This window comes from Taudactylus pleione, unplaced genomic scaffold (assembly GCF_031769625.1).
Source record: "Taudactylus pleione unplaced genomic scaffold, aTauple2 ptg000018l, whole genome shotgun sequence".
Classification (NCBI taxonomy): Eukaryota; Metazoa; Chordata; class Amphibia; order Anura; family Myobatrachidae; genus Taudactylus; species Taudactylus pleione.
The window spans coordinates 14,065,563-15,218,995 of NW_028284420.1; the positions used below are offsets into that span (position 1 = coordinate 14,065,563).

A 1,153,433-nucleotide genomic window follows, 5' to 3' on the forward strand; every position below is an offset into this window, starting at 1 on the left:
TAATGGTATAGGGCTGATTTTCAGGGTTTGGGCTAGGCCCCTTTTCTTCAGTGAAGGGCAATCTTAATGCTGCAGCATAACAAAGCAATTTTAGACAAGCTATGCTTCCAACTTTGTGGCAGCAGTTTGGGGAAGGCCCTTTTTAATTCCAACATGTCTATGCCCCACTGCACAAAGCAAGGGCTATAAAGACGTGGTTTGATGAGTTCGGTGTGGAAGAACTTAACTGGCCCTGACCTCAACCCCATCGAGCACCTTAGGGGTATACTAGAACGGAGATTGCGAGCCAGGACTTCTCGTCCAACATCAGTGCCTGACCTCATAAATGCTGTATATAATGAATGGGCACAAATTCCCACAGAAACACTCCAAAATCTTGTGGAAAGCCTTCCAAGAGGAGTGGAAGCTGTTATAGCTGCAAAAGGAGGACCAACTCCATATAAAGTATGTGTCATTACAGTCCCTGTTGGTGTAATAGTCAGGCGTCCGAATACTTTTGTCCATATAGTGTTCACAGACATATCCGTTCTGCTGTGCAGCACAGCAGATGGCCAATCGTCCATACACATGCTGCAGGGACCTGGCGGTGATCGACATCTCAACTGGATGGGTTTTTAAATTCAAATGGTTATGTTTGGAAGGATTATGATGAGAAATTTCATCACAAGCTTTTACAGTTGCGGTGGGCGCTACAGGTTTTGGGGCTTATTTTGGTGTGTGGCATCACTGCTGATTGCGTGGCATCAAGCAGGTCTCACAGCCAACCTTCTATTGTTGGAACTATTTCCAATAGTAGTGGCAGTGGAATTGTGGGTTGATAAATTGTGTAATTAGAATATTATACTCTGGTGCAACAATTTGGGTGTCATACACGCAATTAACAATCAGCGTTCATCTTCGCCTCAAACTCTGTGGCCTTTGAGGCATTTAGATCTTAAATGTTTGCAGGCAAATATAGGTTTTAGAGTTAACATGTGCTAAATGCTGACAATGCAATAGCGGATGCTTTGTCACATTTCAACTTCGCTAAATTTTGTACCCTAGCTCCCGAAGCTAATCCAGAAAGATTAATTTGCCCTTCTCATGTCTGGCAGATTATCGAACAGGCATAGAAGAACTTGGATGAAAATCATTGGCCCCGGCGACGCTGGGAGTGTATACTGCGACTTGGTGTGATTGGGAATCATATTTGGCCAGTTATAATTAAGATGGTAAGTCACTGGATAAATGTTTGTTAGCTTTCGTTTGGGGACATTGGAGCTGATTCAGAGATATACGCTAAACCGATGGTTAGCGCACATCTCTGATTGCAGCTGCTCTGCATTGGCGCAGGACCCATACTACATGTGCCGTACAGGTCTGCAATCCTACACGCAGAGCGGAAGCAGACTGTCAGTGATTGACAGTTTGCTGCCATTTCTGGGTGGGGAGGGGGCAGCGATGGCCATCGTTTCCAAAAACGGAGGTATGTCGCCACCGTTGGGGTGGAGGGACGGTGCCAGGATCTCTGTCGGCTGATGGAGATTTCCAGGCCTCTTTTGAGAAACTGCGACTGCCAGCTTGAGTGATCCCATGGTCAGAGGGTCACGCAGACGCTTCCTGCTGCATTACCATATTAGTGCTATTGCAACTGCTACTATGTTAGCAGCTGTGATAGCAAATTTGTCCGAGCCTGAATCACCCTCATTATGAACGTGGTAGGTCCAAGGCTGCTACTGTTCGTTGGCAGCTTTGGAGGGTATATTTTATCTTTCTTTTCCAAATTGAATAGTTGTTATGACCCCACAAAAATTTTTGTCCCCGCCAAGGCTCTTCAGGGATGGATTAAGCACTCATATGCGAGCCCAGATTCCAGGAAACCGGTAGCTTTGAAGTTGCTGGAAGATCTGTCTTCTGCAATATACAACGTTGTCTCCTCCAGTTATGAAGCCCTGATTTTTAAAGTAGGTTTTTCATTTGCATTTTCCAGAGCTTTTCGGGTAAGCGAGCTTGTGGCTGCCAGTAAAGTGTCAGCCTCATCGGGTTTACTTGTGCAAAATGTCCTGCTTAGAGAGAGTCAGCTTTTATGTAAAATTCACTTCTCTAAGATGGACCTATTGGAAAAGGGGCTGTGGTGTAAGTTGAGGGTCCACTCTAATAGCACAATCTGACCAGTTAAGCTTTGATCTGTTTATTCTACTTTGAGTCCCCAAGGTACAGATGTGTCTACATACATCTTACCTCCATGTGCTACAAGTCTGGTTAAGCAGAACACGTGAGCACTGTGTGACTCGGGGGTGCAGGGCATCTTTTTGTGCAACTTTTTACCTTGAAAATAAGACAGCAATGCAATGCAAACAGCAATACAAATAGGACACACAAGCAGCTTTTGCTGATTAAAATAATATGCGGCATGCCTATATTCTATGTGTGACTGTGGGTGTAACTGCACGCAAAATGCTATGTTACAGTGTCACAGCCGCTGATACTGTAACGCCACTGATACTGTAACTAAAGTACACACTAGACGATATGTCGTCTGGTAAGGCAGTTTGGATGACATATCGTCCACATTGGGGAGTGTGTACCCGCTATGTTGCTGACGATGCGTGCTCCTATGCGTCGTCAGCGACATCATCTGTCGGACCTACATGAAGGTCTGACGGGCGATATCGTCGGCGGAGGCCATGCTGCCAAATGCAGCATGGCCCCGGCTTTTGTTCCTTTGCTACCGGCATCAGCAAGTTTGTATGCACTTTCGAAACTGGATGGTTGGCTGAGACCTAAATTGTAAAATTAATATCTGCACAACGCCATTTTACGTTGTCCGCACGACGCCATCTTGTGGCGCCTATACGATACCTTCGTGTACTGCGCTATGTTATGATTATTAGCGTCATGCGTCTGCCACTGCCCTGCATTAAAAGTCCTCACAATACAATACATACATTTATTAAAAGATATAATATGAACAACCCCGCAAAGCACGTACCATGGTGTACTCCACAAACACCTAGACGCACAACGCATACTAGCATCTTTACTTAAATATCCCTACACTTACACGTTACACACTTACACTGAAAGGTTCCCTAGCATTAAGGATAATATCCAAGGTTTTATCCGTTATCAATTATGTCGTGAAATGAATGTATTTGAGATCTAAGGTTTAGTACATAATAAGCAGACCATGTTTGGTGCCATTCTAAATAACTGTTTATTTGCAGATCTCCGGTTCCATCGACAAGGAGATCGCAACATGCGTCTGCAAGTTATGAATCATAGAGAGTTAGGTGTTGAAATGTACTCTGTAATGTAATGTTTATTAGCAAGTTTAGACTTGTTCTTCGGTGGGAAAACCACACACAAAGAGCCGTTGGAGGGCTGAACCCCTACTGTACAAACTGACCTATGAACTGCATCGTTACAGAAGAACCAAGAGGAAGAACCAATGGGATTATGCCAACTCATTTCTATTACATTGCCCACTCTCTGTACGGTATATATTCAAGCGCTCTATGTCCAGTAGTCAGTCATTATATTCTTTCTTTTGACAGAGGCTTCATCTTTGATGCCAGGAAATCTGGATCCAGAGTGCTTGCGTATGTATCGACTGTACCTTGTGAATGTATAATCTTTTCCGCTAATTGTATTATAGATCAAGGCGTGTAACTAAACTCTTTGTGAATAATAACTCTTGTGCTTTGGAACCACACTCAAAGTCTGGAAAGCAATTATTTCTTGTGCAGCTTACAACGCTAAACAGTGACATTTGGGTATAAAGACTATTAGGTATTGATAGCAATTGCCGATGCCTGCACCCCCGCCGGGACCCACCGCAGACGACATCGTGCTGGGGTACATATCGTTAAGTGTGTAACAGGGGCGCAACTAGGGTATTTGGAGCCCAGGGCAATTGAAAAATGAAGCCCCCCCCCCTCTATGGCCCTGATTCAGAGCCGGATGCTCTGACAGAGCGCTCGCTCTGAATCAGGGCCGGTCTTTTTTTTTTTCAGAACAGCCTCCTGGCCGCTCGCATAGCTGTGGGTGACCACCTACAGCTATAGCGAGTGGCCAGGAAGATGGTCGCGATTGTCAAGACCATCACGACCATCGGGCTTGCAACGAGACCCTTGTGGTAGGGTCTCGTTGTCGCAAGCCTCAGAGAGATTTCGGTTCTAACAGAGCCGAAATCTCTCCCATTGACATCACTCGTGATGTCAGTGGGGCCGCCCCAAACGGAGGCGTTCACATGGGAACGCCTCCGTTTGGCCAGCCACTCCACCGGCCCGCCCACCAAAGGGGGCATTCTGTCACTCAACATCGACAGCACGCCCCCTTTGGTACGAGACCCGGAGCGACAGATTGCCCATCGCTATCCGGGTCTCGCGCATGCACACGTCAGAGCCGGCTCCGTCGTGTGCATGCGCTCTGGGCCACCATCGACCCAGTTGCGAGCGCTCAGCACTTGCAACCGTGTCTGAATCAGGTCCTATGTGCGCACGCCTGCCAAAAAAAGGGGCATGGTCAACATGAAACACACCCCTTTCTTGTCACTGGGAACATTTCTTTCCATATGCACCTTAATGCAGTAGTTATCCCCCCTATGCAGTGCCCCCTGTAGTGGTTCTCCCTTTACAGTGCCCCTCCTGTGCAGTGCCCCAAGTAGTAAGCCCCTTATATAGTGCCCCCATTAGTAGACCCCCTTTACAGTGCCCTTTATATAGTGCCCCCACTGCAGTGGCGGAGACAGTGGAGTAATTTGCCACCAGGCTCCATCCGTGAAGGGGGCACCTGGCTCCATTGTCACCCGGTCGTTCCGGGCACAGCTTAGGAGGAGCTGCATGGAGAAGGAGCGCCGCTGTTCAGTGCTCCACCTCCAGTGGCGTAGCTATGGAGGGTGCAGGGGGTGCGGTCACATCCCTTGCACCCTCCATTTGCTGGGCGCCCGCTGAGTGTGTTACCAGCGGGCGACCGGCTCCTTTTCTCCTCTTTCCCCCTCGGTGCCAGCAGCAGCCGGAGGACGGAGATCACTCCTGAGCTCTGGCTTCCGGGTCCCACAGTGCACTATGGGAGTTATGTCATGATGTCACTCCCATAGTTCCGAGGAGCGGGCATCGGGGACGGACGGCAGCAGGCACTGGAGCGGGGTTTAAGGTAAGTATTGTTATTTTTATTGTATGTGTGTGTGTGTACGTGCGGGGAGGCACTACAGGGTGCTTACTACAGGGGGCTTATTACTGGGGGCTTACTACTGGGGGCTTATTACAGGGGGCATTACAATGGGCATTACAATGGGCATTACAGGGGGCTTATGACTGGGGGCATTACAGGGGGCTTATTACTGGAGGCACTACAGAGGTCTTATTATAGGGGGATTACTACTGGGGGCAATACAGGGGGCATCACAGGGGCCTTGCTACTGGGGGCATCTTATGGGGGCACTACAGGAGGCATTACAGGGGCCTTACTACTGGGGGCATGATATGGGGGCACTGCAGCGACATTACTTTTGGGGTATCATAGGGGGGCACTACAGGGGCCTTACTATTGGGGGCACTACAGGGGCCTTACTACTGGGGGCACTGCATAGGGGACCACTACTGTAGGTACTGCATAGGGGGATCACTACTTTAGGCATTGCATAGGGGGACCATTACTGGGGGGCACTACATAGGCGGGCACTGCATAAGGGGACCTTTACTGGGGGCACTGCATAGGGGGACCTCTACTGGGAGCACTGTACAAAAAGGAACTGCACAGGGAGGCGGCGGCAGCTGGAGCCGGCATAGGTACTGGGGGGTGGTACATTTAATTTGGGGGCTGCACCAACATTTATCTTGCCTCTGGGCACCTGGGATGAAGTTACACCACTGGCCCCCAGTAGTAGTCCCCCTCGCAGTGCCCCCAGTAGTAGTCCCCACCAATGTAGTGCCCCAAGTAGTAGTCCCCCCCTAGTAGTAGTCCCCCCCTGAAGCAGTGCCCCCAGTAGTAGTCCCCTCCTTAGTAGTAGTCCCCAGTAGTGCCCCCCCCCGATGCAGAGCCCCCAGTAGCCAGTAGTGGTGCCTCCCCCCAGCAGACACACACATAAAAAAAAAACACTTACCTGAATCCCGCTCCTGCTCCCGCCACAGCCATCAGCTCCTCTGTCCTCCTGGGCCGGCCCACTCTGCATTATGGGAGAGACATCGTGACATCTCTCCCATTACCTGCTGCAGGAGCCGAAAGATGGAGCTCATGAGTGAGCTCCAGCCCGGCTCCGGCAGTGGGCACAGCAGTAAATGAGAGTCTGTCTGACTCTCATTGACTGATAATCAGTGGCGGGCATCGGCTCTAAGCACGGACTAGGAGGTCTATTGCCCGGAGCGCAGCCCTGCTCCCTGCCTGAGCCCGCCCTCTACCCTACCGCTATTGGGTAAGCGCTCAGGGGGAGGAAAGGGGCGCGGCCCTGCAGCACAGGACGGCGCCGGGCACATGGAAGCCTAGCACCGGCCCTGTTGCTAATTGAAACAAACACTCAGCCACCGGCCGGCGGCGATGTGTTTGTTACTGTGTTTGGTGCTGGCCGAATGGAGTTCGGTCAGCACTACACTGACCTCAGTGTCCTGGACCGTGGCGAGGGGCGCCGCCAGTCCAATGGCGCCCAGGGCACATGCCCTGCTCAACCCCCCCTTAGTTACGCCACTGGTGTGTACACAGCATTAGTTTTAGTTTGCAGCAGTTTGTAAGCGTTGTTTGGTTGAGGTAGGTGTAAAGGCTTAAGAACAAAAAAAGCAAAGGAGTGGCGCTTATCAAGAAAGCAGCTGTAAGGAGGAGGGTGTGTCCCCTCAATATGAAATCAGAATAGAAAAGTAGAAAAAACAGCGATAGTGTGGAGCATTTAGGTCTATTGGGTGGGGTTTAAGAAATCAACCCTATGTAGTACTAAATGTTATTAAACATAATGGCATCTGGCTCAGATAAAAACATTTAATCAGATATTTAAAACACAATTTAACAATGAATCATTTCCTAAACAGGAACAGTGGCATAAATACACATCTCTTAATTGTATGTTGGATCCTATTGTGGAGGAAAGTTGTTAGTGGTTAAGTCCCGGAATACTGTCCAGCAATGTAAAATAGACGTTACCAATCCTATACTGGTTAGCAAGGTGTCCACATATGCAGGGATGTCCAGTGGTGTCTCTGTGGGAACAGATAAGCTGGTCCAGAACTGATGGCAAATGACCACAAAGTTTTTAGAATCCTCCTTTAATTCAGCATACAAATGAATGAAGTCAAATTCTCATGCAGATAAATGGTACCAGATCCAAGTGAATGGTACCAAGCTCAACGCGTTTCCGTGTGGAAGTGCCCACACCTTCATCAGGAGCAAGTGTGTAAATGACACTAAGTGTGTCTGATATTTATACCATTTAAGTAAGTGAATTGTAAACAGATGTGTTAAAAAAATTTAATTAATTAGCCAGGCCATTATGCAAAACAAACATCACAACTAAAATTGTCACTGAAGGCAATCATAATATGAAACACAACTTGTTTCTAATTAAAACGAGTGGTTTTTATTCTTACAAAGTGCTTAAATACCTATTTTTACTGTTCCCCGGTCATGGTCACGTAACTTTGATCCGATCACGTGATTAGTGACGTTGGGGAAATCCCATTGGCCTGCGGTCAATCATGTGCTCATAGCTTAGAAAGACTTCCAGGCGGAGATGTATGGCACATTGTATCAGGGCTCCAGACGGCCACAGTGCATATGCGGTCACGTGATGTAAACATTCATCACATGACTCAGCAGTATAAACAATGTAACTATCTAGCCTCTTACTGGTTGCATTAGGTATATGTGCGTTCAGGTTTGACAACCTGATATCAACATAATAGCATAATCATATCTTTAATAGTCTTAAAAAAACATAGGAAAACTGAAATCAAAGCTTTATCAATTAAAGAGTGGAGATTTTACAAAGTTAACCATAGTAACCTAAGCCTGTGTTTAACGAGTATTGATCACTACTCCTTTGTCAGCGGTAAATCAGTTGTTCATTTGTAAAATCTCCAATACATCAATTGAGGTGGATCAGTGAAGATGAAAACATAGGCCCTGATTCAGACCCGGACGCAAGTGGCCGTTCGCACATTCGGCGTACGTGCCGAAAAATGTAAATTCAAGCGCTCGCTCGTAATTTCGTACGCAGCTAATCCTCCGCCCCATAGTCTCCCAACCCCTCCTCTAGCTAACGAGCGAGCCAAATTGCGAGCGTACATCTCCAATTTTGCATGCAGGGAACGCTCGCACAAGTCCAAACCGGAAGTGGGCATTTCAGATTTCAATTACCTGCTCGTTCATTCTGCATACCTACTTCAATCGTATCATGCCAATCAAGATATCAATTAGCTTAATTGCTCTTCACATGTTTGCAATTCATATTTTTTTCATTTTCAATAAACTTTACTCTTGTCCGTGTTTGTTTTTTCACGCAGAATCCGTACGGTTTAAACAATGGTTTCCTTTATCCAAAATACATGTGTTTGTCATTTTTCCTATTGTTTTCCGTGTTTTGTCTGACGCATATTTTACTTGTTTCATTTTTTCATTTAAATTAGCTAACGCATGTCACTGCATTAAGCCAATCATAACTCACATTAGATTTTTTAGCCTGTCGAACACATGACTCATACACTAACCAATAGAATGGTTCCTGTTAATTTTCCAAATACATTAGCCAATCAAAATTTTGATGTGGTCTTTATAAAAACGTTTTTTTCCAAAATCCACCATTGCCATCATGAGAGCCTCTGCGTTCACCAGGCGGGAGCTTCTTGTACTGACGGAGGTAATGGACCGGCGGATAACCAGCCAGCCTCCCCCCATCAGCAACAGAGAGAAGCGGTCCACCTATGCGGAGGTTCGCCGCCGCCTGCGCTCCTTTGGCTCACGCCGACAGATCAGCCAGCTGGAGCACAGGTGGTCGGATCTGCAACGCCGCACGCCACGCTTGCTGGCATGTTTTAGACAGCGTATAGCTGAAAGTAAGTCTATTTTTTTTTGCTTTTTTTTTTTTTGCGGCCCTATCTGCGTGTGCATGTTTTCATTCTTGCCCTGTTTGTTTATTTACTACATACCTGCGTGTGCATGTTTTCATTCTTGACCTGTTTGTTTATTTACTACATATCTGCGTGTACATGTTTTCATTCTTGCCCTGTTTGTTTATTTACTACATATCTGCGTGTGCATGTTTTCATCCTTGCCCTGTTTGTTTTTTTAGTCCATATCTGTGTGTGCATGTTTTCCGTTTTTTTTTTTTATTTGTAAATAATTTTTTAGGATGTTTTCAAGGTAAAAAATTAAACAAAACTTAAATTGTTATCCATCATTTAGGGGCAGAGCGCAGACTACGCCGTCATTGGCAGCGCCGACGTTGGCCTCGTTCCCTATCCCCACCTCCCAGCCAATCCTCCTCTCCCCAACCTACCCCTAATTCACCCTCCAACCCAGCCTGGCCAGACCCGGACGCCCCTCCCTCTAGGATACTTCCCATCCCTCAAAATTCCCCCTCCCCTCAACCCCCCCTCTCTCTTTTCATCATCCTCCCCTCCAACCACCCCTCTCTTTTACACCCCCTCCCCACCTTCAGAAATCACCCCTCCTACAACAGACCTGCATTGGCCTACCTCCGAGGAGGATGATGGTGGGGCTACAGGTCCAGGCGTCATTGTCAATGGTATGTTTCCCTGTTACCTTTTTTTTTTTTTTTTCTTGGTGGATGTTAGCCTTTGCCTGTGCATTTTTCAAATTTTAGTTATTTATAATGTTTGTTATATATATCTTGGTTTAAAAATGTCTATGATGTTTTCCCCTTACACATATCACACATGTCCAAACACTCATACTTGTATCTCTTGTTTATGGTACCCACAAATGTAGTTTTTGGGCGTACTTCTCCATTTTTACTTTTTTTAGTTTTCTGAGTAATTTTTGGGAATTTACTTGGGCCAAGAATGTTGGCTTTGAATTGTAATGTTTGTCCAAATTGTCACTTTTTGTAAAGTTGAATTTACTATTGAAGTTGTTTGTCAACCAAAATTACGGGTTTTTTTTAGTAAGCACCTCAATTTTTTAACCAACAGAGGACCAGAGGCGGCTGACGGAGGCAGCAGCGTGTGTGCAGAAGCTGAGGGGCCATGTTATAGTCATGCTGGTGGTCCTCGATCACATGGCGCAGGATCCTGCGTCATTAATTTTTTGTTTTGTCCAAAATTTGGACATGTTTGATAAAAATAAAAAAACAAGTTTGGTTTAAAGTCTCATTCCTTCTCTGTAAATATTATATTGTTTAACCTTACATAAGTCGACTATTGCAGCAAGTTTTTAAAAGTAATGTAACTTAGATTGTAGAAAGCTGAATTATGTAAACTGGCACATTCAACACCTAACAATACCAATAGGTTTGTAGAATTATCTGCCTTTTTTTTTTTTTTGGGGGGGGGGTAAGGTAAATATTAAATGAAACCTGCTTAGGCCGAGATTAGAAAACATACTGATTCACCATAATACCTTTGGGTGTTTGTTTTGAGCCACTAAGCTTGGTAAAATCCTGCAAAATTTTAATCATTACAGGATTAGCCCTTAAGCAAGTTTTCATTTTTTGAACCAGGTTACACTTGCATGTAATTTAGAAAGGAAATGTTTTTTTAAACGTAACAAAAAAATTTTTAATCGAAAATAGAAAAAACAAAGTGATTTTTGATTTTTACATTATTACATGTCTACATTGTGTCATCTAACTTCATTTGGGACAATAATTACCCAAACAATCGGGCCACCACATCATCGCATATGGCCCCCCCACATACTGACCTCTGACCAACCTCGGGGGGGCCATCCTCAGGCAAGGCATCCTCTGGCTGCATTGGGACACCACTCCTTATGGTGATGTTGTGAAATATCCCACACAGGACCACAATTTTCGATACCATATTCGGCAAATACATGAGCTCGCCACCAGAGCGGTGGAGGCATCTGAATCGGCCTTTTAAAAGGCCGATACAGTGCTCCACCACTTGCCTGGTGGCTGTAAGTGTGGAATTATACTCACTTTGTGGCCCTGGTGTGGGAGCCAAATAAGGAGTGAGCAGCCAGGGCGTGCAAGGGTAGCCACTGTGTCCTGTGAAAAAGAAGTTACAAAATCAGGATCACTGTGTATCAAGCTTTGCATTGGTATCTAAAAAAGGTCTCCAATTACCCAGAAGCCACGCATCACCAGCTTGTAGGTTGTTTAATTTATGCCAAATCCCTGATTGCTGGATGACGAATGAGTCATGTGCACTCCCGGGTAATTTTGCATTCAGGGACAGGATCTGGAGGGAGGCATCACATACCACCATTACATTCAGTGAATGATAGTGTTTTCGGTTCCGAAAAATGGCCTCCAGCTGTGCTGGAGGCTGAAGTGGTATGTGAGTACCATCCACAACCCCTATGATGTGTGGGAAGCCAGCTATTTGGTAAAAATTGGCCTTCACCACACTAAGAGAACCCATATCCAAAGGCATTTGAATAAAATGATGGAGGTGCTTGAAAACGGCCTCCATCACTGCCCTCTCAGGATCCTTGAAAAGGAGGATTGGGACATTCCCGCAACTATTCCCACCGTGGTTTGAAAGGATCCTGAGGCACAGAAATGTAACACCGCCATTAATTGCATAAGTGGTGGTATTGCTGTAGGACTGTCAATTTGCCACTCAAGATCACTCTCTATTAATGAGAGAGTGTCTATGATGATTTGGGGCGGAAGACGGTAGCACCTTAACACCTCATCATCAGGCATTCCAAAAAGGGTGACACATGTTCTATATATCTGGGGCCTTGCACGCCTACGATGCCTACACCTGGGACGAGATTGAGGTTGGTCGGCTTCCGGCAGCATGGCCACAATAATACGTCCAACATCAATCTGAAATGGTAAGTAATGTAGTTAAGGTATGTTGCCCAAAAAATTGCAAAAAAAATACTTATCTTTTCATTAAAATCCAAAGATGCTTACATGCCGGGGTATTGTCATGATTTCAAAAACCTACATTTTAAAATTCCAAAAAAAGTTTAGAATTTTGGGTGGCCATTTTGTAATCTTGTGATTTTAAAAAATGGGCCAAAATAAAGGGTGGGAGCACATATTTCGAACACTAGAAAAACTACATTGAGAGGACTTCCACAATTTGCCCAAAAAAAAGCACCCAAAAATTTGAACGCTAAATGGTTCGCATTTTTACAAGGGGAATGAAGCCTACAAAAGTGCGCTAAATGGTTCGCATTTTTACAAGGGGAATGAAGCCTACAAAAGTGCGCTAAATGGTTCGCATTTTTACAAGGGGAATGAAGCCTACAAAAGTGCGCTAAATGGTTCGCATTTTTACAAGGGGAATGAAGCCTACAAAAGTGCGCTAAATGGTTCGCATTTTTACAAGGGGAATGAAGCCTACAAAAGTGCGCTAAATGGTTCGCATTTTTAACTTCCCCAAAAACCCTAAAAAAAAACTTAATGAGTCCAAAATATGCGAAGAACAATACATGAACAGTTAACAATCAAGTTTAAAAAAAAACTTACCAATACACGATAAATAAGTCACAGAACAAAAACGTCGTTGGGGCACAGCCAAAAAAAACCTACAACCAAAAAAAAAATATATGATTTTTTGACCCCCCAAAAAAATTTGGAAGATCCATAATTTACACAAGGATGACGGGAAAAAACTTACACCAAAAATACACCACAAATAAAATAACCACACCAAAAAATGCGAACGGAAAGTTGTTTTAAAAAAAAACGCCTCGAACACACTCCAAAAAACCTCCTCCAAACACTACTCCCTCCAACAATACACTCCGAACCACGCAACCTCCAACAAACAACACCCGCCACCTCGACTCGAGTCGCCAAAAGCCATAAATAGTGTTTAGTTTCCCGCTCAAATTAAGGACGGATCATAGGAACGCACAATCAATGATGCGGTTGAATAATAAGGACGCATGTATAAATACGTCACGGAAAAAAACAAACGGTCTGGTGTAGTTCAAGTTTTTTCATGAAAAATGGCTACAGACCAGCCAAACAATGGCCAAGAGGCGGCCGGTAAGTATTTCTCTCATTTCTATTCAAGGATTATTTTGAACTAGAATATAGTGAAAGACTGACATCTAAATTTTAATTAATTTAATGTAAATAGGTGTTGAGGATGACATGGAAGAGGCTGCTGGGCCCAGTATTCCGGCCAAAGCTGGCAAAAAGAAAAGGCAGCCACAATTCACAAGAAAGGAGATGGAGGTTTTGGTTCAGAAGTGTGTGGACATCCTGCCACAGGCAGACAGGAATATGGGTGTAAGCCAGAAGTGGAGAATGTGGGAGGAGATAGCCAGTGCTGTCAATAGGGTGGGTGATTATGTCCGTCTAGCCCGGGATGTCAAACGCCGGTAAGTTAAAACTAAAAAAAAAAAAATGTATACAGGGCCAAATAATGCAGGAATAATGCCAACTTTTTCACCCACAGATGGCAAGACTTCAAATATCGCCTGAAGCAAAAACTGGCTGACAGGGCTAGGCATGCAAGGGGGACAGGTGGGGGTCTCACCCCTGTGTCATTGGAGCTGACTGATTTGGAAGAGCTGGCACAGGGGTGTGTGCAGGATGTGGAGGTGTTTGGCGTGTCCAACATGAATACGGACATGCCAGACTTTGCGGCTCCTCATGTTGTCCCAGGTAAATGTTGTGATGTAACCAACTCTGAAATGTTATTGTGATAATATGTAGATTCTAATGTGACTCTTTTCTCTTTTTTCTCACAGAGACACAGGCGGATGAGTCTGCTCCAAAGGGAAGCCTTGGCCGCAGAATTTCTGCTGGCTCTGCAGGGGAGGAACCAGTACATCCGGCTGAGGACCCTGCAGAAGCCAGTCCAGGGCAATCCCCCTCGCAGGCAGTGGCACTCCTCACAGAACTCAATTTTAAATCGGATTACCATACGGAGATTCTGCAGAGGATGGACGCCAGTCTGCTACGGGTGGCTGAGACCCTGGAGCAAAATGCTGCGGCCAAGGTGACCATTGGTCAGGCCCTGGCTGAAAATACCAGGGCCAACATCAGAATAGCCAATGCCCTGGAGCAGCTCGTTCGCCAGCACATGGTGGAGCCGACCTCCCTTCCTGCTGGAACATCAGGATCCTCCACCTCTGGCCCAACAACAGCCATTCCTCCAAATGTGCCTAGCCCTGTGCCTAGTCCAGAGGCCACAACATCTGCCTCTGGACAGGCCAGACAGAGGACATCCCGGACCCGGTCTGGCGCCCACCCTCCCCCTGCCAAACGGGGAAAAAAACGATGACAGCACTGGCTACTTTTCCCACACTCCTTCTGTGCTTGCCCCATATTCCTTTAGGGCCAAAACTTCCCTCTCCTTTCTTGTGAATTGTTTTTAATGTGTTTGTTTAAGTTTGCCAACACTGGTAATATGTTTGTCATAATTTTTTCAGTTATTATTGCCTAACACTGCCCAAAAAATGTATTTGCAAAATGCACATGAAATCTTTAAAAATGTATGTATGAAATTAAAAATTTGACAAATGTTCTCCATTGTATTGTGACATTATTTTAAAAATGGTTTAGAGTTAATCCTGGCCCACAAGCCAAAAACGAAATCCACTAAAAAAAAAAAATGGGTTTAAAAAAAAAGGGTTCTTTAAGGAACACTTTGAAATTAAAAAAAGGATGCAAATTCTCCAGGCCAAAGCAAAAAGGTAAAATACACACAAATATGATGACATTATTGTTACAATATCACAAAAATAAAAAACATTGTAAAGAACATTCCTACAAATGTACGCTAATTGATTGTGTAATCCTGAAATTAGCAGCTGAGATTTTCACCTGCGTACGGTTTTGTGCTAACCAAAAAAACTCTTTTCAAAACACATTACAAGCTGGTTTGCAATTCAAAGTTGATTGTTTTTCTGACAAGCCGTGATAAATCGATGAAACATCGAGGAGGCCCGGACCGGAGGACAAGCCCATCGCCATTGTGGTCGAGTAATCCACACCCCAAGCTGTGCGAGCAATTTGAACGGAAAGAGGATCAGCCAGTGACGTATGACTTGGTACGAACACATTTGACGTTCGCATCAGATAATTTATGTACGCCCCAAAAACGCCTCGCCACGCCTGCGTTTTTCCATCTTCCATCTCCACGCCCAAAAACGGCCTGTTCTGTCAATCACATTTGACATGTCACTTCCTGTTCGCAATTTGACGAACGAGACAAAAAGAGCTTGCAATCTGCCATACGCACATGCGCAGTGTAACACCGGCGCATGCGTGGTTTCACAACATCGGAACGCAACGAGCGTACTGAAGCTAACGAACGGCTCTGAATGAGGGCCATAGATTGTTACACATTAACATAGTAGTCTCTATAGGGGGATCGACTGATAAGTTACATATAATCAAATAATTAAAATATAAACAGACAACAAACAACAGAGATGGGATCTTTAGCATGTATACCTAGACAAATACACGTTATTCCAATTTCTGTATATATTGACTCTAGGTCTCAATGAGGATAATATTCTTTGAAAAAGACAGAGTAAAGTAAATGGAGAGGGCAGTGGCATGAGGAAGGGGAGGGGAGAGCAGATATATATCTCAATAGCTCCAGATTTAATAGGGAGTAATGTTAACTAGCAGATCAGTAATAGATAGAAAATAGTAACAATGGATGATATCCTCACTATAATGAGTATAAAAAGTGATGGGGACCCTATCTACCTACACACTCGATTACAGTTCAGATAATATTGTTGAGTTCTACTGCTTCATTGAGGCCTTCTGGATATAAGGTGATGAGTCTATACATCCAGTAGACTTCTTGCCGACATAGGGTTCTATATCTATCACCCCCTCGCGCTGTATTCTGGATTTGTTCTAATCCCACAACAGATAAACTGCTTGTGTTGCTCTCATGGGCTTGATAGACTATGGTTGTGAAGTTTGTTATTGATAGTACGGCGGTGTTCCATAAATCTGGTCTTAATAGTTCTGGTAGTGTGCCCCACATATCTCAGGCCGCACCCACAGGTCAACAAATAAACAACATAAATAGAGTCGCAATTCATAAAGCTGCTAATCGTGAAGGCTTAAGAATATGGCACGCATTCTTTTAGGATAGGTGCTCCAACGAGTGCTGCGGCTGCTGGTCTCTGAACTGTAGACATTCAGAGGGTTGGTAGATAGAAGTCGGTAGTATACAAGGCATACATTCGCTGCGATAAGCTTTAATTTTGCTGTTTCTGCGTTAACCTAGAAATGTTGTTTACCCACCAGTTTCTGAATGATTAGTACTCAAAAACTAAGGGTGTGAACGTGAAGGAATGTTTAGTTTTTCCTCTGGCTTATGTTAGAATGTAACTTATATTACATTATGTAAGCTCTAACGAGCAGAGCCCTCTTCCATCATGTCCTTTTACTTACTAATACTTTTATCTTCTCCTTACTCCCACAAGGGCGCTTAACACTTGGTTGCTAACGCCCTGCTGCTTATTTTGAGTGTTATGATTGCTAATGCAGCAATGTGTAAAAAAACCATGTCCTGTATTGTATTGTACTGTAAGTAACTGGTTTCTTGTTCACTTATTTGTTTATGTACTTTGTGAAACGCTGCGGAACACTTGTGACACCATATAACTAAAGGATAATAATAATAATAATAATTATTATTATTATTATTATTATGGTCCATGGGAGATATTTTAAGTTTTCTCTTTCACTTGGCTTGTTTTTCTTACTTTCCCTTATAGTGGCTAGATTTTCTTTCCCCTGTTCCTGTTACGGTTTTGGGTGTGGTTTCTGACTGTATGGTTTTGTCAAAACTGGATTATTGGCTGAGACAAGATCAGTTTAAAATTGAATCGCAGCGACACCATCTTGCGACTGGCCGCAAGACGCCATTTTGTGAAATGGCCGCCTAAGCGCCATTTTAGATAAACTCACACTTTAGTACATGTGGCGATAATACTATTAGCATCATGCGAATGCATCTGTGACCATTGCCATAGGTTAAGGCGATTCACCAAAAGCCCATTTCATTACTTTACGTATTATAAAGGATATATATTTCAGAAATGGCTTTACAGTATGCCAAAATTGCATTAGAGCAAGTGGCCAGGTGGCAACTGGCTTGTGTAGATAAGCTTCCTGGATAGTGTTTGCCCTTACAACAGGTGGTCTGGCTCGAATACACACCTACATTAGCAAGCTTCCTGCAATTACATGATTTCAAAGACTAGAGTGTCATCTTATGTCTGTCTCTTGTAGCTGGGTTATTTTCATTTCACACAAGAGACTGGAAGAATAAAAGAGTTTTTCTTTTGAAGTCTGGGACAGGTGGGGGGGGGGACTGCTCACAGAGTGGGCATGTGGAACTACCTGGCTCAGCATGTCACACTGCTAAAATGTTCACTCAGTGAGAGTTAACTGCACCCCTTCCTCATACACACATTAATACATCTTTATACCAAACCCCGAATACCCACACATTACATATTCACACATAAGGTTTATTAAGCTTTAAAGTATATCATTTAAGTTGGTTCAGTTAGTTTAAATGCTGTGAAATAAATATATTTGATAACTAAGGTTCTATACATGTTAAGACAGCAGTGTTTGGGTTCGTACTGATGCATACTCTTTCAACAGAATTCCGGTACTATCGGTGTGGAGATCGCATCATGCATTCTCAACTTATGGTTTGCAGAGCCTACAAGCAACAAAATGTATATTTTAGGAACAACTGTTAGGATGCAGCATGGGGAGGCGGGAGGGTAAAGACCCTCAGTTGTTAGAGGCTGGGCGAGTCTATTTGAACCAGCCTGTTAAATGCACTGTAACATATGCTTCTTCCCTGGGAACCAATGGCATAAGCAAGAAACTTCTCTATTGTCCTGTCTATTCTGGGGGGGTATAAACATGTGTGCTCAAGCACTGAGTCTTTAGTCTTCTTGCTGAATGACGATGGGGTCTCTTGCTGATGCCTATCACCGGGTCCGGAAGCGCGGCGTATGTATACTGTACTTGGGGGTCTGTATAATTCCTTTGCGTCTAACTGTGTCTGGATCAATAGCGTGTAACTGACTGTACTTTTTACTTGAATAATACTTTGTGCTTTGGAACCACATGTACTAAGTCTGGAGTCTCTATTTACTGTATGACTGCGTACGCAAATTAAGCGTCATCCTTAGAGGTTTATAGGTAGGATTTTAAAAGGTACAGGCAGGGGTATATAGAGGTTCAATTTTAATATCTACAGTTTATTTTTGTTACAGCTCAAGATTTTTTTACCAGAACAATTTGGTTTGTGAGACACTCATACTGTATGTTTATTTGGCTGAAAAACACCCCCTAGCTAGGAAGGCCACTTTGTTATGGGTGGCAAGATTTAGGTGAATAGGTGTTAGGGGTTTTTGATTGTCATCTTTGCTCAAAGTCCTTTTCTGTTCAGTACAGAAATGGGGGCGACTCAGACTGGCTAATGATTAATCTTGGTGGATATGATGTTGGTCAGGTGAAAGGTATTGACTTGATCCTGAAAATCAAGGCAGATATCGCAGTTCTGAGAAACAGGTGGCCTGCTGTCCAGCTGGTATGATCAGAAATAGTGCCACATTTGGTTTGGCAAGGGACTACGGACCATGCTGTTGTGGATAAAGCCAGAAAGAAAATCTTTATAGCTGTGTACCATTTTTCAAGAGTTTTGGGGCAAAAGTGGTTAGGCACCTCATGATCAGGTTGGATGTGCTGCAATTGTAGAAGCCTGATGGGGTTCAATTGTCTAATTTGGTTTTGGGATTTTTCTTAAGGAGCTTTTTTCATTTTTAGAGTAGCCTGGATAGTGGTGCCACGATCTTCTTTTGTGGTGGCAGACTCGGTTCGGTTAACCTAGCTGTGGTAGTAAGGCACTGCAGATCAGCAGCCACATGTCATGCAAGAGGTTGCTGTGGGGAATTTGCCGCTTCGAAGTAAGGCCAGGTGTTCTACTCATGTGGGGGGACCTGGGCACTCTCTTTGCGGGGGCGCTCAGTCTGTGCCTGAGCAAGGGGAGGTGAGTTCTTCACAGCGCAGTTGTGTCTGCAGGAGGGACATTTTAGTTGTTCCTCACCTTGTGTATATTTAATTTGGCTGGAGCTGATTCTGTAGTGTCTTCTGTGCCATCTCTCAGCAATATAATTTGCTCATAATTAATAAAAGCTGTGAACTTTTTTAATTCAAGCAGTTGTCTGTGTGGTTATTTCATTTAGATTTATAAGGGTTTTTATCTCTACTGGTTAATTGCAATAATTAATTGACGCCTTATATATTAAACCTGTAGTAACTATACTGTATACAGCATGAGAGCTTGGAACACCTCATAATCACAACTAATTATATCACTGGTTATGAGTTCTTTGTACAGGAAAAGTCATCTGCTTAGGTGGGATATGTCACATGGGGAATAAGCATGACAGCTTTGTTAATGGTCATTGATTGTTGCAGATTAAAGCCCAATTAGCAGAGTCATTTCATAAGGACTGTAGAGGTGGATAGCATGAGGAGAGTGTAGTGAGAGCATAGCAGGGTTTTACAGCCCTTCTTGTGTTACCATGCAGATACCACTATAGGTACTGATAAAATAGGTCATGATACAGTTATAGGAGAGCAGGGTAACTGAGAAAATACAACATTTCCACTATCAGGGCAGGCAGGTGGTCAATGATAATAGACTCATACCCCTTTTACACCAGAGCTAAAACCAGGGTTAATGCAGAGTTAACCCAGAGAGCTCCTTGGTGTAAAAGGGGACAGGGTTGGATTCCCTGGTGACCCGGCAATCCAACCCAGGTAACTTGCAGGGTTTAACATGGGAATGACCCGTGAAACCTGCAGTGTAAACGTCGCGATCTGGGTCATGATCACCTGGAGCGCGCCGCATCAGTGGCGCTTGGAGATGATGTCATCTCCAAGCATCCACTTCCACGCTGGAGGAGCCAGGTCACTGCAGACCCAGCTCTGTTGTGATCTGCGCCGATTCGGGATTATCCTGGGTCGGCGCTGGCTAAATTCCAGGTCTGATCCGTTTGGAACCCTGTTCCAACCTCCGGGTCAGACCTGGAATTTAGGTATAAAAGCGGTATCAGAGAGCAAGTACTGACCCAAAGAGGGGAGCTAGATCAGTATGAGAAAAGCAGAAATCATAATTATCTTCTATAAAGTTCCCAACCTATTACACATTACTGTACAAGCAGAGTATATACTCATTCATATCAATACCTTCCCCAGACACACGAGAGCCAATTTAGTCAGAGGCCAAGAAACCAACCTGTTTTTGGACTGCAGGATGAACCCTTTGACTCAGGTGTAAATAACGGGAACACAAGAAGAATGTCATGATCCTCGTTTATTTTCCTCATAGTTTACTAGTTTGCCTCTGTCACCTGCTCTGCAGGTTAGGATATCCAGATTTACCTGGGAGATCTGTTCAGCGTTCAGGCTGCAGCATGTGTCTGTGTTGCCAATTGCTAGATTCCCCTTCTGGACTGATTGTTCACCTGAGAGCCCTCTGTCTGTGAGAACTGTAGACTCTTGATTACAAGAAGATTTTTACAATCCAGTTAATATGCTGGACCTGGACTGCAAAGATCATGTGGATGTATTGTTTCCAGTCCTTCAGTACTTACCATTCTCTCTGCATGTCCACAGTGTGCTCCAAAATCTGAGATGGGCGCAGCCATCTTGCATGCAATCAGGTGACTAACCTACAGCCAATGGAATACCAATCTGTCATCACCTGACTCCGTGATCCAATCCCTATCCAGCCCAGGGTATTTAAGGAAGTCCCTTGCAGGTGCAATGTTGTCTTCAGCCTAGCTGTTGATTCCATTTGAGTTCCTGTAGTATTCTTTATTTCCCAGTGCAGATTTCCACCTCACTGCACTGCTGGCTCCTCCGGTTCCATTCTGGTGAATCTAGTCCGGTTCCATTATTATTATTCCTTCAAGTGTACTCTCATTATCATCTTCATACAGAGTATTCTCATTATCATCCACCAGTACAGGGAAATTTAAGGAGGGGACCGCGGCCTGCTCGATGGGTGCAGCCACTAACGCATATGCACAATATTACATGCATACATACATACATAAACAAACACACTAAAACTGTAGACATACATACTTACACTTGATACAGCAGCAGCTGCTGCTGGTACAGGTTGCATAAGGATCGGGCACCTCCTCAATTCATTAAGCTCCACCCCTGCTATGTAATTACGCGATTCGTGGGGATGTGGGGCAGGGCTTGTTGTATTGGCTCCACCCCCAGTGCAGCCAGTGGAGGGGAGGCATCGATGTGGGGGGATTTTACGCGCTAGTGTAAAGCTCTCCCCTTTAGAAAGCTGATGCAGCAGCACTGATTGTGCTGCTGCATGCAGTCTGTCAACAGCCATGGCTCCAGAGCCTCTACCCGGGAAGAGGTGTCGCTGGACACCTGTTCTCGGCAGGGTCACATCGACCTTGTGTGGGGGCCCCTCTGTGTGTGGGAGTCCCGGGATGATCGCCCCTGACACCCCCCCTTAATCCGGCCCTGCATATAGCGGTTTATTACGGCAGTATGTACCAAGAATTTCACAAAGGACAGCTCTCCCGATAAGACCTGTCCTTTGCGATGCTTCCGGGCAAAGGGACTCCTAGGTTTAACACCCAGAAGACCCTCTGGCATCCTTCTGTACATGCGCAGAAGGACGCCGGGCACGGGGGCTCATGGGAGGGATTTGTTTGGATCCCTCCCATCTCGATAAGAAGCCCATGGGCTTCTATTGGGTAATGCCACACGAAGGTGGCATTACTCGTCGAGACATGCTTAGTACATTTGGGGACTGCAGTAAACCACCGAAAACTGCATTTTAGGGGGTTTTACAACATTTTTACCTTTAGTACATCCCACCCAGGGTCCGCTATTGCATGCAGAATTGCAGGCATTAGCACTGGCAGAGCAAGACCATGGGTGTTCTTCGGAAGTAACTGGGAGGTGGCCTGAAGTTAATGCAATAAAAGGCTGTGTAATGGGTGTGTTATGGGAGTGTTACAGGCATGGCCTTTGTTGCAGAGCTGCTGCAACAAAGGCCATGTTTACAGCAATTTCAGGAGGAGACACTGCACCAGCCATAGACTGATGCTGGTGTCAATAGGTGGTCGCGATGGTGGAGTATTTGAGACCACCAGCAGATTTGCACTGTCCATGGGTACTCAGGGCTTGCACAGTCAGGCACACACTAGTACACAAGGGGAAGGCTGAATGTAGCATTTGCATATTACCGCCGATGCAACTCCGCAAATTACAGCAACCACGCATACATTAGCCACCACCTCTGAATCAGGCATTGTGTCCAAGTGTCTCCCTATCACACTGCAAATAACCACCCATCATAAGGGAATCGGTATGAATTATCCCGAAAGCGGCTGGCCGACATGGCTGAAAATCGCGATCGTCCCAAGGTAAGTATTAACTAACCGAACCCCCCCCTAACCCTCCTTAGGGGTGCCTAACCCTAACCTTCCCCCCAGTGCCTAACCCTAACCTCCCCTCTAAGTGGCTAAACTTAACCCCACCTTCCCCGCCACCTAAACCTAAGTTCCCCGGGGGGGGGGGGTGCCAAACCCTCCCTAACCCTAGCCTAACCCTAACCTCTGGGGGGGGTGCCTAACCCTAAGCCCCCCCCCAGCGCCCGGCATCACTTTGATCGGGATGCAGGGCGCCGGTTTCCCAGCGTCGGTAAAATGACAGGTGTCTAATTTTAGACGCCTGTCATTTAACCCTCGCTGGGATAAAGCAGTCGAGAAGCCGGCTGTCGGGATTACGTCCGCCGGCTTCCTGACTGCATACCATCATAAGAAGTACCGCTTAGAAACTGTTTCCAAAATATATATATTTAACAGTGAAGTTTTGCACATTTTGTTTATCATATTCATTCCAACTCTATTTTCATACTATATATTCTGCAATATACTGTAAGATTTTATAATTACAAAGCCTTTATCTGTGGAATGATAAATCAAAAGCAGAACTCAAAGACTGAATTCCAGAACTTTGTATCGCTATAATAAGAAACTGAGATAGATCTAAACTGTGAATGTGACAGACAGGTGAGCAGACAAACAGACAAACAATTACATATATTTATAGAACCAATAGAGGGGTAGAGAGATAGATGGATGGAAAGCTCTAATATCCCTGCAGAATCTCAGCCCATGCCCCGAAGCCGCTGCGTGTTGCATTTCTTGTACACTTCATTAGACAGGTATCTGCCAAATGTCTTCTGATGTCATGTGACAAATGAATATTGCCGAGCTCCTCATCCAGGAATGACGGGGAACAACTTCTGATTTTTGTCATGGGTAATAATGCTCCTCATTGTTCCTGCTAAAGGAGGGGTAGGTTACGAATGAGCTCCAACAATCTTTTATTTCCCTGTTCACAGACATTCTATACAAATAGAATTTCATGAGAGAAAAGAGCCTTATAGCTGCACCTACAGTAGTTTACTGTTATGTTATTGTGTATGTTTTATATTTTTGTTTTTTTAGCTCTTTTTAGGGGGGGGCGGTTGATCATGTGGTTGTTTTTAGGTGGGTGGGGGGTGGTTAGAGGTTTTATTTATTGTCATTTTTCCTTACTGCTTAACAGTAACAGTATGTAAATCATTTGTGAGCCAGCCAGATTGTACAGAAGTACTGTATATTATGTAATTAGCACCAATTACTGTATGCCATACAGTACTTGTGGCACCTACAAAAGACAGCACCACATAATTGCGTGGAAAAAAATCATAGTTATACATGTATAATAAGATTATTTGCACTTATTATTTTGCATTGCCTTTTGGTTGAAATAAAGTAAGTCATATCGTTGTGGCTAATTAATGTATCTAGCTCCTGACATATATCAATATCATATAAATGGGTCTATTTGCTAAGCAGTGTTAGGAGATAGAGTGGAAAGTGATAAGGTGCCAGCCAATCAGCTCCCAACTGCCATCTCACAGGCTGGGTTTGAAAAATGACAGTTGGGAGCTGATTGGCTGGTACCTTATCACTTTTCACTCTGTCTCCTAACACTGCTTAGTAAATAGACCCCTTAGTACAAAAAAGCTTGGCAGGAAGCCATAACTGCTTTTAGCATTTTGTTTTGTGACAGCATTCAGACAAATAGTTAACCCATTTGCTGCTTTTTGAAAACCTTTTATGCTTATAAAAACAATATTAAAGAAAATCTCTGTATATGCTTTCTGTGGCTCAATTAGAGATAATAATACGCCAACTTATTTGTATATAATATGCCCCTGTATCATACATGCCTACTCTCCCGATTTGGCCGGGAGCCTCACGAAAATTGTGTGCCACTCCCGGCCCCCCGGAAAAGTAGGCAAGCCTCCCGGCCCCTCAAGTCCCCCCCACAATGCAGCCACAAATTCCCGCAGCAGGAGGGCTGCCCCCTTCTTCACAATGCTGGAAATTACACTATTGCGTGGCCACGCCCCAGCCACGCCCTTAAATGCCTTGTCATGTGTCAGGCCGTGACCCTCTTTGCTGGCCCCACCCCCCTGCTGAGTCGACTTGGCTGCTCCCTCCCGCAGGGTGCTTAAAGGACAAGTGCATCCATATGCAATAATAATGACTATCCACAGCACTATCCAGCTACTGTACTTCTGATTGGCTGATTGAAATCACTAGTCTTGCCGCTGTTTATTATTAAGTCCCAGTCACCTGTCTACTCTATGTTACTATACTGACGCTTCCTTTTGGTCTACTGCAGGAAAAAATGTTTGATTTTTAGAGCACATGCACAGCCTGAAGTAACAGTTACAGAGAGGAGAGTTAGTGACGGTTACAGGTGAGGCAGAGCTAGACAAGGAGCTGCTGGGTGATCTGCACATCAAAGCAGGGGTGTAACTAGGTATTTGAAGGCCCCATAGCACAAGTTTGTAAGGGCCCCTATGTACCACCAAATGGTAAAATATGTATATAACACATGTAACTTTAACTAGGAAGATTGGCTCCCTCAGCTCTGGGCCCCATAGCAGCTGCACCTATGGTAGTTACGTCCATGCATCAAGGTGAGAGGGAGAAAGACAGCTCCAGAACTTGTCAGTGGGATTACACACAGCCGCTGAAAGTAAGAAATAAAGGAGAGATCTGTGAACAGAGAAAGGAGGAGTTTGAGGAAACAGCACAATGCAAAAACAGATTGGGCTGCCAGCAATCCTGCATCCAGAGTCACTTACATTTACCCTAGGGAGCTGGCAGCTGTTATCATACCTGAATTTGCCCAAGTTCAGAGGGAGAGCTGATTCACTAGTGACACTCAACCCTAAGGGCTCTATTTACTACAATCCGCATATCGAATGCAGATTGTAGTGTGATATTAACGACTGAATTCGTATTATGAATTCAGGCAATATCACAGGGATTTACTACAAATCCCTTGCAGGGACGGAGCTTGCGATAAAGCTCTGTCCCTGCGAATCCCTTCCGCACACTAGTCACGGTATTTTCGCAAACAATACCGTGACAAAATGCCCGTGCTAAGCCCGGCCTCTCGCGATCACGGGCCCCCCCCCTCCCTTAATAACACTTACTTGAATGATCCGGGGCCTCCGGTGATGTCCCTTACTGCACTGGGACCCGATCACCTGATGACCAGGGCGCAGTGCAGTATGGGAGACGAGCTGGCCGGAGGGGAGACATCTCTGGAGGCCCGATCGCCGGTCCCTGGAGTCTGGTAAGTAAAAAAAAATTTTGACAATTTTGTTTTCTTTTTTTTACAGTAATCAGCTTGCGGTCTGTTTAGACCACACAGCTGATCACTGGGACCAACTCCCGGCTCTGCTCTCCCCGTTAGAGCGGAGCATGGGTCCGGTAACCGGGGGAGACCCTGGATAACGCCACCTCCAGGTGGCGTTATTATCACAGGGCCTCCCTAGGTATTTTTTTCACAATTTATTTTTAGTAACTTTGGCCAGATCACATTTCCCATTACAATTATGGGAAATGCGATCTGATTACTAAAAATAAGTGATAATTAGGGGTTGGAGTAGAATTTTACGAATTCTACTCCAATTGCCCTGTAATAACTATAGGTGATACTAAAATAATGTGAAAAGGGTGTGAAAACACTCTTTTTCACTTTATTTTAGTAAAAATAATGTTAATAAATAGAGCCCTAGGTGAGAACGTTCCAATTATTGCTCCAGATTGTGGAATAAATATTGTTGCTAGATTGCATCTGAACTGTGTCGCATCTTTCTGCGTCTGGGGAATCCTTGCCCCTCTGCTGGGGTGTGGCTTTAGTGAAGAGATGTTACAGAAAGAAGACTTCCCCACCAAGATATCTCTGATCTGTACACGCACCACACTAGTATCACCCTTACTACTTCGGGGTATCACATATGCTACATACTTTCCCACTCTCCCAGAATTTACGGGAGACTCCTGAATTTGGGATAAAGTCTCCCGGCCCCCAGGAAGGTAGAGAAGTCTCCTGCAGTCTGGTACTTTTGGGATAAAATGGGTGCAAATAATTGCATTAATGTTTTGCCGAAAATTACAGCAAAATGTCAAGCAGGGCCATGATGATGCAATTAGTCTCACCATGCCCCCGACTCGCTCACCTGTCTCCCGGAGACGGATTTGCTGATGTTGGCAAGTATACTATGCTATCATGATGTATAGGTATCCACGATTGTATTCCTGATGTACCAGACCAACAAAAATAACCACTCTGTCTAGATTAGAGATGTGCGGGTTCAATTTTATTTGGTTCTTATCGCCAAATTATCGCAAGTTCGGATTAGTTCGGATTTATCTTATTGGCTATCCAAAATACGTGACAGCCAGATAGCCAATATGATGCCGAACATATCCGAGTAAATCTGAGTAAAACCGAACCGCACATCTCTAGTCTAGATCATAAATTCATAAAAAGAGGTAATTTTTTGCTATCCACTGGGAGATGCCAGGACAGAAATACAGCAGTAGTATTTTAGTCCCCTTGTATATGTCCTGCCATGCATTGCAATGGGTCTCACTTCAAGTGGAAGTTATGACAGTGAGGTCTGACAGTCTGACAACATCTACTCTTTGAACCAATACAGATTGTGACTGTGTTGCAGAGCTTCATTTTATGAGTGAGATTTTGGAAGGCAATTGTGAAATATAATTTTGCAGGGAATTACCTTACCACAGGATGCTAAGTAGATTGATGATAATAATGCAGCACAAAAAACATAGGACCCAACATCAGTGTTCTCCAAAGGACTGTAGTGTTTTTATAAAGACACCATTTTTTTGGTGTTTTTATGGAACACCTTCAAACCTAGTGCAAATAAGGACAAATGTCCTGATCGCAGGACAATGGGACACAACTGTGTTGGGGGTGGTAAATTTATCAGTTAAAGATAAAAGTTTTAGGAAACTGTACCTTTTCATTTATTTATTGACTTTTCTTTATATTATTCCTATTTAGAAAATGAGACCGAGTTAGAAGGAATATAAACTAGCCCCAATAAAGCCCATGACAAGGTAAATAACCAAATATGGATAACACATCAGCAGCAAGATAACAATAAATTACTTGTTCCCACTCCCTCCAAAACAGCTACTTCATATTTCATATGTCAATAATTATAAACTCTATTTTCTTTATTGCCCCAAATCTGGTGCCAGATGCCTAGTTAGCTGACTTTGGGGTCTATGTACTAATAATCGCGGACCAGTCACATTTATTATCTATCCATATCGACATTAAAATTAAAATATTCCTGCTATGTAAAAAAGTAAACTCGCAGGAACAGTGGTTGCGGTAGCTGCTGTACCTACAAGTTATATCCCCAGCAAATTGTAGAAATCTTTAGCAGAAGTGAAAGATTCTCCGGGGGAAGCTTCCAGAGCCGGAGGAGGCTGCGAGAGAGAGATCGAAAGAGGCTTACAGTAGTATACACCATCTGAAGATGGCGTAAACTACCAGAGCTAAACTCTGAAAAGCTTTGCCTTTTGGAGTTTAGGGCATGATTCAGACCTGTTCGCTAAGCTGCGTTTGCACGTAGCCTGCCGATGTTTGCAATGTGCGCATGCGTACACATCGCAGTGCACGTGCGCTAACCAATCCATGCGATTGCAAAGCACAGACGCCTCGCTAGAGTGTTTGGTGACAGGGCTTGGTTGATTGAAACGGGGGAGTGGTGGTACAAACACGGGCGTGTCTGAGCGTCTTAACGCCATTTCAGAGGCACGCATAATTGAGACGCAGCATCATAGTACACGTCACATGGTTGATTTACAGACTGAAGCACTCGCAGTGCTTGCGGTAGGGTATGGTCAGCCATAAGATATACATTGGTTTATTGCTTCTAACCCTTAACAACCTTGTCAAGCTTACTTAACTTAACTAATAAATAAGGACCCAGACAACAATAGCTTGGCTAAAAGCTTTTATTTATTTATAATTAATTAATTAACCTAAGCAGGGTGGCAAGAGACGCTGCAGACTCAGACTCAAGTACTCGGGGAATGACTGAAACATCCCCCCTCAAGACGCACTAACGATGTGAGAGTCCCACTTCCCTCCTGGGCCAATCCGAGACGCTTCCGTACAAAAGCGCCGGGAGAAGGACAAATTCGCCAGGTTCTTAGAAGGAAAGTGCCCCCACAAAGTTATCTTGCGCCACATAAAGCCACTGAGCTGCGGCGTACTCCCGCCATGCTGCGCCTCCCCTAATTTGGGAAAAGAAAGGTTAGTGTGACACAACAAAATTCATTACCGGGTGGGATGGTGGGTTTCAAAGATCCATAACCATAAGAGGCTGTCTTCATGCAAACGAGCCAATATATACTGATAAACCAACCACACCCTCAAGCAATATTATTGGCTCAAACAAACATCTGACCAGCCAGCACTAGAGACTGGCCAGCAACAAGACTGTCATAAACAGCCATACAGCAAAAACACCAGTATTCTTACATATTCTCAAGCTTAAAAAACAAAGGAGAGACTCTGCACAGAACCATAAACTCATTAGTATGACCAACCATATGACATTCAGTGGCAAATGCAGGATTTCTAGAGGGGGGTTTCCAAATGCTTGAATTAGAGTGAGTGTGGCCAGTTCATGAAGAGGGCATAATTATCACTTATCCAGCTTTAATATGCGTCATGCAAAGTGTATTGTGTGTCATAATTCCAGCATATACAGGACCAAAGATCACAGTAAGCCATTAAATGCGGCAGTAGGGCCATCCTGCCTGAGCTGAATGTTTTTATTTTAGATGCGGGCACCATTCCAGGGCATGGGAGCAAGTCCGAGAGTCTGGGGGAGCAGCAGAAGAACCTAGCACTGCCCTGGACATATATGTAAATATTGGGCTTTATAGCAGTGCACATGTTATTTATTACTGGCTGATACATGTTAAAAGATCCACAGGTGGTGCTATTTATTTCATTTATGATACTGAGAAGAACATGCAGCGTTAGTAAAATTCCATTATATTACTATTTCTATTTTGGTCATGGTTTGGGCTGGGGAGGGGGTTTCCAGGCAGACAGAACCCCCCCCTGCATTTTCCTATGACATTACTAGGCTAATTATATCATTTGTTATTGTTGGTGGTGCTCCCAAAGCCCAATAGTACATATGTTAAACAACAAAAAGAAAAAAGGTTGGGCTAGTTGGGGCACTCTTATTGAATAGTTGTATATGTAATAAGAATTAACTTTTATTGGTATATCAAATAATATAATGCGGTACCATATAAATTAAGAATAATTAACAGATGATACAGACTAATCACCTGTTAAGACCAGATTTCATATATGATGAAATCTGTTGGCGAAATATTCATGAATTCTACATTTTACTAGATAAAACTTGATTATAAAATATTGCCACTATGTATATGTATTTTTTTTAGTATTTCAAAAAATACATATACATAGTGTCAATATTTTCTATTGTATCAATTGTGTCAATATTTCATCATTTATCATCCGTTAATTATTCTTAATTTATATGGTACCGCATTATTTTCTTTGATATCTATAATGTATCTATAATGGGTGCAGGGAGTGCGGGGAACGTGGGCCCCTGGGTCCAGGAGGGCCCCGCACACCCTGCACCCATAATATTACTTACCTCTCCAGAGTCCCACGTCGGCGTGAGATCTGGCACTATAAAATGACAGGAAAATGGCCGCGGCGGCCATTTTCCCGTCGTTTGCGCATGCGCAGTATAGGAAAAATGGCCGCCGCAGCCATTTTCCCGGTGACCTGTACAGACATTATAGACTCTGGGCACACTACAGTGCCCAGAGTCTATAACTCCGGTGCTGGCCCCGCACAGCTCAGTGCGCTGCCGGCCGCCGGGCGGATAAGAGGGGGTCCATGTCGGAGACTGTACACGGGCCCCCTCCTCTCTAGAAACGCCACTGGATATACCAATAAAAGTTAATTCTTATTACAACTATTCACTAAGAGTGCCCCAGCAACTACCCCAACCTTTTTTCTTTTTTGTTGTTTAACATATTCTCAAGCTTATCCATCTTTCGCCTACTACAAGTGCTGTTGGGCTATTTTTTCACATTATGCTACATAGTAGTCCCCACATTTCATATTATGCCACAGTAATGTCCATAGTTCACACTATGCCATAGTAGTGCCCCTTATGCACATTATACCTTATACAGAGATCAGTGAGTCCTTGCTGGGGTCGTGGTGTGGACAGAGCCACAAGCGCCACTCCGTCCAAACCATGCCCCTTTTCTGGAAGCACTGATCTCTTTATGTGTTTCACGCTAAGCTCAGCAGGTGCTTTGCCTTTCATTGGATGGCTGATCTACAGCGCTCTGGCCAGAGCAGGTGCCTGGAGAAGGTGCTCCACTGGAGCCACTCTCGCTACTCCTCTAGGTGTAGTGTATGGTCTTTTAATTTATAGACCAGAGGCCGTTCAGCCTATTACTATAAAGCACCGGCCATAACCGTCCGTGGCCGCCAGGCCTTTCAAAAGTTTGGGGGAGTGTGAGCCGCCCCCTTGCCCCCCCACCCCCATTCCGATGCCCATGGTGTAGATGTGAGTGTAGCAATACTGGCTGTGTCGTGTCCTATTGGCTCTGCAGCCTAACACAGCCTCACTCTCTTCACTTTCCTCCTTTAGCTTTACATTCCTCTGCACTGTAATGGAGCTTGCACACACTTCTATAACAATCTCATTGTCAGATGGAGGGCAAGCAGGGAATTATTGAAGTAGAGAAACAAAAATGTAAACTTTACACAAGAGAGAGAGACTGTGGCATCGTCATTCATTACTGCTTCTCCACATGAGTTAAACAAGGCGCCTTGCAGAGATTATGGCTGTTTTAATTGTTGTTTGAAAAATCATTGCCATTTTCTTCTCTTTTATAATCACGGTGACACGGCAAACTCCAGAGAGAAATGTGGGCTATAGATTTTGCTGATCTACAAAATGGATATAGCTATCGCTGTGCATAGAATTACACTGTATGGGGGGTATGCTAGAAAGAAAAGCAATATATAGCTTCTCACTGTGTTTTTTAAACATTGTTCCCGCTTAAATAGAATAATACTGTGTTAAAGTGGAAGTATCACTTTGTTCTCAAAACACATATGTGTAACGGACATCAGGGTGACACCTATTAAATGCTGTGATATTCACATAAGCTGTGCACGTTCACATATGAAGGTTTGAGAAAACCTGCTTCATAGCCACCTGCACTTTCTGCCTATATACGAGTTGTTAGGCACGCTACATTAAGATATTAACACCAATTATATACATTTTCGGTTTGCTGGTGTCCATTTGTCCCAATTTAGCATGGGTACATGTCTTTTTTTTTTTATTGACCAACACTTTTAAGAGTTACATTTATCAGGATTTCTTTGGGATGAGGTGCTCTATTGATTTTCTTTTACAATGAACAGAAAATAATTTGTTGCAACTTATTTGTTACACATAATTCAATAAACAGTTTATTACAAACAATATAACTAAGTCACTCCTAAGTGGGAAAAAAAGGGGGGAGGAGGAAGGGGAAGGTTCTTGGCACCCGTTGCCTTAGATGAGACAGCAGCCATATGTCCAATAGAACAGGATTAAGCACCTGTGGCACTCCAGCTGCTGTGGAATCCCAGCATGCATACCCTAACAGCAAACCTGTGGTGGGGTATGCTGAGATATGTAGTTCCACACCAGATGGAGTGCCAAAGGTTGCCTACCCCTTAACCCAGTGGCGGAACTAGCGGCGGTGCAGCCGGTGGCTTGCACCAGGGCCCACTGTGGTGCAGTGGCCCATAGCCACCGCTGCACCTACCGCTAGTGTCCCTTGAGCCCCACCAGTGTAGTGCAGACCGCAGTGAGAACAGTCAGCACTACACAGTAACAAACACAGCCGCCAGCGGTGGCTGTGTGTTTGTTATAGCAGCCAATGAGAGTCAGACAGGGTACTGTATAGGGGAAGTGGCCGCTAGTGGAGGCACTGTATAGGGGGCACTACTACTGGTGGCACTGCATAGTGGGGACTACTACTGGGGGCACTGCATAGGGGGGACTACTACTGGGGCAATGCATAGGGGGGATTACTACTGGGGCAATGCATAGGGGGGACTACTACTGGGGGCATTGCATAGGGGGGACTACTACTGGGGCAATGCATAGGGGGGACTATTACTGGGGCACTGCATAGGGGGGACTACTACTGGGGCCACTGCGTAGGGGGTCTACCACTGGGGGCAATGCATAGGGGGACTACTACTGGGGGGCACTGTGTAGGGGGGACCACTTCTGGGGGCACTGTATAAGGGGCACTACTGGGGGCACTGCATAGGGGGACCACTACTGGGGTCACTGCATAGGGGGTCCCAAAGTATATTCTTGCTCCTGGGCCCACCACTCACTAGTTCCGCCATTGCTTTAACCATATATTCTTTAATGACAATACCAAAAATGCCACACAAGGTGGAGACAGAGACTCCAAGACACCAGTCTCACCAATACAATGAACCAAAATGTATATCCATTTCCAAATTTTTAATTTTTACACGTGTCCAATGCATTCTATGCACATTGTATAAAATAATGGCAAATACATTTATTCTAAATGTACATTTCTGTGCCACCCCTTACATATAAACGCATTCTCTTTCTGTAATAATCAGTAAAATTTGCATATTGCACAAAGTAATTTCCTGTACTGGGTTACAGAGACCAGTTAGTCTTCTAGGGAATGGAAAGGATTCATCAATAACAATCTTGCTTATGTCCCTCTGTTCCCGCTGCTGTTGGAATCTCTCTTCTTGAGTTTCCATTCCTTGCAAATCAGCTTTCTGGACAGTTGTAAACTTTTCCTAATACCTCCATAGCAGAGAACAAAAAGTAAACTGATACTTTCATATTATATATATATATATATATATATATATATATATATATATATATATATATTAGGGGTGAGCGGGTTCGGATTTCTGAAATCCGAACCCCCCCGAGCCCCCCCGATCCGAGTCCGATCCGAGTCAGGCTCGACTTTTCCCGCCTGACTCGGATCTGAAATCGAGGCAAAACGTCATCATCCCGCCTTCCGAGTCTCGCGGGTTTTGGATCCTATATAAGGTACCCGCGTCGGCGCCATTTTCTCACTCGGCTGTGGACAGTGAAGAGGGAGGGTGGGAGTTAGGGCTGTGTAGTGTAGTGTAGTGTAGTGCTGCTGTTGTCCACTACTTCAAAGTCCATAGGGGCTGGCTGTGTTGTACTGAGCTGCTGTAGTTAATAGAGGCAGTGTCCACTACTTCAAAGTCCATAGGGGCTGGCTGGACTGTGTTGTGCAGTCAGTTCTGCTTAGGGGCTGTGTCCACTCCAAAGTCCTGTGCAGTGTCCCAGTCCTAAAGGAGTGCTGTAGTGTTGTCCAGGGGGTGCTCTGTCCATCAGGGGTGCTCCCCCCAAGTGCTAAAAAAATAATATATTTTCTGTGTTTGTGAATTGTGTGCGCAGTAGCCGCACGTGCATCAACAAAGTAGTGCCAAGCGTGCGCCTGTGTCATAAGTAAAGGGCCGGCTGGCTTGACCGTTAAAGGGTGCTGTAACCCCCGAAAGTACACTAAAGTCCAAACCAAAAAAAAATTATTTTCTGTGTTTGTGAATTGTGTGCACAGTAGCCGCACGTGCATCAACAAAGTAGTGCCAAGCGTGCGCCCGTGTCATAAGTAAAGGGCCGGCTGGCTTGACCGTTAAGGGTGCTGTAACCCCCGAAAGTACACTCCAGTCCAAACCAAAAAAAAAATTATTTTCTGTGTTTGTGAATTGTGTGCGCAGTAGCCGCACGTGCATCAACAAAGTAGTGCCAAGCGTGCGCCTGTGTCATAAGTAAAGTGCCGGCTGGCTTGACCGTTAAGGGTGCTGTAACCCCCGAAAGTACACTCCAGTCCAAACCAAAAAAAAAATTATTTTCTGTGTTTGTGAATTGTGTGCGCAGTAGCCGCACGTGCATCAACAAAGTAGTGCCAAGCGTGCACCTGTGTCATAAGTAAAGGGCCGGCTGGCTTGACCGTTAAGGGTGCTGTAACCCCCGAAAGTACACTCCAGTCCAAACCAAAAAAAAAATTATTTTCTGTGTTTGTGAATTGTGTGCGCAGTAGCCGCACGTGCATCAACAAAGTAGTGCCAAGCGTGCGCCTGTGTCATAAGTAAAGGGCCGGCTGGCTTGACCGTTAAAGGGTGCTGTAACCCCCAAAGTACACTCCAGTCCAAACCAAAAAAAAAATTATTTTCTGTGTTTGTGAATTGTGTGCGCAGTAGCCGCACGTGCATCAACAAAGTAGTGCCAAGCGTGCGCCTGTGTCATAAGTAAAGGGCCGGCTGGCTTGACCGTTAAAGGGTGCTGTAACCCCCGAAAGTACACTCCAGTCCAAACCAAAAAAAAAATATTTTCTGTGTTTGTGAATTGTGTGCGCAGTAGCCGCACGTGCATCAACAAAGTAGTGCCAAGCGTGCACCTGTGTCATAAGTAAAGGGCCGGCTGGCTTGACCGTTAAGGGTGCTGTAACCCCCGAAAGTACACTCCAGTCCAAACCAAAAAAAAAATTATTTTCTGTGTTTGTGAATTGTGTGCGCAGTAGCCGCACGTGCATCAACAAAGTAGTGCCAAGCGTGCGCCTGTGTCATAAGTAAAGGGCCGGCTGGCTTGACCGTTAAAGGGTGCTGTAACCCCCGAAAGTACACTCCAGTCCAAACCAAAAAAAAATAATTTTCTGTGTTTGTGAATTGTGTGCGCAGTAGCCGCACGTGCATCAACAAAGTAGTGCCAAGCGTGCGCCTGTGTCATAAGTAAAGGGCCGGCTGGCTTGACCGTTAAAGGGTGCTGTAACCCCCGAAAGTACACTCCAGCCCAAACCAAAAAAAAATTATTTTCTGTGTTTGTGAATTGTGTGCGCAGTAGCCGCACGTGCATCAACAAAGTAGTGCCAAGCGTGCGCCTGTGTCATAAGTAAAGGGCCGGCTGGCTTGACCGTTAAAGGGTGCTGTAACTCCCGAAAGTACACTCCAGTCCAAACCAAAAAAAAATTATTTTCTGTGTTTGTGAATTGTGTGCGCAGTAGCCGCACGTGCATCAACAAAGTAGTGCCAAGCGTGCGCCTGTGTCATAAGTAAAGGGCCGGCTGGCTTGACCGTTAAGGGTGCTGTAACCCCCGAAAGTACACTCCAGTCCAAACCAAAAAAAAATTATTTTCTGTGTTTGTGAATTGTGTGCGCAGTAGCCGCACGTGCATCAACAAAGTAGTGCCAAGCGTGCGCCTGTGTCATAAGTAAAGGGCCGGCTGGCTTGACCGTTAAAGGGTGCTGTAACCCACAAAGTACACTCCAGTCCAAACCAAAAAAAAAAATATTTTCTGTGTTTAGCCGCACGTATATATCAAATCGATATAACATAAATGGAGGACCAAACTTTCTCCGATAAAAATAAAATAGAGAAAGATCAAGAACCACTTCCTCCTAGTGCTGAAGCTGCTGCCACTAGTCATGACATAGACGATAACATGCCATCAACGTCGTCTGCCAAGGCCGATGCCCAATGTCATAGTAGAGGGCACATACAATCCCAAATGGCAAAGTTCAGGAAAATGACCTTGAAAAAGACATTTAAATCAGCTGAAGAGAAACGTAAACTTGCCAATATGCCATTTACGACACGGAGTGGCAAGGAACGGCTAAGGTCGATCCCTAGTATGTTCATGACTAGTGGTTCAGCTTCACATGACGATGGAAGCCCTCCTCCCACTAAAAAAATCAAAAGAGTTAAGCTGGCAAAAGCACAGCGAAGAACTGTGCTTTCTAAGAAGATATCACAAATCCCCAAGGAGAGTCCAAGTGTGGTGGTGGTTGCGATGACTGACCTTCCCAGCACTGGACGGGAAGAGGTGGCTCTTTCCACCATTTGCACGCCCCCTGCAAGTGCTGAAAGGAGCACCCACAGTCCACTTGCTGATATGCAAATTGAAGATGTCACTGTTGAAGTACAACAGGATGAGGATACTGGTGTAGCTGGCGCTGAGGAGGAAGTTGGCGAGGAGGATTCTGATGGTGATGTGGTTTGTTTAAATCAGGCTCCGGGGGAGACAGTTGTTGTCCGTGGGATGAAAAAGCCCATCACGGTCATGCCTGGGCAGAAGATCAAACATTCCACCTCTTTGGTCTGGCAATATTTCTATCCAAATCCGGACAACAACTGTCTTGCCATATGTACCATATGTAAAGGTGAAATAAGTAGGGGTAGGGACGTCAACCACCTAGGAACATCCTCCCTTATACGGCACCTGCAGCGCGTTCATAAAAAGTTACTGTCAAGTTCAGAAACTTTGGCTAAGACCGTAAGCAGTCCAGGGACACCTAAATCCCGTTGTCCTGTTGTATCCAAGCGCCTGCAAACCACACCGTCAACTCCCTCCTCGTCAATTTCCTCCTTAGTCAGGATCGGAAGTAGTCCTGCAGGCCATGTCACTGGCATGACTGACTCTCCTATCCGGGATTCCTCTGGAGGATCCTGCATTGCTACGCCTACTGCTGCCACTGCTGCTGTTGCTGCTGCTGGGAGTCGTTCATCATCCCAGAGAGGAAGTAGGAACACCACTACTTTTACTAAACAATTGACCCTCCAACAGTCCTTAGCGAGGAGGATGAAGTACGACAGCAGTCATCCTGAAGCAAAACGTATAACTGAGGCCTTGACTGCTATGTTGGTGATAGACGTGCGTCCGGTATCCGCCATTAGTGCAGTGGGATTTAGACAATTGATGGAGGTAGTGTGTCCCCGGTTCCAAATCCCGTCTAGATTCCACTTCACTAGGCAGGCGATACCGAGACTGTACAGAAACGTCAGAAAAAGTGTCCTCAGTGTCCTGAAAAATGCCGTTGTACACAATGTCCACTTAACCACGGACATGTGGACAAGTGGAACAGGGCAGACTAAGGACTATATGACTGTGACAGCCCACTGGGTAGATGTATCACCTTACGCAGCAACAGCAGCAGCGTCACCAGTAGCAGCATCTCAGAAATGCCAGCTCGTTACAAGGCAGGCTACGCTGTGTATCACCGGTTTCAGTAAGAGGCACACCGCCGACAACCTCTTAGAGAAACTGAGGGAAATCATCGCCCAGTGGCTTACCCCACTTAGACTCTCCTGGGGATTTGTGATATCTGACAACGCCACCAATATTGTGCGGGCATTACATCTGGGCAAATTCCAGCACGTCCCATGTTTTGCTCACACAATAAACTTGGTGGTGCAGAATTTTCTGAAAAGCGACAGGGGCGTGCAGGAGACGCTTTGGGTGGCCCGAAAAATTTCTGGCCACTTTCGCCATTCAGCGACTGCGTGCCGAAGACTGGAGCGCCAGCAAACACTCTTGAACCTGCCCCGCCATCACCTGAAGCAAGAGGTTGTGACGCGGTGGAACTCAACCCTCTATATGCTTCAGAGGATGGAGGAGCAGCAAAAGGCCATACAAGCCTATACATCCACCTATGACATAGGCAAAGGAGGGGGTATGCACCTGACTCAAGCGCAGTGGAGAATGATTTCCGTGTTGTGCAAGGTTCTCCAGCCCTTCGAACTTGCCACACGTGAAGTCAGTTCAGACACTGCCAGCTTGAGTCAGGTCATTCCCCTCATCAGGCTTTTGCAGAAGCAGCTGGAGAAAGTGAAGGAGGAGCTAAGACGGAGCGATTCCGCTCGGCATGTGGGACTTGTGGATGAAGCCCTTCATTCGCTTTGCCAGGATTCCAGGGTGGTCAATCTGTTGAAATCAGACCACTACGTTTTGGCCACCGTGCTCGATCCTAGGTTTAAAGCCTATGTGGTGTCTCTCTTTCCGGCCGACACAAGCCTGCAGAGGTGCAAAGACCTGCTGGTGAACACACTGTCAGCTGAAGCGGAACGTGACACGTCAACGGCTCCTTCTTCATTTTCTCCTGCAACTGGGGCTGCCAGGAAAAAACTTAGGTATCCTAAGCAACCCGCTGGCGGTGATGCAGGGCAGGCAGGACCAAGTTTGGACATCTGGTCCGGACTGAAGGACCTGGCAACAATTTCTGACATGTCTACTGTCACTGCATATGATACTGTCACCATTGACAGAATGGTGGAGGATTACATCGGTGACAGCATCCAAGTAGGCATGGCAGACAGTCCATACCTGTACTGGCAGGAAAAAGAGGCAATTTGGAGGCCCCTGTACAAACTGGCTCTATTTTACCTGAGTTGCCCCCCCTCCAGTGTGTACTCCGAAAGAGTGTTTAGTGCAGCCGGGAACCTTGTCAGCGAAAGGCATAGGAGGTTGCTTCCACAGAATGTGGAGAAGATGATGTTCATCAAAATGAATTATCAGTTCTTCCAGGGAGACCAGCCTCCAGAAGGTACAGAGGGACCTGTGGTGGTGGATTCAAGTGGGGACGAGTTAATACTTTGTGAGGATGAGGATGTACACACTGAAGAGGGTGAGGAATCGGTGGATGAGGAGGATGAGGATGACATCTTGCCTCCATAGAGCCAGTTTGTGCAGGGACACATTAATTGCCAGCTTGTTTTGTGGGGGCCCAAACGAACCAATCATTTCAGCCACAGTTGTGTGGCAGACCCTGGCGCTGAAATGATTGGTTTGTTAAAGTGTGCATGTCCTGTTTATACAACATAAGGGTGGGTGGGAGGGCCCAAGGACAATTCCATCTTGCACCTCTTTTTTTTCTTTGCATTATGTACAGTTTGGGGCCTAGTTTTTCAAACTGCCATCCTGTCTGCCACTGCAGTTTCACGCCTAGATGGGTCACGTGTTTGTGCCGCCCACTCGTGTCGCTTAGCATAGTCATCCAGCTACCTCGGTGCAACGTTTTGGACATAAAAACACTATTGTGAGGTGTGAGGTGTTCAGAATAGACTGGAAATGAGTGGAAATTAAGGTTATTGAGGTTAATAATAGCATAGGAGCAGAAAAACCTACAAATTCTGTGATTTTAGCTGTTTTTATGCTTTTTTAAAAAAAAATACAGATCCAAAACACAAAACCCAGAACCCAAAACACGGAAGGGTGGTTTTGGCAAAACCAATCCAGATCCAAAACACGAAGAAAGATCCAGATCCAAAACCAAAACACAAAACACGAAAAGTGGCCGGTGCACACCCCTAATATATATATATATATATATATATATATATATATACAGAATGTGTACAATCATGGCCTTTTTTAGAGTGGGATGTCAGCTATTATCTTCATATTTAGAGTTTGTCCGGCAACTGTGCTTAGTTTGCCACTGGATGCCTGAACTTTCAAGGTAATGCCGTAATGGACCGTTGCATTGGCGGGACCAGGGGTGGGGCTGCAGCACAGTCCAAAATTCAAATAGGGGAGCCACACCAACTGCCAGTCCCAACCATCTATGTTTGGCAGCATTTGAAATGGCTGTTGGTGTGGTTCCCTTATTTGAATTTTGGACTGTATTGCTGCCCCACCTCTGGAGCCGCCAATGGAATGTTGTGATATTTGTCCAGGCACTGTAATACAGAAATACACAAATTATTACCAGATATGAGAGGATGTCAGTTACCACTGTGAATATTGGCAAAGGCACTAATCCATTTCAAAACAGCTCTACACATTACATTATATACAACATAAAAAAAATGTCATCCTTCCTTTTTAATGTTCTGATATGAAAGGTATTGTCCCCGTCCTCTTTGCAGAGTATCAGGTCCCATATCATGCTACAACATTCCAGTTAGTTACTAGTGATTTAAGTTCTACCAGACCTTTTTAATTTCTTGTGATCCTGTGCTTTTACCCATGACCTTTTGTCGGTATACAGATATTGAACCATTGCATGTGCCCCTGACCTTGCTTTAGTACCATTTCGTAACACCCAGTTAGTCAGGTGCAGTTACAGGGTCACAACAGTGGGCTCCTGGCGGCAGGGCCGCCATCAGGAGGGGACTGCAGGTACTGGAGTACTGGGTCCGGACACTCAGGGGGCCCGCTCGGTGCCTGCTACATACTGCCCGCCCGCTACTAACCCCCTGGCTGTAAGTGGCAGGCCTGGCTGCATCCTCTACTATACCCCCGGCCCCTCCGCTGCCGCACATTAGACACAGTTAAGTGACTTGTGAGTTACCTCACCCAGCCGGTGATTGGCCAAACAGCAATGTGCCTACTGCGGTCAGTAAAGTTTCTCTAATATCCCTGAAACTGGCGCGCGCAACATCACGCCGCGCCGCTGAATGACAGAGGAGCTGCAGAGAGCGAGTGGTGTGAGGACGGAATGAGATAGATCCCCTTCCGTTTGTGTATGATTACATCATCAGCCAGTGTCCAACGTAATTCCCTACCATCCAAGTGGGCATAGAGGGGGAATAGAACCATGCGGCGAGCGAAGCGAACCCACAAGCTGACGAATTTCTTATTTTCCTGGAAAGTATGAGCAAAAACATCCAGTTCCGCCCTCACCCACATCACTTCCAGGTACAGCAACTGAAGGGGTTTTACACTCTTCCTTGTGAGGACTGAGGAGACGCCCGGAGCATGAAGACTGACAGAAGAAGTATGGAGCGAGCGAGGTAAGGTAAGTTAAAGTGTGTGTGTGTGTACCCTGACTTAACTAAAACATGCACAGTATATATATATATATATATATTAGGGGTGTGCTCCGGCCATTTTTCGTGTTTTGTGTTTCGGTTTTGGATCTGGATCTTTCTTCGTGTTTTGGATCTGGATTGGTTTTGCCAAAACCACCCTTCCGTGTTTTGGGTTCTGGGTTTTGTGTTTTGGATCTGTATTTTTTTTTTTAAAAAGCATGAAAACAGCTAAAATCACAAAATTTGTAGGTTTTTCTGCTCCTATGCTATTATTAACCTCAATAACCTTAATTTCCACTCATTTCCAGTCTATTCTGAACACCTCACACCTCACAATAGTGTTTTTATGTCCAAAAGGTTGCACCGAGGTAGCTGGATGACTATGCTAAGCGACACGAGTGGGCGGCACAAACACGTGATCCCTCTAGGCGTGAAACTGCAGTGGCAGACAGGATGGCAGTTTGAAAAACTAGGCCCCTAACTGTACATAATGCAAAGAAAAAAAAGAGGTGCAAGATGGAATTGTCCTTGGGCCCTCCCACCCACCCTTATGTTGTATAAACAGGACATGCACACTTTAACAAACCAATCATTTCAGCGCCAGGGTCTGCCACACAACTGTGGCTGAAATGATTGGTTCGTTTGGGCCCCCACAAAACAAGCTGGCAATTAATCTGTCCCTGCACAAACTGGCTCTACGGAGGCAAGATGTCATCCTCATCCTCCTCATCCACCGATTCCTCACCCTCTTCAGTGTGTACATCCTCATCCTCACAGAGTATTAATTCGTCCCCGCTGGAACCACAGGTCCCTCTGTACGTTCTGGAGGCTGGTCTCCCTGGAAGAGTTGATAATTCATTTTATGAACATCATCTTCTCCACATTTTGTGGAAGCAACCTCCTACGCCTTTCGCTGACAAGGTTCCCGGCTGCACTAAACACTCTTTCGGAGTACACACTGGAGGGGGGGCAACTCAGGTAAAATAGAGCCAGTTTGTACAGGGACCTCCAAATTGCTTCTTTTTCCTGCCAGTACAGGTACGGACTGTCTGACATGCCTACTTGGATGCTGTCACCGATGTAATCCTTTAACAGACAGACGCACGCTTGTCGCTGCTGCTTTGAGGATGCAAGTGCGGCTACAGCCCACACAATTCACAAAGACAGAAAAAAAAAAAGAATATTTTTATTGTTTGTGGAGCGCACTTTCAGGGTTACACCACCCTTTAACAGACAGACGCACGCTTGTCGCTGCTGCTTTGAGGATGCAAGTGCGGCTACAGCCCACACAATTCACAAAGACAGAAAAAAGAAGAAGAATATTTTAATTGTTTGTGTAGCACACTTTGAGGGTGTCACCACCCTTTAACAGACAGATGCACGCTTGTCGCTGCTGCTTTAAGGATGCAGGTGCGGCTACAGCCCACACATTTCACAAAGACAGAAAAAAAAGAACAATATTTTAATTGTTTGTGTAGCACACTTTGAGGGTGTCACCACCCTTTAACAGACAGACGCATGCTTGTCGCTGCTGCTTTGAGGATGCAGGTGGAATCTAGACGGGATTTGGAAGCGAGGACACACTACCTCCATCAATTGTCTAAATCCCACTGCACTAATGGCGGATACCGGACGCACGTCTAACACCAACATAGCAGTCAAGGCCTCAGTTATACGTTTTGCTTCAGGATGACTGCTGTCGTACTTCATCCTCATCGCTAGGGACTGTTGGAGGGTCAATTGTTTAGTAAAAGTAGTGATGTTCCTACTTCCTCTCTGGGATGATGAACAACTCTCAGCAGCAGCAACAGCACTAGGAGGAAGTGGTTCTTGATCTTTCCCTATTTTATTATTATCGGAGAAAGTTTGGTCCTCCATTTATGTTATATTGATATATACGTGCGGCTAAAGCGCACACAAACACAGAAAATATTTTTTTATTTTTGCTGGGGAGTAGTGCACTTTGTGGGTTACACCACCCTTTAAGAAATGAGCCAGCCGGCTCTTTACTTATGGGACACAGGCGCACGCTTGGCACTGCTCCTTTGTTGATGCACGTGCAGCCACAGTGCACACAAGTCACAAACACAGAAAATATATATTTTTTTGTTTTGGAGTGTACTTTGGGGGTTACAGAACCCTTTAACGGTCAAGCCAGCTGGCCCTTTACTTATGACACAGGCGCACGCTTGGCACTACTTTGTTGATGCACGTGCGGCTACTGCGCACACAATTCACAAACACAGAAAATAATTTTTTTTTTGGTTTGGACTGGAGTGTACTTTCGGGGGTTACAGCACCCTTAACGGTCAAGCCAGCCGGCCCTTTACTTATGACACAGGCGCACGCTTGGCACTACTTTGTTGATGCACGTGCGGCTACTGCGCACACAATTCACAAACACAGAAAATCATTTTTTGTTGGTTTGGACTGGAGTGTACTTTCGGGGGTTACAGCATCCTTTAACGGTCAAGCCAGCTGGCCCTTTACTTATGACACAGGCGCACGCTTGGCACTACTTTGTTGATGCACGTGCGGCTACTGCGCACACAATTCACAAACACAGAAAATCATTTTTTTTTTGGTTTGGACTGGAGTGTACTTTGGGGGTTACAGCACCCTTTAACGGTCAAGCCAGCCGGCCCTTTACTTATTACACAGGCGCACGCTTGGCACTACTTTGTTGATGCACGTGCGGCTTCTGCGCACACAATTCACAAACACAGAAAATAATTTTTTTTTTGGTTTGGACTGGAGTGTACTTTCGGAGGTTACAGCACCCTTAACGGTCAAGCCAGCCGGCCCTTTACTTATGACACAGGCGCACGCTTGGCACTACTTTGTTGATGCACGTGCGGCTACTGCGCACACAATTCACAAACACAGAAAATATTTTTTTTTTTGGTTTGGACTGGAGTGTACTTTCGGGGGTTACAGCACCCTTAATGGTCAAGCCAGCCGGCCCTTTACTTATGACACAGGCGCATGCTTGGCACTACTTTGTTGATGCACGTGCGGCTACTGCGCACACAATTCACAAACACAGAAAATAATTTTTTTTTTGGTTTGGACTGGAGTGTACTTTCGGGGGTTACAGCACCCTTTAACGGTCAAGCCAGCCGGCCCTTTACTTATGACACAGGCGCACGCTTGGCACTACTTTGTTGATGCACGTGCGGCTACTGCGCACACAATTCACAAACACAGAAAATAATTTTTTTTTTGGTTTGGACTGGAGTGTACTTTCGGGGGTTACAGCACCCTTTAACGGTCAAGCCAGCCGGCCCTTTACTTATGACACAGGCGCACGCTTGGCACTACTTTGTTGATGCACGTGCGGCTACTGCGCACACAATTCACAAACACAGAAAATTATTTTTTTTTTGGTTTGGACTGGAGTGTACTTTGGGGGTTACAGCACCCTTTAACGGTCAAGCCAGCCGGCCCTTTACTTATGACACAGGAGCACGCTTGGCACTACTTTGTTGATGCACGTGCGGCTACTGCGCACACAATTCACAAACACAGAAAATATATTATTTTTTTAGCACTTGGGGGGAGCACCCCTGATGGACAGAGCACCCCCTGGACAACACTACAGCACCCCTTTAGGACTGGGACACTGCACAGGACTTTGGAGTGGACACAGCCCCTATGGAGAACTGACTGCACAACACAGTCCAGCCAGCCCCTATGGACTTTGAAGTAGTGGACACAGCCCCTATTAACAACAGCAGCACAGCACAACACAGCCAGCCCCTATGGACTTTGAAGTAGTGGACAACAGCAGCACTACACTACACTACACTACACATCCCTAACTCCCACCCTCACTCTTCACTGTCCACAGCCGAGTGAGAAAATGGCGCCAACGCGGGTACCTTATATAGGATCCAAAACCCGCGAGACTCGGAAGGCGGGATGATGACGTTTTGCCTCGATTTCAGATCCGAGTCAGGTGGGAAAAGTCGAGCCTGACTCGGATCGGACTCGGATCGGGGGGGCTCGGGGGGGTTCGGATTTCAGAAATCCGAACCCGCTCACCCCTAATATATATATATATATACATACACAATTCTGTTGGACCAGCACTCTGATTAGAAATGTCAATATCCTGTGTGTCTTTGCAAGTATAATGCACAATGATATAGTGAGTCGCCCCTCCAGGGGTTAACCACAGCACGGCACTGCAGACTTTCATATGAAAATTCTGCAGTGCCGTGCTGTGGTTAACCCCTGGAGGGGCAACTCACTATATCATTGTGTATATATATATATATATATATATATATATATATATATATATTGTGTATAGGTAAGGTAGCCGGGGAAGGGGGGTTGTGGGAAGTGGCGGGGGTTTGTGAAGGTTGAAGGGGGCCCTGCCTATTATGACAGTCTCGGTCCCCCAATTTCTGATGGCAGCCCTGCCTGGCGGTGAAGCCCATACAACAGTGGTTTCTGTTGAAGACCAGGGTTGGTGCCTCAACATTGCTGGCGCCAACCCCTAACTAACAAACAGAATCCAACACGACATGCCCCTACAGTATTTCCATACTAATTTATTAACTGACAGACTATGTCTCCAGCTTATTTGCAAAATGATACTGAAATTGTACTTGCTATTTTCGGAAGACAACAATATACCACATTGCAGCCTTCATAGCAAAAGATTAGGCGACTGACAATTAAATCCATAATAAATAGACTCCATAGATTGCAGATCTAGGTCCTTTATCCTACCACTGTGACAGAAACACAAATGATTCAGAGGATTCTTCTTTGAGAGCTAAAACAATATCCCCAAACCAGCTGCATACTGAGATCACTGATTATCATACTAGAATTATTGCTAGCTCTGGACTAGATTTTCATCTTGTGTTCTATGCAGTGATTTTGTTTTATCTTGTAAATGATAGTCTGCTCAAGATGAATTGAAAAACTTACAATTGTTAAGGTGAGCCATTTATAGTCGTGAGGTAAGTTTCTGTATTATTATCTATGGAATTTAGAATATTAACTTTCTTAATACGATACTTTGGATTGGATTCTGTGCTTCTAGTGTTTTGTGCCCAGGAATGAAATAAACTGTGCATCGTTCAGCTGTAAGCCAGCTCCTGGCTCTGGGAGACACCAGACATGAACAAGCCACAAGGTGCCTTCCGTCGCTGCAAGCTGCCTCAAAGCATAAGACTAAGTAAACATGGAAGACTATGTCTGGATGCTGTGTCCCGTTCTTACTGTAACTGAACCACACACTATTTTAGAAGTCATACAGAGTTCAGATATAGGCATGAGAATATATGTTATCTCACACTGGTAAAAGAATGAATCAGTAAGGATACCCAATCACGCTGATAATGGAAAAACGTACAAACGCGTTGGAACCGAGAGGTGTCTTGTCAGCTCCTGGAAATTCGGCTAGAACAAGTTGCCCGAAACAAATTTATAGTCTTAATAGTTTTATTCCAGCTATGTATCAGCACTAGAGATGGGTAAGCTGATTTATCAAATTTGCAAGATTGGTGAATAATTATGCAAATTATTCTCAGTTTGCCAAAAGTTCACAAATAAAAATAACAGTCACTGACTCTCACTGAATCAGACCAATTACAGCATATGGAATATTTAAAAAAAAAAAGCCAATCAGCAAGCATCAGCAAATGTCACATGTCTGAAGGTTTGTAAAAGGACAATCATTCTTCCTGTATCGTTCTAGTAGGAAATGTCTGTGATAGCTATCTGTGACTATTCTGTACTTTTCTGTGTGTGTACTGTATTTTCTATACAGATGCATAAACAGTGCTATAGCAATGTCTGCCTTATTTATGTGAGCAAATGCAACACTGAACACTTGTTTTTCATCTGCTTACCTGAATAACTCTCCTGCAATATGTCAATGTGCATTCTCCACTCTCAGGGGACTGCAGAGAAAATCTAGAACCACACTTTAGAACCACACATTTCATGAAATGACTTTTCTTGTATTCTCCTTAATAAGTACCATTTCATGTGACCATATTTATGGCTAAATGAATCAGGATAGAGGTGGACACCAGGACTGCCTGTATTATACGTGCTACTTTTCTGTTTTATAGCTTTTATTACACTGCAGAAAGTACAATGTACAGAGAAAAGTACACTGTAGTGGTATCTGTAGCTATAGAAATTCACATGCAATACATTGGGTTATCAACCAGCATATTTCTTAAAAGATGTATATTTGAAAAGGACTCAATGCTAAAGCCATTGCAGGGTCCGGAGTAGAAGGGTGGTCCAGAAATGTTAGTTCACCCTTCCGAGGCATGAGCTAGCTCCCGGGTACCTCTGGCTGATGTTGCGCATTGATGGGTCCTCTCCCAAATTGTAATATGGGGTCTAGTGATGCCATGTTCCACTGCTGATTCAAGGCTGTTGCCAAGAAATGCTTATACAAACTTAAACTTCAATCATTTCATATAAAAATAAAACCAAAACAGTGTCTTATGAAAACAGTATACACCTGTGCGTTCACAACATCTCAGTGGTGATTAATGCAATAATGAGATTCAACAAAATAGCACCAATACTCTTTCCCAGGGAAAAAAGATCAGGGCCGGATTAGGGGCAACATGGGCCTGGGGCTGAAAATGTTCCAGGGCCTATACTGAGAATAGGAGGAGCTGTGACCAGTGCTGTGTGGGTGTGGCCAGAGCCATGTGGGTGTGTACACCCCATACACTATCAGCCTCACTGCTTTCTAAAAGTAAAACATGGCATAAAGGTGTAAGAAAACTAGAAATACAATTTTCAAACTTTTGATTTATGGTCAGCTGATGACTGGTCATTATCATGCTGCCATGATGATGGATCTATTTTTATTTGGGGCCTGGAGCTGGAGCTCCATCTGTCCCATTGTTAATCTGGCCTGCAACAAGCATACATTTACTAACGTTCGATTAGAGATTCATTTTTATGAATCTCTGAAATCTCCTGAGATCGAATTGGAAACATACAGCAAAATCCCTTAGCAAATCTGAAAATTACTAAGAATGGATTTTGCTTTCGATTTTCAACTCTAATTCGATCTTGTTTCAGTTTAAAAAAGGATCTCCTGTTCAATTTTGCAGGTTCATGTCCAAATCAAACAGCAAACCCCACTCCAAAATGAACTTCTAAGCCCCAAATGAATAGAACTGCTTCATGCTTTCATTTTCAGCATAAGTAGTTTTTACACAGAGACATGCATATATCAGTGAGATGCATGCATGTATCTCACTGTAAAATGCTTGTTAAGTGTTAATTTTAGAAAACAAAATGACATGGGGTCCCTCCCTAAAAGCACAACCAGCCCCGAACTTTTTATAGCCAATACTGGTTTTGTAAGTACAGGGGAAAAATTTGCGTAGGGTTCCCCTGTACTTAGCACAACCAGCACCAGGCACTGAGCCGGCCCTGGTTCTCGAATTACATGGAAAAAAAGCGTAGGGTTCCCCTGTAATTTCCACAACCAGCATGGGACCCTTTCTATCAGGGCACAGCCAGGGAAACCCTATCACCGGGTTCCCCAAACGAAACATTACCCCTGACCGCTAGTCAGCCCAGGCTGCCTGGGGAGTTGGGGACCCCCACCAAATAAAGGGGTCCCCCTTTCCGGGGTACACCAGGCCTAGGCTGATAGCCCAGGGCTATCCCAGGCACCCGTGGGCAGTGGGTGCCGTGACGATAGTGTCAAAGTGTAGTATAAAAAGAGAAGTGTAAACATTGTCTGTACGATTAGAACTACAGGTCCCACCAAGCCTCCCCCACATGCTGGTACTTGGAGAACCACAAGTACCAGCATGCGGGGCATTAAGAGCCCGCTGGTACCTGTAGTTCACCTGTAAAGAAATGTTTAAATAAAGACAATACACACATACACCATGACCATAACGGTTTAATACATACATACACACACACTCACACATACTCACCTACATTACATGGACTGGTCCTCTTTAAACCTATACTGTCACGGTGTGTGTGTATTGTCTTCATTTAAGCATTTCTTTACAGGTGAACTACAGATACCAGCAGGCCCTTAATGCCCCGCATGCTGGTACTTGTGGTTCTCCAAGTACCAGCATGCGGGGGAGGCTTGCTGGGACCTGCAGTTCTGATCATAAAGACAATGTTTACACTTCTCTTTTTACACTACACATTGACACTATTAACCCGGCACCCACCACCCACAGGTACCGGGGATAGCCCTGGGCTTTCAGCCTAGACCTGGAGTGCCTTGGAGAGGGGGGGGCCTTTATTTGGGAGGGTCCCCAACTCCCAAGAGATCCCCAGCCTGAGCTGACAAGCGGGTAATGTTTTGGCTGGGGAACCCGGTGATAGGGTTTCCCTGGCTGTGACATTACCCCCTGCTAGAAAGGGTCCGGTGCTGGTTGTGGAAATTACAGGGGAACCCTATGCTTTTTTCCCCCTGTAATTCCAGAACCAGGGCCAGCTCAGAGCCTGGTGCTGGTTGCGCTAAGTACAGGGGAACCCTACGCAAATTTTTCCCCTGTACTTACACAACCAGTACTAGCTATAAAAAGTTCGGGGCTGGTTGTGCTTTTAGGGAGGGACCCCATGTCATTTTGTTTTCTAAAATTAACACTTAACAAGCATTTTACAGTGAGAAACATGCATGCATCTCACTGATAGCTATAAAAAGTCCAGGGCTGGTTGTGCTTTTAGGGGGGGACCCCACGTATTTTTTTTTTCTAGAATTAACACTTAAGCATTTTACAGTGAGATACATGCATGCATCTCACTGATGTATACATGTATCTGTGTCAAATCGAACTGATCATGCTGAAAGTGAAGCATGAAGCTCTTCTATTCATTTGGGGATTTGTAGTTCGATCTGCTGTTCGTTTTTCATTCGATTTGCAAATTGAATGTTAGTAAATGAAGGGATCCTATAGTCCTCCATGGGAAAACTTTGATGTTTTTCAGAAATTTAATTTAATTTGAAATTAAATTTTCTGTTCGATTTGACATTCGATTTGGCCTTTAGTAAATCCCTTCATAAAAATTCGAATGCAAAATCGAACCAAAATCAAATGCAAAATCGAACAGAAAACAAAATCAAACCTTTGCAAATATATATCTCCAGGACACATTTCTATTCACTTGTGAGATATACATAAACAGCTTGGCATTTGGATAGGAATTTTCTACAAACTTTCTTTTCAGGTTTCTTTACTATGAAAGGACCTGATAGCAGAAGGAAAACATGTTGAATGCGTTCAGGCTGGGAACATAGGGCTACCAGTAAAAGCCGTGCACTGTCAGTACTCAGCCCAAGCTGTCTTTTGACATCATTCTAGAAAACAGACAAATTGCAAACTTGTTACATTGGCTTTCTTTCTTGTTTCATAAATGCAAATTAAAAAATGCTTATCTGCTCCATAAAGACTTGGCATGTTTAAATAACTATTATCCCTTAAATATATTCCAGTGATGTAGGGAATCATTATTCTAAGAGATAGAATAGGCATTAAATCCACAGGGGAGTCATTAAAAGATGGCTATTTCTCTCTGTTTGACCGAAGCCGCCAAAGTAATGTATTTATTCAGGATTTAGCAAATGGAATTCAATTAGACCTGAAATGGTGTTAAATTGTGTAATTCCTGTTGTATCTGTCTGATAGACAGGAGTGGCATGTCATCCCACAATGCTCAGCACACTTCATATTGAGATACTAAAGCTTTGTAAATCCTAGACCATTCCTTAGCTCTTTCAGAACCAGAACTGGCTTACACGTCTATGTCCAGGCCCACTTTCATGTTTTTGCAATGCATTTGTTTCTGAATTATTTTTACTTTCTAATTCTATCCAAGCAAACTTTATATTTTTTTCCCATCAGTTACCATTACATATTATACAGTACATACATATTCCTCTGCTTCTCTTGAGTACAATGAATAGACATGGCGTTACACCCTGATGGATGTGTTTTATCTTGTTTTGGGTTTACTTCTTCACATTTTTCACAATTTTTGGGGTGGTATTAGGACTTTATAGGAGACCCTTTTCTATAATTATTAGGTTCCCATCAGCAAACCGAAGATAGGTTTCCTTCATCATTGGTACCACTCTGTGCCCCTGGTTGCATGAGGTAGGCTTGCTATTGTATATGTGTACACCATATGGAGGAACAAATTTCCTTTGTATTTGTGTATATAAGAGGAGGAAAGCTCTCCATGATTATATAGGTAGACACAATGTATGTGTGGGTTGGTGGTGGCCCTCTATTGTATAAGTGGACATAGAGTACTATGCATTAGGTCACTTAAGAGACATTAGGGCTAGCTCTCCAGTGTGATCACCAGGTGGTGGCTGAAAGGTTTTTGCATGCCCACATGTCCTAAGAAGACACAGCCTAATGTTGACAAGGTGGGGCTGGAGCACTGGAGGGAAATCATGTACAAATATATATATACATATATATATATATGTATATATATACAGTGAGGTCCATAAATATTGGGACATTGACAGAATTTTCATATTTTGGCCTCTATTCACCACCACAATGGCTTTGAAATGAAACTAACAAGATGTGCTTTAACTGCAGACTTTCAGATTTAATTTGAGGGTAATTACATCCAAATCGGGTGAACGGTGTAGGAATTACAACGGTTTCAATATGTGCCTCCCACTTTTTAAGGGGCCAAAAGTAATGGGACTATCAACTCAAAAGCTATTTCATGGACAGGTGTGGGCTATTCCCTCATTATTTCATTATCAATTAAGAAGGTAAAAGGTCTGGAGTTGATTCTAGGTGTGACATTTGCATTTGGAATCAGTTGATGTCGACTCTCAATATGAGATCCAAAGAGCTGTCACTATCAGTGAAGCAAGCCATCATTAGGCTGAAAAATCAAAACAAACTCATCAGAGAGATAGCAAAAACATTAGGGACCTCATTCAGAGTCGGTCGAAGCGACCGCATGGTCGTACGGGAAAAGGGGCCGGATATGCAAATGATTCCCTCGCAAGTTGCGTCCCTAAGTTCGGATCGGTAGCTGGCCGACAAAGGGGAGGAAGTGGTCGGAAGACAAAAAAATACGCCCCCTTCTCGTTCGCATTGCACGTCATCTCCGGGCATATAAGGATTAATCGAGACCATCGGCAACCATCGAAACTGGTCGTAGAACTTAAGGTTGACCATACCCTCTCTTAAGCTCTACGATCATGTCAGTGTAAAAACCTCCCATATCACATGTGCCATGACGCTACTTTGTTAATTATGCACTCCCATAAACCGTATGCACTCCCACAAAACGCCGTTCGCATAATTAGGCACGCCTGCGTTCGGATCTCCACTCCCCCGTTTTCAAGCACCTTCCCCTGTTACCACCCACAAACGCCTCATTCTGTCACTCAAACTACCGACCTGGCTGTGTTCAAGGAGAGAGAAATTTCTGATTGTAGCGGCTAGTTTGCGCACGCGCATTTGCGAACTTTACACATGCGCAGTATAGCGAACATCGGTGGCGTACGACCGTGCGGCCGCTTTGACCGACTCTGAATGAGGTCCAAGGTGTGGCCAAATCAACTGTTTGGAACATTCTTAAAAAGAAAGAACGCACCGGAGAGCTCAGCAACACCAAAAGACCCGGAAGACCACGGAAAACAACTGTGGTGGATGACAGAAGAATTTTTTCCCTGGTGAAGAAAAACCCCTTCACAACAGTTGGCCAAATCAAGAACACTCTCCAGGAGGTAGATGTATATGTGTCAAAGTCAACAATCAAGAGAAGACTTCACAAGAGTGAATATAGTGGGTTCATCACAAGATGCAAACCATTGGTGAGCCACAAAAACAGGAAGACCAGATTAGAGTTTGCCAAATAAAATCTAAAAAAGCCATTACAGTTCTGGAACAACATCCTATGGACAGATGAGACAAAGATCATCCTATACCAGAGTGATGGGAAGAGAAGAGTACGGAGAAGGAAAGGAATTGCTCACGATCCAAAACATACCACCTCATCAGTGAAGCGTGGGCATGTATTGTCTGCCAATGGAACTGGTTCCCTTGTATTTATTGATGATGTGACTGCTGACAAAAGCAGCAGAATGAATTCTGAAGTGTTCCGGGCAATATTATATGCTCATATTCAGTCAAATGCTTCAGAACTCATTGGACGGCGCTTCACAGTGCAGATGGACAATGACCCGAAGCATACTGCAAAAGCAACCAAAGAGTTTTTTAAGGCTAAAAAGTGGAATGTTATGCAATGGCCAAGTCAATCCCCTTACCTGAATCCGACTGAGCATGCATTTCACTTGATGAAGACAAAACTGAAGGGAAAATGCCCCAAGAACAAGCAGGAACTGAAGACATTTGCAGTAGAGGCCTGGCAGAGCATCACCAGGGATGAAACCCAGCGTCTGTTGATGTCTATGCGTTCCAGACTTCAGGCTGTAATTGCCTGCAAAAGATTTGCAACAAAGTATTAAAAAGTGAAAGTTAGATTTAGGATTGTTTAGTTTGTCCCATTACTTTTGGCCCCTTAAAAAGTGGGAGGCACATATAGAAACCATTGTAATTCCTACACGGTTCACCCGATTTGGATGTAATTACCCTCAAATTAAATCTGAAAGTCTGCAGTTAAATCACATCTTGTTTGTTTCATTTCAAAGCCATTGTGATGGTGAATAGAGGCCAGAATATGAAAATTCTGTCAATGTCTCAATATTTATGGACCTGACTGTATATATATATATATATAAAATAATGCAGAACATCCGGCACTCAAAATAAAAATAGATACTTCCCCCATTGCCCTCTGTGGAGATGTGCACAGCAGCACCTGGAATGCAGCAAAAAAAAAACAGTAACAGCGGCACTCCAGGAGTAAATAAGAGACGACAACTACAGAACTTCAGCCAAGTCAATGTTTCAATGCGTCCTGACGAAAATGCTGTCGCATTGAAACGTCGACTTGGCTGAAGTTCTATAGTTGTCGTCTCTTATTTACTCCTCGAGTGCCGCTGTTACTGTTTTTTTTATTGCAATATACATATATATATATATATATATATATATATATATATAGGGAAATAAGGGGACAAGGATCAGCGCCTGTTAGTGCAGTAATTGATTACACTATGAAGATATGTATGTAAATGTTGATATGCGCGCACCGTATATATATACTTGTATATTAAGCATATCACAAACAATCCTTAGATCACATTCATGGGATCCCACATCGGACGTAGCCTTCAGCTTTTGCCTCTCCTCCCCACAATAACCAGGAAGTCACCGACCGGTTTATTGCAACCTTATTGGAGCACAGTAATTTGCTGCTATAGTGTGGTATGTTTAGTAAATACTGAATTTGAATTCACAAAGTACACATATTACACATAGCATAAAGTGATAAAAAGGTAGCTTATCTTGTAAGTCGTAAAAGGTCTGTTCCTGTTGGGGCAAGTCCAAGTATGATCAGTCCACTTAAAGTTCATATGAGGAGAGTATATAAGGTGAGTAAAGATGATGTATCAAGCCCAACGCGTGTCGCCTCTCAATAGGCTTCCTCAGGGGTCATATATAGTAAGGTACAGGGAGGCTTTAAATACCTCTCTTTTCCCTCCAAAATTTGACAGATTTTGGCGCCCTCAGACGTCACTTCCGGTTAGTGTCTGCCCGGGCCGGAACCAGAAGTGCGCACCCGCTATGATGTCCGCGACCTGAAATGCGTGTATCGTGGTGCCTATTGCCGGAAATGAACGTCACTTCCAGTTCGCAACTGTCACCGGAAGTGGTCATAATAACCAGACTACGGGCAAAATTTACTAAGCGGCGGTTTGACGGTGGTTTCTATTCTATTCTAAACCCTGGCAGTTTGGTGGTGGGTTCTATTCTGTTCTAAACCCCGGGGGTTTGGTGCCGGTTTTGCAGTGGTTTCTAAATGACGGCCCTGTTCTATTCTATTCTAAAATTTATTTTGACTGTGGTTTGGCGGTGGTTTTGCTATCTGTAGATTTACTAAGGCCAAAACCGCTGCAAAACTGCCATCAAAACACATTTTAGAATAGAATAGAACAGGGCTGTCATTTAGAAACTGCTGAAAAACTGCCACCAAACCCCCGGGGTTTAGAACAGAATAGAACCCGCCACCAAACCGCCGGGTTTAGAATAGAATAGAACCCGCCGTCAAACCGAAGTTCAGTAAATTTTGCACTACATCTCTTTAAAGGATGGTCCGAACTCAGATGGTATCAGGCTATTACTGACTTTTACTAATATCGTATAACCATAAAGAGCAGCAGTCCTACTTATTAACATCCTATTTGGCTATATGTACTGTGGTCTTCATTTTCTTGGAGTCCATATAGATTACACGGGTGCCATTTTGTTGGAGATCAATCTCCAAAGTCAAAAGGTACTTATGGATACTGCGGTGTCCATCTTTCCGGAGACAATATAAATAATTTGGTCTTCTTTATTGAGGATAATCTCTGGGGATCAGGGGGACCAAATATCGGGAAATTTTGGGGACCAAGGTACAAGGCCATATTATAAACAACAAGATCTATTCCATGTTTCAAAATTTTCTACAAATATACATAACACTTAGTAAATTAGAAACCATGATGAAAAATCTAAACATTCTATTTCCAAATGCATATTAAAAAGAGTGTAAATAATTTTAAAACTGTAGATAAAAATATATAAATTACTTCTATTTTAAGAATCCAGTATAAAAATCCAATTGTATATAAGAATTGGTCCAGCATATACAGTATATTAAAATCCAGCACATAGACTATCAGCATTAAAAACAGTAATAAAAAATATATGAATATATATCATAAAAAATATCAAATTTAAAAAAAAACCTGAGAACAAACATTAGCTAATTTCTTTCAAATGATACAGTAACTAAATTCATATATTAAAGAAATGGGGCTATTTCGTATCCTTCATTATGGCCATTGGGTACAAGTGTGTTAACTTCATAGATCCAAAACATCTCTCTCTGTGCCAACAGTTTAATTAGATCATCTCCTCTTGGGCCCAGAATAACATGCTCAATCACTTTAAATGAATAGCTATCTATAGATGAGTTGTGAGCATCAGAGGTGTCTAGAAAGAGGATGACTTTCTACTTTATTCTTAATATTATGCAAATGTTCTTGAATCCTCAACTTTAGAAGCCTCTTTGCTTTCCCAATATATTTGAATTTACAACCACATTCGATCATATATACGACTGACATGGTCATACAGTAGGTAAAATGTTTCAATTTATATACCTTTGTCTGATCAAAGTTAGAGAAGGTTGTACGATTAGGGTTCACATACCTGCATACATTGCAGTGTCCACATTTATAAGAGCTGACACACTTGGGCATAATTTGTTTATTCAGTTAATTTTTTTGTTTTAATCTACTAGGGGCCAGAATCTCCTTCAAATTCCTTGCTCTTCTGAATACAACAGCTGGTTTACTTGGTAATATCTCTCCCAAAATTGGATCCATCTTTAGAATATTCCAATATTTAGTTATAGTTTTCTTAATTTTCGCCTCATCGCTATTAAATTGTGTGATGAAAAGAATAAACTCTCTCCTGGCTCCTCAGTACTGGGAGCTATCAATTCTTGTCTATTCTTTTGTTCACTTTTGGACAAGGCTTGTTTTAAGATGCTCTTAGGGTATCCCCTCTCTCTAAAATGATCTGTATATGTTGTTACCTGCTCTTGATAGGTGGCATCTTTAGAGCAGTTCCTCTTAATTCGGTAAAATTGAGAGTATGGTGTATTATTTTTCCACAATTTGGCATGTCCACTTTTATAATGAAGGTAGCTATTAGTATCCACATTTTTTATATAGTTCTTCAGGACCACTTTGTCTCCTTCACTTGAGAGTACTACATCAAGGAAATCCACATGGCTACTACTAATATTGAAAGTGAATTTAAGATTAAAATCATTCACATGTATACAATCAATAGATTGTTTAAAATAACTTTCTTCACCATCCCACACTATGATGATATCGTCAATATATCTTTTGTAAAATTTTATTTTATCAAAGTATGGATTATTTGTGTATACATGTTGCTCTTCCCACAGACCCATTAAAATATTCACATAACTTGGTGCAAAGACCGTGCCCATAGGTGTCTCGCAGATCTGTAAGTAAAACTGATCTAAAAATGTTAAATAGTTATGAGTTAGGATAAAACGTATTAAAATACAGATTAAATTTTTATGGGGATCGCTTAGAGTGGAGTCATTTTCCAAAATCTTCTTGCATGCTCCAATACCTTTTTTCGTGTACTATAGACGTGTATAATGACTGTACGACGACAGTTGCCCATTTATACTCAGAGTTCCATTCAAAATTTTCCATATGTTGTAAAACAGTAGTTGTATCCTTCAGATACAAAATCAGATTTTTCACGTGAGGATTTAAAAAGACATCCACGTACTCGGATAGATGGGCTGTTAATGACTCAATGCCTGCTATGATTGGTCTGCCTGGAGGACTATCCAGGCTTTTTTTAATCTTGGGCAAATGGTAAAAGATTAGTATTGTGGGTGTACTATTAAGGAGATATTGATATTCGTATTTCGATAAAATATTATGTAAGCCATATACTAAAATACTTTGGGGTTTCGTTAAAAAGTCCTCAGTGGGGTCTTTAAGTTGTGGTTTATAGGACTCCACATCATTTAAAAATGATTTTGCTTCCTTCTCATAATCTTCTCTAATCTTCTTTATTCTGGATTACCAGACACCCTCCCTTATCTGATGGTTTGAGTACCAGGTCCTCGTTATTCTTCAAAATTTGGCATGTTTCTCCTCATTAGTAAGATTATATTTAATGGGTTCCATAGTTGCCTCGTCCAAGAGGTCCTTTTTAACCAAATCATAAAAAATATTTATATGATGTCCTTTGGATTCTAGGGGATAACATTTGGAAGGGAGTTTTAATGCGATTTAGAGGAGTTATAGTTCATAAGAACTGCTGTTTCTTTTTTCACAAAATGTCTTTTTAATGTTAATCTCCTGACAAATTTATTAAGGTCTATGAATATTTGAAATTTATTTGGTTTTTGTGCTGGGGCAAATGTAAGGCCCCTGCTTAACAGAGAGATTTCTGGTGGAGTTATTTATGTGTGGACAGATTGAATATACCTTTCCTAGTTGGATCTATCTCTATCGAAGATACCTTTTTTTGTTGTATGAACTTTGAGTGGAGGAACAGACCTTTTGCAACTTACAAGATAAGCTACCTTTTTATCACTTTATGTTGTGTGTAATATGTGTACTTTGTGAATTAAAATTCAGTATTTACTAAACATACCAAACTATGGAAGCAAATTATTCTGCTCCAATAAGGTTGCAATAGTCCGGTCGGTGACTTCCTGGTTATTGTGGGGAGTAGAGGCAAAAGCTGAAGGCTACATCCGATGTGATCTAAGAATTGTTTGTGATATGCTTAATATACAAGTACATATACAGTACGCGCATATCAACATTTACATACATATCTTCATAGTGTAATCAATTACTGCACTATCAGGCGCTGGTCCTTGTCCCCTTATTTCCCCAGATTTATCCGACCTACCAATCGGCTTTTTCAAGGATCAAGCAGCCACCTGTCTGTGAAAGGAGCAGTGTGACTCAACATCAGGAGGAAATAGACCTGAATAGTACTACTTTCCCGTGTGATTGAACAATTTAAGGGGCAGCGCCATAGTTCTATTCTATTTTCCCTGATGACGAGTATTACACTATAAACGTTGGATTGAGGATTAAAAGAATACTTCACTTAACGAGACGCTGAGTGCCACCTGTGATTGACTCTGCTACATAGGGGATTACACCCCATGGAGGGCACCAGTGCAAGCTAATTCTTTTCCATTTGGGAAGAGTGCCGGAGACTTGGACTTATTATAAATATAATATATATGTCCTGAGGAAGGGGAACCAGACCTAGAAATAATAAAACATCAGTTTTCTGCACTGAAATTACATAATCTGAGTGCCACCTGCTTTTATATATATATATATATATATATATATATAATTTGTCCTTTTTTTTCAGCAGCAACAGTTCCTGAACCAACTGTGACGTAATGTCCTGAGCCAAAATGTATTCTCCATAAGATAAGCTTTATTTTAAAGTCCCATTTGAGTGCCTTCTTTTCTATATACTATATGTATATATATATTTATATATATATATATATATATATATAAATAATATATATATAATAGTTATTCTTTAACTCCACCCCCAATAATCCACCCACAGTTCCTGAACCTATTTTTCCAGACAAAGAGCCCTGTATATATACGGTACTGTGAAAAGGTTTTAGGCAGGTGTGGAAAAAATACTGCAAAGTACTGTAAGAATACTTTAAAAAATAGAAGTGTTAATAGTTTATTTTTATCAATTAACAAAATGCAAAGTGAATTAACAGAAGAGAAATCTAAATCAAATCAATATTTGGTGTGGCCCCCTTTGCCTTCAAAACAGCATCAACTGTTCTAGGTAAACTTGCACAAAGTCACAGATTTTGTAGGATTATAGTCAGGTGTATGATTAACCAATCATACCAAACAGGTGATAATTATCATTTTTATATGTAGGTTGAAACACAGTCAGTCAGCGCAGAACTGATAGAAACCAGTGGGACCCAGGTATACCCATCTACTGTTTGGATAAGTCTGGCCAGTGGTTTTCGTGGAAGAATTGCGGCCAAAAAGCCATACCTTCAATGTGGAAATAAGGCCAAGCCACTCAATTATGCATGAAAACAGGAACTGGGGTGCAGAAAAATGGCCACAGGTGCTCTGGACTGATGAGTCAAAATTTTTAATATTTGGCTGTAACAGAAGGCAGTTTGCTTGTCAAAGGGCTGGAGAGCGGTACAATAATGCGTATCTGCAGGCAACAGTGAAGCATGGTGGAGGTTTCTTGCAAGTTTGCAGCTGCATTTCAGCAAATGGAGTTGGGGATTTGGTCAGGATTAATGGTGTCCTCAATGCTGAGAAATACAGGCAGGTACTTATCCATCATGCAATAACATCAGGGAGGTATCTGATTGGCTCCAAATTTATTCTGCAACAGGACAACGACCCCAAACATACAGCCAAAGTCATTAAGAACTATCTTCAGCGTAAAGAAGAACAAGGAGTCCTGGAAGTGATGATATGGCCCCCACAGAGTCCTGATCTCAACATCAGCGATGTAACTAGCACTCCCGGCGCCTGGTGCAGGCCACAACCATCCTCGTGATATCACACAGAGGGGGCGGGCCATAAGCACCGGTGATTACAGTAATGCCCGGAGCATTCTCAAGATGCTTTGGTGGGCTGTAAGGGCAGCGTTGGCGGCACTGCTCCAGAAATTCTGGCTACAAGATACCATTCTAGACACCCTGCTAGCTAGATGCAGGGGCCGTAGGTGAGCAGCATTGCCGCCAACAGATGTCTGCGCTCTATGAGGCCGCACCTCTCACACACCTCTAGTTACGGCTCAACATCATCGAGCCTGTCTGGGATTACATGAAGAGACAGAAGGATTTGAGCAAGCCTACATCCACAGAAGATCTGCGGTTAGTTCTCAAGATGTTTGGTCACAACCTCCCTGCTGAGTTTCTTAAAAAACTGTGTGCAAGTGTACCTAGAAGAAATTATGCTGTTTTGAATGCAAAGAGTGGTCACACCAAATATTGATTGATATAGATTTCTCTTCTGTTCATTCACTTTGCATTTTGCTAATTGATAAATATAAACTATTAACACTTCTTTTTTTGAAAGCACTGTTACCGTGCAGCATTTTTTCCACACCTACCTAAAACTTTTGCACAGTACTATATATATAATATATATATATATATATATATATATATATATATATATATATACAGTATATAAAACTCCCTTCTACAGATCCTGTGTTTGCCCCTGCAGAGGCACCCCATTCATTGGATTTCATTGTTAAGCTGTGATCATTCTAGTTTGGCGTAGTCTGTTGCTGTATCTGGAGGGCCCCACAGTCTTTGTACCCCCTCATTAGAGGTACTGTAGGTGCGCCAGGATATAAGCACTGGTGCATGTTAATGCTTTTAAGAGTCAGATTATACAGTTCTGTGAGATTCCTGAAATTTGGGGGAGTCTTCAGGCTCCCAAAAGTGAGAGAGCAACCCTCCCATATCCAGTCATTTCTCCAGTCTCCAGCAAATTAGAGAAGTAGGTAAGTATGGTTATGACATCTGTAACTCAGAATACACAAAATAGACCACAATTTTGCAGCCAAAATTTGACAATTGCATTTGGGCTACAAAATTGCAAATTACCATAAATTAAGTCTTTATTGAATAACTTATCATTTCAAATTTGAAACAACAGCTATATGGTTGCTATAACTTACTGTACAGTACAATTACACCTAAAAGCAAGTTAGTACACAACCCTCCTTACAATGTAAATTTCTTCTATTTTTATCTCAAACTGGGAAAGAACAACAATTGTCGAAGCTGAGACTTTGCTAAAAATTAATTGATGAATATTTTTGAGTACCTGCAATCTAGTCATAAAAATGGTCTCTTGTGTTATCTTTGTGTTTCTTAAAAATGTAGATGTTAATGAGATGAGGGATACTAAATAAGAGTGTAAACTGTATGTTTGTAATATGAAGAGAAGCTGCTTTTATATGCCACTCATTTATTTCCATCACCCAAATATCAGTAAATTCTCTGGTGCTCACTTGATACTGTATGTGCCACTTAGCACTGTACTCAAAGGCCCTGATTCAGAGATGTCTGTTCATCTGAGGATGAATTCACATCTCCGATGTTTAAGTGTCTTAGCCTGTGTAGAACGGGTACTGCGATCTCTTTTGATTGACATGTTGCTGCGTTTGGGCAGTCTAACAGAGGCGTGTCACCTCCATTTTCTGTGAGGGACGAGGCAAGGGGTCTGCGTCGGTAGACGCAGATTCCTGGCCTCTTGCGTGACTAGGCACCGGCCTGGCTGCGGGAAGCTTCAGCTCCCGCAGCCTGACCAAAAGAGCAACCATCACGATCATCGATGGCGATCCCAGCCTGCAACGCCGGTCGCAGTGCTGGGATCACAAATGCCGCAAGGAGATGTCTGACACCTCCTTCTGCATTTGCATCTGAGATGGACGTTAAATGAAGCTGACCCTGAGATGTGACATGGCATGTAACTGGAAATGGAGCAGTGGAAAGGCAAATGGGATATGTACAATGAATGACCGGCATTAGTGTATATCTGATATATGTGGTTGGTAATGGGGGCATTATCAATGTGCAATATATGGCTGTCAATGGAGGGTTATCATTGATCAAAATATAGCTGGAAATTAAAATAAATCATTGTGTAGTATATGTGAATGTACCCTAACATTACTCTCAGAATCCCCCATAGCATGTGGATGAACTGTGCTGTTAATGTTTAGTTCTAAGGCATAAAGTGTAATTGGAACATAGGTCACCCCCCTCAGTACACAGAGTATTAGCCTTACTAGGCAGGTTCGGTCTGTACCAAGGAACAAGTGAAACTTTGTCATTTTGCGCTCTATTTGTAAATTCCACATTCTGCAATTTGTTTTACTCTGCTGTGTGGTTGGAGTAGGAGTAGGCAATGGCAACTCCATGTGCCCAAATTCCACCATACAATCTTGCAACATTTTACCCCCAAATGCAGAAATTCTGTGGGACTGTTTTGAAAATGTCACACTTCTCTGCCCATAATTACTGTAATCCCAGCAGATAAGCTCTATTCACAAAACACATGTAGTACTGTAATTAGGTCCTCTGTCTACTTTTCAGCAATGAACCTCCATCAGAGGTGTCATATTGTCATATGCTAGCTAAAACCACGGTGTGACAGCATCATGCTTCTAATGGATATGGGCAAGGCCACATGGACATGAGGTCCTGGTGCTGGGGACCGGTGTGGCCACACCATGCTGGGTACGACGGAAAATCCCCATGGGGATGTGGCTGTGCCATACTAAGGGTGTAGATACGCACTTCGGCAAGCCTGGGACCTCAGAGAGGCAGGCTCAGGTACTTTGTAAACCCCTGGTTGCTATTATATATGTATACACTATATGGAGGGGTGAAATGTTACTGTATTTCTGTAAAGAAGAGGAGGAAAGCTCTCCATTATATAGGTAGATGCTATGCATTGTATATGTGGGCTGGCCTGGTGGTGGCATTGTATTGTATAGGTGAACATTTGGTTACTTGAGAGAGACACATTAGTTCAATTTATATATGCATAGATATCATTCATAATATAAATCCCATTTATGTCTTCCCACATATACATTCAAGAGCCAGCAACAATATCTATCTAGTACTACAACAAACATTCTATGCTGGTCATTGAAAGAGAACTTTACAAATTTCTCTGGGTACCGTATGTCAGACTACAATTGCCAACCACAGCCACAACTTTCGTATATGTTTTTTGGCAGATATTTTTTATTCTGTGAGGTTGGAATTTTTCCAGAATGGAGCTCAATTTTATAACTCTGCCTTTGGCCCATTCTGACTAAAAACGGCACTGCAAGGGTTATGTATAACAGTGTTTGGCTCTTTTAAGCAGTCATGGCCCACTTATTAGAAACAAAATGGGAGCATACTTGTCTGATTTGTCCAGCAGTAACTACTGAATCAGGCCTCTCTCCAGCATAGGAGAAGAACACTTAACTTTATTCAGCAAAAATAATAATAAATCAACTGTAAAGTATGTAGTGTTTCACTATGAAGTTCCTTTTAAATGAGGCAGATAGTATCCCTTTTAAAATAAACACATAACTTGAATATTTATTATGCTGTGCGTACAAGTATTTACCTATAAAACTGAATGAAGTTAACATCATATATCTGCTTTAACCTCCTTAGTACTGGAGATGCAATATGGTATAATAATATATTGGATAATGAGTAACTTTAATGGGTGCTGGGTGGTTGAGAATGAGAAAGAGGGGGATAGGAACACAAGACATTGAACAAATCTTGCTGAAAACAGCTGTGCTGGGGAGCTGGATTAGCATTCGCAATGTGCCCCGTGGCTCCGAGTGTACAGTCTGCCCTGGAAGAGAGCGGCATCAAAACCATTAAAGGAGTTTTTCAGACACACAGCATATGTCAATGTATATTCCTGACTTCACAATAATGTATCTCTCTTGTCAGGCAGCATCTCCCAGAACATTGAACTTTAATGGTTCTTTTACACTCCTATAACCAAACTACTACCCCCCACCCTGCAGAACATAGATTCATCATAAACCTGCTCTCTTCTCTCCTGTAGGGGGAACAGATTGTGGAGAAAAAAAAACTATTCTAGTCACAACATAGGAGACCTGTTCATTTATAGCTGGATGATCTACTGTACTCACCATACATGTAAAGAAATCCTTTACCATACCGTCCCATCAAAATTACTAACAATGGATCTACTGGCCGTACAGTAATTCAACATCTATAGAAATTCCAAATATATACATATACGTACAGTATATGTTTGCATTAAATAGCTGAGGCCACCACAGTTAAAAAGGTTCACAATGTGACGCAGACATGAGCCTTGTACTTTTAAATGCGGATACTCCAGCAGATGCTGATACTTATAGTGCAGTGTAATAATCTACTGTTTCGTCTGGAATCAGGAGGATTGCTAGTTACAGAGCACAACAATAATCCATTGTTGGCCAGGTACTTGGAGAAGTCATAGTAAACATTACTGTACAATAGATCACTGCAGGCTCTGACACATATACATAGTTGTTATAGAGAGCCAAACACTGGGATGTGGAACAGTGATTGTTCTTCAACCTGTACTCATTAAAAACTAACTATTGGCATAAACTGAATGATGGAAGATACACTTGAATACTGGCTGAAGGCACTATGCACATAATATTTTTAAAATAAGGACTGTAATACAGTAAAAAAAGAGTACTCTCACAATGACTATTAAATTAATGTAGAGCAAGATTTATTTCCACTTTATTGCTCTTGAAGGTTTGATACATCTCCCCTATAGTTTTTATAAACATACACCGATGGTTCCTAATTTTGGCCCAGTACTTTTATCAATTCTCAATAAATTGATACCTGGGGGTATAGTTACTAAAGTTAGTTTTTAGAAGTGGAGATGTTGGCCATAGCAACCAATCTGATTCTAGTTATTATCTTCAGGAAGATGCTATTTAACTGTTAAGAAGAATCTGATTGGTTGCTATGGGTAACATCTCCATTTCTAAAAATTCTCATTTTAGTAAATATACCCCTTAATCTTTTATAAATGGTACAATTTGCCTACAAAATATGTTTTATGAGTATAAAAAGAAAAATGTGATTTTGGTACCTACCGGTAAATCCTTTTCTCTGATTCCACAGGGGACACTGGAGGTGCTTACGCTGGGGTATTGAGGCGTGGATAACTGGAGCTGGCACTTTAAATAATTTAGAAGTGTGAAGCTCCTCCCCCTCTATGCCCCCATTAGCCCTCAGTTTATAAAATGAAGACCGAGAGGAGATGGAGAACAAGCAGAGTAAAAGGAAGAGAACACACAATAACCAAAACATACAACATACAGAACAACCGAACAGGCAGGCAGAGAGCGCTGAGGTGGGCGTCCAGTGTCCCCTGTGGAATCAGAGAAAAGGATTTACTGGTAGGTACTAAAATCCCATTTTCTCTTTCATCCACTAGGGGACACTGGAGGTGCTTATGCTGGGGACGTTCCAAAGTTTTCCCCATGGGCGGGAGCGCTCTGCGGCACCTGCAGAACAAGATGGCCAACACGATGCTGAATCCGCAAACGTGTCAAATCTGTAAAAATTTACAAACGTGTGAACTGAAGACCAAGTTGCCGCACGACACAATTGTGATGTGGAGGCTCCCCTACCGGCCGACCATGACACACCCACAGAACGTGTGGAATGAACTGAAATGGACGAAGGAGGCCGGTGGTCGGCACTAACATAAGCCTGATGAATAGTCTGCCGGATCCAACATGCCAAAGTCTGCTTAGACGCTGGCCAAACCTTCTGAACCTCATCACAGAGGACAAAAAGCGACTCAGACTTATGTAGGGAAGCAGTCCTGACAACATAGATGCGGAGAGCTCTAACCACATCCAAGGTAGAACAACCAGAGTCCTCCACCAAAGACGGTACCACAATAGGCTGATTAATATGAAAAGCCGACACTACCTTGGGAAGGAAGACGCCCACCGTCCGGAGTTCCGCCCTATCTGCATTAAACACCAGGTAAGGTGGCCTATAGAACAGAGCACTCAATTCCCGAAGCTAGAGCCAGGAGGACGACCGTCTTTCAAGACAAGTACTTAATACCAACCTCTTCCAAAGGTTCAAACATAAACGACTGAAGAAACAGAAGCACTAAGTTCAAGTCCCAAGGAACTACCGGAGGTACAAAAGGAGGCTGCACGCGCAAGACCCCTTGAAGAAACGTCTGCACCTCAGGAATGAGGGCCAAGTTCCGTTGCAAGAAAATGGAAAAGGCAGAAACCTGCACCTTTAAAGTTCCAAGACGAAGTCCAGAATCCAAACCCGTCTGAAGAAAAAAACAGAAAACTGGGACAACTGAAAAATCCTAGATGGAAGATCCCGACTGGAACACCACGAGATATAAGAACGCCAGAAGCAATGATAATGCGCAGCCGAAACTGGTTTCCTGGTGCATAGCATGGTGGGAATAACTGTCTGGGATTCCTCTGCGTTCAGGATATCGGTTTCAAGAGCCACCCCATTAAGCGCAGTTGCACTAAGCTGGGGTCTACGAAAGGACCCTGCTATAGAAGATCTGGGTGCAGAGGAAAGGCCGATGGATCGTCTGACAATTGGGACCGAAGGTTCGAGAACCAACTTATCCCTGGCCAGTTCGGAGCCACGAGAATGACAGAGTTTTTATCTTCGTGGTTTATCCTCTTTAGTAGTCGAGGAAGAAATGGAATTGGAGGAAAAAGGTAAACGAAGTCGTAGGTCTACGGAACTGTCAGAACGTCTACTGCCTCTGCCTGCAGATGTCGAGTTCTTGACATGTAAACCGGGAGCGGACGATTCAATTGTGACACCATGAGGACCACCTGAGGACATCCCCATCGACGTATCAGTGCGATGAACACGCCTCGATGAAGCTTCCATTCCCCAGGATGGATATCCTGGCGGCTTAGGTAATCTGTACCCAGTTGACTTCTCGCATGACCATGCAACTCAGAGGCCTTCCTTGGCGGTTGATGTACGCGACGGCCGTCGCGATTGAATTCTTATTTCTTCTATCAGAGCATTGTAAATCGCTCTGAGTTCCCACACATTTATTCTAGATGGGACCATAGACCCTGAAAGTGATGATCAAGGACTACTGCTCCTCATCCTTGAAGGCTGGCATCCGTTGTTACGATGATCCAGTTCAACACTCCGAATCTTCGGCCCGCTAAAAGATTGGTGGATTGTGTCCACCAGAGAAGGGCCACTCTGGTAGCTGGGCTCAGACGGATCTGTCGATGTAGAAGCAGATAAGATCCTGATCCCTGTGTTAGTAGGTCCAGCTGAAACAACCTGGAGTGGAACCGCCCGAACTGTAGTGCCTCGAAAGCAGCTACTATCTTCCCCAGGAGACACCTACAAAGAAATAGGGAAACCTTCTTTGGTCTGAGGACCAGCTGAACAAACAACCGGATATCCCGGGCTTTGTCTATTGGAAGAAAGATCCTCTGTGATGCCGTATCTAAGATCATACTCTGATATGTCAGTAAGGCTGATTTCGCCTTGAGTAACAGGACGTCCAAATAAGGGTTATGTTCACTCCCTTTGACCGAAGGAGAGCAATCATGACTGACATGATTTTGGTGAAGATGCAGGGAGCCGAGGAAAACCCGAACGGCAATACCCGAAACTGATAATGATCTTTCAATATGGCGAAACGCAGAAAGGCTTGGTGTGGTTCCCAGATGGGAACGTGGAGATAGGCATCCTTAATATCCAGGGATAATAGGAACTGTCCTGGTTTCAAGCTCGCAATAACAGACTGCAGAGACTCCATTTTGAACCGATACATCTTCAGATACAGGTTCAATGATTTGAGGTTCAAGATGGACCTGACCGATCCATCCGGCATGGGTACTACAAACAGGTCTGAGTAAAAAACTCCATACCTTGTTCTGGAACTGGAACTCCCACAGATGATACTACTAGAGACTGGATAGCCTCCTGTAGAATCCTGGCCTTGTCTGCAGGTATTAGCAGTGTAGGTGGTCCCAGGTGGGACATTAGACAGTCATGCCATGTTTTCCAGCTGGTTTAGACTCCTGTCTACATGCAACCGTGTGTGGGCGACCTCTACCTCCTCTTGCTTGTAAGGGAGCACCTCTGGCTCTACCACGAAAGGAATGTGGCGTACAAAAGGAATGAAACGAAGGTCCAGTGTAAGGTCTTCTGGGAGCCGTTGCAGTAGACGGGAGGAAGGAAGACTTACCCCCCTGTGGCTTGAGATATCCATTTGTCTAATTCCGGGCTAAACAGCATGTCGCCATTGAAAGGTAAACCCTCTACCGCACGCTTGGATTCTGCGTCCGCTTGCCAGGTGCGCAACTAGAGGGCTCTGCGGCCCGAAATAGCAGAAGCAGATATGCAAGCACTAATATGACTGATATCTTTTGACGCTTCTCCCAGGTAAACTGCAGACTCACGGATATGTTCTGCTAGTAGGCGTACCTGTAATCAACTGGTCAGCCCAGCAAACCACCACTTTGTTAACCCAAGTAGTAACAAGGGTGGGCCTAAGTTGAGCACCTGCTGCAGTATAAATAGATCTTAGCGTTGTCTCCAATTTACGATCCGAAGGATTTTTTTAGTACTGTAGCTCCCGGCTACTGGGAGTGCTTCTTAGAGAGATGGGAGACGGACGCATCTACTGGAGGGGGGAGTTTCCCACTTCTCCATCATGGATGATGGAAAAGGGTAGCTAGACGGAAACCGGCGCGGAATTTGGAACAGGTTATCCGGTTGTTTCCAGGCCACTGAGAGCTGCTGTTGAAGCTGCAGTGAGAACGGAAAAAACGCTGAGCGCTTTCACACTCCTGGGATGCAGGAATTACATCCACAGGTAAGTTAAGGATTTTCTGGCCGCCAAAATTAGAGATTCCACCCCGGGAGAGGTGGACTCTAACTCCTGAGGGGTATCGTTTTGTAATGATTCCTCCAGTTCTCCTTCCTCAGTATCTTCCGTAGCGAGGAATTCTTCATCAGACTCTTCTAACTGAAGAATAGTCGATAAAGGACGCTTTTGTGTTGGTCCCTGTAAGGAACTGGAGGGTGCGGACACAGCTGTACCCTTACCTGTACCAGGATGTCAAGAGACTTTGTTAGCCCAGCAACCCAGGGAGGCTGAGACTTGCGTGTCTCAGCTAACTCAGACGTTAAATCCGTCATTACTCCTACCATGTCAGCAGCCCATGTAGGTGCAAGCGAGGCAGTATTAGCCATAGGTGGATCTATTGCTATACAAGCATCACATAACGTGGATCCAGCGGCATGCGGCTTAGATAGTTTGTTGTTACCCTTAGAACCCACAAACATCCTTTGTGACACCTTTTCTGTTTGACATGGATACACACAGTCACCACACACAGAGGGACAGAGTACAAACAGAAGTAATGAAAACAGAAGGCTGGCTTGGGACACAGAGGAGGAGATACACCCCACTCCCTTCCCACAAAACAGATTCCCTGCACTTACAACCCCAGTGTATTATGCACATGTAGCCAGAAATGGGGAGCAAGAGAATCTAGCCTTCTGAATACTGCACTCTTCCTGTATAAGGGAGAGATGCGGGCATTTAACAGTTAAAGATCGGCAGCCACGCTGTTTTCTACAGCCGCTTGCCGCGTATAGAGAGAGCACCTGCAGATTTAGGCTCCGCCCCCTTCTTCATGCCCCAAAGGGCCCCCATTATGGCTTTTATGAGCCATTACCTCCCCCTCCGCGCTACACCGCGTGTATCTGCGGGGAGAGGGGAGAAGCAGGGAGCCGCTTGTATCGCTGTTTCAACTGTAAGTAAACACAGCGCCGACCTGTGCCAGCGCTGGACAGCGGGGAGAGGGGAGAAGCAGCAGGGAGCCACGTGTAGCGCTGATTCACTGCACTATGTATAAACAAACACAGCGCTGACATGTGCTAGCGCTGGACAGAGGGGAGAGGGGAGAAGCAGGAAGCCACTTGTAGCGCTGTTACCACCGCACTATGCATAATTAAACACAGCGCTCACATGTGCTAGCGCTGGACAGTAGGAGAGGGGAGAAGCAGGGAGCCGCTTGTAGCGCTGTTACAACTGCGCTATGCATAATTAAAAACAGCGCTGACATGTGCTAGCGCTGGACAGCGGGGATAGGGGAGTAGAAGGGAGCTGCGTAAAGTGAATACACACAGCCTCCCTAACACAGCAGGAGCAGGAGCCGGGGGATGTGCAGTGTCTTACTCACTGTGTGTCCCCTGTAGTCTCTCTCTGGCAGGTCAGCACAGTCTTCTCTGCTGTGACGGTAAGGAGCTGTCAGGAGCTCTTTGGAAATGAGCCCTGTGCACTCCTTCCTGATGTTTGTTAAAACATCAGGGCACCAGGTACCCGGACCCCACCTTTCAGATAGGTGGCGAAGGGTACCTATAGGAATGTAAAAGATGCTTTAAAATAAAATAAAATAAATGTATTGCTGGAGCACAGCATAATGTGACCAGCTCCTAGAGGCACATTTTCTAAACTGAGGGCTGATGGGGGCATAGAGGGGGAGGAGCTTCACACTTCTAAATTATTTAAAGTGCCAGCTCCAGCTATCCATGCCTCTATACCCCAGCGTAAGCACCTCCAGTGTCCCCTAGTGGATGAAAGAGAAACATACATTGGTTCAATCTGTTTTTATGCTTTTTATATAAAAACAGATTGAACCAATGTTTTAAAAAATATTTAACCAATTAGTTTTTAAAAATGACATTAAATTAATTTTGATCTTAAAAATTAAAATTACAATTTGGGCTTTTTAAAGGATAGTTTTATTATGAAATCCCAAAACATTTCAGCAAGACTGTCACAAACCAATTCCTTACTCGCCAATAAAAGTCACAATTGGCAGTCAAAAGGTATATGGTCAACTGGAGAGAAGGTGTGACTTTGTGAAAAGGGGGTGCGATCCGTATAGGACCATTTTAAGAGTAGGGTCAAGACAAAGATCCAATATGTGGTTGCATATATGTGATCCACATTATTGCATTATCATTATAAACCACTGCCATTAATTTAGCTACAAATTAGGGCATCTCTCTGCAAAAGTAAGATAAGTGCATCTTATGTCAGTATTCTCCCCTTATGATTTACATCCATGTCAATTTAATATTCATTGTGTTATTATTTGATGTGAGATAGGCAATTCTTCTGGGCTGACCTAAAATGAGTGACCCATACAGTACATCATCTGTTGTGAGATCCAAGGCTACCTTGTTGGAGCATAGGCACAGAATACCTCAAAGTAGGAGAACCTGCAGCCAATCTATTACACCCTTGGGTACCACTTAACCATAGGTTACTAATATAATAAGAAGAAATTTTACGGCAAACACCCTTTTTCCTCCATTATTAAAGTGCTCCTAGAAATGTCCTGCTTTGTTCTGATATTTCATTCAAGGATATTGGGAGTTATTACTCAGATTTGCGCAAGAGGAGTTATCGTACTGTAATGCCGGCCATACACGGTGCGATTTTCTAACGTTAAGATGTGTTGTATGATTTCCCTTGAAATTCTCTGTACGATTTGGTCAAATAGTGTACGATTGTACATACGATCATACGATACCGATGAGTTGTTTCCAATTGCAAATCGTTAACGATGCATCGTTTACTGCCAAAAACTTCACGATGAATCTGCTGGAATCTGAATAGGGGAGGGCTTATCTAGGGGGTATAAAAGGCAACATCCATTTTATATCTGTGCACACTCTGCTCAGTGACTAGTGAGGCTTAGTTTTATACCCTGCTGAACGTTGTACTTTGTGTGTTCTGCGTTGTTTTAAGACTTGCCTTTACAAAGTGTGTGTATTTTGCTTCCTATCGTCTGATGATGGATTTCTATCGCCATAAGCTTCTGCTAGCCTATGGCTATCTGAGACTGAAAGGTGTAGGACCTGAGGAGAGGAGGAGGATGAGGTTGTGCTGGACGAAGGAACGGCTGACAAGGAGAGAGAGTCGATCCCATATGCCCCTCCCGATGGAGATTAGGGAGAACAACCCAGACGATTATCGCAACTACCTGCGTATGGATGACGCCACCTTCCAGGAATTGTTGCGTCTGGTGACCCTCTATATCCAGAGGCAGGACACCAGCATGAAGAGGGCCATTCCGGCTGAGGAGAGGTTCATCGCGAGGTACTTGGCTACAGGGAGGTCGTTTGAAGACCTGAAGTTTGGGACCCTCATTTCCCCCCAGGCGTTGGGGCGCATCATCCTGAACACCTGTGATGCCATTGTGAAAGTCCTGAAGTTCCAGTACTTCAAGGTAAGTAAAAACACAACATTTTTTTTTTGCTGTAAAAAATCTTTTTCTTTTTTTTTTTTTACACATTTTTTAAATGTAACAACCAACATGGCTGTATTTAAGGTTGTAAATATTGAAACTTATAAGCGTAATCAACCTGAATGTTTTTTAGTGGTTTACAAAACCAACAAATTTTGTATATTATAAAAACTGGTCTATCAACCAGTTTTTTGTCGCCTAATAGATAGCCGGCTGCATGTTATACGGTGTGTCAGATGACGGATTGAACAGGTCAAGAAGCACATGGCGCAAGTGCAGATTGAGGCCCCGGCAAACATCAATCTATCCTTGAACCATGCGTTTAGTCACCGTGTCCAATCCGCATCATCCGCACCGCATACCATGTAGCAGGTATTGGGAGAATAAAAACTTTCTGATACTGATACCAGGGTTCTCCAAAGACTCCTCCTCATGGATCGTGTCCACTAATAGACTACTAGAGGTTCGCTGGGGCTCTACTTCATGGAGGAACTCCAAAAGATGATAGAACCATAGGGTGCTATTGTAGAGGTAATCTGCCCCGCTCCAGATGCCCATGACTCGCTTTTCTTCCTCCTCTCTTTCACATAAACGGTCCTCAGGTTCTGGATCCGCTGTTGCCTCAGCATGGTACCTGAGGCTGAAGGTCACCATGTCGTCTATTGGAGCTGCCTTATTTTGTTTGTTACTGAAGTCCCTTGTTTTCACACGCCATAGGCACTCATGGGACCTATGTAGCTCCAGGAACCCTGTAATAAACTGGCGCTCCCTTACGCTTGTCATTTCTGCGGGAAATTTTTTTTTTTTTAAAACTGCTTTAATATATATGTTTACTATTGAAATATTTAAAAAAATTATGGTTTAACACAGTTTGTTTTTAAATGTTTATCACGTTTTGTTTTTTTAATGTTGGTACAGTTGAGTTAATTTTAAATTTAAGATGTTTTTAATAAAAATACAAAAACAAATTTAGAAAGTTATCTGAGTACATTAATCTGCACCAATGAGGGACCATTATATCTAAACATTGTGGTGCCAGGGGAATAAGCATTGGTGGCATAGTGGTCTAAACAATGATGTGCCAGGGGAGTAAGCATTGGTGGTACAGTGGTCTAAACAATGATGTGCCAGGGGAATAAACATTGGTGGCTCAGTGGTTTAAACAATGTTGTGCCAGGGGAATAAGCATTGGTGGCACAGTGGTATAAACAATGATGTGCCAGGGGAATAAGCATTGGTGGCACAGTGTTATAAACAATGATGTGCCAGGGGAATAAGCATTGTTGGCACAGTGGTATAAACAATGGTGTGCCAGGGGAAAAAAGCATTGGTGGCACAGTGGTAACAGGGTCTGGAATGAGGTTGTATAGTACATATACTCACTTGCCACTGCTCACATACGATGTACACGATGCTGCTATCGCTTCTCCATTCCGTCGTCTCTCACAAAATGGAGGAGAGGAGTGGCCAGGCATTTTGCAATACCTCGTACATCGTAAATCAAGCAAAACAGCATACGATGTGTGTAACATCGTACACGTTAGGTCATAGTCTTACCGTTTTTCCATTAGATATACGATGCAGGTTTACGCCGGCGGGGAGGCGCATCGTCATCGTAATCGTACAAATAACACACACAATGTACACGATTGGTTGTTATGATTGACTTAAATCGGCCATATCGTGCACAAAATTGCACCGTGTATGGGCCGCTTAAGAGCTGCAGACAAATATTTACTCAACAGACGAGAAATCCTGTCAACACAAATAACTATACAGCCCTTAATCTAAAACCGAGTAAATTAGAAAAGAAAACCATAAACAAACTATATTTCAATGAAATGTATTTGTCTGTGACATGTTTTCTAAACCGATATTTTCTTTCTCTTAACACTGTGACATTTAGATTTTTTGTTAGCTGTTTTTATGCCAGAGGCAGCTACCTTCCCGAGAAACAAGAACGCAGCACTGCTCCGTACCCGCAATTTGCAGTAAACCTTAAATAGACATAATTAGTGTATTATCCCGAGAACAGGGGAATTATTTATGAATATTTGATGATCACCTGCATACCGTGTTGGAGAATGAGGAGAGACGTCAGAGGAAAACTTCAGTGCTCAGTAAATGTTGACATTTAGGAAATAACATTAAAAAATACAGCAAACCAAATGGAGAAAAACAGCCGGGGAAAGTGACAGCACTGGCTTCTGAATTTTAGCTTTAAAGTGACAGTCGGTATAAACTCTCTGAACACGAATGTTTGCAGCTAGAAAATGAGCTGATTAGGAAATTCTGGTTCATTCTCTAAAAAAAACACAAATCAACTTAATATGTATCTGTAGTAGATCTCTGTCTAGCAGAAAAGGAGAAGGAGACACTAGCTTAGCTATAGGTAAAGGCAGCAGCAAGGGACTCAATTTTCACATACAGCACATGTAGCTCAGGGTCAGGGCTGTACAAGTATGCACTGATGATGATTATGGGTATCAAACCAAGCACACTGATTGGGATGGTCTGGCCGCATATAGCTCTACATATGGCTGAAAACATGCATTTGCCCTTTTTTGTTACTGTAGAAGCACCAGCCATGCCTATTTAGCAGTGGTAGGGTAAGACATGTGCAAAGGCAGCGGAATGGGAAGGGGGGCAAGTGGGTAGTTTCCCCTCCAACATTTGAGAGATGTGCCAGTCAATGTACTGGGTCACCTAGGGCCCAGTGGTCTTAGGGGGCTCGGCACCCACCTGCCACTGCCATTAAGTGCTGAACTTGATAGGGCTGCGATGCCTCAAGGGTTAATGGGGCCTGGCAGCCACATGTAGAGACTGAGCATCGGGGGCTCACTGAATACATTGAACAAGTGCAGTGCATTGCTGGGAGCTGCGTAAGTCCAATGAGACTTAGCACAAAAGGTCAGAGTCAAGAGACATTTGCTGAGCTCTATTGGTGGAGCTCATCACATGTTTTTCTGACCCATGAAGGAGATCAGCAACAGCCTCATGGGAGGGATTCATCAGAGTAAGCAGCGAGGCAGTGCTTGCTGGGCCTGTGTAACATTTGCTTAATGCTGAGTGATGTGATTTTTGGGAAGAATTGAGCCCCCAGTAATAAATGGAAGCAGTGAGGTAGTTACTATGTTGGATACACATATACAGCTGTATGTAACATTCCTGACTTACAGGATAAAATTTAGAGAAACTGAGTTTGCATATGTGTTTATTTTGTACCATATTTGGCAACTCAATGGGCGGGATGTAATAAGCATTGCATTAGCGATGCGGTACATCCCGCCTGTCTTCGGGTACATACCGCGGTTCATTACCGTGGTATGTACCAAAAATGTTGCAAAGTACAGCTTTCCCGATAAGACCTGTCCTTTGCGATGCAGCCGGGCAGCGAGACTCCGGGTTTAACACCCAGAAGTCCCCCTGGTGTCCTTCTGTGCATGCGCATGAAGGCCGCAGGCCGCGAGGGCTCATGGGAGGGATCCGATCGGATCCCTCCCAAAGGGGAAGCGTCCCCGAAAAGAAGTCCATAGGCTTCTATTGGGTAACGCCATCTGAAGGTGGCATTACCCATCGGGACGAGGTGCTTTGTACATATATAGGGAATGCAGTAAAACCCCTGAAAACTGCATTTTCTAGGGTTTTACTGCATTTTCCTATTTAGCCAATACATACTATTGACACCTCCTATAATATTAGGACTAAACAAAACCAACTTGTTGGTTTTTGGTGATAATAAGGTAAAGTCTGAGTCTGTCTAACTCTTCTGGGTGTAACTAGCCAAGCATAGTGTGTGTATGAATGCAATGTGTACTGCACCTATTGTGCTAAACTTAATGCATTATTAGTTGTTGAATGAATTGCTGGATTGTAGAGATCTAAAAGGTCAACAGATTCAAATGATTTTTTATGGGGGTTTTTTTCAACATTTGTAAGGTAAGGGTTAGGGTTAGGCACAGATTAGGTTATGGTTAGGGTTAGGCAATAGGGGGAGGGTTAGGGTCATATTGGTCTAAGGTCTGATTCAATAGCAGACGTAATGGCGATTACAGATGCAGATCGAGCGATAGTTTGCCATCGTGAATGCATATAAACCATACTGCACATGCACAGCGATTGCATTGTGATCACAGATGCACAGAGGAATCCATTGCAAAATGAGTGACATGCTGTTAGTGTTTGGGGTTGGTGATGGGGGGATGGTTGTAAAAAGCGCAGGTATTTCTGTCCGTTTGAACGCCGTTTCATGGGCGTGCATAAATTAGCCACTGTTATTGCATATGCAGCATGAGAGCGCTTTGCATGCGAGGAGACTTGCAGTGTTTTCAGCTGGTCAGATTTGTTGTAAATACTGTGTGACTGCCCGATGTTCATCAATGGTACTGATGTTTATGCAGAAGAGCGACATTGGACAGATACGAGAAGGCAACAGTGGGGGGTCTTTATGTAGACAGTGCTTTGGCAAGCTTTAGCATATTTTAGCAACTGCAATTCGTAATTGATTGCATTTGTGTCCGCTACTGAATCAGGTCCTAAGGCTCCTCTGGTACTGAAGGGGTTAACACACATTAACAACTGTCATAAATATTTCTTAATTTAATTGATCAGACAAATGAGGCCAAAGCTTTAATATTGTTGCTAATTATAATAGTAAGTTGGAGGAGAACTGCCAATGACTTAGGAGTGGGCACACAAAAATGTAGAAATTTTTCAGCTACGGACCTCTTTGATACGATCTGCAAGGTACCACCATGTAAGACCCCTAGAGTCCAGCTGGTGAGGTCTTCTGCCAATAACAGCCACCTGCTGTTCCCTTAGAGCTGGATACGCTCACCGGTACTTAGGTGGCTGCTTGGTCTTAAACTCAGAACAGTAGGGGCTTACACGGCAATCCTGTAGATCACAAAATGTTATGCGGCTAATGGTGGATGAAACAGGCAACAGTAAAAGTCACTGTGCTGGAATAGTTGCTATGTCTAGATGACTAGATGTGACTTTGAGAGCTTAGATGCGACTAGGAGGACAGGATGCAGCTTTGAGAGCCAAGGTGCAGCCTTGAGGGCCGAGGGGAGACTTAGATGGCACAATGCGACCTTAAGGCCATGGTGTGGCCTTGAGGGCTGAGATGAGGTCCTAATGCAATGATGTGGCCTTGAGGGCAGGGATGTGACATTGAGGGTCGAGGTGTGACCATGACAGCAGCGGTGCGACCTTGATGGCCGAGGTGTAACTTAGATGGCACAGTGCGACCTTGAGGGTCGTGGTGTGGCCTTGATGGCCGAGGTGCCACTCAGATGGCACGGTGCGACCTTGAGGGCAGAGGTGCGGCCTAGAGGGCCGGGATGCTACCTTGGTGGTAAAGGTAAGTAGGCCGCAGGCAAGCGCTGCATGTGACGGTAGCATGAGCGGCAATGGTAGATGGCTGTTAGCCAGGGATGGAAGTCGCCACACAGAAGTGAAAGCCACAGGTGCAATGAAGCCGCAGGCAGATGATGACAGCAGGATGGTATAGATGGCCAGGGATACAAACAAGGAAGTCTTAGGACATGAACTGGGAAGATACCGGTAGACAGAGACTCTGACAGACTGAGAGGAACCAGGATTCACAAAGGAAGTGTAAACTATCAACGGCAGAAAGGCGCCAATCCAGACACACTAAAAAAAGGATACGACGTGAAAGTAACAAGCCGCGACGGCGGCTTGTGATGCTTCTTCTATTTAAAGGAGTGCTTTCTGTCATTTAAATTTGAAATATTTGGCTATAACAGAAGGCAGTTTGTTTGCCGAAGGGCTGGAGAGTGGTACAATAATGAGTGTCTGCAGGCAACAATGAAGCACAGTGGAGGTTTCTTACACATTTGGGGCTGCATTTCAGCAAATGGAGTTGGGGATTTGGTCAGGATTAATGGTGTCCTCAATGCTGAGAAATACAGACAGGTACTTATCCATCATGTAAAAACATCAGGGAGGCGTCTGATTGGCTCCAAATTTATTCTGCAGCAGAACAACGACCCCAAACATACTGCCAATGTCATTAAGAACTATTTTCAGCGTAAAGAAGAACAAGGAGACCTAGAAGTGATATGACCCCCAAAGAGCCCTGATCTCAACATCATTGAGTCTGTCTGGGATCACATGAAGAGACAGAAGGATTTGAGCAAGCCTACATCCACAGAAGATCTGTGGTTAGTTCTCCAATATGTTTGGAACAACCTCCCTACCGAATTCCTTCAAAAACTGTGTGCAAGTGTACCTAGAAGAAATTAGGCTGTTGTGAAAGCAAAGAGTGGTCACATCAAATATTGATTTGATTTAGATTTCTCTTCTGTTCATTCACTTTGCATTTTGTTAATTGATAAAAATAAGCTATTAACACTTCTATTTTTGAAAGCATTCTTACATTGCAGCATTTTTTCCACACCCGCCTAGAACTTTTGCCCAGTACTGTATAAATATATACTGTATATATTTGCACAGTGATGTATATATATATATATATATATTATATATATATATATATATATATATAGTTCCACGTAGTGCAGGCACTCCCAAAACAACGTCCTCTGGCCGTGGTGCTCACTGAAGAAAGTAAGTAGTAATGCAAGGCAGTGTCACTCTCCGGACTTGAAAAAAAGAGGTCTCACTCCAGTCACTAGCAGTCAACGTTTCGAGTTTTAATAACAACTCATCATCAGGACATAAAGAAACATACAATGTGTTCATACCTTTATACCCCTTCCCTCATCGTGTGTGCCGCCAAACTGGCCCACTTCCGGCTCACCTCCGCCGCTCGGCAACTGCCGATGACGTCAGAGCGAGACGGAGCGTCGTCAGGGCAACCAACACAATGTCAAAAAACCACGTGTGTATGCGTATATAACAACCGCATATAATCCAAGTTACAAAAGTTAAAAGACACAAATAAATAACAAACATCTCAGGCCCCATACTAACGACATACTAGTAATCAGACATGAAAATAATCAGTCAAATAAAATAAATAAGTGATTTATCACTAATACATATAAAGTAAATAAACATTTGATATATTCCCTATCTATGTGCTAGAGTGTCTGTATAGGCTAAGGAGGGTACTCACAGAGAAAAGAAGGAGTCACTAAATATAGTAATCACATATAAACACTGGATAACAATATATATATACATTACTGTGCAAATATATATATGAAAACAAGACAATCATTGCGCTTCAATAAAATGAATATCAAATGTCCTTGAGACAAGAGAAATGTTCTGTTTCAAACAAATGATTGCATAATAGTCACTTAGAATTCCTCCTATATAGTGGAATAAAGCAAAGATCCCAAAGATGATATGGATCAGCGTCTTCCCCAAAAAACTCGAATCCAGCCGGGGGTAAACACTAAAAGTAAAACAGAGACAGGGTGCGCCACATAGTGCTTTAAAAGTATAACAGTTTTTATTGCAATCTTCCCAATAACCAATTAAACGTACCAGAAAGGGCGGTCTTACACCATCGCAAGTGTATACAGCATATAATGAAGGAACAAGGCAATCACCGGCCGCTGGCCTGGACGTCTCCAAGCCCCTACCGGTTTTGTCACTCGGACTTCGTCAGGAGGCCTCCTGACGAAGTCCGAGTGATTAAACCGGTAGGGGCGTGGTTTGCCATTTGAGATTGTGGTCGGAAGCAAGCTCCCGGAGAGCCGCTTGGAGTCGTCCAGGTCAGTGGCCGGTGATTGCCTTGTTCCTTCGTTATATGCTGTATACACTTGCAGTGGTGTAAGACCGCCCTTTATGGTACGCTTAATTGGTTATTGGGAAGATTGCAATAAAAACTGTTATACTTTTAAAGCACTATGTGGCACCCCCTGTCTCTGTTTTACTTTTTATATATACTGTATATATATTAGGGGTGTGCACCGGACACTTTTCGTGTTTTGTGTTTTGGTTTTGGATCTGGATCTTTCTTCGTGTTTTGGATCTGGATTGGTTTTGCCAAAACCACCCTTCCGTGTTTTGGGTTCTGGGTTTTGTGTTTTGGATCTGGATTTTTTCTTAAAAAATAAAAAAAAAACGCTAAAATCACATAAATGGGCCTTTTTTTGTTCCTACGCTATTAATAACCCCAATAACATTAATTTCCACTCATTTCCACTCTATTCTGAACACCTCACACCTCACAATATTGTTTTTAGGCCAAAAGGTTGTACCGAGGAAGCTGGATGACTATGCTAAGCGACACAAGGGGGCGGCACAAACACGTGGCCCATCTAGGAGTGGCACTGCAGTGGCAGACAGGAAGCCAATCAGCGTTATGGTGCCCATTTGCATGTAGCACGAACCCGGGAGATCCGTGCTACATGCATCTGTGTGATTGGCACAGAGCAATGACAGGTCCGTGAGGCCCGTCTGTGCTGCTGTGGTAAAAAAAAAAAAAAAAAACCTGTGTAAAAAAAGAAAAAAATGGCGTGCACCCCCCCAAAAAAGAGCAACCAGCCCCGGGCATTAGTAACCCAGTGCTGGGTGTGCTTAAATACAGGGGACAAATGACGTAGGGGTCCCCTGTACTTAAGCACAACCAGCACCGGGCTAGTCAGAACCAGCGCTGGTTGCCAAAATACGGGGGACAAACGACGTAGGGGTCCCCTGTATTCTGCGCAACCAGCTCTGGGCTCTGATCCGGTCCTGGTTCTGGAAATATAGGGGACAAAAAATGAGTAGGGTTCCCCTGTATGTTCCAGAACCAGCACTGGACTTTTTCTAGCGGGGGGCTGATGCCACAGCCAGGGGAGCCCTTTCACCGGGCCCCCCAGCCGCAGCATCAACCCTGACCGCTAGTCAGCCCAGGCCGGGGATCCCTGGAGAGCTGGGGACCCCCCCAATAAAGGGGTCACCCTCTCCAGGGCACCCCAGGCCCAGGCTGATAGCCCGGGGCTATCCCCGCCACCCCTGGTGGCGGTGGGTGGCGGGTTGATTGTGTGGTGTGGTGTAAATAAAGAATATCAAACATTGTCTTTACAAGTAGAACTGCAAGTCCCAGCTAGCCTGCCCCGCATGCTGGTACTTGGAGAACCACAAGTACCAGCATGCAGGGCATTAAGGGCCCACTAGTACCTGTAGTTCACCTGTAAAAAAAATGTTTAAAAAAACACAGGACACACACACCGTGACAGTATAAGTTTATTAAACATACATACACACACACACACATGTACACATACTCACCTATGTAACCTGTAGCATCGGTCCACTTGTCCGGTAAAGTATCCCTAGGGGACCTGTGAAAAAAAACATACTCACCATCTCCTATGCGAGGTTCTGTCCTCTTCGTTCCAAAGTAGGCATCCCCGGACTTGGCAAAAAAAACAAACGAAAACGCGATCCACGAACTTAGTACCGTTCTATAGAACGGTACTTCCCGAATGAGAGCTTAGCGGCGGGGTATCACCATGGAAACCCCGCTGCTAAGCGTTCATTGGCTGAGAGAGGTCATCTCCCGTCTCTCAGCCAATGAACGGCTCCCTCCATTGTAGTCAATGGTGGGAACCGCAGGGTAAACTTTAATAACCTTGCGGCTCCCAGCATTGACTACAATGGAGGGAGCCGTTCATTGGCTGAGAGAGACGGGAGATGGCCTCTCTCAGCCAATGAACGCTTAGCAGCGGGGTTTCCATGGTGATACCCCGCCGCTAAGCTCTCATTCGGGAAGTACCGTTCTATAGAACGGTACTAAGTTCGTGGATCGCGTTTTCGTTTGTTTTTTTTTGCCAAGTCCGGGGATGCCTACTTTGGAACGAAGAGGACAGAACCTCGCATAGGAGATGGTGAGTATGTTTTTTTTCACAGGTCCCCTATGGATACTTTACCGGACAAGTGGACCGATGCTACAGGGTTACATAGGTGAGTATGTGTACATGTGTGTGTGTGTGTGTGTGTGTGTGTGTATGTATGTTTAATAAACTTATACTGTCACGGTGTGTGTGTCCTGTGTTTTTTTTAAACATTTTTTTACAGGTGAACTACAGGTACTAGTGGGCCCTTAATGCCCTGCATGCTGGTACTTGTGGTTCTCCAAGTACCAGCATGCGGGGCAGGCTTGCTGGGACTTGCAGTTCTACTTGTAAAGACAATGTTTGATATTCTTTATTTACACCACACCACACAATCAACCCGCCACCCACCGCCACCAGGGGTGGCGGGGATAGCCCCGGGCTATCAGCCTGGGCCTGGGGTGCCCTGGAGAGGGTGACCCCTTTATTGGGGGGGTCCCCAGCTCTCCAGGGATCCCCGGCCTGGGCTGACTAGCGGTCAGGGCTGATGCTGCGGCTGGGGGGCCCGGTGAAAGGGCTCCCCTGGCTGTGGCATCAGCCCCCCGCTAGAAAAAGTCCAGTGCTGGTTCTGGAACATACAGGGGAACCCTACTCATTTTTTTCCCCTGTATTTCCAGAACCAGGACCGGATCAGAGCCCAGAGCTGGTTGCGCAGAATACGGGGGACCCCTACGTCGTTTGTCCCCCGTATTTTGGCAACCAGCTCTGGTTCTGACTAGCCCGGTGCTGGTTGTGTTTAAGTACAGGGGACCCCTATGTCGTTTGTCCCCTGTATTTAAGCACACCCAGCACTGGGTCACTAATGCCCGGGGCTGGTTGCTCTTTTTTTGGGGGGGGGGCACGCCATTTTTTTCTCTTTTTACACAGGTTTTTTTTTTTTTATTTACCACAGCAGCACAGACGGGTCTCACGGACCCGTTAGTGCTCTGTGTCAATGACACAGATGCAAGTAGCACGGATCTCCTGGTCCGTGCGTGCATCTGTGTCATTGAAATACACAGCAGCACAGACGGGTCTCACTGACCCATCTGTGCTCTGTGTCACTGTCAATCACACAGATGCATGTAGCACGGATCTCACGAGTCCGTGCTACATGCAAATGAGCACCATAATGCTGATTGGCTGAGAGCCGTGACAGACGGCTCTGTCAGCCAATCAGCACTTTGCCCATTAAAGGCAAAGGCATTTTTTTTTAAATGGCCGCTCGAGGCAAAACCTCGAGATCCGACAGCAGATCTCGAGGTTTTGCCTCGGGAGAGGGATCCGGGGCAGACAGGGAGATCCGAGCTTGGGCTCGGATCGCCCCGGATCCCCGAAGTTCGGGTGGGTTCGGTTCTCAGGGAACCGAACCCGCTCATCCCTAATATATATAGTACAGTGAAGATGCATGACATTTTAATACTTCAGAGAACAGCAAAGCTTTTTTTAGTTGTACAGCATATTAGCCAAACAAAGCAGAAACGTTTGGCCTTACACCATCAAGCAAAGTATGCCCAAAATATAAAAAATCAACCCAACTACCCCAAATAATGTCACTGACTCTTCAGCTTTGTAACAGTTAGCAATCTCCATCCTTAGTTTCAATTCACAATATCTCTAAGGGGTCCATTCATCATCATTTCATTTCTACAATAGCAGGTGCAATTAACATTTTGACCTACTTTTGTAGAAATTAAGGATTGGGGCTATTCATTATAAAGGTAATGCAGGAGATATCACTGATATCTCCTGCTTACCTTTCAGCCTCGATCTGTCCTGTTGTCCCCATACATTAGTATGGAGACCTAAATTCACCAACTCCGAAAATATAATATTTTCGGAGCTCAGCTGCGGGAGCATTCGCCATCTTCAGAAGGCATTTACTCCCACAGCCCCGCTCCTTCCCTATGGGAAGAATTCCCAGGTTGTGAATAGGGATCCGCCCTGTTCGGCTCCTTCTGCTGGGCGCCGGGGCTTTGTGCGCCTGCGTGAAGCCCTGTTCACGCAGGTGCACTAGCACTGCTGGAAGCAGCAATGAAAGAGATCACAGACACAGCTTATTTTCGAATCATGTTGGACAATGAATTGTCCTGGTAAATATGTATCCACCGCTGCTGCTCGCAGCGAGTTGGATAAAACAATTCTGTGAAATTTAAGGTATTGAAAGCTTTTTTTAATAATACTTTTATATTCTTAATTATACTCCTGTGTACATCAAGAAATAGTATATTAAAAAAAATGACCACATCACATTTACCTATAAGGGGGTTACATACATATTTCAGATAAAACAAGAAGTTTAATTGTTTTTGACATATTTATTGTGAAATACGAAGAAGTGTAGATGATATCACTGTGTTTTTGTCTTAATTACATAATAAAATAACAACAAAATCAAACAATATTAGAAACAAAACAAAACCATAATTATTGAAAAAATCGTTAATCTTGTTTTTTTCGTCTTCAAACTTTGTTTTGTCACTTTTCGCTTACAAGCTTTTTCTGTGTCGTCTCTGTGTATCAGCCAGCAGTAGTCAGCCATCACGCTGACATCCCAACAACCCTGGTATCTTCTTTCTACATCTTTAACTTCTTGATAGAACCGTTCACCCTGTTCTTCACTGTAGTCTCCGAGATTATTCGGGAAATGTTCAATATGGGAATTCAAAAAATATACCTTTAAACTCATATTGCAGCCAAGGTTTCTGTAACTATTAAGCATTTCCCTGACAATTTCTTTGTAGTTTGGATACTTGGCATTGCCTAAAAAATTTTAAATCACTTTTACTGTAAGTGTGGTGTGTACTGTAAATGTACCGTGTGTGTGTAGTGTGTACTGTGTGTGTGTGTATGTGGTGGTAGGCAGGGGTAAAAATGAGCCAGCACAGGGCAAAACTGTGTTGCATCTGTTGTATTTGGTTCCACCTTCGCCAGCTCACCTTGTAGTTGTGTGTGTGCAATGTTCCTTTAGACAGTATGGGGTTTAGGCCCTTTGTAAATTTCAGCTACAGGACCATATGGACCTTAAACTGGCACTGGGCGGGGGGGAAGTTTTATGATGAGAACTGAATTGCAGCGGTCTATACTACCGACTGAATTCATTTAAGACAATGGTTTATAATAAATGTAGGCAGAATACATTTATTACTTTAAAGAATATGGAATAAATTACATTCATAAATACACGTTTTGCAGAAAAACGTGATGTGATATGCAAAATCGGGAGTCATTTTCGTGTTCAGAAGCCAAAAATCTATAAGTATCACATAAATTCGTTAAAATGGCTTTTTCATCACAGACCTGTGTAATTAACATGATGAATGGACCCCTAAACCTTTAAATTACTTATGAACCTGCACAATGATACCCCTTATCCCCTTATCTAACCCATAAACAAATCCTAGCCTCCTACTAAAACCCTAGTTCCAGTCACCCTACTACCTACCTTCCCTTTCTCATTCACCCAACCACTCACATTGTAATAAAAATTACTAAATAGGACTTGAAATATACTTTAAGTAATTATAAATGAACTGATATTGTAGTACTGACGTTCGCGGGCCCTGGACACTAAACAAGGACTTAAGCTGGGTTTCAGTACTTACCACAGCGGCGGAACTTGTGGTTGCAAAAATTTGCTTTGGGCTCCCCTCCTCCGCCCTACTCCAAGTTCAAAGTGTAGTGAGTGACAGGGAGAGATAGTGGGTGACAGGGAGAGGCAAGAGGTAGACAAAGAGAATCAAGGTGACAAGGAGAGGGTGACAGGGCGAAGCAGTGGGTGACTGGGATAGATAACAGGCAGTGGGTGACAGGGGGAGGGAAGAGGCAGTGGGTGACAGGGAGAGGATGATAGGGAGAGGTGAAATATAGTGGGTGACAGGTAGAGGTGACAAGGAGAGGGAAGAGGCAGAGGGTGACAGGGAGAGGATGATAAGGAGAGGTGACAGGCAGTGGGTGACAGGGAGAGTGAAGAGGCAGTGGGTCACAGGGGAGAGGGTGAGTGGTAACAGGGAGAAGCAGTGGGTCATAGAGAGGGGGAGAGGGTGACAGGGATAATTGACAAGCAGTGGGTGAAAGGGAGAGGGGATAGACAATGGGTGACAGGGAGAGGTGCCAGGCAGTAGTGAAAGGGAAAAGCAGTGAGTGAGAGGGAGAGGTGACAGGGAGAGGGAGGGGCAGTGGGTGACAGGGAGAGGGAGGGGCAGTGAGTGACAGGGAGAGGGTGATAGGGAGAGGTGACAGGGAGAGGGGAGAGGCAGTAGGTGACAGGGAGAGGGTGATAGGAAGAGGTGACAGGCAGTGGGTGACATGGAGATGCAGTGGGTGCCTGACACATCATACCACACTGTAGTGCCCCCCACATTATGTCACACTGTAGTGCCCACACATCATGCTACACTGTAGTGCCCCCACATTATGTCACATTGTAGTGCCCACACATTATGCCACTGTAGTCCCCTCACATTATGCCACCTCTAGTGCCCGCACAATATGCAACACTGTAGTCCCCACACATTATGCCAACTGTAGTGCCCACACATTATGATACACTATAGTGTCCACACATTATGCCACCTGTAGTGCCCACATATTATGCTACACAGTAGTGCCCACACATTATGCTACACTGTAGTGCCCTCATCCTCAGTCAGCTGGCAGAGCAGCAGTCACAGCCTCAGAATGAGTCACACACATGAGGCTGCGCTGCTGCTAAACTCCAGGTAAGAGGTGCATGTGTTGGGCTCCTCCAATCAGAGCTCAGCACATGCTCCTCTGCTCCCACTGCAGAGACTACTGGGATTTATTACCCAGTAGTGCACTGCAGTGTTGAGCCTGACTGCACTGTGCCGTGGTCCTCTCTGCGTGTAGCTGCCGGCCGGCTCAGTCACAGCCTTGATGACTGCCCGGCAAGCAGCTGCACTGCAGCCTGCCATTTACAAACGGCGCCGGGTGGTGTGGACGCCTATACTGCGGCGGGCCCCGGTGCAGTGCATTGGCTGCACCGCCGGTAATTCCGCCCCTGACTTACCCCCTTTCACACCTGGGTAATGGACCCGGTTTATTGCCAGATCATCACCTTCACACTGGACCCAGGTCTCCCAGTGACCTGGGTCTTCTGTCTAACAGTGGACGCTTGGAGATTATGTAATTTCCAAGTGCTACTGTGCCACCCAATCAACACCTTTTTGGCATGACCCGTATCTTCGTGACCTGGGTTACACCGTTCACACTACAGGTGACCTGGGTCGGTCCCGGGAATAACCCTGGTACCGAGCAGAGTTGCAGACCATCTGACTCGGGTCGGTTCTGTTCACTCTTGGGCGAGACCCGAGTCGAGCCATAAGCCCCTGCAAAAAAAAAAAAAAAGTGTATGTGTGAAACAGGTATAACTGGAAAAGTTGAATCCGGGTCTTTAAATATAATTATAACACAGTACCTTCCTGAAATTGTTTCACTGAGTCTGCGCATTCCTGGCAGAGCTTTTAAACTGATAAAGTCTCTCCATTGCAACTATTATGCAGCACTTCACGTCTAACATATACCCTGCTGTGTCTGCGTATTTTTTTGCTTAGTGGTTGATCCCAGTACTGTCTCTCAGCTGTGGCTACTATGTGGCTTCACTGGTAACATACCCTTCTGTGTCGGCGTGTGTCTATAGTGTGGCAAAAACTACTTGCATTACATTGTAGGGTTTTGGTGTCTTTCCAGAAGGGTAGATGTTGAGTCTCCCATATCCAGATATACCAAAATACGGAATATTCCGAAATACGGATTTTTTTTAGCATGACTGAGATAGTGAAATCTTTGCTTTTTGATGGTTCAATGTACACAAACTTTGTTTATGCACAAAATTATTAAAAATAAAGTATAAAATTACCTTCAAGCTGTGTGTATAAGGTGTATATAAACATAAATGAATTTCATGTACGTACACATTGTTTGAGCCACAAAATTATTGAAAATATTGTATACAATTACCTTCAGGTTATGTGTATAAGGTGAATATAAAACATAAATGCATTCTGTGTTTAGATTTGGGTCCCATTCCAAAGATATTACATTATATAGTATGCAAATATTGCAAAATATGGAATATTCTGATATCCAAAATACCCCTGGGCCCAAGCATGTTGGATATGGGAGACTCAACCTGTATTAAGTCATACTTGCCTACTTTTGAAAGAGTATTTCATGGAGATTGTGAAAACAACACCTATGAGCGTGGCGGTACAGTGGGCATGTACTGATACATCTGAGAGTCATGTCGTAAAACTGATTAACATCCAAATGTAAATGAGCTCAAAAGCAGTTAGTAAGATCTACTTGTTGATGAAAATGAGGGAGAGTTGGCAAGTATGTGTTAAGCAGAGCACTACTACCTCAGTCCTGTCGAGTCTTCAGGATCAATGTTCAAGACCCATAGCATGTGGCTTCTCTAAAGCTAACTGATAGCATGGATAGTCCCTCAAACGTCCCCTGCATTTCTGGTGCACTTGTGCAATACCACCTCCACTCAATAGAAACTTGCGAAACTCCTACTACAATACTATGATGCTCACTGGGGTCCCCATTTATTAATGATCGCTACTGCAATGCGATCTGGACATGACATTACTGCCAGTGATGTGCGGTGAGGTGAGGCAGAGCCTTTCCTGTTATACTTAGGTATACTCCAGAGTTTTGACTATAAAAATTATAAGAAAAATGTAAAGAAAATATTATATATATCTTCTTTGTATTATTCTAATCATTTTTATAGTCAAAACTCTGGAGTAAATAGTTTATGGCAGGTAAAGCACTGCCTCCCCTGTCTACCTTCCACACATCCCTGATTAAAACTCACCAAATTTCCAGCACAATATACTGCTGCACTTTTGTATAATGCCCACATGGACCCTTGGGTTCATATATGCAGGGGCACCGAGACTGGGGGGAGCGGGTACTATTTACCCAGGCTTTGTAGAGGGGCCCGGGTCCGGCGCTGCTCTCCCCTTTCCTCCCTCACTCCTCCCACCCACACAGCAGCCAAGCACACAGCGTGTGCTGGGCTGCAGTGGGAGACTGCTCGCGACTGCTGAGCAGCATCCGCGGCAGTCTCCTATGCCTGTGGGGGGGAGCGATCACACTGATCGCGCCCCCCTCTGGCTTTGCGCCGGGCTGAGGGGCTCACAGCGCACCCCTCCCCAGCGCACCACGTGGCACTGCAAGTGTCATTTTTGTTGTTGTTTTTTTAAGCTCAAGGGGGCGTGGCCATGCCTCCCGCGATTAGGTCACGTCCCCCTTCACCTGGGCCCGACCGGGCTCTCTACACACCTGCATATATGTATCTGTAAATCTGGCTCTGACACTAGCCAGTGCCTTCCCTGGCATTTACCTCATCGCATGTCACTGATTACCGCCCATGATCACATTGCAATATGCGATCATAGCGCCCAGATGTATCACGCACACGCAGGGACTGGGGCTCAGAAAGGAGCTTGTCCCTGCGATGTGCTCGGAGAGCTGCCGGGGCTGACTGCACATGCACGGCCGCCATTGCCGTGGAGGGTTCCGGAGGAACCTTCCACCAGCTAATTATGCACAGTGTAGCCCGTAGGCTACAGCGCCTAACGCCATCTTCAGATGGCGTTAGCTTCGGGGGCCAATATCCGGAATGCATGGGGCATGCAGCTGCCTGTGCGAATGGAGGGATCACAGCAGTAATCAGATATACCTGCTGCGGTCCCTCCTTAATACATCCGGGGGAAACTTAATACTTAATATTTGAGGTTAACCTTTGAAAACGGGTGTTTTCGGGGATTATCTTAAATATAAATATACAATGATAAATGGGCACCTGGGACACTGACTGAAGCAATTACTGTCCCAGTACTGTTTTTTTTTAACACTGTGGCGACCTTTTCTTTATCAACGAGCCACTCTCAGAACATGACAGCTCTTCACAATGCTTCTGCTCAGCTCGCATCGTCAACAATGTCTCTCAGTAGCACATGCAGTACGTCACGTGGGATGGTCCCCTCCACTCACTTATCCCCAATGCTGGTATCAACCACTTCACTGCATCTTGTGGGAGATAACAAGCCGTGTGGGCTACATTAACTTCGATTTTATATGTTTTTTGTTACCCAAAGGCAGTATTTGCAGATCACCCATACTATAAGAAAGCTCCTATGACACTGAATGTTATACCCGCTCTTTTCTATCTCTTACCACTTTTGTTTCCACCCATTTTTTTTTCTTACGATTTGACGTCTTAAGCTGGCCACACATCTAAAGATTTTCTGTCCAACCAGCCAACTAGTTGATTGGTTGGAATGAAAATCTGGTAAGGTATGAAAGCACATGACAATCAGCAATTTGCTCCCAAACGCCGGAAAATGGACCAAAACTGTTGTTTGAACAAATTGTTTAGATCAAACATTTAACAAACTTGTCTGATGACCATTTTCATCTGTTTTCTGGCATTTAGGAGCAAATTGCTGATCATCAGTTACGCCCATACGCTACCAGATTTTCATTCCAACCAGTCAACAAGTTGTCTGGTTGGATGTAAGTTGGTCTAGTGTGTGGCCAGCTTTACTATGTTGTGTGCCTCTATATTGTTTTCCATCTATGTTCTATAAATAAAGATTGCTTTCGTATGGTCACAGAATTCCTAGCTTTGAATATCATTAGAATTTACAGTAGAATGTGCATTATCTCATAGATTATTTGTAGAACCTATAACTTGGTGCTGTATTGTATAGAAATTAAACCACTATTACACAGATTATTCAAGCAGGATTTGTTTTAGTGCTGCTCGTTCACATGCCAGCCCAGTATTGTATCACTTTCTAATGCCTGTAGGTCTCCGTTCCATTTGGAACAGAGTGTACTGCATCTCCTATCTTCTGGATTGTAGCCTATGTGCACTTTACAGCAGTGGTCTAATGTTAGCCCCCAGGATACAGCACTGGTAATGGTAATATGCCTGTGATATTTCTGCAATACATTCCTCTCCTACACTCTAGCTTTGTGTCCGCTCACTGTTCACATCTGCTTCCTCCTCATAGCTGCTCTGGACGGGGGGATGCTGTTATGTGCGCCTGGAAGAAACAGGAGGCCCTTTTAAATGCACCTGATATGATATTTAAAAACCATTTGGCTCATTGCGACACAGCATCATTATTGTGGTAATAAAATTCGCCCTGTAGACGCAGGAAAGACATAATGGACTGTGATTACATTATTTTTTTCTATGTAAGAACTAAATGACATGGCAGGAGATGAGATTGCAGCAGCATAGCAATGGTTACAACCAGGTTCGCCTTTACCTCACTGTACCTCTTTTTGCTGACATTTACTGAATGGCATTCCCTGCCGTATGTTTTCCAAAATGTTTTGTGAGGATTTCATGTTAAAACTGTCACTTACATGGTGTTTCCTCATTCTATCTCATTGGTCTTACACTTAACACAGGAGCACAGTGGTTAGCATCACTGCCTTGTTGTACTGGGGCTAAGTAAGTGTCGATGCCCTTCCTCATGAACTTTCCATTTGCATTAACAAAAGGTTCACAGCCCTGTGTAAAGGGCCCTAACACCCAAAACAGGATGAAGCAAAAGAGGAAAAAGCATCGTAGGGATGACCATCGGTGGGACAACAATCTGTGTGCACTGGCGCAGAGGGGGAAAATAATCAATCTCCACCTCTCAGTTATCGATGGCAGAAAACCATCAGAAATATGCCATATGACAAAATCATTCAAACATCAGTGGCAAAGCATTGATGGTTGTTAACCATCAAGTCATCCCTAGAACAGCATGCCATGGGCTTCTACCGTCATGAGTCAGCCGATCAGGTGAATAATACATCCAAGCATGAACTAACCTTTTTACATTTTGTGTGGCGATATTCTTCAATTGGATTCTGCCTACCTTCAATATTGTGCCGATGATCAGGAAATTCGATTGTAAATAGCTTTGTAACAGTGTCAAATGCTGGCACTGGGTAAGTAAATGATAACAATAACTAAATATAATTCCCTATTATCTGTTCCCTGATCTCCACCCTTCAACTCTATGCCATCTTCCCCACTAATGCTGTTATTCGCATTACCAGTAGCACCACTCACTGATGTGTAGCCTGACCCTGTAATGGTCTCCAAGGATTCCCTAAACAAGCAAAATCTATATTAACATTACCAGATTGCTGTACAGTGATCACTTAAGAAGTCATTTTATTTAAAGTTCACGCAATTATGTTTTAATTCTCCAATGGATGGGAGAGGTACTAAAATTACAGTCATCCACAGCAGGACAGAGGCACGCATCAGTGGAGAAGCTGCTAATTTATGAGGCAGGCAGTGCTCCACATTAACATTCTATGTGGTAATGAGGAACCACAGCAGACAAGCAAGAGAGAAATTTTATGATTAAATAATTTCAAATGCCATAAAAAGTTTGTGCTGCTCTTCAGATTTTTCAATGCGAAGTTATTCCATTTTGTGGGCCACTATTAATCAAACTGGAAGCATTATGGTCGTTATCATTTTCTTCTGTAGATTTTTACAACAGGATGTGGCTAGACGGTTTATGTGGAGCATTAATGTCCCATCGCGAGCCAGCGATTGTTGGAAGCAAAAGTTTCTGACTGCAAACCCCCATTCCAAATATAGAGCTGTTTGCTGAACACTCGCATCGTCACAAAGGCAAGAGACTGATGGTGTTTACATGTTCTCTTCAAAGAAATAACAAGGTAAACTAATGTACCATATTCATGAGAAACACAGCTAGCGGGCCACTAGAGTACCACAAGTACACAACTCACTACTACAAATATTAGCTTGACTGATTCTACGTCCTTATGTAAATTGATGAAAGAAAGCAAGTTGAAGCTGTGATGAATATTTTAGTCTAACATTTTCAGTCAAATACCCATTAGGTAGTCCAGTCTACTCCCATTCTGAGTGAGCTTGGAAGTTTTTGGTATAGTATGTGAAAAGGGGGGAATCCTCGAGCATACCCCAATAATCCCAGAGCATAGTTATTGTATGGAGAAAATATGAATCAATGTCAGATTATCTGAAATCCGCTCCACGTGGGAAATATACTTTAGTTATTAATATATTCTGTTCTGATATGTTTTATTCTATTTCCAGATATAATCTAATGAGTAAGCTTTCTCGTGGTCTCCCATTAATTATATAATAGCGTTGTTATGGTAACACAGGTGTAAAGATGTTTTTAGTTCACAATTGTGCTCTTTTTTTTTTTTAAGGATTTTAGATTTATTCAAAATGACATCTTCTGAAACACAATATGCAAACTATATGTAACCCTACTAAAACTGTATGTTTAAAAAACCTTTATTCATTTACCAACTGCAAAATATACACTGCGGAATACAATTGTACATTGACAAATCTGCCTAATTGTCTGCCTCACTTGGAAGAACATCCCATGTTTCTTGATTGGGAACATGCCTCTGAAAAACTGTAGATCCACCTGTCTGGCTGGAAAATGTGCAGGGTGACAGGAGTAAAAACATCACTTTAAATCCACCCTACTAACTTTATAAATACCCCTTGCTCATTTCAACATTTATATTTTCTCCTAAAATACTCTGGGTCATTTTTAATCGGGATGCGGTCAATTTCCCGACCACAGGGATTCCGGCGCTGAGAATGCCAGCGACGAAATCCCGACACTTGTCAGAATCCCTGCGTCGGCATCCCGACAGCCGGAATCCTGAAGGTAAGTAGCAGGGTTAGGGGGAGGGATAGGGTTAGGCACTAGGGGGAGGGTTAGGCACTAAGGGGGGAGGGTTAGGTTTAGGGTGCGGGGAGGGGAAGGTTAGGTTTAGGCACTAGGGGGGAGGTTAGGGTCAGGCACCAGAGAGAGAGGGTAAGGGTAGGGAGAGGGGGAGGGTTAGAATACTGACCGTTAAGTGTCAGTATTCTAACCGTGTCAGGATGCCGGTGTCGGGATTCTGACCACCGGGATCCCGAGTGCCGACATCCCATACTCAACCCATTCTTATCTATATGCCTTCAATTAATAATGAGAGTAAGGAAAGATCAGGACTTTACTTGTTCCATGTGTCGCATTTTAGTGTGTTTGAATGTTTTTATTAACGCACTTAAAAAATGCTGAATACAAAATAAGTTTGTAAAGAATAAGTCCTTTTTGTTAGGAGAAAAATGATGATAAATAAACATCTACTAAATGTGGCATCTCCAACTTTTCAATATCTATGAAATAGCAATGAAACAGTATCTGACACTTGGACCTGGTTGTATTCAATACCATTGTACTCCATACATACAAAGTGGGCGATTAAATTCAGCATGATGTGCATTGATTGCGCTATTAACCCTGACTAGAGCCTGAGGATTTCTTCTTGCAACCTCCTTAGGTACGAGAAGAAATCCGATTAAACTAGTGTCGCGATGCTGTTTTCCAGCTTAGAGCGTGCTGAAACAGCACCACGGCCAGCACTTAAATTGGGGAATGCAGGTTACTGGAACTAAGCACCCAGCTCAAGACACAGTAACTTGCATCTCCTGACTTAAGTGCAGGGCACAATGGGGACAACTAAATAGCTCTGGGAACTCCGCCCTAATCAACATCGCATTAAACTGAATCACCTCTATAGAACATTACACCTTCCCAACACTACATGATTCTAATACAGCTCTATTACACTGTATACATGCTTCTCATGACATGACCATTGGACATGCACATAATATTATTATCTTTATTTACAGTATATGTGGCACCAAAGGGTTCCACAGCACCATACATAGAAGAAAGAACAAACATTACATTACAATGCACATAGACGTAGAGAAAGGTTCACCATTTACATATATGCATAATTTAATAATTACAGTCCTCAATGCACGCAATTATGTGGAGAGAACCAAATGGGAAAGGTCTTACTGTGAGAGCTTTCATTTTAAAAGAGATAAGGGGAGAACCAGTGGTGTAAGTTCATCCCAAACGCCCGGAGGCAAGTTATAATTTGTTGCACCCGGTCACAGCCGCTGACACTGTAATGTAGCAATTCGTCTGCAGACAGGCTATAGACAGACGAAGGCAGCAGCTGATGGTCTGACATGGAGCTCTCCACTAGTGTATGGTGGCTTCTCAGGTGCCGGGAAGGGGTGCCATGCATTGGGCGGCCGTGACGGTACACTCCGGGTATATAATAATTACAGCCCTAAGTGGGGAGAATATGTTGTGGACAATAGAGGAGGTGCCCCTTCAGAGCTGGAGCCCGGCAGCAGGCACCTCCATTGTCTCCCATAGTTCTGCCACTGGGGAGAACGCAAAGAGGGACAGAGGGCAGAACTATGGGATGCAGAGCCTGGACAGTAAGGAGGAGGGGTGGTAGACTTGAATGAAAAGGTGGGCTTTAAGGGTACGTTTTAAAGCTGGGAGACTGGATGCCAGTTGATTGAGTGTGGGAGAGTACTAAAGAGTTTGGTAACAGCATGGGAGGAATTCTGAAGGTGGGTGTGGAAAGAGGTTATGAAGGAGGAAACGAAACGGCAGTCATTGGCAGAGAGAAATGGGTGTGAGTGGCAATGAGGCTTGAGATGAAGGGAGGAGAACAGAGATTGAGGGCTTTGTAGGTGAGAGACAGGAGTTTGAATTTATAGAGGACATGAATTAAATGTAGGGACTGGCAGAGGGGTGCAGCAGAGTTAGAATGACAAGAGAAGAAAATAAGGCGTGCAACAGACTTAAGGATAGACAAGAGTTTGGTAGGCTCTTTCAGCTGGTCATACAATTTAAATAAAATTGATCTGCTTATCCTAAACATCTGGATCAACTCATCATTTGGTAAAGCTTTCAGATTTACCGTGCCACAAAAAAATGTAGGCCTGTGGGCCTATGTAGCATCTCTTGGACCTGTTACACCTCTTCCTGCCACTTCTAAAAAAATGTAAGCTGTACATCTGCAAATATAGGGACATTATACAGCAAAAGAGAAGATGTGAACAAAGTCATTATCATATAGTCACAACAGAGCACATATTTGTGTCCCTTTTTATAGGCATCCTAATAACGCTTTGACCAATTGGTAAAAGAATTGTACTGTGATACACAAGTGAAATAAAATCTGTATAGATGGAACTCACATCGCAGCATGTCCTGCCACAGTCTTAGCATGTTCTAACAGCAAAACTGTCAGGGTATGTTGGGATGTGTGGTTCTAAAGAAGCTGGAGTGCCATATATTGCCTACCCATAGGTGCATTTATAATCTGTGCAGGGCGTGCGGTACAAACCCCACACCCATAGAATACTTACCCTATTCCGGCAAGCGTGTCCCTCCTACTCCGTGGCATCATCTTTCCAGTGACATCTTCAAGAAGATAGTGCTGTGCAGCAAGAGCAAAGACTGGCACTGTGCCAGAGCTTCTGCTCTCTTACGAGCATGCTCCTATCTTTCAATATCAATGGGAAGATGGAGCCACGGAGAAGGAGAACCCCGCTTGCCTGCACAAGGGAGATACGGGGCTTGGGGTGGAAGCACTGCACATTGAGCGCACTTGTGCTTTATTACGCCTCTGTGTCTATCTTTGTTATATACTGTCACGTTCACCGGTCAGGTCATATAAGTGGCTGTAGTTCTTATGGCTATATAGAGTGTAATAGGATTTTACTATGATTACAGTTAGTGATCACACTTAGTGATCAGGTCATTCCTGAAATAATGAACATTGTTATTTTACAATTAATATTAAGTGATTAATGCCTCGTACTTTGATGCCTGGATATTCTATCTGGACGTAACTCACATGATTTACATGACATCACCACTACCCTCCTTACAAAGCGTGTATGTAAAAATGTAAGCTTGTAAAGCAATACTATAGCTTCTGTTTTTCATCTTTCTCTTGTTTGCAGCAGTACTTAACATACTCTGTCGTGGCATAGCACAGCCATATGGAAAGATGTACCACCCGATTTTAAACTAGACCCTCTGTGATCAGTGTCGGACTAGGGCATGAAGGGCCCACCCGAAAAATGCAATGGTAGGGGCCCATGCATAAGGGGTGTGGTCATCCACCAGAGATGGTGTGGCCAGCCACCACAGACACTTGGCTAACCATCAGGCAAATCTTGGTGTACAGTAGTTTCTATACAAGGGAACCAAGTCCCCATGTTGATCAGTGGTTCTGCTTCTCCAGGAAATTGACCATCTAATAGAATAACAATCTATAATTTTAGGTTTGGAACCTGACACCTAAAAGAGGAGGTGGGCCCATAGGCAGTGGGCCCCACACAGGATTTCCCCTGTACCCCTGTTGGCCAGTCCAACCCTGCATAACTTCCAAGGAGCTGTGTGGTTACCAAGCAAAATCAATTGTGTTTGTGCTCTTTCCAATTATTAGTGCATGCTATTTGATATTGTGGTCTTTACCAGTAATTGACCATCTAATAGAGTAACAATCTATAATTTGAGGTCTGGAACCTGACACCTAAAAGAGGAGGGTGGGCCCACAGGCAGTGGGGCCCACCTGGGATTTCCCCTGTACCCCTGTTGGCCAGTCCAACCCTGTCTGTGATCCACTCCAAAAACATGACCACCTGCAAAATTGTAATTGATTGTTATGCTACTGTACTGGCAAAAGGCTACTCAGCTTATTTTAATTTATTTCCATTGTGCATATGTGTCAGAGCACAAATGTCTCACTGGGACTGGAGGCAACTATATTATCAGTGGGATTGGGGACGTGTTAATTCAGTGGGTTAATTAAACATTTCTTTACAACACTGTCAGTGTTTGCTCAGTTCCCTGACAGAGACTCATGCAGTGCAGGGTTATTAAGGTCCCAACTATGCTGGTGAGTTATGGGGAGAGGGTCTACCAGGGAAGAATATGAATTGAGCAGAAGGGGAGAAATGGTAACTGGAGACTCTGGAGCTCACACCAGGGATTGGCAGTAGTATATATCTGTCAGCCATAACATTAAAACCACGTGCCTAGTATTGTGTAGACCCCCTCATGCCACCAAAACAGCTCTGATCGGTCGAGGCATGGACTCTACAGAACCTTTAAGGTGTCCTGTTGTAGATGGCTTCAAGAGGTTAGCAGCAGTCCTGTAAGTTGCAAGGTGGAGCTTCCATGGCTTGGTCTTGTTTTCCAGCACATCCCACAGATGTTTAATCAGATTGAGAACTGAGGCATTTGGAAGCCAAGTCACCACCTTAAACTCTTTGTCATGTTCTTCTAACCATTTTTGAACAATATTTGTACTGTCTCAGAGCATCTTATCCTGCTGAAAGAGGCCACTGCCATCAGTGAATACCGTCGCCACGAGAGGGTGTACTCTGTCAAAATAACATCTACATGAATGCCAGAAACCAAGGTTTCCTAGCAGAACATTGCCCAGATCATCATACTGCCTCATCCAGCTTGCCTTCTTCCCATAGTACATCCGGGTGCCATCTCTTCCCTAGGGAAACAATGCACAGGAAGCCAGCCAATGTAAGAGAAACCAGGCCACCTTCTTCCATTGCTCCATGGTCCAGTTCTAATGCTCACGTGCCCATTGTAGGCATTTAGGTGGTGGACAGGGGTCATTGTGAGCACTGTGACCGGTTTGCAGCTTTGCAGCCCCATACACAGCAAGCTGCAATGTACTGGGTGTTCTGACACCTTTATGTCATATACAAAAACAGAGTTGCAGATGCACTATGCGATCATTACTGTATACATTTAAATTTATAATATAGAATTTCAGAGGTAGTTTGCATATCAATGGCCACTGATACGGGCCTGCCCACCAGCGTCAAGGTCACCTCATTGAGCAGGTCCCTAACACTCTGGGGTTCACATCTGGGACGCAGGGCACCCCAAAAGTCAGCTCAGCCAAAGACCTCCCCAGGGCATCACAGGAAAAAAAGGGTGACAGTGAACTGTTAAAGTATCAGGTGTGTAAAGTAATTAACAAGTGTTATAATAATGATAAGGGTAGAATGTGTGTGAAAAAATACATAAATATTAAACAAACATGAAAGTGATATACAAAGTGACTATATGTATTAAATGGTGATGCCCTGGAGAGGTCCAGTCAGAACAGCTCAGGGGGCCCCACACCCAAACGCTCACCCCAAATAAACTGATACTAACAATATAAATAGGACTTACTTGTAATTATGCCTGTTGCCTTGTGCTGTCAAATGCTAGGTCCCTGCTTAAAAACATATGAGGGGGTGGGGGAGGGGTGCAAATCTAGACTGGAGCAATCTCAGGCTTCAGATGTGTGTATAAATACACAATATGGGGTATATGGAGGGGCTCTAGACTGCACACCCAGTTAGGGACCTGCTCAATGAGGTGACCTTGACGCTGGTGGGCAGGCCCGTATCAGTGGCCATTGATATGCAAACTACCTCTGAAATTCTATATTATAAATTTAAATGTATACAGTAATGATCGCATAGTGCATCTGCAACTCTGTTTTTTGTATATGTCACTTTGAAATCTCAGCTTGATGGCGCCTTTCATTACTATTAGGGTGTGCAGTCTAGAGCCCCTCCATATACCTTTATATCATAGCCATAACTTTTTAACTACTTTGTAATACACTATGTAGACAAAATTGATTAACGCAGGTCCGAAACTAGGATATCTGTCACCTTGTTCAAGGCAGTAATTTTGTGCCCCCTCCCTTCCCGTACTTGGATTTTGTATTTGCTCCTCCAAAAGGCAGTGCACTACTCAGATGTCCCTGGTATAGTGACTTACATTATTCCACACACCATAATGCCCATTACACATTATGCCACACACTGTAATGCCTATTACCAAAGTGCCACTTACATATTTCCCCGACACCATTTTATGCCCCACAGTAAGGCTTCTAATTACTTTAAAATTACCTGCTCATTGTCAGGGGTTTTATGGTCATTACCAGGGGTTACATGCTCATTGCCAGGGGGTTTCATGCTTGTTGCCATGGGATTTATGCTCATTGCCAAGGGTTACATGCTCATTGCCATGGGGTTTATGCTCATTGCCAAGGGTTACATGCTCATTGCCATGGGGTTTATGCTCATTGCCAGGAGTTACATGCTCGTTGCCAGGGGGTTTCATGTTCGTTGCCTGGGGTTTCATGCTCCTTGCCAGGGAGTTTCATACTCATTGCCAGGGGGTTTCATGCTCGTTGCCAGGGGGTTTCATGCTTGCTGCCAGGGGGTTTCATGTTCATTGCCAGGGGGTTTCATGCTCATTGCCACTGGGTTTTATGCTCGTTGCCACGGGGTTTCACAGGAAAAGATGCACGCTTTCAGCATCTTCTCCCGGCAGCGCCAGCGTTCCCAGCACTTCCGGGAATGCTGTGTGCATTGCGCTGGCCTAACAGATACTAGAGGTCCAGTAGGACCTCTAGCATCTGTCTCCTCCTTGGCGACGGCCATTTTTGGATGGCCGTTTTCAGCACAGTTCATGCAGATGGCTAGTCCGCAAGGATTCTGCTGAAAACGGCCATCCAAAAATGTCCGCCACCAAGGAGAAGACAGACACTAGAGGTCCAGTAAGGAACTCTAGCATCTGTCTCCTCCTTGGTAGCGGCCATTTTTGGATGGCTATTTTCTGAATCTGCAGCCCCAAGCCACCGCGATCAGCCCTTTTTCACCCCCTGCATTCCGGCACCCGGTGCATGTGTACCGCTAGCCGCACCTAGTTGCGGCCCTGATTAACGCCAGTAAAGTTACACAGGACTTGGCAGTTCACTCACGTCAGGCATATCGCGCAGTGTGGCGCATTGAGGCTAGAAGAGCATGGACACAAATCAATAAGTGTTAATGAAAAGAGAAAGAATTAAAATGACATAAATAATAAATAATAATAATTTTTTTTTGCAGTTTGGAGAGGCATGAAGGGAGTCAGCATTAGGAGGATGTGCTGATCCTTATAGTGCCATGTGGAGGTTTTTTTGGGGTACCTCCAAGGTAAGTTAGCTCTCAGTTTATATATGTACTGTTATCATGCAGTACACCAATTGTAATTATATGACCCAGAGTGGGTGCTACCATTATGTAGCAATAATTATTTTGGGGTGAGCGTTTGGGAGTGGGGCCCCCGGGGTTGTTCTGGCTGGACCTTTCTCATGGCATCACCACTTAATTCACATAGAATACTTTTATCACTTCTCTATTTGTTTGTATATTATTTATGTCATTTTAATTCTTTCTCATTTCATTAACACTTATTGATTTATCCTTACACATCTTTTCTTTACACTTCACTATCACCTCTTTCCCTTTTTCGTGTGATGCCCTGGGGATGGCCCTTGGCTTGAATTTTTTTGGGGTGCCTTGCTTCTCGGATGTGAATCCCTTAATGTTAGGGACGCCAGTATAGAGGAGCCTTGACGATTTGCCTGGCGCTTATTCATATATTTGCAAATGTATGTAACTAATACCTCTGAACCTTTATGATCGTATAGGATTTAAGTATTGTTTTTGCTGCAGTGTGCTGGGGGGCAAATCTCTTTTTTCTGTGTTCAGTGTAAACCCCACCCTTTACAAGCACCTGTGTTATGCAATTAAGCTGATTTGAGCACTGCATACAAGACCTGTCGTTTTGGGGATGCGCTGATTCAGTCGTCTAGTCAACACAATTTGGCCATTGTCAAAGTTGCTCAGATGCTTACACTTACCTATTTTTCCTGCTTCCCACACATCAACTTGAAGAACTGACTGTTCACTTGCTTCCTAATATATCCCACCCTTGACAGGTGCTATTGTAACGAGATAATCAATGTTATTCACTTCACCTGTCAGTGGTTTTAATGTTAAGGCTGATTGGTGTATATGCTTGGAAACCTCTGGCTGTTGTCAGTTTATTCTCCAATCAATAATGTTACTCCTGTCTGGTATCATGTTACTGTTTATAATACCATCCAGAGAAGGGGTTATGATTTTAACAAAAATGTGACAAATTGGAGGTAGATTGCTTTCCGCATACCTGAGTGCGGAGAAGCAATATTACATGAAAATAAGGGACCACAAGAGAAATCACAGATTTCTCTACTAAAACAATAAAATATAAAATGAGAGAAAAAGAGGTTAAATAAATGCCCGATATCTCTAGCTTTCCTATCATATGACATTTTCAACAAAAGACTTTCAAAGGCTACGACAGACAAATAGAGTAAGACAGAAAAAACAGCAAAACAATGGAACATAAGGATCTGCTTTGCTAAATAGACAAATACATAAATAAATGAATGACAAAACCTACAGGGAGGACAGCTGTTTTGTTTGTGTGCTGAACTGTACTCGGAGCCTCTGTGTATTATTGTATCCTTTGGTGAAAAATGTAGGGGCTTTAACTCTTATCTTTTCAAGACAGTAGTAGCAATACACCAATCCTAGTACTGATTTACTAAATAGTCATAACCCCTAGTTAGGGATGAAGTCATCATGTCAACAATCACAATGTTGGCAGTCAAAAGGTCGACACCATAATGTTGAGTGTCAAAATGTCAACACATGAAATGCAAAACAGTTAAAATGTCGACATATAAAATGTTGACACAATCTAAATGTCAACAATAGAAATTTTGGGGTTAAGGTTTAGCATTAAGGTTAGACTTAAAATTGGATGTCAACATTATGTATCTGTTGACATTTTGAACTTGTCAACATTTTTTCTGTCGACTGCAGCTAATAGAAAAAATTGAGGGGATGAAAGTGGCGCTTCAATTAAAGGATGCAGAACGTAACTGGTGAATATAGGTATGGTGTGAATCAGTGGCGCTACCTCCTGAGTCATATATGTGGAGATAGAAGGAATGTTAAAAATACTTATCCTTAAGATGGTCGGTCTGTTAATTTCCGATTTTTCTCTCGCAATCGTCACGAGGGGATTTTTCACACATACATGCAAATAGAAATATATACAAAAGATGTTTAGTTTCTTTTAAAATTACGTAATTTGTAGTTTTAAAATGACCATTAGGTACAAATAAGTTCAGCGTCCCCAAACTCACAATTTAGGGTATGGGTTAACGCCTATAAAGGTATCTTTCTTTTAATACCGAAAAGGGTATACTCTAAATGCCTTTATAACAAGTGTATAATAACAGGATTTGAACAATTTGAGGTAGTATACCTCACTTACACTAAAACGTGCAAAATCAAACATCTAGCGAATTCTTTAGTGCAAGAAATGCATTGGTGCATACCAGTACTCACGGAATATTTAGTATGATCCGACGTATAAAGGTATCTTTATGTTCTGGTCAAAAAAAGTGCTATGTCTGATTTCTATTAGCAAATATTTATTGTAATAACAACATTAAAAAGATAAAAAATAAATAAATAATCTATATTGTAAAGGGGTTCAGTCTGCACTGTATTGAGAACAGATGTGTCCAAGGGACAACAGGTCCGGTTCCTATGTCGCCTTACCAATCTGAATAGTAATGCTGGCCATACACTCTGCAATTATCGGGACGATCTGCCCGATATCGGCGAATCGCCGCGATAATTGCAGCGTGTATGCGGGCGACCGAGGGTTAAATATTGCTCGGTCGGGCATGCTGGATTGTCCAGCATGCCCGTCCGATGCGATATTTACCCGGGAAACTGTCGGCCGCATCGGGCAGTGTATGCCTAGCGCGGCCGACAGACAGACATTTCCTGTGTTCCTTCCTACGGAAGGAACAGGGAAATGTCTCCTCCCCCAGGGGCGGAGCGCGGATGTCGGGCTATACACTGTGAGATTTCTCTCACAGTGTATGCCACGGACATCTGCGGCTGGCAGGCAGCCAGATAAAATGTCTGTCGGTCTGACAGACATTTTATCTGGCAGTGTATGCCCAGCATTAGGGTCTAATCCGTAAAATAAAAAAAGACACATACCTCCTTTCAAAAGGTTAGTGCTAAATTGGTCAATTTACCTTGTCCTAATCTATATCTATTGATTTGGTTCAGATAACAGCAAGGTTGGATACATACAGGATTCATACGGACTGTCCGGAATTCAAAACATCTGTATGGAATCAGTACTGTCAGCAATCCTGGAAAGAGGGCACTGCCTGCTGCCTGCCTCCTGGAATCCCCTGACTCATCCTTCCGCCAACACCTGGACCGCAGCAGTCACAGAGAGTGACTCTGTAGTAGATCCACAGAATATTTGGAATGAGGGCCTGATTCAGACCCGCTCGCGAGTGCTGAGCGCTCGCAAGCGGGTCGATGGTGCCCAAGTGCGCATGCGCATGACGGAGGCGCCTCCATCGTGCGCATGCGCGAGACCCGAATAACGCCGTCGTTAAGGGTCTCGCACCAAAGGGGGCATGCTGTCGATGGTGATTGACAGCACGCCCCCTTTGGTGGGCGTGGCTGCCATCATTTTGGCCGCTCGCTATAGCTTGGGTGGTCACCCACAGCTATGCGAGCGGCCAGGAGGCCGCTCCAAAAAGGAGCAGGGAGGGCCCTGATTCAGAGCGAGCGCTCTGTCAGAGTGTCCGGCTCTGAATCAGGGCCTGATTCCTTTGAGTTCACACAAATCCTTTGATGTTTGTATGAAGTGTTTATGAGCTTCTGGCAAAGTCTCCAAAGTAAAGATCACTAATCTTTTGTTTTGATGATTTACATAGCGAGAATGTTAGCTTGATGGCGGCTTTCATTTATATATTCTATTTTTTTTTTCATTATTTCATGTCACAGAACATTTTCACTTGAAATAATTTAACATGTCTTTAGTGTATATACAGACTTTGCTGCACATTCCAACTCAGTTATTGATCTGATACTACAATACAATACAGTATGTGAAACAAAGCAAATCAGTGCAGTGATCCAGTTTATTTTAGTAATGTTTTTCAAAACCCTCAATTAAATATTGCTTTAAAAACTGTACATGATGGCAGATAAAGGGCAATCATGAGCAGGCTAATACTGTTCTATAATTATAAAGATCCTATATTAAAGGGGCCTGATGGGCATGACTGAGTGGGCTCTGCCTCTGTGTGACATATTAGGGCATGAGGGCACTGAGCTCTGATGACATATGAAGGGACATGAGGAGGCTCTGTCTGGCATATAAAGGGATTTGTGGAGCTGATGGCATATTAAGGGGCATGTGAAACAGTTGTCATATAAAAGGGCATGTGTTGGGATCTGATGACATCTAACACAGCATGAAGGGTCTGTGATGGCAAATAAAGGGGCATGTGGAGCAGATGGCATATAAAGGGACATGTAAATTGGTCTGATGATATATAAAGGTGCATAAGGGCTCTCTGATGACATATAAAGTGGTATGTGTAGCAGATGGCATATAAAAGGGCATGTGGAGGGGTCTGATGTTTTTATTAGAGTGGTATAAAAATAGCCTGAAATTTGACAAATAAAATGAATGTATAGATAAATAATTGAAAAGTGACACCTTTAAGAAATGTATTCCCCAAATGCAGTAAATTTTAGAGGCTTCTCCCCCAGGGCACCATGTTACCTAGGTTTTGCCAAGATGACTGCGCCCATAACTGCAGTATGGTTACAACTATTTTATTTTCTGATTAAACAGGTAAGGGACTACCAAAACACGTTGAGGATCTGATAGATGATAAAGGACCATAATAAAGAAGCCATTTATTTATGGTCAAGCCATAGCCCGAGGTCTATGTTCCACTACAAAGTTAAAAGGTTGTAATGCCAGGAACCAATGTGTGACCCTGGCATTTGCCTCCTTATTTGTGTCAAACCATTGTAACGGAGCGTGGTCAGTGACCAAGGTAAATTCCCTACCAAGTATATAGTATCTGAGACTCTCTACTGCCCACTTAATGGCCAAACACTCCGGCTCCACTGTAGTGTGTTTATTTTCTCTTGGGTGGAGTTTACAGCTAAGGAAAAGAACCGGTCTCTCCTCAGCCTCCACTCTCTGGAACAACACTGCCCCCAGACCTGTCCCGGAGGGCATCTGTTTGCAGAAAAGACTCTCCTCAAAATTAGGTGTTGTAGAACCAGTGCCATACACAAGGCTTCCTTCAAATCCTTCTATGTATCCTCTGAGGATTCGGATGAATTTAACCTGTCCAGTTTGCTCTTTTTAAGGAGTTCTGTCACTGGAATGGCTCAGGTAGCGAAGTTTTGATCAAACTGCCAATAGTTACTGACCAGACCCAGGAAAGACCATAGTTGAGACTTCCTTTCCGGTTAGGATAGTCACTCAAAGCCTCTACCTTATCCACTTGGGGTTTTACGTTCCCCTGAACGACCACATTGCCAAGGTACTTGGCCTCTGACATGGCTAGCACACATTTGGCAGGATTTGGCTTAAAGTTGTAAAATCTCAATGATTTTGGAACAGCTTCCACCATGGGAACATGGGATTCCCAGTCCTGACTATGGATGACTATGTCATCAAGGAAAGCAGTGGCATATCCTTGGTGAGGTTTCAGCAGTTTATTTATTACACGCTGGAACATGGCTGGAGCCCTATGCAGGCCAAACTGCAGCATCTTGTACTGGAACAGCACTTCCAGTGTCAAAAAGGCTGTTTTAGGTTTGGCTGAAGTATTGAGTGAAAAAACAAAAAAGAAATAGATATATATATATATAAAGAAAAAACTCTATATATAAAACCTCTGCGCTAATAAAAATCAACTAAAAAATCTGAATTGGCAGATAAATCACAGCAACCATTGCTTGTGCAGAAATTATTCAGGACTCGATCAATGAAACATAATATATTTAATCATACACATAATAAATTAAAATGAAACTAAAAATTTACATATATCACATAGTACCTCTAAAAAAATGCATACTGAGATAGCTTAAAAGTTGATAGCAATTGCTTAAAGTCACTCTCGTGCAAAGTTCCTTATATAATAATGGTATTATCTCGATTTGTTAAATACCACTATCCCTTAATTAAAATGTCCTGCTGCCAACCGTGTTTAGGCATATAAGGAAATATAAATGAGGATTTTGTCCTGCTATTGAAAAAGATGATAAATTACCCTCATATGTGCATAGGGGTAGAAAATTGCAAATGTCCTGTATGGATGTTCAGTTCGTGAACTGGCCAGACTATCAACTTTTAAGCTATCTCAGTATGCATTTTTTTAGAGGTACTATGTGATATATGTACATTTTTAGTTTCATTTTCATTTATTATGTGTATGATTAAATATATTATTTTTCATTGATCGAGTCCTGAATAATTTCTGCACAAGCAATGGTTGCTGTGATTTCTCTGCCAATTCACATTTTTTAGTTGATTTTTATTAGCGCATAGGTTTTATATATAGAGGTTTTTCTTTATATATATATATCTGTTTCTTTTTTGTTCTTTCTTTTAGGGTGAGTTTTTTCACAGACTCATCCAAACTCTCTGCAGCTGAGATTTATTTAAATTTAAGTTTATATATTTATTTTCTATTAAGCGCCGGAGTTATTTTATTTGTTGAAGTATTGAGTGGTATCTGACAGTACCCCTTTATTAATTCTAGCATAGTCAGATACTGACTACTGGCCAGCTTCTCCACTAACTAATCTTCATGTGGCATGAGATATGTGTCAATCCTAGACCCTTGTTTAACTTCCTAAAATCATTACTGAAGTGGATGGCTCCCAAGGGTTTTGGTACATGGACTATGGGGTTATTCCACTACCCAGAGTTGCAACATGCCTTCCACTTCTCACTTCACTGCGGTCCTGCTTGCCTCAAGTATTCTAAATGGTTGTTGCTTAACTATAACCCCTGGTGGGGTGACAATATTATGTTCAATTATCTTGGTATGCCCTGGAATAACAAAGAAAACATTTTTATTTTGAGCTACAATTTCTAATGCTTGTTGTCTCTGAGTCGGTGTCAGGGAAGACTCCATGGGAACTATGCCATCCTCAGTTTTCACTGCTCCCAGTGCTCCACTCACGGCTTTAACAAGTTGACTGTCACGTTTAGCTTGCTGGAGTCCCCTACTGAGGGGCTGGAAGTTGTGGTCCCTGGTCAATGAAGGAGTCAGGAGTGAGGGGCCTGGATGTTCAGTCTCCTCATCCACAAGCATCGGATGTTGGCGAGACCTGACCTAGGGAGCGGAGTCTAACTTGCCGGGAGGTGTTCACCAGTGACCCCTCCAAGCGGGATATGGGTTTCAGCTGCACCCAGAAAGCAGTTCGCGGTCCACAGGTCACGGATTTGATGCGAGTGGGAATAGAGAAAGACACACCACTTTGGCCCACTGGAAATATAATCTCTGTACCACTAGTACAGAGAAGCACAATAGATATGTTTCCTGAAGAGGTGCTGTGGCAGACCAGAGAAGGGAATCCACTGAATAGTATGTTCTGCAGCTAACACTGGAGAATGAGGATATGCTGCTGACTCGAGGAGAAGGAGGATCTGTACTTGTACACCACTGTGCGTACCGAGTACACAGGCAAAAGGTATTCTGGTGCACTGCTGCACCAAAAGGTGGCACTTGGAGTTGTATACACACAGACAAGGATATGGCTCTTGTAAATATTACTCAGGCAAAGATGTTCTATCACACTGCTGCACAAGGATATGGCACTTTGTAAATAGCAAACAGGCAAAGATGTTCTATCCCACTGCTGCACAAGGATATGGCACTTTGTAAATAGCAAACAGGCAAAAGATATTCTACTGCTGCACAAGGATATGGCACTTTGTAAATAGCAAACAGGCAAAAGATGTTCTACTGCTGCACAAGGATATGGCACTTTGTAAATAGCAAGCAGGCAAAGATGTTCTATCACACTGCTGCACAAGGATATGGCACTTTGTAAAAAGCAAACAGGCAAAGATGTTCTATCACACTGCTGCACAAGGATATGGCACTTTGTAAATAGCAAACAGGCAAAAGATGTTCTACTGCTGCACAAGGATATGGCACTTTGTAAATAGCAAACAGGCAAAGATGTTCTATCACACTGCTGCACAAAGATATGGCACTTTGTAAAAAGCAAACAGGCAAAGATGCTCTATCACACTGCTGCACAAGGATATGGCACTTTGTAAATAGTTAACAGGCAAATATATTCTATCCCACTGCTGCACAAGGATATGGCACTTTGTAAATAATCACTAGGCTCAGTACATATGTAACCCCCCTTCAGTGTGCGGTGTGGTACATAGGTGCATTTGGAGTGATACACCTCCTATTGCCTCAGGCTAGCTCTCCAGGGTGTGGGCAATACCTGAGAAGGGGGTCCCTGACCATGCAGGCTTTATAACAGTCACACATATAAATACAGGTATAGATAGACACATGCAGCAACAGTTCTTTTGAATAACTTGGGCGCCAGACCTTCTCTTATAAAAATAAACCAATTTATTTCTCTCCTCCTGCACATGACTTTACAGGACAAGAATATGGTTACAGCAGCTTCTCCTCTCCCTCCAGCTCATATACTTGGCATGTCAGATGGTATATGACAATCTTATGGATATGGTTACATTACATCACACTCTTTAAGCACAGTCACAATGAAAGCTTTGCATTTTACCCACACAGGTCCACCTGGCCCTTTGCTGGCTGGTGCCTGTAGTTCTCCACTTCATATGTGCAGGTCCACCTAGCCCTATGCTGGCTGGTGCCTGTAGTTCTCCACTTCATACATACAGGTCCACCTGGCCCTATGCTGGCTGGTGCCTGTAGTTCTCTACATTATACGTGCAGGTCCACCTAGCCCTATGCTGGCTGGTGCCTGTAGTTCTCCACTTCATACATACAGGTCCACCTGGCCCTATGCTGGCTGGTGCCTGTAGTTCCACAGCTTCACACACATCTCACATAACTTCTTTTGCACTCTGCCTCTCCTTTGTCTCTTCTAAGACAATATACAGAGTGTCTCATACCCAGTCTGCCTCTCTCTGCTCCCCTTCTCTTTCACATGGGACAGCAATATACAGACTTTTCTATTGCAGCTATCACACTCTCAGCTGCCGCCCATCCCTATCCTACAGGAATGGCTCCTATAGCCACACTGCTACCACAGTGACCCCCCCCCCTTTAATGGCTGCTGGGGGGCTTTTATACATAAGGGACTCCTCTGGTACCTTAACAGTAAAAGCTCCTGGGAAATTCATCTTCCCCATCTCTTCAACACATATACTTGTGTCTCTTACCACTCTCATGGGTGCTGAATACTTCACTGAGCGGCTCACACTGCAACCTTCCAGCTCTTTCTCTGTGGACTCTCACAGACTTTATCTCAGTGGTCTCACTCCAGACCTATTCCTCCTTTGGCGTTAGATGGGCATCGTGGCAGTCACCACGGCCCCGCCAATCTCCCCCTGCCAGGGGAGCACGAGGGCTACATTTCTGCTTCCAGCTCTGAAGCTTCCCAAAGATGTCTGCGCTCTCCCAAATTCTTCTTCCCAACCCCCTTTGTTCTCTCCCCCTCCTCCCTCTGCTCTGCCAGCTACACACCCAGTCTTCCCACCCATGCGTGTCTATCTCTCCAGCCCCTCCTTTACCTGAAAACTGATCCCAGGGTCTCAGGCATGTAATATCTACAACAGGAAGCAAGCTCTAACACTGAGAGGGGTGTATTTACAAATACCATCCCTTACAGGGTGTTACATAGGAGATGTACAGAGCATATACTGGAAATACCACTGGGAAGAGTCTCTGGAAGATTGCCTGTGAAGCCTGAACGAAGCAAACAGCAACCATCTGGGAATAACGAAGTTGATCAGGCAATTTCCTGTTCACCTGGAGTCCTGTTTAAACCCCCAGACAGCTGTCCATTGGATGAGCAAGTCAGCTGAGAACTGACACAGCTACCACTGGATAAGGATCCATCAGGTGATTCAGCCAAGATGGCTGCGCCCATGACCATTGCCGCAGCAAGTCCAATATGGAGGATTATGTGACAGTCACCTGGGCCCTGGGGAGAATACTCAGCAAGTCACCTACCACTGCACCTGACGTCTCACTGCTCTCGCTAATGAGGGGAAGCCGGTGCTGCGGTAAGTAACAGCCAATCCCAGGCAGAATCCTGACATCGACGTGATAGACTTGCTCTATCCACTCTCTACCCAGCTGCCGTACCCAATAATTTACAAGACCTATAGCTTCTATCACTTCAAATTAAGGGCCTTGCCAATGCACATACAATAATGCGCATACAATTTGTTCTCTTGTGTGAGCATCACGACAAGCACCTTGTCACCTGGACTGAAGATGCGAATGGTGGCTCGGGTGTCATAACTCCTCTTTTGCCACCCTTGTACTTCCTCTATGTGTTGCTTAACCAGTGGATCAATCTGCTGTAATCGTTACTACAACTGAGCCACAAACTTTATAATATTTGGTACCCTGGGTCACTTTTGTTCCCACCCCTCTTAGATAATATCCAAAATTCCATTGGGTTGTATCCCAAACAAAAGCTCAAAGGGGCTAAACCCTGATGAATCCTGAGGTACCTCCCATACCGTAAACATGAGGTAAGGCAACAAGGTATCCCAGTCTCTTTTCTTGAGCCACAGCTCGCCTAATCATTTGCTTAAGGGTCCTATTAAACCGCTCAACCAACTCGTCAGTTTGCGGGTGATAGACCAAGGTCTGTAGCCTCTGTACCCACTTCTCTGTTGACCATTTAAGCTGAGTTGCCATCCTTTCAAATGACAACAGAAATGCCTCAATGTCATCCGAGGGTGTCATCTTTTGAATGACAGCAGACCCGTGGTCATTTTGTCAAAGCTGAGCTCTGCCCACAACAGTCTGTTGCTCTCCACCTGGGCTTTGGTGGTGGCTAGCATTTGGCCCTGCTGGGCCTACTGCATGGTGGCCACATTGGTTAAGGTCTGGATAATTTTCTCCATTTGCTATCCGAGCCGATGGAATACCGAAATTGGGCCTCCCTTAACATACACCAACAAACCAATTTTCTGACACTTATAAAGACTTAGCTGCCAGCGGCTGCATATTACCTACTAGGGAGAAACAACAACAGCAAACCAAAAGAAAAAAAAACACTTTCCCTTTAACTGGATTTACACAGCTTACACATAGGAATCAGTTCCACTTAGCTGTCTTGTGCACAGGTAACTGCACCACACCTAAGTTTAACGAGGTAGGGGAAAGAAATTTGCAAATTAAACCAATTTTATGGGCCAGTTAACCCCACTCACCCACCTAGCAGGGCAGCGTTTGTTTTTTGCCATGCGGAATATGGCTGGCAGAAGAATCCCACTTCTAACACCACTTTATTAGAATCCTGCTTACAAATGACGCCTCACTCCGGGCTGCTTAGTCAAATGGCTTCTTTATTTTGTCACAGATACACTGTAACAAAACAATTGACACACTTCATGGCTTCCTGACACTAGCTGAACCGACCAGCCCTAGCTAATGTCTGGCTGCTATTCAGTGTTGGAAGCCACCAGATCCCACAGTTCTTTTATCATCCCCACTCATCCCAAAACAATCACACCCATGTAGTGCACCTGTGTGTAGAGCCCTTCCTGTAGGTAACAACAGGATATTCAACCCTGTCTGCCCCTTTTCCTGGAGAATGAGTTCTGTTCTGTAAATCAGAACATGGCAAACTACTCTCTTTGCCACGATAAATATATATATAACTATGGAACTATTTGTGATGCATGAATCTTGATTGTAGATGCATATCTAACAATGCTTTATCTTAGGCATTTGCATAGACACTATAGTCCAATATTATAAGGGTTAATGCTTCAACGCAGTATTATGTGTATATGACACTTGTGGTATATGTTTAATATTCATCCATTTATGTCGTTTATTGAATTATGTTGTGTATATATTACAATATTCAAATGCATCTTCATGTCAGCTTTGTTCATACAAGTATCGATGATGCAGCTGTACCAGTATAACAGATTGCCTTCTGATTTTATGTCTTTAGTGTTTTGATCACCATGGCAACGGGCCGTGCATGATGACATCATCTGTGGGCGTCTTCACTGACCGGAACCCGGAGGCCGTGGGGAAGCACGTGGTGTATGGTGGAGGGGTATAAGTAAGAGTAACTTTGCTATGTTTTGTATCCTGATGAGGATGTGAGCAATACATCGAAACGTTGATGATACCTGCGTTTGTGTCTTTTTATACTGGAGTGCCGCTGATTGTGTATGTATATATATATACAGAGAGAGAGAGAGAGAGAGAGAGAGAGAGAAGAGCTTTGCCCTCCCCTATTAATCTATTTATTTTATCAGTACATTGCAGTACAATGTATTATAACACAATGCTGCAATTTAGTTGGTTTATGTCTGCAGTGTCAAAACAGGTTGGGAAAACTGCCAAAACAGTCTGACAAAACTAGAAATATTACACTGGATCGGTTAGCTGGAAATTAGAAAGCCACTCTTCACCTCAAGTGACTCCATTATAAAAATTATGTATTTATACTAGCGGCATAATATGCAAATTAAGGAATGTAGGACCAAAATGTGAAATTCAGCTGCCCAGCTTGGTTCTTTAGAGCTGAATAAGATACGAAGTACTGGAATATATACTTGTCCATGCCAGTGTAAGAAGAAATGTCTGCTCTAACGAGGAAGATAGAGGAAAATTAATATTTCATATTTTTTCTTTTACTTTCACAATATATTGTAAAATGAGCAAAGCTCCAAGTTTTCAAATAAAAGAACATTCTAACTTTACCCCATAACCAAATCTGGAAACTCTGCCAAACTTTCAAATCAATTCCTCCATACAGTAATTGGCTATTTTTAGATTATTGTGTTTATTTCTGGAGTCATTGTAATAAAAGTACAGATGTGCCCTCACTCATCTTTGCTGCCGATGCGGCACACATGCACGTGCATCGCGACATGTGATTTGCCACATACGTGGTTGCCACAGCATACCAGGTTGCAGAAAAATTTGCAACATGCAATCCTGTTAGTCGCAGGAGTGAACAAGACGCATGCGTGACTTGATACATACAGTACATGCTGCGGCAAGTCGAAACGGTGGCAAAGATGAACGAGAACACATCTGTATTTGGTGTAAGTATTATCCAGTTCTTTCACCCCTTTCTGCAGGTCTTGTTTTCCAAATCTTCTCAGGAGAGCACAAGTGGATGATTCCCTGTTACAAGTGGATCAGTAATGTTGGGTACGCAATGTGTGTTACCCAGCGACAACAGATGCACACACTGCACAATCTGGTGAACGACCGTCCGATATATCGTTTCACCACCAAATCCAGAAGCATGGTGTCAGCCACTGGATCGTCTGAAGATACGATAAACGAATCATGGGAGCGCGCAATAGTGCAAACACACTGGACGATGTGGACGATTTGTCATTCTGATTTGCCTCAAAATGACAAATCGTTCAGTATATCTAGTGTGTACCCAGCTTTAGAATGACTCAGACATCATACAAATAGATACTTGTTTTGAAAGATATGTCCAGTTTAATAAGTAGTCACTGCCGACTGGGCAAATAAAGATCATTGGGCCTCGCTCTGAGTAAGATAGATCTCTCAAAATAAGAATTTTTTTCCATGCAGCACAGAAGCAAGTTTGCACACTTTTGCATACCTACAACCGCTGGTTTTGAGACGAATGGATCTCTATCGGATCTCACCATGGGCTCTATTTATTAACATTATTTTTACTAAAATAAAGTGAAAAAGGGTGTTTTCACACCCTTTTCACATTATTTTAGTTTCACCTGTATTTATTACAGGGCAATTGGAGTAGAATTAGTAAAATTCTACTCCAACCCCCAGTATCACTTATTTTTAGTAAAGCAGATCGCATTTCACATAATTGTAATGGGAAATGTGATCTGTGTGCAAGTTACTAAAAATAAATTGTAAAAAAATACCGGGGGAAGCCCTGTGATAATAACGCCACCTGGAGGTGGCGTTATCCAGGGTCTCCCCCGGTTACCGGGCTCCCACTCTGCTCTAACGGGGAGAGCAGAGGCGGGAGCCGGTACCAGTAATCAGCTATGTGGTCTAAAGAGACCGCAAGCTGATTGCTGTAAAAAAAAGAAAAAAAAAATTAAACATTTTTTTTTTCACTTACCTGAATCCAGGGACCGGTGATCGGGCCTCCGGTGATGGCTCCTCTCCGGTCAGCTGGTCTCCCACAGTGCACTGGGGCCCGGTCATCAGGTGATCGGGCCCCAGTGCAGTATGGGAGATCACCTGATCGGGAAGCCCGGAGAAGACCACCGGAGGCCAGGAGGATGCAGGTAAGTGTAATGAAGGGAGGGGGGGTCGCGGGGGGGGAGGGGGGGTCGCGGGGGTCCGTGATCGCGGGGGCGGGGCTTAGCACCAGGGGGCGGGGCTTAGCATCGGTGGGGGGGGTAGTAGCGGTGGTCGGTCGGCGCATGCGCGTGCTCTTAGTCGAGGTATTTTTTCCGAAAATACCGCGACTAGAGTGTGGATGGGATCCGCAGGGACAGAGCTTTATCGCAAACTCTGTCCCTGCAAGGGATTTATAGTAAATCCCTGTGATATTACCTGAATTCGCAATGCGAATTCACTCGGTAATATCACACTACAATCCGCATTCAATATGCGGATTGTAGTAAATAGAGCCCTTTGTGTGAAAAGGGCATCAACATGCAAGAGATCTAAAGCCTTGTGCGATTTGTGTCATCTGCACGGAGAATGGAAGAGTGTTTTTGACAGATCTCCAGTTCCAATACTAATGAAGATGTTTTCTTGAATTAACGGTATGGAATCTTGCACAACAGGCTTCCGCGTGGTCGAAATTCCCAGAATAAAAGAAAAACTAAAGAGGACTCTCTGTTCAAAAGGGGGCGTGGTTTCATGACACCACCTGTTCGTTACCCTACGGCGACGTAGAGGGTGACAGGGAGAAAGTGACAGGGAGAGGCAGTGGGTGACAGGGGAAGTCAGAGGTAGACAGGAATAGGCAAAGGGTGACAGGGGAAGGCAGAGGGTAGCAGGGGGCGATTATCACGTTACACTATTTCAGCTTTAGACTACCTGTATTCCACCAGTTGAGGTGAGAATGGCAGAGTTCCTACATATCTTACAGTTCTTACCTTCTGCTGTGTAGCTGCTGCCGCCGCTCAGTACGCTCAGTCCAGACTCCAGCCTCTCCAGCACTTCCTCTCTCCTGTGCAGGCTTCAGCTGACAGGAATGGGAAGTTCAGGCTGAGGTGCACAGGGCCTGTTGGAGAGTGGGAGTTACTTCCTGAGTCCTACTGTGCTGCTGCAGCTCAGTTTGTAAGTATGGTGGTCACAGAAGGTGGTAGCGGGTGAGTGCCATCAGATTAGATGGTGGGGTGACTGTGACCATGCCCCCTGGCTGCAGTGCCCTAGGTGACCACCCTGCTTGCAAGCTCCTAGAACTGCCACTGGGTGCACTGCCACAATGTGATGCACAACAAGCAATGGCGGAACTCCCGGAGACAATGGAGTCATTTGCCGCTGGGTGCCAGCCCTGAAGGGGGCACCTGGCTCCATTGTCACTGGCCATTCCGGGCACTGCTGAGGAGCTGCATGGAGGAGGAGCACCACTGATTGGCGCTCCACCTCCATGACCTGCTGCTGCTAGAGTGCTCTATGGTCACAGACGTCACATAGCGCGTGACCGCCGCGACCCACCCTGAGCATCCAACGCGCACACAGGGGGAGTTTCTGAGTAAACATAAACCCCCCCTGCCCGACGATCAGTAACAAACACATCACCGGTGGCGCCATCGGCGATGTGTTTGTTTTAGCAGTGAATCAGAGTTAGACTAGCTGCTTTATTCACAAAGGGAGCCCGGCTCCCACAGTGGTGTTGGGAGAAGCGTCATGATGTTTCTCCCATAGTGCCGAGCGGGAGGACAGAGGAGCGGATGGTGGCGGGCGCAGGAGCGGGGATTCAGGTAAGTAATCTGTGTTTGTTATGTGTTATATCTGTAAAGGGCACTGCATAGAGGGGACCCACTACTGGGGGCACTACATAATGAGGCACTGCATAGGGGGGACACACTACTGGGGGCATTACATAATGGGGCACTGCATAGGGGGACCATTACTGGGGGGCACTACATAGGCGGGCACTGCATAGGGGGACCACTACTGAGGGCACTGCATACGGGGGACCAACTACTGGGGGCATTACATAAGGGGGCACTGTATAAGGGGCACTACTGGGGCACTGCATAGGAAGGGCCACTACTGAGGGCACTGTATACAGGGCACTACTGGGGGCACTGCATAGGGGGACCATTACTGGGGGGCTCTACATAGGTGGGCACTGTATAAGGGGCACTGCATAGGAGGACCACTACTGGGGGCACTGCATAGGGGGAGCACTACTGGGGGCACTACTGGAGGCACTGCATAGGGGGACCATTATTGGGGGGCACTATATAAGGGGCACTGTATAAGAGGCACTGCATAAGGGGACCTCTATTGGGGGGCACTGCATAGGGGGAACACTACTAGGAGCACTGTATATGGGGCACTACTGGGGGCACTGTACAAGAGAAACTGCAGGGGGCGGCGGCAGCTGGGGTTTGCATAGGTGCTGGGGGGGTGAAAAATGTTAATGTGGGGGGGCACCAACATTTATCTTGCCTTCGTGCACCTGGGATGAGGTTACGCCACTGACAACAAGGGGTGTGGTCAAATTACAATGGATATAAAGGGGGAATGCTAAGCACTTATGAAGCACCCATTTTCCCCTTACCCTCCTCTAAAAGCCTCACATGCACTGCAGTGCACATCAAAGCAATAGTTTACTAGCTATGCTCCGCAACATTCCAGCAGTTGAGAGAAAGGTGGCAATTGTGGGTTGATATGACAGATTCCTCAAATGGAGACTGACCCACCTAAATCAGGACAGTTTGCAGCAGCCGCGGCTCCTGCCTTTGCTGGCCAGAGGGTCTGTAATTGTGCACATGCACAGAATCATGATCCTGTGCATGTGCACAAATGAACAATACGGCTTGGATCTAGGGACAGCATCGGATGCAATTCTTTGAAGCCAGAAAGGGCTGCAGTGGCAACAGGGGAGTGGCTTCCCATGGGAAGCGCTCTCTGCTATCACAGTCGAGACTGGCAGTCCTAGGGGGAGAAAACAGCTCCCCCAGAGAGTGCTTATCCATCATGTGATTAGCAGGAAGCGCTTCCAAGGGAGAAAGCCACTGCCACTGCTAAGCAGTCACTGCAGGTGGCAGATTTTACTGGTTGGGAGGTATGAAATTGACGCTGAAAGTATTTCATAAATGTATTTTTCTTGTTTAAACACTGCGGAGACAGCTATTTTGCTTTATGACCTCAATTTTGTCAAGAGCTCACAAGATTTCTTCATAGACATGATCAAAAGACACATCACTGTCAAACAACAATGTTACACCAGCCATACAGTATCAGATCATTTTTAATCCAGCTAAAAAATACTCCTGTGCGTCACTACCACTGATATCAGTACTATTCTAGATAAGCCTATCCTCACTGACTTTTATTACTATGAAAATGTGATGTAATACAAATGCACTGGTCAGATGAGGTATTTCCCTTATAGGTTTACATGCCCAGACATTGAGCTGATTCTGAGCCAGAAGGATCTCTGTGCACGGACGCAAACGGCGACTTTTAGCATACAGTGCATGTGCAGATGCCAATCTATCCTTTTATAACCTGTTCTCTTCATTAAATTGGGTGTTTCAATGCGGCAAAAATGCGAGTACATGGAACTGCTCCCTGTGCCATGGGAGTGTCGTGGGCATGTATCAAAAGCTATGTGTGATTCGTGCTTATGGGGAAGGGATACCCATTTCTGATGGATCTCTTGCACCCAGCATGGGGCTTCTGCAAGTGCCGATACTATTGATGACGTTGTGGCAACTGGTGTAAAATCGATGGGCTTGCAGTAGCACTTGCAGTAGCACTTGCAGTAGCGCTTGCAGTAGCACAAACCCAGCAACATTATATTGGTAATGGACCCACAAACTGAGTTCTTACTCAGCCTGGCTGTAAGTAGCCTTCTGAGAACAACACGTTTAAGAAAATTATTATTGTGCTTTTCATTATTATTGCACACCTGGAACATGTAAAAAAAATGATAGTTTAAAGGCAGACATATAATTACATTAATAAATTTTACAGGGAATATAGCCCGTTTACTTTCAGAGTTAATTTCATAAAACCGGACAGAAATAACACACCATGGGGCGCAATATCAGTCTGTTCAGTAGCATTTCTAAATATACATAGAAGCTTGAATTTAAAAATAAATCAAGAATACTTAATTGGTACAGACAAGCAGAAAGAAATGGAATTGCTCTTGGTTTACCTTTTTGCCAGCCCAACAATGCACAAGTGCACCTACTTCTCTACACAGCGCATTTCAGCTGGATGAGAGTGAGTGGCCATAGTGAGTGCCTTTATTACATGTGCTATTTTGTGGTTTGGAACATTTGAATTACGCTTGAAATGTACCTAGGTATGGACTTTATCACAGAACTGAAACTGGAAGATACAAATTACATATCAAAAGTATAGGATGAGATGTCAATCTCCAGGACCTCAGTTCTACTGCAAGATAAAATTACTGTTCGCCCTCCCTCACATACCCTCACAGAAGAGGGTATGTGATATCTCACAGAAGAGGGTATGTGATATCTCACAGAAGAGGGTATGTGATATCTCACAAAAGGGGGCATGTGATATCTTATAGAAGAGGGTATGTCATATTTCACAGAAGAGGGAATGTGAGATCTCACAGAAGGGTCTATTCAGCATTGATTTCTTTTACATAGAAAATACGGAAACTATGGTTTCCGTATTTTTTATGTAAATCCCCTATTCAGCAATGGGTTAATGGAGAAGATAACGCAATTATCTTCTCCACTAATTCCCATCCCGCTGAGTACCGCACCGTAGGGATCACCCATTGATCTCTACAGTGCTTTAACGCTTTTTGCTATTCAGCATAGCAAAAAGTGTTAAATCATTCGATAAATCATTACTTTATATATCGCCATTTCAGAATGGCGTTATATGAAGAAAATGCCTTAAATTTCCTGAAAACTGCAGGGACAGAGGGAATATTTCCCATAAGTCCCTACAGCATCTTGTAAGCCCGCCCAGTCTTCGTGCCTGCTTCCCAGTGATCGGCGGCAGGTTAAGCCAATTAGAGCCTATTAAACCTGCCGAAAGTGATTGACATGTGTACACAGGCTTTATACTAGCCTGTATACATGTATATTTATGTGCTTTTATATTTAAAATGTATACAGGCTTTATACTAGCCTGTATACATATACTGTATATGTGCTATTATACTGTATTTAAAATGTGTATATATACATTTTAAATATAAAAGCACATAAATATACATGTATACAGGCTAGAATAATGCCTGTATATACATGTCAATCTATTATAACAGATTGGAGCTGTACTTACCCCTCTGCTGTCACCGGGAAGCCAGGACAGAGACTGTTCCCGAGCGCATGAATGAGCATGCGCAGAGGTACAAACAGAAGGGATTGTTTTCGGAAACCAAAAACAATCCCTTCTGTAACATTGCAGGGATATTGTGTTACCGCAACCGCTGTCCCTGCTGAAAATTTAGCTGAATAGCTTACTAAAAAATTGACAATTGATAATTATTTGTGACGATGTTACCCTATAATATTGTGGGCAACATCGTCACTGTTGCTGAATAGACCCCAGAAGAAGGTATGTGATATCTCACAGAAGAGGGTATGTAATATCTCACAGAAGAGGGCATGTGATATCTCACAGAAGAGGGTATGTGATATCTCACAAAAGTGGGTATGTGATATCTCACAAAAGTGGGTATGTGATATCTCACAAAAGTGGATATGTGATATCTTATAGAAGAGGGTATGTGATGTTTCACAGAAGGGGGAATGTGATATCACACAAAAGAGGGTATGTGATATCTCACAGAAGAGGATATGTGATATCTCACAAAAGTGGGTATGTGATATCTCACAGAAGAGGGTATGTGATATCTCAGTGAAGAGGGTTTGTGATATCTCATAGAAGAGGGTATGTGATATCTCACAGAAGTGGGTATGTGATATTTCACAAGAAAGGGTATGTGAGATCTCACAGAAGAGGGTATGTGATATCTCACAGAGAAGGGTATGTGTTATTTCAACAAAGAATTTGTGCTGCAATTTTGCACTTTTTTGGATCATAAATGTTCATAATGTTTTCAATGTAAATATTTTTTGGACCATAACATTTCTCAGTAAGCTTGCTGGTACAGAGGGTGCTCTGTAAAGCTGCACAACATGTACACATAAAACACCTTCTATATGCTGAACTTACACTTTTATTTTGCATTTATAAACTTGTCTATATTTTATCCTAGTATTCCTACAGTATTCATTAAAGTTGCAAAGGGAAAAGAATCATAAAAAGGTGCATTATTTTTTATGTTTATTCAATCCTGAAAAGAATATATATATACAGTATATATAGGTTTCTATGGGAGCTGAGAAGCTGTCAGATTTATCAAACTCCGGAATGCTTCTTGGATCCGATAGGATAACGCCATTTATATGAGCTACTAATTAGCTCCCTCTTTGTCGGCCCCTCCGGCTCTCTCCCCGTCGTCCCCAGGAAACAATGTGATTGTGTTACGCTATCGCACTGCTTCTAGCTCTTCGCCAAGATGGGCTCTTATCAAAAAACAACAAAGGCCCAGTGCTGTCAGAGAGCTGCTGGAAATAGAGGGTGTCAGCCCCTTAAAACATGCAAGAACAAAGAATGTGAACACCAGTGCTATACCAATTGACTAAATAGCTAATGGACATGTGGGTGGTAAATACAGATTTAATAATATCTTAAAAACACAATAAATAAATATACACAATAATAAAATATCAAAATTAATAAATAAATCATAGATTCACCAGATTTTGTCGGAGGGATATATTCTGGATGCTAAAATATAATTCCCTTTTTCCTGATGGCCTCAATGAGGCCATTGAATTGAATGTGGTCACATGATGGGTCGCATATTTAAACTGTGACATTAATTGTCTGAAGGGTTTGAATTGTTATTAGGTCATTTATTATGATCATAAAATATATAGATTACCTCTACTAAGGGTTTACCATCATTGACGTGACCTTGGATTTAGGGTCACGTCATGTCATCCCTCGTTTTATTTTTGGGCTTCGGTATTGTGCATATTATTAAATCTTTACATAGTTAATTTAAGATCTTGGAGTTTCCGATCATGTGATGTCTATTCATGCATTCTGGGTGATGTAGTCGTCATGACACAATACACCTCTCTTTTTTATTATTATTAATATGTCTTCTACATCTATGACCATGTTATTAGATCCTTGACATATAATCCTAATATGAAGATATGTAATTCCTGACATTTACTTTGACAATAGCGTTGTTGTTCATTTGCTGTGTCATCAAATTACTATGACAACTGGCTAACTCCGACACGCATATTCACGTGATCGGAGGCCGTAATATGGAATCACCCGAGGACCCATGGGATATGTAGTTCTATGGGTCTGCACAGAGATTATGTGTGTGATACTACCTGAACCGTTATCTTCTGGGCTATTGAGAGATAAAATGTTTCTGGTATAGATCGTCAATCGGGTGCTCCCTCACATGATTAAAATGTTGCTGGAAGTGTCTAAATAGGGCTTGTTCCCATTAACTTTGTTATTTACCTCACTCCTTTGTGTGGTCCCACTTCCGCGTCATGTGACTTTGGTCACATGGCGCAGATGTCCGGCTACGAGTGAGTAAAGAAGTATTATATTTGCAACTCTCTGACTCTTTCTTATATGTGACATGTAGGATGTTTATGTATACATTATATACTTATTTATAGATTGTATTTTAATTGACAGTGGGTTATTTTTCATGTGTTTATATCCAATGGTGTAATTTATTAATTAAGCCACACAGTTGCCACATATATTCTTGATTGCAAAGCATACATATAAGTCTGTTTGGATCACCCTGGGATCATTCTTGGATATGCTCCTGAGGAAGCTGGTCGGATTTTAACCAGCGAAACGCATTGAGCTTTATTTGAAACTTGGATTTACTCCTTCCTGCTATTAGAGACTTATCACTTTGGACTTTGGAACCCCTGTCTAAATTTGGTGATATACCAACGATCCGGAGGAGGTTGACAGCCCCATTTGCTTCTATACAGGACACTGCATGTGGCTAAACCCTCATCATTTCCCGGTAATCTCTTTCCTCGCCTAAGGGATACATTAGTCCTATTGATTATTACCTGTCAGGACTGCGACTATTTCAGTACATAAAGATAGATTACTTTTTCCAAAGTTCCTTTGTGGTCATTGGAGGAGCTATCCTGCTTGCTGGCGTTCTTCACATACAGGGAATAGAGAGTTAAAGTGATCATCTGTTTCTAAGGTGTTGTCAGGTTGTGGGATTCCTAGATTGCTCATTATTTCAAAACTGATTCCATTTGGGTCACATGTTCTGAACTTCCTATGGATCACAGACCTCTAGTATAAAGCCTGTTACTAACTGTGTCTCAGTGTCTGTGCAATGTTACTTTCAGGTCTTTCTTGGACTCCTGCCAGGTCCCTGCTGTGCCTGTGAGTTGCTGTGGACTTTGCTATATCTCCGCTCATGTTTCAGCTTAACTTCTGATGCCAGTTACCAGCTGCACTACAGAGCTCAGAATATCCATTGTCTAAGTATTGCTTTCTGCTCCACTGCTGTGGTTTCACCTTTTGCTGCACTATTTACTTTGCCTGTTGCCTTTCACTCCTGTGGACATTGAACCCATCTTCGTTACAGTTGTCAACTGCACCATTACAGTTATCATCACTGCATTGCGGGGCTCAACCCCGTTCTGGAATCTAGTCACACCGCAGGGCTCAACCCTGTTCCGGAACTAAACCACTTCACAGGGCTCAACCCTGCTTCAACCTTCATTGCATCGCGGGGCTCAACCCCGCCCCGGATTCTAGTTACACCGCAGGGCTCAACCTTGTTCCGGAACTACACCGCTTCACAGGGCTCAACCCTGCTTTAACCTCATCGCATCACAGGGCTCAACCCTGCTCCGACCTCACCGCATCACAGGGCTCAACCCTGCTTCAACCTCACAGCATCACAGGGCTCAACCCTGTTCTGACCTCATTGCATCACAGGGCTCAACCCTGCTCTGACCTCACCGCATCACAGGGCTCAACCCTGTTTCAACCTCACAGCATCACAGGGCTCAACCCTGTTCCGTCTTTCATCGCATCACAGGGCTCACTCTGCTCCGGATCTCCATCACTACAGGGTTCCACCCAGGTGAAGCTCCTCTTTACCATCCTGAGGTGTTAGCCTCATACTGGACTCGGGGTTCCCTACCATATTAACTTTTCTGTGTTAAAGACTATATGGGGGGTTTTCTCTTATACTCGTTATCGCCTATGTGAACCTCAGTGTTGTTGAGACTTTATGTGAGATGTTGCTATTATATTTGTCCTGTGAATAAATTCTATTAACTTTTATTCCGTGCTATCAAGCTTTCATGAAAAGGTCATTCCTAAAGCCACCCCAGTTTGTTGTGCCTAGTAGGCCTGCCTCCTCCCAAGAGTCTCAAGTGTCGGCAGCCGTGACAGTTTGCACAGACCTAAAAATGAATCCGGATCTGGAACAGGCTATGGGGGTACAGGTGCTTCAGGGTTTGACCACTCATTTGGAAGTACAGGAAAACACTGAAGTTCAAGTTTTGCACTGTCTACAGGATCTTTCTACATCTCTTGATAATCTTAATATTCCTGTTGCAAGTACGTCAGGGGTTTCTGCTTCTCATTTACGTTTACCGACTCCTACCTCTTATGATGGTAATTGAAAAACATGTAGAGGATTTCTCAACCAATGTGAGATTCATTTGAATTGTTACCTCAAAGTTTTACCACCTCTCGTATTAAAGTGGTTTATATTATGTCATTAATGCCTGGTGCTGCTCTTGAGTGGGCCTCTCCTTTATGGGAGAGAAATTATGCCTTAATGTCTAATTACCAAGCTTTTGTTTCTACTTTCAAAGGGATATTTGATGAACCTGGAAGATCAGTGGCCGCGTCTGTGAATATTTTGCAAGTTAAGCAAGGAACAGCTCCAGTTGGTTAGTATGTGGTTCGTTTTCAAACTATAGCTGCAGAACTTAAATGGAATAATGAGGCATTAAGAGCAGCATACTGTAATGGTCTCCCTGAGAGACTTAAAGATGAGTTGGTGACTCGGGATATTCCTGACAATTTGGATGAGTTAATTTCATTGACTATTAAAAATGATCTGCGTATGAGAGAACGAGGGGTTCAGAGGAGTTGCTCTGAGTGTTCTAAAAGTTCTCTTCCCCAGTCTTGCTCTTTTCATAGTATATCTGATGAGCCTATGCAAATTAATAAAGCTAAATTGTCTGAAGTTGAGAAACAACGTAGGAGGCGTTCTAATTTGTGCCTGTATTGTGCATCCTCAGAACATTTCTTGACTAAATGTCCTATAAGGCCGGGAAACAATCGTCCCTAGTTGATGGAGGGGAAGTCAAACTAGGGGTACTTTCTAAAGTTTCTCCCAAAAAGGATTGTTTAATTTCTGTGAGCATTCCTGATTTTGGTTCTTCGTGTCAAGAGTTTTCTGCTTTGCTAGATTCTGGAGCAGCTGGCAATTTTATTTCATTGTCTTTGGTTCAGAAATTAAAAATTCCTGTTGTCAAATTAACCCGTTCTTTTTCCCTTTCTGCAGTTAATGGGACTAGAATTTCAAATGGCTATATTATGCATCAAACAAAGTCTATGAAGTTGAGGGTAGGAGCTTTGCATGAAGAAAGTTTAGAGTTTTTGGTATTACCCATTTCTATGTATGATATAGTTCTTGGTTTACCATGGTTAACTCTTCATAACCCTCATATTGATTGAACTTGTTCTCAAATTCTTTCTTGGAGTCCTAAATGCAAATTACATTGTTTGACTTCTGTGGTACGATAGGCTGAAGTGAAAGAAGATGTTCCACCTTCTCTCCCACAACCTTATCATGAATTTGCTGATGTCTTTTCTGAGCAGGCGGCAGATGAACTTCCACCGCATCGTCCCTGGGATTGTCCTATTGAACTTATTCCTGGTAAAATGCCACCCAAAGGTCGAGTATGCCCTCTCTCTGTTCCTGAGACTCAAGCCATGTCGGAATATGTGCAAGATGACCTACGAAAGGGGTTTATCAGGCCTTCTTCATCTCCCACTGGAGCAGGCTTCTTTTTTGTAAAGAAAAAAGATGATGGTCTTCGTCCATGTATCGACTTTAGAGGTCTAAATGAGATCACGGTAAAAAATAAATATCCTTTGCCTCTCATTACAGAATTGTTTGACAGAGTTAAGGGGTCTCAACTGTTTACTAAACTTGATCTAAAGGGAGCTTACAACTTGATCAGAGTTAAAGAGGGTGATGAGTGGAAAACTGCGTTTAATACGCGAGATGGCATTATGAGAACCTTGTCATGCCTTTTGGTTTATGTAATGCTCCTGCGGTGTTCCAGGAGTTTGTGAATGAAATTTTCAGAGATATACTTTATGAGTTTGTTATTGTTTATCTTGATGAGATTTTGATTTTTTTCCAGAAATCTTTCTATTCATCGTACCCATGTTAAAGAGGTATTAAGTCGTCTTCGAGCTAATAAGCTTTATGGTAAGATCTCCAAGTGTGTTTTTGAAGTCCCAGTGATACCCTTTTTGGGGTATATAATTTCCGGTTCCGAACTTCAGATGGACCCTGAGAAGTTAAAGGCTATTCAAGATTGGGTTTTGCCCACTTCATTAAAGTCTATTCAGAGATTTTTAGGCTTTGCCAATTATTACAGAAAGTTTATCAAAGAGTTTTCAACGATTGTAGCTCCAATTACTGCTATGACAAAAAAAGGGGCTAATCCCAAAGTGTGGCCCCCAGAGGCATTGGATGCCTTTCAGACTCTCAAAGATGCATTTTCTGTGGTCCCCATTCTAGTCCAACCTGATGTTGAGAAACCATTTATGCTAGAAGTGGATGCCTCCACTTATGGAGTTGGGGCTATTTTGTCTCAAGTGGCTGCAGATGGGAGAACAGTGTCTTGTGGATTCTTTTCACGAAAGTTTTCTAGTGCTGAGAGTAATTACTCCATCGGGGACCAAGAGTTGTTAGCTATTAAGTTAGCTTTGGAAGAATGGAGATATTTATTAGAAGGCGCAAAGCACCGTTACTATTTTTACAGACCATAAATATTTGTTGTGTTTGAAAACTGCCCATTGTCTGAACCCACGACAAGCTCGTTGGGCACTTTTTTTCTCATTTTGATTTTGTCCTCAGGTATCGTCCAGGTTCATTGAATAAAAAGGCAGATGCACTTTCACGCTCAATGTTGGATGAGAAAGAACAAAATGAGGATCAAAGGTACCCTATAATAAACCCTCTGGCTTTTTTTTCAATTTCCATCTCTCCTGATCCTCCTCCTGGGAAGATATGTTGCACCAGAGTTACGAGGTAAACTTCTTTCCTAGGCTCATAATTCTCGTTTCTCTGGACATCCAGGGGTTCATAAAATGTACTAATTTTTGCAACGTTCCTATTGGTGGTCTTCCATGAAAAAAGATGTCCAAGAGTTTATACGTTCTTGTTCTAACTGTGTACAACATGAGTCCTCCCGGCACTCTCCAGTTGGTCCTCTCCATCCACTACCCATTCCCACCCAACCACGGACCCATCTTTCCATGGATTTTATTACAGATCTCCCTGAGTCTAGGGGGTGTACTGTTATTTGGGTAGTGGTGGATCGTTTTACCAAGATGGCTCATTTTTGTCTTTTGGCTTGAATTCCATCAGCCCCCAAATTAGCACAAATATTAATCAAAGAGATATTTTGTCTTCATTGACTTCCTTCTGAGATAGTGTCTGATCGGGGTGTCCAGTTGTTGCTCGGTTTTGGAGAGCTTTATGTTCATCATTGCAAATTAAATTACAGTTTTCTTCTGCATATCACCCTCAGTCAAATGGACAAACTGAAAGAGTGAACCAAGAGTTGGAGACCTTCTTGAGAATGTATATTTCTTCTTCTCAAGATGATTGGATGGATTTCTTGCCTTGGGCTGAGTTTGCTCATAACTTTCATTATTCGTCTGCTACAGGTGTAAGTCCTTTTTTCACCAATTCTGGTCAGCATCCTCGAGTTCCTGAGCTTCAATCAATTCCTTCAGTGGATGTTCCAGCAGCCAAAGCTACCCTCCATTTTTCTGGAATTTGGAGTCCTTGCTGATAGAAAATGTTTGGCTGTTCCTTAATACTCTGTTGGGGATCGTGTTTGGTTGTCTACTAGAAATCTTCGACTTAAAGTACCTACTATGAAGTTTGCTCCCTGGTATATTGTTCCTTTTCGTATTATAAAAATTATCAACCCAGTGGCATGTAAGTTACAGTTACCTCCAACTATGTGTGCACCTAACTCCTTTCATGTCTCCTTGCTTAGACCATTGATTCTTAATCGATTTCATGACAGCTTGCCTAAAGTACCTCCCATAACAACTTCTCGAGGTGTGGAGTTTGAGATTGATAAGATTCTGGATTCACGTAAGCATCAAAATTTATTAAAATACCTTGTAGACTGGAAAGGTTATGGCCCGGAGGAGAGATCTTGGATTAAAGACTCTGATGTCCATGCTCCTAAGTTGATACGTAATTTTCATGCTAAATTCCCTTTAAAACCTGGTGGGAGTTCGGAGACCACCCAAAAAGGGGGGAGGTACTGTCAGGACTGCGACTATTTCAGTACATAAAGAGAGATTACTTTTTCCAAAGTTCCTTTGTGGTTGTTGGAGGAGCTATCCTGCTTGCTGGCATTCTTCACATACAGGGAATAGAAAGTTAAAGTGTTCATCTGTTTCCAATGTGTTGTCAGGTTGTGGGATTCCTAGATTGCTCATTATTTCAAAACTGATTCCATTTGGGTCACATGTTCTGAACTTCCTATGGATCACAGACCTCTAGTATAAAGCCTGTTACTAACTGTTTCAGTGTCTGTGCAATGTCACTTTCGGGTCTTTCTTGAACTCCTGCCAGATCCCTGCTGTGCCTGTGGGTTGCTGTGAACTTTGCTATATCTCCGCTCATGTTTCAGCTTAACTTCTGATGCCAGTTACCAGCTGCACTACAGAGCTCAGAATATCCATTGTCTAAGTATTGCTTTCTGCTCCACTGCTGTGGTTTCACCTTTTGCTGCACTATTTACTTTGCCTGTTGCCTTTCACTCCTGTGGACATCGAACCCATCTTCGTTACAGTTGTCAACTGCACCGTTACAGTTATCATCACCGCATCGCGGGGCTCAACCCCGTTCCGGATTCTAGTCACACCGCAGGGCTCAACCCTGTTCCGGAACTAAACCACTTCACAGGGCTCAACCCTGCTTCAACCTTCATTGCATCACGGGGCTCAACCCCGCTCCGCATTCTAGTTACACCGCAGGGATCAACCCTGTTCCGGAACTACACCGATTCACAGGGCTCAACCCTGCTTTAACCTCATCGCATCACACGGCTCAACCCTGCTCCGACCTCATCGCATCACAAGGCTCAACCCTGCTCCGACCTTACCGCATCACACGGCTCAACCCTGTTTCAACCTCACAGCATCACAGGGCTCAACCCTGCTCTGACCTCATCGCATCACAGGGCTCAACCCTGCTCTGACCTCACCACATCACAGGGCTCAACCCTGCTTCAACCTCACAGCATCAGAGGGCTCAACCCTGCTCTGCTCCAGATTTCCATCACTACAGGGTTCCACCCAGGTGAAGCTCCTCTATCCCATCCTGAGGTGTTAGCCTCATACTGGAACCGGGGTTCCCTACCATATTAACTTTTCTGTGTTAAAGACTATATGGGGGGTTTTCTCCTATACTCGTTATTGCTTATATGAACCTCAGTGTTGTTGAAACTTTATGTGAGAAGTTGCTATTATATCTCTCCTGTGAATAAATTCTATTTACTTTTATTCCGTGCTATCGAGATTTCATGAAAAGGTCATTCCTAAAGCCACCCCAGTTTATTGTGCTTAGTAGGCCTGCCTCCTCCCAGGAGTCTCAAGTGTCGGCAGCCATGACATTACCATTCTTATGACTGTACACCCATTTTGAAGGAAGTTCTTCCAATGATCCATTTGATATGAGTCTTGTGCTATCTATGTGGCTTTTTCATTTATTTATTAATTGTGATATTTTATTATTGTGTATATTTATATATTGTGTTTTTAAGATATTATTAAATCTATATTTACCACCCACATGTCCATTAGCTATTTAGTCAATTGGTATAGCGCTGGTGTTCACATTCTTTGGGCTCTTATCAAAGCCTATCTTATGGCAAGAGATTTTTAGTAAACACAGATTTTCACTTTGCAAACTTAAGCTAAAAATATTTAACACATCCGCATTAAATATGCGGACTGTGACAAATATTCCCTTTAGGTCAGGATGTATCAAGCATCACATTTTGAAAGTGATACATCCGGCCACTTACTGCATGCATAACAGCGTTTATTAATGCAGAATGCAATTAGTTTTGCAATTAAAACCGCAAAGAACGGCTCTTCCGATAAGACCTGTCCTTTGCAGTGTGAGGACTTCCCGTCAGTGCATGCGCAAGCCACGAGGAACACTGGGAGTGATCCTATTGGATCCCTTTCTTGGAATTATGGATAAAGAAGCCCATAGGCTTCTATTATGCAATACCATCTATAGATGACTTTGTCGTTGCCTATCAGGTGCAAGCTCCGGAAAGTTTCACTTTCCAGAGCTTGATACATATGGAAAATGCGGTCAAACCTCCGAAAACTGAAGTTTTCGGACATTTGACTGCATTTTAGTGTTTGTACTGTACATCCACCCTTAGTGAGATACTCAATGCATTCCTCATCCTTATTTTCAGTCTGACAATGTTGGGAGGTATGAATTCACAATTCACAAGCACAGCTTGTGAGAAACATCATTTTCCCTAAATTGTTACGTGCCAGTATGGAAGCATATCACAGCTTCAGAATGCTGTGTTCCAAAATGAACTTGTGAAACCACCATGACATTAAAGTTATTTTTTCCCTAAATCTGAGAAGTAAGATTATACTTGCCTACCCTATTAATTTCCGTTCCTGGAGAAGAAGGGATTTTTTTACTCTGCTGCATCAAACTTTTTACATTTTTCTTTTTTAGACTAAACACAGCCATCAGCCATATGATGTCATGCCGAAGTCTGGAAGAACAGCAGAGGGCTGTATAGGCTGCGGTGTCCATGTCTGGTGCATCCTGAGGATGCTCTGGATGGCACCGCAGCAGTGATTCTGGCTCCAGGAAGCCATTCCAGGCACCCAGCTAGCCAGTAGCAGGGACCATTGGTCTGTGACAGTGGCCCCTGCCCTAGTTACAACCCTGCGTGCAAGTAGTACATGCACTGTAACCGATAGCAAACAGATTTTACTTTTCAACTAACTACTTACACAAGGCTGGAGAGGCGGAGACCATAACAAAATCCTCAACAAGGAGGAACTTAGATGGATATTCACGCTGAAAACATTAACCCCCAGGGGACTCAACATTGACAACGAAGTCAAATCCGTTATAACGAAGTAATCTCCAACCAGCCCACCCACGCTCTACTCCAGCCCCAACCCCTATCACCTCACCTTTTATCATTCCTGTTAGTCCCTGCACACACCTGCACTGCATCACCATTCAGCAATTCTTTGCACACACCTACACCGCATTACCTTTCAAACACACCATTGGCCCAATATGATTACACGTATCACTCCAGCTAGTCCCTGCACACAACTGCACCGCATCACCATTCAGCAAGTCCCTGCACACACCTGCACCGCATTACCCTTCAAATAAAATAAAAAAATAAACACCATTGGCCTAACCTGATTACACTTATCACTCCAGCTACTTCCTGCACACAACTGCACCGCCTCACCATTCAGCAAGTCCCTGCACACACCTGCACCGCATTACCTTTCAAAAAAAAAAAAAAAAAAAAAGCAAACCCTTACACACACCTGCACCGCATTACCTCCCAAACACACCATTGGCCTAATATGATTACACTTACCACTCCAGCTAGTTCCTGCACACACCTGCACCGCATCACCAATCAGCAAGTCCCTGCACACACCTGTACCACATTACCTTTCAAACACATCATTGGCCCATTATGATTACACTTATCACTCCAGCAAGTCCCTGCACACACCTGCACCGCATTACCTCTCAAACACACCATTGGCCTAATATGATTACACTTACCACTCCAGCTAGTTCCTGCACACACCTGCACCGCATCACCAATCAGCAAGTCCCTGCACACACCTGCACCATATTACCTATCAAACACACCAGTGGCCTAATCTGATTAAATTCATCACTCCAGCTAGTTCCTGCACACACCTGCACCGCATCACCATTCAGCAAGTCCCTGCACACACCTGCACCACATTACCTTTCAAACACACCATTGGCCCCATGAGTCACCCGATCACACCCCCACCCCCGGAAGTGCCCTACATAAGAACCTCAGAAGCATTGATCCTCACACCTCCTTGAAGAAGGCACCTGTGCCGAAACGCGTTAGCACCTTACCCCCCCTACCCCCATACATTTTCAGTGCGGGAAATGTACTCCCACACAAAGGTGCAGCACCCCGAAACCACAACACACCACCCCCTGGTCAACGAGAGCGCAGTTCTACCGCCCATCTTCATACTTACACAAGGATGCTAAGTTGCCATGATTAAGCCAGTGATGGGTATGTGGCACTGCACTGTTTCCAAATCTGTTTGTTATAGGTTTTAAAGCTTATTTAAAAGGCTTGCTTATATGTTGTTACTGATAGGTGTCTGCTACATTGATTAAATGCATTAATTTAACTTGCAACTGAGATTAAGAGTAATGTGCAGCTCTTTTGGAAGGAAGAGGGCCCCACAATGCAGCTCCTAAAGTGTATCATGCTGCCTATATATGTTCTAGGCATACTTACCTACCCTCCCGTAATGGCCGGAAGGCTCTCGAAAATCGTGTGGTGCTCCCGGGCACCCGGAAAGGTGGACAAGTCTCCTGGGGTTTGGGACCACCCGGACGCGGCTGCTCACTTCCCTGTGAGTCGCATCATCGTGGCTCCGCCCCCGGCTCAGCATTCCCCGTAATATCGGTATTGCATAGAGGGGGGCGGGGTTACAATGACATAATTGCAATGTCACGCCCCCAGACCTGTCCACATCAGCTAAGCCCCACTCCCGGAGAAGGCAGCCAAAAGGTCGGCAAATATGGCTCTAGGCCAGGCCTGGCCAACCTATGGCTCTCCAGCTGCTGTGAAACTACACATCCCAGCATGCCCTGCCAGTTTTAGCATTACTTAATAGCAAAACTGTGGCAGGGCATGATGGGACTTGTAGTTTCACAACAGCTGGAGAGACAAAGGTTAGCACAGCCTGCTCTAGGCACTGTGGGCTCTATTTATTAACATTATTTTTACTAAAATAAAGTGAAAAAGGGTGTTTTCACACCCTTTTCACATTATTTTAGTATCACCTGTAGTTATTACAGGGCAATTGGAGTAGAATTAGTAAAATTCTACTCCAACCCCTAAGTATCACTTATTTTTAGTAAAGCAGATCGCATTTCCCATAATTGTAATGGGAAATGTGATCTGACCAAAGTTACTAAAAATAAATTGTAAAAAAATATCGGGGAAAGCCCTGTGATAATAACGCCACCTGGAGGTGGTGGTATCCAGGGTCTCCCCCGGTTACCGGGCTCCCACTCTGCTCTAACGGGGAGAGCAGAGGCGGGAGCCGGTACCAGTAATCAGCTATGTGGTCTAAACAGACCGCAAGCTGATTGCTGTAAAAAAAAGAAAAAAAAAAATTGAAACATTTTTTTTTTACTTACCTGACTCCAGAGACCGGTGATCGGGCCTCTTGTGATGGCTCTTCTCCGGTCAGCTGGCCTCCCACAGTGCACTGCTGCCCGGTCATCAGGTGATCGGGCCCCAGTGCAGTATGGGAGATCACCTGATCGGGAACCCGGAGAAGATCACCGGAGGCCAGGAGGATGCAGGTAAGTGTAATGAAGGGAGGGTCGCGGGGGTCCGCGATCGCGGGGGGCAGGGCTTAGCGTCGGTGGGGGGTAGCAGCGATGGTGGGTCGGCGCATGCGCGGGCTTAGTCGCGGTATTTTTTCCGAAAATACCGCGACTAGAGTGCGGATGGGATCCGCAGGGACAGAGCTTTATCGCAAGCTCTGTCCCTGCAAGGGATTTATAGTAAATCCCTGTGATATTGCCTGAATTCGCAATGCGAATTCACTCGGTAATATCACACTACAATCCGCATTCAATATGCGGATTGTAGTAAATAGAGCCCTGTGTAATCTCAAACAAATATATATTTAGTAAAAAATATGTGGCTTTTGCTTCAACTGAATAACAATTTTTGAGGACATTGCTGGGACCAGAGGCTGCCATCTTTTTATGGACATTTATCAACCTACTGTCAGTTTACAGCACAGCCAAAGGGGTATTAAAGTAACATAATTGTGAAAACCGCTCAGCTTACTTGGAGTTCCAAAATCCAAAAGATTTATTTGAACAAAGAAATAAAAAGAGTACCGCCCCTTACAATGTGTGCATGTGCGGTTGGCACCAACACAAGGCTTTAATTCTGAATGCACTGACTTCCAACAGTCACTGCACTACAATTTATAAGGTCACATTCAAATAGTCCTTACGGAATAAAATCATTGGGTACAGGCAGGGATCTGTGCATACTCGATGTTGGATAGGTCAGGACCATCTCCTTTGCCTGTGCAGCCGGATCTTCATAAAGCCAGAGGGCTCCACCGATGACGATCTCATGCTGGATTTCCTTTGTTTTACAGTATCATGGGTGAGGGGAAATATAGAGTTTCAGGGACAGCACATTACATTGCTTAACTGCAAATAAAGGGATCTAAAACATTTATATTTACAAAAGAGATGCAGTATTTATCTATAAAACAATACATATTAAATGTTGATTAAAATAAGACTAAACATCGTTAAACAGTTATGTAAACTTATATATATACTTAAAGTATATTTAAAAAATGTTGTATTAATCATATTCCATAACCACACGGTGTGATTATCTCTGCAGGGTCACCAAAGTTATCCTATTAAAAAACAGAATAGAATAAGCCCAAGGAATGGTGAAATATTATAAATCACAATAGCATACAATCATATCTCATACAATCAGATTGGCTGATTATTATTTGTAACCTATAAAATTAAATGCCTTCATCCAAGATATCTAGCTTTGACAGGGGAGACAGATTTTGGATGCTAAATGATTTTATTGTACAGTTTAGTAGCACACGCAGACCCTCATTCAGAGGCGGTCGCAAGAAGCGACCGCTTGCTCTGAATGAGGGCGGCCACTTGTAATTTTAAGTGCGGCCTCCTGGTCGCTAGCTAAGCTGCTCTAGCGACCGACCAGGTTGATGGTCGCGATGGTCAAGACCATCGCGACCATCGGGGTTTGCGACGAGACCCTAAGGTTGGATCTCGGCAATCGCAAGCCCCAGGGAGCTTCCTGCTCTGATCGAGCAGGAAGCTCCCCACTGAAATCACTGCTGATGTCAGTGCAGTACCCACAAAACAGCAGGCCTTCCTTAAAGAACGCCTCCGTTTGTGAAACCACCCCCCCGCCACGCCTACAAAACGGGGCGAGCTGTAGATCAACATCGACAGCCGCCCCTTTTGTAGTGAGCTCCGGAGCGAGAGAAATTCTTTCTCCGGGGCTTGCACACTCGCAGTGCGGCCACTGCGCGCGCGCAGGGCATAAACATCGACCCGGTTGCAAGGGCTCAGCGCTTGCGACCGGGTCTGAATGAGGACCCCGCAGCCTTACCTAGGATTGAACAATGGTTTATTTCTGCCTTATAATAAAGGGGACTGGATAAAATTTATCTCAATGCGTATGTGCACAATTTACAAAAAGTCTCAAGCTTTTCCATCTAAGTTCAATAAGTAAACCATATCAGTTAGAAATCACATTTTTACTTACATATATCTTGATCAGTGGCAATTAGGTAAAACCCACCACCTCAGTGAAGTGACTGCACTAACAGTGGCTTCCCATTGGAAGCGCTTTCTGTTAATCACAGCTGGACAGTCAGCCCCAGGGGAGGTGTTTTCTCCCCCTGGGACTACGTCTGACCTACGATAGCAGAGTTCGCTTGCAATGGGAAGCCACTCCTCTTGTATCATGCCAGCTCTACCCGGGTTCTAGGGGCTGCAGCCAATGCAGTCCGAAGTAGCCGTCCGACTTCTTAATTTGTGTGCATGCACGAGATGGCACACTTACAGACCCCCTGGCTACACAGGTAAGAAGCCACTGCTGATCTTGAGATAAGCCTTAGAAGTATCATTACATGTTCCACAGGCTTTGTGCAGGATTCCAAGTTGATGATGATAATAATGGCCACATTTTAGGCTATATATAGCTATTTTCAATATTTACAATGCATTTTTAAGGGAATGAAAGACCTGTAATTCAGGCTTGCTTACCCTCCCGATTTGGCCGGGAGCCTCCCGAATATTGGGTGCTGCTCTCGGCCCCCGGGAAGGCAGGAAACCCTCCTGACATTCCCCAACCCTCCCAACCTCCCCCCAGAATACACTAGAAAAGGCCCCGCAGTGGGGGGAGGGGGCGGTGATGCGATTCATGCTGAATCGTGGCCCCGCCCCCTGCTTCACAGTGCCGAAAATAATGGCATTGTGACATTGTAAAGAGAAGGCAGGGCCACAATGACGCGATTGCACGACCCCATCCCCGGCTCCACCCCCAACGTGTCACAGCTGTCTGGACATGCCCCCCGCTGTTAGCCGACAATCAGCTCCCTCCCGGAAGGCGGGAGCTGATCGTCGGCAAGTATGCTGTAATGTTATGTTAATGCTAAACCAAGCTCATAGTTTGTGAACATCATATGTCTTTTGTGGGAGTGTCTTGATTTGCAGATGCAGAAAGGGTGTGGTCTCCAGCAGGGTGGCCTGAGGCCAAATATTTCTTGGTAAGCAGATATAGAGTTTGGTGCCCGTTAGTGGACCTCCATCGAGGCTCACATTCCCCTGCCCATGGAGCCCCTCACAGCCCAGCATCCTTCATCATAGCCCCTCACAGCACTCCCATCACATCCTCTCACAGCCCCCCCATCACAGGCCCTCTCTTTCCCTTCATCCAAGCCCCTCTCATCCCCCCATCACAGCTCCTCTCATCCCATTACAGCCCCTCTCATCCACCTGATCACAGCCCCTTTCATCCCACTCATCACAGCCCCTCTCACCCCACTCATCACAACCCCTTTCATCCCACTCATCATCGCCCCTTCCATCCCACTCATCACCGCCCCTTCCATCACAGCCCCTCACACTTACCTGCCAGCTCCTGTCCTGAACAGCGGCAGCACAGGACTGGTGGCTCAGTACTGGTCTGGAGGTGACAGCGCCCTCCTGAGCTATGTGGTGCGTCTGCACAGGCAGCTGTATCATGGTGACACAGTCTGCCCGAAGCTGCTGAGTATTTTCTAATTTGTACGTCGCTGGCCCGGCCGAGCCAGGGCGTCCTCTATGTGGCACCCTACTCGGCAGCATAACCAGCGTATAGGTAAAAACGGCCCTGGTCTCAGGATGATGTGACTGAAGCTTGAGTGGGCCTGGGCTTGGATTGAGACGGATCTGGACATGGCATGTCTGGATCAAGGATATCATGCATTTGTATCCCCATTTTGCTATTTATAATGTTGGGAGGTAGACAACATTATAAATTAGTCATTGGTGCAATACCAATTTTGTATTCCTCTGCTTTTGCTTGACATATTTTGATATATATATATATATATATATCGCAAAGAAATTCACATAAAAAAAAAATAAGTAAAAATAAGGTGAAGGTAAGATGCCTGTGTTTCCAAAATGAAACTGAGTGAAAAAGAATAAACCATACTGTGGTTAAAAGCATGCAGACCAGTCAGTATGAAAGTGATAATGACTAGGAAACAATTAGTTTTATTTTACATGCATATTTCATTCAGTTTTCATGCTAACAAAATGCAGAGTTGTTAATAGACCCTGAAGCTATACAAGCATCATAACTTAATTGGTTAGAGCCACTTTCACTGTCCCTCCACCCAGTCCCCTGACAACTGCCACTCCAAGACTGCAGATAGAAATTAGATATTGAAAAACTGCTGTCGGGCACAGCTAAGCATCTTAATAATAGATGTAATAAAGACTTAATATGGCTTTATTATCTGTCATTTAGACAAGAAAACGGTGTCCTGTCAGTGGTTCTAAAGGTCTATGGGTGTGATTCAGCACTGGATGGAATTGCAAAGCTGCACGCAAGCAAGTAGCTTTGCAATTCCATCCTTGCTAATATGCAAATGCAGCAGGAGGTGTCTGACACCCCCTGTTGCTTTTGCAATCCCAGCATTGTGACCGAGGTCGCAGGCTGGAATAACCTTCGCGACCATCATTCGTGATGGTGGACGGCGCTGGCCAGCTGAGTAAGCCTGAGCGACAGACACGCGCATACGCGGACTGCAACCATCGGAAGCAGTGCTATGGAGGAAGCAGAGACCGCGATGACCAGGTATTTAAACCTCTTAGGCAACACTGAACAGACTTTTGACCCTTGAAAAAGTCCCCAACAGGAACGAAACGCGTTAGGACTCATTCACCACATCCATTTGAACAATTTAATTTATAAGAATTAGCTCATTTACTATTAGCTCATTGGACTTTTATTCTAGAAGTGTATGAATTTACATCCATAATGTCTTTAGTGATTTGAATGGCCATATACAAGCAGTACTTAGCTGAAGTGTGGTGTATGGCTAATGTATTAGCAATTAAGTAGTTATTTTTATCCCATCTACTGCCACGCACAACTTATTTGCAGTATACCCCACCCACCTCTCAGCAGGCAGCAGCAGAACGCATATGGGAAGACCACGGACCAGCAGCAGAACGACTGAATCTGGGTAAGCCTGATAATACTCACCTTACCGACAGTTGCATACTAGTGTCCTCGAGTTCCTGCTACTGTGTATTCTATTGAGGTGGAGTGACGGTACACACATGTGCAACAATACTGGTGGAGATGATGGAGACAGTAACATGCTGATACATTTGGGAATTATACCAAGGAACCACATCAATATAAGAACAAACAGCCCTAAGTTATTGCCCACGGGACCTATATTTATTTAAAAATACTTTTTTTATAAAGAACTTCTGCATATAAGAACACCCTACCTACAGTTTTTTTGGACTTATATATACACAGAGACTAGCCACTCCTTGGATTTTAGGAGACATAAGACGTACCCAGAAATAGAGCACACCACTGTATTAATATATAGATCATATCTAGGCATCTGTAGAACCACCAAGAGGCTACACATTAACATAAATCTATAAGCCTCAGCTTACGAAAGCTGGCCAGCTTGCAAGTCCGTGGACACAAATCCTGGCCTTGCCACTCCTGGAAAACAGGGGTGACACACCAGCCGACCCCGCCCACGCACCACCCCGTAAATGCCTCTTCCGGTCAATCAGGCAGAGGCATATCAGGGGCTGCGTGAGATCACACAGGACCCGTTCTGCACATGCGCATTGCACGTACGCCAGTGAGGTAAATGGCTGTGGGCATTATACAAAGGAGCAGCACTATATATTGTGCTGGAAATTTGGTGTGGTTTGATCAGGGATGTGCGGAAAAGGTAGAGAGGGGAGGCAGTGCCTCACTGCCATACACTTCTTACTCCAGAGTTTTGACTATAAAAATGATTAGAATAATACAAACAAGATATTTATAATATTTTCTCTAATTTTTTCTTATTATTTTTATAGTCAAAACTCTGGAGTATACAGGAAAGGCTTTGCCTCACCTGACCGCACATCACTGACGTACGCTGAATCAGCCCCTATGATCTGCTGCTATTGTGAAGCACCCACAACCGAGAAAATCTTAAGGTCATCTTGCCTATTCAGGCACAGAACATTTTTCTAGTATTCACAGATATCTATGTGGACTATTTACTAAAACATACTTTTTGCCTGCTTTTAAACTAGGGGTGTGCACCGGCCCCACTTTTCGTGTTTTCTGTTTTGGATCTGGATCTTTCTTCGTGTTTTGGATTGGTTTTGCCAAAACCACCCTTCCGTGTTTTGGGTTCTGGGTTTTGTGTTTTGGATCTGTATTTTTTTTTAAAAAAGCATAAAAACAGCTAAAATCACAGAACTTGTGGGTTTTTCTGCTCCTATGCTATTATTAACCTCAATAACCTTAATTTCCACTCATTTCCAGTCTATTCTGAACACCTCACAATAGTGTTTTTATGTCCAAAAGGTTGCACCGAGGTAGCTGGATGACTATGCTAAGCGACACGAGTGGGCGGCAAAAACACGTGGCCCATCTAGGAGTGACACTGCAGTGGCAGACAGGATGGCAGTTTGAAAAACTAGGCAGCAAACAGTACATAATGCAAAGAAAAAAAAGAGGTGCAAGATGTAATTGTCCTTGGGCCCTCCCACCCACCCTTATGTTGTATAAACAGGACATGCACACTTTAACAAACCAATCATTTCAGCGCCAGGGTCTGCCACACGACTGTGGCTGAAATGATTGGTTCGTTTGGGTCCCCACAAAACAAGCTGGCAATTAATCTGTCCCTGCACAAACTGGCTCTACGGAGGCAAGATGTCTTCCTCATCCTCCTCATTCACCGATTCCTCACCCTCTTCAGTGTTGTGTACATCCTCATCCTCACAGAGTATTAATTCGTCCACGCTGGAATCCACCACAGGTCCCTCTGTACGTTATGGAGGCTGGTCTCCCTGGAAGAGTTGATAATTCATTTTTATGAACATCATCTTCTCCACATTTTGTGGAAGCAACCTCCTACGCCTTTCGCTGACAAGGTTCCCAGCTGCACTAAACACTCTTTCGGAGTACACACTGGAGGAGGGGCAACTCAGGTAAAATAGAGCCAGTTTGTACAGGGGCCTCCAAATTGCCTCTTTTTCCTGCCAGTACATGTACGGTCTGTCTGACATGCCTAATTGGATGCTGTCACCGATATAATCCTTTAACAGACAGATGCACGCTTGTCGCTGCTGCTTTGAGGATGCAGGTGCGGCTACAGCCCACACAATTCACAAAGACAGAAAAAAAAAGATTTTTTTATTTTTTGTGGAGCGCACTTTGAGGGTTACACCACCCTTTAACAGACAGACGCACGCTTGTCGCTGCTGCTTTGAGGATGCAGGTGCGGCTACTGCGCATACATTTCACACGCAAACACAGAAAAAAAGATTATTTTATTTTGGTTGGACCGCACTTTGGGGGTTACACCACCCTTTAACAGACAGACGCACGCTTGTCGCTGCTGCTTTGAGGATGCAGGTGCGGCTACAGCCCACACAATTCGCAAAGACAGAAAAAAAAAGAATTTTTTTTTTATTGTTTGTGGAGCGCACTTTGAAGGTTACACCACCCTTTAACAGACAGACGCATGCTTGTCGCTGCTGCTTTGAGGATGCAGGTGCGGCTACAGCCCACACAATTCACAAAGACAGAAAAAAGAAGAATTTTTTTTTTATTGTTTGTGGAGCGCACTTTGAGGGTTACACCACCCTTTAACAGACAGACCCACGCTTGTCGCTACTGCTTTGAGGATGCAGGTGGATTCTAGATGGGATTTGGAATGGGGACACACTACCTCCATCAGTTGTCTAAATCCCACTGCACTAATGGCGGACACAGGACGCACGTCTAACACCAACATATCAGTCAAGGCTTCAGTTATACGTTTTGCTTCAGGATGACTGCTGTCATACTTCATCCTCCTCGCTAAGGACTGTTGGAGGGTCAATTGTTTAGTAAAAGTAGTGGTGTTCCTACTTTCTCTCTGGGATGATGAACAACTCCCAGCAGCAGCAACAGCACTAGGAGGAAGTGGTTCTTGATCTTTCCCTATTTTATTTTTATCGGAGAAAGTTTGGTCCTCCATTTAAGTTATATTGATATATAGTGCACTTTGTGGGTAACACCACCCTTTAAGAAATGAGCCAGCCGGCCCTTTACTTATGGGACACAGGCGCATGCTTGGCGCTGCTCCTTTGTTGATGCACGTGCAGCCACAGTGCACACAATTCACAAACAGAAAATATTTTTTTATTTTGTTTGGAGTGCCCTTTGGGGGTTACAGCACCTTTTAACGGACAAGCCAGCCGGCCCTTTACTTATGGGACACAGGCGCACGCTTGGCGCTGCTCCTTTGTTGATGCATGTGCAGCCACAGTGCACACAATTCACAAACAGAAAATATTTTTTTATTTTGTTTGGAGTGCCCTTTGGGGGTTACAGCCTCCTTTAATGGACAAGCCAGCCGGCCCTTTACTTATGGGACACAGGCGCACGCTTGGCGCTGCTCCTTTGTTGATGCACGTGCAGCCACAGTGCACACAATTCACAAACACAGAAAATATTTTTTTATTTTGTTTGAAGTGCCCTTTGGGGGTTACAGCACCCTTTAACGGACAAGCCAGCCCGCCTTTTACTTATGACACAGGCACACGCTTGGCACTACTTTGTTGATGCACGTACGGCTACTGCGCACACAATTCACAAACACAGAAAATATTTTTTTATTTTGTTTGGAGTGTACTTTGGGGGTTACAGTACCCTTTAACGGTCAAGCCAGCCTGCCCTTTACTTATGACACAGGTGCACGCTTGGCACTACTTTGTTGATGCACGTGCGGCTAAACACACACAATTCACAAACAGAAAATATTTTTTTATTTTGTTTGGAGTGCCCTTTGGGCGTTACAGCACCCTTTAATAGACAAGCCAGCCGGCCCTTTACTTATGGGACACAGGCGCACGCTTGGCGCTGCTCCTTTGTTGATGCACGTGCAGCCACAGTGCACACAATTCACAAACACAGAAAATATTTTTTTATTTTGTTTGGAGTGCCCTTTGGGGGTAACAGCACCTTTTAACAGACAAGCCAGCCGGCCCTTTACTTATGGGACACAGGCGCACGCTTGGCGCTGCTCCTTTGTTGATGCACGTGCAGCCACAGTGCACACAATTCACAAACACAGAAAATATTTTTTTATTTTGTTTGAAGTGCCCTTTGGGGGTTACAGCACCCTTTAACGGACAAGCCAGCCCGCCTTTTACTTATGACACAGGCGCACGCTTGGCACTACTTTGTTGATGCACGTGCGGCTACTGCGCACACAATTCACAAACACAGAAAATATTTTTTTATTTTGTTTGGAGTGTACTTTGGGGGTTACAGCACCCTTTAACGGTCAAGCCAGCCCGCCCTTTACTTATGATACAGGCGCACGCTTGGCACTACTTTGTTGATGCACGTGCGGCTACTGCGCACACAATTCACAAACACAGAAAATATTTTTTTATTTTGTTTGGAGTGTACTTTGGGGGTTACAGCACCCTTTAACGGTCAAGCCAGCCGGCCTTTTACTTATGACACAGGCACACGCTAGGCACTACTTTGTTGATGCACGTGCGGCTACTGCGCACACAATTCACAAACATAGAAAATATTTTTTTATTTTGTTTGGAGTGTACTTTGGGGGTTACAGCACCCTTTAACGGTCAAGCCAGCCGGCCCTTTACTTATGACACAGGCGCACGCATGGCACTACTTTGTTGATGAACGTACGGCTACTGCGCACACAATTCACAAACACAGAAAATAATTTTTATTTTGTTTGGAGTGTACTTTGGGGGTTACAGCACCCTTTAACGGTCAAGCCAGCCGGCCCTTTACTTATGACACAGGCGCACGCTTGGCACTACTTTGTTGATGCACGTGCGACTACTGCGCACACAATTCACAAACACAGAAAATATTTTATTTTTTTTTGCACTTGGGGGGAGCACCCTTGATAGACAGAGCACCCCCTGGACAACACTACAGCACCCCTTTAGGACTGGGACTCTGCACAGGACTTTGGAGTGGACACAGCCCCTATGGACTACTGACTGCACAACACAGTCCAGCCAGCCTCTATGGACTTTGAAGGAGTGGACACAGCCCCTAAGGACAACAACAGCACAGCACAACACAGCCAGCCCCTATGGACTTTGGTGGAGTGGACACAGCCCCTATGGACAACAGCAGCACAGCACAACACAGCCAGCCCCTATGGACTTTGGAGGAGTGGACACAGCCCCTGTGGACAACAGCAGCACAGCGCAGCACAGCACAACACTACACTGCACTACACCACACAGCCCAGCCAGCCCTAACTCCCACCCTCCCTCTTCACTGTCCACAGCCGAGTGAGAAAATGGCGCCGACGCGGGTACCTTATATAGGATCCAAAACCCGCGAGACCCGGCGGGATGATGACGTTTTGCCTCGATTTCAGATCCGGGAAAAGTCGAGCCTGACTCGGATCGGCCTCGGATCGGGGGGGGCTCGGGGGGGTTCTGATTTCAGAAATCCGAACCCGCTCACCCCTAATTTAAACACATTCAGTATTATTGCTTTTCAAAACGAAACATAATATGTTCGCACTGGTATTTAACAAATTTGCACAGCTGGAGAGGTCCTGCGTAAATCTACATCCCCGGTAATGCAGTTTTGCTAATGCAACGCACCAGGTTACTCATTTTACACTTGCTGTTACCAAATGGGCCACATGGCCAAGACACAATCAGCACACAGTTCAACTGAAGGCAAGATCAGACATTGGCAGCAATAAAGGTTAAGCATGACGCCATCCTGAGATGACGGTGTGCCTTTAACAAAAGCTTTTCGCTGCTTCATACACTGATTGACTTTGCTGTCCCCATAATAAGCTATTGGGACAGGATTAAACAGTGAAAAAGTGTTTACTTGTTAGTAAATCAGGAAAAGCGATGATAATCCCTTTCTCTAGCGAAAAAGGCAGAATTTATAACCACTTGTTAAATAGACCTCCATGTCTCCAAAGAAACTTGGACTGTGATGTATGTAAAACACTTTCTATTGAATTCCAACAAATGAATAATTAACTGTACAGATAAAGGCCCTTTATATACAGGAGGTGGTTTGTTTGTTTCAGAAACATTTTCACATACATCGGTTTATTCAGAATATACTGTATATTTCTGTAGCCTTGGGGCTTTCATTTGGTAGCTGTATTGTGCCAACAATTATATGCTAAACTATTATTAGGTGCAAACAATATGATAAGCTATATCTGACATCAACAATAAGCTTATAGCATTCAGCTTCTTTCTGCCCTGAACACCGGATAGATTACAGTAGGAAGAAAAATGGCTCCATTCGAAAGTAATGGAAAGAACATAAACCCCCAAAATGTCAAACAGAAAAATAGTAATACAAATAAATTCTCCTCATGTTCCATTCAAATTACACCTAAATCCGTCCTAAGCAACCCCAGATCCATCCAAACCATATAAATACATCATAACATAGTGACATACCTTTCCTGGTCCCCAAATTAGGAAGTCCCACCAAAATGATGACGATTGGTAGGTATATGATAGGTCGGTGAGTCCTGGGAGGAAGCACAAACTGCTCATTACTCATACAGAGCCTTATTCAGAGTGACTTGCAAGTGTAAGTTGAGCATATTTACCTACTTTCCCGGAAGTTGCAGGATGCTCCTGAAATTTCGGGAAGCCCCCCGCACCCTATGAAGAGTATACGGATCTCCCGCATCCCGCCCACTTCCTAGGGAAGTGGGCAGGATGAGGAAATAATTGCCGGCAATCGCATCATAAATGCTGTGAATCGGGGCTGAGGGGGCTAGGCTAACGCGAATACGTGTCATTTAGCCCCGCCTCCTCCTCGCGCTCCCGTGATTTGCAGCAGTCTACTGTGATGGGGATGGGGCCTAATGACATAAGATCACGGCCCCACCGTCCAAAGTGGCCAGCTGTGTCTGCTCTCCGGGCATCTCCCGGGGAGCAGATAATTAAAGTCGGCAAGTATGAAGTTGAGACACTTTAACTTGCTATCTCCTGTACTACGCATGGGGGTCTTTCGCTTTACGCATCTTTTTCTGTCTCGAGTATGACTTGCAACTCTCTATGACCAGGCTTCTGAGATGGGGACTGCAATGGGTGGGTAATTACGGGAAGTAGGTGTGAGTGCAGCTGCAGTGGTGGTGTATTAGCAACAAAAGTACAGTGTAGGCGTTCCTGGGTGTGTAGGGGCTGCAGCCATTACCAAAACAGGGGGGGTAAATTCAATCTGCTCCAAATGCTGCTGCCAGGGAAAAAGCGTTAAACATTTGAAAAGTCTTAAATGCTGCCTTCTAAAGGGGTCTGAACTGCTAAGCTGGTAATGATGACAGCATGTGATTAGTCGCAAATGTTATAAACACCCCCTTTAATTCAAATACATGAAAACAGCAGCAGAATTACAGAATGGCCAAGGGGAAGCCTGAATATATTTAGAAGTGTTGAAATTAAAATAATTCAGATGTTCCAAGTCACTTGAGTACTTAATAGCTGCACATTCCGGTCATTAACTTCAATATATTTCAATTGTGCACTGCAATTTTTAGCATTTGCATTACTGTCAGTGAAGCCATGACTTCCGTCACAATCCAGTCTCATCTCAGCCAGGTACAACAAGGGAAGGGAGTTACAGCACAAGATTTTCAGATGCGACTGACTGTGAATAGGTCGCAAAGATGCATCCTTTTAAAAAATAATAAGGCCCACATTGCTGAATACCCTACCCTCTCTGGTTGGCAGCACTGAAGAGAATAGTAACAGTAAGCAGTCCGTACTCCTGTAAGCACTCATCTAAGCGCAATCTCTCTTCATAAGGATAGAAACTAAGGTATTTTGTTTCTTTTTAACCAAGGGGAACCATAAGACATCACCAGACTCAAATAGGTCACTCTTATTTTCATTATTGATATTTTTAAAGAGAAATAACTTAATTTAGATTATTACTGGGAACTTACCCTGTAGTCCACAATCAAATTAACGTCACACCAGCTACAGACCCAGAGCCTGAGATCAGCTCAAGAAAAGTTTTGGGACAGTCGTTTGGTTTAATATGCAATATGGCTACACCACCAATGAGCGACACATAGCAGTTTATGGGCGGGATGTACTAAGCATCACTTACATCGGTACATCCCCTTCTTCGGGTACATAGTGCAGTTCATTACCGTGGTATGTGCCAAGAATATCGCAAAGGACAGTTCTCCCGATAAGAGCTGTCCTTTGCGATGGCTCTGGATAGGACGTCCAGGTTAAACACCCAGAAGTCCCTCTGGCGTCCTTCTGTACATGCGCAGAAGGCCGTCGGCCGCAGGGAGTGATGGGTGGGATCAGATCCCTCCCAAGGTGGATAGCGTCCTAATAAGAAGCCCATAGGCTTCTATTGGGTAACGCCACCTTCAGGTAGCGTTACCCACCGGGATGGAGCACATTCCGATCCTTGATACATATGGGGAATGTGGTAAAACCATTTTTCGGGGTTTTACCGCATTTTCCCTGTTAATACATCCTGTCCTAAGTGTTAAATTGAAGAGCTTATTATAATTGTTCTGATTTTCATTATTCTTAGTGCGTAGAGTGTGCTCCTGCATTTTCCTTCTTTCTGTATACCACAACATGTGTTTGTACATCATACTAGGCAAAACAACACAAAACCTCAGTGCTCAAACACTACACCTGTAGCTTCAATTAGCCTGCAGTGGTATTTGTATAAAAGAGGTAGATTGCAACCCCACAAAGAAACATACAAAGAAAAAAATTGCGCAGACATACGGTAAGATAGTATAATTAATCTCTATTTAATAAGTTGATAAATGAGCTTAAGAATTTAGACAGCAAATGTCATATAACATTAAAATGGTACAGCCAAACAAATGATATATTATAACTAAAATAAATTAGGTCATGAAATTCAAAAGCTTGTAAACATATTATCTTCTGTAGCTTTAAGAAGTATTGTGTCCCAAGATGCTATTAAAGCCAGTTTAATGTAATAACTAATTTATCTACTTATTAGGTAGAGTTTAATTCTTTTGAGTTTGATATGGTGAAGGGGGAAAAAAGTATGGAATCTGCCAATGTGAGAGGTCCTTGTGGTGTTCCTGTCCAAGGTAGAAAATATGCAGCTGTGTTGAACCTAGACTCCTTAGAAGCTATCATCCTCAGTAGTTCTGCAAGACATGTTGCTGTGCCCCATGCCCAGGAGGAAACCGTACAGGATACAAGCTAAAACGCCCCAGTTTTCCAATGCAACTTGAAGCAATGGAAGAGGTGGTTAGCCAAGAGGTGGTGCAACCGGGCAAATTTGTGCAGCTAAATCTGCAAAGTATGGTTCAGCCACTATCTTCTCCAGAGCCATCCTCAAAGAGTCCAAACAGAATAGATGACAGCCACTCCAGTATGTTTTCCACCTGTGTCTGGTGCAAATGAGCTTGGGAAAAAAGCTGAGATAGTTGCTGATTCATGGATAGTAGATAGGTTGAGGTCCTCTAAGCAGAATGCCTTAGATTCAGCTCTGCAGGTAGTAGCATTTATTGACACAGTGAAGACATTGGTTTTAATTCAAGAACCCTCACTGCCTGTTATAATAAAGAATAGGGTGCCAGTAGATGAAGAATATACTGTGATAGATTCTAGAGAGATATCATTAATTGTGCAGAAAGCTTTGAGACAGTCATAGGAATGTACCAGAGGTAGATACAGGCAGTAGTACAAAGCAAATGTTCATATATTTGTGTTGCTATACTTGTCTAAGGTTCCACATTTACTTTAAGTCAAATACATTTAATGGACTATTTGTACAAGATACATTGTGGGAGATGTAGTACATGAGCACACGCATCTATTGGAGGGTCAGTATGTGATATCCTGCAGTTGCACTGTATAAGTGGTGGACCCTACCAAGTCACAGATGGTACCCCGTCTTTGCAGACTACTGCTTTACGGATGACAGCCATCTCATAAGAGATAAGTTCCCACTGGAATGGGGCAATTTTGGAAAAGGGAGAAAATAATAAAGTTGATTTTAATAAAGACAGTTGGAGACAGGAAGGACAGTGATTGCCAGCAGGCTGAGGAGCAGCTCCCTGGTACTAAGAACAGCAGTTATCAGAGGATTGTAAAGTGCTGGGGAGATGCTGATCCCTGTGAAGAGAATATAGGGCCTTAGTCAGATGTGGACGCAAGGCCGATATTTAATCAGATTGATCGACTGTTTGCCATAGGCGGAAAGTTGATGCAATGTAATAGGCGGAAAAGTTTCGCCCATGAATAGGAGGTGGAAAAAAGTGCAGAATTGGGGTTTTGGGGTGCAACGTTGCGGGAACCCCCGTGCAGCCTTCAGACAGTCCCCCAAAGGTAAATTGTGCCAAAAAATAAAAAAAACACTTAAGGACACCCCAAAAAATCACTTTGAATTTGGGGGCAAAAAAAAAATGTTGGGGGACAAAGTTAAAAACTAATGAACTTGACTCTGGGGGGTCCCCAAGTATGCCCCAAGTGTTTTTTCCATTGCAGGTGCTTGCGGCAGGTGGATTTTTTACAAATTTTTCAACTTAACTTTAGCAACTTTAAAATATGCTGACCCCCATTTTCAAGTACCCCAAATTTGCTGGGATAAGTTATTTTCTGCAAAAAATACTCCTGAATACTATTCTGCACCACTTATACAAAAACGCTGTTTAGAAGCTATTGAGCCCATTTAAAGACACCAAATACCTTCAGCAAGCCAAACCGGGGGGGTACCATAGCTAACCCCCATGTCAGAGCATCTTTTCGGGGGTGTCAGGCTGATCTCCCCAAATCTGACAGTACTTTCCGCCTGTTCAAGTTTCGTCGGGTCCCGTTTTCGCCTACTTTCAAAATGAATACGGCGATACGCGGGCATGCGCGCGATACTTTTCCGCCTGCAAAACAGGAGAAGTACAGTAGGTGAAAAGTCCAGGAGGTGAAAAAGTACCGCGGGTCCGCTCATATTGAATACGGCTCAATGCTGATGGCCCCCTGATCTGCGTTCATGGTTTTTGATGTTTTGTGTGTGGGTGGTAAATAAGAGATGCTTTCAGTGAGCGTTTCCATGCACTGGACGGCAAGTGGCTCATTACCATATTTTCACAATTGCAAATCCGTGAGAGATCACAGCTGCAAAGGCATTTGTGTCCACATATGAATTCAGCCCATACTTCAAATAAATAAATTGTTTTGAATAAACCTACATTTAATGAGCAGAAAGGGAAAAAGGGTATCCCTAACTTTTTGTCCAAGTTGACAACTGACGTGATATCGAAGCAAAGCCCCTGTGTCACAGTGAGCATAACCTTCAGGTAATATTCAAGGGGAATCATTGTGGCATTACATATGCATCACATATTGCTTCATTCAGATTGCCACGTGAAAAATTGCTTTGTAGGGCTATATAATCCATTTCCACAGAAGATACATTATCATTGTCACTCCCAGTCAGCAAAGGTTGCGATTTTCGTTATGAAAAAAGTTAGCATGTATTTCACACACATTTGTAAATTGTATCTTAAGTAAGAATATATATCTCTCACAAGGTGCTATAAAATAATTGGTGTCATTATGTGTCTTTAGTTACACTCGCAGGCCTTGATATAATAATTTATCCACAGTGTGGATCCATGCAGATCAGAGATGGGGAACCTCAGGCCCAGGGGCCGTATAAGGCTTCAGACGGTCACACCGCTGCCCTTACAGCTCCAGGCATTGCTATAATCACTGGCAATTGTGGTCCCAGTGTCATGTCACACGGAGGGGGCGTGGCCTGCACCGGGCCAGCAAAATTATATACATCAAAATGGCCCTCGGCAGTAAAAAGGTTCCCCACCCCTGATGTAGATGAATGCAACAAAATTGCTTAATATATTCAGACTCTTTGATCCCTACCACCACTGTCTGTTCCTACTTACACTCTGGTTGCATTTTGGTCTGTTTCTCTTAAAACCGGGGTGCTTTACTTAAGGTAGTCATAGAGATCCACGATCCTTTCGAAAACGTAAATATTCCAGACAGTTGTCATTTAATCACTAACTTGAAATGTTACCCCAGAAAAGCCACATAGGGGGAGATGTATCTGGCACCGGCCGCCCAGAGCTAATTACGTCCCTGGCCAAACGCAAATCCAACTATTACCCATATTAGCCCTTGGTCATTAAACTTGCTGCGTAGCTAAAGGAAAGAACTCAGGGACAGGGGCTGCACGATGTGCTCGGAGTGGAGTGACCGCATCAGCTGTCTCGTCACTCCTCTATTGGGACTCCTGCACAGTCTAATGGCCACACATGTTCGGCGGCCATTGTCACGGAGGGTTCTGGAGGAACCCGTTCTCGGTAAATTATGTAAAGTGTAGCCTATAGGCTACAGCTACTAACGCCATCTTCAGATGGTGGTAGCTGCAGGGACCAAACTGCTTTGCAGCTCTCATAGAAACCTATGGGTGTTGCGAAAATAGAGGGACTGCAGCAGATATTGGAGATATTTGCTGTGGTCCCTCCTTCAAATATTGGGGTGATACTTACTATTTGCGAGTACCCCTAGAAAATGCATGTTTTTAGGGGAATATGCCACAAATATTTCATTAGGAATAGGCCAGTAAGTGACACCATATACTGCTTTTACAGCCATTATTCTCTATTACTAATTAAATTAGATGACAACTTAGCAGGTGTTTCCATTTGCCCGCAACCACCCACACCCAGGGCAAGATGCACTAACATCTCGTCATACTTACCGCCGGACACCGCCTCCCTGCTGATCACATATGCACTAACATATGCGATCAGCAGCACAAAGGACAGCTCTTCCGATAAGAGCTGTCCTTTGCATTCTGCCCTGCGCCGTGGACTTCCGGGTTTATGACCCAGGAGTCCATCTGCGCATGCGCAGAGTGACGCGAAGGCCACAGGGCATGCTGGGATCCCTCATAGCAGCGCGATGCAGTAGAAGGCCATAGGCTTCTATAGGGTAATGCCAGCAAAAGGTGGCATTACCCTCCGCATCGGACACCCAGGGGCCAGGTGATTGATGCATACGAAAAATGCGGTAAACAGCTTGTAACCGCTTTTTCCATTTAGTGCATCACGCCCGGAGTCACATCAATGGTCGTTTGAAAAGGACATGGGATCTCCTTGCCACAGAGGAACATGAAAGATAAAAATATACAAAATATAGTAGACACTGCTTTAAATATTTTTATAATCATGGTTAGAACCACTCACCTATTTTGGGGAGGCTAAGATATATAGGTAAACTGATGGCTCATTTTGCTTCTAATCATGTTGATGTGGACTCTACGGACGCTGCACTTGTATCGCAGATGCATGCAATTGGTGTCTATTTCCTACAGGCACCTCCTGCTGCATTAGCATATTAGTTGGACAATATAGGGATCGGATGAAATTGGACGACGCTGCATTACCGGCAGTGAAGATCCCGACAGGTAAGTATTTTCACTATTAACTAACCTAACCCCTCCCCCCTAACCCTCCCTTAGGAATGCCAGTCCCTAACCTCCCCTCAATTGCCTAACCCTAACCCCCCCTGTAAGTGCCTAAACCTAACCCGCCCTTTCCCGCAGCCTAAACCTAACCCCCTCTGTAAGTGCCTAAACCTAACCCTAACCTTCCCCCTGGGGGTGCCTAACCCTAACCCCCCTTCCCCTAGCCTAACCCTACCCCTACCAGGGGGCTGCCTAACCCTAAGTCCCCCCCGGAACCCCTAACCTAACCCTCCCCCCAGCGGCTGTCCACGCCAGCTGCCCGGCTTACCTTTGATCGGTAAGCTGGGCGTCGGGCTCCCGGCGGAGGTAAAATGACAGTCGTCGGGATTTCGACGCCTATCATTAGACCCTTGCATTTCGACTGTCGGCTTCCTAACTGCATCCGCAGTATTGCACAGTCACTTCCCTGCAGCTGTGCAACACTACCCACATCTAAATCATGCCCATTGTCCGGTAGCACTGCACATGTATTATTTTCAAGTGGATAGGAATGGGTTGGAGAGTGACCCAGCACTGGCTAAAATGATAGCCATGCCCTTTCCATGACAGTCATTCCCACTCTGGCAGTATGGGGCCTGATACGGAGTACAACATACGCCTGTTGGTTTAGCTTATCTCGCACATTTTCACACTGTACATGCTTGTGAACGGAACACAAGCAATTATGAGCAATACAATGCATACGCATTTCACTTGCATTTCTACTTATGACTGATGAGACAGGACTGGGCTGTAATAGGGAGGTCCTATATAGGCATAATTCAATGAGTGCGTATCAATGCAACTGAGGGCTACGCACATTTGAATGTGAATGCGTATGTTTCCAGTCGTGTTTTTTTGCACATAATATATTCTGGTGCAAGTGCACACTCATGATGGTAACTAGTAGCAAACCAAGCATAATAGGGACTGGTACACATAGATACAGGTTAATATACATATTTGTTTCCATGCATGCAAAGTGGAAACACGCACTCCCGATTTCTGTCCAACTCAACATGAGGCACATTATTTGGAAACCTCCCCTCTAGAAATGCTGCGTTTGGCCTTAGTTGTAAATTTCTTGTTCCTGTTTTTCTCTCTCGATGACCCTATAAATTGCATTTTCTATATAACTTTCTTTCATTGACCACAATATTCTCTTTCATTATTATTAGTAACAGTTTCTTATATAGTGTAGCATATTCTGTTGCGCTTTACAAATGGAAATAACATTAATAGAACCAAACTGGGTATTAAGAGACAGACATAAAGGCATTTTCTCCATTCGTTTCTGTAACTAATCCCATACATTGCATCATACCTAGGGGTAAATTTACTAAGAATCGAGATTGGTCGAGATGACAATCTCGGGTGATTTTAGGGTTTATTTTCATCTCGCAAATTTACTAAAGGTAAAGTCGAGTGATAGAGATTTCTCTCTTCTCACTCATAAAACTCGGGGGAGATAGCTAACTCGAATCAACTTACCATCGACCAACTCGGAAGTACTTTTCACCTAAAATATACATCTCTCAAATTTACCAAGAATCGGGATGACAAGCTCGGGTGAGATGACAGCAAACTCTCTGCCAAACTCACTTTTTTAACTCTCCACCCACTGAGCTGCGAGTTTGGCAGAAACATACACAAATCATTGTGATTTGTGTATGTTTCTGCCTTTAATTAGTTAAAAAACGGTTCAAATTAAAAAAAAAAATGACATGAGGTCCCCCCCAAAAGCATAACCAGCCCCGGACTTGTCAGCCGGTTCTGGTACCTAAAATTACGGGAAACAAAATGAGTAGGGTTCCACCATAATTTAGGAACAAGCACCAGCGTGCAGGGCCAGTCCTGGTTTTAAATATATGGGGAAAAAAATGCGTAGTGGATCCCCTTATATTTAAAACCAGCACCCGACCCAAACCGACCGGGGTGTAATGCCACAGCCAGGGCCAATGCATTCTCACCCCCGGCCGGTCAGGCCAAGCCGGGGATCTCAGGGGAGCTGGGGCCCCCCCAAAAAAGGGATCTCCGGGCTCTCCCCAGCAATACAAAGTAAACTATTGTATTTTACAATGGAATTACAGGTGCCATCATGCCTGCCCTTTGGTACTTGTGGAACTACAAGTGCCAGCAGGCGGCCGACACCCGTACCTCCACTATAAAATAGTTAAATAAAGACATAACACACACGCCTTAGATAGTACAAGTTTATTAAACACATACATCAATCACACATACTTACCTCCCCTAATATCCCCGGCTTGACCTGACTGGCTTGGGGTGAGAATGCTTTGGCCCTGGAGACCCGGTAATAGGGTCTCCTGGCTGTGGCATTACACCTTGGTCGGTTTGGGTCTAGTGCTGGTTTTCAATATAGGGGGACCCCTACGCAATTTGTCCCCCCTATATTTAAAACCAGCACTGGCTCTGCAGCCTGGTGCTGGTTCCTAAATTACGGTGGAACCCTACTCGTTTTGCTCCCCGTAATTTTTGAAAGCAGGACTGGCTGACAAGTTTGGGGCTGGTTAAGCTTTTGGGGGTGGGAACACTACATCATTTTAAAAAAAAAAATGTAACCCTTCTTTTACAGGTTTTACACACAAGCAGCCTTCACATATCTCACTGATATGTGCAGGCTGCTAGCTCGGGAGAGATTTGCAAAGAGAAAACACTGCAATCTCGAGTGAGTAATCTCACATACACTTGCAATTTGGGGGAGACATTTCGATCTTCTTCACCATCAGCCATCTCATTTTCAGCTAAACTCACTTCTTAGTAAATTTGAGAGATTAAAAAAGGGAAAATCACCCGAGATTCAGCAATGCAAATCGAGTTTTAGAAAAAAACCTTGACCAATCTCGATTCTTATACCTCTTTTCCACCAAAAACCCAGGTCCGACCTGGGTTTTTGGACATGGTTCCAACCCTGGTCAGACCCAGGTCAGATCCATTTACACTGCACCTTTGATCTGGGTTACTCCCAGGTCAGCCCTGTTCACACTGAACTCAGGTCTGCCCTGCTAAACCTGTGAGGTCATAAAAAGTGGGAGGTGAATGCTCCACAACCACCGATCCGCTCATTTTAGGCATGATCCAGATCAGATAACCTGGGTTGCACCGTTTACACTGCACCATTACCTGGGTCCATCCTGGGTCCAACCCTGGTAGCTACCTGGGTTGGATTGCAGGGTCACTTGACCCAGGTTATTTTTCAGGGACCCTTTTACACTGAGCTGCGACCCGGGTAGACCCAGCAAAAACCCAGGTTTTTGCTCTGGTGTAAAAGGGGTATTAGTAAATTTACCCCCTATTATTCCATCTCTATGACCACATCGCTCAAATATTTTCATACTGGCCTAACATTGCACCTCTACCATTATTTTCTTCTCTCACATGGCCCCCTTACATTACATCTTCATCTTTCAATGGCCCATTATATTGCATCTTCCAATAATTTTCTCTCACTGCATCTCCCCCATTATTCTCTTTCACTCATCACATATGTTGTATCTCCTCCATTATTCTTTGTAACTGCCCCTTTACATTGAATATCCCCCATTTATTACTCTCAATAGAACCAAAACTATCCCAAAAATGGATTATGTGGAGCGTACACACTACACAATAATCTTTCATTTCCAAACAATCCTGCACATAACAAATTGTCTCGCCAATATAGTGCCTCTGTACACAGTGAGATAATTGGGTTTTCTGGGCGGACAATGCAACGCTTTACTTTCTTACATTATGTAACCCCCATTATTCCCTTACAGGACCTGTACATTTCATCTCCCCCACTTTTCTGATCCCATATAGTGCATCATCCCAATTATTCTCATTCTCCATGCTTAACATTGCCCTCATTATTCTCCTACTGTTCCATTATTCACTAATTTTCCCCACAGATTCCATCTCCCCCATTATTCTCTTTCACTGTCCCCATAAATTATGTCCAGGGTCGGACTGGCCCACAGGGGTACAGGGGAATCCCCCGGGGGCCCCACTGCCTTGGGGCCCACTCCCTTCTCTAGGTGCGCAGGTTCAAGACTGCGCACTTAGGGGCCTATATATCAAAGCTTGATGAGAGATAAAATTGTGAGACAAAAAGTATTAACCAATCAGCTCCTGTCATTTTTTAAACACAGCTTGTAAAAGTTAGTAGCTGATTGGTTAGTGCTTTATCTCTCACAATTTTATCTCTCTCCAGTCTTTGATGCATAGACCCTAAAACTGTACATTATACATATGTTACTTTAGACGGGAAGCAGTTGGGAAGCCGATGGACGGAATCCCGACCGTCGGCTTCCCGACTAGGGTTAAATGGCAGGCGTCGATTTCTCAATGCCTGTCATTTTCCCTACTACACCCGGCTTACCGATCGAAGGCCATGCAGCCGGCGGTAAATCATACTGAATCCCTTTATACTGCACAGGACAATGGTGTATTTTCTACAATGCATTGCTGTTATTAATCTGGCATATTATTATGCATGCACTAGCAGTATTTACGGGATGTAGTAAGGAAGCCGGCAGTTGAAATGCCGACCGCTGGCTTCCCGACAGTGAAAGCCCGGCATGGGACTAATGATAGGCATCTAAATACCGACGTCTATCATTAGCCACATGCCGAAATCCCAATGCCCAGCATACCGAACGTAGGTAAGCCGGGCGTCGGGAGCTGTTAGCCGCGAGGGGAGGGTAAGGCTTAGGGACTCCCGACGGGACTTAGAGTTAGGCACCCCCCAGGGAGGGTTAGTGTTAGGTTAGGGGAGAGTTAGCGTCAGACACCCCCAGGTGGATGTTAGTGTTAGGCACCCCCCGGGAGGGTTAGGTTTAGGGTGCGGGGAGGGGGGTTAGGTTTAGGCACCCCTGGGGGGAGGTTAGGCTTAGGCACTAGGGGGGTAGGTTAGGGTTAGGCACCACTAAGGGAGGGTTAGGGGAGAGGGGTAGGGATAGGGTTAATACTTACCCTGTCAGGATATCCATCTGCCGGCCTTCCGGCATCTGTATTTCATCCGCCGGGCTTAGGTCCGGTGGTATAACATATTCCGTATTTACTATACATACTGTACATTTTTAAGAGGCCCGGTTCATGCACTCTCTAATGGTTATCCAAGCCTCTATGGAGGCTGGCCTCACCCTCTCTGGAGGCTGCCCACACCCCTTAATATGGGCCCCTATCACTGCATTTCCCGGTGGGCCCTTCATGCCCCAGTCCGACATTTGATTACATTCTCTCTCACTGTCCCCATATATTACATGCCCCCCTTATTTTCTCACTGTTCCTATAGATTACATCTCCCCCATTATTTCCTCATTTCCCCATAGATTACATCTCCCCTATAATTCTCTCACTTCCCCATATATTAAATATCCCCCATTATTCTCTCTCACTGTCCCCATATAATGCATCACCCCCTTATTGTTTCCCATAGATTACATCTCCCCCATTATTCTCTCACTTCTCCATATATTACATCACACCCTATTGTCTCAATCTCCCCCATTATGCTCTCTCACAGTCCCCATATAATGCATCACCGCCTTATTGTCGCAATTTCCCCATAGATTACATTTCTCCTTTTATTATCTCACTTCTCCATTATTCTCTCTCTGTCCACATATATTATATCCCTCCCCCCTACATAACCACACTTCCCACCATTTCTTTATCAATTGATGGCACAACTATCTCCTCTTGCCACAAAGTGCGCTGTCTTGGAGATATCCTGGACTCCTCCCTCTCCTTCAAACCACATATCCAGAATCTCTCACAGTCCTGACATTTTCATCTTAAAAATATTTCCAAGATTAGACCCTTTCTCACCCAGGATGCCACTAAAACCCTCATACACTCATTGGTCATCTCCAGATTGGACTACTGTAAACTTCTCCTAGCTGGCTTCCCCAAATCCCTTCTCTCCCCTCTCCAGTCTGTCCTCAATGCTGCTGCTCAGCTCATCTTCCTCTCAAAACGCTCTGCATCTGCCTCCCCTCTCCTACAAGCTCTCCACTTACAAAGCCCTCAGCCATTCTTCTCCCATTTACATCTCTGATCTCATCTCCCTTCACTCTCCTGTCCGCCCTCTTCATTCAACAAATGCACGCCGCCTCTCATGCCAATTGATTACTTCCTCCCACTCCCGCCTCCAAGATTTTGCCCTTGCTGCTCCCCACCTTTGGAACTCTCTCCCGCTTCCCATCAGACTCTCCACCTCTCTTCAATCCTTCAAACGGGCTCTCAAGACCCACTATTTCATCAAAGCCTTCCAGCTCTCATCTTAACTTGCTGCTACTCCCTGCCTACCCCATCTTTGTCACTCCTGTTTGCCTGTCCCTCCCCCTTAGAATGTAAGCTCCTATAAGCAGGGCCCTCTACCCTCTTGTGCTTCTCCTTACTCTACCTTCATCTACTTCTTACTCTCTACTAGGGCACCTAACACTTGATTGCTTTGCATTGTTGCTTATCTGGGTGCTATGGTCGCGAATGTAGCAATGTATATTATCCATATCCTGTATTGTATTGTACTGTACTGTACGTCACTGTAAATCATAATTGTTTATGTACTTTGTAAGGCGCTGTGGAATACTTGTGGCGCCATATAAATAAACGATAATAATAATAATATATCACCCCAATTATTCTCTTATTTTCCCCATAGATCACATCACCCCCTTATTGTCTCACTTTCCCAAAAGAGTACATCTCTCCCTTTATTCTCTTTCACTCCATTATTCTCACTGTCCCCATATATTACATCACCCCCATTATTCTTACACTGTCCCCATATATTACATCACCCCCATTATTCTTACACTGTCCCCATACATTACATCATCATTATTCTTACACTGTCCCCATATATTACATCTTGACGTTACTCTCATTTTCTCCATAGATAACATCTTCTTCATTATTCTCTCACTTCCCCATAGATAAGATCTCCCCTATTACTCTCTCACTGTCCCCATATATTACATTACACCTTTATTGTCTAACTGTCCCCATAGATCACATCACCCCTTTATTGTCTCACTTTTCCCATAGATTACATCTCCCCCATTAAACTCTCACTTCCCCATAGATCAGATCTCCCCCATTAGCCTCTCATTGGGGTCAATACTATAAGGTGTGAATTGCGTGATTTTCACTTAGAATTCGCATAGCGAATTCATTTTGCAATCCAATTAGCAACTCGCACTGATCAGTCAGACTGAATTCACAACTTTCCATTCGCACCTCCCTGAGGGTGAGAGATGGAAAGGAAAATCTTTATTTTAAGGTTAAAATGTGGGGACACAAAAATTTAATTTTTCAAGGTGCCCTCACAGTACCCCAAAATCACCCTTTTTCCTATTTATTTTTTTTTGCATTTTTCGTTTAGTTTGAGATTAAACAAAAAAATTTAGTTTTTTATCATTATCTTGCATTTAAAAAAAAAACACAAATCAGCCATTTGACACCATTTCAAAACCTACAGTAACTTCCTAATGCTACAAACAGCCTTCTATACAGTCCTGCTAACGAACTCATCCATTTTGGGGGGTCCAGGATGGTCTCCCCACATTTTTATGCATTTCTCGCAAATCTCATTTGGCTGTCAATTCGCACCCCTTGGCTGCGAGTAGTGCAAATAGGCATTTTTAATTGGATTGGAGAAATAGAAAAAAATACTTACCTGTCGGGATCTCACTGCCGGGATTTGACATGCGGCCGGCGATAAATCATACTGATCCCATCACATCTCCCCTTTATTGTCTCACTATCCCCATAGATTACATCTCCCCCATTATTCTCTCACTTCCCCATACAGTATATTACATCACCCTCATATTATTTCATTCCCCCATAATTACATCTCCCCCATTATTCTCTCACTTCCCCATATATTACATCTCTGTTATTCTCTCTCACTCTCCCCATACACTGCATCTTCCTAATTCTCTTATTGTCCCTCTAGACTGCATCTCCTCCATTACTCTCTGTAACTGCTGGCATAGATTGCCTCCACCATTATTCTATCTCGATCAAGCTGGGTACACATTAGACGATGTGTACCCAGCGCAACATCACCAGCGACGGGACCTGCCATGCGGCAAGTGCATACACACTTGCCGATGCCGGGTCCGACGGGGGCTGGGACGCGTCATGTTGCAATCTGCAGCATGACATCGCTAGCGACATCCCCCATCAGCCCTGCAGTAGGGCCGATGGGGAAAGTCGATAACGACCCGCGAGAGCGCGCATATCATGGGTACACACTAGACTATGGCCCTCATTCAGAGCCGTACGCTCTGAGCAGAGCGCACGCTCTGAATGAGGGCTGGGCTCCATTTTCATGGAGCGTCCTCCTGGACGCTCGTATAGCTGTGGGTCACCACCCACAGGCTATACGAGCGTGCATTGTGATGGTCGCGATGGTCGAGACCATCGCGACCATCGAATTTGCGAGCCGGAGCCTGCGGTTGAGGTTTTCAACCGCAAGCTCCGGAGTGATTTTGGCTCTATCAGAGCCAAAATCACTCCCACTGACATCACTAGTGATGTCAGTGGGCCAGCTTCTGACGGGAGGCGTTCCCGTGGGAACGCCCCCGTCAGGGAGGCACGCCCCCGGCACGCCCACCAAAGGGGGCGTGCTGTCAATCAACATTGACAGCACGCCCCCTTTGATCGGACACAACGAGCGAAGGACTTTCCTTCGCTCGTCGCGTCTGGCGCATGCGCACGACGGAGCTCCCTCCGTCGTGCGCATGCTCAGTCCATAACATCGACCCACTTGCGAGCGGACAGCCGCTCGCGAGTGGGTCTGAATCAGGCCCTATGTACCCAATATGTTGCTCCGATCTGCGGGATCAGACGACATATCGTCTAGTGTGTACCCAGCATTAGTGGTCTATGTACTAAATTTTAGGGGCATAGTCAATTAGGAGCAAGTTTTTCTCTTCAAAAAGTCACATGGACCTCGTGCCCAATTTTTTAATTAACGATGGTATGCCACTCCCAATACCCTCGGTATTCAATAAAATATTCAGTGCTGAAAACCTTGTGGCGTGTGAGAAAAAAAAAACTACTTACCTGTCCGTTAGTCTCCACAGTTCCCAGTCATCTCCCCTCCATCTTTGAACTGGAGAGGGGGCTGCTGGAAGTTGAGAGGGTTCCTGGGAGGCAAGGGGGATACTGGGATGGGTGGTGGGTGCTGGAAGATGTAGTTCTACCTACTGCTGCCTCTTGGGGGCTTACATCACACACGGGCACACAGACACTCACACATACCTACACATACTTAGAACACATGCTGCTACAGAAGACCAGGGCCCTGATTCAGACCCACTCGCGAGCGGCTGTCCGCTCGCAAGTGGGTCGATGTTCTGCACTGAGCATGCACACGACGGAGGGAGCTCCGTCGTGCGCATGCGCCAGACGCGACGAGCGAAGGAAAGTCATTCGCTCGTTGTGTCTGATCAAAGGGGGCGTGCTGTCGATGTTGATTGACAGCACGCCCCCTTTGGTGGGCGTGCCGGGGGCGTGTCTCCCTGATGGGGGCGTTCCCACGGGAACGCCTCCCGTCAGAAGCCGGCCCACTGACATCACTAGTGATGTCAGTGGGAGTGATTTTGGCTCTGATAGAGCCAAAATTACTCCGGGGCTTGCGGTTGAAAACCTCAACCACAGGCTCCGGCTCGCAGTTTCGATGGTCGCGATGGTCACGACCATCGCGGCCATCAAACTGCACGCTCGTATAGGCTGTGGGTGGTGACCCACAGCTATACGAGCGTCCATGAGGACGCTCCATTTTTATGGAGGGCGGCCCTCATTCAGAGCGTGCGCTCTGCTCAGAGCGTACGGCTCTGAATGAGGGCCCAGGTTCCGAAAGCCTGGATGAAGAAGACAGCGCTTCTGAATGAAAGTAAATCCTGACTAATTAAGCTAATTGGAAACTTCCTATTGCTTAATTAGTCATTAGGGGGGCCCAAAGCAATTCCCGACCATTTTTCCTAAACATATGGATTTTAGGAAAAATTGGTCATGCTCTGGAGGTTTACAAAAAAAAAACTCCTTACAGCTCAAAAAATGAAAAACCCCGCACCAAATGGAATAGCAAAAATTCTGCACCTGCAGGTAAAACCCCGCAGGTGCAGGATGTTTGTTATTCTCGCACCTAATTGAATACCCCCTTAGAGAGATAGAGTGGACAGAGAAAAAGTACCAACTAATCAGCTCCGAACTGTCATATTTCAAACACAGCCTGTAAAGTGAGCTAGGAGCTGTCGGTTGGTACTTTGGGGGTCATTCAGACCCGGTCGTTAGCGCCGATGCGCTCGGACCAGGTCGATGGCCCCCCACAGAGCATGCGCACAACGGCGCCGTTGTGCGCATGCGTGAGACCCGCTAAGACCGACAGCGCCGGTCGTAGCGGGTCTCGATCCAAAGGGGGCGAGCTGTCGATGTTGATTGACAGCTCGCCCCGTTTGGAAGGCGGGCCGGGGGGGTGGCAGCCCAAACGGAGGCGTTCCCATGGGAATGCCTACCGTTTGGTGGCGGCCCCATGGAGAGCTTCCGGCTCTGACAGAGCCAGAAGCTCTCCGGGGCTTACGACAAGGGTGAGCCTACCCTAGGGTCTCGTCGTAAGCCCCGATGGTCGCGATGGTCTCTGACCATCGCGACCATCACCGGAGCGGTCGTTAGAGCTGTGGATGTTAACCCACAGCCTAACGACAGCAACAGAGGCGGGCGGTCAGGATGCAAGTGGCCGCCCAGTTTCTGAGCGACCGCTTGCATCCTCCGACTGCCTCTGAATGAGGCCCTTTATCTCCATCCACTTTATCTCTCTCCAAAGCTTAGTACATAGACCCCTTAATTCTTAACAATGTATGGACTTTCAGGGAGATTCAGAGGTGGACACTAAAGCATGCACGACTGCGATCCCGAAAGCAGCTGCTGTGTGAAGATATGCTAATGTCGCAGGCGCTGGGATTTGTATAGAGACACATAGTACCAGCGTCTCAAGTCCAGCCCCTAGCATACACAGATGCACCATCGGTCGCAGCATCAATGTTCTGAACATCCTATGGTTGCTCAGATTGTCAGTCGGAAGCCATTGGATTCTTGGACACGCTAGTGCACTGCTGAACGCAGATTCCCGATGATCAGGAATCTGCGCAGGCACCTGAACCGTTCTGCGCATGTTTAGAACGGGTCTGTCATTGATTGACAGTCTGCTGCAGTTTGTGGGCAGGGAGGGGGCAGCGATGGCCTCCATTTCTTGAATCGGAGGCATGTCGCCACCGTTGGTGGGGGGGGGGGGAGAGGCCAGGATCTCCGTTGGCTGACGGAGATTTCCTGGCTTCTTCCTCTCATCTGCGGCTGCCGGGTGCGTGACCCCATGGGTCACCTTAGCCAGACAATGTTCCGCGGATTATCCGATGCTGCGTTGGACAACGCAGCTCAGATAAGTAATGCAGCAGGAGGTGTGATGCCTCCTGTGCATTACCATATCTGCACAGACGGAATAGCTAAGCTGCTTTGTAAGTAGCTTTGCAATTCCGTCCGAAGCTGAATAAGGCCCCTTACCCACTGCATATGATTTGCAGTCGCAAGCACAGACACGCCCCCGAAATGGTCGCGACATGCCTGTGTTTGAGCCACCCCTGGTCGCGACATGCCTGTGTTTGTGCCACCCCTTACCTCCCACAAATGCTCTGACAATCATATTGCAGCCTAGCCCATACTGCAACTGCTGTAGGTAATGAAACTTGGCAAATGAACAGTATTAAATAAAATGCTCAACTTCGCAAATAACGGCATTGTGACCATCTCTGAATGAGGCTTTGATGTTTGGCTGCGCACATCACTGTAGAATATGGTACCCAATATCGCAAATTGCCCTGCTCACCAGTATTAGATTGGCTAAAATTACAGCAAAATCGCACATTTCTGTGCGCACCTCTATGGGAGTGAACGAAAATCCACCATATACCGTACAGTAGGTACCACGTACAATCACGTTTAGCTTTGCGATTCGCACTGAGCTGACTCGACCCCTATGTTGTGTAAGGGAAAATTTGCGGTGTTGGTGGTCATGAAGTTCCATTGGCTGCAATTGATTCGCCCTGAGGACTATTCCCATATATTGCATATTACCATTGCTGTCTCTCACTGCCCCTATACTGTACATTGCTGCTTCTCCTCTGTATTGCTTCTTTCGCATCATGATCCCAGTTAGAGTCAGTATATGCCAAACACAATTATTTCTATCAGTTGCTAACATACTGGTAGGGATCACCCTCTCTTCCACATCTGTACAGCTTATACTGCATGTCCCACACGGCTCCGGTGTGCTGCTATGCTGCCGCTCACCCACAGTGCATGTCACCGGGTCCGTGCTGCTGTCAGACTGTCGCCGAGTCCCCGGCAGCAGCACCACGCACAGCAGCTACAATACATACATAGCTGAGCTCACAGTGCCCGGGTGGGCGGGGCGCTGCTGTCAGTCCGAGCACTAGGCGGGACGCGCTCACTGGCATCGAGCACGTTGATGGGCTCGTCTCAAATGTCACTCAGCCAGTCTGTGGGGGCGTGGCTCCAGTGACAGGACCGCTGTGGGGGTGTGGCTCGGGTGTCAGTCAGTGGCAGGGGGCGGGGCGGGGCGGCGCTGCGCTCAGCTGGTGCAGCCCGTTCACCTGCAGCTCAGAGCGGGGGAGAGACGGGGCGGCAAGCGGCAGCGCCCGGGGGCAGCGGAGCCTCATACAGGGACGTACAGGACGGAAGGAGACTGACATTCCAGCCAACACCGGGGGGTGAGCCGGACACTTGGCCTCTAGGATCCAGAGTCCTGTCTGCTAGCAAGATGCCAGGGGGATCCGGGAGCGCTCTGCTGCTGCTGTTGGCCCTGCCAGGGGCACTTGGGGTAAGTGGGAAGAATTCATTCTTCTATTGACCCTTTGAGCATTTTATAGTGTTATCCAGTATTCCCAGCTGTGTGCCCCCTGCCTTGGCACCACTGGCACATGCCCCTCTATGGAGGTGGAGAGTATTAATTGGACGTGAATGAGTTCACCTGTATGAATGAAAAGGGTTACTGTGCGCGATGTACAACCTAGAGTGAAAGGGTGGAATTCTCCTTGGAATAGGCTCCTGAATGGATACAAATGGTTAATCAGGCATGTAACTGCGCCCAGGTATGGGCATGGGGTGAGAGGTTTAGATAGGTATGTTTATTAATGAAGAGTATTAATTGGCACTGCTAATATAATGGGTCTGACCAGTGGGCATGGGGGTATATATGAGTGAAACGGGTTAGTTTGGCATCGGCTCAAAGACTGGTATCAGTGTGGCCGGCATTGGCATAACCCTCTGTGGGAGGAAGGGTGCAATGGGCATGTGCCACAGTGGTGTACACCCTGTAGAGAGGCAGCCTGGCTCCTTGCTCTCCATACCACTATGTGTCTCCTCAGGTGGAAGTTCAGCGTGGGGTACATCTGTATGTGGCCACTGCCCTGCACTGTTACCGTCTGGAATATGTGACCATCTCACATTTGCAAAACTGAGCAGTGAAAGGATGTGACAGTAACTTGGAGATGGAGGATCTGACCACTCAGACATAGTGCAATCACCCTCCCCCGACTGGTACCAGGGCACATGCTGTTTAAAACGAACTGCCGACATCTTGGCACTGATGTATCAATACTGAGCCCTGATTTGTGTGGGTAGTAGTAGTGACAGACTCAACAAAGCACAGTCTCCCATCCCTGTTCTCAGCTATGGAGAGACTCTGGGGAGCTGAGTACCAAGTCATCTGCATTATCCTGCTTTCAATCCAATGGTCAATATACAGTATATAGTAATGCGGATAGGACAACTTTTAGGACAATACATGCCCTGTTTAACCCCTTCAACGTGTAGCTGCTTTTGTAAGTAGGTGGAAAGTCTGTGCATTGCAGAGGGAGACACGGGGGTATAGAAGACTGCATGATCTCTCGTTGCAGGTTGTTATAAGATATTTTATAAACCACTAACCAGCCGTTTGCATAAGTGAATAGATTGACCAGTTGCACAGAAGCCTCTATCCAGGACAATAATGAGAGGGAATGACAGCAGAGGAATGCCTTACAGATCTGCTTTCCCAAGGACTGAATGCAGAAAAAAACCTCTGGCTTGGAATCCTCTGCAGATTTCTCAGCCACTGAATGGGGTGACAGTAATAAAGATGCAGTGTTACCACTGACACAAACATTTTTGTGCTTTGCAAAGTGTCACTGAGCCTGCTTGGTCTCTTTATAACACACATGTCCTGTGACCTGCAGTGATGCTTGCCAAGAACAAAACACTTCATTTCCCTGCTATGAGAACTGGTCACACAAAATGTTTTGTCACCCAAGCACAAAGCTGTTTGCTATATGAAGGAAAAAATAAAAAATAAAAGCAAAATACTTCATTGACTGATAGCTGTTCATCCTGCAAATGTTCTGTATCAGATTCCCCTCTCGCTAGGCTGCACAGATCTCTCCTCATTGGAATTTTAAATTACAGTTTTCCTCTCTGCTGAAATCCTTGCTTTCTGTTCTTCTCTGGTTCAGTGACCTGAGCTGGATGAGCCACTGGTACTACAGGATAACAGCCTCCAGCCTGTCCTTTCTTTCATAAAAAAGCTTGTTAAAATCCAAAGTAAAAAAATGCTCTATGCAAAAATAGATACAGTATAGAGTATATATTAGGTATATCCAAGCAAAGAGCATCAAATCATTCCCTTTCTAAATTGATTCATTAACTGTTTGTCAACCTGTGGCTAATATTTGTTGTGCTACAGCTCCTAATAGCAGACTGCATACTGGGGCTTTTTGTTTAGATGAGGATAGGAAATTATTGGTCTACATGCATGGCACTAAAGGGGTTAAAAGTTCTAGAGACTACTGTCTGGAGGAGAAAGTGCTAGAGATGGAAATCAAAATCTGAATGATCCTTCTTTCTGTCATATATTTGTAGTTTAGTATAGTTAAAATGGTAAATACAACTTTTACTTCCACAATATATAAATGAACTGAAAGAACTGAATAACACATGATCATGTCTCTTAATCTGTCTGCATTACTTTCATCAATATACAGTACGCCCTGGACATGACTGGACCATCAAAGTAGTTTTAATGGAAAATAAAATGAAAACTTTATATATAGTGATATCTGTAATGTATTCATTGGAAGTTGAGATAAATCTGCACCAAGTTCTGTTTTTGGATATCTTTGCGGTCTCTGTGCTGCAGGAATATATTCTCATTCCTAACCCTCTGAATGTTCTACTTCAAAACTTGTCTATCAGAACCATAAATGAAAGTTTTGTGTTCACCTGGGTAGACTTCTGAAGTATGTATGCTCACCAAACCTGTGTTGTATTTGTATTACACTAAACAATCTGCAGTCTCTTCCCTCCTATCTGTAGCGTTCAGTCTAAGATATTGAAATCTTTAATAGAACCAGCTTTTCTAATCCCTTTTTACCTCTTCGGTGTTACATGGTCACCCATTCCTTTAGTCTGTATCTATAGATGGTCACTTCTCACCACTGTCCACTGTTTTGCAAGCTATTGGTCATTTGCAAAACACTGTTAATGACTTGCTATATACCTCCAGAATGAATGATACTGTAGTTCTAATGTACAATTTGCATTTTGGTGCAGTTAATAAAATAAATGTGAGTTTGTTTTTCTGATGTCTTTTGCAAAACCTGCTGTATTACCATGTAGTGTCTCAGTCTGGCTTTATTATCTGCTGACAAAGTGCATGATGTTAGCAATAGAATGAAAGGCTGCAAACAGAATTTTTCTGAATAGTTTGTATCATTCTGTTTTTCTGCACTTAGATGTTCTTGTCATGGCAGGATGGAGATAGATTAATAAATTAAGTACATTTATTTCTGCTTGCCATTCATTATAGGTTTGTGCTGCATGACATCCCTTTCATGTCAAAACAGTTGGGTCCTCATTTGTAACCCTCTTTCCAGATACATAGTAGCAGTCTCCATCATTCAGCGTTAGACAGCTAGTCATTGGTGATCTACATGTGATAAACTTCCAGATATGTAGGTATACAGTATGTGACAACACCGAATCCACCTGCAACATTTTGGCTTTTTACAGTAGGTCTAGCTGAATACGCTAAAGAAACCAAATTCTAATTTGCATATTTGAATTAAGCAGGAGGGGCCTAAGTAATAAATCTTATCTGTAAGTTTAGCTTCTTGAAGCAGTAGTTTATGTCCTGAGCTCAGAAATAAGAAAATGGATATTGCTGGCTGAATCCTCAGAATCATACAAAATCTATTCATGGATTTGATGTCTAGCTTACAAATTAAATGCACCATCATCCTGTTACTTTAAACGCTTCCTAACATTAAACATATCACCGAGCCTAGTTTTATTTTACTTTCTTTTTTTTTGTGCAATGTTCCAACTTTGATATGAGTTTCCAAGTTATCTGTATTCTCTCATAGTGGTTATCTCTAGAGCCACCATTGTGACTTTACCTTCCCTACCCTTGTGCACCCAGACAGCTACAATGTAGAAATTGTGTGCTATAAAGTGCATGGTAACATGAATTCCGCATTACTGTCCTCTGATAGCTTTTGAATTTCATTATTTCTGTCCCTAAATAATAGAGCAAAGGAAGGAGTTTTCGAATTGCAGTATATTTTTTCCCCTAAATAAGAGAGCGGAGGCTGTTAGAGCTAATCAGGGTCATTATACTCTTCGCTGTCTGCGGCTACATATTCCATCCTGAAAGACAGATTGAGAACTGCTACCAAGGAGATATAATCTGAACAAATACGAATTTCATGTGAAACTTTGTGAAATTAAATGTCTGTTATTTCGCTGGAAAAGAACCATAAATTTAACTCTCCTGTTTCTGAGAGTGGCAGCATAGATGCACTGTCTGTTCCTCAGACAGTGCATATATGCTCAATGGCACTCACATTTCCTGTAATTGGAATATTTCCTCTGACTATTGCCATATGCAAGTGAATTAGACAGTGGCATCAGTTTGATTACATGTAATATAAACAGATTGTTCGCATTGTGTATTCTTGTTTTGGATTGCAGGATTGTGCACCAGTGAGTGATACATTTGTATGCTCATGTGCGCTATAGAATATATACTTTGGATCAGGGCTATTTTTCTGGAAAAATAGCTTTAGAAACTATAGAAAAACAATGATATATACATTATATATACTTATATACTATTATATATACATATATAGTATTTAGAAAAGAGGGCACTCAAAATAGCCTTTAAAATAAAAACTTATCTTATGAAAAACGCATTTTGGCCCAGGATATTACGTCATAGTTAATGAGAGGTTCAGGAACTGAGTTCCTGCCTGTTCCTGCTGAAAAATAGCACTGCTTTGGTCATAAGAACTGTCCCCACAGACCGTTTGAGGTTGTCAGTTTATCATTGTCCAGCTGCACAATAGCATTAATTAAGTTCTTTATTCTACGAGTAAATCTCAGTATTTTTTTTATTGTGTACCTATGGGCATCTGTACAGTATCACTTCAGTTAAACAGTACCACTTTCCCTGATCTGTAGGCTGGATTTAATTCTCCGCTTTTGTTCATATTCTGTTAGAGTAGACAACTGCATTGAGTGACTTTTCTTATTTTTGCAATTCTGTATGCAGGATGTAATTCTCAGTATCTGTTTTTTTATTCTGTGTGAGCAGACAACAGCATACAATAGAACTACTATTTTATTTATCATTCTGTATATAATTTTTATTGTATTTTTTTTTTATTCCTTATGCCTGTACTTCTCTTGTTCTTTATGGTGTAAATAAATCTCAGTATTCATTCATATTTACTATGCAGAATTAGTTAACTTTTATGCACTGTGTGTATTTAAAAAGCAATAGGCTATTGTGATGATGTAAGGCTTGATTACTACCTGAAATATAGTACATGGATGACCTGCTGTAATGTTATCAGTTACACAGGCATGCCACTTGTGTTTTACACACTAACAAAATGTTGTGGTGCTTTGCCTATAGGCACACACTGGAAATGTTACCACACTGCACAGCTGTACACCAGGCTTTTCTGAGGAAGGTTACACTGCTCTCGTATCACCAAATATCAAGGAGGGACAGAGACTACTAAAAGGTAAGTGTGAGACATCCAAACCTTTTAAGTGTCGAACACCTTGTTACCTGTGAGTCTGATGATTTCACCTGTATCCTCTACTGTGTTCATGAACAATTTATGGAATACATTTCTATTAGGGATGATTCACACTGTGTCTTATTTTCTCTGGTAGAATGTATTTCTTAAGGGAGCAGTTTGAACATTGCACTATACAAATCTTCCACATTGCTTCTCGTGTCTGTAGCATCTCGTATCTCCGCTAGCATTTAATATCCTCTTCCAGCGTGTTTAATTCTGGAGGGGAGGGGAATGGTTGCAGAGATCTGCTTGCTGATAATGTACAGTTATGGGGGTTAACGTAGGTTCATTGGAATGGTTAATTTGTGGGTTAAACTGCTGCTGAAAAATTAATGTATTTCTATTGAACATGTCTGAGCTTGAACATTTTGGACATAATTTAACATGGTGTAAATATTGACAATTACGTATTTGCTTTCATTCTTCTGATAAAAGCAGATATTTGAATGTTTAGTATGGCTCAGAGCATATGTGTGCTATGTCATGCTGCATTGGATGGTGGGCACAGTTATCTCTCAGATTTTTTTGTACATCAGATGTTCTGTTTCCTTTCTGTGGTATATGTAATTCACACATTTGCATTATTCATTTCATGTACCAATAAACTACACTCTTCACGCTGTGATGTCACTGCATACGGTGCAAGAATCAGCTCTGAGGATTAATGGGCTGGGTGTTTTGTATTGTTTGTCTATGGAGAGAGAGTGAACATATGTTTTAGCAAATGGACAAATTCTCAGAGGACCTGCATGCTGAGTTCAGTATTTTTTAATACACTAATCTGCAAGCATTTTCTTCCTCATTTATTATTCCAGTACTAGAGGTGCTGAAGTGGACCAGCTTCCAAAACACAGTGGAGGCCACATTTTTTTGAGTTGAACCTATATTCAGTGTATCAACTCATTAGAAGCAAGTAACATCAGTAAGGCATCAGAGAGGCATGAGGCACATTGGACCTCATTCAGAGTCGGTCGAAGCGCCCGCACGGTCATACGCCACCGATGCTTGCTATACTCCGCATGCGTAAAGTTCGCAATGCGCGTGCGCAAACTAGCCGCTACGATCAGAAATTTCTCTCTCCTTGAACACAGCCAGGTCGGTAGTTTGAGTGACAGATTGAGGCGTTTGTGAGTGGTAACAGGGGAAGGTGCTTGAAAACAGGGGAGTGGAGATCCGAACGCAGGCGTGCCTAATTATGCGAACGGCGTTTTATGGGAGTGCATACGGATTATGGGAGTGCATAATTAACAAAGTAGCGTCATGGCACATGTGACATGGGAGGTTTTTACACTGACATGATCGTAGAGCTTAAGAGAGGGTATGGTCAACCTTAAGCTCTACGACCAGTTCCGATGGTTCCCGATGGTCCCGATTAATCCTTATATGCCCGGAGATGATGTGCAATGCGTACGAGAAGGGGGCGTATTTTTTTTAAATCCGGCCGCTTCCTCCCCTTGGTCGGCCAGCTACCGATCCGAACTTAGGGACGCAACTTGCGAGGGAATCATTTGCATATCCGGACCCTTTTCCCGTACGACCGTGCGGCCGCTTCGACCGACTCTGAATGAGGTCCATAGTTCCTACAGACGCCCTATGCTGCATTCTCCTGAATATCAGTTCAACCTAAAAATGGCTGTGTTATGGGCCTACTTTAATGTGGGATTTTATGAAGAAGTAGCCATGCTGTAGTGTACATTGCTCATCTTCTATTCAATGCAACCCTGCAAATGGATTTCTCAATTAGTTTATGACTCTGGAGACTGCATGACTTTGAACAGGGTTGCGAAACTATCAGGACTCTAACTGATGCAGAACTACATTTCCCATGTTGCTCAGCCTGTGGCTGCAGTGATGAAAGGTGGCTCATCAATGATTTAGAGGGACCCTTGGATTACTGCAGACTTGCAGATTCTCGCGGTTCTTTACAGCTGTTGTTCCAGTTCAGTGCTGTGCTTATACCTCAGAGGATTTAATACAAAATTAAAGTGTCATATGTATAACACAAAATTCTTTGAGAGATGACATTGTAATTATTGCCAGTGAGTTGTTCTTGTTCAGTTGAGATAGAGACTGGAGCAACAGGAAAGTCTTAATAGTATCGCAACAAAGTTGTTTGTTCACATTTGCTTTGAGATTAGGCAACAATTCTGACACAAGTTAGTTATGCATGTATCCTATTGTTCTTACAGTTATAATCTAGTTCACCCTAGATTTAATCATTCGTACAGAATCATCAGCTTGTCTCGGGTATGGTTGTGAAAGTGTTTATGTTCACATTAAAGAATTTACAGGGAGATTTATCAAGCCTCCGAAACAGAGGAGAAGTGTACATGTGCAGAAATTGCCCATAGCAACCAATCAGCTGCAAGCTATCATTTGTCAAGTACTTTATAGAAAATCATAGGGAGAGGCTGATTGGTTGCTATGGATAACTTGTCCACTCTGTTATCTTCATCTTGTACACATTTCCATGGTCAGCGTTTGTAGTGCATTTTTTATGCATTTCAAGTGAGATTTTGACACATTTTCAAATGATGCTGCCCCATATTGACAATGACCCACATTTTACCCACAATTCCATTTCCTGTTCCTTAGTTTCTGATGGACTCCTTCCAGGTTAACGGACTCCTGTTTCATTAGGCTGTGCAGAATAATTTTTAGTTCTAAAACATCAAAAATAATTTGAAACCTCACCTTTGCACTCCCATATGTTTGCATTTGCAGCCAGTAATAGCAGAAAACTTATCTGTTGATGCAATTTTTTAGAAACTTGTCTTTTTCAGTTCTACAGGCACCACACCTTCCAATGAAGCTCGAAAGACCAACTTGCAATATGCTTTATTTCTGCAATAAAAGATGGGAAATGTCATACTGCTAAATGGCCTTAAAATGCACGGGCGGATTTAGGGGTCAGTACGCCCTTAGGTATAACAGTAATGGCCATCACCGCCATATCATTTTATTATTTTCATTGTTTGATTATAAGCCCTCATTATGGCGATTAGTAGTTTTGTATAATATAACCTAATAATAATAAAACAAGCCATGAGCTATGACATTTCATTTATTTGTAACTATGTATACACCTTTACTAAATAGGCTAGTTTATAGGGCAGTGCCCATTTACACTCCATTCTATATGGTGTATAGTATGTTAAAGAAGACATTTTTTGCAATTACTGGTAAATTCGGACTGACAGAAATGAAACATACCTCCAAGTGCCGCCACCATGGCCATCGAGAGCTCTGATTGGCCCAGGTACTGGCTAGAGGCTTGCCAAATTCAGGAGACTTGTCCACGCTCCCTTCCAAAAAAAAGCCTGCACTCTCAGCACAGGGGGGTGTCTTCAGGGGAGGGCTGGGGGTGATCAGTGCAATCACCCCTACCTGTATCACTACTGCTGCAGCAACAGTTTCTGCTCTCTCACTGCCTGATGTGCTGGTCAGGGAACTGGGCAGAGTAGTGACCCAGGCCCAGTAGTGACCCAGGCCCCTCTAACCAGTTTGAGTAAGTAGTACCCCCTTCCCTTTTCTCTTGGCACCCCTGGCCTGCCCCCCCCAGCAAGTGCTGTTCCTAGGCACATGCCTCACATGCCTAATGGGAAATTCACCACAGCAAAAGCATGCAGCGTAAATTTCAATGCTAAGTGCTACTGATTCTGCATAAAGATGTGAAATGATTCATTTAAAATAATTTGTTGTAACTGTTTACCACATGCCTAACAGCATAAGAATGCTTACATGTTAATGTACCCTAGAAAACAATCAGAAAGGCTATCTAAGCAACAGCTAGCTATAACATTTTTCACTTTCAAAACACAATTTTTCCCTCAGACTTGGGCTAATGCTGAGTTGAACATGAATGGATCCCCCAAAAAGTTCTAAAAAGATACACGTACAAGTTATTTACACCCATATGCTGAAAAGGATGCATCACAATATGCAGCCAGCTCCTCACCAGTAGCATATATGCCAGGTTTATGTCAAAGCATAAATCAGATACACATACTTAACCATGTCATTTGATTTCAATTTTAAAAACAAATCTATAATACAGCAGGTACAATGGCGTATCTGTAATGGGTACAGGGTGTGCGATGAACACGGGCCTCTGGGACCAGGGGGGCCCACACCACATAGTCTGCACCCATATATAGTTATACTTACCTCTCCGCAGTCTAGAGAGCTGCTCTGCAGTGCTGGGCCAGTGCTGAAGAACAGCAAAAAATCACAAGGTAAATGGCTACGACCATTTTCCTGGTGACTTGCTCATGTGTAGTACAGATGTTCCCAGGAAAAAGGCGCCATTTTCCCAGAGACCTGTGCATGCGTGGTAAATTCTGGCACCAAGCCAGAATCTCCTGCGCTGCCAGAGAGGAGGGGGCCCACACTGAGTCTGCACATGGGCCCTCTCCTCTTTTAAAATGTCCCATAGCAGATATAGGGATCTATTTATCAAGCAGTGAAAAGTGTGGAGAAGTGAACCAGTGGAGAAGTTGCCCATAGCAACCAATCAGCTTCCAAGTAGCAGTTATCAAGTAGGTAGGAGCTGATTGGTTGCTATGGGCAACTTCTCCACAGGTCCACTTCTCCACACTTTTCACTGCTTGATAAATAGACCCCATAATCTTTTTTTTTCATGTACAAATGAAACTAGCGAAAAGTATTTCTAAAATATACTTACAAAATCATGTATCATAGACACAAGCAATGAAGAAAGCACTATAAGCTTCAGAGGTGAATATGCAATCAGACAATCAGAAGCCGCTAGCTAGTGTTTATTTGCCCCAGACCCCAGGCACTCTCAAGTGACACTGCTACTGACTGACATCTCTAAATCTCTATGTAGGTCTACGTTAGTCACAATTACACAAACAAACTCTTAAGGGTAAATTTACTAAGATGAGAGTTTTTAGAAGTGGAGATATTGCCCATGGCAACCAATCAGATTCTACTTAACAATTAACTAGCACCGTCTAGAAGATAATAGCTAGAATGTGGTTGGTTGCTATGGGCAACATCTCAACTTCTAAAAACTCTCACTTTAGTAAATTTACCCCTTACTGTACTCACACTGCTTGTGCATGCTCCTTAACTGTCGCACCTCCCCAGGTGTAAGGAGTCACAATTAGCATATCTACATACAGTCTTTTTTTTGTGGTACTACACAGTACAAATGTCCAGTAGTGTTCTGAGTGTCCACCTTTAGCAATATAACAACAAGGAACAATCTGCTGATTCATGTTACTGATGTACTCAAGAAACAGTTTACACACTTGCAGCGTGACTTTACTCATTTTGATATTGGGACCTATCTATCATCAAATATTTGCAGCATATTCTCTGAAAACACCCGTTTTCGGTTGGGATATTACTGTCCCTCAATTTCCGACTTGTGAAGCTGTCAGATTTACCAAGCTCCCCTGCAGGTAATGCTATCTCTATAGGCTAGACTTCACAAAATATACCGGCCGCTGCATATGCGTGGTCAGTAGACAGAAGTCACGAGTCCCTATAGAGGAGTGAATAGAGCACTAATGTGGTCAATTCACTCCGAGCACATCGCAGAGACGGGGTTTTCTGAGCACCTGTCCCTGCAAGTGTTACTTAATACATTTGGGCGGTATTATGACATACTTCTTGCTATTTTGGGCTCTGGTATTGCATTGGGCATGTGATTATTGCTAAATGGACCCCATAGTGTTTAATGTATAGTGATCACAGTTAAAACAAAATACACCTACATACATAAAGGGGCCTATTTGTCGAATAATATTTGCAAAATATCCCCTGAAAACACCCACTTTCGGGGGAAACCTGCAAATATTAAGAACTAGCTGCAGTACCCGGCGTTGCCCGGGATTTTAAGAATGTTTGTTTACACATCATCCTCCAACCAACTAGCATAGTCATCCAGCTACCTCGGTGCAACCTTTTGGACATAAAAACACTATTGTGAGGTGTGAGGTGTTCGAAGGAAGTAGGACCTGTAACGGTGTAAAGCAGACTTTGGAGATAGAGGCATTCAAAGTTTGTAGGATGTACAGTGTAAACACGGCCAAGAGCTTCTGTTGCTCTGATACCAGGATGACCATCTACTGGACTCCCTGTTTTCTGCGCATAAAAACTTTGGGAGAAGCATTCCACAGTACAGCAGGGTCCTTGCAAAGTCATCATTTTGACACAGTTGGAAGAAATAAGTAAATGTTGCGTAATTTGGTATAGTCAGAGAGCTGAGAATGCTGTCAAAACCTGCTAAAGCTGTCTTCGATAATAAACATTAAGATCCTGACAAAACGCTTGCTCCAAGGCCCTACCCATATGCCGTGAGGCCCTACAATGAGCGTTCAGCATAATTTGTGGTTTTAAATTAATTAAAAGTGAACAGTAATTAATTTCGATTTAAAATTTTTTTAGTTGCCTCCGCCGTGTTTTAATATGTTTGTATGTAAAATGTCACGATCTTCGCTTGTAAACTGTGGATTTGTATAGAAAGACAGAATTACAGAAGGACAAATTTTCGCTTTGATATAGTAAAGAAGATAGAAAAGAAAAAATAGTAGACAAGCTAAATCCTTTTGTAATTATGTACCTGACCTGTATGGGGCGAATGCTATGCAAAAATTCTGTTTTTTAATTAATTAAAAAGTAACAGTAATTAGTTTTGATTAAGTAGAGAAGATAGAAAAGAAAAAATAGTAGATAAGCTAAATCCTTTTGTAATTCCATACCTGACCTGTAGAGGGCGAATGCTATGCAAAAATTGTGGTTTTTCATTAATTAAAAATTAGCAGTAATTAATTTAAATTTTACATTTTTTTTAGTTGTCTCCGCCGTGTTTTAATAAGCTCGTATGTAAAATTTCACAATCGTGGCTTGTAAACTGTGGAATTGTATAGAAAGACAGAAGGATAAATTTTCGCTTTTATATAGTAGATAACCTTGATGTACCGTGGATGGGCTACAGAAGATATCATAGGACAGCAGACACAGCTCCCATAGGCTTCTATGGGGCTGCTTAATTGGTAAATTTACCAAGCACCTGAATGTGAAGCATTCTGGAGCTCGGCCCTTGCAGCTAATGCCATCTTTCTCCCATGGTATCCTAAAGGATAAGGGCTATACTCCCCAGTTTTTTGGGATAGGAATCTGTAGGATTCCTATCCTCTGCTGCCCACTCGCACTTGTACCCACTAACGTTGGCACATGCACAGCTGGCCGAAATAGTAAGTAAATTGATCAGGGATTGAATCACTTTACTTTTACTGATCACCGGGACGGGTTCCTACCAGAACCCTTGTCCTGGGGACTCGGTAATAATACATTTGGGCGAATAAGGATTCCTTTTTGCTGCAAATTACTGCGATAAGTAATCCTTATTATCAGTTGCTAGCTGCATAGATTAATAAATATGCCCCTAAAAGAGTGTACTCTTATTGCTGAAAGAAGCTTTTTTCCATGATTGGTGATTAATTTAACAGGCATCATTTTAATTTAGCCACCAGGGGAGCTGTTGCATTGGAGTATGTGGCAGTTGATTCATTCCACTTGTCATGTTATTTAACACAAATATGTAGATAAATAAGGATCGTAAGACTTCTGCGCATACATTTTGCTGAACACCTAAGAACAATATACTAAAACATGTTCATCTACAAAGTGTATTTTCCTATTAAGATAATATAAATATGTCTAGATATTTTTTTAAAGAAAATATGTTGATTTTCACCATGTATTCAATCTTACTATAAGAAGGGTACAGAGTGGATGTAGCCCATGCTCCTTTGCTTCAGTATATGTAAAAATGTCCAAAAGCTGACGTGAAGACACAAAAGTAGGAAAACATTTTATAAACGTGTATTAAAAAATCGGCACTGAAACATAATATAATGTACAGTTTAATTAACCCCTCTTGCTCATGCAATAGCATGTCTAGATTGCATGGAATAGGAAATTGCCCCCTGTGTGCTGTTCTAAACCCCTGCAGTGATAGGGAGCATTACTCGCCTCTAATACCCAAGGGAGGTATCTGGCAGGCAATTACTGTCACACTGCAGGATAAACAGCTCCATTTTTCAGTATGTGTTTTTACTGGGCAGACTGCATTTAGCCTCTTGTGGACTATAGCATACCCTTGGACGTAATAACTATTAATTGGCATAACTAATTTAAGAAGAAAATTATAATACAAGAAAATAAGAGTGCCCTTGAAACAACAGTGTAAAATAAATATTTTAAAGGGAATAGTTTTATACACAGATTCTCAAACTTGGTCCTCAGGACCCCAAACATTGCATGTTTTCCTGATCTCCTCACAGAATCAAGAGTGACATAATTAGCTCTACCTGTGGATCTCATAAACCGTGTCAGTGAGCAATGAATACACCTAGTGCACCTGCTGGGTGACCTAGAAAACATGGCCTGTGTGGGGTCCCGAGGATCGAGTTTGAGAACCACTGGTTTAATACATTTGTTTTATATAATTCATAATTTTGCCATAACTGTTACAATCACAGTGGACTTAGTAAAACTCATACTAGACAGAAATATATACCTCATATGTACATTTAATGGGAAATATATTTTATTTTGAAGACCATCTGCTTTAGGAATGTATTTTTTTCCTGTAATGCTGTATAATAACCCCTAAACATATGCATAGCTCTCAACATAGAGGTACTTACGCAGTGTTAAGAACAAATCCAGAACAGGAGGAATTTGCTATTGGACAGGAATCGGTATGAAATGCGCCGGCGGTTCGATTCCTGGCAACGCCTGGCCGACAGATGAGCAGAGCCCGGCAGCGGAAGCCCGACAGCGCTGGAAATCCCGATCGTCCCTAAGGTAAGTATAAACTAACCTAACCTAACCCCCTAACCCTCCTTAGGGGTGCCTAACCCTAAACTCCCCCCCAAGTGCCTAACCCTAATCCCCCCTCTAAGTGCCTATGACAGTATTAAGGCAGCCGGTTTCCCGATTATATACCATTGGACAAACCATGCTGCAGTGCAAGGGGTTCAAATGCATGTATTGTTTTTGCATGCAAGGAAAATACTGCCTTCTTTGCATGTAGCAGACAAATACTGCGCAGTTTTATTTTTAGAAGAGGATGTGACATTTAGAACTAAGCTGGAACACGCCATTACAAACTCTAAATCTCTCTACACTTTTAAAATCTGCACAAGCTACAAAACCACATGGCTTTTCCGAGGTTCATATTGCTCTTTTTTGTCCCTTTTTCATTTGGTCATTACTTTGCATGATGCCTAAAATGTTTTGGAATTGGGATATGGCTACTACCCCTCAGAAAAGGGAGTATGAGAGAGTCACATTGGGGGCAGAACCAGAACAAGGTTTTGGGGGCCCCGAGACACTTATGACTGGACGCTTCTAAGGGGCATTATTCGGGACACGGGGATAGGGTTCTTGTGCGCAAGCCTTTGGTCCGCACATGAAAAGGAGGCATGGCCACACATCCCTCCCTACCTCCCCTCCTCCTCGAAATGCAGGACTGTCGCCAGGGGGAAAAAGCATACATACATAGTCACATATACATGCATACATACTATTAAACACATATACATATATACAGTCACACATATATACGCATACATAGTTACACACATGCACACTAGGGGTGTGCACCGGCCACTTTTCGTGTTTTGTGTTTTGGTTTTGGATCTGGATCTTTCTTCGTGTTTTGGATCTGGATTGGTTTTGCCAAAACCACCCTTGCGTGTTTTGGGTTCTGGGTTTTGTGTTTTGGATCTGTATTTTTTTGAAAAAAAGCATAAAAACAGCTAAAATCACAGAATTTGTAGGTTTTTCTGCTCCTATGCTATTATTAACCTCAATAACCTTAATTTCCACTCATTTCCAGTCTATTCTGAATACCTCACACCTGACAATAGTGTTTTTATGTCCAAAAGGTTGCACCGAGGTAGCTGGATGACTATGCTAAGCGACACAAGTGGGCGGCACAAACACGTGACCCATCTAGGCGTGAAACTGCAGTGGCAGACAGGATGGCATTGAAAAACTAGGCCCCAAACTGTACATAATGCAAAGAAAAAAAAGAGGTGCAAGATGGAATTGTCCTTGGGCCCTCCCACCCACCCTTATGTTGTATAAACAGGACATGCACACTTTAACAAACCAATCATTTCAGCGCCAGGGTCTGCCACACAACTGTGGCTGAAATGATTGGTTCGTTTGGGCCCCCACAAAACAAGCTGGCAATTTATCTGTCCCTGCACAAACTGGCTCTACGGAGGCAAGATGTCATCCTCATCCTCCTCATCCACCGATTCCTCACCCTCTTCAGTGTGTACATCCTCATCCTCACAGAGTATTAATTCGTCCCTGCTGGAACCACAGGTCCCTCTGTACGTTCTGGAGGCTGGTCTCCCTGGAAGAGTTGATAATTCATTTTATGAACATCATCTTCTCCACATTTTGTGGAAGCAACCTCCTACGCCTTTCGCTGACAAGGTTCCCGGCTGCACTAAACACTCTTTCGGAGTACACACTGGAGGGGGGGCAACTCAGGTAAAATAGAGCCAGTTTGTACAGGGACCTCCAAATTGCTTCTTTTTCCTGCCAGTACAGGTACGGACTGTCTGACATGCCTACTTGGATGCTGTCACCGATGTAATCCTTTAACAGACAGACGCACGCTTGTCGCTGCTGCTTTGAGGATTCAAGTGCGGCTACAGCCCACACAATTCACAAAGACAGAAAAAAAAAAGAATATTTTTATTGTTTGTGGAGCACACTTTGAGGGTTACACCACCCTTTAACAGACAGAAGCACGCTTGTCGCTGCTGCTTTGAGGATGCAAGTGCGGCTACAGCCCATACAATTCACAAAGACAGAAAAAAGAAGAAGAATATTTTAATTGTTTGTGTAGAACACTTTGAGGTGTCACCACCCTTTAACAGACAGACGCACGCTTGTCGCTGCTGCTTTAAGGATGCAGGTGCGGCTACAGCCCACACATTTCACAAAGACCAAAAAAAAAAGAACAATATTTTAATTGTTTGTGTAGAACACTTTGAGGTGTCACCACCCTTTAACAGACAGACGCACGCTTGTCGCTGCTGCTTTAAGGATGCAGGTGCGGCTACAGCCCACACAATTCACATAGACAGAAAAAAAAAGAACAATATTTTAATTGTTTGTGTAGCACACTTTGAGGGTGTCACCACCCTTTAACAGACAGACGCACGCTTGTCGCTGCTGCTTTGAGGATGCAAGTGTGGCTACATCGCACACAAGTCACAAACACATTAAAAAAATAGTTTTTTATTTTTTGGAACACTTTGAGAGTTACACCACCCTTTAACAGACAGACGCACGCTTGTCGCTGCTGCTTTAAGGATGCAGGTGCGGCTACAGCCCACACATTTCACAAAGACCGAAAAAAAAAGAACAATATTTTAATTGTTTGTGTAGAACACTTTGAGGGTGTCACCACCCTTTAACAGACAGACGCACGCTTGTCGCTGCTGCTTTAAGGATGCAGGTGCGGCTACAGCCCACACAATTCACATAGACAGAAAAAAGAAGAATATTTTTATTGTTTGTGTAGCACACTTTGAGGGTGTCACCACCCTTTAACAGACAGACGCACGCTTGTCGCTGCTGCTTTAAGGATGCAGGTGCGGCTACAGCCCACACATTTCACAAAGACCAAAAAAAAAAGAACAATATTTTAATTGTTTGTGTAGCACACTTTGAGGGTGTCACCACCCTTTAACAGACAGACGCACGCTTGTCGCTGCTGCTTTAAGGATGCAGGTGCGGCTACAGCCCACACATTTCACAAAGACCAAAAAAAAAAGAACAATATTTTAATTGTTTGTGTAGCACACTTTGAGGGTGTCACCACCCTTTAACAGACAGACGCACGCTTGTCGCTGCTGCTTTAAGGATGCAGGTGCGGCTACAGCCCACACAATTCACAAAGACAGAAAAAAAAAGAACAATATTTTAATTGTTTGTGTAGCACACTTTGAGGGTGTCACCACCCTTTAACAGACAGACGCACGCTTGTCGCTGCTGCTTTAAGGATGCAGGTGCGGCTACAGCCCACACATTTCACAAAGACCAAAAAAAAAAGAACAATATTTTAATTGTTTGTGTAGCACACTTTGAGGGTGTCACCACCCTTTAACAGACAGACGCACGCTTGTCGCTGCTGCTTTAAGGATGCAGGTGCGGCTACAGCCCACACAATTCACAAAGACAGAAAAAAAAAGAACAATATTTTAATTGTTTGTGTAGCACACTTTGAGGGTGTCACCACCCTTTAACAGACAGACGCACGCTTGTCACTGCTGCTTTAAGGATGCAGGTGCGGCTACAGCCCACACAATTCATAAAGACAGAAAAAAAAAGAACAATATTTTAATTGTTTGTGTAGCACACTTTGAGGGTGTCACCACCCTTTAACAGACAGACGCACGCTTGTCGCTGCTGCTTTGAGGATGCAGGTGGAATCTAGACGGGATTTGGAACCGAGGACACACTACCTCCATCAATTGTCTAAATCCCACTGCACTAATGTCGGATACCGGACGCACGTCTAACACCAACATAGCAGTCAAGGCCTCAGTTATACGTTTTGCTTCAGGATGACTGCTGTCGTACTTCATCCTCATCGCTAGGGACTGTTGGAGGGTCAATTGTTTAGTAAAAGTAGTGATGTTCCTACTTCCTCTCTGGGATGATGAACAACTCCCAGCAGCAGCAACAGCACTAGGAGGAAGTGGTTCTTGATCTTTCCCTATTTTATTTTTATCGGAGAAAGTTTGGTCCTCCATTTATGTTATATTGATATATATACGTGCGGCTAAAGCGCACACAAACACAGAAAATATTATTTTATTTTTGCTGGAGAGTAGTGCACTTTGTGGGTTACACCACCCTTTAAGAAATGAGCCAGCCGGCTCTTTACTTATGGGACACAGGCGCACGCTTGGCGCTGCTCCTTTGTTGATGCACGTGCAGCCACAGTGCACACAATTCACAAACACAGAAAATAATTTTTTTTTTGGTTTGGACTGGAGTGTACTTTCGGGGGTTACAGCACCCTTAACGGTCAAGCCAGCCGGCCCTTTACTTATGACACAGGCGCACGCTTGGCACTACTTTGTTGATGCACGTGCGGCTACTGCGCACACAATTCACAAACACAGAAAATAATTTTTTTTTTGGTTTGGACTGGAGTGTACTTTCGGGGGTTACAGCACCCTTAACGGTCAAGCCAGCCGGCCCTTTACTTATGACACAGGCGCACGCTTGGCACTACTTTGTTGATGCACGTGCGGCTACTGCGCACACAATTCACAAACACAGAAAATAATTTTTTTTTTGGTTTGGACTGGAGTGTACTTTCGGGGGTTACAGCACCCTTAACGGTCAAGCCAGCCGGCCCTTTACTTATGACACAGGCGCACGCTTGGCACTACTTTGTTGATGCACGTGCGGCTACTGCGCACACAATTCACAAACACAGAAAATAATTTTTTTTTTGGTTTGGACTGGAGTGTACTTTCGGGGGTTACAGCACCCTTAACGGTCAAGCCAGCCGGCCCTTTACTTATGACACAGGCGCACGCTTGGCACTACTTTGTTGATGCACGTGCGGCTACTGCGCACACAATTCACAAACACAGAAAATAATTTTTTTTTTGGTTTGGACTGGAGTGTACTTTCGGGGGTTACAGCACCCTTAACGGTCAAGCCAGCCGGCCCTTTACTTATGACACAGGCGCACGCTTGGCACTACTTTGTTGATGCACGTGCGGCTACTGCGCACACAATTCACAAACACAGAAAATAATTTTTTTTTTGGTTTGGACTGGAGTGTACTTTCGGGGGTTACAGCACCCTTAACGGTCAAGCCAGCCGGCCCTTTACTTATGACACAGGCGCACGCTTGGCACTACTTTGTTGATGCACGTGCGGCTACTGCGCACACAATTCACAAACACAGAAAATAATTTTTTTTTTGGTTTGGACTGGAGTGTACTTTCGGGGGTTACAGCACCCTTAACGGTCAAGCCAGCTGGCCCTTTACTTATGACACAGGCGCACGCTTGGCACTACTTTGTTGATGCACGTGCGGCTACTGCGCACACAATTCACAAACACAGAAAATAATTTTTTTTTTGGTTTGGACTGGAGTGTACTTTCGGGGGTTACAGCACCCTTAACGGTCAAGCCAGCCGGCCCTTTACTTATGACACAGGCGCACGCTTGGCACTACTTTGTTGATGCACGTGCGGCTACTGCGCACACAATTCACAAACACAGAAAATAATTTTTTTTTTGGTTTGGACTGGAGTGTACTTTCGGGGGTTACAGCACCCTTAACGGTCAAGCCAGCCGGCCCTTTACTTATGACACAGGCGCACGCTTGGCACTACTTTGTTGATGCATGTGCGGCTACTGCGCACACAATTCACAAACACAGAAAATAATTTTTTTTTTGGTTTGGACTGGAGTGTACTTTCGGGGGTTACAGCACCCTTAACGGTCAAGCCAGCCGGCCCTTTACTTATGACACAGGCGCACGCTTGGCACTACTTTGTTGATGCACGTGCGGCTACTGCGCACACAATTCACAAACACAGAAAATATATTATTTTTTTAGCACTTGGGGGGAGCACCCCTGATGGACAGAGCACCCCCTGGACAACACTGCAGCGCTCCTTTAGGACTGGGACACTGCACAGGACTTTGGAGTGGACACAGCCCCTATGGAGAACTGACTGCACAACACAGTCCAGCCAGCCCCTATGGACTTTGAAGTAGTGGACACAGCCCCTATTAACAACAGCAGCACAGCACAACACAGCCAGCCCCTATGGACTTTGAAGTAGTGGACAACAGCAGCACTACACTACACTACACTACACAGCCCTAACTCCCACCCTCCCTCTTCACTGTCCACAGCCGAGTGAGAAAATGGCGCCGACGTGGGTACCTTATATAGGATCCAAAACCCGCGAGACTCGGAAGGCGGGATGATGACGTTTTGCCTCGATTTCAGATCCGAGTCAGGCGGGAAAAGTCGAGCCTGATTCGGATCGGACTCGGATCGGGGGGGCTCGGGGGGGTTCGGATTTCAGAAATCCGAACCCGCTCACCCCTAATGCACACATATATATAGTCACACTAATACACATACATAGTCACAGACTTATACACACACGTATATACACATATGATAGTCACACAATAATACACATACATACAGTCACACACTAATACACACACACAGGGTGGTATTCAATTGTTTTAGCGCGCCAGATCTCCCGTCTAAAGTGACATGAGATCGTGGGGCGCTATTCAATTGATGCCCATTTTTGCGTTGATCACATTAGAGGTTGGGTTTAGCCGCGTAAAATGGCTACCCCCGACCAAAGTGCTTGGCGCGATCGTGAAAAGTGCTGTTTGGGTGCCCAAACAGGTCACTTTTTGCCCATTTTTGAAATAGTATGCCGGCAGCTGATTGCGTCCGACAAGAGTAACAATTGAATAGCTCCTGACGGGCGCGTAGAGGGGCAAAACAATTGAGTCACACACTTATACACACATACATACATGCGTGTAAGTGTGTGACATACAGTCACACACTTATACACACATACAGTCACACAATAATACACATACATACATACATACATGCATACATACTGTAAGTGTGTGCACTCGCGCTGCAAACGTGCACACACATCACGCCATGCAATTAGCCACAGCTGTGTGCACCACGGTATGCCATGCCATGCACTGTGGAGCTGATTCAGACCCTCTCGCTAGGATGCGAACGCTCGTAGCTGACCGATAGTTGCGATCTGTGCATGCGTATGCATGGCAATGCACGTGCGCAAATCACTGCGAAAGATCAGAATGCGTTCACTCATTGCGCATAGACAGCCCAGCAGAGTGAGTGACAGGAGAGGCCGTTTGTGTGTGGTGACAGGGAAAGACCACTAGAAACGGGTGAGTGTTGCAACGCCGTTTTAGAGGTGTGCATAATTACAAGGCAGCATCACAGTACACGTCAGTTGGTTGGATTTCACACTGACGTGATCGCAGTGCTTATGGCAGGTTATAGTCAACCTCAAGCGCTGCGATCGCATCCAATGATGCTCAATGTACTAATGTTTTCATGCACTTCCAGGAGATGACGTGCGCAGGTGGGTGTCTTGTGAATGGCTGGTGGGCGTCTGCATACACTAAGTGATCACATGCCAAGACATAGTGGGCATGTTAATGCCTTGCCGTGCGATCGTCTTCCCTGCTGGGCGTGCGCTGAATCTGCATATGCAGGCTGCGAGCGAACGCATCTAGCGAGGGGGTCTGAATGAGCTCTTGTGTTCGCACCATGCAATCCTATGGAGTTGTGGATTCGAACGCAGCATGCGTATCCATTCGCAGGTGCGCAACTCATGCCATGCGCGCCGTGATTTGCCGCACAAGCGGCAAAGATGCAAGAGGACATATATGTATCCACACATACAGTCCCCCATTTATTAATAATTGCATTTGCAATGCGATCAGGGCATGTCAGTATCGCCCATTTCGGCTGGATGTATCATATGGGATATGCAGAATCCCGTCCCTGCGCTGTCTCCGGAGAGCTGCCGGTCAGTGCCGGGGGAGGGTTCCAGGAGAACCTTACGCCAGCTGATTATGCAGTGGTAGTACATAGGCTACAGCTTGGGCCAATATCTGGAATGCATCACATACCGTTTATTTTTTTAATTTGGCAGCATCGCATCCCCCATAGAAACCTATGGGGGAGGTGGCTGCCAGCGGTAATGGAGGGATCACAGCAGGTAGCAGAGACAGGGCCTTAACTAGGGTAGTGCAACCTGTGCCATGGCACAGGGCACCGCAGGGCAGGGGGCACTGGCCCTGATTCAGAGCCGGACGCTCTGACAGAGCGCTCGCTCTGAATCAGGGCCGGGCTATTTTTTTTTAGAACGGCCTCCTGGCCACTCGCATAACTGTGGATGACCACCCACAGCTATAGCGAGCGGCCAGGAAGATGGTCGCGATGGTCAAGACCATCGGGCTTGCGGCGAGACCCTTGTGGTAGGGTCTCGTTGCTGCAAGCCCCAGAGAGATTTTGGCTCAAACAGAGCTGAAATCTCTACCACTGAGGGCCGCCCCCAAATGGAGGCGTTCACATGGGAAGCCACTCCACCCGGCCCACCCACCAAAGGGGGCATGCTGTCACTCAACATCGACAGCACAACCCCTTTGGTACGAGACCCGGAGCGACGGCTTGCCCATCACTATCCGGGTCTTGCGCATGTGCACGACGGAGCTGGCTCCGTCGTGCGCATGTGCTCTGGGCCACCATTGACCTGGTTGCGAGCGCTCAGTGCTTGCGACCGGGTCTGAATCAGGCCCACTGTTCGGGCCTGTCAATTTTCCTGTTTATTATCATTCTCACTTGTAGTTTCCTCTTCTTTTATCCCCAGCAGCTCCTGGCATCCCCTATCTCTTCCCTGGCCCTTCCCCATGAGACCATGGCTCTTCTTCGGGTTCGTTTCTTATGTCCCGATCTGAAAAATAATGGGTGGGGGGGCGCCAATGCTCTCTCTGGCACAGGGCACCTGCTGCAGTCCCTCCTTAATACATCAGGGGGATAATTAAAATTTGAGGTAAACCCCCGAACGGGTGTTTTCGGGTATTTTACCTCAAATATTCAATGATAAATGGGCCCCACAGTCACACAATAATACACACACACACATAAATATATACATACAGTACATATTCTTAAACTTATACACACACATACAGTCACACACTTATACACTCATACAGCCACACATACAGTTACAGTGCCGTGTAGTGCCGTTTAGCCCCGCCCCCTGCTTTCACTCCACCTCTTTATTTCAGTCTAGGGATGGACATCGGAAGCCCGGAATTTAATTGTTGGTGCATGAATAGAAGTAGTCAAAGCTTCACGCATGCGCACTTTAGTTGAGCTGCGGACACCACTTCTGGGTATCTGCAGCTGCAAAATAACAGCTAGCCATCGGATGGGCATCAGAAAGCTGCATCTGATGGCTGGCAACCATTGAATTCCTACAATTCGATGGAAAAAGTACATCCATCGAATTAGAATATCGATGGTTGCTAACTATCGGCTTCCGATGTCCATCCCTACAGTATTTCACTCTCCTCTTCTACAGCTTGAAACTGCACAGTGCAGTCCTCCTCTGCACGGCATTGGCAATCAATTCCCGAGGGGCCCCCTGAGAGAGGGGGGCTCAGGCACTTGATGCCTGTAATGCCACAACTTCATTATAGTGGAATTTTTAAAAAAAGGGTATTAAAGGGATGGATACCCAGAAAATGTAATCATGCAATGCAATTCATCAGGAGACTTTACATATCTGGCAAAATAAGTCCAACCCCCAACACATTCAAATCGTACCCCTAGTTAATCTAAAAACATGTCCTAATCACCCAATTGGAAACTGTCCTGCAGCATTTGGGATAGTTGGAAGGTATGCTTTAAAGGATGTGCGCTGATCATATGACACTCTCGCCCAACTGATGCTTTTTTGCCGTGCCATATAGTGCTTGTTTTCTGTACAGTGCCATGTAACCTGCCCCCTGCTTTCACTCCACCTCTCCCTGTAAGTCTAGGGATGGGCATCGAGAGCCCGGCATCAAATGGCTGCCGGGCTTCTGATATTAAATGGCTGCTAGTCATCACATTCGATAGTATAACCATCAATGGTTATATTTTGCGCATGCATAGAAGTAATGAAAGCTTCACTCACTTTAACTGAGCTGCGGACATCACTTCCAGGTATCTGCATTCGAAAAATAATCGGATGGACATCAGAAAGTTGCATCGGATGACTGGCAACCATCGAATACCTGCAATTTGAAGGAAAAAGTATTTTCATCGAATCGGGAATATAGATTGTTGTTAAGCATCGGCTTCCGATGTCCATCCCTATTTCAGTCTCACTCTCCTATTCTGCAGCTTGAAACTGCATAGTGCAGTCCTCCTCTGCTTGGCAGTGGCAATCAATGCCCAGGGGGCCCCTGAAACAGGGGGCCTGGGGCACTTGACCTCTGTGCACTCCCCCCTTTAATCCCGTTATCTTTGCTTGTGTGGTCATTTCACAATGTGGGTCTGACTTCATATACCCGGGGTTGTACATAAAGATTTTTGCACAGCTGAAGATTTATTTTTTAAGCATGAAAAACTGTTTCAAATAACTCATTCTGAATAAAAATACTTTTTTTCAGGCAAATTTTATCGAAGGCAAGAACTACTTATTGCGCTCACATGTTGTTAATTAGTATTCCAGGAACAGACCTTATTGCTTTTTTACGTGTCATAATGTATTATTCAGTATATTATCATTACAAGTGTCATCGTTGCCTATAATAAGTTATTGTTACTTAATTGTTTATTTGCTTTTTTAGTTGATGTGCCTCAATCCACAATTGGTTTGTTTTTGTATTTTTTTCTTCTATGCCATTTTTGACTGTTGGACCAAACTGTGTTTCTGTTTTTGGGGCCTTTTCATCATACCTTAAAAAATCGATGGAGGTAATTAGGGTTTGAACTCGCAATGGAGTTCTACCTAATTACCGGAGGAATTCATCATTCCTCCTCCCCATAACTATCTATTTCGAAAAGCTGTTATTTTTGCGATGACAGCTTTTCGGGAAATAGTTTTCCCTCTCTACACCAACTTACCGCAGCTGGAATCTGTGCTGCGCATCCGCTGTTACATCTGTAAAACCAGCGCATGTGCAGCACTGCCTATACCTGCGGTCATTTTGTGTCACCCTCACCCCCCCTCCGCATACGTCCCCCCGTCCCCAACTTACCTGCACGCTGCAGCGCCTCCGGCTCCGGTGGCTGTTCTGACACGTGTTCTCCCAGCGCGCGCGAATCAGTCTTTGCGATGGGAAAGTGCTCGCCAGTAGCCCGCGGTCGAGCCGCTATTTTGAGTGACAGTGCCATTTATCGGTGGCAACAGGGGAAGGTGCTTGAAAATGGGGGTGTGGATGTGCGAACGCAGGCATGCCCGACCGTCAGAACGGCATTTATTGGGTGTGCATAATTAGCAAAGTAGCGTCATTACACACGTGACTTGATTGTATTTTAGCCAGAACTGTTCGCAATGTTGTGGTGGGAAAAGGCTACCACAAGCACTGCGAGCAGTTCCGATGGCTCTCGATGTTCCCGATTAATCCTACAATTGCCGGAGATGACGTGTGTTGCGAGTGGCAAAGGGGCGTCTTTATACAGGTGCGAGCGCATAGTGCGGCAGCTCGCTATTACTTAGTGGGCGGCTTTACACGACGCACTGCGAGCAAATGTTTTAAATAGACGGCCCCTTTTAGCCAGCAAACGGACGCAAATAGTGTCCGGGTCTGAATCAGGCCCACAGTACAGTTTATAAAAAAAAAAATTTTTTTTTTCTAAACTTTACTGTGTTCTGCTGGGAGAACACGTGTCAGAGCAGACACCGGAGCCAGAGTACGGAACAGAGCGCCGGAGGAAGACGCCAGGGGACTTGCACATGCTGACACAGGTAAGTTTTACCTGCTATTCGACACCTCACAGTGGCGGATAGTAACTCCATCAAATTCCGAAAATACATCATTTTCGGCATTTGATGAATACCATAATTTCCATATCCCCATACTAATGTATGGGGAGTTTGGAAATGAACACAGGGGGGCTTAACCAGGACATATTAGTGATATCTCCTGTGGTCTCTTCATGAATACTAAAATAACGATAATTAAGGAAAATGTCCTTAAAAACGTTATTTTAGTGTTGATGAATAGGCCCCTTTGTTGTTTACTTTTAGAGAGATTCAGTTTTTACTTGGTACTTTTTGGATTTATCTTATTGGCTCTCCAAAACACATGATAGCCGAATAGCCGAGATGTAGTCAGGAAGCCGACCGCCGAAATCCTGTCAGTTAAAGCCTGGCATGGGACTAAATATAGGCGTCTAAATACTGATGCCTATCATTAGCCCCACGCCGAAATCGAGGCGCGGCATTCCGAACGTAGGTAAGCCGGGCGTCGGGAGCTCTTAGCCGCAGGAGGGAAAGGGTTAGGTTTAGGGACTCCTGGGGGGACTTAGGGTTAGGCACCCCCCCCCCCCCCCCGGGAGGGTTAGGCTAGGGGAAGGGGCGGTTAGGGTTAGGCACCACCAGGGGAGGTTAGGGGGGGAGGCTAGGGTTAGGAACCACTAAGGGAGGGTTAAGGGGGGAGAGGGGAGGGTTAGGGTACTTACTTACCCTAGTCGGGATCTTCATCTGCCGGCCTTCCGGCGTCAGGATTTCATCTGCCTAGCTTAGATCCGGCGGTGTTAAATACCGATTCCGAAAAGCCAATACGATGCCACTCATCTCTTATTATTATTATTATTATTATTTTGTTTTTTTCCACAGATTAAACGTCACTGAAACAAAATAGAGCAGTACTGTGCAAAATAAAAGGCCTACAATTAATAATAAAGGGAAATAAACAAATGTATACACCATCATTATACTGCAATACCTTATTGTAAATAAAATAAAAAAATTCTGTTCTAGAATACAGCAAATAATAATAGTAATAATAATTTGGAAACAAATTTATGGAAAAAGCACCCTTGCTTCTCAGCCCTCAGATAAGGTTGGACAGTGACAGTTTAGAAGCAAAGAGTAATAATATAATTAAAAGAAAACACCAAGTTAATCTTTGGAGCATTTATGTGACGTTAATCCTCATGTCAAATTGTGTTTTGTGCTGAGTCTCAGGACATGTAGTGTAGGAGAGGGAGAAGATACTAAACAGCAGTTACTTCTGCATTGAAGCAGATCTTATAAATCCACATCCTGTCTACTCAATGCTCCGTCTCCGAATGAGCATATTTCATGGTATGGTGCAGAAAGTATATCACAGAAAATTATGTGAATCTAGCTGTGTCAGATCGTCCTTTTTTAGTGTAGTTGGCATAATATATTACATGCACTGTGTGATCTGATGGATTTTTGTGTGCTGATAAGCTCTTTATCCCATGACACAGTCTAGTGGAGCCTGTCTTCATCTGTGTTTGAATTACAGAGATTGGGGCTAATGAGGGGTGATGTTGATTTAAGATGGAGTACAGGAGTCAAATACATCCATGTGTACTGAAGTGTCGGAGTGGGCACAGCCAGGTCCGAATGACAGTTTCTCAGCCCATAGTCTGTATTTGCAGATGTGGATGCAGGTGGAATAATTACTTGTGCATTCAAACATATCAATTCACCTGTGCTTCACTGAAGATATCGTCAATATGTAACTTGTGGGGGACATTTGCAGACCCTCCAGCAGTACTGCTTTGCCCTAGAATGAAATGCTCTGCTCCTGAACTCCCCAATAAATTTACTATTGCAGGTTGATTAATTATATTGAAAAGTGTGTTTATAAACATCAGTTTATTAATTTAGCACAGATAACTGCAATTAGCCAATTTCCAAACTCCCACTGTCTTTCTTCGTCTCCATGCCAACCTGTTACTCTCAAAAGACATACAAGATGGCAGGTGGTGAGCATGTGCCTGCCATTAATGTATCCTGCTGGTCAGTGACAGCCCATTGGTTCAGAGATTCTGTAGAAACCGATTCATTATATGTAAGCTGCTTTGACAGACAACACAAGATAAAATACCAAGATGATCGTGTGGTAGTAAAAAAGATTTAAAAAAAATGCTGCCTCTAGTGGAATAAAACTGTGAGAACAGTGAGTATTGTGCAACAACACAAGTGAGTTGGGGCTCTATTTATTAACATTATTTTTACTAAAATAAAGTGAAAATGGGTATTTTCACACCCTTTTCACATTATTTTAGTATCACCTATAGTTATTACAGGGCAATTGGAGTAGAATTCGTAAAATTCTACTCCAACCCCTAAGTATCACTTATTTTTAGTAATCAGATCGCATTTCCCATAATTGTAATGGGAAATGTGATCCGACCAAAGTTACTAAAAATAAATTGTAAAAAATACCGGGGAAAGCCCTGTTATAATAACGCCACCTGGAGGTGGCGTTATCCAGGGTCTCCCTCGGTTACCGGACTCCTACTTTGCTCTTAAAGGCAGAGCAGAGCCCGGAGCCAGTCCCAGTGATCAGCTGATACACTGCAAAAAAAAATAGTAAAAATAAAAATTCACTTGCCTGTCTCCAAGGACCGGTGGCGAAGTTTTGGTGATGACTCCCCTCTGGTCAGCTGGTCTCCCATGCTGCACTGCGGCCTGGTCATCAGGTGATCGGGTCCCAGAGCAGTATGGGATATCAGCTGACCGGAGGCATGGAAGACATCATCGGAGCACCGATTACTGCAGGTAAGTGCTATTAAGGGAGGGGGGGTCGCGAGGGCGGTCACGGGGGGGTCCGCGATTGCATGGGCGGGTCTTTGTGATGGGACGGGGCTTAGCGCCGGGGGGTAGCAGCGGTGGCTGGTCGGCGCATGCGCAAGGCACTAGTTACGGTACTTTTTTGCGAAAATATCGTGACTAGAGTGTGGATGGGATTCGCAGGGACAGAGCTTTCTCACAAGCTCTGTCCCTGCAAGGGATTTGTATTAAATCCCTGTGATATTGCCTGAATTCGCAATGCGTATTCAGTCGATAATATCACACTACAATCTGCATTACAAATGCGGATTGTAGTAAATAGAGCCCTTAGCCTTTTACCAAAACAAATGTAAAACAGGCATATCTGACACAATTCATGGAATCATCACGAAATAATTCCCCCAGAGGAACACACCACTTCCAAATGAATCTCTTCAGTTAATGTTTAAGCATGCACAAAAAGAGCATAGGATAAGTTTAGTATATTCAACACACTTTAATAGAGAAATCAAGTAATACATATACATATATAAAAGAGAGCTTTTCTGATGATACTGCTGTTCACAGAGACCATATTACTCCGTACATGATCTTAGAAGAAATATTTTTCAATGCAGATCCTCTAGCAGTGGAGCTTCAGAGATAAGATGTTTATGTCAACATACAATGTTGATGTGACTTCATCAGGGGGTATCAAATAATCTTATCTTACTTATAGTATATACAGTCTTATAATAAGAAATATAATGATGATAAGAGGAGGTCTCACAGACAATAGGGGAAATGTATCAATCCTTGTAGAGAGATATAGTACTAACTGCCAAACACTGTAAAATGGCAGTTCAAAGCTGATTGGTTGGTACTTTATAACTCTCCAAGGTTTGATCCATCTCCTCCAATCATTCCTAAGCCTTGTCACTATATCCACTGACCCCTTTCATGTTGTCAACAATTCAGTACTTGCTCCAGATACATTTTCCCTTCTCCCCGCGGTTTCTCCGAGAAGTACTGCTCTCTCAGCAGAAAGATTTCACACACTAGAAAATCTCAGTTCAAATACAAGACAGCGAGAGACTTGAAACAGAATTGATGAACTGTGTATGGTGTGTGTGTAAGCAAAACCTTGAGGTTTGGCAGCAGGTCTCTCAGTTAGAGCTTCACATTCACACCCTGTGGTGCTCCAGGCTCGGCCTTGCTTTGTGTACAGTATATCAAACTAATCACACATTCATATTTAACTTAACACTATCAAAGCGCCAGGCTATTCCACATACTTGTGCCTCATAGAGAACTGGAAAGCACAGGCTGGTAACGCATAACAGCTAGTGATTGGATTCCTCTTCTAAGATATATATGAAACCACAGTGTGGCGGTACTCAAGGACTGAATAGTCAACAAAAAAACAACAGGCAGGTAATCCTATGTTTCAATGTATTAAATCACATTTTTGTCAGGGATATACCTGATGAAAATGTGATTTAATACATTTAAATACTAATGTCAATAATTAAAATATTTATAGGTAATGTTTACCATGAATGGAAATTTGTTCTTTTAATATATTGTTTTATGCCTGTGAAGCCACAACTTCATAATAGTGACATTTTGAAAAAAGGGTTTAAAAGAGGATGGATACCCAGAAAATGTAATCATGCAATTCATCAGGAGGCTGCACATAACTGGCAATATAAGCCCCACCCTCAACACATTCAGTCCGTGCCCCTAGTTAATCTAAACATGTCCTAATCACCCTATTGGGAAGTGTCCTGCGGCATTTGAGATAGTTGGAAGGTTTGCATTAAAGGATCTGAGCTGACCACATGACGCTCTCGTCCACTTGATGGCTTTTTTTTCAGTCAGATTTTTTAGTTAAGTAAAATAATTTTTTGTTCAGTGGAGTGGCACCCTGCAGCCAGTAGTTCTGCTGCAGGGCCCCCGGAGCATCCAATGGCAATTCTGAGCAGTGCTCTACTACCTAGGACCGGCATCCCCATCCCCTAGGTGTGACATCATGTTGTCACGGATTTGGGGGCGGGGTGGCACAGGGTGGAATAGAGTTCTTTTCCGGCCCTGATACTATCATGCCAACATGGAGATATCTCTGAGGAATGTTTCCAGCACCTTGTTGAATCCATGGTATGAAGGGCTGTCATGGTGCTAGTACCTAGTACTAGAAAGGTGTGCTTAATCAAGGGCCACTGAATGTATATAATTGGAAAAGTGCTGCCAGGATATTTTAGATCAATGTAATAGGAGTTTTTCTGGCCAATATAGCTAAGCTCACCTGCTAAGCTCAAGGAATCTCAAGTAGGAGTCCCTAGCATCTATAACAGAAAGCCTCCATATATAAAGTGTGCAGCAGCCCTGAAGGGAGGGGACTGACTCCCTAAACAAACAAGAAATCAGTGCTATTCAGGTGCTCTAAAATCATGTCAAAAGGAATTCAACAGAGTTAAATCTGGGGATCTTGGTGGCTACTGGATTGGATCTCTATGGCCAATCCACCATTGGGGAAACTACATATCAAGATATTCCTGACAATGAGTCCATAATGAGGTGGGGCACCATCTTGCTGGAAGAAATTTAGGATATGACCCATCCTCTGATAACAATGAGGGAAAAATCTCTTCATCTAACAACCTCTTGTAATGTGCTGCTGTTAATGTTCCATCAATGTAGAATGGTCCCACAATACGGGTTCCGCACAAACCACGCCATACCAACTATTTTGCCAAGGCTACAACCCTACAGGCATCCATCCAATGAGGGTTTGTTTCTGACCAGTACCTGCGGTTCTGTTTGTTTACCTCACCGTTGACAAAGAAATTTGCCTCATCACTAAAAATACCTGGTGTGGAAAATAAGGGTTCAGTTGAAGTTGCTGTGTTACCCTGGGTCATCCTCAGTCAGGTGTTACAACATCTGAATCTTGTAGGGGTGCTATTTATGTGTAGACAAAATTCTCAAAATGGCTGTACAACTAACCCCACATTCACGTGACAGACAACGAGTGGTACATTGTGGGCTCTTTGAAAATGATTCCAGTGCAGCAGTTGTTGTTGCTTCATCTGTAACAGTTTTGGTAGGCCACTTTTTGGTTTATCTGCAACTTATCCGGTTTCTTTAAATTTGGAAAGGAGTTTGGCAACTGCACTGTGAGTAATGGGTGGTATATTTGGGTGACATTGGTTAAAATCATTTGCAGTAGCATGTGTGCTTCATTCTCCAGATATCAAGACAATCTCAACATGTTCTGTTTGTGTTAGTGCCTTTGTCAATAATATCACTACATGCAAAAGAAAACTCAGTTAAAACTTTAGAATGACTAAAGATATGTTAAAAAGAGTACAATTCTGCTTATGTTTGATATGTTACATGACTACCTTCCCAATTAAAAAAAATAGAGTTGCATCCAAGATGGCTGACTTCAAGATGGCCACAATACTGGTGACATACACTAAAAAGTTTTCCCCCACTCCCATATCATATGTGTAGATAGACACGGAATTAATTTTTCCTCACTCATTTCTGAGGTAGCGTTGTAGTACAGTCAATGTTTCAAAGCTTTAATATAGCTTTTTTCAGGACTACGGGAAAAACAACACAAACTTACTGTATATCTACACCATCACCCAGTGGCAGCACGCTGAGTGCAGAGTGGGACCACTCCCCCGCACTTTTTTGTATTCTGCTGTTAAAAAACTCTATTGAATATCTTTATAAACATTTACTTTTTGCATTCATTTGGATGTGCCGGCTATTTTTTTTTGGCTTCTACAAACATATACTGTATATGTGCCGTACACTCCTTGGTACATGGACATTAGTGTGTACAACAGGCTCCCTTGCTATATATAATATATATATATATATATATAGATATAGTCTAGGCTATGGCAGAAAAGCCAAAATGAGGGCACTCACCACTTATGAAATACAAACAAATTTATTACTTCAACATCACCAAAGTCGACATTTCGGCCCCGGAGCGTCTCGGAGAACTCCCATAATTCAGGAGTCTCCTGGCAAAATTAATTGTAATTAAAAGAAAGAAAAAAAATTTACAGACAATGTAAATTATATTTTGTGTGAAGTGATACAATACATATGCAGTGTGACAGTTGATCCTCCTACTCCTCTACTGCTCTTCCGTTGGACCTCTGCTTGCCCCCCACTGGTACATATCAGCCTGTGCCTTCAGATAAGTGCACTTTTAGGCAGCGGAAGACATCCTCAGCTAACTTGCTTAAACCAAAATTTTAATTTAGAGACTACACAGCCTACTTGGTGGGCACCATGTAGACCTCCATGGCCCTGACGATCTTCAAACATAGCCAAAAACCTAATCCTGGTCAAACTACACCACTATACCAAACTTAGTGGAGCTAGGTACAAAACTCTGGCCATGATATAAAGGACAGGCAGACTGATACACACTTTCTCGCTTATTATATACATTTTGGATGAAGCTATATTTTAAATACATTTTATATTTTGGTAAGAAGAAGTGGCTACCAATCTTGGCCTTTTTAAGGTTATTTAGCCATATATCTGATCGTAGAAATTAAGCTAAATATCACGTGACACTTCTTTATAGCGTAGCTATATTAAAGTAAATAAATTGGATTTAATATGACAACAGGACCTGTGGTGATTTGACTAAGGTATTAGATGCCAGCACTATTATGCTATACCTTGTGGTTTATCATATTTTCCTGAGTCAGCTCTCTAACATCCTAAAAACATAGAGCACTCCAGGAGGAGCCATTTATTACACAGTAATTAACTTCTGTATGATGAATGAGGAGATGGAATGTTGTGGCATTCAGCTCAGGGAAAGAAGCTTCTTCTAAAAGGGAACTTGCTAATAAGAATATATAGAACACTGCTAGATGGAGTTTGTGACTTGAGTTTGCTGCTGATAAGAATTACTAATTTGCATAGTAATATGAAGCACAATAATCTAAATGATCCAAATGTTTTTGTAATTGTATTTCATAGAAGGTGTAACTCTAGTGTCTTGGTGCATGGTCTACCAATTTGTCAGTATGATGGCCAGTTGTATGGGAAGGGTTTTGTTTTAAGCATTCTGATTTTCACATTGGGATTGTTTGGTATATGTACTAACGGCATTTCAACACAGTTATGTCTCTGGTTTAATTGAACTAATGTTTCTTCATCAGCTGCAAGTGAGGTGAAGCAAAAGGGGCAAACATATAATATAAAGGAATTTTCAGTCGGGGAAAACATGCAATCCTTACTGGGATTCCCATCATAAAGAGTTAATTCACTGTTCTTAACTCTGGCATGTGCCACTTTCTGCTGACTGATTAGGATTCCCAATGTGAATCTGCGTAGGCCGAGAGGCAAGTGATTCTTATTGGTAATGAGCCAAACTATACAAGCAACCTTTAGAGGCCTGGCTCAGTAATATTTTAATAGGAAAGACCTCAGACATGCCAATCTGTGGCACAGACATAGCAAAATATGCTTTTTGGCTTGGAACTGCATAAGAACTACATTTGTATGGTCCCTTATATCAATTGCTCAGTAGAGACATATGTCAAATAGACGATGTATAGTCCACAGCTTTCCTAAGGTGACTTTGAGAGGCAATATATTACTGCATTTATTGGGGATATATAGTGACCATCTTCTTTGTTATGTTTCTGCTATATTCAAAATATTAGTATTTTACCAGTTAGGTGGTAGGCGCAGATACACCAGCAGCATCAATGTTAGTTGAATAGGCTTAACTGGCAGATTGAGGTGAGTATGGACCACAGGTAATCTACCAAGAGACAGGTCGTGACCTAAGCTGTTTTCTCTGTATGTTTGTGAATGTTACTATATGCCACTGTACTTGCATGATGGTGATGTTGATGATCATCATCATTTCTACGATTGTTGTTATCATTTTATTCATGCAACACTGAGATATCCACAGCTCTGTATCATGAGGGTACGTGATTTACGTACATCAACTCCTGTCCCAGAGGAATTTACAATCCAATTTTCATACCACAGAGGCAAAAACACACATACCAGTTTTCGCTAAATGCTGATTAATCTACTGTTATATTCCTGGACCATCCGAGGAGGCGGAACACCTGGAGGGAACCCACATGAACATGGGCAGAGTATGTCAACACCTAAATACTGTTTCTTTACTGCACAAATAATAAGGAAATCTTCATATGATAATTAAAGTGAAACTCTGATAGAAGATGCTTCAGGCTTTAACACCAGTGCATGTGTTTTGCATCTCCTCAAAGCAGAACTGGTGGAATAATCATTGATACAGGTAATTCAGAATTAGGTTGACATCAATAAAACATGCATATGCCTCTTATATTCCTGGATCAGGACAAACAGGCTATGCCTCAGCCATCCAACCACACCTCCAATCCAGTGTGACTATACCCATGCTATAGTCAGTGCTGTCCCGAGACTGTTGGGAGCGTCTACACATTTGTAAAGACTCACATAAAGCAGTCTTATAAAACTAGAACAATGCGCACGTCTCCATTTTGCAATGTTGCAAACAGGATGAAATAAAATCTGGCACAAAAACATTTTGATTCCAAAGAAGATGGCGATAAAGGAGCATTAACCTCCTAACCGCCAGCTTATAAGTGCTCCTGACTCCACCACTACAGCAGAATATAGAGTGCGTAGGAGAATAAGCGTTATTTTGATGATCCACAAGATGGAACCGGGTGTCACATTACAAAGGACTCTTCCTTCCTGCTGGGTCCCCAGGCCATAAACCGTGTGCTTAGCCGGGCCCTGATTAATTACATTTTATAACTTGCAATTGTGCCAATCAGTCCATCACAGGAGAGCGGAGATAAAAGCCTTTTGAGAGCTGTGAAAGGTAACACGTTATTTTTGGATCTGAGGATCATCCGTCAAGGTTAGTTTTAAAGGCACAGCTGTCAGCCAAGTTCAAATCACCTGCTGATTGCAGGGATTAGTGGTGAAGCCATTACCTCTCCTCAACATTTTTCAAGAGCATAATGGAAGTCTGGGTACCTGATCTCAGTATTTTCTTCTGCAGTTTCATGTCTTTCAAAAATATTGCTACAAAGCCAAATATTTATATATTTGATTTTTATATAGTGCATACAATTTTACACAGTGCCGTACACACAGAATGTGCCAGGCACAGGTTTGCTGTTTGCTCATGGTTGCAATTTAGTTTTTGTGGTGTCTGTGCCACTAAGACACATATTTGTCTAAGCTCACAAGGATATGACACTGCAGTTTGTACCGCAGGCAACATGTATCCAATGTCCAATTTGTGGAACCACAAAGTGGCATACAGAGAAGTGGACAGCTCGGCATAGCTGGACACATTAGGGCATGCTTTGTGTGAATTGCGAGAAGCATTTGAAAGGATAAAGATTGGTCTTATTTTGTCCCGAATTTGCCTAATAAATGTTGTGAGGTATTGTCACATAATCAGTCCTTCACTCCTCCATATTCTTCTAACAATGTGTTCATGTAATTTGTGAAACTTGTTCTAAACCAAAATGAGTTGCATGTATTCATTTGGTTTCATATAGAGATGTGTTTGACAACAAATCCTTCCTGCAGCAGTTTAATAAAAATCTCACATATCTAATTTAGGGTGACCCTGCTCCTTCCACTATCTAATTATCAGCCTGTGGCATCCTTACGTGATGACTCTGCTTCAGTTACTTGCAGCCCTGCCTCTTTTACATATAGCATGCTTGCCTACTTTTGAAAAAGCATTTCAGGGATATTGTGAAAACAACACCTATGAGCGCGGCATTAAAGTGGGCGTGTACTGCTACATCTGAGAGGCGTGTCATATAATTGGCTTACATCCAAATTTAAGTAAGCCCCAAAGCAGTAAGTAAGATCTTCTTGTTGATGAAAATTCACACTGATACTTTTCAGAAAATGCATGTAGCCATAGGGATCATTGTGCCTTATAGCCAATGCAGGGAAATTATACTAATGATCCCTTTTGAATGTATATATCTCTGCTTTTTTCATTATATAAAACAACATCATAATGGGGGTAAGGTGCAATCAGGGAGATTGCTACATTTATTATTAGATATCGTGTTACTATGTTGAGCCGGATGCCCAAATCATGGTTTCCAATTCCAATCTACATGCATAAGCATGTTACACATGCGTCGATACACCAAGGGGCCCATTCATCACTGGGGGCCAAAAAACAGCTGACCCCGCTATCAGTAACACTGCTGCAGAAGTAGCAGTGTTACTTACCCCATCGGAGAAAGCCTTCTGCGCATTCGTGACCTGAGGTCATGTATGCGCACAGCCACCTGCCAATCAGCTGACTGGAGTCACAGAGGGGGGGGGAGTGAGGAGGTGGGTAGCAGATGGCGCTGCATGCGTGGTAAAACTTTCAGGGTATTTTTTGCAAAATTTTTCTGATAAGTATGGAGACTGGATTAGCGGGCACAGAGCTTTCTCTGTTCCTGCAAGTGATATTTGATAACATCCTTGCAATGGGATGTAGTCAAGAAGCCGACGGTCTAAATGCCGACCGCCGGCTTCCCGGCTGTCTATTCCCGGCAAGGTACTAATGACAGGCGTCGAAATCCCTACGCCTGTCATTAGCCATACCCCGGGAGCCAGACGCCCGGCATACCGAACGAAGGTAAGCCGGGCGTGGACAGCCGCTGGGGGGGAGGGTTAGGGTTTAGGGCTCCTGGGAGGACTTAGGTTAGGCACCACTCTTGGAGATTTAGGTTTAGGCTAGGGGAAGGGGGGGGTTAGGGTTAGGCACCCCCGGGGGGAGGTTAGGTTTAGGTACCCCCCCCGGGAGACTTAGGTTTAGGCTGTGGGGAAGGGGAGGTTAGGTTTAGGCACTTAGAGGGGGGTTAGGATTAGGTACTTGGTGGGGAGGTTAGGGTTAGGCACCCCTAAAGGAGGGTTAGGGAGGGAATTAGGTTAGTGATATTTACCTAATTAGCAGTCAGGATCTTCACCTCTGCCGGTGCATACCTACTACACCCCTTGCAATGTATTCAAATATCTCATTGCGAAATTGCCTGAATTGATCAGATCCCATCCGCATCTGAGATGTCTCTTGTGATAAATATTACCCTACGATCTAATTAGAAAGATGAGGGGATAGAATACATTTTCTCTCACTACTTATTACAGAGATAGAAAGTCCTTTTTTGTTGCAGTTTAACAAAAAATCTTTGGAACAACTGAGTGATGTTCTGCTTTCCGACGATACTGGCCGACTGCAGTAAGAACAGACTTAACGCTTTGTCTGCCAGTTGATCATCATCTCACACCTGCACTGCCCTATAAGCCCGGGCATGAGCTTTCAGTAGCAGTTTCTTTAAACAATATACATACATGTGTATATACAGTATATATATAAATATATATAAAAGATGATAAAAGTCATTGGGACTGAAACGTTGGACAGGATGTGACACAGTTGTCAGTGTGTATAGACCTGTGAGCGCCGCCTTCTTTCTGTACTTTATGAATTGGTGGTTTCCCTAAACACCTAGGAGGGCACCAGGGCACATATTGATTTATGTAAGTGGAGTGTTTGATTATATAATAAAATGTAAACTTTATATAGATAAAAATATCATAAAAACAGCAAGGGATAGAGCCATCACGCTGACGACCATATCTAAGAAGTCTTCCGTCGGCTTTCTGGGTAAAAGTGTGGCTCAGTGGTGCAGAGTACATAGCGGCGGTAACCGGAGTGACGGACATCTCAAGTGTCCCCAGGCTTGTAATAATCTGATTTATCTTAACCTCAATGTACGTTTTTATGGTATTTTTATCTATATAAAGTTTACATTTTATTACATTGTGCGCTCCTGTTCTTTTCCTAGAAATATCTATTGTTGGGCTTTGGTGATAAAACCCCTGATGGGAAGCTGCATTCTGGTAAAATGAACTATGTTTGGATTTCCTTAAGCACTACAGGGACAATCTTATTCATCAGTTGGATGAAATAGCGCAACACATCTTTATCCTGTATATATATATATATATATATATATATTTATACATATATACACATATATATATATATAATTACATAAATTAATACTTAATAAATACTTTATTTTAACAATAAAGCATTTTTTCTGTGCATTTCCTCCCAATTGCGTTAGGCGCACAGCCGGTGGTACACGTACTGCTGCTGCCCTTCTTAAAAGTGCAATAACTAGCTAACATTGCCAGCTGTGGGGCATGCTAAATAGTGAGAAGCCCTATCTTTAGTTTTCGCTGGATTTGGGGCTCTACTCCCATTGATAAATAGTAAACCCTTTAGATATCCAGTTAGATAGAAGTCACTCAATATCCTGGGTGTTTCAGCAGCTGCATGTGAAAATCATTTTTTGTAATAAGAAACAGCACTATGTAAAGATAAATGCTAATATTAAATAAAAAGAGCAGGCTTTGAATTCCCCTATACTTATGTGACTAGATGGGAAAGGAATTAAGCAGTCTGCATTGGATTAAGTAATGTATGGTATTAAGCCCATGAATAAATGAATGTATAAATATGCATTTAGTTAGACATATGCATAGATTTGAGCGAAGCAGTTAAAATTATATCACAGTAAAGTAATTGAGTTTTGCTTCACAGAGGTACGAAGTTCTGAAGATAAAATCTTTGAGTTTGTCTTTATAATCAACATTATGTAGTGTGGCCCAATAAATACTGTAATTGTAAAATCACTGGGACAAAGACTGTATATTTACTCTGCTGCGTGGTGTGTCCGAGAATTCCAGGCAGAACAAATTATATGGGAATGAAAGAATTAAACACATAAGTCACTAGCGAGATGTGCCAAACTCTGCACCTAAACACGGAATGAGGCAAATATGCCACAGAACAGTTTTGAAAGATATTCTGAGTTGACCTGAAGTCATATATTAGAGTAGCAAGTACAATCTGCATTATATGAAAGAATATTAGAAGCAATTAAGGAGTTTTATGATTATATAGCTTATATGTCAAGTATTTGTTCCTATATAATTATTATTATTATTTATATAAAATGTCTGCATCTGATTGTGACATCACCAAACCAGGGGTGGTTTGATAGTTTTATGTTGTGGAACTACAAGTCCCATCTTGCTCTGCTGAACACGCTGGGTAGCACTGTTTCAAGACACCAGGAATGATGGAGCAACTACTCCCTCTCTGCTCTCACCAATGAAAATACGTTTGTTTGATCTACAGTACAAGCCGTACGGCAACAGATCATTGTGGAAGGTAAAGCAAACAGTCAGGCTGCTTTATGTGATTGTATTCATAGCTTTGTGCACAAGGTTCATAAATCAAAATAAGTTTGTATTAGATTAATTATTTTATGCTTGTTGCTGTTGAATGGATTAGCGAATCTGCACTGGATAATAGTTATTCCTGGCAGTTTGTATTTAGTGAATGAATGAATACAAATCAGTTTATCATGGGCGGATTAATAGCAGTATACATTGGGTAATATTGGTGAGATTGAATACAAACATTATAGAAGGAATTACTGTATTTTGTAAATAAGCTAAGTAAATTAATGGAAACTCATATTTTGTTGATGAAAAATATACCTTGAACTTGGGTAATTAAGGGATCAATATTCATTACTTGGGGGTCCATAGATTATTTCGGTTTTAGTCCATAAATGACTGAATGAACAAGTGAGTAAGCTAATAAATCAATTGTACTATGTATTTGCTTAGTAGACGTGTGTGCTGGTTCAATGAAATAACTAGAGATACCAGTTAGAGGGCAGTTAAAACAAATGATGTTAAAAAAGCTATACAATTTTTCGTGTTCCAGCTTGAATACGCACATACTCTATTTAGTCCAATTGACAGCAATATTATTTTGTAGAGATCCTTCATGGTATTAATAACCCCTTTAAAATAAGAAAGCATGGTTATATACCATACTAGCTGTAGTACCCGGCTCTGCTTGGGTGGAAGTCTCTGATCTGTCTCCCCATGGAGCTGGCTCCCTCCCTCAGTTGGCTGCACTCTGGTGATCTCTGCCACTCGGACACCAGCTCCCTTGTACTGAGCCACTCCTGCACAGGAACCACTTCTAGGCCGTAGAGGTGGTTCCTGTGCAGGAGGAGCGGCTCAGTCTAGGGACTTGTACTGGGTCGTCTTCTCGTCACTGAGGATAGTGCTGCAGCGTCCCCAGATGACAGGTAGCTACACCGATCACCGCACACAATGAGTCTCCTCAGGTGGCAGCTGCCCTCTTTACTGCGGCACTGGACTCCTCTCACTGCTCACAGAAAAAGCTTCTCTTGGGAGCATAGGGCTGAAAATAATTTAGGCTTGCTGAGAGCAGTGCAGGGGACCCCTCACCGCGGAGACCCCTATCAACTGATCGTGATGATCCTTAGCCTAAAACTTTCCTGGAAAAATTACCTACACAATGGGGAAAACCGCATCACAATCAATTCGTTGGTTACGGGGTTTATCACAATCACATAAAGAAATAGATAATCTCATTTATACTGTAAGTATTATATATACTACACCACCTACAACAGCCCCTAGAGAACATTAATGCACATACTACATAGGGATGTAGTTGCGGCTGCTGTCGGGATTCCGTTCTGCCGGGCTAGCCTTGTCGGGGTTATAATCCCATTCCACTACATATAACATCAAAACACACATACAGATACTATTTATACAAACACACTTAAGTAACAATAACCCCCCCCGATATCATAAAGGGTTCTGTGAAAGGGCGAATAGCTCTCTCTCTGATAAAAAATTATATTTTAGCCGGAGATAGGACTTTCCCCTATCTGTCAAGGAATCACTCCTGGCAATGGCAGTGCTACCATTAAAGGTTGCTGAGGTTTGTCATGATAGCTTCCCCATACGCATGGGGAAACCTATTCAACAAGGATCCTTCTTCTGCTATCACCATCTCAGGAAGGACTTGTCCCAGCTTCATAAATAGACCCTTAAATACAGTAAATAGGAAAATTATTATGTTAGAGTTAGAGTTTACATTGATCTGTTTTCATGGTGGTATGTTTTATGAGAGTGGCTTGCATGGATTGGGAACTGAGGGCCTGATTCAGACCCGCTCGCGAGCGGTAAGTGCTCGCAAGCGGGTCGATGTTGGCCCAGTGCGCATGCGCACGAGGGAGCCGGCTCCGTCGTGCACATGCGTGAGACCCGGATAGCGACGGCCAAGCCGTCGCTCCAGGTCTTGCTACAAAGGGGGCGTGCTGTCGATGGTGAGTGACAGCACGCCCCCTTTGGTGGGCGTGCCGGGAGCGTGGCTGCCCAGATGGAGGCATTCCCATGGGAACGCCTACCGTCTGGGGCTGGCCCCACTGACATCACAAGTGATGTCAGTGGGAGTGCTCTCGGCTCTGATAGAGCCGAAAGCACTCCAGGGCTTGCGGCAATGAGACCCTACCACAAGGGTCTCGTTGCAAGCCTGATGATCGCGATGGTCTTGACCATCGCGACCATCTTTTTGGCCGCTCACTATAGCTGTGAGTGGTCACACACAGCTATGCGAGTGGCCAGGAGGCAGCTCTAAAAAAAGAGAAGGACGGCCCTGATTCAGAGTGAGCGCTCTGTCAGAGCGTCCAGCTCTGAATCAGGGCCTGAGGGCCTGATTCAGAGCCAGACGCTATTTGCACTCGCTCGTTCAGAAAAAGGGGCCGGATATTTAAATAGAGCACTCGCTCTTTGCGGTCTGTTGACGCCTCTATGTCTGATTGAGCGAACGAAACATGCGCTCGCTATTTTTTTAAAAACGCCCCCTGGCCGCTCGCATCCGATGTCATCTCTGCTATTTATTAGATTAATCGAGTACATCGAAAGGCGTATGAACTGCTCGCAGTGCTTGTGGTAGGATTTTCCTACTGCAATCATGCGAGCAGTTCAGGCTAATAGACAACCAAGTGACGTGGTCGATGACGCTGCTTTGTTAATTATGCACACCCTTAAAATGCCCGTTTTGACCGTTTCAAGCACCTTCCCCTGTTACCACCCACAAATACCTCATTCTGTCACTCAAATTAGCAGGCATTCGCTATTTTGCGAGCACACAATTTCCAACCGCAATGACTGTTTCGCGCATGCGTATTACAACCCATACGCATGCGCAGTTGTGCGAACATCGCTCGGAGCGAACGAGCGGCTCTGAATCAGGCCCTGAGTTCATAATATCCTGATTTAGCTTGGATAAATGTTGGGAGGTATTCATGAATAGAATTAAAGAAAATACTACATTTACTACAAAATCGTGAAGCGATCACAGCCTAACCCTCCTCCTAGTGCCTACCCTAACCCTCCCTCAGTGCCTAACTCTAACCCCAATACTAAATGCCGGCGGTCGGGATGCTGGTGTCGGGAATCTGACTGGTGTCAGGATTTCTGCACAGGCTATCTGAGCGCTGGCATTTCGACCGCCGGGATATAAACTACATCCCGGTCAAAACATATATTGTATGTTCGAAGGGAAAAAATGTTGAATTCATCAGTTAATTATTATTCATTATGTCAACATACACTATATAAATTAAGAATTTCCACTAAATGGAATTTATTAGTGGGTGTATGCACTGGCTTCATTAATAGATGGACTAATTAGATTATGTACTGCCTGTTTGAGGGATTAAGTAATAGGATTATGCACTGGATGTATTTATGGATTAATTATTAAGATTACCAACTGAATTAATTAGTTGATTTAACTGTATTTTATACTAGATGGAGTGGTGGATGGGTTCTTCACCGGCTCAATTATCAGTCACATGGGCTGGACAAAGTAATGGATTAATTAGGAAGTGTTTGCACTGGTGGAATTAGTGGATTAATTAGTGGTAGTATACACAATGCATTAATTTTAGGAAATAATGAGATGATACACTTAGCAAATCATGCATTATTAATTAGTGTGAACTGGACAGATAGATAACCAGAGTATAGACTGGGTGAATTAATTAAAATATTAATGGTTGTCTGCACATGGTGAGTGAATACATGTCCATTTTCATTTGATGTATAGGCCTATTAATGCACTACATGAATAAGTGGTATTACCAGTAAAAGTTTGCTTATGACGAATTAATGGATTTTAGTAATGGAAGTATATATTTGATGCTTTAATGGAAGCATTCATTTGCTTGGTTGAATTTAACCTTTTCACGTCATCATCTCATTTTTAATAAATCAGCATGTCACAATTTAATTATTTTTAGTACTTTATTTATTATTACTATTATTTTCCATTTACATAACGTCAGCATTAAGATGACCATACACTGATTTTTCCAACCAATCTGCCCAAAGGTGACAGCTCTGAATGGTTATCATTCAGTGTATACAGTATATATGAACGATAATCGCCCAGTGCTGTAAAACGCCAAAAAAGATTGCGGTTGTTGGTTTTCATTTTCAAACATGTTCAATCTGTCAGACTCTTATTTTGCCAATTTCATACAGTGGGGTCTATAGGCGGGATGTACTAACGGCAAAAATGCGGTAAAACCCCCGAAAGTGCAGTTTTGGGGGGTTTTACAGCATTCCCTAAATGTACCTTCAGGTGGTGTTACCCAATAGCAGCCCGCATGCGCAGAAGGACGTCATAGGGACTTCTGGGTGTTAAACCCGGAAATTCCTCTGTCCGAAGCTATCGCAAAGGACAGCTCTTATCGGGAGAGCTGTCCTTTGCAATATTCTTGGTACATTCCACGGTAATGAACTGCGGTATGTACCAGAAGACAGGGGGATGTACCGCATTGTGGAAGCAATGCTTAGTACATCCCGCCCTAAGTACTAAGCCTTGGAGAGAGATAAAGGGGATGGAGATAAAGTACCAACCAATCATCTCCTAACTGCAATTTTTTTAAATACAGCCTGTAATGTGACAGGAGCTGATTGGTTGGTACTTTATCTCCATCTACTTTATCTCTCCCCAAGACTTAGGAGCTGATTCAGAGCTGCTCGCTAGATGTGATCGCTCGCACGATGTGTATGCAAATTGCGTAGGCAGTGCTACCGCACAACAATGCATTAGCATGCCCAGTATTTCTTAGAGAGCGATCACATAGTGTATGTACGCCCAGTATTTCTTAGAGAGCGATCACATAGTGTATGCACGCCCAGTATTTCTTAGAGAGCGATCACATAGTGTATGCATGCCCAGTATTTCTCAGAGAGCGATCACATAGTGTATGCACGCCCAGTATTTCTTAGAGAGCGATCACATAGTGTATGCACGCCCAGTATTTCTTAGAGAGCGATCACATAGTGTATGCATGCCCAGTATTTCTTAGAGAGCGATCATGTAGTGTATGCATGCCCAGTATTTCTCAGAGAGCGATCACATAGTGTATGCACGCCCAGTATTTCTTAGAGAGCGATCACATAGTGTATGCACGCCCAGTATTTCTTAGAGAGCGATCACATAGTGTATGCATGCCCAGTATTTCTTAGAGAGCGATCATGTAGTGTATGCAGACACCCACCAGTCTGTCTTAAGACGCCCACTTGTGCACGTCATGTCCAGGAAGTGTATGCAACCATCGGTACATCGTGTAACATCGGATGCTATCGCAGCGCTTGAGGTTGACCATACCCTGCCGCAAGCACTGCGAGCACTTCAGTGTAATAACAAGCCAGGTGATGTGTACTATGATGCTGTTTTATAATTATGCACGCCTCTAAAACGCCATTGAGATGCTCAGGCACGCCTGCATTTGCACCTCCACTCCCCCGTTTTTAATGGGCAGCCCCTGTTACCACCTACAAATGGCTTCCCCTGTCACTCACTCTGCTGGGCTGTCTATGCGCAGCGAGCGAACGCATTGAGAACTTTCGCTAAGGTATGCGCACTGCAATGCATACGCATGCGCACAATGTATACACACTGCATACCATCTTCAGCAGTGATACAGTAGTTTGCATCTTAGTGAGCTGGTCTGAATGAGCTCCTTAGACCCTAGTGTACTATACATCGTGCTTGAAAATTGTTTTAGCCAAAGCCATAGTGACCGTCTGAAAAAATCTACAGTGTAAGTATACAAGTTCTTTCCCAAGTGGATCTTACAGCAAGACAAAAGCCAGTTAAACTAGTAGTATCTTTGGACTATTTATAGTAATAAAAAAAAAACTGAACCACTTGGCAGAAGTAATCAAACTCTAGTACCCTAGTTTGGAATTGAACCCACTGCCCCATCATTGCTAGCAAACTTCCTTCACTAGCAGTTTCAAATATATTTTATTAACATTACCATGAGTATTTTAATTTCTAATGTTGTAAATCTGCATTCACTCGCGTGGCTGGGAGATCAAATTAGATTATTAACTGCATTATGATATGGGTAAATGAATTTGCTTCAGTAGCAGTGTGATATGGGTGAATGAATTAATAATTAGGACAGTATGCATGGTATTGATAGCATTATGAACTGGTTGAATGCTTTGATTTATGATTTACCATTTGTACTGGGTGGTCAAATTATTATATATTCATGAGAATATACACCAGTAGTAAATAAATGTTTTCATTTGAATATGAATAGGCATATACGCTTGGTAAATTCATTCACTCACTAATAGCATAATGCACTAGGCAAATTGAATTGGTTTACTGATGAGAACCTGCATTGGGCAAATTAATTTATTTATTAATGGGATCATGGACAGGTTAACGTAATAGATTTATTAATGGGACAGTGTTCTGGTTGAATTAATTAATTTAAACATGAATGCACTGAATGAATGGACTAATTGATTTTACATTTAGCTAATCATGTGAGTGAATGAATATATTATTTGTTTCCTATAAATACATGTTGAGGAATTATTAGTCTGGCAGCAGAAGGGTGAATACAGCAATCTTGATAACTAGATTTTCTGTGGCTACTGGATTTTCAGGCTTTAAAATATTTGCAAATGGATGTTGCAGGGGGTAAATATTTTTCTTTCCCAGGGGTAAAAAAAAGGCAGGCAGGGGTTCGGAACGATCGTCACAGAAGTCTGGTCAGCAATCGTAACACCACAGAGAGTCAGATAACTGTGTAAAAATGATTCAGGCCTGGGGGAATAGAGATATAGACGAGGACGCATGTTTAACTGTGCTGGGATCAAACTGCTTTACTGATAACCTTTTATTGATCCACAATGTGTCTCTGCATTATACAGCGCCCGGAGCCCCATCAAATGAGTTGGCGATGTTTTCTTAAAACGGATACTATATCACTTGAGGTTATCAAAGTTTAATATATGAGCTGAGAGCGAACAGAATTATTGTGATTTATGTAGATGGAAATTAGAAATGTGGTTCCTTGGGGTTATATTTATTTGGGGGGGAGGGAGGGTATTGGCAGTGAAGAGTTCTCTTTTATTATTTCCCACTCGTATATCTATCTATATTTTCTGGAATTTAAATAGGCAACGGGCCGCTGGTGGAACTGTGTGGGAATTGTTTAATTTATAGAGCGTCCTATGAAAGAGACGAGGGAATTCAGCATTTTAATACAGTACATTTCGTTTGCAGAAGTCTTTTACAATTGTAGAAGCTATTTCAGGATTCTAATTTGGAAAAGCTTGGGAAGGACGTAGGTAGGGAGATTTAGAATTCAGAGTTAGGTGAAGTAGTTACTGTTCTGTTTCAGTGGAGTAAGAAACCGTGTATTCAACTCAATACCGTACTTGAATAATTTGTTTCATTTTAATGTAAAGTATTCATCATAAAAAAGGAATTGCCCTCCTCCATGCCTGAGTCAGTTACATGTCCAGTAATTGCTATTGCTCCGGGGAAAGACATATAAATCCATTAAATCATTTGTTATATATTCAGAGTCATCAAGAGTAAACTTGGGCCCTGATGAAGCTGCTTCTTGGGGCCCCTCTCAGGCTGCAGTCTGTGGAGGAGTGATTGAGCCTTCCCCGCATAGGTTGTCACAGGCTATGATCTGGTGCAGATGAGCCCAGAGCTTTATCTGCCCCACCATGATCACCACTAACTGGCCCACCACACTCACCTTTTTCCTATCTCTTGTCTTGTAAAGCGAGAAAGGTGACAATCCTGCACCGGACTAGAATATTCATGAAGATATCAAAGGTATAACAACAATATGTATGGGATATGGGTGTTAGGGGTCTATTGAACATTTTGATTAATGAATTAACATTTTCACCTGCAATTGTAGAAAATAAGTTTTCGGGCCACTCATCAAAAAGGTAGGGGCAGCACAGACGGTGTAATGGTAGGTTAATTGGCTCCCAACAAAAATTAACCCTAGTGTGAGCATGTGATAGGGAACATAGATTGTAAGCTCCACTGGGACAGGGACTGATGTGAATGGCCAACTATTCACTGTAAAGTGCTGCAGCATATGTGTGCACTATATAAATAACTGGTAATAAATAATAATAATAATAATAATAATAATAATAATAATGATAAAAAGGTAATACAGGAAATAGCACAGATATCTCCTGCTTACATTTCTCTCCGGGAATGGCCCGCAGTCCCTACTCTAGGAGAGAAAGGTACTGTAAGCAGGAGATATCTGCTAACGGAGACAGGAATTCACCAAGCTCCAAAATTACAATATTTTCGGAGCTTGACTGCACGAGCATTTGCCATCTTCCGGATCGCGAAGAGGTATCCTTTCGGATCCCTCCATCCCTGTCTGGCTCCTTCTGCCGGTTGCCAGGGCTCTTGTGTGCATGCGTAACCTGTAGGACCTTGAAGTACATCTGCAGCCTTCATTTTTGACATTGTCCTCACCTATAATTGATACCACTATTTGCTAACATGGTGTGGTATATTAAAGGGGGAAAGCTTTGACAAGGAACACAAGGCCTGATTTAGTATGGATCGCAACTGAGATCGCAATAGCGATTACGCATGCAGTCTCACTGCGAATATATGCTAATTCTTGCGATTGCTATGCCATATGCAACCTAACACTCAATTTACCTTACACACATCCATAATACATAGCAAGACTGCGAACCCATCAATAACATCGAGTACAATCGCAGCCTCACGCATACTTGCACAAGGCCTGACCCAAGCTGCATATGGCATCGCAGTGGCTAATTTATGCACGGCCCTGCAACGGCATTGAAACGCACTGGCACACCTGCATTACACCGACCATCCCCCCATCCCAAATGGTATCCACTCTGCAATGGGTCTGTTGCAGTCCCCATAGCAGTGAAGTTTTCTCACACGCGCACTGCGATGTATGCGCAGAATGCAACAATCGGCCAATTACGTGCGTAATTGCAGTTGCGATCGCTGCTGAATCAGGCCCACAGGAATCAGTGCAGAACAGAAATCAGTGGAAAACAGAAATCAGTTCAGAACAGAAATCATTGCCGAGCAGAAATCTCTGCAGACCAACATTAGAGGCCATGGCATATGAAAATGTGCTTGGAGGAAATAAGTAAAGCTGGGTACACATTTAACAATGTGTACCCATGCCGATCTATCGCGTGGCTGGTCCCTGCGGTGGTTCCTGCATCGGAAAGTGCATACACAACCGGACGATATTGCAAGCAGCTCCGTTGCAGGTAATGAAGGACGGAATGAGGTATCATTCCGTCGTTCAATACCTCGTTCTGATGTGTGCCCAGGATCCGATATGTCGGCCCTAGGGGCACATCGCTCAGTGTGTCAGTGTTTCTCAGCTTAAGTCTGGTTACATGGCTCACCATTCTGAATAGTTATTCTTTATCAATAGAAAAGATAGCTACTGGAGACTGCAGAATATCTCTGTTCAGCAAGCAGCTGGTATTACAAAGACAGACATGTCACACAGAATAGTTTTAAGTGGCACATCGAAGGTAACATTTACCTGCTAGAACCAACCTGTAAGTTCCTGACTTAAATTTAGGCCTCAGTATTTTATAACTAAAACAGCAGATTGTTTATTTATTCAGTTACAGATCGCAAACAATACAATAAGCCAATAAGCCTAAACCGACGATTTACCTATAACCAGTGTATTGGTCTTCCTGCTCTGCCATCATCTCTTTGATCCTAACACTTTTGCACTCCCCCCCCCCTTATTATAGGTGTGTGGCTTGAAATGTGTTTGCATACTTTCTATAATTATGTTATCTTTATTTGATAAGGACTGCCATCATCTTGCACTAGATTGAATTATAATTCATGCCTTTGTGTAAAAATCGGCTCATATAGATTTGTGACTTCATAGCGTCACATCGGGGGCCTCTTGCCGATTTGTACATTATAATCACTGTCTGTGTAATGAAGTCAGACAACTGAGGCTTCTTTGGACATAAGCTATGACTGTTTTTTCTGTGAGAAATGCTGCTAATGTTTAAGAAACTCATTTACATTCAGACTAATGAGCTGTAAAGTAATTTTTTTCCTATAATATACATACAATGTGCTTAGGGGGAAGAAGCTATCTTCAGCAGCATGAGAAGAAATATTCAACTTAATAATAATATTCCACTTGCCCCACCTAATTGAAGAATTCTTCAATCCTCCTCAGAGTGTTAAAATATATCATAGATGTCATAAGTACTAAGATGTCCTAAGATTAACAACTTTATTTACCATATAAGTGAACTGTCTACACACATCATGTGGGGTCTTTCATCCCTTTGTGCTGTCTGTGGCTATTGTCCCTGCCAGTGCCAGATTAAGGTCCACATGGGCTTGGATGTGAAATTTAGGCCGCTGCAGGGGGTGTATGCCGCTGCAGGGGGTGTGACAAGGGCTGTGGTGAACCCCATGCAAACGAACATGGGGGGGCATACATACTACACACAGATCGTCCATAACTCATAATTCATGGGTTCTGTGCTGTGAGGGGCATGTTTTCGGAATGCCAGGTGATCAGGATGTCAGTGGTCAGATTACTGGCAGTCGGATTCCCTACCGCTGACATCCTAACATTGAGTATTAGGGTTAGGTTTAGGGTTAGGCACTAGGGGGAGGGTTAGGGTCTGGCTGTGTGGGTGGAGAGTTAGGATTAGGCTGTGGGAGGGAAGGGTTAGGGTAAGGCTGTGGGAAAGGTGGGTTAGGGGGATGGTTAGGGTTGACTGTCAGGATGCCACTATCGGTATTCTGACTGCCGGCATCCCGTACCCAACCGCTGTGAGGAAGTAATGGTAACAACTACGCCAACTGAGGGGGATACATTACTATGTATTTTAGTCTTATATATAATCATGGTAATCCATTGTATATATCTTGTTACCCGTTATCAAGACAGTTCTGAAAAGCATAAAGTAATAAAAGTAAATGTATAGCGAAAATTTATATTCTGAGTATAGGGCCTGATTCAGAGATTTACAGAACTCCGATGTTCACGTCTGTCTCTGACTACTGAAGATCTGTACATGTGCAAGAGCCGCACTGAGCATGTGCAGATCAGATCCTGCGATGTCTCTGTCAGTGCCCCAAAAGTCGCAGCATTATTGACATATAATATAGAGGGCAATACAGTGATTGTGAAAGGATTTATATAGGAACTGCGCTTAACCAATTAGTGAATATTTAAATCATCGAATACACAGACAATTTAAATAACAATTGACATAATTAAAATATACACATATAATATTGCATGGATTCCAGCAAAACAAATAAAGAATAATACACAATTAAAAGAGAGTAAATATTTTGCAATGACAGCAAAAATAAAATGTAGCCTTTAAATATCCAAATCTCTGCTGAAAAAACACTACTCTTATTCCAATTTAAAATGATGTAAAAGTCTGCTAATGAATTGTAGCAATGTCCGTGTTAAAAGTATGAAAAAGAGATACAGTTTCTCACTCTGATGTCTGCACAGTAATTCCGGTGTATTCCTTTGGTAGCCCAATAGAATTGGGACATGCAGACAAGGCAGTTTATCCGGATGGTAGTGTCCGTTATATGTCACGGGACCCTTGACTTCCAATAGCTCACGCTGTGTCCGCACAGTTTCCTGGTGCGTCCTAGTCACATCGCATTGCGACTTAGATGCATTTTTTGCAAAAAAAGATGCTTGGCACTACCAGAGTCTCACAAGACCAGGGGAGTCAAAAGAGGCTGTTTGCCGCAACTGCAGCAAAGACGAGTGAGGACACATCTGGTAAAACACCAAGGGGCCTATTCATCAACACTAAAATAATGATTTTAAGGACATTTTCCTTAATTACCATTTTTTTTGTATTCATTAACACACTTAACACTGATATCTCCTGGTAAAGTCCGTCTGCGTTAATTTCCACACTCCCCATACATTAGTATGGGAATGTAGAAATTAGGCTATTCATCAAATTCTGAAAATTATGTATTTTTGGAATTTGATGGTGTTACTATACACCACTCTCAGGTGGAGTATAGCGGGATATACTTACCTACTTTCAGCGTAAGCAGGTCCTCCTCGGCTCCATCCGTCGCTCCCTGGTCCCTCCTCTGGCTCTGGCTGCTGCTCTGACACAGACAGTAAAGTTTAAAAAAAGCAAAAAAACAATAAAGTTTAAAAAAAAAAATACACAATAAAGTTAAAAAAAATAAATAAATCTTCAGACGGGAGGTCTGGGGTCTACGGCTGCAGCCTGTGTACCAGGCGGCCAGGTAGGTGGGCGAGGGGATTGGAGGGGGGGTTGGCGTGGTGGACGTACACAGAATTACCGCAGCTATAATCAGTGCTGCGCATGCGCCTCTATTGTGAACATAACTGCACATGCGCAGCACCGATTAAAGCTGCGGTAAGTTAGAGAAGGTAGGGAAAAGTATCTATTTTCTGAAAGGCTGTCATCGCAAAAATGACAGCTTTTCGGAATAGATAATTATGGAGAGGAGGAATGATGAATTCCTCTGGTAATTAGGTAGAACTCCATGCGAGTTCTAAACCTAATTACCTCCATCATTGTTTTTAGTTATGATGAATAGGCCCCCAAGCATCCAAGTTACCACCATACACTACAAAGAACATTGCAATGAGTTCCATATAATACAGAGAGCTTTGAGTGACCACCATATAGTACAGAAAACATTACAATGACTACCATAAAATACAGAGTGCTATATAATACAAAGCATCTGTGCCCGCCATATAATACACTAAGCATCCAAACAACCGCCATATACTACCAAGAACATTGCAATGAGTGCCATATAATATAGAGAACTCCATGGACCACCACAAAATACAGAGGACATCACAGCCACACACTATGGCCCCTGAAATGTGATAAATCAGATAGCAAGCTGCTGGCAGATCTATATATTACAGCACAGGTCTGTGCCCGCCTAACTCTTTTATCCTTCACTCCTGTCTCCCCCAATACTGTGTGCACCGCAGCCAGTGTGTCAACACAAACACACTAAGCCTGCGGCTGTGCTGTAGTAAAGCAGAGCTGAGGCAGGAGGTCGACACAGCTGCGGTCTGCGGCCTGCGACACCTCTGAAGGGTGATGTTTATTGATCATTATCACCCTTCATTGATCCAGCCATATACATATATTCATACACACACATATATATTTATACATACATATATATATACATACATACATATACACACACAAATACATCTATACATACACATAGATAAATACACACATACATAGCTGCCAGACATTACACTTACCTGTGTGAAGGTACTTTGGTTATGCATGTTGCCTTTTCCTCATGGCCGGTGACGGTCGCCTTCCCTCCTGTGCGAGGCAGCTTAGTCTCTGCGTTCCACCCGCAGGGCTGGCTTTTCTCATAATTTCTGTGCCCCGCTGTCAACTCAGTTGCTGAGGGAGGCCGGCGGGGAATAAATGGGCAAGCTTCACATGACCCTGATTCCGGAGTTTCTGGTGACCCAGGGAACACAACTACGGATGGTCAAGGGTTGCTTTAACATTTCATAGGGGCGGAGTTCGGGCTGCATGGGGGCGGTGCATCGGGCAGCTTAGGGGCAGGGTTTCAGACTCCAGGGACGGAGCTTCAGGCAGTCCAGGGGCAGAGCGAAGGTCGACGAAGGGAGGGGGGCGGGTGAATGGTCGGGGCTTCAGATCCTTCAAGTGCAGTGCAGACAGTCTTGACAGGTATTTTTTTTTTCCTGTGAACATTGTCTGCAGTGCAGGGCATCTCCACTTCTAAAAACCTGCACTTTAGGAAATATACCCCCAGGTGTTAAAGGTCTGACCTAGCGAGTAAAAACTTGTCATCTTTTTGCCATCTTTTGCAAATGCAAAAGACGGCATCGTCTGGTTGTGGCACTCCTTGTAGAACAGATGCACAGGAAGCCGGAAGCATGATGTGCTGTGAGAGAAAGCAGGAAGAGAACAGCCTTTTCATGCTATTCTCCACTGCAGGCAGACATACAAATGTGTCCTCATACACCAAGCCTCAATACACCATACGGCACGAGAAGCCCAGCGCGAGTGAGTGAGCCACTCCAAGCAGTGTAATATAGCAACTTTTTCTTTAAGTTTGTGTCTTATTCATACCACAGACGCAGCAAAACACTACTCAATCTAAACCAGAGATGCCGGGAGGCGACTGTAACCGCACAGGAATTTGTTTTAATTATGTACAATGTCACAGATGAAGCAGAACAGAACTTGGTGTGAATAAAAACTGCGGCCCCTGCATTGTAGCATTTCGTATACAGATTCAGATTTATTCGCACACAGATCTACAAGTGTCACATATCAGATTATTCAGTGCAGTCTCGTTAAGCGCTTTTGTCGCATCAGATTGCAACTAAGAGGCACATTCTAGCGACAAATATACAAAAGAGACGCTCAGCGCAAGCAGAGTCGCATGGAACCTGGCCCCCCAAGAAGGCTGTTTGGCACAACTGCGGCAATAGAATATGGGACACATCTGTAACTCCATCTTCAGGTGGTGTTATGTTTTTTACAATAGTTATGTGTAAGTGCTCTGACCCCATTGTAAGTTATGGGCTGGCACTTCCATTTTGCGTGAAGCAAAACAGCGGAAATCTTCACTGTTTCTGTTTTCTATAAATGTAAGAACCTTTTTCTCATGCTCAGTACACACCATTGGCCGATCTATGTACGCTGTTGCACTTGCAATCTTTGATGAATCAGGTCCTTAGTACCTTTCTGATCTGGTTTACCCTTCCTATTTCTCTGTTGTGTGTGAATTTACTGTATTGGTTCAGCTCATTCAAATGAAGACCACAAGCAACAAGAATGTGGAATAATACCAGGAGGATTCCCTTATAATAGGCTTTTCTTTAGGAAGTCACGGCGCCATGTCTGTAGTCACAGCATAATAAAAAAATAAGAGTGGTTTAAAAAAAACAAAAAACATTTGGTTTAAACCAAGGTGGTTTAAGTCAGCCAACTCTGAGCATTTGATACATATAATACGTAATGTTATACTATATATGTTTACTTAACTCTGAAAATAATATGAAATTTATGAGGAGCAGGACAAAAACCGTATTCATTTTAAAAATATCAGTAGTAAAAAACAAACAGTTATGTAGTAGTAGTAGTAGTAGTAGTAGTAGTAGTAGTAGTAGTAGTAGTAGTAGTAGTAGTAGTAATAATTTTATTTATATAGCACTTTTTGCCAATAGCAAAATGTTGTTCCATATGATTGGTTGAAATTGAATTCAAAGTGCATTAAGCATACATGTAACTTGTCCAATGGGAATAAAGTGCCACATTCAGTTTGTACAATATAGCCCAATATAAGAGAATGTAAACTTAATATAAACAAAATTATAAATAATAAGACTTAGGGGCATATTTATTGCCAGGTTTTAGACCTGTTAATTATAATTTCTTATCGCTGCTTATTACGGCAATTAAAAATTAAGTCACACCCAAATGTATTGAAAAACATGCAAGGATAGGGGCTCCGATAGGAGCCTGTCCCTGCAATGTGTTAGAAGTACAGTGATGGCTTATGCAATCTATTCACTTCTCCTTTGGGACCCCGCCACACTACTGCACATGCGCGGTGTGCAGACCACACATGTGCGAGAACGCATTGCTGGGAAGGGATAGGATCCCTTTCCTGGTAACTGCTGTGAAGTGTATCCTGTAGACTTAAATGGCTAACAACATCTGAAGATGGCATTAGCTACTGGGGCCAAGCTCTAGAAAGATTTACATTTGCCAGTTAAGCAGTCCCCATAGAAATTTTTGGGGGCTACCTTTGCGGAAATCTCTAATATCTACTGTGGTACCCCTTACATACATCAGGGTGGTACCTAATATTTGCAGGTACCCATCAAAAATGGGGAAATATTTGTCAATAAATAAGCCCTTTAGTGCCCGCAGTTGCAAAAAAAATCATTACCGGGTATATCATTTCCTACACCATTCACAACTAATTTTAGTATAAGTGGATATAAATTTCTAAGCAATTTACTACATATTCAAATATATTCATATATTTAAATTATATCTATCAATATTGTTTTTTAATGCTACTGCCGTTGATAACTTTATTAATATGTAGAGTAGGGGTCTTCAACCCGTGGTCTGCGAGCCACGTGTGGCCGGTGGAGCTGCTCCCCGTGGCCCTCAGACCAGGAAGTAGCTGATAGTTCCATGTTGTCAGCTGTTACCACGCACCTCCAGCTGTTGGCATCACACTGCAGCGTAGCTCTGTCCTTTCAGCCGCTGGGACCACACAGCACAGCGCGGCTTTACTTTCCCTGGCTGCTATGCTATGCCACTGCACCATTGAGTGTCACTGGACACGGGGTGGACTGGTCACTATTGCTTGCTGCTGACCGGGACGCCGACAGACAGCACCCCTTAACCAGATAACACGTGGTATATGTGCAGATGGCGGTGGATGCTGGCACTGAAGGGGTTGGGGGGCAGAGATTGGTGGCGGGGACGCTGGCACTGAAGGGGTTGGGGGGCAGAGATTGGTGGCGGGGTTGCTGGCGCTGAAGGGGTTAACGAACCTAAAGTCTTTGCTGCCAGAAAGTGACAGGATGTAAAAGAGGTAAACAGACCATGTTTCGTTCATTTATATAATTACATTATCTTTTGAAGTCTTCAATATGGCCTTATCGGCAAGCATGTTGAACGTGACGTTATTGTCAGGTTGTACAACATATTTGTTTGATGATAGATGTCTAAACGACCAGCGAGAGCGCGCATCGCTGGTCGTTTAAGACATTTGTTTAAACAATCTGCAAACGATTGAACGATAACGATATCGTTATCGTTCAATCGCTCAATTTAATCGTCTAGTGGATGTGTGCTTTTAGAATCCTCTAAATTTAAAAGTCTATGGGGTTTATTTACTAAGCTTTCTAAAGTGAACAGAGGTACGGTACCAGCCAATCAGCTCCTAACTGTCATTTTTCAAGCTTCAAGCCTGTGACATAGCAGTTAGGAGCTAATTGGCTGCTACCTTACCTTAGTTCCCTTTATCTCCTAACAAAGCTTAATAAATAGACCCCTAAATACCGCAGTATAGCTTAGTGGCCCTCGGGCTTTGTTGAATTTTTTTATGTGGTCCACACTGTCTTAAAGGTTGAAGACCCCTGATGTAGAGCAACATAAAAATAAGTCCTTTACTCAGTAATACCTATTCTCTTAGCAGAAGGCTTTTTATCATGCCCTGAGTTCAAACATTAAACTATCTTTATTAGTTTGGCCGCTACTCATTGGCCAATGCTGTGTACTTGCCTCCAAGCTAAACTTTGCCAGCCAGCCCCTGTAGCTAGCAAGTAGTAACATAAAGGAAACACCAGAGTTTCTTTAATAACATAGCATTTAGGTGTAAAATGTGCACAGCAACCAATACAACACTTGGTTTTATCACCTATAATGCACAAAACAATGTAAGGGATAATTGGTTCCTGCTGGAAGTTGACATTTAGCTGCATATACAGTAGTGCACCTACTGTACAGTATAAGCAGTGCTCAAAGAGAAAATGTAGAAATGGTATGAAAAATGTAAGTGAATGGAATTTGATAGTTTTACAGTCAAAACCGTAGGAGAAGTGGTGTTAGTGAAGGGGAGTTGTATCAAACTTTCGACAGAGAGGTGGCAACCAATCACCTTTTAGCTATCATTAATTAGCACAGTATACGCAATGACAGTTAGAAGCTGATTGGTTGCTAATCTATGGACAACTTCTCCACTTTATCTCTCGATACATCTTCCCTTAATGAGCAATGCTGACATAAAGATGGTGCTTATGAAAATGTTCAATGGAAATCAATAGCAACCAGAAAACCTTTTATCTGGTGCAGTTTAAATAATGAAAGCAACCAGCTGATTGGTTGTTATTTTTTTTTGTAGGCTACTGTCTTTATAAATGTCTCACAATGTGCCACCTCAGTATCTCTACCTGTGAAGTTCTTGTATCACTGGACATGATGATATATTGCTAACACCTTAAGCTGCATACACACGGTACAATCTCCCTCATATTAATTATATTTTTAATTTTCCACTTCCATACCAACAGTATGTTATCTATCAGTAAGTTGAACACCATCTACCATTATAGCTCCTGACAAATGTGTGCCAATAATGACTTTTAGTTGTAGCATATAAAGGTACTGGGCAACTCAGTTTGTCAAGTATTTTCTTACGTTTTATGGGAAATTAATTTCTTAACTGGACCTGTCACCTGCCCACAGTGAAAGCAGCAATTTGTGGGCTACACTAATATTCATTAGAATGTAGTCAGTTTACTCTGAGCCAGTACCTTTTGAAAGTTAGTCAGGCCTCATGAATATTAGGCAGTGCTTCAGTGATGCCACTTTTTTCTAGCAAATTAGGCTGTATACCAGCTTAGCCTGCCAAATCCATGCATCCGCTGTGTTTAGATCACAGATCGTCTTTAAGGGATATTTCTATTTCAAGGTATTAAAAATTAAGCAAAACTGTGCCCATGAAATGGGGATTTCAGCCTTTCTTTGATAATCGCCGAAATTCTGCCTGCCCGCTCTGGATCGCCAATTTGGTGGATGTGGCACAGCTAAGTTGGTGTCATGCTACGATTACCAGCATTGTGAAGCAGTGAAGCAACAATGACTGAGGCCATCAGGACTGCCTTTCACTTGGAAAGTGTGCAGTTACGGGTGGGTGGCAGACAGCCTTCGGGAGACTTGCCCACTCTTCTGGGCATCTAGGAAAGCCACCTCAGGGACACCTGAAGAAACCATGCCACCATAATGAAGGAAAGTGAAAGCAAGGGTGTTAAGTCCTAAGAGGAAATTTACTTATTTATTGATTGGGGTGGGCGGCAATTAATAATTATCTTATAGGGCACAATTATTTTAATAATATGGGAACAAATTTATATTATAATTATTATATTAAGACATCAATATGATCTAACATTAATACAGGAGTAAAATATTATTTAATAGATAAATTATGGACAATAATAATATCATTATGACAGACCCAAAATTTAATAATTATGTTGCCTCTTAAATAAATGTTAATGTTTCCCTCTTAATGTAAATGGTGCCCACATCATTATTAAGAAGTGTTGCCTCTGTCATGAATAAATTATTATTGCCCCCCTGATTTAATTATTAAATAATATTGCCCGTTTTAAATAAGGCTAAAATCGCATATTAGTTTGTTCCCTCTCTAATATATTCATAAAAACATTTTGCCCTCATAAGATAAATATTATTTGTTTTGGGTCACTTAGGGCATGATTCAAAAAAAAATCCCATCGCCACTGCGCCCTATTGTTGCTTAAAATGTCGTTTGGAAATAAGACGCCAGAACCAATACCACTGCACACAAGAATGCAGTCGCTCACTGTGACATACCCCTGAAATGGTTGCGACACGCCTGCATTTTACTCCCCTCTCCCGTCACCTCCTACAAACACTCAATACCTGTCAATCATTCTACGTCCTAATCCACACTACGACCGCTGTCTTAAATCCTTCATGGCACATGTGTAGTGCAACTCAGGTGCATGCACTATAGAAGAAACATCAGCCAACCCAACTGCATGGCCGGCGGTTCGATTCCCGGCAGTGCCTGGCCGACAGATGCAGAGTTCCCGGCAGCGGAAGCACGACAGTGTTGGAAATCCCAATCGTCCTAAGGTAAGTATCTACTAACCTAACCTAACCCCCTAACCCTAACCCACCTTAGGGGTGCCTAACCCTAACCTCCCCCCCAAGTGCCTAACCCTAATCCCCCCTCTAAGTGCCTAACCCTAACCCCCCCTTCCCTGCTGCCTAAACCTAAGTCCCCCGGGGGGGGTGCCTAACCCTAAGTACCCCTTGGGGGTGCCTAACCCTAACCCTCCCTCCCCCTAGCCTAACCCTCCCGGGGGGTGCCTAACCCTAAGTCCCCCCTGGGTGCCCTAAACCTAACCCTCCCCTCCCCCCCGCAGCTGTCCGCTCGCGGCGCCCAGCATCTCTTCAATCGGGATGCCGGGCGCCTGTCTCCCGGCGTCGGGGAAATGTCAGGCGTCTACATCTAGACGCCCGGGATTTCATCCCTCGCCGGGATATGACATTAGGGAAGCCGGCTGCCGGTATTAAGGCAGCCGGCTTCCCGATTGTATACCCTAAATAGATATGTGATAGAGCTTAGTCTTTTTAAAAGAGGCATTTCTGAAAGTGGAAATGTCCTTAATTTGGGAAATCAATCCGTGGAACCACTTTATTTTTTATATACTGATGTGCCCAGCTATAACATGGCATCACAGCGCTATCTCTCACGCCACGCATGGCGCGCCACACACCACGCCATGAGTCGCGCCACAAAGAAAGTTTATTAGTGAAAAAAGTCATTACGTGTAATACAACATTTTGCCCACCAGATGTCACTTTTCCTAAACTACATGGCGCATGCGTCTGATTTCATTAAGTGTAATACAACATTTTGCCCACCAGGTGTCACTTTTCCTAAACTACATAGCGCATGCGTGTGATTTCATTACGTGTAATACAACATTTTGCCCACCAAGTGTCACTTTCCAATGTACCGTACGGTATGTTCTGTATCACCGGCCTGCAGAGGCCTGTCTCACATTCTAGACAGTAGATTCACTAACAGATTCTGCAGTTATGAAATCACTATTCTGTGGTGCTAAATTGTACGGCACCGTCAGTTTGCAGATGCAGAGCCCTGTCAGCCACCATAGCCACAGTATGAAATCACTATTCAGTGAAATACAGTACAGTACAGAGCCCTCTCTGGGCACTACAGATCCCATTGTAAACCCTCCACTGGGCATGCACATGAAATCCGATTGACGAAAGCGCAGACATTGACGAAAGTTTTGCACTATTGAAACACACAATCTGTTTGTAATGTCTTACTTTTAAGCAGCCTTTTAAACAACAACTCTATAGCCTTTTAAACAAGTTTCACTATAGTGTCCAGAGCAGACAGTGACAAAAAAAATATATACAGTACGGTATATTCTTTTCCAGGGATCGAACCCCGGACCATAATTCTACCAAAGTGATCACCTAACCACTAGCCCACACGACAGCTACAGTGAACCACAGAGAGTGGCCTCATCCTTGTGCACTCCTCCCGCTGCTGTTTTTTAATTTAAAAAAAAAAAAAATTGTCATACTGTAATACATCCCATATCAGTGAAAGCTGTGGGTGCATCTCATTATTCTACAGTATCGGTTATACCGTGACAACAACTCCGGCAACTTCTCTACTATTCAGTTACTGCACCGTACCGTATGTACAATACAATATGTGCAGTGATTTGCATCCTGTTATAAGATGTTACGTACAGTACGGTACAGTACTACAGTATATACTGTATATTTATATTATGCGACATTAAAAATACAGTATGGTTTGTGCGTTCATGCAAATGCTGTGAATATGATAGACATTCAGTACAGTGGAGCACTCGCCACCCAGCGGTTAAGCACTATATTACATGCAATTACAAAAGTGGAGCACTCGCCACCCAGCGGTTAAGCACTGTATTACATGGCGTAGCATATCCTTCATTGAAGAATACCACGGTATTCCACAAGTCCATGGCACGACTCAGAGGCCTGCACGCCACGCCACAAGTCCATGGCGCGACTCACGCCACGCCATGAGCAACAAAATAGCTGGGCAGATCTGTACTTTGGGCCATATCCAATTAGCCTTGGTAAATTACCGCAGCTAATTAGCTTGCCCTGGGCTATCCAATTAGCCCCGTAGTCGGCATGATGACGACACTTATCCACGATAAGTGCCGTTTTTTCGCCCCCAAAAAAGCGAGAACACATAGGGCTACCAGCTTATCGCGGCTCCTATGTGTTAACGGGCGAACTATCCTATTATTTCGCCCGAATTAATAGAATACGGATTACAAAAATATCTGCGAAAATCAGGGATTATCAGCTAAAAATCCCCTTTTTTCGATGATCGCGGGGATCAATTAGCGCCCGAACAGTGTTCGGGGCATATTGGATATGGCCCTTTATATCTTTCATTTCATAAAATGTCTCCATTATTTTGGTATAGTTCTGTAAATCCCTGGTATACATGATCCAGTTCATTGACTTTATAGAGTCTTATTCCACATTGTTTATTCACAGTGGTTACATGCTGGCTGTTTAATGTGTTCCACCTTAGGCAAGAAGGCATGCGCTGCATGGGCTTACAATGTCTGTCATGTAGATCAATAATTCCACAGCTATCTTGGTTCACCATATAGATTATATGCTTTCCAGGTAAGCACTTGAAGTCTGTCCGGAGTTTACAAAACATAGTAAAATATATAAAAGAAAAAGAAAAAGAAATTGCAGGTGGAAAGGAGAACTATCAATATGCATTCATGGGGGTTTTCTGCTCACAGTGCTGTCCCTATGCATGTCATTAGGTCGCAATGGGTTTTCTACTTTTTATGGTACATATAGCTGACTGAATGAGCCCATCTTGGAGCCTGGAGGAAAACTACACAGTGAGCTCGCTCACATTTCATCACAGCAGAAAGTGCATTTCCGTCCATTCTCGGAGAATTAATGGTTTTGCAATTGCAGCCTCTGCAGTAAGGACGATGCTGTTTTCTCACTGTTCTTTCCAGATACGGAAATGAAAGGATTACTTCACGGGATTGTAATCCAAATGTCAATGCCACAGCTCATTAGAGGATCCAGAGACGGCTCAACATAGAAAACACAGCATTAGGGAACACCCTTCCGCTATTTTCTTCTTGTGACACCCTATACGTTGCTGAAAAAATTATTAAACTAAAAAATGTTGGATTCCTTATATGTAGAACAGTAGCTACTAGAAAATATTTAAATAAACATGGAATGGTTATATTTATCAAGATGACAAAAGCCTTTTCTAAAAAAAATTTCACCAGAGAAAGAACTTTTCTCAACTTTTCACAATTTATTATCATGTTAACAATAAAGACATCAGAAATGTAACAAGCACTGAAAAGCTTTTTGTCGCTGGGGAACACTATCTTGAGATGGCGTTAGTCTATGCCTCGGGGACATGCAAAACTGCATAGGCTTTACTTCACCCCATCGAGTTAAGTCATTTTCCTGTGACCCTTTGGAGTCCAGATTGGTAAATTATGGAATTGAAATCTGTATTGGGAATCGGTATGAAATACCGCCGGCAGTTCGATTCCCTGCATCGGCAGGCCGACAGATGCAGAGTTCCCGGCAGCGGAAGCCCGACAGAGCTGGAAATCCTGATCGTCCCTAAGGTAAGTATAAACTAGCCTAACCCCCTAACCCTAACCCTCCATAGCGGTGCCTAACCCTAACCTCCCCCCCCAAGTGCCTAACCCTAATCCCCCCTCTAAGTGCCTAACCATAACCCCCCCTTCCCCACTGCCTAAACCTAAGTTCCCCCGGGGGTGCCTAACCCTAACCTTGCCTCCCCCTAGCCTAACCCTAACCCTCCCTGGGGGGGTGTCTAACCCTAAGTCCCCCCTGGGTGCTCTAAACCTAACCCTCCCCCCCCGCGGCTGTCCACTCGCGGCGCCTGGCATCCCTTTGATCGGGATGCCGGGCGCCTGTCTCCCGGCGTCGGAGAAATGTCAGGCGTCTACATCTAGACGCCCGGCATTTCACTCTCGCCGGGATATGACAGTCGGGAAGCTGGCTGTCGGTATTAAGGCAGCCAGTTTCCCGATTGCATCCCCTGTATTGCAGTGCAAAGCTTGATTTCAAATTGAAAATATATGAGCTAAGACTGTGGTTATGGGGTAAGTATTTTTTTCTAAGAACATTACACTTCCAGGTCGTATGTGTATTGAGGGCACTGCCTAACTTTATAATAAATACTGGTATTTTGACCCAACTTATGCCGCGATGGTAGCCAGTGTTGCAGGAGCCACCCCTCACACACACACGGACACACACACACACGGACACGCGCACACACGGACGAACACACACACATTCTCTCTTTCTTCCCCCATTCTCTTTTTTTCCAAACCCTTGAGTTCTCCTTGTCTCTTCCACTTTCTTTTTGTCTCTTACCCCACCTTTGTCTCTTTCCCTCTCCCCATTCTGTCTCTCTGCCTCTCCCCCACCCATCCTGTTCTCTCTCTTCCACCACCCCCTCTCTAACTGCCTCTCTTACCCCACCCCATTCCCTCTTCCTATTCCCCCTCTTGTTTTTTTGATTTGTCTTTTCCCCCCTTTGCATATCTGGTCCACTTTTCTCTCATCTTTCTGTGGGCCTGATTCAGACCTGCTCGCAAGCATGTCGATGGTGTACCAGTGCGCATGCGCGAGACCCGGATAGCGACGGGCAAACCATCGCTCCGAGTCTCGTACCAAAGGGGGCATGCTGTCGATGTTGAGTGACAGCATGCCCCCTTTGACCAGTGGGGCCGGTCCTTTGGTGGGACCGGCCCCACTGACATCACATGTGATGTCAGTGGGAGTGCTTTCGGCTCTGTTAGAGCCAAAAGCACTCTTGGGCTTGCGGCAACGAGACCCTACCACAAGGGTCTCGTCGCAAGCCCAATGGTCGCAATGGTCTTGACCATCGCGACCATCATCATGGCCGCTCGCTATAGCTGTGGATGGTCACCCACAGCGATGCGAGCGGCCAGGAGGCCGTTCAGAAAAATAGTTTTTACATATTTTAGGTTATATTTATGTAACAACACAATGGTATTCTTATTATATGAGGTGCTCCAACGCTCTGGACAAGATCTCCAGCCACCAGGAGTGATTGTACTGAGGAGCTTTTCTGTTGATTGCATTACCCAAGCTCATCCATTTCTAATTTTTGTGTTACCATCAACCACATTTCCTGACATTTCTGTTATATTTAAGGATTAAAAACTACATTTTCAAATAACAGTAAGATAATTAAAAGGGAAACATTAACAAATTAAAAACGTACTTTAAGCTGCAAATCTGATGCACAGACTTCAACTGTGTTCAGATCGAAAAAGGTTAAGAATCCTGATCATAGATATTCTAAAAATAAACTTAGGAACATTTTTTTCTAATGCAGATTCAATGCATATGAAGTCAAGGGTCTATCCATGGATCATTTAAGTTGTACGTCTTGGATTTTTTATTTAAAAGGTTAGAGTTGAGGTTTGAGGAGTATCAAACGAGAACAAAGCTTCAGAGACAGGGAATGATGAGAGGAAAAGGTTTGATGTGTCGAAGTTGAGATAAAAGGTGCAGATACCTAGAATCCTTGAGCAGAGCCTCAGAGATGAGCTACAGTTGTATATAGTAGGCAGGGAACTGGCTTTGTGCATGTGGGTGTGTGCCTGTCTTTGCATGCACAGTATGAGAACCAAATGTGTGTGTGTGTGTATATATATATAAAGAATTTGAGAAATACAGCACTCACATCCCTTAGTAAAGTCATTCAGCAGGGTGCTCCACTAGGGAGAAAGACCAAACAGGTACTCCAATAAATATCCAAAGAGGCTAAAAAAATAGCCAAATGAGGGCACTCACCGCACTAAAGAATAATGATTCAATCGGATTTATTCAAATAATGATATTCCACCATCAATATAGTCGACGTATCAACCCCTAAGGGTCATTATCAAGACACATCAGCACTGACAAATATCCAGCATGTTGACAAAAGGCATACTGGTTATACCCCATGAGCTCACTTATAAAGCCTGGAGGATTAGTTCAATTACACTAATTATAATGAAATTCACCTGAAGTACTGCATCACACTCTACAACAATGTAGGCACACACCCATTAGCTGAGAGGGCAGGAACAAAGAACACCTCCCCATTGGCATTAGGAGCGCTGTCGCAATAGCAGCTAATGACACACCACGTGTGATACCACAAGGCTGCATCATTAGGAAAGACACCGAACCCGGAAGTGTCCGTGCACGTCAGACACTCATATGGCTGTGTAACTAGGCAACCAATCAAGCTTGCGGGTCAAGCGGCTTGCATGCGTGTCACATATCCGGAAGAGTCTGCACGTGCTGTAGCTACGCTCATATAATAGTACCACTTGGCAATACATCTTGGTAGCCAATCGAATAGCAGCACATCCATGACAACCATCATCATGGATCTGTAGCTGAATAAACTATAAAGGGGGGTATCCACTAGATGACAAAATTGAACGATAACGATAAAATTGTTAGATAATCGTTTGAACATCATTTGAACATCGTTTAAAAATTTGGTCTTTTAGACATCTATCATCGTTCAAACATGCTGGTCAACCCGACGACATCGTCAGGCTCAGCATGTCTGCAGATGACCGACCGTGCCCGCACTGAACGACACATTGCCCAGCGTGGGCACCCCGCAGTGCAGTAAACGACTGAACGATAACAACATCGCCATCGCTCAGTCTCTTCACCGTCGGGTAGTGGACACCCTCCTTAAGGCTAACAAATCAGGCAACTTACATAAGTATCGCATCACCAAAACTATCAGCGCACACTGAGGCTCAATTAGTGTTATACTGTTGCTAACCAACATATCAAACTGGCCAACCAGGCGACTGCCAAACCTAAAAATACCAATGGGTGTCCTGACATCTAGTTATTCAGGGAACATGTGCAATAAACCATAATATATCATAAATATTTTTCTACACAGCAGCTGCATAATTAAACTATTGATCCATGAAACCAGACTTAAGGGGCTCATATGGTGTGTACCATAGTTTTCACAAACCCGCGTTTCAACACAATATTATAAAAAATACAACATAAAATTAAACACCAATATAGTGAAAAAAGAAAATATACACTAAAGTGAAAATAATAAAAATAAATAATAAAAAAATTAAAGAATTCCACAGTCTATAAAACATACACAAAAGAGAAAATATAAAAAAAAAATATATATATATATAGCTTAATAGCATAACCAAAATTAAAATGAAAATCAGCATAGCAACAAACCATGAATACATTGTGTTCCATATTAGTATTCTATATAAATATACTGGCAAGAAGGAAATAAAAGCTTCAGGGAAAAAAAACATAATTTTAGGAATATTTTCAATGGATTATTCTCATTTAAACCGCGTTTCAACACAATATTATAAAAAATACAACATAAAATTAAACACCAATATAGTGAAAAATGAAAATATACACTAAAGTGAAAATAATATAAAATAAATAATAAAAAAATTAAAGAATTCCACAGTCTATAAAACATACACAAAAGAGAAAATATCAAAAATCAAAAAAATATAGCTTAATAGCATAACCAAAATTAAAATGAAAATCAGCATAGCAACAAACCATGAATACATTGTGTTCCATATTAGTATTCTATATAAATATACTGGCAAGAAGGAAATGAAAGCTTCAGGGAAAAAATACATAATTTTAGGAATATTTTCAACGGATTATTCTCATTTAAACCGCAGGGAACTGTCGTGTTCAGATTATAAATCCATTGTGCTTCCCGTTACCGAAGTATTAATTCCCGATTACCACCTCTAATCAATTTTGGGACATAATCAATTAGCATACATCGCAAGGACGAGACCTGATGTCCAAGGATCAAAAAAGTTTAGTGACTGGTTTATCACTTGTTCTAGACTCTAGGGCAACTCGAATGGAAGTCCGATGATTGGCCATCCTTTCTCGAAAGGCCCTGGTGGTCATTCCAATATAATATAGACCACACGGACATGTGAGGAAATACACTACATGATCCATTGTACAAAGGAGTTTATGTCTAATTTTTATCTTTTTCCCACTGTGTGGATTCGGAAACGTATCACCACTTACCATTGCCCGACAAGTGATGCAAGAACCACATTTAAAACATCCAGCCTTCATGGTATTAAGCCAGGACCTGGTCATCGTTTGTGGTTGCATCATGGGGCACATCAAAATTTGCCTTAGATTAGGCCCCCTTCTGTAGGATTCCATTGGCGGTGGACATTTCAACATCTTTAGTGCTGGATCAGTAGTGACCAAAGGCCAGTATTTCCTATAAATCTGTCCAGAGGTTGACGATAGATGATCGAAAGTGGTTACATGTACCAACTGGTCTGGATTCTTCGTCACACGATTAGAGACCGATGGCATTGAAAATCGTCGGTAGGCCTTTTTAATACACCGATTGATAGTGTTTGGTGAGTACTCTTGTTCGAGAAAACGCAGCCTCATTTCATCAACTTGTTGTTTTGCCTTAACATCTGAAGAGTTGATCTGCAATACTCGCAAAAACTGCGACACAGGAAGACTCTCTTTAAGGGACACGGGATGTTGACTATTAGCCCTTAGAATCGTGTTTCGATCAGTCATTTTTCTAAACAGTGTAAAACCAAGTTGGTCATTGTCCTTGAATATCGATACGTCCAAAAAATCAAAAGAATACATGTCAATATTGGAGGTAAACTTGACTGGTTCTGCCAGAGAATTGAGATGTTCAATCATTAATCAAATTCAGACCTAGTGCCAGACCAATTGATAAAGATATCATCGATAAATCGTAAATATTTAACCAATTTATCACTAAAGCAATTGATGATATATTTCTCTTCAAAAGCCGCCATGTATAGATTAACGTAAGAAGACGCCAAATTAGGACCCATGGCTGTGCCGGTTACTTGGGCGTAATAATCGGACCCATACATAAAGTAATTTTGTCCAAGAATCAGCTCAATCAATGAGATCAAAAATTCAATAGGTGGTTTAGTTTGTTTCGCTAATACCAAACAGTCACGGATTATATTAATACCATGTCTGTGTGGAATTATAGTATACAGCGACTGTACATCTAAGGTTGCAAGCCACATATGGGGCGCAATTGATTTCACTGTTTTCACCTTTTCAAGAAAATCCTAGGTGTCTCGGATATAGCTGCCGACATTTTTCACAAGAGGCTGGAGGAACTGGTCAACAAATAATGCCAAGGGTTGTAATAATGAGCCCCTCGCTGAAATGATGGGGCGACTGGGGGGTCCTCCAGCCTCTTGTGAATCTTTGGCAATGTATACAGAAAGGGTGTGATGGGGTGATCCACCCTCAGTAAATCAGCAGTCTTGTTATCAATCCACTCACCCATGACACCCATCTCAATCAGAGCATCAATCTTGGATTTAATGGACATGGTAGGATTAGAATCCAATTTGATGTAGGTCTTATTATCAGGGAGTTGACGCTGTATTTCATGATTGTATTGACACCAATCCTGTATAACCACTGCCCCACCTTTTTCGGCAGGGCGTATTGTAATCAACTCATTGTTACGTAAAGACGTCAATGCCTTCTTTTTTGCAGTAGTCAGATTATAATACTTAGGCTTTGAAGTATGTAATTTTTTCATATCACACTCTGTCATTCTACCGAATGATTTAATACTATGATTATAAGAAACTGGGTCAAAAGTACTTGATTTTGTACATTTATTCATAGCACCATCAAAACCCTGTGAATCACCAAAATGTTCACGTAAGCGCAGTTTTCGATTAAATCGGTAATTATCGACGACCCAATCAAAATAATTGTGAGTGGTAGTGGGAATAAATGATAAACCAAGGGCCAGGACAGATTTTTCGTCTTCAGTGATTTTGTGTGTAGACAGATTAAATACTAACTCAGAATTTTGGGCTTTCTGCCCCTTCGTTTTGTCCCGCCCCCCACCCCTCCTCTGGTGATTCCTGATCCTCCTCCTCTTTGAAAAGGTGGGTATGTGGGGGGTCTGTGTTCTAAAAAAACACCTCTCATATCATCGGATGTTTCAACCTCAGATGATGATGGTGCAGATGATAAATCGGTGCGAAATGATCGATTATATCTTCGTGATCTGAGTGGACGACGACCTCGGTAATCACCGCTGTCACCAACTAGCCAGCGGTAGACAGTATGTTTTGTATAGTCAGAGTTAACAGTCTCTATTGAATTGCAATAATTCCTGATGGTAACACTCAATTTGATTTTTGATCTTCTCAATCCATGGTTCAGTCTTATCACTTATTAGTTTTTTTTATAATATTGGCCTTTGAAGGTCTCTTGTGAAAAATGTCGGCAGCTATATCCGAGACACCTCAGATTTTCTTGAAAAGGTGAAAACAGTGACATCAATTGCGCCCATATGTGGCTTGCAACCTTAGATGTACAGTCGCTGTATACTATAATTCCACACAGACATGGTATTAATATAATCCGTGACTGTTTGGCATTAGCGAAACAAACTAAACCACCTATTGAATTTTTGATCTCATTGATTGAGCTGATTCTTGGACAAAATTACTTTATGTATGGGTCCAATTATTACGCCCAAGTAACTGGCACAGCCATGGGCTCTAATTTAGAGCCTTCTTACGCTAATCTATACATGGCGGCTTTTGAAGAGAAATATATCATCAATTGCTTTAGTGATAAATTGGTTAAATATTTACGATTTATCGATGATATCTTTATCATTTGGTCTAGCACTAGGTCTGAATTTGATTTAATGATTGAACATCTCAATTCTCTGGCAGAACCAGTCAAGTTTACCTCCAATATTGACATGTATTCTATTGATTTTTTGGACGTATCGATATTCAAGGACAATGACCAACTTGGTATTACACTGTTTAGAAATATGACTGATTGAAACACGATTCTAAGGGCTAATAGTCAACATCCAATGTCCCTTAAAGAGAGTCTTCCTGTGTCGCAGTTTTTGCGAGTATTGCGGATTAACTCTTCAGATGTTAAGGCAAAACAACAAGTTTATGAAATGAGGCTGCGTTTTCTCGAATGAGGGTACTCACCAAACACTATCAATCGGTGTATTAAAAAGGCCTATTGACGATTTTCAATGCCATCGGTCTCTAATCGTGTGACGAAGAATCCAGACAGGTTGGTACATGTAACCACTTTCGATCATCTATCGTCAGCCTCTGGACATAGTTATAGAAAATACTGGCCTTTGGTCACTACTGATCCAGCACTAAAGATGTTGAAATGTCCACCGCCAATGGAAGCCTACAGAAGGGGGCCTAATCTAAGGCAAATTTTGATGCGCCCTATGATGCAACCACAAACGATGACCAGGTCCTGGCTTAATACCATGAAGGCTGGATGTTTTGCATCACTTGTCGGGCAATGATAAATGGTGATACGTTTCCCCATCCACACAGTGGGAAAAAGGTTAAAATTAAACATAAACTCCTTTGTGCAATGGATCATGTAGTGTATTTCCTCACATGTCCGTGTGGTCTATATTACATTGGAATGACCACCAGGCCCTTTCGAGAAAGGATGGCCAATCATCGGACTTCCATTTGAGTTGCCCTAGAGTCTAGAACAAGTGATAAACCAGTCGCTAAACTTTTTTTGAACCTTGGACATCAGGTCTCGTCCTTGCGATGTATGCTAATTGATCATGTCCCAAAATTGATTAGAGGTGGTGATAGGGAATTAATACTTCGGAAAAGGGAAGCACAATGGATTTATAATCTGAACACAACAGTTCCCTGCAGTTTAAATAAGAATAATCCGTTGAAAATATTCCTAAAATGATGTTTTTTTTCCCTGAAGCTTTCATTTCCTTCTTGCCAGTATATTTATATTGAATACTAATATGGAACACAATGTATTCATGGTTTGTTGCTATGCTGATTTTCATTTTAATTTTGGTTACGCTATTAAGCTATATTTTTTATTTTATTTTTTATTTTTGATATTTTCTCTTTTGTGTATGTTTTATAGTTTAATTATGCAGCTGTTGTGTAGAAAAATATTTATGATATATTATGGTTTATTGCACATGTTCCTTGAATAACTAGATGGCAGGACGCCCATTGGTATTTTTAGGTTTGGCAGTCGCCTGGTTGGCCAGTTTGATATGTTGCTTAGCAACAGTATAACACTAATTGAGCCTCAGTGTGCGCTGATAGTTTTGGTGATGCGATACTTATGTAAGTTGCCTGATTCGTTAGCCTTAAGGAGGGTGTCCACTACCCGATGGTGAAGAGACTGAGCGATGGCGATGTCGTTATCGTTCAGTCGTTTACTGCACTGCAGGGTGCCCACGCTGGGCAATGTGTCATTCAGTGCGGGTACGGTCGGTCATCTGCAGACATGCTGAGCCTGACGATGTCGTCAGGTTGACCAGCATGTTTGAACGATGATAGATGTCTAAAAGTCCAAATTTTAAAACGATGTTCAAACAATGTTTAAACGATGTTCAAATGATTATCGAACGGTTTTATCGTTATCGTTCAGTCGTTCAATTTTGTCGTCTAGTGGATACCCCCCTTTATAGTTTATTCAGCTACAGATCCATGATGATGGTTGTCATGGATGTGCTGTTATTCGATTGGCTACCAAGATGTATTGCCAGGTGGTACTATTATATGAGCGTGGCTACAGTGCGTGCAGACTCTTCCGGATATGTGACACGCATGCAAGCCGCTTGACCCGCAAGCTTGATTGGTTGCCTAGTTACACAGCCATATGAGTGTCTGACGTGCGCGGACACTTCTGGGTTCGTTGTTTTTCCTAACGATGCAGCCTTGTGGTATCACACGTGGTGTGTCATTAGCTGCTATTGAGACAGCGCTCCTAATGCCAATAGGGAGGTGTTCTTTGTTCCTGCCCTCTCAGCTAATGGGTGTGTGCCTACATTGTTGTAGAGTGTGATGCAGTACTTCAGGTGAATTTCATTATAATTAGTGTAATTGAACTAATGCTGATCCTCCAGGCTTTATAAGTGAGCTCATGGGGTATAACCAGTATGCCTTTTGTCAACATGCTGGATATTTGTCAGTGCTGATGTGTCTTGATAATGACCCTTCGGGGTCGAAACGTCGACTATATTGATGGTGGAATATCATTATTTGAATAAATCCGATTGAATCATAATTCTTTAGTGTGGTGAGTGCCCTCATTTGGCAATTTTTTTAGCCTCCTTGTATATATGTAGATATAGATGTATAGATCCATACATATACTGTGTATATATATATATATGTATATATATATATATATATATATATATATTAGCGTTTGCCCACAGCTTCGCTTGCGTTGATGTCTGTTGTTGCTCAGTGGAACTAATTTAACAAAGACAGTAGTAGCATCTAATATTGTGTATTGTATATTTTATATCGTAGACCAGTGGTTCCCCCCCTGGTGTGCCTCAGGCAGGGCCAGATTAGGGCTTGTGGGGTCCCCAGGGCAACTAAGTTGTGGGGGCCCCCTTTAAGCCACAAAGAGCCTACATAGCCATCTCCCTTCCCCTTGCCACAAGGAGCCTACATAGCCATCCCCCCTTCCCCCTAGCCACATGGAGCCTACCACCCCCCCTCTCTTGCCCCTAGCCACCTGGAGCCTATTGCCCACCCCTACCCCAGCCACACGGAGCCTACTGCTACACCTCTGATTACTCACCTAAGGGACGTGATCTCCCAGCAGATCTGCTCCCTAGTCCCCTCATCAGCGTTACAGACATAATGTGTAACATGACGCCACTGAGGGAACTCGGGAGTTGCTCTGCGCTGTATGCAGCTGCACTGACTGTGCTGCTGCATGAAGCAAACACAGAGCCATGGCAGCTGAGCCCCTGTCCGAGAACAGGTGCCACTGGACACCTGCTCTTGCTAGGGTAACACCGACCCTGTGTGGGGGCCCCTTCATGTGTAGTGGCCCAGGGGCAAATGCCCCTGTTGCCCCCCCTTTAATCCACCCCTGACTTCAGGGCACTTAAAAGGGTGCCTCGGGTTGGTGGTCCAGTACCAAATAAAATGATTTTTAGTCAGTGTGACAGGCAAAACCAGTGCTAATGACTGCCAATTAAAAATATGTGGACAAAAAGAAGCACAGCCCTGTCAACCTCCACATAAACTGAACCTAAGGATGACATTTAAGCACAATTTGCTTAATTAAATTTTTGCTGAATTTCTCAATAAGAAACTTTTGGCCCAGGGGTGCCATGGAAAAAATGCTGATACTCTAGGGTGCCGTGATTTGAAAAAGTTTTGGAACCACTGTTGTAGACATTGATCACAAAATGTCTTTGTAAACAATATTTGCAGTTTTTCCTACAGGGATTAACACAAAAAGATGATTGGGGCTACTAACTCATGAGCATGCCACGTAAAGCTACCCATGGGAAAAACAGCTGGTCCTGAACTCTACGCCTGCAGCCCTGAGCATTTGTCCCTGTGACTTGTTGATCATCATAGCAAAGCAGACGCTTACAGGAAACTGCAGACACTTTAATTGAAAAGGAAAATTGTTGGGGATCAAGGGTATACGAGGTATAAACAATTAGGTCCCACTGCAGGGCAGTGACTTTAAGTCGGGTTCCATTGCATAACTTGGCCGGAGTGAAGACCCACAGAAGCATGATCGGAACACCAACTTTCAGTGCAATGCTGTGTACTGGAAGTCCAGCTGCACTAACAAAAAGATCTCAAATCCGTTGCTACTTAACCTACAGTAACACTGAAAGGTTGCAATTAACATGAGCAGCGACTCTATGATTTGTAGTATTTGTCTTGGTGCGCCATCTACTAGATTGATATGTATATTGCAACTTCATGAGTCAAGATAAGCTGCCTGATCAGTGCTTCATATATAGTTGGATTTTCCTGCTAAATAGATCTTGAGATTTATATATCTATGTTTTTATATATGCATACATAAATAACTGCATTTGGGGTGCGCAATATATATATATATTTATTTATATAGCCAGATCAATAATGGCTGCACTCAGCGTCTTGATGATCACAACAAGGTGACCTTTATTCCAACGTTTCGGGCATGGAGCCCGTCATCAGGGATAAAGTAATACATACAATACATCCTCTTAAATACCCCACCACAATAAACAATCAGCCCCTACAGTGCACTCACCTGGAACACCGCCGCTGCCCATCCATCCACTGTGACACTGACACACCAGGCGCCGCGGCTCCAGTGACGTCAAAGAGCCGCGGCATCCAGGGGAGGGCTCACTGACCCACCCTGGTTCCCATAACAACCTGTAATACAAACAACATACAAACATCTTTAAAACTCTCAAAATACATGCAAGAAGTTTTCCACATATATTATATATGATATATGATAAGTGAGCGCTAAACACTGCTAATAGAAACATTAAGGAATACCAATAATAATCATATCCATACTAAAATAATCTAACCAGTAATCACCACTATGCACCTGGTTGACAACCAGGAGTCATGGTGAAATTTAAAAACTCAATAATGACAATAACAATAAATTTGGTTAGGCTAGATCTAAATATGCTGCAAAGGATATTACCCTCATGAAAAACACTGGAGGCCCAATGATTCATTGAGTCCCTTAGGGGTCAATGTGTCGAGTATCAACCCATCGACACTCTAATTGTAAAAGTTGTCTTATTGCCTCCTCTGATATTGGGTGGAAGATGATCTATGGATCTATTAATAGGAACAAGCAATAACACATTTAGCGGTCCACGCATTATGCATATTGGATATCATGATCCTTTATGATGCAGCCGATGTAATGAATTGTTTTAAGACAGTATTCTGTGTAATTGTATTTATATTTGTACAGATTCTTTTATTTTTTTATTAAATATATTGAATTAATTTTATATTAGCAATTGTCATTATGAATATCATATATTTATTTAGCGCTGTTATTTTTCTGGTGTAGTGATTTTAGCTGTATTGGAGTAGACTACTCCTGTGTTTTTAGCAGCAGCTTTAGAAGAACATCCCTCACGTGCGCCTAATTCTTTACCTTTGGTAATCTTCTTTTTGAGTTAATACAAACCTAAGTTTCTTTCTAGGTGGCTAAGCTATACAATATTGAAAAAGCAATCCAAATTCATCCCATAGTTTTTGCGTGATATCTCCATAGTTCATACACAGTCCCAAAAAGTAAATTTCTCCCAAAAAAATTCTACACACAACCATTACAACTTTATTATAAATCTATCTATCTATCTATCTATCTATCTATCTATCTATCTATCTATCTATCTATCTATCTATCTATATATATATATATATAAGATCTATGCACGTGTTACTTCACTGTGCATATGTCCATTTTATATTTGCCCAAGAAACCTTTTCTGTGGCCATTTTCACTTATAACTATATAAGTTTCATAGGAGCCATTTTAAATGACTTTCTAGAATGTAATCAGTTACCTTACATTGTTTCTAAATTTTACCATTCCTCAATATCTATTCTTTTATTAAAACATAACTACCTTAATATTCACATGTTGTTATTATGTCTTAGTAAAGTATATCTTTTTAGCTATAACATCAGTTATTGTTAGGGGTGGATTGGGAACTTAAAGTGGCCCTGGAAAAAATTCTGAGAGTGGTCTCATTCAAATTTAAACTGTAGACGCTCCAATGCAAATATAAGTGGTGCTGGCAAACAGCCAACTTGACAGCCATACAATACAGAGAGCATCTTTGTGCCTGCCATACAGCACAAACAGCATCCCAGTCAAGGGTGTAGCTATATTAGGTGCAATGAGTGCGGCTGCTACGGGGCCCAGGCCGCCTCTGGGGCCCGACCCTCTCCCTGCACTGAGTTACATTGCCATCTACTGAGCCCTCCTTTTCTATTCTCACCAGAGTGCTGCTGCAAGGCATCTGGGCCCAGAGCTGATCCAAGCTATAGCCATCTCTAGCTGCTGCCTGCATGCATTGTGATGTCACAATGCAGGTCACAGCCCTATATAAAGGATGCCCAGCTACTGGCAGCCATTTTGTGGTGACATTGTGTCCTACATTGATACTCTCTGAGTAATTCCTGCTTTATTTAGGCGACTTTAGCTAACGACTACTGATAAGGACTTTGAATTATATCTTCCAATAAGGTCCTGAACACAACATCTTCAGAAAAAGAATATGAATAACATCTTCAGGTAAGGGCTTTATAACAAATTTTGGCCTGTCACCCATACCTCTTCAGACACCTCCCTACATTTTACCTGCAGTTTTTAATTTAGAAACAATGGATAAAGCAAATTATTCATCTGATATGACCAATACAACAAAATATGTAATAGTGGGATAACTCCACTGCGAGCACTAATCAGCACAATCGCTGGTTCTACTACCCCCAACCCATCTATTCTTTGTAACTTGAGGGGTCTATTCACTAAGCCTTGGATAGAGATAAAGTGGACGAAGATAAAGTGCCAACCAATCAGCTGCTAACTGTCACTTTACAGGGCCTTATTTATCAACAAGTTTTATCTTTCACAACGAGTGATAAAACGCGCTGCGTGTGATAAATGGTGCTCCAGCCAATCAGCTCCCAAATGTCATTTTTCATACAGATGACAGCTGGGAGCTGATTGGATGGAGCACCATTATCACACACATCGAGTTTTATCACTCGTTGTGAATGATAAAACTCATTGATAAATAAGGCCCACGTGTTTGACAAATGACAGTTAGGAGCTGATTGGTTGGTGCTTTATTTGCGCCCACTTTATCTCTCTTCAAGGTTTAGTAAATAGACTTCTCAGTGAGATATTCTTTTAGTCATTTATCTCATTGTCAGAGATATATGATGAAGTATCAACTACCCGTATACTTTCTTTCCCCTATTCCTATAATAAATTAAGTAAAATAATATTTGAGACATTCATTTGAGATATCAGTGATGGTAATGGTTGAGGTGACCTATAACTATGATAGCTAAATAAATGTATTCCTTTGTATGCCTTCCAAGATGTTATGTTAATTTGTATCAAACTTGGCAACCTCAGCCTAATTGATGCACTTGCTTTTACTTGGCTGGTATTTTTCCTTTCCTTTATACTTATTTTCAAAGTTCAATTATTAGTAAAAACTATTATTATGATGTATATGTAATTATTTTAGTTTGTTTTATGCTACTAGTGGAGGCTCCAGAGGTGGGGCTGCAGCACAGTCCAAAATTCAAAAAGGGGAGCCACATCAACTGCCATCCCAAATGCTGCCAAACATCACTGGCTGGGATCCAATGACAGTTGGTGTGGCTATTTGAATATTGGACTGTACTGCAGCCTCACCTCTGCAGCCGCCACTGGTTACTATTAAACTTACAATACAAGTATAACCATATGCTACAGATCAATTAATCAGAGCACTTTGGGCGGAGATCCTGCAGGGTATAAATTCAGTATGTGGCCAACTTGTTACTTGCCTTGAAAAAGTTCCCATTGTGTATGGAACGAAACGCTTGTGTGTACAAGCTCTGCTAAACATCAATCTGGCATTGTGAGGCGGGTCGCTGGCAACACTGTGTGAGTTATACACACATCACAATCCAGCCGGTGCCAAATTAATCGCAGCAAGGATATCAGAAATCCAGTACATCTTATGGTCTCTGGTCTGTTTCACCTGCGGCTGACGTGCTGTGAGCAGGGGAGTAGCGTGTAGCCAGGGTGCCCGGAGCACGTGCATGCTATGGCGCAACCCCCCCCCCCCTCCTCAAGTGTTCCAGGGAGGAGATGGGTCCATATGAGATTACAGAGAAGTAAAAATAAAGAATTGGGACAGCCCCCTGTAGTGGTGTCCATATGCAGTGTCCCCTGTAGTGGTGCCCATATGCAATGCCCCCTGTTGTGGTGCCCATAGGCAATGCCCCCTGTTGTGGTGCCCATAGGCAATGCCCCCTGTTGTGCTGCCCATATGCATTGCCCCCTGTAGTTGTGCCCCTTAAAGTAGTGCCCCTTAAAGTAGTGCCCCTGTAGTTCTGCCCCTTAAAGTAGTGCCTCTCCCATGCTGTGCCCCCAGTAGTAGTGCCCATAAGCAATGCCCCCTGTGGTGGTGCCCATATGCAGTGGCCCCTGTGGTGGTGCCCATGTGCATTGCCCCCTGTAGTGGTGCCCATATGCAGTGCCCCCAGTAGTTGTACCCCTTAAAGTAGTGCCCCTGTAGTTCTGTCCACCCCCCTGTACTGTTCCCCCTCCTGTATTTCTGCTTCCCCCCAATGTAGTTCTGTCCCTGTAGCTCTGTCTCCCCTCCCGCCTCCCCCCCCTCTCCCAATACTTAACTCATCCATCGGAGGCATCGTCCGGGGTGTCTTGCCACTGCCGCAGTGACTGAATCTAGCTAGATCCAGCAGGCACGGCGACGCAGGCTCCTCAACGCGCGGGTGATGTCATGACGTCACCCGCGCACTGCATCACTGGGAACGCTGGTCTCTGAAGTGACCGGAGGCTTCCTTAGCTTAGCTTCCTTAGCCTCCGATCACTTCAGAGGCCAGCGTTCACAGGGCAATTCTGGCACCCGGTAGGCTGTCAGCTTAGACAGCTTCCGGGTACACAGCGAGGTGCCTGCGGACAAATTTGGCACCTGGAGCTTGCACTCCACTGGAGTTACAGATCCAGTACACAGTGCTGAGCCATCTGCCCCCCTGTGAGACTCTGGCAAATAATGCAGATCTCCAGTGATTTTAACAGTTAGAATTTCTCCAAGTGAAGCGGCTTCCTGTGTGGACGGGACCGCTACATCTCCAGCTGGTGTATTATAACCATACCAAGAGCTCCAATCGGACACTACTAAAAATCTGTACCTTGCAAGTAAGCTACCTGCCTGCTCACTACTACTTTAATTTTAGTATTGACAGACATTTGATTTTTAATACAGGCACTAACGCGTTTGCTGGGACGCCAGTACAAGCCTAACTATCCTTTTTACTGTGTCTATTTATATGCAATAGTGTACATTGATCAACAGTCAGTGCACATGTAACATTCTGTCTTTGGTCTTATTTACATTTTATTTGAATTGTGTATTATTATTTATTTTATTATTATCCTGTTACATGCTGGACAAAACAAATTACATACTGTACATCTACCAGTGAAGCCTACGACCAATGCACGCTGCTGTTTAGGTGCACATAGTTATTCTAGACTAGTCTACATCAGTATTTTAAGTAATTGTTTCCTATAGTTTAGTAAATTAGCCAGTATTTTGGTTAAAGTTATTATATAGAGGTATGTTTACTCATAACTTGCCACTAGTTAAAGTTAGTATTCTGCAGACTAGAGTATGAGAATGCCAAATTAAGTATCCCTGAGTTGGTTTAATCTCAATTGTATTTTGATTGCTGGCAATGTAAATAGTGTGTGTATCTGTTAGTGTGATAAAGGGATCTTCATATGTGCACTGTATGTTTGGATGATTATGTAATATTTCCCTCACCACATTTATGAGAGAGGAGGAGTCAATTAATTGATGAGGAGGGGAGGTCTTGTTGGCTGGGACCCACTCTGTTAATAACCAGATGTGAATCCTTTAGCTGGTTGGTAACCGAGTAGACAGGACAATTTTTTTTTCGCCAATTGTGTTTTCACATGTTATTTGTCAAAAATATCGCAGTTTTTTGGTGAAAAATGGCTGTTTTCGCCTATGCGGAAAAAAACGTCAATTTTCGCCGCTAATTGAATACGACCCCAAGTCTTCAAAGTGTAATTGGTGGAACTGCAGCGGGGGTGCCCGGAGGGTGCAGAGACATTTACACCAAACACAGTAAGTGCAGACTGTGTTTTGCAGCCTATATGAATGTTTGAACACAGGGGAGCTGGCAGCGAAAAAATATTATTTATAGGGATGTGCGCCGACCCCCATGTTATGGTTTTGTATCTGTATCTCCTTCAAGATCAGAACCACGACCCAGATTTACCTGGATCTCCTTAGGAGATTAGACCCAGAACTCGGATTTACCCGGATTCACGAAATTGCCCTAGGGGCTGCCCCCAGTGTAGCTGCCCCCTCAGCAGTGAGTGCCCAAAGTGCTAACTACAGTGTAGGTACCCCCTCAGCAGTATGTGCCCAGGGGGCTGAACATAGTGTAGGTACCTCCTCTGCAGTGAGTACCCAAGGGGTGACCCCAGTATACGTACCCACTCAGCAATGAGTTCCCATGGGACTTTTTCCAGCTGCCCTCACAAGAGTCGCAACTTGTGCATATGTGTTTGCAGACACTACCGGAAAGAACTGGGCATCCAGCTCCAAAAGTGCCTCAAAGTTTGACCAAGTCCTGTAAGGGAAATGAGAGGAACACATACATCACCAGCCTATACATTACCATACTTCCAGTCTGCCTGCCTATATACTATGGTGTACTTCCAGGGGCCTGTAATACAATGCAATGAAAGATGTTGCAGCCCCTACAGACAACCAGGTGGGTAAACCACCACAGCACCCCAGACAGCAGCCACCCTGGAATTCTATAAAGGTGCTCACCCAGCGGCAGGAAACACTCAGGGCCGGATCAAGGTCTGTGTGGGCCCCTGGGCAACAAACTTGTGGGGGCCCCAATCAATAAAACAATAAAATCAAAGTGAATATATGGGCGATGTTATAAAAAAAATATATAATGTATCAACCAGCATTGTGATATATATATATATATATATATATATATATATGTATATATTCTGTGTGTGTATTGTATATATGTAATATATATATATATATATACAGATTAAATGTACGTGTGTATATATATGTATACGTGCATATAATGGTGGTGGGACAGCAGGCTACCTTTCCTTCAGCTCTCAGGCTGACTGCTCTTCTGCTTGCCGGCCTGCCGCCCAGGGAAACGCTGAGGCAGGTATATGACTCCTTGACTGTCCAACTCGCAGTGCAGGGCAGGTAGCCTGGGCTCTTCTCTCTGAGACCGACCAGCCACAGTCTCGCGAGATTTAACGTCATAATCTCACGAGACTGTGACTGTCACTGTAGTGAGTCTGCTGAGTCCTTGGCAGCCGCTGTGGGGGCCCTATGTGTGGGGGCCTTATGTGTGGGGGCCCCGGGACGACCGCACCTGTCGCCCTGCCCTTAGTGTGGCCCTGGAAACACTGCTGGCTAACTCATGCCCAGTGACGAATGAGAAGATGGTCTCTGGGGATCTGCAGGCAGGGGAGGGGGAGTGACTGGTGACCTCTGGCACTGCGACCAGGAGGGGCAGCAGCAGCTGCCAATCCCAGCATCCACAGAATAGATCCACAGGCAGACAGTGTGTGTGGGTGATCCAGCTTTGAGACGCTGCTTGTGCCGCTCACCTCACATCTCTACTTTCCAGCACCTGATGCCACCAGCCGGGAGCCAAGAGAGGGTGAGTAGTGGATCAGGAAGGGGTGGGCTGATCTGCAAAGCACAGCCATAGGTGGCTGGTGCCTGGAGAGGGGTCAATCACCATGAATGAATCATGTCGACTTTTGCCATTAATATGCCAGGGCCATCTCTCGTTGGGTGGGTTGGCTCACATATTTAAAAAAAAATCATAAAACAACATAAAAATAAATTGTTTTCAGTGGCCCCAAAACAATCCGGTCCACCGGGAAAACTCCCAGTGATGTCTATGGCCAACCTGCCCCTGGTTATTGTCTTTATTGGTACATTCATACAGTATATATTTATGTTTCTAAATATATATAATGACTAAGACTGATCAAAGTAATCAAAGCAAGTTTTATATTTCTTCTCCAAAATTGAAAATAATTTTCTTCATTCTGCTTAGTAGCAAGGTGTCTCCGTAGCAATCTTGCTTAAACAGACAAAAAAATAAATTCTTTATTTCTCAAGGTTATCTTATTCTCGTAGAACACACTACATTATGGTTCTTCATAAATCTTAGTTATCCATATACATATTACAGTTCTATCTGTCTATTAAAATACAATATAATACATACTTTTAAAAACTACTTATTAAATACATCAGAAATTAATCTAATAGAAGGACTAAAGAGATGTTGTTAGCTTGCATCAATATTTTAGTAAAAGACATGCAGATGTGTCCACATACTGTACATCTAGCCTCCTTGCATGTTAAACAGCGCTTTTATTCACAGCGCTGACACTGTAACGTAGCGTTTCACATGCCGATACAGCCGCAGTCGCACACAGAATATCATTGCCGCATATCATTTCAATCAAAAGAAGCTGCTTGTGTGTCCTATTCGCATCGCGTTGCGACTTGTAGGATAGACGTATGTGATAGATGTATCTGTAGTACTAATGATAATTGTAGTCGTTTAATCTTTGAATTCCATTTAATATTTGTTTTATGTGTATAAATAAGTAGACACATATTTCTGCTTTATCAAAATAAATGGAGTCATTTGAGAGGAGGGGGTAAAGGGGCTGTCTAACACTTTAGTAGCAGTAAGCAAACCCCCATGATCATGACTTAATTATTTCCTTGTCATAATGAGACCACACTACTTTCAATAGGTACCATGATTTGGTTCACTGCAAAGTTTGGAGGTATGATGTTATCCCTTTAGCAGAATTTTTTTAAAGGGTTCAATAGAACCCTGAGTCCTAATTTTTTGATGTGGTACATAAGTACTAAATATTAAACACCTCTTGTACAAGGTATTTGGGATTGGGACATCCTTCAGGCATGGACTGAATAAGACCCCTTGGTTAGATGTCACATCACTAGATGTTTGTTGACCCAGGTCAGGATCCCTTGGAGCCCAGACTGACACAGTGACAGACAGTCACAGTGACATTGCTGGGCATTGCACACAGATGACAGGGTTTGTCTGAGTATGGGCAATGTCTGCTGAGTATAGTGCACCGCCTGGAACTAGTGACAAAGTCTTGCAGAGTACAGCGCACAATCTGAAAAAGATGACAGAGTCTGCTGAGTATAACGCACAGCCTGGAACTGATGATAGAGTCTGCTGAGTATAACGCACAGCCTGGAACTGATGATAGAGTCTGCTGAGTATAACGCACAGCCTGGAACTGATGATAGAGTCTGCTGAGTATAACGCACAGCCTGGAACTGAATACAGTCTGCTGAGTATAATGTACAGTCTGGAACTGATGACAGAGTCTGCTGAGTATAACACACAGCCTGAAAGTGACGATAGCATCTGCCGAGTATAGCGCACAGGCGGGAACTGAACTGGAACAGATGCATGGGTACACTGAGCCAGGAAGCAGGTCTCATGGAGAGAAGTTATTCTGGTAGTGAGTCAATTTCCAGTCCGGACTTAAACAGGTGAGTAAGTAGTGGAACCCAGTTGGTGGGATTCAGTCATGTGATAGCTGCCAAGGCGGTGGTGCTCATGCTCCTCCAGTGCCGGAGAAGACTCCAGAATGGACGCCAACCATCCTGCTGGATGGCAAACACAGAACTCAGGGATGCTACCCGCAGCCAAGGAGGACATGGATGACTGAGAACACACTGCCGGAGCTATAACTCTGTGTCTTGTGCTATTTGAATAACTACTTCCTTACTGTCCACAGAAATGCATAGGTTAATTTTCCAGCCCCTCGATTTCAAGTCCTCACCTGACATTGGAGAGAAATGTCAGTAATGTAAGGCAGTTTTCCTTGAACTTGGTAGCAGTAGATTTACTACTGTAATTGCTGTATTCATTCAATAGTATTGAAATACCTGTGAGCTGTAAATAGCTACAGGGGACCTGCAGTCTAAAGTACATCCTAATTAATGAACCTGTGTGCGCTCAGGAGCGCATTACTTCTTATATGTAGCTTCCTTCCATACAGATCAGATCTCTCACTCTGTCTTTCCTTTCTACTTACTGCCCTTGTCTCTGCCTATTGTGTCTTCTACAGAGAAGGTATCAGAAGGACACATGCTGGGCATTTCCTAATACATCATATCACTTCACAGAGTATTATAGACTGCAATCTACTGGGGGTCACTAAAAAAGTCAATATTTACGTAGTTTTATAAGTCACTGAATCAAGTGTAGAAAGTGCAAGTCAGGTTTTGAAAATAAAAAAATCATATTTAATATGGGATGTATTATACTTTTGTTCCCTTATTTTTATTTAAATGTTGTTTATAAACTCCACCAACTGCTGCCCACCGGGCATCTGTGACCTACGTTTTCAAACTATGGCACATGTGCCACCAGGGGCATCTCAGATTATTAGTATTATTATATATTATTATTATTATCCTTTATTTATATGGTTCCACAAGGACTTTGCAGAGCCATACTTAGTACATAATCAGTGCAAACAAACCAGAAAAATAAAATACAAAGGACTTACAGTCTAATACATTGCAGAACATAGGAAACAAGCTATATAACTATTGCAGCATATGCAATCATAATACCCACAGAAGTAGCACCAGTTGTTGAACCCAATACTTTGGTGCCATCTTGGACAGTGGGAGGCAGGGATGGCCATCGACAATCGATGATTCATAATCATTGATGGTTTATGGCCAATGTCGAATTCTGTTACCATCGATGGTGGAGAACCAGATGGTTTCCCTCCATTGATGGCTCAGTATATATATTTTTTTTACAAGGTTCTGGGACATGGAGCATAGTCCCCAGGTTCTGATTGGTCCACAGGCTAGTCAGTTAAAGAACAGGGATGACCATCGGTTTGTGAAACCAGTGATGGTCATCCATTGCATGGTTGGTAACCATCGATGGCCTCTTGCCATGTCACAATTGATGGTAACCATTGATGCTAACCACACCGATGACCATCCCTAGTGGGAGAGTCTAAGTGAGGGAGGGCAAAGCACATGCCAGTAGAGAGCCCTACTCTTGAGAGTTTACAATCCAAAGAGGAGGAGCAAGCAGACACAGAGAGGAGAGACAGTAAGCGAAGAGGATAGAGCAGTGCATTAGGATGAAAGCTATGATGCTCTAATAAAGAAATGGGTTTTGGGAGTCTGTTCAAAGTTTCAAAGCATATTTCAATCAGAGTTAAATATAAATAAATATAACAACAATGTATTCGTTAACAACAAATAGACAAAACTAATCAAGAGGTATTCTTAAAACATTAAGAATCATATATAATATCATAGGACAAAAAGCCCTATTGCTGGCAATAATAAATGTCTACATTGGTGACAGTGCGTTGCTCTATACAATGAGGGACCACCGATAGCTTCCCCACTCTGCAACATTTTAATTATTATGATAACAGGTTTTATCATGGCAATAAAAAATTATTAGGATCCCTCTGTTCTTAAGTTGTCCACTTAATGCATAAATGTAATATGCATTAATGGTAGGTTCCTTCAGCATCATTATTAACACTGCTGGCCAATCAAACTATGTGTTCTCTTGCAAGCCTACTATAATGCTCAACATGACATCCTCAAGGGCAAGTCTGGAAGTGCTGGGTGGGCAGGAATATATTACAGGTTGAGTCTCCCATATCCAAATATTCCGAAATACGGAATTTTTTTGGCATGACTGAGATAATGAAAACTTTGATTTTTGATGGTTCAATGTACACAAACATTGTCTAAGGCACAAAATATTAAAAATATTGTATAAAATTACCTCTAGGTTGTGTGTATAAGGTGTATATAAAACATAAATGAATTTCATGTATGTACACAAACTTTTTTTGGTACACAAAATATTTAAAATATAGTATAAAATTACCTTCAGGCTGTGTGTATATGGTGTATATGAAACATAAATGAATTCCATTTCTGTATACAAACTTTGCTTGAGCAACAATTGAAAATATTGTATAAAATGACCTGCAGGCTGTGTGTATAAGGTGTATATAACACATAAATGCATTCTGTGTGTATATTTGGGTCCCATTCCCAAGATATTTCATTATAGTATGCAAACATTCCAAAATAATATTCCGGAATATTCTGTTATCCAAAATACTCCTTGTCCCAAGCATTTTGGATATGGAAGACTCAACCTGTATATATTTGTATGCTCTTTCGGACTGTCTGGGAGACTCATGAATTTTGTTAAGCCTCCCTAAAGAGCAGGTTACCCTTCCAGATCTCGCTACACTGTCTTCTGAAGTGGACAGGGTCTTGTTGACATTACGTGATGCAAGTCGCATGCCTTCTCTTCCATTGTGCGATGATGCCATGCACATTGTCACGTCCCCCGACCCCACATTTGTCCCTTGAACTTTCCCACCTGAAGTTCCCAAAGGCATGGTCCAAAAAGGAAGCAAGTATGAATATATGAATGTTTGCTGCCTGATCAGCTTCTTCAGTTCAAAGTGACTGTGCCTTCCTGGAATACTCATGGGCCTAAAAAGTAAAAAAAATCTGAATCTAAGCACTCAATTTATGTAATTTTAATGTTAGCAGACATATGTTCTTAAAGCAGCAGATATAGAACTACAACTGCCAGTAAACTATTAGCCACATTGGGCTCTGAGATTATTATTAAGCTACCCTTATTGTACACAATTTAGGAACTTATTTACTATTATCACCCAAGCACAGCAACAAGTATGATATTTTAATTGTTGTGGAAGAAAAAAATCATTGACTGGATGTATAAAAAAAAAAAACATTGCCAAGGCAGCTGAGCTCTCAAGGCAGCTCCCCAATATACTGCCCTGAAGTGATAAGTGCTATATAAGTGACATAGGGGCCCATTTATCAATGATCGCTTTTGCAATGCGATCAGTGTTTGCCAGTAATGCCCATGATCGCATTGCAAAATGCGATCATACCGGCCGGATGTATCATCCGGGACATGCAGGGACACATCCCAGCGATGTCTCCGGAGAGCTGCCGGCCAGTGCAGGGGGATCTGCGCATGCGCAATCCCGTGGACTGCATATGCACATCCGCCATAGCCGGGGAGGGTACTGGCGGATCCCTCTACAAGCTAATAGTGCGCAGTGTAGCGCATAGGCTACAGCGGCTAATGCCATCTTCAGATGGCGTTAGCTCCGAGGGCCAATATCTGGAATGCATCGCATTCCGTATATTAGTAAATTTGGCAGCATCGCATCTCCCATAGAAACGGGAAGCGGCTGCCAGCAGGAATGGAGAGATCACAGCAGGTATCGGAGATACCTGCTGCGGCCCCTCCTTAATACATACGGGGAATACGTAGTATTTGAGGTAAAACCCCCGAAAATGGGTGTTTTCAGGGATTATACCTCAAATACACTTTGATAAATGGGCCCCATACTGCTCTGGAGTGATAAGTGTTAACTTGCCACTGTACCAGACAGTACAGTTGTGTGTACATGTGAAGTGGCTTCATTTAGGTTTCATTTCCAATAGTTTAAAATAAAGGATTAGAAAAGAAGTAAAAAAAATAAAATAAATAAATAGAAACCTTACTTCCAGTTGTGGTTAATAACAAACAGTGTCATATTGTGGAGGGGTATGCTGGGAATTGTAGTTAAGGAACACTCAGTACTATGGTTGACAATATATTCAGATGAATCACATTTCATAATCTGTTTGTCACCATGCATGTCAGCGGAACACTGATGTTTGGCTAATGTCCATGTAAATCACTGACTGTGGGGATCAGAATCATGTACTGTGGCTGTGTGGCAGATGTCACAGGTGAATCAACCAGTAGAATCTGCCGAATCTGTCCACAGAATGGGTAAAGCTGGGTACACATTAGACAATATGTAGACAATATGTCGTCCGATCCGGCATATCAGACTAACACATCACCAATATCAGCCAGTGTGTACGCACTTCTAACGACCAAGTGTGCTCCTTTTGGATTGTCAGTCGCATTGCCAGGTCTGCCCTACATGCAGCTCAACCTGACAATCCGACCCCAAGCAGTGGGATGCGACTGGTGCTGACATACCGGGCAGTCGGGCACCGGATCGTGTAATGTGTACCGGCCACCCTATACAGGCCCGCCAAGAGCCGTGGCGGGCCCCGGTGATAGGTATGCTGGGGAGAGGGGGCGCTCTGAGCCCCCTCAGCCCGGTGCAAAGCCAGGTGGGGAGCGATCAGTGTGATCGCTCCCCCGCACAGGCATAGGAGACTGCTGTGGCTGCTGCTCAGCAGCCACGAGCAGTCTCCAACTGCAGCTTAGCACACGCTGTGTGCTGGGCTGCTGTGAGGGGGGGGGGGAGTGGCGCCGAACCCGGGCCCACACCGGGCCCCTCATAAAGCCCGGGCCCGGGTAATCTGTACCCGCCCCCCCCTCTCGCCGCCACCGACCCTGTATGTCGGCCCGTCAGCGGTGCGGTGTTCCGTCACATCGCTGGGTCCACACATCGTTAAGTTTGTACCCAGCTTTAAAATGCATCTTATGTTGTACAGCCTGCAATGAGAGTGAACAAAATAGTTTGTTCCCAGACAGAAGACTGCAGTGTGGAAATATAATATTTCCAGCTTACGCCAGGTAGCCACATTGACACAATGCAAAATACATATAAACAACTCTAATTCCATTTTACTTTACAGCCCTTTAATCATTGTTTTATCCTCGGGGTATTAGCCAGATATCGGTCAATGCTGAGACAAATTCCCTACCTACAAACTGTTTCACCTTTATTGGGGTCCATAATAGCAGCATGGACTCCAATAAAGGTTTTTTTTTATTTAATTCTCTGAAACACTAAACTGACACAGATTTATTGAAAAAAGAAAACTAAGGAGAATCCTACGCAAAGATAGATTTCGTTATTGAAACAAAGCACAACAGGGTTGTCGGCTTAGTATTGTGTGTGCAGTATATGATAATGAAATTTGACATCATATCATCAAGTTGTATTGTTTTGTTTAGTTTAGTTTTTTGCTATTTCCTGGAGTGATACTGAATCTGGATGCATGTTCTCTAAACCTCGCTGACTCAGATGTTTGAAGGATCTGCTAAAATGCTATCATTACAGGCTTTACGTCTCCCCAGCACGGTAGACCTGTCTATCCTGTTAAAGGAATCACGCCAGTTAATTATTTTATGGGATTACGGAAGCTGTAAGTGGATTTGAAAATATTGATCATACAATTCATTAGCAGTTTGTTTAATTGGAAGTTTGGAGATATTACTGTTTTAAAGTAATTACCGGTGCTGCTTTTTCTGAAATAATAAGTATTTTATATCCTCCAGGCTTGTTTGTGTATTAAATCTATCTTTCCATTCATTTTAAGTTAAAAGCTAAACTCATTTGTGAAGCAAAGACTCAAATATGCTGTTTACATTTTATTTATATTAAATCCTTCTTCAAACATTGGCTAAATGATTTTAAAGTGCTGTACTTTGCATTCTGTGGTTGGAAATTATTTTACAATGTTCTCATGTTTCGTGTTGCCTCCAGCACTAGAAACAGCATTTTATTTCTCAGTGATCATGATTAGTGCTATTGTTAGTTTCTCCAGTGCAGATTACTGTGTAACTTGATGTTATTGTTTCCTCCTTCTGCAGGTGGAGCTATTGTTATTGTTTCCTCCACTGCAGGTGGAGCTATTGTTATTGTTTCCTCCACTGCAGGTGGAGCTATTGTTATTGTTTCCTCCACTGCAGGTGGAGCTATTGTTAAAACATTCTTTGTTTGGTTGCAGTGGATAGTGCAAATGTTACAATGCTCTAGTTCTCAGTTTAGGGCAGTTTATGTGGAGAATAGAATATGTTACTTGTGTGAATTTCTCAGCTACAAAGGGAGGGGGGAGGTTAAAGCATTCTCTTGCCTGGTCTCCATTGCTGGAGCCTATATTAAAAATTGTGCCACAGTCTATTGGTCAGTTTATTTATTTAATGGTCACAACTACTGTATGAGTGCATTGTGCTTCACTCAGAAATTGTATCAATTGAAGTATATTCTATCAGTGTACTTCACTGCGGCTAAACCCAGGTTTAGATCCTGTCATTCTGCACCTGAGCTCCTTCCAGAAGCATCATTGCTTCACCTACAGATGTGTCCTCTTACATCCTTGCCGATTGCGCTACAAACATGTGCACGCATCGCACTGTGCGATTACCCACAGTAGCATATGCTACGGTACGCTATGGCGCACACTGCGATCGCACCATGCAATCCTATGGAGTCACGGGTGCGAACGCAGTGTGCGTATCCATTCGCGGGTGCGTGCTTCGCGCCATGCGTGGAGCGATTTGTTGCGTACACAGATAGGATGCAAGAGGACATATCTGTATGTGTATTTTTTTTTCTTTTTATTGTCAAGTGGATTACAAATCTGGAAGAAAAAAGGTGCCCCCCAGATCAAGGTGAGCGATAAAGTGGAGAAGGAGGGATTGTGGCCCTGATTCAGAGGCGGTCGGAGGATGCAAGCGGTCGCTCAGAAACTGGGAGGCCACTTGCATCCTGACCGGCCGCCTCTGTTGCGGTCGTTAGGCTGTGGGTTAACACCATCGCGACCATCGGGGCTTACGACGAGACCCTATGGTAGGGTCTCACTTGTCGTAAGCCCCGGAGAGCTTCTGGCTCTGTCAGAGCCGGAAGCTCTCCACTGACATCACTAGTGATGTCAGTGGGGCCTCCCCCAAACGGCAGGCGTTCCCATGGGAACGCCTTCGTTTGGGCTGCCACCCCCCCAGCCCGCCTTCCAAGCTGTCGATGTTGATTGACAGCTCGCCCCCTTTGGAAAGAGACCCGCTACGACCGGCGCTGTCGGTCGTAGCGGGTCTCACGCATGCGCACGAGGGAGCCGGCTCCCTTGTGCGCATGCGCACTGGCAAAACATCGAGGCGGCCGTGCAGTCGTAGACCGTACGGCCGCCTCTGAATAAGGTCCTATGTCTGGGAGTATTTATGTAATGTAAATTATTGTTTTTATTATTATTAATAATAATAATAGCAATAATAATAATAGTGTGTCTGTTTTTTACAGGTGAACTACATGTCCCAGTCGGCCCTGTTTCACAAGGGTTATCATGGTCTGGTAGCCAAGGGTATGATATTGTTTGTAGTTCTACAAGCACCAGCAAACCTAAACACTTTAGGCAATACAGGGCTTGCTGTGACCTGTAGTTCACAAAAAAAAATTGTCAACTGTGTTTGCACCAAATCTGTGAAATGGGAGTTTCTAGACAGTAACTGTGAGGCGACCATATGATCACACAGAACTGATCCTTATCATGAAGTGTCATGGATTCAGTGCTCAGTCGCAGCGTGCGGATGGATCTTTTGCTCCCATACTAATGATGAAGACTGCAGCTAAAGACATAAGAACAGTAGGCGGGATAGGCTTCCACATGCAGCCATGTGGATATTTAGTATACATTTGCAGATTCTTACATTACCATAATGTAAGAAGGCAGTCACAGCCAGTCAAAAAAATGGCCACAGAATGTAAATGACTTAGAGTCATCCTCATAGTGTCCTCAGCCAAGTTTCTGAAAGCCTAGTACAGGTAGTGGCTTTTTGAGTGGTGCCCACTTTATGTCCCACCAATCTTGCCGCAACAAGCTGAAGCTGTGAGTGCTGGGTACTGGTTATACTACAGGGGGCATATTTTTGCCATACAAAGAATGTTTGCAGAAATCCGTCTTGATGATCATTATCAGCAGCTGCACGGATTTATGCCAGCTTCAGGCACCCACAAATGATGCGCTTACTGACAGGCATATCAGCGGATTTCTACACTGCTGCATTGGACACATCCTTAATATACATCCTATGTAAGAACGCCCCTTGCCAACCTGGTTTCACCACTATGATCGTAAGTGTAGATACAGTCAGAACGCGTCTCATTCTGCATTCCTGCATTTGAACAGTGCAGACACACAAACTATGCCCTACAAATAGGCATACTGTATGTTTACAATTACATTCTTCTAGTTTAATTTAGAGGTAGTTGTCCTGGAGTTGTTAAAGCACAGGTCTAACATCATCGAGCTATAGAGACTGATAGAGGAGATCACAGAACCTGTCATTGATGAAGTTCTGAATGGCTGCAGGTTGTTGCTAAGGTCAAGGAGCATGATTAGAGGCTAATATTCAGTGAGTAAGGTGCCTGTTCTTACAGCCTCCATCGCAAACCACAAAAAAGATGCATCCTACCAAATCAAGTCAATGATGGAGAGATGGAGAAAGTTTAAAGTTAAAATGGCGTACATGTTTTCTTTCATCCACCCTTTTTCTAAATTTTTTTGTGTCTTAAAGGATTTGTGGTGCCAGGAAAGTTGGGGATTCACCTACAGCTAAGCGTTTGGACAAACACCTCATAGTCCAGCTTCTGTGTGGTCCTAATACTATGTGTGTGCTGTGTACGTGTGATGTGAATAGCAATTGCAGGTTATTAGCCTGTGACTGTAACTATTGTACCAATTTAACACTTCATTGACTCGCATTAGCTTAGCTTGCAGGTCAATGGAATGACTGGGGTTTGCGGTACTGGCTAAAGCTTATATGGTTCTAGGATTTTTGTTGGTACTCGCAGAGCCTCCCTTGTCTGCGGCCTAGGAGACACGTGCCTTGTAATGTAACTTTAGCATCTGTGCTTGTGAAGCTGGAGATAATTGGATCCTTCAGCAGGTTTTTCCTTCTGTCAGAAAGCTGGAGAGTATTCAGGCCGAGTGATGTCTGTGACCATTATTACTGAGAGAGATATCAATTAGGAGCTGTGTGTATCTTTCCAGCATCAGATTGAAGAACACAAACTTTATTGACTATTTGTCTCAAATCATCAGCATCCCCCCTAGAGATATGGCATCCGCGTAACAACAGAGATGAATTCTGTGTTTCATTCCTCTTCAGACAGCTTATGTATATGTAGGAATTAGGATATTGTTTCATGGCACGATCTATACACAAGAGACATGAAGCCCAGCAGAAGGAATTCATTACATAGAGCCAATTTCACCCCTGGAATTCTAAGCAGCCTCCCTTGGCTAACGGGACCCGCGGCTTCAGCAAATTTTTGGCTTTGTATTTGTGTTCTGGGTTTTTTGGGGGAGGGAGTAGAGGGTACATGCCTCATTGTAAGAGCAGAGTGAGGTATATCGTGGCCCCTTTAGCCTGAGGACTGCTGTATTGTATGAACATATTCTTTTCTTTTCCCAATATACTAAGATAGTGAATGAGTTTTCCAGTGTCAGATTACTTTATATGTATTGGCTCCTGCAAGCTATACTAAATTAATTGTTTATGTTTCTAGATTGCTTTTAAATCAACACAAATCTTTTATTCTCATTACCCTAGAATTGGGTAGAATAGCATCCACACTGTGGATTTTGCCATATCCCAGAGCAATGAAATAGAAGAAAGCTAGATAAATATTTTAGAATCTAGGAACCATGGAAATTTAAAAACATTCTTTATATAATATCCGCTAATAGTTCACCCCCTGTTCACACACAGCTTTCCCCTCTTATACATATTAGACCCCTTTCAATCCACACCATAACCCTTCTCTACTCTTTCTGTTTGTCTTATCTCACTCAACTATCAAACTAATCCATCCCCCACCTAACATCCTTGCCTACTAAAATCTCTTCACCCTCATAAATCAGCAGAATCAATTAGCCCTAGGATTTACCTCGCAGCTGCACTCTCAGCTTTTACGCCCAGAGCTATTCAGCTATTTGGCAATTTCCATGCGCGGTAAGCCCGCGGCTAAAGTATATTAACTCCCGGGTTCAGTGCCCAGAGCAATGGAAAATCCCCTCACGGTAAGCCACATAGGGTGTGAGGAATAATCTACATTAAGTGCACTAGTTGTCTGGTTGGAGCAATAATCTGGTACTATATGGCTGCAAATGACAATCGACCATTTGATCCCACGTGATGGACAACAGACAAAAACAGTCGTTCAGACAAATTGGTTAAATCAAATCGATTAACCAACTTGAACAACCTTTTTCATCTGTTTTCAGGTGTTTGAGAGCACGTGGTTATGTAGTTTGCTCCCATACATTACCAGATTTTTATTCCAACATTTCACAATGTCGGCAGTTATAATGCTGACATTGTTTAAATGATGACATTGCACATGTCGGCATGTTAATATCGACATTATGACCATGTCGATTATATATCATATCTGCTGCCAATTATAATTTGCTGAACCATCTCTGTTGCCAAATATAATACGAGTCAACTTTACTGCTAGTCTAACATATTTGTTGCCAAGAGTAATATGCAGAACCACAAGTGCTGATAATGTAATACGAAGAACCAGGACTATTTCAAAGTCTATGCAGAATAAGAAAATGCAGGTGCACACTCTATACTGATAGTATCACATACCTCCCCTTTGTCTGACGGTTTTTGTTTGACGGTTTTCGTGTCATGTGTCCCCGTTTTTCATCATGCTGGGGACAGGCCTAGCAATCTGGTAACTGCTGGACGACCTGTAGCCACCTCCCGCCACTATATGGACGCACTAATGAGGAAGGAGATCTAGTGCCATGTCCAAAATGTGGATCCATATTCTGTCTTAAATCTAATAAGGATAATATCTGGTACCAAAATTCTTAACAACCTTTATCTTAATAAGAAAAAAAAATGTTTTCCATAATTGTGTTCCCTAATGAGTAATCTGATACTGTGACAGAATATTCTGTTTAATAAAGGTGAGTAGTGGACGGAGGGCAGTTTAAGGTGCCAATAGGTCATGATGTGCTTACACACTTCAAGGATGTCAATTTGGCTCTAACGAAAAGATTTGTCTACTAACTTGCAGTACTAAACTCTAGAGCCATGACCTCATTACCTGATATGCTATAACTGGAAACGATTGTGAATTCTCCAGAATACAAGCAGGCATAGGGTGAAGTTTCATATGTAGTTACTGGACTCCACAGCCTTACAATCTTAACAAAAACACATCATCTTCTGGCTACTAAGGCCCGTATTCAATTTGTCACGAAAAGTTGGAAACCGCGAAAAAGTATCGCCGATTGCGACTTTTCACCAGGCGTAAACTTATCTCCATATTCAATTGCAAACACTTTTCGCATACGGGAAAATGCAATGCAATGTAAGAGTCGAAAAAGAATAGGTGGAGAAAAAAAATGCAAAATCGCTATTTTGGGGAAACCATTCACCACCCTTGGGACAGCACCCCAAAGGATAACCGTCAAAAAAACGATAAAAAAGTGATGGACACCCCAAAAAAGCACTTTGAAAATGGGGGCGAAAAAGTGCAAAGTTGGGGTACAAACTTAAAAAGTTGCGAAGTAGACTTTTGGGGGGTCTGCAAGTATGGGTGAGGGTTTTTTTGATTGCAGGTGCTTGCTGAAGGTGCGTTTTTTAAACTTTATTTTAGCAACTTTAAACCATGCTTGCACCCATTTTCAAGTACCCCAAATTGGGGTACTTGACAGGACTACTTATTTTCTCCCCAAAAAAACGCTTAATGCTATTCTTCACCACTTGTGCAAAGACACTAATTAGAAGAAATTGACACACCTTAAGTACCCCAAACAGCTTTATTAGGGTTAATCGTGGGTTATTAGGGACGCACCTTAAGTACCCCAAACAGCTTTATTAGGGCTGATCCCCAATGTTAGTGCATCTTTTAGGGGGTGTCAGGCTGATTTCCCCAATTCTGACAGCACTTTTCGTCTGTTTTGCATTCGCCGGGATGCGTTTTCGCGTCTTTTGGAATTGAATACGGGGACGCCAGCGATAAGTTTCCGCGACTAAAATACGCTATGTAGGCGAAAAGTCCGGCATGCGAAAAAGTATCGCCGGTGCGAAACTAATTGAATACGGCCCTAAATGATAGAGAGGATCCATCTGTGACCACTTCAAGCTGGAGATGCACAGCTATCAGACGATGGCTCTGAGTGGCTGCGTGCCATGGCTGTGTAGTTGTGCGTGCTGCTGTGGGAACAGCTGGCAAAGTTTGTGCGGTAACATTTATTGTAGTAGAAGTCACAGCAAATAAACACATGCAAATGGTATAGGGTGTGTGGGCAGTGAAGCCGATAGTACAAAAGGTTCCAGATTCCAATTAACTTCTTCAGGTCTGTTGGTTTGTTCATTTGAGGAAGAAGCTGCAGTGGTGTCTGCACAGAGTTATACTCAAACAGGAGATGTGGCATTTGTACTGTATTTTGTATTGCTTATTGCTTTTTGTATTGTATTCTATTCCATCTACGTTGCTTCTCCTGGTCAGAAGCTTTTTATTTTATTAAGTAAAGTGCACTGAAAGGTACAAAATGCCCATTAAAATAATAGGGATGGTACCTGATCTCTGCCACCTCAGAGGCAGTTGAAAGGCCGCCAACCACAACCACAAGGCATAATCTTGTTTTGGCAATAGTATGAGGATTTATGCAGAATACTCTCAATACTCTCAACATGGAATGACCTCAACTCAGCTGCCTTCTCCTGTCAGGCCATGAAAACATTTAACTCCTGCCGATATTGCCATCCTGGGGCCTGATTCAGCAGCGTATGCAATCGTGATTATAGATGCAGGTCAAATGATTGTTTGCCACAGCGAATGCTTATAAGCTGCTCTGCACATGCGCAGTGATTGCAATGCGATTACAGATGCACAGAGGAATCTATTGCAAAGTTAATGACAGACTGTCAGCGTTTGGGGGTGGTGATGGGGAGGTGATCACAAAAACATAGCCGTGTCTCCGTTTGAACGCCGTTTCATGGGCGAGCATAAATTAGCCACAGCGAGAGCTCTCTGCATGTGGGGAGACTTACAGTGTTTGCAACTGGTCAGACTTGTAAATGCTCTGTGAATGTCTGATGGTGGTCAATGGTACCGATGTTTACGCAGAAGAGCGATATCGGACGGATATGAGAAGGCAGCAGTGGGCATCTTTATGTCGGCTGTGCTTTGCCAAGCAGTAGCATATTTTAGCAACTGCTATCCGTAAGCTATTGCATTTGCGTCCACTGCTGAATCAGGCCCTTGGTCTACAAATATATGTGCTTACCTCCTAAAACTAAGTACATTTGAACTAAGTAAAAAAGTACCGCTGTCAAAAAAGAGCATTTGCGTTGCACTTTTGCATGGTCATATCGGCATGCCAGCAAGATGGTGCAATTTAGCTTCTTGACAAAACCATGTTGCACAGCAAGGAGCGGGAGTCTTAAATGTACAGACAGATGTGGAATTTGGAGTGGGGCACATTCTAGCTAACTGTGAGAGTACACACATAGGAGGAGAATGAGAATTGCAGGCTATCTGCATTAGCAAAATAAAGGACACTTTAGAAAGATTACACAACTAATGATTTAAACCAGTAGAGAAGCCTGTGCAGAGGCAGCTGTAGCTAAAGCTCCTTAATCTATATCTCGCTCAATTAAAATCTCAGTGTCTGGGATTTCATTGTCAATCAGGGACTTAGAAATTACATTAACTTTTACGCTGTATTCTGAATCCTAAATGCAGCATTTGGCTTTCCTAAGTGGCATAACTGAATGTACTGTGTTACACAATCACTGTCATTCCATGGAGACACTGTATTTAGGGGAGTCTGGGTTACTTACTGTTCAGTCCTGTTATTAACAGCTTATTATTACCCAATTGTTATCTATCACATACTTTCACCCAATGTCACCTATTTCTCTTCTATTTTCTGATTATCATCTGTTTACTGATTACCTCCCAGTACTATTACAGTAGCTGCAACAGAGAACGTATTAACGCCCAAGAGGGCCCGTCTGCAGCCCCTCCCCCACCCCTCCTCCCAGTAGCGCCTCCCCCCAAACCCTGCATCTTACATTGTGCCGGTAAACAGGTCCCTCCTTCTCCACGGCGCCATCTTCCCCGTGACATTTGAGTAGATGGTACATGCACTCAAGAGAGCAAAGGCTCTTGCATAGTGCCAGAGTCTTTGCTTTCACTGCGCAGTGCCATATTCCCATAGATGTCTCTGGGAAGATGGCGCCGCAGAGGAGGAGGGACCCGCTTGCCAGAGCAAGGTAAGCATACTTTGGGTGCAGGGTGTGCGGTGCTGTTCTTACCTGGAATTAGGGGCCCGTGCGCCACACACCCTGTACCCATTATAAACACGTCTATGAGCTGCAACCTGATTATTTTCTAGTCATACTACTGTGCATGTTCAGGGGCAAATGTGGACTTCTAGAAGAGAGTTTCAAAATGCCTCATTTCAGAATAAAGCAAACGAAAAAACTATAGAAATATAAAAGTACAGTAATATGCAAATGTAGTAATGTATCTTACATAAAATGAAAAACAGAATTAGACAATTCAGTACATTGTTAATGTTAAAAAAAAGAAACCATTATTTTCAACTTCCTTAATTTAAATCTATTCGGACCATCTTACCAAATAAATATAATACTTTACAAAGTTAATACTAATCTTCCCACACGTAAAATAAAAATAAATTACAATTAGTGTTACAGTTACTCACCGAGGGGCCTTTTTATGAAATGCATGGCAACTCCAAAAATGTACTTTCCTTATCATCGCATACTGCATCAAGAAGAAATGTTTTTTCGGGTCTATTTACAATGGTTACACCACTGGGAGATGATCTCCAGTAGGAGTTCGTCTTGGGGTGTTGAGGAGTAAAGTGATATCTGACAATTTACTTCCAGCTTCCAGAATGGCACACCACTGCCATCACATCTAATTGTATTGCCTCCTTTGTGTCATAAGTAGAGATGCTTGAACCAGCTTGGTATAGTTTCACAAACTTGTTTGTCGAATTTGTACAAAAGTTAGAAAATGCCTTTAATTTTTGAGCAATTAAAAAATTAATTAGGGTTTGAGCATACCTGATCTTAAATTGATCCAATTGAACTGGTTTTAATGGCAAATGGTGAACATCACATACAAACTCTAAATACAGAAGAGTATGAGATTTTTAATGGGAAATAATAGATCGTTCAAACATATTATAAAAACAGTGTCTGAAAAAAAAATATGAAATACTAATTTTAATGCGAATTACAAACGGTGTATGCAAGTCATCTTGTCAATTTTACAGCAAAACCTGTTAGGGTCCATTAAACCGGTAAAATTCAATCAAATTTCAAACTGGATTGTCTAATCAGAAGACAAAATGGTTCAAATTCATAACCAAGTAGCCTCCATAAGCATTTTTTTGTTGGGAGGGGGAGGTAAAATACTAATCCGACATTATTTCTGGCCTTAGGGCCTGATTCAGACTCGCGAGCGAGCGCTGAGCGCTCGCAAGCGGGTCGATGGTGCCCTAGTGCGCATGCGCACGACGGAGGGAGCTCCGTCGTGCGCATGTGCGAGACCCGCATAGCGACGGCCAGCCGTTGCTATGGGTCTCGCACCAAAGGGGGCGTGCTGTAGATGGTGAGTGACAGCACGCCCCCTTTGGTGGGCGTGCCGGGGGCGTTACTGCCCAGATGGAGGCGTTCCCATGGGAACGCCTACCGTCTGGGTCCGGCCCCACTGACATCACTAGTGATGTCAGTGGGAGTGCTTTTGATGGTGAGTGACAGCACGCCCCCTTCGGTGGGCGTGCCGGGGGCGTTGCTGCCCAGATGGAGGCGTTCCCATGGGAACGCCTACCGTCTGGGTCCGGCCCCACTGACATCACTAGTGATAGAGCCAAAAGCACTCCTGGGCTTGCGGCAGCGAGACCCTACCGCAGGATCTCGTCGCAAGCCCGATGGTCGCGATGGTCTTGACCATCGCGACCATCTTTTTGGCCGCTCTCATAAGCTGTGGGTGGTCACCCACAGCTATGCGAGCAGCCAGGAGGCCGCTCCAATTTTAGGTAGGAGGGCCCTGATTCAGAGCGAGCGCTCTTGTCAGAGCGTCCGGCTCTGAATCAGGCCCTTAGGAAGAACTAGATAAAATGCATACATCACTGTTTAATCAGTCAGCTGGCTAATGTTGACTGTAATCATGCACTTAGGTTGCGTAAGAATAAAATTGATATCGGATTGGACCACAAACCTGTTCCTGCCTGTTTCAGTGTTACACCCCTTGAGCTCATCAACACACTCACTAAAATATAAACGTGTAGAACAGACTCTATCTGCCCTCGTTTCTAACATAATTGGTAATTTTCTATAATTAATGCAGCTTCTATGCTTTTGAATTATTCTTCAGACGTAATTATGTAATAAAAGTCATTGTTCTCTGCTGTGAGCTTGTTACCTGCCAGAATCCATTGTATCAAGTGGGAGACTGGTGAGTATTGTTGTAGACTTGCGTTCAGATATTGTGCTGAATTTTTTTATACTTCTTTTGTTCCTATATTCTAATCAATTATACATGTAGAAATACACACATCAGCTGACCCACTGCACCAGGTTTCAGGAATTAACATCTTTATTTCCAGTGATATCTGCTAGATAGTTACCAAGGGGATTACGGCACGTCACAGGTTCAAGCAATATGCTGCTGTTTTATGTCTTGCATTACTCTATATTGCAATGCAGAAAGAACCTTTCCATGCAGTTTGAAAGCAAAAAAGATAAATAGTTGGTGTTGATCACTCTTCATGAGAAACACATGTATTCAATTAAAGATATCATGCATTTAAAAAAGTTTTTACAATATTCTTGATCCAGTTCAGGTCCTTCAGTGAGAGAGTACTAGTGGGACCAACTCAACTATAGGCAAAAATACATACTGCATCCTAGCAGTGGCGTAACTAAGGGGGATCGGGCGGGGTGCGTGCCCTGAGCGCCGTTGAACCGGCGGCGCAGGGTGGCGGCGCTGGCCGGCATCCAGGTCAGTGGTTAGTGTGTAGTGCAGTGACTGCGGTCTGCACCACACAGTAAAACAAACACATCATCCCCAGCGTTGGGTAGTATCGTACTACTACCCGTCGGCGGTGTGTTTGTTTTAGCAGCCAATGAGAGTCAGACAGACTCTTTTTGGCTGCTGCACCCAGGGCCGGAGCAGGGCTGGAGCTCACTTCTGAGATCCACCTTCCGCCTCCCGCACTGAATGAAGGGAGAGACATCAAGTGCAGAGCGGACAGTGGCGGGCGAAGGAGCAGGGATTCATGTAAGTATAATTTTGTCTGCTTGTGTGTGTCTACGTGTCTTATGTGTAAAAGGCACTACTACTGGGGGCACTGTATATTGGGCACTGCATAAGGGGCACTGTATAAGGGGCACTACTGGGGGCACTGTATAAGAGGCACTACTGGTGGCACTGTATATTGGGCAATGCATAGAGGGCACTACTGGGGCACTGCATAAGGGGCACTATATGACGGGCACTACTGGGGGCACTGTATATTGGGCACTGCATAAGGGGCATTATGTAAGGGGAACTATATATATATTGGGCACTACTTTGGCACTTCATAAGGGGCACTACTGGGGGGCACTATATATATTGGGCACTACTGGGGGCATTGCATAGGGGCACTATATAATGGGCACTACAGGGGGCACTATATATTGGGCACTGCATAGGGTGCACTATATATTGGGCAATACTGGGGACATTGCATAAGGGGCACTACTACAGTGGGCACTGCATGAGGGGCACTACTACTAGGGGCATTGCACAATGGGCACTGTATAAGGGGCATTACTTCTCTGGGCATTAAGGTGCATATGGAATGGAAAGGACTGCTCCAAGAGTGATGAGAAACGGTGATGTGTCATGCCGCTGTCGGCATTTTGACAGTAGGCATCCCGACTGCTGGTATCTCATACCAACCCATACAAACTACAACTGCGCCCATCTCTGAATCAGGCAGTGTCCTGGCAATTTTTACCATCAAATATAGTTTTTCCCTACTTTTTCTCCTGCTAAGGGGAGTGCGCACACAAAGACGGGAATTTCCTCTGAAAAATTAATGCAAGTTTGGGATTGTATTGCAAATGTAATTCGCAGTGCGAGTTTGCCGTGAGAACTCGCACCTAATTGAATTGACCCCAGAGATAGTTCCTGCATCTCCATTTCATAAAAAACTGTTGGTTACCAGTACTCACACAATAACAGACACAACACCAAGCAGTAGAGAGAACATATTCCAAAATGTTTTAAATATTTAATTTTAGGGACAAACCAGTGCAACACATTACCTGTTAGACATTTATATTATGTTGGATTGCTCACAATACTAAAGTAACTTTAACAGTGCTCAGCAATAGGCTACCTGATGCTCACCATCTGATGCTATGTATGTGTACGCAGACAGCGGCGATGACTCAGGCTGGGGTCTCAGTACAAGTCTTGGCCGCTGTTGCATTAGCATATTATCTCACATCCACTGCTGCAAAAACCGCAGCTGTGGCAGCATTAGCGTGCAACTCTGACTCAGGTCCGTAGTCTCCTGCATACTACTTTTCAGTCACACGGCTGCACCAGCCGTAGGTTCCTTGCTGCAGTTATGGCCCTTTCAGTGGTCTCTGTGCTTTTTGTAAATGAATTTATAGTCTAGAGCAGGGGTAGGTTTAGCATGCCCTAAGAGCATGTGGCCAGGCATGCTGGGAGGTGTAAGGAGTTGGAGTGCCACAGGTTGTATATACTTGGTCTTCTAGAGATTTGAAATTTAAAAGGTAAAAATAAAATATTTCCTGCTTCATTAGTGTTATGAGTTGTAGTGTAACAGCTTCATTATTTGCCCAATTCTCCTTAAAGAAAATCTTTACATTTTCAGTAAAATTGTGTTTTACATACTGTCTTTTACTGTACAGTATGTGGGGGAGAGAACACAAAGGAACAGAATGCACTGTACAGTATGTAAATGCAATGACTCTGGTTGAGTGTTGAGCCACATACTGTATGCGCACTCCCCTATGAGTATAAGCACTCCTCAGGCAGAGGAGTGGGAACAGAACACTGAGGTCCCCATTCAGAGATGTACGCTAACCCAATGGTTAGTGGACCTCTCATGCGCATGATGTGTATTGTGCATGTGCAGCCCTCCATCTGCAAGTCTGCTCACATTGCCTCCCAGCCACAGCCTGATTGACAAGCTGTGGAGTTTTGAAGGCGGAGTGGGGGTGTTCCTGGGCTGCGTTCCCTGAAATGGGGAGTGTCACCCCCTGTTTTCCGGGAGGGACGAGGCTAGGGTCTATGTCGGTGGACGCATGCTGGCAGGACGTGGTCTGGATGCTGTAAGCTTCAGCTACCGCAGCCTGGCCAAAGGGGCAGCCATTGGTCGCAGCTCTGGGTTTGCAGATGCAGTAAGGAGGTGTCTGTTTCCTAACGGTACCTCCTGCTGCACTAGCCTTTGGATGGATGGAGTTGCACAGCTGCTTGGCTTTGTGTGCGGAATTGCAATACCGACTGTCTCTGAATCAGGCCCTAAGTCTGATTCTGAGTTGGGAGCAAAGCAAATAGGCAAGTAACTTTGCACCTGGGTAAAACCATGTTGCACTGCAGGTGAGGGGAATTTAAAGTGTGCAGAGAGATTTAGATTTGAAAGGGGTGTGTCCAAACTCCAAACTACAGTGCCAGAGTGTTTGCTCTCAATGGCGAAGATGTTACTGTGAAGATGGCGCCGCGGAGGAGGAGTGACCCGCTTGCCGGCACAAGGCAAGTGTACTATGGGTGCAGGGTGTGCAAGTGGGGCCCCCTGGTCCAAAGGGCCCATGTGTACTGTACACCCTACACCCATTATAAATATTCCTATAACTGTATGCTTCATATAACAAGTTCAGCTGCTTAGTTTGCAACTCTTCATTTCTCATGGGAGAAATTGGATAAAAGCCTTTAAATATTTAGTATATTTGTTTATTGTTTTAGATAATTGTCTAAGTGTCCTTTAAATTTGTTCACATTATGCTAATTACTGGAAGGAAGGAGCTGTGTCCTTTCAATATTTCCTCTCCCCTGACACATTTTACCAAGGCACCGTGGACCGTCTCTGCTTCTCTGTTCCTTTGTATGTTGATTCGTTCTGCATCTTTGCACACATTTTGATCTTTCTGTGATATAGAACAGGGAACATCTGCTTTGTAATAAGTGTGGCTGGGGAGTGAGAGAGGAGGCTGCAGATGGAACCTCTTGCGAGACCTCGTGAATGTCACTGAAGAGATGAAGATAACATCTGTCTCCCATAACACCTGACACAACTAACTTCTGAAGACAACATAAAACACCACAGGCAAAGTTCCACCATCTGACTAAGTAGAGACATAGACACTGTGAGTTACACCCTAACTTATGGCTCTCTTAGACATGTATTATCATAAATCTAGTGCTGCTCACATAGGGATCATCAATCCCTACCTTAACACACATTTACATGTGCGAATAAAAAAAACAGGACGTAACGGGTCATCACAAAAACGTGTCAAAATATTTCTATTTACCTTATTTACATACTTTAAACGCACTATCTATAGTATTTATGGCAAACGTATATGCTGCTGTGGACAAGCTTACCCATCATACTACTGCAGAAGTGTGCTTGTGTATCGCTGCACCGTTATCTAGTAACACTAAACAGTAGGTTTAACCAGTAAATTTAGTCCAGATGATGGACTACTAACTTGCCTATGAACTCATTCTTATGCTAGCTCTAAACTGGGTTGATTGGTCAATGGTAAGAAGATGATGTTTCTTTGTAATAATGGGTGGTTGTGCATTTTCCCAAGTAGTTGTGCATTATCCAGAGTAGCCTCACTGTTTATGGCACTGACATGAAATGCCAGCTGGACCTTCGACTTGGGATTACTAATTTTTTTTGTTTGGACAAAAATACATTAAGTTATGTCTAAACGGCTTTTCATGTCTTTCCCAAGAGTTTCACTCAGTCTTCGTTATGTTTTATTGGTCCCCCTTCTGTGGTCTGGGTCTGTTCATACTGAGTTCATTCACCACATATCCTAATACAATTAAGGTATAGTGCAAAGGTACAGTACAAACCAACAGCAAGACTGTGAGCCACTTACTATGCTTTATATTCCCTTTCATGTTTTAATAACATTGTTGATTGCTAAAACGATATTTATAGGCTTTGTCAAATACGAACACTATGAACACTAGGCAATATTTCTGAAACTGATCACCTATATATTGAAACAAATGACCTATATTGTCCCACCACATTTCTACTTTCTAAAAATGTATCTAGGTACCCTCCTACACATTACTAATGTTTGGACAGAAATTATTGTTGTAGACTGTGCCCCAGTTCTGTGTATTAAAAATTATTCTCATGCATTGTATTGAAAACTAAAGCTGCGTATCCACTAGCAGATAGTTTAACTACAGTACGATTACAACATTGTAATCGTACAGTCATTACACTTCCCCTGTAGTGCCTACAATGAGCAATTACAAACACAATACAGAAATATTTCTGTAATGGGCAGTCATCTTCAAGGTGCTAGATTTATACATATTTCCTATTGTAGATTATGTACTTGAATGATACTACACTACTTGTGTCTAGTGTAGACCTAAGGATCTATTTATTGAAATGTGCCGCTTTTCGTGGCTGCAATCTCATTAAAATCTCACCAGACTTGGGCTTTTAAAATAATGATAATAATAATAATAATAATAATAATAATAATAATCATCATCATCATAATAATAATAATAATAAATTGTTAAAAAAAAGTAAATATCACGTAAACATTTTATTTATATATCTTCAAAATTGTGACTGATAAGAAGATGCTTTATTAAAAATGAAGATGATGCTAATAACTGTACAAGTATGGCGGCACTGCTTGTTAAAAAGGCTTGTTAAATAAACATTCACATGGGAAAGCTATCGCCGGCAATACTAGCCTTACTGCTGGCGGCATTGTTCCATTGATGTATTGAGCGAAGCACTATTGTTGGCAAAAATGTGATAGGGCTCTCCGCCCTAGAAAACAAGACTGTGGTAGGTTTGTGGTGAAATAACCGCTACAGTTAAAATTTGCATAGTTATTTTAGTTTTATTATTTTTAATTAAACATCCACATTGTTGATAGCAAGTGTATGACTGACATCAACTCAAACAAGTGATACCCACTGGCGTGCTGACTGCTGTAAGATTGGGAATATTAGTAAAGTAATTAATGCAGCAGAGTTACTAATTATCTTTTCACACGACACCTCTAGGTTTTGTCCATTTGATCATGCCAGGATTAACACTGAATTCATTCACTGGTTCCCTGATCACAGTAGGGTTTCGGCTTCTGTCACAGATAAACTTGCAATTATCACGGTGCCTTCTCCTCCCTGCACACTCTGCTTCAGAGGCCAGTTAGGTACGCAATTCTACAGATGGCCTGCTGGCATCGGAGGTTTGTGCCACTTATAGCAAATTAAGATATTTAACTAGAACTACACTCACAGGATCCTGCTTAGACAGACCTGTTGACTGAGGCACAGTGATATTTATTTTATTGACTCACGAGCAGGGCCTTCTACCTACTGGTTGTCTTGTACTTTCCAGCATTATCCAGTCATATGTTATGCTTCATATTTTGCACTATAACATTAAGTCTTATGTAGTATGATATATTTTTTTTAATTTTCAGCTTTTGTTGTTTTCTGCTTGTTTTGTATTTTGTGTTTTGCTTGTTGGGTCTCTGTTTTATGTACTATGTGGCACCTTAAATATAAATTATAATGCTACAGTACATGGGCAAGAATGTTTCTATAACTTAACTGAGCAAGTAATCACATATTAAACAAACACAGACTGATTTATTTTCTAATCTTTACAACACCTCACATTAAAAATATGGAATTGGAACTAGGGTCGGACTGCACATCTGGCACTTCTGGCAAATGGTAGGAGTGCCGATCGCCAGACGGGCCGGTCCGGCGTGAAAACCCCACTGAGCAGCTCTGCCTCCCGGCATTCAGCTCGGCCAGGGATACTGAAAGACGGGAGCATTTCACGAGGCCAGGCCCATGTGACTCGTAGCACGCCCCCGTGAGGCGAGCCAATGCCCCTTTTGAGATGAGGTCACGCCTCAGCAGCCCCAGTCCGTCCCTGAGTGTAACCTAAAAACATCCTTTGCCATAAGACTTCTCAATAAACAATCTTGATCTCTATGGGGTCAGTCCAATTACCCGCAAAGGGTATGAGTTGCAGTTGTCACGGCATTAAAACGCTGCACCCCTCGCTGCCACTCTAAGCCCGAATTCGCTCATTTCAAGCAGTTTTGAGCGAGTAAAGTGCGGCTGTTTCCGTGCTAACTGGCACCCGCAATGTATACACAGGCAAGTCTGTAGCATTTCAGCTTAGACTTGTATTTTTCTCTCAAACTGCAGACGCCATTAGCTGTAATACCATTCTGTGCAGAATAGAAACTCTGACTGCCACATACTCCTGCTGCACTACTCCCCTGCCTGTGGGGTTTTTCAACAAGTCTAGAGAGCCTATCTGTTAATATTGAGAACCAGGCCCTGTTAAATATCAGTTCTTATCATCATCACATAACGCAGCAATAAGGAATGATGTTTCATACCTATTCATCTTCTGTTGCCATCCAGAGCTTTGCAGTTCACTGACTCCTCTGAAACTGTGCTTGTGTGACAATAAGCCTGTGCATGCGCACTATAATTTAGCAAAACAGGCCGACGAGAAAGATGGAGACTGCTGTGCTTGGTAGTACATAGGGGATAGAAAAATAGCGACTGCAGTCTGCAGAGCTAATTAGCCATTTGCACGAGATATCGCTGATATTGTTAAATGGTCATGATATTTAAAATCATGCAGAAACTTCAGTTTCCATATGATTTGAGTGAAAAATATCTTGATAAGTAGGCCCCTGAATTGACTAAAAGAATGTGGATAATTCATCTAAATCAAGCAAGAAAACCACACCTAAAATGAAGGGAAGCAATTAAAATTTCTGCACGTCAAAAAATGTGTCACTAGTGTTTCCTTCTGAATTCTACTTAAGTGGAATGGTTGCTTTTCAGCTGGATACTTTGGAACTCACCCTCAGCATGAGGGGTAACACACAACTGGCAAGTGTTAGTCTGTGCTCACACCAAGTTATAAGGAGCAAACAGATGTCGGTGACAGTGTCATTGTATAATTACCTCAAACTCTATGCTCTTCAATGCTAATGCATTTTTTTCCTTGTATGGCTTTCAAACAGTTATTTCTATGTGACAAATTCAAAGTCACAAATGCAAACCAAGTCTAAAAGCTCGTCCAGCTCCCGCTCTGAAAATGTGGCATTTCAGCCTAGACTTGTATTTTTCCCTCAAACTGCGGAGGCCATTAGCTGTAATAGCATTTCATGCTACACTTAAGCATTACAAAGAGGAATTGAAAGGTAGTCCATATGATTATTTGCTTTTAATATACTTTAAATGCAGTGAATCAAGCAAAAGGGAACAAAATATCCCAACGTTCTCCATTTTGATTTAGAACAGAACGCAGTGCTCTCAGTGAAGCACCCTTTAGACGAGGGGGCAGGGGAGTGGGCTGGTATAGGGGGTTCAGACAAATGGATTATTACTGTTTATTTCAGCTAGAGGTATGGGTGCGCCATATCGTCTTCAGGGAATCATAGGTGACAAGCCCATTTTAAAATGAATAACTAATGCTTTAGGTAAACATGCACTGTTAGTGACACCATGGGATAGCATTTGCACCACTGATATTAGAACCATTAGAAATAATGATGTAGGCACTCTTAAAATTAATGTAAATGGTTTTATGACCAATTGTTGTGAATCAGGAATATATTTAAAAGTGATATTATACCTAATTCTATATCACATCTCTTACTCCTTAAGGCTATTGGAGCTAGTTATAGGTGCCCACCATTCAGGTTTGTTCTATTTTCTCAGCTGACCATGGGGTATATTCAGTAAAGTGTGGGTTTTTAGAAGTGGAGATGTTGCTCAAAGCAACCAATCAGTTTCTACTTAATATTTATCTTGCACCTTCTAGAAGATAATAGCTAGAATCTGATTGGTTTCTATGGGCAACATCTCCACTTCTAAAAACCTGCACTTTAGTAAATATACCCCCATGAATACTTGTTATTTTGCAATCAGTGAGTCATTACGGATGAACCATCGACAACGAACGCCCACATTGCTTATTTATTTGTGCAATTCTGATTGTCCACCAAGGTTCACGATTAGTTCCTCATCTTAATCTGGGTACACAATATATGATGTGTGTACCCAGGGATGGAACAACACGAAGTAAAGATACATGGTGCATTTAACACAATCCTGTGTACAACAGTACAATTTGTAGTTACATGGTGCAATTAGCAGCAACGCGTCATACATTGCATAGTCATGCACACGCAATCGGGCGTACACACTGCACGATATGTACGATATATCATTCTGATCCACGTGGAAACGATATATCGTACGATTTATCGTTTAGTGTGTACCCAGCTTTACCAGCATCACTGTTAATCGAGACACATCCGTATTGTTTAGGTTTGTGATACTCAGAAAAATATGTACAAAGGAAATAGTGAAAATGTCGCATTGAAGTTCAATCTACTAGCAATCTAGAAATATCACCTTCATTTATTTACATTTGTCTTAAGGACAAATCATATTAATTCACGGGAGAACAGAGCTGTGTAGCAACATGTAAATCATACTTGCTGAGTTTTGAAAAGCGTTGAGGTGTGGTTGACGCAGCATAGCAATCTCATCTTTGTGCCTCTGCCCCCCGCCGATCAATGCTGCAAATCACAGGCCACAATGACACAATTCAATGCAAATCATATAATCATATCATCACTCAGGAGACTGGGAGAGCCCCATGAATTTCACAATTCTCCTGGACATGCTAGTAGAGTTGAGAAGCATGATGTAAAACAGGGAAATCTTCCCTTAAGGCATCCGATCTTCCCCCACCAGTTAATTTTAATAAACCCATCAGGCAGAACAAAATCTTATTGTGTCACTTCAATGCAACATTTGTACATCCAGGGCTTTATTTTCAGTTGGACGCAGTCTGCGACTTTATCCAAATGCTGCAACAAAGCCCTTTCCTGGTGTACATCCATGCGTCCGAATGTGCAAGGCCTGAGACGCCCACTTTCAGAGTTCATAGATGCTGAAATAAAGCATTAGCCGCACCATACGTTGCACCATCAAAACTTGTACCATCCCTTTGCTAGGTGCTGAGTATGGCCTCTAATGCAAACTAATAGGCATCTGTGTACGCAAACACTTTAGTGACACACCCATGACACACCGATAAGACGGAGCATCTCTTCGTCTGAATAGTCACCTCCCAGTCCCCGCCTAGGAATGCCCAATTTATTTTCAATACACTTGTCCCTGCATGCGTCTGAAGTCGCAACTGTGACTCTGTAGGAACACAAGTGGGACACATGCACAGTAAAATAAAATCATACAACTACATGCGACATTGACATGGTGTGCGACTCAGAATCAGGACCCAAATCTGGACTTTGCATGAAGAGCCTAGATTCACTCAATTGCTGTCATCGAAAAAGTGCAACAGCATGCACCCCCCTAGAGGCTGACATCTTACCCATTATATCGATCATTTGTAACAGCGAGTTTACGTGCCTATTAGCAAGCGTGTCGTGTGATGTCACAGCAGCCAAAGTGCCCTTTAGCACTTTCATAAATGACCCTTATTATGTAATTTCTGTGTGTAAACGGTAGGGTTCAATGATTCCTATATTTAGAAGCAGTCATCCTGCATTCAGAGTGCTGTGAATGCAACACAAAGCACTACAGGGAAGACGGCTGGCTAAAGGCCAGTATATACATATTTTTACCTTGACATCAGTTGTGTTTCCTACAGACATTGTAAAAATGACACAGTTTGAGCATTTTTGACCTTCACATCTTTTTCATTTATTGGCTTATACGTACATCCTGTTACTTTTACTGGTTACACTGCTTGATCATTCTGGTTACGTTCCATGCTTTCAGTCATGCATGCATATCATTAGGCAAAGTAACTTGGAATACAACAGAAGCCATTGCTTTTGTATACCACCTAAACATCCCTTTAGTATACCCATACCCTCCAACTATACCAATATAGCCGGTACAGTACCGTTTTTTAAAGGTCTGTACCGGCAACAGAGGCTGTACCGTTTTGTACCGGTGGGGTACAATCTCCTGAATTCTTTAGCAGCGCTGCTGGGATACAGGACTCCCGCAGCGCTGCTGAGTGACAGGCGGCTGCGCTGCGTCCTCCCTGGTGGTCTGTAGTGCAGTCAGCACTGACGCTGACGTAATTATGCCAGCGCCGGTGATCAGAAGCCAGAGCCCAGCCAGTGCCTGCTACCTCCAGCCCCCATGTACAGCCCTGTAGACACGCCCTTTAAATGTATCCACGCCCCCTTTTCATCGTGGTAACGCCCCTGTACCGGGTTTTCTCAATGAAATGTTGGAGGGTATGGTATACCACCTAAACTAAACTCAGAGAACACAGCTGAGCTATGTTATATTACAGGGGTACAAAAATACACAACTCTGCCTGATGATTCTCACCTGAACTGTTTGAGATCAGCTGTAATATAAGTGCACTAGAGTACTGTGCTGGGTGTATGGGGAACTGATGTCTGGCAATCCCTATATGCAGGAAGCTACAATGCCTCTGTGGCACCCTGTGCTGTACATATTGTTACAATATAATGACAATGTTTTCAGGTTACTATTTTGAATCAAACCTTATTTCCCCCTGTGGTGTGTGTGAAAGTGATCTGTGAAACCCTGCATTCTGTGTTCATCAAAGCTTGTATAGGCAATAAATGTTTCCATATACTGTACCAAGAGAGACAGCCTGAGATTTCCCACTACAGAGACTTCTGCTGGTTAATGCTTCTGCATTTATTTTTACTTTACAGTCTGCCCATGTCATATCAGTTTGACTAGATGGAGCGTCAGATCACTATTTTGTGTTATTGTGGACCTTGCTCCTTCCATTATCTAACGCTAAGCATACACTGAGGTTTATTCATAATCAGTTATGGGTCTATTACACTTGCGGAAACGCTAGTTTCTGAATGTTTTTAGTAATGAGCCCATTCATTATTAATTTATCAGATGGCTGTGGTTCCCGGATTCCCACTCCTTCATATTTCCGGGGTTGCGTGGAGGGATCTCTCTCGCCACCGTACTGTGGCCCCGATTGGTGCGAGACATGGAGCGACGGATTGCCCGTCGCTATCCGGGTCTCGCGCATGCGCATGACGGAGCCGGCCACCATCGACCCGGTTGCGAGCGCTCAGTGCTTGTGACCGGGTCTGAATCAGGCCCCGTGTACCCTGAGATGTGCATATGTGCGAACTCAGGTCTCGCATGTACAGTCGTCCGGATCGGGATTGCGGGATCTTCTGCTTTTTGGACCAGCTTTCCCTGCGCCGAAGCAATGCTGAATATCTTGGGTAGTTACGTATCCACCAAAGCAACTTGCCGTGAGTTGGATACTTAATTTTTGGGTCCACTTGGTCCCCGGTGATGAATAAACCCCACTGTGAAAACTCACCAGCAGACAGACAGACCAATTATTTGAAGTTACCATACACTGTCAAATAATTGGTCTGATGATGACTATGGTGAGATGCAGCAAAGGGAGAGATGGGGTCAAGATGGCTTTACCCTATAGAAGCCTATGGGCTTTTATCGTGAGAGTGCTGTGAGGACCCCAGAGGGGCTTCTGAGTCATAGACCCGGAAGTCCCTCATTCGCAAAGGGTAGCTCTTCCCGAATGTGATGTATCCCGCCCTATATCTACTGTCAGATCTGAACAGCAATTATTGCATCTGTCGGGCGTGCTGAAAGATTTCTCATACCCAGCAGACGAATACTTGGTGCTCAATTGTGGCCATGCACTATGAAGTTATTGGCATGAACAGCCCATAATTGGCTGATGAAGCCGATAAACGCACATTGTATGACTGCCTTAAGTGTGATGTTGAATCTTCCTACACATAAAACCCTGTCATCAGAGACTGATTATGACCACATGAGGAGTTAGCCAAAATACTGACTTGGGTGCACTTTTCTCATTTCCAAATAACAACAGGTGAGGGTAATCATGGCACCTACCTGCCCACTAGGCCCTAGGCGAGAGAGTAGGTTGCATCTAGCTCTGCTTATCGTCTATCACCATCCCCAACAAGGTTAGCATAAGTGCTGCTAGATGTGCACGTTGGCCTGATTCAGATGTGGACGAAGAACACACAACAGCTGCATCTTTGGACGCAGCTGCTGTGTGTAAATATATTAGTGCTGCAGGAGGCGTCTGAAGGAAATAGACGTCTACTGACAGCATTGCAGATCTGAGTGCTGCATCCGAATTGGATTACCATTGCGATCGTCGATAGCAGTTACAGGCCATTTGAGAAAGCCAAAGGCTACTCAAAATAGTCATCTTACCTGCTTTGTTGAGCCCAGTACATCTGTGTCTTCCGGCGCAGAGCCTGGCCTCGGCACTCCCAGAAAACGCCCCCGATTATGGGAACGCAGGTCGGCGCCAGTCCTTCCCTGCCCCCAATCGAATCCTGCAATCATGCTGGCAATACTCGTAAGATGCAGCCAGCATGATCTCAGGACTTTTAGGCACATGCGCAGAACGGACCCTGCACATGTGCAGTTCACCCATCAGGTTAGAACGTAAACCATCGGGTTCATGTACTAACCTGAATCAGGCCTTTGGGGTCAATTATTTAGTGTTTTAGGCATCCTTAAACACTGAGGACCACATAGGTTCTCCTAGTGACAGCATCAGCCCTGATCAGCATACTTCACTTCCTGAAATACTTTGTGCTGCTGGCATATTGTGATGATCTGTATGTTCTATTGTGCTCTTCAAAACTAGGTTACACCGAAACATGCAGGAGATTATGAATGACTACAATAGGTGCTAATACCCTTTTCAAAAGGATTAAAAGAGACATGAATCTTTAGTGTTCGTTCATTTAATTGTATTTGTCAGAAGTTGATTAAGTTCCAAACAGAGCACAACATGAGCAAACCCATCTGGAAATTGGTCACATTTTGGTTGCCAATTTTCCAGACCTCCACTTCAAAACATTCTGAGGATTGCTCTATGCGGACTGATACGAATATAATGACAAAAATCATGTGATCTAACAGCAGTGCCCACATTTTCTTTGTCAGGCCCTGCTTCAGAGAGATCGAATCTCCTTAGAGCAGTAGTTCTCAAACTCGGTCCTCAGGACCCCACACAGGTCATGTTTTGCAGGTCACCCAGCAGGTGCACAGGTGTAGTCATTACTCACTGACACATTTTAAAAGGTCCACAGGTGGAGCTAATTATTTCACTTGATTCAGTGTGGAAACATGGAAAAAATGCACCATCTGGGGTCCTGAGGACCGAGTTTGAGAACCTGTGCCTTAGAGTCTACAATTATTCTGGAAGATGGGCATGTATATAGCTAACAAGGACCCACTAATAACAATAATATTAAGAGTGGTGGTACCATTTCTTCTATATTTGTAATTGCAACCAGATAGTATTGCATTTTTTGTGTACTGTTGTGGAAATAAAGACTCCCATCCCCCAACACCCCACCCCCCTTCCCTTCCAAAAGCTGGCAATGGTTTAATTTTATTACAAATAAAGATTTGGGCTGAGCTATATATGCAACGCCCAAAGTATAGGAAGTCCTAATTCGCTTTAATAGATTGTCTGCCAGGAGGCACTAACACATGTTCAGTGTGTGCTTTACCTCAGCCTCTCCAAGGGTCTGTGAAACTTTTGGACAGATGTGACACCATGTTTTTTTATGAGCAATTGCATTAGTTGATGATCTCTTAATGAAGGTGGAAAATGTTATCTAGGTCTCTGTTCCAGGATTTGTTTCACCCACATTTTCTTTTTCTCCTTATTAATGATGTCTTTATCTCAGACTTCCACCTGTTTCTTGTGAAACTCAATTATGTTTAGCCATCTACTGTACACCAATGTACCTGCTGCCATTTGTACCCCAACTGTCAGAGCTTTCTTAGGGGTCTATGTACTAAGCCTTGGAGAGTGATAAAGTGAAGAGGTATAAAGTACCAACCAATCAGCTCCTAACTGTCATTTTACAGGCTGTGTTTGAAAAATGACAGGAGCTGATTGGTTAGTACTTTATACCTCTCCACTATATCACTCTCCAAAATGTGAGTGTTTATTCTGCTGCCTTTTTTTCCTTCAGCGTTTTGTCTTACAATGCTGTCCTATAGTGAGTGGCTTTTGCCAATTGTGCTAAAAACAAAAACTTTGTGCAGATTTTCTGCTTTAACAGCTATTGAAAAACTTCAAGCAATACTTAAGGCCAGCAGGAAAATAACTCACAACAATTGTACATAGAAGTCTAAATTATATTTCCTGCAGCTATCACGCAATCACAGCTCCTGAAAAACAGCTTGGCTACTTTGTAGAACTTTTCAAGCAGAAGAAAAACAGTCTTTAGCAAATCAATTCAGTAAAAACTAGTGGGATCAATGACATTAGGCAAGAAGGTTCATAGGCTAAATTCTCATGAATATTGGTTCTGACCACAAAATGTCTGCTTTCACTGTCTTCAAAGTGATGGATACTCATTAATTCATACTCGCCTACTTCATGGATCTCAATAGAGGGGAGTTTTAAAAGGAAAGTATGGGGGCAATTCACATCATGGCCCCACCAATTTTACTAGGGAATAAGTGGTGAGGATGCAGGAAGTCGCTCTGCTCTTCTAGGAGTCTACAAGGACTCCCTGAAGTTTGGGGAACTCCCAGATGTTCTGTAAGAGTAGGCAAGTATGATTAGGAACCATACAAGTGTGGAAGGATCTGCTCTCAGTATATTTCGTATCCCTCTTGTGTAAGTGTTTTTTTTTATTTTGGTAGTTATCTGTCTGGCCTATGTGAAAGTGCCCAGTAGAAGAGCAAGACATTGGTACCAAGCCTATATGATTGCACAGAGGGCCTGATTCAGAGGTGCTTGCAAAAAGCTAGCGCTCACTCTGAATCAGGATGGGAGCTGTTTTTTTTAGGAGTGGCCTCCTGGCTACTCGCATAGCTGTGGGTGACCACCCACAGCTATAGCGAGCAGCCATGATGATGGTCGCAATGGTCAAGACCATCACGACCATCGGGCTTGCGACAAGACCCTTGTGGTAGGGTCTCGTTCGTCACAAGCCCCTGAGAGCTTTCGGCTCTAACAGTGGGGCCGCCCCCAAACGGCAGGCGTTCTCATGGGAACACCTCCGTTTGGGCAGCCACCCCTCCGGCCCACCCACCAAATGTGGCGAGCTGTCACTCAACATCGACAGCTCGCCCCCTTTGGTGCGAGACCCGGAGTGACGGATTGCCCAGACTAGCCGGGTCTCACACATGCGCACGACGGAGCCGGCTCCGTCGTGCGCATGCGCTGTGGGCCACCATCGACCCAGTTGCGAGCGCTCAGCGCTTGTGACTGGGTCTGAATCAGGCCCAGTGTTCATTGTAATATACTCCCTGAAGTCTATTCTATGAACCCACTGCCCTTTTTATGTAAATATTTCATATTACAAATATGATTAATTATACTGACTCAATAGCCTACTTATAAAAATAGACTGTTTAATTGAGTCCATGTTTTCAGGATCTGCAATAATTTGCTGTGCATCCTCAGGCCATGCTACACTTATTTTATCCTGAAGTCACAGCACACTAGACTAAACGTACAGAGCATTAGTGATAAATCTATGATTAATAACTTGAATGTATTAATATTCTTGCCGGCTGGAACTCTGACAGTGCCCGCTGGGCAGTGCTGCACTGACTTGCACTCGGTGCTTAGACAATGAAATCAGCCTTTTTGGGCTCTGTTTTTACTACACACAAAGGACTGACATTGGCTGAGAATATTTGTGTTTATACAAGAGAAAGAGTTTTGAGAGACTTGTGAAGGTTAATATCACAATAATCATAGGGCTCTTCAAAATGCTGTAAAAACATGATTAAGTTAACCTATGGAGTAAATTTACTATGCGTCACTTTTCAAAGCCATAGCGTCTTTGGCGGTTATGGGCACTGGATTTAAATAATATTAACTACAAAAATGCTGGCTTTGTAAAGCACTGCATAGTACATTTACCCCTACGTTGCTATTACACATGTATAAAAAAAGACATGTTGACATTAAGCACGTCAACATTCATTATGAATCATGTAATGTTGGCATGATTAGAATGTCGATAGAACATTCCTGGTGGTCTACCAGTGACTTATCTGGTATGATGGGTCCTATGGCTACAGCGGTGTCTTCCAAGTCCAGCGGTGACATCATGATGATATCCAGCTCATTCTGCAGTTGCTGCGGTAGTGAGTATCCCTAAACCCTACACCTACCCTCCCCCTTAGTGCCTAACCCTAACTTCCCCTCCCACAGCCTAACCCTAATACTTCCCCTAGTGCCTAACCCCAACTCTCCGCTGCTGCAGCCTAACCCTAACACTTCCCCTAGTGCCTAACCCCAACTCTCCACTGCTGCAGTCTAACCTTAACACTTCCCCTAGTGCCTAACCCCAACTCTCCACTGCTGCAGCCTAACACTTCCCCTAGTGCCTAACCTCAACTCTCCACTGCTGCAGCCTAACCCTAACACTTCCCTTAGTGCCTAACCCCAACTCTCCACTGCTGCAGCCTAACCCTAGCACTTTCCCTAGTGCCTATCCCCAACTCTCCACTGCTGCAGTCTAACCTTAACACTTCCCTTAGTGCCTAACCTCAACTCTCCACTGCTGCAGCCTAACCCTAACACTTCCCTTAGTGCCTAACCCCAACTCTCCACTGCTGCAGCCCAACCCTAACACTTCCCTTAGTGCCTAACCCCCAACTCTCTGCTGCTGCAGCCTAACCCTAACACTTCCCTTAGTCCCTAACCCCAACTCTCCACTGCTGCAGCCTAACCCTAACACTTCCCCTAGTGCCTAACCCCAACTCTCCGCTGTTGCAGCCTAACCCTAACACTTCCCTTAGTGCCTAACCCCCAACTCTCTGCTGCTGCAGCCTAACCCTAACACTTCCCCTAGTGCCTAACCCCAACTCTCCGCTGCTGCAGCCTAACCCCAACACTTCCCCTAGTGCCTAACCTCAACTCTCCACTGCTGCAGCCTAACCCTAACACTTCCCTTAGTGCCTAACCCCAACTCTCCACTGCTGCAGCCTAACCCTAACACTTCCCCTAGTGCCTAACCCCAACTCTTCGCTGCTGCAGCCTAACCCCAACACTTCCCCTAGTGCCTAACCCCAACTCTCCGCTGCTGCAGCCTAACCCTAACACTTCCCTTAGTGCCTAACCTCCAGCTCTCTGCTCCTGCAGCCTAACACTTCCCCTAGTGACTAACCCCAACTCTCCGCTGTTGCAGCCTAAGCCTAACACTTCCCCTGGTGCCTAACCCCAACTATCCGCTGCTGCAGCCTAATCCCAACACTTCCCCTAGTGCAGTGTTGGCTAACCTTGACACTCCAGCTGTTATGGAACTACATAACCCAGCATGCACTGCTACAGTTTTGCTATTAGGGCATGCTAAAACTGTGGCAGGGCATGCTGGGATATATAGTTCCACAACAGCTGGAGTGTCAAGGTTAGCCAACACTGCCCTAGTGCCTAACCCCAACTCTCCGCTGCTGCAGCCTAACCCTAACACTTCCCTTAGTGCCTAACCTCCAGCTCTCTGCTCCTGCAGCCTAACACTTCCCCTAGTGCCTAACCCCAACTCTCCGCTGCTGCAGCCTAACCCTAACACTTCCCTTAGACAGCTTTTGGGAACCTCTGCATTAGGCCTTTTCTGATTTACATTACAAATCCATTCATATGCATGTTACAGTGTGTACCTCTCTGAAGCATACAGTATATGAATAAAGCTACAGTAGTAGTATTTGGCACTCCTGCTTTTAGAACATTCACCTGCTTCCTACCTACAGTAGAGTCACTCATCTATTAATTCTCTAGTAACTAGTGACATCACTGAGGTATTTTGTGAACTGATAGGTTGAATAAAAGATACATGTTTATTATTCGTACTATAACTGAGACTATTCTGTCTCTGTACAAATAAGATGCCCAATGATTAGTAAGCGATTAATGGGTTAATCTCTACATGTACAGTAGCTAAGAGGCCATAATTGTCAGTGCCCGGCTGGCTCTAGGTCTCAAAGTAGCTTTTAATTACTGTTGAAGATATGCTAGAGAGGAAATGGCTTATGCTTATTTCATTTGGTGCGGCATGGTAGTGGCTGTTGGTGAAATACATTTGTTTCACTAGAAGCAGAGCAAATAAAGATGTTATATAACCAGCAGCAGCACTATATAAGATGTTATATAATCAGGTGCAGCTTGTTGGGAATGCTTCTTCAATTAGAACCCATTATTTGCCCCTTTTCTATGCTCCTTGTCAATAAGTAAACTTGAGAGAAAGACATTTGAAAAAAAAAGTGTAAATGTTATTTGTTATAGCAAGAGCGCAATTATTAACACCAACAAGTCAGTATGTGCTAATGAGTCCCACTCTGCATTGTTCTGTGAGCATTCTCCATCAATCTCCTATATTGCTCAGTATTGTATAGCTACTGTATATCTGTGGGACTGCGGGACAGCCTTCTCCTGGGTGGATCAATGGAACATTACATGCCAGCAGAATGTATAGGAAATCACAATTCATTCTAGCCCCTGGCTCCACATTCTAAGTCTATTTGGCCTGTCACCCTTGCTACTTAGTGAGCTTGGACATGTTATTGATACAATGAAGTAAACAATTTATAGACATATATCATTTGCCATTTGATAAGGATCACATAGTGGGCTTGATTGACTTTATTAATAATGTTATGGCTTTTGCTGCCTGAGTTGTGGGTTAGTCTCTTGCTGCAAATTAATATTCCCTTGTCTTAGTTGATTGACATTCTTCAGTTGCAACATTTTCCAGATACTGTATGTTTTGGTAGCTGGCAAGATTTTTTAACTCTGAGGCAAAGACAGACACACAAGTTTTATAGGTGCTCAGAATCACCCTGTGGAAATATGAAGATACCCTGTTGTTCATTTCTAGCTCTGCAAAAGCTCAAACTAAATTTCGGAAGACTTTATGGGTCTATTCAGCAATAGTGATGATGTTGCCCAGAATATTATTGGGCAACATCGTCATGATTTTTTATCAATTATAAATATTTATGGCTGCTATTCAGCATTATTTTGAGCAGGGACAGCGGTTGCGGTAACATGCTGTCCCTGCGATGTTACATAAGGCATTGTTATCGGTTTCCAAAAACAACACCTTCTGTTACTGCTCCTGCGCATTCAAAGTCATGCGCTTCCGAACAGTCTATTGGCGATAAATAAAGTAAGGATTTTTTCGAGTAATTTAACACTTTTTGCTTTGCTGAATAGCAAAAAGCGTCAAAGCACTGTAGAGATCAATGACTGATCCCTACAGTGCGGTACTCTATGAGATGCAAATTAATGGAGAAGATAATTGCGTTATCTTCTCCATTATCCCATTGCTGAATAGGGGATTTACATAAAAATGCGGAAATTATGTTTTCCGAATTTTTTATGTAAAAAAAATCATTGCTGAATAGACCCCTAATGGTGCATACACACGGTCAGATTTAATGAACGATTGAACGATTTTTACAACGATTTGAACGATTTCATCAATGATGAACGATTGAACGATTTCTGACAGTATTAAAATGAATGAAATCATCAAAGTCTGACTGCAAATTCAGTCGATGTCTGAGATCATTATCTGTCATGCGGGAAAGCACATCGTTCGTCGATGCATGCCCAACATGTCAAAGATGTGAACAATTGAACGATTTTTACATTGTTATCGTTCATATCTGATAAGAAATCTGACCGTTTGTATGCAGCATTAGAGTTGTAGACTTTCCAGAGCATGAATTATAGAATACACATATAGGGCCTGATGCTGACCTGACCCTTGCGTGTTATTACCTCCCAAATCAAGCTTACGCAAGTATGCATTTCAAGCGCATCTCCGCTTCCAACTAAAGATAGTTGTAACAGGCAATTCTTACATAGGAAAAGTTCAGTGTGTCCAGGGTTTCTGAGAGCTTGGGTGGTCCCCAATGCTTTGGGGAGTGTGTAGCCACATTCTACCGGTACCATAAGACTTAAAAGCCAAGTGGAACATGTCCATGACATCCTGCGATGTGTGTGGTTACACATCTGTGGCAAGCAGGCGCGGGTGTTGGCACTTTGAACCAACACACCAAATCCCTGTTTGGTGCCCCTGGGCATGTTAACCATACAACATGCTATACATATTTGGATGTAAACGTAAATACGCCCATTTGCACCAAGCATACAATAGACTGGTAAAAGTGTGCACTGATAAAGTTGACAGGCAGCAATAGGAGCAGATGTGTATGGGCTGGCAAAGATGCGTACAACTCTGCATTCAGAAAAATACACACTCATTTATTTGTGGGAGCATGTACACTGCATCAGGCCCATATGCTATATTTGTATACAGTGGGTTTTAGGGCTCAAGGTGTTTAAGGACTTGACATCACCCCAGTAATAAAGAGCTAATGGCTGCATGGGATTTGGTTGGCATCCTGGCGGTCAGGATTCCAGCGTTCAGAATGCCGGCGCCAAAATCCCGACACCAGTCAGAAACCTGGCACCAACATCCTGACTGCTGACATCCCTACAGTAAGTATTATGGTTAGGTACTAGGTGGAGGGTTAGGCTTAGGCTGTGGAAGGGGTTAAGGTTAGGCTATGGGGGGATTAGGATTAGCCTGAGGGAGGGAAGGTTTAGACTGCGGCGGGGAGGGTTAGGTTTAGGGGTAGGGTTACTATTAGGATACTTACCTTCAGCTGTCGGCATTCTCACATAGTTGCTATTCCAGTGCCAGGATTTTGAGTACCGGGATCCTGGGTGCTGATAACTCATACCCAAACCCAGTTGCATGATGTCCTGTGGCTTCAATGCTGTTTCACATTAATAACTCCACAACTTCATTTTTTTTAAGTGTTTTTCAATATTTTTTTTTTTAATAGATGCTCAACCCTTTTTAATTCACACCATGTATCAGCTTGATATTACATATTCACTTCAGTGGAGTTGTGCACTCTGCAGGTCCTTGAGGAAAAAGGTGGCAGAGAAAATGCGTAAAAAAATAACTATGTTGCCCTGTTTATTCTAAATATCTACTTGGTTTGTGAATTTGATGGAAATTGAGATGTCCTACTGTTCCTTCATTCATAGCTCCAAAATATTCATCTTCCTGCTGTGAGGCATCCTCTGGTCACCGCAGGAAACATAATGTTGTTTTGCTTGGACTTGTAAAAGCATCTGGGTTGTGTAGGCAAAGGGAATATATATTTAGACACTATGGGCCTGATTCAGACCCACTCGCGAGCGGCTGTCCGCTCGCAAGTGGGTCGATGGTCTGCACTGAGCATGCGCACGACGGAGGGAGCTCCGTCGTGCGCATGCGCCAGACACGACGAGCGAAGGACTTTCCTTCGCTCGTTGTGTCCGATCAAAGGGGGCGTGCTGTCAATGTTGATTGACAGCACGCCCCCTTTGGTGGGCGTGCCGGGGGCGTGCCTCCCTGACGGGGGCGTTCCCACGGGAACGCCTCCCGTCAGAAGCCGGCCCACTGACATCACTAGTGATGTCAGTGGGAGTGATTTTGGCTCTGATAGAGCCAAAATCACTCCGGAGCTTGCGGTTGAAAACCTCAACCGCAGGCTCCGGCTCGCAATTTCGATGGTCGCGATGGTCACAACCATCGCGGCCATCAAAATGCACGCTCGTATAGCCTGTGGGTGGTGACCCACAGCTATACGAGCGTCCAGGAGGACGCTCCATGAAAATGGAGCCCGGCCCTCATGCAGAGCGTGCGCTCTGCTCAGAGCGTACGGCTCTGAATGAGGGCCTATATCCCATCTTGTGACATATATATGGTCTCATGTGTGGCTTTCTATTTTCACAAATGGGAATCACATTGCCTATATCTGGAATAGTTTAACTTCAGCAGATTCAATGACATATCCCCCTCGTATCAGAGGCAGTGGCACACTGTGACTCCATAAGTTTCCCGCAACCCATAACCTGCCTGCATCCCCATACTTGCCAACTCTCCCTGATTGTCAGGGAGACTCCCTGAAATAGTAGCAATCTCCCTGACTCCCTGAAGAGTAGTAATCTCCCTGATTGCACATTACCAATTATGAAACTGTTATACATAAAAAACACAGAGATATATACATTCTAATGGGATCATTAGTATAATTTCCCTACGTTGGCTATAAGGCACAATGATTCCTATGGCTTCAGGCAATTTCTGAGAAGTATCAGTGTGTTTTCATCAACACATACTGTAGATCTTACTAACTGCTTTGGGGCTCATTTACATTTGGATGTAAGGAAATTTTATGGCACGCCACCCATATGTAGCAGTACAAGCCCACTTCAATACCGCACTCATAGGTGGTACTTTCACAATCTCCATGAAATGCTTTTTCAAAATTAGGTAAGTATGATGCACCCCTCCATTACCTCATGTATATTGTACAGTAGCTGCAACCTAAGGCAGAATTGCACAGAGAACTCCCCACAGCACAGATACTCCCTCATTGCCCAGTGACAATTCTCCTCTTTCTCAGAGATACCATCATTCCCCTCTCTTTTCTTCCAGTGCAGTGACTACATTTCTCTCTGGTATCTCAATGTAACTGTATATTCATAGGCCTTGCAGAACTACGGTATGAACATTTGTGTCATAAAAGGGATACTCTGAAATATGGTACTGAATGAGCCTGAACCTTATTATTATTATTATTATTATTATTATTACCAGTTATTTATATAGCGCACACATATTCCACAGCGCTTTACGGAGAATAGTTGGCCATTCACATCAGTCCCTGCCCCAGTGGAGCTTACAATCTATGGGCCTGATTCAGAGCCATTCGCTATTTGCGGTCGTTCGTTCAAAAACAAGGGGTGGCTATTCAAATGATCCGTTCGCAAATTGCAGTCTGTTCACACCTCTAAGTCTGAACGAGCGAGCAAAACATACGCTCGTTTATTTGATAAAAACGCCCCCTGGCCGCTCGCACCATACGTCATGTCCGCTATTTATTAGATTAATCGAGTACATCGTACAGCGTATGAACTGCTCGCTATTCTTGTGGTTGGTTTTTTCAACCGCTATTTTGCGAGCAGTTCTGAGTTAAAAAAAACCAAGTGACGTGGTCAATGACGCTGCTGTATTAATTATGCACTCCCTTAAAACGCCCGTTTTGACCTTTAAGCACGCCTGCGTTCGAATTCCACTCCCCCGTTTTCAAACACCTTCCCCTGTTACCACCCACATACGCCTCATTCTGTCACTCAAAATAGCAGGCACTCGCTATATAGTGTACAAACGATTTTCGGCCGCACTGACTGGTTCGCGCATGCGTACTAAAAACCGTACGCATGCGCAGATGTGCGAACATCGCTCGGAACGAGCGTACGGCCGCTAGCGAGTGGCTCTGAATGAGGGCCTATGTTCCCTATCACGTGCACACACACATAGACACTAGGGTTAATTTATGTTTGGAGCCAATTAACCTACCAGTATATTTTTGGAGTGTGGGAGGAAACCGGAGTACCCGGAGGAAACCCATGCAAGCATACAAACTCCACACAGTTAGGGCCATGGTGGGAATCGAACCCACGACCTCAGTGCTTATCCAAAAAATGGTGAGCCTCCCGCAACTTCCGGGAGAGTAGCCATGTATGGACCCCATCTTCCTTGTCAAAGTTACAGGTGTTATATACATTTTTCACCATTGAGTGATGCCTAGCTGGCTATGGTGTCTTCAAATACTTAGTTACACCCCCCAGCAAGTAACCCCGAAATCTACGCTGTCTCATGTCAGTAGAAAGCTGCATATGATATTGTATGCTAGGATTTTTTTTAATACAGTCACAGTGGAAATGTCTTGTTAACATTGAGTAATGGTCTTTTAAGGTCATGAACAATAGACTGATGCATGTATCATATACTACTTACACACTAGAAAATAACTCATTGACCTTGGCAGTCCATATATACTAAGTGTCCCCGTCCCACTCCCATCTCCCCTACTCATTCCCCTTATGCTGTTTCCTGCAGCCTGGCATAAATAAAGATCTGTACTGGAGAACACAAAATGTTTTGTCAGCTGTATCATTTATTTGTTGACAAACTACAGCTAACCTAGCCATTTGTTATATTAAGCCACGTATATAGTTATACAGCTAGAGCACATTTGTCTGATTGTATACTAATCTGTCACTGAGACAGATGGGAGGATGGGGTTTACTTAGAAAGAGAGAATTGACCTTCTAGGAAGAACACAGCCATTGAGGAGGAGAGATGTACCTTTTTTTAAAGTGGGACACTAGCTGTTAACCTTAGCAATCTGTTTGGGATAACTATATTAGTACTTATGATATGATTTAGGCAGGCAAATCCTGCTTAGAGGGCTCTATCCAGCTGTGCTATATAGCCAAAATGTTGGTAGGTACTATGGACCTCATTCAGAGTCTTTTGCAAGCGCTTGCAAGTGGCCTGATGGTTTGCAAACGCGCATGCACACGCTTTGTTCTGCGCGTGCGCGAACTACTCTGTGCGATCGCATCCCACTCGCTCACCCAGCAAAGACAGCCCAGTGAAATGAGTGACAGGAGAGGCCACTTGTGGGTGGTAACAGGGGCAGGACACTAATAACGGGGGAGTGGAGGTGCGAACGCAGGCGTGCCTGATTGTTTCAAGGCCTTTTTTAAGGTGTGCATAATTAACAGGCAGCATCATAGTACACGTCGCATGCTTGTTTTTTACACTGAAGTCCTCGCAGTGCTTGTGGCAGGGCAAGGCAACCACAAGCACTGCGATCGCTACCGATGGTGCTCGATGTACCAATGTTTTAATACACTTCCTGGAGATGACGTGCACTAGTGGGCATCTGCATAGACTAATGGGTGTCAGCATACACAGAACAATCGCTCGCACAGCCAAAGTGGGTGTGCTTATGCCTTGGCGAGCGATCGCTTCCCAGGGCGTCACTTTGAAAAATTTGCATACGATGAATGAGGTCCTATATGTCCTGTCCACTGCTGTTCTGCAATGCAAAATAAAAATTATGGGGTGTTCTTAGGGAAGGGGACTGAGGAAAGGCCAACAGTTTGGGATTATATGTGACATGCACCCTTCTTGTTTGCAGTGCTAATGTACAGAAGCACAGTGGCATAGTGGTTAGCACTGATACCTCACAGTTTATAAGTTTAGATTCTAACCAGGGCCCTATCGATGTGGAAGTGAGTTTGATTTTTGTCAGGTTAACATGATTCCAAATCAGTAATCACAGGGTCAGTCAGGCATGACACAACTCACTGCAGCAAAGAGAAGCCAGAATGTGCGGGAGGCGGGAGCGAGGAAGCTAAGCGCTTTCTTTTTTTCTACACCACCGTCCCCCCACGTTAAATGATACATTATGTATTTTGGGTGAAAATCCTTTTAAAAAAAGAAAGAAAAATGTGAGTTGCTGGTTGCCAAAGTTTAGTATGTGAGTGGGTAGAATATGCTCTATTATAGCACTTAATCTAACAGTATTACAGATTACATTGTTTGCCATTTCATCTGCACTGCTCCAATTTTCCCCAGATGGATTCATATTGTGCGAGAGCCGACCCGTTTTCAAGGCATTTAAAAGCGATCTGTTTTCAGCACTCAGGACTCTTGTTCAGTGCTCTGTCCCTGTACCGTTGATTTTCTAATGTGCCAATCCAGGTACTGTTCACACGGTGTTTTTCTTCCGTGATGAGGGTATATTGCCTTTGCATAGGCCATTACTTATTTCTTCCATATTCAAGAAATGCAGTTACTTAGCTATAATTGTGCTGTTTCAGATGTGCTTGGGCATACTTATGGAAGCATGGCAAATGGCTTGATTTTAGTGCAAATTGACTTTTTGCGCAAAGAAATGATTGGATGTCACATGTCTGAAAGTACCTGGAGAGGAGATGAATTTGCCCAAAAGGATGTAATGATTAAACAAACAATCGGCTCCTTGAAAGTGGCTATTAAATCCATCTTTTCATTGCTTCTCTCGCTTTTCATTCCACATTCAGATTACAGGCGTGCTGTTAGCATTTTAAGGAAAAATATTTTAGAAATATGTATCCACACTTCCTTCTCACTTATTTTGTGCAGCAAAAACTGAAATCATCAGAGACTGACTCTCAGTTTTGAGAACAGAGTGTCTACACCCCATGGAGGTTTTTTTTTCTCTCCTGTTTTAATCTTTTGGGGCTTAATTGCTTTGGCAAGTTCACTAAGTAATTAACACAGAGCCTCTTGACTGGGCAGGCACCCAGGGACTGCGTCTTTCGGACGAGGGGGTTCTGCATGGCAAATCTGCCGCTTCCTGCAGAGAATAGAAAGCGCTTTATCATAAGACGAGGAATAATAATACAAGACAAGCAATCTGGCTGTTTTTAGTCCACTTAGAGTTTGCAGGATAAGGAATATTATCGTGAGCAAGCTAATGAAGATGCAGGAGCCTCTTCTACAGTGTATTCCAGCCACTTGAAATAAGAGCTATCTTCCAAAATCTTTCTTTGGCATGCTGAATAGGATTTATTTTCCTGCAAAGTATGAACAAATACATGAGGTGTTTCCTCTTCAGCTACTGCTTGTTTTAAATTGTACTGACAACGTGATTAGATATATGCAACTTACAAAGCAGTACTTTTACAGGTTAATAGACTATGATGTCACTTCCTGTCCAGTGGGTCTCTAGCGAAGAGCTGCAGTTTATCGCTTCATATCACAGGATTGTTATTATGTAACGTGTGAGTGTGGAATTATGGTGTCTGTGGTGTAGGCAATGATATACAGTATGTTGCCTAACTCAAATGTGCAGAAGCACTGTGTCTGGTTAAAGTACAGTACATAAATAGAGCTTGGTCTAATCCTAGATAGCTTAAAAATATACTTATATTGCTTAACGTTTGTGCATGCTTTGGGTATTCACTATTCAGTGGTTGTACATCTCTCCTGGTTTCTTAAAATTACACGCTGGTTTCTTGATTTGCCTAACTTGTTCCTATTATCAACTTTTGTCCGCCGATGAATATAAAGCAAGTGCTATACCTCACAAACATCTTATTATTATCAGCAGCGGCTCCTACCCTCTTAGGTGAGGGTGGCTGCCGCCACTGAAAACGAGACGGTCACTCGCCTCTTCTTGGCTGGGTCCCGGCGCCTGCACAATTGTTCTGTCAGGCACCAGGACCGGCACATGTGCACTAGCAACGGAGAGCCCTGCATGCGAATGTTACCGGCTTCCAAAGCGCTGCATCGTCTGCAGCCCCTAGGAGCCGGTTAGGGCTGGTGTAAAGGCAGAGTAGCAGCTTCCTAGTGGAAGCTGCTCTCTGCTAATAGCAGCCCAGACTGGCAGTCCCAGGGGGAGGAGATACCTCCCCCTGAGGCGGCCTGTTGTATATGTGACTGGCAGGTGGTGCTTCCAATAGGAAGCCACTGCCAGTCACAGTGCAGCCAGTGCAGTCACGGACTGCACTGACCACACTGAGGTGGCGGATATTACTAGGGGGACTGCAGCCTCGCAGCCCCTAGGCAAAATCCACCACTGATTATTATTACTACTTTTTATTTATATGGCACCACAAGAGTTCCCCAGCACCTTACATAAACAAATGAGGACAAAACAATGCAGGACAAGGACATGGTTTATAAACATTACTGCATTAGCAATCAAAACACTTAAATAAACAGTAGGGGGTTAGCAACAAAGTGTTAGCTGCTGTTGTGAGGGTTAGGAGTAGAAGGATAGTATGAGTAAGGGAAGGAGAAGCACAGGAGGGAAGTGGGCCCTGCTCGAGAGAGCTTACATTCTAAAGGGGAGAGGCAGACAGACGGGTGAGGAAGGAGCGTGGAGCAGTGGGTTAGGATGAGAGCTGGAAAGCTTTGATGAAGTGGGTCTTGAGAGCCTGTTTGAAGATTAGAAGAGGTGGAGTGTCTGATAGAGAGGGCGAGAGAATTCCAAAGGTGGGGAGCAACACGGGCAAAATCTTGGAGATGGGAGTGGGAGGAAGTAATCAGTTGGCAGAAGATGTGACATGCATTTGTGGAGCAAAGTGGGCAGGCATGTGTGTGGATGGAGATGAGGTCAGAGATGTAATTGGGAGAGGGATGTGTGAGGACTATTTCGTTTTTTATTTATTACCAGTTATTTATATAGCGCACACATATTCCGCAGTGCTTTACAGAGAATATTTGTCCATTCACATCAGTCCCTGCCCCAGTGGAGCTTACAATCTATGTTCCCTATTACATGCACACACACACACTAGGGTAAATTTCTGTTGGGAGCTAATTAACCTACCAGTATATTTTTGGCATGTGGGAGGAAACCAGAGTACCCGAAGGAAACCCACACAAGCACAGGGAGAATATACAAACTCTGCACAAGTAGAGCCATGGTGGGAATCGAACCCATGACCTCAGTGCTGTGAGGCAGTAATGCTAACCATTACACCATCTTTGACTATGCAAGTGAGTGTGAGAAGCTTGAATTGGGTTCTGAAGGGGAAGGGGAGTCAGTGTAGGGTTTGTAGGAGATGGGAGGACGATGTAGAACGTTAGGTTAGGAAGCTGATATGTTCTGAAATTAATAAATACACTTACTTTTTATAGAATTCATTATTTTCAGTCAAACTATAGAGCTGTACAGTATATGTATAGAGCCAAAGGTAGAGATAGGTTTTTTAAGTTTCCCTCATTAAAGAGTATATTTACTATGCAGGCAAACTAGGCACATATTTAATGAGGGCAGGAGAAAAGTTTTTTTTTTTGTTGCAGATTTTACTTTGCTTGCAATGGTAGATTAGACATGGGTAATATGAGCATATTTGCTGCACAAATATTATTTTAAGACCAACTAACTGACATTATACAGCCCTGCTGCTGCATGTGCTGTCACTCTAGTGCTGTTTCCTACAGGGATCTGTGCTTTGATAGTACAGGGTCCAATGGCTCAGTTTATCTTATCATAATGTTATCATCTAATATTTGGTGAAAGGCAACTGTGGAGCTAATTTAGAGTTTAACGTACATCAGTATTTGTTTGCTTGATAAATGTATTTCTGTTCTCCAAAAATCAGTACGCTTATATCCATAAATTGTTTGTTGCAGATGGTTGACTTGCATCATCTTATACCTAATGAGGCAGAATGGGGGTGGGCAAGAGCATGCATGTGTAGGCTGAGAGCAGTATGGATGCATTAGCAGCATGTCTTTCAGGAGGTGCTGGAGAGCTGGTGCAGTGATTCGCAACAATGATTCATTTGACTAGGTATCACTATCTAAAGGCCCTCATGCATCTGCAAAGTATTGGGGCAATTCCCCGATCTCCAGACTCTGGGGTTGGGGCATTGGTAAAAACACCAATTCTGACCGGCAGGACCTGTTCAATTGAGGAATCTGGGAAACGGCCGTCAGATGCTTCGGCCCTTAATCCCTTCTGGTTGACTGCACATTGACCCCTCCAGCTGATAGTACTTAAATCATTAGAGTTGCAGCTAAATTATATCAAGGTACGGCAGTCTATTCACCTTGCTTAATTGACATATCAGTGTGGACGACAACAGGAAAGTAAATTCCCATTTTTTTAAAAGGGGAAATCAACAAATGTGTGTACTGTATTTAATATAATTTGTATTTTGTATTTATGTTTTTGCAGTTTGTTATCATGTTACAGCCAAATACATTTTTATTTATGTTGAAATATATTTCATTTTACACACGATAAAAACAAAATGTGTTGCATAAAACATATTTTAGGGAAGATTTTCCTATAAACAAACACCATCATTTTACGTATTAGAGAAGCTATGGCTCCCCTGCTCAACAATTCCATTCCACATACACATACCATGTGCCACTATCTGTATTTTCACATATGGAAATGCCTCTCTGAAAATGTTCAGGGGGTAGTTCAACCACTGCAAGGATATGTGCAGACCGCCATCAGAATGGAATGCATCTGGAACGGATCATTAAAATACTCTTCTTGAACTGATGAGGAGAGTGAAAGCTGGGTTCACAGAACTGCAGCCGTAGACTCCCATGTGTGTGATACCATAGTACTATGCTGTTCTGTAATTAAATGTGTTCTTCTAATCTCCTAGATCTTCATGAAACAAACACCATTTTGCAGGGGCAAGTGTGGAATTTGAATAGCGGTAGAAGCACACAAACAATATCTATGCATGTTTGATGCAAAAGTGTTCTGCCCTAGTATATCCCAATGGAGCCAACTTTTCAAAATCATTAGGGATTGCCACCATTGGCTGAAATGTGCCATACATAAGCAATGGATAGTGGCAACACGAATTTTGTGGGTGCTCAAGCGCCCACAGCAGTCATAGAGCTGGCCACTATTGTATAGCCTACAAACAATGAAGTCCAATTAATATACAGATTGAATAGTAGGGATCAAATAGTCATATGTATATACAGAGCATATATATATATAAATATATATATATATATATATATAAATATATATATATATATATATATATATATATACAGTAGGGGGCCACCAAGTGCATTCAGATACTGGCTGGAACCTAGTCTTGCTATTATTGTTAATCCTTGTGTACTCGGAGGCAGATATCTGGGAAAATAAGCCTTCCAAATTGATTTCCACATCCGGCCAGAAAACTGGGACACGTAGCACTATTCGCACAGCACCCCATTACCTGTATTTCCTGCCACTCATTACATTATTCAGTTTATAGCCGCCTCATGAACAATATAGATCACAGGGTCATGTTCCTGTGTCTGAGGGTTTTGATCTGCGCTTAGGACTTTGCCGTTGATGTCTGAAAATGTGCTCAGATAATGAGCAAAAAATGGCAGATTCCTGGCTCCTTTCTGAGAAGTGATTTTCCCATGGATGCCGTTTTCCTGGCTTTGAGCTCGTACAGTGGCCTCATTATGCTGCCAGGAGGAGAAGGCGACAGCACAGCGTTTACGCAATAAGCCAGAAATGCTCTTTTATTTTGTCTGACTTCTTATGACAGGCTTTAGCTCAGAACGTCTCTGCAGCTGTGATGAGAGGACGGACGAGTCGTATCGGTGTTTCAGACAGAAAGCTCTGAGGTTTTAACACTTCGGGTCCTTGAGCTGAAGGATTTCCAGATAAATCCACATTACGAGATGCTCCAGCACCGTGCGTTTGTATTTTCTCCCTCTCGCTGCCAGTTCTGTGTTTCATTCTTGTAGGGGGCATGTAGAGTTAGAGATGTTTAATCCTTTACTCCCAGCTTGATAAAACAGCTAGAAAATGCAAAGTCAGCAGTCAGATGAGACACATTGACAGCTGGGATTTACTTTGTGTAAGGATTATGGATTACTGCCACTCATTGCTTTCTTGTGAGTTTTGAATTTGTTACAGTATATGAGATGCCAAAAGATTAAGACAGTGACTTGCAATCACATGACCACCAGAGTGAAGCTGACTGGCGACATCACGCTGCAGAGTTCAACAGCTCTTTGGTCAAGTTGCTGATTAATAGCTTCAACTTTTTGAGAATATAAATTTGTTTGGAGAAAGGCTACAGAGGTACTGAGCTGTCTGCCAACAGAGAGGTAATGTATGTGCTGGCCAACAGGAAGTACAGTGGGAAAAGATTCTCTGTAATCTGAAAACCAGCACAATTGTTATCAAGTTAGGGAATACATGCGCCTATTCATATTACTTCAAGTGTTACATGGAGCTCAGGAATCCACTAAATACACGATAATAATCTAGTAGAAACCATTATAATAAGGTCTAGAAACAAAATATATATTTTTGGGGGATCGGTACCAGCAGGGGTGAAGATCCCGACTGCTGCTAAAGGTAAGTAGCCCTAATCTTTTCCCCCCACTAACCCTAACCCTCCCTTAGGGGTGCCTAACCCTAAGCTCCCCCCAGTGCCTAAACCTAACCCCCCCTTCCCCGCTGCCTAAACCTAAGTCTCCCAGGGGGGGGGGCTAACCCTAACTTCCCCCCGGGGGTGCTTAACCCTAAGCTCTCCCCAGTGCCTAAACCTAGCCCCCCCTTCCCCGCTGCCTAAACCTTCGTCTCCCGGGGGGGGGCTAACCCTAACTCCCTAACCCTAAGTCCCCCCTGGGAGCCCGAAACTTAACCCTCCCCCCACCCACGCAGCTGTCCGCGCCCGGCTTACCTTCGTTCAGGCTCCCAGCATAGGTAAAATGACAGGCGTCTGGATTCGTCGCCTGTCCTTTGTACCTTGCCGGGATTAGACAGTCGGGAAGCCGACGGTCGGGATTGCGTCCATCGGCTTTCCGACTGCTTCCCATTTTTGGCCTTCTTGCACATTTATTACATTTGAAAATTTAAATACATCTTTAAAACTGTTCACTTGATAAATGGGACAGTCTTGATATGATTGAATCTTTCTTACATAATAGAGGTTTACTAAGGTTTAAAAAGGTAGTAAACTTTAGGGTTCTATTTATCATTAGTGGCTTTGTAACTAACGTGGGGAGATGTAAGAAAGGGCAACAGGGGGCAAAAAGGTAACTGCGTACGTTGAGTGCTGCACTAACCGCTTCCCTGCATGTAGTAATGCAGGGAAGCGAGCCCGTCATTATCGGCGCTTCTATCAAGATAAGGAGCCGATGTGCAGGCAGTGGGACTGACTGTTCCGACAGCTGCAGCTATCAATTTTGACAGCTGCAGCTGTCGTTGCACGATGCATAGCACTGTCCCTAGCTGTCGGTTCAAAAAGCCGGCGGCGAAGTGGGTCCACACAAATAACGGTCAGATCCGGCCACATCATACATCTCCCCCATTATGTATTGCTTCATATTGTATTGATAAAGAATGTAGTCACACTGCATTTACCATTCCGGCTCACCTCTGAGAACTCCGATTTAAACTCTGCGTCTAAGCAGAGGTTTTATTCCTCTCATCGGCAGCCTAACGCTGTCAGCAAAGAATTACAGTGATAGGTGCATTTGTGGCTAATCTCCACGCATGCACAAAGCTATTTGATCCGAGAGGATACATTGAAGCCTCTCTGTTTATTCGCCGCACGTTAAATCGACTAATTCCACTGTCTCCATAGAGATCTATGGGTATGGCAGTAAGGTGTGTAAAAAAGGTTGCCACCAAAAAAAATCTCTGCTTTCTCCAGGGCAAACCTTCTTTTAAATTGAGAGAAGTGGAGATATGCCCAAAAAGTACACTCCAGAAGTATACCCCTTAGTGTAGCCATAACCTTTGTAAGGACTACCATTCACCTAACATTGCAAACAAGCCACGAGGAACACTTGATGTCAGCGATGCGTACTCTTTAGGAAGGATTTTGATGGTGTTTATTCAGAAGCCAGGGAATCAATATATTAGAACAAAATAAAGTATGGTAGCCCAGCAAACACTGGTGAAATCTGTACTGCTGGAAGCCAGCAGGTTCAGTAGGGTACAGTGTACAAACTCTTCACATGCAAGGCCTTGTCAAGGTAGAGGTGCCTATTTGTCATATGTGTTAATTAGGCTGTGTGGCTAACAGCGCACGTGTGGCTATTTGTGGCTTCAGAACACATTCATCTCCTTCTCTGCACCTATTAATAACCAGCACCCCTGGGTTTAGCCTCCAGTGCTTGTATTTTGCTGCATCTGCAGATTTCTGGGCTCTTTTGTCTGTGCTATTTTTCTCTCTCTTTATTTTGATAGCTACATGCACATAAATCTGCTTGAAATATATGTGCATTCGGCAAGATGCCCTTGTTACAGATACTGCTCACAGGGAATTTGTGTGACTTTGAAGCAGTTTCAAAACTTAGAAGTAGAGAAGACAATTATGACTATTTTTGCAGCCATTAATGTAAGAGATCCTATGAGAGCAGTTATATATGTAAGGCACCCACACATGCAGGGATTTTGTTTTTATTTAATTGAAATATCTTTTCATTAGCCTTGTTCTTATTGAACCACTTCTATACACACAATAATCTAAATATGTGTGATATGGTGAAAAGCGATTGCTTAATTATGGTCGTTCAACATTACCCACCCACACACATAGATCAACAGTATTATCGAAATAGATAAAGGATAGCGCCAAAATGTCTGTCCTGGACCAAAAAGACACACAATCCAAGTAAATATAATATTATTTTATTTTACTGAATCTCCAAAAATATATCACATAATGATCATATACATGGAAATTATAACAATGAGTCGTGCAGAAGCAACTCAGTATCAAATGATCTGCACATGTAAAAGGATTATCACCCTCAACACACAGCTATGTATCATATGAAACTTGATAAATAAAGAGCACCAGCTGTGTGCTCTGTTTTTAAACAGTGATAAAATATTTATGTGTCCATTTGTTTAAAAAAATTTAATAAGAAACAAAGTTGCATATGCATATGAAAAAAGTATCCTTTATGTAACTGTGCAATGTTCATATAGTACCAATATATAGCCAATGCTTTGTGCAGTCCAGATACCTGGATAATTAAATGTCATTACAGCTACTGATTCACATTTGATCTCAGCATTTTATAAAAAATAAATAAAGTAAATCAGCGTAGCATCTCCCCATGTGGGCTGTATATTTATGGGTGATGAAGACAGAGTATCATGACCTCTTGTAGTCCACTTGTTGGCTCAATGTACAGTAGCGCACTCCTCTTTCTACATTTTCAAGTTAATTTATCAAACCTTGATTATCAGAACTCCAAAAGATCTTTAAATTAGCTCACGATTGTTTTAGAACTAATACTACCTAATTGACGTTAGCAGTCCTTATATTTTGTAGATGGATGCTCAATGAGGTGTCAGTCTAAATAGTATTACAATGTATATTATCAAAGAATCAAAGAACCCTTACAGGATGTTTCACTGAAATCTATTTTTTTCACTATTTTATTTAGATCTCAGTCATTGTAAATTCCAGTGTGTTTATTTAACGGATACAGCACATATGTTCATGCAATGCCTTTAACCGCCTGCTGTTGGCAGTAATCTGCTTTTTCTAAAGTTTATTTACATCGGCTGTGTACTGTCTGCAGACAATCTTATTATAAATACTCTGATTGCTACTTATAGACATATAATGGAATGATGAGCAGTATAAGAGCCATACACATACCTGTACAACTGTGCTGTGTTTCCGCTCATATTGTACATGCACTGTAGCAACTTCACACATGTATAATAATAGCATATTTTGCAAGTAATATTTATCTTAGATAGTTTTTTTAGTATTATTTTGCCATGTAAATTTTGATGGTTGAAAAGTAAAAATGTGAAAATAAAAATGACCTTTCTGTTTAATGCTGTGGGACCAATTTTAAGAATAAAGTTGACATCAGGCGGTACTGTTATGCTATTACAAACTGTTGTATTGTGCTGTATGTATCATCATATTTCATAGTGCTGCAAATTTGGGACTGTTCCCAGTTCTCTTCTGTCCTATTGCTGTGGCAAGCGCATGCAAGTCAAACCTGATGTACACATTGTGAACAGCGAGAGCATCGGGCACGCCGTGCGCATTAGGTGTACCTTGCATGAGCACTACACAGCTGCACAAATGTGATGACCTAAGTTTGTTCAGGGACCAATTTTATAATAATAGATTGGCATATATGGTTATATGGCATATGTGGTTTTGGGTATATAAAACCTTTAGTCTTCGGGCTGTAGATTCATGCTGTATGGTTCTGTACAGTATATTTATATTGTGTCGTGTTCCTATTACCTGTCTGAGTACATGTACATGATATAGCAAAGGAATCCGTCTTGTATTACTGTACATCTCTAACATACTTGCTTTTGCAAGTCAGTAAAATTCACTACCGAATGACAAGCTGAACTGTTCTGTATTTTCCCTGCATACAGTATGCCAGAGTAAGAGTTTTTATGAACATTTTTTGTAGTAGGAAACATATAGGAATAATGTAATGCTCTCCTAAATTGGCTTCTGTGCCAGGCATAGTCAGAGATTCACAGCTGGGTGCCAAACCTGATTACACTTGTACTTTTAGTGAAGAAAAGACAATTTCTTCCCATTATGCTCCCTACGACCCCAGAGCACAAGGTACAGAATGTATCTTGTATCTTAAAGAGCAACTAACTCAACTGGATGTTATATATTGAAAGCCTGAGTATTATTGAGTTTGATCATATAAATTATATGAAGCTGTTATTGCTCATCTTCTGAGTAGCTATCAATTGTAAACAGTCCCTGCACTGCAAGGAGCATGCTCACTGTACTCTTGAGATACAGCTGGAGACATCATCAAGCTACCAGCACTAAGCACATTGGTTCTCAATGATCACATGAGATCACTATTACTGGAGCTTCTATGCACACCAACAACTAGTGTAAATGATGTCTAAGGCATGTATGACACATAGAGGGAGGGGCACAAGTGCCTATTTCTTATTAACACTTGATGGCCCCACATAACATATGCAAGTTGCAGCAGCAGACACAAATGCACCAAAGCAATTCAGTATTGCTCTGGTGCTGTGACAGCTGCTCTGAGAAGTTGTCATATATTATGAACAACACAGAACAATAAACCTGAAAAACTAGGTAGAGAGCAAACCAGAGGTGAGGGTTGGGGAACTCACTTGACAGACAGGTGAAGGTGAGTCACTGGGAGGAAAAGCAGATCAGCAGTCAGCCAGCACAGAAAGGAGCCGGCCCCTGTGATCTGCTGGGAGTGAAGTGACCGCGCCAGTGGTCTCTTTACTCTTGTGTCAGGACTCCTGTGAATGCGTGGTCTACAGGCAACACATGCACAGCGGCCATTGCCAGGGGTGGGGGTGGGGTTCCTATGGAACCCTCTCCCGGCTTATTATGCGATATGTAGCCCATTGGCTACAGTGGCTTACGCTATCTTCCGAAAGTGTAAGCTGCGGGGACCAAGTTCCAGAATGACTTGGAAAATCTGACAGCATTGCATCCGGTGCTGGTTACGGTGCTGGTGGAAATGGAGGGACAGCAGAAGCTATTGGAGATATCTGCTGCAATCCCTCCATAATACATCTGGGGATATAATATTTGCGGGTATACCCCAAAAACAGGTGTTTTCACGGAATACACCGCAAATATTAAATGATAAATGGTCCCCTGGGAGACAAGAGACATGGAGCACTGGAAACAAGAATACTTCTTGGGGGGTGGGTCATGAGGACAAGGCTTACTTAAAGGAGGGGGGGACAGTTGGATGGTGAACTGGGGAGAATCATAGTACAGAGGAGGAGAGAAGACTGGATATATAGGAGGAGGGATAGTAAGCTGTGAAGAAAAGGCGAGTTTAGAGAGAATGTTTAAATCATAGCAGCCATTTTATATCACTGGCTTTCCATTTGTCATTATCCCACCATTGAAGAGTTTATGGAGATAGGTAAATGGTGTTGTGAGCCCTTTATTTCTAATGCCCTGGACTCCCTTGGCTCCTTCTCTTCTTTTGTGTATCATAGAAAATATTGGTTCTTAATTAGATTATTGTTGAAGCTTTGGCACCATGGTACTGAACCTAAGATTAATAATTGCAGAGTGATACTTTGAAGGGAAAGTATAACATTTGGAAAGGTTTATGTTTATATCTGATTGTAATGATACTTTGTTTAAAGAATGTAATGGTTTCTTTTTCATTTTCTACATTTTAGTTAATTAAGAGAAATGACAAATGATTACCTTCTATTCTGCTAACCCCAAATGAGTACATTGTTGGGGGCTCTTCCTCTGACACCTTCACTGTTAGTGACACTCTATGATATGAGGGACCACTGTTGGAGTGTTTAGCATGCACAGATGGGGAGTAGGAGTCTGACTGACACCCAAATTTAGACTTAGGGGTCTAGTCATAAACGGAAAAACGAATTGTTACTTGTCACTATACTGTATATCGCATCGGTTCGATGCGATATAAAGCTTTGTTTAGTAGCAATTCATGTATACTTACCTCTCCGATGTCTTCATATGCTGTCCAGGGGTCTGGCGGTCCTATCTTCAGCTGCAGTCCAGGGTGAGCAGCCGGGGGGCGAAGTCAGGTCACCCCTGCACAGGCGCCCGCGGCTGAGGTCAGGTGGAGGCTGCAGTGGCTGCTGGGACATCAAGGGGGCAGAGCCAGCACCGGGTGCTGGGCACTGCAGGCAGAAGATAGGGAGGTAAACAACTGCCCTGCCCGCTTTGTGACGGTGTTCAGATTACGCTATCCTGAGATTGCGAATCTGAACACAAAGGAGAAGCGGAAAGCATTGATTTCCATCCTTTAATGAATTGCACAATTCATCCACAGAGCGGGGGTACAGCTGGAGAAGTAATGAACTTCTCCATGGTAACCTGCTTTGTGAATTGCATCAAGCAGAGAAAAGCCCTGTTTTCCACAAAACAGGACTTTTCTCTGGTCAATGAATAGAACCCCTAGTTTAGGGCCATATTCAATTAGAAGCAAAAAGTCTGTTGCCGGACTTTTCGCTTTCATCGCTGGTTTCAGGTGCGAAAAAGTATCGCGTACGTCCCCGCGTATCCCCGTATTCAATTGCAAATGTGCGAAAACGGGACCCGGCGAAACTGAAATCGGTGAAAACTTCTGTTAGTTTTGGGGAAATCAGGCTGACACCCCCCTAAAGATGCTCTGACATGGGGGTTCACAATGGGTACACCCGAATAGGTCTGCTATAGGTATTTGGGGTTTTTAAATTGTCTCAACAGGCGCTATTTAGCGTCTTTGAGAAAGTGGTGAAGAATAGCATTTTCCAACTTTTTTGAGGGAAAATAAGTATTCCCATCAAATTTGGGGTACAAGAAAGTCAAGCATAAAAAGCACCAAAAACGCACCTTCAGCAAACACCTGCAAGCAAAAATACACCTCCCCCATACTTACAGACCCCCCCAAAGGCTATTTCGCTAGTTTTTTCATTTGTATCCCCACTTTGATGTTTTGCGCCTACTTTTTCAAAGTGATTTTTTGGGGTGTCCTTTGTGGGGTTTTTTTTTAGCTTTTTTGACGCATTTAGCGTCAGGGGGGGTGTCCAAAGGGTGCAGGGTGGTTCCCGCAACATTACACCCCAAAACCCCAATTCTGCACTTTTTTCCGCTGGGTTTTCATAGGCGTAACTTTTTCGCCTATTACTGTACATTGCATTGCATTATCGTGCTGGCGAAAAGACGCTAAAATTGAATATGGGGATAAGTTGAAACCGGTGAAAATGACGTCATCGGCGAAAAAGCATCGCCGAAACTGACTCTTCACTTCTAATTGAATACGATCTATAACCAGAAACCTGTCCAGAGTTTCAAAGACAGGCTTTGCAGGCCTTTCAAATATAAATACAAAAGTAATGCCTATTGCAGGACAAATTCATAGAGGGGAAAGTGCTTGCAGAGAATAAATGAAATTGAAAGCCCTAATGATTTGTATTGTTATAGGTCCTTTATCCATTGTGAATTTGTCGCTAACCTTTATGTACAGAGGGCCTGATTCAGAGCCGAACGCTCTGACCAGAGCGCTCACTCTGAATCAGTGCCCTCCTACCTGAAAATGGAGCGGCCTCCTGGCCGCTCGCATAGCTGTGGGTGACCACCCACAGCATATGCGAGCGGCCAAAAAGATGGTCGCGATGGTCAAGACCATCGCGACCATCGGGCTTGCGACGAGACCCTGCGGTAGGGTCTCGCTGCCGCAAGCCCAGGAGTGATTTTGGCTCTATCAGAGCCAAAATCACTCCCACTGACATCATTACTGATGTCAGTGGGGCCTGCTTCAGACGGTAGGCGTTCCCATGGAAACGCCTCCGTCTGGCAGCCACGCCCCTGGCACGCCCACCAAAGGGGGCGTGCTGTCACTCACCATTGACAGCACGCCCCCTTTGGTGCGAGACCCCGAGCGAAGTATTCCTCGTCGCTCGCAGGGTCTCGCGCATGCGCACGACGGAGCTCCCTCTGTCGTGCGCATGCGCATTCGCACAGCATTGACCCGCTTGCGAGCGTCCTTTGCTCGCGAGCGGGTCTGAATGACCCCCAGAGGGCCTGACTCAGTAAGGGTCGCTATTGTGATCGCAGCAGTGATTACGCACGCAGTCTCACTGTGAAAACATGCTAATGATTGCGATCGCAGTGCCGTCACAGCCTAACATAAGGACGCCCACCTTTCCTTACCCACATCCGTAATACTTAGCAAGACTGCAAAACAATCGGTAACATCGAGAACAATCGGAGCCTCACGCACACTTGCACAAGGCCTGGCCTTCTCAGGAATTGCTGACCTCATAGAATGCAGTGCAAGCCCAAGCTGTGTATGGCATCGCAGTGGCTAATTTATGCACGCCCCTGTAACAGCGTTCCAACACACGGGCACGTCTGCGTTTCGCCAACCACCCCCGTCACCACCCCCAAACGTTCATTACCTGTCAATCACGCTGCGGTTGGTCTGCGTAGTCACTGTGATCGCAGTCCTGATCGCAGTGGAGTCTTCGCTCATGTGCACTGTGATGCATACGCATGTGCAGAACTCAACAATCGGTTGATTGCGTGCGTAATCGCAGTTGCGATCGGTAATGTATCAGGCCTAGTATGTGTATATCTTGGGGGATCTGTGTGGTCTGGAGACTTTCACTAGAATGTCACTGGCACTGTGTAGGTTGGATATTCTTGTCTAAGAGGTTAGATTAGATTGTATTTTATAAAGAGTTTAAAATATGTGTGGAAGATATCAATTGATACAGTCTCAAGCCACTTCTTGCAGCTGACTCGCTCTGTGCTAAACTGTTAATAAACCACTGAGACAATGCATTGAGAGAGGGGCTTAACAAAATTCAAGCCTTATTTCATACTCATACCATAGTATTTAAAATGACACGAAGTCGATCAGCATTTACCAATCGGTACAAAGAATCATTGTACTTTACACCTTTAACCTCTTTAAATGGAAACAGTTGAGGAAAAATATATTTCTATATATGTATTAATAATACAAGTTAATCTGAACTGTAAAAAATTGTATCAGAAGATGGAATATTAGCACTTTATAATATGTCAGTTTATACTTATATCATGACTGCAATATGGTAGCTACTTCACTTTATATCAGATCCCAACATAGTTTGTTTTATGTTTTAACATATTATGCACCACAGTACCCTGTACAGAGTTAATATTATGCCCCCCAGTGCTACCAGTATTAAATATTGTGCCCTACTATAAGATGCAATTCCACCAGTATTAGAACTATTCACACAGTGCCCCAAGTTACTATTATGCCCCGCAGTGCCCCCTCTAGTATTAATCACACACACAAAAAGGATAATATATGCACAAACAACGAAGAAAGCACCTATCAGTGCCGGCGCTGCATTCGTAAATAGCTGATCATAAATGGTTTGCTAGTGTGGTGACTGTCATCAGCAATCATCATCATGTCTTTGCACACACAAATTATGCATTTCATACAGGCGTATTTGTGTCTCTGTGGTGGTCTGCACCTGTTTGCAATTACGCACACATGCCCTTACTGCAGTGGGCCCAGTGGCACATGCAGGGGGGTTTCTGAGTACTCAGAGTTTGTTCTACTGAGATGGAGAGATCTATGTCTCCATCTTTAAAGTGGGTGGCCTGTGATCAGAGCCCCAAGTATGATACGTTCTATAAGAATTGATCATTTTGACCGGCAGATTGCAACATTAGGCGGCAGGGCTGCCATCAGAAATTGTGGGGCCCGGTACTGCCAAAATAGGCAGGGCCCCCCTGGGGGGATGGGTAGGGAGGAGGGTGGAGCTGTGAATAATGTGGGAGTGGGGCATAAATTGGTGTGTAAACCAGTTTAAAAATACTCAAAGTTTGGTCTGTGGGGTTAGGTGTTATTATACGAGTGTCAGTCTATCATATAATATATGAAACTATACAAATACAGAAATATAGGAGAGAAAACTGCTGAAAATTTACACAGAAAACCAGAATCTATACTAAATATATAGGGAAAGCCATGTCTATAACCGCTCGAGCTAGTAGCTGCCTGCCTCCTGTACCAGGATGCCCTGTCCCCCACTTCCTGCTGTCAAGCCCCACCCCCCAGCATCCTGTCATGGATCAAGACATTCATTCATGCCGGATTACCAGTGGGTGACAAGGGCAGTCCACCATGGCCCCCACAGATGGGGGGCACCCTTACACACCAGGACTTTGGCGCCAACCCTCTAGTCTACTGTGCCCTGTCCCTACACCCAGCTCCCTCCAGTCCCTGCACTGTTTTTAGGGTTATGTCACGGATATCTACTATTGTTGCAGAAATACTGGCACTGTCCACCCCACAGATGAGCTGAGTTGCCTTTGCTGCTCCAACCCAGCACCATTTGTGTCAGCTAAGGTTTAGAAAATTAAATGAATATAGCAGCAATGAGAGCACCTCACAGGTTGGTGTGTGAGGTGGGCTCATCTGCACCCACAAGGAAGATAAGGTCACTCACCACTTGTAGCACCCTTCTGTCACCTCCAATGTGAAGTTGATTTGGATCCCCAGGGTGAGAGGCAAGGTATGTTCAGTTTCGGGGAGGATGAGATGTGCAGCTCACTCAGCACCCACACAGCCAGGTGACCCATTTCTGCCAGCAGGACTTTCCTGGTGTCTCCTCCAATTGCCAGAAGCCCTGCAAGTACCCCCTGAATTATGGTATGTGATCCAACACTCAGTCTCCTCTACACACTGACTGATACTGTCCATGGCCGCCTGCCCAGACAGACTCTGGACAGCACCCTACACTGCTACTGATGCCTGGAGTCCGGGTGCTCCGCCCTCCCTACGCCCCTTTCCTGACATTACCCCCTCCCTGGTTGCTTACCAGGGCAGGGCACACGAGTGCAGGAAGAATGGGGGCTCAGGTAGGAACTCCATGTACCTGATTGGCATCAGACATGATACAAACAACACTGGTGGTATTTTTAATATGGTGCCTGCCGCGAGCCAATCAGAGTTCGCGGCCGCCTCAGATTTGCTGCCAATCAGAGCTCACGGCCAGGCCCTATATTCGAAATGCAGCCAGCGCTGTTTCTGTCACTTTCTCCATGTCTGATTCTGGATTGCCGGTTCACCAGATACAATCAGTTGGCGGCCCAGTGGAGATCTGCACTACTGCCACCTGTGCCCGGGACTCCAGTGCCGGCGGTCCCCCCTGATGGCGCCCTGTTAGACAATGCTACAAAGTGCCTGCCCCATCAGCGACCTGCTGCTGCATCAGTAATTGTGTTCTTTATGTCTGTTTATGTGGGTTGGATGGGTGCATGGGTGAGTGTGTGTGTGTGTGTTATACAGTATATGTGGCCTATATTACAATGCCCTTTCCGCCATCCACCTTAAAGTTGCATGTCCCACAGTTACCAGACCAATAGAGAACCGGTCTGGGCCCAGGTAATTTTTGGAGGCGTGGTCTAATCACGGGAGGCGTGGCCACGCCCCTTCAGGAAAAAATAATAATTGAAGCTCCGCTAAGCGGCACTGCGTGCTGGATAGGGGGGCGCTCTGAGCCTCTCAGCCAGGAGCAAATCCAGGGGGAAGGCGCAATCAGTGTGATCGCTCTCCCACACCCCTGCACAGGCAGAGGAGTCTGCTGCTTTCAGCAGCAGCCTTCTTAGCCCCAATGCAGTCCAGCAAACAGCAGCCGGGGAGAGGGTCTGATAACTGTTAAGAGGGAGGAGGGGGGGCGGCGGATCCGAGTCTTGGTAATTAGTACCCGCTATGCAAACTGATATAGTTCTCACTCTGTATCACCCCCCAAGTGCTTTTAATTATGAACATAATTTTTTTTTGTGTGTGTTTCTTTTTAAATGTAAATGAATCACCTAAAGAATATTCATGAATTGTTGTTTACAAATATATATCCTACCCTGGAGGAAAAGCATTGAACGCTGTGAAACAATGATCTTTTCTGTACACACCAGTTGTGTGTTTAATTGTGCTTTAAATAAATGTTAATCTTCTAACCAAAGGGAGTATATCCATCTTCTCTTGATTAAGACAAGATAACTGCGCTACACACCCTGAGCATCAGTCAGTGTGACATTGGTGAGGCCGGCTAAGTATAAGGTCTGAGATGCCCTTCATATATATGTATCAGACTCATAACACTTTGTAAGTATACTTATTTTACTTGATCTTTTACCCATCGTACTATGCTACAGGTTCAAATATTTCTCTTTTCTATTAACATTTAGTTAGTATCCAGACAATATTTATTTATTACTTATTGCCAGTTATTTATATAGAGCACATTTCAATTATTTGTCCATTGAACCCAAGACCTCAGTGCTATGAGTAATGCTATCCATTAAACCATCCATGCTGATGCATGTGTGGTGTATGTGTAATAATGTATGTATATATAGATATAGCCACACCCATTGTTAGCTCGTGCATAAAACGAAGCAACCTCCATTGTCAAACATTAGCAATAAAGCAATAAAGTATATCATACTGAAGAGCATAGTGACTTTCATCATGTCATGCCATGTCATGGGATGCCACCATTGCAACAAGTCATGTTGTTTGTGCCCTGCACACTGCCATTGCTCTCTGGAGCTATGGAAATGTGTTTTCTATAGTGAGGAATCATGCTTTACCATCTGGCAATCTACAGAACCATCTGTGTTTGGACGATATCAGGAGAACACTTACTTCTTGAATGCATATTGTGAACTGTAAAGTTTGGTGGTGGAGGTTTTTCATGTTTTGTCTGGGGCACCCTAGTTTCTGAGAAGAAAAATGTTAGTTCTAACTTCTAACACAGAGCTGTTTTTCTGAAAAAATAGGTTCAGGAACTGTGGGTGAAGCTACTGGGGGTGGTGCTATAGAAAAACTATATATATATATATATCAGTGTTCTCCCCAGAAATTTTTTCCGGCCGGGTGGTATCAAGAAGTAGCCGGGTGGGGCCTTCGCAATAATAAACTTTTAAACCCTGACCTTATAATGATTTAAACTTGAAATAACATTTTTATATATTAATTCTCCTCTTATTAGAGTCCCAGTTGTCTGATTATGAAAAGCTGCAAAGTCTGTAGGATCTGGTCCTTTTTATACAGTTCCCAGATACTGTCCCCACTTGCAGGCTCCCAAAGTGCCGGATGGTGCACCCGCAAAAAACAGCCTGGGAAGAACACTGCCCTCCCTTACCATTCCAGCCCAACAGGTCTCAGGCTGCTCCCCCACTGGCTCTCAGTCAAAAGTGCCCATTATGCAGTGCCCCCTGTAGTTATCCCCATATGCTGTGCCCCCTGTATTTGTGCCCTTTATACACTGCCCCCTATAGTTTTCCACTTTATGCATTGCCCCGTGTAGTTTTCCCCTTTATACATTGCCCACCTGTAGTTTTCCCCTTTATGCATTGCCTCCTGTAGTTTTCCCATTTATGCATTGCCTCCTGTAGTTTTGTTTTGCCCCTATGCAGGGTCCCCAGACTGGCCCCTTATGCAGTGTCCCCAGACTGGCCCCTTATGCAGTGTCCCCAGTCTAGCCCCTTATGCAGTGCCCCCAGACGGGTCCCAGCCCAGCCACAGCCCAGAACTTACCTTAATATGCTGCTCAGCGCTCCCACACCCGCTGCCTCGCTCTGACTGGATCTAACTAGATCCAGCAGGCGCGCAGGCTAGGCTCCTCACGTCACGGGTGACGTCATGACATCACCCACGCAGTGAATCACTGGGAACGTTTACCTCTGAAGCGATCGGAGGCTTGTTTAGCCTCCGGTTGCTTCAGAGGCCAGCGTTCCATAGCAGGAGGCGGAGCGTGGAGGCGGAGGGTGGCCGGGAATGCGGCGGGGGGAAGTGCCGGGCGGTAGGCTGTTTCTGCTGGGCGATGCACCTGCAGAAAACAGCCTGGGGATAACACTGTATATATATAATATATATTGTGTGTATATATATATATATATATATATATATATTTATACATATATGACATATAAAACTTATCTTATGTAAAAAACATTTTGACCCAGGACTTTACATTGTAGTTAATGAAAGGTTCAGGAATTGAGTTCCTGCTTGTTCCTGCTGAAAAATAACATTAGTGCTACAGCATACAATGGCATTCTAGAGAACTGTATGCTACCAAAGTTGGGGCATTGGTTTGAGTAAGGCCATTTGCGTGCACAAAACAAAAATGGTTTGCTTTGTTTGGTGTGGAAGAAAATGACTGGCCTTCACAGAGCCCTGATCTCAAACCCATGGAACACATTTGTCAGTGAGATCTTATCACCCAACATCAGTGCCTGTCCTCACACTAGTCTAGTGGCTGAATGGATGCAAATCTCAGCAGCAATTTTCTAAATTCTAATGGAAAGCCTTACCAGAAGGGAGGAAACGTCAGCAAAGGGGGAAACCAACTGCTTATTAATGCCATGGTTTTGGAATTAGATATTGAACAAGCACGTATGGGTGTGAAGTTCGGGTGTCCACATACCTTTGGCCATGTAGTGTATTTTGCATATATGTCTGTCAAGGGGGGTAATTCAGTAGGCATGCAGGCAGCTTTGCAAATTTGCAATTATGTTAATGCAGCAGGAGGCGTCATGCCTCCTGCTGCCATAATGATCTGACCTGCATCCATGGAAGCAGCATCGGATCACCTGCGTGATCCCTGGCCGACTGAGTGACCATGGGGTCAGGAAATCTCCACCTACTGACGAGGATCCTGGCCTCTTCTCTACCCCCCAACGGCGGCGTTACGCCTACTTTTTGTTTTATGAAATGGAGGCTGTCGCCACCCCCCCTCCCACCCCCAAATGGCAGCAGACTGTCAATTACTGACAGTCTGCTGCCACTCTGCGTGCGAACATGCAGGACCCATTCTAATTGGCTCCCATTCTGCGAGCGCCTGCGCAGATTCCTGACCAACTAGCGTGCACTGCTGAATAAGGCTCAATGTCCTTTATAGACATTTGCGTGCACAATTTCAATTTATTATACACAAATTATTGTTTGCAAATATTTGTATTTATTTATACAAGAAACATAATATAAATGTTACTTAGTTTTACGGGTGCCACGGCAACTATAAAATAAACATTTTCTTTTTTTCTTCCCTTGTTATGTTCACTCTCTTTTTCTGACAAAATTATGAGAGAGCTTAGTAAATATATTTTTCAATCTACAGTATACGTCTTTACAATCATATTTTATTTAATGCATTGGTCAAACCCTTGCCATTAGGAAGCAAATCATTTTATATGGATCAGAGAGCAAGCCCATAAAATACTGTGATATGTGAGCATTGAATTGGTGCCCACACTTATACATTGTGTGTACATTTATTATACCATCTAATGGGACTTAATTATAAGTATGCAAATCTCTTCTCTGGCAGTCCATTTTTTAGAATGAAATTCAAGATGCTCATCCTAGCCTATAATGCCCCTCCAATGATAGTATTACCCTGCCACGGGATGTTGTGAGCATCTCGGCGTGCGGGAAGCCGACGATCGAAATCCCGACAGCATCGGGATCCCAGCACCAGAATCCCGGCTGCCGGCATCCCGAAGGTAAGTTTCGGGTGTTAGGGAGAGGGTTAGGGTGCGGGGTTAGGGTTAGGCACTAGGGGGGGGGTTAGGTTTAGGGTGCGGGGAGTGGGAGGTTAGGTTTAGGCACTAGCGAGGGAGGTTAGGGTTAGGCACCGGGGAGGGAGGGGTAGGGGTAAGGGTTAGACTTACCTTCTTTCCTTATGGGTGTCGGCATTCTGACTGTCGGGATGCCGCTGTCGGTATTCTGACCAGCGGCATACCAACCACCAGAATCTCATACCCAACCCCCCTGGGGCCACTCGCAGCAGGTGCAGGTGCCCCCAGTGCGTGCAGACATAAAATGTTTTTGTTGGAGTAGAGGGTGGCTAAGCACTGCCCCTGAATGTAGTCACACTATGATTCAGCCACGCACCCAAAATTCCCACAGCCACACCCCCATGTCCCAGTTCTGATATCACTAATGATGGGAGGTATGCTTAGGGATGGACATCGGAAGCCCAGCATCGAATGGTTTCTGGGCTTTCGACATCAAATAAAGTGATGTGATGGTGACTAGCCATCGCATCCCAACCATGCGATAGTATAACCATGGTTATACTTGCGCTTGGAAAGGGGGTCGAGCATGTGGAAAAGCAGGCGGAGCCTTGTAGCTACCACCTTTCACGTCACTGTGGGGCATGCCCAGTACTCTCCGAGATGCTGGGCTGCCCCCGGGCTCCCCCTACACTAAGAATAGTTGCTGTGCACATGTGCACAGCTTCTATTTTCCTGCCTCTCACCCCTGTGCTCACCCCTCACAGCCAGCGATCGGATGGGTATCCAAAAGCTGCATCCGATGGCTGGCAACCATCAAATTTCCGGTATTTGATGGAAAAAGTACTTACATCGAATTGGAAACATCGATGGTTGCTAACCATTGATGTCCGATGTCCATCCCTAGGTATGCTTCACTTCAGACCTGTTCCTCAGCACTTAATGTAGTTATCTACAGAAAGCCCATGATGCTTGGCAAATATTTACAGACTAAAGCAATGGCTATCACAGGAAAAGTGTGGGCCCCATGGCAACATTTTGAAACGGTCCACAAAAGTTTACATAGAGACACGCCATGTGGTCGATATCATTGTTTATCATCAATCGCTCGATATCACCTTCCTCATACCTGCCCAGGGTTGATAAGAAGGGGGTCGGTACTGATTACCCAGGCTGCTGAGGGGGACAAATGTACCTCTTTGCAGCACATAGTATTTATTTAAAAAAAATTGGTGGGAGCATCTCTACGCTTCCCGAATTTGGCTACACCCTCCCAGTAGCCAGGCTCTATTGATCTCTCAGCGGCCCTGTACCTGCCCCACATTACATTGCAATGTCCAATATCAGAGATCTTCAACTCTAATAATCACCGCTCTCTCACACCTCCAAGACTTATGTGCTTCTGTGTGGGCTTATTTATTATTTACTTTTTTAACTTGTCTCTGAGTGTATAGAGAATACAGAAGCTGAAGATGAGTCTGTGTGATGCTGACAAAAGAAGCTGATGCTGAACTGCCCGGCTGCACGGTACGCTCCTCACATCATGCCTCATAGTGTCAGCCGGCTCCTTCCCTGCAGTCTGCACGGCCAATGTTGGAGTACGCTTAGCATGCACAGACTGTCACTGTGTATCCCTTTGAACGGCCGCCAACTGCCCAGCACAAGGAAGTATTAAGGTTTGTGAGGCCCCAGGGCAACTAATTTGTGGGGTCCCCTACCAATAAAATTGTCACTATGATATGCTGGCAGTGTTATTAGAAAGGCTAATGTATACTCCCAGCACCAGAAATGTGTTAAACACACTCAAATGCCTCAAGTTTACATTATGCCACACAGAAACCCCAGTTCAGATATGCCAAAGTTCCCTCCATGCTTGTGATGCAGCTATGTGTGGGGTCCCCCTGCGTGTTGGGCCCCGGGGGCGACCACCCAGCTGCCCTGTTGTTAATCCAGCACTGGCCCTGCACTGGTCAGAGAGCAGTCAGTGGCAGTGCTACACTGTCAGTGTGATGGAAGTCAGCGGCTGCTGGTGCTACTGATTGATGACAATGATCCCATCTGTGGTGGGCGACGGGGGCCCCTCAGACCAGGGTAGTTGCTCATTGTGCCACACCCTTAAACCATCCCTGCTCTAGATTGTAAACTCTCACAAGCAGGACCCTCTTTACCCTGTATGCCTCATGTCTGCACCTTCTTTATCAACCTCATCTATACATTTTATGATTTTACTTTAATTTTCTATTTATGTTAATGTTACAATTTTAATTTCAGTTTAATTTTTACAATCAGAGCAGCAGGCGCGTCCGGCGGGGGAAGGGTGGCCGCCTCTCCAAGCCCACCCGCGGCCACCCTTCCCCCGCTGGCCGCCCCTGCTGCTCTAACCACTTGGTACTTTCCCCCTTCCACAGCCAGTGCTCAACACCCCTTCACCCCGCGACTGCCAATGCCGCTGTATGTAAATCCTCCTCTGGCGTCTGTCCCCCCATGGCCACCCTTCCCCCGCCGGACGTTACTGCCGCTCACCACTCTACCCCTTCGCCGGAGGTCACTCCGTCGTACTGCCGCTCTATGTAACACCCCTTCTTCCCCGCAGCCACAGTCCACCGGCACCCTTGCAGTAGAAGCTGCTTGGGGAGGTAAGGAGAGAGATACAGCTAGAGGGATCTGGAGAGATTCCTCTGCTGCAGTGGCTGCCCTGTAAATCTTCACAGTGTAAACCACAGCCTGTGAAGATTATCGGGGGCTGAATGCCATCTCAGGATGGCATTCAGTTACACCATCAAATTCCAAAGAAAATGCTTTTTTCGGAACTTGATGAATGGCCCTGACAAAAGTATGTGAAAATGTTAATTTTCACCTGCTTTTGTAAAAATAAGTGTTGATGAATAGACCCCTATGTGAGAGATGTAGACTTCAAGAGAGATAAAGTGGAGAGAGATAAAAGTACCAACCAACCAGCTCTTATCTGTCATTTTACAGGCTTTGTTTGAAAAATTACAGTTAGGTGCTGATTGGTTGGTGCTTTGTACAGTATCTCTCCACTTCATCTCTCTCCAAGGGGTTTATGATCATCACGTTCTACAAAAGCAGGTGAAAAATAAAATTGTATAAATTAAGTTTTCGGGCCATTCATTAAAACTCCTGCTTACCGGAATGGCCTGCTGTCCCCATACACTAGTACACCGAAATGAACAGTGAAGCTGCTCGCGGAGACAGCTCATTTTCGGATCAGCTGTCTCCGCCGGAGCAATGATGAATTGCTAAGGCGCTCACTGCGAGTTAGTATGTTAATTATCGGACCCCGATAATTAACTTAATGAATAGACTCCCAAGCCTTTATACATCTACCTCTATGTCTGTTTGGTATTATATTTATTAGTGCCCATGTGTTTTGCTTGCTGTGGAAATTATGGCGCCATACAGATAAACAGTGATGATGATGATGAACATCAGGGCCGGATTAAGGGGGTGGCGAAAAGGGGCAGTTGCCACTCAGGCACCCACACACAGAGGAGTTCCCACACAGTGCCTGTGTGACCCTGCCGAGAACAGGTGTCCTGTGGCACCTGTTCCCAGATGGAGGTTCAGCTGCTGCAGATCACTGTGTTCTGAATGCAGCAGCACAGTCAGCGCTGCTGCATACAGCGCAAAGCAACTCCTGAGTCCTCTCATCGGCATCACGTGACACATCACGTACTTTACACTGATGAGGGGACTAGGAAGCAGCTCTCCCAGGAGGTCAGGTGGTCACGGTGAGTAATCAGCACCACAGCAGGGATGAAGCAGTAGGCTCCATGTGGCTTGGGGGGGGGGGGGGAGCTCTGTGTGGCTTGAAGAGTGCCCCCACACTTAGTTGACCTGGAGCCCACGCAAGCCTTAATCTGGCCCTGATGAAGATGTGCAGTTATCTATAAGAACAAAAAAACAACTTGTTTGCTATCACTAGGAATCCTCTAAGGTCCAACATTTCTGTGACACTGGTGAGCAAATAACATTCTGTTATGTCGTACACCTATTTTTGAGTGATGGTCCCAGTTTTACAGGTCTGCACATGGCTTAGTGAGGCAATATTGCAGAGACTGCAGCTTATTTTATTGCAAAGGTTAGGTATATATTTTTTGCACAAGCAACTCTCAAAGTGAAAAGTAGGTGTTTTAGGGGCCTATTCATCATGACATAATTATTATCACTAGTGATAATTATGATTTAAACTCACTGCGAGTTGAAAATAATGTTGGGAGGCATTCATCAAGCCTCACTAACAAAATTATCACTTTCGAAAAGATGCTTCTTTTGCAGTCAGCTTTTTGGAAAAGTTATACTTTTCCCAATATAGCTGAGGTATCCATAAGGATTTCCTACAGGTCATGCATGCACTCAAGAGCCCCAACGTTCGGCGGAAGGAGCCTGACAGGGACGGAGGGATCCGAGAGGATCCCTCTTCGCAACCTGGACCTCCTTCCCATAGGGAAGGAACTGGTTGCTTGCAGCGAGCGTGAGCAAACAACACCTAAAGATTGCGAATGCTTCCGCAGTCAAGCTCCGAAAATATTATATTTTCGGAGCTTGATGAATTCTGTCCCCATACTAGTGCAAGAAGAAGGTAAGTAGGAATTATCTATGATATCTCCTGCATTACCTTTTTGATGAATGGCCCAATAACTTAATTTCTACAATTGCAGGTGAAAATGTTAATTAATGATGAATAGGCCCCCAAAGCTTAATTCAATTAGTACCGTTAATTTTTCGCACATGAAAAATGTCAGTTTTTTTGCATTTTTTTTCTGCACAATTCAATTTCATCCCCTTTTTTCACGTGGAAAAAAACGGGATTCGCCTGAAAACACATAGAATTAGTGATAAGTTTACGGACCTACTGTATGTGCTTTTTGCGGCCGCGAACACGGGGTCATTACCAGGGATTTTTTGTCACCTGCATCAGGCAGGTCAAAATGAATCATTGATAGCTGCCGGCTTTGGGGCTAATTGAATAGCCCCTGGGGGATCATTTAGCTGGGGTAAATTACCACGGTCAATTGAATTCCCCCCTAGTCTTATTTACATAATCTGATAATTAAATACATCAATAATTTTGGGGACATGTTTTGCATCATTTTTGCATAATTTTGCAGCACACAAAGTACTTCATCTTTTATCACCATTAGCATTTTTATCTAATTATGGATATTTTTAAAATGTTTTATGGTTTTGTTTTTTTTTCAATTTTACTTTTATTCTTTTTTTCAAGTTTATTTTATTATTTTTTCTTAGGGTGAGAGTTTAGAAAATGTTTTCTCACACTTTTTAAACTCGCCCAATGTATTAGAGTCCGAGAACATGCAAACTCGCATCTTTGTCAGACTCAAAAAAACTCGACCAATGTAATAGTGTGAGAGTTTCCTGCTAAACTCTCACATTTTCTAACTCTCACCCTATTACATTTGGCCCTTGAAGTCTGTGCTTTAATTACCACTGCACATTCATGTACAAGCTAACAAGGTCATGCATGCTTATATTCTATCAGACTGACCCAGCAAAGTCTTACCACGGTGGATCAGTAACACTGAATATCGATAATAATCACTAAAAGGTTTGTTCTTATTTTAACACTGCAATAAGCTACCGGTGCTATCTACGTGGATAGCGCTAATGTAAGCAGAATACAAATCATAAGGGTGAGTAAGAGATGAAGACTAGGCTCACAATTTATATCCACTTACACCACTGTATTTTTCTGTGTGACACTAAAAATTCAATAATTATCTGCTCACAAACCATTAGATAATAAAGCCCTGTTTCAGAGTTTGGAGCAAATAAAAAAAGGAGCAAAAATAGAGCAATTTGTTCCTGGAATAGACCATGTTGCAATTCGAGGGGCACAAAAGCATTTTTGCTTAAATCCCACTAATATTATAAATTCCCCTGAGATCAATAATCTGCAAAGCATTAAGACTACATCACATATCTGTCAATTTTCCTGACGGCTGTGGAGACGAGATATCCCTGCGGAATAGTTTTTGTGGCTGGGGGAAAAAAAGCAAATACTGTACAAAATGCACAATTCATTGAAAATTAAACTCTATAGAAATGTCCTTTACTGTGCCTGTCACTAGCCCCATTATGATCTCTCATAGCAGATGTTGCAGTCTGTTGATCAGAGATCCGTAATGTACTCCTTTCCACAAAAATGAACCTTCCGGGATTTATGTAAAGAAATGAATGATTTATCGGCCAGAAACCAGCAGAAAATTTAATTAACTCCATTTGCAATTTCAGCAAATTAGAAGTTCATTGGACATACGAGCTGCCTTCATCAAACATATGTTTTAATATCTCTGTGAAGTGTCTATGCATTCAATCTGCACACTTCCCATAATGTTATCGTGACACCCGTCACCAAAAATAATCCGCCTTGCAGAAAGCAGGCTGTTTCCAGCAGAAGCCCGAGACGTTGCCTCACAAGATGGATTTGACAAATCTTGGTGGATTCATAGACTGCCTCCTCTTGCTTGAATTAGTGCATGTAATATTAGTTTGTAGCTGAGCTTATGTCTTTTATGTCCACATAGCTTGTCATCCTGTAGACTGTTATATTGAGCGATTGCTGCTAGGAGATGCTTTTCTTAAACACAAGAAATTTATTCCCTGCCGTTTGGGCTGCAAAAATGTCCCATTCCGCCTCATTCGTCTCTCCCCTATAGGACAGAATTACGCTGCGTCACGCTTCTTCCAGGTCTACGCCGATGTAAGTCTCGTTTCTCAAAGAACAAAATGCAAGTTGTTTAACGGTAAGAATAATTGCAAAGTCAATACGTGACAAGACAAGTGTCCTGCTGGGACTGTGATTTCAACACCATCAAAAGAGCAATATCAGCTCACTGTTAATCACTTATGCAAAATCTTATCCTATCAAATGTATTATATTTGCAGGCCCTTTATGTCTCACAGCGGTATTTCATTAACATTGCGAATTTCAGGTACTTATTAACTTACACTTAATCTTCGAGTGAGGATCAGTTCCTGTCTGTGTAGGTGGTGAGATGCTAGAGCTATTGTTTTCATTTTAAGTTTTATAGTTGTATATTGTGCATTATTAAAAGGTGGAAACCAGGACAGTGATCATGAGAAAGTGAAGATTAGTAACCAATGGAAGGTGTCACAATCAGATTATTGACAGTCAGGAGTCCAGTGCAGACATAGCAAAAGGTTCAAAGCCGATATACTGTAGGTAGTCAGACAGGGTTCAATACCAGAAGTTGTAAGAAACTAAACAGGACACAGACATAACAAAGCAGGACCGGATGAAGGATTGTGGGGGCCCAGGGCAAATAATTTCTGGGGGAGGGGGCGACCTATAAAATTGTCAATATGATATTCTGGAGATGTTATTATAAAGAATGTGTAAATACTCCTATCAGCACAAATGTGTTAAAAACACTATAAAGTCTTCAGTTCACATTATGCCACACAGAAACTTCAGTTCACATTATGCCACACAGCCCCCATGCTGGTGATTTAGCTATGTGTGAGGGCTCCCGTGTTTGGAGCTCCTTGAGCAACCACCCTGGCCACCCTGTTGTTAATCTGGCACTGTATCAAAGAACATCAGAGAACACTGGCCTAGATATCTTTCGTACAGCCGACGTGTAATATATCGTCCCCGTCATGGAGTACTGTGTGCACCCGATATATCTGTGAACAACGTCATTTACATATATTTCGTGTCAGGCATAAAGAATGGCAGATGTGATATATCTTTCAGAAATATCATGCACATCTGCCTGTGTGCACGGGCGACCGACCAATATATACTGTATGCCAGCCGCAAGAACCGCTGATAGTGACGTCACTGACTGGGCTGTCAGTCGTTATGTGTGTATGCACACTTGCATACACACCAAATTGGTCAAGTGTGTACCCGGCATAATGTATGAATAACACAAGGATCAGAGTGGAGAGGGCCCCTATGCGGCATCTGTGTTGTTCCCCTTCTCTCTGACAGCGCAGTATACTGTGGCTTGGTGCCAGAGTCTACTGCGCATGTGCTGGTCTGCATGACCTTCTTTTTTCCGGTGACATCTCTAGTGCACATGCGCAAATCACTGGGAAAATGGCCACCACACAAATTTCCCTGTGATTTTTGCTGCTGCGCAGCTCCGGGCCACCGGCAAACGCAGGACTCCTGAGACTGCACCCATTACAGATACACCATTGACAAGGATGGGAAATAAACTGGAACTCCAAGAATTACTGTAAAAATTAGTTCCTGGCTTAGTGTGCTCTTGAATCTATGGGGCTTATTCGTCAACGGAGGCCATATGGCGTCTGATGATTAAGTAATGTTCACACCGGAGCAATTCATCATTGCTCCGGTGCAGGGACAGCTGCTCCGAAAAGCAGCTGTCCCCTCAGTTAGTATCCCAGCTACAAAAGTAGCTGTGTTACTTACCTCCTCCCCATCAGCCTGGCTATGCATGCATCACCCGAGGTCACAAATGCACACAGCCGCCGGGGAGGTAGTGAGTAGGCAGCGGAGGAATCCGCTCTGATCCTTCTTTGCATTACTGGAACTCCTTCCCATAGGAAGGAGCAGGGATCCGGGAACAAGCACCGTCTGAAGATGGCACTTGTTCTCGGAAGCAAACTCCAAAAACTTTCAGTTTCAGATTAATAGCATTTCCGCATGGTTACCGGGCCATTTGTCGGTGATGAATAGGCCCCTATATCAGCTGCCTTCCCCATCAGGACTGCGTTCAGATACTCAAATGTTTCTAGGACTCAATTAGCAGGAGATATCAGAAGTGAACTAGAGTGGGCAAACTAAGGGTGACAGTACCATGATACAGTGACAAGGGAAAAAAGGTGTACACTGGATTGACAATGGGATATGAGAGCGCATCAGGCTAAAACAGACACATGGAAGAAGACAACAGGCAGAAACAACGACAATGAATGTACCCATGCAAATACTGTACCACAAAATGCTACCACTAATATTTTAGCAGCTCTGCTATACTCCTGGAGGTTGCTGGAACCCATTACAACTGAGCTCATAACTGTAAAGGAGATAAAAATAAATATGGAGGAAGAATTATCTAAGGATATGTTCAAATAGCTTAGAGGCTAAGAGCATGTATGAAAGTGCAGTAGTCCCTGACTAAACGATGTGAGAGGCTTGCATCTCTAGCCAAACAGGTTAGCAGAATGAGTAAAGCAATTCCAGGTGTTTCAGCAGATGAGTACACTTCTTACAGGAGAAATTCACCTGTTGGATTACCTTTAGCATCTAGTTGGTTTGGCTACTGGCTAGTAATCACACATACTTGGTGAAGTTTTCCGTTGTTCATTTTACTCAGTTAGGCCAAGTGTCATAATCTAACACTTTAGTTTTTGATATTAGAAAAATAAACTTGTGTTCCTTGTTTATGAATTACTGTACTTTGACAGGGAAAGAACATTTATATGAATAAGCAAAATAGGGTTTATTTATATTTTATTTGGTAGCCTGAGTAGACCTTTTTAAGTTCAGTATATTGTTTTTGAGTAGGTGACTATTTAGACCTAGCTTTTGTTTTTTAGGTCACTCCACCTCATTGACTCTATTCTGGATCACTTTGCACCTTTCGCATGCTTGGTTGCGAGGGGATGCAGTCTCTATGTCAAAATTCAAAATGTCGTCAATCACAATGTTGACAGTTATGTTGCCATTGTTGATATGTCGTTTGACAACATGTCACCATCTGCAGAATGTTGATATGTTCACAGCGTCGACATGTGAAATGTTGACATTCTGCATAAAGCAGAGGGTTAGGTTACAGAACAGGAGAGTTAGGGTTAGGCACTAGGGCAAGTGTTAGACTGCGGGAGGGTAGGGTTAGCATCAGGGGTTAGAGTTACTTCCCGCTGGAATCGCTACATGACAACTAGAAGTCACAATCATCTGACTCAGGAGACACTACTGGAGATCCACTAAGAGATAAGTGGAGCCCTGCACTGGCACAAGCTGTTTTGTTGACATTCTAATGTTGACATTTCAACAGTGTAGACATGATGAGCATTTCGACATTCTCATGCTGATATATGAATGTCACCAAAATATAATGAACCCAATTGAGCTCCCAAATTTATGGAGTACTTGGTTATTGGTGTCCTAAGAGTTGTGTATAAAAGTGCAAATTATTAGCAGAGTACGTGGTGATAGCGTAATGAGGAGGGGGGAGGGGGTGTATCAAACTGGGGAAGAGTTTAAGTACCAACAAATCAGCTTCTTCCTGTCATTTTTCAAACAAAGCCTGTAAAATGGCAGATAGAAGCTGATTGGTTGGTACTTTATTTCTCTTCACTTTATATCTCTCCCAGGTTTGATACATCTCCCCCTGGGTGACACAACCTGTTCTGGTTATTGGGGTTGGGTACAATATGAGAGCGGATGTGCTAAGAGCAGTAGTCCTCTAGACAGAAAATTGAAGCAGGGTATAATGCACTTTTACTGAGGTACATGTGGTGTTAAATATGTAACACAGTTGTTGGTGCTGGTGGCGGTTAGTCCACATGTGGTACAGCTTAACAAGGTGTTAGATTTAATGAATCATGTAGAAAACCAAGTAGCATAATGTATGGCACAGTGATATCACGGGTGTAACAGCTACATGCAGAATATATAGGTAACAGCAGCCTGGAATTTAGGGTGTTGCTTTGCATTATAGTGCACCGGTGTGATTTCGGTTAATATACAGGTAATTGGTAGTACTAGTGCCTTATACACTAGTGGTGGCGTTACAGTGTACTTGCTGTTTGGTATTGTGTCTCTGTATTTTTTGAGTATACTGGGTCAGAATATCCCCATGAAACTCCAAGGAGTAAAGACACGCGGAGACACCGTACATGTGCAAGTAGCTCATGTCAGAGGTCAGGCCTGTCTAAGTGACTCCGGCAGGTCCTAGTGACCACCGAGTCAGCCTACCTTGTCAGGATATTGCATATAGGGTCCACCACTGGGATGTTCTATTGCATTATCACTATTCTGAGTCTGGTATTAACAAAAAAAAAAAAAATAACATGAGATATTGTCTGCTCCTCTTGTGTCTCTATACTTCAAACACATAATAATCTGCTCTTGCATTGGCCTCCATTGATTGACACTACAACATTGCACAGTATGTGATCAACTATTATTTCCTAATCCGACTCTACGGTAATGTAATCCCATTTAGTGTGTAATTTGCATGGATAATCAACTTCTTTTTATCTACGTTGAGCCTCATTTGCATTCATATAAACTGTACCTGATCTGCCCACTTAATAGCACAAATCCAACCTGTATAATTTAGCGTCATTGACAGTCACTACATCATCACTTTCATTGGCTCTTTCTGCATTATTAGTAAACCAATTAGGATACTGAATTATTTAACTGATGTACTAATTTTCCGTTAACAACTTTACACTCATACTTTGAAACATTTAAAATTGCACAATTGGGACAAGTTCTGGCTTGATGTGCCCCAACCCTTGCCCAGTCTGTTCAGGACCATGCCCATTATTCAAAGTAAACATCTGCTTTAAATGTAAGTTCTTATCTCTGTGCAGTAAAAAGTAAAGCATCCCAGTAGCCTTTCCAAAGTCCAAATGTACAATAACAGTAGTAACATTACTGGTTTATGCTTCATAAAACAATGGCCCTCATTCAGAGCCGTACGCTCTGAGCAGAGCGCACGCTCTGCATGAGGGCTGGGCTCCTTTTTCATGGAGCGTCCTCCTGGACGCTCGTATAGCTGTGGGTCACCACCCACAGGCTATACGAGCGTGCATTTTGATGGCCGCGATGGTCGTGACCATCGCGACCATCGAAATTGCGAGCCGGAGCCTGCGGTTGAGGTTTTCAACCGCAAGCTCCGGAGTGATTTTGGCTCTATCAGAGCCAAAATCACTCCCACTGACATCACTAGTGATGTCAGTGGGCCGGCTTCTGACGGGAGGCGTTCCCGTGGGAACGCCCCCGTCAGGGAGGCACGCCCCCGGCACGCCCACCAAAGGGGGCGTGCTGTCAATCAACATTGACAGCACGCCCCCTTTGATCGGACACAACGAGCGAAGGAAAGTCCTTCGCTCGTCGTGTCTGGCGCATGCGCACGACGGAGCTCCCTCCGTCGTGCGCATGCTCAGTGCAGACCATCGACCCACTTGCGAGCGTACAGCCGCTCGCGAGTGGGTCTGAATCAGGCCCAATGTTGGTTAATGCTATGAGTTTTTTTCCAAAAATGAATACTATTCTTTACTCCATTAATACATCATTTATCTTTGTCAGAATTACTGGTCAGTGCTTTACAGAAATTAGAGTAATTCTCTTTATTTCTGGTGTTACAGTCCATAGAAGTATACAGTACATTCATGTTTACAAACAGTCCATAGAAGTATACAGTACATTCATGTTTACAAACAGTCCATAGAAGTATACAGTACATTCATGTTTACAAACAGTCCATAGAAGTATACAGTACATTCATGTTTACAAACAGTCCATAGAAGTATATAGTACATTCATGTTTACAAACTTGCCAACAATGTACAGTAATCAGACACATTGGGCCTGATTCAGAAATGGATGGAGGTGCAGTAACAACTCTGACTTTTGTCGCAGCCACTACTGAAAATTTCTGCAAATGCTGCAGACGATGGGCTTCCTACATCGGCTGCTGCTCTAATCCGTTGAACATCGCAACATCGAGCTGACATCGGATGCACCATTGGACATTAGAGCAACCCTATGGGCCTGATTCAGACCCACTCGCGAGCGGCTGTACGCTCGCAAGTGGGTCGATGGTCTGCACTGAGCATGCGCACGACGGAGGGAGCTCCGTCGTGCGCATGCGCCAGACACGACGAGCGAAGGACTTTCCTTCGCTCGTTGTGTCCGATCAAAGGGGGCGTGCTGTCAATGTTGATTGACAGCACGCCCCCTTTGGTGGGCGTGCCGGGGGCGTGCCTCCCTGACGGGGGCGTTCCCACGGGAACGCCTCCCGTCAGAAGCCGGCCCACTGACATCACTAGTGATGTCAGTGGGAGTGATTTTGGCTCTGATAGAGCCAAAATCACTCCGGAGCTTGCGGTTGAAAACCTCAACCGCAGGCTCCGGCTCGCAATTTCGATGGTCGCGATGGTCACGACCATCGCGGCCATCAAAATGCACGCTCGTATAGCCTGTGGGTGGTGACCCACAGCTATACGAGCGTCCAGGAGGACGCTCCATGAAAAAGGAGCCCGTCCCTCATGCAGAGCGTGCGCTCTGCTCAGAGCGTACGGCTCTGAATGAGGGCCTATGGACGCAGGTGCCAGTGGAACTGCGCCTTTCGACGCAGTCCCTGACACTGACATGCCCCTGACAACCTCCCCAGTCACCACCCAGAAACACCTATTGAAATTGAATGGATCTTGTGGTTGTGGTATATGCCCACCAACGTTAACCATCAGGAAGCATTCACAGATTTAAAACATTCGACGCCCAATGTTCTAAATCCGTCAACCTCTGAATCAGGCCATTGTCACATTTGTATCAAGCAAGCTAAAGAATGAACTGTACCGTGGCTGTTGGTGAAAGACATGAGTCTCAGAGCCCCCTCGCCCATGCACGTATACACACGCACACATGCACACAGACACAGACACCCCCCCCCCAATACCCTCTATCCAGCCCCTCAGGTGAAAGGGTGGAGGTAGCATCTTACAAGTTCCCCAGCAACCACCTGCATTAAGTACAACAAGGATGCCTCACTCAAAGTCATAGTTACTTTTGTGATAGGCAGACTCAGGGGCGCCCTCAGATCCCAGTGCCCTAGATAGCTGTCTAATGGTAGAGCCAGCCCTTCCTCAGAGTGTATCCCCTATGAATCATGAAACTATTTCAAGAATTTTTAGTTATAACAAGTTCCAGAAACCTTTGTGTATGAAATGGTAAAACTTGGCATTCAAGAGCATGGTTTTTGCATAAAACAATATATGCCAGTTGTCTTATAAACATTGTTGGAAAAGAACATAGTAATCATAGATTCACACTCTAATGGAAAAATATAATTGTGTCTAGTAAGGTAATTTATCCAGTGCAGCATCTTGTACTCACTTACTGTATATTTGCATGTGCACCACTGCTGCAAAATAGCAGACGAAAGCAATATAGGTGTGAGAATAAATAAGAATATTGTTTTTTTTCTGATTTGGCTGACAGCCTTGTTACTAGGTAGATTAGCTGAATTATTGGTCAGGTGGTTGGTTATCTGACCAATGGAGTGAATTGTGGGAGTGTGAGGATTATGTATATAAAAGGTGGTTGTGCATATGATCAGCCTCTTTGTCATTTTTGGAGCCCACCCTCCCACCCAAAGCTTTGCTGCTGGTGTTTTGTTGTGCTAAATTTTTCTTCCTGATTCAGGGAAGGCGCAGCATGGCGGGAGAACGCTGCATCTCAGTGGCTTTATTGTGGTGCAAGAGAGCATTGTGAGGGCGCCGCAACTCAATGTATTATGGCGAGTTTGTCCTTCTCGTACCAGGGGACCCGAGCGCTTTTGTATGGAAGCGCTCGGACTGTGCCCAGGAGGGAGACGAGACCTTCGCAACGTAAGTGCATCTTTAGGGGGAGCATTTCAGTCATTCCCTGTGTATGTCTCCAGCTTTAAAGCTAGAACTGAGTATGCAGCATCTCCTGGCCACCTCGGTTAGGTGAATTATTTAATTGATAAATAAAAGCTGTGACCTCTTAGCCAAGCTGTATTTGTGTCCGTCTCTTTATTTATTAGGTAAGCTAAGTGTTAGGTTTAGTAAAGATGTCTAAGGTATTAATCGGCAATAAACCAATGGAGGTCTTATGAAGAGTGTATGCACAACATATGCAGGTACCATCAGCCAATTGGTGCATAACTGAAGCCCGAAAAGTGATGTCGACATGAGAATGTAGACATGATCATAATGTCGACATGATCGCAATGTCCACATTGACCACATCAACATTTATAATGTCTACACTGATGGTCTAGTAGTGAGTTACCTGGTACAATGGGTCCAACGACTCCAGCAAAGTCTTCCAGGTCCAGCAGTTGCATCATGATGATTTCCAGCCCACCCTGTAGCGGTTCCAGCGGTGAGTATCCCTATCTCCTAAGCATACCCTCCCCCTAGTGCCTAGCCCTACTCTCCCCTCCCACAGCCTAACCCTAATCCTCCCCCTAGTACCTAACCCTCCACAGCCTAGCCCTATCCCTCCAGTTCATGCAGAATGTCAACATTGTGAATATGTCGACATTATGCAGGTGCCGACATGTATGTGTTTCAGCAATGTTGATAGCATAACAGTCAACATTGAGGTGTCAACATTCTGAACATTGGAACTACATCCCCATCAGCGCCACACCCAAATCTTTGTTCTTTGTTTTGCTTGTTATTTGCATAGTAAATAATTTTCACCATAAGTAAAGTTAACTTAGACAAAATGTACTTTGTATCTCAAATGTTATTTCTCATAACTGAATGAAGACAATGATGACATATAATAGTGGCAAAGAACCAAATACATTTCTTTGTTAATAGAAATTGTGAAATGTCCTCCTACTTTCTAAGAAATACTGTATAGCCATTGACTGGTTTAGAAAGTATGGTACATTGTACAGTATCTCTGAAGTCTTACACTTGAGATATGTGAATTGAAATAAATGAAGGGGCACTTTGCAATATATATTGAGATCAAAAACTCCTCAGCGGAGGAGGAAATTGAGACCTTTTCACATGAAAGTCTAACAATGTTGGATGAAATATAATCTAGAAAGTGACTTTGAGGCACAGTCACCTTTAGCTGCAGGACCCTCTAAGTCACTGCTGGGTTCCAGCAAACAGATACACACCTCTCAATTTTCTTTTCTTCTCATCATGATCATCTCATTCTTCATTAAAGTATACCTGTTGCCCATAAACAGCGACGCCGCCAACTATAACTTTGTGCCATGATAATGACACTGGTTTACAGTGAATTGACAGGTTGCACCAGTGGCGGAGCTCCCGGAGACAGTGGAGTCATTTGCCACCGAGTGCCAGCCCTGAAGGAGGCACCTGGCTCCATTGTCCCCCGGCCGTTCCGGGCACTGCATGGAGAAAGAGCGCCGCCTCCATTGGCGTAACTATGGGCGGTGCATGGGCCCTCCATATGCTGGGCGCCCGCTGAGTGTGTTACCAGTGGGCGCCCGGCTCCTTCTCTTCCCCCCTCAGCACCAGCGGCAGCCAGAGCTCACTCCTGAGCTCTGGCTTCCGGGTCCCGCAATGCACTATGGGAGTGACGTCACTCCCATAGTTCCGAGGAGCGGGCGCCAGGGATGGATGGCATCAGCACTGGAGCGGGGTTCAAGGTAAGTATTGTTTTTTTTTTTGTGTGTGTGTGCGCGCGGGGGGTGCTCACTACAGGGGGCATTACTGGGGCTTACTACAGGGGGCATTACTGGGGCTTACTATAGGGGGTATTACTGGGGGCATTACTGGGGCTTACCACACGGGGCACTACTGGGGCTTACTACAGGGGGCACTACTGGGGCTTACTACAGGGGGCATTACTGGGGCTTACTACAGGGGGCATTACTGGGGGCACTACTGGGGCTTACTACAGGGGGCATTACTGGGGCTTACTACAGGGAGCACTACTGGGGGGCATTATTGGCCCTACAGGGGGCATTACTGGCATTACTGGGGGTATTACTACAGGGGACACTACTGGGGCTTACTACAGGGGGCATTACTGGGGGCACTACTGGGGCTTACTACTGTGGTCAATACAGGTGCTTACTACTTGGGGCACTACAGAGGGCTTACTACTGGGGGCATTACAGGGGCCTTACTACTGGGTGCACTATTGGGAGCACTGCAACTGGGGGCACTACAGGGGCCCTTACTACTGGGGCACTTCAAGGGGCATTACTACTGGGGCACTGCAGGGAACATTACTACTGGGGGCACTACAAGGGTATTACAACTGGGGGCACTACAGGGGGCCTTACTATAAGGGGCACTGCATAGGGGCACAACTACTGGAGGCACTGCATAGGGGGACCATTACTGGGGGGCACTACATAGGCAGGCACTGCATAGGGGGACCTCTACAGAGGGCACTGCACAGGGGGACCACTACTGGGGGAACTGCATAGGGGGGCGACGACAGCTGGGGCTGGCATAGGTGCTGGGGGGGATGGTTAATTTGAAAAAAAAAAATTTGGGGGGGGAGCAACATTTACACGTGGGATGAAGTTACGCCACTGGGTTGCACTCTGGTGAATATTGGTTATCCACTGTGTGGAGTTTTATTGTAACATCATTGGGCCTACATGCAACTGACGCAAGCCTGCTGTGGGGATGGATCTTAAGATCTATAGCAAATATCCATGCGTCGGAGCCTACATACGCAACTTTGAACGACTTCAGACAATTTAGTGTCTTACGATCTCAGCCGCATCTTCCCTTGTGGGTGAGTGGGAGTAGCTGCATGGCAACAGGGTGTTTGCATGTAGGACAAGTTGTCTGAATAGCTCATATTTGTTTTTGTTTTTTACATTTAAATTAAATATAAATTAAATATATACTCTGCTTACATGTTGTTCTTATTTTAGCTATTTTTTTTCTTAGTAACTTAATATTAAGACTGTTTTTCTCTTATATGCATTAAGTGTGAGTTGTAATATGGTTATTATTATGCCACTGAATAATACAGAATCCTGGCTTCTAAGGAACTTGCCACATTTCAATTACTTGACCCTTCCTGTCAATTACAGCACAATGCTAGAAGACAGTCCTGTGAGGAGAAATGCCCAGACATACAGTGTGAATGGGATACTTGAATCAGCAAACTCCTGCTATACAACACTAAAGTATCCATTCCATGTCCTGCCGTAGCGTAACTAGGGGGGGTCGAGCAGGGCTTGCGCCCTGGGCGCCACCGGACCGGCGGCGCCACTGTGGTCAGTGGTATAGTGCTGACCAGACGGAGTTCGGTCAGCACTGCACAGTAACAAACACACAGCCAGCGGCTGTGTGTTTGTTTTAATTAGCTACCAATGAGAATCAGACAGACTCTCATTGACTGCTGCGCCCGCTGCTAGATTCGGGTTGGAGCTCACTCATGAGCTCCATGGTTGCTGCTAGATCCTAGTTGGAGAAGGGACCTCTCTGACGTTGCAACCACGTGACCACTGCAGAAGGCACGGACTGCTCCAGTGTTACCATCCACGTGGGCATAGAGGGGGAATATATTTTTGTGGCGAGCCACCATGCCTCAAGCGCGGCGAGGGGCCACTTTTGGCCCCTCATTCTGAACTTTGCCCCTCCCCCTTTGGTCGCGGGTCACGTGGGTGTGACATCAGAGGTCCCTTGCAGCACCCAAGTCTAGACCTAACCTGAGCTCCATCTTCCGGCTCCCGCAGTGGGTGATGGATGGGAGAGACACCATGACCTCTCTCCCATAATGCAAAGCGGGCCGGCCCAGGATGTGTTTTTTTTTCTTTTTTGTTACGTGTGTGTCTTTTTCTGCAGTACTGGGGGCACTGCATAGGGGGGGACTACTATTGGGGGCATTGCAGTGGGGGGGACTACTACTGGGAGGACTACTGTTGGGGGCACTACTGGGGGGTCTACTACTGGGGGCACTGCATTGGGGGACCACTACTGGGGGCATTGCATACTGAGGGTACTGTATAAGGGGCACTACTGGAAGCTTGCATAAGGAGGACCACTACTGGGGCACTGCATAGGGGGGACTGTATAAGGAGCACACTGCATTAAGGTGCATATGGAATGGAAAGGAATGTTTCCCGAGTGACGAGAAAGGTGTGTGTGTCATGTTAACACGCCCCTCAATTTGCCATGGGCTCCAAAGTTACGCCACTGATGTAGTGTAAACTGCATCTTAGATACTATTAGTTCCACTTTATGCCAAATCCATTATGGCTGGTAATAGAGAAAACCTTAGTTATCCCACTGGCCATATTGCACGACTTACAGCATAAATGCATCAATGAACAGCAATAGGACCATGATAAAACTATTTCATGGTTTTACCAATTACTATTTTTTCAGACATCTGAGCCATATTAAGAGCTGTATGAAACAAATTGTACATTTGAACTAAGCTATTTTACAAATAATTCACAAATAATGTTTTTCTTAAGACCCGTTATTATTATCATTAACATTTATTTATATAGTGATGGCATACTCCGAAGGACTTAAAGGTATCACTATCTCGCCAAATAATGGCTACATGAGCTTTAAAGCTTGTGTGATCACTACATAAGAATTAATCATGTTCCGTTGAATATTAGATTTTCCAAGCTCCTGTTAGATATATCCGGGAATTCTGTCTTCTCTTTAGTGCTTACAAAAAAACCAACAACTTTGTAACTCAATATTTGAGTCTTCATAAACAATTTTCTTAAACGAGAACAGGGAGGGGAAGGAAAAGGAGCTGTTAGGATGTGTTTTGTTTTGGTGTCAAAGCTTTTCTGTGGCTCCTTAAATCTTTCTCTCTCTTCTGTGTGTTCTTTGTGGTTCCGGACGTATTTCCATCTTCTATCACTTTCTTTCAAGCATCTTTGTTTGATCTCCTCTCTGATTATCTTGATAATTACTCAACAGGTGCCTTTTCTAGAATTGCCCCATCCTCTTTAATCCCGGTTTTTTGATCTAACTTCAACATTTGTATTCAACTTTTCAAATCATAATAAGTTTGTTATATAAAATGATTAATAAACCACAGCAGCTTACAGGATATATTAGATACAAATTGGGTGTAAGGGTGAATACAATACAGATAAAGTCTCTGCTCCAAAGTCATTTAATTCTGAATTCTGTGGAATGACAATCCTTGATTTTCTTACTGAACCAGGCAGTGACTGGGAAATAAAATGATCATGTACTAAATCTCTCTCTTCTGAGGCAGACGACAAGGGCCTGACCGCGATTTGGAGGTGTAAGCAGTACGCCTTGCTCTTCTGACAAAGGACTGGTGTAAGCCCTGGTCTGTGCCCTCGTATTGTTGTTGTGATAGAGGAAGAGCAATCATTCTAGTACCAGGCAGCACTCGGAGGGGGAATTACCATGGTTCTAATAAAGAAATATTTTTTCACTGAAATGTTCTGATAATATCTGTTTCTATATAGGTATGGAACGAGCAATAGGAATGGGTGGTACCTAATTGTACTTATATAAACCTGTTTTGTTATTGGAGGGGGGGGGTGACTAGAGGGTAAAAGTGCTTTGTTATCTATCAGAATATTATGTCTTATAAAATACTTGTTATACTGCTGAAATAAACTGTTGCAGCAGACTAACAAACAGAGCCGGCACTAGGATTCTCAGCGCCCAGCACCGTCCTGTGCTGGATTGTCGCCCCTTCCCTCCTCCACTCCCTCTCCCTGAGTGTATACTAATAACGCCAGCAGGGTAGTGGAGGGAGGGTTCTTCTGGAGCCGGGCGGTGGTGAGCGGCAGGGCTGCGCCCTTCAGGCTATGGTGCACTGGGCGATGGCCCAGCTAGCCCGTTCCACTGCAAACAAAACAGGATTTTACCACCATCGACAATTCTTTTGTCAAAATCCTGAAAGAACTGCAGGATATGTGAATCATCTGATGACCCAAGAAAACTGGCCATAATGTTGGTATCTGTTTGGCATCATGCACAACACTATTTGTACATTCTGCAGTTGTATGAATGCCACGTGAATGCAATTGATAGCTCCCACGAAATGTATTGTTCCTGCTAGGAAATAAAATGCCCCTTTTAATTTAGAGCATACTTGCCGACTCTCCCGCAATGTCCAGGAGGCTCCTGAAAATCCAGTGGCCCTCCCAGCCCCCGCAAGAGAGGGAAAGTTTTCTAGTTTGCTCACCATTAAATAATGCATTGTTTTCTAAGTTAAAGATATTAAAAATATTTTTCTTATTCTTTCTATATAGTTTAAAGTGTTTTTTTCAATAATTTTTTTCTAGTATTAGAAGTAAAACATTGCGCATGTGTGAACTGGCAAAGCTGGATGACACTGTAACATAGCATTTTGCTTGCAGATACAGCCTTAGTCGCACACAGAATATAGGCATGCTGCATATCATTTTAATCAGCAGAAGCTGCTTGTGTGTCCGGAAAAGGAAGCACAAAAATATGCTCTGCGCTACTGAGACACACAGCGCTGAACGCATTATCTTTAACGCGACTTGTAGCGCACGGAGGATAGATGTATGTGGACATCTGGCTGTGTATCTTTATATCGTCACATCTGGCTATGTGTATGGGCAACCCGCCGACCGCCCGTATAATTGCTGGTGACTGAAAACTCAACTGGGCAGGCAAATTGATATGCCCACCCAGTTGTGATGTCAGCACAGACACATCGAGCAGCAGATTGGTAAGTGTGTATTGGTTTACTAATTGTCCGCTTGGTCATCGGATCCCTGGGTCTGTGGACAGGTCGCGCAGGGGAGTACCCAGCCTAAAGCTGCTGTCTGATAATATAAGGTCTACAGCCATGGCCAAAAGTTTTGAGAATGACACGTATTGACAAGTATTGGTTTTCACAAACTTTGCTGCTTCAGTGTTTTTAGACCTATATGTCAGATGTTACTATGGTATACTAAAGTAAAATTACAAGCATTTCATAAGTGTCAAAGGCTTTTATTGACAATTACATTATTTATGTAAAAAGTCAATATTTGCAGTGTTGACCCTTCTTTAAGAGAGATGTAAGGAGCAAATAGGGTTGAAGTTGCTTAAAGGATACATGAAAAGGGGCAGACTAGATGGGCCAAGTGGTTCTTATCTGCTGTTAAATTCTGTTTCTATGTTTCTTTTTCAAGACCTCTGCAATTCGCCCTGGCATGCTGTCAGTCAACTTCTGGGCCACATACTGACTGATGGCTGCCCATTCTATGCCTAATCAATGCTTGGAGTATGGCAGAATTTGTGGGTTTTTGTATGTCCACTCGCCTCTTGAGGATTGACCATAAATTCTCAATGGGATTAAGGTCTGGGGAGTTTCCTGGCCGTGGACCCAAAATTTGATGTTTTGTTCCCTATACTACTTAGTTATTACTTTTGCTTTATGGCAAGGTGCTCCATCATGCTGGAAAAGGCATTGTTCATCACCAAACTGTTCTTGGATGGTTGGGAGAAGTTGCTCTTGGAGGATATTTTGGTACCATTCTTTAATCATGGCTTTGTTCTTAGGCAAAATTGTGAGTGATCCCACTCCCTTGGCTAAGAAGCAACCCCACACATGAATGGTCTCAGGATGCTTTACTGTTGGGGAACAATGACTCAGTGCTCACCTTTAGTCTATTGTCTCATGTGCTATGATCAATGGAAGTTTGTGGCATAAGATGCATTGTGAGGTGTTGTGATGAAAGTGTAGTATATGTTAAATAAAAATGAACTCAAACATTTGTATAATTGACAAATTTATCGATATGGTAAATAGAAGCTATTGCAAAAAGTGTCCGGACTGAATTCATAAACGGAAAGAAATTTTGTTATACCAGTGGCTATAGTCAGTGGTATCTCAGACTATAATTCTGTGAATTTTAGAATAGATTTCTTAAGCAGTTTCCTATTATACCAATATAATTATACCTTCATAATAGTGCTGTTAAACTGTATCAAACTATATTAAGTCCATATTGCTACAGATGTCAGTAACATCCAATCTTATTGTAACAATGTTCCAAAAATCATAATTTGCCATCACACAAGAGTATACATCCCAACATTCCTTATTACCCAATCCAAAAAGGTTACATTCTATTTGTGACAAACCCCCACATTCCCAATCCATGCATAAAGTGTCCATCCCCTCCATATACATACGATGCAGATTTTGACCTCAGAAAATCTGTTTTTAGGTATACAAGCAGCAACACATTACATTGTTCCTCTGAATTATACAACGAAGAGGCAGCCATTTTGTGGGTTGCACCAATGTTGAGCCTATCAATTCACTAGGAATCTGTGACATCATGCCTCTTTTCTCAGTGACGTCATTCATTTTTAGTAAACTTATAGGCTGCATTCTTATTAATATAGGTTGAACATATATAGAAATACTAGTTACAGAAGCGTTACTAGGATTGGTGTCACCCGATGTGGTAACTCACGGTGTCACACACCCCCTCTCCCCCATGGACATCCTCCTGTATCACACCACACGGAATTCTTAGTAAACTTTTTTTTCTATTTTTACTTGTTGTATTATGTATTTTACATCACAATAACCATACTGTACAATATCACTAATACAAACATACTCAGACTTACAGTACAGAAACCAGAGAGTATGCGGCACTCAATTCCAATAGGGTCAGGAGTAGGGTGAGGCTGTTTCCTCCTGACTGCTATGAAACCTCTCACTTTATTCTCTGAAAATATTTTCATAATAAATGAGTAACTCTAATATATAAATAATTTATAATGCGCTAATATGGGTTAGGTATGGGATGCCGGCAGTCGGGATCCCAACAGTCAGAATCCCGACATCGGGATCCTGATAGGGTTAACATACCGACACTACCTATCCCTACCCTAATCCTCCCTCTTTGGTGCCTGACCCTAACCTTCCAACCTAGTGCCTGAACCTAACCTACCCCTCCCCACACCCTAAACCTAACATTCCCCCATTAGTGCCTAACCCTCCCTCTAGTGCTTAACCACTAACCTTAGCCCTCACCGCAGCTACTTACCTTCGGCATCCCGCCCGACGGGATGCCAGCGCAGGGATTCTGAACGCATCACTGCTGGGATGCCGAAAGCATCACCACTAATATATATGTTAAATCAATGGGCAGCAAGAGTTTCCATTTGCAGATGGGCAAACACTCGCATTACCTTTACGGAATCTGGCTTTAGGATAAGGTAGTAATCTGGTTTCCGCGGCTGCCCACAACTACAGCACTTTGTGTGATACTTGGAATCAGGCTCAAGTATATTGAAATATCTACAGTGCCTTGCAAAAGTATTCACCCCCCCTTTGTATTTTTCATGTTTTGTTGCCTCATAACCTGGAATTAAAATGGACTGTTTGAAGGTGTGCATCATTTCATTCACAGAACATGCTTACAACTGTGACGTTGTGTTTTTTTTATATTGTGAATCAAACAACATTTAGGACAACATAACAGAAAACTTCAGCGTGCATAACTATTCACCCCCCTAAACTCAGTACTTTGTTGAGCCACCTTTTGTGGCAATTACAGCTGCAAGTCGCTTTTGATAAGTCTCTATGAGCTTGCCACATCTTGCCCCTGGGATTTTTGCCCATTCCTCAAGGCAAAACTGCTCCAGCTCCTTCATGTTGGATGGTTTCCGCTTGTGAACAGCAATCTTCAAGTCTGACCACAGATTCTCAATTGGATTCAGATCTGGGCTTGACTAGACCATTCCAACACATTTAAATGTTTCCCCTTAAACCACTCAAGTGTTACTTTAGCAGTATGCTTCAGGTCATTGTCCTGCTGGAAGGGTGAACCTCCGTCCCAGTCTCAAATCACAGGCAGACTGAAACAGGTTTTGCTCAAGAATATCCCTGTATTTAGCACCATCCATCTTTCCCTCGACTCAAATCAGTTTCCCAGTCCCTGCTGCTGAAAAACATCCCCACAGCATGATGCTGCCACCACCATATTTCACTGTGGGGAAGGTGTTCTGGGGGTGATGGGATGTGTTGGGTTTGCGTCAGACATAGCGTTTTCCTTGGTGGCCGAAAAGTAAAATTTTAGTCTCATCTGACCAGAGAACCTTCCTCCATACATTTTGGGAGTCGCCCACATGCCTTTTGGCAAACTCAAATCGTGTATACTTATTTTTATCACTAAGTAATGGCTTTTTTCTGGCCACTCTTCCATAAAGCCCAACTCTATGGAGTGTACAGCTTATTGTGGTCACATGCACAGATACACCAGTCTCTGCTGTGGAACTCTGCAGCTCCTTCAGGGTTACCTTTGGTCTCTGTGCTGCCTCTCTGATTAATGCCCTCCTTGGCCGGTCAGTGAGTTTTGGTGGGCGGCCCTCTCCTGGCAGGTTTGTTGTGGTACCATGTTCTTTCCATTTGATGATGATGGATTTGATGGTGCTCCGGAGGATCATCAAAGATTTGGATATTTTTTTATAACCCAACCCATAATTGTACTTCTCAACAACTTTGTCCCTGCCTTGTTTGGAGAGCTCCTTGGTCTTCATGGTGTGATGCCTCTTGCTTAGTGGTGTTGCAGCCTCTGGGGCCTTTCAGTAAAGGTGTGTTTATACTGACAGATCATGTGACACTTAGATTTCACACAGGTAGACTTCATTTCACTAATTTTGTGACTTCTGAAGGTAATTGGTTGCACCAGAACTTTTGAGGGGCTTCACAGCAAAAGGGGTGATTACATATGCACATGCCAATTTTCTGAATTTTAATTAAAAAGATTCTTTTTATATATATTTTTCTCATTTCACTTCACCAAATTAGATTATTTTGTGCAGATCCATCACATAAAATTCAGATTAAAAAAATAAAATAAATTACAGGTTGTAATGTAACAAAAAGGTAAAAAGTCAAGGGGTTTGAATACTTTTACAAGGCACTGTACATATATAATAAAGTTGTACATTTTGCTTGTTCCAGCATAACACAAAAACAACTGGATGAATTTGGATTGCGTTTTTGAACTATTGTATAGCTTAGTGACCTAGAAAGAGACTGAGGTATGCATTATCTCTATGTAACATCAGGGAGACGAGCAATAAAGGAAAAACCAGATGCTTGACACTTGGCTCGAGCAGTGTGCATGCTCCTCAAATTCAAAATGACTAAATCTTGTAAAGTGCCCCATACTATACATTTTATATATAAGCAATGTATAGTGCAAGGTACTTTACAAGATTTAAACTATTCTATCTATAATAATAAAATGTGAAATAGCCATATATAGTACTTTATTCCCACATGTTTTAAGTCAAATTTACTCTATGGAAAGTAGCTCCTAACATAGGGCCTGATTCAGAGGTAGACACAATGTCGATGTCAGATGCAGTGGAGCGATTTTCTGCCACAGCACATGCGTGAAATCCACACGCAGCAATTGAATACCGATTGCCGAAGCACAGAGGTTTTATTCGCAAATTGAATGACTGTGTGACCACCCACAGCTTTTGCGAGCGGCCAGGTGATGGTTGCGATGGTCGCGACCATCGGGCTTGAAGCGAGACCCTTGTGGCAGGGTCTCATCTGCCGCAAACCCCAGTGAGCTTCCTGCTCTAATAGAACAGGAAGCTCACTACTGACATCACGAGTGATGTCAGTAGGGCCGCCCACAAACAGCAGGCGTTCCTTCAGGAACACCTCTGTTTATCCAGCCACCCCCCCTCCCCGCCTACAAAACGGGACGGTCTGTCGATCAACATCGACACCTGCCCCGTTTGTAGCAAGCCTCAGAGCGAGTGAATTTCTCACTCGCTTCGGGGCTCGCGCACGTGCATTGCGCTCACCGCAAGTGCGCAGTGCCCCACCACTGACCTGCTTGCGAGCGCATAGCGCTTGCGAGCGGGTCTGAATGAAGGCCTGAGTGTGTACTCGAATGCAGGTTAGATCTGTCCACCCTTAGCAGCGCTCAGTCTCCTCCTCCCACTTCTCCCTCCCAGAATGACAAGCGGAGCCATCGTACGTGATGACGCTACCGCGGCTGGCGGCCGCAGGCTAACAAAATATGTACGGTCCCCCGGGGCGGCCTGCGGGGCCAGTGTGGGCTTGATTCTCAATTAGTCTGTCCAGACTCCAGCTCATTGAGTCGACTGGGGCTGCAGCCGCATGCTTGGTGCCGGGGAAGGAGGGGTGTCACTCCCTTGAAGGGTGTCACCCAGATGCGAACCGCACCCCCCGCACTCCCCTAGTGATGCCATTGACTATTTCCAATGTGTGTATGTGTTGTTGCACTTTAAAAATGAATGGAATTTAGATATCACATAAAACAATGGAGATGATTCAGACCCGCTCACTAATATGCGTTCGCTCGCAGCTGGCCGATTTTCGCAAACTGCGTATGCATCGCAGTGCACGTGCGCGAACCAGTGCGAGAGATCGGGAGGCGTTCGCTTGCTGCGTATAGACTGCTCAGCTGAATAAGTGACAGGAGTGGCCTGTTGTGGGTGGTAACAGGGGCAGGCCGCTAGAAACGGGGGAGTGGAGGTGCGAATGCAGGCGTGCCTGAGCGTCTCAACGCTGTTTCAGAGGCGTGCATAATTAATTGTCAGCGTCATAGTACACATCACCTGGTTGTATTTCACACTGAAGTGATCGCAGTGCTTGCGGCAGGGTACAGTCAACCTCAAGCACTGCGATCGCATCCGATGGTGCTCGATGTACCAATGTTTTCATGCACTTCCAGGAGATGACGTGCGCAAGTGGGCATCTTATGAATGGCTGGTAGGCGTCTACATACACAAAGTGATTGCACGCCAAGACATAGTGGGCGTGCTAATCCCTTGCCGTGTGATCGCCTGCCTTGCTGGGCGTGCGCTGGATTTGCATATGCTGGGTGCGAGCGAACGCATCTAGCGAGCGGATCTTAATGAGCTCCTATGTTCTATAGTCTCTTCTAAAGCTGAGCCAGAGGAAAAAAAAATAATGCTCATGAAAATTGCCAAAAAAGAAAAAAGTTTAGTGCAGGTTATGGAAAATAAACTGCAATATCACAATGTAGTATTGGGTACAATTTATTTGAAATACTTTAAACATACCATCAAACAATTATAGCTATTTTCTGCTAATTTTCCTCTCCCTCTGTCACCTGGTTTTTATTAGTTGTTTGGTTTTTGTTGTCTCTTTTTTATTAACTGTACTGACTTTTCAGTAAAAATAAATTGGCATACATCTCATTAATCATTTGCTTGGTGCATAATAAACACTTGTGTCATTTAGTGAAATTATGAGCAGCAGGTTGTTCATTCAGAGCTCAGGAATAAATATTAAACACACTTTTATATTAATTGTACTTAAAAACTGTTGAATGGTAGACATTTCTACACAATGTAAAACAATTTAGTCCTACCTATGGGAGAGTTTGAAAATAGAATACAAAGACTGACTCACTGGGAACTGCAGCTACTGTACAAGGAACTTATTCCACAGAATTGGACGAACGCCCCAGGGTTACATGTTCAGGAGACTCAGCCCATGTTTGTCAAACTGTGACTCCAGGGTGAATGTGAAGACGCAATTTGACATAATTTGTGCTCTATTTTCAGTGTTAGATGAATTAAAAGCTGCTACTGGCTGTGTAAATCCCAGGGAAGGTCACTGATGGCTATGTTACCTTTTAATGAACCAATCTCAGCTTTGTTACAAGTGACAAAACACTATGGGGAACATACTATGTTTCGGTTTATACAGTCTCTTTGGTGCTTCAGGGCTCCTCTAAACTGAACTGATGAGAAGTTGCAGAGTCCCCAAAACTGAAACGTTATAGGGTTGCTGGTCTATTTATGAAGATTTTCTATCAGTGCCCGTCCTTAAATTTCGACAGTTTATAAAAAAAAAAAAAAGTTACCTGGCATCATATACAAAATTAGCAATGGGAAGGCAGCTGTCTATGAGAATAATACCACTTTTCCACCAAAATCCCGGGAATGACCCAGGATTTGAAACACGGTTCCTAACCATGTCAGATCCGGGACAGACCCCATTTCCACCACAGCGCCGATCCGTGTTATTCCCAGGGGTGTAGTAGGTATTACTGGCGTCCGCATACAAAGCCAAAAGGAAGGGTAAGTGTAGGACACAGGGCAGGGAAAGGCTGGCTGGGAAAGGGAGAGGGGGGGGACAGGGTAGGCTGGCTGGACTGGGGGGACGATGACTGGGCAGGGAAGGCTGGATGGACTGGGGAGGGGGGCAGGGAAGGCTGGCTGAACTATGGGGGGAGGCACAGGGCAGAGAAGGCTGTAACGGGGCGGGGGGCAGTGCATAGAAGGCTGACTGGCCAAGGGGGGAGGCATAGGCCATTGAAAGCTGGCTGGAACAGGGGGGTGGACAGGGAAGGCTGGCTGAACTAGGGGGGTAGCACATGTCAAGGTCAGGGAGTACCTGGTTAGTGGTGTGTTCAGCTGGCTGCGCTGGTGCAGCCAGCCAGGTAGAATCCGCGCTGGCTGATTTTGAAGTATGGAGAGAGATGGGGCCCCGGGTGACAGCAGTGCTGCAGAGGCAACCAGGACGGCAGAGGTAGAATAGGATGCTGACGTTTGCTGAGCCTGGCGGCATTTAAAATTTTGCAGCTTATTGCGCCGGGCCGGGAGCCAATCACAGCTTGTGAACCGCCAGCCAATCAGGAGCGGCCACTACAGCTGTTCCTGATAGGTTGCCCTTCCGCACTCTCAGGCTGGCTTGCGGCCACCTCCTTGTATCCTCCTCCCTGCCATCACTTGCTGCTGCTGCAGTAGTGCTGCTGCCCGGGCCCCCCTCTCTCTTCCCTCCCTCCCTCCGGGTCCGGGACTCGAGGCCCGGTGATCCCCCGCTGATGGTGGCCCTGCATCTGTCATTTGCCTGTGCGTCGTTTGTTTTTGTTTTGTTTTTTGCTGTTCTTTTTAACACAAAAGTACAAAAATGACATAAAAAAGTAGAAAGGAAGCAAAAACAAAATATCCTAGCACAGATAAAATGCTTGGCCAGAATAGGAGAGTTGTTGAGCATTGACTTGGTAGCTGGTGTATAGCCTGTGAGTTGCAGGCATCTGCGAGATGTCAGCATTTTAGCCATTATATTTAAAGCGGCAATATTTTAAAAGACAGATCATGCTGCTTTTGCCTTTTAAAAACTTGCCACTTTAAATCTAGCAGCTAAAACACGGACATCTTGTGGCTGCCTGCAACTCGCAGGCTATCATACTGTATATACACGACATACTTGTCTACTTTTTATTCTTCCTCCCCTGGAGAAGTGCGGGGAGGAGAAGGACGTGGGCGGTGATGGGGACGGGGTCAGACAGTTTGCATTATTAAGCCACACCCTCTCTGTAAATTGTAGTGTATAGAGCATATTTAAATAGGGGGCGGGCCCAAATGACGAGATTCTTGTAGAATTGCATCATTAAACTCCGCCGCCCACTTGGGGACCGCTGGCCTGCGTGAAAATTCTCCCCATTATGCCCAATTCACAAAGAAGTGGGCAGGATGCGGGAGAAGTGCCTACTCTTCCGGGGGTGCAAGGGGTTACACGAAAAATCGGGAGCCTTCCGCAGGTTCCAGGAGAGTAGGCAAGTATGATACACTTTTGGTTTTCATCAAGCAAATCTGGGTATTAATAGAATTTCGTGAGCTATATTTAAAGTTATTTGCTTATTTTAACTTAATAATACTGATTTACAGCTAGACGGTTTCAGGTACTCTTTTTACTCTTACATGCTTGGTTTTCAGGAGTCCTAGGAAAAAGGCCTTTTACCTTGTTAAAGGATACGATCTACACTGTTCTTTTATGAGGGGGCAATTTAATGATTAATTATGACTCCTCCCCTTTCCTGAACTGGCACCTCCCCTTTCTGGTCCCATCGCCTCCCCGTTACAGTTTTTTTTTGTAGCCACATTGATTACAATGTATATGTACAGGGCCGGCTCCAGGGGACAGAGCACACTGTGCCGGCCCATCATACGGCCGCGACCAAATTTGGGGGTGTGGCCTAATTATCATAGGCCACACACCCCTATGTGACGTTATTTGGAGGCGTGCCCGCTTGGCACGCCTCCAAATAACATCAGGCTGGGGGTAAAGCCCAGCAATCCATCACTGGCTGGGCTTCCCCCAGCCCTCTTCCGTCAGTGAATGGATGCCGCGCGCATGTGCGCGGCATCCATTCACACTCCGGGGGTCCGGCACCGCCGCACAGCTGCGGCGGTGGTGGTCCCCAACCTCCCAATTAGACCACCTGCGGGCCACCTCGGCCCGCGGATGGAGCAGCGGGTCAGTACTGTCCCGCTGAAATCGGGATGCTGGGGAAGGGTGCCGCCCTCTAGGGGTGGCGCCCTTGTGCGACCGCACTGGTCGAACACCTCTAGAGCCGGCCCTGTATATGTATTCACTATGTGTGAATACACAGTTTTAGCACCAGCCCCTGCCCCCCCCTCCCCGAGCCATCTTCCTACTGCCCCTTCCCCCAGCCATCTCCCCGCTCCCCCCCTCCCTCTGTCCAAGATCGGCAGGAGCCATGCCCCCTCGCCTGTGCAGTGGTAGAAGCAGCAGGGGCTGGCTGGCAACTTTTAGCCTGGCAGACACAAGTAAGTGGCCTGGTTTCTCCGCCAGTGCATTGCAATGGGGAAAAGACACATTATAATAGCCTCTGTAGGTAAGGTTTGTTTAATGTGGGTGTGCTTTAAATAGTCAATGAAATGTATAAAAAATTGTTGTGTCAAAGAGCTATAAACAAGTACTACGACCAGCCCCATCCAAACCAGAAACCAGAGGCTACCAGATAATGCAAAGGGGTTCACAGTGACAGCCAGATCAGAGAGCATTGCATGGCACAGAGAGCATCGCATAGACTGCCATATAATACAGAGAGGCTCGCAGAGACTGCCAGATAATACAGAGAGGTTCTCAGTGACCGCCAGATCAGGGAGCATCGCAAAGATGTGCCATATAAAATGCAGAGAGGTTTTAAGTGACGGTCAGATCAGAGAGCATCTCAGAGACTGCCATATAATACAGAGAGGTTCTCAGTGATCGCCAGATCAGAGAGCATCGCAGAGACTGCCATATAATACAGAGAGCATTGCAGAGACTGCCATATAATACAGAGAGGCTCGCAGAGACTGCCAGATAATACAGAGAGGCTCACAGTGACCGTCAGATCAGGAAGCGTAGCAGAGACTGCCTTATAATGCAGAGAGGTTTGAAGTGACAGCCAGATCAGGGAGCATCACAATGACTGCTACAGTATACAATGTAGAGAGGTTTGAAGTGACTGCCAGATCAGGGAGCGTCGCAGAGATGTGCCATATAATACAGAGATATTCGCAGTGACAGCCAGATCAAGGAGCATCACAGTTACTGCTATATAATGTAGAGAGGTTTGAAGTGACCGTCAGATCAGAGAGCGTCGTAGAGATGTGCCATATAATACAGAGAGGTTTGCAGTGACTGCCAGATCAGGGAGCGTCGCAATGGGTGCCAGATAACTCAGTAATCGCCAAATAATGCAGAGACCATCAGTGACCCACATCTAACACAGATATTATGAAATACCACTCACACACAATAATAATACCCCCACATACACACACATTATAACACCACCCCCAGCACCTACAGTATTAAAACATCCCCCTACCCCCAAAAATAAAAACAACTACACCCCCCCATTGCATAAGTATTTCAACCCGCCTACTCCCCCTCAAATATCATTTAAACATTTTCACGTCTCTCCTGGCACTTACCTGTCTGTAAGGTTGTTCTGTCTCTGGTCCCTGTGGAGCTCCAGGGTACAGGAAGAGATGACACACACAGGATAGACTAGTGAAGGGCGGAGACTCGGGGTAAGGGGGCGGGGTCTTTGGCAGGGACAGGAGAAGATAGATTAATATAAGACATGGTAGGAGAGGGGGCGGCACCTCCCAGTGAGGGGGCGGGATCTTAGCCAGGGACAGGAAGGAGCCCAAGGGAAGGGACAGACACAGAGAGGAAGGTGTTGCAGCATTATCTTCTATAGTTGTCTCCATTGGCTGGTCAGTTTGCCACTCTTTAAAATAGAGAAAATTCTGCAAATCAGAGTTGAAAAGGGAAATGATTACCCCAGCCAGAGCATGCTGCTTTTTTTCTGTAGTGACAATAATATAATTATGTGCATTTATTATATTGGGGCTTATTCACCATCACTTGAATGGCCCGTTATACATGCTTAAACTCTCAATTCTGCATCATTTATCTAACGGGCCATTCATTATTAGGGGTCTGATTGGGCTGATAAATATTCAGGAAACTCAGATAACTTGAGTTTTTGGAGTTTGCTTGTGAGAACAAACGCCATGCTCAGATGGCGCTGGTTCTCGGAGACCTGGTCCTTTGTGTGGGAAGGAGTTCCGGGGCTGCGAAGAGGGATCTGCTCCACTGCCTCCTCATTGCCTCCCCAGAGGCTTTGCGCATGTGTGACCTCTGGTCACACAAGCGCAGAAGCCGGCAACGGGGGAGGTAAGTAACGCTGCTACTGAAGTAGCAGTTCTACTAATCGTGGGGGCTCCACTGATAAGTATCCCTTGTGGCAAGTTGTAAGCCCTAGATGATGCGGTAAGCCCTAGATGATAAATAGGCCCCATTGTTTCCAGATTCTTTGCTTATATTTTACTATCAACAGTAGAACATGAGTTCTATATTGTATTGTGGACACAAGAAAATGGGGTCAACAATTTTCTGTGTTCACTAGAATATGGGCTTTGTATTCGGGAAAACAGCAACTTGAGTGTGTTCTCAGAACACTGGCCATTGCACTCTCTACTATAGCCAGTCTATTTTCTGCTCAGCTGTGAGTCAGCTGAACAGTTAGTGCAGTATCATGTGACCAGATGCAGAGTGGGGCTCTTGCTCCTCTATAAGCCACTTCTACTATGTTAGGTAAGAAAAGTAATGAGTGGTAATGGGGTTTGGGTATTTTGAATAATAGATGTGAGCTGATGATGATAAGAGATAGTGAAGAGGGATGATTAATAAAATGGGTAAGTCAGCATATACTTTCCAGTAGTTGGCAATTAAATGGTGTTTCTTTGTATTTGGGCAGATTGCCTATTGGGTATTAGTTTAAGGGTGAAAGTTCGGTTGGGGTTTCATTGTTATCTAGTTGGTTTTATAAGGTCCTGGTCTCTTTTTCCTTAAAAAATGATCTACCTCACACTCTTGGTTGGTTGTCGGCTTTATGTTGTGGGTGCAGGAAATAATGGCAGCAGTGACTGTCATCCGATAGTTTTTGAGGTGCTCTCTCCACCAATACACATGTTAGGTTGATTCTAGTGTACTGGAGTCAGCAGCACCACCTGACCAGGTGGCATTTTTGTGTCATTGGAGGAAAGTTTGGATACCTTGAGTTGTTGGTGATGGGCTGGCAGTTGGCCTCCATCTAGGCCTGTTTAGTTTGAGGGTGCAGACGGTTGTTACTGAGGTCCAGTGACATAATGAGGGGGGTGCGTGTGGGGCACCTTGCACTGGGCACCATCTACCATCAAGTGTTGATCCCAGTGCCGGAATTCCTGCAATCCGGTGAGATGTGTCCCCAGCAGGACACATCTTACCGGACTGTACCCAGCGGTGGGTGACATTTGGTGCCGGCGGCCATTTAATTTGAGGTCGGTCGAAGACAAATTACAGTACGTGGACCTCAGCCAATAGAGAGTGGCCATGATGAGCCATGATTGGATCTCCGTGGCTACTTTCTATTGGCTGCTGGTTCGCGTCATGACTGGCTCCACCCGTGGCATCTGGTGTCAGATGCCACTTGGTGGAAAAGTCTGTTCGGCGGGAATGGGCGAAGGATGAAGATGCCATGTGAAGAGCTCTGATGGTCACGAAAGAGGCTAGAAGATGCTGGGCTCAAGAGAGAAGAGTTCCGGCGGCATCACAGCTGACCAGGACGGGCCAGCGGCTGAAGAATGCAGGTGAGGACCGGAGACTGCTGCAGTGGTGGGAAAGTAAAAGAGCTAATGAAGCTCCCCACTGCAGCCTCTGCCACCAGACAGGTAGGCCCTCTATGAGGCCTTCCTATTATTAAACCCTTCCTCGACCACCAGGTTGTCGGGCACTAGGCCCGTGGGGGTAAACAGGCCTTAGGCCTGTGCCACTGATAGGTGGGCATTAGGCCCATGCCCCTGAGGCTATAAGTGACCCTGGGCAATAAGCTCAGTTCACATAAATGGGGGGGCGCTGTTTTTTCAGCTTGCCCTAGGTGGCAAACCCCCTGTTATGCCCCTGCTGAGGTCTGCCCATTCTTTCTTTGCCACAATACTGTACCTCTCTAATTTTATAATTTAATATAAAGCTGACGCTTTTCTCCGTCATTCATGTCTCATGTCGTTATTTTAGATAAGTGGAGTTTTTTTTAATATCTGGAACCTGCTACATACACCACCATCTGCATTTGTACTGTGGTCAATAGAATATGGGCTTTGTACATTGTGACGATGTGATAAAATGAAGGTCTCAGCACACAAATTCCTAAATGTTAGCCGGAGGACCTACCAGTTTATTGGGGAAGGATGCAGGTGGCACTTCCCTACTGTTTCTTATACGCAGCCATGTGTTTCAATGGGATTCATTGAAGATCAGCAGTTGAGAGATTCAATTAGTTGTTTGTTAGTGATCAACATGGACCACTAGTGCTGTGCCAGTAGAGAAGGAAAGAAGAATTTGCTTAAAAAGAGATTAATACACAGGAACCACGTACCACAGACTAATGAGACATTCCTCTGATGCTTGTGACCTAATATGGCGTGGAATATGGTACCTATTATTTAAGTTATTCACCAATGTTAGTGAGTAATATGTTATAAAACTCTGGGATGGAGCGGGAGAAGGGATGGCCATCGACCATCAATAGTTTGCAAACATTGATGGTTTACTACTCATGGTTGATGGTTTTGCCATCAATAGCAGAGAGCCAATAGTTTTCTGCCAACGATGACAAAGTGGAACCCAATATTTTTTTTTCAACTCCTGACAGAGCTTAGCTCCGCCCCCTGGTGCCCGCTAATCCCACCCTCCCATATTTGATTTTCCATGCACCCGGCAGCGGTGGCCATCGAGTGGTGCAAACCATTGATGGTTCACCATAGATGGTGATTGCACCATCAATGGTTATTGCCGATTGCCATCCCCAAACAGGAGGCAGGGATGGCCAGAGAGGGGTTGGGGTCGAGGGGACGGAGACTAAGGGGACCAGGCATATGCCGGGTCCATTATTCTAGTATACTTATATTTACATTGCTACTTTCTGGTTTCCTCAATTTTCAGACATTAAATTGTCAGGTAGAGTTGTTGTTAGTTGGCAGAGATACAACACAACACCATTCTCTGGGCACAATTGTATCCTATACAGAACATGGCAGATCTGTGTTGTGGCCCAGGGAAACAACAAAAAATAATGCCTGATTGTCTCATTATATAATTGTATGACTGAAAGACAGGATTCAAAGTATGTGGTTAAGAGTTGTTGTGGAAAGGCAGGTGTAAGCCAGTAAATTAAATTAATCTCCTTTTAGATACCCCTTTAAGAATCCAGCGGACTCGCAATCATCGTTTTGTTACTAGTACAATCATTTGACTGAAATAAGTTATTGCTTCACTAAAATTAATGAAAATAAAAACATTGAAGCAAAAGTAAAACAATATATGTGCAATGATGGACACATAAATCTTCTGTGGTGCGGATGTGATGGGTTCTCCAGTCCCCCGTCTGGATGATCCCTGATTGCTTTGGATTTGAGAGAGACACACTTGTGGCTTTATTGCCTTAAAGCCATATTGCAATATTGAAAATGTGTCATCATGACAAGAGCCCCTCATCTTTTCCCCACAGTGCTCATACCTCCTAATTGCCCTGTGTTCAGTATGTGTGGATCAGTGCTGAATGAAACCCTGACAATAGTTGCTTAGGGTTATAATCAGGGTTTTGTGCTGTGGGCTTATAACTCAATTTTCCGCTGTGCAATCCAGCCATGATTGGCTCTGGTTCCTGTGTTTTCGCTCTGCCTTGCCGTGATATCGGCAATAAAATATATTAGTGCAAGACAGTAAAGGCTTTGGAGTAAAAAAAAAGAGCTGCTAATCTCGTTTATTACATCAACTTGATACCTGCCCTGCAGGGTTTTTTTGCTCTGGTTTTCAAATTACAACCGATCAATGGAGGAGGGGGAGGGGCATGTACGATGGAAAATGCACCCCTTTTTTTTATCCCACTAATATTACAGACACACAGGCACTTAACCCTCTCTCTGATCTAGCAGCACTTTGCGGAGCATGGGTGAAAGGAGCATTTCTAGAGCCTAGAGTAGTATAGTCAATATTTTTTACTGCAATACACGAGATAAGAAAATATCTATGCATCATGAATAATCGTTCTGATTTTTTTTAATTATTATTCAGTTTCATTAAATCTTAAATTACACAAAATACTTGAATAAAAATAAATAATGCAGTACAGCACAGTTGTCAATACATAAAGAATAAGCAGAATACTGTGAATTTAATCCAGCATATATAGCAGTAGAAGTAGTACTGTGAAGTTGTCTGTCTATACACCCAAAATAAGAACAGGTACTGAGAATTACAGAGTACTAAGCAATCAGCTTCTAACCATCATTTTACAGGGTGTTTGAAAAATAATAACTAGGAGCTTATTGGTTAGTACTTTATCTCTTTCCACTATATTCCTCGTCAAGATTTGCAAAATTTCCCCAAAATATATATATATTAAAAGAGATGGTACTGTGAATTGCCCATGCATACACAATATTAACAAACATTAATCAGTACAATTAGAGTGCAGAGAATTAGAAATTACACTCTGCAGTTATATGTAATGCATACTTACCGACTTCTCTGGAATCCTTTTCAAGAGCAGACGGAGATGAGCTGCTGCTCTCAGCTTCTGGGGGCGGGGCCAGACTACAGCCGCCATTAGGCTCTGCCCCCTTGACAGAAAAAGCCTGTGATTCGCGGGTCTGTGAGGAGGGGGCGGGACTATATGGTGCGATTCTCGGAAAATCTCCCCATCTTGCCCACTTCACTAGGAAGTGGGTGGGATGCGGGAGATCTGCCTAACTTTTCGGGGGGTGCGGGGGGGTTAACCGAAAAATCGGGAGCCTCCCTTGACTCCCGGGAGAGTAGGCAAGTATGATGTAATGTAGTTAATACACAGAGATGAGCCTAAATCATTTTTGTAGACAGATCTTGCGTGGTATTGCAGTGTGCATGCTCCAGTGCAGAGAATGTGCAAGTATGGGCCATATTGATTCATTCACAACTCAGTCGCATCTCCACTTGTGACTGAAGTGGCATAACTGGGTTTTTATGTGGCGTTCCTACATAGGCTAAGTTCAGCCAGGGCGAGTTGTGTGTACGTGTAATTACACATTTTTCATGTGGATCTTTTGTACTAGGGATAGGGTTTGTGCAAGTGGGCATTGGCAGAATTGTGTGACTTTGCATCAGCCCCTATAAGAACAGATTTCAAGGATTACATACAACATACAAAGCAAGACATCTAGTAATGTGCCGACCCATACACTCAGGATAGGATGAAAACCTGAGAACATGCAGCGTAGGAGAAATGGAACTGTGCAGTTGCATATTTAATAATTTTTAGAAAATTATTTGCTGTTGGTTACAGTAGGTGAATGTAATCAGCATGTGCAGTACAGTGAACATATAAACATCAATGCAATATAGTCCCTGGTTATGATTTATTGCCATCTTAAATGATTAAAATAATATATATATTATCTTGTAAAGTGTAAAAAATATGAAAAGATATTGAGAATTGTGGCAAATCTTGAAAACCTTGGCATGTCCCTGGAAATCATGTATAGTTGGCAGCTATGTATTTACAGTGACGAAAGAGCCTATTTTGTAACAAATGGCGAAAACAGTGTATTTATATTGCCTCAATAAAACTTCTGCTATGTCCATCATTTTTCAATAAGATCTCTCCGAAGCAGGTGGGTGATGCTGGTTTGAAGCATTAAGAGTTAATCCTTCAATGGCGATAAATCGCAAGTGTATAGCAATTTTATGTGTCCAAATTGCAAATTGATGTACAGTATGTATTAGGGCTCCAAAAATTCACCTAAAAACTGGCTAAATTTTGCTATTTAAACCCCTCCAAGTGCATTATTATTCATTTACGTGGGGTTTACCAGAGAATGTGCACCGTGTCCCAACATTTTTACCTTAAATAACGTTTTTCCCTACCTTTTCACCTGCTCAGAGGAGTACGCTCAAAAAAAATATGTGAGTTTCAATCAGTACCAGTTTGGAATTGAATTGTGAATGTAATTTGCAGTGTGCATTCGTTGTGAGAATGTCTCGCAGTGCCCAACTCGCACCTAATAGCATTGAATCCTTAGAGTAAATCTCCCCGGAAAAAAAATATTTTAAAGTGTTTTCAATACAATCATTGGATATGATATGCTATGAGTTCACAAATTGGCCAAAACATGACTACATTTATTTATGGGGACACAATTTTTTAGTTATTTAATGAATTTATTATTGGAGACAATTTAATGCTAAATAACAATATAATAATACATATTAAGGGGTCAATATTATGACTAAATTCATTAAAGGGTAAATATTAGTGAATTAGGGGTATATGTACTAAGCCTTGGACAGAGATAAAGTGGATGGAGATAAAGGGCCTGATTCAGAGCCGGACGCTATTTGCGCTCGCTCGTTCTGAAAAAGGGGCCGGCTATTTAAATTGAGCGCTCGTTCTTTGCGATCTGTTGACGCCTCTATGTCTGAGCGAGCGAACGAAACATGCGCTCGCTATTTTGTAAAGATGCCCCCTGGCCGCTCGCATCCTACGTCATCTCCACTATTTATCAGATTAATCGAGTACATCGAAAGGCGTCTGAACTGTTCGCAGTGCTTGTGGTTGGATTTTCCTACCGCAATCGTGCGAACAGTTCAGGCTAAGAAACAACCAAGTGACGCTGCTTTGTTAATTATGCACACCCTTAAAACGCCCGTTTTGACCGTTTGGCACGCCTGTGTTCGGATCACCACTCCCCGTTTTCAAGCACCTTCCCCTGTTACCACCCACAAACGCCTCATCCTGTCACTCAAATTAGCAGGCACTCGCTGTTTTGCGAGCGCTCAATTTCCGACCGCAATGACTGGTTGGCGCATGCGCATTACGACCCATACGCATGCGCAGTTGTGCGAACATCGCTCGGAGCGAACGAGCGGCTGCTTACGAGCGGCTCTGAATCAGGCCCAAAGTACCAACCAATCAGCTCCTAACTGTCATTTTTTTCAAACACAGCCTGTACAATGACATTTAAAAGCTAATTGTTTGGTACTTTATCTATATCCACTTTATCTCTCTCCAAGCCATAATACATAGACCCCTGAGTGTCATATTAATGATGGAGACACTTTATTAATATATTTATTTTGCACACTTGTGCCACTGAAAGTGCCATTTTTTTTCCAGCGATTTCAGGCAAATCAACAGGAAGTTTGGCTTTTCCAAACCATCACAAATCATCGCACTGGTGGTGATTTGCACTAGACCCCTACTAATTGGTCGGTATTAAATCTGGCAGTTTGGAGAGCAAAATAGATTTGCCAGTTTTCACAACTTGGTGAATTTAAACTGAAGGCTAAAATTGCACTCAATTACATTTCTTCCAGGATCAGTTGGTCAACATAACATGTGATGGGCATTGTGCTTGACAAAGTGTCTCTTATGGAAGAGGCACAGTACAGTGGTTAGCTCCAGACTTGTAGCTGATCTCTGAAAATTTAATTTGCACATTGTGCAGAACTAAAAATAATATCATTTTTATTGATGTTACTTGTCAGCAATCTGTTATTTGGCATTTAAAAATAATGAGCCCTGATACAAGAGTTGGCCTGCAGGGAGACATGTTACCTGACCTTTGCTCATTGGCAAAGCACAGTATTACACCAGGTTATAAAAGCTCCAATTCTGCTCATTGTTGTCTTATAAAACTTTTCTGCATATTTAATCAGAAATGTTCTACCTTCTATGTAAGATATATGTATTACTGTAGGTAATGTATGGGTTGTAAGCTGTGTAGATCTGTGTTCCATTGCCAGATGCACATTTGCATGTGCTGGCACTGTTAATTGCACTTTGCACCTTATAAATTATCATCTGTTAATACCACTGTTAAAAGCGAACATGTCTTATGTAACTATTAACACTGTTACATCTGCTACTATGTTGGTGTTCACTTGTTAGTATTATATCTAATATACACAATGTCTGTATATAATGGCAATATTACATGCAGAGGTGTGGCATGTAGCCATGGCACCCGGATCATGCTTGTGCTACGACACCCGCAACCCACTCCCCCCAAGGGTGCCAGAGAGGGAGGGTGTCCAGCATGTGGGGGCAAATTAAAGGAAAATAAAAATAAACATTAGGGACAGTATAAAACTTTGGTATGGAGGGCTAGATATATTCCAACCCACTTAAGTAATTCCATTAATAAAATCAACAGGTCCACTTGTGAGGATGATGATACAAATAGTACTCCATGATATTGTTTTATATAAGTGAAAGTATTTTTCAGGACTGTCTATGTTGAGGGTAATAATAGTAACTCTTCTTCATTATTGGTATTAATCAGGCCTAAGCCTGAAAGCACAAGAAGAGTTGTTGGCTCACCGCAAAGCTGAGGTCCATCAGATGACTGATCTCTTGTATGCAGCTTGCGTCATGTACGCAGTCTCGGCTGCATACAGGAAATCAGCCATCCGATGGGTCTCAGCTTTGAGGAGTGATGGAGCCTGGGAGAGGTGGGTCAGAGCTGAATCAAGGAGGGATGGGGCTAAGGGAAGGCAGGTCTGAACCAGGTGAAGGCAGGACGGAGTAGAGGAGGCTGGTTTCTGGGCAGAGCCGTAACTAGACTTTTTGGTGCCCTGTGCCAGAAAGAGCATTGGTGCCCCCCTCATTTTTCTAAGGGACATAATGCACCCAATAAAGGGGAATGGCCTCATGGGGAAGGGCCAGGGAAGAGATAGGAGAGGCCAGGAGATGCTGGGGATAAATAAGAGGAAGCTACAAGCAATTATAATAAATAGAAATTTGACAGGCCCAAACAGCGCCCCGTGACCTGTGGTGCCCTGTGCGATGGCACCGGCTGCACTACCCCAGCTACGGCCCTGTGTCTGGGATTGCTAACCCTCCAGAACAATCCCGGATAGGTGGTAACCGAATGGGGGCTACTATGAGACCCAGACTGCGTCCTGGCCGGCCCCGGCGCTTGGAGCACAAGCTCCACCCACTCTGCCCTTGCTACACGCCTAATTACATGTTACTGTCTACCAATTAAAGCAGTTTTTATTTCTTTAAGCATCAATGTCAGTCATTCAACGCTCACAACTCTCAGTATATTATGTGTGATGGTGGATAATGAGGGGGAGGATTTGACAGTGCACAGAGCAAATAGAGCTCTGATAGGCATTGCAAAGCCTCTCTGCTTTCTGCATCATGTGCCATGTGACTATGGTTACCATTGTAGTCCATAACACTGTGCAGAATTATAAATAATTTATAGTAGTCTTAAAAATGAGAAAAGAGAAAGGGAATTCTGTTGTATCAGCAGAAAAATTATTTCCCATAGTCAGGCTCTGTGCTCTGCACTGCTGATCTAAACTGGACGCAAAGAGTTAAAAGAAAATCGCGCTCATTTCTCTTTTAATTATTACCTTGTTAGCCTTGGCAGACCCACTTTGTTTAATTTTTCTAGTCAAATCTCTTGACAGCAGCAATATTAGATATAAAACAGGGCCGGGAACTTTAGTGGAAGAAATTAAATTTGTATAAATATGTAACGAGTTTAGCACTGTACAGGTGAATGTTACCCCCGCAGCGGACGTTATCTGGAAATAGTTCAAGCTTCATCATTACTGACTGTTTCTATACCAGCTTGTTTTTCTGTGTCTCTCATCTAGCTGGCTGATTTTCTATCTATATATGTTGTTATATTGCATGTCTGACACTGTGAGCCTCATTTATGGGTCTACGTACAAAATGGAGAAAATCACTTTTCTCCATATTTTTTAAGAACGATCGTAGCAGAACACATAGTGACACAGTACTCTAATCGTTTTTGTTGAATCAGGTTACAAGGGATACATAAACATGACATCTTCCTGTGTACCTACCTGTATTGTCCAGCACCTGCCTCCCGGGACTGCTGCCTTATTGCTTTATTATTTTAATAAAGCATTTCTTTCCAATTGGCTATTATTTTAAAAGCTTTATTTATTTTTATTATTATTAATCCAATCAGGGCTTTCAGCTCCAATGCGAAACAGGACTTGTCTTTTCATCTTTTAACAGGAGGGCTTGTGATGCATGGTAACATTGGCATATTCCTTTGGTACCCTCAAAGTTAATTCATTTTTATGCCCCATTCAGAGAGATTTAATTAATTTAAAGAACTGTTGGAAGGTACTTCAAATGTTGTTTGTTTGTTTTTTTCCCCTTTCTTCCTGTGCTCTTGGAGTGAGCACAAATTACCACTTTACGTGTCACCTGCAGTTAATACGCGGCTGGCTCCCTCTGTTTTCCCAATTACAAATGGTGAAATCCGTAGGGTGATGTTTGATTAATTGACAGTTACCTATAGCTTGAATAACACGGTGTGTTTAAATGTAAATAACTAGTGTTTGGAAGCACTTAGAGTGGAAAACCACTTTTATTCAGAGCCATCTCGCAGTGGTACAATGGCCTGGTAATAAACACAATATGTTTTACTGTGAGTCTTTATTCTTGTGACCTTCTCTCCTGTCCGGGGGATCAGTTAACAGAAATGAATTGCTTTCTCTCTTTATAGATGAGAATATAGGAATATTGAGAAAAGTAGGTTGTGTGTGGATCCACCCAACACATAAATAAAAAGGGGGTCAATAAGATACACAAAAATGAACAACATAAAATTCAGCCTCTACACTCACCTGTAAATTTTATTAAATGGGTTCTGTAGTTAGATGCAGTACATCCTGTCTGTCTTCAGGTACATACTGCAGTTGATTACTGCGATATGTACCTAGAATATCGCAAAGGACAGCTCTCTCGATAAGAGCTGTCCTTTGCGATGGGTTAGTTCTGAAGTGAAGTGGTTTACAGGACCTCTGATGTCACAACCATTTGACTCGCTACAACAGGGGAGGAGCAAGGTTAAGAGAACAGGGGGCCAAAAGTGTACCCTCATGGGTTCGCTTTGCTCGCCATTCTTCGGGCACGGTGCCTCGCTTTGCTCGCCACAGGTTTATATTCCCCCTCTATGCTTACGTGGGTAGTAAAAGTAGTAGCTGAACGGCCCTGCCATAGTGGTCACATGGTTGTGACGTCAGAGGTCCTTCTGCCAACTTGGATCTACCATCAACCCTTTGCGATGGCTCTGCATAAGGACGGGGGCCGCTGGGGATGATGGGAGGGATCCGGTGCTTAGTACATATGGGGTATGCAGTACAACCCCCGAAAACTGCATTTCCGGGGGTTTTACCGCATTTTCCCCTTTATTGCATTCCGCCTTTAGTGACTTATTTATTCAAGTATTTCCACAAAATGTAAATATGGTGGTTATTTACCTGTTTAACTGATTTTATTATTATGGACAGGCGATCCCTTCCTCATGATGTTGGTGGTCTGAACAAGTTTGGTCTTTGATTTGATTGGAAGTGTCACCAAGTGCCATAGTTTAAATTTTAAACACACTTTTGAAAAGAGGCTTATGATAACCGTTCATCTGTATACTCTTCAGTTGAAATCACTCCTGCAAACTGGCTATACCTTCGTCTTGTTTTGTTAGTGACATATGTGAAGATGGAAGTGTGTGCTAGTAAGGGAGAAGCTTATGCAGGCAATAAGTTTGTATGTTACAACCATCTTTAATTATCTCAGTTTTCTCAATAAAGTAGGTGGTAATTAATTTCTCACATGTGAAGCAGTAGGTGGTGGAGGACAGAGAATGGAGCTGAAAGTGCTGAAGAGTTGTTTGGATTTGAAGAACTGGGGATACTAGAGAAGAGAAATTGGTGTGTTTAGCAAACTATCTCTAAATTGTTCATGTAATCTTTAGGACTCTCTTTGTTTTTCTGTATGCAATCTGTATATACTATATGCTACAACAGTGGCTGACTTTGGTAATAGCGAAAATGCAGGTTATTCAGCTATTATTTTGAATGGGCAACTCTGAAAAGTAAGGGATGTTTGGTGGGCTGGGCATTTCAGTATATATATATATTGTAAAACATACTGTATGACTGGCGCTCAATATATCAATCAGTGAACAGAATATGTAAGTGAACAAGCAGCTCACCAAACCAAGCAAATATAAACAGCACTAGAGTCCAGTTGTATGCATAGGTACCGCTGCTTCCCTTCTGTAATGAATAGTCCAGGACCCCTCAGGACAAGCAATCTAGAAGAAAAAGAATAGGAGAAGGCGCTCCATAGAGCATAAAAGCGTTTATTGCAATACACAGAATCAACCACTGGGTGATCACAAAGAGTGTGCCCGTATCAAAGACATAAACACTGTGGGCTGGTTACCACATGGCTTAATAGATACTGTACATATCCAGGCAATAAACCAACCCTCCTCTGACGTAGTTTAACGATGAAACGCGTAAAGGCGTGGCCTAGTGACGCAGCTCTGACGCATCTGTGTTCTGAAGTGGTCTTGACACGCTGTTGCCTCGTGTGGAGTTTAATGGCATGGGTTAAAGTGACCCGGCGGTATCCTAAGGACGGTTGGTGTATTGCCTGGATGTGTATCTATTAAGTGATGGGTTGTTAGGAACAGCGAGCATACTGTAAAATTTCTAATGTCACCAGGTCTAGCGGTATGGATGGAATTAAGGCCTTGATATGAGAATTCCAGAGGAGAGGTTGTGTTAGTGCAAGTGAGACACATTTCTGGCAGTTCCAGGGAATTGAAAATGTTACAGATAGATCATGGGTAGTTGCAGGCTTGGACCCCACTGATTTGGAGCCCCGCCCTCTATCACAGGAGGGCATGGCCTGTGGCGCCGTTCCTAAGGCAGGCTGCAATGCAGCTGCTTGCCGGGCATTCATCAAGGCTGTGACTGAGCCGGCCGGCAGCTACACCCAGGGGACCAGTGCACAGTGCTGTAAGACTCAACACTGCAGTGCACTACTGGGTAATACATCCTAGTAGACTCTGCAGTGGGGTCAGAGGAGTATGTGCTGAGTTCTCACATGCTTCTCTGACTCGGCAGCAGCGCAGCCTCATGGATGTGACAGTGTGGCACTTTGTGAGGCTGTGACTGCTGCTCTGCTGGCTGCCTGAGGATGCTGCTGGTTAGTACACTGTGTGGGCACTACAGGTGGCATAATGTGTGGGGACTACAGTGTAGCAAAATGTGTGGGGACTACAGTGTAGCATAATGTGTGGGGACTACAGGTGGCATAATGTGTGGGCACTACAGTGTTGCATAATGTTTGGGTACTACAATTGTACATGAAGTGTGGGCACTACTAGTGGCATAATCTGTGGGTACTACAGGTGGCATAACCTGTGGCTACTACAGTGTGGCATAATCTGGGGGCACTACAGTGTAGATTTTAATATTTACAACCATCTCTACAATTTGTTTGTTACAAATCCATCAGTTTTATGTTCTATAAATTTACAGTAGTTTATCAGTTTGGGACCATTTCTACAAAAACAAATTGTAAAGCTGGCTGTAAACAGTAAAATCCAATTTTAACATCCAATCATCAAATTGTAAGATAAATTAAATGTGTGGTATAATGTGGGATGCACTACAGTGTGGCATAATGTGAGGGCACTACAGTGTGGTATAATGTGTGGGCACTAAAGATGGTATAAGGTGTGGGCACTACAATGGTATAATGTGTGATTACTACAGTATGGCATAATGTGTGGGCACTGCAGTGTGGTATAATGTGGATGCACTGCAGTGTGGCATGTGTGGGCACTACAGAGTAGTATAATGTGTCAGGCACTACAGTGTGTCATACTGTGGGGGGCACTATAGTGTGGTATAATATAGATGCACTACACTGTGGCATAATATGGGTGGCACTACAGTGTGGAATAATGTTAGTACATGTGCACTGGTCTCATTTACCCACAACTGACCAGCATTGCAAGGGTTACTGTATGGCTCACCACTACCTATCTGCACTACGCCCTGACCCCTCCATACTCACTACTACCTATCTGCACCAACTTATCTCTGAGTTTTCATTCTAAGATGCCATGAGTGCCGCAACTTTGCACTGTACATTCTTTTTGTGAGGGCATCGGCAGAAGTTAAACATCGTTATTGGGAGTTCCAGACCAAGGACGGATTTATATATACAGATAGATATACCCCCTCCAGCGATTGGCCACACCCCTATGTGGGCCTCTATTATTGCGTTCCCCTGTGGGCCCTTCAGTCTGCCACTGGGTAGTTATCAACTTGTTACACACTGAAAAAACAATCCATAGAACACATGTTATAGGGGCAGCATCTGGTGTGGGGGAAAGTGATATTGCTGGGCTTTTTTAGATGATAGTTACAGTAGATGTGGTTAACCAAATGCTAGGATTGGCTAACACTCAGGAGTAGATAAAGGTTAGCATAAAGCTTAGGAACTTGGGTCAAATGAGATTTTGGGCCATATGTAATAGGGTGAGAGTTTAGAAAATGGGAGAGTTTAGTAGTAAACTCACACACACTTTTTAAACTCGGCCAATGTAAAACTTGCATGTTTGTAGACTAATAAAACTCTCACGATTTAAACTCTCATTCAGATGTTTTCCCATTTTGAAGCTAAATCTCGACCAGGAGTTTTACTGCTAAACTCTCACGTTTTCTAAACTGTCCCCCTATTACATTTGGCCCCTCATCTGCAAATAGGAGAAGATAGGAGAGATGAAAGTGTAGGTTGTGTGCTTGGTAGTGCGGGATGGGGGAAATGTAATGCTTGTTTATAGGAGCAGTTCGTGGGTGAGTGAGAGCACATGAATGAGGGTGTAATTTGTTTATAATCAAAACTGGTTTAGGGTGAGACAAAAGATGACTATAAAGAGAAACAAACCAAATATGTTGGTTGAACTTTGGCGGAAACAATGAAACATACGCTGCATAGCATAAGCATTGTCCTTGTATCTGCAGGAAGAGTGTTCTGGCTGTAGCGTTCTGGCTTAATTGAGTATAATTCTAATGCTGTACATTGTAACATACTTGCCGACAATCTGCTCCAGCCTTCCGGGAGGGAGCTGATTGTCGGCTAATAGCAGGGAGCGGGGCCGGCCATTGGGGGCGGAGCTGGGGGTGGGGGCGGCCATTTGGTGGCACACTGGGGGCGGGGAAGCACGATCGCGTCATCGTGACTCCGCCCCCTCTTCACAATGCTGTTATTTTCAGCATTGTGAAGCAGGGGGCGGGGCCACGATGACGCGATTCTGCGCGAATCGCGTCATCGTGCCCTCCACTGAGGGGGTTTCCATTTTTTTCAGGGGGGAGGGGGGGAGGGTCGCAAGCTTCCGGGAGGCTTGCTTGCCTTTCCGGGGGGCCGGGAGCGGCACCCGAAAATCGGGAGGCTCCCGGCCAAATCGGGAGGGTAGGCAAGCCTGCATTGTAATATGCACTTAAAATGTATTTAGTCATATGTACAGTACTGTACCTTTAGAGGAACGTGTCAGTTTGAGTATGTTTCTAAGTGCACATTTCAAAATGTAGCACAAAAATTAGATTTGGATTTTAATATTTACAACCATCCTTACAATTTGTTTATGTTACAAATCCATCAGTTGTATGTTCTATAAACTTACAGTACTTTATCAGTTTGGGACCATTTCTACAAAAACAAGTTGTAAAGCTGGTTGTAAACATTACAATCCAATCTTAACATCCAATCATCAAAATGTAAGATAAATGAAATGTGTGTGGGTAACAATAGCTAAAATATAATCAATCATATGATCAGGAATAGTGTAAAATTTAGAATCTGAAGTCACCACCGTTCTTCTAAAGCAGATTGTTTTTCATTGAATAATCTAGCAATGTGTTTGCTGGAATTTAAAGATTTCTCTAATTGCATATATAGTCAGTTGGTCAGTGTAAAACATGATAAATTGTTGCGTCTATGGCCATCTTAAGAGACAGCATGTGTGAATAGATAGTTTATCACAGCAGAACATTATTGTAAAGATCAATTGAATGAGACGAGTAAAACCAAAATGAATATTTCCAAAGATAATATGACCCTAAATAAAATACAGAATGTAGATAAAAGCAGTAACAGATAGTTCTGCAGCAGACATGTCATACCTGTTATGGGATCACATGAACGATTAGGATAATGATGATATTTAGGGGTTATAGTCATTTGTTCACACTGAATTATATATACATAAATATATACACCCAAGCTAATCTACCTCACATAGGGGGCTATTTATGATGGTGAGAACAGCCCTTTCCCTGGAGTTTTCACTGAAGAATACCTTTTAGTTTTATTGAAACGTACTCACCTATTTAGCTCTGCTTACTGCCCTCCTCATAGACCTGTATGAGGATGATGGCATAGCTCTGTTTAATGCCGCGTATCCACTACACGATGTTACAGAGCGAACGTGCAATTATTACACAGTAATCGTGCACAAATCGGAAGTCGGAAAAGTTGCACGCTTCTGCTTGTCGTTTCTGACATAAGTTATCTACTGAACATGCTGGTCAATCTGCCGATAACGACAGATTGCCCATGTTCAGAGATGATTGATGTGCCTACACTGAACGGTCATCGTTCAGTGTAGGCATGCAGGGGGAAGGGGAACAACGGTACGATTATGATGTCGTAATCGTACTGTCGTGCCGGTATCTGCTAGTGAATACACAGCTTAACTCTTGTGATGCGGTTACCCTATAGCCAGCAATGGAGGACCTGCAAAGCTGGAAAGGCTTGATCCCAGCTGCATCAAACTACTGTGCATATTTTACTGTGACCTGATGAATTAGAGAGAACCCTTGCATGCTTTTTACCAGGGCTTCAAAACGAATGGTAAATGTTGCCTGGAAACCCCCCTTCCTAGCCCACACCATGACCACAATAGAAATAGTAATATAGAATTTTAATAGTACTGCATGTTCTTCTCAGTATCACAAATTAAATAATTAGCACCACCTGTGGATCTTTTGTGTCAGCCGTAATAAATATTCCTGTGCTCCAACCATGAGATCTAGAAAACATGCACTGTTAGGGGTGCACTGCTATAGACCATCATTAGGGTCATTTATTAATACATGAGGAGACCAATATGCACATATATGTCCTGGACAGAGCTAGGTTCTTCTGCTGTTCCCCCAGACTCCCAGATTTGCTCCAATGCTCTGGAATGGTGCCCACATCTGAAATAAAAACATCTAATGACTTACTGTGATCGCTGATCCTGTATATGCTGGAATTATGACACACAACACACTTTATATGATGCATATTAAAGCTGGATAAGTGATAATTAGGCCCTCTTCATACACTGGCCACACTCGCTCTAAAATCAAGCATTTGGAAACCCTCCTCTAGAAATCCTGCGTTTGCCACTGATTGTGGTGCTACTATTGTAGCGCTGCTTTAAGTGATGATACAGAGTGTTAGTTAGTATCTGGTCTACATAAATAGACCCCACTGTATTCTAAATATATAGCACATAATATTATAATAATAAACACTGATTGCTAATATACCTATACAATACTGTAACTATGGGGTCAATCCTATTAGCCACGATGATCTCGCTGGTGCGAGTCATCGTGGCAATTGCCGCACTTTACAGCAGCCCGGATTCGGTTAAAATTGCTCGCAGCCCCATAGGGCTTCAAGCAAAATTCAGTGAATTCGGGCTCAGAGCAGGCCGCGAAGGGTGCGAGGTGTCGGTCCATTGCCGGCATTTTAACGCCGTTGCAACGGCAACTCGCTCCCTTCGCCTGGAATAGAATTGACCCTACCAGAGTGTGTATGTAAACAGACTTGTTCCATGAATTAAAGTATATTTTATGCAGGCCAAATTAATTTAATCAGAAAGTCATAATAATTCATAACTTTATTCTTTATAATGCTGAATTTTTCACTCATTAACAGATATTGCTAGATATACTAGATAATAACTCCCAAAGCATAAGCATTGCCTACTGTACGCAAAAGAAATTACCTGGCAGGGGGCGAAACATAACCAGAGTCGTTTGCAATTCTTATGTTATGTCATTATTTGCTTGTTGTTGCCGTTATGTCCTTTGGGTTTCAGTTGTGCTTTGGAAGTTTTTGTCACGTTGCTCATAAATATGTTTTGTCAGTAGTCACACAGGAACGTTCAAGCTTAGATTTTCACATAGTGAATTTCTCACACGTCAAATTTACTGTGTCACTGGGCTTAAAGGAAATAAATAGAAATGAATCGATCCATCAATTTGTTTTATTGTTATTTTTTTCATTTGTTGTTTTAGGGGACATTTTCATGTTGTTATATATTATCTCTGCATTTGATGGATAATATTTACTTTCTATGGCACCATTAGGAATGCATCTATGTCACGTGAGATAAATGTAGTCTTTTTACTGTGTAAGTTTCCGATCTCATGGATTTTTTTAAATATTCAGCGGAGAAACAGCTGGCCTTATGGTTCAATCAAATCTAAACTTAGGCTTAGCTTGATGAATGATCCCTTAATAAGCTGCTTTTGTGTACAGAGCATCTAAGTGCTATATTATAAACTAATGTAGTGTTGTCAGCAGTTTTATAAGTTGAACCAGCATGTCACATTGGACCCTAAAGGTGCCCATCCACTAGACGATTTAATTGAGCGATTGAATGATAACGATATCATTATCGTTCATAAATCGTTTGCAAATTGTTTTGTTCACTAAAATGTCTAAAACGATCAGCGATGGGCGCTCCCGCTGGTTGTTTAGACATCTATCATTGGGCAAACATGCTGGACAACAGGTTAAGCTTTTTTGCAGATGATTGATGTGCCTACACTGAACGACTGCTTGTTCAGTGTAGGCACATCACAGACTGACAAACGACTGCACGATTACAATGTCGTAATCGTGCAGTCGTTCTCATGTCTGCAAGTGGATGGGCACCTTAAGAGTTTTAGGGGAGATTTAATAAAGCTTGGAGAGAGATAAAATTGGAGATAAATAACACCAACCAATCAGCTCATAACTGTCACTTTACAGGATGTGTTTGAAAAATGACAGTTAGGAGCTGATTGGTTGATGCTATTTATCTCCAATTTTATCTCTCTCCAAGCTTTATTAAATCTCCCCCTGTGTGCACTATTGTTCTGGAGCCCATTCGATTCTGGGACCCTTCTGGGGTTCCTGGCTCATGGGTTGCTGATCACTTCAGTAGGAACTAATGACTTCACCGAGGAACCACGTTCACACAGTGGAGACAGCCATTTGGTGGGTTTACAAATATAAATGAAAACACAGCCTCTCTATTTGCTATGCAACAAGTGGCATCACAGAAAGCACAGTGTTTTGTGCCTCACTGATGACCATAGACAAGGGCAGAACGATATTCCACATATCATCACCCAGCAGTTTTGGGCTGGATAGTCCAAACATATGCTATACAAAGGGGCCTAGCTTCATTATTTAGACATAATGGGACCTATTCATCATAACTAAAAACTCTCTGGAGGTAATTAGGTTTAGAACTCGCATGGAGTTCTACCTAATTACCGGAGGAATTCATCATTCCTCCTCCCCATAACTATCTATTCTGAAAAGCTATCATTTTTGCGATGACAGCTTTTCAGGAAATAGATACTTTTCCCTATCTACACTAACTTACCGCAGCTGTAATCAGTGCTGCGCATGTGCCGTTACGTTAAAAAAATAGGCGCATGCGCAGCACTGCCTACAGCTGGGGTAATTCTGTCTCACATGCTGCTAAAAGCTGACGTCTTAGAGGCTTCTGAGAGCCAGAGGTTTAGACCCCCCAAAATCAATAACCAGCACCTGGCCTCTGAGCCTGAGGGGAAACACGGCGTGGTGCTCCCACTATTTTCCGATAGCCAGCATCGGGCTGAACCAGTTGGGGGAATAACGCTATAGCGGGAAGACACACAGTGTGGAGTCCCCCTACAATACCATTAACTGGTCGGCTTTATACTGGAATCCCTCAAAAATTTGGGACCACAAAAATAAAAACTAAATGGAGTCCTCCCTCCCGAGAGACAACCAGCCCTGGTCTTTCAGCACATGACTCTTTTACTGCACCTCTGGAGGGTGACGGTAAATGTAACAATATTACTACATGTTTATAATATTGTTCTTTACACGTGGCCTAAAAGTCCCAGCAAGCCTGCCCTGGCAGGCTTGTTAAAACAAAAAAGCTGTCGAGATACGCCCTTGAAGTCCCCAACGCGAATGTGACCAGGTCACTTGCGATCATTCCATACAAATGAATGGGGAAGCGCTGATTGGCTAAGAGCGTGGGAGCAACGCACTCAGCCAATCAGCGCTTCCCCATTCATTTCTAGTGATTGGGAGTGACCCGTCACATTAACAATGGGATTTTGCATGTTGACATTTTGACCTTATCAAAATATAGAAAATAACAAATATTGACATGTATAACATAAGCACATCTACTGTATACTTTGTCTACACTTTGCTAGTTGACATTTTGATAGGGTCAAGTTAGGTGGATTCATCTATCATCTGCTTATACAAAAACAAGATTATCATACATTTTTTAGTTCTTATTTTTCTAAAAATAAATGCCTTGATGTGCCCTACCCTTAACCTCTTTCTTAGGATTCTTATCATTTGGGAGGTGAGGTTATTTCCCAGTGCTGCAAGGCAGGTGGCTAGGACACATTTGACTGCTTGGATGGTCACTGCGTAATTCGGCCAGCAGTCAGCTGTAATTTCAGCTACATGCAATGGCGTATCTATAATAGGTGCATGGTCCTGGGGGACCCACATTGCACACCCTGCACCCATATATAGTTATACTTACCTCCTCGCAGTCTCCAGAGTGCAAAAATCACAGGAAAAATGGCGCCGCCCATTTTCCTGGTGATTTGCGCGTGCGCAGTAGAGATGTCCCCGGGTATAAGGCGCCATTTTCCCGGAGACCCGTGCATGTGCAGTGGATTATTCTGGCACCAAACCAGAATCTGCTGCGCTACGAGAGAGAAGGGGGCCCAACACAAAGTCTGCACACAGGCCCTGTCGTCTCATAAAATGCCCCTGGCTGCGTGCATTCCACTGCACTAATACTGCATTACGCCATGTCTCCAGCAAAAGTCCTCAGTGCAGTTGAGTACAATTTTGTGACCAGGGCCGTAATTCAGTTATGTGCAAGCGGTGCTGCAGCACAGAACACAGAGTACTGTGGATGGCACGCCGCTCACCCACAGCAACATGCAGCCAAAACTGCTGCTGCTGTGTCGTCCGAAGCGTCTTTTGGACACTCCAGACGTGCATACTGGAGCTCTTACAACCTCCCTGAGCATCCTGGGGAAGCTCCGGGAAGTGCTATAATTCCTGAAACACTGGCCCCGTCCACACTAAATGACATCAAATGCTCAGGGAGCGTGGCCGGCGCAGGGTGCAGAAAAGACCTGCTATGGTCCTCTGTGCAGCTTTCAAATGGTGGTATGGACTCTAGTTTATGTAGTAGTCAGGGAGGGGCGTTTCTAGAGAGGAGGGAGCCCGTGTGCAGTCTCCGACATGGGCCCCGTCCTCTCTGCTCGGCAGCCGGCAGCGCACTGAGCTGTGCGCGGCCAGCGCCGGAGTTATAGACTCTGGGCACTAGAGTGTGCCCAGAGTCTATAGTGTATGCACAGGTCACCGGGGAAATGGCCGCCGCGGCCATTTTCAAGTCGTTTTACAGAGCCAGACTCCCGCGCCGGCATGGGACTTCGGAGAGGTAAGTAATATTATGGGTGCAGGGTGTGCGGTGCGGGGCCCCCCTGGACCCAGGGACCCGTGTTCCCCGCACACCCTGCACCCATTATAGATATGCCCCTGAGTCAGGGATAAAGGTCTGAGGGGATTATGCGAAAGCCCACAAGATGGAATACACATTCTAATCTATAGCACAGTTTTTATGTTTAGTAGTAATATAAGATCTAATTTTACGAGTGGTTGTGAATTTCGGTAGGTTTGCTGTGAGGCAGGGCAAATAAATAATTTGCATAAGGGCCTCCCATAACGGAGTGCACACCAAAACAAGATTTCCTGTGATTCTTTACAATATATTGTGACTATTACAGTGTTACATGATGTTAATTAATCTGCCCTGTTAATAAACCAAAATGTTTTTTACCTTAAATTCAGTTTTGAGGCTCCATATCGACCTTGGATTGAAAGGTATTTTAATATTCAAATATCAATATAAAGAAAATGAAAACATAACATAAACACAATTTTCTGCGTGTAGCGTATAATTCTCTTTTTTCTATTTGTCACAAAGCTGCTACTTAAAAAACACATTAAAGTGCCAAATTGTCAACATATTCATCCATTTTAAAATTCATTAGGTAGCTTTGGGCACAATAAATATTTATATACAGATATGTACCATAAACAGCCCTATTTAGAGAGTTGAGGCATTGCAAATCATTTTCCTTCTTTTCTTTGTGAGTTTAGCACCAGCCAGCAGATTATTCAAACTGCAGATATAATGCTTAATAAATTAACCCCTGCTGCCAAACTACACTGCACTTTCTGGCAATTAAATGGTTAAAACTTGGGCCCTGACTGCCGCAGACAGCTCGCAGGGTCTGTGGGCTTTTTTTTTTTCTTTTTCTCCAGGCCACTCGCAAAGCTGTGGATATCGTTATCGTTCAGTCATTGACTACACTGCAGGGTGCCCACACTGAACAATATGTTGTTCAATCTAGGCACAATCAATCATCTGTAAACATGCTGAACCTGACGATATCGTCAGGTTGACCAGCATATTTGCACAATGATAGATGTCTAAAAGATGTCTAAAAAACAAATATTCAAACGATGTTCAAACGATTATCAAATGATTATTGAACGACGAACAGTATCGATATCGTTAAATCGCTCATTTTAATTGTCTAGTGGATATTAGGTTTAGGGTGCGGGGAGGGAGAGGTTAGGATTAGGCAATAGTGGGAGGATTAGGGTTAGGCACTAAGGTGGGAGGGTTAGGTTTAGGGTGCGGGGAGGGAGAGGTTAGGTTTAGGCACTAGCGGGAGGGTTAGGGTTAGGCACTAAGGTGGGAGGGTTAGGTTTAGGGTGTGGGGAGGGAGAGGTTAGGTTTAGGCACTAGGAGAGCGGTTAGGTTTGGGCACCAGGAGGTAAGGGTTTGGGGTAGGGAGAGGGGGGGGTTAGGATACTGACCGACAGGTGTCGATATCCTAACCCTGCCGAGATGCCAGCATGAGGATTCTTACCGCTGGGATCACAAGCGCCGGCATCTCGTACCCTATCCTTATCACTAGCTTCATGGTTTAGTTTACAAAATGGCTGTTTCCAATGTGTGTAGGCGACAGGTCTCTTTTAAAACATTATACGAACCACAAAAATGCAAGAGATTATTATAAATGCTGAGTGACAAAACAAGAGCATGTAACATCAGGATTAAGGTATACTGACAATCAGGGAGACTCCCTGAAATAGTAGCAATCTCCCTGTCTCCCTGAAGAGTCCAGCAATCTCCCTGATTGCACCTTACCCCCATTATGTAGCTGTTATATTAAAAAAAAACACAACAGACATTTACATCCAAATGGGATCATTAGAATAATTTCCCTGCATTGGTTATAACTAAGGCACAATGATCCCTATGGCTACAGGCAATTTCTGAAAAGTATCAGTGTGTTTTCACCAACCAATAGATCTTACTAACTGCTTTGGGGCTCATTTACATTTGGATGTAGGTCAGTATTATGACACACCTCTCAGATGTAGCAGTACACGCCCACTTTACTGCCGCGCTCATAGGTGCTGCTTTCACAATCTCACTGAAATGCTATTTCAAAAGTAGGCAAGTATTAATGGTCATAATAAAGAGGCAGTGCATTTCTGGAATATCTCTCCCATATTTGTCTACTCTCCTACAATGTTTGGGGAGCTCTTCTGGACACTAGAGAGAGTAGACCAGCCTCAGGCCCAGCCTCAGGCATACTTGAAGTTTCTTGAATGCAGGGTCACTGGTTATCAAGGGCCAATGTTTTTTAACAATTGTCTGCACTGGCGGCGATGAGGTATTGCTGGCGGCGATGAGGTATAGTAGCCATGGTGTAACTATGACATAATTTCCAGTTGCGTTACACGTGACTGGTGTTTTCTTATTGATGTTGGTATATATGAGCATACAGGTGCTTGTGAAGGGTTTCCTTTCCACTATGTCTGGTTGTATGGCAGGTTGTGGGTCTTGATAAAGGTCCCTACATGGACCGTAACGTCGACCAGTGACGAATGTCTTCATTAGGCTGATGCAAGAATAAAGTGCTGAGTATATCTTCTTCCTTTGAAAAAGCATGGTGAGTGCGCTTTTTTCTAAAATATTATCAGATGGCCCCATCGTTGGATCGGCCTGAGTGTGACACCCCGGCAAATGTGTACTAATAAGTGAGTGCCCGACTACTCTTGGTATATATGGTATATATATATATATTATATAGTGCTCCTCCGTGTTCAGTATATTTGGTTGTACTGTGTATTTGGATTAGTTATAAGCTTACATTAATTGCTTTAGAACAAACTCCAGAAATCAGACATGGAGCCCGCGATACTTTTCCGCCTACTGGACTTTTCGCCTACTTTGTCTGTTTTGCAGGCGGAAAAGTATCGCACGTGTGCCCGCGTATCCCCGTTTTCAATTTGAAAGTACACGAGAACGGTACCCGACGAAACTTAAACAAGCGGAAAGTCATGTCAGATTTGGGGAAATCAGCCTGACACCCCCCAAAAGATGCTCTGACATGGGGGTTAGCTATGGTTACCCCCGATTTGGCTTGCTGAAGGTATTTGGTGTTTTTAAACGGGCTCAATAGCTGCCAAATAGCGTTTTTGTATAAGTGGTGAAGAATAGTATTCAGGAATTTTTTTTGCAGAAAATAACTTATCCCAGCAAATTTGGGGTACTTGAAAATGGGGGCCAGCATATTTAAAAGTTGGTAAAGTTAAGTTTAAAAAAATCGTGAAAAATCCACCTGCCGCAAGCAACTGCAATGAAAAAAACACCTGGGGCATACTTGGGGACCCCCTTGGAGTCTAGTTCGCTAGTTTTTAACTTTGTCCCCCAACATTTTTTTTTTTCACCCCCAGATTGAAAGTGATTTTTTGGGGTGTTTCTTTAAAAAAATGTTGACGCAGTTTACCTTTGGGGGACTGTCTGAAGGCTGCACAGGGGTTCCCGTAACGTTGCACCCCAACACCCCAATTCTGCACTTGTTTCCGCCTGCTATTCATAGGCGAAACTTTTCCACCTATTACATTGCATTGAATTTCCGCCTCTTTCAAACTGAATACGGCGATACTTTTACGCCTGGCGAAATGACGTCATCGGCGAAAAAGTTTCCGCTCCAAATTGTATATGGGCCTTAGTGTTGCTTTTCTTTGCAGATAAACAATTGCTTATATGTTTGCATAAGAAGCCACCGTTTGAGGGCGAAATTGTTAAAAGTCTGACTGTCTCCTAATTTATATTCATTGGTGGTGATCACATACGGGTCAATTCATCAGCCACTTACTGGGCGCCTTCTAGATGTTTCCAATCTCATTACGCTATTTATTCATTGTAATAAATGAGTTTAATGCCCCGCATTAGGGTTATTCCACACTGCACTGTTCTCAAATCCATCTTACTGTACATATTTTAATGTTTGCAGCCAAATTAATACCTTTATTACTGCCTCAATGCTTCAGTGGACACTGCTTAAACATTAATCATACTTGCCCATGCTTCATCCCACCCTGCTTTACGTGCCCGCCAGTGACACGTGTTCTGATAGAGATATACAGGTTTAGCTTGTGCTGCGCAGCACACTTTTGTATTAGCAGGCTGAAACAATAGGGTTTTTTTGCAAATGAGACCTTAGCATGTTGTCTGTACAGGAGAAACTGGCAGGCTGAGGGTTAACACATGTAAGAGCATCCCAGCAGACCTGGAATAGACTAATTACTGTAAAGGATTTCAGAATTCTTAATAGATTGGAAGATTGAGGTTCTGAGTGTTTACAGGAAAACAGCTGGGTGGGGATTCTGTCTCTCTGTCACATTCTATGTTGATGTGTACTGCATGGCGAATGAGGGACTGGCTTTAAAAAATAAAAAGAGTCTGGCAACCAGAAAGATACAGCAGATAACAATAGCGTGTTTAACAACCTTTTTTTTTGCCTAATACTATTGTATTGTATTGATATATTATTATCAATCTCTTTATTTTCTTATGCCAGTGCCATTTTCTAAAAAGAACATACTAGTAGTATTTTCAGAATAAAAATGGAGGGCATCAGGAACATCACTGATTCATAGTGCACTGATAGGCTCATATTTGTTCATTCAACAAAATGGCCGCCTATGATGTGTACACTTACAAGCAATAAGCACCTATTGTTTTCACCTTGTCTGGTCTGCATTTTGCATATCTGTGAGGAATTAAATTGGCCAAGTGCTTGATTGATCTCCTCAAACTGCGCCTTTTATTGATAATGGCAAACACCAAAGCAAATAAGCCTATTATTTCAGACCCGAAAGATTCTGTAGTAATGGCAGGCATGTGTTTATATGCACATAATGAACAACCTAAAAGTTTTACATATCGCTTATTTAAATTATTCTATGATTATGAAAAGTATACAAACAGCCTGTTTTCCTTTTACCTCCGAAATTCTATATGAACGTTCCCAGCACATTCTGTAAACGGTACTGAATAATGCTTGATCGATTTTACTGTGTTTATAAACATAGAAATACAGGATTATATTACCACTCAGCACCCAGCCTGCTTGTAAAACCTGAGACCCTGCCTGATGTTCATCTCCTGACACCAAACAACAATTTATATTAGCCCATTCTGTGGCCTCAGCAGTCCAAAAAAGCTCCTGTAATGCTGACTGCTGACAAGATCTTCCTGATGGTTGACATGCTACAGTTATTAAATGCCTCTGTCCATAATTTCCTTCCTGTTCCCCATCTCTCGCCTCTCTTAAAGCGGCAAATACTGATGATTTATTTGTAAATAATTTACAGAGCTGTTAGATGGAACATCAGCATCAATATAACTCCCATTGTATCTCATTTCATCTTTATGTCCTCGTGAAATAAGTCACTTGTAAAACAAATGTATTCGAAGGATAACGGAATACACAGCTGCTGCATTGAGCCTGCTGAAAGGTACAGAGTCACTTGAAATACACTGAAAAGATGGGAAAGGGCACTAGTAAATTCACATTCCTCATTTGAAGATAACTTCATTTGCAAATTATTGTATAGTAACTTTTTACTGCCTTCCGGCAGAAGAGCAAGCTTTGTTTTTTTTGTTTTTCTTTATAGAAGTTCTTATCTACTTGTGAGCTGAAGCTTTAAGCAGGCACATGCATCAATTTAGAAGAAGATAACTATTCAATTCAATGTTGCTAAAATTTTATAGCTCTGTAAAACAATTTTTGAGCTGCAGAGTGATTGAAAATTGTGTTTTTAGCTATTAGCGTACAGAAGAATAAATAAAAATGTTGGATCCACTAGAGGATGTGATTGAAACAAAAATAAATGTGTTGATGTAATATCATTTAAGTTTATATTTAAAGTGGACCCGTCACCTACACAAAATGGAGCAGGCTGATTTATCCAATGGAAAAAAGACAGATGATAGGGCTATTTTTGTTTTGCCCAATATATCAAAAAGTTATAACCAGCTTTACTTGTACTGCTGCAACACCGGTACTATTATACCCTTTTTACACCGAGCTAAAAATCCCGGGTCGATGCGCATCAACCCAGGATTTTGTCAGTGTAAATGGATCCACGCGTGTCCTGGGACTCGAGGATCTAACTCGTGTATTTTGCAGGGTTGGCCACGGGTTGTTTCCGTGCCACCCTGCAGTGTAAACGGCGCAATCTGGGTCATGATGACCTGGATCGCGCCGCATGCCGGTCAATTGGCCGGCTTCAGTGGTGCTTGGAGATGACGTCATTGCAGACCCGGCTCCGGTGTGAACAGCTCTGACTCGGGAATATCTTGGGTCGTGCCGGGGAAGTTCCGTGTCTGATCCGGATTGGAACTCTATTCCAACCTCTGGGTCAGAGCCAGAACTTTGGTATAAAAGCGGTATTAATGTCATCTCAAGATCCAAGGCATTCGAGCAGCACTCGCCATCCACAGGTTGATGGGTCTGTCCCCTCAAATCAAGACTATTGTGTGTAAATCTGTACAGTGCAGAATATCTCAGACTATATTGGGACTGGGACATGTCCAAGCTCAACTCTCAATTTCATTTAGCTGCATGTTGAATCACATGGTCTGTTCTCCCAGGTAAAGTGCCGGAGCTATATGATTACAGACCCACGATCAACCTGTGAGCATCTCCAAGGCAACAGCTAACACCAGGAGAACAGGCCATGTGATTCAATTCGTGGCTCAACCAGGGACGTGTGGTGAGGTCAATGGATGGGGAGGTACTGGCTAGTATCAGAGCCAGATTTACACACACATATGTGAACCTGCACCACTTGCACAGATCTCCCCCCTCACACAGATTCCCCCACACACAGATTCCCTGTAGCACAGATCCACCTCACACATATCTCCCACTAGCACAGAAGATTCCCCCAAGCACAAAATATTTCCCCCACACACACACAGATCTCCCCCTTGCAGCTGACCCTCCTCACCTTTTTCTCCTATGTGTATTTCCCTCCCTCCTCAATGCTGCTCCGATGCCTGAGTACTTCCTGGACTGGTTACCTGATTGTCAGAGGTGTCCATTAGAGCTCAAGACATACCTCCATTAGCTCTTCTTCTCTGTGTTTTATTGGCTGCTTCGTGGCCCAGCCCCCTGCTCCAGACAGTGTCAGAGCTATCAGAGGTGAGGCTGAGGTCTTACTACCTCATACAGCACACCCTGCACCCATTATAGATACGCCATATATACATGCACACCTAGTACATGTAGAGATGAGCAGTTTGGATTCCGAGGAATCCGAACCGGTGGAATCCAAGTCCACCCGAACGCAAGTTCGGAGTGTTCCCGCCTGACTCGGATTCCACCTCGAGGCCGAACGTCACCCAGCCGACATCTGATTCCCGCGAGACTCGGATTCTTGCGAGACCCGGGTGACGTTCGGCCTCTATAAAAGGTGCGGTGCCCGGGACTCATCGCCATTTTGCTGAGAGGAGAAGACGAGTTAGTAGTACTAGTGTACTAGTAGTAGTTCAAACTTCTTGCCATTGGCATTAGCCCTCTGTGATACATATATTATAAACCACCGTGACTTCTTCACTGTGTGTGCTCCGTGACTGGGCTATATACAAGCTCCATGACTGGGCATATAACTCAGACTGTGACTTTACTGGGAATAAGCCAACTGTGTATACTGTATACAAGCTCCGTGGCTGGGCATAAGCCCACTTAACTGAGCATAAGCCCACTGTGTGTATACAAGCTCCGTGACTTTACTGGGCATAAGCCCACTGTGTGACATGTATACAAGCTCCATCACTGGGCATAAGCCCACTGTGTGTATACAAGCTCTGTGACTTTACTGGGTATGAGCCCACTGTGTGTATACAAGCTCCGTGACTTTACTGGGCATAAGCCCACTGCGTGTATACAAGCTCCGTGACTGTGCATAAGCCCACTGTGTGTATACAAGCTCTGTGACTTTACTGGGCATAAGCCCACTGTGTGTATACAAGCTCCGTGACTTTACTGTGCATAAGCCCACTGTGTGTATACAAGCTCCGTGACTGTGCATAACCCACTGTGTGTATACAAGCTCTGTGACTTTACTGGGCATAAGCCCACTTTGTGTGTATACAAGCTTCGTGACTTTACTGGGCTTAAGCCCTACTGTATACAAGCTCCGTGACTTTTCTGGGCATAAGCCCACTGTGTGTATACAAGCTCCGTGACTTTACTGGGCATAAGCCCACTGTGTGTATACAAGCTCCGTGACTGTGCATAAGCCCACTGTGTGTATACAAGCTCTGTGACTTTACTGGGCATAAGCCCACTGTGTGTATACAAGCTCCGTGACTTTACTGGGCATAAGCCCACTGTGTGTATACAAGCTCCGTGACTGTGCATAAGCCCACTGTGTGTATACAAGCTCTGTGACTTTACTGGGCATAAGCCCACTGTGTGTGTATACAAGCTCCGTGACTGGGCATAAGCCCACTGTGTGTATACAAGCTCTGTGACTTTACTGGGCATAAGCCCACTGCGTGTATACAAGTTCCATGACTGGGCATAAGCCCACTGTGTGTATACAAGCTCCGTGACGGGGCATAAGCCCACTGTGTGTATACAAGCACCGTGACTCCTTGGGCCGTAAGCCTCTGTGTATACAAGCACTGTGACTCCTTGGGACGTAGCCCTCTGTGTATACAAGCACTGTGACTCCTTGGTACGTAGCCCTCTGTGTATACAAGTACTGTGACTCTGCTGGTCGTACCCCACTGGGCGGGTGGGAGGGCCACTGCCACTTAATGCCACTGCTGTGTGGCAATGTTTCATAGATGTGCTTTAAACTGTGGTGTCTGTGCCGCTGCTCTGATGCTTGGTAACCAGTCAGCTCACTGCAACCTTTGGCCAAAAATGGTGAAAACTATAATTTAAGCTGTGAGGTGGTCTAAATTGACTGTAAATGACTGGAAATTAATGTTATTGAGGCGAATAACAATCTGGGAAGAAAAAAAAGCCCAAATCACGTGATTTTAGCTTTTTTCGTCAATTTTTGTAAAAAATCCAAATTCAAATCCAAAGCCAGTCACCGCAGTTTGGCAAATCCAAATCTAAAACCGGACGACGAATTAGAACCAAATCCAAATCTGGCAAAAATGGTCCGGCGCACATCCCTAAGTACACGTAGAGTAAGATAAACTTTGTAGCTGTATATTAATTTATATTAATGACATGCTGTAAACGTGTGCCTTGTGAGATGTCACAACAGTTTTTTTCCATTGCTTAGTAGGCATGGTCCCTGTAGTTGTTGTGGCCCTGTGAAATGCTGCACAAATTGCCTGGACTCACAGTCACGCTGAAAACCCTTAAACTTGGCTGCATCCCCAGATAAAAACAGATACAGCTCTCTGGTAATTAACCTAGAGAAAGCTATCGCTGGAAGCACACGTCGGTGGGGAGAATGGCCGGGGTATGTGGATTGCTGCCGACTCTCAGATGGCTAGTGCAGAAATAATTGGCCTACTACAGGCGACATCTTTTCAATAATTGGAAAAAAAAAACACAACTATTTTATCGTCTCGTATTGGATGCATTAAGGCGTTATGGTTCTGCTCTCAGCTGACGTCAAGTCTGGTCTGTATGTTAGACACATAACAGCAATTTCTTGCAATGATATCAATCTGCCTGTTTGAATAGATGTATTTGTTTAGGTAACCGTTTTCTGTGGATCATAAAACCCCCTGATTGCCTTTCTCATACCTATTTTATTTTTTTCTTCCACAGGAGAAATAATCTCATCCCCTGGGGCTGCATATGTAATTTTTTCCTCTGCACTATTTTAAATAAGTGATTAAATCCTATTTAAAAAGCGTAATAGAATCTTTGCCATCCAACAGAATAGGTATTGAAAGATTCACCTTTAATCAGCTTCATTCTGTTTTTTAATGTGTTGCCAGAGGCACCGACGGTGTACAACCGTATAGCAGCGTCTGATTAACCAACAGGTTTTAACGTTAGATTTCATATCTCCTTGTAAAATTGTCTTTAATACACTACATGGAGATGAATTGAGGCTGCAGTCCTATCACATCAGAGAGATGCTGCCATTTCTGTCTGCATCCGCATAACAAGATCTCGTTTACAACAATTCCGTTTTTCCCAAATTCAAACATTTGCTTGCTAAAACAAAAACACGCCAGCCAATTAAGTCAGGAAAATAACCAAAATAGCATTTTGATTGCAAGTCTCTCCCCTGCTTCTTTTTCTAATCACGTTATTTAGTAAAATCCCGTGTTGCAGAGAGCCGGCAAAATGCATTAAAACGCACAGTTGGGATGAAAATATAAGATTGTAAATTGCAGTGGTTGGAGAGAATATAGCAGTTACAATAGCTCGATAACTCAGCAAGCTTGTTCACTGGGATATTAAATGGAGCACATGTACAAATACATTCATCTTTCTTTTATTTAAGTGAGAGGTTCTTACCAGGCAATTAAGAACTTTAAGACAGATTTTCTGACCAGTCCAGTTTGTTTGTACATTGTTATTCTTACTTCTATGCTAATTATTATTATTTAGTTTGTGTTAATTTTTACAGTTATTGATATTTAATATTACTGAGCTCTTTTATTCGTGCCTTTCCTCTGAAAATCATGTGTAAACGGTAGTTTCAATATGATTTAAATATCCCTGCTATTAGGGCCCTATAACATCTGGGGGTAGTGAGCAGTGCAGCCCCCCCACCATGCAGCAAAAATCATTCCTCGAGCCCCACCCTGCAGTCGTAGCCATCTTTGCAAGGTGCATATGTAGCAGATAATAAAGTCTCTGGCACAGATGTTTGACATTTATTTATTTAGCTCTGTAGAGGGCTTCCAGAGGAGAATAGCATTACATAAATTATATGTTTATCGGTACATTGCAATAGTCATTTGTTTGTCCCACATTTGTTTTTGTTATAGGAACACTTGTGTCATATAAGTAACAACGCTGTGCGTACTGTATATGAGTGTTAGGCAACCTTTTCACTCCCATGGGTCCCAACATACCCTGACAGCCCAGTCCCCATAGCCATTGATTCAATACTTGCAGCAGTGGTAACAGTGAGCAGTTTAGGATAACTTTCTGTAGTCTACACAAATTGTATTCTTTTTGTCTATTCTACTTCTCACAATGCATCAGGTTATGAAGTGTAGATTGTTTCTGCAATAAAATGCTCAGTGACTTTGCTTATGTGACCCGCTGCATGTGTGACTCTGCATCTGTGATTCACTGCATGTGTGACTCTGCATGTGTGACCCACTGCATGTGTGACTCTGCATCTGTGACCCACTGCATGTGTGACTCTGCATGTGTAACCCACTGCATGTGTAACTCTGTCTCTGCATCTGTGATTCACTGCATGTATGACTCTGCAACTGTGACCCACTGCATGTGTGACTCTGCATCTGTGACCCGCTGCATGTGTGACTCTGCAGCTGTGACTCTGCATGTGTGACCTGCTGCATGTGTGACTCTGCTTGTGTGACCCGCTGCATGTGTGACTCTGCATTTGTGACTCTGCATCTGTGACCTGCTGCATGTGTGACTCTGCCTCTGTGACCCTCTGCATGTGTGACTCTGCATGTGTGACCCGCTGCATGTGTGACTCTGCATGTGTGACTCTGCATGTGTGACCTACTGCATGTGTGACTCTGCCTCTGTGACCCTCTGCATGTGTGACTCTGCATCTGTGACCCGCTGCTTGTGTGACTCTGCATGTGTGACTGCATGTGTGACCCGCTGCATGTGTGACTTTGCCTCTGTGACCCTCTGCATGTGTGAATCTGCCTCTGTGACCCTCTGCATGTGCGACTCTGCATCTGTGATTTGCTGCATGTGTGACTCTGAATCTGTGATTCGCTGCATGTGTGACTCTGCATCTGTGACTTACTGTATGTGTGACTCTGCATCTGTGACTTACTGTATGTGTGACTCTGCATCTTTGATTCACTGTATGTGTGACTCTGCATCTGTGACTCACTGCATATGAGACTCTGCATCTTTGACTCACTGGATGTGTGACTCTGCATCAGTGATTCACTGCATGTGTGACTCTGCATCTGTGACTCATTGCATATGAGACTCTGCATCTGTGACCCTCGCAATGTGCGACTCTGCATCTGTGATTCGCTGCATGTGTGACTCTGCATCTGCGATTCGCTGCATGTGTGAATCTGCATCTGTGATTCACTGCATGTGTGACTCTGCATCTGTGATTTGCTGCATGTGTGAATCTGCATCTGTGATTCACTGCATGTGTGACTCTGCATCTGTGATTCGCTACATGTGACTCTGCATCTATGATTTGCTGCATGTGACTCTGCATCTGTGACTCGCTGCATGTGTGACTCTGCATATGTGACCCTGCATCTGTGACCGCTGCATGTGACTTTGAATCTGTGACACACTACATATGTGACTCTACATATGTGACCCACTGCAAAGTTGACTATATGTACAATATAACTCTGCATATGTGTCCCCCTACATACAGTGGGGTAGATGTACGAAGCCTAGAAGCGGTATCAGCGCACGTTATGTGCGCTGATACCGCTTCTCCCCGATGTATGATCGGGGGTCTGGGCGGTAAATGACAGGGGCGCTATGCGCCTCTGTCATTATCGGCGCTGCTATCTACAAGACAATTATCGACAGCTACAGCCTGGCGCTAGCCTATCCCCACAGCAGAGTCAGCGCTGTCCCTGCTGGCTCTGTAGAGGGCTTCCAAAGTTCCTCGCATGCCAGCTCCAGGGCTGCACGCGAGGAACTTGCGATACTCGCAAGATCCCGCACATGCTCAGTGGAGCCGGCCGGGACAGAGACACAGCGCATCAGCACTAGGCTGATGCGCTGCTGTCTCTAGCGGGTAGCGCCGGAGGTGGGAGTTAACGCTCCTCCTCTACGGCCGATGAGATGTTCTTACATCTCATCGGTAGTGCTTCCTGCTTCGCCTCGGTAAAGAGGCGAAGCGGGAAGCGTTATAGCAGCACGTTAAGTGCCGCTATCATACATTTACTCCAGTATGTGATATTTAAATGTTTGTTAAGTGTTTATTTGGTGATGGAATTGGTCTGATTTATCACCTGCAAGTAACGCTCACTCTCTCTATCTCATAAATCATGACTTTGTTCTTAATTTTAGATAATATGCCCTCCTCCTGTAAGTGCCCTGGGACCCCAAACTCTTATTCCAGACTTGATGTTGACAACAGTCATTTGTTTTTGTGAATAGAAATGCCAGACACAAGTGAGGAGAGAGTGTTGCTGCATCACAAGATGGGTGATTGGTCATGCGCTAGACAACCTTTAATCCCCTCACCTAAATGCTAGCATGTATTGCCAATGAGTGGGACACACCTGTGATACCCCTGGCTTCATTGGAAGCCTATGGACGCAATTGTCCTGGAGTCTACCATCAGGTGGAGCTGTAGAACACAGAGACAGACAAGCTGGTAAGTGAAATAAGACTTAGGGTCGTATTCAATTAGAGGCAAAAAGTGGCGGACTTTTCGTCTGTCCGACTTTCTGCCTCCTTCGCCTCTTTTGGAGGTGAAAACTCTTTGTGCGCTTCCCAGCTTTTCGACCTATTCAATTCCAAACCACGCTAAAACAGAAAGCAGTTAATGCGGAACAGGCGGAACGTACTGTCAGAAGTGGGGAAATCAGTCTGTACCCCAAAAAAAGATGCACTAACATAGGGAATCAATGTACATGTGTACTAATACCCGTAATAAAGGTGTTATGGGTAGTTAAGTAGTTTAAATTGCTGCTTATTAGCGTCTATGCAAAAGTGGTGAAGAATGACATAAAGCAGTATTTTTTTGGTGAAAATAAGTAGTCTAGTCAAATTTGGGGTACTTGAAAATGGGTGCTAGCATATTTAAATGTTTCTAAAGGGAACTTTTAAAAAATGTGAAATACGCACCTGCTACATGCACCTGCAATCCCAAAAATACCTGACCCATCCTTGCAGACCTCCAAGAAGTCTATTTCGCTAGTTTTTATGCTTGTCCTCCCATTTTTTACTTTTTTGCCCCAAAAATTAAAGTACTTTTTTTGGGGTGTTCTTAGGTTTTTTTTTTCTTTTTCACGATTTGGCCTTTGGGGGAGTGTGCCAAGGGTGGTTAATAATGATTTTGTACTTCTTTTCACCTGCTATTCATAGATGAATCTTTTTCGTCTATTACATTGCATTGAGTTTCCGCGTAGGCGAATTCCGGATAGAATTGAATCATGGAGATAAGTTCCAACCAGGCGACAAGCGGCAATAGGTGGAACTTTTTCGCCGATTACGGCTTTCCAACCTCTGATTGAATACTGCCACTGGTTGTGGAACATGAACAGTTGAGCCAGAGAAACGATGAGGAGTGGAGATGGAGAGCAGGCTGAGGTGCCACAGGTCTGAGAGCAAAGACTGGGCAAGCGATGACACTGTGGTGGTGCCTAATGTCAGGGCCTCTGAATACCATGATGGGGACCGCAGCAGCAACACCAGCAGTGTGTGTGAGAGATCCAGAGAGGCAGCGTAGCAGCGCTGAGAGCCATAGCAGGATCCGTGGAGGATGTGTTAGTTAAGCAGATTAAGGGAGACGTCCCTATTGTGAGCAAACTGCAGTTCATAAGTAGTTTATGCACATAAGTTATATGTATGTATGTGCTGACAATGTGCTATATGCTAATTGAGCTATCATTAAGCCAAGGGACTGATTCTGAGATTTACGCTAATGCAGTCGCAACTGTGATCTCTTATAGATCGCATTAGCGAAAAAGTTAAAGTCTTCAAAAGCTTACCCGGCTCGCGCACATGCGCAGAACGCAACAATCGGCCTATTGCGTGCGTATTACCAACTGCGATCCAAGCTGAATCAAGCCCATTGACCACTGGGGCTATGTACAGTACTTGTACTTCTGTGTGCAGTCACAGATCTGTGTAAAGGTTCAATCTGAGAGGCTGCGGCCATTCCTCCCGTCATGTTTCATTATGTTTCATATGCAACTCTATACACATTTTGTATCAATTACTTTGTGACAAAAGTAGCAACCTAGCGTCTCTGGTGAAGTGGTTTTGTATGTGGCTACAACAAAATATTTAGGAAAATGTATGCTTTGCTACCCGGGGTGGAGCATGTAAGTCCTGGCACGCATCTCTATTTACACACCTATTAACTTTCCAGTTGCAAAACTGATTTGCAGATCACAAAATGGTCGAGGCTTTATGGGGAAGTAGGTAGTGCTTTACTGGAAGGTGGGCATGGTTGGGCAGATTAGGGCATGTTTTGTGTGTAATGGGGGCCAGCCTGGGTAAATATTGGAAGGTATGCAATGTACATAGATCGCACGTAATTCCCCTTGCTCTTCATATTGCAAGAAACCCTGTGTCCCACTATTGCTGTGACTTTACTAGAGGGTGGTTTTTCTGGATTTTTTTTATCAACTATGGTGTTGCATTTTATACTTTTTACATTGTTTTGTTTTGCTTTTATTTGTATGACACAGATCGATTTCATAGTGAAAAACATATTTTATTTTACCAGTTAGGTCATTCAAACTTCTAACCTTTTTTAATAAGATATTTTATGCATATATAGTTACTATCATGGTGGTGCCTGCTTCAGGATCTGTTCCTCAAGTACAGTATCATTGATTTAATTAAAAATTAAATTAAAATTAATTACACTGGTCCCCTCTGGCTGGAGGAGTGGCTCTGCAGTCATCAGCTGTTGGGAGAGGGGAGTACACACTGAATCATAACGCTGCACACCTGGAACCTAGGGAATGCTCATTGTAATGTACAGTAGCAGCTCTGTATTCATCAGAATCTCTTCTCCAACAACACCTCAGCTGCAGTCTATGCATACATAGTATATGCACAACAAAATTACTAACATTTCCTCCCATCTACTCAGGTGCACCTTTGTAAAGTGATATGTTTTGGCTGACCTGAGGGTGCTAAACAGCTAATGTTAAATTACTGTTGGATGTGATGCCCACTGTAGTAGTGCCCATTAAGCAATGCTCCTTTTGTAGTGCACATTATGCAGTGACCCTAGTAGTAGTGTCCCTCATGCAATGGCCACTGTAGTAGTGCCCCTTATGCAATGTTCCCAGTAGCAGTGCCCCAGTAGTAGTGCCCCTTATACCGTGGCCCCAGTAGTAGTGCTCCTTATGCAGTACCCCCAGTAGTAGTGCAACTTATGCAATGCCCCCTGTTGTAGTGCCCCTTATATAGTGCCCCCAGTAATGTCTCTTATGCAGTTCCCAATATACAGTGCCCCCAGTAGTGCCCCTTATATAGTGCTCACAGTAGTGCCCCTTTATGCAGTGCCTCCTGTTGTAGTGACCATTATGCAGTGCTCCCAGTAGTGCCCCTATGCAGTGCCCAATATATAGTGCCCCTTATACAGTGCCCCCAGTAGCGCCCCTTATAAAGTGCTCCCAGTAGTGCCCACTATACAGTACTCCCAGTATTGCCCCTTATATAGTGCCCCCAGTAGTTGTGCCTTCTACATATAAAACAGGCAGAAACACACAGACATATAAATTTACACTTACCTGAATCCCCGCTGCTCCCGTTCCGCTTAGCACTATGGGAGAGATGTCATAACGTCTCTCCTTTCACCCACTGTGGGAGCCGGAAGGCGGCCCTCGTGAGTGAGCTCTAGTCCGGCTCCGGCCCTGGATGCAGCAGCAGTGCTAAAACGAACACCCCGCTGCCGGTGGAGTGTTTGCTTTAATGTATAGTGCAGCAGACCTCACGTGCCCTGGACTTCGGCCAGCAGCGCCACACCACTGGGTCCGTCGGCGCCCAGGGCACATGCCCCGCTCAACACCACCCCCACAGAAACACACGTTACGCCACTGCATGCACGCAAAACTTAGGTGCAGTGCTTCTGAAAGGAGAGTGTCCATCTCTGCCAAAGGGGCATGTTTAGCTCAACCTGTGGTTGTATCTAGTGCTGCCCAGGTGCCTGTTCAGCACCACCAGGTGAATCCTATAGTACTGTATGTAGCATGCTGCCAGAGAACATTTGTGCATTAGTATAGTAGCACTCCAACAGTGGCTGTATAATGTAGCAGGGTTGAAAAAGATTCATATGGAAATAACCATTTCTTTGTCTGTCATCTAGAAGCATCGGTGCCTAATTCATTGTAATGATAAATAATAGAGAGCAATGTATAAAAAATCCCTACCACTGTGACCAACATTTTATTTGATCAGGCTTGCTAAATAGGCCCTAATTTCTGTAAAAACATCTCTTTCAAATTTGAATAGATATATTTTTTTCTAGTAAATGATTACAAAATTAACAAATATCTAAAATAACAATGATAAATTACTTGTTGTAATACAAACCTTATGCTTGATCATTCTTCCTGCACTTACCTGATAAATGCATATATTGTGGAAGATTCAATTAGTAGCGGGCCTCAGGAGCTGGTAGGAAAAATCTGTGTTAAGTGCATCTTCTAGGGCTTACCGTCCGGGGTAGCTCTATAGGTCCGGTTAGGTTACTTATCTCGGAATCTGTGGGTTAATGCGCATTAGCCGTAGGCTTACCACGCGTGGAAATGGGCTTGTAATTGAATAGCTCTGGGCGTTAAAGCCAGGAATTCTAAGCCCATGGTAAGCCCTGTGGCTAATTGAATCTGCCTCATTGGCTATTGCACCTTTGCTAGCATGGCTCATGCGCAATATCACATCATCACCTGTGCAAGTGAGCAATGGGAGGTCCAGTGGGAATCTGGGAGGTTAGCCGACATTCCACAGGAGGTCTCCCAATAATCTGTGAGTCTCCCGGACATTCCAGGACAGTAGGCAACTAAGCATCACTACTCTGTACTATTGTAATCATATACTGTAGCTCTGAGTTAGCGGCCTATTTTTCAATCTTATCAACCCAAAAAACCTGTGGAAATGTCAATCCCAAAAATCATGTGGGACCCTCCCTTGCGATAGTTCATACGTGGTCAGCAGATCGTGCATGCGCAGTAGAGTTTCAAAGCCATGAAAGAGAAGATAAGTGATCGCTAATGTGAACCCTTCACTTCTAACACATCGCAGGGATAGGCCCATTTCGTTGCCCCTGTCCCTGGATGCGATTTTTAATACATTGGGCAAAACCTAATTTCTTATTGCTGCGAATAGCAGCGATAAAAATTATAACCATAAGGTTTAAAGCCCATTTATTAATAAATATGCTCCTATGAGTCACAACCACATGCCAAGAGAATTGGTACTGTTATATACCCAACTTACAAAACAAGCAAAGTGTTGATGAGTACAGAGCTGCTGAGAGGAAATTGAGGACCTGCCACAACAGTCTTTTGTTTATTCTCTACCATATCCATCCTCTTCCTCCTGTTCGAATTGTACTGCTGTGGGATTATCATCAGTTCCTTCTGTATTTTTATATAAGGATATACCTCTGCATGTTTTCCATAGGAGGAGAAAAAACCCACAGTCCATCAGATAGTTAATGTGTTCTGGACTTGTCATAGCGCTGAATATTTATTGACTCCCTTTAAAAGTTCATTAAACCAGAGAGATTAAATATTGCCGTGAGCTATGCTCTATAAAAGGGGAAATATGGTTCTATTACTTGGTGAAATGTTGTGCTGTGCTGTTAATTTAGCTCCCTCGAGTTCTCATCTTTTCAGTTAAAAGACATTTTTACCCGCTGTTAAATTTGACATTTTCAAAGACTCTTGGACTGTTTTTACCGAGCGTTCATTTCAGATGTAGGAGAGAAATTCACTTGCACCCCACTGTTTAAGTAAAATGTCATCAGCTATATCATGTATCTGTATTAAATAATAATCAGGAGACCGCAAACACCAGCATCAATCTACCCTGAATTTGCAAGGCTAATGCTACACAACAAAAGTATCATTGTGAACCATGTGTCCACTCCCATCTTTCCTAATAAAATGGAGTGTGCAGAACCACATACAGTAGCTTATGCTACTAAAATGCTAGGTAACTCTTCTGTACTCCAATGATTGCTGAACCATAAGGCCCCTGATACATACATAGCCACAAGTGCTGGCAATTCTTCTACAATTCATTGGTTGCTCAATCATACATTTCATGAATTTACGCCATGAAATTTCTAATTCATCTGTTTTAGTATCCCATGTCACGCGTCCATCAGGGACGAGCACCCTCCTGTACATCAACTTCAGTTTATATCAATAAGTTGGACAATAAGTAGTTGCCTATGTGATACCAGGTCATCAGGGATTATCGTCATTATTGTTAACATTTATATAGTGCCAAGTGCCAACATACTACATAGCGTTTTATTGAGGACCTACACAGTGATAAAACAAGACGGGGTAGTTAACAAAGAGACAGAGAGGGTTCTGATTACAATATATAAGACAATAAGAGTTTGATACATGAGATTAAGTGCCATATATTGTATATAGATCCAGGCAGAAATCAATGGGAAATAAAGCTTTGTGGGGTGATGTGATACGTTTGGTGTCAGGGGGTTTTGAGTAATGTAAATTTAAGTGAACTGTGTAAAATGGTGGTAATCAGGTAGAATAGCCTGGGGGTTATAACATGGGTCTGGAATATCATTATCCCAGTTTTGAAAGATTGAGTTTGAGGGAGCGAGAGGACCTTAACTTCTCCTCAACATGTCTTTCTAAAATATATATCCCATGATACTAAGCCATCAGGGATGGCAACCTTCTCCTCTAGATAATGCGCTATTACAGCTCATGATATTTCATCATCAATAATGAGCAATCCTTTGTACTCTTGTGCTGTTGAACTACAATCTCATGTGTATGAACTTGGAATGGACAAGTCTACTCTCCAGTTGTTGTGAATGTACCCAATCCATTGTACTTGGATATCAGGAAATGGCAGTCAGTTCATGTGCACTTGAATAAAAATGAACATCTTGGGCAGTGCATGTATAACAATGGATGCATAACCCTTAGTTATTGTTTTTGCTTTAAACCGCTTGTAAAGTGAGTAAATTGCCTGTAAAGTCAGTTTTTGCTTGAGCCTAAGGTCATCCTCCATTGACCATATTCTGCACTGCAGTGATTGCTGAAATACATATCTTCTGATCTTCATGAATCATAGACAAGTAACTTTATCGATTCTATTAGTTACTGAACTGCATACTATATCATCTTTGTAGTTACACATGTCAGTTTAGCGTGCTCAAGACTGAAAAGCTAAATTTGATAAGTTATAAAAGACATAGAACGCCACACGCACAAGAAAAAAATGGTGTTCAGATCAGTTTATTTCATTTTATGCTCTGTCAGTTTTTGTGACTTATTCCATGTATATTTGTGAGTGTTACAAAGTGCTTTATTTTATCTATGATGCATTTGAAGCCTAGGCACACCTTCCCTATAAGTCTCATTTTCTTTATAGATGTAATCAGCTTTCCTGTCACTGTCCGAGATCTTGTTTTCATGGCTTTGTGCACTGGCAGGGAATCTCTGGCTGTACAATTTACCACATTAACACATGAGCGTGCCCAGTGACTACACCGTGAAGCATGGAATTCAAGTCTTCATTCGCCATGATACAACTAAGGAAATTAAAGATTATATGGGAAGGCGATGCATGGTGTTTTTGCAACAAGTGGACTCTGCTGAAATCTAGTACAAATTAGATTTATAATGTTGGATTATCCTATTAGTTATGACAGTCCTGGAGCCCTGTGACTAAATCACGTCTGCATTACTGTGTTCCATGTGAGCTGATGAAACGATTTACAGCGACTGGAGTATCTGTAAATACATTCAATTACATGGGGGTTTTTTTAGGGCTCCTTACGTAAATGGCTCTATCTCTGGATGGTAAAATAAGTGTCTCCATTCAGGTCTGAGAGAATTATCACAAAGCAGGAAGCCATTGAAGTGTTGCTCTATTACCCTAAAGGACCTTTATTCAATTTCAGACTTCTCTCTTTTTTTTGGTTTCTAACTTGAGGTTGTTGGTTATCGTCTTTTACATTGTTTGTCATACAGTAGCTTCCAACAGGAACCTATGCTGTTATTAGTCCCAGCCTAGCATATGTTTATTGAACATGGTTATATAATTAGAGATGAGCGTCTCACTTTTGACAGTTCTTTTTGACAAATTATCGCAAGTTCAGTTTGATGATTGATCCTACTGCATACTTACCGACTTCTAGATTTCCTTTTCTGGGAGCAGCCTGGGCAGCTGCTCCTGCAGGCTGGTTCAAGGGTGGGGCCGGGCTGGTGATGTAATTAGGCCCTGCCCCCTTCCCTGGAAAATCCCTGCAAAGAGGGGCGGGGTTAAATGACGCAAATCGCATTAACACATTGATAAACTATGAAATGAATTTGCTCCTGCATTGGCTATAGCAAATGTTTACTGTATGTGTCCTCTTTCCCTCTCATGATTGTACCTGTGTATTACACAACAAAAAATCAAATCATCTAATTAGAGGGAAAAAAAGATAAGTCAGTTCTATCTCTTTGTGGATGACAGGAAAAGCTTGGTTTGGGGAGTGATTAGGTCAATTAGGAGGCATGGCAAGCTGTTTTGCAAATTGGAGGCAAAATTTTACAGGGTCACAAACGCCTGCATTACACCTGAGTCTCTTAAGAACAAATAAAACCAAACCAAGAGTAATGCTCCTGTTCTTATGTGACCATCTGGGCAAATGTTCCTTTATAGTATCCTGACAGCTCCCCATGAGTTGCACAGTACCTAGCTGAAATGCTGCAGTGATTTTCAGTTGTACAGTATGCCCAGAGGTGAGATAATTGTTGGTGCCTCCCCTCTCCGCTTGCATTCACTACCAACATCCCAGTCCCAGGAGCATTCACACACGCTCCCCCTAAACTACATTCACTACCAACACTCCAGCAGCACCCAGTCACACACTCTCCTCCCCACCTTTCACTCTAACATCCCAGCAGCACCCATACACACAATCTCACCCTCTCCACCTTCACTTTCAACAACCCAGCATTACCCAGATCAGGGCTGTAACTAGGGTGGTGCGACATGTGCCATGGCACAGAGCACCGCATGGCAAGGGGCGCTGTTCTGTGTCACAAGTCAATTTTCTGTTTTTACCATTCTCAGTTGTGGACTCTTGTCACTGGTGAGTCCGGAATTCACGTCAGCCAGCCCGGCCCATCTCATCTCTATCCGACCTCCTCTACTTTGTCCTTCCTCCTCTTCCCCCTGTTGTTAAGTTCTGACTTACCAGCTCACCTCCTCCTTCTACTTCCCTGCGGTACGATCACATAGGTACTGCTATATCTCCCAGAGACATTGACCAGCCAACTGCCAGCATAAGGTGAATAGCGCCTGATTGCACTACAACTGCAAAGTGCTTCTGTGTACCGGCTCCTCCTGTGAGTGCTGTGTATCAGACCAGTGAGGTTGCCAATCCAGGCACTGTGGGCCTGATTCATACCCACTTGTAAGCGTCCGCACACTCACTCTGAGCGATGGTCGCACAACTGTGCATGCGTATGGTTCGCAATGTGCGTGCGCAAACCAGTCATTGCGGTCGGAAATCGGGCGCTCGTAAAACATAGAGGGGCTGCTATTTTGAGTGACAGAATGTGCCGTTTGTTGGTGGTAACAGGGGAAGGTGCTTGAAAATGGGGGAGTGGTTGTGCGAATGCAGGCGTGCCCAACGGTCAAAAGGGCGTTTAATGGGAGTGCATAATTAGCAAAGGAGCGTCATCGATCACGTCACTTGGTTGTCTTTTAGCCTGAACTGCTCGCAGTGATTACGGGAAGTAATTCCTACCTCAAACGCTGCGAGCAGTTCAGATGCCATTCGATGTTCCCGATTAATCTAATAAAAACAGGAGATGACGTGATTTGCGAACGGCAAAGAGGCGTTTTGAAAAAATAGCGAGCACATTTATCGGACGCTCGCACAGAAATAGAGGCGTCCTCACACCGCAAAGAGCGAGCGCTCAATTTAAATATCCGGCCCCTTTTTGAGAGCGAGCGGCCGCAGATAGCGTCCGGGTCTGAATCAGGCCCTGTGTGCGGAATCTTCCCAAATGCCCGCCCAAGACTGTGGCTGCCGCTACTGCACCAGCCGCAGGTGCAGTCTAGTGGTCATAGTCACGGTTAGACCAGCGCTAGCCCCAGAGGGTCAGACCTTAATCCTCATTCCCATTGTGCAGAAGAGTCCCCTTGTGAGACGAGGATGAAGTCAGCTTCTTATTCTGCACAGGTGACTACTCGTTAACAACAGAGAACAAATTCCTTCAGAAGAGATTCCCCAATGTATGTACCTGAAGTTGGAACTTAGGGCCTGATTCAGAGCCGGACGCTCTGACAAGAGCGCTCGCTCTGAATCAGGGCCCTCCTACCTAAAATTGGAGCGGCCTCCTGGCCGCTCGCATAGCTGTGGGTGACCACCCACAGCTAATGCGAGCGACCAAAATGATGGTCGCAATGGTCAAGACCATCGCGACCATCGGGCTTGCGACGCGACCATCGTGCTTGCGACGCGACGAGCGGGTCTGAACCAGGCCCTTAATTTGAATTCACTGCAATCAGATTGACTTTTAATGTTTTTAATAAATTTTTAATATTCTGATCAGCTCCCCTCCTCCCACCTCCATTTCCCTACCCCTCACACGAGTTATCATCTTTGGGAGAATTCAGTTAGGCTCCAGGTTTGCAGCGTGGGGAAAAGCTCCGGGGTTCATATCCAGAACTATTCAATTTCATCTGCATTTTCTCCACATGGTAAACCATGGGTTAACACACGTTAACCCTTAGATTAAACACAAAGTGCTGGAGGTTCCCACAGCTTATTGAATCAGACAGCGCATCAATTGGCTGTGAGGTAAACCTTGCAGCTAATTGAATTCCCCTGTGTCTGTTTTTCGTGCCATTTTACATGCCATGCTAAGTGCTATTTCACATACCAGTTTTGACCAGCCAGCAAAAAAACGGGCGTTTTTTTTCCCCGTGGATATGTCCCTTCCCCACACAACAATTTTGTGCAGTGTGTGATGGTTTTGCCGTGTGTATGAATTTTTTTCCAATATTTAACACTGAAACCATGGACGGCAGCCATCCTAGTCAGTGGATATTCCCAGCTGTAACATGGCAACCGTGCCGTGTCCGTGCTGCCTGAAAGGACCCATCTATTTATAGCCAGTACTGGTATGCGTTATGGGGCGTGCCGTGAGGCCACGTCCCATTTCTTAGGCAACACGTGTTTAATATCCCTATTTAAAAATGGGGGGGGCACTTTTGCTCTTTCTGACACAGGGCATCCTCCCCCTGCATTCACTTTGAACACCCTAGAAGCACCTAGTCACACACTCTCCTCCTACTGCATTCACTTCCATCAACCCAGCACACCCAGCCAAAAACTCTCCTGCCCCTGCATAAACTGCCAACACCACACCAGCACCCACACACTGTCACTCCCCTCCCCATTCACTTCCAACACCAGTAGCACCCAGACACACACTCTCCTCCCTCTGTATTCACTGCCAACCCCACCCCAGCAGCACCCAGACTCAAACTGTGACTAGCTACTGGTCGCCCCCTGGCTCTTCCTCCATTAGATTCATCACCTCCCTTATTTACAAGATCACTCTGCCAGGTGGATCCAGGGGGATGGAGGTGCAATCACCTCCACCTGTAACACTTATCCCATGCCCACTATTGCAGGCCACACAGCAGCACAGTGGCAGTAGCATATTGGGCAGGGAGAAAGGAGACTGCTGCAGCAGCCTCCCTCCCCAGTGTGTGCTCTACTGCGCAGGGTACAGGGAGGCTACTGCCGATGAGCAGCAGTAGTCTCCTCTCCCTACCTGTCTCCCTGCCAGATGGATCCGCCCCTGCCCTGCCTGCAGGGTGTGTAAATCTCTGAACGGCAGCCGATGGTTGGAAAATACTGGCAGTATTATAATGGTCTGTTTACCACAGCACTAGTCCAGTAGCTGCAGCAGTAAGCGACAGGCTAACCATATCATTTTGAGTCCAAGAAGGTGGTACTACTGGAGACTCTGGACCTGATTCATTACCGATCGCAACTGCGATTGCATACGCAATTGGCCCTGTTTTGCATTCTGCGCATGTGTATGCATTGCAGTTTGAGTGCGCGAACACTACCCTGCGATCGGGACTGCGATCGCAGTGACTGCGCAGACCCATTGCAGAGTGAGTGACCGTTTGGGGGTGGTGACGGTGGGCGGTCGGCAAAAACGCAGGTGTGCCAGTGCGTTTGAACGCCGTTTCTGGGGCGTGCATAAATTAGCCACTGCGATGCCATACGCAGCTTGGGCTTTCACTGCGTACGATGAGGTTAGCAATTCCTGAGTAAGGTCCGGCCTTGTGCAAGTGTGCGTGAGGCTCCGATGGTACTCTACGTTACCAATGGTTTCCCTGTTTTGCTAAGTATTACGGATGTGTATAAGGTAAAGTGAGCGCCCTAATGTTTGGCTGCGACGGCATTGCGATTTCAAACAGGATATTTTCACAGTGAGACTGGGTGCGTAATTGTAGTTGCGATCGCAATAGCGAACCTTACTGAATCCGGCCCTCTGTCCACTTACATCCGAGTATCACCTCGACATTACAACTGTATGCCATCTATCCAGGCTTGTTGCAGTGCAGCTCCACATACATACAAGTGAAGGTCCAGCTGTTCCCAAGGAAGACCTTAACTACACTAGAACAGTTCACTGGACTTCTGATTACACCCAAAAGTAGCTACTGCCTATATATACAGGACAATGCTTGCTAGGAGCTATGAGGGCGGGGGGAACCATGTCCTGCACTTTGCCAGGGGTGCCTGGATTCCTAGATACGGCACTGCTCTGACTCCTCTGTTTTTGGTTGCCAGGAATTGTCCCCATAGAAGCCACTGCAATATTGTCACATTCATTAAGCTGTATCTAGGCCTCTGGGCCTGATTCAGAGCCGCTCGTAAGCGGCCGCTCGTTCGTTCCGACCGATGTTCGCACAACTGCGCATGTGTACGGATTTTAATACGCATGCGCAAACCAGTCAGTGCGGACGAAAATCGTGTGCTCGCTAAATAGCGAATGCCTGCTATTTTGAGTGACAGAATGAGGCGTTTGTGGGTGGTAACAGGGGAAGGTGCTTGAAAACGGGGAGTGGAGATCCGAACGCAGGCGTGCCAAACGGTCAAAACGGGCGTTTTAAGGGTGCGCATAATTACTAAAGCAGCGTCATCGACCACGTCACTTGGTTGTTTTATAGTCAGAACTGCTCGATGATTGTGGTAGGAAAAACCAACCACAAGAATAGCGAGCAGTTCATACGCCGTCCGATGTACTTGATTAATCTAATAAATAGCGGACATGACGTATGATGCGAGCGGCCAGGGGTCGTTTTTTTCAAAATTACGTTCGCATGTTTTTTTTGCTCGTTCAGACATAGAGGCGTGAACAGACCGCAAAGAGCGAACGGTTAATTTACATAGCCAGCCCCTTTTTCTGGACGAGCGAGCGCAAATAGCGTCCGGCTCTGAATCAGGCCCACTGCCCCTGCATGTTTACATTGTCCCAGTAATTACTTTCTCATTACCGTGACACGCAGCGATATGAAATTAATAATATCTGGGCTAAAATGTGAAGATACATAAATATGCAACAATTCTCAAGGTGCCCATCCACTTACAGACTGTGAAACGACTGCACGATTATGACATTGTAATTGTGCAGTCGTTTCACAGTCTGTGCTGTGCCTACATTGAACGTTCAGTCGTTCAATGTAGGTACATCAATCATCCCCGAACATGGTCTATCTGCCGTTATCGGCAGATTGACCAGCATGTTTGGGCGATGATTGATGTCGGAAACGACCAGCGGGAGTTCGCATCGCTGGTCGTTTCCGACATTTATGTGCACAATTTGTGCCCGATTACTGAGCGATTGCACAATTACGATGTCGTAATCGTGCAATCGCTCAGTAATGACACGTAGTGGATATGCGGCATTAGTATACCACATTGATCAGTTGTATCAGGTGCAATCTTTTATTAAATCCAACACCGACTGTGTGGAGGCAAGATATTTTTTTTTTTCCTGCAGTTCTTTAGAGAAATTATTTAGTCATTCACATCAGTCCCTGCCCCAGTGGAGGTTTCAATCTATGGCCCTGATTCTGAGCCGGACGCTCTGACCAGAGCGCTCTCTCTGAATCAGGGCCCACCTCCATAAATATGGAGCGTGTTCCTCTACGCTCGTATAGCTGTGGGTCAATACCAGGGCCGCAACTAGGGGGGGCTGAGGGGTCATGTGCACCGGGCGCCATCCTCCAGCAGCACCGGCCACACACCACTGGAAAAATCGACGGAAGATCCCGACCTCCCTCCTCCCGTCGGAAGTTAGGGTAAGAGCTCAGGGGGTGGGAGGAGGGGGCGGAGAGGGAGTGAGAGGGGCGGCAGTGCTGCACAGGGCGCACTGCCGTCTAGCTGCGACGCTGGTCACCACCCACAGCATATACGAGCGTGCAGGATGATGGCCGCGATGGTCTTGACCATCGCGACCATCGCCACTGCGAGCAGAAGCCTGCGGTTGAGTTTCTCAACCGCAAGGCCAGGAGTGATTTTGGCTCTATCAGAGCCAAAATCACTCCCACTGACATCACTAGTGATGTCAGTGGGGCCAGCTTCTGACGGTAGGCGTTCCCTTGGGAACGCCTCCGTCTGGCAGGCACGCCCCCGGCACGCCCATCAAAGGGGGCGTGCTGTCAATCAACATCGACAGCACGCCCCCTTTGATCAGACACAACGAGCGAAAGAAAGTCCTTCGCTCGTCGCGTCTCGCGCATGCGCACGACGGAGCTCCCTCCGTCGTGCGCATGCGCAGTGCAGACCATCGACCCACTTGCGAGCGGACAGCCGCTCGCGAGTGGGTCTGAATCAGGCCCTATATTCCCTACCACATGGACACAAACTCCACACACATACTGTAGAGACCTGTTCAGAATAGGACTCATTACCCCAGTGAAATTCAGGCAGTAATGCTGAACATTTGGCCTGATTCACTACCGTACACAACTGCGTATGCAATTGCGATTACGCACGCAGTTCAACCGCAATAGTATGCTAATTCATTGCGATCGCAGTCCAGTCGCAGCACTGCTCAAGGACACCCACTTTATTCAGCACACATACGTACTGTTTAGCAAGACTGCAAAACCATTGGTACAATCGAGTACCATCGCAGCCTCACACACACTTGCACAAGCCCTGACCTTACTCAGAAATTGCTAACTTCCACGCACTCTATGAGACCTCAGACTGCGTATGGCATCGCAGTGGATAATTTATGCACGCCCCTGAAACGGCGTCCGAACACACTGGCACGCCTGTGTTCGATCGACCACCCCCCCCATCCACAAATGGCACTTCATGTCATTCACTCTGTGATGGGTCTGCATAGTCACTGCGATCACAGTCCCGATCGCAGTGGCCGGTTCACACACTGCGATGCGTACTCATGCACACTGCGAAACAATCAGCAGATTGCGTGCGTAATCGTAGGTGCATACGGTAGTAAATCAGGCCCATTGTGCCACTGTTCTCTTCAAGTTTAGCTACATACACGGCACATGCTATTAACTGATCTCTCAAAACCGAAGATCAGTATACTGTTTCTGTAGTGCTTTTGTCATCAGCAATGCATTTCATGGTCCTGAAACTTACAAATCAGGATAAATTGTCTTAGCCTTGGGAAGAAAGCTTGTTGAGAGCGTATTGTGTGCACCTGTATGGCCTCTAAAAAGGTTTCTCAGATAGACTGCAAGAAACCTGATAAAACATGATTTCCTGCTTATAATGAATAGCTTCGCAGCTCAGTGACTGCAAAATGTGAATCTCGAGTGCTTCATCTTTCTATCGTTAATGCCCTGTGTATCATATCTCACTGTGAGGTTCAGATGGTAGCACAAGCCCAAGTGTTTAGTATAATGCCGTTCTGTATATATAAGATGTTTTAGATTGATGGTGGGATTACACTAATGCTTTGCACATTAACAGTAAGGGGTTCCCAGATATGTTCAACGGCTATGCATGGCCACCTCTGTCTCTGCACAGTAGCCTTAAAAGCTTGTCGAAGTGTTGACAGCCTTTCTGGCAATGGAAAGGGTTACCACGAAAAAACGTTTAAACAGTTACTAACCAAACACTAACAAAACAGCAACTGCGCATCGGTATTACCTGCAATTATCTCTCCCATGGCTCCCATAACCATGCTGAATGCCATCTGTTTGGAGGGAGTAAGATCTGACCTTTTCTGGGGTGAAACGGGAGCAGTTTTTAAAATAATGAGCTCTCTGAAAACCTGCTCTGTTCCCAAATTGAAATGTGGCACAGGAATGAAAAGAGTATTCCTATTGTGTCTAGAAGAACCAAGGCATCTGTGAGGAGTAGTTGCAGTACTGTGCTTGATGTACGAGAATTGTGCGGTGCTATGCCATGTTCAACACTAGAGGCACCACAGAATGTAGGACCTAAACTACATAACAGCTAGAGATGATGGGGTTTTTTACTTCATTTTATTTGTGTCCTTAATAAAACAATAAAAACAAATTGTGTTTTCTTCCCCACTAGATACTTTTTTTAATTTCACTTTTAATTTCAGTAGTATGTACAGTATCTACATACAATCATAGCATTAATGGCCCTTTCAGTTCTATAAAATGAAAATACACCCCAAATGCTTAGCTCTTATTTCAGTTAATACGTACATTTATTTTGTATCTTGTGATAAAATGTAAATGTAAAATACTTTGGGATTTACTTACAAAGTGTTGGGTTGTAAAACCCAGCACTTCTTATCGTGTTTATACCTGATATTTAAAAGGTCAATGCTTTTAGTGGGATGTGGTCAGTATCCCGACCTCGGGGAATTCGGTGGTCAGAGTGTCGGCGCCGAAATCCCGACACCTGCCAGGATCCCGGCGCCAGCATACCGATCGCCGGAATCCGAAAGGTAAGTAGCGGGTTTGAGGGGAGGGATAGCGTTAGGATTAGGGGTTGTGGAAACCATGACTTGGACTTTTAGTTCAACTTGTTAAAAAAATAAATAGTTAAACAATATATTTAATAAAATATATTTTTTTGCAGTTTTTCCAAGTTGAAAAAATATTTTACTTAAATAAGTAAAGCTTTTTTTCAATGATTACTGTAAGGATATTTGTAAAATAGGCATGACAAGACTTTTGCTGGAGCCGTTAATAGTTAGGCAGAAGCCCTATTTCCTGCAAAAAAAACTATTTAACCAGATTTCTTTTCATGTGACTTTTTACCTTCAAATGTGTCTTATTCACACAGTAGTGTGAATAAATAGCACAAGCATCTTCTGCTGATTAAAATGATATGCAGCATTCCTATGTTCTGTGTGCAACTGTGGGTGTATCTGCATGCGATATGCTACGTTACAGGAGACTAGATGTATGTGGACACATGTGTAAGTGTGCTCACTCTGTCAAGTTCTCTAAATAAGTGAGCTCACTCTGGACGGGATGCATCAATGAAGATATTGCGTTCAAACCTCAGAAAATGCAATTTTCGGAGGTTTGGCTGCTAACTGCATATGCACCGAGATGTGTTGGAAACCATATGCACCAAGATGTGTTGGCAATTCCCCCTGAGAGGGATCCAGTCGGATCCCTCCCAGCACCCCCCCTGGCGTGTGCGTCACTCAACGCATACGCAGAAGGACTTCTGAGTCATAAACACGGAAATCCTTCTATCACAAAGGAGAGCTCTTATTGGGAGAGCTGTCTTTTGTAATATATTTCAAGCATACGCCTTTAATAAACGCAGTTGGGCTTGTGATGAGTGACGGGTTGCATCTCATACAAAATGCGATATGTCATGCATCCAGCCCTCTATAAGGTTCTCTAGATCAGTGAGTCCACTCTGTCAGGTTTTCTATATACAGATGTATCCTCATAGACCTAGCGTCAATAGGCCACTGGCGACTGGCGCTTAAATGCACTCTGCGCCGCCCCCTTAGTTTCCACACAGTAGTGCCTGTGCGGAGCATCTAAAGGACGCTGCGGCAGCGCTGCAGTCATGATTCTGGCTGCACTAGCCAAAAGCATGGGCTGTGCAGCGACGGCAGTGCCACCAACAGAGCAATGCGCTCTGTGCAGGGCACCGGTTACACAACTCTGGTTACGGCCCTGGTGTGCTCACTCTGTCAGGTTCTCTAGATCAATGTGCTCACTTTGTCAGGTTCCACAACTGCAGCCGCTTTACGTGCCCAAAGTCTGCAGATTTGCAATAGACAAGCCATGTTGTGGCACAAATGCTATTTTTTGTTTTTGCATGCAGGAAAAACACTGGCCACTTTATTTTCATACCGTCATTTAGACTTGAGCTATAATTTGTCCACCCCCTCCCAATTCTAAATCTATCAACACAGTTTATATTCCCCTCCCCCCCCCCCCCCCTCCAACAGCTTAGCATAGTGTCTACATAGTCCAAAATTGCACCTTCCAACTGGATTTATTCCTAACTCTAGGTGAGGCTCACTGCTAGGGTCTCTATAGCTGTCATCCTTCCAATCTCAAAAGCTGGACCGGTATCATTATCTGAGTTTGAAGAACCCTGTGCTGTCTATCTCCTTCCTCACCCAGTATAATGCTATGCATGGTGCCTAGCATTGTGATTAGTATATCATGTTCTTTCTATCAGCCTGGATCTGGGTACATTTATACTCTGTATCCTGTGCTCAACGTATGCTGCTGCAGCTGCCAATTCTCTTCCTTCCACTTGGAGGTTAAAACATTTCATCAGTTGTCAGATCCTCTGTTTCTCTGCGCGATTCATTCTGAGTTAGACAATATTTTGATTAATTTCGCTATGTGCAGCTGCAATAATGAAGTGATATCTTGTACAAAGGGCAGTGAGCTGTAGGATTGAAGTAAATATTTCATTACTGGCTGCTCTGCCTATTTGAGGCTTTCTTGTATAATTTTTTCTTGTCATTTAATGTGCATATTTTAAGGTCAAGCTGTGGTTTGACCTGTTTGCTGATCTGTTTGTACTCTTATTAGGCTACGAACAATATTAGATTCCATTAATGCAGCACAGTAGTCCCTGGATAATCGCTCCCTTATTGTTACATTTGTAGAAGAAATCAATACATCATTTACTGCTTATGAATCTAGTGAAAACGTACATTTGCTTTATAGAGAGGAAGCGTTAGAGGTTTTTGTCACTGACATTAACTCCCTATATATCCTATTGACTTTCTAAGTTGTCTATAGCTTGTTACCAGTGCATGTAATTGCTAGTTACTTATCAGTCTTATGTACTCTTAATTACTGCCTGTAGAAAATATATTAACAGGAAATATATGTTCATTCTACAACTAATTCTGCATTTACTTCTCTGTAAATTATTTCTAAATTAAGATCTGTCATTTCTCAGTGCTCACAGAACGATAGTTAATGCTGTATGTGAGCCTAGTATGGTTCTGGCATAATGTCCTCAGAAAAGTAGCAGCCATTTTGTAGGCTGGACCAATGTTAGTTTAGGACAGGTCTTGGAGAATTGGTAGGCTGCATTCTCATTCAAAAAAAAAAAGACCACTGTGTGTGGACAATGGGTACGCTTCAACCTCAATGATAGCCATCACTCAATAACAAAAGTCTTCTGAAATACAAGATAATACTTGCGTATATATATTAAACGGTAACTTCTGAGCAAATTTTCCCAATAATGATGGAATAATCATTTTTTGCTAAAAACAACTAATAATTCAGAATAAGAGGTACAATTATAATAGTGAGAAAATCCCTAAATAAGATGTGGATAGAACTTCCCCATATTTGAGAGGAGATGCCTCGCAGACAGCAAATGCAAGCTCACGGTATCACTGGGGATAGTCTCCACCGGCTACCTGTGGTAATAAGTATTGTCTCTTATCGCAGCAATGGCAGGACAGTGAACAATGCATTATTTAATTACATTTAAAAAAAATTATAAAACTAATTGGAAAATGAGTAACCTTATTTGATAGTATTTTGTAAATGTTTTAGTAGTTATTTATTTCTGTTTTTATTTATTCTGTTTTTTTTAAATCAAAAGGGGCTCAGGTAGCCCAGTCCAGTGCGCATGCGTGAGCTAGCAAGCCAGGTCATACATGCACATTTGCCTTCACACTGGCCTAGCAAATGAGTAAGTTCAGCCTTACTGCTGCCAGCCAGCATTGCCGGGGAGTTAGAGGTTGCTCAGGTGCCCTGGCAAAGTTTTACTGGTAAATTGCAGCTATAGAAAATCTTTACTATTGATGATGCTTGTTAAAAAGACCCTTAAATGTCTAATAAAATAAACATCTCCTTTATGTTATCTTAGCAGCGTGAGAAATGCCCAATGGCCCTCTAGTGTTCACATTGGGCAATCCAATATTTTTATTAGGCGTTGTATAAGCTTTGTAAGAATGGATGGGATTGTACAGAACTCAGAGCTGTGCATCATGAGAAATTGAAATCAGCTAAGGTTGAAAAGATTACCCTAGTAATAATCCATTAATGAAAAATCCCATTTTAGCATTGTTGCGTGATTTTTTTTTTTTTACAAGTACATTTGATGAATTGTCGGTTTATAGTTTCTTTCATAGTGATCGTAAGAAATGATTAGGTGATAAATAGTCTCACTAGAGTGTTATTTTTATGGGAGGAATAGAATCTGAAATGGCTATTGCTATTATAATAAAACTGTAGCTATTTTGTGGCTATGCGGATTGCACATTGCTCAATTTTTGGTCTCAGCGGTGAACATTTGGAATTACAGTAAAAGTGTCAGAACTCAGATTCACTGACCGTCACAAATGTATTTATATAATCTTGCATGCCTACTCTCCCAGATTGTATGGGACACCGAGGCACCCTAATAATATTGGGGCATGCTCATCACTCCTGAGAGAATAGACCAGCCTCCCTGTGAAGCGGGTGGTCCGCAGGCTTGATGTGCTTGGCCTGGCCTTCCGATGCACAAAGCCACAGATTGCAGTATTGCACAGTAGGGCACAGAAATATGCTGATGTGAGTTTTACAGCATTAAGCCCCTGCTCCACCCACTTGCACCTCCTCCTCTGGGACTGAAGCCATGTAATTCACTCACAACAGTTATAGTTCCTATTCCCCATTTCCTTTTTTATTTATTTATGTTTGTGAGTTTTAGGGGTCTATTTACTAAGCTGTGTTAGGAGATAAAGTGAACGGTGATAAGGTACCAGCCAATCAGCTCCTTACTGCCATTTTTCAAACACAGCCGGTGACATGGCAATTAGGAGATGATTGCAGTGGTGTCACAAGGGGGGTGCAGCCCGCACCCGGGTGTCACGCGCTGAATGGTGACACTGAGGTGCAGACTCCCCCTCAGTGACAGAAGCCAGGTGCTGCACTGTAGTATTCAGTGCAGCGCTCGGCTCCTAACATTATGAGGGAGCCTGCACTGCAACCACAACGCAGTCCGCACCTCCCCTCCGGCACCCCCCTACCAGTAGAACTTAGAGAACGGGAACATGGGGGTTCGTGCCGCGATGCCACGCCCCTTTCCCTCGAGGCCATGCCCCCATTCTGCAAAGCCACGCCCCCCTATTGCACAAACAGCATCCCTCCCTGCCCCAGGTGACACCATGGGGAGGGATGCCACTGGATGATTGGCTGGTATCTTATCACCGTTCACTTTATCTCTTAACACAGCTTAGTAAATAGACCCGTAACTTAGTATCTAATGAGAGTGCTGGTTATAGCTAACATTTCAGCATCCTGAGTCAACTTTACACATCACACAGAATATTGAAGATAATATATAACTAGTAGTAGAGTGGACAGTAATTATCGTTTATTTTATTTTTAAAAGTGTTAATATAAGATAAAAAATTGCTGTTAAATATGATTAAAATACAACTGTTACATTTGACAGTACTGTAGGGAACATGTATCCATGTATCACAAAATCTGTTCCTTTCCTTAAATCCAGGATTATATAATCTGTCTCAGATAATTACCTAATTACTTTTCATAATAATTAAATGTACATTTATCATTAGGATTATAATAATTGCATGTTACTGAACTAATATTGTCCCAGCATAAATTCAGGTCACATATTAATAATAGTTGATCACAAGAGATAACTTCACCCCTTGGGTGTATCTCTGCTCTCTTTCTCAGTCACCGCTTCCAGTTGTTATAAAGGTGGTCTTTGGAGTAGAACAGATAACAATTAATAGCCATGTGTGTTTTCTGAATGATGAAGAAAGACGAGCTCTTAACAGTGTAATTAATATAGACAGCATACAATGAATGTGAAGGTTGATGCATACACATAATAATGATTGTAAAAGCTTATCTGTTTAGCTGGTATCCACCTTTAAGGTTATGGATCAAGATAGAAGCTTCTCCACTTGGCTCCAGGTAGATGTTCTCTCAGATGTTTTTTCCCAGTCGATTAAAATCCCATATATATATGTGGATAGGAATGGTGTAAAATGGTACACAAAGAGTGATTGTGCTTAATAACAGTGATTATTGCATAGCAGAATAAATTATTTAATTTAAACAAACACTGTACAAATATGTTCATCATACAGGAAATAAGATTAGAGGGCTTACCTTAGTAATCACGGATGGTGCAGATCCTACACTTAGCTAATCTCCTTGATATATGTCCCTTTGATGGGAATGAACCAGGAAAGAAATCCAAAGAGTTGCGGCAATAGCAACAAGTCAAAGGCGGAGAAGCAAAAGGTCCCGACACGTTTCGCCCTTTTAAGGAATGCCTTTGAGGAAGACTACAGGGACCAGTAGGGTAGTGTGCCAAAAATTGCTGACAGGGCATGCTGGCAGTTGGACAATCTCAAGTACCAGCATGCCCTGGCATCAAGGCCTTATGGCACCTGTAGTGAACCATGGAAAAATGTAAATAAACTCACACACTTTCTGTGGGCCCAGGTGTTACATAGGGGCATTGCCAGGTCAGGGAGAAAAAAATCAATGGCAAATACTATGGACATTTCTCCACCTCCACAGCTGCCCGGCCTCCGCTGAGCACCTCAGACAGTGCCAAGCCCAGGTAATTAGTATCCGCCCCTCTCGGTGCCCCTGCACACATGATAGTTTACTTTTAAAATAGACTTTAATAAATTAAAAAATTCTTACCCACCATGCAATTAGCCATCCATTATTGAACACTTACCTTCAGGGTCCTCTTCTGCAGTAAATCCAAGGGTTTATTGAAATAAAGAAAAAAGAAAAAAATTACTGGACTCCTGCGCAATAATATGATTAGATGGGCGGATCTGCTAATTCCTACTTTTTGCATTGGGCCTTCTCATGGTTACTTTGTCTCCCCTAAAAGCATCCTTCAGTTGCACACCGAATTTGCTGCTTATACAGTTGTTATAAAATATTTACTGAAACAGAAACCCCCACAATGGCCCTCATTCAGAGGAGCTCGCAAAATGTGAGCGGTCGCTCTGAATGTGGGCCGCCGCTTGGGTTTTGAAATGCGGCCTCCTGGTTGCTAGCTAAGCTGTGGGATACCACCCACAGCTTTAGCGACCGACCAGGTTGATGGTCGCGATGGTCAAGACCATCACGACAATCGGGGCTTGCGACGAGACCCTAAGGTTGGGTCTCGGCAACTGCAAGCCCCAGAGAGCTTCTTGCTCTGATCGGGAAAGGAAGCTTCCCACTGACATCACTGCTGACCGCCCACAAAATGGCAGGCGTTCCTTATGGAATGCCTCCGTTTGTGAAACCACCCCCCGCCACGCCTACAAAACGGGGCAAGCTGTCGATCAACATCAACAGTCGCCCCTTTTGTAGTGAGCTCTGGAGCGAGAGAATTTCTCTCTCGCTCCGGGGCTTGCGCACGCGCAGTGCGGTTGCTGCACGTGCGCAGGGCCTAAACTTCGACCCGCTTGCGAGCGTTCAGCGCTTGCGAGCAGGTCTGAATGAGGTCCAATGTCTTTCCAATGGAGTTTCAAAATTTTGCAATGCCTTGGATAAAAACACACATACTCCTTCGGGATGTAGTCGGCATCCCGACATTCAGGAAGCCGAGGTTCACAATACCAATAGCGGCATCCTGACTGTCAGAATCCCGACAGATTGCGTAGGTATTAGGGTCAGGGGGAGACTTAGGGTTAGGGTTAGTAGGAGGGTTAGGGTTATGTACTATGAGGAGGGTTAGGGTTAGGCTGCAGGAGTCAGGGGCGCCGAGAGAAGGGGGAGAAGGTATTAATTACCCTGGCCCGGCGTGGGCCTGGCTCTGATGCTGGCCCCTCTCCCTCTTACCTCATGGGCAGCCAAGCACACAGAAGCATGTGTGCTGGGCTGCATTGCAGTGGGCAGCGAACAGTCTTCTCTGCCTGTGGGGGGAGCGATCAAACTGATCGTGGCCCCCCCTCCGGCTTTGTGCTGGGATGAGGGTCTCAGGGTTGTCTTAGCGGTGTGGGCCCCGGGCAAAGCAATGTACTGGAGCAGGGCCGGATTAAGGTCTGTAGGGGCCCCTGGGCAACAAACTTGTGGGGGCCTCTATGTAACCAATATATATATATATATATATATATATGTATATATATACACAGTACATCTGTAGATATAACTATACACACACACTCATATATAGGTTAGTGTGTATATACACACATATATACATATACTGTGTGTGTGTGTGTGTGTGTGTGTGTGTGTGTGTGTGTGTGTGTGTGTGTGTGTGTGTGTGTGTGTGTGTGTAAGCATACCATATACAATATATATATACACACACACACACATTACACAGTATATATGGCTATATACATATACATGTGTGTGGGTGTATATATACACACTAAGGGCTACAGTACCTGCCTGTCAGCGCTCTGCACCAAGAGGAACCCATGACTCAACTCTTCTTTATGTTGGAGCGGCGCCTCGGCTCCCTCTGACTGTCACTGACTGCGGCCACCGAGGAGCTTCCTACAGTCAGAGTCTCGCGAGACGATGACGTCAAGTCTCGCGAGACGATGACGTCAAGTCTCGCGAGACTCTGACTGTAAGAAGCTCCTCGGCGGCTGCTGTTAGGGAACAGCCGCCGACAAGGACGATAGCAGCAGCGGCACCGGAGACCGCTAAATGCTGTTAATAGCAGCGGCAACTCTGGGAGTGTGTTGGGGCCCCTTATGTGTGGGGACCCCGGGACGATCGCCCCCTTCGCCCTCCCTATAATCCGGCCCTGCACTGGAGCCCTTACCCACCCATTCATGGGAAAATTTTTTAAATGTCAATAAAATTAAACCCTCCTGCATGCCCATCAGACCTCCCACACGTGCAGAGAGACTCTGTCCGACTGGTCTGAAGCCGGTGGATGAAGTGAAACTGAGTTGAGAAATGGTCCTCTGGGGGAAGGGGGTTGGAGGGGGAGGGGTTAGATCAGAATACAGTGCACCGGCGGCCAGCATATAAAAATATTACAAATATACCAACTGACCGCGGCTGCAGGGGGGCGGGTTGGCGGGCCCCTACAAGCTTCGGGCCCTTGGGCAACTGCACAACAAACCCAATGGAAGAGATGGCCCTGGAGGGTCTCACAGCGTCCCCTTCCCCAGGGGCTGGCTTGCAACTTTTAGCCTGGGGGGCAAATGCATGCAGGCGGCCCTGGCAGAGGAGTAGCGTGTAGCCAGGGTGCCCGAAAGAACGTGCGTGCTACGTTGCCCCCCCCCTCAGGAGAGGACACCCTTATGCAGTCCTCGAGTAGTGCCCCCAGTAGTGATCCCCCCTATGCAGTGCCGCTTGTGCCCCCAGTAGTAAGCCCCTTATATAGTGCCCCCAGTAGTGGTAACCCTTATGCAGTGCCCCTTAAATAGTGGCCCCAGTTGTAGTCTTCCCCCTATGCAGTACCCCCACTATTGCCCTTTATATAGAGCCCCCAGCAGTGGTCCCTCAGTGCAGTACCCCCAGTGGTAGTCCCCTCCCCCCTATGTAGTGCCCCTAGTAGTAGTCCCCTCCCCCCTATGCAATGCCCCTAGTAGTAGTTCCCTTGTAGTGCCCCTAGTAGTATTCCCCCCCAGTAGTAGTACCCCCCTTGTAGTGCCCCCAGTAGTAGTCCCCCCCTTGTAGTGCCCCCAGTAGTAGTCCCCCCTTGTAGTGCCCCCAGTAGTAGTAGTCTCCCCCCTTGTAGTGCCCCCAGTAGTAGTAGTCCCCCCCTTGTAGTGCCCCCAGTAGTAGTAGTCCCCCCTTTGTAGTGCCCCCAGTAGTAGTAGTCCCCCCCTTGTAGCACCCCCAGTAGTAGTAGTCCCCCCCTTTGTAGGGCCCCCAGTAGTGGTCTCCTCCTTATAGTGCCAGACCCCCCTCAGTAGACACACATAATGTAAAAAAAAAACCACTTACCTGACACCCGCTCCTGCTCCTGGTCCCGCCGCCGAGATCAGCTCCTCCGTCCGCCGCTTTGCATTATGGGAGGGACGCGTCATGGGAGTGACGCGTCACTCTCATTACCCACTGCAGGAGCCGGAAGATGTCCGGCTCTGGCAGTGGGAGCAGCAGCCGATGAGAGTCTGTCTGACTCTCATCAGCTGCTAAAGCAAACACACAGCTGCCGGCTCCGGCGGCTGTGTGTTTGTGCTGTGTAGCGCTGACCGAACTCCGTCCGGTCAGCGCTACACACGCGGTGCAGTCTGTGTCACAGTGACACAGACTGCCCGCGGCCCGCATGACGCACATGGCACCCTGCCCCCGGCCCAGCCCGCCACTGCCCCTCCCCAGCGCTCAGCACCGCTTTGCGGCATTGCAAAGGCGGCTTTCTATGCCCCTGGCAGGAGGGGAGTGTTAGGATTAGGCTCCAGGAAGGGAGGGTTAGGGCTAGGCTGCGGGAGGGGTGGATTAGGGTTAGGGGAGGTTTAGGGTAAGGGTTACAATACTTACGCAAATCTGTTGGCATCCTGACTGTCGGGATCCCGAATACAATCCAACGTTAATTCTCTACCTGAGCTGGTGTAAGTTGTGGGCTGTAGAAAGATGGAATTCTGCTTTACTGCCAAAATTCTTATAGTGGTGCCAGTTGCCTAGTGATACCATGGCATATAGAGTAAGATGGTGAGGGTCTTCTCATCCTAGAAGTGAACCAAGGCTCACATTTAATGCATCAGCATTTCAAGAGAGCAACACAGGGGTGGCACATTCACAGCTTAACATACACCTAATCCACATATCATAGGGTGGAGTTATCTATTTAAGTAATTGCAAACAAAAAATATTATTTGCATCTGGTACACATTCCTGTATACTGGATATAATTATATTATAACAGTTCCTATTTCTATGGTACTATATCTGTGTGTGCATAACAGTACAATTCATGTGTTCTGTGAGCTGTAGGTCATTCTCTTATTTTATCCATATGATAAACAATCACTTTTCTTGTTATTTACAGTACATTGTAATTCTTGGTAAATGTTCTAATTTTCTTCATTCTCATCTCTCCATTTGTTGTGGAACTACAAGATCCAGCATTTCCTGCTAACCAGAACCTGTCCACTAAGCTGCCTTGCCAGGCTGCTTGTTTGCTTGTAGTTCCACAGAAGCCAGAGAGACACAGATGTCATAGCACCAATGTATAGTGTCTTATGTATTGTACATGTATCCACCTAGTCAGCCACAAAATGTATCTGGTAGTTGTATACATTAGATATGAATGTGATTGGAAACCCTGGATCACAAACTACCTGTAAATTGCATCAATTTGGTAGGATGGGTCCCTTCTACTACACTCCCTTATTCAGTTGCTTTATCAGGCATCATTATTAATTTCCTCTTGGCTGTAAATGAATATCCAGGGAAACTGCATAGTCAGGTAGGTGAGTGTGAGGACCTTATCTGAGAGATACTGTTGATAGCTAATCCCATAGCCACCCCGCCAATGGGACACCAGTGAAGTCATAGAAAATCTCTAAGCTCAGGATTGGTAAACACAGGCACAACTGTGTTATGTATTGCTATGATATGCAGCGATATATAATGCAACCACTGAACCACTAATAATAAATAGAGACTTTTTCCACAAAACTGCATTAAGGACACTATTAAGAATTAAAAATAGTAATATATTCTCAGACATGTATATACCAAATATAGCTACTGGAAAATAAAAAAAGTTACAGATTGAGACAGGGGGAAACAATGAGTGAGACTGGGTGATAAGCTGCAGGAAGCTGGAATGTTCACTTACTGCAGTGTAGCTAAATGCAGTAAGAGTCGTTCCCATAGCTTCTGCACTGTCCTCACAATGTATCATGGGGGAATGGGAGCTTTGAATTTGCTATTGATGTTTCATTCTCTGTCCGCAGGGTGACTCCTCAAATGAGATTTACTATGTTTACAAAAATATGTGTGTTTAAATTAAACAGAGACAATAATGCACTGTCAGTGAGGATTAAATAAAAGAACAGAATCCATGAGCAGACGGTTCCTCTTCTCTTCTTAGAGCTTGGGAATTACTGGTAGGTGATAGATAGATAGATAGATAGATAGATAGATAGATAGATAGATAGATAGATAGATAGATATTGATCTTGTGTAAGCGTATACACTTTTTTTTTGAAGATCATCTTAATTAATAAAAAATTATACATATATATATATATATATATATATATACAGCAAATGAATTAGAGCGCCTTAAAGTGCCAATAGTAAATAAAGTGCTTTAGTGCGTATAGTGCATGTATTAAATAAATTCAGCAAGCATCCAGTGAAAGGTTTCTAAATCTTTCATTGTTAACCACAAGTCTATCAGCAAAAAGTATAAATACTGGGGTGGCAGTTGCAGGTGTGAGTGTGAAGTAGTGAAAATTTGTGGGCGTTCTGGACATTCAGAGAGGGAAACATGTTTGGGATGTAGGTGCTTACATTCCTACTTTTGGTTTCTTCTCTCTGGCAGAAGCTTGGAGAGGAGATGCAGCTGACCACTTTGGGGGCGGAGCCTGACTCTTCTCTGCATTTTAGTCCCGCCTCTTCCGGTCCCCGGTATTATCTTCCTATCCTGCCCACTTCATTAGGAATCCACCAAAAGAGTGGATTCTTAATAAAGTGGCTGAAAGAGTGGGTGGATCTTTCATCACCAATAGAGTGGGTGGATCTCCCACATCCTGTCCACTTTTTAATGAAGTGGGCAGGATGTGGGAGATCCACCCATTCCTTTGGCGATATCGGCTGACAACAGTTATGCTGGGTACACACTAGGACAACGGATTGTCAGCAGACCGATCTGCTGTCCTAGCGGCCGATTGGCAAGCTGTACATACTTACCAATTGGATGATTGATGTATCTGGGACTGACAGTATATAGGAATAAACCATAAGCTTTGATATATAAAGCCCTTAAACTATGAAAATGGACGTGAGATGGGAGGGATGGACCACCAGCTGCTGATCACAGCACTTAAAAAATTATATTTAGATTTTTTTTATATATATTGGACATAAAGATCATTTATGGCTTCTTTTAAGCTTCAAATATTATTTATAAAATGATTCATCAGTGGTGACCAGCGATTAAATCATGCACAGCCTCAGCGCTATATTTATTAAAGGGTGAACATAGCTGTCATCATTGGTAATAGGGCTTTGCCCTATACATTAAGCTTCACCAGGTACGTAGCAGAGCTGCGGTAAATGGGTGCTGTGTGCACCTGCCATGGTGTGCGTGGCATTCAAAGGGTGCATTTAGAGGATTGGAGAATGGGATCAGTCCAGTTCATCCCCTGAAACTGGCCCAGACTACAGTAGCTTTCCTGAGGCAGGTGGTAAATGAGCACCTTAGAAAGCAGAGCTTCATAAAGGACAAGTGGTGTGTTCAAAGAAACAAGAAATGTACTTAAACTGTGTGCTTTCTAAGTGCATTATTTATCAACTGCTTAATCTGTGCCTGCTAAAGGTGGCTTTAGTTGCTTCCTTCTGTTATACTGGGCTGGAGCTGTGTTCTCTCCTTACCTTACTCTTTGTGTGTTTTTCATAATAAATCAGTGTGTTTGCTGAGTCTCAGGCATGGCTTAGAAATATCGATCCCATGCAGATTGAAGTGGACATCCAATGTTGCGTTTTATGGAATTTCAATTAGAATTTATGGAAATCTGCTTCCTCCTAGAAATACTTTGAAAATAAGCCAGTCAGCTTTTTTTTCCCCAGCTAAACTTTATTTTTATAGCTTTTGAATTGTTTTCCTTGAAGGTAGACAATAAATCAATGGGCCCCACTCTGCAGTAGAAAGAATATTTCTGGTGTCTTGTGCTGGCTCATGGAATTGGTTGGTAGTTTATGGCAATGTGCTTGAGAGATTCATAATAGAATCATCTTTTCTACATTTAATCTAATGCAGACTGCAGGGAACTAGATGCCTTTATTCCTCTGCAAATTATACAACAATATAAGAGTGTAGTCTGACTTTACCACGAGAAAAGGAAAAATGTAGCTGAAAATTAATTTGTATCATATGTAAAAGACAACAAAAGATTCATAGAGATACATCTGACACATTCAAAACAGAGGTGGCCTCTGGCTGGTATTTTACCTTATGGTTGGTCTGTAGTTCTATAGCTGTGAAACTCTTAATTCCAAGAGGTAGGCGGGGCTTGCACCTTATTCTATTATTTAAACTTTACTTGTCTAAATACATTATGTGCTCCCGTGAAGTGACAATCATACTTGCCTGCTCTCCTGGAATGTGCTGGAGATTCCCAAATCTGTTGTTGTCCTCTTAGACTTTCAGTAGAACAGGCCAGCTTTCCAGATCCAGCTTCTCTTTTTTGTAAAGTGTGTGAGGTCTTGGTGATCTTATTTGTGTCATTAGGCTATGCCTCTTCTGCATGAGGGCATGATTTGTGTGATCACAAAGCGGTGGGTGGGGCCAAGATTATGCAAATTGTATCATCACCCCTTCTGCATTAGCCCTTTGGACCTTCCCTCAAGGATCTCTGAGAGTTCACGCCCGCAATGACGTGGGGAGTGGGGTGCTGTGATGATGCCAATCGCTGCAAACCGCATCATCATGACTACAACTCTGAAAATTGTGGCATTGAGCATTGGAGGGTAGGGCTGCAAAGATCCTGAGGCCTTTCCCTGCACATGTTTCTTGAACTCCACTCCAGGACCTCTACAGGGAATAATGGAAAGTAGCCAAGTATGCTTACCTCTCAATATACAATGTAAAATGTAAACAATTCTCCTCACCTCCGATCTGTTCAATCACATTCACATTTTACTGAGACCCCCAACACCAAATTGCTAAACTCAACATTTTGTGAAAAATTTACCCTAACAATTAAGACTAATGTGATCTATGCATTTTCATTTCATCTCAGATTGCATACATTGTATACAGATGCTCTACTTTTCCGAACTGGTTTGAAAACCTGCTTGAGGTACAATAAAGCATTTTGGATCCTTTCAATTTAAATTTGTAAGCCATGGTTGAAAGTTTGCCATTTGAATTTTCACAGTCAAAATAAAAGACTATAAACCTTAACTTCTTGCCTGTTTGACCTTAAATACCTTCAGTGAATACAATATCACATAATATTTTACATTTGAAAACTGAACCTGCGCCATAGAAGAGCCCCCACCACCGTCAGCACTTGTGACGTTATGACAACACAGAAGAGGAGGTCGGAAGCAGAAGTGCTGTTTCAGGCATTCCACAAGCTGGAGACAGCTGCTACCGGGGCAGCAAAGGGCCATCCAGTGGTGGGTTTTACCCCCAGTAAAATCCACCTTAGCCCCATGTCTTTTAGGGGTTTATTTACTAAGCACTGTTAGGTGACAGAGTGAAAAGTGATAAGAAAGTGATAAGGTGCCAGCCAATCAGCTACCAACTGTCATTTTTCAAACACAGCCTGTGAAATGACAGTTGGGAGCTGATTGGCTGGCACCTTATCACTTTTTCATCACTTTTCACTCTGTCACCTAACACTGCTTAGCAAATAGACCCTTTAGTCCGTGTTTTCTCCCCCTGAAACTGCCAGTAAGGACTGCCATTAGCAGAAAGCTTTTCCAATGGAAAGCCACTTCTGCGTTGAGTACGCCAGCACTACCTGGGTTCTAGGGGCTGCATCCGAAGAACTGGGAAGGTGTCTCATCAGATGCATAACTAGGGTTTTCGGAGCCCAGGTCAAGATGAAGAAAGATGAAAAAAGCCTCCCCACTACACACACACACACACACTAAACTTCATGTACACGTCAAAGTCGAGCGGCAAAAATGGGCATGTCCCCATATAACGGAAGGGGTGTGGCCACTGAAAATTGGGGGCATGCCAACATGACACACCACCGTTTGTCGTCACTCTGGGAAGATTCCTTTCCATATGCACCTTACCTATATGTGGTATCTCACAATGTGGAACCTCTGAAGAAATGTACCCTCTCTGGAAAGACGGCATCTCTTTAGTCGGTTTTTACGATTCATGTAGGTCACAGGCAAGATGCCTGTTTGTGTAGGAATGTTAACAAGGTCATCATCATACGACAGCAGTTCAGCCAGACTCATACCCCCTGTGCAACTTCCTGCCCCTGGGTCTCTCAGCTACACCCATCATCTCTCCCATGCGTCTCTCAGCCACACCATCATCTCCCCCTGCGTCATCTCTCAGAACACCATTACCTCCCCACCACGTTGTCTCTCTGCACACCATAATTTTCCCCCTGCGTCATCTCTCAGCACACCATCATCTCCTCCCCAGCGTCGTCTCTCAGCACATCATCACCCCCCCCCTCATCGCCCCCCTCTTTATTCTATGGGGTATATTTACTAAAGTGAGAATTTTTACCAATGGAGATGTTGCCCATAGCAACCAATTAGATTCTACTTAACATTTAACTGGCACCTTCTAGAAGATAATGGCTAGAATTTGATTGGTTGCTATGGGCAACATCTCCACTTCTAAAAACACTCACTTTAGTAAATTCACCCCTATGTCTATGTGTACTGTATCACCCCCTTCATTCTATGTTTCTGTGTGTCTCCCCTTCATTATATGTCTTTATGTATTTCCCCCTTCATTCTATACCTCTGTATGTCTCCCTCCCCTCTTTAATCCATGTCTCTGTGTGTCTAGCCCCCTCCTTCATTTTATGTATCTGTGTGTCTTGTCCGACCCTTCATTCTATGTCTCTATGTGTCTCCCCCCTTAATTCTATGTCTGTGTGTCTGTCCCGGGTCTCCCCCCTCTCCCCACCTTCAGCTGGGAGTCAGGAGCTGGCGGGGACGGTGAGGCCAGGCAGCAGGGTGAAGCTCAGGGTCCAGGGAGCGTGACGCTGGCATGTCCCCGGAAGCAGTCCTAATAAAGTGGTCGCTGCTGCCTGCTTTAGTAATGCCGCTGAGCACCACGATCCTTGCTGGGTGGCGCAATCGGGATGGGTGGGAGGAAGGGCGACTGCGGCGGAATAGTGGTGGGCGGTTGGTGCGGGTACGATGCCCTGGTCAGCGGCGCCCACTCTGCTCGGCCTGCCACGGTGACCAGGGCACGTTCCGCGCTCGACCCCCCTGGTTACGCCACTGGGTCTCATTTATTAACATCTTGTAATTACCTATTGCCATAATTTATCACTAAAATCTTGCAGAGACTTCTGAGTATTGGCGATACTGTCCTCGAGCAGTATACTGTATGTTAACTCAGCACTACGCTGAACTAGTGTGAAGGGAACCAGTCAGCCAGTTTTTGCAATGGAAGGTAGCCTTCCAGCCCAAACCTGGGCTGAAGAAAATGGGATGCTCCCTATCTACAGATGTGTCCACACATACATCTTATCTCCGTGTGCTACAAGTCGCATTAACATAACGTGTGTGTTCCGTGCAACTCAGTAGTGCAGAGCATCTTTTCGTGCAAATTTTTACCTACAAATGCATCTTATTCGTAAAGCGTTGCAAATAGGTAGCACAAGCAGCTTCTGCTGAATAAGATGAAATGCAGCATGCCTATATTCTGTGTGCGACTGTTTATGTTTCTGTATGTGAAATGCTACGTTACAGTGTAAGTGACTATGACACTGTAATGTAGCATTTTGCATGCAGATACACCCGCAGTTGCACACAGAATATAGGCATGCTGCATATCATTTTAATCAGCAGAAGCTGTCTGTGCATCCTAACCAGGTACATACCACCTGACTTCAGTGGGGCAGTCAGAGTATTTCTACTTCCTCACCCAGTGGAGGCAGGTGCCTTGAATGTATGTGTGTGGTAATACAATTGTGTTCTTTTAGGATGGGTGGGCAGAATAGCACTTCAGAAATGGTAGAGTAAGTTCTCCTACTGGGGGTGGCCAAGCCCACTATGACTATGTGGGCACACATTAGATCGTAAAAAATTATATGTCCAGGCGCAAATCAGCTTTTAACAGGGAATTGCCTCTAACCCTAAGTAATGCTCATGTTCTTTTTTGTATTATTTTTGTATTTGGTAGCATTATATAAAAAAATTACTATTAAAGCTTTATGCAACAAGGCTGTACCCACAGGCTCTTATGGGAAATAGCTGTAGCTCATGTCAGAAGCATCAAGCTCCAATGCTATGCATGTAATGTTGAGAGGAAGGATAGATCTGTCTGCAGTATGCCATGTAAGACTGACAGCTCACCACTATAAAAATCACTCTGCTTATTTTACTAGCACAAGAGGTTTCAGTGCTGCTAATTGGCATGGTGACGCCCGGTTGCCCATAAATATTTTGTGGTTGATAGAGTTTTGTATACTTTTTCAAGCAAAATAAATAAATTGGTTTATACCTCTCCTAACCAGACCCATTGGGACCACCCGTCTCATGACAGGAGAGCAGAAGAAAGATACAGTAAATTGAGCAACTTAAATGCTGTATACATAAAAATAACCTTGGTATAGCAATTCATGTTGACTAATTTTTACGGAGCATGTATTAACATAATCCATTAGCATTTTTGGTCAAAAAGTGAAAGCTGGTCAATTTAACATTTTAATTACAGCTAAACCTCAGTTTTGGTGGTGACAGTATGTTTGTTACTGAGGCTGTGATCACTAGGCGGCTGTTTCAAAGTTGAGATTAAAACAAAACAAAAACCAAGGAGCCGTTTACCACCTGGACCATGTAAGAATGCAAAGGGTGCAAAAACATTTATTTAATATGTATTGGTTTTGCATGCAGGATAAACGCTGGCTGCTTTTCCATGTATCCCACAAATACTGGATAACTTTATTTTTAAACTGCAATTTTGAATTCAGCTAGGACACAACCCTTTCAACTCTAAATCTGGCTGCACATTTTAAATCTTCCCCATCTGCAGTGCAACGGTATTACCAAGGTGTAAATTTCTACTGTGCTCCCGAATGCCAATCAGCCGCTATGTGTAGAAAAATAGATGCTTGCTCTCCTGGAATGTCCAAAAGGCATTCAAAATGAGGGAGACATCCTGGACAAGCAACAGACTTGACTACTTCCTGGGAGTGTCTATCTGTCTCAGGTAAGCATATCTCTTCTTTATTCCTGGGTATTGCCTTGGTTTTAGTTAGGTAGGTTAAAAAATAAATAAAAGATCACTTACTTTAGTAATTTGCATCTCTGCATCTGCTGCAAAATGCAGAGAGTTGGGGCTTTGTGCAAGAGAGAGGGAAAGATTACGCGTTTCACAGTGTTCTAAAAGTAAAGTCTGCACATGCTCAGTGCTTCTTTGTGCGCACTTGTCAATATATTGTCTTTCAATGTGTATGCCATTAAACAGTATTTGCAAACACACTCCATAAAGGCAATCTGTGCCTAGTTTGGCATGTTTTCAGGTGCTCTGGAAGGCGTGCAAGGTGGAAACAATAAAAACCACTTTAGGTTCACCCCATTCTCAAACAGTGCTCTGTCTAGTTTTCATTGCTGCTTTAAATGAATAATGAAAGTGAGTGTTTTTGCAGTCTTTGATTACTTTGGTTGAAGCATATTACCTGCCCTGGAGACTTATGAACTTATGGGAATTCTGCTGGCTCCCACAAGAGTAGAAAACCCTCACGCATTTTGCCCACTTTTCCAGTGGATGGTGGCATGATGTGAATCACATTGCCATGTCCGTGTGATGCAATGCCACGATTCCTGCCATTACGTTGTGGTGGCAGGGCCATGATAACGCTCGTCATGGTGCCATATCCACGCCCTTCCCATCATTTGTGCAGCTAATTCACATTTAACAAGGATCACCATGAATCAGCCAACTCCTACTACCGGCAGGTCCAAACTTTTGCCCATTACAGATGGCACAATCTTGGACCACAAATCGGTGCCCTCTCCCATGGCTAGCCGCACTTTTAGACTATGATGTCACCTGCACATTGGTATTGCATTTTTAGTGATTGCGGTTTATAAATTACTGTTTATGTTTTTGTCTTCACAAAAAGAATTGAATGAAGAGTGGGTTCCTTTCCCATGAAAGAATTTGAAGTTTACTACTACTTTTTCTGGTTACAAACTAACATCTAATGAACTGCTGCGGCTGCCCTCGGTCTCCCCTTTGGCATTCTGAGAGAAACATTAATTACGTATCACTGAGCTTTCTTTGTGTGGGGGTCTCTAGAAAGGAGGCAAGGGGAAATTCAGCCTTTTTGATAAGTAAGGTATTAATCAGCCCCTTTTGTGAAAGACAGGAAAAGAGTGGAGCTTTTCCAGCTGTTCAGTTATTTAAGTGACAATCCTAACTCACCCAGACAAAAGTAGACACTGACGATACTTGCCCACCTACCGTCTTCAGCTTTACTAGCCAGATGACACAGCTGCCCCCAGTATGCAGCCAATTTTCCAGAGCTAACAGCAATCAGGCTGCACAGTGAATCTTCCCAGCAGTAGATGTGCAGGGTTTTTGTGTAGTACTTTTAGTGATAAAAAAAACAAGTGATTGACCATAGCAAGATGAGATCAGAGGGCGGATAGAGAACAGGCTAGAGGGAGCGTGATTTTTGCTGTGGCTGTGCTAAAAGTACTACATATATCACAGTGGCGTATCTATAATGGGTGCAGTGTGTGCGGGGCACACGGGCCCTCGGGTCCAGGGGGGCCCCGCACCGCACACACTGCACCCATATTATTTTTAATGGTACCTGTCCGTGGTCCCACGTCTGTGCTGCTCAGAACACCGGAAAATGGCCGCCGCGGCCATTTTTTCCGGCGTTCTGCGCATGCGCAGTAGACTCCGGGCACACTCTAGTGCCCGGAGTCTACTAAGGCTCCGGTGGCTGGCTAGCCGTGTCAGTCAGCTGCCGGCCACCGGGGAGAGAGGAGGGGGCCCCGCACAGGGAGTGCACACGGGCCACCTCCTCTCTTAAAACGCCCCTGATATATAATTTTCCCAATCCAAGGCAGACACAAGTACCACATAAATTATAAGCATTAGTGTTATATCTAAATGATCTTTTTTGCTGTAATCAACAGAAATCTATTTTTAAATCAACATTACTGACTATTAACTAAAATATATGGCCCTTTTATTCAACTTTTTTCCAAACTCTATCTTCCAATCCCACTGCCTCTCAGCAGCACTGCATTCTACACAGTCACGGCATAACTCCCAGCTGTCCCGATTTCAGAGGGACAGTTCTGCTTTTTGGGCACTGTCCTGTTGTCCTACCCACAGCTAAAGTGTCCTGCGGCCAGACGGTAGGGGACATTGTCACGACTGCTATAGCAGAGGTGGTGAATAATTGCCTCGAGTCCAGCATGAAGAAAAATAGGGGTGTGACACGCGGCCATACCCTTAAGACATAGCACAATAGGTGGTGTGGCCTAGTAAGCTTGAGACCACGCCCTCTTCAGGAGTTCTAAAAGTTGGCAGGTATTGTCATGGTGATACTGACTTTGACAGCATTGTGGTGTCATCATTATTAAATAATGCCTGCGACCCTAAAGTGGAGATATTATTGTGCCCCAATAGGGTAGAGGCGTTATGGCTGAGGGGCTCTGGGATAATCTGGCACTGGCTGAGAATATCTATCAGTGCTGGGCCCATGTTAGCTGTTACCCTTGCTGCTCTAGGCACTGTTCCCCTCTGCCATTTTTATAAGCGCTTCCATCAGTGTGAATAAACAGATGTCTGTAGTCAGCGGAGCTTAATGGCTGTAATTAAACTGCTCACAGGGAAAGGAACTCATAGTGGTGTGGCCATGCATTAACGGGGCGTGCTTACATACCACACCCCTGCTCTACTCCCATTACCTCTCCATCTTCCGGCTCAGTGAGAACAAAACAGGACAGTGGGACATATCCACCAAATCGGCACTGTTCCTTTAATGGACATATGTGTGATTTTGCGTTACCAGATAATCAGACACATATTAAATACATCTGGCAGCACTGAGATTAGTTCAGATATCAACAAGTATGATAGCATCAAGTCCAATGCAGTCATGCAGCATGTGTATTTCATATGTGGTTGGCCTAGCAACCACCGGCCTTCCAACTCTTCATATGGTCAAAGAGAGATACTTATTAAGAAGTTATCCACATAAAGCTAACAATTACCTTTGTACTAACTACATGCAATAAATGGAAGGACTCGCTCCTGTTATATCCAGTCTGATCACTCACTTCCTGTGTATGTTTTGTCACTGAACCCTGATTCAGTGTCCCCCTCATTACGACCACCTCCCCCAATTTTTATAGAAAACTTGGAGAATAATTAAAGCTGTGTAGAGGACAATGGTGTAAAATATTTAGTACAAACTGTGTGACACAACTTTGGTCACTAGGTTTGAGGAACGGTGCTATATACTCTTGCGATTTGTGGTACGCTTTGCCTTATTTATTACTATCAATCTCTTCCGACTTATCATTAGTGCTATATTCACTATGGGCCTGATTCAGAGCTGCTCGTAAGCGGCCGCTCGTTCGTTCCGAGCGATGTTTGCACAACTGCGCATGCGTACGGATCGTAATATGCATGCGCGAACCTGTCAGTGCGGCCGAAAATCGTTTGTTCGCTAAATAGCGAATGCCTGCTATTTTGAGTGACAGGAGGAGGCGTATGTGGGTGGTAACAGGGGAAGGTGCTTGAAAACTGGGAGTGGAGATCAGAACGCAGGCGTGCTTAAAGGTCAAAACGGGCGTTTTATGGGTGTGCATAATTAATACAGCAGTGTCATTGACCACGTCGCTGGGTTATTTTATAGTCAGAACTGCTCGCAAGATTGCGGTAGGAAAAACCAACCACAAGAATAGCAAGCAGGTCATACGCTGGTCGATGTACTCGATTAATCTAATAAATAGCGGACATGACGTAGGATGCGAGCGACCAGGGGGCGTAGTTTTCAAAAAAACGACCGCAAGTTTTGTTCGCTCGTTCAGACATAGAGGCATGAACAGACTGCAAAGAGCGAACGGTTCATTTGAATAGCCACCTCTTTTTTCTGAATGAGCGAGCGCAAATAGCGTCCGGCTCTGAATGAGGTCCTATATCTCTAATCCTTTTTTACTACTAAGGGGCCTATTTATCAAATAATATTTGTAAGATATCTACCGGAAAAAACTGTTTTTGGGGTACTTGCAAATATTAAGTATCCCCCAAATGTAACATGGAGGGGTCGCAGCAAATATCTACAATATCTGCCGTGGTCCCTCCATTCTTGATAGCACAAGTAGCACCATAGATTTCTATGGGGCTACTAGGTTGTCAGAGGGGCATAGCCAAAACTTTGAGGCTCCCATAGCAACATTTTGAAGGGGCCCCTACCCAATGCTTCAAGAGAGACACATCTCTCAACATTGATTGTTAAATTAATGCCCCATAGTAGTGTCCTAGTTAATTTTATGAACCATAGTAGTGCCCTAGTTCAATTTATATCCCATAGTAGTGTCTAAGTTCACATTACACCCACAGTGCACCAATTCATATTATGCCACATTGTAGTTCCACCATTTCACAATATGCCACATCATAGTGCTGACAGTATACATTATGCCAAACAGTGCCCCAGTTCACATTATGCCACATTGCACTGCACCCAGTTCATATTATGCCAAATTGCGCACTACATCCTCAGCTCACTTTACAAAAGCTTTTATCAAGGAGAAGCCTATTGTCTGACAGTGTCAAGCTCACTGATTACCTCAGATATGCCTGTGAGGGTGAAACAAGAGCATGAGAGATTGAACATATCAGTGCGGGAGAGATAGACACTGCCACCTATATGAACGCTGACGAGTTCCCCTTTTGAGTCTAGGCAATGTGCCAGTTGCTTAGCGAACAATTCTGGGAACTTGGTAGACATCTATATGACCAGGGACCGGGGCATCTAAGCCTCTGGGCCCCTTAGCAATGGTACCCACTATAGCTTCACACACGGATGTTGGATATACCAAGCTCCACTTGGCCCTGAGTGCTAACCATCTTCAAATTGTGTAAGCCACTGTAGCTTACAGGCTATATTTCACAGAAATTATTGGGAGAGGGTTACTTAGGAACCCTCCCCAGCAATGGCCGCCTGCACATGCTTAGCTTCAGTCATCACTTCACTTCTAACACATCACTGGGACTGACTCCTTTTAGAGCCCCTGTCCCTGTGTGTGTTTTTTAATACATTTGGTGGTACATTATTACTTACAGTATTGCCGCAAATAGCGGTAATAAGAAGCCCCCAAGTAACATGAACCCTCACAGTTAACCTACAGTATATTATGGGCTCATTCCATTTAGATGATCATTACTCAGTGTGCGAGTAAGTGCCGCTGTATGCCGGACTTGCAGATTTTTTTTTGCACCATAGGGCTGCCAGCAAAGATGTGCGAGTCCTGTGTGAGAATGAGCCACCAGGGGGGCAAATTGCAGTGCGTTGCCATCGTTTCTATGCAGGGGCATTAATATGGGAGACAATGGAGGCACCTGCCGCCGGGCTCCGCAACATATTCACCCCACTTAGTGCTGTAACTATGTACCCGGAGTGTACCGTCACAGCCGCCCAATACATGGAACAAGCCACCATACACTAGTGAAGAGCTCCAGGTCAGACCATCAGCTGCTGCCTTTGTCTATCTATAGCCTGTCTGCATGTGAATTGCTACATTACAGTGTCAGCGGCTGTGACGGGGGAAGGGGGGGGGGCACCAAATTTTAACCTGCCTCCGGGCGTCTGGGATGAACTTACACCACTGTTTCTATGCCGTTGCAACGGCAACTCGCCCCCTTTGTACCTAATAGGACCAAGCCCTTTGGATGCAGACATCAGTGTAATAGGTGCAATTAGCAGCAATAGAAATAGTTTTACTGTTACTGTATTTGTTAAATAGACCCCTAAATCTCACTATAAGAAAGTAAATGGGAGGCATTTAAATTTAAGATGCAGACAAGGACTTTTGGGAGCAAACTGAGTTTTTTTTATTTTTTTTTATAGCGGTCCATACATCAAAAGCAGAAGATGGCGAGGAGTAGTTGCTTTATAAGAGACACATTTGGGAGTTCTGCATCTACACTTTGAAGTCTGCGCAGTATAAATATACCTCTGTGCAGCGTCGGTCCACCTCTTTCCACTTGTTAAAATCTGAATCCAGTTTTAGTAAGAGAGACTCTTTCCAGCAGTATATAGCTTTCAATTGCCATTTCCAGCCCCCCATACAAAGGCTGTTTTAAACCTTTGTGGCCACCCATTGCCTTTATAACATTTTATAATGTAGAGCTGAGAGTAATCAAGCCCCCTTTGATTAGCTCCTAGCTTTTTATAGTGCACCTAATCAAGGAAAGTAAATATAACTTACATTACAAATAAAATTAACATATTTTTTTGCTCGTTTCATCCATTGTAATTTTGACTTGGGACGGCTCTAGGACGGAGGTTTTCTGAGTGGTTCCATCATAAAATAGGGTTCTAGCTGCGTACAGCACAGCTTACCAAAATTGCAATAAAATCACAGTAATCGCCCACACAACCTCTCTGGTGTTTCATAACAGTTACAACTCACAATTGTAAACAGCTCTCTTTTAAATAAGAAATACACCCCCTAAACTAATAATTAACTTGACACATAAAGGGTTTTTCAGCAAGGTCCAGGAGAGGAGAACAAGAGGAATCTCTCTGGATTCATATTAGAAAATGTTTTACCACAGTGTAGTAAAATGGTTTAAGCACATTTCCGGCTACAGTAATATTTTTGAGTAAACAGAAGCCTTCACAGAAAATAGACTACATTATAAATAAGTGAAATTGAGACTGTACACAGGCCAATAGTTTTTATCAACTCTTTATCACATCTATATACTGTATATAAAATCAAATGTTCTGACTGACTAACTCGTCAACACCCAGCCCAAACACCTCTGCCTAGAAACATGAAAATTGGGGAGTATATGCCTTCCATGACGTAGGTTCCCACTAAGAGGGGATTTTATTAAATTCGAATCCTAACGGGGTGCCGACTGCCAGCTTCCCGACAGTGAAATCCCGGCATGGGACTAATGATAGGTGTACCGATCGTAGGTAAACCGGGTGTCGGGACCGGATAGACACACGGGGGGAGAGGGGGGTTAGGTTTAGCGTCTCCCGGGGGGACTTAGGGCCAGGCACCCCCCCCCAGGAGGGTTAGGCTAGGGGAAGGGGGGTTTGGGTCAGGCACCCCCGGAGGTAGATTATCGTTAGGCACCACCCTGGAAGGGTTAGGTTTAGGGTGCAGGGAGGTGGGGTTAGGTTTAGGCATCCCTGGGAGGTTAGAGTTAGGCACTGGCGGGGGGGTTAGGGTTAGGCACCCCTAAGGTAGGGTTAGAGTTAGGGGGGGAGATGGTTAGGGATAGCCTTTATACTTACCCTATCGGGATCTCCATATGCCGGCCTTCCGGTGTCGGTATTCATCCGCTGGGCTGACGTCCGGCGGTATAACATACTGATTCCGTGGAAAGGGCTAAAAGTTTCCTCCCCTGTGCAATTTCCTGCCTGACTGACTCATAGTGGCTGTAGCACAGTTTCATATTCAAACACCAACTGTCATCCCAAGTGCTGCCACTGGCAGTTGGTGTGGCTCCCCTATTTGAATAGTGAGGGAAGGAAGTTTGGGGGGAATGTGTTTTTTTTTCTCGAAATGACAGAGCGCGTTCTGGACCTTCCCACAGACGGCTCCTCTGTTCAGCAAATTAACTTTGTTCTGCGCATGCACCGCCTGTTTGTCTCCCAGCAGCCCCATCGCTTGTGTGCTTGCGTATGCGCAGTAAAGTGGACAGACGCATGGACAGGAAAGAGGGTAGTTGTGTGGCTGCTTCTCTCCTCCTGCCCAGCTCCACATGGCATGCGCGAAATCCTGCGTGCAGCCCGGAGCCACACAGTGCTGTCCATGGTGTGGTGATAGGGGAACGACAGCCATCGATATCGGACCATTCACACATTGGGTGGCACATTGGCATGCTGTCTTGTAGATAGCAGTGCCGATAATAATGGGTGGATTTACCACCCAACCCCACCTTAATACATGGGGAAGACGTGCGATGATACCACTCCTCCCCCATATAGCCGGTTAATACATCGCCCCCAGTGTTACTACAGAGGTGTGAGAGGAAAATGTGTTACTAAGGGGTGAAGGATGTGTTACAACATGGAATGAGGGAGAGGAATGTGTTACTACAGGGGTGAGCGTGTAATTGGAGTGGTGAGGAAATGGAAACAGTAAATATCTATCCGGGTTAAAATGGGTACATCAGCTAGTATGGATTATGTTGCGGGTGGGGGGGTTCCATTGTTTTTGACATATTTTTGTACTGTAAGTTTATACCAAAGAGATTCTAATGTATTGAGCCGCCATTTTGTCTGATAGCGGACCTCACATGAGGAGGCATTTAACCAAGATAATGATACACTGTATAAAATACCCACAATAACTGAGTATGCACTGAGGTGTGTTTCTTTCACAGCTTTCAGTGTCAAGCTGGCAAATTGTGGAAGAAGGTTAAATAGCTTTGTCCACCACAATTTGCACCTGACCGGTAAAAATTGTATCTTAAAGCGCCCATGTACAGATAAATCTGGCAAACTGGCTCAAGCTCCAAGTGATTGGATATTCCCTTAAAAGACCCATGCAGGTAGTTGCCATGGGAACTTGACTTTCACATGCCCAGTGTGTCTGGACTCAGGGAGCAGTGTAAATGCCTAGGTTGTATCAGGTAAGCATTTAGATGCCCTATGAATACCACCTACAAATGATAGTGGGATTGGAAGAAATTAGAGCAAGGTATATGTAATAGAGTGTGATTTCTGTGAACCCACGTGATTTTGGTATTGGCAGAACCTATAGATTTTGGTATAGGTTCAGCCGTGTGCGATCGAGGTCAATCCACACGGGTTGGGTACGGGATCCCAACGGTCAGGATGCAAATAGTCAACATACTGACAGATTTCTGTAAGTATTATAACATTTACCCTAACCCTCCCATCCTGCAGCCTCATCCTAACCCTCTAATCCCGCAGCCTAACACTAACCCTCCCACTAGTGCCTATCCTGCCCTTATCTCTAGGCCTCCTCCTAACCCTAATACTTAACTCCACAATCTGTTGGTATTCTGACAGTTGGGATGCCGCTGTCGTTATTGTGACCGTCAGCATCCTGACTGTCCCAATGCTTACTACATCCCATCCACACAGTAGATAACTTAACTAGATTGAGTGGTTTACTTATTAAAACACTTGTGGTTTAATGTCCCTCATGCTTAATTGGCAGCCTTTGGCCTTACTAATGAGCATTGAGGATGTTGTAATCAAATTACCCTCGTATACTAGAAAAGAAAAACAACTTAAACTGGTTTACATTTTCTAGAGAGATGATACTGAACCATTTCTGCAAGGGAAGCTGGTCCTTTAAGTCCTTCCTGCGTTCCCAGCAGTAAAAACATGAATGTATATTATAAGATGATTAGGACATGCTTCTCTACATTTCTTTTATTATTTATGATGCAGTGCACAGGAACAATTCTCCATAAATACATCTCAAACAATTACAGTGCATATTTAATGCACCATTAAGTGACAAGAAGATGATGCTTTTGAAAGACATTGAAATAATTAGATTTGGCATCGCTCCGGCCATAATGGTAATGAAAGGGTCACAGCGGCTTCTGTAATGTAATGATACAGGATCCTGCAAGTAGCAGGGCGAGGGGGAGGCACTCAGATTAGATTTTGTTCCCTGCGCAGGCTGCAGCAAAAGATTGAGCATTCGATGCATTGTGTTATTTCTGTGTTTGTGAGGTTGTTCACTTAACCTACTCAATGATCCGTTAATACTCGAAGCCCGTGAGACAGGGATGGGAAACTGAAGCTTGTGATTCTGATTGAACAAGGACCACAGCAAAATCTATTTACACGTTACTAGCAAGGGGACAGCCACACTTTGTCCCTGGTGAGCTGCGTGAGAAACAGGTGTCAGACTAGGAAATAAGTAATTTTCTACAATATAGTAGACTAAGGTACAGGCACATCAATACAGCGGTCTTGGAGGAAAATATGTACTGTACACAACTAGCATTCTTTTTCCTCCTTTCTGGAATTATCGCCTGTAAATGTAAATATAAAAGTAGGATATATTTTACCGTCTATGGGGTATATTTACTAAAGTGCGGGTTTTTAGAAGTTGAGATGTTACTCATAGCAACCAATTAGATTCTAGCTATTATCTTCTAAAAGGTGTTAGATAAATGGTAAGTGCATACTTACCTCCCGCACCCCCGGAACGATAGGCACTTCTCCCGCACTCTGCCTACTTTCTAGTGAAGTGGGCAGATTGGGGAGAATATTACCGGGGATCGGCGGGTCCGTGCATTGGTGGTGGTGTCTAATGACGCAATTCTATGAGAATCGCATCATTTAGCCCTGCCTCCTATTTTAAATACCTGACGGTCACGCAAGGGGGCGGGACTTCATGATGCAAACCGGCCCTGCCCCCAACTCAACACACCTGCTTCTCCTCCCCAGACTTCTCCCGGGGAGGAGAATTTATAAGTAGGCAAGCATGGGTAAGTGGCACCTGCTTGGTTGCTATGGGCAACATCTCCAATTATATAAACCTGCACTTTAGTATATATACACCTATATGCAGTAAAACAACATGCACAATACATGTCTTCTATTGTTACCACTAGTATAATGGACCCGGCATATGCTGGGTCACCTCAGTCCCCTTCCCCTGCTCTGCACCGCTTCCTGAATCTCTTTGCCAATTAAAGCAGAGCAGAATAATACATTGACATAATTGAAATTGAATTCTAAATCAAAGTGCAATACAATTAGTTTTTGTAGTCTAGATGGCACAAAAAGCATACCTCCCAACTGTCCCGCTTTTAGTGGGACAGACCCGCTATTCAGGTACTGTCCCACCGTCTTACCTGTGGGCTGCAGTGTCCTGCGTTGGGGGGAAGTTGGGAGCAATTAATCTTACAGCTGCTCTGGGTGAATATATGCTGTGTGCATGCGTACGGCATCTCTTCACTATTCGGGGAGAACCCTGGGGGCAGCCCAGCATCTCTGTGGACGGTGGTCTCGACCCTGGAGTGGTGAAAAGGGGGGATGGGTGTCACGAGGCCACGCCCCTTCACTGCAAGGTCACTCCCCCTTTTCGGGCCATCAGCGCACGGCACTCCAAAATCTGATTTTACAAAAGTTGGGAGATATGCGAAAAAGGTATAATAGAGAATAGAAGCTAAAATTATATTGCGTTTTCACGACAGAAGCATTTTGACATGTGAACTGAATTGGCTCACTAGTTTCTAAATTGGAGTCTATATTGAATAATTGAAGTAGTACACACAGTAGTGAAGGCATCTTATCACGCCTTTTTTTACATGGATTCAGACTCACAGGTATTCAAATTATATTGCGTTTTCACGACAGAAGCATTTTGACATGTGAACTGAATTGGCTCACTAGTTTCTAAATTGGAGTCTATATTGAATAATTGAAGTAGTACACACAGTAGTGAAGGCATCTTATCACGCCTTTTTTTACATGGATTCAGACTCACAGGTATTCAAATGACACACATCAAATTGATAAGTGCAATCTATTAATGTAGTTTTGTCGCTCCTAATTGTTTTATTTATGAGAATTAGACACACAGAAGTGAGAAAGACACCAGGCGCGCCAAGTAGCAACAGTAAGATAGGACACATCTTATTTTGTGCCTCATGCTTTAGTGCTGTTATTCTGTAACTACCTTCTAAATTGATAGGCTGTATTTTTTATTCTGATTTTACAAAATGGCTGTCTGTGTGTAGTTAATTGATGCAGTATATTTACAATTGCATGGTAATTAAACATACATAGAAGTATACTCATATTATTATTGTTGTTAATAATAATAATAATAATAATAATAATAATAATAATAATAATAAATTTTCTTCTTAATATTACCAGCCAGAGACTGAATCCTTGGTGCGTCTGTAATTCTTCACAGATTCAATTGTTAGCAATGACAAATTGTTACAGCATGCAGCGCACCTGGAATAGGTCACATTGACTGACCTTTCACCCGGGGCCCAATTATCAGCCCGGAGGGCATCGGGCGCGTGTGAGTGAGTGGCAACTGGGCTGTTGATTGCCTGTGAGAGCAGTCATTAGTGGCAAGGAAATAACTCCTAGCTTTGAATCTCTGATCTTTTCCTTGTTATAATGAGTACATGGCGATCTTGCGCCTGCAATGCCTTTCCTTTCTCATGGTGTCTCCTGGCCTCTCATTGCTAATGATTGCTTGGCTTCCATTATATATTTCCAACAGATAACAAATAGCAGACTGTATGCTAGTGCTCCTACACTTAAAAATACACCTTTTAAAGTTTGTTCGTAACCTCTCTCTCCCATCTCCGTCCTTGAGAGATAATAATTGCTTGAAATACACATCCCAGGAAATACTGTCTATCTAGTTGCCACAAGATTGTTTTACGTAAGGGGAATAAGACGCATAAAAATAGTTTATAGCTCTTTGGATATAGGGGGGCATTTATGAATACTGGTGCCCAAAAAATATGCTCTCATCCTAAACAACCAATCAGACATTTGCTTACATTTTCTAAACTGTACTAGAAAACTGACAGAATGTAATTAGTTGCTGAAGTACTTTGGGTTGAGTAGAAAATGGTTTCAAATGATGTTATCTGCAAGAGGAAGAGAATGGTTGATTTATAATGTAAACTTAACATTAGTTTTTGTAATGATTAGCTCTTAAAACAATTTAGAACATTTTCATATATAAGCCCAACCAGATGCAGACTAAAAATGCTGTATGGTAGAAAGTATCAGCAAAGAGGGGCAGTGATTTTTTAAGAAAACAACAATATTGTGATTGTCACACTTGTTCTATAATGCATGGCCTGGTTATCACGTGTATATTTGGAATTTAATAGAAAAAAGTGAAATGTCACAACAAATTTGCAAGTTCTCTATTCACTTTGGAACGGGTGTTAATCGTTACAAAAATAGAGTCTGACATTGATATCCCTACGGTTACACAATAACGAGTCTGACATTGATATCCCTACGGTTACACCATAACGAGTCTGACATTGATATCCCTACGGTTACACCATAACGAGTCTGACATTGATATCCCTACGGTTACACCATAACGAGCCTGATTCTGAGATTCAAGTGTCCACATATAAGGACAGCTGCTGCAGCCAGATTTAGCACCATATGTTAATAAAGCTATCGCCATGGCTTCATGCCTATAGCCGCACCGCACCAGCCACTATTTTACTCTTCGTAACTACAACCGCCATCAATATTATTGGCACTTCCACCAACCCAATGCTGGGTGCAAAATAATCTGTGATAAACAGGTGTCCCTTAACCACCAGCACACATCATAGTTACACAAAACACTGGCTACATGCCCATGACACTCCCATCTCTCTCCCACAAATATGTTTTTTTTGCGTGCAGTCGCTAAGTATCTGCCTGTTTTGACACTCAGAAAATCCCATTTCAAGGAAACAGAAAACCATCCGTGGCAGTAGCCTCCCTCAAGGAGTGAATGCATGGTGGGGCATGTGCACCATGCATCCTAATATTAATATGTCTTAGTTATAATTTTGTAGTCTAAACCCGATCTTAGTTTATGTTATGAGGTCTTACTGTGCTGGGTTTGTCACTAATCAAAGATTGCAAATAAATAAGATGTTGACTGGCATAGAAAAAAAACATGGGGGTGAGGATAGCAGCTATTGTTAATGCTCATTAAGAGAACAGTTTTATGTGTATCACTGGGAGTTTTGGATTTCGAAAAGAAAAGGTTAAATGGCACAAGAACTTTTCATGATATTTATCCCCATAGAAAAGGTGATAACTGTTAGATAATAATAGCATTAATATCAAAATAGATCAGGACGTAATCCATCAAATTTCAACATATAATGTGATAATAATGCTGATTGTAGTGTAATTTAATGAAATGCATGATCAGTAAAGGACAGATGACTTTATAATTGCTCATTAGTGATCATTTACATAATCATTGCCGGGACTAATAATAACCTTGTTACTGATTTTGTCTCTAATTGTTTTTTTTATTGAAAAGCACCAGTTGTTGCGTACAAATATAATTCGGAAAGGAAAAAGGCATTGCAGACTTAGACCCTGTGTCAGGCTGTGTGCTCCGAATGGCGATGCCCCAGCACACTTTACCTGTTCTGGTGACTCTCTAGTAAATACTGGCTAACCAAGTGGTTCTGTACTCCAGCCCTCAAGTACCACCAGCAGGTCATGTTTTAGGGATTTCTTTAATCATGTGCAGGTGAGTTAATCTATTTTGCTGGGTCAGTAATTATCCCACCTGCTTCCACAGACAAAAATCCTCAAAACATGACCTGTTTGGAAGACCTGAGGGTTGAGGCTAAACCATTCAGCTCATATACCTTTTGATAAGTTTATCCACAGACGCAACTATCCAACGTTACAGAGTCCAGACAGTGATAGCACATATTATGGTCAGTTCCTTCTACCTCTGGTCTTCACGTTCTAGCACAGTATTGTGGGGTCAGACCTAGTAATCAGAGTGAGTCAGTGCTATGTGATTGTCAGTGATACTTTTTTTCAGTACTGCACACCACGGCCCTGTTAAGATTCTCTAGATACCGGCTTTGGCTGTGACTATTGACATATACCTGCTCCCTTGCTTACTTATTACTCAGTACAAAACCTGCTACTGATTATAACTGACCTTGCCCTTGCCTGCTCTTTTCTGTCTGATTAAACAATGTATCAGACCCTGGACCACAATTTAACTAAGCTCTTGTTTACTCCTTCTGGTACAGAATGTCCCTGCACCAGACTCTGCAATTGGACTCGACTACGAATTATCCTTCCCCTTGTCTGTCATTATCTTGCCCGCACGTTTGCCAGGTCCATGACTCTTTGGGCAAAATTTACTAAGCGGCAGGTGTTAAACCCCGGCGGTTTGGAAGTGGTTTACTATCCACAGAATTACTAAGGCCAAAACCGCTTCAATGTGTCTGTTTTGAAGCTGTTATTACTTGTTATAAAGTGCGGGTTTACAAAAGTGGAGATGTTGCCCATAGACATCAATCATATTCTAGCTATCATTTTGTAGACGGTACTAGATAAATGATAAGTAGGATTTGATTGATTACTATGGGCAACATCTCCACTTTTGTAAACCCGCACTTTAGTAAATATACCCCTTACAGTTGTTTTAGTGGGGACCTGGTTCTCCAGTAAGATCTTATTTGACTTGGCCTATAGTCCTATGTGCAGGGCTGCCATCAGAAATTTTGGGACTTGGGACTGAAAAAATAGGCAGGGCCCCCCCTGGAGGTGGAGATGTGGGTGGAACTACAATGGGAGTGGGGCATCACATGGTGAGTAAACCAGTTTTAGAAAAAATAAATTGTCAAAGTTTGGGCTATGGGGGTGGGTGTTATTATAATAACATGTAAATCTATCATATAAATTATATGAGACCCAAGCCCTGCCTCAGCTACTTCAGTATGATCCTCAGTATAATACATAAACCTCAGCCACCAAGATCCCCTTCAGTATTTGTACCTGGAAGTAACGTGGAAGAGTGGTTTCATGCCCATACAGTCCACCAAAAGAAGAAATTCGCCAGTTGCCACGCTTCGCTCGCCACACTTCGGGCATAGTGGCTCGCTTTGCTCACCTCAAGATTATGTTCCCCCTCTATGTCCACGTGGATAGTAGAGAATGACGTTCAACTGTAACTTATGATGTCAGGGTACAAATACTGAAGGGGATCTATCCATTACCATATATGATACTTGGTTACTTTCCCGATTCGGCCGGGAGCCTCCCGAAAATTGGGTGGCGCTCTCGGCCCCCCCGTAAAAGTAGGCAAGCCTCCCCGCTGGCCGCGGCTCCCCCCCCACACACTCCTCGTGATTCCCAGACAAACCTCCGCAGCGGGGGGACGATGACGTGATTCGAACTGAATCGCATCATGATGACTATGCCCCCTGCTTCACAGTGCCGATAATCTCGCCATCGTGCAGTGGGTCGGGCCAAAATGACGCAATTCCGTGGCCACGCCCTCGCTCTGCCCCCTTACTGGGTAATATGGCTGGCCACAACCCCCTATGCAGCGCGACGCCCCCCTGCTTTGCCGACCTGGCTGCCCCCTCCCAGAGGGGGCTGCCAGAATATCGGCAAGCATGCCATATATATACCCTAGCCCTTCTTCAACCACCTCAGTATGAAACATAAATACCTTCACTCAAACATACACATACACCCCACCTATCTCCCTCTCACACACACACACACACACCCAGCTCTGCCCCAGCAAACTCTATCTCACACACACATATATACAGCCACATCCCTCTCACAAATATAAATACCTTAGCCCTGTCTCACTTAGGGATGGCCATCGACCATCAATGATTCACAATCATTGATGGTTTATGGTCGATGTCGAATGTTATTCCCATCGATGGGGGAGAAGCAGATGCTCTCCCTCCATCGATGGAAGAACATAACCAAATAGTGTTTTTTTTTTAATTCAAGGTGCCGGGACACGGAGCATAGCTACGACACCCACGAATCCACGCCCCTGGTTCTGATTGGCCCACAAGCCAGTCAGTATTAGAACAGGGATGACCATCGGTTGGTGAGGCCATCGATGGTCATCCATTGCATAGTTGGTTACCATCGATGGCCACTTTCTATTTTGCTGTCTATGGTAACCACCGATGGTAACCATATCGATGGCCATCCCTAGTCTCACTGCTGTCAGCCAGAGTTTCCCAGTGTGCTAGTTGGTCTGGCGATCCTGCAGACATCATGTTGCCTTATTTTTGACTTGTGTTAAATGTGATGCTTCCTTGTGTTCCTATGTATTTGTTCATCCATATTGTAAGTTGTTTTGTCTCCTCAATAGCGGTGGCCATTTTGTTGAGGACATTTCTATATAGATATCCTCCTTTGCAGCTGCAGAGACGGGCCCCCTCTCTGTCCGGGCTCGGAACTACAGTCCTGACAGTCCCCCCCTGATGGTGGCCCTGCCTAACTGAGTGGCTAAATGATAGAAATAACCAATGTTGCCAAAGTATTACCACAGCTTCATTCTAAAACAAAATCCTTAATTTTGAAGACATCATTCTGATTGTAGGAATGAATGAAGTATACAGTATAATAATATAAGGAAACTACTGTATGCCTGTTTTGGTTTCTTATTCTATATATCTGTGGTTATTAAATGTTAGTGTTCCTTTTTAATAATTATGTTTGCATAATGTGCATTTTGCCACTTATACATCTCATTTGAAAACTGCAGTTTTGTATAATTTTTACTTGTATTCAGAGCTATTCTCAAATAACTGTCAAGATACTGCCCTGTATGTAAATTTAGTTGACATTGCTGACGAGCCTCTGCACAACTCATGACGTCTTTCTTTTCATTGTTAAGCTCTCAGGAAGGTAATTTTTCTTTTTGTACAATATATCCTTTTAACATATAATGATGCTGTTTTGTGATGGTTCAGTGCAGTTGCTAAGGTATTTATGTATAAATATAGGTACTTTTCCTACTTTGATAAATCTAATAACCTTTCCAGTTATTTATTCTTTATCTTTTCTCGTCAAGCTGTAGACCAAATAAGAATGAGGCAATGTCTAATTTTCTTTTGTTATAAATTATTATTATTATTATCGTTTATTTATATGGCGCCACAAGTGTTCTGCAGCACCTTACAAAGTACATAAACAAATAGGTTGACCAGTGACTTACAGTACAATAAAATACAGGATGAGGACATGGATAATATACAGCTGTGGCCAAAAGTTTTGCGAATGACACAAGTATTGTCTTTCACAAAGTTTGCTGCTTCACATGAATGGTCTCAAGATGCTTTACTATTGGCATGACACAGGACTGTTGGTAGCGCTCACCTTTCCTTCTCCGGACAAGCGTTTTTCCAGATGCCCTAAACAATCTGAAAGGGGATTCTTAAGAGAAAATAACTTTACCCCAGTCCTCAGCAGTACAATCCCTGTACCTTTTGCAGAATATCAGTCTGTCCCTGATGTTTTTCCTGGAGAGAAGTGGCTTCTTTGCTACCCTTTTTGACACCAGGCCATCCTTCAAAAGTCTTCATCCTGTGTCATGCCAACAGTAAAGCATCCTGAGACCATTCATTTGTGGGGTTGCTTCTCAGCCAAGGGTGTAGGATCACTTTTGCCTAAGAACACAGCCATGAATAAAGAGTGGTACCAAAACATCCTCCAAAAGCAACTTCTCCCAACCATCCAAGAACAGTTTGGTGATGAACAATGCCTTTTCCAGCATGATGGAGCACCTTGCCATAAGGCAAAGTAATAACTAAGTGGCTTGGGGAACAAAACATCAAAATTTTGAGTCCATGGCCAGGGAACTCCCCAGACCTTAATGAGAACTTGTGGTCAATCCTAAAGAGGCGGGTGGACAAACAAAAACCCACAAATTCTGACAAACTCCAAGCATTGATTAGGCAAGAATGGGTGGCCATCAGTCAGTATGTGGCCCAGAAGTTGATTGACAGCATGCCAGGGTGAATTGCAGAGGTCTTGAAAAAGAAGGGTCAACACTTCAAATATTGACTCTTTGTATAAACTTAATGTAATTGTCAATAAAAGCCTTTGACACTTATGAAATGCTTGTAATTTTACTTCAGTATACCATAGTAACATCTGACAGAAAGGTCTAAAAACACTGAAGCAGCAAATTTTGTGAAAACTAATACTTGTGTCATTCTCAAAACTTTTGGCCACGGCTGTACATTGCTACATTCCATTTTACGACCATAACACCCAGATATGCAGCAGAGCGCAACCAAGTCTTGGGTGCCTTAGTGGGGAGTAAGAAGTAGATGAAAGTAAAGTAAGGGGAAGCACAATGAGGGTAGAGGCCCTGCTAGTTAGAGATTACATTCTAAAGGGGAAGAGCAGACAAACAGATGTGACACAGATGGGGTAGATAAGGAGGAAGGAGCATGTAGCAGCAAGTTAGGATGAGAGCTGGCAGGCTTTGATGAAGTAGTGAGTCTTGAGAGCCTGTTTGAATGATTGTAGAGAGATGGAGAGTCTGATGGGGAGAGGAAGGGAGTTCCAAAGGTGGGGAGCAGCACGGGCAAAATCTTGGAGGCAGGAGTGGGAGGAAGTAATCAGTTGGTATGGCGATAAATGGAGATTGATGGTAGAAACCAAATAATTGATCTTTCAAAACTAAGATTTCTCAACATTATTATTATTGTTATTATTATGTACCTTAATATCTGTAAACGTGTGCAGGGTTTCCCCAAATTTGTATAAATGTGTACCAGGTGCACCCTTGTCTGTAAATATCAAATTATCAAATACCCCATATATCTCTAAATGTGTGCCAAGTTCTCCCTTATATGTTTATCATTTGCACACAAAGTGGCTGTAGCCGCAGAAACCTGATTCACTACCTTATGCTATTGCAAGATTCCAGAATGCTAGTGTGGGAGTTCATGCGCCTACAAGTGGAACCCATGCCGCCATTTAATGTTATGCCAGCTGCCGAAACCAGATATGGAGGCATGTCTGAGTTTGAGATTGCCAGTGTGAATACCCAATCTCAGAACAGGAGTTCTGTAAGAACAAAGAAAGGAAAGCCCGGAAGAAATTTCATGAAGAGTATGCAAATGTCACTTTCTGATGACCCCAAAAATAAAAGGCAAAATCATGAGCGACTGGGAAAAATGGAAGGCAGCAAAAAAAAAAAGAAATGGCATCATTGCATGACAATATAATGTGGACTCTTGTAAACAGGCCAAGTCACCGCAAGCCAATTAAGGGGGTAAGAAGTTAAATGTAGATAGAACTGTTGCCAGTTACAAAGCACGTCTTGTTGCTAAAGGATATACGCAGAAAACTGGGATTGATTACATTGAAGTCTTCTCGCCTATAGCAAGCCATTTCTGATATGTATAATGGTTCGCTGTACTAGCTAGATTTTGATTCAGCTTTCCGGAATGAAGATTTAAATGAAGAGATTTGTATGGAACCTTTTGAACATTATAATGATGACATGTTCCAAGAAAAAATAGTCTGCTTCTTAAAGAAGGCATTGTACGGTCTGTAGCAGAGTGACCGCTGCTGGTACGGTAAGTTAGGTGCAATACTGTTGCACCTTTTGTATGTTCAGAGACTGAGCACTGTCTATACCACAAAACAATAGAGCAGAGACTGTTTATCATTGTTGTGCATGTGGATGAATTTTTACTAGCAAGTCAAGAAATGCACATAGCCAATGTCAATCATCTGTTTGAGCAGAAAGACTAGGTACACACTTGTAGATATAGCAATTGTTCGATAGACGAAGAACATATTGAGAGTGCATCGACGGGTGTGTACACCTGATATGTCTGTGAATGATGATGCTCACAGACATTAGGTCGGGCCTGCAGCACAACCTCTGATTTATCTAAAAGATATATCGGTGCATCTGCATGTGTGTACAGGTGACCCGCCGACCACCCGTAAATTTGCTGCAGGGACCGCCGACACTGGGTGGGCAAGTTTAAATGCCAACCCTGGTGTGATGTCAGGCCAGACATATTTAGCAGCTGTTTGGTAAGTATGTATAGCTTACCAGTCTGATGCTTAGGTGGTAGTCTGCTGACCGATCCATCATTGTAGTGTGTACCCAGCTTTAGGGCCTGCATATCACCTGCTAGGCTTAAGAAAACTTGACTAAGGAAACTGTCATAGTTGATCAACAAGGATATACTGATGCAGTACTTAACAAGTTTGCAATGTCAGATGCAAAGCCAGTAAATACTCCCATTGACAAAGGCACACAATGAACAGAAGTCATGTCACTAACAAGCAGGGAAGAAATAGAGGATACAAAAAGTATTCTTTATCAGAGCGCTGTTGGGAGCCTAATATATGCAAGTATTGGAACTCGACCTGACATTACACATACTGTAAGTCAAGTGAGTCAGTTTGCTATTAATCCTGGTAAACAACACTGGATTATAGTTAAAAAATCCTGAAGTATCTAAAGGGCTCAAATTCCTTGAAATTAGATTTTTCAAAGCATGGAAATTCTAAGCTTAAATCTTCAGTGATGCAGACTGGGGAGCAGATGAGGATGACCATCATTTTTACATGGGATATCTGTTTGTAATGGCAGGAGATGCTGTAAGATGGGTAAGCTGGAAACAACCCATTGTTGCCCTATCCACCACTGAGGCAGAGTATATGGCAATTACAGAGTCAACCAAGGAATTCTTATACCTAAAGGAGACTTTATGGGAATTGGGTCTTCTGGAATAGAATGAAACCATCATCATAGAGTGTGACAATAGAGGTGCAGTAGATTTGTCCTACAGCACAAAGCACCATGGATGGTCTAAGCACATAGCTATCAGAAAGAAAGTCTGTCAGCATAACACGGTTTGAGTGTGTTCCTAAAAGCATGTGGAAAGGAATACATTTAATATGTGTTGACTTGATATACATACATAAGGGAAAATGTTTGTATGCAATTTGCATAAACTCGCAGACAGGCAACAGCCAATACATGCTGCTGCGTTTACTTTTTCGTGTAACACATTATCAGCCCCATAAACCACATTGCACTTATACATGCATTTCATGTGCATTTATATATGCATATAGATGAATGTAACTGCATTATTAGACATACAGATATGAATGGTCTCATTTGTTGAAATGATTTATACGGTCACATCTGTTTGCACTCATCTTGCATTAAATTGCATATTGCATGTTAAATGCATAGTTTTAATGCCAGTGGGTATGTAGCACTATCCTTGTGTTATAATGTAACCCCAGCATGGCATTTCTTCTCACAGTAACATAACCTGGCATCTCATGAAAAGACATTTACCCTATGCCTGGTAGAATGAATGGGTGAATGGAAAAAAGCACCTGCCAAACAGGTATATGAATATAATAAATTATAAACTTTCTCTGATGCCTCCTGTACCCTTCTACCATAAGCTCATGCCTCCTTGACACAGTTTGGTAAACACAGCACTGCAGTTACACTAATAAGCCGTTTGAGTTTTGTTGAAGGAGAGCATAAATTATAAGAATCGTATAATTTCTTAGACGTAACACAGCAGTTATCCCTGAGCTTGTAATGTGACACAGCCATTTACATATTTATATTGCCGAAAACTGTGGGTGGACGTGTTCAGAAATCACTGCTACTTCTGTTAGGAAAAGAAATTAAATTAGCTGCCACTATTATAACAAACATGATTAAATGTGAATGAGAAAATATAAATTCTTGTCCTTCGATGTAAATGAGGCGGTTGGCAACTGTAACATTCTGGGGGTTGGACTTTTAAGCAGAGTAGACTTAGGTAGATCAGAGCACCAGTATTTCTTTTATTGGCAGAACCTATGGCTGTTAATATAGGTGGCAGTGGTGTGCGATGGAGATCAGTCCACACGTTGAGTAGCTTAACCAGGTCTTTGGTTTATTAACCAGGTAGAACAACAGGATGTGAGACAACACAGGATTAATGCAGCATATCTCAAGTACATGCGGTATGATACAGATCCTGTCAGGAGAGGGTTAACAGAGGAGGCGTGTGATGTCTGGGCTTTGCACAGGGTAATATACATGCAGTGGTGGCAGTGGGACTTGTTCCACATGCGGTGGAAAACACAGTGGAAAACGGTGGTGACAGTGGTAAGTGGTGCACCACCATATCTGTAAAGCTCAGTGACAGACAAGAGACTTGCGGCAGGACAGAGGAAGAAGAACACATGGTAAGCTGTGTATGCGCAAAAGGCGATTTGGGTCGGAGGTCACGTATGCATTTGCACAGTAAGCGCACCTCCGTAACTATGGAAACTGTACAAAGAAACAGCGAGAGCGCTCTCTTCCAACATCTTTAACTCCATCTATGAAGTTTACCAATGCCATATACTTTTTGGGGCAAATACTGCTAGTGCAAAGCAGCTAATTCCACTACATATATGATGCCGCCCAAAGTAAGATATTCGCTTTGACTTGTACTCAATGGTGATGTTTGTGGTTGCAATACAGGATTCAGCACCTGGTCAAGTCACTTCCTCACTAATTTTTTAAAGTATACTGTGATCAATTCAAAATCAATGAAGATTGTTTTAATTTTCAAAATTGTACCAAAAATGACTGATATAATCTGGTTGCTATGGGTTTCAGCACACAATATACTCACCTACTCTCTCTTAAAGTTGTTAAAACTCCAGAAAATGGGGCGATGGCTACCAAACCACCGGCGGAATAGATCACCCTCAGGAACGCGTTTCACTTTCTTTGATGCAAATAGCTAGGTCACACCTCCCTTGTCCTTAAAGATCTTCTGAGTCATCCCTTTACATTCCACTGTTCTAGCTACTATATGAGGCTTCATAACCTGAAAATGCATATACTGTACAATACATAGGAAACCTATTTACCAATTAGTGAATATCCTAAACTCTTGAAGAAACGTCTGTCTTCACTGTAGAAAGCCAAGTGGTCACCCCATTTATGAAAGAGATAACAGCAAAGAAAACACTGATTTCTCCTACATAAATCTAGTTTTTGACAAAAACCTCTGTCACCATAGACTTCTACTCCATATTTCTCAGGCATTATATTATTATTATTATTATTATTATTATTATTATTATTATTATTATTATTATCATATTCTGTTGTGCTTTACAATTGGGAACACAGTAATAAAATAAAGCATGGTATTAACAGACATTCAGATAAGGAAGAGGGCCCTGCTTGCAAGCTTACAATTTAGAACAATACTCCTTTACAAGCTTTTTAAGACTAGCCTTGTGATTTGGGAGAAATGACTGTTGAGTCCTAGAGTTGAATTATGATTGGCGTTTCTCACAATCTTGTCTCAGAATTGTCTTTAGCCTTGCCATTACCTCAGGTGAACAATGAAAAGGTCAAAAACATCCACACCATTGGGAGAATTTTATTAAGCAGCAGTTTTGTATGTTCTTTACAAACCATTACACATCGATTGTGGTTTTCAGATCCAACCACAGGATTTACTGTTCTGCAGTTTGGAGGCTGAAAACTATAACTGTATCTGATGTGCTGCAAACCCCTGAACTACATGCAGTTGATGCCAACCCCTTACAGTCCAGTGTACTGTACTGTGCATTGGCCACAAATGAAGTGCCTGAAAACATACCACTAGTCTAGTACCTCTCCTGGTACCAGCAGACGGTGTGGACCAGTATAATACTCTTAAAATATAGTGAATGCGCTAGTGCACACCTAGATTTGTAGTGCTACAAGACTGTAAAAGTGTTACCCTCATCATAAATAAAATAATAATCACTAGTAATCCCCCAATAGTAAGTAAAATCACCAGTAGTCCCACCAATAGTAAGTAAAAGCACTAGTAATCCCATAGTAATAAGTTAAACCACTAGTAGTCCTCCTAGTAGTAACTAGTAGTTCTCACAGTAATAAATCAGTAGTTGCCCTCCAATTGTAAGTAAAATCACTAGCAACCACCAAAGGGGACCGGTATGAGTTACCGCCGGCCACATGGCCATTGGTTCAAATCCCGACAGCAGAAGCCCGGCAGAGGTGAAGATCCTGACTGCGCTAAAGGTAAGTATAAACTAACCTAACCCCCTCCTAACCCTCCCTTAGGGGTGCCTAACCCTAATCTCCCCCCAAGTGCCTAAACCTGACCCCCCCTCCGCTGCCTAAACCTAAGTCTCCAGGGGGGGTGCCTAACCATAACCTCCCCCTGGGGGTGCCTAACCCTAACCCCCCTTCCCCTAGCCTAACCCTCCCGGGAGGGCTGCCTAACCCTAAGTCCCCCTAGTCGCCTAGTAGTAAGAAAAATCTTCCTTCAGTAGTAAATCAGTATTAGTCCTCCCAGTAGTAAGTAAAATCACTAGTAATCTTCCTATTAGTGAGTAAAATCAGTAGCTATAAGTTTATAAGCTGTTGGAATATGTGTGTACAGATGGCGGTGGTATGGCAGAGTGTATGTACACACCAGCAGATGCCCTGAGACAACGAACAGCCTAGTACTTAACCAATGGGGTGGTTTATTTAGTAGCAATACCGTACTCACAGTTATGTATCTGGGTAGTGGTGCAGGATGCAAGTGGTGCCTGCAGGGCCGGATTATAAGGGGCCCCCACACACTGTCCCCAGACTCGCCACTTCTACCAACCTAAAACCGTAGCATTTAGCTGACTCTGGCGGCGCTATGGTACTTGTCGGTGGCTCAGCTGTTCCCTAAAAGCAGCCGCCGAGGAGCTTCCTACAGTCAGTGTCGCGAGATTTTACGTCATCATCTCGCGAGACTCTGACTGTAGGAAGCTCCTCGGTGGCCGCAGTGACAGTTAGAGTCGGGGCTGCAACATTGAGAATACTCAGGTCCTCAAGGTTCTCTCATTGGTGCAGCTCAGTGGTGTAGTGAGCAGTGCAGAGAGCTGACAGGCAGGTACTGTAGCCCTTAGTATATATATATATATATATATATATAATGTGTACGTATATATACACACAGTATATATAATTTTATTTACATATATATCGGTTACATAGAGGCCGCCATGAGTTTGTTGCCCAGGGGCCCCCGTCCGTCTTCCACTGTGGCGCTCTAACACAGTGACAAGAGGGCGCCGCACATGCACAGTAATAGCGTCGACAGCCATCTTGGTTAGAGATTTGAAGCCACCATGTAGGTACCTAAGTATGGAGTATTCGCAGTAGCTACAGTTGATTGAGTTGGTGTGACAACACTGACCCTTCCTCTGTATATGAATCACGGTGAGTAACGCCATCTTTAGATAGGGTTACCCAATAGAAGCTTTTGGGCTTCTTATCGGGATGCCCTCTGAGAGGGATCCAATCAGATCCCTCCCAGCTCCCCCACGTCACGTGCATCCTTCTGCAAATGTGCAGAAGGACGCCAGAGGGGCTTCTGGGTGTTAAACCCAAAAGTCCCTCAATCCGAGGCGATCGCAAAGGACAGCTTTTATAGGGAGAGCTGTCCTTTGCAATTTAAATCTAATTTCTAAGTACATAGGGGCCTATTCATTAAACATTAAAATTCTCTGGAGATAATTAGCTTTAGAACTCTCATGGAGTTCTAGCTAATTACCAGAGGAATTCAGCATTCCACCTCTCCATAAGTATCTATTCTGAAAAGCTGTCATTTTTGCGATGACAGCTTTTCGGGAAATAGATACTTTTCCCTGCCTACACTACCTTATCGCATCTGGAAACAGTGCTGCGCATGCGCTGTTACATCTGTAAAACCAACGCATGCGCAGCACTGCCTACAGATGCGTTAAGTTTCGTACCCCCCCCGAACCCCCCCACCCCCCTCCGCTCACCTTCCCCCCCCCCGACTTACCTGTCCGCGCAGCAGCCTCCGGCTCCGTCCTGCTGGTCTGTCATGTGGTTTCCCAGCAGACCACATGACAGATTAGAAAAAAAATAATAATTTTATTTTTCTAAACTTTCTTGTGCTCTGCTGGGGAGCACACATGACAGACCAGCCTTCGGAGCCTGAGGACGGAGCAGAGCACCGGAGGGACTCGTCGGGGGACCTGCACACGCTGATACAGGTAAGTGGATTCTGCTATTCGCCACCTCACAGTGGCGAATAGTAACTGCATCAAATTCCGAAAATTGATAATTTTCGGAATTTGATGAATACCACAATTTCCACATCCCCATACTAATGTATGGGGAGTGTGGAAATTAACGCAGGGGAACTTAGCAAGGAGATATCTGTGATATCTCCTGTGCTAAGTCTGTTCATGAATACCAAAATAACGTTATTTAAGGAAAATGTCCTTAAAAACGTTATTTTAGTGTTGATAAATAGGCCCCATACTGCGGTATTTAACTCCGGTATGTACTTGATAAGAGGCGGGATGTACCACATCACGGATGCGATGCTTAGTTCATAGTGCCCTATGTCTTGGGAGATCTCTCCTTATAAAAGTTGTACTGGTTGATTCAATTAGCCATACTTACAGTAGCCCACAACTCGTGGATTCTTGTTTGCAGTCCCATAGGGTGAGATGGGGGCTAGAAGGGAGTGAGATGAGATGTCATTAACTGCGTTGACCCCACAGTGTCTTGCACACATGGCAAGTGTTCTGCACCTCTGAGAACATTTTGTATCACTGATTAATCAACACTCATGTTAGCACATGCTGAGACTAGGCCCTGTGCAAGGAGTTGTCAATAAACCTGTAATTTACACAAAGCAACTTAATGTTTTCTGTATTTTGTCTTCTTAGAGCACTGCTTCATGGTAACAAATGATGTTATGCACCCATGGGTCACACTGAACATTGATTTGTGTAGGATGTGGGAGGACAATGTAATACTTCACAAAGTACACAGAGGAAAGTTCTCAATAATATGGAGTGAGGGACATACAGACCAAATTACTTGGTTTAAAGCAGGAATGAAACAGCATTAAATTTCAGACTTTTTAATATTGCCCAAAGTCTGCCCTTTAATTTCTGGACATTGCTAGGTCATTAGATTACACAGTATGTGATAGAGATTAGCAAATCAGAGGAAAAGATTAATCCGTCGTCTGAAGGCAATATTTTACTTTCATATTCACTGTTGAAATGAATCATATGTTACCTGCCGTCAGCCATTCACCAGAGTCCCATGACGTTACTGATAGAATTATAGCACATGCCAGTCATGGAGGATTTGGGCTGGTGAAACTATTCATTTTCTTTATCCCATCTTTGACTTTATGAAAGGTAGGTGTAAGCTCTTTAGCATGAATAAAACACCATGTTCTCTGATTACAATGACTTCATACTTGCTTCTGCAGGTGACATGGCTGAAGATTTTTAATTAAGCTTCTCACATTTGACACCCCATTAAAAAAGGCCTTTTCCGGCTCCATGGGTTGTGCTGCGACTGTTTTCCCCACTAAGGGGAGCATTTTATTAGGCAGAATCATAATCACTTCTCCAGAATTAACCCCACATGGTTGTGTTCTCCTTATACTTTGCATCACTGCTCCCTAAGGCAAATTATACAGTAAAATAATTAGTGGATGTGATTACATAGAATCTGCATGATTAGAGATTTGTATCCTCAGAAAAACTTAGGTAGTCAGTGGTTAAAGAATGTTGTTATATTCTATTGGCCAACAGTACTGTATGCTGTGTTGATCCCAATAATTAATTTTATCCCCATGAGCAACTGTCATATACAGTATGCCCACCGTAGCAGTGCCCCCTATAAAATGCCCACAGTAGTAGTTCCCCTTATAAAGTACCCATAGTAGTAGTGCCCCTTACACATAAAGACACACACACAACACTGTATTTACCTGAATCTGCTCTTCTGCGCCCGCCGCCATCCGACAGCTCCTCACGTTCATCACTGTGGCAGAGACATCATGACCTACACCGACTGCAGGAGCCGAAAGGCAGAGCTCAGGAGTGAGCTCCAGCCTCTGGCTGCAGGGAAGGAGCTGCCGTGCACCTGCTAGTAACAAAATGTCAGCGGATGCTGGCTCTTTTTGCATGCACACTTCAACTGCTGGAAGAATCTACAACGAGGTCCCAAATTAGCTGCTTATGCTGGCTTTACTGGGTGAGAAATACAACATCCCTGATCTAGTCTACTTCAGTGGTTATATTTATTGCAGCTATACAAAAGATCACCCATCCCCATTACACTTAAATTAGGTACACACCTGAAAGATTTTACTCACAATCCACAATTTTCTGAGCTTCAGATGTGGGCGCTGCTGCATCGGCTTTTGCGTCTGTTGCAGAGTCGTGGCTGCGATAATATGCAAATGCTGGTCCCCTGGTGTAGTAGCCTGCATCTGACTGTGCAAGGACTGAAATGCCCACTTTCAGTGTCTCTGTACGCTGTAATACCAACAGTAATTCTTTAGATGCCACATAGATGCACCATTGACACTTGCACCAGCCCTATGGCTGGTGCAGTTTCTCCATTTGATTGGACTGCAGAGGGTCCAAGGAGGCTTCTGCTGCTCAGTGACACTGTCTCCTCTCTGCTATAGTGGGGTGATCAAACTGATCGCCCCCCCTTCCCCTTCTGGAACTGCCCTCTGGCCGACAAGACAGATCACCCCCCACCCCCTTCCCATTGTGCAGCGCACACGCATAGTACCCAGGCCCATCTCTACTCTCGATGGTCCTGTAATTGCATTAAGAATTAGGGTTTAGCCCACTGAACAACCCCTTCTCACCATAATGTTATGTGGGGACTAATCTGGGGGACATGTGCAAAAAACACTGATGTGCAGAGAAGCAAGATTGAAAAACGTTGTTGGGCATGGGGGGCATATTAAAGAATAATTGCTAATACATCTACCCTTTAGAGTAGCTATATAGAGTAGCTATATAATACTTTGCTCTCAGGTGACCATTCCATTCTCACAAGTGAAAGACTCTTCCCTATATAGGGCGGGATGCATCAAGCGCGTTGCATCTTGCCAATCATCACATGATTTTAGCAAAGGACAGCTCTCCCCATAAGAGTTATCCTTTGCGGTGTGGTGTTTATGACCCGTGAGTCTCTCTAAACATGTGCGGTCTATCTGGGAAGTTTCCTGAAAAGATCCCCATAGGCTTCTATTAGGCAACGCCATCTATAGATGGCATTGCCTATCGGATCTAAGCTCCAAGGATCTAAGATATCTATTGGATCTAAGATCTAAGGATCTAGGGAGTTTGGTGAATATGGAAAGTGTGGTCAAACCCCCAAAAACTGTATTTTCTGAGGTTTGACCGCATTTTTAGCGTTGATGCATCCCACATACAGATGTATACAGATGTGTACTCATACACTATTGCTGCAATTTCTCAGTGCACCAGGTCCTGTCTGACTCGGCTTGCGTGAATTGTTTTTTTTTTTTTTGCAGAATTTTCATCGAAAAATGCACCTCAGTAAAAAACAGATGCGATAAAACCGCTTCATAGTGCAATGATTTATTTGATATGTGACACTGGTATATCAGTGTCACACTTACCTACTTATAAAGTCTCCTCTCTGGGATAAGACCGGAGAGGAGATGCAGCATACCACTTAGGGGACGAGGCCGGACTCTCACACCATAAGGCCCCGCGTCATTTTAGCTCTGTCATCTCCTTACAGGCTGACAATTCCCAGTATTATTTCCCCATCCTGCCAACTTTACTAGGAAGTGGGTGGGATGCTGGCAGTCCGAAAAAGGTGCCCGTGCATGCCAAGTTGCATGGGACCTGGCGGATCAGTTTAGCACAGCATGGAGTATTGAAGCTAGGTGTATGAGTACGCATCTGTATCAATGTGGTGAATTGGGAATTTCTGTGGTTACTCCTCATTCTGTATTTGGGTGTAGTTACAAAAGGACAATTTCTTTTACTAGGATTCTGTTAGTGTCTGGGCTGAGGGCAGCAGCTGCACCGACCGTACCATAGATTGCCATCTTCTCAGTACTAAGCATAGTAGCCAATATGAACAAAACAAGGCATTGCTGGAACCAATCAGTACTACAGGAGCAGACAAAAACGTTTACAAAAATTAATACTAAAAAGAAAACAGCACAATTCTATACACAAAATATTGCTACATATCATACATACATTTCCGATATCTTTCCACTTTTACAGTAATATGTGAAACATACATTATACTAAGCAGAGTGGTATTTTAGGTGAAAACAGAAAAGTTTTATTTAGGTATAGGTGGTTCTGGACTATGGCGATGGCACATATGTTGTGACGGTTAGAACTCCATATTTATTCTTGTATCTGGTCTGTCAGCTGTATTCATTATTTCATTGCATCCCAATCAGTGCAGTGTCGTATCTTCAAGTTATTAAGTTTTATAATATGATGTCAACCAAATCCATCCAGTGGAAGACCCAGAACAGGCTCCCTGGGTCAAAGTTCTGCTGTGAGATCCGACCGGGTCCCCAACCACTCCATTAGGCTTCACAGACCAATTGCCACTCCTCTATGAAGTTCTCATCCAAATCCATCCAGTGGAAGGCCCAGAACAGGCTCCCAGCATACATATATACACAAGGCTGTCCCCGTCTCTATAAAACAAATTTGGTCTGTCAAGGGGGGTTCTCGGTACTCAGAAACCCCCCTGCGTGTGCGTATGGATAGATAGATAGATAGATAGATAGATAGATAGATAGATAGATAGATCTGTGTCAAACCTGTTTGTCTTCCCCTCACTTTTAGAATGTTAGCTCTTACAAGCAGGGCCCTCTACCCTCTTGTGCTTTTCCCTAGTTTTAGTTTCATCTACTTCTTAATCACCACTAGGGCACCTAACACTTGCTTACTTATGCTCTATTGTTTATCTGGGTGTTATGGTCGCTAATGTAGCAATATATATTATCCATGTCCTGGTCCTGTATTGTATTGTTCTGTAAGTCGCTTGTCTACAATTTGTTTATGTACTTTGTAAGGCGCTGCGGAACACTTGTGGCACCATATAAATGAATGATAATAAATGATAATAATAATAGATAGATAATGTTTAAAAATGTACTTTATTTGTTATAAATCCTTTTATACACTTAACCTAAAACCATTACTATTCCTCTACTATTTAAATTCTAAAAATGTATTTATATATATAAATACACACTCAACATTCAGTACCACATACAATATTTGTAGAAAAATATTACATGAATGATATGCATTGTGCTGAATTTTGTGTAATACCCCATTCAGATATGAGAGCCAGGAAATTGTCGAGTCTATCAAATTGCCTGGTCTATCACTAGGCAATTTCCCGGGTCTCAGACCGACCCTGGTAAAGAGCATTCACACTTTCCTAAATCCCGGGTCGATGCACGTAAGTGTGAAAGGGGACTAAGTGGGAAGCAACTCAGACTTTATTCTCAACATAGAGCTGCTAAATTTACTAAAACCGATCCAGCCACCAGTCAGTGACTTCCATTCATATTCCGATTCTCCTGTCCCAAGTGTTCTCTAGGAATATCATGAAAAATCATTTTCTAAGTGACTATTCTCACATGCCTTTGATGTCCCAGTTAATAGCTAGTTATTAGCTTCTGATTCCTTACACAATGTGTGTGTTCCACCAGGGAATAATTATCAAGCATCTGAGTTAAAACAAATGACAGAAGGGGTGTGCCATGCATGCTAAGTGTGCAGTTTAATGTCGCCATTAAACTTGTGAAAAAATATTTCTTTTCTTAATGCTGAAATTATCATAGCTTAACTGTTTCACCTCTAAATGAAGGCTAGACTTTATCATGACACACTACTGAATACTAACCTGCACAAAGCCACAGAGTCCAGGGAAATGCCAAGACCCGGGGTCCTGTCTCTATGAATGCATAGATCATTTTTGCTCCCAGTAAAGTGATTATTTTGCGGGCTGGACCAATATTCAGCTTGTGATATCACTAGGTTCTAAAGACATCGTTAATGTTGGGCCAAGCTGCACACTGATTGGGCAGCAGCCCAGAGTGCCCAATTGTACGGGGGTGCCAAAGTTCCAGATTGTTGCATCCAGTTATCCTTCCCTACTGTCTGTCCTCCAAAGCAATGGCTCTGTAATGTCTGTGTGACATACTGTTATTTAGACATATAGGAGAGTTGTATAACTCTCCTTAGCAGTGTGTTTTACCGGGAGGCGATCAATATCCCGACTGTGGGGATTCCAGTGCTCAGAATGCCATTCCGGAGTCCCAACACGTGTCAGAATCCCGGCGCCGGCACCCCGACTGCCGGAATCCCGAAGGCACTAGAGGGAGGGTTAGGCACTAAGGGGGGAGGGTTAGGTGTAGGGTGCGGGAAGGGGGAGGTTAGGTTTAGGCATTGGGGGGAGGTAGGGTCAGGTACCGGGGAGAGAGGGTTAGGGTAGGGAGAGAGGGAGGGTTAGAATACTGACCGACAAGTGACAGTATTCTAACCCTGTCGGGATGCCGGCGTCGGGATTCTGACCGCCAGAATTACGAGAGCTGGCATCTTGTACCATGCACATGTGACAACGTAATATTTTAAATTAGATTCTTCCACTTTGAGATGTCTGTTATTAGCCGCAAGGATGGCTTAGGCTGGCCCTTAATATCACTAAAGAATCTGTAGGTTGCATTCCCAGAATTGTTGGCTCAGATCACAAGACACAGGGGGCAGATGTACTGTATGAAGCTCTGGAAAGTGATAAACTGGAGAATGATAAACGACCAGCCACTCAGCTCCCAACTGTCATGTTACAGGCTGTGTTTGAAAAATGTCAGTTGGGAGCTGATTGGTTGGTCGTTTATCACTCTCCACTTTATCACTTCCCAGAGCTTCATACATCTGCCCCAGGGTTCGATCCAATTAGGTAAGAGGGCGAGTTGCCGTTGCAATGGCATAGAATCACTGGCAATGGTACCGCAATTCACCCTCCTTGCTGCCCGATCTCAGCTCTGCTGCAAACAAAAATATGTGCCAGTCCAGAAGTACCGTAAGTGTGGCCTTATAACCACACTTATTAGCGGGTGCGAGTAGCTCGCACCTGATTGGATCGGGCCCTAAGTGTTGTTAGGGCATGTAAGTGGAATTGCAGCTTGTACTGAGTTCCACATATGGATAGATCCTGCTGATTTTGGAAAGTCCTCTTGCATTAGGTATGAGACTAGTGCAAATTCATACTGAGAGTGGTTGTGTGCTTTGTTGATACAGTGTGCTGGGCACTAACTGAATGGAGAAGGAGGTGAGAACCTAAAGGAGTGTGGTAATGGGAGGGGAGGTGTGGGAGAGACAAATGAGGGGAAAGGACTGAGAAAGAGAGTGTTGAGGTTGGAAAGAAAAATGATATGAGATAGAGATAATGGGTAGGGAAAGGACAAGAGGAGGTGGAAGTGGGAAGGGAGGCAGAGGAGAGAAAAGGTATAAGAAAGAGAAGTGTGACAGAAAAACAGGACAGCGGAATAGGGGGTGGTAAAGGGGTCACGGGTGAGGAATAGAGAGAAGATTGGGGAAAAGTAGAGAAAAATAGAAGAGATATGAGAAAGGCATGCATTATTCAACGCATTTATTTATTAACATACAGTATAATGGACACATTATGCAGCACGTTACAGAGAGTATTCAGACATGTACATCAGTCCCTATCCCAGAGGAACTTACAATGGGCCTCATTTATCAACTAGTTTTATCCTTCACAACGAGTGATAAAACTCGCTGTGTATGATAATGGTGCTCCAGCCAATCAGCTCCCAACTGTCGTCTATTTGAAAAATGACAGTTGGGAGCTGATTGGCTAGATCAACATTATCATATCTAACAAGTTTTATCACTCGCTGTGAATGATAAAACCCGTTGATAAATGAGGCCCTATATTCCCTATCATATCTACACACACATATATAATCTAGGGATATTTTTTTTTGTCAGAAACCACCACACAGAAATGACCTTGATGGGTATTAAACCCAAGACCTTAGTGCTGTGAGGTGGTAATGGTAATCGCTATGCCAACCTGGCTCTGCTGTCCACATGCATAGGTATGTTTGGCTCATGCTGGACACATAACAGAGTGGCGTCCACATTTTTCCTGGGCAGAGCTAATGGATAAAGCTGGATATGCCCATATGCGGAGCTAGATATGGCAGTGGTCAGAGATAGATAAAGCAAAGGGCAGAGCAACATATACTAATGGTCAAATATGTAAACACACAACCATTGGATAGAGTAGGATGCTCCCCTTTGACACCGAGGGACGCCCCCTTTGGCACCACGTCACACCTCCAATTCCGTGCTGTTCCAATGTGTTCCTTGCACAATATTCCCAAAATTATTTTGCAAAAGTAGGTAGGTGTGGGTTACATAAATAATAGGGTGTATAGGGTGGCAGAATTGTTTCTGTGCATACCTCTCTACAGTTTCTATTTTTACAGGACTATCCTGATTTTTTATTCACATTGATTGTGGCCTTGTCAACAGGTGAGTGTACATGACTGAATATGAGCGCGGTTTGGTTGGATAATTGGAGAGTCTTATTGTGTCTTGAGTTTGTTCTTTCAAATGTTGAAATGTATGGGGGTGGTAGTCTACCTCTTCTTTCATCATTATACCATGGCCCCAACTGTGTGGAGTTTGTATATTCTCCCAGTGCTTGCTTGGGTTTCCTCCCACATTCCAAAAATATATTGGTAGGCTAATTGGCCCCGACAAAATAAATTAACACTAATGTGTAAGTTTGTACATGTGGTAGGGAATTTAGACAGGGCCGGCGCTAGTCTTCCCTGCCCCCAGCGCTGTCCGTGCCCCTTCCCTCCCCCTGAGCATTTACCCAATAATGCCAGCGGGAGGATGGTGAATTCAGGCAGTGATGCGCTCGGGGCAACGACCCTGCTAGCCTGTGCCTAAAACTGCCACTGATTATAGATTGTGTTACGGGGGTTATTTTCCTTCTGTTTATCTGTTTGCACTACAGTTATCTTTGTTTGTGCTTCAGAAGCCTGAAGCAAATATTCTATTTTTAGTCTTTACTAACAGATCATAATTAATATCTTAACTCGCAAAGTTTTACCCAGGAATCTTTAAATCATTAGGATAATTTAATTTCAATAAGATTTGCACACCAGATGTACTAAAGTAACAGTGTATTTATATATAAACAAATTAATGCTCATAAAGTCCACATACAGTACAGTATATCATAAAGCCGTGTTTAGTCAAATACAATGTAAGAAAGTGTGAGAGACAGTTGTGAAAAGAAAACAAAGAGAATTAAAGATGGTTGCTAGAAATCATGGTGGGAGGTATGTGTATATGTTGTGCTATGATGATGTATGTTATAGGGAATAAGAGTTATTTTCTCAAATATCGCAATTACTATGTTTATTAATGTCTGTTGGGCACAGTCATCTAAAATAACACTTAAAGGGTGTGTGTGTGTGTGTGTGTGTGTGTGTGTGTGTGTGTGTGTGTGTGTGTGTGTGTGTGTGTGTGTGTGTGTGTGTGTGTGTGTGTGTGTGTGTGTGTGTGTGTGTGTGTGTGCTGATTCCAATATCTATTCACAGACCTATGCTTTCCAGGCTATACTATTGTTGTTCCAAGCACATGGTACAATGGGGGGGGGGGATAGCATGGAATCCTTTGTTTAAACCACATGGTGACAGCCATATTAACAAACTACCGACTGTCACAAGCCGCCGCTGCGACTTGTTGGACAGCAGTGAACCTGGCGGCTTTCTTAGGCCTGTTGATGGGAGACGTGGGTGCCACGCTGCCAATCTATGAAGTCCTCGCATCTGGCTTCTCCATCATCTCTGCCTGGACTGGATTGGTTCCTCCTTTTTCTTTCCCGCTGGTGCGTTGCTCAGATGCTGGTGATAGCGTCTTACACATGTTTCCGGGTTCCATAGTGTTGGTGTCTCTCCTTGTGTACTCCAGCGTCTCCTGTCTTGGCTGTGTTGTTGTTCCAGGGCACTCTGCAGTGTCTGAGTGGACTCATCCTAAACACTGCAGCTATCTCCGCTGCACTGTGTCTTCAGTCATCTCAGCTGCCGTACTGCATCCTGGTGGCATCAGCTGCACTGCAGCATCCGAGTATCCTCAACCATAAGACCCCGCTATCTCCACTGCTCTGCATCTCCAGTCATCTCAACTGCCGTACTACATCCAGGTGGCATCAGCCGCACTGCAGCGACTGAGTGTTCTTTGCCATCCACCTCGGCTACCTATGCTGTTCTGTGTCCCCAGACATCCCTGCCAAGTATCTCCAGCTCTCAAGGCTGCAACTTGTCTGCAAGGCCACATCCCTGACAAGCATCTCCAGCCCTCAAGGCTGCAACTCTGCCGCAAAGCCACATCCCTGCCAAGCATCTCCAGCCCTCAAGTCTGCAACTTGGCCACAGGGCCACATCCATGCTAAACATCAATCAGTCCTCCATGCTGCAAATGGACAATCTTTTCTTTGACTCCATCGCTTCATATAATCCTCAGCACTATTGCCTTCATCAAAGGTGAATCCTATCCGGGATTCATAACACCAACGCCATTCCAAATTCATCTCTCACGATAACAAACCTATTTGAACTATACAATCACATCCATCCCTAGTATCAGATTATACACACAACCCTTATTGAATCAAGCACATGGTTCAAGGCCTAAGGTATAACTACCAACATGTATAGTACTTATGAGCCTATTATTATATCTATCAAATGTCCACAGCTTCAAGCAAATACTTAATCTCATAACTAACCGAAGTATTACAACCTTATGGTATGTGAACAGACAAAGGCTCCAATACGAATCACCCTCCTGCATGCTGCCTATGGGACACAACTTTAAAGCCAGCCAGAACTACACAAAGCAGTATCTACTAAACAGACTTCCTAAATCACACCACAGAACTATTATAGCATCTACTGCATGTTAATACAAATCACTACAGAAGCACATATATACAGTTAACTACTGTTCAGACTACTACATTAATTCTCAAACCATTAACCATGCCATTATCGAGGTCCATGTAAGCCAAGTGTGGGTTGAGAGAGAGAAATACTTATCCATTGGGGAGGTAAAGAGCCAGTTTCCCCATTGAGGAGTGTTGAAATCCCATCCTTCTGCTATGGCTGAGGGTCAGTGTCTGTGTGTCTTTGAGCTCTGTGTGGGATCCAACCCCCCGCCTCCCTCACCTGAGGGGTGTGATTTGCAGAGAAAGTAAGTCTGGCTCTGGGTGTGTGTGAACAGAATAAAAACCACGGCCAGGTCTGTTGATATGGGCTTTGATATAGTCCTCATATATGTGACTGTGATTGAATAAGAGAATTTGATATGTATATATAATGATTGATTGGTTACCCTCTAAGAGATTGTAAGCTCCACTGGGGCAGGAGCTCCAACCTCCAGCTGAAGAGGAGATTATATATATAAATATATATATATATATATATATATATATATATATATTTTTTTTTTTTTTTTTTTTTTTTTTTTTTTCTTAGTTATTATTTTTTTAAAACTTTACTGGTTTTTTTTTAAAACTTTACTGTGTTCTGCCGGGAGAACACACAGAGCAGCAGCCGGAGCCGGAGGAGGAACCAGGGAGCAACGGAAGGAGCCGAGGAGGACCTGCTCACGCTAAAAGCAGGTAGGTATAAGCTGCTATACTCCACCTGAGAGTGGCATATAGTAACACCATCAAATTCCGAAAATACATAATTTTCGGAATTTGATAAACAGCCTAATTTCTACAACCCCATACTAAAGTATGGGGAGTGTGGAAATTAATGCAGGCGGACTTACCCAGGAGATATCAATGATATCTCCTGTGTTAAGTGTGTTAATGGATACTAAAAAAAGGTAATTAAGGAAAATGTCCTTAAAACCATTATTTTAGTTTTGATGAATAGGCCCCTCTGACTGTCAGCTTTAAATATGGTAGTTTTAATTACTAACATGAAACACATTCAGTATGTGTATTCGCAAGGAGACCACCATCAATCCAAACACTAAATATAAGAAAATATATGCAAGTTTTGTATTTATTTAATTAATTGTTATCTTTAATTAAATTTAAATTATGAATCACGTAAATTCTTCGTCAGCATTTCACTTTGCTTAGACATCATTAAGGCCCAATTTACAGTCTCACACCTTAATCCTTACAGTAAAGTCTGCTGACAGCATTCACATGCTGCCCTTTGGGAGAAGCTCGGAAAGTCTTAAAACAACGACGGACTAAGCATGATGGGAGAAGCCAACTTCTGCATCATGTGACTTTATTTACTCAATGGAGTGATGTCACACAACACATCTAAATCAGAGTAGGAGGAAGAAGTACAGTATAGTCTCCACCATTTGGTCTCCCACCTTCCTCAATGGGAAAGAGCTACAACCAGGCATGCCATTTTCTCAGCGTGCGTTTGTGAGCCTCTGCAAATTCATTTGCAGATGGAGAGGTCCCGACCAGTGGCGTCTCCAGAGGTGGGGCTGTAACACAATCCAAAATTAAATTTGGGAGCCACACCAATTGTCCTTTCAAAAGCTGCCAAACATCTCCGGCCAGGACTTACTGGCAGTTGGTGTGGCTCCCCTATTTGAATTTTGGACTATGCTGCAGCCCCACCTCTGGAGCCGCCACTGGTCCCGACGTTTTAAGCTGGGTACACACCTGAAAGATATATCTGCAGATCGACTGTCGTTCACAGACATATTGTCTGTACACAATGGGCGACGCACACACGATATATCGGCCATTCAATTGAATGGTCGATATGTCGCCCAGTGTGTTCCCTACTCTGTCTGAGACAGCATAGGTTTACTCAGAAGCTGGACATCTGCTAAGTCATTAGCATATTTATTTTCACAAGTTCACTGTGTATGAATTATCTTTGAATCAGCCCCTAAATCCCAAGTAACATGAGAGGTTTTGAACTTTAAATGCCACATGGGTCAGCTACTGAACATCATTTAATTCCACCTTTTTTTAATAGAGCCAAACTAGAATCACATTGTCCCTAAATAGCAAATTGTTTTTGTTAACCTATAACATATTTTGTTGAGTATAGCTCTTATGTTATATAAATAACTATTATATAAATAAAACATGTGTAAGGACCAGAATTACTCCAACTCAGGAAATGAGACTAGCACTGAAGTGGGCTCACAAGAGAGGAAGAAGCCTTTGCCTGTATTGATCCCTATTTACTTGTACAATCCGCTTGCTTTTATTCTCTTAACACAAAGGCTTTGTAGAAGCTTTAAGTATGGAGCAGTTACAATGAAGTCTGCCTAGCACTTGGAAACTGTGGTAAACTAAAGAATCAGAATAATGACACATATATACTGTAACAACCTGATCAATAGCAGGTGTGCCAACCTTGTAATGCCAAGCGGTTCACAAGCTAGTGTGTCTGAAAGGTAAAATTAGATGTCTCTTTCAAATGACTTTTACAATAGCATATTAAAGAAGGAATTGTGCTAGTCACAGGCTCACTCTGCTATCAGTCAGTACAATTTTACTTCTGCAGAATAACAACCGTTTTACCTTAAAATACTTAAATGCTCCATATTTAGTAAAGCTCTTAGGTTTTTTATTTGCTTTTTAGCCACTCTTATACCTCTGTTTTGTATGTTGTTTACAGTTTTTATGAGTTGAAGCCTATGTGTTTACTGTTTATTAGTGACATCACTGGGGCGTGGCTCATGAGACACAAAGGTTGTGTGCATCAGATGCTTAGGTGCACCCTGGGCATCAGACATTTGCTCATATAGCCTATTGTAATGCCATACAGAAATATGGCTACAATTTTATTAGCAACTTCTCAGTAACGGTGTTACCAGTATCTGGAAATGCATGTGATTCCCGTAAATAAACTTCCATAGTGTGCGCTTCCCAGTTAACATATTCGCATACCTCCCAACCTGACCCATTCCAGGAGGAACAAAATGCTCTGTTCCTGGACTTCCCTCTAAATTTATGATTGCAGCCACCTGTGTTGAACTGGTTAATTAATAAAAAAAAGATGTTTCACAACAGGTGACGGCATACATAAATTAAGAGGGAAGTCCAGGAGCAGAGCATTTTCTCCCACCTGGAATGGGTCATGTTGGGAGGTATGTATTCGGGAGGGGAGAAGTCAGTTCCAGGTGATGTACGTGAAAGTGCCTTTGGAAAATTAGGAATCCCGGCACCACACAGCCACCAACATGGCCAGATTTCCCTAGGATATCATAGAGCTTTGGAAATTTAGCAGTGTTGGATTACTGTATTTCGTTACTGATTTGCACAGCCGAACATCGTGGTGCCAAGAATTGAATTCCCACCAATGAATTACAGAAAAGCACCTCAACATTTTAATGTAGCACAATGTTGAAACAAAACTGATATATTAATCTCATGTGTTCCAACACAACATAGCTGTTTTTTAATATATATTGTGTAGTCCCTGCTGCCATGGGTAAGATGGAATTGTAATCACCAGTCTTCAGCAGCAGGCACTACAGTAAGATGTTGGATTCCTATTCTAAATGTTGTTCTTCCTACTGAAGTTAATTAGATTTAGTAGGAATTATTTCCATGGCTACATATGTCCCTTATTACATAGATATAAATGAGTTACCTTAATATATTTTGCATTGAAAATGTCCAACTCCCATATGATTTTCTTTTTTTTTATAATTTAAAAAAAATGCAGTTCCCTAATTGGGACAATTTGAGTAGATACATCTTAAAAGTAGAAAAATGAAATCCCACAGCATAGAACACATAATAGTCAGAAGTATTGACTGGTTCTAGAAAGTGCCTACTGCAAACACTGCTGTCATTATGATGTATGGTGGTTACTATACAACTCTGTGTTCTGTGCTACAATGGGTTCCTTCTTTCTCTTAAAGGGCAACTTCATCTTTGATGGAGATTTCATTAATTAAATTTGCCCCTAATGCACAGCAAACAGAAGTTACCCCCTATACGGTAACCTTCCTTTACATGAACAATTGAATGGTCTAAATATTAACTACTGTACTTTACCAGCAAGAAAATAAGCATACTGCAAATGTGACCACAGCCATCAGACATGCGAAATCGGGGCAAAATAAGTCCTGCCCTGATCCGCCTAATTGGTGCATTGATCCAACCAAATCTCATTCCAAACCTACCAGAAACACCCACTTTTGGGCAAAACTCTGTCCAACTGTTGTAGAACTACACATACCAGCATGCCCTGCCACAGTTTTATTTCCTAACTAGCAAAACTGTGGCAGGGCATTCTGGGATGTGTAGTTTCACAACAGCTGGAGGGCCACATGTTGAAACCCCTGTACTAGATAGTGGTCATCATGATCATCATGTATCTCTAAGCCAGGCCTCCAGGTCCCACAAAAGATGCGTCTCTTAGAATTGTATCTGACGATGTGTTTAAGACTCATTGGGTCACATCCCCAGGAGATGTCACACATCACTACTGTACTCAACTTGTGATAGCCCACGCCCACCCCTGTTCTGTCTCTCTTGGTATAAGGTGCCACATGGCATTTAATACACACACAAATCTAGATATGGACACATTTCAGTTGTATGCGCAGTATGAAAATACAAGTACTGTATGTATATTAAGGCCACAACAATTGACAAACATCTAACTGTAATTGAGGCATTTTCTGTTAGTTATGTTGAGTGCGGTGAAACATTTTATAGACAGTTAAAGTGTAAATATTTACATATAGTAAATTATGATACTCTGTTTTTATTTCACCAGTGAATGCATAATAAAATACTTACTTAGACTTTTCCTTTTTTTTATGAATGAGCTAAGAAGTTTGCTGAACTTAGCAATTAATAGAATGTTATTCTTTTTGTCTCTGTCTCATAATCTTTATATCTCCTGGCAGTCTAAAGCTGGGTACACTATATGATGTATGGTACGATATATTGTCCTGACTTGGATTGGAACATTATATTGTGCACATCATATAGTGTGTATGCCCAGGCCGTTGTTCAGTGCATTGTCCCGTCTGCTGTCATGCACGGGAAGGATGCAATGAACGACGCAATATAATTACATGCAGCATGTAACATACATCACGCAGTCATGCAGCGGATGACCTAGCTTTAATCTTGTGTATCCATTGTATCAGGATGCAATAGCTTGGTGCCATTGCCTTGTTTTAAGACAGGGATGGGGAACCTCAGGCCCAGGGGCTGTATAAGGCCCCCGGAATCATTTGGTCTGGCCCACAGAGCTTTTTTCTGCTAGCCTCATCTGTCTAGCAGGGTGCCTAGAATGGCACACTGCAGCCTGAATCCTACCCTTAGGACGCTTCAGACAGTCACACCGCTGCTTACAGCTCCAGTATGCTCCGGGCATTGCTGTAATCACCAGTGATTGTGGCCTCGCCCTTGTGTGACATCACATGGAGGGGGCATGGCCTGCATCGGGCCTGCAAATAGTGTTATATACTGTGCGGTCTATTTACTAAGCAGTGTTAGGAGACAGAGTGAAAAGTGATAAGGTGCCAGCCAATCAGCTCCCAATTGTCATTTTTCAAACACAGCCTTTGAGATGGCAGTTTGGAGCTGATTGGCTGGCACCTTATCACTTTCTTATCACTTTTCACTCTGTCTCCTAGCACTGCTTAGTAAATAGATCCCTGTATATCAAAATGGCCCTCGACAGAAAAAAGGTTCCCCACCCCTGTTTTAAGAGATAACTGGGGTCGTGGCCAAACTCAGGAGGGCTGAAAATATGAGTGCAGGCAAAGGGGTAGCCAACACAACTCCCTATATTTTCTCATTATCTGTCCAGATAAAACTTTGTCTAGTATGTCACTGTATATGTTGTTTTCTCTGCTAGTTACAACTGAGCAAGTAAAGTTTTGGAGTTTAGTGTTAGTAACTTCCTTAGGAAATGTGACAGCACCAACTGTCAGAAGAGAGAGATTCTGTGGAATCGGTGTTCACCTAAAACCAAACACTGAGACAGGAATAAACGTGGTACTTGAAGCGGAAAATTAAATGGGCAGAATTAATGGGACAATTGGTGTTTATCTGCAGGTACAAAAAAAACTTAAAATCCTCTCATCCAAAATTAGGAATAAAACAAGCTCATTGTTCCATAAAGGCAATAAGTTAAAGCTAAGAAAGTTCCCTTATCCTTTGTTATCCTCCATTACTACTGTATTTAGTCACTGTGTTATTCCACTTTCCCTATACCTCTAAAGCAGTATGCAGAAGATTTCTCTTTTCCTGAACACCCGTGCAGAATAGAGGGCCCCTCCACAAGCGGTTGTTGTATACCATGTCAGATATGGTGCAGAGGAAGTGCCGGGTACCATTTGGGGTTGTTTTGTGAAAAGCTGTACATTTCTTGTGTATACAGGGAATACTTGCCAGGTCCTGCTGTTCTAATTTTGCACTCAAAAAAATGTGCAAATCTTTTTATAAATGTCCAACATTATTACTTATTACTTTATTTTATCTATGTGGAACAATATGGGTTAAAATGCTAGATTCTGGGCAAAGTACAGTAGTAACTGATATTTTCATTTTCCCCTAAATATAAAAGGTGGTTAAGATCAGCCCTGTGGACATATGACAATATATAGAAGCATAAGGCACACGTTCCGTTCACACGCTGACAGGCCCTGATGTTAATTAGATACTTGTTACAATGAGTACAAGATGAGATCTCCGAGGATTTCATTACAGCCTCCAGGTAAAGATGCCCCTCATAGAATTTCTCTGTCTATTTGCTGAGGGTGCAGTGTGAACACCAATGGTATTTAAACATCTGCTGAGCGATAACATTGTCTCTGCTGTGTCCTGCTGCACTGAATATCATTTAATATGACAAATCACCTGCTGACTTACTATTGTCACGTTTTAGACACGTGCAAAGATAATGTTTTTTCTTCTTCGTCAGTGTTATGCACTCAGGGTGTATGGTCAATCCATGTAGTTTAGGACATATGTTGAACCCGTGGTTATCAAGAAGATGGTTCATTTTCATATCCATACCCACTAATCAGCATGAATGCTTGCAGTAATGTATAGTACTCTTTGAAATCGGGTGAGTTGATGCCGCACATTCGGCTGTTTTTATCACTAGAAATTAATTCATCATCGGCTCAAATCAGAAGTACTTTTCATTCACTTCAGCCTAAATCGTGAATTTACCATTATTTGTTTTGCTATATTCAGCCGTTTTTACAGCCAAATCGGGGAGCCAATAAAAGTTTTAAATGCACCACCTCCTGGGTTGCGAGATTCCATGAAACATACACAAATCAGTGTGATTTGTGTATGTTTAATAATGAAAAGTGTGCTTTTAGGGTTGTTTTTTGGGAAAAAATGTATATGGGTCCCCCCCAAAACATATAAAAAAAACAGACAAGCAACCTGCACATATTTCACTGCTTTGTGCAGGCTGCTTGTTCAGGAGAGAAAGTCGGGCAGGGAAGTCGGGGCTTCAATATGGACAGGATCGATCAAATACACCATCAAAGAAAACAATCCTGTCAAAAATGGGAGCTTGGTAAATTCCCGATTTTTAAAGTGAAAAAAACGTTCGTTTTTGATCGATCCTATCCAAGTTGAAAAACGGGACAAATCAGGACCAACACGATTCTTGGTGTGAAAATCCATATGGTCACAAAACTACTAAGTATCTCAGTCATTAAGGTGTTAAAATCTTAACAAAAGTGTGAGGTGGGGATTAGAGGGTTATCCCTATAAATGTCATATATGTGTTGCATTGCATATTGCAGAGAGGTGTCCCCATACACCTAGAGTCTATACGCCATGGCGTTAGATGCCCGGCGCGGCGGAGATGCTCTAAGAGGTGTAGGGTACCATCATTTATTGAAATTTAGCATCTTATTCGCATTGCAGAAACACCATGAATCTAGCAGAGTAATTTTATCACTTCCAGTTGTTTTATTTATTTTTTTATTAAAACACACATTTTGAGTGAGAAAGACATACGGCCTGGACACCCGGTACCTGGAGCGCGAGGGGCTATTTGCCGCGACTTCAGTAACAGTGTATGAGCACACATCTATATGTCCATGTCATCAAAGTTATAGCAGTAATATTTGTAACAGTAGTTGATAATTTGGTTTACCTGTGAGTTTAACTGTGTACTGTAATTATTTACTTCACATTTATTTTGATGCGTGATATATTTGATGTACAGCATATAATCATGCATCCAGTGTCATATTCGTTACCTCTGGGTCATATCATTTTGTCCACATATTATATCATATGAAATGTTTTCGCCAAACTACCAGTCATTGTAATGAGCACCGTAGAGATCAGGCGAGCTGCTGTGGTGTGTTCCTGTTATTATAACATATAACCTTATCCCCCAGTCAGTGGAAATAGCTTCTCACATCATACATCACTGTATATATTTAATTGACCCAAAGAGAGACATTTGTGCAAAACATCACTTGTCAACAGTATAGGAAGGAATTTTCACACTCTTTGAAGTTGGTGAGTGGTTTAGTGAGTTATTGTGTGCAATGACTGTAGAGAAAAGTTGTTTTATTCATGTACGTTATGTCAGGTTTCATGTCCCACACATCTGCCTGTCAGTATATTTTCTCTGTCAGATTGCGCTATTTTCAACAGATATGTATTGAGACAAGTGTGTAATAAGTGCTTGTTAAACGCCTACGTTGTCAGTACAGTAAATAACTTGATCTTGTTATGAGATTTGACTCTAATTTAACAGTGTTTCTATTCTGTACCCTCCTAACCCCCTTAATATTCTTCTGGTCTTTTGCCAAATATCATAGATAAAGCTGAATTTGAATTGTTCATTTATAACTGGGAAGCATAATTATAACAGCGGCACTGTGCTTCGCATTGCTGCCGTTATCGCACTGGGGTCATGCATTCCATTCCGACCATGGCCCCTATCTGTATGGAGCCTGTAAGTTCTCCTTGTGTTTATGTGGCTTTCCTCTGGGTGCTCTGTTTTCCTCCCAAGACCAAAGAAGACATACTGGAAGATTAATCCTCCTGTCATGCAATGAACCCTACTGTGTGTCCACAGAGTAGGGAATATAGACTTTAAAGTCTACTGGGGCAGGGAATGATGTGATTGATTAAATATGTTGTGTTTCTCATGATGTATTGTTTTTTTAAGCACATCTCAACACTACTATACACAATCCCCAAGTCATTGGCACATTCCATACAAAAGTTCTTATGTTCTGTAGCAAAGGGTATAGTTTACAGGGAGTGACTTCTTAAATCTGGGCATTTCCTGGACAGATCAGGAGATAGTGGACCTCATTCAGAGTCGGTCGTTGCGACCGCACGGTCGTACGCCACCGATGTTCGCAAACTAGCTGCTACGATCAGAAATTTCTCTCTCCTTGAACACAGCCAGGTCGGTAGTTTGAGTGACAGAATGAGGCATTTGTGGGTGGTAACAGGGGAAGGTGCTTGAAAACGGGGGACTGGAGATCCGAACGCAGGCGTGCCTAATTATGCAAACGGCGTTTTGTGGGAGTGCATAATTAACAAAGTAGTGTCATGGCACACGTGACATGGGTGGTTTGTACACTGACCTGATCGTAGTGCTTAAGAGAGGGTATGGTCAACCTTAAGCTCTACGACCAGTTCCGATGGTTACCGATGGTCTCGACTAATCCTTATATGGCCGGAGATGACGTGTAATGTGTACGAGAAGGGGGCGTATTTTTTGTCTTATGGCCGCATCCTCCCCTTGGTCGGCCAGCTAACGATCCGATCTTAAGGACGCAACTTGCGAGTGCATCATTTGCATATCCGGCCCCTTTTCCCTTACGACCGTGCGGCCGCAACGACCGGCACTGAATGAGGTCCTGTGTCCCTATTTTAAGATCAACAATGGTGGCAAGTGGATAGGGTTAATGTCAGCATTGTTATATCTCCTATATGACATAGTGTAAGTAATCATATAGCTCTGTCAGATTGGCCTCTCTGTCAGTTGGATGGATTACTTCATGCCTATGGTTTAACTTGTAAATCTAGTATGATATTGTTTTTCACCCATTGCTTGAAAGAAAGTCATTCTTTTTGTTTTGTTTAGAATCTGCTTTACAGTGACCTAGATTTATAATGCAGCTTGAAAAATACATAGTTTAAATAACACCTTTCATTCCAGAGATCTAAATAACTATACTACCTTAAAAAAAGAGAACAATTGTTTTTCACAACAGAACCAGAACAGGTAACCAACCATATGCTGTTATAGCTGGTAGGGGGCCGGGGGCTTGGGGGCAGCCAATGGGAGTCACAGGACGTCTATGTGTGCAGGTGATCATGACCTGTGACACCTGACCACTACCACAGTTATGTCCTCCCACTGCAGGTAGGCAATAATCTAGTCTGAGCAGAAGGTGAGGCTCTGTCTTTAGCAGAAGGCTGTCTGTCTTTAAAACCTTACAGTGAAGATAAAACGATAGCTCTACAGAGGAAGGCTACAGCCCTTCACATACAGACTATAATGATTGAGTAAATGCCTTTAGGGAGTCTTCCATTTTTTTGAGTTCATAGGTTATAAAAACCCTGGGCCAAAGCCGCAAGCGTCTTCTATAGAAGGTTTTCCAAGTTCCTCTTGAATGGTGAATAGAGTTATGTTTTAGATGCCTGTGCTTGGTTTTGTTCTGGGCTGCAGTTGCATTGAGAAGTTCAGGTAGTTGAAAGTCAACTACATCAATAAATACCTGAGTATTTGTTTGTATTTATATAAACAACAACATCATTTACTAACAATGGCAATATACAGGTGAGGTTGATTAGGGTAAGAACACTACACAAAGATGAGATGGCAAGGAAATGTGTGTGGGGACAAAGGGCAACTTTTCACCTGTCAAAGCAGCCTCACGTTACCAGCAAGGGGCAAGTGGAGAAGTCGCCCTTAGCAACCAATCAGCGTCTAGCTATCATTTACATTATATTAAGTGATAGCTAAAAGCTGATTGGTTGCTTACTCTTTAGAAGGTTTGAAACATCTCCCTGTAGTATTTTGGATTGGACAACTCCTGGATGTCTGTGTGTAGGCATGTTGCTTGAAGTGGGAAGAGCTAGGCTAACATATAGCCAATCCGAGCATCTGACAGCAGCAAACAATAAGGATGTGAGGTTCCTGTCATATTTCTGCATGAATATTGTAGGGTTACAGGTGCTTCTGTATGACACAGCATAGTTACTATTAAGCAGACTGCAAAAATGACTTTTTACTGAAAGCTAAACTGCTTGGTGGAATTTCAGTGCAGTACTTATCTTGAATTCTATTAAACTGTAAATCATCAGTTATGTTTAGCCCTATTTTATATGACATGTAGCAATTTGCTACAGAGTAATATTTAGCAAGATTTTATTCTTCCTGTCCACATTGCAATTCTCATCTCCTGAGCTGTTTGGTACATTTGTTGCTGCATTGCCTTTAGTTAAATCAGCTCATTGACCCTTGGGAGCATTCATTTCTCCTCCTGTTTCGTACCTCTTCTATCCTTTTATGTTAAATGTTTCATTCTTGCATATAATACATATTTTGTGTCCAGATTAGTAGTACAGTATATGTTATCTTTTACTTGGTATTCCTATGCAATATTAATCTTCAGAAATCACAGCTCCACCTTCTACCAATCAGTCCAGAGAGGTACATGCTGGAGGACCAGTCAAGAGGCACAATCTCAATAACAGCACTCCCACTCTTCCACATCGCACAGCCCTCATTTTTTGGCAGGAACTGTGGCAATAAGCCACAGAGACCTGGGAAGACAGCGGCAAGGACTAGCCCCAAGATTTGAAGCAAATGGAGACCTGGGTAAAATACAAGTAAAGCCATTATTTGACATCAAACGGATACCTCTCTGTAAAACATATGTGATATTGTACTGTAGCCTATAGGCTACAATGACTAACTCCATCTATAGATGGCATTAGCTATAAGAAGGCCTATTCCTAGTGGAATTGGTATGTAATGCCGGCTGTCGGGATGCCTACTCTCAAAATACCAACAGCGACATCCCGATGGTTGGTATCCCGACAGGGGTCAGCATACTTACCCTCCCCCCTTCTCCTAACCCTCTCTTCTTGTAGTCTAACCCTAATCTTCCCCACCCCGCACCCTAACCCTTTCCGTTAGTGCCTAAAATTAATTCTTCCTCCTTAGTGCCTAACCCTAACCCCACCAATGTTGCCTAACGCTATCCCTCCCCCCTAGGGGTGGCTAACCCTAACCTAACCTACCCCCGCTAAGCTACCTAAACCTAGCCCTCCCCCCGCAGCTAACAGCTAAGGGCACCCAGGACTTACCTCTTTCGGACTGGTGTCCTTCTGGATTCCGGCTTCAGGATTAAGATAGGCGTCGGTATTTCAACATCTATCTTAAGTCCCTTGTCGGGGTTCCCCTATCGGGATTTAGACCGGCGGCATCACGGCTGGCAGTCTCATAACTACATCCCCTCCTAGTAAGTTATGAGGAATGATATGAGGATATCTGTTCTGTGATACTTTCTTAATCAGCAGCGGTGCCTGCCCTCTTCCCTGAGGGGGGCTGCCGCTGCTTCTGGTCCCTGCGCCTGTACAATGAATGTCAGGCACAGAGACTTGCGCATGCGCATGACCGGCGGTAGCGCCGTGCATGCGCATAACAGTAAACTAGCTTCTTGGGGCTGCATTGGTAGTAGCCCCAAGAAGGCCCTGTAGGGCTGCCCGAAAGGCAGAGCAGTGGCTTCCACTGGAAGCCACTCTCTGCTTATGGCAGCCCGGACTGACAGTCCCAGGGGGAGGAGACACCTCCCCCTGGGGCTGCCTGTACTGTGCGTGAATGTCAGGTGGCGCTTCCAATAGGAAGACATCTCCAGTCACAGTGTAGCGAACAAGTGGAGGATTTAACTGGGGGGGCTGCATCCTCGCAGTCCTTAGGTAAAATCCACCACTTAATATATGTTTAAATCCTGGCATTTATTAAATGTTTGATAACTAAGGTCTTATATGGTCTTATAACATAAAGGGCCTAATTCTGAGTCGATGCTGCCGCCTCCTTGTGTGCATCTTTTGCCGGTGTGGTGTGTGCGACTTTATCCTGATACCGGTACCGGTGTACATCCATGCGTCTGCATGTGCAAAGACTGAGATGTCCATTTTCAGCATCTTTAGGCGCAACCTCAATCGCACCATTGAACTTGGACCAGCCCCATGCTTGATGTAGATTATCCATCTGAGTATGGCCTCCAATGTGAGCGATAAAGCATCTGAGGGCCTGATTCAGAGATGGACGGAATTTCAGACCTGCACACAAGGCGCTGTGCAATTCTGTCCATATAAAATGCAGCAGCATGTCAGTCATGCCTTGGCTTGGGAGGGACTGCGTGTGAGATTGCAGGACCCGATCTGCACATGCGCAAAAAGGGTCCTGCGCATGTGCAGGCCACTCACCATCTGAGATGTACGCTAACCATCCGGTTAGCGTACATCCCTGAAACAGGCCCTGAGTTCGCAGCCAGTTCAGTGACACACACATCTCCGTGTGTCTGAATAGCTACATCCCAATCACCGCTCATGACTGCCCACATTGTCACTGCTTTTCTGAGATTGTGCATCTCAATCACAACTGTGCCCCTGTGCATACACCCCGTGGGACTGTGCTGTGCAATTTTTTAGCAACTCAAAAACGTGCAGATGAAATATATTGACCATTTACATGAATATCGTCATAGCGTGCAACTCAGAATCAGGCCCAAAGTTTATTTTGTCTAGAAAATTATATATTTTTCCAGGTATTCAACGTTAGATATATTATCTGCCTACGCCAGGGGTTTTCAACTCCAATCCTCAAGTACACCCAACAGGTCATGTTGGTCACTCTGGAAATGTTCTTATTCATCACTAAAGCATCAGAAGGTATAAACTATAAGCCTGAGATCCCGATGTTCACAGAGTTGATTGATTTTTTGCTACTGCGTGTGTGCGAAAATCCCTAACAAATCCTAGGACTGGAAGGTCACTATTCAGATGCAAGAAATAGCCCATCTTATGGTGTGTTATAGTAGTGTTGGTCATACTTACCGACATTGTAATTATCCTTTCCGGGAGCAGCCTGGAAAAGTCAGCGATTCGCAGGTCCAGGGCTAAAGGATGCAAATTGCGCCGTTTAGCACCGCCCCCTCCTTGCAGACCTGCAAATTACCCATTAAATATCCCCATTCTGCCCGCTTCACTAGGAAGTGGGCAGGATCCAGGAGATCTGCCTACACTTCCGGAGGTGCGGGGGGCTACCCGAAAAATAGGGAGCCTCCCATGACTTCCAGGAGTGTAGGCAAGTATGGTATTGGTGTGTGTCACTGAACTAATTGCGTACACAGATACTTGGAGGCTGTACTCAGGGCCTGATTCAGAGATAGACAGTATAACACAATCGCTGCATCTTTCTATGCAGCGGTTGTGCTACAATATGCAAAAGCAGCAGGAGGCGTCTGTAGGGGAAAGATGCCCACTGCATGCTATTATGATCCATTGGTGCATCCGAAGACGCAGCGTCGGTTTATCTGTGTGAACCAGTGGTCGAAGTGGAAATTTTGAAGTGGGGGTATGGAAATATCAGGGGGGCTTTACTTAGGCAGGCCCAATCCTGAGCCCCCCTTATATTTCCATACCCCCACTTCCTCCCCTCCCAGCTCACCTGCCCTCACACCTCACTGCACAGCTCACCTGCCCTCCCAGCTCACAGCACAGCTCCCAGCTCACCCGCCCTCACATTTCCCAGCACAGCTCCCAGCTCGCCTGCCCTCACACCTCCCAGCTCACCTGCCATCACATCTCCCAGCACAGCTCCCAGCTCACCTGCCCTCCCAGCTCACAGTATAGCTCCCAGCTCACCTACCCTCACAGCACACCTCCCAGCTCACAGCACACCTCCCAGTACAGCTCACCTGCCCTCATTCCTCAGCTCACAGCTCACCTGCCCTCACACCTCACTGCACAGCTCCCAGCTTACCTGCCCTCCCAGCTCACAGCACAGCTCCCAGCTCACCCGCCCTCACACCTCCCAGCACAGCTCCCAGCTCACCCGCCCTCCCAGCTCACATCACAGCTCACCTGCCCTCCCACCTCCCAACACAGCTCCCAGCTCACCTGCCCTCACACCTCACTGCACAGCTCTCAGCTCACCTGCCCTCCCACCTCCCAACACAGCTCCCAGCTCACCTGCCCTCCCACCTCCCAACACAGCTCCCAGCTCACCTGCCCTCCCACCTCCCAACACAGCTCCCAGCTCACCTGCCCTCCCACCTCCCAACACAGCTCCCAGCTCACCTGCCCTCCCACCTCCCAACACAGCTCCCAGCTCACCTGCCCTCCCACCTCACAACACAGCTCCCAGCTTACCTGCCCTCCCACCTCCCAACACAGCTCCCAGCTTACCTGCCCTCCCAGCTCACAGCACAGCTCCCAGCTCACCTGCCCTCCCACCTCCCAACACAGCTCCCAGCTTACCTGCCCTCCCAGCTCACAGCACAGCTCCCAGCTCACCTGCCCTCCCACCTCCCAACACAGCTCCCAGCTTACCTGCCCTCCCAGCTCACAGCACAGCTCCCAGCTCACCCTCCCTCACACCTCCCAGCTCACCTGCCCTCCCACTTCACAGCACAGCTCTCCTGCACCCTCAACACAGCTCCCAGCTCACCAGCCCTCCCACCTCACAGCACAGCTCCAGCTCACCTGCCTTCACATCTCACCTACCCTCATACCTCCCATTACAGCTACCCGCTCTCCTGCCCTCACACCACAGCTACCAGCTCACCTCCAAGTCCCTCCCAGGTCAACTTCCAGCACACACTACTCCATGCTGCACTCTGCTTACCGGCGCTGCACCCTGCTGACCAGTGCCACGCTGCACTCTGCTTACCGGCGCTGCACACGGCTGACCAGTACCGCTCTGCACTCTGCTTACCGGCGCTGCACCCTGCTGAGCAGTGCCGCCCTGCACTCTTCAAGTTCTGACCAGCGCTACTCCCGCCTCTTCTCCTCACTCCTCGTCGGCGCAGCATATTGAATTTAGCTCTAGCCGCGGACCGGCAGCCAATTATGGGCGGCCACGTAGCCGCCCCCGATTGGCTTGCGGCCGGGGCCAAATTCAATATGCTGTAGGTCCCTGCTGATTGGCCACCGGTCCGCGAGCCATGATTGGCTCATGGCTGGAGCCAAGTGTAAACAGGCAGCACAGCCGCTTGTTAACTGGCGCTGGGACAGTGACAGTCTCAGTGCCGGGTGCCGAAGTGAAGTGCCGGTATGACATACCGTTTCATACCGGCACACTTCGAGCACAGGTGTGAACATCAGTCATCTGAGCAACCCACAGGTTATGCAGGATAGCCGGTGTTTTCACACCATTGAGGCCAGTGAAGACGCAGTTCAACAAACATCGAGATGTACACATTCAGGCCCATAACTCATTATGCCATATATTTTTCCGGTGTTTAATGTTACATTATACAATTTTGATGGCAGGGAGATAAAAATGTGAATTGTACATAGTCACTGGAAGGAGGCACAAGGATAGGGTTATAATTTAATAGTTAGCAGAGCACACACACATGCTGAAATATCCCTTCTCTATTAGCTCCAGGGCAATACATAATAATTCTTCATGCGCCCTACATATCATTTCATTGTTTTCTTCAGATAGCACGTCTTTCCACAGTGAGGGTCTCGCCATTTAATTCAGATTTCATCTCAGAAAAAGGTTACTTTAAAGTTGAGGCAGACTTTGTTTCAAACACCTTAATTTGGCAACTTTTAAAAATGTGAACTTAATGTCACACAAATTTGTTATCTGCACTCGCTTCTCACTGTCATTTTGTACTTCATTTTCCAAGTGTGTGCGCAGCGAGGTCTTCTAACTCTTTATCTTAATGAAATGTTACCGCTTTACACATCGATAAACAGAAGGAAACGAGATACAAGTTTGAACTTTTCTTCTGGGGATTGTTTGATGATCTGTGAAGAGCAACGATTTTTAGCTCTGAACTTGCTGAGACTGACACAATATAAAAACAGCCCATTGCAAGAGAACGGCTTGTTCTTTGTGTGTTTTTCAGCGTTTAGATGGAGTTCCTTTGTGTGTTTTAAGCTCCCTCCAGCTTCAAACAACTTTCCAGTGACAAACACGTTTATCAAGCTTCATAGCTGTCCGTTGTACAGTAGGAGTAGTTTCAGAAGTGATCAAATATTCCATAATTAAAGGCTGTCAGCTGAAACGTTGGCATAACAGATGTAGAGTAACAGCACCAGGATTAGTCTGCCGATGTTTCCAATGGCTTGTTCTATAGAAGAAAATCTACATCCACTGAACCAGTGGCATAACTAGTTTCTTCGGAGCCCAGGGCAAGTTTAAAATTAGCGCCCCCCCACATATAGAAAAGTATAGTTTGAAAATGGGATGTGCCAACATGACACGCCACCCATTCATTGTCACTCTGGGTACATTCCTTTCCATTCCATATGCACCTTACCTATATGGTGGTTTCTTACAATGTGGAACCTCTGAAGAAATACATCCTCCCTGGGACGACGGCGTCTTCAGTCGGTATTCAATATTCATGTAGGTCACATCATCCGGAAGATGCCTGTTTGTGTAGGAATATTGATAAGGTCATCATCATACAACAGCGGTTCTACCAGACTCATGCCCCCTGTATAACTTCCTTCCCCTTCCATCTTTCAGCCACACCATCATCTCACTGCATCATCTCTTAGCCACAATGTCATCTCCCTCTCTGCGTCGTCTCTCAGCCACACCATCAACTCCCCCCTGCGTCATCTCTCAGCCACAACATCGCCTCCCCCCCGCGTCGCCTCTCAGTCACATCATCACCTCCCCCCTGCATCAATTCTCAGCACACCATCATCTCCCCCTGCGTCATCCCTCAACACACCATCTCCCCTCTGCATCGTCTCTCAGCACACCGTCACATCATCTCTCAGCCACACCATCACCACTCCCCTTGTGTCAACTCTCAGCACACCATCATCTCTCTCTTATGTTGTCTCTCGGGACACCATCACCTCCCCCTTGTGTCACCTCTCAGCCATACCATCACCACCCCCCTGCGTCAACTCATACCATCATTTTCCTACTGCATCATCTCTCAGCCACACCATCACCACCCGCATCATCTCTCAACACACCATCACCTCTACCTCCTGCGTTGTCTCTCAGTCATGCAATTAGCTCTCCCCCGCGTTGTCTCTCAGCACACAGACACACACTGACACAGATACACATACACACACACACATACACACACTGACACATATACACACACTCTGACACATATATATACACACACACACTGCCACATATATACACACTGCCACATACACTGACACACATATACACATGCTGACACATACACACACTGACACATACTATACAGACACATGCACTTTTTTCACCCAAATGCACTCAGCAGCCCCCCCATACCCCCTCCCCAGCACCACAATTAACCCCCCCCCCACAGCAATTCAGCCATCCACCCAGGCCAAGCAGCTTAGCCATCCACCCACCGACACACACACCCCCTCCTCCCCCCGTGGCAGCTTAGCCATCCAGCCGCCAACACCCCCCACAGCAGCTTAGCCATCCACCCGAACCGCCCGCCTGCTCACCCAAATAACTTACCTGTGGGAGAGGGAGAGCACCGGGGAAAGCACATTCACTCCAAGTCCTCACCCGGCGCAGATGGCAGGCAGGCAGCTCTAGTCCAGGAAGAAGACTGCCTAGGAGGGGCTACGCACTTCCTCTGCAGCTCCCCCTACAGGCAGCACCAGGCTAGCACTAGCAGGCACACTTGCCTGCTTGTTAAAGGAGAGACAGGATACAATGGTGGCGGGGAAGGGGGTGAGAGAGCGGGCGTTCAGGTACGATGCCATGTCGGTGGCACCCGTCTTTGCAAGGCTTGCCACGGCGCCCAGGGCATGCGCCCCTCTTGACCCCCCTTAGTTACACCACTGCACTGAACTGTGATCTGAGGTGTACAGAAGGTGATTCTCAGCTTATAGAACAAATTGTGTATAGATATCTCAGATTGTTCTCTGCTGTTTTCGGTCAGCATGTAATGGAACCATGGTGTCATGGAGCAGCGGGATAAATTATAGGAAAAAACAGTTAATACAGGGTAGTACAATCTATGTCTCCACCTGAACAGAAAAACCCATTGTTAGAGGCACTATCAGAGCGTCTGCACTCTCTCGCTGTAATTCTAGTGGATGATTGATTTCCAAATGTCTGCACTGTCCTGACTCTTGGAGAGCTCAGATGTACCAAATACATAATTCTTAAATTTGGCTGATTATCAAATTACACCCTGTAGGATTATTTAAGTACCAAATGGAAATGTATAAATGTATTTATCTTGCTTATGTGCACGATTGTTGTGAGTGATAGAACATGATTTATTGCGACAAGGTAAGAGTGGTGCAAATGTTTGCTTCTTTTGTTAGGAGGAGCATTGTGGATTGGAAAACTCCTTGCTGAATTTGGCCTAGCAGTAACCATTTCTGTACTGCGTCCACACACAAAACATAAATGTTCTTTTGTTTAACAAAATATTTTTTGGAAAAAAATTTAAAATTTGTGCCAATCCTTTGCATCCAGCAGGATACTAAGATCCCATTTACCAATATTTGTTAAATCTGGGTAGTGTATGAAGGATATCCTCAATCAGCATTTTGTAATATGTTGAATGTAGATGTAGATGTGTCCCAAAACTGGCAAATAGAAAATGTTTAATTTACAAGTATCTTGCAAATTTCTGAGCCAATTAAAGCCACTTTTCTTGAACATCACTAAAAGAAGACATACCCAAGGAGCTAAACAACTGGCTTTTATTGTCACACCTGCTTGCATCCATCACGTAAATACAATACTAGAAGTCCCTGGGGGAAAGCCAGGATTATAAAACAAATGGCATCAGAGGTGAGAATATGGAGGAAATGTAAGACTACCTCCAAATCCTTCTATACCAAGTAAATAGGGTCTTGATGGTTGGGTAAGAGGTAGTTGGTGTCTTTGGCAACCATTGCCAGTTGGGCTGAAGTCTGGAGAAAATGTTCCTGAAGTCCAACCCATTGTTTGTTCTCCATTTTGGGTGTGTATATGGGGAGAGTTTGAAGGAGATAAAGAATTCTTGGTGGAACATAAGACATTTATGCTGGGCCATTTACTCAGGTGTGTGTGTAATTTATGTAAGAGAGGCTGACAATTATCAGTAAACAGCTTAGTTGTGTCTCTATCTAGGATGATACCTGAGTTCTTAAGGCTAGAGGGATGCCTGGAGAATGCAAATGCACACTTCAGGCATCCACTGACTGGACAGTTGCCGTAAGATTAATTACACAGTCTGGATAGTTAATCTTAAAATTGAAGATCAGAGCAATTTTTTTAAACTCAGCAACCAGTTTTGGGAAAGACACAACTGGGTTTGGTAAAATAGCTAATAAATCATCCACAAATAACACTAGTTTGTATTCTTACCTTCAGACCTTAATACTGGAGATGTTTGTATTCAAGGGGGTAGGGGGGGTAAGGTGCGCTCTTCCTGCTAGTACTGGTGATGACTTGTGTGTGTTTGTGAGTGGTGTTAATTAGAATGTTTCTTCTGGTGGTGGTAATGTTTTGGGAGTGAGGAGGGTGTGATTGGGTATGGAGTGTAGTTTGGAGTAATGTGAAAAGGGGAATGGAATAGGATCAAAATGAGGCTAGCGAGACACAGTAATTTTGGGCAAAATCTTTTATTGAGTAGTCACAATGCTGCTCTGTTAAGATCCCGGGCAGGTGGGTGGGGTTCAGTGATGAGTGGTGATGAGACTGGGGAGGTAGGTGGACCCTTTTAGGGGGCTCCTTCCTGTGCGGTTCAGTGACTTTGCACGTCACCCCTGCTGGACCTATGGTCGACAGTCTAGGAAGTCTCGGGGGGTGGGGGGATTTGCAGAGTGGGTTGGAACACCTGTGCGGCGTCCCGCGTGTTGGTGTGAGTCTTGGCAGTACTTACCTACCGGTAGGTTTTTTGTTGTGGTGATGTAGGTCGACGTTGCAGCCGTTGCAGATTGGTTGGAAGCTGCAGGTTTGTTGGTGAGCTGGTGAGCTCCACCCCGGACCAGCCCCTCTCCCCCCCTGCTCCCAGGCGTGCTCAGCAACTCACTCCTGGCCAGGGGTGTCTCCACCGTCGATCCTCATTTCCACGAGGGACCGTCAGTGATAAGAGCATCCCGCACATCCGGCCGCTCCATCCCGGTCACACTTTCCACATCCCCCCTCCTCACTGGCTTTTTTTGAATCAGTATCCCGGGCAGACCACCCCCCAGGGGTGGTCCCAGCACACACGCTGCAACCCAGCCTCCCAGCAGCTCACCCATCCACACCTCTGGCTCCGCACCACCAGCGGCACGACCAAGAGCCAATTTCAGCTGCATACTATGGTCGCTGACCTCCGCAGACCAATCAGAACAGCCGTGCACTTGCAGCACACCAGCAACACGCTGATCCAGCTCACCAACAAACCTGCAGCTTCCAACCAATCTGCAACGGCCGCAACGTCGACCTACATCACCACAACAAAAACCTACCGGTAGGTAAGTACTGCCAAGACTCACACCAACACGCGGGACGCCGCACAGGTGTTCCAACCCACTCTGCAAATCCCCCCACCCCCCGAGACTTCCTAGACTGTCGACCATAGGTCCAGCAGGGGTGACGTGCAAGGTCACTGAACCGCACGGGAAGGAGCCCCCTAAAAGGGTCCACCTACCTCCCCAGTCTCATCACCACTCATCACTGAACCCCACCCACCTGCCCGGGATCTTAACAGAGCAGCATTGTGACTACTCAATAAAAGATTTTGCCCAAAATTACTGTGTCTCGCTAGCCTCATTTTGATCCTATTGCATTCCCCTTTTCACATTACTCCAAACTACACTCCATACCCAATCACACCCTCCTCACTCCCAAAACATCACCACCACCAGAAGAAACATTCTAATTAACACCACTCACAAACACACACAAGTCATCACCAGTACTAGCAGGAAGAGCGCACCTTACCCCCCCTACCCCCATACGTTTTCAGTGCAGGAAAGGTACTCCCACACAAAGGTGCAGCACCCCGAAACCACAACACACCACCCCCTGGTCAACTAGAGCGCAGTTCTACCGCCCATCTTCATATGTTTTTATTCAATATGATAGTCTTGGCTAGAGCCTCCATACAGAGCACAGAAATGAGGGAGGAAGGGATGGGGAGAGGATTACCTTCCTTTGTACCATTAGTGATAAGGACTGGTTCCGAGAGAACCCTTTTAACTTTAATTTTGATGGATGCACTTTTATAAAGTGCAAGAATTATATGTAAGTAAGTCAGACCCAAACCCATGTATACCAGCAGGTCTTGCATGAAATGCCAATTTATTCTATCAAAGGCCTCTTTGGCTTAGTTGATAGTAAAACTATTAGAATGTTATAATGCAAAGCGAGATGAATTAGGTTGATAACCTTGGTAGTGTTGTCCTGGGTCTCACAACCTGGAACAAACTAGACTTGGCCAGAATTTATTTATAAGCTCAGCGAATAGCTTCACATCTGAGATAAGTAATGAGAAAGGACAATCGTTGGGACACAGAGGCTGGTTTTTTTTGCTTCTTTGTGCAAAACAGTAATGTGGGCCTCCTATGATTGAGCAGAAATTCATCTCTTGTCAGAAATACCATTAAAAGCTTGAAGCATCTCGGATAGGAGACTATCCCTAAATTGTAATAATACAAAATCGTGAAAATATATGGACCTGGACTTTTTCCTGACGGTGTTAGCTTAAGAGCCTGAATCAATTCAGCAATGGATAATGGATGGTCCTACCAAAGCCTGTTGTCATGCAGGAAGTGTGGGGAAGTCCGGGGGGAGATGTATCAATCCTTCTCAAGAGGACAGGTGTAGAAGTTCCACATAGCAACCAATCAGCTTCTACCTATCATTATATAAAGTACATGATAAATGATATCTAGCAGCTGATTGGTTACTATGAGCAACTTTCCACTTGTCCTCTTTAAAATGTTTGGTACATCTCCCCCAAGTCTTCTATATATTGAGCTGGAAAGAGACTATGGGCCTGATTCAGTTAGGATCGGAACTGCAATTTTAATAGCGATTACGCAAGCAGTCCCACTGCGATAGTATGCTAATCCATTGCGATCGCTATGCCGTCGCAGCACAGCACAAGGATGCCCACTTTACATCTGTAATGTTTAGCAAGACTGCCAAACCATTGGTACCATCGAATACCATCTCAGCCTCACGCACACTTGCACAAGCTCTGACCTTACTCAGAAATTGCTAACTTCATCGCACGCTATGAATACGTACAGCATCGCAGTGGATAATTTATGCACGCCCCTGCAATGGCGTTCAAATGCACTGGCACGCCTGCGTTTCCCCGACCCCCCCCCCGTCACCACCCACAAACAGCACTTCCTGTCAATCACTCTGCGATGGGTCTGCGTAGTCACTGTGATCGCAGTCCCGATTGCAGTATCCGGTTCGCGCACCGCAATGCATACACCTGCGCAGAACGCAACAATTACAGTTGCGATTGTTAGTGAATCAGGCTTTATATCAGTAGATTGTCAACCACATACAGTTGTATATAACGAGAGTTGAAAGCCACTGCAATAAGAGAAGTGAATCTGTGTTCCCTGCAATCAGCATCCCTAATGGCCTGTGCATAACTAGTTGTTCTTTGTTTGCGCAGACCTTTTGCCAACAATTTACCAAGCTGGTTGACCCACTGGAAATCACATGTCATTCTATAGCAAAGAAGCTTGTTTAGTGCTGTTCTAGTGTCTGCCAGTTCATCAAGATAGGGAGGTCTTATGCACCGGATGTAGAATTTCTAAGTATTTGTGAAAACATTTGTTTTGGGGCTTCATTTTGCTTTTTATAATCTAAGACTAACTAAATAATATGTACATATTTGTGAGCCTGCCAAGTATTTCATAGTCTTATTAAGGTCAAAATAATTGTCTATTGCCATGTCTTACTGAGACTTGCAAATGTGAGTGATAGAGGAGGTGCTCATTCAGCCTCCACAACCACTGTATAGAATGATGTGTTGTTCTTAAATCGTTAGGATAATAGGGGCATGGCCAAACCATGTTGTGGAGCCAATGGAGTCTTGTTTAATCGGGTAATAAATAACAGGAAATAATCAGATCTGTTGTAGACCCCATGGGTGTGGGAATAGATAGTGCATCTATATCTGTATCTATAGGCATCTACTTCTGGCTGTAGCAAGCAGATGAAATGCCATCTATTATATATACCCTTCTTTATTAGTTTCTACTTGGTCCAGAACCTTGTCGAAGGAAAGCTGTCTGATCCTGCTTAGGAACATAAATATTTACAAATATGTACATTTGGTTATGCAATATACATTTAACTAAAAGGGTCCTACGTTCTACCAAATTAACTCCTTAATGTTCTTGGCAAGGCAGGTGATGAGAGAACAAAATGGCAAGTCCTAATGTTTACCTTTACTATTATTACTAAATAATGTGTGGGAAAAGTTCAGTCTTTAAGGAAAGTAGACACACCTTGTTTAAAGTGTGTCTCCTGGAGAGAGCTAACATCTGCCCTCTCAGCATGAAATTCCCTTAAAGCTCTAGACCGGTTATATGGGATGGAAAAGCCTTTATGATTAATTCGTAGATATGACTTTAATAGTCATAGTCGCTATAATAACCATATCACAGTAGATAAGTAAACCCAGATGAGGGGGGAGAAGGAAACAGGAAATAAACATAGCAATTAAAACATATCTAGGACGCATAATCTTAAAAATTTTGTAAAATCACCCCTTGCATGTCATGAGAAGCACAAGGTAGAAAATGTACGTTTCGGTGGCCAACGTGAGTCAGTGATAGTGACAATCATGAAGTTGAACAAGAACTTAGAAAAATAAAACATGAAATGTAAATAACAATGTGAACTTAGAATTTAGCTGTATACTTAAAATAGTGAAATATCTTAATTTCTTCTTTGTAATCTAGAGAATTTTGCTGGAAATCAATAAACGTTTAGGCCACAACCTCAGTGAAACTCAATGTAAATAACATTCTCACATAATAAGCAAAAAAAAATAAGTAAATGGAGAGACTTGGAATTACATTAAGGGACCAGGAAAGTACTGTTGGACGTGACTTGTAGGATTCTGTCAGGTTGTCTATTCACTAGACCAGCTTTGTCTTCTTTTAGAGCTCTTGGAGGTCTTTCCATCTGCTGCCAAGTTCCTTCAATTAAATTGAGAACAGGTGGATTGGTGCAAGTGAGATGATTGTGCCTATCTAGAAAATCCATCAATTGGTTTCCCACGTCAGAGCAAAAGGACTGAAGTTCAAATGGATTCTGTAAGCTTTTCCATTGTGCATGGCTTGCAAGCTACACAGGAACCCCATCTATATTTACAGTCCAACTTACGTAATTCTGCTGGGGTTTTAGGGTACTATGATTTTAAAAAGTGCCTGGTCTAGCACAAGGTGCACAGGACTGCAGTACATGATACTGCTACCACTGAAGAGTCAGATACGATGGGGCAGATGGGGTAACTACCAGGTAGTGGGTCAAGGTGACAAGTTAAATCCAGTTTGGGAATAACCAATGAACACCAAAGGTCAGTGTGTGGGAATGGCAAGTTGTAGTAGGCTGTTGGAGATCCTTTGTGAATAACCCAGTAGGTTAAGGGAATGATCATCTAATAACTGTGCTGGTCTTTCTTATTAAAGGGTGCTGAACTGCAGGACTTATAAGGGGAGCTGATGTTATTTTGAGTGCTTCCCATATGGGCACAGTGAGAGAGATGCGCAGGGAGTGAAAGCATTTTTTGTCCTCTATCTGCCATCCAGGGCTGCACGCAGCAACCTGCAAGCAAATGCTCCATGTGAGTGTCGAGCCAGATATAGGAGGTAAGAGTACATGCATGGGAATGGTGAATGAGCAATTCAGGCACCTCTGTAAAGTGCCAGTTACAAATCTGAAATGCAGGAACCTGCTCCTGGGGTTAGGAACAGCCCCAGAGCAGGGATGAGTTGCCAAACGGGTAGCCCATGGCATAAGGAGTTAGTCGGTGTGTAAAACCAGAATATGAATTATAGCAGTGATAGCTCGTGAGTAGGTGCAGGTAGGCAGGGAGCACAATCTTTTGCACAGTCCACCAATGGCCCATAAGTATGCACTAAGCATTTGGAGGTGCTTCTGACCACATATCGGTCTCTTTTTCATAAAAACAGTGATTTCCTTTCAACTTTTTTAGTAGTAGTTTGTTAAAGATCATGTATGTGTTTATGTATTTTACTGTCTACAGGAGATCATTATTTTAACCTAGTGGTTTATAATCATAATTTATACAGTGTTTAATTCCTTGTATTCTGGCCAAATTATGTACCAAAACCGGTGTATCTTTATTTAAAGCTTATATGACAGAATCCCCAAATGAGGATGAGATACAATCCTCTTTAGGTATACTCCAATCTCGTGGTTGTTTTTAGAGACTATGGAACCCAGGGCACAAATCAAGGTGGGACAAATCTGGCACTATTCATTTTTATTTGGTCAGCCTGACGGCATTCGAGATTACCCACCCCATTGCACTATGCTATATGCTTGGTTTAAAAGGGTTCCAAAATAAAATGCTCAGTATTATAGGACACATAATGCCTCCCATCACACCCTGTTTTGGCAGGACTGCACCGACTCACAGTGCCTGATTAGGAGTAACCTAGCTATAGTATGGGTTTGATCTGAGCAAATCTATATGTGTTATGGGAAGATACCGGGGGAAGCTTATTTGTGTCCCAATTTTGCATGTTGATGATGTGGAACTGGCTTGCACAATATAGAGAACCTGGTAGAGGTTTATATGGCTCTTGTCTCCTCTTAACCTCTCAAATGCTGAAGGTATTTACTGTTTCTTTCATAAACTATAATCAGATACAGGCTGTCGTTAGGGCTCCTTCTGGATCCTCATTTTCTTTTCATGCAAATTATTCCACACCTGGCAGCAGCTACAAAGAAGAAATTGCAGAAAAATAAGGAACAAAAGAAACCCAACAAACACCCAGCCGGAAATTGCTACTGTCTGGAGAAATGTGAATAATCCCACAAGATTGTTTATTATGTTAGAGACTGGAGAGAAAAAAAAAAGAAGAAGACTGTTTTGCTGGACAAGATTATTTGGGGAATATATCACTTCATAGTATTATGTTGTATTTAGTATGTTTAAAAATAAGCATTGCCTTGTAATCCAGTGACAGGCAATATGGGGTCTGGCAAGTCTTCGTCTGCAACCATCAACTCTATGCCTCCGCTCCGATTTATGAAATAAAGCTGACAATAACATCATTTTGCAGTTATAACGCACATTTTGTATCACTGCTTACTTACCGTAGCAATGCAATGTAAAATCTGTAACCAAATACACATAGTACACATAAATCCTACCCAAGGAGCAATAGATCACATTCTGCCATCCATTCATGATGTTCCTTGGCAAAACCATTACGGAATCCACTCAGTATAATGGCAATATAGTATTGGTCATGTGCTTGCTCCTTAGGAGGCACATTCGCATTAAAAACACTTTAAGACATCCAATCGGAAGAAGTATACACATCATCATGCCTAGGAAGGGGCCATTAATCTCCTCTCATTGGCTTATTTATGTCGACAGATACTGTCAGCAGCGTTTCCTACCCTCTTGGATGAGGGTGAATGCTACTGCGGAGAAGGAGAGGGGACTGGGGATACACTCACCTCCCAACCAGGTCCCGATGCCTGCACAATAGAGCTGACAGGCACTGGTACCGGTGCATGCGCATATTACCGGCTACTAGGGACTGTGTCGACTGCAGCACCTAGAAGCCGGGTAGGGCTGGCCGAAAGGTAGAGAAGCAGCTAGCAGCCCGGACTGGCAGTCCCAGGAAGTGGAGACACCTCCCCCTGGGGCTGCCTGTTGTCTTTGTGACTGGCAGGTAGCGCTTCCAATGGGCTACTGTCAGTCACAGTGTAGCCAGTGCAGGCACGGACTGCAACTGGCTCACTGAGGTGTCGTCTTTTACTGGGGGAGGGGGGGCTGCAGCCCCTATGTAAATTCCGCCACTGGATACTGTAATAGGGTAATCTTATCGCAGGTTTATAAATTATGGTCAGATTTTTGTCCCAATAGCAGATTATGGGATTATGAGGACATAATAGAGACCAATTTTAAAGCTCTGAATGAGAAATGATTGATTTGTCTGTGGTGGCCCTTTTCATGGATTGCATATATCTGCGATAATCCATTTTTCTATTGGAAAAAGAGGTTATTACTGCTTTAGAAATATTTGCCTGAGTGTGATGGGGACAGAAGGCTTCTGCATCACGTTATCTCCTCTTCTGCACAATACATCACTTGTAAATGGAGGAGTATGAGAGAGCACTATGTAGTCTCATGCTTTCCTCTGCGGGCTCTGGACTGAGGGTCTGATTTACTGCACATGCATCACGGTTGCCCTGTGCAGACACCAACATACCTTAGCGATGACACTCTCACAGTGAGCATTTCTTTGCAATGTGATTGACAGTCAAGGACCATTTGGGGGCAGTTATGGGGAGTGGCTGCACAAACGCAGACGTGTCACAACATTTCAGGGCATGTCTCAGCAAACTACTGCGATACTGTGCGTAGATAAAGTTGTTCCAACGTTCAGGCCAGCCATTTTGTGCGACCTTAGGGCTACTCAGATGGTCGATTATCGAATGATCTGCGATGATGACTGCATATGTGCACGCAGTTGCTAGGATTTGCGATGACCCCGGTGGGCGTCTCAGTACTGTACATATCTCAGCATCTGCGACATTTGCATATTTTCACAAAGCAGCGTACAAATCTGAATCAGGCCATGAGTTATAAATGAAGCAATGATTTTAAGATGGCATTGATAAAGTGTATTTAAATGAATACTTTAATTAGTGACAATAACCAAGGCCAGTGCAAGGTTTCAGGGCGCCCTAGGCAAAGGTTCACAATGCCGCCCCTGTTTTCTCCCAAACCCTCCACCCAGCTCACAGACACATACACAGTGCCCTAATACTATTCACATGACCCGAATTAAAGGGATGATTCCCACTGCAGTGCCCCCATTAGTAAGGGCCCCTGTAGTGCCCCCAGTTGTAATGCCCTCGTAGTGCCCCCAGTAATGCTTCCTGCAGTGCCCCAGTAGTAATTCCCTTGTAGTGCCTCCAATAGTAATGCTCCCTGCAGTGCCCCCAGTAGTAGTGCTCCCTGCAGTGCCCCCAGTAGTAATGCCCCCAGTAGTAATGCCCTTGTAGTGCCCCCAATAGTAATGCTCCCTGCAGTGCCCCAGTAGTAATGCCCCTTGAAGTGCCCCCAGTAGTAAGGGCCCCTGTGGTGCCCCCAGTTGTATTGCTCCCAATAGTGCCCCTATATGATGCCCCTAGTAGTAAGACCCCTGTAGTGCCCCCTGTAGTAAGCCCCCCCCACGCACACACATACACCCACAAAAAGAAAAACAATACTTACCTTAAACCCTGCTCCAGTGCCTGCTGCCGTCTGTCCCCGGCGCCCGGTCCTCGGAACTATGGGAGTGACATCATGATGTCACTCCCATAGTGCACTGCAGGACCCGGAAGCGGAGCTCAGGAGTGAGCTCCGTCCTCTGGCTGCCGCTGGCGCCGGGGGGGGAGAGAAGGAGCTGGGCGCCTGCTGGTAACACAATCTCAGTGGGTGCCCGGCAAATGGAGGGTGCAGGGAGTGTGATCGCTGGGCCGGCGGGCCCCTTAAGCCGCCGGGCCCCATAGCAACCGCACCCCCCGCACCCTCCATAGTTAGGCGGACTCAGAAGCGCCCTCTAGTGGCCGGCGCCCCTAGGTAGCTGCCTAAGCTTACCTAGTGGTAGCGCCGGCCCTGACAATAACATTAGTGGTGGTGATTTGTTGTGGCAAGTAAAGCTTATGGGGCATTTTATGGCAAATGAGGATCTGAGGGCATGTGGAGGAATTGTGGAGCAAGTGAGGGTCTGAATGGCATTTAGATGCATTGTATTTTGAATGTTGTGGGGGTAGGAAGGTTATTTTTAGGCTATTTATTTTGTATTACTAGAATTAGGGGTAATGTGTGGTCATTTTGAAGATTAAACTGTTGTAAACACTGTAGCACAGAAACCCCTGTATGGAAACCATTAGTATCACCAACCACTTCTAACATATGTACAACACTTGTACTTTACCTCAACAAAAAATCTACAGTAACAAGTTTACACACCATTTGTACTATAAGCTGAATAAACTACTAGCATCACATCTGTTAACCACTTGTACCACAGAAACAAAACACTAATACATTTAGAAACTACTACACAACAAACCTATTGTACCATAAAAAGAATCCCCTATTCACTAATACAAACTGCTCCCTCTCACATTATATCAGCAAGCACCCCACACCTTGCTGCTGCTGCTGCAAAAAAAAATAATACAAAATGTTGCCTAATATTGTACTAAGCAGACAATTGGATATAGTATGTTAAATAGCAGCTATGTACAGAGGTAGCAGCACAGATTACACAGTGGCACCTAAGAACGTTTTAAGGCTGGTGTCTACCAGAACTATACAGTACTTGCCAAAATATTTCAATAGCCCCCTGAGAGTTCCATACGGCAGGAGCAGTTGGATAGTGGCACAGTGGAATCATGGTCCCATGCCACCTACCCTCATACACACCACCCGTTTCTTAAAACTGCGAATCACAGAATTGGGCAACCAGGAGATGGACCATGATGGTGTACTACACTGCAAATTGTGTCATCAAGCCATTTGACTGGGAAAAGAGGGGATCCGAGAGGCTAACCTACACACTCGGGAGGCCGAGACAGTTCTCCAAAATGTAGGGGTCTTCCTGACATTCTGGTAGAGCAAGCAAATCTGATCAGTAGGTTATTGCTTGTCTTTATTTTCTGAACTTGAGGCATTTTTCTGGGCTTAACAATTGCACGACCATGTGCAGAAAATCTCAATATTTTTCAATGATCAATGCTGTTATATCATTAGCAAGATATATAATTCCTCATATTCTTTCAGTAATTCTCTCAGATGTTATCATCATAGGAATCCAGAGATTTTGGCAGTGTATTACACTAGCAGATTGACTGCATGAATCTATATCAAAGTAATTAACAGCACCACAGGGGGGCATGGATTGTCATGCAGGATATTAAATGATTCCGTATGTATCACAATAAACCCCGCCCCACACCAGGCTTTTTCTAAATACGTTCTTAACACCCGCCCCCAATGTAATCTACTGCTGAAATCTCCTGGTTGAAAGTTAACTTTCCACTCATGAACATTTTGGTATATTTCTGAAACTGTTTATGGTATGGATGTGTTCTTTGGCCCATGTCAGTTGGTTCTTGGTTATTGCTACATGATCTGAGGATTTCATACTACAGTTTACAGAGCTTCGACTGAAGGCTCCATTGTGAGGGTCCCACACACCAATGGCTCCCCTGTGGGTGACATGTATCAATTGGACAGTGATAAAGTGGAGAATTTGCCCAAAGCAACCAATCAGCTTCTCAAGCTGGGTACACACCTATACAATCTCCAGCCCCAGCGATTTCATAGGTGTGTATTCAGTGCCATTGCAGGAGCGTTAGCCGATTAACTGGATCGGGAGCATTTAACACGATCAGCCGAGGATCACAAAGGCTGTGTACCAAGCTTATCTGTCATTTATCTAGCACACTCTTTGAACTGCAAGAAACTGATTAGTTGCTTTGGGCAACTACTCTACTTTATCTCTTTCCCAAGCTTGATACATCTCTCCCTACAGTATATGTGGCAGCAGGAAATACTGCCCATTAGGACACACCGTATATGTAAAGAAAACCCTAGATATCCTGATTAATCTCAGGTCCGTCAGTAAGTGTAGCAGTCATTTTGAAAGTTACATTTTGGATTAATTATTGATTATCAATCAGGCCCTAAAGTCCTAGGCTTGTGTAAGGCTCTGCAGAAGAAATTCAGCCTTACGGACTTTTAAACCTAGTGTCTTTTTAATATGTGTTTACCTAACACACACAAATAATTGAATTTAATAGTAATGTAATGGAAGGTTATAGCATGTCAGCATAGCAGCTAACCTCATTGTTCTTTTATTGTGACCTTCTGTATTAGCCGCCCATTGCCATTGTCCCTGATGTGTGGTTGCTGGAATGATTCAAATAACCAGTTCACTGTTCCTGTAATAAATGTTTCAATGAGGTCAGATGTGAGCAGAAGGGGACAATAATTACTAGCCATCACAGAAAGATGTGCTTTGGGAGGTTGTCTTTCCTCTTGTATAACAAATTTGTAGTCTTGTTTTGGATTTAACTGTATAATTAATAATCAAGGCTGTGTGATCCCACGGATGTGAAATCATCCTTTCACCCAGCCAAATACATTATTACACCTACATTATATAGTTATATAATATTATATTTCAATCTTACTACTCTAAGGGAATTGATGAAGTAAACTCTCACTAATTAGGTACAAATTAAATAGGGCTATGTTTGGCGTTAATGCTGAACCAGGCACTGTAAGTGGATACGATATAGGGGCATACACTCTAGACGATAAAAGTGAACGATATGAATGATAACAATATCGTTCAACGATATATTGTTCATATCGTCCAGTGTGTATGCACCAAACGACCAACAAAGTACGCTCCCGCGGGTCGTTAATGATGTTTGCTGTCGTGCAAACATGCATGCCAATCTGACAATATCGTCAGAAAGTGCCCGTTCAGGGATGTGGCAGGATGATGTAACGATAACATTTAGTATGTACACCCAATATTGTTTGTCCTGCACTCCGGCAAGTTCAAGGAAATCTTTCATCAATATAACTCACAACATGCATGGTCTAGTGTGTAACAGGCTTATGCTACTCTAAACCACATTAATTTCTCCATTATTTTTCCTGGAAAAGCAGATGATTGTGTAAGACTGAGGGGCCTATTCATCAACACTAAAATAATGTTTTTAAGGACATTTTCCTTAATTAACGTTATTTTAGTATTCATGAAGAGACTTAACCAGGAGATATCAGTGATATCTCCTGGTTAAGTTCCCCTGCATTAATTTCCACACTCCCTGTACATTAGTTTGGGGATATGGAAATTATGGTATTCATCAAGTTCCGAAAATTCTGTATTTTCGGAATTTGATGGAGGTACTATCCGCCACTGTGAGGTGACGAATAGCAGGTAAAACTTCCCTGTGTCAGCGTGGGAAGGTCCCCCGGCGTCTCCCTCTGGCGCTCTGGTCTGTCCTCTGGCTCCGGTGGTTAGTCTGACACGTGTCCCAGCAGAACACAATAAAGTTTAGGAAAAAAATAAAAAAATTTTTTTTTAAACTGTATTGTGTTCTGCTTGGAGAACACGTGTCAGAACAGTCACCGGAGCCGGAGGCACTGCAGCGGGCAGGTAAGTCAGGGACAGAGGGAGGTATGTGGAGGGGGGGAGGGGCGGTGAGGGGGACACAAAATTACCGCAGGTGTAGGCAGTACTGCGCATGTGCTGGTTTTACAGATGTAACAGCACATGTGCAGCACTGATTCCAGCTGCGGTAAGTTAGTCTAGAGAGGGAAAACTATCTATTTCCCGAAAAGCTGTCAACGCAAAAATGACAGCTTTTGGAAATAGATAGTTCTGGGGAGGAGGGATGATGAATTCCTCCGGTAATTAGGTAGAACTCCATGCGAGTTCTAAACCTAATTACCTCCATCGATTTTTTAGGTGTGATGAATAGGCCCCTGAATTACAGTAGTGACCTTTTGAAATGTGCTGCTCTAGGAATAAGCCTTCTAGTCCTCTTTTTCAAATACAACCCTGAATTTATTCCAGGTTTCATTTTCTGATTCTTCAGTCTCACCCTCCAAGACAATAACAGTGTTAGTTGGGTAAGCCACATTGTGCACCACATGTCACCTAAACTAGCAGTACAGAATGGCATGAGCTATCTGATGGCACAAGTCTAAACTACAAGCATGGGGAAATCTTGTGGTCATTTGCATATCTAAATCAGGCGAGAACAAGTTATATCTCTCCAGCTGTTGCAAAACTAGTCCCTGTATGGCTTCTAGCTCGCAGGGCATGCTGGTACTTTTGGTACCACAAGAACTGGTGAGACACTGATTGCTTACCTATGTCTCTGGATATTTCTAGGTATCCATCCTGCTCCCTGGTACTGTAAGTACAGTAGGTAATATGCAACTGAGAGGCATTGCAGCTGCTACTTTGGGCCTGATTCTGAGACTGAGTAGCATGCAAAAGCTAATGCAGCCGCGGGTACAGGCAGTCCCCTCTATGCAAATAGCCTACACACTCCTTCCCTTGATTACATTAGTGCACCAAATGTGCAAGGACTGAACAGCCACTTTTATACACTCTGTAACACTGATTGGCAGAGCCGTAACTAGACTTTTTGGTGCCCCGTGCCAGAGAGAGCATTGGTGCCCCCCATAAAAAAAAAATAATTTTTATTTTAAAAAGGGACATAAGCTTATAAGATTCTGCACCTGAAAAGGGCCATGGTCTCATGGAGGATGGCCAGGGAAGATATAGGGGAGGCCAGGAGATGCTGGGGATAAAAGAAGAGGAAGCTACAAGTGAGAATGATAATAAACCAGAAAATGGACAGGCCCAAACAGCGCTCCCAGGCCTGCGGTGCCCTGTGCCAGGGCACTGGTCGCACTACCCTAGTTACGGCCCTGCCGATTGGTGTGTTCTTATATGCCACTATCAGTCGCACTATCGAATAATGCTCCAGCCCTATGCCAGGTGCAGTTTATCCACCTAATCTCTTCCTCCTATGCTTGTGGCTCTGTTTCTGTGACTGCAGTTGATAGCATTGGCACATGCTTGCCTACTTTTGAAATAGCATTTCAGGGAGATTGTGAGAGCAACACCTATGAAAGCGCGTTATAGTGTGTGTGTATTGCTACATCTCAGAGGCGTGTCATAAAAGTGACTTAAATTCAAATGTACATGAGCCCCAAAGCAGTCAGTAAGATCTACTTGTTGATTGAAAACACACTGATACTTTTTAGAAAATGCATGTAGGCATAGGGATCATTGTGCCTTATAACCAATGCAGGGAAATTATACTAATGATCCCGTTTGAATGTATATATTTCTGATTTTATTTACATATAACAGCTTCATGATTGGGGTAAAGTGTAATCAGGGAGATTGCTGGACTCTTCAGGGAGTCAGGGTGATTGCTACTATTTCTGGGAGTCTCCCTGACAATCAGGTAGAGTTGGCAACACTACCATTATACGCACAATGAACATGATTCACTATGAAACGCAACTGTGAATGTAATCGCAATTATGCACATAGTTCAACTGTGATAGTATGCTAATCCATTGCGATCGCTATGCCGCCACTGCACTACATATGGACCCCACTTTACCTTACACACATCCATAATGTTTAGCAAGACTGCAAAACCATGGGTAACATCGAGTACAATCGGAGCCTCACCCACACTTGCACAAGCTCTGACCTTACACAGAAATTGCTAACTCCAACACACGCTATGTGTCCTCAGGCTGCGTAAGGCATCACAGTGGATAATTTATAAACGCCCATGCAACATTGTTGAAATGCACTGGCACGCCTGCGTTTCCCTGACTACCCCGTCACCACCCACAAACAGCACTTCCTGTCAATCACTCTGCAATAGGTCTGCATAGCCGCTGCGATCACAGTCCCGATCACAGTGGCCGGTTCGCGCTCGAGCACTGCGATTCATACGCATGCACAGTACCTGAAAATCGTGCCATTGCGTGTGGATTAGCATTTGCGTTCCTTGCGGCCCATGTTTGCGTGCATGAGTAGCCACCTCCCAGTCAATGCCGAGGAATGCCCATAACTTTTCCGCCACCTACCGCCTGACCCGATCTCAACAGCACCTTAGTGCATACCCTCTGTGTAACGCATACACTGTGGGGGTTTTCAGAAATTTTCATGTATGCACAGTTGCAAATAATTGCTCAACCACGTGAACATCGGAATTGCGTGCTGATTGCGTGCGGCTCTGAATCAGGCCCTTTGTGTTTCATCTTTTCTTTCCTTGAAAAAGTAAAAACATGTTTAAAATTAATTATATATTTTGGAGTATGTCATTTATCGTCACTGTTCTGCCAAACATCTGATAACATGAACGGAATGGGTATGTAATGTCGGCTGTTGGGATGCTTTCTGTCAGAATACCGACATCGGCATCCCGATGGTTGGTATTTCAACAGGGGTCGACTAACTATACTTACCCTCCCCCTTTCCCTCCCTAACCCTTCCTTCTTGTAGCATAACCCTAACATGTAAACTAGAAGAAACTAAGAAAGGGCATCATGGGACTATGTTTAATTACAGCTGGAAAGACAGCATACTGTACATTATTATTATTACCAGTTATTTATATAGCGCACACATATTCCGTAGCGCTTTACAGAGAATAGTTGGCCATTCACATCAGTCCCTGCCCCAGTGGAGCTTACACTCTATGTTCCCAATCACACACACACACACACACACACACACACACACACACACACACACACACACACACACACACTAGGGTTAATTTTTGTTGGGAGCCAATTAACCTAACAGTATATTTTTGGAATGTGGGAGGAAACCGGAGTACCTGGAGGAAACCCACGCAAGCACAGGGAGAATAGACAAACTCCACACAGTTAGGGCCGTGGTGGGAATTGAACCCATGACCTCAGTGCTGTGAGGCAGTAATGCTACCATTACACCGTCTGTGCTGCATAGCCTTATAATCACATCAGCAGTAGGGTCTGTACTATTTGCACGTATATATCTTCATTTAACTACAGAGAGGGATACTAAAGAAAAGCGAAGGAGACGTACTGTAGCTGATAAAAAGTATTAATTATGATAATAAGATAAATTGTAAAGTTTACTACTTGATGATAATTTATTACCTCTGTTACCTTTTTGTATTGTATATTTTATACTGTTGTTGTTAAAGTGTACTATGTCTTACCTTTCTTTTGTTCATTTCTTACAGGTAAGTTACTTTTGGATGTTTGAAAATTTGGATGTTTGCTCCTCAAAGATCACTTTGGTTCCGACTTCACAAGATAAGTGCTAATAATTTCAGAGCTCAACATTTGTATAATAATAGCCTTATTTACTGTATTGCTATAATGCGGAGTGATGTTAAATTGACCCATCTGTGCAGTATTAATACTAAACACTTTTGAAGTTTAAGACATAGCTTTACTACTAAGCTGTATCTAATAATTATATATATATAATGCAATGTATCTCATGCATTTAATGCACAGCTCTACATAAATGGTTGTGATCTGTGGGCCTGATTCAGAGATGGATGCTAATGCAATCGTAGATTTGTTTCCGTATGCAACACAGTTGCGAATATATGCTAAGATTTGTAAAGATCACCCGAGTATAAAGACGCCCCACTGCTGCCTTCTTATTTGCATGCGACAATGCATAACTGTGTAAATATCGGTAACATCGACGCACATCATTGGCCATCTTTCCCTTGTGACAGGTCTGACCAGCCACAGACTTGGCAGCTCTCCTGGCATGCAGTGGGCTCTCATGCTCCTGTGGTTAATTTATGCACGCCCATGAAACGGCATTCAACGTACAGACATGCCTGTGTTTTTCTGACCACCCCTGTTTCCACCCCCAAACGCTGGAAACCTGTCAATCGCTTTGCGATGTAGTCCTATGTGTGTCCGTAATCGAAATGCAAATGCAGCGCACATGTAGTGCGACTTATACACATGCGCAATGGCAAAGAATCGCTCCATCTGCATAAATATCGGCATTGCGCCGATCTCTGAATCAGGCCCTCTATAAACTGCAGAATGTCTGCACAGAATACATAAAGGAGTCCGGCAGTAGAGATGCCGGCAGTCAGAAGACCGACAGCGGCATCATGATGCTCAGAATCCCAACAGGGGTTCTGTAAGTATCCTAACCCTCCCCCCTTCATCCCCTAACCCTCCCTTCCTGCATCCTAACCCTAACCCTCTCCCTCCTACAGCCTAACCCTAGCCCTCCCAGTTAGTGCCTAAACCTAACCCTCCACCCTTAGTGCCTAACCTAACCCCCGCCTCCTGTAGCCTGATCCTAACCAATCGGTGGTGCCTAAACCTAATCCCCTACCCCCCACAGCCTAAACCTAACCCACCCTGCTATACTTACGTTCGGGATGACGGCTGTCGGTATTCTGGCGTCGGCATCTCAAGTGATGTTGGGATTCCGGCGCCGGTATTCTGCCTGATGGTTGAAATTCCTGCACCTGGATTTCGACCGCCGGCATCCCGACTTCATCCTGTCTGCACAGACAACCACTTTAAAGGCAGACTTAAAGTTACACCTTTAGGCAAAAATAATAATCCATATAGTAGAGACTTGCAGTGCTTACAGATGCTCTTGGATGTGACTTCTGATGACCATAGCTGTTAACAGAATAATAAATTCATAATCACAGAGATAAGTTAAGCACATTTAATTACAAAATTGCTCCCAAATGGGAGCAACTTACCCTAACTTAGGTAGAACATGGCAGACACTATAGACATTTAGGGGTATACTTACTAAGTGAGAGTTTTTAGTAGTGGAGATGTTGCCCATAGCAACCAATCAGATTTTACTTAACATTAACTAGCACCTTCTAGAACATAATAGCTTGAATCTGATTGGTTGCTATGGGCAACATCTCCACTTCAAAAAACTCTCACTTTAGTAAATTTACCCCTTAGTGTATATTTTGCAGGTTTGTGACATCATAATACATTAACTACATTATGTATACATATATGTAATTTTGCAGTGCAATGGCAATTTAACAGTTAAAGAATTCACACTTCCATTGTAACCTTAAGGCCCTAAATGGAGGGGCTTCCACTCCTTTCCGCTCAGGCTTTGCTGGAACAGTCAAATGGATTGAGTGGCGTTCTCTTAGCTGCTGGCACTCTGTATGAGACATAAGTCGTGCCCTGAGTGCGGCAAGACAATTCCGTCAATGCTGCCAATCGCTGAGCGGAGGCCCTGGCTACAAGTGACTGTCACCCCACATTACTCTAAAGTGTGAGCTTGATTTAGAGCTGTCACAGTGTATCAGCTTTCACATACACTAAATGCAGAGAGAGGGCCTCAGCACCGAGTGCACTTTAGTAGCAAGACCTCGTCTACATGAATAGATTTCAACAAGCCCCCCGCTGCCTTTACTCCCCACGGTTTCCCCAGCAGAAAAGCTGCTTTTTTTAAGATTTGAAATCTGAAGTATCTAAAGTTAAATCTGCTGACACTGTACCCGCAAGTCAGAGCTGTCTGCAAATCTTCAGGCTTTATTATTAAATATATGTCTAAATTCTTCTTGTCACATGTACAGTCTACCCATCTTTCTTTGAAAGAACAGTGCTCATAAATATCGTAATAAAAAGAACCAGAAACCATTACAAAATCTTCCGTGTGTGATTTTAGAACACTGAGGGTTTATGGTAAGTGACAGGGGGGCTATTTACAAACAAATCTTGTGTCCTATGAATCCCGCAAGTGCACAAAACCGTATCTGCAAACTGTGCACACATTATAATGAGAAAATACATAGAACTGTGCTGCAAAGTGCTGGCGTGAGCAGATATTTTGCAACGAGGAGAGGTGGAATTCTCTACACACCTATACAAGCTATGGGATGGATCTACAAAAAGCAGTATTTTGCTTCACAGGACAAGATATTTAGCCGCTTCTGCAAAACTGATGTTTCTAAGTACTTTCCAATCGGACATTTTCTAAAGGTAAAAAAACGCCATTGGCGGACTCCATCAGTCAATGGCTTCCTAGATATCTAATAAATGAACAAGGAACTGTTTCATTCAGTTCCAGGCTCTGAGATCACTGTAACCAGTGTCTAAGCCACAGGTTCTCAAACTCGGTCCTCAGGACCCCAAACAGTGCATGTTTTCCATGTCTCCACACTGAATCAAGTGAAATAATTAGCTCCAGCTGTGGACCATTTAAAATGTGTCAGTGAGTAATGATAACACCTATGCACCTGCTGGGTGACCTGCAAAACATGAACTGTTTGGGGTCCTGAGGACCGAGTTTGAGAACCACTGGTCTAAGCTGTGCACTGTGTACAGCTAATGTAGAAGAAGCTGCATTAGGCATTTCCCCATTAGCAATGGAAAGGAAACCATATGCTGTCACAGGGCACAGAGATGGAGAGGAGGCCTAGATTTGATCTATATATTGTATGTTACTAATAGATCTAGTTGTGCATTCTATGAACTAGTGCTTATAATAGCAGAGCCTTGTTAGCATGTTTCTTAGTTACAAAAATCATCAAATAAATTATAAGATAACATATAAACATACACATATTTGTTATCACTAAACATGAGAAAAAATTGGACTAAATTAATGGGGCTGATCTAATTGTGTGAACGCAAAAGGTGCAGAATCTTACTGTTTGTATACTACTGTTGTCCCCTATTATGCCCATCAAACAAAAAGATATTCGTTGCAACATTTTGTCTCAAAAAAGTAGAATAAACAGATGTAAAATAGTGATTTTAAAATTAATTTCCAAATAAATAAGGAAATTAAAGTATAATGGTCAACATAAAAGGAATTTCTGTTCCTTTACCCAATACATGTGCTGAAAAGAAAATTGTTAAATGCATGAAAACTAACGTTTTAGCTGCATTTTAGTTATAGTGAATTACGTTTGCAACGCGTTTTGCATATACTGTAATGCATGTTTGTACTGGCAGTAAACATTGGTTGTTTGTGCCATATTCTATAATGCTAAGTGCAAAGTTAACATTTTAGAACATAATAATGGGAATGAGCCCACATGTAAACATTTGTCCTATTTTGAATACAGTTTTCAAGGGTTAGTGGTGGAAAATTGCCTTAACAGCAGATAGGTATATGAGCTTGCTGAATGAGACAGACATCTGTGTATGTGCTGACCCATAAAAATATGTTTAACTGCATATATTATATATAGATGCACTGAACAGCAAAGCTGCAACGTGCACTACACCTTACTTATTATTTTTGTAAATGACCCCCAATGACAGATAACTATGCTTAAACGAATCTCCACTGTACTAAAGTCTTGTACCATGGGTTAAACATTGATTTTATTTAATGTGTATCCTTCAGACTTCGTAAACACTGAAAGCCCAACAATGTTTCCAACTGATAGTTGATGCCTGCAGATAACAGCATTAATGCTTCGTAGAATACAACAAGTGGGTGGGCTCATATAGTACATACAGTAGTACAATATGCTGCATGATGGATTTGAGAACACATCTCAAATACTCTGACAAAAAAAAATTTGTTTTTTTTTTGTTATTTTTCAATTCACTACTTTCTAGCATTGAATGTTGGTATATACAAGCCCCCAATGGTTAACCATTTTGCTAAATACTACAACATTGTTGCAACAAAGTTCATGTATATAATAATGATGGTGATGTTTAGAAAAACAGAAGCATCCGGAGACCATTCATGAGTGGGGTTGCTTCTCAGCCAAGGGAGTGGGCTCACTCACAATTTTGCCTAAGAACACAGTATTGAATAAAGAATGGTACCAAAACATCCTCCAAGAGCAACTTCTCCCAACCATCCAAGAACCGTTTGGTGACGAACAATGCCTTTTCCAGCATGATGGAGAACAAAACATCGAAATTTTGGGTCCATGGCCAGGAAACTCCCCAGACCTTAGTCCCATTGAGAAATTGTGGTCAATCCTCAAGAGGAGGGTGGACAAACAAAAACCAACAAATTCTGACAAACTCCAAGCATTGATTAGGCAAGAATGGGCGGCCATCAGTCAGTATGTGGCGAATTGAGGTCTTGAAAAAGAAGAGTCAACACTGCAAATATTGACTCTTTGCATAAACTTAATGTAATTGTCAATAAAAGCCTTTGACACTTAGGAAATGCTTGTAATTTTACTTCAGTATACCATAGTAACATCTGACAAAAAGGTCTAAAAACACTGAAGCAGCAAACTTTGTGAAAAACATTACTTGTGTCATTCTCAAAACTTTTGGCCATGGCTGTACATAAAAAAGTGAAGCTGTGTAAATAAAGGCAGTGTATTAAATACTCACATTTGTGAGCTAAGGCTGAAAACAAATCTAGCTGTATAAACAGAAATATTTGTTTAGCTAGGCACGGTTAGCCCCGGCAAGCTGGCTGCATTCTTATCCTATAGCTTTCACACAATGCAGAGATACAAATTGTAATTGCGGTCCTTGAGTTGTATGTATTAGAATAATTGACCTCAACTGATGCTACAAACATAATTACATTGATACGGTACTGATGGCTATAAGCAGTGACACTTCCCTTGATATCTAAATAGTTTTACTTTGAAAACACATGCTCCACTTTTCCTACAGTATTCTCATCACTTCTCCCAGAAGGCTTGATTTAGAACAAGTGTCTGATTTAATGGGGAAAGAAGCAGATGAAACAACAAGGCAGTGCGTCTCTCTGGAAGGTGCTCCTCTCTGATTACACATTGTGTTACATTTTAATATTTTGCTGAAGAGATGTAACCCAGGGCTATTTCCATTGCTTAAACTATTTTCACATTTTCATGTCTACTCTGTTCCCACTCTTCATGAACGATGGTGACACATGGCATATTGGGGGTGATTTTGTCTGATTTATTGTGCTGATAACATGTCATTTGTAATCTATAGTTGACAGAGCGTGCAGGCGGCTTTGGGAAGACAGCTACCTTTTGTATCCAGAGCCTCTCAGTGTTATATGAACCTAAAGTGAGGAGACTGGGATGTTTATGTACAGTAATTGCAGAAGAACAGAAGAGGCTCTTAATAAAGTTGTTTTTTTATGTCATCTGGGAGCACAGATGCATGATCTGTGGCTGTAGTTCTACAGTGTGTGTAGAACTACAGTTCCCATAATGCCTTGAAGCTTAACACTGGGATTGGGTATTATAAAATATTGTAAATGTTAGATGCTTGTTACCTGCTGAGTGGGCAGAGCCAGGCAGTCTGTGGCTCTAGAGCAGTGGTTCTCAAACTTGGTCCTCAGGACCCCACACAGGTCACTTTTTCCAGGTCACCCAGCAGGTAAACAGGTGTACTCATTACACATTTTAAAAGATCGACAGTTGGTTATAATTATTTCACTTTTGATTCTGTGAAGAGACCTGAAAAACATGCAGTGTGTGGGGTCCTGAGGACCGAGTTTGAGAACCTGTGCTCTAGAGAGCTGTTGTGAAACTGCAAGTCCCAGCATTACCCGGTTTCACAAGAGCTGCAGAGAAATGAGCTGCCTAATCCTAGAAGTAGCTATTATAAGAGATTGCAACTGTCAGATGCTTACAGTAAGGATTTTTCTTTCTCCAGTCTCCACATTAAACCTCTCTACCATCATGCTTTCAGCATAGCCCGGTCTTTTGACACTTCTTTCGTCTGGCTGCCAGGCTTGTCGTAGGCCTTTTAAACAGGTCCACAGAATTTGACAAGTGCCAATTGTCTGGGTCGTTGTGCTGCTTTAAGCTCCTTAATATTTTTGTTACCAGGCCCAGTAAGAAAATAAATGAGATATTTGTGTTTCTGCAAAACAAGGAGAATTATGTTTCCTGTGTTAGCAAGACCACTATTAAATTGAGTCTTTCTTCTGTGAGTAACGTTCAATCTACCTGTAAATATGACCCAGTATCACACAGTATGAGTTAACAATGCTACAGTATGTGCTGTTCAGAGATTTATTTATAGTGTCTGTCAAATGTACCTGTCTAAAGTACATGTATTTCAGCTATTGCTCACGTTACAACTTGTATCACTCAAACAAGCGTGAGGCATAGTTGCCTACACCATCCTGTGGGAGACTCCCGGTACACTGTTGAGTCTCCCGCTGCCCCGGAAAGTTAAATTAAAACCCCGGATTCCCCACTACTTCCTCTGATGTGATGAGGCGGAGCCTGAATGATAGAACAACATGACGAAGGCCGGCGCCGCGCAATTAGAGTCACGGTCACCAGGTCCCCCAGACTGTACAGGGACACTTGCAGTCTGTCCCACTGGCAAGAGCAGGCAGAGGAGGAGTGCCTGTTTCCCAGGGTGAGTGTCAGGTTTTAACTGCAGCGGCTCCATAGGCTGGCACTGCCCCGTGGGTGTGTGTCTGTAGGCTGGCTCTGAACCCTGTGTGTGTTTGTGTGTAGGGTGTGTGTGTTTGTATGTAGTCTGACACTGACCCGTGTGTGTGTGTATCTGTAGGCTGGCTCTGAACCCTGTGTGTGTGCGTGCGTGTATGTGTGTGTGTAGGCTGGCATATGTTTTCACTGGCACAACTTAGAAATATAATATTATATTCAACAGGCAGGTCAGAATGTTCCACACACACTACTTTGTGGCATTAGATACACTCATAGGTGGAGTTAGACATGCCCTTTGGGCAAAGCATAACACGCCCCCTCAGCGCTGCGTTGCACTTCACACGGCGCATTCTAATATCATTTATAGTCTCCCTGAAACTAATTTTCAAAAGTAGGCAAGTATGGAGTGAGGGGTGACTGGATGTATGAAGGTTTCAATAAATTTAAATTACCTGTCACCATCACTTATATAGTACCAACATAAGCCACAGACCTTAAAGAACTGTGCTGGATGTCTCACATGTAACAGAATTTTATATTTAAGCTTGATTTATTCTTGTTAGCTAGTTGAGTTTATTAGAATGGTTCTTAGCTGGAATTGTCAGTTTTACATATTAACAAAATATATATAGCCTGCATATCTTCATTTATGACAAGTATCCCATAGGCTTACATATGTTTTTGTAGATCATATACTGTATCTACTGTAATGCATCTTTCATGTAGTTCTATATTGACTTCATTAGTCATAATTCAAGTAATATCTAATGTATTTTTTAAGGTGATGTATCACTAAATTAAACCTTTGGACTGGTCCTCCATGAAGCAAGAAGGAGAGAAGTCAGGAGCCAGACCGCACAGTTTATCTAAATGACTCTGCTGCAAATTAGAGTGCAGGTATATTCTATGTATCCAATCCAGCAGTGGATTGGAATGGAAAACCAGCTCAGGAAATTTCTGGTAGCAGCCCTAATTGGGACAGGGCCTGTTGAGGGGACAGGCTCTGTGAAGGGGGGCAAGATACTCCCTCCTGAGAAGGTCTGAGTTGTAGGCATATTGCGGCCTTCCGTGTGTCTTTTGATGCAGTTGCAACTTTTTTGCTAATGCCGCTACAAAGCCCTTCCCTGGTGTACATCTGTGTGTTGCAAATGTGCAAGGACCGAGACGCCCACTGTCAGTGTCTACAGACGCTGTAATCATGCTTTGTGCATCTTTAGACACCACCATCGGTCGTACCATGGAAACTTGCCCTAAGCTAGGTGCAGATCATCCATATGAGCATGGCTTCTAATGTGGGCAATTTAGCGTCTCTGTATGCTACCACTTTCAGCAACACACCCATGTAACTCCAATAACACTCCCTTATTACCCGACATCTGCTGGGTTAAGCTCAGTCGGCTGTCACCCCATCTCACCAGCCAATTCCTGGAAATGGGGTAGGGGAACCTTGAAGTTCTAGCTAGTAGCTGGGGTGGGCACAGGTCCCCTTGCAGTGAACCCACCTCGTGCATACAGTACAATTATAATGGTATTGCAGGACTTTGCTTTAATGCACGCAGTGCACAGCATGCATGACACCCCCAGGGGTGAGGATGGTACAGCCCTATTTTACTGTACACATGAGATGTCTGTAGATGCTGTCCCCCCACCCATGTGCACTTACCCTGGGCAGGTTGGTGGTCGTGGATGGGGCGGCTTTATCCCTCCCTCTCCTGCCTGTGTCCCTGTACCGGACCCTTACCGCCCAGCTCCTCCTATGTTGCTGGCTGGAGGAGGAGCTGTGAGAGTGACTCACGAGCTCCGCAACGGCCTACGGGAAGAGCTGCTGTGGGTGGGCATGCAGCTCCCCCTCTGCCATTTTACTTTTGCTTCATTGAGGAACTGTCTCCTAATGCTGCCCGATCGGAGCTGTGCTCAGATCACAGCAGCCAGCCCAGCAGAGGGGAGAGTGAATGCCACTGACGGGTCAGCGGGAGGGGCACTGCGGGAACCAGCCCGATGTCCCTGGCGGCCCAATCTGCCCCGATTTTAGTGAAGCTAGTCAATGAAAAAACTGACGTCTTGGCTAACGCTGCCTAACCGTTAAGATATATCATAACGATGAACTTTATTTTATATATATGTAGAGATTGATACATAATAACGTATTATCTGGTTTCTCCAGAAAAACTGATGTGAGGCCTGTTTACTGATACAAAATGTTGATGCCTAAATAAACTATAAACCTAAATACACATATATGAACGCATATGTAAACACATAAGGACACATATGCATACACATAAAAAAACAACATATATAAATGTAAACAAATATCAATATGACATCAGAGCAAATAGTAGCTCACTTATAAACAAACAAACGAGAAAAGAATAAAACAAAAGGCACGTGGGGGTGGGGGATAGGCTATAGCCGCTTGGTTGACCAGTCAGTACATAGAAGGAGAAGAGATGCCTATTGTGTTCCATATATTGAGGCTATAAACGAGACTTTTACTGAAGGTCGGCTATCACCATCTGGTCATATCGTATCCATACGAGACTCATTGTCCCTTTAGGATCTCCAGGGTCTCTATCATTATCATCATTTGTGTCTTTATAATTAGTTATATTTGCATTACAGATTGCCTTTGTGCTATTTGTGTATTTTTCACCCATTGTCCTTTAATATTGTGAGTCTGATCAACTCTATTGCAAGTATATATGTTTATGTCATTTTTATGCATCTGGCTATTTAGCCTTATTATATTAAACTCATATTTCAATATATGTGTTGACACTGATGTCCCGGTATAGACTTTAGAGCGCAGTTTTTTTCTTGCTCTACTGTAAGTGGAGAATGTTTTTCTCATGGACAATTTTACGTGGCCTCTTTGTGTATAACGTCAAAACTAAATCTTTTCGTGTTGACGTCAGGAGGAAAAAACGACTAATGTCACCTACAAAGCAATTGTATAAGATATTGGTTAAAACATGTTGTTGCCATAAATTAAAATTTGCTTCTGTGCGAAGCGAGGCAGGTCGCTGGTATATACTAAAGGTCGACTGGCTAAATAACATACAGTATACCAATACTTTAAAAATCTAAATATCTGGTAATGTGAGATACACAACAGCAATGTTGATCGACTTAGATCGCTTTTTATTCAATTAAAATTGACCTTTAGTAATTATACCCTTTGAACTTTCTGTTTATGAAATAAGGGAAATAAAGAGACAATAAGAAGCTGTTGGCCAACACAATTCCTTTAAAACTAAAAAATACTATTGGGAATTTTTTGATTTTAATAGGAGGAGCTTAAAGCATGATGAATATAGTGCTCTAATTTACAGCCGTGTTTTACTGCAGGGGATCAAATGTAAAATATGCAGAAAGACCTAGCGTTGGACGTAGAGCACCTCCTAGTTTAATTCCAAATAGCAATTTTAAAATACTGTAAGTACGCCTAGTATTTGTGAGCTACATGCAGAAGCATGCAGTATTTTGCCCTGTATGTAAGGAAAAAAAGGAAATGGTTTGCACCTCTTGTATCATAACATGGTTTGACCAGATGCACATTTGCACCATATAGATGGATTTTTTCTTGACCCTTAATGAATAAATGACCCTATGTGGATAGGTAATTTTGTTAAATTCAGATATAGGCATACTTGCCCACTCTCCCGGAATGGCCGGCAGGCTCCCAAATATTGAGTGGGCAAGTCTCCTGGCCTGCCAGCTGCCACCTGCCTGCATACCCCCGGATTTCTCTCTCCCCCCCCACACCCCTACACACATACCCTTGCAGCGGGGAAGAGGAGGCAATGATGATGCAAATCACGCTGCATCGCATCATCGTGGACCCACCCCCTGTGTCACAATGCTACAATCTCAGCATTGTGTAGCTGGGGAGAGGCCACAATGATGCAATTGCGCGGTCATGTCCCTACTCCATCACCAATGTTGCCTCATGTCCCCGCAACGCCCCCCATATACCACGCCATTCCCCCCCCACTGTGCTGACCTGGCTGAATGTCATCAAGTATGGATTTAGGGCTGGATGTATGAAGCATCGCATTTTGCATGCAACACATCTTGCCACTTAGGCATACATAGCTGTGTTTATTTATGCCCTTTAATTGTACAATTTCGGTTCCTGTAAGAGCTGTCCCTTGTGGTGTGAGGACTTCCAAGTATATGACCCAGGAGTCCTTCATCGGCAAAAACATGTGCAAACCATGAGGAACACTCTCGGGAATGTTGCATAAAGAGGCCCATAGGCTTCTGTTAGGCATAGGGATGGCCATTGGTGGGTTAACCATCGATGATACCTCAATGGTATGAAACCACCACCAGGGGAACAATCAATGGTTTCACCCACTGAAGGTTGCCCCTGCTCTAATACTCACTGGGCAAATCAGGGGTGGGGACGGAGCTTTGCCGGTCACAACATGGGGCAGAGCTAGAATCTGTGTCCCAGCACCAAGTGCGAAAAAAAAACATTGGGGAGCTGTGTACTATTGATGGCGGAGAACCATTGGATCTCCACCATCAATGGCAAAACTACCATCGGTGATTAACTTTCGATGGTGTTATTCATCAATGGCCGATGGCCATCCTTAATTAAGTAATTATAGATGGAGTTACCTATCGGGTGCAAGCTTTGAAATGTTAAGCTTTCCGAAGCTTGATACATATGGGGAATGCTGTCAAACCTCAGAAAACAGCAGTTTCAGTGTTAGTACATCCCGCCCATAGCCACAAAACTTTTGTATTCCAATCACTTGCTTTTTAGACATCTGTTGTTCTTAAGGCAACTCAGTTCTAATAATTACTTAGAGGACCTCTACCATCACTAGTGTGACTGCTTTTTTTGTCATACACAGATTATTGGCTTGCACTGGTAAATAATACATTATACTAAGTTATTTAAAAATCTTTGCACTAATGTATGTTGGACATCCTGAGCAGTGATTGGCTGCCAGTATATTTAGTAACTATTATTAATACATGTTTTAATCCCTGCTTTGATAATGTGACTGTTCATTCACTCTTGCTGCCCCAGATTGCACTGCTTTATATTTTCTGCATTGCAAGACATGGCTCCAGGGGTAGCTACTGGCTCTGATCGTTACTAAATTGCCAGATAAATGATTCACAAATTGTGTTTCTAAAATCCATCTAACGGGGAAGGATTAATTTTAAGAAAATATTTGCAATTATTATGGTAACAGGAGAATGCCACTACAGAATGTAAACAGATGGGTCTAACACGGTATTTATGCCCTGTGTTCATAAAAATACATCAATGCAAGTCCTTCACTACCCACACAACAGCAACGCTGCTCCCTGACCCCATGACAGAGCAATCCTTCCAGCTGCTTGCGTTCATTTTGCAGAGGGTTCCTACACTGGAACATGAGTGCAACAAATACATGACCTTGGGGAAGTGCATTGGAAGGTGCTATTCCCCTATCAACTCTGTATCAGTGATATAATGAGTGTGTGGAATGTATCTTTACTGTTGATATGCTGCCTGCAGCCATGTAGAAATGGCTCTTTTTCTTCAGAGCGGAGACTTGTCTACTGGGATAACCAAATTTAACAAGAAAATCAAAAAACTTCCTTCACATATAACTACTAGCCTCCAAATTATTCATGAGAATCTTAGAGAGCAGAGATGGTGTCCGGTTCAGGTGAGAAGACTTACCTCCGCATCACCCCTCCTTTATCTGACAACAGACACATAGGGGAGTTTAAGACACAAAAATGTCTTTTTAGATTAATGAATCTAGACTCATTTAACAGAGAGCTACGGTAGCACATTTGATTTTTCAGAAAGCCCTGTCTTTATTGCCTGGGATCGATTTTACATGCTTTTGATAAGTGTCATGCTTCTGATCTGACTTTTCTTATATTATTTTAAAGAGACATCATGAACGTCTAAATCTTTCACTCATGGACTCAGATGAATTAATTAAATATTAGGTATTTTTTTATTGTTCTGTGTATTGTTCCATAAATATTCATGCAAACAATAGAGAGGTGTTGAGGTGATAGAGCTGTGCATGATTCATATATTAATTGTCTAGTGTAGTAAATCTATTGTCCTGCATGCTGTGAAGTACTCTGTATTCCTGCAGTTGGCTCTATCTTGCCTGCAAATACTTAAAACACAAGTGCACACCAGAATGAAAGAAACAGCAGTGGCCATTTTTATTATTATTATTATTATCTTTTATTTATTAGGCCCCACTAAGTGTATGCAATGCATGGGGAAGACATAAAAACTACTAAAATAATTGGCAGAAATACATTACAAAACAGTGAACCATCAAATAAGTACATAGCATGAAAACAAAAATAGCAGTAAAACCACATACAGACAGTGATGTGCGAGAGGGGGTTGGGTATAAAATCCCGGCTGTTGGGATGCCACTAGTCAGAATACTGACAGCGGCATCCTCCTGACACCCAGAATCCAGACACCCATAGGAAGGAGCGTAAGTATTTTGCTAATCCCTACCCTAATCCCTACCCTAACCCTCCCTTCCCGGTGCCTAACCCTAACCTCCCCCCCAAGCTCCTAAGCCTAACTTCCCCCTCTCCATACCCTAAACCTAACACCCCCTCCCCGGTGCCTAAACCTAACCTCCGCCTCCCCGCACCCGAATCTTAACACTCCCTCACCGGTACCTAACTCTAACCCTCCCCGTAAACCCTAACCACGCTACCTAACTTCCCCTTAACACCCCGATACTTACCTTCGGGATGCCTGCGGTCAAAATACTGGTGCCAGGATCCCGACCTGTCGGAATTTAGTCGCCAGTATTCAGACCGTCGGCATCCCGTGAGAGGTGCTTGGGCGGTGGCAGTGAAAGCCTGCTGCTGTGCAGGTGCAGGTACTTAGTTTGCTCCACTCGCTCGCACCTTCAGGTTGCTGGTGAATGACAGTCCTGCAATGCAGGTCAGCCGCAGACAATGGGAAAATCCCAATGCTGGCCAATTGAACCGGGTTAATGCCATGTCAACCTAGGTCGCGGCTTTGTGTAAAAGATTCCCAGAAAAATAACCCGGGTCCAGTGACCCACAATCCAACTCGAGTAATGAGCTGCGCTGGACCCAGGAATGATGTTTACAGAATAGGAACAGCCGGCTCACTAGCGCTTGGAGATGATATCATCTCCAAGAGGCAGCAGAAAACTTAACACTGCACCCAAGTGCAGTGAAAACAGCCTGACCCGCATTGTGAACGGGGTCTGCCCTGGGTCTGTTCTGGGTTCGAACCATGTTCCAAATCCTGGGTCAGACCCATGATTTTGATGTTAGTGACACCCAGTTGCCAAGCACCCGAGTGCACCTACTCAAATTGCCAAAAAAGGGAAGGGGGTAGTGATAACACACAAGAAACGGATTACACTAATAAAAATATATACTCACCGGTGATACTCTTGTCACTTTGATGGATGATGGTCATGATCTCAGTATCTGCAAATAAACACAAAAAATAGCCCACCCACACGGCCGTACTTTACTGACCTTATCCCTAAGTGTGTGCCACCCACAACAGCCTGACAATGGAACAGATAACAGGGCCCTGTAATTCTAACTGGCCCCGTGAAACAACAATGACAATCACAGGCTGGGTGTAGTGCACTAATCTATCAACTGCACACTGCTACAGTATTCCCCAACAATACATTTACAAAGCAGTGCAAGAAACACAAGCAGGTACCTTACCAACAGCCTACCTTTAATGGGGGCCTGACTGTGGGAGAGGCAATGACATGATGACAGGTTGGTGTACCCTGGGGGTGCTATACATCAAAGGGGCCTATGCACTCTATAGGGCCTAGTGCCCTTCCTAATGACTGCCTGACATGGACCTACACAAAAATCCGGGCCTAATTGCTACCAGAGCTTGATCTTGTGCCCGCCTAACAAGGACCTGTTACCAAAGCAATAGGGCCTAGTGCACGCCTAACAAGGGGCCTAATACAATAATTGGGCCTAATGACCACAGTGGCTTGGGTCTAGCCATGGGGACGTTCCCTGCAGCTTTGGGCCCTGGTGGTCTAGTGGGGATGGACACAATCGTGGACTTACCCATTCTGCCGTCTTCGGCTGAACAAATCCTGGCTAAAAGTTGCATATCCAAAGGATTCTGTCAAGTTGCAATATCCATAACTTTATTTTTATTTCCCTATATCATAACCCACTTGAAAACTGCTCCAGACTACATACATTTCTGCATCAAAACCATTGGGTATATTTACAGTATGTAGCAATGGCTGTTGCAAGTCGCTGCTTCTGGGCAGTATTTACCTTGAGCTTTAGAGTGCCACTAATATTAAGTGCAAAGCCTGGCTTGTATTGCATTTAATATTACTGCTCCTTTAAATTTTGAGGTCAAACCCATAAAGAAGTAACCTGCAATTTCCTAAATATACGCCTATATATTAGGGGTGAGCGGGTTCGGATTTCTGAAATCCGAACCCCCCCGAGCCCCCCCGATCCGAGTCCGATCCGAGTCAGGCTCGACTTTTCCCGCCTGACTCGGATCTGAAATCGAGGCAAAACGTCATCTTCCCGCCTTCCGAGTCTCGCGGGTTTTGGATCCTATATAAGGTACCCACGTCGGCGCCATTTTCTCACTCGGCTGTGGACAGTGAAGAGGGAGGGTGGGAGTTAGGGCTGTGTAGTGTAGTGTAGTGTAGTGCTGCTGTTGTCCACTACTTCAAAGTCCATAGGGGCTGGCTGTGTTGTGCTGTGCTGCTGTTGTTAATAGGGGCTGTGTCCACTACTTCAAAGTCCATAGGGGCTGGCTGGACTGTGTTGTGCAGTCAGTTCTCCATAGGGGCTGTGTCCACTCCAAAGTCCTGTGCAGTGTCCCAGTCCTAAAGGAGTGCTGTAGTGTTGTCCAGGGGGTGCTCTGTCCATCAGGGGTGCTCCCCCCAAGTGCTAAAAAAATAATATATTTTCTGTGTTTGTGAATTGTGTGCGCAGTAGCCGCACGTGCATCAACAAAGTAGTGCCAAGCGTGCGCCTGTGTCATAAGTAAAGGGCCGGCTGGCTTGACCGTTAAGGGTGCTGTAACCCCCCGAAAGTACACTCCAGTCCAAACCAAAAAAAAAATTATTTTCTGTGTTTGTGAATTGTGTGCGCAGTAGCCGCACGTGCATCAACAAAGTAGTGCCAAGCGTGCGCCTGTGTCATAAGTAAAGGGCCGGCTGGCTTGACCGTTAAGGGTGCTGTAACCCCAGAAAGTACACTCCAGTCCAAACCAAAAAAAAAATAATTTTCTGTGTTTGTGAATTGTGTGCGCAGTAGCCGCACGTGCATCAACAAAGTAGTGCCAAGCGTGCGCCTGTGTCATAAGTAAAGGGCCGGCTGGCTTGACCGTTAAGGGTGCTGTAACCCCCGAAAGTACACTCCAGTCCAAACCAAAAAAAAAATTATTTTCTGTGTTTGTGAATTGTGTGCGCAGTAGCCGCACGTGCATCAACAAAGTAGTGCCAAGCGTGCGCCTGTGTCATAAGTAAAGGGCCGGCTGGCTTGACCCTTAAGGGTGCTGTAACCCCCGAAAGTACACTCCAGTCCAAACCAAAAAAAAAATTATTTTCTGTGTTTGTGAATTGTGTGCGCAGTAGCCGCACGTGCATCAACAAAGTAGTGCCAAGCGTGCGCCTGTGTCATAAGTAAAGGGCCGGCTGGCTTGACCGTTAAAGGGTGCTGTAACCCCCGAAAGTACACTCCAGTCCAAACCAAAAAAAAATTATTTTCTGTGTTTGTGAATTGTGTGCGCAGTAGCCGCACGTGCATCAACAAAGTAGTGCCAAGCGTGCGCCTGTGTCATAAGTAAAGGGCCGGCTGGCTTGACCGTTAAAGGGTGCTGTAACCCCCGAAAGTACACTCCAGTCCAAACCAAAAAAAAATTATTTTCTGTGTTTGTGAATTGTGTGCGCAGTAGCCGCACGTGCATCAACAAAGTAGTGCCAAGCGTGCGCCTGTGTCATAAGTAAAGGGCCGGCTGGCTTGACCGTTAAAGGGTGCTGTAACCCCCGAAAGTACACTCCAGTCCAAACCAAAAAAAAATTATTTTCTGTGTTTGTGAATTGTGTGCGCAGTAGCCGCACGTGCATCAACAAAGTAGTGCCAAGCGTGCGCCTGTGTCATAAGTAAAGGGCCGGCTGGCTTGACCGTTAAGGGTGCTGTAACCCCCGAAAGTACACTCCAGTCCAAACCTAAAAAAAAATTATTTTCTGTGTTTGTGAATTGTGTGCGCAGTAGCCGCACGTGCATCAACAAAGTAGTGCCAAGCGTGCGCCTGTGTCATAAGTAAAGGGCCGGCTGGCTTGACCGTTAAGGGTGCTGTAACCCCCGAAAGTACACTCCAGTCCAAACCAAAAAAAAAATTATTTTCTGTGTTTGTGAATTGTGTGCACTGTGGCTGCACGTGCATCAACAAAGGAGCAGCGCCAAGCGTGCGCCTGTGTCCCATAAGTAAAGAGCCGGCTGGCTCATTTCTTAAAGGGTGGTGTAACCCACAAAGTGCACTACTCTCCAGCAAAAATAAAATAATATTTTCTGTGTTTGTGTGCGCTTTAGCCGCACGTATATATATCAATATAACATAAATGGAGGACCAAACTTTCTCCGATAAAAATAAAATAGGGAAAGATCAAGAACCTCTTCCTCCTAGTGCTGTTGCTGCTGCTGGGAGTTGTTCATCATCCCAGAGAGGAAGTAGGAACATCACTACTTTTACTAAACAATTGACCCTCCAACAGTCCCTAGCGATGAGGATGAAGTACGACAGCAGTCATCCTGAAGCAAAACGTATAACTGAGGCCTTGACTGCTATGTTGGTGTTAGACGTGTGAACGGTATCCGACATTAGTGCAGTGGGATTTAGACAATTGATGGAGGTAGTGTGTCCTCGGTTCCAAATCCCGTCTAGATTCCACCTGCATCCTCAAAGCAGCAGCGACAAGCGTGCGTCTGTCTGTTAAAGGGTGGTGACACCCTCAAAGTGTTCTACACAAACAATTAAAATATTGTTCTTTTTTTTCGGTCTTTGTGAAATGTGTGGGCTGTAGCCTCACCTGCATCCTTAAAGCAGCAGCGACAAGCGTGCGTCTGTCTGTTAAAGGGTGGTGTAACTCTCAAAGTGTTCCAAAAAATAAAAAACTATTTTTTTAATGTGTTTGTGACTTGTGTGCGATGTAGCCACACTTGCATCCTCAAAGCAGCAGCGACAAGCGTGCGTCTGTCTGTTAAAGGGTGGTGACACCCTCAAAGTGTGCTACAGAAACAATTAAAATATTGTTCTTTTTTTTTCTGTCTATGTGAATTGTGTGGGCTGTAGCCGCACCTGCATCCTTAAAGCAGCAGCGACAAGCGTGCGTCTGTCTGTTAAAGGGTGATGACACCTCAAAGTGTTCTACACAAACAATTAAAATATTGTTCTTTTTTTTTTCGGTCTTTGTGAAATGTGTGGGCTGTAGCCGCACCTGCATCCTTAAAGCAGCAGCGACAAGCGTGCGTCTGTCTGTTAAAGGGTGGTGACACCTCAAAGTGTTCTACACAAACAATTAAAATATTCTTCTTCTTTTTTCTGTCTTTGTGAATTGTGTGGGCTGTAGCCGCACTTGCATCCTCAAAGCAGCAGCGACAAGCGTGCGTCTGTCTGTTAAAGGGTGGTGTAACCCTCAAAGTGTGCTCCACAAACAATAAAAATATTCTTTTTTTTTTCTGTCTTTGTGAATTGTGTGGGCTGTAGCCGCACTTGAATCCTCAAAGCAGCAGCGACAAGTGTGCGTCTGTCTGTTAAAGGATTACATCGGTGACAGCATCCAAGTAGGCATGTCAGACAGTCCGTACCTGTACTGGCAGGAAAAAGAAGCAATTTGGAGGTCCCTGTACAAACTGGCTCTATTTTACCTGAGTTGCCCCCCCTCCAGTGTGTACTCCGAAAGAGTGTTTAGTGCAGCCGGGAACCTTGTCAGCGAAAGGCGTAGGAGGTTGCTTCCACAAAATGTGGAGAAGATGATGTTCATAAAATGAATTATCAACTCTTCCAGGGAGACCAGCCTCCAGAACGTACAGAGGGACCTGTGGTTCCAGCAGGGATGAATTAATACTCTGTGAGGATGAGGATGTACACACTGAAGAGGGTGAGGAATCGGTGGATGAGGAGGATGAGGATGACATCTTGCCTCCGTAGAGCCAGTTTGTGCAGGGACACATTAATTGCCAGCTTGTTTTGTGGGGGCCCAAACGAACCAATCATTTCAGCCACAGTTGTGTGGCAGACCCTGGCGCTGAAATGATTGATTTGTTAAAGTGTGCATGTCCTGTTTATACAACATAAGGGTGGGTGGGAGGGCCCAAGGACAATTCCATCTTGCACTTCTTTTTTTTCTTTGCATTATGTACAGTTTGGGGCCTAGTTTTTCTAACTGCCATCCTGTCTGCCACTGCAGTGTCACTCCTAGATGGGTCACGTGTTTGTGCCGCCCACTCGTGTCGCTTAGCATAGTCATCCAGCTACCTCGGTGCAACCTTTTGGACATGAAAACACTATTGTGAGGTGTGAGGTGTTCAGAATAGACTGGAAATGAGTGGAAATTAAGGTTATTGAGGTTAATAATAGCATAGGAGCAGAGAAACCAACAATTTCTGTGATTTTAGCTGTTTTTATGCTTTTTTAAAAAAAAATACAGATCCAAAACACAAAACCCAGAACCCAAAACACGGAAGGGTGGTTTTGGCAAAACCAATCCAGATCCAAAACACGAAGAAAGATCCAGATCCAAAACCAAAACACAAAACACGAAAAGTGGCCGGTGCACACCCCTACTATATATCTGTTTCCTTTCAAATGTGGACACCTGAGATCCAAGATTATGATTAGGGACACCAAATACTTTTAGCAATCACTTAGCACAGTACAATTCCACAAATGCAGGCATGCTAAATGGAAACCCATTTACCCTTTCCCTGTCAATAGTATACTGTAGAATTACAGTACGTCATGGCTTAGGTGCCCAATGTCACTTTGTGGCCACGCTTACTGTGTTCTAAGCTGCAGCTGGCTCATCTGCGGTCAGTTGTCAAGGATATAGCCAACAGTTGTAAACTACCCAGGGGCAGAACTATGGGAGACAATGGAGGCGTCTGCCGCCGGGCTCCAGCTCTGAAGGGGCACCTCCTCCATTGTCCACAATATATTTACCCCACTTAGGGCTGTAACTATGTACCCAAGGTGTACCGTCACAGCCGCCCAATACATGGCACCTCTTCCTGACACCTCAGAAGCTACCATACACTAGTGCATAGCTCCATGTCAGACAATCAGCTGCTGCCTTGTCCATCTATAGCCTGTCTGCATGTGAATTACTACATTATAGTGTCAGCGGCTGTGCCGGGGGGGCACCAAATTATAACTTGCCTCCGGGCGTCTGGGATGAACTTACGCCACTGAAACTACTCCATAAGAGTTGCTGTCCCCGCATGTTATAATGGTACCCAAAGTACGGCAGGAAACTTGTCCTCACAGGTGATTCTTATCTGACAGTGCTGCTGTGCCTTTAGTGATAGAGTGAATCTTTACATACGCTATCCTAGACTAGTATGTCTGACACAAACATTTATATGGTACAGTATGCTAGCACCAAAGCTAAAGAAAAATACTAAAAACTAACTGTTGCACGCGGCATTGCCAACATTGCCACAATGAAATCGCTTCTGACAAAAAAAAAATAATTTGAGGTGTTCTGGATGTATTGCTTTGCATAGGGGTCCTGTCTCAGGAGAGGCCCACGTGACCAGCAGCACTATACAGACTGGTGGCAGCAGCGCCTTCACCCACCACGAGTGGTGGCTCCAGAGATGGGGCTGCAGCGCAGTCCAAAATGCAAATAGGGGAGCCACACAAACTGCCACCCCAAATGCTGCCAAACATCACTGGCTGGGACTCACTGGCAGTTGGTTATGTTCCCCTATTTTAATTTTGGGCTGTGCTGCAGTCCCACCTCTGTAGCTCCCACTGACTCACACCAATGTCACTGTGTACCCTTTGCACAGATCGCTATGTAGCTTATCCTATTCAAGTGGACGCAAGCCCAAAGCACCTCTCTCCCCACCCTTTAACAGCCAGACCTATCTCTTGCATTGATGATGTCAATAAATTCTGCTTTTGTTATTGCTCAGCTTTATCTTGACGGATAGAGATGAAACACCCGCACCTCCCTTGTGACGTCACTGTAGTTAAATACAGGCACATAGTTACATTGTTATTTTACATACATAGCCCAAACCTTAAATGAAGTATACATTTTATATTACTGTGAATATTAGAGGTTGCAGAATACAAGATGAATATTTTATGTGTTGAATGAATTTTATGAAAGTAGCGAGTAACAGAGTAATCAGAACAAACAGTATAAAGCCCACTTGGGGAGAGAGTGAAGCCAGAGCGGTGTGAAAAACAGAATGGTTTTGTTGCAAATTTGTTATGGACTCCTGGCAGCAAAAGGTTTACTTCACTGTAACATAGGGTTGGCCAGTTGTAACCTCAAGAATATTCCTAGTGAATTAATAGACCGTCCTCTCATAAATATTTTCTCAGCCATTTTGTGCCTCAGCTACATCATTGGTTCCTAGAGAATGAATAAGCTGCCCTCTCATAAATATTGGCTCAGCCATTTTGTGCCTCAATGATGTTACTGATTCCCAGTGAAGTAATAGGCAGCCCTCTATTGAATATTGGCTCAGCCATTTTATGAGTCACTGGTTCCTACGCTGTATTTTCATGAATATTGATCCAGGCCACAAAATGTTTATATTTATGTAGGTCCATTTTAAGAGCAAAAAATAAATAAATAATTAACTCATGTCTTGACTTCCATTGTCATATGCCTATATATAATAGATACTGTCCTACAGTATATCTCTACTGTATGTTGGAATTTTGTCTGTACCTTTATTTTCTCAAGGCTGCTAAAGAATGTAATCATTACACTGCATATGCAAACTCGCCCTGCTCCAGTTTTCAGCACAGGCAGGGTCTTTGGGGGCAAAGACAGGCCAGATCAATTAAATTGACCGACCTGTCATGATTATTCAGATCCCAATTCATGTAATAGCCTTGATCGTGTCCGTGGCGCTCTGCTATGAGAGGTTAAGTAAAACAGAGTCCATTAAAAGACATTATCACAGAGCAGCTCGCCGGGTGACCCAGATCTGCCACCGCCTGTCTTTCAAGAGACAGAAAGTAGGACGTAAGATGGAGATAAATGGACTAAATAGGAGAGACAAGCGTGTTTTGTAATCTTCTGATTGCTTAATATATACCGCAGAAGATTCATTAAAGACGCTAAAGTCCCCTTTCAAGAAGAGCTGTGTAAGAAGCGAGAGAGGGGAGAGGCGGCTGCCTGTTTCCAGCTTATTAAGGACACTGGATGCTCTTTACTATGTGAAAGATGAAAGGGGTTATTAGCAACAAAGCACAAGTGGTGCCCAGGGAGATTGATCCTAATTGTGGATCCCTCTTTAGAGTTTGGGAGGCTGAAAAGCAGAGTGGCTGCATGACTTCTCCCTCTTACACACAATTCACTTCCAAGAAATATCAAGGCTACATTAGACTAAAAGCACTCATCTGACAAACACCTTCCCAACTGGAGTTCAAAGGACTAATAAGTAAAGTGACATGGACAGGGGGAATGTTATGTCAGGCTTAAGCCTTAAACTTAACCCTCAGATTTAAGCAACCTGTGGCTCGCCAGCTCTTTTAGGACTGCAAATCTTAGCATGCCTTGCCTGGTCAAACACCTTCTGCAACTAGGGTTAAAAAGAAATCAATGGGAGGAATGTCTGCCCCGAAACCCCAAACTCAAATGGTTATCCCATCTTGAATTAAGACATTATAGTCCAATTGTCCTTCAAAACCTCCATCATATGGCAAAACTATGCCTACAGACTGCAAAGGCCTGGCAACAAATTATGATGGTGCCATTTTGGCAGCAGAAATGAGGACTATTGAGGGCATGCTGTTGCAGGGTCGTAACTAGGGTGGTAGGCCTGTGCCATGGCACAGGACACCGCAGGACAGGGGGCACTGTTTGGACCTGTCCATTTTCTATTTATTATCAATCTCACTTGTAGCTTCCTCTTATTTTATCCCCAGCATCTCCTGGCCTCCCCTATCTCTTCCCTGGCCATCCTCCATGAGGCCATGGCCCTTTTCAGGTGCAAAATCTTCTGTCCCTTTTTAACAAAAAAAAAAAAATCGGGGGGTAGGGGGGGTGGGGGCACCAATACTCTCTCTGGCACAGGGCACCAAAAAGTCTAGTTACGGCTCTGCCAATTGGTGTTACAGAGTGTATAAAAGTGGCTGTTTCAGTCCTTGCAATAAACTGGAAGAAGGCTAGAATTTGACACCATGCATGCAAATACTGAGAAGTACGCATGCGCCTTCCAATGCACTAGGTGGACATAAACATTGTGGCTCATGAATAACTTATTATAGTGCAAAATATTTTTATTCGAGTATAGCATAGGAAAATAAGTGTAACACATAGCTTCAGAATAGAAACAGGTTCGTCATCAAAAACACATCAGAAAATGCAGATATATCAACTCCTCATTATGCAAAGTGGTCAATAGAGATTATTTTATTTAAAAGTGTGACGAAAACAAATATGTAAATGTAAGTGTATCTGCTTGCAGCCAAGACTGTTCATCTGGCTGCTGTTATCCTGGCTCTGTATATATATATATATATATATATATATATATATATATATAGTAAGGCAGGGCAGTGTCACTGAAGAGAACAGGCAGTAAGGCAGGGCAGTGTCACTCTCCGGACTTGAAAAAAGAGGTCTCACTCTCGTCACTATGGTCAACGTTTCGAGTTTTAATCACAACTCGTCATCAGGACATACAAGTTGCTAAAATCACATAAAATGGGCCTTTTTTTGTTCCTACGCTATTAATAACCCCAATAACATTAATTTCCAGTCATTTCCACTCTATTCTGAACACCTCACAATATTGTTTTTAGGCCAAAATGTTGCACCGAGGTAGCTGGATGACTATGCTAAGCGACACAAGTGGGCGGCACAAACACGTGGCCCATCTAGGAGGTGTACTGCAGTGGCAGACAGGAAGCCAATCAGCGTTATGGTGCCCATTTGCATGTAGCACGAACCCGGGAGATCCGTGATGTGGGCTGCGGGCTTAAATGCATTGATCAATCCATGAACCAAATCCCCTTTATTTATTTACTTATTTATACATCATTGTGAGTGTTTAAACATGGTGAGTGCTGGGTTTTCTGATTTTATTTTTTTATATACATATATATATATATATATATATATATATATATATATATATATATAGTAAGGCAGGGCAGTGTCACTGAAGAGAACAGGCAGTAAGGCAGGGCAGTGTCACTCTCCGGACTTGAAAAAAGAGGTCTCACTCTCGTCACTATGGTCAACGTTTCGAGTTTTAATCACAACTCGTCATCAGGACATACAAGTTGTGATTAAAACTCGAAACGTTGACCATAGTGACGAGAGTGAGACCTCATTTTTCAAGTCTGGAGAGTGACATTGCCCTGCCTTACTGCCTGTTCTCTTCAGTGAGCACCACGGCCAGAGGATTTGTCTTTGGGAGTGCCAGCACCATTTGGAACTGTATATATATCTATATATATATATATATATATATATATTAGGGGTGTGCACCAGCCACTTTTCGTGTTTTGTGTTTTGGTTTTGGATATGGATCTTTCTTCGTGTTTTGGATCTGGATTGGTTTTGCCAAAACCACCCTTCCGTGTTTTGAGTTCTGGGTTTTGTGTTTTGGATCTGGACTTTTTCTTAAAAAATAAAATGCTAAAATCACATAAAATGGGCCTTTTTTTGTTCCTACGCTATTAATAACCCCAATAACATTAATTTCCACTCATTTCCACTCTATTCTGAACACCTCACAATATTGTTTTTAGGCCAAAAGGTTGCACCGAGGTAGCTGGATGACTATGCTAAGCGACACAAGTGGGCGGCACAAACACGTGGCCCATCTAGGAGTGGTACTGCAGTGGCAGACAGGAAGCCAATCAGCATTATGGTGCCCATTTGCATGTAGCACGAACCCGGGAGATCCGTGCTACATGCATCTGTGTGATTGGCACAGAGCAATGACAGGTCCGTGAGACCTGTCTGTGCTGCTGTGGTAAAAAAAAAAAAAAACCTGTGTAAAAAAAAAAAAAAAATGTTGTGCACCCCCCCAAAAAAGAGCAACTAGCCCCGGGCATTAGTAACCCAGTGCTGGGTGTGCTTAAATACAGGGGACAAACGACGTAGGGGTCCCCTGTACTTAAGCACAACCAGCAGCGGGCTAGTCAGAACCAGCGCTTGTTGCCAAAATACGGGGGACAAACGACGTAGGTGTCCCCCGTATTCTGCGCAACCAGCTCTGGGCTCTGATCCGGTCCTGGTTCTGGAAACACATGGGAAAAAAATTAGTAGGGTTCCCCTGTATGTTCCAGAACCAGCACTGGACTTTTTCAAGCGGGGGGCTGATGCCACAGCCAGGGGAGCCCTTTCACCGGGCCCCCCAGCCGCAGCATCAGCCCTGACCGCTAGTCAGCCCAGGCCGGGGATCCCTGGAGAGCTGGGGACCCCCCCAATAAAGGGGTCACCCTATCCTGGGCACCCCAGGCCCAGGCTGATAGCCCGGGGCTATCCCCGCCACCCCTGGTGGCGGTGGGTGGCGGGTTGATTGTGTGGTGTGGTGTAAATAAAGAAACATTGTCTTTACAAGTAGAACTGCAAGTCCCAGCTAGCCTGCCCCGCATGCTAGTACTTGGAGAACCACAAGTACCAGCATGCAGGGCATTAAGGGCCCACTAGTACCTGTAGTTCACCTGTAAAAAAAATGTTTAAAAAAACACAGGACACACACACCGTGACAGTAGAAGTTTATTAAACATACATACACACACACACACACACATGTACACATACTCACCTATGTAACCTGTAGCATCGGTCCACTTGTTCGGTAAAGTATCCCTAGGGGACCTGTGAAAAAAAACATACTCACCATCTCCTATGCGAGGTTCTGTCCTCTTCGTTCCAAAGTAGGCATCCCCGGACTTGGCAAAAAAAAAAAATGAAAACGCGATCCACGAACTTAGTACCGTTCTATAGAACGGTACTTCCCAAATGAGAGCTTAGCGACGGGGTATCACCATGGAAACCCCGCTGCTAAGCGTTCATTGGCTGAGAGAGGTCATCTCCCGTCTCTCAGCCAATGAACGGCTCCCTCCATTGTAGTCAATGGTGGGAACCGCAGGGTAAACTTTAATAACCTTGCGGCTCCCACCATTGACTACAATGGAGGGAGCCGTTCATTGGCTGAGAGAGACGGGAGATGGCCTCTCTCAGCCAATGAACGCTTAGCAGCGGGCTTTCCATGGTGATACCCCGCCGCTAAGCTCTCATTCGGGAAGTACCGTTCTATAGAACGGTACTAAGTTCGTGGATCGCGTTTCCGTTTTTTTTTTTGCCAACTTCGGGGATGCCTACTTTGGAACGAAGAGGACAGAACCTCGCATAGGAGATGGTGAGTATGTTTTTTTTCACAGGTCCCCTATGGATACTTTACCGGACAAGTGGACCGATGCTACAGGGTTACATAGGTGAGTATGTGTACATGTGTGTGTGTGTGTATGTATGTTTAATAAACTTATACTGTCACGGTGTGCGTGTCCTGTGTTTTTTTTTTACATTTTTTTACAGGTGAACTACAGGTACTAGTGGGCCCTTAATGCCCTGCATGCTGGTACTTGTGGTTCTCCAAGTACCAGCATGCGGGGCAGGCTTGCTGGGACTTGCAGTTCTACTTGTAAAGACAATGTTTGATATTCTCTATTTACACCACACCACACAATCAACCCGCCACCCACCGCCACCAGGGGTGGCGGGGATAGCCCCGGGCTATCAGCCTGGGCCTGGGGTGCCCTGGAGAGGGTGAACCCTTTATTGGGGGGTCCCCAGCTCTCCAGGGATCCCCGGCCTGCGCTGACTAGCGGTCAGCGCTGATGCTGCGGCTGGGGAGCCCGGTGAAAGGGCTCCCCTGGCTGTGGCATCAGCCACCCGCTAGAAAAAGTCCAGTGCTGGTTCTGTAACATACAGGGGAACTCTACTAATTTTTTTCCCCTGTATTTCCAGAACCAGGACCGGATCAGAGCCCAGAGCTGGTTGCGCAGAATACGGGGGACCCCTACGTCATTTGTCCCCCGTATTTTGGCAACCAGCGCTGGTTCTGACTAGCCCGGTGCTGGTTGTGCTTAAGTACAGGGTACCCCTACGTTGTTTGTCCCCTGTATTTAAGCACACCCAGCACTGGGTCACTAATGCCCGGGGCTGGTTGCTCTTTTTTGGGGGGGGGCACGCCATTTTTTTCTTTTTTTACACAGGTTTTTTTTTTTTTTTTTACCACAGCAGCACAGACGGGTCTCACGGACCCGTCAGTGCTCTGTGTCAATGACACAGATGCAAGTAGCACGGATCTCGTGGTCCGTGCGTGCATCTGTGTCATTGAAATACACAGCAGCACAGACGGGTCTCACTGACCCATCTGTGCTCTGTGTCACTGTCAATCACACAGATGCATGTAGCACGGATCTCACGAGTCCGTGCTACATGCAAATGAGCACCATAATGCTGATTGGCTGAGAGCCATGACAGACGGCTCTGTCAGCCAATCAGCACTTTGCCCATTAAGGGCAAAGGCATTTTTTTTTAAATGGCCGCTTGAGGCAAAACCTCGAGATCCGACAGCAGATCTCGAGGTTTTGCCTCGGGAGAGGGATCCGGGGCAGAAAGGGAGATCCGAGCTTGGGCTCGGATCGCCCCGGATCCCCGAAGTTCGGGTGGGTTCGGTTCTCAGGGAACCGAACCCACTCATCCCTAATATATATATATATATATATATATATATATAGTGCTTTGTTTAGACCGGCACTCCGGAAAACATAACTTTAAATACCTGGGTGCCCTCCCCGGGAAGTAAATCACCTCCAAATCCAAACTCCAAAACAACGGGCGGCACTCCTCGGCTTTCTCATTCAAACATCACCACATTTGGTATTTATTGCCAACGTTTCAAATGTTTAATCCATTTTTCGTCATGTCCCCTGACGAAAAATGGATTAAACATTTGAAACGTTGGCAATAAATACCAAATGTGGTGATGTTTGAATGAGAAAGCCGAGGAGTGCCGCCCGCTGTTTTGGAGTTTATATATATATATATATATATATATATATAATAGAACACAATGCCTACAATGCTCTAAAAATAATAGTAAAATAAAACTGAGAGAGTTAACAGGACAACTAAGGCATTATTGAACTATTATAAACAAATTGTGTTGGCGCACCTTAAGATCTCCCAATCCATATATATATATATATATATATATATATATTATATATATATATATAACAATACCTTCGTCATGCGCTAAATCAGACAGTTGTAAAAAGCTGCACCACTCAGTAAATCCCGTTTGTAAGGATCAAAAATAATACACACATTAAAAAAAACAGAGGGCACTATACAGAAATATAAAAATGTTAGTGAAAGTCTTTCACTAACACTTGTGCTTGGAGGACAGACAAATGTTTGGAGGGCACTTTCACATTGTTCTAAATCACTCCTTGAAGACATTTTTGTGTGATTGTGCAATCAATCAATTTCTTTCTATTGTTATGAATGATCTATGACCAATTTCCAGTACATCAATCATAACATTGTATTATAATTCTTGAATTCTTACCCCTGAAGAAGTCCATTTATGGACAAAACGCATAGGTTTCTTGTGTCCTGTCCATACACTAAGCGAGAGGATCCTGCCAATCGAGCTCCCACCTGTAAGTGTGGTGGCAGAATTATGACATCACCTCGACTGTATTGTGATTGTGGATACTTTGTCACCTTCTTTATTCTGTAAGCAATTTTTATAAATTATGCATTGTTATTTATCAAAAATTTAAAAATTGGCAATTATTTACTTTTTCTTGTCGGGTGACGTTGGTGAGAGAGTATTTTTAGGAACACCCTGGATATATCAGCCTCCATAATTGTACACCTTGAGGTATCCTGGTGGAAAGGACTTGAAGACTTAAATACGACCTACTGATCTTATCATATGATTCTATCACTCTGTTATTTTAATATTTCTTCTGTATAGCGCCCTCTGGTATGTGTATATATATATATATATATATATATATGTATACATACAATCTAACACTCAGACTTGTCCTCTTGCTGACCGCTATGAAATGAGAAATTCATACATATGTATCTAGACTGATCCCAGGTAAAGTACCCTCCCATGAAATGTTTGTGCAAACATATCTGAAACAATTGTTTTGATTGCAAGCCAAGGTGCAGCCCCGACTTGCCACAGGTCACTGAGCTTCCGTTCTCTGTCACCACAGAGGGAAAAAAATCATTACAAGCAATTACTAGTAAATGGGACATAATTGGATTTGACTTTTTGCTGGAAAGCAACTCATGTAATGACCTATTTTTTTTAAAATGCTATGTCTTCAAAATACCTTTTTCTCTAGGATTCAAAATACACAATTACAATCCCCATCAGTGTCTGTATTTTCGTTCTTGTCACTGTGTTGTGTGGGTTTTGGTTTTCCATTGAATTCAAAACCACCCTGGTGAAGAGTGATGTATGTCAAAATGTAATGCTTACATAGAATAATATTAGGAGGGATATGCCATTGTACAATTCAATGCAAATAATGCTGGGTACACACTACTATTTATATAATTGGATGGAGCGACGAATGATACATCGCTAGCGGATCGGCAGGTGAGTACATGCGATATGTCTGTGAATGACGGTTTTCTTTGGCACATGCATCTAAGTCACACTGCACAGGTGTCCAGATTCTGTACAGAGTCGCAGGCGAAATTGAGGTGCACGGGACACACGCAGCCTCAGAAATGTTTTGAAAATGTATTGGGGGCTCCAGCTACACAGAGATGGTCCCTCTAATGGACGTGTTATGAGATTGTCGCGGGTGTGTCTCTGATAGTGGTTTGTGTACAGGGAGGCAGAATCATTCACATAGGAGGCCATATTCAGACAGATAATCTGCACCTGCCACAGGGCTGTTGCAAATTTTGATGGTGCACCAAATGGTATTTGAGCATCTGAAGATGCTCACAATGGGCGTCTCAGGCCTTGCACATGCATATGCTCAGATGTGCCCCAGGGAAGGGCTAGTAGCTGTATTTGCATTAAGTCACAGAAGCCATACTGGCAAAAGACGCACACACGGGCGCTGTAGCAGCCGACTCAGGTGTGTATATTGCTAGGCACCATGGCTGACACTATGCTGTGCGCCAGGTCATGGTTGCTGTGTGTTGATGCGAGAGGAAAGAGATACTGTATATGTCTTAGATTGTGCAGAATGAGATTCAATGGACAGCAGTAAGAAGATGTTTAACTTTGTTTATAAAGTCTATGTTCTATTTTCGCATGTTCTTTGTGTCGCTGTCCCTGCATTAGTAGTCACTTATTAGTAAGCAAGCTAACATGGACCGGCGACCTCCGCCTCTCACCCTCACAGGAAATTCATATCCTTCACTATGCGCAGCTCTCATTAAACCTTCATTTCATTTAGATTTTAATATGACACTAAAGTGCTCCATCGTACACGAGACAGCACTAGTTAGCATAAATCTGCAATGCACAAGGCTGCCTCATCCTTATTAGCTTTTATTTCACTTGGAAAATGATAATTTATTTCCATTAATTGAAACATTTCCACCTTCAGTTAGGGGAACATCTGGCATTTGTTTTTAGAAATTGTCTTACTCTATTCACCTCTTCACTTCAGTCAGCATTTCTAAATCATTATCCCACTAATATATGTAGCCTATCAGCTCATGTTAGTATTAGTCACTGATAAAACTGCCTTGTGACTTAACCCACCGCTATCTGTACACCTGCTAGATATTAAGGGCTCTATTTACTACAATACGCATTTGTAATGCAGATTGTAGTGTGATATTACCGACTGAATTCGCATTGCGAATTCAGGCAATATCACAGAGATTTACTACAAATCCCTTGCAGGGACAGAGCTTGCGATAAAGCTCTGTCCCTGCGAATACCCTCCACACACTTATGGTATTTTCGAAAAAAATTCCGTGACAAGTGCCATCGCATGTGTCGACTGACCGTCGCTAAGCCCTGCCGCCTCCCCACGATCGCGGATCCCCCACGATCGCGGACCCCTCGTGACTCCCCCTTCCTTAATTACACTTACCTGCAGTGATCGGTGCTCCGGTGATGTCTTCCATGGCTCCGGTCAGCTGACATCCCATCCTGCACTGGGACTCGGTTAGGTGACGACCGGGCCCCAGTGCAGACTGGGAGACCAGCTGACCGGAGGGGAGACATCATCGGAGCCCCGATCACCGGTCCCTGGACTCAGGTAAGTAATTTTTTGTTACCATTTATTTTCTTTTTTTTTTTACAGTGTATCAGCGTGTGGTCTGTTTACGGATTCCACTCTGATTGCCCTGTAGTAACTTTAGGTGAAACTAAAATAATGTGAAAAGGGTGTGAAAACACCCTTGTTCACTTTATTGTAGTAAAAATAATGTTAATAAATAGAGCCCTAAATCATATTGATTCCTTAGATGCAATAGTGAAGGTTCTACTTACAGACGCCGTCTTCCTGTACTGTTCGGCAGTGCCAGTGCCTTTATGTAGTTCCTCTTTTAAAATGTTTTGGGATTGTAGCAAAACTTTCACTCTCCAGCAGTTGTTCTTCATCTCTCCGCTGACAGTTGCAAGTTGAGAACCACAGGCTCTAATGATTGTATAGCCAAACTCTGCATTTTACTGGTTACTGAACTGTAAACATTGTCTTATCCTGGGTCTCTCTACTGAATTTACACTTGGTTTTGTTCTGTTAAGCCAGCTTCAAATTTAGAAGTTTGGTTAATGAAGCGGCGCTGTCAGGAACGGTTTTCTGACATTTTGCTGCGATATATCCACCTTTCAGAAGAACATGATTTTTTTTTCTTCCGTTTTGCTTTGAATTGCTTCCTTAAATGTCTCGGAAATAATTTCCTAAGAAAGTTCAGACAGAAAATGAGGAACTGGAATATTTATGAGACAGTTTAGTTCCCTCATGCTGTCCTCAAACATAATTCTATCAATACGGGTCTTCATGTGTAGACTTATTTTTACCACTAAAAAAACATGAATATTTCGCTGCTTTCATCCGACTTTTCCTCTTGTGTTTAGACAGAAGCAGCTGTTTGTTAACTAAATACCGTCTGTATTCCAAGAGGCAGCAGGAGGCTCTCCGGCTGCTTGTGAAATTCAAATGAATCCTCACCTTAGAAACTACAACATTAGCCACTGACGAGTTTTTAGCCCAATTACTCATATCGGGAAGCAGTACCAGTCTTGCACCCAGAGTACAAACATTTTTGCTTTGGTTGCTGGCTATGAATTTTTTATGGAAAAATGCAGCAGCTTTCAAAGAGCTGTCAGTCTCCGCATCGCTTACTGTACAGGTTACTCTTGACAGTCAGCCCTGAAGCCCTCATTAGTGGAAAATACAGATTTTTTTTTATTCTTCACGTATTTTTGGGGGGAAGGCATGGCAGAAGGCAAATAACACTTTAATTCCCAGACATAAACTCTATAGTCTTGATCGGTGTAAAATCAGCCTGGGAGGGAGGTACAATTTAAATGATCTGAGAATCCTGTGAGAATGTCAAGTTCTAATTCCGTTTGATGGCGTCAAAAACAATATAATTATAGACATAATGGAGAGAATCAAAATAAATGTAGTTAAGTGTTTAAGGGAGTCAGAATAAACTGATCGTGGATGCTCTGAGAGACCTACAGTAATTTTATACAGAGTCAGCTGAGTGTGTTGGAACAAACTCTTTTTACGTTGTAATTTCAAAGAAAACTGAAATTATTTATATTGAAAGCCTGTTACCTATGAATATTCAGAGCAGGCATTTTGAGGACTGAACCAATGTTCCTGACAACGTAGTCTATCAATTGACGAGAAACCAGATCCTTATAAATACCTGGTACATTTATGAATATTGGTCATACATTTTTTCACTGATGTTGCTGGCACCTAATATATTTATGCTCTGCTTTCTCAAATTGGTTCAGCCTACAAAATGGCTGTGACCAAAATGTATAGGCAACTTCTGCCATAATAATTGTTGCATCTGTGTATTCCCTGCTTTCTAATGGTATGAAAGAATTTTAAATATTTTCCTCTTGAACAGAATAGCTGTTACCTTATTTTAGCTTATTGTGGGTTTAATGTGGCTGTATTATATTTTATCTTATTTCTTGACATCATATTCCATGAGTTTGATCTCAGCTGGAGTCAGTAACCCGCAAGGCCCAGATGTTTTTTTTTTCCCCGTCACAAGACAAACCCCAGTGTATTAAATTCAACTGATTTGTGGAACCTCAGATGTCCTTTCTAATTTGGCTTTGTGTCAGGCTGCTGAGGTGCTGATTGACTTTTCTATGTTAATCTGTAGCCAAGCTGGAAGTCATCTTGGCTTGTTATCCTGTCCCAGAGGTTCGGCTCTCACTCCTGCGTTGTCCTATATTGTTAGAATTTCCCAGCATCCTCATTGTGCCGTGTCTGTGACACTATGCAGAACACTGCAGCACATGTGTTAGGTAGAACATATCCTGACGGGAGCAAGGAGTTTGAGTCAATGCCAAGAAGATGTTATACTCCTCTTTGGTGTGTGTTGCCTAATATTGTGTGACATTAAGCTGCCTGCATTCATTTTATGTCTTTATTGAGGGTCTTTGCAGTCTTTGGTGTATCTTGTAGTTAAAGTGATCATATTATACAGAAATACAATTATTTTGAAAGTGAATGTCCTTTGCAGATTGTAGATATGTCATAGAAGCCTTTTTTCAAAAGCTATGAATCAGTAATGCTGTGCAATCCATCATAGAATTCAATCCATGAATAACACTGATCTATCTCTCAAGTATTTTACCTTGACAGAAGAATTAAAATGGTAAATGTTTCATAGTATAAATGTAAATACGGTACATGTATGCAATCTGTTTTCTGGAAACTCTCTAGAAAATACTAAAGTCCAGAAAGAAATAAAAAAGTCAATACTTCCTGAGAGGAGTTGCAGAACATAATACAGGTTGAGTCTCCCATATCCAAATATTCTGATATACGGAATATTCCAAAATACGGAATTTTGGAGCGTGACTGAGATAGTAACAGAACAGAGTATATAACTGTCCAGAGAGAGTTTCATACAGAAAGCAACAACAAACAATATAAAGAGGAAGATGTACTAAGCCTTTTAGAGAGATAAAATGGAGAGAGATAAAATAAAATACCAACCAATCAGCTACTGAAATTTTTCAAACACAGCCTGTAAAGTGACAGTTAGGAGCTGATTAGTTGGTACTTTATCTCTCTCCACTTTATGTCTCTCCAAGGCTTAGTACATCTTCCCCAAAATGTTATAGAAGATTGGATTGCATCAGTGTTGGACTGGGGAATGAAAGGCCCACCGGGGAAAGCCTTGGTATGGGCCAATACGTAAGAGGTGTGGCCAGCCACCACAGGGTGTGTGACCAGCCACCACTGCTTGGCCAACCACAGTGATGTGCGGTGAGGTAAGAGGCTGGGGGGACACAAAACTCTGGAGCATGACAGGAAGTATGATAGGGGAGGATGACAGGAGAAGTACAGCCAACCTGACTGCACGTCCCTGAGATATTTATATATATATCTATATATATATAAAATCCAACAGAATGGCCCTCACATGAGTCCTAAAACAATTGCCAGGTACCCTGGGTAAAGACAGTGCTTCCCTGTATACACACAACCATTCGGCGGCACTCTGAAGTAAATGATACTTAAAGCAGGATCTGATGAATCAACATTTCGATGCTTTATTGTATCGTTGTCAAGATACAAAACATTACATACAAAGTTACTTATACCCGACACCACACCAGGTGCAACACTCCGTCTCCCGGGTACAGCCGTCTAACGCCCATCAATGACGTCACCAGTGCGACCCGTTGCCGTAGCAACCAAGGTGAATCTCAAAACAAAAACAAAAGTACGGAGGTATATTTATCAAATGTGGAATCATGATGATGCTATCACAGGCATTTCAAATACCTATATAATGTACTTGCGGCAATCACAGAATAGTACATAAGGCCATTTTGCATACACCACTAATAAACATTGATTTTGTTATTTAGAACCAGTAGAGGTTAAATTACCCTCATTTGAATATAATACTGATACCATAACCATGTAGAATATGTATCATACATAGTTTCTCTGATGGAACAAATCACCCATGAGCAGACCGACATCCGTGGAATGAGTGGAAAAATCTATTATACCATAATATCACAGTCTTAACCTAACCACTTGATATGAGCAACCAATGACATATAGATCAATCACATCCCTAAAAGTCACAGAAATAGACAGCACCATCGATTGTATTCAACTCAGAGTTCCCACCAATACATACAACTTACAGAAAACAATGTAATCCAAGGTTCTCATTTAGACCTTTGGGGTAAATAGTCCCCAATTTATATATCCACCTGGATTCACATTGTAGGAGTTTCTGTGATCTGTTACCCCCACGACTGAGTGCAGGTATATGATCTATTATAATATACCTAAGTGTAGATAAATTATTTTCTGCCTCCAAAAAATACCTTGCTACGGGCTGATTGCTTGAACCTGATTTAATCGCTGCCCTAATAGCTGATCGATGGAGCGCCATGCGTTCCCGCAATGTTCGATCAGTTTTGCCAACATAGCTCAAACCGCATGGGCACGTGATTAAGTAAATAACAAATCTAGTGGTGCAGCTTACTCTATGACGGATGATATATTTTTTACCACTATTTTGGATGATTAAAACTATCCCCAGTATTTAGGTATCTACAGGTAAGGCAGTTCAAGCACCGAAAGCAATCCTTTTTCGTTCTTAAGAAATGTTCTTCTTCCTTCTGACTCAGTTGGCTGATGTTGGTTTTAGCAACCCAATCACGTATAGTTTTGTCCCGGGTATAATATGGCATAATAGATGTTTTAGAGAGGTTAAGATCCTCATCTGTTTGTAAAATCGGCCAATGATGTTTAGAGATTGAGTTAATGCTTTTACTAAAGTTATTGTAATGGTTCACCCAGGTTAATCGATCAGTCGCTTTTTCTTTATGTCGAGAGCATAAAAGTTGTTCACGAGGCATTGACATAGCCTTCTCTTTAGCCTTCAAAAGTGCATCTATATTATACAACTTACATAAAAATTTTTGCATCATTTCATCTATCTTATAAGAGGCTACAGCTGGATCACTGCTTTTATGTTTTGCCCTTTGGAATTGGGAATATGGTAACCCATATTTTAAAGAATGAGGGTGAAAACTATTGGCATGTAAGATGGTGTTCCTATCCGTTGACTTGCCATACAATGATGTACTCAATTTATCCTGATGTTTCCGGATTTCAACATCCAAAAATTTAACCATCACATCACTGATGGTATACGTGAATTTTATGGTACTTTCAGATAGATTGTGATTCTCCATCATCTCAATAAATTGATCTTTGGATCCTGACCAGATAATAAAGATATCATCTATGTATCGGGTATAAAAATAAATAAAACCTGATACACAGGATGACTCAAAGAAAATTTGTTGCTCCATGTCAAACATAAATACATTGGCGTATGATGGGGCCACATTCGACCCCATCGCACAGCCGCTGCGTTGTAGGCATAATTTTCCATTAAATAAAAAATAGATATAGATATATAGTAAATTCTGATAGTTTATGCAGTATAATCTACCATATTATACGCTGTAGTAAATACACCATAGTCCGGGGAATGCAGTGTAATTTAACGTGTGTATAATAATAAAGCACATGATGGTGATCCTATCTATATATACTACATTAATGCACTGTACATGTGATAGGGGACCGCAGTACTGTTCGGCCAGTGTATAAAATGCAGATCTATTATGTCTAGTAAAAGGCAAAGGCAAAATACATGCCACTATAAAAAAAAAAGTTATTTTATCTAAGTTAATACCACTGGGATGACTTATTTGTTGACTACATTTTTTTTTACAACCACATTACCACATTCTTAGTTTGCAATATGATATATCTTAAATGTTATTTTCACAGAAGAAAACTTTGGATTTGTTAACCCAAATAGTAATTTTGATTGTCAGGAGGCCAAATCTGGTGTAGTTTTTATGGAAACAAACCAAACACCCATGTTCTTCCATGTTTCTGCTCTGCCAGCTAACTCACCCTCTAATAGAGTAACAATGTACAGTCTGGCAGTGGGGCCCACAGGCGATTTCCTCTGTTTAACTGTGGGCCAGTCCTTTCCTGAATTGCATCACATTTGCTATATTATGGACAGAAACACCAGTGCTGCAGTAGTTCTTCTTAACATACTGTATATATATATATATATATATATATATATATATATAAAACGGGATGTAGTCAGGAAACCGGCAGTAAGAGCCTGACATGGGTCGAAATCCCGACACCTATCATTAGCCCCACAACGAAATACCGACACCCAGCATACTGAATGAAGGCATTAACATACATTAAGTCGCATGTGATATCGTCAGGTTTAACGTGCAGCACGTCAAACCTGGTGACATTGCTAGCGGGCACTTGCATGGTGAGCGTGCACACTGAACGATGGCGATTTATTATTATAAAATGGCAAATCAGCCTGACATCACTCCAGTGTGTACCCAGCTACACAAGTGTAGTCTATTCTGTGACGATTGCAACATAGAAACCATGTGCAAGGAACACTCTAGCCTTAGGCTAGGTCAGTGGTTCTCAAACTCGGTCCTCAGGACCCCACACAGTTCATGTTTTGCAGGTCACCCAGCAGCTGCACAGGTGTATTCATTACTCACTGACACATTTTAAAAGATCCACAGGTGAAGCTAATTATTTCAATTGTGATTCTGTCAGGAGACCTGCAAAACATGCACTGTGTGGGGTCCTGAGGACCGAGTTTGAGAACCTGTGGGCTAGGTGATCTCCAGACCTTGCGCTTATTCTCTTATATACTTAGCATGTCACTTAGAGGAAGGAAGACCAGTTTGTAGGTAGAGATTATGATTTTAAATTTATTAACGCTTGTGAGTACAGAAAATACTGTCTGTTACTGTACATCTATGCATAATGTTACTAACTCAGGGCCTGATTCAGAGTTGTATGCAAACCTGATGGTTTATGTACACCCCAGATGTTTGGCTAGCTGCGCAAGCGCAGGACTTGTAAATCTCATGTACAGATCTGTGTCTTTGATGACGGTCGTAGTGCCCCCTAAGTCGCTGCATGATTGACATGTTTGGGGATGGAAAAGGAGTGGCGACAGAGAGCCTCCCAAAAAACGGGGGCATGACTGTTACGTTTTCTGGGCGTGCCAAAGCCAGTGGCTGCGTCCTTGGAGACAGCTTCACTGGTCCCGGTAGCATGATTTACCCGGATATGCAGAGTAACCTGAGGGTCACTCAGATGATCCGATGCTGCGTCTCCGGACATCTTATTACTTACGACGCTTCCTGCTGCTTTTGCATATTGCAGCACAGCCACTAAGCACAAAGACACTGCACTGTGTTACACCGTCCATCTCTGAAGCAGGCCCTTAGCCTGACTTGTTGGTTCCAAAATGATAGATATGGAGAGGTTGTAAGCACTGTCACTAGAAATAATGGGCAATCACTACTACCGTGTTTCCCCGATAATAAGACCTACCCTGAAAATAAGCCCTACCCTTACTTGTGAAGCCCGGTCTAAAATAAGCCCTACCCCGAAAGTAAGACCTACCTTTTTTCTTTTTGAGCTGGGAATGCTGCAGAGACCAGCGTTCCCAGTCATGCAGTGCGCGGGTGACGTCATGACGTCAACCGCGCGCTGAGGATCCTGTGCGGCCGCGCCTGCTGGATCATATTAGATCCAGTCAGTGCGCAGGTGAAAGGGACATCCCGGACGGCGGTGACTCAGGTAAGTACGTACTTGCACTGCAATAAGGGGGCCTGCATAAAGGACACTGCTACAGGGGGGGGCCTGCATAAGGGGCACTGCTGCACAAGGGAGGCTGCATAAGGGGCACTGCTACACAAGGGAGGCTGCATAAGGGGCACTGCTACACAAGGGAGGCTGCATAAGGGGCACTGCTACAGGGGGGCCTGCATAAGGGGCACTGCTACAGGGGGGGCTGCATAAGGGGCACTGCTACAGGGGGGGCCTGCATAAGGGGCACTGCTACAGGGGGGCCTGCATAAGGGGCTGTCAATGTTAGTTAAAATAAGACCTACCCCGAAAATAAGCCCTGTGGAGTTTTTTGGAGCCAAAAAAAAAAATAAGACAGTGTCTTATTATCGGGGAAACACGGTATATGATTCCCCTGGTAAATTATCAAATGACCTTGAATCATACTTGACGACTATCTGGCTGTTCCTTCCGGGAGGGAGCAGCCAGATCGGCAGAACAGGGGGCGTGGCTGGCAAAATAGGGCGTGGCAGGGTGGGCTGAGGGCAGTTTGTGGGTGTGACAGGGGGCAGGGCCACGCGATTGCGTCATTTTGGCCCCGCCCCCGCTACACAATGCCGAAAAAACAGGCATTGTGAAGCAGGGGGCCAAATGACGCAAATCGTGTCAGCGCCCCGCTGCGGGGGTTTAACAGGTACTGTCGGGGGGGAGACGGGGGATCGGCAGCAGGTGGGAGGCTTGCCTGCCTTTCTGGGGGGGCGGGAGCTGCACCCGTTTATCGGGAGGCTCCCGCCCGAATCGGGAGGGTAGGCAACCCTGCCTTGAATTACATTTATGATTTGGACATTTCTGAAAATCTTGTGCTTATATTTTAGTAGGGCACAAATCCCAAATTTACATTTATTATGACAGAGGCCACTTTTTTATATATATGACAACATGCGTTTTCCCCTCCCCACTGTTATATACAGTATGCATTCGCACCTGTAGACCTCCATGGTTCCATACTTTAAGCTTTAATTCCTAAACCCTAATCAAGCTCATGTATGAATATAGAAACACTGATGAAAGTGCTGTAGTAACATCCCTTTCCACATGTACCTTTAGTATTGTCCCCTGGTCGCAGTCAGTTGTCTGCCTATAATTAGCAGCACAATGTAGGGAATAAAAAAAAAAGATTATTTTCCTCCCTCTAAAACCTAAGAGTAATTTTCACTAATTATGGCTATAACATCATTTGTTTAGTAATGAACAGTACGCTAATATAATTGTTGCCTATAAGAAAGTAGGTGCATACTTTTGTTTGCGGCCCCAGGTAGCAGAGATGCTATGTCTCCCACTGTTCCCAGTTTAACAACCTACAGACTCCTTGGAAGCATGGGTAGTGCTGCGAGAGGGGGTAGCAAAGGGGCGTAGCCAGAACCTTTTGAACCCCATAGCAACATTTTGAAGGGGCCCTTTCCCCCTTCTAGAGAGACACCTCTCTCCATAGCAGTCGTTCATTTTATGCCCCATAGTAGTGCCCTAGTTCATTTTATGAATAATAGTGGTTCCCTAGTTCATGTTATGCCCCACAGTAGTGCCCTAGTTCATATTATACCATAGAGTGCACCCAGTTAATATTATGCCATATTATAGTGCCCCAAGTCAACATTGTACTGCCACAAGTTCACATGCCGTACAGTACCTCAGTTCACATTAAGCCACACAGTGATCAGGGGCAATTCCAGGAACCTAGTAGACAACTTATGATCTGGGTGCAGTTGAGTTAGGCCCCCTATGCCCTTGAGCCCTATATCAATTGTGATCCCTGCACTCGCTATAGCTATGCCCATTGGGTTGTGATATGTTCTATAGGATGGCAATGTATGACATCTCTCAGTGATTCCTTGTGTTTCATTTAATAGCTCTCTGAGGGGTTCGTAACTTCTTGTAAAACAGGAACCATCTGCATTGACTAAAACTAAACATGTCTGCTTTTATCCAGATCTGACATACAGTAAGCAGACCATCTAGCTTATGTTGTGGCACAGCTCATATCCCTGTTGATCCCATAACTTAAAGCCATAAGCAAACATTACATTCCGTGTCAGGAAACAGAATAAGCACAATTACAGAGAAAATCAGAATTTATGCAGAATGAAGAAAATGTGGGGTCCGTCTATTGCTCCATATCTCTGAAGAGCTGACATGTTGACAGGGTCAGTGGTACAGACCCCCCCCCCACAATTTTACTTGATGTGACATGTATAGCTGATACTCATCATCATCCTCTTAATTGTTTATGATCTGTCTAATCAAATTAATTTCCCTGTTAATTTATCATTTCACAGCTACCTCATTAACCGGTTAAATGTTATTATCTCTAATAAGCCACCCAGGAAACCCCAGTATCTGAGTTTAATTAATTTATTGGCTATTAATGAAAGCTGACAGTTTCAAAACAGTTATCTTAGAAATAAGGCAGGAGAACCAAACGTATACCCATAAAACTATTCTAGACTATATTTTAACTTTAGAGCAGTAAGTGGCTCTCTAGAAGGCGAAGATTTCTACAACATTTCCTGCCACCCTCTGGGCACTTTACAGAATAGGTACAGTAGGTAACTCTTGGCTATGGCTGTTGTGAAACCTGGGGCTCACTAGCTGATCTGAAATTACACGTTCCACAATGCCCTACAAGTCTCTGCTAGCAGATTGCAATGGAACACTATAGCAGACTTCTCTAATAAAGTGTATGTATAATAATAGGTATACAGCGCTAAAATGGAAAAAAAAAGTTATACTTTGTAATAATTAAAGTATATAATTTCAATTGACCTTTTTTGTTTCCACTTTCAAGTTAAACTTCTCATTAAACAAGACTTAAAATATCTTGATTGTGATGAGCATCCATTTTATTAATTTAAATTAGCTGTATAATAGAGGTACCAAAGACTCTTCTTGTATCAAGAATAACATTTTATCATTCAGTTTCACTGGGAAGTCACAGTTAACCCCCAATAGGCATTGTAGATATAAAACTAAGATCAGTTTTCAGTTCACTGCTGCTGATTTATAGGGACTAAACTGAGGAAAACCATAAAAATAGGGGTGGATCAAAGAATGCTAAATATCTAGCAAGATGGAGCAAAAATACAACTAAAGTCACATAAATCTCTGTTTAAAAGACCGCATTTTAAATCACTCTGCAATTTTACAAGCAATATCCATCGTGTACTCTGACCTTTTTAAATATTCATTTAAACAATACTCAGTGGAGACACATTTCTGGACGGAATCTCACTCGCTCTTATGTAGAATAAAAAAACGTAACTGGGAACTGAACAGTGGCTTAATCTGTACTACGAGGAATTTATCTGTCTCTCTGGTGCTTATGTACTAAGGAAAATATGGAGGAAAGATAGACCTCAATGTTCTTGTCTGCTGCTTTGCATGGCCATCGGTTGGAGGAGTGTCCAGTGGAAGAGTTAACTCGGATCAATAGTACACAGGCATGGTAATAATATTAACCATCAACTTGTGGTCTGTGTGCCACTTTTCCTCTCTTCCATACACTACAATTGGTAGAGGTCAGTGCAAAAAGTGGTGCACTGTGGTGACCTAGAGGCTCTACATATGTATAGACATAAAGCCCTGTTTGTATATATTGCCACACACAGGAGAAATTGGCTTCCACATTACATTGGATCCTGGTAGTGTAGGTTGAAGGTAAGCGCACACAGGGGCTGATATAGCTCATCTTCTGACCAGATAGACAGACACACTCAATAAATATATGAATGAGTATGATAGGTTTATTTTTAGGTTTCATGCTTGTTTTCTGGCAAACTGTTTTAATACTGGGCGATATTGCGGCATGTGCAGTGAACTTCCCAGTCTTATCAAATTACACCCCAAACCATATAGTAACACAGCATCACTGGGCCCCATAGCAAAATGTGGCACCCGGTTCTACAATCCAAGGCAGCTCTCCCGAAGCCTCTGCTCTACTAAACATGCACAGAGGATATCTCCTGCATTACCTTTATAATGAATAGCCCCGATCCTTAATTTCTACAAAAGTAGGTGAAAATGTTAATGTTCACCTGCTTTTCTAGAAATAAAGTGATGATGTACGGACCCCAGTGGGACATATTAATCAATAAAAAAAGTACCCTATTGCCACAGAAATGGGGTAATTTCCCCATCTTTAACATCTTATGCATGTATATCTATTGGCTTATACAGTGCAGTTCTCACTCCTTAGTGTCGCTCTGCATTAGCATTTAAAAAGCCTGACTGTGTGGCACTGCGCTTCTGACACTGTCCTGCGGGATGCTCCAGAGCCAGCACTGATTAATTGGGTTTTAAATGCAGACAATAGGGGGATTTTGCTTGCAATAATTACCCAGAGGCAGAGCTTATCTACACAGCAAGGCACCTGACTGCAGTACAATTCAGTAGTAGGCAGCATGTGACCACATCAGGGGTACATAAAGGAAGGCTGCTGTAATGGGGTCAGGAAAGGATCACAGTGTGTGTAGTTATGTGAGAATGTCCTTTTCGACACAAAGCACCCTTTATGCTATCAGGAACATACACATAGTTTCACATTGGAATCTTTTCAATAATTCCTCGAGGACAAGACTAATTACAGCTTGTCTCCCCAAATCCTTGTCAGATTAACTGTTGAGAAGGAAGACTTTGGCGTTGGCATAAGGCTGCCCCATTCAGTGACTTCTCATGCTGTAAAATAGACGTTAAGACTTAAAAAAATATGTTTACTACTTTGTAAACTGCTCTGTAGTACCTTCCTTTCCAGTGCTTTTCCTCAAGAATTCACATATTAGTTGCCAATCGTGGGCCTAATTTAGAATTGAACGCTGTGTCTGTCTGTTCCAAGTTAGTGCAAAAACGATTGAAACGATGTTCATGAAAACTGCATCATTTTGTAGTGGAAACTCCTATTTGTTACTTTGTTTCATCAAGTTAAGTTAAAGCTGAGCAATACCAAAAACAATTTTAATGACATCATCAATGCAAGAGATAAGAGTGGCACCAAGCACACGGCCGGTATGGGGTGGGGGGAGAGGTGCTTTGGACCCGCGTTCACTTGAATAGGATAGGCTACATACCAGTCTGTGCACAGGGCACACAGTGACATTGGTGTGAGTGGTGACTGCCACCAGTCTGTATAGCGCTGCTGGTCACGTGGGTCACTCCCATGACTGGGCCCCTATGCAAAGCATACAACTAGAACACCTCAAATAAAAAGAAATATTGGCAGAAGCGATTACATTGTGGGCGAAGCCGCAGGTAGCAAATAGGGTGATATAAAATTACGCTTTTCTGCAATGTGTGTGCACGCAAAAATGCATCTGTATGTATAGTTGGATGTAATTTGTTCTTTATACTCTCTGGACAGGGTATGGGTTGTGCCAGCTTAAGAGTACAGTAGGGGTGCTTAGGAGAGTTTAGCACACTCCCTGGATACACGGCCTAAAAAGAAGCCCTGATAGAGCGCCAAACACTTGCTGCAAGCGAAGCAGTGATGCACATGAATGAAATTCATTGGACTTGAGGGGTCAATACGGAAAACAGTCATCACAGCGGTTTCCCCATGCTACAACAAATCGGATACAAAGCACACAGACTGGCAGTTTGAGTATAAACCTCATTCTTATGCTTTGCATCTGAGAGTACTTGACACTTGTCAAGTTAGTTTTTTTCTTTTGTATTATTTTGGAAAGAAGACTACATATGCATTTTGGAAATAACAAGTGATAAAGAAAGGCTTTGGATGAGTCTTAATTTAAACTAAACTAAAATACTGCAGCAATTCATGTATGTGTAGATTTGTGAGTTTCAGGCGAGCTGAGACTTTAGACGGGTATTTGTACTGGATGACATGATATTTGGGGGGGGGCATGGCTATGCTCGCTTATTGTATACATTACTATGGTACATGTCACTGTGGCTAGTGCATCGGGGGCCTTGATCTCTGCATTGTATTGCAGAGGGTGTGGTTACATTGGCTATTGTGTAATCATCCCAGCTTGGTGGAGTCTCGTGCTTGTTTCATATTTAGGGGTAGACCCATCCATTTTATTTATTTAGTTCTATTTTTTATTCTATTTATAAAAATGTAGAGGTATATGCAAGTCAGGCGTCAACTTGCGGGCACATTTGTATGCTTGCAAAGAAGATGTATCAGGAGTACATGTGATCCGATCATGCATTACCTATATCCACTACTGTTAGAGCATATTTGGCCAGGTATGTTCCCTGTGGCTGAGCTTGGTGGCCCATTGTGTAAAATACTGTGACTTAGGCAAGTGTTTCCATACCCTAATGTAATTGTCCCCTCCCCCCTGATAAAATAAACACAATATTTATATTTTATATATAGACTGCAGATAGTTAAATGCTATGCGTCTCCTGCTGCTGCTTTGCTTTTAGTGGGAGGGTGAGACTGCACTCATTGTGCTGTAATAGCTGAAGACTGCATGCAGCTGTCCTGTACTGTGATCGGTAGGTCTGCACAGAGAACTTGCTCAGTCTGTGTTTCAATGTCATTCTCCATTGTCTGGAAGATAGGGGGATTGACGGCTGCATTAGGTGCCTGACACTGCTTTTGTGAATTTGGCACGTCTCGGGATCTGCAGACAAAAACTCAGACACATATCCGGAACAAAGGTTCCCTGTTTTTCAGGGGTGGTGACTGACATAGTTTTTCCCTTGCTATTCCCGATTTGATTACCTGCCCATATCCACCTTCCCCTACTGTTAGGTACTAGTCTCTCATACTCCCATCCAATGTCACTCTCTTGTTCTCTAAAATTAGTAACCATCTTCTCTAGCGTTATCAGCTCTGTCCAGGGCATTGCTAGAGATACGGTGTGTTTCGCTCTGTCTTTCTGCTGAATGGCAGTGATATGGTTAAGAGCGAACAGAGTCCAGTCTGGCTCAGCCTCTTTGATTGTAGCCTTTTACAGCTAATTGAACATTTTCGCTGTGCTATGACTGAGAGAAGAAAAGTTATTACGTGTATGGGATGTGATCTGGGAAGCTGATTTACTCCCTGCTGACTGCCAAGCCTTGAATATGATAAGTTAGCCTGTCTGAAATATCGAGCTGAAAGAGAACTGCAGAACAGGACATATGACTGGAAATATATCTGTAGGTGAGGCATTACAAGAGGGCCTTATAGAAAAATCTCTTGTCTTTGAAGGCTCGGCTTATTCTCTGTGTGAAAGCATTAAAAAAATAAATAACCAGTGCTTGTAGGTGGAAGAATTATAGCTCTCAGAATTCCTGGAGGGACATTTCCAAATGACAAAAAACCTCAGGAACCTGTTCTCTATCACACAACCAATAAACGTGGCTGTGTAAGACAGCCATTATCATATTAAAGTGGAAGTTAAATGTATGAAGATTATACAAAGATACATTTGATACCTCACATTACTACTCTGTGCTGCTGTCAGACCTTACTCCTTCCACTATGTAACAATCAGTCTGTGATTTCCTTCTTGCAGGGGGGGGGGCAGGGGCAGGCTTTTTTGATTGTCTCCTGTACATACATGGGATATGTGCAGTTTCCATTATTTATTTATTAATAGTTATTCGTATAGTGCATACCTCACTCAGTCCTTCTAACATTAATAGTCTTTTTTAGCCACATTACAAAAGGTTTTATTGAAACTCAAGTCATGATTTCAAGCCAAATTGAGGCTAATAAGCAGTACATAGTGAGAAACAGTAAGTTTAAGTAAATAAATAAGGTGGTTAGAAAGTGATCATAGGTTGTACTTTGAGATTTCTACCGTTGCATTGGGCAATAACTGTAGGTCGGCATTCAGCAAGGAATGCCCTGCTCTGCCCACTGCTTCTATTAAAAGTAGCCACATTTTGCTTCCGACCCCTCAGTGCCTTCTGTGTTTGTTTTGTTTTTTCCGACCAAGACATTTCCTTTGACATCATACATCACCCATTTCAACCTACTGTACTTACCTTCTTATTCCTAGAACAGAGTGGAGAAGTGGACAAATGTAGAATATGCCCATAGCAACCAATCAGCTTTGAGGTAGCATTTATTAAGTACATTCTATAAAATGATAGGTAGAAGCTGATTGGTTGCTATGGACAACTCCTCGATTTCTCCACTCTTTAGAAGGCTTGTTACATCTCACCACTGCTTCATTGCTATCTATTTCTATATTTGTTTTATTTGTGTTGTAAATGTGCACTAATCCTCTTTTCACTCTTCCACAGTGGTTCCCTTTTGTTTATTCCATCGAGCACTGATGTTACGTTTTGCACATGGGATGGAGACTATGCAGGACTCCACAGAGGAGTTTTGCAATTTCATTTAATTTCACTGGAGACCCCTTTGATGATTCAAATATGAACCACATTTGTGGTACATAAAATAAGTAAATAGGCCAGTTTTTGTGTTCAGTGGTTTCTGATGGTCCTTTTTCCACCTTATTAATCACATTTTATTTTCACCTGTTCATTTTTTCTACTAGCAGCACATGGAGACATTACAGGTTTCCCTAAAACCCAGAGCAATAACTGTGATTCTGATTAGGCTCAACATCTAATCTCCTAGATTCTGCAGATAAAGTGATTTGTTATGTATCTCGCTGTGACACACAATCATTTTAGGTCTGCTGGCTTGTTTTTCACAGATTGAGTGAGTAGAGTTTGTATTTTGTGCTGTTTAAAGGTATCTATATTCTTTGCCAGTTTCTGGTAGTATTTATTTTACAAGGCTATGGGGCCTATTCATTATCCCTAATGGGTCCGTTACACATGCAGAAATGCTAGCTTCTGCATGTTTTAAGTAACAGGCCCATTCACTATTAGGGACCCAACAGGGATACCTATTATTCAGTAAACAGTTTGCCCAGGGTGCAAGCAGAAATCCGACTTAATCAGTGCCGCGATGTTAGTTGCGGGCTTACGGAGTGTGCTAACAGCATCACACCCAGCACTTAAATCGTAATATGCCGTTTAAACTAAGCTCTGGGCATTAGTCGTGGTAAACCCGCCTTTTCTGGATCAGACACACACTGTGGGACAGAGCAATAGAGGAAGGCGGAACAAAGGGTCGGACGCAGCTGCTCAACCCAGTCCCCAGGAGACGCACACAATAGATGGTATTTGTGTATAGCTCTTTGTCATAACAATTTTACCATCATATACTTCATTTGCTATTTAAACCACACGCACATTACAAAACCATGCCGCCAGCATTGTTGTCATGCCCATTTTTACATTGCATTCGCTAGTAGAAAAACTGGGCCACTTACTTGTGTCTGCCCCCCAGGGTCAAAGTTGCCAGACAAGCACAAAAAATAAAACATAACAAAAAATACATCCAGTCATTATGAGGTGTACAGAGTTGTCACAAATCTGCAATCTCTTACATTCCCCCCAATACCCTAAACTTGTAATAAACTGTAATTATCTCCACTGCTTAATAATATAAGGGGTTGTCTTATTTAAAAAATAAATTAGACAGTCACTCAGTGTCATTGTGCATGGAGGAGAGTTGGTGCTTGGGGTGGCATGGTACCACAGCAGTAGGAGGCTGTGCCCTGGCAGCATCACCCTGCAGCCCCTTTACCGCACATATAACACATTCACTCCCCACACACTACCTCCAGTAGCGGCTCCGGCACTTGCAGAAGTTTGCTGCTATCAGTCCGTGATGTGCTTGGTGCTGTGAGGAGCCTATGTACTGGTGGGACAGCAGCTCCCCATGATGCTCAGTATGCTCTGTGGGGCCAGGCAGGTGGACAGCAGTGGTGGGCTCCTTACAGCATGTGGTTGATGTCATGATATCACCCGCACGCTGCACTACTGGCAGCTGAGCTTCTGAGGCTCCAGAAGCCATTTCAGGTTTATTTGACTTCATTTGGTCGCAATCTACCAGCGGAAGCACCGTGAGCTACCAGTGGATGAGTAGCAGTGGCATATCTATAATAATTGCAGGGTCGGGGGAGGTTCACATTGCACACCTGCACCCAGAGCCAGACCTAGGCATAGACAAAATAAGCAAATGCCTAGGGCATTTGGAGTGCCTAGGGGCATCCATGCCCGACTAGGATCAGTGGAAATTTGGTGCAGGCATGGCTGGGGCACATGCTGCCGGCTGGGCAGTGACTCTGGCTGCTACTACTGTCAGGTGAGCTCCGATCGAGCCTGGCAGCAGCAAACAGTGAGTGAGCAGCAGTGAAACAGCCAGCGGCAGTTTGCAGGGACGGGGCACCTAGACAGCGGCTAGTGGTTAGGGCCACGCCAGCTCTGGGATGTCACACAATCAGAATGAGCTTCTGTGGATGGGCGAGAGGCTCATTCAGGACTATAAGTAAATGGTCGCGGGAAGACTGCTGCACCATGGACCTTTGCGAAGCTAGGAGTAGTAAGTCACACCTAATGGCTCTAAGGTCCGCCTCCAGCAATCATCACACATAGCTGTGGCCTGCTAGCCTGAAACCGGAAAAGTGGATCTGCCGCCCAAGACTTGCTGTACCTTGAGTTGAATGGCTCTACAGGCTGCACTCAAGTAAAGTAAGTTTGGAACTGGGAGGTTGGGGTGCTGTGGTGCTCACTGCTGGGAGAGGGGTGCTCTGCTGAATAGGGATGGTGGGTGAGGGTGGGTGCTGATACTGAGCTGTGCTGAGATAGGGGGGTGCTGTGCTAGGTAAGGGCCACTTCCATGAGGCCATACCCCTTTTCAGAATCACATGGGGAGGGGGGACACCACCCAAATTCTTGCCTAGGGCACTAATTTGGCTAGGGCCAGCTCTGCCTGCACCAAGTAAATTTACTGCTATAATGCAGCCAGCACCATATGTATTGTGAGGGGAGGTGCCAATATGGAAATTGCTCATTAAATGACCCTGTAGAGTAGATTACATAAAGTACATTGGAGTGCTTGATAACAGTATGTGTCAGCCCTGTGAAAGTCCTGTCTTTGTTCTGCTAGATTTGTGCAAGCTGCTTGTGTCTGACATATCTAAAAGCTCAGAAACCACAAACACGCATTTATGAGTGTTTATATATAATTTAAATTGTAAAGTCTTTGGTGGGTGCAGGCAGAATGAGATATTGTGGCTTATTCAGAACAAGACCTTGTTACTGCACTTACATTTTTATAGAACCACAAAACAAAACTGTAATTTATATAACATTTTTTTCTACAGAAAGTTTGAAGGTTTATATTATTTCAAAACTTTTTTCCAACCTTGAATTAAAACCAGTAACAAATCCCACTGAGTGGCACATCACATAACAGATCAGCCTATACTGCAGTAAAAGTGTGACTTTTATTACAGAATGGGAGAGATACAAGCAGATCAAACTTGTTCCTTGTTGTGATATTGTCATGGGCGCCGAGAGGGGGGGGGGAGCGGGTACAGATTACCCGGGCCCGGGCTTCCTGAGGGGCCCGGCGCCGCCCCCCCCCCTCCCTCACAGCAGCCCAGCAGTGGGAGACTGCTCGTGGCTGCTGAGCAGCAACCACAGCAGTCTCCTATGCCTGTGGGGGGAGCGATCACACTGATCGCACCCCCCCTGGCTTTGCGCTGGGATGAGGGGGCTCAGAGTGCCCCCCTTGCCAGCGCGCAGCGGCGATGAAAATCTTTTTTTTTCAGAAGGGGGCGTGGCCACACCATCCACGATTAGGCCATGCCCCCCTGTTACCTTACCCGCCGCGGCTCTTGGCGGGCCTGGATATTGTACATTCCTTCCATTCATTTATGCATTACACTTGTCCCATTATTGGAGGAGGAGGGCAGATAGGCATGTTATTACATGTTATCAAGTTACAATTTTGCTTGTGCCCATGTACTTTCATTATTAAACTAGAACTTTATATTAGAGATGTGCACAAACCCCTGTGTTTTGGTTTTAGATCTAAATCATTGTTGTAATTTGGTTTTGGCAAAACAACCCTCAAATGTTTTGGTTTGGTTGCGGTTTTGGATTTCTTCAAAAATGTATAAAAAAAACAGTTACAATCATGTAACTGGGATCTGTTTCTGTTCCTATAGTATAATTAACATCAATAACATTAATTTCCAGTCATTTCCAGTCAATTTCGACCACCTCACAGCACCTGAAATCATGAGGGAGGGTCTTAGATGCAATCCAATATACGCAATATCTATTTTTCAAGTTTCGGACTTGGCGAGAAGACCCGAGTTGGTACTTAATTCTACTCAGAACCCTAAAGTGGTCAAGACAGGACTCTGTATGACTCAGAACCCAAAGTTCGGGTGTGTTCTGTTTTTAGCAAAACAGAACTGCTCATTTCTACTTTATATACTAAATTAAGCTTGAAGAGATTTAGGGGTCTATTCATCATCACTTAATTTCTACAAAAGCAGACCCCAATAATTAACATACTGAAAATGGCCCATAGAAAGTCCAAAGGTTCCCAATTTGCAGGACAACACATAGTTTTCCATTAACCAGAAGGAGGAATGGAGTGCCGTTATGTGCACCTAGCCTTCTATAAGGTGTTAAAACAGTAATACTTTTGATTCTAAAATAATTATTGAACATTTCGAAATATACTTTAAGTTTTTTCCTTTGGAACTCCATTTACATTGTTAAAGGGCAAAAGGTGCAACAGTCACACAAATCAGTCAGTCCAAAGGAATATGTGTATTGTTCATTGGAATCTGTCAGTCCAAAGGAATATGTGTATTGTTCATTGGAATCTGTCAGTCCAAAGGAATATGTGTATTGTTCATTGGAATCTGTCAGTCCAAAGGAATATGTGTATTGTTCATTGGTGTGTGCAAAGGAGGTGCAAATGGGCAAAACATGTTGTGCTAATTAATGCTGTTAAGTCTGGTTGTAAATACACCAACCTTCCACTTCATCTCAATTTTTTATTATATCCCACAACTGCTGTCTGGAGACAGAATACCTTTTTATAATCAATGTTTCTTTACTAGTCTCCAATTTGAAGTGGGAGGAGACAGAACATCCTGTAACTAACCAGAGCTTAAGAATGTTCACAGCAACACAGTGTGTTTCTGTATAGGAGTGTGTTGATCTTGTGTTAGGCAGTGACCTATACGCTATGTGACAGAAGTGATGTCATAATGTGAGGTGGAGAATGGAGGCAGCAGGAGGTCACAGACTGAGAGTTAGTTATAGTTCCTATCAAATTGGTGCAGGAATATTGTGGTGTCACATGCACCTCTGTATATAACAATGCACATCTTTGTTCAACCTCTATTGGATGATGATATGGTGCATTACATGTTTTTTTTCTGTACTATGCTACAAAGTGCAGCATTTACAATATAAACAGCAAATATAGAAATCGGATGGTGGCAGATGACAAAGAAGTACCCACAAAAGATAGAGTCAATATGGCACACAATAGAAAATCCAGAGCAGCGTGTATACCCATGTTCTAAATCTAACTTGCTGTAATAAAGGGCAATACTTAGTTTAATAGGAAAAGCTGTATAATGTGGGAGAATATAACATATACAATTCAAAGTTTCCATGCCAGGGTCCTTAACACCATAGATGCTCCCTGGAGATTACAGCATCCCTGTCCAGTTAGTTACCATATTAAAACCGAGTATAGCAGTGTTTGGATTTGCATTCTAGGGCTTGTCAGCATTGTGTCAGCAGCATGTATAGCTTTGATGGAGGGAGTTATCACAAACAGCAGGCTTCCTTGGCATGGGACCTCCACAGTTCTTTTAGCTGGATATGTTACAATAGTTAAAAATCTATATAGACCTCTGGGGTTTCATTGTTTTTTTGTATATTAACATTTTTTATTTCTGATGAATATTTTGTGAAACTTAATAAGTAGCTGGTGCTATTTTATACATATAGAGGTGCAGATATTGTGTGGCTTCAGCCAATATTCAAGAAAATGCAGTTTATCAATTGACAAGGAACCAGGACATAAAAAGGATGGACAGACATCACAGCAATCTCACAGGTTCCTAGTGAATTCTCATTTTCCATGAACATGTATCATCTGTGTTGGAGTAAGACCATTATAAACCTGGATCTATAAATAAATATGCTCCTTTTCTGCATGTTGACACTGTCTCAACCAATCCAGTTATCTCCTAAATATCCAATACTATTAAAAAATAAATGCAAATTTATTTGTCAAAGAAAACAAAAAAAGAAAGCAGCCTTGGTTTTGAGCCGAGACATTGAACAGATTACTGTAGTGAGAAGCTGTTGACCTATACACTATGTGACAGAAGTGATATCATAATGTGAGGTGGAGAATGGAGGCAGCAGGAGGCCACAGACTGAGAGTTAGTTATGGTTCCTATCAAACTGGTGCAGGAATATTGTGGTGTCACATGCACCTCTGTATATAACAATGCACATCTTTGTTCAACCTCTATTGGATGATGATATGGTGCATTACATGTTTTTTTTCTGTACTATGCTACAAAGTGCAGCATTTACAATATAAACAGCAAATATAGAAATCGGATGGTGGCAGATGACAAAGAAGTACCCACAAAAGATAGAGTCAATATGGCACACAATAGAAAATCCAGAGCAGCGTGTATTCCCATGTTCTAAATCTAACTTGCTGTAATAAAGGGCAATACTTAGTTTAATAGGAAAAGCTGTATAATGTGGGAGAATATAACATATACAATTCAAAGTGTCCATGCCAGGGTCCTTAACACCATAGATGCTCCCTGGAGATTACAGCATCCCTGTCCAGTTAGTTACCATATTAAAACCGAGTATAGCAGTGTTTGGATTTGCATTCTAGGGCTTGTCAGCATTGTGTCAGCAGCATGTATAGCTTTGATGGAGGGAGTTATCACAAACAGCAGGCTTCCTTGGCATGGGACTCCACAGTTCTTTTAGCTGGATATGTTACAATAGTTAAAAATCTATATAGACCTCTGGGGTTTCATTGTTTTTTTGTATATTAACATTTTTTATTTCTGATGAATATTTTGTGAAACTTAATAAGTAGCTGGTGCTATTTTATACATATAGAGGTGCAGATATTGTGTGGCTTCAGCCAATATTCAAGAAAATGCAGTTTATCAATTGACAAGGAACCAGGACATAAAAAGGATGGACAGACATCACAGCAATCTCACAGGTTCCTAGTGAATTCTCATTTTCCATGAACATGTATCATCTGTGTTGGAGTAAGACCATTATAAACCTGGATCTATAAATAAATATGCTCCTTTTCTGCATGTTGACACTGTCTCAACCAATCCAGTTATCTCCTAAATATCCAATACTATTAAAAAATAAATGCAAATTTATTTGTCAAAGAAAACAAAAAAAGAAAGCAGCCTTGGTTTTGAGCCGAGACATTGAACAGATTACTGTAGTGAGAAGCTGTTGACCTATACACTATGTGACAGAAGTGATGTCATAATGTGAGGTGGAGAATGGAGGCAGCAGGAGGCCACAGACTGAGAGTTAGTTATGGTTCCTATCAAACTGGTGCAGGAATATTGTGGTGTCACATGCACCTCTGTATATAACAATGCACATCTTTGTTCAACCTCTATTGGATGATGATATGGTGCATTACATGTTTTTTTTCTGTACTATGCTACAAAGTGCAGCATTTACAATATAAACAGCAAATATAGAAATCGGATGGTGGCAAATGACAAAGAAGTACCCACAAAAGATAGAGTCAATATGGCACACAATAGAAAATCCAGAGCAGCGTGTATTCCCATGTTCTAAATCTAACTTGCTGTAATAAAGTGCAATACTTAGTTTAATAGGAAAAGCTGTATAATGTGGGAGAATATAACATATACAATTCAAAGTGTCCATGCCAGGGTCCTTAACACCATAGATGCTCCCTGGAGATTACAGCATCCCTGTCCAGTTAGTTACCATATTAAAACCGAGTATAGCAGTGTTTGGATTTGCATTCTAGGGCTTGTCAGCATTGTGTCAGCAGCATGTATAGCTTTGATGGAGGGAGTTATCACAAACAGCAGGCTTCCTTGGCATGGGACCTCCACATTTCTTTTAGCTGGATATGTTACAATAGTCAAAAATCTATATAGACCTCTGGGGTTTCATTGGTTTTTTGTATATTAACATTTTTTATTTCTGATGAATATTTTGTGAAACTTAATGAGTAGCTGGTGCTATTTTATACATATAGAGGTGCAGATATTGTGTGGCTTCAGCCAATATTCAAGAAAATGCAGTTTATCAATTGACTAGGAACCAGGGCATAATAGAGGATGGACAGACATCACAGCAATCTCACAGGTTCCTAGTAAATTCTCATTTTCCATGAACATGTATCATCTGTGTTGGAGTAAGACCATTATAAACCTGGATCTATAAATAAATATGCTCCTTTTCTGCATGTTGACACTGTCTCAACCAATCCAGTTATCTCCTAAATATCCAATACTATTAAAAAATAAATGCAAATTTATTTGTCAAAGAAAACAAAAAAAGAAAGCAGCCTTGGTTTTGAGCTGAGACAGTGAACAGATTACTGTAGTGAGAAGCTGATGGAATACTGTGTATATCAGCACCATGGACAGTGGTAGGGCAGCCATAGCTTCTATAAAACCTTGCAGTAGCAGCCAGTCTCCAGGTGTAGCTGGAGCATTTCCTTGATAAATGAGTTTGGCTGCAATAAAATAACCTCATTGTGCTATGTAGGGAAGAGCATTGCACATTACATAACAAACTGAAGTGGCAAAACTACATCCTAAGTATTTATATATAACCTGATTTAGAGTAATCCACTATAAATGATTTAGCTAAGTTTCTACTAGTGATTATTATTATTATTATTATTATTATTATTATTATTATTATTATATATCATACCCAGACACCTGCAGTTGAAATTGGTTGTAAGCTCTTTTTGTCTATATTTCAATACTACATTATTGTACTCCTGTTGTGTTAAAAGCCTGGGGAAACACTTGCATGGCTGTCACATTAACCAGTCACAGACACTATCTCTAATTGCAGATCAACGTCCATCTGCAACTTCGTTGATAGTCACTACTTTGCTGAGTCCCAGGGGAGTCCTGGTGAAAGACGGTAGGGAGATGAAACCTATCAGCTACTGATTGGAATGCTGATAGGAGGCGAGGTGCTGCAAGAATGCCAAATTACCCTTGTATTCTCCTAGTTCCCAGAGATGGTCAATTTCATGTAAAATTGCCCTCGCCATTATGCAGAGTGGCTGCAGGTAATCAGGAGAACTAATTGTGTTTATAGGAAACTACTGGATAGGGAAATGTGATTGTGGATTTATGATGTATTGTAACTGTGTTGCCTTATATGGTTTTCGTTTAGACTTGTACTTAGGGAGAAATCTCATGTTATTATTTTTTTCCCCAAGCACTGAATACATACCTTTAAAATATCATTACCATGCTTAATTAGGCCTGTCATTCTTTTGCATACCCTTAAGAGAAGAATCTGTTTTCATTGCTTACCACCTTAAAATTAGAGATGTGCGCCAACCCTCGTGTTTTGGTTTTGGATCTGGATCTCCCCTGGTTTTGGATCTGAATCTGGTTTGGGATTTTTTTCCTTGGTGTTTTGTTTTCGTGTTTTGGTTTTGGATCTGGATTTTTTTCTTAAAAAATACAAAAAAAAACAACTAAAATCACATAAAATGTGCCTTTTTTATTACTACAGTATTAATAACCTCAATAACATTTATTTCCACTTGTTTCCAGTCAATTTTGGTTACCTCACAGCTCACAATATTGATTTTTTTCATCTAGTTAAAGGGCCAAAAGATTGCATCCAGCTTGCTGGCTCAAAACTGAATGATACAATTATTAATAGACTTGAAGAATGTGCAAAGATGATGGTTGGAATACCCTTGAGGATTGAAGGTATGGGCCTTCAAAGAGGACAAGGAAGTTGATGGCCTTGCATTATCATGTGACTGCTGGCGGCAGCTACAACATGTGGTTCTTGGCCTTGCTCTCCTATCATGTGACAGTCCTCCATATTTTCTGCAGTCTTGAAGCAGTGTCACAATCACCAATAGTGTAGCCAAGGTGCGGTTACAAAATTCACACACGTGCAATCGTGCGCACACAGACAAAAAATATACAAAAGACTCAATTTTTTTTTTCAGGTCCAGAACTTGGGCCCAGGGCACAGATTGGTGACTACTGAAGTCGGGCAGCACTAGGTTGCATTACTGTATTTGGTGTGGCTAAGCCTAACACGCACACACACACACACAGAAAATAAATAGACAAAAGACACAATTTTTTTGGGGGGGGGTTCGAGTCCAGAACTTGGGCCCAGAGAACAGATTGATGATGACTGGAGTCGGGCAGCACTAGGTTGCGTTGCCGACTTGCTAGATCTTGTGCGGCTAAGCCTAACACACACAGACACACGGACAATTATTAGAAAAAAAAACAATTGATTTTTATATTTTTTCAGCTCCAGAACTTGGGCTCAGAGCACAAATTGATCATGACTGGAGTCAGGCAGCACTAGGTTGCAACTTGCATTGCTAGCTGGATCTTGTGCGGTACTGCGGTTAAGCTTAACACGCACGCACACACACACAGAAAAATATAAAAGACACTGATTGATTTTTTTTTTTTGACTATATATATATTTTTTTTAGTCCAGAACTTGGGCCCAGATGGACACAGCACCAGCCCAGATGTATCTGCAGCACCAGCCCAGGACACAGCAGACAGTACAGACAGCCCAGATGGATCAGCAACAGCCCAGATGGACACAGCAGACTGCACAGTGACAGCACCAGCCCAGAATGGATCAGCAGTCACCAGCCCAGGACACAGCAGACAGCACCAGCACCTCTCCTAGCCCTACACTACCCACCAACCCTGTTCAGTCTCCACAGCCGGAGTGAAATGGCGTCCGTCGCGTGGTCCCTTATATATTACATTGATCATAGAGACGAAAGCTCGCGAACCACAAGATTTCATCTCTATGGTTTTGCCTCGATTTGAGAGATCCGAGTAAGGTGGGAAGATTCGAGCCGGCTTGGATCCCACTCGGATCTGCTAAATTCGGGTGCGATCTCTGAAATCCGAACCCGCTCATCTCTACTTAAAATAGATAAAATAGTTTTCCTGAACTTTTGAAGTTGTATTTGACATCCAGATGTGCATCTTTAGTGCCTTTAGCTAATTTTTGTGGCTCTTCCCTCTTTTTCTATACTAAAGATCAGTTCATTGTTAATATGATGCTATCCAGGTCAATTTGACAAGTAATTAGCATAGACCTACAATAAGTGTGATTCAATTAGCTGAAGGACACATATTCGGAGGCACATCACTTGCAAGTACCAGGGGGCTGGTGCAATGAGGATGATGTCACAGTCTAACAGCAGCACTGGGTAGCTACTTCTGATTAGCTGAGTGCCTATTGATCCCTCCAGCTGATAGAACTTAAAACATTAACATTGCTGCAACAATATATCAAGGCGCACCTCTTCTTGCATTGCTTAATTTCTATTTCTATTTGGATTACTGAATGAAAGAGGATTGTCATCCGATTTTTTTAAGGTAAACAAAAACAGATGTTTGTCTCATTTAATTTAATCTGAATTTAATTTAATTTAAAATGGCCACTATCAATATTCTATCTTGTGTATATGACAATTCATTATATACACTGCCATGCCACATCCCTGTGCTTTCTCCATGTCATCCCTATGCTATTGCGAGACATAATAATACAATGCCTGACATGCTAGAACAAATGCTACTATTTTTGAGCTTTACCCATCTTGAAATGTATCTGACTGAACTACTCTGCCTGTCAACACCACATGAGCCTTATACATTCTGAGAGCATATGCGTCCAACTGTAAACAATCCCCTATAAGTACTTACGGGATGTAGTCAAATTGCCGGCAGACAGGATGCTGCCTGCAGAAATACCAACTCCGGAATCCCGCCACCCGGCATAATGCCGACACCAATATCACAAAGGACATCCCGAACGCTAGAATCCTGAACGTCCAGACAACGGTAAGTATTAGCTTTAGCCATGGGAGCGGGGGAGGGTTAGGTTTAGGCACCCCCTGGGGAGGGTTAGGCTGCAGGGATGGGGGGTTAGGGTTCAGCACCACTGGGGGGAGGTTAGGGTTAGGCACCCCCCCCCAGAGAGGTTAGGGTTAGGCACCACTAAGGGAGGGTTAGGGTTGGGGGGGAGAGGAGGGTTAGGGTACTTATCTGCCCTAGTCGGGATCTACAGTGATCTGGCTTCTGGCGTCGATATTTCAACCAGCGGCTATTCAGCTGCCGGCATCTCATACCCATTCATACATTAGGCTCTATGGTTATAGGACCTTATTCAGCTTGGATCGCAAGCCTGCGGATGCACACATATGGTCGATGTTTGTGTTCTGTGTATGCACCGCATCGCACGTGCGTGAACCAGACACTGCTATTGCAAAAGTGAATGCAGTGGATATGCAGAGCCATCGAGAAATGATTGACAGGCAGCGCCGTTTGGGGGTGGAGAGTAGGGGTGGTCGAAGGAATGCAGGCGTACCTGTGCATTTGAACACCATTACAGGGGCGTGCATAATTAAGCCCCTGCGACAGCATGCGCAGCCAGAGGTCTAGATGGCGATAGGAAGTTTCGCAGTTTGTAAGTCATGGTCAGCTCAACCACAACTGTGCGTATGGGTCCGATGTAACTGGATGTTACCGGTGTTTTTGCTGACTTGCAGATGTATGTAATGGAAGGTGGGTGGCTTTATAAGCTGGTGGGCGTCATTATATCGTGCAGCGGTCACTTTGTGATCACATTCATTTGCATAATTTTGCAGTGAGCGGGTTCGTGCAATTGCAGACTTGCGATCCGTGCTGAATCAGGCCCTTCATTTAGAGCTCAAAGCCAGCTAATGAATGCATAGGGTTTGATGTGAGGGGTTCAAGTGCAATGTTTTTGTATGCAGAGAAAATACTGCCTGGTTTTGCATGTAGCACACACATACTATTCAGTGTTGTTGTTAGATGTGTCCAATGTGCAGGACACCCATGTTTTCCAAGGTACAAAAAGTACCTTCTAGCTAGATTTACTGCTAACTGTAAATGAGGTACTATATAACTATTTAAAGAGAGTTTTGGTAGATGCCTGCCTTTTGTTTGTAGGAGGGCTCGTACTGCTTCCAGTAAACTGTGACATATTCTGTATGAGATTTAGGAGACTGTGACGAACCATCAGTACTCACTCGTCTTTGAATTCACAGGGAGATTGAAGCCCTGAAGGACATTTCTGAAAAGTTAACGCAGGCTTTTGGAAGTGTTTTGTCATACTCACAATTGCTTTCTAGTGCATAAAAAAAATCTAAGCTTTACCAGGCTTTGTCAGATTGATAAAAATATGATTCCTCAAAACAGTTTATAGATTAAAGTGTACCGAGATGTTTTCTGCAATCCACTGTCAATGGATGAACGCCAATTAAATCTGTTATATCTAACATGGTGAAAGAGTGATCTATGGCCTTTACAGGTATAATGCTGTATACAGTATTATGTAATGTTTAGTAAATAGGGAACATTTTTAAAGTAACATTTTCAGAAAAATGTTTTATGTACTGTAAGCTTAAATCCATAGTTCTCCTGCGCAATTATGCCAACCTGTAGCACAAACCTAACAATACAGTGCATTTAATACATATAATATAAATATTTTTTTTAGCAGTGTATTGGCTTTTTAGTTATTAAATTGTGACTTGTATACTATTGATGTGGCAAATTATATAGACATACACTGCAGGTCTAAAGTTTTAGAACACACATAATTTTACGGTTTATATTGAAATTTTAGCAATTCAAGTCCAGTGAATAACCTGAAGTTGTACAAAGGTAAGCAGATAACTGCATGAGGCTAAGAATTCAGTCCAATTAGCTGCGATGATCTCGCAGGTGCGAGACATCGCAGCAACAGCTGCACTTTACGACAGCCCGAACTTGCACAAAAGTGCTCGCAGCCCCATAGGGCTCTGAGCCAAATTGTGCAAATTTAGGTTCAGAGCGGGCCACGAGGGGTGCGAGATGCTATGCCATTGCTGGCTTTTTAACGATGTGGCAATGGCAACTCGCACCCTTCACGGCTAATTGGATTGAGCCCTAAGAGAAAAAGTTTGTCAGCAAAAATTGAAAAATAATGTGAATTTCAGTTACCTTTTTAAGGTAATGTTTTAAGAACTTACAGCTGTTCTGCAGCAATGAAAAAATAGCATGCCTGGGCCAGGTATACCGCTGGTGGATTACAGAAGACTGGAAAAAGGTCTTATGGACAGATTCATCGAAAATTTGAAATCTTTGGTTTATCATGTAGGGTTTTTGTATGCTGTTGAACAGTCAGAAAAATGGTTCCTCAGTGTGTGGGTTTTATTTATTAAGTAGTGGAGTGTTTTGTTATTAAAATATTTGCCCTTTTAATTTCAGGCTTAAACATGCCTGAAAATGTCCTAGTAAATAAACCCCTGTGATACCAACTGACAAACATATAGGATCCCAAATCAGTGACTGGCACAGAGTGACTGGCATCCTAAACTCAAAGGGCTACCACAGCATTTTGCAGTGCTATGAAAATCCCTCTGGTCTACACCTAGTTGGTCGAGGGTTCATCCTACAGCAAGTTAATGACCAAAGACTATGGGCCTGATTCAGAGCGAACGCTCTGACCAGAGCGCTCGCTCTGAATCAGGGCCCTCCTCCATGAAAATGGAGCGGCCTCCTGGCCGCTAACATAGCTGTGGGTGACCACCCACAGCATATGCGAGCGTCCATGATGATGGAGTCAAGACCATCGCGAGCATCGGGCTTGCGACGGAGACCCTGCGGTAGGGTCTCGCTGCTGCAAGCTCTTGAGTGATTTTGGCTCTATCAGAGCCAAAATCACTCCCACTGACATCACTAGTGATGTCAGTGGGGCCGGCTTCAGACGGTAGGCGTTCCCATTGGAACGCCTCTGTCTGGCAGGCACGCCCACCAAAGGGGGCGTGCTGTCAATCAACATCGACAGCACGCCCCCTTTGGTGCGAGACCCGGAACGATGGAGAGCCCGTTGCTCGCCGGGTCTCGCGCATGCGCACAACGGAGCTCCCTCCGTCGTGCGCATGCGCAGTGGGGGAACATCGACCCGCTTGCAAGCGTCCTGCGCTCGCGAGCGGGTCTGAATAACCCCCTATGTCCAAACTGCCTTCAAAGAAAATAATAGGACAATTGACATCAAATCATGGAACAGCCACCTGACTTAAACTCCATCAAGCTGGTTTAGAATGAACTGGACAGAAGGGTGAAAGCAAAGTGACCTACAAATTCAACACATTTATGGGAACTTTTACAACAGTGTTGGGAACAAAGGGCCTGATTCAGAGCCGCTCGCAAGCGGCCACTCGTTCGCTCCGAGTGATGTTCGCACATCTGCGCATGCGTATGGGTCGTAATGCGCATGCGCCAACCAGTCATTGCGGTCGGAAATCGAGCGCTCGCAAAATAGCGAATGCCTGCTAATTTGAGTGACAGGATGAGGCGTTTGTGGGTGGTAACAGGGGAAGGTGCTTGAAAACGGGGAGTGGTGATCCGAACGCAGGCGTGCCAAACGGTCAAAACAGGCGTTTTAAGGGTGTGCATAATTAACAAAGCAGCGTCATCGACCACGTCACTTGGTTGTTTCTTAGCCTGAACTGTTCGCATGATTGTGGTAGGATAAACCTACCACAAGCACTGCGAGCAGTTCAGATGCCTTTCGATGTACTCGATTAATCAAATAAATAGCGGAGATGACATAGGATGCGAGCGGCCATGTTTCATTGTCTTTACAAAATAGCGAGCGCATGTTTCATTCGCTCAGACATAGAGGCGTCAACAGACCGCAAAGAGCGAGTGCTCAATTTAAATAGCCGGCCCCTTTTTCTGAACGAGCAAGCGCAAATAGCATCCGGCTCTGAATCAGGCCCAAAGTCCTGAATAATATATGATTTTTTTAATCTAATCTCTTAATTTCAGGTTACATTGAGACATTAAGCTGGAAAAACTGGTCGTTTTCCATCGTTACCCTCAATGCTCCAATCACCCATGAGTGAGCTTGTAATACGGCACCAAACACAGGGGTGCCATATGAAGAAAGCTGGATTCGGATAAAGCAAAGCACAATATGCAACTCGACTTTGAAGGTGAATCAAGCTGTTAGCATGAAGAGCGTACTATTTTACAAGAGCTCTCCCAAATAATCACTGGCACAGAGGGAAACCACTCTTTTGATATGTATAGTACACAAGGCATTATATAATAATTAACTGTAAATCCTAACACCAGCATTATGCCAGGCTCACTTTAGGAGAGCTTTCCTGTCTTTAGGCAAGGCAGGTAGTATAAAAAGGAGTCTATAAAATATTTTAAACTTGCTGCTTTTAAAACTCATTATTTTCTGTTGTCATTTTGGCATTATGCAGCTGTTTATCTTGTTTTTAGTGCAGGAGTTAAAATAATAGTTTGGTGCTGCCATCACTTATGACTTATGAGCTATAGAAGTTTTTGCAGTAGTCATAGGTTGCAGGAAACAGGAAAGAAATATGCAGATGATAATAGAAAAAACAACAGTTGTTTAATAAAATAAGAATATGAGGTCATGCTTGTGACAAGAAATTGGTCAAACCATAATAGTCCCACTATGTCTAATTTGATTCTAAAACGAGTTACAAAGTCATAGGAGTCTACTATGAATGAATACACCTGTCACAGTGCACCTACAAAAACAGCTGCACCTTAAATTTATATCTGCATGATGTCAGCCCTTTCCTAATATATATGAGTAATTTGCAGCCCATGTATGCATCCCGTACTTGGCAAAATAAAAAACGAGAGTAACCCGCCCATTCCCACCATAGGGGAAGCGCTTATTGGCTGAGAGAGTCGGGGGCTCGTCTTTCTCATTCAATGAACTATCCACAGATTTATATGGGCAATGCTGCGTCTGAAGCCTTATTCTGGAAGTACTATACTTAGCATTCAATACTAATGTCCATGGGAACGCGCACCTTTTTTTTATTTTGCCAAGTACTGGGATGCCTACATGGAGACGAGGACCGACCGGCGCCGTGGAGTAGGTGAGTATGCTGTGTGAGTGTGAATGTAAGTGCTGGTAAATGTGTAATAAAGTAATACAATAATCGGTGTGTGTGTCATGTCTTCTGCTTGTCGGTATGTTGGCTTGCGGATCTGAAAGTGCTGACATCCTGGCACCGGCTTGCTGGGACCAGTAGTCACACTGTAAAGGACAATATTACTTTTTCTAGTTTTTACACAATCACTCCGCACCTACCGGCCAAGGGTGTAGAGGATAGCCACGGCCTGGGGTACCTTGGTGGGGACCCCTTTGTTGGGGGGTCACCACCTCCCCAGGGAACCCCGGTTTGGGCTGACTAGTGTGAGGTGTTGAATACTTTGGCTGGGGGAATCCATGAAGCGTGTCCCGCAGCTACGGCATTACACCCCCACTAGTTATAGCCCCGGGCTGGTTGTGAATAATACATGGGACCCCTACTCATTTTGTCTTTCATATTTCTACAACCAGAACCGGCTCACAAAGCCTGGTGCTGGTTGATGAAAATACGGGGACCCCCTATGTCTTTTTCCCCCCATATTTTCACAATACACACAGCCCAGTGCTGGTTATTCTATTTGGGTGTGGACCTCACATAATTGTTTTCCTTTACTTTTAACACTTTCATTCCCTTTTTTGACTCAGAAGCCTACACAAATCTCACTGATCTGTGCAGGCTTTTGCTTCTAGCACCTTGTAATGAAACTCTAATTACAAGTTTTTCTGGGGAAAAACTGGCATGGACTCACATTTCTTACACACTCACACCCTCCAAATTGCAAGCTATTACATAGTGTGTAACCAACTTGCATCATACTCGCTGCACATTTATGCAAGTCCATAGTCGCACATAAACTCGGCCTCTATTACATTTCACCCCTGCTCTTTTTTTCTTGACTTCCAATTCAGCTTCAGGCCAAATATGTATACAGTAAAATTCTCCTGATTGGGCCAGAGGTGCAGACAACCCACCTCCAAGCTGCAATCGCTACACCTGGCCCTCCTTACATAGCTGGGTAAATAGTTAAAACATAGAAGCAGTAGAAATATAAAAACATGATATCTATTCTGTACATCAATGAGTACATATCTGTAAGTACAGTAGGTAGCAGTCAATACTGAGATCTATTTAGCACTGCTCTGTATTTCCGGTAGTCTTCTTGATTGTAGCCAGAACACTTTCTCCATGTTGTCGCTCAGCTCCCCATTGGCGTATCTGCTCCGTTTCCAGTATGCCTGCGATTACTGTCATCCTCTCTGGAGGGCTGATGGGTTGTATTGGGGATCTTATCTCTGAAGACTTGATGCCAACTCTAACATGTGCTGCATATGTTCTATTGCTAAGTGGCACTTTGCAGTATGTATCTCCCCATCTGCTGCCACTACTTGGCTCCCTCCACTGTAACATTTTGAAGTGTGGTTTTGCTTTATCTATATTATGTCTGCCAAGAATATCAGAGCTGATTATGGGAGGGACAGGAGCAAACATGACGCCTGAAATCCCCATTACGCTTTTAAGGATTGGGGATTTTTGTGATTTGCTGCTGAATGTCAGCCATACTTAATCTCCTTGAAATAGCATTGGATTGAAGTCTGGTGCTAATTACTGAAGGGACGGTGTCAGACGCTTTGCCAGTAAACCAATAAAGCATTTTAGAATTATGGCTTGAAACCCAGTGCATGATGGGAAGATGAAGAAGCATGGCGTTCCTTGTTTTTAACTCAGTCAAATAAGCAAATAAAATGAAAGTCCCTAAAAGTAAACAGGTGTTCTTAGTTAGTTTTATCATGTACTGTATCTCCATGTGAACACTTTTGTGTGCTTTTAACTATTTAATGGGTCCCCCTCTACATTTGAGATGACAGCTTGCTGATAATGAATTAAAGATTAATTAAAACCAGATTTTATACTAACATTAAATCCTTTTTTGTATAATCCTAGTGTGACATTGAACCTCAGCCAGGAGGTTGAGGCTTAATATAAAATCTTCACTATATCAGAAACTGCTTCCCTTCTATATCTTCACACTGCAGGACACTCTGTTTACTGTAATTGCTCGCAAGGGGTAGGGTGCTTTGCACTATGCTGCCTCTGGCATTGGTTATATTTTTTATGTAATTTATTTTTTAAACTGTAATTCAGTCTTCAACCATGAGACAGTCAGCGATATCCAGATACTGTAGCTTCCAAAGCTGTTGGGTGCCAGTCTGGTACATCTTATGCCTATTCCCTGCTCCCTACAAGGTATTGTCTCTAGTGGAATATTGCCTCTGCCACAGCAGGTAAGGGCCAGGGACCGTGTAGTGCTAGCGTTCTTGAGTAGTGGGATCAGAAGATGGGAGACTGTAGATGTGGTGAGCCCCTGGCAACTGATTTTAAAGTGCATGGGCTCCAGTGCTCTGGAGGCAGGTCAGGTGGGGGCTGTAGGACATGGCATCCCCACACTAGGCACTGGCTGGCAATTAGGGAGATGACCTTCTGGATGGTGGCCATAAATGTGCTAGGTCCTGGGCAGAGATGCTAATCCCCTGACCGGCAGCATCAATTCCTCACCTCTGTTGCAGAGAAGCCCACCAAAATAGACTTTTAGACTATTCCATCTGTTCACACTCTCTTTTCCTTGCCTGCACCGATACAACTGTCCCGCTATCTAATTTTTATCTATCATGTAAGCTAAAGGAAGTAATTCCAGAGCTAATTCTGGTGAGGTGGTGTAAGTCATTTATTTAAACTTGTTCAAAATGTCAAGCTAAATTGCCTAATGGACAGTCAGGCATGGACACCTTATGTGCTAATTATGAGGCTGACAGTTGTCTGCTGCACACTCCTGTGGGTAGCATGCTATTTTGGTTCAACCACCCTGGGCTAAAACCAAACCTCAGAAAAATAGTTGGCATGATGGGCAATGTGCCCATCAAGAAGCACCTATAGTGGAAGCTTTTCTGGGATCGGGTGTTTTCAGTTCCACTTAAGAAAGATGCCAGGATGAGAGTAATCATAGATGGGGTACATACCATACATCTCCTGAAGTCCCCTGCCATACATTATTCACAACTGGCCTTCCTGGAGACAGTACAAGATACCTTGTTCTGCAGAAAGCCATTCTGTCATTATTCACTTCAGGAGTAGTCATTCCAGTACTGGAATAACAGACAGGATTGGGATTCTGGGGGTGATTCAGTAGTAGGGATGAGCGGTTCGGATTCTGTGGAATCTGAACCACTCCGAACATCGGGGATCTGAGTCCGCGGCTCGCGTGTTCCCGCCAACTTGGATACCACTGTGAGGCCAATCGTCATCCTCCTGACGTCGGATCCTCACAAGCGGCGAGTGTGTCGGATTCTCACGAGAGGCAAGAGGTCGCCTCTACATAAGGCGGGACTCGGTGCCATTTCACTTCCATGCTTCACAAGCTGCGCACTGCTCTGCTGATATTCTATTCACTGGCTGTGTACAGGGAGTGGGGCAAGTGGCTGTTCTGGCAAAGTGACTGTATAGGGGGCACACTGCAAGCTGATGCTACGCCATACTCTGCTGATTAAGTGGCTGTGTCCAGAGACTCACAAGTGGCTGTGCTGGCAAAGTGACTGTGTAAGGGGGCACACGGCATGCTGATGTATGCTGCACTATACTCTGCTGATTAAGTGCTGCATCCAGAGACTTACAAGTAGCTGTGCTGGTAAAGTGACTGTATAGGGGGCACACTGCACGCTAATGTATGCTGCGCTATACTCTGCTGATTAAAGTGTCGAGACTGTGTACAAAAAAAAGTTTTAAAAAGTTAAAAAACTTTCAAGAAAGTTAAAAGTTTAAAAATGAAAGAAAAAAAAAACTTATTTTTTGGTGCTGTACCCCACTGTGTATACAGGCACCGTGACTCCGTGGGCCTTAGCCCTCTGTGTATAAATTAAAAGCTCAGTGACTCCGTGGGCTTAAGCCCTCTGTGTATAAATTAAAAGCACCGTGACTCTTAGTAACCAGTCAGCTCACTGCAACCTTTGGCCAATAATGGTGAAAACAATATTATTATAAGCTGTGAGGTGGTCTAAATTATTAAGTGACTGGATATCAATAATACTCTAGTAACAAAAAAAAGCCCAAATTATGTGATTAGCTTTTTGTAATTTTTTGTAAAAAAACCAAATCCAAACGACGAATCAGAGCCAAATCCAAATCCAGCAAAAATGGTCCAGCGCACATCCCTATTCAGTAGTGGACAAAATTGCAAAGCCGCATGCAATCAGCTTTGCAATTCCGTCCTTGTAATTAAGTAATGCCTCCTGCATGCATTACTTATTTGAGCTGAGTCCAAGGATACAGCATTGGATAATCTGCGAATCACATCAGCCAGCTGAGTGAACCGTGGGATCACGCAAGCCGGGCGCCGCAGATCTCTCCCCCCTTCCAACCCCAACGGTGGCAACACACCTCCATTTTGTGAAATAGAGGCCGTTGCCACCCACAAACGGCCGCAGACTATCAATCACTGACAGTCTGCTGCTGCGTGCGACCCATTTTCATACTGTCCAGTGCCTGCGCAGATTCTTGACCACCGGGAATGTGTGTTCAACAGTTCACTAGCATGCACTGCTGATGAAGGCTCTCTATTCCAGTTTCCTTTTGGTCCAAAGTCCAGATTGATTATTTTGGCCTATTTTGAACCTCAAAATCCTAAAAACCCAGTTTCAGGTGGATAAGTTTACGAGGTTTGTCATAAACTGTTAAGATCAGAGATTCACTTTCTCCATGCACATAAATGATGCATTTTGTACTTGCGTGTTCTGATCTGGGAAGGTCACCACCCTTCCCAAATTAGCTGTTTAGACTCCTCTTAATTTTTAACCTTCCTTTGGTTGCTGTCAGTGTGGAGTGTGGTACAAAGGTCACGACTGTTATAGCTGCTTTTCTGAAGTCCAGAGAGTTGACTATTATTCCTTGCCTGAATGAGCTATTGATCAAGATGGGGTCCCCAATTTTTCTCCAGGCCCACGTGCATAGACAGTCTAGACCAAAGAGTCCCATGGGTATATCATCAACTTCCAACAATCAAATCTAGTACTTTTACACAGGATTGTTTTTCTTGGGCTGCTCCTCAAAATGTCAGGCTAAATGCCAGAATGTTCAAAACTCAACAGTAGAAGGTGTTTTTGCTAGAGGACAAGAATGACTGATTACAGCGACTATTAAGTCAATATTGGCTCTTAGAAGAATGTCTGTTCTGTTTTGCATAAAAGACTTAGGGAAGATGGTCTCTCAATTTCTGAGGCATTGCTGTTACAAAATTCCATTCAGGAGCATTACATATATCAAAATACAAAAAATTAAACCATCACTTGACCAGACAGTTCATCAGACTGTCTCCAAGGGTTTATCAGTCAAGGCCTGTATCTTTGCTATATGAGACTGGACAATTGTGATGACAAAAGCCAGCCTTCGGGACCATGTAGCTATCGCTCTTCAATGTTGTTTTTAGGGCCTTTGAACTCATGAGGAATTAATGATTTCAATAAATGTGTTAGAATAGAGAGAAGTGTTAAACGGTCTAGTCAGAGGACATCTGCTGTTGCAAGGAAACACCATAGAGAATAAATCAGACACTGCCAGAGCTATGGCTTACAACAATCAGGGAAGCACCAAGAGCTTCCTTGCATTTAGAGAAACCAACTGGATAATGTTTGGGAATAACAAAATGTTCTGGCAATTTCAGCATTGTTTATACCATAGGTGGAGAAAAGGGAAGCATATGGTATGCAATGGTTTTATGACAGTGTTGCCGACCCCATTCTCAAGGCTAGATAGCCTTTTTCAGAAAATAATTATCAGAGGATATTGTGATCCTGGCATTGTATTGGGGTCAGTGTTTGGAAAAGGAGGATACTTAACTATTTGCATTGTTAGGACCCTGAATGCCCATGTTAATAGGATTCTTCAGTTTCACAAAATGGATGATTGCTTTGATACTCACAAGGTTGGCTTGTCTTAAAGCATAAAATACTTAGATGGATTATATCAGTATTTGACAGACTGTCAGTGGGGCAGAGAACCTTGCTCCTGACAACATGAAGGCACGTTCTACCAGATCATGTGAGTGCCTCAATGAACCACTGCTGAGCAGTTGTATCACCTGATCCTCAGTGTACAGTATACTGTAGGTTTACTGGGGGAGATGTAGTAAGCCCTAGAGAGAGATAAAGTACCAACAAATCAGCTCCTAATTGTCACTTTACAGGCAGTGTTTGAAAAATAACAGCTAGGAGCTGATTGGCTGGTACGTCATCTTTCTCCTTTTTACCACCTCTCTAAGGCTTAGTACATCTACTCTACTATGTTTTACAGGTTCAATGTTTTTGTGTCCAAAAATGTTTAGGGCAGAAAGTGCTTTTCACTGCTTCTAAGCTCACCCACTCATAGACACAGCAGTGGGATGTCCCCATGATTCTATCCATCTATATATTCTATTTCTACTTAAAATAACCAATATTTATTTTGGCCACTAAGTTGAAGTGAAATCCCAAATCATGGCTTTCAGCCCCAATGCACATGCATGAATCGATTAGTCAGGTCACAAGTGCATATTGCCGAAGGCTGGTCTGCCAAAGAGGAAAATGTACTTTTACAACTGTGGTTACAGTTATTACAGATTATCATTCAGCTACCCATGACAAGATATTGTTGCTAAACTTGCAGTGATTAGAATATCAGAGTTAACCCTGCATATTGATAACTAGACCCTATAGTCATCTTGTCAATTGACCATTTGATTATCCTGTATTAGCTGTTTTACAAGCGTTATTGAAATTGCATTTGGAGGGCAGATCCACTGTAAAATTGAATGACAATGGATGAATCCATATTTAATGAGGATGTATCCTAGCTATTTACTAGGAACTAGTAATATTACTGAGCATCTAATGATTGAAAGGTTTAATATTGGTCCAGGGCACAACATGATAGCACCCACTGCATGTGGTTGGCACTTTAATTACCAGGGATGATGTGTTTAGTCAGGATTTTCTGTCTTTCTTTTGTACTTTAAGGGCTTGATTCAGGGGTACATGTAGTGTTGATTACGCACACAGATGGACAATGTGTTCAGTCTGAGCATACAGTACATCCAGACGGTTGTCGCTGGGAGCCGCAGAACGAATTTGGATGCAAGAGCTGGGGATTTCAGTGTGCATTTCTGTGTGGTAACCTGGGTAGAGGCTAGCCAGTCGTGTTGATGTCTACATCTAAAGACGCAGTTGCACTAACACAGAGGGCCTTGTTCAGACATAATTTGCACCTCCTTAGAGCTGGTGCAATCTCCGATGGTGCGTCTTAATAAGCACAATGGTGGATTAGCGCTGCAGCTGGTTGACGTCTCAGTGAGGAGACCATCGGCCGTGACAGCCTAAAGGCGTAGTCGCGCTGTGGCAAAAGATGTAGTCGTGGCTGCAATAAAGTGCACCTGGCTATGAATCAGGACCTGTGTGTCCTAGAAAGAGCTCAGACACTTCTCTGTGCACATGGAATAGACAATCCTGTACTCTGAGTAGGCACATGACTTATAATGGATATTCTGAGACCTTCACTCCACTGTTCCACCTTAGTAAATAAAAACAGACATGGTTTCTCTCCTTAATCTGACTTCTCTGGTGGGTTGGAGTTCTGTTAATTGCTGCTGCCTCACAGGATGCCTGCCTTATGGGCTATTGATTGATCTACTCATCAAGCCAGAGCCAAAATGAACACTCGAGAGTCAGCGGGACTAAACTCTGGCCAATTAGTTTCCGGCTGTTATTGACATTGTTCTAAGTCACACCCTAGCCAGCAAACATGTGGCCTGCCTATTAACCACAGTGGTTACTCTGAATGAATTATGAATTTAATTGCTCACAACATTTAGTTTACCGGTGGCCTGATAACAACAACTGTGGCTATTGTTTATTAATAATTCATGTTATTAGTCATACCTGCATCTGTTTGCCGATAACTCCCATTGTGCCTGTTGTTTATCCTCTATATTTAATATGGCCCCAGTCATTGGTTTCCTGGGAGAACTACAGTAGATGCAAAATGAATGCTGCAAATACAAATAAATCTTAGCGTTGTTTTATATCTACATCCAGGACCAAGACTTCCAGTTGTCAGCAGCTGAAAGTTAAAAATAACTTTTTTATTTTTGATAAACTGGCCTTACAATAATATGCACAAAAGTAGCACAATGATTTTCAGTGGGTTTTTTTTTTAGCAGCTAGTAGGAGAGAGAATCGTAGCAGTTGGCCAGTTTAAGCCGAGGAACTTAGCACCCCAGGTAAGTAGACATGCTGACACGTGGGGTCCCAGCTGAAATAATGTCGAGTTCCACATTATTTCTCACTTATAAAGACGGCATCAATGTCTGTTTACTGTGAGGAGCTATATGAAATATACATGTGGGTAAAAAATATTTATTTTAGGAGACAACTGAAAACATTTACATGAAAGACAGTGATTGGAGAATGGCGGGCAAATGGGATGGCAGGTTGTGCTCAGGGATTACAATTCATTGGTGGATGCGACAGGATTTCCAAAATGCAGTGATTATGCCATCAGATCTAAAGATGAATTGTGAATGGTCTTAATGTGAGCATACAGTAAATCATACAAGCACTTGGATGCAGCTGTACATATATAACTATAACATTTAAGACTTGGGGCAATGGTTTCTATTCTATTCTAAACCCCGGCGGTTTGGTGGTGGCTTCTATTCTATTCTAAACCCCGGGGGTTTGGTGGCGGTTTTGCAGCAGTTTCTAATTGACAGCCCTGTTCTATTCTATTCTAAAATGTGTTTTGACTGTGGTTTGGCGGCAGTTTTGCTATCTGCAGATTTACTAAGTCCAAAACCGCTGCAAAACTGCCATCAAAACACATTTTAGAATAGAAGAGAACAGGGCTGTCATTTAGAAACCGCTGCAAGACCGCCACCAAACCCCCGGGGTTTAGAATAGAATAGAAACTGCCAACAAACCGCCGGGGTTTAGAATAGAATAGAAACCGCTTTCAAACCGCCGCTTAGTAAATTATGCCCTTGCTCTTCTTAAATTGTCTGAATGTTTTGTATAAATGTTATGTTGCCTATTTTAAATATCTCTCAGATATTGGAATACAATTGTTACATTGAGACAGACACTACCTTCCCTCCTATGAACTTTCACAGCTATTTCTCCTTTTATGAAGTTTCATAGCCTTGGGTGATCCGCCAGTTTTCACAAAGTTCCTGCTACCGTAGGCAGATGTCCCTCTGATTATAAGGTTCTGGGAAATATAGTCATCTCTCAGTGATCCCATGTTTGACTTGTCAATAACAGCTTATCCTGTGAATATTTATCATTATGATTGCAGCTTTCATGCTAAACATAGCTGTACATTGAGAATGCTTGACAAGCAACAGTTTTGTCACCTTGCAATTTGCTTGCAAAGCTAAAATGATTACGTTTTTACAATACAGTGTATTCAGTGGTTATAGTAAAAGCTATTTAAGCAGCTTTTTTTTATAAACTGCTGCTCCCTACAACCAATTACCAGATTTCCCCCAGAATCCTTCATGCACCAAGGATTTTATTATAGATATTTTATTTTTCTTTAGCACTGGGATCTCTCTACACATTGCAAATTTGAATTCACAACTGTGTCCAAAGTAAATAGTTAATATAATTTGTTTTTTGTGTGCTTAAACTTCAGGATTCAAAGCCAGCAATAACTGACAATGATATGCTTAAACTAAAATGTTGCCATTAATTGTCCCTATTTTCCATTAACAGTCTAGATATGTCTTCCTGACATTTTTTGCCACTGGAAATTTTCCTCAATTTATTATATTGACCTGTTGTACATTTCAATTCCTATTATTATTTTTGATGGCTGCAGCTCACACTATCTATTCTTTCCCTCTGGTTTTTGTAAATTAATATGATCCTGAGGGAGGCTGTAATGTTGTAATGTTTCAACTCCTAATTACTGTATTTCCATGCACGTATTCAACAGCTAAATTGTCCATGGAAAGTATACAAAAATGTTGGCAAATATGTGTTAGATTGGGAAGCCTGGCACACGCCACCATTGTGTGTACAGGTCTGTCAGTAAATCTAGTTAATACACAACAATGTCACAGCATAGAAAAAAGGTATTGTGGAACCAAATGGCAGTAACAGTGTGGGCAAAGACAAGGGTCTTATATAAAAGTAATTTAGTATATTTTGGCATAGTGCTCCAAATTACTGAAAAAAAAGAAAAACTAATGTGGACAATCACAAGCATTCAGTTATTATTGGCCTCTTTTCACTGCTTGATACATCAACTACCTTGTCTTTATGGTGAAGGGGAACAAGACAGTTCTGCACAGGTAGGCTATTTCCCCTTCGCCAAAAGGACCTTTTAGTCCGCTAGTGTCAGGTCCTGCACATAAAGGAGAACTAGCCAGTTTTGCACAATAATGCTATTTCCCCTTCTCCAAAAGGCCTTTTCAGTCCTCTAATGGCCAGGTCCTGCATGTTAAGGGGAACTTGCAGGCCTTTACAATCAATCTATTTCCCCTTCATCGATAGAACATTGTTTTAGCCCCCTAGTGGTCAGGTCCTAATAACCAGCCCTTTAGAGAAGTTAGAGAATCGCCACTGTGCGCTGCTGGAGTCAGTGTGTGAGGAGGAGGAGGAGGAGGAGGAGGAGGAGGAGCCGAAGCAGCTGCCCAAGGAATAAGGGAAGCAGGAGCCAGGTCAGTTACTTACTGAAGGAAGGGAGGCACATCAAAGAATCTTCTATGGGGAGTAGGCACATCACAGGCTCTACTATAGAGAGGGGAGAGGCACAATACTGGCTATACTATGGAGAGGGGGAGGCACAAATCAAGCTATACTATGGACAGGAGAGGAAGAACATTACAGGCTATACTAAGGGGAAGAGGGTGGCACAATACAAGCTATACTAAGGGGATGGGGTAAGGCACAATACAGGCTATAGTATGGGGAGGGGGAAGGCACAATGCAGGCTGTACTATGGAAAGGAGGAGGCACAGCACAAGGCGATAGTATGGGGCGGGGGTACAATACAGGCTATACCAATGGGGTAGGGGGCACATTACTAGTTATACAGAAGAGGAGACCATAATCAGGAGTGGAAATACAGTAGACAATGGAAGGCAGTCACCTCCGGGTCCCAGCCCTGAAGGAGACACATTGACCTCCTCCATTGCTCCAGGTTCTGCCAAAGATCAGAAATAAACATAAAGCCCAGGGGATATGTGCCACGGTCCTCACTCTCCCAGGGCCCCAACCCTGGATTCTATTGATGGTTCTCCAGTAAAGACACTGCACCAATGTGCATAAAAGGGGGGGACAGAGGCTGCATTGCCCATCGATTCCTTCCCCCCCACACACATGGTACCTGCTTCCTCTGCTGTTGTGGTGGGAGTGGCAAATAGCAAGAATGGATGTGTTGGTAGTTAATTGGAGGAATAGTGTTTGGGTGCTGCTCCTGGGGTGTCAGTACTTAATGCAGGGGCATGAGAGTATGTCTGGGTGCTGCTGTAGTGTTAGTAGTGAATGCAGGGGGGGATAGTGTGTGTCTTGCTGCTGTTAAGTTGATAGGAGTGAATGCAGGGGGGTGGGGTGGGGTGTATGTATGGATGCTCCTGGGGTGTTAGTAGTGTGGATTGTGTGTCTGGGTGCTGCTAAGGTGTTAGAGGTGAATGCAGGGGGACTGTGTGTCTGTGTGCATCTGTAGTGTTAGCAGTGATTGCAGGGGAGAGGGAGTGTGTATGGGTGATATTGGGGTGTTGGCAGTGTATGTAGGAGGTGGAGAGTGTCTGGGTTCTGCTGCAGTGTTGGCAGTGAATGCAGAGCGGGGAGTGTTTGACTAAGTGCTGCTGGGGTGCTAGCAGTGAATGCATGGGGGAAGATTCTGCTTGGATGTTGACAGTGAATGCAGGTGAGAAAGTGTTTGTCTTGATGCTGCAGGGGTGTTAGTAGTGAATGCAGGGGAGATAAATTGTGTATCTGGGTGCTGCTTGGTTGTTAGTAGTGAATGCAAGTGGGTGGAGAGAGTGTGCCTGGGTGCTGATGGGATGTAAGCAGTGAATGCAAGGGGGATGAGTATGTATCTAGGTGCTGCTGGGGTGTTGGAAGTGAATGCAGGGAGAGGAGTGTGTGTGACGGTGTTGGTACTGAATGTGGTTTAGGGGGAGTGTGTGTGAGTGCTGCTGGGACTGGCATGTTGGTAGTGAATGTGGTTTAGGGGGAGTGTGAGAGTGCTGCTGGGACTGGGGTATTAGTCATGAATGTGGTTTAGGGTGAGTGTGTGTCTGAGTGCTGTTGGGACTGGGGGACACCAACAACTATCTTGCCTCCGGGTACCTGGTCTAAACTTACACCCTGATCATAATAATTAAGATACAGGTGAGGGAGGGGGTAGAACACACTCCTGAACATAGATAGGGGTGAGCAAATAAGGGAAGAATGGGATAGTACTTTACACACAGATGGGTTAGGCACAATAATGGACATAGAGATAAGAAAAAGGGGGGAGCACAATACAGGACATACAGAGGAGAAGGAGAGGAGGGTACAATACAGGACATACAGAGGAGAAGGAGGGGAGAGTACAATACAGGACATACAGAGGAGAGGAGGGGAGAGCACAATACAGGACATACAGAGGAGAGGAGGGGAGAGCACAATACAGGATATACAGAAAAGGGGGAGCACAATATAGAACATGCATGTGAGGGAGTACCAAAATACAGAACTACCAAAATACCCCTCTCAAGCAAGCTTCTGAGTAATACAGCCAGTGAAAGGAGGAATGAATCGCAACAGATCCAATGAAAGGAAGGACAATTGCATTTAGGAAATAACATGTTTTACAGTTTTCCTCTGGTGGTTTCTCTTTTGCCAGCTTTTGGAATGGGTATTTTGTAGCAGTTAAGGGATCAGGGCATGATGGTGAGTGAGGGGAATTACAGTGGATAATGTATGGGGTCAGGAAGCAGTGGTGACTTATTCAGGCTTGCCTACCCTCCCGATTTGGCCGGGAGCCTCCCGATTTTCGGGTGCCGCTCCCGGCCCCCCGGAAAGGCAGGCAAGCCTCCCGGAAGTCTCCGACCCTCCCCACCTCCCCCTGAAAAAAACAGAAATACCCGTAGCGGGGGGCCCGGTGACGCGATTCGCGCAGAATCGCATCATCGTGGCCCCGCCCCCTGCTTCACAATGCCGAAAATGACGGCATTGTGAAGAGGGGGCGGAGTCACGAAGACGCGATCGTGCGGCCCCGCCCTGGCTCCGCCCCCAGTGTGACACAAAATGGCCGCCCCGCCCCCAATGGCCGGCCCCGCCCCGCCCCCCGCTATTAGCCGACAATCAGCTCCCTCCCGGAAGGCTGGAGCTGATAGTCGGCAAGTATGGACTTATTGGTATTTTAGTGGATCAGGGAGTTTGTGTGAGTGAGGCTTATTTCAGTGGGTGAGGTGTAGGGCCAGGCACTGATGATGAGTGAGATGGTTGAAGTATAGGAAAAACAGTTCATATTTGATGGTGATATTTAAATTGTGAAGCAATTGGTTCAGGAGTGCCTATGTTTCCATGTTCGCTCTCCCTCCTGTCAAAAGCTGCCACTGTCTACAATGTATATGTTCATTACTGTGGTCATATCGTGGCATGATAATCGTCTGGCTTACAGCTGCAACTCTTCCTGCAAAAAAACATACAGGCACCTTTAATTCACTGCTATTTTTTAGGAATGTGTTTGTATTTTAGTGGAGTTGGCATCTGGATACAAGGTTTCTCAATACAAAATATTCCAGAGCCATCTTTACTAATTTTAAGAATTTGGCCAAAGAAGATCCACACACAGGGCCTGATTCTGTAAGGTTCTTAGGATCGTAATTGCAAAGCTGCACGCAGGTGACCCTTGCAGATATGGTAATGTAGCAGGAGGCATCACGCCTCCTGTGCATTACTTATCCGAGCAGCGTTGTCCAACGCAGCATCAGATAATCTGCGTACCATCGGCCGGCTGCGGTGACTCATGGGGTCCTGCAGCCGGCCACCGCAGTTTAGAGGAAGAGGCCAGGAAATCTCCATCAGCCGACGGAGATCCTGGCTTCTTCCCTCCCCCACAATGACGACACGCCTCCGTTTCTGGAAATCGGAAAGCATTGCCGCCCCCTCCCCGCCCACAAACGGCAGCAGACTCAATCACAGACAATCTGCTGCCAGTCTGCGAACGTGTTAGCAGGACCTGCGCCTGCGCAGATTCCCAAACATCGGGAATCTGCGTTCAGCAGTGCACTAGCGTGAATCAGACCCACAGTTTCCACAAGTTTTTGTTCTGCATGTGAGAGTAAACTATTTTCAAACTCCTATCTCTATCATTTTGCATTCAGTAGTCATTTTTCTAGATAACATGAATAGAAACTATCAATACACATCTTATCTTACATATTTAATGAAGCTTCAGTTAGGAACAAATCAATTGGTGTCAAAAGTGGATTCAAACATTTACCCTACTGTTCAATACTAAAGTTATGTACCTGGTTCGCAGTAAGTTCAGAGGAAGTCTTGTGGTTATTGCTGTGTTGCACTGGGTAGAGCAGAGGTGCTGAGAGGAATGTTATGTGGAAGAATGAGTGAAAGGCTTTACACCCTAATGTTCAACTCATGCTATGAATCTGACTTACAATGAAAATCCAATCATTAAATAATACACACTAAAAAATGAATATGGCTTTTTCCTATAAGACTATGGAGCTGATTCAGGGCCTGATGCAGCAAGGGACGCACGGATGCAGACGCACGCAGATGTCCGCTGCGAGTATATGCTAATAAATGCATACACACGCAGAACAAGCAGACGCCTGGCAAAACACAATACGTCCCACTTCCCTTATCGTGCGTTCTGTTATACCACGCAAAACATCGGAAACATCGAGAACCATTGAACACATTAGCATATTAATGGGTGACCTGACTCCACACAGGATGTGTGCCACTTCCTGTGTACAACTAGACCTCAGGCTACGGCCGTCACCGCAAGGGCTTAATTATGCGCTCCCCTAAAACGCCGTCCAAAAGCTCAGGCATGCCTGCGTTTGCCCGTCCACTTCCACAAAACGGCACTTCCTGTCAATCGCTTTTCTCTGGGCCTGCGTTGCCTCTGCACACACAGTACTCATAGCAATAGCTAGTTCGTGCACGCACACTGCGATGCATATGCATGCGCAGAGCTAAAATATCAGCCGAGTGCGTGCGTTCTCTCCTGTGCGTTCCTTGTTGAATCAGGCCCTCAATATGGATTGCAATTGCGATCGCAACTGCAAATTCATACGTAACACAGCCGTGAAAATATGCTAATGCTTTCCAAAGCTGAGCTGGCATAAGACGCACACTGCTGACTTCTCACATCCATCCAATGTTGCTCTTTTCTGCGTAAACATCGGTACTATCTACACACATCGGCTGTCATGCAGCACTTACAGTAGGTCTGACCAGCCGCAAACACTGCAAGTCTCCTTGCACGCAGTGCTGTCTCAAGCTGTGTATGCAATCGCAGTGGCTAATTTATGCACGCTCAAGCAACATCCTTCAAACGGACAGGCACGCCTGCGTCTCTCCGACCACTGTCCCGTCACCACCCCCAAACGCTCACAGCCTGTCACTCACTCTCTGATGGATTCTTCTGTGCGTCCGTAGTCGCAGTGCATGCGCAGTGCGACTTATACGCGTGCGCAATGGCAAACAGTCGTAGGATCTGCGTCTGTAGTTGCACTTGCGATTAGTACTGAATCATGCCCTATGTGAATTTAAAATGAAAATAATAATAATAATAACCAGCAGCGGCTCCTACCCTCTTGCATTAGGGTTCTGCTGCTGCTGGTCCGGCTGGCCTTGTCCTGGTGCCTGCGTATTGGATCTGGCAGGCCCCGGGATCAGAGCATGCGCACAAATGGCAATGCTGCCACGCATGCACATTAACACCAGCTTCTAGGGACTGCAGCCCCTAGAAGCCGTATCGGGCTGCCTGAAAGGCAGAGCTCCCAGTGGAAGCCGCTACCTGCTAATTGCAGCCTGGAATGGCAGTCTAATGGCAGTTTACTGGGGTGGCTGCAGCTGTTCAGCTCATAGGTTAAATCCGACACTGATAATAAGGATAGGTTTATTTAGAATGCCTGGGATGGATCTTTTGCTGGCAAATGCGCTATTCTCTCTAACAATCAGGCTGTGATATCATTTTTTTACACGCATAGGTCAAATCCCCCTCTCTACCCTTCAACATTACATTACCTTGTAGCCACGCTTAATATGGGGCCTGAGTTTAATGCCATGGCGCTGGTGTCTGCTTCTTTTGCCGGTTTCACGTGTACAGATTTATGCAAATGCCGCTACGAGCCCTTCCCTGGTGTACAAGCATGAATGTACCAGGACTCAGATGCTCACTTTGAGCATTTTTAGACGCTCAAATATCACTTAATGCATCTCAATGGCAACTGCGACTTTGTGTGCACGGTCTCTGGATGCAGTGGGACTTGGACGCATTCGACAGTGGCAGTGCGTCCGATTCAGCACCATGATGCGTATAAAATACTAAATATACAAGTATATATAAGTATTTAAAATGAACACCGATTGTTTTTAGGCTGGCAGGCATACATAAGAAATAGGACATGTGATATGTGCCTCCCCTGCATTTCTCAGATGTATGCTCCGGCCTAATGTGGCCTTTCCACAAACTCAAGCAAGTAAATTATTACTACAGTGGTTCCCAAATTTTTTGAACCACGGCGCCATAGGGTATCAGCATTTTTCCATGGTATCCCTAAGCCAAAAGTTTCTTATTGATAAATTCAGCAAAAATTAAAAAAAGTAAATTGTGCTGACCCGTCACCCTTAGGGTCAGTTATGTGGTGGTTGACAGGGCTGCACTTCTTTTTGTCTACACATTTTTTGATTGGCAGCCATTAGCACTGGTTTTGTCTATCACACTGACTAAATATGATTTTATTCGGTACTGGACCACCAACCCGTGGCACCCCTGCAAGTGCCCTGAGGCACCCCAGGGTGCCACGGCACCCACTTTGGGAACCACTGTACTAGTACATTAGAACAGAAATTGTTACTATGATTAATAACTGGTTTATTAAAGAGCCCATATATCTGGGACTGATTGCCGCAATTCCCTGTTCTGCCAACGGTTGCTCGGGGGATCGGAGAGATTCAACATGTTGAATTTTCCCGACTCGCCACTTCCGACCGTAAAAATGGTCCGGATCAGCGTGTCAGGGAATTTTAACATGCTGTGTTTCCCCTATTTGGTGACAGATTACGGATCATCGATGGCCGCCAATCAGTATTTTTGATCAGCATCTGGGAATCGCGGCACCTATGTACAGCATGGCCCGCATTAGCTGTTATTATAGATTTGACTTGAGAGCACGGAATTATGGTGACCCATAGGTACCCATAGGCCTCTGTGGCAGGTAGTATTATGTTATATTTAGCGTAATGATTGGTAATCACCTTTTTAAGTGTATATAGACTAATGCTAGGTACACACTTTGATGATGGATCGGTCAGCAGACCGATCCGCCGTCAGAGCAGCCAATTGGTAAGCTATACACACTTACCAATCAGCCGCTCGATGTGTCTGGCCTTACATCACAACTGGGTGGGCATATTAAATTTGTCCACCCAGTTAAGATGTCAGAGTCGACGGTGCCTGCAGCAAGCATACAGGAGATTGTTGAGTCGCCCCTTATACACAGCCAGATGCACCGATATATCTTTCAGATATATCGGAATCAGCTGTGCTGCAGGGCAGACCTAATATGTCTGTTGTTCACAGACATATGGGATGTACACACCCTCCGATGAACTAATTATATATCGCTTGTTGTTAGAGCGAGTGATATATCGCCAAGTGTGTACCAAGCATAAGGTATAACATTTCTGTCTGCATCCAAGTACTTAAGAAATAGATATCCTTGTTCTTAATTTGAAGACACTATTATTATAAATATTTGTCTGTTGATGCAGAAGAAAATGGTGACTTGATCTTCCTAGAATTGTTTTCCACAGTTCCCCTGAGAGAGCGCAGAGAAAAGCTGCACTTTGCATGGCACATTAGAATCTTCCTTTGATTTTACTGGGACCTGTTAGTAGTGATGAAGGCCTCGGAGAAGGGATTTGTAATGCAAACACACAGCATCTGCACTGACCTCACACCACCCTCTGTCCATGTCATGGAACCAAAGCCAAAATAATTAGGGTTTACGACCATTCTGCGGTGTAATTATATAAATATAGGTCATTTGCCTATATAAATAAAGGAGACTATAAAACATGAACAAGGAATATAAATACCTCTGTGATTCCTTTAAATGAATGGCTTGCAATGGAGTCCATTAAAACCTTCCTGTCTATTCACAAACATAAAGAGCCCTGGAGCATTAAACCAATTAGACCGCCGGATTGCCTTAATGTCTTGAAATGAGCATATTAAGGACTGAGAAGTTGAAATTCATGCTCAAAAGAGATAAAACAAATTAATGATGTTCTGTCTGGAGGACACCAATATGAAATGTGATTGTGACATAAGTGCGATGTCTGATGATTGTTATCTATTAGTAAAATTAGAATGTAGCCAGATTAGGGGAGGAGACTCCCAACGATTCAGTAGCTCTTTTTATCTTATGGGGTAGGAAAAACTTTTACACTGTATAGATTTTTTTTCAGTACGAAACTATTGTCTCTTTATATGTACATCATACAGGATAAGAATAGCCATTGGATTATGTGTCTCTAAACTCATTTGGTACATCTGCTGGGAAGTTATTTCTTGGCTGATACTCTGAAACTACATAATGTGTGTGTATATATATATATATATATATATATATATATATACGGCAGATCTGAAGATGCGATGTGTGACCTGCGGGGATCGTTAGTGGAAACTCACGATTTGGCCCTATTTTTTACACGATTTGTCATCACGATTCGTCGAAATCGGGCAGATCATGTAAAAAATCGCCAAGGCACCTTAAAGTGATCGATCTGGGTGGAACATTGTTGATAACGGATTTAGGGCCTGATTCAGAGCCGCTCGATGCTGGCGAGCGCTCACTCTGAATCAGGGCGTGTTTTGTTTTTTTCTCCAGCCCGCTCGCAAAGGTGTGGGTGACCACCCACAGCTTGTGCAAGCGGCCTGGAGTCCGTTGCGATTATCGCGACCATCTGGCTTGCGACGAGATGCAAGCCCGAGTGGACTTCCTGCTCTAATAGAGCAGGAAGTCCACTATTGACATCACTAGTGATGTCAGTAGGTCCGCCCTCAAACGCCAGGCGTTCCTCACCATTGACAACCGTCCCGTCTTATAGCGTGCCACGCAGCAACTGAGGCTCAGTCGCTCGTTGGGGCTCGCGCATGCCGGATGCGGCACGTGCACATTAGGGCACCACCGAGCCGCTTGCGAGCGGCTCTGAATGAGGCCCTTAGATTTGAGCAAATGCTGTAAATTATTTTAGGTACTGGAAATCCTTGGAATTGACTCAAATGTGTTGGAATGGATAAAAGTTTATTTAAAGGATGGGCTGTAGTAAATCCTGTTTGTTCTGATGAAGGGCTGATAACCTGTCAAGTACCTAATGGATCTGTCTTGGGTCCTCTTCTGGTTTAATGTATTCATTACTATTACTTATAGTCTACAAGGAGAGCACTGACTTTTTTCTTCAGATATTACAAAGATTTGTTACAGGTTTGATGATCCAGAAGAGATTTAAGAAAATAACGGACCACAGCATAAATTGTAATGTAACGTCAAAAGCAATAGAAGAAAGGTGCTTTCGGAGCTATTAGTGTCAGATGATAGGAAGGTAAGATGGGAAAACACAGTAGGATACTTTGTTGTATAGGAAGAAATATTAATAAAGGAAAATGGAAATTATATTGACGCTTTATGTCAGGTTTTGTTTAAAAAATTTATTTTTTTTAAAACGGGAGTACATTATGAACTTATAGAGAAGGAGTCTGAAGGGTAATAAAAGGAATAATTGTTTTATAGAAAGGCTGATAGATCATGGAATAGTCTGCAATTAGTTGCATTTGGAACTCATGCAGTAAGACTGCATAGGACAAACAAATTGCTATAGTTTAGACTTAGAATATGTTAATACCTCGCACCACCCAAAGATCACACACAGAAAAAGGCAAATTAAAAGGACCTGTTAGTCCATTTAGTTAATAAAGAAATCTGTGTTTCTGTAGTTATCAAGATTTGGGACTGATGATGTATGGTGCTTATGGGCTGAGATATATGGTTCCTAAGAGATGAGTGATACTGTAGGTGTGTATAGTTCTTGACATTCTAGTGGTTGTAATGTATGATACTCAAGACTAGGGGCATATTTACTAAAGTGTGGGTTTTTAGAAGTGGAGATGGTGCCCATAGCAACCAATCAGATTCTGCTTAACATTTATATAGCACCTTCTAGAAGATAATAGCTAGAATCTGATTGGTTGCTATGGGCAACATCTCCACTTCTATAATCCCGCACTTTAATAAGTATACCCCTATGTCTTGTAAAGTAAGGTAGAGGAACTATGTGGTTCTTGAGTTTGGGGTGTTTGGGTAAAACGATCTTCAATATATTGAATAGTGAAAATACATGGATCTTGTGATTTGGATCACTGTATGGTTTTTATCTGCAAGGTGTTAGTGGTGAAGATAATATGGTTTTTGAAATTTGTGTAGTGTTGACTTTTTAGAATCAAACAAATCACAAGATCCAAGATAGTGTGTATCAGCTGCTGAGAAATACAGCTAGTGTATTTTTAGTTTATTGTTTGAGTGGAAGAAATCTATGGTTCTCCCGATTTTGGTGGTTTATGGTTATTGAGTTTTATTGTTTTGATAATGTAAATGTATGGTTCTACTGTAATGTGCTGAAAATGCAGATTGATGGAGATATGAAGTGTTTACAAATGTTGGTTATTGGGCGACATATTACTGCATATTTATTAGGCTTCAGGATACATAAAATAAAGTAGAGTATAAAATAAAATAAATAGTCTTTGAAATGGGGGCTGGAGTACATGTGCATGTTTGTCCACAAGCAAGTCACACATTTGCCAATGCAAACATTTTAATTTAATTGGGTTCAGTTTAGTTTATTTCAGTTAAATCAATCACTAGCTATAATGTTGCAATATCCATTTAGAAATACTGTAGCAAACTGAGATTCGGATGTATATATACTGTTCTCTTCATAGAGTTTGTTCTTTATGCCTGGTTTGAATAACTATTCATTCATCTCACCTCAGAGACGGCATTTTTGGGCAGTGTGTCTGCTTTATTCATAACTCTTGTGATACGTGACAATTTGTAATTGCAGTTTGTGCCCCGAATACTTTCCCATGAAATCAGTATGTCAGTGATCTAAATCAGTATGAAAGGAGAATGGAACAGAGACAGTCCTGAGCGAGGGGTACATGTCACAGAAACGTGTCATATTGGGAAGGATTGAGATGTGTTAGTTGGAGGATGTCAGCTGGAGTGACAGGGACAAGTAGAAGAGGGGAGGCAGTAACTGAACCTGTAGATGAAAAAAATGTCTACCGCGCACCAGGAGTCCAGCATTTCAGTGTTCAAATACGGCTTAGACTTTTTTTTTTTAAGATTACAAAGTTTAAACACCTGTGTGAAGCAAAACTTCATGACTTTAAATCAGTGTACTAAATGTCTGACATAGTAGAGCAGGTTTTCTTGAGGTGCAAGAATTAGAGGCTTGTGAAGTTCTCATGACTTGCGTCACTTCAGTTATTCCTGTAATTCGGAGTCATGACACTGGAAGTGCAGCTAAAATGAATAGTGTATTGTACAGAAAGCATACAGCTCTTAGAACTGTTTACTTAAGAAGCTGTTTTCTCTGTATCTCAGACGCAACTCTCTGATGTCCCTGAGGATGGTAGAAGAGCAGACAAGAGGGGAAAAAACATTGAGTTTGTGATGACAACATGTATTAGGCAGTAGGTCTATACTAATATATTGATTAGATCATACTTTACGATACTCTACAACTGCAAAGCTGCACGGTTGTGATGAGGGCATGGTGAATCATCCTTTTCTTCAGTATACCTTAGCTCTAATGGATGTTTGTGTGGACTAGTGAGAAACATATGTTATTTTTTGACGCTTTATTCTTGGTGCTATTAATGTGAACATCTTTCCTGGAGTCTCTATATAGCTTTGGATGGTCTCTCTTATCCTACAGGTTGGTGTTCTTCTTAAAGAGCACCTTTTATCTCATAAGTAAGGTCTTTAACTGTGTTCCCTGGATTCAAAAACATCTTCAGTCCTGGATTGGAATTTGCACAAATATATCAGTGTTTTGTCATGTGCTTGGAGAGAGAGCAGAGGTCGGTTCCTCTAAAGCTTCAGAAAGTACAGAGTTGAGCCTTTGTTTTCTTATTGTACATATCTGTTCCTGAGACTAAGGCTATTCCCAAGTATAATAGACAACATGGACAGAAGTTTTATTAATAAATAATATGTGCCCTGTTACAGTAGTTCAGATTTTTTTTCATGGAAAAAGATGTCTTCATACAGAAGAACACAATCCATGACGTAAGTGTATTCAATTGTATCTTATTTTCAGGGGTATTTCACCTCTATAAATTTTTAGGCACTTTTCACAGGTTAATAATCTTGTGAAATATGATACGATTATATGAGAGAGTTAATGCTGCCATCCCCACCAATGCATTGTAAATTGTCCTTGTCATGTTTACTCTGAGTACAGTTCATAAATACAAAGTCCAGTTGGGCTAAAATTGTGTGAGATGGCAACATACAAGCTCAGGGTGGTCATTAAAATCTAACCAGGTTTCCTTATTCTGTTCGCACATAAAACACAATGGCCCTCATTCAGGCCTGCTCGCAAGCGGGTCGATGGTGGGGCTCGCTCTGGAAAAATTCACTCGCTCTGGGACTCGCTACAAACGGGGAGGCTGTCGATGTTGATCGACAGCTCGCCCTGTTTTGTAGGCGGGGAGGGGGGGTGGCTAGACAAACGGAGGCGTTCCTGAAGGAACGCCTGCCGTTTGTGGGCGGCCCTACTGACATCACTCTTGATGTCATTAGTAAGCTTCCTGCTCTATTAGAGCAGGAAGCTCACTGGGGCTTGCGGCAGACAAGACCCTACCACAAGGGTCTCGTCGCAAGCCCTATGGTCACGATGGTCGCGACCATCGCGACCATCACCTGCCCACTCGCAAAAGCTGTGGTTGGTTACCCACAGCTTAGCGTGCGGCCAGGAGGCCGGCTAAAAAAAAAAGCGCCAGCCCTCATTCAGAGCGAGCGCTCGCTTTTTGCGAGCGGCTCTGAATGAGGTCCAATGTTCCATATGGTGGGTCAAAGTTAAGGAGAAATTTTAACATACCTTCCAAGTGTTCTGATATAGGCTTGTAAATCCATATTCTCTGGGATCTTTTGCTTAAACACTTCGGAGGTACCATACAGTATATCACCGCTACTCTACACAGTGGAAGGGCTGAGTTACACAGTGGAAGGGATGAGTACTGAGGCGGCCTAGCGATAGACATGCCGTTACTCTTGTTTTTTCCTATCTAATTGCAAACATGTCATTTAAAGCGCTGTAATGTGTCCAGGAATACGAAATAATACAGTAGAGTGTAGACTGTAGACAGACATTCTGAGTTGCAGGGGAAGAGAAGGTTTTTCGAGGATCTGAACTTTTTTTTATGAGATATCTTCAAATATATATTTTTGTATTCATTATTGTAAAATAAATGTTAGAGCTCTTGTGATCAGTCATTTTCCATTAATAAGCAGTCTGTTTTGCTAAGAAAAAGTCTCAACATTCAAACTGACTCATTCCATTTTGTAACCCGAATTCTCTCATCTTCAGTCAGTGAGATGCACGATTGCTTCAATTTACCCTTGGTAAGACACAATTTACCCTTGAGACACAATTATTTTTAGCCAAGCAGCTAATTGATAAATACGTATTAGAAATTTGTTCGACTTCCAAACCATTTCAAAAGCTAGTGGTCTTCATGCAAAATCCCAATGTGCAAACAATTGATACCCATGTGGAAATGAGTAAGCTTTTGCAAAAAAAGTTTTATTTACGCTGTATTATGGAAATAATAGAACAGTAATATTTAAATTGTACTACAGGTTGAGTCTCCCATATCCAAATATTCCGAAATACGGAATATTCCGAAATACGGAATAATTTTGGCATGACTGAGATAATGAAATCTTTGATTTTTGATGGTTCAATGTACACAAACTTTGTCTAAGGCACAAATTATTAAAAATATTGTATAAAATTACCTTCAGGCTGTGTGTATAAGGTTTATATACAGGGGCGTCTTAAGTGAGGTGGGGGCCCGTGTGCACTCCCCTTGCGGAGCCCCCTCCTCTCGACTGACGTGGCTGGCCAGCCACCGGAGCATTAGTAGACTCCGGGCACTAGAGTGTGCCCGCAGTCTACTACGCATGTGCAGAACACCGGAAAAATGGCAGCGGTGGCCATTTTCCGGCGTTCTGTGCATGCGCAGTAGACTCTGGGCACTAGTGTGTGCCCGCAGTCTACTGTGCATGCGCAGAACACTGGAAAGATGGCTACGGCTGACATTTTCCGGTGTCATGAGCAGCGCTGACACCCGACGCGGGACCATGGACAGGTGAGTTTAAAATAATATGGGTTTTCATTCCAACCAATCAAAATGGTGGATGGTTGGATGAAAGTTGGTCTAGTGTGTGGCCAGCTTTACTGTACTAAACCCTACCCTCCAACATGACCTCTTCCACCCGGTACAAAATGCTCTGCTCCTGGACTTCCCACCTAATTTATGATTGCAGATACCTGTGATGAGCTAGTTAATAGATGAGGCAGGTTTTAAACCACAGGTGGCTGCAATCATCAATTAAGAGAGAAATTCAGGAGCAGAGCATTTTGTACTGGGTGGAAGGGGTCATGTTGGAGGGTCTGCTAAACTTGCATATGAATGCCCTTATCCACTGCTTGAAGCACAAAGAGCCCCGAGTGCTGTGAATGTGCAGCTCACAATGCTAATTTACGTGACACAAAAAAATAAATGATAACACTGAAATGCACAGGCATTTAAGTTCTCTCTTAATGGGTGAATTAAAACCTGATCAATTACAGTAGATGCACTGCAGGAGTACTAAAATGACATATAACATATTTTTGTATTGTTAAGTACACCTATCAACCACCTTCCGGTGAAGGCAGCCATTTTGTAGACTAACAAATGTCTATGAAAATGCACTATCAATTTTCTTGGAACCAGTAACATACATTATTGACTCATGACTGCTCTTTAATACAGATGTGTCCTCATACACCTATTCTCAGTACGCCATGCGGCGCGAGTGAGCTACGCCGAGCGGTGTAGAATCTTCTTTGTGTCTCTTCACCTGAATGTGCATCTTAGTCACAACACTATGGGAGCGATTCAGTTGTTTTGGACGTCCCCACTGGGCATCTATAGGTTTGGGCGCCCGACGGAGCAATTCAATTGTTGTTCCGTTCGGATGCCTAAAGCTGCAGGGGGGACACATTTCTTCTCACAGCCTCCTGAGGTGTGAGACAAAATGTGTGCAAAATCTGTTGTTTTGGGCCCTAACGGCTGTTTGGGTATACTAACCACCTCTATAGATGGGTTTAGCTGTTTGCACTGATTAATTTGATATGGGACACTTGTATATCTGTGTGAGATCGAGGGCCTGATTCAGCTAGGAACGCAGTTGCTAATACGCATGCAGTCAGTCGATTAATTTGCATTGCGCATGCGTATGCATCACAGTGCGTGTGCGCGAACTATCAATTGCGATGGGAACTACGTTTGCAGAGGCTACGCAGACCCCGAGCAGAGTGATTGACAGGAAGTGCCAGTCCTGTGAAGTGGTTTTGTTGCATAACTTTGCGACTAAAATGCACATTCGAGCGAAAAAGATGCTTGGCGCAAGCAGAGTCGCACAGAACCTGGTGCGCCGAGAGGGCTGTTTGATGCGACAGCGGCAATAGAGTATGAGGACACATCTGTATTAGTTTAACATACAAAATGGCTGCCTCTACTATGCTACACAGTGATACTACAATTTCCTAGTGAACAGTCTTCTCAAAAAAATATATTTTCACCAAATTGTGTGTAGACATCAGGTACACTTTAACTTTGCTGTCTTTATAAAACTTTTAGTAATAAGTACCACACATTTGTGAATTTTCTAGGAAGTTTATTATAACAATATATATTTTTATTTAGGTGTTTAATGGCAATAAGCATCTAATTTCTATCATATTTTTAGAAAGGTCGAGTCTGCTTGCTACACACTGAAAGTGTTATTGATGGCAATCTAGATGTACAAAACTTTCTAATAACTAACATTGTTTGTGAAGAGACAATTTTCCCTAATGTGCCAAAGTAATATAACCTGTATGAGCTAGCAGAAGGGTGGTCAGTTGTCTTATCCTCCGTTGTGGGCTGTGTCATGTGGTGGCCTGTCTACGCTGTCATAAGAGAAAGCGCAGTCGGCCTGTCACCGTACACTGGGCCTGGTGGAACAGAGAGCCTATTCTGTCATCCATTTTCTCTTTTGCAGCCGGATGTCAGAGGCAGACAGTTTTTTCCATATTGTGGAGAATTCAAGAGACGGATCGGGGACTAAGGCTCATTTAAATTCTATACACATCTCCGGTCTGTCTAACCAGCTTGTTATTATTGTACTCTGTAGAATTGTTCAGTGTGGATTAATTTCGCCGGCTAAACTCAGAGAGCGTGTTTGGTGGAAAAGATTGAACTTCTGAGGGTATGTACCCTCTTTATAAAAAAATAGAACAAAAAATGCAATGAATTCTGAGCAGGACAGCAAATGTTTCACTTTTAGAAAGGCATATCTTTTGGCCGAGGGCAGAGAGAGGCCTGGGCTAGCTAAGACTACTATTCCTGGGTGCCACAACTAACATCTGTACTATTTAGATAACAAAGTACAGCGATCCTCTTAACATTGTACTCATTTTAAAAAGTAATACTCCAGGGCAACTTTCAGACATATGCGTAACCTTTACTGCAGTTATTTCCCTCAATCGTGTATAAACAAAGAGGGCTAGAAAATATGTAATAAAAACAACTATACATACATACAATATGATCCTAAAACCAAGATGGATTTAACTGTGACTCTAGAAAAATAAATAAATGGAATCTGCCAAAGGTGCTTTCCTCATGCAAAAATGTTCATAGAATGTTTTTGTTGGGTGACACTCACCGTCTTCATATATATTACAATACCAAGTCTAATTTCCAAAGTTTGAGTGTATTACAAATTTCCCTTACCCTGAGGAAAGCTCCTAATAAATGGACATGTTGGAAATTAAAGGAACAGTGGTGTTGCATTATATATGAATTATGAATACCCAGATGTGGTATACTACATATGGAATCGGTATGAAATACCGCCGGCCGCATGGTTCGATTCCCTGCAGCGCCTTGCCGACAGATGAGCAGAGCCCGGCAGCGGAAGCCCAACAGCTCTGGAAATCCTGATCGTTGCTAAGGTAAGTATAAACTAACCTAACCTAACCCCCTAACCCTCCTTAGGGGTGCCTAACACTAATCTCCCCCCCAAGTGCCTAACCCTAATCCCCCCTCTAAGTGCCTAACCCTAACCCCCCCTTCCCCGCTGCCTAAACCTAAGTCCCCTGGGGGGTGCCTAACCCTAACCCTCCCTCCCCTTAACCTAGCCCTAACCCTCCCGGGGGGGTGCCTAACCCTAAGTCCCCACCGGGTGCCCTAAATCTAACCCTCCTCCCCCGCGGCTGTCCGCTCGCAGCGCCCGGCGTCGGGGAAATGTCAGGCGTCTACATCTAGATGCCTGGCATTTCACCCTCGCTGGGGATATGACAGTCGGGAAGCCGGCTGCCGGTATTAAGGCAGCCGATTTCCCGATTGTATACCCTACATATAGCCTTAGAGTACCTCTATTGGCAATGAAAATAATCTACTCTCTGCATTTATATAAACAGATGGTTAAATCCCCACTGCATAATCCCAGCAATGGATTTAAGATAGGCGTAGAAATACCGACGCCTATGTTAATCCCGATGCCGGAACGCCGAGGAAGCTGGACCGATCGTCCTCTCTGCCAGGTAAGTATACACTTAGCATGGGAATGGGGGTGTTAGGGTTAGGCACCTCCCGGGGAAGGTTAGGGTTAGGCTAGGGGAAGGGGAGGTTAGGCACTAGGGGGGGAGGTTAGGGTTAGTCACACCCCCATGAGGGTTTTTTTTAGGGTGCAGGAAGGGGGGGTTAGGTTTAGACACCCATGGGGGGGAGATTATGGTTAGGCACAAGGGGGGGAGGTTATGGTTAGGCACCCCTAAGGGAGGGTTAGGGGGCGGAGAGGGGAGAGTTAGGGTACTTACCTCGTGGTGTCGGGATTTCGACCTGTCGGACTGCCGCTGTTGGTATTTGATCCGGTGGCTAAACAGCCACCGACATTACATACCAATTCCAAAAAAAGCACATAGAAAGCTAGAGAGCTAAAGCAATGCATTCAGTAATAGGTGTAGGAAAGCATGTACAAGCCAATAAAGGAGAATAATCTTCAGGTGGAAATTACCCTATAATTCCATGCATTATTCACAATTATGAAGTATTTGCTATATACAGTGATTTGCTATATACAGTGATTTGCACATTTTAATTCTATTGACAAAGGAGCATGTCAGAATAGCAGAGAAGCTGAAATTATTGTTATGTTTAATTATCTGAGATTGGAACTTTATTTTGAACCCCTGGTATCTTGTCTGAGCCAATTTAATTGTCACTGTACAGTTATCGGTCACCGGCAGGCATGTATTGTACTTCATCTGCAAACTATACTGACAGATCATTTCACAGCTACTGTATAAGCAGTTTAAATTTAATGATCCTCTGTGTTACAATACATGTTTCTTATATAATTCCTGCAAATCACTTACTTAAATCTGCTTAGGACTGAATATAAAGAAGTGCTGACTACCCAAGGAAATAGGTGTATTTTGTACATGTGATTTGTGAGTCAGTAATTACTCACCTTCCGAAGTGATGTCTTCTTCCTCCAGCGTCGGGAGGGATCCGGTCTTCTGCAGTAGCGGTGTCTGTAAGTATGTGTGTGAGTGTGTGTAGTATGTGTGAGTGTGTATAAGTATGAGTGTGTGACCCCCGGGTGTGTGTAACCCTCCCCAGAGGCAGCAGCAGGGAGAACTACATCTCCCAGCAGCCTCCTCCCCTCCCAGCAGCCTCGCCACTGCAAAGATGGAGGAGACATGACCAGGAGTCGTTGAGACCACTGGACCGGTAAGTTTTCTTTTTTTTCTCACCCGCAGGGTTTTCTAAGGAATTTTTTTTCATTGGATATCACGGGTGTCAGGAGCAAGCACAAACCAAAATTGGGGTGCTAATCTGCAAGGTTTTTTACTGTGAAAACAGCGCAACCAATTGAATACCCCCCTGGTGTTTGTTTTATCGTTGGCTTGCTGCACAAAAACACCTCTCTGTATGTTTTAACATTTGTTATTTCTCAAGTTATACAGTATATTTATACTTTATTTGTGCCAAAGTAATAAGAAATACAGGTATATAAATTAGAGTAACAAAGCCATGTTCTTTAAATAAATTAAATTATTATATTTTTAAATACGTATGTTTTAGATTGACATATAGCTCTTATCTGTTCTTCAATTTTACTAAATCTTTGTTACAACATCCACTTTAAAGTTTAAACCTTTTGTTTTATTTCCCATATACTCCATGTTACTCTCTGATCTTACTATTTATGTATGAAGAATTGTATGTTATTAATTTGCCTGAGATTTGAATGCTATTGTATATATACCTTGTTGTATAGGGATGCAGTTTATTTACCGGAGTCCAGAATGCCGTACGTCATAATCCCAACGCTGGAAGCCCCACTCTGTACTAAAGATAGGCATCTAAATACCTGACACCTATTGTTTAGCCAGACACTGAAATCCAGATGCCTGGATCCCGAACGAAGGTAAGCAGGGACTGTTAGCTGTTAGCCGCAGGGGGGGTTTAGTTTTAGGCACCCCTTGGGGGACTTAGGGTTAGGCACCCTATGGGGAGGGTTAGGCTTGGGGAAGGGGAAGGGGGGGTTAGGGGAAGGCACCACTGGGGGGAGGTAGGTTTAGGCACCCCCCGATAGGGTTAGGTTTAGGGTGCGGGAAGGGGGGGTTAGGGTTAGGCACCACCAGGGGGGAGGTTAGGGTTAGGCACCACTAAGGCAGGGTTAGGGTAGGGAGGGGCAAGTTAGGGTACTTACCAGCCCCAGTCGGCATCCTGACGGTTCTGGCTTCCAGCGTCGGTATTTAGTCCGCCGGCAATGCATCCAGCGGCATTACATACCGATTCCGTTCTATATACTAGTTGTAATTGTTCATATCTGCTTTTGTTCTGTGAGAATAGCTCACTGCACAGTGCATCTTCCTCTTCCTGGGGCTCTCATTTTCTGTATCAAAGGACAATAGCACAGTACCACTTCTGCCTTAGGGGGAGAATTATCAAAGCTTGGCTAGAGCTGAAGTGGAGAGAGATAGAGTGGAGAGAGATAAAGTACCAACCAATCAGCTTCTAATTGTAATTTTTTTCAAACACAGCCTGCAAAATGACAGTTAGGAGCTGATTGGTTGGTAATTTAACTCTCTCCACTTTATTTCTCCAAGCTTTGATAAATCTCCCCCAGTGTACTTCATGCTTTCTTTCTTTGCTCTACAGCCCTGAAACTGATTGTCATCTTTGGGTAAACAGAGTGTCACTCTAAATGATTTATTATTAAATGTATTTTGAGTAAGATCAGCATTAATCACCTATAATCAGCATTTTCAAAGAAACATGCATTTATTGTGGAATTTTGTGGTTTATATAATTTCTGGATATTAGGAGGGGCAGTCAAGGTTGATGGTAAATAGATTATACAATTTCTGGGATAGGCTTAAAGAAGTATAAACTAAATAGTTAATGAGGTTTTAGAGTAGGCTGGAATAGGCAGACTTCCTAGTCCCCAGCTGACGCCATGGCTTTGTGTTTTGAGCCATGTCTGTAAGATAGAGAACCAGTGACTCTCTGTGTCTCCTTTATTATATGGCGTCTGCATTAATGGTACCACAGAAACTTATGTCAATAACCTGTCAGTGTAATTGACTCATGTATAATAGCTCTATCTCCTTTACGGTAAGTATTGTCTCAAGCGAGACTAGCGTGTTTGTACTGCACAGACCATTCAGTCATGTAATAAACTGTATGCACATCATATCATAGAATATATACCTTGTAAACATATACTGTACCATGTTTTGTGTATAGAACTTACAGAAATTAGGAGCTAATTAGAGAAATCTGGGGATGGGTAACATTTTTTTACCTGACACATTTTGTATATGATGAATTGTGACTGCTTTGTTGGAAAAGTTAAGTACTGATTCTGATTTTCAGTAATTGGTTTACAGTACCTTCCTTGCCCATCTCTTTACAGCGGTGATTCCCAACCTCGGTCCTCAAGGCACACTAACAGTCCTGGTTTTAGTGATATCCATGCTTAAGCACAGATGGTTAAATAAAAAAAAACTGAGGTACTAATTAAGTCACCTGTGCTCAACTATGGCTATCCTTAAAACCTTGACTGTTAGTGTGCCTTGAGGACCGTGGTTGGGAACCCCTGCTTTACAGTATTTATTTTACAGCATCATTTCAATTACATTCATGGATGTAATAGAGTAAAAATGTGCCCTGTTCTAGGAGAAAATTATCACTTGGAGCATCCCAAGCAGGGGAGTAGCACTAGCAACACATATGCCCCCACCCACCCACTGCTCAGAGAAGGGTGGGTGCTCACCTTCCTGATTCCCAAGTGCTGCTGCATGGCAGCACATCTTCTGTCATGGACCCAGTTGACTCCACTTCTCCTTATTGATGCTTGGAGGAGGCATGGCCAGAGTGCAACCATGGCACTAGTTTAATGTTAAGAGCAGTACTGGTTAATAACAACAATGTATCATACACCTTAGGATTAGGGAGACTCTATAGATATATTTTAAAAATATATATATTTTCATTTATAATACTATATAAGATAATAATCATTAATGTAATCCTATATGTTAAGTAATCAAGCAGAAAGTGCAAACACTAGATAATTTATAATCATAATGGTTAGCAGCAAAATAATTAGCATATATGCTAATTATTTTGCAGTTTATCCATTATGATTGCCAAATACAGGTGTTACAGGGCAGCGATATTGACCCCACCTTGGCCCAGAGCCCTGGGTGGTAGCACGGCTGGCTCACCCCTAGTTTGCCCTGATTACAATGTGTTCATGGACCTGAAAACTATATTTAGCCTACTGTAAATGTTGAAGTGACCTTATCCTCTTGCCTGGTTTGGTTGCATCAGATGCAACCACCCAGGCTGAGCTTTCCTTGACATGGTCGCATCTGTTGCAGAGAGGAGCAGTCGCCAGGGAAATGTAAGTCAACTAGTCCTCAGCCCCCCAGTGTCTACCCAGCAACTGCAGAGAGTAGCAGCCACTGGGAAAATGTAAAGTCGTGATGTTTCAATGATCTTTGTTCCGATAAATCACTGGTTGATATTTAAAAGATTGATATTAATGTTATGTGTTTTTAAAAAAAAAATTCAATAAAATTATGTTGGATAAGTTATAAATAGATGTTCTTGACCTCATTCAATCATAAAACAAAAATGATAACTTCTAAGCGATTTTTGGAAAAAATATTAGCCAGTTTAGCGCTAAAATAATCTTTCTCTATATCAACTTGTCTACTAAAATGTAGGTGTGGCCATATTGTAGGTGGAATAAATCTTCATATGAATCTCAGATGACTAATAAACTAGATCATAGTAACATCACTGAGGCATGAGGCCTTTGTTTGCATCACACTTCGGTGATATCACTAGTTCCTAGTAAATGAATAACCTGAAGCTCGCAAAATGTCTGTGTAGTGGCAATGAGTTAACTTTTAAGAGCCATATTATTACTTACCATCCTTGGTAATTAAGAAACCATTCTTTTCCCCATAAATACATGACTTAATTTACCCATATTGTCCAACCATTGCCTTAGTGTTTAAGAGGCATATTTATCACAATCCGCATTTTTAATGCGGATGTGATAAATATTTTTCACCTAAATTGGCAATGTGAAAAATCATGTTTTCACGCAAATTTTTTCCAGACAGCTCTTTTCGGGAGACATGATTTTATAAGAGTCAGTCCCGGCAAGAGTGATAGTGCTTCCTGGTTTGGTGTCTGTTCATGTATTGCACTTGCGCAGTTGTCAGCTGGTGAATGCGTCAATGGAGGGCGACAGAGAGGGATCCAGAGGAACAACAGTATCCCATAGGCTTATATACACTAACTCCCTCCACAGAAGCCTATGGGATTCGCATTCTGTAGCATGGTAAATCCAACTGCATAGCAGCTGCCATAGAAACCTATGGGAGCTGCTTTGCAGTCTGAAATAGAGGGGCCGCGGCAGACATCAGATATCTGCTGCTGTCCATCCATGTTAAATCCTGGGGATCCTTAATATTTGTGGGTACCTCCCAAAAATTGGGTGTTTTTAGGGGGTATCCCACAAATATTGTTTAATAAATTGCCAATAAGGGGCCTATTCATTATTCAATATGGGCCTGTTACATGCTTTAACCCGGCCCGGCAGGGGTAAATAACATTGCTATTTGGAGCAGCTATCACCGCACTGAAGCTATACTGAATTGCTCCGGTATTTTAGTTATTTTAGTATCCACTGCCGCAACTCACAGCAATTTCGACCCTCAATGATGAATAGGCCCATAAATGTTTTCTTCTTATTCCAAGACAAAACTTACTTGAATTTATTATATGAAATGTGTGTGGGTCTACAGCTCCATTAGTACATTTATTATTTTGGTACATTTTGATAGTGAGATTGTGACATTTGAAAGAGAACCAGTGAAACAACGCCCCTCTAGATATGAGGACCTTAGCATAAGCTAGTGCTGTAAGTATAGTGTAATCCAGTTCTCTCCTTACCTGTACCTCTATAGAGAATTGCAATGTCTCTTGCTTTGGAAGACCCTGTCTCTCCATCTGGCTCACTTTGCTCCTGGGCCTGTAATTAGATAAGTTAGTCAGTTGCACAGAGGTGATTAGCTTTGCTAAAATTAGATACACAGTAGAAATGACATGCTGTGATGAGACACTGAAAAATACAGTTTATTATAGTCCTCCTTACCCAACTGTTCATTCTTTTAAATATGAGCCTATACAGACGTGATTATCAACACCTTTTTGGTGTTTGTGAATGTGAATATCAGCTATAAAACATAAAAATGAACTGCCGCACAGATCCAGTTTGGTAACTTCTTAACATCCAGTTTAAGACAACTGCTGGCATTGTTTGCTGGTACTTGAAGCTTTATAGAAATACTGTAGTTCTTAAATATCCATATTACCCTAATTCTGTGTTTGTGCCCAATTCAGTTTCATCACAAATTCCACAAAGGGAACCACTGATGGTAACAACTAGGAAGAAAAGGGGAAAAGTCATATCTCTGACACAGATAGGACTTTCACAGGCGAAAGTTTCTCCATCCAAATTCTGGTGAAGCTTATTGTGGTGGTACAAGTATTATAATAAGACATTTTGGCAATAACAAGGTTTTTATCACTGCAGTAAGTGTCACAGTAAATAGACCTGAAATAGAGCAAGAGAAACACAAAGCCATGAACTCCCCTTGTATACTAGGTCAGAGCAGATCGCCTGTATAGCACCTTGTTCTACGTTATTACTGCTGGAGGTTGTATCTTAAAATCCATCAGTGACCTACATAGGCTTTGTGTCTCAATCACTACACTAGGTCCTAGTGAACTAATGGCTGCAATGTCATACATGTTGGTTCAGCGCACAAAAGAGCTTATTTTACGTCATACCTCAGTGGTGTCATTGGTTTCTCTTAAATTGTGAAGCTGCATTCTCAGAAATATCAACCCACAAAATGTTGTGCCTCAGTAATATCGCTGCTTTCTAGCAAATAGGCTACTTTGTCAGCAGTTCTTGGTTCCGCCACATAATGGCTGCCGCCACAGTGGGAAAGCGACAGGAGTGCTTTAACAGGAAAGTAGAAGAAAGTTGTGACTGAAAATGTAACCATTCAGCTGTGTGAGATACACCGTCTGACGTCCCTCATGATTTGTTGTTGCAAACAACATTTAAACACAAAATATGTTGATATAAAAAATAGACAATCAATAGCAGTAAAACACATAAAACTGAAACAGTAATGTGTGACACTGTCATATGTTTAATGGTACATAACGCAAATTATATATTTCCCTGATAGATTGATTGCGGCGGTGTATCTTCTGCCTGTCAGTGGATATATTTTTCACAGAGTGACAATGTTAATGTATTATCTTCATAAAATACCAGTATATGCAAATACTTATCTCCCTCTGCTGTTCTCTACCCATCGTGCTTTGGTCTCATACATAAAAGACAGTGGCGATATTTGATGTCTCTTTGTTTAGCATTCCTGTGTTTTGAATTAAAGGCACAGTTTTATCTAAGGGTTACAGTAATAAAACAAGACATGTAGTGCCCAGTGAGCAAAGAACATGTGTGGAGTGTTTAGTATTTGAAGTCTAGCGCTTACTGGACTGTAAAGTTCTTTAATAAAACAAAGTGGTTTGATATTTTCGCACCAAGTACATCTCTATTGGCTCTCCTTTATTCAGACTCCAGCAGAATCTTTATTTACATTGCAGATAATTTGCACACTCCTCCTGTGAATGCATTTTAAAATGATAAAGATTTGTTTTGTCACACCTGATCAAGATCACCCATTTGCTGCTGCCTATCAAATAAAAAATGTAAGCAAAAATGAAATGTAAGAAGGAATAATTCAGTACTGTGTTTCAGAGTAAGAAATCCAGCATACACTGAAACAAGCAGCAAATAGGCATTCAGGAGAATGGGAGGGTTCTATTGAGCGGAAATATTAACTGCGTCTGTCACCTGCACACTGGAAGCAGACAATTTGTCAGCCGAAATTTTTTTTAGCCCATAATTTCACTAGGAACTAGTAACATCATAGAGGCATGAGGCACATTGTGACTCTTACCTCAGCAACATCTCTTGTTAGTGAATTGATAGACAGCATTCTTGTGAATAATGCTTTGGGCTACAAACTGGCACCCACATTACAGGGCTTTTTATAACATTAACCAATATTATGCATCAGTCCCTCTTTAATTTCTTCTTGACCAGGGATGGTTTGAATCTCAATCAGTAATGCAGAGGGGAGAGGAGGGCATCATCCCAAATATTCAAAATGGGGCATTTCCATGCCCCCAACAGACTTGGTCACACTCCCAGAAGTAACAGGCCCAAAATTTGGCATGGCAAAAAATGATGTCTCTGCGTGGGTCTCTAAGGGTAGCAGACCGTCAGACAGTAAAGTGGCCCCTACACAAGTATATATTTATTACACCTTTGGAACTCTCTCCCTCTCCCCATCAGACTCTCCACCTCTTTGCAATCCTTCAAACGGTCTCAAGACTCACTACTTCATCAAAGCCTTCCAGCTCTCATTCTAACTCCCTGCCACATGCTCCTTCCTCCCCATCTACCCCATCTGTGTCACCCCAGTTTGTCTTCCCCCACCTTTTTAGAATGTAAGCTCTCACGAGCAGGGCCATCTACCCTCTTGTGCTTTTCCCTACTTTAGTGTCATCTACTTCTTACTCACCACTAGGGCACCTAACACTTGGTTGCTTATGCTCTGTTGCTTATCTGGGTGTTATGGTCGCTAATGTAGCAATGTATATTATCCATGTCCTGTATTGTATTGTTCTGTAAGTCGCTTGTCTTCAATTTGTTTATGTACTATGTAAGGCGCTGCGGAACACTTGCGGCGCCATATAAATAAAAGATAACAATAATTATAATTACAGCCTATCAGTCCTCAGGATGGCTGGGCTTGCTTTGAAAATGTTCTTAAAAACAAGCAAATGATGTTTCAATTTAAAATAATTGTTTTCTAATTGTTTCTTTTTACACATACAATACAGTAAATTATTTATTTTTGCCTTTTCTCATTTTTTCATTCTGGTATGAAAAAAAGAGATAAATTACCCTGAAACTACTTTCCGTATCGCCCCAGGCAAATTGCTGATGCATAATAAAAAATCAAATTCTATTACATAGCTATGATGCAATACAGTAGAGACAGAACATCAGCTCCTGTATCTCTATCAAGGAACCCCAGAAAGCTAATGGCGAAGTGAGCAGAAGTTCATCTATATGTTGGGGAAGGCTATGATTTTGCCCTGACTGAGCACAGCTTGTTTTAAACCAATTTTTCATGTGTAAATTATGAGAGATATGGTAATGCTGAATATTGCATATAGAACCCTTGGGAGACCTGTATTATACAGTGCTTTTATATTATAATTTAGTGTTTTGTTTACATAGTGTGGGGAGAATACTTAATACTGTAGTTGCACAGTATATTAACTTTTATTTTACAATTAATTAAAATCTGCACCTCTTATGTTCACTCATTACTAGCTCCATTCTTGGTTACAGGTTTTTTTTTTTGCTGCTCCCATTAAGTGGCATTCCCTCCCACAACTTACCTCTCAGGAGTTTCTCCAATACCCATGCCCAGAGGGGAGATGCAGCTGACTGCCGAAGGGAGCGGGATGGGCTCTTCTTGTCATAGGCAGCAAGGCCAAATTAAACAATGTTCCACCCCCCTCCTCAATGACCCGCAAATCGCGGCATTATGCTCCCCTCCCTCCCATTTCACCAAGTAGGTGAGCAGGATGCAGGAGCACCACCTCTCTCAAGAATTCAGGGGACTCCACAAAAATTCTGAAGTATTCTGGTAGGAATGGGCAATCGTAGGTTGGCATATGTGAATCGATAAGGGAAAAAGAATATCACGTAAATAATATTGATATGATCAAATATCGATATTCAGTGCTACACATGCGCAGTTGCAGGTCTGGGGCAGAGACTGCCATCTGAGATACTCTGAAAAGCTGAGCGAGCTTATCAGAAGACACACAAAACTTTTAATAGCAAGAAAAATAATAATTTCTCTTTAAAAAATTTAGTGCAAGTTACAAAAATACAGTTTTCTCATTGGAATCAGTCCTAGGACGAGATAGTATTTGGTCACGATTTCTGTGTCATCAAGCATCATGGTTGCCATCCCTCAAGAAATGTATTCCATTTTCATGACCATCAATTAAAAGTTACCATCCTATTGACGGGTTAGGTACGGGATGCCGGCGATCCCATTGATCAAAATTTCAATGAAGGCATCCCTACGGGGTTAGGATGCCAACACGTGTCGATAAGTACACTAACACTTCTCCTACTCCTAACCCTCCCTCCGTGCATCCCTGAACCTAACCTCCCCCAATAGTGCTTAACCCTAACTCTCCCTGACTAGTGCCTAACCCTAACTCTCACCCCCTAGTGTCTAACACTAATCATCCCCCTAGTGCCTAACCCTAAACCTTCCTGTCCCCCCACTACTTACCTTCGGGATGCCGGCGGTTGGGATGCTGGCACTGGGACTCTGACAGGAGTCGGGGTTCCTGCACCGGTATATTAGGGGCTGACATTCTAAGAGCCGGCATCGCATTTGCCTGGATTGTAGCTACATCCCTTCTAAACAGTACACGTAACCTGCACCACATCAAATCAAAGCTGGATTCTCCACCATTGACTTTTCTAAAGCTTTTTATATTTTGTAAACAATGTGTTATAAAAATATACTGATGACCGCCCATTTTGCTAACTATAAAACAATTTTTAGTATTTGCAACTCTATCAAGCGCCTCCTATTTGATGTCAGTTGATGCTAAATACTTACCTATATTTAACAATTTTAATTTTAGGAAAGGTTAATATGAATAGGCATATGTACCTTGGACATGCCTATACCTAGATCCACCATGGACTTCAATGTCTCCATCAGCCTCACATGGCATTCGTCTCTAAGCTTCCTCCTTTGACAAATATAAGTTCACAGAGGAGGTGTAGCCAATTTGAAAGAATACTATTAGTATGTGACTACTCCTGTTTCCAATATGTCTGTATTCTCAGGCGAAAGCTAAACAATCTCCAGTCAAGATTAATTTATACGTTGCAATCCAGAGTCCCCCAAAATAACTTGGATAACATTTGTGTTGTTAATTAGTGTCTTAAGCATTATTAGCAGTTGTATCTGGCGTTGCGTGTTTGTGTGCGTGTGTGCCTTTTTATTGTGCCTTTTCGACCGCCGGCTCCCCTCTTTTCTCAGCCATAGTAACTGGTACCTTTTTAGAGGACAGCTCTTCATCAGTATATAGAAGAGTGTTGTTTCTTTGTTCTTTGGGATTCAGCAGAGACAGAGGAAGTTGCAAGTAGTGTGACGACTGAATCAGGGCCGTAACTAGGGTGTTGCGAACTGTGCCATGGCACAGGGCACAGCAGGGCAGGGGGCTCTGTTTGGGCCTGTTTTTTATTATTCTCACTTGTAGCTTCCTCTTCTTTTATCCCCAGCATCTCCTGGCTGCCCCTATCTCTTCCCTGGCCCTTCCCCATGAGGCCATGGCCCTTTTTTGGGTGCACTATCTTATGTCCCTATTTGAAAAAGGGGGAGGGGTGCCAATGCTCTTTCTGGCACAGGGCACCAAAAAAGTCTAGTTACGGCTTTGGACTGAATATTCCATCTGTGAACCTGAATGCCTAAAGCTCCCATTACATCTGCCATGTATTGAGCCAATTCCCTGATCCCAAGACGCCAGGTTCGGGGCATCGGTGAAATTCAACATGTTGAAAATATGACCGTGATCAGCAAATGTGGGATTTTTAACATGAAGAATTTCACAGATTGCCCGACAGATCGGCGATCATCAATGGCATTTCTGACCGGCAGATGAGCGGATCCAGTCAGATCTGGGAATCGGCGAAATGGCCACCTGATAAAAGACAGAATTGAAGATATATCAGATTCTAGCAAAGTTAAGGATTTCTGATTATTATTATTAAATTGAATTGCATGTTGTATTTTGTTATTATCACCTGTCTGCACCAATAAATTGTATGTCTATATTTTAATATAATACTGTCTCAGCGTTTATTTACAGACTGACACAGAACAATGTGAGTGACAGTTTTTAATCAAAACATCTAGCATTAAAGTGGTAAATTGCTAGACGTAAAAAAAAATTTGGGTTAGCAAAAAAACTGAAAAATAATGTAAAAAGGCATTTTCAGGGAACAAGTAAAGGGTTAAAAACATATAACTGTTCTGCAGCAATGGAAGTAAATTAAGCCTTGAACGTTGATGCAAACAATTCCTACAGGAGTTCCAACTAGTGTTGGTTACTTGATTACAAACCCCCTGTCTGTATAAAAGCAGTGTTGGAACAGACTGTTACCCTTTGAAGCATTATTTGGACAATATTGCACAGCAGGAATAGTATATAGCTATCATAATGGCGAGAAAAAGGCAATTAACAGGGAGACAGACAGACTTTACCATTATAACCTCTTAAAGTGTATGTCTTTCCTTTAGAGAAATTGTAAAGAAAACCAGGGCGTCAGTTAGTGCAGGTTGAGTGGGGGTAAAAAAAAGCCATTGCTAAGATGGCAAAATAAGAAAGAGAAGCTTGTCTGGCCCATGAAGCACCACTAGTAGACTGCTATTTGGTTTTTGTATACCGTCATATAGGCAAAGGATGGTTCCGCCAACTGACAAACATGGTGGTGGTAGCGTAATTTATTTTAAACAAAATCATCCTATGATTGCTTTTTTATCTAAAAACTGGAAAAAATGGGGCTGTCCTAAAACTTTTGACAATAGTTTACTGTATTTTTGATATTGTAGATGTACCCAGCGCCAACAGCAGAAAAAATTACCACCTTATAACCCTTCTGGGTTTATAATGACTCTCAGTGTATTGCACTCCTCTATTAAAGGTGTCAGCTCTTAACAACAAAAGTCTGGTGGTGGCTAGCCACCATAAATTAAAATAAAGATAGTGTACACAAAGGTTGAAATGTGAGCGACAAAAGTGCTTAGTACACTCTATTAACTATTTAAATAATTCAGTAAATCTGTGAAAGACGCTTAGTAATTCATATGTAGTGTTTTAAAACAAAGTGCAGAAATAAACACATAAAGTGCCAAGTGAATAATTTAACCTCAATAAATAATATATGCAAGTGAATAAATACGTGTTTAAAATAATAGGAATATATCTAAATATTAAAAAAATTATTTAATTCATAAATATGACACCTACAATCATGAAAAGTACATAAAAACATAGCAATAAATTATATACATAGGATAAAAAGGAGGAATAAACTGAAAAAAGCTTATCTTTTAGATAAAAAAGAAATTGAAGAGTTCATGGATGTATGAGCAGCCTCCCAACGCGTTTCGTCAATCTATGACTTCATCAAGGGGATACCTAGCTGTTAATGCCCTCCGGCTTATAAACCCCACTAATAGGGACAATTGACACTCATTATGACATCACTTCCTGTCAGTAATTATTTTATTTTTTTAAATCTTCCTTATTACTGATATATTACAGTGAATCTATATATTCTGTAGTCACGTTATGTCCATCAGTCCTAAAAGCATGTAATTTAGTAGTTTTATAAAATATAAATTGAATAACAAACTGCGGGCTGTCATCACTTCCGCCCAAAAGTCAGGCCAGTTTTGTCTTGGAAGTCCGGCCACTTCCACCCTGATGCTCAGTCTTGTGATCCCGTCATCACCAAACACGCGACTCATTGCGTCGTGCTTACAGTGCTGTATAGGTACGCACTTCCACCCTGGGTTTCGATCTGGTAGCCGCGTCATCAAAGTGCGACTCGTCCAGTCGCGCTAATAGTGCTTGTCGAGGTGCATGCTTCCGCTCCCAGGATACGGTACTTCCGCTTATCCTTTTGCTCCTGCGCATGCGTAGTGCCTCCTGGCGGCGGCCATCTTTATGGATCCTATTCACCTCAAGATATCTTGTAACCGCGGCCATCTTTCTGGATACTTCTTAACCAGCCGCCATATTTAAAACTCCGGCACTCCTATATTAACCTGTGCAACTCTGGGCAAAACCTTAGGGAATGAATATTCAATTAATTCCAGCTATAAAAAGAAGAAGAAGGGGGAAGGATTAGAATATTTATTAAATAATCATCCTAATAAGGGAAAGACCTATATTGTCTTTCACCTATATAAACCCATAGAAACATAGATTTACATAGCTGATCAAAAACTTTATATAACTAGTCACAACTACTCAGAAAAGCATGTATGTATGCCTATATATAAACAAATATCAGGATAATCCACAATTATATAGCTAATTGTTCCAAAAGATTATTTTCAACATATTATACTAAAGGAAAAGAAAAAAGACAAAAGAAGAAAAAAAAAAAAAAGGGGGGGGGGATGTTCTTAAAAAACCACATGGTTTCAGAGAAGGGGATAGCAAATAAAGCAAATATCCTAAATCCACAAAACCTAATAGTGTATTTTATAATAAATACATATGTATAAAAATGTCTATTAAAAAAATATATATATTTTTATAAAAAATTCTTTTAGAAAATTTTTTGGCACATACATGTATATAAATTTCTTGAGAACTGTATTAAAAGAATCAGGAAAAGCTTTAAAAAATCAATAAAATATTGATAAAATATTAATTTCTTCACTCAAAAATTTATAATCCAGGCTTTAAAGTAGAATGGCTGTTCTTATTGAAAAGTCTCGATTCCAACATTATTTGCTTTGATCTTAGGAGATGCTTATTATTGAGAAGTCTCTGTTCCAACATAATTTGCCTTGATCTTGGGAAATGCTTCTTATTTCATGTCTTTCTTCTGATTTTTTACTCCGATTTTACCATGGGATTCCAGGGATTATGCTTAACTGTGCACTTTGCTTACAACTACAGTACCCGGTATTCCCTGGAGGTCCCCCATCCAAGTACTGACCGGGCCCATTTCAACTTAACTTCCAAGAGCAGACGAGATTGGGTGTTTGAAAAATGGTTTGACTGTAGGAAATAGCTTCTACAGTAGCATATCCCATGTCATATGGACATTAAGTCGGAGTCATCAATCTTCTTATATAAAAGGTGCGATTTCATAATTATCATTGAATCCGAGTGGTGCCAGTGTTCTTAACTCAAAAATCCAATACATCTCCCTTTTAGATAACTTTTTTGCTAGATCTCCTCCTCTCTCTCCCAAGAGCACCTGTTCAATGGGTTTAAAAGTAAGGTCCTCTGGATTAGAGTTGTGATGAAGAAGAAAATGTTTAGACACAGCATGACCCTCCAGTTTATTCCGGATATTCCTTATATTGTCTTGAATGCGTAGTTTAAGGGTTCTTTTCGTCTTCCCAATGTATTTTGTGCCACAAGTGCACTCCAAAAGATAAATGATAGAGGTAGAGTTACAATTCATATGTTGTTTTATTATATATTCTTTAGAGTTATCTGAATTCATAAAAGATCTCCTTTGTGGATGAAGATATCTGCATATATTGCACCTCCCACATTTATAACTACCTGTATACTTTGGTAGCATATATAGAAAGATGGCCGCGGTTACAAGATATCCTGAGGTGAATAGGATCCATAAAGATGGCCGCCGCCAGGAGGCACTACGCATGCGCAGGAGCAAAAGGATAAGCGGAAGTACCGTATCCTGGGAGCGGAAGCATGCACCTCGACAAGCACTATTAGCGCGACTGGACGAGTCGCACTTTGATGACGCGGCTACCAGATCGAAACCCAGGGTGGAAGTGCGTACCTATACAGCACTGCAAGCATGACGCAATGAGTCGCGTGTTTGGTGATGACGGGATCACAAGACTGAGCATCAGGGTGGAAGTGGCCGGACTTCCAAGACAAAACTGGCCTGACTTTTGGGCGGAAGTGATGACAGCCCGCAGTTTGTTATTCAATTTATATTTTATAAAACTACTAAATTACATGCTTTTAGGACTGATGGACATAACGTGACTACAGAATATATAGATTCGCTGTAATATATCAGTAATAAGGAAGATTTTAAAAAAAAATAATTACTGACAGGAAGTGATGTCATAATGAGTGTCAATTGTCCCTATTAGTGGGGTTTATAAGCCGGAGGGCATTAACAGCTAGGTATCCCATTGATGAAGTCATAGATTGACGAAACGCGTTGGGAGGCTGCTCATACATCCATGAACTCTTCAATTTCTTTTTTATCTAAAAGATAAGCTTTTTTCAGTTTATTCCTCCTTTTTATCCTATGTATATCATTTATTGCTATGTTTTTATGTACTTTTCATGATTGTAGATGTCATATTTATGAATTAAATAATTTTTTTAATATTTAGATATATTCCTATTATTTTAAACACGTATTTATTCACTTGCATATATTATTTATTGAGGTTAAATTATTCACTTGGCACTTTATGTGTTTATTTCTGCACTTTGTTTTAAAACACTACATATGAATTACTAAGCGTTTTTCGCAGATTTACTGAATTATTTAAATAGTTAATAGAGTGTACTAAGCACTTTTGTCGCTCACATTTCAACCTTTGTGTACACTAATAGTTTACTGTATATCGACAAATTCATAGCAAAAGGTCACATTTTGGATTATAGAAGTTTTGTTTAGTTACACAGTAGGCCTGATTCAGAGATGGACGCTTTGGCACAGCCGCTACATCTTTGTACGCAGTGGCTGTGTTAGAATATGCATAAGGTGCAGGAAGCGTCTTGTGTAAAAAGACGCCCATTGCATGCTTTTATGATTAACTGCATGACCATTGTACATTTGATTCTATGGTGAATTCACATTGCTGGGGCCAGTGATGCTGTGTCAAAGGATGCAGCCACTGGCCTCGGGAAGCCCGTGTTCTGGGATGCTGGCCATCGCCGCCCTATCCACACCCCCAAACGGCTACAGCATGTCAATTATGCTGCGACTTAGGGGGCACTGCGTCCGTCATTGCAGTCACAGATCTGCACATGTGCAATACAGATTCTGCGCATGTACAGATTGAAAGATATCGGAGATGAACGTAAACAATGAATAAGGCCCAATATTTCATATATTACTTGGAGTGATCTGATCAAGGTTGGCTTAGGGGTTTGATCAACTACAGATGTACAGTATTTATGTGTTTATAATGTTTAGTAAGATGCCCCTTAGTAGTAATAATGTCCAACAGGGTGCACATTATTAGCAGTAATGCTCAAAAAGATGCCCCTGTGACAATTCCATTATTTCTCAGTTTATGTAATACTTAAACTGTTAATCAATAAAATAATGGACAAGAAGATGTTGATCATTAGAAGTAATGCTAAATTGGTTATAAGTAAATGAATTGGTAATACCCTAGAAGATGCCCTTTATTTGCAAGTTGTGCCAAATAGGATGTTCATCATTTGCCAGGAGAGAAAGTAGGCTCATTAGTAGTAGTGATAACCAGCCTAATCACCCAAACACTGCCAATGTTGCTCCTCTTCCTCATGCCTGGACCAGCTTTTAAATAGTCACCGCCGGTGCCCATCTAGAAAGTAGCAGGTGATGTGTCAAGTCCAGTATTAAGCTGGGCATGCACCTATGCAATTCTCAGGCCGATCAGCCGATATCATGTGATTGGCATGATTATTGCATACGTGTGTATACAGGAGCCTTCCCAATAAATAGCTTCAAATGCTCCTGCAACGGTTATATCTGGATGTCGCAAAATATGAGGTGCTTAAAATGTAGATGTCCAACATCTCGATCCCATAGAAGAAAGTACTGTATATATTAAACTAAAAACAGCTCAGTGTGTGTGTACAGGGTGCACGCCGCTCATATAATCAATCTGAGGATCGGAGCCTTTATCTGATCTGCAGAGTGATCTCTACAGTGTGTACCAGGCTTTACAGTGAGATCCAACGAAAGAAAGTTCTGCCTGAGTATATTTCTACAAGCACCACCTCACAGGATTGGAGGAAATTGAAAAGTAAAATGAATGCAAATCAACAAGTTCATCAAAACTAAATCTGATAGGCTGCATGGCAGTACAACTTGATACACATTTGGAATGTTTGTGTATTATATGATATCTGCATATATAGCACAGGCAGCTGTAAACACTAAGGCAAGGAGAACATATGCACATGTTATAGGAGCCAAAAAAAAACATAATGCAAATTAGCAACTACAGTAAATTTCAATGTTTCAAAGCTGCTTGTACTGTATATGACAGTTGGTATTCTGATAATTGAAAGTAAACTATATAGCTGTAAGAAACTCCGGATTTGTTCTAAATGTTCAATAAATATGTTTTATTGTATATTGAGGATATGTATTTTACTGTTATTTGCATGCATGTACACTTATGCACCACAATGGATCTGACATTTGTATGCTCTTGTTCAATGTTTTAGAAATAGACAGTTTTATTTATTTATTACCAGTTATTTATATAGTGTACACATATTATGTAGCGTTTACAGAGAATATTTGGCCATTCACATCAGTCCCTGCCCCAGTGGAGCTTACAGTCTATATTCCCTACCACATGTACACACATATATACATACTAGGGTTGTGGGCAGCACATATGGTGTAATGGTTAGCATTACTGCCTCACAGCACTGAGGTCATTGGTTCAATACCCACTACGGCCCTAACTGTGTGGAGTTTGTATATTCTCCCTGTGCTTGCGTGGGTTTCCTCCGTGTGCTGCGGTTTCCTCCCACACTCCAAAAATATACTGGTAGGTTAATTGGCTCCTGACAAAATTACCCCTAGTGTGTATGTGTGTGAGCATGTGATAGGGAATATAGATTGTAAGCTCCACTGGGGCAGGGACGGATGTGAATGGACGAATATTCTCTGTACAGCGCTGCGGAATATGTGTGCGCTATATAAATAACTGGTAATAAATAAATAATAATAAAATAATTTTGTTTCGAGCCAATTAACCTACAAGTATATTTTTGGAGTGTGGGAGGAAACCGGAGCACCTGGAGGAAACAGAAGCACAGGGAGAATATACAAACTCCACACAGTTAGGGCCGTAGTGGGAATCGAACCCACGACTTCAGTGCTGTGAGGCAGTAATGCTAACCATTACACCATCTGTGCTCCCCTTAGTTACCGTATACCTGTCACTTAGTAAAGTCAGCCACTTAGTATGCTGTACCAATATTCCACCACTAAGGGCCTGATTCAGAGTTGTACGCAAAACTGATAATTTGTGCACAATTCCGATGTTTAATATTTGGTGCATGCATGGGGTTTTTACTACACATAAGCTGATCACTGACTGCGAGATTGCTCACAATGCCCCCAAACCACAGCATGATTGACATGGTGTGGCCGTTCGGGGGCAGGGTCGTGACATGGTTTTGTTTAGGCGTGCTGAGGCCAGTGTCTGCATCTTCCAATGCAGATCTCCTGGCCCCAGCAGTGCAGTTCATACGGCCAGTTTAAGTAAGCTTAGGCTTACTCAGGTGGCTGATGGCTGCGACCATCGCGACACTAATGCTGCAGAAAAGCTGTCCGTAGCATCCTTTGGACGCTACATGCAGGCACCCTGACATGTATACAGCTGCACGGAGCTACTTTTAGGTGCTCAATGCACTGCTGCACTTCTGGGTACTGCTGGCCCCGCCCCTAAGCATGATGTCATGTGCAAGGGGGGCTGGGGCAGCACAGGGCACATTGAAGTCCTGTTACGGCATTGGGTGGGCAGAAGACGTCTTTTGTCCTTAGACGCAACCTGCGGTATTAACATAAAAGCTGTACGGTATTGCACAGCCACTGCTTATAAAGACACAGCGGGTGTGCAATACTTTACAGCTCTGAATCACGCCCTAAATTAACTTAAAAGAGGAGGTAGATTTGACTTAATGACATAATCAAGTTGGTGTGGGCGTGTGGCTGGACAAAGGATGGTGCGAATGGCATAACCATGCTACTTCATGGTGCCATTTGTCTCAGGTTGATAAGGCAAAGCATATGATGAGAGGTAAACATGACTTGGTGACACCATTTGAGCTATGAAATGGCCAGGGCAAGTCATATCATATAATAACTCAGTTTGTGTCATCATGCAATGTTCTGCAACACTTGAGCTTAGCCTGATCTCCCTGGAATGTAGGAGACGACTTGGTAATCCAGGAATGTCCTGGAACTTGTGAGAGAGTAGCTATATAATTAAATGCCTTTAGTCTCACATAACTACACCATGCCTTCAAACATTGTACTACGTCAACCCCCCAATCCCCTACCGCTGTCAAAATTGTCAAATGTATGGTTATAAAACAACCTAAACAATTATTTTTTTGTGCACAGGATGTGGAGACATTATAACTCATTATGGCAGAATTCCTTTAGATGTGAATCCTTCCTGCCACTCAGTTTCCAGCTCGGCTTTTGTTGCTCTAGGATACCAGCAAGTGCTGAAATGAATGTTTGTATGTGGGACAGTTGCGTATATAAATTGCACCTTGTATGTGCACAGGATACATTGATTCAAAGCGTTTATCATCTGTTAATATGGTTTGCAGTAAAATGTTTCAAACTTTTGTCGTCTTAAACAGTCCCCAGTTGGGTAATTTTCTCCCTACCTCTTCCTCTACCCCTGTGTATCTTCAAACAAATTAACCAAGCAATAAACAACCGGATCGCACTTGGACTGTCACTTTAAATATTTAATGCTATTCTTCAGAGGTTAACACCAGCATTTAATGATATAGTGCCGCTGAGCAATGCACAAAAACAACAATATCGCATTCAGACAATTGCCATAGAAACATGTTCATTACTTGAGTAATAATTTACAAGTTGGAACAAATCCAAATAAATGATCCAAATTTGTACCCGGACAAACCATGTTGCGATGCATGAGGGACAAACACATTGTTTATATTTGTGAATGCAGAAAAAATGCTGTTGTTTTTGTATGTAGCGCACAAACACTGGGCGCATGTATTTTTACACTATCCCCTTCTAAATCTCTCTGTACATTATAATAATATAATCCCCAACATACACCCCCACCCCCCCACCTGTTGCTTGCATCTCAGCATGGTTTTTCAAAAGTACAAAATTGCACCTTCTAGCTACTGTATCTAGCCAGATTTACTATGGCATTGGTCATAGAAGTAGAAAGCCAGAGTTACCAAATGATCATAATATTCATTATCAATCCATATATATCTATCAATTCATATCTAGCTATCTATCTATCTATCTATCTATACACTGATAGTCCACATTAAAACCACTGACAGGTGAATTGAATAACATTATCTCGCTACAATAGCACCTGCCAAGGGGTGCAATATTTCAGGCAGCAAGTGAACACTCGGTTCTTGAAGTTAATGTGTTGGAAGCTGGAAAAATGGGCAAGCGTAAGGATGTGAGTAACTTTGACAAGGACCTAATTGTATTGGCTAGATGACTAGGCCAGAGCATCTCCAAAGCTGCAGGGCTCTTGGGGTGTTCCCGGTATGCAGTTGTTAGTACATACCAAAAGTGGTCCAAGGAAGGAAAACTGATGAACCAGTGACAGGATCATGGGCACCCAAGGCTCATTAAGTGAAGGCTAGCTTGTCTGTTCCAATCCAACAAAAGAGCTACTGTAAAATAAATTGCTGAAAAATTCTGTGTCACAATCCTGGCTAGTTTTTACCTTTTGAGACTTACCTCTGCCAGCTGCTCCATGGATCTGTGTTTGTAATTCCCCTGGGAGATCTGCTCTGACTGAATCATGCTGGCTGTGACAACCCTGTGTGTGCAGATTGCTCTCCTCCCCACACTGATTATCACCTGGACTCTGCCCTGTCTGTGAGCATTGCTAGTCTTAATTGGAATCAGAGGTGTGGTCCTGTTTCTCAAGGGCTGCAGAGATGATTACCCCCACTGCATGTTGTGCCTTGCTCCACTCTGAATGCCACTGCCAGACCACCTGTCTGTATCCACCAATCGCTGCCAGACTCTAGGTATATAGATCCTCCTCTAATAGCACTCAGTGCTAGAACATCTCGTTACGTCCTGTGGTGTACAACTCGTGCTATAGCTGTACCTCTGAGTACCAGTATGTCCCAGGCTCCTGCTGGTTCCTAGACCAGTGCTATCTGTAAGCCTGCTGCGTTCAGCTATCCACGCTACCAGCCTCTCACACGGTTCCCAGGCCACACCAAGTAGCTTCCACGCTACCATCTCTCACCTATGGCTCCCAGGCTGCACCAAGCAGCTTTCACGCTACCATCTCTCATGTACGGCTCCCAGGCCGCTCCAAGTAGCTTCCTAGCTACCAGCGTCTACCCACGGCTATCCAGCCACTCCACGTAGCTACCCAGCTACCAGCGTCTACCCACAGCTATCCAGCCACTCCACGTAGTTACCCAGTTACCAGCGTCTACTCACGGCTATCCAGCCGCTCCACTTAGCCTCCCAGCTACCAGCGTCTACCCACGGCTATCCAGCCGTTCCACGTAGCCACCCAGCTACCAGCGTCTACCCACGGCTATCCAGCCACTCCACGTAGCTACCCAGCTACCAGCGTCTACCCACGGCTATCCAGCTGCTCCACGTAAGCCACCCAGCTGCCATCCATCTGCAAGCTCATCTACTGGTGCCCCGACCAGCTCAGTCAGCTTACCTGCCGGTCCCAGTCCGGTCCCTCCAAGTTCCTTCTGGTCTCACTCCAACATTTCAAGTTTCCAGTTCCAGTCACTCATCACCAAAGGCAGTTCTCACTGCTACCCAATTCCTATATTAAAAGAGCTATTCATGTTTCCCATGGTTCCAGTCCAGCCGACCTCCAGTGATTCCAGTTCATCACCTGAGACAGGTAACTCACTAACACCAACTGTGACATGCTGACTATGATAGAAAGGTATATATGTAAGGGAAGGGAATAAGGGAAAAGGGTATGCAGCTGAAACTACAAAATTAACTCAAAACAAGAGATCAATAATATCTAAGAACCCCGATATTATATCTGAAAGCCACAAATAGCAGGTAGGGTGCTCCCAATGAGTAATTGAAACAGTTCAGCTATAGGGAAAGAAAGAAAAAGAAAATTCCAATAAATGATGATATAAAGGTATCAGAACACACAGTGCATCGCAGCTTGCTGCATATAGGGCTGCAGAGCCGCAGACCAGTCATAGTGCTCAGTCCACTGCCAAAAGTGCCAACAATGGACACATGAACATCAGAACTGGCCCTTAGAGCTATGGAGGAAGGTGGCCTGGTCTATTGAATCACATTTTCTTTTACATTATGTGGACAGCTGGGTGCGTGTGCATCATTTACCTGAGGAAGAGATGGCACCAGGATGCACTATAGGAAGAAGGCAAGCCGGCGGAGACAATGTTCTGCTGGGAAATCTTGGGTCCTGCCATTCATGTAGCATCTTACTGGACATTGTTGCAGACCTCCTTCATGGAAAAGATACTCTCTGATGGCAGTGGCCTCTTTCAGCAGGATAATGTGCCCTTCCACATTAAAAACATTGTTCAAGAAAGGTCTGAGAAACATGAGATCCAAATTACCCAAATTTCAATCCGATTGAGCATCTGTGGGATGTGCTGGAAAAACAATTTAAAGAATTTAAATAATCTGCTGCTACTGTCACTCCATGTTTATTTATGAAAGCAGCCCCTGTAGGTTTATATTGGTGCGCTAAAATATGAATGTATCAAACTCTGGAAAGCATATCTTTCTGAAGCTCGGCTCCGATAGTGAACACTATCTTTAGATGGCATTAGCCATTGTAGCCTTGCACATGTTTGGGCGAATATCTGCGCATGTTCAGTTGCCCTGCCAGGGTCCGAAACTGGAAGTAAAGACATCGCATGAGTAAGCACATATACTTTGAAAACAACCAGACAGACCAATAGGGGTACTTATAAAAACATATATAAAGAAGCTATGTAGGTTTGGGTGCTTTTTGTCACATACTGTATATGGCCGACACATGTTCTATTTTTGCCATACTCCATCAAACATCTCAGTGTATAGATATCAGACGTCTTAGCCTCCTATGATATAATTAAAGATTTCAGTAATAGATGTCTTTAAACTAGTCATTTAAGGATTAGTATATATCCTATCAGGAACAATTGAAGAATAAACCGCAAGTAAATAAAAGCTGGCACCGTACCCTTGGAACCTTTACCGTTACCCTGATAGTGCTGCTGCAGAGAGTTGAATACTCAACATCCACAGGACCACAGGATAATAGTGCACTGTGCTTTTCAATAGTTATCAATTTTTATTTAAATGTAGGTAGCACCTGATTCGGTGGTTTGTGCATCTGATGTACTTTTATGGTGCTTTGCTGTACCATTTAATTTTCCAAGCATTGAACACAGCTGGAAAGGTGCACAATATAAGGCTTATACATCCCTGTGGAGGAAGTCAATGACAATACCAACAGCGCTTTCCTCAATATCTCATAAACCTTGAACATTCCCTGTTGTCCTACTTGTGATCTCTCAGGTGTATCAATAAGCACCCATTTTGCTGCCTCCCAATGGACATCTGTTCTAGCCCATCACATCGTAAGAGGTGCTGCGTGGGAAAACACTTATCGCTTGTGCTTTTTCACAACATTTTATTTACTCAGGAGCTGTGCATTTTCTGGATTTCATTTTTAACCGAAGGAACTGTATATGTGCATTTCCCACTGAAAGGTTGTTATACTAGTCACTAAGTTTTCTGGATTCCTATAAAATAATAGGTGCTTTAAATAGTCTTAGGCCAAAAAGCATAAGATCCCTGTATTAGGCTGACATTGTATCCAGCTCTAAGGCCCTCTTATGTCTTTGTCCATTCCAGGGCTATTGTTGTACCTTTGCAATATGAAGCGTGTGTATATGGCTGTATCAGTATGAGGAATCTAATCTGAAAGCTAATATATAAACGACTATTAAAATATTGTGTTTGATAATACATTATAACCACTGTTTGAGTGATTGGCTTCTGTTTGTGACTCTTATGCCAACACTTTCTATGCCAAAACATCCATTGAAGCAAATTTCCTGACAAATATTGATTTCCTACATCAATGTGATTCTGAAATGTCACAAGAGCTCTGTGAAAATCCTTTATTATGCCCTGCTAGTAATATGGCTCATTGTCATCATACATAAACTCAATGCACGTAACATTCCTCCACAATCCAGATACGCATGATGCTGCTGCAGCCTACCTCATCACTAATGGAAACACAAAGAGATAACTGCAATTAACTATCTAATAGTTAGATCGGCTAAAACAACAAAGGCAAATATCACTTTCTATGCAAATGCCACCTTGCAGTTATCAAGCTGAGCATTATTTTAGTGCCACTAACAAAATGTTCTGTGACACAGAGCTATTTCAACCCACTATAATATTCTCTGTGACATTGTAGGTCATGCAACGATCCGCACGGGAATGAAGCAATGACTCATACATATTACAACCCTGTCTAGTAATTCTGATTTGATTCAGATGTGGTTGCAAGTGTGGTCGGTGTTGCGTCTTGGACCGCAGTGGAGCTGAGTTGTTATGCTAATGCAACCATGAAGTCGCCCAGAATATCCACCCACGGCCAGCTCGGGGCACGTTCCATGCGTGCGGTCGCACAAGGGCACCAGGGTCTGACTCTGGAAGAACCCACCCTCCACCCACCTGTAAGCGTTATTAGTATAAGCTCAGGGGGAGGGAGCTGGGAGATGAAGGGGCAGAGGGGGAGCATAGGACAGGGCTGGGTGCCGAGTAACCTAGCACCGCCCTGTGTACACCGCAACTAAGCTGCTGAGGCCAGTGAAACTGCATCGGGAAACAAAGTCTCTGTCTTCAGCACGACCCCATAATGGCAGCAATACACATCAGTTTTCTACACTCCCCGTCACCGCCCCCAAACACCTGTAGCCTATCAAGCTGCGTCTAGAACTGCACTGCAACACTGCAGCTCCGACGCATGCACAGGCCTCAAAACATTGGTCAATTGAGACCAAATCTTAATTGCGCCCAACTCTGAATCAGGTCCATTGCGACCAAATCTAAATTGCGCCCAACTCTGAATCAGGTCCATTGCGACCAAATCTAAATTGCGCCCAAATCTGTTGCATTCATTAAATAACTTAAATAGACTGTTTCCATCATGTTTACATCAGGAAATGTTTCTTACCATTTTTCATAAAGTGTATTTTTAACCACAAAGGCAATTTGTAGCAGGAATGATTCAACAACTGTTTATGGGTCTGTCCCTTGTTCAGGAAATTCTAGCTTCAAGTCAGGGACTTTGCTGACGCCCACATGTTAGACTATATCCCACTAGCCCATGAATGGCTGCAGGTCAAACATTTGTTACAAGTAAAGATATCAGTTAATAATTAGTGATGCAGCTAAATAAAAATCCTATACAACAAACCTAGATTTGTCAGACATCTCCTATTTTCATTTGAAATGTAGAAGAAAAGAGAGTGGTTGTATATATTATAAATAACTGTTAATAAATAATAAATAAATATTAGGCGCACAAGATCCACATTAAGTAAAACTTCACTTTTCACTTTTAATTGAATAAGTTTAAAATTGTTGTCCCATTTCCACTGGGTAGGGTAAAGTCAACAGTGAAATTTTAAGGTTAAAATCGAACAAAAAAATATATATATACATATAAATTGTGCTCGTAGAATAAAGATAGTGTATAAAACAAGTAACCTGTCTACTGTGTCTTATTCATAGTTTGGTTTATCAATATGTAGCTGTTTGTTGGATATAATTTTCCTTCTTTATTACAATCTCCTATTTTCAACCTGCAGTATTTAAAGACAATGTATTTCATCTATTCAATATGTATTGGCTGGTGACAACCTCGGACAAAGAAAAAGAAAATAGCCAGGTTCATCGAGACTTGGGAAAGTTATACTGACATTTACCTACTGTAGTTCTTCTAAATTACGTGTCCATGAACTACTTAAACACTCTATTCTATGTACTCCTAGATGATACCGCAATCTTGATCTAAGAACTCATTCTTCTGCTTTTATACTATGTTTTATTGTGGGAGATATGGATGTATTCATCACTCTTTTTAATTAAGAAAGCATTCATACATCCGGTCGGTCTGCTGATGAGTATGAGGTTCTTCAGTTATATAATTATTTGTGATTGTTATGTTCAAGGATAAATTTGAAACTGCATCAGTGAGCCATGGAGGCATTGTATTCCATTTCTCTGTTATGAATATTCTATTTCTCTGTTATGAATCCACTTCTTCTGAATGTTATTTTATCATGATATGCTTTATAACGAAGTACTCTTATAAGAATATTGAAAAAAATATGTTTGCCGGAAATCACAGTCATCTCTTATATGTTATATTCTATGCTAACCATTACAACCAGGCCAATTTTATTATTTGCATGTTTTAATGCAAGTTATCTGCACCAGCCCCCATTTGCTTGTTCGACATGCTTAGAGCAAAATGTATTGATGTTACAAGATAACAAGTGCAACATTAGCTGTTAATATTTCATTACAAGCACATCAAGCTGTTTGGAGAGCAGGGGTACGAGCAGCATAAGGTTTTTTTTTGTCACTGCGCTCATTCATCCTCAGCTGGGAGCCTGGTACACACATGTTGAGCTGTGACCCCCGCAGCAATGCGGGGAGAACATTGCAACGCCTGGGTTTCTGTGTTATGGGAATATTGTACAAAGAAAGCTGACATTGCAGAAAACTAGAAACGAGCAGAGATAAGTGTCACTGCAGAACAATAAGGATAATTACCAGAATGTCTGCAGCGTTGTCACGTCTTTGTGTATTAGTTCTACAGAAATAGTAGTGGACTCCAGTAGTGGCCTGCCAGTGGCGATGGTAAACTGGAAAGCTATAAAATACCGGTATGATTGGGACAGACAGAAAATAAAAAGAAACTTGGGAACCACCTGTGTTGGGTAGTTTGCTGCTGTATGCAGTTCACCCCTTACTTAGTTTTTCTTCCCAAATAAGGTAAAGGAATTAGAGGAACAAAGTCTAACTTCACCTGTTATAAGGTTTTACACATTGCAGTCCTAATTTAGGTGTTGTTTGGCAAGGAATGGTCACCCAGGTTGGTACAGATCCTCCCTGAATTTCACGGTCTAATAAGCTGTTGGGATTGTCTCCAGCCATGTTTTTGATGAACAATGATGTATCAATAAGTTAAAAATACATATAGAATAAAGAGCATTCTACACAATAAAGTACATTCTACCAGAGTGCACCTAGCAGCTGCCTGCACCGGTTGGCACGATTAGCCATTTCAGCTGGTGGAAAATACACTCTACAGCCAGCTTCCAGGCCACATCATTTGTAAACAGCCATTTATGAGTTTTACTACAAGAATACCAATTAGTAGAATACAAAACAAAAATTGCCAATGTCGCAGAAGGCCATTAACATTGGCTGTGAATCTCTGCTAAATAAACATCTATCAACAACATAAGTCTAAATGTTTCAAGTGGATTAACAGGTATATTTGACTATTAGCTCAAAGCTTATGAGACTGCATTACTCAGCTGAATTATACACCGGTTTGTCCTTCAAATTGGTGGATGAAAAACTGCCAGTGATGTTCAGTGAGATTAAACCTACACATTGGCTTTATTTGGGCTATCTCGGTGTGTTTTAAAATACAAAAGCATAACCCCCTTGTCCTTCTCCAATAGGCACGCTCTATTCAGCATCAACCCAGTCCTTTTGGGGAGAGGAGGAGAACGTGTGTTCACCATTGGGAGGCTCAGCAGTCCTTTCCCCTGACATGCTTAAACAGTCATTATGCATATTATCTCTTGTATATGCAGTATACTGTGTTCTATATTTGCTTAGGATGGTTCCTCAGATTAAATATAATTAATTAAAATATTGCAGATTTTCATATGATGCTGTTTTAAGTCAGGGTGTAATGGACATGTACATTTCACCCACGCTTCAAATATGGAAACTAACATTTTCTGTGTAAAATCATAGATTAAACATTATATTGTAAAGACAGTGGTGCTGATGCAAAACACACCCACTGGCAGAACATACCCTGCATGTGTTTGCACAGAGTTGTAGACATTACGAGAGCATCCGCACTTAAGAGGTGTAACTGGGCTGTAACAGGAGGTACGAACATAGACAGTGTGCAGGATATGTAGACCTGGACCAAACATTTATGCACCTAGAATAGGCAGGTACAAGTACACACTGACAATGATGACTAGTAACTAAGCAAGTGTGCGCATGGAGCAGGTGACCGCTAGATGCGCACAACTGTATATTTGTATACAGGCGCAATAAACACCTTTTTTTGCCGTATACACAGTGCTGGCATATATGCCCTGATATCAGTATAACTCTGCATCAGGACATTGCTTCATAAATTAAAAAATACACTGCTTGAGTTTAATGAAATACACTCTAACCAACAAGAATGGCTTGTTTTAATTATGCCTAGTACAGGAGAATGTATTCATCAGTACATAGTTTTATCAGGGATGCAGTCAATATCCCGACCGCAGGGATACCGGCGCTCAGAATGCCGGCGCCGGAATCCAGAAACCTATCAGAATCGCCGTGCTGGCATCCCTACATCCAGAATCCCGAAGGTTAGTAGAGGGGTTAGGGGGAGAGTAAGTAGTTAAGGTTAGGCACTAGGGTTAGGCACTAAGGGGGGAAGGTTAGGTTTGGTTTAGGCACTAGGGTGGAGGTTAGATTCAGGCATCGGGGAGGGAGGGTTAGGGGTAGGGAGAGGGTTAGGATACCAACTGACAGGGATGCCTGTCGGGATGCCGGTGTTGGGATTTTGACTGGTGAGATCCCAAGCGCCAGCATCCGATACCAATCCCGTTTTGTGATTCCTCCTAACATTTAGAATTGAGGATTCGGGATAGAGGTCTCCATTTATTAATGATCGCTACTGCAATGCGATCTGGGCACATGCAGGGACACGGGCTCCAAAAGAAGCCCATCCATGCAATGTGCCCGGAGAACATGCGCAGTCACGCAGACTGCACAGGCATGGCCGCCATTGCCGGGGATGGTTCCGGAGGAATTATGTTGGCTAATTAAGCGCGGTGTAGCCCATAGGCTACAGCAGCTAACACCATCTTCAGATGGCGTTAGCTACGGGAGCCAATATCCGGAATACATTGCATTCCGGATGTTGGTAAATTTGTCAGCATCGCATCTCCCATAGAAACCTATAGAGGATGCGGCTGCCTGCAGGAATGGAGGAATCACAGCAGGTATCGGAGATAACTCCTTCATACATCCGGGGGAAACTTAATATTTGTGGTTAACCTAAAATGGTTGTTTTGGGGAATTATACCTCAAATATATAATGATAAATGGGCCCCAGAGTGTGTGCTGGGCACAAGAATGAGGTGCATTAATGCTAGAAAGGGTGAAGCCACATTACCTTGGGCCCCTACCTGCCTTCTTCCCTCCCCTGAAAATATCCCTTCAATGCAGCTCACACTTGCCTCTGTTACGCATTTTATCGGTGAGGCATCTCTCAAAGAAAAATCTGATTATTACAGGGCATGTTAAAAATGTGGCAGAAAATGACCACTTTGTGTGTGTGTGCCATAATTTTCCAATAACACTAACAGTCAAAACTGTAAGCCATAAGCAATTCAGTTACTTGACCTCTGTGCCAAATGGCATTCATTCATTTAATTTGACCATGTGTGGTCAAATGAGACAATGATCCTCCTATCACTCAGTGGTAAGGCTGAGCAGCCCATTTGTGATAATCGGAAGACTAAAGGCCCCCATACATCAACAATTGATTGCAGCAATCGTGCAATTTGCAATCAATTGTGTATAAAAATCTTTCCCTTTTTCAATCGATTGTGGCAATTCTGCAATCTGCAATCGATTGTAAAAGGGAAAGATTTTTATACACAATCGATTGCAAATTGCACGATTGCTGCAATCAATTGCTGATGTATGGGGGCCTTTAGGCCAGGGCCGTTCAGACAGACTGCAAAAGGTGACATTTGTTCTATTCAGCAGCTGACCTGGGTTCCTGCAGGGCCCCTCCAACAGGTCAAGGTAATTAGTACCAACCTCCAACCCCTTGACGCCCTGATTTTTGGCAACACTTCGGGAGGAGTTCAGGTACTTATGGGACAGACAAAAAACTGTGGCTCTGTTTCCTGTATGATATATACATTTATAAATATGTACAACAGCCAAAGGCAAATAACACAATTCTTGTTATGCCTAATATAGTATATTAGTAGAACATTTATTAATGTCAGTGCCAACAAATGCACAATACTTTCGGTGAATATGTGTGCCAATCTCTCAGTGCCAAGGAAAATAACACAGAGCTAGTGTAGCACCACAATGTACTGTTCATTTCAGAGACCTTATTGGATATACAGTAACAGGAAGGCATGCACATTTGGGAGGGATACATGTATACAGATAAACATAACAGTGACAGTGGGTGACAGATAGATCAACAAAAGATTGACAGAGACTTGGAAAAGCTTTTACAGCATGGAAAAAAAAGACATTGCTATGGAATGTGATTTATCCATATATCTCTTGTATAGTGCTGGATACAGGGATAACGGGAAGTGAATGCTGGTTAATAGATGAGGAGTGTGATCTCCCAAATACATCTGCATACATTACCAGACAAAGATGTCCTGTGTCTCAGCAGCACAGCAGAACAGTGTCCTAGCCATAACCCGTGGGGTGAGATACAGGTCACTGACTTTCTGCAGTACCTGACTGCTCCTCTTCTCTCAGCACTAATCTTAGCCTTGACAATAAAAGGACAGTGTTAGTAAAATATTTGTGTATATTTATTAATGTAGTTGCGAATCACATCGCAGCACTTCACGGGCCTCCTATTCAGAACACTTTTATCTGCCTGTGTTATAAAATGTGGAATTACCTGCATCTTTCAGCCTTGGTGCTCTGCAGTCATCTTCTTTAGTTTAAAGGGGTATTTAATTTCTGCGCCAGAGGCAGATCTAGACATTTTGTTTACAGTGGGCGGCTTACCAATCATGTTTGTTTCCTACCAAAAATACAACTGTTTTGTATATACTGTAGCTGGATTCATTTTGCAGGGTCCTCCATTCTTACTAGAAATTAATTTGTGTACCTCCACTTTCATGTGTGTGGCCCCTGCACATAATGTCCTTCCTTACTATCCTCATTCATGTAGATGTAGTTTTATTATGTTTTAACTATCTCTTCATTTATTCATAATATACTGTATGAATGTTGTAATTTTAGAAAACAAATGTAAACACAATATAAACTGTATGCATTCTGCACATCGACATTCATAAGCAAAATGCAGCTTAAAGAATTTTATTGGTGTCGGCATTATAACTGTAAACAGGCTGTTTACAGTTATGCTGCCGACATCGTAAAATGCTTTATGCCGCTTTTTAACTTTGTCGGTATAGTGGCGCCGGCATTCTGTTGCAAATCTCCTGCTTGTCGCCATTATGAATGGCGAACAAGCATATGTATCCCACATATTTACAACCCCCCTTAATGAAATCCAGAAAACTGACACCTCCCACATCACAAAATTCCCAAAACAAAGTACACCCCTGCTTTTTCAAATTCCCATAAACCCCCCTCCCATCATTCCGTAAACATGGTATACCCCCTCCCATATTCTCAAATTCACAAAAAACATAGTACACTCCATATTATCACATTTCTAAAAACATAGTACACCTGCCTAACATATAGTCAATTTCCTAAAACATACAGTGATTGGACAATGAATTAGGAATTATTTAGTTTCTTCTAAAATTTTGAGAGAATAATGGCAAATACACATATTTATAGAGATGAACAGGTTTGGTTCCATGAGAACCGGACCCACCCGAACCTCGCGATCGGGGCCAGTATCCGAGTCAAGTTTGGGTTTTCCCGCCTGACAGATCCCAAAACGAGGCAAAAAGCGTCATCCTTCCGCTGTCGGATTCTCTGGGGTTCTGGATACTATAAAGGTACCCGGTCATCAGCGCCATTTCACTCCGGCTTTGGAGAGTGTCGTAAACAGAGGGGTGCTGTGTCCATCCAGGGGCTGCTGTGTCTGTCCAGGGCAGGTGCTTCTGTGTCCATCAGGGGTCGCTGTGTCAATCCAGGGGCAGTGGCTGCTGTGTCCATTCAGGGGCTGCCGTGTCCATCCAGGGCAGGGACTGCTGTGTACATCCAGGGCAGGGGCTGCTTTGTCCATCCAGGGGTTGCTGTGTCCATCCAGGGGCAGGGGCTGCTGTGTCCATCCTGTGTCCATCCAGGGGCAGGGCCTGCTGTGTCCATCCAGGGGTGCTCTGTCTGTCCAAGGGTGCCCAGTGTAAAAAATATAAAAGCTAATTCCACTGTAAGTGGAAACGCAGTGTAATATTCAACAAGTATTGTGACACTAAGTGGTAAAACAGTGTATTCATAAAAAATATTGTGACACTGTAAGTGGTAATGCAATATAGTCATAAAAAAATTGTGACACTGTAAGTGGAAACAGTGCAATATTCAACACGTATTGTGAGTCACTGTAAGTGAAAGTGCAGTGTATTCATAAAAAATATTGTGACTCTGTCAGTGGAAACACAGTGTATTCAGAAAACATTGTGACACTGTAAGTGTAATATTTAAAACTGGTACAAATTGACGTGTGTGCTGTACCCCACTTCATTTGTGTTTGTTGATATTGAGAATGATCAGTTGAGAGGAGAGCATGAACCACATATTAGTGCTCGAGCTGCTGCCAGTGCCACGAGTCATGATGATACTAGTTCGTATATGTCATCTACTAAAGCCGATGCCCAAGGGCATACAGAGCTTAAATCAGGGCATCTAAAATCAAATAAGCAATCTTTTACAGTGGTAAAGAAAAAACATCAAAGGGACAGTTAGATGCAGAAAGACATAAAATTGGCAATATGCCTTTCACCACACAAAGTGACTGGTGGTTCTGCCTCTTATCATGATGTAAGCACAAGTGAACATGTTGACATAGAAATCGAGGATACTTCTGTGGAAGTGCACCAGGATGAGCAGGATATTGTTGATGAGGATGTTGTTTGTGTAAATCAGGCATCAGTGGAATAAACAGATGTTGCCCATGATAAGGAAAAGCCCATTGTCATGCCTAGGCACAAGACAAAAAAATCCACTTCCTATGTGTGGAATTATTTCTACCCAAATCCGGACAACAATTGTCAAGCCATATGTACCCTTTGTAAAGCCAAAGTAAGTAGAGGTAGGAACCTTAACCATCTAGGAACCTCCTCCCTGTTACATCATCTGCAGCGCAGTCCAGCGTCAGCTAGCTCCCTTCTCTTTGCTAGATCCAAGCACCTGCCATCTTCACCACATAGCATAGAATTTGCAGTTCATTTTGATGGACATCATATTTTCCATATTTTGAGAAAGTAGCCTCCTACACCGATCATGACTGGAGGGTGGGCAGCTCATGTGAAGCAAAGCCAGTTTGTGCAAGGGCCTCCAAACTGACTTTTTTTCCTGCCAGTAGTCAAACAGACTGTCTGACATGGACGCTATACTTAAAAAATTAAAAATAGTCCTCAACCATTCTTTGGTGACCATATCAGATGGAGTCATAGTTGAGGTCTCATTAATTGTAGGCAACTCTTTTAGACCCAACCAGATGTCAAAACATGGTTGTGTTGAATCATCTGCATTACCAGTGGATCTTTTGGGAAAGTTTAAATTTTTCTTGGCAGATGCACTTGCTGGAGAAACTGAAGGAGAATCCATTGCTGCATCACATGCCACTTGAGCTGACAATTTGCATCTCTTCAGATCTGTGTCCATTGGGAAGCACCATCGCTAAAATGATCTGATTGTAAGATCATGACAACCTTTGGATCCTGGGGAAGCAAAAAAAGGACTTGATCTACAAGTCCGACATACTTAGCGGAATCGCTTCATATCAGCTTCTCCTTCAGTTTCTCAAGCTACTTTTCCAACAATCTAATTAGGAGAATTACCTGACTCAAGCTGGCAGTGTCTGAACTCACTTCACAGGTGACTACTTTAAACAGTTTCAGCACTTTGCACAACACGGAAAGTATTTTCTACTGAGCTTGAGTAAGGTACATTCCCCCTCCTCTTCCTATGTCATAGAATGCTTTGTAGCTTTGGATGGCTTTTTGCTGTTCCTCCATCCGCTGAAGCATATAAAGGGTGGGGTTCCACCTTGTAACTACCTCTTGCTTCAGCTTGTGACAAGGCAAATTCAACATTCCTGCAGGTGCTGCAATATTCTACATGCACCTGCTGAATGGAAAAAATGTCCAGAAATTTTTCGGGCCACAGAGAGCATCTCATGGATGGCCCTGTCATTTTTTTAAAAAATTTGGACCACAAAGTTGATTGCTTGAGCAAAACATGGGACGTGTTGGAATTCAGCCAGCTGTAATGCTCTCACAATATTGGTGGCATTGTCAGAAATCACAAATCCTGAGGAGAGTCCAAGCGGGATAAGCCATTTTGCAATGACTTCTCTGAGCTTTTCTAAAAGGTTGTCAGCAGTATGCCTCTTAGTGAAACCGGTGATACACAGAGTAGCCTGCCTCTGAATGAGTGGCTGTTTCTTAGATGCTGCTGCTGTTGGTGCCACTGAAGGCAATACACCCACCCAGTGGGCTGTTACACTCATGTAATCTTGCATTTGCTCTGTTCTGCTCGTCCACACATCTGTGGTTAAGTGGACAGTGGGTACACCGGCATTTTGGAGGACACTAGTAAAGTTTTTATTAATGTCCCTGTACAGGTTGGGAATTGCTTTTCTAGTGAATTGGGATCTAGATGGGATTTGGTAGCGGGGACACAGGACCTCAATTAACTCTCTAAAACCCACTGCATTATTGGCAGATACTGGACGCACATCTAATACCAGCATCATACCAGCATGTTATGGCATCAGTGATCCGCTGTACAACTGGGTGACTGCTGTCATATTTTCTCCCCCTTGCAAAGGGTAGTGTTCCTGGTCCCCTTCTGGGATGAAAATCCACTCCCAGCAGCAGAAGGCATAGCGCACAAGGATTCTTCTGAGGCAAGGACTGATGTGAATGAGTTAAATATTTTTTGTATTTTTTGTAAATGCCTCCCCTCCTCTCTCATAAACTTGCTTCGGAATCAAAAAAATTCATAAAATGTACTATTATTGAATTCTTCCTTTCCCTGCCTTCAACTGCATACATACTCCAACTCCCTCAGGCCTCTTGAATTATAATATAATTTGTTTCCTGATGTGCCATGTTGGAAGTTGAACTGCCACAGCTGCTGCAATCTTTGACATGCTGTTGCTGAATGCCAAATATGTCCAGAAATATTTATGACCACAGACAGCATCTCCTGCATGCCCCTTTAATTTTAAAGAATATTCTGAACCACCAAGTTGATTTTGTGGGCAAAACATGGGACATATTGTTCACCCATGCTCTCACCTCCTCCCTCATAAATTTGCTTCAGAATCAAAAAATTAAATAAAATTTACTACTAATCAAATCATCCTTTCCCTGCCTTCAACTACATACGTACTCCAACTCCCTCAGGCCTCTTGAATAACAAAAACATTTGTTTCCTGACGAGCCATGTTGCAAGTTGAACTGCCACAGCTGCTGCAATCTTTGACATGCGGTTGCTGAATGCCAAAAATGTCCAGAAATGTTTATGACCACAGACAGCATCTCCTGCATGCCCCTTTAATTTAAAATAAAATTCTGAACCACCAAGTTGATTTTGTGTGCAAAACATTGGACATATTGTTCACCCATGCTCTCTCCTCCTATCTCATTAATTTGCTTTGGAATCAAACATTTTTATTAAATTTACTACAAATCAACCCTTCCAGTCTCTGTCTTCAATTACATACATGAAAACATATGTTTCCTTATGTGCCATGTTGGAAGTTGAACTGCCATGTGTTTGTGCCACCCACTGCTGCCGCTTAGCTTAGTCAACCAGCTAGGTTGGTGCAAATTTTGGGCCTAAACCGGATGAAAACTATATTGTTAGCTGTGAGGTGGTCAAAATTGACTGGAAACGAGTGGAGATTAATGTTATTGAGGTTAATAATACTGTAGGAACATAAAAAAGCCCAAATTATGCAATTTTTTTGTATTTTTTATAAATTTTTTAAAACAAATACAGGTCCAAAACCAAAACACGCAAGGGGCGGTTTTGGCACAACCAAATCCAGTTTCAAACCACGAAGGAGATACAGATCCAAAACCAAAATACGGGGGTCGACACACATCCCTAATATTTATTACATTACATACAGTAAGCAAAATATTTAATTAAACAGCTTTTGTATGCATTAGGTTAGCATATAAAGTACCTGTGCTAGTACTTGGGTGGGCCACCCTTGGCTTTGATAACGGCTTTTACTTAGTGTGGTATGCTCTCAGTGTGTTTCTTAACTCTTTGATTCTATCATCATGATACCAAACCTGGAATCAGTCGTTCAATCAGCTATCGCTAATTTGTGCAGACAATTTCACTTATTGTATCTTTTATCTACTTCCAAATGTTTTCAATTAGATTCATTTGTATACTATTTCCAGGCCAGTCCAAAACAGGGATGCCCCTTCTACGAAGCTGCTCTAATACCACCTTTGCCGTATAACATGCGGCCCGATCTTGCATTAATATTCCATCATTTCCCAGAAACCACTCTCTTATCTGTGGGCTAAAACCACTGTTTACAAGCTCAATGCACGGCTCCTTTCTCATCATGCCTTTATAATCTACAATCTCCCTGGGCCTTGTGCTGAAATAACACTCCACACAATAACCTTCTGTGGATGCTTCACAGTTTGCTTGATGTACTCAGGAAGGAATTCCTCACCAGGTCTTCATCAAACATACTGGTTGCATTCGTCCATAGTCTGTACAGTACACTTGTCAGAAAAGCACACCTATAATTAGCAAATACAGTAATAGTTAGAATTAATAACTGATCTGCAATGTGAAACAGCCTCCTTTGCATAAAATGGGTAATAACAGTATCAGAGCATCTTTTTAATGTTGTTAATAAAAAAATGTACTGTAAATCATTACAATCAATTCTAATTGGGAAACAAGAGCCATTAATGTTTCTTAAAATTAATTTCTTACCTTGGCTCAGTCATCCCTATTCCAAGTTTTATATTTGTTGGCCCATACTAGTCATTTTTTCCTCATTGCTGGTGTCAGCTTTGGTTTCTTGACTGGTCGACAAGCTCCTAACCCAAACTCTGCAAGGTGCCTCCAAACAGTTTTTAAAAAAAATTTTGCTCCTGCTTCCTTCCACATCATCATCATCACACGTTTGGCTGGCAATTTTTGGTTCTCACTTGCAATTTTCTTGAGCAATCTGTCCTGTCTGGGTGTAGTTTTATGACAGTTGTAATGCTTTCTTGGCATTACTGGTTCTTTTAACTTCAATTTCCTTTTAATGTATCTTACACTCTGAGGTGTAATACTATATATTCAATATCTTTGAGGAACAAACCTTAAAAAAACACAAAAGTTAAAAAATTCCTAATTCATTGTCCAACCATTGTAGTACAGCTTTTCGCACCATGAAAGCTGAAATCGCCAGGTCACACAACTTGACCTACTGTCAGTGGAAAGAAAATGAAAGTTCCTTTATCTGAGTGTCCACTGCATCACAGCATGCACTGGGAGACAGACTGCCACAGGTGCCGGCGGTGACAATCCATCTCCTTGCAGGCCTGGAAGATGCTCTGCACATTGGTTAAGTCTGAGGTCTGAGCTTCTGTTTGGTAAGAAGTCAATATAGGCATTCTAGTGATTGGCTGTTCAGCTGTGTCAGTGAATCACTAAACTTGTCTGCATTGCAAACACTCCTGAATTTGAAAGACGTGAGCAGTGTGCCTGCATTTAAAGAATAGGAGACAACATGTGGTTTCCTTAGTACAAACATATCTATTACCCCTACCATAGAGCCACCAACCATTTATTTAGTAACGACGGGGCCTCAGTGACAAACCCTCTGATTATGTTTCTTTCCTAGCTTGTGCATTCCCCCATTATTCTTCACTATATATATATTGCCTTAGTTTTCTGTCTTCCTTTTCAACCATTCAGAATTGTTATTTTTTTGTTTGCCCTGGGATACAGCACCATCCTGCTATAATCACCTGCATTGAAAGCAATCATGTCCTGAAATCAGGTATGTACAGGTAAAGGAACATAAGACAACAAGCTTTATTATATTATAAAATTCTGTATAAATCTTTACTGCAACAGTTTGACATTTGTTATGCTATGTACGTAACATATTTGACTTTACAAAAGGGCAAAGTGTCTGTTCTTCATTCTTATGCCCCTTACCCACTGACATAAAATGCATGCTTTATGTAGTCTGTTTTATCACTGCTAATAGCATGTAAATGGATAGGAGAATGAAACCCATTGGTCCCAATATCCACTTGAACTTACAATTGCAAATGGCACCTACATCTAGTGACCATGGGCTCTATTTATTAACATTATTTTTACTAAAATTAAGTGAAAAGGGGTATTTTCACACCCTGTTCACATTATTTTAGTATCACCTAAAGTTACTAAAGGGCAATTGGAGTAGAATTCGTAAAATTCTACTCCAACCCCTAATTATCACTTATTTTTAGTAATCAGATCGCATAATTGTAATGGGAAATGTGAACTGACCAACGTTACTAAAAATAAATTGTGAAAAAATACCGGGGGAAGCCCTGTGATAATAATGCCACCTGGAGGTGGCGTTATCCAGGATCTTCCCCGGTTACCTGACTCCTGCTCCACTATAACGGGGAGAGCAGAGCCCGGAGCCGGCCCCAGTGATCAGCTGTGTGGTCTAAACAGACCACATGCTGATACACTGTAAAAAAAAAAAAGCTTACCTGACTCCAGGGACCGGTGATGTCCTCTCTCCGGTCATCTGGTCTCCCATGGTGCACTGGGGCCCGGTCGTCACCTGACAGGGTCCCAGTGCAGTATGGGATGTCAGCTGACCGGAGGATATGGAGGACATCACCGGAGCCTGGATCATGCAGGTAAGTGTAATTAAGGGAGAGTGGGGGTCGAGGAGACGGAGGGGGGTCACGGGGGTCCACAATCGTGGGGGTGGGGCTTAGCACCAGGGGGTAGCAGCAGCAGCCGGTCAGCGCACACGCGGGGCACTTGTCACAGTATTTTTTTGTGAAAATACCGTGACTAGTGTGCAGAGGGGATTCGCAGGGACAGAGCTTTCTCACAAGCTCTGTCCCTGCAAGGGATTTGTAGTAAATCCCTGTGATATTGCCTGAATTTGCAATGCGAATTCAGTCGGTAATATCACACTACAATCTGCATTACAAATGCGGATTGTAGTAAATAGAGCCCCATATGAGTGTCTCCACTAGTTTTGTCACTACAGAAGCCATACAGGGACATCCCATGCAGCTTCTGTAGTAAAAACCTGGAAGCCAAGTTTCTGGTTCATCGACATTCCACTGCAGAAGTGATAAGTTTGTTAATGATAGAGGATGAAGCTCCGAATTGTGTTATAGCCATATGCACATGAGCTAGAACAGTGACTGACAGCTGATGATTTACAGTAGGGAATGCACCTGTCACCTACAGCCAAGTGTCTATGAGTATTTCAGTAGTGTTTGTACTACCTCGTAAAGGTGAGGATACAGTTGGTGTGGTGTGGCTGTTACCACTGTGTTGGATCAATTTTGTCACTTCTTCTTTCAACGGCAACTCTCAAATCAGACCATGCAGTGACAGAGAGGCAAGGGTTCCCCAAACAAATGCAGACAATGACAAACAAAGCATATTCAAGTATTTTGGATTTATTAGTAATGACCCTAAAAGAATATTGGAGTGTGTCAAAATAACTAAATGAATAACTGCCAAGGATTACTTGAATGATATACAATGCAGGTGAAATAACACAATATTACATTTACATCTCATTAATTCTTCATAATATATCACTATAAAATAGACTTAACTGGCTGCACACATTTACCATTCTATATCAAAATCCTACACACTTTCTAAATATACATACAAACAGAAGCATAGAAATAAGCTTTCACAAAGATGTATCTAACAACAAATGCTGTCAAATTTGAGGCATGCCCCCTTTAAATAAAGGAAGCTATCCTAACCTGAGTCACAATGTCCAGGATAACTTATCAATAACAAGTTGCATTTGGATCTTTGTGTGTACAAGTTGAGGCCCTTATTATACAAGTGTGTGTTGCATTTCTATTGCACAAATCATAGCAGCAGTGTCTATCCCTCACAATGGTTATCTCACCAACTCAATAGGGATGTGGCTTTCTCTCCAGAGACTAAGCCCAGCTGAAGCACTGAAACAGTCTGTAGCACTGCAAGTGTCAGCCGCTCTTTTGCTGCAGCCTGTCTCCAACTTTCCTCTACTGCTGTTTCAGGATAAGGGAGCTTCTCCACAATCTGCTGTCAATTACTCAGGTACCTGATTTATGCTGGCCATACACGCTACAATTATCGGGGCGATCCGCCTGATATCGGCGGATCGCCCCGATAATTGTAGCGTGTGTGCGGGTGACCGAGGGTTAAATATTGCTCGGACGGGCATGCAGGATTGTCCAGCATGCCCGTCCGATGCGATATTTACCAGGTAACTGTCGGCCGCATCGGGCAGTGTATGCCCAGCGCGGCCGACAGACAGACATTTCCTGTGTTCCTTTCTACGGAAGGAACAGGGAAATGTCTCCTCCCCCGGGGGCGGAGCGCGGATGTCAGGCTATACACTGTGAGATTTCTCTCACAGTGTATGCCGGCGACATCTGCGGCTGGCAGCCGGCCAGATAAAATGTCTGTCGGTCTGACAAACATTTTATCTGGCTGTGTATGCCCAACATAAGAGATGCATGCAATGTCCATCACTGCTGCGATCTCATAAGCAATGGAGGTAATGCAGAAATATGCTAACGACTCAGCCGCTGTTTTGTCCACAGAAACACTCCCCACCGGCATTTCACATCTGCCACTTATGTACAAAATTGAAACATTGGAAACCGGTCCTGCATCGGTCGCGCATCGAACCTCTGAGCAAGCCTATGCTGTCTCAGAATGAGCATCTCACCTAAGATGCTGATGCCAGGAGCGTAGAAAGCCCTGCCGGGCTCAGGTGAAGAAGGGGCGTGGTGTAATCACAGGAGGCGTGGCCATGCGCTGTGCGCTGGGGAGTGGGGCGCTTTGAGGCACAGGAGACTGCTGTGGCTGCTGCTCACGAGCAGTCTCACACGCTGTGTGCTGGGCTGCTGTAAGGGGGGGAGGGCAGTGCCAGACCCAAGCCCCTGCCGGGCCCTTCAGGAAGTCTAAGTCCGGGTAAATAGTACCCGCTCCCCCCCTCTCGGCGCCCATGGCTGGTGCATCTGCTGCTGTGTACAAATACGCAAAGGATCACTAGGGCATGCCCAGAAAGTGGAATCTACATGCGTGTGTTTTTTCTAGCCACCCCGTTACCTCCCCCAATTGCTGACTACCTGACACTCACCCCGTGACTGCTGTCGCTAACCAATCGCTGCACCCCAGATTGTGGGGGCTGTAGTACCCTGCAGCAGTGCTGATTCTTTTTTCTCATTAAGTAAAGATACACTGTGTGTACATATGTAAAAGGTGTATAGAGGACCAGCGGGTACTCCATAGCCAGGCTCGGGATTGTTGGAGGGGCATGTTACAGGTCAGGGTCAGCTGTTAAGGGGGATAGTGGCTCCCCTTGCTGCTGCTGAAGGGTACAAATGTTCCCCTGTGTGGCTGCTGTCAAGCCCCCACCTTCCCCTGTACAGCCATCGGTGCCCCCTGTGCGGGGAAAAACTATTTTTTTCTGGGTTTTTTAGGGCGTGTTTTTTTTTAGGTAAAAAAAACAGTGTTATACTTTTCCAGAGCAAAGTTTTTAAAAATCAATGAGTAAGCTATTTTACTTTGCATTTCTTCTATACAATTGAGCATTTAATAAAAAATTATAGTAAGCAGCAAATTAGGCTCTTTATATACAAACCAGCACTCCACTGGGGCAACTGCCATTGCAGCACACATATGCACCTTAAAAAATGTAATTAAAACAGCCACACAGTATGCAAGAGTGATGAGATTTTTCTAAACTTTCAGAACCATTTGTGCTTTTTTCCTCTTTTTTTGCCGACTTACAGTTTACATTATTAAAACATGCATAATTTATAATTAGCCAAGTGCCTTGGACAACAATTAAAATCTGAAAATGAAAGCGATCTGTTTGAGGAGCTGTGCAGTTTCCACAGCTTGACAAATTTTTTTTTTTTTAAACAATGGAGTAATGATTCTGCAAGGCAAACAGAGGCTCCAACAATATATAATATTTCACCAGAAACTGACAAGCAGGATAAATCTTCCATGACTTGAAAGGTGATCCTAGCAAAAATAAATAAAGAAAAGAATCAAATCATTTTACTGCAGGTGTAATTTTTACCCTCTCTCTGCTAGAATTTTTGTAACACTTTAACGAGTCAAGTGTAACCTTTGTATTACTTTGGCAGTTATTGCTTATTCTATGACAAGGTTCACAACCCAAGTGATAACGGCGCTGAAGACATTACTGCTTCTAATAATTCCTCTCTTGTGTTGATATGTGTGTACACCTGAATTATATTTAACGTTGGATCTTTTAAAATAATTCGTAATTTATTATTCTTATTTTTTATTACTATGTTTTGAATTCTACCGAAGTATAAGGCAGATTTATTTTACAAGTTAAGTCCCGGGCCACTCCGTTGCTATGTCTTGTTGACCCTGGCAACCAACATTCTAAATACATTCTCTGAACATTGACTACCAGAGTTGGCGAAGCATGGAAAGAGAGCCGGAGAGACGTAGTGGGTAAGGGAAATCAACATCAACACTTGTCATCATAGAAAAACTGTACTAAAAAAATAAAAAGATTACAGAAAGTTTTAGAAGGTTAGAGATATTTTGAAAAAAATCAATAAAACTGAGACATGCTTGGAAACAGGATACCTGTCTCCACCGCCGTAACAGGGCTTTTCTGTGCCATGTCCCGGCCACACTCCTGAGCGCATCACATCATGATGTCATGCGGAGGGGGTGGGGTCAGGAGTACCGGGATTTACAGCACTGACCGTAACTTCCTCAGGATGCTATGGGGGGCTGTCAGGGCAGTGGCACACCTCTACTTGCAGGCCATGTTTTCCATGTCAGCCATTTTCAAGTGTGTTTGCAGAGGTAGCCATTTTGTGTTGAGCCGATATGCATTCCATTATCAAAAATATCACTAAGGCTTGAAATACTTACATAATATTAAGTCTTAGTGATTTGAATGCTTCACACACTCATTAATAACTTTGTAGTTTCATATGTACCTTGTTTCTTATTACAGGTGAAACATGGACAGTGCTGCCACTGATTATAGCAATCCACAACACAAATCATGCCTGAACATATAGAAAGTAGCCAGTATACATACCTTGTACACACAGTTAATGTTTATGTTCTGCTACATTGCTTTGTTCATACATGTCACATGACTTTGAGGGCACTAATAGGAGTTTGGAATGAGTTTGTTCCATTGGCGTTGGAAACATTCCAGGACAGAAAGCTGCTTTGCAGAAATTTACAATAAACAAATATATCTACATGCAGTTTCAGCCATTCTCTGTTCTCCTTCTGAGCATAATGCATCACTACTATGAGCAATATTTATGTATAGATGCAGTACATTATGGTGCTGGGGATGCCTTGTACTTCAAAGCTCTAATTACTGGCTGTTTCCAGCTCTAATTAATCTCACTTGCTCTGTTATTCCCTGCTTTTCCAAGGCTTATATATATTCCATAGATCTATACAGTTATAAATATAATACAAATACTGTATGTCCCTGTTTGACTTTGTCACTGAATCTTAAAGTAAATGATTGTACTTATGATTTTTGCTGCGACTTGTAGTTCAACAACCACTATAGAGCATACCTCTCAGCAGGGACGGACTGGGGCTGTACATCAGCCCTGGCAGTCTGCCCTGTACGCGCGCACACTTGTGAAGGGGGTGTGGTTTAGCTTTGAGGGGGTGTGCCGCGAGTCACGGTGGACTGGACTCGCATAATGCCCCCTCTCTTCCCGCCCCACTGCCGCCACCCCTTCCCTCCCCCTGACCGCATATCTTGTATCCGGTGACGTTGGGTGGAGGTCGATGGTTCTTTCGCCCTCCTCGAACCAGCCCTGACACCATCGGCTCTTCTGGAAAATGCCAGAAGTGCTTGATGGCCAGACCGGCCCTGCCTCTTAGCATCTCAGAGTAATTACCATAAAACATAAGTGTCATGTCACAGAACAAGTTGATTGAAAATATAGATAAGGATAAACACATTGGACAAGGTTCTCAGCAACAAGGGCCAGGCAAAAGTTACAACTGCTGTGGGTGTAGGAAACCACAGTTTTCCTCTCATTGAGCCATCAGTACAAAAAATTATAACATGAGCTACACCAAAATTATCATACAGCAACCATAACATATGGCAGAAGTAAGATATGGCAAAGCATGCATTGTCCAAACAATTGTATATTGTCCCAAATATAAAGACTATATGCTAATCATTTAAAAAAAAAAAGGTTTAATTGTGTTTTCAAAAATAAAGCAAATTAAGCAAACTGTTAAATTGCAGGTATTATCTCTGTGTAACACAATTGTCTGATTTACATTAGTAATGTTATATTGGTTGTACAATCTCAGCAGTGTGCTGCATAATTCTTAGCTGAGAGTAAAGATACCATAAAATAGTGGTCTAATCTGCCAGGAATTTTAGTCACTTTTAACTCACCATGGCCATGTTAATGTGGCCAGGAGATGATTACACACATTGGCCAATATCAGTTCACTCACACTGCTTGTTACCAGGCTTCACACTTGTTGGGTTTGGTGTATTACGTCAACAGTCAAATGTTGATATTTCTCATGTCATCACTGAATCGTGACATGGTCTCAATGTTGACAAGGCATTTTTCAGGTAACCCTAAAGCTAACCCTAACAGTAATGTCGACAGTGTCATACAGACAGTCCATTTCAACATTTTGCAAATGTTGACATATTGGATGTTGACATTTCAACCAACACCAAAAAATATAACATTTAATGTCACATCATAACTGCAAACGCACTTGTCTATTAATGTCACAGCTTGTGTGATCAGCTGTAAGACCATTGCATGACAGTATAACCAATACATATTTGATGAACAATTAGGACACTGCAATTCACTGTACCATGCTGAAGCCTATTTTATTTTTTAAACGGACTGCACATAGATATGGTGGCTAAGCACGTTTCAGCAGTACATAATCCATAGCGTTGAATCTGACTCTTCAAATTCTTCATTCTGTATCATACTGGTGAATACATATTAAGAACAACTGTTCTGATATAAAGTTTAGGGGTCTATTTGCTAAGGAGTGTTAAGAGACAGAATGAAAAGTGATAAGAAAGTGATAAGGTGCCAGCCAATCAGCTCCCAACTGTCATCTAACAGGCTATGTTTGAAAAATGACAGTTGGGAGCTGATTGGCTGGCACCTTATCACTTTCTTATCACTTTTCACTCTGTCTCCTAACACTGCTTAGTAAATAGACCCCTTAGTCGGGTAGAAAGTTTAATAGGAATAGACAGCACTAGAAGCTACTGAACATGTGGCTTTGGGAGCTGTCCTTTGTGCTGAAATGACTACCACAGGAAAAACGCTTTTACAGGTATCATTGTAACTAATACATTCGTTCCAAGAGAGAGGTTTTATTTTTCACACTTCTTGTTTGCACTTGCTTGTCCATATGTTCTATTATTCTGTACACAAACGCAGACACATTCAACAAACTTTCTAATCCTTTAAATAAAAGGAAAGGACTTACCAGAGCAATCCAGTTTTCAATAATACAGAGAATGCTATTTACAGTTCTCATTTTTGTACTGTACTATACATTTTTTAACGTCTTCCCTGTAATCTATACAATGATGATTTACTATAGTGTATGTGACTTACATTGACCTTGTTAATGCAGTTTTAATGACAAGGGATAAAACGGTTATTAACTTATTATACTTTTCTCTTTATTTTTTAAAATAACTGGGCAAATCAATATACAGTATATATAATATATAATAGAGACAAATGATTTTATACACAGATAGGTCCACTCTAACATTGTACTTCTTGATACTGTACATTCAGTTCCTGTAATAATCTGTCATCATATAATACATTTCATTGCTGTGCTGATAATCTTTAGTTAAATTGTACTTGCTTCTATGATATATATGCACATACAGCAAATTACTACATACGTTTAAATAAATGTCAAGTAGACATTGTTACTGGGTTTCACTGTATTCTTAATTCATCACCATGCTTGTCATCTGTTACATGTAAGTGTTACTTAGCAAGTATAAAAGTAGGCAATGGATGTATTATCTAATTGCTTATTATTTAAGTTATTGAATCAAATTAAGTAAACCCATTAATAGATCAAAATTTATGGTGTCTATTTACTAAAACTCCACATACCGTAAAGTTAATGCCGCTCCTGCTTCGCCTGCTAGTGCTGCGAAGCAGGAGCCGGCTACCGCAATGCTTACTAAGACCTGCTGACAGTAAGGGTGAACGTTAAGTTCACCCTTCAGCGGTTTCTGGCCCCCTCCATCCCTCGGCTGCATAGTTATACGCATGCATGACCTCCGGCGTCTGAGAGGTAAGAACAAAAAAAAAGCAGCACTATTTTATTTTTTAAATTCAAACTAAACTTTATTGACAGTAGGTAATAACAGACAGCAGGGACTTCCTGTAGGCAGTGCACCAGTGAAGATAGAAGAAAGGAGTTACCGGCAGCCGTAGGACGCCATGTGGCGCTGGAGATGCAGGACACGGTAAGTGTAAAAATATTTTGATAACATCTGAGGCACTTATCGCTGCCATAGGAGTCTATGGCAGCACGATAAGAACTCTCAGGAATTGCGCTAGTAGCACAGCAGAACAGAAAATCCATTAGTACTTATCGAGAAGCGGTATGTACTTGGATTTCCAATGCCTCTGAGCTCTTTTCCGCCTAACGCCTGTTAGTAAATAGACCCCTATATCATAGATATATAAATTCCTGAGTGGAAAAATATATCCAAAATAACTGAATCATTTCTTAAACTTAATATTCATTAGTTTATCTTTTAATAAGTGAACAATATGCTGTATACAGCTGTAGAGCTTACAATCTATGGCCCTGATTCAGATGTGGATGCAGAGCAAGACGTAGCTGCTGTGTGTAAATATTCTAATGCTGCAGAAGGTGCCTGAAGGAAATAGATGCATCATCAGATTACCATCAGTCAGAGCCAGATTTAAAACTCATGGGGCCCTAGGCAAGATACCGGTTTGGGGCCCACCTGCCTCAAATAAGGGGCATGGTCACACAATAGTACCAATGCAAATTATGCCACACAGTAGTGCCCCTTATACACATTACACCAGACAGTATAGCTGGTTATTCTCATTATGCCACACAGTAGTGACCCTTATACATGTTACGCCACACAGCAGTGACCCTTATTCAGGGCCGGCCCAACATATACGCCGGGTACGCGGCTGCGTAGAGCGCCCGACTGAAGAGGGCACCGCGGCAGTCATGGACAGTGAGTTCCTCACATGGTCCTGATGGGCATCCTCTCTTTTATTAATTTTAGCACGAGGGCAGCTGCTGGGAAATGAGGGGTGTTTGTGGCCAGCGGCGGGTGGAGGAGATGTTGCAGCCGGTAACATCTTCAGAGTCTTCAGTCCCCGGCGCCTTCAACCAATCACTGAGACCGACAGCATCCTCCTGGTCATGTGACCGTTGCAATAGTCGGCCCCCAATGCCATGAGGGAGGCGGGGCTGCCATTTATCTCCGGGCCAGCAGAGTGCCTCTGCCTCTCTCTCCAAACACTTCCACCGCTCCTCTGTGCTCCGAAGGGGAGGGCAGCACTGCTGCAGCTATGAAGGGTTCATACTCCGTCTGCTTCAATGGGATACCGCACAGTACCCTGGAGCTGAGGAAGAGGCAGCGCTCAGTAAGTACAAAACCCGGGTATGAGCATGACAGAGAGGAGAGGGGAGGTGTTTATGTGTGTTTCTGCAGAGGGCACTCCTGGGTTTAGGAGCACTGTGATGGCCATTTACAGGGACCCTCTCAGGGGGAGGGGGGTGGAAAGTGCCCTAGTAAGCCTCAGGGCCACTGCACACATACCCACTGAACACATACATACTAAACACATGCCCACTGCACACATGAATACTGAACACATGCCCACTGCACACATGCATACTGAACACATGCCGACTGCAAACATGTATACTGAACACATGCCCACTGCACACATGCATACTGAACACATGCCCACTACACACATGCATACTGAACACATGCCCACTGCACACATGTATACTGAATGAACACATGCCCACTGCACACACGCATACTGAATACATGTTGACTAAACACATGCCCACTGCACACATGCATACTGAACACATGCCCACTGCACACACGCATACTGAACACATGGCGACTGAACACATGCCCACTGCTCACATGCATACTGAACACATGCCGACTGCACATATGCATACTGAACACATGCCCACTGCACACATGCATACTGAACACATGCCAACTGCACACATGCATACTGAACACATGCCCACTGCACACATGCATACTGAACACATGCCCACTGCACACATGCTTACTGAACACATGCCCACTGCACACATGCATACTGAACACATGCCGACTGCACATATACATGCTGAACACATGCCCACTGCACACATACATGCTGAACACATGCCGACTGCACACATACATACTGAACACATGCCCACTGCACACATACATACTGAACACATGCCCACTGTACACATACATACTGAACACATGCCCACTGCACACATACATACTGAACACATGCCCACTGCACACATACATACTGAACACATGCCCACTGCACACATGCATACTGCACTCAGCACTGTCACAACTGCTGTCTGAAGTTACTCCCTCCCTACCCCCAGCTCTACCTTCCCTTTCTCTGGCCCTAACCCAAGCTTTACTCCAACTTATTCCTGCCTTTACCCCAACTGCTGCTTTACCTTAACCCCCTTTATCCCAGCTGCTACCTGCCCCCAGCACTGTCCCAAATTATGCCAGCCCTTGCCCCCCCATAATATGTGATGGTACCCAGAAATGGTGGAGTAGGACCCTGATTTTTTAAAGTGTGGGGTCCCTGGAACCCACAAATACTTTCATTCAGTACAATCACTGGTGCTATCAAACTGGAGTTTTCAGTCCTGACACAGTCACAACTCTACTGAGGGTGTGCAGTCAGGAAGCCGGCGGACCTAATACCGACAGCCGGCTTCCCAACTGTGATATCCCGGCAAGTGTTTAATGACAGGCGTCGAAATCCCAACGCCTGTCATTAGACCTACGCCGGGAGCCTGCCGCCCGGCATCCCGATCGAAGGGATGCTGAGCGCGGACAGTCGCGAGGGGGAGGGTTAGGGTTTAGGGCTCCCGGGGAGGACTTATGGTTAGGCACCCCCCTGGGAGGATAGGCTAGAGGGAGGGTTAGGCACCCCCGGGGGGACTAAGGTTTAGGCAGCGGGGAAGGGGGGTTAGGTTTAGGCACTTAGAGGGGGGATTAGGGTAGGCACTGGGGGGGAAGGTTAGGGTTAGGCACCCTTAAGGGAGGGTTAGGGTTAGGGGGAAGAAATAGGTTGGTGAATACTTACCTAGGGACGATCGGGATTTCCTCCACTGGCGGGATGCCACTGTCGGGATTCCAACCGCCGGGCATGGGTCCGGCATTAAATCATACCCATTCCCTACTGAAGTGCTGGCTAGAGAAAGCATGTCTGGGAGGGAGATGGTATCGCACTCTGCACAAAGTAATCTGTCCCACTTAAATGTGGTTCTGTGTGAACCCTGTCCCTAATACCTTCACTGCACTCCTGGGCTCTTGTAATCTATACTTGCCTCCCTCGTTCCCGGTGGCCATAAGAAAACCTATAACAGACTGTTAGAGTAATTATTTATACATTTGTGTAACTATGTAGTTGCATCGTTATATACATATATGAACATGCTTTAGGTATGTGTACGGCTTTTCCCACGAGACCACTCCCCCTTAATTTTTTTTTTTTTTTGGCACGAGCAACAGGACCCCTGGGGACGCCCAAAGAAATATTTGCTTACCTAAAAAATTGGGCTCGGGCCGGCACTGCCCTTATTGCACATAATGACACAAGTAGTAGAGCCCTTATACACATGCCACACTGCAATGGCCCTTACACATTATGCCACACAGCACCTACTTTATAGAAGAATGCAACCACTGGAAGGAGAGTGGGGAATAGGGGAAGTTATCACTTTATCTACCTGACACAGCACGTGGTATTCAATTGTTATAGCACGCCCGATCTCCCGTCTAAAGTGACGGGAGATCGCGGGGCACTATTCAATTGTTGATGTTTTTAACGCTGATCGCAAAAAGTGCTGTTTGGGTGCCCAAACAGGTCACTTTTCGCCCGTTTCAACTTGCACCCCCCATGGGGAGCAACAATTGAATACTGCCCAGCAAATTCAAATATCAGGCTTGATAACTGAAATTAACTGAAATCCACAAACACCTTCTACAAACAAGGAGCTAAATGACCTCCCTTGAGGAACAGCAGCATGGCTAGGCCACAGAGAGAAACCTTTTGATCTCCAGCTATTGTGATACTACAAGTCCCAGCATGCCCTCCCATACAATGGCTGTCAGTTTTGAGAAATGTATAGTTCCATAGCAACTGCAGACCAACATATTGCCTAAGCCTTGTCTAGCAGCACTTGTGTTTTTCATGCACAATAAAAAAACACTAGTTCTGCTGCTAGATTAGGTTTACAGCAAAAGTCTAATTAATAAAAATAGAGACTATAAAGTGCATTTGGAGTTGGGACACCTCTTTACAAAATCTAATACTTACTATTGCTGGAGCTCAGGGAGGATGAGCTGGACCGGAGTTCACTGCAGGCAGGGAGGGTGGAGATGGTCCCAAACCAGGCCATTGTAATGCAACTGCGGAGCGAGCTATTTATAAAATGGCCCACAACAGGATGAGTCATCACTCTCCTTTCATATCTCTAGACAGACAGAAGGGCTGGGTTCGTCTCAGGCATAAGAAGCAAACCCAGCCCTCCTGTCTGTCTCCAGATACCATCCAATCCCTGCTGTTTGCTGCAAGCGTGGAGGGGGAGCACTGAGCAGTGTGCACTGCTGTATGACAGCCGGAAAATGCTGACACTGCGGGAAACTGTAGGGAAGTTCACCATCCAGCAGGTCAGCTGACAGGGCCGCCATCAGGCGGGGACTCCCGGGACGGTTGCTGCTATTTCCAAGTTGGAGAAGGGACCTCTGTGACGTAGACACCACGTGACCGCTGCAGGAGGCTGGACCGCTCCTGCGTTACCATCCACTAGGGCATAGAGGGGGAATAAATATTTGCGCGAGCCACCGTGCCCAAAGCGTGGCGAGCGTGGCAAGCCCGCAAGGGGACACTTTTGGTCCCCCGTTACCATCCCGGCCCTCCCCCTTTCAGGCCGAGTCACGTGGGTGTGACGTCACAGGGCCATCAGCCCTGTATAGTCTAGACCTAACCCTGCCGACACTGTAGTACCGGGCCTGGACAGAGAGGGGGCCCGCCCGCAATCCCAGTTCTCTCCCCTCCTCCTCACCCCCACCACCACCTGTCAATCCATTGCCGCTGCTAACGAGTGATTTTTTTTTCTTCTGTGAGACTGAGATTCTTGTCTCCGTCTCACTGGGGTTCCGAACAGGCTGCCTGTCTGTGACGGGAGCTACCGCGCATGCGCGGCAGCTCCTCGTTGCCACAGAGATGATATCGCAAGTATGTGGGAGCTGATGCTACGGCACATAGCTCCTTCTCCTATTTGCTCGTTCGTTTGTTTTGCTCGGTGGTCACTGTACTCCTTCTCCAGCTGCAGGTAGGGCTCCTTACACTTTACACTGTTCGATTGTGCTGTGTGTTTTCACATGTTCGGGGGAATCATCAGCAACAATAACTGGATAGCTTGTGTGTACAGTAGATAGATAGATATAGATCTATATATATCTATATATATATATACATACACACACACACACACAGTGCATATCTATAAGCAATAACTTGGTAGTATGTATGTATGTATATATATATATATTTATATATGTATATTTAGTGTGTATATATATATATATTCATATATGTATATTTAGTGTGTATATATATATATATATATATATATATATATATATATAGTATATATCTGACAATATCTGGGTAGTATATATATATATGTATATATATGTATATATATATATATATACTGTAGATCAGTGTTTCCCAACCTCGGTCCTCAAGGCACACTAACAGTCCTGGTTTTAGTGATATCCATGCTTTAGCACAGATGGTTAAATCAAAATAACTAAGGTACTAATTAAGTCACCTGTGCTCAACTATGGCTATGCTTAAAACCTGGACTGTTAGTGTGCCTTGAGGACCGTGGTTGGGAACCCTTGCTGTAGATGCACAATATATATACTAGGGGTGAGCGGGTTCGGATTTCTGAAATCCGAACCCCCCCGAGCCCCCCCGATCCGAGTCCGATCCGAGTCAGGCTCGACTTTTCCCGCCTGACTCGGATCTGAAATCGAGGCAAAACGTCATCATCCCGCCTTCCGAGTCTTGCGGGTTTTGGATCCTATATAAGGTACCCGCGTCGGCGCCATTTTCTCACTCGACTGTGGACAGTGAAGAGGGAGGGTGGGAGTTAGGGCTGTGTAGTGTAGTGTAGTGTAGTGCTGCTGTTGTCCACTACTTCAAAGTCCATAGGGGCTGGCTGTGTTGTGCTGTGCTGCTGTTGTTAATAGGGGCTGTGTCTACTACTTCAAAGTCCATAGGGGCTGGCTGGACTGTGTTGTGCAGTCAGTTCTCCATAGGGGCTGTGTCCACTCCAAAGTCCTGTGCAGTGTCCCAGTCCTAAAGGGGTGCTGTAGTGTTGTCCAGGGGGTGCACTGTCCATCAGGGGTGCTCCCCCCAAGTGCTAAAAAAATAATATATTTTCTGTGTTTGTGAATTGTGTGCGCAGTAGCCGCACGTGCATCAACAAAGTAGTGACAAGCGTGCGCCTGTGTCATAAGTAAAGGGCCGGCTGGCTTGACCGTTAAAGGGTGCTGTAACCCCCAAAGTACACTCCAGTCCAAACCAAAAAAATAATTATTTTCTGTGTTTGTGAATTGTGTGCGCAGTAGCCGCACGTGCATCAACCAAGTAGTGCCAAGCGTGCGCCTGTGTCATAAGTAAAGGGCCGGCTGGCTTGACCGTTAAAGGGTGCTGTAACCCCCGAAAGTACACTCCAGTCCAAACCAAAAAAAAAATTATTTTCTGTGTTTGTGAATTGTGTGCGCAGTAGCCGCACGTGCATCAACAAAGTAGTGCCAAGCGTGCGCCTGTGTCATAAGTAAAGGGCCGGCTGGCTTGACCGTTAAGGGTGCTGTAACCCCCGAAAGTACACTCCAGTCCAAACCAAAAAAAAAATTATTTTCTGTGTTTAGCCGCACGTATATATCAAATTGATATAACATAAATGGAGGACCAAACTTTCTCCGATAAAAATAAAATAGAGAAAGATCAAGAACCACTTCCTCCTAGTGCTGAAGCTGCTGCCACTAGTCATGACATAGACAATAACATGCCATCAACGTCGTCTGCCAAGGCCGATGCCCAATGTCATAGTAGAGGGCACATACAATCCCAAATGGCAAAGTTCAGGAAAATGACCTTGAAAAAGACATTTAAATCAGCTGAAGAGAAACGTAAACTTGCCAATATGCCATTTACGACACGGAGTGGCAAGGAACGGCTAAGGTCAATCCCTAGTATGTTCATGACTAGTGGTTCAGCTTCACATGACGATGGAAGCCCTCCTCCCACTAAAAAAATCAAAAGAGTTAAGCTGGCAAAAGCACAGCGAAGAATGAACTGTGCTTTCTAAGAAGATATCACAAATCCCCAAGGAGAGTCCAAGTGTGGTGGTGGTTGCGATGCCTGACCTTCCCAGCACTGGACGGGAAGAGGTGGCTCTTTCCACCATTTGCACGCCCCCTGCAAGTGCTGAAAGGAGCACCCACAGTCCACTTGCTGATATGCAAATTGAAGATGTCACTGTTGAAGTACAACAGGATGAGGATACTGGTGTAGCTGGCGCTGAGGAGGAAGTTGGCGAGGAGGATTCTGATGGTGATGTGGTTTGTTTAAATCAGGCTCCGGGGGAGACAGTTGTTGTCCGTGGGATGAAAAAGCCCATCACGGTCATGCCTGGGCAGAAGACCAAACATTCCACCTCTTTGGTCTGGCAATATTTCTATCCAAATCCGGACAACAACTGTCTTGCCATATGTACCATATGTAAAGGTGAAATAAGTAGGGGTAGGGACGTCAACCACCTAGGAACATCCTCCCTTATACGGCACCTGCAGCGCGTTCATAAAAAGTTACTGTCAAGTTCAGAAACTTTGGCTAAGACCGTAAGCAGTCCAGGGACACCTAAATCCCGTTGTCCTGTTGTATCCAAGCGCCTGCAAACCACACCGTCAACTCCCTCCTCGTCAATTTCCTCCTTAGTCAGGATCGGAAGTAGTCCTGCAGGCCATGTCACTGGTATGACTGACTCTCCTATCCGGGATTCCTCCGGAGGATCCTGCATTGCTACGCCTACTGCTGCCGCTGCTGCTGTTGCTGCTGCTGGGAGTCGTTCATCATCCCAGAGAGGAAGTAGGAACACCACTACTTTTACTAAACAATTGACCCTCCAACAGTCCTTAGCGAGGAGGATGAAGTACGACAGCAGTCATCCTGAAGCAAAACGTATAACTGAGGCCTTGACTGCTATGTTGGTGTTAGATGTGCGTCCGGTATCCGCCATTAGTGCAGTGGGATTTAGACAATTGATGGAGGTAGTGTGTCCCCGGTTCCAAATCCCGTCTAGATTCCACTTCACTAGGCAGGCGATACCGAGACTGTACAGAAACGTCAGAAAAAGTGTCCTCAGTGTCCTGAAAAATGCCGTTGTACACAATGTCCACTTAACCACGGACATGTGGACAAGTGGAACAGGGCAGACTAAGGACTATATGACTGTGACAGCCCACTGGGTAGATGTATCACCTTACGCAGCAACAGCAGCAGCGTCACCAGTAGCAGCATCTCAGAAACGCCAGCTCGTTACAAGGCAGGCTACGCTGTGTATCACCGGTTTCAGTAAGAGGCACACCGCCGACAACCTCTTAGAGAAGCTGAGGGAAATCATCGCCCAGTGGCTTACCCCACTTAGACTCTCCTGGGGATTTGTGATATCTGACAACGCCACCAATATTGTGCGGGCATTACATCTGGGCAAATTCCAGCACGTCCCATGTTTTGCTCACACAATAAACTTGGTGGTGCAGAATTTTCTGAAAAGCGACAGGGGCGTGCAGGAGACGCTTTGGGTGGCCCGAAAAATTTCTGGCCACTTTCGCCATTCAGCGACTGCGTGCCGAAGACTGGAGCGCCAGCAAACACTCTTGAACCTGCCCCGCCATCACCTGAAGCAAGAGGTTGTGACGCGGTGGAACTCAACCCTCTATATGCTTCAGAGGATGGAGGAGCAGCAAAAGGCCATACAAGCCTATACATCCACCTATGACATAGGCAAAGGAGGGGGTATGCACCTGACTCAAGTGCAGTGGAGAATGATTTCCGTGTTGTGCAAGGTTCTCCAGCCCTTCGAACTTGCCACACGTGAAGTCAGTTCAGACACTGCCAGCTTGAGTCAGGTCATTCCCCTCATCAGGCTTTTGCAGAAGCAGCTGGAGAAAGTGAAGGAGGAGCTAAGACGGAGCGATTCCGCTCGGCATGTGGGACTTGTGGATGAAGCCCTTCATTCGCTTTGCCAGGATTCCAGGGTGGTCAATCTGTTGAAATCAGACCACTACATTTTGGCCACCGTGCTCGATCCTAGGTTTAAAGCCTATGTGGTGTCTCTCTTTCCGGCCGACACAAGCCTGCAGAGGTGCAAAGACCTGCTGGTGAACACACTGTCAGCTGAAGCGGAATGTGACACGTCAACGGCTCCTTCTTCATTTTCTCCCGCAACTGGGGCTGCCAGGAAAAAACTTAGGTATCCTAAGCAACCCGCTGGCGGTGATGCAGGGCAGGCAGGACCAAGTTTGGACATCTGGTCCGGACTGAAGGACCTGGCAACAATTTCTGACATGTCTACTGTCACTGCATATGATACTGTCACCATTGACAGAATGGTGGAGGATTACATCGGTGACAGCATCCAAGTAGGCATGTCAGACAGTCCATACCTGTACTGGCAGGAAAAAGAGGCAATTTGGAGGCCCCTGTACAAACTGGCTCTATTTTACCTGAGTTGCCCCCCCTCCAGTGTGTACTCCGAAAGAGTGTCTAGTGCAGCCGGGAACCTTGTCAGCGAAAGGCGTAGGAGGTTGCTTCCACAGAATGTGGAGAAGATGATGTTCATCAAAATGAATTATCAGCTCTTCCAGGGAGACCAGCCTCCAGAAGGTACAGAGGGACCTGTGGTGGTGGATTCAAGTGGGGACGAGTTAATACTTTGTGAGGATGAGGATGTACACACTGAAGAGGGTGAGGAATCGGTGGATGAGGAGGATGAGGATGACATCTTGCCTCCGTAGAGCCAGTTTGTGCAGGGACACATTAATTGCCAGCTTATTTTGTGGGGGCCCAAACGAACCAATCATTTCAGCCACAGTTGTGTGGCAGACCCTGGCGCTGAAATGATTGATTTGTTAAAGTGTGCATGTCCTGTTTATACAACATAAAGGTGGGTGGGAGGGCCCAAGGACAATTCCATCTTGCACCTCTTTTTTTTCTTTGCATTATGTACAGTTTGGGGCCTAGTTTTTCTAACTGCCATCCTGTCTGCCACTGCAGTGTCACTCCTAGATGGGTCACGTGTTTGTGCCGCCCACTCGTGTCGCTTAGCATAGTCATCCAGCTACCTCGGTGCAACCTTTTGGACATAAAAACACTATTGTGAGGTGTGAGGTGTTCAGAATAGACTGGAAATGAGTGGAAATTAAGGTTATTGAGGTTAATAATAGCATAGGAGCAGAAAAACCTACAAATTCTGTGATTTTAGCTGTTTTTATGCTTTTTTTCAAAAAAATACAGATCCAAAACACAAAACCCAGAACCCAAAACACGGAAGGGTGGTTTTGGCAAAACCAATCCAGATCCAAAACACGAACAAAGATCCAGATCCAAAACCAAAACACATAACACGAAAAGTGGCCGGTGCACACCCCTAATATATACATACAGTATATCTCCAGGTAATACCATCTCTCCACCTGGTGCCCTCCTGGATATACGAATATCAATACAGTATTGGAGATATGGCGACACTCATAGGTACAGTACTATCATGTAAGAATTCAAACGACAAACAGTGTCTGTGTCCACCATTTCAGTCTATCCAGATGTTTATTCTTGTTAAAAGTCCAGATGGACTGAAACTTTGGGCACAGACGCTGTTTGTCATTTGAAGTCTCGCACGAAAGTACCCATGAGTGACGCCATATGTCCAATACTGTATACATATATATATATGCATACACACACATATATATATACACACGTACTGCCAAGTAATTGCTTATATATACGCATATATAAAAATGTGTATATATATATATATATATATCAAACCCCCTCTTGCAAATCCTGCATTTGCCCCTGCAATCCCACTGCCCGCCCACTTCACCACCTGCCCACATCCTCTCACTTGTCACCACGCCACGGAAAGGGAGGAGCGTGTCGCATGACCAAGAACAAGGTAAGTGTGGGGGTTGCCTGGGGCTGGAGAGACAGAAGGTGGGCCGGCTGAAAAAACAGCAAAAGGGGGCCAGGCTGGAAAGACACAGAAGGGAGGTTGGCTGGGGAGACAGAAGGGGGGCTCACTGGAACTGGAAAAACACTGCATGGAAGGAGTTGCAGAAACATGTGGGGGGCCCTGCCTATTTTTGTCAGTCCGGGGCCCCACAATTTCTGATGGCAGCCCTGTCAGCTGATGTCCATCGGCAGGTCACTCATTGCAGTCCAGGCTGTCACTGTCGCTGTACGGGTAGACAGGAGCAGTATGCTTCTGCAGCGACAGGGCAGCGGTACCGGCTGGGCAGAACTTTTATTCTTTTACCGCGCCCCCCACCCTCTTGATGTAACACAGTTGCTGCTGCTGCAGCATGATCACGTACATCCCGATGACTGACAGATTATGCGCGCAGTGCTCTGCACCGGCAGCGCATGCCAGGGGAGCACAGTCTTGGAACCATTATAGGGTGTACCCATAGCCAGGGAAGAGCAGCCTTGCAGCCAGTGTGACAGGGCCGGATTTCACAGAGGGGTGCCCGGCTACGGGCCTCTTAGGACCCGCTGGACCCTAGGCATCTGCCTAGGTTGCCTAGCGGTAAATCTGGCCCTGCCATCAGTGGGTGCAGCTTTGAGCCATCTAAGAAAGCCACAGTGACAGGCTACTTAGAATGGCCGTCTTACCAAAGCCAGGAAATCTGCGTCTTCCGACGCAGGAATCTGACCTCAGCACTCCCAGAAAACGAGAGCAATACCCCTCTGTTTCTGGGAACACAGGTTGGCGCCACCTTCTCCCACCCTCAAATGGCAGGCTGCGAGCGTGATCACAGGACTCGTTCTGTATATGTGCAGAATGGGTCCTGCGCATGCGCAGTTCACCCACCATCTGGTTAGTACATCGGGTTTACGTACTAACCTGAAGCAGGCCCTATGTTCCCTATAACGTGTACAATAGGGTTACTTTTCATCACACACCAATTAACCTACTAGTATGTTTGATGGAGTGTGGACGGAAACTGCATACCTGGACATAATCTATGCAAATAATGGGAGAACATACAAACTCCACACAGATAGAGCCTTGGTTGGCATTGAAATCATAACCCCAGTACTATGAGGCAGAAAAGTTAACCATTGCACTTCTGTTCTGCGCACGTTGCCATTTTAGTTTTTTCCTCCCCTATGACACACTTTTACCTATTGTTGAAGTTCAATAAGTTGCTGGTTTTGTTGTGAAGGAAGCGTTAAGATTTTTCCTTTACACTTTGCCTTTTTATATGTGTTACTAACCTGCGTTGAAAAGGTAGGGCACCTTTTGTCTTTGCTTGTTACACATACACAGGTTCTTCTAATTTTTCACATAATTCATGTTGTAAGTGACTTTAGTACCTAAAAGCCATTATTAAAAGTGTCTGCTGCTAAACTCCACATTAATTCTGCTACTTGAAGATTCCACTCAACCTCCTCAGACCAGCAACCCCTTCTCTTGTCTTTCTGTCAAATCCTATCCCCCATAATGCTTCAGTAGTGGCTGGAAGGAAATCTTGGAAGTTTTAACACAACAACAGCTGAGGGGCACAGACCTAGAAATGAAAGCTGGGGTTGCATAGACCTAGAGCAACAAAATAATGACACCAATAGGAGTGCGTATGTGCTGTGTGTGTTCAATCATTTCTGCTTTATGATGGTAACGGAAGCCCTGCATTGCTATTTTAGTTGGTGTAACCATTATATACACAGTTAATCTATTACGCCGCGCGCTAATCAGCACATTCCCTATAACTTATGATACCCATCCTTCTGTATCAGGGCTGTGGTTGTAGATTTCATCAGCCACAAAAAAAGTTTTGCAGTAATGTTTGTCCTAATGAATTCTATTTTAAAGCTCCATCTGTGTGTGAGTGTAGCAATAATAGTGATTGTTTTGGACAAGTTTAGTTGCCCAGGAAATAGGCTGCCAGTGAGGGTAGCAAAGTTCTCGATGGGAGCATCTGTCACGCTCTCTTCCATCTATTTCCGAAAGGCAGCAGTCCTTGGCAGCCACCAACTGGCAGAGAGACGGCAAACTATGGCAACAGCAGGCCTAATGTGATCCTGCCTGGTGATTATCTGCAAACAGCTGGGAGTTCCTTTGGCAAGAGCGGGCGGCCAGTTCATTCTTTACTCATGAAAATCACATTCTGTAATCTGGACAAGATGTTCTGTTGTGAAACAATAAATGAGTGAGTCCGTTTCAGTGTTTAGAGTGTTGGCCTGAGAACATCAAATCAGAAGTTGTTAATTGTAACAAGTTGGATGCTTATTTGTTAAATTGGCATTTCAGCAGTGATTGGGTGAGAGGTGTAGAAATCGAAGTGCATGGTTGGTTCGGCCACTGATAAGACTTATGTCATCTTCCTGGATTCTTACAGTACACCTTTTGGTTACTTTAATGTATTGGGGTAGATGTCCTAAGTATTAGGGAGTGATAAAGTGGAGAGTGATAAAGTACCAAATAATCAGTTCCTAACAGTTTAGAGGCTGTGTTTAAAAAATGACAGTTAGGAGCTGAATGGTTGGTACTTTATTACTCTCCACTTTATCTCTCGTCAAGGCTTAGTGCATCTCCTCCCACTGTCTTGTTTATGTTGTCTTACAGATATAAGCAGGCTTTCCAGTTAACTCCTAGATGTCTAAAGTGGCAATATATTCCAGTCTCAGTTTCACATCCTCTCCTCATGCTTACATGTACTTACATGATGCAGAATCTGTCTTCTCCTTTTCCCATTGGTGTTTGTCCTGCAAATCAAATAGTGCTACAATCTACCTTGTGGTTTCCACTAGAAACTCTGCAGAAAAACCTCAATTGAAATTAAGCATAACTGTATGACTTTGATGAATACATGAATACACATGAATACCCATTCATTTTTTTAATATCTATTTTATTGACTTTTGCAATGACATATAGCAAACAAGAGAAAAAACCCAGTGTAGTAGAAAAGTATACTAAGACATACTACAGTATAGCAAAACACTGTCTATGATTACAAAGGGGGACAAGGAAGACATTGATAACATGCATATGATAGGAACATCGTGATCAATTTCACTGATAAATATAAAGTCCCATGAATTTTACAGTAGTAGATAGTATCTAAATGAGGTACAGGTCATGAACTATAGAGACACAAAACATTTATACAAATATTATACCAGGGGGAAGGGGAAAACACAGAAGTAGAGAGAGTGGGAAAAATATTAAGATGATGAAGGTCACCTGGATATGGTGGGCAGGCCCATAATTCTGGCCATCATTATGCCAAAAACCTCTTTAATGCAATTTAGTAGTATTATTATTAGGTTCAGCATGGTTAGAGTGTGCACTTACATTTGCTTATCTTTTTCTGCTCTAAAAATATTAAGTGTAAGAATTTGTGACACCAAGGGGTAAATTTACTAATATTCGAAATGGTCCCGATTTTCAATTAGATTAATCTCACTGGAACTCGACAAAACTCGGATGATTTAATCACTTTTTATCTCTCAAATTTACCAACAGGAGATTTGAGGCAAATCGAGTTGGGCGATGGTGAAGCAGAATGAGATATCTCTCCCATGTATCTCGTTTTGCAGGAGATTACTCACCCGAGATTGCAGAGTTTTCCTCTGCCTAACTCTCCCGAGCAAGCAGCCTGCACATATCAGTGTGATATGTGTAAGCTGCTTGTATCTTTTACCTGTAAAAATTGGTAAAATTATTTTATTTAAAATTTTATTTTTAAATTTTAAAATAAGCCTGTCCTAGTACCTAAAATTACGGGGTCCAAAATGAGTAGGGTTCCACCATAATTTAGGTACCAGCACCAGGCTGCAGGGCCAGTCCTGGTTTTAAATATAGGGGGGAAAAATTGCGTAGGGATCCCCCTATATTTAAAACCAGCACCGGACCAAACAGACTGGGGTATAATGCCACAGCCAGGAGACCCTATTACCGGTTCTCCAGGACCCACGTGGAACCAGTCAATTTCCTGCACGAAACATAGACAAATCACAATGATTTGTCTATGTTTCTGCCAAACTCGCAGTGCAGGAGTTTGAGAAATGGAAAAGTGATTTTGACAGAAAGTTTGGTGTCATCTTACCCGAGCTTGTCATCCTGATTCTTGGTAAATTTGAGAGATGTATATTTTAGGTGAAAAGTACTTCCGAGTTGGCCCAATGGTGATTTGATTTGAGATTGCTACTGTATCTCACCCGAATTTTACGAGTGAGAAGAGAGAAATCTCTCTCTAACTCACCCGACTTTGCTTTTAGTAAATTTGCAAGATGAAAATCAATGCTAAAATCTCCCGAGATTGGCATCTCTATCAATCACGAATCTTAGTCAATTTACCCCAAGCATCATGACATAAAGAATAAGCAGAAACTAGCACTACCATATAAATAGGTCAATCAGGTTCTTAATGTAGGCAACAAAGTAAAAACCATTCAGTAGTCTCGAAAATATGCAGGATATGATTTTGGATAGTAGAGTCTAACTGTTCAATAAAAGGTCCCCATTTATTATAGAAGCCTATAACTCATTTTTCACACTCATTCATTTTAAAGTCTTTCATTACTTAAAATATCAGTTTGGACAAATGTGACAGGAGCAAAAATATATACAGTATTAAATCTGTCTTTCAGATTGTTTTTTGAAAGTTTGCTAATTAGTATCTAATCTATGAAGGTGTTACATAGAAAGCCTGTGATCCTAGGCAGTTTCCATATTTTAGGCTTGTTTAGATTTTTAAATGTTAAGATTGAAATGAAAATGAAACTGTTAAACCTGTTTTCTGCCTAAAGTGGGTCCAGCCATTCTGTGAGCTAAACTAGAAATCCCCCAAACAGTTCAGTAGGTAGTTCAGAAAGCACAAAAGGAAGATTTCTGAAAAGTAGGGAAAATAAAATTGATTTAGTGCTTTGGTTAATGCCATCTATCATTTTTCTAGTACAGTTTAGAAAATGTAAACAAATATCTGATTGTTTCCTGTGGGCAAATCCTCTATATTTTTCCTTTTCACCAGTTTGCATAGATGGTCTACAAAAAGTGTCACGACTTTGGGCCTGATTCACTACCGATCGTAACTGCATTTGCAATAGCGATTACGCACACAGTCTCACTGCGATAGTATGCTAATCCATCGCGATCGCTATGCCATCGCAGCATAACATAAGGACACCCACTTTACCTTACACACATATGTACTATTTAGCAAGACTGCAAAACCATCGGTACAATCGAGCACCATCGCAGCCTCATGCACTTTCACAAGCCCTAAACTTACTCAGAAATTGCTAACTTATCCACTGCGATGCATAACGCATCGCAGTGGATTAGCTATGCACACCCCTGCAACGGCATTGAAACACCCTGGCGTGCCTGCGTTTTGCCAACCACTCCCCCCCCCCACCCCGTCACCTCCCACAAAAGGCACTTCCTATCAATCACTCTGCGATGGTTCTGCATAGGCATTGCGATCGCAGTGGCCGGTTCACACACTGAAATGCATGCACAGATTGAAACAAACGGCCAATTGCGTGCGTAATCGCAGTTGCGATCGGAAATGAATTAGGCTCTTTATGATAATATTAGTGTCTAGTGAATGGATAGTCTGAAGGTCATTCACAAATCACCATATTATATGTCAAGAAACAAGAAAATATACACATGTAATTACCCTTGGCGCTGTGCAAAAAATAGCAAAAAAAGACCAGGTTTGCCACCACCTATAATAAACGGACAAACTACAAAATATATACACACAACAGCGCTTGGTCCCCAATGTGTACAATACTATATCCAGCAATGCAAAAAAATAAAAAAAATTAAGATAACACTTTAATGAAACACATAAAATATATTACTTTAAAACAAGACCTAACATGACATCTAAGTCTGGGTTGGGTACGCGAACCCGGCGCACAGAATGCCGACGCCTGCAAGTAAGTGAACTTACCCAAACTCTAACCCACCTTTCCTGCAGCCAAACCCTCCGCTCTTGCATCCTAACCCTAATCCTCCCCCCTTCCCTGCAGCCTAACCCTCCATTTCCGCAGCCTAGCTCTAACCCTCGCCATAGTGCTTAACCCTAACCATAAAACTTACCTTTGTGACTGCGGCCACCAGGATTGTCATGCCGGTCTTCTGACCCTTGTCGGGATTGTGGCATTGGTATTGCGACCGCCGGCATTGTGTGTGCCGGGATCTGCACTACATCCCCTAAGTCCAACCTGCTATCTTAATGTACAGTAGTCATGAGAGTGGCACTGGGGCAACCATTATTATAAATGTGATTTTTGTGTGTGTCAGAGTATGCAGGAGAAAAATGTTGTGCATCTGTAAGGCTCCTGTTCTGTCCCTGTGTCATTTATATTATCTCCTCTCCCAAAAAAAATTAATGAAATGTGGAGCTATATTTACTTAATGGTGTTTCTTCAAAACCTCTGATTTTAAGCAGTTTGGAATGCAGGATTTATGGAAATATTCTTTATTGGCCAACAGGAGACAAATGTTATATATGATAAGCTTCAAATCACCAATATACAGTCAGGTGCATAAATATTGGGACATTGACAGAATTTTCATATTTTGGCCTCTATTCACCACCACAATGGCTTTGAAATGAAAAAACAAGATGTGCTTTAACTGCAGACTTTCAGATTTAATTTGAGGGTAATTACATCCAAATCAGGTGAACGGTGTAGGAATTACAATGGTTTCTATATGTGCCTCCCACTTTGTAAGGGGCCAAAAGTAATGGGACTATCAACTCAAAAGCTATTTCATGTACAGGTGTGGGCTATTCCCTCGTTATTTCATTATCAATTAAGCAGGTAAAAGGACTGGAGTTGATTCTAGGTGTGACATTTGCATTTGGAATCAGTTGCTATCGACTTTCAATATGAGATCCAAAGAGCTCTCACTATCAGTGAAGCAAGCCATCATTAGGCTGAAAAATCAAAACAAACCCATCAGAGAGATAGCAAAAACATTAGGTGTGGCCAAATCAACTGTTTGGAACATTCTTAAAAAGAAAGAACGCACCGGAGAGCTCAGCGACACCAAAAGACCCGGAAGACCACGGAAAACAACTGTGGTGGATGACAGAAGAATTATTTCCCTGGTGAAGAAAAACCCCTTCACAACAGTTGGCCAAATCAAGAACACTCTCCAGGAGGTAGGTGTATATGTGTCAAAGTCAACAATCAAGAGAAGACTTCACAAGAGTGAATATAGAGGGTTCACCACAAGATGTAAACCATTGGAGAGCCACAAAAACAGGAAGACCAGATTAGTTTGCTAAACAACATATAAAAAAGCCACTACAGTTCTGGAACAACATCCTATGGACACATGAGACAAAGATCAACTTGTACCAGAGTGATGGGGAGAGAAGAGTATGGAGAAGGAAAGGAAATGCTCATGATCCAAAACATACCACCTCATCAGTGAAGCATGGTGGTGGTAGTGTCATGGCGTGGGCATGTATGGCTGCCAATGGAACTGGTTCCCTTGTATTTATTGATGATGTGACTGCTGACAAAAGCAGCAGAATGAATTCTGAAGTGATTCGGGCAATATTATATTCTCATATTCAGTCAAATGCTTCAGAACTCATTGGACGGTGCTTCACAGTGCAGATGGACAATGACCCGAAGCATACTGTAAAAGCAACCAAAGAGTTTTTTAAGGCTAAAAAGTGGAATGTTATGCAATGGCCAAGTCAATCCCCTGACCTGAATGCGATTGAGCATGTATTTCACTTGATGAAGACAAAACTGAAGGGAAAATGCCCCAAGAGCAAGCAGGAACTGAAGACCTTTGCAGTAGAGGACTGGCAGAACATCACCAAGGATGAAACCCAGCGTCTGGTGATGTCTATGCGTTCCAGACTTCAGGCTGTAATTGCCTACAAAGGATTTGCAACAAAGTATTAAAAATTGAAAGCTAGATTTAGGATTGTTTAGTTTGTCCCATTATTTTTGGTCCCTTAAAAAGTGGGAGGCACATATAGAAACCGTTGTAATTCCTACACCGTTCACCTGATTTGGATGCAATTACCCTCAAATTAAATCTGAAAGTCTGCAGTTAAAGCACATCTTGTTTGTTTCATTTCAAAGCCATTGTGGTGAATAATTTCCCAAAATATTGGGAAATTCTGTCAATGTCCCAATATTTATGCACCTGACTGTAACTTTCCCATTTTGTACTCTAAAGTGAACATGTAGACAGGTGAGAGAGAGAAGGGGAGGAAGCGGGGGGGTCTAACCATGTACTTCAGAGGTAGTAGACAGGCCTCCGGAAGCAGAAAGAGATAAGTAAAGAACCCAGGCAAAACGCATAGGGTAGTATATGCTGGATATGAGAGGAAGATGGCTAGGTATATGTGTGAGAGGGAGGTGGCTGGGTATATGTGTGAGAGGGAGGTGGCTGGGGCACGGTTTATATACTGTATGTGTGAGAGGGAGGTGGCTGGGGCAGGGCTGAGGAATATGTGTGAGAAGGAGGTGGCTGGGGTACGGTCTATATATGTGTGAGAGGGAGGTGGCTGGGGCAGGGCTGAGGAATATGTGCGAGAAGGAGGTGGCTGGGGCACGGTCTATATATGTGTGAGAGGGAGGTGGCTGGGGTATATGTGTGAGAGGGAGGTGGCTGGGGTATATGTGTGAGAGTGAGGTGGCTGGGGTATATGTGTGAGAGGGAGGTGGCTGGGGCACGGTCTATATATGTGTGAGAGGGAGGTGGCTAGGGTATATGTGTGAGAGGGAGGTGGCTGGGGCATGGTCTATATACTGTGTGAGAGGGAGGTGGCTGGGGCACGGTCTATATACTGTGTGAGAGGGAGGTGGCTGGGGCACGGTCTATATACTGTATGTGTGAGAGGGAGATGGCTGGGATAGGGCTGGGTATATGTGTGTAAGAGGAAGATAGTTGGCGTATATATGTGTGTGAGTGTGGTGGAGTTACCATGCTGGTATTTATGTATCATACAGAGCTGGCTGAGGCACGGCTAAAAATGTCTGCCATCAATAATTGTGGGTCCCGGGATTGATAAAATAGGCAGGTATCACCCCCAGCACCTCCTACAATCCCCCACCCTCTCTACCTTATTTATATACAATAAAACAAATGTCAAATATTTTGGCCAAATATCTTACTTTCCCTAACTGCCCTCAAAAAGACAGAAAGAAGCAGGGTCTATGGGAAGAATTCCATGGAGCAGGGACAGTCTGGTTCTCCCAGACTCCCATCATGTTCTGTCCACTGTATGAATCAATGGCCTGGGAGAAAGTAACCAAAGTACAAAGCAGCCCGCAACATTTGACATGCTTCAATAGATTTAATGCAAGAAGAATCAGACACAGAATCACACACTTACCTTAGTTACCTCTCTCCTTCTTCTGTCTGCCTGTCTGCTCCAGCTCCTCAGTCCTCACACCACCCGACGCAGTTCTTCTCTCATTCAGCGGCGTGGCGTGATTTGATGATGTCATGCTGCTCCGGCTCACAAGAAAAACTTTATTGCGGCTAATGTGGCGTAGGTAAGGTAAGAGGCTTAGCGGGATGGGGGCTTGGTCAGAAAGGACTCACGAGTTGTGTTGGGTGGCAGGCCTGTCACTGTTAGCAATAACTCACTTTTTATGGTGTGGTGGCACCGTGGCAGGGGGCGGGGAGTAGTAGCAGGTGGGCCCCCCAAGTGTCTGGGCCCAGGACTCCAGTCCTGGCAGTCCCTCCTGATGGCAGCCCTAATCATATAATTTACATGATAGATTAGCAAGTTATAATAACACCCAGTCCCACTACCCAAATTCTGACAATTTGTAACGCATATATTTGTCCATACTATTTACTGGAAAGTGAAAAAAGTACATTTAAAAACTTTCAAATAGTTTGTGAGCTTTATAGTATAGTAATGACCAGTGGTCAAAGTGAGAATTTTGAAGAGGGGATATGAAAAATCTAAGACTGTACTTATGTGCGCACCTGAAAAGGGGGTGTGGCCACTCAAAAGGGGGGGTCCCTAAGGCATTCCCCTTTTTCATCAATGTAGTGTACCACACTGTAGTATGCCTTATACACATTATGCCACACAATAGTAGTGCCCCAATACAATTCCCACAGTGGTAATGCCCCCTATACAATGTTCACAGTAGTAGTGCCCCTATACATTGTTTACAGTAGTTGTGCCCCTTGTAGTATTGCCCCCTATACATTGCCCACAGTAGTAGTGCCCCCTATACAAAGCCCACAGTAGTAGTGCCCCCTATAAATTGCCCACAGTAGTAGTACCCCTAGTAGATGTGCCCCCTATACAGTGCCCACAGTAGTAGTGTCCCTATATACATTGCCCACAGTAGTAGTGCCCCTTGTAGTAGTGCCTCTTACACATAAAGACACATAGACACACACAAACAGTACTTACCTGAAGCCCCACTCCTGTGCCCGCAGCCGCCCGACCGCTCCTCACACTTGGCCCTGTGGGAGAGACATCATGATGTCTCTCCCAACACCCACTGCGGAAGCCGGAAGGCATAGCTCAGGAGAGAGCTCCATCCTCCGGCTGCAAGAAGGGAGCCGCCGGACGCCCGCTGGTAACACAATCTCAGCGGGCGCCCAGCATATGGAGAAGGCAGTGGCCGGCATATGGAGAAGGCAGCCTCACCAGCCCGATTGAGTGCCAGACGGCTCAGTGTTTGAAGTGCCGGTATACCATGCTGTTGTATATCGGCGTACATTTCACGTGCACCAATTGTCCAAGGTAAAGAAACACTTAGTGATGCCTTGCTTTATCTTTCCACGCATGTCTCGTATGGGATGCAGACGGGATGCCGACGGTCTAAATGGCAACCGTCAGCATCCCGACTGTCTAATCCCGGCAAGTGTCTAATGACTGGCATCGAAATCCTGATGCCTGTCATTAGACCTACCCCGGGAGCCCGACACCCGGCTTACCGGTCGAAGGTAAGCCGCGTGCGGACAGCCACGCGTGGGGGGAAGGGTTCGGTTAGGGGCTCGCAGGGGGGGACTTAGGGTTGGGCATTCCCCCGGGAGGTTAGGGTTAGGCTAGGGGAAGGGGGGGTTAGGGTTAGGCACCCCGGGGGAGGTTAGGGTTAGGCACCCCCCAGGGAGACTTAGGGTTAGGCTGCAGGTAAGGGGGGGTTAGGTTTAGGCAGGGCCATCTCTTCCATTGGGCTTGTTGGACAGTTGCCCAAGGGCCCGAAGCTTGTAGGGGCCCACCAACCCGCCCCCCTGCAGCCGCGGCCAGTTGGTTAATTTGTGATATTTTTATAAAACGGCCGCCGGTGCACTGTATTCCGATCTAACCTCACCCCACCCCATCCCCCCCGTGAAGAGTACTCACCTCAGTCCCAGTTTTACTTCATCCACTGGCTTCAGACCAGTCCTCTGTCTCTGCATGTGTGGGAGGTCTGATGGGCATGCAGGAGGGTTTAATTTTATTGACCATTCACATTTTTTTCCCGTGAATGTGTGGATAGGGGCCCCAGTGCATTGCTTTGCCCAGGGCCCACACTCCTGTTAAGACAACCCTGGGTTTAGGCACTTAGAGGGGGGTTAGGGTTAGGCACTTGGGAGGGAGGTTAGGGTTAGGCACCCCTAAGGGAGGGTTAGGTGCAGGATGTTAGGTTAGTAAATAAAAAATATACTTACTTATCGGGATCTTCACTGCTGGTCCTCCGCTTTCGGGATTTGAACCGCCGGCCGCATACTGATTCCTCTCGTATATCATCAAGAAAAGCTGTTTATTTTTGTTGCCCTCAGACATGACAAAAGCTGCTTCATGGGTCCAATTGTGATAAATAAATGGAGAAAAAAAAACACAAAAGAGAGCTGAGAATAAACTCAACGTATTTTGTCACAATCACAGGAAGGCAAGAATAGGCTGATTGAAGTCATGGGAGGCAGAAAATCCCTTTAAACACAGTTGTGGCTCTTCAGTGTTTGTGGCACTACAACTTCTAATTACAAATCATTGTTACGTACTGTAGATAGCACACATGTCATAGTAACCTAACGTCTTTTACACCGAGGTGTGTTCAGTTATATGATTTATCTGTGGCTGCTCCATAATACGTTTTGGAATAAGAAATGCAGTGCGGTTACAGATTGTCATTGTTTCCATGGCACTTATATCTCCAGGTATGTGTGTTCCTTGCCTGGACATTCTACCAATGCCTTGAATCTCTGGTGTTACTGATTGACTGCATCTTGTAGAGAGCTGAAAGCATAATTCACATCCTTCTTGTCCTTATCTTCGCTTACCCCAAGCTAAACACTCACTATCCGTTAACTTATTTAAGCATTTTGCTCAAAAATTGTCTGCTGGAAGTCAGGAGATAATGGGGGATTTATGTTTAAGCCTCGTATTATCAAAACAATATATTGGCAACGCCGTGAGTGAAGGTGAAAAGACGCATATTTCATCTTTTAAATGCCCTCTGCTCTTCTGGTGTTTTAAACATAATCATTGTCTGTGTTTAATATCAGGCATCGGTCTTTAACCCTGCCAGTGCCCCTTCTCACCAGACCACGCTCTATCATGGCGAGATTTGTTTTCTTCCTATTTATTTGACTAGTTGTGTTTAATCACTTCTTGTCTTTTTCTAATGAATCAGTGGGGGGTACATAACACATGATTAAAGCATACTGTAGGGAATTTAGTGTGCTAGAGTTGCTCTGTAGATAGAGATAGTGTACTGTATATATATTGGTAAGAGACAGAGGGGCCTATTCATCAACACTAAAATAACGTTTTTAAGGACATTTTCCTTAAATAACGTTATTTTAGTATTCATGATGACACTTAGCATAGGTGATAACACTGATATCTCCTTGCTAAGTCCCCCTGCGTTAATTTCCACACACCCCATACATAAGTACATTAGTATGGGGATATGGAAATTATGGTATTCATCAAATTCCGAAAATTATGTATTTTCAGAATTTGATGGAGTTACTATCCGCCACTGTGAGGTGGCGAATAGCAGGTGACACTTACCTGCGGTCAGCTGGACAGGTCCCCCGCAGCTCCCTCCGGCGCTCTGGTCCCTCCTCTGGCTCCGGTGGTTTCTCACACACTGTGTTCTCTCAGCAGAACACAATAAAGTTTAGAAAAAAAAAACTTTTTTTTATTTTTCTCTAAACTGTACTGTCGTGTGCTGGGAGACCACTTGTCAGACCAGCAGGTCTGAGCCGGAGGCCGCTGTGCGGGCAGGTAAGTGCGGGACGAGGGGAAAGTGAGCGGAGGGGGAGGGGGGACACACAAACTTACCACCGCTGTAGGTAATGCTGCGCATGCACTGGGTTTATGAATGTAATGGTGCATGCGCAGTGCTGTTTCCAGCTGTGGTAAGTTAGTGTAGAGAGGGAAAAGTATCTATTTCCCGAAAAGCTGTCATCGCAAAAATGACAGCTTTTCGGAATAGATACTGATGGAGAGGAGGAATGATGAATTCCTCCGGTAATTAGGTGGAACTCCATGCAAGTTCTAAACCTAATTACCTCCATCGATTTTTAAGATATGATGAACAGGCCCCAGAGACAGTTATAACATTCTGCTGATATTTATCTACCTTGCATGGTCAGTACCTCATTATAGGTGAATTATCAGACAGAATAGTCTGTTCTAGATGACAATATATTATTTGTAATGTTGACAATAGGATGTTGAAAGTTATTAGGTTAACATGGTTAAAATGCAGGCATATGACATGTATTAGGTAAAATGTCAACATTATTGTTAGGCATATCTGAAAACTGGATGTTGACATTCAGACCCTGTCAACATTTCATACGTGTCGACATGGTGACTATAAAGTATAAACATGCTGAACATGTCAACATGTTCTCTGTTGCGATTATGACCTTGTTGACAGTATGAATGTTGACATGGCTATTGTCTACCTAATATACTGAACCCCTAAAATTAATTAGGAAATCATTTCAATTTTAAAGTTCTTACGTTAAAATTGACTGTACCTAATGGTACTATCCTTAATACTAAACTTTGAAAGATGCAATGTAAATGATTCTAAGTTTTGTCTCCTGTCTCAGCTTTGTCTGACTTAATATTAATAAATTGCCTATTTTGACAGCAAAAAACAGAATTCAATTACCAAGGAAAAAAGGTCTGAATATAGGTGGGTTCTTTGCTTGAGAATGAACTGCTCAGTGAGCCGGTGTCTGTGTGTGCACGCTATGCTGACGTTTAGTAATCATATTTAACAGCTGCTGTAAGGAAAAAAAATATAACACGGGTATACGGAGATACTTTCTTGGGTGCATGTTCCTAAAATAACTTGCTCCACGTTATCGGCCCTATTTATTCCTCGTTAAAGATCGCTGACTCAGGAAATGAGGATTGCATAGCATACACATTTGTTCTGCATGGAACACTTTTATTGGCAATATTCTTTTACGATTTTACTTGTTACTCATAGCTAATATTTTATGATTAATAAATGGGTATTCTCTTTAAATTGTAATAAAATGCATAAGGATGCTCATACTTTGTGGTTTACTCTCGTTCTGTTCTAAAGCTGGTGACTGCACCATATTAACTTTGAAAATGCACGATTGATCCCTACGACAGCTGTATGACAATCGTGTTGCCTTCTCCCACTTGAACAGAGATCAAACAAAAACACAAGCCGTTGCATATTTGGTCATTTTCTTTTGACCTGTGTTGAAGTGGGAATAGATAATGGTTTTGATGTGTTCACCTGCAAGGATCTGCACCAAGGGTCAGTTGAAAGTGTAAATGATCCCTAAAGGGGATTTTAAACCATGGAGAAAAACTAAAATCTTTTATCTTTAAATATTTTTTTTCAGAAACTTAGCGGGAGATGTTTTCAGTATGAAATAGCTCAGGTATAACATTTACAGGAAATAGCACACTATAATTTTTGTAAAAATTTTTTATGCAAAGATCCCTTCATCCCACGTTATAAATCTGCCCTTGGGGTTCACGCTGTTTGCGGAGTACTGCAAACACCCGCCGGGACTTCAAATTCTTTATTGGCGGGCCTTGAGAATTTTAATTTCAACAGTCAGTGTGTTGAGGAAAGTTGTTTGATGGATCCCGATGTAGGTGCTGCAGACGTGATTTGAGGCCTTTGCCAGGACAATTTGGAGATGTGAGTAGGAAACTGCCACATGAATGGGTTGGTGTTTTTGAGGAAAAGAAGGATGATTAGGGATGGCCTAGCACTTTAGAAGCAGATGTGGCCACACCCATTTATACTGATATTACCAGCAGCAATCTGTTCTTACTAGCTGGAAGCTTTGATAGTGAACCACGCATTTCTAGGAAGTCAGCTTTGATCCAGCATATAGAAACTAGGGTTCCGCTTTAATGAGTACTCTATTAATGTTGGAAAGTTTCAGGATTCATATGTGAATTTTTTTTTTAATTTTTTAGCCCATTGGCTACAATGGGCTAACTCAATGTAAAGATGGTGTTAGCTAATGGGGTCTCTCTCTAAAAAAACCCTTAAGTGGTGTCAACCACCGGGTCTGCAAGCTCACTATTGCTGCCTCTGCATTTTTTATTATGATAAATATGTTGAAAGAAGAGTGCACCACTGCGCAGACTTCAGTCTTCCTGTCCCTCCAGGGAGGCATTATGCCCCAGACCACCACAAACACTACCGAGTATGTGCAGGGGCCATGTTGTTTTTTTCTATGAGCTGTGTAAGAGTGAGATTGTGGAAGACAGCAGTCTCCTACTTAGCTCCTGAGAGACCTGGTTAATACCTGCACATAAAGCTTTTCCAGCCTCTGGAACCGCTACCTGCAAGCAGCATACAGTCACTGGCTGGTGAGCTGTATAAAGCCCTGCTTTGCTCAAGCTCCACTCCTTTACAAGAGTGCATATAACAGTGAGTATGGCTGTACCTGCTAAATTTCAATAAACCAACACCACTGATTAAGTGACTGGGCTTTTCATAGTTTGAATCCTTCACTGGTGTGGGTCTAATATACAGTAACTCTGTAATATCAACACCTGCACAAACATCTTTTCCAACAAAATAGGCACCCCAAATGCAGCTAGACACAATAGGTCTGCAGTGATAGGTCTGGAATGCCTCAGAAACTTAAATGGCCTGAGTATGTCTAGTAAGCATAACATAGAATATCTTCTGACAAGCTCTGATTGACAAACAGTTTAAGATGCTAAAGTATTTTGCCCAGCCAATCACTGCAGTGCTATCACAAGCCTCCCTGCTCACCAACTTCTTTCTCACAACCCTCCCTGCTCACCAACTTTTTTTATCACAAGCCTCCCTGCTCACCAACTTCTTTCTCACAAACCTCCCTGCTCACCAACTTCTTTCCCACAAGCCTCCCTGCTCACCAATTTTTTCCCACAAGCCTCCCTACTCACCAACTTCTTTCCCACAAGCCTCCCTGCTTACCAACTTCTTTCTCACAAGCCTCCCTGCTCACCAACTTCTTTCTCACAAGCCTCCCTGCTCACCAACTTCTTTCTCACAAACCTCCCTGCTCACCAACTTCTTTCCCACAAGCCTCCCTGTTCACCAACTTCTTTCTCACAAGCCTCCCTGCTCACCAACTTTTTTCCCACAAGCCTCCTTGCTCACCAACTTCTTTCTCACAAGCCTTCCTGCTCACCAACTTTTTTCTCACAAGCCTCCCTGCTCACCATCTTCTTTCTCACAAACCTCCCTGCTCACCAACTTATTTCCCACAAGCCTCCCTGCTCACGAACTTCTTTCCCACAAGCCTCCCTGCTCACCCACTTCTTTCCCACAAGCCTCCCTGCTCACCAACTTTTCTCACAAGCCTCCCTGCTCACCAACGTCTTTCTCACAAACCTCCCTGCTCACCAACTTCTTTCCCACAAGCCTCCCTGCTCACCAACTTCTTTCTCACAAGCCTCCCTGCTCACCAACTTCTGCCTCACAATCCCCCTGTTCGCTAACTTTTTCTCAAGAGCCCCCTTGCTCCCGAAAATCACCCTCACAAGCTCACCTTCTCAATAACTTCTTCCTCAAAAGCCCCCAACTTCTTTCTCATGAGCCTAAATGGTAACCAACTTCTCCCTCCCAAGCTCCCCTGGTCACCCATCTTCTCCCTCATGAGCCCCTTTTGGCCACAAATTGCCACCATAAACGTTTCCCTCCCAAGCTCTCTGGTCACCAATCTCTCTCACATAAACCCCCTGTTCCTATTGTATTCGTCACAACTATGCCCCAACTAATTTTGTGCTTTGTTACTATTCATGTATCTATCTGTTATTTTGTATAACAGACACAAATGAGACAACTAATTATACCATTTATTCTGAATCTACTGCTTTTTCTTAAGCACAAATCAATGGCACAGAGTTGAGCAAATTCCTGTGATGAAAGGTCCAACAGGCAGGTGAGCGGTTAATGAAAACTACAACACAAAATTCAGTGAGGAATTATTGACCGCACATGTGAGACATTATAAACCCCTGACAGTTTAATTCATGCCCACATAGGGGATGGAAAAAGTAAAATAAGCACAAATTGATTGTTTTCACTGGGAACATTAAGTATCTTGCCCATAACTCCTGATACACTGTACCTCTTGAAAAGTCTCTCTGCAGCGATAATAGTAACAAAGCCCAGTTTCTGCTTATTTTACTGTAGTTTAATTTCAGTTTTGGATGTTTTGTTAGATTATAATACAGAAGTGAGGTTAATATACTGTATGTATAAGCATGTAAATAAGATCTGCGGAAACGGTAAGCTTGGATGTTATTACTTCAGTGTTGGTTAGGAAAACTTGTGTATTATAAGGAATAATGCATTTTTACAGCTATGTGTTTTTACTAGGGATGTGCAGGCTCGGATAGGTTCAAGTTTGCACGTTGAGTTCGGATTTTTCCCTCCAAAAAAACGGAACTCAGAAAGAGGCTAAACGTCATCTTACATGGACGAACATCATCATTCCTGGACTTTTGTCCAGGAATGATGATGTTCGTCCATGTAAGATGACGTTTAGCCTCTTTCTGAGTTCCGTTTTTTTGGAGGGAAAAATCCGAACTCAACGTGCAAACTCGAACCTATCCGAGCCTGCACATCCCTAGTTTTTACATGGTCATATAACTGTTTGGTGACTTATAAATGACATTAGCAAGTGTAGTATCTCATGTATAAATCGCATTGTGGGCCTGATTCAGAGCCGCTCGCTCTGACAGAGCGCTCGCTCTGAATCAGGGCCGGGCTTTTTTTTCTTGGTTTGGCCTCTTGGCCGCTCGCATACCTGTGGGTGACCACCCACAGCTATTGCGAGCGGCCATGATGATGGTCGCGATGGTCAAGACCATCGCGACCATCGGGGTTGCGACGAGACCCTTGTGGTAGGGTCTCGTGGCCGCAAGCCCCAGAGAGATTTCGGCTCTAACAGAGCCGGAATCTCTCCACTGACATCACTCGTGATGTCAGTGGGGCCGCCCCCAAATGGCAGGCTTTCACATGGGAACGCCTCCATTTGGGCAGCCACCCCCCCGGCCCGCCCACCAAAGGGGGCGAGCTGTCACTCAACATTGACAACTCACCCCCTATGGTACGAGACCCGGAGCGACGGATTGCCCGTCGCTAGCTGGGTCTCCGTCGTGCGCATGCGCTGTTGGCCACCATCGACCCAGTTGCGAGCGCTCAGCGCTTGCGACCGGGTCTGAATCAGGCCCTGTGTTCCAATAGTAAAAGTCTGTAGACATGTTTTTCCTTCTTTGGATACATAGCTAGAATATACAGGTATCTAGACCACTATTGCAGCTACCACTGCATCTTTTACCATAGAACAATGGTGTCTAATGCCGGAGCCTATGGATTTCATACTGACACGGCCACAAGCGGCAGCGCTAATCCTCTGCCGTGCGTGTTCAGGTGCACTATTGGTCACATCGGTTGCACCATCGGACATTGCATCAACCTTATGGAGGTGCAGAATATCCATCTTAACATAGTGTCAGTGCAAGCTGAAGTTGCTAACCGCGACATGCCCGCATCTGAGTAGCCACCCACCAAATCACCACCCAGAAATACCCACTGAAATTGGCTCACTCTACATCCAAATTTGTTCTGTGGCTTTCAACGGTAACCACTGAGGTGCAAGTGCAGTGTGACTTGGACGCATGAGCCGACATAAAATGCCCACTAGAACGTGGAATCGACACTGCATGCACCTCTGAATTAGGCCCTCTATGTCTATCAATAGGTAAAATACTTTGGGGTTCATGCTGAGTTGGATGCACTTTATGCCAAAAACACAAAGGCAAAATGCATCCACGTAAAATGCACTGTTTTCATTGGCTGCAGAACCAGCTTTGCATGGACAGCATGTTTTTATGTTTAAACATTGATTTTGTTGCAAGTACCAATAAATCTAAATGTTAATTTTATTGAGGGCTTACATTTTTATTCCCGTGAATCAGTGGGTAGGGGCCCCAGTGCATTGCTTTGCCCAGGGCCTATAATCTTGCTAAGATGGCCCTGGTCATCACCAGTGTGTATTTGCACCGGGGTTGAACACTCAAAAGTGTGACGCCACCTGACACGCTACATGGGTTGTGTTTGCGTGATCATGTGCCTGCCTACTATAGTTTGGCGTGCTTGCACACCCTCTCCATACTCTTTTCCACCTCTCTAAGCATAGGGAGTCATAAGTACAATATGCGTCTCACACCATAGGGATAGATGTGTAAGAATTTGGGTTCTCATACACAGTAGAAAACACCAATAATTGCAAATTGTTTTTATACCCAACTCTGCACTATTGATTTCTGATGTGTTTTCCTATTATATTTGTTTTCTACAAATAAACTTGTATACAGTATGTATGTGTGTAGAAGATTGTACAGCATATTCAACACACAGTTATACTTATTGATTACAATACTAAAGATGAGCTGATGCTCTTTCTGTTTTGAGCTTATTGGAATGAGATGATTTTGTGCAGTACATAAACAGTTATACATACATTCTGTTTCTGTATCTTTAAAACTGAAAGACAATAACTTTGTTCTGACTTTTAAGCTTTTCTATTGTTAGGAAGCTTTGTGAGTCTGATTCTATTTTTCCCTTGTTGTTTAAAGCTAAACACTGAGGGTAATTGTCTCTTAGTAAAAAAATAATGGGACTTGTCCGAGAGGAGGCACATAAGCCAATTACATGATGTAGAAAAATTGGAAGACAAAACAAATTAGTTTAAGCTGGCAACATGAGGGAGTATCACCTTGCAGAACATCTGTATCTACAACAAATGTTTAACTCTTTTCATTTGCACCAGTGAATATAGTGGCAGGGTCACCCCCTGTTTCATTACAGAGCATAAAAGCTTATGTCCTGCAATACGTGGAAGGCTAGTCTCCCATATATTATTATTAATAGCTTCTGTGGCTGCACTGAGTTGTAAAAGAACAACACATTAGGCTGAAGAGATTCTTTGACAATGGGACATTTTAGTAAATTTATCAATTCAGGATGCAAGTATCAAGCTTTTAGCATTAAAATGAATCTTAATAGAGAATACTGGACCAACAAATTATATGTTAATGAAGGATTTCCGGTTGTTGTTAAGTGGACCACATAGGGACTCTTCCTGGCGCTCAAGGCTAGCACTGGATGACACAACTAATGTCCACTTGATAAATAACATGTGTAAGTGGGCAGGGAACAGGGCTTGATGATGCAGGGTGATGCGTAATGAGTCATTATGACCCCGATGCTGAAGATTGTGACATTGCATGCCAGGGACCAGGACTAACATTATGCTAGTTGCCACGCAATCTGGACCTACTCTGCAGGATCTCCCAAAGGGGTCTATTCATCATCACTTAATTTTCACCTACTTTTGTATAAATTAAGTTTCAGGGCCATTCATTATAAAGGTGACGCAGGAGATATCATGGATATCTCCTGCTTACCTTTCTGACCCAATCTGGCCCGCTGTCCCCATACATATACTAGTCCCAAGTTCATGTATGTGCAATAGCTCTGCTAAGTCAGACTTGGTAGTGCTGAGTTTCACTGCTACTAAAATAGAGGTGAAAGAATTTGTGGGACAACTGATCTTCGGATCACCTGTCTCCGCACCAGAGCAATGCTGAATTGCTCCGGTGCTTGCAGCGAGTTAAAAACTTAATATACGAGTTAATATGCTAAATATACTGAACTATACAGGTTAGAAACTTAATGATCAGGGGACGTCAGGCCCCCGATAATTAACATAATGAATAGGCCCCAAAAAGTGTAAACAATCAAAGAAAATGTTTCTTTAGCTATATGACTGTATTTGTTACCAAAAAGATCTAAAGGTGTCCTGGACAAGACAGCCATCATTAGTTATCATTTTCATGTTATATAAAGTACCCATGTTACCCCCAGTATTCATACTGTAGCTGTACAAACATGATGCATATTTTAACATAAATCTGGTGACTTGGCAGATATTTCTGAACCCTGTGAAACAATATTTGAACATACACAAAACTAACCACACCAATTCCCTCATTTCTGATGGGCATATAACCCCCTCTTTGCCTAGGAGTATGGTTTTATCCACAATTTATACATGTAGTACTTTTTCGTGAACTATCTTGCAGTGCGATCTTCTTCCCCCTCTTAGAATCCTGTGTTCATTTCATTTCTCCTATTTGGAGGTACGAAACTGAGGACAAAGATGTGTCACATAAAAGTGAAAATAAAGCTAAGAAGACAAACACGACTGGTTCAGGCTTTGGGTGACCTTTTTTTTGTTATATTGTCTCACATTTCCCCATGGTTTCTCATTCACAGTCAAGAAATCCGTTTTATTCCACCAACAGGGAATAGATCTGATTATTACAAAGATAGGTGTATGTGTGTATGAAAGGGCTGGGCTCAGCTAAGAAAGGGACAGGCTGTGGGACATTTTGATAAACAAAACTGCATTCATTATTTAATTTGGGTATATCGATGACTTGATGGGATTGATAAAATGGAGAGATCCAAGGTTACTCAGAAGCCCTTATTGATCTGTGAGAAGAAAACAGTTAGTTCATATTCCCTATGGTAATTGTCACCTTTGGAAAACTAAGTCTGATTCACTAGGAGTCTGTAAGAATGAATAGCAAGGAGACATAGGTTATTGTTACAGAGATTCATTGTCCTTTTGGGAAAATCATTTTGTGTGTTCTAGATTTCCTAATCCCATCTTTCTTTGAAATCAGAAATTAAGAAGATTTGTTAAATATGTTGGTATATATTTTATAAATATGCTGGTATATATTTTATAAATATGCTGGTATATATATTATAAATATGCCCGTATATATTTCATAAATATGGTGGTATATATATTATAAATATGCTGGTATGTATATTATAAATATGCAGGTATATATATATTGTAAATATGCAGGTATATATTTTATAAAGTGATTAGGTGCCAGCCAATCAGCTCCCAACTGTCATTTTTCAAACACAGCCTGTCAGATGACAGTTGGGAGCTGATTGGCTGGTACCTAATCACTATCTTATCACTTTTCACTCTGTCTCCTAACACTGCTTAGTAAATAGACCCCATAGTCTCAACCAATCATCTCCTAACTGCCATTTTTCAAACACAACCTGTGACATGGCAGTTAGGAGCTGATTGGTTGGTACTTTATCTCTGTTCACTTTATCTCCATCCAAGGCTTCGTAAATAGACCCTTTAGTTTTGGGTAGAGTATTCCAAAGGGAAACCTGATGCCTATTTGCCCGCAGTGAGAGCAGTGACCTGATGCAGAGGTGAATGTATATCATGCTTAATTGCTCCCACATCTGTGCATGGAGTTATATGTGTTTATTCCCCTATTTGCTTGGTTTGAATGTCGTAATATACTTCAGGGTACACTTTCTCCAGCCAACACTTGTTGCAAAAGTACCATCTGTATATGTATGCTTCTGTCCAACTCTGCATAATCGACAACTCCATTGGTATGCCCTGTCTTACCTTAGCCTATGTGAGAACGCCCCATTACAGCCCAGTTACTCCCCTTCAGTTGCAAGTGCAGATGTGATAAACATACAAGATATGCTCTACAAACAGGCTAACCTTCCTCTCTACATCAGGCCATACATGCCTACCCTCCCGGTTTTCGCGGGAGGCTCCCGATTTTTCGGGTAACCCCCCGCACCCCCGGAAGGGTAGGCATTTCTCCTGCATTCTGCCCACTTCCTAGTGAAGTGGGCAGAATGAGGAGCATTCTGGCGGCGATCGCGGGTCTCCGTGTAGGGGGCGGGGCTTAAGACGTGATTCTACGTGAATCACGTTGTTTGGCCCCGCCCCCCATGTAAATTTTAACCAATCGCGGCAATTTTACCACGAGGGGGCGGGGCTTAATGACGCAATTTGTCAGGCCCCGCCCCCATCACCCCCCCTGCTGCTTCTCTTACCCGGGCTTCTCCCGGGAAGAGCAACTGAAAGGTAGGCAACTATGCATCAGGCCCAGTGCATCTGATAAAATGCCATCTGTGAGAGGAAACTTGTTTTTGTTTAGTACATAGCGCATGTATTCTGTATATGGTAATACAAAAATCACATGCTAAGAGAACCTTTGTCTTTTGCTTTACCCCAAACCTAAGCCAGTGGAGTTTGTATTATATTTTTATCTTGATCATTGATTTGCATAAACTGTTCCCCTAACTATTTTGTTGTATTAATCACAGTTGACTTTAGTGTATGCATGTAATGAGGTGTTGATTAGATCACAGTATGCTTAGATAAGAGAAAGTTCTCAGTTAACTACACATAGTGAAGGCAGTCAATTATTTGTAATGCATTAGTATTCAACCTTATTGATTCACTGGGTACTAGTGTCTCATGCATCAGTAATCTTGCTAGTTCTTAATGAATTCAAGTTGCATTCCCTTGATTCCACAGAACGGCCGCCACCACTTTGTAAGTCCAAATTAAGGTTAATATAAAAGACAACAATCATTTATTCCTTTGGCAAGATTTAACAAGTAAAAAGTTTCCATGCATGATCAAGGCCCTGTAGGGAGCATCTGACACTGGGTTCCTGATGCAGCTAGCTAGCTAATAAAGGTGGCAGTGCCATGGACTAATGATCCAGTTGCATGACACATCATTCAAGACAAGACCAGGGCCCCCAGTGTTCGGGAACTGGTTGCGAGCATGATTTCCTTAACATCTGTAATTCTGCACTTGATATTACTCATTTAATTTACAGCAATACCCATTAAAATAATGTAAAGGTTACCTAACTGTGTGGTTTACTTATTACTTCTGTGTTGAAAAAATGAGCAGTAGTTATAGCATTGTGATATATGGGCGGATGACATATTTCCGTGCCATACTGCGACCTATGTGAGGATTTATTTATTGAAAATTGACCTTTATGGTTAATTAAATCTCACTTTTTCCATATTCCTCAAGAGCCTGAAGAAATATGGAAATAGGTTTAATTCTACGCGTTGGTAGGTCATAAATCACCTCCTATCCCTCATTAATGGAATGCAGAAGATAACATGAGCGTTTATAATGAGAACGATCGGTCACATGGACATTGATGTAATTTTAGAGGAATCCTATGTTCTGAGCATGCCTGCTTGTTTGTATAATCAATTTTCTTTGAATTTTAAAACTGACAATAAATATATCTTAATTTATTATTTTGGGAATTTACAACTATAAGTAAAATTTGCTTCTGACAGTGTGAAGGTCAAAGATAATTTGAGTCTTATAAATACAAGTAAAAGCTTCCCAGAAAAGGTGATAGAAAGTAAAATAGATTAGTGACTTACATTCACTGCTGGTGCTAATTGGATTTTTACTTGTATTAAATCAGTGTTACTGTAGTAAAATGGATCTTGCTAGGCCAAAAATATATTTAACAATACAACCCCACAGAGATGTTATCTTACAGACCTGCTACCCTATACAGACCTATATAGAATACATGTTAAGATTAGGGATGTGCAGGCTTGGATAGGTTCGACTTTGCACGCCGAGTTCGGATTTTTCCCTCCAAAAAACGGGACTCAGAAAGAGGCAAAACGTCATCTTGCTTGATGTTTTGCCTCTTTCTGAGTCCCGTTTTTTGGAGGGAAAAATCCAAACTCGGCGTGCAAACTCTAACCTATCCGAGCCTGCACATCCCTGGTTAAGATCACTACTAAAGGTATTGCATCTTCAGCAGTGCTGTCCTATAGCTTCATAATTCTATGACTGTTCTGTAATACAAAGAAATACCCATGACTCTGGGCACTAGGCACATAACATGGAATCAGTATGTAATGCCTGCGGCTGACCTGTCCCCACTTACCTTCGTTTGGGATGTCGGCTGTTGGGATCTCGGCGTCAGGATAAAGATAGGTGTCGGTATTTTAACGCCTATCTTTAATCCCAAATCGGGCTTTCTGTGTCGGGATTCTGGCGGCCTGCATTCGGGATGCCGGTAATTTAACTACATCCCCATAACACTTCTAGCCCATCCTATAAAAATCATTACATATAACCCGGCAGTAGTCTACAGAGATCTTATATTATGATGGAAACACTTTAAATTTCAATCAATGTACTGTACTAGCCAGTAGCCCCTGTTTTCTCAGGACAGTTCTGATTTCTGTTAATTGAAATGGGGGAAAAGAGGTGTTTGGGTGAAACGAGGACAATGGCCTGTTTGATCCTTAATTTACAATTGTGAATGTTGGCAGGTAGGTTTCAGAGTATTGCAATCTATTTTGGCCCCCATTGCTACTTCTCTATTGTTCTCCTAAAATTCTGCTCTCTGGAGCCTCATTTAAGTCTAATGCCTGAAACTGTTAGGTTGATGCACTCTAAATAGTTTGCGTAGGAGAAACTGTTTGATTTAGTTTTGCACATACCAAGAAAAGTGCCCATGCAGACTTGTGTCATTTTTCCACTTGTGCCTGCTTGCACCAGGATAGGCAGAACGGGGCACAGGCCGAGTACAGTAAGGGTGTCTTCACGCAATTGCAAATTAATTCAAACAAGGGCAAAGACAAATATGCACCTGCGAGAGCCATATTGCTTATGGTCGGTTAGGGGCAGTTGAAAATAAAGGATGATGATGACGATGGTCCCTGCCACTAGTGAACTGCTTGCCTGTCTGCAAATACTCAGTAGTAGGTGAATGCACAGTTGAAGCTGAATGGTGATGTCTATGTTGCTCGGGTATATATTATACTTCCGAGTTTGTGTGTATATAAGCAAAGCAGTTGTATTTTTTGGACATGAAATTAGGTATTCTGCTTATTACAGTGGTTTTAGCAGTTTTATTGATGCCTGATATCAAATGTGTTTGATGCAAATAAGAATGATTAATAACATGGCTGCAAGTGGGACATCAGTAGACTGACTTATCCCTGGCATAAACCAGACACCTCTGCTACTGTTGCCGACCTGTACGCATCTGAAGAGAGTTGTCACTTATTGGTGTCATTGCAGCTATTTCCATGAACAGAAAGTGCTCATGGGATTCGAGGCACAATTACGGATAACTTTGCATCAGCACCACTGTATGTATCATGTGTCACATTTGTACATTGAAATGGAAGTTATTATTTTTACAGTGGAATGTGCCTATAAATGTAGTTTTCTTTACAAGCTTTTCCTAGGCTCCTCTCGAGTCCCATTAAAAATACCTATCAGTACATGTAAATTATCAGCCATCGGCTGAAACTCCCAGCCTAAATGCATAATTTTGTCCCATTGAGGTTCCTGTAAATATTTAATTTTACAAAACCAAGTTTCTTTATTTGCATGTCAGTTACAGCAATTACAATGTGCTTTCCTGCAACTAGGCCACATCCAACAATGAATGCTCAACTCCTTCCGTCAGAAGTAACCAATCAATGTTCACCTGCACCCACCACCATCTTGCCCTGCTAAGCCATGTGCATTCAGAGAACAGTGCTAGATGTGTGGAAAATGTATGTTCTCCCGGTTTACCTGTGGGACTCTTCAGGTAAACATGCCCCTAGGTCACCTAATGTCACCTTAATGTTTCTGAGCATGTATCCATGTGCTTGTGATAGGTAAATTAGACTGTAAGCTCCAGTGGTTCAGGGAATATGTAATATTTTTACAGCATTGTATAAAATGTTGCGATAAAATATTTGGTTTTGCCCATCAAGTGTATATTGTCTTGTCAGGAGGGCCTAGTCTCATTCTCCTGATCTACACTTTACATAGAGGAAGCCTGAGCATTAATTCTGCTCTTTTCAGGCAATATTTTTATTTCTTTGCCTTAACCTTGTGAATGGGCAATAAGCATTTTTCCCAACAAGCCCAAAGACTGGGGCCTTTTGGCACTGTTTATTTATTTCAAGCACTTTGTGTTATTTTTTGGTGTGTCACCAAATTTTTATTGTGAGAGTTGTGACAACACTCTCCTCAGATCATCAGCATAGCCTGAACTCAGGCAGAAAGAGACCCATACAAGCCTTGTGATATTGAGGTGGAACTGAAGAACCTTGCCCCACAAGGGGCCTTATGGCTCCTAAAGTTGGTGAGAAACAAGGATCTTCTCTTATAGGAGAGAGTCCCAAGACCCAATGCACTGCATGGTCACAGCACAGCATAAAACACAGAAAACGATATAATATTTTGGATTTATATCAATAAAGTCATCATCCATAATTATATCTGAGTGCAATAAGATCCAATGCTATGCTGTAAATAACAGCCAACACCTGATTTGATGGATGTAGCTCTCCTCCGATCAGGAGCGATATTTACATTTTAGATCTGAATCTGACCCGTCTTATCTTCTTCAGAGATGAGCATGGCGGCTGGCCAGTAGAGACCCTGGTAAATGTAAGCACACAGATCCTGATAAGGATTTCATAAGGGGTCCCAGGAAAGAGACCTCCAATCAAGTAGTGCGAGGAATGAAACTATTAACAATGAAGTTAAGTTGAAGAAATAAAAAACCCTTTGACTGCTTTTACCTTAAAGACTTTTCCTATAGGAAAGGGGAAATTTCCTTCTTTATTATCTCAAAATAGAACAGATTGTAGGCCTGTTACAAAGAGTCTTTGTAGTGTGTGTTCTGAGAGAATTATATTAGCTATATGTATTGTAAAATTCTGATCATTGTGTTATGTCTCCCCAGATCTAGAATAGTTTTATCAGTGGAAGTGTAATCAGAAGTCTGTTTTATTTTTCCCTTATTTTACTGTCTAGGAAAGTTGCAATTGTAATGTAATTGTAACTGTTATTACCTAGAACAAAAGAAATTAGGGTTGAGGAAAAAGAATTATCAGATGTCAGACACTAACAATTCATTTTCAATTGCCACACGTGCTGGTTTCTTGGATCAGCACTGGCTAAGAATATTAACAAGTTACAGTGGTAACCTGCTCTTAAACTTAAAATTGCAGCCACATGTATTAAATTATCTTTAGTTAGTGGTTTTCAGATATTGACAAATGACAGTTTATGCCACAGTCTATATAATTATATGGGCTACTATTACACAAAAATTACCGGAAGAGGTTTCCTCTGGATCTCTCCCGGCAATGGCCACTGCCCATGTGTGGTCTGCTGACCGTGCATACACAGAACGACCCCAGCTCACAATATAAAAGGGAAATTATGGTTTTTGAGATAATTTCCCTTCTTTACACTTAACAGGGTCAGGATCCTTTTGGAGCCCCAAACTCTGCATGTGATTCTTAGTACATTAGGGGGAAGGTTGAATAGCGGCAATAAGAAATTCTTATTATCGGGTCTGAAACCCTATAATTACCAAATATGCCCCAATATGAGTGTTGAAAAAAGCCTCAATTTGTTTACCCAGTGACTTAATAATGGAACTAGATATAGTAATCTGAGGTCACATAATGGCAAGACAATGTCTATTAATGTAATATATAAATGGCCCAACACAAAAGTAATATGGACATCTAAAAGTCAGTTACCCCACATTGGACTCACACAGGTCTATTTACTAAGCCTTGGATGGAGATAAAGTCAACGGAGCTAAAGTACCAGCCAACCAGCTCCTAACTGTCATTTTGCAAACACAGCCTGTGACATGGCAGGTAGGAGCTGATTGGCTGGTACCTTATCTCATTTCACTTAATCTCCATCCAAGGCTTAGTAAATAGATCCCTTAGTGCAGTGGTTTCCAATCTTTTTTGAATCACGGCGCACTAGAGTATCAGCATTGTTTTCACGGCACCCCTAAGTTTAAGTTTGTTATTAAGAAATTCAGAGAAAGATTATGTAAAATAGTAAAGTGAAGTAAATTGTGCTTAACTGTTAACCTTAGGTTCAGTTATGTGGTGATGGGCAGGTCTGCACTTCTGTTTGCCCACACATTTACATTACATTGACCATAAATAATTTGATTTGGTGCTGAACCATCAACCTGAGGCACCCCTGCAAGTGTCCCGAGGCACCCCAGGGTGCCACAGCGCACAGTTTGGGAACCACTGCCTTAGTGTGTAGCATTCCCATGGCCATTGATCCACCAGGGAAAAGGGAATCGTTATTTAGGTGGAGATGTACTAACGGCGAAAATGCGGTAAACCCCCCGAAAATGCAGTTTTCGTGGGTTTTACCACATTCCCCGTATGTACTAAGCAGTTCGTGTCGCTAGGTAATGCCACCTTCAGGTGGCATTACCCAGTAGAAGCCTGTGGCTGGGAGGGATCCGATCGGATCCCTCCCATGAGCCCCCGCGGCTCTAGGCCTTCTGCGCATGTGCAGAAGGACTTCTGGGTGTTCAACCCGGAAGTCCCTCTACCCGGCAGCATCGCAAAGGACAGCTCTTATCGGGAGAGCTATCCTTTGCGAAATCCTTTGTACATACCGTGGTAATGAACCGCGGTATGTACGCGAAGTCAGGGGGCATGTACCGCATCGCGGTAGCGATGCTTAGTACATCTCCCCTTTAGTGTCCAATCATCCAACAGCAAGATGATTGTTATGTTAGGATCAGAGTCCCACAAGGGAGCTGGCTATATTATTCTGTCAGTTACCAAGAAACATAAGTGACTGGGGGAAGGGGGAAGGGGTGTATCAAAAGTTGTAGGAAGATAAAGTGGAATAGTTGCCCAAAGCAACCAATCAGCTTTTAACTGTCATTTCAAAGGGGCACACAGAATTACCGCATCTGTAGGCAGTGCTGCGCATGCGCTAGTTTTACGGATGTAACAGCGCATGCGCATCACTGATTCCAGCTGCGGTAAGTTAGTGTAGAGAGGGAAAAGTATCTATTTCCCGAAAAACTGTCATCGCAAAAATGACAGCTTTCCAGAATAGATAGTTATGGAGAAGAGGAATGATGAATTCCTCCGGTAATTTTGTAGAGCTCCATGCGGGTTCTAAAGCTAATTACCTCCATCGTTGTTATAATGATGAATAGGCCCCTGTGCTGGATAAATGACAGTTAGAAGCTGATTGCTTTAGGTAACTTTGTCACATTTCTTTCCAAGGCTTGATACATTTCCCCCTGGGTCTTCCAAGAACTCACTGACCTAATGAAGATGGCCAACTTCTAATGATCTATGACACAACAGTAGTCTGGCTGTTGAATACTAAAGAATTTGATTTGCCAGTGATTTTCTATAGTATAAAATTAACAGTAGTTAGGTTGTCATGAGATCAGTAGCACATACTGTCAGGAATTGGTTAATGTGTTATAAATGATAATTAACAGTGCCAAGAATTTTTAACAGTTTATAAAGATCTAAACATCAGTAGCACAGCCAAGAATTGACTATATAGTCTTTTGAATGTGGCTTACATGGCATGGGACAACATACAACTGTGATGAATTGAAGCTTGCCATGGAATAGGCTACGGTAAAGTAAGGGTCTGTCATGTGGGTCTTTATCCAAATAGTAGTGTCCAGGGAGGGATGATAAGAGTATTTGTGCTTCTTTATCTGGAACCTGTTTATCTAGATTATGATTGGAAGGGATCCTGTGGGATAAGGGACTAGAGGGCTATGCCGATGGCAGTAGCATAATTATTTCAGATATAACCCTCTATGTTTATAAAATACAATTTGTTAATAGTAAAACTCATCAGCTGTGCTGCATGATACATTTATTAGGCTAATGAAGGACATTAGATGCTACATTACTGCCGTGTTTCTCAACTTCCTCAGGCTATTCAGGGAGATAGAGGACTCATTAGCAAGAAAAAGTTACAATTTAATTTTTTTACCTATCCTTTCTATTCCTATTGCATAGCCTTTTTGTCTTATGAGGAGTACATACCTGGCTGACCTAGTGACTGGCCGACCGTCCCACCGACCGAGCGACATTCACACTTACCAATCACCCACTCTATATGTCTGGCCAGTTGTGGTAAACATGGCAGGTAGGAGCTGATTGGCTGGTACCTTATCTCATTTCACTCTTCCAGGGTTGGTGAATCCGAAACGCGTTGAGCCGGTGATTGCGACTGCTTTATGGACTCTGGATCCACCAACCCTGGAAGTGTTTTATAGGGGGAGGCGCATTTGAGTGTCCAGGACTCAGTTTTTACCATCAAGAAGCCAGCCTTTCACTCTCCCGAAGGGATGGTGAGATCACTTCAGAGACTTACCATCTCAAAATGGTTACATGCTGTTTTTTTATGTGAATAATGTGAGTGTTTATTAAACCGCATGTTTCTTTTTGTGTGAAAACGTCTGCACCATTATTTGTTTCATTACTATTTTGGGTAAACCGGACATCTGAGAAAACACAGAAAGGAGGTTCATTGGTGTCATCTACTACTATTGGTTACATGCCCTCATTTGTTATGGAATATATGAGTGCAACACCTAAGTAAAGTGGATTACAATTGTAAAAAGGTTCAGCACTATTGTTTGTATCTTTATTGTTTGGGGCAATCCACTTCTGAAAAGAATAATACTTTGATGAAAAACAGGGGACATGAACAACATGCATCTCTAGAGTAAGAGCATTCCTAACGTTGATGGTCAGTTGTGGTTAATTTCACGTTTTGCTATCTCTATACACTGGTGTATATTCTCTACTGTTTATTATTAATCAGTGCCATTTAGGCAATTCAACCATTGTTTGTGTATAGAGCTGTATATCAGCCTCTCTGTGCGTGTGCTGTAGGTGCGTGCGCTTAAATAAAAGTGGGCGTGCCCTTGCCTCACTGGGCGTGGCCTAGTCTAACGAGGGCATGGTTACATTTCACTGGGGCATCCTGAAAGTCATGATGCCTAGTCTCATGGCACACCACCATCTCTCGGTATCCCGGCCCAGAAGCAGAGCGCCGGGAGGTGGAGCTGCTCGGCCAGTCTGGCCCTGCAGGAAAACCACCACCAACACTGTAGCATCTGTAGCTGCCAAAAACATACCTACTCTTTTGGAATGTCTATGCAACTCCTGAATTTCAGGTAGTTCCCCTGGACTGCGGGAGAACATGAAACCTTCCCAGATCCTGACCACTTTTTTAGTGATGCAGATAAATGTGCAGCAAAGGGAAAAGGCACAATAAGAAGAATAGTATCAGCAATCTTCCCTTTCTGTAGGGGAAGTCCCAAAAGTAGGCAAGAAGGTCCACGCTCAGCCTACTGTCTCTGTATGTGTGAGTGGAGTCTGGTGCATATGCACTGAAGCCCCATTTTGGGTTTCAATCCCACTGTGATAAAATGATTGTAATGGAACAGAGAGACCAATAGGGTTTCTTACCAGCTATGAGATCTTTCTGTCCCCGATACTTGTGTAGAGGGAGGGTGATCAAGGTTTGGGGGCATGGCCCCCTGCAGTTGTTCCTTACACAATGAAACATCTAGTGTATAACTCGCAATCCAACATTCAGTTTTGCTTTTACATTGCTACAGTACTTGGCCTGATATGTATTCATCCTTGGAGATTCCCAAGCGAACCTTGAACGGCAGCATCATCTCCTGATCCCCAGAGGCCAACATCTGATCAGATTTATCATCAACCTCTCCCTTTGTAATGTGAACACTGAGCTAATTCTGTTTGCAAAGGTTAAACAAGCAACTGTCAGTCACAGCCTGAAAAGCTGCAGCCATGAGCAGAGCGACTGGTCTGTTCTCCCATCACTGGGAATAGGGGTCACACAGTGTGCTCCTTCTCTATGCAAGTTGGGAATTCTCAGTGCGCTTTTAATTTTAATCAGATGCTGTTACTCTTGCACCGGCTGTGACTGACTATTATGGAAACCAGGGACCAAGATGTGGGCTACTTATTATAACTAAGACATGGCAAACATGTAAAAGTTACTTTATTTTGCTGTAGAATCTTGAAACAAGCTTATTATGTGTGGTTCTATTAAACAATCAAATACATACTTTATAATGGCACACACCTTTGAACAAGATCATTTACATGTTGTACCTGCGATACAAGTTAAGTAATTTTATTTTTATTTGTACTTGTAAATTGGACCTGACATTCACCAGGTCAAGGGGTCTCTTCTCTCTTCACCCCCCCCCCCCTTCTTCTATCACTTACGATGGTACAGCGAATTGTATTTCCACCTGCTCTCAGCCTTACCGCTGCTGTCCCCAGCAGTGTGGTAGCCTAGAGAGCCACTATTAAGCAGCCCAGAGTGTCCTTCGGACGCTCCACCCACACAACCTCACCCTTGTCTCAACACAGGGCAGCTTATAGCCCTTCTACAGCCCTGGAGTACAGTGTATGCAGAATTGTGAATATACAGTATGTAGACCTGCACAGATAATAATATATGCTAGTCAAAGCTGTATCAGGTGCCTAATTTATGCCATACACAGGAGGTAATGTTTTATACCTACTATATTCAAAACGTAGAATGTTTTTTTAATTATTATTATTATTATTATTATTATTGTTATTATTTCACTTAAACCTTAAATCAAATGCTTCAAAAATGGTTTGTTAGTTTATCTGACATGCTTTCATGGACCCAAGGCTAAATACGAGGCATGACCACCCCCAGTCATAAGACCATTCACTGAAAATAGGATGTGCTTGCCCAGGTCCTTGATGGGCTCCCACATATACACAATCCCGGGAATTAGCACCAGCCCCATCCTCTCTTCGCCCCTGTATATGCCTGATGTAAACATGGTGCATATGCTACTGGTGCAAATGAATCTTACAATATTTGTAACTTTGCATATGAAGGCCATTGCAGTTCTTTAGTGCATTGTATGCCTGTGATTTGGGATGCAAAGGACCTCAAACTCAGCCCACCAAATATACTGTAATAGTTTCTGATTTGCCAAAAGTGCTGATCTTCAAATTTGTCACAGGATTTAAAGCAGAATTTAAAAAAAACACTTGCTGATTAAAATCCAGTGCACATTGGGTAAATTGGAAGCTCTTACATGTATAAGGTATTTGTATTTCAGTACAATTTGCAGGCTTTCTCCAATAGTGGGCAGAACAGGATAGGCTACATTGCTAATTGTTTATAAAAAAGGGATAGCACATGTGGTCACCATGGGCTAGTACATGTGGTCAGCATTACTCTGTTATAATAGGATTTTACCTTTCCGGCGCTGAGGGATGGCATGAGATGAGCTGAGATGGCGATGGCAAAGGCACCAGAGAGAGAAACATAGTTTCTCATTAAAAAAAAAACCTACTTTTTGTTTCCCTTTTCAATTTAAAATGAAAATTGCACATACGTAGGGGGGACCAGGACTGGCTGGTGAAGATGCAAGTCTCTTCTAAACCACACTTGTCGTGAGGTGAGGTCCAAAGAGCAAGTGCTTGTGTTATGGTGATGCTATTCTTGCCATCACAGGCCCACCCTCTGCTGCAACATGCAGTGATTCGCAGCATGATGCAGTGCATTGGTGGTGCCAGGGTGATGTGTTCATTATAGCGCCACTCACTCTACTGAGGGTGGTATGCTCTCATGGAAGCCAGAAACACTACCGAAAATTATCAAATAAATGCATAATTATATGCTTTCCTTGGCAAGGTCTGATTCTGTTTATTTTCTGTTTTACTTCAATCTGTTTAGAATAGTTGCGCTTTGACAGCAGGTCGCTTTAGATTGCTACTAACAAGTCATGTCTAATTAATTATTTCTAAAATTGGCACTTACACATTGTATGGAATAATTAGAGTTCATTAGAAAAGGAACTGAGAGGTTATACTTAGTAGTGGCTGGTTCTTTACTACGAGAATGCTTGGTTATATACAGTGTAATACGTAATTAATTCAGCTCTTTTCTGGCCTTATCATGGGTTTGGGTGTCTCAATTAGGGACCTTGGAGCGCATTCAGACCCGAACGCTAAGCAGCGGCAGCTCACTTGCAATAGGGGCCGGATATGCAAATCAAGCGATCGCACTTTGTGGTGTAAGGACATCCTCTATGTCCTAGAGAGCAATGGCAGTGTGTGTATGCAGGACTATAAAACATCCCATGTGTCACTCGCTGCACACGTCATCTTCAGGAAGTGTGTATTTAATCGGGAACATCGAGGGCCATCGGAGCTGCTAGCAGCGCTTGTGATAGACCCTACCCTTCCGAGCAGTTCAAGCTAAAAAACAAACAAGTGACGTGTTCAATGATGCTACTTTGCTAATTATGCACACCCATTAAACTCAGTTCTGACGCCCAGACACACCTGCGTTCGCACATCCACACCCCCCATTCACAAGCACCTTCCCTTGTTACCACCCACAAACGGCGCTGTCACTCAAAGTAGCGGCCAGCCTGTGTGCAACGAGCGCTCGATTCCCGATCGCTAAGACTGACTTGCACACGCGTATTGCGAACCATACGCATGTGCAGATGTGCGATTATCGGCAACAGCGAGCGGCCGCTGCTTAGCAATCGGGTCTGAATGAGCTCCTTTGTCTCTGGAACATACTAATATTATACCACTATACGATATGCAAGTGATGCTCATATATGTATGTGTAGTTAACAAACTACAATACCCGGCGCTCTGAATAAATATATACCAAGAATAATCCACCTGCTAGCTAGTAGCAATCTTGATCTAGTTAAGACCAAAAAATTGTATCAACCAAAAAGCAACTCCCGGTTTGCACAACCAGCGGCCAGCTCCCGGTTTGCACAACCAGCGGCCACCACCGCATCCCGTGAGATCCACGTCATACCCATTTGGATATCACTTGCTGTGACTTTGTACATCTCCATGGGACCCTATGTATATTAATAGCGTGGCCACGCTTAGAGTATTCATTATTGGTTACTTAGAGACAGAGCTATTTCTTATATTTTATACATTGGAGCTGGGACGCCAGCATCCTTTTACCATTATCTTTTTATTACATATTTGTTTACCAATTGTGATTCCTATCTAGTTGACACCTATTTCCATCAGATTTGCCACTCAAATAGTTACTGGCATATCAATATATATTGTTATCTAGAGAAACAGTTACTTATATTGGATTGTGATCAGTTTTGATAATATATGTGTATTTATTGGATATTAAATAGAGATTCTTATTTACCCAGTCTCCTATTTATTTCAATAGAGAGCAGAAAATACGATTCATTTATTTGTATAGATATTTAGTATCACTCTCCACCTTGCGTAGTAGCTACATGGTTTGTTGATGCTCATATATGTATAATTACAGCTTAATTACAACAATAATAGTATGAAATGGTGATAACGAGCAAAGGCCAATGTCGGTACTTGTACCACTACTCTCCTTCATAAATTGATCGCTAGCTTCCCCATGTAGAGTCTGACTACTGCCAGCAATAGCCTTTGTTATATAGCAAAAGAGACTATCTCTGGCAAACACATATGGCTTCTCAGCCCCTAATAACCCTTTCACACTTGCTGCAATAACCCAGGTTATGCATGTGAACGTTCAACAACCCGGGCTACTATGTGAAAGGGCCAGGTTGAAATAAACCCGCCATTTCAACCCTGGTAATGAGCCCGATTCAATCCGGCTCCAGATGCAGTGTGAACAGGTTACCTGGGTCGATGTCCTGTTAACAGCATAGGAAGAGCTGGCACGGAGGTGATCTCATCTCCAAGCGTTGGCTCAGTAAGTGATGGCAGTGACATCATCGACCCAGAAATAAGCTGGGTCAGGCAGCCAGTCTGAAAGGGGTGTCAGCCTGGTCACACCCGGGAAGGACGCATGAAAATAATTTGACGGGTACGAGCTGAAATAGCGATGTGAAAGGGGTATAAGTCTGCAAAGTAATATGGCTATTGTTTATACCACGTACAAGAAATGACAAATGAGCTTGACTAGACTTTTGCCAATGATGCAGCGTGCAACGACATGATGCTTGGTCCTGGAAGATTTCAAATGAGTGTTTGCAGTGTATTAAATGTCATTTGTGTTGAAGACCCCCCAAGGATCATTAATTTACTTGTTTAGAAATTATCCGTGTTCTAATGAGCCATTCCAATGATTTTGGTCGTTTGTAAAGGTACATTAGAGCATCAGTAAGCTGCAATTACTTCACCATGTAACATCTCCTCAAGCTATTAAAATAATGGAATTAAGTATATATAATATATTCCACCATTTCACACCCTGTGAGTGACAGAAATTTCTTACTATAATCCAATATTTATGCATTTTGTATCATATTATACGGGATGTAGTTACGAGACTCAATCCCTTTCCATATTATACTACTATTGTTGTAATTGTTTTCTAAAGGTGCTATCAGGTAAACTTCATCCTCCCATTTTCACCAGTAACTTCCACAGAGACATCCCACAATGTCAGACGCTTGTTGCACAGAGATACTCCCAGTGCCAGCCATTTATCACACAGAGATGAACCCCATCCTCAGTCGTACAGTACACAGATATAACTTAGTAGCTATTACCTGCTTCTATAAGCATTGCCAGCAATAAGGGAAGGCGACAGAATTTGTCCTGGCAGATCACCTTCAAGTGATGAAAGGCAGTTTTAGTGCTTTTATTGCGCAGTGACCTTTCAATCCTAGTAAACTGACCCAACTCTCTACAGTGCCCACACATGGTTTATTCTCACACTGCAAACATATCACATCAGTTCTTACAATTATGACTATGCAAGTATGCAGGGCACACAAAATATCTCACAAATACAACACACATACTAATACCATAAACAATGAAATGACAATGTGGGCAAGTTCAATAGTCAAAATGAAGCAATCTATTTTTGCACATGCTAGTTATATACGTTTATCAGATTTAGGGGCCTATTCATGATGTTATCGGGGTCCCCGATAATTAACATACTAAGGGGCCTATTTATTATCGGAGGCCACTGCGAGCGATACTTAAGTATCCAACTCGCAGCGGAGGAAACTTGACATTGGAGCATTTCATCATTGCTTCAGTGCGGGGACAGCTGCTCGGTTTGTATCGAAGCTACAGAAGTAGCTGTGTTACTTACCTCCTCCCCGTCGTTCTGGATACGCATGCGTGACCCAAGGACATGCATGCGCACAGCAGCTGGGGAGATAGGAGACGGTGGAGGGATCCGCTCGGATCCCTTTTCGCATCCCCAGAACTCCTTCCCATAAGTAGGAGTGGGGATCCAAGAACAAGCACTGTCTGAAGATGGTGCTTGTTCTCGGAAGCAAACTTTGTGAATATCAGGAGTCCTTTTTGCACCCTGATGATGAATGGGCCGGTAACTAAAGTTTGCTGAAACTAGTGTTTCCACATAGTTACTGGGGCATTTAGTGTTGTTGAATAGGCCCCTAACTTGCTGCAAAATCCGGAGCAATTCATCATTGCTCCGGCGCGGTGACAGCTGATGTGAAATCAGCTGTCCCCGCGAGCGGCCTCACTGCTCCTTTTCAGGGCAGTAAATCTTTGCAGTGTTCCTTTCGGAGGAGTGACGGGAGTGCGCCTGCACGACCGACAGGTCACTCATGCGCACAAGAGCCCCGACGTCTGGAGGAAGGAACCGGATCCATCTTCGCAACCCGGACCTCGTTCCCATAGGGAAGGAGTGGGGTGCAATACACAAGTGGGAGCATTCGCCATCTGAAGATGGCGAATGCTACCGTAGTCAAGCTCCGAAAATATTGTATTTTCGGAGCTTGATGAATTCTGTCTCCATACTAGTGTATGGGGACAGCGGGCCATTACGTAAAAGGGAGGTAAGTAGGAGATATCTGTGATATCTCCTGCATTACCTTATTGATGAATGGCCCGATAACTTAATTTTACAATCGCAAGTGAAAATGTTTATGTTCACCTGCTTTTGTAAAAATTAAGTGATGATGAATAGGCCCCATAGATCATTTTGTGTGTACTGTAGAAATCTTTCAATACCCCTAAATATGTTATCATCTGTCATTCCCAGAGAAATGTCAGTATGGCATATAGTGATTGCTCTTTTCTGTGGCATGAGCCAATCCTTTATTTGTCAGTGTTTGTTCTGATACAAGGAAATATACATTTATATTATAAGGTAACCTTTTTATTTTTATGCAAAGGGACATTACACTTACAGATAAATTGTTTTAAAATAAGGGACACAATACACAAAATTGATTAAATGTGCCATTTTTAAAACAAATTAAGATCATATTCTACGCCATGGTATCTTCTAAATGTGCCAAATGATGTGTAAAGGATAGGCTCTGTACTGTATACTAGCCACCAAAGAATGGAACCTGTACTGTATACTAGCCACCAAAGAATGGGACCTGTATTACAGCCACTAAAGAATCAGGTACTGATTCTGACGTTGACACAAACGCGGCCATAGCCGCATCTTTTATTGCGGTCGTATTTGCGACTTTACCCTAATACCATTACAAAGCTCTTCCTCTGTGTACATCTATGCATATGAATGAGCGACGACAGAGACGCCACTCGCAGTGTACTGCATTAAAATCTGCCGCGTCTTTAGATGCACCATCAGTCATACCATGGAAACATGCACCAGCCCTACGGCAGGTGCAGTCTTTCCGACTGAGTATAGCCTTTTATTTTATAATTTTATATTCTGTGTGCGTATCCGCTCCCCCTGACACGCCTGGGACACTCCCATTAGACGCTCCCTCTGCATGCACCCAATTTGCCGCCCCCTCTTACTTCTGGATCATCATCCAAGAACACCACATACACTACCTATACCATTCTTTGTACGTGGACTGAAATCTGTACTGCGCCTCAGTGTGCAGACAATCAGGATACATGCGTGGTGTGGCTCAGAGGCATGACCAGTAGAATAAACATTAGCCATTTGCTTGCACTGCATCCACCTTGGAATTAGGTCCTCAACCTTTAGTATCTTCTAACTACTAGAGAATGTGCTCTTTACTTCTCGGTCACCCACAGCTTTGCGAGTGGGCTGGGGCAAAAAAAAACAAAAAACATCAGACCTGCGAGCTGCCTCCAGCAGCGAGCGGGTCTGAATCAGGCCCATTGTCTCATGTGGTGGGGCGTGCTACATCTTATTTCTTTCTAGACCCAAGCACAGTATATTGCTACGATAACCACTCCTTTCCCATATCCAGGCCCCTGCTTACTGCCCTGGTATATTCATCTAACATGTTACTCTAGAATATGCAGCATATTCCCCCACTACTCCTGTTAATGTATAAACTGTTTCTGGATGATTTGGCCAGGCGTGTTTTATATATATAAAATCTTATTTCCCTTTTAAATCCAGCAGCTGAAGATAAGGCAGCTTTAAAAGTGCTGCATAGTAAATGTACCCCCAAGTCTCTTGTTTAAATTGTTTTCTAAGAGCCATTGACACAAATAGATCTACTATCTATTTCTGTATCCATCCTCAGGTATTGTGCAATGTTGTTTTTTTATCAGTTATTTCAGTGAGAATATTGAGATGGCTGATAAATATTTGGAGTTTATTAAAGAGGCAGAGGTAAATTTATAGGACAGTTACCATCCAGACAAAATATTTCAATATGTTGTATTATAAACTTACTTATGATCTCACTTTACATTATAATATTTTTATTTTTTTTTGCAAAATCCACAATCCTACATTAAGGGGTTTATTTACAAAGTGTAAAGCCCAACACTTCTGTTCATGTTTATTATGTCCAATATTTAAAAGGACAATGCTTTTACTAGCCGTGTCTTTCTCGTAAAAGAACTGCCCTTTTAAATATCGGGCATACACACGAACAGAAGTGTCTGGTTTTACAACCCCACTTTGGAAATAAACCCCTAATGTAGGACTGTTATGCTGGCCATACACTGATATACATGCTGGCATATCGTGCGGTCAGCGGGGACCACACGGGGAAAGCACGATCGGTAGTCACCCTACACGGAGCACCTTTAGTTTACATTTTCCACAGACTTTAGTAGCAGAAAAAACATCTAGGTCACTGAAAGCTCCCCGGGAGTAGCCTACTCTAGATGGGGGAGTATCAGGACAAGATCCAGTTTAAAACCAAAATTAGATATTTGTTTCTCATTAGAAAATGTCCACCAAACATAAAATGCATTTTCCCAGAACAAAATTATTGCAGTATCTAGATATGGTGCTTTTTAATTTGATGTAATTCATTTCACAGTAGTTTCTGTTAGAGATGAGCGGTTCGGATTCTGTGGAATCCGAACCGCTCCGAACATTGGGGATCCGAGTCCACCCGAACCCTGTTCGGGTGTTCACCGCCTGACTCGGATCCCCGTTCGGGGCCGAACGGCGGCCGCCTGATGTCGGATTCTCACTAGAGAATCCGACATCAGGTCTCCTCGCGTGTAGGGCAGAGCGCAGTGATAGCGCTCTGCCCTACACAGACACAGACACACAGCCGCCAGCGGCAGCTGTGTGTTTGTTACAGCAGCCAATGAGAGTCACACAGACTCTCATTGGCTGCTGCACGGAGGGAGCCGGCTGGAGCTCACACATGAGCTCCGTCTTCCGGCTCCCTCCTCAGCGTGTGACAGAGCGGACGGCGCGGGAGCGGGGATACAGGTAAGTTTTATTTTTTTTATTTTTTTACTTGTCAAAGGTCCGGGGGCGCTACTGGGGGGGGGGTCTGCACTACTGGGGGGGTCTGCTACTGGGGGGGGCTATACTACTGGGGGGGCCATACTACAGAGGGGCCTGCTACTGGGGGGGCTATACTACTGGGGGGGGGGTCTGCACTACTGGGGGGGGGTCTGCTACTGGGGGAGGCAATACTACTGGGGGGGCCATACTACAGAGGGGCCTGCTACTGGGGGGGGCTATACTACTGGGGGGGGGGGGTCTGCTACTGGGGGGGCCATACTACTGGGGGGGCCTACTACAGGGGGGGCCATACTACAGGGGGGGGCCATACTACAGGGGGGGCTACTACTGGAGCAGCCTACTACTGGGGGGGCCTGCTACTGGGGCAGCCTACTACTGGGGGAGCCATACTACTGGGGGGGCATACTACTGGGTGGCATGCTAATGGGGGGCATACTACTGGGGGGGCCTGCTAATGGGGGACATACTACTGGGGGGGCCTGCTAATGGGGGGCATACTACTGGGGAGCATTCAACTGGGGGCACTGCATAGTGGACCGTACTACTAAGGGGACTGCATAGGGGGCACCACTGCTGGGGGACATTGTGTAAGGGACACCGCTACTGTGGGCATTGTGTAAAAGGGTCACTACTGTGGGCATTGTGTAAAAGGGGCACTACTGTGTGTCGTAACATAAATAAGAGACACTACTTTATGGTGTAATGTGAATCAGGCCCTATGTGCGGTGTAATGCTAATAAGATTGTGCACTGTGACTCCTAGGGCCGTAGCCCACTTTGTAAACAAGTACTGTGACTCTGCTGGCCGTACCCCACTGGGTGGGTGCACTACTTTTCATTTCTGCCACTGCTGTGTGGCAATGTGTCATAGATGTGCTTTATACTGTGGTGTCTGTGTCGTTGTGCCGCTGCTTTGTCGCTTAGTAACCAGTCAGCTCACTGCAACCTTTGGCCAATAATGTTGAAAACAATATTATAAGCTGTGATATGGTCTAAATTGACTGGAAATTAATGTTATTGAGGTTAATAATACTCTAGGAAGAAAAAAAAGACCAATTTATGTGATTTTAGCTTTTTTTGTCAATTTTTGTAAAAAAATCCAAATCCAAATCCAAATCCAAAGCCAGTCACCGCAGTTTGGCAAATCCAAATCCAAATCCAAAGCCGGACGACGAATTAGAACCAAATCCAAATCCAAATCCGGCAAAAATGGTCCGGCGCACATCCCTAGTTTCTGTGTTATGTAACGCATCTCCTCCATCTACCTGACAGTGCAGGATTCTTGCCGTGTGACCTTCCGTGATTCCTGATTTAAATATAGTGACAGGTGCGGCTATACCCACAGATCTTCCCAGCTATGCATTCATTCTGGCCACCCACGTACCCTTTCCCAGTCCTCTAGTATGCAAAACCACTTTTACATGCACTTACAACAAGTCTGGAACTGTTGTAGGTGGGTATTTAGTATCTCAGCACCAATATGGAGAAAAGGGAATACATTAAAGTAAATAACTAAAGTAAAGTCTGTACAGATTACTGTATTTAATGACATGAACTATTTTCCATTTTTCACAGCATCTTCAGGATTTCATTGTAATGTCAGTTATCCATCCTTTGATATTGTATTTACATAGTTTATGCTTGTCTGAATGGCATCACAATCCCATTTCCAAATAACTCAAACTATGTTGTTCTCCTCGCTATCATATTTGGTTGTTCACCTCTTGTATGAGTCTGTCTGACATTATAATCTTGTCCTCCAGCATTTTCGTGGCTGTTAGTATTTTCATTACTTGTTTGTGTAAATAAACAACCCCTTTTTCAACACAATACCTGCTGTCAAATCAAAAAAGATTTTTAATGTGACTCAACCGCAGTTCAGATATTTGAGGAAGCAGCAGCGAAAAACTGGATAGGACTAAATGGAGCATTTAGATTTAACGGCTAAATGTAATAGATTGCGAGCCAATGCCGCTGCCAGAATACATGCGAGTATTCCCATATTTTTAAAGCAGCAAGCATGTTAAAGGCTAAACCAAGCTAGTTTAGCCTTTAACATGCTTGCTGCTTTAAAATACAACAGAAAAAACTGCTCCAGCGCTGTATACAATTTAAGTAAACACTATAGCTGCATACACACACAACGATTTTGTTACCAACGATTTTATGAACGATTTTCTGTCAGATTTTCTGTCAGATTATCTGTCAGATTTTTTAAAGTGTAATGAACGATTTTTTGAACTACAAACGATTTTTGCATATTCCCTTAATGAAAACCGTTCAGTTGGTCAGTCTGACTGAACTACAAACGTGAACGCGCATGAATGATAATCGTTCATCGTTTTAACTCAGAAAGTGAACGATTTTTTCAACGATTGAATGATAAACGATATCGTTATCGATAATAGTTCAAAAAATCGTTGTGTGTGTATGCACCTTAAAGGAGAGTACACACTAGACGATATGCTCCCTGAGCGATATAGTCTAGTGTGTCCCCGGCAGGCTGTGCTCAATGTCGTTCATGACATTGAGCACACCCGCTGAACGATATCATTAACAATATCGTTCCGCGCCAGGCTCTCTCCCCCATTCCATAACATGCAGCAACCTGACGACTACGTCAGTTTGGCCTACATGTTAACCCGATGAACGATAATGACGAATGACCCACGGGAACGCGTGTTGTCGTTATCGTTCATCATTTTTGTGTTAAAAATGGACGATAAAGTGGACGACTGAACGATAACTAAATCGTTATCGTTCAGTCATCCACTTTAATCGCCCAGTGTGTGCGCACCTTAATGGTTGCTTTTTAATAAGCTCAAGGCTGCAGAATCCCTCTGTGAGTTTGTGCTGCTACACAGAAATAAAAATTCCTAAACTAAACAATACATATGGATTCTGCGCTTCTACATAAATATGGATTGCAATATGGCAGAGAATGAAAAGGTCAAAAACTCTATCTTAAACAATGTACATATAATGACAAATAGAATTAAACTAAAAAAATTGCAATAAATCACACATAAAATTACAATGAATATAAACGTGATATCAGACATCCATACTTATAAATAAGGACTTGTAGTAGCCTTATCTTCAGCACCTGCTGCAAATGTCACACCTGGATAGCTTTGTGTCATACTTGTCTACCTTTAGGCTGTCCCTTCCCGGGAGGGGACAGCCAGGTCGGCTCTCTGAATACAGCAGGTGGCGAAACATGTCAGAGAATATGCCCCATATATGCTAACATCCTGAAGGACTGACCTGCTGAATTAAGCATTTGTCACGCTGTTTTGGATTTCCATTGTGCCAGCTGCTGAAGAGACTCCTGCACCGCTTGCTGTCTAACTGGTTTATATATTGGCTACTTGATCCGGACATCATTTACTCACCTATAGCCAGCCGCAAGTGAGCGGCTTCCTCGATTGCTAGACTGCAGGACTGAGCGCACGCAGCAGCCATAGCGTGCAGCAGGAGCGCTGGGACCTGTGATCTCATACAGGTCCAGGTAAGACAATAACAGCGGCTGACTCACCACACAGAGAGACATTTCTGATTTAACCTTGGAAACAGGATAGATATATCCTTAGCAGGATTTTCAGCTGCAAGTGACAAGTTTTTTTCCTAAACCAAGGTGCCAAAAGCTGACTATCTACTTTCACACAGAGACAATTCAATGAGTCTCAGTCATTATTATCTACACAAAGCTATCCAGGTGTGACATTTACAACAGGTGCTGGAGATAAGGCTACTACCAGCTTATTTATAAGTATGGATGTCTGATATCACATGTTTATATTCATTGTAATTTTATATGGGTAATTTATTGGAATATTTTAGTTAATCCTATTTGTCATTATATGTACATTGTTTAAGATAGAGTTTTTGACCTTTTCATTCTCTGCCATATTGCAATCCATAATTATGTAGAAGCGCAGAATCCATATGTATTGTTTTGCTTTAAAAATACAGGCATACTCGCATGTATTCCCGCAGCGGCACCGGATCGCAGTCTAGTACATTTAGACCCCACATCTCTGTGAGCATACTTGCCCACGCTCCCAAAACATCAAAGAGACACCAGAATTATAGAGAGTTCTCCAGACTCAGGGAGAGTCACCCTCCCACTTTGAACCCTAGTGAAATGAGTGGAGGAATGAGGAATGGGGTGGGAAGGGGAAAATGCTCCAGTTTGTGGCATTGTGCCATGGAAGGTCATAATAGCACATTCCCCACCACCTCCACTGTAGCAATCATTGTAGGTAGAGAGGCAGATAATGTCAATGTGTCCATGCAGGCGGACCTTGGTGACCCGTTCTCTTTACTACTTTTTTTAATTATTCGATTGTCCCTGCTGAAAGATTATTTCTAGTCTGAAATCTTGGAACCATAGAAGAGTTTGTGATCTTTACAGTTAGATGAACAAGATTCGAGGTGCAACCTACAGCAACGGTCGTATAGTATTTATCTTATTATTTGTACAATAATAATTTATTATAAAAGTATAAAAGGAACAGCTATAAGCAACATAGTGCTACTGGATCCATCTCACAGCTTTCAATACTGAACAGCTTCTGACTTCAAGAGCAGAGAGTAATAGTTTTTAACATTCCTTCAGTAGGAGTAGATAAAGTGACACATAATTATATCATGAATAAATGTTTTGTCATTTATTGCACAAGGGGCCTGATTCAGAGGTGGACGCAGATGTCCAATGTTTTTTACTGTACGTGCGTTCGAGTCACAGTGTGCATGCGCCTTGGGGACACAGAACGGATATTGTCACAGAGGCAATTTTAGTGGGTGTTCCTGGCAGGCAACAGGGAGGGTTCCTACTAGGGCATGGGCAGGGGTGCCGAGAGGGGGGGAGTGGGTACAAATTATCCGAGCTTCCTGAGGGGCCCAGGTCCGAAGCCGCCCCCCCCTCCCTCACAGCAGCCCAGCACACAGCGTGTGCTGAGCTGCAGTGGGAGACTGCTCGTGGCTGCTGAGCAGAAGCCACAGCAGTCTCCTATGCCTGTGTGGGAGAGCGTCGGGCTGAGGGGGCTCAGAGCACCCCCCTCGCCAGTGTGCAGCGCCACTTAGCGGCGCTTAAAAAATTTTCTCTCGAAGGGGGCGTGGCCACGCCTCCCTGAATTAGGCCATGCCCCCTGTTACCCGGGCCTGCTGCATCTTTCGATTCCTCCATCTTGAGAGACACACATGAGAGGGAATGGGAGCAGAGGCACACATGGAGTGGGATGGGGGCTGAGGTACACATTGGGAGAAAGGGGACAGAGGCACATGGAGAATAGTGGGGAAGAGGCACACATGGGAAGAGGTGGGGGCAGAGGCACACATGGGGAGTGGTTGGAGCAAGGCACATATGTCGAAGGGGGTCAGAGGAATGTATGGGGAAACTGGGGTCTGAAGACCACATAGGGAGGGGGGGGGAATCATAAGCACACAAGGGGAGGGATGGGAGCAGAGACACACTTGGGGAGATATGGGTGCAGATGGGATCATCTATGCACTTTGGGGCACCCCATGAGTCCGGGCCTGATACATTTGTACACCCCTGCTGGCACCCCTGATGTCTCCTAGTACATGGATAGGCCATCTAGCATAGGTGGTTAACAACCATCCATGATCAATGGGAGGCCACCGCTGGCTGATCCCTAATGGTGAGTGCCAGCCACAATATGCTCATGCACTGGCACCGTCTGTGTACGCACATAGACAAACCATCGATGACTCAACCATAGATTTCTTACCGATGGTGAAAAACCATTGATGGTCATCCCTAGGCTGCACTCTCATGAATATTGACTCAGTCCATAAAATGGCTGCCTGCAGTTTTTGTCCATTTGAAAATTAGCAACATGCTGTTTCCAAAAAAGCAGATACTTTTGGCATTAGATTTACACATATCTATCTCTAGCAGTATATATCTGGGGATTGTCAGAGCTACTGCCTGAATGTAGAATTGCCAGGGGGTTAGTAAGCTGCTGTCACTCATTTCCCACCCTAATAAATAGCATATTCCTTTGCTCCTGGCATGGTATAAATGCTGCAACGATCTATATCCAGCATGAGAAAGGTTAATAACGATCATATCCAAATCACAGCAGCTGGGAGCTTTCCACACAGGCGGGCGGATAAAAAATAGAATCTTGGATGCTTTTATCGGCACCTTTCCGAACAAAATTTATCTTTCACACCCTGCTTGATGCCATATGCCCAGTAGTTGTAAGAAAGAAATATTTCACTGTCAGCCTCAATTCCTAGCACCAACAGAGTCTGTGCCAGCAGGATGGAGTGTGGGATCATGTTGTGTGACCAGTCACTTTTATCAGGGATTGGCATGACAGGTCGTATTGTGCCCTGATATGTAAATGAGGTTTAGAAAAAGGAAGTAAGCCACATGCATGGTGTCAGAGCCGGCCCTAGCCAACTTAGTGCCCTAGGCAAGAATTTTTGAGGTGCCCCCCATAGGATCCTGAAAAAGCGTGTGGCCTCACAGAATGGGCGTGGTCTCGCTGTGCTGTGGCCCCTTCCCCATTGTGCTGCACTCCCAGCACCCCTTACCGAGCACAGATCACAGCACATCACCCAGCACAGCACCCTTCTACCAGCACAGTATCCCTCACCCAGCACCGCTGTCCCAGCACAGCACCCATCAGCCCTCTTCTGCGCTAGCCACTATCCGTTGTACAGGTGTCCCGTCCCCGCAAACCGCCGCTGCCCGCCCACTGTTTGTTGCTGACAGTATGTATATATATGTCGCATTGACGCAGCATGATGCATATGTAGAGGTGATGCCGATTTAGGATTCATTAATAATTATGCACCTCATATGTAAATGCCCTTGCACCCAACCCACTTCCTCAATGCTCTCTTTACTGATGAAACTATGGGCCTGAATCAGACCCGCTCGCTAGATGTGGCCGCTCGCTCCCAGTGTATGGAAATTTTGCTAAGTGACGTAAAGGCAGCCGCTCACTCGGTAAGGCTTGGCGAGCGATCACTTTGTGTTTACAGATGCCCACCAGCCTGTCTTTAGCTGCCCACTAGCATACGTCATCTCCAGGAAGTATATTCAATCATCGGTACATTGGGTTACATCGGATCTGACCGCAGTGCTTGCGGTTGACTGTACCCTACCGCAAGCACTGCGAGCACTTCAGTGTATTTTTCAACCAGGTGACGTGTACTATGATGCTGTCTGTTAATTATGCGCACCCCAGAAACGGCGGCCGCAACTCCGCTCCCCCGTTACTACTGGCCAGCCCCTGTTACCACCCACAAATGGCCTCTCCTGTCACTCATTCCACTGGGCTGTCTTTGCTGGGCGAGCGAGCAAAATCTGATCACTCGTATTAGTTTGCACACGCGCACGCGCACTGCAAACTACACGTATGTGCACATTAGCGAACATCGTCTGCAACGAGCGGCCGCTTGCTAGCGAGCAGGTCTGAATCAGGTCCTATGTGATTAGTACAGATCAGGAGTCAAAAATAGCATTAGCATTAAAAAATGGATGGCACCCCTACCCTGAGCATTATTAACATAGGTTTGAACCTAGTTTGCCTGTATAGCAAGTACAGCCATATGTATGATGGCAAATTTGGAGTGGACTCTGAGGTGACGAACAGCGCAAACATTATATGGCATGTATCCCTCTACAGCAGTATTTACTTACATGTGTGCAGTGAGTTGCCCGGGTCCAAAACCAGCAGTGATGTGCTAGTGTAAGCTAGAGATGTGTGCTGAAACCATTTTTGCTGGTATTGGTTCTAATTCGTTAGCCAGTTTTGGTTTTGCCAAACCGCCGTCACTGGTTTTGAATTTTTTTTCCAAAATTTGTAAAAAAAAAACTAAAATCACATAATTTTAGACTTTCTTTGTTCCTAGAGTATTATTAACCTCAATAACATTAATTTCCACTAATTTCCAGTCAATTTTGACCACCACAGCTCACAATATTGTTTTCAATATTACATTTTTTGATTGGGTGAGAGCTGCCATATTTGCTTCCCCTTGCAAATTATTGTTTACCGTTCAGTTGTTTTTTGTTTTTTTTTAAATAGTAGTCTTCTTGGTCCCCCTTCGGGAGATCCATCCCCAGCAGGCCTAGCACTGAAGGATTCTTCTGAGGAATCCTGGATAAGGAGTCCCCTTTAGAATGTAAGCTCTTATGAGCAAGGCCCTCTACCCTTGTGTGCTTTCCTTACTCTACTTTCATCTACTTCTTACTCTCTACTAGGGCACCTAACACTTGGTGGCTTTGCATTGTTGCTTATTTGGATGTTATGGTCACAAATGTAGCAATGTATATTATCCATGTCCTGTATTGTATTGTACTGTACTGTAAGTCACTGTAAATCAACCTATTTGTTTATCGTACTTTTATAAGGCGCTGCGGAACACTTGTGGCGCCATATAAATAAATTATAATAATAATAATAATAATAGCTGATGCTGGATTGCTTGTTGTTATTTTTTTAGCACCAGTTTCTGATGCAGGTTTGCCTACCCTCCCGATTTGGTTGGAAGCCTCCCAAATATTGGGTGCCGCTCCCGACCCACCGGAAAGGCAGGCAAGCCTCCCGGCTGCCGCCTGCCCCCCGGACTACAACTATAAACCTCCGCAGTGGGGGGGCCCGATGACGCGATTTGCGCTGAATCGCGTCATCGTGGCTCTGCCCTCTTCTTCACAATGCCTTTCTTTTCGGCATTGTGAAGAAAGGATGGGGCCACGGTGACGCAATCGTGCAGCCACGCCCATGGCTCCACCCCCAAAACTGAGTTATTACCCGGCCAAGCCCCCCCACTACATGCAGGCATTCGGGAAGGAGGGAGCTGAATCAGAGCCGAAATTAGACATCGTGGGGCCCTAGGCAAGATACCGGTTTGGGGCCCACCCCTTGTTAGTGTGACTCATTAGTCAATGCTTCGGTGTGGCCCCCTTCTTTGCAGCGAGCACCAGCAATGCACCAGCTGCACCGCCGCAACTGAGTTCGCCAGGTGATCAGGGCCGGATTTCGGGGGGCCCGTTCGCGGGCCCCATGGGACCGCCAGGCCCTAGGCGGGCGCCTAGATTGCCTAGTGGTAAATCCGTCCCTGAGCTGAATGTCAGCAAGTATGTCCTGATGTTGTCGAAAACTTGAGTTCTCTGCAAATGACATAACAGGGAGGAGGTTCCTAGATGGTTAACATCCCTACCTCTGCTTATCGTGGTTTTGCAAACACTACAGATGGCTTGTCAGGATTTGGGTAAAAATAATTCCACACATAAGAGGTGCATTTGTTGGTCCTATGCCCAAGCATGACAATGGCCTTTTCTCTTATCATGGCCAAGAGCTGCTACCACTGTTGCCTGACTAACACAAACAACATCTTAATCTTTAATATGCTCATTAGCGCAGACATCAGCTACACAAATATCCCCTTCATCCTCTTGCACGTCCTCGGTGGCATCCTCAATTTCTATCATTTCTATCAATTTATGTCATCAGCTATACTTCTGCTGCTGATCCCCACATAGGCAGAAGGAGCAGAAATGGTGGAAGTACAACAGTATCAGAAAAGTCAGGCTCACACATCACACTCATGGACACACTTTGGGGTAAATTTACTAAGATGGGAGTACTATTAAGAATTAATGTTGCTCATAGCAACCAATCAGATTCCAGGTATTATCTTCTAAAAGGTGCTAGATAAATGAGAAGTAGAATCTGATTGGTTGCTATGGGCAACATCACTTCTTAAATAGAACTCCCATCTTAGTAAATTTATCCCTTAGACTCTGCTCAGAGATTTGTGACATTTCTGCTTCTGAATGCAGTTTGTTCTTCTGCCTTAGTTTTAATTTTTTTTACACCTCTTCTACAATCTGAGTGTTAAGGTCTTGCATCATCATGAGAGGTAGAGGAAGATGCCTCCTGACACTTGTAGAACCACCACTCATAAATAAAGGCCAAGATCTCAGTCTTTCCTTGCCACTGCATGTGGTGAATGGCATGTTGGCAATTTTATGTTTTTCTGCACCACACTTTCCCTTTATTAGATATATTTATTTCTTTAGTTCTGTATATTGTTTTTTTATTTTAGATGCCCTGACTTAGACTCTCTATGCCCTTGACCATCGGCTTTAGTAGATGACGTTGAAGGACTAGCATCATCATCATTACTGGTGGCAGCAGCTGCAGCGACAGTATTTGGTTGTTTGTCTTTTCTAAACGAAACGTTATCCATTATTCAATTTGCAGATCACTGCATAGCTTATAGTCTATTCAAACTATGTGCAGTCACAAGGCTTATATATGCATGTGAATGTCTTACTGATGGAGTCTGGACACAGCACAGCCAATCCAGCAGAGTAAAGCACAGCATACAGCAGTGTGCACTCCTTATACACTTTGACTAAGCAGCACAGCCACTTGTGAGTGTGGACGTAGTCTATACTGCAGAGTACAGCACAGCCTACAGCAGGGTGCACTCCTTATACACTACACATTGACTAAACAGCACAGCCACTTGTAAGTCTGGACACACCCTATACAGCCGATTACAGCACAGCAGCCTGCACCCCCTATATACACATTAACTAAACAGCACAGCCTATACAGCAGAATAAAGCATAGCAATATGCACCCCCGTATACATATACACATTAACTAACAGCACAGCTTATACAGCAGAGGTAAACACAGCATACAGCAGCATGCTTAACAACGAAATGGCGCAGAGTCCCGTCCGCGGGACCTTATATAGAATCCAAAACGTGCAAGAATCCAACACCGTGAGGATGATGTTTTGCTTCGAAGTGGAATCCGAGTCAGGTGGAAAGTTCTGAGCCGCCGCTAGGATCTACTCAGACTCCCGATGTTCGGGCGGGTTCGGATTCCAAGGAATCCGAACCGCTCATCTCTAGTGTAAGCTATCACCTTACTATTTACTCTTAACCACCGTACCAGCAGTTTTTGATTTTTTTTTTAAATTGTCCCAAAAATAATTTGTTATTGCCGTGATATGTTGTAATATACAGTATACATTATCAGTGACCAATCAGAATCCCAAATTGTTAAGAGACCAATATATCCTCACTGTATGCACAGCGATCTAATTTTACTATGTATTTTCCCAGCTGCAGTAAACTACAGTACTTATTGAGCAGATACAAAAATGAGTTACTGCACATGTCTTTTGGTTTCTTCAAATAATTTTTACTGTTCCTATCGTGATCTCTCTAGTAATGCGGTTTAAAAGAATGTGTTTTTTATGCCTATTGCTTCTGCTATACAGAAAAGTCATGTACATTAGTTTAGCAGTATGTATTTTCGTGCTGTATCCTGAATCTAAATGGCCATTTTGTCATTTTTTTTTATAATCAGCCTACTACATAATAGAATCTTAAAGGATTGGGTAGGCTTTGCAAAAATGTCTTGTATTTGTGTGCTGCCTATGGACATATTTTTGTATTTAGATATATTGGTCATCTCTTTTTTCTTCTTTTTTTTTTTGCAAACACGGCCCAGAAACTCACGTAAGCAAGAAGTATTTCTTTAGTGGCTTATAACCAATACAGGGAAATGATACTAATGATCCCATTTGAATGCATATATAAAGCTTCATAATGGGGTAAGGTACAGTCAGGGAGATTGCTACACTCTTCAGGGAGTCAGGGAGATTGCTATTATTTCTGAGAGTCTCCCTGACAATCAGGAAGAGTTGGCAAGTATGATGCACTGAGTAGTACGTAAGCTTGGATATCGTATCTTGAATGAAATTGCACCATGCATGCTTAGAAAGCAAATGTACGCATATGCAGCTATGCAGTCCCTGAAAACATTTTGGATATAATAAAGTGACAGTTGAACCCCTGTTGACCAGAGTCATGACACCACCCATACCCTTCACACTTAGGACGGGATTAATGAACACTAAAAATGCAATCAAACCTTTGTAAATGTTGTTTTTGGAGGTTTCACCGCATTTTCCATATGCACTAAGGTCCGGAAAGTGACCTCATAGGCAACACCATCTATAAATAGCTTTGCCTAATAGAAGCAGGGACCGGATTAAGGGAGGGTGACAGGGGCGGTCGTCCCAGGGCCCCCACACACAGAGGGGCCCCCACCACTAGCGCATGCTGATGGAGAAACTTCCCCTGCAGCTATCGTGGCCGAAGTGGGGGCAGAGCCAATACGGTAAGCCCCGCCCCCATATGACCCACGACTCGCTGGATTATGGCGCGAGGGGGCGGAGCTTAATGAAGGGAACAGCAGTTGCATATAATGTAAGTATGTGTACTGTTTTATTGTTTATATGTGTATGTATGTGTTTATGTGTATATACGTGTATGTGTATGTATGTGTTTATGTGTATATATGTGTTTTTGTATATATATATATATATATGTGTATATATGTTGTGTATATGTTTTTGTGTATACAGTATATGTGTATATATGTTGTGTATATATGTGTTTTTGTGTATATGTGTTTTACTGGAGAGACTTGTCTACACCCGCCTCACACACTTTCTTAACACCCACAACTTATTGGACCCACTTCAGTCTGGCTTCCGTTCCCAGCACTCCACAGAGACAGCACTGACTAAGGTAGTAAATGATTTGGTCACTGCCAAGGCTAAAGGCCATTACTCACTTCTAATTCTTCTAGATCTCTCTGCTGCTTTTGACACTGTTGACCACTCTCTTCTCGTACAAACATTACAATCCCTAGGTCTTAAGGACACAGCCCTTTCTTGGTTCTCTTCCTACCTATCTGATCGCTCTTTTTCTGTTCGTTTTTCTGATTCTGCCTCCTCTTCGCTACCTCTATCAGTTGGAGTACCGCAAGGCTCTGTCTTAGGTCCTTTGCTATTCTCAATCTATACCACCTCTCTTGGCAAACTAATCCGCTCTTTTGGATTTCAGTACCATCTGTATGCGGATGATACTCAAATCTACCTATCCTCTCCAGATTTATCACCATCTGTATTGGTCCGTGTCACTGAATGTATTTCTGCCATTTCATCTTGGATGTCATCTCGCTACCTGAAACTTAATATTTCTAAAACAGAATTAATTATATTTCCACCGGCCAATAACAGTTACCAATCTGATCTCTTTATCACTGTTGATAACTCAACAATCCACCCCACCCCACAAGCTCGCTGCCTTGGTGTCATCCTTGATTCTGAATTGTCCTTTGTTCCCCACATTCAATCTGTCTCAAAATCATGTTACATACATCTAAAAAACATATACAAAATTCGACCATATCTCACACAAGACACTGCAAAAACTCTAATCCATGCACTCATTATTTCCCGCATTGACTATTGCAATAGTCTCCTTACTGGTCTTCCCAAAAACAGGCTATCGCCATTACAATCCTCCATTATGAATGCAGCTGCGAGGCTTATCTTCCTTGCCAAACGTTCATCGTCTGCTGCCCCGCTCTGTCAGTCCCTCCATTGGTTGCCGGTTTTCTACCGTATTCAATACAAAATACTGTTACTTACACATAAGGCCATTAACCGAATTACACCAACATACATCTCTTCACTCATCTCAAAATATCTCCCAACCTGACCTCTCCGCTCAGCACAAGAACTGCGTCTCTCATCCCCACGCATTACTTGCTCCCATTTACGGTTACAGGACTTTCTTCGGGCTGCACCCACTCTATGGAATGCCTTACCACACACAATAAGACTTACCTCTACTCTTCAATCCTTCAAGCGTTCCCTGAAAACTCACCTCTTCAGACAAGCTTATCAGATTCCAGAACCGACCACATAACCTTCATAGCTTCCATGTCTTATCACATCCCCTCTCACAGTCCACACATAACCTCACATATTGTCTTTCTTTCACATACTCCTGACATTTTGCCTACATTCCTGTGTGACTGGATCATGCAGCCCACCAAGAAACTCTGCATTCTGGCCAGACCAAATTGCAATATATATAGCACCTATCCTTGTGTATCAATGCCTGTTTCCCTATAGATTGTAAGCTTGCAAGCAGGGCCCTCTTACCTCTATGTCTGTCTGTTATTACCCTGTTTTGTTCTATCAATGTTTCCAATTGTAAAGCGCAACGGAATATGCTGCGCTATATAAGAAACTGTTAATAAATAAATAAATAAATATATATATATATACAGTATGTGTATGTGGACCCTGTTCCCGGATGGGGGCTAAACTGCCGCTGATCTGTGTTCTGAATGCAACAGCACAGTCAGCGCTGCTGTAGAGAGCGCAGAACGGCTCCTGAGTCCCCTCATCAGCATCATGTAACACATCATGTACGTGGCGCTGATCACTGATGTCGGGCTTCAGGAGCCGCTCTGCGCTCTATGCAGCAGCGCTGACTGTGCTGCTGCATTCACAACACAGAGCCAGAAGGTAAGGGTAGGCTTCGTGTGGCTTGGTGGGGGCCCCCCACAACTTAGTTGCCCCAGGGCCCCCACAGGCCTTAATCCGGCCCTGAATAGAAGCCTATGGGTTTCTTTTCAGGAGACTTGCCCGACAGAGATCCAATAATCAGGGTCCCCCACGGCTCGTGCATGCGCTGGTTGACTGCCGCGCATTCGCAGAGGGACGCCCCGGGTCATAACTCCAGAAGTCCCAACACCACAAAGGACAGCTTTTATCAGAAGAGCTGTCCTTTGCTTAAATATTCATGCACATGGCGTTACTAAACATCCAAAATGTAATACTTGATGCATCCCGCCCCTAGAAACAAAAATGTTTTATAGAAGATTTCTTAGTATCCCAGTTGTTTTGTGGTTATGAAAGTGAACATGTATTAGTGATGGAGGATAGAAATGAGCACATTTATCTATTTAGTAGGAACCTTTCAGTTACATTTACATTTCTTTTGCTAAGCAAATAACGTGTTGCCCCAGTACCAGAGCTACTGCTCTAGTCATGTAACTGGTCCAGGGATAGGGTTACTATGGCAACGCAAAGATGCTGAGGTCTGAGGAGGACAGATAGTGAAGTGCAATTTGTTTAATGGATGCCAGATAAGATGCTTATTGTCCTGAGCTGCACCCTGTGGTTTTGTAGACATTCCACTTGTAATGCTGCATGTCACCATTTTAGATTTGTGACTCTCTCTGTCCTGAAGAGATATCAGCACTCAATGATAGCTGTAACTGTAATATGCTGCATTCAGAGACATTCCATGCTGCAGGGAGAGATAGAAAAAGTGGGGAATGGTTGTATTATACAAGAACAAAATAGCCATCAGTTAAACTGTAAAAAAAAAAAAGCTATTGTGTCAGTAATAGAAATAAGCTGACTCCTGAATGGGAAAAATGTTAATACCTTGTCAATTTGTCATCTTTCATATTTTGTAAATTAGGCGCCATGGCTGACTTATTTTATCAGTAACAAATATGGGGAGCTTAAGGTGAGTTAGATTATGAATTTGCGGAAAATAATTAAATAAATTTTAAAGCTCAAAGTTAATCATTGAAGCCAGGAAAAGCACAACCTTTGGAGCAGTATTATTATTAGTATCCTTTAGCAATAAAGTAAATAGTAAGCCCTATTCTAGCATTAACTGCCCCTCTTCTACACAGAATATTCTCTACCGTCATTGGTCCTGTAGCAGTAATACCATGCACTATTCCTCCCCTCCTGAGAACAAACTCTTTTTGCAAGCAGCATCCCACCACTAATCAATACTCCATTTCCCCATGTCACTTGAACTAGTACGAGATGATTTTCCCTTGTTAGTGAAACAAAGCAAGCAAATACTGTATGTATATGTCAATGTTATGTATAATAGCAATAATAATTAATAGTGTTATAGCGCAATGTATGTTTCAAATGCTTATTTTGAGAGGTGCTGTCGGGACCACTTAAATAGGCAGTATATAAAACAAAACAAAAATAAAATACTTTGACATTAAATGTAACTCCCATTAAAGTTATATCACTTACTGCCTGAGATAGTTAAGCTGCCTTGGGCCTATCTCCAGAATCCGGATATTCTCACACTAAATTGTTCTGTACAGAGGCCAAATTTTGAAAAATGCCCAAAATTGGGCAGCTGTAATGTGTCCAGTACAAGACAGGTGTCGAGAGAGTGGCTATATATCTTTCTTTATGGTGGCTAGAAGCCCATCAGTCCTGTGTAAGGATTGTTTTTACTGTCATAAGAGTGATGTATCTAGATTTTAATGGAAATTAATGCAGAAAAGGTCTGTACATTAACTCTGCTACCATTTTATGCTTTAACCCTTCACACAGTATTGCTCACAGCTATAAATAAAGATGATTTAACCCATGGGCAACTACACTACCTTTATTTTATTTTCTTTAAAGATCTGTAAAGCGTTAATTGCAAATGTGATGTGTCTTAATTACAGACGTGCCGCTTCCTGTATCGGCAGCAAATCCTTTGTGAGCACATATCTGTACGGATGTCACTGCTTCACGTCTCCAAACATTTCCTTGTTGCAATTAATTATTTTGCTGCAAATGAAAGTCATGGCCGGCATTGATTTAGCAATGTAGCAATTAACCAGTGGGGTAAAACAACAGTTTGTAATTACACAGCTCGAATGTCTCCGTGCCGGCGTCACAGGGACTTGCAAGAAACTTTTGTCCTATCCGCTGAGGGAATTTGTGACCGTGCTTATGAAAATATAATTACAGACTAAGAAAGTTTGCAAAAGTCTGCTATGTATAAGATACTTAGAGATTTAAAGTCCTGTGTATTTTGTTGCTGAAGGGGATATTAAAAGGTCAATTCTACTTGTTCAAAAGTATTTAAGAAAGAAAAAAAACTTGACTAAACCCAGACATCTGTGTAGTAGGGATCTCACCCCTTGACACCCTAACTGTGTGTGAGAATCCCCTGATGAGACCTACCTCCCACATAGGAGTAGTCCAGTGCCTCCCACAGCAGAGGGGTAATGTCAGGCTGCTGCCTGTAGCTTCATGCCAACTCTTCACCCTGTCAACACAATATTCCCATTTTAAAAAATATATACTGTAAATGGTAATGAATATAATTTATTTTACATTGTTCTTGCATGAATGTTCAGTAAAACTTATATACAAATATGGACGGAGAATCTTCATTACCTGATATTGTCATTTATTTGATTAGGAGCTGCCGTTCGTGTGTCTATAAAACTTAATATCATCATAGTTGCTCTTTTGAAGAACCTCATTCTTGCTACACTGCATATACTGTACTTGCAGATTATAATATGAGTGGTAGAATATTGTTTGGACCTCATTGACATTAAATCTTCATAACCATATTGCCACATAATGACCACACACTGCCCCATAATGCCAACATAAGCCCCCTTAATGCTATCATTGCAAATGTTTCCTATATTTTGTATTGCTTCTTATACATTAAATATACTGTTGAACTTTCACTTTCACTCTTTGCTTTGTTAACTTTAAAAGAACTATCACTCACACATTGCAACGATAGTAGCGACCTTATCATGAAAGTGGAAGAATTCATAGGGACAGTGGCATCTACCAGAAGCCCACTGAGGGTATGTGGGTACATTTTTCCTTTGGAGGGTCTTACCATGCTACAAAACACGATAGCATCATAATTAGATACTATAGTCTAGATAATATATACTACATACTGCAGTTTGATATGCATCATACTTGCATTTTAACATTAATTTGAAAACTAATATGAAGTTTGGGAATAGAAGGAGCAGAAAGCAATTGCAGAATTCTACTCAGTGCCTTAAAACTATACCCGTCTTTGATGTGTTTTACATGTGCTCAGCGGGGTTCTATTTAATTAAATGGAGAAAAGAGCCTGTCCCTGATCTTGTGTAATAAAACATTACAGTAGGTGGAAAAATGCATGGACAGCAATGACTTAAAAACAAAGGAGCGCATGTGAAAAGCAAATCAGAATAGCATAAAACTATTTATTTTAGAGATTAACGGTTCGGTTCTCCAGAAATCCGAATCCACCTGAATTTGTGAAACCGGATAAATACGAGTCGCTGTTCTGAGCTTCCGACATTTTGGAATTTGGATTTTAAATCCGAATTTCGGGTTTTGGATTGTAGAAATTACATGATACCTTTTTTAAATCTAAATGAAAAGCCAAAACACTTGAGTGCGGTTTTGCAAAACCAAAAACAGGAAGATGAATCCAGATCCAGAACCAAATCACGGGGGTAAGCACACATCTGTAATTTATTTGCTGCTCACTGAACTGTACCTTGGTACAAATGTGTGCAGGTGACCTAAATGATAAACTATGATCATATTATTAACATTTATTTATATAGCACAGTCATTGTCCATGGCATTTTATATTCATATTGCAGTAAATGGAACATACCTGGCAGCTCACATAACCCTACCATGCCATACACAGTTGGGGTTTGTGCACCATATGCCATGCTTACCAGTAGATACAAACAGGGGTGCCGAGATGCGGGGGGAGCGGGTACAAATTACCTGGGCTTGCTGGGGGGCCCGGCGGGGGCCCGGGTCCGGCACCGCTCCCCCCCCCCTCTTACATGACACGCTGCTGTGTGCTAGGCTGCACTGGGAGACTGCTCGCGGCTGCTAAGAAGCAGCCACAGCAGTCTCCTATGCCTGTGGGGGGAGCGATCAAGCTGATCGCGCCCCCCACTGGTTATGCGCCAGGCTATGGGGGCTCGCTGCGCCCCCATCAACAGCACGCAGCGACGCTTCACGGTGCTGCAAAACTTCTTATTTTGACCTAAGAGGGAGTGGCAACATCTCCCGCCATTAAGCCACGCCCCCTTTTTACCGGGGCCCGGCGCGGCTCTTGACGGGCCTGGATACAAATACAGTTATAGATGCAGGAAGCAACCAGTGACAGTGACTAAGAGAATCTGACCTGTTAGAGGCATATTCAATTGGCTGCATATGTTTCTCGTGCTGCTGGGTTTTTCCCGCAGTCTCTAGGTTTTTGTTATTCATTTGGGCGCAGGAATTTCACCCATGGTAATTTCAATAGGTAATTGGAAGTTTTCAATTAGCTTCATTGATTTGTTAAATACATGTAATTTTTGGAACAAAATAAAAATGTCGTCAAGTTATCCCAAAATGTACTTTTTTTTTTTTTATGCACTCTAAATTTAACAAATTTATCAATCGCATCCCACGGAATTGGTAATTAAAAAAATTGTTGTGATAGCTGCGTTAAGTTTGGACGTGAAAATCTTGCAGCCAATTGAATATGCCTCTAAGGGGTATATTTACTAAAGTGCAGGTTTTTAGAAGTAGAGTTGTTGCCCCTAGCAACCAATCAGATTCTACTTATGATGTGTTTAGCACCTTCTAGAAGATAATAGCTAAAACCTGATTGGTTGCTATTTGCAACAACTCCACTTCTAAAAACTCTCACTTTAGTAACTATGGGGTCTATATACTAAGCAGTGATAAGAGACAGAGTGAAAAGTGATTGGCTGGCACTTAACACAGACTTATCACTTTTCACTCTGTCACTTATCACTTCTTAGTACATAGACCCCTATATCACATAAATATAGTCACATGGACCCTATCCATTATAAAGGGACACTGAGAATGGACTATTTGTTGCCCCTGGGAGCCTTGCTACCAATCAATAAAGCTAGCAAGAGAACCGCAGGAAAATAAGTAATATATTTGGATCTGGTCACCACCAAAAATCTTGAGCCTCCAAGAGTGTCCTAACCAGAGATTTGGCAGTGTCTACATTGTAAAGCCATTAAACTGTATTGTATTGCACAGAACCGTAACTAGACTTTTTGGTGCCTTGTGCCAGAAAGAGCACTGGCGCCCCCCTCATTTTTCAAAGGGACATAATGCACCCAAAAAAGGGCCATGGTCTCATTGGGAAGGGCCAGGGAAGAGATAGGAGAGGCCAGGAGATGCTGGGGATGAAATAAGAGGAAGCTACAAGCAAGAATGATAGTAAACAGAAATTTGACAGGCCCAAACAGTGCCCCCTGACCTGTGGTGCCCTGTGCGATGGCACCGGCCGCACGACCCTAGCTACGGCCCTTGTATTGCAACCAGATATTTTTTGATTTGCCTTGTATAGATGCCTTCAGAACAGAATTTACACTCTCTGTATGGTATAATCATCACTAGAATGCCCTCTGTATTGTATATTCATCACTAGAATGCCCACTGTATTATTTAGAGAGCACTATAACAGTGCCATAACTAGGGTGGTGCAACCTGTGCACAGGGCACCGCAGAGCAGGGGGCGCTGTTTGTTATCATTCTCACTTGTAGCTTCCTCTTATTTTATCTCTAGCTTCTCCTGGCCTCCCCTATCTCTTCCCTGGCCCTTTCCCATGAGGCCATAGTCCTTTTTTGGGGTCTGCATCTTATGTCCCTATTTAAAAAATAGGGGGGGAGGGGGGGGCGCCATTGCTCTTTCTTGCACTCGGCACCAAAAAGTCTAGTTATGGTTCTGCACTATAACACTCTGTATTATTCTCTTTTATATATAGATCATTAGAATAGTCTCTGTATAGTTTATATATTTCTCTAGAATCCATACTAGCCTGCTCTACCCAAATGTCAGAAAAGTCACTGAAATAATGGGAATCTCCCTAACTCTGAATAGTCTAGCATGCAATCTCCCTGAGTCTGGGCTGGTGTCTGCAGCACAATGATGTCACTCCGTACTATCCATGAAGGAAGCACATTGATGGCTACATGAGGGATTGTGTGACTGTGCCCAACCATGATTTCTGTAATGTATATCTGTTAATAGGCTGTGTTTTTGTATTATATAACAGTCCATTTATTGCTTTGTCTTTTATGCTTGCATCACAAGGATGCTTTCTGTAATATATAAGCCACTGGAAAATGTCGAAACATGTCTGCATCACGTTAAGGGCATGTCCATATACCAATATGTATGTGTTACTTAAGTGCTAGGTAGTAGCCAGCCCTCCCCTTCACCCCTAAAAATACTTGTGATTTTCTGCACGTACTACTGGCACCTTAGTACATACTCAGGGATGCCGAAGGGAGGTGTTTCTTTACCCAATCCCGGGCTTGTCGGAGAACCGACAGCTGCTGTGTCCTGGGTTGCGGAGGGTCTGGGGAGGCTGCTGCTCAGTGCTCTTTCTCCCTGACTGGATCTGCCCATGGCTTAGCAGTCCCTGGCAACCCCCCTGTACAGTATGCACTTTTTTTTGTAGGGGGTTTGGCTGTCCTCCCTGATTTAGCCAGTACCCAGGCCCGTCATGCCTCTCGACAGCCCTGAACATACTTCAGTCAAATTCGGACTGTCCCGCAGAAATTGGGACAGTTGGGAGCTGTGCAATATCCAAGTCATACTTTCCAACAAATGAACTTCTTAGTTCGGGACCACCGAAAAGCGTTCCCTGAGCGGCTGGCCTGCCCCAGCCTTTCCACCCTGCACTGGTTAGGTGCCATGCGCATCCATTCAGTATTCACAGCTGTGGTCACATGCTCCCCCAACCTTCCTGCGGGCCGCTGGGGGGACAGCGGAACAGTGTCCAAAAAGCGGGACTGTCCAATCTTTGTATTGCAGGCAGGGAATCTGGGTAACAACAAATAATAAAAACTAATGCTAGGATAAGCTATAGTGTAAGTATAGGAATAGAGGCATTCAAAGCAGTGTAACAAACACTAACACAGGGCTTTGTTTATAAATGAAAGCAACAAGTAATTACTAGACAATTAAAAACAAGGGACAACAGCAATAATATCCATTATCTCATTTTCGACCACAGAGCACCAGAACTACAGCTGTTAGGCAGAGAGTGGCTGTTGTGGGGAAATATTATACACACGTCAGTCATTCCCAGCATCACCCACTCCTCCTCCTTTTCAATGTGCGAGCAGCGCATTCTGCTGTATGCCGGGGTCCCACTGTGCTAGCTGACAAGCCAACATCATTGTCATTGTAATGGAGTCTCTAGTTCCCCATGTATAACTTCCTGTTTGTGTATGTGTATTTTAAAGAGCATAAAGCAAGCTGAATTATATAGTATTAGTGGGAATATTAACGCCTTCTTGTTTCCCAGATAGCAGACACAGTAAATACACTAAGTGAGCTAAAGTTATAATAAAAAACCAGCAGTTTCAAATTGCCACCATGCAATAATAACAGCAACTCTCACACTGGGTTATTGTAATACTTATTTCTCTTTGCTTTTTTATCTGGGTACTGAGGGTTTTGTTGTTAAATAATTGCCTAATGCTAGTGATACTGTTATCAGCACATTGGATAAAAGAGAGCTATACAGATATTGTACAGACAGGCAGCCTGTTATACACCTTGCTGACCATTTTTACATATTTGCCTTATTTTCATAATTAGTAGCTGGGACTATGTGTATGTGTATGGTGAAATAAGGGGCATATTTATTATAAATAATAATTGCAATGAGATTTGTACATGATCAAACTTGCCGTAAATCATCTCAAATTGTTTTACAAAAATTGAAAGTGCCGCCTGAATGTATAAAGTAAGGATTGCGGAGACAGTAGTTGCGTAAAAGAGCTGTTTTAGCAAATAAATACCATAATGCGGTCCGGTCATTACCGCGTCCCTTTCGGAAATGTTAAGCACTTCTCCTAATGTACATGCGCCAATCGAATATGGGACATGCACAGAACCTGCATAGTGGAGACCTGAACCTCGACCAGTTCAAACTCCAAAGTGAACGACTGAACGAGACAATAGCTTTGTCATCTGTTCCCAAGGTAAATATAATTTTTCTTATTTTATATCCTTTTGTTTATTGGATCCGCAGCTTGGATGATGAATCGGTACACCTCTGTACAGTCGGCAATGGCGGGGGGAGGCAGGCAGAGGAAGAGCACAAAGATGGATCTGACAAGATCTCTGCCTCACTTCTAAATCAGAAGAACCCCTTGGCATTAGCTTAGTAGGACTACGTCTGAAAAAAATTCACAATTTACAGTTTGTCAATGCGTACGCCCACATTTCCCATTAGAGACATGGGAAACACAATCAACTACCTTACTGTCACTGATTTGTGAAATGTCCTCCATAATGTCTTTAAAAAGTTCTGGAGATATTTATTTTCTACTAAATAAATCATAGAATTATAATATTTACATTATTTTAGTAAAAAAGACAATCACAAATACACCCCTAAGTGTATTATCATGTCCTTGTCCACTCAGTATTCACTGAAGGCAATTAAGCGTATTTCTAGGAGAATTGCCAGAGTCCAAGAGGTCACCATAGTACTGAGGTTTCCCGAACATTCTATTTTATTCCATTCTACACAACTATGTTCTTAATATGCTTTGCAGATGGTAGGAATGTATCAAATCCTCACAGGTCAAGTGACCATTGGTTTTGAGCGATTGCTACTTTAAAACATTGAGTAGACTCACCAGTGCCTGCAAGTCGCTGGCTATTACAATTCCCCCTATAAATAAATTTTTAAGAATCTTGGCTAACTTTATTTTTCACTAATTGTGCCCATTTTCTTTATATAGCAGATTTATCATTCCAATATTCTACTATAAGAAAGCCTATTCCAAGAGAAAAACATTTAAAATTCACTTTTGTTAACCAAAAATTATTAAATAACTATACCTGACAAAACTGAAGTACTCCAACGCCATAAATTGACTTAGGCTTAAACAGCAGTAACCCCTTTAATTATTAAGTAGTTAAAAATATGTTCAGTCTGTTCTATAGATGTAAATACATCTGAACCCATGTATATGCTTGCAGTAGTACATGTGCATAGTACGTATACCCGAGGGTCGGTCAGACATATTACCTTAGAATTCCCACTAATGACTCACACACACTCACACAGACTAAACTGTACTGTGGCGACCTGCAATGTACTGAGCTGGGGGATTTATTGGTGCATTATAAATAATTAATTGCAATTCTAGTCACTGGAGGGAGATATTTTTAATATTCAGCTCCCAGCTGCAAAATCAGCATTATCACCATCAAGCTAGAAGTGGCAGGAGTGAAAAATAGAAAATGAGGGATTTTTCAACTATAAAGCAAAGAATTTTCATAGTTTTGTGGGATAAAATAATTGAACTGAAAGTAGCTCTGAATTTCTATGTATTTATCGTACATATTAACTGGGCTAAATGGACAAAGAGTAAATAAATGAAAAATGGAAATCATGTAAGGGATATTTATTCACATGCAATAAAAAAAATTATTCTATACTGACATCCACCATTAGGCATAAAATCTCTGTCTTTGCTGTGGCTGCCATCAGGGCCGTAGCTAGGGTAATGTGGCCGGTGCCATCGCACAGGGCACCACAGGTCAGGGGGCGCTGTTTGGGCCTGTCAAATTTCGGTTTATTATCATTCTTGCTTGTAGCTTCCTCTTAATTCATCCCCAGCATCTCCTGGCCTCCCCTATCTCTTCCCTGGCCCTTCCCCATGAAGCCATAGCCCTTTTTTGGGTGCATTATGTCCCTTTGAAAAATGAGGGGGGCGCCAATGCTCTTTCTGGCACAGGGCACCAAAAAGTCTAGTTACTGCTCTGGCTGCCATGATGGGGAATAGTGGGTAGTACATAGCTGCATGTAGACAAATAAATACAGATAAATAAGAGAAGTTTTATTAAAGTCCAACTTGTACAGGACATATCTTTACAAAAATATTACATAGATAAAAGGCCTGGTTCACTAGTGCACCCAAATGCAATCGCAACTGCAATAGCCTACGGATCACAGTTGCTAAAATATGCTAATGCTTGCCAAAGCACAACCGGCATAAAGACGCCCACTGCTGCCATCTCATATCCGTCCAATGTCGCTTTTTTACATAAACATTGGTACCATCGATGTACATCGGGCAGTCATGTAACATTTACAACAAGTCTGACCAGCTGCAAACACCCCAAGTCTCCCCGCACGCAGAGAGTTGTCATGCTGCATATGCAATCGCAGTGTTTAATTTATGCATGCCCTTAAAACGGTGTTCACATGAACAGACACGCCTGCGTTTTTATGACCTCCCCCCGTCACTCACTTTGCAATGGATTCCTCTGCGCCTCCGTGATCACTGGGCACACGCAGTGTGGCTTATTCGCATGTGCAATGGCAAAAAAATCGCTTGATCTACTTCTGTAATCACCATTGTGTCCGCTACTGCATCAGGCCCAATGTCAACATTATAATAGGAGGGGACTAGTCTGGCAGTCAGAGTTTCACTCCAGCGTATATTACACTTGGGGTTCTTTCAGAGGAAAGTATTTAGAGGTGTTACCCAGATTGCATTCCGGGAGGACGCGAGCAAACAGGTCTGAATATTGTGCACGCCTCAAGGTCATTACTGCCGTATAAACAAGCTGCAATAAAACTGCAGGCCGCAATAAAACACCGGAAAATCATGCAAGCACAATTTATCCATGTTTGGGGCTTACATACGGATTACACGCATCTGAACAGCAGGGCGAATTTATTTTAAAGCTGCTTGCTCAAATCTCAGTATGAGCAAACTCTGAATACATTCCTCTGAACAAGCCCTTAGAGTTAGTAGCTGTGTCGCATTGAAATTAAATGCATTTTTCCTTGTAAACTGTGGTGATGATGATGATGATGATGATACGTAGGCTTCTAACTATTTTTTTATTTTATCATGTTTGAAAATATAAAAAATGACCTGCTTAGTTCTGTTTTAGTGAATACAGAAGGGAGAGGATATGAAAGCCCAGGCAGCTATGTTTCAAACTCATTTAGTACAGTACATGTTGGTTCCAGTACACGTGGATATGTCAGAAACACAGTATAAGCTAATGTGGGGTACACACTTTGCTGACAGACCGACCAATTGGGTAAGTATGCGGCTGTGCAGAGACACTTACCAATCGGCATTGTCACTGGTTACTGCGGCCAGCATATGAGTCTGTCAGTTGGTCATCTGACATCCACATATATCGCACCTGCCGTGCGTTATGTCTGTGAATGACGTGGTGCACACATGTTGTGTACACCTCCTGACGTTCACGACGATATATCGTTCGACTGTACGAACGATATATATATAGTCCAGTGTGTACCCAACTCTTCACCATAAGAAATTATAATTTGTTATTGATCTTATCAATTCGGGATACTTGTCAGTATTGCTCTGGTGTGGGGACCACACTTGCCGACATTCAGCTCCCTCGCTGCCTGTGTAAAGTGGGGGGCATGGCTGGGCAATGACTAAGTATTGGGGCGGGACCATGGGATCGCGTCATCATGGCCCTGCCCCCTCTTCACAATGCCGGAATTAAAGGCATTGTGAAGTCATGATGATGCAATTTAAGCCGAATCTTGTCTGTCGCCCCGCCCCCCCCCCCGCTGTGGGGGTTTCTATCACTAGTGCCAGGGGGGGTTGCCCGCCATTCCGGTGGGGCTGGGAATGGCACCTGATAACTGGGAGTCTCCTGCGCATTTCGGGAGGGTAGGCAAGCCTGGTGGGGACTGCTGCTCCGAAAAGCAGCTGTACCCACAATTAGTAGCACTGCTACTTCAGTAGCAGGCAGTGTTACTTACCACGCATGCGCCAAACCCCTGGGTACACAATGAGGGGCAGTGGAAGGATCTTCTTCACAATCCCAGACCTCCTTCCTATTGGAAGGAGCGGGGCTTCGAGAACCAGCGCCATCTGAAGATGCCGTTTCTTCTCACAAGCAAACTCCGAAAACTTAAAGTTTTCGGAGTTTGCTGAATATTAGACGGCCCTATTGGACCCCTAATAATGAAGATCTGTTACATAAAATAATGGGCCCCTCCAGCAAGCCCGGGCCCAGGTAATTTGTTCCCGCACCCCCCCCTCTCAGCGCCCCTGTGCATCCCGCCCATGTGAGAAAGCAGAGCATTATAGTTCTGGCTTTCCCAGAGCCCACAAAACTACTTTGTGCAGCCATTCTTCCCAGACTCTGTGGTTAGGTTCACAGTGACATTTTGGAGGGAGGGGTTTATTATGAGGATCAATGAGTAGCTGCAATCACTGATATTGCAGCTTCTGATTGGTACTCCCACCCCTGTTCTGTTGTAAACTATTCCATGTTACTGCAGATTTGTGGCCTACAATAAGGACATATAACCTAAGCATGTACTATTTGTAATAGACTATACATTTGTATAATTTACTGTACTGTACAGATGAAGATTATTCATATCTTCTGTTCGTCAGCTACAAGTGGTCTGTGTATCCAAAGTGGGCCCCAGCTGTATTTGTTAGATAATTTCTCCAAGAGGAACAAGAGGACAGAACTGGCCTTCAAGTTTGCGAAAACCACTTATAATTAGTGAGTAATAAAGCGTATCATTAAAAAGTAATAAGTTGAAATGAGGCAAAACATAGGCCCAACCAATACTTGCAGCTTCAGAAGTAAATTAGGAGTGGGGTTATTATAAATTAAAGGAAATTATTAACAATAAACTGACTTTTCTGTATGCTGCATTTAATAGGACAGAGATAGCGAGGACTGAGGGATGGTTTTTATTTCCACAGATGGTATGTGCGCGCTAATTATTCTATTGCTTCCAACATCTCTAACCTTTGTTTCTTTCTGGACTTATATAATATTCTGCATTTTTCCATCATCACAAACCAGTTAAAATATGTTCACTGAAAGTTTTTCAGGCAAAGACCTAGGAGCCTATTTATCAAGTCCATGTTTTATAAAATTATACAGAAAAAGCAGTTTCTGCATAATTTAATGTATTCCCACTATATACTAAGCCTAATGCAGGAGAATTTACAGAAATCTCCTGAAAAAGGCCAATTAGCGCTGCAGAATGCAGTCCCCATTATTATCAATGGGGACTACAGCCTGACCTCTCAGCAAACCTTTTTATGAGTTTGGCCTCGTAGGTTTACGGTGTAACAGCTTATGCCTATGGAGGCAATCTCACAGGAGAGAGATCTTAAGATCCCTTTGCTGCAGTCTCCGGAACCTGACACTGTGCGCATGTACAGTGTCAGATTCCCAGGAGGAGCCTATACAAAATGTGAAAGTCTCTTGATGTAACTCGCAGGGACAGCAGTTATCGCTGTAATAAGTACCTAGTGGGGACATTTTTGTAAAAAATTAAAAAGTCAGTTGTGAGACCTATACATCTGCCGCAAGCAATTCAGGTTTAAAAAAAAAACAGAAAAAAACAGTCTAGTGTTTGTCAAATTCATGTCTAAAGTTGGGTACAGACGCTACAATGGTGCAACCAAACGATGCGATGGTGCTATGTAACAATACAAAACGTTCGCTGTACACACTGTATGATCCGGTGTATGGTGGCACGATGTATCGTTACATGCTGCATGTAATAGCACCGCATTGTTCATTGCATCGTCCCATCTACCGTGCAGAACAACACATGGGATGATGCGATTAATGACCGTTGTGAGCGGATTGGGCGTATACACTCTACAATGTGTACTACATATCATTCCGATCCGCTTAAGTACTCACATGTCCAAGTTTTTTTGCTTGGTAAATGCCAATGGCAGACTGGCCCTTGCTGTACCATTCCTCTCTTAGGGGGTCATTCAGACCCACTCGCGAGCGCAGTACGCTCGCAAGTGGGTCAATGTTCCCCACTGCGCAAGCGCACGACGGAGGGAGCTCCGTCGTGCGCATGCGCGAGACCTGGGGAGCGACGGGCTTTCCATCGCTCCGGGTCTCGCACCAAAGGGGGCGTGCTGTCCATGTTGATTGACAGCACGCCCCCTTTGGTGGGCGTGGCAGCCAGACGGAGGCGTTCCCATGGGAACGCCTACCGTCTGAAGCCGGCCCCACTGACATCACTAGTGATGTCAGTGGGAGTGATTTTGGCTCTGATAGAGCCAAAATCACTCTAGGGCTTGTGGCAGGGAGACCCTACTGCAGGGTCTCCGTCGCAAGTCCGATGGTCGCGATGGTCAAGACCATCGTGACCATCTTTTTGGCCGCTCGCATATGCTGTGGGTGGTCCCCCACAGCTATGCGAGCGGCCAGGAGGCCACTCCATTTTCATGGAGGAGGGCCCTGATTCAGAGCGAGCGCTCTGGTCAGAGCGTCCGGCTCTGAATCAGGCCCTTAGTCCAGATTTTTGTGGAATCTAACGGGATATGGCTTTGTGACCCTGTGAGCATTGTTATTGTGGATATAGGTCTGGTTTAGGTGGAACTGGGCATAATTTGAACATATCACAGGAGCTGCTTTTCATTTTTCCCCAATTTAGTTTTTTATTGGGAAATTGGGAGGATAGTGTTCTCCAGATACTGTTTTCATGCTTGAATCATCTGATTTTAATATCCACTCCAGACCACTTAGAAGCTTAAACATGTTTGGAATGCTCAACAATCACTGCAACCCTAGTGCATTGATTTATACAGCAAGCCTCTTGCTGGAAGGTTTCTGGTGTAGGCCACAGGAATATATCTGGAAATACCTTTAAGTTCCTTGGAGTATACAGCAAGATTCTCACTCAAAACTCATATTATCTCTAATTAAGGTTACAGACTTCTACCTCGGCTGCAATGCCTTTTATTGTAATCCACCACTGATTAAGGCAAACCAGCTGTACATGCAATTGCACAGTCACTGCCCCCGATTTCACCCCGAAATGACCATTATACGGAAAAACAGATTTGGCCATGTTCTGCCTGACTGAGGATAGAATGGAGATATGCAAAATGTGTATATGTGCATGTGCTGTATGCTAAAATCTGCCATTTGTGTCCGTACAAAAAGATCTGTCCGACTCAGATTCAGCAGTATAAGAGCTTCCGCATGGGGATGAAGTTAGCGGTCTAAATCCCGACGGCTAAATCGCGACAAGGAAGTTAAGATAGACATCGAAATACCAATGCCTGTCTTAATCCCGATGCTGGAACACAGAAGGACGGCTGCCCGAACGAGGTAAGTCCGGGGCATCCTTAGTGTTAGCCCGCATAGGTTTATGTTAAATAGCGGGGTTAGCGTTAGGTTTTAGGGGGGCTTAGGGTTAAGTACCCTTAGGGGAAGAGGGTTAGGCACTAAAGGGGGAGACATAGGTTTAGGCACTAAAGGGGAGGGTTAGGGTGTGGGGTGGGGAGGATTAGGGTTAGGCTACAAGCAAGGCGGGTTAGGGGGAGAAGGGGCGAGGGTAAGTACACTTACCCGACCCTGTCAGGATACCAACCATCGGGATACTGCTGTCGGTATTGTGACAGGAGGCATCCTGACAGTCGGCATTACATACCCATTCATCCTCAAGAAGCCTTTTTAACAAGTGTTACAGTGGTACCATATCTGAGCTTTTAGTCCCACTGTGCATGCGTCAGCCAGCCAGCCATCTGTAGGTATATGTGCACATGTGCATATTATTAGTATTACTGACTGCCCAGAATAACTGTAAGCTACACTTTGTGTCAGTATCTCTGTGGATATATCCCAACTTCTTCTGGGATATTTCTTGAAATATTGCAGCAATAAGATAAGTGGCAAATACTAATCTTTCTACAGCACTTTAATAAATAGGCACCTTAGAGGGATTGATGAACACTGATGTACACTTTTAGGGATTTGTAATAAGGCTGCATACAATCACTGTGCAATGTGTCTTTTTTCTATGTTGTTGAATTGCAGACTGTGGGCCTGTTTCAGAGATGTATGCTAACCCGGTGGTTAGCGCACATTTCCACTGTTTAGGGGACTGCGCATGACCCTTTGTGCGCATGTGCAGAACTGGTCCCATAATCTCGCTCGCAGACCCCCCCCCAAGCCACAGCATGATTGACATGCTGCGCAGTTTTGGTGGCTGAGCGGGGGCGTGGCTAGCCACTGTTCCCAGAAAACGGGGATGTGTCACCCACCATTTTCCAGGAGGGACAAGGCCAGGATCTGCGGATTTCCTGGCCTCACAAGTGACAAGGACCCGGTCAGGCTGCGTAATCTTCAGCCTATGCAGGCTGGCCAAAGGGGAAACCATTGTGACCTGATGGTGATCCGAGCCAGCGTCTATGGACGCTGCACTCAGATCTCGAGGATGCAATGCAGTAGGTGTCTTTTTCACACAGACTCCTCCTGCTGCATTTGCAGTTTGTTGGACGATATTGCACAGCCACACTTCAGTGAGGCTGTGCACTACCGTCCATCTCTGAATTAGGCCCTGTGCTAAAATGTGTTACAATTTTACTATAACAATTTTACTATAATAAAATCAACATCATAAATAAACATCATGGGAAACTGTTGCTATAAGTGATATATTAAGCAAACTTGTGTAACTCTGCAATATGAAAAGTCTCTAGGCCACTGCTTGATAAATATACCCCATGGAGTCTGAAATCTTTTCTGATTTAAAGCAGCACAAAGCTATGGGTTGTAGTTGAAAACCCTGTTTTATTATCCTGCTATCCAGAAACCAACACGATGTTGGTCTCAGTGATTCGCCCTTGTTTCTCTCATTTCTCTTTTCTTCAAGCGATTCTTTTTAGCTTCCACTCCCCACAAAGCCTCTCCTGCCCCCGTTTCCTTGCATGAGTCCACAAAACGTTCATTTATGGCAAATCATTGCTGAAAGCTTAACGAAGAGTCTGAATGTTTTCTCTTAATTATCCGTATGCCATTTGTCATGAGCAATATTGGCTTGGAGCAGTTTGAAGGCTGGAGAGGAACGTGGAGGTTCTGCTATTAGTAATGCCTTACGGCACACCATGGCTCATGAACTGGGGGCTGCATATTAAATGAGAAGGGGGATATTAACCCCTTTTTGGGAAGAGTGACTAAAGACTGTGGACGCTAGCATATTTTAGTCTGGGTGGCCTAATAACTGTATTTGCCAGTAAGCAGACTGTGCATTTTCCATTTATTCAGCTTTCTGTGTGATTTTCTGTTGTATAAATACAGAAGTCCCGCTGTAGAGCGAGGTGGCAGGGGGGAGATTAGTTGAGAGAAAGGGCAGATACTATAGCTACAGGGTACTATTCAATGCTTGGATGGTGGATTTACAAAATAACTTGTCCAGAGTAATGTACCAAAAATAATACTTGGAATTTTGATAAATATGGTTATTTGTAAAGTGAATAAAAATTCTATGTAAAACATAATAAGACACAAAATCGTATTTTCCTTTGCATGTACAAGACTCACAGTGACCTCATGGCACTTAAAAAAAATGAAAAAAGCAGGAGGCCCTATTGGTATAAATCCTGTTGCAGGTGAAGTAAATCATGACCCTCAGGAGATGGAAGGCCTATATCAGAATTCCATGTGCCTTACAGGCCATCTCCATGACAGGGCCAAACAGAGCAGGGCCGTAACTAGGGTGGTGCGACATGTGCCATGGCACAGGACAGGGGGCGCTGTTTGGGCTGTTCAATTTTCTGTTTATAATCATTCTCACTTGTAGCTTCTCTTATTTTATTCTGGCATCTCCTAACTGCCTCTATCTCCTCCCTGGCCGACTCCTCCTTCATCTAAAAACCTCCCCAAGCACCTCCAGTCACATCCTCCTTTATTTAACACGCACATATCTAAATACTGTCATACCCAGGACCAGTGGCGGCTCCAGAGGTGGGGCTGCAGCACAGTCCGAAATTTAAATAGAGGAGCCACACCAACTGCCCTTCCAAACACTGCCAAACATCGCTGGCCAGGACTCATTGACAGTTGGTGTGGTTCCCCTATTTGAATTTTGGACTGTCCTGCAGCCCCACAGCTCAGGACTCGAACCCATCACCTCTGCATAATTATTGTGTATCATCACTTCAGCCATCTAAACTTCACTAATTAATTTGATGTGAGACACATCTGTGTGCGAATTAATCTGAATCAGTGTTACAAGGCAGCGGCTGCAGCTTACTTTCATGCCAAGTTCCGTTGTGCTTCATCTGCGACTTTGTACATACTGAAAACTAATTCCTGTGCCTGTAGTACAGATTGAGCGGTGTTTTGCTGCGTCTGCAGCGTGAATAAGATGCTAATTTAAAATAAAAAAGATGCTATGCTATGCAGCTTGGTGCGGCTCATCCATGCCAGGCATCTTGCGCCATATGGTGTATTGAGGCTAGGTGTATGAGGACACATCCTAAATAAGCTGTACTTGGTTTTTAAGTCCCTTTCTGCTATTGACCTACTGTAATAGATGGTTTCAAAGTGTATCTTAGGGAGGTATGAAATTAAATATTTAGTATATGTGACAGGAAATGGTTTCTTAAAGCCGCTTGTTAGAAAAGTTTAGGGTTTGAATGACACCACTGTACCACATAGGACAAGAGGTACGTGTCTTCCTTGGTTTAGCTGGGTATTATATATTCATACCTTATCTAGATGTTCCCTTAACAGAGTTGTTGCAGAAATCAAACCCTAACAACCCTAACTCTTGAAAGTCAGGGTATGGTTGAAAAAAATTGCAAACATGCTTTGTGAGTACAATGTGTTTTGGTCACCTGGTCTTGGCTGACACTCTTCCCTGCAGTCTGATGATTTATAGGGACTTGAAGCAGACTTGATTCTGGACAATGAAGCTATAGAGCTTCCAGTCTTCCAAAAGTTTTATCCTCATAAAAATGAATCACTCTGCCATGGGGGAGTGCATTCCTGTAAAATGGGCAGTTGAGACTCTCTGGTATTGCCTTGGAGGAGAGCATTTTGTGTTTGTTACAGACCATCAACCGCTGAAGTTGTTTGCTTCCTTGCAATAAAGTTGTCCAGCATTCATCTTTTGAGGTCCACCATAGGCTGGGTAATTGGACATTTTTTGCAACACTTGGCTAGAATATTAGTGCTGGGATTTTCGCCTTTGTCAGTTCAGGATCACCCTTTAACAGAGGAGTCATGTAGCAAGGTCAAGTAAGAGGGATTAAGGGGACGACGATGCCACCCATTTGCATGTCTAACTCATTGTTTTGCACTGCACATGATCCGGAACCAAGTGAACACAAGTACAGGTGATGCAGTGTCAAACCGGGCAGTAATGGGGCACTCTCACATAGGCTACGCTCCGTGAGGTGTTGTACATTGAATTGCAGGCTATGCAGATTGTGTGTACACATAAATATACTGCTTTTCGGGTGCATCTTTTGTTCCAAGGATAGGTCTGGTGTAAGTGCACACTGATTATGTTGATGGTTTCCAACCCAAAGCTTAGGAATAGGGATGTTCTGGGACAATGTTGCAGTTTCTGCCAACTTGCGTTCAACGCTGCATTAGCCCATAAGGGATCTATTTATCAATTTTTTTTTACTAAAATAATGGGAATAAGGGTGTATTAGTTTCACTGAAATTTATTAAAGGGCAACTGGAGTAGTTTTCATAAAAAAACTACTCCAAGCCCTTTAATTCTCATTTCTTTGGCAAGCAGACCGCATTTCCCATACTTGTAATGGGGGCGGCCGTGCTGAGGGGAGTAGTGCTGGCCAGCGTCGGCGCATGCGCGGAGGCACTGTCACTGCATTTTTTTCAAAAAATACAGTGAGAATTGTATTGTGGGGAACCGCAGTAACAGAGCTTTCTCTTGAGCTCTGTCCCTGCTTGAGAATGTTGATACATTCTCATGATAATTCCTAAATTCACATTCAACAGAGAATAATGTGCAATACACAAATATCCAGTGAGCGGCAGTTCTGTGGGTGAAAATGTCTTGGTAATGCCAGAACTACCACCTACTAGTTTAAGATTTTACAAAGGTTGCACTTGCACTGGCCGGGACTGCCATGTGCAGTTGTTTTACCCAAGGCTCCTCCATTTATTTTATAGTTCTGTCAGAAAAACAAAGGCAGGGTGAGCTTCAGGACAAAACAGAAGCTACAATCAGGAGATTGTGGCTTCTAACTGGTAATCCTGTGCACACACGCCTTCCACTGCCATTTTGTTAAACTTTATTACAGTAATACCGAAGTGGCAGAGCTCCAGGACATAATACTGCATATAGCAGCCCCTGGGGCTCCAGCTAAGGGGAGATGCAACATAGTAAAAAAAATCAGCGTTCTGCAATTCTAGCTGTACTTTTTGTGAAAAACAACACTTCAACCTTTGTAATGAAAACCAGACCACGCACACACTGTGACACAGATAAAAAATACAAACCTAATGTCAGCGCACTCTCATTATTAATGAGGCCAAATTCATCAGATATAGGAGACGTACTGAAATGTTTAAATGAATGAAGGGATGGTCTATCAAAGCTTGGAGGGAGACACAATTGAGAGAAATAAAATCCTAACCAATCAGATTCTGTCATTTGTGATAGGCTGTATTTGAACAATGACAGTTAGGAGGTGTGATATTCTGGGGTAATTAGCTCGGTAGAGGGGTCAGTGGTACAGTGTCTATGTGCACAGTGAGGATCCACACACAGCTTTGCAGGTTCAAATGAAAATAAATGGAGCTTTAATGTCTGAATTTCAGGAACAAAATAATTGATGACCTAACACACATGCAGGGCACTGCATCACTTCTTGGCCCCTCTCTAAAATGGGCAACTAGTCTGCAAACGTAACACAGTCTCAGTCTTGTCTCTCACAAGTATAGTCATGGCCTCCTGGCCTCTACAATTGCAAGGCCCACTGGGCTGGCTTGGCTGCCACAACTTCACATAGAGAGATCTTAGAGATTTGTGGTCCTCCCTGCCCCTGGCCTCCACTGTCCTCTTGGCTCACTAGCCTTCAGGCACACTGGACTCCTGACTGCAATAGTCGCAAATGGACTCTGTAAACTTGGCAGCACTTCTCTTGACTGCCCAGTCCTCCTTGAAGAACTCCACAGGGCAACCCTTAGATGTGGTCACACCTCCTTTTTGTTCCCTATGTGGGCGGATCCCTCCAGCCCCATACAGAATCCTTTGCTCACTACCACCACGTAGCTTGATATTGCCACAGAGGTGATCGGTTTGTACTTTATCTCTCTCTCAATTTTATCTCTTTCCATGTTTTGATAATTACCCCCCCAAGTGATAGTAGGCAGTATGCTAAAGGGAGAATTGTACTTGTTCCATTATGAGCACATTCAGCCCCATGCCTAATCCATTAAAAGTAAGCACACTGGGGCATTTACAAAAGTCAGTGTCTGGATGTCTACCAATATGTCTGCATGGTGGATAAATAATTTGAAATGTGCAAATTGGGACACAACCACATCTCCTGTAAGAAGGGAGTGACTGCATCATATTAGAATGACGTCCCATGATCCCCTCCCATCAAAACACCCTTGCCGCACGCACTAGAGACACCTGTCAATGAAGCATGTAGCACACTCTCCAAACTTCCTGTAAACCTGGACCAGGACAGTCCCGTCAAATCAGGACAATTGGGAGGTCTGTACTGTAATTGTGTAAATACAAATGTGCCATCCTTATGATCTATTCTTGGAACACAGCCAGCAGCTCATTTTCACACTGAACAGATACAACTAGGGGCTGTCCACAAACAGTGTCACTTATTACCCACAATGCCTCTCTCATACTGTTGACAATTAGAGCTCTCAACATGCTGCACAATTTTACGAATTTTAATTTTATGTAAATGTCCATAATGGGTCCATTTGGAAATTATTCCCCTGTTGAGGAAGCAATTTGCAGTAAATTGGCTGCTGTTTTACATGGTAATGTCTTGATACAGGAATCTATCATTGTAAGCTCGTAAATAACTGGCTAAAAGGGGATGTGTATTTCACCATATGAAGGGTTAATAATGTACACAGAAAATCCCACACTGCTAATATCAAATGGGAAGGCCTTTCTGAAGATAATAATTGCTCTAGCAATTGACAAGCTAGTATCTCAGTTCAGCCCACCCCCAAAACCCCCCTTACCCACTCAGTTTCTGCCATCTTTTCCTGTTTGCTCCTCACAGCTAATCGCTGGGACCCTGTTCATTTCCTGACCTTTACGGAAGTAATAATTTTACACCCAAAGTAAAATGTCATCAAAATTTTATGGCATTTAGTATGCTGGGTGAAAGGTAATACTGCTCAGTGTGAGCTGATGGTAAATCTGACCGCGAAGATAATTAGTTCTTTCCAAAGCATTGCGTTTAACCAGAAGGCCCCGGTAACACGCCTTGCCTAGTGAACAAATAAATGGCAGAGGTAAATATTTGTTTAGCTAATTCACGTAGCAGTTGGATTATTCAGCAGCTCTTCAGTTATTTATGTGCTAGGGTGGAAGCATCTTTAATGTGCCTGTATTTCATGGTTAAAAATAACTAGTTATTAAAAATGCAATTGCTCTCGCCACAAAAGTACATTTCCACTTTATTATCTTATTTGTAGGCACTGTCATACAGAATAATCTGTGAGCAATGTGAAATCTTATTACAGAGCTTCAAGTGCGGTGCCTGAGCAGTTTGCAGTATTACTTGCATCATGCAATGCTCGTTGTTAGGACAGAACAAAGTAACATTTAAATGCTACATGCAGTAGACATGGATTTAGGGTCATTTTGCTACATATTGATAAAGGGCATTTTTAAAGATGTTATTCAGCTTTATGCAGTTTTCCACAATGCTTATAAATCAGTGACACAGATATCGTTCATCCACTAATCTTTGTGATAATTCACCCAAGTGTTTGTCCATCAATTTTGCTGCAATGGTGGTACAATTGATGCAGCACTCTAATGCACAAGACCCATGGTCTACTCAATAAGATGTTGCTGTAGTTACCTACTTCCAGCTAATAGCATTGAATGCTAGAAGAGAAGCACTAGAGATCCCTCTCCATTGACCACATCGCACCCAGATATTTCAGCAGTTTAAGGAAAACACCCAATATGCTTCATGGCATTGTAATGTCTGGAAATGTGATCTGATGATCAAGAAGGCCATAAAATATAGATAACATCCATGTCCTGCTTATCAATCACTGTGTGACCCTACAATCTCTGTGGATGGGGGCATTGTCACCCTTGCGCAGACACCAATCCCATCAGGAAAGAAATGCTTTATCAATGGGTTGAGATGATCACTCAGTACGGAATCGGTATGATATGCCTGTGGATAAGAAACCGCCGGAATCCCGATTGTGAGGAATCCCGACAGGGGCCGGTAAGTGCCCTCTCCACCCTAGCCCTCCCTTCGTGGTGCCTAACCCTAACCCTTCCTTCCCATACCCTAAACCTAACCCTCCCCAGTTGATGCCTAAGCTTAACTCCTCCCACCCCCCAGGAGGTCCCTAAATCTAACCCCCCCATCCCTGGGCTAACTATCATACTTACCCGCATACTTACCTTCGGGAAGCTGGCGGTCAGGATGCCGACTTCGGTATCCTAATGTGTTCGGATTGTTGGCGTCGGCATTTTGACAGACGTCAGGATTCCAGCGTCTGTATACTAATGTCCGGGATCCCGTCTGCCGGCATCTTCACCGCATACCCTCAGAACCGTTACGTAGTAATTAGCATCAGTGTTAGACTGGAGCATGAAGAGAGGAATTCAGTGGTAGGGACCAGCCACTGAGGAGGCTTGGCTAACCATTAGAGGGTGCATGGTCCGGGCCCTTTATAAATATGTATAGTAAATACTGATAGTACATGCATGATAACGTACCATGCTTATAACTGCAATGCACTGTAGTGAATACTCCATAGTCCTGGGAATGCAGTATAATCTAACATATGTATTTATTTTATTTATGTATTAACACTTACTTATGTTGCGCCAGCATACTGTATTCCATTGTTTTTACAATTGGGAACAGAAAAGTAATAAAACAAGACTAGGTAATATAACAGACAGAAAAAGAGGTAAGAGGGCCCTGCTCTCAAGCTTACAATAATAATTAAACACATGATGGTGATCCTCTGTAAATACCACATTAGCGCACTGTACATGTGATAGGGGACCCCGGTACTGACCGACCAGTATCTAAAACTCAATGAGAATTTAATTAAGTCTAGTTAATGTGAAATACATGACATTGTTAAAAAATATTCATCTATGTAAGCTCTTACCATTGGGAGTGTCATGCATGATTACAAGCAGGCCCCCATATGGCTTTACCTGACTGACAGGTAGAGGCGTTTACCAGTGACGTGCGGTGAGGGCAATGGCTGGGGAGGCACACATGTATAAAAACACAGTTTTTATATCAAAACTCTGGAGCATGACAGGTAGTATGATAGGGGAGGGAATATGACAAGGGAAATTCTGCATCCCCTGCCCATCCTGACCGCATGTCACTGGCATTTACAGGGCAGTGCGGGGGCGGCCTGCATTCCCGGAAATGAGGGCATCGCCCCTGTTTTCCGTGAGTTGCAGGGCCAGGACCTGTGTCCATGGACGCAGATTCCTGACCGCACTTTCCAGCCTGCTATTCATAGGCGAAACTTATTCGCCCAATACATTGCACTGACTTTCCGCGTACGCGAAAAGTCTTTGCAATTGAATACGGCAATACTTTTCCTTCTGGCGACATGACTTCATCCGCAATACTTTTTTGCGGATTCGGACTTTTCGCCGGCAATAGAATACGGGCCAGCATCAGAATCCCGACCGGTGGCATCCCAAAGGTAAGTATCGGGGGTTAGGGGGAGGCACTGGGCAGGGGGAGGTTAGGGTTAGGCACTAAAATGGGAGGTTAGGGTTAGGCACCAGGGAGTGGGAGGTTAGGATTAGGCACTAATGGGTGAGGTTAGGGTTAGGCACTGGGGAGGGAGGGTTAGGGGCAAGGGTTAGTATTACCTTACTTAACGAAGGATGTCTGACTGTAAGTATGCTGCTGTCGGTATTCTGACCAGCAGCATCCCGACCGCCGGGATCCCATACCAAACCCCAATTCAATATATACTACCGTTCAAAAGTTTGTCACTTAGAAATTTCCTTATTTTTGACAGAAAAGGACTGTTTATTTCAATGAAGACAACATTAAATTAATCAGAAATACACTCTATACATTGTTAACGTGGTACTAACTGCAAACGTCTGGTTTTTAAAGGAATATCTACATAGGTAGGTATATAGAGGCCCATTTCCAGAAACCAGCACTCCAGTGTTCTAATGGTACATTGTGTTTGCTAAGCGCGTTAGAAGACTAATGGATGATTAGAAAACCCTTGAAAACCCTTGTGCAATTATGTTAGCACAGCTGAAAACTGGTTTGCTCATTAGAGAAGCTATAAAACTGGCCTTCCTTTGAGCTAGTTGAGTATCCGGAGCATCACATTTGTGGGTTCACTTATACTCTCCAAATGGACAGAAAAAGAGAACTTTCATGTGAAACTCGACAGTCTATTCTTGTTCTTAGAAATGAAGGCTAATGCGAGAAATTGCCAAGAAGCTGAACATTTCCTACAACAGTGTGTACTACTCCCTTCAGAGAACAGCACAAACAGGCTCTAACCAGAGTAGAAAGAGAAGTGGGAGGCCCCGGTCCACAACTGTGCAAGAAGAGAAGTACATTAGAGTCTCTAGTGGGTGTTATATGTATTACCGCCGGCCGCATGGCCTGACAGCAGCTGCCCGACAAAGGAGGAAATCCCGATCGTCCTAAAGGTAAGTATAAACTAATCTAATTCTACCCCCTAACCCTAACCCTCATTTATGGATGGTGCCTAAACCTAACCCCCCCTTCCCCGCTGCCTAAACATAAGTCTCCCGGGGGGGTGCCTAACCCTAACCTACCCCCGGGGGTGCCTAACCCTCCCTCCCCCAAGCCTAACTCTAAGCTCCCGGGGGGTGCCTAACCCTATTCCCCCCCCCGGGAGCCCTAAAACGGCTGTCCGCTGCGGTGCCTGGCATCACTTCGATCGGGATGCCGGGCGCCGGTCTCCCGGCATCGGTAAAATGACAGGCGTCTAAATTTAGACGCCTGTCATTCAACCCTCGCTGGGATTAAGCAATCTGGAAGCCGACGGTCGGCATTTAAACCGTTGGCTTCCAGACTACATCCCTCTCTAGTTTGAGAAATAGATGCCTCACAAGTCCTCATTTAGCAGCTTCATTAAATGGTACCCGCAAAACGCCAGTGTCAACGTCTACAGTGAAGAGGCACCTCCGGGATGCTGGCCTTCTAGGCAGAGTGGCAAAGCCAAATCTGAGACTGGCCAATAAAAGGAAAAGATTAATATGGGCAAAAGACATTGGACAGAGAAAGATTGGAAAAAAGTGTTATGGACAGGCGAATCGAAGTTTGAGATGTTTGGATCATACAGAAGAACATTTGTGAGACGCAGAACAAGTGAAAAGATGCTGGAAGAATGCCTGATGCCATCTGTCAAGCATGGTGGAGGTAATGTGATGGTCTGGGGCTGCTTTGGTGCTGGTAAAGTGTGAGATTTGTGCAAGGTAAAAAGGATTTTGAATAAGGAAGGCTATCACTCCATTTTGCAACGCCATGCCATACCCTGTGGACAGCGCTTGATTGGAGCCAATTTCCTCCTCCAACAGGACAATGATCCAAAGCACACCTCCAAATTATTACTATTTAGGGAAGAAGCAACTGCCCATCAAGCCATTCCAACTTGTGGGAGGTGCTTCAGGAAACGTGGGGTGAAATTTCTTCAGATTACCTCAACAAATTAAAAGCTAGAATGTCAAAGGTCTGCAATGCTGTAATTGCTGCAAAAGGAGCATTCTTTGACGAAAGCAAAGTTTGAAGGACAAAATCATTATTTCATATAAAAATCATTATTTCTAACCTTGCCAATGTCTTTACTATATGTTCTATTCATTTTGCAACTCATTTGATAAATAAAAGTCAGTTTTCATGTAAAACACAAAATTGTCTGTGTGACCCCAAACTTTTGAACAGTAGTGTTATGTAGCCTTTCAGTAATACTTATCTGTCCGGGGACATCCTCAGATAAGCGGTCCCTTCTGCAATCCCGGCAATCAGCGCAGAGAGTGAAATATCATCGTTCTGGTAATGCGTCTTCACATTGCACATGTGGCAGCAGTAAGCTTGGGCTCCAGTGTCCACCCACGTCACAGGGCTGACGCTGGACTCAAGGGGCAAAGCGCTGGAGAAGGATCAGTGAACTTCACTGTTCCTTTCCCCTTTCTGAGTTATGTTTCAGGTCATTTCGCCATCTCCAGATGGTGAAATGAAATTGAGAAGCAAATCGGAAACAAGAAGTCTCCATTTTTCTATGAATTTCTGGTGTATAGGGGAGCGATTCCAACACTAATCAGGGGCACAGCTGGCGAAATCTTAAGGCCCCAAACATGGCATGATATAGCAGCCGATCCGACGGATTGGAACAATACTTCTGCTATATCGTCCCGTGTGTGTGCACACTCCCGTGGGATCATACATTGCGCCTCCAGATATTTCTGCATATTCAATTGAGCTGTGGGAGCGATGTAGGATCCCATGCAACCCTATGCGGGTGGGGGAGGGGGGTGCCAGCATATAGGGCGGTCGGCCAACCGATCGCTCCGTGTATGGGGACTGCCCGATATGTCGGCCATCGCATCGCAAGGTGCATATCGTGTATGGGGGCCTTTAGACTTCTCCACGGTATACCCCTTCTTGAATACAACAAAGCAGTGAAAAGACCTGTGTTCTAAAGTGCTCCGTGAAACAGTTTTCTTCACTGCTGCTTGAATAGACCCCAATGTCTGGTCTACACAGGAACGATTTATGCCCCTAACCTTAAAATGGAAGCACATACTAATATCTGCAGAAAATTGCACAATAATGATGTTTGTGTATCCTCAAAACTGCCAACACATTTGAGAATTATGGACAAGCATTGAAAGTATTTAATATATACTGTATTTATATATTTTCAATATGTCCCTAGCAATCTCCAAACATAGGAATGGACTTGCCAGCCACACAAAGAATTTAATTAATTGGTTCACTTGCTATTTTGTTCTTCCCTTCATTTGCCTCTAGTTCCTGACCTTGCACATCTAATGTATCCCACATGCACATATTATGATGGCTAATTATAAAGGCACAAATGGCTCTCGTCACCTTATCATGGTTTCTATAAAACTGTGCCTTCTTTCTGATGGTTTCACCTACATTTTCTCATGTTATACAGGTCTGGTCTTACTTTTCCTCACATATCACCAGTACACATGTCACATGACTGAGATATCATGGTCTCTCCAATAAGCCCTGAGTGGTTTTTCTCCCCCACATGCCTGAGAACTGTGTTAAACTTCTCTGTGTCTCTGCTCTCTCTCTCCTATGCTGGTTACAAGAATAACAGCTTTTATGGGTAATTAAAAATGAAGGGGTTAAGGGGTTAAGCCCAATAGCCAGCTAATGAGGTCTTCAGAAGCTTCCTTGTCTATTCTTTACCAGTTCTCCAGCACGATGCCTGCATCGCTGAGTGTGTATACATCAAGTTAAAAATGAAAGACTTCCCTAGCAGACACTATGAAAATAAAATGTAGATGTGGGGAGTGGCTATTTATATGGAGTGCTAATTACCGGAGGGCTGGAAGCCGAATGTAAATTTCACCTGGGATTTGGTGCAATTTAAATACGTCTCATAGCAGTTTATCTAAGGAGATCTGACAGGTTGTTGCATGCTGAAAGTGTTTATTTTAATAGTTCCACAGTTCTGGATTTCAGATTGGGGGAAATTTGGATAGCAAAGAAAATAGAAGTAATGGTTTAATAGAATGTATTTGAAATATATTTAATGGGTACCAATGAGACTTTCGGCGAGGACAATACAGTTGTCTGCTCATTTCAGAGACAATGATACTATAAATCAACATATTTATCAATTAAAGAGCTCTATGTGAATATCTATTTTGGAGGAACTAAACTGTGATTAGGGAGGCCAATCCAGGTATCGGCGGGATCCCGGGATTTTGGCCTAAAATTGGTGGGATTTCAGGACTAGCGATCGCATGTGCTTTTTACGTTTGCTGAGCACCTGCGCCACTCACTCAGACACTGCCGCAGCCCCCGACGTCGGAGGTCACACTGCACAGCCCTGCACCGGTTCATCCCTTCAGCTGCGCCCGCCCTCCCCATTGACCAACTCAATCCCGGTTATCTTGGGAATCCCAGAATGGAGCGTTTTTTCAATCATAAATCCCGGGATTGAAAAAACAACCCAGGAATGGCTTCCATTCAGTGATTTCTTTGTAAATGTGTTTTGTACATGCTGTTCCGCAACCTTTACTATATATGATGTTTTTTTATTCAGATTACTTCTGCCATGTTTTTACATAATCAGGCATTGTTTCTCGTTACCCTGGGTTACCCCAAAAAGCTGATTTCTGGATACAGTTATAAAAAAATGCATTATGCATACAGCACAATGGGGTCTATGTACTAAGCAGTGATAAGAGACAGAGTGAACAGTGATAAGTCAGTGATAAGGTGCCAGCCAATCAGCTCCTAACTGCCATCTCACAGGCTGTGTTTGAAAAATGACAGTTGGGAGCTGATTGGCTGGCACCTTATCACTTCCTTATCACTTTTCACTCTGTTTCCTGTCTCTTATCACTGCTCAGTACATAGACCCCAATATCTCCATTGTACCTCATGGAAGAAAAATAAAATGATGTGACGAGATAATGTAAACCTCAGAAAGGTAACGAGTGATAACAAGAACATCACTATTATATTGTTTGCTTGTTTATTTATAATCATAAATACCCATCGTCAGATAAAATCATACTTGCCTCGTCTCCTGGAATGGCCGGGAGGCTCATGAAAATCGAGTGATGCTCCTGGCCGGCCTGGAAAAGTGGGCAAGTCTCCCGTACCCCCTTTAGCCGCTTGCACCTCCCCCTGCCATCCGCTTACACCTCCCCCTACCCAGCTGCAGCCCACTTACAGATCCTAAGTGGGTGGTCCGTGGGGACCAATGATGCAATTTGCGCTGAATTGCATCAGCGTAGCCCCGCTATACAATGGCTGTTTTCTCGGCACTGTATAGCGGGGCCAGGATGATGTGATCGTGCCACCACGCCACCTGCACAGCCCACCTTTGCGGCCACCACTCCCCCTCTGTGCTGACTTGGCTGCCCCCTCCTAAAATGCCTGTCAGACTTAAAGACTTTATCTGACAGCCTAAAACCCATCAGATATTGTGGCCATACACTGTAAGATATGTCACAATCTTCGTTCCTCCTTTGGGGAGGAGATATTTCCCTGTTTCTCTCCTGTGAAGGAACAGGAAAGATGTTGGTCGGCTTGCCACAGAAGTACATACACTGCCCGATGTGGTCGACTTGCAACTCACAAAATATAGCATATGTTGGACATACCGGTCGATTCAGCATGTCCAACAGGTCGTTATCTTGAGGGTATTTGCACATATACAATGTACAATTATCTGGTCGATCTACCGATATCTGGCATATTGGCCTGATAACTGTATAAGGTATGCCCAGCATTAGATGTTCTCTGGAGAAATGCTTTGAAGAAAATCAGCTTTCCTGAATCTAATCCTAACCTCATGAACATCCACTGTTAGGGTTCTATTTATTATCAACACCCGATGGCCCCACATAAATGCCACAAGTTGCAGCAGCAGACACTAATGCTATAAAGCAATTCAGCACAGCTCTGGTGCAGGTGCTGTACAGCTGCTCTGAAAAGCAGCTGTCCCACGAGCCTTACCACTACTACTTTCAAAGCTAACTAGTAGTTGCAAAAGTTTGCACTGCCTGGCAGTAATACTGCACATGGGAGAACTTAGTTTACACATGTGCACAGTACACTGTACAGCGTAGGCCTAAGGGACTGTATCTGTCTTTGCACTCCGAGTTTCTTTACAATAGGAAGCAGCGCACAGCAGGTTAACACCATCCATCAGTTCCGGCAGTCAAGCTCCGAAAGCTTTCCTTTCTTGGAGCTTGATGAGTAGACAGTGGCCAAATTGGACTGCAATGGTCAATGGGTCAGTTACCTTAAAAACATGGAGACTACTGATCCGCATGTATAAAGGATCCATTCACCTCGATGAATAGGCCCCTTGGAATCATCTCTATCACCAGAACCTTTATACTTGCAGCTAGAATTAAGAGAACCAACAGTTGGTCAGATCTACAGTGTAACTTCAACTAGCAATTGAAGTTAATCAATGTCCTATTTATTTCTAGTACACATAACAGTTGAAACTCAGCATTAATAACAGGGCCGTAACTAGGGTAGTGCAACCTGTGCCATGGCACAGGGCACCACAGATCAAGGGGCGCTGTTTTTGCCTGTCAATTATCCTGTCTATTAACATTCTCACTTGTAGCTTCCTCTTCTTTTATTCCCAGCATCTCCTGGCCTCCCCTATCTCTTCCCTGGCCCTTTTTCAGGTGCAGTATCTTATGTACCTATTTTTAAAAAAATGGGGAGGGGTGAGTTCTCTCTGGCACAGGGCACCAAAAAGTCTAGTTACGGCTCTGATTAATAATAATGATTGTATTTGTGTATGAATCACACTAGGGGTATACTCCTTTGGACCATAGTGGCAGACCTGATGAAAGGTGGCTATACAATTATCAGTCCAATCAGCCAGTTATCGGCTGAGTGGGAAGATAATTGCACAGTGTATGATCTCAATCGAGCATCAATTATACTGGGCCTACACTATAAAATTATCTGTCCAATCTAGCTGGTTGTAATGAAAATCTGGTGGTGTACAGGAGCAAATGACAATTGAACATTTGTTCACAAACACTGGAAAACAGACAAAAATGGACATTTAGCCAAAATGGTTACATAAAACAAATTTAACCAATTTAAACAATAGTTTTTGTCTGTTTTCCAGTGTTTAAAACCATATAATCGATTGTCATTTGCTCCCATACATTACCAGGTTTTCATTCCAACCAGCCAGATTGGACAGATATCTGACAGATAATTGTATAGTGGATTCCCAGCATAAAGACAAAGTTTCTCTACCTGGCAGTTAAAAGATGAAGGTTTAGGGAAACTCACAAACTAGCACTGTGTTTGTAGGCCAATATGTAGTATGTACAAATAAACTGAGGCTGCTGTAGACTAAGCACAGGAAGGTCAGGTCGCTATTCTTCTCCCACATATGCTGGTGGCATTGTTCTCATTAACATGAGGCCCAATTATCCAACTATTAACTGGATGTGAGCATCTCTTCTACCAGGGGACAAGGTGAGACAGCGACAATTCTGTCCTTACACTCTCTTCCTCCTTTTTCTTGTTCCTTCCATTGATTTTCATGAGGGAAACACTGGTCTTGGGAATGGATTGAAGTAATTAAAACCGATGAATATTGTGTGTGGTATGCTGGAATAATAAGCTTGTGTATTCTAACTTCTTTACTTAGCTGCTGCTCATACACAGCCAGCCATGAACTGCTCAGAGCCAGAAGGAACAGGAAATATATAGCATAATTGTAGAAAGTCTGTCCAGTCTCCTCAATACGAATGCAGTGGAATCCTGGGAGCACTTCCCAAAGGCTTAATATATATAAATACAAAGGTGGTTCAATAAGTAAGGTAAAAAGACTTCTCACGTGTGTAATGTTCTCTATTTCATTCTAATTTCCTGCCAGGCAGGGGCAGTTAGATCACTGCTTCCCCTCACGGCCATTAGACTGCGCCTCATATCAGTCATACTGTCCCAACATCAGATGTAAGATGGCGGGTTTGGTGGAAACATGGTCAAACATTGAGGTGCATAGTGTGTTCAGATTTCTGCATCTAAAGGGCACATCAGCAGCTGAAATTCATCGCCAACTGGTCGAGGTGTACGGTGATAACGTCAGGTCATGGAAACAGGTTTGTATTTGGTTTACTGCCTTGATAATGACAGGACAGTCATTCAGGATGAGCAGAAAACTGGCCGGCCAAGCACGTCCACCACAGATGACAACTTGGGCTGTATTGAAGGTCTGATTCAGGAGGACAGACGCATTCCAGTTACAGATATTGCTGATGAACTGAACATATCAGAGGTACTGTGCACAACATCGTTCATGAGCAAATGGGGTACAGGAAAAAGTGTTCATGCTGGGTACCGAAGCACAAAACCAACAGGGTGAGAATGTCTCTCGTGCGCTTGACGTGGTATCATGAGAAGGGAGTGAAGTTCCAGCAGTATATTGTTACAGCCGATGAAACGTGGGTGCAGCATGTGATACTGGAGACGAAGCAAGCATCCATAACATGGAAACATCCTATCTTCAAAGAAATTCAAAACAACTCTATCAGCAAAGAAGGCCATGTCGACCATGTTTTGGGGCCACAAAAGCGTGCTTCTTGTTGTTTCTCTCACTAAGGGAGATACTGTGAATGCTGTCTGCTATTGTGAATCTTTCAGCCGGTTGCTATGGGCAATTTGTCAAAAACAACCTGGGTTGCAGGTGCTTGACACTGATTTCTTCTATGCCAAGATAGATGCCTTGGTGTACCATTGACACAAATGCTTAGTCAAGTATGGAGACTGTGTGGAAAAATAATCTGTACCAAGGCCACACAATTGATTATACATATATGTACGAGTTGAATAAATTCTTGTTACCTTATGTTTTGAACCACCCTTGTATAATTGTGTAAGTTCTGTCCTGTCTCATCAATGCACGCTTAGTGGAAACCTAGGCACACGCCCCAACATCTCACTCTGCAAGAGAGACAGGACAGACCTAGCAGAGAAGGCCCGCTAATGGGTTAAGTATTGGAGCCAATGGAAGGGAGCGATGAGGGTTGGGGAGTATTTCACCGGGGAATGGCGGGTACAGAATCATGACAGAGTAGGGGGTTTTGCGGATCAGAACTGCAGGGGGCAGGGCTAGACAGAGCGGAGGGTGGGACAAGGTAGAGCGAGGGCGGAGACTGATGTAACCCAGCATATACTAGTGATAACATATAGGAACAGTACTGCTTCAAAACCAACAAGAGGCAAATAACAATAAACTCACACAAGCTGCACAACAGAAGAACAGTAAATCCTCTTGAATACACAACAGTTTCTCCTAACAGGGGACAGTGTTACTGAAGTTGGTGCAGGTCACTAGTTGAGCACCTAGAGACAGGAATCCTACAGAACCAACAGAAAGAAACTTGTTGAACTACATAGTGTATTATATCTCCCAACATTTGGAACATGGATGCAAGTGGGTGGCATATTTGCGTAATAGGGCACCCTGGTTGCAATTGTGTCCCAAAAAAAACACCATTTAATTACATGCAGAGGGATATCATACCTACCAGCCCTGCTCTCAAATGTTATTTTTTTTGCTGTTCAATTTCTAAACACCCCCTTTCCCGTTCCTCCATAGTGGATTGTTGACACCTACCTGCTATGCCACCGCCTCCTGGTAACTTTTGTTTTGCACAGTAGTTCTACTCCTGGGACATCCACCATTACCTTATAGTAATTACATATTTCTAATTAGACTGGATCCTGATACAATACACTTATATTCATAAGGTTGCATAAACCTGAGGCACTCCTCTATGCCTCGAACGGTTGCAGTTGGTAACACTGGCTATAGGGCATAATCTGCAGGCTGCTTCTCTCGCCTCTTGGGAGCTGGCTGCTTAATTGTGGAAGCGAGAAAGGCAAGGATCTGGGAGAAGACGCATGGGGAGTCATTTGTTACAAAACTAACGAGATATAAAGGTGATTTTGCAGTGGGTAGGTATTAGTAGACATAGTTATAAAGTACTCTGCTCTTTGGTAGGCTTTCATTTGAATAAATAGTAATTAAATCTTACATGCCTTGACAGAAAAATTGCTGAGAAATGAATCTTCCTAACATAATTGCTTTGGTTCTTCTCTTTTCCTTAATGCTGGGTAACTTCACCCATCGGTTCCTGCAGAAGAAAATGACACATGTTCTCGTTGATGGGTGATTTAGTGTTGCATTGGTTGACACTTCCATCCGCACATATGATAAAGAGTACCCTAATGTGGATTTTATAAATATTAATTCAGAACTTCCCCCCTCAGTAATATCACTGTAAGACACTAACCCTTCCAGAAGCCAATTGCAGCTGTCTGGCATTAGAATTAGACGGCAGAGCTGCACATCTACGGTTTGCCAGAGAAGAGGATGCTGCAAAGTGTATTATGTTTCATATTGTACTGTGTTTTGTATTTGTTAACAGCTCATTTGCTATTGTACAGATCTATAACCATCAATTACTTACCAATGGCAAGATATGTAATTCATCTCACCCCCTCCTCATCACCTCTGTTTTTGCTTCATCACTCAAATCACGCCCAACAAGTACTGCTCAATCCAATAGCACCACCCACCCACTATTTACAGCTTTGGCTAACACAGGTTCCCGAGGTTCACATACTTTACTTTTATCCTTAACGGCTATGACATCCAATCACTGCATGCATAACTCAATATAGGGCCAGAGTGATGTGAACCTTCCAGCGTAGCATCCAAAATGGTTTATTTGAAAATGTACACAAATCCATCCAGCATTCCCCAATCCCATTGTCTCTACTACCAATTCGATATTGGGACTGTGTATTGGTACCCCCGATAGGCTCATTTCCATATGGATTCAAGGTCTCCAGTGTGCTTGGTCTCATTGCACTTACCATGGTATGTGATAGCTATAGTGTATCCTGCAATAATTACCCATTTTCTGGCATTTTCTACATTTTGGACTCTTGACAAGAGTTTCTAAATAGACCAGTATAGCTTAGAAGATGCAGCTATTTTATGGGCTGACCCAATATTTTAGGAAATCATGTTTCTCTTTCACTATTTATTCTTATTCACTGGGTTCTGTACGTTCACCTTCAAATACCTGGAATGATTTCAAATTTGTGTATAATATTACATTATATCTAAATTCAGTAAATATCACAATAAATTGCAATAAAGGATGATCGTTTAAGTCAGTACTGCATATGACCTCCTTACTAGTAGCTACACAACAGCAAACTTCTCACAAAATTATTTTAACATGTGGTGACAAAGCAATTAGATAGAGAAAAAGGTTAGATTGGGACAGAACATCTTATGCAAGTGCTATTTATGCTCTACGTTCTCTCCCAGGCACGCTATCTCCAGTCTGCACAGGGGGAGGAGGGCTGTAAAGTTCCACTTTTAAACTTCCCTACGCTCAGCAAATAATGTAGTAAAGCAGAAAAATAACATTCATGGGACCTGGACACAGATCCATTATAAACAATTTTTATTTACTTTTTTCTAGATCACTATTGCTGGTATCATTACATAAATGAAAATAAATATTTTATAATTATGTGGGACTTTAAGAGGTTCTAATGATAATGACTGATTTTAAAAATGCAGTTCATTGCTTGACTTGTATAATAATAATTCTCCTCTCTTCTTCTTTACAGTCAAATTTAATGGGTGCAATACAGGAACGCAGGGAATCTGGTATGAAACTAGCAACCCTGATTTCAAAGTTGGAACAGATGGGGCAGTATACACAGCTCGCAAGGTACAGATCCCCTCCAAACAAGCAGTATTTGTGGTGGCTGCCTGGGACCACCAGACCCCAGAGAAATGGGAAGCTGCAATCCGGCTGCTGGTGGAAGACAAGCCTCTCAACCAAAGCCAGCACCAGGTATGTAATTCAGTGGCAAACGCAGGATTTCTAGAGGGGAGTTTCCAAATGCTTGATTTTAGAGTGTGGCCAGACCATGAACAGGGCATAGTTACCACTTATCCAGCTTTAATATGTGCCATACAAAGTGTATTGTGTCATAATTCCATCATATACAGGACCAGAGATCACAGTAAGCCATTAGATGCAGCCGTAGGGCCATCTTGCCTGTGCTGAGTGTTTTTATCTCAGATGTGGGCACCATTCCAGAGCATTGGAGCAAGTCCGGGAGTCTGGGGGAGCAGCAGAAGAACCTAGCACTGCCCAGATCTCCCAGTTGGTGCACATGTTTATTTATTACTGGCTGACACATGTTAAAAGATCCACAGGTGGTGCTAATAATTATATTTGTGATACTGAGAAGAACATGGGGACACACTAAAATAGCAGAGCTTCTCTGTGTCGGATGGTGTCACCGAGCAGAGGTGATGGATGACAATCATGCATGTATCATCCACATTGTGCTTGGAGTTGGGAGAGGCTGCCAGAGCCTAGGAGTCCAAAGTAGTGCACTGGGTGACACCAGCCCAAGTGACACCACTGGACTGAATGTTCATATCATCCAGGGGCGGTTTAAGAAAGGAGAGGGTCCTGTGTGCAGGCTCCATGCTACTGCACATGCGCAGGTCTCTGGGGACATGGCAACCATGTCATGTTCCCAGTGACTTCTCTACTGCACATATGCAGTTTTCTGCGGCAGCCGCTCCATTTTCCCTGTGATTTCTGCTCCTCTGCAGCTCAGAACAACATGGGAGAGGTAAGTATAATTATACAGGTGTGTGGTGTGGGCCCCCAGGGACCCATTATGGATGATGATGTAATCACAACACAATTAAACGTGGCTGCTTGGGCTTGTGCAATGATAGTGACAATCAGCAGCACTGTCTAGTGGCTTCTGAATGGCTGATTGTTTACTGAGCCCTCTAGCTGATAGATAAAACATTAGCATCGTAGCTACTCTTTATATTGTCATGTCAGCGTATTGGCAATATTTTATTGACATTTCCAGTTGGACTACTCCAGGAAGAAGTATTCCCATTTGATTTTAAAAGAGGAAAACAGATGTTTGTATTTAATTTATGTTTGTATTTTGTTTTTGTTTGGATTTAATTGTATGTTATATAGCATTTTTTGATAATTATTAAGACAATATTATCTCTTGTGTATTTTGCTCTTCATTACATTATTATATTGTGCACAAATACAGTAATGCAACTTTAGCATTTATTACTAACACTGTCAAGCTACATATCCATGTAATTATGAGGTGTAAGCAAACACACGCTAAGGGGTACATTTACTAAAGTAAGAGTTTTTAGAAGTGAGTTTTAAAAGTGATATTGCCCATAGCAACCAATCAGATTGTACTTAACATTTAGCTAGCACCTTCTAGAAGATAATAGCTAGAATCTGATTAGTTGCTATGGGCAACATCATTTTAAAACACACTTCTAAAAACTCTCACTTTAGTAAATTTACCCCTAAGACTGAAGAACATCTGATGTAAATGCTACTCTACTTACCAACGCTGTAGACAATTAGGAAACTGACAAGGATAAACTTAGAAATGGTTTTCATATTTTGCAAGATGGTCTTTACTAATTTAAGGTTTACTCTGACACAATGATTTGCATTCATTCCATGTATGGAACCTAATTTATAATCACTCCTATAGATGTTCTGTGTAATAGGAATGGCACGTAATAGTGAATAACTAAACATCCACTTTGGGTTAATAGTTTGTTTCCTGCTAGGAGGTTATTAGGGCCAGTAGTCGGATAATAAATCAATGTAAGACCTGAAACATTTCATGTATTGTGTCATTACTAAGTACAGCTACAGTAGATGGGTCAGGTAATCCTGTGTGTTTTATAACAAGCCACAATGTGCTTTGCCAGACCGAGGAAAGAAAAACTGCCATTGGGATATGCTGACTAAGTGCCTTTTGTTGGTAAACAGCGGAAATAAGACTTTAATTTGTGTAATGGAATGTTTACGTTATCAGAATAATTAGAAGGCACTTATATTAGAGTATTCAGTATGCTGCATGTAAGGAACAGTGCACAGAAATATGCAGTGCCAGATTAATGTCCACCAGGGCCTGAAATTTATAAAGGGCCTATTGTGTGCCGCTGCAGGGGTACATGACAGGTGCTGCAAAGGCGCTACTAATGATGTGGGGAATGGGGGGCATGCAAGTGCTTGTGGGTCTGGTCTACACATGAGGTGTGGCCCATACCATCATGGGTGTAGCTATCTCCATGGAAGGCAGAGCTGGCGCCTGCCTTCAATCATTTTATAGTGGAGCTATAACAAGAAAAAGTTTTGTGTTTTTTTGTGAAAGGGTAAGAACTGTATTGTCCTTGAGTGCTAGAATAGTTTAGATTAATTTAAAAAAATCAAAAATTGTTCACTGATTATTGCCATATTTTTAGAAGTGTTCATCCCGCAACCCTAGTCACTGCAGTAAATTAATACATGACCTGCCTGTTTAGCTATTGCTTTTTAAAAAAAAACTAAATAGCTGCACTGGCAATACTGGACCAGGGCAGTAAGGGGCTGATTCAGACCCGGACGCTAAGCCATGGACGCACGCTACGGGCGTTTGTTGCCCTTCTGCGCATGCATTGCAGTGCACATGCGCGAACCAGTCATTGCGATCGGGAATCGTGCGCTCTTAACACAAAGACTGAGCACTACTTTGAGTGACAGATAGTACTGTTTGTGGGTGATAACAGGGGAAGGTGCTTGTGTACGGGGGAGTGGTGCTGCGAACGCAGGCGTGTCTGGGCATCAGAACAGAGTTTTATGGGTGTGCATAATTAGCATGGAGGCGTCATTGTACACGTCACTTGGTTGTATTACAGCCTGCAGTGATCGCAGTGCTTGCGATGAGGTAGAGTCTACCTCAAGCGCTGCATGCAGCTCTGATGGCTCTCAATGGTTCCGATTAATCATACACTTCCTGGAGATGACATGTGTTAAGAAAGAAAAGTCGACGTCTTTATACCGGCGTGCGCTCACTCTGCCGTCACTCTCTAGAACACAGGGGGCGTCCTTACACCAGACAGTGCGATCGCGGAATTTGCATACCCGGCCCCTTTTGGCAGCGAGAGAGCGCAGCTTAGCGTCCGAGTCTGAATCGACCCCTAAGTGTTAAGAGCTGGTTTGGGCTCTCAGTTCTACTTTTTATTTAATGAAAAAAAATACAAATAAAGTTTAAAATAAAAAAATATTCTCCCAGATCTCACATACTGGAATTTATATATTTTCACACACACATACATATGTTATTTATATCATGGAGGGATTATTGGGGATAGTTATATGTATGCCTATACATAAATACAGGGTTCAAGCTAGGCTTTCTGTCAACCGGGGCAAAGACAAGATCTCCAACGACAACCAGAAAATGCACGGGACATCACAGCCACACACTGTGACCCCTGTAATTGGATAAATTAGACATCAAGCTGCTGGCATACCTACAACTATATATATATATATTATAGACAAAGAAAAGAAGCAGATAAATTGGACTTGAAGAGAACTTAAATATAGGGTCAGCAAGCTTGAGAGCACACTCCAATGCAAACTGCACGATAGAAAATCACCTGTAAGAGATGGTCTCATCATACCTTCCTCATCTCTTATATGTCCTTATGTTCTGCTCCCCACTGACGGTAAGCTAACCTCATTACTGTCTAGTTGTTATCACCAGCTCTCTGAGGATGAAACGGGGCGAGGCTTAGTGCGACCGGAAGGCGAAGCTTCGGCTTGCATGGGGCGGAGCTTTGCAATGCGTGGGGCGGAGCTTCGGGCGGACCACGGCTGGGGGTGTGGGTGGTTTGTGACGGGGCTCTTCAGATCAAGGAACTTGAAGTGAATTGGTGGGGCATTGGAATGCTTGTGGTGACGGGATAAAAGGTTTTATTTCTCCTGTATGCATTGCAGTGGATCCTGTGGGCCTGTTTTCATGGGGAGCTTGGCGCTGCAGCTCCACCCTCCCCACTGTTAATCCAGCCCTGGAAATATGGACACTTAAACCAATGTAATTAAATAAAAGATAAAATATTTGGCAATTCATTAAAGGCAGCACTAATGTTACTGCTTTGATAAAACAATAATGATGATCAGATGAACAGTATAGTAGTAAAATAAACCATACACATTTGAATTTATTTGTTGAGTGAAGGCCCCAACGTAATTGGCCATGACTATAGGTGACATTTTCACTTGTACAAGACATACTGTAGGAGTCCCACATTGTGAATTGCAATGATCACGGCCATGCATCCACACTATGGGGCTGATTCAGAATTACACGCGTGGCCATTTTGCAGATGGATCTTGATGTTTCACACTGTGCATTCTCTGTAGCTGAGCATAAGCAACTATGAGCAACCATGGGCAATTCAGAGTAGTTTACACCTCAGCTGCATCCCCAATTGCTGCGGAGTGGGTGTAAATGGGGGGCAACTTGGCATTTGCAATAGCATAAATGCTCTTAGGCCATTTCGTGGGCATGTATACAGCATTGAGGGCTATTCAGTATGCAGAGTTGAGCATAGGCAGAGAGCTATCTGATTTCAGAGGTATTGCCTTCATGGGGTATAGAGCTGGCGCAGATACGTGCTGGTTGTGATGACTACTTTCACAAGCAGGTGCATAAGAGAGGTGCGGCCACATCTAATACAGGCAATGAGTTACATTTATTTAGCCTGCAGCTCAGACTGATTTGCGTGTAACTGAGACATGCCGTATGACTGTGTTTTATTGTGGCAAACCACATTTAAGTTGTGCTCTTCATAAATACAATTCTGCTCTCATGTTTCAAAAATTACATTGACCAAAATGTCTTACTAAGTGTAACTGGACAGGTTGATACATTATTATTTAGTATAAAGTATCTGTTACAGGGGTATATAAAGTACACAGACAAATCGACAGACACAAATATATACTGGGTTAGGGTTAGATGGTGCATGCATAATGGCTCAGTGCTTTCCATTCAGTGTGACCTGGGGATATTATGCACACCTCCTCCTTGTACTGAGGAAACTTTGCCTACTACACACACTTTTGCCTTTGAATCAGCAGAAAGTTTGTCTGTGTTGTTCATTCTTGCGGTAAACCTGATGGCATTTCAATTAGAATATGCAGATTAGCCAGGATGTTCCCCACAGGAGCACATTATATCCCCAAAGGCGTCTCAGCTCCATATTGCTGAGATGTGATCCCTGCTCCTCTTCTCCATGATGATACCCCCTCCTGCCTCTTACATGCTTACTAAGAACATGACCCCAGGGGGCACAGAGGAGGATGGGGGGGGGTGTCTGTGTGTGTGTACATACAGATGTGTCCTCATACACCTAGCCTCAATACGCCATGCAGTGCAAGACGCCTGTCACGAGGGAGCCGCTAGGTACCTGCGCCAAGCGTCTTTTTCACCCGAAAATCATCTAGTTGCAAATGACGTACCAGGAGACTGCACTGATTAATTGGATATGCAACACTTTTATATCTATGATATAATGCAGCAAAAGTCTGACACTAATTTCATAACCCAGGTGCCCTCACACAGCACACATTTAGGATTTCTCAAAAGCTCCATAATTCCACAGTGTTTTAAACAAATATAAATCATATGCAGCAAGTGCAACACTGTATCCAAAGTGTAACAGTCAGTTGTATCAAACAATCAGCAGTCCTTGTGGACCTTGTTATGATAACAATGCACCATGTTGGACGCTGATGGCAGTGCAGTGCAACATCAAGCACTGGCAGAAACACGTGTATCATGCTTGATGTTCTGTCCAAACCAATCATTTCTCTTGCTCAGGCCCGGCGACAGGAGGGTGAACAGGGGACACTTGTACCGGGCCCGAGACTCTGAGAGGCCCCGAACTCTCAGGAATTTAAGGAGCATAGTTCACGTGTCCCCGTTGCCTCTGCCACCTGTTGTGTAAGCAGGGCACCTGGCATGATGGCGGCTAGGGAGGGGGGCGCATAGCTAGTGGGGGCGTGATAAGTGTGATCGCTCCCCCCACAGAGCAGTCTCCTAGTGCAGCCCAGCACTAAGAGGGAGAGAGGGGTGGCATCGGGCCCCTCCAGCAAGCCTGGGTAATTAGTACTCGCCCCCCTCCCCCCCTCGGCACCCCTGGGGGTTAGTGATGGGGAGATGGAAATGAAGAAGGTGGCAGACACAGGGGCTGGTGAAGAGGGGTATGTGACAGACACAGGGTCTGGGGAAGAGTGTGTGTGTGACAGACCAGGGCCTTCTCTTTCATTGGGCTTGTTGGGCAGCCGCGGGCAGTTGGCAAATGTTTTTTGTTATTAAAGCATTGTGTTCTGATCCACAAGGCCCCCTCCTCCTCCCTCCCTTGTGACGAGTGACCCCCCCCGTAACAGATTTGCCACTAGGCAATACAGGCGGCCACTTAGGGCCCGGCGGGGCCCAGGGGGCCTGCCGACAGAGCTGTAGATAGGAGGCTTGTTATATAGTTTAGCCCTGGCAGACTGTCAGCACATTGATTTGACAGCTGCCAGGTGCCGCTCTGACTCACAGCCCTCCTCTCAGGGGCGGATCTAGACTGTTGTATTGGGAGGTCGAGTTAATGATTAATTCCGGCCCCCCCTCGCGGCAACCCCTTCTCCCCCCCCTGCGGCAACCCCCCCTTTACTTTCACTTACCTCCGCTGCTCCGGTGATGTTCTCCCTCCAGGCTTCGGTCAGCTGCTCTCCCATCCTGCACTGTGACCCAGTCAGCTGTTTAATGCAGCAGCTGACCAGGGTCACAGTGCAGGAGCCGGGAGACCAGCTGACTGGAGGGAGGACATCACCGGAACCTGATCTTCGGTCCCTGGACAGAGGTAAGTTGTTTGTTTTTTTTTTTTTTTTTAGCAGTGATCAGCATGTGGTCTATTTAGACCACATAGCTGATCACAGAGTATGAGGAGCCGGCTGTGATCGCTTCCTCCCCGGCTCCCGGGTCAGGTGACAGCCTGTCACGGACACATCCCCTAACTGGGGGATGCTGGGAGCTCCGATCACAGCACAGCCCAGCCATTATCATCTCTCTCCTCTGAACTTAATGATGCAGAGGAGAGAGATGATAATGGTCGGACAAACTGTTCTAGGGGGGACGATTGCTAAAATCGCCCCCCCTGGATCCGCCACTGCCTCCTCTACACAGCTGTATGTGACCAGTAACACGTCACACGCAGAGAGAGGAGCCAGAAGAAGCTGAGGTGCCCTTCATGCTGAAGTCCTGAGAGAGGATAGTAATAGAAGGTACTGTGAGGCCACATGCGGGGGATGGGAGGGGGTGTTTCATGTATCCACCACCCATCTGCTCTTGCTATAATCTACAGGGGAGGTGGGGGAAGTGGGGGGAAGGGGTGTTTGATGTGTTCATCACCCTCCTGCTATAGTATACGTGGGGGGAGGGGGAGTTTGATGTTTCCATCACCCACCTGCTCCTGCTATAGTTCATGGGGGAGGGGGGCCACAGAGGGGAGGGGGTTCTTGTGCTGTGTGATGGTATAATAAATTGTGTGTCAGTAAGTGTGTGTTTTGTCAGTAATTGTATCTGTCAATAAGTGGTGTCATTGTCAGTAAGTGTGTGTCAGTAAGTGGTGTCAGTGTCAGTAAGTGTGCGTGTCAGTAATTGGTATCTGTCATTCAATGTATGTGTCAGTAAGTGGTGTCAGTGTCAGTAAGTGTGTGTGCCAGTAAGGGTTATCAGTCAGGAAGTAGTGTCTGTATCAGTAAGTGGTATCTGTATCACTGCTGCCAACTCTGCCACTGGTCAGACAATCAGACATAATTTCTGATTGTCTGACCAGTGGCAGTGACAGAGTGGCAGTGACACTGACTGGGGCGGGATGGGGAAGAAGAGCCTGAGCAGCCAGCCATACTTATAGGCAGAGCCGTAACTAGACTTTTTGGTGCCCTGTGCCAGAAAGAGCATTGCCCCCGCCCCATTTTTCAAATAGGGGCATAGCATACCCAAAATAAGGAATGGCCTCATGGGGAAGGGCCAGGGAAAAGATAGGGGCAGCCAGGAGATGCCGGGGATGAAATAAGAGGAATCTAAAAGTGAGAATGATAATAAACTAAAAATTGACAGGCAATTTTTCCATGAATGGGTGGGTAGGGGGCCCCAGTGCATTGCTTTGCCCAGGGCCCACACTGCTGTTAAGACAGCCCTGTGACAGACATAGGCTGGAGCAGAGAGTGTGTGACAGACAGGGACAGAGGGGTGTTTGTGACAGGCTCAGATAAGGGCTAGGAGAGGGAATAGGGGCCCGAAAAACATAAGTGTACATGGCCCCAAGATTTCTGTTGCCGGGCCCTGCCCTTTTTTTTTATAAAACAATGCCTCTGTTTGACTGTATTTGGAACACCAGGAAAATGCATAATACCATAGGATTTAATAAAATATTATATATATATATATAAATATATATATATATACACACACATACACACAGTATGGTTAAAGCACTCAGCATCCTTTAAGAGCCAGATCAGAAAATAATTATTTCTTATTTTGTTATGTTATTTTGACACTAGCTCATTTGCATTTATTTTTGTCCATCAACTCTTGCACTGTGTAATCTGCAAGGTAATGAACACTCAGAAATACAATATTTGTATAAATACAAGGTTATCAACAACAAAAAGCTTTTCATCCCCTAAAATGTGTATTCTTATTAAACATAATGCCTATAATTATATTTAAAACATAGAAAATAAAAGCAGGCATGCCATGCATATACATGTAATCTGTAATATTAGAGCATCTGCTGTAAACACATCATCTTATCTTCCCTTTGAATCTGTCTATTGTAATTGTGTAACATTTCCACACTGGTGAACTGAGCAGTATGCTGAGAGACTGAAAATTTTGAGTCTAGGCTAAAAGCTTACCTTCCTGATGGATTTAAATCTCCAGTAGAAGTAGATAACCAGTTGCTAACAAGACGGACTGGCTGAGAGACTTATTGTTTGATCCTATGCTAATCGCTTACATTATCACCATCCTTAAATTGATTTTCCTGGTGGATATATACTCCCGGTAGAAGTAAATAACCAGTCCCTAACAAATTCCCCTGAGGAAGTAATTTTTGACGAAACGCATTGGGTAACAAGATATCAAGATCTAAAGTGGGCCCTACAGGCTGTCAAAGAGCTTGTCCCTATAATGGGAGACAGCAAGTGTACTAACATCTGTCCCACAATGGTCAAGATGTCTATGTATATGTGAGAATAAGTTTTAAATGTGATTTTATGTATTTTAATAAAACTGTGTACTAAAAGGAAAGAAAGTTATTAGTTGTATTTGGGTGAACTCAGGCTGAAAAAGGTCTCTGAGTAGGCCTGATAAGAGAAATATAAAATTCACCATTATCACCTCACAACACTCTATGTATTATACCAGGGCTTGACAAATCCTGGGGGCCAGGTCGCCATGGCTACCAGATTTTGCTGCCTGGCTACTAGATATTGCAATGAGGGAGGAAGCAGATCCTCAGCAGCTCCAGCGGATTTGTGCCTATAGTATTGCAGTGTTCATATCATGCACAGGAGTGCATGTGCTGAGTGCCGCCTGCAGTGACTGCTGTGACTGTGTCCGTCCCGGCCTGCACTGACGACGACTCCTCCATCCTGGCCTGCTCTGATCCCTGCTGTCTGTCCCAGTCTATGCTGATCCTCCTGTACATCCTGGCTGTTTACTATTTCTGGCTGCATAGAGCTCTCCGGTAGTAGGGTCTATGGTGTGACCACGAGGGGAAGGGGGTTTTGTTGTACTTTCTGGCAGCATTATTTTATGTGAAATGTGGTCCGTTATTACTGGTGGGTGGGGGGTGGAGCAGGGGAGCTGTGTAGAGCAGTGTGGGGGGCCTCCATTTTACTGTATCCATTCAACTGTGACCATTTTGTGGACTAGCATAGTGTGTATAACAGTTGCATAACACACAGAGCTGTGCTCCACACTCACTCCTGTAATTTTTTTGGGGGGACGCTGGTCTGGCTTCTACACTTTCATCCCAGCTCCTAGAATTTAGAAAAATTTGTCAAGCCCTGTATTATACAATATAAAGGGGGAATTGAATCCCATACAGAGTTGTATAATCCAGTTTAGGCGCTCCCCAAAAAACAATGTTACCATTGTTAATTCCATAGGCCCTTTCTGGCAAAGGACCTTTTTGGGGATTAGCAGCCTTATTTGACAGATAATTTACACCATCTGACGATTGACAGTCACTATCGCAATATTGGTATATATATATATATATATATATGGATGGTGCGGCACTCTTGGCATTGTAAACCGACAATACTCCTCTGGATTATATCAACGTTTCAGTATTTAATAACTGTCATCAGGATAGTTATTAAATACTGAAACGTTGATGACATAATCCAGAGGAGTACTGTCGGTTTTATAATGCCAAGAGTGCCGCACCATCCACTTTCTATATTTTAAGCAGTGAAGGCACCGGCAGCAGTTACACTTGGTCACTTGGAGTGCCGGACCAGCGGACAAATATAAAATATATGTATCTATAATATATATATATATATATTATATATATATATATATATATATATATACACACAGTATATAATATATATATATATATATTATATATGGGTTGGGTATGGGATCCCGTTGGCCACGATGCCAGCGGTCAGAATACCGACAGCGGCTTCCTGACAGTCAGAATCCCGATACCAGTAGGTAAATACCCTAACACTAACCCTTACCCCAATCCCTCCCTTCCCGGTTCCTGAACCTAACCTCCCCTCATAGTGCTTAAACCTAATCTCCCCCTCCCTGCACCCTAAACTTAACCATCCCCCCTTAATGTCTAACCCTCCCCCTAGTGCCTAATCCTCCCCCTAACACCTTCGGGATGCTGGTGGTCGGGATTCCAGTGCCAGTATTTTCACCGTCGTCATCCTGTACTGTAAATACAGTATGTGAGAAATTATTACACAGGAATTTAACTCCTTTATAGGTGGCCAGATGCTAAGTTGCAGCCATTCAACCTGGCCACATATATATACAGTGGAGTTGTTGCTCATATAGCAACCAATCAGATTTTATCTATCATTTCTCTATAGCATTCTATAAAATGGTAGACAGAATCTCCACTTGTCTGTTTTAGAAGCTTTAGCAAATCTACTCCTAGATCCTATTTACATCAAGTGAGTATGACTTTAGCCATTGTCATACCTCCAAACATTTGAAAACTGGATAGCAGGACTCTTCGTGTGCATCTATGGGAGGCCTCGCTCTATTGGAGGCATGGCCTCATGCCCGCTTGGCCAGGCCCCTTGGTATGTGACACAGGACTCCGGCAGCTGCCCCCAGCCCTAAATGCATGCTAGAGCAGCAGTGACAGAGTATCACCCGACTGCCCGCGAAGCACTGCAGTCCGTGGGTGGGACAGATGGACAGTGTCCGAAAAGCGAGATTGACGCACTGAAATTGGGATGGTTGGAAGGTATATAACACTTTATTTTGGCAATGTCATATTAGCTTTAAGGGGAAAAACTCAATTTTACACAAAACATATTGTAAAGTACTGTAATAATTTTGATCAATTATTCATGTTTCATATAAATGATTAATTACATGGATGTGTATAATTTACTTTATGTGCCTGCAGCAAAACATTATCTTAAACATTTATATCAGAAATCCATGCAGAGATATAAGATTATACAGAATAAGCATACAAAAGAATGTAGGTTCTGGATTCTTAGACAGGACTCATACATGCATGCCTGCAGGTGGGAGTTGTTCTTCATGTCAGCGGACTGCCCATGTTTTGAAACTTTTTTTTATCTCCTAAGGACCAAATAAAAAAATAAGGAGATAGGCATTAGGCACAATAATTTCTGCACCTTGGCATGAATTAACACAGCAGCAATTTAACTCTTGCGCTGGAAAACCTCAGGTTCAAGTGCTTCCTCGTGACCCCACCTTGGTTCCATACTAAATCTTTGTTCACAAACTATTTTGCTTTCATAATGGTAGCACATATTTATTTTTTGACTGAGTATTTCATGAGCCTTGATAGACTTGGTAATCCTTTGTGTGGCCCAATCTGTGTTTGCTCTTGCCCTAGTCCCAAATATCTGCCAGGTTCAGAGGCACACAACAGATCAATTTAAGAAAAAAAAACAATGAACCCTAAGTGTATAGTTCCCAACTGCTCGGATTCTTAGTTTGCTGACCTTCCTAAGTTAAGGGGACTGTCCCGCAGTCAGCATGTTCATCTCGTTGGGAGGCATGTTTTAAAGCGAGGTTAAGTTTGGGCTTAGCTCTACTAGACACTCCCACAGTGGATGTAACCATGCCCATTGTGAAGGAAATAGCATCAGGGGAGAAGCCAGGCTCTCTGTCCCCTGGGGTAAAGACTCAGCTCTGTTCCCTCCCATATCCTCTCCCTTCAGGTGTGGGCCTAATTAGTCTGCTGCCTGAGGTTGCAACTGAAATGGAGCCCCTCTCATCACACACAGTGGGCCTTATTTATCAATTAATTATATTCTCGTTATCACTCGTTACTAATCATAAATGGTGCTACAGCCAATCAGCTCCTAACTGTCATGTGTCAAGATTAGTAACGAGTAATAACAAGAATATGATTTGCTGATAATTGAGGTGCATAGGGCCCTATTTATCATAATACACATTTTTGATACAGATGTGATAAATTATTTTCAACTAAATTCACAAAGTAGAAAATTTTAATTTTCCCTGGAATTTAGGAAATAACTCTTGCCGGGACACAAGCTCGAATAAGAACGCATCCCAGCAAAAGGCGTGTGATAGTTTACAGGAGTTTTCGGGGGATAGCCCGCAAATATTCTTTAATAAATATGCACCATAAAATAAAAATATACATAGCTGTTATTTACACTATGAAATATAAATATTGTCCCTTTAATCACACTTTAGATGTATAACATAGAAGAAACTGCTATTTCAGACACAAGGGATTTGTGTTTTTTTACCCAAAAATTACGTAATCTGGGATACAATAAAAATAGAATAAAAAGTATCTGGAAATAGAAACCTTGAAAAATGACAGCATAATGCATTAATATTCTACAAATAGCACAGAGAACACAGTTCTCAACTGCAGCTCAAAACATGGGTCATTTCTAATCCATTGTTGGTCTTTTATAAATTAAAATCAATTTGGAGCCTATTTGTAGGGTGTATTTTCTACTTAGAGAGCACACAAGTGTGTGTGTGGACCATAACAATAACTGTTACAGTTCATCTGCTTTGGCAATCCTTAATTACATGCTGTTGTTATTATGAGGTGGCTGCTCTTATACAGTCATGCTGTACCTCCAGCTCCTCTATTAGACTGGCTATACTGTCTATCCCTCATACAATATTGTGTGAAGGTTCCAGTAGTAGCAGTGGTTTGAGTGTATGGACTATGGAGACTGAGGAGAGAAGTTAGAGACTGTTATAAATAATAACCTAGCTGTATTAGTCATGTTGCTAAGTAAGGATGTAGTTTGGAAGCCGATGGTCTAAATGCCGACTTCCAGACTTTCTAATCCCGGCGTGGTACTAATGACAGGCGTCAAAAACTCGACACCTGTCATTAACCAGACGCCGGAAGACCGACACCCGGCATACCGAACTAAGGTAAGCCGGGCGCCGGGCAGGGGGGGAGGGTTAGGTTTAGGGCTACCGGGAGGACTTAGCGTTAGGCACCCCCCCGGGAGGGTTAGGTTTAGGCTAGAGGAAGGGCGGGTTAGACACCCCCGGGGGGAGGTTAGGGTTAGGCACCCCCCCGGGAAACTTAGGTTTAGACAGTGGGGAAGGGGGGGTTAGGTTTGGGCACTTAGAGGGGGTATTAGGGTTAGGCACTTGGGGGGAGGTTAGGGGTAGGCACCCGTAAGGAAGGGTTAGGGGGTAGAATTAGGTTAGCGATACTTACCTTAGGGACGATCAGGATTTTCACCCTTGCCGGGCTGCCGCTGTCGGATAATACCTACTACACCCGCTGAGTAATACAGCCATGGGCAAAAGTTCTGAGAATGACACAAGTATTGGTTTTCACAAACTTTGTTGCTTCAGTGTTTTTAGACCTTTTTGTCAGATGTTACTATGGTATACTGAAGTAAAATTACAAGCATTTCTTAAGTGTCAAATGCTTCTATTGACAATTACATTAAGTTTATGCAAAGAGTCAATTGCATTGTTGACCATTCATGAGTGGGGTTGCTTCTCAGCCAAGAGAGTGGGCTCACTCACAATTTTGCCTAAGAACACAGCCAAAACATCCTCCAAGAGCAACTTCTCCCAACCATCCAAGAACACAAGTTTGGTGATGAACAATGCCTTTTCCAGCATGGTGGAGCACCTTGCCATAAGGCAAAAGTGATAACTACATGGCTCGGGGAACAAAACATCGAAATTTTGGGTCCATGGCCAGGAAATTCCCCAGACCTTAATCCCATTGAGAACTTGTGGTCAATCCTCAAGAGGCTGGTGGACAAACAAAAACCCACATATTCTGCCAAACTCCAAGCATTAATTAGGCAAGAATGGGCGGCCATCAGTCAATATGTTGCCCAGAATTTGAATGACAGCATGCCAGAGCGAATTGCAGAGGTCTTCAAAAAGAAGGTTCAACACTGAAAATATTGACTCTTTGCATAAACTTAATGTAATTGTCAATAAAGCCTTTGACACTTATGAAATGCTTGTAATTTTACTTCAGTATACCATAGTAACATCTGACAATCAGGTCTAAAAACAGTGAAGCAGCAAACTATGTGAAAACCAATACTTGTGTCATTCTCAAAACTTTTGGCCATGGCTGTACACAGGGCCGGATTAATGGGGGGGGTGACAGGGGCGGTCGTCCCTGGGCCCCCACACCCATCAGGGTTAAAGTGAACCAAAGGAGACGGATCCAGGTCCGCCTCCTCCGGCCAACCTAACCCCGGCGCCGCATGGAGGCACCATTTGCCAAGTGCCTGCTGAGATTGTAACCAATGGGAGTCCTGCTACCTCCCCGCAGTGGCAGCCGGAGCCGGAGACTGGAGCTCATTCGTGAGCCCCGGCTTCTGGCTCACGTCATGACGTCTCTCCCATAGTGCAGAGGAGTAGCCAAGCGGGGTGGACGTGGACGGCAGCGGATGCATGAGCGGGGCTTAAGGTAAGTATTAGCATTTTTATTTGTATTTTGTGCAAGCGGCTTTTCTACTGGGGGCATTACTCAGGGGGGGGCGGAGTACCACTACTGGGGCCACTACCACAGGGGGCATGGCTAATGGGAGCATTACTACTAGAGCACAACTACAGGAGTATTATTACTGGGGACATTTATACAGGGGGCATTACTATTGGGCACACACAGGGGGCATGACTACTGGGGGGCATTACTATTGGGGGCGCAACTACAGGGGTATTACTACTGGGGGCATTTATACAGGGGGCATTATGATTGGGGACACTACCACAGGGGGCATTACTACTGGGGGCATAACTACAGGGGGCATGACTACTGGGGGGGCACTACTAATGGGAATATTGCATAGGGGGCACTGCATAAGGGGCACCACTCCTGAGGGCACTACTGCTGGGTGCACTGCATAAAGGGCACCACTGCTGTGGGCTCTCCATACGGGGCACTACCACTGTGGGCACCTACACTACTGGGGTCTCCATTGCGCATACCCCCAGTTCTCACATTTAATAGGCGCCCCCACATGTTTGTTGCCCAGGGGCCCCCACAGACCTTAATCCGGCCCTGACTGTACATGCTTGCTCACTGTCAGTATGGCAGCACTACCCTTAGAATATAGAAATCTGATTGTCCTGAACTATTTTTACCAAGATCTGTACTATAAACATTCTATACCAAAAAAAACCTTAGAAGACTGGGCCAGAGATATGAAAAATGACATATGGAGAAAATTAATAATATTGTGAATATTGTAAATGTAAAAAAAAAACAAAATAAAAGAATCCAGGTTATATTCCATGCAAAAACATAATAAATCATCTAAACTACCAGTCATTTGTGATAGAGGACCTTTATTATCCCTTCATATCACACAATAGCTTGATAATCCATATTGTATATTATGGCTTTCCATCTGCCCTCATGCTTTCTGGCGGCCCCCATCTTCTGTCATAACTCTGTTATATGACATATTTCAACAGTATTGGACCTGCAAGCATATAGTTAAATCATAAATACGTCTCTCATCCTGTACATATAAGACTATGAAGATGACTGTGTTCATGATATAACAAATGTTTTACATAAAATATTCTCTTTTCAACTTCACTGTGGGCACTTCTTTCTGAATTTACTTTTAGCCCCTGCATAGCTTAGATCAACCCTGCCAGTAGGTGTTGTTTGTGCCTCAGGTCTAATACATTGTTAAGCCTTCTGCCTGCTAGTAACACAAGCAACACTGTACCATTAAAACTTCTTTGAATCAGTTGAATGTATGGACTTTGGCCCTCATTCAGAGCCGCTCGTTAGCGGCAGTACGCTCGTTCCGAGCGATGTTTGCACATCTGCGCATGCGTACGCTTTTTAGTACGCATGCGCGAACCAGTCAGTGCGGCCGAAAATCGTTGGTACGCAATATAGCGAGGGCCTGCTATTTTGACAGAATGAGGCGTATGTGGGTGGTAACAGGGGAAGGTGCTTGAAAATGGGGAGTGGAGATCCGAACGCAGGCGTGCTTAAAGGTCAAAACGGGCGTTTTATGGGTGTGCATATTTAAAACAGCAGCGTCATTGACCACGTCACTGGGTTATTTTATAGCCAGAACTGCTCGCAAATTTGTGGTAGCAAACACCAACCACAAGAATAGCGAGCAGTTCATACGCTGGTCGATGTACTCGATTAATCTAATAAATAGCGGACATGACGTAGGATGCGAGCGGCCAGGGGGCGTTTTTAACAAATAAACGAGCGTATGTTTTGCTCGCTCGTTCAGACTTAGAGGTGTGAACAGACTGCAATGTGCGTACGGATCATTTGAATAGCCACCCCTTGTTTTTAAACGAGCGACCACAAATAGCGAACGGCTCTGAATGAGGGCCTTTGTTTTATCTAAAAATGCAGTTGACACCACAATCTTGTGCATCCTGTCTAACAGAAGCCTCACATCACTACTGTGCTGCTTTAAAATATAGATGTCTAGAACATAATTGTTATCCACAAACCGAATAAAGATCAAACAAACTGTGCCATCTGTAGGCACATTTCTCGGGATACATACATGAGGTCAATGGTCACTTTGTCGACAGTGACTTCATGACAGCAGAATGCCGGAGGCAATATCCCGACATGGCAAATATGCTACTTAGAGCAGTTTTTACCATGTGGGCATTATAACGGGATGCAGTTTAAATTCCATACCCAACCCATTATAATTTTAAACATGCCATTTTCAATACATGTTTAAAATTATAATGCCTGCAAGGTAAAAATGGTCTAAATAGCATTTTTACCATGTTGGGTTATTACCGCCGGCATTCTGCTGTCTATGTTGTATCTGCTGACATATCTGTATCATCTAATCTACAGTTTTGGTACAAATACAGTACAACCCTGTATTAGAGTGATCTTGATCAATAATATCCAATATATAACATTGTTATTCATGGATGACATGCTGCTGACTTTGGCCCTGATTCAGACCCGCTCGCTGCCGCGGGCCGGTCACTGGGTTTTTGGGCGTTTTTTTTTTATTTATTCTCCGGCCACTTGCAAAGCTGTGGGAGACCACCCACAGCTTGTGCGATCAACCAGGAGACCGTCACGATAATCGCGACCATCGGCCTTGCGACGAGACCCTACGGTAGGGTCTAAGCTGCCGCAAGGCCGAGTGGACTTCCTGCTCCAATAGAGCACGAAGTCCACTACTGACATCAGTAGTGATGTCAGTAAGACCTCCCAACAAACGGCAGGCGTTCCTAAGGGAACGTCTGCGTATGTCTAGCCACCCCCCCTCCCTCCCACAAAACGGGGCGAGCTGTCACTCACCATCAACAGCCGCCCCGTCTTGTTGCGAGCCCCATAGCAACTGAACACAGCGCTCCCGAGTGGCTCTGAATCAAGGCCTTTGTCCTCCATTCAGACTTACCTTCCCAACTTTATTTAGTAAATTAATACATATGATGAGTACTCTGGATACAAACTCAGAAGCACCAAGTTGTAATTTCTCATTGTCCATCTCCCTGTCCACACTTAGGAGGAGATGTATCAAACCTTCTAAAGAGCACGGTAGAGGTGTTACCCATAACCAAATGGGATTCTATATATAATTTAGTAGATTACATCATTATGAAATGATAGCTAGAATCAGATTGCTTGCTATGTGGCAACACCTCCACTTTATAAGGTTTGATAAATATCAAGCTAAGAAGCTCCAACTATAGTCCTCTGCTACAAATAATTAAAGTGGACATATGGGGCTACTTATCCTTTTCCTGGGGCATATTCAGTAAACATTAACATTCTGCCCATGTTGTTATACCTCTTTAAGACAATCTCGAAAAAAGCCCCCATTCCTTTTCTTAATCCCTTTAGACGTTGTGGGGGAGAAAAACCCTGAAACTATAGAACTTGCTGTCACAGTGCGCCGGACTCTGGCACTCACTTACCTGGGTCGGCGGCGCTGGTCTGTGGAGGGGCAGCGGATGGTGCATCACCATAGTTCCCCGCTGGCCTCTGCCTCTCCTTCCCCTGACGGATGCAGGCGGGCGAAGCTCCCTACAGGCGTGCGCGCCGACCTGCTGGAAATTTAAAGGGCCATACACACGCCCTTAAGCAATGTCACAAGAAGTGACTGGGGTAGCCCTGCTTATTTAAGGAAGACTCTGGGAGCACGCCAGTGCCAGAGTATAGGCTCATTTACCGTAATCCAGCGTTCCTGTGATATTCTGTTACCTGTTCCTGACCTTGGCTTCGTTTGTGACCCTGATTTTGCCTGACCTCTGGAACTGCATCTGATATCTGGTTTTGACTTTGGCTATTCCCTGTGACCTGTTTACGCCTGTTCCCTGGTACCATCTAAGTCCGTTTGACCCGGCCTGTCGACTAAGCTATACGTCTTCTCTGCTTCATCCAGAGTTTACTAGCATCTGTATAAGGGAACCTATCCTGAAGGCCGCAACATGTGTGTCGGACGCAGCCAAGTCCATACCTTCATGCGAGCGTCCCTGGTGAATACCGCCGGCACATTAGACTCCGTGCCTCCGACTTAGGTCTAGCCAACTCCCCAAATATGGGCCGGATCCATAATCCGCCAGAGACTTGCGACACTTGCTTTGCTAGGTCTGTGGGTTGGGCCTCCCTAGTTTTAAAAACTATTATTATGCTGCCAAATTAGGCTATGTTATGTCTTGGCATGTTGACCCAGGACGCAAACAAAATTGTTGATATTGAGAGCGTGCTTGTAAGAAGTCAAAATGCTGGTTCCTTGCCCTGCCTCAGTATGTGTTCAGTTTACCTTAGAGATTGGTATCAGGTAAATATATGACTGGATCTGGCTGAATATCCTTCCCCAATTCTTGCTTTATGGTGACATCCATATTTTTCTCTGGGGCGCAACCATGGGTCTCAGTAGGTATCACCGGATTTCTCTACATCACAGGTGATGATTTTTCACCCTGATCATTTGCTGAACTTTATGACCTCATCCCTATATATCATAAATTGCAATTTCTTTACTTGCAAGTTAAAAGTTTTGTTCATTCTCAAAATAATACATCCAAGCTTAGGTTGTTCATACCTGTACAATGTTTGTGTTTATAACACGGGGAGAGAGGTTGCCATGGCTCTACTTATGCTACAGTTGAATTCTCCTTGATTCAAGAAGCCAAATCATTGATCTTGAATAGGAAAGAGTTTTCTATAGACTAGTATGAGAGGTCGCTTCTTTGCCAACACGTAGCTAAAACATCCATCAACACACTCATGAGAATAGTTAGATGCTCAGATTGGCTGCTTGGTGACATAGGGGTCTATTCATTATCACTTAATTTCCACTAAAGCAGGTGAAAATTAAATTTTTCACCTACTTTTGGAGAAATTAAGTTTTGGAACCATTCTTCATAAAGGTAATGCAAGAGATATCATATATATCTCCTGCTTACCTTTCTCTCCTGATCTAGCCCGTTGTCCCCACACACTAGTAGGTGGACCTAAATTCATCAAGCACCGAAAATACAATATTTTCAGAGCTTGACTGCAGGAGCATTTACCATCTTCAGATAGCGGTTACTCCCACATAAAGGAGCAGCGAAAACATTTGGGGAGACAGATGATTTTCAGATCAGCTGTCTTCGCACAGGAACAATGATAAATTGCTCTGGCGCTCGCCGTGAGTTAGAATGTTAATTATCGGGGTCCATAATTAACATAATTAATAGACCTCATAGCTTCTTCGACTTCATTTTTGAAGGACAATACTAGATCCCAGGGAGTAAATCAAGTATGGTTACTGTAAAAGTGGTGAGGCAGATTATTATGTGTTATCATTTGCTCTAATTTTCCAATCAGGATTGTTGAGAGAAATTTAATTCTAGCCCCAAATAATACTGTGCACACATATCTAAATACAAGAAGGAATTATGGAATCTAGGGCCTGATTCACTACTGTACGCAACTGCAACTGCGCATGCAGTCAGCCGATTGTTTTGTACTGCGCATGCGGATGCATCGCAATGCGCATACACGAACTAGCCATTGCGTTCGGGACTGCAATCGCACGCAATGACTACGAAGACCCATCGCAGAGTGATTGACAGGAAGTGCCATTTGTGGGTGGTAACTGGGGGATCGGGCGAACGCAGGCGTGCCAGTGCGTTTCAACGCTGTTGCAGGGGCATGCATAAATTATCCACTGCGATGGCCTACGCAGCCTGAAGCCTCATAGCATGCGTGGAAGTTAGCAATTTCTGAGTAAGGTCAGGGCTTGTGCAAGTTTGCGTAAGGCTGCGATGGTACTCGATTGTACCGATGGTTTTGCAGTGTTGCTAAACATTACAGATGTGTGGTAAGTAAAGTGGGTGCCCTTATGTTATGCTGCGAGGGTACTGCGATTGCAATGGATTAGCATACTATCGCAGTTGAACTGCGCATGTAATTGCTATTGCATTCGCAGTTGTGTTCCGTAGTGAATCCGGCCCCAAGATCATATAATCACGGTATCATTTTGGAAAAAGAACAGACAGTGGGCCTGATTCAATGGTTTAACTACAAATCTGATGGTGGGGCACATGCGCAGGACCCATTCTGCTCATGTGCAGAGCGGGATCTGTGTGATAGCTCACAGTGCTGGATTGACATGCTGCGGCCGTTTGGGGGCAGGGAGGAGGCGTCGACTTGGTCCGTTCCACATGTCACTTCCATTTTGTGGGAGTGACAATGCCAGGGTCTGCATCTTCTGACGCAGACTTCCTGTCCCTGGCAGCGCGAAAACATCTGCCATCCTGCGTGACCTGAGGATTATTCAGATGACCGATGCTCATGCATCCTTGCGTCCTTGGGAGCAGCTGCGGATCGCTGATACCAAAATTCAGCATCGCTGCAAAGACACAGCAGCGATGCTAGATCCATCCACATCAGAATCAGGCCCAGTATTAATATAGCATGAGCCTCTGGGCCTGATTCTGATATGGACAGAGTTAGTATCGCTGCTGCATCTTTGGACGCAGCAACGATGCTAATGCCGCAGGAGGCGTCTGTAGTAAACAGATGCCCCACCATCGGATTTGTATGTAAACCATCAGGTGTGCGCACAAATCCAAATCAGACCAACTGTCTTTAGTACAAACCATATGAGGAGGTTGATGTAATATAGTTCCAGAAGTGGCCAGGCAATGAGCAGATCTGTGTAACACAGCGGTCAAGAGACAGTATTTTTTTGGGCTGAAAATGATCTGTGTATAGATAATACTAGGTGACGTACGTAGCACTGTAGCCTTTCAGCAGAAGTATTTCCTGGTGAAGATAGCAGAGGAGGATATATGAGGCTGATTGTGTTTACTGACATTTAATAAAGTAGCAATCTATCGCTCCTTAATTCTCCAGCTACATCTGGCACATCCTGTGCGCTCATAACCCACTAAACTAAGAGGAATGTACAGTATTTTACCTCCATTTGCTGATTTAATTACTCAATTGCTTGGTTGTGTAATTGTATTGTTTCTGTAAAGGGAGCATTAATTTTATTTAATGACCTGTTAATCAAAGCCTGTGTTTCTGAATGCGGAGCACTAGATAAAGGTCACGCAGCCCTTATGTGCAGTGCAGATTCAGCAAGTGTTCAGGACATAGCAGGAAGAAGCAGCCACTCTTCAGAGAACTCTCTGTATGTAGTAGTCCTCCTAGGTTACACACAAAGAGGGACAAGCAGTCACTGTCAGGTTAAAGCTTGTATGAGAGGACGAGAAGCTAAAAACTATAAAACAGCTATCAGAATTGTGTGACTGGTCGCATTGTCCTTCAACACAGACAGCAAATTCTTATTTTCCTTTCCAAGCACTATATCATCCATTTCCTAGAAAGAGGTCCATACTTCTTCGAAGCAGCCTATTAGTGTGAGTTGCTAGGGCTAATGCTAATCATCCCCTTTGTTGATCTTACCATAAGAGCAATGCTATAAAATCTTGGAAGAAGCAATTTTCCTGTATGTTGCCCTTAGGAAAATAGAATTGTTAGGCTGCCACCTCCCGTGTCTTAACCTAGTAATCCCAGTTCCATTGGATGTCTCTGCCTACAGCCAGGTAATCTTGTGCCACATACATTAAAGATCATACTTCTCAACACTATAGGAAAATAAGCAGGACAACACCTGGACAACATTTATCCTTATGGTTGTTGAATATTTTGTCTGTTTGCAAAAATCGTTAGACTAATGCATACCTCCCAAAATATGGGAGTCTACTTTTGGAACCCCCTGCTCCCAAAAAATGGGTTGTGACCTTGTGGGCTATAATCACACACTGTTTTTGCCCAGCCCCGAACTGCTGGGGGGCTGCCCCCTGGCTCACACCCTGCATTGTCTACATTTAGATGTTGTGTGCGTGCAACAGTGCTCCCCCAAACCCTCCCCACCCCCCAACGCTGGACACTAAAGCCAGCAGGTGGGACAGTGGTAGAGCCTGAAAAGTGGGAATGTCCTGCCAAAAGCGAAAGGGTTGTGGTGTACTAATGCTAGGTACACCCTGTGCAATAATTGAGACGATCAGACAATTCTCTGCTGTTTGGTTTGACTATTACACAGTGTGTATACACAGCACACGGAGCCCACTCTCATTCAGAAAACTGACAGATCAGCATTTTGGGGGGTTCCCTACTACTAGGGCTGGTTGACATCATAGCAGGGGGGGCCCAAACTACATTTCTCCCTTTTATTGCGTCATCAGCCCTGGCTGGTTCAGCCTAGTGCTGGTTAGTGAAGAATAAGGGTGACCCCACACCAGTTTCCCCCCCTATTTCTCACTACTAGCCTAGGCTTAAAGGTTATGGCTGGTTATCAATTTGGGGAGAACCCCACACTGTTATTTTCTTATTATTATTATTTTGCTGTTTTTAACAGAAAATCCTGCACAGATACTGTATAAGGAATCTGTGCAGTGATTTCTACAAACTCGCCTCCCTGACAGGTTATTTATATGGATGGGTTTAGTGGTGGTTTTGCGGTGGCTTTGAAACCTAGCGCTTAGTGAATCTGGGGTTTCTATTCTTGAAATAGAAAAAATATTGATGGTGTTTGATGTTCTTTTCTATTCTAAAGTGTGGTTTTCTGTCAGTTTGGCCTTTAGTAAATCTGCAGATAGCAAAACTACCAAGAAACTGATGGAAATGCAAGATCACCACTTAGTAAATATACCTCTAAGTGAGGAATGCACTTACTCTGCCCAATTCCTCCCATCTACCAGTGCAAACATCATATCTGCTCTACAACAAATGCTGTCATCTTATTCCACAAATCCAATGCACTTTGACAAACATCTAGGAGCATTAACACTATAATATCCCTTTTCCACCTAAATTCCGGGTCTGACCCGGAGTTGGAACAAAGGCCCTCATTCAGAGCCGGACGCTCTGAGCAGAGCGCTCGCTCTGAATGAGGGCCGTCCTCCATAAAAATGGAGCGTCCTCCTGGACGCTCGTATAGCTGTGGGTCACCACCCACAGCACATACGAGCGTGCAGGATGATGGTCGCGATGGTCTTGACCATCGCGACCATCGCCAGTGCGACCAGAAGCCTGTGGTCGGGGTTTTCGACCACAAGCCCTGGAGTGATTTTGGCTCTATCAGAGCCAAAATCACTCCCACTGACATCACTACTGATGTCAGTGGGGCCGGCTTCTGACGGTAGGCGTTCCCTTGGGAACGCCTCCGTCTGGCAGGCACGCACCCGGCACGCCCACCAAAGGGGGCGTGCTGTCAATCAACATCGACAGCACGCCCCCTTTGATCAGACACAACGAGCGAAGGAAAGTCCTTCGCTCGTCGCGTCTGGCGCATGCGTACGACGGAGCTCCCTCCGTCGTGCGCATGCGCAGTGCACACCATCGACCCACTTGCGAGCGGACAGCCGCTTGCGAGTGGGTCTGAATGAGGCCCAAAGTTCCTATCCGGATCAGACCCGGAATTTTGCCGGCGCCGACTCGGAATATTCCCGAGTCAGCGCCGCTCACAACGCAGTCGGGTCTGCATAGACCCAGCTTTTGCGGAGTGAAAGTGGTCGCTTGGAGATGATGTCATCTCCAAGCGCCACTGAAGCCGGACCAATCGGCCGGCTAGCAGCGCACTCCAGGTCATCGTGACCCGGAGTGCGCTGTTCTCACAGCAGGGTTTCACGGGCTACGCCCGTGTTAAACCCTGCTAGTTACCTGGGTTGGATTGCCGGGACCCGGCGATCCAACTCTCTCCCCTTTTACACCAGGGAGCTGCCCGGGTTAACCCTTCAAAAACCCGGGTTTTAGCTCCGGTGTAAAAGGGGTATAATTGAGAAATGTCACAAAAGAGGTGAAACACAAAAATCCTACTTATATCACTCTAGGCATATGGGTCTATTTATTACATGGTAAAAATACCTTAGCTATAACTACTACTGTGCAGTTGCAGGTAGTAGTTTACAATGATGATAACATACTTATGCTATCTCTGTGCAAGATAAGCCTATACACCATCACAGGTCTGCTTTTGCATCTCCATCTTAGCACTGATAGTAATAGAAGACATGCTTTATCAAAATGTAGCAATGTTTCTAAAGGTAATTGCAGCCAATTAATATATTTTTGTTTTCTCTTCATTTTTTACATTTTTTTTTTTATTTATTTTGTAACAAGTGGAACTAAAAGTCCAAACTGCAACTCTGCATGTGTGAACCTGCAGACCAATCAGCACTGACCGTTGAAGTTGTAGTGTTCTTCTTAAGGTGCATACACACGGTCAGATTTGTCAGATGAACGATTGAACGATTTGATCGATTTGAACTATGAACGATTTTTGACTGCAGTAAAATGGATGGAATCGTCCAAATCTGACAGCAAACACATCAGATGTCAGATATCGTTATCTGACCATCGAGAACGCGCATCGTTCATCGTTCATCTGACAAACATGTCAGATATGTCAGATTTTGCTTCAGATATGAACGATTGAATGATTTTTAAATTCGTTATCGTTCATATCTGAAGAAAAATCTGACTGTGTGTATGCACCATTACTGCTGACAGCATTGCTGGCCAGCTGCTTCAGCAATATTTTATTAAGAAATTGCAGAGCTCATAGATTTTCTATTGCTGCGATGGTGATAACAGGATGAGGAAGTATTGTAATGGTACTTGTTAAATAGGATTCCTCATGCTTTTCACCATCTTTGGCCTTAATAATCAAACACCTATACTGTACTATATGTGTTTTTTCTAAAACTGAGCATTGAAACAAATTGCTTGAACAATAAACATCATTTAATTATTTTTATTACACTCCCTAATATGACAAAGGACTTACAGTAATGCTCATGGGGTAATATTCTTCAATAACTGGCATGCCAGTGCTACCAGCACACAAATCCAGGCAAATATTGGTGTCACATTCACTCTGTGATTTATTTTTCAAAGAACCTGTTTTGTCTGTTGTTTTATTCTGTGATAGCCGAATAACATGTGATGTCCTCACTGTGCTGCTATGGAAACCAGGGAGCATCGCAGCCGACAGAACCCTCATTAACTAGTTTAAATATACATGAGGCTGGCAGGCACTACACAAAACCATTTTTCAAAGGTGCGCTGATGAGGTCTGAAAAAGCACTTTACTTAGCTCTATTGTTTAAAGACACAATAATTATTCTCTTTAAAAGAGCAGATCAGGATTGACACCTGGAAGACAAAGGACATTATTTGTTCTTTAAACTATTATTTAACCCAAAGCTATAGGGTATTCAAACAGCAGCAGGAACAGGAGGGCTTTCACTGCAAACCCTTATACCACTTTCAGACAGAAAAATCCCAAAAACCCGGGTTTTTCCCGTATCGTTCAACCCGGGAAGGACCCGGGATTTTGCTCCTAACCCCCTTTCACACAGCACATAATTCCCGGGAAATTCCTGGGTCAACCCCTTTCACACAGAACACAGATTATCCCTGCAATATACAGTGTGTCATAATAAATGGACTGCTTTTATGGCACACAGAGATGAGGTCAGGAAAAGTGCAGCCCGTGCACCGCCATCTCAGCCAATAAGCGCTGCTTACTATGCCCGGAGTTGAAAAAAACCCGGGCCGGCACCTTTCAGACAGCCGCCAACCCGTGTAAGACCCGGGAAAAACCATGGTAAATACCTGGGTCGAAGTACCGGGAATTAGGTCCCGTGTTGACCCTTTCAGACAGAAAGAAAACCCGGGTCGACCCGGGAAGAGCCGGAAAATTACCGGGTTCTTTTCTCTGTCTGAAAGGGGTATTAATGTGTTCCTGTAATATAAACAAAGTGCAAGAATCCATGTTGTAGGCAAACCAAAATTTATGAGTCAGCCTATGAATCTGCTAGGAACTAGAGATATTACTGAGGCATGAGGCACAAAGTGACAAAGCACAATGTGGCTTATGCCTCAATGATGTCACTAGTTTCTAGCACCTTATTAGGCTGAATATTGGTTCAAATCACAATATTTTCAGAACATAGGAGGGGGTTGGGGTGACAGTGCTTTAGAAGCCATAGACAGGGAATGCGACCATGTCCCCATTGTGATGAAGTCACGCCCCCATAGTAATGAGTTCGCATTCCTTGGGTGTTCCAAGTTTGTAAAATGTGAATATTGAGAGGCATGTAACTCACTTCAAGTCTGTCCGCCTGAAGAAGCAGATTTGTATTCAGACACAGAAAAGTGTTAATTATTCAGTTTCTTCCAGCAAAATGCTGACCGCAGACACCGCTTTAAGTCTAAATGAACATTCTGCACAGCCAGGGGCGCCCAGCCTCATTAAAATGGCTGACATTATTTTATCGTCTCTGTTTAACAGCACTTTCATTGTTTCTGCAGCATCATAAAATTGTAGCATGTTTTAAACTTGGCTTTGAAACCTTGTATCCAATGATAATTAAATATTGGGTATCAACCATGTACGTATAGAAGATACATAGTCTCACTTTTAATTTTTACACCTTTTTTTCCATATCTAAAAAAACACGGTTAGAAACATACAACGGGAGAGTCCAGCTAAAGTAATTGCGGGATCACACAACTGTACAGCATGGTATGCTTGTTTTTACTGCACAGGATTTCTGCCTCAGATTGGCATATGATACATGAGATGGCATTTTTTTGCTCTTGGTGAGGAAAGCGTTGGGTGTGTAATGAAATCTATATATTAATAGCAGAAGGACAACTTTTATGAGTGACATATTTCAATGATGCTGTTGTCTGAGCAAGGCACATCATATACCAAATGAAAGGTATTGGTCCATAGATTTGCAGAAAAAATATTGGAGTTGTAATTGGTTGCATTGTTTCGGAGTTATGTGGCAAAACGTCCACCCGCCATTTACAATGCATCACCATTATGCTTTGGAAAATGCGACAGTTGGTGAACTCTCCCTGTGCACCTGCTGGGTGACCTTAACATCTGCTCTGCTGGGTGATCTGGAAACTGTAACAGTTATTTGCAGCCACATATATCAGCGCATCTTGCGGGGACCTCAATCATGACTACTGTGCCATTTCATTATTACCAGCTTCACGCTTTGTTTACACCAAACATGCCTAGAGGTCGGCCTCAAGGACGTCAAAGTGATGGAACCCTTACATGTCGCCCAGAGTGCGAAGTTCAAAATCTTACGGTCAAGATTTTTATCTTCACAGCAAACGTATAACGATCAACTTCTTGGTAGAGGAGATAAACGGCCATTTTTCAGACTGCTGTCACCATGTGGTTATTCCACCATATTTAGCAGAGCTTTTTATGATAAATACCCTCAAATTATGGACTCATTATCTCCATAATATCCTCAGTAACGAATATCCATAATATCCTCCATAACTAAGGCGGTTACCGCCAGGATTCCCTAGTATAAGATAAATGCAGTAACTATACAAAACAACTGAAGCAATTTTTCATCTTGTAAACAAGATCTATTAATGTTCTACAAAGGGAGGAGGTAACACATATTTTGAAGGAGGGAGGACCTGGGAGGTATCTCTTGCACCAGGTATAGGACTGGCGCAGGTACGGGCTGATAATGACGATTATTTGAACAAGTGAATGGATAGGGATGGTGCAATCATATAGATTTATTACCAGTTATGTACGTATTTACCAGTTAATTTGTATACAGCACACACATATTCCAAAGCTCTTTAAAGAGCATATTTGGCCATTCAAATCAGTCCCTGCTCAGTGGAGCTTACATCTATATCCCCTAAAGCATGTACAAACACATACATACTAGGGTTCATTTTTCTTGGTCGCCAATTAAACTACCAGTATATTTTTGGAGTGTGAAAGGAAACCTGAGCACCTGGAGGAAACCCACGCAAGCACAGGGAGAATATACAAACATTGAACCTAAGACCTCAGTGCTGTGAGGCGGTAATGCTAACCACTACACCAACCATAGATGCAAACAACAGAATATCTGCAGGTTTGAGTGAAATTATGGCCTGCTTAATCGGTCCCAAAGTTTTTAGTTAAATGTACTTGTTGCTGAAGTAAGGGGATGTACTTGTAGAAATTCATGATAATGGATTCTTATTAAGTAAAAAATTACAGCAAGTGCAGCATACTTGACGATTTAGAATGTCAAGGAGACTCCCTGAAATAGTGGTGATCTCCGTGACTTCCTGAATTTACTAACAATCTCCCTAAGGCCGGGCTGGTTAGGGTGCAACACAGTGATGACACACATCATCCTCCACCTTTCAGGAAACACTGAATAAGAAGGATGTAAATGGCCACTGATCTCCTGTACACTGAAGACCACATTATAGATGGCTTTATTTAATTTATATGTATAGAACTATGTAACTGCTTTGATGCTTATTTACTGTTGGACATGCCCTCAGACGAGGCCCTAAGCATAGGTCATACTTACATACCTTTAATTTTCTCTCCCCGGGAGGAGAAGCAGGTGGGCAGCGATGGGGCAGGACCTGATGTTGCCCATCATTAAGCCCCGCCCCTTGTGGTAAATTAACGTGAATAGTGCAGATTTAAATAGGGGGATGGTGCCATATGACGTGATTCTTATAGAATTGTGTCATTAAGCCCCACCCCCTACTCGGGGACCCCCGATCGCCTTTAAAATTCTTCCCATTCTGCCCACTTCACTTGGAAGTGGGCAGGAATGCTGGAGAAGGGCCTACTCTACCGAGGGTGCGGGGGGTTACCCAAAAAATCGTGAGCCTCCCGCGACTTCCGAAAGAGCAGGCATGTATAGTGTGGCTTTCTCCCTGAAATGCTTTCTCAAAAATAGCAAGTATGAAGCTTGTTTGGCGTGTGCATGCCTCATGTAAATTATACTAAATTCATTGGTCTCATTAGTTTACCTCTCTGATTTCTAGGCTTTCTTTTAATATTTATTTATTAGTATTTGTTGTTTTTTTCTAGTTGTCATGTCTGTGCTATGACATAGCTGCGACCTGTATTAGATACAATTTTATAAAGAAAGCAGCTGTGTCTTATTCCAATGTAACAAAAGTAAACAGGTCTGAAGCAATGTGTTTAGTAAAGGTTGCTGTAGAGCTTGTATAATTAAAACAAATTCAGGTAATCTAATACCGCTTTTCCACCTAAGTCCCGATTCTTACCCGAGATTTGGAACATAGGGCCTAATTCAGACCCGCTCGCGAGCACTGAGTGCTCGCAAGCGGGACGATGTTGGCCCAGTGCGCATGCGCACGACGGACCAGGCTCCGTCGTGCGCATGCGCGTGACCTGGATAGCGACGGCCAAGCCGTCGCTATGGGTCTCGTACCACAGGGGGCGTGCTGTCGATGGTGAGTGACAGCACGCCCCCTTTGGTGGGCGTGCCGGGGGCGTGGCTGCCCAGACGGAGGCATTCCTATGGGAACGCCTACTGTCTGGGGCCGGCCCCACTGACATCACAAGTGATGTCAGCGGGAGTGGCTTCGGCTCTGATAGAGCCGAAAGCACTCCAGGGCTTGCGGCAATGAGACTATACCACAAGGGTCTCGTTGCAAGCCCGATGGTCGCGATGGTCTTGACCATCGCGACCATCTTTTTGGCCGCTCGCTATAGCTGTGGGTGGTCACCCACAGCTATGCGAGTGGCCAGGCGGCCGCTCTAAAAAAGAGAAGGAGGGCACTGATTCAGAGCGAGCGCTCTGAAAGAGCGTCTGGCTCTGAATCAGGCCCATAGTTCCAAAACGGGTCAGACCCGGGACAGACCCCTTTTGCACTGCGGCGCCGATCTGTGTTATTCCCAGATCGGCGCCGTTAACACTGTACACGGGTGCAGTGGAACGCTCCATCTCCAAGCAACGAGAAACCCGGAAGTCTCCATGCTGTAAACGGGACCTGGGTTGGACGACCGGGTTACCCATTTACACTGGAGGGTTACACTGGTCGTTCCCGTGTTAAACCCTGCAAGCTACCCGGGTTGGATTGCCCGGTTACTCAATCCAAGATTCCAACCATTGTCCCCTTTACACCTAGCAACAACCAGTTAACCCGGCAAAACCCGGGTTATAGATGTGGTGTAAAAGGGGTATAAGTAATCTAAAGGCTGAAGGCTTATTTAACTATATAGCTTTATAGTGTAAAAATAAAACATTTCTGGTACTGTGTATTGCTGTTTTTATTTGCCAGATGTCTGCTACAGATACAGCTTTTGAAAGATAAAATATTACATCTATAATTTATGCACTGCCCATTGCATCCGCTAGCATGCTTGCCTGCCTTTCCTAAAGAGCACATTCGATTTTTCCCAAGATGCGAGCAGCACCTCAATACCTGTGTCTTGCTCACTAATAACGTACAGGTGTTCCTGTAACCACAGCCTCGGTTAGTGAGCAGGACAGGTTGGCAAGAGGCAGGAATGAATGCCAGCTGGGAAGCCTTGGCACTGTCAGCCTGAGCAAAAGGTGAAATGCAGTGTCATTTCATACTGGCTGATTTTATTCACTAAGCAATATAAAAAAGGCATGTCGCTGACCCGGCTCTGAAATGGCCATTGTTGCTTTATTTCAGGCTATTACCTGCTAATTGCTTTATGAGACATAAGTGAGACCTTCACAGAATGGGACTGTGCCCTGGACCAAGCTAATTTGATGGATCACAGAGCAACAATAGCTGTACAGTGTGCTAGCAGGATAAAGTAAATGGCCCCGGGCAGACTAGTGCAGTCCGAGAGGATACTGAGCTTCCTCAAGGGCAAGTGTAGGGCACAGAGAACTATAAGGACTAGAGACGTTCGCTAGTATGAAGAGTTAGGGGTTTAAATATGGCTCTCACATATCTGTCTCTAGGAATTTAAGGCCTGCTGAATGGGCAGACGCGTTTAGAATGAATTCATCTAGACCTATGATTTAGTGATTTAGCGTAACTAATAAAGTACAAGATGGATTAAACCTAACAGACATATGACTAACTATTTAGCAAGTATAAAATATTTTTGAAAATGCATATCTTGTAGTTTTCAGTCCAGTAAGGTATTTTTTTGGTGCTCTGTTTGTAAATAAATGGGTTTTTTTCACCCACTAGCTGCCTTTTTAATTCTTAATCAATCATTGATACTTTAAGTGGGATATGGTCTATTTTGTCCAATTTTAATTGTAACGTATCAAGAAATGCTTGAAGTTTCATGAAGGTTTGAAATGACAAAGAGGCCTATTCTGTTGGAGAGGAAAGCGCTCCTGCATGCTATCTCATCTGTCCTCTGTACACAGTTAAGAGCTACACTGATATCAGTGCGATCGCAGACTTCTGTGTTGCTGTGTAAGAATCATTTGCACCATTTTGAGAATCTGCGTGTCCTCTCCTGCTATGGAGAAACATATGTGTTTGAATTAGATGCTGCAGCTATACAGACACAGACACCACTATCACAGTACAATAACCCTGCATTACTGTACTAATCTACTGTACTGTGCATACCCCACATATCTGCATTCTCTGTTAACCCTGCAGTTTCCAGTTGGTTAATTAACCATTGTTTCTGGTTAAGCCAACTTCCCTATGGGCTGACATCTATCACACATTCGCTGACACCATCCAATATTTTCATTATCAAGCCCCAATGCCCTCATGTTAATTTAGCATCCTACCTGGTGGCGTATACGAAAACACTAGAATTTTTATTAATTGCTCTGGTTCTGGGACAATTGCTCCCAAAAGCATCTGTTTTGCGATCCCTAACACTGCTGATAAGGAGCATTGAAAGTTTACTCTGACAGGCTGTGTAAGTGACCATGAGTGAACTGAGTTGATGTATTCACACATAGAGGGTAGGAGAAGGCAAAGGGATACCTCTTCACACTCCCGACCTCCTTCCAATAGATCTGAAGATGGCTTCAGGGCCTGATTCAGCAAGGACCGCAATTGCAAAGCTGCACGCAGGCTATAGATATATCATGTATGCACACAGGCAGCTTTGCAATTGCGATCCTTGCAATTATGGTAATGCAGCAGGAGGCATCATACCTCCTGTGCAATTACGTATCTGAGCTGCGTTGTCTAACGCAGCATCTGGTACTCTGCGGACCATCGGCAGGAGATCCTGGCCTCCTCCCTCCCCCCACCCCAACGGCAATGACACACCTCCGTTTCAGGAAACGGAGGCCATCGCCACCCCCTCCCCGCCCAAAAACACCAGCAGACTGTCAATCACTGACAGTCTGTTGGCAGTCTCCGTGTGGCCTTGCAGACCCATTCTGCACATGCGCAGAACGGGTCTGGTGCCTACGCAGATTTCCGTACATCGGGAAATTGCATTCAGCAGTGCTCTAGCGTGCATTGCTGAATTAGGCCCTCAGGCCCTGATTCAGAGCCGGATGCTCTGACAGAGCGCTCGCTCTGAATCAGGGCCGTCCCTCCTCCTTTTTGGAGCGGCCTCCTGGCCGCTCGCATAGCTGTGGGTGACCACCCACAGCTATAGCGAGCGGCCAAAATGATGGTCGCGATGGTCAAGATCATCGCGACCATCGGGCTTGTGACGAGACCCTTGCGGTAGGGTCTCGCTGCCGCAAGCCCTGGAGTGCTTTTGGCTCTATGAGAGCCAAAAGCACTCCCACTGACATCACTAGTGATGTCAGTGGTGCCGGCCCCAGACGGTAGGCGTTCCCATGGGAACGCCTCCATCTGGGCTGCCACGCCCCCGGCACGCCCACCAAAGGGGGCGTGCTGTCAATCACCATCGACAGCATGTCCCCATTGGTGCGAGACTCATGACGATGACTTGGCCGTCGTTATTCGTGTCTTGCGCATGCGCACGACGGAGCCACCTCCGTCGTGCGCATGCGCACTTGGGCAACATCGACCCACTTGCGAGCGCTCAGAGCTCGCGAGCGAGTCTGAATCAGGCCCACAGTTCCCACAATCAAACACCAGAATTGGCCTGTTACATAAAACATAAGACTACTATTTGTGGCGTGTGTAACTCGCTCGTTCACTTATTGAATAGGCCCCTAAGAGATCTGATAGTGTGGAAATAAGGCCAATTTTCTATTCCGACAATATAAAACCACCTGACACCTCAACCTATCAATGAAATTTGGCAAAGACAGGTTAGTGGTATGCATTTGCCTTAGTGACACTGGCTCAGAGTGGTAAGGGTTACTCCTGAGTTGGCAATAACAGAACAATGGGTATATTTAATAAAGGTAAATTTTGATTGATTTAGATTTGTTCAACATCGATGTTGTGTTTTGGGGCTAAATCACACATTTACTCACTGACATTTTTTTAATTGGTTTTTAAGTATTCGTAAATGTGTGATTCAGCCCCAGAAACACAATATCGATGTTGATTCATTGATTTAAATCGATAAAAATCGATTAAAATCAACCTTTAGTAAATATACCCCCAAGTTCTGTGGCAGTAGTTTTGCTTCTGCAATGCTTGTTAAATACACTTCCCCATCCTTTGCCATGGGACATTATTGTTGGGGGACCCAATGAATCTCACCACCTATGGCCTGTGAAAACAGGTGACATAGGGCTTTTCCCTTTTTAATAAATAGACCCATAAAACTATAAATAAGCTGGTCTGGTCTCCATCAGTCACCCAACTCTGTTTAATATAAAAACTCTTTGCTACTGTACTGGGTTGAACATTGTACCAACAGATAGACATAGTAACTTTTAGAGGAACGATCTGTGCTGCCGGAGCTGGCTGGCGGGGACGAGGACCTGGAGCGACTGTTGCTGGGGCACGGCCTCCAACCTGCTCCTGTGCAGCTTCCTGACACATCTTTCTCCTCTCCGCCCGCAGTGAAAGGTCGTGCCCCTGAGTAATTCCACGTTGTCAAGAGTGGATTGAGACCCCAAAGTCACCATCACTGAGCATAAGATAGAGGTCCCACTGCCACCACTGATAATATAGCGGCAACAGTGTATATGTATGTGCATGCAACCTGGCGCACCACAATGCCCAGCATACCCAAATGCTCCTGGCTGCAACTGGGAATCCTGTTACCATGTACCTGCTGTCATCCTGGTGCTTACCTGTTTCTGTTTCTACATGGTTAATAAACCTTCCTCTGGTTAAGTCATATGCTGTGTGGACTAACCTACATATGCACACCACTGCCAAAGAATGGGTATGTAATGCTGGCTGTCACAGTACCATCGTAGTGACTGCCAATAGTACCTAGCCATGAACAGAACGTTGGTGCTCTGTTTCTTCTTTAGTCTGAGCAAACATTTTTTTTTCTTACTGCCACCTAACATGTTGGCTGATGTTCTATGTCTGCCTTGCCTATTTATTAGTCACAGATCTGCTCTGTTTGACAAAAGTATACAGCATGACCACCATAGTCACGTGGATTTCCTGCATGTAATATATGCTTTCACCATATCCAAACCATGGGAAATGTGAATGTGAAGAGAACATAAGTAGCCCTGGGTCCTCATCATCTCTGTGAAATCTTGTATTTGTCTTCTTTGTGTCTGTCGCTGTAGAGTTTCCTCTCCCCATAGAACAGCGGCCTCCTAGAGACTGTGTGATTCATGACAAGCAGTGTGAACGATCATCAAACCTCCAGTATAAACTGTGACCTTGCGGAGTCCATTAAACAATAATTACCGATTGTCAGATCATTAGAACTACGTGAGTGACCCGATACACAGTTATTCAAAAGGAGCGTTTGTAACGTCTGGCACCCAACCAGGTACTTACCTGACTAGTAAACTTCCACAAACAGATCATTAACACTGTTATAAACCTGTTAATTACTGCAGGGAAAGAATGGATTTGCAGTTAATCGTGATTGCACAGGTTAGCATGTGTGTAACAAATTGTTCTGTCACTGTCACTGGCATTATCTCTGTATTAATGTATGTGACAGCTCATCTGGCGTGCCGTCTTATAGATATTATTTGTGAGTCAAAGTCTTGCAGCTCAGAAATATGCGTACCCTGACGCTGTGTACACACATCAGATCTGATCCATGCCAAAGCTGTACACACAGGAATAGATGCCAGACAGTGTATAACAGTGTGTCACATTTCAAAAATATGCAAAGATGGGTTACATCAGGTGTGGACAACATAAAGTCAGTCAGGAGGTCATTTATACCCTTGTTGAGCTGCAATGAGTATTATTTTTAAAATAATAATAATAATAATAATAATAATAATAATAATAATACTAAATGATAAGAATTATATTTTTAGCCGTTTTGATACTGGAGATTATACTGTATTACTGGCTGATAGAGTGTCAGGACCCAGGCTGTCAGGCCGCAGTGAAGGTCCCAGACAGCAGCATCTTACCTAGCCAGGTTCCGGTGCTCCGCTTGTGTCCTTGTCTGTTGTCTCCCTGTCAGCGTGGCACTGCTCTGCTGCATCCATGCTGACTTCTTCGGATCATGAGCACAGCCATCTTGCCTTGGATCATGTGATGCGGTGTACTCCAATCCTGTCCTGTCTCCGGAGTCAGCTGGGAGTTGCCATCCAACCAGCAACCAGGGCGGGGTATTTAAGTTTTTTCAGTGCACACAGCCAGAGTCTGTGCAACATCGGATTCATCATCGAATACCACACTGTGCATTGACAAGTTTCTCCCAAGTATTTCATTGATTATTGTCAAGTGTAACCCAGTACAAATATCAGGATATTGGCCCTGATTCAGAGCCGGACGCTCTGACCAGAGCGCTCGCTCTGAATCAGGGCCCACCTCCATTAATATGGAGCGTCCTCCTGGACGCTCGTATAGCTGTGGGTCACCACCCACAGCATATACGAGCGTGCAAAAAGATGGTCCCGATGGTCTTGACCATCGCGACCATCGGAACTGCGAGTGAAAGCCTGCGGTTGGGTTTCCCAACCGCAAGGCCAGGAGTGATTTTGGCTCTATCAGAGCCAAAATCACTCCCACTGACATCACTAGTGATGTCAGTGGGGCCGGCTTCAGACGGTAGGCGTTCCCTTGGGTGGTGACTGACAGCACGCCCCCTTCGGTGGGCGTGCCAGGGGCGTGCCTGCCAGTCACCATCGACAGCACGCCCCCTTTGATGAGACACTCCGAGCGAAGGAAAGTCCTTCGCTCGCCATGTCTCACGCATGCGCACGACGGAGATCCCTCCGTCGTGCGCATGCGCAGTGGGGAACATCGACCCACTTGCGAGCGTACTGCCGCACGCGAGTGGGTCTGAATGACCCCCATTATCCAGTACAGCATCAATTATTGTCAAGTTCAGCTCAGTGCAAACATCGGATACACTCCAGTACTGCATCGATTGTTGTCAAGTTCAGCTCAGTACAAACGATGGATACACTCCGGTACTGTATCGATTATTGTCAAGTTCAGCTCAGTACAAACTTCGCATACACTCCAGTATTGCATCGATTGTTGTCAAGTTCAGCTCAGTACAAACATCGGATACACTCCTGTACTGCACCAATTATTGTCAAGTTCAACCCAGTACAAATATCGGATACATTCCAGTAATGCATCGACTCTATTGTCAATTTCAGTTCAGTACAAACATCGGATAAATTCCAGTATTGCTTCGATTATATTCTTATGTCTAATTCAGTACAAGCATCGGATTCAATTCCAGTTCTACATCAACTTAACTGTCAAATGCTATTTAGTACTAACATTGGATGTATTCCTGTGCTACATCGATTATATAGTCAAGTGACTCTCAAAGTACTCTGGACTTAGATATCATTGAATACATCATTGAACTCTTCTAGTGATCCATTGCCTGTACTATCCGGTTCAGTCCAGTGAACTACCAGACTTTCTATGCATCAAGCTTGCTTTGGTTTATTGTTAGACATCATTAATAAAGCATCAAGGGCCTGATTCAGACCCACTCGCGAGCGGCTGTCCGCTCGCAAGTGGGTCGATGTTATGGACTGAGCATGCGCACGACGGAGGGAGCTCCGTCGTGCGCATACACCAGACGCGACGAGCGAAGGAAAGTCCTTCGCTCGTTGTGTCCGATCAAAGGGGGCGTGCTGTCAATGTTGATTGACAGCACGCCCCCTTTGGTGGGCGTGCCGGGGGCGTGCCTCCCTGACGGGGGCGTTCCCACGGGAACGCCTCCCGTCAAAAGCCGGCCCACTGACATCACTAGTGATGTCAGTGGGAGTGATTTTGGCTCTGATAGAGCCAAAATCACTCCGGAGCTTGCGGTTGAAAACCTCAACCGCAGGCTCCGGCACGCAATTTCGATGGTCGCGATGGTCACGACCATCGCGGCCATCACAATGCACGCTCGTATAGCCTGTGGGTGGTGACCCACAGCTATACGAGCGTCCAGGAGGACGCTCCATTTTCATGGAGCCCGGCCCTCATTCAGAGCGTGCGCTCTGCTCAGAGCGTACGGCTCTGAATGAGGGCCCAAGTTCCTGTTTATCTGTAGCCCGTCTCATCGTTCATCTTTGTGCCTTAGTATCCTCCCATGAGGGAAACCTATCTTTAACCACCACGACTAGTATTGTCAGTTCTCCCAGACTCGTGACATAGAGCCTGGCAAATAACGGTTTCCAAATGGGGTATAAAAATTCAGAATCTGTGTGTCCAATCACGCTAAAAAGGCCCTCTCAGCGCGCCAGGTCCTGTGAGACTCTACTAGCACTGGGCGTCTATTTTGCAGAAAAAACAATGTGACTAGAACACACCAGGAGACTGTGCTGATTAATCTGATATGTGACACTTGTATATCTGTGTGTGACATAGTCCCTGAATCTGTATACAAAGTGCTTCGTAATGGCTAATATACAGACTCAGGTGCACACAGATATACAAGTGTCACATATCAAATTTCTCAGCACAGTCTGCTGGTGTATGCGCATTGCGACTTAAGCCCTTATTCAATTAGTTTTGCGTACGTGATAAAGTTTCGCCTGCCGGAGTTTTTGCCTGCATCGCGTATATTATCCGCGGAAACTTATCGTGCGCGTACCGGCGATTCGCCCTATTCAATTCCAAAAGAAGCGAAAATGGAGACACGCAAAGTCAAAACAGGCGAAAAGTGGTGTCTGAATCGGGGTAATCAGCCTGAACCCACCAAAAAGATGCGGAAACATAGGGGATCAATGTAGTAGTGCCCGATTAGCCCTAATGAAACAGTTTGGGGTACTTTAGTTCGCACAATTACCTCTAATTAGCGTATTTGCACAAGTGGTGAAGAATGGCATAAAGCAGTATTTTTAGGAGAAAATAAGTATTCTTGTCAAATTTGGGGCTCTTGAAAATGGGTGCAAGCATATTTAAAAGTCGCTAAAGTGAAGTTATTAGAAACATAAAAAACGCACCTTCAGCAAACACCTGCAATCAAAAAAAACACCTCACCCATACTTGCAGACCCCAAAGTCTATTTCACTACATTTTATGTTTGTACCCCACTTTGCACTTCTTCACCCCCATTTTCAAAGTGCTTTTTTTGGGGTGTTCAGCACTTTTTTTAGGGGATTTTTGATGCAGTTATCCTTTGGGGGGCTGTCCCAAGGGTGCTGAGTGGTTTCCCCACCTTTGCACCCCAAAATAGCGATTTTGCACTTTTTCTCCACCTATTGGTGAATCTTTTTCGCCTATTACATTGCATTGCGTTTTCACATACGCGAAAAGTGTTTGCAATTGAATACAGATAAGTTTCCGCCTGGCAAAAAGTCGCAATCGCCGATACTTTTTCGCGGATCTCGGTTTTTCGCTTCTAATTGAATACGGGCCTTAGACACATTTTCGGCAAAAAAAGACGCCCAACGATAGCAGAGTAGCACCAGACCTGGCGGCTCACTCACACCAGACAAGTCGCACTGTGTGGCGTATTGAGGTTAGATGTATATGGACACATCTGTAAATCTATCCAATTGCCTTTTGACCAGGATAGCCATATAAATGACACTATTGACAAATGGAAAAAATGGTTTATTTAAATAGTATAGCATTTTTTTTATTTGCTTTCTTCTTTTGACCACACCTGATCAGACTGTGTTGTGTCCTACAGATCTGTAAATGTTTTCTGAAAACCTACTGTATATCTTTACTATAACCTACCCTACTCCAGTGGAGCAGAGTGGTGGAGGAGTGGGCACAAACTAAGAGGGCCTGTCTGGGGGCCTGGGTTTCCACGGAGGCGCAGCTATGCCACTAAGATAGCGTGACCACTCACCCTTCAGCAGGCAGCACAGCATGTTAACAGGGCCTTGGTATGCCCAACAGAGTGTGGCCATGCCCCCACATGTTGGTGTCCAGTAGATCTGCCGGTAGCCCAGCCCTACAACATCCACTTGTACTGTACACCCTTACAATTGTCCCAATCTTTATTCTGACCCACACTCACTTTTCTTGTTCCTACCCTTTTCCCACTAGGTAGTTAGCTCTGTCATAAGCAGGGCCTTTCCATGCATTTATTTTGTCTACCAGCCTTGTTTTATATATGCTTTGTTTCCCCCTGTGTGGATAGACCATAAATACGTCAACACCAAGTGGTTGACAGGCAATAGGGCAACAGAGTCAAATGGTCAACAGTTAAAAGGTCGTCATGGGCTAATGTCAACATAGCCAAATGGTCAACAGGGTCAGAAGAGCAACACATGAAAGATTGACACATGTTTTTGTGCTATTTTATACCTAATCCTCCCTCTAACCCTAATCCTAACTTTCCACCAAGTGTCTAACTCTAAACCTAAAAATCATGGAAAATTATAAAAACAATGCGTCAACCTTTTCTGTGTCGACCATGTCAACCTTAATCCATGTCGACCTTTTAACTGACAACCATTTTACCCTGTCTACTTACTGCCTGTCAACCGTTTGTTGTGGACCTATTGACTGTCTATCTAGACAATGTAGATCTTCCAACCCTGTACCTTTTCCCCTACAGTCCAGCACTGCACAGCACTGTGGTATCTTACAAACTGATAACAATCAAAATTGTGTAGTGATGAAGAACTGTAGGAGCATGTCCATATACACATACAGTATAATGTGACAAACACTGTATTACTGTAGAAGTTTGCTTAAAGAGTACAATGGCTCTAAATCAGAATGCAAGAAGCAGATTACAATCTGGGATTACATATTATGTTGGCTCTTACACATATCTCCATTGATAATGCACACATGTATTCCAATGCAGAGTTCAGCCAGGACCCTGCCAGTATGTGGCACAGCGCTCAGCTGTCATGCTTAATATTACTGTATGACTGGGAAGCAGAGTAACCTCTCACATCACCAGTGACAAGTGAGCAGGACGAGATACCAGCCACCTGCCAGACTTTATTTTTCAGGCACTGGGAGCAAGATCTTCCTGTTCTAAGATGACATTAATTATGCCCATAAGCAGGAAGCTGCGAGCCACAAACTTTCCTATCTACCACAAGTCACGGACACTACCCTATGTAACCTCAATTGGAATGGAAGGTTTTGACCACTGAAAACCATTGGCCCATTGTCTCATTTCCACTTAACTAGATATGACCTAAAAAATAAATGCAAAGACAATTTACCCAGCCCCTCTGAGACTGCACAAATCAGATTACCATAATTAAGTTGACTTTCTGCTAAGTGCATGTACCTGCAGGAGAATGTCCATATTGTATTAGATCCCATTAGCTCTGCTTTGTAGGGTAAAGAATTGTTGGAGTCTCACATTGTCACCCTATACCAGTCACTTGAAATCACATCTCTCAGCAGATTCCTTTTATTTTATTAATAGATTTTAATGGATTGTGTGATGTTCATTTAATCGTTGACTGTAGTATCTTTAATAAACTATATTTTGCTAGATATATATTTCCCCAAACAAAATGCTTAGTCTAATTACATCTTAAGAAGCCATGGGGTTTGTTATGTTATTTTATAGGGGGTTTTCAGGTTCCTTTGCATAGAATTTTTTTCCAACCAAATTTTTATATTTATATATACAGGTATACACAATACAAACACACAATACAAACACACAATACAAACAATAGATGCATTTATATGAAACATACATTTCAAATAGTAAGAAGCACTAACAGGCCTATTTATTACAAATAGGTGATATTCTACATATTGTAGCAATAGCAAACCTTCTATAGTCATAATTGATGAATGAAATATTGCTGGCACAGGTCAGTGGTACTCAGCTGCCCGGGATATATTGGGCAGTGAGAAGTAAGGAATAACTTATCACTGTCTCCGGGAATATGGCCATGGGTGACCCGGTAAGGCAGTTCACACGTGCACAGTGGAAGTGAAAGCCAGGAATATAAATAACTTTTTAAAAACTATTACATTTTTTTATTTTAGTGCTATCAATGATTGCAAAAAAAAAAAAAGTGCTTTATTGAAATACATACTGTCAATATTACTTTTTCCAGTGGCATCAGTTGGGTCACCTAGTGCGCCAAATAGAGTCCTGTGCGCACCAGAAAAGTGGACATGGCCTTACAGGAAGAGGGCGTGGCCCTGCTGCACTACCCTGGTTTTTCATCACTCTTGGGCACTGTGGGAGATGCTGGGCTGCCCCCAAAGACTCTCCCCACACTGTGACTCATCCCAGGGCTGCAACTAGGGGGGGGGCTGCAGGTGCATGTGCACCGGGTGCACCGCTACACCTGGGAACGCTCCAAGCCAGACGCCTGCTGCGATTTTATTACCAGCGGGCACCTGGCTCCTTCCCTGCAGCGCCGCGATGGCCAGAGGCTGGAGTTCTCTCCTGAATCCAGCTTCCGGCTCTCCCCACGGGCACTATGGGAGAGACGTCATTTTTTTTTTTGTGTAAGCGGCACTACAGGGGCATTACTATGGGGGCATTATGATATGGGCACTACTACAGGGACATTACTATGGAGGCATTACCATATGGGCACTACTACAGGGCATTACTATGGGGGCACTACTACAGGGGCATTACTATATGGGCACTACTACAGGGGCATTACTATGGGGGCATTACCATATGGGCACTACTACAGGGGTATTACTATATGGGCACTACTACAGGGGCATTACTTTATGGGCACTACTACAGGGGCATTACCTCAGGGGGCATTACTATAGGTGCACTGCTAAAGGGGACATTACTATAGGGGCACTGCTGCAGGGGGCATTACTATGGGGGACTTACCAGGGGGGGCGCGCCAAATTACTGTCTTGCCCCGGGTGACAAAAATCCTAGTTTCGGCCCTGCTCATCCGCAGTGGCCGGGAGCCAGGCGCTGCACAATAACATCACAGTGCAGTGCCCGGCTCCCGCTCACTGAGGAAAAGGCGGCATTTTGGTGTCAACCCCTCGGATGGTGACACCCAGTGCACTCCGCAGCCCCATAGTGACGCCTCTGACTATTCTGTTACTTGTCATTCTGAGATGGCAAGAGCAAAAGAAGCATTTCCGCAGTACTTACCTTGATCCTCATTATATAGGCTTCCTCATGCTTTGCATTTGGAAACTATGGCCAGCAAATCTTTTCTCTGGCAGGAGCATCCAACGTAGTGATACTTAGATAGCTAGGCAGAAATGCTATCTCTGGCTAGAACACCTGTATTTACCAGAGATACAGTATAGCTTTTCTACATTTTTTTAAAGTGGTCCATATATGATTTATATGTGACTCGAAAAGGGAGCATTACTTGCATACATAGCTTAAGTGTTTTATTATTATTATTATTATTATTTTTGTACAGGTAATATACCGCTTTTTTACCTGGTGAGAACACTCTTATGCTGGGCATCCCCTATACAATTATCTGTCAGATATCTGTCCAATCTGGCTGGTTGGAATGAAAACCTGGTAATGTATGGGAGCAAATGACACTCGATCATATGGTTTTAAACATTGAAAACGGACAAAAACGATTGTTCAAATTGGTTACATTTGTGTGTTTTAATTTTAATCAACTTGTCTGCACAACCATTTTTATCTGTTTTCCAATGTTAGTGAGCAAATGGACGATTGTAATTTGCTCCCATACATTACCAGGTTTTCATTCCAAGCAGCCAGATTGGACAGATATCTGACAGATAATTGTGTAGTGTATGCCCAGCATTAGTTATTTCACTAGAGCAGGACACACAGCAGCCAACGCATCTCATTTTCTTTAGCACTGCATGTTGTTTTCTTCAAGTGTCAGTGTGCACTGTTATTTATCATTTATAGTCCTGAGAATGACAGCACACAAAAAGCATCTCAAAATTTCTATTCACATTTTAAAAACAATTTTGAAGTCATTTGGAACTAAGGAAATATACATTTTATAACACAAGAAAACTCACAATGCACCTAGAAATCATAGCATATTAAAATATAATAAAATAAATGATTGGTTTCCTTTCTTTAAATTTTCAACAAAATTGTCTACAGAAAACTAGAGATATAACACTAAAATGATCTTGTTTCTTTAAGAAGGACCTGTCTTTATAAATACAATGCTCTGTTCGATATACATTGCTTGTTCACCTCCATCCCATTGGATGTGGTATGGCTATTGCCATTTGTCATTAACCCCTCATCTACCATCATTAACCCCCCTCTATCATTCATTATTAACCCCACATCTTCCATTATTAACTTTCCATTATTTATCATTAACCCCTTATCCTCCATCATGAAACCCCTACCTCATTGATAATTAACACTTTCCATTCATCATTAATCTCTTACATCATTCATAATTAACCCCTCATCCTCCATGATTAACACACTCCATCATTCATCTTTACCTCATCATCCTCCATCATTAACCCACTACCTCATTTATAATTAGCCCTTCATCCTCCATTTTTAACACTCTCCATCATTCATCTGTAACCCTTCCATCATTTGGCTTTATCCCCTCATCCTCCATCATAAACCCCCTACCTCATTGATAATTCTCCATCATTTATCATTAACCCCTCATCCTTCACTGTTAACCCTATCCATCGTCCATCATTAACCCTTATATAACTAACCCCTTTATCCTCTATTATTAATCTTTTCCATCATTAATAATTAACCCCTAATCCTCCATCATTAACCCCCTACCTCTTTGGTCTTTGACCCTCTCCATCATTAACCCACTGCTTCATTTATCATGTATTCTCTCAATTATTTATCATTAATTCTGCATTCTCCACTGTTAATAATCCTTAACAGTTAACCCCACCTTCATTAACCTTTTATTCACCATTATTACCCACCATAGGGTTGCAATGATATCCCTTTAATCATGGACACAGAAGACTTATACCTCTTTTCCACCAAAAACCCAGGTCTGACCTGGGTTTTTGGACATGGTCCCAACCCTGGTCAGACCCAGGTCAGACCCATTTACACTGCACCTTCGATCTGGGTTACTCCCAGGTCAGCCCTGTTCACACTGAACTCAGGTCTGCCCTGCTAAACCTGTGAGATCATAAAAAGTGGGAGGTGAATGCCCCACAACCACTAATCAGCTCATTTTAGGTATGACCCAGGTCAGATAACCCGGGTTGCACCATTTACACTGCACCATTACCCGGGTCCATCCTGGGTCCAACCCTGGTAGCTACCTGGGTTGGATTGCTGGGTCACCTGGCCTGTGTTATTTTTCAGGGACCCTTTTACACTGAGCTGCGACCCGGGTAGACCCAGCAAAAACCCAGGTTTTTGCTCTGGTGTAAAAGGGGTATAACACAGGTTCTGTTGGTGATTTATACCCCTTTTCCACCTAAATTCCGGGTCTGACCCGGAGTTGGAACAAAGTTCCTATCCGGACCTGACCCGGAATTTTGCCGGCGCCGACTGCTCACACCGGAGTCGGGTCTGCATAGACCCGGCTTTTCCGGAGTGAAAGTGGTCACTTGGAGATGATGTCATCTCCAAGCGACACTGAAGCCGGACCAATCGGCTGGCTAGCAGCGCACTCCAGGTCATCGTTACCCGGAGTGCGCTGTTCTCACAGCAGGGTTTCACGGACTACACCCGTGATAAACCCTGCTAGTTACCTGGGTTGGATTGCCGGGTCACTTGACCCGGCGATCCACCCTGTCCCCTTTAACACCAGGGAACTGACCGGGTTAACCCTTCAAAAACCCGGGTTTTAGCTCCGGTGTAAAAGGGGTATAAGAAGGGTGAAATGGAGACTTGAAGTCATTCAGCCACAAAACCTGTGTAATTCATAAGTGTCCCTAATTAAAGGGATATTATAGCATTAGCAACCTTACTCCACCAGTATACAAACCATAATTAAACCCTCATTTTTAATTATTAATCCCTATGTTTCATCATTCTCCAGTAATCCCTGTATCCTCACATTATTATCCATCCTTCCCCTCACTCTCCCAGGCCACTGCGCTTATCTCAGGGGGGAACTAATCATATATTAGTTCCACTGTGAGTACTTTTGAACCACCACCGAGTCGGCTCCTCCTTTATCAGGAAGTAACTAATAATTTCCCTCTGAGCAAATTTAAATTTGATGCATTCGGGGACGTCAATTAGATGCCAGTGACAGCAGTCAAAACTAAAGGTGCATACACACATAACGATTTTTATAACGATTTAACTATAACGACATTGTTATCGTTCGATCGTTGAAAAAATCGTTCAGTTTCTAAGTTATAACGATGAACAATTATCGTTCATGCACGTTCCAGTTTGTAGTTTATAGTTCATTCTGACTGACCAACTGAACGATTTTCATTAAGGGAAGTTACAAAAATCGTTTGTAGTTCAAAAAAATCGTTCATTACACTTTAAAAAATCTGACAGATAATCTGACAGAAAATCGTTCATAAAATCGTTGGTAACTAAATCATTGTGTGTGTATGCAGTTTAAGAGCTTATATACCAAGACTTTTCCTCTGAGCACTGAACGATACAGCCACTGCTCACTTCATTAAAAATGGTCAGCAGAAGGGAATTAAGGTAAGGGTCCTGTGCAGTGGAACCAATGGCACCCTTCAGAAACCAGCCATGTCTTTAAGGGTCACTTACAAAAATTCTAAATTGCTGGTCTGTAGTTTTGTGATGACATGCACCGTTTGGGGTCCTGAGGACCGAGTTTGAGAACCTGTGAATTAGAGTATTGCAGTTTCCTAATTGCTTAATAAGTTATAATGGCCACAATAGGACTGTACCATCTACAAGCTATAGTTTTTTACATAAGACTTGTATTGCACTGGTGAATATATTCTAAACACAGCACTGTTCAGTTGTTCAGGCATAGAAGTACGTATCCTTGGCTTAGTCATCAAGAAGAGATCTAGCAATGTATATTATTCATGAAATACCATGTTTTTCATTATGGTGTCCCAGCATGTTACAATTTCTTTTCATACTAAAATCATTTATAGTTCATTTTGAAAGAAGCCCATTGAACAGTAAAAGCCATGATAGCAAAATGCATGTCAGTATTACCCCAAATTTCCTTTATAGCTTTTATAACAAGCCATATCCAATAGATATATTTATATAGTAGTTTAAAGCAGAGCCTTTTTTTGGTCCAATGGCCTCAATTGGAGATAGTACACCATTTAAAGGGCTACAGCAAAACTTATCTTGTATCTACAATTAAACCAGTGTAAGGTGCTGCACATCACAGGGCTTATTTACGAAGTGTTGGGTTGTAAAACCCGACACTTCTGTTCTTGTTTATGCCGGATATTTAAAAGGGAAGTGCTTTTACTAGCAAGACACGACTAATAAAAGCACTGTCCTTTTAAATATTGAGCATAAACAGGAAAATAAGTGCCCCTACAACTTAACACAGGGTAGCTGGATGAAGGGAAAATTAAGGAATACTAGTTGCGAAGTGTCATGGGCTGATCGTTTCATAGGCATTTCGCAGCCATTGTGCTGAAATAAATCCCCCCGCCACCCCCTTTGAATTTGCTACAGGAAAAGAGTAATCTATATGGACAGAAGTATATTCACCACCAATGATGAGGACACTGGTTCTATGGGTAGGCACCAACAGTGTGAGCTGCTGCTGGGTATTTTACTCTTTTTTTATATATTCTGTTTTTATTAAGATTTACAAATGTACACAAACAATACAGATATTTCACTCTTAAATCAAAACATGACAGAAAGCGTCCAAAATAGTGATCCAAAGCAGTGCAATAAAGAATTGATATGCGAAGTATAAACTGAACAATCTTATAGAAAAATAACTAAATAAAAAAAAAGAATGAGAAACTGGGGGACAGTGGCATAACTAGGGTATTTGGAGCCCAGGGCAAATTTTTAAACGGAGCCCCCACCACCCTATGTGCGCGCGCCAAAGACGCACGCATCAAAAAAATGGGCGTGGTTACTTGACAAACCCCTTTCTCGTCACTCTGAACATTCCTTTCCATATGCACCTTAACCCCAGTAATGCCCCTTATACAGTACTCCCAGTATGCAATGTCCCCAGTAATGGTCCCTCTAAAGCAGGTCACTATAAGTGCCCCTTATACAGTACTCCCAGTATGCAATGTCCCCAGTAATGGTCCCTCTAATGCAGGCCACTAGAAGTTCCCCTTATACAATGCCCCCAGTAGTGGTCCCCTTTATGCAGAGCCCCTTATATAGTGCCCCCAGTAGTAGTGCCCCCAGTAGTATTCCCCCCCAGTACCCCCAGTAGTGGTCCCCCTTATGCAGCCCCCCATTAGTTCACCTTATACAATGCCCCCAGTAGTGGTCCCCTTTATGCAGAGCCCCTTATATAGTGCCCCCAGTAGTATTCCCCCCCATGCAGTGCCCCCACTAGTGGTCCCCCTTATGCAGCCCCCAATTAGTTGCCCTTATACAATGCCCCCAGTAGTGGTCCCCTTTATGCAGAGCCACTTATATAGTGCCCCCAGTAGTACTCCCCCCCATGCAGTGCCCCCAGTAGTGGTACCCCCTGTGCAGTGCCCTTTATATAGTACCCCCAGTAGTAGTCCCCCCCCTATGTAGTGACCCTGTCGTTTTCAGCGGTGGAAGCCCCCTCATCAAAGAGGGTAGGAGCCGCCGCTGGTAGTCAGCACTGTTAGAAGTATATGATCCAGAGAGGAGAGAAGTCTGAGCATGGTGGCGGGTCTACATGGGACTGGGCAATGCTGATGTCAGAGGGAGAGGAGGAATTGCAACCAGATAGACTGTTCTCTGCTGCTTGTAAGGTAAGGTGTGTGGCGTGAGCTGCGGATTTAGCAGAGAGGTGTGATGGCGGCAGTGTGAGCTGTGGGAAAGAATGAGCTGGGGTGAGCAGTGAGATGGGGGCAATAAAACAATTTATGAGGGGGCAATAAGAGGGGGAATCGATATGTAATGCTGGCAGCTGTTTAGCCACCGGATCAAATACCGACAGCGCCTGCCCGGTGGGTCGAAATCCCGGCAGCTGAAGGTAAGTACCATAACCCTCCCCTCTCCCTCCCCTAACCCTCCCTTAGGGGTGCCTAACCCTAACCTCCCCCCCGTGCCTAACCTTAACCTCCCCCCCATGTGCCTAAACCTAACCCCCCTCCCCGCACCCTAAACCTAACCCTCCCCTAGTGATGCCTAAGCTTAACCCCCTTTCCCTACCCTAACCCTCCCGGGGGGTGCTTGACCACAAGTCCCCCCGGGCGTCCCTAAACCTAACCCTCCCCCAAGCTAGACGCTAAGACACCTGGCTCACCTTTGTTCGGTATGCTGGGTGTCCGGATTCCGTAGTGGGGCTAATGATAGGCAACGGGATTTCGACACCTATCTTTAGTCCCATGCCGGGATGTAAGTGTCGGGATATCGACGGGCAGGATAGCGCCCGCCGGTATCCTGACTGCATCCCATCAGGGGGATATAGAGGAAGGCAGCAGTGAGAAAGCTACACTCAAACATCACTGGTCACTCCCCCACATAACTAGTCTCCCTGCAGCACTGGTCACATCCCCTGCAGCGGCACACAATAGGCCCTTCATAAATTTCATCTCCAGGTCCGTGCGGACATTATCTGGTGCTGCCTATGGGACCACCAGCTCCTTACTCAATTTCAGGATCCTGCATTTCCAAAGATCGATGCAACATAGAGAACCACTATCTATAATAGTGTCAGCAAGGAAATTGGAAGACAACATGCTAATCAGAATTATTAGAAGCAATATTTAATTAAGTCACACGTTTTGTTATTTGGTCATGTCCAGTAGTTGGTTTACTAGGGCATTAAACAACAGTGCTGAGTTTGCCAATGAGCCCTACTATACCATCTCAAATTTTGTTTAAACACAGAAAATCAATTATGAAATAAAACAAGTCACAGAGGCTGCGGCAGCGTAGAGAGACTGGTTTCAGGATTGTGGATTGATTGCAGGCTACACAAAAGGATTGTGTAACTTTTTTAGGTGCTGTAGAAAAATGTTCTCTTCTACGCAGTGTCCTGCTGGAGAACTTGTATAGGACAGTAATGGTCTGTTGTGTCTCTCTATAGACAAGAAAACAATGTCTGTGCTGTCTTAAATTATATTTCTTTATTTTTAGAAATAAGCACCAAATTATATGCTAGGAACAAAGGAAGGTACAATTGTACTTCAGCTTTTTGTTTGCTATCGACAAGTCGGCATCTTCAAAAGACAGTGAGGCTCCTTCTCTGCCTCTGTATTGTTAACCCTTTGCACCACACTCAAAGGGAAACATACTATAAAGTACTTCAGAAAGTCTCTGTGGAACACAGGGCCTGGTTCAGAGTTCTATGTTATACCGATGTTTTCGCAGTTGTACGATAATCATAATCTGTGCATACATCTAACTCGCACGGCATGTATGTCAAGGTACATTACCATAGTCACTCGCAGCGACTATTTATGCACAATGTGATTGACAAGTGAGGAGTATTTGTTGGAGGAAATGGGGAATGGCGGCAAGGAACACAGTTGTGTCGCGACCATTTCAGGGGCATGTTTCACCCTGTGTCTGTAATCCTGTACACAAATACTATGGCTCCAGTGTCTAAATACTTACAGCCATTCTGCAGTACCATAGACTGACCGAGGACTGCATCAATCAAATGATTTGCGGCCGATGCTACGTCTTTGTATGCAGATGCTGCAACATTTTACGCAGATGCTTGGATTTGCTAAGCCGCAGGTGGGCGTCTCAATACATCTCCCAGCGGCTGCAACATTTTCATTATTTTGGTTTGTATGTTTTTGCTGATACGCAACATCATCAGCATTAGTTTACAACTCTGATTCAGGCCCACAATTCCTAGGAAGCGATGTTAAGTAAGTCCTGATGATTAGAGTAGGCTATTAACTACCCTGTATGCGTTTTGAAATGTCTATAAATTGAGATTTGCATTTTTATATGCCATAGGCAATCAGCCTTGCATGCATTGGCCAAAATGACAGGTTTAGGTGCCCTGGGATCTCAGTGGTCAGAATCCCGATGCTGGCATCCCGACCAGGTTAGAATGCCTAAGTCCCCAGGTAAGTAAGCCTAACCTAACCCTACCCCTAACTCAAACCCTCCCGACCCAGTGCCTAAACCTAACCTCCCCTCCTAGTGCCTAGTGACGCTAAGAGCCGGGCTGGGCTGGGCCGGGGTGAAGGGGGCGTGGTCCAATCGCAGGAGGTTTGGACACGCACCCTTCAGGAAAAATAAAAACTAATTGCAGCGCCACAAAGCGCGCTGTGTGCTGGGGAGGGAGGCACTGTGAACACATCAGCCCAACGCATATCCAGGGGGGGCGTGATCAGGATGATCGCTCCTCCCCCACAGGCAGAGGAGACTACTGCTGTCTCCCTTTGCAGCCCATCACAGAGCAGCATGTGCTGGGCTGCTCAGCTGACAGGGAAGAGGCAGCAGGGCCATCTTAACATATAGGCACACTGGGCAGCTGCCCAGGGCCCCATGAGTATAGGGGCCATCGAGCAGGGGTTGGTTGGGCTGGGGGCCACTCTGATTAAGGCGGGATACAGACCCCCTCTCTCAGGGGGACCCCATACTTTAATCACAGTTGTAGTGGCAGAGGGAGGTGGAGTCCATAAACCTCAGTTTCCATCATGTTTTTTTATGTTTAAACATTGATTTTGTTGAAAGAAACAATAGATCTAAAGGTTTAATTTTATTGACCGCTTGCATTTGTATTCCGTGAATTGGTGGGTTGGAGTCCCAGTGCATTGCTTTGCCCATGGCCTACTATGCTGTTAAAACAGCCCCGAGAGGGAGGGGGGGCGGCATCGGACCCGGGCCCTTGAAAGGCCCCTTCAGCAAGCCCAAGCCCAGGTAATTAGTATCCCCCCCCTCTCAGCACCCCTGCTAGTGCCTAAACCTACCTCTCCCTCCCTGCAGCCTAAACCTAACCTTCTCGCCCTGCAGCCTAACCCTCCCTCTAATGCCTAACCCTCAACCCAACCTCAATAAGTACCTTCAGGATTCCAGCAGTCAGGATGCCAGTATTCTCATAAGCATGGAGATTCCAGCATTGGCATTCTGACCACTGGAATTCCAGCAGTCGCCATTCTGACCGCATTCTCTCGGTCTATACTTGTATATATCACGAGAATGAGGGAGTGTGCCTAAAGCTTTTTTTTCCATTTTCAAGTTTGAAGTGTGTCTCTAAATTATCTTTTCTGCAAAAATGGACAGTGCAAAGGCAATATTTAAACTATCCTCTAGGTAAATAGTTTGCTAATTCACTAATTTGTACTTTAAAACAACAGTGGGTCTTTGAGTAAGTCGAACACACTGAATGAAATGCATCAGCGACTCCATCCTCTTCATTTATGTTAATGTTGTTAGCTGGACCAGGGTCTCCGCAGTCTTCAGGACCCAAGCATCTGATGGCTCCAGCCTCTTGCAACTTTTACAGCCTCAGTGATAACACCCTCATCACATTGGTTCACGCAGTCAGTTAGACAGTGTCATGTCAATGGTTCCTGGGACTCGAACACCTGGCGGTTTCAGCTACACAACAGCAGCTGTGTACTAGGTATGGCCATCAGTTGGTTAACCATCAATGGTCACCATCGGTGGTACCATTGGTGGTTATCCTTGATGGCATGAAACCATTGACGGTTTCACCCACCAATGGTCATCCCTGCTCTATTACTCACCAGGCAGCAGGCCAATAAGAGGTGTGGTTTCACAGTTCATGTCGGGGGTGGACAAGAAAAAACATTGCGGAAGCTGTGCCATCACTGGACGACAACCATTGGCTCTCTACCATCAGTGGCCAAATCATTGGCCATCATTGGTTAACAATCGATGGTTGTTAATCATTGATGGTCGATGGCCATCCCTACTTTGTAAAGCTGTGATTACTCTCACACAGCTGCGAGTGGCCGACCGGCTCCTCCTTCAGCAGTGTGCATTCCTGATCAAGCGAACATACCTTGCCGGTAATGTTACTGCAGTATTTGATACACTTATTTACACATTGTGCTCATGCTGATTACTGTCCTCGGTTTATTAAGACAGCCTTATCACTTGTTCTGCTCTTATTAACTTGATGTTTATGCTGTCCGCATATCACTTAAAAGAAACAATTATTTTCTGCTGCTGAACTAACCAAGTTTATTAACTTTGGCTGCTGCATTTCTTACCTTGTTTCTACAAATCCAAGGAATACTACCCATTTATCAGCTGATACTAACAGATACAAGGCATATTTATACACAGTGCAATGCTTGCTGCTAGGAAGCTTATCTACTTATATTGTTTTGATTGATTGTCTCATATTTAATGTTGTGTTTGATACAATTAGATACTGTGATTTTATGAGTGGTTTTCCTTCACAGTGTATACTTAAATTATTAAATGTTATGTGATTTTTTTTGCATATCTAAAGTTGGCTATACACATAAAGATTATCTTTCCAACCATCAAATAGTTCTTTGTTTGGAATGAAAATCTGGTAATGTATGGAAGCAAATGGCAATCAACTATTTCCTCTAAAACACTGGAAAACAAACAAAAATAGTTAAGACAAATTGGTTAAATCCATTAACAACAGTTATAGTCTGTTTTCCATTTTTTGGGAGCAAATTGCATACACTACCAGATATTTATTGTAATCAGCCAATTAGTTGGATGGAGGCAGGAGCAGGAGCATGTGCAGTACACACACCGGCACTAAACCTAGAATTTAAGCTGGGTACACATTTAACGATGTGCACCCAACCGACTTATTGTGCGACGGGACCCATTGGGGCCCTGGCATTGGCAAGTGCATACACAATGGACGATGTCGGGAGCAACATTGTGACGGTGGGGCCCATGCTGCATTCAGCAGCATAGTCCCCGCTGACGATGTTACCCATCGAACCTGTATGCAGGTCCGATGGACGATGTCACCGACGACATACGGGAGCGTGCATTGTCAGTGACATAGTCTGTACTCACTGGACGATGTCAGTGGCGTAACTATAAATTTTGCTCCCCCATGCCAAAAAGTTTCAGACGCCCCCCTCCCCCCTACCCAAAGATCAAACACACCCAAAGATGATGTTTAAAGTGTGTGGTTACATGATACAGTAATGTGCCTTACACATTATGACACACTAAGTAATGTCACTTATAACACAGTGTGCCACACCAGAATGCCCCTTACAACACATTATGCCACACTGGAATGCCTCTTACAACACATTATGCCACACAGCAATGCCCCTTACACATGCCACACAATAATGCCACGTATAAAACATGACATACAGTAATGCCCTTTTAACAAATTTATGCCATGCTGTGATGCCCCTATTTCACATTATGCCACATGCAACACATTATGCCACACAGTAATGCAACATACAACACATTATGCCACACAGTAATGCCCCTTACACATTATGCCACACAGTAATGTCCCTAATAGCACATTTTGCACACAGTAATGCCAGATACACATTATGCCAAATAGTAATGCCCATTACATCCCACCCTGACAGATCTACTTCACCAACTCTCCTCTCTGCTTCTGCCAGTCTGTCACCTCAGCTCAAGACAGGTTGCACAGTTTTTATGTCCGTGTAGAGCCAGATTATTGGGAACATAGTTTATAACCTGTAAACTGCGTGTATCAAGTTAGTGCCCCTTATACAGTGCCCCCTGTAGTTGTGCCCCAAAATGCAATGCCCCCTATACTAGTGCCCCTTATGCAATTCCCCCTGTAGTAGTGCCCATTATGCAGGGCCCCCTGTAATTGTGCCCATTAAAGTAGTGCCCATATGGAGTGCCCCCTGTAGTTGTGCCCCTTCAAGCAGTTCCCCCTGTAGTTGTGCCCATTCTGGTAGTGCCCCCTGTAGTTGTGCCCCTTTTAGTAGTGCCTCCTGTAGCTATGCCCCTTTTAGTAGCAGTTCCCCCTGTAGTTGTACCCATTCTGGTAGTGCCCCTCTGTAGTTGTGCCCCCTGTAGTTGTGCCCCTTGCAATAGTGCCCCTTCTAGTAGTGCCCTCTGTAGTTGTGCCCAATCTAGTAGTGCCCTCTTTAGTTGTGCCCCTTTTAGTAGTGCCCACTGTAGTTTTGCCCCTTTTAGTAGTGCCCGCTGTAGTTGTGCCCCTCAAGTGGTGCCCCCTGTTGTTGTGGCCTCTCCCTCCCCCCTTGTACTTCCTGACTCCGCGCGCTGTCATCCGGTCTGTCTCTCCCGCTGCCACGCTGACTGGATCTAAATAGAGCCATCAGACGCGGCCGTGCAGGTTCCCCAGGTCGCGGGTGACATCATGACATCACCCACGCACTGCATTACTGGGATAGCTGGCCTCTGAAGTGATCGGAGGCTTCCGTAGCCTCCGATCACTTCAGAGGCCAGCGCTTACAGTTGCAGTGGCGTAACCACTGCCCCCGTCGCCCCCAAGCTACCCGGCGCCTCCAAGCCACCGCGGGGGCAGTAGTTACGCCACTGAACTGTATAGATAAAATGTTGTTCGATCTGCCGGATTGGACGACATATCGTCTAGTGTGTACCCAGCATAACACTATCACTCTGCTTCCAGCTCTTTGCTAGGATGGACTGTTAATGGAGCCAATGTCATTACAAGAGGAGATCCGGGAATGTGAAGAGGGATCCATGTGGATCCCTCCGCCGCATCCTTACTGTCTCAGATCACAAATGCGCAGGAGCCGGTGATGAGGACAGGTAAATACCACTGCTACAGAGGTAGCACTGTTACTGATCGCGGGGACAGCTGGTTTTCGGACCAGCTGTCCCCACACTGGATCTATGCTGTGATTAGTATCCCCCACAGAGAGGTGGATACTTCATCATCGGGGGCCATATGATGAATAGACCCCTTAAAGTGTACATAGATTAACACATAGCACTGGTGTTTTTGTGTGTTTTAAAATGGAGAACATCTCTAATGTGCTTAGTCCTTATTAAGTTCTGTTCATCTGGTATACAATCAGCACAGTCTTATTTCTGTTAATTAGATCTTTATTACTGCATATAATTACGGAATAACAAAAACCTCTGGTATAAAGATATAAAATAATATCCAACCTGTGTAGTTTATTGTTATCAGCTGTCCCTGGAAATGTTACTTTTTCATTACTGACCAACTGCACCATCAGGAGGTAATTTACAAAGCACTCTCCCGCGGCTGTGTCTTTTTGGCGGTTGCCCATTTGTGACTTGATGCAAATGCAGCTACAAAGCCCTTCCCTGGTGTACATCCATGCATCCAAATGTGCAAGGACTGAGACACCCACTATCAACGGCTGTAGGCGTTGAAATAGCGATTGTATCTTTAGATGCACCATCGGTCACAACATCGGTTGCACCATCGAAACTTGCATCAGCCCTATGGCAGGTGCAGTTTCTCTGTCCGAGTATGGCCTCCTATGTGAGCAGTTGAGTAGATCCACTGGGGTTGAGAACACACCATCATGGAAGTACATCGGATGCACATCAAGTCCTCAAGTAAATTCTAAACTGCGCAGATTCAGGCACATCTCTCTCTGTCTCTAAATATGGCCTCTGAGACTGTGGTTCTGCGATTGGGACCGCAGCCACGATCGCAGATACACCCATGGATCTCCCATACCATGCCCACGGACCAGCCTCTTTTTGCATTCACTTTCGGCCACTTGCCAGACTCCACCCAGGAACACCCATGAATTGCAGTGGTCTTCTCAGGACGTTGGGATTACGAATACTTTGCGAATGCTGCCTCAAAATCATCTTACGCGTGAGCAGTAAGACTTTCCTCTGCGTTTCACGCATGCGCAGTTGCAACATATCGCACAACTGCGAAAACTTTGGCATTGTGTACAACTCTGAATCAGGCCCTCGGGCACTAAACCACTTACTTTGCTAGAAACAACCTCAATGTGCCCCTATATTATTTTTTAAATGTTGGCAACTTTGGTATTAGTAAGTGTTTTCACTCGTCGTGCTGCTTGTGGGTTTGTAAAATAACTTGTGTTTGGGTTTCCATTATTCCAGTAGAAAATACTAAGGAATAAATTTACTAAAGTGAGAGTTTTTAGAAGTGAGTTTTAGAAGAGATGTTGCCCATAGCAACCAATCAGATTCTACTTAACATTTAACTAGCACCTTCTAGAAGATAACAGCTAGAATCTGATTGTTTGCTATCGGCAACATCTCTTATAAAACTCACATCTAAAAACTCTCACTCTAGTAAATTTACCCCTAAAAGTCTTCCTGTCTCTGTTATGTCTTTGCCCAATTAATAATTTTATTGCCAAGTGTATAAATGTTTATGTATTGTATATTTTAGCTAAATATTGTTGGATTAATTCTCCTGATTTTCTCTGTTTGTCTCTCCACAAATCTATATTAAACCAACCGCAGCAGCAGCAGCAGCAGAGAGGTAAATGGGACCATTCAACCGAGCATCCACAGACCCAGAATGGTACTCTCTTACCATGGCGACAGCATCGTGATGCTAATGGGCTGAGAAGACAGAAGAGAGACTGGGTGATTCCTCCAGTCAATGTACCAGAGAATTCAAGAGGGCCATTTCCTGACCAGCTGGTGCGAGTAAGTATCACCAAACTTCCAACAAATGCTGTCTCGTTATATATCTCAGTGCAGCAAAACACAAGTTAGAAATACCTGTATACTGTTCTGTATTCCTTACAAAAAAAACAGAAGCACAAGATTACTATAGTACAGTAGATCACTATGGAATTTCTATTACGATATGTTCTTTCTAGCTGACATTTTTTACCAACTACAATATGGAGAGTTTGTTTCCAGATTACAAAAACTACTAACTTGATTGTAAGGGGTAAATTTACTAAGAATCGAGTTTGGTCAAGTTGACAATCTCGGGTGTTTTTAGGCATGTTTTTCATCTCGCAAATTTACTAAAGGCAAACTCGGGTTTGTTTGTGAGAGAGTTCACTCATCTCACTCTTAAAACTCAGGCCGAGTTTGCAAACTCGAATCTTCTCACCATCGGCCAAACTCGGAAGTACTTTTCACCCAAAAAATACATCAATTTACCAAGAATCGAGATTACAATCTCGGGAGAGATGCCTGCAAACTCGCTGCCAAATTGACGTTTTAAACACTCACCTCCTGATCAGCGAGTTTTGCAGAAACATGCAGAAAGCTTTTTTTTTTTTTCTTGTTTTTTTATTTTGTTGAAAAAATTACGTGAGGTCCCCCACCCAAAAAACAAACACTAACCAGCCCCGGACTTGGCAGCCTGTCCTGGTACCTAAAATTACGGGGAACAAAATGAATAGGGTTCGTCCGTAAATTAGGTACCAGCACCAGGCAGCAGGGACAGGGCTGGTTTTAATTATATGGGCAAAAAAATTGCGTAGGGGTAGCCCTATATTTAAAACCAGCCCTGGACCCTTACTAGTGGGGGGCTGATGCCACAGACAGGGGAGCCCTTTCACCGGGCCCCCCAGCCGCAACATCAGTCCTGACCGCTAGTCAACCCAGGGAGTTGAGTACCCCTCCAATCAAGGGGTACCCCTCTCCAGGGCACCCCTGGCCTAGGCTGATAGCCCGGGGCTATCCCCACCACCCCTGGGCGGTGGGTGGCGGGTTGATAGTGTCGGTGTTGTGTAAAATTAGAAAAATCAACATTGTCTTTCCAGTCGAACTACAGGTGCCAGCAAGCCTCACCCGCATGCTGGTACTTGGAGAACCACAAGTACCAGCATGCGGGGCATTAAGGGCCTGCTGGCACCTGTAGTTCACCTGTAAAGAAATGAGTAAAAAAAACACTACACACACCATGAAATTAGAGTTTTATTATACACATACATACACACACAGACTTACCTGCTGCCAGCTGCCAGCTGTCTCTTTGTCTCTCTGTCTCTTTCTCTCTCTTGCTCACTATTCATTGGGTCCTCCTCCTGGCTTTGCGGTGTGCAGCTGAGGCAGCTCCTCCATTGTACCTGTTCTTGGGCACAGCACATACAGAGAAAGCGATCGTGCTCATGCGGCGTGACATTATTGCGTATGTCGAGCATGTAAACTGCCGACGTACATGCTTTTGCTGGCAGTGGTCTGCTTATAACAACGTAACAAGGTAGGGGAATGAACTAGCTCCTCCCGCTCAAGGGCGGTCAATGCTGGGCAGTAAAATCAGTTCCTGACAGGGCGATCCCAGACATAAATTACATTCAATTTCGGGTGGATCAGCGAATTGGCTGATGGGGAGTCTGGAGTCCTGACCACCCATTAGCCAGATATCCGATTTGACTGAAATGAAATGTAAATTATGTCCGCTGCCGCCCAGTCCACCCCCGGACCACCCCTTACTTCCCCCCTGCCGGGCCCGCCCATGACACTGCTGCTCTGGCTGCCTCAGCCTGCAGTAGTGCAGTGAGTGCAGCTGTAATGCACTCAGAAAGCAAGCAGCGGGGAGGATGCCTCTCCAGCCGGACGCCCCACTGCAATGCTCACCCCGCGCACTGCATTGCGCCAGCCCTGAACACAAGTGCTTTTTGAATGGGGCTGGAAAAACATTCAAAGCCCCTGTAAAGTAATATTTGCTGAATCTGATGTTCTACAGACAACATTAATGGTGATTGACACTCAGTGTTGTATTAATATACTGTAGTATTTCTTCTGCCTTAATTTGTGTTTGTCTTGATAAGTGATGTCACGAGGTAACTGATCTGGAATGTGAGATGGGCTCAGGTGGTTAGACTACCTGCCGCAGAGTGCTCCCATTGATGTGTTTATAGGACTCTCCTTTTCTCACAGGATAAAGGTACTGATATAACTATGTTACAATTACTGTCACATCTGCTGAGAGCTAAGTTGTTACTTTCCTGCAGCAAGTGCAAAGTGTAGTGTAGTGCCCTCTAGTGGCAATAAATAAGTACATATAAAAATTTTAAATCTTCTATATACAGTATGTGCACCCATACTGTACACACATACAGTACGTTTACATTTCACAGCAGAAATCTATATGTTTGTAAATGGGGCGGCATTTCCCCACAGGCTTTTGGATGCCCATGTACATTTAGAGCCCAGTTAGGGAAAGCTATTTGAAGAAGACATTAAAGGATGACAGTTTTTTGAATAACATGGTTGTATTAAGGCCAAATTAAAAGAGAAAATAAAGATAAAACAAGTTGATAAAATCCACTATAACCGAATACTAATGCTGGTATAATATTAAACTTAACCCTATACCATAGTGTAAAGCCAAAATATATTCCAATCTTTCATACTATACCTTATGTTAGGGCTGGTTCTAAAATTAGGTAAGCCTAGGTGGTTGCCTAGAATGGTTAGGGGCCCTTAAAACACTAGGGGCCTGATTCAGACCCGGACGCTATTTGCGTCCGCTCGCTGGCTAAAAGGGGCCGGCTATTTAAATCATGTGCTCGCACTGCGTCACTTAAAGCCGCCCACTAAGTAATAGCGAGCGGCCGCAGTATGCGCTCGCACCTGTATAAAGATGCCCTTTTGCTACTCGCGACACACGACATCTCCGGCAGTTGTAGGATTAATCGGGAACATCGAGAGCCATCGGAACTGCTTGCAGTGCTTTTGGTAGCCTTTTCCTACCACAACATTGTGAGCAGTTCTGGCTAAAATACAACCCAGTCACGTGTGTAATGACACTACTTTGCTAATTATGCACACCCATTAAACACCGTTCTGACGGTCGGGCACGCCTACGTTCGCACATCCACACCTTCCCCTGTTACCACCCACAAACAGCACTATCTGCAGTGGCAAACGCAGGATTTTGAAAGGGGGGTTTCCAAATAATTGGTTACAGACCCAATGACAAAAATGGCTAAACAGAATAAGCCTGCAACATACACTTTATTGTGTACTTCAAGTGTTTTAATATGAATAATATAAATAACAAGGAATCAGTTGGCTATAGGCTGCTCTGATAGACATGATATACTGTATGTGAAGCAACCTGTGGAAATGTTTTTCTGTTTTCAAATGGGTAATAGAGAGTAATGTTGATGTTCTAACAATACCCAAGTTCCAAAAAGGTCTGAATGTACTTTTGACTTCTGCATTTCGTCACCTCTACTTACACCTTACAGCAGCCATTTTGTCCTTTCCTATGCCAGTACTTCTTTCACTACAATTACTGACATGCCGACATGTTCTCGCTCCCACCCTCCCCTCCCCCTTAGCCTGCACACTACACGACACTGATGCAGACAGATACACACAAACACACACATTGACAGAGACAGACACACACACTGACAGACACACTGACACATGCACTCACCTAAAAAAACCATAAATGCAGAGCCAAAAATACATAAAATCATTTATTAATTATTATCCCCCCCCCCCAATATATACAGCAGTCATTTGGCATAATTTTATAAATATTGTCCCCCCCACCCTCAAATACATACAGCAGTCATTTGACATCATTTCATAAATATTGTCCTTCCCCTCTACCCCTCCCAAATACATACAGCAGTCATTTGGCTTCATTTGATAAATATTATCCTCTCCCCCTTCCCACTAAGCCATCTCCCCCCCCCCGCAAATACATACAGCAGTGAGTCATGCATCTTGTTATAATAAAGATTATCCTCCTCCGCCGTTCCCCCCCCCAATACATATACATACAGAAGTCATCTGGATTGATTTTATAAATATTATTCCTCCCGCACCTCCACCTACCTCGTGCGGCTCCGGGACTCGCTGCGCATGCAGTAAAGGACAGAGAGTCGCGGCAGCAGGCGCTCTCTCACATTGCGGGCCGGTCACAGTGCCCCTATGGGAAGTGACTGGGAGGGGCAGCTCCCCCTACAGCCCAGGCTTTGCAAAAAAAAAAAGTAATATTGTTAAGCAGCTCGCCGGGCCGGCGGCGATGGAGCAACGGACAGGGGGGGTTTCTAGGTACTCGGAAACCCCCCCTGCGAGCGCGGGTGATCTGTCACTCAAAATAGCTGCCCGACTGCGGTCTACGGGCGAGCAATTCCCATCGCAATGACTGGTTCGCGCACGCGCATTGCGACTCATACACATTCGCTGTTTGCGAAAAATCGCTCAATGCGAGCGAGCGCAGCATAGCGTCCAGGTCTGAATCAGGCCCTAGGTTTGATCCAGCATTCGATACATTGTACATGGATCCAGCAAGGGTTACATCACACAAAAAACATTTATTAAAACTGCTATTTTACTGGCTTTTCCGTAGTGAGTATTCTATAGAAATATAACTTTTATTTATTGGGGAATTATTAAAAAGTAAAAAAAAGTCAAACAAAAATATTTCTCTTGATTTGTCTATTTTGACGTTCAACATGTAGAAATGTAGGGGTCTATGTACTAATAATCGCGGAACTGCATCGATTATTATGTATCCATATAGCAGGGGCTATTTTAATTAATAATGAAATTATCCCCGCTATGTTCAAAGGGAAACTTGCAGGGTCAGTGGTTGCTGTAGCAGCTATCCCTATGAGTTATATCCCTGGAAAATTGTAGAAGTCTTTCACAGAAGTGAAAGACTTCTCCTGTGGAAGCTGACACTGCGCACAATGTCAGCTTCCAGAGCCGGCCAGAGGCCGGATCAAAAGATCTCTCTCCTACTCCTGGAGCCTCCATGGGCTTAAATCAATTTACACCAACTGAAGATGGCGTAAACTACTGGGCCAAACTCCGAAAAAATTAGCTTTTTGCAGTTTGGTACATAGGAGTCAGATCGTAATCCCCATTGATAATAATGGGGACTGTGATCTGCAGCGCTAATTAGCACTTTGTTGGAGATTTCCTGCATTGTGCTATTAGTACATAGCTGCAATACATAAAATTATGCAGAAACTGCAGTTTCTACCTAATTTTATGTAAATAAAACAGCTTGATAGATAGGCCCCTTAAACTGGAAAAATTAGGTATTTCACTGCTGCTTAAATATGATTAACCCTAAAACTTATGTTTATATGCATTGTTTTGCTGTATGTGGAGTGGTGCTAGCCTATTTACTATTATTAATTATTTATATACAGCAGATCATTGTTTGAATATAAGGTACATTCGTTTGCTCGTATGTGGCACTGGATACGCCATAGGTTGGGGCTTGACACACCCCTTCAGCAGTACAGGGCATGGCACCCAGGTATTATCTGCACAATTTTCAAAAGTAAGCAGGTACAGTATTCTTCTCACCTTGTATATTACATGCCAGAGGAAAAGTCCTATACAGGCAATGTAGTACAGATTACATGTGAAATATTGCTCTATGGCATATTCGCTGCTTCATGTGTGTGTAAAGCTGCGTACACACGGTACGATTAAACAGGACGATATGAATGATAACGATATTGTTATATCGTTATCGTTCATATCGTCCTGTTTCTGGCCCCCTCATACAACCAAACGATGGTCGATGTGCAGGCACGAATGATCAATATAGATATCGACCATCGCCTGTGCATGCAGGCCAACATGGTCGATATCGACCATTTTAGCCTGTTTACTATAAGGACACGGGATTGTTGATCTGGAGCCATTTTCACTGCATACAGGTCACAGTCGCAGATAAAAAGACATGCCCTGATAGCGATCGTGACATGACTGCGTTTGAGCAACCACCTCCCCATTGCCGCCTAAAACAGTCCCTGCCTTTCAGTCACTTTGGGAATAAATCCTCAACATCGGTAATGAAACTTTGACACATGCACAATGCCACTCAGACACATGCACAGACAACCGATAATCGCTCAAATACGTACACATTTGCATTGCATCCATCTCTGAATCATGTCCTATGTTGGTTAACATTCGCTCCTATTGTGATCTAAACCTCAGCTCATAGGGTCCCTTCCCCATGTGCCAAAGTTAGCACTGGTGACATCATTACTGGTTTTATCTGGATGGGTCTGCCACGATGACCCAGAGTGTGGCAGCATAGAATCCAGGTAAATGATAATTCATAGAGATTAAGGAGTAATATCAGAACAGTTCCCCTTGTTAGATTTCTAGATCACTCTATACCTTGTCTTGTGGTTATTTCATATTTACAGCTACTAAGAAACAAATATACACTTTATACATATTGTGGCAGATAAGCTCCTCATTGGCTGGAGGGATTAGTCTGCTAGAACCTTCAGATGGGGAAGAAAGTTATGGATTTAACGAGGGAACATAAACAGCCAGTTATGGTGGAAAACACATTAATGAAAGCAGCTCAGGGAAACAGTTTGCAGGTTTCATCAGTGAAGGGATGATAAGTGGATAAGGTTTGACAGAATCACACCCTGGACATTGTGCAAGCAACTCTGTTCATTACATGCAATAAGCACTTTAATAATCTAGAACAAACTGTGCTATAGCACTGACTTCCTGATATTATGTCCCAGTACTTCCTTATATCAACACCAGTGCATGACATAGATACAGAGGAGTGTTACGGATCACTCCACGTTACCCCACCAGAACTGCCCACCTGTTAGCGGCAGAACACCCACTGGTAAAGAAACATATTAGGCAGCCAGCTATGGTAACCACCTGCAGCTTTTTAACTCTGATGTTTTTCTGGCCTATGCTTATTTGTCTCCATCCCCGTAAGGTCTGTGACCCACATGTGGTCCCTTGCGGTGAGGTCAGGGGAAGAGCTCAGTGTGAGCTGAGATTTAATCAGTTTAGAGGCTGCTCTTTAATGGTTTGGAAAGGGAGGAAGACAGGGAAATATGTCTGTTCCCCAACACCTAATCTGAAACCTGGATGCCAGTGACTGGTACATAAAGGTGAAACAGTCTGATGTGACATTCACAGGGCCTGATGAATGTGGGTTAAATAAAAGTACTGGAGAGAGATGACAACTTGAGATAACACAGAACTGGTATACTAAAGAATACAGCACTTTCTAATAGAATAGATAAAAGAACAAAGATAGCCAATTGCTGGCACCTTTAAAAACTGTTGTGTTGTTGCCAGGCTTGTCTACAACATTTAACATGCTGATTTATATGAGACAAAAGACTGATAACAGTCACAATTATAAAATGATCTAAAGAACATAATAATGTAAGGTAAATATGTAATAAATGAATAGACTGCAACTTATTACAGATCAGTCTTTGTTGTAGTATTTAGTTCACTAAACTCACCAAATAAAGAGATTGTTACATAGGTTGTCTACCTCTGCTGTAGAGTCATCAACCTAGACCTCATCTGTCAGACAATGGTTTCTTCTTAGCAGATCTTATTGTTTTTTTACTCAAAGGTTTCTTGATCACATATACTATACAAGAGTTAAGGCCCCCATACATGTGCGACATGTTAGATTTCTCTGATTTGCTGATCCCGACCAAAATATGATCCAGAACGGCAAATCAGGGAATTTTAACATGCAGAATATTACTGATTCCTCGGCGGATCATTGATCATCGATGGACATCGATGATCGGCAGTTCCGATCGCATCGGGGAAATGAGAAGCAGATATATATGGCCCTTTAGCCCTGGGTTCCAATCAATAAATCTACAGTAAAAAGGTCGACAGTGTCTAGAAAGACACCAGTACAGGGATGCATGATGCATCGCATTCAGGATACGATGCATCCTGTCACCCTTCGCATGCATACCGGAGAAAGTTATGCTGGTACGCATGAACAAAATCACAAAGGACAGCTCTCACGGTGAGAGCTGTCCTTTGCGAATGAGGGACTTCTGTGTCTATGACCAAGAAGTCCCTCTGGTGTCCTTCTGTGCATGCCGCGGAGGGTGCTGGGAAGGATCCCTCTGACAGCACTCTCCAAAAAAAAGCCCATAGGCTTCCATAGGGTAACGCCATCAGTACCAACCGATTCAAAGCCCTGGAATGCATCGCATCCCGGGGTTTGGTGCATATGAGAATTGCGGTCAAACCCGCATTTTGGGGTTTTGACCTCATTTCTCCCGTTGCTGTATCCCGTCCCAGATGTTAGATAGGCAAAATGTCGACATGGACAAAAGGTCTACAAGGACAAAATGTTGACACACAAAAGGTCAACATCGATGAGGGCTGACTGGTAGAAAAGGTCTACAGGGTAAAAATGTCGACACAAATGGTTGAAACATGGATTTTTTTGTTTGTTTTTTAGGGTTAGGCACTAGGAGGAACAGTTAGGGTTAGACTCTTCCCCTGATGGTTAGGATTAGGTACCAGGAGGGAGGGTTAGGATTAGGCACCAAGGGGAGGCCTTTTTTGTGTCTACCTTTTGTGTTTGACTAACATCTGTTGTCATCGCCTATTTTTTTCTTGTAGATCTATAATACCAAAAACTTTAGCACAAGATTAGTTCCCAATCTGCTCTCCCACACACCACTTAAATAAAGGCATTGATCATCCTCCTTGTAATGATTATACCTCCCCTCTTGCACAATTTAAAATCATTGCATTACTAGATTACAATTCCCCTTACCCCTTCACTTCCACTGGGTTGAGGTTGACATTTTTAATCCAGTTTGCGTAGCGCACAATGTAAATTGCAGTCACAGCATAAAGCCTCCATTTCAAATTCTTCCCCGCTGCATAGAGGCCTTTCCTGTAATTATACATACTGTATTTATCAGTGTTCTACCCCGAGGGAATGTATATACTATCCTTGCTGGAAAATGAAGATTAAATCCATCATATAGAGGAAATGTGAAAAGTTTTATTGCTAAGATCGACTATTTCCTCCTTACTTCCCTCTCTTCATCTCAGCCATACCTCTACATATTATTTTATTCTAATGTCATTGAAAATTTGTCTCCAATCTCTGCTTCTTACACCCCCTCCGTCAGGCAGAGCAACCCCCCTCTCATCACTGTATTAATGCAGGAGGGAATTTCTCAGAGACACGGTTTAAAATGCCTAGATAATTTGCTGGAGAACATTCAATTAGAATATATTAATATTTTATATTTCCCTCATTAATTTCATATCTGGAGATTTAATTTAGTGCTGGGGTTTGTGGCCAAGTGTTGTGCGGCCAGCGTGTCTTTTGATGTGACTACCTGTCTGTCATTCACCCAGGAATGAACTCATACACATATACATAAACAGTGAATTTTATAATCGGTCCTTAGTTTCTTGGCTCATGCTGGACAGTCTTTGACATCCACTTGTTCACTGACAGTCAGTTTAAAAACTGGTGTTGGTTTGACTTAGACTGGTTACTACTACTAGCTAGCGATATTCATTCTATTACAATACTTTCGTAAGTGGTTTATTATCCAAATCTTGTATGAACCAGCTTCTGGTTGTATAGTTTAGGAGAAAAATAACTTAGGCCCAGATTTTAATAGCATATACAGAACTAGCTAGCCAACTATATTCATACTAGTTAGCATGCTAGCTAAGACAGGCAACTAAACATATGTTACTTAAAGTACTGCACTTCTAATTATTGAATGTTGAACCCATCACCAAGCAACTACCCACATGTGCTAAGGGGTAAATTTACTAAAGTGTCAGTTTTTAGAAGTGAGTTTTAGAAGTGAAGTTGCCCATAGCAACCAATCAGATTCTACTGATAATAGCTAGAATCTGATTGGTTGCTATGGGCAACATCACTTTTAAAACTCACTTCTAAAAACTCTCACTTTAGTAAATTTACCCCTAAGAGTTGAAATAGAATTGTCTAGGTATTTTGAAATGTATTTAATTGTAGGGCTTTCATAACACAGTAGAAATATCCTCCCACAACAGTGAACAACAGTGAACATATTCTCTATGTAGGAACCAATTTTTATTGATACGATCATCTAGGTGGTATTGTTACTGTAGCAACTGTGCAGCATTTCCTTACTTAAGACAAAACTCACTTAAATTGAATCTGTTACCTATAGCAAAATCATCCATTTTGTTGGCCAAATGAGTATGTAGGGAACCAGTAACATCACTGAGTAAGAACCTTACTAATATTCATAACGTACAACATACTTACCGACATTTGGGGCATGGTGCCACGTTTTTGTCATTGTGGTCCCATTGGTTAAAGCCACAATTTGTGGCTTTTTAAAGTGAGGGTGGAGCTAGGATGATGCAGTTCAATGTGACTCATGTCATTCAATCTCCGGGCCACCTACGTCAGTGGGAGACCAGCCAACTAAGGAATGCCAAGTCTGGGAAAGGAGCTATTATAAATAGAAATTATATATAAAACCCAAAGAATAAATAAACTATAATTTATTTTGAGCTAGAGATGAGCTGTAGAGTAGAACCTAGTCCTGGCTCAGGTCTCCTCGCTAAGTTCGGAACTCAGGTCTAAAAACCGGATCTTGCATTTTTTGGATAGCATTTTAGTCCCTCCTTTGTGATTTCAGGTACTGTGAGGTGGAAATGACTGGAAAATTAATGTTATTGATGTTAATAATACTATGGGGCCTATTCATCATCACTTATTTTTCACAAAAGCATGTGAAAATTAAAATTTTCACATACTTTTGTAAAAAGTAAGTGTCAGGATTATTCATCAAGTTCTGAAAAAGCATTTTTGTCGGAACTTGATGGTGTTACTGAACGCCACTCTGAGATGGCGTTCAGCCCCTGATAACCTTCACAGGCTGCTGTTTACTTGGCACCCTGTGAAGTTCTTCAAGGCAGCCACAGCAGCAGAGGGATCTTTACAGATACCGCCAGCTGTGTTTGCAAGTCCTTCCTTACCTCCAGCTGCTCTGGGCTCCAGGTCCTGTTGATTCTGCTGCTTCAAGTTCTCCCATGACCTAGCAACTGTAGCAGCTGCGGGGCAGCCGCCGGGACACAGACCAACAGGAGAGGGATATGTGCTGACCATGGAGCGACGGGGGGGTGCGCCTTTGGGATAGACACCGGGGGTTTACATACAGATCTGCTGTGGCGGGTGGGGGCGCTGGAACAGACACCGGCCGTGGGGGCTTACTGACAGAGCCACTGTGGCAGCCGCAGAGAAAAGTGAGTGGCCGTTGGGACATACACCGGCAGGAGGGAGCAGCGGCGGCCACAGGGGGGGGGGGGCGACGCGTTATATTACAGGCTCCGGGTGGGGAAGTGATTATACATAGAGGCGAGGGGGCAGGGGGTATTGTCTGGAAGAGGGGAGGCACAGAGCACGGGCTGTGGGCCGTGGAGAGGGGAGACATGTAGCAGGGGGTGTGGGCTAGGAGTGTGGAGACCATAGATAATGGTGAAAAGTATCACAATTACGAAAATCTGACTCTGCAAAAAGAGCAGCTTTTCAGAAGAGATACTTTAATCAAGGAGGTATAATGGAATCGGCAATTGCCGACAAAAGCAGAGTTCCCAGCAGCGGAAGCCCGACCGTGCTGGAAATCCCGATCATCGCTAAGGTAAGTATACAATACACTAACCTAACCTAACCCCCTACCCCTAACCTCCTGCCCAAGTACCTCCCCCTATTAGGGGTGCTTAACCCTAACCTCCCCCCCCAAGTGCCTAACCCTAATCCCCCCCTCTAAGTGCCTAACCCTAACCCCCCCATTCCCCGCTGCTTAAACCTAAGTCCCCCGGGGGTGCATAACCCTATGTCCCCCCCAGGGGTGCCTAACCCTAACCCGTCCTCTCCCTAGCCTAACCCTAACCCTCCCGGGGGGTGCCTGACCCTAAGTCCCCCTCCCAGGTGCCCTAAACCTAACCCTCCCCCCGACGCAGCTGTCCGCTCGCGGCGCCCGGCATTCCTTCGATCGGGATGCCAGGCACCGGTCTCCCGACATCGGGGAAATGACAGGTGTCTAGATATAGACGCCGGTCATTTATCCTACGCCAGGATAAAGCAGTCGGGAAGCCGGCTGTCGGGATTCCGGCAGCCGGCTTCCCGATTGTATACCGGTATGATGAATACCTCCAAACGGTACTTTGAACTCGCAGCAAGTTCAAAACATAATTATCACTAACGATAATTATGCAATGATGAATAGGCCTCTATAAGAGCAAAAACAGGTCCAAGTTACATTATATTAGATGTTTTTATATACATTTTTAAAGAAATCCAAAACCAAAATTGAAAAACAAAACACTTCAGAGTGGTTTTTCCAAAACCATCTCTACATTGAGCACTGTGTAATGCCTCTTCTTATTATGGGCCTATTCACTAAAATAAAGTTTTTAAGGACATTTTCCTTAATTAACGTTATTTTAGTATTCATGAACACACTTAGCACAGGAGATATCACTGATATCTCCTTGCTAAGTCCCCCTGCGTTAATTTCCACACTCCCTATACATTAGTATGGGGATATGGAAATTATGGTATTCATCAAATTCCGAAAATTATGTATTTTCGGAATTTGATGGAGTCACTATTCGCCACTGTGAGATGGCGAATAGCAGGTGACACTTACCTGCTTCCAGCTGGTGAGGTCCCCTGGCGTCTTCCTCTGGCACTCTGGTCTGTCCTCTGGCTCCTGGGACTGTGCAGACACGTGTTCTCCCAGCAGAACACAATAAAGTTTAGAAAAAAAAAAGTTTTTTTTTTCTAAACTGTACTGTGGTGTGCTGGGAGACCACGTGACAGCACAGCCACCAGAGCAGGAGGCGCTGCAGCGGGCGGTAAGTGCGGGGATGGGGGGGAGGTGAGCGGGGTGGGGGGGGGTGGTTGGGGGGGACACAAACTTACCGCCGCTGTAGGCAGTGCTGCGCATGCGCTGGCTTTACGAATGTAACAGCACATATGCAGCATGGATTCCAGCTGTGGTAAGTTAGTGTAGATAGAGATAACTATCTATTTCCCGAAAAGCTGTCATCGCAAAAAATGACAGCTTTTCGAAATAGATAGTATATAGATAGTATGGAGAGGAGGAATGATGAATTCCTCCGGCATTTAGGTAGAACTCCATGCAAGTTCTAAACCTAATTACCTCCAGAGAGTTTTAAGGTATGATGAATAGGCCCCTATGTTTGCAAAATACTCATATTCACCTTGGGAAAACAATGCTGTACTGCAGATAAGACACATTTAAAATGTGATGATAGATTTAGATTTGGGAGAGGTGGTTCCAAACTTAAATCTAAATTGCTGTGTAAAAATTAAGCTGTCCAACATTGGTGGGCTACATGCAAAAGCAGCCAGTATTTACCCAGTGTGCAAAAAGAAAAAGAAAAAGAAGGAAAATAAATGTATTTGCACCCCTTGCATTGCATTGCTCCGCTGACTGCCCATCTATTACTTGTGTCACTGCCCATTGCTACCACATTTACATACGTACAGCCCCAGCCTTGCGCCCCACAGCCCACTCCTTCTTCTTTTAATGAAGCACAACCCATGCCATTAAGAGTTTTAAAAATAAAGTTTTAAAAAAAATAAATCACCCAGTCAACAGACGACTCCATAAGTCCATCGGCCCTCCAGGAAAATTCCATGTTAGCCATATGGCCTATCTGCCCCTGTAACCACTACCCACTTATATAATTCCTTAAATGTACTAAGCCTTGGAGAGAGATAAAGTAGAGAGTGATAAAGTACCAACCAATCAGCTCTTAACTGTCATTTTACAAACACAGCCTGTAAACTGCCAGGAGCTGATTGGTTGGTACTTCATCACTCTCCACTTTATCTCTCTCCAAGACGTAGTGCATCTCCCCAATGTCTGATCAGAATCCACCCTGCATTCAGATCTTAATGCTCTCTGAATTCTCATCTACTATATTTCTACCTATACCAGTCACACTGCTGCAACCTTGCTACTGCTCAATTTACAGTCTGAGCCACACAGGCTTTTTTTACCACTAGATTGTTAGCTTTTTCATGAGCAGAGCCCTCCCGACCTCTTATTTTCATGTCAGCAATTATTTTATCTGTCATGCTTGTCCCTATGTTATGTACTCCCATTCTTCCCCGCTGTGCTGTGGAGCAGTGTCATCTTATAAAACAACACCAGTGATGATATTATTATTAATAATAATAATAATAATAATAATAATAATAATAATAATAATAATAATAGACTACATTCTCATGAATGTTAGGTCATCCACAGAACTGTTGTCACCACTGAATGTATGAGACAGGTCCAATTTAATACAAAACAGATTTATTCCCCTAAAACAGCATCCATATATTTTACAATCCAATTAAGAAAAAATAGCGAACATAAATTCTGCTTTCAAATCATTCATATTTAAGTAACAACATAGTAACTGTTAGTGGTGTGTATTAACCTTTTCTTAGCTGCTTTGTAGCACTGGCCATGCTAATTAATTAGCTAACCAACACTGTTTATTGTAACCTATACTGAAATGCTAAATGTTACAAATCCAAATTTTTATTTTTTTTCGCATTATCTCCCGGTGGGTGTCTCTGCATTTAATTTCCTGCTTAGCTTCCGGTTGATTGGATGGCGGGCAGATCAGGCGCTGTCCTCGGACTGCCTGGAACAATAGGATGTGTCTGTACATCTCTCTCTCGTTTTATTACTGCATTAAATGATTTTAATATGCTTTTCGCATCCACCCCTGTGTTTAATCGTCTTGTCAGCTCACTTTCCTGATGAGCAGCTCTCTTGATATGGGAGTTTTTATGGTATGCGTGTTGTGCTGTTTACTTACAGCTGTTTTGTATGTTAACTAAATATTGTGTTACCTGCATCTGGTGTTGTCATATTGTAGCTGTTTTATTTTTTAGGCAGAAAATGTGCTCATTTGGGAAATTATTTATGGAATTATGTCAACCTGTGGGAAAGAGACATGTATTCTAAAAACATACATTGGGTCTGATTCAGATTTGGGAATAGAGTAAGATATAGCAAGTAACTGTCTACCTGGACATTCCATGTTGCAATGAGGGTAAATACTGGCTACTTCTGCATGTAACCCACTAGTGCTGGACAGCTTTATTTTACACTGTAATTTAGGGTATGCAGTCAGGAAGTGGCGGACGTTATCCCAACAGCCGGCTTCCCGACTGCTTTATCCCGGCGAGGGTTAAATGACAGGCATCTAAATCTAGATGCCTGTCATTTTACCGACGCCAGAAGACCGGCGCCCGGCATCCCGATCGAAGTGATGCCGAGCGCAGATAGCCACGGGGGGGGGAGGGTTAGGTTTAGGGCTCCCGGGTGAGACTTAGTGTTAGGCACCCCCCCGAGCGGTTAGGGTTAGGCTAGGGGAAGGGAGGGTTAGGGTTAGGCACCCCCGGAGGGGACTTAGGGTTAGGCACCCCCCCGGGGGACTTAGGTTTAGGCGGCGGTGAAGGGGGGGTTAGGTTTAGGCACTTAGAGGGGGGATTAGGGTTAGGCACTGGGGGGAAGGTTAGGGTTAGGCACCCCTAAGGAGGGTTAGGGTTAGGGGGGGGGAGGTTAGGTTAGTAAATACTTACCTTGGGACGATCAGGATTTTCAGCCATGTCGGCCAGCCGCTGTCAGGATTTGAACCTCCGGACTTGCGTCCGGCGGTAATTCATACCGATTCAGTGTCAGTTTGGACACATCTGCCCCACCTGCGCTGCAGCATGGTTTTACCAAGATACACAGTTACTTGCTCTCTCTTACTCTATTCTCAAATTTGAATCAGGCCCATTGTACCTTTGTCCTGTAACTTTATTGTACAAAAGAATAAGATTGCTTTGGAGAATATTAAAGATGCAGAGTGACAGGGGCGTAACTAGAACTTCGGGGGCCCCATAGCAAAATTTTTAAGGGGCCTCCCAACGTTATGCAACAGTTCTACTCCTTATAAACATTATGCCACACAGTTGTAGTGCCCCTTATAACACATTATGCCACGTAGTAGTAGTGCCCTTATATATTATGCCCCACAGTAATAGTGATCCTTATACATTATGCCCCACAGTAATGCCCCTTACACATTAAGGGACACACAGTAATGCGCCTTATAACCCATTACGCCTCACAGTAAAGCCACACACAGTATTACCCCTTACCTAGGCTATTATGCCACCCCCTCCCCCTTGTGTCCATCCACCAGCCTATATTCTTGTGTGCCCCGGTGAATGTGGTGCCATGGGGCAACAGCGCCAATGTCATTTTTCATCAGGCGCTGGTCGCAAACCAACTGGAACTCGCGGACCAGCAGCCACTGCTGATTGGCTCTCGACTGGGGCTTAATTAAATATCATACTCTTAATGACTCCTTCCAAGGCATCCAGTGAAACAACAAATCTCAGCATGACCTAGCAGAACTTGCTGGGACTTACAGTTCTCCAGCAACAGGAACAGGAGGCTGTGCAATGCATACACAGGCAGATATTAGGCTAAATGTTAATTCAAAGCATGCAGATGTAATCCTAAATCTGGTGTACAGGCTACAGCAATGTGTTATGTACATACTCTGAGGCTATATTTGTGTGTCAATATAAATTCATGCACTCTGCCTGAGAGATCAGCACCACAGATGATAATAAAACAGCCAGCATTGGAGAATGCACTTATATATAACGTTATATACACCTGTGAGTAACCTGCTGCCGATGCTGCCTCGTTCCCTCTTCGTGCATTACCCCAGAGCTGCTCAGTGCACACTCCCCTCCTTAGCAGACAGGTATAGCAGCAGTATCCCGACCACCCCGATCAGGCAGAGGAGGAGGGTAAGACCATGGCGAGGAGCTTCTTGGCCATCTCTGCTAACAGCTGTGAGACTAGTGCCGGTCCCAGCAGCAGCTCTTAGTCTTACCCAGGCAGTGAGATGGAGGAGGCGGCCAGACCGGACCTCTGCTGCCATTGGACGGGAAGGTCAGGTGCATTATTAGGTGGAAGCAGGGGGAAGTGTCGCACACGACCCTGATTAAAAATTACATCATCGGCGCTGTTCCTCAAGATCTGCTGCGGCTGAAAAAAAATAAACTTGGCAGGGTGCAGGGGGTAGCTTGCTGGACAGTGGGCTCCCTAAGCTGCCGGGCCCCGTAGCAAGCGCACCCCCTGCACCCTCTATAGTTACGCCACTGCAGAGGGATATGTATTTGGGTCAGTTCTGTAAGATGGAAGTGCACTCCTCGGTTGTTTTCTCCTCTAATGTGACACTTTAGCAGAGTGATGTCATCATTGGGATTGTGCATATGCGCAAACTCTGTTCGCACCACTGTGTAGAGTGCCGCTGTACTGCATGGATGTGCATTTCTTAGCTCAGTGGCCTAGAGTATCAGCATTGTTATCAGGGCATCTCTAAGCCAAGTTCGTTATTGAGAAATTCTGAAAAAATGTAGCAAAGTAGTACAGTGAAGAAAATTGTGCTGACCTGTCATCCTTAGGCTCAGTTATATGTTGGTGCACAGGTTTGTGCATCTGTTTGTCCACATATTTACATTACATTGACCAGAAATAATTTGATTTCTGCGCACAGTTTGGAACCACTGACTTTGCTCCTGTTAATGAAACCTGTATTACCGCTGCCACAGCCATTACTGTTACTGCTGTTAACCCTGTGCTTACTGGTGTGTTACCACTACCACTGATGTTAAAGCTGTGTATACCATCTGTTACCAAATAAACCATCCAGCCTGGCTATGGACATCTGTGTGGATTAACCTCCATTTCACATTCTGCTGACACTTATTGTGACCAAACAGGTCCTACCAATAGATTATACCAATAGGTTATGGTAGAGTGTGAAAGTATACAGAAAAGTCCTGTATATGGATCAAGACAGAAAATGCAGGGTGCAGTAGCCAGCATGAGCTTTTTCAAATTGAGAGGCTCAGAGAATTATGCCTTGTGAAAATTCACTATGGAGATGCAACTGAAGCGAGAAAAGTTGTAGAAGATCACAAATGATCCAGGTGACAATCCAAATCCTGATAAGGAGGATAGAGCCATGGGAACTACTAGTGCAGCTGTAGAACAGCATGTGTATACCATAATTCACAAGAAAATGTAAGCACATGACGTGGATAGCCCTACAGGCAATGTATGATTATAAAGGTCTGATGAGGAGGATAAACATGAAAAGTACACTTTACGGTACCAAACCTAGTGCATGCAAAGACATGAACAAGCACAGTGACAAGATATCTCAGCAATTGATATCTGTAGGAGGTAGATGACACGGAGGTTTAGTGGTCGATGCTGCAGAATCTGATGCCTGAATTTGATTTCTTTGTAGTGGCTTTGGAATCTTGTGTGACTAAGCAATAAATGGAGATTGTGAAGGCTAAGCTGCTGCAGCATCAAGAACACATACCGGTTGAGACAAATGCTGAGAGTTCTGCATTACTTACAAAGGACACTAAGCCAATAGCACTAGGTACAAGTGTTGCATATGTCACAAAGTGGGACATTAAGCCTCTGAATGCAGACTGAGAGTTTCAAGTGGCGTGAATAATAAGTGTGATATAAAAAACGCGACAGTTGGAGGAAGATTGCTTGTACATTAACTCAGGAGCAACAAGGCATTTCAGCTTCAATCAAGAATGGTTTACATCATTAAGCATGTGTGGCTCTATATCAGTTAGGGAGATTGGAGACAAAGTCCTTACAGCCATGAAAATTGGGAAAAGCACAGTGCGTCTGAGAATGAAATGTGAAACCATAGTCACAGACATCCAGGATGTGTTTTTTGTATCAGATTTCTGAACAAACCTTTATCGTCATCAGAAAAGGATCCAAGGTCAAGTTTGCAGTGTGCAAATGTGTTGTGCAGAACAAAAAGAGGATGGTGGGCCTGATCCACAAACTGAATGATTTGCATACATCTCCAATGGTTACTCATTTGCACATGCACATGATCAGCACTGCACATGTACAGATCAGTGGATGTGACTACGTTTGCTGTGCCACCTAAGCCGCAGCGTGATTGACAAAATGTGTTTTACAAAATGAGTGTCACCCACATTTTGTTGGCTTGATGAGGCCAGGGTCTGCAGATTTCCTGGCCATGGCATAGGAGGTCCATTGGGCATTCTGAGTAAGTTCAGGATTACTCATATGGCCAATGGCTGCCCGGTGGTGATGCAACTGTATCTATTAGACATGGAGGATCTTATGCAATGGTGACATCTGATTCGAGCCAGTATATGGAGTTGTGGCATAGGTGACTAAGTCACTTAGGATATGATAATGTTTAGAAACTCCATGATAGGTTGGTGACAGGAATTGCCATGAACAATCCAGAGAAACCTGCAATGGGCGAACTGTATATAGAGTAAATAAACCCATTGTCCCTTTCTGGTGTCAGCAACAAGAGCATTGCTAGAATTGGTCTATGTAAGGTCCGTTTTCTTAAAAATAATAGCATAGAGAACCAGCTAACCATTGCATGTATGCCAGAACAGAATGGTGTCAGTGAGTGGGCCAAATACATAATTGTTGAGAGAACATGGACTATGCTAAGTGACGCAGGCCTAGAAATTCGTTTTTGGGAAGAAGCAGGATCTACTGCAGTCAGGGGTGCCGAGACCCACACTGGGCCCAGGAAGGGGCGTGACCTAAATGCGGGAGGCGTGGCCATGCCCCCACAAGATAAAATGTTAAGGACATAATTTTTATAGTAGCGCTGCACACTGGGGAGTGGGGAGCTGTGAACCCCTCAGTCCGGCGCAAAGCCAGGGTGGCTCCCCTCACAGGCATAGGAGACTGCTGCAGCTGCTGCTCAGCAGCTGCGAGAAGTCTCCCACTGCAGCCCAGCACACAGCAGTGTGTGCTGGGTTGCTGTGAAGTAAGAGGGAGATGGGGGTGGCACCGGACCCAGGCCCCTCCAGCTATCCAGGGCCCAAGTAATTAATAGCCACTCCATTACCCTCTCCGCACCCCTGACTGCAGCATATCTGAAAAACCATTAAAAAAATAAAGAAAAAAGTGATAAAGAACTTGCATAATTGATGATGATACATAGACTGTTGTTAGCAAGCTGAGTCACTGCAAGACAGTTATGAACAAATGGGTCTTTGGTAAAAAGCTAAATACAGACAGAACTAAAGCCTATTTTGTCGCTAAGGGATATACACAAAAATCTTCTCACCTTTGCAAGGTACAGTACAATATGTTTAGACATTGCCATATCTACCATGCATGATTTTTTGTTTGTACTAGCAGGCACAGCCATCAGCTGGACAAGCACAAAGCAACTTAATGTTGTCCTATCCACCACTGAGGCAGAGTACATGGCACAGAAACCACCGAGAAAGCCTTATGCTTAAACAAGTCTGTATCATACATCCTACATTCTTTGTACTCTAAGCATGTTAAAAGCACAAATAGTAGAAAAGCAGAGAACAGCACAAAACAACACCCATTCCCCGTCCTCTTTCCCCAGTGCACTGCTGTCCCAAGCCTCTGCCTAGCTTGCCTATTTAAGCCCTTTTCATGATTAGTCTTTCCTAGAATGATTTTACACTGATGACCGTGGCATGTTTATAGATTAGTCAATAGCAATATTGGATAAGTGACTTTATCTCAGATTCATGACAGTCACCTGGTGGGGCCTTCAAGCAAATTATATGGTCTGTGATAGTATAATTAATCTTTTTCTGTGGTCTCTGACAGACATCATTTTATGAGAATTCTCTCTTGGCACTGCACTAATACCACACAACAGTGTTCTGAATATCTAAGGTGAAGTCTATTGTGTTTTCATTCACAGATTGTGCCCGAATGCTTACATATGCAAAACATGGCATATTGCATGTTTTATGGTCTTATACAATCATGGTCATGTGCTGCATAGAACAACATTAATTAAAAAAAAATAATCATATTTTCATGAGTTAAAGGGGACATGATGAGAATAAATTAGAAAATTGTCAACCAATGTGAAATTTCCTAAAGGAACTGAAAATCCTGATCCATTGTCCCCAGCTCCCTCTGTTAGCCACGATGCAGAGAGATTACAATAGGGAGCTGAGGAGGAGAAAACAGCAGACAGAATCCCACACAGTCAGGCTAGAAAGGCAAGTTCTCTAACTTCACACACATCACTTACACTTCCTGCAGCTTTCCACAGACTGACTAGCAAGACAAGTTGTTCTAGCAGAATGCTTCGGCACCATATGCTCCTACTTCAACAAACCCCTATCAGATGTGAGATGGATTTAGAAAGCAGTACAGTAGGTTTACATTGTAATGCATGGCACTAGCTCTACAACAGTGGGTACAAATCCTAGGTTACAGTGTGTCCACATCTCCCACTCTAAGCAATATTTCTCAATAAGTCACAAAACATGTTATGTTACAGTACAGTAATCTATTTAATAGACAATAACATTGTATAGCTGCATTTCTGACTGTATCTAATAGGGTCAGCTTCCTGATAGGACCCACCTGGGCATGTGTGACGTGTGTAAAAGAGTTAATCTACATAAATACATCCACCTGGTCTGTCTAAAATGACTTAAAACTGTCCAAATCCTTTAAAAAAAAAAAAAAAAGATTTAGGGTCTGATTCAGAAATGTACGCAATGCCAATAGTTGAGCGGTATCGGTGGTCTGCGCGCACATCTGAGTTGCACTGCGCATGCGTCAAGTTTAATTTTCATTGTTGCTTGCAGTGAGGATTTATTCATTAAGTGATTGGCAGGCAGGGACTGTTTGTGGCGGCAACAGTTTTCAAGGCGTCCTGCGATCCCATACTAAGTAAATTTGGCTCCAGCGTTTCGGTTCTTGCAACCATTATGAGCAACCATAAGGCTACTCAGAAGTCCAATAATCGACTGAACTGCGACCAATGCTATGTCTTTGTATGCAGACGATTGGATTTACAAAACCACTGATGGGAGTCTCAATACAAATCCTGCCGGCTGTTGCATTTGCATATCTTCGCACAGCCGCTGTGTACAAATTTGCAACAGTGGTGGCATTAGCGTACATCTCAGAATCAGGCTATTAGTTGGAAATCTGACGCTTCCAGGAAGACTTGAGTTACTTTCCAGATTTAGAGTATCAAAAATGCAATCAACACCCATTTTCAAAAAATTACTGTATGCTAAATATCTTCCTGCACATACAGCATTATAAAACCAAGACTGTCTGACACGGAGCTCATTAAGAACACAAAGACAGAATGATATTAAATGTGATTTAATATTATAAGAAACAGACAATTTTAAATTCCTCTCTCTGGAGGAAATTTACTAAGCAGTGTTTTGACTTAACTTTGCACGAGTGCAACTTTTTTGCAGCAGGATTGCATTCCGATGATTTACTGAGCTTTACAGCCAATGCAAAAATGTGTAGAAATCACATTTTAGAAACGAAAATGCCATCCGGATTCTCCCTCTTAAAGTATACAAAATACCATATTTAATAAGCACTGGGTTTAAAAAAAAAATCACCCCAAAAAAATACCTCTGTCAGGCATGTTTTTGTAAAGTGCTGCGATCCCTATGATCTCTGCAGCCTTGCAGAATTTATTTTGTTTGTTTAAAAAAAAATGTCTATGTTGTCCCCTCTAAAAGGGTGCAAAGATTGTGAGGTCCCTCTGAGTTTTTAACTAGTCAGCATTATGTTTTACCAACCAAGGCTGGTGGCATGACAGCAGCAGGGAAATGTAGTGTAGGGTCCCCATGTCATAGTGCCAACCAGCCCTAGGTCAGTCAGCATGGGGCTCGATTACCTTGGTAAGTTGCGTTGCAAAAATAAAAATGCACCCCGCCTAGTGAGAAACAGCATGATGACGGATTCATCTCTGTATTTAAATGTATGTGGTTTCATGACTTGCTTGTAATTGTTATTACCTGTGTGGGAGATGTTGATCAGTGAAGCATAGTTGTCGCATACTGCCTGGTGTTTATTCAAACACAGTACAAATGGCTATTATTGAGCAGCTAACCAATTGGCTCAGTTATAGGCCTGTGTATAAATTATACTAACAATATTAACTTCAGTCTAGGGGCAGCTGGCTGGGGGTGCAGTTGTTATGGAAATAAGCAAAGCGAATATTCATATTCGGAACAGTACATCAAACATTGAACAACATCTGAGACCAGGTAATTTCAACATAAAAAATGTACATTATCTTATGTACTGACCTAAGTGTCTGGACATGACTAGGCATAGGAGATGCACAAACAAAACTCTTAGAGCTATGTGTGCAAATGCTAGGAGCTTGGGAGAACTAATAGTGACACGGGATAATTTGGATATTTTGGGAAAGATGTACTAAGCTCTGGAAAGTGATAAATTGCAAAGTGATAAACTACCAGCCACTCAGCTCCTAAATGCCTTGTTACAGGCTGTGTTTGAAAAATGACACTTAAGAGCTGATTGGTTGGTAGTTTATCACTCTCCAATTTATCACTTTCCAGAGCTTACTACATCTGCCCCTGTGGCAATTACAGAATCTTGGTACAATGAAAGACATGACTGGGACATAGCTATACTTGAATACACTTTATTTAGAAAGAACAGAATGGGAAAGATAGGAGGAGGGGTAGCAATGTGTGTGAAAAAGAGCATAAACGTGACTTTAATACAAAATATTGACAAAAAAACTGAGGCCCTTTGGGTGACTATAGAAACGGGGGGAAAAGGACAGCATTCACACTGGGGTGATCTATAAACCACCATGCCAGTGTTAGGAACTGGACAGGAACCTGTTGCAGGACATCACTAAAATGGCTTTGAAAGGGGAGGTAATAGCCATGGGAGACTTTCATCTACCTTATGTAAACTGGGAGGAGTCTTTTGCAAGTTCCCCTAGAAGTAAGGACTTTCTCAATTGTTTGCTGAGAGCATCCCCCAAGCAATTGGTGAGGGAGCCCACTCGTAAAGAGGCAATAGCAATATTAGACATAAGGCTTTCCAAGAAGTTCATGGTGACAGAATATCAGACTTACGTGGGAGAAAAGGATTTTAGGAAGGCTGATTTTACAGAGGTTGGGAGATGTGTAATCAGTTCATTGCATATTGATGGAACTTTGAAAGACCACAGGAGAGGTGGGAAAAATTGACCCAGGCAGCCTGTTTTTGGCCTTCCACTGGATGGATTTGGATGACATTACATAATAAAACAATAACTTGAAGATTTAAACCTGGGCAACGCCAGGTACTTCAGCTAGTATATATAAAATATATATAAATATATATATATATATAGATAGCAACACACATCAACAACGGGACCTCAACCCCCTAGTATGTCTTCTGGAACCCATTGTTACCACTCTGTGAAGTTTCCATCCAAATCCATCCAGTGGAAGGCTCAGAACAGTCTCCCCAGTGTTCTGCCCAGCATAAACCAACGGGAGGTCTGCTAAGGACCCTAAAACCTGGTCAGAATGCAATCCCCTAGCCGGCCCCTTCAACTTCTTCTTGGATAGCCTGATAGCTTCTTCCACAGTGGTGCAGCATTAAGGAAAGATGTGGCAGTCAGCCACACTTGTTCTGAGGGCTGATGTCAGAGGACTCACCTCTGTGGAGATCCGCTGTGTCCTAGTGCCTGGCAGGCTGTGACTGGTATTAGTTTATCAGGGTGTGTTCCTGTAGCTACTGTAGCACATGGCTTAAACAAATAGCACTTTAGTCAAATTATATTGATATGCTACCTCATTTTACATTCTCAAAGCTTATATAACTCTGCTAATTATTTATTTATTACCAGTAATTTATATAGCGCACTAATGAGTCATTCAAAGTTTATTAAATGTGTTTTTGTGTGTTCAGCCACATTACATATTAATGTTGATCATTATTACTTACATAAATTTTATTCTTCAATATTATTTAAACTTTTTACCACACATTTATCTTTATTCATCTTTTGGTAACATTACTTTCCCCTTTTCAACCAGACCAGAGGTTAAATGTATAGTACAACACAAGAAAGTTAAGCTGGTCACACACTAGACCAACTTGCATCCAACCAGCCAACTAGTTGATTGGTTGGAATGAAAATCTGGTAAGGTATGGGAGTAACTGATGATCAGCAATTTGCTCCTAAATGCCAGAAAACAGATGAAAATGGTCGTCAGACAAGTTTGTTAAATATTTAATCTAAACAATTTGTTCAAACTACTGTTTTTGTTAATTTTCCGGCGATTGGGAGCAAATTGCTGATTGTCATTTACTTTCATTCCTTACCAGATTTTCATTCCAACCAATCAACAAGTTGGCTGGTTGGATGCAAGTTGGTCTAGTGTGTGGCCAGCTTTAGTTGGGACAATTGAACAGGATTGGGTTCAGGCAATGCATTTAAAGGATGAAACAACCCTAGTCTGGATCTTTTCATTAGCTCCCCGGCCGCAATAAAGACACCACAAAGCAATTCTGTGAATCTCGAAAATGTCGCCCATTGAAAACTCAGCATTGACCTTCCAAAATCTGCATTGGAGGGTTTGCATATTGTTTATTCTTCTCATTCAGTTTTTTCCTGGATTCACTTGTATGTTTTGGAAATCTGCATAGACTTTGAATTATCCCCTTTATTTTAACAAGTTGGGAAGAATTGTATCTATTTGGAAATAAAGAAGAACACTCACCACTCAATCACTATAGATTCTTCTCTTTCTAACAATTTAGGCTGCTGTCTTTCTATTTTTCCCATTAAAGGAACCTTTAATTTCGAGGTAATTGCTTATTTGATCAGACAAAAGGTGTTGTGAATGCAAGTCATTTCAGCTCCTGATTAGCTTGTCTCTGCAGCTGGCAGGGATGTCTGCACATGAGAGAGAAGAAAAGCTGCAAAGTATTTTATTAAAACTGAAAGAAAGACCAGCCATATCTGCAGAGCGTAAGAACTGCTGCAATACATGCACAATGGGAGGAAAAGCATCCATACCTGCACTGAGGAATGCGAGCAGCACATGCATCATATGCAAATCTATAACAACGCTACAAGTGAAGAGTTAAGCCGCGTATCCACTTGCAGATATAAATGAGCGATTGAACGATAACGACATCGTTATCATTCAATCGCTCATTAATCGTGCATAAATCGGGCTGTTTAATGTTGGAAACGACCAGCGATGCATGCTCCCGCTGGTCGTTTTAGACATCAATCATCACCCTAACATGCTGGTCAAACTGCCGATAACGACAGATTGGCCATGTTCAGGGATGAGGGAGGGTGCCTGCACTGAACGACATATCGTTCAGTGTAGGCACTACAGGGGAAGAGGAATGGCTGTACGATTACGATGTTGTAATCGTACTGTCGTTCCACTATCTGCAAGTGGATACGTGGCTTTATACATTGGTTTTGCTTACACAGTGGCAGATGAGTGGGCAGGCCTGTACAGTGAATTTAAGAGCAGCCACACCTGCATGGCAGGAGGAAGAGTGGCCACACCTGCACCACTGTAGAAAAGGCATCCACACCTGCACGGCGTAGGAAGGTCGGTGACACCTGCAAAATGGTAGCAAGTGTGGCCACACCTGCACGGCGATAGGAAGGACAACCACTCCTGTACGGCAGGAGGATGGGGTGGACACTTCAACACGGTGGACGTGTGACCCCACCTGAATAGTTGGGAGAAAGAGCAAACATAACAGCAAGGTGGGAGGAAGAACAACTGCACGGTGGGAACGTAGATGGCCCAGACATGCACCATGGGAGAAGAAGTGGCAATACAATACCTGCACAGAAGAAAGAAGAATGATAAGAACACTTGTCTCAAGAACAGCCCAATAACTGATCATTGGAAGAAAAAGCAGTCACAGTCACACATAAGGAGGAATGGGGTTCATATCTAAGTAGAATCTGATTGGTTGCTATGGGCAACATCTCCACGTCTATAAATAGTAAATATACCCCTAAGAGTACCTGTTGCAGTGAAATGACTTTGCTTAAGCAGAGAGTTAGTTAGAATGACGCAGCTGTGTATAGTGGTGAAGGATAGCTAAGAACCTAAGACCGGTCACAGGAGGAAAAATAGCTGTACTTGCTACAGGACATAAGCTTTGTCCATGACATGGATACAGAAAACTGGCCGAATATTAATACCAGCATTGCCAAGAACAGCCATGTACGGAAATTGGAGGTTGTTATGCTTCGGTCTTTTCTGCTGTCACATTGGATCAGATGACTGCAAACTCCTGGCTGTGATGTACACAAGCTGTGAATATACTGGCCCTTTGGCCTTGATTTTCTGAAACTAATAATCTCAGCCCTGAGACAATATCATGTTGATCGTGGTTATTGGACTCAATATTCTGACTCATGGTAGATTTGACACACTAATCACCTAAAAGGAGCAATCCTTGTATAATGAGAGAGGACAGAATTATTCCTGCCAGGCTCAGGCAAAGAATGCAAATTATCTGATCATTTTCTGCTAAAGTAGAACCCTGTGCCTGTTACAAAGAGACTGAGCACGGTGCACACACCTACTGAGAATGCCATCTTGAAAACATCATCCAGGCAGCTACGTACTGTGTACACATGTAATTATATATTTCTGTTTGTACTAAATTACATTAAAGGCTCTTCAGGACCTTTGTGCTCTATACTAAGCTATTTTGCTCTTTGAGGCTTGTTGTAATATTAGGCTAGCACATTAAGACAGCAAACAAAAAGCTGTTAGAATATATTTTCTGTGCAGAAGTCCTGGAACATGGCATTTGTTTTCTAAACCAATATCATTCTCACATACTAACTTGACAATAAAACTCAATATTCCACGTTCACGGTGTTCATCTATACTGCTTCAAATTCAAATGAGGTCAAATAACATGATAGGTTTATAGTGTTAATTGTGTCAAAGATATTCTCATAGGCAAGAGGGAGTCTGCACTATGAAAGTAATAAAAACAAAGGATATGTATTAAACGTCTTCGTGGCAGTCTCTTCCAGTGGCTGGGAGGTACAAAGGAGTGGTGCGGCAAGATGGGCTGTGCGTGGGTGTGATGTCGCACTTGTCTCATCATGGCCCCGCAAATCGCGTCATCAAGCAGCTGGAACCGCCCACTCCACTCGTAAAGTAAGTGACAGTAGATAGGGGCCTCCTGCTTTTCTGAACATCCTGGACAGCCACCTGATATTCGCGAGCCTCACCGACATTCCAGGAGAGTAATTAGGCAATTATGCACCAAACCTTATGAAGAGGACAAGTGGAGACGTTACACATAGCTACCAATCAGATTCTACCAATCATTTTCTAGAGCATGGATGGCAATGTTTGAACTCATGCTGCTGTTGAACATCCTAAAATACACTGCCCCAGTTTTGCTGTTAGGGCATGCTAAAACGTGGTAGGGCATGCTGTAATGTATAATTCCACAGCAGCTGGAGTGCCGCACATTGCCTACCCCTGTTATAGAATGTACTAGATACAGGGGCGTATCTCTAATGGGTGCAGGGTGTGTGGGGAACATGGACCCCTGGGTCCAGGGGGTCCCGCACCGCACACCCTGCACCCATACCATTACTTACCTCTCCGGAGTCCACGTTGGTGCGGGGGTCCGGCGCTGTAAAACGACTGGAAAATGGCCATGCTGGCATTTCACCCTCGCCAGGATATGACAGTCGGGAAGCCAGCTATCGGTATTAAGGCAGTTGGTTTCCCGATTGTATACCCTAGAAACGCCCCTGACTAGATAAATGACAGTTAGTAGTTGATTTGGGCAACTTCTAAACTTGCCCTCTTTAGAAGGCTTGATGCATCTCCTCCGAATCTGTTTAGTCACCACATGAATATCATGGAATGCATTGCCACATGTACCACACAAATATCATCTGGAAGTGTTACAAAAGCAGAATGTTAAAGAGATCTACTTACTAAGCCTTGGATGGAGATACCATTGACGGAGATAAGGTACCAAACAACCAGCTCCTAACTGTCATTTTTCAAACACAGCTTGTGACATGGCAGTTAGGAGCTGATTGGCTGGTACTTTATCTCCATTCACTTTATCTTCACTCAAAGCTTAGTAATAGACCCCAAAGTCACACTGTGTGGTACATGCAAATTACTGGCAAATGTTTAAACTCTTTTAAGAAAATGTGGTGTAATTCATTGGTGGTGCTAAGCTGAAAACATTCATCAGTTTGAATAATGTTCACACAATCCAAGATTTTACACAGACCACTTTTCTCTATTTACAGTAGTTGTCAGTGGTAGTCTCCGATGGGGAATTGCTTCTTTGTTTACAACAGACTGGTGTTTGCTGCTGTGCTTCAGTGGTGTGTGGAAATCAGGTGGTAGTATGCAGGTGATGGTGCTAACCAACACATTTCATCCTGGAATCTGAATTTTCATCAACTTTATAAATAAACATATATTTGGATACAATAAAGAATCATAGGAAGTGTTTAAAGTTTCATACTTACTGTAGACATACATTAAAATATAAATCCCTGAATATAGTGTTATAAAATAGATTTTTTTTCCCTTTAATACTGGCAATAGCATATAAATAATCACCGTAAATACTATTAATCTTCATTTATTGAAAAATTTTTTATAAAACAAGTGGTCTGGGTGGTGGAGAGGGATGCAGGGCTGGGTACTTTGTCTACATGCGGTCTGGCTGGAAGATAAATGCGTCCACACCATGTTCCAGGTTAGAGTGGTGCAAATCAGGTCCAAGTATTTCCACAGGTCCAAGTATTTCCACACTGGATTTAGCTCAGTTCTGCTTCCAGCCAACACGGCTTGTGGTTTATGGAGGATGAATAGTTAGGGCCACCAGTTCCGTCGGCGGGAGTGGGGTAGCCACAGTGGAGGATCTGTATTGGGTGGAGCGTGTACAGTGCTCATGGGCCCCCTGGTCAAAGGATGCCCTTACCACACACCCTGCACCCATTGCATTCACTTACCTCCTGCTTGTCTTGCCCAACGCAAGTAATCACCAGAAACATTGCGACAGAGACCATATTTCCAAACATAATGCAGGAAATATGGAACATGCACAGAAGACTGTAGCACAGTCAGGGCCAGTGCCAGGTGTCTGGGCGCCCTAGGCAACATTTTACCCACCACCTCTGCTCCCTCCAATACATACTATGTCACATATTAGTGACACTACTTTATAATATGCCACACAGCAAAGCCCCAAAATGATACTGTCTCATAACACTGCTCCCAATTCATAATACACAATACATATACCACACATTTGTGCCTCCAATACATAATATGTGCACCAAAGTTATTGTATGCCACATAGCCATGAATTATGCCAAACAATGCCCCTAGTCATACATGCCTACCCTCCCGGTTTTCGCGGGAGGCCACCGATTTTTCGGGTAACCCCCCGCACCCCCGGAAGGGTAGGCATTTCTCCCGCATTCTGCCCACTTCCTAGTGAAGTGGGCAGAATTAGGAGAATACCCGCGGCAATCGCGGGTCCCCGTGAAGGGGGCGGGGCTTAAGCTGTGATTCTGCATGAATCACAGCATTTGGCCCCGCCCCCTATGTAAATTGTGCCCAATCGCGGTAATTTTACCGTGGGGGGGCGGGGCTTAATGACGCGATTCGTCAAGCCCCGCCCCCGTCGGCCCCTTGCTGCTTCTCTTACCCGGGCTTCTCCCGGGAAGAGAATATTAAAGGTAGGCAACCCTGCCCCTAGTACATATGCCACACGTGACCCAAATTCTTTATATGTCATACATCTGTGCCACCAATACATTACACCACCCATCCATCCCCAATATATTTATGCCACACATCTGTGCTCCAATATATGTCAGTACCCATTACCGAACACATACACACACACTCACCCTGACAGCACTCATTAAAACCCCACACACATTCACTAATCCTGCCAGCACTCAATAAAGCCACCCCCACACACATTAACGCAACCTGTCTGGGACTGAAGGAGACATCCTTTTTTTGGGGGGGACTCAGCAGCGCCCCTAGGCAGCCACCTAAAACTGCCTAATGGTAGCATCGGCCCTGAGCACAGTCCCATAGTCTTCTGACCATGTACTGACGTAATCCCATAGACATCTGCACACAGGCACCCTTGAGTCATAAAACACCCCTGGGTAGCCAAGGCTACGATCACTGCTCCTGATGCTATGCTGCAGCAGTAAATGGGACTATTTGACTTTGATATTGGGTCAGTGCTTGGATCATTGGGTAATTTGATTTAACTTTTATACACTCTATATAGGCATAATAAACCTCCCAACATTACATTATCTCTGGGCATGATCATAATATAGATATACTGCACTTCAACTATTCCAAATCACCTTTACTTATACAGCATACAGAATAAGGCTAGATACTGAAATTTGCGTCCAACATAAACTACAAGAGAAGTTATACTATGCAGATGGCCAGACTTCCAAATAAAACAAAATGGACACAGGAATAAATATTATAAAACCTTGGACTGTTATTGTAAATTAGGAACAGTTTAGGACTAAGCCACATTGTTACCCAAAAGGTCCATCTGAGGGGGAGTGCGAAAGGTTTTTATGCTTTCCAGAGAGCAATCAAATGAGCGCAATTAAGGAAATTCATTATATAGCTTACATTTTTCAAGGTATCAGTTTCCACCGTAGAGGCCTCCCTCTGGGAAATTCTTTTTGAAATGATGAAAAATAGAAGTAATTAATTAATCTTTTTAATTGTGCTGACCTACTGCTGTTTTGTCACTCTGCTTCCTCTAGAGCCCCTGGTTATAGGAGGCGCCCTGTTTCGTTCCCCTACGGTTTGACACTTAGTTATATTTAATAAATGAATGGTGTTAAGGAGGTCGCTGTTTTCTTAGCACCACGTGCGACCTTAGCATTGGAGTTGCACAGTCTAGGAACTTCATACACATTTTAAGGGTTCAGTAAGGTTAAAATTGATAAATGCACACTAGGGTTTTATCCAGAGATTGGACTTTGAATCTCTTTGTGCCAGAGGGAGGAAATTAAATTGTGTGTAGATGCTCCAATCAGCTTTAGCACTTCATTTCATTTTAAGATATTTAATATGACATTGTGTGATTTATAGTTCAGGTCCACCTTTCGTTTCCACCTAGCTTTTCTAAAAAGTAAAGATTAATTATATACCTGCCTCCATCACACCCACAATGAGCTGTCATACCTAAATGATCCCTTTCATCAGTCATTTGTCTGGTCTGGCACGATACTTCTCAGTGAATTGGCTTAGACTCGGTTAATTAATGTAATCCTTATCATGGCCCGTATTCAATTAGAAGCGAAAAGTCAGTTGCCGGACTTTTCGGCGTCATCGCTGGTTTCAGGTGCAAAAAAGTATTGCACGCGTCCCCGCGTATCCCCGTAATCAATTTGAAATTGGTAAAAACGGGACCTGACGAAACACAAGCAGGTGAAAAGTACTGACGTTTTGAGGAAATCAGCCTGACACCCCCAAAAGATTCTCTGGCATGGGGGTTCACTATGGGTACCCCCAATTAGCCCTGCTGAAGGTATTTGTGGTCTTTGAATGGTCTCAATCTGCGCTATATAGCGTCTTTGGGACAGGGTTATTCCCATCAAATTTGGGGTACATGAAAATGGGTGCAAGCATATTTCAAAGTTGCTAAAGTAAAGCATTAAAAAGCTCCAAAAACGCACCTTCAGCAAACACCTGCAATCAGCAATATACCTCCCCCATACTTACAGAGCTCCCCAAAGGCTATTTCGCTAGTTTTTTATTTTATACCCCCACTTTGTTTTTTTTCACCCATTTTTTCAAAGTGCTTTTTTGGAGTGTCCTTTGTGGGGGTTTTTTGCGTTTTTTTGATGCAGTTAGCGTCAGGGTGGGGTGTCCAAAGGGTGCAAGGTGGTTCCCGCAACATTGCACCCCAATTCTGCACATTTTTCCGCTGGGTATTCATAGGCAAAACGTTTTCGCCTATTACATTGCATTGCATTATCGCGCTGGCGAAAAGATGCTACAATTGAATATGGGGATACATTGAAATCGGTTAAAAAAATTACGTCATCTGCGAAAAAGTATAGCTGAAATGGACTTTTCGCTTCTAATTGAATACGGCCCCCACTGATTGAATTCATGTTCATTCTGTCAAAAATATTTGGAAAGTACTTAGCCTATATTTCCTTAGTGAAATGTCTATTATGTCCCTATGGACCTGATGCAGTAGGAGTACTGCCCCAGGTAGATTACATATATTTTGTGAAATCACTTTGCATATGCCCAGAAAAGTGGGAGCATGATTATGTGCTTTTGTTGATTTGCATGATTCTGGCACTTGCTCCAGCATGCACCTGGCGTATGTAAGATTCATTGATGGCTAATAGTGAAGGTGTATTTTGCAATGCAAATAGCTCTATACATGGGTGTTATGTGTATGTGACTTATTACTGGTATAAACCATGCACATATTCAACTAGCGCTGACCTGCATGTATCTTGCAAGAAATGCAGCATTGCATATAATTGCAATTGCTGCTTTGTTAGTGAAGTGAACACACGCAAACTACGTGAAGCATTTTGTGGTGAAATTATGGACAATTCTGCATCAGTCCCTTCATTTCTTTCACTATTCACAAATGGTATCTTACATAGGATAAAAGCAAAACATGACAAACCATATGAAGTCAGGAATGAAAATTCCAAAATGTACTAATCTACCAATATGCAGTATGTACACAGCTGTGTGTTACCTAGGAGACTGCAGGCAAATGGTAGAGAAGATTCTTCTGTACTCTCCCAAAGGGCTCTATTAGTATCATTATTTTTACTAAAATAAAGTGAAAAAGGGTGTTTTCAAACTCTTTTCACATTATTTTAGTATCACCTATAGTTATTACAGGGCAATTGGAGTAGAATTCGTAAAATTCTACTCCAACCCCTAAGTATCACTTATTTTTAGTAAGCAGATCGCATTTCCCATAATTGTAATGGGAAATGTGATCCGACCAAAGTTACTAAAAATAAATTGTGAAAAAAGCCCTGTGATAATAACGCCACTTGGAGGTGGCGTTATCCAGGGTCTCCCCTGGTTACCGGACTCCTACTCTGCTCTAAAAGGCAGAGCAGAGCCCGGAGCCGGTCTCGGTGATCAGCTGTGTGGTCTAAACAGACCGCAAGCTGATCTCTGCTAAAAAAAAAAAATTAACTTACCTGAGTCCAGGAACCAGTGGTCAGGGCTCCGGTGATGTTCTCCCTCCGGTCAGCTGGTCTCCCATGGTGCACTGTGGCCCGGTCATCAGGTGATCGGGTCCCAGTGCAGTATGGGATATCAGCTGACCGGAGGCATGGAAGACATCACCGGAGCACCGATGACTGCAGGTAAGTGCTATTAAGGGAGGGGGGGTCACGGGGGGGGTTGCGGGGGAGGTCCGCGATTGCGGGGACGGGGCTTAATGACAGGGCGGGGCTTATCACCGTGGGGGTAGCAGCAGTGGCCGGTCGGCGCATGCGCGGGCACTTTGTCACGGTATTTTTTGCGAAAATACCGTGACTAGTGTGCGTAGGTGATTCGCAGGGACAGAGCTTTCTCGCAAGCTCTGTCCCTGCAAGGGATTTGTAGTAAATCCCTGTGATATTGCCTGAATTCGCAATGCGAATTCAGTCGATAATATCACACTGCAATCTGCATTGCAAATGCAGATTGTAGTAAATACAGCCCAAAGTGATTAAACACAAAAAGCAGCATTAAAGTGGGCCTACAGAACAGGTTTAGTATAAAAATGAACGCAAAAAGTCTTACTTCAGTTTTCTTTTTATCCAACTGTTTCATTCATTTGCATTACCCAACTGGTTTGCCACCAGGTCCAGCAGTACAAATACTTTATAATGTACATTGAGCAGGTAACTGACTTTGCTTGTATAGATGTCATACTGCATGCCAACAAATGAAGTCCTGGCCAGATCAACTTCAAAAGATACAAATCCTGATAGCTATAAATCACTAGTTAACACCACCCACTTCATAATACAGTTTGAATAACTGCTGGGCCAAAGAATTCCCTGCTCTACAGTCCCAACCTTTTAGTATAAGAGGGACTTAAGCTGCTTACTGACATCAGTTTAGTGCATATAAGTAGTATTGGTGTTAGTTTGAGCAGAGTTGTGCTAACTCATGGTTTCTTATAGCAACACAGAATGTGCTTGTAGATAATGTTTACATAATTTTAATTGAATGAATACTGTAGCTTAATCTACGTTGTTATTTATCTTTCACAGATTGAAAGTGTCATATAGACTTGTGTTATTCTAAATGTTTACCATTTTTGTTAATATGAGTATTCCTAGGGGTCGATTCAATTAGCCGCGATGATCTCGCCGGCGTGAGTCATCGCGGCAATGGTCGCACTTTACGGCAGCCCGAATTTGCGGAATTTCGCGAATTTGGGCTCAGTGCGGGCCGCGAAGGGTGTGAGATGCCAGTCTTCGCGGCTAATTGGATTGACGCCCTAGTAGTGTTTAGACTGTCTTCTTGAACCCTAAAATTCCCTAACCATTTTAGTTACAGATGTGTTCTCATACACCTTGCACCTATACGCCATACAGAGCGAGAAGCGTGACTAAGATGCTCCGAAAGGTGTAGCGTATCATATTTTTCTTTAAATGTTCATCTTATTCTCATTGCAAACACAACAAAACACCACTCACAGTGTCCTAGAGACGCTGGGCTCTGATTTTAACCACATTGGAATTAGTTTTAAACACAAAGAGTCGCAGATGAAAAAAAGGGATATTCCCTCCAGCACACTGCAGCAATATTGGCAAAAATACATGATAATAGAAGTTCAGAGGTATTAGTTGCATACATTTGCAAATATATGATTAAGCGCCGGGACAACGTCAAGGCTCCACTATACTGGCTGGGCCTTTTTCAGGGCATCACCACTTAATTCACATAAATACTTTTTCATCACTTTTCTATTTGTTTGTTTATTATTTATGTAATTTTAATTCTTTCTTATTATATTAACACTTATTGATTATCTTTTACACATGTATACTTTACACTTCACTATCACCTTTCTTACATTTTTCGTGTGATGCCCTGGGAATGGTCCTTGGCTGGATTCTTTTGGGGTGCCTTGCGCCTCGGGCGTGAACCCCTTAATGTTAGGGATGCTTTGCATCGCAGCATTTCAAATGTTGCACATCAAATTAGCCAGTGCACTGTAGTCGAGCGGTTTTGTCTATCGTACCCTAGTAAAAGTCTGTCCTCTCACAGTGGTCTTCTCCACTGAATCTCGCCTCTCTTTGCTCCAAGACTGGCGTCACTCTTCTCTGCATCCACAGAGATTGGGGGCACCTATTAGAAATGTCATGGCACCACATATTGAACTCATTCCAATTAAATTTCAGGGCTGATCATTTAAAATACTTGTCCACCTCATCAAACAAATGACTCATTAGCATTGTCAAGAAAAAAAAGGAACATGTAGTCTTCATAGCTTTAGCATTCATTCTATCTCCAACATACAATATTTTGATCCAGCTGTCCTTCCTGATCACACAGGGTAATGGTGATGCTAAAGTAGCAATTTTTTTGATGATGGGGTAATTAATGATGATATTGTGTGGCAATTAAAATATACTCTCTGTAGTATACAGCTGGCACAGATCCTCTCTGTATTATATGGCAGCCACTGAGATGTTCTCTGTATTATATGGTGGCTACTGTGATGCTCTCTGTATTATATGGTGGCCACTGTGATGCTCTCTGTATTATATGGTGGTCAATATGATGCTCTTTGGTACAGTAGGTGAGGAAATATAGTATTGGCAGTGATACTTACCTTTGAGTCTTGAGATAGCGGAGAATGCACTGAAGGTTCGTCTGTGTTTCTACTATTCACTCCTCCATGCATTCCCCATTTAAAGTGAAGACATTCTAAATCCAAAGAATAAATGCAGCAGGCAATGTCACATTAATGTAACAGGACTAAAATGAGTTTTGCCCTCACACTACAAACATTTAAGTCTTTACAATGTTGACATCAGTATTCAAGCAAACCAAGGATGACTACTATCTACTGGAAGGAGCAGGGATGCTGAGCAGAGTCTTTGCTTTGAGTTACAGAAAGCCTAGCTTCGCCGTTTATCCACTGTGCCTATATGATTTCACTGTTTCCTCATTTTTATTAGTATTTGCTTAAGCCCACTGGCTGTGCTGTCTCTATTGTATGTATAAAGGTGAAGGACATGGGCCCTGATTCAGAGCCAGACGCTCTGACCAGAGCGCTCGCTCTGAATCAGGGCCCACCTCCATTAATATGGAGCGTCCTCCTGGACGCTCGTATAGCTGTGGGTCACCACCCACAGCATATACGAGCATGCAAAAAGATGCTCGCGATGGTCTTGACCATCGCGACCATCGGAACTGCGAGCAAAAGCCTGTGGTTGGGTTTCTCAACCGCAAGGCCAGGAGTGATTTTAGCTCTATCAGAGCCAAAATCACTCCCACTGACATCACTAGTGATGTCAGTGGGGCCGGCTTCAGACGGTAGGCGTTCCCTTGGGAACGCCTCCGTCTGGCAGGCACGCCCACCAAAGGGGGCATGCTGTCAGTCACCATCGACAGCACGCCCCCTTTGATGAGACACTCCGAGCGAAGGAAAGTCCTTCGCTCGTCGGGTCTCGCGCATGCGCACGACGGAGCTCCCTCTGGACAGCCGCTCCCGAGTGGTTATGAATGACCCCCATAGTTTTAAGATAATTTGTTTGATCAGCAAGTACTTTTAAAACTGATCTTGGTCTAAATCTTATTTCTGGTGTACCCTAAAACTGTAGTCTTGATGTAGAGTACAGTCTGTTCATGACTATCAGTTATTAATAAAGACAAAGTAGTGAATACACAGTGTAGACTGCGGGACAGTGACAAGTTTCATGGATATGGATGAAGGAGCCACAGGCAGGTTCTTGAGAGATCTCCTTTGTTGAGACAGCTGTGAAGATGGATACCCGAGCTTTTGTTGCTAAGGATAAGCCCCATACAAAGTATCTGCATAACTTGGCAGTGGGGTGCTACCTGGGGAGATTGAGCAGCAGTCGCAAGTTCCCAGGTAAAGTAGGAATAACATTAACATTAGACACACTCTATCCTCTCGCTACTGTACAGTATGTGTCAGGCTGTGCCTATGTAAGATCTAAACAGAGACCCTAGAATTCATTAGCATACAACTTACAGATGCAGCTCTATTTGATTTCCATCTTGTCTTATAAAACTGAAAACACTCTAAGATGGTGGCTGACAAAGTAGTCAATTCTGTCATGTAGTAATGTATTTACCACTAAGCAATTGTAAATGGAATATACTGTTAATGTTAATAAACAACAGCATTTGCAATTAATCTTATTTTTTTTTTAATTGTTCCTGTTGCCTGAACATTAAAGAAGCAGCCAGAGACACTTTATTAAAACTCAGTCTATCACTATACTAGGAAACGATGACCCTGCACCCTCCTAATATTGGTGCAGCCCATAAAATGGCTGACAGTGCATCACCAAGTTGCATTGTGATATGTCAACTTAAAAATTATCTAAAGACTATTGACTTCTCTGCAATGTATCATAATCCTCTTTTGCAGGGGAAATTTTTTTTAAAACATAATAACCATAAATCATTTGTTCTGTTGCTGACTTATGTATACTATTGTTGTTTTTTCTTTTCATTTTGCATTGAAGCGTACCACCTAACCACAATTTTGACTGACTCACTTATCTGTTAATACTGATTTCTACATCCAACCAGACTCCCATCTTACAACTTTATCAGCAGCTCCTTTTCCTGACAAGTCACTCATATGAAACACTCACTGGTGGTTTTTATTCTAATTTGACTCCTTTCATTGCCTCTGTCATGTACAGTAAGGGCCTGATTCAGAGCCGGACGCTATTTGCGGTCGTTCGTCCAGAAAATAGGGGTGGCTATTCAAATGAACCGTTCGCTCTTTGCGGTCTGTTCACGCCTCTATGTCTGAACGAGCAAACAAAACTTGTGGTCGTTTTTTGAAAAAATACGCCCCCTGGCCGCTCGCATCCTACGTCATGTCCGCTATTTATTAGATTAATCGAGTACATCGACCAGCGTATGAACTGTTCGCTATTCTTGTGGTTGGTTTTTGCTACCAGAATCTTGCGAGCAGTTCTGGCTATAAAATAACCCAGTGACGTGGTCAATGACGCTGCTGTATTAATTATGCACACCCTTAAAACGCCCGTTTTGACCTTTAAGCACGCCTGCGTTCGGATCTCCACTCCCCGTTTTCAAGCACCTTCCCCTGTTACCACCCACATACGCCTCATTCTGTCACTCAAAATAGCAGGCATTCGCTATTTAGCGAACAAACGATTTTCGGCCGCACTGACTGGTTCGCGCATGCGTATTACGATCCGCACGCATGCGCAGTTGGGCAAACATCGCTCGGAGCGAACGAGCGGCCGCTTACGAGCGGCTCTGAATCAGGCCCTAAGTCAGCATCACAGTAATATCTGTGGGTGGTATGTACAAAATTTGTGAGGTTTTATTCCCATGGGAAGTCTGAAACATGGGAATTGAACAAGCTAGTTTTCTTTACATATAATTGAATTCTCTTATACTATTTTCTGTAACATGTATAGCTATATTCTCCTGTTATGTAATAACAATTTTATACTTTAGTACTGTTTTGAAATGCAGATCAATTATTTATCCACTTCTTCTTCTGACAGTAACCCCACTTTCCCCATGGTTTCTTTTTTTTCCCTTTTCACTCTTCCCCATGTTCCCATGTTCTCCTCTTCCCCCATTCTCCCTTGCACTTTAGTGAATATACCCTTCAGAGTCCTACTCAGTGAACACCTTGCTCCCAGACCTAGCCTAAAGCATTTTATTATGCTTGACATTTTATCACAATATTTACTCCTCTACCTATTCTTGTCATCTACACCATCCACTGTCCATTCTAGCGTTGATGGTTGCCTACCTAAGACATTCATGAATCCTGTTGGCCAACATGTTTTTTTTTTCTTATTTATTATTTTCCTTTCTCTTCACACATGGTCTTTGCTAATCTAGCAATCTTATTCTCTTCAACCGAGAGTCTCTGTTGTCCCGCTATAGTTTGTTATTTCCCGCTGTGACATTTCTATCTCCCTAAAATGATGAGCCTTCATTTTCAACTTCCTTTACACTGTATATTAAATATTTATCTCACGATGTCAATACACTTAATAGACCGACCAAACGAGAACTTGCTTGTTTGACGAAAATATGGAAGACTCAAAGCTGATGTAATGTTTTTGCAGAAGTCATGATACATGTCAAAGGGGCATATGTATCAATTATCAGGGGTTAGACTTGATAATTGTAATTTCTTATTGCTATCGGCAGCATAAAGTAAAAAATCACATCCAGAGGCAGGGGCTCTGTAAGGAGCCCGTACCTGTGATATGTTAGAAGTGAGGCGATCGTATTAACAGTCACTTCACTTCTGTATCAAGAACCCGGTGCATTACTGTGTATGCCATGCACGGCCCGCTGATCACGCACGTGAAGCAGCCATTGCCAGGGAGGATTTCGAAGGAGCCCTCTCCTGGTACTTTTTGAGAAATATAGCCCATAGGCTACAGCGGCAGATGCCATCTTCAGATGGCAGTGGCTGCCAGGGCTAAACTCTGAAATGCTTTGCTTTACAGAACTTGGTAAATCTGACAGCAAAATGGAGGGACTGCAGCAGATATCGGATATATCTGCTGCGGGTGATACCTAATATTTGCGGGATGTGCAAATATTGAATATAAGTCACAAAGTGAGCCAAATGTAGGTATGCCCAATATCTTCAAATTTCACCAAACACAGAAGGGTGGCTATTCTCATACATAACAGGATTCAGTTTTCTTTATTGTCATCCCACAAAGACAGTCCTGGACAGTTTCAGCATGTGACCCCGGGATGGTACAACTTTAAGCATCTGGGGCTGCCTGCAGTAGCGCTCTTTATGGAGATGCCAATGCAGCATTCTCAGCCTGCCTCCCGGCCATCTGCCATGTCCACGTGGTGTGCGGCCACATGACTGTTAAACCCTGAGCATGGTTACAGAAGCCTGTCATACATTGCTGCTAGCATGCAAATTGGTGAGACACCTGGCATGTCCCCAGGCCCTCTCTCCATGGAATAGAGACCATATGATGGCATCTATTCACCGCTGCTTTGCAAGGGCTCCCAATCCCACCTCCCTACACATACACACACACTGTGGGACTCAACGGTCCGTGGGTGGGATGTTGTCAGGCCAGTGTCCAAAAAGCAAGACTCTGTCTGCCAAAATCGGGACGGTGAGCAGGTATGTTTTAATGAAGTGAATGTGATTGATATATGGTATGATTTTTAATAAGGAAATACCATTCCCAATATTTATGACTGATAAAAATCAGACTTCAGATTCGAACATCTTTTACCCAGTATAATCTGGGGTCTGATTTTTATCACACATAAAACTTTGGGTATGAAAACTTACCAATATAAGGGGACCACTGTTCTTCTTTCAAATTGTTGATGTACAGTATATGTAATAGATGGTGTGTTTGTTGTCAAGGTTTAAATAAATGAATATTTTTATTCAGTAATATATTTATGTGTATATTTTTTTGAGTGTTCTACTAAACCTGCAGGCTGGCTTAGGGCAGCATAAAGAAACCTTCAGCTGGTAAAGTGTTTGTCCTGCTGCACCAACTACAGACCAACCTCTCTAACACTGATGTCAAGCTTCTTGGCAAACAGGCATAATGCTGCCCCACCAATCCATGACCTTTATTTTCACTGGGAACACTGGGAGATATGTGGCACTTAGGGATGGACAACAAATATAAATCTATCAAATATATTGTTATTTTTTAATGCTATTGCATCATTATAAGAAATCTGCTATATCGGTTATATTGATTATTTGGCCCCTTTACATCAAGCAAATGTACAGGAGGAGTGGCGGTGATGTGCTTGTATCATTGTACATGTAACTTTTGAATATTGGCAAAATAGTCTAAACATTAAAACAGGTGTATGCGCAAAAGTTTTTATTTTCTATGCCCCGGTCTCCAGGAGCAAAGGATGGCTGGTATGCATGACTTCACAATCATCCTCTAAACACAATGTAGACAAACTCAGAAGGAAAGGCAGCTTCTTTTGAAGCTATTTCTCTCTTTGTATGCTAATGACCCATTAATATGACAGCAAATTAGCTACTGACATTGTTTTCTTGAAGATCCTGATCCATATGTGCAGATGTTATCTATACTCAAAAATATTGATCTCTCTGTCCATCCCTAGTGCTGCTTACTATTGTGAGTGGGTGCTTTGCACTAGAGCCACATGTGTATACTATTATATAACAGCCTTTTTGTCAATGATTGGGGATGGCCTAGAGCTCCGGAAGGGTTAGGAATGGCCTGGAAGACATGACACGTACCATGTTTTTTTACCACGTCCTCAACTTGGTGTGACCTCGCATCAGTGTTATATTGAGTTGCACAAATGTTATGGTATTGTACATGCAACTTAAAATTATTCAAATTGATTAAACATGCAACAGTGTGTAGTGGTACAAGACAAACATCTAATAAGACTGTATGGAAAGACTTTTAAGGTTAACTGAGAGGTCACCGTTGTTACAATATCAGATGTAAAGAAAATAGAATAAAGAATATTACATCATATAATAATAATTCATTACAATAGTCAATACTGATCCTAAGCATATTTTGTGTCACTATTAGAAGCACTAGCATGTACTTCAACACAACCACAGCAGCATATGATTAAAGGTCATCAAGACCTTGATGCAAGCATATACTAGATAAGTCAGTCAGTATAATCAATTTGCTGTTTTTTATGTGTATAAAAGCCCAGTTTGCCCTTCCTTGCCCTCTAAAAAGTGAAATGAAACCCTCAGCCTGGGCTGGTTACAGCTAATGTAGGGGGAAGAACAACATGAAATCCCCCCCCAAAAGCTGCAACCAGCAACAGGCTATGACACCCTTACCTTGTTTTTCTCCCCACATTAGCTGTGACCAGCTCAGACTATATGCAATGGAGGGGAGGAGATAGACACCCCGGAATTTTACCTATTCAGACATAGGGGACTGTAAATACACCCTAGAAGTAACTCTAAAGTTCATGTGGTCTTAAAGCAAAGAGCAAGTTTAAAGCTTAATTAGAAGGGGAACACTTCCATCATTTGGAAAAAGAAAAGTCAATTTGGTGTGAAAAGTCCGTGCTGAACTTTTCGCTCCACATTGCTGATTTTCCTGGGATAAAATATCGGGCGCGCACCCGCTTTATCCCCGTATTCAATTAAAAAGCTCCGAAAATGGGAGCCGGCGAAATAGGATTGGCAAAAAAAAACGGGATTTACCTGGAATAAATTGTAGGACCCCCCTAAAGTTGTCAAAACATGGGGCATCACTATGGGTACCTCTGATTTAGCCTGCAAATGAAAGTCTGGGTTTTAAATAGCCGCGGCAGGTGTTTTTTTTCCCGACATTGAAGAAGTGATGCAGAAGAGCACTTAGGTTAATTTTTTCATTTTTTTAAGTGGTCCCATCAAATTTGGGGTACATGAAAATGGGTACTAGCATATTTTTATGTCCCTAAAGTAATTTTTCAAAAATTTAGCAAAAATGCACCTGCGGCTAATAGCCTATTCTAGAAAACACCTGCCGCATACTTACAGAATAGCCCTGAGCCTATTTCGCTATTTTTAAACACTTTTTTCCAATTTTATTATTTTTTTTTCACCCCAATTTTTACATATTTTTTTTGGGGTGTCCCTAATTTTTTTTTTTTACTTTTTTTGACAGTTTATTTTTAAATGACATTCCCAGGGGTGCAGGCTATTTTTTTTAAGCCTGCACCCCTAAACCCCAATTCTGCACTTTTTTTCGCCACCTATTCAGTGGTGAAAAGTAACCCCCGTTTTTTTTCAAAGACTTTTCGAACCTGCGAAAAGTCTTTGAAATTGAATACGGGGATGATTAAAATCGGCGAAAATGACGTCATCGGCAATAATTTAACGCAGATTCCGAAATTTTCGCTCCAAATTGAATACCCCTGATAGAGTGCAACGCTCTATACATGTAAAATAAGCGCAGATATTTATGTTGTACAGAAAAGCTTAAGTGAGTGGTCCATATATACACTGTAAAGCCAAACAGAACAACAGAAGTAGTACTATGCAGTTTTCCACCATCAGACTAATAGGGGTATTCAATATGGAGTGAAAAGACCGTTTCTGCGATGTTTTCGCTCGGATGATGTAATTTTCGCCGCTTTTAATTTTACACCATATTCAATTTGTAAACTTTTCACCGGTGCGAAAAGTATATTGCATTCGACTCTGCGAAAAAGTATCACCAAGGAATGGGTGGCGAAAAAAAAGTGCAGAATTGGGGTTTTGGGGTGCAACATTTCGGAAACCACCCTGCAACCTTCAGACAGTCCCCCAAAGGTAAACTGTGTCAAAAATTTTAAAAAAAATACCTCAGAAGACCCCAAAAAAAGCACTTTCATTTTGGGGGTGAAAAAAAAAATTGGGGGGTACAAAGTTAAAAACTAGCAAAATACAATCTAGGGGGGTCCCCAAGTATGTCCCAAGTGTTTTTTTCAATGCAGGTGTTTGCAGCAGGTGGATTTTTCACATTTTTTAAAACTTCACTTTAGCAACTTTTAAATATGCTCACCCCCATTTTCAAGTACCCAAAATTTGCTGGGACTACTTATTTTCAGCCAAAAAAAACACTTCTAAACACTATTCTTCACCACCTTCCCAAATCCCCAAAATAGCAGCTATTGAGCCCGTTTAAAGACTCCAAAAACCTTCAGCAGGGCTAATCGGGGGTATCCAGAGTGATCCCCCATGTCAGAGCATCTTTTTGGGGGTGTTAGGGTGATTTCCGATTTCACTTTCGCCGGGTGCCGTTTTCGACGATTTCATATTGAATACGGATATAATCGGGGGCGCGCGCGATACTTTTTCGCCGGCAAAAGCTCCGATGTGCGGCGAAAACTTCGACACGCATAGACGACGAAGTTTACGTTTCAAATTGAATACCCTTCTAAAAGACCTAACACTACCAGCATTCTGAAATGTGCAGGTGCCCATGCATATAAAATAAGAATACACATACATTGTGTATAAATAACACAGTCAATCTGGGAGAACTCTTATACAATATAGAGCTGTAGGGGAAACTAAAACCAAAATATTTTTACAATAATTCCCAAACCCTGTTTCTATATTAATAAAAGTGACTCTATTTAAACTCATCCTCCGCCAAACAGTGCTGCCTTTAGGTTGTGCATCATATATCTATATGCTGAATACAGACCTGTATGCATCTCGGTTATTTTACCATAAATATGCCCCAGGTTAGTCATTTTGTTTGAGCACACTTGTATTTATTAACATACCATTACGTTTAATACATTTAATACAATACATTGTGGGGAAGTACTAAGAGTGGATTGAAATATCTTTGCCTCTTGTGCTGTTGATTTGTGACATTCATCCACTCACAAGGCTCAGATTACAAGTCCTCCCATACAGTTTAGAGCCTTTCTTTCCAACTCACAGATAATCTGGACTCCCTGCAGCCTGTTCCCAGACTCACTTCATACATAAGGATTAGTGGTCAGCTATTCAGCATCTGGCCATTGAATATTTATGTCACTGCACAGCGGGTGCAGCTTTTATCACATCAATAGCCTTGCATTGGAACTTAATAGCACATCTCATTCTCAAAGAATCAATTTGAGAACAACAGATTTTCAAGATACTTGGATAGAGATACAACACATGCAAATATTGAGCCCGTACCTCAAATGTTTGCTAACAAGTTGCTGTGGTCTGGATTCGCTGGCACAATAAGATATGCAACCACCTTCTTGGCTATAGCACCCAGCAGCCAAAAGAGAACGTTTCTGTACAAGACTCAGCTTTAGAATGCACACAGCGGCATAGCCAGGGGGAGCAACCACTACCCCTCCCCTGCGGTAGAAATCTTGAAAACAGAGCCTATCTGAGAGGGGCGCAAGTTAGTGGGAAGCTCAGTAGCTGCCTAATGTGTTTTTTTTGTGTGCTGGGGTCTGAGCAGGGGTTGCGCTAGGTGTGCAGCCCCTGCAAACTATAAATTTTGCGCCCTCCCATTTATTATAGAGGGACATCATCCTCCTCCAAATAGTGCCACGTGGTCTCACAAGGAAGGGCGTGGCCACACAATAGTACCCCCAATTAAAATTACGCCATACAGTAGGATAATCTTATTCACATTACACTGCACATAGGCCCTGATTCAGAGCCGGACGCTCTGACCAGAGCGCTCGCTCTGAATCAGGGCCCACCTCCATTACTATGGAGCGTCCTCCTGGACGCTCGTATAGCTGTGGGTCACCACCCACAGCATATATGAGCGTGCAGGACGATGGTTGCAATGGTCTTGACCATCGCGACCATCGAAACTGCGAGCAAAAGCCTGCGGTTGGGTTTTTCAACCGCAAGGCCAGGAGTGATTTTGGCTCTATCAGAGCCAAAATCACTCCCACTGACATCACTAGTGATGTCAGTGGGGCCGGCTTCAGACGGTAGGTGTTCCCTTGGGAATGCCTCCATCTGGTAGGCACGCCCCCGGCACGCCCACCAAAGGGGCATGCTGTCAGTCAACATCGACAGCACGCCCCCTTTGATGAGACACTCCGAGCGAAGGAAAGTCCTTCGCTCGTCGGGTCTCGCGCATGCCTACGACGGAGCTCCCTCCATCGTGCGCATGCGCAGTGCGGAACATCGACCCACTTACGAGCGGACAGCCGCTCGCGAGTGGGTCTGAATGAGGGCCATAGTCTCTACTGGTTAACATTACACCACATAGTAGTGTCCCTTATTCATGTTACGACACACAGCACAGTAGTAGTGCCCCTTATACACATAATGCCACAGTGATAGTGCCCCTTATACCTGTAATGCCACATTAGTAGTGCCCCTTATACACATAATGCCACAGTGGTAGTGCCCCTTATACATGTAATGCCACAGTGGTAGTGCCCCTTATACACATAATGCCACAGTGGTAGTGCCCCTGTACATGTAATGCCACAGTGGTAGTGCCCCTTATACACATAATGCCACAGTGGTAGTGCCCCTTATACACAATACCCACAGTAGTAGTACCCCTTATACAATGCCCACAGTAGTAGTACCCCTTATACAATGCCCACAGTAGTAGTGTCCCTTACAAAGTCCACAGTAATAGTGCCCCTTATACAATACCCACAGTAGTAGTGCCCCTTACACATAATGCCCATGTAGTAGTGCCCCTTACACATTATGGCACACAGACACACAACACTGTATTTACCTGAAGCCCTGCTTCTGGCCCAACGCCGTCGGACAGCTTCTCATGCTTGGCACTATGGAAGAGACCGGGTGCCCGCTGGTAACAAAATCTCAGTGGGCACCCGGCAAATGGAAAAGGCAGTGGCGACACCTCTCCAGCCCAGCTCTCTCCCTGCTGTGCAGGGCCGGCTTACCGCATCACGCCGACCCTGGTTTGAGAACAGTGGAGCCAAGAAGGGGTGGGTGGATTGTGGCTTGCCACGATCCAGGTGATGCACATCACTATGGGATGAAAAAGGCAATGCTTGGAAGAGATGACATGTAATGGGGTAACTATAGAATACTAAAATGAGATACAGTGATACACAATCCTTACAAAATCATCAGATCAATGCATTGTTCATCCTACTCACAAGAATACCATGCAAGGCAGCCATCTTGGGCTCACTACATAGGTTAAAATGTGCGAGATAAGCAATACTTAGAAATAAGAAATACAAGGGTAAAATAAAGTACCAGCGATAGACCCATCTTGGGCATACTGCATAGGTTACAGTGGGCAAAATGAGCAATTCGTAGGGGAAAAACAGAAGAATGATAAAAAAAGAAACACCATAGAAAAACACATCAGATAACGGAAGTAACCATCTTGGCCCTAGTTACTGAGGTAGGCAATGCACATAGGACCTCATTCAGAGCCGCTCGCAAAAAGCGCTTTTTTTTTAGCCGGCCTCCTGGCCGCTTGCCAAGCTGTGGGTGACTACCCACAGCTTTTATGAGCGGCCAGGTGATGGGCGCGATGGTCAAGACCATCGCGACCATCAGGCTTGTGACGAGACCCTTGTGGTAGAGTCTCGCCTGCCGCAAGCCCCAGTGAGCTTCCTGCTCTAATAGAGCAGGAAGCTCACTACTGACATCACGAGTGATATCCGTAGGGCCGCCCACAAACGGCAGGCGTTCCTTCGGAAACAACTCTGTTTGACCAGCCACCCCCCCTCCCCGCCTACAAAACGGGGCAAGCTGTTGATCAACATTGATAGCCCCCCCGTTTGTAGCGAACCCCCGGAGCGAGTGAATTACTCACTTGCTCCGAGGCTTGCGGCGCATGCGCAGTGCCACACCATCGACCCGCTTGCGAGCAGGTCTGAATGAGGGCCCTAATTTGATATTGAACAAGTATGATTGGAACAAGGGGGACAGGAGGATGGTGGAATGAGGGGGGGGGGTGATGTAGAATAAAAGCAGTCAGTGTATTGTAAGTGCAGTTAGAAAATTCTTTATAATTTTAAATCCACTAGATACTCGCACCCCTTAAACTATTTCTGACTTCTCGCATTCCAAAACAAGACTTTGAGCAACGTAAAAAAGTTCCTTTCATCCATTTCAAGTAGGAATTATTAATATAAAATGAATTCACATTAAAACTAAATGAAACCTATTTAAATATGTTCCTGTTGTTTTGAAGCTGAGGTTTTGAAGCTGCAAGACCTTGATTTGTGATTTAAACATCATGCAAACTCCGATTTGTGAAGTTGTTGAAGCATACTGTAAAATTTTATCCTTGTGCACTCTTTTGTAATGTCACACTTTTCATAAATGTATAGTATATTAATGGGACTTCCAAGTATCAAAATATGCTGATTTATAAATGTTAGAGATGCTACTTAGTTATATGCATCCTGACCAGTGGTAGATTATAATGAGGAAAGTTATGTTAACAACATGACATCTGACTGTATATGCTCAGAGCTGGACACGAAGGGTTATTTTCACACAGTTCATGCAGGATTTGCAATCTGCCACCAGGGGGTAAATTTACTAATGTTCGATTTGGTATTCGATTGTATGAATCGATAAAATCGATTGTAATCTAATTTAAAGCGAGCTGCAAAATCCCTTAACAAATCCTTAATTTACTAATATTTGATTTTCAAATCAAATTGGTTGATTTTAAGAAGGGATTAGTGCTCAGTTTATGAAATCCCTTCCAAAATTGAACCTCAATCCCCATTTAAATCGAATGCAAAATAGACCCCAACTTTCTAATTACTTCCTATTGGGCCAAATGTATAACACGCACACTAATTAACAGGGGGGAAAATTGGAAACACTTGTGCACACTCTAGAAAAGTGAAAGTGATTTATAATTTCTTCATAAATAAATATGCTCATCATATATATATATATATATGTTATATATATATATATATATATATATATACTGTATATATGTTTATATGAGGGCTGTGCAGGCTCGGATTAATTTGGATTTTCCCGTCAAGTTTGGACTTTTCCTGCCAAAAATCATGTCTCAGAAAGAGGCAAAACGTCATCTTTCATGGACAAACATCATCATTCCTGGACAAAAGTCCATGAAAGATGATGTTTGTCCATGAAAGATGACGTTTTACCTCTTTCTGAGATCCGATTTTTGCCGGGAAAAATCCGAAGTTGGCGTGAAAATCCGAACTAATCTGAGCCTGCACATCCCTAGTTTATATGTATATACATATATGTGTGTGTATATATATATATATATATATATATATATACACACATTTAAATGGATATATATATACTGTCTACATGTGTACATATATACATATCATTTTTTTTTAAAACCTTTTTTTGTTCGCCTGGCTACGTCGGCTGAACCCCACCATTGCGGGGAGCTGTGTGCATTTTTGTAATGGGGCCCCCGAAAGAGCTAGTTACACCCCTGATACCGCAGATAGGTGCACAGCATAGCATAACCTTGAGTAGCCATTATTCATACAGCCAGACTGCCCCACATGCTTTTGGGAACTTTTAAAGTAATCAAAATCAATTTCCAGCTAATAGAATGATGTTTAGAAACTCAGATCAACTGTCTCTCATTATTCTATTCATTTGAAGCTTTGAAGTTCGATTTTGAGTTCAATTTACGATCAATTAGCAAATCGAATGTTAGTAAATGAAGGGATCCTATATTCGACTATGGGAAAACATCAATGTTTAGCCTATATTCGATTTTGAGTGAATTTCTGTTTTCTGGGCGATCTGACATTCAATTTTGGCTTCAGTTAATCTCCAATACTGAAATCGAATGCAATTCGAACAAAAAACTAATGTCAAATCGAACAGAGGGCCTGATTCAGACCCGCTCGCGAGCGCTGAGCGCTCGCAAGCGGGTCGATGGTGCCCTAGTGCGCATGACGGAGGGAGCTCCGTCGTGCGCATGCGCGAGACCCGCATAGCGACAGCCAAGCTGTCGCTATGGGTCTCGCACCAAAGGGGGCGTGCTGTCGATGGTGAGTGACAGCACGCCCCTTTTGGTGGGCGTGCCGAGGACGTTGCTGCTCAGACGGAGGCGTTCCCATGGGAACGCCTACCGTCTGGGGCCGGCCCCACTGACATCACTAGTGATGTCAGTGGGAGTGCTTATGGCTCTGATAAGCCAAAAGCACTCCTGGGTCTCGTCGCAAGCCCGATGGTCGCGATGGTCTTGACCATCGCGACCATCTTTTTGGCCGCTCGCATAAGCTGTGGGTGGTCACCACAGCTATGCGAGTGGCCAGGAGGCCGCTCCAATTTTAGGTAGGAGGGCCCTGATTCAGAGCGAGCGTTCTGGTCAGCGCGTCCGGCTCTGAATCAGGCCCAGAATCCCAAATCGATCTTTAGTAAATATACCCCCAGGTTTCCATAAATGCCCCTAAAGCAAATAAATGTATGTTTTCTATGTAATTAGTGAAATCATCCCTTGGTAGGTTCTGGTATTTGTAGTTCAACATCACCTGAAAAGTTTCAGCTTGCTTAATCCAGATTTCAGGTACTTATTGGGCGGAATGTAGTAGGCTGCAAGTTTTTGTGCAGCATCAAACTCATACCTTCTAGCACATTTGGAAGGTGTGAGTTTGTCCTGCAACTCGCACATTTAATAGGGTGCAAGTTTATCTGGCATACGAGTTAAACTTCGGGTAAACTATTACCTTACAATGGGACTTTCATTACCAGGTGCGATTTAGACAGAAGGCTTCACAGATCAGTGAGATCTGTGAAGGATTCTATCTGTAAAAGGCTAGTAATATGTAAAAGAAAAAAATGACGTGTGGTCTCCTTCCTAAAAGCACAACCAGTACCCGGCTATTTTGAGCAGGTCCTGGTTGTGAAAATACAGAGGGAATAAGATGTAGGGGTCTCCCGTATTTTCCACAACCAGCACCAGGCTCAGTGAGCCCATCCTGGTTGTGGAAATATGGGGGCAAAATGAGTAGGGTTCCCATGTATTAGCCACAACCAGCACCGGACTCTTTCTAGCTGGGGTGTAACACCACAGTTGCGGGACCTGTTCACGGGGTCCCCCAGGCAAAGCATTCACACCCCACACCAGTCAGGCCAGACTGGGGAGGTGGGGACTCCCCAATTAAGGGGTCTCACCTATACGGGGCACCCCAAGCTTGGGCTGATAGCCCAGGGCAATACCCTGCACCCCTGGTCGGTAGATGCATATTGTCCTTTACAGGAGAACTAGTGTTCCCAGCAAGCCTCCCCCGAATGCTGATATTTGGAGAACCACAAGTACCAGCATGCAGGGCATTAAGGGCCCTCTGGTACCTCTAGTTCACCTGCAAAGAAATATTTAAAAAAGAACTGGACACACACACCAAAAGTTTTACACATACATTAATTCACTCACACTCACCTGCACTCACACTACATACTTACCTTGTCCCTAGTGCTGATCTGTCCCCTTCTCCAGTAGAATCCATGATCAGTACCTGTAAAAAAAACCACTCATCTACCCCCTTGGTTCTGGTCCTCTTCGTTCCATGTAGGCATCCACTGTATTCTTAAAATACAAAAATGAATAATGCGAACCAGTGGACATTGTACCATCCTCTAATGATGGCACTTTGTTAATGACTCTACAGCCACTGCATTTCCCATTGAAATGCATTGGCTAAACATTAATTGGCTGATAGAGGCGAGCCTCCGCCTCTCAGCCAATGAGCGGTTCCTACCATTGACTTCAATGGTGGGAATGCACTTTAGTAACCTAGCGGTTCCCACCTTTGAGGTCAATGGTTGGAACCGATCATTGGCTGAGAGGCAGAGGCTTGCCTCTATAAAGGAGTCACCACCTCCACAAAGATCCCTTGCCTGGGCTGACTAGCGTGGGATCAGGGACCCCGTAAAGTGGGTCCCATGGCTGTGGTGTTACACTCCTGCTAGAAAGAGTCCGGTGCTGGTTGTGGCTTATAGAGGGGATCCCTACTCATTTTGTCCCCCATATTTCCACAACCTGGACCAGCTCACTGTGCCTGGTTCTGGTTGTTTAAAATACGAGAGACCCCTGTATCTTTTTCCCCATACTTTCACAACCAGGGTCGGCTCAAAAAAACCCGGTGCCGATTGTGCTTTTAGGGGGTCATATTTTTTTTAAACAATTTTATTGCTTTTTACAGACAGAAGCACTCACGGATCTGACTGATCTGTAAAGGCTTCTGTATAACTTGCAACTGCGTAGGTTATACTCGCAAGCTTGAAGCAGGTCTATTATTTTAAGGGTTTTAGGTAAGTAATTTTGTGCAAGTTAAAAACTCACATTCTGTTACATTGGCCGAGTTGTATGTTTTCCATGGAAAACATCTGGATGAGAGTTTTGGTATTGCAAGTTGTGGAAATGCAAGTAAAATGCGAGTTTGCATGATCTCACATCCTATTATATTGGGTGAGTTCTAAAAAAGTGCGAGTATAGCGATATACATGCACTTTTAAAGAACTTGCACCCTATTATATTTAGCCCTTTATATCAATTCAATAATCCATGGTAGTACAAGAATGTACTGTACATGTCTGAGTGTGTTTTGTTATGTTCAGCTGTCAGGGTTTGCTTGGACATGTAGTTTCACAGGTTGGGTACAGGATGCTGGCACTCGGGATCCCGGCAGTCAGAATCCCGACGCTGGCATCCCGACTGGGTCACAATGCCGACAGATGAAGGTAAGTATATTACCCTTCCCCTAAACCTAACCCTTCCTCCCCGCAGCCTAAACCTAACCCACCCCCCCAGTGCCTAATCCTAACTTTCCCCAAGTGACTAACTCTAACCCTCCCCCTAACCCCACTACTTACTGTTTGGATGCCAGCGCCGGGATTCTGACTGGTGCCGGGATTCCGGCGCCAACATTCTTCAGCTGGGATAATGATTATTAATGATTATATCCCATTTTTACAACTTCTTAAAAGAAATACTGGTTTGCCTGCCTATGTGTTAATTACTTCTAAAACTTTGTTTTGGATGGTACTTTTTTTGGTGGGAATAATACTACAAACTGGTGCTTTTTTGCTAAAGTTAATAAAAACTCTTTCATACAGAAATAGTTTGTATTTTAGAAGCCACAAAGTGCTAAAGACAAGCAGACAAACCAAGGTCAGCAGCCAATCAGATAAACTTAAGGAGCTCTATCCATCCCCTCCATATAAAGCCTTTATCTCATGACAGTAGAACAGTCTTAATATATTTTAGACCAATAGCTGTCCTTTATGTGTATCCCTAATAGGCACACGTCTGGTAAGCCAATGACTAATATCCTTATTATATTGTGCACGAAGTATGAAACTTTTATATCGTATTAATAAGAAACTTTCATTAATTTGTGTTTTCGCAGAAAGATAACACTGGAACTGAGCCATTATTTAAGACTGTCACACGTGTGTTCTTTGCATTATGGGTTCAATTATCTCTCTTCTGTGGTAATGATCCTCACTTGCTGATTCTGTCCATTCTGAGACAAATGGGTCCTTCTGTGCTGTGACCTTCAGGTCTCAGTGCGAGAGGTCCAGCAGGAATCGATGAGAGAGTTTAGAGATTATAGCTGGGATCACAGGAAAACAAGCCTATTATGAAGTATGGGGCACACAGTGAATGTGCTCATTATCTTCTAGAAAATGTCAGGGAAATGAAGGACGATGGAATCTAGATCTAACAAAATGACCTTCAAACAAACATCTACTACTCGTTTATAAAAACGCATTTTTTAGATGTTGTATGGTCATTGGTCACCCATATGTGGGTACAGACATCCCATTATTTGTCTCTCCATTTTTAATCCTCATATCTGACCGCATGACATGTAAACTATTTGTTAATTATAGCTCTGGCTCTACAATTCATCTGGAATCCTGGATAACATGTACACTTCATCAGTAACATGTACAGAAGTGAACCAACTAAAATCTCATAGGTCAAGAACAGTCATGTATCAGTTCCAGAATCTAACTGTTCCACTTTCTTAGCAAATACTCCTCCTAGTTTAGTTGAGATTCCCACCTTGGAGGTTAATAGTAATACTGTGTAGAATGTTTAACAATGTATGAGAAATATATCTGCTTTCATTTATATGGTGTTGTGTGACCATATAAAAGGTACAAGGCTTCAGGCAAAGTGCTTTTATAGTAGTCAGAACCTGGAGGTAACATGACATGTATATATTCTAGCGTTATCGCATATCCTGAGTTCCGTTACCAGTATAAAAGCACTTATCCTGCATACCAGTGCCTTTATCTAGCTGATATGCACTTCCAATAGCCTTATTTTTGCTAAAGGAATTTTATTCTATATACAGTATAAGCTGCAGAACCAGCAACAACAATATAGCAGTGTCTTTCATACTATGTAAAGATTAACCCCACATGTGACTTATTATTTGTGTCATTTTCAGATTCGCTCGGACAAAGACAGAGAGAGTATGATCCGCTACAGCATTACAGGCGTCGGGGCTGATCAACCCCCCATGGAAATTTTTAGCATAGACCCCATATCTGGGCGTATGTATGTAACAAGGCCGCTGGACAGAGAGGAGCGATCTTCTTACCATGTGAGTAAAAATATACTTAATGTGAACACCAGATTGTATGTTTGATGATATGTAATTATGCTGTGATATGTACAGGAAACACACATGTAGTACAATCCATTATAGGACAGTATTTCTTATCTCCAGTCCTCGGGAACTCCTAACAGTGCATGTTTTCCAGATCTCATCAGTATCACAAATGAAATAATTAGCACCACCTGTGGATCTTTTAAAATGTGTCAGCCAGTATTGAATATACCTGTGCACCAACTAGAGATCTGGAAAACATACACTGTTAGGGGTCGCTGAGGACTGGAGTTATAGGATGTAGCCAAACTGTGTTTAGCGTACTGTTGATAGTTACATGTCAGTTGTCACATAAGGCTTGTTATCTGCAGCTACATAGCATCTGGTAAACTTTTAACCACTCCTAAATAGAAATGTTAAAGCTGGTGGTGCACATGCCCAAATCAGCCAATTTGGTGTATTTATAAATAACAGTACAAAAAAATGTATTGGGCCTACAACAGCTATCATCAATGACCTCCACATGGCTGCAAATGCAAATGGCCAATGAATGCAATCATTTGTTTGCTGTTATTTGTCGATTAGATTAATGGAGCCTTATTGGTTATGGCCATCAGCCCAATATCAGCCACCCTGTCTACTCCATTTGGCCCGATACCCAGATCTGGAAATGTGACCAGCGTAATAGTCAGGCTTCTCTTATCTAAGTGACCATAGTGTGCACAACATGTCTCTCCATTATTATTGTACTCCCACATCCACCAGAAATGTTATTGAACAATGGCATTGATAGGCCCAGGCAGTTTATTCTAGCAACTGACAAACTGTTAACTATATAAAAACGAAAACACTGCAATACATTTTTGCCACTTCATCATATACTGTAGATCACTTATGTAATCGCCTAGGGAAGTTGTGTTCAGCAGGCAGCATAAAACAGCGGTAGTGTGACTTGTACTTTGTTTCATTGTAATAATTTTTTGTTTGTGTATTTATTTTTATTTGCTTCTTTGACTTTACTGACCAACTGATTTTCTCCAGTGAAAATAATAGTGGAGGGGGGGGGGTTCTGGATAGCGAGCATGAGCCGATGGAGGGGCATGATTACTAATTTATGGCATATCCCCTACCAATGCCTAGAGCAGAGTCAGCTGTAAATACGGCCCGGAGCATACCCCTGCCAGAGCAGAGAGGCTATACAAGACTGAGCTGTGTATGTGCTGCTCTCACAGCCGGTCTGCCGCGTCTTCACATGTTCCAAAGATGATTGCAAAGAATATTCATAGCATCATTGAGACTACAGGGGCCCATTACACAGCCTGGGAATTGTGTGATAAGCGCACCCTGAGGGGAAGATAAATACTCAGCCTCTTACAACGGAGCTGCCAGCACAGAAATTACCTCATTCACAAACAGTAGTTTTTCATTTGGAATCTGAAGCTGTAGTGTTTGTGCCTGGATAGGAACCAAGCACGCTGGTATCTGCAGAGTGGGAACTGGGCACATCTAATATAGCAATCATTGGACTTATATTGTTTTGTTACACAATTAGGAGCAGGGTTGATGTAAACCCGATTAGCCGCTCTTTGCTCAGCCAGAACCACTGCAGGTAGCATAACACGGGCCTTCCCATGTTCAGTACATGCTTACAGAGCCACTGGACCTAATAATGCAGGCTGATCAAATATGAATACATGTGACATCTTCCAGATACCACCATACTGCAGTAAGAAGCACCAAGCTTTTGAGACAATCTAAGCTTGTGACCCCTCTCTTACCCTAACTGTAAGACAGGGGGTCACTATGATGCTACTGCTTTCACTTTTGAGAAAATATTGGTGTACATTTACAATAGGTGAATAAACAGTGTCCAGCCTCAGTAAATATTATGAAGACTGTATAAAATGTTTCCAGAGTCAAGCATTTATTCTCCCAGCTTTTGGTAGTTGTTTCCCAACCCCCATTTGGAAGGGTACTGGAGCTGTTAAGAGTGGCACCATCTAGAGCAGGGATGGGGAACCTCAGGCCCGGGGGCCGTATAAGGCTCCTGGAATCATTCGGTCTGGCCCTCTGAGCTTTTTTCTGCTAGCCTCATTTGGCTATCAGGGTGCCTAGAATGGCACCCTGCAGCCAGAATCTATGCAGCAGTGCCGCCTGGAGCCTCCTTAGGATGCTTCAGACGGTCACAACACTGTCCTTACAGCTCCCCGGAGCATCCTCACGATGCTCCAGGCATTGCTGTATTCACTGGCGATTGTGCCCCTGCCCCCGTGTGACATCACATGGAGAGGGTGTGGCCTGCACCGGGCCCGCAAATAATTTTATGTATATCAAAATGGCCCTCGGCAGAAAAAAAGGTTCCCCACACCTGATCTAGAGGTACAGTAAACTGTCAGACACAGGCAGATCTGGTCAACTAATAAGGTTGTGTTTTTAATGTCAGTGCACTGTACTGACAACTCTCTGTTCTCTTGGCTGAAAGGGTACCGGAGGGTGTGTTCCTAATCCTATATAGAGAAGAATCCCTTTAATAAAACATCAGTATTAGATGGTGCTATGTCGAGGGAGTTTGAGACCATGATACAGTGCCTTATTCCCATACCCTGCACCTCCCCTGCTCTTCAACTTAATAGTCTTCCTCCTGCATCATATTCTAAATGTACTTTGTTTCAAATGTATGCAACATTTTGCTTCTTGTCATATATGCCTACTGAACAATAGGTAACCCTCCACAGTCAGTTTGGTGCCCTCATACTGTACTTGCAGTCGCTGGCAGTTCCTGGCTGTGTTTCCTTGCTGTACTGGTACATCTGTGGTATGCCAGGAAACAGTGGTATAGTCTAGTCTAAAATCCTGTGAATTAAAAAGACAAATCTGTTAGGGAAGTCCATGACTGATTCTACCTGCTGATCAGGCCCAGAGTCCAAGGTGCGGGCACTCATGTCATAAGCATGATATTCAACTTCAATAGTTCATTTGATAAACTGTCCATATACATGTCAGCCTCACCATGAGGACTAGTGGAAACGTTGCCCATAGCAACCAATCAACAGATGTGATGATATACTGTACTGTGTACCATTAGTATAATTAGTACAAATCATGCAGAATTCAGGTACTGTGAGGTATTTCCACTTACAGTATGGTGATACCACTGTCCGTACATAAAATAAGAGCAGTTAATGTACTCTTAGATAAAAAAAAAAAAATGGTGACGCGCTTATCAAAAAGGATAATGTTCACAATATGGTAGAAACAAGAATTCAGGACACCATCTGTTTAAATAAATACATTTTTTATTATAATTACATATACATCAATATCTAAAAACTAAACATATATAACTTCTCATTAAAAATATTTAACGCTGCTGACAAAATTTTGCAGAGTAAGAATAAGATATGGACAGCCTCAAACACGGAAATAAAAATATTAGTTCCTGAAGTCTGGAACGCATAGACATCACCTGACGCTGGGTTTCATCCCTGGTGATGCTGTGCAAGGCCTCTACTGCAAATGTCTTCAGTTCCTGCTTGTTCTTGGGGCATTTTCCCTTCAGTTTTGTCTTCATCAAGTGAAATGCATGCTCAATCGGATTCAGGTCAGGGGATTGACTTGGCCATTGCATAACATTCCACTTTTTAGCCTTAAAAAACTCTTTGGTTGCTTTTGCAGTCATTGTCCATCTGCACTGTGAAGCACCGTCCAATGAGTTCTGAAGCATTTGACTGAATATGAGCATATAATATTGCCCGAAACACTTCAGAACTCATTCCGCTGCTTTTGTCAGCAGTCACATCATCAATAAATACAAGGAAACCAGTTCCATTGGCAGCCATACATGCCTACGCCATGACACTACCACCACCATGCTTCACTGATGAGGTGGTATGTTTTGGATCATGAGCAGTTCCTTTCCTTCTCTTCTCTTCCCATCACTCTGGTACAAGTTGATCTTTGTCTCATCTGTCTATAGGATGTTGTTCCAGAACTGTAATGGCTTTTTTAGATGTTGTTTGGCAAACTCTAATCTGGTCTTCCTGTTTTTGTGGCTCACCAATGGTTTGCATCTTGTGGTGAACCCTCTATATTCACTCTTGTGAACTCTTCTCTTCATTGTTGACTTTGACACATATACATTTACCTCCTGGATAGTGTTCTTGATTTGGCCAACTGTCGTGAAGGGGTTTTTCTTCACCAGAGAAATAATTCTGTTTTCATTCACCACAGTTGTTTTCCATGGTCTTCCGAGTCTTTTGGTGTTGCTGAGCTCTCCGGTGCGTTCTTTCTTTTTAAGAATGTTCCAAACAGTTGATTTGGCCACACCTAATGTTTTTGCTATCTCTCTGATGGGTTTGTTTTGATTTTTCAGCCTAATGATGGCTTGCTTCACTGATAGTGACAGCTCTTTGGATCTCATATTGAGAGTCGACAGCAACTGATTTCAAATGCAAATGTCACACCTAGAATCAATTCCAGACCTTTTACCTGCTTAATTGATAATGAAATAACGAGGGAATAGCCCACACCTGTCCATGAAATAGCTTTTGAGTTGATAGTCCCATTACTTTTGGCTCCTTAAAAAGTGGGAGGCACATATTGAAACTGTTGTAATTCCTACACTGTTCACCCGATTTGGATGTAATTACCCTCAAATTAAATCTGAAAGTCTGCAGTTAAAGCACATCTTGTTTGTTTCATTTCAAAACCATTGTGGTGGTGAATAGAGGCCAAAATCTGAAAATTCTGTCAATGTCCCAATATTTATTGACCTGACTGTATTACGGAGTCCCGATAGTTAAGTGCTGGATGGATGAACCAGACCTCCTATTACTGACATCTTGGGTTTTTATTCCTAGTTGTTTGGTGGAAGTATTTGAGCCTTCAGATAATTGGAACCTATATGCACGTTCCTGTTGTTGTATGGAGCATCTGACATCTACAGCCCCTCAGGCCGGACAACACTAATGATCCTTCGGGATCCTCCGTGTCTCCACCTAGACCAATAGCGGGACCAGCACTGGTAAGTAGTTGTGGCTCCAATCTCCGAATGGCTTTATGATGACACTCACCGCTTGCAAAGGGAACTCTTGGTCTCTATAACAGCACTTAACTATCGGGACTCCGTAATATGTTATTTTGTGTGGTGAGATCACTGACAAATTGATATTATTGTGTTATTGTGAAACAGTCTGCTACTGATTGTAATTAGTATTTTTCTTTCCGTGTTTGAGGCTGTCCATATCTTATTCTTACTCTGCAAAATTTTGTCAGCAGCATTATATATTTTTAATGAAAAGTTATATATGTTTAGTTATTAGATATTGATGTATACGTATTTATAATATAAAATATATTGATTTAAACAGATGGTGTCCTGAATTCTTGTTTCTGTCATATTGGGAACATTACCCTTTTTGATAAGCGCATCATCATTTTTTGTTTTAATCTATTGCTGTTTATGTGAGCCATCACAAGCTCTTTGGGTGTATTGCTGCTTTAATAATTGAATTACTATTATTAGCGCCAGGTAAAGGGGGATAGTGGTTAGTTTCTTGAATGTACAGTTAGAGATGAGTAAGTTCTTAAGGTGCCTACACATAGCGATGTGCTGACGATCCGACATCGTGTACGATTTCCCCTGAACTCTCCCCGGGAGCTCCCTGGCAGTCGCGAGCATGGTTAGGTAAAAAAAGCCGCCAATTTGATTCACAATGTCACGATCTATCGTGGATCGTGTTGGAAGTCCAAATCGTGAGATCATGCCCTATAGATCGTGAGTTTACCAAACAACACACGAGGATCCTCACGATTGGTGGGAAATTTAAATAATGGGCGGGGCTAGCTATGGGGTATAAAAAGCAGGTGTCATTTTAACCCTGTGCACATTCTGCTCTGCTACTAGTGAGGCTAGGTGTATACATGCTGAACCCTGTACATTGCTATTGTGCTCTGCTTTGTATTTGGCTTGCCTTTTACAAAGTGTCTTCTACCTGCAAGTGTGTGCTACCTGCATTCTGTCCTGTTCCTGAATTCTGTGCTGATGCATCCCTATCAGTATAAAGTGCTGGTCGCCCAAGCTGGGGTCAAGGCGATCCAGGAGAGGGCCCAGCGAAGGCGGAGAAGAGCATGCTGGACCAAGGAGTGGCTGTAGCAAAGGGATACCCGCTCTCACATGTCCCTGCTGATGGAGATCAAGGAGAACAACCCGGATGACTACCGCAACTACCTGCGCATAGATGACACCACTTTCCAGGAATTGATGATTATGGTGACCCCCCACATCTGGAGACAGGACACAAAGTGGCAGAGGGCAATCCCTGCTGAAGAGAGACTGGTGACAACCCTGAGGTACCTGGTTACAGTAAGGTCACTGGAAGACCTGAAGTTTGGGACCCTCATCTCCCCTCAGTCCTTGGGCGTCATCATTCCAGAGACCTGCAAAGCTATCGTTAAAGTGCTGCAGTACCATTATTGCAAGGTAAGAAAAAAAAACACACTACTCATTTGTTTCTTGTGAAAGAAAAAAAGTTTTTCTTTTTTGTGTTTTTTTTAACTCTTTATATAACTGTGTTGACAGCCGATAAGGCTGCATTAACAAGACTGTGCCAACAACACTGCACAGTATTAAATAACATTTTATTTGTGTTTTTTTTAACTCTGTGTTGTCGGCCAATAAAGCTGAATAAACAAGACTGTGCCAACAACACTGCACAGTATTAAATAACATTACTTTGTGTGTTTTTATATATCAATTTTACATTATGTGTAGAAAACAGCATTATCACCAAATATTATCAATCCCTATAGGTAGGCTGCTGTATGTTATACGGTGGGTCAGACGCCAGTTTGAACAGGCCAATACACACATGGCACAAGTATAAATTGTGGCCCCGGCTTCCAACAATCTGTACTTGTGCCATGTGTGTAGTGACCTTGTCCAATCAGCGTCATCACCACAAGTGATGTCAGTGGGAGCGCTCTCGGCTCTGATAGAGCCGAAAGCACTCCAGGGCTTGCGGCAACGAGACCCTACCACAAGGGTCTCATCGCAAGCCCGATGGTCGCGATGGCCTTGACCATCGCGACCATCTTTTTGGCCGCTCGCTATAGCTGTGGGTGGTCACCAGGAGGCCGCTCAAAAAAACAGAGGGCCGGCCCTGATTCAGAGCGTGCTCTGAATCAGGGCCTAGGTGCGGTGCTATGGCAGGAGGACTGTCTGTGAACTAACTGACTACAGTGGACATTTGGAATTATTCTAAAAAAAAAAAGATTTTGGTTTATGAACTGTGTTGCAACTTACCAAAATCTCCTGAGACGGTCCACTCACTTCTGCCGCCTCCTCTTCTCCCTCTCACTTGGCCATCAGGACAACAGACTGGCATTGTGGCTCCTGATCGCTAATGAAGCTTATCAAATTATAGTACCACAACATTGGATGATGCACATCGTCGGTGGCTGCTCCAGACCTTTTTGATTCGTCCACTTTTTTTTCTCCTTGATGTACACCGTACGCAAGTTCGGGATTTTCAGGCGAACTGTTTTGAGGGTTGCATCCGCAATAAACTTTTTGGTGTACTCCAAAAACACCTCCAAAGCTGCCAATTTGTGATACTTGTTATGGTATTGTCTACAGCTTTTCCGCCATAGACACTGTTTGGACTGTAGGATCCCGAGGAATCCAGTCACAAACTCTCACTCACTATCCATCGACATTCCTAGGAAGAAGAAAAATATGGACATATAGATTTTTAGCTATAATTGTACATTGTTTTGTGATTTTTAATGTTGTTAAATGTTTTAATGTTTTAATATGTTTTTTACAGGATTTTAATATGTTTGTTATGGTATTGTGATATGTTTTTCTTTTACAGGAATGTAATGTGTTCCTATTTGTATTGTAATGTTTTTTTTTAAAGGAATGTAATGTATATTTATTTGTATTGTAATGTTTTTTTTATACAGGAGTGTAATGTGTATTCATTTGTATTGTAATGTTTTTTTTTTATTTAAAGGAATGTAATGTATATTTATTTGTATTGTAATGTTTTTTTTATACAGGAATGTAATGTGTTTTTATTTGTATTGTAATGTTTTGTTTTTTTACAGGGATATAATGTGTATTTATTTATATTGTAATTTTTTTCTTATACAAGAATGTAATGTTTTTATTTGTATTTTAATTTTTTTACAGAGTTTTTAATATATTTCTGTTTGTGTAATAGATTTGTTTATGTTGTTGCAATACATTTGTTTATGATGTTATATTACAACATCATAAACAAATATATTACAGCAACATAAACAAAGGTAATATATTTGATTATGCTGTTGAAATATATTTTATATTGTTGTAATAGAATTGTTTATGTTGTTGCAATATATTTGTTTATCTTGTTATATATTTGTTTTTGAAATTGTCATATATTTGGAGTGTTTTCTAGTTATTTATTAGGTAGCCCGTCACATTGGTGGCCAGTGACTGGGTAGGTGGGTGGCACACATTGGTGGGCATGGGAGGTTGATACATGACCCAGCCACCACCCACCTCATGCCGGCAGGTAGTGGCTGGGTCATGCATTTATAGGTGGGTGGCACACATTGGTGGGTGGTGCACATTGGTGGGCATGGGAGGTTGATGCATGACCCAGCCACCACCTGCCTCATTCCAGCAGGTGGTGGCTGGGTCATGCATTTATAGGTGGGTGGCACATATTGGTGGGTAGGTGGGTGGCACACATTGGTGGACATGGGAGGTTGATGCATGACCCAGCCACCGCCTGCCTCATTCCGGCAGGCAGTAGCTGGGTCATGCATTTATAGGTGGGTGGCACACATTGGTGGGTAGGTGGGTGGCACACATTGGTGGGCAGTGGGGTTGCATTAATACAGTACCAATATTCACCAAAGTTCTTCAGTGTGCAGGCTCCCAATTGTGCTTCCTTCTCCTTCTATCCACGATGCTGCACAAGATGGTGGATTGGCGTGCACAGGGTCCTGTCTGTCAAATTCCGCCAACGTACAATGAATCGTGAGAAACAGGGTGAGTAAAAAGTACTCACGATTGTCACCACATCGTGTCCCAGATTGGCAAATCTGCCCTAAAGCACGGCAGATCTGAAGATACGATGTATGATGAGCGGGGACGCGCATTGGCATAGTGACTGTGTGTGGAAACTCACGATTTGACCATATTTTACACGATTTGTCATCTCGATCCATCGAAATTGGTAAAATCGAGTGAAAAAATCGCTATGTGTGTAGGCACCTTAAAAGTCCACAATGCAATTTTAAATTCAGTCACTTCAGTAAATATGTAGATTTGTACAAATTTGGTACTTACAATGTCATTTCTGAATGACAATAGCTTTAATAATTCTATTAAATTCTTTAATAAAATACAGAAATAACTACAAATTTTTATTTTTCACCAAATTGTATTTTGAATGATAATTTCTGTTTAAATAATAACTGAAATATTTGTGCAGAATTTTGTAGACTTGAAAAAAAATAAAACAGAAACATATTTAGGAACAAAAGCATTGGAGATTCCTTATCTTTATGTGCAGAACTTGTGTGGTTAATTTAGCAGCTCCATAACCATTGACAGTATCCATGATGTCTATGCAGAGCTGGATTTGTGCACCAGTGTGTACAGTCCTCCGCTCATTAGATCAATGTCAGTACTGATCATTTGTTAATAAACTGCAAACCTTGTGTGTCTACATTAACTGAGAGGGTATGAGAATTGCGTCCTTCTCCGTTTGCTGTCCCATAAATCAGGGCAGGATTAATCGGCTAGGAGAGTCATTGACAGGCTGGTACATGGACCTGCCCTCAGCATCAACTGACAAATAGAGACAAGCTTCCCCATTGCTGGATTATCCTCCATAAGATCTGACTGTCTCTGCATTGCAGTAATGACTTTCAATCGCTCCTTAATTTTTTGTTATCTCTCTTCTCGATGCAAGGACGACATGCTACAACATCTGTCTCCCAGCCAGAGGTGAGGAATGTACCATCTTTAGGAGGCTGTCAATCAATTTCAGTCAGCAGAACATATGTTTTTCCAGCTTCCAGTTCTGCGCTTGCCTTCAGAGAATAAACACCAGTAGTGATATAGAATAATAATAACAACAGGCTTTACTCCTTAAATAACCATGATGACATGTACTTTCTGCTAGTTACACATTGTTTTATAAACTTAGCAAATCTAATATATGTAAAATCTTCTGCCAATAACATCTGTACAAGTAGCGGGTTCTCACGTCATCACTTATATCAGGAGAGTTTTGTTGTCATTGCTATAGTGTTCATTAGGAAAACATGTGTATTGTAGGGAATAGTCTACCCCTAGTGTAAATTATTACAGATATTACAAGTCACCTCTGACTTCCATATTCTGCTTAAAAGTCACCTATTGGTGACTTCTTACCCTTATATATCACAGTCAGGACACATTATCCCATATATAAACCTCTTGATAGACAGAATTGCATAGCCCAGTTGCATTTGGTGATGACTTACACATGGAGTGATACTGAGCGAATTTTTTTCAAGACAGCTAATCGACCACAACACTATAATTATAGAGGGCAACAAGTAAACATAATGCACGATCTACAACACACGCTAAAATATTTATAGATAAAGTAAAATAATTAACTCACCAGCTATACACATAAAAACAATCGGTAGAATTAATGTTCTTTGAAATATATGTATTAGTTTTCCACAGAGTGCACAGTACACCATTGGGGACTAAAGTTAGTTAGAATGTACTTACCTCACATAGATGTCCTTGATCTTTCTGTGGAGTAGGACAGCTGGGCCAATAACACTTATTGGCAATGACAATACTTCATGGAAAGAAATAAGTCTTGTGGGTGTTTATTAAGTGGTGAAAACCTTGTTCACTGGCTTTTTTTTGTTGGAAAAAGAGTTTATCACAGTTTCCTGCAAGTTATGAACAGCATTAACACAGAGAAATCAATTATTTCTCATGTGGTCCTTTTAAATTCAGAGTATTGTGTCCCCATAGTCTGGTAAAAGGAGGGCAACTTATCAAACTGCATAAGATTAGCATAGTACCTTTTTTTAGAGAACACAAAACCATTTCAGGTTAGTGCTACGCTTAACTTACAAAGACACCTTCCACGGTCCTCTAGTAAAGTACTGCATATGTGTGAATACAGCTCTCTCTCATGTCCGATGCAGTTATAAGTGCTAAGTGTTTACTGGGCCTGTATGGCCTTATCAGCTGACACTGTATGGCGATAAGGGCAAATGTAATTGAACATGTGTGGCCCCTCCGGCCGACGCATACGCATTGCAATATTCAGTGCTTATAGTGGTCCTAGAAAAGTGGTGGAACTCACCCCCCCTTTCTCGGTGCTTTTATAATAAAGGGACAGCGCACAATAGTGTTCCCAATTCAAATTACGCCACACAGTAGCACAATCTTATCCACATTACACCGCACATTTTGCCCCTGATTCACATTACACCACATAGTAGTGTCCCTTATTCATGTTATGACACACAGTAGTGCCCCTTATACACAATGCCCACAGTAGTGCCCCTTATACACAATGCCAACAGTAGTAGTGCCCCTAATACACATAATGACCACAGTAGTAATGCCCCTTATGCATTGCCCCCAGTAGTAGTGCCCCCAGTATTAATGCTCCCTGTAGTAGTGCCCCCAGTAGTAATGCCCCTGTAGTAGTGCCCCCAACAGTAATGCCACTTCCACAAAAAAAAAAACACAATACTTACCTTAAGCCCAGCTCCTCTGTCTGCTGCTGTTCGCCGCTCCTCGGACCTATGGGAGAGATGTCATGATGTTTCTCCCATAGTGCATACTGCGGGAGCCAGAGCTCAGGAGTGAACTCCAGCTTCCGGCTGCAGCTGGTGCTATGGGGAAGGAGCCGGGCACCCGCTGAGATTTACCAAAATCTCAGCGGGCACCTGGCAAATGGAGCCTCCCTGCGGCGTCAGGCTGAGGAGGGCCGGAGGAGGCGGAACTGGTTCCGTCTCTAAATAGAAGTCACCCCTGGCTATATTGATGTTAAGTAATATGTTGTTAAGTAATATAAAGAAGCCTTTTGCTAGTGTATACAGTATTATTCTACCAGTGAAGGGTATTTACAACATTGCAGCGGGCCCAGCTTAATGTACAACATTGGGGAAACTCATTTGATAAATTTTAGCGCTACTACATTTTTGCAGTGATGCAGAATGTAAAGTTCTGCTGTTGAAGAGAGAACTATGATAAATAGACCCCTTGGTGTATGCACATTCTAGCAATGGTGATTCTGTGGATAACAGATGAGCCAATTATTTGACATCTTAATCAATACATTTTAAACCATGTTGTACTTTCTGCACTGTGTTGTGAGCTCTCCAATGGCGGAGCAGCAAGAAGGAAAAACAGACGGAACATATACAGATGAACTTCATTAAGGGTCTTAGAATTGCTAGTTTATATTATTTTGCAGGCTCACAATTTGTGAGATCTGATGCAGTTGTTATTTTTCTCCCTTTATTTTTAATTCATGACTTTCAGAATTATCCATTCGGTGCTTAGAATGCTTCCATATTTTACCCTTAGAATGCTTCTACTTTTTAAGGCATTGGAAAATACAGTCATGTAATAGAATAATTGGAGAAATGAATTGGATTCTCATTATGGCGTCTGAATTGTTTTTTCCCTGTGTGAGATTAAACTGACAGCTCCTTGCGGATGGCATGTTTGGCTTTCTTTCTAAATCAGTACTTAGAAATTGTAAAAATAACATTTATGGGACTCAGGGTGTGTTTTCTTTATTGTACAACATCCCTAAACATGTCAGTATATGCGAGTATTGTATGGACGGGATGTATCATGTATCGCGAATATGATTGTGATACATCCTGCCGCTAGTCACATGCATAACAGCATCTTTTAATGGTGGTATACATAATTATATTCCTGCTGGGGCAGCTCTTCCCATGTCCCGGCAAAATACTGACTTCTAGTTTTATGACCCAACAGTGCTAATGCAAGTCTCTGGGAAACAGAGAGGGATCCTTCGGACCCCTCTCCAGGGACTTGTTACAAAAAGAAGCCCATAGACTTATATATCTATATATAGGCAAGACCATCTATTTGCATTGCCTATTGGGCTAAAGCTCCACAAAGTTTTGCTTTCCGGAGTTTGATGCATATGGGCACATCGCAGCCCATAGAATTGTAAGGGGCTTGCTGTGCCGCTGGTCCACAGCAGAAATCAGAGATATCGACTGCAGATCTTTCCAATACATATGGGGATGCATTTGTAAACTAAAAGTTTTCTGAAAATGTACTGCATGTTTAATACTGATGCATCGCGCCCTTAGCATGAAATGTTCAGATTGCTATGTTACATTGGTAGGCCACAGAAGTGTATGTGCAGGAAGCCATACAGATGGGGAGGCGTTTATAACAAGGGCCAACTGTGGCTGAATATTACATGGTAAATCCATACCAAATCTCCAGTTAATTTAGTTGTGAACACTCGGGGATTTTTTATTTAATGGCAGAAATAACACTGAATATCATTTACTTTTTTTTCAGGGGAGGAGAAAGATGGGAGGAGTTGGGTTGAGTGAGAGCACTACTTGCTAAGTACAAAGTAGGGTTAAAAATAGGGATGGTTATCGACTATCGATGCTTTTGTCATCAATGGCAGAGTTCCAACGGTTCTCGCCGGCAGCCACCTGCTGCTAGTATTGAGCTTTGACTAGGGATGAGACATTGAAGGCTTATCACCCATGTTACAATGGATAAACAATCATTGTCATTTAAAAAAAAAGAACTGGTTAAAAAACAATCAATGATTTTGGGCTAAAAACATCAATGGTTTTGGATGAAAACGTCATCATCTAAGAAGCAACATTTTTAAACAACATTTACAGGAGGCTTTTCTATGCCCAGAAGACTAAGCTTGCACTCAGTTGAAAAAAAACCATTGGTAGAAAACATTGTTGGCAGGAAAACATCAACCTCTTGCCATTGTCGACATATAAAAACCATTGCACATCAACAACAAAACATCGATGTTTGGGGGATTTAAAAATAAAAAAAACCCAAGTTCAATACCCATCCATAGCTTTGACCCTGTCAAGCTGGTGAGGCCATCTCTCCGGCGTTATAGGCACAACATTGGAGAGTAGAGGGTAACGCCATTGAGATCATGTTATCTAGCAATGAAAAACACAGCTTTTTGTCACTTGTTAATTTAAACCACTTACAAGCTCCCTTAGAAAGCTATGGGAACTGTGGTAACAGGCAACATTAGATGGACTTCAGGAGAAATTTGTAATTTCTCTGCTCTAACCCTCTTAATAAATAGGAGGAACTAGTGGTAACTTTTCATCGAAAACCCCTTCCGTTGGCAAAAGTGCTTCATAAATAGATTTCTAAGACATTTCCAGCAAATGAAATAGCATTTTTAGATATACTTTCTACATTCTTCTATTTTCCTGGCAACTATTTAACAGCTTGGAACAGGTATAGTCAGGTACGACAGCTGGGTACACTTTGTGCAAAACCTACTACCGGAGACTGGTGTCTTAGGTGGTCACCTAGACACAGATCATTCAGTCTTTATTTTCAGAAAGCCTTGTTCCTGTATACCTGTTTATTATGTGTATTATGTGATGTTAATTCCACACCCATAACTATTACTGATTTCCACAGAACCATCCCTGGTTCATGAGTTCTGTATGTGTTCTACAACATACTCATTCTCATGAACTTCTCCCCTCCAGTTGTGATCCATGTGAGCTATATTTGGACAACATGAACCAAAAGACGTTCATAGTTGTTCAACTGGTGACATCGGTTGACTTAGTAATTTTCCAGGGGAGAACAGTTGATGAGAGGACTTGTCCTATTCACTTGGTAAGAAGATATAAGTGATTGATGCACCAGATCTAGAACTGTAACTTTGAGCCACATTTTTTTATTAGCTGTGGGTCTTCTCGCACAGGAGCTGGAGGTATATCTTCCAGCACATAGCTGCTGTCAGGCTCAGTTCAAAAATGGGTTAACTGTATCTGGTTTATTCCTTCTCATTCACATAGAAGATCTCTAGTAAGTCCCCAGTGAGAACTCTGCATAATATGACAGCATCATTTCAGTGTCAGATCAGTGAACCCACACAATCATCACATCTGGTGAGGAACCAGCCACTCATACCTCAGCAGCATAACAACTGCCAGCTGGATTGATTTGTTAAAGACAATCTCTGTTCTGGAAAATAAAAGTACATTTGTTTATTATGGATATATAAATATATATATATATATATATATATATATATATACACAGTATATACTAGTTTAGTTAAAGGACCAGTAACGACCAAAATGGAGAGGGTTTGTGCATTCAAACACATTGACACCTTGTATAATGTATTTCTGTAGACCAAGAGCTTACATATAGGATATACATAAACCGAACACATTGAAACATAGAACTTTGACAACCATGGTTCAAATCCTGGGAAATAAATTAGGAGATCTAAACTTAGAGCATTTATCTGCTTCTACCAGTTTCTCAAGAAAGCATGGCAGATATTTGGGTTTTGGAGCAAAGATAGAGTTTGTACACGATGGTTATGTTTATGTGACTTTTATTCATGTATATGCTCCTTTATCAACGATATATGCTCCTTTATCAATAATATATGCTCCTTTATCAATGATATATGCTCCTTTATAAACGATATATGCTCCTTTATCAACGACACAGCAAGACATTTCCTGTTGATAGTGGATTATGTTCAGCAGTACTGTATGCACCACATGTCATATGTACAAATGAAGAAGAGAATACTGTAATCAAAATTTTTGGAAATATTATAATTAATATTTACATATATGTTTTCTGTCAAACTTGAATGTGTTTTATTTTTAGAAGTGTAGCTTTTTATTTGGGTGTTAAATATTTAGAAAAAAATGTATAGGAGCAACTCAATGTGAAATAATCTCAGACTATTCATTGGGTGCCCAGCCCTGTACTCAGATAGAGGACAGTGATACACATGGGGTCTGATTCTGAGGTCGGAGTAAATGAAAAAAGAGACAATAACTGTATATACAAACCATATTGCAATGCAAGGGGTGTAAATACATCTCGTTTTTTTGCATGCAGGGTAAATACTGGCTGCTTATGCAACATGGTTTTACCAAGGTGCAAAGTTACTTCCTCTTTTTTTGCTTTACCCCCAACCTCCCCACCCCACCTTAAAATCAGGCCAAGACTGCTTTCAGTATGGATAGGTTAACACTCTGATTGCAACAAATTGTAACAAATAAATCGCAACAATAGTCCTCACTGGAAACTGATACGCTTGCAGTTTCTATCAGAGCTACAGTCCATTGGACTGCTGCTTGGGGAACCTGTTTTGTTGTGTCTTGTTGCATGTTGTCTCATAACAATAACATCATTGAAGACCACAAAATACAAAGAAATTCATGCTACTGGGAAATAGAACCCTGTGGGCAGCTCCACAATGATCTGAGGGATGAGTCATATAATCAGCAATCATCATATACCACTTCTCTACCTTCCTGACTACTCTTCTCCTTTCCAGCTCAGGGCTCATGCTGTGGATATGAACGGTAACAAAGTGGAGAATCCCATTGACCTCTCCATCTACGTCATCGACATGAATGACAACAGACCAGAGTTCGCCAGCCCTGTATTCAATGGCTCAGTGGATGAAACTTCAAAACCAGGTACTGATATATTCACCAGGAACTTCTTTATTGCTTGCTGCCTTACAGCTATTAAAATGAGCAGTCTGATGGGTTAGGCCTTCTCAGAAATGAAGTTTTCAGCTGCTTGCAAATACTTGTGTCTATTCTGATGGACTGACCAAGACTGGCTATTAAAATTATCATCCCCAACCCTTAAGGGCATCTAACTATAACATGTTTGTTACGAATAAATCTTGTTAATATAAATGATTGTATTTGTATACAATAAAATGGGCCTGATTCTGAGTTGGACGTCAGTCCATAAGTGTCCGATTCTCCCAATTATCAGTAGACCTTCTATGCACCACAATAAGCAATCATAGACAGTGCATGCTCTGCACCATCTATATGCACCTTCCGTAACACTCTGGGTAGCAACTGGGATATTACTATGTGAACACATGGAAGAGATGCATCATGTGGGAGTATCGTGGTCCAAATCCCTTGCTTGTTTGGGGCGTGCAGACTGAGATGGCACTTCTGTTTCAGAAGGATCTTTTGCACCTAGTGTAGAGTGGATGCAAGTGCCAATACTAATGATGGTGGCTATGAACGGAAAACAGCGGGCGAAGTGATGCATATGCAGGAAGATAGCCTGAGAGTCATGTAGATGGATGTACTAAAATTAGCATAAGGCAGTAAATCTACATGCAGTGGACATTCGCATAATCGGACACAATCCGTCCAACTCAAAAGCAGGCTCAATGTTTTCGTAATGTAAGATATTTACCTTAGAGCAGGTCCTTGTAGCTCTATTTATTGGCCCATTTATACACCAATCAGATGCTGCCCTCTCTACAAGCCTCATTTAGGGCCCCATTGATCAATTTAAATCTGTGGGATATCCCCCAAAAAAAACATTATGTGCTTCTTGGATGTTTCTACAGAGGACTGCAACAGATACTAGAGATATTTGCAGTGGTCCCTCTGTTTTCGACCGCAAAAGAATCCTACATAGAAACCAATTAGACTACTTTCTTGACAAATTTACCAGGCTCTGGTAGCTAACACCACCTGAAAATGGTATTAACCCTTGTAGCCTATAAGCTACACTCCGCAAAAAGTATAGGATCCCATGAAACCCTCCCTGGGACTCTCCATTCGCATGTGCGGTCAGGAGTCCCTTGAAAGTGAAAGTACAATGACCGCTAATTCAATCAATTTATTTTTACACATTGCGGAGATGGGCTCCTATTGGAGCCACTGTCCCTAGATGTGATCAATGGTACATGCTGATGGTACCTAACAGTGGAAATAAGAAATTTATAATTACAGTATCGGGTCAAAACCTGATAATTATAAAAGGGTTCCTTTAGAGTGGAAGGCAAAATTGTGACTGTAAAGGGATGTGCCATTTGTAAATAGCCAGGCAAATATGCTAATCTCTTTATCTATTCACAAAGGTAGTACAATTCCTTTTCTATTATTATTTAACTCTTTGTTAGACGGGTTGGGTATGGGAGACCGGCAGTCAGGATAAACACCGACATCGGTGTCCCGATGCTAAGAATCCCGACACGGGCTCAGTAAGTATTCTAACCCTCCCCCCTTCACCCCCTAACCCTAACTTCCTGCATTCTAACCCTAACCCCGCACCCTAACCCTCCGTGTTAGTGCCTAAACCTAACCCTCCCCCTTAGTGTCTCTACCTAACCCTCCCCACTTAGTGCCTAACCCTAACCCACCCCTCCTGTCCGCAGCCTAACCCTAACCCCCCATGGTGCCTAAACCTAATCCTCCCCCCGCTATACTTGCTTTTGGGATTCCGGCGTCGACATCTCAACTGATGTCGGGATTCCAGCGCTGGTGTTTTGTCCACGGGTCAGGATTCCGGAACCGGGATTTCGACCACCGGCATCCCGTGCGGCGGTAAACTAACTACATCTTGTGTTAAACATGGGATGTAGTCAAGAGATTGATAATGACAATGTTGACATCACAATGTCAACAGTTATGATGTTAATGTTAACAGGCAACGTGTCAACATTGTCAGAATGTCAACAGGTGATTTGTTGACATTGTCAGAATGACAACATTAGGGTTAGGCTGCGGGCAGAAGGGTTAGTAGGAGGTCAGGATTTGGCACAGGCGGGAGGGTTAGGGGAGAAATACTAATCGGAATGCCGGAGGATCACAGCTCTGACCTGGACATCACAGTGACATGACAGCCTGGAGCCGGAAGCCGCCGCAGCCGTCAGGAGCAGGTAAGTCATCACTGGGTCATCAGGGACAATATGTCGACATTCTAGCATGTCATCATTTTATCACATGATGTCTACATGATTAATGTTGTCATGGTTATTATTATGACCATGTTTACATTCACATGTTGACATGATGAATGCCAACATTATGACTGTCGACGTATCATACTACACCCATCAGACATACGTATCACTATTTACTATTTATTCAAAATACAGCAGATGTTCTGGACATGGGACACATACAAACAACAGTTATAGTTTCCTTCTGGTCAATCACACATATACCAATCACACATACAGTATATTCTGTCGTACATCTATACAACGCCAATAGATATTCATTTATGTTAATATATGCACATAGCACACCTTCTGGACAATGATACTTATTATCAGAAAGGGTTATACACAGCAATTGAGATGGTTTGAGGTGTCCTAAAACTTTTGACTGGTAGTGTGTGTGTTTGTGTGTATATATGTGGGTCTATTTATGTATGTGTATATACAGACACATGTAGACACACACCAGTTTAATATCTCAATATTCCCTGAAATTAGATTAACATTTTTGACAAATGATCACTTTATGCAGATACAACTGGAAGATTTTACAAGCCACCGCTTAGTAAATAAACCCCACACACTGGGGAGTACAAAAACTCAGCGTAATGAACTAAAGATTTCAAATTTTGATTCATCTGTCCATAAGACCTTCTTCCAATGTTCAGTAGCCCGCAGGCGGTGCTTCTTGGCTCAGGCAGCCTCTTTTTCATTGCTGCAGAACAGCTGTAGGTTCTTAACCCATTACTTGTTCCCTGAAAAATAAGTATCAAATTTTAATTATTTTTTACTTTTTGCTAACATAAACTTTCCTTCTTAACCACTAGCAGTTTACCGATTACCTTTGTATCATTTCAGGTTATTCACTGGACTTAAATTACTTACATTTCAATAAAAATTGTAAAAACACAAAATATACAGCTTAGTATAACAGGTGGTCCTTATCAAGTTTCCTTCACTCTGTATTATTTACCTGTTTGTGGGGGCCCACAACTAACTCATTGGGGCTCCTACTTATAAAATTGTCAATATGATATGATGGCAGTGTTATTATAAAGTATAATGTGTAAATTCTCCCAGCACCACAAATGTGTTAAACTTACTGCAGTGCCCCCAGTTCACATTATGCCATGCAGAAACCCCAGCTCACATATGGCACAGTACCCCCCACCTAGTGATGTAGCTATATGTGGGGGTGCCTGGGCGACCACCCCAGCCTCCTGGTTATTAATTTGACGCTATTACTTATATATGATTAACTTCATCATTACATACAAGTATTAATACAATTACTACACATTTGCACCAGATACTAAAATATTACTCCACATATGCTTCTCACAGGCTTTATATCCCTAGTATATTTGACACGTTATTTGCCAGGCCGCTAGGTAGTGTGGCTGCCCCTCAGTGTCTCTATCATCTAGGCCCTCCATCATTCCTGCCTGTCATCTGTCACTCCCTGTTTCCCTCATCCCTGTCCTCCCTCCTCTTGGGGTGGCTCCAACTGCTGACATCTCTCAGAGAACAGTCCAATGCATGGCCCATGCGCTGACTGGGGAGTTGAGTGAGGCTGTGGCTGTGTCTAGATGGCAGCTGCCAGTGAGGGCTGTAAGGTGAGGATCGTGCAGCTGTTATACAAATGCCTTACAGCTCTATATGATAGATATTTACCTTCAGGAAGGAGCCCAGAGGGGACCAGAGGGGAGCTGAGGCGGGCAAAGCTGGACGCTTCATGTCTTTAGGCCAAAGGGTATGTATCATACATGCCTACTCACCTGGAATGGCCGGGAGGATCCCAAAAATCGGGTGCTGCTCCTGGCCACCCAGAAAAGTAGGCAAATCTCCCAGCTGGCCGCCACCCTCTTGCATCCCCCCGGTTGGCCTCGGACCCCCCCGCATCCCCATACACACACACACCCGTAGTGGGGGGGAGCAATGCCGCGATTTGCGCTTAATTGCGTCATCATAGCCCCAACCCTGCTTCACAATACTGTTAATCTCTGCATTGTGAAGAGGGGGCAGGACCATAATAACCTTATAGTGCGGTCACGCCCCCTGCTCCACCCCAATGCTGCTTCATAACCTTATAGTGCGGTCACGCACCCTGCTCCACCCCAATGCTGCTTCATGTCCCCACCATGACCGCTTATGTCAAGCCTAGAATCGCACCATATTGGTCATGCCCCCCTCCTAAGTGGACCTCGCGGTCACGCCCCCAACATGACACACAGTGTTGCTATTATGTTTCTTAGATCTTATTTCTAGGTTTAGCATTGCATACTGTATATAAAATGGATTTGCTATGTATTTTAAGTTGAATTTATAACATGAATATACAGATTTTACTGTATGGTGAAAATTCTATGCTTGTCCTTTAAAAATCCAATTCCTTCAGCCACCACAAATTTAATTATGTACTGTATTATTGACAGTATGTACTAGACTTGGAAATTCAGTGGGCACATTTATGTTTCCATTTTTACAAGTAGACTATGTTATTGTTATTGTTAATATTATTTATTAGTTGGCTACATTAATCAGTCATCTTGGCACCCCATACAATGAGGACATGGTCTGACCAGGCAGCCACTGCCAAATATGTAGATTGTATATATTTCTGTTATTGGGGTCTGGTTGGCCCCTTATAATTAACATTCCTACTCGCTGTGAGTAATTCATCATTGGTCCGGTTTGGAGACAGCTGATCCATAGGTCAGCTGTCTCCCCAAATGCTTTCCTTGACTCCGCAGTGCTAGTGCGCCTTCATGAACTAGAGTTAACAAAGCCAGAGCCGGCCCTAGGCATAGACAAATTAGGCAAATGCCTAGGGGCATGCATTCCAAGCCTAGGGCCAACTCAGCTTGACAGCCGGCAATGATGGGACCGGGACAGACAGATGCACCTCTGCTCTTGCTGTCCTATCGCGATCGGAACTCTTAGCTCAGCTCTGATCGGGCGGCAGCTCATACAGCCGGCAGAAGCGGCACTGGGGAGCAGAGACAGAGGGGGCAGCGGGCAGTAGCAAAAATCGACACTGAAGGAGGGCTGCTGCACATGCCCAGCCACAACAGCTCCTCCTCCCATGGACCATTGCGGAGTCCAGCAGCCTGGGCCTGCCTGCAGGGAGCCAAACAGGGGGTTGGGTACGCCAATGCTCTTGCTGGCACGGGGCACTGAAATGTCTAGTTACAGCTCTGTGGATGTGGATTGCAATGGGTGAGGGGTGATGAATATTGCTGGCTCCTGCTGTGATCTGTACTGCTGTGCTTGGAGAGGGGTGCTGGGTCAGAGGTGGAACTAGCGATGGTGCTAGGGGGCACCACCCAAAATCTTGTCTAGGGCATTAAACTGGTTAGGGACGGTTCTGCACGCAGCCACATAAAGCCCCAGCGTCCGACTGAAGGAGCCGGACAGGGGCGAAGGGATCCATAGGCAAGGAAGCGGGTGTGAGGGAGTAAACACTTTTTGAAGATGGCGATTGCTCCTGCAGTCAGGCTCCGAAAATATTGCATTTTTGGAGCTTGATATATTTAGGCCCCCATACTAGTGTATGAGGACAGCGAGTCACATCGTGAGAGAAAGGTAAGCAGGAAGCACAAAAGCTGCAATGCCTTATATTTGAACAATCTCTGCAGGTGAATTATCACATAAATTGCACCATGGAATGTGGTAATTCTCAGCTTTGTTTGTACATGACAACGATAGACATCCCTCTAGTATTGCAGCATGTATGTTCAATGGCATTTGGCCCATTACCCAATTCAGCTTATTGTTCCTGTGAACATATAGAGTTGCTTGAAAGTGCTTAATAAGAGTCTGTGTTTTTTTCTCACTGCAATGAATAATGTTCAGGAGCTTTGAAGCCAATCTCTCTGGGAATATTGCTGATTTTAAGGAGCCGGCTCAGAGTTTATATCACTATTCCCCTGACTGACCAGGCTGCCTTAATCAGCAGAGCTGTATGTCACGTGGTGCAGCTCAGGACTGAAGCTCAGGCACAAATGCAGAATTTCATTGAGAAGTTGGCTACAAACGGCTCAAGTGTCAGCTTGTGAGCTAATGAATTGATTAATTAGTAAATCCTTTCTATGGCTCTGTTCTCTGCAAGGATTTTGAGTGAATAAATATGAATCTATTAAATCATTCTATTTATTAAAGCTAAAACCATTCAGAAACACCTCTTTCCACATGGTTTACATTTCGAGGGACCTTCAGATGGCATCAGCCACTCTTTCCCTATGGGGGAAGCATCACTGGAGAGAAATAATGGCAATTCTCAAAATGATCGCAGTGTCAGCTATAGTTATCTACTTACTGCAAACTTCTTCACTGGAACAGTCTCCCATCAGAGACCCACTGCGCACCAACGACATATAGACCCTTTAGCTTTAAATTTTTATGGTCTTCTTGCTGCATCCTGACTTGCATTTGGTGCCATAATCCAATGACCAGTGGCGTAACTAGGGCGGGACGAGCACGTGCCCTGGTCACTGCCGGCCAGGGCAGCGTATCCGGATGTTTCCATTATAGAAGAAACGTCCCTCGTCAATGTAGCTTCCTGCTCCGTGAATCCCACATCTCCGTCCCTTCAGTCATATTTACATTTCAAAATACAGGCCTGATTCAGCACAAATCGCAATTGCAACCGCAGATCGGCTGATTGTTATGTGTGTATGCCCCACACTGCGATCACACATGCAGACCGGAATCCATCACAGAGTGAGTGACAGGTTGTGAGCGTTTGGGGGTGGTGACGGGAGAGTGGTTGCAGAAATGCAGGCGTGCCTGTCCGTTTAAACGCTGTTACATGGGTGTGCATAAATTAGCCACTGCGATTGCCTACGCAGCTTGAGTACTCACTGCGTGCGCGAGACTTGCAATTTCTGCAACAGATCAGTCCTGCTGTCATTGTGTGTGACAGGTCGATGTGCTTCGATGTTACCAATGTATACGCAGGACTGCGAGGTATTACGGATGTGAGAAAGCTGTAGTGGGCGTCTCTATGCTGGCTGAGATTAGCATATTTCCGCAGCAGCATTGCATGCTATTACACAGCTGTGATCGCAATTGCGATCCTTGCTGAATCAGACCCATAGTTTGGACTCGGACCTGTCACTTCATGCTTTGCAGTCAGACAGCTTACCATGGAGTAATCTGCTATTACAAAGGAAGAATGTGAATTCTAACTATATGAAACTACTTCACATTCTTATTAATCTAAAATACAGTCATACCTAGTATTCAAACTTGGCTCCTCACAAGTGCAGTCAGTCACCTGACCAATGGAGCCATTTGCTACTACAGCGAAAGCCTGTGAATTCTAACTATATCAAGTTACTCACATTCTCCTTAACTTAATATACAGTCATTATATTTGTGATTCAAACTGGAATGGAAAGGAATGTTCCCAGAGTGACGAGAAATGTTGACACCCCCCCCCCCATGTTTAAGTGGCCACACCCATTTGTTTGCGCATGCGCACACAGTTGGGGGGGCACCATTTTTCATCTTGCTCTGGGCGCCAAAGAGTCTAGTTACACCTCTGCTAATGACCTCATTGTCTTACTATACAATGATGGTCCAGCAAAATAAAAAATACATCTTTTGTATCAACACCATTGTCTGATCCTGCTACTGGCTACAGTCTCTTACCTACGCAGTATAAAGGCCCTGCTGCTGGGACCATCAGTCATCTGTTTCCTGGACCTGCCACTGTATCACTTCTGTGTTTTGCTTCTCTCAGCATGTCACCTTGCAACAACAGACATCTCACTGCAATCATGACCCCCCTCCCTGATGACTTTCAGGTGCTTTCCCCCGAGACTATCTATCCTGCGAACAAGAAGTATGTTGGAGGTTCTGTATTTCAATAGCACAGAGAGCAAGATAATAGCTGCAGTGAAATAGTTCACAAACAATAATGGCGGTTTCACCCCAAGTTATATGCTCTGAGATTAGTGTACTACATTGTATGTCTTTTATAAGACATGCCAATCATTTCTATGTTAATATCATTCCATCAGAGCTTGCAATGATACTGTTAAACATGCCGAGTCCCCTCTATAGCCCCAAGATTACATCACTCTAGACCTGATTTGGTCTGGTTGGAAGTAATGTGTTTCTGTAAGGTGTAGATAACAAGGTCACACATGGTTCGATGTATTATCATTGTTCAGCTGCACATGATATGCCTTGGAACTGATCCAGAATGTTCACTGCAAATTGCTGATGAGTCTGATCCTTATTTCATTCTCTTGAGATCAGAAGTGTTTTGTGATCTAACCCCACAGCTCAGTAAATAGATATTTATTAAATGACTGGACGTGTTCACAAGACAAAGGGGCATATTAATCAAAATTATTTGGGGGTAAATGCCCTGAAAATGTCAGATACCAGCAGAAATGAAGCATCCCTAGGATGTATTAAAGGATGACCAAAGCAGAGATATCCTCCATTTTAGATTGCAAAAGCAGCTCCCCTCTACGGGTGCAGCTAAATTGTGACAGAATGGTAATCTTTCCACAGCTCAGTTCGGGGGGGTATATTTACTGTGGGTTTTTAGTAGTGGAGTTGTTGCCCATAGAAACCAATCAGATTCTAGCTATTATCTTCTAGAAGGTGCTGGATAAATGTTAAGTAGAATGTGATTGGTTGCTATGGGCAACATCTCCACGTCTAAAAACTCGCACTTTAGAAAATATACCCCTTGTTATCTAGACACATATTCGGATGTGAACCCGTTCTGGCGCATGCACAGCCCAACAACCGTACATTCACATTGTCACTGTAATTATTACTAGGTCTATCTTACATAGAAATCACAAACTTCATTTTTTTTCGGGAGCATTTTTTCTTCAGCACATACATATCATCCCCTATCACCTTCCATATCCCTGTAATAGGGTACACATATATACACATATATACATATATATCTCCTGTCTCAAGAAAGCACCTTTTTTTTCAACCTTGGCTGTACTTGTTCTCTTTTTATGTATGATATGTTTTCTGTTATGCCAACTGTCTGAGTTTTGTGGCGCTATAACAGATAAGAATTTACCAATAAACAATGACTATATAGGCCTATATAAAATAATAAATATAATGCACTTGTACAAGAGGCCCGTGTCTGCTTTCCGGGCCCTCCTGAATAGCAGTCTGCCCATACGCTCCTGTGTACCAGGACCAGCTCTTTCTGCTTCACTTCACTTGCCCCTTGGGAGATGAATGCCAGTGCGCACAGCACAGATGGGGCCTGATACTTGAAAGTCATCTGCATATGAAGAATTTAAATCTTTAGCCTTGGTGATTTGAACAGAAAGCCAATTACTGGGCTGAGTTCGTTTTGAAATGAAGCTGTAATTTGAGGCTTGTGAAATTAATCCTTTAAAGCGCACAGTAGCAAACACGCACAAGCTTGTATCAAGTGCTGGCATCCCGAGTCCCTTCATTTGCTCCTTAACTGTTAATACAATTAATGAAGAGGTGTTGAACCATCTCGTCCGGAGAGAAGGATTTAAATTTGATCTGTGATTACAAGGCTGGACTGCCAGGGGCTGTGCAATGTGGGGACAGTCTGCAGGTGTGAAGCACAAACTCTCCCAGCCTGAGATGTCACACAGAGAAAATGACTTACTACAATTCTTAATAAGGAGCAGATTTTCTTTATATATATAACTATGTTCAAAATACAGTATACAAGAAAAGCAGCTTATAATAAGTGCACATTATAATTCTCAGTTATTAAATGACAAAGAAATATATATGCATATACAATACAAACTAGTAAACATAAAAATAAAATGTTCCTGGAAATGGTGAGTTCTGATGTCATCACATCAGTTTTAATTACATACAACTACATGTATTGTTTGTGTATATTATAAGAATTAACACACTGATGAATAATTTACCTCAGCTTTCCATCACCCATATACTTACACTTGCACTTGTGCCTTTGTAAAGGATTACTCAATGACCTAATATCCTTCACAATTACAGTAGGTGAATAATTATCTGATATATATCAATCAGCCATAACATTAAAACCACCTGCCTGATATTGTGTAGGTCCCTCTTATGTTGCCAAAACAGCTCTGACCCATCAAGGCATGGACTACACAATACATCTGTGGTGTCCTGTGGTATCTGGCACCAAGACGTTAGCAGCAGATCCTTTAAGTCCTGTAAGCTGCGAAATGGTGTCTCCATGGCTCGGATGTGTTTTTCCATCACATCCCATAGAAGCTTAATCGGATTGACATTTGGGGAATTTGGAGGCCAAGTAAACACCTTGAACTCTTTGTCATGATCCTCAAACCATTCCTGAACAATTTTTTTCAATGTGGAAGGGCGCATTATCCTGCTGAAAGAGGCCACTGCCATCGTGGAATGCCATGAAGGGATGTACTTGGTCTGCAACATTATTTTGGTAGGTGGCACGTGTCAAAGAAACATCCACATGAATACCAGGACCCAAGGTTTTACATCAGAACATTGTCCAGAGCATCACACTGCTTCCAATGGCTTCTTTCTTCATATAGAGTATCCTGGTGCCATCTCTTTCCCGGGTAATGGTGCACATGCATCCAGATGTCCACATCAATGTAAAATAAAATGTGATTTATTAGACCAGGCCACCTTCTTCCATTGCTTCATGTTCCAGTACTGAAGCTCACATGCCCATCGTAGATGCTTTCGGCAATGGACTGGGGGCAAGCATATGCACTCTGACAGGTCTGTGGCTATGCAGCGCCATATGCAGCAAGCTGTGATGCACTCTGTGTTCTGACACCTTTCTATCATACCCGGATTTAACTTTTTCAGCAATTTTTGCAATAGTAGCTCATCTGTAGGATAGGACCAGATGGGCTATCCTTCGATCCCCACATGCATCAATGAGCCTTGGGCACCCATGACCCTATTGCCAGTTTAGCAGTTGTTCTTCCTTGGACCACTTTTGGTGCTAACCACTGCATACCGCGCACAAGAGCTGGTGTTTTGGAGATGTTGTGACCCAGTAGTCTAGCCATCGCAATTTGGCCCTTGTCAAAGTCGCTCAGATCCTTATGCTTGCCCATTTTTCCTGCTACCAACACATCAACTTCAAGTGTTCACTTGGTGCCTAATATATCCCACCACTTGACAGGTGGCATTGTAACAAGATAATCAAAGTTATTCACTTCACCTGTATGTGGTTTAAATGTTATGGCTGATCGGAGAATATCTATTTAATAATGGGCTATCGCATCCGTCTTGCACATGCAGTAGAAGCTCCTCTTCCCCTCTCCGCTTCTACTCTCACTGGTACCAGAGATATCATTCTCCCAAGAGGCCAAATTCATCCCTCTGCTGTGACGCACATTCCCAGGATCCAGGACACAGGCAAATACACTGTTTTTCACTACCCTATCACATGAACGATGCATATTAGATGGACACTTGCACAATACCATTGGTAACGACAAGCTTTGAGCCCAGTGGGAAGACTTTCACATATATTTTAGCATATAAGCTGTATTATATAATGAATGTATTGTAGCTTTAATGTACACTGAGGAACTACAGTATGCCTGAGGAACTACAGTATGCCATATACTGTGGTAATTGAATTTTATGATATAGTAGATTTGAGGCTATAGAGACCAAGTCTTGGGTTTCAGAGAGAGGGAGAAAGCGAGTTAGGGAGAGAGACAAAAAGATGGGAGGGAAAGGGAAGGAGAGATGGGATGGAGAGAGAGATGGGAGGAAGAGGCAGAGAGATGGGAGAAGCAGGGAGATTGAGAGATAAGAGAAAGATGGGGGAGAGAGAGATGGGAAGAAGATGGGGATAAAGATTAGAGCAAGAGATGGATACAGGAAGAGAGAAAAATGGAACAAAGATGGGGAGAGATAGAGATGGGAGGAGAGAGGGAGACGGCTGGAAGAGGGGCTGACAGGGTAGGGACAAGAAAAAAACATGGAATGCTGGGCACAAAAGCTAGCGACCCAGTGAATGATTGGTGTGTGAGGGAGCAGGGTTCTTTGATCTCTCAGGCCAACACCAGACCAACACAACTTTATTCAGTACAATATGTACACGATGGAAGCATCGGCATCAATAAGCAGAATAGTATCAGTTCCTAGGTGGGCACTAAGGGCCCCATATAAGAACTAAAACACCAGCGGTATATTTAGTTTACCATTGCAGTGATACAAACAAATATGTCATTGGTATTCAGCATTACCTACCTTGCCGGCAAGGCCCAGCAATGTCTCCCTCGTCATCTGCGTTCTCCATTCAGCTGGCGGCAGCCTATCGCATCCAGCAATAAGCTACTCTGTCATGCCCAACATCCAGTCTGCGGATGTGTATGACTACAACAATATGCATGATTTGAATATACAGTATTAGTGGAGAGGTGAGGGACTGCAACATGACAGTGTGACATGTATTGTTAAGGTCTGATGCCCTGCATTCCTCACAGTGCATTGTAGTATTAGATATCTCCTTCAGGTTCTGTGACCATACAAAGATACCTGATAATTTTTTAATTGCATATATCCAAATCGAGTATGTCCGAGTGCATCTATATTTTTTAGATTAAGTCAAATAATGTTACCACATTTTCAAAGATTACATTTGGCATGAAATAGTGGCTTCCAGCAAAGGAGAATACATACAAAAGTGTTTATTAGCAAAAACAAACAGTTACTGGAATGTTAATGTCAATCCCATTTCATAGCTGATAAAAATAAATGTTAAAATATTATGTTCAGCCACCTGATCAGAATGGCAAGATGTAACTAGTACTTTCCAGGAATGGGTGGTGTTAATAAATAAATAATATATACTATGTTATCAGTTATTTATATAGCACACAATATTTTGCTGCACTTCACAGAGAATACTTTGTCCATTCACATCAGTCCCTGCCCCAGTGGAGCTTACAATCTATTTTCCCTACCACAGGTACATGCACATACTTTCACACTAGTGTGGGAGGAAACCTACACAAGCACTGGGAGAATATACAAATTCCACAGTAAGGTCCATTGTGGGAATAGAACCCATGACCTCAGTGCTGTGGGGCAGTAATGCTAACCATTACACTGTCTGTGCTGCCCATTATCTAAGCAGAGCAGAAGCAGACTACCCACGGTTCTTCTGTCCAAGCTCTAGAGTGTCGGGCCGGTAATATCACAACAGCTGTAGAGCCATACATGTCCTAGGTTTGTAGGAAATAAATAAGTTCTGACCCCAACACCGCACCTGCAATTATACAATGTATAAAGCTTTTCCATGTTTTTGTGTACAATGTTCTCCAGTTACAGTTGATAAAATAATATTTCCATCCCCCCAGGCACCTATGTAATGACAGTAACAGCACATGATGCAGATGATATAAACACATCAAATGGAATAATTATGTACCGGATTATGGCGCAAAGTCCGCAGAGCCCTTCCCAGGACATGTTTGTGATTCACAGCGAGACGGGAGCCATTAATACTGTGGCTCCAGGTCTGGACCGAGAGGTGAGTAGATAAATGAGTATGTTAGATAATTTAAAGATTTTACAGACTATATTAGATTAGCCAGGCATGTTGCAAAATAAATACATTTTTAAAATGTCCCCAGAGGACAAAGTGTGTGCGTATCAGATATGCCAAGCCACCCTAGCCCTGTGTTGTGCTGGGTTTTGGACATCACACTAAATAAACTCTTCATTACCGTGGCTAGATTCATATGGATTATAGCAAAGTTTAAGTTGGCAGATATTGTGCTGTGTGGTGATGTGGTTTCCTCAGGGTTATTTTATTTGTATTTTTACTGTTTTGTACTTAACCTATACCTTCTCACATCCTTTACCCGCTGGGAGAAATCACCTACCACACCTTGATAATGACAGCAAATGACTAATTTTTCCAGTTCAACCATGTGGAGGATTACAATGTTGTAGCACACACTGAATGTACACACACAAGCAAAGTGCCAGGGTCAGGGGTGAACCCCTTAGTAAGATCTAGTGTAGTGCTGGGGTTGCTTTATTTGTGGAACAGAAAACCATTTCAATATTCCCCTATTATGCTCTGAGAAGGAATTGCTGCAGTTCAGTGGGATATGTATTAACAGTTTTTGTGGGCCCTGTGTAGTTCTATTAGCTAGACATGAAACAATGTTATTAGGGAAAAACAGTTGTTCTTTAACTAAAGTTATCATTTATACCCGTTTTATCAAGCCAAGTGGCATAATTTCCAACTTGCTTTACTCTTATTACATCATTTAGAAAGTGAGAGGTAGGCAAGGTGTGGCACTCCAGCTGCTGCGGAATTACACATCCCAGCATAGCCTGCAACATTTTTCCTGTTAGGGTATGCTATAACTGTGGTAGGACTTGCTGGGATGTTTATTTTCACAGCAGCTGGTGTGCCAGATTTTGCCTACCCCTGTAGCAAGTTATAGAAGTTCTGTCTGTTGTGCAGGGCCGGTGCAAAGTTTCTTGACATCCTAGGCATAGCTTCAGACTAGCACCCCATCCCTTCCCACTCCTCCTCCCCCACACTCTCAGTTCCACCTCTTTGGCGGCAAGGGTCCAAAGTGCACATGACTGTACACAGCCGCTTTTGCGAATGCTAATTTCTACTTCAGGGTCCATAGGGTATCCACAGGATACCTTGGGGGTATAGGTGATGACGTCAGGCATCGGGCACCATAGAGTTAAGTTTTCAGCCTCCCAGAATGCACTAGGGTCCCCCTCCTATACCCCGCCCCCGAGCCAAGGCATCTCAGTTTCGTTTGGTGCCCGGCTGGAGTCAGATGCACCTGCTAGAGGGGGGCTTAGAAGAGCCCCTGAAGTTTTCTTCATTGCAGCTGTGGCTGCACATCTGGAAGTACAGCATGGACAGTCAATACTGACGTCCATGCTGTCTTCCCTACACCCCGCCGGTACCAGAACGCCGGTACCGATCCGGGGATGCTGGTAAGCATCTGGGGTCACAGCTAGCGGTGACCCCAGATGTTTTGGGCCATGGCCGGATCTAAGGGGGACAACAGGTAAGCAGCAGGGGTCCCGTGGTGGGACCGTGCTGAACATGGTCCAAAGTCCCCAGGCAGGGGGCTCCCTGGGGACTGGCTGCAGCGTGGAGCCAGGTATTAACCTGCGCTTCCACTACCCCCCTGGGACAGCGGACCGCGGCAGAGCGGTAGCTCTGCGGCATCTCAGGGGTTAAATGCATGCCAGGGGAGCGCGCCTTCCCTGTCTCACAGCCGGCGCCTACCCCGCTGCACACAGCCCTCTCTGCACACGCCGACTGGTCCAGTGGCAGCGCTCCTCCCCCAGGCCAGCCTCCTCTATGCTCCTCGGTGGCCATCTTCAGTAACGCATGCTGAACGCTGCTGGAAGCCTAAGATCGGAGGCATCGTGGTCTGGGTCCCCCCGCATACCTCTCCTCCGCTTGGTCAGGTCTGTGTATGCAGCGCTGTGTCCTACCAGACTCTGTGTCTGTGTAGTTGAGTATCAGTGCTGATAGTGCAGAATTTATTTTTCTGTGCATTGTATGTGACTGTGCTAGCGCTGCTGCCTGTACTTTTAATTTCTTACTGTCAGCCTTATCACTGTCCCTGTTCTTTCTGCTAAAGCGGTGCGGTGCTTGCAGGGTGGTCTCTCGCTATACTAACAAGTATTGGTGAGAGGGGTCACATACTTACCATCATGTCTGAGAGTGACTTTCCTCTCCAGCTTCAGTGTACTATGTGTAGAGTACTTATAGCGGAGGTGGAGGGTAGCTCGGAGGGGCTATGCCGGCAGTGTTATTTATTGGCGCGGCCAATTACTGTCACAGCACCGGTACAGGAGCCGCCCTGGGCTTGTTTCGCCAAAGCGCTTACAACCCTGGTGGGCCAGTTAGCTCCGCAGCCTGCGTTCTCACAGATGGGATTGTCTCAGCAATCAGTGGTGTCGTCACCCATGCAGGGTTTCCCGAGGCAATTGTTGGTACCCCACAGTCTCCCTATTTCCCCTCCCCAGGTCTCTCAGGATCCTGCGTGGGTTAATTCCCTGACTAGTTCTGTACAGCACTTGTCGGATGTGTTACAAGGGGAGTCTGTGTTGCGGCCACATAAGCGGCTGGTGGCGTCTCTGTCTGCTCCTTATGAGGATGACGACGTGACGTCTGATGATGGGGAGATTCTGGATCTTTCGGACCAGGAACCTCTCCGTACTACGGAGGCGGATGCTAGGTCCAAGGTGTATATTCCTGGACTTATTCGGGCAGTCCGCACAGCTTTGGTGATTGAGGACGAAGATCCTCCGGTGTCCAAATCTAAATATGCCTTTTTTAAGGATATTAAGGGTGACGCCACAGTGTTTCCTCTTTCGGGTCAATTGGTGGACCATTTAGAGGAGGCGTGGAAACAGCCTGGCAAACGGTACCAGCCGCAGAGGCGTTTGGCGGTGGCTTATGCGTTCGCGGATAATTATTTTTCTAAGTGGGAATCCCCTCCACAGGTGGATTCTCATGTGACATACCTAGTCCATAGTGCCACATTACCCATGCCATCCATGTCTTCCCTAAAGGATGTTACGGACCGCAAGGTGGAGATCTGCCTAAAGTCAGTTTATTCCCTTGCGGGGGGGGGGCAGCTAGGCCGGCTATGGCCATTTGTTGGGTTGCCAGAGCTATGGAGCGCTGGGCTGACACTTTGGAGGCGTCCTTCGATTCCGACTGTTCGGCTGAACAGACGGAGTTGATCGGCAATCTCCGGGATTCAGCCACTTATATCAACGAAGCGGCCTTGGATATCAGTACCCTGGCATCTCGGATTTCTTTGGCAGCTGTAGCTGCTCGTCGCACCTTATGGTTGCATTCTTGGAAGGCAGACGCTGATTCCAAAAAGGGCTTGGAAGTGTTGCCTTTTAATGGAGAAGTTCTATTTGGTCCGGACCTGGACAAAATTGTAGCCACACTGGCGGCAGCCAAATCGGCATGTCTCCCGTAAAGAACAGTCCTTTCTCCGACAGGCTGGCCCCAAAAAATCGGCCAAGCCCCGGAAGCAGGCCTGGAATACCAGACGTCCGGCCCCTAAGCCAGATGACAAGCCTGCGGCCTGACGGTCCGGGCCTCCCTTTGGGGGATCCCAAAGTGGGAGGCCGCCTGCTGCAGTTCGCCCGGTGTTGGTCAGCCACCACGACAGACACTTGGGTTCTCAAGGTGGTTTCTCACGGGTACGCCCTCTCCTTCCGGCACAGACCCCCATCTCGATTCTTCACCACCGGTCTGCCATCAGACCGGAACAAAGCCTTGGAACTGCAGAAGGTCTTGCACACTATGCTCCAGGCTGGAGTTATAGTGCCTGTTCCATTCTCCCAGAGGGGCCAGGGTCTCTATTTCAATCTCTTTTTGGTGCAGAAACCCAATGGGTCGTATCGTCCGATACTCAACCTCAAAGCTCTCAACAAGTCTTTGCGGGTGCCGAAGTTTCGGATGGAAACCCTACGGTCCATCATTCTGGCGCTGGAACCTGGGGACTACATGGTGTCGTTGGACATACAGGACGTTTGCCTGCATGTCCCTATTCTTTTACGCCATCAACAGTTCCTCAGGTTTGCAATCCACAACGACCACTTTCAGTTCCGGGCGTTACCTTTTGGCCTGGCGACAGCACCACGTGTTTTCACCAAGGTGATGGCGGTCATGGCGGCTTCCCTGCGGCTGCAGGGAGTCCGCATGTTAACGTACTTGGACTACCTTCTCTTGGTGGCAGGATCTCCAGAGCTCCTTCTACGCCACTTGGACCTGACCATTGCGGTACTGCAACGGCACGGCTGGTTAATAAACTGGCAGAAGTCCACCCTGATCCCGTCTCAGCGGATTCTGCACCTCGGAGCCTTATTGGACTCCGGACAGCAAAGGATCTTTGTGACGGGGGAAAAGATCTCTGCCTTGCAGTTGAGGGTGCGCAGTAGTCTGCAGAGCTGTCGGGTGTCTCTGCACTCGGTGATGAGGTTACTGGGCTCCATGGTGTTGGTATTCGACATGGTGGAATATGCCCAGTTTCACTCCAGACCTCTGCAGCACCTGATCCTGTCCAAATGGAATGGACTGCCTCAGACTCTAAAATCCCAGACGATGGTGCTCACTCCGGAGGTTCGCCTGTACCTAGCCTGGTGGTTGCAGACGACCCATCTCAACAAGGGTCGTCCATTCTGGGTGGCGAATTGGGTCCTGTTGACAACGGGCGCCAGTCTTCGGGGCTGGGGAGCAGTCTCAGGTCCACACTTGTTCCAGAGCAGGTGGACTGAAACAGAGCTTCCAATAAACATTTTGGAGCTCCGCGCGGTGTTCAATGCTCTCCAGCAGGCACATCGGGTTCTCCAAGGTCACCCAGTGCAGGTCCAGTCAGACAACGCTACCACCGTAGCCTACATAAATCGGCAGGGAGGAACCCGAAGTCGGGCGGCTCTCGTAGAGGTGTCCCGAATCCTGGTATGGGCGGAGTGCAATCTCCCGGCCATATCAGCAGTATTCATCCCGGGACTGCTAAACTGGGAGGCGGACTTTCTCAGTCGCCAGGACGTTCATCCGGGGGAATGGTCCCTGCAACGGGACATTTTTCAACTGGTGGTGGACAGGTGGGGTCTTCCAGAGATCGACCTCATGGCGTTCCGGCACAACAACAAGTTGCCGGTGTACGGGTCTCGCACAAGAGACGAAAAGGCGTCTCTGGTAGATGCTCTGTCCGTCCAGTGGATGTTCCGGTTCGCTTATCTGTTTCCTCCGTTTTCCCTTCTTCTGTGGGTAATCCGGAAATTCAAACAGGAAGGAGGGACGCTTCTGTTGATAGCTCTTGCATGGCCCAGACGGCACTGGTTCTCAGACCTTCAGGGTCTGTCCGTGGACAATCCTCTGCGGTTGCCGCTACGACCGGACCTTCTGTCACAGGGTCCCTGTCTTCACCCGGACCTGACTCGGCTGTCTTTGACGGCGTGGCTGTTGAGACGGCCATGTTAAGGTCCAGGGGGTTTTCCACCCCTGTAGTGCGAACCATGCTAAGAGCTCGGAAACCATCTTCCGCGAGAATATACCATCGTGTGTGGCATATGTTCTTCCAGTGGTGTCGACCGAGAGGTTATGCACCTCGGGAATTTCGTCTGTCTAGAGTGCTAGCCTTCCTACAAGCGGAACTGGACCATGGGTTTCGCCTTGCTTCTTTGAAGGTGCAGGTTTCTGCCCTGTCTGTCTGTCTGGTTCCATCGTAGGATTGCTACTATCCCTGATGTGCGCACCTTTATACAAGGTGTTCTGCGAATTCAGCCGGCTTTTGTTCCACTTGTGGCGCCTTGGGACTTGGCTGTGGTCCTGAGGGCTCTCCAGGGCCCGCCGTTTGAACCACTGGGCTCAGTGGATCTTAAATGGCTAACAGCTAAGACTGTTTTCCTTCTGGCCATAGCTTCGGCCAGACATGTTTCTGATTTAGGGGCTCTCTCTTGTAGACCCCCTTTCTTGATTTTTCATGGGAACAGGGCAGTGCTGTGCACTCGTCCTCAATTTCTTCCCAAAGTTGTTTCCCGGTTTCATATTAACGAAGAAATCGTTGTGCCGGCTTTTAACTCACCTGGCCTTTCAGTGGGTGAGGCCACTTTGGATGTTGTGCGGGTCTTAAGAACTTATGTTGTCCGCACTTCTTCATTTAGGAAGTCGGACGCCTTGTTTGTCCTCTATGGCTTCCGTAAAAAGGGTTGGCCTGCTTCAAAGCAGACTTTGGCAGCTTGGATCCATATGGCGATTTCAGAAGCTTATCTTCATGAAGGCCTGCCGGTTCCACCTTCTGTGAGGGCTCATTCCACTAGGTCTGTGGGTCCTTCGTGGGCAGCTCGACGGGATGCTTCTGCAGTCCAGATCTGCAAAGCGGCCACGTGGTCTTCTGTCCATACCTTTGTGAGGTATTACGCATTTGACACCTTTGCCTCTCAGGATGCTTCCTTCGGGCGGCTGATTCTCCTTTCAGCACAGGAGCGTCCCCACCCTTAAAGGATACTGCTTTGGGACATCCCCAAGGTATCCTGTGGATACCCTATGGACCCTGAAGTAGAAAATATGAGATATGGTAAGAACTTACCTTTGTTATCTCTATTTCTACGAAGTCCATAGGGTTCCACAGGACTCCCGCCCTGTCGCACCTGTGCTGCAGATGGGCTTTGCTCTGGTCACTGGTTTTTCCGTCTCCCTCTGGTGAGAATGTGATTCTTGTGTGTGTCCAGATCTTTTTTCTCTCTCTTCCTTCTCCTCCTCCAGCCTATGGCTTGGTACATAACTGAGATTCCTTGGCTCGGGGGCGGGGTATAGGAGGGGGACCCTAGTGCATCCTGGGAGGCTGAAAACTTAACTCTATGGTGCCCGATGCCTGACGTCATCACCTATACCCCCAAGGTATCCTGTGGAACCCTATGGACTTCGTAGAAATAGAGATAACAAAGGTAAGTTCTTACCATATCTCATATTTTTCGGAGCATAAACAGTGTATTTCACACAACCCTAAACCTAACCCCCCGATACTTAACTTTGGTATCCCAATGGCAGGGATGCGGGCGCCGGGCTTCTGACCAGCGTCAGGATTTCGGCGCCGGGAATAGGAGGGTCAGCATCCAGACTGGTGTGATGCCAAACAGTTGTACATTCAACACTGCATCAGCATCATAGTTCATACTGAATATTAGATTGATCATGAGCTTATGATCTATCCGATATTCAATGTAACTTCTGTAATAATACTATCCCACATTATTTGTGAGCTGCCCCAGAAAGTGTCTAACTGTAGTTTGGGCTGAATATACCACAAATGTGTACTTTCAAAGAGAGGGTGAGGGAAAGAGGACGGACACTGCTACCTGCCTGCAATGCTGAACCAGCCAGGCACGTTATACACAGTGCTTAAAGTGGTCCTAGAGAAGTGGTGGAACTCATCCCCCCTTTCCCTCAGCGTTTAAAAAAAAAGGGACAGCGCTCAAAAAAGGGGCATGGTCTTAATAGAAAGGGGCGTGGTCATACAATAGTATTCCCAATTCAAATTACGCCACACAGTAGCACAATCTTGATTCACATTACACCACATAGTGTCCCTTATTCATGTATAACACACAGTAGTGCCCCTTTTACACAACGCCCACATTTGTGCCCCTCATACACAATGTCCACAACAGTAGTGCCCCTTACACATAATCCCCACAGCAGTAGTGCCCCTTATGCAATGCCCATTGTAGTGGTGCCCCTTATGCAGTGCCCACAGTAGTGGTAGTGCCCTTTATTCAGTGCCCACAGTAGTGGTGGTGCCCCTTATGCAGTTCCCCTAGTAGTGGTAGTGCCATTTATGCAGTGCCCACAGTGGTAATGCCTCTTATGCAGTGCCCCCAGTAGTGGTAGTGCCACTTATGCAGTGCCCACAGTGGTAGTGTCCCTTATTCAGTGCCCCCAGGAGTGGTAGTGCCATTTATGCAGTGCCCGCAGTGGTAATGCCTCTTATGCAGTGTCCCCAGTAGTAATGCCCCCTGTAGAAGTATTGCCCCCAGTAGTAATGCCCCCTGTAGTAGTGCCCCCTGTAGTAGTGCCAATACTAATGCCCCCTGTAGTAATGCTCCCAATAGTAATGCCCCCGAGTAAATGCCCCCAGTAGTAGTGCCCCCAAGTAAATGCCCCCAGTAGTAGTGCCCCCTATGAAATTATAGCAAATACATTAGAGTACAGTGCAAATAAAACAGAAGTAAGTTATTTAAAAAAACAAACTCATATGGGTTCACTTATATGTATCTCAATCAAGAAACAACATTTGTATCAAAATAGCCAGAAATAAATACATAGCAGTATATACTGTAATTGTAGCAGCTTTGCAAAGCACTATCTGTGATATTCTGTCACAGCAAGATATTGTCAATAATATTTCAGATGTTTATAGTGCTGAAAAAATTGCGCACACATACATTGAAAGTATTTGAATTTAGGCTATATAAGCCAGTGAGTTACCTCCGGAGCACGGCACCGAGAGTCCCGGGTTCTCACTTAAGGGTCTCTATTGGGGTTAGGAGCATCCTCCCTACAGGTCTCAACCACCTGTCTCTGTGCTCAGTAATGTCTTTTAGGTAGTATATCTGGACGTCTATCGGCAGGCGGGTGAGGGCTGCAGTGTACCGCCACTGCTGAATCCTGACCTTTCTCCAGAGGCGCTGAATGACTTTAGACACCTATACTGCTGGGTCCGGGTTATCCAAAGCCACATAGACCGGAGGGAAGATGACTAGAGTGTTTTAAGCTTGGAGCAACAACGCGTTTCGGTCACTCTGTGACCTTTTTCAAGTTAGTTGCTCCTCCTCATGTCATATCGAAATAAATAGCAGGGATTCAAGTCCTGGTGGTTGTTAATTAAGGATTACCGTATACTTGGATAACCCTTCCTTGTTAGCCTGCATTTATTCAGCTGTTTTTTATGTCAATAGTGAGTGTATAGTCACATTAATTATATAAAGATATATATATAAAAAAAATTATACAAATTATATAAGCACAACCAGATGTGTAAGGTCAAATAATAAAAAATAATAATAAAATAATAATTAAAAAATAATAATAAAAAAAAATAAGTAGTAGTAGTTCCCCCACAATTTATGCCCCCAATATGAGGCCGCTTACACAAAAAAAAAAACAATACTTACCGTATCTTAAGCCCCGCTCCTTTGTCCGCTGCCTCCAGTCCGCCTGGCTGCTCCGCTCAACTATGGGAGAGACGTCATGACATATCTCCCATAGTGCCCGTGTAAGGAGCCGGAAGCTGGAGCTCAAGAGTTAGCACCAGCCTCTGGCTGGCGCTACGGGGAGGTAGCTTGGTGCCCACTGGTAACAAAATCTAAGCGGGCACCTGGCAAGTGGAGCCTCCTTGCGGCGCCGGGTTGAGGTGGGTCGGAGGAGGCAGAACTGGTTCCGTCTCCAAATAGAAGTGAGGGAACGCAGTTCCGCCCCGTTCCGGCCCACTGTAACCCCTGGTTATACATGAATAGAAGAGCAGGGGAAAAGTACAAGCAGCAACTGTCTATATAATCCATTTCTGTTGCAAGTACTAAGTAGCAAAAGGATGTCCTTTAATTTTTGTGCTGGCGACCTCAGTCACCTCAATGGCGCCCCTTAGTAGCACCGGTCTTGCTGTTGTGCTCTTGTGTTGACAGACCCAGGGATTCATCTAGGGCAGATAGGGCATGTGCCCTAGGTGGCAGACATTTGGGAGCTGCAGCCGGGTAATAATTTCAAATGAAGGGCGATGATCAATCATCATCACCCTTCAGTGCCACCTTGGCTCTGTTCTGCTTCACAGTGCAGATGCAGGCTCAGTTTGTTTGTGCTGTCACTGTTTTGTCTGTGCTGACACACTGACCACGGTGTGCACAGTATTATGAAGGGAGTCAGGAGGAGGTAGATGGGAGGTGCGACATGCTTGATGTACAGTGTGGCCAGTTCTCCATAGCCATGATTTGTATGATGCAAATGACTGACAAGAAAGCCCACTGACACTATAGGTAGAGGGTGATTACTATCTACTAGAGGGAGGCGCCAAGCTCAGTCTTTGCCCCAGGTGACAGTAAGCCTAGCTTCCTGGACAGACCTGCCAACTGTGGTTAGATGGTAAGCCAGTCAGAAAACCAACTAGATCTATATACTTTTCTATACTGTTCCTGCAGTGGTATATAGTGAGATCACGTGCTTTCATCACATATTATGTTGATCTTAAGGCCTGATTCATTACGGATTGCTATTGCGATCGCAGCTGCGATTATGCACGCAGTTCTTCTGCGTAAATCTTCTAATGTTTGCAACCCGTCAACCAGCATAGAGATGCACACTACCACTTTCTCACATCCGTAAGATCTTGCAGTTCTGCGTATACTTCGTTAACATCGACAGGTCTGCCCTGTCTAAATTGCAAGTCTCGTCGCACACAGTGAGTACTCAAGCTGCGTATGCTGTCGCAATGGCTAATTTATGCACACCCATGTAACGGCGCTGAAACGGACAGGCACGCCTGCGTTTCTCCAACCACTCCCCCATCACCACCAGCAAGCGCTGACGTCTCATCACTCACTCTGCGATGGCTTTGTATCTGCGTGCGTAGCCAAGTGCAACTTCAGCCGCTGCCACAACGACAGTTGGCATCTTCAGGACCATAAATTAAAATGGGCAAAACAAAAGCAACTCTCTGGTTTAATGATATTGGTGGATAAACAAGAAATCTTGATAAATAACAATTTGTAGAACATGGTTTAGAGTCTTGGCTACATCAAAAACACATCTTTTTATATTACTTTTATTTGCCATTAATCTTTTGCAAAAAATCTTAGTAACTGAAAACAAAATAGTTACAGCAGAGACATTAAGTAGCTACAGTAGACTTGTTACCCCCTCATGTACTTACTGTACATTTTTGTTTTGAAAAGCTTGAGGGGCCTATTCATCAAAACATACTTATCACATGTGATAATTATGGTTTGAACTCGCAGCAAGTCAAGAATATATATTCATGTGACACTAACATTTTGGGACCAATGTGTCTCTTTGTCAAGGCATGCCTTGACAAAGGGACACATTGGTCCCGAAACGTTGTTGTCACATGAATATATAATTTTGACTTTTTGTATAAGTCCCCAAGTGCCGCTGCTTATTTGGTCATCTATATATATATATATATATATATATATGTATACACATATATACATTCAGCCCGGCACTCTGGATAACTTTACTTGTAATCTTGAGGGTGCCCTCCTAGGATAATAAACAAATTCCTATACCAAGCTGAACAGCCCCTCAGGAAAAAAACAGGCGGCACTCCTCAGTAGTTGTAACAGTGATATATTGTCACAGATCACGTAGGTTCTGTTGATGTTTCAAGACCCATTGTTTTTTCATCAGGACATGTCCTTATGAAAAAAGAGATGGGTCTTAAAATGTTGACAGCACCCACTGAGGAGGGCCACCTAGGGCACCAAATGGGCTAGGGCCGGTTCTGTTCCCCCCCCCACCCACCCATGTGTCCCACCCCCCCTCCCCGCGGATGTCCGCCCCCCCTCCTTATCCTTAGCCCAGCTCACCTGTCTTTTTTCAGTGACCCGTGTCACATGTCTGCAGTGCAGACACAACAGAAAGGGATCTGAATAGATCCCTCTGCTGTGGCTGCCATGTTAATCTTCACAAGCTACCATGTAAACAGCAGCCTGTAAAGGTTATTGTGGGGCCATGTAAACAGCAGCCTGTAAAGGTTATTGTGGGGCCATGTAAACAGCAGCCTGTAAAGGTTATTGTGGGGCCATGTAAACAGCATCCTGTAAAGGTTATCGGGGGCCATGTAAACAGTAAAGGTTATCGGGGGTTGAACGCCACCTGAAAGTGGCGTTCAGTAATACCATCAAGTTCCGAAAAAAAATGTTTTTTCAGAACTTGATGAATGGCCCAGACACTTTTCACAAAAGTATGTGAAAATGTTAATTTTCACATGCTTTTGTGAAAAATAAGTGATGATGAATAGGCCCCTAAATAAGGATTTCAGTATATAACAGTATATTGAAAACATAAGAAACTTTTGAACTGTTCAAATGGCTTTTTCCATCTTCTCATCAGCCACAGTGACCGAACAGGGCATTGGGCATTTAAATTAATACTCTAGATTTATAAACGCTATTTAATACAGAGGTGCATTTGATATCACAGAGTCTTCCTGCACCAGTTTCACAGTAGTCATTTATCATTAGTCTGTAGATGCTATTATTTTAGTTAATCGTTAGATGCTCAGTCTACCGACATTTGGCCTTGCTCCTATTACTTCAGATTTGTCTACACATGGACCATAAGTGGCAACAAATACTTCTAAATATGCTTCTTGGTTCACATAGTGGAAAATATGTGCATACATCCCTGATGGAGATGATGTAACTATATGTAAGAAATAATAATAATAAAGGTCACAAAGTCTTTCTTCTTATCAATCTTAATTCATTTCAACCTTTAAATGTTTTGCTTAAATCACAGCTCATGTGTGTCTTACATATTGCATTACAGTGAGAGAATAGTGGAACTGTCTTTATTACACATTCATATATTTGAATATTTTTATTACATTAGTAGAATTTTCTGTTTTATTTGTAGAACTTGTCTTCAAATGTGCTTCAAAGTATAAAGTGCATATGCTTGGTATAGAAGGAGCCCCACTGTAGTTCATGCTCTAATCTCATTGTACCCATAAAAATTAAATGCTCTTGCTGGAAGAAGAATGCTGTACTCCTCCCTGCTAATTGTAGCCTGACACCATAAATGTGACCTCTTTATTAACTGAAGCTTATTTAAATATCTTATCCCACAGTGTAGGATCTTATTTTTACATTTGGGTACAATAACAGACACACAAGTGCTTCTATCCTGCTTTCAGTTTCTACCACATCCCCCCATCAGGAGATACAACGTTTTCTGCACCTTCTACAGATGCCACCATGGGTTAATCCTTATACATCACATTTAAATAGTGCTGACATGCAGTTAAATGGTTAAATGCTACAAATTGTATCTTAAGTTTATGTGCATGACTCATAAGTCTGAATAAACATCACTTGTCTGAGTGAATGATATTCACCAAACTTAAAGGTCAGGCTGTCTAGACTACAGGTGCAAGACTTGTTTACTTGACCCTATTAAAGTGTCTGCATGTGCCCAAGCCTGTTACTGTGTTATTGTAGCATCACAGTGCTGCATGGCTGTACAGTACTTAGCCAAAGAGGGATTGATCTCTTATCATACTGGGGCAGATGTATGAAGCTCTGGAAAGTGATAAAGTGCAGAGTGATAAACGACCAGCCAATCAGCTCCCAACTGTCATTTTTGAAACACAGCCTGTAACATGACAGTTGGGAGCTGAGTGGCTTTGTCACATCGCCTAATATTGGAGAGGAAGGGGAAATTACTACACAAACAGGGGTATTCAATATGAAACGTTAACTTCACTGTCAAAGTTAACATTTCATATCGGTGTTTTTACCTGCGTTAAAGTATCGGGTGCGCTCCCGCTTATCCCCGTATTCAATATAAAATTAACGAAAACAGGAAACTCCGAAGTTGGATTTGCGTAAAGTTACAAATTTTTCCTTAAAAAAATTGTAAGGCCCCCCTAAAGTTCTAAAAACATGGGGGAACACTATGGGTACCCATACCTCCCAACATGACCTGCTCCAGGAGGGACACAATGCTCCGGTCCTGGACTTCCCTGGTAAGAGGTGGGGCTGCAGCACAGTCCAAAATTCAAATAGAGGAGTCGCACCAACTGTCATTTCACACACTGCCAAACATCACTTGCTGGGACTCACTGGCAGTTGGTGTGACTCCCCTATTTGCATTTTGGACTGTACTGCAGCTCCACCCCTGGAGCAGCCACCAATCATAAATTACCAGGGAAGTCCAAGACCAGACCATTGTGTCCCTCCTGGAGAGGGTCATGTTGGGAGGTATGGGTACCCCCGTTTTAGCCTTTAATTGAAAGTTGGGGATTTAAATAGCCGCAGCAGGTGTTTTTTTCCCGACATTGAAGAAGTGATGCAGAAAAGCACTTAGGTTATTTTTTTCGTTTTTTTAAGTGGTCCCATCAAATTTGGGGTACATGAAAATGGGTACTAGCATATTTTTAAGTCCCTAAAGTAAGTTTTTAAAAATTCTGCATTTGTGCACCTGCCGCTATAATTCTATTCTTCAAAATAGCCCTGAACCTATTTCCCTATTTTTAAACAATTTTTTCCCATTTTCTTTTTTTCACCCCAATTTTTAAATTCATTTTTTGGGGTGTCCCCATTTTTTAAAAAAACTTTTTTTGACACAGTTCTTTATTAAATGCGATGTTATCGCTCCCATATTGAATACCCCTGAAAGAGTAGATAATTAAATGTGAAGGGGTGGAATTGGTCTAGGTTTATCTTACCCTATGAACCACTCTCTGGTATTATAATCCACCTTCAATTGTCCTTATAGTTTAGGATTGTTTAGAGAAGATAGCTATTTAAACATACAGGTTCTTATGAATAGAGTCCCTACCATCAATAATTGAGTGGCATTTACCCTTGGAGCAACAAATCGTTTGTCCAACAGCAACTAATGCCCTAAAGTCTAACAGGGTGAGACTGGACTCTTGAGACTTAGGGCCTGATTCAGACCCACTCGCGAGCGGCTGTCCGCTCGCAAGTGGGTCGATGTTATGCACTGAGCATGCGCACGATGGAGGGAGCTCCGTCGTGCGCATGCGCCAGACGCGACGAGCGAAGGAAAGTCCTTCGCTCGTTGTGTCCGATCAAAGGGGGCGTGCTGTCAATGTTGATTGACAGCACGCCCCCTTTGGTGGGCGTGCCGGGGGCGTGCCTCCCTGACGGGGGCGTTCCCACGGGAACGCCTCCCGTCAGAAGCTGACCCACTGACATCACTAGTGATGTCAGTGGGAGTGATTTTGGCTCTGATAGAGCCAAAATCACTCCGGAGCTTGCGGTTGAAAACCTCAACCGCAGGCTCCGGCTCTCAATTTCGATGGTCGCGATGGTCTCGACCATCGCGGCCATCAAAAAGCACGCTCGTATAGCCTGTGGGTGGTGACCACATGTAATTTTATATATATATATATATATATATAATATATATATATATATATATATATATATATAAGCAGATAGTCTTTTTTATTATTATTATTTGTTTTTCCAGTAGCACTTTTGGGGGGGGAGGTGGGGTGGGGGGCACCAACATTTATCTTGCCTCCGGGCAACTGAGATGAAGGTACGCCACTGCTGCCAATATAAATAGGTGAATTTCCACAAAAACAGTGATGATATCATCACATGCCTTTTGCTGCAGTCTGAATTTATGTAAATAACATTTTCTGTGTTTCTGATAACATAAGCTGGCAGGACAAATAAATTGTGATATACTAGTATTGAATAAGAATATGTACTCTCTGTAACAGTTCAACTTCAGAATTTTGTTCTGATAAAGTGTATCCATACTAGCTAATTGCTTAACTGGTTATCAATATGTGGTTATTACTAGCGATGGGTTATTGGAAGTCGACGCTCTGCAATGCTCCGCATTATATAGTAACACCTTCCTGTATGCAGAGCTTTGGAAAATATTTCTGCTTTCTCCCTGGATGTCTCCCTGATCAGATCACTGTATCTAGTGCTGTCAGGAGAATGAGAAGAGTGCACTTGTCAAGGACTTTAGCACGATGACAGCTGGAGGAAAGACCAATGGGATGCTGGTTTGCACGTCCCAATCACCAAATTACATCATGCACAGGAGACTGCAAAGAAAAGGGCCTGTTAGAGCAGAGAGGATTGCAAACTGTCACTTTGAACAAAGAGCCGTGCTCATTCAGCTGGGAACATGGTGCGTGTGAGATAGAATGTCTATTATTTTCTGTACCCCCAGCTGATAACCAACTCTCTGCCTTGGAAGGTACAGTATGTATCTACAGTATTAATCAGAAAGGCACCTCTCTTTGTTCGTGCTCAACTTGCCACTCAAGACACCTAGCAGCGGTCATTTTGTGTTCTCCAAGGTTAACCTAAAAAGTAACAAGGTCGTAGAATATTTTGTATTTCTCACATGTCCAATTTAAAGCCTATAGTCAAACAATTTCAACACTAACAGCTCAATAAAAAATAAAATTGACATATAATATGTCCTTATTTGTTTATAGCTAGCACCTAAATGGTTAACTGTAGAGTGTTTAATCTTGTACTGTATGGAAACATAGCCAAAGCTGACCAAAGTGCTAATTGTGGTTCATTGGTATAATCAATACTACATTAAGGAGAATTTGTCAGTACCTTTGTTTTTATTTCTACTACAATCTTGTGCATTATGTATTATTATAAAAAAATATATATATAGTCCCTCTGTATCCCCATTCTTCTGGGGGAAATAAGTTATTACATAATGCTTTTTGAATTTATAAAGAAAATTAGTTTTCCCTGTGGTATGGTTTGCACTACAGAGAGCAGGCAGAATAGCGAGCTCTTTAGTCTAGTACAGTGGTTCTCAAACTCAGTCCTCAGGACCCCACACAGGTCACATTTTCCAGGTCACCTATCAGGTGCACAGGTGTAGTCATTACTCACTGACACATTTTAAAAGATCCAAAGGTGAAGATATTTATTTCACTAGTGATGCTGTGAGGAGACCTGCAAAACATGCACTGTTTGGGGTCCTGAGGACCAAGTTTGAGAACCTGTGGTCTAGTAGGTTCTCTGACTCTACCATACTGGCCACCTCCATAACTATTTTACAGTATGGATGGATCCAACCTGGGAGAGAAGATATTACAAGCCGATGCCGAGTATTTCTCCAGCAGTAACCCTTTCATGTATAACCAAAATGAAACAAAACCTGTCACCATTTCAAAACTCCAACTTTCATTCTTTGATAAATCTGTCCATTAATTTCAGAGTGGGCTACAATATCTCCCAAATTAGCACAGCAACAGTGGTCCAGTATTCAGGACTCAGTTAGGAAATACTAGCAGCAACCTTAACAGCCTTGACAACAGTGGGCCTGATTCAGACCCGGTCGCAAGCGCTGAGCACTCACAACCGGGTCGATGGTGGCCCACAGCGCATGCGCACGATGGAGACGGCTCCGTCGTGCACATGTGCGAGACCCGGCTAGCAACGGGCACTCCGTCGCTCCGGGTCTCGCACCAAAGGGGGTGAGCTGTCGATGTTGAGTGACAGCTCGCCCCGTTTGGTGGGAGGGCCGGGGGGGTGGCTGCCCAAACTGAGGCATTCCCATGAGAACGCCTGCCATTTGGGGGCGGCCCCAGTGACATTACAAGTGATGTTAGTGGAGAGCCGAAAGCTCTCTGGGGCTTGCGATGGGCGAGACCCTACCACAAGGGTCTCGTCGCAAGCTTGATGGTCGCGATGGTCTTGAACATCGCGACCATCATCCTGGCCGCTCGCAATAGCTGTGGGTGGTCACCTACAGCTATGCGAGCGGCCAAGAGGCCACTCCAAAAAAAAAAGCCCGGCCCTGATTCAGAGCGAGCGGCTCTGAATCAGGCCCAGCGTCTGCAGCACAGCACGTCAAAATCCGATTTTCAGCCATGAAGGGAGAATGACGTATAATAATAAAGATAGCAAGTGGATGTTAAAATTTCCTGAACAGTGTAGGTGTTTGTATTACTGAAAGGCTTTTTCTGATTAACCGATACATCAAAATCTATAAAAATATCCTGATTGTGTACATCTCCCCACACCCTGCATGTGCCGCAAGACATGTTCTACCTAAAGGGTTAATGTCCATTGTGTTTTGCTTCCTCTGGATCCAAAATGGTACATTACCATACTGGAGCCCTATTTTGACTTGAATGGGGGAACTATATACTGGAACCGGTCTCCTGTAAGTACTGTGTAGGGGACATGTATCAAGCCTGGTAGAGAGATAAAGTAGAGTAGTTGCCCAAAGCAACCAATCAGCTTCTAACTGGCATTTCAAAGACTATGCTAGATAAATGACAGTTAGGAGCTGATTGTTTGCTTTGGGCAACTCTCTCTGCTTTCTCTTTCTCCAAAGCTTCATACATCTCCCCCATTTAAAGATAAATCCTCAACTTCCCAAAACCGCACACTGATAAAAAAGTGTACAAAGGTGTAGATTGAATTCAATGTTGTGAATCAACCTGAACGGTAGGACAGGGCAGGGCCATAACTAGAGTAGTGCAACCTGTGCCATGACACAGCACCGCAGGGCAGGGGGCGCTGTTTGGGCCTGTCACTTTTCCTGTATATTATCATTCTCACTTGTAGCTTCCTCTTCTTTTATCCCCAGCATCTCCTGGCCTCCACTATATCTTCCCTGGCCCTTCCCCATGAGGCCATGGCCCTTTTTCAGGTGCACTATCTTATGTCCCTAGTTAAAAAATGGGAGGGGGGGAGACGCCAATGCTCTCTCTGGCACAGGGCACCAAAAAGTCTAGTTACGACTCTGGGACAGGGAGCTGGATGACCCTTAGCATGTGTGTATACAGCTATACAAAAGGACTACCTGTATCCCATCTGAAATTCTTGTATGTGTATCATCACTACATCACAGTAGGCAGCGTGTAACAGTTTTTTTAAGAGCTACCGTTTAGCTATAAACACAGTGATTATTAATATTAAAGAAAACTGCTCTGTTCCTGAATGACTCCTGATCCTAAGTAAACAGTCAGGAGCAACCATCCAAAGTCATGGTGATGCAGTAGCTACACATAACACACAAGCAGCTGGTGAGGGAGCCTGGTGGTGGTAGCAATGGCTAATTTCCTAAAACTGGTGAGCAGTTGACAGGACAGGTTACCAATGTAAAATTACTTTGGAAGTGAGTCACGGTAGCAGTGTAATCCAATCCCAATACAGTTAGAAATCATTACTTGTTATTATTGCCTTCCTCTCTTTTGCTGGCAAATTTCCATATATGTGGCATTTTATACAGAGTTTGAAGGCGGAGACAAATTTAGCAGTTATTATAGTTAAAAAAAATATCCTGTTACTATGGAAAAGGCAGATTACTGAAAAGATATTTATGACAGTTCCTTTCTCTATTTGACATGCAGACCAGTAGAAAATCCTAATTTGATGTTTTGAAGGGAAATATTGTTGGGGTCTCTATAGTCCCTTTACCCTATGGAAATAGCAGTGAGGCTTTAGCCCCTATAAAATGCATTCACAAATATGGTCCACTAAGTATCATTTCTCATCTTATTTGCAGCAATAATAAATTATGTTTTGGACAAATTTATCAATAAACTCATGCCGGACAATGATTCCAATAAGAGGCTTTGCCGGCAAAGTGTCTACAGTAAAGTGATAGCCTTTCGGCCCCAGCCTATTCACTATGCATGCACAGCCATCAGGCAGAATAAGCACAAAACACACTTAGGGGGTCATTCAGACCCGCTCGCGAGCAAAGTTCGCTCGCTAGCGGGTCGATGTTGTTAGACTGCGCATGCCCACGACGGAGGGAGCTCCGTCGTGCGCATGCGTGAGACCCGGCGAGCGACGAGAAATACGTCGCTTGGGGTTTCGCACCAAAGGGGGCATGCTGTAGATGGTGACTGACAGCACGCCCCCTTTGGTGGGCGTGCCGGGGGCGTGGTGGCCAGACGGAGGCGTTCCCATGGGAACGCCTACCGTCTGAGTCCTGCCCCACTGACATCACTAGTGATGTCAGTGGGAGTGACTTTGGCTCTGATAGAGCCAAAATCACTCCTGGGCTTGCGGCAGCGAGACCCTACTGCAGGGTCTCGTCGCAAGCCTGATGGTCGCGATGGTCTTTGACCATCGCGACCATATCATGGACGCTCGCTATAGCTGTGGGTGTTCACCCACAGCTATACGAGCGTCCAGGAGGACGCTCCATTTTCATGGAGGTGGGCCCTGATTCAGAGCGAGCGCTCTGGTCAGAGCGTCCGGCTCTGAATCAGGCCCTTACTACAAAGTAGGAGGAGCATGTAACCTCTCTGGCTGGGCTGTAACTGTAGACAGGAGCTGCTAACACCATCTGAAGATGGCACTAGCAATTGGTGACAAGCTAAGATTTTCACAGCATCAAAAATTACCCTATTTCGCCATTTCCATGCAGAACTATGAGGAAGGCAGCAGCGATTTATTATTACTGTGCTCTGATATGTCCTGCATTATAGTACTGATAAATAGCACTCGCTAAAGGGGTTATGTCCTCCTTTCATTATTTAACAAACATCGGTAAGCTTAGCTTACCGCTGTTTGCCCCTGTGCAACTTACGCCATCTATGTTTTTCTAGATAATTTTTTGCATGGTCTGTCATATGAAACTAAGGGCCCCATTTAATAACCATGAGGAAGTTAGCTGCGATTGATAATTACTGTGCTCTGATATGTTAGGGGAAGAGTTAGCTTTAGGGGTTAGGCACTAAGGGGGAGGGTTAGGTTTAGAGTGCGGGGAGGGGGAATTTAGGTTCAGGCATCGGGGAGGGAGGGTTAGGGTAGGGAGATGGGGAGGTTTAGGATACCAACCACCAGGTGTCGGTATCCTAACCCTGTCAGGATGCTGGCGTCGGGATTCTGACCGCTGAGATCCCGAGCACCGGCATCTCATACCCAACCCGTCCTGCATTATAGCATTGATAAATAGCATTGATACTAAATATTGCTGTAATCCTACAAAAAACATAAATGTTTACAGAATAGGAGCTTGTAGCCTTTGATAAATAGCCCTCTTAGTTTCTTTTGACAGATCATGCAAAAGCATGTGTCATTATTTCCAAATGATCTAGAAAACTGGTGTCCAACATTTCTAAAATGTAATTTATTTATTTACTATTTATTTATTAACAGTATCTTTTGCGCTTATTTTAAAATTAAAATTACATTTTTAAAATGTAAAATTGAGCAATCACGCCCAGGAATAGGGCAGGGAAAGGGTGAGTGATTATGTGATAATTTATGTAACAATGGCCTGTAGACATGAGTAATCCTTGTTTTATTGTATATGAATGAACAGCTTCTTTATACACATCTTAATATCATTTCAATCAGCCATTACCTCAACTGTCCTTTGCAATGTAAAGATTATATAAATTAAAAAAACAACAACAATAATAGAAAAAATAGAGCAAGAAAACCTTGTTACATAATTATAAAGATGTCTAATTATGGAGGGCTATGTAATTATAGCATTTGTACTTAATTATAAATGTCAGGAGACACTTAAATTAGTGGTGTAGGTCTTCAGCATCTCTCGTCTCATGTATATAGACCTGTATGTCCTCGCTTCTAGCCTCATTCATCTCAAGTTCCTTACTAATTGGGTTATTTATGGACTAATTGGCAGGAGATGAATGAAGCACTTTGGATGCTAGAGAAATGAATTTACGTAGTTGTCTGTGTTTATCCGAGCTTCTTTTCAGTTCTGATTTTTAAAGTGCACCTGTGGCCTTCAGAGTCGAGCCAGTCATTTTTTTTTTGGACTGGACATTACAATGGACCCTGCATTTACAAGAAAAAAAACATAAAAGAACGCCATGCCTCAATGATGTCAGGTCGTAGAGAACTAATAGGCATTTTTTCCTACTTTTCCTACCTCACAGCAGGAGGATGTGGAGACAAGGTAGAAAAATAGGAGGTGGATGGAGCTTGAGTGTACATTTTGTGTCTTCTTCAATGGATAGTCAGTCCAGTCTTCAAACCCCATCCACTCTGGTAAACTGAGCGGCAAGGACATGTTACATAGTGGTTAAATGGAGGGTGCTTGATTACACAGCTTTTGTGTCCTGTCCCCAACAAACTTGCAGTATGTAAGCACTCTCTGGGGAATCCCTTATCTCCAAAGCATTCCATTAAAGGAGGCAACTCTGCTGATAGGCTGAATGTTGGTTTAGCATATAAAATGGCTGCCTCCACTGTATAGGTAATCAGTATACTATAAAACAACAGCAATGGAAACCTACAGACTATTAAATGATTTGTCATTTTTGAATCTTATTTTTCATTCTAACTGGGCAAGAAACAGCCGTGTGTTATTACTTAATGGAAAGATGCTTTAGCTCAGAGTTCTTATATCACCCCTGCCGACTCATAAAATGCTGTCAGCTAATGTTGCACTTGTGTGCTTTTAGTCTGCTCTGATCTATATGACTGTGTGTATTTTACAGGATTTGTGTAGGGCCCGTTATATTCAATCCTCTTTCACCAAATATGTTGAATGAATTATTCATCTGAAATGAAATGATAAAGGAGGAAGAAGGGTGGGACAAAATGCAGTTTATCCATATAGGTAACATGTGCGCGTAGTAGTCAGTACGCAAAACACTGAAATAGTTTTTTATTTGAGATTACTGCAGACTGAATGCAAATCCTGGATGTGCTATGGGACAGACTTTCTCTCTGCTCTAATGGTAACATGGTGGATTATGAAACTATTATTTAGTCAGTGAGGTAATAAGAAAGGAGGTAGGCAGGATGGGAGGATAATAAGTATCACATGAGAATGCCAGGCCCTCAGGTTTTGCTTTGAAGCCTGTGTTCCAGCCCCCATATGCATGAGGCTGGATGGCCACAGCCATAACTATCTAAGTATATTTTACCAATTAATGAACATTTATTCTATGTGCTGACCCGAAAAAGGGAAATATGTGATAGGATGAGGAAACATGGATTAGTCCGCCACCTATGCAGTTCCGCCAGGTAGAGTAATCCTGCGAACGATTTCTCTTGAAATTCCCGGTGTGTTGGTTGAATGATATCATTCATCCACACACCAACATCATCACCCATGACCAACGACCAATGACCATTCCCTCCTGCAGGCACTGATAGATATCGTCCAGGTTGGCCTGTATGCATGGACGATTAACGATATCGTTATCGTCCATGCGGGAATGCGCATCGCTGGTTGTTGCCGATCGTTGGCAGCATAAACATGAACAATTTAACGATGAACAATATCGTTATCGTTAATATCGTTCAATTAAATCGTAACATGTGTACGCAGCATAAGTTCCATGAAGCTGGGTCTGATTGCCTTATTGTATAGTATAGCAGTTGCAGGCCCCTATCCAGCACGGGATACAGTCAAAATGCCGACGGCCGGGAAGCCATCTGACTAAATCCCAGCGTCTAAATGCCAACGTGGGACTAAAGACAGGTGTTGAAATCCCGATGCCCGTCTATATCACGACGCCGGAATCTTGATAGACGGCTTCCCGAATGAAGGTAAGCCAGGCAGTTTTAGTGCTTATCCCCTTTAGGGACCACTGGGGGGACTTAGGGTTAGGCAACACCCTGGGAGGGTTAGGATTAGAGTGCGGGGAGGGTGGGTTAGTTTTAGGCATCCCTGGGGGGAGGTTAGGGTTAGGCACCACCCGTGAGGTTTAGGATGTGTGGAGGGGGATTAGGTTTAGGCAGGGGGAGGTTAGGGTTAGGCACCCCTGGAGTGAGGTTAGGGTTAGGCACCACTGGGGGGAGGTTAGGGTTAGGCACCACTAAGGGTTAGGGTTAGAGGGGGGAGAGGGGAGGGTTAGGTTACTTACCAGCCCCAGTCGGGATCTTCAGCGTTCGGGCTTGCGGCGTCAGGATTTAGTAAGACGGCTTTCCAGCCATCTGCATTTCGTACCCAACCCATCTAGCACACAGGACAACAGTTGGACAGTCAGTCCTGAGTGAACTTTGCTGTCCTGTTACAGATATTTCTTTTATTCAGACATTATTTATTTATTTATTTTTATTTTGATATATATTTTTTTTTATATAAAAGACACTTCTCCCAACCTACAAACCCCAAAAGAGATGGATGTCTTCCTGATTCATCTGACACTTACATTAAAGGTGTCACGGAGCCCAGGAGAATGGACATTTGTGCAGAGAAGTGACAGGCTCACTGCAGGCTGTGATGAAGTCTAATGAATTATCATGCAGGGTGAGAAGAATGAGTTCAGACACTTATTAGAGAGTACGAGTAGCTCTTAGAACTCATCTATCCATCCATAGGACAATAGTCTGATCAGTTGACACTGGATTATACAGGTCTCTTTAGTTCTTGTCTGAACACTTCCTCCTATTATTTCGGCGTCAGAGAAACTGATCCATCTCTTAAGTTTCACATTGCGGTTGTAATTTTTTTTTTTTTTCCCAAAACACCTCTGTGCCCTTTTCTCCCCCAGATGCTTCTTGCATTCAACAGTGGCAAACTGTGTGTCAGATTCTAATCATCACAAAGGTAGAGAGGACTACGACTAGGTTCTCTTGCTAATGAAAATCATTATCAACCATTATCTGCTTTAATTAATTTATTCATCAAATTCTGATTTGGGTGGCAGTGTTCGTGCTGTGAACACCACAAAGACAAGTCTTTGTTGCCGTAGCTGTAGAACGGGTATTTAGTTTGATTGGAATCACATACATACAATTATCAGCTGGTGTAACCTTTCGTGGGCTCAGACAGCACGTCAAGGAAATAAGTGGAAATTGGAATCACTATGCGCATCAAACTATATTTATCTACTAAGATATAGGCTTCATTAAAATAATATTCTTCTGGCAGAAGTGGTAAGTAATAAAGTAATGTGCTGTTTTTCTCAGATAACTGTCATTTTAAGTGTTTACTTATTTTTTTTTGTAGATAAAGACCTTTTGTAATAGATTATATTATATATAGGAGTCCATGAGCCTCTGAAAGCAATAGAGCGGCTATAGGCAGCGAGTGTCTACCCAGCTGTTGTGGAACTGCAAGTTAAGTTGAAAAATAACTAAAGTGTCTATGAACTAAGCCAAAGTGGATGGAGATAAAGTACCAACCAATCAGTTCCTAACTGTCATTTTTCAAACAGCCTGTAAAGTCAGTTAGGAGAGCTGATTGGTCAGTACTTTATCTCTATCCACTTTATCTCTCTCCAATGCTTAGTAAATAGACCCCTAAATCTTCCCAGTAAATTGAGTTCCAGTAATGGAAAGATTTGTCTGATTATTCAGGAATAACTCTCCTGGATATGAAGTGGTTAAAGCCTAAATGTATGTTGTTCTATAAGAATGTAGATCACCGTCTTAGAAATGAGAGCACACCAGTGATTTGGTATATCTTCTATAGATATAGACCTGCAATGCACAGACCTAGCTGGTAAGAAAATGTACAGTGCAAAGTAATCTCTTTTCCTGAGACTGTCAGACTTAACTCTCACTGTACACAGGAGCTTGTACAGTTCACTCACAGTTCATCCACACAGTCAGGAAGGAAAGTCAGCTTGGATTAGAAACATTGATTTAAAATGTATTTTGCCCAACTATGGATTTCTCCTGCCGCTTTCCTAAATCTGTTCTGATTTGGAGAAGTTGGCTTTTCTGGAGCACTGTCAGGTTGTCAGTGCTATGTCCTCTAATGTTGTGTCACATGGATATGTCACTCAGGAGGTACATGGTGTGGAGGACATTACCGACTCCTCCTCTGTGTAATGTAATATTAATATTGTAATGAACAGGTTGTGTTGCCTAAGCCTAACCCTAAGCTGAATGGTAATGTTGACATTTATTTTGCTGTTCTGTCCATGTCGACAATTTCCAAGTGTTGACATTTCTGCCATGACAGCATTATAACTGTGAACATTATACATGTGGACATTGAGAATGTTACATACTGACTGCATACCCCCATGTGACACCAGGTTTGGTGCACGAAACATCTTTACTTCCTAATGTCATCAGCAAGACCCTAATCTCTCCCTTCAGTAAACATAATTTAAGGATTTATTTGCAGTCACTGCAATCCTAGAATAAGCACTATGAGAGGCTAATTCTGGACCCTGGAGAATCCTTCTCCTTGTAATGCAAGTGCAGACTAATTATTTACAGTCTTCTGTCTATTTCCTGTGACTGTCCAGCATAAATATCCATCCACACTGACTTTCCAATCTAATCCTTAATTACATTATTGAAGGTATTCTGCAGAGGATGATAAATGCCTTCAGTGGACAATTATACGAATGATATGAATGCATTTGTGATTAGAAACTACTGGTCCCAGGTCACATCATTCACTTTACAGCAGAAATGCTCATTACATACGGCTGTCCACTATTCAGTCCATTGTTACAAAAGTGGTACAGGAAGCGCAACGTTCTTTCTTCAATTAATTTGTACACTTAACATTCTATCTGCTCTTTTACAATGGATTTAAACTAAAATGATATAAAACATTATCATTTTTACACACGTTTCTCACAACTCTAAGATGGACTAATTAATTCACTTAGTAGGCTGTTTCTGCACTGTATGTGTGCCATGTTACATTATAGTCATATTATCACTGTACTAATCTGTATCTCTGCATCTTTTACTGCAGAAAGTCCAGCAGTACACAGTTGTCATTCAAGCCACAGACATGGAGGGGAACTTAAATCACGGATTGTCAAACACGGCAACAGCTATCATAACTGTTGCAGACGTCAATGACAACCCTCCAGAATTTACCTCCAAGATGGTGAGTTAATGCTTGTTTCCATTGTTCAGTAAAATGTCCTTTTAATGATTTATGCTATTACTGCTAGTACCTTTGGAATACGGCCTGACTGGCACCCCTCTAAAACACTTTTTGTGACACCCAACCACTTTTCAGACAGCCTGCATATGTATCCCCTGGATGTATCTACAGAAGACCACAGCAATTGGAGATATCTGCTGCGATCCCCCATTTTCGACTACAAAAGCTGCCCACACAAAAAGACAGGGGGGCTGCTTTCTTGCTGAATTTACCAGAGCTTGGCCCCTGTAGCTAACTCCTATAGGCTATAATGCGATCACTTTACTTTCACAAATTGCAGGGAAAGGCCCCTGTATGTGAACAATAGTACATCCCGCTGGCCTTAATATGTTATTGCCACGACTAGTATCAAAATTACAACTATTGGGTCAAAACACGATAATTAATAAATGGGCCCCATTGTGTATTATTTAGACAGTACTGTAGTAAAGGATTTTACCATTTATCCAGTATACCTGATTCCCAATGGCAGTTCCACTCCTTTTATTGCAATCACATGTAACGAAAATAAACTATTTATGCAGCAGAATGAAAGCCTATTTGTTTTAGCGAACATTTAGTAAAACTAATGCCTAGACCTTAGAACATCATTCACTTCTAAATGAAAAGAGATTGCAAGACGTTATGGTTTATTGGGGTGATGCTGAATTTAAATACACTTGCATCCAAAAATGCAGAAGTATGTATGTACAGTATGTATGTATGTATGTATGTACAGTATGTATACATAAGCAAAGCTGAACGAATTGCAAGATGCATAAAGCTCCACCCACCAGGTTTATGTCATGTGTACATCAGATACATTTATACCCAATTTTGCTTTGAAAACTATCAGGGTTGAGTAAAGTAAAAAAAAAAAACTCTCCACAGTGCAGCCAGTGTAATTATCTTTCAGATGTACGGGAAGAAAAATATTTTGTTAAAATACTCTAACGTAATCATACAATACAGTATATGCAAGAGCAGGAAAGAGATATTAGACATGGATGAATCAGAAGCGGCTAGTGCTTGCCACTGTTCCCATCATCATCATCACTATGTAACCATCTCAAACATCACAGATAACCTTATAGTCCAGAGATAAGGATATTTGTTTTTGTGTAGTTACAATGTAGCCACCATTGATAATGCTACTGATAGGATATATTCATCTCTGTGTGGGTCTACATTTATTTGCAATTATGCAAATTCTCCTTTACTGTACTTGTTACACTGGCCCTTCCCTAACTTATTTTCCTCAGGCGCAAACAGACACAAGTGTCAAATGCGAGCAAATCTGCATACATATGTTGCTGATTTTGTGGGCATGCGCAGAATTCATTTGTGCAAATGAGGGAAGTCCAACTCTGCTTTTGCCCCATTATGTGTCTTTTATGATCTAGTATACTATTGAGAACATGCTATTACTGGTCTGTGTTCTTCTACCTGACTGTAGTATTTTTGGAACCAATGGCCTGATGCAGAGGTGTGTGCTAATGCAAAGGCATTTGCGAATTTTGCAGATTAGCAATTGTTAAAATACGCTAATGCATCAGCCAGCAGAATTTGTATTGAGATGCCCACCAGAGCCCTTGTAGCTGTCCGCAACTGAGCACACAAACGCAACATTGGACGCAGAACCTCAAAACATTGACTTCTCCAGTGAGTCTATGGTCACTCAGAACGTACGTGGTAACTGAGACGCTGGAGCTTTGTTCTCTGCGTGCGCAATCGCAGATGCTGGCTAGTACAAGGCCTGGAAACTGCCCGACACGCCTGCGTTTTGGCCGGAACTCCTTGTACCAATCCACAACATGGTCTCTTCCTGTCAGTCAAATGCGAGTGAATCCTCACAGTGAGTACAATCGCAAATCATTCACAGCGCGTGTGCAATGCGGAAATGAACAATTCTGACAAATTATAATAATAAATAAACCCTCATCTCTTTGTAGTCTCACCTAGCCTGTAGCTGCAAAAGGGGGCAATTTCATTGTTTTTTCTCCTGTGTTTTATGTGTGCCAGTGTGTCAGCTAAGAACCTTATGCACAGTGATTCATACTGAGGGGGTCTCTACCTTAGAACAAGTCCCATATTTAAGAAGTACCCCCTCCCCCCACTCTCTGCAACATCCTAGCCAAAAAGTGGAAATTCCTGGCTATGGGTTTGGATTAAAACTGAATAGGTGTATCTGCTGAAAGCTGATTGGATGAAACATACAGAATTCCAGTCAGGTGCTGTGTTCAATGCATATATCTTTTAGCAGCTGCTGAGCAGGTAACTGAGCGTTGGGGTGCATTGGGATTCTTGGGTAAGAGGTCAGCACCCTTAATACAAGTGTGTTTGTGACACTGTGCTTGGGTAATACAAAAGTAACGTTAGGCAGGTGATTGGGCAGAGATGGAACAAGGATGATTTTTATCCCAGTGCTCCCTAGTAATGAGTCTGCATAAAAATATCTTTAAAAAAAAAAAAAAAACTACAACAGTTAATTTTAAGCTTGTAAAGTATAAAGAGAAATATAAAGTAACTTATTATTTTATATACCATATGCTATATAACTAATTTCACATGTACTATAATTAGTTCCCTTTAAACAAAGTATGGGGGCAACATTCAAAAGTAGGCTTCAATAAGGCAACTGATTCCGAGTTTTTGGATGAAAACTCTGCTTCATGCAAAGTAAATTCCCCCAGCTACTTTCAATCTGTTTCCTATATTTCCTTATTAATTAGTCACTGACATGGCCCAGCCGCCAGTGACTAAATAGGAGCCACACGGCACCCTGACAATCCTTGGCTATAAAATTACATAGTCATTGCCACTTATATACAGACATTGGAGTCTTGTGATGACAAATATGGTCTATGTATAACTAGAATTGAGGAGCTGCAATTACCTCAGGTATTGGTGGACTTGAATTGCAATTAAAGTTTCTGGCAGGAGATTGGAACACTAGAAATACCACAATATTTTGAGTGGTGGACACAGAAGCACAATATGTTTGTGAATAACAGTAGTTTAATTGTCTACCTGTCATCTGCACACAGTGGATCTTTTCTTATTATCGAGGATCCAGTAAAGTGTCTGAGGCAGCCATTTCATAAGCAGAGCAAATATAAATGAGAATGCAGCTTATCAATGTAGTGGGTATGGGGAACATTACTGATGCACAAGGCATAATGTGTCACAAACTGTTCCAAATATCTGTCTCAGCTATGTGAAAGCAATAGGTATGGTATAAGGACTACAAAAGCATAGGATGTAAATATTTAAAATATTCCTGGCTTCTATGCACATATATATATATATTCACACTCACATTTTTATCTGTCATATAATAAACAATCTGACAGTTGTTAGTACAGAATATAAAGCTTGAGGTATTTTTTGTTTTTTAATTAAAAACCATACAGGGCTTACGTATGGATGGATAAATAGGCAATAGGGCTTTTTCGCATTTGCCCTATACAAAAATAAACGTTTCCAGCAGGAATAATTCCCATCTGCTGTATGATTCATTGAATTTCACTAGCAATGATTTCCCATTGATCCATTGATTTGTATATATGGAAGAACACCAGTCAGAATCCCAACTCCGGCATCCCGACCGCTGGCATCCTGACAGCATGGGCGCCGAGAGAGGGGGGAGCGGGTACAGTTTACCCAGGCCCGGTCTTGCTAGAGGGGTCCGGCAGGGTCCGGTTCCGGCGTCGCCTCCCCCGTCCTCCCTCACAGCAGCTCAGCACACAGCTTGTGCTAGGCTGCAGTCTCCTATGGCTGTGGAGGAGGGAGCGATCACACTGATCGTGCCCCCCCTGCTTAGCGCCGGGCTGGGGGGCTTAGAGCGCCCCCTTCCCCGGCCTGCAACAAAGTAATAATTTTTTTTTTCACGGGGGTGTGGCTTCCTTTACCCTGGCCCGGCCAGGCTCTCTATGGCCCTGCCTGACAGTAAGTATTGGGGTTAGGGGGAGGGTTAGGAACTAGGGCAGTGGGTTAGGTTTAGGCTGCAGGGGAGAGAGGTTAGGTTTAGGCACTAGGGGGGGTAGGTTTAGGGTGCAGGGGAGCTAGGGGTTGGAGAAGGGGAGTATACTTGCATCCTTCTGTTGAAATTGTGACCCTGTCGGTGTGCTTGCGCTGGGATTCTGACTGCTGGGATCCCGAGTGCCGGCATCCTGTACCCAACCCATAATTCTTTGATAAACTTCATCAATAAGGGATATTTTTATTGCTGCAATATAAATAAAACAGCCGTCTTTCTTGAGAAATTAAGGGGGTTGGGTACGAGATGCTGGCGCACGGGATGCCGGCAGTTAGAATCCCGACACTGGCATGCCGACAGGTTCACAATCCCGACAGAAGGAAGTAGATATACTCTCCTTCCCCTACCCCTAACCCTCCCTCCCCATACCCTAAACCTAACCCTCCCACCCTAGTGCCGAAACTTCCCTCCCTCCCCCGCACCCTATATTGTTACATGGTATTAACTTAAAAAACTAACATCCTTATCTCTGGACTGTAAAGATATCAATTTATCTGTGATCTTTGAGATGATTACACATTGCTACTTATTAATTAACACAATCTCTATTGCTAATTAGTAACCAGAATAATAGCACATTATGGTTACATAGATCACAAGTTGGGGTAGCGTTATAAATCTGACGTCTGATTTTTTTTAAGGGTGGTGAAAGGGCTGTGATAACCTAAACTTAATAATGTTATTATACAACACTATGATCTGCTGCATGTCTTACATTTTATATATATATATATATATATATATATATAGTATCAAATGCCCTGATGAAAATTCTGTACATAAATTGAAAAGTTGGAAAGAGTATTATCGGTGTCCAGCGTGTTCATTTTGTAAAGCGATACCTCAAAACCTGTGAGTGCCACCAAATGTCTTTATATCTATACACGTGTATGTATATATATATATATATTTATATATATATATATATATACTGTATATACAAACACATGAGGTGGCACTCAGAGTCTGATGACATCCTGATGAGGGGGCATGTGGCCCCGAAACATCGATGAGACGATGATTTAATAAACCACAGCACTTTCTTCTTCGTGATTAGACTCTGAGTGCCGCCTCATGTGTTTGCATATTGGTGGGGACGCCGTTCCCTGTAAAGGAGGGCACCTGAGCAAGGACTACATTTTGGTTGATCAACGAGTGCCTGATCATTGCTGGATTTATATATATATATATATATATATATATATACACAAAGTGCTCGAAGTGAACATTTTGAAGTGCGGGTGTGGAAATTTGAATTCCCGCCCGAAACTTTCAGGGATTTTGCTGATGAGGCTGATGAGTTTAACGTTAAATGCTTTCAGCACTATGTAACACAGGGATGGGGAACCTCAGGCCCAGGGGCCATATAAGGCCCTCGGTATCATTTCGTCTGGCCCTCAGAGCTTTTTTCTGCTAGCCTCACCTGGCTAGCAGGGAGCCTAGAATAGCACACTGCAGCCAGAATCTATGCAGCAGTGACGCTTCAGGCAGTCACACCACTGCCCTTACAACTCCCTGGAGCCTACTCCGGGACCACAAATAATGTTATATATATCAAAATGGCCCTCAGCAGAAAAAAGGTTCCTCACCCCTGATGTAACAGGATATGTTGAACAAACTTTGCTCACCTCTCTTATGTCTGAGTTCCTTCTGCTTTCTCTTGTCTGTTCCCTTTGTCATTCTCCTAATGTGCCCATATCTTCATCCCAGGTAACCCTCTTACTCTCCATATGCTCTCCTTTTTGTCTGATCAAATGCATTTATCTCAAATTTACTTACCCCCTGCACCTCTCACTGCCTGCTACTCTTTAGCCCCTACTTCTACCTTACCCCCTGCTCTTCTCTGTCCCTGCTTCTTTCTCTAACTGCTACCCTCTCTCATCCTTTGCCCCTCTCACTAACTGATTCCCTTTCACACCCTTTGCCCCTCTCACTAACTGATTCCCTTTCGCACCCTTTGCCCCTCTCACTAACTGCTTCCCTCTCTCACCCCCTGTAGCAGCATTGTGTGGAGATGTGTCCCACTGAAGACACATCTGTGATCTGCGTTGGGAGGCAGCACTGGATCTCGATGCACTGCATAATGTGGTGGCACTGACTGCAGTTTAAACTTGTCAGACAGCCTTTTGAATCTGTCAATTGTGGCTCGCGAGCCACCAGCCAATGAGAAACTAGCACTGCCGGTCAATGAGCTGCGATTAGATCATGGAGGGCGCCAAATTCAAAATGCTGACGCTTCTTTTGATTGGCCACCAATCCGCAAGCCGTGATTGGTTCGCAGCTGGTGCCAAGTTTAAACTGCACTGGCGCACATTCTGCACTGTACGGCGCCGGGACCCGATGCTCCTTCTTCCCAGTGCAGATCAGGGATGTGCCCCCACATATTCACACAATGACGCTGTTGTTCCAGCGATGGGATCCCATACTCGATCCCAGCACTGGGACACTTCTACATCGCGGCAAAAATTAAGTGGTGGCTGGAAGTGGCGGTATGTCATACCGCCATATACCGCCTCACTTCGAACACAGGGCCTGATTCAGACCCGCTCACTAAGATGCATACTCTCGCTGCTATCGATGGTTTGCAGTGTGTATGCATTGTGCGCATGCATCGCAGTGCGCATACCTTAGCAAACATTCACAATGCACTCGCTCACTGCGCATAGACAGCCCAGCAGAGTGAGTAACAGGGGAAGCCGTTTGTAGGTGGTAATGGGCTGGCCATTAAAAACGGGGGGAGTGGAGGTGCAAACGCAGGCGTGCCTGAGCATCTCAACGGAGTTTTAGAGGTGTACATAATTATAAGACAGCATCATAGTACACGTCACCTGGCTTGTTTTTACACTGAAGAGCTCACAGTGCTTGTGGAAGGGTATGGTCAACCTCAAGCGCTGCGATAGCATCCGATGTACCGATGGTTGCATACACTTCCTGGACATGACGTGCACAAGTTGGCGTCTTAAAACAGGCTGGTGGGTGTCTGCATACACTATGTGATCGCTCTCTAATAAATATTGGTCTTGCTAATGCATTGCTGTGTGATAGCACTGCCTACGCAATTTGCATACACATCGTGCGAACGATCGCATCTAGCGAGCAGCTCTAAATCAGGCCCACTGTCTATCTATCTATCTATCTATCTATCTATAATATATATATATATATATATATATATATATATATAGTGAAGTTATTTATTTATCCTTGGAGTGATATTCCTCTCATAATCTATCTATCTATCTATCTATCTATCTATCTATCTATCTATCGGACACCAAAGGAGTATCTTGCCTAGTGCCCATTGGGCCTTAGTCCGGCTCTGCATTGCTCCTTTAATGTGTTCAATCACGTACGGTGCAAACTATTCGGAATATGGTTCTTCTCAGCCATATATTATAACCCTTTACATTCTCCTAAATGATGTATGTATTGCTTAATAAAATCTGTCCTAAAAGCAATTAATGCCTCCGCTAACGCCTGGCTCAAAGAACTTACATTTAGATTTTTTTTGTGCTCATCTAGCAGATAAATTTAGAATGTAGAGCTCTCTAGAGCTTATAGTGCTGCTAATCCACTCTTCATGTGGTGTATGAAATGTTGAAAGTGGAATACAGAGCGAAGAGAGTAATCACACACCCCAGGCAGTGCGTAACGAGTTCTCTCCTATCGCTGGCGGCTCGTTCGTGATACGATCAGGTATTGTGAAGCACAACAGATGTTAAAGGTCAGTCTGACGCTAGTTACATCAGTCACAGGAGAGCGCGGCAGATCCAATTCTGGATAAATTCCCAATTTGTCTTCCTAACAAGGTGATGGTATCAGGGTTTTCACTGTACAAGAGGAGCAGGGAGCAGATTAAAGATTTTTTTTGCTGTCAGAGCTGGCCTCGAATCTGCAATCACTGAGCTGGATTTTAACTTTCCAAAGTCAAGCTCTTTTAGTAAAGTACTTCCTGTCTCTGTCTCCCCTCCATGACACAGAGAACCCCATGGGGTGAAACTGTATCACTGTGATAGGGGGACTCTAGATTTTTACTCATTATGTATGCCAATTTATTTTAGTTAAATCAACTAATCAATTACTGTAAATTTGTATAGCAACTTACTATAGTTTTTACAGGCTGATATAACAAAGTTCTTATTGCTTTCAAAATGTGTTACCCAGAACCCAGATGTAGGGCTTTTTTTCCATCTTGCCCAATACATGAAAGGGTAATTGCTGGCAGTCTAATCCACCAGATTCCACACACCTTTGCATGGAGCAGCATTTAACAAGTATCATGCTTAGTACCATCATAATGGAATGGGATTGAAATACCGACGGCTCAACAGCCACCGGTTCAAATCCCGACTGTGGAAGGCCGACAGTAGAAGATCCCGACGCCCGGTGGTAAGTATCCTAACCCTCCCCTCCCCCCCACCCTAACACTAACGCTCCCTTAAGGGTGCCTAACCCTAACCTTACATGTAGCGGCCGCTCATTGGCTGGGACCCACTGGTAACCAGCCAATGAGCGTCCGCTACATGTAAAGCGGCTTCTGATTGACTGGCAGGCCATAGGATTTCACGAAGCGGCCCGTCAGCTGTCATTCGCGAAGTATTGCTATTTGTGACAACACACATAGCAATACTTGTGCGTATGGGTTCGGTTTCTCGGTTTGTTATGCTGCCAAGTACGGGGATGCAATGGAGAGCAGCATGAGGATGGAGGTGAGTATCCCATCTTTATTCCAGGTACACCCATTGGATTCTACATGGGACAAGGGGACAGATCAGTTGGTAGTAGGTAAGTATGTGTGAATGGGATAAGAAGTTATGTAATAAAGTTGTACTATTTACGGTGTCTGTGTTCTGTCTTTTTTTATCTATTTATTTTACAGTGGGGGTACGGGTGCCGGCCGCCTGCTGGCACTTGTAGTTCCACAAGTGCCAAAGGGCAGGCATGCTGGCACCTGTAGTTCCACTGTAAAATACAATAGTTAGGAACTATGTAAAACATTATTACCCACTTACCCACAGCCCAGGGGTGCGGGGAAGAGCCCCGGGCTTCAGCCCAAGCCTGGGGTTTCAGGAGAGGGGGAACCCTTCTTTGGGGGGTCCCCCCTCCCTTTAGTTCCCAGGCTTGAGCTGACCGGCTTGGGGTGTGAATGCTTTGGCCATGGAGACGCAGTAATAGGGTCTCCTGGCTGTGGCATTACACCCCGGTCGGTTTGGGTTCGGTGCTGGTTATAAATATAGGGGGACCCCTACGCATTTTTCCCCCCTATATTTAAAATCAGGACTGGCTTGCAGCCAGGTGCTGATTCCTAAATTACAGGGGAACTCTACACGTTTTGTTCCCCGCAATTTTAGGAACCAGGACTGGCTGACCAGTCTGGGGCTGGTTATGCTTTATTTTTTATTTTATTTTTTTGGGGGGAAGGGGGGCATCTAATTTTTTTTTTTAAATTTACCCTTAAAACACACTTTGCAATATTAAACTTACTCAAATCACACTGATTTGTGTATGTTTGATGGAATCTCGCAGTTCAGGAGGTGGTGCATTTGTAAATTCTATTTAGTCCCCAATTTGGCTGCATAAATGGGCGAATACAACAAAACGAATAATGGTAAATTTCCGATTTAAGCTGAAGTGAATGAAAAGTACTTCCGATTTCGTGTATTCATTTCTAGTGATAAAAACGTCCGAATTTGCGGCATTAACACACCCGATTTTACTCCCAAAAGATGAAAAATTTAACCCAAGTTTAAAAATAGTAAATTCCCGATAAGCAAAAAGTGATATTACACAGTGTGTCTGCACAAAGGCGCTGTTGTGATTGAGATGCATGGCAACAGAAATGTCTTAGAAAAGTGCTGGCCGTTCCTGGGTGGTGACTTGGGGTTTGATAAACATGCACGGAGATGGTCCGTGTTATGGGTGCATTATGGGAGTGTTATGGGCGTGTCACGGAAGTACACAGATGCTTAATCGTTCACTTCGAAATCCATACTCAGATTCATAGGGTTAATGCAGGTTTCGATGGTGTGACTGATAGTGGCTTCTAATGAGACACCAGGCGGTATTACAGTGTCCTCAAATGCTGACAGTAGGCGTCTCAGGCATTGCACATTCATACGCACAGATGTACACCAGGGAAGGGCTTTGTACTGGTATTTGCATAAAGTCGCAGACTTGCAACATGGAAAGGACGCAGGTGGGTCCACCTCTGAATCAGGCCCATTGACTAGACAAGGTCATACAGTACTTACTCTAAGTAGGACACAGTCCATGATTGTAAATGCATAATGGGTAAAGTATGACTGTACTTGTTTGCAAAAAAAATTTAAGCAAAACCCACCTTCTCAAAATATGGGGTACAACAAATTTCTCAATGAAAAACCTGACAATGCAAAGCAGATAAACTGAGAATGCTTTTGATAAATGATATATTACTGTTTGTGAACAATTGCTCAGCTGGCAGGATACATACATGTGTGAATGAGTGTAAAGAAAGGAAAACCATTAGATTGCCTGTGTTTGTATCCATACTGTCAAGTACTGTACCACAAACAAGTGATCGCTCTATCAGCTAATTAGGGTGTGCCTAATGATGGCAGCTGCACCAGGCATTAAGAATGGATGAGGTGAGGTCACATTGCTGGCCCTCATCTTCATCATCAACATTGTATTTACACCCAACCCGTAGTTGGTGCAAATTGTACACCTCCTTTTGCATAGATCTCCATAACTGCTGGTTGGCATGGGCCACATTTGGCTGAACACACGCTTATTGTATATTGCCTACTACATGAGAATGTCCATTCACACCCCCATTCTGCCTCTGTGGTTGTAAGTGTTCATATGTCCAAATTGTGTTCAAACATGCAAAATACACCATGCCAACTGGAATAGTACTCACCCTGCCTCAGCCTCTCAGACGTAGCACATAATCATCTCTGGTGATGCCAGGTGCTTTACTTGTGGTGGTTCTCCAGAACCATCACCAGAGCACAGCAGAACAACCTGGCAGTGTTTGAGAAGTGCAGATATTTCCATCAGCCAGTCGGCAGAGAGAAGTATCTCCTAGCTCAGCGTGCAGTAAGTGCACCTGAGCACTTAGATTTGTAGATGGAAAAATGAGATTTCATTTATGGAGGTAGATTATTGAAAGAGATTTATGGGCATTACTTGTTGTACAGGAAGATGAATTGTAAAAAATGAAAAATGTAATGAAATGTAAAGCATTGGTAAGATGGTATTTTTATGAGTGGCTTACACATTTGCACAGTGCACTCTTCAGATTTATGAACCTCCATGAAGACATAGGTAAACGTCTTGCTTTCGGAGCGTGGAGGGAAAGCATGCACTTTATAATTGGCTGATCATCTAGGTACATCAATACAAAACCAAGGTGTTTTATGGTATGCATCCAATCAGTTTGTAAATATGGTGCACTGTGTGTAGGCGATGATGGTAAATACACCTCAATGAGGTAAATGATCTACACTGGAGCCAGTGAAGCAATGGGAATTTATTATAACTTTCTTGATGACAGGGAAAGTACATGCCATAATGAGAGGGGAGGTTAATGACTCATGACCGGAGAGGGTTATGACATGATGGCAGGGTATACTCATAAAATGATGACGGGGATTGATGAAATGAAGACACACAGGCCTGATTCAGATGTGCACACTAACTGCACACAATGCCAATGGTCATTTAGTTGAGTGATTATTTGCTACTGTGGTGGATCTGAAAACCGCTATGGAGCATGTGTTACCTTGTGTGTACGCACAAATGCACTGTTGTGTATATGGGACAGATGGTATTAGAAATGGCAATGGAAAGCCATGGGGTGATTCACGAGGCCATGGCCTTAAGCATATAAAAAAAAATCTGTTGTGGGCATGTTATGGGAATGTTGCGGGTGTCATGGGGCTGGTGCAAGTGTCAGTGGTGCACACGATGGTGTGCCAATGGTGGAGTGTTGAGAAACACTGGCAGTGTTACAGCGTGCTGAGACAATGAAAGTGGGCATTGCAGTGTTTGCACATTCAGGTGCACACTAGTACACGAGGGAAAGGCTGAAAGTAACGTTTGCGTATTAGCAACGCTACAACTCCGCAAACATATGCACCAATGGCTGCAACTGTGTACACCTCTGACTCAGGCCCTAGAGGTTTATACATTTTGACGGGAGTTTCATGATTCAGATGGCACTTTAGGTTGATGACATGATGACAGAGGATGTTTATTATTTGATGACAGTTGTGGTTAATGATATGATGACTGCGAGGATCATGACACAGGGAGATTCATAAGATGATAACAGTGGTTGTTCATGGAATATTTGCATGGTTCTTCTCACCAATTATATTGTAAGGTGTTTAACACACTGGCAGGGGATACTTTCCATTGAAGGGATAGTTGAAAGGTTGAAAAGTTTGCTAAACTTTTTACCACAATAAATAACGGGCTAACAAGGGTGAGTAATGTGCTGACAAACACGTTTGATGTGCAAAGGTACAAGGACAGAGCTCCACAGATGAATAGGTTGATTTGGGTGTTATTTGAATGACACATGTGACCAGAAAGGTCATTACTGTAAAATCACTGCCTAATTAACTGCAGCTTACACTTGCATGATGATAATATGATAAGTGTTTATTATTTTTTGTGTGTGTTGTTCTGTTACCTGCAAAGTTGGTTATATAAGTTTTATTATATTTTCACAATGGTTCATGCTAGATATGTATTTTACCTTCTCTGTACAGTTCACTGGTGAGGTGGCAGAGAACAGGGTTGATGTGGTGGTGACTAATCTCACTGTGGTAGATCGGGATCAACCGTACACTCCCAACTGGAACGCCATCTATAAAATTATCAGTGGTGATCCCGCTGGTCACTTTATTGTCAAAACAGATCCAGTAACCAATGAGGGCATGGTAACCGTGGTGAAGGTAAGGCTGTAAGGTATCTCTATGGGTTTCCAAGTTGTGCCAATATGCATTTTGCTAGAAAGTTTTGGTATCATGTAAAACAAATATGTATTCTTACAATGATGAATCCCGTGAATATTTTGTAAATATATAAACTAAACTATACACATGAAACAACATTAACACATCTTCAATTTTGTTCATTGAGTTTATTTTTCTTTTAGTATTGAGTTCCTCCTAAATAAACAATATTATTGATAGTTTTTAGGAAGGACTTTGCAATTTATTGGAAATCCTATTACCAGCACGCAGAGGAGTCATTAAAAAAGCTCATTCTTGTCAATAAAGCCTTGTGTCAGATAGCCTCTTCTATTACAGTGCAGCATTGTGTACGCTCAGTCAATAAATACATTTTGTATAGGAATGGCACATATTAACTAAACGGAGCTCTGGTGTGACATCATCTATCACAGGTATAGAAGTAAGACAACAGATGTCATGGCAGTGCATTTAGTGCTTCTCTACAATGCAGAGTTATAATTCTTATACTAGATCTTGAGTGTAAACTTAAAATCAGCTGGACATGTTTTCCCTGTAACCATATACTGCCAAACATCCTTAATTGGAAAATTGGACCAACTTAGATCAATTCACCACCAGGGATAGATACACCATGTGCCAGATCCTTTTACTGTAAGTCCATGTCCATGTTTGCCTTCAAAGATCAGGACTGTTGGGATGTACTGAATGGTAATGCATCTGCCTACCATCATTTAGTTACATTGTGTTCCTTCCCTTCCAGCCAGTGGATTACGAGATGAACAAGGCCTTTTTACTGAACGTTATGGTGACAAACCAAGCACCTCTAGCCAGCGGAATACAGATGTCCTTGCAGTCCACCTCTGCAGTCACTATTTCCATCATGGATGTAAATGAAGCCCCTTACTTTCCCAACCGAAATGACCCCATCATGCAGATGGAGGGTGTGCCAGTGGGGAGACTGCTGACAACATTCTCTGCTGTGGATCCTGACCGCTCCTTGCAGCAAGCTCTTCGGTGGGTGACAAGGACTAGTTAGTTTGTACAGAACTCCAAGTGCACTGAACTACATAATTATATACACAGGAATTTTGAATGCCTTCGCAAATCATTATTTGCCACATATTGTGACCAAATCAAAACAAATAAATAGTATTTTACTTTCTATGATGGATTGGGTTATAATAACTGCTGGCAGTACAACCTGATCCTGAGATTTGTTAAATCATCACAAGTTAGCTGCTACAGTTCTAGCAGTACATGGACTTTGGGCGTATTTCAGAGGTGGACACTAATGAATGCGCGGCTGCGATTTATGTCGGATTTGCAGGTGCGACAAAAAGCAAATGCTTGTCTCAGCCTTCCCCTTGTGTAACTGCGAGCACGGGACACTGCAAGCCCTGAGACACCCACTCTCAATGTCTGTGGACAGTGTAAATCCACCGGTGGACTCAAACACTCGTGCACCTTCGCGATCACCATCAACACTTACAATGCCCTATGGATGGTGCAGTATCTCCTTCTGAACCTTCTCTAAACATGGCCACTGTGGCTCTGCATTTGAGAACGCAGGCATGTTCAATAACATGACACTCCCATAACATGCCCATGAGGCACCCTTTTATTGCAGTCTCCTCCCAGGAATGCCCATGGTTTTCTGCCGACAGATGAAATGGGAGCGATTCCATACGCAGCTGCGGTCTCTGCATACACTCAGTGGTACACATGTGCCGCAGGGGTCTCCAGGAATTTTTGTGCACGTGCAGTAGCAGATAATCGCTCGCCTGCACAAACAGCGACACTACGTCCACCTCTATATCAGGCGCTATACCTGGTCATTTCAGAACCTAGGGCAGCATAATATTACCCTAAAACAACATGTTCCCCTCTCCTGCTGACATTCTACATGTTTGACAAAAGCTGTCACAAAAGAGACGTTATGTACACAACAGTATATTCTAGGTAAATGAGACCTCCACCATCATATAACTGCCCTGACTGGTTTGTTTATCTTTGTTGCCTAGAAAACGGAGTTGCAGATGCACTATGCGATCATTACTGTTCACATATAAATGTATTTTGTAATTAAATATAATTTCAGAGGTAGTTAGCATATCAGTGGCCAGTGATACAGGCCTGCCCACCATCGTCAAGGTCACCTCATTAAGTAGGTTGAGAGTGTTAGACACCTGCTCAATGAGGTGACCTTGACGATGGTGGACAGGCCCATGTCATTGGCCACTGATATGCTAACTACCTCTGAAATTATATTTAATTACAAAATAAATTTAAATGTGAACAGTAATGATCACAGTACATCTGCAACTCCGTTTTCTGTGTATATTACTTTAAAATCTCAGCATGATGGCACTTTCATTACTATTAGGGTGTGCAGTCTAGAGCCCCTCCCTATTATCATTGTTGCCATTAGATACATTCACGTCAGTTGATATGATTTATATCCAGCACACAAACATGAGCTGTTGTTTCATCTAAGGACAGTGAGTTAATAATATTCGCTTGGCCATGGATTTCTGGGAAGGTGGAGAACCACTTTAAACAGGAAACCATACAGGGTTTTATCTCTCACTGTGATAAGCACTATGATAACATATAGGGCCTAATTCTGATGCACTGCTGGACGCAGTTGACTGATTTTTATTTCCACTGTGCATGTGTCGAAGTTGCGCTGCGCTTGCATCCAGAGACCATGTGCACAAGGGTCGCAGTTGCGATTGAGGCACATGGTCTCAGAAATGTCTTCAAAATGTATTGGCTGTTCCTGGGGGGTGACTGGGAGGTGAGAGGAAGGTAGCTGTGTGGACACATAGAGGTGGTCTATCTTATGGGCATGTTATGGGAATTTTGCAGGCATGTCACTGAAGTGGTTGCAAACTCAGATGCTTTATTGATCACAGTGGAGGTCATAATCTGACTGGCATTCTGCACCTAGCATGGGGCTGGTGCAAGTTTTCTATGGCACAACAAATAACTGCATCTAAAGACGTCCCAAGCAGTATTTGAGCGTCTCAGTCCTTGCACAGTCAGATGCATGGCTGTACACCAGGGATGGCTTAAGAAGAGGTATTTGCAAAAAGTCGCAGACCGTTGACTGGCATAAATTGTAGACACAGATGCCAATGTGTCCAACTCAGCATCAGGCCCATGCAAAGTTAGGCATTAATTCAACTATAAAAATCTCTTTAATACAGCAAAGACAACTCACCATTTTCACTATGCTATTTGCACTTGCCCCTGACCACCCACAAATAATACATCCTCTCTTTCTTCTTAGTGGCACTTTTCTGGTCTGCATATGTTCCCAGTTGCACAAGCATGCCCTTCATGTGTCTGGTTTATGTTAGAATGCATCCTATTTCACACAACAAGTAGTCATAAGTGGCAGAATTACACAAATCTGCATGGGCACGTGCAGGGCAAAGTAAGGAAAGATATGCTATGCCAGCTGACCATCAGCACCATAATGCACAATCTTGTAATGCTTTACTTGATGAAGTGTATGAAGTGTAGTACAGCCTTTACTGAAGATGCTGCCATTGTAATTGCTGACTGTGAAGAGGTTTTAATCAACAAGCAAATATTTTCATACTGATGACAAGACTGCATACTGAAGAACGTGCTTGATGACTTAACAAAATAGATACATGCAGATGAAGATATTTCTCTCATTTATATTTTTAATACTGATCAAAAACAAAAGACCTGTAATTCCAGCCAACATCTAACTGGGATAGATCAGATGTAGATCAGGACTGCTAGATTATCTGGCTGGGTGATAACCACAATCTCCTAGCATGTTCAGCCATAGGCTCTCCTGGCTAATGGAGTCGTACAGGGTACAAATGGCTGAATCTTCCTAATTTGGCTACACACATGGATTCAGTCATTCTGCGCTCAGGTCGTATACATGGCCAGATCTGTGCATATATTATCCCTTGGGCCAGATCCTAATTAAATGCCACAATATAATCAGGAGATGGTGACAAGACAAACGGAAGGGTATTTACTCACCAACTTCACTTACAAGATGCCTTGTGTCTGCCACCCCACTTTATAACCTCACTCTCACTTGCAAACATGAACGGATTAAGGGCCTCATGGGTCGATTGGTCAAGGTTCTATAGTGAGAAGCGTAGGAGCTGTGCCCAGTGCTGTGTGGGTATGACTAATGCCATGTGGGCGTGTCCAACCCTATACTATTGCCCCAATGCCTCCCTAAAATAAAAAAAAAATGTGTAATTTTGTGAGGAAAATAGAAATACGATTTTAATTAGGGGTGTGCACCGGCCACTTTTCGTGTTTTGGTTTTGGATCTGGATCTTTCTTCGTGTTTTGGATCTGGATTGGTTTTGCAAAAAAACCCTTCCGTGTTTTGGGTTCTGGGTTTTGTGTTTTGGATCTGTATTTTTTTTTTAAAAAGCATAAAAACAGCTAAAATCACAGAATTTGTGGGTTTTTATGCTCCTATGCTATTATTAACCTCAATAACCTTAATTTCCACTCATTTCCAGTCTATTCTGAACACCTCACACCTCACAATATTGTTTTTATGGCCAAAAGGTTGCACCGAGGTAGCTGGATGACTATGCTAAGCGACACGAGTGGGCGGCACAAACAAGTGGCCCATCTAGGAGTGACACTGCAGTGGCAGACAGGATGGCAGTTTGAAAAACTAGGCCCCAAACAGTACATACTGCAAAGAAAAAAAAGAGGCGCAAGATGGAATTGTCCTTGGGCCCTCCCACCCACCCTTATGTTGTATAAACAGGACATGCACACTTAACAAACCAATCATTTCAGCGCCAGGGTTTGCCACATGACTGTGGCTGAAATGATTGGTTCGTTTGGGCCCCCACAAAACAAGCTGGCAATTAATGTGTCCCTGCACAAACTGGTTCTACGGAGGCAAGATGTCGTCCTCATCCTCCTCATCCACCGATTCCTTGGATAAAACAGGAAAAAGGGATTTAGGTGACCCTGGACTGCTTACGGTCTGAGCCAAAGTTTCTGAACTTGACAGTAACTTTTTATGAACGCGCTGCAGGTGCCGTATAAGGGAGGATGTTCCTAGGTGGTTAACGTCCCTACCCCTACTTATTTCACCTTTACATATGGTACATATGGCAAGACAGTTGTTGTCCGGATTTGGATAGAAATATTGCCAGACCAAAGAGGTGGAATGTTTGGTCTTCTGCCCAGGCATGACCGTGATGGGCTTTTTCATCCCACGGACAACAACTGTCTCCCCCGGAGCCTGATTTAAACAAACCACATCACCATCAGAATCCTCCTCGCCAACTTCCTCCTCAGCGCCAGCTACACCAGTATCCTCATCCTGTTGTACTTCAACAGTGACATCTTCAATTTGCATATCAGCAAGTGGACTGTGGGTGCTCCTTTCAGCACTTGCAGGGGGCGTGCAAATGGTGGAAAGAGCCACCTTTTCCCGTCCAGTGCTGGGAAGGTCAGGCATCGCAACCGCCACCACACTTGGACTCTCCTTGGGGATTTGTGATATCTTCTTAGAACGCACAGTTCTTCGCTGTGCTTTTGCCAGCTTAACTCGTTTGATTTTTTTAGCGGGAGGAGGGCTTCCATCGTCATGTGAAGCTGAACCACTAGTCATGAACATAGGGAAAGACCTTAGCCGTTCCTTGCCACTCCATGTCGTAAATGGCTTATTGGCAAGTTTACGTTTCTCTTCAGATGATTTAAATGTTTTTTTCAAGGTCATTTTCCTGAACTTTGTCATTTGGGATTGTATGTGCCCTCTACTATGACATTGGGCATCGGCCTTGGCAGACGACGTTGATGGCATGTTATCGTCTATGTCATGACTAGTGGCAGCAGCTTCAGCACTAGAAGGAAGTGGTTCTTGATCTTTCCCTATTTTATTTTTATCTGAGAAAGTTTGGTCCTCCATTTATGTTATATTGATATATACATGCGGCTAAGGCGCACACAAACACAGAAAATATTTTTTTATTTTTGTTGGAGACTAGTGCACTTTGTGGGTTACACCACCCTTTAAGAAATGAGCTAGCCGGCCCTTTACTTATGGGACACAGGCGCACGCTTGGCACTACTTTGTTGATGCACATGCGGCTACTGCGCACACAATTCTAAAACACAGAAAATATTTTTTTATTTGGTTTGGACTGGAGTGTACTTTGGGGGTTACAGCACCCTTTAACGGTCAAGCCAGGCGGCCCTTTACTTATGACACAGGAGCACGCTTGGCACTACTTTGTTGATGCACGTGCGGCTACTGCGCACACAATTCACAAATACAGAAAATATTTTTTTATTTGGTTTGGAGTGTACTTTGGGGGTTACAGCACCCTTTAACGGTCAAGACAGCCGGCCCTTTACTTATGACACAGGCGCACGCTTGGCACTACTTTGATGATGCACGTGCGGCTACTGCGCACACAATTCACAAACACAGAAAAAAAAATTTTATTTGGTTTGGAGTGTACTTTGGGGGTTACAGCACCCTTTACTGGTCAAGCCAGCTGGCCCTTTACTTATGACACAGGCGCACGCTTGGCACTACTTTGATGATGCACGTGCGGCTACTGCGTACACAATTCACAAACACAGAAAAAAAAATTTTATTTGGTTTGGAGTGTACTTTGGGGGTTACAGCACCCTTTAACGGTCAAGCCAGCCGGCCCTTTACTTATGACACAGGCGCACGCTTGGCACTACTTTGTTGATGCACGTGCGGATACTGCGCACACAATTCACAAACACAGAAAATATTTTTTTATTTGGTTTGGAGTGTACTTTGGGGGTTACAGCACCCTTTAACGGTCAAGCCAGCCGGCCCTTTACTTATGACACAGGCGCACGCTTGGCACTACTTTGTTGATGCACGTGCGGCTACTGCGCACACAATTCACAAACACAGAAAATATTTTTTTATTTGGTTTGGACTGGAGTGTACTTTGGGGGTTACAGCACTCTTTAACGGTCAAGCCAGGCGGCCCTTTACTTATGACACAGGCGCATGCTTGGCACTACTTTGTTGGTGCACGTGCGGCTACTGCGCACACAATTCACAAACACAGAAAAAAATTTTTTATTTGGTTTGGAGTGTACTTTGGGGGTTACAGCACCCTTTAACGGTCAAGCCAGCCGGCCCTTTACTTATGACACAGGCGCACGCTTGGCACTACTTTGTTGATGCACGTGCGGCTACTGCGCACACAATTCACAAACGCAGAAAAAAATTTTTTATTTGGTTTGGAGTGTACTTTGGGGGTTACAACACCCTTTAACGGTCAAGCCAGCCGGCCCTTTACTTATGACACAGGCGCACGCTTGGCACTACTTTGTTGATGCACGTGCGGCTACTGCGCACACAATTCACAAACACAGAAAAAATATTTTTTTTTTAGCACTTGGGGGGAGCACCCCTGACGAACAGAGCACCCCCTGGACAACACTACAGCACCCCTTTAGGACTGGGACACTGCACAGGACTTTGGAGTGGACACAGCCCCTATGGACAACTGACTGCACAACACAGTCCAGCCAGCCCCTATGGACTTTGAAGTAGTGGACACAGCCCCTATTAACAACAGCAGCACAGCACAACACAGCCAGCCCCTATGGACTTTGAAGTAGTGGACACAGCCCCTATGGACAACAGCAGCACAGCGCAGCACAGCACAGCACAACACTACTCTGCACTACACTACACTACACTACACTGTCCAGCCAGCCCTAACTCCCACCCTCCCTCTTCACTGTCCACAGCCGAGTGAGAAAATGGCGCCGACGCGGGTACCTTATATAGGATCCAAAACCCGCGAGACTCGGAAGGCGGGATGATGACGTTTTGCCTCGATTTCAGAATCCGAGTCAGGCGGGAAAAGTCGAGCCTGACTCGGATCGGACTCGGATCGGGGGGGCTCGGGGGGGTTCGGATTTCAGAAATCCGAACCCGCTCACCCCTAATTTTAATACAGTACTTATGGTTTATGGTCGACTGTGTGGCCAGCTGGGTGACTGGCAATCAACACACGGTCTTAGTGATGGGCCTATTTGTGGAGGCCTGGAGTTGTAGTCCCATCTGCCTCATTGTTAATCTGGCCCTGCTTGCAAATAGGTGTATTTATATACTCTGTACAAAAGTGCATTAAACATATTAAATTCAGCATTTGTTACTCTCTATATAAAAAGACCAAACTCATTACAATGCTGACCATATAAAATGTAGTACACTAAGCATTGTCTCTCTCTCTCTCTCTCTCTCTCTCTCTCTCGCTCAATGGCACTTACTAGTGAGCATGAACAGTCAATGCCATTTCCAGAGATGTGTCTAATTGTAATTAGGGGCGTTATGACACTACCTGTACACAGCAAGCTTTGCCACAAGGCGATGGTAATATTCTATGATTAGATAAAACACTTCTCTGATCAAACAGGTTCTGTTTCCCTTCACATAATGTATGGAAAGATTGATGTGCTGCAGTTTCTGTCTATCAGGAGCCACATACTTGTGTTTGCACCCATGAAAAAAAATAGTTGCCACCCTTCTAAATATAAACCACATTATTAACATTAATTACGTATCATATTGTGCAAAGTCCTGCTAAAGGTCAACGGTAATAAACTTCAGTATTCATTATAAAGGATCGCGTTATTACTGATTATTATAATCCTTCCTAACTGCTCATATAAAGATAATTTAAATCACCTCAGAATTCTGAAACAAGTATTAAAAATCTAGTTTTATGTCCTCTTGCCTTAATATAGTCACAGAGCTCAGCAGTGGCTTCTGTTATCTCCATTCCATACTTAAGACAGTCTGCTTGTATAAACCTATTTTGAAATCTGTAAGAAAAAATAAAAAAAGAAATTGGGGAGCAATGTGTTCATTGGACAGCACCAGGGGTGTTTTCCGTCACCTCAAACAAAAGCTTTTATGGTCACAAATTACCTGAGCAATTGAAGAGGGGTCACAGAGCAGTCGGCTTGGGCATTATTATATTTATTACCGTACATTGTCCCAGTGACTTTGTTCTAATGATATCCTCTGGGTCTTCAAAGTGATGACCTTTATGTCAGGATGACAAGCGGGAATGGCCCGCCAGGCCTGCATCTCCGATTCCAGAACATTGTTAAACTGTGTCAGGGTGCAGAGACTCAGCAAGCCACCTTTATACCTTGCTGTTGTAATAGGGTCTCTGCGGGGGGAGACTAAAAGGGGTCAACAGAAGAAGACAGCCAGAGAAGAGTTCATCCTATCCAAGAATTCCCATTTACTATGTTTTTTTTCTCTCTATTACAACTGATAGAGAAAGCAGAGTCCAGCAGGTGCAAGCCCAATTTCCCACACTTCACATGTGACATTTCTGTAATCATTATATGGCTCAGACACTTCACTCGGGGGCCTGGCTGGCTGACAGAGAAAATGATTATACTGACTCATGGAGGCTCCTTACTATCACTTTTGGACACATAATGAAGCTTTAAGAAAGACATTCCCAGATAACGAGGCAATTTCTTCTTATTTGTTCCACGTCGTAGTGCCAAAACTGTCACAAGGTGCAGTGGTTATTTTCTTGTAAGGTTTCAGAAACTCGCCCCTTTCTCTATTATTTGCTTTTGAAAGACTGACAGTCATGAAATTGGATTGGTTTAGTTGAAAAATTGTGAGCAGTAAATAGTACATAAGTGAGTAATTAAAAGAATGTGAGTTCCTACTCCTTATACTATAAGCTTCCCATTCTTAGAAATGCTTGTGTCATAATATATACATTTATGTGGTCATATGTGGGACTGAAGCAGCCTATGTCGCTGATTAGATGCACACACATCAGTTCTATAATGGGTATGCAGTCGGGAAGCTGGCGGACCTAATCCCGAAAGCCGGCTTCCTGACTGTCATATCCGGGCAAGTGTCTAAAGACAGGCATCGGTATGCCGATGCCTGTCATTAGACATACGCCGGGAGCCCGATGCCCGGCATCCCGATCGAAGGGACGCCGGGCGCCGAGCACAGATAGCCGTGGGGGAAGGAGGGTTAGGTTGAGGGTTCCTGGGGGGGGGACTTAGGGTTAGGCACCCCCCCAGGAGGTTAGGTTTAGGCTAGGGGAAGGGGGTTAGCGTTAGGCACCCCCGGGGGGGACTTAGGTTTAGGCACCTCCCCGCGGGACTTAGGTTTATGTGGCGGGGAAGGGGGGAATTAGGTTTAGGCACTTAGAGGGGGGATTAGGGTTAGGCACTGGGGGGAAGTTTAGGGTTAGGCACCCCTAAGGAGGGTTAGGGTTAGGGAGTGGAAATAGGTTAGTATATACTTACCTTAGGACGATCGGGATTTCCTCCTCTGCCGGGATGCCACTATGGGGATTCCAACCGCCGGGCATGGGTCCGGCGGTAAATCACGGGATGTAGTTATAATCCCGACAGTTGGGATTCCAACACTACTGACTTGTACTTAGCTAAAGAATATATTATTAATTTTAAAGACTCTGCAAATATATTTTTGCTATCATGCACGATATTGATTAAAAAAGAGCTAATTTTCTTAAACAATATATCAGTAATAGATCTCCAAGCAATACCATCATTATTTGTAAGCATGCTAATCTTAAAAATATCAATGACATCTATTATTGAATAAAAAAGATACAGGTACAATGTTTGTTGATTTATTAGAATTTCTTCTAGTATTTTTTGTTGTGTGTGAAAAGTTTTTGGCCAATGACTAGTGTTGGACTGATGTCATTTCATGCTTTATAAACAGCTGTAGTGTCTATAACACCTACAAGGTATGTAACATTTGTGTATGTTTAAGATGATTTCTTTAGGGCCCATTGAAGTGACATTCATTGCATAAAAGTGATTGTGTAATCAGCTTGATGAATCAGTTAAAGAAATTGTGGATGATGCAGGATAAACCCTGGCCAGCTGTCCCCATTTCTTTTTCTAGCCATCCTCGGGAGGTAATGAGCAATAAGCAGAGTGCCTGAGCTTATTTATGTTGAAACTCAAGATTTAAATGTACCTGTTCTGGCCAATCTTAGAAGAAAATTGGTTCCATCTATAATCACGAGTTGTGTTAATGAGTTTGCTAGACTGTGAGTGTGAAAGTGTCTGAAGTTTAAAAAGCAGAGCAGTTTGGGCTGGCTACATCTCACTTTAAAATCTTGGGCAGAGTCCAAACAGGCTCAAATTCAATTGTTGCAGGAGAAAAACCACTTTGTATTGACCAATGTCTTCCCTTAGGCACAGAACGGCAGAAAGCACGGCTCACATTTAGCAGCATAAGTTGTTTTAAGTGGAGCCTTTTGGTTTGGTGACAGTAACCCAGCAGAGTCCTGAATTGTAGCTCGTCCTTTATCATGCTGTATTATATTTCTCCTTTCTTCCTCCTCAGATACACCAAGCTGTATGACCCGGGAAACTGGCTCACTATCAATGCCACGAATGGCCAAGTGTTCACTACTGCCATTTTGGATCGCGAATCCCCCTTTGTTAAAGATGACATCTACGAGGCCAAATTTCTAGCCACTGACAATGGTGAGAGCTTCTTCAGTCTGGTAGAGCCAGCCCCATCAATCGGCATAATTCCATTTTATCATACACAATTTGGGGCGGTGACAAGTGCGTTCGGTCACCAGATGGGAAAATAAAATGCAAGTTGGCCGGTCTGCAACACTTTGGTTGCCTGCTACAAAGTTTGTCATTTAAAATGATCCCCGTCATTGATAAAGCAGTTTAAATACTGTTTTTTGTCTAGTGCTGAGAACCGTTTTTTTTTCTGTGTCTGATGTATGGTAGATAAATGATAATCATCATTCATCAGAGTCATAAACCAGGGCTTTCAACAGTCCACAGAAACTGTTGGCAATGGAGGTTAGAGGGAAAATCCCAATATATTTTTACTCACTAGTGTTACAGGTGGTTCCTCCTCGGGCATTCGCTCCTCATTACAATATATTAGCAGTGCTTCTCATAGTAATTGTAGGAATACTTACTTAGGGACTCACGTGGAGTTAGACATCTTCATGTTTTCTAAGTGCAAAATATGGCTTTCCACACTGCATGCACACCACCAAATGCATACACTTGTGACTCCTTATGACAAGGGAACGTGGGAGGGAAGGGGCGGGCGCACATAGGCAGATCTGAACGTAAACTCTTATACGTATATTAGGAGGCATGTCTCTTATGGTTGCTGGGGGCTGGTGCAGCAAGGCTCAATAATTAATTTGTAATTGGGTTATGATGACCCATCTCACTCTTTCATAATTCATTAGTGTAGCTGCTATATTATAGGAAGTCATGGCCGTCTGCTTGTACTACTTAGTGTGTTTGTTTTTGACAGTATTTAATTTGTATATTTTACGGTAAATAAATGTATGAATAACAGTGTTCAGGGATTATTCTCTCTTGTTTATATGACGCTTCAATACATTATTATATTGTGAATCAATAGGGTAATGCAACGTTAGTATTTTCTACTAACACTGTCAAGTCACATCTCTATTCTCTCTTTACATAAATATACGCTCTTATTACTTATGGGGAAAACTTGGTTCTAGTGCGGTAGAGATGGGCGCAGTCTGAGATGCATCTGACTGTACATTTGGACATAAAAGGGCTTTTTCATGCGTGTGTCTTTTCCGGTCGGGATGAGGTCATAATACCGACAGTCGGGATGCCGGCGCTTAGAATACCCGCGCCGCAATCCCGACACCTCTCAGGATCCCTACCATCGGCATCCCGACAGTAAGTACTGGGGTTAGGGATTGGAGTTAGGGTTAGGAACTAGGGGGAGGGTTAGGCACTAGGGGGAGGGTTAAGGTTAGGCACTGGGGGGAGGGTTAGGTTTAGGGTGCGGGGGGGAGATTAGGTTTAGGCACTAGGGGTTAGGTTAGGTTTATACAGCGGGGAGTGAGGGGTAGGGAGAGGGTTAGGATACTGACCTACAGGTGTTGGTATCCTAACCCTGTCGGTATGCTGGCATCTGGATTCTGACCGCCAGAATCCCGAGTGCCGGCATCCCGCACTCCTGAGACACAACTACAAGCCTCTTATTGTTAATGTCAAATGACAGAATCACCAATTAGCAGCGATAATTATTTTGTGTTTTCTATTTCTGATTTCTGAAACTTTATATATGTATAGTAGATTTACTATAGAAAAATAGTGTTTTGGGTAGATGCACATAATGATGAAGGCTTTGCCTGCTACTAATTACCATGCTACTCACAATTATTATACTTAAAATGTCCTTTCTTAAATAATTAAATTCAAAGCACAGGAGTATGCAAAATATAGCATTTGTGACTGTAGCAGAACACTGTGCTCCTTGGATGACAACGCACATTGCTCTCAGCAATCAGTCACTTCTGCAGTGTGCTGGTGATACTGCTTCATGTGGGTTCTGGTAATGGATAAGGTTCAGCTATATCTAGGCAGGCATCTTCCAAAAAAGAGGAATATTTCATTAATAATAATAATAATAATAATAATATGCATGACAAATGGTATTTAAGTGGCGATCACGAGCAAATAGACATGAAAATAGGCCCATTTATTCTGGAACAGTGTTTGTCTCATAGGCAATGTCAGAGTGCATTACCCTGTTGAGGAACTGGTACAGTATGTGCTCTAAGCAGGTATAATACTAGGGGCATTTCTAAACTGCAGCTTGACACTGGCTGACATTTTAAATGTTTAAAGAAACCGTAGTGAAGCTGTAATGTTACCTATAAAAACTAGTAAAGTTTGAAGAAAAAAACAATGATGTGATTTTTAACATAAGTGCAGAATAGTGAAATAATAAAGTAATGTTTTGTACTGAACTTAACAAAAAGAGGTAAAGCCTATATTTTCCTACTACCCACAGGAGTCCCCCCTGCCAGTGGCACTGGTACATTGCAGATCCAGCTGATTGATATCAATGACAACGCTCCTGAGCTCCTTCCCAAAGAGTCCCAGATCTGTGAGAGATTCAATTCCCATGGCATCAACGTCACAGCTACAGACATGGACCGCAAGCCCAGTGGAGACCCTTTTGTGTTTGAGCTACCAACCGTGCCCTCCACCATTAGAAGGAACTGGACTATTACCAGAATAAATGGTATGAATGAAAGAGGGAGGGGTGCTACATAGAGGCTCTCTTCCAACAGTCATACCATTTAGCTTTAACTGATGGGTGACAGGCTGCTGATAAACATATGTATGCAGACTAGGACTCATTTACAAATACTGCATTTAAGTGTAAACATTGCAATAAGCCCCAGCAACCAATGGGACTCTTCCTTTTGTCGGACAACTTGCACTAGGCAATTATAAGCTAATTATTTATTGGCTGCCATGGTTAAGTGTAAATGTTGCTCCTTAAATGCAGTGCTCGTAAATAACCCTTGGTGGAGTCAGGTCCAATATCCTTGTGCATACAGCCTAAAAACTGCTGAGACTATTAAACAAGCATTGTACTTTTGTGATATCACTATTTCCCCTGAAATGGTAGACTGCATTCTCAGCACAAAATGGTTGCCTCTAAACTATCACACATCACACAGAAAAAAAGCCATATTCATAAAGCTGCTAAAACTATTAAGTAAGTTAAGTCATTGTGTTGTTCCAGACTGCTGCTTATTATGAATGTACTACCCGTTCTGGGGGACTACAGATGTGTTCCATATGATGCGTGGCTCAGCTTAGACCCCATGTCACAGATAGCTTATTTGCACCGTATAAAAATGTTTTCACATCACAGCCTCACACAAACAGGATTGTAGTCTGCTGGGGTCTTTTCTCACAATCTTGGCAGTGTAAATTCACACAATGTTGTACAACTGCAAGGTGATGCTTAGTCATATTAGTCACTGGTCTCTTGCTCAGATTAGCATCCTTGTAGCATTGCTATAGCAGGCAAATCCACTAGGAGTGTACAGGGTACGCATACTTTGTGCTTTTTTTAAAAAAAAAAGATGCATGTTACAACTTAGTCACATAGGGGGCAATTCAATTCAACGCGAATTGAATAGTGCTGGGAGGGATCTCCCGGAGCTATTGAATTCAGTGCGCTGTGTCGTCGGAGAATGCCGGTTCTCGCGCCTTAACAAGGGTGTTAAGACGCAGTAACCGGCATTCTCTGACCAAAGTGCCAGGCGTGGCTGTTAGCGCCGTGCTAAGCAGAAAAACAGCTGTGTGCCCGGCACTTTGGTTGGATTTCTCCTCCCATCCCCAGGGGGGTTCGAGAAGAAATCCTTAGCCCGCCCAAACAGCGCGGTGTATTGATTAGCTGCGGGAGCTCCCTCCATTCGCTATTCAACATCGCACTGAAATGAATTCCCTCCATTGTTTGTGGTGCTTGGCTATTTGGTGCAATTTGTGGATAGTTGTATGTGAACACGTCTGTATAACAATAATTCAGATGAAAAAATAACCTTTTTTGTCTGTAAATAACCTAACATCTGTTTATTTTCATGCACCGTACTCCTTCTTGGAATGATATATTGTGCCGACCATACACACTGCATGATCCAGTGTACGACTGCACAATATATCATGTAGCAGCATGGCATTGTTTATTGCATCGTCCCATCTGTTGTGCAGCACTGCGGATTGGATAATGCGATGAACGATTACCATGCACACGCAAAGGGGCATAAACACTATACAATCTGCACAATATATAGTCCAGATCTGCGTCAGAATGATATATCATAAGATATATCTTATAGTATGTACACAGCTTTAGAACACAAAATAATTGCAAACAATTCACCCTTAGTGCCCATTCCTCTAATACAGGGGCCCAGAGCCTTTTGGTCTTGCCCTTAAACATAGCTACTATGCCTTCTGGGGTGGGTTCTTATAACCTGTCCTTTCAATCCAGTTGTGTATTAGCAAGTGATAAAATAATGATTAGAGAGGAATTCTTAAAGAGAAATACTGTATATATTTTGGGCATAGTTATGCAAGATAAGTTAAAAATAGAAATTTTTAATTGACCCTCCAGTCTGAGGTAAGTCTTGGACCGAAGGGCAAATTATAAGTTGTACCTTTATCTTACAATAGTTAACTTCACCATAAAATTATTATTTAATTCTGAGTGGAGTCATCCTTTGATTATTTATTGATGTTATGTTATGCATGTGTGTCCATAACACATAGCCAAAGGTGGTAGTAGTACTGTAGCAATTGATATATTTCACAAAAGGTGATTCTTGTGTTGTTCTGGCACCACCTTGTGGTCTTTGCAGGTAATTACGCACGCCTCAATCTGCAGATCGGCTATTTGGAGTCTGGTGTATATGAGGTGCCTGTCATTGTGGCAGACTCTGGAAACCCTCCTCTTTACAACACATCAATTATCAGAGTGAAGGTCTGTCCCTGTGATGAGAATGGAGACTGTACGACTATTGGAGCAGTGGCTGCAACCAGACTGGGCACAGGAGCGATTATCTCCATCCTCATCTGTATCATCATCCTGTTGTGTGAGTTTATCTTCCTACATAAGGCCACTGGCCAATAACCTTCTGTTACCATAGTTTAACCCTCAGCATCCTCAGCTGACTATACGCTGTATGTCTTGTGGTTGTTGTAAGTGAGAAATTATAAGTTGATAACAGTTCATGCCTTTCTACTGCTATGTCATGACTTTATTCTGATACATACACAATACATTTTTGTTGAATTGGGGCACACATTAAAATTACATTTTATATAAATTATAAACAAATTTTAGATGCACATTCACTTTTCTGTAATCTATTCCTATAACCAGCACTGAAACTGAACATTTTTCTAATACAAACTGTACTGTACTTTAATGTGTGTCTAACCAGAGCTGCACCTACATTGACCCTGATTTTTACTTTAAACCATTTTGAATCTCAGTGCAGTAAAAAGTACAAGAGTCTACAGACAGAGCTGTTACATAGAAGAACACAATTACACATATACATAATTAAATCTGCAGATTACATAGTGACAAAGAGGAAGAGAGTGTTCTGCTCGCAAGAGCTTAAATTCTAATGGTGCTGTGGGTGAACACAAATGGGTACAAATGTATTCAATCCACTCTGCACATAATTAGTTCCTGCGTTACATCGTAGTCATCTTAGTTCACAGTAAATCTAACCAATATTCCACCTTCACTTCTCTCTAACTCATTCTTCTAACCAATATTCCACCTTCACTTCTCTCTAACTCATTCTTGTTACACAATACTCCACCTTCACATGTCTCTAACTACAGTATTCTTCCAACAAATACTCCACCTTCACTTCTCTCTAACAATGCTTCCTATAAATACTCCACCTTCTCTTGTCTCTAACTATGCTTCCTATAAATACTCCACCTTCACTTCTCTCTAACTATGCTTCCTATAAATACTCCACCTTCACTTGTCTCTAACTATGCTTCCTATAAATACTCCACCTTCACTTCTCTCTAACTCATTCTTCCTATAAATACTCCACCTTCTCTTGTCTCTAACTATGCTTCCTATAAATACTCCACCTTCACTTGTCTCTAACTATGCTTCCTATAAATACTCCACCTTCACTTCTCTCTAACTCATTCTTCTAACCAATATTCCGCCTTCACTTTTCTCTAACACATTCTTGTAACACAATACTCCAAATTCACATGTCTCTAACTACAGTATTCTTCCTACAAATACTCCACCTTCACTTCTCTCTAACTATGCTTCCTATAAACATTCCACCTTCTCTTGTCTCTAACTATGCTTCCTATAAATACTCCCCCTTCACTTCTCTTTAACTCATTCTTCCAACCAATATTCCACCTTTACTTCTTTCTAACTCATTCTTGTAAAATACTCCACCTTCACATGTCTTTAACTATTCTTCCTACAAATACTTCACCTTCACATGTCTCTAACTATGCTTCCTATAAATACTCCACCTTCACTTGTCTCTAACTCTGCTTCCAATGAATACTCCACCTTCACTTCTCTCTAACACATTCTTGTAACACAATACTCCACCTTCACATGTCTCCAACTACAGTATTCTTCCTACAAATACTCCACCTTTACTTGTCTCTAACTATGCTTCCTATAAATATACCACCTTCACTTGTCTCTAACGCATTCTTCCTCTAAATACTCCACCTTCTCTTCTCTCTAACTATGCTTCCTATAAATACTCCACCTTCACTTCTCTCTAACTCATTCTTCCTATAAATACTCCACCTTCTCTTGTCTCTAACTATGCTTCCTATAAACACTCCACCTTCTCTTGTCTCTAACTATGCTTCCTATAAATACTCCACCTTCACTTCTCTCTATCTCATTCTTCCTATAAATACTCCACCTTCTCTTGTCTCTAACTATGCTTCCTATAAATACTCCACCTTCACTTGTCTCTAACTATGCTTCCTATAAATACTCCACCTTCACTTGTCTCTAACAATGCTTCCTATAAATATACCACCTACTCTTGTCTCTAACGCATTCTTCCTATAAATACTCCACCTTCACTCCTCTCTAACTCATTCTTCTAACCAATATTCCACCTTCACTTCTGTCTAACTCATTCTTCTAACCAATATTCCACCTTCACTTCTCTTTAACTCATTCTTCCAACCAATATTCCACCTTTTCTTCTCTCTAACTATGTTTCCTATAAATACTCCACCTTCACTTGTCCCTTACTATGCTTCATATAAATACTTCACCTTCACTTCTCTCTAACTCATTCTTCTAACCAATATTCCACCTTCACTTCTCTCTAACTCATTCTTCTAACCAATATTCCACCTTCACTTCTCTTTAACTCATTCTTCCAACCAATATTCCACCTTTACTTCTCTCTAACTCATTCTTGTAACACAATACTCCACCATCACATGTCTCTAACTATTCTTCCTACAAATACTTCACCTTCACATGTCTCTAACTATGCTTCCTATAAATACTCCACCTTCACTTGTCTCTAACTATGCTTCCTATAAATACTCCACCTTCACTTCTCTCTAACTCATTCTTCTAACCAATATTCCGCCTTCACTTTTCTCTAACACATTCTTGTAACACAATACTCCACCTTCACATGTCTCTAACTACAGTATTCTTCCTACAAATACTCCACCTTCACTTCTCTCTAACTATGCTTCCTATAAACATTCCACCTTCTCTTGTCTCTAACTATGCTTCCTATAAATACTCCACCTTCACTTGTCTCTAACTATGCTTCCTATAAATATACCACCTTCACTTGTCTCTAACGCATTCTTCCTCTAAATACTCCACCTTCTCTTCTCTCTAACTATGCTTCCCATAAATATACCACCTTCACTTGTCTCTAACTATGCTTCCTATAAATACTCCACCTTCACTTCTCTCTAATTATGCTTCCTATAAACACTCCACCTTCTCTTGTCTCTAACTATGCTTCCTATAAATACTCCACCTTCACTTCTCTCTAACTATGCTTCCTATAAACACTCCACCTTCTCTTGTCTCTAACTATGCTTCCTATACACACTCCACCTTCTCTTGTCTCTAGCTATGCTTCCTATAAATACTCCACCTTCACTTGTCTCTAACTATGCTTGCTATAAATATACCACCTTCACTTGTCTCTAACGCATTCTTCCTCTAAATACTCCACCTTCTCTTCTCTCTAACTATGCTTCCTATAAATATACCACCTTCACTTGTCTCTAACTATGCTTCCTAGAAATACTCCACCTTCACTTCTCTCTAACTATGCTTCCTATAAACACTCCACCTTCTCTTGTCTCTAACTATGCTTCCTATAAATATACCACCTTCACTTGTCTCTAACTATGCTTCCTATAAATATACCACCTTCACTTGTTTCTAACGCATTCTTCCTATAAATACTCCACCTTCACTCCTCTCTAACTCATTCTTCTAACCAATATTCCACCTTCACTTCTCTCTCTCATTCTTCTAACCAATATTCCACCTTCACTTCTCTTTAACTCATTCTTCCAACCAATATTCCACCTTTACTTCTCTCTAACTCATTCTTGTAACACAATACGCGACCTTCACATGTCTCTAACTATTCTTCCTACAAATACCTCACCTTCACATGTCTCTAACTTCAGTTTTCTTCCTACAAATAGACCACCTTCACTTGTCTCTAACTATGCTTCCTATAACAACTCCACCTTCACTTTTCTCTAACTATGCTTCCTATAAATACTCCACCTTCACTTGTCTCTAACTATGCTTCTTATAAATACTCCATCTTCACTCCTCTCTAACTCATTCTTCTAACAATACTCCACCTTCACTTCTCTCTAACTCATTCTTCTAACCAATATTCCACCTTCACTTCTCTCTAACTCATTCTTCTAACCAATATCCCACCTTCACTTCCCTCTAACTCATTCTTCTAACCAATACTCCACATTCACTTCTGTCTAACTCAGTCTTCTAACCAATATTCTGCCATCACTTCTCTTTATCTCATTCTTCTAACCAATATTCCACCTTCACTTCTATGTAGCTCATTCTTCTAACCAATACTCCACCTTCACTTCTGTCTAACTCATTCTTCTAACCAATACTCCACCTTTACTTCTCTCTAACTCATTCTTCTAACCAATATTCCACCTTCACTTTTCTTTAACTCATTGTTCTAACCAAAAGTCCACCTTCACTTCTCTCTAACTCATTCTTCTAACCAAAAGTCCACCTTCGCTTCTGTCTAACTCATTATTCTGACCAAGAGTATTCCTACAAATACTCCTTTTTACTTGTCTCTAACTCTTTCTTCTAACCAATGCTTTACCTTCAAATGCTTATAATTCATTTTTCTACCAAATACTCCACCTTCACTTGTCTCTGACTATTCTTCCTACAACCACACCACCTTCACTTCTGTCTAACTCATTATTCTAACCAATACTCCACCTTCACTATTCTCTAATTCATTATTCTAAGCAATACTCCACCTTCACTTTTCTTTAACTCATTATTCTAACCAATACTCCACCTTCACTACTCTCTAACTCATTATTCACTTGTCTCTAACACTTTCTTGTAAATGCTTCACCTTCATTTGCTTCTAATTTATTTTTCTACCAAGTGCTCCTCCTTCACTTGTCTCTAACTCATTCTTCCTACAAATACTCCACCTTCACTTGTCTCTAGCTCATTCTTCCTACAAATACTCCACTTTCACTTGTCTCTAACTATTTCTCCTATAAATACTTCACCTTCACTTGTCTCTAACTTATTTTTCCTATAAATACTCCAGTTTCACTTTTCTATAACTCATTCTTCCTACAAATACTCCACCTTCACTTGTCTCTAACTATTTTTCCTATAAATACGCTAACTTCACTTGTCTCTAACTCATTCTTCCTACAAATACTCCACCTTCATTTTTCTCTAACTCATTCTACCTACAAATACTCCACATTCACTTGTCTCTAACTCATTATTTCTACAAATATTCCACCTTCACTTGTCTCTTACTCATTCTTCCTACAAATACTAATTTTTACTTGTCTCTAACTCTTTCTTCTAACCAATGCTTCACCTTCAAATGCTTATAATTCATTTTTCTACCAAATACTCCACCTTCACTTTCTCTAACTATTCATCCTATAAACACACCACCTTCACTTCTGTCTAACTCATTATTCTAATCAATACTCCACCTTCATTACTCTCTAACTCATTATTCTAAGCAATGCTCCACCTTCACTTGTCTCTAATCCATTCTTTTACTCAGTGACCTACTTCATCTGTTTCTAATCCATTCTTCTCACCAATACTGCACCTTCACCTCTCTAACTCTTTCTTCTTACAAATACTCCTTTTTCACTTGTCTCTAACTCATTCTTCCTATACATACTCCACCTTCACTTGTCTCTAACTCATTCTTCCTACAAATACTCCACCTACATTTGTCTCTAACTCATTCTTCCTACAAATACTCCACTTTCACTTGTCTCTAACTATTCTTCCTACAAATACTCCACCTTCACTCCTCTCTAACTCATTCTTCTAACAATACTCCACCTTCACTTCTCTCTAACTCATTCTTCTAACCAATATTCCACCTTCACTTCTCTCTAACTCATTCTTCTAACCAATATCCCACCTTCACTTCCCTCTAACTCATTCTTCTAACCAATACTCCACATTCACTTCTGTCTAACTCAGTCTTCTAACCAATATTCTGCCTTCACTTCTATGTAGCTCATTCTTCTAACCAATACTCCACCTTCACTTCTGTCTAACTCATTCTTCTAACCAATACTCCACCTTTAGTTCTCTCTAACTCATTCTTCTAACCAATATTCCACCTTCACTTTTCTTTAACTCATTGTTCTAACCAATACTCCACCTTCACTTCTCTCTAACTCATTCTTCTAACCAAAAGTCCACCTTCACTTCTCTCTAACTCATTCTTCTAACCAATACTCCACCTTCGCTTCTGTCTAACTCATTATTCTGACCAAGAGTATTCCTACAAATACTCCTTTTTACTTGTCTCTAACTCTTTCTTCTAACCAATGCTTTACCTTCAAATGCTTATAATTCATTTTTCTACCAAATACTCCACCTTCACTTGTCTCTAACTATTCTTCCTACAACCACACCACCTTCACTTCTGTCTAACTCATTATTCTAACCAATACTCCACCTTCACTATTCTCTAACTCATTATTCTAAGCAATACTCCACCTTCACTTTTCTTTAACTCATTATTCTAACCAATACTCCACCTTCACTACTCTCTAACTCATTATTCACTTGTCTCTAACACTTTCTTGTAAATGCTTCACCTTCATTTGCTTCTAATTTATTTTTCTACCAAGTGCTCCTCCTTCACTTGTCTCTAACTCATTCTTCCTACAAATACTCCACCTTCACTTGTCTCTAGCTCATTCTTCCTACAAATACTCCACTTTCACTTGTCTCTAACTATTTCTCCTATAAATACTTCACCTTCACTTGTCTCTAACTTATTTTTCCTATAAATACTCCAGTTTCACTTTTCTATAACTCATTCTTCCTACAAATACTCCACCTTCACTTGTCTCTAACTATTTTTCCTATAAATACGCTAACTTCACTTGTCTCTAACTCATTCTTCCTACAAATACTCCACCTTCATTTTTCTCTAACTCATTCTACCTACAAATACTCCACATTCACTTGTCTCTAACTCATTATTTCTACAAATATTCCACCTTCACTTGTCTCTTACTCATTCTTCCTACAAATACTAATTTTTACTTGTCTCTAACTCTTTCTTCTAACCAATGCTTCACCTTCAAATGCTTATAATTCATTTTTCTACCAAATACTCCACCTTCACTTTCTCTAACTATTCATCCTATAAACACACCACCTTCACTTCTGTCTAACTCATTATTCTAACCAATACTCCACCTTCATTACTCTCTAACTCATTATTCTAAGCAATGCTCCACCTTCACTTGTCTCTAATCCATTCTTTTACCCAGTGACCTACTTCATCTGTTTCTAATCCATTCTTCTCACCAATACTGCACCTTCACCTCTCTAACTCTTTCTTCTTACAAATACTCCTTTTTCACTTGTCTCTAACTCATTCTTCCTATACATACTCCACCTTCACTTGTCTCTAACTCATTCTTCCTACAAATACTCCACCTACATTTGTCTCTAACTCATTCTTCCTACAAATACTCCACTTTCACTTGTCTCTAACTATTCTTCCTACAAATACTCCACCTTCACTTGTCTCTAACTCCTTCTTCCTACAAATACTCCACATTCACTAGTGTCTAACTCATTCTTCCTACAAATACTCCACCTAGATTTGTCTCTAACTCATTATTCCTACAAATACTCCACTTTCGCTTATCTCTAACTCATTCCTCCTACAAATACTCAACATTCACTTGTCTCTAACTATTCTTCCTACAAATACTCCACCTTCACTTTTCTCTAACTTATTCTTCCTATAAATACTCCACCTTCACTTGTCTCTAACTATTCTTCCTATAAATACTCCACTTTCACTTATCTCTAACTCATTCTTCCTACAAATACTCCACCTTCACTTGTCTCTAACTATTCCTCCTACAAATACTCCACCTTCACTTGTCTCTAACTTATTCTTCCTACAAATACTCCACTTTCACTTGTCTCTAACTCATTCTTCCTACAAATACTCCACCTACATTTGTCTCTAACTCATTCTTCCTACAAATACTCCACTTTTACTTATCTCTAACTCATTCTTCCTATAAATACTCCACCTTCACTTGTCTCTAACTCATTTTACCTACAAATACTCCACCTTCATTTGTCTCTAACTCATTATTTCTACAAATACTCCACCTTCACTTGTCTCTAACTCATTCTTCCTACAAATACTCATTTTTTACTTGGCTCTAACTCTTTCTTCTAACCAATGCTTCACCTTCAAATGCTTATAATTAATTTTTCTACCAAATACTCCACCTTCACTTGTCTCTAACTATTCTTCCTACAAACACACCACCTTCGCTAGTCTCGAATGCATTCTTCCTACAAATACTCCACCTTCACTTGTCTCTAACTAATTTTTCCTACAAATACTACACCTAGACTTATTTCTAACTCATTCTTCCTACAAATACTACACCTGCACTTGTCTCTAACTCATTCTGCTACCAAATGCTCCACATTCACTTGTCTCTAACTCATTCTTCCTATAAATACTCCACTTTCACTTGTCTCTAACTTATTCTTTCTACAAATACTCCACCTTCACTTGTCTCTAACTCATTCCTTCCACAAATACTCCACCGTCACTTGTCTTTAACTCATTCTTCCTACAAATACTCCACCGTCATTTGTCTCTAACTCATTCTTCCTACAAATACTCCTCCGTCACTTGTCTCTAACTTATTCTTTTAACCAATACTCCACTTTGAAATTATGTCTCTAACTCATTCTTCCTACAAATACTCCACCTTCACTTATCTCTAGTCTAAACCATTCCTCAAACAAATATTTTTCTTTAGCATCACTCTAAAATATTTTTCTATCCAATACTCAACCTTCCCTTGTCTCTAATCTATACTAATATCTGATATTCTACCTTCACTTCTCTCTAATCCATTCTTCTAATACTCCACTTTTACTTCTCTTTAATCTATTCTTCTAATTAAATGTCTAGATATCTTGCCTCTAACACATTCTTCTAACGAATACTACACCTTCACTTTACCTTTTTAAATTATTCTTCTAATCAAAAACTGCCTTAATGTGTCTCTTATACATTGTTCTAACCAGTACTCCACCTTTGCTGCTCTTTAATATATTCTTCTTATCAACACCTCATCTTCACTCATCTTTAATCATTTCTCTTAGCCAGTACTGCCTCTATATCTAATGGTAATAAATAAATGCCCTGCATTATCATGGGATACTCTGTATGGCCCATAGCTTACCCTTCTGCATACAAATTTCTCCTTGCCAGAGCTCGCAATGTCATGATGTTAATGTTTACACCCAAAATAATTCCAATCACTCAGCACTGGGAGCAAGGTGACCATAATCAAGGGAAATCATTAGCATGGAGTGCAACAGAGTATAATCATGAGCCTGAGTTTTGTTACTTCTGCATATGTTTAACTTTCATGTTCAGTTAAAATACAGGAGCCGGGCATCACATGAAGTTAATTCTGTTTGAAGGGTAATTGAGAGAGGTTCTTTCATTATCAGCTGATGTTGAGTTCTTTTGAAAGCTGTCTGTTTCTGAGTCATACTTTTTGATTTACAAAATTTTGGTTTGGTTTAAAAGTATGAAAAAAATATATATCATCCCTTCATCATAGAGTAGAATTACTGGTGATGCACATTTTATTGTACACCCCAAACCTTCACATGTGCCCAGGCTTAACTCTTACTTTCACACACCCTAAACTTTGCAGCGTGCAATATACTCACCTGTAGGTTTATACTTCTGAAGCATGTAAAGAGTGCGATGTAGGCATTTGATTCAGAATCAGGAGATAACAGGGCTGGTGTTTCCATTCTTTCAGCCATGGTCCTGTTGTTTGTTATGTGGATGAAGCGCAGAGAAAAGGAAAGACACACAAAGCAGTTGCTCATTGACCCTGAGGATGATGTGCGGGATAATATACTGAAGTATGACGAGGAAGGCGGTGGAGAAGAGGACCAGGTAACAGACAGAGAAATGGATATAGGATGCAATCATTATCATGACTGTTGCTCATTCCATTTAAATAACCTGTCCTACAAGTTCTTAAAGGGCCATTAAATCCAAATTGTTTAAAAGGGGTTGTCTCATATCCCTCTGTCCTGGCGACCTATGTAACAATTTGTCCAGTCCTCTTCTACACAGCTGATTATTACAATGAATAAGACTCATATTGCTATTGGCACATAACAACACTTGCTTAGCGTTAATAAAAACATTTTGCAACTCTCCTTGAATCCTCTCCCCTCCTCTCTGCAAATGATATACTGTAGCATTTTTCATGTATTATATATATATATATATATATATATATATATATACCAAATAAAGAAGCGGCACTAGGAGTCTGTCAGCAAAATTTAATTGTGCTCCTTCACAATACAGGAAACCAACGTTTCGGGGCTAAATGCGCCCCTTTGTCAAGGTACTACCTTGACAAAGGGGCGCATTTAGCCCCAAAATGTTGGTTTCCTGTATTGTGAATCATCACAATTAAATTTTGCTGACAGACTCCTAGTGCCGCTTCTTTATTTGGTATATTTATGCACTACATTAGCTGGCACAGGAGCACCTCAATTGTGGTTTAGCAGAGTGCCGGTCCACCCGTCTGCTGCTATATCATGCTCCCACACACCTTCCCCGTCCACTGACATCATCAGTGAAAAAGTGCAGCACAGCATCATGCTCCCGCACACCTTCCCCGTCCACTGACATCATCAGTGAACTCTGGACAACTAGCTCCCTGCTCCACCAACCGCGTCACAGGCTCGACGGGGAGGTTGCTACGGCGACAGGCGCTGCTAGAGAAACAAGTGTACATCCATCACCAAACCATATCATACTATCAGATAAATATTTTATAGAAGAAATGGCAACTTTAAAGCAATACAGCTCCAGGGGTTATGTCGTAAAATGTCTAGACTAGAAATACTAAGAATCAATGCTATCTAATAAGACTCATTCTAGAAAATGACTCATTATAGAAAACAAGCAAATGACAAATTTTCATTTAAACCGTGAGGTTGCACAGTATTCAACTTGAAGATCCATCAATCCTCCAGCTGCAACAGGGCCCGGTCTCTATCTCCACCTCTTAAAAATTGGGTGGAACAAAAGCAAGGATTTTATATTTGAGGGCAGACAGATAATGCTTGAATTTTTTAAAATGGCGTGCCACCGGCTGATCAATCTCTTTGCCCTCAATGGCTTGATGGATTGCAGACCGGTGGAGTGCCATTCTTTCCTTAAACTTATGGGAGGTTTTACCTACATACATATGCCCGCATGGGCATCTGATGTAGTATACAACATAGATGCTAGTGCAGGTCAAGGTGAAATTGATTTGAAATTTTCTTCCTGAATGGGGGTGTGTAAAAGAGTCCCCTGATTCCATGTATCTGCATGTAGTGCTGCCTAGGCACTTGAAACAGCCTTTTTTGTGTGAAATAAAATGGGTGGCCTCACTACTGGTACGACTAGAGATGTCCATGCGGACAACCCAGTCTCCTATATTTTTACCACGGCATAGCAGAGCAATAACTTAAAATTATTTAATAGAGGCAGATCCTTATCGGAAGTAATGAATGGCCAAAGTTGTTTGGCCGACTTCATCTCTGACTGTGTTGTAGTATTATAGTCATTTACCCAAATGACCACTTTGGACATGTCCTTCTTGGATTTAGAAGTAATTGTGTCCTTTCTTGGAATCGATAAAACCATTTGCTTAGTCTTATGCAATTCTTTTGGGCTGTAGGCCCTTGCTGTAAATTTATCGATGAAAAAGTCCAATTGCTTTGACGTTTCATTGATGTCATCCGATATCCAATGAACCCTCAGCATCTGTGAAAAAGGCAGACCTCTTTTTAATGGTTCATGATGGAAACTGTCGTCATGTAACACTGTGTTGCGGTCAGTGGGTTTTTGAAAGATTGTAGTGTGAATTTGGTTAATTTTTAACAAAACCGGTACATCTATGTAATTAATTGACTAATAGTTCAATTCATAGGTGAACTTTATATTATCATCTTGTGAATTGTGCATTCCGGAATTGCTCTTCTGTGCCAGACCAAATCACGAACAGGTCGTCTATATATCTCGCAAAAAAGTAAATTTTCGATGCAACCTCTGGATTTGTGAAAAATAAGTCCTTTTCTAACGAAAACATAAAAGCATTCGCAAATGCTGGTGCCACGCAAGAACCCATGGCACATCCCATTAGTTGAATGAAGAATCTGCTGTCAAACAAGAAATAGTTACATTTAAAAGTTAAATGTAATAGCTCCAAGAAAAATTTTAGATCTGGACCCGTATAATTGAGATTATTGGTTAGCAGCCTTTCAGTAGCTGTAAATCCTACAAATCCTCTGGAATGTGGGATGTTAGTATATAAGCTAATTACATCTATTTTGCATAGCAGGCAATTATCAGGAAGTTTGGATACATTTTTTAATTTCAGGATGAAGTTTGTAGTGTCCTGAAGGTAAGTGGTCTGGGATTGGATCACTGGTTGAGCCACATTGTATAATAATGATCCTCTTGCAGATATTATTGATCTTCCAGGAGGCCGGACCGGATCTTTATGTATTTTAGGTAGCGAATATAAAATCGGTACTACCAGATGAGATGGAATGAGTGCTTGGCCAGTTTTCTCATTGATGATCTTATTTTGTACTGCTTTCGTCACGATTTCTCTAAGTTTTTTCATAAATAATTGAGTTGGATCAGATTTTAGTTCTCTATATACTGTTACATCAGTCAAAGTTCTGCCTTGTATTCCACAGTGTCCAGCACCACAATTCCTCCTCCTTCATCCGCATTGCGAATAATGATGTCAGAATAACTCCTTAATTTCTTTAATGCTTGCCATTCTGGTCTTGATAGATTGCTATGCTCTATTTGTTTAGATGATTTAGCAGTGTTCAATTGGTGATCCATCATTTTTACAAAACTCTTAATGGACGCGTTGTTACTGACTGGATCAAAATCTGATTTAGTTCTTATATATCCAATGGTGAAAAACACTGTTTTGTCTTCATGTGGGAAAAATGGGAATAATAAACAACCAAATCTACCAAAAAAAAAAGAAGTCTATAAGCCATAATTATATTTCTAATAACAATATAAGCAGTGTGCAAACCTCTGCTCTCCACAAAATCAAAAGTGATGTCAGTCCTGAGTCACCTATGTACATACTGTACGTTTCTGTCTCACTGACCATGGAGATTTTTATTTATTTGTTTTGTAACTATGGAATAAAGTTCTCCAGCTTCGGTTTATAACATTTTAAACTCTCCCAACAGGACTATGACTTAAGCCAACTGCAGCAGCCCGAGACACTGGATCATGTTATGAACAAAGTGGCGGGAGTCAGACGGGTGGATGAGAGACCAGTAGGTGCTGAGCCACAGTACCCTATCAGACCTGTCATTCCACACCCAGGGGACATTGGTGACTTTATCAGTGAGGTAACTGTTATAATAGCGTTTTATAGTAAAACACAACAGGCATTCTCTCAGTTTAAACAGTATGATGGCCAAGTTCAGAGTAGCGCACAGGGTTACAGGGGAAATCCCCACTGCCCGAGGGCCCCACCTCCTCCCAATGTCAGGTTTCAGCCTGTGCACTCAAATTATACACTGTTACGCTATTACAGGGTTAGTTACCTGGTAGAGCAGAAAGATAGATGAACAGACCATGCAATGTAGTATCCACGTTGTCTGCAGGCTGTGTCCTCTATCATGATTGGGCAAGCCTCGTGGTGGCTGGTTACACCACTTAAGCATGTGCCTGCCTTCCCTCGGTGAGCCCTTCATGTCCCAGTCTGATACTGATGATGGCCAAATAATTGTAACTTTTATATTTAAAAGTAAAAAATTATTATTGTGAGGCGCCACAGTGCTGGACTGTGGGGACAACAGAACATACATATGTAAAGTAGGGACATGCATGTTAGATAATATAAATGTAGATAAGAAAAAAAAGATTATGAGGAGCCCAGCTCAGAGGTACGTAAAAGGTATTTTCTGCTGAAATGTGGCCATCATTTAAGGAGAGTGTTGTCTGAACTAGAGCTTCAGCCCTCGTTGTGTTACAATTACGTTGTTGTGGCCTTAGATGTTTCGTTTACCAGCCATTTTATTTTTGTCTGTTATAAATTATTCAGATCCTACTGTTTCCATTGCTTTCTTTGAGTTAAATAGAGTGCCTTTACAAGCACCTCAGTGCCTCCCTCTACGGCAGGTCAGTGGAACCCCAATAGTACACTGTGACCGCTGCCAGTCCATGCTGTTTTCATGCCTGATGACTTCATGTTTTAAAGCTGGAGTAGTGGAGCAGTCAGGAAATTCAAAGAACTAGAAAATCCATATGCTAAGTAAAACACCTGACTGACTGATCATGTGGCTGGATTCACTGCACGTACCTTCCATTCCAAACTGTTTCAACTTCTGACTTTCTCTTTTGACTGGAAAGCACACTGGGGGCATTGAGAAAAGATCAGACTGACTTAAAAAGGGGAGGTTTTTCAAACTTGATCAATGCCTTTAAGTTCTTTTAGAAAATAGGTTAGATATTTAACCCTCCCATCTGGAACACAATTGTTACCTGCACCCATCAGCCGGTTAACAACATATATGTGTGTGAAGCCACTGTTCAGTACATTTATATTCAGTTATATCGGAAAAGACAGGATGAACTGAATCATGCAGTGTTTAGCTTTAGCTGCAACTGCCTGAGTATAGTTGTTAGCCTCATAAACATTGTTAACTAAATAAACATCATCCTCCATATAATTAAAATGTGCCTTATGGTATGCACGCTCTGTTTGTAACAAATTAACATCCATCCATGACCTCTTTATCTCAAGCAATCTCAATCTTCTGGCAATAACAGAAACATGGCTTACACAAAAGGATGGCCACTACCTTGATCTTGTATTCACTAGACTACTATCAGTCTCTGAATTCACTAACACTCCTTTCCCTCTCTCAGATCACAACCTTATCATCTGCAAACTCTCCTCTCTACCAAGCCTTTTCAAGCCTGCAGAAATATTAACGCTATTAACATGCAACAACTATACACCTCTCTGCAACAACTACTGTCACCGATTTCTACATTTACTGCTCCTGAGATTGCTGTATCACACCTTAAGCAAACTCTAGAAATAGCCCTTGATGAAGTGGCTCCAGCTATACATTACACTCCTCTGAGACTTAGATGTCAATCATGGCATTCTAAATCAACACAACACCTACAAAAACTCTCACGTAGAACAGAACATCAGTGGCGTATACATCGTACTCCCAAGTGAATTGCTCACATACAAGACTGTCTACCAATCTTATCACAAGGCTCTGGACACTGCCAAACAAACATATTTCCAAAATCTAATCTCTGCTCAAGCTTCTAACCCCATGAGACTTTTTAATACATTTAAAGCACTATTTCTAAGATCCGAAATGAAATGGAATGCTCTTCCCTAGCCATGGACCTGCTCAATTGTTTCCCTAAACTCTCTGGCACCTTTTCTTCACCTGATCCGACAAATGAAGATGAAGTATTTACAATCTTTTAATTTCATACTCTACTACGGCTCCTCTTGATCCTGTACCCTCACAAATCAGTTGAGCTCTATCTCCTGTGCTCACCCCACCATTAACTAAAATCTGTGATCTCTCTCTCTCTCTCTACTTGTATCTTTCCATCACTGTTCAAGCATGCAGTGATTACTCCTATTCTAAAAAAACATTTCTGACCAAAACTCCCCCTCAAATTACTGTCAAAGCTCCCATGTCCCTCCAAGCTACTTTAGAGACTTGCCTAGACCCGCCTCACATGCTTTCTTCACTTACACAACTTGTTGGATCTACTTCAGTCAGGCTTCATTACCAACATTCCTCTGTTTCAGCACTAAGGTAGTGAATAATCTCATCACTGCTAAGTCTAAATGCCATTACTCACTTCTTATTCTTCTAGGTCTCTCTGCTGCATTTGAAACTGTTGACCACTCTCTTCTCATACAAACACTACAATCTTCAGGATACAGCCCTATCCTGGATCTCATCCTAGTTACCTAATCACGCTTTCAGTGTTTGTTTCTCTGAATCACCTCTTCTTCGCTACCTATATCAGTTGGAGTACTGCAAAGCTCAGTCTTAGGGCCCCTGCTTTTCTCAATCTATACCACATCTCTTGGCAAACTTAACAGCTCCTTCAGATTTAAGTATCTGTATGTGGATCATGCTCAACTCTACTTATTCTCTTCAGATTTGTCACCTTCTGAATTGGTATGCTTGAATAAATGTCTCTTTGCCATTATATCTTGGATATAATCTCCCCACCTCAAACTTAATATTTCCAAAACAGAATATAATAATATTTCCACCGTTTAATAGTAGTTACCAACCTGATATCTCTATCACTGTTGATAACTTGACAATCAAACCCACCCCACAAGCTCGCTGTCTAGGTTCATTCTTGAATCTGAACTGTCCTCTGTTCCCCACATTCAATATGTCTCCAAATCTTGTTATATATATTTAAAAACACATATCCAAAATACGACCATATCTTACACAAGACACTGCAAAACTCTTATTCATGCACTCATTATCTCCTGCATTGATTATTGCAATAGTCTCCTTCTTGGTCTTCCCCCAAAACTGACTATCACCACTACAATCCATTTCGAATGCAGCTGTGAGGTTAATCTTCCTCGCTAAACATTCATCGTCTGCGGCTCCGCTCTGTCAGTCCCTCCATTGGTTACCTGTCTTCTACTGTATTCAATATAAAATACTTTTACTTACAAGGCTATAAACCAAACTACACCATACATCTATTCACTTAACTCAAAATATCTCCCAAGCTGACCTCTCTGCTCTGCACAAGATCTGCATCTCTCATTCACAAGCATCACTTGCTCCCATTCATGGTTACAGTACGTTTTACAGGCTGCCCTCCCATGCACAATAAGACTTTCTTCTAGTCTCCAAACCTTCAAGCGTTCCCTGAAAACTCACCTCATCAAACAAGCTTATCAAATTCCAGAACCACCCACATAACATGCATAATCTATCCTACCCAATTACATCCCCTCTATACAGTCCACACATCACTCTAAATATTTTCTCTTTCTTCACTTTCACATCCTCTGTGTGACTGGGTCATACAACCCACCTAATCTGTCTGCAATCTGGCTGGACCGCTATGCAATAGGTAGCACCTATCCTTTTGTATCAATGTCTACAGTACTTTAAGCTTTTCGAGAAGGGCCCTGTTATCTCCCAATTGTAAAGCGCAATGTAATATGCTTCTCTGTATAAGTAACTGTTATTATAATTAATAATAATAATAACTGGGGAATCCAGGTGGTAACCGCCTTAGTGATGGAGGATATTATGGATATTAGTTAGTGAAGATATTATGGAGATACAGATGTGTCCACATTAGGGGTGTGCACCGGCCACTTTTCGTGTTTTGTGTTTTGGTTTTGGATCTGGATCTTTCTTCGTGTTTTGGATCTGGATTGGTTTTGCCAAAACCACCCTTCCGTGTTTTGGGTTCTGGGTTTTGTGTTTTGGATCTGTATTTTTTTGAAAAAAAGCATAAAAACAGCTAAAATCACAGAATTTGTAGGTTTTTCTGCTCCTATGCTATTATTAACCTCAATAACCTTAATTTCCACTCATTTCCAGTCTATTCTGAACACCTCACACCTCACAATAGTGTTTTTATGTCCAAAAGGTTGCACCGAGGTAGCTGGATGACTATGCTAAGCGACATGAGTGGGCGGCACAAACACATGACCCATCTAGGCGTGATACTGCAGTGGCAGACAGGATGGCAGTTTGAAAAACTAGGCCCCAAACTGTACATAATGCAAAGAAAAAAAAGAGGTGCAAGATGGAATTGTCCTTGGGCCCTCCCACCCACCCTTATGTTGTATAAACAGGACATGCACACTTTAACAAACCAATCATTTCAGCGCCAGGGTCTGCCACACAACTGTGGCTGAAATGATTGGTTCGTTTGGGCCCCCACAAAACAAGCTGGCAATTAATCTGTCCCTGCACAAACTGGCTCTACGGAGGCAAGATGTCATCCTCATCCTCCTCATCCACCGATTCCTCACCCTCTTCAGTGTGTACATCCTCATCCTCACAAAGTATTAACTCGTCCCCACTTGAATCCACCACCACAGGTCCCTCTGTACGTTCTGGAGGCTGGTCTCCCTGGAAGAGCTGATAATTCATTTTGATGAACATCATCTTCTACACATTCTGTGGAAGCAACCTCCTACGCCTTTCGTTGACAAGGTTCCCGGCTGCACTAAACACTCTTTCGGAGTACACACTGGAGGGGGGGCAACTCAGGTAAAATAGAGCCAGTTTGTACAGGGGCCTCCAAATTGCCTCTTTTTCCTGCCAGTACAGGTATGGACTGTCTGACATGCCTACTTGGATGCTGTCACCGATGTAATCCTCCACCATTCTGTCGATGGTGACAGTATCATATGCAGTGACAGTAGACATGTCAGAAATTGTTGCCAGGTCCTTCAGTCCGGACCAGATGTCCAAACTTGGTCCTGCCTGCCCTGCATCACCGCCAGCAGGTTGCTTAGGATACCTAAGTTTTTTCCTGGCAGCCCCAGTTGCAGGAGAAAATGAAGAAGGAGCTGTTGACGTGTCACGTTCCGCTTCAGCTGACAGTGTGTTCACCAGCAGGTCTTTGCACCTCTGCAGGCTTGTGTCGGCCAGAAAGAGAGACACCACATAGGCTTTAAACCTAGGATCGAGCATGGTGGCCAAAATGTAGTGGTCTGATTTCAACAGATTGACCACCCTGGAATCCTGGCAAAGCGAATGAAGGGCTTCATCCACAAGTCCCACATGCCGAGCGGAATCGCTCCGTCTTAGCTCCTCCTTCACTTTCTCCAGCTGCTTCTGCAAAAGCCTGATGAGGGGAATGACCTGACTCAAGCTGGCAGTGTCTGAACTGACTTCACGTGTGGCAAGTTCGAAGGGCTGGAGAACCTTGCACAACACGGAAATCATTCTCCACTGCGCTTGAGTCAGGTGCATACCCCCTCCTTTGCCTATGTCATAGGTGGATGTATAGGCCTGAATGGCCTTTTGCTGCTCCTCCATCCTCTGAAGCATATAGAGGGTTGAGTTCCACCGCGTCACAAGCTCTTGCTTCAGGTGATGGCGGGGCAGGTTCAAGAGTGTTTGCTGGTGCTCCAGTCTTCGGCACGCAGTCGCTGAATGGCGAAAGTGGCCAGAAATTTTTCGGGCCACCCAAAGCGTCTCCTGTACGCCCCTGTCGCTTTTCAGAAAATTCTGCACCACCAAGTTTATTGTGTGAGCAAAACATGGGACGTGCTGGAAATTGCCCAGATGTAATGCCCGCACAATATTGGTGGCGTTGTCAGATATCACAAATCCCCAGGAGAGTCTAAGTGGGGTAAGCCACTGGGCGATGATTTCCCTCAGTTTCTCTAAGAGGTTGTCGGTGGTGTGCCTCTTACTGAAACCGGTGATAGACAGCGTAGCCTGCCTTGGAACGAGCTGGCGTTTCTGAGATGCTGCGACTGGTGACGCTGCTGCTGTTGCTGCGTAAGGTGATACATCTACCCTGTGGGCTGTCACAGTCATATAGTCCTTAGTCTGCCCTGTTCCACTTGTCCACATGTCCGTGGTTAAGTGGACATTGGGTACAACCGCATTTTTCAGGACACTGAGGACACTTTTTCTGACGTTTCTGTACAGTCTCGGTATCGCCTGCCTAGTGAAGTGGAATCTAGACGGGATTTGGAACCGGGGACACACTACCTCCATCAATTGTCTAAATCCCACTGCACTAATGGCGGATACCGGATGCACGTCTAACACCAACATAGCAGTCAAGGCCTCAGTTATACGTTTTGCTTCAGGATGACTGCTGTCGTACTTCATCCTCCTCGCTAAAGACTGTTGGAGGGTCAATTGTTTAGTAAAAGTAGTGGTGTTCCTACTTCCTCTCTGGGATGATGAACGACTCCCAGCAGCAGCAACAGCAGCAGCAGCAGCAGCAGCAGCAGGAAGCGTAGCAATGCAGGATCCTCCGGAGGAATCCCGGATAGGAGAGTCAGTCATGCCAGTGACATGGCCTGCAGGACTACTTCCGATCCTGACTAAGGAGGAAATTGACGAGGAGGGAGTTGACGGTGTGGTTTGCAGGCGCTTGGATACAACAGGACAACGGGATTTAGGTGTCCCTGGACTGCTTACGGTCTTAGCCAAAGTTTCTGAACTTGACAGTAACTTATTATGAATGCGCTGCAGGTGCCGTATAAGGGAGGATGTTCCTAGGTAGTTAACGTCCCTACCCATACTTATTCCACCTTTACATAAGGTACATATGGCAAGACAGTTGTTGTCCGGATTTGGATAGAAATATTGCCAGACCAAAGAGGTGGAATGTTTGGTCTTCTGCCCAGGCATGACCGTGATGGGCTTTTTCATCCCACGGACAACTGTCTCCCCCGGAGCCTGATTTAAACAAACCACATCACCATCAGAATCCTCCTCGCCAACTTCCTCCTCAGCGCCAGCTACACCAGTATCCTCATCCTGTTGTACTTCAACAGTGACATCTTCAATTTGCATATCAGCAAGTGGACTGTGGGTGCTCCTTTCAGCACTTGCAGGGGGCGTGCAAATGGTGGAAAGAGCCACCTCTTCCTGTCCAGTGCTGGGAAGGTCAGGCATCGCAACCACCACCACACTTGGACTCTCCTTGGGGATTTGTGATATCTTCTTAGAAAGCACAGTTCTTCGCTGTGCTTTTGCCAGCTTAACTCTTTTGATTTTTTTAGTGGGAGGAGGGCTTCCATCGTCATGTGAAGCTGAACCACTAGTCATGAACATACTAGGGATCGACCTTAGCCGTTCCTTGCCACTCCGTGTCGTAAATGGCATATTGGCAAGTTTACGTTTCTCTTCAGCTGATTTAAATGTTTTTTTCAAGGTAATTTTCCTGAACTTTGTCATTTGGGATTGTATGTGCCCTCTATTATGACATTGGGCATCGGCCTTGGCAGACGACGTTGATGGCATGTTATCGTCTATGTCATGACTAGTGGCAGCAGCTTCAGCACTAGGAGGAAGTGGTTCTTGATCTTTCTCTATTTTATTTTTATCGGAGAAAGTTTGGTCCTCCATTTATGTTATATCGATTTGATATATACGTGCGGCTAAACACAGAAAATATTTTTTTATTTTTGCTGGAGAGTAGTGCACTTTGTGGGTTACACCAGCCTTTAAGAAATGAGCCAGCCGGCTCTTTACTTATGGGACACAGGCGCACGCTTGGCGCTGCTCCTTTGTTGATGCACGTGCGGCTACTGCGCACACAATTCACAAACGCAGAAAATAATTATTTTTTTGGTTTGGACTGGAGTGTACTTTTGGGGTTACAGCACCCTTTAACGGTCAAGCCAGCCGGCCCTTTACTTATGACACAGGCGCACGCTTGGCACTACTTTGTTGATGCACGTGCGGCTACTGCGCACACAATTCACAAACACAGAAAATAATTTTTTTTTTGGTTTGGACTGGAGTGTTCTTTGGGGGTTACAGCACCCTTTAACGGTCAAGCCAGCCGGCCCTTTACTTATGACACAGGCGCACGCTTGGCACTACTTTGTTGATGCATGTGCGGCTACTGCGCACACAATTCACAAACACAGAAAATAATTTTTTTTTTGGTCTGGACTGGAGTGTACTTTGGGGGTTACAGCACCCTTTAACGGTCAAGCCAGCCGGCCCTTTACTTATGACACAGGCGCACACTTGGTACTACTTTGTTGATGCACGTGCGGCTACTGCGCACACAATTCACAAACACAGAAAATAAAAAATTTTTTGGTTTGGACTGGAGTGTTCTTTGGGGGTTACAGCACCCTTTAACGGTCAAGCCAGCCGGCCCTTTACTTATGACACAGGCGCACGCTTGGCACTACTTTGTTGATGCACGTGCGGCTACTGCGCACACAATTCACAAACACAGAAAATAATTTTTTTTTTGGTATGGACTGGAGTGTACTTTGGGGGTTACAGCACCCTTTAACGGTCAAGCCAGCCGGCCCTTTACTTATGACACAGGCGCACGCTTGGCACTACTTTGTTGATGCACGTGCGGATACTGCGCACACAATTCACAAACACAGAAAATATATATTTTTTTGGTTTGGACTGGAGTGTACTTTGGGGTTTACAGCACCCTTTAACGGTCAAGCCAGCCGGCCCTTTACTTATGACACAGGCGCACGCTTGGCACTACTTTGTTGATGCACGTGCGGATACTGCGCACACAATTCACAAACACAGAAAATATATATTTTTTTGGTTTGGACTGGAGTGTACTTTGGGGGTTACAGCACCCTTTAACGGTCAAGCCAGCCGGCCCTTTACTTATGACACAGGCGCACGCTTGGCACTACTTTGTTGATGCACGTGCGGCTACTGCGCACACAATTCACAAACACACAAAAAATATTATTTTTTAGCACTTGGGGGGAGCACCCCTGATGGACAGAGCACCCCCTGGACAACACTACAGCACCCCTTTAGTACTGGGACACTGCACAGGACTTTGGAGTGGACACAGCCCCTATGGAGAACTGACTGCACAACACAGTCCAGCCAGCCCCTATGGACTTTGAAGTAGTGGACACAGCCCCTATTAACAACAGCAGCACAGCACAACACAGCCAGCCCCTATGGACTTTGAAATAGTGGACAACAGCAGCACTGCGCAGCACAGCACAGCACAGCACAACACTACTCTGCACTACACTACACTACACAGCCCAGCCAGCCCTAACTCCCACCCTCCCTCTTCACTGTCCACAGCCGAGTGAGAAAATGGCGCCGACGCGGGTACCTTATATAGGATTCAAAACCCGCGAGACCCGGAAGGCGGGATGATGACGTTTTGCCTCGATTTCAGATCCGAGTCAGGCGGGAAAAGTCGAGCCTGACTCGGATCGGCCTCGGATCGGGGGGGCTCGGGGGGGTTCGGATTTCAGAAATCCATACCCGCTCACCCCTAGTCCACATACATCTATCATTCGTGTGCTACAAGCTGCGTTACACATAACACGTGAACGAGACTTTCAAATTCAGAGGCAGGTCAGAGCTGCTGTTATTGTGCGTGACAGGCCGATGTGCTTCAATGGTACCGATGTATACGCAGGACTGCGAGGTATTACGGATGTGAGAAGGCAGTAGTGGGCATCTCTATGCCAGCTGAGCGGTGGCAGGCATTACCATATTTTTGCAGTTTCATTGCATGCGATTACGCAGTTGCGATCTGTGCTGAATCAGGCCCCAAGACCTTTAATTTGGTATATGATGTGCCCTGCTCAGACAATGGCATCATAGAAATGCCACTCATAAAAGTCTTATTCTGCTGTTAATATATAGATGATAATAATAATAATAATAATAATAATAATAATAATAATAATAATAATAATAATAATAACAATAATAATAATAATAATTAATTGAGTCACTCAGCCTTCCTAAAAGTGGACAACACATCTAATAAAATTGCACAACAGTCTCTTAAGCAGTACAGTGACATACAGACAACCCCCCCCCCCACCACCCATTCTATCTTCATATCTTCATTCTGTGTCAGTAGAGGGCCAGTGTCGATAAAAGGGATCTCAGGGATTGTGTTGGTGCTGGAATCACTCTAGGCCTGATTCATTACTGATCGCAACTTCAGCATAAATTAGCCACTTTGATGCCTTACCCAGCCTGAAGACACATAGCGTGCGATAAAGTTAGCAATTTCTTAGTAAGGTCAGAGCTTGTGCAAGTGTGCGTGAGGCTGCGATGATACTCGATTGTACCAATGGTTTCACAGTCGTGCTAAACATTACGGATGTGTGTAAGGTAATGTGGACATCCTTATGTTATGCTGTGACGGCATAGCGATCGCAATGGATTAGCATACTATAGCAGTGAAACTGCGTGTGTAATCGCTAGTGCAATCGTATTTGTGAATCAGGCCCACTATCACCAATTTTGCACCTGGAAGTAGCCACACAGCACATTTCACAGATGGGTTTAGAAAACCATCCTGCAGATGCTCCCACCCCATCATGGTTTACTGTGTCTGTGTTCTTCATAATAGCTTGTAAATAACAATGTGGAAGGAGTGCTGCTGTACTGAAACTAGTGTTAACTACTCAGACCAACTGTCCATACCTGATGAAAAAGTGTACCACATTCCAGAACCAAACTCCATCTCCAGCTGTTAGAATTTGGATGTTGACAAGAAATGATCTGTTGTCCAACTATGGTTGGCAGCTCTATGAAGTCTTTTCTCTGTGTGTAGATGAAATTGCCATTAAAGCTATAATCTAACAGATATGTCCATCTGCTCCGTATTTGGATGCCTGCTAATTTGGCTGTTGAGGAAATGGAATATAAATCAAAATCAACAGAGAAATTGAGAGAGTGGGATAATCATTGATATTTGGTGAAGTCCAGAAAATGTGCCCGACACATTCCAAAAATGACAGATCTCTAATTGTAGACACGAAAAACTGAAACTCAGAGTATTTTTCAGTAGTAATGTTGGCCACTGTATATTCTTTGTACTATGTCGTGTTTTTTCTTTTATTAAAGAAAGCACTTCTATTTTCTAATGTAATTTAGATTTTATTTCCTCAGAGACAGTTGGCAGAAGTCAGGAATATTAAATGTTTTCATTAGAATAACATATTGTTCTGGATTTTTATCTGTCAGTATTTTGCGTTTCAGTCCCACACAATTTCCTTGTGTCAGTAAATTGCTAAAAGCCTGATTCTTGGGTTTTGCAGTAGCATCTTTTAAACCACCTGACTGTGAACAATGCTATACTCACCTGTCTTTCATAAAAGACTGATATGTCTTGTGTTAAATATGCTGCTACTGACATTTTCAAATATATATTTTTATATAAAATATGTATGTATCATACTTAGTGCATCACTTGTTTTTTCCTAAACAGTTATCCTTGTTTCCAAGACAAAGTCTTGTGAGTCTTGTGAGTGTGATGTGACAGCATATACTAAAATCTATTTCTTTTGTATGTATGGACTATAGTACACCTGACACCTTAATTCTTAGAATATGTTTTCAGTCTGAGATAAATTCTTGTTATTCAGAAAATGCTGGTCATTGTCCAGTATAACCAGGTCCAGCAACAAAAATCATGAGACACAGTTTACCAATTTCTTAGGGGGCCCCCATCCCCCTATCTCTCCAGCTTGTTTCTGTCATCCCTACACTCATTCTCTCTCTCCATTCCCAGACCCTTTCTGTCTCTCCATCCACAGACCCCTTATGTCTCTCTAGTCCCCGCAGTGTCCCTCCAGACCCACAGTGTCCCTCCTGTCCCATGCAGTGTTCCCTCAGCCCCTCCCAGTGTCTCTCCAGTCCCCACAGTGTATCTCCAGTCTCCACAGTGTCCCTCCAGCCCCCAGTATATCTCCAGTCCCCACAGTGTCTCTCCAATGCCCCCAGTGTATTTCCAGTTCTACAGTGTCCCTTCAGCCTCCAGTGTTTCTCCAGTCCCCACAGTGTCCCTCAGTCCCAGGTGTCTCTCCAGTCCACACAGTAACTCTCCAGTCCCCAGAGTGTATTTCCAGTCCCCACAGTGTCACTCCAGTCCCCACAGTGTATCTACTTTCCCCACAGTGTCTCTCCAGTCCCCACAGTGTATCTCCTGTTCCCACAGTGTATCTCTAGCCCCCACAGTGTTCCTCTAGCCCCCAGTGTCTATCCAGTCCCCACAGTGTATCTTCTGCCCCCGCAGTGTACCTCCAGTCCCCACAGTGTCTCTACAAACCCCAGTATATCTCCAGTCCCCACAGTGTCTCTCCAGTTTTCCTTTAGCCCCCACTGTATCTCCGATCCCCACAGTGTATCTATAGTCCCTGCAATGTATCTCCTGTCCCCACAGTGTCCCTCTAGTCCCCAGTGTCTCTCTAGTCCCCACAGTGTCTCTCCAGCCTCATGTATCTCCAGTCCCCACAGTGTCTCTCCAGTCCCCACAGTGTATCTTCTGCCCCCGCAGTGTACCTCCAGTCCCCACAGTGTCTCTACAAGCCCCAGTATATCTCCAGTCCCCACAGTGTCTCACCAGTCCCCACAGTGTACTTCTGGCCCCCAGTGTATCTCCAATCCTCACAGCGTCCCTCCAGCCCCCAGTGTCTCTCTAGTCCCCACAGTGTCTCTCCAGTCCCCATAGTGTATCTCCAGTCCCCACAGTGTCCCTCTAGCCCCCAATAGATCTCCATTCCACACAGTGTCTCTCCAGCACCCACAGTATCCCTCCAGCCCCACATGTATCTACAGTCCCCCACACTTACCTTTTTTTATGTCTTCTGAAGTTTTGGCTGTCCACCGTGACTCCTCCCTTTAAATAGTGCAGTGCTGCATGATGTCAAGACATCAGTGCGCTGTGGGCAGCTATAAACAATTTTTTTTCATTGAATTGGCCTCCGTCGGTGCAATAAAGCAGTACTACAGCCGCAGTGGCTCCCCAGAATGATACTGTTGCGTGCACTCTACTGATCACTGCAGCAGCACAGGCAGTGGTTAGAGATAGGACCATTTGGGGGCCTCTCTGAGGGCTTCTAGAACCTCAGGCCTGGAACAGCTGTGTCACTAGACCCCACCTGTCATCTGGCCTGAATATAGCCTGCTGGCCACTGCAGGCATTAAAATGTTTGCCGCTGTTTGATACTGGTGCTAAGATACACCCCAATATGTTAAGGACAATTAGACACATTTTCTGGGGAATGTGGCCTTAAACAGTTTGGCTTAAAAGAGCATGATGGATTCATTTCTGTCTACAATGTCTGATTAGTTCTTTTTTTTATTACAGGGACTCAGAGCAGCAGACAATGATCCTACAGCACCACCATATGACTCTCTTCTCGTCTTCGACTATGAAGGTAGCGGTTCCACCGCTGGGTCTGTTAGTTCTCTCAACTCCTCTAGCTCAGAGGATCAGGACTTTGAGTACTTGAATGAATGGGGTCCTCGCTTCAAAAAACTTGCTGACTTGTACGGTGGCGGAGAGGAGGATTGACGGGACGTCTGCATTTTATTGAAACATAACCTCTTCAGTTGTACAGTGGCAGCTTTCATTTTTTTATTATTAAACTCCCGACTCCCAGCCCCCTTCCTGACTGTGTTCTTTTTAGTGCTAAATTAGGCAAACTTTATTTCTCTGCTTCATTCCAGTTAATTTTGGCAGATATGGAAAGTAAAAATCCCTTTTATCTTTTTTTTATTTTATTTTTTTTATTTCACTCTGCACCAGGCAAAAATAATATAATTTTATTGCTAGTATTCTATATATCAAATATTGCAGAAAGTTTGACCAAGTATGTTGCAATACTGCTGATAGTATGATTGAAGCACCAATACTTACCAGTATTTGACAGTCGTCACATTTGAAATTTGTTTTTTCAAAGAATTTAAGGTTCTGGAAAATCTGAATTTAGGAGGATTGTGGTAAAGGCTGCATATAACATTTTTCATGAATTCAGAACTGAGCTAGGCTACAGTTCTTAGAACTGAGTAAGGAGGCTTGTAAAGGGAAGTCCAGTTTTCCTGTTCCAAATAAATGAGAGCCATGACAGACAATGTACAGTATATCTGTCACCTCTACAGTAGAGACAATCATTTTGGGGGGACCGAACCAATTCAGCCTTATCAATTTATTTGGAGCTAGTGACGTCAATCTGTCACTCATTTGCCAGTTCATTAATTAGTAAATTGATAGGCTCAATATTTATCCAGCCCAAAACTGGTAGCTTTAACTGGTTGGTGATGGAAAAACTGAAAAATCTTATGTTCAATTACTCATTATTACATTCTGTCCTGGTCAGATGTGAAATATAAAAAATGTGAGGGACAATAATTTACTTTAACTACTTCTCTTGTGGCTTCATATAGGACACCCTACAGAGTTGATTATTGGCCAGCAGCGAACTGGTCAATCCCCAATTGGAATGGAGTATTTTTGTCGCATTTTTGCCTTTCAAGCAATCTGGCATGTTAGCATTCCACTACTGCTGCTTCCTGTCCATATTATATATATATATATATATATATATATATATATATATATGTGTGTATATGCACACTCACACACATACATCTGTACATAGGTGAGCAGGAAGGTTTCCTTATGACTTGAGTGTTACACCACTCTTTCTTCTTAACTTGAAAAAAAACAACTTTTTTAAAAGCACTGTTTTTACAAACAAAAACAAAATTACCAAAAAAAAGGAAAAAATTATTAAAATCATTAAAAAGAAATATGTTTTTTGAAAAGTGCCTTTTCGGTACATTATGTGAGGTGATATGAGGGTTCTCTGGAGAGGTTGGAGGAGAGAAGAGAGAGTGAAAGGTGCCAGAAGAATTGTCTTTTTTAACCAGATCCTACTGCAGGGGTTCTTCCTAGCGGTGAAAAGATAAATAGGGTTTCTATAGCTTTGTTTCGATTAGGCTGTTAGGACCTCCATTGGTTTCTTTGGCAGTGAAGGGGTTAAGAATGCAGATTTACTCAACAACTATATAGTAAATCCAGTTTAGAATGTCCAAGGAGAACCACCCCTAGTTGTTCATGTCGTCCAAATGTACCTTTTATGATGTGCCAATATTTGTGCTATCACAGAGCAGTTATGAAAAGCTGTGGTGCAAAAAGAAAATCAGTAACAAACCCATTGTATTATGAACATTGCACCAAAAAAAGGAAAACAAGACATATAGTAATGAAATGAACCTTGGTCATGTCAGTACTGTGCAGAGAGTCACTTTGCAGGACAAAGTTAGATACCAATGTAAAGTATATCCATCACTTACACACAGCTAAGGCAAAACATTTTTGAGCTGTACTAAGATTCAGCCTATCAATTTACAAGGATCTAACTGAATCAATCATGTTTCTTAATGCCAGCTAGATCCTAGTGAATTGATAGGTTACATTCAGCCCTCAAAATGGCTTTCTGTTGTCTATGGGTGATGAGTGCACTTTATTAAGGGCGCTGTAAAATATGGTTGGACTCTTATTTAAGGCCATAGGGTATATTTACTAAAGTGCGGGTTTATAGAAGTGGAGGTGTTTTCTACTTATTATTTATCTAGCACCTTCTAGAAGATAATAGCTAAAATCTGATTGCTTGCTATAGGCAACATCTCCACTTCTATAAACCTGCACTTTAGTAAATATACCCCCATGAGTTTCAAAAGGCTAAGTACCAGAAGACATAACATTTACCGATGGATATTAATGGTGCAGAATACTATTCAAACAACTATATGCAATCTGTGTGTCAGACTAATACCGGTTTAGTTATAAAACTAAAACTCTTGCCATATTTTCCCAAAGCTTAACATACATGCCTACTGAAAGTCAAGAATTAAAGCCAACACATAACAGTATTTTTCCATCTACGCAATTATTGCTTCTTGGAAGCATCCCAGTGCCAGAGCTTTATAGCTTCATCAATAATTATATTGTTGCCAGGTGAAGGTAGCTGTTTGGTAGTCGCTGCTTTTACTGCATAGCAAATATCTTGGCCATAGAGATCAGTATCTGATAGATGGTAACTGAGAGCAGGAAGGCGGTTAGTAATTTAATTGTCCTGCCCATCCCAAGATTCTGCAAGTTTGTACATAAAAGTGTGCTTCAGTAACCAAAGGCTTGACCACTTTTACTCTCTGATTCCTTCCATTACTGCATATATGGTTCTCACTATGGTCTCCTATGTTATTCAGTTTTACTATCATTCATTTCAATCTTGCATGTAACCACTTTCAATAGTTTTTTATTACTCGCTTTAACACTATGGGGTATATATACTAAAGTGCAGATTTTTAGAAGTGTCTGTTGCCCATAGGAACCAATCAAATTGTAGCTGTTACCTTCTATAAAGTGAAGATTAATGTTAAGTAGAATCTGATTGGTTGCTATAAGCAACATCTCCACTTCTAAAAAGCCACACTTTTGTAAATATATTCCCTTGAGGCTCATTTAGAGGTGGATGTAAGTGAATATTTTTGCACACTACAGGCATTTTCGTAGCGTGAACAACATAAAATGCACACGCTTATTTCTGTATATATTGTTGACTTGCTTTTCCTTATGTCTGGTCCTGGGGCAGTAGGCTGAGTAAGACTATATACATGTACTTGTGACAATAGGGTGGGGGTGAGTCAGTCTGAACAACCTTTAAAAGGCGTATCTTTTGCGGATGTTGAATCGCTGGTGCAATGATACAGATTGATAAGCAGCCCTATATAACTGCTGATAGCCTATTGACCCTTCCAGCTGACAGTACTAAAATTTACATTTGTGGCTATCTATTATATCAAATTGCAGCTATCTATTTATTCACTTTAATTAAAATTTTACTGTGGACTACTGCTTTAAAGAAGCTTTCCGTTTTATTTTAAAATGGTAAAACAACAGATGTTTGTATTTAATTTTTATTTAATTGCATTTATATTGAAATTCCAACTATCACAGTTATAAAACTGTCAAGACAATACTTTTGTTTGTTTATGCCACTTCATTACCTTATGATATAATTTACAGATGAGGTAATGTGACTTTGGCATTTAATAGAACTACAAGTGTAGTGTGCTATAAACATAGATGTGTGTCTGTGATAATGGTCATAAACAAACACCAAAATTAATAAGCATATAGAAAATAAATTATTTCCTGATAACACTTGAAAATATAAAATAATAATAATAATAATAATATGTAGTAGTGGTGTATATATTTAGTTACACTGCCAGGGACTGACCCGCATGAGTTCACGCATGCGCACAGAGCAACACAGGCAGGGGGACTTGAGTAGATCATTCACAACCCGGACCTCCTATCCATAGGAAGGAGCGGGGCTCCAGGAACGATTGCCATCTGGAGATGGCTTAGGTTCCCTCTGGCAAAGTACAGTAAGGAGACCGTGGCCAGGATTGGAGATGAAGGGTAAGCACGATATGTCAGTGATATATCCTGCGTTACCACTGTAATCAATGCCTGAAATACCTGGATTTTATAAATGTAAGGGAAAATTACTACTTTCACTTATATTTAGCAATGATGAATGGGCCCCTTGGACACACATTGAAAATAAATGCCTGACTTCCTTTTGGATATTTAGCATATAATACTATACCAAACTACATCTCTAGGCCATCTATACAATTGGTGCAAATACTACTGTGCTTGACCTGGGCACATATATCTGATTAAACATAGACACATAAATGTGCTTTTTGTACATGTGTATTTTCCTATGTATGATTGGAACACACATGCATACACCTCTAAATAATCCCCTATGCATTTACTTCAATGAATCCATAAAACTCATCTCATCCTCACAGTTTACTGAGCATTTCCCCAGATTAGAGTTAACGCAATAAAGTTATGCCTCAGGAACCAAGTTCTGAGATCCTGAGAAGAGGGAACAGCCAAGTTATGCTTTACACTTTTCCCAGACAATAACATTTACATTGGCTACATACTGTATATACTGTATATACAGTCAGGTCCATAAATATTGGGACATTGACAGAATTTTCAGATTTTGGCCTCTATTCACCACCACAATGGTTTTGAAATGAAACAAACAAGAGGTGCTTTAACTGCAGACTTTCAGATTTAATTTGAGGGTAATTACATCCAAATCAGGTGAACGGAATAGGAATTACAACAGTTTCAATATGTGCCTCCCACTTTTTAAGGGGCCAAAAGTAATGGGACTATCAACTCAAAAGCTATTTCATGGACAGGTGTGGGCTATTCCCTCATTATTTCATTATCAATTAAGCAGGTAAAAGGTCTGGAGTTGATTCTAGGTGTGACATTTGCATTTGGAATCAGTTGCTGTCGACTCTCAATATGAGATCCAAAGAGTTGTCACTATCAGTGAAGCAAGCCATCATTAAGCTGAAAAATCAAAACAAACCCATCAGAGAGATAGCAAAAACATTAGGTGTGGCCAAATCAACTGTTTGGAACATTCTTAAAAAGAAAGAACTCACCAGAGAGCTCAGCAACACCAAAAGACCCAGAAGACCACGGAAAACAACTGTGGTGGATGACAAAATAATTATTTCCCTGGTGAAGAAAAACCCCTTCACAACAGTTGGCCAAATCAAGAACACTCTCCAGGAGGTAGATGTATATGTGTCAAAGTCAACAATCAAGAGAAGACTTCACAAGAGTGAATATAGAGGGTTCACCACAAGATGCAAACCATTGGTGAGCCACAAAAACAGGAAGACCAGATTAGAGTTTGCCAAACAACATCTAAAAAAGCCATTACAGTTCTGGAACAACATCCTATGGACAGATGAGACAAAGATCAACTTGTACCAGAGTGATGGGAAGAGAAGAGAAGGAAAGGAACTGCTCATGATCCAAAACATACCACCTCATCAGTGAAGCATGGTGGTGGTAGTGTCATGGCGTGGGCATGTATGGCTGCCAATGGAACTGGTTCCCTTGTATTTATTGATGATGTGACTGCTGACAAAAGCAGCAGAATGAATTCTGAAGTGTTTCAGGAAATATTATAAGCTCATATTCGGTCAAATGCTTCAGAACTCATTGGACGGCGCTTCACAGTGCAGATGGACAATGACCCGAAGCATACTGCAAAAGCAACCAAAGAGTTTTTTAAGGCTAAAAAGTGGAATGTTATGCAATGGCCAAGTCAATCCCCTGACCTGAGTCCGGTTGAGCATGCATTTCACTTGATGAAGACAAAACTGAAGGGAAAATGCCTCCAGAACAAGCAGGAACTGAAGACATTTGCAGTAGAGGCTTGGCAGAGCATCACCAGGGATGAACCCCAGCGTCTCGTGATGTCTATGCGTTCCAGACTTCAGGCTGTAATTGACTGCAAAGGATTTGCAACAAAGTATTAACAAGTGAAAGTTAGATTTAGGATTGTTTAGTTTGTCCCATTACTTTTGGCCCCTTAAAAAGTGGGAGGCACATATAGAAACCATTGTAATTCCTACACCGTTCACCTGATTTGGATGTAATTACCCTGAAATTAAATCTGAAAGTCTGCAGTTAAATCACATCTTGTTTGTTTCATTTCAAAGCCATTGTGGTGGTGAATAGAGGCCAAAATCTGAAAATTCTGTCAATGTCCCAATACTTATGGACCTGACTGTAGTACCCCCAGTAGTAGTCCCCCCCCCCCCTATACAGTGACCCTGTCGTTTTCAGTTGTGGAAGCTCCCTCATCAAAGAGGGTAGGAGCCGCTGCTGGTGGTCAGCACTGTTAGAAGTATATGATCCAGAGAGGAGAGGGTGAAGTCTGAGCATGGTGGCGGGTCTACATGGGACTGGGCAATGCTGTGGTGGTGAATAGAGGCCAAAATCTGAATATTCTGTCAATGTCCCAATATTTATTTTACAGAAAATGTGTTGATTTTGCACTGTGAGAGTCTGTTGCTTATCTGGACAGGGCCATCATAACTGCATTATAGGCACTGGGTAAAGTAATGCTCTTGGGCCCCTACCCACCCATTTACGAGAATAAGAGTGTAAACAGTCAATAAAATTAAACCTTTCGATTTATTGACACTTTCAACAAAATCAATGTTTAAACAAAAAAAAAAACATGTTGTAAATCGAGAATTCTGGACTCCACCTCCCTCTTCTCTTCTCCAGCTTGCAGTGCTGCTGTGATTAAAGTATGGGGGCCCACTGAGAGAAGGGTGCACATGCCCCACTCCCCTTAAACAGGCTCTGTGGCTACAGTCTGGGAGGCAAGTAGAATATGCTGCCAGAGCTGCCATGGAGCTACTTTATCTACCTGACTCTCACCCGGCTGCCCTATGCACGGAGCTAGCGGGTGCGCACTTCATGTAGATGCCTATCTGCTCAGGCCACCCCTGCTCGAAGACCCCTAGAATCATGGGGCCCATATGTTAAGATTGCCCTATATCTGGGTTAGTCTAGTGGGTGTTTTCATGTGCAGTGAAATAGGCTGCTACTGCAAACATTTACGTGAAACAAAACTGGTACCTAGTACAAGAGAGGTCAGGAAATTAGAAGTACGCAACGAGTGTGTGTTGGGGTTTGATCGGGGTGTGGTGTAATGGTAATAAGAACAATAAAATATGTGAGAGAACTGGAAGCTTTGTATAATGTGTCTCACACCATGGAAGAAATTCTAGTTTAAAGGGTAAGTTAAATCTAAACCTAGAATGAGAGAGATGGGAGAACTGAACACACTTTATAAAGGATGTTGGACCAAGGGTGTAAAAGTTGTGTGGGAGCTAAATTCACAGTAATCAGTCTTGGGCCAAGGATGTGATAGCACCAAATAAGATGTGATATATATGAACAAGTGATATGAGCGAATTAGCATCAAACATAAAGTATACCAAATCATAAATAAAATAATACTAAGCCAGGGATGTGAACAGACCACAGCACAGTAAACCCAGGGATTGGGAGGTACCACAGTCACAGTATAAATGTTTCTTATACCAGAAATGTGGGGAACCTTAATTAAAAACAGGGTTTGATGATCCTTGAATATGAGATGTTATGGATCTAGAAGCTTATTATATTGTATCCAGAAAGCAGGGGCATAGCAGAGCTAAAACAGGGTATGTCTAGCTTATAAACAAGTACTGTTTGGGTTCTAGAGGCACATGTCTCTAGAAAGGAGGGATGTAACGTATTTAAAATTGAGTATTTTGAAACTAGAGAGTTGTAAGAAAATGTTACCAATACAATGTGTCTCAGTTTGAGTATGTGGTGGATCTTGAGAAAGTTTATACATATTAAAAATATAGTTGAGAGGGAGAACCACAGTATGAAAGGTTGTTTAAAGTGACAGAACTATGGTCAAAGTACTATATGATTTACCTACAACCAGGCAACTCTAGAAGCACGGTACTGGGTGTAGAACCTGAGCGTTTGCAAATAAAATATATTTTATCAAAACCCTAAAAAAGCAGGTATGTAGTACAACTAAAAGAGAGGCAGAAAACAAAGTATCTAGAAATAGGGTGATTATCTACAGCAGGATATATACCTAGAACTTAATGATATTGTTTTGGCATTAATTGTTGCATATTTTATTCAGTATGAATCATAACTTGCTGGAGCATTGTACATCACATAGATTGTATATTATATGATAATGGAATCATCAAGGGCAGTGCCTTAATGGATCAAAGCCTCTAAAGGTTATGTAATCGGTTCAGATTTCACAGAGCTGTCTGATTTTATGCAAGATTGCGGATAAATTTAAAGAAGCAACCAGTTATAAGTCTGAACCAGCCTTATAACTGATTGCTTATTTAAATTTAGCAGAAAAACAGGTGGCTCCGTGAAAACGGAACCTATTACATAACCCCTTCTGTATCTTGCTTACATTCCTATTTATTGTTATTGTCAAACATTGACTCAATTTTCATCAAAGTTCCTAAAATTGCTTCTGCTGAATTAGTTGAACTACACACAGGTTCCTGAGATAACTTCACACTTTGTATCATTAGTTGTATTTTCACTGCTTTTAGAAGTCTTTCTGTATCAAGTCACACAGAAGCTTTAAAATTATCCTGGCTGGAAAGTGTATGATCATACAAACTGTGCCATTTATACCAGAAATTATCTTATTTAGCTATCATCCTTTGGGGGTATTTTGGTGCCCCAGTTTTAGAATTCCAAGTCTATGATTTAGAGTCCTAATAGGGCCTCAGGAAAACTAATACATTTGTTCACTATTGTAGACATCATAACTTGATGATTTTAGAACTTAATAACAATTATGCAATATGTAGGCTGATACGATTCATGAGTGGACTTTCTGGGAGATCCACTGCTTGATCAATGTCAGGAGAATTCAAAAATGAACAGTCTCCTACTGGTCAGGAGTCTCACTGGTTTTTCAGTGTACTATGCAATCCAAGAAGGAGCTGGTTTTGGTCTGAAATTTAGTCTTGCAGCTTGAAAAGGAAATTTATCTTGTCAGCATTTATATATATATATATATATATATATATATATATATGTGTGTGTAATATCATATAATGTATTCACAGTTTGGTGAATTAATGTGTCTTAAATTAGCTAAAATATACTTATTCTATTTCCTTACGGAACTGAAAAATGTCAGTAGAAAAGCAGTATAAAGAAAAGGTTGTGTAGTTGTTCGATATGCAGATAGAACAAAGGAGCATGCACACAAAGTATGCTGGAGAAACAGAGTAAGTAATGACACACGGTATTACCCCCTTCACTGCCACAGAGTGAATGTCACCATGTTGGGCAAAAATTGGAGATCACTCTGCTGTCACTCTGGGCAGACAAGCTAATGCTGATCACTACTCCATGTGTGTATGTATATATATATATATATATATATATATATATATAGCTAAGCATAAGCTTCCTGTCATTTATTTTATGGATCAGCCTTTTAGTAAACCATAAGTGGTTTCCAAATCTGTCCTGGTAACAAAGAACAGACTAGACATTTTTATTTGGAGCTAGCAGAAGATGATTCCATTTATACAGCAAGCAAATGTTCATATTTGCAGTTGTTTAATTCAACTCCCTCAATGGCTGGAACAGGTGAGTGTCAACCTCACCCTGGTTGATATCATTTTACCTACTGCCCACCTGCATGATTACTTTTTTGATTTGACGATGCTACTCTCCCCTGCACCACTTCTTAACCTCCCTTACCCGCATGTAACGTTTGCAATTCCCAAATATAATAGTCTCTTAAACACTCTCACAATCCAGGCACACAACCATAATCAACACAACAGAGGGAGTAACACAAAAATTTCAAAATCTTTTGTAAAACTGTCAACAGCACAAATCTTTTTATATATTGTTGTTTGTAGTTTTTTTGTACTGAAAGAAATAAAAATAAAATAAAAAAAATAAGGGGGGATGATAAGGACCATAAACCTTTACATGTGTCTGTGTGTTTGCCTAATACTACAATTTCTTAAATGATTCTGGTTAATTGTGTGTTTATGCTGAACTGGATCCATGCCATCTTGCTCTGGTGTAAAAAAAAACAAAAGAAAAAAAATAAATAAATAAGTGAAATAAAACTTCTCAGATCCTCCCACATATGTGGATGCGTTTTTGTTCCCTCTTGCTGTGATACTGCATAGTAATTATTTCCCCTCACCTACAATTTTTCACTTTTGCATTAATGAAATTCACCCATTTAGGAACATGATTTTTCCAGTTGCTTGCTGGAAAATTAATTTTAAAAAACTTCGGCCTCACTATCAGGAGACCTTTTAAGGGGTGCTGCTTAATTTACTAGTTATTTCGGAACATGGTAAATGTATTTTTACTTGCTTTCAAAAATAGAAGTGTTTATAGTTTATTTTTATCAATTAACAAAATGCAAAGTAAAGAAGAGAAATATATATTTGGTGTGACTACCCTTTGCCTTCAAAATAGCATCAATTCTTCAAGGTACACTTGCACACAGTTTTTGAAGGAACTCAGCAGGGTGGTTGTTCCAGACAACTTGGGGAACTAACCACAGATATTCTGTGGATGTAGGCTTAGTCAAGTCCTTCTGTCTCTTCATGTAATCCCAGACAGACTCGATGATGTTTATATCAGGGCTCTGTGGGGGCCATATCATCACTTCCAGGACTCCTTGTTCTTCTTTACATTGAAGATAGTTCTTAATGAAATTGGCTGTATGTTTGGGATCATAGACCTGCTGCAGAATAAATTTGGAGCCAGTCAGACGCCTCCCTAATGGTAATGCATGATGGATAAGTACCTGCATGTATTTCTCGGCATTGAGGACACCATTAATCCTGACCAAATCCCCAACTCCATTTGCTGAAATGCAGCCCCAAACTTGCAAGGAACCTCCACCGTGCTTCACTGTTGCCTGCAGATACTCATTATTGTACTGCTCTCCAGCCCTTCAACGAACAAACTGAATTCTGTTATAGCCAAATATTTAACATTTTGACTCATCAGGCCAGAGCACTTTCAATTTTCTACACCTCAGTTCCTATGTTTTCATGTATAGTTGAGTCACTTGGCCTTGTTTCCACTTTTAAGGTATGGCTTTTTGGCAGCAATTCTTCTATGAAGACCACTTCTGGCCAGAGTTCTCCGAACGGTAAAGGGTGGTCACACTAAATTTTGATTTGTTTTAGATTTCTTTTCTGTTCATTCACTTTGCATTTTGTTAATTAATAAAAAAATATAACTATTAACACTTCTATTTTTTAAAGCATTCTTACTTTGCAGCATTATTTTCCACACCTGCCTAAAACTTTTGCACAGTACTATATATCCCACTGAACTGCAGCTATTGCTTATATATATATATATATATATATATATATATATATATATATAAAAATATCATACAAATTCGGCACTCACATGCTTTTCAAACTGCAACTCCTTTGAACATAGGGAATGTTGGTTCCAAAATATTGCAATAATTTGTTAAACTGGCCACCGCCAGATGGTCGAGTGCCGTGGATTGAGCCTGTCGTTTATATATATATATATATATATATATATATATATATAATATATTCCATAGACAAAAAACCTTATGGCTTCACATGTCCCATTAAGGCTTCTCAGACATGATTTGAAATTTCACAAAACCTATTGAATTTCTGCCACTCAAACTTCAAAAAGCAATGAAAACGATCATTAAGGCTGATGCCTTAATGGGCGTGTTCCTTGCGTAATACAGATACGATATGCCATGACACCATGTGGTTAACTGCAGACTCAGCACTCTCACAGAGTGAGATTGCTGTCATTCACAAAATGGTGGAGCTGCTAATTCACAGAATTGTGTGCTCATTGGAATACACACATGCAGTCTATGCAACTGAGGTCTGAGCAGAACATAGAGCTGCGCAGATGGGATAAGAGTATGGTGGATGGGGGGAGAAGACAGAGTGGTGTGGATGGGGCAGACAGAATGGCGTGGAAAGGGGAAGATTAAGCAGTACAGATGGGGGCGAGCCAAAGTGAGGCAGATTGGTGGAAAACAGTGGTGGGGGAAACAGAGTGGCACGGTTTGGGAGAACAGAGCGACATTATTGCAGAGTGGCATGAATGCAAGAAGACAGAGCAGTGCAGATTAGTATGGACAGATTGGTATGGATAAGGAATACGGACTAGCACAATGGGAGAACACACAACAGTAGGGATTAGGGAAGAGATTGGTGCGGATGGGTGGGAAGACTGGCCCGGTTGGGGAGGACAGAGTGGTTCAGGTGGAGGAAGAAAGAGTGGCAGAGATGAAGGGAAGACAGAGTGATATGGCTGGGGCAAGGCAGTGGTGCAGATGGAAGGGAACATCGTGGTACGGATGCAGGAAGAAAGGGCGGCGCACATGGGGAAATACATATTGGCGTGGATGAGGGCATGCAGACTAGCACAGTTGGGAGAACACACAGCTGTAGGAATTGGGGAAGTTATAGCATCATGGAGAAGAAGATAGTGTACATGCATAGACAGGGTATGATAGTTTTAGCAATTAGGGAGCTGAATATGTATAATGAATGAGATGTATGTATTGAGTGAGAAGGATGTTGGAACCCAGTGGGATTATTGTGGTGATTGAGTGGGAAGATTGTGGGCACTGAATGATGTGTGTGCCGCATAACTGCTCAGACCTCAGTTGCATAGATTGCATGTATGTATTCCAATGACCACACAATTCTGTGAATTAGCAGCTCCACCATTTTGTGAGTGACAGCAATCTCAACCACATGGTGTCATGGCATACCATATCTGTATTACGCAAGGAACACATCCATTAAGGCGTCAGCCCTAATGATCAAAATATAATTGCTTTTTGAAATTTGAGTGGCAGAAATTCAATGGGTTTTGTGAAATTTCAGAGCATGTCTAAGTAGCCTTAATAGGACATGTGAAACTGTAAGGTATTTTGTCTATGGAATTTCATTGCTTTTTTAAAATGAATTAACTATCAGGGTTTGGAGGAGCAAACCGGGCTACCTGCAAGAGAGAAGGGCAACAAAATGGTACATTATCGCAGGTGGCGGAAGGCCGGCACACAGGAGGTGCATTGGGGATGCACAGGAAGAGACGGCTGCAGGGGTGGGCTGCAGGAGTGCGGGGCAGCGGCAGCAGTGGGGTGCGGACCAGTGGCAGCAGTGGAGCAGTACACAGGGGCATCAGCGGGCGACATAGGTGCTCAATGGCATGCATCTGAGAAAATAATACACAGATGCATGGATGAATCAGTGAGATCCATCTATACATCTGTGTTAAAAATTTGAATTTGTGTCAAATAAAAATTAAAAAGGGGACATACCCCCCCTCCCAAACACAATCAGCCCCAGGCATTTCATCGCCGGTCCTGGTTGTGAAAATACAGAGGACAAACGACATAGGGGCCCCCGTATTTAGCACAAACAGCACCAGGCTAATCAGAACCAGTCCTGGTTGCCAAAATACAGGGAACAAACGACGTAGGGGTTCCCCGTATTTAGCGCAACCAGTACTGGGCTCTAAGCCGGTCCTAGTTCTGGAAATACAGGGGAAAAAATGAGTAGGGTTCCCCTGTATTTTCTAGAACCAGCACCAGACTTTTTCTAGCAGGGACTGATGCCACAGCCAGGGGGGCCCTTTCACCGGGCCTCCCAGCCGAAGCATTAACCCTGACCACTTGTCAGCCCAGGCCAGAGATCCCAATAAAGTAATCCCCCTCTCCAGGGCGCTCAATGCCTAGGCAGATAGCCTGGGGCTATACCCCCAGCACCCCTGTGGCGTTGGGCGTTGGGTTGATAGTGTAATGTAGTGGTACAAAAAATAGAAGTATAATATTGTCTTTTGCAGTAGAACTACAGGTCCCAGCAAGCCTCCCCTGCATGTTGGTACTTAAAGAACCACAAGTACCAGTAAGCGGGGCACTAATGGCCCGCTGGTACCTATAGTACCCCTGGTAAAGAAATATAAAAAAAAACAACAACAACAGACATCGTGGGCCAAATGTAATAGAGTGAGAGTTTAGAAAATGGTTGAGAAAACTCTCACATTTTTAAACTCAGCCAACGTAATAAAGTCACAGAACATGCAAACTTGCATGTTTTTCAGACTCAAAAAACTCTCAAGATTTAAACTCTCATGTAGGTGTTGAGAGTTTTACTGCTAGACTCTCACATTTTCTAAGCTCTCACCCTATTACATTTGGCCCCGTTTGTTTTATTATTTTATTGTTCTGCACCATCACCTGGGGGGCAGCAGCCTTTAAGCTCTTTTACAAGGCTGCTGCCTGCCCCAGGACTTCCATGGCAACTTCACCTGGAGAGCGCCGCCCATCCAGGACTTCCCCGGCGTCTTCTCTCTTTGACGGCTCTTCACTGCTGCATCCCCGCCAATGGACTTGCCTGACAGTGCCTTACGCTGGTTTTATATAAGCCAGTCAAGGAGGGAGGGGTGATGACGCAGCGAGCCGTAATTGGCTTGCGACGGCCATCTTTAAATTTCAAAAATGGTGCTGAAGCGCCATTTTTTAAATGGGCATCGCGGTTCTCATCATTGAAATCAATGGTGAGAACCACTCATTGGCTGAGAGGCAGAAGGCTCGCCTCTCTCAGCCAATGAGCGCTCAGCAGCGGGGTTTCCATAGTGAAATCGTGGCACTAATGTACGTTGGTCACGTATCTCGTTTTTTTGTTTTGCCAAGCCTGGGGATTGCCCACTTTGGACCAAAGAGGACTGATCCACTCATAGTAGTATGTTGGGTTTTTTTCAGGTACCCAATGGATAATCTACTGGAGAAGGGGATCGATGGCTACAGGGATACATTGGTGAGTATGTGTACACATGTGTGTGCATGTATGTTTAATAAACTTTTACTTTGTATGGTGTGTGTATCCTGTGCTTATTATTTTATTTTAGGGGTGTGCACCGGCCACTTTTCGTGTTTTGGTTTTGGATCTGGATCTTTCTTCGTGTTTTGGATCTGGATTGGTTTTGCCAAAACCACACTTCCGTGTTTTGGGTTCTGGGTTTTGTGTTTTGTATCTGTATTTTTTTTTTTTAAAAAGGCATAAAAACAGCTAAAATCACAGACTTTGTGGGTTTTCCTGCTCCTATGCTATTATTAACCTTAATACCCTTAATTTCCACTAGTTTCCAGTCTATTCTGAACACCTCACACCTCACAATAGTGTTTTTATGTCCAAAAGGTTGCACCGAGGTAGCTGGATGACTATGCTAAGCGACACGAGTGGGCGGCACAAACACGTGGTCCATCTAGGAGTGACACTGCAGTGGCAGACAGGATGGCAGTTTGAAAAACTAGGCCCCAACGGTACATAATGCAAAGAAAAACAAGAGATGCAAGATGGAATTGTCCTTGGGCCCTCCCACCCACCCTTATGTTGTATAAACAGGACAAGCACACTTTAACAAACCAATCATTTCAACGCCAGGGTCTGCCACACGACTGGCTGAAATGATTGTTTCGTTTGGGCCCCCACAAAACAAGCTGGCAATTAATCTGTCCCTGCACAAACTGGCTCTACGGAGGCAAGATGTCGTCCTCATCCACCGATTCCTCACCCTCTTCAGTGTTGTGTACATCCTCATCCTCACAGAGTATTCATTCGTCCCCACTGGAATCCACCACCACAGGTCCCTTTGTTCGTTCTGGAGGCTGGTCTCCCTGGAAGAGTTGATAATTAATTTTTATGAACTTCATCTTCTCCACATTTTGTGGAAGCAACCTCCTACGCCTTTCGCTGACAAGGTTCCCGGCTGCACTAAACACTCTTTCGGAGTACACACTGGAGGGGGGGCAACTCAGGTAAAATAGAGCCAGTTTGTACAGGGGGCTCCAAATTGCCTCTTTTTTCTGCCAGTACAGGTACAGACTGTCTGACATGCCTACTTGGATGCTGTCACCGATGTAATCCTCCACCATTCTGTCAATGGTGACAGTATCATATGCAGTGACAGTAGACATGTCAAAAATTGTTGCCAGGTCTTTCAGTCTGGACCAGATGTCCAAACTTGGTCCTGCCTGCCCTGCATCACCGCTAGCAGGTTGCTTAGGATACCTAAGTTGTTTCCTGGCAACCCCAGGAGCTGTTGACGTGTCACGTTCTGCTTCAGCTGACAGTGTTTTCACCAGCAGGTCTTTGCACCTCTGCAGGCTTGTGTCGGCTGGAAAGAGAGACACCACATAGGCTTTAAACCTAGGATCGAGCACGGTGGCCAAAATGTAGTGGTCTGATTTCAACAGATTGACCACCCTGGAATCCTGGCAAAGTGAATGAAGGGCTTCATCCACAAGTCCCACATGCCGAGCGGAATCACTCCATCTTAGCTCCTTCTTCACTTTCTCCAGCTGCTTCTGCAAAAGCCTGATGAGGGGAATGACCTGACTCAAGCTGGCAGTGTCTGAACTGACTTCACGTGTGGCAAGTTCGAAGGGCTGGAGAACCTTGCACAACACGGAAATCATTCTCCACTGTGCTTGAGTCAGGTGCATACCCCCTCCTTTGCCTATGTCATAGGTAGATGAATAGGCTTGAATGGCCTTTTGCTGCTCCTCCATCCTCTGAAGCATATAGAGGGTTGAGTTCCGCTGCGTCACAAGCTCTTGCTTCAGGTGATGGCGGGGCAGGTTCAAGAGTGTTTGCTGGCACTCCAGTCTTCGGCACGCAGTTGCTGAATGGTGAAAGTGGCCAGAAATTCTTCGGGCCACCCAAAGCGTCTCCTGCACGCCCCTGTAGCTTTTCAGAAAATTCTGCACCACCAAATTTATTGTGTGAGCAAAACATGGGACGTGCTGGAATTTGCCCAGATGTAATGCCCGCACAATATTGGTGGCATTGTCAGATATCACAAATCCCCAGGAGAGTCTAAGTGGGGTAAGCCACTGGGCAATGATTTCCCTCAGTTTCTCTAAGAGGTTGTCGGCGGTGTACCTCTGAAACCAGTGATACACAGCGTAGCCTGCCTTGGAATGAGCTGGCATTTCTGAGATGCTGCTACTGGTGACCCTGCTGTTGTTGTTGCGTAAGGTGATACATCTACACAGTGGGCTGTCACGGTCATATAGTCCTTAGTCTGCCCTGTTCCACTTGTCCACATGTCCGTGGTTAAGTGGACATTGGGCACAACCGCATTTTTCAGGACACTGAGGACACTTTTTCTGACGTTTCTGTACAGTCTCGGTATCGTCTGCCTGGTGAAGTGGAATCTAGACGTGATTTTGGAACCGAGGACACTCTACCTCCATCAATTGTCTAAATCCCACTGCACTAATGGCGGATACTGGATGCACGTCTAACACCAACATAGCCGTCAAGGCCTCAGTTATACGTTTTGCTTCAAGATGACTGCTGTCATACTTCATCCTCCTCGCTAAGGACTGTTGGAGGGTCAATTGTTTAGCAAAAGTAGTGGTGTTCCTACTTCCTCTCTGGGATGATGAACAACTCCCAGCAGCAGCAGCGGCAGCAGTAGGCGCAGCAATGCAGGATCTTCTGGAGGAATCCCGGATAGGAGAGTCAGTCATGCCAGTGACATGGCCTGCAGGACTTCTTCCGATCCTGACTAAGGAGGAAATTGACGAGGAGGGAGTTAACAGTGTGGTTTGCAGGTGCTTGGATACAACAGGACAAAGGCATTTATGTGTCCCTGGACTGCTTACGGTCTTAGCCAAAGTTTCTGAACTTGACAGTAACTTTTTATGAATGCGCTGCAGGTGACGTATAAAGGAGGATGTTTCTAGGTGGTTAACGTCCCTACCCCTACTTATTTCACCTTTACATATGGTACATATGGCAAGACAGTTGTTGTCCGGAGTTGGATAGAAATATTGCCAAACCAAAGAGGTGGAATGTTTGGTCTTCTGCCCAGGCATGACCGTGATGGGATTTTTCATCCCACAGACAACAACTGTCTCCCACGGAGCCTGATTTAAACAAACCACATCACCATCAGAATCCTCCTCACCAACTTCCTCCTCAGCGCCAGCTACACCAGTATCCTCATCCTGTTGTACTTCAACAGTGACATCTTCAATTTGCATATCAGCAAGTGGACTGTGGGTGCTCCTTTCAGCACTTGCAGAGGGCATGCAAATGGTGGAAAGAGCCACCTCTTCCCGTCCAGTGCTGGGAAGGTCAGGCATCGCAACCGCCACCACACTTGGACTCTCCTTGGGGATTTGTGATATCTTCTTAGAACACACAGTTCTTTGCTGTGCTTTTGCCAGCTTAACTCGTTTGATTTTTGTAGCGGGAGGAGGGCTTCCATCGTCCTGTGAAGCTGAACCACTAGTCATGAACATAGGGATAGACCTTAGCCGTTCCTTGCCACTCCGTGTCGTAAATGGCATATTGGCAAGTTTACGTTTCTCCTCAGATGATTTAAATGTTTTTTTTAAGGTAATTTTCCTGAACTTTGTCATTTGGGATTGTATATGCCCTCTACTATGACATTGGGCATCGGCCTTGGCAGACGACGTTGATGACATGTTATCGATATGTCATGACTAGTGGCAGCAGCTTCAGCACTAGGAGGAAGTGGTTCTTGATCTTTCCCTATTTTATTTTTATCGGAGAAAGTTTGTCCCGCTGGCAACCTGGATACATAGCAGTGGCGGCTGCTACCAGAGCCGCCGCCGCTGCTCCTTCACGCACAGTGATCATTATGTGATCACTGTAGTTCCGGAGCCGCAGCGGGAAGGAGTGCCGCTGGCAGCCCGGATACATAGCAGCAGCGGCGGCTACCAGAGCCGCCGCCGCTGCTCCTTCACACACAGTGATCACTATGTGATCACTGTAGTTCCGGAGCCGCAGCAGGAAGGTGTCCCGCTGGCGGCCCAGATACATAGCAGCGACGGCGGCTGCCAGAGCTGCCACCACTGCTCCTTCACACACAGTGATGACTATGTGATCACTGTAGTTCCGGAGCCACAGCGGGAAGGAGTGCCGCTGGCGGCCCGGATACATAGCAGCAGCGGCGGCTACCAGAGTCGCTGCTGCTCCTTCACACACAGTGATCACTATGTGATCACTGTAGTTCCAGAGTCGCAGCAGGAAGGTGTCCCGCTGGCGGCCCGGATACATAGCAGCTACCAGAGCCGCCGCTACTGCTGTTTGCTGAAGGGGGTGGAGATGGCTGCCCGATCACTGCTGGCCACAGTGATTGGGTCACAGCAGCAGCACTGCTGCTTCTATGGGAAGGGGGCTGCCGACGGTGCCCGATCACTGTGGCCAGAGAGGCAGGAGAGGCAGTCACGCTTGCAGAGGGACCAGAAGGTCCCTCTGATGTAGGCGGCTGCGGGAAGATTAGCTTCCCACAGCCGCCTAGTGGGCATTTCTGACTGGACGTATCAGATACGACCATGTCATGGAAAGCCCAGCCTGGTGCGGTCATATCTGATACAACCGTGCCAGGCAAGTGGTTAAACAGGATCGGTATAATTTACCGCTGGCCGGCAGCGGAAGGCTGGCAGAGGTGAAGATCCCGACTGCACTACAGGTAAGTTTAAACTAACCCCCCACCCAACCTTAACCCTCTCTTAGGGGTGCCTAACCATAACCTCCCCCCCCCAAAGTGCCTAACCCTAACCCACCTCTAAGTGCATAAACCTAACCCCCCCTTCCCCGCTGCCTAAACCTAAGTCTCCCGGGAGGGGTGACTAACCCTAACCTCCCCCCCTGGGGTGCCTAACCCTATTCCCCCCTTCCCCTAGCCTAACCCTAACCCTCCCAGGGGGGGGCCTAACCCTAAGTCTCCCCCGGGAGCCCCTAACCTAACCTTCCTCCCGAGCAGCTGTCCGCACCCGGCACCCGGCTTACCTTCGAACGGGAAGCCAGGCATTGGTCTCCCAGTGTAGGTAAAATGACAGGCGTCGGGATCTCGACACCTGTTATTTAACCCTTGCCGAGTTTAGACAGTGGGAAGCCCGCGGTCAGGATTCCGTCTGTCGGCTTCCCGACTGCTTCCTCCTTAAACACCATGTCCCCACTCTGGAATTTGCTATGGAGATTTCCATTTTTTTCAAACAGTCGTTCCAACTAGTTGGTGAAAATCAAACCTGTTTGATTTTCAGCAACTCATCGTTCTAGTGTAGGGAGAACTCCTCCCCAACTGAACGATAAGTAGGCAGACACTGGGCGCTAGTGTCCGCCTACTTCATCACTGTCTGTCGGCTGTGCTGCTCCTGTCAGCCCAGGATCCCATCCTGCCACTGGCAGCGGCTGAGTGCGGGGTTAGGATCAGTGCCGCTGCTGCACAGACCACACATGTAGCCCCCATGGGTCCCCCCCCCGCGATCACACATGCACCCCGCACAGGTGCCCCCTGAACAGATCAGGGAAAGTGCTGCATGTTTTGCATCCATTTACATAGCACCATTGTGCTGCTGTTACTATAGCAACCCTCACACTATGCTAGGGAACGGTCGCATCAAGGACACACCATTCTATCACAAACCATGATCTTCAACTTCTTCCAGGCTTATATGTGATGGGATAGGAGTGTGGAGAGTTGAGATTTAGAATTTATGTGTGATTGGTAGACAGGCTTAGCTCTGTATTTGTAGGATTAAATGGCTGACAGCACACTGACCTTGGGGGAGATGTAGCAAACCTTTTAAAGAGGACAAGCAGTGTCCATAACAACCAATCAGTTTCTAGATAGAAGTTATCTAATACATTCTAGAAACTGATAGGTAGAATCTGATTGGTTGCTATGTCAAGTTCACCTGTCTTCTTTAGAAGGTATGAGAAAAGTTTTCCAATGCAAGATGAAAGGAAGTGGCACTGATCACTGATCAATAAAGTGCATTGTCCACAGTAAAGGCCAACCACCACAAGGCAGTACGACTGTCCAACGCCAACATGTCCAACGCCGACTAAAATTTGCACTATGGCCATTGGCATGTCTTACCAGCTTAGTCACGGTCCTGCAATATTTCTCTGTTATTAGCACTATTTGAAAACACAAGGAAAAATAAAGCTACATTATGACAATCTTAAAAGTGCAAACAGAATAGCCTATCCCACAAAACCTCACAACATTTTAAATAGCAAAATATGGATACAAATACACTTCTTCTATGATCTACCCAAACTGCTCCCAGCTCTTTAGATGCTACACATGCAGGGCTGCCATCAGAAATGGTGGGGCCTGGGACTGACAAAATAGGCAGCCCACCCCCCGTGCTTCTGCAACTTCAGTCCTGACATATCTCTCCATCTCCAGCCAGCCCATTTCTGTCTCTGCAGCCAGCACCCCTTCTGTCTCCCCGGCCAGCACACCTTCTGTCTCCCCAGCCAGTACCCCTTCTTTCTCTCCAGCCAGCACCCCTTCTGTCTCCCTAGCCAGAACACCTTCTGTCTCTCCAGCCAACACCCCTTCTGTCTACCCAGCCAGCACCTCTTCTGTCTCCCCAGCCAGCAAACCTTCTATCTCCCCAGCTAGCAACTCTTTTGTCTCCCCAGCCAGCACTTTTTCTGTCTCCCCAGCCAGCGCTCCTTCTGTCTCTGCAGCCAGCACCCCTTTCATCTCCCCAGCAAGCACCCTTTCTGTCTCCCCAGCTAACACCCCTTCTGTCTACCCAGCCAGCACCTCTTCTGTCTCCCCAGCCAGCAAACCTTCTATCTCCCAAGCTAGTAACCCTTTTGTCTCCCCAGCCAGCACCTTTTCTGTCTCCCCAGCCAACACCCCTTCTGTTTACCCAGCCAGCACCTCTTCTGTCTCCCCAGCCAGCAACCCTTCTATCTCCCCAGCTAGTAACCCTTTTGTCTCCCCAGCCAGCACCTTTTCTGTCTCCCCAGCCAGCGCTCCTTCTGTCTCTCCAGCCAGCACCCCTTTCATCTGCCCAGCCAGCACCCTTTTTGTATCTCCAGCCAACTTCATTCTGTCTCTCTAGCCAGCACCTCTTCTCTTTTTCCAGCACCTCTTCTCTCTCCAGCCAGCACCCCTTCTGTCTCTTCAGCCAGAATATCTTCTGTCTCCCCAGCCAGCACCCCTTCTGCCTTTCCAGCCAGCAATTCTTCTGTCTCTCCAACCAGCCCCCACATCCAGCACCCCTGTCTCTCCAACCAGCACCCCTTCTGTCTCTCCAGCCAGCACCTCTTCTGTCTCCCCATCCAGCCCCCACATCCAGGTCCCTGCAGCCCACAGAAACTTACCTTCTCCTGTGTCTTCTGGATGCTCCTCTTTGCACTGCAGCTGGCTCCTCTGTCAATGGTTAGGCATGCATGATGCCTTGACATAAAAAATAAACTTAATTGTACCAGGTAGTTGCTGGCTACTGGCTACCTGGTTGGATCCCACAGTAATGGCTAAGATAGATCCATCTATAACCGATGCCTGCGCCACTGCAGTGATCAGCCATGAGCAGGCAGTTTGTTATAGATAGATCTCTCTGTCTCCCTCTGACAGCTGGCAGGCGGAGGCCAATTCTTCCATGGCCTCCGGGAGTTCCACCACTGTGCAGCTCTCCAGGTATTGGTGCTAAGAGCCAGGGGCCCCTCTCTGTCTGGGCCCAGGACTCCAGTCCTGACAGTCTCCTCTGATGGTGGCCCTGTACACATGCATTATTACACCACTTTCTGGGTCCAATAATCAGGACAGTCCAGACAAAACAGGGACTAGTGGTAGGTATGGAATGGTAGAATAGGTTCATTAAGCCATTCTAAAATACTGAATACAATTACCTAGCCTAAATCTGGGAACACACTTAGCGATGTGTACCTGGATGATGTCGGCCCAGCATATCATACTGCGGGTATGCCCAGTTGGCCGCGCAGCACGGCCAACCAGACAATATCACATGCGATACTGCCCTCTCCTGGCTGTCCTCCTACCTATCTGACCATTCCTTCTCTGTCTTCTTCTTCTGTCTCCTCTCATGACTCCACTTCCACTAACAGTATGTGTTCCCCAAGGTTCTGTTCTTGGACCTCTACTATTCTACTTATACATGTCCTCTTTAGGTGAACTCATCAACTCTTTTGACCTCCAATATCATCTCTATGTTGATGATACTCTACCATTCCTCCCCCTCTCTCCTCACCTATATCTCCAACTGTGTCTTTGCTATCTCTTCTAACACTTTCTTAAACTTAACATGTCTAAGACTGAGCTGATCATCTTCCCACCCTCCCGCATAACCTCACTTCCCACAATTTCATTATCAATTGACAGCACAACTATCTCCTCTAGCCCCAAAGTTCGCTGTCTTGGCGTTATCCTGAACTTCTCCCTCTCCTTCAAACCACACATTTAGTACTTTCCACAGTCCTGCCATTTTCATCTCAAAAAATATTTCCAGGATCAGACCCTTTCTCACCCTGGATGCTACTAAAACCCTCATTCACTCACTAGTCATCTCCAGAGTGGACTACTGTAACCTCCTGCTATCTGGCATCCCAGACTCCAACCTCTCTTCACTCCAAACTGTCCTCAATGCTGCTGCTCAGCTCATCTTCCTCTCAAAACATTCTACATCTGCCCCCTCTCCTGCAAGCCCTACACTGGCTCCATTTCTCCTTCAGAACCCAATTCAAGGTTCTTATACTCACTTACAAAGCCCTCACCCAATCCTTTCCCATTTGCATTTCTGAACTCATCCCCCATCACACTCCCGTCTATCCACTTTGCTCATCAAATGCATGCCGTCTTTCCTGCCAACTGATTACTTCCTCCCACTCCTGCCTCCAAGATTTTTCCCGTGCTGCTCCCTACCTCTGGAACTCTATCCCTCTTTCTATCAGAATTTCCACCTCTCTACATATCTTCAAATGGGCTTTCAAGAACATCTACTTCATCAAGGACTTCCAGCTCTTATCCTAACCTGCTACTACCTACTCTTTCCTCCCTGTCTACCCCATCTGTGTCACACCTGTTTCTCTGCCCTTCCCCTTTAGAATGTAAGCACTCACGAGCAGGGCCCTCTTCCTTCATGTGCTTTTTCTTACTTATACTTTCTTCTACTCCTTACTCCCCACAATGGCACCTAATACTTGATTGATGACTCCCTGCTGCTTATTTTGAGTGTTATAATCACTAATGCAGCAATGTGTATAAAACATGTCCGTGTCCTGCATTGTATTGTACTGTGAGTCACTGGTTTCATGTTCACTTATTATTTTATGCACTTTGTAAGGCGCTGTGGAACACTTGTGGTGCCATATAAATAAAGGATAATAATAGTTGTTGCTACTTGCCAACATTGTATAATCACTTCCAGTAACACTTTGCTGTTATCTGATGCATCTAAGCACATATAGGGGCTCATTCTGAGTCACACGCCAGTGGATGTAGCTGCCGGCAGCAGTGAAAGCGTGTTTTTTCTACTATATGCTGCTAATACAAGATTCTGTTCAACTAATGCAGGGGTTTGTGCGTGTGTAAGCAGAAACCTGTGCTGGTCACCGATTTCACTGCAGCTGCCACAACTATCATCATTAGTATCTACACTTCCACCAGCTATGTGGGTGTGGATTGATAGGTCTACAATAAAAAGGGCGACAGTTAATGAGTCAACACCAGAAGGTCAACAGAGTCATTAGATCATCAGAGCCATTAGGATGACAGGTAAGTGGTTGAAAAGTGGCTTAGGTCAGCAGTCTCTGCCTTACCATTATAGTAGCTTGTTTCTCCATTTAGCATAGTCACCTTGGCATTTATTCAGCTAAATAGCACCCGTCCACCACTGCACTCATTTTCTCCATCACAGTGTGGCACCTTCCCGCAGTCATTATGGAAAAATCAGTGTCGGTTACAATCCTAGATCTTATATTAAATAGGAATGGACATCAGCAGCCGATGGCTAGCAACCATCAAGGTTCTCGATCCCATGGATCAAATTGCGGGTATTCGATGGTTGCCAGCCATCAGATGCAGCTTCCCGATGCCCATCATATGGCTGTTTGCTTCTGCACAACTGTGGATACTCGGAAGTAGCTCCGTCAGCTTACTTCCAACAGACATTCTGAGCAACCACAGAATTGCTCAGGACATCAAAGTTATGACCGATGTGTGGCCAATGGTGTGTCTGTTTAAGCAAACGGTGGACTTGAGATGGTGTGATATGAGTTAAACAGTGCAAGGAGGGGGGAATGTGAGGTGGACATTAAAGCCCCCATACAATCTGAGGTGGTTATTTAAAGGGGGATAATGTATTGATTGGGGGGACTGCCATGAGCTGGACAGTAAAGGGGAGACCGTGAAGTAGACATTGATGGGAGGGATGGTGTGATGTGGTTATTAAAGGGGTGAGACTGCTTTTCTCTGGCATCCTATGTATATGGATGCACCCCAGGCTCCCCGGTCCCAATTTACTTTATATTACGGCTACTTAAGTGCACTAGCACCCCTTTGCCTTCAGTGAGAGTTGGGAGGGGACAATGATACAGCTATGATGGGGGCAATAAAATAGATAGGGGCAGTGAGAGACGTTTGAAGGGGCAATGAGAGATATTCAGGGAGAGCATAATGAGAGAGATCCATGCATTCTAATACTTTATGTTGGCTTGCAGTTACAAATTCAGGGGGAGGGATCTAAATTATGTGACACTTTTTAAAAGCAGGTATTTATTCCGTATCTCTTTTTCCAGACAGGTCTGAAACTTTCCAAGATTCAGGTAAACACCAGCGGAGCTTAGAACACTAAGTGGCAGCTGCAGTAAGTTGTCAAGACATCAAGTGACTACAGATAGGACATAAGTTGTCTTGGCCTTGATTATTGTATACCCCTACATGATAAAAACTGGGGCATATCCTGTGAGGCCACACCCCTAGTAGTGAGACCACGCCCCTTTTCAAAAAGCTCGTGCTCACCTTCGGTGCATGCAAATATCCCTTATGCTATTATACCCCATCTTTCCCTATCGTAGTGCCCCCCCTGTCATCTTCTTCTGGATCCGCCCCTATCACTGCCCATATCCTGCCACAATTTCATAGAAAGACAGATCCTGAAAAGATCCATTCTACTCAGAATTGGACAGACTTACACTAAAATGCGTAAATTCGATTTTGAGCAAAGAGTCACCGTTTGCGACCGGTCAGAGTGATCCGAACAGAAAAAACAAGTACCCCCACACTGCGCACAGCAAATAATAAAATCAATAATATAATAGTGATCATAAATAGGTAGCTCTTAAAATGGACATATAATATGTAAAAAGTCACTTATTGTCAGATGGTTCCAGACACTGTCATTAGGTGGTATAGGGCTTCTCTTCTATCGAATATATAGTGTCCCAATCTTCAAAAAGGTGCTGTATGCTTCAAAGTTTTTTCCTCAAAAAGAAGGAAGAGAAAAGAGGGGGAACTGATAGTGCAGTATTTCTCGGATAAATAAGTCCTATATAGCAATCCTCCACTTCAAATATTCCAAATCAACCACGTACCATACTCACGTTAAAACGGAGTATAAACCACCCAAAAAATTTATCTTTTATCCTCTATAACAACCCGTAAGCTTTAAATCCTCATGGATATATAGTAGAAACAAAAATGGGCGTACCCAAACTCACAGTAGGATATATTGCTGCAGTCATATAAAGGTTTCTTTATGTCGTCCAGTCACCTTCTCTCCTTCCAAATGTTATCCTCATTAGTATGGAGTATATGAGATATTGGTATTAGGAGCAGGGTAGGTTTCAAAATAGGTTTATTTGTATAAAAAAATCCAGTTAAAATAACAGATACCATATACATAGGAGTAGATGGAAAAAATAACAATCACCTGAAATGTGAACAGATCCGGGCTGCCACCTTAAAGGAGAATGCAGCTCTAAATGTATATGTGTTCTCTGGCACATCCACCAACGCGTTTCAACCTCAATCTTTATCAAGGTGTAACTATTTGTGCCAGAAGATCAACTTAAATACCCTCCTTAGTCCCACCTCCTTGTTAAGGGAGGGGGCTAAAACCAGAAGGATCCAAACTTGTCATAGTAAATAAATATCATAAATGACATACTATTGGAACATATCATATCACCAGAATGATTCATATCAAATAACATAATCCGGTATAGAAATAGAAATAGAAAGAAAGGCATTATATTGGCGGTTTGCGTTCCATATGCTGCAGTCACATAAAGGTTTCTTTATGTCGTCCTGTCTCCTTCTCTTCTTCCAAATGTTATCCTCATTAGTATGGAGTATATGAGATATTGGTATTAGGAGCAGGGTAGGTTTCAAAATAGGTTTATTTGTATAAAAAATCCAGTTAAAATAACAGATACCATATACATAGGAGTAGATGGAAAAAATAACAATCACCTGAAATGTGAACAGATCTGGACTGCCACCTTAAAGGAGAATGCAACTCTAAATGTATATGGGTTCTCTGGCACATCCACCAATGCATTTCAACCTCAGTCTTTATCAAGGTGTAACTATTTGTGCCAGAAGATCAACTTAAATACCCTCCTTAGTCCCTCCTCCTTGTTAAGGGAGGGGGCTGCAACCAGAAGGATCCCAACTTGTCATAGTAAATAAATATCATAAATGACATACCATTGGAACATATCATATCACCAGAATGATTCATATCAAATAACATAATCCGGTATAGAAATAAAAATAGAAATAGAAAGAATGGCATTATATTGCCGGTTTGTGTTCCAACATATGGAATGCAAACAATTCCGCCGGAAGCAGGAAGACTCCCTTCCCATTTACAGCGGTGTGTGTGCTCTACGCACCATGAGGGAGGAGGCAGATCAGAGCATCCTAAGCATGACACTCGTCCTCCTCTGTGGTCATGCAGCATCACGGTCATCATCACGTGTGCATTCCACCTGTTTTTCCTGTTTAACAATCTCTTTTGGTTTGATGATGAGTATTACTTACAACTCCATGGAACAGCTATGGGCACCAGGATTGCCCCAAGCTATGCCAATTTTTTTATGACGCAATGGGAATCGACCACAGTATACGATGGAGTGGAGCTTTGGGCAGACCTGGTGCTATGAACAAGATATATCGATGATGTACTTTTTATTTGGAGAGGAGACCCAGCATCTTTGGAAACATTCTTTACAAAATTGAACAACAATACAAAAAATATAGAATTGACTTTCCAGGCAAGCAGAGAGATGGTAAACTTCTTAGATTTAGAAATTTTTATCGAAGATGGGTTGATTCAGACAAAGACATATATCAAACCAATGGACTGTAATTCCTTTATCCCATCCAAAATCAATCATCACTCTCAATGGCTAGCATCAGTCCCGAGCAGCCAGTTAGGAAGTTAGGAAAAATTGCTCAAAATTGGAGGACTACCATATAGAAGGGTAAAAGTTGAAAGAACAATTTAAAAGAAAAGGATATGATTCTACCAAATTGGAATTACCATACGAGAAATATGCATTGTGTGAAAGAGAAGAAATTATAAAAAATCGGAAAGAAAAAGAAAAATTGACTGAGATACCCTTTATTACTAAATATAATAGTCAGTATAAAGATCTTGAACATATTATCAGAAAACATTGGGGATTATTAAGGAAGGATCCGATTATTAGCCAGTATTTAGCAGAAAGACCGAAATTTGTATATCGAAAGGCGGACAACCTGAGGCGACATATTGTTAACAGTGCATTGGATACTGTGGGGATGAAAAAAACAGATTAAATCTAAAGGCTTTTATCGGTGTGGTTCCTGAATTATGTGTAGGAAATGCAAGAGTGATATCTCCACAATTACCACATACACCACAAATGATAATAAAAAAGAATTTAAAATTAATGATTTTATAACATGCCATAATACCAATGTAGTTTACTTACTACAATGTACATGCAAAAAGCAATATGTGGGGAGGACCACTCGGAAGTTGAAGGATAGGATGGCGCATCATTATCGAAACATCAAGAAGGGTCTAACAACCCATGGTGTGTCAGCACATTTCAAAGAGAAACATGAGTGCAAAATTCCGGACTTAATGTTCTTTTATGGGATTAAACTAGTTCCTCAAAATTGGAGAAAACAAAACAGAGGAACATTTGGCAAAACTTGAAAAGCGAACCATCTTTGAATTAGGAACCCTTGCACCAAGGGGAGTGAATATTGACTTTGAAATAAAATGGTTCCTATAGCCCCCTTTTCTTTGGAAATTTCTCATTACTAAATTTCTCATTTACCAGTATTATTTTATATATGTATATTTCTTATTTATGAACAAACAAATTACTGATGGGGCGCTCTTATTAGAACACAGCTTTTTTATAATGGCATGCAATACACTCCCTCTTAAAATGTGTATATCTTCTATTCTCTTTGAGGAGACAATTTCGCTGTGTGTTCCTATTTGCTTTTCGATTCAAATCAGTTAGTCCAGATAATGACCTTGCTTCAAATCCTCCTCGAGGTTCTATAAAAAGATACCCTCATGCCAAAACACCCAGACAGTTGGCCCAAGGCCAGTATTAATAAACAAATTAAGAAACAATTAAATTTCTAAAATGATCATATTATTTCTTTATTAAAAATCGAACAATATAGTAGATGAACATTTCTTACATGTTATTAATATTAAGCAACAACTGATCTTTAAAGAAGGATAATTTTTCACCTTCCAATCGGAAAAATGTTTAGATGTAGTATCCACCTTTCTTTTAAAACCCGACGCATTTTGTCTCTTTATGAGACTTCCTCAGGGGTAAATCTAAACTATACAATTTACAATACATATATACTGGGTGTCTTTTTTTTTTATAACAAGCTCAAGATGGTAAATAAATGCTATATATCTCTTTTGTAGCTACGTACCTCAAATTAGGTGTACACACTTGTATTCAATGTGATACCAAAAATTGTTATACGGTTCTCTGATTCAGATGTTGTAGAACCTATTATAACATTTTAAAGATATATAAATTCTCAATACCGGTTATTTTATCAAAGTCCTTTTAAGAACAATGATCTAATTTTTGTATAACCACATTACATACCTCATAATTGGAATACATATACGTATGCCCATGGTTTATGGTTGACCCTCTAGTAGTTGATTCATAAAAACATGAAAACCTATTTGACATTGAAACAAATATTTCAATACCAAGCAATAAACACCTGGCTTATCACAGTATATTAATTTTGTTCCTCCCCATTTTTAATTTACACACATATATATTTGTTTAAAATACATTTACAGTTTTCTAACGATCCTCCACACACAAAAAAAAATAAAACATTTTTGGTCTTATAAAATATAGACAACAAAATAGCAGGAGGTTATACATAAACTAATACAAAGTATTCAAACATTCCATAAAAATAACTGGAAAAATTCCTTTGGGAATTCACTTCCCTACTTAATATATATACGTGATTATGCTTCTCAATCCAACTGCTACAATAATCCTTCTCATTTTTTCTCCCTTTTAACCACCCACAGTTATGTCATCACTTCCTCCTACTTATCATTGGAGGATGATTGAGGATACATAAAATACCTTTAATGTCTAGAAAACACTATTTTTGCTTATAAAGTTTTACTCAAAACTGACAATAGTTGATATCCACTTGATCAATAACAGCATAAACCCTTTTATTTATTCAGAATCGCCTAATTGGTAAACGCTAATCCAAAATTCCCAACATCCATTTCGTTTTTGTAGTCCCTTATCTTATTGGTTTAAATTGCCCATGTGATAGGTTAACATCCGCTCAGCACTACTGTTACTAAGGTTACATTTGTTGACTAATTTTAATAGTAAGTCAGAGCTCCCTGTGACGTCACTTGTCACGTGTGGACCCGACTTGGTTGTTTGCCATCGTCCTGGTTACAGACGCTGGCTCCCGATCTATACCTAGGAAAGCTCACAGCGACGCACCAGTCTAACATTCACCCGGCAGGCTAATAACTACTGGGCATCACTGTTGTCCTAATTTCTAATGCTGGCTGATTTCAATGGTAAGACGGAGCTCGCAGTAACATCCTTTGTCACGAGCGGACCCGACTCAGCTTATTGGCCGTCGTCACTTGTGACATGTGAATACAAGTGTGTACACCTAATTTGAGGTATGTAGCTACAAAAGAGATATATAGCATTTATTTACCATCTTGTTAATTTTATTGAGCTTGTTATAAAAAAAAAAGACACCCAGTATATATGTATTGTAAATTGTATATTTTAGATTTACCCCTGAGGAAGTCTCATAAAGAGGCGAAACGTGTTGGGTTTTAAAAGGTGGACACTACATCTAAACATTTTTCCGATTGGAAGGTGAAAAATGATCCTTCTTTAAAGATAGGTTGTTGCTTAATATTAATAACATGTAAGAAATGTTCATCTACTATATTGTTGGATTTTTAATAAAGAAATAATATGATCATTTTAGAAATTTAATTGTTTCTTAATTTGTTTATTAATACTGGCCTTGGGCCAACTGTCTGGGTGTTTTGGTATGAGGGTATCTTTTTATAGAACCTCGAGGAGGATTTGAAGCAAGCTCATTATCTGGACTAACTGATTTGAATCGAAAAGCAAATAGGAACATACAGCGAGAGGGAGTGTATTGCATGCCATTATAAAAAAGCTGTGTTCTAATAAGAGCGCCCCATCAGTAATTTGTTTGTTCATTTGTAAATTAGTCCTTCTAACAGAAGACTTACTGAAGGGTGCTGCTGTAATTTGTATTAATAGCGCAGTTTAGGAATTTTTTTGTGTGATAAGTATATTTCTTATTTATATTTATATATTCTTATATTCTTGTTTTTTACACCTAATAACATGTGGATGCATTCGTGACAGTTGATTTTATGTATTCTTAGAATATTTATATTTTTCATTTATTTTAATGCATTTTTTTATATATTTTTTTAATATATGGTATTAATGGGTTTACTTAGTGTGTATCCTCATTTTACATCTCTTAATGTTTACTATTCTCTAATGTTTACTAACTTTTATTAAGTCTATTATGGTATATATGATATACATATAGTGCGCATTATGAGTAATATATGAGGAATAGATGTTCCATTCTCCATGTGCCCACTGATCATTTAACCTCTGGTCAGTTTCTGATAGGTGGATAAACACCGCCGTAATACTTGAGTATATGAAACAGGAAGCGCCGTTATCCATACAATTCCCCAGTGGAATGCACGGCCATCATCGTCTGGTGGAATGCACACGTGATTGACTGCGTGACCACAGAGGAGGACGAGCATCATGCTTAGGATGCTCTGATCTGCCTCCTCCCTCATGGTGCGTAGAGCACACACACCACCGCAAATGGGAAGGGAGTCTTCCCGCTTCCGGCGGAAGGGTTTGCATTCCATATGTTGGAACGCAAACCGGCAATATAATGCCTTTCTTTATATTTCTATTTTTATTTCTATACCGGATTATGTTATTTGATATGAATCGTTCTGGTGATATGAAATGTTCCAATGGTATGTCATTTATGATATTTATTTACTATGACAAGTTGGGATCCTTCTGGTTCCAGCCCCCTCCCTTAACAAGGAGGAGGGACTAAGGAGGGTATTTAAGTTGATCTTCTGGCACAAACAGTTACACCTTGATAAAGACTGAGGTTGAAACACGTTGGTGGATGTGCCAGAGAACACATATACATTTAGAGCTGCATTCTCCTTTAAGGTGGCAGTCCGGATCTGTTCACATTTCAGGTGATTGTTATTTTTTCCATCTACTCCTATGTATATGGTATCTGTTATTTTAACTGTTTTTTTTATACAAATAAACCTATTTTGAAACCTACCCTGCTCCTAATACCAATATCTCATATACTCCATACTAATGAGGATAACATTTGGAAGGAGAGAAGGTGACTGGACGACATAAAGAAACCTTTATGTGACTGCAACAATATATCCTACTGTGAGTTTGGGTACGCCCATTTTTGTTTCTACTATATATCCATGAGGATTTAAAGCTTACGGGTTGTTATAGAAGATAAAAGATACCTTTTTGGGTGATTTATACTCTGTTTTAACGTGAGTATGGTACGTGGTTGATTTGGAATATTTGAAGTGGAGGATTGCTATATAGGACTTATTTATCCGAGAAATACTGCACTATCAGTTCCCCCTCTTTTCTCTTCCTTCTTTTTGAGGAAAAACTTTGAAGCATACAGCACCTTTTTGAAGATTGGGACACTATATATTCGATAGAAGAGAAGCCCTATACCACCCAATGGCAGTGTCTGGAACCATCTGACAATAAGTGACTTTTTACATATTATATGTCCATTTTAAGAGCTACCTATTTATGATCACTATTATATTATTGATTTTATTATTTGCTGTGCGCAGTGTGGGGGTACTTGTTTTTTCTGTTCATTATATCCCTGGGAGGTGGATGACCTCTCTTTTAGCACCCATATACTGCTGCCGCTAGTGTGCGCATTTAATCCCGCCCATATTTGTGTCCAATAATTTGTGATCCGTCTGAATCAGGCTCAATGTGTACAAATTGCAATATCTATTTGTTTAGTGTGGATGACTTATTATTATGCACCTGTTATATACATTTCCAGTTTTCCACATACTATATTTTTCATAACATAAAATGCTTAGGTAGTGATTAGACTGCCAAAAACACAGTCCAATTACTAAAGAAGAAATGCATCATAGCAAGACAACGCCTAAAATAATGGTATACATTTTGTTACTTAAATACATTTTCCAAAAGCAATTACAATATTGTATATTTAGGTGTATCTTGATCTAAGATTTTTTTAAAAACCCCAGGCTACCTCCACACGACTAGGTAATAAAGTATTGCAACATGATATTTCCAAATAAATCTTTATTTTCAATTGTTTGGGTCAGTTTATCACTGAGACGAGCTACACACTATCGCTGTCCAAAGTCACACTGACATTTTAGCCACAATAAACCGGGATCCTTAATGAAATATAATGGTCATTATATGGCTACAAAGGTTTATAATAGACATATGGATAATGATAGTGTAATGCCATAGAGATTTAGAACACATTACAAAAAGGGCAATGGGTAACATGCTCCCCATTGTGGGTACAGAGATATACAGCCTCATAGGTCACTTCTTTATGTGTACAGATACATTTGTAGGTAGAAATGTAATCACTCCTGGTTAGATTGGGGGCCTGATTCAGATGTGGACACTAATGCAGCCATGACTGCGTGTTTTTGCACAGTGCCACAGCGTCTATAATCTAATGCCGATTTGTACAGAGCCACCAATTGGCTGCGGTTTTGTTTATTAGGATGCACCATCGGTTGCACATCAGTCTCACGATAGAACAGCTCTATGAAGGTTGTCTGGACATGGCCACTGAAATCAGTGCAAATGACATGCCTACATCTGACTAGCCACCCCCCTGTTACCACCCAGACGTGCCTACTGAAATTGCCTCTCTCTGCGTCAAATTCATTCTGTGGCTTCCACCAGTAATAAACGGAACACATGCACAGTGCAACTGGGACGCATGTGCAGACTGAAAAAATTGATCGTTTGCATCTGACCACTGACTAAGGCCCTGGATGTGTCATTGAATCTCTAAGTAAAAATAAAGTAACTATTACAGAACCCTAGGCAACACAGTGTAAACCTCCTAGAACCCAGGCTAGCGAGGTCTTCAGCCACCTGCTGTTCCAATAGAACAAGCAATGTTCACCGGTACTTAAGTGGACGCCTGGTCTTATAACTCGGGGTAGTAGCGGTTTACACGAATGACCAATGGGAACCAGAGGTTTAGCATGTGGAACAGGAAACCAGTAAAAGTCAGTGGTGCAGTTTTAAGAGCTGATGGTTCAGCTTGGGATCCGATAGTGCGGCACAGGGCTGATAGTACAAGTTAGAAATTTGATGGCGTGGCTTTGAGAGCTGTTGATGTGGTTTGAGAGTTGTTGATGCGGCTTTGAGCCAATAGTACAAGTTGTAGAATTGATGGTATGGGTTTGAGAACCAATGCTGCGACTTGAGAGTCATTGGTGCGGCTTTGAGCTGGTAGTACAAGTTGGAGTATTGATGGTATGGCTTTGAGAGCCGATGATGCGGCTTGAGAACCGATGTTGCGGCTTAAGAGCCAGTGGTGCAGGTTAGAGCCGGTAGTACAGGTTGAAAAATTGATGATGCGGCTTTGAGAGATGATGATGCAATTTGGGAGGCGACGGTGCGGCTTGAGAGCTGGTGATACCAGTGAAACTGATGGTGTGGCTTGGAGAGCCGAAGCTGCGGCTTAAGAGCCGGTGATGTGGCTTTGAGCCGGTAGTACAAGTTGGAGTGATGGTGCGGCTATGAAGCCAGTGGCAGCTTGGAAGCTGATGGAGCGGCTGTAAAGCCAATGGAGTGGCTACAAAGCCGGTGGCAGCTTGGGAGCTGATCGAGTGGCTGGGAAGCAGATGGAATGGCTACGAAGCCGGTGGCAGCTTGAGAGCTGATGAAGTGGCTACAAAGCCGATGGCAGCTTGAGAGCTGATTAAGTGGATACAAAGCTGGTGGCTTTGTGCCACTTCAGCTGGGAGCTGATGGAGCGGCTGGGAAGCCGGTGGCAGCTTTGGAGCTGTTGGAGCGGCTCCGAAGCCAACTATAAAGCTGATGACGCTGGACTCAATATAATCAGTAACAACAGGAACGTTGACCATGCAGCAGAGCCGAGAGATCCACAAAGAATGCTATAGTCGGCGAGGCGGCAAAAGGCCAACATGTACAAAATGGAGAAGGAACCAATCATGTCACGCTGTGGACAGTACGTGACATCCCGTGGCATCCAGATCGCCTAGCAACTGAAGGAACTGGAACCAGACTGCCAGAAGGAGGTAAATTGTTAGAGGGAAGCAAGTCATGACCGTGACGTGTAACAGTAACCCCCCCCTTGATGCGGAGTTGAAGATCCCCCAGGACCCGGTTTTTCAGAAAAATCTCGGAATAAAAGTCTCTTCAGCCTAGGAGCATGTAGGGCACCCTCAGAGACCCAGGATCATTCCTCCATGCCATAGCCCTTCCAGTGGACCAAGAACTGCAAATGACCCCAGGAAATCCTAGAGTCCAAGATCTTCTCAATGACAATTTCATGTTGACCGTGGACCACAATCAAAGCAGGTCTGGATGGAAACTTGGGCTTGAATTTGATGGATGTGAAGACTGGTTTGAATAAGGAACAGTGAAAGGTGTTGTTGATGCGGAGAGACTTGGGTAATTGAAGCTTGAAAGCTACTGGATTCACCTGAGCAATGATGCAAAATGGGCCAATAAATCTAAGACCTAATTTTTGAGTAGGTTGATGACGCTTGATGTTTTTTGTAGAAAGCCAAACCAAATCACCCTTCTTAAACACACACGACCTCCGATGCCTATCAGCAGACTTATTGGACAGGAGAGATACCTTCAAAAGGCTTTGATGAACCTTGCTCCAGATGAGACAGAGCCAAAAGACTGAAAGTGAAACAGTCAAACTGGAGTCAAAAGAATTCACTCTGGAATGTAGAACAGTGACACAAAGAAAGGAGAAACTGAGGACGCTGAGTGACATGAGTTGTTAAAAGCAAATTCTGCATGCGGCCAGTCATTATGACATTTGGAAACATAACAGCATAAATATTGCTCCAGAGACTTGTTAACACCCTCAGTATGCCCATTGTATTGAGGATGGTACCCCAAAGAGAGGCTGAGGCAGATGCCCAAGGAAGAACATAAGGCTCTCCAAAACTGTGCCACAAATTGTGTTCCTCGATCCGACACAATATCCACAGGTAACCCATGGAAGCAAAAGATATGTTGAAGGAACAAGCTGGAGAGTTTGTTAGCAGAGGGTAACTTAGTCAAAGGAATGAAATGTACCATCTTGCTAAATTGGCCCACCACAGTCCAGATAACAGAGCATCTAGCAGAAACTGGGAGATCGACAATAAAGTCCATGGCTTTGTGTGTCCAGGGTCTCTTAGGTTTGGAGAGAGGAAGCAACAGGCCGGAAGGAGCTGTTCGAGGTGTTTTATTTCGGGCACAGACCTCACATGCCAGGACAAATTCACGAACATGTTTGGTCAGAGATGGCCACCAGACCAAGCGGGAGAGTAACTCTAGAGTCTTACTGATGCCCAGATAACTTAAAGCTCATCGAGAGTGGAAATCCAGTAAGACTGACTTCCTGAATTTTTCTGAGACAAACAGAAGACCGGGAGGTTTATTTGGAGGTGATTCTGACACGCCTGAATGAGCCAGCCAAATTCCGGGTGATAGCACAGTGAATGCAAGAATCCAGATAAATAGGTTCACCTGAGATAATGGCCTGTTGCACTGGTACAAAGCTCCAGGAGAAAGCATCAGCTTTAACTTTTCTTGACCCAGGATGAAAAGAAATGAGGAAATTGAATCTGGTAAAAAACAACGCCCAACGTGCTTGTCTAGAATTCAGTCTTTTGGCAGACTGAATGTACAATAAGTTCTTAGGGTCTGTAAGAACTGTGACTTCATGTTTTGCCCCCTCTAGCCAATGCCTCCAGTCCTCGATGGCCCACTTAATAGCGAGCAACTCCCAATTACCCACACCGTAGTTGCGTTTTGCCACGGTGAACTTGCGGGAGAAGAAAGCAAAGGGGTGCAGTTTGTTGTCCACAGAATCCCTCTGGGACAAGATGGCTCTGGCTCCTATCTCAGAGGCGTCAACTTCCAGGACAAACAGGAGATCTGGATTAGGATGGCGAAGCACTGGAACCTGTGTGAATGTGGTCTTAAGAGCCTCGAAAGCTTGAACAGCTTTGGATGTCCAATTGAAGGTGTCAGCTCCTTTTTATGGTCAGTTCTACAATGGGTGCCACAATAGCAGAGAATGATTTGACAAACCTTTGATAGTAATTAGTGAAGCCAGGGAAGCGCTGAATAGCTTTAAGGGTAGTTTGTTGGACCCACTCCAGTATGGCTTCGACTTTACTTGGATCCATAGAAAATCCCTGGGAAAAAATTATGTAGCCTAGGAAAGAGACTTGAGTGACATCGAAGTCACACTTCTCCAGCTTTGCCTAAAGATGGTTCTCTCACAACTTTTGCAGAACTTGGCGGACATGCTGATGATGTTGATTCACTGACTGTGAGTAAATGAGAATATCAAGCTACACAACCACAAAAACTCCAAGGAAATCATGAAGGACATCGTTTATTAGATCTTGGAAGACTGCCAAAGTGTTAGTTAGGCCGAACGGCATGACCAGGTACTCATAGTGTCCTTAGTGAGCACTAAAAGCCATCTTGGATCAGGTTGCAAGCTCCCCCGAGGTCGATCTTAGAAAAGATAGTGGCTTGACGCAATTGACCAAAAAGGACTGAAATGAGAGGCAGCGGGTAGGAGTTTTTTTACAGTGATATTGCTGAGACCCTGTAATCGATGCAAGGACAGAGGGAACCGTCCTTCTTCTCAACAAAGAAAAAAACAGCCCCAACCGGAGACTTAGAGGTTCGGAAAAACCCTTTCATCAATGCATCCTCGATGTACTCTTTCATAGCCTTATCCTCAGGAACAGACAAAGAATACTACTGGCCTTTAGGTAACTTGGCACCAGGGACTAATGGCAAAGTCGTATAGGCGATGAAGAGGTAGGGCATCTGCCTTCTGTTTAGAGAAGACATTGGCGTATTCTCGGTACTGGACAGGAATGGTAGGAGGAGTTTCAGCAACAGCAGGCTGAACCGCCCGAACAGGTACAGCAAGACAATGAGACTGGCAGGCACAACTCCATTTCATGATTTCCCCGGAGGACCAGTCAGTAACGGGATTATGATCCCTGAGCCAAGCGAGACCAAGATTGATGGGTGCTAATGGACACTGGAGAAGGAAAAACAAGATAATCGCAGAAGGTAGAACTCTATGGACAACCGAAGAGGAGGTGTTTTGAACTTGATAAGATCATTTGAGACCAATCCTCCATCCAGTCCACAGATTGGAATCTCCTGTGTCAAATGAGCAGCGGGTACACCCAGAGACTCAATGTAAAACAAATCCATAAAATTGCCTGCTGCACCACTATCCAAAAATGCAGAAGTGACCAGAGTGGAATTGGAGAGTTGGATAACTGCAGGAACTAGTACAGAGTTTTCGGAGGAAATGGGAGCCAGGCCTAAATGCAATTCCTCCTGAACACCTAGGCCTTTCCTTTACTGGTTTGAGTAGACAGTTACACAAGGAATGTCCCTTGTCCCACAATACATACAGAGACCCTGGGAGCGTCTCCCTCGACTCTCTTCTGGAGGTAACTGAAAGGCACCAATTTGCATAGGCTGTTCCTGATCTGAGGATGGAACCCAGATGGGAGACCGAGGCGATCTTATAGGAAGATTTTGCTCCTGTCTTCATTCATGGAGACGACAGTCGATTCTGATTGACTTATGCATGTGGTCATCCAAAGATTCAGGAGGAGGATGCTGGATAAAGATATCTTTGATGGCCTCAGAGAGTCCAAGATGAAATTGGCTGTGCAAGGCTGGGTCATTCCAACCAGAATCCACCCCCCATCTTTGAAATTCTGAGGAATGATCTTCCGCTGCCTTCTGTCCATGCCTGAGGGAGAGCAATTTTGACTCTGTCAGGGTCATCATATAATAACCCCATAACAGAAGATAATGCATTGACAGATTGAAGAGCTGCATGTGTTGTTGGGTAACCCAAAGGCCCAAGTTTGAGGATTTCCCTGGAGAAGAGAAATAAGCAGACCTACTCATTGACTCTCAGACCCAGAGGAGACAGGATGTAACCTAAAGTATAGTTTACAACTTTCTCAGAAGTTGAGGAATTGTTTGCGATCCCCAGAAAAATGATCTGGCAAGTTCATTTTAGGTTCTTGTGAGGCAACTGGAGCCACCGTGTAAACCCCATAGAACCCAAGCTAGCAAGGTCTTCCGCCACTAACAGTCACCCACTGTTCCCGTAGAACTAGCAATGATAACCTTTACGATAACCATCTGGTCTTATAATTCAGGGTAGTAGCAGTTTACACAAATGACCAATGGGAACCAGAGGGTTAGAGTTAGGATCTGCAGTTTCCAGCCTGAGGCACTGCATTAATTACTGCCTGTCTGTGTGCAGCATCAGGTGCACACTGATTGATTCTCCTGTCTGAACACAGCCCAGGTGCTCAATAATCTGTCATTATGGAGACTTGCTCTGGTTGGGCCTTGTATCTGTTAAATTCCAGCCAGCTCTTCACTCCTTGCCGGTGATAGTTTTTTTGTACTTCCGGTTTCCTGTCTCCTGCATGTCAGTCAAGCTTCTGAGTCAGTCTAGCTGTGTTTCATGTATGCCATTCATTCCATCCAGGAGGCTCCACCTACATCTCATCCACGTGTGCTGCTTGTACCATCTGGGCAGCACGGAGCGCTTCCTACCCCAGAAGCGTCTGTCACCCTCCATTGCCAGTGTCATCCCGGCGGCACTGATAGCAACTCTGCATTCCAGGTGCGCAATCTAGCACTGTCACCATTGTCATCCCGGCGGCACTGGTAGCTACTCTGCATTCCAGGTGCACAATCTAGCACACCATCGCCAGTGTCATCCTAGCAAAACTGGTAGCAACTCTGCGTTCTGGGTGCGCAAATCAGCACACCATCGCCATTGTCATCTCAGCGGCACTGGTAGCAGCCCCACATTCTTGTTGCCTACCTCACCTGAGTCTCATCAGCCCAAAGGCTGCAATGGTCCAGAGGCCCCAAGTCACTATCAGCCCTCAAGGCTACTGCAACAGCCCAAAGGCTGCTTCACACCATTAGTCTCTTAGCCACGACTATAAAGGCCACAATCAGACCCCCATGGCTGCTCCAACAGCCCAAAGGCTACTTCACATCACCAGTCCCTTGGCCACTACAATAAAGGCCACAACCAGCCCTCAAGACTGCTCCTACAGCCCACAGGCTGCATCTCACCTCCAGGTCTCTGGCCATAATGAGCCGAAGCTCACCATTCCTCAAGGCTGCCTCCACAGCCCAAAGGCTGCATCTCACCTCCGGGCTTCTGGCCACAATGAGCCAAAGCTCGCCAGCCCCCAAGGATGCCTCCAAAGCCCAAGAAACTGTATCACCTCCATAAGCCTCATGGCCACAATTAGTCCATGCAAAATCCACACTCAAGACTTGCACTATATCTGACCAGTCTACCATCCATTTCTAACATTTAGCATGTGGAACAGAAAACCAGTAAAAGTCAGTGGCTCTTAAGAGCCAAATGGTTCAGCTTGGGAACTGATGGTACGGCACAGGGCCGATAGTACAAGTTGGTGACCAGATGGTGCGGCTTCGAGAGCCGATGAAGCAATTTGAGAGACGTTGATGCGGATTAGAGCCGGTAGTACAAGTTTGAGTATGATGGTGTGGCTTTGAGAGACGATGATGAGGCTTGAGAGCTGGTAGTACAGGTTGAAGATTTGATGGTGTGGCTTTGAGAGATGGTGATGTGACTTGAGAGTTGTTGATGTGGCTTTGAGTCAGTAGTACAATTTGGAGTGTTGATGGTATGCCTTTGAGGGCTGATGATGTGGCTTGAGAACCGACGATGCTACTTGAGAGTCGTTGGTGTGGCTTGAGTTGGAGTATTGATGGTATGGCTTTGAGAGTCGATGATGTGGCTTGAGAACCAATGTTGTGGCTTGAGAGCTAGTGGTGTGACTTAGAGCCAGTAGTACAGGTTGAAGAATTGATGATGTGGCTTTGAGAACCGATGATGCGACTTGGGAGGTGACGGTGCAGCTTGAGAGCCGGTGATACAAGTTAAACTGATGGTGCGGCTTGGAGAGCCGAAGCTGCGGCTTAAGAGCTGGTGGTGTGGCTTTGAGCTGGTAGTACAAGTTGGAGTGATGGCGTGGCTATGAAGCTGGTGGCAGCTTGGAAGCCGATGGAGTGGCTACAAAGCCGGTGGCAGCTTGGGAGCTGATGGAGTGGCTATGAAGCTGGTGGCAGCTTAGAAGCTGATGGAGTGGCTGGGAAGCCGATGGAGCAGCTACAAAGCCGCTGGCAGCTTGGGAACTGATAGAGCGGCTGGAAAGCCAGTGGAGCGGCTTTGAAGCCGGTGGCAGCTTGGGCACCGATGGAGCGGCTTTGAAGCTGGTGGCAGCTTTGGAGCTGATGGAGTGGCTATGAAGGTGGTGGCAGCTTGGAAGCTGATGGAGTGGCTGAGAAGCCGATGGAGCGGCCACGAAGCCGGTGGCAGCTTGGGAGCTGATGGAGCAGTTCGGAAGCCGATAGTGCGGCTACGAAGCTGGAGATGCTGGACTCAATATAATCAGTAACAACAGGATTGTTGACAGATCCACAAAGAATGCTATAGTCGGCAAGGCAGTAAAAAGCCAGCATGTACAAAAAGGGGAAGGAACCAATCATGCCATGCTGTGGACAGCACGTGACATCCTGCGGCATTCAGATCATCTAGCAACCAACATAACTGGAACCAGACTGCCAAAAGGAGGTAAATTGCTAAAGGGAAGCAAGTCGTGACAGCGACTTGTAGCAGTAACACAACCTGGACATTTTAATGCACAATTATAATTTATTTACCAAGTTCAACAGATAAAAATACTTAGGGGACAATCCAATTAGGTGCGAGTTGGGTCCTGTGAGTGGTTCTCGTGCACTTCTCCCAGGTCGCGCATCCTTGTTGCGAGTTCCATGAATTGGCATTTCTAATTGGATCTCACATTTGTCAGGTGTGCGTAATTGTGCAATTGATAATATTGTACCACAGCGCTCACCTGTGTATGTATTTCTCTTTCATAGGATAAATGGAATAAATAGTACAGTCAAAATGATTTGATAAAGTAATAAATTTTTCAAAAATCTGAGTACGAACATAATATAAAATAATGGACTTTACTATAGGCGGAGTTTCGTGTTCCCTGATGGCAGCCGGCTATGTGTTGTTAGTGTTACACACTACATATAACAGGAAAATGACACTGGGTTAAGTCATAAACAGTGGAAAGAGTGAGTGTTTGGGATTGTGATACAGACAGGCACGAATGTGTCAAGTGATGGGGGTAAAGGAATTGGGGAAAGAATGGAGATGATTTGTAATCTGATGTTGCATCAAATTCCTGCTTGTCCTAAGGTGGTGAATAGTTGAGCAGTGGGGAGCTCCCTGCCCAATTCAGAGATGACAGTGCCAATTTTGTAAGCAAACACACCCGAAAAAGGGAGCTCCCCACTGTGCAACTATTCACCACCTAAGGACAAGCAGGACTTTGATGCAACATCAACATAGAACATTGGGACAATGGATTACAAATCATCTCAATTCTTTCCCCAATTCCTTTACCCCATCACAATCCCAAACACTCACTCCTTCCTCTGTTTATGATTTAACCCAGTGTCATTGTCCTGTTATATGTAGTGTGTAGCACTAACAACACATATCCGGCTGCCATCTGGGAACACGAAACTCTGCATATTGTAAAGTCCATTATTTTATATTATGTTCGTACTCAGATTTTATTAAAATGAATTATTTTATCAAATCATTTTGACTGTACTACTTATTCCATTTATCCTATGAAAGAGAAATATATACACAGGTGAGCGCTGTGGTACAATATTATCAATTCAAAATACACAAATTAGAGGGTTACCAAATTAGAGGGTTACCTCTGGTATCTTTAGCTGCTCCCACCACAAGGACAAGAGGTCACTTGAGTGCTTAAACTCTCAAAAAGACATTTGGCATTTGTGCAATGTCTGCGGTTTCATGAAACAAAAACTCACTTTTGCAAAACTGGCTGAGCCCTATATGTGATTTGCAAAGGTTTGTTTTCTTTAAGGTTTTATAGCTTGATTTACTTTCTAGTCATGGTGAAGGTAATTTAATAGTTGTAAACATATTTGAGCCTTTTACCTTCCGATGTTGTAGCTACTCTCAACCATGGTTCTCTTATCTATAAGCAGGTGACTGAGGACTTGACAATAATGATAATTTACTATTAAAGCAGGAGAAGGCAATCAAAGATACCTAAATGATACCAGCTTGGAATTTAAATCAAGGGAAGATGGTTGAAGGCAAGGAAAAATCTGGTAGATCTAGAAACATTGTCACTATATTTTATATGCTAAATGGCTTGTAAATGGGTTAGATATTCAAACTGGAATAAGTGGCGTCACTAGGGTGGAGCGGGCCGCACTGTGTGACACCATCCGATGGGTGACATCAAAATAGCAGAGCTTCTCTACTATTTTAGTGTCACCCCCTTGGACGGTATCACCAAGCAGAGCTGCAGTGGTGATGGATGACGTGTGCATGCGCTCATCATCCACACTTTGCTGTGAGAGGCTGGGAGCTTCCAGGGCACTGAACAAGCCCCCAGCATGATGAGGATGATACAAGCATGAGGGGTCAGGAGGTGCCGCTCTGGGTGTCATCACCCATTGTGACGCCTATGACTGGAAGCCACATATTACTCCAAAGGACTGAAGGACTGTTTAACTGGCACTGAAGTAGTGGTTAACAGGCCCCATTACACCATTGGTCACAGAAATATTATCCACATGAAAGAGTTATCAGACGTAAACCTTTCCAACAGTTTCACCACATAGGTCAACGTCTGAAATATGAAAAGCAATGTTTCTATAAGTCCCAAACTTTCTAGAAATAATGTCTGTAGACATCATAAAAGACACATTTAGGGAAGAGCAGGTACAGTACATCAAATTTTAAACACCATGCCAAATGTCAAGTTCGAGGTGGATCCTTCTGTGGATCCAAGTTCGAGGTGGATCCTTCCCATGATACCAGCAGTGTGTGACTGCTGGTATCATGGGAACTTTTAAGAAACTATCAACTAAATATCAACAAATCAAGTTAGTGAAAAAATTAAATCTGAAGAGGTTGGAAATTTTAAGAACACAACTATCCAAAACAAATCTCAAAATCAACCATGAAGTAATTACATGAATGAAAGATTAAGGTTTTGGAATAGCCTTCACTTCACTTCACATATAATGGGGAACTGAAGCACGATGTATATGTGAAAGGAAGATGGGAAAATTCTCTTTAAAAGTGAGATGTTACAAGGTACTGGCTGACAGTGGGCCCAAACATTTGCACATGCCATAAACTTCTCACCCTCACTTTCAAAGCTCTTTCACACTACTCTCCCTCGTACATCTCTAACCACATTCCCTCCTTAATCCATCTCCAGTCAGTAGGAGACTGCCGTCTGTCCTTCTCATTGATTATCACCTGTAACTTTCACTTTCAAAACTTTTTGACTCTCCCCCGAAATCCATTGCTTCGAGCACTCCCTCAAACCCCATTTATTTACCCTTGCCTACCGGATCTCTGCCTGATACGGTTTTCATTCCTACATCCTTAAATCATCATCTCTCCCCAATAACCCCCTTCTTCCCTTTCCCTTTTTCCCTTGTAAGCTCTTGGGAGCAAGGTCCTCCCTCGTATTGTTTCATCCCTCCCCTTAGATCCACTATATCAGTCAATTGGTATAAGTTACTACAATGCCCATGCTTATGATGGTGTATATTTTGTAGAGATGAGCGGTTTGGTGAAGGTTCGGATCTTTCCGCCAAATTCTGAAAGATTCAATTTTGCCTCGTTGTGAGATCCAAACTTGGAGGGAAGATCCAAGATTTAAACCTCCAAGATCTCTTTATGACACACAATGGCGTATCTATGATGGGTGCAGGTGTGCAGTGCACACAGGCCACTGGGTCCTGGGGAGTCCAGGACCCTGCACCCACATATAGTTATACATACCTCTCAGCAGTCTCCAGAGTACCGGTGCTGCAGAGCTGCAAAAATCTTCCACAGGGAATATGGCGGCAACCATTTTCCCGGTGACTTGCGCATGCACAGTAGAGATGTCCCCGGGAATAAGGTACGGGCTTCATTTTCTTGGAGACCCGCTCATGCGCAGTAGATTCTGGCGTCAAGCCAGAAGCTACTGCGCAGCCAGAGAGGAGGGCGCCCACACAGAGTCTGCACACAGACCCTTTCCTCTCTTTAGTTTGCTGAGCACAGAACAGCTTGCGGTGAGACTGCAGATCCTCTTTACTGACAGTAGACAGCACTGGTTTTGCTATTTATAGATCTATTATTTTGATATTGCTTTAATTGCAAGATTGTAGAGAAGGTTTATGTGTCTGCTACAACTGTTATTAGATCATATGTAAACCAAAACATTGTACAGTGTAAACATTACATAGAAATAAACAGGCTGTGGATACTTGTCACCTGACTGATGTGCCTCAGGTGTGTCTTGCAAACAAAGGGTTAAGTAGCCCGCATGATGTCTGATTAACTGTATGGGATTAAAAACTCCTTATCTCTCTGAAAAGTGCTCATAAGTGCAAAATAATGACTGTGTAATCCTTTGTAATTACCAGAGTACAAACGAGTTTTGTTTAATTATGTGTAATTCATGTAGCTAAAAGGGGTTAGCTTTACTACTCACTCTTGTTTGGGTCCCTCCGTCCAATTACATGCTTTACTGTTTAGTTCATCAAATGAGCTACTATTAAGTGTAATTATCGTTTCCTTCCAGAGGTAATTACACAGCCTCAGCTCGACCACTGCACAGCCATTACAACATGTGTCATATTTTGTGTTGCCACAAAGACCTTGCATTGGGAAATAGTTTTCTATTTCTTTCATTCTAGATTTTTTTGGTACAGTATTGTGTCTTTCCTAAACACACAAAGCGAGAAGCTGACCTTTATGTTGGTACTTCTGCACACCAGCCATAGCTGACAGCAGAGGTACTTTCTATTTTAGGTATTATTAATGTGTCGGACAGTTGTTTGTGACACTTAATGTTTGTTCGCTTTTGTTCTATCAAGTATGATGATCTTGTAGTACAAAATAACCTTCTGAGATAACAGCAACATAATATTGATAAAAAACATCAATAGATATCAGCACATCAATGTATAGGTGGTCCCTTTCTGTTGGTAGATATGCCATTCATGAAGATGGCATAGAAAGTGAAATTATAATCATTGGTGCCCAGCATTCGACTGGAGTTTGAAAGCTCATCACAGTGGCAAACGCAGGATTTATAGGAGGGGGGTTTCCAAATGTTTGATTTTACAGCAAGTATGGCCAGTCCATGAAGAGGGCATATTTAGCACTTAAACAGCTTTAATAAATGTCACGCAAAGTGTAGTGTATGTCATAATTACAACATATACAGGACCAGCGATCACAGTAAACCATTAGATGCGGCAGTAGGGCTCTCCTGTCTGAGCTCAGTGTTTTTATTTCACATGTGGCACCATTCCAGAGCATGGGAGCAAAACGGGAGTCTGGGGGAGCAGCAGAAGAACCTAGCACTGCCTTGGATATATATGTACATACTGGTCTCATTATGTGCTGGATAACAGTATTAATAATTAACCCTAAAGAGGGTCTATAGCAATGCAACCCTAACAGTGCATGTTTTCCAGATCTCATAGTTGGTGCACAGGTGTATTCATTACTGGCTGACTAATGTTAAAAGATCCACAGGTGGTTGTAATTATTTAATTTGTGATACTGAGAAAAACATGCAGCGCTAGTAAAATTGTATTATATATTATTTCTATTGTGTTCATGGTATGGACTGGGGAGGGGGTTTCTAGGCAACCGGAATTCCCCCCTGCGTTTGCCTATGCATCATAGGATATTTATATAATGGTCAGCGGTAAAATTAAAGTGGTGTAGCTTGGAGCAGCAGGGATTAGGATGCTTTGTGTCTGCTCACCTGTATTAAATAGGCTGTCCATCCTGAATTTGTGGCTTTCCCAATTTGTGGCAGCCATCAGAATGCAGGTGATCCTTTCCTGCTGCCCCTTGGACCTGGTCTGGCTGCCCCCGGCGGCAGCCCTGACTGTTCTTACTTGCTCCTTGTGGTTGTCATCGTTGGTTCCGGCCCCTGGTTTCTGCTGTGACCTGGCAGAGACTTCTCCTCTGTTCAGCATGAATGGTCCGGGTGGCTGCCCTCCTCTCCTTTGGGTCCCTCTATATGCTCCTGGCAATCTATGGTATCTTTGGTGGTGGTGGCCTTCTTGGGCTCCTGTTCCTCCAGCTGCTGCTTGACTGAAGTGCTGCATACCCTCTGGTCAGTGTGGGCTCTGATTCCTATGTGATTGTCCTGGCTGTGGCTACCTCTGTCTCTGATCTGTTCCATGCTCTGGTTGGGGTCCACTGGTTGTCTCTGCTCCTTCTGGAGTGCTTTTGAGTGATGGCTGCCATTTTTAAGTCCGCTGAATAGGTTATGGGGTGCTGCTCTGTTTTGGTGGTTGCTGCTTCTGTCCCATATATCTTCTCTAGATTCCAGCTCCTCCCTGAAGTGGTACTTGTGGTACATGTGATTTGGACTTTTATTGAGTGGTGTGTGCCCTTCTTTAGGCTCCCTCAGTGTGGTGGTTGGTGGCTGTCTCCTGGATTTTTCTCTGGTCCTTCTTCTTCAGGTTGGTGATTCCTGCCTTACGTTCACCTACTGAGGTGTACTCCATAATTCCTTTCTGCTTTCCTGGGCTGTTATTTCTGGTTCCTGAGTGCTTGAATCATCCTTAACCTCAGATTGATTCATTGACCATGGGCCATGCATCTGGGGCTGCTTCTAAATAGGAAAGATTTGCCCATACTATTGAGCCCAAACATTTGGCCCTCTTTGCGCTATACATCACCACCTCCCTCTGGCTAAATGTACCATTCCACTTTTTCCTCTGGCTCTAGAGGTGTCTCTGTATTAGTTAGTAAACATCTTAATATTTGACTGGACACTGTTCATATTGACCCCTCTGGCTGCTATGCTTTTCTAAGAGCATTTATTAATTCCATCAAACATTTTGGCGGTGTAAATTCCTCCTCCTTATACTAATGAGGGTCTGAAGCAAGTCGCATCTTTTGTTGTTATTTCAACATCCACCCTGATCATCTGCTTGGGTTATTTTAACACTGTAATAGACAGCTCATTGGAAAAAGCCCTTTCCTCCTAATTTCCCCTCCCTCACTCTTTTCTCTAGAATGGTTGCTTTATTCCGATGGTGGATTCCTGGCGGATATGTTATCCTTTAGCTTCCATGTTCTTCTGTCGGTGTTCCACTCATCACACATTCTCCTGTATAGACCTGACATGATGGAGGCTCAATATCTTTCATCAAGAAATGATTCTGATTGGAAGACCAAGCTTTATGCTCAAAAGGAGTGGTCCAATCACCTGTTTGATAAATCCAAATGTAAGATGTTATTCTCTTGTCACTTACAATATTGAAATTGTAGTTGTTCCACACGGAATCTTATTTTATTGGTTGATATTCCACTAATTATTTGTCAAATCCCCTTTATTTCCATCTACTTCCCTTCCAAAAACTGATTGCATTCCTACTCCGTATTCGATGATGTATATATCTTATTTTTTGTGGTGGAAAGATGGCGCTACCAATCTCATCATTATGAACTAGCAAAAAAGAATATTTCATAAAAGAAAAAAGGATGAGTGCATTACTCCCTGCTGCTATAGCAGTATCAACCTGACCACATAACAAACCTTAAACAGATATGAAATAGATACTCTCTGATAATACTGCAATTTGCCTGATACCATTATAGACACAAATGAAACAATATATAGTCTATAAAAAGAAAAGACCACTTTGTTGCTATATAAATTAAGACACATACCACACTGCTCAACTAAATAAGTAAGAATTGACCTATCTTTTTCCTGGATTATTTAATATAAAAATACAAGACACCAGGATTACATAGAAATTGATAGATACAATTAAATAAGACAAGACACAGTGATCATTGATTTTAAACATCACTTTATTTCTTAACTTTGTGTCACATATTTCTATTATTACTTGAATGCTTTAGTTATGCAATAATTGCATACGGTTTTAATAATACCCAATAAAGGTTATATTTTAGAAAATTACATAAATCTTAAATAAGCCTTCTATCATTAATCCCCAGAGTGCACCTACAGCTCTCATCCTTTTTTCTTTTATGAAATATTATTTTTCACTTACAATATTCCCAGGCAGAAGTTGGTGGGAGTTATTTGGCCTTTTTGGCACGAGAGGATGGTGCCTCAAAAGCAGTCTGTCACGCTTACGTTCTTGAGAGCCTCAGCTGGAGGGCTTGGAGTCTGGGCCCTGGGGAAAGTAAATAGCAGGAGACGGGAGGCTTGTATATATGTTTTCCTCATCCACTAGCACCGGATGTTGACAAGACCTGACCAAAGGTGAAGAGTCTAACTTAGAAGGAGGTGTTCGCCAGTGACCCCTCCAATTGGGATTTGGGCTTAGCTTTGGTCAGGTATCCGGTACTAGTGGGAAAGAAACAAAAACACAGGAAGACACAGGAGAGGTGCTGGGAGAGTATAGTAGCTCTGATACTCAGGGAGTGTCACAGTTACAGGTAGCGAACAAGTGTACTGGGATCCAGAAGCAGATATCAGTTATAGAGGCACTGGGGATCAAGACACAGGTATCAGTTAAAGGTGCACTGGGGATCCAGATACAGATATCGGTAACAGATGCACTGGAGATCCAGATGCAGATATCAATAAGAGATGCACTGGAGATCCAGATGCAGATATCAGTATTGGTGCACTGGGGATCCAGACACAGATAATTGAAATAAGAGCTCTTGGGGACCCGGATACAGGTTAGTAAATGCACTATGGATCCAGACTCAGATAGAGCTCTAATCCAAAGCATTGGTATCCGGTACAGGGTGGTTCATATAGTAGCCACAAGCAGAGAGAGCATGGAACAAAAGAAAAAATAAACTCGAGAGGAGATATGACACACTCAGAACTCAGGACTTGGGTAACACTGGAAGACACACTGGAGGATACTGTGAATAAACTCAGCATGGACCAACGTGGAGCCTGGAACAAAACCACAGCAAAGCAACACTGAAGTTGCAAAGTTGTTCAGGCAACTTCCTGTTACACGGAGCCCGGCTAAATACCCAACAGTAGCAGTCCATTGGTGGACCACGTCAGCTGGCAGCTAATGACGTTACCACAGGACAAAGGTAGTCAGGTGATACAGACTGTCATGGCTACGTCCATGACGGCAACTGCAGGAACCAAGTCACAGCGCAACCCAAGACAGTCGTAGCGGACCCTAGGAGTAATCCTCAGCACGTCACTTGCCGCTGCACCTGTTGTCTGATCGCTCAGCAGATCAGGGGAAGCCGGCGCTGTGGTGAGCAATGGCTGATCCCAGGCCGCAACCTGACAGTACCCCCTCCTATTATGATGGACTCTGAACACCTAGAAGGCTTACTAGGAAATTTCCTATGAAAGGCACAAATGCGTTGAGGCGCATGGGCATCAGAATCCTTGATCCATGCCCGTTCTTTAGGTCCATAGCCCTTCCAATTGATCAAATATTGCAGAAGACCCAGTTGAAATCTGGAATTGAAAATCTTTTCCACTTCAAATTCAACACCTTGTTGAGTTTGAATTTGAGGTGCCTTGGATGGAGAGGATTGAAATTGATTAAGAACTAACGGTCGCAGTAAGGAAATGTGAAAGGTACTGGATATTTTTAATTAAGGAGGAAGTTCTAGCTTGTAAACCACCGGATTAATGATTTTCAGAATGCGGTAAGGTCAGATGAATCGTGGGGCAAATTTCATACTAGGAATCTTCAGGCGCATGTTCTTTGTAGAAAGCCGGGCTCTATCTCCGACTTTAAAAAGAGGAACAGCAAGATGTTTACAGTCTGCAATCTTTTGCAATTGATGGAAGTCTTTTCCAAGGAGGAGTGGATATTCTTCCATACATCAGAAAGGGATTCGACCAGATTAGTAACAACAGGTACCCTTATGGGAGGAAGGTCTTGAAATTCCGGAACCCAAGGATGTCTACAAAAAATAGCAAAAAATGGGGTGGAACCTGTGAAAGAGTGGTATCTAAAGTTATGGGCAAACTCAGCCCAAGGCAACAGATCGAGCCAGTTGTCTTAAAAGGAGTACATGAAAAGCTTAATGAAAGTTTCCAGTTCCTGATTGATCCTCTTTGTTTGCCCATTAGTCTGAGGGTGATAGGCAGTCAAAAATTTTAGCTTAATTCCACAAATAGAACACAAGGAGATCCAGAATTTGGCCACGAACTGTACGTCTCAATCCGATATGATTTCCTTGGGTAGGCCATGTAGACGGAAGATGTCACTAACAAAGATCTTAGTCAGTTGCAGAGCTGAAGGAAGATCCAATAGGGGTATAAAATGTGCCATCTTCGAATATCGGTCCACTACTACCCATATCGTATTATTGCCTTTGGAACTTGGCAAATCCGAGATTAAATCCATTAAGGGATGGGTCCAGGGAGTTCTAGGGATGGGTAATGGATGGATAGGACCAAAGGTTTTGCTGCATGCTGACTTCTGCTGAGCGCACTTGGCACAGGAGATGATGAAGCTTCTGACATCCTCTCTCATAATGGGCCAACAATAGGAGCATTGAAGAAACTTGAAAGTTTTAAGGATGCCAGAATGGCTCGCAAACAAGGTGTCACATTTGGCTCCAAGGAATCCCCTATTGAGGGGCTGAAAGCTGAGGTCCTGGGTTGTGGTAGGAATCAGAGGCGAGGGGCCTGCATGTAAGTTCTCCTCATCCACAAGTATCAGATGTTGATGAGACCTGACTAAAGTCAAGGAGTCTAACCTGCCGGAATGTGTTCACCAGTGACCCCTCCAAGCGGGATATAGGTTTAGCTGCTCCCAGCAAGCAGGTCGCGGCCCTTTGGTCAGGTATCCGATACGAGTTGGAAATCAAAAGAGGTACACCTCTATGGCCCAGAGGAAGTACTGGCATGAAGTACTAATACATATTCTACACCTTTATTGGCACAATGAGGATTGCTTCGAGTAGTGGTAGAGAATGACAAGAGGGAAGGTCCACTGAGGAGCAGGATACTCTACTGGCACTGGAGGATGGTGGTGGTTGCACTGACTGCACGGAGTGTGAATACTGGTGCACCGTTGGTACAGAAGGTGATTGAGTGGTTGTACTCAGTTGGTGTGTACAGAGTACACGATGTGTGAATCCAGATGCACTGGAGAGTGGTTCCAAAGTTGTACCCAGTTTTGTGTACTGAGGATGTGTCGGTAATTGTACTCAGTTGTGTGCAGAGTACACAACGTGCGAATCCAGACGCACCAGAGGATGGTTCGGTAGTTGTACTCAGCTGTGTGTACTGAGCAAATCCAGATGCACTGGAGGGTGGTATCGAGATGATATTTGCCAATAACTCGAGAGTGAGGAACAGGAACCTGGAACGTAATGACAACTAGCAAACACCAGTAGTGATGACATTGCACAGGCAACTTCCTAGTGTCCAGAGCCTAGTTACTGTATATACCCTAAGGTAGCAGTGCATTGGTGATCAGCATCAGCTGACAGAGATTACACTCCCATTGGTTGAAGGAACAGTCAGGTGAGAAAGACTAACAAGGCGGCACCCATGATGGCAACCTCGTAAACCAGGACATGGAGCCACAAGAAGTCCAAAAGCACCTAAGGCAAAATCCTCAGCACATCACCCGCCACCGCACCTGATGTCTGACTGCATGAGAAGTCAGGGGAAGCCAGTGCTGGGGTAAGTAATGGCCGATCCTAGGCCAAACCCTGACAGTGTCCCCCCTCTTCAGGGTGGACTCCGGAAACCCACAAGGCCTATCAGGAAACTTCCTGTGAAACCCTCGAATGAGGTGAGGAGCATGGACATCTGAGGCTTTGATCCATGCATGTTCTTCCGGCCCATATCCTTTCCAGTCGATGAGATATTGAACTCAATTTGATTGATGTCAAGAGTCAAGGATTTTCTCAATTTCAAACTCGACCCCCTGTTGGGTGTTTTGGGTGGACAAAGTTGAAATTGATTAAGAATCAGAGGACGTAACAATAAGATATGGAATGTACTGGAGATCTTCAACTGATGCCGGAGCTCCAAATTATAAACCACTGGATTAATCACTTTAAGAATATGATAAGATCCAATGAAACGTGGGGCGAATTTCATGCTTGGGACCTTAAAATGAATAGAAGATAATCATACCCTGTCTCCGACTCTTAGAACAGCAAGGCGTTTCCGGTCAGCAAATTTTGTTTTAATTTCTAGAAGCCCTTTTCAGGGAACAATGAATCTTTTTTCATACATCCGCAAAGGAATTCACAAGATCAGTTACAGCAGGAACTTCCATAGGATGTAACTCTTGGAAATCAGGTACTCATGGATCTTTACCATATATTGCAAAAAACGGAGTGGTATTCGAAGAAGAATGGTATCTGAAGTTATGGGAGAATTCTGCCCAAGGTAGAAAATCGTGCCAGTCAACTTGTGAAAAGGATACGAAGAGTCTGATAAAGGTCTCCAGTTCTTGATTCACGCCATTAGTTTGGAGGTGATAGGCAGATGAGAATTTAAATTTGACTCTGCAACAGGCACAAAAGCCTTCCAAAACTTGTACCCCTCGATTAGGCACTATCTCCTTTGGAAGACTGTTCAGCCTGAAGACATCACGGATTAATATTTTGGCTAACTGTGGTGCCGGAGGAAGACCGACTATAAGGGGACAAAGTGAGCCATCTTTGAAAATCAGTCAATGATCACCCAAATGATATTATGCCCTTTGGACAGTGCCAAATCAGAGATAAAATCCATGGAGAGATGGGCTCAAGGAGCATCAGGAATGGGTAGAGGACGTAACGACCCAATAATCTTACTGCAGGTGACTTTATGTTGGGCACACTTGGCGCAAGACATAATGAAGTCTCGGACATCTTTTTTCATGGTAGGCCACCAGTAGGATTGTTGCAGGAACTTGAAGGTTTTAAAAATACCCAAATGTCCAGAGAAAAGAGAAGCATGGGCCCATGGCAACAAATTTTTTCACAGTGGTGATGCGACAAAGAGTCTACCCGGCGAAGGAGACTGGAGTCGGGTGGATGTGAAGATGAGAGGATCCAGGATTGGGCCAATTTGAGGTTGGTCCTCTTTATTAATACCATTTAGTCGCTATTTAGTGCTGCAAGTCTCGTAAGAATGAATTGCTTTCCAGTCCAATCGTGCGGTTGCAAAGAACAAAAAGTTATTTATGTAAAAAGGGGTAACACGATGTAAGAGTTAACAATTACAGTAAAAAGCAATAAAAATAGTACAGCCCGATACATACGCATGCGCACTGATCCCAGTATACAGTCATCAATCCAGAAGTCTGCGGTCGCAAGACGATGTGTGTACACTGAGCTCAGAACACAGCCTATATACTTTACAGGTTTCTGAGTTAACTTTGGAACAAATTGACAGGTTCTCATTGGTTCTTGCTTCTGGTCAATCTGGTCATTGGTCAGTTCATATGGTGTCATCAGGAGTATGGCTCAATCTTCCAACAGTCACATTGTGTAGCTTCCTGCCGAATAACTGGTTAATACGGGCTACAACACTGCATACTAGTAAAAAACATTCTATTCAATAACTCCCTATCATCCATAACTAGCGGACGCATGATGCGATTTCTTTGCCGATAGAAACGGATGTCTGCAAATAAACAGGGATTTAGTATGATACCAAACATGATATGTCCACTATATTCTGAACCCTTAGATCTCTTTTAAGTACATCTTACATCATAATTATTAGCTAACAAATACCTTTAATAACTCTGGTTATTAACTATAGTGTGGGAACCATTTTATATGTATGCGTTCGCATATGTGCGTCTGTATTGAAATAGCAAAGATGTGTGGGTATGTATGTGAATACGCATATGAGCATCTATGTGTATATATATATATATATATGTGCAAGGTGTACCAGGTAATCGAGCGACTGACGTATAGATAAAAACATTTTTTGTGCAATAGTGCTTGCAATATATATATATGTGCGTTATGTGCGTCAGTGTATGTGTATTATGGATTCGCATTTGTGCACATTGGATTGCACCAACGCAAAGTAGCATCCTAGTAATACGTCATCAGACCATAGACGACTATATTGTCAGATAATAATTGTACAGCATCATATCCAATTAGTTGACTTTGACATCTTCCTATTGTGAAGAGAGGAACGATTGGGAAAGAGCGTCCAGATAGGAAAGATCGCAATAGAGGGTCCAACGAGCTTGTCTAGCATTTAATCGATGGGCAGACTGGAGGTAGACCAGGTTCTTATGATCTGTGATGTAAGTAATGGGGAAAAGGTGTCTCCACTCTTCCAGTACCAAACGCATAACCAACAACTTCTGGTCACCGATGGAATAGTGTTTTTCAACTGGAGAAAACTTTTGAGAAAAGAACCCGCATGGATGCATTTTCCCATGTTCCGCAGTCTGAGACAGTACAGCCTCTACTCCCACCAAAGAAGCATCCACTTCTAAGATGAAGGGGTTTTCCAGTTGTGGTTGGCAAAGATTTGGAGTGGTGGAGAAGGCTGTGTTTAGATGTTGAAAGGCTTCCACTGCTGTAGATGGCCAACGAGAAGGATTGGCTCCCTTTTTAGTGAGGGCCATGATGGGAGCAACTAAGGTGGAGAAGTTCGATATAAACCTGCAATAATAATTTGAGAACCCCAAGAATTGCTGAGTGGCTTTTATAGAGTTTGTTTGGGGCTAGGTCCGGATGTCACACAGGAGCCGATTCAGACCCGCTCTCTAGGATGCGATCGCTCGTAGCTGGCCGATATATGCAATCTGCGCATGCGTATATATCACAATGTGCATGCATGAACCACTGCAAAAGATTGGGAAGCGCTCGCTCGCCCAGCATGAGTGACAGGAGAGGCTGTTTGTGGGTGGTAACAGGGGCAGGCCACTAGAAATGGGGGAGTGGAGGTACGAAGGCAGGCATGCCTGAGTGTTTCAACGCCATTTCAGAGGCATGCATAATTAACAGGCAGCGTCATAGTACACGTCACCTGGTTGTATTTCACACTGAAGTGATCGCAGTGCTTGCGGAAAGGTATAGTCAACCTCAAGCACAGCGAGCACATCCGATGGTGCTTGATGTACCAATGTTTTCATGCACTTTCAGGAGATGATTTGCGCAAGTGGGCATCTTCAGAATGGCTGGTGGGCATCTGCATACACAAAGTGATCGCATGCCAGGACATAGTGGGCATACTAATGCCTTGCCATACGATCACCTGCCTTGCTGGGCGTGCGTTAGATTTGCATATGCTGAGAGCGAGCGAAAGCATCTAGCGAGCACATCTGAATGAGCTCCACAGTTAAATCTGCAGAGAATTCCCAGAAATGATTACCCAAGAATTGCACAGTGCTCATTCAAAGAGGCATTTGGAGATCTTCCCGCACAGACGGTGAGCTCAAAGGCGAGTAAGGACCTCTCTGACGTAAAGTCGGTGGGACTGCAGGTCCTTGGAAAAAATTAGGATGTCATCCAGATAGACCACGATGAACTTGTAAAGGATGTCCCTGAAGATCTCTTTCATGTACCCCTGAAATACTGCTGGTGCATTATATAAACCAAGTGGCATAACCAAATATTCAAAATGACCATCTCGGGTGTTGAATGCAGTCTTCTACTCATCTCCAGCCTTAATGCAAATTAAATTGTAGGTGGGTTGGAGGTCTAATTTGGTGAAAAGGTGGACCCCACGAACCTTATCAAAAAGTTCAGAGATGAGTGGAAGAGGATATCGGTTCTTGATAGTGATCCAGCAAGAGAGGAGGATGATCTGATGAAGCCCTTAGACAGGTTTTCTTTGATATAATTGGACATAGCCACAGTCTCTGGAACAGATAAAGGGTAAATACGGCCCAGGGGAGGCATTTTCCCAGGAAGGAGATCAATGCCACAATTCCAGGAGTGATGGGGAGGTTGCTGGTCCGCAGCCTGTTCATTAAAAACATCAGAAAAATCTTGATAGGGTACAGGTAAACAGGAGCCGGAGAGGACACTTGATTGATCAGAAAGAAAAGGCTTACTTGAAACTTGATGGATATGCACCGGAAGCACATGGGTCAGACATCGATGGAAACAGCCAGGACCCCAAGCCAGGATTTACATAGTAGCCCAGTTCAGCATGGGATTGTGTCTTTTAAGCCATGGCAGAACTAAGACTACCTCGTAGGAGGTTTTTGGAAGAACTAGTAGTTCCAATTCTTCATGTTGAAGACATCCTATTTGAAGAGAGACTGGAAGAGTAATTGAAGATATAGCGTCTCTGCAAATTATATTGCCGTCTACACCAGAGATATCAATCTTGTTTGGTAAGGGAGTGATCGGTATACCCAAGGTTACGGCCAAAGACTCGGAAATTAAATTTCCAGCAGCACCTGAATCAAACAAGGCTTTCACCTCTTTTGTCCTTGCCTTATAGGAAATGATCACTGATAAAAAACTATCCATCAAATGGGATGGCTTGACTACCCCCAACTTGATCACCCCCAACTGGACACCCCCAGGACCAGTTAGAGTCTCGCATTTCCCTCAAGAAGAGGACAAGTTTTGAGAATATGGTCCGGGGCTGCACAGTAGAGACAAAGCTTGTTCTGAAACCAATGTTGACCTGCATGGGCTCTTCTTGTAGCAGGGGAAGGCGGATGTGCCTCTGGAAAAAAAATCCCAGAAACAGCCTTCTTGCCCTCTACTTGCCAACCATTCTTTATGGCATAAACCAATCTTAATACACAAGGAAATTACTTCCGTGAAAGACTCAGGAAGATCCCGAGAGGCTAATTCATCTTTAATTTTTTCCGAAACACCATGAAGAAAGGCAGCCTTGAGGGCCTCTTCATTTCATTTTAGTTAAGAAGAAATCATTTGGAATTGGACCACGTACTGACCTACAGAACGGGTCCCTTGTCGGACTCAAAGGAGATCAGAGGAGACCGAGGCAGTGCGACCAGGCTCGTCAAAGATTCTTTTGAAAGCAGAAATAAAATTTTCGTAGCTGGACACCAGAGGATCTGCCCGTTCCCTTAATGGGGAAACACAATCCAATGTGGTTCCTGTCAGGAGAGAGATAATGTAGGCCACCTTAGACCTCAATGTTGGAAACCTCGTCTTCATAATGGGGAGACCCAATCCAATGCGGTTCCCATCAGTAAAGAGGTAATGTAGCCCACCTTAGACCTCGATGTAGGAAAGTTTTGCGGCAGGCATTCAAATTGAATTTTGCACTGGTTAACAAAACCTCAACAGCATTTAGGATTATCGGCAAAGCGCTCAGGAGATGCCAGCTGAAGACAAGGCTTTGGGCCTCCAGAAACTGGGGGGAGAAAGAACTGGGGGATTGGAAGGGGCTTCCACAGTGGGAGGAGGAAGTAGTGTGGCCAATGGCCAAGGTTGCCTGTATAGACAGTAACTGCCCTGAAAGCCCTTGGAGGTATTGACACATCTGATGTTGTGCAGCCTCCTAATTGTCCATGCGAGAGGCGAGGTTTTGCAGTGTCCCCGCACCCTGGGACCCAGTAGCTTCCATGTGCCTGTGTGCCTGTGCAAACTGCCACACTCGGCTCTGGGGAATCCCCTACTGAGGAGCTGAAAGCTGAGGTCCTCGGTTGAGGAAGGAATCGGAGGTGAGGGACCTGAATGTAAGTTCTCCTCATCCACAAGTATAGGATGTTGACAAGACCTGGCCAAAGGCACGGAGTCTAACCTGCCGGAAGTGGCCCCTCCAAGTGAGATATGGGTTTAGCTGCTCCTGGCAAGCAGGTTGCGGCCCTTTGGTCAGGTTTCCGATATGAGTGAGAAATGGAAAGAGGTACACCACTATGGACCAGAGGAATTACTGGCATGAAGTACTAGTATTCTATACCTTTTGATACAGAGTTGGCACAAAGGGGATTGCTTCCAATAGTGGTATAGAATGACAAGAGGGAAGGTCCACTGAGGAGTAGGATACTCTGCTGGCACTGGAGGAGGGTGGTGGTTGCCTGAATGTAAGTTCTCCTCATCCACAAGTATCAGATGTTGATGAGACCTGACCAAAGGCGAGGAATCTAACCTGCCAGAAGGTGTTCACTAGTGACCCCTCCAAGCGGGATATGGGTTTAGCTGCTCCCAGCAAGCAGGTCGCGGCCCTTTGGTCAGGTATCTGTTATGAGTGGGAAATGGAAAGAGGTACACCGTTATGCCCAGATGAAGTACTGGCATGAAGTACTAAAACATATTCTATACCTTTAGATACAGAGTTGGTACAATGGGGATTGCTTCGAGTAGTGGTACAGAACGACAAGAGGGAAGGTCCACTGAGGAGTAGAATACTCTACTGGCACTGGAGGATGGTGGTGGTTGCACTGACTGCACGGAGTGTGAATACTGGTGCACTGTTGGTACAGAAGGTGATTCAGTGGTTGTACTTGGTTGGTGTGCACGATGTGCGAATACAGATTCACCAGAGAGTGGTTCCGAAGTTGTACCCAGTTGTGTGTACTGAGTACACAATGTGTGAATCCAGAATCACCGGAGGATGGTTTGGTAATTGTAGTCAGTTGTGTTTACTGAGTATACAACATGTGAATGCAGATGCATCGGAGGGTGGTATCGAGATGATATTTGGCAATAACTCGAGAGTAAGGAACAGGAATCTGGAACAAATGAAAACAAGCACACACCAGTAGTGACGACGTGGAACAGGCAACTTCCTGGTGTCCAGAGCCCAGTTATATACCCTAAGGTAGCAGTTCATTGGATATCAGCATCAGCTGACCAAGACCATGCTCCCATTGGTTGTAGGAACAGTCAGGTGAGAAAGACTAACATGGTGGTGCCCATGACGGCAACCTCAGAAACCAAGACAAGGAGCCACACATGGAAGTCCAAGAGCACCTAAGGCAAAAAACCTCAGCGCATCTGACATCTGACAGCACGAGTAGCCAGTTCTAGGGTGAGTAATGGCCGATCCTAGGCCGAACCCTAACACAAGGAGGCATGAGCCCAAGTCAATAATTTTTTGCGTAACTGAGGAGCTGCGAAGATTCTTCTGGGAGGAGGAGTCAAAACTTGTGTATGAGCAAAGACCATGGAATTCATGATTGGATGAGTAGGAGGCAGTTCTTCTTTGTGTATGGGTAGAAAATATCTAGAGAGAGCGTCAGCTTTTCGATTCTGGATACCTGGGTGAAAATGGACTTTGAAATTGAACCAGGAAAAAATAAGACCATCGAGCTTGCCTGGGCAGTCTTGAGATATAAGAGATTTGTATGATCTGTAATAATGGTAACAGGGAACCTGGCACCCTCCAAAAGGTGTCTCCACTCTTCTAAAACCAACTTCATAGCAAGCAGTTCCTGATCCCCCAATGGCATAGTTCTTTTCTGACGGAGAAAATTTATGAGAAAAATAGTCACAAGGGTGAGTCCTCAGCCACTTGAGACAATATGGCTCCTACTCCCATGGAAGAGACATCCACTTACAAGGTAAATGATTATTCTAACTGTGGTTGTTGAAGTATGGGGACAGTGGAAAAAGTGTGTTTTAAAGTCGAAAAAGCAGCTTCTGCAGTAGGGGACCAAAGGGAAGGATTAACGCCTTTTCTAGTAAGGGCAGTAATGGGAGCGACAGTAGTGTAGACGATGTGAATGAATCTCCAGTGATAAATGGAGAAACCGAGAAAATGTTGGACAGCTTTCAAAGAATTAGGCCAAGACCAATCTCGGATTGCCCTCAGTTTCTTTGGATCCATTTGTAAGGTATCCCCGGAAATGATGTGACCAAGAAAAGAGACAGAAGACCTATCAAGTAAACATTTGGAAATTTTCCCAAACAAATGGTGAGCTCAAAGCCAGGAGAGCATCTCTCTGAAATGTAGATGGTGGGTCTGGATGTTCTTGGTGAAAATTAGGATATCGTCTAGGTAGACCACCACAAAACTGTAGAGAATATCCCAAAAATGTAATTCACATAGCCCGGGAAGATGGCTGATGCGTTGCACAACCCAAAGGACATCATTTAGTATTCATAGTGGCCATCTCGCATATTAAAAGCGGTCTTCCATTCATAACCACTACGTATACCGATTAGGTTGTAAGCACCACGAAGGTCCAGTTTGGTAAAAATAGTATTGGCTTGCATTTTGTCAAAAAGTTACGGAATGAGCGGTAGCAGATACCTGTTCTTGATAGTTATCTCGTTAAGACCACGGTAATTGTTACAGGGTCTAAGACCCCTGTACTTCTTCTCCACAAAAAAATACAGCTCCAGCGGGAGAGGAGGATGGTCAGTTAAACCCCTTGGCAAGATTCTCCTTTATGTAGTCAGATATAGCCGCTGTCTCCAGAACTGACAGTGGGTATATACATCCTGGAGGAGGTGTCTTCCCAGGAATGAGGTCAATACCGCAATCCCAAGGCCAGTGGAGAGGAAGCTTATCCACAGACTGTTCACAGAAGACATCAGCAAAATCTTGATAAGGTTCAGGCAGACGAGAGTCGGGAGTAACAGTAGAATTGAATGATTCAGACAGACCTTCAGAAGCATAAGTCTTGGAAGAAAACTGTTGCGTTCAAATTGGCAGTACCTGAGAGAGACATATCTGAGGACAACTTGAGCCCCAGGTCAACACATGCATGGAAGACCAATCCAACATGGGATTATGTGTCTTATAGCCACAGCAGACCCAAAACCAGGGCATGCGAAGTTTTAGGTAAGACCAGTAAATCAATTTCCTCCTGATGGAGCTCTCCTACCCGGAGTAAGACTTTAAAAGAAATTGAAGTGATAGCATCTCCTAGGGTGGTACTGTCATCTACACTGGAAAGAGTCAACAAGCAAGGAAGGGGGTCTTACTGGAATCTTTCATTCCTGGACTAAAGACTCAGAGATAAAATTCTCTGTGGCTCCAGAATCCACAAGAGGTTCCACACTTTTGACTTGAGTCTGGAAATTAACATTTACAGTCATCAAACTATCCTTTACTTGGGAGGACGTGGTTACTACCCCCCAGCTGGATTCTCCCACTTTTGGTGAGTGTCTTTCATTTCCAGATAGAAAAGGACATGCACTAATGATATGTCTAGGAGCGGCACAACAGACACAGAGCTTATTCTGGAATGTTGGGTATGGGTTTAAGCGAGATCAATTAACCTGCATCAGTTCTTCTTTCGAGGAGAAGGGAAAGAGGATTATTGAGTTGGCATTTGACGCTCCTTAAAACGTTCCTCACATCCTCTGGTAGCCAGATGTTCTCTATGGTGGAGGTCAATTTTAATGCATAGTGAAGTTAATTCTGCAAGAGACTCAGGTAGATCTCGAGAGGCTAACTCATCTTTTAATTTCTTGGATAATCCGTGAAGGAATGCCGCCCAGAGAGCTTCATCATTTAATTTTAACTCAGATGCGATAGTCTGGAATTGGGCAACGTACAGTACATGTATCTTGGGGGACTAGAAGGAAATCGTGAGATGCCGAAGTGGATCGACCTGGATCATCAAAGATCCTTTTGAAGGCACTGATGAAGTCGACATACTTAGAAATGAGGGGATCAGCTCATTCCTGCAGTGGAGACACCCAGTCCAAGGCAGTTCCAGAGAGCAAAGAAATAACATATGGCATCTTCGACCTCTGAGTAGGAAAATTTTAGGGTGGGCACTCGAAATGGATCTTGCACTGGTTAATAAAACCCCAAGGTAGCCAACTCCAGGCAAGACTTTTGTGAAACCTCCACAGGCGGGTTAGTAGGAGGGGATCCAGCAAGAGCTAGAAGCAGAGTGGCCAGAGTAGACTGAATGGTGAATAGTTGGGTAGAGAGCTCTTGAAGATACTGAGCCACCTGCTGTTGTGTGGTCTCCTGATTCTCCATACAGGAGGTGAGGTTTTGCAGAACCTCTGCACCCCAGGAACCTGAAGCTTCAATTGGGCCTGATCAAAGTGTCATGCTTAAGTTCTCGGGATCCTCAGCCAGAGGACTTGGAGCCTGGGCCTTGGAGAAAGGAGATAGTAGGAGACAGGGAGCTTGTATATATGTATTCCTCATCCACTATTGATGAGACCTGACCAAAGGCGCAGAGTCTAACTTACTGGGAGGTGTTCACTGGTGCCCCTCCAATTGGGATTTGGGCTCAGCTGCACATGGCAAGCAGGTTGCAGCCCTTTTGTCAGGTATCCGGTACTAGTGGGAAAGAAACAAAAACACAGGAAGACACAGGAGATGTGCTGGGAGAGTATAGTAGCTATGATACTCTGGGAGCGTCACAGTCACAGGGAGCGAACAAGTGTACTGGGATCCAGAAGCAGATATCAATTATAGAGGCACTGGGGATCCAGACACAGATATCAGTTATAGAGGCACTGGGGATCCAGACACAGATACCAGTTAAAAGTGCACTGGAGATCCAGATGCAAATATCAGTAACAGATGCACTGGAGATCCAGATGCAGATATCAGTAATAGATGCACTGGAGATCCAGATGCAGATAAACAAAATAAGAGGTCTTGGGGACCCGGATGTGGGTTAATAAATGCATTAGGGATCCAGATGCAGAGAGAGCTCTAATCCAAAGCACTGGTCTCCAGTACAGGGTGGTGTATATAGTAGCCACAAGCAGAGGGACTGGAACAAAAACAAAAGAAAAAATAAACCAGAGAGGAGATATGACACACTCGGCACTCGAAACGTGGGTAACACCGGAAGACACACTGGAGGATACTGCAAATAAACTCAGCATGGCCCAACTTGGAGTCTGGAACTAAACCACAGCAAAGCAACACTGAAGTAGCAAAGCTAGTTGTTCAGGCAAATTCCTGTTACACAGAGCCCGGCTAAATACCCAACGGTAGAAGTCCATTGGTGGACCACGTCAGCTGGCAGATAATGACATTTCCACAGGACAAAGGAAGTCAGGTGATACGGACTGTCATGACTGTCATGACTGCATCCATGACGGCAACCACAGGAACCAAGTCACAGTGCAACCCAAGAAAGTCCTAGCGGACCCTAGGAGTAATCCTCAGCACATCACTCGCCGCTGCACCTGATTATCAATTATCAGCTTGTGGCCCATTTGTTACATAGTGTCACAATTATTGGGAACAATATCTTTTCTTTACCGCTGGATCTTGAGCCTACACTGTGCACAGTTTTTTTGATCTGGAAAGCGACTTTGGTATTATAGGGGATTGGAGATCATTATTCACCGGCTGTTATATTTATATTTTATTGTCATTTTGTGTATTATATGTTTTTTATAATATATGTCTTTTTAGGATTGTTTCTTAGTAATCCCATGTAGGCACTATTCACATATTATATGTGTCTATTAATAAATACAATTTTTTATACTGCATATTTTTTCTATCTGCTGTTATAAATCAGCGCCGTCTATCCACTTTTTGCCGCTGCACCTGATGTCTGACCGCCCGGGAGATCAGGGGAAGCTGGCGCTGTGGTGAGCAATGGCCGATCCGAGGCTGTAATTTGACACAGTCTTGGCTACCTTAGACTCTTCTTAGGTTCTGCACTCATCTGCAGGGAACATAGCAGCTTTTTTTCTGCCGTATTATTCTTCCCTATATGCTACTAAGGTGTTTTATTTTCCTTCCCAACTTCGTGCTTATTTGGACTCTGTCTACCACATTGAGAAGAAGAGTCTGTGGAGTATTTAAGTGCTTTTTTTATGGAGGAAGAGCTCAATGCTGCCATCTCCTCCTCAGGTTGATGAGGTTCCTGTAGGTATATAAAAAATGTAAGCATTTATTTGCTCCCCTTCTCTTTGACACTTATAATATTTCTCTATTAACTACAGATATTAACATTTTGGCCAAAATTTGGTAACTGGTACTATTATAGTCTACCATCCAGAACCTTTGGAATCTCTTATCACCTGCAAATGTCTCACATGGATGTACCTGTGGCAGTGGTGGTGTCTCTTGATGCTTCCAAAGTCTTTGGTTCTGTTGCATGGGGGTGTGAGGGTGGGGGGATTTGGCTAGGTTTGATTTGGATCCTTTCTTCATTGGTTGAGTCTATCTCCTTTACTCCTCTTCGGCAGCCCTGGTGTCCGTGAATCATTACTTCCCCTTCTACTCTATGTCATGGCCCTCAACAGGACTGCCCTCTCTTTCCTGCGTTGTTTGAATTTATGAGTCTTTTGCATGTCTAATCCAAATAATACAGAAGGGCATAAAACATCTGCACACAACAAACAATACAAAAGAAACCCCCTATTTTTATATATGTTTTTGGGGGGTGCTGCCAAATGATACAAGGTATGGTAAATTACAAAGAAGAAAGAAAGGATGTGTCTATCATACGGCGCACAGGATTACTTGTTAAAAGTTATCAATTTTATTAGGTATACATTAAAATGTCCCATTACGGGACATAACCAGTGAGATAGAGGTTAAAAAATTAAGTCAATAGAGTGATAAAGAGTAATCAGAAATGTGAAATAAAATAATAGAGTATCCACACTGTGTGACCTCCTCCTTATTCAAATAAATCTGTCTATGAACATCTCAGTTATATTATCATTCTCATTACTTATCATTGGGTTGGCAACATGCAATTGTATATAGTATATATATTACACAAGATCAATACTTATAGAATGCTGAGTGGATAAGCACAAGATTTGAACAGTGAATTTTTTAATATTAGTTATCACTGATTCATTTATTTATTTGTTGTGGTTTATTATTTATCACATTTATGTCCACACATGAAGTAGTTGTAATATTGCATTCAAATAGGGTCTTTGTCTTATTACTATAAAACTTTAATATTCAAGGGTATTGTTATTCCTATGGTATCATTACCCTTGTATAGTCACAGCCTCTGTGCAATTAATGCGCAATTAATCCGATGTGGTTTATCAGACGAAATTAAAGATATCCTGGTCTAGAATCCTGCCCCAAGTTGCCTGGATTATTTTATGAGCTTGGCTAGTCGTGTTTACCGATGGCTCCAGAATGCAGAGTAGAGAAAAAGTTACCTTCTCAGCCCCCTCGATCTCCATTGTGGACGACTCCGTCTTGGATGAACCCATGCAGTTGGGTGCGTTCCGCCTTTCGCCCAAAGAGAAACGGAGGAGACGCTGGCTGGGGTTATGCCTCTACTGTGGTGGTAGAGGTCACTTGGCCCAACTTTGTCCTCTGCAGTTGGGAAAAGACAAGTTCTAGGCGAATTAGGGGAGGTACATCTAGGCCTTGCATCCGTCTCCCCAGAAAATTCTGTCCTGATAACCGCAGTAATTAATCTCTCCAACACACAGGTCTCCATCCCTGCATTTGTTGACAGTGGTGTAGCAGACAACTTCATGGACTTGTCCTTTTTCCAAACTCTAAGTCTGACCCCGCTGCCATTATCCACTCCTGTGTCAGTGATTGGATTAGATGGAACCAGCCTTTCCAAGGCTCCAGTGTTCTTCCGGACTCCTCTTCTACAGCTGTTGGTTGGTGTCTTACATTGTGAGGAACTTTTGTTTCTTCTTCTGCAGTGTCCTTTGGCTCCGGTGGTTCTGGGGTTACCCTGGTTGAAGAAGCATAACCCCGTGATCCAATGGCAGACAGGTGACATCTTGGAATGGGGTACATCGTGCTTCTCTCACTGTCTATCCCGACCTATTCGTCTGGCTGCTGCTGCTGTTGCCTCATCCATTCCGGCTCCGTATAGAGACTTAGCTGAAGTTTTTTTCTAAGAAAAAAGCTGATATCCTGCCTCCTCACTGATCCTTCGACTGCGCCATTGATCTTTTACCCAGTGCCAGGCTTCCTAAGGGACGACTATATGCCTTGTCCATTCCGGAGGATAAGGTTATGCAGGACTATATATGGGAGGTTCTGGCTTTATTCGCTCATCCAAGTCTTCAGTAGGAGCAGAGTTTTTCTTCATTGAGAAAAAGGACAGATCTCTTCGACCCTGCATAGACTTCCGTGGACTGAATAAAATCACAGTCAAGAATGCATATCCCTCGCCACTCATCTCAGTGCTCTTTGACCAACTGCGTGAGGCCTCTATCTTCTACAAGATTGATCTCAGGGGCGCATACAATCTCATTCGCTTCAGAGAAGGGGATGAGTGGAAGACTGCTATTAACACCCATTCTGGGCATTTTGAGTACCTGGTCAACGCCCCAGTCGTGTTTCAAGATTTTATTAATGAGGTGTTAAGGGATTTTTTTGGGAGTCTTTGTGGTGGTCTATTTGGATGATATCCTCATTTATTCCAAATCTGTGGAAGAACATCAGAGGCATGTCAGACTGATCTTGCAGATGTTACTGGATAATGATCTCTATGCCAAATCGGAGAAATGTGAGTTTGATGTGAAGAAGGTATCATTCTTGGGCTGCTGTATTTCTTCGCAGGGTTTCTCCATGGACCCTGGAAAAGTCAAAGCCATTCTGGACTGGGAGCAACCTGTCACGTTGAAGGCTATTCAATGATTTCTTGGCTTTGCGAATTACTACTGCATCGTGGAGTTAACCAAAAAAGGAGTTGAAGTTGCAAATTGGTCACCCAGTGCCATTTGAGCCTTTGACACCTTGAAGGTGGCCTTTGTCTCTTCTCCTGTACTCCGGCATCCAAATCCAGAGCTTATGTTCATCATGGAGGTTGATGCCTCTGAGATTGGAGTAGGCGCTATCCTGTCTCAGAAAGATGTCAAGGATGGTAAGCTGTATCTTTGTGCCTTTTTCTCCAGGAAATTCGATTCTGCAAAGAAGAATTATGATGTAGACAACCGGGAGCTGTTGGTGATTAAGTGGGCCTTTGAGGACTGGAGGCATTGGTTGGAGGGGGCTAACCATGTGGTGACAGTCCTCACTGATCACAAGATTCTAGCCTATATTGAGATGGCAAAAAGGTTGAACGCGAGACAGGCATGATGGGCCCTATTCTTCGCCCGCTTCAATTATGTGATTTCTTTCCGACCTGGGTCCAAGAATATTAAAGCAGATGCCCTGTCTCGAAGCTTCCCAGTATGTCAACCGCCCAGAGCTTCAGAAGAGTCCATCATTCCAGCTTCTAGGATTCATTGTGTGGTCACCCAGATCCTGGTGGATTCTCTCAGGGCTTGTCAAGCTGAAGCTCCTCCTAGTATGCCATCAGGTCTACTGTTTGTCCCTGAGATATTTCGCAAAGTGGTGTTGAAAGACTTTCATTCCTCCAAGGCAGGGGGTCATCCTGGCATTTCTAGGACTCTCAAACTTTTATCTCGGTCTGTGTGGTGGCAGTCCATATCGAGAGACACTCGTGAGTTTGTCCTGGCTTGTGACACTTGTTCTAGAAATAGGACTGCTCCGCAAGGACTGTTGTGTCCCCTTGCAACACCCTCTAAACCATGGACCCACATTGCGATTGACTTTGTCGTGGACCTTCTGGTGTTTTCTCGTTGTACCATCATCTGGACCATCATAGACCATTTCTCCAAAATTGTGCATTCTATTCCCCTGGTCAAGTTACCATCTGCCACGGAGCTATCTGCACTGTTCTTACAGCATGTCTTCCGGCTCCATGGGCTTCTGGTGGATATTGTCTCTGATCGAGGGACGCAATTTGTTGCCCGGTTCTGGAGGTGCTTTTGTGCAGGTCTTGGCATTAATGTCAACCTGTTATAAGGTTACCACCCGCAGTCTAATGGGCAGACGGTGCGGGTCAATCAGTCCCTAGAGCAGTACGTTCGCTGTTTCATCTTGAAATGTCAAGACAATTGGGCTTTACTGTTGCCCTTTGCAGAATTTGCCTACAACTACTCCTGCTTCCTCCATCTCTCCTTTTTACTGCAACTCTGGGATCCATCCTAGGAGCAATTCTTTTGAACCTTCAGTTACCAGAACACCTTCTTCTTCATCCTTTTCGAGGCCACGGCCAGTTTGGAGGAAGGTGCATCAGTCTCTCCTTCAGGCATCAGGTCGGTCCAAAGTGTGGATTGATAAGCATCGAAGGCCCTGTAATTTCAAAATAGGAGGCTTGGTCTGGCTGTCAAGTTAAAATATCAATCTACGTCAGAGGTTACAAAAGCTGGGGCCCAAATTCATTGGCTCATTTCGCATCATTGCTCAGGTGAATCATGTGGCCTTTCGACTGAAACTACCAAGGACTCTGAAGATCAATAATACCTTTCATTGCTCCCTGCTGAAACCGGTGTTTCTTTCCTCCAACTTTTCTCCTAGACGTCCGGTCAGACCTCCACCTGTGCTCATCCGAGGGCGACAGGAATTTGTCATGGAATAGATCCTTGACTCCAGAAATTCCCAGGGATCTCTTCAGTTTCTGGCCCACTGGAAGGGGTATGGACCTGAGGAGCATTCCTGGGTCTCGGAAAACTCTTTGCATGCTCCGGCCCTGAAGAGAAGATTCTTCTTGGACTTTCCAGATAAGCCAGGGTCTAGGGGTTCCATAACCCCTCGTCAAGGGAGGGATACTGTCACAAGCCGCCGCACTGGCAATGCTGTGCGGGGTGAACGCCGGGCAAGCGTTCACTGAAGTCTCCTCCTTCCTCCTGTTTGGATCTGTGGTTAGCAGCATATTGTTTGTAGTTCCAGTCCTGGTTGCTGCTGAACCTCTGCAATAATTACTACCTGTCTGTGTGTGCTATCAGGTGCAAACTGATTGATTCTCCTGTCTGAACACAGCCCAGGTGCTCTATAATCTGTCATTAGGGAAACTTGCTCAGGTTGGGCCCTGTTTCTGTTAAATTCCAGCCAGCCCTTCTATCCATGCCCGTAATAGCATTCCATGTGTTTCCAGTTCCAGTGTGGTCTCCTGTTTTCAGTCGATTTACCGGTGTCTGGTCAGCCAATTTGTACCAGCCGCTTGTGTCATCAAGGCGGAACTGTCTGCCATAAGTATTACCAGCCTTTTGTGTCACCTGGGTGGCTTGGTCTGCATTCCTGTCTCCTGCCGTTTGTGCCATCCGGCTGGCATGGGCTCAACTCAGTGTCCTGACTATGCAATCTTGTGTACTATCGCTGGTGTCATCCCGGCAGCACTAAGTGCACCAAGTACGCCATCTTGTGTACAATCACTGGTGTCATCCCGGCGGCACTAAGCACACTTCAGCATCCAGAGTACACTACCCAGTGTACAACTGCTGGTGTCACCCCGACGGCTCTCAGTGCACCATATCGTCTCCTTGCCAAGTTCATCCAGCCCTCAAGGCTGCTGTACAGCCTGGATGCTACGACTCCTTTCAGGGACTGTTAGTACTGGCCCTCAGGCCACAACCAGCCCAGGGGCTGCTACAGGCTCAAAGGCCGCACCTCATCCTACTGGCCCTCAGGCCACAACCAGTCCAGAGGCTGCTACCGGCCCAAAGGCCGCTCCTCATTCTACTGTCCCTCAGGCCACAACCAGCCCAGAGTCTGCTACTGGCCCAAAGGCCGCACCTCATCCTATTGGCCCTCAGGCCACAGCCAGCCCGGGCTGCTACCGGCCCAAAGGCTGCATCTCATTTTACTGGCCCACAGGTCTCAGCAAACCAGGCACCTCCAACTCTCAAGGCTGCTTCTGGCCCAAAGGCCGCATCGCACCCTACTGGCCCATAGGCCACAGCCAATCAGTTATCTTCGGTCCTCAAGGCTGCTACATGGCCACATCAACCCAAGGTATACCGGCCCTCAAGGCCATAGCGGGACTAATACCCAATTACCTGACCTGAGTCTTAACACTAGGTCCTCTTCAAGATGACCACTGAGCTAAAATCCTGATTGTCCGATTTTAAGATCCATTTTTTTATTCTTCAAAGAACCTACCATACCCCTAATATTTTTGTTAAGATATGTGCTAGTACTTCCACTAATTGTCCTTAATGCCAAGCGCTGGGGTGTACCTTTTGGCACTTGCTTAGGGACTGTCCTCAAGTTTGTGACCTTTGGCTACAGTTTTGGTCTGATATCAGATCTACTGTCCTAGCATTGCCACTTTCTGATACCAGGCTCTACCTATTTTGATTAGATCTTGAAGAGTTTTTAATGCCACTATCTATAGATATGTATTGGGCCTATCCACCCTTGCTAAGGTTATTCTTGCTTGATCCTGGTGTGTCACGGATTTCCCAGATATTTATAAGTGGCACACACTTGTTAATAACACCATAGATTATGAGCATTATGTCTATACCAGCAGGAATACTCTGCAAAAATTCCATAAATTTTGGGACAGGTGGTCCCAGTCTCCATTGGGTCTTAGAAGGTCTGATCATAGCACTCCTTCATAGCAGCATTTTCATTCTTCTCCCCTTTTTGTTTGTTTTGGATCACCCAGATGTAATAGTGTCCAAGTTTTCTGTGAGAGAAAAGTTCGGACCTTCTCACACATTTAAAGGTCCAAGTTTGTCCCACAACTCACCAAATGTAATAGCCTGCGAACTTGTGAGTTCGAGGCTATTACATTATGCAAGTCTGTGCAAGTTTTTTCAAATGAAAACTCGGACCTTGTAATGCGACATGCATTACAAGGTCCGAATTATACAAAAGCCTACAGAGATCAGTGAACTCCGCAAAGGCTCCTGTATTTAAAAAAATAGTAAACTGAAAAAATGTCTGTAAGAAAGGGCATACCAAATCAAAACAATGTTTGAAAATCTTTAAGAAAATATAATTTCTAACTATGAAGGGAAACATTACCGCCGAAAAAATTGCCAACATGCCATACACCAGTGGTAAGGAAAACTCAGTCCATGGGGGTCTTATTACTGCTCTTTCATACACTAGAATGCCTATTACAAAAGCCAGGGCCAAACACAGTCAGGCATCTTGTGTAACCTCACATGCACAAACTTCTTGCTCTGAGTCTAGATGTGTCACCTGTAAAACAGGCAAATCAGTGCTCAAAAAAACACTAATGCTGAAGAACAAATTGTGTGTTCACAAACTTCACAATAGGAGAGTCAAAGGGTGTCCACAAGTGCTATGTGTGAGTCTGACATTTCTGATTGTAAAACTGTAATCATAGAGAAGCCTTCTTCCACCATTTCTGAACCCTCTGCAAATGTGAGGATGAGTAGTAATAAAAATGATGATGGTATAGACACTAAGAATGCTACTTTAGAATTTGTAAATGTGCAACAGTCAGGTGGGGATAATTGTGTAGACGACACTAATGAGTATGATGATAATGAATGTGTTGGACAAGAACAAGTTACTAAAATTCAGGAGGATGATGTTGTTTGTGTTGAAGTAAATCAGCAACCAGTGGCAGCAGTTCATGCCAGTGATGCTCAAGAAGCGCATTGTCATGCCTTGGCAAAAGACCAAAAAAAGCCATCTTTTTTGTGTATATAGGCATCTTTATAATGGGTGCAACACCCTGCACCCATAGTTAATAATATACTTACCTTTATGAAGAATCCGATGCGGACATTTTCCCAGTGATCTGCACATGCGCAGAAAAGATGTCCCCAGGAATATAGGCGCAGGCGCCATTTTCCTGGAGACCGGCGCATGTGTAGTAGATTCTGGCATGAAGCCAAAATCAACAGCGCTCAGTGTACTGACAGAGAGGAGGGGGCCCAAATGCCCCTGTTCATGTAGAAATATTTTTTCACAAATCCTGACAACATTTGTCAAGGCATCTGTGGCATTTGTAGTACCAAAGTAAATAACGGCAGGGACGTTAACCATCTAAGCATTTCCTCCCTGTTACGTCATTTGCAGTAAGTTATTTCAAGTAGTTTATCAAAATCTGGAAAATCATATGTAATAACAAGCAGTCCAGCATCAGGTACCAGCAGCATGGATAGATCCCAGCACATGCAATGTCCACCACCAACAGCTTCATTATCAACCTCCTCATCACAAATTGGAGGTAGACCTCCTGCATCCAATTTGCAAAGACAAACTGCAAGTTATGATTCCCAAGATGAATCCTTGCACACTAGAGCTACTGCTGCTGGGGATGAAGCTTGATCTCAGAAGGGGACTAAGAAGACTAGTAGCTTCAAACAACAATTTTCTTTGAAATAATCATTTACAAGAGGCACCAAGTATGACAGCCACCATCCTGTTGCACAGCAGAACACTGAAGCCATGATGGCTATGTTAGTATTAAATCTACGTTCAATATCCACCATCAATGCATCTGGGTTTAGTTGAAAATTTGAGGTCATGTGTCCACACTACCAAATTCCATCACAATTCTATTTTTACAAAACAGCAATTCCTCACCTGTAGCGGTACGTTGAACAAAAAGTTATTGCCTAGAAAATTATCAAGTATCAACTCTTCTTACTTCAGCCAGTGGCTGCGCCAACTATCAACTATCAATTCTTCAATCCTCAAGGGGTACCCCAACTATCATTTCTGCACAGTCCTCAACTCTATATATCACTCAGTTTAGAGCCAGCTAACTGGGTGCAACCTTTTGGCCCTTAACTAGATGAAAAAAATCATTATTGTGAGCTGTGAGGTGGTCAAAATTGACTGGAAATGAGTGTAAATAAATGTTATTGAGGTTAATAATACTGTAGGAACAAAGAAAGGCCAATTTTATGTGATTTTAGCTGTTTTTCTGATTTTTTTCAGAGAAAATCCAGATCCAAAACCAAAACCGAAAAATAAAACACGGAGGTGAGGTTTTGGCAAAACCAATCAAGATCCAAAACCAGGGAAGATCCAGACCCAAAACCAAAACATGGGGCTCAGCGCACATCTCTAATATTTACCCTTCCAGGTTTTTATATATTATCTGTTGGGCAGGTGATGTGGTGCTTTTAATGCTGGAGGCCGTTGCTGCTCAATAGCAGTGTTTATTAGCCGGCTGCTGTGTGTCAGGCGCGCGCGGGGGGGGTGCCTGGCCCGTCCTAGTTTGGCAGTGTAGCGCCGACCACAGTGTGTACACATTTACACAGGACCGGCGCTAGGCTTCCCTGCACCCAGCGCCGAACCTGTGCTGCATAGCCGAGCCCCTTCCCTCCCCCTGAGCGCTTACCCAATAGTGCCAGGAGGAGGGTGGGAGGCAGGCTCAGGCTGTGCAGTTTAACATACACATTGCCTCCAGCGTGGCAGCGATGTGTGTGTTAACCAGCAGCCAATGAGAGTCAGACAGACTCTCATTGGCTGCTGCTGCTGCACACACATCACCACCTCGCGGGGGCGATGTATGTGTTAACCAGCAGCCAATGAGAGAGAAAGACTCTCATTGACTGCTGCAGCGGCCACTGCAAGAGCCAGGCTGGAGCTGACTCATGAGCTCCGCCTTCCGGCTCCTGCAGTGGGTAATGGGAGAGACCTCATGACGTCTCTCCCATAATGCAGAGCGCGCCAGCCCAGGAGGACTGACGTGTGACGGTGGCGGCGGGAGCACTGGCCGGAGTGTGGATTTAGGTAAGTGTAGATTTTTTTTTTTACTTGTGTGTCTGCACTACAGGGGGGGCTACTACTGGGGGCACAATTACTGGGGGGACCTCTAATGGGGGTGGAGCCCTACTGGGGACTACAACTGGGAGGGGTTCTACTGGGGGCACTGCATCGGGAGGGGGAACCTCTACTGGGGGCTACTACTGGGGGGTAACTACTAATGGGGGCACTATATAAGGGGCTTACTACTAGGGCCACAAGGGAAACTACTACTGAGGTCACTATATAAAGGGCTTACTACTAGGGGACCACTGCTGGGGGCACTAGATAGGGGAGATCAGTACTGGGGGCCTGCATAAGGGGGACTACTACTGGGGGCACTGCATGGGGGGGACTACTGTTGGGGGCACTATATAAGGGGCTTACTACTAGGGGCACAAGGCCCACTGCACTGGGGGACCACTAATGGGGGCACTATATAGGGAGGACCACTACAGGGGGCACTGTACACAGGGCACTGGATAGGGGGGATCACTGCTAGGGGCCTGCATAAGGGGGACCACTACTGGGGGCACTGCATGGGGGGGAGGACTACTGTGGGGGGCACTATATAAAGGGCACTGCATAGGGGGTACCACTACTGGGGGCACTGCATAGGGGGGACTGCTACTGGGGGCACTATATAAGGGGCACTGCATAAGGGGGACCACTATTGGGGTCACTTCGTAGGGGGGACCACTACATGGGGCACTGCATAAGGGGGACCACTACTGGTGGCACTGAATAAGGGGAACTAATGAGGGGTTGTATAAGGGGGATAACTACTGGGAGCATTGCATACTGGGGGTACTGTATTAAAGGAACTAACGGGGGGCTGCATAAGGGGGACCACTACTGGGGGTACTGTATAAGGGGCACTACTGGGGTTAAGGTGCATATGGAAAGGAATGTTCAGAGTGACGATAAAAGGGCATGTGTCATGTTGACACGCCTCATTTTTAAGTGAATACGCCAATTTTTCGTTGCGTGCGCCTTTGCCCTGGGCTCCAAATACGCTAGTTACGCCACTGCTCACCACAAAGTCAGATTCAATGTGTTAGAGCACTCAAGGCCATTCTCCTCTGGATCCAACATAATGGGCCATTGTGGAGTTGCCTCGTTAGCGCTATTAGAGCTCAAATAGATCAATAATCAACGCATTTTGTTCCTTATTGGCTGGGAACTTTTTCAAGATTTAATTCAGGAGCTCCTCTCCCCGGTTTTTATCCTCCATTTTGGTCCGCCTCTAAATTGATCATTGGTTGTTAATTAATTAGTTCATTAGTTAAATCACATTTGTAGCATTTCTGTGTGTATCAATTAAATTATTGGTAAACAGTAATAGATTATAATACATATTAAATTCTAATACGATTAACAAGCCGCGTGTGTATATTATTTTAATAAGTCTCCTAATGAGAATAATATTGAACAAACTAGTCTAGCTGCACTTAAGTATAGTGATCTCCCTAGTTCCACCTAATGGTAGTCACAACGTGCCAGACAAGACCAGACAGAGGTAAATAAAAGCACTTGTATATTATACCCCTCAGTAGGTCCATTGTTTGCTGGATCATCCTGCGTTCCTGTGTGCAAAGATGCCTCACCTAGCTAGGAGCAATATATTGATTGGCTGGGGTCATAGCAAATGCCCGTGAAGCTGGTGTGCACCTTGGACAAATAAAGAAGCTGCACTATTCTGACACATTTCCAGTTTGGAATGGCCACTTGTGAGATGCATAACAACTGTATATAGTCCTTCCAGGCTAAGACGTTGTACTCTAAACAATTACAGGCAGATATTGTTCCGAATGCTAACATTATTGGTTGAAAATTTCTAAGATATATTAGAGACCAGAGATTGAAATATGAATTAGGCCAATATATTATTGCAATGTTCTGATTAGTGTTAAACAATGTATACAATAAGCGCTGCTGTGCAATTAGCTGCATGCCCAATTGTATACAATTTGCTATAAAATATTATGATAATCTGGTAAATGATTCTCAAGCTTATTATTTTTTACCAACTTCATTTAAAAGAGCACATAGATTTTTTCATAAAAGTGCCTACAGCCCCATCTGGTGGGATAAAAACAGAACAACAGAGGAGTTTAAATAATGTACTATAAAAAGCAGTATTGTTTAATAAATATTGTCATTGTAGCATAATGCTTTGCAACATCACATAAGATACCACACTTATGTACAAATGCAGTAAGAGTAGTCAAAGAAAGTACAGTGACCAGTGAGTAACATTGAGAAAATATGATGGATTGGCAGAGAAAATATGGGATACACAAATAACCAGAAAAGCCGCCACCACTATACAGGAAAGAGTTATGAATTATTTAAAAATAATAATAATAATAATAATAATAATAACTATTAATATTATTATTATTATTATTATTAATATTAATAATATTAATAATAATAAGGTAAAATGCAGTAATTTTAATGACGTTTTGTTTAGCATCTGAGGTTGAGGAAGAGCAAATATATATATATTATTTTTTTTTGCAGGAGGCTTTGAATTACCTGTCTCAAAGGTAGATGACTACTACTAATTTATGCATGGCATGCTTACCTATTTGATAGATATGCTAAATTCTACAGATAATGAGAGCAAGCTGGTAATGTAGTGCCAATAGATGAGGAACTCAGAAGAGAGGGTGAGGCAGACTGTGGTCAGGACAATCAGTGTTATAACAGGACTAGTAGACAGGGGCTGGTTAGCAACTTTAATCCTGGGGGCATGATGTATCTAATGTGGGTAGTTTATGTCTATGGGGCCGGGGTAGGGTGAGTAGTGTATGTTTCTGGGCATGGAGTGTAGGGTGGGAAGTATGTGTCCCTTTGCCTGGGGGGGAGGCAGGTAAGGTGGGTAGTTTATGTCCCTGGGACTGGAGTGCAGGGTGGGTAGTTTATGTCACTGGAGCTGGGAGTAGAATGGGTAGTGTATGTACCTGGGGCCTGGGGTAGGGTATGATCCAGATGCCGGGGTGGAGGTTAGGGTGGGTACTGTACTGTAAGGCCTGGGTGTAGGGCTAGTTAGTCTATCTTTCCCCACCGGAGCCAGTGCCTGCATGTGTCCTGCAGTACTCACATCATCAAACAAGGTTGCAATGCTGGCTGTTACCAGCAGGATCCCCGTGTCCGGAGGCGCTCTTCTCGCCATGCTGCGCCCAGGACAAGCATGGAGATCGCTGGGCTCAGCCGGGAATGGAACTTATCCCAGGACAACACTCAATCCGCTCAGTCGGGTAGTTCCAGGTAATTGGGTCCTGATATGAAGGGACATCCCCGGCCACCAGTGGAAGAACTTGTGAGTGGTGGGCCCCGGTGCTAAAATATGCTCTGGGACCACCTCCTCCATTACACAGGGAGAGGCATTGGGTGACTAGTGAAGGTAGAGGTGACAGGGAGGCTGTGGGTGACTGACGGGAAGACAGAGGGTATTGGGGAGAGGCAGTGGGTGGCTTACAGGGAGAGGCAGTGGGTGGCTGACGGGGAGAGGCAGTGGAAGGCTGACGGGGAGAGGCTGAAAGGGAGAGTAGGAGGGTACCAGAGATAGTAGGTGTTGAGAAGAGGCAGTGGGTGCCTGGGGAGGCAGTGGACGATAGCTGGAAGGTGGCTGCAGCCAGAGACACTCATAGATTTATTTACTGCCTTAAACTAAAAAAAAAAAAAGAATGCTCCATCCCAAAAGTTCTCCCCCCTTCCTCAGCAGCTGTGTGAAGCTGCTCACCCCCTCACCTCTCCAACTTCCAGGTCCCACTACTCCCAGGTTGCTTCAGGTGGCGCGGTCCTCCAGCCCCCCTTATACTGCCACAGCACCTTTTCCAGCTGCTGGGATCCATCTCCCCGATGAGGCTGCTGTGGTATCTGTGGCTCCTACTCTGACCTTGTCTGCCGGGTTGAGCATGCCTGCTGGCAGTCGCTGCCCTGCCAGTGTTGTTGGCCGCGGCCCTTTCAGTTCTCATCAGCTGTGATGTGGCTGCTCCGGCTAACAGTACCCGGAGGTGCCTGCTAGCTGGAGCAGTGGACACTTTGAGATATTTTGACGGTAAAAACTAGAGATGTTCGGGAGTCAATGACTTCTCATAGCCACGATATTACCAATGGCAGGACCTTTCCTTGAGCAGCTTTGGTATAGCTTCAAGAGAGATGTTCAATCACTGAGATATTTCTAGGAATAAAACCTCACACCAACAGTCAGAAAGAATAGGCTTTTAGCCAAATATACAAATAATTTTTTTAATAAAAAAAACACTGTGTAAAACAATTTGCTATACAATAATTACAAATATGCTTATATGGATACAGAACATTCCAGGTAGATCTTCCCAACCACCTGTCTCACCCTGTATGGAAGTGTGAGCTCATGACAGTGGACCCTTCAGTGTGGGACCTTGTAGCACCCTCACCCTATGCAATTCATCCTATTCAGGACATCATCAGGGGCATATCAATTGTGTAGGACATATCTTATTAAGATCCCAAGAATCAAATGTCTAATTGTGCCTCCTAGATTAGGGTATCTTTACCCACCAATCAGGGGCTGTTGATAAAACAAATACAGTATCCAACTGTGGGAATGCCGCTAACCTTAATAGTTCAGCAAGCTGCTGTGTGTATGATATATATAGGTGGTGGCATCACACTGGACAGACCGTTGGAGGGCTGAGATAACTTTGCCATGAGCGACGCCATCTGTCAGGGCGTCTGTGTGCAGGCAGTGTTACAGGTACAGGTGGTTGCACTGTGAGGCAGACAGTGGTGAAAAACTATAGAGAAAAATAATTACATTTTTCCCCCCACAATCCAGACACTCGTAACAAATCTAATTAGAAAATTATTTTCAAAGCAATTCACAAAATATGTGTACATTTCATATATAAAAAAGTTTCAATATAATGTAATAATAGTATCCATGTAAAAATCGCCTAATATCAGTTAACTTGTCATAAAGTATTATAGCATGATATACATATATATATAGGTTGTAAGCATAAAAACAAATGAATAAAACAGTCACAATATAGGATATGAAGAAACAATACCACAGTATCCGTTTACTAAAGCATCCGGCTTTATATTGGAAGGCTCTATTTTGGCATATTTCTTCCCAATGATGTTGAAACTTGTATGTGTTTTTTCTGGGACAAATAATCTTAAAAGTTCAATAAAGTCTACAATTCTGGAGCAGTAATAGTGTTAGATAAATAAAAGGTTTCACAGCTTTAAAAGTATCCAGTGCTGATCTTTGCAGCCACCCACTGCTATTAATTGAAGGCTGAGTGCTAGGAAGAGTCACCGTCCAGGGCTCCTTGGTGCTGACAACTATGCCATGCCATTGAGGAGACAGGTCTGTCAGAAAACTGTCCGATTCATCTCTTTCAACAGGCACAATCTTTGTACAGTGGGCCTGATTCAGAGCCGGTCGCTCTGACAGAGCGCTTGCTCTGAATCAGGGCTGGTGGTTTTGTTTTTTAGAACTGCCTCCTGGCCGCTCGCATAGGAGTGGGTGACCATCCACAGTTATAGCGAGCGGCCAGAAAAATGGTCGTGATGGCCAAGACCATCGCGACCATCGGGCTTGCGACGAGACCCTTGTGGTAGGGTCTCGTTGCCGCAAGCCCCAGAGAGATTTCGGCTCTGACAGAGCCGAAATCTCTCCCACTGACATCACTCGTGATGTCAGTGAGGCCGCCCCCAAAAGGAGGCGTTCACATGGGAACGCCTCCGTTTGGGCAGCCACTCCCCCGGCCCGCCCACCAAAGGGGGCATGCTATCACTCAACATCGACAGCACGCCCCTTTTGTTGTGAGACTCAGAGCGACGGAGTGCCCGTCGCTATCCGGGTCTCGCTCATGTGCACTGGCCCACCATCGACCCGGTTGCGAGCGCACATCGCTTGCGACCGGGTCTGAATCAGGCCCAGTATACAGTACAACAGCTTGATCACCCCTCTCATGGCTGGAAAGGAACCCAGACAGAGATATATGCATCATCAGTAGTATTAGCCTAAATCCAGCTTAATGAGGAAGTCCCTATTTACTTATAAGCAGACATTTAAGGTGTGGAAGGGAATTACTAAAACAGGAATTACAAAAACACAAAGGACAAAGGGCCTGATTCAACACGGATTGCTACTGCAACAGTGTAAGCAGATGGCTGATTGTTGCGTACTGCAATTGGGACTGCGATCACAGTGACTACGTAGACCCATCGCAGAGTGGCTGACAGGAAGTACCATTTGGGGATGGTGATGGGGGGATGGTAGTTGAAACACAGGTGTGCCGGGGTGTTTAAACGCCGTTGCAGGGACGTGTATAAATTAGCCATTGCGATGCCATATGCAGCCTGAGCTCTCACTGCGTTCCAGACGGTCTGATATTGTGCAAGGGTGCATGAGGCTGGGATTGTACTCGATGTTGGTTTGCTAAGTATTATGGATGTGTGTAAAGTAAGGTGGGCGTCCTTCTGTTGTGCTGCGATGGCATAGCGATCGCAGAGGATTAGCATATCTTCGCAGTGAGACTGTGTGCGTAATGGCTATTGCAATTGCAGTTGCGTTCTGTACTGAATCAGGCCCAAAGTCCCAGCATTACATGGTTAGGGTATAAACTGAAGCTGGCTAGCAATAGGAGCAGAACCATATGTGACTTAAGCTTATCCACACTAATATTATAGACTAGTACACTACCAGCAGGTTACGAAGTGCCTCACAACAGTTCCTCGTCACCCTTGTGGCAAGTTTTATGAAATTTTATGTTGAGGATTAACAGATTTATGTTACCCCTGTTAGATTGTATTCTGTAGTGAGACAAACTGTCTGTATTTATGTGAGAAAGCAGACTGCAAGGGAGTAGCTCAAAAAGACAGTTGGGGTGTATCTGATCCCCACATCTTTAAAGACAGTGGGCCAGATTCAGCAAGGAACGCAAGTGTGCGCACACATGCACTCAGCCGCTGCGTGTATATGCTAATCAATGCATACGCATGGCAACCGCAGCATAAGATGCAGACGCCCAGCACTACGCAATGCCGCCCACTTCCCTCTACTCAAAGGGCCTGATTCAGAGCTGAACGCTCTGAACAGAGCGCTCACTCTGAATCAGTGCCCTCCTCCCTGAAAATGGAGCGGCCTCCTGGCCGCTCGCATAGCTGTGGGTGACCACCCACAGCATATGCGAGCGGCCAAAAAGATGGTCGCGATGGTCTTGACCATCGCGACCATCGGACTTGCGACGGAGACCCTGCGGTAGGGTCTCGTTGCCGCAAGCCCTGGAGTGCTTTCGGCTATATCAGAGCCAAAATCACTCCCACTGACATCACTAGTGATGTCAGTGGGGCCGGCCTCAGACGGTAGGCGTTCCCATGGGAACGCCTCCGTCTGGCAGGCACGCCCAGCAAAGGGGGCGTGCTGTCAATCAACATCGACAGCACGCCCCCTTTGGTGTGAGACCCGGAGCGATGGTGAGCCCGTCGCTCGCCGGGTCTCGCGCATGCGCACGACGGAGCTGGATGCGTATGCCACCGCACTGCCTTAATTACGCACGCCCCTATATCGGCGTCCCAACTCACAGACATGCCAGCGTTTGCACAACCACCCCCTGTTACCACCCATAAACGGCACTTCCTGTGAATCAATATCGGAAGGGTGTGCGTACACACTGCGTGTAGTCTGCGTGCCCTTACCCGATTGCACTGGCTAGTTCGCGCATGCGCAGTGCGATGCATACGTATGTGCAGTGCAAAACATCGGCCTATTGCGTGCGTTCTCTCACTTGCGTTCCTTGCTGAATCAAGCCCAGTGTTCTATCCTAATCTAATATGTTTTCTACACTGTACTAAAATATACAACTTCAGGTCCTAATCTTCAAAGGAAGTGCACCATCATAGGCCTGGCCAGGCAGGACTACCAGGATTAGCCTGGGTATAGTGTATAATAGGTAACGAAATATAATTGTATGAATATTTGAAGTGTAAAGTTATCGTTTGTCACTGCTATATTTATCTGTAAAGCCGGATACACACGTCCAACTAGTTGATTGGTTGGAATGAAAATCTGGTAACGTATGGGAGTAACTGATGATCAGCAATTTGCTCCTAAATGCCAGAAAACAGATGAAAATGGTCATCAGACAAGTTTGTTAAATGTTTGATCTAAACAATTTGTTCAAACAACAGTTTTTGTCCATTTTCCGGTATTTGGGAGCAAATTGCTGATTGTCATTTGCTGTCATACCTTACCAGATTTTCATTCCAACCAATCAAAAAGTTGAATGGTTGAACAGAAAATCTTTACGTGTGTATGCAGCTTAAAAGTTAAATGTTTCCTTGTAGTCCAGTCACATTAATTATAGCAGCTGTTTAAGTTATAACTTGAAATAATTTCGGAGGTTAGGTTATTATGATACAGTTATTTTGTGGCGTACAGTGTGAAGTGTTATTTCTAGACACATTCAGGTAAAGATAAAAAGGAAACTGGAAACTGTAAGAGTTCCTGCTTAATAAAATAGACATAAAGACAATTTTATTTACTGTGTCAATTATTGTGTTGGGATTGGGGGCCACCTGCCTCTCTGCTGGGCAAAGAATGCCAGAAGCAATGGGAACAGCGAGAGAGTCCACACTACGGAGCATATTAAATTAGGTGCAAGAATAGCAAAAATCCCGCAGCTGCAGGGCTTTGGCTATTCAATGAGGTGGAGCGCCGGGATTAGGTCTGTTACCCGGCAGCACCCCCCTAAGGACAAATTAAGCAATTGGAAGTTTACAATTAGCTTAATTAGTCCTTAATTACTCACCTTCCGAAGTGGTGTCTTCTACCTCCAGCCTCGGGAGCAGGGTCTTCTGCAGCAGGGTGAATATTGTCAGTGTTTGTAAGTGTGCACGAGTGAGTGTGTGTGAGCCGCTCCCCCCCCCCCCTCCCCGGAACTCCTAGCAGCCCCAGTGACAAGATGGAGGGGAATCCACCAGGAGCCGCAGAGACCACCGAAGATCCCCGAACATGTTCTCCTTTTTTCACGTGCCGCTGGGTTTTCATCTCTGAAAACACTGCAACCACTTTTTTACAATTGGAAACCATGGGTATTCGGAGTGCAAATACCCAAGGTAAACCAATATTGGGCGCAAGGTTTTTTTTACCTTGCTAAACCTCGCACCCAATTGGATATGCCCCTAAAGATCCCTCATAACACTTGTACACCACATTTGCATACACAGAGGCTTCAACGTTCACATTGGAGGCCATACTCATGTGGAAAATCTGCATCTACCATAAGGCTGGTATAAGTTTTTAATGGTGCGACCGATGATGGTGTCTTAAAATGCACCGGGCACAGCGTCTCCAGAAGTGGGTGATTCAGTCCTTGCACATTAATAAGCATAGATGCCACAAAATAACTGTATCATAATAACCTAACCTCCGAAATTATTTCAAGTTATAACTTAAACAGCTGCTATAATTAATGTGACTGGACTACAAGGAAACATTTAACTTTTAAGCTGCATACACACGTAAAGATTTTCTGTTCAACCATTCAACTTTTTGATTGGTTGGAATGAAAATCTGGTAAGGTATGACAGCAAATGACAATCAGCAATTTGCTCCCAAATACCGGAAAATGGACAAAAACTGTTGTTAGAACAAATTGTTTAGATCAAACCAGAGAAGAGCTCTGTAGAGTTGCAGCCGGCAACCCGCCAAAAGACACGGTCACATCTGTGTCCACCTCTGAACCTGGCCCCAGATGTCTCTCCCACACAAAATCGTTTGATCTTTAGCAATAAGTTTAGGGAGAATCACCTTCGACCTCTCTGCCAGAATTTTAGTTAGTACTTTGTAATCGATGTTAAGTAGAGAAACTGGCGAACTCTCTACTTGGTCAAAACTTTTATGACTGCCAAATTAAAATAGACCAGAATGGTGTTTGAAACAATACTATTAAAACTGCTTGCAGAACCCTACCAATTGTAGTAGAAAGAATCAGGTAAAACTCATCACTATACCAATTAGGTCCTGGAACCTTACCAGAAACTAGACCTATGATATACAAAATGCAATTTGCTCGATCAATTTATAAGCTAGAGCCTTAACAGCTTTAAAAATGTAATTAGTTGTAATAGGAGAGTTCAGTAGGCCTGCGTGGTGCTTAGAAACCTGAGGGAGGAATAACGTAAAACGCGTTCAGAACCGGAATTTCCCCAGTGCCGACCCAGCATATTCCTGAGTCAGCGCCGTTCACACCGGAGCCGGGTCTGCAGAGAACCGGCTTTTCCGGCGTTGAAGTGGACGCTTGGAGATGACGTCATCTCCAAGCGCCAATGAAGCCGGCCAATCCCAAACTCATTCTTCAGGGATCACGAAGTTTCCCTTTTTCCGAGTTGATGCACAGGTGTTTTCATTACTGGCTGACACATTTTAAAAAACCTACAGGTGGAGCAAATTATTTCATTTGTGATTCTGTGAGGAGACCTGGAAAACATGCACTGTTAGTGCTCCCTAAAGAATGAGTTTGGGAAACAATGATCCAGACAATAGATTTTCATAAAATTATTTCAAAGTATCAAGAATGTTGCTACCCTTACGAACCCAAGTACAATCAGGTTTTCTCAAAACCGTTATATTAGCAGGGGATGCAGTCAGGAAGCAGACGGTCGAAATGCCGATCGCCGGCTTCCCAACTGTGCAATCCCGACAGGGGACTAATGAATCGTGTCGAAATCCCAACGCCTATCATTATCCATACGCCGGGAGCCCGACGCCCAGCATATCGAACAAAGGTAAGCCAGGTGGCGGGCGCAGACAGCAGGGGGGTTAAGTTAAGGGCTCTCGGGGGGACTTAGGGTTAGGCACCCCCCCGGGAGGGTTAGGGTCAGGCTAGGGGAAGGGGGGGTTAGGGTTAGCCACTTACTGTGGGGTTTAGGGTTAGGCACTAGAGGGGAGGTTAGGGTTAGGCACTCCTAAGGGAGGGTTAGGGGGGGATAGGGTTAGTGCTACCTTAATCCCCTGTTGGGATCTTCACTGCTGCCGGTCTTCCATAGGTCCGGCGATATTTCATAATGATCCCATTAGCAGGTCCCACATCGAATTTGATCAAGTTTGATTAAAGACGTCCAGACTTAACACCCAAGTTATAGAAACAATGGTTCCTATGGTCAGCGTATTTCTCACATAGCTGAGTAATTAGAAAGTCCAATTGTACTGTATATCTTTATGAAGATAATCAGATTTATAGTGTGGTGTTGGCAAAGCCTTGAAAGCCTGGTAAGCTTCAGTCACGTCTTCTTTAGATTTTCTGTAAAGCGAGTACAAGGTTTTATTGTCCTGTTTTACATACGAGATTACCTCCCCTCTAAAAGTTGCCTTTTGTGGTTTGCCAAAGGAAAATTAGGTCATTTATGCTCTCATGGTTGGTCAACATAAGTGAATCCTAGGTGGATGCTCCTGGATTTGATAGAATTCGGCAAAGTATCTGGAAAATGCTACTGCTGACAATAGCCTAGGTCACTTTTAGTTGCCCGGGATCCAAATCAGATCATCATCGGAAAGGCAGACAGTTTCTACCTTGAGGACAATAGGCAGCAGATTATCAGAAATTAAAATATAATCAATCCTTGAGAAAGTTCTATATCCAGCAGTCAGACTCTCCATATGTCTGCAAGATGAAGTTGCTAAGCAAAAAACAGGACCCCAACTTTGTAAGGCTTTGTGTAGGACGTCCTGGGACTATTGTCTATTCATCATAGGAGAGGCCAACACGTTAGAGGTCTATTTACTAAGCAGTGTTAGGAGACAGAGTGAAAAGTGATTAGAAAGTGATAAGGTACCAGCCAATCAGCTCCCAACTGTCATTTTTCAAACAAAGCCTGTGAGATGACAGTTTGGAGCTGATTGGCTGGCACCTTATCACTTTCTAATCACTTTTCACTCTGTCTCCTAACACTGCTTAGTAAATAGACCCCAAAGTCACCTTCTATTAGATGAGAGTCATTATGCACATGCTACTTAGATAATAATTGTTCAAGAAAACCTTATTGAGTACACATATTACAGAATATAGTGCCTCTAGAAAATAATCATACCATGTCACAATCCTTTCCTTTTGTCACATCCTGGAAAATTTAAATAAATGAAATCAAACTATTTCCAGCTTTATTTACACATTTGGCTTACAACAGTCAACTAATGAAAAAAGGCAGCATTTCTGAAAATTAATAAGAAATTATAAATTAGAATAACGGGTTGAAAAGTCATCAGTCCCGATTTAATACTTTGTAGAGCCACCTGCAATTACAGCCATCAGTCTGTTTAGTTAAAGTCTCTACCAGCTTTAAGCGCCTAGATTGGGGAACATTTGTCCTTTCTTCCTTGCAGAATTGTTCAAATTCAGTCACATTTCATGGTGAGCGGCAATCCTCCTACTGTAAATCACTTGCTTATTGATTAACAATTTTAGTTGGGTCATCCCTTATTTGCTATTTGCAGCCCATATTTAATGTTTGGGTAAGAGGGTGTTTGACCACTTATATCTTAAGTGCTGAAACTACCTTTATTGCTCGTCTCCCATTTATGGAACTAGTGCTGCATAGTGGAAGTGTCACAATGAAGTTTTGATCAATAAAGTACCCTACTCAACACCGAAGATACTATCCTGATTGCAGTTCTATTTCCTTTGGGTTAAGTTGGAAAACCCACTAGTTCTCCTTAGGTCGCAGAGATTGGGCACCCATTGGTGCCACCCCTACATTAATTTTTATCAGTTGTTATAGCTGCTTACGAACTTATAGACTGTTCATTTGTACATTGTACTAAGAGGCGCCCAGACAAGTGCTCTCTCACATTTTCTGTCTTGTTGGTAATTGTCAAAATTCATTGAAATTGAATTTGAACTATTCTTCTTTTCAAAATTGCTCAAGCTCAATCATGCTTGGTGGTGATCATTGGTGGACAGCAGATTTTAAGTGCTGCCACAAATGCTCAGTTGGATTGAGATTTGGGATATGACTAGGCAACTTCAGGATATTAAACTTTTTGTTGTTAAGCCACTCCAGTGTGGCTTTTGCTATATGCTCAGGGACATTGTCATTTGGAATGACTGCCCAAGTGGTCTTCTGAAAAAATATCTAAACAGGGTGGGATTCCTGAGTTGTCAATGAGTACTTAAAGAAAAAAATAGAACGATCGGGTAACCATAATTCAGTTTTCTCTCTCAGTTCTACTTGACAGCCATTACAATGGAATGAACACAAGCAATGCAACCGGAGGGCCAGAAAGAAATAAGTTAAATCACACATGCTGCATAATCAAACATTTATTAAAGTGAATTTGTGGAGAACATGTCTGCCAAGCCGATAATCAGCAGAGCATATGTCCATGTGATAATGTTTGAGAAGGTATTGATAAACAATCATACTGATGCCTTGCAAAGTTCTCTGATCAAGTCCTAAACCATCTCTGTCCAAGAAAACAGTGGGCTCTTTCCACCTTTTTTGTATGCCTGTATGATTACTTCTCTGATCCATGTAGAAATGGCTTGTTTGATTGATAGCAAAACCTTTCTGTGGTCCTGCTGGAATCACTGTTCTGTATTCTTAAGACTCTTTGACTATATGTACTAAGCATCAGATTCTCAAAGATCGGTTTTCTGCAGTTATACCCATGGGATTTAAACCGGCTGTAATATTGAATGTGATGGTTTATAAATGTATGGCAATATATTCTCCTGGTTAATATGAGAAGTATATACCACCTTTGATCTAAAAGTGTATCCTACTTAGAAATTTTAAAAAGGTTCCTTGCATCATAGCGCCTGTAACTCTCCAACCTTTCTAGCAGAAATAATTTACTCCTAACTCCTCAATTGGCACCTAACACTTGGTTGCTGACGCCCTGCTGCTTGTGTTATGCAGCTATGTTTACAAACCATGTCCTTATCCTGCATTGTTTTGTATTACTATTAACTTTTTCTTGTGTGCTCATTTATGTATTGTGTAAGGCGCTGCGGAACCTTTGTGGCGCCATATTAATAAAGGATAATATAGTAATAAAAACACTATCCTCAGTGTCCATCCTGTAAAAAAAAGCAAGGATATTTGTAATGACAGCTTTGGCTATTTTCTTTTTTGTCCTTTAACTTGACACTATGCAATAAATGCAATCCAAAATGTGTAATATATTTCTTCCTTTCTTGAAATAGTGTATTGATTACGCACTATAAACACCCTTTTTTTATTTCTGAGTAGTTCCTGCTCAATTTCCATGTAATCAAACTTAATTGTTACACATTGGGTGAAGAACTGGACCCTGAAGCAACAGGTTGGATGAGAAGGTAGAGGCCATGGTTCCTCTTGAAGCATTTCCCAAGCCACTGAGAACTATGGGCATTACGAGAAAAAATGCTATTACTTCTACTTTCTTTTATTATTTACTCCTTTTAGTCTCTTAACTGACTTTTGAAACATTTAACATTAACATTGATTTTTAATATATCAGTCAATGATATATCAGATCAGTAATGTTTGGAACATCACTACCATCGTGACTTTGCTTTCTCCAGGAGCTGCTCCTATGAGCAGCTGCCAGGTACACACTGCAGGGCTGGGTGGGGTGTTAATCTACATTTCCCTGGCAGATGCTGCTCTCTGCAGTCGCTGGGTGAGGGGTCCTGCCGTGCTGACCAATCAACAGTTATCGGCAGCACGGCAGTCACTGGTGGAGGGTGCAGGGATGCAGAGGGGCCGGGAGGTCTCTCCGCTAGTGGTGGCTGCTGGGAGATTATCTTCTGACAGCCGCCCACTGTGCGTTAGACACAGGTCGCATTATTTGCAACCATATAATAGAAACATAGAATTTGACAGCAGATAAGAACCACTTGGCCCATCTAGTCTGCCCCATTTTTAAACATATTGTTACCTCAACCCTTATTGATCCTTACTTCTACTGAAGGATATTCTTATGTCTATCCCATGCATGTTTAAATTGCTCTACTGTCTTAGCCTCTACCACCTCTGATGGGAGGCTATTCCACTTAACCACTACCCTTTCTGTGAAGTAATTTTTCCACAAATTTCCCCTGAACCTACCACCCTCCAGTTTCAGAACATGTCCTCTTGTTCTAATACTTCTTTCCTTGAAGAATGTCTCCTTCCTTTACCTTGTTAAAACCCTTTATATATTTGAACGTTTCTGTCATGTCCCCCCTTTCCCTTCTCTGCTCCAAACTATACATATTAAGATCTTTTAGTCTTTCCTGGTACGTTTTGTGGTGTAGGCCATGCACTATTTTAGTTGCCCTTCTTTGTACAGTCTCTAATGTATTAATTAGGGGTGAGCGGGTTCGGATTTCTGAAATCCGAACCCCCCCCGATCCGAGGCCGATCCGAGTCAGGCTCGACTTTTCCCGCCTGACTCGGATCTGGAATCGAGGCAAAACGTCATCATCCCGCCTTCCGGGTCTCGCGGGTTTTGGATCCTATATAAGGTACCCGCGTCGGCGCCATTTTCTCACTCGGCTGTGGACAGTGAAGAGGGAGGGTGGGAGTTAGGGCTGGCTGGGCTGTGTAGTGTAGTGTAGTGTAGTGCAGAGTAGTGTTATGCTGCGCTGTGCTGCTGTTGTCCATAGGGGCTGTGTCCACTACTTCAAAGTCCATAGGGGCTGGCTGGACTGTATTGTGCAGTCAGTTGTCCATAGGGGCTGTGTCCACTCCAAAGTCCTGTGCAGTGTCCCAGTCCTAAAGGGTTGCTGTAGTGTTGTCCAGGTGGTGCTCTGTGCGTCAGGGGTGCTCCCCCCAAGTGCTAAAAAAAAAAAATATTTTTTCTGTGTTTGTGAATTGTGTGCACTGTGGCTGCACGTGCATCAACAAAGGAGCAGCGTCAAGCGTGCGCCTGTGTCCCATAAGTAAAAGGCCGGCTGGCTTGTCCGTTAAAGGGTGCTGTAACCCCCAAAGGGCACTCCAAACAAAATAAAAAAAAATGTTCTGTTTGTGAATTGTGTGCACTGTGGCTGCACGTGCATCAACGAAGGAGCAGCGCCAAGCGTGCGCCTGTGTCCCATAAGTAAAGGGCCGGCTGGCTCATTTCTTAAAGGGTGGTGTAACCCACAAAGTGCACTAGTCTCCAACAAAAATAAACAATTATTTTCTGTGTTTGTGTGCGCCTTAGCCGCACGTATATATCAAGATAACATAAATGGAGGACCAAACTTTCTCCGATAGAAATAAAATAGGGAAAGATCAAGAACCACTTGCTCCTAGTGCTGAAGCTGCTGCCACTAGTCATGACATAGACGATAACATGCCATCAACGTCGTCTGCCAAGGCCGATGCCCAATGTCATAGTAGAGGGCACATACAATCCCAAATGACAAAGTTCAGGAAAATGACCTTGAAAAAAACATTTAAATCATCTGAAGAGAAACGTAAACTTGCCAATATGCCATTTACGACATGGAGTGGCAAGGAACGGCTAAGGTCTTTCCCTATGTTCATGACTAGTGGTTCAGCTTCACATGACGATGGAAGCCCTCCTCCCGCTAAAAAAATCAAACGAGTTAAGCTGGCAAAAGCACAGCGAAGAACTGTGCGTTCTAAGAAGATATCACAAATCCCCAAGGAGAGTCCAAGTGTGGTGGCGGTTGCGGTGCCTGACCTTCCCAGCACTGGACGGGAAGAGGTGGCTCTTTCCACCATTTGCACGCCCCCTGCAAGTGCTGAAAGGAGCACCCACAGTCCACTTGCTGATATGCAAATTGAAGATGTCACTGTTGAAGTACAACAGGATGAGGATACTGGTGTAGCTGGCACTGAGGAGGAAGTTGGCGAGGAGGATTCTGATGGTGATGTGGTTTGTTTAAATCAGGATCCGGGGGAGACAGTTGTTGTCCGTGGGATGAAAAAGCCCATCATGGTCATGCCTGGGCAGAAGACCAAACATTCCACCTCTTTGGTCTGGCAATATTTCTATCCAAATCCGGACAACAACTGTCTTGCCATATGTAAAGGTGAAATAAGTAGGGGTAGGGACGTTAACCACCTAGGAACATCCTCCCTTATACGGCACCTGCAGCGCGTGCATAAAAAGTTACTGTCAAGTTCAGAAACTTTGGCTAAGACCGTAAGCAGTCCAGGGACACCTAAATCCCTTTTTCCTGTTTTATCCAAGGAATCGGTGGATGAGGAGGATGAGGACGACATCTTGCCTCCGTAGAGCCAGTTTCTGCAGGGACACATTAATTGCCATCTTGTTTTGTGGGGGCCCAAACGAACCAATCATTTCAGCCACAGTCATGTGGCAGACCCTGGCGCTGAAATGATTGGTTTGTTAAAGTGTGCATGTCCTATTTATACAACATAAGGGTGGGTGGGAGGGCCCAAGGACAATTCCATCTTGCACCTCTTTTTTTTCTTTGCAGTATGTACTGTTTGGGGCCTAGTTTTTCAAACTGCCATCCTGTCTGCCACTGCAGTGTCACTCCTAGATGGGCCACGTGTTTGTGCCGCCCACTCGTATCGCTTAGCATAGTCATCCAGCTACCTCGGTGCAATCTTTTGGCCATAAAAACAATATTGTGAGGTGTTCAGAATAGACTGGAAATGAAGGTTATTGAGGTTAATAATTGCATAGGAGCAGAAAAACCCACAAATTCTGTGATTTAAGCTGTGTTTATGCTTTTTTTCAAAAAAATACAGATCCAAAACACAAAACCCAGAACCCAAAACACAGAAGGGTGGTTTTGGCAAAACCAATCCAGATCCAAAACACGAAGAAAGATCCAGATCCAAAACACAAAAAGTGGCCGGTGCACACCCCTAGTATTAATATCCTTCTGGAGATATGGCCTCCAGAACTGAACACAGTATTCGAGATGAGGACGTACCAATGACCTATACATTGGTATTATCACTTTTCTTTTTTTCTACTACTGATTCCTCTCCCTATGCGACCAAGCATCTGACTTGCCTTCCTCATTGCTTTGTTACAATGTTTGCTTGCCTTTAAGTCACCTGAAATAGCAACTCCTAGATCCCTTTCCTGTTCATATCACATAACAGACTTCCTGTTGTGGTCACAAACGATGCAACCACACCAGGCAAGTGGTTATGTTAAGCAGGTGATAGATTAGATGAAACTAAGGGAAGACACAGGCTAGTTGAAACTTGCATTAAACTGTGAATGCAGCTTCAACAACTGTTTCTGGAACTGTGTGTCAAGATAAGAATTTTGATACACTGAACCTATCAACATCTTTAAGACCATTCTCTTTGAACAGCTTGCCTGTGACATAGGTAATGTGCCACCACATTCTCCGTAGGTCTCCTTCTGCTCAGGATGTTAGGCTGTGCTATTTCCATCATTTGCTTTGCTTCTGGTGCCTTCCAAGTGATTTATGACCACCACTATTCTGTTGTCTAGGTTTACAGTGATTTGTGAATCACTGTATGTAACAGGAACCTGCCATTATAAAACATGCCTCGGTGTGGTTAGAAACAGTGTCTTCTAACAAATTATAGTGGAAATAGTTTATTTGTTATGAATGAATGTTTCTTGGCAACGTATGATGGGAGAAGTTAGATAGTTTGGCATTTTGGTTTGTTTCCATCAAATCCACTGGCGTGAATCTAAATCTTAACAGTTGGAACACCTCTCGTTTTAGTTCCCATTCTCCTGGTAAAATCCGCTTCCAGCTGAGGAAATCTGCCAGAAGGTTCTTATTTCCTGAGACATGGAGAAGTGAAACAGAGCATAAGCTTTTCTCTGCCAAATTCATTATTTTCTCTACATATAACATCATGGCTTTGCTCCACGTGACTTCCTGCAGATTTAGGTACACAGCAACAGTCACATTGAAAACCCTGAAACATTTGTCTTGTAACATGTATGTTGCATGTTTCTCTCCAGACTTTCCTAATTTCCAGGAAGTTTGAAGACAACCTACTTTCTTGTTTATACCATACTCCCTGCAGTGTGTGTTACCAGGTGGGCTTCCGAACCTGCTGTACTTGAATCATTTAACTAAGTGTTGAGGATGTGACTGGGAATTTGTTCTGCTTTTCAACTCTAGGCTCCCAACACCATTTGAGAAACTTTGTGGAGGAATCCTTCATTTGAATCCAGTGATCTAAGGAGTTCTTCTGGTGCCTGTTTTTGACAGAAGATCCAATTGCAGTTTTCTCATTAAGTTATATTGCCATTGGGACTACAGAACATCCCCAACAAATGTACACATCTTTCTAGCAATAATGCTATGGTGTCTTCAGTATATCAATTTGTACCACCAAATAATTTAACTGTCAAGTTGGATTTAATTGGCTTTTTTTTCCCAGTTTATATGCCATCTATGATGTTGAAGGAAAGAAGTACATGATCGACTTTGGCCTACACCAGTTCTTTTGATTTTTCCGCAATCGGAGGCCATCGTTTTGCAACCCTGCTAGGAGTTACTGTACAAGCAGCTCGGTGTATGATCTCATTGCTGTTGCCAATCTGAAAGGGAAACAGGTGAACTGATAGTGGGTGTCCAGATCACGGACAGGAAATAGGCATTATGGAGATCTATCAAAGGCCGGAAGTCCCCCCCTCCTTTGCTTGTTCTAGTGAGAATAGCTTTTTAAGGTTTCCAACCCGATATGTCTTATGTGGATAGGTTTAATTGCTTTAGAATAAATATTGTTCTGAAGGATGCTGATGGCTTTTTCAAGGAACAAATGAGAAAAGTATCCTGTTCCCTCTTGCACAGGAGGTACTGATGCAATTGTTCCTGCAGTGTAGATTGTTTCTGTCAGTCAATACTTTCTGTGGATCCTTTGAGGTGACCATCACATCTCTTCTGGGTGCCTGTTTGAATCCTAGTTTGTATCTCCAACACCCTGGGTTTTCGAAAGGTATTTGCGGTTCAAAATTCCTCCCCATTTTATTTCCATGGGGTCTTGAATGAGCTCCTATTCTCAAGAGGAATGGTAGTTCTGGAAGTCAGGGCCACTATGACTGCATCTACCTGCAGGGACAGAGCACCACTTTATGAACTCATAAATTAATGTCCAGATACATTTGCTCAATTCTAGACTGACCCCATAAGTTTTATGACATTTTTAAACATATATTGAAATATTTTATTGAAACACTGACACCCCCATCAGTCTCTCCCCATTACATCTATAATCCCCCATTGTAAAATTACCTCTCGGCATTCAGCGTCAATAAATTCCTCAGCAGCAACAGATCAACATTTGCATTATCCCCCACCCCCTAGTGGTGATAGGTCCCAAGTGACCCAGCCGTGTCCATAGGCCCCCCTATATTAGGACACCCATGTGTCACTATATAACTGTAAAACTCCCACCCTCCTAGAGTTAATAAAACTTTTCTGGTGGCATCACACCCTCCTCCCTCCAAATGGCAAAAGAGCACCGTTCGTTACATGCTCCTCCCTCATAAAACGGAATGCAGCTGAGCACTTGAAAAGATCAGGCTCACAGTTCTCACAGGGGGCTAAGTCTCGAAAATCATGGTGGTTAAATTATCTACGATCTTTTTTAATTTCCCCAGACTCTTCACTATTAAAGGTCAAGATCTTATTTCTTGAAAACATTGCACCTTCCAGATCTAAGTTTGTCTGGGACCCAGACCGTTTAGCTCACTGCAACATGTGAAATTCTTCTTTGGAAACAAAAGACTTTCATCCATTCCATTAGTTCCTGAAACTAGTTAAGAGTTGCACAGAAAACCTTCAGACTGTGCTCAATCAGAAAATAAAGCCATTTTCTTGACTAGCAGGGATAGATTTGTAACAGGGTGCACAAACTTGGCTCTTCTTTTTTGAGAAACTCTTTCCTCCCAGCTCTGGGGCAGCACTATTTAAAAAAAAAAAAAAACACAACTATCGAAATCTGTTACGGGTCAGATTCAATTAGCTACATTGTTGCAATTCTGCACTGAGCTATTCACTTACTGTCACTACCCCACGTGGTAAGTCCCAGAGAGTGCACCTAATGTGGATTTTTCCTCATAACCTCAGTAATTGCAAGGAAAAATAAAAATTAATTGCACTCTCTGGGGCCTACTGCGTGAGGTAATTTCATAGTTCCAGGCACTTTACCCAGGAGCGCGTAAGTACCAGGCTTACACGGTGTGGAAATTACAAAGTAATTGTATTGCTCCCCGCATTAATCCCGGGAGCTGCAGCCGCATGGGAAAACCTGCAATTTAATTTGCCCCTATTTGTCGATAACTGCAGCTCCTTCTGGTGTGCGGCACCATCTTTAACACAATGTCAGTGGCGTGCTCCTGCGCAGACCCTCTGCGTCACAGCCAGCCTCTTCATCTGCACATATTCATCACATTTGCAGTAGAAACTGTGCAAGTACCGATATCCTCCTCGAGCAGAGAATACCCCTATGGCTTGCGGCTACCAAGAGGCGTGTCATCAGGCGGTGAGTCTGGATCCTAGCTTAAGAGACATGGACTAAAGCTACCTAATATACAACAGGTAGTGGGAGTAAACTTTAGACTAACCCAGTTTCTACCTGCTAAGAACAAGAACTTATCCATAAGAGAAGGCTGCCACGGAGGACTAAAAAAGAAATATTAGTTTACTACTTAGAACTAGAACTCCCAGCAACCCCTTGCATCCATTAAGTGCTTGGGCATGTTGAAATTTGCAATATTACCAACATACCTATGGCTGACAAAGCATACTGGTGCTTGTATAACTAAAATCGCCAAAATCCTGTTTTAGCCAGTTCCATACCAAAAACTAGTAGATAAAGAAACGGACACTAAAAAAAGAAAAAAATAATCCCTTTCATTAGAAATGAACACTTCATATATCTGATTTCCAAATTTCTCCTAACTCCAGTATTTTTTTGTGTTGGGCTATCTAAATGGAAAAACAAAAAACATGTTAAGTGACACAGGACTCGCTTCTAACCGGGTTACAAGGCGAATGAGAAAAAGAGATTCATGGTCTTACCTGGTTAAATCCTTTTCTTTGGAATCCATAGGGGACACAGGCATTACCTTGGGTATGGGCTTGACCAGGAGGAGTCCAGGCACCAACTAGTTAAACTTTTGCTCCCATCAGCCCCGGCTCCCTTCCCCCCCTATACCCTGCCCCCAGCCAGATTAGCAAGCCCAAGGCAGAAGCGAGTAGAAATGAAGGAAGACCGACATACAGTACATAGAGGTCCAAATACCCAGAAACGCCAAAAGGAGGACTGAAAGCAGAAGTATAAACCCTGCAAGCCCGGTGCGTCATGGTGGGCGCCGTGTTCACTATGGATTCCGAAGAAAATGATTTAACCAGGTAAGACAGGACATCTCCTTTTCTTCTTCATGCCATGGGGGACACAGGCATTACCATAATGGAAGGGACACACCGGAGCTACATTGACAACCCTTCAGCCAAAATCCATGACCGCGGTAGCGAAGGCGTCAAATGAATAGAATCTTAGGAAAGTATGGGCGGAGGACCACGGCGGGCGCCCAATCGAGTACTCAGTCAAGGCACCCTAGGAAGCTGCCCAAGAAGTACCCACCTACCTGGTGGAATAAGTCCTCATCACAGACGGCAGAGGAAGGACTGCACCACGGATAGTCAAATGGAGTCAACTGGCCAAAGTCCTTCCTAAAGGCGGCCAGAGCTATCCGTGACAGCTGTAGAAGACAAAAAAATAACCTATCCTACGGAGTTCCCGGGTCCTAAGAAGCAAGGACCAGAGGGCCTTCACTACGTCCAAAGTGGGCTCCTCTGTAAAACAATCAGGTGCCCAAAAAAACAAGGACCCAGATTTCCAGAGTAATAATCAAAAACTAGAGAGACTACCCTAGCTTAAGAGACTTAAAAAAACGCTCCTGTCCAAGAGAAAAAAAAAAAAACAGAAATGGGGAGCAATAGGATAGCGCACCCACGGGTCGCTACAATAGCTGGTAGGAAGACATATGCTCAAGAAAACTAACAAATGTCCGAGGGCAAAGGCCGATGACTGAACAGCCCAAAGCACCAAAGACTAGTGCCAAGCTGTCATCGGAGGAACAAATGGGGGCTATACGAGGAGTACTCATGAATAATGGTCCATACTTCAGGTAACAGAGCAAATTGACTCTGGAAGAAGAACAGAAGAGAAGTTAAACCCCTGCAAAGAAAAAAATACGAGGCCCAAATCCAGATCCACCTAGAGCGAACCCGAGAGAGAGAAATAACACTCTGCTTGGTGTTCTGACAGTAAATTCAACCCCAAAGTAAGTCCGCCAAAGAGGACTTACTGTCTGTACTGAAAAAGCCCTACGTTTGCAGGACTGATGTCTCAGGAACCACCCCATTAAAGCGAGATGGTTCAGAACCAGATGGAAGCGCAGGCCTAAAACAGAAAAACCAAGCTCCGAGGAAGACATAGCAGGGCGTCCATGGATAGGCAGAGGAGATCTGTATACCAATATGCATGGCAATCAGGGGCTAGCAGAAAAACCATGCCACCGTCCAACGCCAACTTATGGAGGTACTATGGAGACAGTGAGAACGAGATAAAGTCATATAGGAGAATTACCTTTCACTGGCCCATCAAGGTGTACACCTGAAAGGCTTCTGGATTATAGTGCAATCGCAGAATCTCAGCCGCCTATGGAAGTGCCAGGAAGAGGACGTTAGACAAGCCCTAATGAAGAACTAGGAGCTGAAAGACATCTGGGTGAAATGCCCCTATGCCAGCATGAACACCCCAGCAGCTGAGAAAGTTCACTTTACAATTCAGGGAAAGAAAACTGCTGACAGAGCCGGAAGATTATGTCTGGCCAGCTGAGAAAGAAACTTGTCTCCTTGAATGAGTTTCGACTGCGATTGCTGCTCCGATGGTTAATTAATGCGATGGCTATCACATTAAATCATACTTGCACCTGGACAGGACGATGCTGGAACAGCGGCAGAGCCAGCAAAAAGCCCTGAAGAACGCAAGAGGCTCCAGAATCTCTATAGGCAACAGACTCTCTGACCCTAAAAGGACTACTGACAAGTTACCGCCCACTCGTCTGCGCAGACTTGCATTGGTGTTGAAGAGAACCCATTTTAGAAGCCAAAGGGGGACCCTTGTCCAAGTGGGAACCCTGGAGCCACCACAAGAGGGAGAGCCAAACCTATCAAGAAAAAACAATTCTCGATGTCTTCAGCCGCAGATGAGACCCAGCTCCAACAGGACAGATTTCCACATCTGAAGAGGCTGGGAGTGAAACTGAGCATATTCCACACTGTTGAAGGCGAAGACCAGAGAGCCCAGGAAATGCGTGCAAGAGAATATTTATCCTCAATGATGATACAAGAACTTGCGAATCCTGGCCTGCAGGTCCCGAGCTTTTCCAGTGGGAAGAAGACTCGCTGAATGTACATCTCTCAACAGACCAGGAGGAATTCCCAACTGAGATCCACTGTGAGATGTTATGTTCCCTGAGAACTTCCGGTGACTGGGTGAGGATCAGAAGGTCACTTAAAGAAGGCCGAATCCTGATACCCCTGTAGCATAAATGAGCTGCCATGACATCAATACCCGAGGGGCCATGGAAAGACCACATGGCAAAACCTGAAAAAGGAAATTTTCCTCCTGGATCGCCCACCTGAGAAAGCTCAGGTGACTGAGCCACAAATAGACCTCCTGGATGTCAAAGGAGGCTATGAAAGCTCCCTGGCTGCAGTGTTCCCTGTATGAGGAGTGAACTCACTACCTTCTGATTATAATACTGACTCGATACCTAATTCTCTATACAGAAATTGGGGACCACAAGTACCTATGGAGGGTCTTTAGGTTGAGGAACGGCTGGAAGGAACCAATCGGCTACTGAACCAAGAAGAGGCTGGCTGAAAAGCCAGTGCCCCTTTGAGACTGGGAAACTGGAACCATTACTTTGGAAACCAGCCAGGGAGTGAGACTACCGCAGGATCACTGTTTTGCCTGAATACCACGGAAAACCCATGGAACAAAACTGGTTTACAAGCCGTTTCCGAAAGGCTAGAGCGTAGTGTTGGGAGACAAACCTCGCACCCAGACATCCGAGGTGGTCGCTAACCAGGTCTCGGAGAATAGCAGAAGTCAGTAGACTTGGTGGTAGGGCATCTGATAGACCAGGGCTGTTTAGCTTGGACCTGGAACCCATTGATTAGTAACCCTGGGATCACGAGCAAGGCTGGCCCATGACTTCCCTGCAGACAAAAGGGACAAAACTTAGAAGTTCGCAATCTAGGGGCTGCCACAGAAGGGAGGAAGGCCTTCCTGGACGACGCTACCATAGCCAAGTCTCCTCAAAAAGAAAGAGACCTAGGGCCTACTTAGAGTCTCTGATCCACTCACCACCGGCGCAGGGGGTTGGTGGAGGGGCAGCGCAGGCATCCTATAGGACGCCTAACGCAGCTCACCCATTGTAAAAGAATTAAATCAATAAAATTAAAAAAAAAGAAAAGAAAACCCTAGACTGCTTAAAAGCAGTCTCTAACTCAGTGCCTATTCCTGCAAGGCACCAAACTAAAACTGATCTGCCTGGGGCTGGGGGCAGGGTATAGGGGGGGATGGAGCCGGGGCTGATGGGTAAAAAGTTTAACTGGTTGGTGCCAGGACTCCTCCTGCTCCAGCCTATACCCAAAGTAATGCATGTGTCCCCTATGGCATGAATAAGAAAGGATGTATTTGTGAGTAACTGAACAGAGTAGCTTGCTTCTACTTAGCAAGAGAATGAGAAAATTGCTGTAACTGACTTCTTGCATTTCTGTGTTGAAGATGATAAAAGGTACTGTCCCTGCACTGCAGAAGGCCACAGGTATAGAGCTTACTGTATATTAGCAAATGGACCCCATTGGCTGGAAGCCAGAATGGACAATATTGAAGAGTGAAGTCTGAAGCTGTACAGGTAAATTCAGGTAACCAGGATGAGCAGATGCCAGGTCTGGAGTAGCAGGATACAGATATAGCTGATGCAGGTAACAGGTGTATTGGAAACTGAGGACTGGACTAGTATAATGAGGCAGTGCAGGTCCAGGACTCAAGAAGCTGGCTTGCACACTAATCATAGAAGGATAAAATGGTCAGTTAGTGAATAATTGCCAACTAATGGCAAGGAGTCAGGGCCAGAACAGGAGCCAGACAAAGTAAAAGGATTAATAAACTGGCCAAATACAAATCGAAATCAGGTAGTTCCAGAAAACCAGGGTCAAGCTAAAGGGGACAGGTTCCCAGAGAATCAGTGAGGAAATTCAGCAGTAGGCTCAGGAATTGCAGTACAAGCACCAAGCAAAGTTCTGAAATAATGTCCCTTTTAAAGGGTAACAAGAAGGCATAATCAGAGGCAGCTGGACAGTGGTGAATGCAGACTGAGCGTCTTCAGGGACTTAAGTGGAGAACACACCTTAAGACGTTGTGACCCAGCGATGCACGAGCGATGTAACAATACACACGTGTCATACACATTGCACTGGTGTGTACCCAGTTTTAGAAGCACTAACATCTGAAGAAAAATACACAGAGCATGCTCAGGAACAGAAAACAAAAGATATATCTCTTTTTACATGTGCACCATTGTAATATGGAGACCACATTGGAGCTTTCAGCTTCAGTACGTATGTGTGCGTGCAGCTAAATCATTAATGTAACGCTTACCGCTCTGGGCCAGTATCATGACTACATGAAAGAAAAGTACCTCACATCAGGCTCCCCTTCTATGTTCAGAGAAATGTGCATCTAACCAAAAACAGCTATTAGTGGTATTCTGATTTACACACATCTGCTCAAATAACTGGAGTCTCAGCATTTTGAAGAATAAAAAGAAATATCTATTATTTATATTCAGGGGCTACCTCGAGCTTCTCTTCCAAAGCAGCCGTTCTTAAAAACTTGACAGTCTGTCCCTAAATGAGGTAAATGTATTAGATAGCAAAAGTAAAACAGCGCTTGTGTGTTCAATTGACATAAACTAGATGGAATGGATTAAAATCACCCTTACTTAAGATAAACGCAAATGAAAATCTACATATAAATATAAATTGAATAAACAATAATAATAAGTACAATTAAAAAAGTCAATGATAATATTGCATATAAACACACCCCTTTCCTATTGACTCCAATGTTCCATCAATTTTGGAGTCATCGATAAATAGTTATTGGGCTTGTTCCAATAATGACCTCTTATCTAGGTATTAATTAAGTAGAACAGTTCTTGGGAGAATCATGTAGATGTACCCGTCAGAGAACAAGTACAGACTTGGTGAATAGCAGGACCTGGGGAAATGTGACTGTCATTCTTCTGTGTGTCTTACGTGCAAGGGCTGTAGAAAGTCATTCAGGGGAGGTGGAACCAAAGTGCCAGTGCGCAGTTCCTGTGCGATACGGTGCTTGCAAAGCTCCACGCCAGCATAAGCTTGAGCAGATATGGATGATCTGGGCTGTCCGAGTTGTAAGACCACCAAATGCTGCAACCTTTCCCTGAAGCTGATGTTGAATGAATGTGGGCACACACTATGTCTTACCCGTATTATCAGTTTGTTTCCTCAGGGGGATGTCTGTGTGTGTCCTGCAGTCGCTCCATGATGTCTCTATAGCTTTTGACCTTCGTGGTTTTGGAGGTGTTGCAGAAGAATGCAGGGCATGCTGGGACTTGTAATTCCACACTGATTGATAGGCACTCAAAGTGGACATTGAGTACAAAATCAACCCATAGGGGTGGAATTCAATTAGCCGCAATGGTTCTTCTTTTGTCTTTTTTTTCTTCTCTTTCTCCTCCTTTTTCATCTCTCTTTTCTTGTTTTTCTTCTTCTTCTACTTTTTTTTTATATTAATCTATAATTTTATTTTTTTTGTAACCAAAAATATGGGGGGGGGGGCACCAGTCCCTTACTTTGCCATGGGCGCTCGTTCCCCTAGATACAGCCCTGCTCAGCTTTTTGACCGCTATCAGAACCCATTTGAACATGTGGGAGGAGACGAAGATTGAGAGTTGGAAGGTAAAACTTTACAACAGAGCTTTGTAAAAGTGGTATGACTAGTCATACTGAACGATGTACTTTATCTCCGTCTACTATCTGAAATTTTCAATTTGAGGCTTAAATGGTCCTTTAAGCTTAACCAAATTATGGGATGCATTTTCACATACAAGAATTGTCAACCATTTTTATTACATTTTCCTTTAACAACTTTACAAAAACTAGGAAAAAATACAAAGTCTGCTTCCCTACAACAGTTTCTCTTACTGTGCCATAATACTGACTCCTCCCCAAATTTTTCTGTTAATGTTATTCAAAAAAACAACATGGGATTTAGTCCAGGGGGCAGGGTCATGTCTGACACAACATGATTGGCCAGAATCAGGCTCTTACAGAACATGTGCAGAAAGCCATAAACCTAGAATATTATTTGGAATATAAATCCATGGGTGGAACATCTATTCTACTGTACATGCTGGCACATCTAAAGAGACTCTCCATGCAGTAATTAAACCCCACACTCCCAAAATTATAGTTTGTATCTACCAACTCCAGCAATAATAGTGCAATGTACAGACATTCAGCTACCTTTTCCTCATTTGACAGCTCTGCAGACTGTGTATTTCCTGCTATTCTCCTCCCTGACTGACAAACATAGTTCTGATAATTTGACTGGATCCATTAGAATTTGCCAACGATGTAGCAAATGATAGTGCATCAAATATGCAAGGAAAATGCATGTTTTGCAGGTCTACAAAACCATGAAATCCACAGCTGTGTCAGCATTATGGAATGACCTTAATAATCAACACAGACATTGTACAGATAAATTCGTTTTTAATAAAGGAGTTAATTTTCTTTCAATCCTATATAAAACAATAGCAATTAAAAACTTCATTTTGAAAGTAATATATTTACATATGAACAAGTAACTGTGCAAAATGTACAAGAAAACAAAATGGAAAGACAAGATCAGCGGGCAGGGGGAGACGACATTGTGATGTAACAGCGGTCAGATACAAATACTGATCAGAGTTCTGTGAACAAGGCAGAGATTTCTGTAATAAGGGAAACACACAAAGCCAGACTATTTACACTCATAAAAGTATTACCAATCAACAGTTTAATACAGTAACCTCTGAAAATATAAAGAACCAATTAGTATATTTATTTTTCCGCAATAAAAAAATAGGTACAAAGACGGGCTATTGCCATGGCGACAGAAAGTGTGTCTCCAAAGCTTGCATACTGTTAATAACAAAATAATTATGGTTTTTATATAGTAATTTGTGGTAGAATGGGAGATTTTATGTTATACTATTTCCCTTCCCCCACTATCATGTGCCAAAAATGATCTACAGTAACTACCCAATATATTGCAGCAACTATGCAGACTTTATGTGTCAGAGAACAGGGGAGGATAAGAACAAAAAGTAAGCTTTAATTTAACCCTCTCTGTGCAATAAACACAAGAGTCTCTGACAGACGGCGGGTGAAGCATTAATCTCATGAGAAATAAGAAAAAAATATAAAAATGGCAATAAAAAAAATAAAAATTGTGTGTGTGTATATATATATATATATATATATATATATATATATATATATATATATATATATATATAATTTTTGCCCACGGGTAATATCTTTGCAAATAATAAAGCAAAATAGCATAGCGCTGTATAATTATTTTTTTTCAATTTGTTTACCTACAGATAAAAACACTTCTCTAAAGTTTTATTGTGGAAAATGATTTGAAAATTGAGGTTCATTTGAATAATAAAAGAAAACACACACACAAAGTGGAGATTGCTAAAATTAGAAAGGCGAAGAGGATTCTGGTATGTGGATTCCACAGCAATAGATGTGTTCGAGCAGGTAAAACCAATAAATATGAGAAGGAAGGGAGCAATTTGGCTCTGCCATCTGCAAAAAAAAGTAGTGACCATTTATTAAAAGGGCAAAACGCTCATAAAATCCAATTCACTGGTGTGAACAGAGAGTAAAAACATGGTTTTAAAAAAAAGAATCGGTATCCGTTCTTTAAAAACAAAATCTTTTCCACATATGGCTTGATTTTGCAGAAGGCAGCTTTTCTCAACGTGGACTTGTCCATCCAGGAAATCTGGTCTCTTGCAGCTTACCGCACCATTTTGCCAACAAGGGAGGTTTCATAAAGCAGGATATATTTAAAAATGGATAGATTGTGGATTGTTGTTAAACAATTACCATGTCCAAAAAAAAAAAAAAAGGCCAAAAGAATCTGCAAAATATAAAATAGTCCCGGCAAGGGGTGGGGGATGTCGTCTTTGCAAAAACAAAAAAATACCTTGATCTTTTCCATTTTTGTTGAGTTTTTGTTTTGTTGTTATTTGTTTTTCACTTAAGGAATGCTTTATATAGCAATAGTGAATGGCTTGTCTCTCGCTCGTTTTCCAAACAAAATATGAGGTCCCTGAGATTGACTCGCGTTATCCTTTGTCTTGTAAACTGTCTGCTGCTGCCTGCCCCAGAACTGCTGGAGGGTGTTGAACTTGTGCTCAATGCCTAAGAATAGGACACAGTGCTGGTTAGACTGGTAAAACACAGGTTGGGGGGGATTAATAGCACACTTTAAACAGCCTAACTCAAAACCGAAGCAGCCATTAAAATGGAACATTTATAGAATAATTTAAAAAAAAAAAAAAAATTTTGTAGCACAAAAACAAGGTCATCCTGGTTCCCAGACTTCACTAGGCGACTACAGGAGGAGAGAAGTGTATATAGATCTTCAAGAAAAAGAAAGTTTGTGTAACATCTGGTGAGGAGGTCTGTGCAGTTATTGTACAGAATGACACCATAGATGACCCAGCTCAGCCACCATACAGAACGACCACATACAGCTTGCTGGAAATTCTCATGGAATTAGACCCACCTATTGTGTAAATATTCAGCTCAAGACTATCATCTGTCTCAGTGATTTGATCCATTATCAGTCAATTGGGTGGCCAAATACTTGCAATTCATTATGTACTTTTTTTAAGTGCTGCAGATTTTCTTATTTTTATGCACTAAAATAAAACCTACTAATTGGTATCACCCAAAGCTTTAAAGTGCGGTTAATCACAATCAACCTTTTCTATTTGTAGATTAAAGGACGGTCCTCTGGCGATCTGCAGAACACACACATCGTATGACAGATGTATACTTGTAGACCTTAAAATGTACTCAAAACTAGCTTTCACATTTCATTTAACCATTACATACAGAAGATGTGTCATTCTTAAACGAGGTAAGTTCTACCTTAAATACACCATCAAGTATATAAGGCTGAATGACGAGATGGAATTTGTAGTTTTGTGATCAAACCAGGAGTTACCTGAAAACACATCCTGCATATACTGCACGATTCTGTCTATGGACCTGATTCAGCAAGGATAGCTATTGCAATTAAGCACGCAATCGAGTGATTGTTGCGTTCTGTGTGTGCATCGCAGTGCACGGAGACTCCACTGCAATCGGGACCGTGATCGCAGTGACTACGCAAAGTCATCGTAGCGTGATTGACAGGAAGCAGCGTGCCAGTGCGTTTCAACGCCGTTGCAGGGGTGTGCATAAATTAGCCACTTTGATGCCATGCACAGCTTGTGTACTCATAGCGTGCAAATTTTGAGTAAGGTCAGACCTTGTGCAATTGTGCGTGAGGCTCCGATTGTACTCGATGTTACCGATGATTTTGCAGTTTTGAGAAGTATTACGGATGTGTGTAAGGTAAAGGGGGCGCCCTTATGTTAGGCTGCGTACAGCATTGCGATTGCAATCATTAGCATATCTTCACAGTCAGACTGCGTGCGTAATCGCTATTGTGATCCTTGCTGAATCAGGCCCTATAACAATTATTAAAGACCCAGCTGACATGGTCAGGAGTGCACGGCAGCAATCTGTACCCCAAAAATGTAAACTGGATTTATGTATAACCTAGTTCCAGTGGGCACTTATGTGTAGAAACCTTTTTGTTTTCATAAAATCTGGACTGAGTGCCAGCATGGCCTGCCAACCAAAGTTACTCCTGACTTAGCTTATTGCTATTTTACACAAAGTCTCTTCAGTCTCACTGTGGGAAAAAATGCAATATCATCACAAGGAAGAAATTATTGTTTACTCTAAACAAGTCACATCGAGTGGCAATAGTTCAGGCTGCCACTGCTGTTCTCAAGCTTTCTTTTCAGCGACAATAGACAAATAGACAGAGAGATACTGACCTCTGACCCAGAACCGGGGCCAGGTGATTCCACTTTCCTCTTTTTTCGAGGGCCAATAGCTGCTAATGCTGTTAAATTGGCGTCTCTCTGCCTCATTTGTGCCAATTCCTGCTGTTGCATCTGTCAGGAGGAGGAAAGGAAGAGTAGGATTTAGTTTGGACTATCGTAGATAAAAGGATAGAAAAATGTAAAATATTATACTGACCTCTTTTGCTTTCTGTTTTAGCCGTAACTGTTCAGGATCTTCCTGCCGTGATCGAGACTGTGAGGCCATGGAAAGTAAAATGGTATTATTGTTGTGAAATAACTGCATAGCACTTTTCACGTCTTTAAACGGTGAAATGTCAGATTAACATCTTAAAACAGTTACATTTTAATTAAGAGCAAGTGATCAGCACTGCACCTACAGAAGAGAAAAAAGTCATAATTTGTGGAACATACACACTGACCTTTGCTGCCCGCATGAGAATCTCTCTCTCCTGTTCATCCTTTCTCTGTTTCTCTATTTGGTCAAGCTGCTCAAAGAACTTTAGTTGTGTCCGCACGTCACTTGACTGCTCGTACCGATCATCGTCCTGCAGGAATAATGTGATATTGTGAATAAGAGACCAACATAATGGTCTTATTAATCTATGAACTCCACAAATTTACCCTTCCCACCTACATGGTATACAATACATAGACCATTCCCACCCATCACCATGGCCTATGGCACGTAGGCTCTTCATACGCTTCTCTGGCTCTGTGACTGCTCCCACACAGATCTCCTATTATAATGTGTATAACATCATTAGGGTTCCATTGAATAAACAAGTTATTTTTGCCTATAGTTTAAATAGAACGGGAAGCACTACATGCCCAGAAAGAGTTTGAATGGTTTCTGCCCAATAAATTGAAGCTGAAGGGATGGTTCAAGTAAAATGAGGCCCAAATACACGTTTTTAGGTCAAATATTTAGGTGACCCGTTGGCGAGGATTTGATCATCCCAACTAATATATATTGAGTAGATTTCAGAAATTAGATTGTCAGACAGAATGAGGATGAAGCATTAAACTGTTAAACTTGCACAAAGATCTACCAAAATCATCCACTTAGAATAGATTCTAAAATGACCCATTACAAGGTCTATAGCAAAGTAACACGCCAGCTAAAGGGTACCCCAATACACTGGTGTGCGTGTGGTTTCCACTCACATGTACAGTAGCAAGAAAATAAAAACATTCTTTTAAAAATGTACATTTTGCTCATACGCTGCACTTCACCTTATGAGATATATTCTTTTGCTGAGCAGTTTCGGAAATTTTCTCTACAATGTTCTGAAGTCTTTGTTGTGTGGCATGAGAGACATAGCCTACCACATCCGGGTGGATTTCCGTTATCCCGTGTTTCTTACCTAAAGACAAAGAAAGAACATACTAAAGAGGTAAACCTAATAGATGAAGCACGGGAGAATTTCCAAGGTTTATATACTTGACAGATTAAATATACGTATAAGATTCCTCTTATATTTTGTTGCAGTTTATATTGCAGTTGGTTTGATTAATATATGCATTCACTGTGTTGATGCAGAGTTGTTCAATTTGCAGTCAAATGTTTAATTATTAAATGATTTTTTTCTCACAAAAATTAAGATGAGGGACTAAGTTTTATATCTAGAATAAGACGACCGTATACAGGCACACAGTGTATTTTAATATACACACTTACACTTTTTCACTTACTATGTCACATATATTTCGCTATTTTAACTTCAATCTATTTTAGATACGATTTAATGTAAATATTTTAATGATAATATAATAAAGGTTATATTTTATGATACAGCTGTGCACCATATACAGATTCTATCTTCTTTGTTTCCACTTATTTTAATTATTGAACTACTCCAGATTCCCTGTCTGACATTGTAGGAACATCACTGGCTGAAGTTGCAGAGCGTTCATTGTGATTGGGCTGTGTATAAACCAATGTCCCTATAGTTAACAAATGCAGATCCAGATCACCAGAGGGAAAGGTGTAATTTAAAAAAAAAAGTTTATTTAAATAAAAAAAAGTAATTGAAAGAGCTTATTAGTAAATATAAATGAAGGGGTGGGTTAGAGCTTGAGATTGGATATGGAATTAAGGTTTTAGAATTTGTCACATTTAAAAAAAGCAACAATGAAGTGCTTGGAAAAAAAAACCTAAAAACAAAAGACAATTTCTGGGGGAGAAATGGCTGGAAGTGCAGTTACTGTATCTATTTTCTACGAGTGAAATCGCAGCATTCATATCTATTTTCTATGAGTAAAATAACAGTATGCGCATCTATTTTCTACGAATATGTGCAACTTTTTTCTACGAGTGAAATTGCAGCATGCACATCTATTTTCTATGGCTGAAGGCACAGCATGCGCATCTATTTTCTATGGCTGAAAGCACAGCATGCGCATCTATTTTCTATGGCTGAAGGCACAGCATGCACATCTATTTTCTATGGCTGAAGGCACAGCATGCGCATCTATTTTCTATGGCTGAAGGCACAGCATGCACATCGATTTTCTATGGCTGAAGGCACAGCATGCGCATCTATTTTCTATAGCTGAAAGCACAGCATGCGCATCTATTTTCTATGGCTGAAGGCACAGCATGCGCATCTATTTTCTATGGCTGAAGGCACAGCATGCGCATCTATTTTCTATGGCTGAAGGCACAGCATGCACATCGATTTTCTATGGCTGAAAGCACAGCAGGCGCATCTATTTTCTATGGCTGAAGGCACAGCATGCGCATCTATTTTCTATGGCTGAAGGCACAGCATGCGCATCTATTTTGTATGGTTGAAGGCACAGCATGCGCATCTATTTTCTATGGCTGAAGGCACAGCATGCGCATCTATTTTCTATAGCTGAAAGCACAGCATGCGCATATACTTTCTATGGCTGAAGGCACAGCATGCGCATCGATTTTCTATGGCTGAAAGCACAGCAGGCGCATCTATTTTCTATGGCTGAAAGCACAGCATGCGCATCTATTTTCTATGGCTGAAGGCACAGCATGCGCATCTATTTTCTATGGCTGAAGGCACAGCATGCACATCTATTTTCTATGGCTGAAGGCACAGCATGCGCATCTATTTTCTATGGCTGAAGGCACAGCATGCGCATATACTTTCTATGGCTGAAGGCACAGCATGCGCATCGATTTTCTATGGCTGAAAGCACAGCAGGCGCATCTATTTTCTATGGCTGAAGGCACAGCATGCGCATCTATTTTCTATGGCTGAAGGCACAGCATGCGCATATACTTTCTATGGCTGAAGGCACAGCATGCGCATATACTTTCTATGGCTGAAGGCACAGCATGCGCATCGATTATCTATGGCTGAAGGCACAGCATGCGTGTCTATTTTCTATGACTGAAGGCACAGCATGCACAACTATTTTCTATGCATGAAATTGCAGCATAAGCATCTATTTTCTACAAGTCAAATCGCAGCATGCGCATCTATTTTCTAAGCGTGAAATCATGGTATGCGCATTTTATACCCTTGAAACCGCAATATGCACATTTATTTTCTACCCGTGAAATCGCAGCCTGCACATCTATTTTCTACTCATAAAATCGCAGCATGCGCATCTATTTTCTATGGCTGAAGGCACAGCATGCGCATCTATTTTCTATGGCTGAAAGCACAGCATGCGCATCTATTTTCTATGGCTGAAAGCACAGCATGCGCATCTATTTTCTATGGCTCAAGGCACAGCATGCGCATCTATTTTCTATGGCTGAAAGCACAGCATGCGCATCTATTTTCTATGGCTGAAAGCACAGTATGCGCATCTATTTTCTATGGCTCAAGGCACAGCATGCGCATCTATTTCTATGGCTGAAGGCACAGCATGCACATCTATTTTCTATGGCTCAAGGCACAGCATGCGCATCTATTTTCTATGGCTGAAGGCACAGCATGCGCATCTATTTCTACGCGTGATATCGCAGCATGCGCATCTATTTTCTACGCATGAAATCGCAGAATGCCCATCTATATTCTACGAGTGATATCGCACATGTGCATCTATTTTCTCTGGCTGAAAGCACAACATGCACATCTATTTTCTATGAGTGAAGGCGTAGCATGCGCATCGATTTTCTATGGACGGAGCTCTCTTCCGGATAGTCAATGTGCCCAAATTTTTAGGGGACATTACTACTGAAGTTAATAGATACATATCTTCCCTGTCTCCTTAAATAGGGGGGAATTCAATTCAACGTGATGTTGAATAGCCGCATGAGGGAGCTCCTGCAGCTATTCAATACACCGCACTGTTTGGGCGCGCTAAGGATTTCTTCTCACACCCCCCTGGGGATGCGAGGAGAAATCCGACCAAAGTGCTGGGCGCGCAGCTGTTTTTCTGCTTAGCGAGGCGCTAACAGCTACGTGCCCGGAACTTTGGTCAGAGAATGCTGGTTAACGCGAATTAACACCCTTGTTAAGGCGCGATAACCGGTATTCTCAGACCACACAGCGCACTGAATTGAATCGCCCCCATAGAGTCTAGACTTTGACTGCATAACTGTGGAATTCTACATTGTCTGAGTGGATGGTTCTTGAAGCTGGGTATACACCTATACAATCGTTGGGCCGTTCTTTCGCTATAAAGAGAACGCCCATTGGATTGTATAGGTGTGTACGCTGTCCTGATGCAGGAGTGTTAGCCGATAAATGGCTTTTAACGCTCCTGCAACGCCCGGGATCGGGAGGTTGAATCTCATGTGCTGTTTAATATTTATCTGGCCGACCACCCGATCCCATAGAGGCCCGTACGCACTGTGCTATATCTGCACAGTGTGTACGTGGCTCACAGGCAGCTGACAGTGGGTCACACTGCACGGCTGATCGGGAGAGTTTTACCCGATCAGCCGCTGATTGTAAAGGTACGTAGCCCCAGCTTTAGTTGTGGCCTGGTTCTCAATTAAAAGGGAATTTAAATAAATAAATAAAAAAAATCAACTGCCATCCATCCCAAATCAGATGGACTGCAATGCTTTAGTGTCTTGATTGCTTATAGGCTGGTCTGGCCTTGTGAGCATATTATTGGGAATCTAATCCTGGTAACACTATTGGACAGAAAAGAAGCCTCCCTACTGGGTCCAGATGCACAGAATCTTTTAGCGCCGACAAAGGGTTTACCCAAGTTCAAAATACAATTTAAAAAATGCAGCTTACATTTACAAAACTATCACTATACTTCAGATGTAAAATAACAGTATACACTTTTGGCAATAGTTGGAAGACATAGCTTATGTTTGTATACAAACACCAAACACATTTTTGCTCCATTCACTCTTCTCAACCCTCTGCAATCTGGCTCCTGTCCTCACAAAAGTATCCAATGATCTAATCCGTGATTACATTAAAAGCCACCTTGAATCTTTAATTGGCCCATTTATCATCAAGCTATACTACAACAAATGTCATTTGTTCACAGGTCACAGACACTCAAAAGGACGGTAGTTATTTACAATTCAGTATATAACTCACTGTATTATCCACTATCAGCAATCTGCAGTCAGGATGGAGAAATGAAACATTTCAATTTACTTCCAACTGATCACAAATTATAGAATATAATATATATTTACCAATCTCTAGTATCCTTCGTTGTAGCAACGACGGCAGAAGAAAGGTTTCATCTTTACAAGATCGTGTTAATGTGCCCACCAACTCAGAATTTGTTGCCAGGATTCGCGCACTCTCTTCTGACAGGTTCACACCTGCCATTGATGCCACGTCATTAATATCGTCGTCATCTCTGAGATAGAGGAATATAAAAGTTGGTTAATAAGCAAAATGATGACTGAGACAAGAATACTGGCATATCATATTACCAGTAGACAGTTAATTAGAATACACCAAGGACACATCAACTGACTTCAGCACGCCCAAAAAAAGGGGGGCCAACACGACCCGTTGTCTTGGAAGCCACCTGTCGCAGCCCCCAAACGCCAGCAGCATGCTGCGGTGTTTAGGGCACAGCAAGCGACATCGCAGTCCCGGAACTTTACACCTCCAGTGTGGCTTCTGCGCAAATCTAAAAACATTGGAGATGTAAGCCAACCAATGGGTTTGCGTACAACTCTGAATCAGGCCCTGCATATGGTTTTCTGTCTTAGCAGTTGTATTGATTCTATAACATTGTCCAGTGTTATTTATTTTTATTTTTTTATTTAAGTCAAATATGTAGCCAAATTCAAGAGATTACAAATGCAGACATTAGAGTAGCCCATTTAAATAATATTGCTAGTTCCTATTGAATTGATATTCTGCATCTTCTTGGATTAGTCCAAAAGATAGGGTAACAGCGCAAGGTGTGTATTACCTTAAACATATAATGATCACAAGGATACTAATAAAAAAAAGAAATCAGAGAACCGTGTGAATATTTGAATAAAATGACATTTGTATTTAATATAAATTACAATTTTTTATATTAAAAGCATACTAAAAGCCCCTTAATGTTATTACATCCTAAAAAGATGATTTATATGCAATAAGTTCAAAAGTTAGATAGCAATTGTATATGCAGTAGTTCAATCCACCAGATATATTGCTTGTAAATATTAGGCTCCATCACTGAAAAAATTGGCACTTTAAGCTGTGCTGAGCGCAGATATATTTACAGATGCCTCTAGGTCTCTGTGGGAGATATGAAGGCATACTCAGCGGGTTTGAATAATGTGCAGCCTGTACAGTCCCTTGCTGTAAGATTCTCCCAAACGTGGTACTGAATCAGCCAGAAATGGAAGTGACCGTGTCTGCTGTATGATGGTAAAAAGTCCTTTCATACTGCCTATGAGGAAGCTGTCAGACAGAGAAACGCGATGGGCTTTCACACCTGTGCTCCTTTATTGGATTCACTCTACCGCTGAAAGGACGTTTTACCATCATACAGCAAACCCGGTTGGTCACTTCAAGGTCCATTTCTGGCTTATTCAGTACCACGTTTGGGAGAATCTTACAGCAAGGGATTATACAGGCTCCAGATTATTCAAACCCTGCTAAGTATGCCTTCATATCTCCCACAGAGACCTAGTGGCATCGGTAAATATATCTGCGCTCAGCACAGCTTAAAGTGCCAATTTTTTCAGTGACGGAGCCTAATATTTACAAGCAATATATCTGGTCGATTGAACTACTCTATAAACAATTGCCATCTAACTTTTGCACTTTATGCATACAACTCATCTTTATAGGATGTAATAACATTAACCTGTGTTTAGTATGTTTTAACATAAAATTACAATTATTTATATAAAATTCAAAATGTAATTTTACAAAAAAAAAGTCAGTGTTCTATGATATTTTTATTAGTATCTTTGTGATCATTATATGTTTAAGGTAATACACACCTTGCGCCCTTACCCTATCGTTAGACCGAATTGCTATTCCCAAGGTGACTTACTAGGTTACACGGCAGAAATTGGGTGTGTATACTATATATAGATATATCAAATTAATTGTTTTTTTTAAGATATTGTTACTCTTTATCATTGTTGATGAGGTGACTCTAGGTGGCGCCACATTCCCAGTATTCACATTTTTCAGCATTTTCTTGAACACAGGTGAAATTAGAAAATAAAATCGAACGTATAGGAAAATTAAAAGAATGGCAGAGGGTTTGTAATTGCAGAATTGAATCCTTACAGTGAAACGGTTCTAATGATATTCTATCCGCCGAGTTTGCCCTACTTGGTCATTTGGGAATGATGTCTGTTGCCGTGTGGGATGCAGTTCTGGCTGACACATGATTATATCATAGATTACCAGAATCTGCATGTTGAAGGGGACTGTTTTGATACCAATTTCTGAATATACCCGACAAATGACTGCAAAAACCCTTTTGAAATGCATAGCCATCAAATAATTAGTACTCCTAAATAGTAAGTTAATGACAGTGTAGATATTGTGACATTATGGGGCTCCTTCTGAGTCGCACGCTGCTACGACCACTGTAATATATTTTGTCATAGTAATGACTGCAACTTTATGCCAATATCAGCCCTTCTCCTGGTGTACAAGTGTGCAACTGTATGTACATGAATTGCGTCTTCAGACACAACAATCTCGCCTTGTGCGTCCTTAGACGCTACCATCAGACGCACCAGGGAAACCTGCACCTGCTTCATGCAGATTCTCCACCACAGTATGGTTTTTAATGTAAGCAATTAAGCGCCTGTGTTCGCAACCAGTTATGTGACATACCCGCAACACTCCCCCAACACGCCCATAAAACAGTAAAACTCTGTGCATCTCAATAGCCACCTCCCAGGAAATCACAATACATTGCGGGAACCAGGCGTCTAAATTGCAACTGTGACGCAGTTGAAAACCTCAACCATTTCTGTGCACAACGGCATTGTGTGCACCTCATAAACGGGCCCCGAGTGCAGATTGTACGAAGCGCTACAGAACCAATGAAATGATAAAGCTGTCACATGTGACTCACCTGAACGATCCTCCCCCCGGTTCTTTTAATTTATTTTTCTGTGCTCCCGCTGTTTGCGATGAAGTTGTGGGAAATGTTTTGTTTCCTGTTAAAATTGTCGGCTTCACCACTGGGACTACAAAAGAGATCAAAACCACACACTTATAGCACCTTTACATGCAAAAACTTTAATATTTTCTGTGCCATTCTCATAGGACCACAATCCTTTTCTAATGACCCATGGTCACACTTACCTGTTTGTAAATGATTTAACTGTATATGCTGCGGCGAGGTGAGCATAATCCGACTTTGAGGTGGTCTAAGTGCTACCATGGGTGTCTGAGTCAATGTGACCTGTGGGGACCTTACCACTGCGCCTGCTTTATGTGCCTGCTGGATAACCTGAGGGCAGAAAAAGAAGAGCACAGATAGTTAATGAATGTATGTCACATGCTAGGTTATCCTGGCCCACGCTGATCTCCAATACAGACATATACAGATCTGGTGTCACTCCCAACAGGTATTCACATTGATACTCACAGCAGATACAGCTTCACATGGATAATGTTCTAATTACCCTACTAACTGCAAGCTAGAACAGAACCTTGGCTTTCAAAAAGAGCAAATTCCATCACCATGCAACAAGAGTGCCATGAACGGTGATGTCAAACAGGACCAGTCACCTACACAGTGGGGACATCTATATTTTTGGAAGAGTGCAGCAATGATATGGTGAGTATTAATCTTGAAGCATGGTTAGATTGAAAGGATTGATATAAGGTCCTTCTGTGTTTTAAATGTTCTGATGCAGGGTTGTTCAACTTGCAGTCAGTTTCCGCACTACTTAAATATCCACCTGCAACCCCAGACATTGTAAGGGATTTGTGGTCTGAAAGCCAGTGTGGCAAATACACTTAGTAGTCTGCTACACTACAGTCTGTAGATATTGAGGGGTACAAACGATCTTATCATGGCTCACATACCAGTGGCGTTGGCTGTCCGGGTTTGGACTGTGCAGACTGTGCGAGGCTGATGACGGGTTGCTGTAAAGTATTAGTGACTGTGGCAGTGGTCTTCCCAGCTGTGCGCTGCACAGAGCTATTCAGCATGACTGCGGTGAGGGCTGTTGTGGCCTGCGCTGCGGGCTGTTGCTGCTGACTTTGTTGGATAAAGGCTGCAGAGTCAGGTGTCAGCTGGCGCAAGGCAGGGAGGCTCCTCTGGAGTGACAAGGAAAAAACAGAATATTTCACATGCTCACAGATTTTACAGTACACTATACAACAAAGTCTGATGTAATCTCCATCTACATCTACTGTACAGTAAACCTACTACAAGAATAATATTTTGGACTGCACCGTAGTATGAAGAGACTAATGATCTTACCTTCAGAAAAGGCACAAGGTAAGGTTGAGGTGAAGAATTCAGTTCTCTATATAATCTACTTGTGAAATCCTCGGCTTCAATTTTCCCATCCTGTGAGAACAGTTAATACATTCATTTACATTCTAAACTTGAACAGTGTAAAATAAAAGAGTCAGTCAGTCAGTCAATGAAGGGAGCACAATACACTACTACTTGTACAAATGTAACTAATTATCTGTCTTCCTTAACAGGGAGCATACCCACGCTTCTGGCATAAATAAAGCATACACTATGCATCACATCAAGGGCCATTCTACTGTACTTCCACTTTAGGGTAACACCTTCACTCATTTCACCATTTCTGTTTTTCTCCTAAAATACTGCTTGGTTCAGTAGAATTTATATTTTAAATGAATCATGAGTGTGAGGGGACATTGGGACCAGCTCTATTACAGGAGTCACTATTGGACATTGGAATGTCTATTAGTAGAAATATGCTTTACCGTACAGAGGGCTATTGCACGGTGCAAAATACATACTATTTAATACTAGAGGCTACAGTCTGGTTTCTGTCGCCAGATTAGGGAAAATTAAAATCCTTTCACCAGGAGAAAAAGCTCTGTTGTAACAAGGAAAGTCCACTGTGGTATACCCTTATCCAACAATTAAAACTCATTTAAATAGCCATGTTCCTTACGCAAAACAAAAATGACATTATAGTTAACAGGTAGATAACGAGATGCATTTATGTATACAGAACAGCACACACACAATCTTCCCAACTCCATAAAGTGGATGCTAATTTAGCATCACAAATAATGCAAAAATTGGTGTAGTTGTGCAAAACAAGTACGCAATGTCACAAAACAGCATCTGCACTGGAATGGGTATGATATAGCCGCCGATTAAATCTCACCGTTGGAAGCCCGAACTGTGAAGATCCCAACAGGGGAGGCAAGTACCCTATCCCTCCCCCTACCCTAACCCTACCTTAGTGGTGGCCTAAGCCTAACCTAACTGGGGGGTATTTTACCCTAACCTCCCCTGCCCGCACCCTAAACCCAAGTCTCCCGGGGGGCTGCCTTACCCTAACTTCTCCCCGGTGGTGCCTAACCCCATCTCCCTGCACCCTAAACCTCCCTGGGGAGGTGCCTAACCCTAAATTCCCTCGGGGGTGCCTAATCCTAACTCCCCCTTCCACAGGTAACTACCATACTTACCGGTGTCCGGACGTTCGGGATTCCAGCGTTCGGGATGCCGATGCCGGTATCCTGATCCCATTCGGGATAGCGGCATCGCCATTTTGCCGGCAGTCGGGATTCTGGTGTTGGTATATCGGCAGCCGGAATCCAGTCCGCCGGTATTTTCACTACATCCCTCTGCACTATGAAAAAGCACTACTATAAATGACCCGAAATGTGTGAACTTTGCTGGATTCTTACATCACTAGTGCTGCTTAGACCAGAATCTGGAATGTACCAGTTGTCACCCAAGCTCAAGAATCTTTCATACTTCAACCTGGAAGACTGACGCTCCGCACAGATTCCAAACCATACAAAACTCATCCTCTAAACATACATACTGCCAACATGACCCCAAGGTTCTTATTCTGTGTAAAAGCTGCTAACTAGACCTGGGAATCTTAATCTGCGCAAACACACTGGTGGTAAGTAGCCCTGAGGTTCTTACTCTGCGCGTGCACACTGGTAACTAGACCTGAGGTTCTTACTCTGCGCAGATACTATCAATTAGACCTGAGGTTCTTCTGCATACACTGCCAACAAGACCTGACTGTCTTACTCTGTGCACACACTGGTAACTAGACATAAGGTTCTTTCTCTGTGAACACACTGCTAACTAGACCTGAGGTTCATACACTACACACACTGTTAACCAGACCTGAGGTTCTTACTCTGCGCACACACTGCTAACTAGACCAGAGTTTCTTACTCTACGCGTGCACACTGCTAACTAGACCAGAGCTTCTTACTCTACGCGTGCACACTGCTAACTAGACCAGAGTTTCTTACTCTACGCGTGCACACTGCTAACTAGACCAGAGTTTCTTACTCTACGCGCGCACACTGCTAACTAGACCTGAGGTTCATACACTACACACACTGTTAACCAGACCTGAGGTTCTTACTCTGCGCACACACTGCTAACTAGACCAGAGTTTCTTACTCTACGCGTGCACACTGCTAACTAGACCAGAGTTTCTTACTCTACGCGTGCACACTGCTAACTAGACCAGAGTTTCTTGCTCTACGCATGCACACTGCTAACTATATACTACATACACTGCTAATTAGACCTGAGGTTCATACTCTGCGCACGCCCTGCTATCTAGACCAGACGTTCCTACTCTGCGCACGCACACTGCTAACTAGACCTGAGGTTCATACTCTGCTCAAACATTACTATCCTACCTAATGGTTCATACCAAACAAAGGTGCTCCCCCTCTCGTACTGCATTAGACACACTGCTAACCTAACCCAAAGTTCTCCCACAACATAGACACTGCATATCCAGAAAGAAAACCTCTGATTATAATAGCAGCTTGTTTGGCATGTATAAGAAATGTACACATGTAACCACTGTGGTGCATACGCCTAAAATAAATGTGTGTGCTATATAAATATAATAAACAATTTGGAAATGAGAAGTCTGTTGACCACAATGTTCAGGATTTTTTTGGGGGGTAACAATGCTTTAAATCAACACTGTGAGGATCACTACAAGAAATTTAACGATAAGCTAAATGCTACATGCAGCATGGAGGCAAGAGATATTTTTTAATGTACTTTAACATACTTTAAGCAGGATGTAGTAGACATCCAGGCGTTGGGGGATGGCGATGGGTGAAATACCGGTGACAAATTCCCGACCGCCGGCATCCCGAAGGTAAGTATCGGGTGTTAGGGAGAGGGTTAGGCATTAGGGGGAGGGTTAGGCACTAGGGGGGAGGGTTAGGTTTAGGGTGCGGGAAGGGGGAGGTTAGTTTAAGGTGCGGGGAGGGAGTGTTCGTTTTAGGGTGTGGGGAGTGAGGTTTAGGGGTTAGTGTAGCGGTATTTACCTTTGGGCGTTGGGATTCTGACTGTCGGTATTCCGACCAGCGGCATATGGACAGCCGGTACCTCACGCCCAACCCCTTTAAGCATGGTGCTCAATATTATAGAAAAAAAAACACCAGTATTTGTAAAACCCAAGTTCATGCATTCCAGAAAACACACACCTGCACATATACATAATACATGTAGAATTGTATGTACAATTGTAAATTTGTTGGACAATGGGAGTGAAAGGGAGCACAGTGAAGGAGACCACTTACCAGCAGATTCTGTACTAGTTCTTTTACATTAGCTGCCGTCTCAGTGGACTGTTTACCCGATGATGCCAATTTTATTAACGTAGATAAAAAATTCTTACATTTCTTCACATTTTCCATAGTTTCCTGAAAATAAATGAGCATGAACAAAATTACAAGGTCTACTCAGAAAGATGATGTTATTAACACACTGGCCCAAATGTAATATCCAGCGAGTTGTGGGCAGTGGAGAGATTAAACATTTCTTTGAAAAACCAACCTGGTTGTACCTAAGAAAAAAAAAAAAAAAACCTAAAACTAAATCTGCTTTAAATCTCTCGAGGACACATTGCTGAAATCTTGCCAGTGCCGTCAACTCGCAGGCTTTAACATTTGGTCCATTGTCTACTTATGTGCTTACAATGTAACAGGTTACTTCCTCACGTTGGCCTCAAAATCAGATTATAATGCCATCAGATCATTCTTGGGCAGTTGAAAAATGCAGCCAGAAACATGATTGCTATAGGCTTGTATGTGTGCTCACCTTACAGCCACATTGACAGGCCTATGTGATAGCTCAGATGATCTGTCCACTCGCCAAGGAGGATAAACAAATGGCTGGAACATGGGTGTCAAAACCGGATAATGACCCGGCCATTTGGATTTTGCATTGAACAACATCATTGGCTAATTTGTGGCCAACATAAGTAACAATCTTGCTGCACATTAATGCATAGTGGTCATTTTACCCCTTCAAGCAACTCAATGCTCTGCACATTTTTCCGATGGTTTATAGAACTTAACACTACTCAGTGTGGGCTGATCAAGAAAAAAAAAATATATGTTTATGTCAATGTAAGCAGTTTGTAGTTTCTCCTGCCACCACTGTTTACTGCTGCAAGTCTAACCACCAAAAGGAGAGTGGTAAGAGGGAGCCATAGCTCACCTAGGACAGCTTAATGATATTACAAAACCTATTTACAAAGATGATCAGACTCCAGTGTAAAGGCATGTTAAACAAAGCCCCTCATGTTGGTATGCGGTCTGGTTTTCTTTATGTGCTGTAAAAACACTGCCTCTCTTACAAATTTATGTGAATGCTTTGCTGAGCCTTAAGGCCCCCACACACGTTACGATTTTTTAAACAGGTTTGGTCATTTTTCGATCGATCGGAACGACAAATTGTTTAAAAAGTGATGTGCGTATGCATGACAACGATGCCAATGCGCGCTCCTGCAGTCGTTGATCGTGGTTGCTGATCTCTTGAACATGCAAAAGGATATCTACCCATCGTTAACGATTTGCATGGCATCGTTCCGTGTGTTCGCACGCTGAATGATGTCATGGACGACACAGATACCTGCACGGATAAGGGAGATCCGTGCTACATGCATCTGTGGGTCAATGTCACAGACGCACTGATCTCACTGATCCGTCTGTACTACTGTGTTTAAAAAAAAAAAAATAATTAAAACCTATGTAAAAATAGAAAAAATAAAACTGTGTGGCAGGGGACAAACGAGGTAGGCCCCTGTATTAAGTAAAACCAGCACCAGGCTATTCAGAACCAGTCCTGTTTTCAAAATACAGGGGACAAAAGTTCGGTGCTGGTTCTGGAATTTACAGGAAACCCTACGCATTTTTTCCCCCTGTATTTCAATATACAGGAGCAGATCAGAGCCTAGTGCTGGTTGCACTAAATACAGGAGACCCCTACATCGTTTGTCCCCTGTAATTTGGCAACCAGGACTGGTTCTGAATAGCCTAATGTTGGTTGTGCTTAATACAGGGGACCCCTATGTCATTTGTCCCCTGTATTTAGCACAACCAGTACTGGGTCTCCAAAGCCCGGGGCTGGTTGTTCTTTTAAAAAAATAAATTTACACAGGTTTTAATTTTTATTTTTTTAATGCCGCAGCACAGACAGATCTCACTAATCCCGTCCGTGCATCTGTGTTTTTTTTTTTTTACAAACAGATGTATATATTTCAGATCTCCTTGATCCGTGCATGCATCTCTCTGCTATCGCACACAGGGCTCGATTCAGACCCCCTATGTCTTAGGTTGCGATCGCATTTTGTATGCAGACACCCACCAGCCCGTCTTAAGACTCCCCCTTGCGCACGTCATCTCCAGGAAGTGTATGCAACCATTGGTACATCGAGTACCATCGGAAGCGAACGCAGCATTTGTGGCTGACCATAGCCTACCACAAGCACTGTGAGTTCTTCAGTATGAAATACAACCAAGTGACGTGTACTGTGACGCCGCCTCTTAATTATGCACGCCTCTGAAACGGTGCTAAGATACTCAGGCATGCCTGTGTTCGCACCTCCACTAACCCGTTTCTAGTGGCCAGCCCTTGTCACCACCCACAAACGGCTTCTCCTGTCACTCAGTCAGCCGGACAGTCTTTGCGCAGCGAGCGTACGCTTCCTGATCGCTCGCACTGGATCGCGCACTGCGATGCATATGCAGATTGCAAAAAACGGCTAGCTGCGTGCGAACGCAGCCTAGCGAGCGGGTCTGATTCAGGCCCACAATCTAATGAATATGCAAATCATTAGATAGTGTACAATATATCTGGTGTACATCATGCAGCTTTTTGCTGCACATCGTGTACTGGAGCTGTCAGGGAGAGTTCAAGGGAGATCGCTAACGAGATGGGATCATTAGCCAAGTTGTACCATGTGTAGTCGGCTTTAGAGAAATATACCGCGTATACTTACAGAACTATTATTGTAATCATACTTTAAGTTAGAAATGGATCGCTGGGCAAGTAATTGTATTTGTCTTGGACATCAAAATTAGATATTCAGTTCCCACAGGACAAAAAAAGTCTGCATTAAATAATCCATACCCAATGTTATAGTAATAATTAAATAGCCAAAATGAAAGTCACTAACTCTTAAAATTAATTTCACATATTATTTTTCAATATTTTGCAAGAAAACAAAAAGGATTCCACAACAAATCCAAAATATGTGCTTACAGCTTTAAGCTATGACCACTACTGTATGCGTGCCTATGTACACTACAATGAGTAGTGCATGCATTCCTAAAGTTATCAGAAAAGCAAGGTAGAATAATTCTCTGCTGTACATTTTGGAACAGTAATGCCAAGTTAGAGTAAATTGGATTGGAATTTAAAGAGTTTCTGCAGAAAAGGTAAAAGTCAATGACATAGCCCCCATGGTGCAGAATCCACAACTTGTCATCCTGCCACAATGGCACCACCTAATGGATTCTAAACTTTTTGTGAAGAAATAAACTCAATAAGCCAAACGGTGTAACTGAGGATGTATGTGAGTGGGGCTGTTTAGATACTATTTTCTGATTAGCATTTCAGGAGTTAGTTCCTTTTAATGTGCAGTTTTATTTTTACTTTAAAATACTCTAAAATATAAAATAATATAAATCTACGGAATTTGGGGGTTTTATACATGTTTTTAAACCATCAAAATCAAGTCTGAACTATAGCTTTAATTTACATTCCATATGATAACCCAAAACTTATAAATTATTTGATTAATACCCAACATCAATGATTTGTGGATTTATTTACATTTCTGTACAAGTAATACCCATCTGGTAACTTACGTGTCATATTATTCCCAATACTTTTTACTGTGTCTCCTCATTTGTATTCCCATGTATTTTATATCTTCATTGCCAGGACACTTTTCATACTTTATAATGGTTTGGTTTAAAGGATAACATTTTTATCACATTAGGTTTTCCCAATAGTAATACAGTATTTTATGGTTTTATTTGTAATTGAAGGGCTTTAAAAACATCTAATTAAGCAAAATATGCTTTTTTTCATAATTCTTCCAATTAGGTTATGTAACTATGATGGAGTTATAGGGTCCAGAAACCTGGGTGATCATATTATGCAGGATTTTTTTTTAATAGCTAGACTCCCAGGCTTCCCCCTATACCAGCACTGTTGTTGTCAATGAAAACTGTATTTCACTAAATATATCAGCACTGACAGGCAATGGTGATCTGTAGCACTTTGGTCTACCCTACACATTACGGGTTACCAGATGTCACTATGGATCTATAGACTATAGTCCCTTAGCGCTGTGCGCAGCAATCTGATGTCCAGGTTACTGCAAGTAATTGCTCCTGACCACTTTTCTAGAAATTAAAGTGGCCATTGCCAGCTGTTTATTTGTGTATGGAGATCTGCTAAGAAGTCTGAAATTCACATCCACTCAACTCTCAAGGTCCACAATGAAACTTTGTGTTAGGAAGGGGTTGACAGGGGGAATAAATTACACTTTCTGCTTGAAACCATTAATATAGGCGTCTCCTCCATACCCTATTTAAATTATAGAACACATTTATTTTTATAACTAGTTAAGAAAAAATTAAATATAGTTTTTTGGGGGGACAGGTTAGATGGTATCCCTCATGAGGGTATTAATAGGTTCCTTTTAATGTTTTAGTATCAGGCCTTATCTATTGTTTTATGGGATGTTCGACTGGCGCTGACTTTCATATAAGATGAGATCCAATCAGATATGCAGCCATGAACAGCAGGGGCTTTCCAACAAACCTCCTCAGATTAACGATAGACAAAGAATAAGTTGGTTCTGGCACTTTCTTAGGATCTAAAAAACTGTCTTGATATTCCCCTCACATAAAAAAAGGAAAAACAGTATATAGTGTGAACCTGCAAAAATGAATGGCGAATCACAGATGAGAATCACACTCACCCGATTCAATTGAGTGTATTGCGTTGGACCTAAAAGTCACCGTGGTCTTACGGTGGTTGCCGATTGCAACGATGGTAGCACAGATGGTTTATCTTGATATCTTCAAATGGTCAAATGAAGAAAGACATAGAATACACTTCCATAGTGCAGATCAGTGCATTCCAAAAAGTCAAGTTATAGCCAGTACAATTTTGTAGTGGCCTATTATAGTGTGTCATATGAGCTTTGGACATTCATTTGTATAGACCCCGATGTCAGTCGGATTCCCCCCAATCAGGGTAAAAAAGGCTCACAATAATGTTCGAAGAATACATATAAAATATATATTTTTATTCCTTCAAACAAAGATATTCTTTTTTTTTAAAATTGGATAATTAAGATGTGTACATATAGTAAAAATATTGTACTTTACAAGTAATAAGTGACCATTAAAACACAAATATTTTAAAAAACAAACTTATGAAATAAATTATTATTTTTTTTTTAAAAACATTTTTTAAAAATATAATCAAATTGAGAAGAAGTGGAGCGTACCAGACATAATATCAAGCAACGCGTTTCACAGAACTTCTGTCTGCTTCTTCAGGCTGGTAAAAGAAAATTTAGATTTTTTTTTACCAGCCTGAGGAAGCAGACAGAAGTCCTGTGAAACGCATTGCTAGATATTATGTCCGGTACGCTCCACTTCTTCTCAATTTAATTATATTTTTAATTTTTATTTTTTTTTCTATTATTTCATAAGTTTATATGTTTTTAAAATAGTTGCTTTGTTTTAATGGTCACTTATTACTTGTAAAGTACAATTTTATTACTATATGTACACATCTTAATTATCCAATTTTTAAAAAAGAATATCTTTGTTTGAAGAAATAAAAATATATATTTTATATGTATTATATATTCTTACATTATTGTGAGCCTCTTTTACCAATTGGGGGGAAACCAACGGACATCAGGATCTAAACAAATGAATGTCCAAAGCTCATATGAAAAACTATAATAGCCAAGTACAAAATTATACTGGCTATAACTTGACTTTTTGGAACACACTGATCTGCAAAGTGTATTCTAGGTCTTTTTTCATTTGACCATTTGAAGATATCAAGATAAACCATCTGTGATACCATGGTTGCAATCGGCAACCACTGACAGACCATGGTGACTATTAGGTCCAACGCGATATACTCACTTGAATAGGGTGAGTGTGATTTTTATCTTTGATTTGCCATTCATTTTTGCAGGTTCACACTATATATTGTTTTTCCATTTTTTATATGAGGGGAATATCAAGACAGTTTTTAGATCCTAAGAAAGCGGCGGAACCAACTCATTCTTTGCCTTATCTATTGTTAATAACTACCCATCCAGAACAATCTGGAAGCTCATGCACAACTCCATCTTTTAGATGGCGCTAGGCTAAGTTCAGTGACGGCTTAGCTGGGCTGTGGAACTGGGCGCTGTACCGTGGTGGCAGTCGTTGGGGTGGCAGCTCCTTGCACCGATCTCTGAGGAGTTCCCGTCTGTACGGCCGTTGCTGTCCCCAAAGTGGCAGTTTGTGCCGTGCTGCTGAGGACTATCTGATTCTGTGCAAGAGAGACAACACGCACATTATAACTGGAAGACAGGCAGATCGCCAGCCCTCAGCCACCGACAACACAAAACCATTCACATTTCCTGAGAAACACCAAAACAGACCATGTTGGTAATGAACTATGGAATACAAACTTGTGCCAAAAGTCACAATGACAACAATTCACTATGCAAGATACTTGCATTCAAAACATACACAACTACAACACCTGCGTCTCTATGCTGTAAATGATGGCGGTTAGTCAGCTATACAAAGAAAATTCAGAATTGCTAACTGGAACTGTGCAGTTAGCACTGGGCCCCGTTTAAATGCCTATCACCCCCAGGCATCTCATGACAGTGTCCTTTGTTGGAGAGAACAGTCCATCATGTATGTAGCTCAGTATCTTCCAACATAAGCAATGAATTATGGCAGCTATGAGCAATTTATGTTGTGTAAAAGGAGACAAGGCAACTAGTAAATTCCTCTTCTATAGCTACATTAATCGCAGAGACCACTGGGTGGCAGACCAAGCACATTTCCTGATTTACAGGTCAACATTTCTCATGTGAAGTTTTGAATGTATATTTATTTCTGTAAATGCTCACAGCAAAATCTGTACGATTCATGTTATTTGATGACCATGCAGAGCGATTCATGCCAATAGATGGTTGTTGCAACAAAAACGATCAGGGGAAAATGATCAATAGACATTAACAGCTCATAATGTACACAGCAGTATTGTAATGTCATCAATTAGCATCTGGGATCCAACATTCTAAATAAAAACAAAAGAACACATATATTGCAATGTACCAGCCTAGTACAGTAGACTGGTCAGTCATAAAAATATTTGCATTGGATATTTTAGGAAGAGGGGGAAGAATAGGGCAAAATAAGTTTAGATTGTTTGCTGTAAACACAGCTGTAATCAATCGGAATATAGCTGGACAGATGACATTATAACGCTGCCCCGGAAATATGCAAACATATAAATGAATGTAGAATGACTCAAATATGGTTATGAGAAAGATAACGCCTAGTCCATAAATTCATGGTTTAAGGGAGGGGGCACTTACCTGTACAACAGGAGGTCGCTGTAGTGTTGTTGTAGGCTGCACAGTCGTCGGCGTCTGAGATACTTGCTTTATGATGGTAGTTGGTGTGACCTGCCTTGCCAGCAGAGGTGCTCCAGGAGACTGCAATCAGTAAAGGGAAGTATTGAGAGACAGGCTGTCACTCACTGACAGCATCAGAGGGAACATGGCATGTCCCTTATCTGATGTATATAACCGTGTACTGTCAGTAATCCTGGCATAGCAGACCATAGTTACCCGCCACATCTGCACCACTTCAAAATCCCACTTTTCATTAGAGAACAATATTTTTTAATTACATGTTTTGTTACCATTTATCATGCTGTTGAGTTCAGTAACCCTTCAATAACATTTTAGAAATAGACATTGTACAAGACAACTAAAATGAAAAGAAAGCTAAACAATACTGTCAGAACTGTGTATTTTGACCTTATTTAATACATTGCAGAGTACCTGAAAAGCACCTTCCAGGCAACATGTGTTTAACATGATGCAACGTAATGTAAACGGTTGTAAAAATAGAAGTCCCTGGACCAAATGAGACTGTACATATTGTGTGTATATGTCCTTTAAACTGGCATTGCAGTGGAGTAAGATGCTACCGCTAATAATAATGCATCTTACACGTCAAAACAGTTAACAGTAGGGGTGAGCAGGTTCGGATTTCTGAAATCCGAACCCCCCCGATCCGAGTCCGATCCGAGTCAGGCTCGACTTTTCCCGCCTGACTCGGATCTGAAATCGAGGCAAAACGTCATCATCCCGCCTTCCGAGTCTCGCGGGTTTTGGATCCTATATAAGGTACCCGCGTCGGCGCCATTTTCTCACTCGGCTGTGGACAGTGAAGAGGGAGGGTGGGAGTTAGGGCTGTGTAGTGTAGTGTAGTGTAGTGTAGTGCTGCTGTTGCCCACTACTTCAAAGGCCATAGGGGCTGGCTGTGTTGTGCTGTGCTGCTGTTGTTAATAGAGGCTGTGTCCACTACTTCAAAGTCCATAGGGGTTGGCTGGACTGTGTTGTGCAGTCAGTTCTCCATAGGGGCTGTGTCCACTCCAAAGTCCAGTCCTAAAGGGGTGCTGTAGTGTTGTCCAGGGAGTGCTCTGTACATCAGGGGTGCTCCCCCCAAGTGCTAAAAAAATAATATATTTTCTGTGTTTGTGAATTGTGTGCGCAGTAGCCGCACGTGCATCAACAAAGTAGTGCCAAGCGTGCGCCTGTGTCATAAGTAAAGGGCCGGCTGGCTTGACCGTTAAAGGGTGCTGTAACCCCCGAAAGTACACTCCAGTCCAAACCAAAAAAAAAAATATTTTCTGTGTTTGTGAATTGTGTGCGCAGTAGCCGCACGTGCATCAACAAAGAAGTGCCAAGCGTGCGCCTGTGTCATAAGTAAAGGGCCGGCTGGCTTGACCGTTAAAGGGTGCTGTAACCCCCGAAAGTACACTCCAGTCCAAACCAAAAAAAAAAATATTTTCTGTGTTTGTGAATTGTGTGCGCAGTAGCCGCACGTGCATCAACAGAGTAGTGCCAAGCATGCACCTGTGTCATAAGTAAAGGGCAGGCTGGCTTGACCGTTAAAGGGTGCTGTAACCCCCAAAGTACACTCCAAACCAAAAAAAATAAAATTTTCTGTGTTTGTGAATTGTGTGCACAGTAGCCGCACGTGCATCAACAAGGAGCAGCGCCAAGCGTGCGCCTGTGTCCCATAAGTAAAGAGCCGGCTGGCTCATTTCTTAAAGGCTGGTGTAACCCACAAAGTGCACTACTCTCCAGCAAAAATAAAAAAATATTTTCTGTGTTTAGCCGCACGTATATATCAAATCGATATAACATAAATGGAGGACCAAACTTTCTCCGATAAAAATAAAATAGAGAAAGATCAAGAACCACTTCCTCCTAGTGCTGAAGCTGCTGCCACTAGTCATGACATAGACGATAACATGCCATCAACGTCGTCTGCCAAGGCCGATGCCCAATGTCATAGTAGAGGGCACATACAATCCCAAATGACAAAGTTCAGGAAAATGACCTTGAAAAAAACATTTAAATCATCTGAAGAGAAACGTAAACTTGCCAATATGCCATTTACGACACGGAGTGGCAAGGAACGGCTAAGGTCGATCCCTAGTATGTTCATGACTAGTGGTTCAGCTTCACATGACGATGGAAGCCCTCCTCCCACTAAAAAAAATCAAAAGAGTTAAGCTGGCAAAAGCACAGCGAAGAACTGTGCTTTCTAAGAAGATATCACAAATCCCCAAGGAGAGTCCAAGTGTGGTGGTGGTTGCGATGCCTGACCTTCCCAGCACTGGACGGGAAGAGGTGGCTCTTTCCACCATTTGCACGCCCCCTGCAAGTGCTGAAAGGAGCACCCACAGTCCACTTGCTGATATGCAAATTGAAGATGTCACTGTTGAAGTACAACAGGATGAGGATACTGGTGTAGCTGGCGCTGAGGAGGAAGTTGGCGAGGAGGATTCTGATGGTGATGTGGTTTGTTTAAATCAGGCTCCGGGGGAGACAGTTGTTGTCCGTGGGATGAAAAAGCCCATCACGGTCATGCCTGGGCAGAAGACCAAACATTCCACCTCTTTGGTCTGGCAATATTTCTATCCAAATCCGGACAACAACTGTCTTGCCATATGTACCATATGTAAAGGTGAAATAAGTAGGGGTAGGGACGTCAACCACCTAGGAACATCCTCCCTTATACGGCACCTGCAGCGCGTTCATAAAAAGTTACTGTCAAGTTCAGAAACTTTGGCTAAGACCGTAAGCAGTCCAGGGACACCTAAATCCCGTTGTCCTGTTGTATCCAAGCGCCTGCAAACCACACCGTCAACTCCCTCCTCGTCAATTTCCTCCTTAGTCAGGATCGGAAGTAGTCCTGCAGGCCATGTCACTGGCATGACTGACTCTCCTATCCGGGATTCCTCCGGAGGATCCTGCATTGCTACGCCTACTGCTGCCGCTGCTGCTGTTGCTGCTGCTGGGAGTCGTTCATCATCCCAGAGAGGAAGTAGGAACACCACTACTTTTACTAAACAATTGACGCTCCAACAGTCCTTAGCGAGGAGGATGAAGTACGACAGCAGTCATCCTGAAGCAAAACGTATAACTGAGGCCTTGACTGCTATGTTGGTGTTAGACGTGCGTCCGGTATCCGCCATTAGTGCATTGGGATTTAGACAATTGATGGAGGTAGTGTGTCCCCGGTTCCAAATCCCGTCTAGATTCCACTTCACTAGGCAGGCGATACCGAGACTGTACAGAAACGTCAGAAAAAGTGTCCTCAGTGTCCTGAAAAATGCCGTTGTACACAATGTCCACTTAACCACGGACATGTGGACAAGTGGAACAGGGCAGACTAAGGACTATATGACTGTGACAGCCCACTGGGTAGATGTATCACCTTACGCAGCAACAGCAGCAGCGTTACCAGTAGCAGCATCTCAGAAACGCCAGCTCGTTACAAGGCAGGCTACGCTGTGTATCACTGGTTTCAGTAAGAGGCACACCGCCGACAACCTCTTAGAGAAACAGAGGGAAATCATCGCCCAGTGGCTTACCCCACTTAGACTCTCCTGGGGATTTGTGATATCTGACAACGCCACCAATATTGTGCGGGCATTACATCTGGGCAAATTCCAGCACGTCCCATGTTTTGCTCACACAATAAACTTGGTGGTGCAGAATTTTCTGAAAAGTGACAGGGGCGTGCAGGAGACGCTTTGGGTGGCCCGAAAAATTTCTGGCCACTTTCGCCATTCAGCGACTGCGTGCCGAAGACTGGAGCGCCAGCAAACACTCTTGAACCTGCCCCGCCATCACCTGAAGCAAGAGGTTGTGACGCGGTGGAACTCAACCCTCTATATGCTTCAGAGGATGGAGGAGCAGCAAAAGGCCATACAAGCCTATACATCCACCTATGACATAGGCAAAGGAGGGGGTATGCACCTGACTCAAGCGCAGTGGAGAATGATTTCCGTGTTGTGCAAGGTTCTCCAGCCCTTCGAACTTGCCACACGTGAAGTCAGTTCAGACACTGCCAGCTTGAGTCAGGTCATTCCCCTCATCAGGCTTTTGCAGAATCAGCTGGAGAAAGTGAAGGAGGAGCTAAGACGGAGCGATTCCGCTCGGCATGTGGGACTTGTGGATGAAGCCCTTCATTCGCTTTGCCAGGATTCCAGGGTGGTCAATCTGTTGAAATCAGACCACTACATTTTGGCCACCGTGCTCGATCCTAGGTTTAAAGCCTATGTGGTGTCTCTCTTTCCGGCCGACACAAGCCTGCAGAGGTGCAAAGACCTGCTGGTGAACACACTGTCAGCTGAAGCGGAACGTGACACGTCAACTGCTCCTTCTTCATTTTCTCCCGCAACTGGGGCTGCCAGGAAAAAACTTAGGTATCCTAAGCAACCCGCTGGCGGTGATGCAGGGCAGGCAGGACCAAGTTTGGACATCTGGTCCGGACTGAAGGACCTGGCAACAATTTCTGACATGTCTACTGTCACTGCATATGATACTGTCACCATTGACAGAATGGTGGAGGATTACATCGGTGACAGCATCCAAGTAGGCATGTCAGACAGTCCATACCTGTACTGGCAGGAAAAAGAGGCAATTTGGAGGCCCCTGTACAAACTGGCTCTATTTTACCTGAGTTGCCCCCCCTCCAGTGTGTACTCCGAAAGAGTGTTTAGTGCAGCCGGGAACCTTGTCAGCGAAAGGCGTAGGAGGTTGCTTCCACAGAATGTGGAGAAGATGATGTTCATCAAAATGAATTATCAGCTTTTCCAGGGAGACCAGCCTCCAGAAGGTACAGAGGGACCTGTGGTGGTGGATTCAAGTGGGGACGAGTTAATACTTTGTGAGGATGAGGATGAGGATGTACACACTGAAGAGGGTGAGGAATCGGTGGATGAGGAGGATGAGGATGACATCTTGCCTCCGTAGAGCCAGTTTGTGCAGGGACACATTAATTGCCAGCTTGTTTTGTGGGGGCCCAAACGAACCAATCATTTCAGCCACAGTTGTGTGGCAGACCCTGGCGCTGAAATGATTGGTTTGTTAAAGTGTGCATGTCCTGTTTATACAACATAAGGGTGGGTGGGAGGGCCCAAGGACAATTCCATCTTGCACCTCTTTTTTTTCTTTGCATTATGTACAGTTTGGGGCCTAGTTTTTCAAACTGCCATCCTGTCTGCCACTGCAGTTTCACGCCTAGATGGGTCACGTGTTTGTGCCGCCCACTCGTGTCGCTTAGCATAGTCATCCAGCTACCTCGGTGCAACCTTTTGGACATAAAAACACTATTGTGAGGTGTTCAGAATAGACTGGACATGAGTGGAAATTAAGGTTATTGAGGTTAATAATAGCATAGGAGCAGAAAAACCTACAAATTCTGTGATTTTAGCTGTTTTTATGCTTTTTTTCAAAAAAATACAGATCCAAAACACAAAACCCAGAACCCAAAACACGGAAGGGTGGTTTTGGCAAAACCAATCCAGATCCAAAACACGAAGAAAGATCCAGATCCAAAACCAAAACACGAAAAGTGGCCGGTGCACACCCCTAGTTAACAGAGGGTTATCTAAATGGAATTGCATTGTAAAGTACAATGATATGCAGTTCCATAGGCATTTAGCTTGACAACTTTCTGTTTTGTCACAAACTCATTAAAATAAAATATTAATTGCACTAGTAAACTAGTAAGCTGAACAAAGTTCAAATTTGTACATAAGCAGAATGCAGTTTATATGTATTTTACCTGCATTTTGACATGCACTAAAAGACACGGTGTGCCCTAAAGTGGCTTATAGTATGGCTCTAACACACCAGACTAGCACACTGACAGGAAATCCTCTGTTAGTACCACTGACTGCAGAGCATAACACAGTACATATTTACACTGGGAGAGCCGTCTATAAGCCGCAGGTGCCGGCTGTCATTTCTAATGATGGGTTGCATCCTTTGTCCTTCAGGCAGCTCATCCATAAACAATTGAAAGATATCCACTGTATGCTCCCTCTAAGATGTACCCCCACAGATAGCTACTTCTACAGTTTGGCTTATGCTGAATTGCAATTTCAGTAACAGGAATTTGCTAAAATAAAGATCAGCAGGACAGAAGGTAAAAAGGTGTAAATAAGCCACACAATGCTGCAGAACAGAGAACAATAAATGGACAGTAGATCCCTTTAGATGCTAACACTGATCTCTAATAAAAGAACTACAGTATTATAAAAGGTCTGTAGCATCACCTGCACGGTGGAGATCTGCACTGGTGGGGCGCTGTTAGGAGTTGCGGGCCGTGCAGCCATTGCATTCTGGGCTTGTGACTGGGCCTGTGCTTGAACCTGAGCCTGCATCTGGGCCAGAGCCTGCTGGGGGATCATTAACAGCTGGCCATTCTCACTCCGTATGAGGACCATCCCTAAAAGAGAAGTATAGGTTAATCATAAATTTAACAAATTCAATTTTTGACACTGCAAACTGCTCCCTGTGCTACCCTTATACAACCCTGTGAACGATAAACTTACCTGAACACACATAGAAAATGTAATGACTGGCGCGAAGGACTGATATATAATATAATTGATGGAATATAGTAAAATGAGTAGGAAGCGGAAGTCTAAAAGGACAATATAAGCACATTTAATAACAATTTATACATATAAATACTAATACAAATATAAACAGAAAAATAAATAAAATATATTATTTATAAAAATAATATTGATAAAATCACTGATTTGGAGCATAGATGGTGAGTCAGATTAGTTAATCTCTATCTATGGACATCCTGGGTATAGATGTTAAAATTAATGTCCAGATGAAAAAGTCAAGGAGACAATGTTTTAGGGTCGAATTACAGCAGATAATTACCAGTTTAAGATCCTTTGGGATGGCAGTCCAATTAGCAGATAACTGCAAAAATGATATCGATGGTAAAGACTGGTATTGAATCTTCAGTCCACAGGGATGGTCCCTCAGGATTAGGTCCACTTAGCAGGTCACTGCAATGCTGGTCGTTGGTAGAGATGTTGGAAAGCTGTCTCCTTACACAATAAAGATGGAACCTGGTAAATAATGCAAGGCTCACTGGATCCACAATTGGAGAATCCCAAAGTCCATAGAGAGACTACAAAGTAGCTTAAAGCGTTTCGCTGGATAGCAGAACTCCAGCTTCATCAGTTTTCCAACATCTCTACCAACGACCAGCATTGCAGTGACCTGCTAAGTGGACCTAATCCTGAGGGACCATCCCTGTGGACTGAAGATTCAATACCAGTCTTTACCATCGATATCATTTTTGCAGTTATCTGCTAATTGGACTGCCATCCCAAAGGATCTTAAACTGGTAATTATCTGCTGTAATTCGACCCTAAAACATTGTCTCCTTGACTTTTTCATCTGGACATTAATTTTAACATCTATACCTAGGATGTCCATAGATAGAGATTAACTATCTGACTCACCATCGATGCTCCAAATCAGTGATTTTATCACTATTATTTTTATTAATAATATATTTTATTTATTTTTCTGTATATATTTGTATTGGTATTTATATGTATAAATTGTTATTAAATGTGCTTATTTTGTCCTTTTAGACTTCCGCTTCCTACTCATTTTACTATATTCCATCAATTATATTATATATCAGTCCTTAGCGCCAGTCATTACATTTTCTATATATATTGGGTTAGAGGCTGACTACCTCTTTCTGGCTTCTTTAGTGACAGCGCACCTAAATACTTTGCTATTTTACCTGAACACACAGCTATTAATTACATTTTACAGATATCTCTGTTAAAATGTAGACATTTATTGTAAAAGTCATTGTGGCATGATATAGATTTTGAAAGTATACCCTGCTCCACTTTACATATACTTGCATCATCTTCACTAGTCTCCTTGTGCAGGTACGAGGAGACTGAATACAGTAAAACACAATCATAGAAACAAAGGAAACAGGTGCAGCCAGAAAACACCACACGGCAGCTTCTGCATTCTTTCACTTTAAAGTGATGGTCTCTTAAGTAGCAGTGAACAATCATGGTTCAGAGAATTTCCAGTATCAAATAGATACGTGGTTTATATGGGATGTAGTTAGGATCCCGGCGGTCAGGATCCAGACAGTCAAAATACCGGCTCCGGAATCCCGACGGTCATCAGAATACTGTGTCCAAAATCCGCCGGTCACAATCCTGATGGTGAGTATTAGGGTTAGAGGTTAGGTTTAGGGTTAGGCACTAAGGTGAGGGTTAGGCTGCCAAAAGGGACTGGTTAAGGTTAGGCTTCTGGGGGTGTGGTATAAGAGATACACAATGTCTAGGTAGACACCATATATTAGACAGACAATAGGTCGACAGGGACAAAAGGTCGACAGGGACAAAGGTCAACACATGACAGGTACAAATGTCGACGTGAAAATAGTAGACACAAAAATGGTCGATATATGCTTTTTTTTTTATTTATTTTTTTTTAACTCTAATCTTCACCCTAACCCTCCCCTTGGTGCCTAACCCTCCCTCCTGGTACCTAACCCTAACTGTCAGGGTAGGTGCCTGATCCCAACAGTCCCTTCTAGTGCCAACCCTCCGGTAAGTGCCTAACCCTAACCCTCCCTCCTGGTCCCTAACCGTCTGGGTAAGTGCCTAACCCTAACCCTCCAGTAAGTGCCTAACCCTAAAGAACCAAAATAATCACGTGTCGACTACTTTCATGTCAACCTTTTGACCCGGGCGACCATGTGTACATGTTGTCCTTCTTACATGTCGACATTTAGCGTGTCGACCTTTTGTCCCTGTCGACTTATTGACTGCCTAACATCTGGTGTTTATCTAATTACTGTCTGTCTATCTACAGTCCGTAACCCGGCTTCGGGAGGGGTGGGTTAGAATACTCACCAACATGCATGGGGATTTTGACCATCGGGATTTTCGAGTCAGCATTGTGATCATTGGGATTCTGACCACCGGAATCCTGTAGCCAACCATTTTATATGGCCACCCGTGTGAACAGCAGAAGTGCACAGACACCGGGATAAATAAAATCAATACATAGAAAATTAGGAGTGTGGACCATACTCACTGGCAAAAACTCATATGAGCAAGAATGCATCTCCCAAATACATAAATCCTAGTATGCTTGTGGCCTACAGGATTTCAGTTACATAACTTGTTTCACAACTACAGCGAATTTTAACCCTCTGGTTCTTTTTCTAGATATAGATTCAAAATGAATCCAAAAAGGTCTATTATGAAAATATAGCACATAGTTTTTCTACCCCTCATCTCTATGCCCAGCAGCCATTGGTACATCACAACTCCAAGTACCTGTACTACTACTTTAAACTTACTAGCTTTTAGCAGAAGATAGATCAAACATGGAGATCAGCAGTGGACTTTCCTTATAAGAAGAACCGACTTGTGGGAATACAGAAATGAATGAGAAATGACTGCAAGCATTAAATCAAACATTGTAATCTGTTGTAGGATTAGCCTAGCGAACATAAACACCGGGCGCAATGTTCCCAGGAGAAATGGGCACTATGAGCAAACTTTCATTCACTCAATTCTGGTAAATACTGCTGCCAGAATATACACTTCATGTAGTCATATCATATAATATGTAAAAGCAAATTGACTTAAAAATAAATAAATAAAAAGGATCGCATTACAAGACAAACGGATGGTCAATATAAAGTAGAATTAATGAGCCAGTCAAATCTAGGATACAGAAGGCTGTGAAAAAGGCACCAGGGATGGTGTGCATATAATGCCCTCACCAGAAGGAACTACCAAGTAAGCAGACACAGGGCCTTATTAAGCAGTGCACGCTTGTGCACTGCGGAGTGCAGATACCCAGTGGTCGGGAATCTGCGCAGGCGTCGGACCCATACTGCGTATTGCAGTACGGGTCCTGCGTATTCACACACAGTCCGGCAGCAGACAGTCAGTGATTGAAAGTCTGCTGCCTTTTGTGGGCTGGAGGCTGGGGATCTCTGTCGACTGACGGAGATTTCCTGGCCTCTTCGTTGTATCTGCGGCAGCCGGCTTGCGTGATCCCATGGGTCAATCAGCCCGCTGATGTGATCGCAAATTATCCAATGCTGCGCCCTTGGACGCAGCTCGTATAAGTAACACATACAAGAGGCATGACACCATCTGCTGCATTTACATAATTGCAAGGACGAAATTGCAAAGCTGTTGTGAGCGGCTTTACAATTCCGTCCACTACTGAATCACCCCCACAATATGCAAATACACTATTTTCATCCGAATGTTTTGTTTAGGTTAAAGCTATCTATGACTTTAGAGACTTTAGTGACAGACAACACTGACATACAAAATAATATAAATTATTTGTGTTCATTAATGAAATATAAGATAGCACATTTACGAAACCGATCTACATCCAACTTTACCAATTACTACTACCTGCAGGTATAATAAAAACCAGCGACATACAGAAATCAGATCCCTTGTACCACTTCCAAATCAGAGCAAAGTATGGGTTAAATGTGCTTTCTGTGCCAGTTCCAACTAGAGGCACTTGGACTATGGGACAAGAAGGAAAAAAAAAAAAAAAAAAACACAACAGAATGGCTACACCCCTCATCCTTACACACACTCCAAGCAGTCTGCAGCCCCAAGTTGTAATGCTGTCCCTGTCACAGTATTGCACTCACTAAGGATAAACATACACGTCGGAACATGGAGCATTCCATCAGTAGTTTCCTTAAACTTTCATTTGGTTTAAAGGGTGAAAATGTACCGTTTTTCTAATACTGTTATATTGTGGTTTCATTGTCATTAGTATTATCATTTCATCTGACAATCACTAGAACGCACTGTGAAAGCCAGCTTGTGTTGTGGATAGAGATGCCAGTTAATGATGTGGTCCTGTCACAGACCTAGAGAACATTGTATTTACTCAGCACTTAGCCTGCAGGGTTGAGCTAAGGACATTCCTTGTCTGCAGTTACATTCATGTGTTGGAGAGTGCTGGGCTGGCTGCTTACTCCAGTGTTTACTACTCTATTCGATATAAGCCAAGTTTCTTCAAGTTCAAGTTTTTAACTAGATAACATGAATGTAGCCTGCACTGGGAGCTTTATCTTAACACCTCTTTGCATTTACAGGACACACAGGGGCTGATTAGGAGTTGGGAACAAACCCAAAAATAATATGAGATATGGTAAGAACTTACCCTTGTTATCTCTATTTCTACGAAGTCCATAGGGTTCCACAGGATACCTTGGGGTATAGGTGTGACGTCAGTCGCAGGGCACCAAAGAGTTAAGCTTTCAGCCTCCCAGGATGCACTAGGTCCCCCTCCTATACCCCGCCCCCAGGCCAAGGCACCTCAGTTAGTTACCAAGCCATAGGCCGGAGGAGGAGAAGGAAGAGAGAGAACAAAGATCTGGACACATACAAGAATCACATTCTCACCAGAGGGAGACGGAAAACCGGTGACCAGAGCAAAGCCCATCTGCAGCACAGGTGCGACAGGGCGGGAGTCCTGTGGAACCCTATGGACTTCGTAGAAATAGAGATAACAAGGGTAAGTTCTTACCATATCTCATATTTTCTACTTCAGGGTCCATAGGGTATCCACAGGATACCTTGGGGATGTCCCAAAGCAGTATCCTTTAAGGGTGGGGACGCTCCTGTGCAGAAAGGAGAATCCGCCGCCCGAAGGAAGCATCCTGAGAGGCGAAGGTGTCAAACCTGTAATACCTCACGAAGGTATGGACAGAAGACCACGTAGCAGCCTTGCAGATCTGAACTGCCGAGGCACCACGTCAAGCTGCCCACGAAGGACCCACAGACCTAGTGGAATGAGCCTTCAGAGAAGGAGGGACCGGTAGGCCTTCATGAAGATAAGCTTCAGAAATAGCCATACGGATCCAGGCTGCCAAAGTTTGCTTTGAAGCAGGCCAACCCTTTTTACAGAAGCCATAGAGGACAACAAAGCGTCCGACTTCCTAAACAAAGAAGTGCGGTCCACATAAGTCCTTAAGGCCCGCACAACATCCAAAGAGGCCTCACCCACGGAAAGACCCGGTGAGTTAAAGGCCGGAACAACTATTTCCTCGTTAACCTGAAACTGGGAAACAACTTTGGGGAGAAACTCGGGCCGAGTGCGGAGCACTGCCCTGTTCCCATGAAAAAAACCAAGAAAGGGGGTCTACAAGAAAGAGCCCCTAACTCAGAAACACGTCTGGCTGAAGCAACGGCCAGAAGGAAAACAGTCTTAGCTGTTAGCCATTTAATATCCACTGAGCCCAGTGGTTCAAACGGCGGTCCTTGGAGAGTCCTCAGGACCACAGCCAAATCCCAAGGCGCCACAGGTGGAACAAAGGGCGGCTGAATACGGAGAACACCTTGCATAAAGGTGCGCACATCCGGGATTGTAGCAATCCTACGGTGAAACCAGACAGATAGGGCCGAAACCTGTACCTTCAAAGAAGCAAGGCGAAGCCCATGATCTAGTCCCGCTTGCAGGAAGGCGAGAATCCGAGACAGACGAAACTCCCGCGGTGCATAACCTCTCGGTCGACACCACTGGAAGAACGTATGCCACACGCGATGGTATATCCTCGCGGAAGACGGTTTCCGAGCTCGTAACATGGTACACAGCATAGAGCTGGCAAACCCCCAGGACCTCAGCATGGCCGTCTCAACAGCCACGCCGCCAAAGACAGCCGAGTCAGGTCCGGGTGAAGACAAGGACCCTGAGACAGAAGGTCCGGTCGTAGCGGCAACCGCAGAGGACTGTCCACGGACAGACCCTGAAGGTCTGAGAACCAGTGCCGTCTGGGCCACGCGGGAGCTATCAACAGGAGCGTCCCTCCTTCCTGTTTGAATTTCCGGATTACCCGTGGAAGAAGGGAGACCGGAGGGAACAGGTATGCGAACCTGAACGTCCACCGGACGGACAGAGCATCCACCAGAGACGCCCCTTCGTCTCTTGTGCGAGACCCGTACACCGGCAACTTGTTGTTGTGCCGGGACGCCATGAGGTCGATTTCTGGAAGACCCCACCTGTCCACCAGTAGTTGAAAAACGTCCGGGTGCAGGGACCATTCCCCTGGATGAACGTCCTGGCGACTTAGAAAGTCCGCCTCCCAATTTAGCACTCCCGGGATGAAGACCGCTGATATGGCCGGAAGATTGCGCTCCGCCCAAACCAGGATCCGAGAGACCTCTACGAGAGCCGCCCGACTGCGAGTTCCTCCTTTCCTGTTTATGTAGGCCACGGTGGTAGCATTGTCCGACTGGACCTGCACCGGGTGACCCTGGAGAAACCGCTGTGCCTGCAGGAGAGCATTGAAGACCGCACGGAGTTCCAAGATATTTATTGGAAGCTCCGCTTCTGTCGGTGTCCACCTGCCCTGGAACAAGTGTGGACCCGAAACTGCTCCCCAGCCCCGAAGACTGGCGTCCGTTGTCAACAGGACCCAATTTGGAACCCAGAACGGACGTCCCTTGTTGAGGTGGGTCATCTTTAACCACCACGCAAGGGACAGGCGAACCTCCGGGGTGAGCACAATCGTCTGGAACTTCAGAGACTGAGGCAGCCCGTTCCACTTGGACAGGATCAGGTGCTGCAGAGGTCTAGAGTGAAACTGGGCGTATTCCACCATGTCGAACACCGACACCATGGAGCCCAGTAACCTCATCGCCGAGTGTAAGGACACCCGGCGGCTGTGCAGACAACTGCGCACCCTTGACTGTAAAGCAGAGATCTTGTCCTCCGTCACGAAGATCCTTTGCTGTCCCGAGTCCAATAAGGCTCCAAGATGCAGAATCCTCCGAGACGGGATTAGAGTGGACTTCTGCCAGTTAATTAGCCAGCCGTGCCGTTGCAGCAGTGCAATGGTCAGGTCCAAGTGGTGTAACAGGAGCTCTGGAGATCCTGCCACCAATAACAGGTCGTCCAAGTACGGCAACATGCGGACTCCTTGCAGCCGCAGAGAAGCCGCCATGACCGCCATAGCGTCCTGTATGTCCAATGACACCATGTAGTCCCCAGGTTCCAGCGCCAGAATGATGGACCGTAGGGTCTCCATCCGAAACTTCGGGACCCGCAAAGACTTGTTGAGTGCTTTGAGGTTGAGAATCGGACGATATGACCCATTGGGTTTCTGTACCAAAAATAGATTTGAATAGAAACCCTGGCCCCTCTGGGAGAATGGAACAGGCACTATAACTCCAGCCTGGAGCATAGTGTGCAATACCTTCCGCAGCTCCGTAGCCTTGTTCCGGTCTGATGGTAGACCCGTGGTGAAGAATCGAGCCGGGGGTCTGTGCCGGAAGGAGAGGGCGTACCCGTGAGAGACCACCTCCAGAACCCAAGTGTCTGTCGTAGTGAACGACCAACACCGGGAGAACTGCAGCAGGCGGCCTCCCACCCTGGGATCCCCCAAGGGGAGACCCGGACCGTCAGGCCGCAGGCTTGTCATCTGGCTTGGGGGCCGGACGTCTGGTACTCCATGCCTGTTTCCGGGGCTTGCCCGATTTCTTAGGGCCAGCCTGTCGAGGAAACGACTGTGGTTTGGGCCTGCCCTGGGCCCTAGATGACCGAAAGGACGATGGTCCAGAACCAGAAGGAGCAGCGGCCGACGGGAGACAAGCAGATTTGGCTGCCGCCAGCGTGGCCACAATCTTATCCAGATCCGGACCGAAGAGAACTTCTCCGGTAAACGGCAACGCTTCCAGACCTTTATTGGATCTGCGTCCGCCTTCCAGGATCGCAGCCACAAGGTGCGACGAGCAGCTACCGCTGCTGAAGAAATTCTAGACACCAGAGTACTAATGTCTAGAGCCGCCTCGTTGATGTAGGTGGCCGAATCACGGAGATTGCCAATCAACTCCGCTTGTTCGGCCGGACAGTCGGATTCAAAAGAAGCCTCTAATGAATCCGCCCAGCGCTCCATCGCTCTGGCAACCCAGCAAATGGCCATAGCCGGCCGTGCTGCCCCCCCTGCAAGGGAATAAGCGGACTTCAGGCAGATTTCTACCTTGCGGTCCGTAGCATCCTTAAGGGAGGACATGGATGGCATCGGCAATGTGGCACTACGGACAAGACGGGTCACGTGAGAATCCACCTGTGGAGGGGATTCACACTTAGCAAAATAATTATCCGCGAACGGATAAGCCACCGCCAGGCGTCTCTGCGGCTGGTATCTTTTGCCAGGTTGTTTCCACGCCTCCTCTAAATGGTCCACCAACTGACCCGAAAGAGGAAAGACTGTGGCATCGCCCTTCACATCTTTGAAAAAGGCATACTTAGATTTAGCCGCTGGGGGAACTTCGTCCTCAATCACCAAGGCTGTGCGGACCGCCCGAATAAGTCCAGGAATATATACTTTGGACTTAGCATCAGCGTCCTTAGTATGGAAAGGTTCCTGATCGTAAGGATCCAGAATCTCCCCATCATCAGACGTCCCTTCGTCATCCTCATAAGGAGCGGACAGAGACGCCACCGGCCTTTTATGAGGCCGCATCACAGACTCCCCTTGCAATACATCCGACAAGTGCTGTAAAGAACTCGTCAGGGAGTTAACCCACGCTGGCTCCTGAGAACCCGGGAGCGGGGAAATAGGGAGACTGTGGGGTACCACCAATTGTCGTGGGAACCCCTGCATGGGTGACGACACCACAGACTGCTGGGACAAACCCATCGGAGTAAACGCGGGCTGCGGAGCTAACTGGCCCACTAAAGCTGTTAACGCCTGAGCGAAACAAGCCCAGGGCGGCTCCTGTACCGGTGCTGTAACCGTAATAGGCCGCGCCATGGACAACACTGCCGGCAAAGGCCCTCCGCGCTACCCTCCCCCTCCGCTAACGGTACTTTGCACGTGGTACACTGTAGCCGGAGGGGAAAATCACTTTCAGACATGATGGCACCACGTATGTGACCTCTCTCACCAATTAAGTATTAAATAGGCGAGAGACCACCCTGCAGCACCGCACCGCAAGGGCTTTAGCAGAAAGAACAGGGACAGTAATAAAGCTGACAGTTTAGTGAAGAATAGTTACAGGCAGCGCTAGCACAGTCACATACAATGCAGAGAAATAACAATTCCTGCACTAACAGCGCTGATCACTCAACTACACAGACACAGGGCCTGGTAGGACACAGCGCTGCATACACAGACCTGAGCCACAGCGGAGGAGAGGTATGCGGGGGGACCCAGACCACGATGCTTCCTTCCAGACTTCCAGCAGCGTTCACCATGCGTTGCAGAGAAGATGGCCGCCGAGGAGCAGAGAGAAGCTGGCCTGGGGGAGGAGCGCTGACACAGGACCAGTCAGCACAGTGCAGAGAGGGCTGTGTGCAGCGGGGGAGGCGCCGGCTGTGAGACAGGGAAGGCGCGCTCCCCTGGCATGCATTTAACCCCTGGGACGCCGCAGCGCTACCGCTCTGCTGCGGTCCGCTGTCCCAGGGGGTAGTGGAAGCGCAGGTTGGTCGCCTGGCTCCACGCTGCAGCCAGTCCCCAGGGAGCCCCCTGCCTGGGGACTTAGGACCATGTGATCAGCGGGGACCCACCGCGGGACCCCGCTGCTTACCTCTGTCCCCCTTGAATCCGGCCATGGTCCGGAGCATCTGGGGTCACCGCTAGCTGTGACCCCAGACGCCCACCAGCATCCCCGGATCAGTACCGGCGTTCTGGTACCGGCGGGGTGTAGGGAAGACAGCATGGACGTCAGGACTGACTGTCCATGCTGTTCATCCAGTTGTGCAGCCACAGCTGCATGAAGAATAAGCTTCAGGGGCTCTTCTAGCCCCCACTCCAACAGGTGCACCCGACTCCGGCCGGGCACCAAACTAAACTGAGGTGCCTTGGCCTGGGGGCGGGGTATAGGAGGGGGACCTAGTGCATCCTGGGAGGCTGAAAGCTTAACTCTTTGGTGCCCTGCGACTGACGTCACACCTATACCCCAAGGTATCCTGTGGATACCCTATGGACCCTGAAGTAGAAATGAAGCTATTTTGCATCTTGGTAGAATCATGCTGCACTTCAGGTGGGACAGATGTGAAATGTGCAGAGAAATGTAAATTTGTGAGGGGAGTGTCCAAACCTATAAATCTAAATGGCAATGTAAAGATAAAGCTGTCCAGCATTCCTGCAGATTTTGCTGCCAATTCTGCATTGGCTACATTGTGTGCAAGGGTAACGGATAAAGATGGGTACACACTAGACAATATATTGGCCGATTTGTCGTTTTGAGGCAAATCGTCTAGTGTATACACACTATTGCGATCTCCCATATGTTGTTCATCGCATCTTCAGATTTGCCCGCAGTTCAGGCAGATCTGAAGATTTTGTTAACATTTTTGTTCAAATCATCTAGTGTGTATGCCCTACCGGACGACCAGGAGCTATGTTAACGTTATATCTTAACGACCAAACGACGCAAGACATATCGCTCAGTCGTTTAAAAAATTGCACAGTGTCTACACACTATATCGTTTGTTCAGGAGATCAAGGGAAATCAGTACGACCATCACGTTGTTTGCATATCATCTAATGTGTAGCCAGCTTAAGTGTCACACACCAGAAGGGCACACAGTGAAAACCAAGTATTGGCAAACCGAACCATTAAGAATACCTCGTTGTAGCGCCAAACAGCCCCTCCCGGTGTGCCAGGTCCCAGGCAACTTGGCTGCAATAAGTGTTTTTCTCGCTCAAAATGTCTTATTCACATTAAAGAAAACAGCTGGAAGCAAAAAAACTACTTTGCTAGCTTGCACTGATCAATCTATGTGCGAATTAGTCTGAATCTGTATACGAAGTTCAATGATGCAGCGACCGCAGCTTTTCTCACACCAAGTTCCATGTGCTTCATCTGCGACTTTGTACATGTGAAAAACTAATTCCTGTGCAGTTCTAGTCGCAGCCCGGCGTCTCTAGTACACATTGAGTGACGTTTGCTGCGCTTGCGATATGAATTAGATGCTAACTTTAGCTTAGTCATACTGGGCACCTCGCGCAGTATAAGGTACAAGGAAGACACTTATGAAAGTTTTAGGACAGTTTCTTGTGTCTAATACGCTAAGGCAGTGGTTCCCAAACTTTTTTGAATCACGGCATGCTAGAGTATCAGCATTGTTTTTACGGGACACCTAAACCAAAAGTTTATTATTGAGAAATTCAGAGAATGTAGTAAAGTAGTAAAGCAAAGTAAATTGTGCTTACCTGTCATCCTTAGGTTCAGTTATGTGGTGGACAGGTCTGCACTTCTTTTGTCCACATATTTACAATTACTTTGACCATATATAATTTGATTTGGTGCTGGACCACCAACCTGCAAGTGTCCCGAGGCACCCCCGGGTGCCACGGCGCACAATTTGGCAACCACTGCGCTAAGGGAAGAATCTAACTGTTGGAGGAGTTCTAGCATTGGACTGACAAAATATTTAAAATGTATCGGCCTTCATCACACAGTGATCACAATCCATGTTCAGTCTATGGGCGGAATTTAATTGATTACGCAGTCCGGATCTCCCGTCTAAAGTGACAGGAGATCGCGGGCCCCCATTCAATTGCTGCCGTTCTTCGCGCTGATCGCGCCCATAGAGGTCAGGTTTAGCCGCGTAAAAGCAGCTAAACCCGACCAAAGTGCTGGGCGCGATCGCGAAAAGTGATGTTTGGGCGCCCAAACATGTCACTTTTCACACATTTCAGCTCTCATCCCCCTGGGGCTGCGAGCTGAAATGTAGCGCTTGGCAGCTGATCGCGCCCGACAGGAGCAAGAATAGAATAGCTCCGTCGGGTGCGATAGGGGATGAAAACAAATGAATTTTGCCCTATAAATTCAATAACAGCTATTGCCATCTCTTGAAAAGTGCCATAACACTCAGCAGCGCCATTCAGTCAGAATGACAAATTACACATAGGATGTTGATGAAGGAGGTACAGATGTGAGATGTGAGACTGCAGTCTAGAGGGAGAGAGCAATACTGGGACAATAGGAGCTAGTGGAACTCCTAGTGGAGATAGGAATATTGTTGGCGGAAAATGTAGAGTTATATCAGGTGGAGATAAGCTATAATAAAGAGCACTTGAAAGATTGAAGGTTGGGGAAGAATCTGGCCAGGCGTGGCACAGAGTTCCATAAATAGATACTAGCGGAGAAGATGTCTCAGTGCTATCTATTAGAGAGGAGGTGATAGACTGGACAAAAATAATTCACCCCCTAAAACATCATACTTATTAAGTCTCCCAAACCATGCATAATAATATTAATTATATTATATACACATGCTGGGACTTTAAGAGGGTTTCCCCAGACGCATTAGACAGATCTCTCACACAGCACCTAGAACCAGGGTCATGTGGGAAAGGTCACAAAACACAACATTACCCATTTTACTGACTATTTAAGTACAGTATATACAAGTATGGGTTCGTAGTTACATTAGTGATATGCATCACACATGGGTGCAGTATGTAGTGTTCACACTAGGTGCAGTGTGCTGATAAGTGAGGAGAGCATATTTTAATTTTGAATGGCAAAATTTTAGATGCGATGTACTGCCACAGGCTGCTACAGTAGCTGTAGTGATACATCACGTCTAAAATGTTGCCCTTCAAAATAAAAATAGGTTCTCCTCACTTACCAGCACCCTGCAACCTAGAGGGAACACTAGGGGCGGTATTCAATTGTTTTCACGGTCCGGATCTCCCGTCTAAAGTGACGGGAGTTCGCGGGGCACTATTCAAATGCTCCTGCTTTTCGCGCCCAAAGTTGTCGGGTTTAGCCGCGTAAATCGACTTCCCCCGACCAAAGTGCTGGCCGCGATCGTGCAAAGTGCCGTTTGGGCGCCCAAACAGGTCACTTTTCGCCCATTTCAGTTCGCACCTCACTGGGGATGCGAGCTGAAATGGAGCGCTGGCAGCTGATTGCGCCCGACAGGACCAACAATTGAATAGCTCCGTCGGGCGCGAAGGGGGCTGAAAACAATTGAATTACGCCCTAGGTATGTTAGGTTTACAGTTATGTCAACATGTATCAGGTTGACATGATAGAAATGACAGCATGCAGCGTGTCGACAATGCCCATGTCAACGTTTATCTCGTCTAAACGAATGACACGTCAACATGATAGGATGTTGATCTACCGTCCCTGGTGGCCCAACAGTCACTTACCTGATCCCGACAGCAGCAGCGGCTTCTATATCCCAGCGGTCATGTGACCACCACTTCCTGCACAAGCGTGTGATGGAGCAGCAGTTTGGGCGAGTACTCTGCCCCTATCCCTTACCCTTATTCCCCCCTCCTCCCCAAACGTCCCAGCAGCCCCTAATTGTCGGCATTCTGAGAATTTAGACATTTCAGATGTTGACATTTTTGAGGATATCAACATGTTGAACCATGTCAACATGGTTACTGTTGACTATGTTACTGGATCCTATTACACGCACGTTAAATAAGTATCTACATATACAGCAATGTTCAAATACTCAACTGTGTCCGGAAGGGACACGGTATCCTCTATGAAAACATCTTCTAGTTGGCTGCATACACAGTTCTCCATGGGGCTCTCCTAGATGATCAAAACAGGTTAGTGATTCATCCATTCTGTCCAGATGGCGCTGCTGGGGAACGTCAAATCTACACTTAACATACAAACAATCTTATTCACAGCCTGCCACTACTGTGCCACACATACTGTTTATGATGCTATGCTAAGCCTACACTTTATCTCCACATGCAATCATCGTGCCCCAACTGCTTTCAATACTGTGCCAGCCCTGGGTCCCTACATGGGTGTGGTATCCCAGCAGCCAGAATCCCGATGTTGGTATCCAGACAGGTTTAGAATACCAACACTTTGTTGGTGGGTATCCTAACCCTGCCCCTACCCTAACCTAGCCCTCCCCGATGCCTAACCCTAACCGCCCCCCTAGTGCCTGAACCTAGCCCTCCTCCCTTTGTGCCTAACCCTTACCCTCTCCTCAACCCAGCTACTTACCTTTGGTTTCCAGCGGTCGGGATGCCGTCGCCAAGATTCTGACAAGTGTCGGGATTCTGCCGTCGGCATTTTGACCTCCCAGCGGTCGGGATATTGACCACATCCCTCGCTACACCTACACTTTGAATGTCCCCCTTAACACAACTCCCATCTGAACATGTGGTTGTTGTGCCCTAAGCCTCCACAAGGTGGTAGTGGCTCACTCCGCTCACTGCTTTAAAAAAGGTACCCCCTCCATTATTCCACCTTTGCAGCAGCTTTGCTAAAAAAGTACATAGTGCCACTGCTGCCACCACTGGTTTACAGGAAAATAAACTACACTGAATGACAGAGTATTTATTTATTACCAGTTATGTATATAGCGTATACATATTCCACAGTGCTTTTACAGAGAGAATATTTGGCCACTCACATCAGTCCCTGCCCCAGTGGAGCTTACACTCTATGGGCCTGATTCAGAGCCGCTCGCTCTGAATCAGGGCCGGGCTATTTTATTTTTGGAGCGGCCTCTTGGCCGCTCGCATAGCTGTGGGTGACCACCCACAGCTATAGCGAGCGGCCATTATGATGGTCGCGATGGTCAAGACCATCGCGACCATCGGGCTTGCGACGAGACCCTTGTTGTAGGGTCTCGTTCATCGCAAGCCCCAAAGAACTTTCGGCTCTAACAGACAAGTGATGTCAGTGGGGCCACCCCCAAACGGCAGGCGTTCTAATGGGAACACCTCCATTTGGGCAGCCACCCCCCGGCCCGCCCACCAAAGGGGGCGAGCTGTCACTCAACATCGACAGCTCGCCCCCTTTGGTGCGAGAGCCGGAGTGACGGAGTGCCCGTCGCTAGCCAAGTCTCGCGCATGCGCACGACGGAGCCGGCTCCGTCGTCCACATGTGCTGTGGGCCACCATCGACCGGGTTGCGAGTGCTCAGCACTTGCGACCGGGTCTGAATCAGGCCCTATGTTCCCTACCACATGCTCACACATATACACACTAGGGTACATTTTTTTTGTTGGGAGTCAATTAACCTACCTGTATATTTTTGGAGTGTGGGAGGAAACCGGAGTACCCGGTGGAAACCCATGCAAGCACAGGGAGAATATACAAACTCCACACAGTTAGGGCCATGGTGAGAATTGAACCCATTCCCTCATTGCTTTGAGGCAGTAATGCTAACCATTACACCCTCTGTGTATTAATCCGTCTAATTGTGGATTACAAGTAGAGTACAAACTGGATACTAAATAAAGTTTATGGCCACTGTCACTTGTCGCTAAATGTGCTGCCTACCATAGTCTGCAGTGTAGCCCCAGCTCTAGTTCATGACTCTCACAGGACTAGTGAGCTGGAAGAGTTCTTGGCAATTCCTCCCTTCAGTGTGTGCCTTACCACATATAGTTATCAGTAACACATATCAAATGTATTATAGGTGGCAGCATATTATAGAATATTGCACACATTAATGTAGTAGTTCCTAAACTGGATACTGTGGCAACCTGGGGTGCCATAGGGCACTTGTAGGGGTGCCATAGGGCACTTGTAGGGGTGCCATGGATTGATGGTCAAGTACCAAATAAAGTTAAATCTGGTAAAACCAGTGCTGGTGGTTGCCAATCTTAAAATATGTGGACAAAAGTGCAACCATGCCTACCACCACATAACTGATCCTAACTATGGAGGGGGGAATTTAATGCAACGCGAGCTCCCGGCGCTATTCAATTCAGTGCGCTGTGTGGTCGGAGAATGCCGATTATCACGCCTTAACAAGGGTGTTAAGGCGCATTAACCGGCATTCCCTGACCAAAGTGCCTGGAGCGCAGATGTTAGCGCCACGCTAAGCAGAAAAACAGCTGCGCGCCCGGCACTTTGGTCGGATTTCTCTTCGCATCCCCTGGGGGGTGCGAAAAGAAATCCTTAGCCCGCCCAAACAGCGCGGTGTATTGAATAGCTTCGGGAGCTCCCTCCCGTCGCTATTCAACATCGCGCTGAATTTAATTCCCCCCTATAACATATAAGCACAATTTACTTAATTTAATAATTTTTGCGATTAAAAAAAGTTTAGGAACCACAGCAATAGTGTATAAGCCCCACAATGCAATGGTGGCTAGGTTCCTCCTAGTGAGAAGAGTTTGAGGGTGTAAGTCTCAGAATTCTGCCATTGTCGTTGCTTTCATCAAATAAAATCACAGACTGGTACAGTCAGTGAAACTACAATGATATCAACAAATATCTCTGGCCAAATAGCTAATGACGTTTCAAGTAATGAAAACTTTTATTAGTATGAGAGGGGGTCCGAAGGTGAAGCAGCCAGTAGCACCACTGCCCAATCAGATACTGCTTTGCCACTTACTATATCAGATATATCACATTGTGACCAAGTTATGCAAGAAATCCCTCACATACCATTTACTTTAAATACTTTGCTTTCCACAAGTGAAACACACAACTTAATAGGGAGTTATCCACTTTAGAACAAAGTCCCACTTCACACCATTCTGCAGTGTGAGGAAAATCCAGATATCTGCGGTACCTGACTCTGGATGGCTACAGCATATGTACGTATCAGTACACACCTCTGTCCCTATCATTTCTCCTCCAAAACTAAACTCTGTTCTTCCCAGTCTACTAAAGATTATGAGGCATAGCAGCTGTCCCAGTGGAAAACCCCTACCATAGCTATACAATAGGACGGTGAATGAATGAGAAGTCCTTTCCAAAACAGGAAGTGCCCTGACACACTTGTAGCATTTAGTGAGTGGTGCAAATCTCTAATGGCCATTAACAGCAGCACCTCACAGATTTCAGTTATTGGCTGGTATTGCACTCTCTGCTCTGTCTAGCTCTAAAGCAGAAAGACAATGGGTCAGGGTGTGCCTGCATTGTCTGACCTGTACATGAGAAAAATATTACTTCTTATAACAACTTGCATGACAGGTTCTGTTATTCCAAGTAAAATAAAGTTAAAAAGAATAAGCACAAAAAAGTCAAAATGCTAAAATAAATTGCTCTATTGAATTTCAAAAGACAAATTTTGCTTACAACTATCAAGTTTCACACAGGTGAGATCTGTCGCGCAAATAAATCACTTCTGCCTGTGATTAGGTGTAAAATGTTATACAGAACTACCAGTAATGCTGGCTATACACGCTACAATTATCGGGGCGATCCGCCTGATATCGGTAGAGTGCCCCGATAATTGTAGCGTGTGTGCGGGCGACCAGGGGTTAAATATTGCTCGGTCGGGCAGGCAGGATTGTCCAGCATGCCCGTCCGATGCGATATTTACCCGGTAAACTGTCGGCCGCATCGGGCAGTGTATGCCCAGCGCGGCCGACAGACAGACATTTCCTGTGTTCCTTCCTACGGAAGGAACAGGGAAATGTCTCCTCCCCCGCGGGCGGAGCGCGGATGTCTGCCGAATACACTGTGAGAGAAATCTCACAGTGTATGCAGGCGACATCTGCGGCTGGCAGCCGGCCAGATAAAATGTATGTCGGTCTGACATTTTATCTGGCCGTGTATGCCCAGCATAAGAGGCAAGCATGGTTTTATTTACAAAACACTTGCCATTAAATGACAGTGTTAAACACGCAGAGAAGCGACAGCTTTTGCAAGTTGCCACTTATCCCAAGAATTATAATAGGATAGAGATACAATATGTGACATTTCACATGAAGTAGTCAAAGGTTATCCTTTCCAAGAAATCTAACTGGGATGCTTTTTAAATGCAAAAGTGGGTTAAGGCCCCCATACATCAGCAATTGATTGCAGCAATCGTGCAATTTGCAATTGACTGTGTATAAAAATCTTTCCCTTTTTCATTCGATTGCAGAATTGCCACAATCAATTGAAAAAGGTAAAGATTTTTATACACAATCAATTGCAAATTGCACGATTGCTGCAATCAATTGCTGATGTATGGGGGCCTTTACTCTACCTGTATAATACACTGCTCAAATGCTTTGGATCCAGTTTTCCACCACTTGATTGCATATTGCTGCACTTTGCACAGCAGAGTGTACAAGATTTCCAGCAGGCAGACAGGATACATTGATATTATACTATCTGTGTGTGCATGCCTACTGTCCATTATCACTGTACATATCAGTTGTAGGACTAGTAAGATCGCTTTAGTTTATTTCAGTCAGGTGCCTTCTGTCCTTGATAACTTTAAAACAGCACTAAAAAACTAAAAGCACTAAAAAACTAAAACAGCACTAAACACTAGAGGTGTCTACACACTAGACGATGTGCTCACGATGAGATATCGTGAACAATTTCCCTGGAGCTCTTTTCGGCAGCTCACCTGCACTCCAGGACACGATATGGCGCTAAAAAGTGTCCAATCTGACCAACGATCTATCGTGCGCCCTTAACAATTTACAGTGTGTCGTGTACGAGATTGACAGATCTTGCCTGCTGTAGACAAGATCTGAATATACAACGGACGACCCGCAGGTACGCACATCGGTATCGTTAATGAGAGCGGACACTCATGTTTTGCATTCTTTCTTTCTGATTCCTCGAAATCGGGCGAATCGTAGAAAATATCGTCCAGTGTGTACGCACCTTAACAGTCTTCGCTGGAAGACCGAAATCTATAGATGTGTCCTCATATACTATTGCTACAGTGGCACCAAACAGTCCTTATCAGCGCACCACGTCCCATGCAATTGGATGTGACAAAGTGCTTCGGAATGCACTGATTAATTTGATATGCGACACTTGTATATCTGTGTGCGACAGAGTCGGAATCTGTATACAAACTGCTATCATGCAGCGGCCACAGCTTTGTTTCACGCCAAGTTCCGTTGTGCTTTGTATACAGACTCAGATGCACACAGATAAACAAGTGCTGCATACCAAACCAATCAGTGCAGTCTCGTGAAGCAGAATTGCAACTAAGACACATTTTCAGTGGAAAAAGACGCTCAGCGCAAGCAGAGTTAGACGGGACCTGCTGGCTATCTCGTGCCGCATGGTGTATTGAGACCAGGTCTATGAGTAATGTTTAAGAATACAACATTGAGAGATTCAAGTAGCCCAGGAAACTGAGGACTTAGGGCCTGATTCAGCAGCGGACACTGATACAAATGCAACTACTTTCTCTCACAGATCAGTTGCTAAAATATGCTAATGCCTTCCAAAGCATATCAGAGCGTAGGGACGCCCACTGCTGCCTTCTCGTATCCATACGAGGATGTACAGCAGCGTAAACATCAGTACCATCGACACACATCGGGCAGTCATGCAGCATGTAAGTCAATTCTGACCAGCCACAAACACTGCAGCTCTTCTGACACGCAGAGAGGTCTCATGCTGTGTAGGAGATCGCAATGACTAATTTATGCATGTCCACGAAAAAGCGTTTAAACAGGCGTTTTTCTAACCACCCCTCCATAATCACCCCCAAACACTGACTACCGGTCACTCACTTTGTGAGTGGATCCTCTGTGGGTGAGTGATCGTAATGCAATCACTGTGCATGCGCAGTGCAGCGTCCACGCAAGAGCATTATCAACCAATTGCTCGACCTGCGTAAATATCATTGCATCTATCTCCGAATCAGGCCCTTAGTGAGCAGAGCACTTTACATTGGGTAATGTTTAAAGATCTGCTACAGTGGTCCCGAAGAGTTAACACCTACCACTTAACTGATGTCGCATCTGAAGCGACAGCAGGCAGTAGTGCTTCAGATTGCATGGTCACATCACATGCATACATGTCACCCCACTACGTGCCCCAGCAAGAATAAAAGATCAATTCTGCACAAGTGCAGAACAGATGTCCTCTGACTCCCCGGATCCCCCGGCAGTGATGCAGCAGTCTGTGACTGCCGGAAAGAATGCTATGCGAACGGCATTCTAGAGCGTGTGTGCCGGAGATCAAAGTACAAGGAGGGGAACAATTTGGCTGATCATCAGTAGAAATTAGTGGGTTCGGTTTAACTCGGATATGTTCGGATCTCAAAAACGACATTTGATTGGCTATCGGCTATCACGTGTTTTGGATAGCCAATAAAATAGATCCAAACTTGCGATAATTTTGGCGAAAAGAACCGAGTAAAACCGAACCCGCTCATCTCTAATCATCAGCCCTCCCTGACACACACTCCTCTACGCTCTGCATGTGTGTGTATGTGTGTAATAATGCAATATAACGCTGGAGGGGGGAATGGGGAATAAAATAATTAACAGAAAAAGTACACTCACAGGGTAGAAGGAGATGGGTGCAAAAAAGGCAGGTGCTTTTAACATTTTGGGGGGGGGGGGGGAGAGGGGTAGTTTATAAAACAGGGTTTTTCTTTTACCACTAAGGGTGTGTGTGGGGGGGTACAGTTGTTAGGATTTATAACCTTTTTAAACTTTATTAAATAATAATTTTAAAAAAATTTAATTCTGAGCAGTTTTGGGGAAACAAAATGGTCAGTTATACCTATTTTCCACCAAAAACCCGGGTCCGACCTGGGTTTTCAGACATGGTTCCAACCCAGCACCATTGATCTGGGTTATTCTCAGGTCAGCTCCGTTCACACTGAACCTGGGTCTGCCCTGCTAAACTTGTGAGGTCATAAAAAGTGGGAGGTGACTGCTCCACAACCACTAATCAGCTCATTTTAGGCATGACCCAGGTCGGATAACCCAGGTTGCGCCATTTACACTGCACCATTACACAGGTCCATCATGGGTCAGACCATGGTAGCTACCTGGGTTGGATTGCTGGGTCACTTGACCTGGGTTATTTTTCAGGGACCCTTTTATACTGAGCTGCGACCTGGGTAGATCCAGCAAAAACCCAGGTTTTTGCTCTGGTGTAAAAGGGGTATTAAGTGGTTAAGGAGTCAGAGCTTTGTGTCTAGTTTTAAGAGCAACCAAAAGTTAAGCCCCACCATGCTCTTAATTGCCATAACAATCTGGCATAAAGCCCTGTTCAAACAGAGTATAGTTTTCTATTAACCCCCCCCCCTCCTTTTTAATTAACCATAATTCTTATTGTTAATAAAATGTCAAATTTAAAACAGTCACTCAGCGAAGCTGTGAAGATAGTTTAGTTTTATTTGCTTCCATTAAAATATGTTCAGCAAAACATTGAAATCCAGCTGGCTCTACTCAGATAACCTCATTTCTCCTTATTTAGATTTGCATGTATTAAAATAAAGTACTGCTCACTCCTACAACATGAACAAAATCTCACCTTTAATATAATGCAGTCCTGCCAGGCAAAGCAATGCTGAGACTATTTACTAAAGTGCAGGTTTATAGAAATGGAGATGTTGTACATAGCAATCAATCAGATTTTACATATCATTTATCTAGCACCTTCTAGAAGAAGATAGCTCGAATCTGATTGGTTGCTATGGGCAACATCTCCACTTATAAAAACCTGCACTTTAGCAAATATAGGGGGCGATTCAATTCAACACGAATTGAATATCACCGGGAGCGAGCTCCCGGAGCTATTCAATTCAGTGCGCTGTGTGGTCGGAGAATGCCAGTTATCGTGCCTTAAAAAGGGTGTTAAGGCCCGGTAACCAGCATTCTCTGACCAAAGTGCCAGGTGTGCGGCTGTTAGCGCCGCGTTATGTAGAAAAACAGCCGCGCACCCAGCACTTTGGTCGGATTTCTCTTCGTATCCCCAGGGGGTGCGAGAAGAAATCCTTAGCGTGCCCAAACAGCGCGGTGTATGGAATAGCTGCAGGAGACCCTCCCGTCGCTATTCAATAGTGCGTTGAATTGAATTCCCCCCATAGACCTTGTAGTTTCACAGCAGCTGGAGATGCACAAGTTGACTCTCACTGCTTTGACATAATAGTGCAGACTGAAATTATAACCAAAATAATGGAGAAATGGATAAACACAGTGCACTGGGTGAATGAACTAATGGTTACGGTGAGTAGAAGGGTGTCCTCCCTTTTTAAACATACATATAAAGAATTGAGCATTCAGCGCTAAACCTTATTAAATATATGGTTAGTGACCATAGAATGACGGGGATGATACACAGGTTACAATTGTAGGTGCGAATATAGTTTTACTGAATAGATACTTGAAAATCAATCAATGTATTTATAGACATGAAATTAATCAACAACATACAACATACGAATACATGTACAAATGTTAAAAACTGAAAGTGCTAGATGTGCACTATCTGGTCAAATACCCACTGAAATCTCACACTAAATGCCCTGTGCTGAGACCTTTCTGATATGAAACTTCATGGAAATGTCAATCGTCAATGATTGGGCGTGGAATGGGGGAGAGAGAATAGCAGCGAGGTATGGATAGGGGATATGGATAATAACTGGTCCTGATGCAACGTTGATGGTGGCTGTAGATATTTTCTGGCCAGGTAGGAGACCACTGGTGTTGTGCTGGCTGGCAGCCTGAGTGAGTGGTACGTCTATTGAAAGACTGTATCCTACACCCTGGCTTGGTGGGTGTAGGATACAGTCTTTCAATAGACGTACCACTCACTCAGGCTGCCAGCCACCACAACCCCAGTCCAGAGCCCATGTACCCCAGTCCGAGTGGTCTCCTCCTACCTGGCCAGAAGATATCTCCAGCCACCATCAACACTGCATCAGGACCAGTTATTATCCATACCTCACGTGTCAAACAAGGATACCCTTACTACATGCACTGCAAGAGGTAGCGGGACGCCGCTATTCTCTCTCCCCCATTCCACCCCCAATCATTGACTGACATTTCCATTAACTTTCATATCAGAAAGGTCTCAGCACAGGGCATTTAGGACCTCATTCAGAGCCGCTCGCATCGCTCTGAATGAGGGCGGCCGCTTCTCTGACCACCCACAGTTTTAGCGAGCGGCCAGGCTGATGGTCGCGATGGTCAAGACCATCGCGACCATCGGGGCTTACGACGAGACCCTTGTGGTTGGGTCTCTTCTGCCGCAAGCCCCAGTGAACTTTCGGCTCTATTAGAGCCGGTAGCTCACCACTGACATCACGAGTGATGTCAGTGGGGCCGCCCCCAAACGGCAGGCGTTCCTTTGGGAATGCCTCAGTTTGGCCAACCACCCCCCCCCCCACCTCGCCTACAAAACGGTGCGAGCTGTCGATCACCATCGACAGCCGCCCCTTTTGAAGTGAGCCCCGGAGCGAGAGAATTTCTCTCTCGCTCCGGGGCTTTCGCACGCGCAGTGCAGCCACTGCGCGTGCGCAGGGCCTCAACATCGACCCGCTTGTGAGCGGGTCTGAGTGAGGCCCTTAGTGTGAGATTTCAGTGGGTATTTGACATAATACCAGATAGTGCACATCTAGCACTTTCACTTTTTAACATTTCTACATGTATCCGTATGTTGTATGTTGTTGATTACATTTCATGACTATAAATACATTGACTGATTCTCAAGTATCTATTCAGTAAAACTATATTCAGACCTACAATCGTAACCTGTGTATCATCCCGTCATTCTATGGTCACTAACCATATATTTAATAAGGTTTAGCGCTGAATGCTCAATTCTTTATATATAACCAAAATAACCCTCGACTTTTCAGCAAATATACAGAGCCAATATTTCATGCACGGCTATGCAGTAAGTAACAAAATGCACTGACATTACACAAAACTACAAGGAGCTTACAATCTAAATGCATTAAAAGAATGGTTTGGCAAGGGAGTGCTGGTTGGAAGAATTCAGGATGTGACAAAACCACAACTGTTGGAAAGAGCGGGTCTGGTCATCTTATGTATCAAGATCAGCTCTACATCATTATTCTAAAACATACTTTATTTTAATATTATGTTGCTTTAAACAACCAATCTTACACAGTATATTAACATGACTTCACTGTACACTGCATCTCTTTCTGAAAATCAAATTATGAGTAGTGGAGCTTAGTAAACTGAAGCACAGGTACTCTAAATAGCATAGAGTGCCTTTATTAGCCAGCAACTAAACGCCAGCAGAAACACTGACACCTGCTATATATAACATGCTGAAACATATGGTAATTAAACCAAAGTTATCCCCAATAATCACTCATATAGCATAGTAAAATGCCATCTTTAGAAAATATTCCAACCCATCTAAATAAATGGTGTTAACAATATAGGGCAAAATTCAATTGCTTTCACGGCCCGGATCTCCCATCTAAAGTGACGGGAGATCGCGGGCCGCTATTCAATTGCTCCAGCTTTTCGCACTGATCGCGCCCAAAGTGGTAGGGTTTAGCCGCGTAAATCGGCTAACCCCGACCAAAGTGCTGGGCGCGATCGCGAAAAGTGCCGTTGGGGCGCCCAAACAGGTAACTTTTCGCCGATTTCAGCTCGCACCCCTCTGTGGCTGCGAGCTGAAATGGAGCGCTGCCAGCTGATCGCGCCCGACAGGAGCAACAATTGAATAGCTCCGTCGGGCGCGATGGGGGCTAGAAACAACTGAATTCCGCCCATAGAAAATGATTCCCCTAAATGCAGTTTGATGTCCTACTAAGATAAATACACCATATTTGACTGTTTTCCTTTAAAACTCATTTCTAAATGACAGTATGATTTATGTGCCTCATGCATGAAGGTGTGTATCTGTAATATGAGGTAAAGATTTCTCAGTTGCACATGATAGCTGGAGCAAGTGAAACTGGTCCTGATTGGATACCCTAGAATGGGCCCACCAGGGCATTTTCTACTAGAGATGAGCAGTTCAGTTTTGGCTTAGGTCCTCCCGTCAAGTTCGGATCTTAGGGCAAAACATAATCTTTGTCTGTGAAAGATGACGTTTTGCCTCGTTCTGACATCCGACCTTGGCGGGGACATCAAGCCAAAACGGAACCGCTCATTTCTACTTCCTACCTGGGGGAATCATGCTTTTATCAAAAAAAAAGTTCTTTAAAGATAACCTTCTAACATTCATAAATATATATATATGCAAGTTTTCCAAACATTAAAGGAGTGATCCACTTTAATATGAAGGGACTGTCCAAACCTAACCCCTTCTCTTTCAAAAAGTATTGCTGTTTCCAAGGAGGACAAAACAGTCTCCAGCCTGGGTAAAACCTTCATAGGCTAAATATGTGTAGTGTATACCTTCATGGACTTGGCCTGTGGGCAATCCAGCCTTGTGCTGTATTAGCTACATACTTGCCAAAAAGTGAGCTGTATACGGTGAGAGGTGGAATGCATTGTCTGATCTTGATTGTAGTGCCACAATAATTTTCTGTACATGAGATTTAAAGTTTTTCAAACAGATGCAACCCTTCTGCTGGGTAGACATACAAAACTCAAGGCGCACATCCACTTGCCGATTTCTATGATTTAACGAGATCGTTAAATCGCTCATGAAAGGTGCATGAATCAAGCACATTAATGTTGGAAATGGCCAGCGATGCATGCTCCCACTCGTCGTTTCTGACATCAATCAATGCCCAAACATGCTGGTCAACCTGACGATAATGGCAGAATTCTGACATGGCTTCTGAGGATATTAACAGATGTATCCACACTGTCAGATCATCCCTTACATCACGGTCACCAAAGTGGGATTGCCCCCTCTTAAGTCATGGATAGAGTGCTGAGTTGGAAAGCAGCAGATATCACATGCTTAAATCATGTAATAGGGGATACTTCCCAAAGTCGAATTCCAAATAAATTCTGAAAAACACCTCCAAATACTCCAGTTTGTCCACACCAGGTTCAAAAGAATCCCCCATAAGGAAATTCTCAAAACCGAACATAAATGTACACACAACCACAAGATTGCAATCTTCTCACGTTGCTACACCCAGGGCCTCTGCATCTTTGTACGCAGCGGAATGGAGAAAATATGCTAATGCCACAGCAGCTGTCTTTTGTACAGAGAAGCCCACCGCTTGAGTCTCAAATCCGCCGCTTGCATATAAAGATGCAGCATCAGTCACACCATCGAATATCCGTCGGAACCAAGATGCTGGGGCCATGCGTACAAGGACGCAGTTGCTGGCTCTGACACGCCCCCGAAACGATCATGACATGCCTGAATTCTAGTCGTCATCCACCCCATTACCTCCCACAAACGTTCACTACCTGTCAATCATTTTACATCCAAATCCACACTACAACCACAACCGTAAATCCATAAAACACATGGGCAGTGCGACTCAGATGCATGCACAGTAGAAAAAAAAAATTCCAACTGCTAATATGTCAACATTGCTTTCACTTCTGAATCAGGCCCCCAGGCCCAGAAATACCAACTTAAAAAAAAAAAAAAAAAAAAACATCCACCAATTGGCCCAAAAAACAGACTTGGGAGTTCCCTTTAGAAGGAAGTCTGGAAGAAAAACAGTGTATACAGCAAATAACTTCATTAATACTATTACGTAAAAGTATACAAACACGTTGAAAAGTCAGTCATTTAAGGCACTATCCATACTGGACACCTTACAGAACATAGAACATAGGCCGACAATGAAATTCTACGTTTGATTTGCTTTTTTATTGACAATATTTTCGAATGGTTGCCATTATCGTAATATCTTCATTATCACAATAGTTAATAAACGTACTGTATATAATCCTGATCTCCTATCTTGTATAAACTGTAATTGTTGTCAATTCAGTGTTGTATAATTTAAATTTTAATTGATAAAAAAAAAAGAAGAATTAGAAAGAATGATATATCCCCAGATTTACATACGTGTACTTGAGAGATGGCAAATTTGTGCTGCAAATTATTATTCAAAGGTGTCTACGACATCTAATTTAGTAGATGTCCATTTTATAGCTTTGTTACAATTGGCATCGCCACATAAGATATAAAGGCCGAGTCACATGCAAGGTGTACTTACACATATGTATATGGTTCAGAATAGCACGCAAGTCAGCCAGAACTACACTTACGATTAAATGGGTGTAACTGGGCGATAATGTGTAGACAGAATTGCGGCTTATTTAAAAGGTAAGCATCTACAGAGATCCAGCAATTTCATATGGATCTCTTGCACCCAGGCTAGAACTGGTGCAAATCTGTGCTGATGCGGATGACGGCTGCGCTCACAAAAGGATGTATAGGGGTGCAAGTAGACACATAGGGCGCAATTCAATTGTTTTAGAACGCCCGATCTCCTGTCTAAAGTGACGGGAGATCGCGGGGCGCTATTCAATTGATGACGATCTTCGCTTTGATCGCACCCAACCAAAGTGCCAGGCGCGTACGTGAAAAGTGCTGTTTGGCCGCCCGAACGAGCCAATTTTTTGCGCTTTTCAGCTCGCCACCCCCAGGCTGAAATGCCGGCGCCGGCATCTGTTCCGGAGCAACAATTGAATCGCTCCGTCGGGCGAGAGGGGGGTCCAAAAAAATTGAATTGCGCCAATAGATGGAACGACTATGAATACAGGAGAAACTTTGCAGCTTTGCCTGTAAATTGCACATGAATCAGCCCCAGTGTGTCTGGTAAAATTATCAGGAAGCTATATTAATACTATTTGGACACAGGCTTGATAATACTGTGCTTCATGCCAAGAGCAGACCATATCTTAGTAATGACATTTGCAATATTGCACATAAAAGTATGAGCCCTTCTGAGCAGAGAAGCAGTTTATGCAAAAGTTATATCGGATTATTAATTAATATTACTGTAAGGTGCAAAAACTACAGGAATCATTCAGACATTTGCTTTTATGGTCTATTGCAGTAGACAAATAAAAGCTAATGGCTGGTGATTTAGCAGATGTACACCATTTAAGCAATGTTAGTAAATAACCCACTGATCTTTTGTAAAGATAATTTTATATAAATATTTTTTTGAAATAGAGGCATTATCCTATTGAATTCTCTGAACTTTTAGTGAAAGTTGTATATGAGTACAAGAATCTATACAGATAATAAACAGTGAAACAATGTATTATGTATTATATATGCTGCAGTTATACAGTATATTTTTAGCAGAGCATGCAAACATGCAGCTTGTACTCCTGATAATAGATTGAAAGGAACATGTGTACTGATACTTTACCGAAAAACAGACGATGAGGGGCCCCTGTTACAGGAAAAAGTTCACTCTAATTTGTTTTTCTATCAATTGAATGGTAACGAAGGTCACAATTTTTAATTGACATATAACAAGATCTGAATAACTTACAGGATATAAATTTAGTATTTAAATACTTCTAAAATGCTCGCTGTCATGCCATGTTAGGAGGGAGGTGCTTCTCTATCTTGTGTGATGTAATAGGATATATTTTCAAAACAGTGGAAGTGGACTGTCAGGTTAACTCCTGAACAACGTGGTTTACCTTCATGAGTAAGATATAAACATTTAAAGTTTTGGGTTCAATCTATACTATAAAGTGAGGAAAAGAAAATCTTTCTCACTAGGAGGTAATGTGGCAATAAGAAACTTAATATACTAGATCCTAAAGGGAATGCAGTCATTTGGTCAACATTAATATCAATACCACAACGTCACCCGTTATGTCGACATGCCAACATTGAACATATCGACACCTGCAGAATGTCAACATATGAAATGTCTTAATACTGCAAGGACCGACAGCAGAGGGTTAGGGTTAGGTTGCGGGAGGGCAGGTTAGCGGTTAGTCATATGTACCATGGAAAGTGTTGCAGGATCCGCTGGAAGTAATCCTGTCACTGGAAAACGCAGCTGAAGACGCCGGACCCACCGTACTAGGTAGGCCACTGTTAGACCACCAGGGATGTTTGGTTGGCATTCTAATCATGTCGAAATTTCATCAGCGTTGACACGAATGTCAATAAAATATACGACACCCATCCCACACTTTCATTTTGAAGGGCACATTTTTGACATGATGCTATAGCTGTGCGGCAAATTATGAATTGGGGGCAATAAAGTATTGCATAATATTAAATTTAATATTTAAATGCTCTGTCATCTGACCACTCCAAATGCCTCAACAATGCCACTTAATCCATCCCATATGCCCCATCAACGCCCCATAAGCACCATCAATGCCCATCTGACCTCCCCACAAAACCACCAATGACCCTCTGACCACCCCACATACGATAAGAACCAAATAAAACAGAGCCCGCACATCTCTAATTTTAAGTACATATATAGTGGCTTTTTATATTCATTCATTATTTCTTTCAATGTTTTCTTCTATAGTGCTAGGCATTTCCTCTTCGAGACTAAATGGGTACAAACATGAATATAATATCTAAGCGGGAGATACATAAAACAGGACCATCTTAACATATAGGCACACTGGGCAGCCGCCCAGGGCCCCATGATTCTGGGGGCCTTCGGGCAGGGGTGGGCTGGGCCGGGAGTATCTAGGAGAAAGTAGCTCCCTGGCCACTATGATTAGGAAAGAAGGGCACAGCCCCCCATCTCTCACAAGGGGGACCCCATACTTTAATCACAGTTGCAGTGGGAGAGGGAGGTGGAGTCCATAATCCTCACTTTACATCAGTTTTTTTTATGTTTAAACATTGATTTTGTTGAAAAGTACCAATAAATCTAAATGTTTAATTTTATTGACAGTTTACATTTTTCTTCTCGTGAATGGGTGGGTAGGGGTCCCAGTGGGTCCCAGTGCATCGCTTTGCCCAGGGCCTACAATGCTGCTAATACAGCCCTTGTATCAAACCTTGGAGAGAGATAAAGTACCAACCAGCTGATTGGTTGGTACTTTGGGGTCTATTCATGAAGTAGTGAAAAGCCCTATTTAACTGAAAACAGGTAATTTCACTGCTTTTTTATACAGGAAGGGGGTTACCGTGGAGAATTTGATTATTTTTCCAGCGGAGCCCCCACTCCCTGTCTGGATCGCTTCCACGTACAGTAGTACACAAGATATCTGCAGACAGTTTTTGCCCATCTGGTTGTGACGACGGATCACCAACTAAAGTTAAATACTATTGTACAACTATATTGATTTTCAGAACACCCATCCTACAGTAAAATAAAAGACTACTGCCACTGCGATTAGCAGAAGATAACATATACCACCAATACATAAGAAAGAATCACTCCGCATTATGAACACAACATAAATATTACAACGTACACATCAGGATAGTTGCAAAACGACACATATTTATAGATGGGCACATCAGAGTACCACAGAGCATTCCACTGAATTACTCTTAAAACATTAAAACCACCTGCCTAATATTGTGAAGGTCCCCGTCACGCCACTAAACAATACTGACCCATCAAGGCATGGACTCCACAAAACCTCTGAAGGGGTCATGTGGTATCAGGCACAAAGAGGGTAGCAAAAGACCCCGTCAGTCCTGTAATGGTGCATACACACGGTCAGATTTGTTGTCAGATATGAACGACAACGATTTAAATTAAAAATTGTTCAATCGTTCATATCTGAAAGAAAATCTGACATGTGGGCCTGCAACGATGAACGATGTGCGTTCCCCCACGTCAGATAACGATATCTGACATCATCTGTGTTTACAGTCAGATTTTGACAATTTAATTCATTTTAATACAGGTTGAGCCTCCCATAACCAAATATTCCGAAATGCGGAATATTTTTAGCATTACTGAGATAGTGAAATCTTTGCTTTTTATGGTTCAATGTACACAAACTTTGTTTAAGGCACAAAATTATAAAAAATAAAAGTAAAAAATGACTTACAGGCTGTGTGTATAAGGTGTAATGAATTTCATGTATGTACACAAACTTTGTTTGAGCCACAAAATTATTTAAAGTATTGTATAAAATTACCTTCAGGCTATGTGTAAAATGTGTGTATGAATCATAAATGCATTCTGTGTTTAGATTTGGGTCTTATTCCTAAGACATACAAATATTCCAAAATACGGAATGTTCAGATATCCAAAATACCCCTGATCCCAAGCATTTTGGATATGGGAGACTCAACCTGTACTGTCTGAAATCGTTCAATTGTTCAAATCATTTGTAAAATCTTTTAATCGTTCATCTGACAGATCTGACTGTATGTATGCATCATTAGTTGCGAGGTGGGACATCGCATTATCCTGCTGAAATAGGCCACTGCCATCGGAATACAGTTGCCATGAAGGGGTGTACTTGATCTGCAAAAATCTTTAGGTAGGTGGCACGTGGCAAAAGTAACATACACATGAATACTAGGACCTTCCCAGCGGAATATTGCCCAGATCATCACACTGCTTCTGCTGGCGTACCTTTTTCCCATAGTGCATCCTATTGCCATATTTTCCAGATAAACAATGCACAGACACCCAGCTATTCCTGCTTCAAACACATCAACTTCAAGAACTGTTCACTTGCTGCCCAATACACCCACATACACACTACATACTAAGGGCACGATTCTATTCTATGCGATGTGAATAGCGCCGGGAGATAGCTCCCGAAGCTATTCATTTGTGCGCTGTGTTTAGTCGGAGAATGCCCGTTCTCGCGACTAAACACCAAGTTTAAGGCGCGATAACGGGCATTCCCCGACCTAACTTCCCGGCGCGATGATGTTTTCCCGGCGCTAAGGGCAGAAAACAGCCTCGCGCCGGGACTTTTGTCGGATTTCTGCTTTCATCCCCGGGGGGATGCGAGAAGAAATCCTAGTCGGACTTAGCAGCGCGGTGTATTGAATAGCTCCGGGAGCTCACTCCCGGCGCTATTCACATCGCATAGAATAGAATCGTGCCCTAAGTAGTTGCTACAAGTTGGTTGGCTGTGGGGGAAGATGTTATATTTAAAGTATGCAGATAGATTTAGCATTGAGCGGGGGGTGCTTGGGTACATATCAGTGTAAAACAAAGCTACAGCAGGGAGTTTTTTCCTGCATTTGATCCCCTTGCATTGCAACATGGCTTGACCAGGTACAAATTTGCACACTTTTTACCAAGATGTGCTTCATACTGTAAGGGGAAGATTCAATTGTTTGAATCCCCTGTATAAACTGCAGGGAGCTATTTAATTGTCTTCGCAACCAGCCATGAGGTTGCACTTGTCACAGATTTCTAGTGTGGTCGAGAGTGCCGGGAGCACGTTAAATGCAGGGCGCCCAGCACTTACACGGGGGAAGCTGCTTAACCAGGCCAATTCCGTGCATTCTGGAGCGAGGATTGAATCGTCCTCTAAATGAGGCCAAGCATGCTAGTTGGTCCTTCTTAAGCTGAGTACACAGTGGAGCATTGTCGAGCCGATATGCCGTTTTGTAACGATATATCGCCTACACCGTTCAGTGTGTATGCATGTTTGCGCGCTCCCAGTCACTAGCAACGGTGGCCAGGTTTGATGTGCTGCACATCAAACCTAGCGATATCGCTAGTGGCCAACGCATTTTTAAAATGAATGATGTAATGGCGATTGTTACGTCGTTCGTTAAAGTCGTCCAGTGTGGACGCACAATCATTTTTGACAGGTATTCGGTCCGATGTCGGAATGAATGCATGCCTGTCGTTCCAGTGTGTACCTAGAAAAACCCTCTTTGTCTGTCTATTACCCAGCCTTGTTTTATGACAGTATTGTCCCCAAATGTAAGGCTCAATGGAATGTGTTGGCGTTATATAAGTAAATGTTATTAATAATAATCCCAAAAGATCTGTGCGTCACCGAAAAGACAAGCTAAGTCACCACTACCAGAGCATCGGTAAGAATGTAAGGAAACTTGAAGCCACTGTCACTAAAATAAATACTGATAGCAGAGTCTCCAAAGGAAATTGTAGTCAGCAAATGTTACTGTTTAAGAACTTGGAACAGTAGTCATCTCATGTGGAGGTCTACGGTCAAGTAAGCGATCTACAGCAGAATACACCGATCTCACTACTTAGCATGACCAGGACAGTGAGCAGTATGGCCACAGACATGGATTGTTACATTGCACATTTTTCAGATGCTGTGCAGTGTAACAGAATGGCAATATAAGTTTATGCAGCTGCACTTCCAGGTCAGATGACCACCCAACATATGTGGCAAAGGGGATACTCATTTTGATCATCAGACAGGATCAGATTTTGATTGTATACAAAGAGAATTATAATTCCAATAGTATGTGCAGTTTAAGATACAGACAAGAATATCTGCTAATCAAGGCAGCTGTATTATACTTCTGCACATAGGAAGACAGGATTGAGCACAAACACAACTGCAGCGCTAACATGTACATTTATTCCTAAAATAACAGTAAACATAAAAACTTGAATGCAACATTATCTCACTAAAACAAACAAACTTGCCCTCCTTAAAGCAATTTTCAACAAAAATTTTTTTTACAATTAACCTATGGCTGCCATCAATTATTATTTTCTCATACAGGTATTCAGTATAATCTTATTTTCCTGAGCAGGTATCACAGCCTACTTACTCCATCACAGAAAGTGTAACTTTCTACTCTAACTTTTAGCCCTGGCCGACATGGAACCTACAACCAAACCGCAACTAAACAGATTTTTCCAGCTCTCCTGACACCACCAGTGAATCTGTGTAGATGATAAAAGTTAAATGTTCCCTTAAGGGTTGGATCACATAGGCAGATTTTAGGTCACTTTAAAGTGCAGGGAGAAAACAACTGAAACTTAAATTATTACATTTCTATGTGTAAAATAGAGAGGATGATAAACTAGTGCTTATGAAAGTGCTACTGTAGGATTTTTGATAACTTTCAAAGCAATCATGAAGGCTTTCCAAACGAAATCCAGTACAAATGAATAAAACCTGTTACGTACACCATTCTTGGGGCTCACCATAAACAGTAAAAGTGCTGCTGTTTTCCAATTGTGTAAAATACTTTGAAAATTAAAAGTGAGAAAAACTATGTTACCATTATAACGGGGGGATTAACTCAAACGCGATTTGTAAGGGGTTGGGTATGGGACACCGGATCACGATGGCGGCTTCCCGACAGGCTTAGAATACAGACACCTGTCAGTCAGTATCCCAGCCCTCCCCCTCTCCTTTCCTCCCCACTGCCTAAACCTGACCTCCCCCACTAGTGCCTAAACCTAACCTCCCCTCTGCACGATAAAACTCCCCCTCCCCCTGCAGTGCCTAACCATGACCCCTAAACCTACCCCCCCTCTAACCCTAGTACTTACCGTCGGGATGCTGACGCCAGGATTCTGACAGATGTCGGGATTCCGGCGCTGGCATTCTAAGCACCGGCATCCCAACTGTCGCCATTATAACCGCATCCCTTTGTAAGCAGTGTATGGGATATGTTTTCATATATGCAAAGCAGATAGATGTGTGTGTGTGTGTATATATGTGTATGCATGTGTGTATATGTGTGTGTATATATGTGTTTGTATAGATAGATGCATGTGTGTGTGCATATATATATATATATTCTACTTCCCTGCTCTGTTCGGCTTGCGGTACAGATTACCCTATCCTCAGATTGCGAATCTGCACCTTGGGAGAGGAATGGAAAGCTGAGCTTTCTGTTCCTTCATGAATTGCACTCACCATTCAATAGTACGGTGATGCGATGCAGGCATGGAGCAGGGGTGTATTGGAGAAGTAATACACTACACGGTAAAGTAGCTCCATGAATAGCACCAAGCAGAGAAGAGGCCTGATTTCAGCTAAACGAGGCTCTTCTCTGCTTCATGAATAGACCCCTTGGTTACTACAATTCCAGTACAGTTTCTTAAAGTTAAATGTATATAATTATGCAGTACTGGAAAATAAATACTACCAATAGGTCTATAACAACTGCAAACACAATGCCAGGCAACTGGACAGCCAATCACCATATTATGGGGTAGATGTAATAAGACTTGGAGAGAGATAAAGTACCAAACAATCAGCTCCTGTCATTTTTCAAACACAGTATGTAAGATGACAGTTAGGAGCTGATTGGTTGGTACTTTATCTTTCTACATCTCCCCCGATAACTAGTGGAAGCATACGATAAGATGAACCAGTTGGCAACACTAAAAAGTACAAGGACGATAATGGGGAGATTTATCAAAGCTTGAAGAGAGATAAAGTACTAACCAATGAGCTTCTGTCATTTTACATACTGTAAAAATTGTCAGTTCTCAGCTGACTGGTTAGTATTTTATCTCTCTCCATGCTTTTAGAAATCATCTACTATGGGCGCAATCATATTAGGTGAGAATTGGGTCCTGCCAGCCGGTGATACAAGATGCATATGAGGCAGCTTGAGAGAAGGGTGCCTGCTTGCACTCTCAGGGCCTGATTCAGACCCGGTCGCAAGCGATGAGCGCTCGCAACCGGGTCGATGTTTGCCCACTGGGCATGCGCACGACGGAGTCGGCTCTGTCGTGCGCATGCGCAAGACCCGGCTAACTCCGGGTGCTCCGTCGCTCCGGGTCTCGCACCAAAGGTGGCGAGCCGTCGATGGTGATCGACAGCTCGCGCCGTTTGGTAGGCGGGCAGGGGGGGTGGCTGGCCAAATGGAGGCATTCCCGAAGGAATGCCTGCCGTTTGGGGGCGGCCCCACTGATATCACCAGTGATGTCAGTGGGAGAGCTTCCGGCTCTATTAGAGCCAGAAGCTCTCTGGGGCTTGCGGCCACAAGACCCTACCACAAGGGTCTCATTGCAAGCCCGACGGTCGCGATGGTCTTGACCATCGCGACCATCAACCTGGCGGCTCGCAATAGCTGTGGGTGGTCGCCCACAGCTATGCAAGCAGAAAGGAGGCCGAACACCAAAAACACACCCTGATTCAGAGCGAGCGCTTGTTCAGAGCGTCCGTCTCTGAATCAGGCCCTCTCTGCAGATGCTGGTGGCGCAGGTGAGTAGACTCTTGCACCCATTATAGATACACCACAAATTGCAGAGCTTATCATTAAAGCATACAATTAGAACCTCACAGCAAACTTGAACTGCGAATCACATTCGCAATCCAATTCTAAACTTGCATTAATTTTTCAGAGAAAATGTTTTGAGTGCACCCCCCTTAGCAGGTGAACAGGTAAGGAAAAATCTTTATTTTAAAGGTTAAAATGTGCAGAAACTCTGGTACACAGCTCCCAATGAATGATCAAACACTTTGAGGTGTTTAAATAGCATCATATGGCCAATAAAGGCATGTCAGTTTTCAGGTGTATTTCTCTAAAAAGCTCAATAATGGGTGTAAATGATGTGGGACAGGTATGTGGAGGTGTAAATGATGTGGGACAGGTATGTGGCGGTGTATAAATGATGTGGGACAGGTATGAGGAGGTGTAAATGATGTGGGACAGGTATGTGGCGGTGTATAAATGATGTGGGACAGGTATGTGGCGGTGTATAAATGATGTGGGACAGGTATGAGGAGGTGTAAATGATGTGGGACAGGTATGTGGAGGTGTATAAATGATGTGGGACAGGTATGAGGAGGTGTAAATGATGTGGGACAGGTATGTGGAGGTGTAAATGATGTGGGACAGGTATGTGGAGGTGTAACTGATGTAGGACAGGTATGTGGAGGTGTAACTGATGTAGGACAGGTATGTGGAGGTGTAAATGATGTAGGACAGGTATGTGGAGGTGTAAATGATGTGGGACAGGTATGTGGAGGTGTAAATGATGTAGGACAGGTATGTGGAGGTGTAACTGATGTAGGACAGGTATGTGGAGGTGTAAATGATGCGGGACAGGTATGTGGAGGTGTAAATGATGTAGGACAGGTATGTGGAGGTGTAAATGATGCAGGACAGGTATGTGGAGGTGTAAATGATGCGGGACAGGTATGTGGAGGTGTAAATGATGCGGGACAGGTATGTGGAGGTGTAAATGATGTGGGACAGGTATGTGGAGGTGTAACTGATGTGGGACAGGTATGTGGAGGTGTAAATGATGTGGGACAGGTATGTGGAGGTGTAAATGATGTGGGACAGGTATGTGGAGAGTAAATGATGTGGGACAGGTATGTGGAGGTGTAAATGATGTGGGACAGGTATGTGGAGGTGTTGTATTGATCAGAGAGGGGTTTTTGAACTTGCAGATGAGAGGTAATAGGGTTTATTTCAACTTTTTACAGACATATAAAAACTACTATACATATATTTTTATGTACCCCAAAATGATGGAAAGACTTTAATTTGTGAAAAGCGCATGCTATCATTTTTCTACGATTGATAAAAAGTTAAAAATATCAGCCATTAGACACCTTTTAAAAACTTCCAGTACTTTCCTTATGATTACGAACAGCCCTTCTATATGGTTCTAGTAGTTGTCACTTTTTTGGGGTCCAGGATGGTTTCCCCACTTTTCATGCACTTCTCCCAGGTCGCATTTTGTAGAATAGTTGCGCACCCTTGTCACGAGTACAGCGATTTGCCATTTCTAATTGGATCTTGCATGTCTCGGGTGCGCACATGCATGTGATGTGTGCAAGTTTCATGAAACAAACTTGCATTTACAAACTTACACCTAATAGGACTGAGCCATAAATATGTAGGGCAGTGGTTCCCAAACTGTGCGCCGTGGCACCCTGGGGTTGGTGGTCCAGCACCAAATCAAATTCTTTATGGTCAATGTAATGTAATATGTGCATAAACAGAAGCACAAACCTGTCCACCACTATATAACCAAACCTAAGGATGACAGGTAAGCACAATTTAATTCACTGTATTACTTCAGTACATTTTTTCTGCATTTCACAATAACAAACATTTGGCTTAGGGGTGCCGTAAAAACAAAGCTGATGTACTAGGGTGCCGTGATTCAAATAAAGTTTGGGAAACACTGATTACAATATATCCAATACTCCATTTGTCCTATTATTTTGTTTCTATTTGCAACTATGTTGCTGAAGAAAGTATCACTTTTTACATTGAGGCTGCCTGTGAATGGCTTAACAGGATTTAAAAGGTGATAATACTTAACCTATGTAGACTTTATCCTAACAAAAGCTGTGTATTCCAGTATTTTGCGCTCCTCTTAAATACACTACTACAGTATTTGTGCGAGTTGCTTAATGACAGGCTAAGCTTTTTCCTAGACAGTGTGTATGTGAATGTTATATTAATAAATGTTGCTTATAGTCCAGTGGTTCCCAAACTTTTTCGAATCACGACGCCCTAGAGTATCAGCATCTTTTCGATGGCACCCACTGGGCCAAAAGCTTCTTATTGAGCAAAAACTAAATGAAGTTGTGCTTATATGTCACCCTTAGGGTCAGTTATGTGGTGGTTGACAGGGCTGCGTTTTTTTTGTCCACATATTTTTGATAGGCAAAACCAGTGCTATTGACTGCCAATCACACGGACTAAATATCATTTTATTTGGTACTGGACAAGGAACCTGAGGCACCCCTGCAAGTGTCCTGAGGCACCCCATGGTGCCACGGCACACAGTCTGGCGACCACTGTTATAGTCTAATCAGTTTAAAAATATTTTGCAGAAATCTAGCTTTATGACAATCCAAATCAATACTGGAATAGTGAATATGTAAATCGCTTCACATTACAAAACAAAACATACTGTGGCCACAACATTTCCATAGAAAGACACAGGGTTTCAAAACTGGGACATTTAAAAATCTATTTTTTTCCCCTATGTCAGCCAATAAAGTTGCCATGTCTGTAATGCAGCATATGCAGGCAATATTCATTTCCTGGTGTAAAGCACTTGTGGAGCATTATCAAAAAAGGGCGGACAGTTATAAAAGACTTGCAACTGAAAAACCAGTGGTTATTATGCTGGGTACGCACTAGACGATATTTTGAACGATTTGGCCGATTCCGACGCATCGGAATGACAAATTGTTCAAATTGTGTAGTGTGTGTACCCGCTATCATGATCATGATGTGCACTCCCGCCGGTCGTCTGTCGCATCCTCAGATCTTTTGTACATGCAGAAAGTTCTGAGGATGTTGCTGGCGATGCCATGATGCCGAATGCAGCATGGCCCCCGCAAACCCCCCACCCGCCGTCACTTTGTTGCTGCCGGCATCGGCAAGTGTGTATGCACTTGCCGATGCCGGCATCCCTGCCGGGTACGTCGCTTATAAGGCCGGTACACACTAGTCATCGTCTAGTGTGTACCAGTCTTTAGACCTGGCATAGAACAAGCTCATAGCACCATTTGGGGTACATTTATAAAGATATTATAATTACTATTTATTAATGCTCTGCATTGTTCCTCAACAATTCTTTTCTTGCCTATAGTAAACAGCACCTGGTACAAAAACAATCACAGGTTAGTTTAATCTTTATCGGGTTACTATGCAGAAGTATCAGTACCAGTTTCCCTGCAGAAAAGCTAGACCAGGTTGCTGGAAGAAACAAGAGCAGGGAAATGAAGTACCCCTTAGTTTTTTATAGCTGCCCCGAATGCACTTTGGTAAATTATATAATTAGAATTCATAACCCCTAAGTAAAATTACAGGTGGTATATTTATTAAAGGTTGATTTTAAATTGATCTTAAATCGATGTTGTGTTTCTGGGGCTAAGAACCTTATTCAGAGTCAGTCGCAAGCGCCGATGCGCTCGTAACCGACTCGATGGTTAGTCCTGCGGCCGCACTGCACGTGCGTAAGCCCCGGAGCGACAGAGAAACTCTGTCGCTCGGGAGCTCGTTACCAAAGGGGCGGCTATCGATGTTGATCGACAGCTAGCCCCGTTTGGTAGGCGGGCCGGGGGGGGGGGGTGGTTTGCAAAACGGAGGTTTCCTTAACAAACGCCTACCGTTTTGTGGGCGGCCGCACTGACATCATCAGTGATGTCAGTGGGGAGTTTCCTGCTCACACAGAGGAGAAAGCTCCCTGGGGCTTATGAGTGCCGAGTCCCAACCTTAGGGTCTCGTCGGAAGCCCCGATGGTCGCGATGGTGATCACCATCGCGACCATCAACCTGGTCGGTCGTTAAGCTGTGGGTGGTAACCCACAGCTTAGCGATCGACAAGGAGGCGGCCGTTCAGGATGCAAGCGGCCGCCCTGATTCAGTACGACCGCTTGCAACTAACGACCGCCTCTGAATGAGGTCCTAAATCCCATATTTAACAACACTTAAAAAAAAAAAAAAAAAAAACTTTTGTTAGTAAATGTGTGATTCAGCCCAGGAAACACGACATAGATTTAGTTTTAAATCTATCTTTAATAACTATACCCCTAGGTGTGTAATAAAGACTTTCTTCTAGCTCCAAACCTTAAGTGTTCGCTAAAAATTCATTTTTTCAAGCAAGCTTAACAAGTCCCTGACCTTTCATATGCTATTCTATCCAATAACCTCCCCTCTTAACTGTTCACACAAATCTTACATGTATTCTTTTTCAACACACAACCCTCTGACTCCAGACCAAAATTGCTTTGTGAATAGAACCCACCAACAACCTTTCACCCTTAAAATCTGGCTGGACCAATATGTATTATAGGTTTTATCCTCATGTACTAAACCCTTTTATCCAATGATTGTAAGCTGCAAGCAGGGCTTTTTTAGCTGTCTGTCAATAAAGTCTTGTTACATTACTCTTTGTAAAGTGCTACTGAATATGCTGTTGCTACATAAATAAATGTTAATAAATAACAAAATGTTAATAAGCTGTAAAGTAAAATACTTTAATAAATACAAAAAGACTATTCTTTAGTAAGTGAAAAATACCCTTTATTCCTGATCTGTATATCCCACTCGTCAGCTTGTACAGTAAAAACAGCATCACTAAAAAACTGCAACATCATTTATCAAAACCATCTTCCAACACTTAAATAACAGCGAGGTGAAGAAGGTGAGTACTCCAATACCTACATCATTAGACGTATAGCTATTGGGAGATTCTATACTATAATAAAAAAAAAGTCTGCAAATTAAGGTGTCAATTCAATTAGATACGAGAGGGGTGCGTTGACATTGTAAAAGCATGGAAATGCAACCAATGGCACTGACACTCGCCCCTCTTGCGAGCCAATCTCACCCTGGACTTGTAGCATTTTGTACAGTCCTATGGGGCTGTGAAATCTGCGAGTCCGGAGGTAGCGTATTAGCAGCATATAGCCGCACTTACTTTCGGCCGCAACTAATTCGCACCTCATTGAATCGACTCCATAGAAGGTACGGGATTTCTAAAAACATTGGGCCTGATTCAGAGCCGCTCGTAAGCGGCTGCTCGTTCGTTCCGAGCGATGTTTGCCCAACTGCGCATGCGTACGGATCGTAATACGCATGCGCGAACCAGTCAGTGCGGACGAAAATCATTTGTTCACTAAATAGCGAATGCCTGCTATTTTGAGTGACAGGAGGAGGCGTATGTGGGTGGTAACAGGGGAAGGTGCTTGAAAACGGGGAGTGAAGATCCGAACGCAGGCGTGCTTAAAGGTCAAAACGGGCATTTTATGGGTGCATAATTAATACAGCAGTGTCATTGACCACGTCACTGGGTTATTTTATAGTCAGAACTGCTCGCAAGATTGCGGTAGGAAAAACCAACCACAAGAATAGCGAGCAGTTCATACGCTGGTCGATGTACTCGATTAATCTAATAAATAGCGGACATGACGTAGGATGCAAGCGGCCAGGGGGCGTAGTTTTCCAAAAAACGACCGCAAGTTTTGTTCGCTCGTTCAGACCTAGAGGCGTGAACAGACCGCAAAGAGCGAACGGTTCATTTGAATAGCCACCCCTATTTTCTGAACGAACGACCGCAAATAGCGTCCGGCTCTGAATGAGGTCCATTGTGCACAAGACAGACCATGGTAATTTTGTGTTCTTCAGTCTCCCCCACCGCTGCTATATTTCAGTAACATCCCTCAGTACATTAATACACCTGCCAGACTTGCAGTCTCACTGTGTAACAACCCTTATAGCATCATCGGAGTTAATGTAAGAGGCATTGGAAGACAGTAGATGAACACAAAGCCTCGTCTAATAACACTTCTTGAAAACTTAAGCGTCAAAAAGAGGATGCACAGACCTACTTATTTCTAAGGACATACTGCAATTCACAGCAGGCAGAGAAACTTTCCTGTCGTTCCTACTGTCCTGTCTCACAAAAGATTATTTCATATACAGAGAAACATATGAAGCACTTAAGACACCTAAACCTCTGATCTGCCACTACCTAGCACAAAAATGTTTCTATTCTTTTACTTTTCTCTGTAATATGGAAATTACAGGGAAAACAATATTTACAATGTAATCAAGGAATATGAAATGCAAGCTGTTAAAATAGTAAATCATTCACACCTTAAGTTTAGGCAAAGTGAAAGCGTTATTCAAACCAGTCAGTATTCGCATCTATAACAGATTCCAAGCTTCATAACCTGAAACAGCTTCTTGACACTTTCACAACAAACTGTATTACAGAAAAGATTTCCTGACACATAGGGGCATACAGGGACAGGGTGTACTGGGGCATGCTAGGTAACCTGGAATTGTACTTTCACAGAACTGCTTTTTGCATAAGACATGAAAACACGATAAATAAAAATAGCTCAGCCCCAACTATCAAAATCCTGCCCTGTGTAATACTCAGAAACAAGGCTGGCAATGATTGGTCCCATACCCAGAATCACATGCAGTATCAACACAACTTGAAGGGAGGTGAAACACATGGGAAATGTCTCTTGCACAATGAACTTGACATAATGACATCTCTTACCTGGGGGAAGTTGAAAGTTTTGTATGTTGGGTGGGTTTTGTGGAGGCTGCGGCACACGTGGAGCTAACATAGGCGGTGTAATGGTTGCCCTAATGCCACAAGCTGGTGCTGTAGGAGTCCTTGGCAAGCTTGGAGGCACAGTGCTGACTGTAGTTTTAACCATTCCTGTAGGATTGCCAGGTGCAGAAGCTGCCCCTCCAGGACCAGAATGACCTGCTTGCATAGTCTGCCCTATAACCATGTTTCCAGGGTTAGGCTGGCTCTGTTGGGGAGTCTGAATAATGGTTTTGGGGGATTCCGACTTAATCACCTGGCTAGTAGCCGGGTTGGGCTGACTATTCATTTGCAAAGGTACCCCTCCAGGAGTTGGCAAAGGGGAATTAATCACAGTATTGCTTCCATTCTGAGTGGCTGGCACTCCTTGATGCACAATAGGTCTAACCAGCGCTACAGTAGTGGGTACACCAGCCATGCCTGCAGGCTGTCCCGTTGCCCCTGCAGATGATGTGGATGAGGAGATGACAGAGGCTGATACATTGGTTGTTGTAAGATAAGAAGTTTGGATCACTGTGTTCGCTCCTGCATTTACACCACCCTTGGTGACAGGAGCAGGGCCATTGTTGACAAGATTAACACCTGGAGTTGGATTACTGTTCACCTGAAATGAGGTTCCATGCCCACCAGGTCCATGAGAATTTATTACAACATTACTCCCATTCATGGTCTGCAGGGTCTTGCCATTCCCTGAGCCGTGGTTGGGCACAGCAGTTGCAATGCTGCCTAGGACCCCAGCTTTGGCCTGACTGAGTGGTCCTGGTACTTCAGATCCAGCAGGCGGAACACCATCGGGTTGAGCTGCAGTTTGTGGTCGGCTGTTGTTAATAACACCACCTTGAACTCCAGGTACAGCTGCTCCTGTGGAACAGAGTAACACAGTGGATCAGAGACAGAGTGAGGAACAGATAGATAGAATAGAGCACATATCATCCAAAATCCAGTAACAGCATGCATGACAGACCACATATTGTAACCAATGTGACATAATGTCTGCCTGCTTATATTTCTGCACATACACACTACCTGTCAAAACGGAGCTTATAGTTATAATCACAGTCAAATCTGCCTCCAATGTAGAAAGGGGCATGGTCTATGTACTATGTCTCTCACTATCCTTCACCCAATAAGGACTGTAAACAAGGTATAACCCAACCACAGCAAAGTAACTGGACAAAAACAGTTTGGCAGTGAAACTAACATATGAGTGCCACTACTCCCCCTGGCATTGCCAACTGCAGCTCCACAGGAGCCCAAAAACAGCCCCAAAGTGAGTTTATCTAAGTCTGGCGATCCAGGAGACACCACGTACTGCACCCCTTACCTCAGTGTCTACCACTGGCAAAAAAAACACATGCCCAGTTGCCCACTGACCCCCAAATAAGGCTGTATATCCCAAACCATGGGGCAGACATCTCCCAGTCACATTCTATCTCTCGCTGACACCCCCCGCATGCCCGGGGCGCCCCGGCACCTCCACCAGCCTCCTGCCGCGCAGTTCTCCCGGCTCACCAGTCTTGGGCATCTCCGAGGAGAGTCCTATCTTCGCTTCTGGTTGGACCCCAGCACTGGCTGCCCCTACCCCAGGGCTGGCAACATGGTTGGCTAGGGCCTGGCTGCGGACGTCGGGGGGGCCCGGATGCGGCTGCTGGTGATGGTGATGATGGTGGTGGTGGGTGGCGGCTGCCAGCTGAGACTCCAAAGAACCCACCAGATCACTGACCACTTTTTCGTCCACGTCCGTGTTGAAGAAGACATCATCCAGCAGATCCGAACCCGCCGCCATCTTTACTCCGCCGCTCAACTCAGGAGGGCAGCGGCGCTCTGCGCAAGCGCGGCTAGCCACCGACGTCACGGCAGGCGAGTCCTCCCATTGGCCGGTGCCGCCCTATATAGAGCGTGGGCAAATGGCTGCGAGCGGTATTTGGTGATCCGGGAGGGAAAGGAGCAGTGCTCCCGGGGCTGCAGCGAGCTCAGGGCTAGGGATGGAGACCAGTGAGCTTCCTGAGCTCGGAGCTGCGCTCTGAGACGGGAACATCGGTCTGAGCCCAACGGGGGGAGTGCTGGGGGGGGGGTTCCGTCTCTTTGTCTGTAGTGATTCAAAATGGCTGCGTGCGAGCGCCGGGCTGAAGGGCGCCACACCTGCCGAGACGAGCGCGTCTGTCCCCGGCTGTGAGAGCGTTATACACGGGAGACCGAAGCCCGCGCTCTCTGCACGCAGCCAGCCTCCGAGAGGGGGCTGTAGGGAACAGAACGTGGGGCACCGTGGGCAGGGGGGGTATCTGTGCCGGCTGTGGGGTGGGGGAGAGAGCTCATTTCCGGGGACAATGAGCGATATTACAACCGGGCTCTCCCCGTACACAGGTGCTGCTGGGCCCCGGTCACCGCTCTGCCGTCACCACTGTGAGAATGAGCTGTCCCCACCCCACCCCCTGCCTGTCTGGCTGAGCGGGGCGCCATGTGTGCGCCGCCCGGCCACTCTGCTGTTGCTGTGGGTGTTGTGTGCCAGCCCTGGGGCTGCTGAGTACGACAGGCGCCTCAGGGTCCCCTGCCTAAAACCTCAAGGTCACTCATGGTGGAGCCACCTGGCTCAATGTTTTACATACTCATTACTGGAGGTGCCTGCCGTCATTTCTGCCGCTGTTACTGGAGAATGTCTGCCAGTGTCAGCCTAGAGTGCCCGGGGCTCCAGCGCACTCGCACCGAAGAATAGACGAAACATTGTATCTGTTCTGTCTAGTAATGACGGCTCCCTAAATATTGAGTTTTAGGTGTGACCGTGTGGGTGACAGAGGACGCATCACACTCTGCTGAAGCTATAGTAGTAGTACAGTCATGTGGACGCTTGTAAACAATCTCTTTATAGCTACCAATCTTTGCCCATATGTATGCATGTAATAGAGCAAGCTTCTGGAAATGGTTTGCACACTTAAATATTGTAATGGAACATAGAAAGTACTTGGCTAAGTTTTGGCAGTGACCCAGCATTGTTTCATTTGCTTAATTAAAATGCAAGAACCACATAATCACTAGCATCAATTTAGTGGATTGTTCTAGTGTTTTATTGCCTGCTCATGGGGGAAAAAAAACTGAACACTGGAAATGCCTAATGCCCCCTGAATACAAGTAACATGAGTCTTATCTCCTTTGTACTTGTATGTTTAAAATAGAAGACCAACTGGGTATAGAATGAGCCCTAACTTCTTAAGTCAATTTATGTTTATTTTGTGACTATTTTGATACATTTTTCATTACCCCATCCTGCTGTAGCAAAGGACCTGGTCAGCTTGCAACCTTAAGTCTGTTTGGTAGAAATTTTAGCACAATATACATTTAAGAGAATTCATAAACCGTTTTTCATAATTGTTAATAAGCCGGTTCCTCCAATTTGAGTTTAGTTGGAATTTTTGTAAAGCTTACTCCCACACACACTTTTAAACCAGTGGTTCTCAAACTCTTAGAATCGGACGCAGCCAAAGTATGCAAATCCTGCGAATGCTAGCAAGACAGCACGCCCACTATGTTTTGCTGTTCGATTGCGGTATGAAATTAGAAGCCCACCAGCCTGATAAAAGATGCCCACTTGCCCTTGGTAACAAACTTAATCGCCAGGAAGTGTATGAAACAATTCTTACATCGGATCCATATGCACCACTTATGGCTGACCATACCCTACCGCGAGTGCTGCTGTGTTTAATTCAGCCATGTGATGAGTATGCTGACGATGCATCTTAATTATGCATGCCCCTGAAATGTATTTCCAATGCACAGACATCTAAAATACAAGTTCCACAAGAAAGAGTAGTTAGTGTCCTCTGTTGGCGCACAAAGAGTTAATTGGTATTCAATAAAATATAACCTTTATTATATTGTTTAAAACCTTACTGTAGTGAAATATCAATAACATAGATTCAGACTGTGAAAAAAGTCCTTGGCAGTATAACATTTAATTCAAATTATTATTATCAATGGGGTTTATCTTAAATTAATTTCACTAGTTCAGTGGTTTTTTTCTTGACTTACACAATGCACTGCGTTTGTGCCATCACACCACCGTTACCATCGATCACCCTCTGTCACCACCCACAAACTGCACGTCCTGTCACTCATGCTTGCGGAGCGTCTGTACTGGCTGAGAACACTTCCTGATTGCAGTGACTGGTTCGTGCAACGTGCGAATGGGTCTGAATCTGTCCTCAGGACCCCACACAGGTCACCCTGCAGGTGTATTATTATTACCAGTTATTTATATAGAGCACATATATTCCGCAGTGATTCACAGAGAGGATATTTGCCCATTCTCATCAGTCCCTGCCCCAGTGGAGCTTACAATCTGTTTCCTACCACATGCTTCCACACACTAGGATTGGGAACCAATTAACCTACCAGTATATTTTTGTAGTGTGGGAGGAAACCCAGGCAAGCACGGAGAATATACAAACTCCGCACAGGGCCATGGTGGGAATTGAACCCATGACCTTATTGCTGTGAAACAGTAACGCTAACCATTACACTGTCTGTGCTGCCCACAGGTGTAGTCGTTACTGACACATTTTAAAAGATCCACAGCAGGAGCTAATTATTTCACTTGTGATTCAGTGAGGTGACCTGGAAAACATGCACTGTTTGGGGTCCTAAGGATCAAGTTTGAGAACCTGTGCTAGTGGTTCTCAGGACCCCACACAGGTCACGTTTTCTAGGTCACCCAGCAGCTGCACAGGTGTCATTACTCACTTATACATTTTAAAAGATCCACAAGTGGAGCTAATTATTTCACTTGTGATTCTGTGAGGAGATCTGGAAAACATGAACTGTTTGTGGTCCTGAGGACTGAGTTTGAGAATCTGTTCTCTAAACTATGCATGGCCTGTTATAAAGTATAAATATGTTAAGTAAGTTTATTTCCTGAGAACAGTGTAAATAATGAATAATTATCCTTTATATGATGCCACAAGGGGTCTGCAGCACATTAGGTGCCATATATCTGCAACGGATTGTTGCAATTCCTTGTTCTGCCAATATCAGGACCAAGGGTTATGGTGATATTTAACGTTGAAAAATCTTGATTCCCTGATCCTGACCTGAATATGGACAGAATCGGCAATTTGGGGATTTTTAACATGTTGCATTTCCCTGATCATCGATATCTGCGGATTGGTGGTCGCCTTTCGGCTTGTTGGCAGAACAGAGAATTGCGGCTCAGGTGTATGGGGCCCTGTACAGAAACAGTATGAACAAAACAAAGAAAAAGTGACTTTCTGTACAGTACAGAACTTTGCAGGATGGGTTGGGTATAGGATGCCAACGGTCGGCATCCTGACAGGGTTAGGATACCGACACCTGTCGGTAGGTATCCTTTCCCTACTAACTCTCCCACCACGGTGCCTAAACCTAACACTCCACCCTTACTGCCTAACCCTGCTACTTTGGGATGCCGGTGGTTGGGATTCTGATAGGTTTAGGGATTACGGCGCCAGTATTCTAAGAGCTGGCATCCCATCTGTCTGGATATTGACTGTATCCCTTGCAGGACATGTTCTATACTGCACAGCAGATGGGACGATTCAATGAACGCCATGCTGATAAATATAGTGTGGAATGACACATTGTGCTGTCATGTTACACTGCAGTGTGTATGGATGGTGCAATGTATCACATCACGTTGTCTCGTCAGCTTGGGTACACAATCGTATAGTGTGTACACAGCTTTTTCTCCTTCATCCACTAGGGGACACTGGAGGCTAATCCCGACAGCCGGCTTCCCGACTGCTTAATGCCAGCGAGGGTTAAATGGCAGGCGTCTAAATTTAGACGCCTTTCATTTTACTGACGCTGGTGCCCGGCATCCCGTTCGAAGAGATGCCGAGCGTGGATAGCCGTATTAGGTTTAGGGTTCCCGGGGGGGACTTAGGGATAGGCACCCCCCGGGAGGTTAGGTTTAGGCTAGGGGAAGGGGGGGTTAGGCACCCCCAGGGGACATAGGTTTAGGTTGTGGGGAAGGGGTGGGGTGGAGCTAGGTTTAGGCACTCAGAGGGGAGATTAGGGTTAGGCACTGGGGGGAAGGTTAGGGTTAGGCACCCCTAGGGGAGGGAATTAGGTTAGTCAATACTTACATTAGGGATGATCGGGATTTTCACCCATGTCGGGCAACCGCTGGTAAATCATACCGATTCCCTTCAAGACAGTGGGGTATAGACGTGTGCTAAGTGGGAGCTTGCACTTTAAATTTTAGAAGTGTGACTAGCTCCTCCCCCTCTATACCCCCTGTAAGCCCAGTCTTAAACTAGGCATCCACTATACAATTTTTTGTCAGATATCTGGCTAGTTGGAATGAAAACCTAGTAATGTATGGGAGATAATGACAATCATCCATTTACTCACAAATACTGGAAAATGGCCCAAAATGGTTGTTCAGACAAATTGGTAAAAACATACATTTAACAATTTGAACAAATTTTTTTGGCCTATTTTTCAGTGTTGAAAACCATATGATCGACTGTCATTTGCTCCCATACATTACCAGGTTTTCATTCCAACCAGCCAGATTGGACAGATATCTGACAGAAAATTGTATAGTGGATGCCCAGCTTTAGTTTGTGCTTTAGTTTGTGCTCGAGGTGAGCTAGTTGTGTTTTCACATTCTCCTCAGGGTATTTAAATAGTAAGAGCGCTGCTGCACTGAAACAAAAAATATCTATATGAGGAGCTGCTGGGGGGACCCGCTCGCAACAGCACGCAGTTTGCCTGGGGTCCCCAACTACAGAGACCACTGTCTCCATATAGGAGGAGCCGCATGGTGCTGCTTGCAGTGCATATAGCGGTCCTCCATTCGTCATACCGGCAGCAGCGTGAGTATTCCCTGGCTCCCCGTCTAGCAGGGTAGCCAGATTAACACTAAAAAGGTGGTATATTCAGCAACAGGCTGCTCAGATTAGCGGGGCAGCACATAGCGTGCTTATAGTCTAAAGCGCCATAGCAGGGGGGTGGAGCCTAGCTCCAGAGTCTTCTGGCGGCCATTACACGCAGAGACACCGCTGCATAAGACAAAATGCTGCTGCATGAAACTGTTAGCCTAACCTGGACTGTAAAGGCCCCCATACACGGGGCAATTTTTCACACAATCTGGCCGTTTTCGACTGATCGTAATGACCAGTTGTGTGAAAATTTGTGTTTTCATAGACTATTACGATGCGATGCGCGTACTCGGCGTCGTGGATCAGCATCGTAGATTAGATAGTTTTGCAGAAAGATCTGCGACTCATCGTGTATGATTTGACACACATCGTACCTACTTTTGCTGCAGTACGATGTCCCTGGACACTCCCCTCCATTTTGTGGCAGACGACGGGGGAAGAGAGAAGCAGCAGCATCGTGTATAGTGGAGTGTGCCTTTAAAAAGTGAGCATATCGCCTGTACACCCTGACCCACCAAAGCATACCCCTGGCCCTTCAAAGTGTATATGAACCCCTGACCCACCAAAGCATACCCAAGATTGAATTCACCATTTTTGCCAAACATCACACGCCAAATAAACTGCATTTATTGTGTCAAATGGTAATAACTCTAAAAATGTATTATTTTCAAATGTTCAGCTTTAAAACCTACAACAATTTAAACTTTTTCAATATATTTCCCCAACAGGAATGACAAGTGCAAGAGATAGACAGTTCATGATGGGGTTCATCGGAATCTTCCGTGGCCACGAGTGTTTGTGGCGAGTCAAAAGTCAGCACTACCGCAACAAAATCAAACCCAATGCAGCTATCCAGGAGCTAATTGCATTTAGCAAGACCTTCTATCCAGATGATGATGTCACAGTGGTGTGGGTCAAGAACAAAATATAGAATGTCCGCTCTGTGTACGTGAAGGAGAAAAGGAAGCAGGAAGAGTCCCGGGCATCCGGAGCAGGGGCAGCTGATGCCTATTCTAGTACGTTGTGGTACTTTGACCTGCTGAAATTCCTGCAGGAACCACAGCGACCTTCACAGGCCCTAATGGTGGTGACTACAGAGGATCCTGGAGTGGAGAACCCAGACACCGAACAAGAGTCCTCTTGTGAAGTTGTAAGTAGTTTTTAATTTTAAAGTTCACATGTCCACTGTAGTCCATTAGCGGAGACTGTCCTCCTGCCACGGTACTGCCCCCACTCCGTTGAAGTAGGTCAGATATTGCTCCTTCGCAGTTCCTGTTGTTGAAGCCATTGAAGGTGGGGCCACAGCATTGGGACTGTTTCCTCCATTTGGTCCAGTTCGTCCAGCACTGCTATGTCTGATATCTTCTGGGCAGAACTCTTTCCGTATGGAGGACGCAGCAGGCCAAAACAACGGAATCTATTTTGTCCATACATAAATTAATAGAGGTATGGAACACCCGGAACTGGTTACATAGAACGCCAAATGTGTTTTCTACTATTCGTCGAGCCCTGGATAGTCTGTAATTAAAAATGCGCTTCTCTTTTGTAAGGTCTTGTTGCGCATATGGCTTCAGCAAATGCTCATGGAGAGCAAACGCCTCATCAGCCACAAAAACATAGTTTAGGCCGTGCTTCATTTCCGTTTCAGATGGTAAATTCAGGCGGTTGGAGCTGAGTCTCTCATAGAAGAGGGTTTGCTTAAAAGAACCCCCATCCAAAGCACGGCCATTTTTGCCCACATCCACAAAAATAAATTTATAATTGGCGTTAATCACCGCCATGAGCACGATGCTTTTAAATGCTTTATAATTATAATAAAAGGACCCGCTGTGGACAGGTGGGGTAATCCGGACATGTTTGCTGTTTATTGCTCCACCGCAGTTAGGGAAGTTCCATCTCTGTTCAAAATCCTCAGCAATGGTCTGCCACTCCACCACTGTTGCTGGGAACTAAAAAGTTTTTAAAAAAATGAAATTAAAACTTGGAAAACCATGTAATTAATATTATACAATTATCTCTCCTCCAACAGCCTTCAACCCCAAACCTGGATTTAGCAGTCAGCCTACAAATTCCATCTCAAACCCAGCCTGAAACACACCAACCTGCGCCTAAATGCAGGAGATACCAGCGCCGAACACAGGATCAACTGGATGAACTTTTGAATGAGGTCAGGCAGGCTTTGAACAAACCACCCGACATGTTCGACCACCTGGGCATGCACATAGCCAGCACGCACCCATGTTCGACCACCTGGGCATGCACATAGCCAGCACGCTCCGGGAAATTTATAATACTGTTATCCGCCCCCTGATAATAGTATTATAAATGAGATGTTGGGCAGATACATGCCTAACACCTCATTTATAATACTATTATCCGGGGGCGAATGAAAAAGCTGGCAACCAGTACGAGGATAACGGATGACCCTGTCCCCCAGACAACGCTACAGCCATTTAATTATGTCCCAACCACATCCTACCAGGCCACACCACCCTATCCCAGTTATCCTACTCCACAATCAACCAATCCCTCCACATCCTCTGAAGTGGTGTATAGTGCCATGTTGGCAGAGGATAAGGACCCACCTCCGTTTTCAAATTTTTGATTTCACATTATGTTCAACTATCAGCCAGTTTTATGTCTCCCAATAGGTGCTGCGTGGTATACGGCGTTGATGACACGGGTTGGACAGTGTCCCGAAGCGCATGGCACAAGCCCAGATTGTGGCATGCCGGGGCCTCAATCTGGACTTGTGCCATATGCCTCGTGGCCTGTTCAATCCAGCATCTGATATGCCGTATACTATTCAGCTGATTAACTAATGGGAGACATAAAACTGGAGGAGATAGTAGTAGGTTTTTATCAGCGCATTTATTTGCATAAAGTTGCAGGATGTTTTACCATTTTAACTATCACCCAGTTTTTTACTTGTGGACATACATATTTTTATATGGTAAATATACCATGTTGGTTTGTTAGCCATGTTGGTCTGGAATTATGTACCCACGAACAAAAATATATATACATTCATGTTGGTTGTTTTACTAAACACCATTGTGTTTTAAAAAAAAAAAAAAAAATTTCACAAGAATCAAATGTATAATGTTTTATTTCCTTTAAGTAGTGGAACTTCAGGACATTGACAATGGCAACACAGGTCTCCGGGTTGATGCGCCCCAACGCCTGGGGGGAAATGAGGGTCCCGAACTTCAGGTCTTCAAACGACTTCCCTGTAGCCAGGTACCTCAGCGTCGCAATCAGCCCCTCCTCAGCCGCAATGGCCTTCCTCATGTTGGTGTCCTGCCTCTGGATACAGGGCGCACCAGACGCAGCAACTCCTGGAATGTTGCTTCATCCATCCACAGGTAGTTGCGATAATCATCCGGGTTCTCCCTAATCTCCATCAGCAGGGGCATATGCGAGCGGCTCTCCCTCCTCGTCAGCCACTCCTTGGTCCAGCAAGACCGCATCCTCCTCATCTCCTTAGGCCCTACACCTTTCAGCCTCAGATAACCATAGGCTAGCAGAAGCTTATGGCGATTGTAATCCATGAGAAAGTAGAGAAATAACACACTTTGTAAAAAGCAAGCCTTAACAAAGCAAAACACACTAGCAAAGTACAGCGTTCAGCAGGGTATAAAACCAAGCCTCACTAGTCACTGAGCAGAGTGTGCATAGATCTAAAATGGATGCTGCTTTTATACCCCCTAGATAAGCCCTCCCCTTTTAACATTCCAACAGATGCATCGTGTGTGTGTTTGCTGCATACGATTGATGGTAAATGATTTACAATCATTTAAGATGCATCGGATCGTATGGTCGTTTGTAGAATCGCACCATTTATAAATACAAATCGTACAGAATGTCAAGGGAATTGTATGTAAGATCGGATACAAATCGCCCTGTGAATAAAGTAAGCATTGGGCTTTAGGCTGGTCAGGAGAGCATTTAGGACAGGGAATTAATACTTAATTACAGTGGTGACTTCCTTCTATGCCTAGTGATTTCTGGCCCTGCTAGAGGCATTGGTATGAAATACCGCCGGCTGGCGGTTCGATTCCCGTCAGCAGCAGCCCGACAGGAGCAGAGTGCGACGCAGCGGAAGCCCGACAGCGCTGGAAATCCCGATCGTGGATAGGTAATTATCCACTAACCT

General features: G+C 43.5%; 2 protein-coding genes and 1 pseudogene across 3 annotated transcripts; 1 reads left to right on the top strand and 2 right to left on the bottom strand.

Moving 5' to 3' along the window:
* Nucleotides 1-165,942: 165,942 nt before the first annotated feature.
* On the top strand, nucleotides 165,943-965,082 carry CDH4 (cadherin 4). The gene is made up of 16 exons (XM_088482827.1): nucleotides 165,943-166,137; nucleotides 171,271-171,382; nucleotides 737,850-738,079; nucleotides 795,992-796,180; nucleotides 851,358-851,513; nucleotides 868,142-868,286; nucleotides 881,920-882,092; nucleotides 908,463-908,600; nucleotides 921,438-921,623; nucleotides 922,405-922,658; nucleotides 933,055-933,197; nucleotides 935,533-935,766; nucleotides 937,901-938,134; nucleotides 947,679-947,818; nucleotides 951,157-951,321; nucleotides 964,790-965,082. Exons 1-16 carry the CDS (start codon nucleotides 166,078-166,080, stop codon nucleotides 964,994-964,996), a joined length of 2,766 nt encoding a protein of 921 aa, XP_088338953.1. The 5' UTR covers nucleotides 165,943-166,077; the 3' UTR covers nucleotides 964,997-965,082.
* Nucleotides 600,603-600,721, bottom strand: LOC148540677 (5S ribosomal RNA; annotated as a pseudogene).
* Nucleotides 965,083-1,068,923: 103,841 nt separating the features above from the next.
* TAF4 (TATA-box binding protein associated factor 4) lies at nucleotides 1,068,924-1,144,178 on the bottom strand. 2 transcript variants are annotated; one of them, XM_088442612.1, is made up of 16 exons: nucleotides 1,143,876-1,144,178; nucleotides 1,142,310-1,143,224; nucleotides 1,099,135-1,099,307; nucleotides 1,092,860-1,092,979; nucleotides 1,091,674-1,091,793; nucleotides 1,085,511-1,085,633; nucleotides 1,082,200-1,082,289; nucleotides 1,081,800-1,082,033; nucleotides 1,081,071-1,081,218; nucleotides 1,080,838-1,080,952; nucleotides 1,077,974-1,078,143; nucleotides 1,073,611-1,073,741; nucleotides 1,072,797-1,072,922; nucleotides 1,072,553-1,072,609; nucleotides 1,072,348-1,072,467; nucleotides 1,068,924-1,070,653 (listed from the first exon to the last, which is right to left on the bottom strand). In XM_088442612.1, the coding sequence occupies exons 1-16, from the start codon at nucleotides 1,144,147-1,144,149 to the stop codon at nucleotides 1,070,486-1,070,488; spliced, it is 3,084 nt and encodes a 1,027-aa protein (XP_088298738.1). In that variant the 5' UTR covers nucleotides 1,144,150-1,144,178; the 3' UTR covers nucleotides 1,068,924-1,070,485. The 2 variants fall into 2 exon arrangements, with proteins under 2 accessions (XP_088298738.1, XP_088298746.1); XM_088442620.1 differs by lacking the exon at nucleotides 1,091,674-1,091,793.
* Nucleotides 1,144,179-1,153,433: the final 9,255 nt, after the last annotated feature.

What these genes read in the sequence shown, in the direction of transcription:
- TAF4 (XM_088442612.1), bottom strand. Translation starts at nt 1,144,149, where the DNA reads ATGGCGGCGGGTTCGGATCTGCTGGATGATGTCTTCTTCAACACGGAC. An exon ending in AAAAGAATATATCTCATAAG is followed by an intron (nt 1,072,923 to 1,073,610) that starts GTGAAGTGCAGC and finishes TTATTCCTGCAG; the next exon opens with GACGATGATCGGTACGAGCA. An exon ending in TTCTCATGCGGGCAGCAAAG is followed by an intron (nt 1,072,610 to 1,072,796) that starts GTCAGTGTGTAT and finishes ATGGCCTCACAG; the next exon opens with TCTCGATCACGGCAGGAAGA.
- CDH4 (XM_088482827.1), top strand. Translation starts at nt 166,078, where the DNA reads ATGCCAGGGGGATCCGGGAGCGCTCTGCTGCTGCTGTTGGCCCTGCCA. An exon ending in CAGAATTTACCTCCAAGATG is followed by an intron (nt 908,601 to 921,437) that starts GTGAGTTAATGC and finishes TTCTCTGTACAG; the next exon opens with TTCACTGGTGAGGTGGCAGA. An exon ending in GCATGGTAACCGTGGTGAAG is followed by an intron (nt 921,624 to 922,404) that starts GTAAGGCTGTAA and finishes CTTCCCTTCCAG; the next exon opens with CCAGTGGATTACGAGATGAA.